The sequence below is a fragment of the Pleurodeles waltl genome, chromosome 10 (assembly GCF_031143425.1).
Source record: "Pleurodeles waltl isolate 20211129_DDA chromosome 10, aPleWal1.hap1.20221129, whole genome shotgun sequence".
NCBI lineage: Eukaryota > Metazoa > Chordata > Amphibia > Caudata > Salamandridae > Pleurodeles > Pleurodeles waltl.
Genome location: NC_090449.1, coordinates 160,417,316 through 161,440,722, shown reverse-complemented (window position 1 = coordinate 161,440,722; position 1,023,407 = coordinate 160,417,316). Strand labels below are relative to the sequence as shown.

Below are 1,023,407 nucleotides of genomic sequence, written 5' to 3'. Positions count from 1 at the left end.
GGGTGTCTGTGTGTGCATTTGTGAGTGCTTTGAAAGCCGACAGGGGTGTTTTGTGCGTGTGTGTGAGTGTATGTATGTTGTGTGAATGCAGAAGGGGGTGTCAGTTTGAATGCATGCGTGCGAGTATGTGTCTGTTTGAATGGTTGTGTGTGGTTGAATGGTTGTATCTGAGTGTGTTTTTGGGTGCGAGTGTGTGGGGGTGTGTGTAAGCGAATGCCAGGGTGAGTGGAGGTACGTGACTGTAGTGTGTAGTCGCGTGGGGGGGAGTCTGCCACAAAAATGCATTGAAGGTGCATGACGAAAATGCTGGCGGTCTGCCGTGTCATAATACCGACGGTGGTGGTCACCTCCGTCCCGGCGGTCCTACCGCCCTGGCAGTACAAGCGGCAGTTTGGGTTTGGCCAAACCGCCAAAGTCATAATATGGCAGCCTTTACCAGCGGCGGTAAGACCAAGGACCACCAGACTCGTAATGAGGGGCAGAATGAATTATATCTCAATACTTTGAAAAGTACGTTTTAGTCTAATCCATATATGTGAGAGCAGCCCCTATTATAGTCTGCAATAACTCACAGATGTGAATCCTCCTGGATCATCCACAGGGTGCTCAGCAAAAATTCCTTGTATGCCACCAGCATTCTTCTCAGCTTGATGAAGCCCAAAACCCAGGCCAAAAAAATCATGCCTCTCTTCACAAACCACACTCTTGACATAACCACCACTATATGATATACTGCTTGTATTCCAGGCTCTTTGGCATCCAACATACCTTCTGCCACAGCTGTCTCAGAACTACCACTGTTCCAAAGGCCATCCAGGTGCACACATATTCTGCTGGTCCTTCACCCTGGAATCCTTTGTATGCTTTTCATGCTCCCATTGGCACATCACAGCTGTCACACATCAAAAGGCCTACTATGTATACATGTAAATCTTGCATAACTATTTCCACAAAACCTACAATACCACTGCAAGTTTTTATTTCATTTTAAGTTCTCTGTATTAGTTAACAAAGAACAAAACAGCAGTACAGCTAGTGATATGCAGTGAATAACCCAGCGCGCAGGGTGGCTTTTTTGTGTGATGGTGCACAAATAGACAGACAGAATCATATAATCAGTATACTGACAAGAGTCCAATAATGCCCCTGTGGAGCCAGTCGCGAGCTATTCAGCCCACAGGAGCTGCGTATGGTAGTGGAAACTAAGGCATACCACAGTATTTTCTCCACTGGTCCCATATATTCTGAAATTTGTGAGGGCAACCTCTCTCCTCATATAGATAAGTGTTTATTTCTTATCTCAGCTACTACAGACCGAAAGGCCACCACACATGCATCTTGATTTCTTCAAGACCTCACACACATAACAAAACCATAGGCCTACCTTCCTTCCTGCTCATTTGCATCCTTTCCATACCCTCTCCATGTTTCCATCAGAGTGCAGAATCACTAACGGGCCAAGGGTAACCTCTGCTTGCATCTCCTTCATGTCCCCATCACTTAAATTGTTTGTATCATCATTTCCACATTGTAACTGCCACAGTTCCAAAATCCAAAACACTGGCAATATGGCAATATCCTACCTGTAGCAACATTTCAAAAGATAATGACACCCTAGACTGTCCTTCCACGCTCCTCTCTAGGCCATGCTTCCATTGCTGCATCACCTCCTCCATAGCACCATAGTCCAAGTTGAGTGGGTGCACCTTCTGCTTCTTTGCATTCCCTTTAAAGTACATAACCTTTGGAGGCTCACGTGCTGCACCCCAATCGGCAAAGCGCCAAGATAAAAATTACTTGACACGGACAGCTGTCATTGCCCCATGCCCAATGTAACCCTATACCCACCTCCTTCCAGTCGGTTGTCGTCATGCATGCTAGTCCAAATAAAAGGGAGCAGTACATCCGTTTCTGATCCGGTCAAAGTTGTACCAAACCAGTGACACAGCGATACCACACTGACCACGTATTGCACTTGGCCCATCTATTCAAGAACTGCCACATTGAATGAGCAAGACCTTTTGTACACTTCATACACACACTGCACAGGCAAACAGGCTTACAAGCAATCCACAATATAGTTTACAGTGCAACCACACACTAAAAGCAATACAATTGACAAAGTAAACACTGAATTACTGTCAACGACAATGCACTTTTGTGCAACCAACAAGGTTAGATACCGCATTATACACCAAGCCCTTTCAACACCAGCCCACATAGCTGTGACCCAGCTCTGCACGACCCACAATATCACGCAGCAACGTGCAAGTCAGGCAGCTGAGGACATGTGGGCCCGTATTTATACTTTTTTTGGTATAATGGTATTTTGCAAGTTTGCGCCGTTTTTGCGTCAAAAAACGACGCAAATTCGGCGCAAAAAAAGTATAAATACGGGCCGTGATGTGTGCCAATGCCCATTTCAAACGCAACGGTGCCCAGGGTTCATGCCAATAAACAAGTGCTATACAAATACACAGACAATAAAAACACTTAATAGATGCTCACAATTGAAATACATGCAATAGAACTATATACACACTATATATACAACTATATATACTGTACAAACCTAACGCATACAAATATGTGTAAGATCGGTGGCAACCTATCCTTTGTGTGCTCCAGATGCGCAGAATCAGAATGTTTCGTACACACGGGTTTGCCTTGTCCTGTGATGGGTGGGTTCTGGAGGAGAATAACTGAGAAGCTGCCGGAAACAACAGGCAGAGAAGAGAGGCTCTGAGCTCAGCAATGGTTCGTGTGTTGGGCAGGGTTTCTCACCCAAACAAAAAAAGTAGAAAGTGTGTTGTTGGCTAGGAGAGAAACTGCAATGTCTTGGGGATCACACAAGGCCCACTGAACTGTTGGTTATGAGCCTTGAAAGTATGAATCTACATAGAGAAGAAAAGCGGGGCACCAGCAAACGACCAATGTCAGTGGTGGGCAATGACGTCTTCCTTTCCTTCCTCACGGAACAGGAAGAGAATTCCTAGGAAATCTACACCATATGTACATAGCCACCTGTGCAGCTGTATGGCTTGTTTTTCAAATACTCTTCATGTATGTTAGAAGGAAAAATATTTTTGGTCTCAAAAAGCACACGTTGCCATAGTAGCCCCTGGCACTAAAGGGGACTCCTTTGTGTGTGGATGCGCTCCTGGTGGAATGGCGGTGCCATCACTCACAGTAAAGTTAGGTAATGGCTGAAGTGGGCTGACCTGTTGCCACACGCTGTGGAGGAAATCTACACCATATGTAGATAGCTACCTGTATGGTTTGTTTTTCAAATACTTTTCATGTATGTTAAAAGGAAAAATATTTTTGGTCTCAAAAAGCACACGTTGCCATAGTAGCCCCTGGCACTAAAGGGGACTCCTTTGTGTGTGGATGCGCTCCTGGTGGAATGGCGGTGCCATCACTCACAGTAAAGTTAGGTAATGGCTGAAGTGAGCTGACCTGTTGCCCCACGATGTATGCTGCAGTGGGTGGTGGGAAAATGTGAATGTCAACATAACAGACCAGTGCTGGCTCAAAGTCCCTACAATTAGGTAGACTATACATTTAAATGTAATAAAATAAAATGGTTTTGGTCAACGCCAGACCTAAAAAAAAAAATTACAAAAAATTACTGGAGGAAAAGCAACACATCTTAGTGTCAAAACTGTACACTAGATTCAATCTTTTATCTCTTTATAAAATGGTGTGGTTTATTTTCACAATACTTTTGAATAGCATATAACAAGAACAAAGATGGTTAATGGATTATGCCAGCGCCTAATAAAATAAAATGTTTTTGGTCAACGCCAGACCATAAAAATAAAATAAAAAAAATACTGGAGGAAAAGCAACACATCTTAGTGTTAGTCAAAACTGAACACTAGATGAGACCTTTTCTCTCTTTATAAAATGGTTTGGATTATTTTCACAATACTTTTGAATAGCATATAACAAGGATAAATATGTTTAAAGGATTATGCCAGTGCCTCATTTACTTTCCACAGTACTCTGAACTATCACATGCTCCAGCCTCTGCAGTAGCCCAGGGAGTGGATTTATGGACCCCCTGGAGACAGGCATCTTTTAAGTGATGGTAATTATAATACACCATCTGCCTCAAACGCCAACTTAATGAGTACAGTGGTTGGTCCCTTCTCCAGCACCATAAAAGCTACTATGGGTATGAATGCCTGAGCTTATGTGCAACATGTGGAATTCAGGAGATAGACATAAACTATCTTTACAGGCTGCTTTTGAATCGTACCCTATAAAAGTATAACGTACTGTGACAATTATCGATGCCCCTAGCAGACTATCGAAAATCCAAACATAAGATCCGTTCAAATACTAATTACTTGTCCATGAGCGATGTGATCACCCCCACACATGTCGGAGGACATTAGTGCTCATGGCATGCATCTCCACACAGGCCAGTACGTCTGCGGGATTTTTCTTAATTCCTTCTGTTGGTAGTGGTGTCACGTTTTTGTACTTTAGTTTTAATCTTAATACTTTCATGATTAATTTCAGAAACATGTGACCTGAACACTGGCACGCCCTGTCTACACAGAAATAGGTACACCTAGAAGTTAGCGATTGTTATTTAAGGGACTGAATTGCTTTATGTGAGAATAGCTGTTTTCTTGGTGTAAGTGGCATCGTGTGGCAGTGATGGAATGAAATGGATCATGTTATGTACACTGCATTTGGTCATTGAGATTCGCCTGGGATGTATATGGACTGCAACTAAAGGACAGCAAAAGGTGCCACAACTGCATTGATCTCTGAAATGTTGATTAAATCTGCATGTTAAAGGCAATAAACGTATTCAAACATACAAAAGACAAGCACGCCAGCAGACATTCCGATGCAGATGGTGTCCTCTTATAGATAGAAACTCACCTTCCCCACCCGTCCCTTCTAAGGCTGTTTAAAGTGCTCTCCTCGTTTAAATCAGGGGCGGCTAGATCGTGAGATGATGCCTTACAGGCCTCAAAAGGACAGCACTATTTCTGCTCAGCAGACAAGGCTCTTCAACTTGTTTGAACGCACATTTGTCAACAATAGCTTTTTCTTTGTAATTTTTCCACAAGAAATAAATGGCCCCAACACTTACCATTCAGGAGATTATTTCCTAACGTTTCCAGATTCTAAGAACGTATGTTATTCACATATATGTGTATCTGTTTTCTGCACCAGAGAGACTACCACTCTTGAAACTGTGGCAATACACCACGTGGGGCCTTGAAATTAAGGCATAGGGCTAAAAAGGAATTATAAGGTCACACAGTAGGCCTTAGGAGTCTTACCCAAATTTTAAGGATACTATTAATAAAATAGGCGCCAAAAGAAGGCATTATGAAGTTGTAAAGTGGCCCTTGCACTGAAACAAGCATGCACCATGCCAATTATTCTATTGGCGAAGCAAGTGAAGCACAAGGTACTCAATCATTTGAGCTGTAGCCCTCTGCAGAGGAGTTAGGGAAAAGGGCAAAGAGTCGTGGCAAATGTAAATTCATGTCCACACATAATTCAAAACTCTCAGCCAGCAAGCTGAAATTACACCAGGGCAGCAGCTGGAGACGGTGTGCCTAGAGGCAGAGAGAGCTAAGCTTGGCACAAGCACGTTTGTAGGGGTTTTGATATTTTTCATACTTCAAGACCTCATACGAAAACATCATAAAAATGGTACACAACACAGACCGGTCATATGCAGTTTCATAAAGTGATACACTTCAGTACAGTTTATTGTCATTGCCGCAACTATATGGCAATTGAAAAAAGGATGAGGTCAGAACGTTGGCACAGGTATATGAAAACATTCTTCTGTGTATTTAAAGGTTGCTTAATGGGCACAGCAGTGTTGATGACAATAGCCTTGGCTGCAGCACGCTCTGTTGACACAGCAGCTTTCAAGTTAGGTAAATAGTTCGGGAATGTGTGCATATAACGATAGCTGGTGCCTTCAAGAGCCCTTAAAATCCATTACAGCAAGGGGTGAAGCCCAACAGTTTCCCTTCCTTTTATATATATATACCTGATGTGTTCAGGGCCGACCTGGGAAACAAAGCCAGCCCTGGTAAAAATGTTTAAGCCACCTTCACACTGCAGGAGGCTGCGACTAGATGCGAAATGGGTCATGGCTGGGCCGCAGGAGCCCTTCCTACTCTAAAAGCCACCCTCTAGCTTTCAACACACGGAGCAATTGCGAGAATCACAGGATGGTCAGTACAGCTGAGTGTGTGGTACACATGCACAGTAAACATTCTTCGCTAGAGTGTGTGCTGCAATTAACTATTGACATTCAGCCCCAAATATATATAACAAACATTGGCAACACCAATGGCTCTTTCCTTTATTATTGAATTTGCCAATGCTTGTTGGTAAAGCATTGCTTAAAACGTATTGACAGAGCCAATAGATCTGGCATTGGCTGCCAGGCTTTCTAATGTTATTGTGCTTGTATTGTCATGTTTTTTCCCAAAACTTTATTGTTTATTATACCAGGCCCTCGACAACCTAACAAAGAAACATGCTAAAAGCAAAAATATTTTTGGTCTCAAAAAGCACATTGCGCCAAAGTAGCCCCTGGTCTCCTTTGTGTATGGATGTGCTCCTGGTGAAAGGGCAAAATGCCATCACTCACAATCAAACTAGTTCATGGCTGAAGTGGGCTGACCCATTTGCTCCATGCTTTATGCCCTGGTGAGCAGAATTAAAATGTGATTTAAACTATAATAGACAAATGGAGGAATAGCTGGAAGCCCCTACAGTTGAGAAAATGATACATATAATTTTAGCAAAATCAAAAGGTATTGGTTATTGCCAGAACTAAAAAAGTAAAACAAAAAAAAAAAAATACTGGGGGAAAAGCAATAACAATGGGGGTCATTCTGACCCCGGAACCGCCAGAATACCGCTGCGCGGTCAAAAGACCGCTGCGGGTGTTCTGGGTTTCCCACTGGGCTGGCGGGCGACCGCCAAAAGGCCGCCCGCCAGCCCAGTGGGAAACACCCCTCCATGAGGATGCCGGCTCCGAATGGAGCCGGCGGAGTGGAGGATGTGCGACGGGTGCAGTGGCACCCGTCGCGTATTTCAGTGTCTGCAAAGAAGACACTGAAATACAAAGTTGGGCCCTCTTACGGGGGCCCCTGCAGTGCCCATGCCACTGGCATGGGCACTGCAGGGCCCCCCAGGGGCCCCACGACACCCCTCACCGCCATCCTGTTCCTGGCGGGCGGAACCGCCAGGAACAGGATGGCGGTGAGGGGGTCGGAATCCCCATGGGCAGCGGAAAGTCGGCGGTACACCGCCGACTTTCCGTTTCTGGCCGCGGCTGTACCGCCGCGGTCAGAATGCCCGGCGGAGCACCGCCAGCCTGTTGGCGGTGCTACCGCCGACCCCGGCCCCGGCGGTCCATGACCGCCGGGGTCAGAATGACCCCCAATGTCTTTAGGTATCTATACTGAATTCAAGATTTTCAATCATTTTAAATGGTATAGTTTGTTTTTCAAATATCTTTCACTAGGGAAACTCTGAATAGAATATAAAAAGAATAAGTCTGTTTAATTTTAAAATGCATGTCAAGGCCTAATTTACTTTAGTCACACCTAGAACAAATATACAGCTTATGTGCTTTTACATAGAAGTGGTGTGGTGGGGACACAGAGATTGGGTTGGTGTAGTTGAGATATCCCCATAACACAAGAGAGACAGCAAGAAAACACATTTCTTTACTCCTATGGAGTGCTGAAGGAAAAAGGAAAAAGTTGTTTCCCTAAATGCGATCAGTGGAAGGATACAAATCAGCCAATAAGAATTAAGGTAAAGATTCTATACTCCAGGGGAGGGACAAACTCAAGAAATGGAAGGCAAGCCATCAAAAAAGAAGCAAGCAAACCAGAAAGAAAATACATCAAACCAATGCTAAGTAATGGGTGAGCTCTAAATTCACTGTCCATTTTTGGCATCGTCCACTTGAGATTTTCACCTACACACAGCTTAAAGCTGTCTGGGGGGAGACCTAAAAAGGTTTGACTGGTGCTTCCATCAAGCAGAACTATTTTGAGCTTCTCCCGTGGGCCTTTAAAACGGATTTGAGAGGGTGGTTGTAGGTGGTGGGCACCTGCACTCACTGTTATGAACCAAGGCTTATTTTTCATCATCAGACTTTGGCCCAGGTCAAGAAAGATATGCAGAAAAGCAAGAAGAAGGGACAGTAGTTACACAGAGAGAACAAAGGGATGAAAAGGACCTGCAAGACTGAGGTAGACAGAAGTGTAGGGTGGTGTAAGAAAACGAGTTGGGTTGATTCAAGACCAAGCAGCCCTGATATTTAGCGTTCTCTGCATTCTGCACCGCTGGGGGCGGACTTTTAAGACAAACTTTGGGCCCCTGCGCTTTTTTGCCAATCAAGCCCGTATGACCACCAGTAATAATCAACTAACATTACCTTTAATGTGTTGCTAATTCCGAGCATCCTGCAGTGCGGAGACTGCATGTTTTGATTGTCTGACGCTCTACTGTGATGTGTATGAGTCTGTCTTGGTAAGAGTACTTCATTTTGTGAACATTGCTAATTTTTCGTATTTGTCAGAGAACAGAACTGAAACCAGGCCTCTAACTCAATAAAACAAAACTCCTTAAATCTTTTGCTATTACATTGTAATGTTTTAGTGCTGAAAGTGTAGCTGAGCAATATTTTCCAAGCAGACCCTATAATCACAGCTCGGTGAGTTACAATTAACGTTACCACTGAAAACCAAGACCGAGATGAATGGGAGTTGTGTGGCTACAGAGCCCAGAAAGCTTCAGTTCGTGAACACATCATTGGTCATCTGTGCTAATAAATTGACTTTAATGTCCGCATTTATCAACTCATCACAAGTGTACTTCGTTCTTAATTGGACTTGTATGGAACATGTTCACAAGACTCTGCCTTAATATATTTGCAAATACAGGCACAAATTCAGTAAACTTTCATGCAACGCAATACTCCAAGGGAACTTGCTGCACTGTGCTGTGCGAAAGGGGAGAGAAGAAACACCCCATATTTACTAAGAAGTGACGCACTTCTGCTCTTTGCTTGAGTTGGCGCACTTTTGGCAGCTTATCGCCATTGCAGGCACCCATGACACAGGGGTGTCTGTGTTGTGGTATGAATAGTTTTTGTGCAGGAAGGCAGTACACCTGTAAAGAAGAAGTTACAAGGAGGTAAAAAGATATTTCTCCTTGTTACGCTAGCCCGGGGGGCTGGAGCACCATTTTGGCACACACCCATGTTTACAGACCTTAGTAAATCTGGGGTTGCATCTAAATACATGGTCGGATGTATGGGAAAGCCCATGCTCCACCCATGTAACACCTCCCCCATGCAGGGTAAAATCCCACAATTTTTGTGTAAAATCCCATGCTAAGCCATGCAAATTTTGATTTGAGTGGCCTAGAAAATCCTGAACTATATTTTTCACCATGGCTGTGCCAAAAACGTGGCACAATCGTGGCGCAAAATATTAGAAAATCTGGCTCACAATTTTCCACCTATCTCCATATTGTCAAGAAACCATGAGAGCGGTAATCAACTTCCGACAAGTTGCCCTTAAAAATACATTTCCAAGGGGGAAGACACTAGCTTGGCGAAAAATACGAGGAGCTCTGCCAGCCTCCTGCAGTAATCCTGCAGTATGAACCGTTCGATGTGAAGCTGAAGCGACTGTTCTGTCCCTTTTAACCAGTGGCGGCCTGTCCTTTAGGGCGGAGGGGCAACACCCCCCCACCTTTTGCCCCCCATGAAGAGTGTCTGTCAGTCAGAACAAAGGTCAGCCTTACAGACACTCTTCATGTTCAGGTCAGGCAGCCAGGAGCAGACATGCACGATTTGCGCAGACTCCTGGCTGCCTGAGCTGAACTTTGCTGGGCTGAGGAGATCTCAGCTCCTATGGGCGTGACCTCCTCAGCCCAGCAAAGGTGCCTCGAGGCCCTCCCCCGGGTGACGAGGAAAGCGTCACCAATTGACACTCTCCCTGGGCGCTTCAGTTTAAGCCCTGAAGTGCCCAGGGCGAGTGTCAATCAGTGACACTTCGTCACAGAGTGGGGTGGGGTCAGCAGTCTCACTGACCCATCCCACTGTGACGAGGCTGGGACTGCTGCCTTCCCTTATTGGCTGGCCGAGGTCAGCCAATGAGGGAAGGCAGCAGTCCCAACCCTTCTGGGACCTGGAGGCCTAAGGTAAGTGTGTGTGTGTATGTGTGTGATATTTCACATTGAATGTTTGGTACGTGCATGCATGTTTGAATGATATGAATGTTGTTAATGGATGTGCGTGCGTGTGTGAAAGAATGAGTGTGTGTGATGTTTTAAAATGAATGGTGCGTGCGTGCATGTTTGAATGGAATGAGTGTTGTTAATGGATGTACTTGCGTGTGTGTCTATGTGTGAAAGAATGAGTGTGTGTGTGTGTGTGCCCCGCCCAAACCCCTCCCTCCTAAAGCTGCCGGCCGCCACTGCTTTTAACTATGGCGGTAGCATCAGTCAGTGTAAACAGATAATGTGTGACAGATCAGGAGGGAATAGCAATAGTCCTTCGTATCCATTGTGACTTCTCCCTACCAGTGCTGCGTGCTGGGGTGACCTGGGTGTGAGAGAGGCAATTGATGCCCTATTAGCCAGGACTGGGGAGAATGTCCCTGAAAGTGAAGAGGTATTAGCCCCATGAATAAAGAGGCTATTTGGACACTGAGCTAAAATGGCACTGCTGCAGTGCTGGCGGTGGTGAACAGTGAACAGCTCCTCCAGTCACTGGTCCAAATCCCCAATTCAGAAATGGTATCACCATTTCCAGTCTTGCTAGGAAAGCCAAGAGTCTGATGTTGATTTGGGTGTTTAGAATGGCACTGCCCTACACAAAGTGTTCATTTTGGACACCGTTACATACAAACATGTCTTGAAAAAGTTCAACGGCTCATACAAGAAAGCCTGACAAGATAAATACGGTATTCATTTAAACTGAAAGTCCATATTCTAGAACTGAATTAAAGTGTACAAATTAAGCCACAAACTGGCTTGGTAATTCCTATTGCAGTATTTTGTCAGAGTGCTACTTGCCCTAATCCAAGTTATGGTATCCATGATTACGGGATAAAAGGATTAGCCCCAGCAGGATACCAGGAACCTCATCCATGATTATGGGGTCAAAGGATTGGTCCCAGCAGAATACCAGGTACCTCAAATAAGAATATAAACTACCCACAGCCTAAGCAGTCCCGGTTCAATTTCAAGCTCCAAACCCTCTGGAGGTATGTGTGAAATTGAGGGTGAGAAAGTGAGAACTGGGCCTGAAGGTCAGCAAATGAATATATAATAGACCCATGCCACACATCAGCCAGCATAGTGATCCCTATTAGATCCTATTGACAGAAGTCCTCCAAGCATGAGAGATGCTCCACTAGCTATCCCTCCAAAGCGAAATTTGGCAGTTAGGCATCCATCCCAACCCATAAAGCCGGGTGGCACTCCTCCCTGGTGACTTCTAATTTGAGGGGGATTGGTCAGCCATCATCATGTCTAGACTCAGTCCTTAGAGGTTCCAGCTGATATGCTGGATCATCCTAGCCACCGTCAACCATTCACTTATGATCAGTAGGGGTGATGCTCAATAATAGAGGCGAATGTCCGTTGCAGCATTTCCACAGTCAGACCGAGTATCAGCAATTGCTGTGTGCGATCCAGGGAGGGCGACCACGCCAGAGGAAGGAACACAACAGCACAGTTACATTGCAGATTCAGATGTCAGGGATGAAAAGTGGCAAATTCTGCATAAAGGTAACCGAGTAGTTTCATCATTTTTATTAAGGCAACCCTACCGAGGAGGTTAAGAGAAATGTTTTGCTTCGCCGTTAAGCTATTTCTGGTGGCCTTCACAAGGGATGTTAAGTTAAGAACATGGGAATTTTCGGGCAGTGTTGCAATATGGATTCCTAGATATTTAAAGCTAAGATGGCGGATGGGATGCTGCCTCGTCAGGTGCTCAATGCACTGCCTCCTTGGTCTCCTTGCAATGGAGCAAGCAAAGATTGCTCTTTACTTAGACAGAGTCAGGACAGCCACTGAGTTGAAGTCTCCACCTAAGAGTAGTGTACTGTGTGGCAGTGACCTATCAATTGAGTTAGATCTTGGAATGTTAGTTTATGCAGATGCAGGGGAACATGGATACTAAAGAAGGCATAAGGCTTCCCTTCCAATGTGCCCATCACCTCAACATACCTACCTGGGTGACCGCTAAGGGATAGGATTTGTGGAGGAGAATTGCTGTACCCTGGAACTCTGGTAAAGCCAAAGTTAAAGGCTTGGTTGCAACCGAATCTGTATAAAAAGGGGCAGCAAGTGCAGAGAAGGTGGGTCTCTTGCAGTAGAGCTATGCCGGGCGGTGACGCAGGAGTTTAACAACAGTAGTGCTTTTGATATGGTCCAGTAGACCGATTACATTCCAGGAGATAAGAGTAAATTCCACGTGCGAAATGGTGACAGCCAGGTAAATATAGATGAGGGGACCAATAGAGGCAGGGTCACCAATTGGACACGTTTGGAAGATGATGCTTTCATGATGACATAAACTAAGAACAAAGAAAAACAAAACATAACACTCAATGTAACAATCTCCACCAGCCCTGACCCCACACTTCCAACAACCCTCAACAACAATTGAACACATATACTAGGGCATTCGAGGAAGACAGCCCCATTTTCAAGTATCACCGTGAGAGGATATAGAAAATCTTAAGAACCCTGGGTCAAGGGTTTCTTCCTTTAGCTGCTCTTGGAGGCAAGTATGATGGTGGCAATTTTGTTATGAAGTCTATAACAGCTGCGGTTCTGTGTCCCCCAGTTACAGACTGGGTCTGGGACAGCGGAGGCAGCGCCACCTCCAGATCTAGGCTGGGGGTCATTGTGGTCAGTCTCTGATGCGGCTGGAGTACTTTCTCTTCTCCCCTATCTGCGTTTAGATTTGGGACAGTGACGGGACCTAGGCCAGGCACTGGTTGTTTTTAGAGCAGAAGGGGCTGGCTGCAGCTGTCCCTTTAGGGGTTTGTATTTGTGAAGTGAGAACGTGAGTTGTTAACAACATGTACTTTTGCAGGAAAAAGAAGTGCAAATGGAATGGACATTGTTCTGGCTTTCTGTTTGACAGCGTCAAAAGATTTGCATGGAGCTTGCGCCGACTGTGTGTAAACTGGAAATATCATAATATGAGAGGACTGAAAGAGAAGCTGATCATGGGTTCTGGCTTTTCAAAGGATTACATTGCGGTCTCGAATGTTTAGGATTTTAATGGTCAGTAGTCATGCAGGGGCCACGTAGCGGGCGCTGCAACAATAAGCAATGGTCCTGTTCGATCAAAAAGCAAGGTGACAAAGAGCCTTGTGGCATCCAGGAGCAAAGCCATGTCTCCACAAAAAGTGTTGGGTGGGGGATACAACCACTTCTGGAGAGCCCACTAGACAAGGGTTGCTCATCCAGGAGAGGTTTTCTCCGTGCTCAGCCCTAGTTTCCAGAGTACGAACATTCGCCATAAGTGGTGTAACCTTGGATTTGAGATCGGAGAATTCATCCTCCAGTGAAGAGACACAGCCCTCAACTTTCGCCACCATTTTAAGGATGCCAGAATAGCCTGGAGGATGTGGTTTACGTCCGAAGGTGTAGAGGGCGCCAAGCAGGGATTACCATCAGTGAGCCTTTCGTTAGTTTCAGAAGCACTCAGAGTAAATTTGTAGATTTTAGGTTGAGAGCTAGATGCTAGAGTTCTGTCCTTGCCCAGTTGATAGAGAAGGGGACAAAACACGGTAGGATCTTCAGGAGGTCTTCATTACCATGGTCACAAGGACCCCACTAGAACAAGTTCAGGAAGGAGCGAAGGCATGAGAGAGAGGAGGACCTCACTTCAGTTCAGGTTGCTTAAGTATCAGGTCCTGGAGAAGTATGGAGACTTCACCCATGACCAGCTTCCCCGGGTAGGGGCAGCATGAGCAGTCGTAACAGTAACAGAACGGCTGGTGGAGTAGCCGCAGTCGAGCAACGCAAGACTTGGGCCCCTAAATCTGCAGTGTTCAAGCCCCCCTGCCTAGGGGTATCAGCAACTCGCATAATCTCAAGGAGGCTGAGAAGGCTCCGAGTTGCGTATGGGCATCAGCGATACTCTCCGTTCACTTGTGATGACTCCACACTTTTTCACTGGGCGGAAGTAGAGAAGTCAAGGTCAGATGGAGCCTCATAGGGGCCCACCTGGCCAACAGATTAGGGGTATGGGTGGGGCAGCACAAGTTCACATATCAGACATTGTAGGTCCGTGGGAAATTGCAGGAGCTCACAGCCTTAGCCACATCATCTTGAGTGAAATAGACAGTGTCTCCCACATTAGGCAAGGTAGGCGGTTGCTCTGAGGTCCCCACCACACCCATGAAGAGGCCAGTTCAGCAAGGTTAGTGGAAGGTACTGGAGAACAGGGGAGGAGGGTACACCAGGCTAGCAACACAAACAGATGGATGGACGGAATGCTGAAAATTGTCAAACATTCACCCCTAGTCACAGATCTGGGTTAAATCCAGTTTTTTGCTCACCATGACATTCCAGTTTAAACCCATCCATATGCAAATCAGTCCTGACCCTGCTCCCCATGGGAACAGTCCACCCGGAACTGCTAGACCAGGTCCTCCCTGGGTGGGAACAGGCATCCTGGGACCACTTTCGGGGTGTCACCTCTCATCAGCCAGGCATGCTGAAATCCAATTGAAGGGTACAGAGAGCACGGGACCTATGTCTAGGCATATTCTTCCCATTTAGGGTGACTATAGCAACACAAAAAGATGATGGACGCAATGCAGAACATCAACAAACATTCGGCCCTAGTCACAGATCTGGATTAAATTCATTGTTTTTTTGCTCACCATACCATCCCAGTTTGGACCCAGCCATGTGCAAATCAGTCTTGACCCTGCTTCTCCTGAGAACAGTCCAGCCCGAACTGTCAGGCCAGGTCCTCCCTGGACCGGAAACAAGCATCTGGGACTGGTTTCGGGGTATCACCCCTCATCAGCTCCAATCCTCCTCACCACAGTGCATGCTCCTGGCCCCGCCGGCCCGCTCACCATGCACTCTGTGTTGGATGATAATGTGGAAAGTCTAAGTAGCATCAAATGGGACCTCCAGCCAGCTGGGATGCTATGGTGCCTTTTTTATTTCTCCCCCAGTGGCTAAAGTGCAAGCCATCCAATGGAGCCAGAGCTGACGTAGACGAGGAAATGCAGCTTACAGATTTCAATATTTGTGCAGCTTGCAGGTGGGCGAGAGCCACGGGGGGTCACAGGCGGGGCGTCTACTCAGGCATGTCACAGGCTCCAGCAGCCAGAGAAGCCTCAGTCCCGAGCCAGAGGACAAGTCTGTACTCAGACGCCATCACCCTCTTCAGCTGCGCCGCAAGCCTCAGTCATGGAAAAGGGCATCGTCCCCGAGCCGGGAGCTTTGAGGGCTGATTGCAGGGGGCCCACAGTTGTAGGTGAGGTTGGCTGGTACAGATCTGGATCAATCCATTGTGTTTTTTTGCTCACCATACAACCCCCAGTTCGGACCCAGCCATGTGGAAATCTGTCTTGCACCTGCTCCCCATGGGAACAGTCCGGCACGAACTGCCAGTCCAGGTCCTCCCTGGACTGGAAATAAGCATCTGAAACCGGTTTCGGGGTATCGGCACTCATCAGCCAGGCAAGCTTGAATACAATCCAATGGCACAGTGAGCATGGGACCCACATCTATGCATACCCTTCCCATTTACGGTGACTATAGCAACACAAAAAATTATGGACGCAATTGGGAACATCGTCAAACATTCACCCCTAGTCACAGATCTGGATTAAATCCATTGTGTTTTTGGCTCACAAAACCACCTCAGCTTGGACCCAGCCATGTGCACATCAATCTTGACCTTGCTCCCCAAGGGAACAGTCCAGCCCGAATTGCCAGGGCATGTCCTCCCTGGACCGGAAACAAGCATTCTGGGACTGGTTTCGGCGTATCACCCCTCATATGCTCCAATCCTCCTCACCACAGTGATTGCTCCTGTCCCCGATGGCCCCACTCACGATGCAGTCTGTTTTAGATGGAAATCTGGAAAGTCTAAGTAGCAGCAAATAGGACCTCCAGGCCGCTGGGATGCATATGGTTCCTTCATAATGCCTCCCCCAGTGGCTACAGTGTGGGCCATCCAATGCAGCCAGAGCTGACAGAGATAAGGACATGTGACTTACAGATTTCACTGTATGTGCGGCTTGCGGGTGGGCCAGGGCCAACACAGGGTCCAGGCGAGGGAGTCTCTTCAGTTGTGTCACAAGCTCCAGCAGACAAAGAAGCCTCAGTCCGAGCCAGAGGGCAAGTCGGTTCTCAGACGCCATCACCCTGGTCAGTCGCGCCGCAAGCCTCAGTCAGGGAAAAAGGCATCGACCCAAGCCGGGAGCTTCGAGGAATGATTGCAGTGGGCCCACAGTTGTAGGTGAAGTCGGCTGGTACTCCGGGGGAGAAGAGGTCCATGTCTGCACTGGGCCCTGGGGGGCCTCAGAGTACCTCCACCCGCTTGCAGCTACAGTGTAAGCAATCACAGGTGGTCCCCATTTTAGTCTCTGAGGAGGCGGTGCAGTATCAAGGTCTTGGTGTCTTCTACGGGGCCCAGGGTGCCGCTTTGGGGGTTCTGCTCCTTAAAATACTATCAGGAAGTTCATACGCCGACCACCAGGGAATGAAGGGGACCCAGGGTGCCGGATTAAGCAGGATGAGCGGGGAGGACTCATGAGCATTAGTATAATGCACCTGCCATCTTGGCCGCTCTGGCTACACCCAGGTTCTTAATTTAATCTTGGTAAGTACCTGGTTTTTCCAGGTATGTTTGTGACTACCTGGAAACTTAATTAATCTGCAGTGCACAAGAAGTGATTCTTGCTAATTGTGACCGACTTTAAATTTACACTAGATGGGTGTTTGAAATTATGTCTATAGTTACCTAGCTGAGGAATTATCTCAATGACAAGAATATTGTGCTATTGAGGCATGCTTGCAATAAGAGGATTGTTTTTCTAAACAGAACTGATTTGTGCTACAGTAACAAGCGACTAAAGCTGATATTCAATTTACTTTAATGGAGACAGGGGGCTTAGCCAGTTTTATTATTTACTTTTGTTACTTCTAATGAGTTTGCCCGGTGTGCAGGATGCAGTCCCTCAAAAAAACTGACATCCAGGTTTAGTTGAGGGAACAGTCTTCTAGTATGAAATTACAGTTGTCAAAGGGTCAAAGTCATAGGCCGCAGCAGCTGACAAACCGCAATCACCACTTCAATATATGAGGAGTTCACTTTATGAGAGCAGTGCCCGGTTACCTGAGTTCCTAGATCAGGAGCATCCAACCACATTCTCAAGGAAGTTGAGGTCCACAACAGATTTCAAGGATATCCAACGATTATGTAAATGAGGTAGAGTAATTGTATATGAATTTATCATATGTTGATATCCTGAGATTTGGGATGTATTTTGCCCTCCTCTACCTTTGTTGGCCATCCACACCCTGAAGTATGCAGCAACATGTGTTTGTTTATCAAACTAGGGCATACTCCCAGGCTCAACCTCTAACTCCGCACGCATACACTCTGCATGTTATTAGTAAGGACAACTCTAGATACAATTCTCACTGGATCAGGGTGTGTATAAGATCAGACCATGTCCTTCGTCTAGAAATGTGTTGCCATGTTCTAAAGTTCTCAAACGTCTTGAGGCTCTGCAAGGTATACTTTAGGAGAAACTCTTTTGTGATGGTGGTGAGAACTTTGTTCATCTGTCGCACGCTCCTTACTTTATTTTGTTGCTTTGGTATCTGAACATGTACTCAAAACATAAATGTTTGGAGGTACTAACATTTGGGATCAAACTATATCTTGATTAAATGTTGTGGCCTGTTAGCGGGTACCTGCTGGACAATCCAGAAGCTGGTGAAATCATTGAGATTTAGGGAGGATGACATGTTGCTTCATTTCCCTGCAAATATATCATCAGGCAGACCAAGTCCAAGGTTTCTGGTGAAAGTCTCCCTGAATAGGATGATCTGCTGAGAACATCTCTGGCAGTGGGTCAGGGTCGGTTGAAAACATCTGTGTTGGGATCTGACGTACTAAGGATCAGTTTTCCTTTTTAAGCCACGAAATGGTCACAAAACATTCCTTTTCGGTATTATCAATGCAGGTCCATCACTAGTAATAGGCCATACCCACTTCCTGCTTGTAATGTATTTTTCAATAGTGCTGTTGAGTGAGATGCCAAGAAGAGTCAGTGACCTAGGAGGATAGTGACTCTAAAGGAGGATAAGGAAGAGAGGAGGATGAGATTATTGGCGGGGACAAGAACATTTTGACTGTGGCAGGGTTCTTGGAGTGTGGTGATTACACAGACAGCACAGCACAGCAGTTACTCTGGGGTGGAATATTGTGGTGCAGAAAGCGCCCATTCATTTTTGTACAGGTTGCAAGACACAGGGTATGCAATCACTCAGTTAAGTGTAGGTCACAAGTTGTAGAGGGCATTGATCAGTCAAATGAGGTGCACTGCACAGACTGAGGTGAGCACCAAGGTTGCAAGACAGGGTATGCAATCAATCAGTTTAGTGTAGGTCACAAGTTGCAGAGGGCATTTATCAGTCAAATGAGGCGCACTGCACAGACTGAGGTGAGCACCAACCATTCTGTTTTGTGCAGGCCATGTGGTGTGGTGTGCATTCATTATAAGTGTTTCCTTAGAGCTCTGAGGCTGAGGTGGCACAGGAGAAAAAATAGAGTGAGTGGTGTGGTTCATGAAGGAATTTTTTAATTTATAGATATTCATATGTATTCAGTGACCACATTCGCTATAAAGTTATAGAAGTCCAGGCGTGGCCAAGAGCCAAAACTGATGAAAGGCCACACACCGATGTGATGTAAGCATGTTGCTCCTCTTTGAGCCACTCAGTGACATGGACGTTTCAGTTTTTAAATAGGACAGTGCTTAATTTGTAAATGGGTACGTTCCGAGGTCCAAAGATTTACTCAGACCCCCACTGGCCTGTTTATTGAAGGTTGGGATGGCAAATATCAAAGCTGCTTATTCTTGATTCCACCTCATGTCTCTTTAATCCACCACCAGACACTCCCTGCCTCTTTATACCTCTCTTGTAGGTTCTGCAGCAGCCGTGGAGAGTGCCAGGGTGGGACGCAAGATTTTACCTCGGCGTAAGGAGCCGGCCTGGGCCACAGAACAATACACTACCAACAATTGCCAGCAGCTCTCCATTTGTGGTGTGTGGCCCTTTGCTGCATCTTGAGCGAGGAGAGCCATTCATACTGTCCCTCAAGAAGGTTGGAAAAAAATCCGAGTTTCAGTGTCCTGGACTAAAAGCACCCCTAGTTTTCAATTGGAAACAAGGCTCCCATAATATTCAAAAATGAAATAGTGGTGTAACAGAGAGTTGTTTATATTTCTCATTAGTTTTGATTGAGCAACTTCTTAAAGAAGGACCTTCCCAGCTGAGTAGCCAGATTTGGCTTAATATTGTGCAGCACAAAACCCAGAAAGTAAAGTGACAGTAATGTCTGCACATCCCTAGCGCCTGTGACATTGAGCTCTGGGGCTTGGTAACCAGCACTAGTAATGTCTGTACACAAAGGTAAGCAGGCGCCCTGTAGGTACCTCTCACCCTGTCACCATGGGTGAGAATATCCGTACTGGAAATCAGTGCGGAGGCACAAATGGGAGAGGACCAGAGCTCACTGAAGCAGTGTCAAGTCCAATGGTCAGGAGGTTTTCAGTCTTCAAACTGAAGCCTTTAGTCTCTAGTACTTGGAACATTTTCTAAGACTTTTGAGATAAAAAGCTTCAGTTTGAAGATTGAACACTTCTCGTCAATTGGTCTTAATACTGCTTCAGTGTTCTCTGGTGATCTCTCATTTGCAGTGCTTAATTTGTAAATAAAAACGAGCCGGTGCCCAAACCCTCCTCCAAAACATGCGGCTGCTGCGATTAAATGTGCGGGCAGGGAAAACTGAGGCGGCGTAACCCTGAAGCCACCTCAGGCCTCTTCAATTCATTTACAGACACTCCCTGCCCCTCCAGCTCATTCTAGCAGCTTTCTACTTTCTCCCTTTCTGACTCTTTTTCGTTTTTCCTTCATCCGTCTTTCCCATATGTGTCTTTGCTCGCAGCAAATACTTGAGGCAGAAGAATAAGCCCCGGTCCTCAAAAATAAGTGCCGGTGCTCAGCACCGTAAACAACAAGCACAAATTAACCACTTCTCATTTGGGGTGTAATCTTGTATTTGATAAATCACCGCGTGTATGCGAAGCCGCTGGAGGTCTTTATTTCCGAGATACACACGTCAGCAGATTCGAGTGACAAACTATGGAAATATTTGCACCCACTGCTTGCTTCCTTGCTGTGGGCAGTGCTACCGTGGCTTTCACAAGTAATAAAGCGGCTCCAGCAGGGGCGTGGCCTCATCTGCAGATCCTGGGAAGCCCCCCGGCTGCAGGAGAGATGTCAGCATGTTTTGTGCTCAGCCCGTCTCAGAGCTGTTGTGAGTTCATGCACTTGGTTCTGCCCACAGCTTCCTGGAAACACTCATAGCGTAGCCCAGACTAGAGCTGTCTGCCGGTTGCATAGAAGTATCTGGAGCTCTGAGATAAAGGGGTGATAGGTGGTGGGCATCCCCATCTAATACTATGTCATCATGGAGACCGTTTCCAGTCCTGGACTTTTCCCATGTACTTAGTCGCTGTCAAGTGCGTTTGTTTAATTACGTCAGTGAAACCAGAGCAAGGCTACAATACCCAGAATGCCTTTTGTCAGATGAAAGCCCATGACAAGAAAACGTTTCCAGGATGAGTTGGCTGCCGGGGCCGTCCTCTGCGTTTTTTACTATGAAGTCTACCACAGTACTGTAGACTTTATACAGGGGTTAACTTGTGCCGATGGTTGCAGGCGGTGGCACCAGACCTCATATTTGTTAAATGGAACTGTTTTAAGCCTGATCAAAAGACGGAAAGTCAGAAAATGGAAAAAAAAAAAAGGAGGCAGAAAAGATAGGAAAACAGTGAAAAAATGGTGAAAGCAGGGATGAAAAGGAACCTACAAGTCTGAGATACAGAAACAAGAAGTGTATGGTGGTGGAAGACAGGCGGGTGAGGTGGAATCTAGAATAAACTGTTTTGGTTTTCCAACCCGGCGTTCAGCAGCGCTGGCGGTGGGGGCCAAAGCAAAAACTTGAGCCCCTGCACTTATGTATACATTTTTGGAAACTAAGCCCTGGAGGTATCATCTACAGGAGCATTCCCAGAAAATTTTTCACCAGCCAACAGGGAAAACTGCCGCCTTCACTGTGTTCTAATATACAAAAGGGTCACAGGAATTGTGCAGCACAGGAGGAACAAATTATGTGGGAGTGTTGACTAATCTCTCTCTTTGGGCTTTTAAGCACGCCCATGTCACGCCTGTCACTTTTATTGGTTTGTGGGCTTGCCTTTCAAAATCCACTTGTTGTCATTAGTGAAAGGCATGCACACGATATGCCTTTTCCAGTGTTTAGCCCTCCTCGAGCGCACCAGCCAACTACTGAAAACATACGCGGCTCCATGTTTTCAGCCTGGTTTCTGCACTACTTTATCTTTTTATTTTCCACGCAGTGCGATCGCGCTGGCTTTTGCATAGCGCGGTCGCATTCATTGTTTTTCTTTCAATTTATTTGGCAAGAAAAGTCCGGTTTGGAGTTTGCAACGCTAATAGCTCTAACTCGACCAAATGCAATACCCGTTGCATTGCAAATGCTTGTTACCCTGCTAAACTCTGTACGGGCAAAGGCTCCACAGCATTAATATAAGTCTGACACCCAAATAACGTAATAAGCAACAAAAAGGTGACCAGTCAACTTTAGCGAATGGCGTTCTGCTGTACGACAACAAATACTGCTGCCTTTTTAATAACTTTTGATCCATTTGAGATAGAAATTTTTTTTTTAAATCTGCAGATATTGCAGCAGATTATTGATTATGCGGAAAATGGAGCAAACCTATAATTATGCAGAAACCGCTGTGGTCACATAATTCCGGTGACCCTGTAAATAGATGTGGAGTGTGTCAGTTATGGTAATTTAAAGGTAATGGACCCACATGGGAGTCATTTAGACGTGTTTTCTTGTTCCAAATAAAGTTGTTTCTCCCTCAAAACAAGATGACAAGTAGAGTTAGAAGAAATTTCATAAACAATTACATAAAAGTACTCTTGTACACTATAAAGGTGCTCGTGACACGGTAACCGTGATAATCACGTGTCACACACAAAAGGTAAATTGAGATTTTGTTCCAAAGTGACACCTAAAAATAAATCTGATGAACGATAACCTCTAACAGTTGAACTTCAAAAAATAGTTCCTGTTTGGGAAATAATTCGGGGATAATTATTTAATGTGAAGTGAACAAAGCAATGCTCACATTTGGAGTGTAAATTATGTATAAACCTGGTTATGGTATTCATACATCGATGAGCTGGGATTATGAATATACGAGATCAATTTAATATTAGGAAGAACAAAAGAAAGGCTCAAGCATTCTACCATCTAAGCTTAATAAATTAACAGCGAATTAGACAGGAAATGTGGCTTGTGACTAGACACATTATAAGAAAGTTCACTAATTAAGGCGGCTGTAATAAACAACAAAGACAAGTGTGTAAGTAAAACATCCAGAAATCAGGTAACAAGGATGGCGGGGCATGAAAGCACACGGATCTCCAGGGAATCAATCAGCAAGGAGCAATCGGGCCAGCAGCATGACTTTAAGTAATATCTATACTATGCAGAGCCTTGCGCTTCTGTTTATAAACCATGAGAAATGGTGCTGCTAGCATCATATGACAACTGGACTGTCATACCTGGCTGTCATGTTGGGTGTGTACAGGGATGTCAACATTATTCAACCTAACCAAAGAGGTTATCTGTAGGTGTGTTAGCCCACAGTGGTCTGCAGCTTTCACAAGAATCATTGGACGGTTGACAAGGGGGGCCATATTATTGGTGATAGACCCACATTTTCTTCCCAATTTCATCAGTTTAGAGAATAAATCTGCATACATAACATCAGAATATAATCAAATCAACATTATAACAAATATGTTGACAGTCCAGAGTACAATTGTCGACAAATAGCAATACTTTTCCAGAAAATACTGGTGTCCTAATATACAAGATGGTTCTCAAGGTAATCATGGACAACATTAGTCACACAGTAATAAGAATCAACATTATTATTCCAGATAGATGATTTGATCACATCAGTTACCCACTGCTTCATGTCCCTGGCAGAATAGTTCAACTGAAGATAGTGGTCCACCAAGGGAGCATGCTCAATCTTGCATCTGATGCGCGATTGATGTTGAAGAATACGTTTGCATTTTTGTTGTGTGGTTTTACCAATTTAAAGTAAGCGACATGGGCATTGAATGCAATAGATCACATTTGTGGTGTTGGAATTTGAAAAATGTTTGTGAAATTAAGATCTCTAATGGTAAAGGTTTTAAGTACAATGCAACTGTTGGTGGCGATATATCAGCGCAACAAAAATGATCGACAATCTGTGGCAATTGAGTTTGTTGCAGAGAAGATCTGATGGGCTCTGTGTATGCTTAGACTAATCTATCTTTTATTTTGGTGGAACATTTAAAAGCAAACAAAGGGTTTTCACGAAAAATTGAGTCACCATTTAATAGGTTTGAGTGTTTATGAATAATCTTCTTGATCTTTTTTAGATGCTCCCAAACATAGAAATTCACACCATTCTGGACTCTTTGGGTCTGTTATTTATCTGTAGGGCTATCATTATACCAGGCTCTTTCCAAAGATTGTTTCAGTCATTTTTGTGGGTAGGCACGCGCTTTGAGTCTGACAGTTTTCTGGCCTCAGCAGTCGCATAATTCCAGTGGCCCTATGGATAGATGTGGAGTATGTCACGTATGGTTTTCTGGCACTAGAAGGGCTTCTAGAATGTGGGGGTGCGAATTTGATTGGTCTCCAGAACATTGTGGAGCAAGTCCTTCAATATTTTGTGTTACCCCACTTTCTTCTTGCGTGCACCTAAAATGTAATGCAAAACGTCCTTGTGGCCGGCCTCTGAAGCTGTCAGTTTTGCATGTATCATTTCCTACTCGTTCTGATTGCAAAACTCGCATCATAAGTCACAGCATCTTAAAAACATGTGACGGGCCCTGGGCTTTGTGAAATAAGCTGCAGCAGAAGCTTATATTAAGAAGACATCACTCAAAGTGACTTAAGCAAGTCTTGATATGTCTGTGTGAGAGGTTTAATGCCTGGGCTGGGCTGGTACAGGAAGGGAAGGGAACTGAGGTCTGGAAGAAACCACACAGACGTTTATGTGCTTTAATATACATTTACATTTTATATACATTTCTTACACTTCAGCTGTAGAAATCACAGTTCGCACATCCTCTCAGCAAAGGTTATTCCAGCTCATACAAGTCCAAGGCGACCATATGGTTTCTTATCAACAGGACACCACATTGCTCGCCTAGGATTTCCTTTTACAAATCATCGTTCTCAGGGATGGGTCATTAGTAACACTGCAGTAAACCAATAATACAACCTGAAAAATAAACTAATTCAAATGTCAACACATTACTAAGAATGTCTTGTCCTCGTTGTCCAGAGCTCTCAAGTTTCCTAGGTTCATGCATGAGTAGCTCTCCCAGTCCAGGGTATATTTGCCTTCTTGTACTTGTCCTCAAATTATATTAGAATCAAATGACCACAATTCGAAGACTACAATGACAAAACCTGAACTGGATAGGCTTCCTCACAACCCCCTGTAAATAAACAATTTGTAATGCAACCTAGATTGCATTGCAAATTTAATTCCCATTCAAAAACTAGTCAGTTTGCAAATTGCAACAAACGGCCTTTTACCAGTCAGAAATTTATTCTGACTAATAAATGGGTTCTGTGATCTACACCGAATTGCAACTTGAAAGGGACTTAAAAGGGGCAGCCCTTCCAAATGGGGATTTGGTATGCTATGTATCAGTGGTTTGCCACCACAGTTCCGGCTACAGACCATTGATCAGTTACCCAACCCTCAAAGAGGTGGTAACTGATTCACAAAGGGGGAGGGATTGTTGTGACCCCTTCCTCTTTGGGTATCATGCTGGAAGTCTTAGGAGGAGTAGGCTGTGATCAAGGGGACCATTGCCTGCTACCACTGAAGTTTTTTCCAAATGGAAAACCTTTATTTTTTTAAAGCAATCTGAGTTCCTTTAAGGAAAGTGAACTGCAAACACAGGGATGGTGGCCTGCTGTTCCTTACAGGCCACCAACCCTGTGTTTTAGCCAATCACAGGGGTTGCACATTGTAACCCTATTTAATATTCATTAGGCAGGTCATTTTGTGATCTCTGTGAATGGTGATTCTACAACCTATTAGAAATTAGGTTGCTTTGCAAAACCAAAATCCGTTCACAAAACATTGGTGTGCAATTTACTACCATTATTTGTGAATTGACTTTTATTACACCTGGCCCAGGATTACAAATCAAGCCTGCCGCGCTTGGTAGCTAAGAAAACAGGACAAGTCATGGCAAATATTGATGTGTTTGTTGGTGTGGCGCATTTTTTCGGAACTTTTCAGCTCTAGGTATGCTAATGGTGGCAAAAAGGCATTCACATCTGGTATCTCCAATCTACTTTTAATAAATATGACACGCTTGGTGGATCGCTTTCTAGCCTGGTGCGACCCACCTACGCAAACAGTGGCCATATCTATTGGGCACAATTAGGTCCAACTACATTTTCAATCTATCCTTTGCGGCCCTCATCTTATGAGAATGACATTTGAGGTTTTTTTTCCACTCTGTTCATCTATCGAAATCAGAAACAGAACAGTCAGTGGTGGAGACATGAGGACAGGAACAGTACAAGGTTATTTGACACACCAGGCAAAATAGCATTTTGCCCTTTGAGTGCTCACTATCCCTGACTCAAAAGATAATTTCTTGTGCTTTTTCTTGCACTTTGCCACCCTCCAGTAGTGATGACCTATGGCTACCTCACAAAGAGTTTTTTGTTGTTGTTGCTGTTATTGGCTTGCTGTACCTGGTCGGTAGATTTGCACAGGCTTCTGCACATTCACCTCCTAAGGGGACTTGCTGTTTGACCTACATCAGATTAAATACTCCTAAAGAAGAGGTTAATAGACTCGAAATCTGGATGGACAGCAAATTGACAATGGGAGTATAAGCAAAGAAACGTGTTGCCACCTGCTTTGAACTCTTAGAGATGTTAAGAAAAGTACTGAGATGGCTGCCAGAGTCATCACGGAGAGTGGTAATCCAAGGCCTAATTAATTCTCGCCTAGATTAAGGAAATTCTGTACATTTAGGAAGTCCAAAGACAGTCATAAACAGACTACAGGTCATACAGAAAGTCGCTGTTCGAACAGTCATGGGGATTCCCAAATCTCAATCAGTGACTGCTGCAAGAAGATACCTACATTGGCTTCCACTCCGTAAAAAGGATTCAATTCAAAGCACTTTGGCCCTCATTCCAACCCTGGCGGTCTCTGACCGCCAGGGCGGAGGGCAGCGGAAGCACCGCCAACAGGCTGGCGGTGCTTCCTGGGCTATTCTGACCGGGGCGGTAAAGCCGCGGTCAGAAAAGGGGAACCGGCGGTTTCCCGCCGGTTTTCCCCTGGCCCAGGGAATCCTCCATGGCGGTGCTGCTTGCAGCGCCGCCATGGGGATTCCGACCCCCTTCCCACCAGCCTGTTTCTGGCGGTTTTCACCGCCAGAACCAGGATGGCGGGAACGGGTGTCGTGGGGCCCCTGCACTGCCCATGTCACTGGCATGGGCAGTGCAGGGGCCCCCTAACAGGGCCCCATACAGATTTTCACTGTCTGCTTTGCAGACAGTGAAAATCGCGACGGGTGCCACTGCACCCGTCGCACCCCTGCAACTCCGCCGGCTCCTTTCGGAGCCGGCTTCCTCGTTGCAGGGGCTTTCCCGCTGGGCCGGCGGGCGGCCTTTTGGCAGTCGCCCGCCGGCCCAGTGGGAAAGTTGGAATGGCCGCTGCGGTCTTTTGACCGCGGGCGGTCATTCGGCAGTAACCGCATGGCGGGCGGCGACCGCCGCCCGCTGCGGTCAGAATGACCGCCTTTGTCTGGTGCATAAAGCGATCCATGACAAAGGGTCTAAACTGATTCAGAGATTAGTGACACAATATCACCGAGCAAGACCACTGCGCTCTTCAAGCTTAAATTGGTCGATGGTGCCAAAGTTTTCAAGAGCTAGAGCCGGTGGTCGTTTTTTTTCATACACTGTTGCCAAGTTATGGAATGCACTTCCTCCTCAAATTAGAGGAATTGAATTGGAATTCAATTTTAGGAAAAAGTTTAAAATATTTCTCTTTGAATAATTGACTATTAATGGCTTCTATACCTTGAGGTTCAGCACTGGGCAGCCCGCCGGTAGCTATGCGCTTTATAAATCTCAAAGACTAGACTACTTTCAGCATGCTTTGTGCTAAAGTCACTTTGCATTCCAGTTCTTGGAGTCTCTTCATTTTTGAGTGAAAAGAAAAATAAATTACCATAGTGCATAGGGATGCATGCTGAAAAACACAGAACTAGAGCTAAATATCCAGGACTAACTGAAGTTCTTACATGTGACATGGAAGAAGCTGAAAACACGAAGGGCCTGATTCTCAAAGGTAGTTTTAACTTTTGAGTATTTACAATTTTGAGTAACTTTACCACTTTTTGTTCTACATTTACAAATGAATAATAATTATATACTAGTTGACATATTTATAGCATTCAATTATATATAATTGTAACAATTTTAAATCATTTAATTTAACATTATTTCCTCTAGTGTTTTATTTTAGTGCCCTATCTGAAGTATTTTCTACTGGACATTGTTGAAATACAGGTGATTGACCATGTGCGGTGTGGTTCTTACTTCTGTTCTACTGTTTTTAGGTCGAGCTTAGACAGCTCTTGCACTGTCACTTAGCGACCTGTTGTGTATGCTTTGTGAGGTTCAGCTCTGCCCAGTGATTTGTCTGTGTTAATGTCCTTTACAAATCCTTGCTTGCTAATGGGCAATCCTCTTTATCCCACCTTTTACTTTTTGTGTCCTCCCATGGAGATCGGACCAAGCACTGTATAAGTACGCTGCCTCCCCATTTTTAGATCTGTTCAGGTACTACTTTAACCTTTCATCTGGAGCACTGAGAGGAGTGCTAGTCTTTTCAAAGCTCTGCTGTAAACAGGGCTGAAAATCTTTTTATCTGGTCACATTTGCTGTGCATTCATTTATTGAAGCAACAAGATGCCAATACAATTTTTTTAGATCCCCGTCCTGCAAAAACATGCATGCAGGCGATCAGTAGCTCAGACACAAAACATTTCACCTACAAATTTAGCATGCTGCTCGTTTGTAAAGCTGATTCCTGTAGTAGCAGGGTGCGCAGTGCAGGCACGTTCTATGAGTTGCAAGCATGCCCTAGTTCTTTTTTTCCCAGTTTTTTTATGGCACAAACTCGACCCAAAGCTAGTGGAGTGCTTTGCATGAGCCCCAGTTATGTTACACAAGTACACATTCATTTTTTGGTGGGCGCAGGGAGATTACGTGATTTTCCCAGAATCACAGGATTTTGAGCCAACGCCAACACTCAAACCTGGTTCCCAAGTTCCAAAGTCAGCAGCCACATATGTCGGTACTGCATCGGTGTCTATACCGCTGATCATCTCTTTTCATTTGAAACCAATGTCTTTCTACAGTGTTTACCCTCTGTGGTCATACACTGTAGGCAGAAGTCCTTTCTCCTTGTCAATTCCTGACCTCTCTAGCACAGGCATGTCGGAGCCAGTGAAGGAGATGGTGGGACAGGTAGTGCTCCCCTCTTTTGGCTGAGAGCCAGATGGTTCATTTGGGCTGTAGCTGAATTCTGCAGTGGTGAGTGCAAGGGTGGTCTGCGGTCCTGGACTGAGATGCCATGGGGAGACTTGCCTGGCTTGTCAGCAAGTGTGGCCTTCTATGACACAAGAAGCCTGCTGTGTACAGGATGCAGTCCAAGCAGAAACGGGTAACTGAGCCAGCAGCTCAAGGGAGAGGAGTGAATGTGTGGCTATTATTTGCAATGGTGCAGATTTACGTAGCCCTGCAATTCCTGAACTGGAGGAAATTGTCTGACTTTGTCATTTGGGTTTTCTCTGAAGCTAGGTTTAGTTATCCATTTGATGGGGCTTTATGCAACTGTAACACATTTCTGTAATTCTGTACACAGTACTCTTTTTTGCTCCTTTATCATGATGTATCTTGCTGGGTGGGGAGGCTTGACAGTCATGCTATGTTAACTACTGCAGAGAAGTGATCTCCCTTGCAGTTTTTGCTTTTCTCGTCTGATGAGTCACTAATAAAGTTATATATACAAAGCATTGTGAAAAGGGAAATGATTTCGTAAACTTTCCATGAAAAGAGTTTCTTACTTAAAAGACAAAGCTACTAAGCAAAGTTAGAATATACCACATGGCATAATCAAGGCTTTCGGTTTTCAAATGCCTTTACAGATTACAACTGCTTAAATTGTTTCACTCCCAGATTTTTTTTTAAATGAAGATTAGCGGATCGTAGTGTTGTGACTGACTTTCCTTTTTATCTATCTGTTATCTATCTGCTTATCTATCAATCTGTTATCTATATGTTTGTCTATCTGTTATCTATTGCTTTAGCTATCTATCTATACAACTATGTTATCTAGCTATCTGTTCACCTATCTGTTATCTATCCATCTGTTATCTATCTATCTATCTGTTATCTATTGCTTTAGCTATCTGTTATCTATCTATATAACTATCTGTTATCTATCTATCTGTTCACCTATCTGTTATCTATCTATCTGTTATCTATCACTTTAGCTATCTATTATCTATCTATCTGTTATCTATCTATCTAGCTATCTCTTATTTAGCTATGTCTATCTGTTATCTATCTATCTAGCTATCTGCTATTTAGCTATGTCTATCTGTTATCTATCTATCTAGCTATCTGTTATTTAGCTATGTCTGTTATCTATCTGTCTGTCTGTAATCTATCTATCTGTTATCTATCCATCTATTATCTGTCTCTGTTATCTATCTATCTATCTATCTATCTATCTATCTATCTATCTATCTATCTATGTATTTATGTGTCTATGTGTTTATTTATCTATCCATGCTCCTTCTCACATTTTTCTTTCCCTTACTTGTGCTTCTTGCCCTCTGTTCTATTTTCATTTCATTGCACCTAACTAGCATTTACAGAGCGTGAGGTTTCCTGGAATCACATATGGCAAGTTGGTATACATCCTCCAACCAATCACAAGATACTCTGATTTTATTGCTGCAGTCTTTTGAGACTAGTGCTCTCCTACAGTTCTTTATCTGATGTCTCTTGTGTGATTATTATCCAGCACTTGGCTTCTGGTGCCTTCCCTTGCTAACTACATGGAAGTATAACCCCACTGACACCACTCATTATCCCTATTTCGTGTCTCATGTCTCGTTGTGTTTAAAAGCGTTCATCACGGTGTAGGTGTTTTCTATTTCAATATGTTATTTTATAACTTAATCTGCAGTTTCAGTGGTGGTGTAAGTTAGGTGGCCATTCGATTCCTAAAGTAAGAGACACCACCAACACACCAAAACAGAATAGCTGCTGTGCTCTGGATAATATGCAGCATGCCTAAAGACTTATAAGGGCCAAAAGGTGAGGACTGTTGGCTATGCCAATGCTTGATTTTAGTAGTAATTACATTCAGATTTTGTGAATAAGCAAAGGGTAGTAAACATATTCAAAAGTGTAATTTACTAAAGAGTGTACATTACCTTTGTGATCATGCCAGATATCATAAATTGAAAAGGGTTTTGGATGCCAACCCTCCCCTTCTGCACATAAAAAGAAGCAGGTACAGATATTACAAAAGTATTAATTAAAAATAAACTTCAAAGCTGGTTAACGTGTTTTCCTGTTTTTGGCTTTATTTTCCTCGCTTTTGATCTTCATGTCTATGCTACATCATCATTAAATAAAATGTTTCTAGTTCGCACTTCTTTATCTGGTTCCTTCCATAAACAGCATTTGTACATTCCAGAGTGGCATACCTCATGAACACGTATTAAAGTTTATCTGAAAATATCGGGACAAGATGAAGGGCTTGATTTAGATCTTGGTGGTGTCACCACCAACTCGCATTGGCAGGGGGCCCGAGAAGACTGTCAAGTCGGCGGTGTTCCACCGGTTGTATCTAGATCTTAAAGTCCTGCAGGCAGAGTACTGGCAGGGGTTTGCTGATGGTGGGAGACGGTGGCAGGACTCAATGGACTTCATACAATGGCAGTGACTATGGAAGGGAAGTAAGTGAGACACACACACACACTGTCCCTTAGCCATAGGTGCACCCTGCACTACACAACACATACAGACAATTACTCATTGCCAGTCTGACACAACATAACCCGTACATGCCGAAAACACACATTGGCACTCATCCATGACACAACATGCACACACCATTGACACTGCACCCTTACACCACACAACCAGAACAAACAACACAAATACACACTCAGCTACACAAACACAGTCACACACACCCGCACCTCACCCAGCCAATCGCATTGCATACACACATACACATACTGACTCATACACACAAGTCGCAGCACAACATGAGAGGTAGAATTGCCCTGGCAATGTGCACACATGGACAGAGTTGACAGGTGTGAATATACCATCATTATGGTGTCAGCATTCATTTGTCAATGAATATTTGCACCATAATGACAGTTGTGTGCGATATGTGTTGTGTACCAGTGTCCCCACCCATGTCTGACCCACTCGTATACCCGACACATGCATGTCAAAGTTATTTAAAAAAAATCTGTGACATGTATATGTCTCCAGGGGTCTCCACCTACCGCTCAGGTCCCACCCAAAGCACGCTGGCAATGCAGCATCCCTACCTCGTAGTCCGTCAACGGGGGTGTCTTTTCTCCGTAGGTCGGTGGCAGCAACGATTGCAGGTGATGTCTGGCCGGGCCAGTCAAATACAGGAGAGTGTAGTAGTAAGGTGAGTTTTCATCCATTACCCCCACCGCCAATCCACCAACTAAAGAGTGATGCTCGGGCCCCCACATTTTCCTTGGCTGTAAGGCACATCTAAATCTGCATGGCGGGGACGCTGGCTGCAGACACGCCATCATCCTCTTTTCTTTTTCCTGTTGTTGCTGCGGACAATGTTTCTTGCCAGAGACGGTTGATCAAATGTGTTTTTTCATCTATGGGGCCACCAAAATTTAAATACGGAGGGCAGACTGTTCCGGCGGCGAGCAGGTTTACAGTCAAAAAGTCGATGGCTGGACCGTTACCCCAACATCTAAATTAGGCACTAAGTTACATTTGCAATATAGCTAAATCAAATGATCAATAGGTTTGTATAGGAAGGAAAGGAAAATCCAGGACTCGTTCCAATGCAAATGAATATGTTGTAGTAGGAAAAAAATTAAGTTGACTGAATTTGTTCTATTTTTGATTTATTTTAATAATATGAAAATAAGCAAATACATTTTTAATACTTTTAAAGCATGAGAGATGTAAAGTATGAGAAAATAATCTGTTTTATCTGTTAAAAAGCATGAATGGGATAAAATAAATTAATTCTCTTTTTTGTAACCAAAGTTATTCATAGATTGTTTTTTTATATATTAAAAACTGTTGTACTATGGGTAAATTATTTATGAGCAACACATGCTTGATACATTTTTCCAATGGTGTTAAAATATTTTCCTATATGTTCCTCTGGTGCAAAAACTCAATTTGCCCCATTCCTTGTTACATGAGGGTATCGGGCGTTGCTCTTCCAAAAAAAACACTTGGAATCAGGGGCAATTGACATGTTTAGAGATTCCCTGTGGTAGAGGCAGGTAAAAAAGTTTTTGAAAGTTCATCAAAGTCAATGAATAAATTAAAGAGGACAACAATTTATGTTGCAAGTATGTGACTTGTACTGCTTTTTCACTTGTCCTTTTGTCTTGTTCATGAACCATTATCCAAACAGTGTCGAAATGCTGACAACGCATGTGGCTAGTGGAATTTTTTATAAATTCCCTCAAGTCACTGACCTGCGACTACTAACACTTTAGAGTCCTTAGACTACTGCTGGATCTGTTCCATTGTCATATTGTTTTTATTCACAATTTTTTCTTTTTTGTTCGATTGGTTGAGCACAAATAAGCACCGAGCGCTTTCCTTTTAAGCAGTAAAAATCTCATATTTGCAAAGTATATGGTCGTCCTTTTTAATTTATTCACTGATTGTGACAAACTTTTAGCATATTTTTGTCTGTTTCTCTACCACATGCAATCTGTTATAGATGTGCCATTCCTTACTGCTTGGTGTAAGCTTTGTGTGATGTGGCCTGGAATGCACACTGACAGTCTGCAGGCTGAAACAAGCAAAACGTAATACCCGCCCTGCTGCCCATCAAACGGAGAGGCAAGTTTATGGTTTGTTGCATTATATTTAAAGCCTTAAACAACCTGGCCCTACACTTTGTACCTGCTAAATTAAAACAATATACGCCATCTCAATAGTGTACAGTCGAGTGGTGTAGAGTGGAATGGCCTAGATTGGAGTATGCTGCAGTGCAGTGGTGTGCAGTGGATTCGTGTAGACTGGAGTAGTGTGGAGTGGAATGAATAGAGTAAAGTAGAGTGGCATGTTTTGGTGTAAAGTGGAGTGGCATGGAGCAGAGTGAGGTATAGTGGTTTACAGTGGAATAGCGTAGAGTGTAGAGGGGTACACTGCAGTGCCGTACAGTCGAGTAATGTACCGTGAAATAGGATACAATAGAGTGGCGTACAATGGAGTGGTGTAGCGTGAAATAGCTTTGAGTGAAGTGTTGTAAAATGGAGCGTAGTGTACAATGGCATGGTGTAGAGGGGGATAGCATTGAGGGGAGTGCTGTACAGTGAAGCGGAGTAGAGTGGCAAATAGTGGAGTGGCATACAGTGGAATAGGGAATAGTGCAGTGTGACAGGATAAGTAATAATGGAGGCTGGAAGGCTTATGATATAGGTTTGATAAGGTCTCTTTATTTCCTTTTTCTTTTGTGTTTTGTTTACCACAATTCGTTTTCTCTCTTTCTTTATCTTTCTCTAATGCGGTCTGTTATCTGGATATCTTCCTTGGTTCTTTCCAGGGTTCTTGACTTTATTCATCTGTCTCTCTTTTCCAGGTGGGTGCCTCAGAGATCAGCAGATGAGGATTTGTGGGAGAAGAAGAAAAGAAGAAGCCGTTTTAGAAGGTAAGTCTATTTGATACTCCTTTTCCCTGTCCTCTCTAATGCTTTTCTTTTTCTCTGTCTCTCTTCTTTATTCTGTGTCTCCTGTGTCCCTGCTCACTTTCTCCTGGTAGGATTTTGGATTCCTTCTCTTTTTCTCCTTTCTAGACTGAAGTCTCTCTGCTCTTTCTCTGGTATTCTATGCTATCCTACGTTCCTGTTCTTCTCTGGTGTCAGAAACAGTTTCGGTTTTCATTTCCGTGACTCTGGTCATAAAAAAAATAAAAGTTTTCCCCTTCTTTCACTCCCCTTGCCCGTGCCTTCCTTACTTCTTTAAGGGTCTGTCTTTATTATTAAGTTTCTCCCGGTGTATCACAGTGTATGATAGTCATTGGTGCCCCTTCCCTCCCGCCTTTTGTTATCCCTATCCCTTCTCCCCTGCCCCAGTAAAAACTCCGCACCTGAAATGGCCATGTTCTTCCCAGAACGTGGCTGGCTTCTGCATGTCTTCTCGCTCCTCAGTCTTCTGAATCCTCCGTGACTCTGTCTTCTTTCTTCTTTCCGTCTCCTCGAGTCCCCTAGGTTTTGTCTCCGTCCCGCCAGTCTGTTCCACACAACACCGTTGCCTCGTCACCGCTGGGCCCGTTCTGCAGGTTCTTTGTCTGCTCCGACTCTCCGTCTTCCTCCTCCGATGCCGGCCCGCCATTGCCATTCCGTATGGGGCTTATGACCCCCATTCCTTCTGCATTCGACGTTTCCGGTCCATAGTGGTCCTGTCTCCTCCTTCCCAGTGCTAGTGCGCTGAAAAGTGCCCCGGGGGTACTTCTCCAGCGCTGCACTCAACGCCCTATCACATGTAGTGCACTCTAGTTGAGTGGCATAGACTGGAATAGCGAAGCTTGGAGGGGCGTAGAGTTGATTGGCATAGATGGTGTATTTTTGAGTGGAATGGGGTAAAGTGGAGTGAGTTTTAGTGTAGTTGCGTACAGTCTAATAGTGTAGAGTAGAGTGGCATAGAGCGGAGTGACGTAGAGAAAAGTGGCATAGAGTGGAACAGCGTAGAGTTTGGTGGCGTGAAGTAGATGGTCATAGAGCGGAGTAGCATACCATGGAGTAGTGTGGAGTGGTGTATAATGGAATAGCATTAAGTGTAGTGGCATACATTGGAGTGGCATAGAGTGGAGTGGCATATAGAAGGATAGCATACAGTGGAGTAGCATAGAGTAAAGTGCCGCCCAGTGGAGTGGTGTAGGCTGGAGTGGTGTAGACTGCAATAGCGTAGAATAGAATAGCATATAGTGGAGTGGGGTAGACTTCAGTGGTGTACAGTGTAATAGTGCAGAGTGTAGTGGTGTACAGTGGAGTGGCTCACAGTGGAGAAGTATAGAGTTTAGTGGTATAGAGCTGAGCAGCATAAAGTTGGAGTGGCATACAGTAGAGTATCATAGAGTAGAGAGGTTTAGAATGGAATATCGTTGACTGTAGTAGTGCACAGTGGAATAGGGTACAGTACAGTGGTTTATAGTGGAGTTGCATAGAGTGGAATAGCATATATTGGAGTGGCATACACTGGAGTGATATAGAGTGGCATACAGTGAAATAGCGTAGAGTCTAGTTGCACAAAATGGAGTAGCATACAATTGAATAGCTGGAGTGGAGTGTTGTAAACTGAAGTGGGGTACACTGTAGTAGTGTACAGTAGAGTGCCATACAGTGAAATAGTTTATAGTGGATTTGCATAGTGTGGAGTGTCATACAATGGAGTAGTTTAGAGCAAAATGGTATACAATGTAGTGACGTGGAGTAACATACAATGGAATGGCATAGAGTGACGTGGCATAAAGTGTAGTGTAATAGAGTGGAATAGTGTGAAGTGGAGTAAACTGGAGTGGCATAAAGTGTATTAGTGTATAGTGGAGTACAATACAATGAACTAGCATAGACTGGATTGGTGTAGAATGGAGTAGAAAACACTGGAGTACTGTACAGTGGAGTGGGAGAGTTGAGTAGCATAAAGTGGAATAGTGTAGAGTGGAGTGGTGTAGGGTGGAGTGTAATAGAGTAAATAGAATAGAGTGAAGAGGCATACAGTGTAGTGGCTTACAGTGCAGTAGTGTACAGTGGAATACCATAAGTGTAGTGGCATAGAGTGTAGTTGAATAAAGTGGAATAGCATATAGTGGATTGGAGTAGACTGGAGTGGGGTACAGTGCTGTGGCATAGAGTGGAGTGGTGTACAGTGCTGTGGCATAGAGTGGAGTGGTGTAGAGTCAAGTGGTGAAGAGTATAGCAGCGTATAGTGGAACAGCGTTCAGTGGAGGGGTAGAGTGAAGTAGTGTGGAGTGGAGTTGCGTATTGTGGAATTGCATACTGTACAGTTGGGTAGAATCTAATGACGTATCACAGAATAGAGTCATAGAGTGAAATCGCATAGAGTGCAGTGTTGTAGAGTGGAGATGCGTACAGTGTAATAGCATAGAGTGGAGTAACGTACATTGAAGTGGTGCACATTGGAGTGTTGTAGAATGGAGTGGCATAGTGCAGAATAGCATAGACTGTAGTGGAGTGCCATAGACTGGAGTGGTGTAGAGTGTAATACCGTAGACTGGAGTGTCGTAGAGTGGAGTGGCCTATGCTGAAGTGACATTGAGTGGAGTAGTGTAGAGTGGAATAGCATACACTGGAGTGCATAGAGTGGATGGCATAGAGTGGAATAGCATTGAGTGTAGTGTCGTAGAGTGGAGTTGCGTAGAGTGGAATAGTATGAAGTGGAGTAGCGTATAGTGGCGGCATACAGTGTAGTGGCATGCACGGCAGTGTCGTAGAATGGCATGGCATAGAGTATAAGGGCAGACAGTGGAGAGTTTTAGAGTATAGTGGAGTGTGGTACAGTGGAGTAGCATACAGTGGATTAGCATTAACTGGAGCAGCGTTCAGTAGATGGGCGTAGAGTGGAGTGTCCTACAGTGTAGTGGAGTGGTGTAGACTGTAGTAGTGTAGGGTGGTGTGGTGTAGAGTGGAGTGGCATAGGGTGGAGTATGGTAATATATTGAGCCACGGTATACCTCTGTAACTTTGCAGCATAGAGTGGTACATGCTGATAAGAAGACGGTATGTCATTGTCTAATGGCAGTCTTTACAAAATGTAAAAGGCAGCCACGTAGTTTTCAGCGCATTTTCGCCATGTTGTGGGTTAGGGCTTATACACAGATATTAGGTTTTATTGTTGTTCCCTGCCCATTATCAATTTATGAAAGTGATAATACTTAGGGAAATTTCTTTATAATTTTCTTTATATTTGTACAGCAGTTTTGGGAGAATAGCACATTTAAAAAAAAATGTTTAAGTAGTGCAGTAATTTGTAGGTATTACCGTACTCCTTCGACATTTTTGTGAAGATTTAAATGTATTAAAAATCGAAAATACACTGTAGTACACTATGGGGGTAATTTTGACCCTGGTGGTACGGGACAGTCAGGGCTAAAACGACAGAAGTACCGCCAACAGGCTGGCGGTGCTTCCAGGCGTGTTAAGACCGCAGTATTCCGCCACTTTTGCCCCGGCGGTGTTAATCCGCCAGGGCAGCGCTGCTTGCAGCGCTGCCCAGGGGATTAGGAGTCCCCGACCGCCAGCCTTTTTCTGGCGGTTTGCACCGCCAGGAAAAGGCTGGCGGAACGGGGAGTCGTGGGGCCCCTGGGGGCCCCTGCACTGCCCATGCCACTGGCATGGGCAGTGCAGGGGCCCCCTGACAGGGCCCCATGCAGCTTTTCACTGTCTGCTAAGCAGACAGTGAAAAGCGCGACAGGTGCAACTGCACCCGTCGCACGGCCGCAACACCGCCGGCTCCATTTGGAGCCGGCTCCTATGTTGTGGCCGTGATCCCCGCTGGGCCGGTTTCCGCCCGCCGGCCCAGCGGGGATCTCCAAATGGCCGCGGCGGGGGTGCGGCCGCATTGGCGGCCGCATGGCAGTCAGATCTTGACGGGCGGGGTCGTAATGACCCCCAATATATGTAAAATATAGTGTAGTACAGTGTATTTTAAATTTTTTACGTTTTTTAATTTATTGCAAGTACTGTGGTACTTCCTAAGAAGTACTGCAGTACTCCATACATTTTTTTAAAAACTATATAGCAACATAAATAATGTTCTTTACTTATAACCACTTTAACAAAGTGGTAATAGGCAGGGGAAAATATCATACCTAATAGTTACCTGTAGCTAAGGGGATAATGCAGAACACAGACAAAGGCCCTAATTACGAGTTTGGTGGGCGGAAAGGGCTGCCCCCCAAACTCCCGCAGTCTCCTTCTCGCCTGCCCTATTATGAGTTTCCCACTTGGTAAGTGGGAAACGCAAGACAACATTGTCGCTGGCTCATAATAGAGCCAATGGCAATGCTGTTGTGTATCGGCTGCTTTGCAGACAGTGATTTGCGCGATGGAGCTGGCCAGGGGGTCCCCCACACTACCCATGCCATGTGCAAAGGCAGTATCTTCGCCAGCCTTTCACCGCCATGTAAATGCTGGTGGAGATAGGGGTCGTAATCCCCAGTTTAGCGTTGCTTGCAGCGCTGCCCTAGCGGATTGGGACCGCCGGCATCGCCAGGCCGTGGGGCGGTCAAAAAGTGGCGGTACCGGCGGTCCGATGCCATGGTCGTAATGTCGGTCAGACTGCCGCTCTGGTCTAGAGACCACCAGGGTCATAATGAGGGCCAAAGTGTACCTATAAACAACATGGTTGCCTTTAACTTTTGTAAAGGCAGTCATTAGCCACTCACATAATGTCTTGTCAATGCTACGAACTATGGAACTTCCACGAAATGCGGTGGAATTTCACAAAACAACAGCAAAACAGTAGGTCAGTAAGTCTCCTTGGTAACTGAATACATGACCCCATGAGAGCTTACCATATTTTCTAAAGCACTTCTAGCTGGAATGCAGAGCCCCCTTGTGGTCAGTTCCATGGCTGCACTTTGTAGCTTGAAACATGTTTAAAATGATTCAAAGAGGTTGGTATTTTTAAATGTATTTATTTGTTCTCATGTCACTGCAGCTGTGACAATTACAGGTGACGTAACGTGTGCTGACCCCACACCTGATGCAATAGCAGTGGCGCCAGCCACCACAAGCTGGGTTAACCAACCCATACATCTTGGATGGTTTGGTAAAATCACAGGACTGCTAGCGATCCCACTCCTATACACCACTCCATCTTATGTAGTCAGTCCAGATTCCCTCTGCCCCACTGGGGGAGCTCCCATTGTCAATCTTGCTTATCTACTGCAGGGCCTTAAATCAGTCCTCCGGAGAGGATGCCAGCGTATGTAGATCTCCCTTCTGCCCAGCAGCACCAGAAAAAACAGCAGGGACCTTTGTGGCCTCCCTAGTAGGTGATGTGTCTCTGTGTCCACACCCAGTAACACCAATATTGGGCTCAGCTTAATTTGATGTCCCAAAATTTCGGTCTTTGATTTTGCCCACTGTATTCCAATACCCACTACTGGAAGATCAAGAAGCAAAAATATGTTCATCATTAGCGTTTAACAGACCATATTGTTTGTATCTTGGAGTTGGAGGTTGTGCAAACTTTGCTATTCTCTGGAGAGTACAGTATAGTATATTGATTGTGAAAAAACGGTTTCTCTTTAAGTTATCTGGTTTACCCGTGGAAGACAGCAGCCACAAAGATGCTCACCATAAGGTTGAAAGTTCTGGTTCCTGCAACATCCCTTCCCATACTGTGCCTGGTGCTGCCAAAGCTTTATCCTCTGCGTCCTGACATTTCCAGTACCATATTGATACCTCCTAGACTAAAGTCTGTGTGTCCTTCATAAGTGATTCCACTTCCTAATCTCTGCCAAACTCCTGCTTGACACTTGCAAACCAAGAGGAAAGCTGCAGATATTTTAATCTGGATAGAGACCCACCGGCTTTCCCCTTTAGTTCTTCCCAGGGTTCCAACCCTTGCACTGTAGTTAGATCCCCTAGCGTGTTATCCCATCCCTCCTCAAAGGAAGACTTGGCCCATCTAGTAAGCACTCCGGGTGCCCGGGAAATCCGACACATGGGAGAAGTCTGAATAATAACTGATTCCCAAGGTCTTCCTTACTCTATACCAAAGGCTAAGAGCTGCTCTCAGGACTTTCAGGTGTATCTTTTAAAAAAACTTTGGGGACCCGATTTTAGACAGGAAGCCCATAGCTCCCACCCCCAGGTAATTTCGGAGAAAATCCTTCTCAGGTTTTTCCAGGAGAGCCTAACACCTCAACTACCTCCACTACCCCCGATAAAACATTTGCCAGTGGGTTTGAAGCTTATTTTTCACAGAAAATAGGTCTGACTGAATTGTGTGACTTAGTTCAAAGTACTGGATTAATTTGCAGGCTATTTAGCTTCCATAAACAAATATAAACACAGGTTTTCATCTTTCGGCCTGTGCTGTTGAAAAAAGCTTTTACAATGACGGTGCTGTTCTAAGACCATTAATCAGCATACCTGACAATGTCACCCTTGCAGGCCCATGCTTGATGCCGGACATTTAGGGCCAGATGTAGCAAAGGGTTTTACCCATTCTGTGTCTATGGGAAAATGTGTTCGTACATATGGCCCTTAGTAACGAATCTTCCCAGTGTGCAAAAATAAGCACTGGCAAAAACATTACACTGTCCCACATTGCTCTTTATTTTCTTTCTTTAGATCTGTCTTCTACAGCGTGCTCCATATGTCGATGAACTACAAAACAAACGCACATTTTAGAATCCATGTTTTTAAATCTTTACAATGTGCATTTCAACTTTGATTTATAATAGTACACGTTGCGCAAATCACATTTAAAATATTTGCACATTATCCCCAGTAAAAACAAGCATTTCTCAAACCATCTGTAGTCTCTAGGAAAGAATGAACATTAAAGGGATTGTCCTCTAATGGTTTAGATATTTGTAATGAGTAATAAAATCAGTTAACAAAATCATGTAATACAAAAACCTCATGGTTTGTAAGTGTCACCAGAACCCCTTGATGGCAATGTAGGTCCATATTACACGGTTACCTGTTATGTATTCTCTCAATGTTTTCATTAATTATACAAGCCTATAACACAATACGTGATTGAAATTTTGCAGCACTTTGTATTTACATATTCTCTCGGTACATACCACTCCGGGGTGCACAGTCAATGGATGAATTAAAATGTTTCATTACTATTTACCCAACAAATCACACCTCAGCCCTGCTTCCTCTTATTCACTCCTGAACTATGAGATCCCCCCCCCCCCCCGGTGCCCCCATCTCAAGTTACATTTCTTTAACTGATCATTTCTTGCATAATATAGTTCTTCCATTTACATTACCCGTTCAAATTTCGAGATGAATTCTGAACATGTTGGAAATTCCTTAGAGCTCTATCTTTTCACAAATAAAGTTCTTGCCTAGAGCAAGCCAAAGTATAGCAACCTAGCAGCCTTATTCCCATGCGGAGACTCCCATCACCTGCCCACATTGCCACACAAAGGTCCATGTCTATCACCCAACAGGTTGTCTCTATTCTCCATGGAAAGACTGGCATCCGGAATGGTGTAATTTGTGGGCATTCCCGCAGCATAACCTTCAAATACAAAGAGCTTTGCTACATAAATACAATATTGCAAGGCTAGGCTGTCCCAGAATCCCAGAAAAGCAGTTGGGCCACATACCCGGCTCTTCCCGTCATGCAACTGACTGACACATTCTGGCCTGTGATCCAGGCCATCGCTTCAGGATTATGGTTAGTTCATCTTTTCGGGGGCTGAGATATCACCTTATTTCCCATTTTTCTTGCCATTTCGAAAGCATTAATTCCCAATAATAAGAAAGCAAACGGTGATTTACGATGGTTTGCTTTTTACTGAAAGTAGATATCAATGAGTCTCTTCCAGTTCTATCAGAACTAAACTAAATGCCACACACAGAGATCGCATTGCATTAGATAAGGCTCCTTCTATGTATACAATATTTAACTATTTTTCATGCTGCTCCTTCTGGTAGGTACCATGTAGCGTTTCAGAGAAAATTCCCCGAAATAAATACATTTATTGTTTTTTTTTTGCATTTATAGAAATAGTAAGGGTACTTGTGAAAGTGCAACGCTCACCTGTGAAGGTTTTCTTGGTGATGAACCAGGGGATTTATGGAAGTACGGAGTTCTAGTTTGAGGACAAAGATTTTTCAGGCCTTTCTAAATCTAAAGCTAGAGAGTGGTTTGTGAGCGGTTATTGGAGGTGATTTCCAAGCTTTGGCAGCGGCGACAATGAGAGCTTTGTCACTACAGCTTGAAGTGTGGGACTTAGGTACCTGGAGAAAGAATAGGTGGCTGGCTCCCAGGTTTCTAAGTGAGCCTTGCCAATGAATTTTTCTAGCCAAAAAGACAGTTCTTCGAGAGTAGACAGCATTCTGAACAATGCCCATCGCCTTGGCCACTCTAGAGTGTTTATTTCTCGAGACGGTCAGCTAAAAAACAAAGGAGTTCCGAGAGTGCTTGCTGCAAATGCCTGTTACCAGGGATTTTGTTTTAGCAGCATTGGCTCAAAAACAGTCGCAGTCGTGAGCATTGCCCCTTGGGATAAATGTCCCTCTGCCCATTGCTAAACCGGTGCTGCTCATTGCCTTGTCACCACCGCCCTCTGCTACCACTGCTCATTGCCACTAACACCGCTGGCTTCTGTGCCGATGGCAGCACCCTTGCAAGGCATCTGGTAGTAAGAGGACATAGAGGGCAGGTAGCAGCAAGAAGGTATTGGATAGTGTGTGAACTTGATGAGCAATACAGGCTATAAAGGCTTCAGAACCTGTGTTATGCATCATTTTCACACAGCAGATTAAGCTTTTTCTCCTCATGCAAAAAAAAGGCTGTTTTAGACTTGATGAGAGTTATTTTTTTAGCCCATTATTGCATCTTGCAGTTGCATTGTTAAAATGAATAATTTCTCCCATAAGCTGCACTTGCCATCCTGCATCATCTTTAAATCCAGCGGCATCATTTACAAAGCCACCCGGTCCAGCACCCCTTCTTATCTTGCAGACAAGCTCACTATCTCTGGTGGCTCTCGGCACATGTGCAGTCTAACTGCAGATTAAGAATTTAAAAAAATAAGGGCAGCAGGCCACACTCACGTAAGCAGCACATTTAATTTTTGCTGTTTATGCCATGTTCCAAGAAATCTGATTCCACTTCAACAGCACCATCAACCATCACCCTTAAAATGTTTTTGCCTGTGCGTCCTCAGAAAGAGATGAGCAGACTTCCTAGCTGCAAGCCATAAATGGACAGTCATGGGACCTATAAATAGTAAAATGCTCCAGTGTGGCATCTATTCTACAATAGCAATGCATGCTGGTCACTGTAGTATTCATATTATGAGTTTAAACAAAACAGTGCATGAAATATAGTGTGCCCTTAGTGGAAGTCCAAGAAGTAGGAAAAGGAATAAAAATACCGAAAAATATATCTAGGTATATGGAAACAAAGCAAATGAGAAGCACAACTGCAAGAAACAGCCTGATTACGCCCAACACACTATCAGTTATGCAATAATAAACACTTTTCAAACAAATGTCTAACAAAAGTATCTGTAAAGGAGTGATGTGAAGTATTTGACTTGTGCTGGAGCAGCAGGAAAAGAGGCTTTTCATTCCCAGTAACTGCTATTTATAGTCTAAGCTCAAGACTTATTAGTGATTTCACCACCCCTCACACTGTAGTGTGTGACCCAGGGCTTGCTGGGAAGTGTAGTTTTTCAGTGACGTATGGTTAAAGTAACAAATTAAGAATGCAAAATATGAATTTCCGGTCCAGTAATAGATAGAATTCCGTGCAAAATCAGCAAATGCACAATTAAGTCCCGAGGTTTCAAAATGTCTTCCGAACCGAGCTCCAGAAAACACAGGAACAAGTTAAGCACTGAAGATCAGATTCCTTGGACTTCCTGCCCATCTCTCCAACAGGAGAAACCCGCAAGTGGGATACGTCTACATTCAACGTTTGTGCTTAGACACGCGCAAGTATATATAGGCAAGTGTGTGGTCACTTACAGGAACTGCCAACAACAGACTCATGTCATTGCTTATGCAACCACTGGTCACATAATGATTTAGCAAGATGTTTCCCTAAATAGATTTCTGACGACAGAATCTAAAATGGACATGTCGTTCTTTATATGGATGCAAACAAACTGGTCACGGTAGTTTAGTTAATTGGTTATCTGAATGAAGCATTCATGGGAAAGGCAAATTGTCTCTGATAATTGAGAAATGACGGTCAGACATTATGTATGAGTAATGTCACAGAGCTAGGGAGGGAGTGCCTTGTTGGCAAAAGCCTCCAATCCTCTTGGAGTAGGAACACATTGAATGAGCACTAGGCAAATGGAATAATTACCACCAAGGCCCTTACAGCTCCGCCTGAATTCACAAAGTGCTTTGACGAAGACTTACACCAGCTTAGGTGACAGAGAAAATGCTAACATTATAATTTATTTGAATACTCATTTCCCAAGCCAGTAAACCTTGCTGTGCAATTTTGTGCACTCCCTACCTCTGCTTAAGATTATGATTGCTCAAGGTAGGTGTTTTCAAACCACAGTATTCTTAAAGATGATTGGGGTGGGGGGAGGGTGCGCACGTATGGGTATATTTAACATTCACTATAGTGGACGGACAAAGGGGTTGTGTGCGTAACTGTAGTTTTTATATTTGCTTTCAATGATAGTTCAGCATAAACACCGGTCAGTGAGAGAGTGGACCAGTACTAAGTTATATTTCTAAAACATATGTGCAGTCTACAGTAAGCCAATGGCTTCAGAGATCTTTACACTAAGCATTGACTCAATAATGATGAAAACAGTTTTCATACAATATACGCATCTGAAACATACAAAATTATCAAAACAATGGTATGGTAACTCAAATAACAAGAAAAAAATGACATGCAAACTTGGTAAGACGGCAGAGAGCGAGAAATCAGAGAAGAGACTATCAGGAGGTGGTGACCCAGAAAAGGACTGAGACTGTTATTTGCCCTCAGAACCTTTAAACGCGAAATAGAGTATTTCCAAAAAAACATACCCAGCAGTAGTCATAAGTCTAGAAGTCAAATCTGGTGAAAGAAATTGTCTTGTAGTCCACCTTAAAGGGAGCATGTGCCCCCCACAGAAGTCAGTGGAGCAATCACATGCATGAGCACTGTTAACAGTCTGGCCTCCCAGACCTCCTCCTGCCTTCCTGCCTTGACTGCCTGATGATTTAGACTTTGTTCCAGCACCTACATCACTATCCTTCCTCTCTAAAGAGGGGGTTCTCTTGGCTTTGTGGCCCGCTCTTGCTTTCTAGTATTTTAACTTATTTCACTCCTGATCAGTGAAGCTATCCTTGGATATTCCTTCTGCCTCATTGTACACATGTGTACTTTTGTCAGTATTTTACCATTCTTAACAGGGATTGCTCAACCTTTCTCTGAAGTAGCTGCTTGGGATACAGATTATCACGAGCAGTGCATTCTGGAACAGGTAGTTCCATTGTAAGTTATGGCATGGGGAATACGTGGATTACCGAGAACATAGGTTTAAATTGTACCACATGGATATTTTACTGATTACTTCACTTATCTGTATACTAAGTTAAAGTAAGTACGGAGGCACCTCCTCATATTCTCTCCTGAGGCTGCATCTGCCTCCAGCCACAAAAATAGACAACAATACACAATAAACATAAACAGGACCTTTGGATCAGCCCCCTTGAGCTACTGCTTAATGGAAGTGTCATTCACATTTTGGATCAACCCACAGAACGGCCATTCTGTAATTGGACTGTCAGTCATCTTGAATGATGTCATGTTGCCTCTTTACATCAGAGTCCACATTGAAAAGTGGTGGGCACTGAGAGCCAAAGAAGTCTTTCTCTAGCTACCACCACCTGTGCCACACACCAGCCCTCCGGGGAGCGGGAAGTTCTGTGTGCAGCAGCAGCACCCCTGGCACAAGCGAGGTGTTTTCAGCGGCGGGTTTGGTTGGCAGCACTAGTGCAGTATCTGAGCCATTCCAGTACTAAGGGCCAGATGTAGGAAAGGGTTTGCGCCTCACAAACGGGGAAAAACGCCGTTTGCCAGGCGCAAAAGCCTCTCCGCTATGCAGAAATGCATTTTGCGAGTCGGATCCGACTCGCAAAATGCATTTCCTACTCGCAAATACGAAGGGGTGTTCCCTTCCTATTTGCGACTCGCAATGCTATGCAATTTCGCGGTCGCAAATGAAATCGCAGTTACCATCCACTTGAAGTGGATGGTAACCCAGTCGCAAACTGTAAGGGGTCCCCATGGGACCCCTTCCTCTTTGTGAATGGAAACAAAATTATTTTTTCAGAGCAGGCAGTGGTCCAATGGACCCCTGCCTTCCCTGAAAAAAAAAAAACTAAAGGTTTCGTTTTTTTTTTCCAAGTGCAGCTCGTTTTCCTTTAAGGACAACGGGCTGCAGATGTAAAAAAAAAAAACTGCTTTATTAAAAAGCAGTCACGGACATGGTGGTCTGCTGTCTCCAGCAGGCCACCATCCCCGTGAGTGCCCATACTCGCAATGGGGTCGCAAACTGCGACCCACCTCATTAATATTAATGAGGTGGGTCTTTGCGACTCCATTGCGAGTTGAAGAAGATGTCTGAAACACCTTTCTGCATAGCAAATTGCGCCTACCTACATCTGGCCCTTAGTACCATCCATGCAGTATTCCCGTCACTCACCGCGGCACCAAAGCCTCATGCAGAAACGAACAATTGGTTGGTGTTTAGCTCAGTGCCTACCTCCTCGGAGTCCATTCTGCTGCATGGCACGGCTTCAAATGCTCAAAGTTTGCAATTCTTTGTAGAGTGGAAATGTGTGAACTCTGCAGGCTCATGAGATTTTGTGACGGGGAAGGTTTGGTCATGCACAGGGATGCCAGACTCTAGCACTGCTGGGAGGTATCACCTGGCATAAGTGTAAAGAAAGTCTGATTGGCTGAGGTTTGCTTTCCTTCATGTGTTAAATTTGCTGTCTAGTGGTCTACAGCTGCCAGAGACGAAGGACCGGACAATCTGCAGTAGGGAATCGGGCAAACAGGTGTCTGCTTGTCAGAGCAGGTCACCTAGCTGCTGTAAATGTTTACCTGCCAAAGACCGAAGCAGGTGATGACATTCTTTTCCTTTATCTTGGCTTTATTTGCTTTGAAAATTGTCAGAATCCAAACATAAACGTGATCTGCATTAGTGCACAAATGTTTCTTGAACAAAGGGTGGCGATGCAGTGACAACCTTTAATCTCCCTCCGCCTCCCACCAAGTGTGCTACGTCCATTCACATGTCAGAGGTGATTTTATTTTACGTTATTTTGGTGCAACATATTCATTGAAGCAGAATGTTTTTTGTATCGAAAACAGAAGGTTTTTCACTGATGTATTTGTTTCATAGCAGGCTGTCCGTTAGTAAAATATGCCAAATTCTAAACATAGCTCTACATATTAGATCCCTCACCGTGTATTTTTGTGAATGTTATGGTCTACGATCCAAAACAATAGATTAATGTATAGAACTCCCTGTCATTACTTGCTCATCATGTCACTGTGTGGTATAAGCGATTTTTTTTCTGGTGCGTAAAATAATTATTGGCCTATAGCAATATTTACTCTGGGGCTTCCAGTTTAGATTTTCTACGATTATTACATTTATATCTCTACACGTCCCAGTGTGTAAAGTTATGCTGCAGAAAAATATTCGGCGGTAAAAAGATTGCAAATGTATGCCGCAGTGATATTCAGAAACTTCAGGGGCTGCTTTAAGTTACTTGATGTATGCACGATAGGCGGTGGCAGGATTCGCCTTGCTTAGTGGATAGAGTAGGAACTAGGCAGCTGTTCACTGTTGCATCATGGGCCAAGGTTGTACGTGAATTAGTGTTACTATTGTAGGCTGTGACTGAGACTTGCTAACTTAGGGAGTTATTTTGAAGTTGGCGACAGAGTAAATTACTCTCTTGGCCTGACGGAATAACTGCTTGCCAGATTTTGAAATGTCGGTCAGCCGATAGACATTGGAAACTTTGACAGGAACTGCTATCAAGGCGGTCCCTGCAAATGTATTGGAACTTTGGCATATGGTTCCACAAACATGATGGACCCAAAAGGCAAAGTTTAAAATTTTTACTTTATTTTCAAAAACAAACCCCCCCAAATGGGTTTTTGTTTTTAAAAAGAAAAATCAATGCCTCCCCGGCCATGGGAGTCATCTCCCATGGCGAGTGGAGCATGTTTAGTTCTTTACTGCTCCTTACAGGCAGGGTTTGCCTGGTGGTGACGGGTAGTACAAAACGGCTGCATGTCCCCCATCTCAATTGGGTAAGTGGATAAATAGGCAATTGTCTGATGGCCCTTACTCTGTAGGGCCATCTAAGAAGTTTGGCCACTGCGGAGAGAGTAGTTTCCACTGTGGCCCAACTATGGTCAGCCCTCATCTAAATTTGGTGGGCAGACCATTATTTTGGCAGTAAGCATACTTCGTTGCCATTGTCAAAAAAGTAAAACAAAAGAACCCCCTCCACTACTGCTTGACTGAAATCTGTCTGATGGTCAATGGCATGAGTGATATATTCCAGGAGTCCTGCAGGTTATATTAATGATCGCCAGGTGCCATGGTGTCAATCTGTTATAGCTGTGGATGCTCTTATGAGACACACACCATACAGGTACCTACCTCCTAAGTGGCCCATGCCTGACTTGTCACCTCCAGCCAGTCTCAGCTTTATAGCCAACAGCACTTTGCATGCAGGCAGTTTTGAGCAATATGTACAATGATTAAAGGTGAAACTACAAGTTGGGGAATTCAACTTAGTGTTGGGTAAAAAGTGACCTGAAGCTACTTGCCAACTATGCAGGTTGACTGACCCACTGGATAGCTGCACTCCCCTGAGCATCTACGACAGCCGTACTCTTATGCACAAACTGGTTTGAGAAAACTCAAATTGTAAGAAAACAATATTAAAGCAATGAGGTTTGACTTGTGCTAGTCCTCATATGTGTTACGTTGCTCTTGACTATTTTTTTTCCATTCTGGCGCTAAGCAAGGATACATATCTCTGAATGCATGCATGTTACCAGATGTGTACTGTGGGGCCACTTAGGAGATGTCAAGTGGATGAAGCGTAGCTGGCAATTTCCCAGTCCCAAGCTTGACCATTCAGTCCAGTCCTGGGTTTTTAGTGTAATAACAAAGACTACAAGTACCAAAATTCTAAGACAAAACCTGGACGGGACTAACTAATCATGCACGGACCTGGGAAATTAGGCATCTATGGTGAAGATGGGCAGTTTGGAAAAGTAAATGTGATTTGCCATGTTCATAGGCTTACAGACACTGTATCTCTCTCATTCTCTCTCTTTCTCTCTCTTTCTTGCTCTCTCTTTCTTTCTCCCTCTCTATCTCTGTCGAGAAGTCATGGGAGAAATGGCCTTCTAAGATTGCTTCACGGCTGTGAAAGATATTGGCAGACCATGATTTAGTTGCTGCTGGTTTGAAAGATTATTTGAAAGTAAAGAAAGGGCTCTTGTTTCTTGTAGAACTGAAAGCAACTTATATGAATTATGATATCTTGACCAGTGGCCTAGTCCGTTTGTCTAGGTTGCATGAAATATTATTGATGGTTCACGGAATATTGACAAGAAAGTTGAAATCACGTTTCCACTAAAACATAATAACCATAATATTCCCCATCGGTGAGAAACACAACATTGACAATTGTGCAGGGCTACTAAAATGACTGCCACTCATTGAGTGTTCTGCTGTGATATAGCTGGTAATATTGTAAAGCACTCTACACTCCCTATTCAACTTTTCCTTCAAATGCTGCGTTTTAGAGAAATAGAAGGGGAAAACCGGGCTAACAATAACATACATTTTGCACATGTACGCTATTTGCATTTGTTTTTTTCTGTTTTAACGTTAATAACATGCTAGAGGAATAGTGCTCAGTTTTTGCTGTTGCTTTTGCTAGTGCAAGGAGATTTAGTAGAAACCTAAGGATCTTACAACTGCTGCAAGCATCAACACATTGCTTATACTCATAAAATCAAAAGAAAAAGAATGCATAACTCAAGACCTGCAGTCAATCCACTGGCTACCTATAGCTAGAAGAGCATTGTTCAAGGCACTGCATTGCCCACAGAGCCTTCCAGGGAAAAGGAAGACTATGCATACAGGTACAATGCAAGCATTGCACACAACAGGGTGTTGTGCTACAGGCTTGCACCACAGATCATCATACCACCTTACTATAATGGAGCTCACCACCAGACAAGATTTGAAGCATTCAGAAGTATACACACTTCAGAAGAGGGTTGAAAACATGGATATTCCCAGCATAATGTCATCACTAAACCAATCCTACATTAGAACGCAGAGTGCTAATCTCACTTTTAAATACAAATTACATCTGAAAATCCACAGATATGATACAGCCCAACCAACACACTGCTTTTCTATATTCAGAGGCTTTGAAAGGCTGACCTGCAGCTACACTGGCTATTATATAGTAATGTCAATTTTCATATAAACCTTCTTCCCCACACTGTTATGTTATGTTGTCTGGCATAGCTAATCACCCAGTAGGGCATCCATGCGCTGGAGCAGGGGTGTAAGCATAGGACTGAGAGTGTTGGGAGTCGGCCCAGAGGATTTAATCGAAGATCCAGGTCTTCAGCTTCTTGCAAAATTCAAGAAGTGAGGAGGAGGCCCTGATATATAGGGGGGAGGTCATTCCTGGTCTTGGGTGCAATGTAGGAGAGAGCTAGAAGTACTGTTTTGTTTGTGTGGATGCAGATGGTGTGTGCGATGAGAATGAGGCTCAGCACAGGTGTCTGGTGGGTTCCTGGAAATGAAGGCGGTTTTTGAGGGATGTTGGTCCAATGTAGTACCGTGCCTTGTACTAATACCATACTAACACTCAGCAGTCTTCAGCCAATTGTAGCTCATTTGAGGCTGCATAGTAATTCCTTTATACTGCTTAATCCTTTTCCATTCATACAAAACACATCTTCTGCCTGCATTGTCCATCACCCAAAGCTATACCAGTCCATAAACCAATCATCACCTACTGAAAAGGCGTGAAGTAATTGAAGAGATCTGCTACGCACAGCTTGCCAATCAGAGGCCTGTAATCTAGAGCATCACTGCAGGACCCAACTATCTACACCATTACTGGTTCTTTACATCTCACAATGAAATCAGTTATGAGATGATAGCGAAATAGTGGGAAGATGTACTTTGTTACTATTGAAAGATGATTATTCAGGACCATCTTTTTTTTTAAACAAAATATCTTCGATTTGACAATCCAATGTAGTAACCAGCCAAATGGACTATGATCATAAGAAATACCATAACGGGACCTGCAGAGCTGCTCAAAGCTGCCAGTTTACTGAAAACCATAAACTGCAACCCTGTCTCTCACACCTCTTCATCCACCACACTGCTAAGGACTGTGTACCATAATATAATAATACAGGATTAAAAAAGAAAAAGTGTTCCCTACCCCAATTATGCTGCAAACAAAACATCTCTCAGGAAACATCTTGGGTTGCTGACTAAATGCTCAAAACCTTTTTTCACACACTCATCTGCATTTGCTTAATCAAACTGAAATGTATTTTATATTTTACATACTGATCCTGTGAGAAGTGACAACAAATATAACATTTTGGGACAAAGTCCTTTCTTCAAACCAACAAATAAACATTGAAATAATGTTTTCATTTTTTAATCTTTTTATTTTACCAGTTCGATGATCGAGTCCTAATACAAAGGGCACAACTTGTCTGTGTATTTACTATTTACAAGTAACTTCCCAATCTTCTGATATTTGTTTTTTCTTGTGCTGCCTCGTCCTTCTGTTTCCTTTAGAAATACATCTCAATGAATATACTCTACTCACCAGTGGAAGAGGCCATTCAGGAGCTACCACCTCACCCCAGTGGCGCCACAGAGAAGACCAGAAGTACTGATCCGGCCCTGATGTACCGAAGGATTACAAGAAAGAAAATCCACGGACAAAGGTCAGGAGTGGGGATACTGCAGCCCTACTTGTGGTATCTGATTTTTAATGAGAAGAAGAGAGGGCCCGCAGCAGGGGGATGGGCATAGTGTGACCTTTAGCTCCAGGAAGCCCTTCTTGAACGTTCTGCGGAGAGAGACACAGGCTATTGCTGGGAAGTAAAAATGGTTGAGAAGTGACCATGGGTAATAGGAAGTGCAGCAGTGAATTACTGGACGTAGAGGTGGATACATAGAAAAGACAAATGAGAACAGAGGGTAGAAGGACACGGGGTACCTGGTGTGGAACTGAATGAAAATGGGTTGGTGGTGAAGAGCTGAGCTCCAACTAGCCAGGCTCGAGGCACTATGCAGTAACAACCACATGGTGAGTTAACCAGAGAGATGAAAAACAGGCAGGAGAAGCTACTATGCAGATAGGCTGTGAAAGTAATTAAGTAGATGTGTGTGACCGGTACTTAATTCAAGTTCATCCCTTGACGTTGGTAATCTGGGGAATAATGAGACTGGTAAAGATACCTTTGAGGTAGGTGGAGCAGACAATCTCTTCCTAACGAAGATCGGGCAGTGATGCTTTATGTAGTAAAGCCCGATAAGCTATTTCCCCCATGGGGGACTGTGCAGGTTCGGGGTTGGAGGCAGAGGCTGTCACAATGGCCCAGCTCCCTCAGTCAATCAGTTCACCCCTCGTCCCCTTAAAAAAATTGATTGCCAGCCTACAGAGAAGTTGTCAGGAGGTGGATGAACAAATATGAGATTGATTAGGGTGCTAAGCTGTGGATGTTTTGCGTGTAAGCGTGCATGGTAAGGTGCATATCCTGCTAGTCAACACTATTTTCACTAGCTGTGAATTAATTCAGATTATGTAAACTTTTATTTAGGGGGTTTTGTGGCCCTGACAAAGGCCTACTGACACATAGGAGCTAATTTCTTGTCCGTAACATGAAGACCATTGACTCTAGGGGCTTGAATAGCTCAGAACACCCACCAAGGAACAAATTTGTACAACGGTTTTTACATTATCGTGGTAATCTACAATACATTCAGATTTATGGATTATATCCTATATATTTATATATATATGAATCCCCACAATATCAAAGAGCTGCCTAAAGCCTATATATTTGGGCTACAATGGCCAAACTCTTCATCATGAAGTCAAAGAGGGCAATACATTAAAAACGAGTGTAATTTAAGATGTTTTGCAAACAGTAGGAATCTGCTCCAAAAACCCCTTTTTATGACAGAGATGAGGAAGAAGAGGGCAGAGTAGCCTCATAGGCTGCCATTACATGGCTAAAGTAGAGGCTGTTCCTTTAAAAACCCAGAGACCACCAGTATCCCATCTTGCCCAGCTGGTGGCAGTTCTTTTTGAAGGCAATGTGTGACTGCTCCGGGGGCCCGCACATGGGAAGGACTATTCAATGCTTATGACTATAAATGGAAATCCCCTATGAGAGAAGTGCCTCTTTCATTGTAGCACTGCCAAGAGCAACAGAAGTGCTAGACTTGCAATTACCTACTCTGGAAACCATAGACAATTAATGGACTGAAATTATTCAACTGCATCTGAACCACTGATACCATTTAATGAGGCCCTTAAGAACATTTTCATAGACCTCTTGAACTAATCCATGATCAGCCCTTCTTGTCTCTCAATCTGTGACCAGACAGAACACACCAGCCCCAGGAACCTTGACTGTTTGATGAGACATCAATGCCTGAAAACCTTGTGGTGCAGGTATCCACACATAAAGTCAGCTTCAATACTCTCCATCTAAACACCCTAGACCGGTGGTATCAATGCCTTAGTCATGAAAATGTTTTCTTCTGCTAGCTTGGGTTTAACTTGTTTGAATCTGGTGCACATTCCCGGTATGTACACCCATGCCTTATGGGACTTAGCCAACTGCATCTCGACAGCTCTTAGAAGCGCCTCAGGAACTAAAAGGCTTAAACAATCCATAACAGACAGGTTGCAACATAGATATGTGTCAGGCAGGCATGGATACCACCCACTGCATTGGATGTTATATTGACACCAGTGTCGTGCTTAGAGACATGCCTGGATGGGATCAACTGGGTTACGTCCAAGCATTGCTTATAGACATGCCCTTTGATGAGTATAGGCTGTTTGTAGAGAAGACTGACTTGGAGCTCGAACGATTCAAAGGCAGTCATGTCTCAGCTCGATCCTTGTTGATATTGTCCCCTGCCAGACAATTCCTCCAGCAGTATAAGGAGTTTAGGTGCTATTCAATAGGCCTGGCTTATAGGTGGCATCTACCCTCTCAGCCAGGGCATCAGAAAATGCAGCCATTTCGATGCAGGGGGTATAGTGGCAGCCAGAGCCATTCACTTCAGAAATGGACAGCAATCCTCCAACTTTCCATCCCCTGCTGCAGAGGTTTCCCAACCACTTTGGTTTGCACTCTTGGGCCCACAATCTGCCATGGGGAGAAGGATCTGGTATTTCCTCCAGGGATGGAAATCCATTACATAGCACTGATGGATGTTAAAGGTTGCTCAAAGGGGCTACGTCCTGTCTTTCATTTCCCACCCTTTTTCTACCCACACCAGCTTGATTTTCATCACATCATGCCACTATCCCGATAAAAATACGTCAATCTCCTGCTGGCTAAAAAAGCCACTGAGCAGGTGCCGGACCTGGAGAGGGCCCATGGGGTGCTATTCATGTTACTTCCTTGTGCAAAAGAAGGACAGTAGACTCAGTCCTAAACTGGACCTCCTACCTTGAATGCCTTTCTGAAGAGGGACAAATCCAAAATGCTCACTCTGTTACAGATCCTTTCTGCTCTGGATCCAGGGGATGGGTGTTATCCCAGGATTTGCAAAACTCAAGTTTTATACACCCATCTTGCAGTCTGAGAGATGCTACCCGCAGTTCACAGTGGGGATGGGACACTTCCAATTTTTGGTGGTGCTCGGCTGAATCCAGCTACTTCATGTGACATATCGCAGAATACTGATGCCTTAACCAGAAAATAAATCAGTTATCATGGCTGACATCATGTTTGCAGGGGCTATGTTTGTACAACCAGGGAAAATTTAAGAAGGAAAATGTGTAGACGAGTGACGTGTTCATTTCGAGGTGGATTTAAAAATCGCGAATAGGACCTGAAAAACACAAGGAGCGTTGCTTATCTGTCTTGGTGGTTGCAGTGGCGGACATCAGAGCTCATTGGTGAGGACTGGGACTCATTTCACATCACCAGAAGTTTATCCAGGACAAGAGAGAGGAAGGCAGAAAGGGAGAAAAATTTAGAGAAAAATGGAAAATGATGGCAAGGGGAGAAAAGAGAGACGAGAAAGAACCAGAAAAAGTGAGATAAACAAACAGGAAGCTTAGGGTGGCAGATAATAGAGGCATGAGGTTATAATCAACATAAAGCAAACTTGCTACTTTGCAACTTTTTCATTCAGTAGCTCCTGTCAATGGTCTCTGTGAGCCCCCCGTTTCATTTTAACAAATTAAACACTGATTGGGAGAGGTAGAAATTCAGATGGGTGGTGCAAGGTAGGGGAGAATGGGATAACAAGACGGGTAATACTCATCATGAAGTACCTACAGCTCAAGACACCCCAGTGTCACCTCTTTGTTTTCTCAACACCGATCCCTCAATGTGCTGCTGCCTTAAGCTTTGTTACGGTGAATTTCATCGGATATATTGTGCCCAGTCCGGAATACTGAACTGTATTTTTCCTTTTATAGACGCTTCATGATAAGTTAAGAGGGAGTGCAAGTTATCTCCTCACAACAGAGTTATCATCGCGGGCTGGTTGAGGTAGACAGAAACATCTCATCTTTTTTTTTTTTTGGCATGACATGTAACCCAACCAGCGCAAAATGACACCTCTCAGTCTACAGAGGTAAACAAGGCATCCAAATGGCTGATATCTTTGCCTTTCGTGGGAGCTCTCGTTTTCTGTGATCATTCTCAGGCAAAGTAGGCGTAAAAGAAGATGTTGATGCACATGAGGATGATGGCGTTGACGCAGCACACTCTGGCCCAAAAGGGATCTTCTGCGGTGCTGCGGGTGTTCTTGATATGCAGTGGTTTGGGTACCTCTTCTGCCGCTTCTGACCTGGTGCCGCACAACCTGCTGGTCCATGAACCGTTGACTGGGGCAGCTTTGTCAGCTTCTACCCAAGAGAAGGAAGACATCTGTTAGACTCCATTGTGTTCCTATGTGTTTAACATAAGTGGGAAAATGGCCAAAACAACCTCACATGGTTCCGTACTCAAATGAACCCAACATGTCTACCATTTGAACTCAACAAGTAAACTGCCCTTTAGTTAAACCGAGTGTTTACCTCCTTTTTATCCACACTTCCCTCATTCACACCCAATATGTTGATGCATACGAACTCACCAGGACTTCATGAGAACTTGATAGTATTCCTGTTTGGGCACAAAATGTCCATCAATTGAAACTATCATCAATATTATATGGCAGTGCATGGCAATGGTGCGAGTTTTAGTCACTTGCTCTTGCCCTCACTACTAATTATGGTACATAGTATATATAGTTATACTTTTGCAACATGAAGTGTAGAGCATCTTATTACTGAATTGTCCTGCACTGCTGTGAAGTGTCCAGCATCTAATTCTCTGTAATGAGTCTGCGTTGTGGGGTGTATTGCACATAAATCAACTTCCTTTAGTGTTGGAGAAACAGACCTCTAGGGGATCTCCTCCTTGCTGTCTGACAGGTAATTGTGATCACAAATGTATCCTACTCAAAGAACATCACCTGCTGGGTCCCACAAGCGGCGTCACTGTCCCTGACCCTGTTCAACACCAATACGGTCCCCTGAATTATGTTTTCAATAGCTCCAGCATGTACTACTGTATGTACACTCAAGAAACCCAGAAACACAAAGGAACCCGGTAATTGTTAGCACATCACAAATTGCCTAATATATTCTAAGTTAGATGTTAATGACTAATATCCTCATCAAAACATCCAAATACGCCTGGTCCCGAGCACTTCACACATGTTACGCCCCTATGCCCTGGAACTCCCACTGTTGGCCTCAACTGCCCTCAACCTTGGAAGTGACCGGGGGGGATTGCAGGACTGGAAGGGGGACGAGCTTGACACTTTTGGTGGCCTGTTTGAGGACAATTTGCTCAGGATGTTTCAAGATCTAGTGAAAACTACTGAGATCCCTACTCACCATTTCCTAACTTACAGGACAATCCAGACCACGGTCCAGGGTCTTTGGCATGAGGGGTGAACAAGCCTCTGGTCCACAAAGCCTTTCAGAATATATGTTTGAAGAGTGGTAAAGTCAACCCTACTATATGGAGCCCTCCAGCCACAAGCCAAGGGAAATTTGGGGGACTTATGAGATCACTGAGTGACAAACATGGAAACGCAGATTTCAAACAAAGACTGGAACTCACTATTGGAGTATTGGAGCACACCACATGCTCCTCCAAGAATGCTACATTTAAACGAATACAATATTATTCTTTGCATAAACAGATAAACTTTATGTTCCCCACTGCACAGGAGGCATGTCCCAGGTTCAATGTGGTGGATACTAGATTCTAAACATGGTTTGGGCATGCGCAGCCCTTTCTCAGTATTCGGAAACTGTTGTCCGGTGCATCACAAGAGCCACAGACTGACGCATATTGAAAGCACCACCCTATTGCCTGTTGGGCCTCTTACACAAACCCAAAACGAGAGTACCACATCTAGATTCCTTCACCTCGCCTTGCTATTGGCTCATCAATAAAAAGCAATCTCGTGGCAAGACCTAGCCTACTGCCCTGGCATAATGAAGTAACAAAATGGCCAGACTCTGAGGAGGCAGCTCTCCAAAGAGTAGTGCAATTCGGCATGAGAGCAGCAGAGAAGAGCAAGCTCAAGAATGATGCCAGTGCCCAAAGTCCTCCTCTTAAACACACAGCTGCTGCAATTAAATGTGCTAGCACGGAATACTGAGGCAGTGTAATCCTGAAGCCATCTCGAGCATCTTCAATCCATTTAAAGCCACTCCCTGTTCCTTCAGCTCACTCTTGCAGCTTTCTGCTTTCTCCCATTGTGACGCTTTTTCGTTTGTCTCTTCCTCCGTCTTTCCCATATATGTCTTTTGCTCGCAGTAAATGCTTGAGGCATAAAAATAAGTGCTGGTGCTCCGCACCGGAAACAACATGCACAAATTGAGCACTGGTGAGATTAGCTTATGTTCATGTACCCCAGAGACTGTGACTACCTGTGCGTCATCCTATATTGTCAAAACTATTACAACTACACTTTCGCAGTGAATGATAGGGTATATTTACCCTCCCCATATTGCATGTACTCCTAGAAGTTATAATGAAGAATGCAATAGGGTGGATGACTGGGAAGTGATGTCATTGTTACGCTTACTGTTCAGAAAGTGAAAAACAATAAAATTGTGTTATAAAAAATACTCAAAGTCAGATGCATTGAAATTGCTTGAACATAAAGACCTGCAAGACTGAGATTTTGCAATTAGACACCTGGAAGCCAGCCTCACTTCTGTCTGACAGGCCATCTTATACACCACTACACCGCCTTTCAAAAAGTGTATAGACCATCTCTAAACTCAGACTCAACTTTATCACCACTTAGCCATCAAGTGAAAATTATCATCAAAATGCCTTCTACCATGTGCCATCCGTGTGTCGTCTGCGCTTTCTTTTGCTACTCCTACCTCAAAAGATCACTCTTTTCCGAACTGTTGTCATCTCTAGAATCAGCTTTTGGTGATCCTTCCAAATAGGGAATCTGAATAGTATGTGCCAATGTTTGATGACTGAAATGTGGCTGCAAAACATTTACATTTTACCATCACCTAAAAGTTGGTGGTAACCAATTCACAAATGGCAAGGGGTCCTCTTGGCACGCTTTCACCTTTGAGAATGTTTGATTTTTTTTTTTTAAGAAGGGGCAATGGTCCCATGGACCACTGCCAACTCTTCAAAATAAAAATGAAACGTTTCATTTTTCATTTGAAACCCATCTTCTAGAGAAAACGGACTGTGTTTGAAAAAAAGACTGCTTTATTTAAAAGCAACACAGACATGTTGGTCTACTGACCCCAGCATGCCACTATTCATGTGATTGCAACGAATCCTAGTGGGTCGCAAACTGCGATCCACCTCATTAATATTCATGAGGTAGGTCTATTCGTGACCCACTATGAATTGCTAATTTGGAAATTAGGGCCAGATTTCACTTATATAGTATATTAGTAATGGTGATGACCATAAAACAATTTGCAGGTCATAGCTATATGGTAATTGCTATTACTAATGTTCGTAAACCTAGCCCTATGGTCTTGAGTACATGTATTTACCTTGTTATGCATCCTCCTATGTTACCAACCTGATGTCTCCATAATGGACGACTAGATGCCGAAAGTTGGCAACCCAAAACAGACTCTCAGACTGGCTCAGTGAGATGCAAAGGTTTTGGTAATACAACTCTCCACATTTCCAAATTATCCCTCTTCTGGAAATCACTCTCTTTCATCTCTTCCTAGAAACAGAATTTCCGGAGATAAAGGGAGGGCTGAAAAAGTATCTTTTTTCAGACAGACCTCTAGACTAGCTCAGAGCTGAATGCTCGAGATTCAATAATCTTGTGGATAAATATGAGGCCTCTGCCAATGTGATGCTACTATTTGAAATTCCGGGAACCAGCCCATGGGATCTAAAGCTCTGTTTTTATATATATAGCGCGAACTCGGTTTAAAAAGAACCACAGGATGTTGATCAGACGCCGAGACTCGACCTGGTTTTCCAGCTCCACGGTTTGCAGCTCTGGCAGTTACGTCACATTCCTGTACACACGACACATTTTCTATGTAATTAAATAAATACACTAAAAAATATTCTCTGGGGTGAACTGTACAGCTTTGCTATGATGTATAGAGTGTGTGTGTGTGTGCAAGCATGAGTGTGTGTGTATGTGTGCGAGAGTGTGTGTGTGTGTGTCAGTGTGCATGAGTGTGTGTAGGTTTGTGAGAGTGTGTGTGCAAGTGTGTGTGTGTGTGCATGTGTGATTTTGTGAGTGTATGTGTGAGTGTGTATGTGAGTATGATTGACTATGTGATTGTGTGTCCATCAGTGTGAGCGAGTGTGTGGGTGTGTGAGTGTGCCTGGGTGTGTGTGAGTATCTATATCAGTGTGTGCTAGCGTGAGTGCATGAATGAGTGTGTATGTGCAAGTGTGTGTTTGAGTGTGTGAGTTAGTGTGTGAGTGTGTCTCAGTGTGAGAGTGTGAGTGCGCATGATTGTGTTAGTATATGTGCCCGAGTGACTTAGTGTTAGTGTGCATGAATGTGAGCGTGTTATTGTGAGAGTGTGTGTTTGAGTGTGAGTGTGTGTGTGTCTGTCTGTGTGTGTGTGTTTACGATGCACCCGATTGTTTGATAGTCCAGAACAGCGTGCCCTGCTTCATCTTTATAGATAATGGTGTGAAGTGCCCCTCCTTGATGGATTAAACGCACTAGCAGTAGTGTGCACTAGCAGTAGTGTGATCCTCTAGGAAGACATAATGATCTGGTGATTTAGATAAATGAGGAATTGTTCTCAAGCTCAAGTGAGCTACTGGATAGAAGTGGTGACAGAGGATGATATAAAGAGCATCATGTCCTACCACGAGCCCTGAATGGAGAAGAGTAATGGTTATTTAAGTTGCCTGGTGTGGTTTGGATTTGAAGTCTTTGTGCTTCTTGCTTTACATGAATTAGCTCACAGGGGAAAGGGGGTGGGGGTGATTTGCCTGTGACTGGCTCTACTCTTGCCGAGGCATCCTTTCAGAGGTAGGAGGTGTGTTGAAATATATCACATATTCATACATCAAATGACCTGTGCAAATACACCATATATCCCGCAGGCTAGACTGGCAGAGGGTAAAAAGATGCTCATGGCGTCAGAGTCAAACTCCAGGCTTCGGGTTCTGGGATGAGAGCCCAGGTTGGACAGACAAGTCAGTTCTGGTTGACTCTGGAAGTGGTTTGTTGAGACGGGATGCAAGCCTAGAGGTACAAATAGTCTAGCTCACCTTCTTTTTCTCTTCTGGAAGCTCTATTTGTTGTATTAAGTTTCTGCATGGAGATCTCGGGGCTGCCTCTGTCTCTGGAAATGGTCCACCAGGTCAGGTTTTTCAGCTGTTTTAGAGAGAAGAAGTATGACTGAATGAACTCTCAATGTAACCAATGCAAACAGGCCACCTGTAGGAGAAATGGCCGATACAGCCTAATACCAAGACATCAAGAACACATCTTTGGTTAAGAATTTCTATGTGTAATTAAAGCCAGTCAAGTTTGTTGGGTGTCATCTGGTTTTACTTCCACTTCCAGCGCATTTTAAAGAGTTTTTGTCAAACAGTTGAAAAAATCATTTGTTTTTTGGTAATTTGTACTTATTTTTTTACATTGTAAATATAGTCAGAACGGAAATATGTGATCTCATCACACCTACACCCACATGTGATCACACCTACATGACCCCATGGCCAACACCGTCACCATCATCCCCTATGCCGACAACAAACAGCTCATCCTCTCATTGTCCAAAGATCCCTCCACTACAAAAGCTAACTTCCACAGATGCATGATGAACGTCATGGACTGGATAAAGGACAACTGTTGCAAACTCAACTTGGAAAAAAACGAAAGTCCTTATCTTTGGGAACAACATCTTGCCATGGAACGACTCATGGAGGCCATCGAAGTTTGGTACACCCCGACTCAAAGGCCATGCCTGCAACCTCTGCATCATCCTGGATAGCAAACTATCCAGAAAGAAACAAGGCAACACAGTCTCATCCACCTGCTTCCATACCCTTCGCATGCTCTGCAAGATCTTTGGGTAGCTACCAGTAAACCCAAGAAGGACCGTCACACAGGCAGTTATCACCAGCAGATTAGATTACGGAAACATAGTCTATGTAGAAATCACTGCACATCTCCTGTAGAGACTCCAGACAATACAGAACTCGTGGCAAGACTCATACTCAACCTCCCCAGAAGGACCCACATCACACCCCATCTCAAGAAACTACACTCGTTCCCGATTCAGAAGAGATGACAGTTCAAGATGCTGACCCCGGCCTACAAGGCCCCGCACAATCAAGAGCCAGTGTACATCTACCAACGCCTGACTTTCCACCACCCAACCAGGCACCTCCAATCAGCCTCCCTCTCCCTCGCAGATACCCCATGGATCCCTAGAGCCAACAGCAGAGAACGCTCCTTCTCGCACCTGGCAGTCAAGGCTTGGAACGACCTCCCCTTGCACCTAAGGACGGCAAAATTGCTCCAACAATTCAGAAGGGAACTACAGACCTGGTTGTTTGAATAATCCACCTCCACGCAGCAGTGATCAGCTCCAGTGCCTCCAGACCCTCGCAGGTTATTTGCAGTGCTTTATAAATGTTTGACTGATTGATTGATTGATTGATTGATCAGATGACAATACTTAATACAACAATATGAAATGCATATAAATGATACAGGTCTGCTATCTCCTCTAGTGTCTCACATTTTTTATTTCAAGGGAAGAGGTTTACCTGTTATGTTTGTGAGTATCCACTGTTAATCACTATCCAGATTCACTGAATGTAATTCTTCAAGAAGGTATGGTGCACATGTTTTGATAATATGAGGCCATCTTATGTGTGCTATGTTTGTGTGACTAAGCATGGGGGAAAAGTGTGCTGTGTGTTTAATATTCACTTTGGACTGTATTTTCCAATTTGTAAGTGAGCGTTATTAGGTCATTGAGATTTTTCATTGTATTTCTAGGTGTGATCAATATGTTGCCCCAAATTGTAATTCTTATGTTTTCTGTCACACATATTAGTCCTGCTACAGGCCATTTTAACAACTCTCCTCTCCTTGTACCAGTTTGGTGTGCAATCGCTTGATTCCAGATCATAGCTATTTGTCTCTTTATGAGAAACAATTCTATGGGGGTGATTTAGAGTTTGATTTACAGGGCAATCCGCCACAAACAGTACAGATTACCCTGTTTGCCAAAATGATGGTACACCAGTTCTATTTAGGATCAAGAGGGCCGTCAGTTTTCCTTCGACAGAGCCCCTGTTGGCTCCCTTCAACAGAAAGCTTCCTCCAGTGGCCCAAAAGAGTAGGGGCCATCAAAGCAAAGGAATTACACCCCCTTTCCGATCTTTTGGTGGATGGTGTGATGTCCATTTTTTTCTATCTCTCGCCACCAGATTGCATAAAGTAAAAACAAATAATAACCACTACACCCAGGGAAAAAACTCCCTGGGTATGGGGGACATTAGTTTTTCTTTGTTTTTCAACAACAAACTCAAATTGCAGGAGTTTGTTGTTGAAGAACTTTGTAAAAGGTTAGTGGATGGCCATTAAACCCTTTTTGTATCTTGACAGGATCTACCATGAAGACAATTCCTGTCATGGTACAGAGATCACCAATGGTCTAGCAGTGATCTCTAAATTTGGCCAATGGTAGTTTATCAGGGTGGCAGACATAATTTATTCTGCGCCCTGATGGACAGAATACCATCCACCAAACTTTAAATCTGACCCTAAGTCATGAATCAGTATTCAAGTGTTCTTTCTTTTTCGGTCTTATTTTCAGCCCTAGCAAGAAAATTCCAGGGTTGTGTATGTTGGATCTACCCGTGAGTTGTGTGATTGGTGCCCAGTATTTGGATATGTCTGAGCACGATTGGAGCATGTTCAATAGAACTGCATTCCCCATCCAACACAGTGGACAGGCATTTGCAATACCTGGATTCATTTTGTGCATTCACTGTGGTATTAGATAAGTCTTGTGTAAGATGTTATACTGCATTCATTTAAGTCTTGAATTTCCCGAACTTAGGGCCATATGTACGAACACATTTTCCCATAGACACAGAATGGGTGAAACCCTTTGATACATCTGGCCCATGGTGCATGGAGTGAATTTTGCGAAGGCCCAGGTGGCTTAAACTGAGAGCAGGGGTTTGAGTTGCCAGACAGGAGCCTCTGCGGGGCTGCAGGATCACTGCAAACCTACTTGCAGTGCTTGGCCTACCTCATAACCTTCAGGATTGTATTTGCTGACTGATTTGCTTTATTTTTACCTTCTTGTGCTTGCATGTTCTTGAGTTCTCAAAGTTTTACCTCCTGCATGGTATAAATATGTAAACATAGTGAATGGTCTGATTTGCGTGCCTGCTGTTTTGAAATGGTCCAGCTATTCGCTGTCTCGTAGGTGAGACCTAAAACAATGAAAAAAGCATTACAATCAACCCGTGTTTTATTGATGACCTTGAAGTTGATCTTAGAGTGGGGTTTACGCCCAGAGCTTCTCAATTGCACCCCTTGATCCCACCTACATAAATGTACACCACAAAAGGTTCTACATGGCCAGAACTGTTGTAATGTTTTTTTTTCCTGGCTATACTGCATAAGCATGTATCATTTACCATTTTGCTTGGTCCTTTGTCCTCTTGCCTTTTGCAAACATTGCGTTGATCTTGGAATGTAGGGTCCGGTGTGGCTGGAAGGTTGAGAATTGGGTGGTAGAGACAGTTTGATGGGAGGCGGTGTTGTTGGTTGTATGAAAATAAAGGCTGGCCCTTATTACAATTGAAAGGAAATCAGGGTATTTACTATGTAATTAGAACAATGGGGGGACTTCAGACCTCAAAGTCCTAAATAGAGACCAGAAGCCAGCCACAACAACATCACAACGTCACAACACAACAGCACCTAGGCCCTCTAGTCAGAAGTGCAATGAGACTGGCATGACCATAAACAAGGCCACACCAAACTCATCAATCCAGGGCAAATGAGAGCAAAAAAGTGAGTGCAGTGTAGTATTTTCTCCTCAAGGTTCGAGACTCACTGATTGAGCGCTCCCAAGCAGCAGCAAATTGCTACAGCAATGCGCCTACATTGCCCAGCCAATCATATTGTCAAGTTCATCAGTCTCTCAGTAGTGAACAGGCCATGTTCATCTTTAAATTGTTCAAAGTGGAAGGGATGCTGCTCCACACGTCACTCAAGCAACACAATCTGTGATGATGCCCAGGTGTTGTGCGGGACTTCTGCAGGCATCCAGCGCATAGAGGTATGAGTTATACGTCCAAACAATCATCAGCATTAAGTCAGTGCAGTATCTTGAACAATACACAGTTTCACACATCAAGAGAAACACAGGTGATAGCAAGTCTGGGGTTGTGTAACCCAATAACTGGTAGGTAAGAGCTACGGCACTTTCCTACACTATTCCCGGGTCAATGTACAGGTTCAGGGTTTCACAAGCGGGAAGTGTGGATTAGGGAGCTTTTTTTAATTGCAAATGTTTGCATTCACTTCTGTGGGAATTTATTATTTAATGTTAACTGCATTTTTAGTATATTTTCACTGTTTTTACATTGTCACTATAAGTGCCACGAGATCCTTTGGGGTAAAGGTACTCTATTTTAAGTATTAACATTGTATTATTATTCACTAATCACAGATTTCAAGCAGCAAATGGCATATGTTTTTTGGGAAAAATCTTGCAATATTAAATTAAAATCTGCATAACTTTTTTTTTCCCAAAGTCATCACAAGACTTCTTAAAGTTTATACCTTTTAATTGAGTTTTACTAAAAAGAGGAACAACCTGGTCAAGTTCAATAAGCCCTCATGAAAGCAGACAGATGATAATCGCCCATTTATCCATTTTGTCTTTTGAACCACACACTAGTGTCCCACAGGCCTCACACCAATAGGAAAACTCGTGTAAGGGAGAACTGTGAAGGAAACTCTGGGTAGGGTGGGTGTGATGAGAAGGGAATGACAAGAGATAGATGTGGAGAACACAGGAGAGGCAGCAGGAAGCTCAACTACAGCCACAACAACAATAAAGTCACCACCAAGCAAAGCAGAAATAAAATACAAGTGGGAGAAAGTCTCTACGAATTCAAGGAGCACTAGAGCAAATCAGGCAGCACGCAGAGGTGATTAAGCATTTAAGTTCCAGGGCGATGATCCTGCTTTGAAGCCATCTAAGTAAGTGTACGCCACCTTCAGTTGTCAAATATTAAAGACATGCCGTTGTACATTTCTTTAAGCTTATCTTGCAGGCATGCCTAGACACTCTACAGATCTGTCTAAACTACTTAAAGCTGTAATCACTAATCTTGTCTTTGTGCCCCATAATTCAGGAAAAGTAGTATTCAAAGAGCTCCTTTCAGTGAGGTTGGTTCCTCAGTATCAAGGGACGGATGAATGAAACACTGGTCGCATTACACTGATAACAAAATGCAAGCAGTATTTTGAAACCAGGGTAGGATGTTGTGAACCAACATATGTATTAATAGGATAGTTCACAGGATTCCAAATGAAAGGGGGTCACAATCCAACCTCCTCAGTAATATCTATTGGGTAGTTTGCGAATTGCAACTCACTATGATTGGTGGCGTTTACAGAGACGGAGACCTGCTGAGGTCAGTAGATCACCATATTTGTTGTCCACCAGGCGCACCCAGGGACAGCTGCCTCATAGGATCATTGGGGGTTGACCCCCCAATGTGCACTACTACATCCTAGGCACACTCATCATAAATGTTTTCCCTTAAAATACTTTGCCGTCCACAGTGTTATTTATTTGCTTCATTTAAAGGCAGAGCCACGGAGCTCTCTCTCCCGGCAAAGCGGTAGGTGGGTGTCTGCTAATGCTGGGACATAATTGATTGGGACACTGTTAACTGAAATGTGCATGGCAGATAGGACGGTGTTTTTGCTGTGGCCAGGCTGCCATGCATCATTCAGGCTTCCACAATCAATGCTATCTGGGAGCTGTGAGGTCAGAGGCATAGCCTCATCTCTCAGCGCTGTGTTTGACTTCTCCAGTCAATTCTGCCACTGCTCTTATGCTGTTTAATACTATAAGCAACATGAGAGCAGTGCTTGGATTTGATGGGATGGCATTGCCCAGCATGCACATGTTCAAAGCCAGGCAGTGCACGAAGAGGGAGGATTCAACGTTGGTCGGGAGTGAATTTGGAACAATTTGCAGTTGAAGGTGTGCTCTCTGAATCAGGAATCCTACGAGATGTCAAGTTATGTTTATGTCTTTAAGCAGTGCGCACCAGAAGCTGCAGAAGTCATGCTGCAGAGGGGATCAGGGCACCTACTATTTATATTTCTATAAATAGAAATAATTTACTGTCATGCGCGCCACCATTTTCAGGAGTTACGATCTGCTCCTGGGTGCACTCCACCACTCTGTGAGGAGACCAAGTAGTCAGCAAAGAAGGAGCACATCACCTCTGTGATAGACATCTCAGGGGTAACATCAAAGAACCCCAGAACCCGGGCATTTGATGCTCTCCGGCCATTCCCAAGTGCCTGCATTTTGTTGTCCAAAGTATCATCTGTCTGTAGATTCTGCATAGATTACCACTTGCTCCTCTACTCCATCCACCCTCCTTCCAAAATCTGACACTTCACCCCCCCAGCTACCTCACCGCTGCTTTAGGGAATTTAGACTCCATTCTTTGAAACTTGGCATCCAATGCCAATGTTGTTTTCTTTAACATGTATAGCTGCTTCACAATTCAGTCCAAATGACTCAACATTTCTTTATGACCCCTGGCCAGCTCACCAAATCCTCTTCTCTGTCAACCACTAGGGTTTCTTGTGAGTGCCAAAAAAAGTCCTGCTTCATTGTTTTATGCTTGCTTGCCATTGTTTACTCATACTTATTGCATACAGCCTTTGTCTTACAGGGGGCCCATCATGGGCCTCTCGTCAAGGGTTGTCTCTCCTCTAGACCTCTACCCACCAATATAAACTCCACCTCCCATGCTTTTTCCACCTCTGATCAATTTTGCACTTGGGGGTTAGTTCCTGGGAGATTCATGGTGTCCCCCTTTCACCAGTAGCACACACCCTGCAGTTCTCAGCTGCGCCGTCCACCATTCTCCTTCGCAATGACGAAGGGCAGCCCTCGTAGGGGCGCGCTCCTCTTCAGTGACACTAGCAGATTTATGGTCAGTTCGCCTCTACTCTGGGAGCACGCCACGGTCGTCCCCAGATTTCGGTTCTACGCAGACTGCCAGCTCATGAGAGCAACGTGTGGAGCTTAGACAAGGAACCAGTCACATCTTGCGGGAGGGAGAAGGGGAGGGGACAGGGAAGCAACCCAAAAAATAATTTTTTGTTTTTTAAAAACTTACCTTTTTTGCTGCGCCACCACCGCGCCACTCCTCAGCTGCAAGCACAGGCTCACAGCCTGACCTGCGTTGAAACCTACCACTGCTTTCATGCTGCCAGCAGCATAAAAACTGCAGGATTGGACGGAGCGCCCAGTCAGAGTGCTGGAGAGAGCCTAGTGCGCATGTATGTTTGGCCGGCCCAAGACGGCCAGCCAAACATATATGTGCACTGAGGAGAATTGCTGTACACTCCCCCTCTGTCCCTCTCAAGCATGTGGCCCCGTCCCTTTTGCAGTAAAAACATAATAAATGTACTTTATTATTTACTGTGAAAGTTTTGGGGATGCTTCTGCTGGCGGGGGGTGGGGGGGGTTACGCTCCTCCGCGTTAGTAGGGGAGCCGCTCCTGCAAGGAACCACCATCTTACACACTGTTCCACACATTTTTTTACGTGCATTTCAAGAAAGTAACACCGTCCTACGATGTATTATTGAGAAAGCAGGGTATTAGACATAGCTAACCGCACACATGATAACAGTAACACTAATTTAGAAATGGGAATAATCCTCCAAGCTGTGAAAAGGACTCAGTTGGCAGATTCACGTGGCAGATAGGCAAAACTATTAAAACAGCTGCGACAAGTAGGTTTTCGTCCTATGCTACACTCAAGAACCCTGCAAATTGTCCATGCCTTTATGGTCATGTCTGAGAAGCACTGAGGTTTGGAGTTAGAGTTCTGTAATTTAGGAATTTTCAGGAACTGTATCCTTCATTCGGGATAGTGCTCTTCAAAAAGCGCTTTTATAAGTACTATAAATAAAGGTCTGGTTTATAGGGACAGTAAGCGTCATGAGATCCAGTACCTTATACTTGATATTAACTGCACTGTAGAACATAACACTGCACTACGTAGAGTAAAAAGACTTGCGCAGGCTGCCAAAAAGGCATTTGCTGAGTGCACCCTAAAAATCACGAGCACCTGTAGTATTGCAGTAACCCCAACTTAAGGAAGGAAAGCTTTGATTTTCTTTTGCAAACAAAGCTCGTTTTTGGGCCTGGGGTTGGGCATATGAAACTATATCAGAGTACATAACAGTTGTGTCTGAGAGTTTGAAACTTTGTCTTGGCAACAAATGTGATTCAGCTTTTTAAGGCTGTGCTCAGACATTTGACTCCTTGCCTGGGTATTTCGGCATGCTAGTGCGTTTGAGGCTGTGCCTCAGCTAATGATGGCTGAGTTTAGGTATTTTTGCTTGCGGCTGACCATTAGGCTCCAGACTTCAGCAGATAATATTGTGCGTGAGTATCTGAGGGTCCGGTTTGGAATTTTAAACTTTGTTCAGGCATTTAAAACTATTCCTGGGCATTAGACCGTTGTCCTTGTGCATTTGAGGCTATACCTGGATAACGAACTTATTTATTTTTGTATGTCTTTTATTAAACTCTTATAAAGAAGCAGCTCAACTCAGAGGACTTTGACAGTGCATCCCACAGAAAGCAAAACAAACAAGAGAGTTACTACACAAAGTCATGTTCCAAATAGAGACAAGACATATAGCAGAGTCGCAGATGAATGTATGCTACAGGACAAGCCAACGAGAAGAATATACCAGGTTATGGTCAGAGACGAGTAGCTGGGGATGGTGAAGGTCAAAAAGAAAATAAGTTACTTACCTGTAACTTAGATTCTCCAGTATTGGGATCTTTCATGGATTCAAATGCTTGAATAATTCCCTGTCGCCGAAGACGGAGTCCCACAGTAACATTGTAAAGCAGTACTATACAGCACACATAACCTATGATGGCTAGAAGACATTAATTTGATTAACTTATCCATATCATATATAAAGAACCAAACTCTAGCCAATCAGGCAATAGCACCCTCTACAACACCCATCACAGAGGCATCTCCCTTCAGATTTTCAAGCACTAGTGTGAACGAAATACCAGTACAATTATGGGGCCTCTACAAGGAGGAAGGTGGGTTGCATGTGAATCTATGACGATACCAATACTGGAGAACCATAGTAACAGGTAAGTAACATTTCTTCTCCAGTATTGGATCTTTTATAGATTCACATGCTTGAATCAGAATAGCCAGCAGTTAGAGAATCTATATAATCATCATTAACATGGCGCAAAAGCATAAGGTGGCATAATAGAATAGAAAAGGGCTCATCTTATTGAAACAAATGGTGCAACACCGCAATAACGGTGCATGAACATATGCCTGTTCTTCTATGCTGCTGCTTGACATATATCTACGAAAGGCACCCTGGCGAACAAAACGGTCGTAGTAGAAACTGATCTGGGGGAGTGCTCTTTCCCCTTGTTCACCAGAGGCTTTCAAGACATGGAGTGAGAAAACTGAATAGCTGCTGAAATCCATCGATCTATTCTCACGTTGGAAACTCGAAGGCCTTTAAGATGATTGCCTTATGCTACTAGCAGTTGGCCTGTTTTCTGGTATTGTTTAGTGCGATGTAGATAAATTTCAGGCATCTTTTAAAGTCCAATATATGCAACAATCTTTCAGATGCTGTTTTGGAAACAATATCCTCAGGACTATGGGCTCCTTTAAATGAAAGTCCGTAGGGACTATAGGAATGAATCTTGGGTTGGTTCTGGAACCACAGTATTATCCTCAAACTGTAGAAAAGGCTCTCTAATTGTTTTTCTCGCCAAGTCTTCTTGCTGACATAACAGCAAATAATATTTTTTCACGTTAAAAATGTTATATCTGCTTTGTGGATAGGTTCAGAGAGAGCCTTCATGAGTTGAGCAAGCACTATATTAAACTGCCAAGATGAGGGAGGTGTCTTAATTGGAGGAAACACCCTGATAAGGCGTTTAGGAAACTGCTTAATCACCCTAACAGAAGGAGGGTGAACCAATCGATCTTCTGTATCTTGCAATTGCTGCTAAATGCACCTTAATGGAAACATGGACCAAAACTGATTTTGCTGAAAGTAAGAGATAAGGCAGAATTTGCTCTGGTGGTTCTAAGACATGGTGAACGTTTGATTTCTGACACCAGAAACAGAGAAGTTTACATTTTAGTTTATAAATCATATTAGTGGTATCAGCTCTGGCTTTTGCAAGAATGTCTCTGTAGTCTTGAAGGACTTTCATATTTGCAAGCTCATTTTATTTGAGTTTGGATGAAGTACCTGGCCGGTGATTCATAGTTAATAACCTAGGTAGGGGTTTCATCTGGATATGAGCCCTGTCCAGGAGGAGTAACATTTCTGTGAACTAGTGCTGTCTGGGCCATCTTGGAGAAATCAGAATTATCTGACACAGTTCCTTCTTCATAATGCTGAAAAGTTTGGGATTCAAGGAGATTGGGTAAATGCATAGGAAAAGATCCCTGACCATCTCATCAAAAACACATTCCACCACGAAGCCTGTTGTGGGCGCCAACTTGCATAAAATAGGCATTTTCGAATCTCCGGTGTGGTAAAAAGATCCTGTGCCAGTTTGCCTTATCGATGGAAGATTTCATCCTAAGTTGTCTGATTGAGCTCCCATTTGTGGCAACGGTTTTTGGTCTTCTCAATGTCTGTGCCAAGCTATTGTTTGTCCCAGGAACATGTTCTGCTCTTATTGTTATTTGGTTCTTCAGTGCCCATTTCCAAAATTATTACGCTTCTTGCAATAGGGCCAGATACCTGGTGCCCCCCTGTTTGTTTACATAATGCATGCTGGTGGTGTTGTCTGTGTAAATCAGCACTGATAAGCCTTTTATTATTGGCAGGAATGCCTGGAGACTTCATGAAATGGCTTTGAGCTCTAACTAATTTATATGCATTTTCATTTGCTGCGGAGACAACTTCCCACTTAATTTTAGATCCTGTAGATGGGTGCCCCATCCCTCTAGGGAAGCATCTGTGCTAATAACAAATTTAGGTATCTAGGTAGGACTGTTAGCCCTGTTGACAGATTGCCATCTTTTGACCACAGGCGTGGAGCTGCTGTCTTGTTTGGAGTGATTTGAATTAGGTAGTCAAATGATCCCTGCTTTTGAATTCATTGCTTGTCTAAGCTTTCCTGTAAGAACTGCATTTCTAGATGGCAAAACAGAACTAGGGAAATTGCAGAGGACATTATCTCTAGATGTGATTTGAACAAGTGTATCGAAATGGACTTTCTTTTCAGTAGCCTTTGCACTAACAGATTGAGTCTTGTCTGCCTTGCCTGTGATAAGAATGCCTTGCCTCTGATTGCTACCAGAACTGCTCCCAGGAACATTATTTTCATTGAACGAATTATTAATGATTTCTGGTGACTGATGGTAAGACCTAAGTCCTTGAACAATACTAGACAAGTTCTTGTTGCTTCTGTCGCTTCACCAGCAGTTGGTACCTTTATCATTCCATTGTTGAGGTATGGAAATACCTGGAAACTCTTCTGTCTTAGTTAAGCTGCTGCAAAAAAATGTGTGAAAATACAGGGGACTGATTGGAGCCCAAAAGGGGCCTGAATTCACAAGTCCTGAATCTTAAGAATTTGTAATGTTTTGGATGAATCGGGAAATGAAAGTAGGCACTCTGTAGATCCAAAGTTGATATGTAAACTCCGTGACTGAGAATTTGCAGGATGTCCTGAAGAGTTAAAATGAAAAAATATTGTTTTCTCAGGGTACTTGTTTAATTTCTGCAGGTCCAAAATGGGTCGCCATTCTACTGTTTTCTTTCTTATGAAGAAGAATCGGGAATAGAAACCCATTTCTTTTTGAGAGTAAGGCACTTTCTCTATTGCTTCCCTTAGTGCCATGCTCTGTACTTCTAGGTAAGGTGGGGTTGCTCCCCTTGTTAAAGTGTTTTGGTGGCCTCTGGGAAAATATGGGAGTATGACCTAGGTGATTAAATCTAACACCCACATGTCCGATGTTAAAACCTCTTGCGATTGGTGTAAAAGATGTGAACTTTAGGTCCCAAGTTGTTGGTGGGATGGAGAGGGTATAACTGGGACTCAAACATTGTCACTGCTTTCTGCCAGTGTCTCTTTCCTGTGAAACTTGTTTCCTTTCCTGAGCTTGCTTTGCATAAGCTGCTGTTTGCAGTGATCTAAATTGCTGCTGTCGATAGAAAGGCTTATATTGCTCCTGAAAGGGCTGGTATTGTCGGTATTTGTATGGCTGATATCCCCCTATATATGTGAACAAACCACTTCCTCTTGCTCCTTGAAAAGGCATCTTTCTTCGCTGCAGGGTTCCTAAGCATCATGCGGTATCTGTGTCCTCTGTAATCACCTGTAATGTGTCATCCACACGCTTTCCACACAATGCCTCTCTATTATATGGCATGTCTGGTATCCATGTATTCGGAACTTCTGGCCTGAAAAAGGTGGCCTTCAAGCATCCTTGTCATCTCAAGACAGCAGCACGCGCCAACTGTTGAAACCATGATTATGCTATATCCATAGTCCAGTCTTACATGTCTGAAGAGGGACTTTCACCCTCTTGAAGGATTTTCCTTGCTTCTTCTCTCACATCGTCAGGCAAGAGAGCTATGTATGCAGCGATGTCTGAACACATTTGCCTGTCATAGTGGAATTAAATAATCGGCCAAATTATTGGGAGTAAATTGGTTACCAGGGATTACCCCTTCCTCTCTGTCCTTGTCTCAGGAGACGGCTTCATCTGCAGGAGGAACTCCTATATTTGAAACTGGAGTGCTCCTAGGCATTAGATGTGCAGCTATGAGACGCGGAGTTCTCAGAATGGGGGAGTGAGGTGGATGCATAGACTGTAATGGCTATGTAGCCCTTGTAGGTTCCAGAAATCTTTTACAGTAGCCTTGCAACATGCTGGAGGACTTGTACCAAGGTTAGTGGAACTTGAACGATGTCTTCTTGTGGTGGAGGTTGACTATAATGCTAAAACTGTTCCATTTATTGTGTTCTTTCTATATATTGTTGCTGTCCTGAGAAATCATAATAATCATTATAGTATTCATCTTTTTCGTATTTGACATTCAGTTCTGTAGAACTGTCGGCCATTCCAAATGATCATTCATCATTGGAATCCTCTTCATCAAGCAAGTGTCTTGACAGGAGAGGAGAAACTTTGCTCAGAGATGCATGTTCTGGTCTAAAAAATTCTGATTGCATTAGTTCTCTCATTGATGGTACTGCCAAAAATTCCATCGATGATTCCATTGTAATTTTTGTCGACGGCTGAGACCCTTTTCTGCCACACAGTGTCATCGATCAGTAGTGATCACCACTGTCAACTGTGTCTTCATCAATAGCCCTTTGGTCGATGCTGTTTGGGTTGACAGTGTCTTCATCGATAATGTTCTCATTATCAATATCATCATTGATGGTATCATCATCACTACTGTTGTCATCGATGACGTCATCATCATTGACGTAGTTGTCAGTGTTGATGTAATCATCGACATCATTATCGGTATGGTCTACAGCGATGTTGCCGTTGTTGATATTTCAAAGGGTGATTCACACATTAACATTGATGGATCTGAGTTTTTTTTTTTTCAAACATGACACCAGACTAGAGGATATAGTAGTTGACTGATATTTCACTTTTTCTGTGGTGACCTTTTCTCTGTGAGAGTGCTCCTCTGATACCCGCTTTCTTGAAGAAGCATGATGAGTCTTTTTTAAGATCTTTCTTGACAACTCTGATTATCTATGCTCACGCAATCTTTCCCTTTTTCGTGACCTCACTTTAGAATGTGAGAAATCATCACTATCCTCCTCAGAAACCACAGGCTTCTAAGTTTTTAATTTCTGAAGCCATATAAGAAGTCTTCCCTCTCTATCTTTAAGAGTCCTAGATGAAAAAGTGTGGCAGTTTATACAATCCTGTACCTTGTGGCAAGAGTGCAACCAGTAAATACACTCCTTATGTGGATCTTCTGAATTAAATCTCTTTTTTTTCACAAGTTCCACAAGGTCTGAAAAGTCCTTTCAAATATTGGCAGCTGTAGGGAGAGTTGTCCTACCGTGTGACAAATAGCTTTGATTGAGAGAAAACTGTTGATAGAACTGAGCAGAGCTCAGGGAAACTCCCTTCACATGACGTGTGGTAGAAAATCTGAGGAAAGATGCCTCTGTGTGAGTGTTTTAGAGGGTGCTGTCGCCTGACTGGCTGGAGTTTAGTTCTTTATAAATAATGTGAAGTTAATCAAAAGAATGACTTCTAGCCACTATAGGCTATGTGTGATATACGGTACTGCTGGGAGTCTCACTTCGACGAAGGGGGAATGATTCAAGCATGTGAATCTATGAACGATCCAATACTGTAGAATAGACTTGTTCCACACTCAGAGGGATTTTAGTTTAGTTGGTATCCATTAGAAGAAAGGGCATTCCAGATTTTAGGTGCATTACTAGAGAAAGCTCATGTCATGGTGGATGACTTTGTGCTTTTCTGAAGATGAGGTAAAGGGTTGTTATTCCTCTAAAAAGAGACAGTTTGGAGGCTATGTATGAATGGGCTTGTGAGTGCAAAGCCTTGTTCGTGATGCACACAATCTTGAAGGGGCTGCATGCCTCCTTGGGTAGCCAGTTTATAAACTTCAAAGCAGGATTGGTGTGATCACATTTCCTTTTCCCAGCAACGAGGTGGGCTGAACAATGAAAGATTGCTTTTGAAGCAGAAAGTCTGTGTTTAGAGTGGCCAAGAAGGGTTGCATAAAAAAAGAATTGTATCTAGGTATGACTAATGCTTGAATCAAGCTGTTTAGGTTGATTTGAGAAGGAAATGCCTGATGCCTCTTTATTGCGCTGATAGAGGGTTTCACATTTAATGTCTGTGTGTCTCAAGGCTAAGTTTGGAGCCTGGCACCTCAAGGCTTCACTGTTAAGATAGCTTTTGGGGTCGTAACTAGTTTTGCATGTTAATCCGTTCTTCGTTTCAGAGGGGAGAACAAGGAATTCTGCCATCTAAGCATTGAGCTCCAGTATCATCTGACACAACCAGCTTTGTTTATCCTATGATGAGTGTTCTAATGTGTGGAGGTTTTGGGGAAATTATATTTTGAGCTAGAACCTAGTGTCATTCACATATTTGTGGTGGGAAACTCGATGTTTCTGCAGCAATTCCCCAGTGGTACTGGCATATGTGATTAAGCTAGTAAGGGCCCTTGGGGACCCCAATAAGAGATGGGATAAGGTGAATGCACAATGTGCACTGAACACTTCTTGGAAGTGAATTAATTAAGAGATATGAGTGAAACCAGTTTAGTACAGTGTCTTTGTATCCCATGTGGTTTTCACAGAGTGATAGGAGGATGTCAAATGGTGACAAAAGTGGAGGTCTGGAGAGAGTCATCTAAAATTCTACAAAGGCTGTTTTTGGGGCAGTGGTTGTATTTGAACCAATACTTGACGGTCCCCAACAGGCTGTTCCTATTTATGTGATCAATCAATTACAATACAGTGCATTTTTCGAGGACTTTGGGGAGAAATGTAAGTTTAATTATAGGTCTAAAAAAATCAATTTTCAATAGGTCTGCATCAATTGTAAGGAGAGCTGTTAGTTCTCCTACTAAAAGCAGGCCAGTCATGAATTTCATCCAGTTAGATGTTTTAGCATTCTCTATATTGGTTCAGTGAAAGAAATTCCAGAGTCAATTAGCAGGCGACACAGGACACTTTTATTCCTGTTATTTTACTGTTTCGCCTTACTAGGTAGGCGTGTCAAACTCAGTGGGGTGTCCACACCTTCTAACGAGAATCTGAGTTAGAAACAATTATTGGCAATTCAGTAATCATAATTGGCAATCAATCTCCCAGATGTTATATGGATCAAAGGTCAAGCAATGTCATTTCCTTTGATATTATTCAGACCAAAGTCACCTTACGTCGCGCTACTACCCTTGGCATTTTGATGTTCATTGAAATATTTATATCACCAGGCTGATGCCAGATGTGCTTCAGGTACAACTACCAGAAATGTATCGTGTCACAATCTTAATGAGGGCCTAGAGATGTCCCATTGCTCCTTGTGTGTTTTATTTTTCTAATCAGTGTAACCACAAAGGGGATTAGAAATTGATCCAGTCAGCCCTCTTGCAGATACTTCTCACATTTCACAGTGACATACTCAGAGATTTCCTGAACTAATGTACTTGCCACATTATATGAAGAAACATTTACTTGCGGAGCGAGTTTTATCGGATGAAGTTACACTGAAACTGAAAGGTGCTACAGGCACCCAACTGCCAATGGACTACCGCTGATAAGAAGGTAGGTTTGACTTTTGAATAGTGTGTGCACATAAAGGCATATATTGACATGCAGAGCATGTACAGAAAGCCATACCCCAGTAAATGCATATTTAGACAAACGGCCTTATTTACAGTTTGGCAGACGGGATACTCCAACATAAACATGGGGGATAACTAAATGCGTTTTAGCATGTGACACTTATAATTCGGTGGGTGAGATATCTGCCACCCTTTGATGGACTATACTGTCTGCCAAACTCTAAGTAAGGTCCTCAGTTGATCACAGATGCAGACACCCATTCACACACAGACCAACAGATAGACAGCCATCAATACAAACAGATCAACACGGCCTACAGTGATGCTCATCAGCGGAGAACAGAATGATGTGTAGCATGGGAAGCACCCAGATGGTTGTCATTGTAGGTAGGCACAGGGTGACAAGACAGATGTCAAGTCACATCAGCCATGGGCAGGTCATTCAGTCCTTTGTTTCCAATTTGCATTCTAGTTCTTGTATTTTTTAAATAATAGCTGAAACTCTACAGGTAACAAAACCCCAAAAAAAACAAATTGGGGTGGGATAACCTACACATGCATGCTATTTAGAAAGGCAAAGAAAGACGTTTTGAGCCTTTGTTTCGAATGCAATTCCGTGATCTGCTGTAAGAGCAATAGGCTATTTGATTGTAGATGATATATTTAAATGACTTGATTTGTACAGGCACCCAAGTACGCAAATAAAACAAAAAGGTACACATATAGCCACTTGTGCACAACTACATACTGTCAGGAAGCCACAAGTCAGTCAGTCCTGGTTTAGTGGACATCAGCATTTTTAAACTGGAGTTTTAAGTTTACAATGGTGGAAGCAAGGCTACACATCAGAGAATTCTATGTCTAACAATGCTGGTGTCACATATGCGATAGAAGCTACTCATGGGATAGGACGGATGTAAAATAAAGAAACAACACAGAAACCCTCTTACATATTAAATTAACTTCTTTGTGTTTACCTTTCTCCAGAGCACAAGTCCGGATGGATGTGGTGGGGAAAGTCGGCCTACATATTTTTTTTATTTTTTTTAGAAACGGGACTGGTTTCCCTTAGCCTGACCTGAGGTTGGAAGTCCAGCACTACAGCTGCTTGCATTTGCGAACACTGGCCTCAATCAATCAATCAGTCTATTTGTAAAGCGCGCTACCACCCGCAAGGGTCTCAAGGCACTTAGGGGTTGGGCGCTACTACTGCTCAAATAGCCAGGTCTTGAGCCGCTTTCTGAAAGTCAGCAGGTCTTCGGTCTGTCGTAGGGGCAGGGGAAGGTTGTTCCAGGTCTTGGCGGCGATGTGGGAGAAGGATCTGCCTCCGGTAGTCGGTCTTCAGAAGCGGGGGATGGTGGCGAGGACGAGGTCGGCTGAGCGGAGTTGGCGGACGGGGTGTAGAAGTTGAGTCGTCTTTTGAGGTAGGCTGGGCCGGTGTTGTGGAGCGCCTTGTGTGCATGGGTGAGGAGCTTGAAGGTTATCCTTTTGTTGACGGGGAGCCAGTGTAGGTTTCTCAGAAGGGGAGTGATGTGGCTGTGGCGGTGGGCATCGAGGATCAGGTGTGCGGAGGCGTTTTGTATGCGTTGCAGTCGTTTGAGGAGCTTGGCCGGGGCTCCTGCATAGAGGGCGTTTCCATAGTCAAGTTTGCTGCTGACGAGGGCTTGGGTGACTGTTCTTCTTGTATCTGTGGGGATCCATCTGTAAATCTTGCGGAGCATGTGGAGGGTGTTGAAGCAGGATGAGGAGACGGTACTGACTTGCTTGGTCATGGAGTGTGTTGAGTCAAGGATGACGCCCAGGTTGGGTGCTTGGTTGGTGGGTGTTGGGGATGCTCCTAGAGCGGTCGGCCACCAAGAGTCGTCCCAGGCTGAGGGGTTGGTGCCGAGGATGAGGACCTCTGTCTTATCTGAGTTCAACTTCAGTTTGCTGTTCCTCATCCATTCGGTGGTAGCCTTCATTCCATTGTGGAGGTTGGATTTGGTGGTGAGGGGGTCCTTGGTGAGGGAGAGGATCAGTTGGGTGTTGTTGGCGTGGGAGATGATGTTGAGGTTGTGTAGTCGGGCGATGTGGGCAAGCGGGGCCATGTAGACGATGAACAGTGTAGGGCTGAGGGACGATCCTTGGGAACGCCGCAGATGATCTTGGAAGCTTCGGAGCGGAAAGGGTGGAGGTGGACGCTCTGGGTTCTGCCAGAGAGGAAGGAGGTGATCGACTCTAGGGCTTTGTCTCGGATCCCTGCGTTGTGGAGGCGTGTGCGTAGGATGCGGTGGCAGACGGTGTCGAAGGCGGCTGAGAGGTCCAGGAGGATGAGAGCTGCAGTTTCGCCGTGGTCGAGTAGGGCCCTGATGTCGTCGGTGGCGGCGACGAGGGTGGTTTCGGTACTGTGGTTGCTGCGGAACCTTTACTGGGATGGGTCCAGGATGTTGTTTTCTCTGAGGTAGTGGGTCAGTTGTCTGTTGACGATCTTCTTGATGACCTTGGCCGGGAATTGGAGCTGGGAGATGGGGCGGAAGTTCTTGAGGTCTCTCGGGTCCGCCATGGGCTTCTTGAGTAGGGGTTTGATTTCAGCATGCTTCCAGCTTTCAGGGTAGGTCGCGGTCTCGAAGAAGATGTTGATGACTTTGCAGAGGTGGGGTGCGATGGTGGTGCTTGCTTTGTTAAAGATGTGGTTCGGGCATGGGTCTGATGGACATCCAGAGTGGATAGTGCTCATGGTTTTGATTGTGTCATCTTCGTTCACGTTGGCCCAGGTGAGCAGAGGGTCGTAGTTGAGGGTAGGTGGAGAGTCTGGGGTGTTGGTGATTGGCAGGGTGGTCTGGCTGTTGAAGCTGTCATGTATGTCTATGATCTTGTGGTGGAAGATGGCGGCGAGGGAGTTGCACAGGTCTTGTGAAGGTGGGATGTCGTTTGTGTTGGAGCTGGGGTTGGAGAGTTTCTTCATGAGGTTGAAGAGCTCCTTGCTGTTGTGTGCGTTGTTGTCCAGGCGGTCTTTGAAGGAGGTGTTTTTGGCAGATCTGATGAGGTGATGGTGATTGTGGATGGCGTTCTTGAAGGAGGCATGGTTGTCCGGTGTCTGTTTGAGGAGCCACTTTCTTTCCAGGTTCCGGCAGGTTTGCTTGGAGGCTTGAAGGTCCGGGGTGAACCAGCTGCCTCTCTTGTTGGCAGCTCTGTTGGAAGGTTTATTGAGTGGGGCGAGTGTGTTGGCGCAGTCGTCGATCCAGCGCCAGAGGCTGCAGGCAGCGAGGTTGGAATTGGTTGGTTCGTTGGGTGGTTTTTGGGCGAGGCTGGTGTTCAGCTGGTCCTGGTTGATTTTGCTCCAGTTGCGGCGGGGGATCTGTTGGGTGCATGGTGGTTTTCCGGAAGGTGAAGTGGATACAGCGGTGGTCGGTCCATGGGAGTTTGGTGGTGTGGCTGAAGGCGATGTGGGGGCTAGCTGAGAAGACGGGGTCCAGCGTGTGGCCGGCTGAGTGTGTTGGAGTAGTGACGAGTTGTCTGAGCCCGAGGGTGGCAAGGTTGTCGATCAGGGTGGAGGAGTTGGGGTCGTTGTTATTCTCTAGGTGGAAGTTCCGATCGCCGAGGAGGACGTATTCAGTGGAGGCTAGGGTGTGCCTGCTGACGAGGTCGGTGATGAAGACACAGAACTGATGCCGTGGTCCGGGGGGCCTGTAGCTGAGGGTTCCTCTGAGGGTGGTGTTGGGGTTGGTGTGGATCTGGAAGTGCAGGTGTTCGGCTGTGCTGAGGGTGTCTTCGGTGCAGGTTGTAACCCTGATGGTGTTCTTGTGGATGATGGTGATTCCGCCTCCAGTTCCGTTGGTGCGATCTCTGCGGGTGATCTTGTAGCCATCCGGAATGGCTATGGCGATGTCTGAGGCCGAGGAGGCGTTCATCCGGGTCTCCGTCAGGAAGGCGACGTCCGGGGTGGAGGAGTCGAGCAGGTCCCAGAGTTCGATGGCGTGTTTGCGTGCAGAGCGGGTGTTTAGTAGGATGCATCGGAGGTAGTTGCTGTCCGGTTCAGCCTGTGGTGTGGCGATTTCGAGGCTGGTGAGGCTGCAGTTCCGGCAGGTGAAGGGTCCCTGGGTGTGGCCAGGGGAGGCCAGGAAGCAGGCGTGTGATCGTCCGGTGTTGAGTGCGTGGAGGGTGCTGGCGGTGTAATGGCGTTGCTGGCCGTGGTGGTCATGGGGACCACGGGTCCTAGCACTAGGCGCTGTCCAGGTGTGGACGGGCGCAGACGGGCTTGCCTCTGGCGCGGCCGCCATTAAGAAGGGGAGGTGGGAGGGAGGAGCAGCTGGGAGGAGGTAGGGGGTGGAACCAATGGGAGCACGAGGGGGGCGGGGCCGCAGGGGACGCAGCGGCAGGGCCGGGAACCAGCAAGAGCCGGAGTGAAAAACAAGGCAGCAGGAGCAGCGGTAAAAATGAAGTGGGGCACACAAATGGCACAGATTTAAAAGAAATCACAGGTAAAAACGAAATTTTATATATATGGAACTAAATATAGAGCGAGTGCAGAAAATGCTGGAAGCTCTTACTGTAAATGGCAGCGAGGCAGCAGGGACGGGGCCAGGGACACGGGGGCAGAATGGAGGATCTGCCCGACGCGAGAGTCGAGCCTGGCCTTAAAGCAGGTCAGGGGTCACTCTTCGCGTCGCACAGATGCCGCCATTAAGAAGGGGAGGTGGGAGGGAGGAGCAGCTGGGAGGAGGGAGGGGGTGAAACCAATGGGAGCACGAGGGGAGCGGGGCCGCAGGGAACGCAGCGGCAGGGCCGGGGAACCGGCAAGAGCCGGAATGAAAAACAGGGCAGCAGGAGCAGCGGGAAAAACGAAGTGGGGCACACAAATGGCACAGATTTAAAAGAAATCACAGGTAAAAACGAAATTTGATATATATGGAACGAAATATAGAGCGAGTGCAGAAAATGCTGGGAGCTCTTACTGTAAACGGCATCGAGGCAGCAGGGACGGGGCCAGGCACACGGGGCAGAATGGAGGATCCGCCCGACGCGAGGAGTCGAGTCTGGCCCTAAAGCAGGTCAGGGGTCACTCTTTGCTTCGCGCAGCGGCCACCATTAAGAAGGGGAGGTGGGAGGGAGGAGCAGCTGGGAGGAGGGTTGGGGTGGAACCAATGGGAGCATGAGGGGGGCGGGACTGTAGGGGACGCAGAGGCAGGGCCAGGGAACCGGCAAGAGCTGGAGTAAAAAACAGGGCAGCAGGAGCAGCGGGAAAAACGAAGTGGGGCACACCAATGGCACAGATTTAAAAGAAATCACAGGTAAAAACGAAATTTGATATATATGGAACTAAATATAGAGCGAGTGCAGAAAATGCTGGAAGCTCTTACTGTAAACGGCATTGAGGCAGCAGGGACGGGGCCAGGGACACGGGGGGCCGAATGGAGGATTCGCCCGACGCGAGGCGTCGAGTCTGGCCTTAAAGAAGGTCAGGGGTCACTCAGGATGTTTGTAAACCTTCAACCCACCATCAGCGTCCTCTGTATTTTGTGGAATGGCCCAGTAGAGCTCACCATTTTAATCTCTTATCTGATGTACAGAAAACTTGACAAAGTTAACCCTTCCATGGCTGAATGAACTGCAAATGTGAAGCACTTTGGTGTTTTGGGGCTGGATAAAGAACACCAGTTCATTGTTCTTTTTATTTTTTAAATATCCCGCTTTGAGGCTTTCTTTTTTAAAATAAATATTACAGTTGTAAGTTTGACGTAGGGTTCCATCACGTTGACGGAGCCGTTCGTCAAAAGTACAATGCATTTTCAGGAACCACCGTAATGGCCGTTCCTGGAAATGCTATAGATGTCCACTGGGGCAACTGACGTCTCTGAACACGACGAGTGGAGTTCTCTAGCCAATGCAGGAGTAAAGAACTTTGCCTTTGCAACGTTAATTATTCTTTGCACCATGCATTAAGTCAGTCCCTTAGATAATTGATATGTGGAAAAAATACATGTGAGGTATAAAAAGTAAAACCAAAAAGGTCCTCTTACATTCTTTTCTAGCTATGTTTATTTGTTGTTTTTGTAAAATAGGAGCTTGACTTTTGTGAGACTTATTAAAAGATCATGACATCACTTCTTGTGACGTCACTACATGCGACGTCATTGTGATCTGTATATGATAACAAGTCCCCACCTATTTTCCTTAAGAATTGTGTCCTACCCTTCTCTTTCGAAGGCAATTGTAGCCGGTGTTTAGATTCGAATGCAAACTGAATGGGTCCCATGCTATAGCTCAAGGGGTCTCCTTGTCTCCTTTACTATCTATATATTCAGTTCTGCTCTTGCCAAAAGCAATGCAGTATATCACATCCAAAGAACTTGAAAGGATGGTGGATGCACTATATCACATCCGAAGAACTTGAAAGGATGGTGCATATTGAAGACAGGCTTGTGCCCATTATTTACAACTCTGAAACTTATAAATGCACTGAGTGAGCTAAAGTTCAAGTTACATCTCTTGCCTCTAGAATTATCCATACAGTGGGCATTGGTAAACCCAAGTAGATAAAAATGGTCCAGATGATCTGTTTTGGTGCTTTGCTGTTTCCATCCCCATTTCTGCTGTTTTCGACTTTCTGCTGTTTTTCACAGAGACACTAGGAATGCTTTTAACAGGTGGAGAGTATGGGTGAAAAACACAAGATCGAAAATGCTCACCCGGCTCTCGTAATCCCAATGGGCCTCAGCAGGATTACGAAAGTACTCAAAATTAGGTCCAAAGAGATGTTGATCCACTTTCATTTGGAACAAATGCTAAATGGGAGTGTTGTGGGCCTATTTCCCACTGGAACCTTATAACAGTCTCCTGTCTGATTATTTCTTGGAAAGATCCACCCCATAAGGAAATCTGTGTCATCAGTATTTTGGACAAAAAGAAGTGAGCCTGGCAAAAAAAAACACTCTTGCCTTTCTAATTGGGGATGTCATGCTCCTCCCTGGGGTCATCTTGTGAACGGTCTCAGTTTTTATCAAGTTGCTTGATAACACATAATCCCCCAAGGTAGAAGATCATCACCTGTTCCCTCAGAGCAACCCTCAAGGTGAAAGATCGTCGCCTGGTCCCTCAGAGCACCCCACCATGATGGAAAAAGCTAAGCCACCCAGGGCAGTAATCAGTTTCTTTGCTGGGAAATCTTTCAAATTTTGTTCACTCCTTACTCATGCTGCATAGTCAAGGCAGGCAGACTATCTAGGACAGAGGTCTTCAAACTGGGGGGCGCGCCCCCCTTGGGGGGCCTCAAGTGATCCCGGGGGGGCGCCAAACTCTGGCCAAAAGAAATATTATACACATAACATGCCTTTGTTATAAGCAGAAGCATGTTATTGCAGTTTTAAAAAGGTAGCAGTACTTAACTGCAATGTTTAAATAGGTTTAAACCTATTAAAACATTGCCATCTTTCTAAAATAATTGTCAAAAAATTCTGAGGGGGGCCCAATGATTTTTGTTTTTCAACTGGGGGGGCGCGGCATTCAAAAGTTTGAAGACCACTGATCTAGGACCACTTCTTGACCTAGTTGTTTCCAATAATAGCACCATTTATGAGCTCAGTGGATGAGTGGCACCTGCCAAAGGTTGGAGGATGTCCTGTCTATCCTACGTAAAGTGCACACATTGGTACAAGTTGAGTTCCTGTCTGCTCTATTTTGAAAGTATATTTTGGAATTGGTTGATGTCCTGTCTGCCTTATTTAGAAAGCACACATGGGTATTGGCTAATGTCCTGTCTGCCCTATTTAGAAAAAATATATTTATGTATATGGGTATTAGTGTATGTCCCATCTTCCTATTTAAAGCGTATACATGGGTATTGGAGAATGTCCTGCACCCTATATGAGTGTATAGTTGGGTATTGGTGGATGTCCCGTCTGTCCTATGTAGAGTGCATACATGGGTATTGGAGGATGTTCTATTGCCCTATTTAAACTGCATACATTGGGATTGACGGATGTCCCTTCCACCAAATTTAGAGTATCCCAAATCAAACAAACTCTAAAGAAGCCCCTGGATGTCCCCAAATAAATTCAACTAATATCAATACTTAATTAAGCAGGGGCTAGGAAGTAGGCGCACAGCGAATGGTGCGGTATGCACTTCATCATTACCCTGGGTAGGTAACTGCACCACTATTATTCCTATATTCTAACTGCTTTAATAGTTGTCATCTTGAAGGCAAACTATGAAACCTTTCAGTATTTTACTTCCAGGTTCTGCCCCTCAAGTTAGGAACAGATGTCCAATCCTTCGTGGTACTATATTATTATGTGTTTAAATAAAACAGAGCCCCCCACCCCAACCGCCAAGGTGGCCGGAAGTAAAAATGTTCAATCTTCTACTTTATCGGAAACATCCATACAGCTGAGGCACAGATTCTGTCCATACTGAGTCTTTGGCCTTGAGTATGATAGAGTTGGAGTTTTCTGATCCTAACACACTCTTATTTGCCAAGGGGCTGAAATTCCTAGTTGTGTGGTATTTACAACATCTGGTAATTATCAAGTGTGTTAAAGAGTTCACCCTTCATCACATTTTGGCATGTCAAACCTGCTGCAATTTAAAAGGAAAAAAGTGTATGGCTTATATATTAATATTTGGATTTTGCCGCCGCAAGCACCAAAATCTGCATGCTATTATACAAAACTCAGAAAATCCAATAATTTTCGCACCCGATAATTTCCGAACATCCCCATGTTAAATTGTTATTGTGTGTGATAATTATTGTATCTGACCTGGACCACTTATATTCAGGCCCTTCATGTATCAGATCGAAATTCCAGTGGCGTTTGCTTAATTTTTCCTTGTGTTGATACAAATTTAAGCCTCGATTTCTAGAACAGGCAATCAGGATCCTCAGACCTGCAGAGATCTTGCAAAAGGCTTCTTCAGCAACAGAGATAATCAATACTATGGATCTCACCATACAACCACTACTAAATATCCCTTCAACGGTATACTATGAAGGGTCTACTTTGCTCCTCTGTGAACAAGACTGATTTAAATTTAGCTCACTCTACCCCCTAGCAAGAGAACTGCCTGCCAACGTTACCTTGTACACTCACCTACTATAATAACACCAAAGTGTGGTAATGTTTAAACTCGCACACCCTGTTTTTAATTTCTGTAAGGAATACGTTTAATAGCTTTTTTGCATTCCGCCTCTCAATCATATGCTTGTTTTATGCAAGTGACACATAACTCTTGCTGCGGCTTTAAGTATGCTGATGCGATCTTGACAGGCTAGACGGTGCCAACAAACACGCAAAGAACTGGTTTCTTTGAAGGAGAAATGGAGTAGAGGTCATAAAAGTAGTGAAGAGCCGTAGCCTTACCAAGGAGTCGAAATGTAGTAAGGTTTCACATGTATTTTCATAGTTTGCGAACCACTACTGAAATCATTACAGAAAAAATATATAGGAAGTAAAGAGTAAGCATGGGAAGACCAACTGTCTTCTACCAAAGCGGCTTACATACAGCAGTATGAGAGTTCAAAGACTCAGTGACTCAGTGGTAGTACACTGACCCTATGAGAGCCAGTTTTAATTCAACTGCTCCAGATTAGTGGTGGCTGGTGACATTTGAAAGTGATGGTCCGTAAAAATTGCCTATGTCTTTCATGTAGCGAGTGAAGCAAGCAAGCTTAATGGACAAGCGTGGGGTCAAGTTGGGTCCTCCTCCCAAGAAGAGACAATAGTTGACAAATGATGCATTTGAAAGCAAATAAATTTAGCGAGAAAGTAAGGTTTATAAAGCAGTAGGAACATATAGGCCCTCATTATGACACTGGCGGTAAATCCCGCTTACCGCTACGCTGACGGCTGCCAACATACTGCTGCGGTGGCGGATAACCGTTCACCATATTATGACACACACACACCAATCCAACAGAATTCAGCCACATACACAAATCCGCCAGACCAGGTCAGTGATAAGCTGGCGGTCTCAAAACCCACACCGTTACGCCAACAGAACAACAAATGCATCACATTATGACCCACGAATCACCACGGCGGACACTCAATGGCGGTAAACCATTGAGCAGTACGTACCGCCACGCTCACAATGGACACCCACATACAAAACAACACCACATTGGACAATTCAAATAACACACACCTGACAACCATACAAACACACCACACCCACACACCACTATAAAACACACACCCACAGTACCCACAACCCTTTACGAATACAAATCATTGGCACAAGACTGACACCAAGACCACTGCCACAACTAGACCCACACACCACTCACACCCATACACCCCACACGCACTCCACATCACACACCCCAACATCTTACCCAATACACCCTCACCAACACACATCACATAACACCCATGGCACCACAAAGGCACCCCCGTTTCACTGAGGAGGAGTTTGAGGAGTTGAGGGTCATGGTGGAGAAAACTGTCAGGGTAGAGCCACAGCTATTTGGAGCACAGGTGCAGCAGATATCAATAGCAAGGAAGATGGAACTATGGCGGAGAATCATGGACAGGGTCAACGCCGTGGGACAGCACCCCAGAACAAGGGGCGACATCAGGAAGTGGTGGAATGACCACAGGAGAAGTACGTTCCATAGCAGCAAGACACCAGCTCACTATACAGAGGACTGGTGGTGGACCCCCACCTCCTCCCCCACAACTCACAGCATGGGAGGAGCAAGTCTTGGCAATATTGCATCCTGAGGGCCTGGCCGGAGTTGGAGGAGGACTGGATTCTGGCAAGTCAACTTTCAACAATGATCACTCCCCCATACCTGCATGCCATCACACACCCTCACCCTCACTCCCATCACTCCACTCTATCCCACACACTCCACCATCACACTAATACCAATATAAAGCTCTGCATTCTGTACCAATGCATGGACACCCCTCACAGCCCTGCATGAACACTCATCACTAAAGTATGCACAGCATAGGGAAACTAACAATCCCACCATACATCAACATACACAAGTAAAAGCTGGCAGGGCAACACCAACCATAGAGGGGAAGCCAGGGATGTACAAATGTCATACACATGAAGCATAATACATCATTTACATCCCCACAGGTACCCCACCCAATGTCACTGGAGAGGAAGTGCCATCACTATCCAGTCCCCCAACAGAAGAGGCCCACAGTGATGACAGTAACTCTGGTCTTCAGGATCTGGACGATCTACCTGGCCCATCAGGGACCCTGGACAGTCGGTCACCCAAGCCCAGTCACAGACCACCACAGAGCCTCCCCCATCAGGAACCAACACCACAGCACCCACCCAGCGTCCCCAAACCTCTGTCCCCAGAACACGTCAATCAGCAGTGTGCCCACCTGTACAGGGACCCCAGGCCACACCTCGCACATAAGACAATCAGGGACCTGGGCTTAGTGGCAGTGGGCACACCGTTCAGGGGACAGAGGCACAGGCCAAAAGGGACACTGGGAGGACTGCTGTGCACCAGGGGGAGGACAGGAGCAGGGAACTGACTCTCCAGGAGGCACTCTCTGAGATCCTGGGAGCCTACCAATATTACTAGGACACAATGGGCCAGATCCTAGACACTGCGCAGGAGAACAGGTAGCTGCAGGAGGGACGGTATCAGGGGATCAGGGAGGATCTACAGGCCATCAACAACACCCTGATCTCCATAGCAGGGGTGCTGGCAGACATGGCCAACATTATGAGGGAGGCAGTGTCACACCAGCTGGCCCCTGCTACTAGCCAGTCATCTGAACAGCTTTCCACTTCCATTACCCCGTCACAACACCAACAGGCCGCCAGCACCCCTCCCCCTGCAGAAGGTGAACCACCCAGCAAACGTTCCCTGCGAACCTGACAGAAGCCAGAGACACTTGCCAAGACCACCGCCATGAAATGAGACTCTCCTGATTGTCCCCCTTGTGTCCGACTCAGTCACCTTGTCCACCTTGAACTGCCACTGCTCCCCTTTCTATGTCCCCATTGACAATGCACCTGTGCTACAAACAGACTGGAACAATACCCTGGACTTTCTTCCTTCATCACCCCATTCCATTGCACTTTCCACTCTATATATTAGCACTACAATAAACACCCTTAGATAAAAATCGATTTGAGTATTTCATGCATTTCAAATATGTATTCACTGAAACAGCTACAACCATTGCAAATGAACTGTACATAGAATGAACATAGAATTAATGACCTGTAGCTGGCTGTTCTGATAAACACCAGGAGAATGTGTCAAATCATCAACATTTGCAAAATTAATATCCAGAGGTAACAGTAAGTGGGCAAAGAAGTGGGAAATGCCAGCATTCCAATGCCACACAGAACACTACCAAAGTCATAGAAATGTAAAGTTGCTCTGTATCACCTGTGTGTTATTGGAAGTACTGATGCATCACCAATGTTCTGTTGTCCACATCCTCATCCTGTGCCTCCTCATACTCACTGTCCTCAGGGTCCACTGCTGCCACGGTGGGCATCTCCAGTCTCCTCCTCCTGCAGAACAGGCGCATGTCGTCTGAGGGCCAGGTTGTGCAACATGCAGCATACCACTACTATCTGGCAGTCCTCCTTGGGTGAGTAGCACAGAGATGCACCTGTTAGATGGAGGCACCGGAACCTGTCCTTCAGGAGGCCAAAGGTCCTTTCATTGATCCTTCTGGTTCGCCCATGTGCCTCATTATAGCGTTCTTCTGCCCTTGTCCTGGCATTCCTCATAGGGGACAGCAGCCATGATAGGTTTGGGTAACCAGAGTCACCTGCAAATATTGAGGGACAACATTCAGCCACACCCTATCCTAAATGGCCAACAGCATAGGCATACACCAATATATACTGGGTGGGAACCAGGGCTCACCTATTAGCCACACCCTGTGCCTCTGTAGCTGGGACATCACATTTGGGATGCTGCTATTCCTCAGGACAAGGGCATCATGCGCCGACCAAGGATACTTAGCATTGATGTGGGAGATGTACTGGTCCGCCAAGCACACCCTCTGCACATTCATGGAGTGGAAACTCTTACGATTCCTGAACACCTGTTCATTCTGGCGGGGGGGGGAAATGCTATATGTGTTCTGTCAATATTACCAATTATATTGGGGATATGTCCCATTGCATAGAAACCGGCCTTTACAGTGGCCAAATCCTCAACCTGGGGGAATGCAATGAAGCTGCACATGTGTTTTATCAGGGCAGACAACACTCTTGTTAGCACATTTGAGAACATTGGTTGTGGCATTCCTGCTGCCAAGCTCACTGTCACTTGGAAAGAACCAGTTGCCAGGAAATGGAGAACTGATAGCACCTGCACAAGAGGGGGGATCCCAGTGGGGTGACGGATAGCAGATATCAGGTCAGGCTCCAATTGGGCACACAGCTCTGTGATTGTGGCTCTGTCCAGCCTATAGGTGAGTATTATCTGCCTGTCCTCCTGTGTAGCCAAATCCACCAGGGCCTATACACAGGGGTATGTCCCCATCTCCTATTCATCCGCAGCGGTAGGTAAGGGACAAAAGAGTGAGGAGGCTGTCACAAACTGAACAATGGAGCCACAACAGCAGTCCGCAATGTGCAAAACATGTTATGGAACTGTAATTTGTGAAGTATGTGCCTATTTATCCTGTGATGCAGCATTAATCCATAGGCCTGTTCATCCCCCCTGAAATGGGATCCGCCTGTCCTTTGTGGAGGGACAGGTGGAAGTGAGGTAATGCCGCTGACATTGTGCGCCGTGGCGGTAGGCGCCATGCAATTCCTCATTGGTTATAATTGGGCCCTATGGGGTACAGTGCCCTATGGTGCATTACGCCAGTGGTGACGGTATGCACCACCACGGACGTGATCACAATTTTCTATCAGATTCCTCACTTGTTTCCTAACCCTCCATAGGAAAGGACTTAATCAATCAATCAATCAATCAAGAAATCTGAATAGCGCGCTACTCACCCATAGGGTCTCAAGGCGCTGGGGGAGGGGGGACCGCTACTGCTCGAAGAGCCAGGTCTTGAGTTGCTTCCTGAAGGAGAGGTGGTCTTGGGTCAGGCGGAGGTGGATAGGGAGGGAGTTCCAAGTCTTGGCTGCCAGGTAGGAAAAGGATCTTCCTCCCATGGTGGCTTTTCTAATGCGTGGCACGGCGGCGAGGGCGTGGCTGGTCGATCGTAGCTGGTGGGTGGGAGTGTAGAAGGTCAGGCGGTTGTTGAGGTACCTGGGGCCCAGGTCGTGGAGGGCCTTGTGTGCGTGGGTGAGGAGATGTTGAGGTTGTGTTGGCGTGCGATGGCTACGAGGGGGCTCATGTAGACGTTGAAGAGGGTAGGGCTGAGTGATGATCCTTGTGGTACGCCGCAGCTGACTTCGGTGGCCTCGGATCTGAACGGGGGGAGGCGGACTCTCTGGGTTCTTCCGGCGAGGAACGAGATGATCCACTCTAGTGCCTTCTCTTGGATTCCGATGTTGCTGAGGCGCTGCACTAGGGTGCAGTGGCAGACAGTGTCGAACGCTGCAGAGAGGTCCAGGAGGATGAGGGCCGCTGTCTCCCCGTTGTCGAGCAGGGCTCGGATGTCGTCGGTGGCTGCGATGAGGGCGGTCTCAGTGCTGTGGTTGGCTCGGAAGCCGGACTGCGAGTGGTCGAGGGATCCATTAGTCTTGAGGAAGGCGGCTAGCTGTCTGTTGACGGTCTTCTCGATGACTTTGGCAGGAAACGGGAGGAGCGAGATGGGGCGGTAGTTCTTGAGGTCGGTGGGGTCTGCTGATGGTTTCTTCAGGAGGGCGCTGAGTTCGGCATGTTTCCAGCTCTCCGGGAAGGTGGCGGTGTTGAAGGAGCAGTTGATGATGTCCCGGAGATGGGGTGCGATGACTGAGTCGGCTTTGTTGAAGACGTGGTGGGGGCATGGGTCGGTTGGAGAACCGGAATGGATGGTGTTCATCATCTGGATGGTGTCTTCGGTGCTGACTGGGGTCCAGGCGCGGAGGGTGATGTTGGGGGGCGTCGGTTTGGTGGTTGGGTGCGTGGTCTGTGCGCCGAAGCTGTTGTGTATGTCGGCGATCTTGCGGTGAAAGAACGAGGCGAGTGAGTCGCAGAGGTCTTGTGAGGGAGTGATGTCGTTGTTTCCGGCGCTGGGGTTGGAGAGCTCTTTGACGATGCTGAAGAGTTCCTTGCTGTTGTGTGCGTTGTTGTCTAGTCGTTCTTTGAAAGCTGTCTTCTTGGTGGTGTGGATCAGCTGGTGGTGTTTGCGAGAGGCGTGCTTGAGGGCGGTCATGTTGTCTGGGATCGGGTTTTTTTCGCCAGGCTTTCTCGAGGGTGCGGCAGTTCTTCTTGGAGTTCTTGAGGTCGTTGTTGAACCAGGAGGCTTTCTTGCTGTTGGGCCTGGTGGGATGGGTTTTCAGAGGTGCGAGGTTGTCAGCGCAGTTGGTGATCCACTGTGTGAGGTTGTTGGCTGCTTGGTTGGGGTCCGCTGAGCTGGCGGGAGGGTTCTGGCTCAGTGATGTGGAGAGCTGGTCGGTGGTGATCTTGTTCCAGCTCCTGCGGGGAGCCTGTTGTGGGTGGTGGTGAGTGGTGGTTCTTCTGAAGCTGAAGTGGACGCAACTGTGGTCTGTCCAGTGGAGTCCGGTGGAGTGGCTGAAGGAGATGTACTTGCTGGAGGAGAAGACTGGGTCAAGCGTGTGTCCGGCATAGTGGGTGGGGGTGTTCACCAGTTGCTTGAGTCCGAGGTTGGCGAGGTTGTCCAGCAGGGTGGTGGTGTTGTTGTCGTTGTTGTTCTCCAGGTGGAAGTTGAGGTCCCCTAGGAGGATGTAGTCAGCGGAGGGGAGGGCGTGGGGGCTGATGAAGTCTGCGATGTCTTCGCTGAATTGTGTGCGGGGTCCTGGGGGTCTGTAGATGAGGGTGCCTCTGAGTGTGGTCTTGGGGTCGGTGTGTATCTGGAAGTGAAGATGTTCGGCGGCTGTGAGGGTGTCGTCGGAGTTGGTCGTGATGCGGATGGTGTTCTTGTGGACGATGGCGATGCCTCCTCCTGTCTGGTTGACGCGGTCCCTCTGGGTGATCTTGTATCCGTCCGGGATGGCGATGGCGATGTCGGGCGCTGAGGAGGCGTTCATCCAGGTTTCTGTGAGGAAGGCGACGTCTGGAGATGTGGTGTCGAGCAGGTTCCAGAGTTCCACGGCGTGTCTGTGGATAGAGCGGGTGTTGAGCAGGATGCACTTCAGGTGGTTGCTGCTGGTGCTTGGCTTGGCGGGTGCGGTCCGTGTCTGAATGCAGGAGAACTTGCAGGATTGGCAGGTGAAGGGCCCGTGGGTGCGTCTAGGGGTGGCTCTGCAGCAGCCGGGGATCCGGCCGGTGTTGATTGCGATGAGAGTGGCGGCGTTGTAGGTCTTGCGGGTGGGCTGGCCTCTGCGGGGGCCAGGGGGTCTGGCGCTGGGCGCGGGCCAGGCGCGGTCGGGCGCAGATATGAGTGGGAGATGGAGGGAGGAGCAGCTGGGAGGTGGGAGCGGGGCGGGCAATGGGGTGCGAGGGGGGCGGAGCTACGGGACGCTGCGGCTGGAAACGTGCGGCGAGGGGGAGACGCGGTGCGCCGGGAAACAGAGATTTAGGACCACAAACTGGGCAGAAAAAGGTGAGGGGAGCAGTACAAGGCAGCAAAAGGACACAGGAATAAAGCAGCGGTCAGCGGTCTCACAGGGGCTGCGTGGCGGTGAGGGGAGCGACCTGCCTGGTAAACAGGGTCAGAGGTCGCTCTCTCTACCGCTGCGCGGCCTCCATATGAATGGGAGAGGGAGTGAGGAGCAGCTGGGAGGTGGGAGCGGGGCGGCCAATGGGGTGCGAGGGGGGCAGAGCTACGGGACGCAGCGGCGGGAAACGGGCGGCGAGGGGGAGACGCGGTGCGCCGGGAAACAGAGATTTAGGACCACAAACTGGGCAGAAAAAGGTGAGGGGAGCAGTACAAGGCAGCAAAAGGACACAGGAATAAAGCAGCGGTCAGCGGTCTCACAGGGACATGCATGGCGGTGAGGGGAGCGACCTGCCTGGTAAACAGGGTCAGAGGTCGCTCTCTCTACCGCTGCGCGGCCTCCATATGAGTGGGAGAGGGAGGGAGGAGCAGCTGGGAGGTGGGAGCGGGGCGGCCAATGGGGTGTGAGGGGGGCGGAGCTACGGGACGCGGCGGCGGGAAACGGGCGGCGAGGGGGCGAAGCGATGCGCCGGGAAACAGAGATTTAGGACCACAAACTGGGCAGAAAAAGGTGAGGGGAGCAGTACAAGGCAGCAAAAGGACACAGGAATAAAGCAGCGGTCAGCGGTCTCACAGGGGCTGCGTGGCGGTGAGGGGAGCGACCTGCCTGGTAAACAGGGTCAGAGGTCGCTCTCTCTACCGCTGCGCGGCCTCCATATGAGTGGGAGAGGGAGGGAGGAGCAGCTGGGAGGTGGGAGCGTGGCGGCCAATGGGGTGCGAGGGGGGCGGAGCTACGGGACGCGGCGGCGGGAAACGGGCGGCGAGGGGGAGACGCGGTGCGCCGGGAAACGGAGATTTAGGACCACAAACTGGGCAGAAAAAGGTGAGGGGAGCAGTACAAGGCAGCAAAAGGACACAGGAATAAAGCAGCGGTCAGCGGTCTCACAGGGGCTGCGTGGTGGTGAGGGGAGCGACCTGCCTGGTAAACAGGGTCAGAGGTTGCTCTCTCTACCGCTGCGCGGCCTCCATATCAGTGGGAGAGGGAGGGAGGAGCTGCTGGGAGGTGGGAGCGGGGCGGCCAATGGAGTGCGAGGGGGGCAGAGCTATGGGACGCGGCGGTGGGAAACGGGTGGCGAGGGGGAGACGTGGTGCGCCGGGAAACAGAGATTTAGGACAACAAACTGGGCAGAAAAAGGTGAGGGGAGCAGTACAAGGCAGCAAAAGGACACAGGAATAAAGCAGCGGTCAGCGGTCTCACAGGGGCTGCGTGGCGGTGAGGGGAGCGACCTGCCTGGTAAACAGGGTCAGAGGTCGCTCTCTCTACCGCTGCGCGGCCTCCATATGAGTGGGAGAGGGAGGGAGGAGCAGCTGGGAGGTGGGAGCGGGGCGGCCAATGGGGTGCGAGGGGGGCGGAGCTACGGGACGCGGCGGCGGGAAACGGGCGGCGAGGGGGAGACGCGGTGCGCCGGGAAACAGAGATTTAGGACCACAAACTGGGCAGAAAAAGGTGAGGGGAGCAGTACAAGGCAGCAAAAGGACACAGGAATAAAGCAGCGGTCAGCGGTCTCACAGGGGCTGCGTGGCGGTGAGGGGAGCGACCTGCCTGGTAAACAGGGTCAGAGGTCGCTCTCTCTACCGCTGCGCGGCCTCCATATGAGTGGGAGAGGGAGTGAGGAGCAGCTGGGAGGTGGGAGTGGGGCGGCCAATGGGGTACGAGGGAGCAGAGCTACGGGACGCAGCGGCGGGAAACGGGCGGCGAGGGGGAGATGCGGTGCCGGGAAACAGAGATTTAGGACCACAAACTGGGCAGAAAAAGGTGAGGGGAGCAGTACAAGGCAGCAAAAGGACACAGGAATAAAGCAGCGGTCAGCGGTCTCACAGGGGCTGCGTGGCGGTGAGGGGAGCGACCTGCCTGGTAAACAGGGTCAGAGGTCGCTCTCTCTACCGCTGCGCGGCCTCCATATGAGTGGGAGAGGGAGGGAGGAGCAGCTGGGAGGTGGGAGCGGGGCGGCCAATGGGGTGCGAGGGGGGCGGAGCTACGGGACGCGGCGGCGGGAAACGGGCGGCGAGGGGGCGAACCGGTGCGCCGGGAAACAGAGATTTAGGACCACAAACTGGGCAGAAAAAGGTGAGGGGAGCAGTACAAGGCAGCAAAAGGACACAGGAATAAAGCAGCGGTCAGCGGTCTCACAGGGGCTGCGTGGCGGTGAGGGGAGCGACCTGCCTCGTAAACAGGGTCAGAGGTCGCTCTCTCTACCGCTGCGCGGCCTCCATATGAGTGGGAGAGGGAGGGAGGAGCAGCTGGGAGGTGGGAGCGGGGCGGCCAATGGGGTGCGAGGGGGGCGGAGCTACGGGACGCGGTGGCGGGAAACGGGCGGCGAGGGGGAGACGCGGTGCGCCGGGAAACGGAGATTTAGGACCACAAACTGGGCAGAAAAAGGTGAGGGGAGCAGTACAAGGCAGCAAAAGGACACAGGAATAAAGCAGCGGTCAGCGGTCTCACAGGGGCTGCGTGGCGGTGAGGGGAGCGACCTGCCTGGTAAACAGGGTCAGAGGTTGCTCTCTCTACCGCTGCGCGGCCTCCATATGAGTGGGAGAGGGAGGGAGGAGCAGCTGGGAGGTGGGAGCGGGGCGGCCAATGGGGTGTGAGGGGGGCAGAGCTACGGGACGCGGCGGCGGGAAACGGGCGGCGAGGGGGAGACGCAGTGCGCCGGGAAACAGAGATTTAGGACCACAAACTGGGCAGAAAAAGGTGAGGGGAGCAGTACAAGGCAGCAAAAGGACACAGGAATAAAGCAGCGGTCAGCAGTCTCACAGGGGCTGCGTGGCGGTGAGGGGAGCGACCTGCCTGGTAAACAGGGTCAGAGGTCGCTCTCTCTACCGCTGCGCGGCCTCCATATGAGTGGGAGAGGGAGGGAGGAGCAGCTGGGAGGTGGGAGCGGGGCGGCCAATGGGGTGCGAGGGGGCGGAGCTACGGGACGCGGCGGCGGGAAACGGGCGGCGAGGGGGAGACGCGGTGCGCCGGGAAACATAGATTTAGGACCACAAACTGGGCAGAAAAAGGTGAGGGGAGCAGTACAAGGCAGCAAAAGGACACAGGAATAAAGCAGCGGTCAGCGGTCTCACAGGGGCTGCGTGGCGGTGAGGGGAGCGACCTGCCTGGTAAACAGGGTCAGAGGTCGCTCTCTCTACCGCTGCGCGGCCTCCATATGAGTGGGAGAGGGAGTGAGGAGCAGCTGGGAGGTGGGAGCGGGGCGGCCAATGGGGTACGAGGGATCAGAGCTACGGGACGCGGCGGCGGGAAACGGGCGGCGAGGGGGAGATGCGGTGCGCCGGGAAACAGAGATTTAGGACCACAAACTGGGCAGAAAAAGGTGAGGGGAGCAGTACAAGGCAGCAAAAGGACACAGGAATAAAGCAGCGGTCAGCGGTCTCACAGGGGCTGCGTGGCGGTGAGGGGAGCGACCTGCCTGGTAAACAGGGTCAGAGGTCGCTCTCTCTACCGCTGCGCGGCCTCCATATGAGTGGGAGAGGGAGGGAGGAGCAGCTGGGAGGTGGGAGCGGGGCGGCCAATGGGGTGCGAGGGGGGCGGAGCTACGGGACGCAGCGGCGGGAAACGGGCGGCGAGGGGGTGAAGCGGTGCGCCGGGAAACAGAGATTTAGGACCACAAACTGGGCAGAAACAGGTGAGGGGAGCAGTACAAGGCAGCAAAAGGACACAGGAATAAAGCAGCGGTCAGCGGTCTCACAGGGGATGCGTGGCGGTGAGTGGAGCGACCTGCCTGGTAAACAGGGTCAGAGGTCGCTCTCTCTACCGCTGCGCGGCCTCCAAATGAGTGGGAGAGGGAGGGAGGAGCAGCTGGGAGGTGGGAGCGGGGCGGCCAATGGGGTGCGAGGGGGGCGGAGCTACGGGACGCGGCGGCAGGAAACGGGCGGCGAGGGGGCGAAGCGGTGCGCCGGGAAACAGAGATTTAGGACCACAAACTGGGCAGAAAAAGGTGAGGGGAGCAGTACAAGGCAGCAAAAGGACACAGGAATAAAGCAGCGGTCAGCGGTCTCACAGGGGCTGCGTGGCGGTGAGGGGAGCGACCTGCCTCGTAAACAGGGTCAGAGGTTGCTCTCTCTACCGCTGCGCGGCCTCCATATGAGTGGGAGAGGGAGGGAGGAGCAGCTGGGAGGTGGGAGCGTGGCGGCCAATGGGGTGCGAGGGGGGCGGAGCTACGGGACGCGGCGGCGGGAAACGGGCGGCGAGGGGGAGACGCGGTGCGCCGGGAAACTGAGATTTAGGACCACAAACTGGGCAGAAAAAGGTGAGGGGAGCAGTACAAGGCAGCAAAAGGACACAGGAATAAAGCAGCGGTCAGCGGTCTCACAGGGGCTGCGTGGCGGTGAGGGGAGCGACCTGCCTGGTAAACAGGGTCAGAGGTTGCTCTCTCTACCGCTGCGCGGCCTCCATATGAGTGGGAGAGGAAGGGAGGAGCAGCTGGGAGGTGGGAGCGGGGCGGCCAATGGGGTGCGAGGGGGGCAGAGCTACGGGACGCGGCGGCGGGAAACGGGCGGCGAGGGGGAGACGCGGTGCGCCGGGAAACAGAGATTTAGGACCACAAACTGGGCAGAAAAAGGTGAGGGGAGCAGTACAAGGCAGCAAAAGGACACAGGAATAAAGCAGCGGTCAGCAGTCTCACAGGGGCTGCGTGGCGGTGAGGGGAGCGACCTGCCTGGTAAACAGGGTCAGAGGTCGCTCTCTCTACCGCTGCGCGGCCTCCATATGAGTGGGAGAGGGAGGGAGGAGCAGCTGGGAGGTGGGAGCGGGGCGGCCAATGGGGTGCGAGGGGGCGGAGCTACGGGACGCGGCGGCGGGAAACGGGCGGCGAGGGGGAGACGCGGTGCGCCGGGAAACATAGATTTAGGACCACAAACTGGGCAGAAAAAGGTGAGGGGAGCAGTACAAGGCAGCAAAAGGACACAGGAATAAAGCAGCGGTCAGCGGTCTCACAGGGGCTGCGTGGCGGTGAGGGGAGCGACCTGCCTGGTAAACAGGGTCAGAGGTCGCTCTCTCTACTGCTGCGCGGCCTCCCTATGAGTGGGAGAGGGAGGGAGGAGCAGCTGGGAGGTGGGAGCGGGGCGGCCAATAATGGGGTGCGAGGGGGGCGGAGCTACGGGACGCGGCGACAGGAAACGGGCGGCGAGGGGGAGACGCAGTGCGCCGGGAAACAGAGATATAGGACCACAAACTGGGCAGAAAAAGGTGAGGGGAGCAGTACAAGGCAGCAAAAGGACACAGGAATAAAGCAGCGGTCTCACAGGGGCTGCGTGGCGGTGAGGGGAGCGACCTGCCTGGTAAACAGGGTCAGAGGACTTACACTGCAGGTGCTGTTGTGACCTGTGTCTGTAACCTACCATGGCCCGTGTGACTGGGGAAAGAGCCCCAGCCTTCACTTCTGAGGAGTTGGAGTGACTGGTGGATGGGGTCCTACCCCAGTACGGACTGCTGAATGGGCCTCAAGACCACTGTGGGCTCGGTGCATGTGGCATGAATGCAAGGAGTTGTGTGTGAAGGCCTCAAGTAAGGGGGGTGGGTGGATGTCCTCTTTGCGATGTACACATTATGTGCTGGGCTATGTGTGTGCCAATGGTGATGGAAACGGGTTTGGTAGGCCATTTGTGTTACTGGCTGGAATGGTTGTCTAATGGTGTTCTCCTGTCTGTATTGCCTCTGCAGGTCAGCGCCTATCAAAAGAAGGGGATATGGCGTGCCATCGCCAAGGACGTGCAGACCCTGGGGGTCTATGGCAGGCGTGGCACTTACTGCCAGAAACGGTGGGTGGACCTGAGACGCTGGCCACGGAAGACCACAGAGGCCCAGCTGGGGAATGGCCTCCCAACGAGGAAGGGGTGCCCGTCGGACCCTGACCCCCTGATGGTCTGCATACTGGCGGTGGCCTACCCTGAGCTGAATGGGCGCTTAAGGGCGTCACAGCAGCCACAAGGGGGTGAGTCCAGTGGCTATCATTGAAACTCATGGCTGGAGGGGTGGTATCCAGGTGGTGGTTGTGTGTCAGTGGGTGCCCCTAGGCCAGGCCAGACATAGGAGCGTAGGTCCTCTAGTGGCTAAGGGTTTGATTATTAAATACTGCTTACCTAGCTTGTTAGTATTCACTACTGGTCAGGGCTGCATGGGTCCTTGGTGTGCTGCAGTTGGTGGTGTGTACACCTCCTCATTCCTTATTGAGTAGCCATTTCACCAGTAGGGCCATGCATAGTGCGTAGGCCTGTTCCCTGTGTGTGAGGGTGCTGTGTACGCCAACGGTGGTGTTGGTGCAGTCATTGACCCAGTGTATTGTTTGTTTCTCTCCCCCTTTCTTGTTTTGTCATCCTGTCCTTGTGTGCATTAGCATCATCTGGCAAAGGAGCAGAGGCACTGGCGACAGAGGGAGGTGCATCCCACAGGACCCTGGAGGCAGAGTCCACCAATGCTGAGGGCACTAGTGGGACGGAGGGTGAGGGGAGCACCACGGCGGAGACTGGAGGGGACAATGCAGACTCTGATACCTCCTCCGCTGGGAGCACCCTGGTGGAGGCGGACACCTCTGTGAACACCCCAGCTGCAGGTACATCTGCCACCCCCGTACCAGCACCGCCCTCCCAGTAGCCCCTCAGTGAGTTGCCCGTACCCACTCATCCAGTAGGGTGGGCATCTCCTTCGCCCTAGGCACCTCGGGTCCTGCCTCAGTGAGCCCTGCTGCCCTGAGTGAGGAGGCTATTGACCTCATCAGATCCATCTCTGTAGGGCAAACAACCATTGTGAATGCCATCCAGGGGGTGGCAGCCTAGATGCAGCAATCTAATGCATTCCTGGAGGGAATTCAAGGTGGATTGGTGGCCCAACAGAGATGGATTCAGGCTCTGGCCTCCTCTCTGATGGCAACCACTGTCCCTGTTTCAACCGTCCCCCCTCCAACTTCCACTTCCCAGTCCCATTCTCCTCAACCAATCCCAAGCACACAGGCAGACCAGCATGCACACAAGACAACACACAAGAGTGTCACAGGCAAACACAAGCACCACACTTCATCCCACAGACACAACAACATCCACTATTTCCACTGTCTCCTCCTCCTCCTCCTCCTCCCCCACCTCCCACCCAGTTACGTCCACACTCACCCCTGCATGCACTACATCAATATCCACTACCAGTATCATCACCACACCAAGCAGAACACACACCTCACTGGCAGACACCTCCACAATATCCAAGCACACGTCCCCTGTGTCCTCTCCCACCATGTCTGTCCCCCCAAAGTACACAGACTCAAGCACTCAGACACCCAACAGCCATCCACCTCACAACAGCATTCAGCCAATGCACCTGCACCAATATACAGCAGACAAACACCTCCAACAACCACTTCCTCATCCTCTACTCCCATTACTCAACCCTCTTCCCATGCCAATGTCCCTAAAAAGCTTTCCTTTTCACAGATTGACCTCTTCCCTACCCCTTCACCCCCCATCGTGCACACATGGGCGGGGTACCAAAGACCCAGCCGAGCACCTCAGCCAAACATTTCACGGGCCCCGTGGTAGCAGCACCCACTTGTCGTAGAAAGGATTCCAGGCCAACAATACTGAAGGGGAAGGAACCTGCACCAGCTAAAAAGAAGGGGAAGGAGCCAGCACCAGCTGCAAAAAAGGGGAAGGAGCCTGCACCAGCTGCAAAAAAGGGAAGGAGCCTGCACCAGCTGCAAAAAAGGGGAAGGAGCCTGCAACAGCTGCAGAGAAAGGGAAGGATCCTGCACCAGAAGGCAGAGGGGCGGAAGAGCCCATCCACCAGTGCCAGGAAGGCAAAGGGACCCCCAACCCATGAGCAGGTAGAGAGGAGGCAATCTACGCCAGTGGAAGCTGACAGCCATACACCGCCACCACCACCACCTGTCACAGAGCTCCCACCGCCGGCCGTGGTTGTGCAGCCATCAGAGAGTGCAGGGACTGAGCAGGAGCGTCCCACAACCACCAACACAGTGCAACCATCGGAGGGTGCAGGGGCTGAGCAGGAGCCTCTCACAACCACCACCACAGTGTAGCCATCGGAGGGTGCAGGGGCTGAGCAGGAGCCTTTTCACAACCACCACCACAGTGCAGCCATCGGAGGGTGCAGAGGCTGAGCAGGAACCTCCCACAACCACCACCACAGTGATTCTGTCACCGCCGGCGGACGCCATATAGTCCAGCCTCCAAGGGCTGCTGTGCGGCCTGCCCGCTCCAGATCCAGTGGACAAGTCACCCACTTGAGAGACTGTGGCCTTGCACTCCCCAGGACACAGCAATGGGCATGTTGCCCCCTCCAGAACCAGTGGGCGAGTCAACAACTCCAGAGACTGTGGTCTTGCATGCTCAAGGATCCAGCACAGGGCATGTTGCCCCCTCCAGAACCAGTGGGCAAGTCACTCATTCAAGAGACTGTGGCCTTGCATTCCCCAGGACCAAGCACAGGGCATGTTGCCCCCTCCAGAATCAGTGGGCAAGTCACCCACTCCAGAGACTGTGGCCTTGCACTCCCCAGGACCAAGCACAGGGCATGTTGCCCCCTCCAGAACCAGTGCGTGTGTTTCCGTATCCGGCTGAGGTGCCCCCCACACCCCTTGAGGTGCCTGCCTAGTTGCCAACTGATGACCCTGCAGTGTTCTCTCCAGATTGGGGCAGGATTCGAGTTGGGCCTTGGACTTTGCCCTGTGGCCATATGGGCCCTGTGAACTATGGACTGGGCAGTGTCCCTTTTTCATACACACGTACAGATCTGTTTAATGTGTAAATTGGATTGTTGAATTTATTGTTGGACTGATTACAATCATTTTCGTAAATTCCTGTTGCCTTAGCATTATTCTGCGGATTTTCGTGGTCAAATTGTTTTTGTTATGCATATGGTTGTGTGTATGGTGTGTGTGTGTCGGGTGTGTGTTATGCATGTGTGTGTCACTCTCTTTTTCCTCCCACCCTCCCTTGTGTGCTAGGCGGTTGTACTCACCGTCGTCGTCTTCGCCGGCATTGGTGTTCCACGTGGAACATAACGTAGAAGATGATCTGGAAAACTTGCAGTTGAGGTTTCATGGAAGGGTGGTTCTTCCCTGTGCCTCCAATGGTGAGCCCTTTGACCTTTGCGCGATGTTTCCACCAGGCTTTTGATGGCGTTGGTACCACCCCGGAAAAGGTGGCGGTTTCCTGTGTCAAAATATGGTGGGCGGTACTTTGCCTTCCGCCTGGCTGTAGGTAGCTACTACCATGGTGACTGTGGTTTCCGCCCTGCGTCGGTGTGGTACGTTGGCTGTCTTTCAGAGATATCACCGCCATGGTCAAAATTTGGCGGTATTACTGCTACTTTATCACCCACCGCCAGGATCGTAATGAGGGCCATAGTCTTGAAATATTAAACACATTTAAAATTGCCCCATATCCTACTGCATTGATACGTTTAACAGTTACTTTAATGTGCAAATTGTACAGCATGACAACTTCAGGCCCTTTAAATTGTGAGCTTGCCCAGTGTCTTGCACTGCATGCCGTATCAGCTTTGGAAGAATACTCTATCCAGGCATCAGAAAGCACCCACAGCTGCTGACTGCAATCAAACATAAACAAAATAATGCAGACAGGTCTTTAAGTGGGCTGAAAAAAGTGGGAGATCTCCAAAACGGAACATGGAAAATAAATTACTGTGATTCACATATTCCGCCACCCAGCCTGTATTTTGATTTCTCTCTGAGATGTTATTGCACCCAGAAATATAACACAACTAACATACACCTAAAACCTGTCAGTACTATTGGTTTTGTGAATGGTTGTTAAGCTGTTTATGATACATGAGTAACACCAATGATTAGTTATAAATAATAAACATTGGAAATTTTCAATTCGGAAATTGTGAGACTGTGAATTAAATATTACTGAGGCCTATGAAAGCAGCACGCTTCAGTTATGTGTGCTTTCTGTTAGATTTGTATGCACGTTTTCTCTTAACATTTCATCCATCTGCACATTTTCAACCTCCTCTCTTTCCTCTTCAGCACCCTCTTTTCACTCTCCCTTGATTGCACTTCTTCCCATTTCCCTCATGTTACCACCCCAAACATACACTGTACTCATTCACATTCAAGCAGTTTATTTAATATGCTTTTCCCTTCTAAATATTTGACCCTTGCGCACCTCTTCGCACACGTTTACACTGAATTTAATTTGCACCTGGAGTACATGACCATTGTTCTATCTGCTCTGCAGAGAGATAAACCCTCTGACAGGCACTCTGCTTTGCCTTCAGCCTCAGCAGCAGCGCTCTCAATCAAAGCCCCTCATAAACACCTGCCATGAGTCAAAGAATGCACTAGGCAAGAGTAATACAATGCACAGAAGCACAGCATGATGAAACAGCTAACTCTCTTGGGGAATGCAACATTAAGTAAAACGTGAAATAAGAGGAACTAAATTGCTGACACACATTACACACATTTTAACATTCATTGTTCGCATATCAATTCATGCTTTGGGCATTAATGTTAAGGGCATGAAGATAGGGCCAGTGTTAACGCCATTCAGCAGATAACTGCCTTTTCTATAAGCAAGTATTTCTCCCCTTATGCTTGACTGGATATTTGGATCAATTTCACAAGGGAACAAGAACCTTGCTCATCTTTTGGAACAATTTTGCCAGGAAAAAATACAGCAGCTCCACTTCTAAAGGAGCCAGCGATCTGCAGCCAGGGCCTGGGGTGTCACATGGGGGAGGTTAGTGTAACATGGGGTCTCAGTGCAATAGAAATAACGCAAGATTAGCATTCTAACACTTACCAAAGACAAGGCACTGAATCACACGTTCTGGCATCCACTCCTACTGCATGACAAATGTAGAAAGGTTGGGATCTATGCCTTTGAATGACAGATGGCTGCCCTCACACAGGGATGGAGTCTCCAACACCCAAACTCATGACACTAAAAACATCCCTGGACTATAGTGGATACTGCCATAGACCACAATGGAAATGAAGGGTTTTAGAGCAGTTAGTCCTGCCTTGTGCATCACAGTGTAGAACGTTGATTTATTGCCTGGCTTCCGTTTTGTGCTTCAAAGCGAGGCAGGGCAACTTGTTTCACATGAACAAGGAAAGTGAGTTTTCCAAAATGCTTTGGGTGTGGAAGTTGCCATAAGAATAAATATATTTGGATTCAAGACGATTGTGGCTGCAGCAGTTTTCTTCGTTGAGGATTGGTGATATTGTATGTCCCCGAGTAGGAAATATGGATATATATATATATATATATAAGTATATATATATATATATATATATATATTTAGATATATATATATTTAAGTCAAAATGGATGGAAGAAGGTCATTTGACTGGTTAAATCTCTTACACGAACCCTTTTTCAAAACATAAAAATGAAGGAATAGAGGACAGTGTAGCCCCATAGGTTGCCCTTATCTAACTGTGAAAACAGTGTCTGCGTCTTTAAGGGCCTAGAGACCACAGTATTCCATCATGCCCAGCAGGTGGCAATTGCATCAGTTCTTTTTGCAGAGATGTGGCAGTGTCAGATAGGTCTAATAATCATCTCTGTCAATTCCACCAGGGAAGATGGCGGGTGCTTATGACTTCAAAGGAGATTTCCCTGAAAGACAACTGGTATTACAGGTAAGAAACCATTCCTTCTCTCTCAGGGGATCTCTATTGAATTAATAAGCTGTGAACAGAGTAGCAAGCCCTTCCCCACCAAACAGCAGTGGAAAGGATAGCGAACCAAATCAACTGAACAGATTAAGCAAATAAATTTCTCCCAGAGGTCTCTCCTACTTGAGCGCATGTTCTAGCATCAGAATCCAAACAACAGTGTTTGGAGAAATTGTGAACATATCACCATGTAGCAGCTTTATAGATCTCAGCGATGACAATATTTCTCATTAAAGCAGCTGGAACCGCTTTCCCTCTAGTGGAATGACCTTTAGGTCTACCAGACAGAACCTTATTTGCTTTCTGATAGCATAACAATGCAAAATACTATCCATCGGGATATGTACTGTTTGTACGTGGCTAAACCTGTACGGACCAGCTCATAGTTTATAAACAATTGGTCTAAATTGCCGATATCTTTTGTTTTATCCAGCTACAGTTTTAAGACTCACCTGATGTCCTTTCAGCTGGTGTAGAAAGGTGCTGAAAGACGGTAGGTAAAGAAAAGGTCTGATTAACGTGAACATCCGAAATAACATTCAACAGGAATTATGGATGAGTCCTCAAGACCACCTTACTATAATGAAAAAACAAGTATGGTTCGTAAGAACATAATTCCTGAATATTGCACACCCTACGTGCTGATGTGATTGCTACGAGGAAAACAGCTTACCAAGAGAGATGCTGGAAAGAGGATTTATGAATATTTTCAAGAGGGTCCTGCATGAGTCATGAAAGGATTATCTTGATCTCCCAGGGAGGGAAAACCTTTTTCAAACCCTCTAAAAAATCCTTTAAAACAGGAATTTTTTAAAAAAAGAGCTTAGTGAAGGACATTTTCTGAAGGCAGTAACTGCCACCAAATTAACTTTTATAGAAAAGAATTGTAAGCCTGATTTTGCCGGGTAAAACAAGTATTGAAGAATTGCTTCTTCTTGGCACTTAGTTGGATCAAAGATCTTGTCAGAACACCAGATACACAATCTCTTCTATTACAATGAATAAGGAGAACATGTTGATGGATGTTTTGCCTTTTTGAGAATGTTCCTACAGTCTTGTGGCAGATTCAGATGCCATATTGTACTAGCTCAGGAGCCATACTGCCAAAGACGAGAGATTGGGGTGAACCATCTGGCCTTCAGACTTCATGAGAATGTCCAGTCCGTATGGTAGCTTCTTGTGTGGACACTCCGACATGTCAAGAAGATCTGTGAACCACTTTTGCCAGGCCACTCCAGAGCTATCAAGATCATTCTGGCCCTCGAGTGGGACAGTTGGAGGAGAACTGCTGGAATCAGAGGGATCTGAGGAAAGGCGTAGACAAATTTGCCAGACCTGTCAATCCACAGGCCATTCCCCAGTGTCCCTAGGTGGAAGCACCTCAAGGTGAAGCCTGGGCATTTTTTGTTTTCTGCAATGACAACTAAGTCTATGTAGGGAGTGCTCCATGTGCTGAAAATGCTTCACACAACGTCGTTTTGTAGGACTCATTTGTGGTTTTCTTGAAGGGCTCTGCTTAGAGAGTCTGCTTGAACATTTTGCAGACCTGGCAGATGGGTTTCAGTGATCCGCGGGTCTCTGGCCTTCCAGTCAATTCCAAATTGTCTGGGCTTCATTAGACAATGGCCTGGACCTTGTTCCTCCTTGCTTGTTGAGGTAGTACATTGTTGTCGTGTTGTCTGTCTGAACAAACAGATATAGGGGGTCATTCTGACTTTGACGGGCGGCGGAGGCCGCCCGCCAAAGTCCCGCCGGCAGAATACCCCTGCGCGGTCAAAAGACCGCTGCGGTAATTCTGAGTTTCACGCTGGGCTGGCGGGCGACCGCCAGAAGGCCGCCCGCCAGCCCAGCGGGAAACCCCCTTCCATGAGGATGCCGGCTCCGAATGGAGCCGGCGGAGTGGAAGGGGTGCGACGGGTGCAGTTACACCCGTCGCGATTTTCAGTGTCTGCTTGGCAGACACTGAAAATCTTGGTGGGGCCCTGTTAGGGGGCCCTTGCAGTGCCCATGCCATTGGCATGGGCACTGCAGGGGCCCCCAGGGGCCCCACGACAACCGTTACCGCCAGCCAGGTTCTGGCGGTCAAAACCGCCAGAACCAGGCTGGCGGTAAGGGGGTCGGAATCCCCATGGCGGCGCTGCTTGCAGCGCCGCCATGGAGGATTCCCTTGGGCAGCGGGAAACCGGCGGGACACCGCCGGTTTCCCGTTTCTGACCGCGGCTGTACCGCCGCGGTCAGAATGCCCATGGGAGCACCGCCAGCCTGTTGGCGGTGCTCCCGCGGTCGTTGGCCCTGGCGGTCCATGACCGCCAGGGTCAGAATGACCCCCATAGTGTCTTAAAGGACAGGAGAAAAGCCTTCAAATCTAAGTGAATAACTCGTTGCCCAAGGAGATTGAGGTGATAAGTCATCTCCCTCACAGACCATGTTTTCTTGATTTGAAGGATACACTCTTGCTTGTACGGTGTTGATGGTAGCACTTAGGTAATGCAGAGACTGGACTGGAGTACAGGTTGATTTGTTGGGAATGACATGCAGCCCTAATTAGTGGAGAAGGTTGCTTGTCAACTGGTAATGAAGGTGGGCTTTTTGTGGTGTTGACGCTTTGATCAGCCAATCGTCTAGATATGGATAGACAAATATTCTGAGCTTTAGGAGATGTACAGCAACCACTGCCATGCACTTCGAGAAAATTCTGGGGGCTGATTTGAAGCCGAAAGGAAGCACTTTGCTATGGTTGTAACTGTGATCTATGACAAACCTCAAGAGTTTGCAGTATTTTTTTGTCTATTGTAATATGAAAGTATGCATCTTGATGGTCTTTTGAACAGGGTCAGTCTCCTTGATGTATATGGAGATAAATTTGATGCAGTGCAAGCATTCTGAATTTTATTCCCTGAACCCATTTGTTGGCTATCTTCATATCAAAATGGGTTAGACTTTGGTTTTGGGGGCCTTTCTTTTTCACCAAAAAATAACAGACGTAAATCCCCATGCCTTGTTGATTGGGAGGAATTATCTTCACTGCTTGCTAGTGTAGAAGGATGTTTACTTCCGAGCGCAGCATCTGCAGATGTGGATTGGATGGCTTTGGTGGGATATTTGGTGAAGGACTGGTAAATCGGAGACAATACTTATTATGTACAATAATCCAACCCAGGAGTCTTTCAAGCTGGATTGCCACTCCTTCAGGAGATGTAATATACTTCCCCCTACCAGAGAGGGTAACAGAAGAGAAAGAAGTAGTGGTTTATTGTTTAGAGCCTGTTGTTGGTTTTTCCCCTTGAGCAGGCTGGTGGCTGGCCCTTGTTCTGGGTTGGCAACATTGTTGGTGCTGACAAGGTCTTAGTTTCTGTTGTTGATGTTCTTGGTCCCATTAAAGAGTTTGAACCCTCTGTGGGTGATAACATCATTGGTAAGGCTTGTAGGTATGTTTTTGCTGTTCTTTTCGATTTGCAGGACCTACCACCTTCATGGTCTCCATCTCACAGTTCATACGAGCGATTTCATCATCTGTATGACAGCTGAATAAGGTGGATCCTGGAAAGGGAAGATTAGGAAAACAATGTTGAGATTCTTGTTTAGGATCTGTTAGTCTAAGCCAAAGGTGCCTTCTGAGGGCCAAACCATGACAGTACTCGTGGGCTGCCAGTAATGACGAATTGACAGCAGCACTAATGATCTGGTTGGAGACCATCATGTTCCATTTACCAACTCAATGAAGTCCTCTTATCGATCTTCAGGGAGGTTGTCTGCAAACGTTTGTATAGAGTCCCACACGCCTCTATCATATCTGCCCAGCTGAGCCCATGCACTTGCTGCTTTCATGGTGATGGCAGCTTTAGCACAAACCTTGAGCCCCACTGAATCTAACTTCTTACTCTCTTTGTCTGGTGGCATTGTGGAGGAAGGAATAGTGGAGTGCAGTTTCTTTGTCACATGAATAACCACAAAACCAGGGGGAGGGTCTAATCAAAGAAACAGTGGATCCAGTCTGGAGGTTTCTAAGTCTTTTGTAGCCTCAATGGAACAGCTCCATGGCTGGCTCCAATAGACCCATAACAAGCAGTAAGAGTGGTCTGGATGCTACACTGTGGTGAAGCGTCTAAAAAAACACCGATGTAAATGAAGCTGGAGCAGACATTGTATTGTTCAATTCTCATGCACCTCTCACAAGTGCCTCCTGAAAGGTATTTATATCATCCACTGGAGAGACCACTGGTTTAGAGAATCAGACAGTGTTGGTGAATATCTGGAAGCACTGGAAGAGGAAGACGAAGAATAATAGGTTGAACAATGTCTGGACAATGTCCTAGACCTGGACCTGGACACATGATGGTGATGTGTGTGTCGAGAGGATGGTTGTGATAAAGAACGCCGGGGCCTATGGCGATGCCTGGAATGTGTTGAGCAAGGATGAGATCTGGACTGTGATTGTTGAGGAGAAGGTACAGGCCTCGAGGGAGGAGCCTCCACAGATTGCAGTGGAAGTGGTGCGCCAAAGGAGGCTGAAGAGGCACTGGAGAAGGTGTAGGAGGCAGAGACGGAGGAGAGTCTAGCAGCAGGAAAGGAGATGATGGAGTATATGCCCTGGGGTATTCAGAGTCAGATGTTGATGGTGGACGTCTTGATCTTTATTTTCTGACTTTCTCCTATGGTCTGGATTGACTGGACGCTGACAGACTTCCCAACATTGATTTTCTCCTATGTCTTGATGTAGAAAGAGTCCTCAACGTCGAACTTCTCCTGTGCCTTGACTTTATGGTATCCCTCAACATCAATCTCCTATACCTCGACTTTGCATGTCATCTCCTCTTCGACTTTAACACAGCCCTTGACAGCGAACATGTAGGGGCTGTACCTTATCTCGGCGTTGATGCTTGCAACACTGATGTGGAACAGCATTGGTTTTGATGTGGGCTTCTCTTTTTGAATCTCCCATGCATGGAGTTCTCAGAGGAAGGTGGCAGAGCCTTGGTAGAGGACTGACCCTCTCCTCGCTCTTTGGATGCCCCACCTTCTGATTGTACCTGTTGCCTGTGTCACTCCTCTGTGCAATGGAGGCAAATCTTTTTCCTTTCCCTCAGGGTGTACCTTGAAAACTTTCTGCAGTGTGGATATCTGCAGGGAACATGGTTCTAAGGAAGGCAGATGATGCAGACATTGTGAGGGTTTGACTTGGCCTACTTTCTTCCACAGGTAGGACACTTGTCAAATAAAGATGGCATTTTATTTGCCTAAGGAACAAATGTTTCTGTTAGAAAATGACAGAATAAGATTGGAGGAGATAAAAACCGTAGAATGAAACAGTAGTCAAAACGTTCTAGTGAGATTTTTGAAGGAAAAAGGCAAACAAAAAAGCCAAGCTCAGTTCCTCAAGATCCTGTAACCAGGAGCAGGAAAATGGCACTGAAGCAACTACCACCTGCAAGGCATGATGGGATACTGGTGGTCTCTGGGCTCTTAACGGCACAGACGCTGTTTTCACAGTTACATCAGGGCAGTGTCCTCTATTCCTTCATCTTTCTGTTTTAGAAAAGTGTTTGTGAGAGAGATGTACTAGTCAAATGACCTTTTTGCAGCCAATTAGAGTTAAATTTATAAATATATTTATAGGAATATGGATTCCCTTTTTAAATACACTCTGAAGAAATTTCCCATTGTAGCATTTTATTATAGGCTGCAAACTATTCATGTTCTAAATGTTTCTCCAGGCCTTACTGAAGAAAGGCAAAAATCTACACTTAAAAACACATACTTTAAAGAAGTGCTCCGGGATCTTTGCACTTGGGTGGGATTATTCAAAGCTTATGACTATCAATGGAGATCCCTGAGAGAGAAGTGACCATTTCATAAGGCAACATGGCTGGTGCCATACATAAATATAGTTAAAATCACATTCTAGTCCCATTTTATGGTTGCATGTGCCTGTTTTCCTCACATATTAAGCAAAACTATTTTAAAAGCCCATGCGTCTTGCAGGTTGTCTTTTCCCCAAACACAAGAGAAGCCTATACATACTCCTACAACATACACACCTCTCCATCATCATTGAAGCCACTGACTTCACTATTAAAAAGACCCATGGATGCCTCTTTGCATACTGCATCCATAAAGACTACCATAACCAGGGCTCAGCATCTAGTTGGTATGTGATCCCTGGCTTATGGTCTGGCACTGCAATCTTGGATGTTAAAAGCGTCTTCAGATGTCAAAAGTGTATTCAGATGAAAATATAGGGGCAGCATCCCAGTAGGTAATTTTAATGCTCAGGAAAACTGAACAACAGACACAAAAAGCAAGTGGACTCTCGTTATTTATCCAGCAAGCTGTCGTATGTTGTTTTTCAGTGATTACTAATTCCATTACTGATGAATAGCTGCATTTGGATTTCAGCAGAAACCATTCCACTGTGACTTGTTTACATTAACTGTATGAAGGATACACACAATGTATTAAGTATTCCACCATTTGTCTTGAGTCTTTAGCTACCAAGCATATTCTCATGAACCATTGTCTTTGATACATAAGACATGGAAGCTGGGCACTACGGGTACATCACTCTATTCACTGACCCGTACCAGTAGTTCATGGCCGAACATAGGACTTCTCGTATCACCAGTAAATGTCTGTCTGGGAGCTGGTAGGATGAGGTAGGTTGTGTTGATGAGCTGAACATCCTCCACAGAGGAGTGGAAGTGAAATACATGGGTAACTTGCTACAAAATAAGCAAAAACATCACAAGTGGCGGTTGTCTGAACAGGAACATGAGAAATTCTGTGGGGCAAGGCAGAGTCTTGAACAGACTGGTGTGTCCTTGTGCTGTCTCAGCTGTTATGCATGGCATGCCTGGAGACTAAGAATCCTGTCTATAGTAACATGCACCACTTGTGGTATTCCACCAACATGCTGCTGATGCACAGTATCCTGCACCTTCTCCAACTCTGCTAAACTTTACCCTTAACCTCACAACACCATGACCATTACATGTGCATTAGCCATTTGGGAATTGTTCGGCCAGTGGTGCTGTGAGTTTTCTATAGGTAAGCACACTCCTGCCACATTCTTCTCCTGACAACTTATCATGGTCACATAGAACAGGTTGCCGATGACTAATTATGCAGTCACCTCTCTAACTTCGATAATGTAATCAACCTATCACTTGCCGTGGTTATTAATCTCACCTGATTCACCTATTCCCTATCAGTGCCTGTTTCCTTATGCAGATCCTGCTTTCTTCTCACATGCACATAAGCACCCCATCCACTAGTGGCACCACTAGACCGGCAGATCTGTAAAGTCTTCCAAATGTGTGCACTGACACTGTGGCACTCATGCATGGATTGTTTTGTTTTCAATGTTCAACTTTTGTGACCTTGTACCCTGGGTATACCCTATTCTATGCACATAGCTGTGAGCATTCCAGTGCTTCCGTGCCATCAGAAATGCTGTGAGGTTTGTTGCATGACAAACCACTATGTGGTTGTAATGCAACAAACCTCTACAAGTCGTTCAATATTTCACGTTGGCCTTTTCATGGCCATTCTTCTTGTAAATTTTGAAGTGCTATTGTACCATGAATGCTGTGAATGTGACTCTGCAACCCCTTAAACCGAGCCTCATGTGCCACTTTCCTCTTAGGCCCTCATTAAAAGGTTCCCATTAACAATTCTGTTCGGTATATCTCATATTTAAGTGGGATTATGATTTAAAGCCTCAAGAATGGGGAATAACTTTTCACATCTGGATTTACTGGTCCTTTATCACGTTTTCTCAATTCTGGGGACTATAACATAGATATTTACCAATTGGTCTGAGCAGGTTCTAAATATCTTAATGGGCTGCTGCGGGTCAGGGGTGTTGGGTGGGTGGTGGGGAGGTCATTTGTTGTGGGTGGGTGGGGAAGCTTTGAGTTTCTATGGAGAGAACTGCCTGCTACCCTGATGGTGGTGGAGGAGTTAGGAGGGGGCTGGCGCCTCCCTTGGCCTGTAGCTCCTGTTCTTCTGCACTTGGGTTGTACTGGTATTAAAATTGGGTCCAGAAACACCAGACAACTTCTAGGTGTGCTGAGTGATAGCTCCCCTGTTAAGCATCCATGGAGCCCTGGGCTGACACTCACGTTGTTCATTTTGAGTAGTCATGGCGACTCCTCGGGATTCTTCACTGAGGACAGATGCCACAACAAAATTCCTTGCTTTTACACCACTGCAGTTCTAGCTCCTCGTCAATTATCGTGATTTAGGTGACACAGTACTAGTAGCAACTCACCTTGTAGTCTCATTTATCACTCATTAATTTTAAGCTGTGCCATTGAAAGCCAGTGGTTTGCTTGGATACAGAATTGCTGAAGATTCCAAACCACATTTACTTGTGTGTACTGCTAGAATTTGCAGTAAGGTTTACTAGCTTCCGATGTGGCCTTACATATTTTTCCATGATGAGAACCGCTTCTTTTAGCCTGCAAAATGCTATTATTTATGGCTGCAGTATGCAATATGGTGTTAATTGTCTGCGGCAACGTGTGCTGATGTAAGGCTGTGGGCTCACTATGATGGAGCACAACCACCCATATTTGAGACATGGCATGCTCTTTTATGATGTCTTGATAGAGGGGCATGTTTGTGGGTAGGTTTTTCTGCTATAATTTCTGGCACCCTGACTGCAGAAACCAGACTTCGTAGAAGATATCTCCACAGAAGCATCAAGCCCCTCAGTTCAATGGATGCAGCCTCAAAAGAAGCAAAGGTTTGGCAAACCCTTATGCTGGTCACAAAGTTCTAGTAAGCTTTAAAGAGGTTTTTTACTCTGCCTGGTAAAATTATTTGAAAGTTTATAATATGCGTATTTACACCATGTTGCATGACTAGGTTAAGCCAAAACACTACAAAATCCAAATGAGCAGCTGTGGCTTGTGACCTCTCATCCAGCGTTTCCCAAGAAATACCTTTAACGATGGCTCAGGCTGAAAGCCAGAGGAAAGTATGCTTTCTATACACAAGCAGAGGTGAAAGGGTGGGGAAAGTATTAGGTCCAGCTTTTTACCAAGAGAATGAAGTTTAACACACTCCTTGCCATGCTGTCTGGTGTTGCCTGGAGGATGGTGAAATGGCCACCTGAGCAAGTACAAGGTTACTTGATTCCAGGAAACCTAAAGGTGTGCTCTACGCACAACCGTAAAATGATAAAGCCACTGCCTTAATACAAAAGCCAAGAACTTCAGAAAAATCATTAAAGTGACCTCTCTACATAAATAAAATACTAGTCAGCTTAATCAGAATAGATACGGAAAGTAATGTAGAGACAAATGGGTTTCTTTCTGAGACAACCAAACAAATGACCAACACTTCATATTATCTACTGTACACATATATGTAGTTAATATTGTTGTCAGTTCCTAAAGTCTCTGGAACGTATCGCTTTGTTGATTCACATAGCGGTCTATAAATCGTCTATGAATTCTGTATAATGTACCAGAGTCCAGCTAGTGTCTGGATACATTTGAGCAGAACAATCAGCTTACATTAAGAAAGAGTAAAAGCCAAAACACAATTGAAGGTCCTGTGACTAACTCACATCAGGGTTAAAATTCAGGCCTAACACTTCATTGACCTCTTTCAAGAGCCTGCCTCTAACTTTCTGGACACAGAATTATGTGTTAGATAAAATCCCAGGTTCATCTCTAGTGATGATATGTCTGCCGTTGGACTAAAGTGAAGACACTCATTCCCAGGGAAGCATGTGCTGGCTGGAAGAGTAACGTTGATACTGTTAGCATTACATGTATTATTACAGCAGACAATTCACTCACGTGTGATTGCAGAGGCGGTTTTGTCAGCAGGCTGATGACCACAACGATTCCAATGGTCAGGATGCAGAGGATGATGGCGAAATGCAGGTAATGAACATCTTTGATCACTGAAGGCCTTTCATCATAGACGCCACAACGAGGAACTGGGTAGATAAACTCCATGATCATCCTCACAAGGCCAACAACCAGACCCACCATCAAACCCCAGAAAGCGCCCTGAAAAAAATAAACTTTTCCTTAATAATGTCTGAATCTGATCAATCACTTCACTTTCATTTATCTTGGTCTCTCCCCTAGATCACTGTCAACATTCTAAAACATTTTCCATGCCTTAGCTAATTCCTGTTGATTTAAATCACTTTTTATCTAAAAAATTATTCCTCAATGCTCTTCTGTAGCTTACCAGTCCTCCCTCCAATCACAACTTGCTTAAACCACATCATCGTTCTTGATTTACTTATCCTACCTTGGCCATTTCTCCTACTTTATGACACTAACTCCATTACTTCCCCAAAGAAAACACCATTTTCTCCAGCAGACCATTTTTCCTTAAAGCATGTATCATCTCAGAAATATCCTCTTTCGCTTGTGTGTTTTGTATTGTTTATCGGGTTAATTATGTTTTCTTGCATTTCTTCTTCTCCCACATATCCTCCTGAAATGACCTTCCTTCCTCAGATTACCTCTCTTCAGCAGGTCTGTACACCACCCTTAAGGTACACTTATTCTAACTTCTTTTGATCATATATCGTCCTTTAAATCATTTATCTTCCTTTTGGCCATGTCTTCTCAATCCGGCTATATGACCACTCCATTTAGTCAATTTCTTCCACACCAGACGACTTGTATTCTTGTCCATTATTTCTTTCACATATACTGCTTTGGCCCATTATCCACACTTGCTTAAGCTATCCCATACATAATGCTTACTTGACTGGATCATACATCTTCCCCTTTATCGTTCATCATCCTTTAGACTTCATTCCCATCATGGATCACTGCTGAGAAATATCACTTCATACCTCTGAGATTGATTCTATATTTTGAGGTCACTTTTCCTAGCTTAGATGTAGTCACCCTGTTAGATTATTTTCCCCTTAATCATCTCTCACCACTTGGATTCATTCTCCTAATTTGGATCATGTTGCCTCCTTGAATCGTGCCCTTATTTAATCACATCTCTTCCCTTTTATTGATGTTTTCTTCTTTCTAAAACAGTCCCTCCCTTTTGACATATCTTCTCAATAAAATCACTATAAAATTATTGGGTGAACTAGAGAAAGGAGAAAGAATGATCAGATACACAAGATGTCATTTTAGTGATCAGGAAGACTCAAAGAAGAAGTAATCAAGAGGAAAATAGGTGATAAGAGAGAAGTGAAGTGATCGTAGAGATTAATGAAATGAAGGTACAGGGAAAACTAATTATCACTGACAGGACAAACTGGCTAAAGGAAAATAACAAATCTAACCAAGAAGATATGAGATTTGACAGGATAAGTCAACACAAGGAGGTTTTCTTCTAATGGGAAGTTTCTCTAAATCAGTAGAAGTGATCAGAGTCATAATTATAATTTCTCTGTACGAGAAGATGTGTTCTAAAGATGGAAATGTTATCTTTTCTTTCTCAGATCACCACTTGTAGAACATTCTCCCTATTAGATCACTTCGCCACCTAGATTCCTTCTCTTTCCTTTTATCACTTGTCCCTTTAGATATTTTCTGGTCATGTGCATCCCTTCTGTTTCCTTGGATTATTTCTCCTTGACTATTCCTTTCCAGATTAGATTGCATATATATGGTATCGTAATCTGAGTCATATAGTCTATACAATCTATTTAAAGACCCTTACCTGTTCATTGGTCCTTTTCCAGAATACAGCCAGGGCAAAGACTGCTGTGACAGGAGGCGCCAGGTAGCTGGTTACAGACTGAATATACACATAGAGTTGGCCACTGTTTGCACTCTGCAATATGGGGATCCACACAACACTCACTGCCACCAGGACCACTGTGACTATTCTGAAATTAACAATTAAACAAAACGTTTAAAGGATGTCCCCATGCTTCGCTGTTTACTAAAATGTGCATACCTGATATTTTGTGGGAGGACACATTATACATGTTCAATATATCTTAAAAACCAATTCAAAAGGATGATTTCTTTACTATATAAATGAATGCACTTGCCTGGGTGATTCCAGGCTAAATGAGCCATTTTAATTGGTTAATTCTATGTTTACAATCTAAATCTCAATCCCACGAGTAAGGACCTTAGCATCTAAAGATCAAGATCAATCAATTACTAAGTGTATGTTTAGAGTTTGGAGGATGGAGTAATGTCTGTCAGTGTGGCAGAATAAATTGCTCTGTCACCTTGAAAGACATCCTGTTCGCCTGAATCTAAAGATGTCCACCAGCCCGCCACACATCTCTTCACATTGGTGGAAACAGCCATTACAGTGGTTCTTGTCAACGTTGTAAAAGTTTGACAGAAAACTCAGTCAAACAGTATGGAAGTCCATCAATCTCCTGAAAGTGGGAGTTTGTTTTTGCAAAAAGGTGAAAGAAATGACCACCTCTACACCATAGGAGCTTTCTCCCATGGTGTGGGCGGTCAATTATTTTACTATACGTTCCTCATTCCAAGGATTTACCTGGCGGCGATGGACAGCAACAAAAAAGCTGTGCGAGTGCCCACTGTAAAATGGGTGGACAGTAGGATGGCTAGGCTTCAACTGCCTGGAGCCTGTCGCCTTTAACTCGGGATGATGGACAGTGAGTTTGGGGCAGAGGGTATTCAGTCGCAGTTGCAATGTCCACCAGTCTCTTGTTCAGCCCCTTAGATGTGATGAGTAGCATGCTCACTTGTTGAAGTGTAAGAAAGCTTCAGAATGCTTGAATGAAAAGCAATCAACGTGGCTGAAGAGGAACAGATTCGATTAGCAGGTTACTAAGAAAGGTAATCATTTTAATGTCTGCTCAATGTACAACCCGTATTGATGTGTGAAAATGTGTGTGTACATTATATTCGGAGTTGCTGCATTTGATATAAATCATGAGTTACACATGCAATCATGTACATCCCCACATTTTCCCCACCCTAATCGAGAGCACAGATATTCGTCCAGAACTCTACCTCCAAGACTTAAGCTTGAATGTAATTATTTAATGCAAAGCTCCACAACTTCACACTGATACTCCAGAAAGATTGTCACCTGAGTTCCAAGGACTGACCATCTGTAATTTTAGTGGTAACCTGCAAACTATACCCACAACCCTCTCTCCATTCCCTGGTGAGCCATAAATACCTGTGCAAGGTGGAGGTGGGTGTTGCAGGAAGCATAACTACATTACAGAGGTGTCATGTGGAAACAGTATCCGACGGCCCGTCCTGGTGACACACTGGCTGCTCCTTTGATTGGTATTTGAACACATGCTAGTCTTAAATGTTCTGTGTGGGCCATTGTTCATCCATTTTAAATATACTTCAACCTAAGTCAACAATTTGGGTTTGAGATTTTGTGGTAAAGTAAAGAGTGAATACAAAGTGCGTTAGATTTCGGACCGTTTGGATTTCAAATTACAAAATTTCAACAGCTGATTCATTTTGAGTTTTTAAAACTACTTGAATCATTATGTTTTTTTGTATGTGTCCTCTACTTCCAATAGCTGGGCTTCTTCTCACTCCAAGCTACCGAAATCCAGCATTTGAGATCCACCGACCAGTGTAATCCCCTCTACCAAACTCAGCACAACCCCTTCTCTGTGCGACGATTCGTAGAAATGCACGCCTCTGCAGTCGCCATCTTGGCTTGTTTCTTTGCTTAGGATATGCACTACACATTTCACTGTGAATCTAGAGAGAATGCCCATTTTAATGGAAAGAAATGGGCTGTTGCCCAGGTGTGCATGCATTTGATTCGCTTTTTATTTTAATTAACTTTAAATGGTCCATTTATAGAGCACTAAGTGATGCAGAAGATCGTCTTCAATCACTGTTATAAGCAGAAAGAAACAAAATTTGAAGCAGAGAATACAAATCTGGAGTGAGTTAGTATCTAAGCCCTAAGAAGATGGGGTGTGTTTTTATTGTGTTATGTACAAATAAATGAAGAACTCCACCAATAAAGATGGGATCGTTAATAAGATTATGTTGCGGAATAAACACAAAGTCTGCAGTGCTTATTTTGTTCAAATAAATGAATAAATTAGTGACGGACCAAAGTTTTTCATAGAAGTCTGCTAGCCCAACTGAATCCTACTGGTTTGCCCATTATCAGAGATGCCTAGTCATGATTCCACCTCATTCCTCGTTCTTCCTCCACCTAACGCCTCCTGTCTCTAGCTCACTATTGCATATTCTTTTTCATTCCTGATTCCTCCTCTTGCCAAACACTTCTGATGTTCCTCTTCCTTCTTCTTTCACCCTTCCCTGACTCTCTTTCTCTGGGTCAAAGGCAGATGATGGCATTTCCCATTGGTTATGCTTTCATAGAAACAGACAACAAGATGATCAAGTCATATATCAAGTATCTGAGTGTAACTAGTTATAAGGGATTTATCGATCACCAAGGTCAGACATTAGGCAGATCGTCATGTCATGTCTCTCTTGGAAGAGTCCTGTTCAACTACCAAACAGATGCCATCTACAGTCACTTTCCCTTGTCTCTGGACTTTTCTTTGTCCCATTAGGTGTTTGCTGGTTATGCATGAGGTTTAGCCTTCTTGCTCTGAACTTATTTGCCTCCCAGCACAATACCAAGCTTCCCATATAGTGCTATCAGTTTGCAGATCACAGGCTTGAGCGGTCTATGCGCTCTCTTGTGCATGACCAGTAGGTATTCTGCATGCCTTTCCTCAAATTCCCTTTCTTCAGAAATTCCTGTTATGGATCCATTAGGATCAGGCTTGGGTAGTAATAATTCTCCTCTCCCACATTCAACTTTCCAAAGACTCAGGTAAATGGTTTTGCTTTTGAAGGGTTACGACTCCTCAGTTGTTTTTTTTTTTTTTTTGCAACATGTCCTTGGGAGTCGAGAAATTTCACAGGGATTCTATCTTAAGGGTATATAAGACCCTTGGGCTTGCTTTCAGTCTTGGTGTAGGGCTCAGGGAGTACAGCCTTCAGTTGTGAAGTGGATCTATTTCTTTAATTTGATTTGGATAGGTTTTAAACAGGTCTGGCAGTATCTATCTTAAGAGTTAAGTGGGAGCCAACAGGGCTTTGTTAGAAGACTTGAAGCCTAATGTCTTATGTTTGCTTAAAGGCTGGTCTATGATGAGACCTATAGCCAGATCTCTAGTACCTCCTTTCCATTTGGTGCTGGGTGCCTTGATTGTTCCTTTTAAATCCATGGGAGACGTTTGTTTGACATTTTTATCTCTCAGGGTTCTATTTCTCAGAGCCATTAATTCAGCTAAAAGTTTGGAAAAGCTGGGTTCTTTACTGTGTTTTCCTCATTACCTGCGAATTTTCCCTGACAGCATGGTACTCAGTTTAGATTCCAACTTCATCCCTGAGGTATTTTCCAACAGAATCTACAAAAGGAGACTGACCCTCCATCTTTCTTCCCTGATTTTTCTTGATCTGGTTTCAGAAAAGGACCATGCTTTTTATTCTTCAAATCAAATCTCCACTGGGCTACCTCCATCTTCCTGCATGGGACTGCAGAGTTTCATGGTTCTGATTCCCCAGTCAGCCAATTTTGGCGCTGTTTGAAAAAGTCTTACATCTTCTGTGTCTTCTCTTAGAAGCTAGGTCAGAATATGTAATTTCCACTGGCTATACCTCGGTCATTGCTGAGGATTCAACATATACACGTTGGAGGTCCGTGGAGGAATGTCTGACTCTGGAACAAAGCTCAGAGTGTTTTATCTCTGACATCTGGAAAGCTGCCTCTTGGGCTGTGCTCTCTGCTTTTATTTGTCAATATCATCTATAGGAGGGTGGCGATAAAGAGATGGATCTTGGTTTTATGGTGCTGTCTTCTGTTTCTTTGATCTAACTGTATTTCCTTTGTTACACTATAAGTTCTGACATATGCTGTCACACGGGGTTTTCTGGTCAATTATCAGGACTTAGTAACCTACTGCAAAACCACTGGATTCTGAATATTCAAAAGCATGCCACCAAGGGGGAACCCTAGTGGGCGAGGGTAAGACAATGTAAAGCAGTGTGCTTTTCCCACCTGTAGGAGGTTCAGTACAAAATACGGAGTAGGACTCTCTTTTTATAGGCCGTAAATGAGAACTCGGTAGACGGATTACTTTGTCACAACGGTGAGAGATACCCCGTCCACCAAAATCTAAATCCCATTTCATCCTACAGGATTTAGATTTCGGAGGATGGGATATCCGTCACCGTTGTGACTGAGTAACCCGTCCACCGGGTTCTAAATCAGGCCCATAGTTAAGTAGGAGGATGGGCCCTTTTGAGTATCCCCCTTGTCTCCCTCCTTTTTTGATACAATTATCAGGGTGTCCAGTCAAACGACTATAGCTTGGTACATCCTCACAAAAGAAAGGGACAAGTAAATGGTCAGATTACTTAGCAGTAATTATCATTGCTGCTGGGACCATCTTTCTCATCCCATCCCTTGTATCTGCCTGCCTTCCATCCCAGTAGAATTTGTCGTTGGACAGAAAGGTTGGCTTTCTACGTACAGGAGTGGTTTGGGGAATGTATTTATGTCTTTTTGGCCCCCTCCCCGAAGAGGTGTCATAAAGGCATTTCAGAGAAAAAAAAACGTTCACAGATCTGTCATGGTGGTAACATACCTCATGAAGTAGGATGGTGCCAAACGACTTAAGAACACAGAGGCACTACTACCCTTCACATACGTGTGCTACACCTGGAATAGTGAACACAGAGGCACTACTACCCTTTACATACGTGTGCTACACCTGGAATAGTGAACACAGAGGCACTACTACCCTTTACATACGTGTGCTAAACCTGGAATAGTGAACACAGAGGCACTACTACCCTTTACATACGTGTGCTACACCTGGAATAGTGAACACAGAGGCACTACTACCCTTTACATACGTGTGCTAAACCTGGAATAGTATTCAAACGTATTAATGACTGCATTGTATCTGGATTTTACTTTTTGTGGCATAAATGTGGGACAAAGCATACCACATATTTCCCCGAATGTATTTATATTTACAGTTTACTAGCTTTTTTGCTGCTAGCAAGAAACACTCACAATTATTCCCCATAAAAGACAGTATTTTTCTGAATCTGCGTTGTCATGCCATAGGGACCCGTTTTCGCTTCTCGTAAAAATGTTCGGCAACCCTACTAAACACCAATAAAGTGTCTTTCAATAAAGGAAACACCAATAAAGTTCGATTAAATAAAAGAAAGACAGAGGCAGGAAACGCAGGAGGGTATTCCGTGATTTGAAAATTTCCTCCCACGTGACATAAAAGTGCCAAAACACGTGATGACGCCTAACGAAAAGGTGGATCATGGTATCTCGTTTCAGAGGTCTGTGATGGTGTGCGCTGACAAGTTTTCGGTGTCTTTTCACTTCTCGTAATGTGATAGCTGATTAATTAAGAATAATACATCAAAAATGTCGCTCAATTAGGTTAAGTGCAAAGCACTCATATTGGGTTGCAGGGCCAACCACCAGCTCTGGTTTGTTGGCATTCTGCCGCCCGCACGGCGGAGGGGTCCGGTTTCATGGTTCATGGAAGGAGAGAAACAAACTGCAGGAAAAGTCAAACCTGCCGAGCCAACCGGGTCGGACTTTAGTCTCAGCAGCCGAAGAGTAAGTTTGTTCCAGGTAGCTGTTGGCTCTGTATTCCATTGTGGGGAGAAACCTAAAAACGCCTCCATTTTGACTTCAAAAGAGTGCACGGTGCTTGAAGGGGCTTGGCCTGGAAGAAGCAGCCTTCTCCCATGTAGTCTTTGGAGTCTACTTAATTATTCACCAGGCTTGGCCTCCTGCTCTGGTTGGCAAGGGTGGTCACCTGGGAGCATTGATGGGGGTGTTTTCCTGTTCTAACTGTGGCCTGTAAGGAAGCACATCCAGAAAGCCAGCAGTATTATCCACTGGTGTGTCCAGCGTAGGCCACGGGCAGTGAAGACTTGCTTGCAGCACAGGGGCCCTATTGATGAGCCTGTGTAAGTGCAGCCGTAGCCTGCAAGGCAGGCAGTCTTTCCATGGGTGCTGCCTACAGCGGTGGTGGGAGAGTTGGAGAAGGCCTTAATAAGCCTTTTAGGATTAACAAGGGGCAGACAAGAGGGGAGAAAAGAGGAAGGGGAATAAAAGGAACTCTAGAACAGAAGCAGAGGAAACGAGAAAGAAGGGTGAATGAAAAATAGCACACTAGGGCAACTGAGGCAGCTTCAAACGATACTGGAAGATGTGGGAGAAGTGGGCTGGATAAAGGACAGAAGGCTAAGAGAGCGAGAAAAGTAACAGAATGAAGAGTGAGGCCAGCAAGAAAGGTCTGGCTAGATGAGGGGCCACATCAATCTCATAACTGTCTTGGCACAGTTGGCAAACACCCAGGGGGGCACACCTCAAAAGGGACAGGTGCATTCCACTAAGGCGTGAATATAGTGCAAGTGGCTTATTGACGCAAGTGAATCACAGGCCTGCTCACCCTTATCAAAGAGATACCCAGTCGATAAGACCATAGGCCCGGTACCAGCCAGAGCAGGCAGAAAAATAGGAAATGGAGGAGTGAAGGGCAGTAGGTGAGCAGTAGGCAGAAAGAAAGGGAAAATGCGAAAGAGATGGAGATTATGTTAGTTAATGGTGGAAAAAGGTCTTTGGGCTGTTGCGTTTCAGGAACAGCTTTGGCCAGATCTTAAGACTGCGGTCCTGCCTGATCAGGGTGACAACCATGTAGAAAGAGACAGGTTCTAAGGCTGGTGAGAGACTAGAAGAAGATTTTTCAGCAGAAGTCCCATTACTGCCTTCCTCTAAATGGGGCCCTAAAGAAAAGCTTTTAGAATCAGGTGATAAATATCTACTGATGTAACAAATGGGATCCGCTATGTAGAGTCATAAAATGAAACCCAAATAAGCAAAGATCACAATGTTTTATACCTACTACTACATGTCTGCTATAGAGAGCTTCCTGACAGCCTCAGTCAGGTTAGCGAAAGCATGCGTATGGACAAGTTGTCTCGCGTACCCTGCGTAAATGTCTGAAAATTGCTGTCCTCGGAAACAATGGCCTAAGTTGCATCAATGGCAGTTTAGACGCAATTACACCCCCTAGTTTTAGTACAAGAGAATACTTTATTCACAAAAACAATACTGGACATCCAGCTGCAGCAAGGCCTCAGGAATAAGTGACAAATCACCAATAACCTCCTCAACTCAATTCTCTATCCCATTCCTTACTACTTGAAAAGAGGCCACGCAAACCTGATCCAGGGCTCTCTCTTCAAGCATATCCCAATTAATTGTATTACCTCATAAGCCCACCCTCACCACCTTCAGGACGGGGAATCTTAAAACAAAAGGGTGGGTCACATGTTTGATTTCAGATTAGAGAAAAAAGGATTTTAGAAGAGCCAAAATTTGATCAGAGAAGGGCAGGAAAAATTCTGCAATGTTACGCTGCATCTGGCTTTTGAATATCATTTCAAAGGTGCCACAATACAACCGTCAATGTCCAGGTTCATCCATGATGGTTTCCCCGATGACGACCCATTAAACCAATATGAGTTTAAACACCCTCCACGCAATAGACAATTAGACCAACCTATTCATTATCTGTTTAGATCAGGCTATTTGATTACGTAGTATTAACTCTGTATCAATGATCATTTTTTCTTCATTGGTCTACTGTTGTGATTTGTACGTCCAGTTTTGTTGACTGAATACTCAATAACACTGTGTAAGCACCTGATCATTGTTTTTAGTAGAGTATTCTTCAAAAATATAATGAAATCAATACATTTTTGAAACTCATTGAAAAAGGCTTCTGTATAGATTGAGAGATTAGTACATTTTCCAAAGGTGTTTATGTTAAGTGACATTAATTGCTGCATGATGATGTAATGTACCAATAGTAACCCTTGTTGCTTAGTTATTATGATCATAGCAGACAAAAGAAATATGACCCATCTTCAAATAAAACATTTTTTCAACGTAGAAGTTTTCAAGGGAACTCATTCACCAGACATCCTCCTGATTCAAAGGGAAATCGATGTCCACGTTCAGAGCCGGCTTTAGGGCTGGTGGTGCCCTCTACCCCATGACCACTTCCTCGTATTCCCTCACTACCACCCAGCAAATGTGCCCCTCATCTCTCCATAGCCCTCCTTTCACTTACATTAATTCATTTTAAAAACACTTATAAAGGTTGGCTTTATTAATCCACACACAATATAGTTCTGTTCTTTGCAGCAGGCATATTAACCCTCTGCATATTAACCCTTTACACTACTTTATGGCAAGTCAAAGCTGCCCCTAAACAAAACTCCCATCTCTCTCCCAAGCAGGAACATTAATCACAAGCAGTATCTTGATATTTTAATTGCTCCCTGAAGGCTGGACGCACAAGAAACGTTTCAGTAGGTGATTTTAAACTGCAAGCTTCTAAGTTATTGCTAAAGACAGCGCCCCCCTGAGCTCAGCACCCAGTGCGTTTGCACCGCTCGCACTGCCCTAAAGACGGCCTGACTATGCCAATATCTTGAGCAACTCAATCCCTGTGGAAGGTTGATTGCATCTATTTCAGGAAGTGTTGAAAAAATAGAACTGAGTACTACTGTTGGTTTCTCAAGGGTATTGAACAGATTTTCAACCAATCCCACTATATTCAGACTCTCTTCAACTCCCTTGCTGCATGGAAAAGGGCACAGTGTTACAGACAAACACTATGCGCCTCATTATGATTTCGCGGACGGCTTAAACTGTCCGCCGAACCTCTGACGGCTACTTACCTGCCAAGCCCATTACGAGTTTCCCGCTAGGTAGGTGGGCGGAAACCTGAGTTTCCGCCCATCAGCCTAGCGGGAAACACCCTACAGCATTGACTCTGGCTTGTAATTGAACCGGCGGCAGTGCTACGGAGTGCAAGGTGCAAAGCAGACAGTGAACATTGTGAGGGTGCTGGTCAGGGGGGGCCCTGCACTCCCCATGCCAAGTGCATGGGCAGTGCAGGAGTACCCCTGGGGCCCCATGCACTGGTACTTCACCAGCCTTTTCATAGCGCTTCTACCTCCATGAAATCGCCTGCGGAGAACAAAGTCGTAATCCCCAGGGAAGCAGTCTTGCAGCGCTGCCCTGGCGGATTAGGACTGTCACGACCTCCAGACCACCGGGATGACTAATCCTGGCGGTGCTGGCAGTCCGACTTTGGCATGACCGCTGCGGTCATAATATGGCGCTCAGACCGTGGCATTGGGGGTGGTCCGACCGCCATCTGCGAATCTGGCGGCCATGAGACCGCCAGATTCGAAATGAGGGCTAGTGTCCCTCCTTCAGAAAAATGTGATTGTATCATTTCCCATTCAGGAAAATGGGATACAGTGGTACTCAATTGGTTTTCTAGTGGTGCAACTGAAATTTGTCTGGTACCTTTGGCGTCACAATGTTGATCTGCGTGTGACCATATTGACATTATAACTTGTGAAGTTTATAACAAGCTAACTGTAAAGTGGTGCACTAAAAGTCTATATTGAGGTGCATTCACTGTAGTGTAGTGGTAAAATGAATACGGTATAACCATTCAAACTAAAATATAATCATTGATTTTGAGTTCATATGTTTCCTTATGATATTGGAAAGCATTTCATCTTAAAACAATAATGAATTTCATAACGGATGTGCACTAAATGTCTCCGCCATATTCACTGGCATGTATTAACAAGTTATTTTGTTTTATATTTTACTGCAACTTGAAGTTTAAACAAGAATTATAACTAACAGTTTATAATTGAATGGGGTTTGTGTGTTCTAATGTATTTGAATAAAGTGTGCCATTTTAACTCTGCTTAGCCTTGTCATGTTAGGCCCGCTAAGCCTCAGTCTCATAAAATGTGGGAAACTGTTTTACTTCTTTGCTAACGTGTCAAAGTCGGTACACACAGAGAGTGAGAAAGTGAAGACTAGCCCTGTTCATACTGTTTAAATGTCGTTCAGTACACCAGGGATGGATACTTTCCCAGGATGGTCGTGGGAACCTATAAGCATGTTGCAGATGTCTGTTGTATGATGCAAGGGGACTGGACAATTAAATCTTCCGGTCCATAGGCGTTACCAATGGACAAATCACCATTTACTTTGGACTCTGATTAATCGATTTCAGTTGGTTGGAGAGGGAAGATCCCCTTGGACTTTGAGAAATACAGACCTCTTTGCCCTTGCCCCTCACTTTCCCAGATGCTTGATTAGAGAACTAAGATTTTCTTTGACCCATGAGAAGACTCTTGACCGAGCTATGACGTATATGCTGACACCTTACTTTACCTTAGTTAGCTTTATCTTGCCCCAGATGTCATTTTTCCAATATCTTTTTGTCCTTCTTTCGCTTTTTGTCCCTATGTATTGTAGCCCAGCCAATGCAAATTAGTAACATGCTGGCTTTGAAAGATTCCCTTTGTCTTAGCTAGCTATTTAGATGATTCTCATTTGCACTAATGCTTAGACGGGTTGGTCAATACTTATTTTCTGAGCACCAAGGGGCACTTTTATGGAAAGTGGCACTGCACCGAGTGCAGCGCCCCTTCCCTGCGCCCTTTGTACCCCACTACCACCACCATGTGTGCGTCATATTTAAAAAATGGTGCACCATGGCGCAGGGTAGGGGGCAATAGCGTCATTTGTCATGATGCTATTGATGTACTCTGCAGGAGTAGTGCCAAAATATTGGCGCTACTCCTGCAGAGTACATAGGGCCCCATTCTGAAGAATGGAAGCCCTCTTTTAACACCTGCTCTTAAGCAGGCGTTAAAAGTGCTGTAAAAAATGGCGCAACTCCATTTTTTTGGCTCGCCTAACGGGGCAACGCCTCCTTTGCATACATTATGCCTGGTGCAGGAATAATGTAGCGAAAAGGGTTACAGAGTGGCACAATGCATGCATTGCGCCACTCTGTAAATACGGCGTGGGATTTCGGCCTCATTGGGCCACATTAATGTAAAAAATAATGACGTTAATGTGGCCCAAGGTGGCACTACGGCATTATAAATATGCCCCCACGTGTTTTTATTGTTATTCTGTATAGCAGTGATTGAGTGTTTAGTTTGTTTACTGTTAATTAGACTTTGCTTCTTCCATAGGTTCGGACACCCAATGGTGTTACTGTACCTCTACAGTTTGTTTTTGAGAATTGTTTACATTTTACCCTAGTATTAAATTATAATAAGACCCTTTAACTTTATTTCCGACTTGGGTTTTCATTGTGGGCCAACCTGGTCATAGTGTAAATTAGATGTTGTTTGATGTCATGTTAATTGCCCTTACCCCCTTCTTAGGGTGAAAGGATGTGTCGACTACGTTTAGAGTATACTGAAATTCTTCATCACTAGTGAAAAAGCCATCAGACATTTCAGACTTCTAAAGACTTGAAGAATCTCAGTTTCTTTTTGCAGTGTCAAAATGGGATTTTCTAGCTTCAATACATCTTCAAGATGCATATCTTAATATACCCATTAATGAATCTCATCAGATGTTTCTCGGTTTCATTGTGGGGGGCATGCATTGCTGAATCCAATTCCTTCCTCTAGATCTCAAGGCTTCTCTCAGGGGTTTTACAAAGACACTGGCTGCAATAATGGTAATCTTCCATGGGCAATGTATTCAAGCTCACCATTACCTAGACAGTCAAGAATAATTTATCATTCTCAGGAGTTAGTGAGTTGGTATACTATGACAGCTGTTGAGACGTTGGAGAAAATTGGGTTTCACACAGTTTTAAGTATATTGGCACAAGAGATTGTATTGATTCCCTGGAGCAGAAGCACCAAATTATGCTACAGGCTACAACATCTAATCCAGAAGAACCAAACTCCAGCCAGGGGGCATATTCAAGAACAAGAGAAGATGGTATGTATTGTTTTAATTTGAATGGTTATGAGATTGCAATTTGTTTGATTGATCACAACCTCAAATCGTCTTTTTCTTTCTTTGTGTTGTAGGCATGCAAAAATTCTCACGGCACCTGTAGTTCCTCATATTCTTCATAGCTGGGAATTGGCATCTCGATCTCAGGTCTCTTCGTGGTGACAAGGTCGAGGCTTCTTATTCTGAGGCAAAAGTTAGGAATTCTGCTATGTCCTCCAACACCAAGGATAGTGACTACAGACGAAAGTAAGCTAGATTGGAGGCCGTATTGGTTTCGAGTTCAGATCCGGTACGTTGGTCAAGTCAAAAAATTGTCCATTCATCCATACCTGATTTGTCATTTCTGAACATATTTACACTTCCTGATGAGAGTAACAGAGAGCAAATCCTATCATAAGGGTTTAGCTGTGGCTGTATTAAAATTACAATGAGCAGCAAGTCGAACATTCCATAGAACAACATTATAGGTAGAAAATAATACCACCCACAGTTACCGATGATGGTGGTATTGGTAACTCTGGAGGGCAAAATTATTCTCCACTACATATTTTGGACATCAGCGTGCAGGAATCAGTACATGCAGATTCCCGCTTGGCTTCTTGTGACTTTCACTGGGAGATTTCTGATGCTTTCAGCAGCTAGAGTTGCAGTGTGAAACCTGGGAATTTTTCATCCCTGTGGTGCTGGTAATTCCCATTACTTTCCACATTGGGATTATTGGGGCAATCGCAATTAGGCCATTCTCATTCTGCTTTTTCCTGATTTCATGAGGAAAGGGAGTCTCTCTTCAACTTCCTACGGGGTCTGAATTATGAAGTTTAAAAGCATGTCTTAGAAAACTGAAAATAAAAGATTTACAAACATACTTTTCAAGCTGCACATGGAAGTCATGCCCCTGCAGCAGACTGCTACCTGTAAATGCCCTGAAGAAGTTGGTGTCATACTAGTTCTGCTCAAGACATCAGAACATGTAGCGGAAATGGGCCTAGCCGAGGGAAAGCTCCATGCTGAGTTTCCAACCAGGAAGTTAGTCAGTTTTTAATGTAAATACAGTCTGAAAATAATTTCAGAGTGATTTTTAAGGATAGACTGAGATCTCAAGTCTATACTAACCACCAACATAACTCGCTGACAAAGTGATAGACTTAAATGCCTTAAACAATCCACTTATCTACATATTTTGGATATAAATTACATAAACCTTTCAACTCTGTACAGGTCTACTTGAACATATTTGCATCAGTTCACTTTTTTACTTAAATAATTTTTACGGCTGTGCACAGCTATAATCATTGAATAACTGCGTATCTTTCTATTTAACATCAATTGTTAGCACTATTTAACATGTTAGATATATAGAATATTGAAGTCATTTTTGTAATTTTCTTTTTGATTGCTGTGATACCATGGCATGCGTAAGAGTCGCTGTATCAGGCTGCTCAATAATTGTTATATCAATTTTCAAGTAAATTTAATGATTGGGTTTTGAAATGGCCTGATGCTCCATGGGTGTGAACTGGCTGAACCATAGTAAAGAGATAGCACTGATGACAGTGGCTCTAGCTTTCTGGTAGGACTTTAATGCGATAATTGTACCTTTTGTAGTTGTAAGTGATATCCATGAATAGAAAGAGACCTTGCCTTCCAGTATCCAGACTGAAGGCGACTGCCTCCACAAAGGGGAGTCTCCTTGTTAGAATAGAGAAACCAGAGAGACTTGTGTGCCTCCAAACCTAGGGTCATTCCCTCCAATAGGAGCTTCTTCTTCTACTAAATGTTTACTAAACTTAGAAGGAAGAAGGTGAAGCTTTCTGTTGGTCAGACGTCTTTTCAGTCTACAGATGAGAAATGGAAGGTTTTTATTTTGCTGTGTGGTGGGACTCTAGAAGCAGTGGACCCCTCTTCAAATGTGAGGGAATTAATCAGGTTGTGGAAAATAAAGAATATTATAAACTTGCGTGATAATGATTTGGTCTGCTGTTGAACAGGCAAAACCATGAACTAGTATTCACATTGGGTAGTATTTTTGATCATATTTAGGTAAATCAAAGTTTGGTTGTGTGCATACTTTGGCAGCGTACTTGAAAGCTGGTGTGTTCTACAAAAGAAATAAAAACAAATTATAGAAATAAAAACAATTGAGTTTCAGTGAAAATTGATGTCATGCAGCAGGATCTGATTTGCTGCTTTAGTGCCCCTATATTGTTTTGTTCAGCAGTCCCATGCTGCCTAAGACTCAAAAAAAAATATTGTTTTGTACCACTGTTTGTTGTCTCAGGATATAAAGATGAATCCATCTTTTGATGTACTCTTGTTGTACTTTGTTTTTTTTCTAAGATATTCTTCTCCCAACACAATATTTTAAAATTGAAACTGAGGGGGTCATTTTGACCTTGGCGGACGGCGGAGGCCGTCCGCCAAGGTACCGCCGCTGAATGACCGCACCGCGGTCAAAAGACCGCGGCGGCCATTCAGACATTTCCTCTGGGCCGGCGGGCGCTCTCCAAAAGAGCGCCCGCCGGCCCAGAGGAAATGCCCCTGCAACGAGGACGCCGGCTCAGAATTGAGCCGGCGTAGTTGCAGGGGTGCGACGGGTGCAGTTGCACCCGTCGCGTATTTCAGTGTCTGCTTAGCAGACACTGAAATACTTTGCGGGGCCCTCTTACGGGGGCCCCTGCAGTGCCCATGCCCTGGGCATGGGCACTGCAGGGGCCCCCAGGGGCCCCGCAGCACCCCCTACCGCCATCCTGTTCCTGGCGGGAGACCCGCCAGGAACAGGATGGCGGTAGGGGGTGTCAGAATCCCCATGGCTGCGGAGCGCGCTCCGCAGCCATGGAGGATTCACAAGGGCAGTGGTAAACCGGCGGGAGACCGCCGGTTTACCCTTTCTGGCCGCGGCTGAACCGCCGCGGTCAGAATGCCCTCGGGAGCACCGCCAGCCTGTTGGCGGTGCTCCCGTGGTCGGTGACCCTGGCGGTCACCGGCCGCCAGGGTCAGAATGACCCCCTGAGTGTCTTTTATTGACTGTGATGTCCACTACCACTGGTGTGTTGATAAGCCTATTGTTAAATTGAACACAAAGAGACGGCCTCCTTAAGTGCTAAAGGTACTTGTCAGGTAATGAACACCTAATCGTGAAAACCCTTAAGGGGCATTTTAAGGCAGGTAATTTGCAGATCTAGGACATTTGTGCATTGAGTCTAACTTCACTGAGCACAAGGTTTTACTGCAAAAACGTTTATCCAAAATATGTTTTCTTCTAAGGGTCTCATTATGATTCCCATGGAAATTACTTCATGTAACTTTGCAGTGATACCACACCTCCCAGTTTTATGTCATTGGGAAATTAGTGTTCAGGTCCAGGTTTCACACTATATAAAGATGGCTGAGGTGATGTTGCACTCAGGTAAGACCAGGTGCTCACAGTCAAAATGTTATCCATCCGTGGAGTACCTGATCCTCATTGAGTTTTGAGACTCAACAGGGGAAAATATGTTTTATCCGTCCTACGGCAGTCTGCAGCTCCAGCATCAGTAGTTGGAAACAAAGAAATTATCCTAAGCAATGGAATGTGCAAATAAAATACTTTTACTTTATATGTACTGTATGTGTTAATTTGCAAAGAGTTCTGCAGCCATCCTAGATTTAGGTAACACTTTATAAAACAATGTACAATTAATAAATATAAAGAATTCAACTCAAGGCCAATTAACAAAGGCATTTATGCCTGTGTATTACATCTTCACTTACAAATGCCTTTGTGAATCTACTCTCAAAACATCTAAAATAGGAATATTCATATTGAATTAGCACAAATATAAAGGCTTGGTCCCTCTTTGCACTTAAACTAGTAGGGAGGGAGTTACAGACTTTGCAGCCAAATCATGACTTGAGTTCACGAAGCAGTATTCCCATATCTTACTTCTTATGCATATATGAAGTATTACTCCTACAGAACAACTTAACATACTCATAAATGTTTTTGAGATATGGCCCCGTGTGCTAAGTATTTTTTATGTATTCATTTACATTATTTTTTATAGTGTGAACTAGACCCAGGCTGGCTGCAGAGCTGTGAGCAAGTTGAACATATATGGTAGCTATAAAATAAAAGTACTTTATTTGCACGTTTCCTTGCTTAGGAGTGTCTCTCCTTTTTTATCTGCTGATACTTGGATATGACTGATTTCTTTACTCAGGGTTTGGACTTTTAACAGGGGATCTGTTTTTAATATATGTTGCTTCTTGCAGTCCCAGTGAAATGCTTTGTAAAAGCTGTGATGTATTCAATCTGATGACTGATATTTTAACAGTTAGTATATCTTGGGTGGTTTTCCAATTTTTATTGTTGGTTGATTGTGCCTGATGATTCTGGGACCATGGGCTTCCCACCCAATCAGAGCTCTGTTGGATGCTGATGTTAGCATCAGTGCTACTCCCAGACTATGTGGAGATTTGTCTTCCTCGTGTCCAGAATACAGCAGCATTCCTGTTCAAGCCAGACTGTTCTGTTCAGCTGGTATCGCTGATGCCACGCAGGGAAGGGTTGTATTTCTTTTATCTCTGGTGCCACTTGGGCTGTCTTGCCTGTCTTGTACATGGTCCTCACGTTCCATGTCCCATATCCCATGGTGATGGTCTTGGTCAAAAACAGTATGCAGGAGTATGCAGTCCCTAATATTACCTCTGTGTTAAACACCGTGAGAATATCCTCAGGAAGATGCAGTCAGTGGAGTATTTACATTCAGGAGCAAGGGCCCCTACCCACCAAACTTGGTGGCATGCTTCATCATTGGATAGCTGTTTGTTTGACTGGCGAGGCAATGCCGAATGGGCCCCTCAAGGGAGTTCTTTGCCTGAGTTTTTTTGATTGGTTCACTGTAGCAAGCCTGTGTTGAGGGGAGCTGGAGTGGTGTAGACTGGAGAGGAAGTGAGTGAATTTCTAAAATGAAAATTAACTAAGTACCTCCACGTCATTAATTTATTATAGCAGTGGTTCTTGTTAAGGGATAAAAATAACATGAATACCATACTATAAAAGTACAAAAAATATCAGGCCCTCCAGGATTGTAGTGACGGGATAGATCTACTAGCACTGACCATGCACAAGGTCGAACTACACACTGAGCGGTGTCTTGAATCCTGCAATACCTAAGGCACCTGATATTTTCCCAGCAAGGTTTAGGAGGTTTTTTAATACTTTTTTTTTCTTCATGATGAGTCCGCCATAATGAGTAAGAGATACTAGTTTTCCCACACTTTGTAGGTGAATTATAGGGTTGGGCACCTCACCCCTTTATACTCCTGCCCCAATCCAGTGTAGCTTAGGATACCAGTAGGTCCTGAGGAATTGCCACAGATCAACTGGACTCCCTTTACGGCAAGAAACGTTTTGACCAGATATTGAACCCAACTACATTATGAGAACAAGAAGGAACATTATTTCCATTCTAGTGTCACATTTTTCATCCCTTAACAAACTAGTGAAGTGGAGGACCTTTGTTTATTTTAATAGTAGTCCCTGGCACTATTTTTTGTTAGAATTTGTCCCTTGTGAAAGAGCCAAATGCTGTCACTCACAGTGAAATCAGCCAATGGCTAAAGTGGGCTGATGTCTGTCCCAAGCTGTAAACTTTGGTGGGTGAAAGAAAATGTGAATGACACATCAGGAGACTAGTAGATGAAGAGGACTGGCTGAGAGCCCCTATAAATCTACTAAAATTAGAAAAAAGGTCTGGGCTTACACCAGACCTGGGGAAAGCAGAAGAATACAACTGGATAGCATTGCTCTGCAAATGAGTACTTTACTTCATGGGGAAGTTTGAAGAATGGATGCTTCTGAAAGAGATCCATGGGTGGGTCCAACAGAAAGAGATTCCACAGCCCTTTGTGTGGCCTCTGTATACAGCTTGTTAGACAGGACTGTAATGTATACCTTATCTTTCATTCAGCTCAGCATTCACTAGTATGTTGAAGAGCCACAAAATGTTTAACAATCTGAACCTTATTAGAAATGTTTTTTCTGTGACAGAGACAGATTACTAGGAAACAGGGATACTTTTGAAGAAGTTCAAGGCTTTGAGAGTACGGCAGTGCAGTGGCAATTGCAGTGGCCAGCCCAAGCCCATTGCATGACTGAATCTAGCCCTGCAAAACTGGCCTTTTTTTTTAGAGGCACCAGTGCCCCATGGAAGATCATTGTTTCTCTGCCGACCAGACACTCCTAGCACGTGCATTCAAACAACCCTTTCGGCAGGCTGCAATCTTAGGGCAACAATGCATTACTTTGCCATCCCGGTCAGAGTGGTAACCTCTGTCCTCGCAAAATGTGCAGATTTATGCAGTGTATAAAATCTCACTTGCCTCTTCATGGTATACTTCTGTATGACACGTATGCCATCTTATGTGATTCAAGCTATGTTACATTAACAGGCGGCTCCTCCATTAGGGAGGAGGAGCGTCATGCCCCCCCCCCCACCCCTGCCAGCAGCAGCAGCTGCAAAACCTTTAAAAGAAAACAATAATAAACTTTGGTTATTGTCATTTTATTTTAAAGTGGCAAGGCCACGGGAGTGACGAGCAGTGAGGGGGAGTGCAGAGCACTCACCCTCAGAGCGCATGTATGTTTGGCCACCCATCTCTGTCCAGCCAAACATACATGCGCAGTGTGCTCTCTCCAGCTGGGCTGGAGAGAGCCTGCACGGACTCCCAGCCAAATCTGACGCTGCTCTGAGCAGTGTCAGGATTGGCCGCAGGGTGGGCTGGGAGCCTGTGCCTGCAGCCAATCTGCCCGGAAAAGGAGCAGAGGAGCAGCGCAGGAGCAGAGAAAGTAAGTGTTTTTTTTTTAATGTAATAAATGGAATGTTTAATCCCCCCCTCTCGTCCCGCGTGCGCCGCCACATTCCACGCCCGCGAACCACTCCTGGTTACATTGCTTTATATAAGGAGCATTTCATTGCTTATGAGCCAGCTATCTCGATCATAACGTAATGCTGTACAGATTGGCCAAGATGGGTGCAGAGTTACAAAAGGGGTCCATTACAAAGTGTTTTTTTACCACTTAACATGGAAATGCCAATAGAAAATAATCAGCATTAAAATAAGAAAAATGGCTGAATGGAAATTAATCAAATGTCATAACTTCAGGCATCAGGGAGGGGTAAACATATTTGGTGCCTTTCTGTATAGTTGGTGTAATTCCTTTCAGACAGTTAGGAATTATAAATTAGAACTATAAGTGGTCACTGCAAACATTACCGAAAACATAATGCAATTGGCTGAAGTTGCTCTGAAGTTATTTCAGAGGGCAGATATCTTGCTTTCCTCTTATTTGGTAGTGAACATTAAGATGTTCTTATTAAAAAAGGAGGTGAAACAACAGAAATGGACTAATTATCCATCAAGAAAACACACTACACCTCTCAACAATCGTAAACAGAGTAGCATGTTGTGTTTATGCAGGTAAAACACCAATTTGTAAAACAAGCCTCCTGATGCTCATGAACCCCAGGAGGAAAACAAAAAACTGCACAGCGGGAGAGTTGATACTGTATTACACATAAGTTGACAGTCCTTTTAGAAAGGCCCAAAGTGTACGAGTAATCCTACCCGGCCCTGATGATCTCTGGAGAGAATTGCGGCACTCCAGGAGATGGGGAACAGTTATTGGACCCCCAACACTTGCCCAAGGAGGAATTATTCACCTCTTTCAGTCCTCACCACTACATGCCTGTTTAACGAACTCCACTCTGCTCCGCCTTTCGAAGACGATAGGGAAGGTTGTAATTTAGTATTTTGGAATATATGAAATATTTGTCCACTTTCCACCTGTCATTATCTGTCTGTTTCACCTTCTATTGCCCACCTTACTTCTTTGTTTTCATACTCCATCCTCTCTGCTTCGGTCACTTTCTCCTTGTACCTCTCTTCATCTGTGCAACGTCTTTCTCTCATATTATGATCTCTTTCTCACACACATTGCCACTCACATTCTCTCTTTTTCTATGATCCTCTATCTCTTTCTCCTTCTGCCTGTCTTAGCAGTTGAGTGCAGAGACAGTCCGCTTTCTTAGACTTGCACGGGGAGACGTTGGAGACTGTGGTGCCTGGCAAGGGTTACAAGAGTGCGACCATTACGTTCTCTGAGAGAGTGCAGTCACTGGTCTCAAATGGTGGCTGTTGTGGACCCTTTCATGCTTGGAGTTGGAGAAGAGTGCATAGGGCCTCCAATGGCCGGGCTCCGTGGTGGCCTTAGAGACAATTTGCAGACACTTGGAAAGAGCAGCTATGGGTCTATGGCTTCCACATATGCATTTGTGAGCACCGAGAGAGGGTGGTAGACCCACCAAGATGCTCGGGCAGTAGGGATCCCTGTGTGTATGATGCTGGGCATAGCAGGATCCAGTACTATGCAGATGTCTGTTCTGGTGCATAGAATATGAACATCAGTATCTACTGTGATAACTGGTGGTTCAGAAGAGAAATACCTTTGTGTCAATGTACAGACTAAAATAATTATAGCCTTCATTTTGCAATTGAGCACCAGCGGAAGAGGTGCAGTACTTGGAAGAGCGTGTTCAGTCAGATTCCAAGAGTTGAGAAACATATTTTTTCCTGAAATATTTCCAGGTTATGAACTACGAAATGGGGTGGCTGGGCGTCCTGCCTTTGCCTTGCACTGGGGATATCAGTTCTTGCATCAACCAGACATGCAGTACTTGTCTTGGCATGTCCTACTGTGTGCTCCACTGCTGTGGAGTTCAAAGAGAAGATTACTACAGACTGAGAAGAGCAGAAATTCACAGTTGGTTTCTGTGATTTTCCAAAAGTAGGGAAGGCCAATGAGTGCCAAGAAGGTGCCTGGCAGTGGCAAGAAGGAAGACTGAAGCTTTCTTAGACACTTCAAACAGTCTCAGAAAACCAGTAGCGTGTTGCCAGCATACTTTAATTTATTGCAAGACAAAAGCAACACCGAATTTAGTCAGTTATTTACAGTTTGGCAGATGTGGGACATCCGTTGAAAAACAAGTAATTCCTAATTCATGAGAGATTTGCCAAATGATGGTGCCCACCAAAGAATGTAATGAGGAGCCCTTGGGTCCGCCATATCTTACAGCTAACCATTGACCTTGGACTGACTAAGGGCCCCTAAAGGGTTGCAGAGCTCCTGAAGGGTTCCCATCCCATTTGGCGCAGAGGCTGCAGAAGCTTGTTTGATAACTGCAAAACCTAAGTGGCTCCTATAGATGATAAAAAATAGCAGGACACTGTAGTGTCACTCTTTGTGCAAGCATCCTCTGACGTGCACCAGTTTCAGACTTCCAGTGAGTGCATCTTGCAGACATGAAGGCCAACGGTCGGGGAAAATTCTGTTTGGATGCATGAGGGTTAGGGCAGACATGTACAGTAAGCCATAGAGGAAGGATGCTGAGCTCGGAGGTGAAGAAGACCTTTGGTCCCCTAGATGATGCGGAGAGGAGGACCCAAGAGAAAAGCAAGTCCTCAAAGAAAAACAGTGAAATGGAAAGATATCACGATCAGTTACTGAGATGTTTTGTTAACATTGAAAAAGTGACAAACAGAACCACGTCTTTAACTAAATCAAGGGTGGAAACAATTCCTGATAAATCTCTGGTTTGCTAACACGAAATTGAGAAGTTGGAGATGGCTGCATTTTCTTTAGTGCAGGTTTTGATATGGTCACAAATTCCCCTGAAGTCTACTTTTCAGAGGGGGAAGAGCAGCAGACATCAATCTCGGTAGCCCAGGGAGGGAGGAATATGCAAGTTTTCATTTAGTAGTTGAAGTGTTGATGATCGTGGTGATGATTTCTTAGCCCAGCCGATATGTCACACCCCAGAGCTACAGAGTGGGTTCCTGTATCTCTTGCCGCCACCAGATTCAGGAAACCCCAGGAAAGATAAAAAACATTGTGGTAAGAGCTGAGTACCCTTGGTCTAACACTTTTTCCAAGGCTTTGGGCACATCAGCTTTCGGTCCACAGAACGGCCTAATGGGTAGCTTAGAGTTTACCAGGGCAAACTGTTTGACATGGTCGGCCCTCTGGTGAAGATATTTCATTTTTCTGAGCCTTATTCTGAGAGTGGGCTCAAATAACATCGAAAATGACCGGTGAGATGGGAGTCCAGCAGTTTTTTTGCACAATATAGACAAAGAAGATGACACTGGATCCCACAGAACTTCAGATACAACAAAACAAGCGTTACCAGAAACATAAAGTTTCCGCTGTATCATCATTTTAGGCGATAGAAAATAAACAGCCAAATTGCCCTTGTTCGTTTTTTTTTATTAATCATATCTTGTGATTCAAATGGCACCATATTCTGTTACACAGCAAGACAATTTAACTTTTTCTTAAACGACCCATGTTATCTTCTCCACGAAAAGCAAACTTAGCATGATCGGAAGTTATTGTGTTACAAGACAAAATAACAATTAATGAAATTAGACACTTCAGTTTTTTCTCAACAATTTGTTTTCAAAGCATAAAAATGAAAGACCGTACATCGAGTAATCATCATGTTATGCAATTATTTTATGAGGACGAGCATCCATAGTGGTTCAGAAACAGTCTTTTCAGAGGAGCCTCGAAGAGCTGATTGGGTACCTGACAGTCCCCATCCATCCAAATCATTGGAGATATAAATTCACATGTCTACCATTGCTTCTTTGTTTCCTGTGTGTGCCTCCACTAATGATGCCAGTGATTGTCAACTTAAGAGATAGGTGCATAGGCTTGATTATTTATCACTTGCCTTTTGATTGATGTACTTCAAAGATTTTGTTTGATATAATTTGGAAGAAATCACATCTCACTCTGACACCGAATATGACTGTGGGGGTTTTAGGTAGAAATACCCTCAGCAACACTTCCCACATCCAAGATTTGGATCATGAAACGGGGTAAAAAGGTTCTGCTGGCAGATTTCTTTGAGAAAATTGACGTGAATTTGCTAGTCACCTTCGTTGAAGTCTATGCTTAAATATGTGTGTGGGTTACTATATCTGTTCTATTTAGGCCTAGGCAAGAGGCAAATTTACATGTCTAGTCAGCCCCATGTTTTCCCAAGAAAAACATAATAAAAATACACACATACATAAGTACCTAGATGCGTACATACACATAGGGGCTTTTGGTCAGTTGGCTTCATTCATTCGTCTGATTTTATTTTTGTCCACCACAGCATACAGCATGGGGCACTGGGTCAGCTCATTTCACTGTTTCAATTGAGTAGCTGCATTTTTCTTGATCACAGGTGCACAGCCACCAAAAAGTAGTACACTGTAGACCCTGGCCTAGTATGACTGGGCTCCTCTGCCGCTCATGTGTTTTTATGTACTTTATATTTATGTCAATACTTTGTGTACAAGAGAGGCTTGCACTGCGGGTCCCCGTGTTGTAACTCTCTGTGTGTGCAAGAGAAGCCTGCACTGCTGGTGCCCACATTGTACCTCTCTGTATGTGCAAGAGAAGCTTGCACTGCTGGTGCCCGCGCTGTACATCTGAGTGTGTACAAGAGATGCTTGCACTGCTGGTGCCCGTGTTGTAACTCTCTGTGTGTGCAACAGAAGCTTCCGTTGCTGGTGCCCCTGCTGTAACTCTCTGTGTGTGCAACAGATGCTTGCGCTGCTGGTGCCCATGCTGTAACTCTCTGTGTGTGCAAGAGAAGCTTGCACTGCTGGTACCCGCACTGTACCTCTGTGTGTAAAAGAGACGCTTGCACTGCTGGTGCCCGCGCTGTACCTCTCTGTCTGTGCAAGAGAAGCTTGCACTGCTGGTGCCCGTGCTGTAACTCTGTGTGTGCAAAAGAAGCTTGCACTGCGGGTGCCCGTGCTGTAACTCTCTGTGTGTGCAACAGAAGCTTGCACTGCCAGTGCCCATGCTGTAACTCTCTGTGTGTGCAAGTGAAGCTTGCACTGCTGGTGCCCGTGCTGTACCTCTGTGTGTACAAGAGAAGCTTGCACTGCAGGTGCCCGTGCTGTACCACTGTGTGTACAATAGAAGCTTGCACTGCGGGTGCCCGTTTTGTAACTCTCTGTGTGTGCAAGAGAAGCTTGCACTGCTGGTGCCTGTGCTGTAACTCTCTGTGTGTACAAGAGAAGCTTGCACTACGGATGCCCGTTTTGTAACTCTGTGTGTGTGCAGGAGAAGCTTGCACTGCTGGTGCCCGCGCTGTACCTCTGTGTGTACAAGAGATGCTTGCACTGCTGGTGCTCCCACTGTAACTCTCTGTGTGTGCAAAAGAAGCTTGCACTGCCGGTGCCTGTGCTGTAACTCTGTGTGCAACAGAAGCTTGCACTGCCAGTGCCCGTGCTGTACCTCTGTGTGTACAAGAGAAGCTTGCACTGCTGGTGTCCGTGCTGTACCTCTGTGTGTGCAAAGGAAGCTTGCACTCCGGGTGCCCGTACTGTAACTCTCTGTGTGTGCAACAGAAGCTTGCACTGCCAGTGCCCGTGCTGTACCTCTGTGTGTATGAGAAGCTTGCACTGCTGGTGCCCGCGCTGTACATCTGTGTGTACAAGAGAAGCTTGCACTGCTGGTGCCCTTGCTGTAACTCTCTGTGTGTGCAAAAGAAGCTTGCACTGCGGGTGCCCTTTGCAGTAACTCTCTGTGTGTGCAAAAGAAGCTTGCACTGCCGGTGCCCGTGCTGTAACTCTCTGTGTGCAACAGAAGCTTGCACTGCCGGTGCCTTTGCTGTAACTCTCTGTGTGTGCAAAAGAAGCTTGCACTGCGGGTGCCCGTGCTGTTACTCTCTGTGTGTGCAACAGAAGCTTGCACTGCCGGTGCCCGTGCTGTACATCTGTGTGTACAAGAGAAGCTTGCACTGCTGGTGCCCGTGCTGTTACTCTCTGTGTGTGCAACAGAAGCTTGCACTGCCGGTGCCCGTTCTGTACCTCTGTGTGTACAAGAGAAGCTTGCACTGCTGGTGCCCGTGCTGTTACTCTCTGTGTGTGCAACAGAAGCTTGCACTGCCAGTGCCCGTGCTGTACCTCTGTGTGTACAAGAGAAGCTTGCACTGCTGGTGCCCGTGCTGTTACTCTCTGTGTGTGCAACAGAAGCTTGCACTGCCAGTGCCCGTGCTGTACCTCTGTGTGTACAAGAGAAGCTTGCACTGCTGGTGCCCGTGCTGTTACTCTCTGTGTGTGCAACAGAAGCTTGCACTGCCAGTGCCCATGCTGTACATCTGTGTGTACAAGAGAAGCTTGCACTGCTGGTGCCCGTGCTGTAAATCTGTGTGTGCAACAGAAGCTTGCACTGCAGGTGCCCGTGCTGTACCACTGTGTGTACAATAGAAGCTTGCACTGCGGGTGTCCGTTTTGTAACTTTCTGTGTGTGCAAGAGAAGCTTGCACTGCTGGTGCCCGTGCTGTAACTCTCTCTGTGTGCAAAAGAAGCTTGCACTGCCGGTACCCGTGCTGTAACTCTCTGTGTGTGCAACAGAAGCTTGCACTGCCTCTGTCTATACAACAGAAGCTTGCACTGCTGGTGCCCGTGCTGTAACTCTGTGTGTAAAAGAGAAGCTTGCACCTCTGGTGCCCGTGCTCTAACTCTCTGTGTGTGCAAGAGAAGCTTGCACTGCTAGTGCCCACGCTGTACCTCTGCGCATACAAGAGAAGCTGCTGATATCCAGGTGGTCCTGTTGGTTGTATCTTGAATGAAGCTTTAGAAATCCTTTCCTCAGCCAGAATCAGTGGCTTCGCCCCTACTTGTTCATATAACAGGGCTCTGGGAATCGGCACTGTAGCTTCTCGCTCCACCTCCGTGTTGTCAGGCTGCAAGACCAGCGTTTTTTAACTCAGTTTGAGTCGCAAAGATTGTTTTCATTAACAGGTTTGATATTCATATCCAGCAGGAGATCCTACCTACTCACACAGCAATCGTTGTACGTCGAGCAGCAGAACGCTGTGTAAGTCCTGTCGTGTGGATTTGTCCTCGCCATGTCTCCATCGCCTCATTCCGAGTGCTTCCTTCATAGAGCCCTCTCATTAGGAGTGCCTCGTTGTATTTCGAACTCTCCGCAAACGTGTATGTGCAGGGGGGTCACAGTTATAAATGATGAGATGATGATTATTGCACCTCCCCGGTGAGATGCGCGCCCCTCGTTAAGTTGTTAAATTTCGGCAAAGCAGACCTGATGGAGTATCAAGAGGGGGGATATTCGGCTGGACAGGCGGATGTTGCTGTGGGAAGCCCCACAATTCACTTGCAATGCCCCAGTTTCAAAGCAAAACATGGAAAGTGCCAGAATTATGCCACTCCATACATTCTGAACACATGGTGCGTGTTTTTGTCGGGGCTGATAGTGACACATCAAGCGCTGGTAAACAGGGCGTTAGGCTGGATGAATGAATGAAGAAGCTTTAAAAGTAATTTCAAGAATATTTGAGCTGCTGAGTTAAAACAAGAGTTGGAGGGGACTCGGAGTCAGTGAATATAAGACATACAGTATCTTCCATGTTTTTCAGAACTAGGAGGTGGGGTTTACCAGGAGAATCATTCTAAGAATCAGGAAAGTACCCTTACCGAAAGACAGGCCTGATTGTTTTTTTTTTTAGATTGTTAGGCATGAACATTTATCAGATTGTGCTCTCTAGCTTCCCAGCACGATGATCAAGAGAGAGAAAGGAAGGAAAGGGGACGAGAAAACAAAATAGCCATAAAAGAAGAAAGGGATGAAAAAGAACCTGCAAGAGTGAGATAAAGGCACAGGACGCATAGGTTATAATGTATGCAAAGGGAGTGTTCCCACGTTAGGGGGGCCAAACAAATTGCGTAATTTTTTACTGCACTTTTAACGACTGCTCAGAGCAGGCTTTAAAAGGGGGCAACTTATGTACTCTGCAGGAGTAGTGCCAACATTTTGGAGCTACTCCTGAAGAGTACATCAATTGCATCACATAAAATGACGCTATTGCCCCCTACCCTGTGCCATGGTGCGCCATATTTTAAATACGGCGCACACATGGTGATGGTAGGGGGGTGCTAAGGGGCACAGGGAAAGTGGCCCTGAACTCTGTGCAGCGCCACTTTCCATAAATCTACCCCTTAATCTTTCATGTCCCCTGCCGCCCCAATCCATTGCTCTTAACTTCCACTATGATTTTGGAACATCAATGGTGGATTGACTCAGTAGCAGTAGTGATTACTCTCCTGCAGGATGAGAGGATCCCATTGCTTTTGGTGGAACAAAATCATTGAAAATATCACATATCAAATCGAAAATATTGTGCTTTACCAGTAAAAACATTATTAGTGTCAGTTGGAACCAAACCAATGAATTTGAACAATGCAAACATTCTGTATTGAAATGGGGTGGGTGTTAGGTCTGAGCTTGGCGATCTTGAGTGGAGTTTTGTACAGTGGAGCATTGTACAGCGGAGTGTCGCAGAGTGGAGTGATGTATAGTGGGATTGCATACAGTGGAGTCGAGTGGCATAGCAAAGTGCGAAGCAAAGAGTCACAGAATGGAGTAAAGTGTCAGAGTAGAGTGGCAAGGAGTACAGAGTGGCATTAAGTGAAGTGGCATAGAGTGTTGTAGAGTGGATTGGCGTAGAGTGCAGGGTGGTAGAGTGGAGGGGCATAGAATGTAGTAGAGTGTCAGAGAGTGGAGTATCAGAGTGGCATAAAATGCAGTAAGTAGAGTGGAGTAGAATGGAGCTGAGTGGAGTAGGGTGGCGAACAGTGGAGTCGAGTAGAGTGGTGAAGAGATTTGTAGAGTGTTGTAGAGGGGTGGAGTGGCATAGAGTGTCATAAAATGGCATAAGTGTCACAAAGTGTAGTAGAGTGGGGTGAGTGGAGTGACGTAGGGTGTCTTGGAGTGTTGTACAGAAGAGTGGAGGGGTGTAGAGTGGAGCAGCATAGACTGAAGGGGCACAGAGTGCTGCAGAGTGGAATAGAGTGGGTAGAGTGGAGGGTCACAGAGCATGGGGATGTAGAGTGGAGGTGTGTAGAGTAGAGGGCATAGAGTGGAGGCACGAAGAGTAGGGGGCAAAGAGTGGAGTAAAGTGTTTCAGAGTGGAGTGGCACAAAGTGGAGTAAGGTGTCAGAGTGGTGTGGAGTGGGGTAGAGTGGCATACAGTGTGTAGAGTGTGGCACAGTGGAGTGTCAGAGTGTAGTGTCGAAGTGCAGTGGCACGGAGTGGTTAGAGATAATTGGCATAGAGTAGCATAGAATGGAGAAGAGTGGAGTGGGGAAAAGTGTCATAGAATGGAATGACAGAGTGTAGGGGCATAAAGTGGCATGGAGTGTCTTAGAGTGGGGTAAAAAGTCGTAGAATGGAGTGTTTAATCAATCAATCAATCAATAAATAAATTTGTATAGCGCGCTACTCACCCGGCGGGTCTCAAGGCGCTGGGGGTGGTGGGGGGGGGGGGATACCGCTACTGCTCAAACAGCCAGGTCTTGAGTTGCTTCCTGAAGGAGAGGTGGTCCTGGGTCAGACGGAGGTGGAGGGGGAGGGAGTTCCAAGTCTTGGCTGCCAGGTATGAAAAGGATCTTCCTCCCATGGTGGCTTTTCTAATGCGTGGCACGGCGGCGAGGGCGTGGCTGGTCGATCGTAGCTGGCGGGTGGAAGTGTAGAAGGTCAGGCGGTTGTTGAGGTACCTGGGGCCCAGGTCGTGGAGGGCCTTGTGTGCGTGGGTGAGGAGACGGAACGTGATTCTCTTGCTGACGGGGAGCCAGTGCAAGTCTCTCAGGTGTCTGGAGATGTGGCTGTGTCGGGGGATGTCAAGGATGAGGCGTGCGGAGGCGTTCTGGATGCGTTGGAGTCTTTTCTGTAGTTTGGCCGTGGTTCCGGTGTAGAGGGTGTTACCGTAGTCCAGTCGGCTGGTGACGAGTGCCTGGGTGACCGTCTTCCTGGTTTCGGTGGGGATCCATCGGAAGATCTTTCGGAGCATGCGTAGGATGTTGAAGCATGATGATGAGCCGGTGTTGACTTGTCTGGTCATCGAGAGGGAGGAGTCCAGGATGAAGCCCAGGTTGCGTGCGTGGTCCGTTGGTTTGGGTGCGCTGCCCAGGGCAGGGTGCCACCAGGAGTCGTCCCAGGCAGAGGGTGATGATCCAAGGATGAGGACTTCCGTCTTGTCTGAGTTCAGTTTCAGGCGGCTGTTCAACATCCACTCGGCTACGTCTTTCATCCCTTCGTGCAGGTTGGTTCTGGCGGTGGCTGGGTCGTTGGTGAGGGAGAGGATCAGCTGGGTGTCGTCGGCGTAGGAGATGATGTTGAGGTTGTGTTGGCGTGCGATGGCTGCGAGGGGGCTCATGTAGACGTTGAAGAGGGTGGGGCTGAGTGATGATCCTTGTGGTACGCCGCAGATGACTTCGGTGGCCTCGGATCTGAACGGGGGGTGGCGGACTCTCTGGGTTCTTCCGGCGAGGAACGAGATGATCCACTCTAGTGCCTTCTCTTGGATTCCGATGTTGCTGAGGCGCTGCACTAGGGTGCGGTGGCAGACAGTGTCGAACGCTGCGGAGAGGTCCAGGAGGATGAGGGCCGCTTTAGAGTGCATTGCCGTAGAGTGGAGTAAAGTATCACATAGTGGAGTGGCATAGCATGAAGTGTCTTGAAGTGAAGTAAAGGGGCATACTTTGGTAGAGAGACAGAGGGCCTGATTCTAACTTTGGAGGACGGTGTTAAACCGTCCCAAAAGTGGCAGATATACCACCTACCGTATTACGAGTTCCATAGGATATAATGGACTCGTAATAAGGTAGGTGGTATATCCGCCACTTTTGGGACGGTTTAACACCGTCCTCCAAAGTTAGAATCAGGCCCTTAGTGTCATAGAGTGGAGTGTCCTAGAGTGGTGTAGAGTGGAGTGTCATAGAGAGGAAAAGAATGGCCTAGAGTGGATTGGTGTATAGTGTCATAAAGTGGAGTGGTGTAGAGTGGCATGTAGCAGATTGTCATAGAGTGGACTGGGATAGAATGGAATGGGGGTATAGTGGATTATAGTGGCCGAGAGAGGCATAGAGTGGAGTGGCATAAAATGGAGTAGGGTGTCATAGAGTGAAGTGGTGTAGAATGGAGTAGAGTGTTGTAGAGTGACATAGGGTGGAGTAGTGTGGCGTGGGGTGGAGTGCAGTAGAGTGGCATAAAGTGGAGTAGAGTAGCATTGAGTGGAGTGGATAAGAGTGATGTAGAGTAGCATGGGATAGAGTGGAGGGGCATAGAGTGGCATAAAGTACAGTAGAGTGTCAGAGTGGAGTGACGTAGAGTAGAGTAAGCCTGGTGTGATAGTGCACTGTCATTACAGAGAACAGATTTTCAATTGAAATTACCATTACATTTGCAAAAACATACAGTTTTACTGATAAAACTATACAGATCACACATGATAATGTGTGGGAATGGCATCACCTTCAATATGGAGTTGATAGTATTCAAATATTTGTTTCCAGCACACTTCAGAAATATAAAAAATGTGCTTCGTGTGTGTTTTCCTAATTCTGATATATTCTGAAATATTAACACAGTTCATAAACAGGCATATAAAATATGTAGTGTGCTAGGAAAAAAGCCTTATTAAGGAAGTAAAATAAATTTGAAGAGCACACAGTACCCAAAGGTGTCAGAGCGCTAGCAAAACCCAGAAGCTCTGGCAGAGAAAGGGAGAGCAAATGAAAAAGATGAGAAATCTCTACACGGAATCAAAGAAAAAAAAAACACCCCTTTCACACCCCTAGATTGTCAGATAAAGACTCTTACTTTGAAGTAAGAGAAAGAAAAGTAAACCCCAAGCTCCCTCTGAAGACTGAGCCTGACATTTGACTTGTGTCTTTGAATGTACTGCAAATATGACAAGATAAGAGAAAACTGTTTAGAGAAAGCACATACTGTAGAAAAATATAGTATGCTAATGGGATGGGGTAACTCAAGCTGGACAACCCAAAAAAATAAAGCCAGGAACTAGAAAGCAAGCAAATGTGAGTTACAAACCATGAAGTCAATGGTAATCAATGGGAGGAATGCATCCCTAGGTCAGCTTTCTGAATGTCTCCAACATGTCTTTAGCGAACCAGACAGCTGTGCTTATCTGGTAGGCATTAACCTAAAAACAGTGTCAAAGGGTGAAAGCACAAATGAAAAGGAACCTACAAGAGTGAGATGAGAAGTGATTAATGTAGTGTGGTGTAAGAGAGAAGCATGAGGTGGAATCAGGATTAGGCAGTCTTGGTATTCAGAAACCCGGCATCTGGCTATGCCTTTGGACCCTTGCACTTTTTTAAGTTAAGGACAGAGTTTTGCCTCTCATTCCGGATGATAAAGCTTTGCTCAATGTGTAGAAATGTACCCTGGGAAAAATATGAAGCGGCTTTTGTAGAGGCGGTGGAGCTGCCTTAACTTAGTAGTGCTGCATATTTGCCTGGCAGAGTAAACCAGCATTCCTAGGCTGAGATGTCAGTGTTTTGTAAATATAGTCAACATTTAACATCTGTTATCAAGTACAAGCAAGGCCAGAGCTTAGATAACCACTTGAAAGGAATTGCTCACCAAGTAGCACTTAAAGGGGAAAGCAAGCAATTTTCTAAAATAGTACTAATTATCAGAGTGAACATCCTGGGAACAATTTGTTTGCAGTCCTAGGTAGTGGTTTAACAGTTTGAGATTGTGTTCAGTGACTGCTGGCGACTGTCGTCAAGTTTCAGGTACATATGCTGTGCTTCTGTATGGTCCAGGAGCCCCTCCTCCAACTCCATCAGCCTCCCACCCTCCTTCCTCTACAGATGTCGACTAGGCCCAATGGAATTCAGAGCGCTTACGTTTCCTAGGTCCATGCGGCAGGAAATCGAGTTCTACCTTATATTCTGGGATTTTCTAGTGCTCATTTTATAAAGACATATGCAGGACGAAATAATAAGGACTGGATGAGCTCTTTTACTTGAGAACATGAAAACGCTACCCCAGAGAGTGACCTTAAGCCAGTCCTAGATTTTCAGACAACAGCAGTGAGCATGTTGGCATGATTGACGCTTCCAAGCATTGGCAAAGCCAGTAGGTCTGGCCTATGCCAGGGCTATTGTATTTACTAATATGTTTAGCTATGTTGCACACCAGCGTGATTGCTGTTCAGCATGGCTAAACGTTAGTGCCGTAAAGGAGAGTGTTGTGGAGTGGAGTACAGCGCCATAAAGTAGTGTGCAGTGGCGTAGAGAGTGGAGTGGCATGGAATGGTGTAGAGTACAGCTGAGTAGCGTGGAGTGAAGTGGAGTGTCATGGAGTGGCAGAGTGGAGTGGCACAGAGTGGTGTGGAGTGTCGTGGAGGGAGCAGAGTGTCAGAGTAGAAGGGCATAGAGTGGAGTACATTGTTGTAGAGTTGAGTGGCATAGAGTGTCAGAGTGGAGTAGGGTGTTGTAAACTGAAGTGGCATGGAGTGTCATGGAGTGGTGTAGAGCAGAGTGGAGTTGTGTAGAACGTGTTGAGTACAGTGGCATAGAGTGTTGAAGAGTAGAGTGGCATAGAGAGGAGTAGATTGTCAGAGTGGAGTGGTATAGAGTGGAGTAGTGTACTAGAGTGCTGTAGAGTGTAGAAGCGTAGAGTGGAATAGAGTGTTGAAGAGTGGCCTAGAGTGAAGTAGCGTAAAGTACAGTGTTGCAAAGTAGATTGGCAGAGAGTGCAGTGGCATATAGTGCACTGGTTTTGACAAGACTTGTGTCAAGTGCATTGTCATACAGTGCAGTGGCGTAGAGTGGTGCAGAGTGGAGTGTTGCAATGCAGTTTGCAGTGGCATACAGTGGAGTGGCAGAGGGTGGAGTGGCACAGAGTGGAGTAGAGTGATGTATAATACAGTGGGGTATGAGTAGATTGTTTCAGAGTACAGTGAAGTGGTGCAGAGTAGAGTGGAGTGGTGCAGGATAGAGTGCAGAGGTGTAGAGGTCAGTGGCATGGAGTGCAATGCTGCAGAGTAGAGTGCAGTGGTGTAGCGTAAAGTGATGCAGAGTAGAGTGGCATAGAGTGGCGTGGCATGGAGTGCATTGGCATACAGCACAGCACAGTTAAGTGGTGCAGAGGCGAGTGCAGTGGCATACTGCAGTGGCGCAGATTAGAGAAGCATAGAGTGCAGTCTTGTAGAGTGTATATAGAGTGCAGTGGCATAGAGTGCAGAGGTGTAAAGTGCACAGGCATAGAGTGCAGTGCCTTATAGTGGAGTGTTGCAGAGTATAGTGACATAGAGTACAATGGTGCAGAGTAATTGGTGCAGAGTGCAGTCGCATAGAGTGTGTTGTTTTTGAGTAAAGTGGTGTAAAGTACTCTGGTGTAGAATGCAGTGGTTTAGAATCGAGTAGCATAGAGCACAGTGGTGTAGAGTAGTGCAGCGTAGAGCTGAGCAACATAGAGAAGCGCAGAGTGCAGAGACGTAGAGTACATCGGTGTAGAGTAGATTGTTTCACAGCAGAGTGAAGTGGTGTAGAGTGAAGTGGTGAAAAGTAGAGTGGAGAGACCCAGACTGGAGTGGTGTATAGTGCAATGGTGAAGAGTGCAGTGGTGCATAGTATAGTACAGTGCACTGAGATGGAGTACAGTGGTGTAGAGTAGAGAGGTGTAGAGTGAAGTGGCATAAAGTGCAGTACCATAGTTCAGTGGTGCACAGTAGATTAGAGTGGCGTAGAGTAGATTGGAGTAGAATGCAGTGACATAGTGTGTAGTGGCCTAGAGTGCAGTGGTGTAGAGTGCATTGGTGTTGAATGGCAGAGAGTAGAGAGTAGAGGGGTGCAGTGGCATAGAATGCAGTGGCACAAAGTGGAGTGGTGCAGAGTAGAGTGGCACAGAATCCAGTGGTGGAGAGTGCAGTGCTGCACAGTAGATTGTTATACAGTGCAGTGGTGTGGAGTAGAGTAACATGGAGTGCATTGGCATATAATACAATGGTGTAGGGTGCAGTGGCATAGAGTGCAGTGGCATACCCTGGAGTATAGAGTATAGCGGCATACAGTGCAGTGATATAGTGCATTGGGTTTGAGTAAAGTGGTGTGGACTGCATGAGAGAATGCAGTGGGTAGAATGCAGTTTCTAGACTACAGTAGTGAAGAGTGGAGTGGTGCTTGGTAGAGTGGAGTGGCATAGAGTTGAATAGCGCAGAGTGTAATAGAGTGGCACAGAGTGCAGTAGAGTACAGCAGTTTTTTCAGACTAAAGTGAAGTGGCATGGAGTGCAGTGGCATAGAGTAAAGTGCTGTAGAGTGCAGTGTCACAGAGTGTAGTGGTGCAGAGTCTTATGTGGCCTTTAATTTTTCTGTCAGAGCTAACCCTTATTCTATGTGTGCTGATCAGTCCCTGCTGCGGGATTTCCAGGTGTTATCAGAAAAGATGACTGCTGGGGCTGATTGCTCTTCCCTCCTACAGGGCATGGAACAACAGGTCCATTATCTTTCTGACATTTTCTTTGATAACTTATGTGCTTCTATGGTTGCTTGAGGGGCAGCTATTTCGTCATGCAGAAATATCTGGGTGCTTTCCTGGAAGACTGATGCCTCTAAGAAGGCAGTGCTTTTGAACTTACCTTTCTCACGTTCCAGGGTATTTGGGCAAGACATTGAGGATTTGGATACGAAGATCGCGGTAAATAACAAATTGATAAACCCACCCAAACCTTTCAGTAGGGGACGTGGATTTGGCTATCAAATGGCTTTTGGTCTAAGGTTCATTCAGGGGTAACACTCAGCCCTTTCAAGGCAGGGGTCATATCTGGGGCAGTCCTGGATTCAACAAATCCCAGTTCCAGCACCAAGCCAGTTTAAGCAATTCAACCCCACCTCCTCCTCCTCCACAAGCATGACTATGCCACAGATCTGCCAGTCGTGGGGCGACTCCATGCTTTCAGTCATGTTTGTCAGATGACAGTCTCAGATGAATGGGCTCTGGGGATTGTTTCCTGTGGTAACAGGATTCCGTTTGTTTCCTCTCCTCATTGTTTTAAAGTGACTCCGGTTCCACAAAACTACCAGAAGAAACTCAGTTTGCTGGAGGGTGTTCAGTTGCTTCTGGACAAGGCAGCCATTTCTGTAGATCCCCCAGATAAGGAAGGTCGGGGCTACTACTCAATCCTATTTCCACCTCAGACTCCCCAGGGGCATTCTGACCAGTGCTGGATTTGAAGGGCATAAACAATCATTCAAAATGGTTTCCCTTCAGTCCATCATGTTATTGTTCAAACCAGGGGACCTCCTGGGTTCAATAGACATGATGGATGCCTACCTACACATTCCCAGCCACGCACGTTCCCAACTATACCTCTTGTTTGCAGTCAATGACGTCCACTACCAGTTCAAGATTCTGCCGTTTGGTCTGTCATATGGCCCCAGGGTATAAACCAAGGTTGTCGCTCCTCTGGTAGGTCAAATTTCATCTGACTCCAGCCCAGCGGCTCCAGTTCATTTGGAGCTCTTTTATAAACAGATATGGGGCAAGTGCTATGTCAGAAGAGCAGATGTGCAGGTTAATGACTCACTTGGCACCTCACTTGTAGTCTCACTTGGCCAACGAGATGGTCCTGGTGAGAACTTGGATGCGAAGGCAAGCGGAGATGGCATTGCATCTGGCCAAATTCCCTTTGAGTTATTTGGCTTTATTTTCTCTACTCCACCACCTTCTTCAACATTGGGATCTAATTTCACAGGAGTGTGATTTCCTACTGCCAGTGACATTGGAAATCAAGCAGGATCTCCAATTGTGGTTGATGGAGGATCATCCGTCAAAAGGGTTCCTTCTGAATCCTTATCCCATTTATACAGTGACCACAGATGCCAGCAGGGTAGGCTGGGGAGCCATTTGCCAACAACAGTTGGCGCAAGGGAGGTGGGTGCCAGCTTAAGCCTCCCGTTCCTCCAATTGGAGGGAATTGGCAGCCATTTCAATGGTCCTTCTCAGGTTTGCCCCATTGATCAGATCCTGGGCAATTTGCACCCAGACTGACAACCAGCTAGTTCAGTCACACATCAACAGACGTGGGGTAATGGGGTCCTGGAATCTTGCTCTCCTTGTCCAGAGGATTTGCATTTGGGCCGCGATATCTCCTAGCTCTGTTGGCAGCTTATCTTCTGGGGAAGGAGAATGGGCCTGCGGATCACTTGAGCCTTCATTTCCCATCTTCTATACAGTAGCGGCTGGTGTCAGGGCTGAGAGGCGGGCAGGGCACGAAGGGGTGGACGACACGAAAACAAACGGAAACAAAACAAACATAAAATAACTTACTTGCCATGTTGACAGTCTTCTGCTCCACTCCACTGCAGGCACAGGCTCCCAGCTGGCCCTGCGGCCAATCCTGATGCTACTACCATGCTGCTGGCAGCATAGGAGCAGCATCAGGAATGGCCTGAGTGCCCTGGCTTTGCACTCCCAGGCAGAATGTGAGTCTGTGCCTTCTGTCTCCAACCCAGCAACACAGCTGGGTTTGGAGACAGCACTGTGCGCATGTGTGTTTGGCCGTCCTGAGACTGCCAGCCCAACGCACATGCGCACTAATGGCAGTGCCACCACTCCCCCTCCATCCCCTCACCACGATGGCCCTGCCCCCAAGAATCAGCCGAGCCCACGTTGAAAAATAAAACAATAATAAACCTTTTTTATTATTGTTTTATTTTTCAACTTTTGAGGCTGCTGGCAGGGGTGTGACACTCCACCATAGCAGAGGAACAGCCACTGCTTCTGTATCCCTCTGTCTGAGTCCTCACCTTTCTCATCTGATCACAGTACAGAAAACCTTGGTTGGATCTGTTTGGCATGTAGAGCAACACACTCCTCACCTCTTTTTGTTCCCTGATTCCATCTCAGAGGGCGTGGGCGATGAAAGCTGCCTGCCCAGCAGCCGTTGGTTCTCCTATATTATTTCCCTCCCTTCCCATTGATCTCCAGAATAGTGAAGATGATTCAGTCAAATCATACAGAGGTTCTCGTTGTGGCACCCGGTTGGACCAGGAAGTTTCCTCTTCCCATTCAATTGTCAGTGTCTCTCAGTGGCAGTTTCCCTGTATCCCATCTCCACTGAGGTCTCCTTGCCTGCTGCTGAAGTCAGCAAGGAGGCTGAGATTGGGGATCTGGCATTTGAGAGGATGAGACTAATTTCGCAGGGTTGTTGTACGGTGGTGTCAAAGAGTATTCAGCAGTCTTGGCATCTCTCTACATTTGAGATGTGGTGCATTCTAAGTCTTTGTCTCCTTATGTGTGCGATCCCAATAATATCTTAGTTTTCATGAGAGATATTTTTTGATGGGTCTGTCAGTTTCAACCATTCGTCGCCACTGGACAGCAATCCAGGCTATTTATTAGGGGACCAGAGGTTTTGGCTATTTCTGTTCTGGATTCCTCTACAGACTACATAGTCTACAAGATCCTCCATTTGAACTACTTGAGTCTTCTGATTCAAGGTTCTTGTCTGCCAAGGTTGTACTTTCTGTCGCCATCTGATCAGGTCGACGGATTGGGGAAATCAGAGTGTTGTTATCATCTCCTCCTTATACTCAATTTTTTTCTGACTCCGTTATTCTGAGGCCCAATCCTTCTTTCCTGCCTAATTTGTCTACATCCTTTCATAGTTCAGAGGATATCATTCTTCCAGTTTCTTTTCTGAATCCTTCTACAGAGGAGAAAATCAGGTTGCATAACTTGGAAGTCTATCGTGTGTTATCCATTTACTTGTTTAGGACTGAATCGTTCGGTAAAGTTAATTAGTTGTTCAACCCTTTTTGGCCCATCTACTAAGAGTCTTCACCCCTGTTCTGCTACCTTATCAAGTTGGGTCAAATTGGCAGTCACAGGTGCTTATGGTGCTGTGTGTGGGACAGCTACTACCTACTTCTGTCCAGGGCAGAACAACCAGGGGAATGTCTCCGTCTTGAGCAGCTTTCAAGGGAGCGTTACTCCATGATATTTGTTGCACCTTTACTCGGGCACCTCCCATACTCTTATGTCTCACTATTGTTGACAGTTTGTGGGTTCATCATCTACCTCTTTTGTTGATCATGTTTTATCTGTGGTGAATGATGTTTGATTCTCTTACTACATTTTTTCTTTATTAAACACCTGGTGTGGCAATCTGGCTCATGGTCGGAGTTTATTATGTACTTCGTTGAACCAAAATATGTCTGCTTGGGTATTGGCTCATACAGTAAGGACTGTACAAGGAAGACGACACACAAGAAGGCAACGCCTGATTACTCACCGGTAAACTTCATTTATCAGAGTACAGGTCTTCTTCGTCTCTGTCCTGAATTCCCACACTCCCATCCTGTATTTTGGTTTATGTTGACTAATATATGTTCAGGATGTGGTCAGGTGGGGCTTCCTGTTATATGGCATGCTAGGATAGGGGTGGCCATATTAGATGTTTGTTTTTGGCTGGTGCAGGCAATCAATATCTGTGGGATCAGAGAACTGCTCATGCAGTAAGGACTGAGATGAGGAAGACCTGTACTAGGAGTAATGAAGTTTGGCAGTAAGTAACCAGGCATTAGGCGGCCTTGATGGTGGTGCCAGCCAGCACTGACAGGAGTTGTATTGTGGTGGCTACTAACACTGAGACCACAGTGGTAGGTGATACCAGTTTTCCCAAAGTATTCTGTCTGATTATTGACCGACTAACAGAAAACTCTCAACTTCTGTTCTATACATTCAGGTATTATGCTCATAGTCCCCCCTAGCCCTGGAAGATATCTAAACAGTAACCCCATAGGAGACGTAATGCCCTACACAGTCGAATCACTGTTGCTTACAGCACGGGACATGAAAGCAGATTTGGGTGCCACTGCAATGTTCCCAAAGGAAATAGGCATTGTTGTAAACAGCCCCACAGAACAATTCACCACCACCCACCACTAGAGACCCAACTTGTAGAGAGGGATAGAAAAGAACAACATTCATCTAAAGTGCAGGCCGCGAGCAAGGTCAAACATAACTCGACAAAGAGAAAGGACTTCCATCCATTATCTCTTCAAATTATGGCCCTCATTCTGACCTTGGCGGGCGGCGGAGGCCGCCCGCCAAAGTCCCGCCGTCAGGTTACCGTTCCGCAGTCGAAAGACCGCGGCGGTAATTCTGACTTTCCCGCTGGGCTGGCGGGCGGTCGCCTTCAGGCCGCCCGCCAGCCCAGCGGGAAAGAGGCTTCCACGATGAAGCCGGCTCGGAATCGAGCCGGCGGAGTGGAAGCTGTGCGACGGGTGCAGTTGCACCCGTCGCGTATTTCACTGTCTGCGCAGCAGACAGTGAAATACATTTAGGGGCCCTCTTACGGGGGCCCCTGCAATGCCCATGCCATGCAATGCCCCGCGACCCCCCCTACCGCCATCCGGATCCCGGCGGTCGGACCGCCGGGATCTGGATGGCGGTAGGGGGGGTCGGAATCCCCTCGGCCTTGGAGGATTCAATGGGGCGGCGGTACACTGGCGGGAGCCCGCCAGTGTTGCCGGTCCGACCGCGGCTTTACCGCCGCGGTCGGAATCCCCATTGGAGCACCGCCGGCCTGTCGGCGGTGCTCCCGCGGTCCTCCGCCCTGGCGGTCTTTGACCGCCAGGGTCAGAATGACCGCCTATATTTCTTGTGCTTATGAAGCATGAACTATGTGTCACTTTCTTCATAGTCTATACTGGTCACTCAGTTAATTAATTTGGAGGAGCAAGTAGGGAAGAAACTAGGACTTGTTCAGTTTCGGTATTTTAATAGTGCACTTATAGTCAGTCATGTTGGTTTCCATATTGTTTAGGCACCCATCATTGGTGATATTTTTCCGGTGCAATCTGATAAAGATCTCTCTGATATAATATAAACGATGTTATAAAGAAACAACGCGAGAAAGGATGAACATTGCGAATCTGGATAGCACCATAATGATGTGTGGAATGTAATTTGTATCTTTATTGTTCACAATCAATGTGGAACGTCATGCATCACGCATGTACAGATGATGCATACAAGTGTCAATATGAACAGAATACTTTTTAAGCCAGTAATGCAGACTTTTGCTGTAATACTTGAAAAGGGTTACCGCTGTTTTACTTCTGATTCGAAGTATTTACGGTGATGTAAACACAATTTTGGAATCCTGCTCATGTGGGTCATGTAGGAAGTGAGATGCATTCTGGCACTTACGAGAAGCGAGCTGCAGTGCCGTCACCATGGCCTGGTCGACTGTTGGGGTCGGTGGGCAGCCCTGTCCCATTCTCACAAAGCAAGTGTCACTTCCAGAAGGAGTCTTGGGTATTGTGTGCTCTGTGTCTATGCATTTGCTGTGCTTGGGGCAGTTGTGGTAACTAGAACCAATCATCTCCCTGTGTCAGTGGAAACACACATCATGCCCCACTTGAGACCCACGGTGTGTTGGGAGAGCAGGTGATGGTGTCACAAGACATGCTAGTGAACGGGGCACTGAGTAACATGTTTGATTGCTACTTGTGGTCTTCAGTACTCTATGACACTAGCAACAGATTAAATTAATCATCCATGCTGACCTCAAAAGTAGTGAAGGATGCTTGTATTTTCCTGGCTGAGGCTCTGCTCTTTGTTTTCTTTCCAGTAAGTTGCATTGTATGGGCCTGCCACGTCTGTACACACGTCATGGTGTATTCCAGCTGCCTACAATGACCCACGGGGAATGCTTAGGTTTCTTCCTCTTTGAGTTGCCTGTCTTCTCATCTTCTCGTCCTTTAGCAAGTGGAGAGGATATTTATGGCAAAGAATCTATGCAACTCAAGTTGCATGCCGGTGCAGTGAGTGTGATGCTCTGGAGGGTAAAAGCCACAGTTTTCTCATACTTTGCTTCTCGTAGATGCCACTTTGGCATGATACCTGTATTGGCAACAATGCAATTTGTGTCATCACAAATTGTTCGAGTATATTGATGTATGTAAACTGAATTGCCTGCATTCCTGCAGCTGGATGATGGAGACCCAGATGCTAAAGTCAGGGAAGCTGGAGACAGGGTAAGCCTTAGAAATTCTTAGAGGACTTTACAGTAAGACATTGATTATTAGTCCTTCCTGGGCACAGCCCTTTGGTGGATGATAAGAGAGGGGCTGAGTCAGCTGATTCTGTTGTTAATGGTGAGATACTTTCTAGGAATGGTCTGTCCTTTTGCCTTTCCCTGATTGCTACTTCAGAAATTCTGCTTACAGCCAAGTGCAAAGAATTTAGACCGCAATGTGGCATTTTTTGGATGATCCTGCTTGCAGCCAACAGCATCACTACCACAGTACCACATGCTTCTGCACTGAAGAAAGTTTGATCACTGTGTTGCTCCAAAACTGGGTGTCGGAAGAGGTGACGATGCATTTATGGACCCAACCTAAGTGATAGCGAGATATATTTTCAAGATGTATGGATAAGCATTCAAGACATCAAAGGATTTTTAGTCAGCTCTATATCTGCATCTGACAAAGGACCCACTGAGGTCCGAAAATGTTGCACCCATATATCAGTAGCTTTAATGGATTTCATGTGCATGAGTATGAAAGTTTTCATCATCACCACAGTTTCGGTACTATGAAATAATGTTTATTTTTCACATTTCGCATCACAATGGAACTGTAACATTTCCCTGCCATTACATTCAGTTGATAAGATTTGGATTAGATGCTAAAGAGAAACGGAGATAGTGTTGAGTTGCCTGTCACCCTCAACTACATCTTTTTAAGGCCTAGATATAGGCAGTGGCAGGACGAGACATCAGCATCCTCACACTACTGGAGCAACCTAGATTTAGACAGTGGTTGGACAAACAGCTTCCTCGCAACCAAACATCTAAGAACTACAAGTCAGGAGGGATTACACTTTAACCTGATGGCAGCCTACCAGACGTTGTTTCTGACAGGCCAGTCTCTGCTTCTAGTTCTTTTAGGATCGCTGTGTTAACTATGGCTCGGAAGGCTGCACTGTAAGTCAATCAGTGTCAGTGCAAGTGGTTGTTCTGAAGAATGGAGTTCAAGAAGCCCTCCGTTTTTTTTTAAATGTCTGCAAATCGTCACTTTTTTATCAAGTCAATGGAAAAACCGTGAATTCAGTTGACATTAACTATGACCTGACTTGATAGAGGTGGTACCATCATGTTTAGGGGGACATCTGTCAGGAGTTGGGGTTGAGTTGCAGGAGGTGATGGAAAGACGTCGCCAGGATGTTTTCAGAGGTGAAGAGTTCACAAGCAGGAAGGCTCTTTTTTTTTAAGACAGATTTTTTTCAAACAATATAATAAAGCTAGTTGTCTAAAGGTGTAGTTGAACAATGTTTTGCTGACTCCTTCAAACTCCTCTTAATGATTGGCAGCTCGGGCCATTTCTTAATTGCATTCATTAATTCACTTAACCAGGTCAATTGCAAAACATTTTCAACTTAAGATGTTTTTTTAAGGAGTGCTGATCCCAGGCATTTTCACAGGAGCTTTTCAGAATTTCCCAGTTAGGATCTAATCTCGCAGGCCAATGAGTGGCATTTAGAAATGCCCTCTCACGTTTTAAAATTAAAAAAACTAGGAAAAGTATTTTCAGGGACTTCCTGATGTGTCTGGCCTAAGGATACAGGGCAGTTGCCAAAGTCCCAGAAGACCAACGCAGCCATCAGCTACTTCAGTGAGATGAGCCAGGCTGCATACGTAACTTCCATAGAGCCCCCTTTTTATGCCCTATTTGGCCGGGAAGCAGTGTTTGAATGATGTCCCATTAGCAACAAACATAATAGAAAGACTACTATTCTAGGTGTTTTTCAGTATGGGCATTGGAGATATTTTGCTGTAGATAACATCTTCGACAGATGAGTCCCCAAAAATTGACTTGCTAGCCTTCAGAGTGTAATAGCTATTAATAATATATTTAACAAAAAGGGCACATAGACACTATTATATTTGGATTTGTCAGATAATATCAAAACCTTTGTTTTCTCCAAAGCTTTCAAAGCCTGGAGGATGAAATATTTCAGAACCCTGAGTACAATGGACCTCCTGGGACCGGCCTTTGTGAAAGAGGAAAAAAAAGCCACAATTACAGATGGTACTATCTTCATGCGTAGGGTATAGAAAGCACACTATAAATGCTAGTTCTATACAGTTCTAAACTTCTGTAGGAAATCCCAAATTCTCCCTCATGTTTCAACACTGTGGCATATGCAGATTCCACAGACAGTGTGGCCAAGGTCCCCGGAGCATCAAGTCAGGAACTACCATAAAGTGAGTTCAAACATCACTTTGGTGCAACTGGGGGTGGCAGCAGGGACAGCCAGACATCCCCATAGAGCTATAAACAAGACCATTATTCAGAGGTTTTTTTGGGGCGTGGAGGGCCTTAAATTGTGCACAATTTGAATTTGCTTGAGGTGTTAAAATCCTTTAACTATTATCTGCAGATCTGAGATTAAAAACCTCTAATCCATGTAGACTTGTGCTGACTCTCTCTCCTGGAAACCTGTGACGACAAATTTCATACTGCAGCCAAGAGGATGGAGCGGGTGCAAACCAGCCCCGTAACCGAGGGCGGCAGGATTTCGGGTACAGTCTCCAAGGAACGGAGATATCTTCTGATACCTATTCCTGTCATCAGAGTCTTCCAAGAGGGACAAAGGAATGTTGGGCTGGAGACCAGCAGTGTCCCAGCAAGTAAGGTTTGCCAGTAAGTAAAGCAGTAAATGCTACAAAGAATTTCTGCTTGGAGGGAGACTGTAACAAAGTATTGCCAAAGTCAATAGGTCTTGTTTTTTAATGGTATTGAGTGAACTTTTGCCATTGCCTGAACTTTTTGCGGATGCTGTTCTGAATCTGCATAAAGAAACAAGCATTGGCGAAGTCAGTAGGTCTGGCACTGGTTGGCATCCTTTTGGCATTGTCAGTGATTTTGTAGAAACATTATTTAGGTCTCAAAAAACACTAATTTCCAGAGCAGTCACTGGTCCTGAGGGGAACTGCTTTGTGTGTGTGGGGGTGTGAAAGGGGAGAATGCTGATACTAACAGTGAAATTGGAAAAGGGCAGAAATGGGATGCCCCATTGCTCCTTGCTGAATGCTGTGTTGGACAGAAGAAAAATGCGAATGACATTAACAGACCAATTGATACCGAGCTGACTGAAAGACCCTATAAGTACTTTCTACGTATAATTTTAGTATAAACAAAGGGTATTGATTAACACCAGTCCACAGAAGTTCTTGTTTGCGGATACAGAACAGAATCAGCAAAAAAGCCTGCTACGATGACAAACATGCACATGTGTAACCATGCAAGCACACGTATGTATGGAGATGCATCACGCATTTAAAATGTTTGTAATTTGCAATTCCACAATGAGAGACCTTCATCTTGGAGACATACACTTAAAATACGCCTGAAAGAGTATCAAAGAGAAAGGAGATGCCAGGTGGCACATTACAGCTACCGGGCCCTCTAAAAAAGAAAGAAAAAACATTTTTTGTTAAAAACATACCGTGATGGAGAAGGGTGCGGGAGCCAGGAACGAGTGGGTTGTAAGACTGAGGCACAGCAATGCAACCCTGCCGAGCGGCGGGAGCAACAGGGCCAGGAGTGTTATGAAGGAAACGGAGGATTGGAACTAAATACAAGAAAAGCTGTAGGTGGAGGAATGTTGAAAGCACGAGATGAGTTAGAGAGGAGACGGGTCGCAACGCAGAGTACTGGGCGAGGTTTTGAGGGGTGAACTGCAGGGAGAGAGCAAGAAAACACATGTAGTCCCGTGGAATGCTTAAAGAGGACAAAGTAACTTCCGAGAATGACAGCCGTGGAAGGCCAAAATTCAGCCAACAAAAAGAAGGACAAAGAAGCAGTGCTCTAGGGGATGGACAAACACAAGAAGAAGAAGGAAAGTCATAAAAATGAAACTGACAAGAAAGACTACTACTAGTAAGCAGTGCTTAATTTGAGCCGGTGGTTGACGGTGGGGGGCACCAGCACTTATTTTTGGAGGCCGGCACTTATATTTCTGCAGCAGGCATTTACTCGAGCAAAAGATACATATGGGGAAAAAACAGAGGAAGTGAAAAACAAAAAAGGGTCACCAAGGGAGAAAGCAGAAAGCTGTATGAGTGAGCTGAAGGGGCAGGGAGTGGCTGTAAATGGGTTGAAGAGGCCCGAGATGGCTTCAAGATTACACTGCTTCAGTATTTTGTGCTCTCACATTCAATTGCAGCAGTCAGGTGTTTCAGAGGAGTGCTTTAGGCAGCAGCACGTTTTTATTTACAAATTAAGCACTGTTGGTAAGCAATGAGCTGACACAGAGCTTACTGTAAGTAGTAGTATATAGTATTATAGGCCTTTGACAACCTGACAAGCAATGGTGAGGCCTAAAAAGCAGGTGAAGTTTTGGATAATGCAACCCTCTAAGGGTCATACTGTACCGGAACTGACGTAAAAAAAAGAAAACAAAAAAGTTTGGTTGTAGAAGGAGGGTGTGGCCCCCTCCTAAATAGGGCTTGGGAAGATAAAGGGAAATTGGGAATTAAGGTGGCTTGTATGTAACTAGTTTAACAACATTGCATCTTCAGAAACATCGGCGCCACAAGGAGAGGAACTGTCCGGGTGGGCAGACTGAAACACTGGACCACAGCTGCAGAATAACTGTATTGTTTGATTCTAAGACTTGAGAAGGCATGTAGGAGTGGTATGAATTGCTTAATGCGAATCCAGTCAAAACAGGAAGCTTAACTGTCAGCAGTTTCAGAAGCGATGCGAAACTCTGGGGATGTGGAAAGAATATTAACATAAAGCAGATGCTCGACTGATTTAACAGAAAGGTTTAGTTTGGAGAGTGGATTTTCTGAAAAATGATTGCACATGGATATCTGCAGCTTCGGTTTCCAGGACACTGCAATGGCCTGGGACGCGAGCAGAAAGCAAACTTCCCTGTACGGTATTTATTTGTCTCATTAACATTTTGTTCAAAACTGTAAACAGCGACCCCCTCAAATCAGACCCAGCTCCAAGATTGGGGATCTGTGAGGGCCCTGAAGAAGAATGGGGTCGCCTAGCGTCTCCCAGTGGTCTCTGGACATGCAGGACGGTCTTCTAGGGAGGTGAGCAGCATACCCGACCTGCTCTTAGGGTCATGCCTACGGGGTTTAGGCTGTAGTTGGGGGGGTTTGCACCTAGGTGGGTTATCTCTTCTCTCCGTCTCGCCCTCCTTTATCTCCCTGGCGCACACACTATGCACGCGCCACCTCACCCTGCTCTCCTCCCACACCATCCTCTTCCCTCTCCCTCTCACCCTGTTCTTTTGTGGTACCTCCCCTTTTCTCTCCACCTTGTTGCTGTGGCCTCCCCCTCTCTCTCCTTTCCTTCCCCCACGCCTCTCTCTGCTCTCCTTCTCCTCCCCCTTCTTTCTCTCCACTTCACCCTCTTCTCTCAGACTGATTGAGAGGTAGAACCCTAACCCACGGAGACCGCAAAATGTTAGTAGCTATTGAGCAACTTCCAGCTGTAAAAGTGGTCATATTCTTTCTTTAAAAGCCCTGAAATTCGCAGAAGCAGTTTTGCCAGCGGTGGTGCTGCGGTAGAGGGGGGGGGGGGGGGGGGGGGGGGCGGCGGGGAGAGGGGGGGGTGAAAATGATCAAACATTCTAGAATCTGGACCCGTGGAAAAAGTGGAGGCGCCCAATGATAAGAGTTGGACAGTGATTAGAGGAGAGAGCGAGGATAGAAAACTCGAGGGTAAGGAAAAACAAAAGTTAAAATAAGACAAAAGAATGATTAAGAAAGAGGAGCACAGAATAAAAGGAAAGGTGTGAGTAGAAGGAAAAAGAAGAAATATCATGAAGTGGAGGGTGAATAGGAGAGCAGTAGGTGGGTCATGGTTCATCAGTGTCAAAGTAGAGAAGCGAAATGTTGTGAGTGAGGGGTGTATGGAGGATGAAGGAGCAGTCTGAGGAAGTCGGTTGATGGAGCAGAATGGGGCAGGAGATTTATTAATAAAGAGTGAGATGGGGCCAGACATTCGGTAGTCATGTACAGAGGGGACAATGAGAGGTTAGTAGTGGAAAGGCAGTAGGCAAGGATGGAGGCAAGGGGCGAGGCTGTTGAAGGACGAGAGTGTTGAGAAAGGGTGGTGGGCACAGAAATAGTGATGAGCAAATGATCAATGGTGGGGGAGAGATAAGGGCAGGAGGATGGAAAGACTGGAGAAGATTAGTAAAAAGAAAGGGAAAGGCAAGGAAATGAGGGAGAAAGAAACAGAAGGTGATGGGACTAGGAGGGACTAGTGGGAAAGAGGAAGAGAACGTGAAAGAGGCAGGAACATGGCATTCGCAATTTAGGACAAACAGTTGCGATTTGAAGCACTCACACTGCTGTACATTTCCTCTTTGTTCCCTTTAAAATACATTCAGGTCAAGAAACCCACAGCCAAATGAACTTTGAGAAAATAGCAACCAAATGAGAAGTCCGGTCATTAACCTCAGGAGGTGTACTCTTGGCACAGTGGGCAACAATGTGTAGATAGAACAAGTTACTTACCTTTGGTAACGCTTTTTCTGGTGTATACAATATCTACCTGTGGATTCCTCACCTTTTGAATACCCTAATGCACCACCATTCCACTGTATAAACATCTGCTACACCATGGCGAACAAAGAGCCTCCTGAAGGTATTAGAGCTCATTCCACTTCTACTTCCACTGTAGCTAGAGGTGTGCCAGAGGTGGACATTTGTAAAGCGGCAACTTGGGCCTCCCGCCACACTTTTGTGAAGCACTACTTCTTAAATTCAGAGGTAAGGAGGGACGGTCTTGCCCATTTTGCCTTGCAGGATTTCTTGTATAGGCACACAAGCACCCACCTCCGGGTGCAGGACTGCTTTGGTACTCTAGTCAAAAGGTGAGGAATCCACAGGTAGATGTGTCCAACAGGAGAACAACTTACTTAACTTCTGTAACTCTTTTTCGGGTGAATACAGTATCTACCTGGGGATTCCTCACAGATCCACCGCCTCCCCGTTACTTGTTTGCATATGCCAAAAAGAAATCTGTGTGTATATTATTTATGTAGTTCTTATTTCGTATAAATATTTGTATATGTAAATACGTGTGAATTGTGTCAAGTGGTTGCATTCATGGTGTTGGTTTCACCCGTTCACTTCAAAGGCACGAAAAAGTGGGTGGAAAATGACATCAGTTCACCGACGAAGACTTCATATGCCTCCGATGACGTTACATGGAGTCGCGTGCGTAGCAATGGCATTGTGATGTCCTCATCGACGTGGAGTGATATGAAGAAATTATTTCGTGGAATGGTGGCACATTGGGATTTTCAAAAGCTGAGGAATCCCCATGGAGATGTATTCAACAGAACAGGCACATATCCGATGTTTGGTTGGTCCTCCTCAAGCTGCCAACTTTGATTGCTCTTCCACCTAGCTCGAGTAAATGCAGCACAGAAAGCACTATCCACAACTTTAAAAAGTTGCGCAGCTCCTTACTATCACTTTAAAACACACATAGCCGCCACCAGGCCTTTGTACATTTTTTGCGCGCCTACCAGCAAACTCATAATTATCCAGACCTTAGTGCTGTTACTGTTCAAATGTTAAGAGCTAACAGTGAAGAACACATCCAGGGCAGCTGGAGTGCCCGTTCCAATTATGCACACCTGAACACCAAACAATTACATGTATAAACACTTATAGGGCAACCGTTCAAGCTTCCTTCTGTCAGCATCACCTTCACTGCTGATGCATATGGGGTAATGAGTTTCTGTATATAAAGGAAGTAGAACCCATAGTGGCATGTTATGCAAAACTACCAGTAGCAAAACCTGCAGTGGAAATGGGAGAATTACAGTTCACTATGAGGTTTGCATCTGCCCATAGATAACTTTGTGAACACATTCCGTTACTGCAAACGTTGTAATGGTCTTCGCATTAACTCAAATAATTTAATCAATAGTGACTAGTGAGAAAGTTAAGTATTCATATTAGCATGGCTAGTAGCATTAAGCCCGACGAAACGTGGGCCTGCAAGGCTCATATCCCATAAAAACATTGTGGCATGAATCAGTCATATTGATTTATGATATTATAGTTGGTGAACAAATAAGACTAATTAATATAATGACACTAAATTTTGTTTATTTAACATGGCAACAAAGTGATTGCCATTCAGTTTATTTGGATGAACGTGTGGTAATGCGAAAGCGCAAAGTGATTATCAATAAGTGCAGTTTATATTTTTTGTTATTCTAAACATTAGTTATCCGGTCCTACGCCCTTTACATCAATAGGGATTTTAGGTGTTGTTATACTTAACAAGACAAAGTGTGAATCAACATGTACTTGGTTACTTTAGTTTGTTAACTCTAAGTGTGAATCCATTTAAACATTGCTAACTCAATAAGGCACTAAGGTGAATATCAATCTGGTTTTGGGTAAATAGGTAATAGGTGTGCAATGGCACAGAGAATATCAAAGAGTACGATATAATACAATGAATAGGGTTCTCGTCCCAGCTATGGCTCTCTGCTGTTATTTTCTAAAGAATAACTTTCTATGGCATGAGTCATTTCTTTCTCATTTAAATAGGTTGTTGTATCTTTAGATCAGTTTTATTTATCTGAAATATGTCTAAGTTGAATTTTCCTTTGTTTTCAATTGGAGAAGTCCAATGAATAAATAGGTCCTGAAGAAGCGTCAAGGGATCCTGTTGGACCATGAGAGACGCGAAACATGTCGACCGTATATTGACCTTATACTGAGGGACTTCGGATAATTACCGTCTTCCTTTGTCTTGATTTTTGTACGAGTGTCTGAGCATTACCTCTTGTTTCACTCCCTTGCTACTTTTTTAATCTTGACCATTTCCCAACAGCGAACAATAAATTATTTAGTGAGGGTTTTGAGCCAATTTTATCCTCTTCTTGTCTTTTTTCTTTCCTCTTTTTCGGACCCACATGTGGTTCCGCGGCTTCATCATTAACTAAAAGATCTCCGGCAAAGAGCCCCCCTTCGGGGGGTGCCCGTCAGGCATTGCAGTGCCGGCCTGACGAGGAGCTGTCCTATGATGAAGCATGACACCAAATGTGGTGTGTGAGGACTTGTGCTCCTGATTATCAGGACTTCTCCCCTTTCCCGTTCACCAGTTTTGGAACAGTGTATTATATTATATTATCAGTTTGACTGGAGGGTGTACACTGGACCACAAAATCCTCCGATCCCTTCTCTTTATTTGAAGTATTTAGAACAGCAGGCCTGCTGTGGGATTACTGATTAGATAATTTCTCTGAGATCCTCGATATGGATAATTTCCAAGGTCTCAGCTTCGACGATGATATTGTGTCTGCTATTTTGCAGACCCCTTCCATTCTTACCAGCGATGGTGCAGGACCATCTGGTCCCACCAAGGAAGAATGGGACAAACTGTCCTCACTTAAACGTGACTTAATAAAAACAGTTCTACATGGGACCATTATGACCGAATACCTCAGAGCCAATATAGCTCCCAATGGACTACTTGTGTCCAACATGCCCAGGATCTTCCTACATGACCTTGTCTTTAGGAAGGACTGGGCCCAGATTGCATGGAAGTGCACTCGGGACTGGCTAGTCCTGATCATTAATACATCTAGACGACTAGCAGAGTCCATGGCTATACAGATCACTTTTATGGAGAATACACTTAAAACTACAATCTCTATAGCAGCATTTAAGAGCCGATTAGCAGAAATCAATACTGATTTAAATGAAACAAAAGAGTTTCTAACACAACAGAAGATTACTAAGTTACAGAAAGATATCAACAAGTTCAATAGAGAGAAGGTCTACCCTTATATCAAGGAAGACTACACGACAGACACGCCTTCCGTCTCATCAGATGAATCTTCATCTGGTAGAAGACCTCGCAAATTCAGTCAGAGCTCATCCTCTGATGGATGGAGCACTGAAGACGAGAGACCACAACCTTATTACAACTTCCCACAATACCATCCAGGTCACCCGATGGCTTGGCAACATCCCTTTCCTTTTTATCAACCACGCCCCATGCCACCATATATGCCTTTTTTAGGCCAGGGCAGGGGCAGAGGAAGAGGCAGAAGACGAGGAAGAGGCAGGAGAGTTCATTGGTCACAGGAAGAACCACAGATGGTCACAAGGAGCCAGGGCAAGACCCCCCCAACCAAGATCTAGTGGTGAATTTATCCTCAAGGCCTCTCTCCCTTTATGAAACAAGGGCACTGAATAAAGGATTGGGGTATGTCCCCACCCCTAAGACCGACATTTTCCGTTTGCAATGTGAACTTTCTCGGTTCTTCAGAAAAATTCGTCTTCAATTCTTTTTCAAAGACAGATCCAGTGATGACTCTCTCCAGGACTCTGGTCTCAGACGACCTTCCAAGTTCATGCCTCCCACTTCCTCTATGCCCTGTGAGGTCCTGGCTTTCGAAAAAGCAGTTACCTCTGACGTTACGAAGATAAGACCAGAGCACAGATTTATCAACATACCTAAAGCTGAGAATGACGCACTCCGAGACCTATCCGCTGATACCAATATCACCATCAAACCAGCGGACAAGGGAGGTGCGATTGTTGTGTTGAACACAGCGGATTACAGACAGGAATGTCTTCGCCTTTTAGGTGATTCCACTTACTACGCGCGGATTGATCAGGATCCTACAGCTAGTTTGCAAATAGAGATCCGTGGTATGATAGAGGAGGCCTATAGTAATACTTGGATATCTCAGAAAGAAGCAGAATTTCTGGACACTGAGGATCCGCGTATTCCATATTTTTATTGTCTCCCGAAAATCCATAAGGGCAGATCTCCCCCCCCTGGACGCCCGATAGTCTCAGGGATCGGTTCCGTCCTTGAACCACTATCCATATTTTGTGACCACTTTTTACGACCTCTTGTACAACAATCTACTACTTATCTTAGAGACACCAAAGATGTCCTTAATCTTATTGAGTCCATCAACTCAACAGTCCACGTTAATGCCCTCATTACCCTTGACGTTGAGGCTTTATACACTAATATCCCGCAGGCAGCTACACTGAAGGTAGTTGAGACATCCCTTTTGACTGCTAGTCTAAATTCTATGACTCCAGTTCACTTCATCATGCATTGTGCTAGCCTAGCCATGACTAAGAATTTTTTCCAGTTTGAGGACAAACTCTTCCACCAGATTCGAGGTACTTCAATGGGAAGTACTTTTGCCCCGAGCCTGGCCTGCATGTATATGTATGATTTTGAGAAACGTTTCATCCTGCCTGAGTCCAACCCCTTTTTTGACAACATTAAACTATGGCGTCGATACATAGACGACATTCTTGTCATATGGCACGGCCCCACATCTGAAGTAGACTCGTTCACCACATGGATAAATGGTCTGGACCCCTTTCTGAACTTTACATCTTCCATCTCCACTACAGAGATCTCGTTCTTAGACCTACTGATTAGTATTGAGGAAGGCCAACTGAGAACTCGAACCTTCCATAAAGTGACGGATCGGAACAGCTTGTTATTATATGACAGCCACCATCCAAAGGCGTTAAGAGACAATTTACCGTATGGGCAGTTTTTACGCCTCCGACGGAACTGTAGTAACCTGCAGCAATTTACTATTCAAGCAACTGATTTACAGACCAGACTACATGACCGTAATTACCCGATGAGGGTTATTAACACAGCCTACAAGCGAGCCAAATACAGTGACAGAGAATCCCTACTACAGTTGACTCCTAAATCCACGGAAACCAAACTTACCTGTGTATCTACATTTACACCACTCTCCAATGCAGTCAAAAAAATAATTAACAAAAGATGGTCGGTCCTCTGCAGTGGAGGCGATAACATTCCCAAGCCTGTTTTTGCTTTTAAACGAACTTCCAATATTAAAGATATGCTGGTACATACTCGACCAAGACCCACCATAACTCCGACCAGTCAAAGGTCACTTTGGGACCTCCCTCCAGTTAAGGGCCATTTCCCCTGTGGAAATTGCAATGTTTGTTCTCTAACCAAACGGGTAGATACCCTTGAACTAGAACCCTCACTAACATGGCGATTGATGAAACATACCAATTGCAATACTCGCAACTGTATCTACCTGATCACGTGTCCATGTAATCTGCGATACGTAGGGATGACCACACGATCTGTGAAAGTAAGGATAAACGAACACCGCAGCAACATTCGCTGTGGACGCGCCACGACGAAACTTAGCATCCACTTTATTGAATCTAATCATACACCAGATGACATGTGGTGGGTAGTACTACAGACCTGTGCCCTGACAGGTACTCGCCCTCTCTTTGAGCTTGAACAACGTTGGGTATACAGACTTAATACCCACCGTCGAGGATTGAATGATGACATACCTTGGTTCAATCTCTCTATGTAGTTGGTTGTTGACAAATCCAGGCTGAACCCCTCCCTGGTCTTGACTGATGCATTATGACTATTGACAGAGTCCCTGATCACAACACACAGTTGTGATTTTTATTTTTCCACGCTTTCTAAAAGAAGCCTTCTTGTAGTTATACAAGGAGTTGATGACCGTCGTCCTCATAAGTCACGTGGGTGGAGAGTCATCAATTTATTCTCAGAATTTGTGACTGGTATATTTATCTGCTTTTCTGGTGATTATTCACCAGTCTAAGATGGCCGCCGCAGTGGTTAAGACTACAGCGACCTCATAGGTGAAGTCCTTTCTCCCTTTTGAGATCTCTCTTACCAAGCTTGACATAGTTGCTTGGTAACAAATTGATTTATTGCTCAACGCGCGCTCCGCGCGCGGGTTATTTATACTTCGAGTTCTTAGGCTCGTCTCATATTCGGGAACGCAGCCGCGGGGGTAGGTGTCTCATTGCACGCCGGTAACCTCACAAGTAAGTGCTCCAGGTCCGTTTAGAGCGTTATGGACGCGATACTTAGAGATATTGTTCCCGTTCATGTCCCTTAGCAGCCTGGCTGGGGAGTGTTGTTTGTCTAGCTACTCGGAACAGTAATCGGCTTGTTATCCATTATGTAACATTTATCCCACTACCACCTGGGCTTTGTGTTATTTACATGTTAAGGTGATTGTGCATATAATAGGAAGGTAGCCAGTACAGATAGTATATCCTGGCCCCCCTATCACTGCCATCCACACTTATTACTGAGTGTCCTTTACACACTTGCTCTCTGACCTTTAGTAATTCTAGGACTTGTTTCTCTTGTTGTAGTTCTTTCCCTGAAGGTTGTCTATTTACAGACCTCTTGGACATATACCCAATACTAGGGTTATTATCACTATCACCTTGTAACTAATGATGAGTTATTTGTAGTTATACTGCTATATTTCGGCTTTATTATATGCGTATGGATGTATGCTACACTTTACCTGTACCCAGTGTTGCACCACTTACTATATAATGAATTTCTGCTTACTTCCAGTGACCATGTTATAGATCTTATTGATGATTTAGTAACGGAGACATTTTGTCCTTTTGTCATTACTTATGCTTATCTTGCAATTAGATTCATTGTGAACCGGGCAACAGGCCTGCGTGATCCCATGAAACACTTCCTCTAAATAGAGATGGTAAGCCCTCCTATATATCACGAGCATGGGTTGCTACCATCCACTTTATCACTATGAGTTGCACAGTTTGTCACTATTTTTCACTTTTCATTTATATGTACTACTCCCAGAGCGTAGATGAAGTAGTTATGCAATTTATTAATCTCATTTTTCTCCCTGTATCTAGGGTGACTAATAGGAAAGGGAAGCCAGTCCGGTTTACCTCTAGTAAGTGACCAATGACGTCTTGACTGTGAGCGTTAGGTTGCAGGAGCTGATGAATTTTCCTTTGTTTTCAATTGGAGAAGTCCAATGAATAAATAGGTCCTGAAGAAGCGTCAAGGGATCCTGTTGGACCATGAGAGACGCGAAACATGTCGACCGTATATTGACCTTATACTGAGGGACTTCGGATAATTACCGTCTTCCTTTGTCTTGATTTTTGTACGAGTGTCTGAGCATTACCTCTTGTTTCACTCCCTTGCTACTTTTTTAATCTTGACCAATTCCCAACAGCGAACAATAAATTATTTAGTGAGGGTTTTGAGCCAATTTTATCCTCTTCTTGTCTTTTTTCTTTCCTCTTTTTCGGACCCACATGTGGTTCCGCGGCTTCATCATTAACTAAAAGATCTCCGGCAAAGAGCCCCCCTTCGGGGGGTGCCCGTCAGGCATTGCAGTGCCGGCCTGACGAGGAGCTGTCCTATGATGAAGCATGACACCAAATGTGGTGTGTGAGGACTTGTGCTCCTGATTATCAGGACTTCTCCCCTTTCCCGTTCACCAGTTTTGGAACAGTGTATTATATTATATTATCAGTTTGACTGGAGGGTGTACACTGGACCACAAAATCCTCCGATCCCTTCTCTTTATTTGAAATGTTGTATCTTTAGATCAGTTTTATTTATCTGAAATATGTCTAAGTTGTTGAAGAAGGGTCACAAAACAGATGTGCGTCTTTTGCAAAATGGAAGAATTACAGTTCACTTCCGGGTTTCATGTCGTGGTTCTTGGTGGGATAATCATTGTGACTATAAATAGGAGTTCAAAATGGCGCCACAAGGCTACACGGAAATAATAACAGTGGCTGGATGCCACATGAATATTTTTGATCGGGTGAATCAAAGAAAGCCCTTGACAAATTGAAACCATGATATACTATTCAATAGGTATCTATAATTTTGTGGTAGTTCTAGCGTTTACATTTGGCTTTTGAACTTTTAGAAAATCTTTTAGAAAAGGGGAATCCATAAAATGTGAAAAGGCTAAAAAAAAAAAAATAACGCTATGAATGCAAGTTAAAGATCCTGCTGAGATGACCCAGAGGCAGAGGTTATTACTTGGTAGCTGTTAGTCATTAGGATTTCTAGGATGTTGCAAAACACACAATATAACTTTTCTTGTTTGCATTTTTAAATCTTAATGATGGTACGGCATGGAGAGAAAGTTATAACCATTAAGACTTATCATATTAGAGCTGAGCTTTAAATCATCGGATGTTGATGCAAAAGGGTAATATTTTAGCCTAGATGGCATTAAAGAAAGAGAAGATTTATGGAAGCGTGTCAATGAAGATTGCATTACTTTGTTAGAGGGAAAATCCATTTTTCTTGAAATCAATATCACTATAGTACTGTATTTTGTGCAAATGAACTCAAACAGGGTCCTAATAAAACAGGAAATCTGTCCTTTATAAGGTTTATACATGATAGCATATTACGAAGAATATATAAAGTATATTCTATACAGCTAGTTAAAGGGTAATCTCTGAATAGTGTGAGAAGGTATTGTGATGGAAAGTGATTTTTAAAAGCATCAGACTGCTTATGTAAGCAATAATTTAACCCTTCCTTATACAGGGATATTTTAATATCATTTTGGTATAATCCAGTAATAGATTGTATTAAGATACAGTAAGATTTCACATGAATTCGTATTTTGGTATATCATCCTTAGGGTTCACTGTTTTATGGCATTTATGTTTTTTTTAAAACATTTGTCTCTGTATCGTTCCATTTATTTTTTGGCCATCTTATTGGTATTCATCCATGTTTATTTTGTGTTTTGACAAAAGATGAAGTTGTAATATGATATCTTTCAACATTTAACTGATAAAAATGCAATCATATTTAGTGCATACCACATGATATCTCTCACATTAGACAGGCAAATATAATAAAAAAAACACACACAGGTAAATATTGGTATTGTAGTATTTATTTATACATATACGTTGAGATATGCCTGTATTAAAGAAAATCTTATCATATTTTTTCATTTTACATGCTGTCTATCTGCTCAGCTGTTGGTCTGGAATTCAAGAAAAAACAGCATAGATGGTCACTCACAAGAAGCCCAATTATATGTATTTTTCAGATTTTTAAAATAATTGCACACAAGAAACAGTAAAAGTGGAAAACTGGGAGCTGCAATCACCCTGTATGTTTTTAAGTAATATGTATAAATAGGAAACTATATTTGTAGCTAATTTTAGACAGCATAGGTAGTGTGGCTTCTTGGCAGTACTCTCTGTACATTGCAACACATCTGAATAAGCATAATGAATCACACAACTTTTGATGAATCATGTGGCAGAGCTGATGATTCATGTTTTAAGGTTTTTTAAATTGGATTTAAAATGTATATAAATTATATTTGGGCAATCTTGAAAATATATTTTAAAGTTGTGTTTGGAGCCCTGATGCAGCTGGTGTCAGCAAAACATGCGTTGATTGCATATTGGTACGTCTGTTAAAGAAATTATATTGAACATTGATTAATTAACTCATTGAAGTTATGTGGATTAAAAGAAGCCAGAAGATTGAAATTATGGACTTGGGTTGATGAGATATTTTTTTGATTTTCTGAGTTTCCCCAAATGCTTCGGTTGACTGGTGGCGGACAATGGAGAGGCAGACACAAAATCATGCCTGAAGGTCTATGGGCATTGAATCAATCAACAGAGTACACTGTTCCAAACACTGAAGGTATCTAAGGATCAGAAGCAAAGGCCCTCATGTATCATCATTGGGCTTGCTCCACGTCAAACTGGCACTGCAGTGTCTGACGGGACCCTTGTGGGTATTATCATGTACATTGATTTGACTGTCGTCGCTACTAAAAAAGTGTCCATGGTGGTCAGGACTTTTCACATCAGACGTTTAGACTTCACAAATGATAGACAGAGATTTCTTTGCCTTGAAGAAGCAGTGTTGTAGCCGCAAAACATTTGTTGGCTGTGGCCGTCCATACGATGTTTGTATGAGGAATAGGCTGTCCATATTCTGATTGTATGAGGAATGATGGTCTTTCATAACAGTATTGCTTGAAGAGTCATATGAAATTTGTTCATGCACTGAGTCTACTGTTCACTGATACTCTTTGCAAGAAGTTGATTTCTGATTGGACTGCTTAATAAGCGTTCTCCAGCTTATTTTACGTACTTTATGCAAATTAAAATTTGAACTCAATTGAGTAGAGCTTACAACCAATTGGCAAATACATGCTTTTTCATGTTTTATGAATATTGTTGACAGTTGTGTGAATAGGTGACTTTACGCCCCAAGTTTTATTACTTTAGGTTGCCTTCAAACCTGTCCCATGCACTTCATGTAGCCCAGGACATTATTAAATCATGAAAGCTAAACAATTAAGCTGAGAAAGCGAGGTTGCAGGCCCAAGTTAAACATCATGAAAAAGAAACAAACCTGTTTTTCTAATTGTAAATGGGTCTTGGAAGGGCTGGCCCATCTGGTCCTCTCTCTGGAACTGGGCCTGCAATAAGTCTCTAAAGCAATACAAAACAGGATATCTTGTACACGCAGAATCCCTAGTAGAGAGGCATTAGCAAAGCACAACGGCTCATATTGAGATTTATAAATCAGAGACGCTGGCTTTGCCAATGTGTGTAGTTGCAGGAGCCACCAGGAACCAGCACCGAGCAGCCACCAAGCAACAACACACTTTGGCAGGATCACACCAGGACTACCATATGCGCAGGTAAAATGCATCAGCTCTGTGGCAGATGGGAGAGGAGCTTTAGGCATGCTCACTGTGTAAGCAACATTAAGGCAACAGAGGAAAGGCCATCTTAGCACTGACAAAGTTTAAAAGCCCTTATACATTAACTATATTATATCATACGATGATGCTGTTCACAAATTATACATTTTGAAACTGTATAAGTGTTTTTTAATATTCTTTTTGTCAGTGCTCAAATGAAATTCTGAAACCAAGAAGGCCAACTGGTAGCAGTGAAGAGGAGATGCCAGATGGCCATCTTAGGATCGGGCCTCCTTTTGCACTCTGACAAAATGAATTAAATAGCCCTGCTACAGTAAAAAAAATATAAATCACTGTTGTTTTAACAGCATAAAGGTAAGACATAAAGTACTGGATGAGTGATGGTTGACTGTAATTTACAGATGTAATATAGTACCTCATGCATACTAATGCACAAGGGAGGATATACTCAAACACCCAATAGAAGGGGATGGGACAAAGGTACTCCTGTGGGCTGATCCGAGATGTGACTGACACTGACAAATAAGCCAATTGTTGAAGGAGGTGGACTCAAATGCATAAATATGTTTTTTAATATAAAATACCTTGCCTTACGCAAAACCTAAAAATGGCCATTCATTTATTGAAAAGAAAAATCCACATGACAATTTATTAAATACCTACCATAGGTTGAGTGGTGAACCACATATAGGGAACCCTATGAGAAGCTCCACCTAATTCTTACACCTTGGGGCTGATAATCGGAGCAGTTCAAGGTAGAGGGAGAGTCACTAGGCCCCATACATCCATTTACACTTGACAGAATCAAACACTCACTAAAATCACGACAGAAAACTGACTCAAGAATGCAAAGCAAATAAAGGATGTGGGCAAAAGCACTTTCACTCATACCCCTAGTGCCCAGTAAGGGTTTATTTAGGGTCATACATTTTAATTTTGTGCATAGGACATACATCACCTCAACGATAATGCACAAAACAGACCTTACAAAATATAAAAGCCCTGTAAAAAATATTTAGAGATCTCCAATGGCCCCTGCGGTGAATTCAGTGCATTCAAAGGATCCGCCACCAAGGTGCACTCCTCTGATGGCCCTGAAAGTTTGTTGTGCAGCCATGTTTCAGGTGGCAGCACATCAACCATTTTTTGTAATCCAAAGTCTCACAAAGTGGACATTTGGTTTTGAAAAAGAAAAAAGTAAATGACCCTGACACTTTAGGAGTTTTCTTCCAGGGTGTGGGGGTCATTTTTCTTTTTTGTTTTCTTTGGGACCACTGGGAATTCCTGGTTTTACAACTGTGGAGCCAGTACAGGAGAGTGTCGGAAACATGATGGTCCATCTGACTCCCATTGGGCAGATGGACTCTCAATTTGTACTCGATACTCTAACTCAATACGGTAAACTCGAAATCAAGCTCTTAGGCACTTAGCATGAACGAGCCCAAAATCTTGCATAGAATCTAGATACTCAACCACCCCAAACACAAAAAGACATCTAACTCTCAGTCTGATATTAATCGAAACAGTTAGGGCCTTATTAAGAGTTTGGCGGGCGGAGGCCTGGTCAGAAAACCACTCCGGTTTTCCACCCGCTGGCCCTATTACGAGTTTCCCACTGGGCCAGTGGGTGGAAACAGCATTTTCACCCACTGACCCAGTGGGAAACAGGCCACAACATTGACGCCAGCTTGTAATCGAGCCGGCAGCAATGTTGCCGTGCGTCAGGTGCGACAGCACCCATCGTGCTTTTGACTGCCTGTAATTCAGGCAGTGAAAAGCTCGACGGGGCTGTCCATGGGGGGTTATGCACTGCCCATGCCAAGTGCATTGGCAGTGCAGGGGTCACCATGGGGCCCCTGGCACCCCGTTTCCGCCAGCCTTTGCATGGGTAATTCCCAGGGCAGTGTTGCTTGCCCTGGCGGATTAAGACTGTTGGCACCGCCAGGCTGTCAACCGGGCAGTGCCGGCGGCTCTGCCACAGTTGTAATAGAGCAGTCGGACCACCACTTTGCGGCAGTTCAACCGCCACCACGAGTGTGGCAGTCTCAAGACCACCACACTCGTAATAGGAGCCTTAGTGTTATGCCTCCATTAGTGTTTTTTGAGCGTGACATGTATTTTGAATTGCTGTGTATTATTCCTAACACAGAACGATACACAGTGGTCCAAAACCATATGTTCCTTAAGTATTGGCTATGAAATTTGAAAAATAAATACATTGAAAAAAAAATCCATTTACAAAGTCAGAAGAAGATACATTGCATTATTTGACATCATTCAAGAATTCACAATTTTAGCGAGTAATAACTGACTCAGCGCCCACAGCCGTTCTGCCTTCGTTTTATTATTAGCTAAGACTGGTGGGTCATCCAGAATAAATGTCACATGGCTGCTTGGCTGCTGAGTAACACAGAGAAGGGGAGACAGCCAGAGAAGTGGAATAGGATCACACAAAGTAGCACCAAGGGGCACATATAAATAATCCCTAACTGAATCCCATTACTGGTTTTTACCCCAGTCCTTTTCATCCATCAGTGTATAGCTAGCACAATTACTACACACCAGGACCCCCACAATATTTCCAGCCCCCACACAATGGTTCCCTTTTTTATGCAGAGGACATGGAAGGAGGAACAGAAAGAACAAACAAGAACCCAAAGTGCAGTGGGATGACCCAGCGTTGAGAGTGAGCACAAGAAGCATGACAAGGGGCAGCACAAAACTCTATTCAACAATCTTCAAGTTTATCATTCATGAATGATCAATAAGATCTACTCGATAAAGATTTAGGATTTGTGCCAGCTTCCAAGGTTGGCAAGTTCAAGCTGCACTGCAAATTGGCAGTATTTTTTCTGAAAAATTAAACTAAAGGGATTTTTCAACGGAAAGGAGATAACTGAAGAAGATTCACATACAGGTCTTAAGAAGAGATCAATATTTCCTCCTCCAGAAAACATGGTCCCGATTGAAGGATTGGCCCTTAAACAGGTAGTAACCAAAGAAGTAGAAGCACTTGACATTTCTACGAAAAGGATGTTCCATAATTTAAGTAAAGCTGAACAGGTGGCTACAAAGAGCCTTCAGGAGAATAAAGGGGACATAAAAAAAAACAAAAGACGCAGGTGGGCTGATTGTCTTACAAGATATTGAGGACTATAGAAAAGAGTGTTTACGTCTGCTAAGTAACGGGAGGAATTATGTCAAATTGGAAGAGGACTTTACTATTACTCTGGTGTCTACAATTTCAAAATTGATGGAGGAAGCTGAAAATCGCCAGTGGATTTCAAAGAAAGGAAGCTGAATTTTTAATAGCAGATAACCTGGTGATTTCAGCTTTTTATACACTGCCTAAGGTACACAGGCATAGATACCCTGTACCAGGGAGACCAACAGTATCGGGCATTAACTTTGTATTGGAACCCTTGTCACAATTTAGCAACTATTTTATGAGGCCCTTAGTTGAACAGATCCCCTCATATACAAAAGTCTCATATGATCTTTTGCAATTATTAAAAAGACATTCAGTTTAATCCAGACAAAAACCTCTTTATAGGTTTAGATGTACAAAGTCTATATACAAGCACACCTCAGAAGGAAACGTTATGGGTGATAAAAAAACCTTCTATATTCCATTCCCTTGATCCATACTACTCTAAGACACTTTGACCATATGTAGCTGGCATTGACAAAAAACATTTTTGAGTTTGAAGACACTTTGTACCAGCAGATACATGAAAATTCAATAAACAGTACTGTTGCCCCAAGCTTTGCCAGCCTCTATGTACACCTTTTTGAATCATCTAAAGTAATGATGGACAACGGCCCTTAAGGCAGAACACTAAGGAATTAAAAAGATACACCTATGACATTCTAATCATATGGCATGGTGATAAAGAAACATCAGAAGTCTTTTTAACAATGGCTACCTATGCACAGACACAGATTTATGTTTTGACAGCTTTCACCCACAGTCATCACGTAAAAACTCTCCCATATGGTCAATTCTTGACTCTTAATAGTCTCAGTAGTATACATGATTTCAAGACACAAGCTGACATTTTTAGTGAAAAACTAAGACACTGAAGTCATCCGGATGACACTGCAAAGAAAATAAGAAAAAGGGCTTGAAAAAACAACAGGGAGGCCCTCAATGATACTATCTACAGAAAGGATGAAAATCCCCAGTTGGTATGCGTAACCACATATTCAGGCATATTGAATCAAGTAAAGAAAATTAACAAGAGTTGGGGATCCTTAACAAGGGCACCGTAGTCTTTGAAAAAGCACTCCTCGCAAACAAAGGAGGCCACAATTTGAGGGATGCTTTGGGTCATACTTGGACAAAGAACATAAGTGCCAGAGAACAACAAACAGCCCTCAGGGGCCTTAAGTGATTGGGTCATCATCCATGTGGGAACTGTAGAGTATGTTACCTCACAAAACCCACAGAAATATTCAATCTGGGATTAGGAAAAGAAAGGATGCCACAGGAGCACACAAATTGAAATTCAGCAAATGTAGCATATTTGATCACGTGTCCATGCAACACAAGTTATGTAGGGATGTCAGGCGGGAAAGTTAAACTGCGAATTGGTAAGCACAGGAGCAACCTGCGATGCAGAAAGGCCACTACAAAGATGGCTACTAACACATCAACAGTGGTCATTCTGAAAATTATTTTACTTGGACAATACTAGAACTAATATTTATTACCTCTGCCACAAAACAGGAGCCCAACATCCCACAGAACGTGAACAACGTTGGGTGTATCACCTGAATATAGTGGAGCCTTAATGATGTCATCACTTGGCTGAGTATTGGTTGATGATCCAGGAACATCTATCAATATTTTCCCTTTTTGGGTCATGGGGCCCACCACCTATGCTACCTTTTGACAAAGGCAGTGCCTTCCCGCAGATTTTTGCATGGGAATAGCCTTCCCCTTTTTAAAAGTGCACTACACACTGTGTTTGACAAAAAGGTCACAGTAATCTAATTTGGTGATTGGCGCATTTGGGAGTGTGTGAAAGCACCAGAATGGCCTTATTTTACTACCACTGGAAAATGTGTGCAATCACTGCTTAATGTTAAATTTAATTTGAAGCACAGTATTCCTCTCATTGGACGCAACACTGGTGATTAATTGTGTGTTTTCAACACTACTTCTCTCTTTTTTAATATATAGAGTGTGCATTGTACCACACACAAATTAATGGATTATGTATGGCAAAATATTTAATTAATGATTCATATTACCAATTTCCACAGCCCCTGGGAGGTAATTAGAACCCCCATAGTACTTGATAGCAGAAGTTGACGGTGAAGTAATGCATGTTCATGTATGACTGGAGTGAATGAGTGAATGAGTGGTACACCCTACACACTAACTACTAGAAAGACCTAAAGTTCCTAAAATTTACGAGGTCACAAGGGGATCTATGAAGTCCTGAAAAAAGCTGGATTATACTTCAGGCATAAATCAACCGGCTGAAACATGTTGATACTGGGATGCCGGAGACAATAAAAAAGCTCCTTGTGACATTTCTAATTTAGCCAACTGTACCCTATTAATAAAACTAGTCATTGGGTACATCTCCAGGCTGCTCTATCTTTGCATCATTTCCAGACTCCTGTAACATTCTTCAGGATTACCAGCAAAATGTTCCCTCCAAAAGTGGGGTTGAGCTCTTCTGGCAACAATAGCAGTGCCGGACATAGGACTCAGTGTGGACGCATGCCACACATTGTGTGGTGGGAGTCCCTTTTAAAAAGCATAAGAACCATTTTTGTCTGATGTATATAGGTAATGTTGGAGTATTCCCTTAATGGTAGGACCTCTGTCTAGAATTATTGAGACAGAGAAGGTCCTTACATATTGTATCTGCTTTTTGAAGCATTTACTTACATCACATAGAGACGCCTGCAACAACTATTATACCTGTGCCTAATTTTCTTACCACAATCTTCTTGTGACCTTGATATTCACCTGTGATAAGAAAGTGACATCACTACTCTCCTGCAACAATGTATCACAATTCAGTTGTGACATAAAACGCCTTTTAGCCAGAGACAGCAAGCTTTGTGAAAGGTGGGACACTAAGAGCAGGTAGCCCATTTATCTACATATGTGAAACTTTAGAAAGATAAGAAGTACATTAAATACATTGAAACGAAAAACATGATTTTCACACAAATATCCCAAAGCAGCCGGCACAGCACCACAAAGTTATAAAATATTTTAGACTTTCGTGGAGTTTGCAAAACAAGTTTAAAATTTCAAACACGGCTACGAACAGCTTCAATCACTGATATTACAGCAAAAAGTGATATCAACGAAAGAGGCCAATTTGTGGTATGAAGACAGACATTATTTACACATGTTTCTTACCGATTCTAAATATTTAAAGCTTACAACCGAATGAGGTACGGAAATAAATTTGAGAGACCTGATTCACCAGTTGCCACTGGAGTTTATATGCCTGAGATTTGTACTGATAAGTACTTGGTACAAATCGTTCAAAGTTAAGAGATTTTGTTTGAATGATTTATCAACTATGTACGTTACATCATGTTCTTTTTTAAATGTCCTTTGTGTAACTACGATAGAGCTGTTTTTCTGGCAGACACATCCACAGCTTTAACAATTACTCGGAATGGATACAGAGCCCTCCAAAAAGGAAAGGAGGTCCCAGGGTCTTGCTTTTTGTGGAAAAACAGACTGAGTGAGTGCTCAAGCCCTGAGAACTTGTCAGCTTTCTTCTTGGTGGAAACAGGTCATAGGGTCCTGGTTCCATCTCTGCTTCCAGGGACCCAACCAAGGGCTATCCTCACATGCTTCCCTAACATATAGACTGTGATGTTATTCTCCAGCAGAAAAGAAGACAGGGCCCAACTTTCTCAGAACATGGAGAGGTACTCTTTTTTCCAGATAAGATTGAATGCAGGCGGTCCAAAAACAAAAGAGAACTTTTGATGGAGTGAAACTATGTATCCGAGAAATGTACATTAACTAAATGATGATCTATTCTGCTAAATTCTGAGTAATTTCCAAGGGAATATCCCCGCGCTTTATGAAACCAGAAGATGCTTGGCATAGGCTTTAAGGCAGGTGACAAAAACTCCAAAGAGGAATCTTGCCGAAACTGATTGATGCCTGAACTGGAATGGACGGGAGGGTAGAGACCTTGAGGCTGCTGGGAGAGCCAGTTGACAAACAACTGCAGGGAAAGAAAGGGATGGGAATGTGGAAAGTGCTGTATGGAACAGATAAATCATGGGAGGATGGAGGGCCTGAAGAGATTCTGTATCGATGGCAGAAGAAAAGACCACGGCTGAGACACAACCATGTACATGAAGTCCCACATTTTATCCATTGTCTCCCCACTGCAGCTGGAGAAGAGTGGCCACACCACCAACTGTTTCCATCCTGGTGTAGGGCTGAGAAAAAATACATTGAGGCTAGAAACCCTCTTTCCTTCTCTAGTTTTAACACATTACTGTCCCCCTAACCAGTGGAGACAACATCATTCTCTTTTTTTATATATTTTCTACGTTTATCGAAGATAGTGTTCTTAATAATACTATGTTTAAGTATGGGGGCAACAGGCACAATGCTCATTGGGGGCACGTAGTTTTGAAACTGTGGTATGCTGAAGTGGGATGGGGACAAAGGAGAGATTAGGAATCTGATGATCCACAGTAAGGAAAGACAATGTGTGAAGGAGTTGGCTGTTGGGCGGAGACAGCGTCATTGGTGAGTACCATAGTAAACAGACAATAAAAATGGCCCTTGTCAATGCTAAATATTAATAACCAATATCGTCTGCAGGTTGCAAGGAGATAACAATTGGTAATTACACTCCCTGCAATTATGGTCCCAAGCCACAGTAAAGGGTCCACAATGATGGGAGGGTAATTAAAAGACAGACGTGTTTACCCTACAGAAAAGGTCAATATGGCTATAGGCAACTCCTCTCAACCCCTATGGGAGGTGGTGGGAAAATAGTTTGCCTTGCAACTGAAGAATAGGGAGAAACTGCGCCATTCTCCTCCTCGGATTCTCCAGGTTCTTCTAACTCTGCTGCCCAAGTTTGCTGAAACGTATTTAAAGGCAATAGAAACTGAAGCACTGACTACCTTAATGCCTGCAAGCATCTTGCGCAAACCATCGAAATAAACATCAGCAATTGACTCAATGTGATTTGATCTTCAGTGCTCTTCCTCGCATCTTTGACCTTGAATCAACCTTTACTACCTAGGGGACCCAAAGACTTAATGGGATTCACACTGCCTGACGCCAAAAAATGAAGCTACTCAACAGCTTCAGGTGAAGATCTGATTCACCTACCTTGAATCGATTTCCAGCAAACCACTTTGCGACTAATTCAATCCACCTTCATCAGTTTCACACATTCTTCACCAAAGATCTGATTATTTCACTGGACTTGAGCGTTTCTTAAAAGTACATCTAACAGTTCAAAAACACTTAATTAGTATTTCCAGTTGAATCTATTTCGTGGATCATTTAGCTGTTTAAAGTAAACTTGCCAAGCTGCACCCTTTATTTTCAAAAGGACAAGATTTGATGATTAATAAATCTTAATCCACTGATCCAGTTTAGATTTTTTTTGCTTTTTCCTTGTATCTTTCCATTTGTATCTAAGCTTGATTTGTACCTTAAAGTTCTTTATTTATTTTTACCAGATGAACAAGTGTAGCCATGCTGCTCGTGCCATGTTTTAAAAAAGTTTTATTGATTATAATCAACAGTTCAGTACAAATACATATGAGGTAATAGTCTTTTCTGTAGACAAAATTGACATAAAAAGTTGCTATGATATAACAGCAAAACGTGGCGTAACTCAGCAAAGTTATCATGATAGAAACAACATAGCTGGCGGAGTTAACAAATACGTCTTGGGAAATAAACATATAAAGCCTTAATATTTGGACTTCTTGTATGGCAGGGTCCAAAGTGGTGTTCAATGCGTGGTGGTCAAAGGAGTATTCTAATTCCCTGCTGTGGAATAAGCAGAACGAATTGGGGGGGGTCACTGATGCCGGCAGGCTATTATTATGTCTTTGGATCCTATTGACCGCAATGATGAACGTTCTGTTGATTAAATTCATTAAGGCTGCTCGGGCCAAGATCATCAGGGGCACTGCCATAAGTGATTAATGGTATCCGAAAACCATCTTCCGCTCTTGCTCCGTTGGGTTCCGAATTAACTTTGTACAGTTTTAACCTTACTCTATGGTTTTTGATATTTTTTGGCTGTTAACCCATGGTCGAACAACCAATGCATGTAAGCACTTTTAGGACCTTGACAATTATTGGTTTTATGTTCAATATTTATTAGGCAGGTGTCTGGCCTGAAGGGAGGCTCGGAAGTAATCTTAATTACATATATGTGCAATGTCATACTTTCTCAGTTGGATCCCCTGCTATTATGGGAATGTCCTTACATTGATGTTAATATATACAAATTAATTAAGCATTTTATCATATATTTAATGTCTGATTTTAACATCGCATTTTACCGGCAGGTAGGGTTTTCAATTTTAATGTATCATTCGATTGCTCTTGGTTTTTAATTGTAATGGATTTTAATATCTGTACAATAAACTATGCTACACTATAATTGGAGTGCTCTTTCTTCTTTCAATTACCACTGTAGGTGCCAGCTAAATCTAGCATATTGTGACTTTTCTGTTATCCTTGGTCTCACACAATTGGTCATATGACTCGGATCTATATTGAAAACTGGAATTGAGATTGGGATTAAAACCTGATTATTTCATTGCTGAAAGGTGAACTCAGGTTTACCGCAACCATGTATACCAACGAGGTATCTACAAGTCTTGTATCTGTTCGGTGCCCAATACTGACAAGAAAATCGGAAAGTGTGTGCTTTTATCGTAATTTAGAAATAGATCAAATAGTAGGGATAATGACCTTGTTGGGTTTTCTTGGTAAGCTTTGGGGAAACTAAACTGGAAGGGATCTGTTCCTAAGGTCCTAACTCATTCCATGTTTACAGAGGATAGCCTATTGCCAGAGATACCTTCCTGTGGATACGTCCAAGGATCCCATTTCACATTCAAACCACAGAAGTGGACAAGGAGGGGAGGTACATCTTTGTTGAAGGCCGACTGGACGATGATCCCATTCTCCTAGGGAGCATTTATGCCCTGAATTCAGACGAGATGACACTCTGGACCCATCTTCAGGCATCTTAGGCCAATAGGTAGAAATCCCTTGGCTACTAGGTGGAGACTATAACAACGTACTAGATGTCTCCTTTGAACAATCCCATCCACCACTTCCCTGCTTCCAGACACACAAGCATCCTCAACAATTCTCCCACTGGACGCAACACTGGTCCCTTCACAACGCATGGAGGTCTCACAACCCTACCCTACGTCTCTATTCCAACAACAAGACTCCACACAATATATTTTTCAGTTGGATCACTTTCTGTGCTCATCCCCCTTCTATCCCATCATGCCGCACACATTATTGATAAAGTATGGGATACCCCTCAACCACTGGTTCCCACCCGGAAGCTCTAGAAGGACGCACTTGATGACCCTATTTTTTGAGATGTGCATCAGACCCACATTTCTCAATACTTTGATGAAAACCAATACACAGCTATCACTCATGCTATTGAGTGGGAAACCTTTAAGGTGGTCTCTCAGGGCCTTTGTATAGAACGTATTGCTAGAGCCCACAGAGGCTCAGAGAAGGCTCTCCGAGAAGCAGATGCAGCTGAGGTTGCTTTAGATAACCAGCCTCTGTCGGATGGTGGGGAACACCGGGCCCTTTCGGCCACCAAGGAAACAGGCTGCAGCAGTAGAGCATCTCAGGTGCTTTAATTTTAGGGAACACACTACTAGGCTATGTGCTAGGGACGATAAACCAAGCTGTCTGTTAGCGTGGTTGGCCCACCAGGAACTCCAATCCCCTCCCATCCCCAAAATATTTAGGCCCTCATCAAGACTTCGGCTGGAGCCACGAGCGCCGAAATACCGCCAGTGCTGGTGGTCTTAGGAATGCCATAATTTGACTGATCTCTGACTTCCAAGACCAGTCGTGCTGGCAGTCGGCGGTGCAGAGGCAGAGGGGGTGTGAATGTATGTATGCGTTGGGGAGAGTGAATGCAAGCATGTATGCGTTGTTTGTTTGTCAGTGTGAATGGCTGTGTATATCGTGTTTGCGTGGGTGAGTGGGGGTGTGTTTGTGTGTAGAAGTGTGTGAGTGCATGTGTGCGGGTATGTAGACGTGTGTGCGAGTGTATCCTGGTTACAGAAATGCTTGTTCCAGTCACCAGGATGCCAGACCGCCAGCTTATACTGGCAGTGCAACCGCCAGAAAAATACTGGCGGTCTCCCGCCTCGTAATACCATTAGCGGTAGCACACCATCCGTCCTTGCTGGAGGTGCTCACCTGCAGCTTGGCTAAACGTGGTAATGTTACAGGACGGGCAGAGGCTTGGCGGTTTGGCTTCGGCCAAAATGCCAAACTCCTAATTTGGTGGTATTCACTGCCGGCCTGTTGGCGGTGACACCACCACAGCAGCCTTGGCGGTCTTCGGACCACCAGGGTCGTGATGAGGGTCATACTACCACAGGACTCACAACCTACCATTCTACAAGCCTTCAGTTCTTATTACGCTACATTATAAAGAACATCTCAAGCCTCATCCCCTGATGCAATCTGCAAATTCCTAACCTCCCTTCCCCTGCCCTCCATCAACATGCTTGCTCGAGAAGAACGAGACAAAGTAATTACCGTCACCAAGGTGAAAAAGGCCATACACGATCTGGACAGTTTCCTCTTTGAATACTACAACCAATTTTCATCCAGCCTCACCCTGCGTTTAATTGCAATATATAATGAGGCGCTCACAATGGGGCTTCCTGCCTCCCTCCATGAGCCCCTGCTTATACCCCTACTTAAACAAGACAAGGACCCCGCTAGTCTTTCCTCCTAACGCCCGATAGCTATACAGGGCACCAATTACAAAATACAAGGAAAGGTCCTGGCAGATCGTTATGTGCGGGAACTCCCAACATTGGTTCACTCAGACGAAAATGATTTTGTGCCTAGCCACAGCAACTCTAACATCATTAGTTGTTTTTTTCATGTCATGGACTAGGCCTCCCTGCAGCACCCTTTGGCAGCTTGTCTCATTCTAGATCTCAAAAAAGCCTTTGATTCCCTATCTTGGGACCTCCTTATCAAGGTCCTATGCATGATGAGCCTGGGCCAGTGCCTCCTGGCTTAAACAAATTTACTATACGCAAACCCTTCCTCTAAGGTACGCATTGGTCGGTTGATTTCCTCTCAATTTCCCATAAGTCGTGAAATGTGGCAGGGCTGCCATCTCCCTCCTATCCTTTTTTCATTAGCCATCGGACTGCTTGCTGTCCGCCTCTGTCAAGAGGGCCAACGATGGGGAATCCCCTCAAACAGACTTACACATGCTGTGTCACTTTATGTTGATGATCTTCCCCTCTATATACGGGATACATCTCAGGACCTAAAGTCGATACTGATGATTTTCCGTGACTGTGCGGTGGGGGCAGGCCTACGAGTAAACTGGGAGAAGTCCTGCGCTTTTCCAAAACTGATGGAAGCCACCCCCCACAAATGGGCCAAATCCCACTGCCCTGGGAAACAACAGCTGTCTGATACCTGGGCATCAGACTGTATCACTCTCAAATGGACCTCTCTGAGGGGAACCTGAAGAGGGCCCTCTCTGCTATCAAATCCCAAATGCAGTTTTGTCAGTGGCTTTCCCTGTTCCTAATTGGTAGAATAGCTCTCACTAAAATAATTATCCTCCCCTGGTTTTTATACTATTTTGAAACTATCCTGGTGTTTCCCCAGACGCTTCTACTGAAATCTGGACCATATTCTTGCAAAAGTATGCAAGGGAAGAAATTTGGAGAAAGGAATACCAGGGGGGTGGTCAACTCTCTTGAATGTGACAAAATCAAAGATGTTGATCAGGAATATAGTTTGCAAGTTGTGGATGTTGGAAGTGCCGAGATGAATGGCCCTCATAGCGTCATTGGTATTGATGGTGTGGATGTAAGAGTGATGGCTGATTCCGGTGCACAATATACCTTGATTGGGAAAGAGTACATATCAGGTTTCCCTGAACGCGAAATCAAACCTCCTGATGTGCATTTGGTAGCTTATGCTAATAAGCCTATTGATTTGGTGGGATTCATGGAGGTTAAGCTGGAGTTTCAGGGTGTGAGCGTGACATCCAAGGTTTATTTTGTTTAGGATGGTGCCAGTCTGTTAGGTTGGCCGCAACAAAAAGATCTTGGAATACGAATGGATCCTAATCATCCTGAACAAGTTCTAGGGACGTATATGGAAGTAAACATTGTGCAGAAACCCACTTTTGGGGAAGAATACCCACAGGTATTTAGGAAGGGGTTGGGGAGACTGAAAGGTATCATGCATAAGAAGATACTGAAACAAAATGCCATCCCCAAGGCTCACAAGCCTCGACCCATTCGTATTATTGTGAGAGAGCCGTTGCGTCAAGAATTGGCTAGGTTGTGTGATCAAGATGTTATTGAACAAATCGAAGCATCCAAATGGCTAGCTCCGGTGGTCATTGCGAAGAAGAGTAATGGGGAGTTACGTTTGTGTGTGGATCTAAGAGATCTTAATACAGCCATCTGGGTTAATAGGCATCCTTTGCCAAATATTGGCAAAATGCTGACTACATTCAAGGGGCCTAAGATGTTTTCCACAATGGATTTATCATCTGCCTACCATCAGATAGTACTACATCCTGATCCTCAAGCACTAACATCTTTTATTACTCCAGAGGGTACTTTTAGATTTAAGCGCATACCTTTTGGTTTAGCCTCCGCAGCAGCTGTTTTCCAGAGGGCTATGCATCACTTGTTTAAAGAAGTTCCATCTGTGCTGTACTTTCAGGGCAATATTTTAGTGTTTGGGAAAGACCAGAATGAGCATGATCATACTATGAGGACAGTTCTTGACATCTTGAGGGATGGCGGACTTACTATCAAACTAGAGAAGTGCAAAATTGGTGTGCCAAGGTGGAATAATTAGGTCATCGGATAGACCAAAAGGGCATTTCTCCAAAAGTAAAATTGGTGTCAGCCATTGAAAATGTACCTTCCTTAAGTAACAAGTATCAGCTTGGATCTTTTTTAGGTTTGGCTGAGTATTACTCGAGATGTATCTGTATGTTTGCCCACAAAACAAGGTGCATGAGGAAGCTGATGTGCAAAAAAGAGCGATTTGTGTGGAGTGAGGAGTGTGAGTCAGAATTTGTGGAACTGAAAAAATTGATTGTTGCTGCACCTTCACTCAACCCGTTTGACACCAAGGATTAAATCATCATTAACATAGATGCTAGTTCTGTTGGTTTAGATGCTGTATTGTTACAAGTGAGGGAGAACAAGGAAGTAACCATTGCATATGCATCCAGACCTCTTAAGGAGGCAGAAAGAAATGACTCCACCCCAGAAAGAGAAGCTCTTGCTTGTAGGTGGGGTGTTAATTATTTTCGGGAAATATGTATGGGGTACAAGTTTTGTGATAAGAACTGACCATCAACCCCTAATTGATGTTTTTTCTACTAAAGGTACGGGTAGAGACACTCCTAGAATAGCCCATTGGGTGATGAGAATGTTTGAGTATAGTTATATACTACAGTATATGCCTGGTAAGAAGGATTTATTAGCTGATTGTTTATCTAGGTTGCCTTCAAAAGATAAAGTAGAAGAGGATGAGGATGAGGAACCAGAGGAAATGGTAGCTGCTGTTGATGTTGATATACGTGGGGTTACTGATGGTAGAGTGCCTATGATGAGTGGTTAATGGTCAGGCAGGAAGATATGGTTTTACAGGAAGTTATGAAATACATGCAAGAAGAATGGCCAGCAGGTGGAGTTGCTTCCATGGAAGCAGAGCACTTTCGCCAAGTGAGTGTTGAATTATCTACGGTAAATGGCAGTGATGAGAGGGGAATCATTTGTGGTTCCTGTTATGCTGCGTGGACGTGTGTTGCAACTTGCCCATGAAGGTCATTTGGGCATGAATGCAACTAAGAGCTGCATCAGGTCGGAATACTGGTGGCCTGGTGTGGGCAGGGATCTGGAACACCAGATCAGAGAATGTGTTTTGTGTGCCTGGAGGGACAAGTCTCAGAAGGTTGTGAAAAAGCCTCCTATTGATTCGAACAAATCAGACAGACCTTGGAAAAAAAGAGCCATTGATATTATGGGACCATTGTATGCTTTAGGTAAAATACCTAAGTATGCACTTGTGGTAGTTGATTATTTTTCAAGATGGCCAGTGGTAAAGTTTGTGGAATGTGTCACAACCAATGTAGTAGTGGAATTTTTGATTGATTTATTTGAATCTGAAGGGGTACCGGAAGCTATTATGTCTGATAACAGGGTACAGTTTGTGTCAAATGTCATGACTGACTTTTAGGAAAAATATGATAATGAACACATTAGAACATCTATTTACTATCCTTAAAGCAATGGTCTTGTTGAGAGGTGGAACAGAACTTTGAAGGATAGTCTACAGTTAGCTATGAGCAGTGGGGTAGGTTGGCATAAGGTGGTAAAGAATCTGATTTGGTCTTACTGCACAACACCACATTCTGTAACAGGGTTATCTCCATTTGAAATAATGAAGGGAAGGAAGCAAAGGGGGTTGAAAGGAAGAAAGGAAGGTGGGAAAGTGTAGATTATGTTTATGTAATTGGTTATTAGGTTCCTGTTTTGAAGAGAGGCAGGGTCAACAAGTGTGATTCCAGATTTTCTGAGCCTTTGAGAATTGTCAAAGTGTATGAATATTTGTTGTTGTTAAGTGATCGGAACATGTGGAATCATAACAAAGTGGTGAAAGTCCTGAAGTGTATTGATCCAAAGCGTTTTGATAAAAAACAATTGTAGACGTTCCTTCCGAATCCTCTTGTCTGGAAAACACAGGGCGTGTTCCACTTCTGCGAGATAAGACGATAATAAGATTGCCCAGGAGATTTGATGAATTTGCAATGTAGATATGATTTTATATATTATTATTAGGACGTTCAAAATAATGAAGGAGATGGATGTGTAATGTTTATATTAATTGTGTGTGCAGCCTCGTGCTACACACACGTATCCTGATTCGATCGTGGAACGGTGCTGACGGCAGTTGCTGTTAGCCTCCCTCCCAGTTGCATGCAACAATAAACTCTCATCTCTCTTTACTCACCTGAAGCGTGCAAGCCAAGTTTCTTCACTAAAAGTGTGAGTCGAGTTTCTTCAAAGGCACCCCAACCTCCGGGACACTCAGGTGGCATGCAGCGCTTCTCCGTTGGAGTGAGGTCGAAAGCTCTATTTTGCATTGAGAGCAGGGCCATTGTAAATAGTGTTGTCCAATAGCGGCAGCTGGCATACCAGGCAGATGGAATTTAGGGCAATGACCAAGGAGACCCCCCTTCCATGCCACACTAGGTTCGTAGAAATCAAAAGACCCCAACCCCTGGACAGATCCTCGAAACCTTCCATTACAAATTACGAGTGCCCCCCTCAACACCACCGGAGCCCTCATATTTCCCATTTTCCTCTCCTCACCTGTGCGAAACCGTATAACCACAATGAGAATGACACCCACCAAAGGCCCCCCTCCAAACCTAGCCATCCCCCTTCCCACCTCTGACCCCCCCAACTGGCGCCCTGTCACCCTAAAAAGGATAACCCCATGCATCCTAATTCTTTCACAGAAAAAAGAGTCTTGCACCCGCATACAAGTTTATCTCCCCTCATTCGCTATCTCTCTATAAACCCCAACCTCCTCTATTGGTTACAAGAGACTTCACCTACTAAGCATCCTTAGTTTCTGTATACGTCTGATTGCTGGCTCTCCTGTATTCTCCTTTCTTTACTCTGCAGTTTAAACTGTTGCATAACGATATCCAAAACTTAATAAAAAATGGCTTTAAAAAAAACAGAAACAGAGGATGGACAAGAATCTATTACTTGAAAACTGTCTCTAACCTATAAGCCCTATGGACCAGTTCCTTATGGGGATAGTGAAGCCAGTTGTTGACTATACAAGACTGTTAAAGCCTCATATTTAGAGGAGTCTAAATGTTCCATCAAAGGACCCACCTGAGCCCTGGCTGACACTCGCCCCCGCAAGGAAACTGTTGATACCACATTAGTATTGTGCCACAACTAAATTTCCACATCACTCATGACACATGCACACCTCACTAGTTCCTCAAATGACTGCAGCTCAAAGTTTTAGTTTTTTCTTAGGAGCCAGCCACTGGCACTTCTAAATGCCAGGGCTGACTAGTCTTGATTCCACCTCACTCATCGTTCTTCCAACACCCCATTCTTCATGCTGCTTTATTTTACTCTTGCTATTTATTGTTTGTTCCTTTTTTCCCTTTTCCTTATATTTCTATTTTTTCTTCCTCCTTCCTTCTCCCTTCCCTATGTTTTTCTCTATTACTATGCATCAAAGCCTGATGAAAACGAAGGGCTTGATTTAGATTTTGGCAGAGGGGAATACTCCGTCACAAATATGACGGATATCCGTTCGGCCATATTACGATCTCATTATATCGTAATACGGCAGACAGGATATTCGTCGAGATCTAAATCAGGCCTTAGTCCGTTTTCACAAAAGTAAGTCCTATCTGTAATACCATGTGGATATAGCAGGCAGATTATGTGACTGTTTGTAATGTGCTCCCCAGCATTTAGTTTCAAATATTTTTATCATTGGGAAGTTTAATAGTTTAAATAAATAATAGTTGAAATAAATACACAATCCACATTTCACAGCTGCCTCTTCAGACTAATCCAATAAGATAAGACTAGTAATTAAGTGATTAACAATTATTAAAAAGGGAAATTTGAATTATAGCAACTTTCTGTATACGAAAAAGATACCACAATTGTTGCTCTGGATAATATGACCTATAAAACTTTATTGAATGAGTGATAAAAATAGTTAATTACATAAAAAGTTAAAACAATGTACACAAGTGTGCTGTACAAAATGGAAAAGAAACTTCAAGTATTTGCTGCATGCATATAACTTCTGAAATGACGTTGCAGGAGCATGGGTCCAGATGCAGGAAAAGGCAGCTCACAAATAGTGGGTGCAAATTGTGCTTAGAGATTTTTGTGACCTGCATGTGATTGTGGCATGGAACTGATGTACTAAGAGGCAGAGGCCGCATCACAAAATGTTCATTCACTGGTCACAAATTGACCTGCCCATTGAATATTACTTAGGCAGGTCTCTATTTGCCTCTGAAATTGACTATAAACACAGGGATGTTGGCCTGCTAGGAGCAAACAGACCAAACTCACTGGGTGCGCATTCATAAACAGCAAACATTTTTTAAAGCAGACCGTGTACCTTAAAGAGATGGGAACTCATCATGGAGAACAGGCAGTGTAGGTAACCTGACACAACTCCCAAAGAGGAAGCTCTTCTTTGATATGTAGGAAAGTTTTCAAAGGTTTGTGATCACAATTGCAGCCACAAACCATTTAAACATTTCAATATGAATAGTAAATACGAAGTTGCTCCTCTTTCACACCCCCTTCTATTTGTGATTCAGAACGAGATGCAAACCATTTAAACATTTCAATATGAATAGTAAATACGAAGTTGCTCCTCTTTCACATCCCCTTCTATTTGTGATTCAGAACGAGATTCAGAACGAGATGCGATTCAGAAGGACTTTTCCAAAAATGAGGTTTAGTAGATAGTAAAAAACATTTTACAGTAGAAACCCCTGTGATTTTACAAAATACAAAGTCTGAAACCACAAAATGCTTCAGCAAACTGTCCCAAAGCTCTTCTCTCATCCTTCAAGGCCAGACAAAAACAAAACATATGTTGAAGGAATTCTAATGTGTAATTACACAATCTAGAGTAAATTGTAAAATAGGAATAAGTAAAAATCTCAGTCTCATGATCTGGTAACGAAGCACATTGCTCAAAGCAGACATAAATGCATTTGTTCTCAAATCCTGTATAAAATGAAATAATATATTTTGAGCACTTCTTACGAGACAATCAGAATAATCTGAGGCTCTAGATCAAGTAATTGTTTGTTCACTGCTTTGCCGAATCTGCTGTGTGGACCGCCCTTTCCTCATAAAGAGTGTATGTCAAAGGTACACGTTTTTTAAAACTTTGTGAGCCCAGATTCCTCACAATTGGAGCCATCTAGACCACAAAGCCCTGCATTGCCTTCCAAATCACTCATAGATCATAAAAAGGCATCGATTTGTAAAAAGAATTTTGATTTTTGTGTGATGTAATAATTTGTTCCTAAATAATTTTGGGTCATGGTCCAGAAGATGAGCATGCAATTCCTCGAAATGTGCTATTCAGTAAAGCTCGAAAATGCATTTCAGATAGCCCAAGTTTAGATTTAATAATCCCAGCCCCTTAGCTGTACAACAGATAGAATGCACTAGGACGACTATAGACAGATTCACAGGGCATATTGCTAGGTTATATATGCAAAAGACAAATTGAGGAGACTTTTAGCCTGAGTTTCTAAAAAAAGAGTCTCCAATAACCCACAAAACACAGCTAAAGGGAGATGAGGAAGGCACATAATCACCCTGGCAATTGTAAACAAAGCATGCGCCATTTATTTGACAAATATCTATAAGCGACTGGGGAAGGTGTGTACTGTTCGGATAGAAGGATACTAGGGAGATTTGGTATGCTACAAATTACTGACGATTGAGAGAACATCTGGATGAATTGCTCACCTGAGAAGAATTACTAGCACCAATTAATTTCATGCAGAGAGGCAAAGCACCAGGCAGCAACTATTTTGCTCTAGAACTGAATAACGTGTGTGGACCTACTGTGCACATACTGCTTTAAGTATTCAGGGAAGCACTAGAACGGGATATTACCATCAACTATGGGAGATACACTGATTACACTCATAATAAAACTTGACCAGGAACTGCCTGACATGGTTGGTTACAGGCTATTGTTCATTCTCAACTAATATGTGACACCGACACATGTGGTCCATGGGTTGAGTATGTCACATGGTAATAGAATGCTAATGATTTTAGATATTGAAAATGCGTTCAACATTCTGGAATGGAGCTATTTATGATAGGTTCTGAAAAATATGGGCTTACGTAATGGGTCAAACATCTTCACTCAGCGCCAATGGCTACAGTAAAAACACTGCAGATGTTCTTGGAGACATGGTGGGTGAAGAGGGGTAGGTGGCAGTGATGCCTCTTGTTGATACTATTCTTTGTGATGGGGTGGAACTTCTTCATAACATTTCTCTTTAAAGTCTAAGGGCATTAGGCTAGGGGACACCATTCATGTGACATCCATGTATGGGGATGACATGCTTGTTTATTTGAAAGATCCAATGGATTCAGTCATGGTGATTATGGGGGAAATTATTAGGTTTGGAGAGGTGTCAGGGTTGCATATGCTGTTCCCAGAGAAGGGGAGGATTGGGGCTGAGAGCTCTGAATCCTGATGAACTCCCGGAAGTGGGTCTGCACTTGAAAGAGAATAAGTTACTTACTTGTAACTGCAGTTATCGAGTATTGGTATCTTTAACAGACTCACATGCAACAAGAATCATTAAACAATTCATGAAGGGGCTGTTCAGAGCTTTCCCACCTGTGCAAGCTCCTCCTCCAGAATGGCATCTTAACGTGGTCCTCTCGCAATTAATGAAACATCCTTTCAAACTCATTCATATCGCTGACCTAAAGTTTCTCACATAGAAAGTTGCTCTATTACTCGCTCTCACATCTACAAGGTGGGTTAGTGAGATACAGGGCTTCACAACACAAGAGCCTTTCCTATGTTTGACAGACAAGTTTGTACTTCTCAGATCAAACATAAATTATTTCCAAAGGTTCCTCTCAATTCCATCTCAATGAGCCTGTCATACTTCGAACATTTTTCCCAGTCCAGCTGAAAAGATTCCACATACATTGGACATTAAACGGTGTATCAAATTTTACCTGCACCGAACTGAGCATGTTCACAAAACGGATCAATTACTAGACTCCTATGTACAAGGTCGTCAAGGAACTGCAGTTATGAAAGCAAGGATAGCACGATGGATATCGGCAACAATTCAGTTTTGCCATTCCAAACAACAGCAAGATAATGCACATTCTACATGAGCAGTATCCACTTCAGCTTCCCTGTTTGCAGGCATTACACTGGAGAAGAAATGCTGTGCTGCGACATGGAAGAGTACCCACACGTTCATGCAGCACTACTGCCTGGAATCGACAGTGCAGTGACACAGCAGTAGGCCAGGCTGTGTTTTGCCATCCATTCCAATAAGGTGAGCATCTTTTAATAGAGGTGTTTATTCATGTTAAATTCAAATGTTTTCAAACTGCTGTATATTGCTGTTTGCTTGTTCTATTAACTTTCATTACCTAAAGGTTTTCTATATGAATACTTATAAGTCCAATGTTTGTCAGTATATATATATATATATATATATATATATATATATATATATCATCAGAAGAAACCCCGACTTATCGAGGCAGTTAGACATTATTTGAGAGCAAGATCTTTATCGTACCTCATGCACACTGAAATGATTTGTGACATGATATGGTACTGTCTTACCAATAATTTCTTTCTATTTGATAACCAAATATATAAGCAGATCCAGGGAACTGCGATGGGTACATGCTTTGCCCCGAGCTACGCAAACTTATTCATGGGTTGGTGGGAGGACCAGGTATCCTCCAATATAGCCAACTATGATGACAATGTGGTGTTATGGTGCCGATATATAGACGATATTTTCATCATCTGGAGAGGTGATGTTGATTCGGCACTCAGCTTTGTGACAACTTTAAATGATAACCAATATAATGTTAAACTGAGTGAGCAACATAGCAGTACATCTATCCAGTTCCTTGATGTTGAAGTAAGTGTTGAAAACAATCTGGTACAGACCAGACTATATAGGAAAAAAACAGCAGGTAACAGCCTGTTAAATGCTAAGAGTGCTCATCCTTCTAACTTGATCAGAAGTATACCATATGGTGAACTCCTAAGAGCAAGACGAATATGCAGCACTGATGAAAAGTATCAGCAAGAACGTAGGATTATGTGTGCAAGATTCAGTGAAAGAGGATATAATGATAATACAATTCGGCAAGCTGTAAAGAAAGTTGAGGGAGTAGTAAGATCAGAAATACTATATCACACACAACAAAATAAAACATCTGATGAGAAGATTAGGTTTATTACGACCTACTCCAATCAAACATTCAATCTAAGGCGAGCACTTACCAGAAGCTGGCATATCCTTCAAACAGACCCGGATCTACAAGAATATGTGTGGAATAGTCCTGCACTAACTTTTCGTAAGGGCAGGTCACTTAGAGACAACCTCAGCCCCAATATGGTGCTTAGTAGCACTAACTCTGAGAGTGTGAGATCTGTAATCTCAGGATTTTACTGTTGTCATCAATGTAAAGCCTGTAGATATAGTAAGGATTCCAAAAATGTAATATGGGGTGCTGGTCAAGGTGAATATGCCATCAAGGGTTTCTTTACATGTAACACAGATTTCTGTGTATACTGTCTACGATGTCCATGTGATAAAATATATGTAGGCAGTACGATCCATAAAGCAAAAAAGAGAATGTTGGAGCATGTAAGAGCCATACGGAATTTTGACCGTAATTACCCTGTAGCACGACACTTTCATGAAGTACATCAAGGTGATGAAAAACAACTCACATACCTGGTCTGTGACCAGATTAAACTTAACTCACGAGGTGGTGATAAACAGAAGATGTTACGGGTTCTTGAATCAAAATACATCATTAAATTTATGACTCTGTCTCCCAATGGGTTAAATTTAAGTGAAGAGATGAATACTCATCTTGGTAGTTAAATGATTATTTACTGGATCTTCTGTTTTCTTTTCGAGCTTTCTTTGATATTTAAGTATTAGTTTTGCAAAGACTATTGGTTCTATTTTGATATGAAGCTTTATTTGGGGGTGTTTGTGGTTTCACTATATCTAATTTTGATAGAGACATGAAATATAGTAGGATTGTCAAGTACAATATCTAAGGTTACACAGTTAATAATTGAGGAATTGAACATATAACGTATGGATATACTTTTGATACTATGGTCTATGTAACTGTTACAAGATGGCGCTCACTTTTGTACTTGGACATATATTTGTATGTTGATTTAAGTCCTTCTTTTGTGTCTATGTATTTGTATTTATGTCTGCTGTATGTAGTATTCCCCCATCCGTGAACAAGGCTACGGCTGAAACGCGTTGGGAGGAGGACCATTTTTCTTTCTTTTAATATATTTTGGAACTGTCCGTTTTGCGTCTTGATTTCTTGTCCTAATTGGGTGAGATATACTGATTAAATATATATATATATATATATATATATATATATATATATATATATATTGTTTTTACCACCATCCTCTAAGGGTACTTATTTACCTTTAATAGTGCTTGCTTTTCTGATTCAAGCATGGGAATCTATGAAAGATCCAATACTAGATAAGAAAATAAGTTATTTATGTGTAACTACAGTTATCCAGAATTGGTATCTTTCACAGATTCAGATGCGAGCCACCCTCCTCCCCTGAGAGCCTCCTCTTATTACTAGGGATTCTATTCCCACATGTGCTCGAAAATCTGAAGGACTCATCCTCTCCTGGGATTGTTCCAGAGGGTGCTGGCACTTGATTGGTCATAGTTCAAGTTTGGTCTTTTTTTTAAAAGGACATAGATAGGCTATTAAACTGATGGACTAAGGTCATTATAGCCTATGATATTTACATAATGCTTTACCAAGGCATCGTGGGTCTCCCACTTTGACGACAGGGAATGATTCAAGCATATGAATCTATGAAAGATCCAATACTGGATAAAAGGAGAGTTTTAGATATCTTGACATCCACATGGCACATGAAACACACATGCAACCCAGGCTTAAACTGCGCAGGATGAAAGAGGCACTGGAGGAACCAATTATGTTCTGGATCATATTCGCACTCTTTGTGATGAGAATGGTTTCGTTGGCAAAGATAGTGCTTTTCCCTTAGTGCCTTAATGTATTACAAGGAGAGATGTGTCCACTTCTACCACGATTTTTAGAGATTCGGATTGCTTACTGGTAATTCTGATTTGGGTACGGAAGCATGGTCACTGACGCTAAAGGTACTGAGATTACCAGTAGAGGTTGGAGGATTGGGTCTTATAGATGTTGACTTGTTATACACAGCTCCTCGGTTGCAGCATGCAGTATCTTGGTTTGATGAAAGAGCATACTGGGAGAAAGCACAATTAAGAACGCTATCTGAGTTGTTGATAATAGAAAAGAGTGTCAGTGACCATTGTCCACACATCATTAGGCAAGTAGAAAAAATGTGAGTGAGGATGATACTTAAGAGTCCCCGATATGACAGAAAAAGGGCACTCTGGAGTATAAAACTTTTTCAGAAAATGTCACAAGACGTACATGCCATTGTGTGGAAGAGTGGGATTGTACTGTAGTGGTGAATCTATATCTTAATGAAAAGTTAATCGCCTTTGAGGATGCTCATGAATCCTTTGTTGCGAGGATAGATTATTTTGTCAATTTTCCATGTATGTACATTTAGTCAGAGGGATATCTAACATGTTCTTGGAAGACCCAAAGGCCTGCTGACCATGGTATTACTATTGAATCCGGCACAGGGTAAAAGATTGATAATTAATTTCTGATAGGTGTTACCAGAGGATAGAGAGAAATCCCTTTGCTGCCAAACACAGATGGGATACAGAACTGCCGGTCATTTCTATGGACATAGAGTGAAACTGGGCTGGCGAACAGATTCAAAGAGCACTGAGTAATAAACAGCCCAAACTAGTTCAATTCAGTTTTCCTTGTTATAATTTCTTTACCCCAGTAAATCTCCATAAAAAGCTGCCTAACAAAGTCATCAAATTACCTAAGATATACAAATGTAGTTGTGGGTTTCTTGCATATGATGCATGCATGAATTTAGTCAAAAGTGGTAGCTAAACTACAGCTGATCACAGGGGGAATCTGTAACGGCACTACTGCTAGTTCACAAAAACTGGTGGACCCTTCAGATCTTGAAACAATAGATGAGCACTACAGAGAGAACAGGACTGACTTGGCTTCGCATAAAGTAAGTTGCATGAGGTGGTGAGGCCTGTGTTAGGGTAATGGAGACAGGGGTAGGAGATTGGATTTCATTCATATGCTTAAATATGAGACTGTTATGCGGCAATTGATAGTTGCCTTTGAACATAGGCACACAGAATGCAAGGGCGTAACACAAGCCCGAGCAGCCCCAACCTTTTAGGGGGCTCCATTTGGCCCAAGGCAAATGAATATCTATGAGATATGGGAAACTAAGGAGCCCATCTTCAAATTATGCAGTGGGGCCCCATCACGTTGCGGTACACCACTGATGGAATCCTGTGCCAGTGGAGGAGCACATTATGCGGAACAGTTGTGTTAATTATGCACTAAGAATTTTCAAATTATGCCACGTAATGCAGCACATTTAGAATAAGTATTACTTCATAACTTTGTCATTTTCTTTTTACGTTAACATATTTTAATATATATAAGGTATGGTATGACATGGCATGGTATGGTTTTGTATAGCATGGCAAGTCATTGTGTAGTATGGTATGACCTGTCATATAGTATAGTATGGTGTGGTATGGTACAGTAAGGTGTGGCTTGTCATTGTATAGTGTGTTATTGTATGGCCTGTCATTGCATAGTATGGCATGGCATATCATTGTATGGTATGGCCTGTCATTGTACGGTACGGTATACTATGGTATGTTATGGTATAATTGAGTATGACCCGTCATTGTATAGTATGTTATGACCTGAAATTGTATAATATGGTACGGTATGGTATGGCAGTCATTGCATACTAAGGTATGATATGCCCGGTCATTGTGTAGCAAGGTATGGTATGGCTTGTCATTGTATGGTATGGTATGACCTGTCATTGTATTGTATGGTATGGTACGACCTGTCATTGTGTAACAAGGTATAGTATGGCTTGTCATTGTATGGTATGGCCTGTCATTGTATGGTATAGTGTGTCATGGTATGGCATGGTATAGTATCATATGATACGGCATGTTATGGTACGGTATGGTAGTGTACAATACAGCCTCTCATTGTATGCTATGGTATGGTATGGCCTGTCACTGTATAGTATGGCATGGTGTTGCCTTTAGCTTGGTATGGTATGACATAATATGGCAGTATAGGATATGGCCTGTTGTTGTATTGTATGATATGGTATAGCATGATATGGCCTGTAATTGTATAGTATGTTATGACCTGTCATGGTATGGTATGGTATAGCTTGTCATTGTAAGGTATGGTATGGTATGGCCTGCCATTGTATAATATGGTAAGGTATGATAACTTATGAAATGGCTTGTCATTGTTTAGTATGGCATGACCATCCTTATATGGGATAGGATGGGATGTTATGATCTGTTACTCTAGGATATGTCAGGGAATTGTATGGGATAGCCTGTCAATGTATAGTTTAATATGTCTTGTCATTGTGTAGTACAGTATAATAAAGTACGTTGTGGCCTGTCACTGTAGCATATAGCCCGGTACTGTATGGTATATAATGGTATGGTATGGTATGTATGGTGTGGTATGGTATGTTCGAGTATGGGATGGTATGGGATGGCATGGTAAAGCCTGTCACTGTAGAGTAAAATATAGTAAAATATGATAATTTATGGTATGATCTGGTGTGGCCTCTTATGGTATGTTATGGTATGGTCTGCTATGGTCTGTCATTGTTTAGTATGGTATGGCCCGCGCTGTATAGTAAAATATGTCCTATCATTGTACGGTACGGTATGGTATGGTAAAGTAAGACCTGTCTGCTTCGGTGATCACGCATAATCTGCTTTGTGCTATGGTTTGCTTTAAACCTCAGTAGTGAAGCTGCCACCAACAAGGGATAGGCTTGAGGTGCAACCAGTCCTCGCAAGCCAAAAGCTCAGGAGGCCCCTTTGACATCTGGGTTTGCAAAGATCCCACACAAACGCCCACCTCACTAAAATCACAGGCATATAAAGTTATTTCAATTGAATATTACTCAGCAACAAACAAAGGCCTCTGGTTGATTCATACTTCTCCAAAGTAGACGACTGAACAAATGTAAAGCATCAGAGAAAAACAAATACATTATAAACTTGGTCAGCACAATTCAGGAGCATTTACAATGCATTAAAGAGTAGTTGTTCCCCACTTTCAGTGCTTCTAAAAATGTGATGAAGCAATTAACAAGAAAACAAGCACAGGTAAAGCTAATACTTTGGGCTTTAATGTGCCAACACATGCAACCACAGACATGCAAAAATAATTTTGCATGAATAGTTTGCACAAGGGTTTTTTGTATGTGTTGCATGCAGAAGTGCTATTAGCACATTAAAGGCACACCTAGGCAGACTGGCAGTCATGCCTTCTTCCACCTCACTCCTAAAACCTCGAACAACCGGCCTCTGCACATCAAAGCCTCCTCTTCAGTTCTTGAAACCCTCAGGAAACTAAAGACATGGCTCTTCACCTAGCCCTGGTTCGTCCGACAGCGCTCCTGCTTCAGCACCGGGATACTCTTCCAGGTGAGTTGTGTGCTATACACATAACATGACATGATATGATATGATATGACCTAACCTACTGCCTTTCCCAAGGCAGTGGGAAAAAGAAGCAAAAATTACTTCTTTGTAGAATGCATGTAGAAGATAAATTGAATGTGTCCAACAATGTGATGATTTAGGATACTTTTCAGATGTAAAATAGTCACTCATGCATTCGATAGCATGCACTTCTTAGAAAATGGAATGATACATTGTCTCAGGGTCTCCTGGGTTTGACAACAGGATTTTGCATAGCACTTTAATGAGAAGGAGAAGAAGGCAGGTAGTTCCAAAACAGAGAGAGGCGTTTGTCTGAAGTCTTCTGTTTACCTCCATTAGGACCACGACAGATACAAGGACCTTCAATTAATTTTGGCTGCAGAGAGCACTGAAATGTGATTAGTAGACTTCCAAAAGAAGATGAAGTGGAATTACACAGGTATGTGGTTGTCGGACATGTTGCTTTTTTTCTCAGTGTACAGGCAAGGAACACTTTTAGGGGGGGGTCCTGTGAAGTGTTTACCCTCTACTGGGGATCCATGGGAAAAAACGTCATACACTAAGAGAAATCATGAGCGAGATCCAGCCCTAGTGGACCTGAAGGTGGGGATAATCCTGCCTGGAGGAGAATGTGTGTGAAATGCTAAACAGGGAGAGACTTCGACAGTGTATGTTACGGCAAGAATCCTGCACTAGACATAGCTGTGGATAGTGGACCCTGCCCTGGAGGGAAGTCAGGTAGAGGTTTTAGACTTTTGGCAAGTGAAACATGGTGGTAATTCGAATAAACTAAAAAGTGCTACACTGGTGACTCACAATAGATGACTCAATAGGGGATGAACCAGATAGGGTTATTGACCACTAAGGGCAAAGTTGATCCTGCAATGAGACTGGTTTGGAAGGTAGGTTCTGCAGTGGGGGCGGATATCACTTACAGAAGAAACAGAGATGCTGCACTAAGAAGATACTTCAGGAAGAAGACTGCGTGGAAGGTGGAAGTCTGCAAACAGGCAATGCGGCCCAAAAAGTTAAACTCTCTCACCTTAAAACCAGTGTAATCAGCAGCTCATGAGGATGAATCCATAGAGAACCAATTCAGTCTACTACCCTTTCAAGGTGGATAGTTTAAATATGAAGCAATTAAATTAAGATATATTCACTCCAGTTTCATACAAAGCTTACATCATAAACAATTGTGATAAGAATGCAATGTGAAAACAGTTTCTTGCTATTACAAATAGGAGTTAAAGATTCTGCTTCACACATGGCAGATGCAGTGGGAGACTGCCCTCTTTCTAATGAGATAGAGAGACAGGCGCTAGTATAAAGAAGGACGAGGTTGTCTGTGGTAATGAGTTTAAGGTGTTGTTATCATTAGTGAGCCAGGTTCTGTAGCTTATGGGGCCGAGTAATGTGAAGAGCCCCGTGTAATATAATTATTGCTATTGTTATATTAAACAAAGAGTGGTCACGGGTGCTACTTTTTGGTCACACCTGACAGCACAGATGTCTGCAAGACCTATTGATACCAAATCTTCAAAATATAGAGTACAGACACTGCAATGTATGAGGGACTATTTTGCATACCAAACGTAGTCTCAATTATCATGTAATATAGTATTTATTTATAGATCCATTGCATGGTTAGCCCCCATTTTTTGCCTGGTTTCTGATGTTGCTTTGACTGTTAGTGCACTAGGTCCCTGCTAACCTGGTCCCCATTGCCAGAGATCTCATTCCCCAAAACTCCACAGTTGTTTTGCACAATTGGCAAACTCTTGGGCTACCACTGTAAGCCCCTAGTAAATGGTACCTCAGGTACCTAGGGCCTGAGGTACCTGAGGGATGCGGCATCAATTTTGCCACCCACAGGGATCCCTCATCTAACCTACACAGTGCTGCTGTTGCAGATTGCGTGTGTTGGTGTGGGCTAAACTGAAAACACGACCTGTCACACACCACTGTGTGCCAGGTACCCTATCACTGCATGTACCAAGTGTAAATCACCCCTAACGTAGGGTGAATCAAGGTACATGTGAGGGCATATATGCATGAGCAGATATGCCCCTGCTATGGCTCTGTTGATTCTGAGACATAGTAAGTGCACAGGGAAGCAATTTTAAATGTATGTTCTGGACACTAGTCATTACGAGTTCCCCAACTACAAGATGGCTTCTCTGAAACCAGGGATATGTGGTATCAAATATCTCAAAATAATAAACCCTCACTGACCCCAGGGATGGAGTTATTAAACACTGCACACAGAGGTCACCTTAGAGGTGCCCCCTGAAAACCTACCAGCTACTAGAGTGCTGACTGACTGGTCCTGACCAGTTCAGTCACCACAGACATGGCTCTGGCCCCCCAAGGTGAAAGCCAGCGCTCTCAAGGGCCTGAGACATAAGCATGCTCTGGGCAGAGGTGTGACCTCCTCTCCCAGTCGGGAAGGACATTCCAGGGCAGGGAGCTTCAAAGGCCTGGCCATCTTTGTAATGTGACCCAGGTCTATTTAGATGGTGGAAATGACCAACCCCGTCCCCCCCGTCCCCACTTTTGGCAGTACCACAGGCAGGAAAATTAGTTAAATTAGGAGGAGTTCCCACTTTATGCCAGTCCCACCCCTAAGGTGGACGAGGTGAAGTGGATACTACTTTTTAAATTCCTCCATCTTGTTTGGAAGGAATTAGGCCACAAGGGGTTAGGGCTATGCCCACTTCTCAGCAGAAGTGGTCATAAGAAGGGTGTAGACACCCTAAAGGTGGTCGGCCCATTGCCTACCACCTGGCCCTCCCTGTAACACCCCTAAATTGGGTATTCAGGTGGCACTCCTAAACCCTAGAACTCAGATTACGACAACATAAGAAGACCAGGACAAAGAAGAGTCGCACCCACAGAAGAGGAAAAGAAGAAGCAGCTGACCTGGAACCAGCCCCTCCAACCTGCCTATTGACCTTGAAGGATCCTGCACAGGAAGCCAACTCGTCCATCCTTCAATAAAGACTCAAGTCTCCCAAGGACAGTGGGCGTTTCCTGCAAAAGGAAGCTCCAAAGCAAAGGGTCTGCAGCTGCTGGAACCCCAGAAACCGGACACGAGAAGTGACCACTGAACCCGATGTCCAAGCCCCGAGGTGAAGCCAACCGATTGCGAAAAGCGGGTCCACAGCTGCCCAGAGACCGAGTACAGTGTGGTCTCACCCATCTTGGACTCCCCTGAGAGGCCTGCAGCTTCTGCACGCAGGCCCCCTCTCTCCCAGCCTTGTGAAGAGAGAAAATCAGACAGCTACAGCAGCCACTGCACACATGACCCCTGGCCCAAGATTAGGTGGGTCACGGGTGTCAAAGATGTTCCCTAGCTCCTAAGAGCTTGAGTCAACCCTGGATGCACCCCTGCCGGACTCCCTGACGACCCGTGCAGTCACAACACACAGGTCTATGAGTGCTCCTAGACGTGAAAACCTGATGTCTAAAGACACCCCTGCATTTGTCGCCCCTGGGCACAGGAGAACGGGACCAAAGGTGCACCTAGGTCCCGAGCACCCCAAGTCTTACCTACCTGTTTGTTGCCCCCTACTGGCTTCCCAGCTAGAGCCTGCTGCCTGTTTGTGATGGGACCAAACTCCCATAGAAACCATGGGGCACCCAAAGCCTTACTGCATCTCTGCACCCAGGCGCCCCAGTGCCGCCTCGTGTAACCTGTTAGTGTGGTTCTTATCAGTGCCCAGTACTTACCTTAACTCCCTGCGATTGGCTTCGAAGGTCTTTGTTAACCCTGTGTTTGCTGAACATTGTTTTATCTCCGTAGGATAACATTGAAAGAACTCTGAAAATTGCACTGTGTCTGTTATTGAAACTGCAAAGTATGTATGCTTAAAAGTCTACTTACCTGATTACGAAGTTCTTGGGTTTGAACCATACATACAAAAAGAATTGTTATTTTTCTAAATTGGTCTTGCATTTATTTTTTGAGTGTGTGTCTTATTTATTGCTTAGCACTGCCCTTTGATAAGCCTAACTGCTCGCCCAGACTACCACAAATAGAGCATTAGTCCTATCTAATTTTGCCTCTGCAATAACAATTGGGGATCCACTGGACTCTCTGAACAGTGTACTTCATTTTGGGGCACTATATAGAGAGTCAGCTTCCTGCAGAAAGCATTATTTTCACTGCAGCAGGCTTTTTAGTTATATACAGGACTCGAAATGCAAGCCAAGCATAGGGCTTTCCCAGTGTTTGTTGTCGTTGCCTGGAATCGGGCACGTGGCATTCCTACACCACTGAATGTGCTCTGCCCAAAGGCCTGCTTAAAGTCCATGTTCCCAAGTTGTGGTTGTCTGCTGTCTGGTGCTGTTCAGCAAAGAAAGCACTTTGCAGCACCCCGCTGTCGCACAGCAGCTAAATGTGTATCTTGTGGTTGTAGTCAACAGTGTATAACAAATTGAGCTTAATCTTGCATCAGAGCAGCAGTGATTTTAGGCTCTCAGGTGCAGTTTGAAGGGCCTTGTTGGGAGACAGAAGCATGTTACAACAGCTGCTCAGCATGGTAACTACCTCAAGATCTGTCGGCGCAGGAAGCCTGAAGACGGCCCAGGCTTATCCGGAGTGATGCGACCAGACAGTGGTTGATGCCAGAGTATCGGAAGTGGAATGCCATTCAGAACACATTCCTCTTTTGTTGAAGAGACATCTCTATTGTGTTGAACAAGCAGCTATGTGTCTTGTTCCCCGACATCCCTTCTTTCATTGCTCTGATGTATTTGAAGTAACCCTGTCTAGAGCCATAAATATCCTACCAGCAATCTTCACCATATATATTAATAAAAAATAATGTAATGCTGACATTAGAAGAACAAAGCCAGAGGGTTGTGGCAGCCATTATAGGTGGCTGCAGTCATTTTATGTAGTGTATTTAAAGTCACTATGGGAGCAAGCTTGACCAAATTAGTGGTAGGGCCCAACCCTGTCATAGGAGGAAGTCCATCGAGGCAAGAAGTGTAGTTAGACCCTGACTTATGTCCGTGGGCTGAAACAGGAAATGTGTGCATGCCCCAGACTCCATGGTCATGAATAAGCAAACTTAAAAACCTAAAAAAGTTTAAAAAACATAACAGTAAGCTGTACAGTAGTCAGGGTGAAAGCAGAGATCTGCAAAATAGCCCAGGTAAAGAGATGCAATGAAGATGGTGAGCCTCTAAAGAGGTTAGCGAGGTTGCGTAAGGATGGGAATTTGCTTGAACAGTTGCGTACTCCATCCCTTTTAGTAGTTAAAGTTGAAGGGGCCTTGTTGGGTCTCTTCATTGATGACAAAGTTTCCTAAAATTCACAAGCGTCATATGCAGACCACAATTGCTTAAATGCAAATGCACCAAAACCACTATACCAACGACACACCTTCAATTATCCTTTGTCCACTAACTTTCCTATCAAAGTTTAAAACCGAGAAATCACCCTAAACACAAATATGAATTCGGAACCATGCCCATACTGGATCAGTGTTCAACAGACATCCCACCACCATCTCCAGACACCGTTCTGTAACTTTCCATTCATCTGTGCACCTATGAGAACAAGAATTCAGATGACTGTATGGAAGTCCCTACTGAGTAGAAGTGATGCTGGTGCATTTTGCCCTGTCAGTACATTTCACAGAGACATTTCCTTTGTTTACTAACTGGGAGTTGCATTTTGTCATGAACTTGCTCTGTTTGTTTATCTGTATGATAATCTTGTGTGTGCGTTTGATTAGAATGTTCCAGTGCCAGCCAGTTTTGAAGCCTCCTGTGATGTCATGACTGATATGCAGATGCTGGTGCTGAGGTGAAGACATTATTAGGAGACGCAGATAGTAGACTAGATATCGGAAAAGAAAAGTGTTGGACGCCGGTAGTTGGAGACTTGGATATTATGGACATTGATTCACCAGAATACAGTATGTGACAACAACACTCTATGACGTTCATTATATCACAGGAAGTAATATCATATGACCTCCCAGAAGTTATGGGACATGACTATGATCTAGATGACATCACAATAATGAATGTCACTGAAGCCTAGCGAATAACTCAAAGGGAAAATGTACTGCTAAGCAACAGGAAGAGTCACAAAAACAGATGTAAAATAGCGGCCATGCCAACCAATATTAATCCACAAGGACCATATATTTAATATAAACTATGTTACCCTTTATCATTGTTCGGTGTTGATTATGATAATTTGTGGGGGCTATCGTACATATGAAACATAGAGGTGACTTCTTGTCACATACATGAGTTAGAGACCGATTTAGCTGTTTCCCCACCATCATGCTATGCAACAATATTGAACAAAAAGCCATAAATATATGCATAGCAAGTGGGCCTCTGTGTCAGCTCTCTTGGGCCATTAGTCTGTGCAACAGTTGTTCACATTTTTCTCCACCCCCTGCAGTATACAGACTGGAACAATACGTCAGCCCATTTCATCCACTGGCCGGCTTGTGCTGTGAATGGTAGTATTGTGCCGGGTGACCTCACATAAAAAGAAGTGCAAGTCAGTGCCCAGGAAGGTGGGCCAATGCTTGTTTTTTCCAATGTTTTCTCCTTTCCATTTTTTATCAGTATTTGGTCATACTTGTGTGTTTAGACTTTGTCCTCAGGTTACAGCACTCCGGAGCCTATATTACATTTTTTTTATTGGTCTATTAGATCTATTGCAAAAACGAACAAAACATTGAGTGTGCAGAATGTGTGAAATGTCGATATATCTACTGTAAAGCCAGGTTTCTTCATTTATACCGCTGTTGATGTTATGTTCTTCTTTCATAAAACGATAAAGATTAAAAAATACGTTTTCTTTGTACCTACAAGATAAACATTTTCCTCTTGCGTGCATTAAAAACAAAATGGATTTCTTTTTAATGGTCTAATTACACCTGCCAGGAAGGACACATACTGCTCTATTAAAATTATTTATTGCAAACATGTTGCCCTATATACATAGGTGACACGATGTTTCTAAAATGTTTGTGGTATATTTCCTTTTATTTTTGTATCGTATCCTTGCAGGATTGAAATCAAATCTTACCTGCATTCCAAGGACAGACCTAATAGAGTGACAATGCTTGTTTTTTTTAATGTATTCACAAATATTATTATGAAGTATCCTTAAGAGTGATTCGCAGCGGAATGTATTTATTTTATCAAATAGAATGTACTATGTCCCATTGGGAGCTGTAGAAAGTAGACAGTGCTCAATAGGCAACTGTTTATCTTCTAGTCTTCATACTGCATTTGGCATCCCTGAGGCAACAAGCTTCAAAAGTAGCATTAGGGGGTCTCAAAGGTAAGCCAGGGGTTGCAGCTTCGACCCATAAACCACTTCTAGATTGTGGTGGCAATGCTGAGGAAGGTTTGTGCCGCTGCCACCTGACACCACATAATTTAGAGAGTTATCCGGGGAAACTATCAGGCTTTTCTTGAGAGTAGTCCTAGGTTCCTGAAGACCAGAGATGGTGGACCAAGCTCCTTTCCTCAGTCAGAGCAATGCTGGACAGGAGGTGGACCCTGTGGTAAATGTACCATGGTGACCTACCATGGACCCATTGTTTAGCAGCACATTTTAATAACAGCCTGCTTCTGGTTTTCCTGTTGAGAGAACTGTCGAAAGGGACTGTCGGAGAGGGTGTGAAGAGTGCGTTGCGTTAGAAGGTGTAGAATACACATACATGGGTAGGTGGCATAATGAAACTTTAGCCCCCCCCTCCTGCAAAATACATGGAGGGGGCCCCCCTGCTCCGGACCAAGTCAGATACTTTTATTTAATCCAGGGGCTCGCTGCCCGTGCACAGTGTCGGTGGGGGCCCCCTGGAGTCTGCTCCTCCCACCACCCTGAGCTCGGGTCCACCAACCCCGACACTGAGCGGGCTGCGGGGGCCATAGTTACACAACTGATATAGGTGCAAATCCCCTTATTGAAAAAAGGTAGGAGAGTTAATGAACAGGCTGGAGACAAATCTGCCTCCTTTGACAGCAAGAATAAAACAACTTTCACAAATTCTTTGATCTTGTTTTGAGAACACCTTGTGGGACACTGAGTCCAGATTAGTAAATGCGGGCCTAAAAACATCCTGGTACTGATAATTTTTATACCAGCTGCAGACAGCGCTTTTGTATTCAATTTACCAATAAAGGCTGAAACTGTGACTGATCCATGGTAATGTTTTTTGCAAGCGTTTTGTGTGCGTTGTGACCTCATCTTAATGGTTGTGCACCATTGAAAACCTGGTGGTAACACCAAGCACAGAACATAAGAGCAGATGGTTGTAACCTACAATGAGGAGCAGGGCTTATTGCCTTATCCCTACAGAATAGCAAAAAATACGGAGGACCAAAATATCAAGGCAGTACACATAGGTAAATCCAACTGTACTATTCCTAACTCGGCATCTCCGTACCATGAAGATATATGTATATTGTTATGGTATATATATATATATATATATATATATAATAAAATTATAAACCTAAACTTACCTATATAGATTTACATGTTTATATTTTGGTCCTCAATATTTTAGCCATGATATTGTGGTAATTCAATAAATATTCCATGCTCCATATATCATAACTTTATTGCAAGCAAAATTTGTGCAAGCTCTCATTAGTGAACAACACAGTTTTAATCTAGATCTAAATTCTAAATGATCCATGCGCACTCCTGAAAGCAAATTAAAGCGGAACCCCCTACCTTCCCACCAGCAGCAGCTCCTGCTCATTTGCATTCTTCCTGATCTTCCTCCAGATGTCCAGGGTGAAGAGGGTGCTGCTACTGTTGAATATTGAGGTAAGAGAAGACATGAGGGCAGCCATCATCACTGCAATCATTAAGCCACGAAGTCCTGAAGGGTGTAAAGTACAAGGTTGGAGGATATTTAATTAAATCAGTGCAGTTCCGACATCACAGTGATGTCTAGACACATAGCTGGTAACATCACAATGTTCTACTTCTTTACATTAGCATCCTAGCTTCTTTGTAGTGGACTTCTGTTGGACTGAACCAGGGTTCTGCAAAGTCGGTCCTGGAGAGCCGGGTCCATGCCAGGTTTTTAGCATATCCACATTTAGAAAAAATATGTTTCAGAAATCTACATTTTTCTAAATGTGGATATGCTAAAAACCTGGCATGGTCCCGGCTCTCCAGGACCAACTTTGCAGAACCCTGGACTAAACCACAGGCTGATGCGCACCATGGATGAAACTTGTTCTGATCATAAGTCCATCATTTCCAGGGAAGGAGCCAGTGTATGAATCCTCCAGAGCAATTAGCCACAATCTTGGTGACCCTTGATGATCTTCATGACTCATCCACCGAAACTCCTGCCTCATATTCCACCAGTGGCAACTGGTGATCCCAGAAAGTAGTGAGGCATAATGCCACAGGTTCACCTCATTGTTTTCAAAGTTTGCCTTGGGTGCCCCCTATATTTGAAGCATTACCTCCAATGTATGAATGCCATGATTTTGTCCTGAGTAGCCCTTATGCCAAGACTTACATATGTCAGTACCAGAATTTTGCAATTGATACCACCCATGTACCATTCACGACCCATTAGTCAGAAATTAGCCCCAGTATGTCAGAGCCAGCATTTTGTCATTATTTGCTTCCCCCAACCTGACCTCCCACCCCCAATGTGCCACGATTGCCAAGCAATACCTCTGTATGTCAGTACACTGTTTGGCATACCACTTTTCTTGGGTGTCCCCATAAGCCAAGAATGGTCTTGAATATGCCATGAGCAGTAGCAGACTAACAAGCATAAAACATGCTAACCAACACATTCTTACTCACTTACACTCACTCTCACTCATACTCTCTAGCTCATTTAATCTCCCCTCCTTCACTCACTGTAACTCACACTCTCTCACTTACTCATTTAGAGTCATACTCACTGTCACTCACACACAAATGTGTTTGTGCACTCACACTCACTAATTCGCACTCTCAATCACAAGCACACATACACATACTCTTTCAAAATCACTGATCCTCACTCACATTTGCTGGTGCACAGGAACCCTGATTTTAACTCCTGGGATACAGGTGCTCCGCTTTAATAAGTAGGTTTCAGTATGCTCCTCAGGCCTCTAGGCACTGGTGCAACTGCATGTGCTGCACTACCAATAGCAGCACCCTTGATCCCCTCCTACCCCCGCTCACAATCTCCCCTCACTCACTCATTCTTACTCATACACACAGTTTTACTCACTCGCCTCGCTTTCACCTATTCATACTTTCACCCACTCATTGATATCACACTCTTTAACTCTTGTTGTCGGTTTCAACACATTAAATTAACACACATACTCTCACTCAATCTCATTGTCTCTCAAACACTTATAAACACACTTTTACTCACACATGCACAGAGAAACAACACTGTGTTTTTTACTTACCTTTCTTCCTTTGCAGACAACTCAAAGACTCAAATGCTGCAGCAGAGCTGGAAGCTAGTGCTGAACACTGGAACCAGCAAGTCATGATTTCGAAGTAGGAGCCAGACAGAGCAGCAGGCTAGTATTAGGAGGAAGACCCACCTCAAGCCCTCTCCCAGCTTCTTGGTAGAGCTGGAAGCACAGCCGCTATAAGAAGATCGGACAGTGCTGAGGATCCTGCCACTGATGCTCTGTTGGGCTCCACTTTGGCTTCAGGCATGCACAGATGTGCGCCATGACGGCCGATTTTAGCAGACATCCTATGCTGTCTGTGGCATGCTCAGTATATCTGCTAAATAAAATGGATTGTGCTTGGTTGAGGGAATTATAGTTGGACTATGCCCTTCAATGTGCAGTCCAGATATTCAGCTAGAGTGCTTTGTTTTTAAACAACAACCTGTAGATACGTCATTGCTCAGCCCCATCCTCCTCCTGTCAGCAGGAGCTTGGCCAGAGGTTGAGACATCTGACCTGCGCATTGGCAATGTTCATAAAACACAAACATTGTGTTTTGTTGAACACTGCCAAGTTAAATATTTAGCACTGCGGGCAAAGTCTCACAGCATTATGAGGCATCTCACAGGTGGCTGGCTGAACCCCAAAACCCCTGAAGAGGCACCCCTATTGTGGTCAACATAAAACACAAAAGCGTGTTTGCCAGTACCTAGCTACACAACCCTACTATCACCAACATCGGGGCAAATTCTACAAAGGCTATGCTATTCTTTCAGGCTTTCCAGTTCTCAGGACACTTCTCAGCAAAACACATCACTTTACAATAGAATGCAAAGCAGGGCATTGCATTTCCGATTAAGAACCATGTCCACACAGCACACCCAGCAGATACATTCTTCAGGTCCACTGGGATAAAGCAAAAAGTACACTTTATTTCACATTTCTCCATCTCCACTCCTAATAGAAAGGTTTCAACCAACAAAATTGCCTTAACTGTGTATGAATGCCTAAACTCTTGCACAGAACCACCGTCAGGGAAAGATAACTAACATATCAGTCTAAATTCTCTTTTACTCTTTGTGGGCCTCTGTTCAACAGGGAAATAAACATCTCCTTAGAAGGAATGCCAGAGCCTCAACTACGTTTCTGGTCAGTTTTGCTCGTACTGTGTTGTATTTAACTCTGATAGTTGCTAAAAGTTTGATCCATCTACCTCGTCTAGGTCCCAAGTAAGGAATCCTAAAGCTATCTTTAAAACATGGTTGGTGTCTCTTCTAAACACTACTCAGAAGCTTTTGACTCATGTATGTTTGGTTCCACTTATTGCTGCCCTGCCCTGGCAACAATAGCTCTTCTTGTTGCCGCTTAATCCTACCCCAACTTCACTCTCCTGGAATCCTCCTACTCCAAATTCCAGAACATTTAGGTAGGATGGCCCAAATAGAACTAGAACACCACAAGTTAAAATAGTAAAATACAACACGACACATGGTTCCTGATAACAGTGTATGACTCTTACAACTCTGGAAGGTTTTATACATAACAAACTAGTTGATATAAAGGTTATAAACTTTACTAAATGGGAAAACACCTATTAAAGATATACAAAGAGTTAAGACTAAAAAAATCGTCATATGTAAATAAAGATTACTCATATGTGGTCTTACAATAAATTCTATAGGTACTAATTATTCCCATATGAACTAATCCAATTTTTAGGTTGGGCTTGGCAGCGCGCAGCGCTGTCTGCAAGACGTTGTACTGAATATGGGCTTTTAACCACGTCCACTCTTGTCATTCGTTCATCTTAAATGCTTCATTTTTATTGCTGCATTTTGCTATTAACTGACTGAAAAAACACCTTCACACAAAATATATTAAAAATGCACATCTTCTGGGGAAAAAATGCCACTATTTTTAGTGCACATAGTGCACAGACTCGAGACATTGTGTAATCTGCAACATACACATTTGAGGCTCAGCTGTGCTGCCACTCTGTTATCCCTTGGATGGCGACAAAATAAGCATATATGTGTTGTGCAATAGAGAAACTTATTTACTAACCTTGTAATGGCAAACGCTGCATAAGCAAGAGTTGCAAAAATACAACTATAATGAAAATGGCCATTTTGCTGTAGTTCTTTTTTGCTTCATACTTCATAACCAAAACAAAATGTTTGAAAGCTGCATAAAAAAGACCATTTAAAAAATGTAATCTTCCTATTTCACATAAATAATTTATCACCTTAGTAGTATTTGCACTGTAAATGGGTACAGTACCCCAAAATTTCATAAACTCTGGTTTCACAACAAACAATGAAAACGTGATATTTGCACACTGTGCTCCGGCCTGCCCTCGATATTTACACACTGCACTGCCACCTTCCCTGTGCCTGGTGTGGGACAGCTTCCCACACCAGGCTTCCTTAAATCTCACACCCCTTTTTCTCATCTATTGATGCAGCCTTAATAGTTGGAATCATTGTAGCCATCAAAGGCCGACACCATGTATCTATGAGTGGGGCAATATAAAATATGAGACTTCACCCCAGTACATCAGCCTTTTTGTCTTCGATCTTCATAGAAACCAATTTAGGTTCAAAAGCAGACCCACTCATGCATGTATCATTGAGCTTCTCTTTTGTGGCCTGGCCTCCAGTAGATACCGCACGCGCCACTGAGCAACATCACTTCACACGCAGTATCAAAACTTCATTTATAGTGTCATATTTAGGTATTGCCTTCCAGAATGTTACGTTTTCAACAACAGCCTGTCCTGCGAAATCATTCCTTTGATAACTGACTTACTTCCGTAGATTACCATATAAATAGTGCCCAATTCAAAAAAGTGCCAGGTACACACACACAAGATGTTCCATGTGCAAGGTCTTTCTGTGACTGGTGCAATGTGAAACAGGTGAAAAGGGCTTAAGCCTTTGATACAATAGCTACTTGCTCATGTCACATCTGGCACATGCTTAGGATGTTGTAGGTTGAAGATTTTTTTTTCCATTTTTAAATGGAGCTTGTCAGTGCACAGCGCTGTCTGCAAGACATGTATTGAATAAAGGCTCTAACCACGCCCACTCTTGCCATTTGTTCTTTGTTGTGCTTGTCTTAAATGCTTAATTTTTATTGGTGCATTTTGCTAAATGTCCCTCCTTTGCATGCTAAGTTCCCGCCCAGGGGACTTCACTAAGAGAATATTTTTGTTGGCCATCACACTACGTCACGTTTCCTCTTGTTACAGCGTGTGATGGCCCCTCCTCCCATCTAGTTTCGGTTTTGATTTTAATCCCAGCCGCAGTTCTTTCTCCTCGCGGCTTGGCGCCATGCTTCATGTTCAAATGTGGGCAGTTGAACCTTGTTTCAATTTATGTGGCAAGAAAAGTCCAGTCATGAAATTACAATACCAATAGCTCTAACTGAAGCAAATGCAAGACCTATTGCATTGCCAGTACTTGTTTCAGTATTACATTTCTCCCAAACCTGCCTCTTGGCTCATTTATTCTGTCAGGAATGATTAACTCACTTACTTCTTCTGCTCTTTTTTCCTCAGTCAACTCTCTCACTCCTGCTCCCACAAGTAACAGATCCATTTCCTCCTCCTCTATTCAATCTAGATCGCCACTGTTATCACTCTCAGTTGTTACTTCTTCACCCTCCACGCATCTGGCTATTCTAACTAAATACAAAACCTTTCCATTGCTCAATAAAGCAGCATTTCACAACCATTTCTGAACATCCTTTGGTGCGGAAACCTGCCTTTCCTCTTTACACTTCAATCCACTTTCTTTAACTCTGACTCAGCCACCAACTTCCAAAGTCACCAACTTGAACCATGTTTACAATCATACCAGGACTTACATGCTTGTTGTACATACACAATTTTCCTTCTTACTTACTCGGGTGATCATTCTTCCTTTCTTGATCTCCTCATCCATCCCAAAGTATATTTTGTAGTTCGAAGAGACTGTGCCCAGTACTCACACAACATGCTATCCTATACGACCACCCAATACATATCACTTCCCTCTCCCTGTCCATGTTATTCCTTTCAACCAAATCAATGATACCCTTAATGACTCTATTAAAGTGTTCCACAATACCATTCCCTTCAGGGAGAAGAACTGATTTGCTTTTGTGCACCACACCATTTCTTTTCAAAAACCTCTGAAAATGTCCAGACATGAACTAAGTACCATTAACAATCACAATGTAATTCTGTATACCTTTCTTTATCAACTCCTTGTCCAAAGATATGACTTGGCATGTGCATCAGCCTTGTGAACAAAATCAATTTCAGACCATTGCAAAAGTGGTTTAACAATACAATGATGTACCTCATCTCATTATTTCCTTCCTAAATGGGTCCTTTAATGTCAATTCCAAACGTTTCCTAAGGCAAGTTGGAGCTGATAAAAGGACACAGTCTAGAAATAACAAAAGTTTTGTTCGACTTTTCACATTCAAAACAATTCCTTACTACAATCTCTATGTATGTGTTCAATCCTGGATATCAATATGAGGTTTTAATTCTGTCTTTGGTTTTTGTTATCCCCAGATGTCCCTCGAGACAAATGTTCGGTATCCGTTCTCTAATTCCATCAAGTTGAACCACTCTGCCTCCTCCCAACAACCTTCCTTCTTCTACAGACAAACAATTTCTTACTTCCCAAAAAGCATTCATACCCTTACAAATGTCCTTCATCGGCCAACTTTCTTTCACATATCCACACATTTCACTTATTGTACTATCCTTGTTCATGTTCTTTTTCTATTCCTCACTTCTACCCTGAATTTAATATTCCTGACGATTAGCAACACAACTGGTATCCCATTCATTATCTTGCACCTCCTTCTCTTGCAATTCCAGTCGGCTCAAGCGATCGGCCACTTTGTTCCTTACTCCACACATGTTCTCCATTTTTTAATAGTAACCAAGCAGTGTTATTGGCATGCAATCTATGCCAGGAGATGCTCCCATCAATCCCTTTATTGGGAGTACTTTGATGAGTGACAAATGATCACACCTTACTGAGAGAGGAAAACCCCGCACTTGTTGATGGTAGCAATCCAAACACCATGCACATGCTAGTGTTTCGCATTTAATTACAGAACACTCTTCCTCAGTAGGAACTGATGAACGAGTGGCATTGGCTATTACCACATCTATTCCATCTTTCCCAGTTTCTGTAAGCAGAAGCTCCCATATCCTTTCCACTTGGATATGTGGAGCTTCATAAGTATCCTTTCATACACTATCAAAAGCTTCCTGACATTTGGATGACCAAAATTATTTTCCTTCTTTAATGGTTGCCAAATAAGGAAGGGGTTATCTGAAAAATTGTCCACAACTTTAGAATAAACTTCAGCATGACCCGGAACTTTCTTCCTTGCTCCAAGCTGTCGGTACATCTTTAAGTCTCCACAAATTCTTTCTTGAGTTTGATACTTGCACTTGTCACTTCAAGTACTAAGAACGTCACACTTTTGGTAAATTTACATTAAGAATATTTGTCTGTCAACCCTTTTACTTTTCTTCCTTTAGTAATTCTAATACTTCCTTCATTTTAATATCTTGTTCGTCCAATGTTTTTCCCTGAGCAGAATGTTGTTGTGAATAATTACATTATATTTTTTTAACATGTTTTTGTTGTTTTCCATTAAAAACAAATCAGCACAGTTTGGAAGCATGGTGCAATAGGCGTTACAATAAAAATCAGACATGTGTGTGGCAGATGTGGTATTCAGTATTGAAGTTAAGGTCTTGCCATACCACCCACCACCCCTACCACCTCTATACGAGGTACAATCAGTGAATGGAGATGTATTAATCAGCTCCCTACAGTCATGCAATTCTGGTGGTGAGGCCCTATTATTGGTCCCAAATACCTCAAATTGGTTTATGTTTTCTTGCACAGACTCGCATTTTGTACACTGGTTTATCTGCAGACAAGCATCTATACATATTGAAGCACAAAGTGCCACTGTTAGTAAGTGGATACAGTAGACCAGGACTTAGGTGCAATTTAAGGCTGACGTCAATGGAGTGTGGATCGGATACACCAACCAGATATGTTCTGGTCAAAGAGTTAACCTTCTCACTCACTTGTTTAAGTCCCAATCTACCACAGGAGTACCCTTCTTAGGTGAGCCAGGACCTCTGGGAGGCACTTAGCAACTCACCAAGGGTAAGGCAGAGACCACAGCAGGTTCCAGTCCAGATCCAGCTGCCATTGATCAGTTGATCATTGATCAGTTGGTTTCTCCCAGGAAAAGGCTTCTTGCACTTTGTTGTCACTGTGTGGCCACACAGGAGGTCTAGTCATCCGTGGCTCCTCTCAGGTCACAGACGGTAGTTGCAGTCCTCTACTAAAATTCCGCAGGTTGGGAAAGTGTTCTGAAGTGGGTCCCTGGAGATGCTACTGGGGTGCTGTGGGATTCTGTGAGTTCTGGAATGCTCTACCCAATGGGGTAACAGTTCCAGGGGCAAACTCCACCAACTATTTCAGAAGTTCCTGTTTGCCCTACTGCAAACAAGCCCAAAATGCAATGTGTCAGGGCAACTCCAAGATGGCACAATCTTCAGCCACACTACACGTGAGGCCTGAGGGATGTGAGTGTATGTGGGGATTGAACTATGGTAATCCTAGTGTCCTCCCAAATCTAACATTAAATTCCAGTTTGAGCCAAGCATGGTACACTAAACAAATCCAGATACAGAACTCTGGTAGGACAAAAGCAGGGTCCTTCAGCAACCAGTCAGGAGATTCCCCAAAACTTTCTTGGCATTCTGGTCTCTCCTTTCCCGGAATGCCCTGAGTACTACATGTGGCACAACAGAGCTTTCAAACAGGATTTGACACTGCGCTTCCAAAAGATGTGTAATGGTGTGCAAAATATCAATGCACTGAGATTTGGCCCAAGTAAGTATTAGTGGCTGAGATTAATTCACGCCTTTCATCCATCACTTTTTTTTGTATACCGGAACTGGAGCTACAATAATAGAGCACCACAGCATCCCTTTGGACGTGATTTTTCTGAAAAAAATTTACCAGCTGGCTAGCTCTTGCTGTTTAGCTGGAGTACAAGCCATAGCCCAGCATTCCCTTATGCCTAGCAAAAGCACATCCCATTACACCTATCAGCAGCAAAGACCCACTTCATCTTCATGACTGTTGAAATAGGGTTTCTGGTTGTCAGAGTATGCACTCTGTACAAGCAGGAGCCACCAATCTAGTCAGGGTAAGCTTGATACACACATAGAGATAACTTGTGCTTTCCCTCTGATAGCTTGGCACAGACCAGTCAGGTTTATCTAAAGAAATATTGTGTAAAGTATTTGTGCAACATGCACACACACACACACACAGTAACACAATAGAAACACCACAACAGAGTCAACAGTTTAGAAAATGGAAAATATGTAACTCAGTAAAAGAAGACAACAACAAAAATCCATTCAGTAGAAGTCAAGATATTATGTTTTTTAAAAGAAACCAAAAATAGTGATTAGAACTCAAAGATCACTCTAGACCAGGGTAAATCCAAAAGTTCAGACTGACTACGATGAAGGGCAGGCTGACTACAGGACGCACACAGAGCCTGCTGAACCAGTATCTTGGATGGGGAAAGCACCAGTGTTGAAAACTCAATGTGTCAGTTCCGATCCATGGAGTCTGGTAGATGCGTCAGTTTTGAGCCTCGCAGCAATGTCCTCAGACCGGTGCTGCATCATCATCAAACCTCACATTCGGGTAATGCATCAAATTGGCACTGTGTCGGCATCAATGGCCACTGCGTCTGTTCTGAGTGGGACAACGTCCAGGATGCATTGATTCTTGCATAAAAACTGCTGCAAAGCCCACATCTGAGGCCCAGGACTGGTTTGGCACCTCAAGCAAAGGAGGACTCACAGATGGAAGAGTCCAGTAGCAGAAGCTAAGTTGTAGGAAGTCTTTGATGGCCCTGAGACTTCAGCAAGAGTAGGCAAGTTAAAAAGCCCTTGGAGTCACTCACAGTCAAGTGAGATGGGTCCAGTCCTTGTCCTCAGCAGGGCAGAGATGAGCAGGGAGCAGGGGCAGCTCAGCAAAGCAGCGAAGCAGTCCCTTCAGAACAGTCAGTCAAGCGGAGTGGCAATCCTTGTAGCACAGCAGTCCTTACTCCTGGCAGCATTCTTCACAGGTTCAGTAGTGTACTGTCTTGGTGGAATCAGAACTCCAGTACTTGTACCCAAATGTGCCTTTGAAGAAGAGGTGATTTCAAAGCTGCTCCTTGAAGTGCACAGGTCCCCCTTTCATCCCAGCCCAAGCACCAGATTATCAGTAGGGAGTAATCAGCCCTTTGTGTAGGACAAAGGACACTGCCTAGTGAAGTGTAAATTTCAGCTCCCCTTCCCTCTTCCTGCCCAGGAAGAGCTATCAGAATGCAGATGAATACAAATGAGTTATCTGACACACACACCCTTCCTGTGTTTGTGGTCATCTAGAGGGAATGCACAAAGTGTAGCTGACACCTACCCCAGACATGTATTGGCGAGAGGCTGCAAGGTACACAGAGCAATAAGAGCAGAGAAATAGTAGTGTCAAATCCAACTTTACCAGTAAAGATGATTTATCATCACCATTCCTAAGAAATGAAAAATGATGCAGCAACACCTTTCTGATCAGGAATTACATTTTAACGGTGTATTAAGGAATTCCAAATGCTGGCCTGTGAGAGGGGAAGGCCTCACAGTAGTGAAAAACGACTTTGGGAGTTTTTCACTACTGTAACATGTAAAATGTAAAAGTACATATCCTACCTTTTACTTATATAGCACCCTGCCCTATGGGCTGCTAAGGCCTACCTTAGGGGTGATGTATATGTAATAAAAGGGGAGTTTAAGGCTTGGCAAGAAGTCAAAGCGGCTGTAAATCTGCACACACAGGCTTTGCAATGGCAGGCCTGAGAACTGTTTGAGGGCTACTAAAGTGGGCGGCACAGTCAGTGCTGTGGGCCAGCAGTTAATTTATAGGCCCTGGCTATATGGTATCTTTACAAGGGACTTATAAATAAATTAAATATGCTAATTGTGTAGACACTAAAGTTACCATGTTTAGGGGAGAAGCACATGCACTTCAGCAACTGGCAGCAGTAGTAAAGTGCTTAAAGTCATGAGGCAAACAAAAAGATACAGCACAATTGTGTCCAAACAGGCAAAGAGATTGGGGGAAGACCACCCTAAGGCTGACAGGTCTAGCAATGACTGAGAGACAATCACTGCACTTTGATCATTTACGCTTACATTTGCATTGATGTCAGATAAAGGAATACCAGTTTAACACCCAGCATGCACTATCACCGGGGACCTTGCTTAATATTGGGCGCTCTCCCAGCCTATGGGGTAATATACCAGAGAAGTAGAAGGGAATCTAGTTATGGAGAAGCCACTAGCCAGCTCAGGCCATTGTAATGCCCTTTCTCCAGTCATCTGGGACACAGACACCTTAGCATAAGTTAACCAAACTAGGATCCTAAAATGTGTGTGCTTGTTTTATCACTTCCATGTAGGAAAATCTCACACAAATAGCTTCATTGACAGGCCTGCAGCACTGCTGATAAGGCAAAACCAGCCAGTGAAATCGTGATATCATCCTGCAGTTTTTACCTCGGTTTTACCACAGGTCACAATGAGGGGGACTTGCTTGAGCTATTCCGTTTTTCTAGGCTAGGCTTCAAAAATGGAAATCAGGGTCTTTTTTGCCAGGTAAAATCTTTCATGTAGCCCTGGAGATTTTTGTGGAAAACAAAATTCAATGCACCACTCAAAATCAGAAATCAGGTCCAAACATTATTTGTGCCTAACTTCAGATTCACTGCGGCCAACAGAATGAACCCTAAGCATTTGTTTTGTAGTAAAATGTATTTGCATTTGAACTTTTGCGAATGCGGCAAGCTATAAAATCTAACAGTGGTGCAAACTTTACCACCTTTGTATAACTTTGCGCACAAAACAATTATTTCTCACACCAATCATTATGTAGTTTACTTATCCTTTGCTTGCACATGAGGATATTCACCGCTTTGATTAAAAATAATGAACACAATGTTTGTTTGCCTTTTAAATAAAATCTGTAAAATAGCTACTAGCATGAATTTGAGCCCGATTTAAATATAGGCGGTATGCATGCTCCGTTGCAACGCCAATAGAGTTCACATACTGCCAACATGTCGGTCCACCCGCCCTATATAAATTCAGGTGTATCTTCGTCTTGACTAGAGCAGTGGCTACTCCATCACCACCATAGCCAAACCCGACAGACTAAGGGCTGTTGCAGAAATAGCTGTATGCCTGCCCGCCCACTCAGGATGGGCGGACATATAGCCGTTTTATACTGTCCGTCAACACCAGACAAGCCCTGGCGGTGAGGACAGTAAAAACCAAACAATGCACCCTCATGAAATAAGATGACCCCTATTGCGAGGGGAGCATTGTTTTTTTTTTTTCAAAACAAACATTCTGTTTAAGTATTTCATTTTTTAAAATAATCAAAGAATACTGTATAGTGTACGGTTGCGTCATGCTGACGCAGGCCTGCACCAAACAGCGAGATGCACTGACAGGAGCTGCCGTCATGGCAGTTTCGGCTAATAGCCAGTGCATTATATACGACCGCCTTCTTGGCAGTCATATATACATTTGGTGAGCGGACCCTCCATCACGAGGACAGAGTATTTTACACCATCTCCATGGCAGACCGCCGGTCAGCCTGCCAAGATATAAATCAGGCCCTTTGTTTGTTATCGTAGGGCCTTATTTTTTGTGCCATACTAACGTTTGATCTTCCATTCATGCCCCATTAGGCAGTATGCTCGCTCTGCTGCATGCCTGTCCCCTAAGCATGCCACTTCCGCAGGAGGACCTGAGACCAGAAAAGAAGAAGGGGTTTGCATACTATAGGCCCTTTTGAGACCAAGTGATTTGGGCCTTTATTATATGAAAAACTGGTCAGCTCATGAATACATCAATTTCTCAATGTACAAATGTATGAGTCACACGTACAATACAAGTAACAGAAAACATTCGGCCATTTCATAGAACACTGTGACCCAGTTACAAAACAACAGAGAGCAAAATCTTCTGTTAATCAGTTTCTCAGTATGCTCAAGTAATTGCAAATACTGATTAAATGCTCAAATTAAAGGTAAAAATGTTTCTAAAGTGGCCATCACCGTAGGAAAACATACTTTCTCAAAACGCAGATATGTGTGGAGGCGCTTTACGAACTGATATACTACAATATCGTGTCACCAAGTGTCCAGGGAAAGATCTTTCACAAACAATTATTGTATGAGAAACAAGGCTGAACAATAGCTGAGAAAAACCAATCTAGTGTTTTCACATAGGTTAGGATGGAGGGAAAAGAATGGGTGAATGTGTACAGACCCATTGCTTTCTCTGCTGCGGTAGATGGATAAACAGTACTTTTGGAAATGGGTATCTGATCCTTTTTTTCTTGCCCCCAGAGATTATGCTTTTCTCCCTGTGTTCTTCTTCCCTGCATGCTCCCTCCAGCGGCAGGAGGCCTCAGCACTGCCTCCTACCCTGCATCCTACCTCCCCTGCATGCAGCATTCTGCAGCAGGAGCCAAAGGCCTGTTTACCTTCAACTGGGATATGTTAGTTGCCAACTCTACATATTTTTATAGCATTTTCTCATTTTTGTCTATTGCTGTATTACTGAATGGGGCATCATTCTGCATTCTTCGTTATAATGAAGGGTCAAATTAACTCTAGTGAGGGGTCATCGGAGAAACGGTGGTGAATTGACTGTCGCGGGTAAGGTGGACTGAAGGATCTCTGGTGAGGGCTGAGAGATCTGAAAAGGGGCCTTTGGGGGAGGTGTCAGTGTCAGTGAGTAAGCAACATGTCTGTCACCATTATTGTAGCATATGTACATATGTTTGTGTGTGTGTGAGATAGAAAAAGGGATAGAGAAAGGAAAAAACAATTGGATTGCTGTAGTCTACTCACACAACTTTGCTTCCCATGCTGTAATCATTCTGTGTCAAGGAAGCTTCTGCTGCCGCTTGCCCCGATCTATGAAGAAAGTTGCTGCTAGTTTGTCCGTGTGGTGTGGTGATGCGAATGTGCTTGGTCTTCACTCCAGGCAATCATAATGTACCTATGCTGCATGTGTGTACATTTGATTGCACTAAAGCCTTCCCTGGGGTACCCCTGACGTATTTGGAGGGCTAGGTTGCCTTCACTCCTGTCTCTGGAGTAGTTTCTACTGTCATGAACTGGGGCTCACCTGTACATTGCGAAGGGGCAGAGAGATGCGCTCTTGTGAACTTCAGAGGTGCTCCAGCCTTTGAATGCACAGCAGGTCAGCAGTACATGCACTGTGGGCGCCATATGGTGAGACTTTGCCTTTGAAACAACTGCACTAAGAAAAACTCATAAGTGGCGTCAAGACAAATGACACGCTACAGAGAGCAACTGAGGTCTCATCAGACTTGGAATGGCGCTGGCCATCTTACACCCAAGGAGTATAAGGTCCTTGTGTTTCAGAGCGTTCCTGCTAGACAATCCAGAGCCTTAGTTCTGCTGTTCGGACCTTCTTGCCAGGAGAACTGAACTAATTGCACTTATACAGAGTTAACAAAGACTTACTGAATTCACAATAACACTTGGATTCAAGGATTTACATTTTCGGTTTGCACAGTTGTACTGCAGCCATCCTTGCAAGGGTTACAGACTCTATTCCAAATGTTTCACAGTGGGAGCTAGTGGAATACTCAGTTTATATTATTTTGAATAACATGCGACTTTACGGTACTGTCAGTGATGGCAAAGTGAATGTATATTTTCAGGAGAGAAAGCACAACACTAATCTATATTTATAGCACACCTGATAAACTATATACATTGAGATTCATTCATACCACAGGTCTGATTTATAATTCACTGAATGTAATTCTCTATATTGGAATGTGAAGTATAGTTCAGGTTATTTTATGTATATACCATAAAGGTTTTATTTATCTTTCGTCTCTACGAAATCATAGAGGTTTCACCAGCCATAAGTAGGTATTTATACAGACATTGTCACAATGTGTATCACTTGTCAAATTCAAAATAGGGAACTGTAGTGCAAAAGACAAAATACCAACAAAGTTATTTATTGTTGTAGATATTGACACTTCTGCAGTGAAGGTTGAGCCCAGCAGTAGGAAAAGGCAGATTGAGAGTAATCAGTTTATTTGTTTCTTTCTCTTGTTTCGTTTCCCCATTCTCACATTTACTCTTAAGTGGCAAAAACACATTTTGCACGGTCAACAAAGAGTTTAAGGCAATGTGGATACTAGCATAGCTCGTGGTGGATTCAGGTTACCATGTTAGTGCAACCCTGACAGTCACATCTATGAGGGAGGCCTTCATTGTTACTGCTGGACCAAAAGCACCTATTCTCGGTGAGTGAAGCATGTAATGCATTCTCCACCTTATAATTACTCTTTGTCTTCAAGGGTCTGCTACTGATATATAAATTGTACCTTTTCTGTTGGAGAGAGGACTGTACTACTGCTGCCCCTATCATCCATGCTGTATCTGATCCCATCACACAAACATGCACACACACACACACACACCCACAAACTTGCATGCACATGTGCACACACACACACGTAGACACACAACCACGACTTACCAGATTTGGGCATCTCTTAGACAAGGGTCTCAAATAGATTTCCTCCTCACCCTTGGTACTGACCTCTGAGGATGACGACTGAAGCTGCACTGGAGCACAAGCTCCTCTTCTCCAGTTGTGTGGACTGACCTCCAGACCTCTCCTGGCCATTGTCCGTGCTGTATTCTAGCCAAGATCTTCCTCGAGGTGTAGGCTGGTGGAGCACCAAAGTGAGGTAAAGTTTACAGTCTAATGGGTGTAACCCAGGCCCCTGCATTCTTAAGAATACATTGGACCCATGCACTGGCCAGTGGCACATGGAAGACCAATTACTAACAAATATAAAACCTGAGGAGAGCAGTCACTTCTTTTGCAGGTAGGCAGTCATGATGTCTTCTGCCCACTCTCTGTGGTTATTGTGCCACCAGTACCGGATGTTTTGGAATGCTAAGGTTAGTTAAGGTTCTAAGATCAGTATGTTAGGTAGGACCTCCAAAACATATATGTTCTTTGACAGCGGAGAGAGGGGGAGAGACAGAGTGCCTTTGTGTGCTTGTGTGTGGGTTTACATCTTCACTCTCTTCAACATGAAGTGGGCTAAAACTATATCACAGTGCCCCAAAAACTGTGAAAGGATCTCAGTTGTTCTGCATGTCTGACAACCTAGGTTGGTCTCAAGCTGATGACCTAGACTCTCCAATGTCATGCCACCTCATCAACTAATGGTAGGCTGAGAAAGCAACTTGCTACCATTGATTTAGCTTGCCGCTCCGGCACAGCTTTTCTACCACTCGTTTCACATCATAAAAGCAGTGCTAAGAACAGAAAGTAAATAGTTACTCGTTTAGTTTTTGTAGTTGCTGCTCCTCTTGCCTCTCAGCAGCAAATATGAGGCTTTTGAAGGTTGAAAGGTAGAATAAAGTTTCAACTTTGCTGTGTCATTCGCAATCAAACGTTGGTGAATTGACGCGCAGGTACCACGCTTCCAATGCACAATGAAGTTGTGTAAATGTAGTGTAATGATATGGTGTGCACCGATTTAAATAAGAAGATATTACCATGGATTTTTAGTTTATAGTTTCGAAGTTAAAATGCAACGGGATCTATATCTCTATGTTAATTTGCAAGCAGACCTGGTAACCATCGCAATTCATGGGACATAATAAAAAAAATAAAAGTAAAGATTATCCAGATGTCCATCCGGATGAAGTGAAGATGTCTAAATTGAAACAATGGAAAAAAGTTAATGGTTTCTGTGCTGTTTGAACAGGAGCTGGGTGTGTCTGACAGGAAAAAACAGACCTCTCCCTAGTCGTGCTTCTTTTATTGGAATGCCAAGCTCATTCCATCCTATTTCCAGCTTCTCATTTGCAAATTTTCAAAGGAGAAATAATAACAGAGTAATCGTACTAATAACAACTTAACCACACTGGGAGGGTGCAACACGCCCAAACATCAGCACACAAAATCATTAACGCTTCTGATTTGAGAAGATCAGCACAATCATAGACACTATCACCAAGCAGGCTTCACCTACCACTTGGCATCAGCTCAATAACCAGCTTGGGGTATGCTATGTTGGAGCAGCCCACCTCAGCGCCGCACACCTTGACACACTCCTCCGGATCCACACAGCCAACGGCATCTGGAAAACAAAAAAGAGTTTGAGACAAATGTAGGAAACAGTTTAGATATAGGGATCTATCAAAACCATCACAAGTCAGTGACCATAGACAACCCGCTACTACAGCACCTTTTATTGAGCTGTGAAAAACTTATAACACAAGTTAGAGCTGGAGGAAATGCTAAATCCAAGCGGAAAATCTGACTGTGTAATTTCCTTATCTATACAATTTCAAAAGAGATGGATATTCCTATGTGGGATTCTTCTCCAGATGTACCACTATAACCAGAATTTAGAGAATTTTCACTCATCACCCAGCTCTATGTCAGCCCCTTGGGCCACATTTACAACTGCCTGTGAGGGAGTAGGATCTATTTATGATATTATGGTGTTAAGGATTCATTGGGTGAAAGACATAGCACCCATTCTGAGTTTTCTCGAAAAATGAATTTAGCATACAAATTTTGGTGCTTTTCGCATCAAAATCCATGTAAAATTGCAGCATGTTTAACCTACCAAAACGTAATCTGGTGGTTGCTGATTTTATCACACCTGGTAATTGCTGAATGTGGTAAAGTTTGAAAACTTGTAATGGCAATCCTTGCACAAAAGGAGTTGTGGGGGCCCTCATGACCAAGGCCCCAGACATCAAAGCAAAATAAAAAAAGGCGAAAACACAGTGGCATTTGTGCAAAGGTTTGCAGGGTAGAGTGAACGACATTCCACGCAATCATGGCAACTTCCAGATGAACCTAGTCGCAAAATGTTTGTCAGAGAAATGTAATATATGAGCAAAGCCTTATTACCCTGTCATAAAATACATAAATAGGTCAGACCAAATAAAAATATGTAAAAATGAGTGTATTGCCATAAATTTAAAGATTTCAAACATTGATTTCGTTTGTAAGTGTAACTGCTGACATTATTAATTGTGAGTACACAAGTTCTTCTCTAGCCAAAGAGCAGGATGCTTTATAAGATAAGACCGGCCTTGCATCTAGGGTTGGTTTTCATGCAATTAGGATCTCAGCAAGTGCTGCATTGATTAAGCTCGACTTTTGTCCTGCTGGGCTCAGGTTGGTGGCCTCTCGGTGACGGAAAATGATAGTTATTAAATCAGGCACCAATCATTGAGTCTCGTTAATCTGGAAATGGTGCACAATTATATGGCTGACAAATTGGCTCATTAAAAAAGAATCAATGGACGTAGACAAATGGCAATCCTGAAGTAAGACAGTAATAACACAACAATGCTGAGCCGGTGACCAACACTAGAGTAAGACTGTTTTTAACTGTTCCGGGTAATCTTCCGAATTAATCACTGGGCTTTATTGAAGTCAATACCACTGCAGAAACTGGTATGGACACTGGTGTTGGAATGTAACAACAACACAAGCACACCGGGCAGTGCTGGAAGGAGACTGTAATGACACAACTGGCAACCAGGTTAACAATGGTGCTGATTTGTAACACTAGTGCAAACATACTGAGAGAACTGCAATTACATAATTACAAATGCAGGGGTCAAACACTAATAACACTGTAAACATGCTGAGCATGCGTAATTAACCTCTGAGGAGTACCGAGGTATTCACTTATTTGTACCCAGCATGGACCGTACTAACACTGCAACTACACTGCATATCACTGAAAGTGAAATCGGACAGTAGGTACCACAAGTATTAGGCTGCAACAACCCTGCAGATGGAGTGGGCAATGATGGAGTTAGACACTAGGGTAAATACTGATCAGTACTGGGGATTGATTGTGAAACACTGCAGACACAATGAATAAAGTGAATCTAAACACTGAGCAAAGCTGGATTGATAAAACTGCAGACCAAATGATATGGACACTATGCAATAGAGATGGTAGACTAAAATAACACTGTGGACACAGTAGACGTTGATCACTAGAGGACTTATTGTGTAATATTGCAGAACCATTTAATCATATCGATGTTTTTTCCAAATTTGCCCTTTCTGCTGGTCACTCGGATTGTTTTGTCTTTTTGCTGAACCCTATTTTTGTTGGCCATAGAACTCTGCACACTTTACTGTTGTATCCACTAGTAAAGTGCTTGTGCGCCTTCTTTTAGCATGATGAAATAGGTGTACATCTGATTGACATATTTAACTTGCCTATGAGTCTCTCTCTGTAGTGGCCCAGCAAACCTGCCTCCAGACCTCCAATTGTAGTGTGGCTGTTCAGTTTTAAACTGCCAATTAGAACTATCAAAAGAATCCCTTTTTGAATATTAATAAATCACCCCAAGTAAGCCTTATTGCCAAAAAACAGGGCACGTAGTAGTAAAAAGTGTAGCATGTGAAGCTTTACTGTTCCACATGTACCTACAGTGGGAAAGACCCAAACACTATTTTCACTGTAGCAAGGCTAGCTGCTCCATAACAAAACACTATATTATATTACTATATCTAATATTGCTAATTGTGGTTTGGAGGCAAAAAGAAAAATAATTTAGGGACTCTTTTTTATGGTTTTCAAAATCCAATTTAATAGTAAATTCAAATTTTGAATAACTATTAAGGAAATGTTACTTTTAGAAAGTTACCTTTTTCCTATCTGAAGTCACTGGAAACTAATATGCATTTTGCTCTCCCACCTCTGCTTGCCGATAATTAACATTTTAATAGGTGTGAATGATGTGTCAACTTGATCATAGAACTGAAACAAAAGGCCTTGGTTGTGGGGAGATGTCAGTGTGCCCTTGACAGTATGGCCTGTGGGCTTGGCCCAGGAACTAGATCAACTTCAAAGAGGAATACCCTGTCACAAACAGGTCTAGCTAACACCAAGGCTTTCACTCTTCTTTCCCCCAACCCCCCAGCCAGACCAAGACCGATCACAGCGGAACTCTTGTTGACATCGCAGTGTCAAATCCAGCTGGAATCAAGACCTGCTTGATAGGTATGTTCGGGTTTTACATAAATCTGGGGCAAACTTAAAGGGCAAAAGCCGGATGCCAAAGAAATTCTTTGGTACCCACTACCTGGCTCCTGATGAATGGTGCATTGTTTTCCTAGACTTCTGTCTCGGTTTCTAGGTGGTAACAGGAAATGCCTCAAACTGCATTTTGGTGTTAGAAGTGGGGAGCTCAGGGGGTTGCTACCAAGGGGTTGAGCTCAAGTTTATTTAGTGACTTTAGTGGTTTACTCTGCCAAAGATTGTGGTTATTACTTGAGGAGGATACTAACACCCCACAATTGATAACCCAATTTCTTACACTGTTCAACTGTAACAATACCACAGGCAGACTGAGCAACCGGTCATTAGACTGTGGTAACGATGTAGACACAATCAGCAAATTAGAATTAGATACTGAACAGTACTGAGTTGCAAAAAATCTGAACAGACTGAAGCTAAATATTGAGCAGTATTGACTGTAATTGCAATGCAGACATACTGAATAATACTAAAGATAGACTTAGGGTGAAAAATGCTTAGACTTATTACATTCCAAACACAGTGTGAGGTACTTGTGTAGCAAGACACATTCAATAATACCAAGCAGTACTGTAACTAGAATTCTACAAGGCTGCAGATCTACTTACACTGGATTTAGATACTGATAGGTATGTAAATACTGCAGACACAGATAAGATACTGAAAGTAGACTGCAACAAAGACACTAACTGACGTAAAAACTGACCACTTATCATACCACCATGCACCTAATGAAAGAGAAGGGAAATGGTTCCAAGGTCACCTTCTTGTGGACACATCCGCAGGGAAAACACACAATCAGATGCTAGCCATGAGGTGTTCAGAGACAGAGTACAAGAAGGAAAATACATCAACACCAATAAAATCTCAGATGATCAGAGGTTCAGAGAAAGACATGTACATTAGAGCAATAGTTACAATTGCTCACTGAATAGAGTCAACTATCTCAGGTAGATTATGGAATTTAACACACAGATAGGGGTTCACGGTCACAAGACCTAATCTCACATAGGGTCAGTTTAGTCCATACCATCTCCAGGGTAAAAATCCAGCAGAGTCAAGAGGCAATTAAACACATTGAGTGTTTTGCCTTATAAACTCATTGTAACATAACATACAATTACACGAGTCACACTGAGCAGGATAGTGTTAGATAATGAACAATAGATCACTTGGACTGTAATAATTCTACAACTGCACTGAGCATTACTGAAGTGGCACCAACTAATACTGGAGTTACTTCAAGTGCCCAAAGGTTAGTGGGAGTATCCTTAAAGTAAGCCTAACCACTGGCAAACACTCTGTGTAGTATTCCAACCCGTCATTCTTTTGCCCACCACGTCATTTCAGATTAGACCATGCTATTTGAAAATCAGTCTCGACCATGCTCCAATAGGAACAGTCCAGCCCACACTGCCCAGCCAGGTCCTCGCTGAGCCAGAATACAGGCAATGCAAGACCAGTTTCACACTGATTGGGGTCCTCAGTCAGGTGCAGCTTGGTTCCAGTGCCACCATAAGCAAGGGACCCACATCTGGGCATGCTCTTGACCACTTAGGGCTTTATATCACCCATCACCTTTTGTGTGTTTGATGGACCACCCTAAGTAGCAAGGGTATGTCCAGACATAGGCCCGTGCTCACTGTGCCACTGGAATTAAGCTATTTCTGGCTGATGAACCCTTATTTGGGAGAAACTGGTCCTAGATTGCTTGTGTTCTGGTTCGGTGAGGACCTGGCTTGGCAGCTCAGGCTGGACTGTTCCAAAGAGGACCAGGATCAAAGCTGATTTGCATATGGCTGGGTCCAAACTGAGGTGTCACAGTGAGCAACAGAACAATGGTATGGTATGGTACAAAGTGACAGCCACTGGTTAAACAAATTGCAAGCATTCCTCCCATCACCTTTTGCATGTATGGTGTACTGCCTTAAGTGACAAGGGTGTGCCAAAGCGTGGGTCCGGTGCTCACTGTGCCACTGAAAGCAAGCTACCTCTAGCTGATGAGCCTTTATCTGGGCGAATCTGGTGCTGGTTGCTTGTGTTTCGGTTCCGTTCAGACCTGGCCTGGCAGTTTGCGCTGGACTTCTTCCATGAGGAGCAGGGTCAAGGCTGATTTGCATATGACTGGGTGCAAACTGAGGTGGCATGGTGAACAAAAGAACCATTAGTTGGAATGCTACTCTGAGTGATTGCAAGTGGTTAGACAAATAGCAAGCATTCCTCCCACCAGGTTTTGTGGGTTTGATGTACCGCCCTTAGTGGCAAGGGAATGCACAGACATGAGCCCTGTGCTCCCTTTACTACTGGAACCAGGCTATACTGGGCTGATGAATCCATATCAGGGCAAATATAGGTCTAGGTTGCATGTGTTCCAGTTTTGGTGTGGACCTGGCCCAGCATCTCAGGCTGGACTAAGAGGAGCTGGGTCAAGGCTAATTTGCATACGGCTGGGTCCAAACTGAGGTAGCATGGTGAGCAAAAGAACCATGAGTTGGGATGCTACTCCAAGCGATTGCTAGTGGTTAGCCGAATTGCAAGCATTCCACGCATCACCTTTTGTGTGTTTGATGTACCGCCCTTCATCTGCGTACCTTGAAGATTTAAGTAGATCATCAAGGTACATATAAGTGGAGTTTGGTATAGAAAATCTATACATACTCACATGTTGATATTTTTGTCCTCGATATTAAGGTTACAATATTATGGTATAACAATATTGCCTACTCAATAGTCAGGACCCACATTGATTCTTGTATGTTCAAACTTGTCTATAAACAATACAAGCCTAACATGCTGAAATCAGAATTTGTTTCACCTCAAATGGCTCTATTAGCTGTCCTCCCCATTAAACTGTGAAGTGTCCTCTTTTGGGTTTGCTGCAGTGTATGACATGTCCAGAAGTGCCCGTTTGAAGGATAGCACCTTTTTCTGGCACCAGCTAGGATTCTTTGACTTTAATTTGCCATATCTGCTCCTCGTGTTTGTACAGAGCCTGGGTTTCCCAGTGGGCAAATCGTCCTCAGGACAATAAAAGCATTCACCCATAATGCCTATATTCAGCTTCTCACGTCAGAAAGAACCAGTTTCCTTCTGAGGCCTGAGAAGGTTTGAAGTAAATAATGAGCAAGATCCACAGTGACTTCAACCGCGAGAACAGAAGAGTATTCTCCTAAACGTTTTTGTCGATCGGCCAAGAGTTCCTGCTCCAGTGGCTTCAAGTGATTTATGGTTTCTTCTGAAAGAAAACTCTTGCTTGGCCAGTCACAGGGATGTCTGCATCACCTCAATAGATAAAATAAATGAAGGCACAGTTTGTCCTTGCTTCACTCTAAAGAGCCAAAGGGGGATGGGGGAGGGCCCCGGCTAAAAACACAATCACTCAAAAAGCTCCTGTGTTTTGTCCACATAATAATAAGACTAATAAATCAGAATAACATTTTCAGCTACTTTGTCAATTTTGCGATGCACAAATTACACAAATTCGGGTGGGATTCTAACTTGTGAACCTCGAGGCTCCTTGGGACTATAGTTGAGAGCGAGATGCATTGCTGCAAGCAGTCCCGAAGACCAGCTTCAAATAAAAAAAAATGTCCGTGTCTGTTTGTCATCTAATTTATTTGGAAGATTTCTCATGCAATTGTGAACTATAATTCACCTTCTCCACTTCTTATCAACCACCCTTTCTTGCCTCAGCTTCCTCTTTCGTTATTTTATCAAAGATTCTCTTTTTGGAATTAGAAGGCAATCCGAGTGTAAGAAATGGGGTCTTTGGTTGGCAGTCAGGTTACCCCCTGTTCAAGCAAGGACCCTCACTCTAGTCAGAGTAAGTCACACACAATCCAAATTATCCTGTGCCCACCCTCTGGTAGCTTGGCACTGAGCAGTCAGGCTTAACTTAGTAGGCAATGTGTAAAGTATTTGTACAATAAATAATGCAATAACTCAGTAGAACACCACAAAAATACACCACACAGTGTTTAGAAAAATATATAATATTTATCTGGATAAATGCAGGTCAAAACGATTAAGATGCAATAAGTATATTTTGAGATATCACTGTAAAAATGATATAAAGTGTCTTTAGTCTCTTAAAAGCAATAATGTCTCTTGCAAGCACAAAGTACCTGGTTGGTGTTCAAAATCTCTGCAAAGAAGCGCAGAGGAGGAGACGCGTGGAAAACACGGAGGCGTGCGCCGATATCTCAGGCCGCACACGGCGATGCATTGTTTATTTTTCACGCAGGGAAAGCTTTGCATTGATTTCCGGGGCTCGGTCTTGGATTCTCTTCGGGTTGCGGGGTTTTCCGACGCCCTGGGGACGATGCGTTGAAATCCGGTGCTGACAGGACGAAGTCACAGGGGCTGCGTCGATCCAGTGGGCGCTGCATGGAAAATTCTACTGCACAGCAGGCGCTGCGTCGATTCCTCTCAGGAAGTCTGGCTGCATTGTTCCAGCTCGGCTGTGTGTCAATCCAGTGGACCATGTGTCGACTTTCCGGTCGCTATGCTGGTGCTGCGTCGATCTTCTCCTTGCAAAGTCAGGCTGCATCGTTTCGGTTGGGCGTGCAGTGAATTTTTCACCGCAATGCAAGCTGTATGTCATTTTCCTGCCGGCTGTGTGTCGATTTCCTCCACACAGGGAGTTCTTCTTGCAGAGATAAAGTCTTTTTGGTCCTGAGACTTCAGGGAACACGAGGCAAGCTCTATCCAAGCCCTTGGAGAGCACTTCTCAGCACAGCCAGAGAGCAGCAAGGCAGCAGGGCAACAATAGGGCAGCAGTCCTTCACAGAAAGCAGTCAGGTGAGTCCTTTGGGCAGCCAGGCAGTTCTTCTTGGCAGGTTGCAGGTTCTGGTTCAGGTTCTCTTCACCAGGAAGTGTCTGAGTTGGTAGGGGCAGAGGCCCTAGTTAAATACACAAATGTGCCTTTGAAGTGGGAGAGACTTCGAAGAGTGGCTTAGAAGTGCACAAAGTCCCCTTTCAGTTCAATCCTGTCTGCCAGGGTCCCAGTAGGGGGTGTGGCAGTCCTTTGTGTGAGGGCAAGCTACTGTCCTTTGAAATCTAAGTGTCAGGCCCTCCACCCTCCCAGCCCAGGAAGACCCATTCAAAATGCAGATGTATGCAAGTGAGGCTGAGCATCCTGTGTTTGGGGTTTGTTTGAGTGAATGCACAAGGGAGCCGTCAACTGAACCTAGCCAGACGTGGATTGCAAGGCACAGAAAGATTTAAGTGCAGAGAAATGCTCACTTTCTAAAAGTGGCATTTCTGAAATAGTAATATTAAGTCCAACTTCACCAGTCAGCAGGATTTTATATTACCATTCTAGCCATACTAAATATGACCTTCCTACTCCTTTCAGATCAGCAGCTTCCACTCAAACAGTATATGAGCGTAGCCCTAATGTTAGCCTATGAAAGGAGCAGGCCTCACTACAGTGCAAAAACGAATTTAGGAGTTTTACACTACCAGGACATGTAAACTACACAGGTACATGTCCTGCCTTTTGTCTACACAGCACCCTGCCCTATAGGTTACCTAGGGCCCACCCTAGGGGTGACTTATATGTAGAAAAAGGGAAGTTTTAGTCTTGGCAAGTACTTTTAAATGCCAAGTCGAATTGGCAGTGAAACTGCACACACAGGCCTTGCAATGGCAGGCCTGAGACATGGTTAAGGGGCTACTTAAATGGGTGGCACAATCAGTGCTGCAGGCCCACTACTAGCATTTAATTTACAGGCCCGGGGCACAAATAGTTTACTTTACTAGGGACGTATAAGTAAATTAAATAATCCAATTGGGTATGATCCAATGTCATCATGTTTAAAGGGAGAGAACATATGCACTTTAGCACTGGTTAGCAGTGGTAAAGTGCGCAGAGTACTAAAACCATCAAAAACAGCATCCAATAAGTGTAGGGAGGCAGGCAAAAAGTTAGGGGTGACTACCCTGAGGCTGTCAGGTGTAACACCGAGTATATGAAAATGTACATTTTTACTGTGCTGCTTTTGTTTCTTTCAATCAGTAATTACAAGCAAACAGGCAAAATTATTCCTCTCTCTAATGAAAGGATCATTTCTGCATGACCCTAGAGTTAAAGTCAGACATATGCCAGAGATGTTGACCCTACAAACTTCCTTGTGACCTGCCTGTCTCATTGTACCTTCCCCACCTCATATATGTTCCAATTTTGGGAATGATAAACCAAATGACAAACCCCTCCAACTCCTTGTCATCATTGGAAAGCTTAGCTGTTTGGTGAGTCTTCAATACGCTTCACTATTGCTTCCAGTTTTATTAAGGACACGCTTTGTTCTCTGGTGTTGTAGGTGAGCTGAGGCTGTGAGGCAGGACCCCAGTAAGTGGCCTAATTCAACACCTGAACAATTTACCATTTAAACTGTCCTGCTTGCCCTTACTTTGTAGGCTGCTTCACTTCTTAACAGTTTCCTTACTGGTCCCTCTTTACGACCTTCTTGGGCTTCCTTTCCCCCCATACTGTTTTGAGCTTCCATATAAACTATGGGCCATGTTTCCAAAAAAGGGGTGCATCGGTCCCAATGCACCACTTTTCTTGCATCACCCCTGCCCCACCTAACGACTGCATGGTGCACCGTATTGTAAATACGGAGCACCAGGCTGTGGTTAGGACAATAGCGTCAACATTTTTTACGCTACTTTTGCACTTTGCTGCACTAGCGCCCAAAATGTTTATGCTGGTGCAGCAAAGTTCAGGAAGGCCCCATTTTTTCGGGCCTCCCTGCGTCGGAACCCCCCTTGCATACATTATGACTGAACCAAGAGAGAGTGTTGTATATAGCAAGGATCAGTAACATGTATAAGGCAACAAGGAGTGGGCAGAGTGAGAGGGGAGTTGGCTAGTAGTTAGCCAGGGGGGTGTTAAGATTAAGTTTAAGATGCTGCAAGTGGCTCATAAATCAGAAGGGTTGCGTCAAAGGATCTACCTGTGATGTTGCTGGAGATCAGTATCACTTCTACACCCAAAATTTTGGTGAATAAAACTAATTTGATTCCATAAAAGTCTCAAAAAGGAGTTCTGCTTCATGACTTCAACAAGTGTTGTCAAAAAATCAAATTCAACTGTGGTATAAAATTGCCTGGGCTGTTTTTTAATGCCCAGAGCTTAATTTGTGCTGGTGATACCGGGTGGTGGCCACAAGCACTTATTTTTAGGTCTCAGCTACTGAGAGGTTTTAGCTGTCGGTTGCCAAAGAACTATTGTGTACAATACTTACACTGGCTTTGGATCAGCCCATTGCCTATCATTGGTTGGCTTTATCATCCATATCATTCGCTTGCAATGTCTTTGGTAGATTTCCTTTGTCTTCTTGTATTTTTAGCTCCACTGAATCATATCTTCTTCACCACCCTTTCCAGTACTTCATTGGAAAGCATTTGTTTCTCTTCTCTGTGTGAAGCTTTCATCTGACAACTCTGCTCCCACGTGCTCTGTGTTGCTCCCTCCCAGCTCCTCCATTGCTTCATCTGAACATTTATTTATTTTTATTTTTAAACCTATTCCACCCCCACAGGTTCCACTGTTACTCCCGCCCTGGAATTGATTTGCAACTCTAGCTCCTCTCCCTATCCTTTTTTTGGATGGCCCAGCACTTGCAACCAATCTGCTGCTTCATCTTTCAAACATTTTTGAAAATTCAATTTAATTTGCCGCCCCAAGATTCATGTCTGCCATCATGAAACTGTAAATTAAAAGTTTAAAAAAACAGCTGCCGCTTCATGACGCATTAAGTGTGCATTTGCGGTGAAGGCAGGTGCGTATACTGTTATGATGCAGAGATCGTGTTTTTTTTGTTTTGCCAGTGCTGTTCCACATTGCCAATGAGGAAAAGCATCAGCAAAAAACACAGGCAAAGCCAAAAGGTCTAGTAACGCTATTGAAAGTCGAGACCCACTGGCTTTGCCAATGCTTGTTTGAGACTTGGGCTGATTTCTCATCATTACACTTGATACAGAGTAAGAGAAAGAAAGACAGAAAGGGAAGAAAGAAAGAGAAAGAAAAGGAAAGGAAACATAACAAGGGGAGAAAGCAGGGCCAAAAAAACATTGCCATAGTAAATAGGTCTCCATTTTTTCAAACATGCAATGCAAAAACTAATAGACTTGGCTTTTGCAAAAAGAAGTGTTTAGTAACAAAGGCAGCGTTGTGTTTGTTGCCCCAACTGTTATTGAAAGAAAGTACCCTAATGATATAACCCCTTGGGCTCCTACAGTATGTTAACTGGGAGTAGGGCACCTTTGTTGAAAAGAGAGGATTAGCAGAGTTAATTAAGCTGGATCGTCACCAAAAGTGTTATATAATCAAAGTCTAAAAGTGAAGTGTACATTTTCAGAGAGTTAAATTAAAATACGTAAACACCAAAGAACTGCAAAGTGGATATTGTTAAAAGTGGACCAGTTTTTTCAGTGCATTTGTAGAAAGCATATTTGCTTCTGTTTACTTAGTAATAAAAAAAACAGCTGCATATCCAATAAAGTTATCATGACAGTAAAGTGAAACAAATGAGCGTGCACGGGTGATTAGTTAATAGCCTTAGCTTGTTGTAAAAACAAACAAGAAGCACATTACAAAGTAAATAAATTATAGAGCACACATGGGACTCTAAACTACAATCTACAGATCTTATTGCTTCTGCAGCCTAACGAAATGACATGAACCCATCACCTAAACCCAATGGGAACAAAAGTGGAACAATGTAACCAACAAGGAAATTCCCCTGCCTTGAGGAACAGTGCATCCAAATGATTGCAAGATATAAAGTATCCATGAATGCCAACAATGAATGTGGGCTGACCCAAAGCCCGCTCTCTCCGTACAACTTATAAAGTGCACTTTTTAAAGTATAGGAAACATCAGGGCAGCACTGACCCTGTTTGCACCACGGCACAACTTCAAAGAGGGGAGCCTGGCACAAGCATGGACAATGCACTCTATTACAATCAATGTGCTGTGGCCAGCCAAGAATTCACTCTCCCCCTTGGAAGCAGTGCATTAGTGACAGACCAAGAGGTTGCTTGAAGCAGATTCATTGTCTTTCACTCTTCAAAGTGGGGACAGAGATCTCCCTTCTAGAGGGGGTAGTAGTGTCCCACTGGCTGTGAGGAGATGTGTGTGTGGGGGTCGTGGACCCCCTTTTGCCCCTCTAAAAGGGCACATTAGGGTGGGTGTCACCTCTTTGTGCCGTACACTCAATGTGCCTTCTGACGGGCGCTTTGCGGCTGTGCCTGTGTGCATGGTATGCTATAGGAGCAGAGGAAAAGTGCCCCATACAAACGAGGGAATACCCCCTTAAGATAGTGGCATATGTAGATGAGATATTGCTACACGTGCACTGGCGCCATATGTATTACAGGCGTGGTGCACAAGCATCTGTTGACCCTTCTATAATCCAACAGTATCCTGGGGGTGCATAGATTGGGAACAAATGACCATTATGACCCCAGGGCACTATTTATAATAGGGCGCCATAGTCTCCCTACAAGCTAGACTTCTCTGTAACAAGATGTAAAAAACAACCTCTAAGGGTGAGAAAGGATGTTTCTCATGGTGGAAGAAATCGGCATAAGGTGGCATGTGGATGAGGCAACTTCAAAAAACTTTCATCCACAGTCTAAGAAAAGGGAGAAAAGGGGTCCACGCCCTCAATCTAGGACGCCCCTCCACCTGCTTCCAGTCCTCCCCAAAGAACACCAAGGTACCTTTCTCCTGCCAAGCTTGCTGCTTCACCTGTACCCTAAAGCACCGCGACAGACCTGCCGACAACCACCTCAGCTGCATCCCACTCAACACCTGCTCCATCCACAAACACGCAATTGAACTCTGGGACCTACTAACCTCAACCTCACCGAACATCGCCTTCCTCACCAAAACCTGGACAAACTCGGCCTCGGAACCCGACATAGCCATAGCCATCCCTGAAGACTACAAAATCACCAGAACAGACCGCACCAACAAACCAGGATGAGGAATCGCCATAGTCTACAAAAGCACCATCAAAATCTCGAGCAGCACCCATGACACCCTCAACCTCGCCGAGCACCTCCACTTCAAAATCCACATCAGCGCCAACACCACCCTCAAAGGAACTCTGATCTACAGACCCTCAGGCCTCCGTTCTCAATCCTGTGACGCTATCGCCGACATCGTCAGTGCCAATGCCCTAGACTCCAAAGAATACATCCTCCTCGGCGACCTAAACTTCCACTTAGAAAACAACAACGACACCAACACCACCAACCTGCTGGACAACCTCACCAACCTCGGCCTCAAACAACTCATCATTTCACCCACCCACTCCGCAGGCCACACACTCGATCCCGTCTTCTCAGCCAGCAACCACGTCTCCTTCAGCCAGACCACCAAACTCAGCTGGACAGACCACCGCTGCATCCACTTCTCCTACCAGAAACCAGTCATTCACCACCACCGCACACAACCCCCCCCGACGCAAGTGGAGCAAAATATCAACGGATCAACTGACCTCCACTCTCGCCCGGGCCCCACCCCCCGGGACCCCGGACCCCAACACAGCCACCACCAACCTGCATCGCTGGATAGAAGACTGCGCCAACACCCTTGCACCGCTCCCAAAAAAAAAAAACACCCTCCACAGAACCAAGGCCAGCTGGTTCACCCCAGACCTACAGGAATCCAAACGGCTATGTTGCAGAATGGAAAAAACCTGGCACCTTGAACCTACCAACTCCAACCACATCGCTTTCAAGGATGCCATACGCAAACATCACCAACTGATCCGCACCACCAAAAGGACCCACTTAAAAAAACGCATTGACACCAACGCTCACAACAGTAAAGAGCTCTTCAGCATCATCAAAGAGCTCGCCACTCCCAAGATCTGCTCAAACTAACCCCCGCCATCACAAGAGTTCTGCAACTCACTCGCAATCCACTTCTGTCAAAAGATAGAAGAAATCCACAACAGCTTCAACCCCGAGACCCACCAGCTGACTACAAACACCCACGAACCCAACGCCACAAGCAACACCCACCTCCTCCACACCTGGACCCCTGTCAACAAAGAAGACACCGCCAACACCATGGCCTCCATCCACTCCGGATCACCATCGGACCCCTGCCCACACCATATCTTCAATAAAGCAAGCATCATCATCGCTCCCCACCTCTGCAACACCATCAACAGCTCCTTCGAGTCAGCCACCTTCTCAGACAGATGGAAGCACGCAGAAGTCAACGCCCTGCTGAAGAAGCCCAAGGCAGACCCAGACGACCCCAAGAACTACCGGCCGATCTCCCTCCTACGCTTCCCAGCCAAGGTCATAGAAAAAATCATGAACAGCCAATTATCCCGGTTCCTGGAAGACAGCAAGGCGCTCGACACCTCCCAATCCGGGTTCTGCAAAAACCACACCACCGAGACCGCACTCATTGCTGCCACAGACGACATCAGAACCATGCTCAACGAAGAAGAAACAGCAGCTCTCATCCTCCTGGACCTCTCCGCAGCCTTCGACATGGTATGTCATCAAGCTCTCCGCACACGCCTCCACAACGCTGGAATCCGCGACAAGGCACTCAACTGGATCCCGTCATTTCTCACAGGCAGAACCCAGAAATATCCGCCTTCCACCGTTCCTGTCAGAAGCCTCCAGAATTATCTGTGGCGTCCCCCAAGGATCATCGCTCAGCCCCACGCTCTTCAACGTTTACATGGCCCCACTCGCCACATCGCACGAACCCACCACATCAACATAGTCTCCTACGCAGACGACACTCGCTGATCCTCTCCCTCACGAAAGACCCTACAACTGCAAAGAACAACCACCACAACGGACTTCACGCCATCGCCAGCTGCATGGAATCAAGCCGCCTCAAGTTAAACACAGACAAGACAGAGATCCTCATCTTTGGCGCCAACCCCGCAGCATGGAACCACTCCTGGTGGCCCACCTCCCTAGGATCCATACCCTCGCCCACCAACCACGCACACAACCTGGGATTCATCTTGGACTCCACACTCAGCATGACTCAGCAGGTCAACGCCATCTCCTCTTCCTGCTACAACACTCTCTGCATGCTCTGCAAAATCTTCAAGTGGATTCCCGTTGAAACCAGGAAACTGTCATCAACGCCCTGGTCAGCAGCCGATTGGACTATGGAAACGCCCTATATGCAGGAACAACAACCAAACTCCAAACAAAGCTACAAAGAATCCAGAACGCATCTGCCAGCCTCATTCTTGATGTCCCACGCCGCAATCACATCTCCCCCCACCTCAGAGACCTACACTGGCTACCAGTATCAAAGAGGATCACCTTCAAACTCCTCATCCACGCACACAAAGCCCTCCACATCACAGGTCCAGCCCAACTCAACGACAGACTCACCTTCCACACCCCCACCCGCAATCTTCACTCTGCCAGCCTCGCCCTCGCCTCCGTCCCCCGCATCTGCCGCACCACCACTGGAGGAAGATCTTTCTCTCACCTGGCCGCCAAGATCTGGAACTCCCTACCGCTCCACCTTCACCAGACCCAAGACCTCTTGACATTCAGGAAACGCCTCAAGACATGGCTTTACGACCAGTATCTCACCCCCCTTCCCCCAGCGCCTTGACACCCTAACGGTGAGTAGTGCGCTTTATAAATCCTTTGATTGATTTATTGATTGAGTGAGAAGGAAAAGATATAAAAACAGGGAGGAAGCATGAAAGCAGGAATGAAACAGAGTGAGATAAAAGATGGTAATTTTAGGCTGGTGGTAGAAAGAGACAGGAAGTGGAATCAAGATAAGCCTGCCTTTGTACTAAGCAACACCTACATTCAGCTCCACCAACAACCTGAGAAAATCTTTGGGCCCCTGCACTTATATTTTATAACAGATTATGCCCTGTGCATGTCTATGGAAATGATTTTCTACTGATTTCTATATACCAAAATTTGCAGACAGCTGCATACAATTTGGGAAGTTATAAGTAGTAATGCTTAACTCGCAGCACGACGTGTTGGCAAGTTGTTAATGAAACCCCTAGTGCAGGATGACATCGGCAAAGATATTTTAAAGAAGTGCTTGTTTTGAACATCAAAAATTGAGACTCCAGAACATCTAAACACAAGACCCACATGGGAGCAATACTGTGGAACAGCATATACAGAGTAGGACTCCAAAGAAGGAGCGATCATGTCAATTGTGCCAAGATTCTACTGCCCTTTATTAAAGGAATTGTGGGCAGTGTAAACTGAACCATTGTTAAAGCAGGCACAAGTTGCGAAACAACATATACATAAAAACCGTCAAAAGCAAAATTAAAAGCAAATAAAAATATGTGGTTGGTTTAGTAACAATTTCTAAGAATTACTAAGAATACTAACAATTTGTTGACATGCTCGTAGTGAACTTAATGATCCCTTTTATTGTTTAAATTGAATGTATATGAAGCATTTTTATGGTTTCTGATTAAAACAAACTTAAATATATTTAATTAAAAAAATGTTTTAAACAGAGATCCAGAATCTTTAGCAGTAACTGGCGCTGCTAATTATTTTTATTTTTTGATCACGTTAGATTAAACCTTCAACTCCATCCTTTGCAAAACATGGTATCATATATAGCAATTCTATCTAAAAAAGAGAGGCCAGGCAACAGAAAACAATAAAAAGCAATATTATTCAGCACACCCATTCATACACATGACATGACATGAAGACCTTAGCAGGATAAAACTAATTTTATTTCCACACTAACTCAAATTGTTTACTAGTTATTGTATTTCAGGATATACTATGCAGAAATACTGTCTAACATAAATATTCTACCCTAAATCTCCTTTCCAAAATTATCACTCTATCATAATTATCTGGGCGCTTTCTATTACTAACACCAGTGGGGTGACATTTTTTGTAAACTATATTTGGGAAACAATATCTGCGTAGCACAACAATGTGACTATATTATTCTGGTACAATACTTATGGAAATGTAACAAGTCCAAGCATACGCAACCAAATAACCATATACAGCCAATGGACGGTTTGGCAGAACCGTTGAGTAAGGGTGCCCATATTAAGATGTTGACTCTTCGCAGCCACGCTAATAGCAAATTATGCTACACAAATGTTGCTATCATAACATACTCTTAGCAATCTATTAGCATTTGGGGTTTGAAAGAAAGACCTAGAATAAATACAGAAATGCCCTTATCAATGAAATATCATACTAAGTCATGCTAATTACAGAACGTGAGCTATATAAAGAACTCAACCATAACATGGCACGTTGGGTAGTCAAAAGGTGACACTTGAAACCATTTTTCAACCAATCGATGGAGGGGGCTTACAAGTGGCTAACCTTGAGGCCTATTTAGCAGCACAGTTCCAATGGCTAAAGGCATGACTGATCCCGACACAGAGGATGGATATGTACAAGCAGCGTTAAGCAGTAAACTGATATTTATTTACCACATGCCTCAATAATAAGCCAAATTCAGTATTGCTGAAATCATCTAAGTACAGCTAAAAGAGATAAAGGCAAAATAACAGCTAAGCGCAATGTATACCGCCTCAGCATCCCTTGTGTCCTAGTGGTTCCTCCTCCAGGTTAAGTGAGTGGCACCCACAGCAAACCGCACGATATGGAGTTGGGCCTCGGTCATTGAGGTGCAACAGTTTTACGACCCCGGGTTTCTCATGACATTTGCTGAGCTCAGCGAGGATTACGGCACTTGGGACAATATGTAGCCCTACGCATGGCAGCGAGACTGACATTGGGCAGTTCCAACGGCAAAGCCGAAAGAGATGGGTTACTGCACAAACTTTTAGTGTGGTGGAGGAAGCACCACATTGTGACGACTTTACAGAAAAAGCTACGAATAGAGAGAATATTCAAATGGCCTCCAGTGTATGTCCAGGGTCTTCAGAAATGCCAGATTTAAACTGATTCAATGTAATTTAACACAAGACACATATTTAGCCTCAGCACAATTGCAGGCCAAATTCCTCTGCAACCCACAGGAACGCCCTACGTGCAAAGCAAAGTACGGCAAATTCTTGCTGAGATCAAAGAAAAAAATACCGAACAGGCTACTAGCCCGAATGGGAGGGAAAACCTCCAGACGCCCGGGCTGTGTTCACTGGGACGATGCCAAAGTCAGAAAAAACACAACTGAAAATTCACAGATTTGGCCATGATCCTGGCAGAACGCGCAGCCGCACGCCGAACACCCCAGCAGGGAACTCAGATCTTTACAAGTGAACATGCTTCGAAGGCAGAGGCTAGGTAATGTGCTAAAAAGGTAGACCAGGACTCTCTGCTAATAGCAACTGCAACGAAATCGGAAGACACATCCCCATAGAGGCCAACACCAATGACTGACAAAAACATGGAACGGAAAATAGCAAGGCTGCAGGCTCCCAGAAGAACAACAAAAGTTAAGATGGGTATAGCTCACCCTCACTGTAAAAGACAAAAACACGCAGTTTAAATTCAATATGCCAGAAGTTTATTTCTATATGTTTCTATGTTTCGAACTTTATATATTTTACTGTGAGTGCAAACGAGCATCAACATGTACACTTTCTTAAGATGAGTAAACACGGTGCAAGAGCATTTAAGAATAAACAAAATTAATATACGTTTATATATAACATGGTAGGCGGTGGCATACGAAAATATTACGAGAGTTACACGTGGTGCCATCTGCCAGGAACAAAATGGCCTCACGCGTTAAGCATTGGGAGCTAAGAAGGATAGCAAGGTGTCAGAGACGCTGTCACTGCAGTGAGTGGAGGTAGAGTGCACGTGGTTGCCCAAGATGGGCCCCAGAATGACCAACAAAGACCAACCAACAAAGGCTTGTGTATCACCGAATGGCGCGTTCCGCTCGAGAAACTGGTTTCGAAGCTCGAGCCCAGCCCTCGCGCTTCGCTTGTTTGGATTCCACCTCCAGGCTCCACCTTCTTAATAATTACAACAATAATTGTTTTTAGTTTCGCGGTCATTGGCACCTGACTCAGCAATGCGCAGGGTTTTTAGAGGACAGCAGCTTAAAAAAAATGTTGACTATCTTCTGTGGGAAAATCAAGGCCAACAGAACATAGGCCTCTGCTGCGGTGACGTACCGCAAAATGACGCAGCCCTCCTGCAGACTGTGTTCTGGGGCTAATAAGCCTCCCACATTTCAGAGCTATGCATGCGTCTTGGGCTGAATGGGAATCCATAGAAAAGCTGACGGCCCACCGGAAGAGTTGTGCCCCCCTACGTTGCATGGACATGGATTGTCTGTAACGTTGCCCTTCTGGACATACTATACCAAATAGCTTATATATATATGGCTGTGTATAACACCATGTCATTTGAGGCAGATTTGGTGCTCCCAAGCCCCAGAACCAGAAACACTCAAATCGTATGGATAGATATTTTAGACAGTGACTACCAGGAAAAAACAAGCATTGGCAAACCCAATAGGTCTCACCTATACAAAAGCTTTTGGCTTTGGCAATGTGTTTTGCCATGTTATACACCAGTGTGGCTGCTGTTCAGCATGGCTAAAAGTTGGTGGCGTGGAGTTTCAGAGTGAAGTGGGGAGTAGAGTGTCGTAGAGTTGAGTATAGGGGTATATATTTCAGTGGTTCAGTGGCAGAGTGTCGTGGAGTGGGATGGAATAGGGTGGAGTGGACTGAGGCAGTGGGGTGGATTTGGTTGGAGTAGAGTGGAGTAGAGTGGGGTCGATTGGATTGGGGATTGGACTAGGGTTGAGTGGGGTGGATTGAAATCAGGTGAGGTGGACTAGATTGGGTGGATTCGAGTAGGGTGGATTAGATTGGGTTGGGGTGGGTGATTTGGATTGGAGTGATAGGGCTGGGTGGTTGGATTGGGTGTGGTTTATTGGATTGGAATGGGGTGAATTAGATTGAATGGGAGTGGGGTGGATTGGATTCATTAGGTAGGAGTAGGGTGAATTGGACTGTGGACGGTCGATAGGGCTGGAGCAGGGTGGAATGGATTGGTGTGGGGTGGACTGGATTGGAGTAGAATGAGGTGGATTGGATTGAAGTTGATGGGGTGAATTGGACTGGGGGTGGTTTGGATCGGAGTGCAGTGGGCTGGGTGCATTGGACTGGGATGGGGTGGTCTGAACTGGGATTGGATTGGGTGGACTGGATTAGATTGGGATAGAGTGGTGGGGATTGGAGTAGAGGTTGGTGGATTGGAGTGAGTGGAGTGGTTTGGAGTGAGGTGGACAGGAGTAGGGTAGATTGGATTGAAGTGGATTGGAGTGGAGTGGATTCGATTGCTATGGGGTCGATTGACTGGAGCGGAGTAGACTGGATTGGAGTGGAGTAGATTAAGGTGATTTGGTGTGGGGTGGATTGGATTGGAGTAGGGTGGATTAATGTTGCCTGGATTGGGCTGGATTCAGGTGGTCTAAAGAGGATTATATTGGAGTGGAATGAATTGGGGTGGTGTAGGTGGATTGGATTGGGGTGAGGGGGATGGATAGCAGTGGATTTGTTTGGAGTGGGGTGGATTGGATTGGAGAGGTGTGGATTGGGTTGGATTGGATTGGAGTTGGGCGGGATGGGTTGGATTGTAGTAGGGTGGGTTGAATTGGCGTTGGGTGGGATGGGATGGATTGGAGTGGGGTGGGTTAGAAAGGGGTGGATTGGATTGGTGTGGATTGGGGTGGGGTGGATTGGATTGAGGTGATGTGTATTCGATTTGAGTGAGGTAGATTGGACTGGGGTGGGTTGGATTGGTGTGGGGTAGGGTGGTTTCGATTGGATTGGTATGTGGTGGATTGGAATGGGGTGGATTGTGGTGGATTGGAGTGGATTGTTTTGGACTGCAGTGGGTTGTTTGGGATTGGAGTGGGGCAGGTTGTTTTGAATTAAAGTGGGACAGATTGGAGATGGACAGATTGTTTTGGATTGAAGGGGGCAGATTGGAGAGGGGCTGATTAGAATGGGACAGATTGTTTTGGATTACAGTGAGGCAGATCGGAGTGAGGGGGATCAGAGTGGGGCAGATTGTTTTGGATTTCAGTGGGGCAGATTGGAGTGGGACATATTGTTCTGAATTGTAGTGGGTCAGATTTAAGAAACAATGTTGCTTTGCAATATTTAGAACAAAATAATCATCATCTTTTGAGAACAGCGCACATGAGCATAAAGAAAAGAAAACATGAGTGCAAAGTGAGAAGACAACTTGACAAAATAAAAGAAAGTTAGCTATAGAAATTAAAACTTTGCAATATTTTTTGTCCTGCTGGACACTTTTTTGCCAGTATCAAACCTTCTGTTTGGTGGGCACTAAAAGTAAAAAGAACAAAATAGTACCTCAATCTCGTCAGGAGCAGCAGAAGGGCACTGATTACATTGAATATTGGTCCCTGCTCCACAGAGAGGAACGGGAATGATGCTTGGCCTGCAGTGACGAATTATGAGGCTGTTAAGAACAATGCCACGCAAGCCAAGAAATGCCAAGACAGGTGGACTCCAATCCCTTTACTGAACACAAGAGTCTTGTGAGACACCTGTGCTAGTGCATGCACTTGCAGGATCAACCCTAAAACATGCTTGGATGCACATCTACTCAATGGTGTAGCCTAAACCCCCTGCAGCTTTCACCCAACTTCTTGTCCCCCACTTGTCCTAAGGCCTGTCTGTCACATGGCCTGAATTGGATCTCATTGTTCGCAGTCGTGTATTCGTAGAAAACTAAGTTTGTGTTACACACTGGTCTCAAGACATGGAAGGCAAATGTGCAAAGGTTTTAGGCACATGTTTGTTTAGGGCATGAGGAGTTTATTTTTTATTTATTATTTGTCTACTTTTATCACCGACAAGTTGTGTCTTCGCACTATATGATCTGAAAGTGTCCAGATCTCACAGTGGGAGGCAATGCTTTTCAGTGCTAAATGCTCATTGTCTCAATGCTAGGGCTTCAATTATTGTCAAATGAGACATATTAGGGTGTGGAAGCTGTTACCACCCCGTGATAGTGACATTTTCCTTACATAGTCTATCCAGGTGCTTCCTATGACTGAGGTGAGTGTAAAGGTACAGTGCTGGCACTGAGTTAAGGAAAGGGTTGTTCCTCCTTTTTCCCTGAATGTCCACAAATAATGCAATCCCTGGTCAGCTATTGTATAGACAGATACATAGATAGATTTTGCAGGTCCAAGGTTTATCTTGTCACTGGTACTGTCAAATACCAGGGATGCTGGAAACAAAAGCAGATTAATCTTGATTTTATCTTTCCATCTCATGCCTCTTTTTTCCACCACCCTACACTTCTGGTCTATTTATCTCACTATGACTTTTGTTTTTAATTTCCTGTTTCCCCCCCCTACTACTGTTTTCCTTTCTCTTTTACCTTGTGTCTCACATTTCTGCCTGTCTCTCTCTCTCTCGCGTTGGAACACAATCTGATGACAAAAAAATTAGTCCTGCTATAATAGCTCACAGCCTACAACCACCAGCACCAGTTAAGGGCTAGCTACAGCATATTCCTAGTGCTCCCTGATAATATCCTCTACTGGAGTTTTTAAATATTGGCATGTTAGATATGTCCTCCCGATACTCCCTCATCTCTTCCCAAGCCTCAGCCGCTCATGCTCTCAATCTGAAAATTACAAGATATCTATCAAAGCACCAGGCGCGCTCCTCACCTATGGCGTTGTCCAACCCCATCCCCGGCTGCAGCAGCAGCTGCAAACCTTTTACTAGAAAACAATAATAAATTCAGTTTATTATTGTTTTGTAGTAAATGGGGGCCAAGGGCTATGACAGGGACAGAAGGGGAGTGCTCAGCACTTCCCCTCAATGCTCATGTATGTTTGGCCGGCTGTCTCAGGCCGGCCAAACACACATGCGCACTGGGCTCTCGCCAACCCTGCACTGTGTTGCTGGGCTGGAGAGAGCAGGCACAGGTACCCAGTCTGCCTGGGAGCACCCTGGCTGGGGGCTCTGGCCAATCCGAATGCTGCTGTCATGCTGCCAGCAGCATGACAGCAGCCTTCTGAGTGGCCACAGGACATGCTGGGAGCCTGTGCCTGCAGCTGCAGCAGAGGAGCGGTGCAGTGGTGGTGGCAATAAAGGTAAGTGTTTTTTTTTAATTTTGTTTTTTAATTAATTCCCGCCACTCGCATGTGCCGCCCTGCCCCTACAAAGCGCCGCAAGCCGCTCCTGCAAAACACGGATGGGACATGAGCTCCTGACTCTAAATATATTGAAGGATGGCCTCCTCTGAACAGATTTTGGAGTGAGAAAATGTACTGGTATTTAACAAGCACAAATCAAGCAGAAGAGCAAAAGAGCATTGATATTTGCACCCTCTTGGGTATTATCTATCTGCTGCATACATTCTTTACTTTACACATATTTACAATGGTAGACATAGGGAGATTAAGGCATCGTTGACAGTACGTTGGAATAGAGAGCCACCATAATCAGCGGTACTCCCAGAGTATCAGCTAGCTCCATCATCCAAAACCTTTGACCAGGGCTGCATATGCCACAGTGCAGTCTGGCCTCAGTGAACAGGGAGAAATATCCCTGAATGTTAGAGCCATGTACTTTTCCATAGATCAGAAACAAACTCCTGCTTTGTAGGTTTGTATCTGAAATACAAAAAAAAATCTGTGACAATAATGTAATGGTAGATGGCCGTTTGGCATTACTATTTTAGGTTCATACAGTGACCATTAAGGGTGTGCTGGCAGTTATGTAGTGCACTTTCAAATTTGATGGAGGATGGTCTATTATGGTGGTGGGGATAGGATGAAGCCTACCCCACAGCATTTGTGGTTCCTCCATCGTCTGTGAGGGAATGTACGAATGACAACTGATCAGCGCTTAATTTGAGCAGGTGGTTGCCAGTCGGGCACAATCAGGAACGTCAATTCACCGAAATGCTTGGGGTAACGGAAGTGTCATCACATGACCTTTGACCTCCACTTTCACACACATGCACACAAATTCACACTTACATACACACTCTCTCTCACATAAACACACACGATCCCCGCAAGCACACACACAACGTTCTTTTAAAAGCATTTTTTACTTACTACTTCAGCTGCCATGGAAGGGCATAATCCAGCTAACTGTACTCCATTTTTATTTTGCTAATAGTGAGCAATTATATATTATTCACTATTAGAGTCGTTCAAAATTTACAGAAAGCAAAGAGAGCGGAGCCTCAACTAGCGTCAATAAGTATGAGCTGCCACTGTGCTCCTAGCACAGAATTTACCACCTCTGAGGCCAGGGGTCGCAAAGTGCAAGCCAGGGGTCGCAGTTGCGACCCCTGTCAACCCCTAAATGACATCCATGGGCACACCTCGCTCATTTTTCAGGAGCACTAATTTTTCAGGACTGGCATTTATTTTTCCTCATCAGACATTGAGCAAGAGAGGGACAGCATAAGGGCAAGATGGAGGAAGAGAAAGACTGAAAACCCATCCCAAAGGAAGAAGGGAGAAACCTGCAATGGATAGATAACTGGGCAGGGTGTGTCTGCTACTGGATTAAAGAGGCATAAGGTAGATGCAAGACTAGGAATTAAGTGTGACGAAATGTAATAGCACCAGCCACAGGCTTCTGAGCAGAGCTTTGATCAATGGCGCTCATTCTTTCGCAAATTTAGCCTTGCAACTGTGCAGCTGTACTTTAAGGATCAATCTATGTCTCGGTAACAGCTGTGAAGTACAGAATGTGCTACCAGAATACTGATGTCAGCTCGTGTCCAACATAAATGTCATGTGCTTAATACTATCCTCAAAAATATCGCCCCACTGGAGTTAATAATGCAAAATCGAAAACGATGTTTATGTCAGACAATGGAAGGGGTTTTACTGTCAAAGTGTTCAGTGATATAAGTTGTTGCAAATAGAAGGGATATTCAATAGACAAAAATACATGTTGAGAAGTTGTGAAGGTAGTTCAATGGGGCATGAGTACTAGAGAGGCATTAGGTAACGGATGATATCTAAACTGAGGGGAGGGCGGTTTGTAAAGTTTTCAGTGAGGAACGAGTGGGAGGGCAGGAATGGAGGCATCCAATGCTGAATATCCCTGGAGGCCTGTGATTCTGGATAGTAAAAATGAGACATGCTGCAGAGCATGTAAAACCTTACAGAGCATTGTGGAGAGGCTTTCAAATATACCTTGTGTGGATTAGATTACTGAGGTTTGCTAGAGCACATTCTGAAGCTTCTTGCGTATAATTTATATTAAATCTTCATACATGCAGTTTTTAAGTTTGCTGGAGGGCTAGTTGGAGCCATTACAAGCAATTGTTTACATATAGGAAATTAATGACCTAGGTGGTCATTATGATCTCTGCGGGTTTCCCTACTGAGATCTGCGCTGACGATTGACAGAAGACCGCCAACGCGAAGAACCCCCGCCTGCCACATAAAGAACATCCAGCTGGGCCCGCCGGGCTGAACATTGATGCCGGCTCCAAATGGAGCCGGCGGCAATGTGGCAGTGCGGCGAGTGCAGCAGCCCCTGCCACGCATTTCACTGCCCGTAATTCGGGCAGTGACATGCTTGACGGGGCTGTGCATGGGGAGCCCTGCACTGCCCTTGCCAAGTGCATGGGCAGTGCAGGGGCCCCCAGGGGGGCCTGAGTCACTCATTCCACCAGCCTTTCCCTGGAGGTGTAAACCGCCAGGGAAAGGCTGGTGGAATTTGACTCATTATCCAGAGGGCAGCGCTGCTTGCAGCTCTGCCCTGTTGGATCTGAAATGCCACCAGGCTACCTGGTGGCGGGAGCCTGGCGGTGGCGGCATTTCAATCATGGCGGTTCAGCCACGATCGTAATATGGCGGTCTGGACTGCCATGCCATTGGCGGCAATTATCGCCACCACCGGCATGGCGGTCCAGACCACCATGTTTATTATGAGGACCCTAGTATATGCAAGGAGCAACAATCTATTTTGCGTCAGTACAACAAATTATTGTAGATTAGCATACATTAATATAAGGAAGTGAAGGTACTAAAGGCATTACGATTTTTTTGGATAAACAAGGGTGGTGTTGGTATATAGGTATTGCTAGCTGAAGAATAACCTTCCCATGGTGCAAAACATGCTTAGGCTAGTTGCTGTATTTTTACAAGATGGTTCTTGGAAATATGAACCCGCCTGAGACAAAACCTCTCATAGTATTTTAAAACGCAATTAACTAGTAATGCATGTCAGGGCCTCAAAATCTTATAATACACCTGTTGGTCTAGGTCCATGTTCTGTAACATAATCTTGGAGTAAGGAAATCATGTTTAAGATGTACTGCAAGCATTGTTTTCTTGTGCAAAAATCAGCCTGGGTGCCCAATTTTCATTTGCTTCCGTGTCCTGAACATGACCGTCAAGCATTATTAAGGGTGCGGTGACCATTGCTCGATTTCATGGGGCCCACTCAACAAAGCTTCGAAGCCTTCAGAGGAGCCACCACAGCAGAGGCCCACTCATCTGGTGAAGGCAGCAAGACCCCAGCTGCCTGGTCAGATCGAAGCATTTCCACTCCTCTTTCCACTTCCTCTCACCGGCAGCCAGAAGGGCAAAGCAACCGGACTATGACGTCTACTGCTTGGCTCTATTCTTGAGGAGACAAACTGCACTGGGCCAGGATACGTATCTCCCACAGCCGGTCCTCCTGCACTTTCTCCGATGTCCACATGAATAAGACTTTCTGGCTCTGGAGAGTTGTTATCCAGGTCTGGGGGAACTGGTGGATAGTCACAGCCAATGGCAGGTGCCTTTCAACTGAAACAAGCAGCGCAGAACAAACCCAACAGTATAGCAACTACATCTTGGCTTTTCTACAATGCTTCAATCCACACCTGACATTTATTTTTAGGTGGCGTAAATAGCAAAAGTTGCTATTACCATTTGATGGTACTCATGTTACCGACTTCAGAAGGATGGAAGACTGACTCTGCTTGTCCGGGTTCTAACTAGTGACCTTCAGATCGCAACATTTGTCAGCTGTGAAATGGAACCCACTGAGCTATCCTGACAGCTCCAGGGGCATTACCCAGGCTTTACTAGCATTTTCACACTGAAGGGTTTAGGACGGCACCAATTGGTTGAAGGGGTGTCATTTTTATAGTCACAGAGGCATGTGATGCTTGCAGGTAGCTGCCAGCACAACAAAAGGAAGAAGCATAGATATGGCAAGAAATAGGTGTACTGGGACGGGCACCGACCAGGCATCCTAAGCAAGAGTAAACAATTGCTAACTAATCCGGGGACAAGGTAACCTAGCAGCCACATCAAAGCCTTGTGTTCTGTCGAAGATATCCAGGTCTTTCAGGGTGCAACTGTGGTTTTCCACAATGATTCGAGATCCCTGTAACAAATTGTGCTGCTAATCTCTTGTAACGGTTCATTACTGTTTTTATAGTTGGTTTTTATTACCTGTGTTTCTGACTCCTCTCAAATTACTGTTTTCACAGCAGTTTTGACTTGGTCTTAGCACTTAGGGGCTTAGTAAGCTAAGGTTAGGGTAAAGGGTTTCTATCTACTGGCGCTTTTTGCAATATCAGTCCTCTAGTTGGCTTCCTGAGTAGTGGGTACATTTTTTGTCGCACCAGTTGTTTCCTGGGACCCCTTCTTACATGTGTAGGGACGAATATATAATTCAATGTGCCCAGCGTCCGTGCCATGGTAATACACAGCAGGCATACCGCCAGCATGCAGAGGTGTGCCAAAGGAAAGCCCGTCTCCGCCCGTCCGCACCCAAACCATTGCCATCCATGTTGTCAGTTCGATGGCTTACTTGGAAAGTGTTCACCCAGACAGCTACAGCCTCGTGACCAATTACTTCAGCTGTTTTCTCCTTTGTTGTGTGTAAACAAGCAAACAGTCAGCATTTGCATTTGTGCACTGAACCCACTCATTCCTCTCTTCCTATATAGGGGCTTATCTGGGGCATGACCCTAAACAGGTCTCCTTAATAATGTTACTGTTAGGCCTGCAATCAAGGGCCACCTCACCATCGGAGACTTTACAGCATTGCTTGAATGAGGCCTGTACTCACAGGTACTGAGTACCTGCACTACTTTAATTTGAGAGGGGAGTACCTGCCTTTCTCAGCGGGGGTTCAATACTTTTGATGGGAGAGTAGCAGCGCTTCTCAATGGCAAAGAGGTACTCTTATCAGTGGGTACCTGCACTTCTATAATTCCATTTAAGCACTGTTTTGCAGAAGATCATAATGTCAACATCCTCTGTTTGACCAACACCTGGCTTGCAGAGGTTATACAGGAGATTTCAAATGAGCTCACACTGCGTAACTTTACCCTATACAATTTACATCACTTTGGCTAAAAAGGCAGGGTTTGGCTTTTCTTATCAAAACAAATGTGAAAGAAATTAGTTTGTTGGTTAACTGTGGTGTGAGCCCTGTTCAAACATCAGCCCTTGTCAGGGTGAAGCACAAGCCAACCTTAAATTATCCTATGCTCAACCCTCTGGTAGCTTGGCGCAGAGAAGACAGGCTTAACTTAGAGTCAATGTGTAAAAAATTGGTACAACCCTTCAAAGCGTAATAAAGTAAAAAACACTACAAAAAAAGACTAAGATGAAAAAAATCCAATTAATAGAACGAGAGATTTGCAATTTTAAACATTTGAGTGAAAATAACACCAAAAAGCACAAAGCGCTAGTTGTGGATATCTGATCGTGCCAGACCGGGACAAATTCTCAAATTCAGGTTGATCACGATGGAGCGTGGGCCAGCTACAGGGACCCACTTCAGTCCACTGAACAGAGTACCTTAAATCCTGGTATGCAGAGCATTGCGCGTACTCGCGTCGAAGATGTGTTGCACACATGAAGCGATGCATCACTTCCGTGTTGCAGTGAGGTTGCGATGTGATGGCCTGCATCATCGTCAAGGATCCAGTTGATGGGGCTTGCCAGGCGATGTGTGGCATTGTGCAATCAGGTGCTGCTTCATTTCCAAGAAGGTTTTAGACTGAGACGCAGAGTGTGGCATCATCGTCAAGGCGGCCGTCGACATGGGATGTGAGGACCTGCGCTGAAGATGCGTCAAGTAGTGGCGATGCCGATGGGGCTGAGAAGGGCGATGTGGGTCTTTGCGATGGGTCCAATCCACGCAACAGCAGTGATGCATCGTATTAGACTTGCCATTATTGGCATGGTCTTCCCTAACTTTTTGACTCTGTTTTTGCTGTTTTGTTTGGTCTGGAAACTTTACTAGTGCGGACCAGTGCTAAAGTGTAAGTGTTCCCTGTCCTGACAGTGAAATACTGCCAAATTCGGTTTTCACTGTTGCAAAGTCTATCCCTCTCATAGGTTGACAAGGGGGCTGCCTTTAAATATTATTGAAGCACAGATAGACATGTGGAGTTTGGGGTCTCTGAACTCCCAATTTAAAAATACCTGTTTTAGTGAGTTGGTTTTGCTTGCTTAAACCACTCTGTGACTCTGCTTGTTTGTGGATTCCCTGTCTGGGTTAGTTTGACAGTTGGGCTGTTTGCACCTCTCCTCTACACAGTGACACAAAGGGAGCTGGGTGTAGTCTGCATATCATGATGAGCCATCTGTGCTAGAGTGTAGAGAGCAGTGGTCACTTACACCTGAAAGGGCTGTGCCTGCCCTCACACAATGCAGTGTCCAACCCTCTAGTGTGTGTCTGGGGCCTGGCCTGGGCAAGGCAGGATCTTGAAAACAACAGAGACTTCTCTTTCAAGTAGAAATACTTCAAAGGCAGAAAGGGGTATAATAAGAGCACCCAAACCCCCTGAAAATCAGATTACTTCTGGAACCAAGAGGAACCTCTGCCAAGGAGAAGAGCTGGAAGCTGGAGGAGGAGTACTGCCCCTTTGCCTGTGACTGTGCTTTGCTTGGTTGGCCTGCAGTAGCTGCTTATGCCTGACAGAGGACAAAGACTGGCTTTTGTGTGACTTCCCACTGGTGAAGAATGTCCAAGGGCTTGAACTGAGCTTTCCTCCTGTTGTTGAAGTCTCAGGGACATCAAAGACATCTCTCTGCCAACACTTGGGCTTTCTGCTGAGAGTCCTGCCTGCCAAGTGGTGCCCTAACCTGTCTCTGGACCCTTGAAAGGAGCAGCTGGTGGAAAAGGACAGAAATCCACAGACTTGTGCGAGGAAACTTTTGACGCACCACCCGCCTCACGGCTGAAACACAACTCGCCACCGGCCTCCTGACTAACATCGACGCTCCACCTGCATCACGGCTGGAAGATCGACTCAACGCGGCTGGGGAAATGACGCGCAACACCCTCAGCGGCTGCTGTTAACGACGCAAGCCCCCATGCAATGCGGTTTCTTGACACCGTGTGACCGGATTTCGAAGCAACATCACTGGCATCGGAAAATCAACGCAAAGCCTTCCCAGACCCGAGGTGCCTGTCTGGATTGACGCATCGCTCTCTTGTGGGAAAGAAGAAATGACACGCGCCGACCCGACCGGAGAAGGAATGATGCCCGTTCTCACCTGCGAGTGAGAATTCTATGTATCGCTGGCCTTTTCCAATGCACACTCGTCCCTTGCGGCTTTAAATTGATGCTACCCTGGTAGCTTTGTACGCTAACAACGTTCTCACTATTTTCTAAAGGATTAAGGGGGTCATTCTGAAAGTAACCCCGTCGAAAGACCGCTCCGTGGTCAAAAGACCGCTGGGGTCATTTCGACTTTCCCGCTGGGCCGGCGGGCGACCGCCAAAAGGGCGCCCGCCGGCCCAGCGGGAAAGACCCTGCAACAATGAAGCCGGCTCCGAATGGAGCTGGCGGAGTTGCAGGGGTGCGACGGGTGCAGTTGCACCCGTCGTAATTTTCACTGTCTGCAAAGCAGACAGTGAAAATCTTTATGGGGCCCTGTTAGGGGGCCCCCGCAACGCCCATGCCACTGGCATGGGCAGTGCAGGGGCCCCCAGGGGCCCCACGACACCCGTTCCCCCCATCCTGTTTCTGGCGGTGTAAACCGCCAGAAACAGGCTGGCGGGAAGGGGATCGGAATCCCCATGGCGGCGCTGCAAGCAGCGCCGCCATGGAGGATTCTCCGGGCCAGGGGAAATCCCTTTTCTGACCGCGGCTTTACCGCCGCGGTCAGAATGGCCCTGGAAGCACCGCCAGCCTGTTGGCGGTGCTTCCGTGTCCCTCCACCCTGGCGGTCCATGACCGCCAGGGTTGGAATGAGGGCCTAATTCTTTTTAAAATTAATATCTTGACTTGTGTATGTTGGATTTTTGTTGTTTTGGTCTTGTTTTGTTTAAATAAATATTACCTATTTTCCTAAACCTTTGTTGTGTCATTTTGTAGTGTTTTCACTGAGTTACTGTGTGTGTTGATACAAATACTTTACACATTGCTTCTAAAGTTAAGCCTGCCTGCTTGTGCCAAGCTACCAAGGGGGTCAGCGGTGGTTAATTGAGGGTGATTCTCCTTTACCCTGACTAGAGTGAGGGTCCTTGCTTGGATGGGGGGTAACCTGACTGCCAACCAAAGACCCCACTTCTAACACATGGAGCATGCAGCAGAGGAGATGTGCTGGTACCGCTGGATCCACAGAAGCTGGCAGAGCACCTTAAGCCCACTTTCAACGGTCCAGGACTTGGGTGGCACCCCCTTGGCAGGGTAGAGTCCAGGTGCAGGTGCAAGGTTGTCAGAAGCCAGTTGTGTCCCTGAGTCTTCGGATCAGGAGGCCAGCCCACTAGCCCCTGGAGTCACTCTGGGTTCAAGAGATGCAGGTCCAATCCTTTTCACCCAGGCAAGAGGTCAGCACAGCAGAGCAGCAGTACTTCAAACAGGAGTCCAGCAGAGTGGCAGTCCCATCAGCAGCACAGCATCCCTTCTTCCTGGCAGAGTATCCACAAGTCCAGAGGTGTGCTGATTTGTTGGTGTCTGAGATCCAGTATGTATACTCAGTTGTGCCTTTGAAGTGGGAAGAAGATTTTAAAGCCGTGCCTTTGAAACGCACAGGTGCTCTGCCTTCCTCAACCTGGCTCCAGACTTAAAACAAGGGGGTATTGGTGGAGACATACAATTCAAGATTTCCAGTTTCCAAATTGAGAACAGCTTGATGGATTTCAGCAGCTAACCACTTTTGCCACTCCAAGGATGGAAGACCGCTGGTGAACAAGGTGAAAGTGCACTCTCCCAGAGCGGTTTTTACTACGACAGCTTTGTTCACAAGGGTGTCTTTCGAAGATATATTTCATGTGGCAGCATGGAAGAACATGCATATGTTCATGCAGCATTACTGCCTGCAATCGTCAGAAAGTAGTGATGTGGCTGTGGGATAAGCGGTGTTACACCATTTGTTTCAATAAGATGAGGCCTTTTCTATTCTATTATCCCACCTTACGCTTTTGTGTCACAATAATGATGATTATATAGATCCTCTTACTGCTGGCTAATTTGATTCAAGTATGTGATTCTATGAAAGATCCAATACTGGAGAAGAAAAGTTACTTACCTGTTAATGTGGTTCTCCAGTATTGGTATCTTTCATAGATTCACATGCGACCCATTTTCCTCCATGTAGAGGCTCCCCTTATTGTACACTGTTAGAAATGGGGTCTGTTTGCTCGCTGTCCAAGCAGGGGCCCTCACTCTAGTCAGGGTGAGGGAGTTACACTCCTCAGATAACCCCCTTGGTAGCATGGCACAAGCAGTCAGGCTCATCTCAAAGGTAATACAATGTGGACACAACACCAGTTTAGAACAATAGTGTTACCACTCATCTAGTGCTCTTGGGTGATACCAATTGTCATTTTGAGGTTTCATTTTGCTGATTATCTTCTAAGTCAGTGGTTTCCAACCTTTTGACTCCTGTGGACCCTAACTTTTTCATTACTGGATCCCCGGGACCCCCAACTGAATCATGACTGAAAGATAGGGACCATATATGTTAATATTAAATACTTTTTTAAGCTGTCCCAGGACCACAGGCTGGGAACCACTGTTCCAAGTCACACATTTTGAGAGATTATCCCCTACTTTTGTTCTGTTCCCAATCTTCCTCTCGTCATTCATTGCCTGGGTCACACTTTTGATATCATTTGTACAAGTACCACTCTTTGGATTGATTAGTTTGGGGTTAATTTTTTCCTGTAGCCTTCTTTATACAATTAGGATTATTATTTAGTCTAAACCCAGCCTTGATAGTAGGAACTGGAGGAAGGTACCTGTGGAAACCCTGGTTTAGCACTTACCAAAGATATCTGATCGCGTTGGCTCTGACCCAGAGTCTTGTTAAACAATTATTATGCTTGCATTCATTCTATGCTTGACACCTTAGTGCCAAAGAAAAAGTGTAGAAGTATCCTCACTGTTCTTCCAGGTGAATTTCTAATGCATTAGCTACTCTTCTATGGTCTTTATGCTTAGCTAAGTGCTGCTGGTGTCCTACTTATAATCCTGCTTGAAAGGCAGAATGAGCCAAGCTTAATCATGCCTATACAGCCTCTATTAATAAAGCAAAGACTGTTTCTTTTGTTCAAAATTGTTAAGGCCTCCAACATCACTAAAGTCGTCTTTGATGTTATTCACAAGCTAAGTTATCCGCAGAAAGAGACAGACATAACCCCACCTAATGATAAATGACAAGCCCTTGCTGACTATTTTTGTAAACACAAATGCTGCTATTTCTTCAACCTTGAAGGATCTGCTGTAAAAAAAAGATCAGCTCCTTAGTGACTTCTTGGTTGTCTCATCTTGGATCCTTGTCAGCCTGGTCTCCTCTGAATATTTAAACTTTACAGTTTATTGTACATTATAGCACGCCTACCGGTTCTCCATCTGATCACTTCCAGCAAAACTTCACAAGGACATTCTATTGAAGGAAGCTGCTTTTCCGAGAATCATCGTAAACAATTCCATACCATCAGGGACTATTCCAACTACTTGCAAACATGCTTTAGTTACACCATTTTTTTAAAATGCGTACCTGAGACCCGGAGACTTTATTTAATTATTGGCTAATACCCCAAGTGCCCCATTTGGCTAAACTACTGGAATGTGCTATCTTTCTTCAATTGGAGAATTTTGTCACTAAACTTTCCATTTTCCATCCCTCTTAATTTGATTTCCATCCTGGCCTCCCTACTAAAGTAGATGTGGTGTCAGCACTAGACAATCTCAGCTGTAGTGCTGACCATCATCTAGCTGCTCCTGTGATTCTTTGGGACCTTACAGTGGCTTGTGGCATGCTCAACCAACACAGCCATCTGAGCAGGCTTTCCAGAACTATTATTGCTGCTGGCAGAGCTCCTCTCGAGTTTTTGACTGAGAGAACATTACAGGTCTCGAGCTCTTCATTCATTTCCATATAGACAATTTTACTGCAGAGTCCACAAACTCAAGCCTAATGCCCCTGATCCTATCTGCACATGTCATCTATGCCAGTAGCTTTGATTTGTTTCTGTACATGCATGCAGGCGCGGCTCCTTCTTATGGGCGGAGAAGAGTTGGCCCCCCACCAGCAGCAACCGATGCAAATCCTTTTACATGGAAAGGATAATAAACTCTGTTTATTATCCTTTCCATGTAAAAGGGGCGGGCATTGGGGGGTGATGAGCTGAGGGGAGTGCACTGTGCACCCCCCTCAGAGCGCATGTGTGTGTTTGGCCGGCCATCTCAGGCCGGCCAAACACACATGCGCACATGTCTCTCTCCAGCCGAGCAACACGGTTGCTAGGCTGTCGAGAGCCTGCACAGGCTCCCAGTCTGCCTGGGGCGCTCCGAGACAATCCTGACGCTGCACTGAGCAGCGTCAAGATTGGCACAGGGCAGGCTGGGAGCCTGTGCCTGCAGCAGCAAACGACGGGAGAGGAACGCGGCACGGGAGCAATGCAGGTAAGTTTTGTTTTTTAAATTATTTTTTCATTATTTCTTTCCAGTGCCCTCCGCTCCCCCCACCCCACAAGGCCACAGCCACGAGAGCTGCTCCTGCAGGGGCGGCTCTTCCATTAGGGCGGAGGAGCGTCCCTCCCACCCCCGCCAGCAGCGGCAGCTGCAAAACCTTTAAAAGAAAAGGATAATAAACTAAGTATCCTTTTCTTTTAAAGGGCGGGGCCACGGGGGTAAAATGCTCAGCACTTCCCCTCACTGCCTTTGTATGTTTGACCGGCTGTCTAGGGCCGGCCAAACACACACGTTTAGTATGGTCTCTGAAGCCCGGCAACACAGTTGGTGGGCTTGAGAGAGCCTGCACAGGCTCCCAGTCTGCCTGGGAGCACACTCCCAGCCAATCATGAGACTCTTTTGAGCAGCGTCATGATTGACTGCAGGGCAGGCTGGGAGCCCGTGCCTACAGCAGCGACGAGGGACAGAGGAGGGGTGCACAGCGCGCAGCGGAGGAAGTGTTTTTATTTTTATTTTTTCTTTAATTCTTATTTACAATTGTAGTGTAGGGAGCACAGTAGGCTCCAGCACATAATACTGAGTGGCCTCTAAAAATTCAACTTTATTTGCCCTCGACCATATCAACACAGCTTAAAATCTATATATCCATGTAGAGGAAGCTTGCTAATACATTCCTGTATGAGTGTGAAAGAAGACTGATATCTGCAGGTGAGGTAACTCTGAAACAATAAATCATTGGGAACCACAGGGGCATTGATGAAAAAAAGATACAATGGGTACCGGGGAGTCCAAACGGTAGAGTTCCCAACTGGGTGGTCCCTGTGAAAGGCTGGTGGTACTGGGACAAAGTCAGCACGTCAGGTGCAGTGTTCCGGAAGCACTTACCAACAGGAAGATCCCTGGATTATGGTTTTCTTGCATTGAGGTGGATGTGTCGGTCTGTAGCTGTATGTCAACGGTGTGGTGAATATGTGTGTGTGTGTGTAGCTGCATAGTGTGTGTGTGTGTGCGTGTACAATTATAATGCGTTTGGGCGGTCATCCAGCAACTTGTTTCTTTAGGTGGGATGAGAGTTTTAGTTTGAAGTTTCCTGCTGCGATGTGGCCGTGTGTGATTCTTTGAACAGATTGCCTGTGAATGGCTGTTAGGAGGCCATATCCTGTGTAAGTGTATGACTGAGCGTAATGTGTGAATGGGTCGGAGACGGAATGTGGCGGCGCTTCCGGCTTGTGAGGGAGGAAGTAGCAGTGTATAAGTGTTCAGACTAACTGAGTGCCAGCTGTTTTTTTTTCACCCCGCCGGGACAGTTGTTCGTTGCCTGAAAGTCATCAAGGGGCCAGGCCATTGTTCCTCGGGGTATGAGGGCATGCAGGAGGCGTTTGTGTAGGCTGGCAAGTTCAGGGTGAGGAATCGGTGCAACTGAAAAAACCCTGGCTTCATACAGTAATTACAGTACTACATATTCCATTGAGCTGGAGATAACCACAAGGGAACAGGAAGAGTCTACAACTCCGGAACTTACAGACAGGACGTAGCGTAAGAATTAAAATGTAACTCTAATTTCTGCGATTGTCACGTGATAGAGAGGCGCCTCCTTCCTTCCTCGGCCCAGAGGTTTATCTTTATGGGAAATTAAAAACAAACCACAAAAAATAGTAGAATCTCTGTGTCGCTCTTGGACATCATCATTTTCCTTATCACTTCCAAGAGCTTTATTATTATTAATACATTATTATTATAACATTATTAATCCACATGTTCAATGCCGGACCGGAAGCTTGGTCAAATTTTAAACATTCTGTTTCTTTTGTGCGGTGTATTTACTTATTTAAAAACACACACACACTTTGACAGCCCTTGCAATGACGGACCGTCTTTCCCCTTGGCACCCTAGAAAAACAACATCCTGTGTTCAGACCTCCCTGCCATGTGTCTCTCCAACCGACCTCACCACCAAGGTCAATACCGCATCGCAATATTCCCACTACAGTGACTCTGTTTTGTTGGTTTCCTAAGTGATGACAGAATTGTGCATAAATAATGGATAATAAATGGCTGGAAGCAAACGAGAGAAACACTATAACATTATACCAAAGGCAGAAGTGAGCTACCCAAATGCAAAATGTTGAAAGAATAGAGGTGACAGGGATGTGTGTCCGCTGGGTACGATGTGCACCATCAACGTGCGGGAAGTCTTCAGGGCGGGGGGGCTCGTATCTGAAGAAGTCCTGGAGATATTAGTCTTTAGTTCGCTCCTCCCGTCTGAGGGGAAGATCTCCTTTCATTTTACTTGAACTTGGAATCCGCCCTCGTGCCTGATGTGTGCATGCGGATGTGTCTGGCGTGAGATGCCTTTCACGTCACAGGCAAGCCCCAGCATGTGGTGACAGATAAGGGGAGAGCTCTCCCTCACAGAATTGTCCTAGCATACTGCTTTCCCTGGTGGTCTTCACCTACTAGAGGGGAGGTTTGTGGGGAGATCGCCCCCCACAAGAGAGATCGAGGACACGTGTCTTGGGGAAAGGATCCTTCATAAAAGAGGTGCAGGAGACTTTGGCCATGGAGGTGCTTATCTGGTTCGTACTCCCTGGCGTTTTATGGCCATATTTATTATAAAAACAAACCAATTATTTTGACTCCATCTCAGTGTTGTACTTACATTGAGATTCATAATAATCAAACATGTTCACTCCTTCCCGACGGCGGATGATATGCTGGGGATGATCACTCCTATCCAAGAGCGGGCGATAGACTGGAGAAACTCACTCCTTCCCAAAGATGGATGATATGCTGAAGATGGTCAATTATTCCCGAGTTCGGGTGATGTGCTAAAGAGGGTCACTGTTTCCCAAGGGTGTGTTATATGCTGGAGGTGGCCACTCTCCTTCCCAAGGGGAGGAGATATGCTGGAGATGATCACTCCTTCCCAGGTGTGTGATATGCTGGGGATGGTCACTGCTTCCCAAGGATGGGCGATATGCTGAAGATGGTCACTCTCCTTCCCAAGGGGAGGAGATGTGCTGGGGATGATCACTCATTCCCAAAGGTGTGTGATATGCTGGAGATGGGACGAATTCCTAAGTGTGGGTGATAGGCTGGAGATGGCCACTCCTTCCGAAGGGTGAGCTATACATTGGAAATGATCCCTCCTTCCCAAGGGTGTGTGTTATGATGTACACGGTCACTCCTCCCAAAGGTGTGTGATATGCTCTGAGATGGTCTCTTCCCTTGGGCGGGTGATATACTAGGAACAGTCACTCCTTCCCGTGGGTGGGTCAAATGATGGAGATGGTCATTCTTTTCAGAGGGTGGGTGATATGATGGAGATGGTCATTCCTTCCTGAGGGTGGGTGATATGATGGCGGTGGTCATTCCTTCCAGGGGGTGGGTGATATGATGGACTTGTTGGATCTTGAGAACAACTAATCAAGATTGGTAGGTCGCCCTGGCTAAGAGATGATCACTCAACGCAGGGCGTGTCTCAAGTTAAAGTGACCAAGCTGTGTTAACAGAAGCTGATGAATGAGATGCTGCAGGGGACAGAGGGCCCAGTGTTAGCTTATCTCAATTATATCAATGTATGAACTTCAATACCAAGTTCAAACTCACTCAAGCCTAGTTTAGGAAATTGTAGTAACAAGAATAGATTATTTTCCCTCCTAAGCACCCTACATAGTGGTCTTGGTTCTTCTTTGTAGGCTGGAAATGACATGCCAAGACAAGGGCCCCACTAACTAACAAGAGACAATACCTATTTACTAATTGGAAGCTCTACAAAATAATTATTGACACAAAATGGTGCCCAAAAAACCTTTAAACAAGAGAGAACTTAGAGTGTCTAGCTTTTTTACAGCACTCGAAGCAAGGGTCATGAGTGTGATGGGTGTGTGCATTAGAATGTCCACGTTTGTAAGAGAAAGAGATAATTTCAAGAGCGCTGCTCTTATTTACTGCAGCATATGTAGGATCCATTTTGATACTGCCTTTGTGTAGAGACCGCAGGGACAAACAACATACAAACATACATGCACACATCCATACAGACATACCCACAGACATACACACACTCATTCCATAAACACGCAACATCCCCGCAAGCATACACGCACTCACACACTCCCTCTACATACACAGACGCATACCCCCATGCACCCATGCACCCACACAACACACAACGCCCCCCACCCCCTCCCCTAACGGACGATCGACTTACCTGTTCCGTCGATCCTGGAGGAGACGGGAGCCATGGGGGCAGCTCCGCCGACACCACACCGCCAACAGAACACCGCCACGGCGAATCACAGGACGTGATTCGCTGGGCGGTGTTCTGTTGGCGTGGCGGTGGAGGTGGAGCAACCTCCACTTCCCCGCCTCCCGCCAGTATGGCTGTTGGCGGCTCTCCGTCCGTAAAAGGACGGAGAGCTGCCAACGGTCATAATAGGCCGAGCGGCAAACCGCCACCACTGGCGGTCTTCCGCACGGCGGTCCTTCGGCGGCCTTGTAAAAAGACTGCGGAGGTTGTAATGACCACCTATATGTCTGAGTGACACTTGGCAGACCAGAAATGCAACATAAAAATTAGGCCTGAACATTTGCCTCTTTTTGCTGGCAAACAAGGGTTAAATAACCCAGTGAGTGAGACAAGACATAGTATTTCTCTTCTCCAGCTGCTCCTCGGCCTAGTGGAGCTTCTGTGACATTAATGGAATAGCCCCTGACTGAGCAGGTGCAGCACATGATGCAGAGCTGCCAGTGACTGGTGGATTCCCTCAGGGCACAAACTTAAACTACTAGAAAATGTCATAAATGTCCCTTCAGAGCAGCCTGTGCAGCTGTTTGCTTTTCGAGCAGTACATTCAGAAAATTAGACTGTGAAATCTACCATTGGTAGAATGTCTGACAATCCCAACCAAAATGCCAGAGAGTGGCTTGCTTTTGACACTCACTAGGTTGGGGCAAGTATTTAAAAACATTGGCAATGCCAATAGGTCCAGTCTATGGGAGACCGATTGGCTTGTAAGTTTATTTTAGCCATACAGCAGCACGGTTGCTGGGCTGCATTTCTAAAAGTTAGGGGGGAAAAGCGCTATGACACAGCCAGCCAAAACCCTGAAGGACAGTGATCCGTCTTCATAGTATGGAATTATTTTATGCCTTCACAAAAAAAAGTTTAATTATCTTCCATCTGAGCTGAAGTTCGCTGTATTGGCCCCATATCAAGGCAGCACCAAAAATGTCATGCAGAGCAGGTAATGCAGCGCTGTTGTATATTTGTAGCATCTTAAAACCAGTTGGCATGACTTTCGGGTGTATTTGTATTCTGGCGGTACAGAAGGGGGTAAGCAACAAAGAGGAAGGGCATGGTGGGAGTATAGGGCAAGCAACAATGGGAGAGGGGTATACCAGACAAGCAATAACACAGGAGGTTCAAGCAACAATGTTGGAGGTGAAGGGAGGAGGGGGAGCAAGTATAAGGAAAAGAAAATACCTCTGAAAGCAGCAAGCAGTTAAAGGACACGGGGCAAGGGATGCAGTACTTGGACCATGCTCCAGGATAGGGACAAACACATGAAGAGGAAGTGAGCCCAGCACTCGCTGACTGAAGAGAAGCAGGGAAACGAGAGTGAGGTAAAGGGAGGTGATGGTGACTTGAGGGTTCAGAGGTGGGTAGAGATAAGGGGAGGTGATGTTGGCTTGAGGGTTCAAGATGGGCCGAGGTAAAGGGAGGTGAGGGTGACTTGAGAGTTCAGGGTGGGCAAAGGTAAAAGGAGGTGTGAGTGACTCAAGGGTTCAAGGTAGGGTAGAGGTAAGGGGGCTGAGGATGATTTGAGGGCTCGGGGTAGAGGTAAAGGGAGGTGATGGTGGCTTGAGGGTTCTAGGGTAGGTAGAGATAATGGGAGATAAGGATACTTGAGGATTCAGGGTTGGATAGAGGTAAAGGGAGATGAAGAGACGAGGTTTCAAATGAGGGTAGACTTAAAAGGAGGCAAGGGTGATTGGAGGCAAGGGTGATCTGAGGGTTTAGGTGTGGGTAAAGGTAAAGAGGGGTGAAGTGTTCAGGGATGGGTAGAGGTAAAGGGGGTGAGGGTGACTTGAAGGTTCATGGGTGGGCAGACGTAAAGGGAGGTGACAGTGACTAGTGGGTGAATTGAGGGTTCAGGTGTGGGCAGAGGCAAAGAGAGGTGATGGTGCTAAGGGTTAGGTGGGCAGAGATAAAGGGACATAGGGGTGATTTTAGGGTTCACGGGTGGGTGGAGATAAATGGAGGTAAGGGTGAATTTAGGGTTCAGGGGTGTGTAGGGGTATGAAAAGATAAGGGTGGTTTTGGTTTATCGGTGTATAGAAGTAAAGGGAGGTGGGGTGATTTAAGGATCAAGGGTGGGTAGAGGTAAAGGCATAAACGTTTTGAAAGCACCATGTGTTTCAGGATGAAAACAAAACATCCTCCAAATTATAAAAGAGGTCACCAACATATAAGTAAATATGACAGAGCGGCAAATGTTAATTCAAAAAAACACATACTGTATGGCAACAGTCTTAAACGAAGAGAGTATGTTTAAAGTTTTAACATCAATAATAGCAACATGTAGCCAAAATGTGTTTCAGAAATTTGTAATATGCCACAAAGTGTTGTTATTACTAGTTGTTTGCGTCCAGCTCTTGGAAATACTGGTAAACACAAGGTCAGCTCTGATGGCTCAACGTGGCTTGCAAGCAAGAGCAAACAAAAATACCACAATTTGATATCTAGCAGAACAGAAAACACTAATCAAGATATGTATTAGTACTTGGTGAATGCGCCAAGGAAAATAACAAACACACAGAGACAATGAACCCCAAGTGAATCTGACAAGTGCTGCCAGACACCCACCAATCAGAAGAAAGAAAATAAGAGTGACAATGAAGTATAGTTATAGAGTTTTTATTATTTTTAGAAACAATAGTTGTCAACGCTACAACGCATGTGTTGTCTCATGGGAGACCTAAAAAAGGACAACAAGAGTTGTTTTCAGTTCCTGGTTCAGCTGCGCTGTGATGTCAAACATATATCTAATGCACCCTAAGTAAGTATTGAAGCAGAAAGGTATAGCAACGTAGCTGTTGGTAAAAACATAGTTATCAATTTTGCAGGAGGAAAGGTTCCAAATCCATGTGAACTTAAACAGAAACACAAATACTATATATTATTTGAAGGGAAGACTAGTTCATAAGTAAGGTTTCTGTTAAGCCTCATTACAACCTTAATAAAAGAAATATTTGATGTATGATTAAACGTTTATGAGTTATTGGTAATTCCTTAGTTTATCAAAATACGCATGCATATGTATATATAAATATATAAATATTTTTATATATATACATATCCTTTTCACTGTGATTGAATCAGACAGCATGCTCAAAACTGGTGCCGGAGTAGGAGCTTGACCATGCGCCGTATATTTGAATTTCAAAGATGCGCTGCACTCAGGGAGGTTAAATGCAAGCCAATCTTTTTATTCTTCACCATGCCATACCTCCAAACCAACGGGGTTCAACTTAAACGAGTCTTGATCACGGCATGCAAGTCCTACCTCGCTTTTCCTTTTTATACATCATCACCCACTCATCCCATAATGGGGAATAGTGTGATGTGTCGTTTTTAACAACAATTGGACGGTCATCATCACAATATTGCACCCTTCTATTAGTACCAGCTGATTACACATGATGCCACTGTATTACCACCTTGTGCTGTTTAAAAAAAAAATGTTCACACTACATAACATGTGCACATCTAACTTATATTTTTGTACTTGGAACATCTCATATCAGAGTCCTAAGCTGCAGGAATTCCAGCCTCCCATCATAAAAGGCTCTGTAGCTCTTTGCCATTGTTCAATCCATGTGGGATTTTGGTACAGAACCTGATAATTAACCGAGATTCAAGTTTCCCAAGTTTTTGTTTTTTTGTTCCCGGTCCCCTCCACTCTCAACTTTTTTAATGCTAGAAATTCCATAATACCGCATTCTCTGCCAGTCATATCCTGGAGTGTGGCGCTTCTTTGAAATATATATATATATTTATTACATATTGGCAGTCACCTCTAGGTAGTTATAGTTAGGACTTAGTTTCTGTAGAAAAAGCGTGTTTTGTTTTGCTAATAACTTTGGTGCATTTGATGAATCGTCATGAACTTTTCCAAGAAAATATGATGCTCACTTCAGCGTCTGTCTGGAAAGTTTTGAGGTGATTTTTCAAGCGAGGGCTGAGAAAAAGGGGGAGTCCCAAATCATTTTTTCCCCATTAATTTTTATTTTTCCATAGGGGTTTTGAACAGCGATAGAGCCAGAAGCACTGGACAGAATTACACCAAATTTGGCAGAAATGTAGCTCTTAGCCCAGAAAGAGCCCTTTTTAGGAGCGAGCTCAAAGAGCTCCGTCCCTCTTCTAATCTCTCTTTAGGGGTTTTTTAACCTCGCCCATGCAACGTCAGTCACTTTCATTGGTTCTTGGGCTTGCCGTTTAAAATCGGCTTGTTTTCATTCGTGAAAGGCATGCATATGTCACACCTTTTCCGGTGTTTAGCCCCCCTCGAGAGCACCGGTAAACTACTGGAAACATACGAGGCTCCATGTTTTCCGTATGGTTTCTGGACTACTTTTTCTATTTATTTTGCAGCGCAATTGCGCATTTTTTTTCATTTAATGTTGCAAGAAAAGTCCAGTTAGGAGTTACAACGCTAATAGCTCTAACTCAAAGGCATGGAAGACCCATTGCATGGCAACTGCTTGTTGTGATATGGTGTAAATTCTTTCAGTAGTTTTTGAGAAATTAAAGAAAATCCAAATTGTATATATATATATATATATATATATATATATATAGGGACGCAAAGACTTCGCAAACCCTCCTGATCTTGTGCTGCGATCTTATTGGCTGCCAACACTTCAACAAGGAAGTGTTGGCACCCATCTTTGGACTTGGCTTCAGCCGAGCCCCAGAAAAGAACACTTAAAAAAAGGGTCCCGGGTAGGGACACTCTGGCCACTTAGGTCTGGTGCTGGGTTCCCATAGGGACACGCTTTCCCTGGGGCAAAAAGCTTTTTTTTTTTTTGTGTTCACCGTGAGTCATGGCGGATCTGTGGATCCGGTGAAAAAAAAAATGAAAACCCAAGCAGGTGCTTCCGCACTTGTTTTATAAACCGCCCAGGGTGGGCTACATCCCGGAGGCATTGAAATTTTAACATGGGGAGGCTGCCTGATATCCCGGAGCCCTGGGGACTACCCCCTCCCTGAGGCTTTAAACCAATGTGATGCAGGGGACCACCCCCCCCCCCCCCGGGATACAACAAAAGAATGAAGGGGGGCAGTTTCAGACAATAGTCATTGGAGGGGGCCACATGGCGGGTTCTAGTCCAGGTGTGTCTGTGGCCATTTCCCTACTTTAATTTGTTTTCAACTTCAAAAGTTTAAAGTTCATAATGAAAGATGATCTCACTCTTTTTAATTGACAAATACATTTTCTTTTCAATTAGCCCAGAAATAGCTCATTCTAAGTATATCATTCACCAAACCTAACACTTTCTATCTCTATCTTCCTCTCACTCTTTCTTTTTCTCTCTAAATTCCTCTTTTTCAATCTCTTTCACCCACTCAGACTCTGATGCACCCACTCATAGACTCATTCAGACACTCACACACCTACTCACAGACTCACTCATACCATCACGCACTCACTCACAGAACCACTCACACCCACTCACAGACCCACTCAGACTCTCACACACCCACTCACAGACCCACTGAAACCCTCATGCACCTATTCACAGACCCACACAGAAACTGATGCACCCACACTAATACCCAGATACACCATCTCACACCTATTCTCACACCCAGAGAGACAGGCCGCAGGCAACTCCTGCCGCCAATGGCCAAAGGGCCTTGTACATCATCGGATTGGGTGGTTAGGGGGTTGGCTGTAGAGGCTGGCCCCGGGCCTAACTCCGCGGCAAACGACCGCTGTGCACAGTATACTAATAAAAATTACTTTACAATTTTAAAAAACACAGAAATTCACTGAAACAAAACAAAGGTTACAGGGACATTATGGTTAAGAAATAAAATGTTTAAAAAACATAGAAATTCACTTAAAAACCAAAAGCTACAGGGATGATATAGTTAGGCTCATATTTTAAATGTACCTTGTTATAGTTAGAGTTATTTCAAGTAGCTAGAAGTCGTTCCCTAAGGTAACTATAATTTGCGTCCTTGCTATGCACTGCTAATTACCCCACAAATTACAGCCCTCATGACATCTTTGATAACATCAATGATAAAGTCACTGTAACATCTGCAGTAAAATTACTGATCAGGTAATTGCATGTGGCAGGGGTGTGAGTTATAGTTACCTTAGGGCACGGGTTTAAGTTTCTTTAGATAACCCTAACCATAACAGTTGAATTTCTATGGTTTGGTACTTGTAAGATGTGAGCCTAACTATAACACCCCGTAACCTTTTTTTTTTTAAAGTGAATTTCTATGTTTTTTAGGTTGAGCATAGCAGCGCACAAGTGCTGCTTTTCCGACATGTTGGTAGTATCTGGTATTTCAACCACGCCCATCATTATCACTCGTTCATGGGCTTGCCTTTCAAAAATCCTTTGTTTTCATTGGTAACTGCTTTACGTTTGTCCTTCTTTAGGGCGGTTTTGTTACCAGCTTGGCCATCGACCGTGTTACATGGATAATTGCACTATTGCTGATAACTCTGACTGCTCGCGAACTTCTTTTTCCTTTTGTCTCTCTCTCTGTGCTCGCGGTGACGCTTTAAATCGCCTCACTTATGTCAACTGTTTACTTTTTATTTTCAATTTATGTGGCAAGAAAAGTCAAGTTAGGAATTTACCACGCTAATAGCTGTATGTTAAGCAAACACGAGACCCATTCCAATGCAAATGCTTTTTAAAATCTATTTCCTAACTATAACGTCCCTGTATCCTTTGTTTTGTTTCAGTGAATATTATTATTATATATATACATATATATATATATATACACACCTTTTCATATATATAATATATATTAATGATCAATATATGTAGGATTATAGTGACAGATTTAGCATAATATCTAATGCCCTAACATTAGGCATCGGATTGTATATGTCAGTTTGTATTTTGGCAAAAGAAAGCACCAGATTACGCTATGCACTAAACACACTTTACCAGTTTAGTAGGTACCCCGGTGACACTTACCACCTGCAGAAATAACTGAAGAAGAAAGAATACAGCCACATTTGTGGGCCCTGTGAAGCCCACGAGTAGATCCTGAAAGTAGATTTCTAAGGTAAGACCTCAACTGAGATCAATTGCCCAATTATTAAATAACAAATTGTAACATTCACTTAAGAAATCTAAAACGAAAAGGGTAGAGAGAATTACGCGAGTGCGTTCTAGCTTGTTTCACCACTGCAGAGTTTAAGCATTGACTGCTGTATGCACAGCCAAACTTGTCAGCATCTCATAAGTGATTATAAGTTGAGCTATTGCTGAGTAAGCCGGTCTTATTCCTGAGTGATCTGGCCAGTTTTCAGACTATTTCAAAATCAGTACTTGGCCAAATTCCTCAAGCGTACACTGCTCAGACAGCTCCTGGTATTCATAATTTTGATCCAAGAAAAACTGGCCTGAAGCTATCGGCTGCAGGAAAGAATACCCTGGTAATAAACTTGGTAAGGACCTTTCTCGCAATCCACAAATTACAGAGGTCTACAACTCTGCTGGTAGGTCTTTTCAAGTACTTAGACATTCCTGAATGTATCACAAGACCAGTCCCTATGGTCTGTTCCAGATTTATATTATGCCAGTTGTATGTAGTTATACCTCCCCTCTATGTGTTGCATGCCATACTCAGTGTTATGTTTGGGACCGGGGCATACCACAAACAGAGGGATGCGGTAATGACCGCTATGAATAGAATAGCAGGAATCCTCTGCTATGTGGCACAGGTGGTCTCGTCCTGACGTCAGGACGGGGAGGAAACAAAGTTGTCGGTTGGCTTGGCGCCAATAGGCAGTAACTGCACCAATGCAGTGTGTGTGTATGTTCTTACTCATCGCCGTTTGTACTAGCCGCAGGCCCGAGTGTATTTCCCCAGTGTTTACACACACTACCTCAACACAACACTCAGAAGGTGGTTTAATGCCAAGAAAGGTTTGATTGAATACACCTGCATTGAACAAATCTCCGGGACAGGTCAAAAGTTCCTGGAAAGAGTGGATAATGAATCATTATAACTGCAATGCACCTATGCTTGAAACATCTGACAAAGGTTTTAAGTTGGTGGCCTGGACCTACTCAGGTAGATTTTGTTGCAAGTAGGGGTGTATGCTTCCTAGCCTAAATTGACAGTCAGACTGCTTTTGTACTCAACATTTCCACCTTGATCAAAGTTGTGTGAAATCAAAGAATGAATTCCCCTAAAGAGTCTCTCTCAAGACCATGAAAGCCGATTTTGAGGAGAGAACTTTGTTTCCCTGTTTTGTACCCTTTCCTTGCGACATGTGTGTAGAGGACCATGCACGGGGGGCTTATGTCTTCCAAAACACAATCAGTGGGCGCAAGAGCAGATAGGATAGAAAAACATCAAAGTGGTCAGCTGAATCTATGTTTAGGGAAGTCTAATGTAGGCCATTAGATCACAATTGAGCGATTGCTTGATAAGAATATTTGTAGATCATGGCATTACCCAGAAACTGGGAGTCCTGGGGCTAACTTACTGGAGGTAATAACAGCCACTAAGGCTGAGAAAATAGATTGCATATGAGACGTTTCTGAAGGGTGAACAAGGAAGCAGTAGACAATAAAATAAAAGGGCGTGTGTTACAAATTTAGAAGTAAAATGAGAAATGGTTGATAGTTGTAATCGCTAATTTTGTGGTGGATTTTAATGAGTTCTACTACTTCTTATGTTATATAGATATGTAAAGTATGTGTTCTTCGTTTCGAATGGCATCCCACTGCTGATGGAGCTCTGGTATCTTTGTGTTGTTGTCTCGAGGATTCTGTCATAGACCAGAGTCTGATATCACGTTTCTTGATTGGGATCATCAGTAGCCTGGGCGTTGTTCATAAACAGGTTTTAGGCATATATTTGCTTGTATTTGTGCTTCACACAATATGGCCATCCATCTCTTCATACATGTGAAACCAGTGAAAGAAGAAACCTTTTGTTCTTGACACAGAAAGCAGTTTCCAAACTGAAGGTATGGAAGGGCTGTTGCTTAATTTTGAAATATCCCCTGACCACTTTGCAGTTTGATAATCATGTTCTATGTCTGTTCATGCTTCCAAGGACAAATGATGTTGAGGCACATAAACTTTGGAAAAGTGAGTTTCCTTTTCAACAGTGGCAGGTCCGAAAGAGACAGCTTTCATTGTTCAGGACGAGTATGAGAATAATCTTCCCTAGTTAAAAGACTCCTCAGAGAAAGAGGAAGTGAGATCCTCAAGGAGCAGGATGTGCGGGAAAACTGGAAGCAGAAAGGAAGGGACTTCCTGCTTAAACTGATTGTTTCATTTCTAACGAAAACTGTAATCTCATTTTTTTTAAAATATATTTGTTGCTAGATTTAAACACAAAGGAAATTGATGCATAGTACTCTCCTGTGACGTCAATATTCTCAAGGCTTTCCTCCACAATAATTAGCAAAATCTGGGCTTCGTTGTCAATTTTGTTTCTTTTGTGTCTTTTTTATATGTTTGTGATATTATGTTACTTGTTCTTGATCTATTCACATTGCAGTTTCATTGGATAACAGCTCCCTGTAATTGTGGAATTACCTGATGGAGAATCTCAATTAGAAGCAAGGGATGGTCAAACACTCTTCATCTGCCCTGGTTAAGTGGGAAACATGGTTTCCTGAATTGTATATTGAGAGTTTACCAGGCTCTGGTGTTCTGAAAGGAGTGGGTCTTTCAACGTTCTAACTTATCCCACAACAGTATTTACTGTGAAATATCTTAGACTTGTGACTGCTCTGTACATAGATTTTAGGTCTCATCAACCTCCACCTTAATCTTGTTGGCTATAGCAGTGATGTTTGTTGTTTTTAGAGTCTCAATTCCAGGAGAGGACATCACGTTACGGCCAAAGCTTACCAACTAGGTTCAAGTCTCGACTCAACATCCTGTGATCCTGGGCAAATCACTTAATCTTCACATGCCAAAAAATTAATATGAGCCAGTGTAATGTAAAGCACTCCAATACCTATAGGTCGAGTTTGTGCTACATTACAAGAGAAAATATATAACTTTGCAGGCAGCATTTCCAAAAGGTACTGGCAAAGCCAATATAGGTCCCAAAGGTGTGACCTATGGACTTTACTAATGCTTGTTTCTTTTTTTCTTCCAGCATTTCAAGAGACTGCACATTTTCTAGCTCACTTGAGTGCTGTTTTCCCACCAAACCCCTGAAGCATCTGCACTCCATGTTCTCCCTAATTTCTTCCACCAATCTCATCCACTGCTTTCCTCACCCATCCCTAGATTTTCTTTTTAACTATTTTTTAAACCCCTAGCTCGGCCTCAAACACCTCAGAGGCCCGCTCTACCCACCAATCTCCTTTCTTTCTCCTGAGGCGCACCTGCCATGTACTCCTTTGATGCTCTCTGGACCACTTATGGTTCTTTAGTTGTGTGGGTTTTTTTCTTGGAGGGCCCAGTAGCTGCATTTGCTATGGGCTGGGCTGCTCTGCAGAGGAAAAAGAGCCGTTGCATACTCTCATAAAAATAAATCATTTCTATTCACCAATCAAAGTGATGGCCACCATCTTGGATCGGTAAATAAACAACCAAAAAACTAGCACATGATCATTCCCGAGGCAACCGCTTGCGTTGTGACGCACCTCCACTCGTATATCATGCATGCAAGCACCTAAGGAATGAGTGGCTCCAACAACAGCTGTGTCATTGTGTCTTTTTCCCTCTTTTATGCCGATGCTGCACAGCATCAGCAAAAACCATTGAGAAAGGCAATAGGTCACAACTTGCGGGCTTTTACAAAGCTTCTTTAATTTGCTAGATTGTATAACTCTTAAACCCAACGATGTTCCTTGGATGGTGGCGTTGTAATAGGTTGCCAGTCAATTTATCACTTAGGTGAGAGCATCTCAGATGACGCTGCTAAACTATAGTGGGGGGCTTCCGGGCAACTCCTGCCATCTCTCTCGTGACCCGGAAGGGGTGTGGAGAGGCAGAGAAGCATGTCCACAAGATGAATCAGCTTCCTGCAGCTGAAGGCCGGTGTGGCGGGGAGAACAAGGGTGGGTCTATATTTCCGGACTTAGATAACTGAGGGGGTTAAGCTCATACATACTTTCGGATAGTTGTGATGTTCTTCGGAGGAGGGGCCTCTGTATCTCTATATTGAATTGAATGTGGCGAGGGAGGGTCTGTAAGGTCAGTGTATCTGTGTTTATCTGTCTTTGTTCCTCGTTCTCTATGTTGACTGCTCGGGACACTGGGCTGCTTTATATCTGTATGGGTGTTGACATAGGTGGGGAAAGTGTTTGTGTGGTTATCTCGTGGTATCTTTTCAGTGTGGGTATATTTTTGTGAATCTTCCCTGTTGGTTTGGATGAAGGCAAAACTTTGAGCAGAATAGTGAACCCACAGTGCTCTATATGTTATGTTTTCTGAGACGCAGTGTTGTGTATATCCTGCAGCAGGGGGGGTCTGACTGAGCTGTGCACCTTGCAGCAGGACACTGGGGTGAGGCTGAGATTTGAATCTTGCAGCAGGAGGCTGGGATGAGGTTGAGTTGTGTGTCTTGCAGCTGAGGGCTGAGCTGAAGTTGAGTTGTGTGTCTTGCTGCGGGAGCACAAGCTCACAGAGTGGGGATTGATGTGTGCATCTTGTAGCAGCAGATTGGGGTGAGGTTCAGTTGTGTGTCTTGCAGCTGAGGGCTGAGCTGAAGTTGAGCTGTGTGTCTTGCTGCAGGAGCACGGGCTCACAGAACGGGGGTTGGTGTGTGATTCCTGAAGCAGCAGATTGAGCTGAGATTGAGTTGTGTGTCTTGAGGCAGGCGCACCGACTCACAGGCCTGGGAGTGATGTGTCTATCTTGCAACAAGCGGTTGGTCTCAGTCTGAGTTATGCATCTTGCAGCAGGAAGTTCGAATTTTGTTGAGTTGCGCATCCTATATGAGGGGGCGGGCCGAAGCTGAGTTGTGTGTCTTGCAGCAGGTGGTTGGGCTGACGTGTGTCTTACGGCAGGATGCACAGGTTTACGGAGCTGGGATCGATGTGGGTGTCTTTCAGCAGGAGCTTGGGCTGATGTTGAGTTGGGTATCTTGCAGCCGGAATTGGGCAGAGTTTGAGTGGTGTGTTTTTCCATTGGAAGCAGGGGTGAACTTGAGTTTTGTGTCTTGTTGCAGGGGCAGAGTTTACAGAGCTGGGATTAATGTATGCATCTTGAAGCATGTGGCTCGGCTGAGGTTGAGCTGTGTGTCTTGCAGCAGGTGGTTATGCTGAAGTTTGTCTTGCTGCAAGATGCACAGGAATTGTACAGAGCTGGGATTTTGAGCGCATCTTTCAGCAGGAGGTTGGATTGAAGTTGGCTTGTGTGTTTTGCTGTAGGGGCACTGGCTCACATAGGATTAACGTGTGCATGTGCAGCAGCAGGTTGAACTTAGCCGGAGATTTGACGGAGGTTAAGTTGTGAGTCTTGCAGAAAACTTGGCTGGGGTTGAACTGTGTGTCTTGCAACAGAGACACCGACTCACAGAGCTGGAATTGATGTGTCTCTCTTGCAGCTGGAGCTTCGGCTGAGATTGAGTTGTGTGTCTTGCAGCATTAGGCTGGGTGACGTTTAGTTGGGTGTGTTGCACTGAGGGTGAGATGTGTGTCTTGCAACAGGGAAACAAACTCACAAAGTTGGAATTGATGTGTCTACCTTGGAACCGTAGTTTGGCTGATGTTGAGTTGTGTGTCTTGCAGCAAGTAGAAGGCTGGGTGACAAATTGTGTCTTGCAGCTGGGCTGGGGTTGACTTGTGTCCTGCAACAAAGGCACCAACTCACTGAGCTGGGAATGAGGTGTCTGGTCTGTCTTGCAGCCAGGGGCGTGGCTTCGTTGGGGGGAGGGGTGTTACATACTCCTAGTAAATGTATATTGTGATAAATAGTTGGGTGCAGGTGCTTTCAGTCAGTTATAGTGAGGTGCCTGCTGGATTTCACCAGGAATTTCACACACAAACAAAAACGCGCGCACACACTCTCCCTCGCTCTGTTTGGGAAGACTTCAACAATGTTAGATATTTCACACAATGATGTGCTTTCTCTAACTTACTGTCCCTACCATTCCTGAATCTTCTCCATTTCATCTGCCCCTTAAGCCCCTTTTGTGGCCCAGCTTGTCGCACAAGTATTTCAACATTATGTTCCAGCGGGATAGTTGGGACTTCTGAAGGTCCGCCCCCCACCCCCTACCCCCATCTCCCCAAGTCTTACTGACAAAGCTACGCTCCTGCTTGGGCCCGGTGTTGGGTTGAGGTAGGTTGAGCTGTGTGTCGTCCAACAAGGCACCAACTCACTGACGAGTCTGCCTTGCAGTCGGAGTTTGGGCTGAGGCTGAGTTGTGTGTCTTGCAGCAAGAGGCTGTGACATTAAATTGTGTGTCTTGCAGCCCGGCGTTAGGCTGAGGTTGAGCTGTGAGTTTTGCAGCAGCAGGCTGGGTGACGTTAAGTTGTGTGTCTTACAGCCCGGTGTTGGGCCGAGGTTGAGTTGTGTGTCTTGCAACAGAGGCACCAACTCACAGAGCTGGGACTTATGTGTCTATCTTGCAGTCTGAGGTTGAGTTGTGTGTCTTACTGCAGGAGCCTGGGTGACGTTAAGTTGTGTGTTGCAGTCCGGTGTTCGGCTGCCGTTGAGTTGTGTGTCTTACAGCAGGCGCCTGGGTGACGTTGAGTTGTGTGTCTTGCAACTGAGGCACAAACTCACATAATGTGTCCATCTCGCATCCGGGGGTTGCGCTGAGGTTAAGCTGTGCGTCTTACAGCAGGGGCTGGCCTCAAGCTGAGTTGTGTGTCTCGCTGCAGCGGGCTGGCTCACACAACAAAGATCAACGCCTGCTTCTCGGAGCAGACGGCTGTGTTTGCACGGGTCACAGCCCTGTGCCTTGCTGGCTGCTTCTGGGGGCTGGGCTTGGCGTGGCTCCGGGGGCGTGTCTGTGCCGCGCGTGTAATGACTGAGATCAGGGAATTTCGTGTCCTGTCTGCCGAGAAACGGAATGGTCTTCGCCTCGTGACGAGGAGGCTGCAGGTGTGGCTAGGAGGAGCCGCTCGCCTCTCTCTCTTGATCCCTTCTGCCCGCCCTCTCCACTTCTTGCTGTTACCTGCCTGCTCCGGCCACAGCCGTCTGGAAGCAGCTGGCGGGCGCGGGGCACAGCGCCGCTGCGGGGCACAGAGGAGGGGGCTCCCGCTGTAGGTGCCCGACCCAGCGCTCCACGGGGACCACCACCCACAGTAGTGAGCCAGCACGTGTTCAGCACCAGTGGAAACTGGAGAACTGGTCTGTATAGGAAGCCGGCGAGATCGTATCACCTACAGCACGTAACGGATGGGCAACTGGGAATAGATCTGCTCCAAAAATAAGAATCACTTCGATTTCCGGTAGGAATCGATCAACTGAAGAGGGGAACCTGTGGTCGCAGGAGTGCTGCTCAATTTATAGGGGCAGGAGGTAGGTTGGCTATTGGAATTACCTCCGACAGGAAGTGATCAGCCACCCCGCCAGAAATATCGACCCGCACAGCTGCAGGCAGCTATCTCACCCACCGACGAGCGGAAGTGAATTGCCCTTGGCCGCATGGAGGTGCCCTGACCTGAGGAATCAGAAACGAGTCACACACAGCTTCAGGGAACTAACTAAAACTTCCGTGGGCACAACCAGGGTCTTCCTAACTCAGCAACACACTGAAAAGTCACATCTTTGTAGAGCAGAGGCAGAAAAAGGCAGAGAGCGTCTCTTGGTTTTATCTTTTCCATTTAGTAATTGGCACGTCTCTTACCTGATCTGACCTTCTCAGAAGGACTTCTTTGGAGGTTTGTCCACATGGAATGTTAGTTCTCCGGGATTAGAAGTGATCTGATTGTTGTTGAGTAACCCTGGTACTATATGGAAACAGTTCTGGAATTATTAGTATAATCTGAGCTCAGAAATTTGCCACAATAAATGCGCAGGAGTTGCAAACAAAAACAGACTTTGAAAAACAATGCCCTAGAAGTCCACTGGAAGAGGAAGCTGGAGGTTCTAGACTACCAGAACAACACCTTGCCTCTTGGAATTCCTTAGTATTTTGGCCGTAACAAGTGAGACGCAATGGCTCTCTCTCAGGTCCAGTGTCTGGATAACAACAATGTGAACTGGAGGTCCAGCGAGTCAAAGCCAGAGTTCTACTACAGTGAGGAGCAAAGGCTGGCGCTGGAGGCCTTGGTGTCCAAGGGAGAGGACGCTTTCCATGAAGTCCTCAAGAAGGAAAACATCAGGGACTTCCTTTCGGAGGTGGAGCTGAAGAAGATCCTGGACCGGGTCGAGCCCTTTGATCCCGGGTCGAGTGGGCCCAAGGTGGAGGAGGGCAGTAGGGGAACTGACAGTAGTTGGGATGGGGAGGATGGTGAAGGACAGATGTCTCTGCAGTACTGGCCGCAGAGGTCAGATCACTCTATCCCGGAACTGGATATGGGGTGGCCAGAGACGGTGGCATACCGAGGTGTGACCAGGGCCACTGTGTACATGCAGCCGCCAATGGATGGACAAGCGCATATCAAGGAGGTAGTCAGGAAGATGGTCACCAGTGCTCAGAAGGTGAGATGGTTTATCTTAACTAATATTAATGCAAGGTTTTTTCTAGCCACAGTGATGAGTGTGCTGTTTGAGCAACACATATATAATGACCTAGTTATATGACTCCACACAACAGATTAGTTATGGTTCATCAACCCTTTTTCCTACTCCTAATTCAGTATTATCCTTGTTCAGAGTTGTTCTTACACCAAAGAGGCATCTGGACGTAGCCTGCCACCCGCCATGGTGACACTCTTTTGCAACAAATAGTTGCATTAATGTACAAATAACTTTATACGTGCATCTAAAGGCCTGTTTCTTCCATTAGAACTACCCTTTTACCCAGTTGCTGTCATACAAATTGGAAGTCTCAGATTGCAAACACCTCGTTACCCAGAGACATTTTGTCATGATTTGGGGGTATTCATTCTGCGTTAGACCGGAGGAACGCCGGCTGAGCCTTATCAGGCTCCCTTCCCAGTGTGGAGGCCTGAGCATCAATGGTAAAATGCTTGGCAGGAGCAAGGGTACAAAAAACTCCTAAAACCCTTCAGTTGAAAGGAGCTGGATTACCGTCGGAGAGTCCTGGATCCAAAGATTCAGGGCCGAGCCAAGGGGACATAATTACTGATTAAAAAGATCACATTTAGAGAAGTTGGCAGAAAGTGAGAAGATAAGCAATGTTGCATGGATACTTCGCAGCATTCTCCCAATCTTTCAGTCACTGCCACCTCATCCTCTCCATCATAGGCCTGTCTCGTGACGTAGGAGGTACTGAGTCACATACTTTAGGACAGTATGTCCCGGAATGCGCTGCCCGAGTTTATCTGCAATTCTGGGTACCATGCTGATCACAGAGGGATTACGCACACCCCACAAGGGCAGAAAGAGTAAACTTCGACCCCATGACACTTAGATTTTGGATCTCTTTGCCTCAAATTTTTGGGTTGGATTGATCTAATGTTAATGAATGCCCTGTTGGACCACCCACTACTGTTGGAAAGCTCTGAAAGATGCCCTGAAATACACCCCTGCCTTCGGTAGTGGAGCTCCAAACTCCATTCTGGGCAAAGTATTTTGCAGCTAATCTGTTTTATTGTTAGTCGAGTCAGTGTGTCTGCCTCACAGCTTGGCTGCTCGGATTTCGCCGATAGCTCTCTTCCCATACTATTACCATAGCCATGTTCAGTTTTTTTTATTTTGCTTCCTCTACCACTCGTGCAAGGCTTCAAAGCCCTACTTCTATATACCCTAGAACTAGTTACATGAATAATCCATATAATTTATCTCTGCGCATCATGAAGCAATTGAAAGTGAATATTTCTGGGTGATCCACAAAGCCAACTGGGTTTCGGAACTTATTCAGATATGAAAACATGGAGGTCAAGTCGGTTGAACCAGTTTACTTTGGGAGGGTGTCATGAATCACCGTTTAGACATCAACCAATTGGCACTCCAGGTGTTCCCAAAATAATTTGTTTCAACATACTCTACCCAAATGATTACTTAGGACACATTTGAAATACCCTTTGGGGCCAAACGGATGCTAGAGAGTTCTACACTGAGATACCTTAATGTGGCTGTAAGAGACACCAATTCAGCTAACATGAGTGATCCTCATCAGACCCTGTAAGATGTACACTCGGAGGTAGTCAAATAAACTATTTCAATGGAGAGACAACACATTTAACATCCAAGTTATTTAGTAACGCTCCTCTACCACTCTAGTTTGTTAACCTGTCATTAGATATGGCCCTCATTTTCACAGGCACATTTCCAGTACTAACTCAAACAATTGACTTGTGCCAGAAAGGGCACCAAGTTTGAACTGTTTTGAAAACAGCTGCCAGCTTAACCATGTAAGCTCCTCCCCAGTGCTGCAAGGATGCACCTGCTGGGGGCTGGGGGTGAACTGATGAAGCAAGACCCTGATTTGGTTGACATCCCTGAGAAAGCCTTCATAGGATCTATCCTGACCACTTGGGCACCCCACATACCATACTTGTTACAGTTCTCTTAAATAATTGCCTGATGAGAGGATGAATCGTTGCTATTCGTGTAAAAAATAAAATGGCCAGAAAAAAATTAAAAACCCAACCTCACGCCTGCCAACACTATGGAACGATTAAAATAAACAACTGTTTTTATGTTCCGGAACAAACCATAGCTCTCCATGGCTTATACACATCAGCTATGGGTGACCATGTTTTCATCACACTGTTGATGAGATTCTGATAGCCACAACGTTCATATTCCATTAGTTGCACAGTACATTCTGTCTACCTGGTACATGTTTTGGTCTGCCTAGAAGAGAAGGGGGGGGGGGTGAGTTGGTGGTGAGGCCTCAAAGGTTCTTCAAAGGATTGTGGGCGTGGGAAGAGATTGAGAAGGGCCAGGGGTTCGTCTACAGCATACCGGGTCAACCAAGTTCTAGTGGCATGGTGCCTGTCACCAGTCAATAGCTTCAGCAACCCCAGTGTGTAGGGTGACACGAACTGGCGCATGGCCGAAACCTGAATGGGGCTTTTGAACAGGCGCTTGTCAATGTCTGGGAGCACTTAGGACCCATAAAGAGATTTTATGGTGATGATCTAGGCACAGATATCTAGAAAGACCCAGAGAGTAATTTGAAGCTATAATGTTGCTGCATGTTTTTCCGCGCATATTTACTTTTGATTCCCACCAGCCTTTTGGTGGCAGAAATATTCACAATGTTTCTGGGAACTAATGCGGTATCACTGCACTAATGTGAATATGCACAAGTACTGACACCACACATTTTTGCCGCTACTTCAATAGTCTAAATGCGCATGTATCAGGGCTCACGAGGCGCTACACCAGGTGGATCAATGGGCGGGCTAGATCGGTCTCAGGCATTATTTGTTTTGAATTAGTTCTGTTATTATAACCTATATTTGTTCTTATAACCTATATTTATACCACTTTTGCACTCATTGCGTGGACCCAGTAAAAGGCATTACTGCTTACAACATGTATGATTCTTTCTGTGCCAGACCACCTTTTGGGAGACTTGAAATAAATGTGAAATGTGAAAAATGTTCTCTGCCGAGGGGTGAATAAATGTCTTATATGAGCCACCACACGACTTCCAAACCGTTAAGGCGCCCACAATGTTCGGAATTTGAATGATCTCCTTGTGCAACAGCATTTTTGCGAGGTCTTTGGCGAGTTCAGGCGGCACACCGGTAAACTCTTCATCGGCTGACGTGCAGGCTGCGGAGGCGGGACCGGAAGTGCTGGCAGAGACCACCACGCATCAATCAGCAAGGCCCAAACTGCAGTGAACTTAACTGCCAGCCCGGCTGAGCTGGACGGGCATGTGGGAAGCGAGGAAACCCTGGCAGGCTGGGAGCCATGTTAGGTAACCGGGTGACTGCATTCACCAGGGACACGGAGCCCTAGCCTAGAAGCATCACAGAAACCTCAATACATTCTGGAAATTGTAGTCCTGGCTTATCTCCAGTGGATCGATTGCACTATATTTCCAGATTACATTGGTGTAAGATGTCCTCCGTGGCATGGGGCCACCTGTGAGCTTCGGGCGTTTTTTTAGAGCCGAAGGGCCGGATAACTGCTTTGAGCTGCAGTCAATACTCTTATTTGCATTACTGCTGAGAAATATGTTTCTGATTAGGAAGCCAGACACTTAAATAATTGGACATCATTTGTTTCTCTACAAACATGTACTTAATACTTCTTGTATTTAGCCAATATTTTTGGGGAAATGTGTTAAAAATAGATCTTAACCGGGCCATTGCTTCTTCTACAGGAATGCTTTGATAACTTGCAGGAGACGTGGGTTCAAATCCCGCAGCTGCCATTCAGTCTTGGGAAAAATGGGATGACCGTTGGCGGGTAATGTAAAAAGACATTAGGCGCTGCACTGCTGAGCCGCAAGACTGACCGCAGGAAGCGCTATATAAAAACAAACTGTGGGTGTGTTGCAAGATTCCAATGAAGGCTTCACATAAGTGTAGGTTGCCTCTGCGGTTCACTGGAGAGAGGCAGCCTGGAGCAGCCAAGGATGGCGAAATCATAAATACTGACACGGCTGTTGTCCTGGGATGGCCTCTAGTTTCCGATGCCCTCTTTTGCAGATCAGGGAAACTATGTAGGGCATCTACGAAAAATCAATCGAGCCCTAAGTACTGGGGGCTAATTAGCAGTAACCAGGGGCAACAGCTGTCAATGCTGGCTAGATAACTCTTAGATTTTTGTTTCTGCAAATGGAGACAGAACTGCTGGGTTAAAAAATATAGAGTATTTTTATTAAAACTGCTATGCAAGTTTCAGCTGCTTGTGCTCCCAGATCTCCAAAAGTGCAAAAAGGCCAGTATTTTTCTTTGAGAAAGATGGCAGGCAACCCTGCCTACCATGTCTTTGTAGTTTCTACCCCTGGCCTTTCAGCATCATACAAGAAGCATCGGGGGATACAAATGGGCCAACCCTGTGATGCTATAATTCGTCTAAGTGTGTGAATGTATCTTGTGGTGAATGACACCTGATCGAAGCCCAGGATGAGGCAAACAGTCCTGCCAACCTTGACTAGAGTTCACCTTGTGCGAGGGAGTGTGGTCTGGAGGGGTTGGGACTTTGAGCCCAGTTATGGTCTTCCAGACACAACGGGCATTGAGGAGGAGGAGGCCTAGAAGACAGTGCTAGGCTTTGAGTACCGCGAGGCCTCAACAGGCCCTCACACCCTTCTCCAAAACTACATATGAAAGTTTCCGGCGATGTCCCGGGGAGTTTGCAAACATCTTAATAGACATCAGCATTGGAGAGATCTAGAATTGTGTGACACATGGTGGCACCGTGAGACTCGAAGGGTCTGCATACAATAGATATTCCACGGACACCTTAGTGCGATGCACTGATATACAGGTAGGGCGACCAGATGTCTCCATGGGACATTACTTTATTCATTCCTGGACTTTCCTTTTACGTTACATTGTTATCACCTGTATTTGTCCAAATCGCTCAATTAAAATGAACCAAGACTATACAACTCCCAGAATGCAATGTAAAAGCTGAGTCTACGAACTGGAAAGTTGTGTCCCAGTGACACGGAGCCATCTAGTCACCCTTGATGCAGAACTGCATTTTACTTATCCTATGAGGAAACATGTGATTGGTCTTTTTATAGGTGGAAACCAAGAGTTCGCCATCAGAACGCTCCTCTGCCATGTAAAGTATCCGATTGTTCCTAAACTGTTCAGGTGATTAGAATGGGTTGCGATGCAAACAAGATAGAGGCGCTCACACGGAAACTTCAAAAGGCAGCCGCGGTCTTGCTGGATAAAAATCTCCCTCTCACCACAAGAATATTTGCCTGGTGTGCACCTCCGCGTCGGCTCCGGGCAGGTGCGCCTTCCTGTCGAGTTCACACCATTCTCGGGACATCAGGGCGGGGCGCGCGCGGGGAGGAGCTGTGACCCGGTGGTTAAGGCTGTCATGGCTAATCCCACAGTTTACAGGGCGGAATAAACATTAAACAAGCGATCATGCCACATGACATCATTATCCGCCTTTCCTTTATGCTCCATATCTTCCGCACCCTAACGGCACCTCCTCCTCTCTCGTTTCCGCAACAGCGCCTTGAAGCAGCCAAGGGACACATAAACGCACAAGAGCCTAATGGGATACGACAGTGGCTAAACATTGGGATAATGTACGCTTGAAATGTAAAGTAAAAACAGCAAATACAAGACAACATCACTTTATAGCTATCTAGATCATGGCTAAATGATTACTAACTCAGAGATAGAAATGCGAAGCTGAAAAAAATATACTGTCAATTTTAAGCAGTTTCATTGTCAAGTGTTTATTCTTGGCCCTTCCAGAATCTCAGAACACCAATAATGGCTGGTCGTTTCTCAGAGAAAAGGTTGGTACCCCATATAAAGGGCAATAATGTTCTTACTTAAAGGTGAATTTACACCCAAAAGGTCTCCAGTCCCTCATCGACATGACAGCCCCAAGTACTATTTTTTTTAAATAAAGGTATAAATCCCTGGTCTTCTGTCATATGCTCAGTAAAAAACTCAGATAGCCATGGTGTGCCAGTGAATACTGAAGCCGAGACAAAGGAGTTCTTGCCTCTAGCTATAGCGCTTAAAGTGGCCGTTCTGGAGCCACCCGTGCCCTATATCTGTCACCGTATCCAGATGCTCTGAAGGAGAGAGGCTTGCTCATGCCAAATCCTCCATTTGAAACACATGAACTGGAATTTCCACAGCGGAGTGCTATTGCATTCTGCAGGGTGATGCAAGGATATGTGGTACCCTAAATAAAATGACTCCCCCCTCCAAAATCCTTGGCAATGTCAATAGGACCATAATGTGTGCTCCTAGAGACAGTCTTTCCCTGCTTCCTGGTGCTTCCTTCCACATTTGCCTAGTGTAGCCAGGCCATTGCGCTGACCCTTGCAATGCATTACGCAAGCGACAGGGCAGCCAAATCTATCCTTAGAGCGCCCGAGAGAGCAGAATGTAGGCACATGATCATGAGTGGAGCAAGGGCCTAGATTGCTGGTTGCTGTGATCTATTGTGCTTGTTGCTGTAATCTGTTGTGCTTTGTTTGAGCCGTCGCTAGGAATCTCGTTTACTGACTGCACAGCTTGGGTACAACAATACGCATGTGTGTTTGTGTACTCTTGGCATAAAGACATTTTGGAAAGACCTTTGAGCTTCTGTCTGACGGCCTCTAAAGGATAGATACCCACCCACAACAGACACCTCCAAAGGCCCTAACCACACCTGCCCTCGCTTCTACCAGTTGCAGGTTTGCTTTGCAAAGCATCTGGTGGTCTCTGCGGTTGAGATTTGTAAAGAACTCCTGGCAAGTAAATTCAGACAGGGGAACCTTTGCTCCGTAGACAAAGTGGGCACAGTGAAAAGTATGTGAAAACTGGAGCTTAATTCTCATTCATTTTAAATTATTTTGCACCATTTGTGTTATGTAAATTCAGATGTGGAAGCAAAAATGTTGAATGTGACTCTCAATGTCTCAGCCTATCCAGTTACAGTAGTCCCAGCGGAGGAGAAGCGCACCATTTCATTGAGCGCTGCAATGTTAATGCTGCCAGAGTTTCTTTTTAGAACTCAACTTGCTACTTAGTCAATATATTTTGGGAAAAATGAGCTGTGATAGTTATCACTTTACCCAATTTTTAAACCAAAATTATTAGGGGTAGAGGAGGAAGTTTCTAACGCCTTACATCCCTTTGGGCCGGACTCGTTCAGGCGGAAGGGACAACACACAGCCGGTATTAAATGGGTTGTCCAGTGAATGATGTCACAGAACATCTCAATATCCAAGCAGATATAGGCACCCAGATGGATATTCTGGATTCTGTATTGCTGGTGATTGTTAGAGAAGTAGTACAGTGTAAAGAGAAGTGTATTTTTCCCTCTTCACTGGATGCCGCCTTAAAAGAATGTAGACTTACCGTGCAGCCCTTTTGGTGCTTGTGCCAGGGCAGTGCTGGTGGATCCTAAAACAGAAATGACAGCGAGGCCTGAACATATGTATGACCCCTGAGCTTGGCTCCTTTACTCTCCCTCGAAGTTACCTCATCACAACCCTGAAAGTGTTTATCTCCAAAAGATAGAGAAGGAATTTGCGGCCGACCTGCTTCGTATGTACACTCAGGGTGGATTCCCAGGTGAACTTTGCTCAGAAGCCACCTGGCAGAGTGAGGTTGGCAGAAAGGCAGATACTGCTGAAAAAACAACATTTATTATCTAAACAGAAGCGAGTTTCCTCCCAAAAAAACATTGCGGATGCTTCATAAAATTTGACTCTTCCAGAGGCAGAGAGATGCTATAATTAGTGCTGCAGGTGCAGTCCCACCGATACCCGGGCACCTGTCCCCAAAGTCTGGCTGTTTTCTAACACACGAATGGAGGCCAGGATGCATTCTCTTTGCATTGCATCAGGGCACGTGGCAACCATGATAAACCACTGGAGAGAAATGTAGTTGTTGGCATCTGATTTAGAGGGACTTGGAATTTGCTCTACCACTTGGGTAAGTGCGTAACTGACGTTGTGTTAAGCATAGTTGCCAACTGGAGACATCAAGTGTGGAAACAGAAGCCAGTCCTGGCTTTTTAGCGAACTACACTTAGGTTTCTGGGACTTTTGAGCTTATCCTTACAATGTTAGAATTGAAACTACAAGTCCCAGAATGCAATATTTCCTTCACTGAAAAACCAGTCCCAACTAAAAGATTTAGATATGACTTATGGCCACTTGACAACTGTGGTTGTTTATTTATAGAGAAGATTGCTTCCAGTAGTTTGCTGTGCTGTCTATGGTTAAAATACAAAACGCACAGGCAGGGGCGTAGCTTGGTTAGTAGAATTGGAGGGGCGAGCTTCAGATTTTTCAATAAATACGACAATCTGGGTATATGAGACAGTGGAAAGTGAGGTGAATGTGCTTTGGCAGGAGTAGTAAGGGAGAGAAAACCCAATAGTTTGTTAAATAACCGACATTTCCTAAGATATTCAAAGCAGAGCGGGAGGGAATGTGTGCGTCGGGCCTTGCACCCCTATATGACGGTTCATGTGGTGAAGCCGACAATGGATTGTGGAGTTGGAAGTTAAGATACGTTGGGCTGATGGGAGAGTTGCCTAGGGTGGTTGGGCAGGAGGTAGCACGCCACTGGTGCCCCGTGTTTGTTCGCGCATGCTTGTGATTAGTCCACATGCTTCACAACTGCCATTTTTAATGTTACCAGGTGACTCCATGTCATCAGAATTCCAGCGCTCCAGTCCTGGCCTTTTCCTTTGCAGATCATTGTTTCCATGTCTGGTAGCTGAACTGGATCAGCGGAAGGCACCTGAACTACAAATCCCTACTATTACCGTATTTATAGCACCCAATTTAACAACCTACCAGTGGGACGGACTAAGATTCAGCCTTGCCAGGATTGGAAACCATGAACTAGCGCCTGTAGTGAACTTCCGCTCAATGAGCTAGCCTCTAGTTCTCAGGGTCCTGAACATAGAGTCCTTCGGCCCAGATGTGCTGCAGTTACTTAAACAGTTTGCAACAACCTGAAACTGTTCTAGTCAAACCCAGACCTGTGGTATATCTGGACTTTTTCCATATATGTGATCTCCGACATTACCCAGGCGGCCTACGCTGCCGTTACCCTTTTTCATTTTTCGGCTTTTAAAACGGTTTCTTTGTGGCCTACCAGTGATACCTTTTAACACTTGGCGTATGGATTTCACATACTAATTAAAAAAACGCGCTTGAATGATTTATAAATGACATTTGAATTCTCTATACATTTAAATGCTCATCTGATTTATCTGCGACTTATAAAATGTGCTGTTTTTCTTCTAAAGTTAGAGGCTTTAAAATACGGCTATCATTGGAGAACGTTCAGCCTGCCTACCCAGCGTGCGTGGGTTTACTTCCTGTTTAGCCTTTGTTCTGCCACATAAACTCGCACTAACCGCACAGGCACAAAGCGGACGCAGACAAAACGAGAGCAGAACAACAAATTCCTGCATCCACCAAAAATGTGATGAGCGCTAGTAGAATTGGAGTTAAGGGACTTCGACGGCCGGTGTGTGATGTCTATAATTTTGTTAATTTCTTTAATTTTCTTCATGATAATGTAATGCTGTTATTAATTTGCTATGCCGCTATAAGTCAAGAAAACGAAAACGTACCTCATTCATATTCCAAGTAAGTTAATAACCCTAATATTAAATGACATGATAAATGAAACAGACTCTCATTTGAAAAACATGCGTACAAGTTAAAAAAAAATCAAAAATAAAGAATTATTGCACTCTGACTGGATGGCTCTTGCTGTATAGAAAAAGTGGACTGCACTAAAACGACGGGTATCTTGCCAGGGGCGTAGCTGGGTTAGTAAAATTGGGGGGTTGTGTCCTTCAGACTTTCCAGCAATCGTGCTAGCATATAATGTCAAAATACATTATACGCCATTATCCGTACATGAGAGGGATACCAGCGGCAGTGGGGAGGGAGACGAGTGCAGATTGGTAGGGGTACTAAGGCTGAGAAAGCACAATGTTTTGGGAAATACCTTACATTTTTGAAGACTTTCGAACAGGGAGGGAGAAAGTGTGTGTGCGTTTTTGCCTGTGGGTAAGTAAAATTCCTGTACGCAACTGAAAGCACCCGCATGCAAACATTTTCCGGGAAATATGCAACTATTTTCCAGAAAATATATTTATTGAGGGGAGAGGGGAGGGTGTAACACCCTAAACAGCCCCTAAAACTACAGCCCTGCTTTTTGCTATACACAGAGCCACCTCCTTCCTAAAGATGCCACCCGGTGAATGATGTCACAATAGATTTCAAAACTCCAGCTGACATCATCGAACAAGGAACATTCTAGAACGCCTATTGCTGGTGATAGTGATGCAGGACTGGGAAAAAGAGAATGACTTTTTCTCTACACTGGATAGCCTCTTAGGGATACATGGGGCTGGTAGAACAAGGCAGAGGTGCACGGTGGCACATGAACTAGACTCACTAGAAATTACATTTGCACCAGCCCTGATGTCCATGTTGTAACCTACTTTTCATCTCTCGACACACTCCTGTACAGTAAGGAGTATTTTGATTTGCCGATGTTTCCAAAGTTACTAAAATGCTTGTTGCTTTCAGTGCGGAGACAGTCCCCGGTCATTAAAAGGATTTAGGATAAGCAAGACGTGGTACAGTCCATAGAGGGTTAGAGAACCTTCCCAAAACCCTGACTGCACTCCCAGGCGCCCCCACCCTATCTATTCTGATTACAAGAACTCTGTCTGAGACAGTGTTTGGGAGAACTGAATTTTATAAGGAAACTAACTCCGAAAAGCAAACACCAACATGAAAATACTGACTTTGACAGAGAAATCTACTATGAGACATAGACCTTGAAGAAACTCAACTAATGCTGTGTGTGCTCTTGGCAAAATATCCCCAAAGGAGAAACCTCATAAGGCAGATTTTATTTGTAGATATATTCCGCTACTCCATCTAGAACTATTATAGTATAATCCTTTGAGGTGAGAGAGAGTGTGATTATTCCAAAAACAGCCCCCATGTTTGGCATTGGTAACATGGTCGGTGCACTACTTCTTCTGTGTATACAAAATGTGTGCACTTTGGCTACACCCTACTCCAGCTTCCCTGGAACCAGTTCAGCTGTTGCTCGGCGATGACACGTGAGGTATTTACAGGGCCTGGGGTCAGAGTGTGAAGGTTAAAGGCACAATAGGAAGAGCCGTCCAACCGGAACCTCTGGCCCTGGGCAATGAATCCAATGAGAAGTGACTCAGGTGAAGTTCACGCTCAGCACCTGAAGGGCTAATCTGATGCCTCTGAAGTTAAACAGGTTTTCGAGTTGACTTTGGTCCTGTTAGTGCTTGAATCTTTGTTATCGATACAAACTGACCCACCCCCTCCCAATTCAAAAGCTACAGAATATTGGTAAACAGCGAGAACCTCATTGTTTTAATGCTGCAGAGAGAGCAGTTTCTTTTAGGACAGTATTATCCACAGCCAAATTAACCCCAAGTATCAAATGTTAATCAACAAAGAACAAGTTAAACTGAACTGAATGTCTTTAGCTGTCAGTATGTGGTCCTCCTTGGGGAAACTGCAGCTCCACTTTAAATCGGTGTTCGTGTTTTAAAGATGAAAAGCCCACGATATGTTTCGAGGAAGAAACACGAGATGCCTGCTTTCGGAATGCACGTTCAGAATTGGTCTTTCAGGGGGAATTCATAGAATTCCATACATTTGAGTTGAGTACTTTTTGTCTCGCGGGGGAAATAACTTTCCGTGTGGAAAAAACTGCTTCGGCAGCATCTTCAGTAAATATAGTTTCTCTTTTCCACTTTGGCAACATTAATTTCGACGTTTTGCAGAAGAAGCTTTATTTTTGCTTCCAGGGTAGGAGGTCCCTTGGAACATTCTAGTGAATTACCCGCAAAATAACAAGATGATGGGGGTAAACAAGAATATGCATGGACGGCACCTAGAAGCATTTTATTTCTGCAATGTGTATACAAGCAAAATAAACACAGACACCACTTTCATGCTTGTAACATCCATTTCCCTGTCTTTCCAGCAGGAAATGTTAAATTTCCATTTCTAAAATTTTTCAAATCTCGATTCTGTCAATTTACGAACGAGATTTTCACTTTTCTGACACCCAGGTGCATAAAATGGCTTTGTAAATGAGGTTTAATGTGACAGGATTCCAATAAGCCGATGAGGTGTTTAACATCAAATTGATGGCAGACTAAAACAATATAACACCCCACAGTTAACACAGTGTAAAGCATGATTTAGTGGTGTCATTCAACTTCATGAGCTACGTTCCTCTGTCATAGCACACTATATATCTTTTAAAAATATGCATTGATTCTTGGAAATGCATGTCCCAATGAAGCGCTTTACGAGGAGCATTGTTGTAGCACGAGCCCCTCAAATGTGAGGTACTCCATGCAGAATATTATAGTGAGCAGGTTTTTGAGCACCAGGATAAAAGACGCCAGGTGAGGGAAGGAATAGGACAGTATTTCACTGTCTTAACTCTCACTTTACTGCTTGTCTTAAGCACATTACAGGTATTTGAAATTGGACACAGCGAGATCACGTGAGTTGTTGAGAATAGCTACCTTTTTCAGTCTGGCCTAGAGATAGCTTTGGTTCTTTATCTCCTCCATGTGTTTCAAACAAATCATACTACAAATATATGCAGGCATGTATACATAGGGAGGCTTTTGGCAAGCCCTCTTCATCCATTGGTCTGTTCAAGTGCCATTCACATTTTGCTTCTTCCCTTCGTACCTTACAACATGGGGCAGTGGGTCAGCCTAATTCAGCCGTTGGCTCTGATCACTGTGAATGACTGCTTTGCTCTTGTACATGTGGGCATTTACTTAGAAAGTAGTTGACTTCAGTGCTAGGGCTGGTAGGCCAATCTCAGCTTTTATGCAGAATCATTTGTGTGCCCTGGCATTTTGTATTTACCTTTTATGGTTTTTTTTTTAAAACTCATGAAAACCACATTTACACATTTGCCAGTGCATGGTAGGTTGATGTCCCAAATTGGAATTAGATCCCAGCCCTCCAAATTTCCAAGGTCATCATCATAGCCTCTATTTGAGGAGCAGGTCTTGGCCTTGCACTGTGCAATGAGGACCTGCATTCAAAGAGCCTCGCGCTTTCAGAGTGCGTCAGTTTGTGACTAGGCTGATGTTTGACGGTAACACTAGGTAGGTTGAGGTGTTTTAGATGATGCTTGCTCATTCCAGTGATCTTCTTCATGGTCTGAAATCTACAAAGTAGTGTTCTACTCATCCACTAAAAATGCTCCAGCACCTCATCAGGGGTATGAAGCTCTATATAAATGTAACTGCAAAATAATTCATCAGTTCGGCCCTGCTTATGAAACTGACCTAGTATAATGGACAAAATAGGAATTAAGGGGGTATGAATTCTAGCTGTTGTCATTTTGAGAACTCTTTTTGCTTCTCAAAACCGGGAATGCCAGCCAGGTTGCCGGTGTCATCTTTTGGAATTTCGGGCACATATATACAGATACACAGAATGTAATATGCTTTTTATGGCTATTGGTGAGTATGCGTAAGGGCCAAACTCAGGGAGGGCAAAGCCTCGCATGGCCGTGATGCTCCTTCCTTACCCCGACAATGGTAATTAATAGCACTTTCTTTAATGCAGATCTTCATATCTTTTATCTGATGCTTTTCCTCCTGTGCAGTCACTAGAGAGGAAGGTATTCAGATTGAACTCAGGGGGTTGGTTAACACGCACTGCAATAGAATCCTATTGAACATGGGTTGTTACTTTTAGCTGTTTTCCACTGTAAAGTCATTGTAAGGTGTAATCTGTGTGGAAGTGAGCAATGCTATGGCATGTTAGTTACACTGTGGTAATAAGATAGCATTTTAAAAATGCACTTTTATTGCATCTCATTTCTGTTTAATAGCATGGCAAAATGTATTATATATATATATATATATATATATATATATATATATATATATATATATATTGCACTTAAATATTAAGTAGCAAGGAAGTGGTTGAACCCACTTCTCTGCCTCAGACCATCCACAGAACCTACGTAGGCCATGGCCAGGGCATGTGTTTGATCTAGGGGCTGTTTAAATGCCTGTTCTGACGGCTTTGTAATGACATTTGGAAGGCCACCCCCCTTACCCCTTGGTTCCCACTGGCTGTATGTCGCACACACCCACAGCATACCTGTATCTCCCACATCATCTCTTCACGGTGTCGGATTCCTCCCCACCCCATTCCTCTCAAAGGATAAATGACACTGCGAATTTGATACCAGCAACATGAGCTGTGTGTTGGTTTACTTGGCTGCCTCGTGTGAAAAATCGCACCCGCCTTTTGCCCTGCAGTCATTTCCTTGAAGGGGATGGGGATTTAAGTGGCAACCGGCCACATGTTCACAGGTGTGACCTCATCTCCTTAATATGCCAGCACAAAGATTGCTGAGTCTGCTTGAGCCACGTTGTAAGTCAATACGTCTCTGCCCCACGAGACAAACTGTGCTGACCAAAGGTACAGAGTGCAGGGAGCTGTTCCTTTCACCCATCATTGCAGGCAGGAGGTTTGCAAAGCTGAATGCAACAAAGTCGGCCTAGTGTGCTGCTGCATAGGAATATTAATTTGTGACACTTGCTAACCCTGAAGTATAAATATAATGTTTGCACCATTTATAGGTCTTGCCTAAAACCATGTGTGCTCTGGCTGTCTTGAGACATATTTTTAGCTTACCGCGGGCTTAGCTGTTTACCATTGGTTGGGTTGATTGTCATTGTCATTTACTTGCTTCTTATTCAATAGCTGTGTGCTTTCCTTACTCTTCTTGTGTTTGTATTGTCGCTGAAGCATGAATGCATTACTACGTCCTTCCACTGCTCACTTTTTCAAACGCTACATTTTCCATTTTGTGTAAGCACTCTATGGGAGTGCATGCCCTTTTTCATCGGTCACTTTTGTGTGCTTCTCTCTGTCACCCAGGTGCTTTGTCCCTGCCAGCTCCAGGTTGCTGTTTTCCCATTTGTCCTTTCATCTGTGCCCCTAGGTTACTTCCGCTCCTTGTCAACTGTTTAGCTTCTGTCATCCACATGCACCTTCCACTTGTTGCTTTCCCTTATGTTGCTTCCCCCGTGATGCTTCTCCCATCCACTTGCATGCTTTCACTTTTTAAGGTCAAGCACACAAGCGCTCTGTCCCTGTTGTAATCTCTCTTTGGGCTTGTAACCACGCCCATGTCACACCTGTCACTTTCATTGGTTCATAGGCTTGCCTGTTAAAATACGCTTGCTTTCATTAGTGAAAGGCATGCATACGTCATGTCTTTTCCATTGTTTAGCCCTCCTCGAGTGCACCGGCCAACTACTGAAAACATACGAAGCTCCATGTTTTCAGCCTTGTTTCTGCACTACTTTATCTTTTTATTTTCCACACAGCGCGATCACGCTGGGTTTTACATAGCACGATCGCGCTCATTTTTTTCTTTCAGTTTATTTGGCAAGAAAAGTCCGGTTAGGAGTTTACAACGCTAATGGCTCTAACTCGAGCAAATGCGAGAACCATTGCATTGCAAATGCTTGTTTTTTTCTAGGTATTTATTGATCCATCTTAGATCGTTAACTAAAACAAAAAGTAGCATTAGCACCGTTTTGTAGGTCAACAAGTGCCTAGTGTGTGATTGTACAAAATGACCTGGTCAGTGAATCAGCAGCTTTTTTTTTTTTTTTAATTCTTTGGCTGTGTGGCCAGACCCTGGCCTTCCTGCAATACTGCCCTGGGCAGAAAGGAATGTGCCGCCGTTTCTACTGCTGGTGAATAAAATAAGGCATCAGCCTCTGAACACACAACTCAGCACCTCCCCTGAATCACTCACAACTTATCTCCATCAGACTGGTTCCAAGTTGTTTGCCGGGAGGGGATGAGAGAGAGTAAATGTGTGGTGGCCAGGTGTGATAGGTAGATGAGAAGGTAAGTTAGGGGTTGATTGGATTCTAAAAACATAGACTGCAGCACCTTAAAAACGATTAGAAGCACTTTAAACGAAATCACTGGAGCCAAGGTAGAGGGCGTTGCTGTTTGCAGGACATTTATGCAGACCATCTTTTTGCCCCTCGTATGATTGGCACCCTGGGTCTGTGCCAGCTCACCTTTGCCAAAAGCCGTCCCTGCATGCCACACATTGTCTGGGGTGCTCTGTTCCATGGTTAAAACCATTAGTAAATCCAAAAGGTCCCAAAGGTGAGACTTACTGGCTTTAGCAATGCTTGTTTTCAAAGTTGGCTTGTGGAATGAATCATGATTCCTAAAAACACAGAGGGTCAAATTCTTTCATGGTATGTGTTTTAGGCTTTTTCCCATACTGCTTCTTGTTCCCAGTACCTCTCGCCAGAATACAAAAAACAAGTTAGGGACCGATGAGGGACAGAGTGCATCTGTCCAGGGACCCTTTTACCCATTAGCGGGTGCAGATTAGTCATGTGATGGTTAATTGAGCCTGGAAAAAGTCACAGTTTCATAGATTTGCTGCGTTAGTAAATACAATCCTATTAACGTGCAACAAACCCAGGATTAAGCTGAAGGAGAAGCCTACGAACTTCTAGTTTGTGGCTGGAAAACTAAGGTTGCTCTTTGAAGGTTTGTCAGTGCTGCCACGTCAACCTTCCTTCCGTTAGTGTGTATTCCGGAGGGTTCAAAGGGGGAAGAACATATTTAACCAAAGACATGATTGAGGGATTGTGAGACTCCCAGTTGTCCCTCCCTCTCTCTTCGATGTCCACAGCTGAATGCAGTGGGTGCTCTTTATGTCATTGTTGGGACACTGGTCTTTCATTTCACTTTGTGATATGTTGTGTGGCCACCACAATTGTCCCTCTTTGCTTAGACGGCTGTTGCTGGAAGGAAAAAGGCTGAAGGGGATTTTAGGACAGAGTCCACATTTGAAAACAATTCAGGAAACAATATTATTGGAGACAGTTTCTCCAGAACAGGTTTCTGTATGTAAGTTTGTTTCCTCCATAATCACGAACAACCACATAATAGTCGAAAGTACAGGATGAGTCCTGAAAGACCTGCTACTTGACACTTATGAATTAATAATGATCACAGTGTAATCTGGAAAAAACAAATTACTGTGTCACGTGTGTTGTTACCTGACCATCCGTCTATAGGACCAATGTCTTGTATTCGGTTTCGATACAATACTGAATTCCAGAGCTAAACTTTCAAAAAACTCGGAGGGCAACAACATAAGCTTGGCACTCCAGCACCATTATCTCTTCCTGGCCATAGAGCAGTGGTATTCAAACTGGGGGGCGGGCCCCCCTAGGTGGGCCTGAAGTGATCCCCGGGGGGCGCCAGGCTCTGTCCAAAAGAAGCATTACACAGATAACAGTGTTTTGTTTTAAGAAGAAACATGTTATTGCACTTTTAAAAAGGTAACAGTACTTAACTGCAACGTTTAAATACGTCTAGACGTAATTAAACATTGCCATCTTCATAAAATAATTGTGAAAAATTCTGAAGGGGGGGCAATGATTTTTATTTTTCAACTAGAGGGGGGCGCGGCATAAAAAAGTTTGGAGACCTCTGCCATAGAGGATCCGAGTGGGAAGAGATCCTAACCAATGAGCGTTGGCATCCACAGTGATGGAAGTTTTATGGAAAGCTGTAGAGTTATGAAGAGTCACCCATCATACAGCATCTCTCTTGATCCACTTGTATGTCTCTGGAGGCTTTCAATTTTGAAATATTTGTATATATATATATATATATATATATATATATATATATATATATATATACTAAGTTGATTTAAGTAGCTAAAAATCTTCTGAACACACAAATAAACAATTATTTCAAAAGCAGCAATGTTCTCTGCAAGACAGGAAACTAATGTTGAATAGTCTTTAAGACTCAGGACTTACATCATGTGACCCATGTCCCTCTGATTAGGTGTATTTACCATAGACTCCTAGTTCATTATTCAAGAATGCTCTATTACAGTCAATAATATGTCCCCTTCGCCTGGCATTTTTTTCTTTTCAATGTCACAAAGCACAAGCTCTGGTTATGAATGTCCTCACTACATCACAAGCTAGAATATCATCCTAAAAAGGGATATGTTTCTCTTAGGTGGGGCCAAACAGTTGGTAGTTTGCATGCTTAAAACAGTGGATAGAGAGGCTTCACCAAAATAGCAGACTTCTAACCCTATGTACAACATGTGGTGTCACACAGGATGTGAAAAGGTTGAATATTGTGGCAGTCAGAGGAGAGCTCAAAGGTAGGCCACACCTCCATACTCAGTGTGGCAACATTTCTGCTATAATGGAAGAAGGTAATAGTGTTTGCAGACTCTTTGAAAGCTGATGTGTTCTATGTCAGAATCTTCTGGGGCTGTGTCACACAGCAACGCCCACTGGGGTTGGGGGCATCCAGAAGCAGCTGGGGACTAGCCCAGCCTACTGCGTGCAGTGCATCCAAATACTACGTGTCTTCAGGCCCACAAAGAGGCGGATGCTCCCTTCCTGTTAAACATTATGAGTCCCTATCACTATAGTGCTTCTTTCTGTTCTGTGACCACACCGTTGCACATATTTTCTGCCTCCCGCTTACCAATTGATCCTTAACCATCAGTACCAAGAGAAACCGTACACACACATTTCAATCAATATGCGCTCCCTTTCGTGTTCTCCTGCATCCCCAACTGATCAACGAACGCCCGGGGACGGGAAACATCCTTTTTTACGGCTTTTTTTTCCGAAAGTCGTGGTTAACGAAAGCGCAACAACGCTTTTTTTAACCACGACTCCGTTTTTTTGTGCCTTAACTACGTATGTTCTGAACAACGAACATGCGTGGTTAAGGTACAAAGAAGGGAGTTGGCAGAGGTAAGTGGTGGGTTTAGGTTTTGGGGAGGGGATGGGGGGGTCAGGGGGTTTTAGGTTTTGGGGTGGGGTGGGGCGTTTTTGGTTTTGGAGAGTGGGTGGGGGTTAGGGGGTTTTATGTTTTGGGGTGTGGTTGGGGGGGTGGGGCGTTTTTGGTTTTGGGGAGTGGGTGGGGGGGTCAGGGGGTTTTAGGTTTTGGGGTGGGGTTGGGGGGGTGGGGCGTTTTTGGTTTTGGGGAGTGGGTGGGGGGTCAGGGGGTTTTAGGTTTTGGGGTGGGGTTGAGGGGTGGGGCGTTTTTGGTTTTTGGGAGTGGGTGGGGGGTCAGGGGGTTTTAGGTTTTGGGGTGGGGTTGGGGGGGTGGGGTTTTTTGGTTTTGGGGAGGGGGTGGGGGGTCAGGGGGTTTTAGGTTTTGGGGTGGGGTTGGGGGGTGGGGGATGTAGGGTGAATGGTGCCTATTGCTAATGCTTTTATCAGGAATGCCTTTACAACGAAATATCATTGTTAAGGCATTCGTGGTAAAATCATTAGTAGTAGCAACGAGGTCGGTGGTCCGACCTCGTTGTTAAGGCAGTAGTTGTTTTTGAAGTTGTTGTTTTGTCGTACAATCCCCGGGGACATTTGCCCCGCACATGCACAGTCCATAGCACAGCCACAGTTTCAGCTCTTCTGCTTGGCTTTAGAATCACAGAGCCCAACAGGGATTTAGACCAACCCGGATCTCTTCAGGACAGAGAGGAATCCACCCCATGGCAAACAGTCACACTGTATAGTACTCGATTCCTCCTTCATCATACAGGACGCTGGTAAATACCGCAGCAACGTCCCTCCAGTTACCGCATAGACCCGCGCCTTCTTGACAATGAAGAAACTAACACTGAAGAACTGCAGGCAACATGTTTACACCACACATCGCCCCAAACAGTCACATTTTATTTCATTCCTGCTGTAATTGCCCACTCTCTTGGTTTTATTGTAAAAAATAAATTAAGGTTGCAAAACAGAGCTCATTGTTTTTCATCCAAAGAATTCTTAGGTTACCCATTTGTTTACGGGCAGTGGTTCCACTCTGAAGACTGTACTGAGGGGTTCCTATTAGTAAGACACATCTGTATTTTATTGCAGTTGCGAGTCAGATATTTCTGGAGTATTAACACCTTCAAATCCTGCCAGCAGTTCTTATGATGCACGTGATTTTGATAAGCCCCTGTTATCTCAAGATTTTACCTTGAACATAGGAAGCCACGTTTCAAAATCTATTTTTAATCCAGTGTTTTTCGAAAACAAGTTAAAACACTAAACGGGAGGGATGTAACGCCTTGCAGAGAAGGAGTTGATGGTACAGATTATTGCCAAATATGTGGGGCCAATCTTCCAAAGTTTAAAGTTTCCAAAGAGTCTGATGAGGCATGGTGACAAGGCAAGGGAATGTCGAGGTGAATGTATGTGTAGCAAAAAATAAATGTTTTAAAACACTGTGATTTACTGGCGAAACCAAACCTAAAGTACCGTGTCCAGTTCTGAAAGCCAAATCTACTTAATGAGCATTACAGATGAGAGCGCAGCAAAGAACCAAGGACTACCAAGATGGCATCAGATATGCGTCAGAAATCTTACAGAGGACCCTCTCTTCCCCCATTTATGTAGAGGAGAGGTTAAAAAAAACATTCAAACAACTCATTGCTGTACAAAACCACTGATCCTACCTTATTCAGATGGCCTAGGATCCCTAATACATATACGAATAAAGCCTGACACTGCTGGCTGAGTGCCATGTTTCCATTTTTAACCGAATCAACACATCACAAGACATCTCGCTGGCTGACAAGGATTAAATCGAAATATGTCTGTAAAATAAAAACACAAAAGCCATCAAAGTAGGTGGGTCATGCAGAACAGATTATATCCACTCTGGGTAAAATGATCTGTTCTTCTGTCTCCTTTTGCGGAACAGGGACACCAGGTGTTCCTCAATGAGTTTCTAGGGGTCTCGTCACGTCCCTCAGTCTACTACAAAGTGATGAAGAATGGACAAAGTCGCATGAACCAGCACAAGGGAAAGCCCCTCCTGTGTACTTCGAGGTTCCACTGATGTGACGGGTGTAGTGGCGCTTCCCAGCAAGGAAATGTTGCATGGTACTCTATTCAGTGCAATGGTTCAGGGAGTGTTCACCACTGGCCTGGGTATTGAGTGGGATCCCGTATATGTTCTGTCTCAGATACCTAGTGTGCTAACAAGAACAACAGTGACCTGCCATGCTTTCCCACCTACTGGCTCACCGGAGTACTGTAGGTCTACGTGCCCTTTGATTCTTTTTCACCACCAGCATTTGTCCTCTGGTGTAGGGAAGGCACAGGACTCTGGAGCCCAGGGAGAATCTCCTGGCCACTGTCTGAGATTAGCATAGGCCTGACTTGTCCTGCTCATTGGGTTCCCGTGAGGCTTGTCCCTTCCACAGGAAAGAGCCTTTTTGGAGGAAATCACCCTTTGCTCTCCTGGGCAAGTGTAGCAGGTTCAAAGCTAAGCACCTCAGGTCTGCCCACCAGCCATTTCTTCTCAGGCCCCTTCTCTGGCTGCCCAGAACACTCTCTCGAACATTCTTTCTAGCTTTCAGAAAAGTAAGTACCCCAGGCACACACCAGCTAGTTACTATGAAGAGCTGTCACTGAAACTCCACCCATGTATGCTGTAGGCAAACACCTCTTCCATGTCAGGCGATTATGATGCCCCTCCCTTCTTCTAGTCAAGATAGCTGTAGCTCCCCTTGAAGGGCCTTCCGGAGCATTTCACCCCACAATTCATGCACCTCCTGAGACCTGGTCATCAGACATACTAATGCGCTGTTGTTGGGAAAGAGCCCCTTTGGGCAGAAGGACTTGCATGTGTCTAAACTGCATTGAGGGGAATGGAAGATAGTGTAGTTATTTAAATACACCAAAGTTAATAATACCATCAAAGATCGTTTTTTTCAGCGGATGAGTTCTGAGCCTCGTCTAGACTAGAGCTGCAAGAGGAAGATTTTTATTGAAAATGTGGTAAATGCATGGTACTTCCTTTTAGGGGGTGTCGTTGGATGACCATAAAGACATGGGAATAGCCACAATAAGGTGATCACATTGTAAGAGGATTTGCAGAGCTCAAGATAAAGGAGATATTGGGCCTGACTCTTGCCAGTAAGGTTACGCATCTGCAGTATGTATGTCTGCATTGCCGGTATAGGATTGCCCCACTTTAAACGTAGGACCTGTATTTGGGTGAAGCTAGACTGGCAATGCAAGAGCTTCAGTTGCTGGATACTGTCTGCTCAATAATCTATTGAAGTAAGCAAGCCCATGGACTTTTGCCTACTTTGATGCAAGAGCTGAATTTCATATGGACCAGATTCTGTGTGTATCCTTGGTAAATGGGAGGAAATTAAATCCAGCACCCGAATGCCGATGCTACATATGAGCATTAACACAGAAGCAGAATAACACTAAACAGTTGAACTGAGTATGCCCCTTGTGCATTGTCCCGTCTCCATTGCAGGTCTGAGGTAAACACCAGTACGATCTTTCAAGAGGATAAAGCATAGTCATTGGAACCATAGAACTCCATGGGCTCCTCTTGGTGGCCTACACCATCTTCAGACTATCTGTAGCATTTACAGCGCTATGACAACCAGCACCTCTTGTTATCTTGTAGACAAGCTGGCAATCTCCAGTGTATCTCCGCACACCCAGCACACCATCAGACTGCACAATTAAAAGTGTAAAAAAGAAAAAGAAGGCAGTGAAACTTTTCCATCTGTGCACCCAGGACTTCCAAAAATATCCCCATGTGCGACAGAATTGCCATAAGGCTGCTTGAGTTTAGGAAAGAGTTGAAGACTAGCCTCTTTCAATAGGGAGACCAGGCATCCTGGATTTGCCGGGACAGTCCCGGTTTTTCACCAGCTGTCCTGGCAGATTTGGGGAAATTTACCTCATGTTCCGGTTTTTAGAGAGGGTCGCCTGAAAACGATGAGGTGATTTTTTTGTTTTACAAAGTAGAGATAGTTAGCAGGTGTCATCAGAAAGCAATTTAATTAACAGGCATGATACTGGCTTTAAAAATAGTAATCAAAAGGCAACACGTAGCGCTTTGCGACACTACTCAATAAATAAATACAAAGCACTGTACATTTAACCCTGAGCATTTACATTGCACACACTATCCCATATTGAATAGTTTTCCTAGTGTGTTTTGGGTGCTTCTCTAATTCCTATACAAGGGGTCTTGTCTACTCAAGGTTTTCCATTGCTTGCAACATGTGATAAGCCTTGAGTGTGTAAATCCTAGAACTCTTGTCTGAGCATGCCAGGAGTGCAGAATCAGCACTGGGTTCTGTCCTTTGAACCTTGCTTAGTGCAGACGACCACAACTTGTTCAGCACATCCAAGGGAGGGTCAGAGTCCGGTGCGGGCAGAGAGCTCTTCTCGTGCTCAGGACCGCATCGAGTGACCACGCGCCTCTTAATGGCTCTTAGTGAGCTAGCTTGTTTGCGAATTTCTGACAATGTTGCCGGTGGAGTTTCACTTTTACACTGCCCTAGATTGGATCATGTTCTGGTGGATCCTAAGTGAACCAGTGGCTAAAGAGTAAATTCTATAAGCTGGAGAGACGAACTAGGAGAAGCCTCTTAAAATAAATGTAATTGATGGTTTTCTGTACATTTGGGTGTTTGTACTATAAATGAGAACCAATATGAATCAGACCCCACTAGATAAGTTAACAGCTTTTTATAGATCTTATGTTAAACACTTTAGAGTTTTTCAATGCAGAAAACATGATGAGGAGGCAGTGTGCCTTTGTAGCTATGCACCAGGATCTGATGCAATCTCTCTGTACCCATAAGGACTGCGTCAGCACTTCTTCAACTCAGGAAAGATTTGAAGGGGCACCTCTTTAAAGACACTGTGTTAACATGCAGTAACAGTTCAACAAACCAGTTACCTCTGAAATCACTTATTGTCTGCATCAGTGCCTTTGGTCTTGTGCAGTGCTCCGCTGCCTTCTGCGAAGGTTCAAGCTACTAAAAAAAAAACACATACAAACCTACAGAGACTGTTAAAGTATGAGTCAGACAGTCACAGACTTCCGTAGATTGCATATGACTTCCAGATGTGGAGCCTCTGAAGTATTCTTAATCCAGCACAAATACTGTTTGACATCTTTCTGACTTTTGCACCCAAGTCCTTTCACCAAGATCGAATCCCCAACAAATGCCATTGGCTGCAGTGCCTACCATTTAACTTTCAGAATTAAAAACGTAAGACAGTACTACTCTCTGTCTTCCCGCCAGCTTCTATATAGGGATATATTTTTGGGCAAGAATTAATTTTCTCTACAGCCAAGTGGAATTTTAGGATTTCCTCTCCAACTAAGTTAACCGAAGCTCTGCAAGAACATTAAGTATTGTGGCTATCGAATAAACAATGAAATGTCCCTTTCTAGGCATAAGCTCTATTTTCACAGTACTATAAGAAATGGTAGAGAACACATTTCTTTAGTTAAAAAAATGACAATTGATCCAACTCGGATTGTGAATTAAAAAAAGCACAGATGTCATTTTGGATGTGCACATATGGTGTGGGCACATACAAAATCGTGCAGCGGCTAATTCCGTAGTACCTTTTTTTGTATTCTCTTTACCCATCCTACACAACATTAGGATTGAAGTACAGCGCCGTTTAAACCATTTGCAAATCCAGTCAGTTATTGTCTTTGCCAATGTTTGTTACCTCCGCGAGACAGTCTTGGTGCAATTCCAGTGGCCTTTAACTGAATTTTGCAGATGAGCGCCATCATGCCGTGTTACGTCCCTGCATGAAAGTATTGTCACTGACTGGAGCCCACAATCCGGCGGTGGAACTCTGACCTTGTGCAAACGTGAGATTGTGCATGCAATTCAGAGTTTACTTGGTGACATATATGGAGGGACAAGACCCAGTAAAAAGTCACAACGTGGAATTTCGCCCTTTTAACACAGATTCAGCATGTTGTGCTTTATTTTCAAGTGAAAAACTTCAAATAGGACGTGTTTACCTCACCGGGTGAATACCTCACCCAGTGGTAATGGTGTTTAGATGTGTGTGTGTGTGTGTTAAGCACCTCACCTGCATCTTGCCCACTTGTAGTTGCGGTGCACGAATAGCAGTTATGAGCTTGTCCCCTTCCAGTGACTCGAAGCTTATATGGTCTGGACAGTGATGTCACAACCTTTAATGGAGAGGTGGTGAATAAAACTGCCATCACCTTTCACTAAGGTAAACAGATCCCCATTGACAGCCACCTATCGCAATATTTTACATGAAACGCTGTATCATTGAATACTTTCAAAGTCACGTTCCTTATGTGGGCAGTGCAAAGCCAAAAGAAAACTTAGAATAAATGAACGAGGGTAAACAGGCTGTGTGATTGACTGGGCAATGTTATCTCAGGATGTGTGCTCAGTCTGACCGGTAGACTCTGCGGTTTTTACAAAGGTCCTTTTCACTGCAGACTTGGTAAACAAGTGTCTAGTCACTCCAGGGTGACATTACAAATTCTTCTGAGTATCCACCGCTGAAACACAGCCAAGTCACTTCCCTTTCCGCACCAATCCAGAAGCACTGAAAATCGTCCAATAAGTCCTATTAAATAGTTCATATAAATGATCATTGAGCTGATCAACACATTAATTCTCGAGTGGTACTGTGCCTTCTTGAGTTCAGCAGCTTCACACTAGGCCAGACTCTCCAAATCACTGAATGTGACGGCGACTTTACTGGACTTTACTGTGGTGAAGCCCCCAACAGAAAGTTAATTTCACGGCCCGAATTTTGTGTACCTTTTTAGGTCTTGCAAACTAGGCATCACGTTTGTTGTCTGGTAAGTCACGTATTGATAGCTTACAGTGAGCTTAGAGCCCTCCTGCTGCTTACCATTGGTTGGCTATACTGTCAATCTAATTTGCTTACTTTTTGACAGCTTGTGTAGGCTTTTCTTCCTCTTCTTGTGTTTATCCCTTTCCTGACCATGCACACCCTACTTTTGTCCTTCCACTGCTCGCATACGAAGCACCACTTTTTACCTTTTCATACAAACACTTCCACAGTTGTGCACGTGTGTTCCAGCGGTCTCTTTTATGTACTTCTCTCCGCCCTCTGCCATGCTCAGTGTTCCTTTTTAGTTCCCCATGTGCGTTTCCCTGCCTGCTCCACATTGCTCTCCTTCACCTGCCCTCTGCGTTTCTTCCACCCTCGTGCCCTCAGCTCTATAGAAGGACGACCAGAAAATGAATTGCCAGGCCGGACCTTCTCCCTCTGCAGATCTGAATGGAAGATGAGCACGTCTACATATAAAAACTCCTGAGATAGACAGCGTAGACCTTCAATTGTGGCTACAGCAGGATGTCCACTGGGACAGCTGACATGTGTACCTGTGCTTCTTCTGCAATAGAGGAGGACAGGGAAAACTGACAATTGTTCGGGCTTCTTCTGTAGTTAGAGGACAAAAACGGGTGTCAGCTGTCCAGTTCCTCTCACCATAATAGACATAAACGAAAAAATATTCAATCTGTAGAGGAGAGAATCTAGCCCAGCTTTAGACCAAAGTCCTTCTTTTATATCTAAAGCCAATGAGGCAGTCCGCTAGAATACAGTTTGTTATTCCTCTGCTATTTCAAACTGCCCGTTGCTGCCAAAGTACTCATTTCAGCATCGTTCTGCAGAATAATGCAATTTACCTTACTTTTATATGGAATTAGAAACTTTTATTCTACTGGGCATCCTTCTTCCTACCTCACTGGCAGACATAGTAGAAGGACTGCCATGCCTACATTAGGTATAAGGAGTTGAATTCGTTTTTTGTTTAAAAAAAAAGGGGACAGTGCTCCTATTGCTTAGAAGCAAACCAGTTGAAGCACATGTCTTTTGCAGATGCCAAGGTGACAGCACTCTGGGCTGTGATCTACTCTCCCTAGAGGGCTTTAAAGAAAAAAAATTGTCTTGACTGGTCTGTCTTCCACAGAAAAGCTTAAAAAATATTCCCCATGTCAAGACTCCCAACAATCAAATGTCAGTTTAAAAGTTAGGTGACTCTCAATCGGAGCAAACTAGTTTGCCTGGTTTAGGCTTCAGTGTTTATGCAAATAAGTTGGAAAGCTTAGCTGACTCTGCCCCGCACCCATGATCACTCCATAAGCCACAGCATTGTTCGTGTGTTGTCCGTATCCATGAAAAAAATCAATTTCTGCCTCTGGTGCGTACACATCTGATGCGTTTTATTTTCCCAAACCAGCGTCTTTTAGAGGCTCTTTACTGAGCCACATAAAAAGAACCTAATGAGTCTGCCGGTTTCTGAGCACAATAGCACACACCAGAGACGACTTCTTCACACATAGGTTGTGAAATACTAGATTATTGAATTAGCCTATGATTGCGAAGCTTCTTGGCTCTGTACAGACAAGCATTACCAACAAGAACTAAATAGATGCAAAATAACTAAGGAAATACCAATCCGTGAAGGTTAAAAAAAAAAAGCTTTTTAAATATCTGTACATTTTTTTCACTGCATGCCGAAAGGGGCACAAGCTCACTTGTTTTGCCGGTGAGACTGAGAACGCTCCCTCACCACTAGTGGCGGTCAGTGTTCTCACCTCTCCGGATCGGTTAGCTGCCCAGAGACACCGGTTTGGGATATGCCAGCTACAGTTATTTGCAAAAACTGAGATTTATGAGTGTATATCGCTTTATTCACTGTTGAATCTATCAAAATAAATATGACGGTGTACATTTGTGTAGTAGCACAGTATTAGGCTGGAGACCCTTGGTGGAGAGTGTCCTTTTCAACCTACCATCAAGCTAGGATCTGTAAACACACCACTCGTTGCATATCCACATCCTATGTGATAAAAGAAAGCTTTGCAACCACCTTTTCTGGAAATCTCCAACCAGCTTTCCCTGTAAATATCCAAAAAGCCTTTGCCTGATCTACATACAAACTCCCGAGGCATTATACAGATACAGGCATATATATGTTCCACATAGTACTGTTGGCTACGAGCATTAATTCCACCAGGGCATTCGAGGCTCCCAAGCTGATACCAACAATATGCCGAGAACTATTAAGACGGTCCCACACCTTTGCCACCTTTTATGAAATGGCCTAGTACAAGTTAAACAGTTACCTTCCAACAGTAAGAGGACTGTAATAAAGTAGGCACTGCTTGCTTGTCTGTAATTACTTGGGCTGTGTGAGATGCGATTTTTTTTTGTACAAAATACGTGTAGTATGAAGCGCGAAATATGCACATTTACCTGGTATCTCGAGTAGCTTTTCTCAAGTTGTTCTACCTAGTACAAAACGTAATTCAAGATACTGGCAGCAGCCTGGCCTGAGGAGAAAAATGTATTTTGTGTCTCTCCGCAAGATATTTTCTATTTAAATAGAGACTCGTTTGGATAAAAGTGACATAGTATTTTGTGTTTTTTTAAGTGGCAAAATCTCACACGTTTCGTGTAATGCAAAATTTGGTAATTATGCTAGATTATGGCGGCCTAACGTCAATTTCACAGAGGACTAGAAATGATCCAGGCTGAATTATAACACAAATAAACAAAGTGGCGACTTTGGCTAAATAAATCTCTTGGTTGTAGCTGAAGTTGATAATTATTTATTTCTGAGGTCACCACGGTGTTAACCATAGATTGTAATGAAAATACGGTTGATGAAAGTACTGCTGTGGTTGTAACCTGCAACACTCGACACTGGGGGCGCCACTGTCACTGCCCCAGTGTAACACCCTGTCAGAAACAAATTGAAGCCATGGTTTGCGTGGTTGACTATAAACCATGGTTAACCGTGGTTTGTCCATGAATAATAAGCCATGTTAGCAGCTGTTGTCAATCTGCCAGAGGTCACCAGACTTTGGCAGGAGTCAAGAATTGGAAGTTATCTGGGTCTCATTGAAAGTAAGAGACCCAAAGGCCGTCAATATGCCAGAGCTACAGTACCTCTAAATAAGAAGTTTTTAGAAAGCCTTCTCATAGTGGACTACTTATGCCATGGAAGGTAGAAATATCAGGCCCCTCAACGTACGTTGTTTTGGGTGTCCGTCATTTTTTATGCAAGTCGTTGCAAGTCATCGATATCTGACAAAATAGCTATGTTATTTTTAATTATCTCCCATTCTACTTCACTATCAGCCTCGATTGTAGTTCCCAAAAACTTCACAATTGGGTCACATTCAAAAAGTTCCTTGCAATATATAAGCGATGTTTAGATTGCTATATTATTTCGGGCGTATGCTTGAGGCGGTTGACAGTAAAAGTGGGTCTTTTCTAGAGAATATTTGCATCCCCAGCCTGTGCCTTGATTTAACCTAAAAAGGCCTCAACGAGACCCTGTAGGAGCTGTAAAGTGTGGTGAAGACGATGGGGAATGTTCCCCTTGCAAGCTTCACCTGTCATAACAGTCATGTTGATATAGAGTCATCAAGATCTTTTGTCTGACTGGTCATCATACTCTACTGTAGTTTTCCTGAGCTAACTTAGCAACCAAGGAGTCTTGTGCTTTTCAAGGATGTGCTCTCTGCGAAGCCAAACCAGATCCAGTGATTCCATTAGGCAAGGTAAGGCAGTATTAGAATGCCTTGTAGTGGAGGCTGCAAATGATTGAAAAGTGCCTTTTTCTAGGTTTCGGGTGAGCTAAAATTATTTTTTCATTAAAATTATATGTATAACATAATTATTTACAGGGGATTTCAGCCAGCCCTTTTTAACCATTAGTCTTTTATTGTGTCATTCTCAGTTTTATTTTGCCCGCTACAGCATGCAGTAAGGGTAGTTGGTCAGCCTCCTTCTTCCATTGGCTAAATTCACTGTGACTGACATAATTCTTCCATTTCCCAAGGAACACGTCCGCACACAAGATAGTTCCCTCAAATGCAAAGGAGTATAGCAATGAGTTCTTTTTTTTAGACCCAAAAATATTTTTGACTTTAGCATTTTTTTTATTCCTAACCCTGACTGGTGTAGATGGTCTCCATCTGCGGAGGGACAATGAAGGGCAATAGAAGCGTATGGAGGTTTTCGGAATGATCAATCAGAGGAGATATTTTCCAGTTCAGGTCATGGGGCGGGAGTGGCTTGAGAAGTCGATCTTCGGCGTCCTCTTGGTCAACGTATCTTGGCCCCTCTCAGCACTAAAAATACAACTTAACCCTTACATAAGGGATATTTAACCGAGAAGCATTCTCACTATCTGTAGCAATGAAACTGATAGCACTGTCGTACGATCAGCATCAACAAGGGACTCAAAGTGCATTCAGCTCGTTGCTATTTACATAGCAACACCCAGCAATACAGGGCTAATACACACGCAAACTCTTGGAAGTGTCTGTCCGGGGCAGGTACATACGATATGGCACCACCTGAGCCCAGGGGACAGCGGTAGGCGCAGTCAGGACAGATTCTCTCTCACAATAGTGGCTGGATCCTTCCTGCCTTCTCACGGTTAGGGACCTTTCACTGCTCTCACGCTTTCAAGGACAAGTGTTCAGCTATCAGTAGTGCAGTAGGTTCAGTGACACAGGGTCGGGGGAGAGTGGCCTATTGGTTCCCAAGTGATGGCTGTCTTTTTACTACCTAGGCATAGAGCAAGCGGATCTGTTTTCCTTGCTTGCACACGTGGCATCCTTTGATAACAATATAGCAAAGGCATCCTCAGATGTGGTTGCTAAAAATGACAGCCCTGCTTCAGAGGTGGGTTGGGGCTTGGTGATTTCATTATATGTCAGTGTCTCTGAACACAAGCATTGGCAAAGCCAATAGGTGTATCTTTCTATTAGCACATGCATGCATGCATCATTATGCATGTGTCCCTACAGAATGACGCCAGTGCCATTTTTTTATTTTATTTTATTGACCGATATAAGATGGTGGGTGCCACTTAAATTGTTCAATTTAAAAAAAAAAAAAAAATTGTAAGAGCGTTTGTAGAGGGTTGTTGGCGAGAGAGAGAATGAGGATATGTTAAACATTAAAAAAAATTATGCTGAAGGTCCGGGGCTACAGAGGAGTGGATAGGGGAATGGGTTATGAGAAAGCAAGTGTGAGGGGGAATGAGGGAGAAATCATCACAAGGGTAAGGAAGAAGCAGACGAGAGGTAGGAGTACACAGGAGAGAGTGAGAAGATGCATAATAAGAGAGAGAGCAAACAGCAGGGGTGGAGGGGGCACAAAAAGAGAGGGAGATCTGGAAAACACTTGCATAATGGAGGGTTTACCCAATAAGAAAAATGTAGTTCCCTAAAAGAATGCAGTGGAAGGACACAAATCAGCCAGTCAAGTGAATGGTAAATACACTATGCTTGAGGGAAACAACAATTATCTGTTGGACAAGGAAAGCCATCAAATCACAAGAAAGTAAACGAATGTGACAATAAAGCCAACTAATGGTAAGCAATGTGCGGTCTCTTAAACGCTGTAACTCTTTAGTAAGCCCACTAAAAGCACTTTCACAAGCAGACAGCCCAAGCAAATAGAGTTCCATCTGGTTGAAAGGCTGTATATTGGCTTTGCGCAATTGCTGAATTTATTGTTAAAGGCCTTTCGTTTTTTTAATTAAAGAGGGCGAAAAAGTAGTTAAACATGTCACGTAAAGCTACATCTTCCACGTTTTTTTACATTTTTTCATAAAAATGCCACAAACTAAGTGTGTCTTTTCTATGCCTTTTGTGCTTTTTATTAATACAAAATGTTGTTTAGGGTGGACTTTTTTAAAGCAACGTTCCGAATAGTACATTGAAGAAGATTCTGTGTGTTTTTTAAAGTTAGTCTCTCCTTCGTCCTACAGAAAAACAACCCTACTAACGATAAGCGAAACATATTTGAAAAACACGTGTGTAAAACAAAATGCGTTGTCTTAAGGGGATTTGACACGTTTCACATTTTTCATCCGTGCCTCATTCTTGTAGTTTGCTCTTACCTCGCCTAAAGAAGGGATGTATTTCCTGGGTCACACGCTGTCGTTTAAATCATCAGAAAGTATGACAAAGATCCAAACGTGTCACTCGTAATTTAGTGTCATTTTCTTTTCCTTTATGTTTTTTAAATTTCTGAAGTCAAGAGACAGTGCGTCCTCAGGGAAGCACTAGCAGGACGGGGCCCCGCACTCTGTGGCCCAGATCAGTGGTTCCCAACCTGTGGTCCGGGGAACCCTGGGGGTCCGCAAAGCCTCCTCATGGGGTCCGCGACTGCTTAGAAAAACAAATAATATAAAGAGATTAGGTTCCCAGCTTTCAGTAATGACTCAGTGGGGGGTACCCAGATTCCAGTAATGATTCAGCGGGGGTCCCTGGGTTCCAGTAATGATAAAGTGGGGGTCCACAGAAATCAAAAGGTTGGGAACCACTGGCCCAGATGATGATTTCACAGCGTTCTACCCACCCTACGTCACAGGGGCTGCACTACAGAAGGGAGACCAGTGACGGTCAGAGACTCTGACACAATGTCTTGCACCTTTAATTAAGTGCAGGTTTTTGTAAAAAAAAAAAAAAGATGAGTGCTACGTAGGCACGTTTCAAAGCACTATGGTAAGAGATACAAAGGGGAAGATAAAAACACTGATTCTTCAGATGATCGTGTCAGCTCATAGACCGAAGGAGACCAATGAGAGAAGTAATCCTTCTCATTGGTGGGAAAACAGCGTCAAAGCCTTAAAAGCATAGACAGCAATCAATGCAGTTACTTTTAGATGAGACAACTAGATTTGGCATGTAACTTATAGTTACCTTGGAAATTACATCACCTACTGAAAAACACGATTATAAAATTCTTGAGACTCTTTGGCCTGGCCAAATTGTTTTCCCCGCCAGTTACACTGCCATAGAGCGCATTCCCACCATTATTATGGCCCAGAAGCTCTTTCGGCATCTGGACAACTTTTCCCTATAACGGAAGTTCTGATTAATAATGTGTTCTTTCTTTCTGCAATTTATTAATTGCAGAAATCTCTCCACTTTTAAGCAGGGACCTTGGAAACATTTGTCACAGTCCCAGCACAGAGAAGCGTGATTTAAATCACATGGTATTGCATTAGTGCCTGCCTAATATGGTAATACCCTATTATACAAAGACATCCACACCCATCAGTTCCCATATATTTCCAGTACAAAGTGGATTTGGTGAATGTGTGCAATATGAGGGGAGTTGAAAAGGTAATAAAGAATCTGCAGAAAGTATATCATGCCGTTCAGAACTACATTTTCAAGGTACATAAACCTTTCTTATAATCAACACAAAATTATCAGCATGATTACCCAAGAATAGCTACCAATTCAGAGAAAAAGATCATGTTTAGGGCTAGCTGAGGATTTCTTGTGCCAAAGATATTGCAGATTTCTGTTTCGAGAATATATCTAGCCGATTTGTGCAATGAAGATCAAATGGCTGCCTTACAGACCTTTCGCAAATGCACCTGTCTCAGAGAAGTAGTTGTTGAAGCTTTATTCTTCAGAGAATGCGCAACGATGCCTTAATTTTGAGTTCTGCGAGCCATTACGTAGGACTCCTTGATATGAGTGCAAAGAGAATGAGATACTGTCTGTCTAGTTTCGGATGCACTTAATGCCTTGTGGGCACTGAAGAGCTGCTGTCTGACTATTTCTGGACGTCCTACCATTTTAATGAACAACCTGCGCCTCCTGTCTAAAATCATTCATGGATGAGAGCTGTAAAGAAAGCAAGCAACTCCACACACAAATTTAGGTGAAAACCTGAAAAATTAATGGGTAAAGATGGTTTCACTCTCAGTGTTTACCCTGTATTTATAAAACACAATGTAGGTCAGTACGCTCACCCTTTTGGCCACAATTATCAGTCCCATTAACCCTATTTTAAGAGTCAAGTTTTAAGATCATATTTATGAAGGGCTCAAACATTGGAGTCATCAAGTAGGCCCTTACCAGATTGTAATCTCTCTGCCAAGAAGGACCAGACACTTCAACAATTGAGAGACCATGAGGAACTGAGAGAATGAAGGCCTTAGATTGGCTCTTGACTTCCTACATACAATCTACACACTTTCAACTTGATTTAACTACAGTTTTAACCATACAGGAGCTTCAAAGCTTAACCACTATGTACCCAAGCTGAAAATAAATAAAGGCAAAATGTAGGCAAATGACATCATCCTGAATTTTTATTTTTTATATATGTTGAGATCCAGCAGACCAAAATGTTATATAATATATATAAATATATATATATATATATTTATATATATATATATTGGGGGATCTCAATATATCGTAGTTTGAACACCATGTGCCATTCTGCCCATTGTACTTACTCTATTACCTATGTTTTTTTGAGTTGGTTAGTAGTGAGGTTTTGGTAGAGTTAATTGTGTTGGTAATTTCTTGCGTGACAAGCTATACCACCTTTTACAATCTTCTGGATCCTCTTATTCTCTCCCATTTCAAGACCTTCAATAGATGTCCTGATCACAACATTAGTTTGTTACTTGTGGTTTAAAGGGCTATCAAAGTGGCTAACCCTTCCTCACGCAGGCCTTACATTACAGAAGACTGAGGAGTGATTTCTGTGTTTCCTTGACTCCTTACTATTGCAGTGAAATTGTCTATCAGAATGTTACACTCTACCAAACCATTTGTACTGTCGAAGAGCTACAGCCATAGATTTGTACTTTTATGGTGTATAGAAAGATCTAGTTATCACCAACTGAATGCTGTTTTACATTTTCCTTCACCTATTGCACCTGATTGTTTATCTTATCCTATCCACTTTCCCTGACTCATCGTCATAGATGAGGATGTCACCAGTGATCTAAGTTGCACCCAAAGGTGAACTGCTATGTTGCAACTGCAGGAAGTGTGAGAAATTAGGAATGCAGAAAAAGCTTTGCGTGGGATCGGACTATGTCAGACTATGCTAATATCTCTAATGCTGTGCCATCACAGTGGGTCCAAACTCTGTAAATTGAAATGAAGTCGATGTACTGATGATCAACTGTAAAATAAAAATAAAATAAAAAAAGTAATGATGGTCATTTGGGTCTACACTGTAATGTTCAGAAAGCAGCAGTGCTGTTGGGATTTGAAGAATCCCGTACAGTTTGCATCTGTTTACGCCTAATATCTTGAATCTGCACCTCATAAGGAGAAACTTTCATGATTAATATATAATGCACGTATGTGTCTGAAAGGGTTGCTTCCTGTTGGTTCATGGTATTTACAAAAGTCACATACTTTGTGAACACAGAGTAAAGTATACCCAGTACTCTAAAAGATAGCTTTTAAAAGGTAGTAGTATAAAAGGTTAATTTATAAAGTGAATAAATGTGTATATGGTGTGTGTTGAACTGGCTGCAACTCCGTACACTTGTTGTATAAGCTGTATTCTTACACGTGATAGTATTGATAAAATGGAGTTCCATCAGTCCAAGCAAAACACACTCAGTAATTGATGGTGAATAACATTTGAAATGCAACAGGGTGAATGTCTATAGGTTTCTTTCTTAAGAAGCCTTTGTATTCTCCCAAGCATTCTAAATTGACACTTATGTGTAGTTAAAAGTCAAAAAGCAACCTCAACATCGTCTCTTACACTGATGACACCCAGCTGATCCTCTCCCTCACCAAGGACCGCGCCATAGCCAAAACCAACCTCCACAAAGGAATGCAGGCCATCGCCGAATGGATGAAGAACAGCTGCCTGAAACTAAATTCCGACAAAACTGAGGTCCTCATCTTCGGCTCCACCCCCTCCGCATGGGACGACTCCTGGTGGCCTGCCGCACTGGGAACCACACCGACACCTACCGACCACGCACGCAACCTGGGATTAATTCTGAACCCATCACTGTCAGTGACCCACCAAGTCAACGCCATCTCTTCCTCCTGCTTCAACACCCTCTGCATGCTTCAAAAGATCTACAGATTTATCCCCACTGAAACCAGAAGGACGGTCACCCAGGCCGTCGTAAGCAGCAAACTGGACTACGGCAATGCCCTCTACGCAGGAACCACGGGCAAGCTCCAGAACGCCTCTGCACTCCTCATCCTGGACATCCCCGCTACTGCCACATTACAGCCCACCTGAGAGACCTACACTGGCTCCCCGTCAATAAGAGAATCACGTTCAAACTCCTCACCCACACTCACAAGGCACTGCACAACACCTGATCAGAATACCTCACAGACGGCTCTCCTTCTACACCCCGACCCGACAGCTTCGCTCTGCCGACCTTGCCCTCGCCATCATCCCACGCATCAACAGAACGACCGGCGGCGGCAGATCGTTCTCCCACCTCGCCGCCAAGACGTGGATCACTCTTCACACCCACCTGTGACAGACACAGGACCTACTTACCTTCGGGAGACACCTCAAGACATGGCTGTTCGAGCAGTAGCAGGACCCCCCCCCCACCCCCCCTCAGTGCCTTGAGACCCTCACGGGCGAGTGGTGCGCTTGAAAAAGTACCCTGACTGATTGAAATCTAGAAAACGCTGCAAAACGTGTCACATAGTTCAATATGCCAGCACATAATCCAACACAGTGGCAACATGTTTAAATAGTTGCTGGGGTCTGACCTTGACAAAGGAGGCAACCGTTTTCTTTCGGGACGCCGAAAATCTTAAATATAGACTTTTATAAACGTTTTAAATTTCGATTTTAAGTGAAACAATAGGTCGACCCGAGAGTACCGTCTGTTTCTCAGACTGACTCGTAGGTCTTGGGGGTTGAAAAACCTTACCATTCTTGCTGGGCGAAGATTAGTACAAGAATTTCATTAAAAAAGCATCAGTGTTCTTGGCGAACGAAAAGGCCCCTGTCACTCATCCTGCGCACTGCCCGCCCTTGTTTGTCCGGTTCTGGGCCCTCGCGCTGTGTATAAAACACTCGGGCCAATCAGATGGTTGCGCTGACGCTGCATTCCGCGCATTCTTGGTCCTGCGTACGGTCCCTTCTCACGCACAGGGGAAGCCAGCACATACCTCCACGCCTGCCGGGAGAAGCGTGCTCGCCCCAATAAACTCTTTTTATTTGTAGCGAAGACGTTTGTTATTGGTTTGGTATATTTTAAGGGCTTTTATAAGATGACTATTGTATGAGGAGTGACCCAGAAGTGCATTTAATGACAGGGTAAACTTATATAATGAATACTCTGAAAGGTTTGACAAGGGTTTTGTTATATACCAATACTCACCCAGCTTCAATATCGTTCGTCTGGATGAATATTTTGAACGGTAATGACAGGAAACTGGTACAGAGGATCACAACTGTCAGATTATAGTCCTCTGTTGAAAGCATGCGAAATTCAGGACTTCAAAGTGAAACTCACAATTCCTTGATAATAAGTCCTTACGAAAAGAGTAAGGTTTGCCCTGTTGAACTAGGGTGATCAGATTCTGAAAAGGAAAAACCGGTACAGGTCAGACATAAAAGTAGGACTAAAGCCCTTAGTCTCACTTTTGTATCTGACCTGTCCTGTAAATGTGTGTGTGTATGTGTACACACACACACAGAGGAGCAGGCAACAGCATACAGACAGAAACCAATAAATTACTTAGTCAATTGTTTAAGACTCAAGAGATGCATGTGAAAGCATAGCACGCCTTTCACTTCTGCCTCGTAGCTTGACCTGACCTTTGCCCCAAAAACCGGGACATGTCCGGGGAAATCCGGGACGTCTGGTCACCTTTTGTGTTGAACGGAACAAGGTATTCGTCAGTTCTTTAAGTGGAAACATGAAATTGCATGTATTCACTATTTAGAGTACCTGTTTGCTCATGAGAAAGCAGGTACTTTCCTCTTCAAATTAAGGAAGTGCAGGTTCCTAACATCGGAAGGTACCTGCCCATTTAAAGTAGGGGTTGGCATAACTCAGTTACGCCCTGTACTGTAGTTACGCAAAATTACACGAGATCACGCAGAATTATGTGACGTAATTATGTGAGGACAGTAATGCAGCATTTAGCACTATTTCTTTAGGGCAAAAAACACCTTTGCATCCAAAATGGACCCAAGAATACATTTTGCGCAAAACTAGGGCTAAATACAACAGAACTTGAACAGCAGCCGCTTGTGATCACTAAAGTTGTTGTTTCTGTGTTTCAGGGTTATCTTTGCGCCACATTACTCATAATTGCACAAGCATATGAGTAATGTAAATTTGCATTAAAAGAGTTATACAAAATTATTAAAATTACTCCAGCTTAAGTAACATTTCGCCCAGGCCTAATTTAAAGCACTGTCTATACCGCTCTGTTCAACAGTTCAGTTGCATTTTGAAACCAGTTGCTAATGTTGTTTCTGCTTTTTCGCTTAGAGATATCTATAGCTGTCTTGCCACCTTCATAGAATCAAATTGGTATATGAATATATATGTGTGTGTGTGAGTTTATCTATATATATATATATATATATATATATATTTTGTTTTAAAAATACGTGTGTGTGTATATATGAATATATATATATATATATATATATATATATATATATATATATATATAACAGTAGCATATCCTTACTCAGTAGAAGGAAGGGTACGGACACTTTAGGAAAGTTGCAAAAAAGTTAATTTACTATCATCAGATATCGCCTCCGTGATCAAAATGAAAGAGGCTTTGCGGGGAACTTTCATCACACATTCAGTGGAGGAGAGACGCACGATCAGGCTGCCCAAAGAGTGGAACATAGCTGCCATCTAATAATGCCCAAACAAAATGTAGTAGGAAGCAACCTATCCCAGAAGTGTGGTATGAAAACCAAATAAGGCTCTAGCCCTTGGGGAACCAAAATGTATTTCTTATTCTGAGTTTCCAGTAACTCTTTTCACTCTCGCTGCCGTAAGGCCATAAAATATTTTTTTTACCCATAATCTTTCGTTTTTAGGCTGGCCTGAAGAAAGTAAATGGTTTTTCAAAGGTAATGCATGTCTTCCTGATATATTCTAGCCAAGGGATGAGCTACCCCTGGCACAGGATAAGTAATCCTCAATCATTTCTCCATTAAGCACAGCAAGAGGATTTCTCCAGACAGAGCACCATTTTGTTAAAGGGACGAGATTTATATGATCTTCAACATACTCAAGCCCCAATTCCTCATGCAATATATAAGAATGGCAACTGGGCGGGAGACCAAGAAGTCTTCTGCACACTCTATTCTCTTCAGCCTGGAGCCGCAGAACTTTTTTTAAAACCCCATAAGCCTGACACATACATTAAGACCAGGATTCAGTTCATCCTATGAACCTCTAAAAAGGGGCATCAGCTTATTACTAATAATAGAGGCTAGTTTTGCCAAAAAGCCCAACAATGTGCAGAAAACATTTCTTAGCCGTAATAATACATGAGGGCAAAGATCCTAACGAGTCAGTTGGCAGATTCATTTCTAAGTGCCATGTTGGGTGCAAGACCTGTTTCTTGAGTCAAGTCCTGCTCTGAACGCCCCTAAACCGAGAAGGGAATGTCTATGCAATTCGACCAAACCCAGTCTGCTGTGGGTGTAGGAGAGACCCTTCAGTTTGACAGAGCACATCCGCCCTGAGTGGCCCAGCTTCTGTAGCAGATTTATTGATGCCATTTCTGATGTTGTCTAAGACATCACAGGTGAGGCCATGAACCATGCACTGGGGGAAGTTATATTTTCCTTGCTCATCATAATTGAATGATTGATGTTTTTAGGTTTTGTATTAAACCATAAGGACGAACTAACTGACTATTTTTGGACAATATCACAATATAAGCCCTGCTGCAAAATGTTTACAGTATTTTTTAGGTTGTGTGATGCTGTATTTCCATGTCCAGTCCATACATCTCTGGGTCCCCATGCTCACACATTATAGCTCTGCTCTGCAGCTCTACTCACAGGACATGACCTGTGATATGCCCTGACCCAGACTCCCTATGGCCACAGAGCCCGACTTACCTGTCATGCACAGTGACCTTAGGTGAAGGTCATGGCTGTTGGCCATGTTTTCTGCCCACTCCACATACACCCAGAGTCTAATGCTCATGGCCTTTAGCCAGCAGACATTGATACCTGGCCATGCCCTGTACCCATTCCTCATGGCCACAAAGACTGTTCCATGTGACTTTGGGTTGTGTGCACCAGCTTTGCATCCTTCACCTACTCCAGATGCCCTCAGAACCTTGTTCACAGTAGGTTCTGGTCTCTGTATACAGTAGGTTGTCGGTGCAGGATGTTGCCGAACGCACTTCACTTGGGAGCACTGCCTCAACGTGTCAGGACACACAAATACTAAGCAAAGCCCCTGTCATCTTTTGGGCTTTGTAGACCCCTCTTGTTAGTGGTATTGAATCTTTACCCTTACAGAAAGCAATAAAGTTGGTTATGTCTGGAAGGGTCTTCATAGGATCTCTAAAATCATTTTCACCAAAATGACAGTGTGCTTTCCAGATCTCCTAATTACTATGCTTTCATTATCCCTAGGTGGTGGCCGTGGTCATGGACATGTTTACTGATGTGGACATCTTCAAGGACATGCTGGATGCCGGCTTCAAGAGAAAGATCGCCATCTACATCATCCTGGATGAGTCCAACGTAAAGTACTTCCTACAGATGTGCCAGCGGGCCCAGATGCATGAGGGCCACCTGAAAGTAAGTACCACCATCTGTGGTCTATGTGGAAGGGCCATGCATGGTTCAAAAACCTACTCTAGCACAAGTTCAAAAGGGTTGGAGAAGCTTCCTGTAACTACTTTCTCTTCTTTTAGCTCTGGAGTGGACCATACTGAAAATGCCATGAGTAGTCTGACCAATTAGTTATTTTAGTTGTGGGCATCTTCTCACCACAGTCTAAAGTAAGAAATTCTATGTAGTAGGACACTCCAGCCACCCCCCCCCCCCTTGAAAAACCGTTGATCATCCTCCATCTTCTACTCCAGCAGTCCCAGGTTTTAAATTCAAGCATAAGTGTTTTTTTTTAGGTGAATAGCTAATGGCGAATATGAGAGCGAGAGAGAGAGAGAGATGTTCTGCTGTGCGTGCCACCCTGTGAGATGTGTGTGTTGGGGGAGGGCGGGCGTACCACTGCTTCCTGTACTAAATCTGTGTCTGTGTGAGCGGTGTCTGCATTGCTGCTGTATATCATGCATGCATCGGGTGTGCGTTTGTGAGGGTGTTTGCAAGGGGTTGATAAGAAAGGTAAGATACTACTTCATGTACTACAGTTTTTGTAACCGCACATGCGGTTCTGTCTGGTTAAGGAAGTGTGTATTCTGCCTGACCTCATTTCTGTGTGAGGTAGGAGTGTGCTGTTGCTCTCTGTACTGTGTTTGTGAGGAAACTTGCACTGCTGCTGCCTATGTAATATGTGTGGTGGGTGAAGACCGCTTTCACTGCTATTGACGTGCTGTATCCGTCCTGTATGTGATGTAATAGAATCAATGCTGCTGGCTATGATATACCTTTCTGTGGGTAAAGGCACTTATCATTTTACAAATACAGCACTGCTGCACGCCACTGACAACACGTGGTGCTGGGCAATGGCAGAACAGGTCTCATTCAATTTCAGATTGATACATTTTGGTGTTACACTAGTACTAATTGGGTGAAACCTTTGCTCGAACAGCGTTATTTGTTGAAATAACAAAATAGCGAATTAATACTGTTACAGAACATGTTGCGCTTTGCCGTATAACCTGCCATTTCTTTCCGCATAATTTTGTAATAGTCCTGCCATTTAACTTGGTCCTCCACTGCGGCATAATTCTAGAGGCGTTAGGTCACACGCCAAACAAATATGTAGGTATTAGAGGTCTGGTGGATAAACTCATTTAAAGGAGGGAGCCTTGTAGTGGTATGAAGCGCAAGCGCTATATAAATTCTACAGAACTATATAGTACAATAAACGTGGCTCCTCTACTGGTGATGTGGATGCACGCCTGGGGTGAATGTATCTACAGGCAACCTACAGCATATTGTTCTTCTCCGTTTGTTTGTAGCCTATTTCTGAGCTGTTGAGGGCAGTAATTATGTCCTGGCCTCACAATAACAGTTGGCAGCGCCTGAGGCCCCCTTGTGAACTGGCACACGAGGGATATTGCACACGAGGCAGAGGCATTCACCTGACTGCGACTCCGCGACGTGTGTGGCCGCGGATTATTTGTGTCTGTCCCCACCCATCGATGCTCTCTGCTTCATAACCCTGCGCAGTTATACGTGGGCTCTGCATTGAAGGTGTGCCCGACCCTAGAATTAGAAGACAGACTACACGTTCCCACAGTAGTATGACTTTACACCTCTTTCTAAAGAGGCCTATTTCCTTAAGGGAAAATGAGATAGCTCAAGGGTTAATGCGTCTACTCTATTAATGTTAGGGGCAAAGTGATGATAATTTGGGGGTGCCTGCTCGGCATTTCAATCCTTTGGAGAACGATAGAATTTGTGAGATGCACTTCAGTTAAAAAAACATGTTTTCTGTCCTACGAAGCCTCACCACTGTGGCATGAACCACTACCTTAAAAACATTATATTAAATTAGACTTCATCTGGCCTTTCTCCGTTTAGACTAAGAACAAGTTAATTGAGACAAACGTCCTCAAAGCTTTCAACTTTCCCTGGTCAATCCATGAGTAGGTCATCCTGTCCCAGTTTTTGCTTTGCACGCCGGGACTTGTAGTCCTGCTTACCCCGTTATAAAATCAGGACCGCGAAGTCCTGAATTCAGTACAACAAAAACTTAGTTGGATAAGCTCCTCGGTTTGGGGCCTGGGCCTTTTGAGTGCTCCGGTTTATCAACGGTCACCTTCCATGTTTATTCTCACAAGGACTTTGAGTCCCCGGCGCTGCCGACCCAATGGTTCTCTTTCTTAAACTCTGTAGAAATGTCAATAGTTCTCCGGTGATTTGAACGCCCTCACCTGTTTCTTAGCCTTCTTTGGCCCGTTGCCACCTGAAACAAGCCCCAGGGCCTACACACCCATTACATTCTAACAGAGCAATTTCTGGGAAAACAAACCACAATAAAGTTGATTCTTGTCCAGAAAAAATGTAATGTAATGTTTTTATTATAGAATCGTAGAGGACTGCAACACTAAAATGATTATTGATATTTCTGTGCAGGCTAATAAATTGTTTAATCTGTTGACAGGTCCTTTCACAAACACCTTACAACTGATTTCCCCTTGTAATGTAATTCACAAAACATGTTTTTGCCTTTCACTTCCTGTTACTGTCTCCCTTTCCTGCAATTGGAAATAATCGCTTTCCAAACTCTGTACAGAGGTGAGAACATGCAAGTGAATGTTCAGTGCGCTGGCCAATCAGCTTCCTCAGATAAGGGGCACTTACTGGCAGTGAAGGTTTGCTTTGTGTTAGTCTGACCCATCTGATGTAAAAGATGACCCGTCGTCCAATCAGAATGAGACTTCCCTGTTTTTTAGATTCTCGATAACCCATCTCAGCATCACCTTCTATTCAAACCACACTGTCCAACTACGTTCCTTCACAGTTGTTTCTAGTTTGTTAGCTTCTATAAAACTTCAGGGTTTGAAGGAGGTTTCTAAGGTGCTGAGGCTTCCATCGAGCAAGTGTTAATAACGTTGATTCATATTTTTGAAGATGCTATTCACAGAATTGGCATTTCCCCTCACCCTTGCCTTTGACTAGGGACACACAACGCGGTGACGAGATATTATCTGCGGATAATACCACTAGCACGCTCATGAATGCTACATCAAGTAGTGCAAACCTGAAACGTGCCCTAGGGAAAGTCCCAGAAATATGCCAGAGTCATAACATACTAAAGTTGAGGGACAGGTTTATAGAGAATGGTATTCCTTGAACCAGCGTTCAGTAGTAGGTCGTGCAAAGTCACTGAAATGCCAAACTTGAAATCATTGCTTAGTTTTGTGTTCTATAAGGTAGGTACCCCTGGCCTTTTTTTGTGGTACCCGTGCCTGGTAGTTTCTGAGTTCTAATTCATAGAACCATTAAAACAGACAATCCAACTAACCTCCTACAAGGAGGTTAGTTAAACTGTGTCATCATTTTTTTTTAAAGGAGAGAGAGAGAGTGAGAGAGAGACAGAGAGAGAGAGAGAGAGAGAGAGAGAGAGAGAGAGAGAGAGAAAGAGACAGAGAGAGAGAGACAGAGAGAGAGAGAAGGCTTTGTGCAGCCACCGCCAAAAGTTTCTTTTGATGTGTTTTTGAGTGTTCACCATTGCCTCGATGGGTTGTACATTAAGGTCGTGTTTTTCTGTGGATGGTTTCATTGCCCCTATCGTGCTCCCGTTACGTTTTGATCCAAAACGGGATTGGTCACTCTGCCCCTCTGGCATTTTCTCAGTAAACTGTAACCTCAAGGGCCGCTCTCACAGCTGGAAGGGCTGGTGTGGCTGAACCATGAACGCCCACCTTTGCTTGTAGTGGTCTCTGGACCTGTGAGCTGGTTTGAAAAATTATTGCAGAGGGCTCCTTTGGTTTCCAGTTTTGGTGATGGGCCATCAAGTTGTCCTTTAGCTAAATTAGAACCAGTATGTGCTCTTTGATGTATTTACTTTGCTGACGTGACATTTTACTTGCTCATTTTGGCTTTGTTTAGTGCATGCTATTTTGATGCATTAGCCTTTCATAAAGACGCAGTGTTATTCATTGCCTTTACACACTCATTTGTATTACTTTGCAGTCATGATAGCGTATTGTTGGTTTACAGTTTCTTTGCTCACAAAGTAAAGAAATGTGTACACAAGTGTTCTTAAAGATTCAATGAACACACTGGACTTTTGTGCGGGAATCTATTGTGTCGTGTTTTGCAATGACTGCCTTTCAAGTTCACCGCTTGCAACATAAACTTCTATTTTTGACTCCTTTTCATAACATTGTTCTCTGAGGGTGCACCTTAACTTTGCTAATGCAGTCCATTGAGCAAAAGAACATTACGTTCAGCTTCCATGCTGGGGCTGCCTACATTTATTGAAGATGTTGCTTTATTTTCAGATTTTCTTTCTAATACTGCTTAGGGAACACGCACACAGTCACCCAAAAATTACCAATACCCCCCCTAACAAAATACCAGTCCTGGCTTTGCCAGTGTTTTTTGGAGAAGGAGTCCTTTCATTTGCACCTACAAATGGGCACAGTCTTTATCTAAATTCTCTTTTATGAAATAATTGCCATTAATACAAGTTGGAGGGCATTTTATTGGCACTGTTGGCAGCCATGAGAAACGTAGCTCATTCTTGTCGTCAGACCTTCTAACACCTGTCCTGACTATAAAGTGTGTTCACTCTATTTTGGTCTGGACTCATGATTTCTGTGCATTTTTGTCACACATGTTCTATTGCCATTTTATATGAGTCTCTTAAAATTCATAACAATGTTCTAAAATTCCCATTAAAATGGGTGACCTGTGTTCTCTCCCTGCATGTTCCTTAAGCAGCATCCACACTGAGCTCACTCTTTGTATGCAGAACAAATATGAGTGATATAACGTACAAGCTGCAACAAGATGGCTTTTTCTGCCTCCCAGGGCCTCTCTTCTCAGTGTTTCTCCTTTGCATCCTTCTTTAGCCACACAGTTCTCCTGACAATCTTGCACTATCCATCTTTTTCAAACTATTTACTGACTGATGTCTGTAGTCCTAGTTATCATCCGTCACATTACTTACAGACCGACGATACATGTGAGAACATGTGAGAAGCATAAGGGCACTAACTAGTAATGGTGACCAGGCAAAAAGGAAAGATTCAGTGTTCCAAGAAAGAGAACTTTACAATCGGTGGTGGTGCTCCCATGACAAGAGCTTAAAGTTACCTTCTGTGGTGGTGTTCCCATGAGAAGAGCTTGAAGTTGCTTTCTGTGGTGGTGCTCCCACGACAAGATCTTGAAGTTGCTTTCTGTGGTGGTGTTTCCATGAGAAGACCTTGAGGTTGCTTTCTGTGGTGGTGTTCCCATGAGAAGGGCTTGAAGTTGCTTTCTGTGGTGGTGTCTTTCTGTGGTGGTGCTCCCATGACAAGAGCTTGAAGTTGCTTTCTGTTGTGGTGTTTCCATAAGAAGACCTTGAGGTTGCTTTCTGTGGTGGTGTTCCCATGAGAAGGGCTTGACGTTGCTTTCTGTGGTGGTGTCTTTCTGTGGTGGTGCTCCCATGACAAGAGCTTGAAGTTGCTTTCTGTGGCGGTGTTTCCATGAGAAGACCTTGAGCTTGATTCTGTGGTGGTGTTCCCATAAGAAGGGCTTGAAGTTGCTTTCTGTGGTGGTGTTCCCATGAGAAAAGCTTACAGTTGCCCCTGTATGTTCTGTGAATGGCTTGGCAGTGTTCCCGCACGGAAATGTGGATTTGCATGATGTGATAGCAGCCATCTTGTAGGATCTTTCCTTAATCAATTTATTAAGTGCTGTTTGGTATATCCTTTGTCTTCTAATGCGGCTACTGGACATTTTTCTCTTTACACTCTGAAATAATACATATATAATAAATCCAGAGGGTAAAACATCAACATAAGGGCTTTCCCTATGTCTTTTTGAGGTTTCCTAAAGTTACACAATTTCTAAACACCTCTCCTGTCTGCGGTATCATACCCTTGCTTAGCTTGTCATCAAATAAGGAAGTGTTCATTTGAAAGAGAGAAATATATAATTTAAGGCTTAGAGATCAGACCTCGGACATTAAGTCCAGTCACAGAGAAGAGTCAAAACGGTGGGGATTTTTGGCTCAGCCGAAGGGCTATGTGGTCGGCCAGTAATGAACCCTGTGAAAGTTTGCCGCATGCACTGTAACCACAAAGCTCCATGGCCTCTGGTCAAGCTGGGTGGGAACGGTTATTTCTCATTGTTTGTCTTGAAGAATGTTTGTGTGAGTGTTGCGTGTGAACCTTTTACATAAAGGATAATTAGCGAGCACCTGAGACTAGTGCACTAGAGAGTGCCTTCCTCAAATACGAGCCTGATTCAGATCTCTGGTTTCCATGGAGCACAAATGTTGGAAGCATCCTTAAACAGGGATAACTCCTATTGCATTCTAATTTCAGATCCCTTGGATCTTCAATTTAAATTCAAACTGACCGTGCGCAAATGTATATGTTCTATCACATTTCTGAATCTGAATTTATGAAACACCTTGAATAAGTGAGCAAGGGCAAGATTCTGGGTCATGAGAGAAAAGAAGGGCACTGAACAGTGCGATGATCAAACGGAGAGGGGGAAGGTATCTACTCTGGTTTGGTGTATCTGACTTCAACATTAAGAATTTCCTAGAGGACCAATGTAGAGTTTTCCGTTATCGCGGATAAACCGCGCCGATCACTGTATTTATTTTCATCCTGTTTCTCGAAGAACTACAGCAATAAAGGGACAAACAAGATTTCCAATGCAAAGGAATTACTTGGATGGGCACAGCAACATTCGCCTGACTTGGGTCAATGCAAGATCTCTGCCGATTGAGCATGGATGGCTGTGGTATTCGATAATGTGAGTGCCATGTATTGGGGTATGGCAGGGAGTAGGATTTCTCAGTTACAAAAGATCCAAAACACTAGAGTATGCCTCACTTTCGCAGCTCAATGAAGGGATCACAGAATTGTCCCACAATCCCTACCATGAAAGTGTAAATGGCGTCCACCAGAGGCTCTTAACTTTAGTGACAACAACATGCTATGGCAATGGCCTTAAACATTTTAGACGTCAGCTCTGGAATGGGAAATCAAATGAACTGCGTCAAAAAAACATTTTAGCAACCATAACGAAAGCTCAAATTCTTATTTATTTTAATTTTGGAACCAAACTTCCTTTCTTCATCGGTGTTTGGGCAAAGATTTACATAGCACCGCACTTTGGGACGACTCATGCTTAATAGGGGTTCAATCTATCTATCCTGTAGTGTAATTATTTATATCCTAAATTTTATCTTCTACTTTTAACACCAAGGCTTGGTCGCCAAACTGCACAACATCTTCATTAATTCAGAAGAATATACTTCCAGGGGGTCATTGGCATATGCTAGTTTTTCAACAGGACAAACTAAAGTTTGCAAAAATTGTGTATTTACACCGACACATGAGTGTGTACATCTTAAGATGCAGACATACGAGAGTCTCATCGTCAGAATTTGGGCCCGGTACAGCGGCTGCACATCTGTAATAAGTCCCCCTCGCCCCCCCCACGCCACTCCAGACCTCAACTGGTCACCCCACAACATAAAGATGGCAGGCAGAGGAGGCTCACGACAGTATGGGTGAGAATATACAAACCTTAAGAATCACTATATTGGCATATGGAAATGGAACGGTTCCTCCCCGGAACAGGAAATGTTTCTGCAATTGGACATGGGATGATCCTTCACAGGGAATGACTCCTCACAAGGATTGAGTCCTCAAGGGCACGAATGAATGCCTCCTCAAATGGACAGGAAATTTCACCTCACATGAAATGACTACTCACAGAGAGAATGACTCGTCTTTGGGACCCAGAATGACTTCTTGCAGGGATAGAGAACAACTCCTCACAGCAACAGAGGACAACTCTCCAGAGGTAGGGAATGACTCTTTACAGGGACCGAGAATTAACCCACTTGGGGTCAACGAATGACTCTTTACAGTTAAAAGGGAGTTACTGCTCACAGGAATTCAGAATGACTCATCTCAGGGTGGAGGATAACTCCACTCAATCTGGGACAGGGAATGATTCCGTACACGGTTAGGGAATGATTTCTCGCAAGGACAGGGAACGATACCTGGAAGGAACATAGAAAGTCTTCTCACTGCTGGAGGAAGTACGACTGGTCCCAGGGATCGGGAATGACTCCTCGCTGGGACAGTAAATGGCTCCTCCTAGGAGGAAAGGAGTGCCCCTCGCAGAGACCTGGAATGCCTCCGTGGAAGGGCAGAGACTTCTCTGAAACTGACAAGCACACGTTGGCATGGGTGAACCCCTCACAAGGCTGCTATTCCCTCCCACAGCAAAAAACTATTCCCTGTGAATAACCAAAAATCACACTCAATTTAGGTTTAAGTTTTTTAAGCTATTGTTCCTATTTAACTACTTTTAAATTACATTTTTATATGTTGATGCTGCTCTCCATTCGAGGAACATGGAAAAATGATTTATCCCCGTGATATTGGAATCAGGTTTTAATGCAAAGCACATGTCACTTTATCTAGACCTGCCTGCCAATTAAACTACAGACCGATGCTTTTAGTATTTTACTGGGCCGGGCTGCTTTTGTTGTATGCAAGCATGTAATAATGTCTATAAAGCCTACTGTGAATAGGATATGTTAGGTAATACCGAATCTTATCAAGAGGGCATTACTATCAAGAATTGTTATGAATTAAGAACCACTATGGGGTTGTAAGCTAAGTGCCAGACCACGTTTATGAATTATTATATCATGTATTTATGTTTTATGGCTGTTACGCTGAATAAAGAATTTACTGGCTGACTGGCAACTGTTTAAGAAAAGAATTGGGTAATGGTTTAAAGTGCACATTCCTGCGCCTGCAGCTTTTCCCTTGCTTTGGTGAGTGAAACCTCCATAATAAAAAGTTTATGCGTTATAAGCAACTGTTGTAACACCAGCTGCCTTTGACTTGGAAGTGGGGTGGTCATAGTTCACGTTGATGGCACTGAGTGTCTTTAGGTAACTCATGTTGTTGCTAGGAGAGCTTTAAATAAAAACATTATCTGATGAGGGAGCCAGAATACATAAACTTGCACTGGTGCAAAGCGGAAACAAATGATTTGCACCTCGTTTCTGCTTGCAGGGTAGGGAATGAGGTGGCTTCAGTCCACATTCCATATTGTTTTTCCCCAGAACAAAAGATGCAGAAGACGGATTTTGCTCTGTTTTCCTTTGAACACATAATAACATGGTTCTGTACCTTTAAAATGAGGATCATAAAACTATGTGTGAAAATAAATCATTTTGCTCCCAATACAAATGAAGGATAAATGTGACAAATACGTTTATTTCACTTTTTATCTTTAGAATGGCACTTCACAGAAGTAATAATTTGCTAGTAAAAGATGTGCAACATACTTTTCCCAATGTTTTTCAGTTTTGTTCTCCACATTAGCTTGGTGTAAAAATGTTCAGATGAGCAGTTAGCTCCATGAAGATGCAGATTACAGGGGGAGCCCACAACAAACCCTCACTCACTGTGGAATGAAAGAACTACCCCTAACTCCAGAGCAAATAATCTTTCTATTAGTTTTGCTCAGTGCCAAGCAGCCAGTGTGGGAAGCCCAAACTTGCTATCTCTTGAAACCCGAAAGCAGCGGCCAAGCCCTAATAAAAACAGGAGAGGGGCAATTACCATAAGCAAAGTGAACCCAAGTTAAGTTCAAGACCAAGGTTGGAATTGGTGGAGAACATTTTAGCTAGGCACAACTCTTTACCATGATATGTTTTAGTTTCAAATAAGCTTTATATGTTTTTATGATGGATTCTATTAATATAATGAGTAGGCAAATTATTTATATTATTATGTATGTCGGAATTGCGATGGTTGTAATTAACCGTGTCAATAAACTTGAACTTGAAACTTGAACCCCATGTTATTAGAACAAAATAAATATAAACATGTTTTCTTGTATGGAAACGTGAAAAGAACATTTAGTATTATAATAATGTAAATCTCATGCATATTTTCCACGTATTGAGGAGCTGACCTCATGAATGAGTCAAAGGGAAATTTCAAAACTAACAAAAATCACTTGTGTGGTGCACTTAACAGTATTCTGCTTTGACTGTGCTAAGGGATTGAGAGACCATAGATGGCTTTGAACTGCAGCCTTATGTCATTGACACCCCACCCCAAACCCCTTTAGAAATGATCACTCTTTCACAACTTGTCTTTCTGAAAGAAAGCGCCTGGCAAGACATGAGCCTCGGGAAGGCTCAGTCAGCAAACAGTGTCATAGGCCTGGCCCAACCCTTGGGTGCCTGCCTTAAATTATTAGCCCGAATAACCTGGCCCCTATGGTGGCCGTGGGTAGGGAACGCATTACGAATCTTATTACAGTGTAATACAACCTGTAAGTGTGTAAGTTCTTATGTGTGTCTCAGTGCACTTGTCCACTTCCGAGGCTACATGTGTGTGTGTGTGCTCGTTAGTGTGTGTATATTTCACTCACCCCTCTGCTGTGAGTAGTATTGGTGAGTGAAGTTTTAGACGTGCCTGTGAAGCTGGGTGTAGTTATCACAATTGGCTCAGTTTGTGGAGTTTCCTCACTTTCTTTAAGAGAGACGTATCTGCCGCAGTAAACAAAATATACATTGTTTTTATGAGAGAATGTTCTTGTTTTGGCAAGAGAATTATTTTACTGAAAATGACGATTTTTTTCTGAAGATTGCGAAGTTCTGAAAATAAATAATTGAACTGGAAGAAAAGAACCCCCAGAACTTTGCATACCACGAGTAAAGCTGGGCAGCATGTTCTTGGAAGATCAGGACGCCTTTAGCAGATTGCAAAGGAGGGATGTTGCGCAGTCATGCTTTTTGCTAGACAAACAGGTTTGCTGTTGCACTTGACCGAGACGGACTGGAAGTGCCGGGCTCGTGCTTCCACGTGTGGCCTCTCAGGCCTGCCGGCACTCTGCACTATCCAGGTCTCTATGGCCAGCAGGCGAGGTCACGCGCATTGTCTTATATAACATAGGCCATGCCTGCACAAAACCGCGTCCTGTCATTACACTTTTTGAGGGGGTTATGATGAGTTGTAGCTTGTCCTTAAATTCACGACCAGAACATTTATCACTTCACCCAATCTCATCACTGTAATGCAAGTCCCTATATAGCCCGTGTGGCTGGCGTGAAAGAGGGATGCGACCTTTCAAGGCTCCCCAAACCTTTAGTGGGCCCCCATTCGGCCCAAGTTGAATAGAAATCTGTGAGAAATGGGCGGCTATCAGTGCCAGGTGCCACAATGCTTAGTTTTTTTCTGAACATGGACCACCGAAGCTATATGGGGTTACGAGTACACGCACCGTCTCTCTCTTGTACTCAGGTTTGCAGTCACAATGCAGCACCTCTCATGACGTCAAGCTTCACTTGTGTGAGACCACACTCCCCAAGTCTTGCAGCAGGCAGTGACAGCTGCTCGATCCTGCAATACACGTGATGGGTATGAACTGGTATTGAAACAACTTGTTGTACAACTTCTTTTGCTGTGAAGATAAGCGTTGCTTTTAAGCACCTGCCATGCACACTAGTGGGGACAGGCTTTGCACGTTGTGAATGCAGGGTATGCAAGATGATGGAGGGGGCTAACCATGTTTGTGGACACAGAGTATGAACACTAGTCTATATAGGGCAGTGCTTAATTTGAGCTGTTGTTTGCTGGTGTTCGGCACCAGCTCTTAAGTCCCAGCTCCGGCACATATGAAAGCCCACCATATGGTGGCGTTGTTTCTCCAGTTTTGATGTGAGCACACCACAGAGTGTTCAATGCAATAGTCCAATACAAGGACGTTCTTGTAGCTTTAGGTGCCTTGGCATAATCCGGATTGTGACACTTGTAGGCGTGTGATAGTGCTTGTGTTGGTACTGGCATTAGTGGCGCTGGGGGGGCAATGGGTGGTGCAGGCTGCAGTGGCTTCATAGGGAGGCTTCTGGCACTTATGTTTTTTTTTTTTTCCTAACAATGTAAGCACCGACATAGGCCGTGACCAATTGTGGACACAGGGCATATAAACGCGTGGACACAGGTTATGCATGCTTTAGGTGTGCTTGTCAGCCCACAGCAGGCAAGTGTGTGCATACAGGCCATGCACGTTTGTGGACACAGGTCATCCATGTTTGTGGACACAGGCAATACACGCACGCTGTGGAGAAGGTGATGCTCACAAGGGGACAGTGTATGGCGGCTTATGAGCACAGCCCAGTCATGCATGTACAATAAGGCCTCGCTCACAATCGGACGCTGGCCCTGCAGACTTGTGGCCTCTGGCCGTAGATGCTTGCTGTACGAGTCTGCTACAGCCTAGACCAGCACACTTCTTCCAGAACCCACAACCAGTGCTTATTTTGTGCTTGTTGTTTCCAGTGCAGAGCACCGCCACTTATTTTTCTGCCTCAAGCAGTTACTGCGAGCAAAAGACCCTTTTGGGAAAGACGGAGGAAGAGAAAAACGAAAAAGCGTCACAAAGGGAGAAAGCAGAAAGTTGCAGGAGTGAGGTGAAGGGGCAGGGAGGGCCTGTAAATGGATTAAAGCGGTTTGAGATGGCGTCAGGATTACGCTGCCTCGGTATTCCGTGTTCGCACATTTAATTGCAGCAGCAGAATTTAGGAGGAGGGCTTTGGGCCCCGGGACGTTTTTATTTACAAATTAAACACTGCCCACAGGTCCCTCAACCCACTTTCACTCACCTAAAATCGTTTTCTATTCTTATCCTACTGTGCACGAAAATGTATAATCTGTTGGGAGCGGTAAGCAACGCCCTATAACCTGCGCAAGTAATAAAGGTGTATCTAGGCCAGTGTATTTCTGACTCGGCGGCACAGTGTCCTCACCCGGGGTGTGAGGTGGAAGCGGCAGCTCTCAGGTATCCATGTTAATCAGCGGCGTCCGCCTCGGTACTTATGGAAACAGGACCTGGGCGTGTCACCCTGGCTCGCGGAGGCCCCGCGGTGGTTAACCTCAGTCAGGTGCCCTGGGAAAGAGCCCGGCGGAACGCATCTGTCCACCAATGCTGCTGCGTCAGAGCTGGCTGCCACAGCCCCGCATCTTTGTTAGGGGAGGTCAGTGTTTCTTCTCAGCAAACAACGACGCCAGCTTTGAAATCACGTCATCGTTTTTACAGTTAAAAGAGGCCTTGTCTATTGTTTTTCCTGGGATCTCTCCTTCTGAGGCTATTTGTGTTTCTAATGCTTTGATGATGGGAGTTGTCAGGCAAAATTGTTAATAATAACCGCGTTATAGTCTTACAGAGCTTTCTGCCACAGTGGCAATACCCCCGAGGTGCTGGGAACTACTGGCGTTTTATTACCAACCGTTAGCTGCCTTAAAATAATAAAAGGCTGAGTAGGTCCCTCCAGGATCCTTGCAGCAAATGCATCAGCACAGAGCAATCTAATGCATTATTCATTTAGATCCTTTGGTCTAGCCCTGATCTAGCTCAAAGAAGGATCAGAGCTTCATAGCAGTGCTTAACTGTGACACCAGCAGCTCAAACATGAGCTCCTCTACAAAGAGGAGTATGCCGAGTGGGTCGGGCATAGACTGGAAGGAGGGAAGAACCGGAGCACGTTATTAATTGGGAGTGCACCACAGAGCAAACTAAACTTTTTTTTTGTACATTACTCATTTTGCATTACATGGCTACGCATATTTATTTCATGTCATTACAGGTATGCAAAGTTTCAAGCACCGGGAATTGACGTGGTTTGCGCTTAGTCACAAAATGTTGACGTTGTGTTGAAGCTGGGATAAGAACAACCCATGCCTCGGGGTTCACAGCTCATCAAATTAATCATTCCTTCTGTTAAAAAGATACTTCTTTGCCGCAAGCAAATGTGCAGCGGAAGGATGACACATCAGTGTGAACCAATTAATGCCCTTGTGTAACTCATAACAGTCAGAAGGGCACTGACACAAAGGGAAATAATGTGTTTTGCATAAAATCACACAATTTGTCCAAGGGCGGAAGCTGGGATTCTAACCCAGGTCTTCTCGACTCTACGTCTGCAACTTGGACACCAGAGCCCATCTCCTTGTCCTACACCTTATGGGCCCTTTCACAAACACATTACATGCTATGTCAGCGACAGCCGGCTAGAAACAGGGTATCCGAGTGAGAATATTGTATTGTCACCACACCAGAACGCTCACACTAGTCATTTCATGAGCCTGTACGCTGTTTCATTAAACACATTTTGATCCTCTGACAAGCCTAAATTTGAAACGGTGAAATAAATGGTCCCTTCTTTCTTACAAAGAAGCTGAAAGTAGACGCGTGGACAAAACATTCAAATTGGCCCAGTAAAATATCCATGATCCTGTTGGAAACCATGGCTTGTGGACGGGAAATATATGCAGCTTCTGAGACACTAGCTATTTTCACCAGAACCGAGGGCCCATTCAAAAAGGTATTTCTGAGTACACGAAATAGCACTTCATAGTATGGAATACATACAGTTATTAATAACAAGCACTGGCATAGCCAATAGGGCTCACATTTTTGATGTGAATGCAGTATTTTTGAGTATTTATTGTTTTATTGTTTAATATCTCGCATTGCCGCTAAAAGAGAAAAAATCACCCTTAGATATGTGTGTGACCCCGTAGTTACACGCATCGAAAATATTAAAGGACTGTTGGGGGCTGTGTTCAGAGCATTAGCTGGATCCCTGTATTAGACTACCGATATGTTTTGTAAATGAGATACAATCAAATCCAACTGCCTCCAAGCACCTGGTAAAAACAAAAGATAGTGAGAAAGGGAGAGAGTGAGAGATCGATCCAATAACAAAGCACCATCAGCGCGTTCGAAGTGCAGAGAGAGAGAGAGATCGAAGAACAAAGCGCCATCAGCATGCTCGAAGTGTAGGGAGAGAGATCCAAGAAAAAAAGAGCTATCAATGCGCTCGAAGTGCAGAGAGAGCGATCCAAGAACAAAGAGCCATCAGTGTGCTCGAAGAGCAAAACAAGAGGCAAAACCTGGTCTAATAACACAGGCTGCAGAATGAGACCGTAGACTGAGTCAAAGCAGCCCGCTCCGATACATTGTGACCAATCACAGTAATTGTAGTCCTGTTGCACACAAACGATAGGGGAGAGGATGTGGCCTAACGGCCTGAGCTGCCGACTTTGGAGATGGGGAACCAGGTACAAGTCTTGGCATCAGATCAACATCATGGGATTCTGGGCAAATCACTTAATCTCCTGTGCCTATCAAAAATTAATTTAACCTGTGCTCATGTAACGTGCTCCAATACCTCCAGTCGGTGCAGATCCCACTAAGAAATAGAGTCAAGAAACAGCGACATGCCTAAACAACGTACCGCCACAGAGCTCGAAGCAAAAGAAATAAGTAGTGCGTGACAGTAAGATATAAGGCTGATCGTGCAGTAATCCATGTAACAGGGTCAGTCTCGAAGGCAGTAACAAAACAGCTTCAAGGCAGGACAAATGCAAATCTTTTACCTAACAAACCAATGGAATTTCGAAAAGCAAGCCAAGGAACCAGTGAACGTGATGGGCATGCTAATAGCCCCCAGAAATAGATTACAGCATGTTGAGAGACAACGCTCGTGTGCTGCCTAGGCTCAACTAAAAAATGAGTCTTGCAAGAAAAAGAAAGAGTCCTTTTTATTCAAAACAAAGCCACTAAAAGTGAAACATTCATTTAGGGCTAGCTTAAAGACTATAGGTACAATTCACAAAGGAACTTATGAGCAGGGCCACTGAAATTATGCAGCAGGGTTGAGTAAATTATGCTGCAAGAAAATACAAATTATGCAGCAGATTTCGTGCAAGTATTACTTCATTATTTTGTCATCTTTAAACTTGTTAACACTGTCTGGGCAATAGTTGCACCTCATTAATACCAGTTTAATGCCCAGACACAGACATAAGCTACAGAAAGGTGACCAGTCAACCTTTGCAAAGGTCCTTCCACTGTGGGGCAACAAGTGTTGATGTGTTTTTTCTATCTTGTATTTGTGTTATTTATAAAGCGCACTCAGACCAGTGTTATCGAAGCACTAGGCACATAAGAGGGGCTGACATGAACCAAAAGACTCTACTGTGAAAACAGAAAAGTCTTTAGGTGCTTTTGAAACAGTAAAAGAGACGTGATACCTCTAATTTTGGATGGAAGCGAGTTCCATAACTTAGCAGCTGCCACTGAGAAGGCCCTATCCCCCCCATTTTACTTTTTGCTCCTCTGATTCTGTGCCAACCTGAGGTCCGCTGATCCTAATGGGTGACTTGGGGTGTACCAATTGATGGCTCCTTGCAGATACCCTGAACCCGGAGAGGAAAGGGCTTTGTGGGTCAGACGCAATGCCTTAAAAAGAATAAGCGTCCCAATAGGCTGCCAATGCAGCTTCCTCAGGCTCTCCTTGATGGATGCAAACTTGGGTAGCCCGAGCGCCAGCCGGGCAGCAGCATTTTAAATAAGCTGCTGCATATTCAGGGAAGATTGATTTATAGTTGGATATAGGGCGTTACAGTAGTCCAGTCGAGATGTGATGAGTGCCAGAACCACTTACTCTTAGTTCTTGAGGTATGAATGGCAAATTTTTTTTAGGATTTTGACCATCCAAAGACATGCACTGGTAACTCTGTTTGCCTGCACATCAGTTGTCAAGGCAGAGTCACAAATATCCCCAAGGTTCTTGCTGCAGAAATGGGAGTAGGTAAGATCCCACAGGTCTCGGGCCACCAATGATGATTCCAAATAGTTATTCGCCCGATGATGATTACCTTTGTTTTGCCCCCATTCATTTTCAGCCTGTTCTGTCTCATCCAGTTGCTGACTTCTCTCATGCAGGTTTGGAACCAATCTGCCGTAATTTGCACAAAAGGAGATGATAATCTGGGTATCATCAGCATACGAAAACACCCAGAAACTGAAGGATCGAAACTGTTTAGCAGGAGTGCCACATACAGATTAAAAAGGGTCGACCCCTGAGAAACTCCACAGGGGAGCTGAAATGGAGCTGAGCTGAAATCCCTGCACCTGACCGTCATGGTTCTATCCTTGAGAAATGTCTCAAAGTTGAGTGCCTGATATAAACGTTGTGCCATTATCTGGGGGCGAAATGGTATCAAAAGCTGCTGATAAGTCCAGTAAGATTAGGATAGCACCACCTCCCTGATCTACCTGCTTTGTATTAGTATCTGTGGTGGCAATCAGGGCAAACTCTGTGCTATGGTTTTTCCGGAATCCATGTTGGGAGGAATCTAGACAATCATGCGCAAGCAGGAAACTGGCGAGCTCTTGATTGATGTGTTTCACCAAAATCTTGGCGAGCATAGGCAGGAGGGTGATGGGACGGAAGTGTTAGAGGTCGCCTGTGTCCCACTCCTGTTTTTTTATAAAGTGCATGACTATGGTCTCTTTCTGGGTGGAATGTACCACACGATTCCATCACCTCTGTGTACATCATTTCCAATGGCTCCGCAATAAGTTTACATGCCATTTGCAGCACTCTTGTAGCAAGGGTCATTTTCAGAGCCCGAATGAATCACAGTTAAAAGGGACTTAATTTTATTAGCCATCAGAAGTGCAAACTTTGCCAAAATTGGGCCCATAACAGTTTGTACCAGTATCTTGCTCCGTCGATTCTATGTAAGGGGTTGAAAACTCTGAGTGAATCTTACAGATTTTGGGCCATATGTACGAACACATTTTCCCATAGACACAGAATGGGCAAAACTGCTTGCTACATCTGGCCCCTTATCTCTAAAGAACTCTGCTACTTTATTGCAGAAAGTCTGTGAATTCTCTAGCTCCTGTGATGGGGTAGTGGCAGCTAAGGCTTTTGAACTGTTTGAGTTACATTTTTTTGTTAAAATCTGTTGATTATGCAGCAGATAATTGATTATGTGGCAAATGAGACAAATCTACAATTATGCGAAAACCGCCTGTAGGAGGCTGGACTGGCTTGTAGTGAGTACCAAGGGGTACTTGCACCTTGCACCAGGCCCAGTTATCCCTTATTAGTGTATAGGGTGTCTAGCAGCTTAGGCTGATAGATAATGGTAGCTTAGCAAAGCAGCTCAGGCTGAACTAGGAGACGTGTGAAGCTACTACAGTACCACTTAGTGTCATATGCACAATATCATAAGAAAACACAATACACAGTTATACTAAAAATAAAGGTACTTTATTTTTATGACAATATGCCAAAGTATCTTAGAGTGTACCCTCAGTAAGAGGATAGGAAATATACACAAGATATATATACACAATAGCAAAAATATGCAGTATAGTCTTAGAAAACAGTGCAAACAATGTATAATTACAATAGGATGCAATGGGGAAACATAGGGATAGGGGCAACACAAACCATATACTCCAAAAGTGGAATGTGAACCACGAATGGACCCCAAACCTATGTGACCTTGTAGAGGGTCGCTGGGACTATTAGAAAATAGTGAGAGTTAGAAACATAACCCTCCCCCAGACCCTGAAAAGTGAGTGCAAAGTGCACCAAAGTTCCCCTAAGGACAAAATAGTCGTGTTAGAGGGAAAATGCAAGGAAAACACAAATCAGCAATGCAACAACGATGGATTCCTGTCTGAAGGTACCTGTGGAACAAGGGGACCAAGTCCAAAAGTCACAAGCAGCTCGGAGATGGGCAGATGCCCAAGAAATGCCAGCGGTTGGTGCAAGGAAGCTCTTACTAGGCTGAAGAACTGTGAATACTGCAGGAACGACAAGGGCTAGAGACTTCCCCTTTGGAGGATGGATCCCCCACGCCTTGGAGAGTCGTGCAGAAGTGTTTTCCCGCCGGATGGACGCCAACAAGCCTTGCTACACGCAAATCGTGCGTTTGGCGTTTTTGGACGCTGCTGGGGCCCAGGAGGGACCAGGAGGTCGCAAATTGGACCTGCAGAGAGAGGAGACGTCGAGCAAGACAAGGAGCCCTCACTGAAGCAGGTAGCACCCGGAGAAGTGCCAGAAACAGGCACTACGAGGATGCGTGAAACGGTGCTCGCCGAAGTTGCACAAAGGAGTCCCACGTCGCCGGAGACCAACTTAGAAAGTCGTGCAATGCAGGTTAGAGTGCCGTGGACCCAGGCTTGGCTGTGCACGAAGGATTTCCGCCGGAAGTGCACAGGGGCCGGAGAAGCTTGCAAAGTCGCGGTTCCCAGCAATGCAGCCCAGCGAGGTGAGGCAAGGACTTACCTCCACCAAACTTGGGCTGAAGAGTCACTGGACTGTGGGGTTCACTTGGACAGTGTCGCTGGATTCGAGGGACCTCGCTCGTCGTGCTGAGAGGAGACCCAAGGGACCGGAGATGCAGCTTTTTGGTGCCTGCGGTTGCAGGGGGAAGATTCCGTCAACCCACGGGAGATTTCTTCGGAGCTTCTGGTGCAGAGAGGAGGCAGACTACCCCCACAGCATGCACAAGCAGGAAAACAGTCGAGAAGGCGGCAGGATCAGCGTTACAGAGTTGCAGTAGTCGTCTTTGCTACTATGTTGCAGGTTTGCAGGCTTCCAGCGCGGTCAGCGGTCGATTCCTTATCAGAAGGTGAAGAGGGAGATGCAGAGGAACTCGGCTGAGCTCATGCATTCGTTATCTAAAGTTTCCCCAGAGACAGAGACCCTAAATAGCCAGAAAAGAGGGTTTGGCTACCTAGGAGAGAGGAAAGGCTACTAACACCTGAAGGAGCCTATCACAAGGAGTCTCTGACGTCACCTGGTGGCACTGGCCACTCAGAGCAGTCCAGTGTGCCAGCAGCACCTCTGTTTCCAAGATGGCAGAGGTCTGGAGCACACTGGAGGAGCTCTGGACACCTCCCAGGGGAGGTGCAGGTCAGGGGAGTGGTCACTCCCCTTTCCTTTGTCCAGTTTCGCGCCAGAGCAGGGGCTAAGGGGTCCCTGAACCGGTGTAGACTGGCTTATGCAGAATTGGGCACATCTGTGCCCAACAAAGCATTTCCAGAGGCTGGGGGAGGCTACTCCTCCCCTGCCTTCACACCATTTTCCAAAGGGAGAGGGTGTCACACCCTCTCTCAGAGGAAGTTCTTTGTTCTGCCATCCTGGGCCAGGCCTGGCTGGACCCCAGGAGGGTAGCTGCCTGTCTGAGGGGTTGGCAGCAGCAGCAGCTGTAGTGAAACCCCAGGAAGGGCAGTCTGGCAGTACCAGGGTCTGTGCTACAGACCACTGGGATCATGGAATTGTACCAACAATGCCAGGATGGCATAGAGGGGGCAATTCCATGATCATAGACATGTTACATGGCCATATTCGGAGTTACCATGGTGAAGCTACATATAGGTAGTGACCTATATGTAGTGCACGCGTGTAATGGTGTCCCCGCACTCACAAAGTTCAGTGAATTGGCTCTGAACAATGTGGGGGCACCTTGGCTAGTGCCAGGGTGCCCTCACACTAAGTAACTTTGCACCTAACCTTTACCAGGTAAAGGTTAGACATATAGGTGACTTATAAGTTACTTAAGTGCAGTGTAAAATGGCTGTGAAATAACGTGGACGTTATTTCACTCAGGCTGCAGTGGCAGACCTGTGTAAGAATTGTCAGAGCTCCCTATGGGTGGCAAAAGAAATGCTGCAGCCCATAGGGATCTCCTGGAACCCCAATACCCTGGGACCTCAGTACCATATACTAGGGAATTATAAGGGTGTTCCAGTAAGCCAATGTAAATTGGTAAAATTGGTCACTAGCCTGTTAGTGACAATTTGAAAGTAATGAGAGAGCATAACCACTGAGGTTCTGGTTAGCAGAGCCTCAGTGAGACAGTTAGGCACCACACAGGGAACATATACATGCACACCTATGAGCACTGGGGCCCTGTGTGACAGGGTCCCAGTGACACATACATATAGGCCACAAACCTATGAGCACTGGGGTCCTGACCAGCAGGATCCCAGTGACACATAACAAACATACTGAAACCATAGTGTTTTCACTATGAGCACTGAGGCCTGGCTATCAGGATCCCAGTGAGACAGTGAAAACAGTGACAAACACCCTGACATACACTCACAAACAGGCCAAAAGTGGGGGTAACAAGGCTAGAAAGAGGCTACCTTCTCACACAACCCCCCCCCAAACGAAGGACAATAAGGCTAACCTTGGCCAGTTGAGACTTTATTGTCTAAGTGGTGATAAGTAGAGAGTAGCTCTGCAATAGACTGGTTACTCCCTTTATCATCCACTATATGGTTACTTCCCTGTGGGGATGTAAACCACCCTGTTTGAAGTTTTTTAGCTAAGCAACAATGTGAAGATGTATTTTCAGAGTTTCTATCAGTAAGTTTTAGTTTAGAGCAGTGGGAATTGTCCACTGAACCTATTTGTAGTGATGGAAATGCCAGACAGGGATGCTGTCTCAGAAAAGCCATAGCTGGGCAAAAACTTTGTCCATATGGCTGGAAGAGAGAACAGGGATGCTGTTTCTCTTGGGTTGGAGCAGGGCAGGGATGCTGTCCTATCAGCTCCACACTAGGGCAGGGATGCTGTCCTAAGTGTTGTGAGGCAGTGCAGAGTTTCTGCACTAAAGTTTCTCTGGGAGGGTTGGAGGGATGCTCCATGTTAACTAAACTGGTGCTCTTTTTCTCACCAATGTTAGTTATCCCACAGAGAGGTACTTCCACCTCAGGGAGTCCAGCTTTGCCAGCTGATGATTCCCTTGGAACAGGTGCCACCCCAGGAGAGGTTTCTCCCACCACAGGAATAGTATCCTGAATGGTAGGGTGGTTAGGGGATACTGTGATACCCTTTTTACCTGTTGCTGGAGAGGGATCCTGAGTTTTCAGGCCTTCTCTCCTTTGCTTTTTCATTTCACTTGAAATGAGAGGGAACAATTCCTCAGGGATGCCCAGCATGGCTGCATGGGCATAAAACTCTACATCAGCCCAACCTGAGGCCTCTAGGTCATTACCTAAGAGACAGTCTACAGGTAAGCTAGGTGATACCACCACCTGCTTAGGGCCAGTAACTCCACCCCAACTAAACTGAATTATAGCTAAGGGAAGAAACTTAGTGGAGTTATGGACATCAATAATCTTATACTGTTGTCCAATGATGTGTTGTTCAGGAGGCACTAGGTTTTCAGTCACCAAAGTGAAACTGGCACCTGTGTCCCTGTAGGCCAAGGCCTCAACACCATTTATTGAAACTGTCTGCCTGTACTTATCCATTGTAAGGGGACAAGCAGCCAGTGTGGCAAGGCCAATGCCACTAGGTGTGACAGAAACTGTCTTGGGACTGATTACCTCAGTTTCCACTATGGACCCATAAGTGAACCCAACTACACCCTTTGCTTGACTGTTGCCAGCAGTCCCACCATTAGTATCACTACTGCTAGGGGCACTAGAGCTTGATGTATTAGTGGTGGTAGGCTCAGGGGGTTTACCTGGACAGGACTTATCCCCTGGCCTATGGCCTCTGTTTTTACACACAAAGCACCAAGGCTTTTTAATGTGTGCAGGTTGGGAAGAAGAGGAAGAATTTGTTTTATCCCCACCCTCTGAAGAGTGTTTAAGATTTGAAGTGGGATCTTTGGTTTTACCCTTATCCCCATGCTTATCTTGAGATTTTTCACCATCTTTCTTCTTATTGCCATCTTTGTCACCCCCTGTATGAACTTTTCTGTTCACCCTTGTTCTGACCCATTTGTCTGCCTTCTTTCCCAATTCTTGGGGAGAGGTCAGATCAGAGTCTACCAGGTACTGGTGCAACAAATCAGACACACAATTATTAAGTATATGCTCTCTCAGGATTGTGTTATACAGGCTTTCATAATCAGTAACTTTACTGCCATGTAACCACCCCTCCAAGGCCTTCACTGAATGGTCAATGAAATCAACCCAGTCTTGTGAAGACTCCTTTTTGGTCTCTCTGAACTTTATCCTGTACTGTTCAGTGGTTAAGCCATAACCATCCAGGAGTGCATTCTTAAGAACTGTAAAATTATTGGCATCACTTTCTTTCACAGTAAGGAGTCTATCCCTACCCTTTCCACTAAATGATAGCCATAGGATAGCAGCCCACTGCCTTTGAGGGACATCCTGTACAGCACAGGCCCTCTCAAGTGCAGCAAACCACTTGTTAATGTCATCCCCCTCCTTATAAGGGGGAACTATCTTATGCAGATTCCTGGAATCATGCTCTTTTGCAGGATGACTATGGGGAATACTGCTGCTGCCACCATGGGTATCTAAACCCATTTTCTGTCTTTCCCTCTCTATTTCTAAAGACTGTCTATCCAAATCCAGCTGTTGCTTCTTGAGCTTCAGTCTGGTTTGCTCCACTCTCAATCTATTGAGCTCCCTTTCCAACAATCTGTCATCAGGGTGGGTGGGAGGGACATTTCTAGATACAGAGGTATGATGGGAATGAACAGAAGGAGACCTGTCCCTTACAGAGGGCACCCTAACAGCTTGGCTACCAGTATAATGTGAGAGCACATCATCAGTATGATGTGATTCAACCTCTGTACCAACTATGCTAGACTGTCTAGTAATGGGCAGGCTGAGAAGTTTCTTTCCTGAACCTTTTCCTGGGGGAGTCCCTGGATCAGATTGAGAACCATTAGCTACTTTTTCTACAGATTGGGCACTTATGGCCTTATCCTGTACTCTATTAAGCATATTAATTAACAGTTCTAAAGAAGGATTCTTCCCTACACTCAAACCTCTCTCTATGCAGAGACTCCTTGCTCCTTTCCAGCTAAGGTGATCATATGCAAGTTTGGACAGTTCAACTTTTTGGCCTGTGCCAGACATTTTTAGAGAGAGTTAAAGTGATAGACAAAGAGAAAAAAGTTTTCAGAACTTTTTGGAAAGACAGATAAAACTTTTTAAACTTTTAAGAACTTTTTGAAAGTTTAGAAGTACTTTTCAGCACTTAGAAAAGAGTGAAAAGAGGAAATGCAAAACTTTTTGGCTATGTGTATATACACTGACCTTGTTTTGTATATTTTTCTCTTATGAAAAGTACAATGACAAGAGTGGTAAGTAGTCTCAAGCACTTATCCCACCACTGCACAACCAATGTAGGAGGCTGGACTGGCTTGTAGTGAGTACCAAGGGGTACTTGCACCTTGCACCAGGCCCAGTTATCCCTTATTAGTGTATAGGGTGTCTAGCAGCTTAGGCTGATAGATAATGGTAGCTTAGCAAAGCAGCTCAGGCTGAACTAGGAGACGTGTGAAGCTACTACAGTACCACTTAGTGTCATATGCACAATATCATAAGAAAACACAATACACAGTTATACTAAAAATAAAGGTACTTTATTTTTATGACAATATGCCAAAGTATCTTAGAGTGTACCCTCAGTAAGAGGATAGGAAATATACACAAGATATATATACACAATAGCAAAAATATGCAGTATAGTCTTAGAAAACAGTGCAAACAATGTATAATTACAATAGGATGCAATGGGGAAACATAGGGATAGGGGCAACACAAACCATATACTCCAAAAGTGGAATGTGAACCACGAATGGACCCCAAACCTATGTGACCTTGTAGAGGGTCGCTGGGACTATTAGAAAATAGTGAGAGTTAGAAACATAACCCTCCCCCAGACCCTGAAAAGTGAGTGCAAAGTGCACCAAAGTTCCCCTAAGGACAAAATAGTCGTGTTAGAGGGAAAATGCAAGGAAAACACAAATCAGCAATGCAACAACGATGGATTCCTGTCTGAGGGTACCTGTGGAACAAGGGGACCAAGTCCAAAAGTCACAAGCAGCTCGGAGATGGGCAGATGCCCAAGAAATGCCAGCGGTTGGTGCAAGGAAGCTCTTACTAGGCTGAAGAACTGTGAATACTGCAGGAACGACAAGGGCTAGAGACTTCCCCTTTGGAGGATGGATCCCCCACGCCTTGGAGAGTCGTGCAGAAGTGTTTTCCCGCCAGATGGACGCCAACAAGCCTTGCTACACGCAAATCGTGCGTTTGGCGTTTTTGGACGCTGCTGGGGCCCAGGAGGGACCAGGAGGTCGCAAATTGGACCTGCAGAGAGAGGAGACGTCGAGCAAGACAAGGAGCCCTCACTGAAGCAGGTAGCACCCGGAGAAGTGCCAGAAACAGGCACTACGAGGATGCGTGAAACGGTGCTCGCCGAAGTTGCACAAAGGAGTCCCACGTCGCCGGAGACCAACTTAGAAAGTCGTGCAATGCAGGTTAGAGTGCCGTGGACCCAGGCTTGGCTGTGAACGAAGGATTTCCGCCGGAAGTGCACAGGGGCCGGAGAAGCTTGCAAAGTCGCGGTTCCCAGCAATGCAGCCCAGCGAGGTGAGGCAAGGACTTACCTCCACCAAACTTGGGCTGAAGAGTCACTGGACTGTGGGGTTCACTTGGACAGTGTCGCTGGATTCGAGGGACCTCGCTCGTCGTGCTGAGAGGAGACCCAAGGGACCGGAGATGCAGCTTTTTGGTGCCTGCGGTTGCAGGGGGAAGATTCCGTCGACCCACGGGAGATTTCTTCGGAGCTTCTGGTGCAGAGAGGAGGCAGACTACCCCCACAGCATGCACAAGCAGGAAAACAGTCGAGAAGGCGGCAGGATCAGCGTTACAGAGTTGCAGTAGTCGTCTTTGCTACTATGTTGCAGGTTTGCAGGCTTCCAGCGCGGTCAGCGGTCGATTCCTTATCAGAAGGTGAAGAGGGAGATGCAGAGGAACTCGGCTGAGCTCATGCATTCGTTATCTAAAGTTTCCCCAGAGACAGAGACCCTAAATAGCCTGAAAAGAGGGTTTGGCTACCTAGGAGAGAGGAAAGGCTACTAACACCTGAAGGAGCCTATCACAAGGAGTCTCTGACGTCACCTGGTGGCACTGGCCACTCAGAGCAGTCCAGTGTGCCAGCAGCACCTCTGTTTCCAAGATGGCAGAGGTCTGGAGCACACTGGAGGAGCTCTGGACACCTCCCAGGGGAGGTGCAGGTCAGGGGAGTGGTCACTCCCCTTTCCTTTGTCCAGTTTCGCGCCAGAGCAGGGGCTAAGGGGTCCCTGAACCGGTGTAGACTGGCTTATGCAGAATTGGGCACATCTGTGCCCAACAAAGCATTTCCAGAGGCTGGGGGAGGCTACTCCTCCCCTGCCTTCACACCATTTTCCAAAGGGAGAGGGTGTCACACCCTCTCTCAGAGGAAGTTCTTTGTTCTGCCATCCTGGGCCAGGCCTGGCTGGACCCCAGGAGGGCAGCTGCCTGTCTGAGGGGTTGGCAGCAGCAGCAGCTGTAGTGAAACCCCAGGAAGGGCAGTCTGGCAGTACCAGGGTCTGTGCTACAGACCACTGGGATCATGGAATTGTACCAACAATGCCAGGATGGCATAGAGGGGGCAATTCCATGATCATAGACATGTTACATGGCCATATTCGGAGTTACCATGGTGAAGCTACATATAGGTAGTGACCTATATGTAGTGCACGCGTGTAATGGTGTCCCCGCACTCACAAAGTTCAGTGAATTGGCTCTGAACAATGTGGGGGCACCTTGGCTAGTGCCAGGGTGCCCTCACACTAAGTAACTTTGCACCTAACCTTTACCAGGTAAAGGTTAGACATATAGGTGACTTATAAGTTACTTAAGTGCAGTGTAAAATGGCTGTGAAATAACGTGGACGTTATTTCACTCAGGCTGCAGTGGCAGACCTGTGTAAGAATTGTCAGAGCTCCCTATGGGTGGCAAAAGAAATGCTGCAGCCCATAGGGATCTCCTGGAACCCCAATACCCTGGGACCTCAGTACCATATACTAGGGAATTATAAGGGTGTTCCAGTAAGCCAATGTAAATTGGTAAAATTGGTCACTAGCCTGTTAGTGACAATTTGAAAGTAATGAGAGAGCATAACCACTGAGGTTCTGGTTAGCAGAGCCTCAGTGAGACAGTTAGGCACCACACAGGGAACATATACATGCACACCTATGAGCACTGGGGCCCTGTGTGACAGGGTCCCAGTGACACATACATATAGGCCACAAACCTATGAGCACTGGGGTCCTGACCAGCAGGATCCCAGTGACACATAACAAACATACTGAAACCATAGTGTTTTCACTATGAGCACTGAGGCCTGGCTATCAGGATCCCAGTGAGACAGTGAAAACAGTGACAAACACCCTGACATACACTCACAAACAGGCCAAAAGTGGGGGTAACAAGGCTAGAAAGAGGCTACCTTCTCACACCGCCACAGCTGCACAATCGTATAATTCCAGTAGCCCCGATTATGAGCAGGGCCAGTGGCATTATGTTATTGTGAGGCCTCCGCATTTTTCACATAATTATAGATTTGCAACATTTTCCACCTATTCCGTCATCTGCTGCATATTCTATAGAATTTAACAAGAAAAAATGTGTTTCTAGTTCAACTGTTCAAAAGTTACTAAAAACACAGCAACACGTGTTGCAGCGTAGTGGCAGGCCCTTTGAAAATCTTGACTGGTCATTTTTCTGTTAGTTCTATATTTGTGTGTTGAACTGGTACAAATGGGGTACAACAATGCCCAGGCAGTGGTAACCACTGTAAAAATGACAAAATAATAAAGTAATTCGATCTTAAAATGGTCTGATCTTAAAATGGTCTGCATTACGCTGCATTAATGGCCTTTTCTTGCCATTTAATTTACTCAACCCTGTTGCATAATTTGGCCACCCTCTGCTGCATAATTCCAATGGCCCTGCTTCTGAGTATGTAAAGTAGTACTGCATGAGTACTCCATCACGTACTCAAACTCCATTGTGCATTGCCCCTTGAATGTTTGACACCAGGCAAAGGAGGCACCATAGTCAGTACTGGTACACATAGTGGTGGAAAGATACAGTGAGGCCACCTTCTCAAGCCAAAAGTATTGATGCTTTCAAAACTGGCCAAAGAAAAACATATCAGGAATCTGATGGAAAATTCCGGAATGTACTCAAATGTTTTTCTGACATTTTAAGTGTGATGGATCAAGGTATTCGAAGGTAATTGAAGCAAAAGTGCAGTTTTTCTAATCTCCATAATATTGGCATGAAGGACAGGTCATTTTAGGAAAATCAATGGGAAATCAACCACATTACCCTGTCATTATCGTGGGTCAGTTGACAGGTAGGGGCATGTCTCCCCTCGAGACCCGAACAGTGAAGTGACCCCAAGATACCTTGACCATTGTTGTTCATACGAGGGACCGTTTTGGCTCCCCTACGGAGTTTAAAGACAAGTCTGGCAGCCCACATACTGAATTTAAAACAAATTATAGCTGTTTTAGGCCTCCTCGGGCTATTTTGAAATAAATACCAGACATAACTCTCCCTTTAAACGCGTTTCTACATACTTAACGTCTAGAGTAAATCACCCTTGACTATGTATTGTGCACGCAACCATAGTTTCTTTCACTGCCAAAATGTGGGGCTGCTTTTTTTTCATAATATTGGCAAAAAACGTTTTTAGGCAGACGCCAGTTCCTGTAGCAAATAATATAGTCTCCCGTTGAGACTGGTTAACGGGTTGCACAGATGTACCTGTGGTGTTAACGTGGTAAGTTGGAAGTGGCAATTGTCCACTTTGTCTCCAATGGTGATGTGGTAAAATAGCTTGGTAGTTGGAGCCACTGTGGATGAAAGGAGAACCAGGATTGCTAGACTGCTGCAGAGGTTTGGTTATACTCTGCATATCAGACTCGCCCGTTGGTTCGTCTTTGATTGATAAAATGATTACCATTGATTAGAGTTGTAGGACACTTTCTATCCAAGTGGCATGAGGGAATTCAGTGCACTGGTCCCTCTGTATAACTGCCCAGTGGTAACTGGACAAAGAACACTTTGTTGTTTTCCACCAATGGGGAGAACACTTTAAATGGTAAGTAGTGATGGCTAGAAGGCATGCTGTTATTCTGGAAGAATCAAGCTCTCTGTGTGGTACGTGGTGCCTTGAGGGCTGTTTTGCAGTGGTGGCCATTGATCTTTCCAGTGGTGCTTGCGTAGGCAGCCATATTGTCAATTACTTCTGGGTTATGGTACGTAAGCACCAGAGATGGGCTTCAGAATCCTGTGGGCTCAGCTGCGTCGAACTTCTGGGCTTTTAAGTCTATCCCCTTTGCCTTTGGCCCAAGCTTTTGAACTACACATCATGGGCCATATGTATGAACACATTTTCCATAGACACAAAATGGGTAAAACCCTTTGATACACCTGGGCCCATATTTTTCAAACCTAGCCTGCCCTTTACTAAATGTCCTTTGCTGGTTGTTGGGTAAATTAATTTGTTTGCAATGTTTAGGATTTTGGTTTGCAAGATGTTTTGTCATTGTGGTGTTGTTATATTTATATTTACTTCAAATTATTGTAATCACTTAAGAAGCAGTACTTTCCTTACAATATTTTTCAAGGTTGAAGGCTGGGGTTCAAGATTGCTTTACTAACACTATATCCTTGGTGTAGCCCACTAAGGTTTTTTAGTTATCCCAGACCCCTCATCAAGGTGTGCGAAAGGGCAGTATTCTCTTTGTTTGAGAGATCTTCACGGTGTCTTTGTGAATATTTTGGTACAACACTCCCATAAGACGATTGTGGTGAAGAGGGTGATAATAACCTGCGGGTCTACAGAGAGGTATGCAACAGAGGCCTGCAACATTGTGGTTTTTGGGTGATGCAGACTGGTAACATCTTTATTACAAGCAGGTTTTGTGACTAATAATGAGGATTATTTGGTTATAAATATTGCAAAGCAACATTGTTTCTTTCTTATGTGTGATTTCCGAATTTATGCTTTAACACAAATCCATGCAGTACAAAGCAATCCACCTCACTCCAATCCATTTCAGCCTACTCCAATCTACATTAATCCACCCACCTCACCCCACTCCAGTCTATCCAAACCCCCACATCCAATTCACCCCATCCAATCCAAATGACTCACCCAAGCCAATCCAATCCACCACGCTCCAATCCTTCAAGCCCACCCCACCCCACTCTGCCCCACTCCAATCCAGAACAATCTGCCCCACTCCAATCCAAAAGCAACCTGCCTCATGCCAGTATAAAACAAGTTGCCCTACTAGAGTCTGCCCTACTCCAGTCCAAAACAATTGTCCCCACCCTGATCTGCCCACTCAAGTCTGCCCTAATCCAACCTGCCCCAGTCCAAAACAATTTGCCCCACTCCCATCAATCCACATGCCAATCCAAAACAATCTGCCCCACTCCAGGCTGCACCACTCTAGTCCAAAATGATCTGCCCCACCTAACCCCAAAACAATCTGCCCCACTCCCATCCAAAGGAATCTTCCCCACTCCAATCCAAAACAATCTGCCCCACTCCAGTCCACCGCAACTCCAATCTGCGCCACTCAAATGCAAAACAATTAATCCCACTCCAATCTGCCCCAATCCAGTTCATAACAATCTGACCCACTCAGTCTACTCCACTCCAGTCCAAAACAATCTGCCCCACTCCAATTCAAAACAGTCGGTCACACTCCAGTCTGCCTTACTCGGATCCAAAACAATCTGACTCACTACAATCTGCCCCACTCCAGTTCAAAACAATCAACCCACTCCAATCTGCACCACTTCATCCAAAATAGTCTGCCCCACTCCAGTCCAAAACAATTGGCCCCACTCAGATATGCCCACTCCAGTCTGACCCACTCGAATCTGCGGAACACTAGTCTAAATCAATCTGCCCCACTCAATCTTCCCCACTCCAATCCAAAACAATCTGCCCCACTCCAATCCAGAACAGTCTGCCCCATTCCAGTCCAATCCACGCACTCATCCCAATTCACCCCACTCCAATCCAATCCATTGGAATCCAAGCCACCCACCAGTTCAATCCACCTGAATCTAGCCCATTCCAATTGACCTCACACCACCCTATTCCATCCCATTCCACCCCACTGCATTCCAATCCACCACAATCCACCCCACTCCAGTCCTAAACCCAATCCAATCCACCTTAATCCACTGCACTCCAGTCCACATTAATCCACCCCTCTCCAGTACAATCCACCCCACTCCAGACCACCTTAATCCTCTCCACTGCAATCCATCCACACCAAACCAATTTGCCCCACATCAATCCAATTCACCCCACTCCTCTGCAGGCCAGTCCACCATAATCTAACCCACTCAAATCAAATCCACTGAACTCCAGTCTACTCCACTCCAATCCAACCCACCCCACCCCAATCCAGTCCACCCCAGGCCAATCCACCTCACTCCAGTCCACTTCACCCCATTTCAATCCACCCCAATGCACCACACTCCACTCAATCCACCAGACTCCACCCCCAGACAATCCACACCACTCTACTCCAATCCGTCCCACTGCCTTAATCCACTTCAACCCAATCCAACCTGTTCCACCCCACTCTATGGCACTCCACTCTACGACACTCTCTGCCACTCAACTCTACTCCCCTCTACTCTGCTCCCCATACTCCACTCTACTCCAACAAATCCACTCTACAACACTTTACTCCCCCAGTCCACTCTACGACACTCATGGCAATTTCATTTTTAGCTATGCTGAACAGCAGCCACACTAGTGTACTGCGTGGCAAAACACATTGCCAAAGCCAATAGCTCATGTAAAAGTGAGACCTATTGGCTTTGCCAATGCTTGTATTATTATGAGAGTGCAGATGAGATTCCCCAGCTCTTGAAAGTCTGGGAACCTGTGGAGAGGGAGGTGGCCTCCTGTGTAGCCTATGACCCTACCAGACATCTGCGCATGCCAATCAAGCAGCCCTTGCCCTTTCAGTGTCCCTGGAGCGTGAAAATAATTGCACAGGTGCAGTTTCCTCAGAATGCCATCTGCCACGCCTCTTAGAGGAGTTCACTTTCTCCTCCGCTTGCGTCTCCCTGCCCCACCCAATGTACTGGCGGATGGGGTGCCTGCTGATGTCACCTGAGCACCCTCCCTGCCTTCCGGCCACGCAGGCTGGGGCTTGTTGACTGCCTCTTTCCCTCTCTACCAGCTATTTTACAGCAGGACTTGACACCTTAATGCAGGGTGCACAGGAGGAGGAGGTGGGGAGGCTGGAAAGTAACTGAACACTGGGAAGGGAGGCCTCGAGAAAGGCGTCAGACGCAGGATAAATACCACACTTCTTAAAAACAGGCCATTTAAAGAAATGGAAAATGCAAAAAAAAGGGTGCTGTTGCTTGGCTAACTTTTAAACTCTAAGAAGCAACACCAGCTCTATATTAATCCATAATAAAAAAACGCTGAGAAATTTGAGATCTAATTGTGCAGATGTGTGTGTAGCCAGCAGGTCCCAGGTTCGAATCTATGCAAGGTCACCCCAGCTTCTCTTCCTTCCGAGGTCAATAAAATGACTGCCAATTCCAATTGTTTGATAATGGTTGTTTATAAAAATATTTTTTTGTAAAGCGCCTTGGTGAAAGGATTTTGTAAATGTATTATCAGTATCAACTGAGAGGTGCCTCCTGTATCCAGAATGCAAAACTAGCATTCATTACCAGTTTGCAACTGGTGAATGCAAGACCACCTCTCCTTTTGGAAAGTACCAAAAATGCTTCTGTGCTGCTCCTCAAGCACCAGATGTAATAGGCCCCCATCAGCATCTGGAAATTCCTGGACCTGTCTTTCTCTGGAATGTTCTTGACACCATGGTGCGCCTCTTCTCCAGCACTTGAGTCACTCAGTCATCAACACTATATCCACCACACAGAGGACCCTTGGGGAGACCTCACATACGTATTTATGAAATGCCCACACCCTACAACGATCTAACACACCTCTGTCTAGCTTTAGCAACAAGTCCACCAGGCAGTATGATGCATGATCGCACACTTGTCACAATTTCTGCTCCCTTCACGCTCTCACCCAGTGAGGAGTCAAAATCACACAGTGGCCAGGTAGACAAGTTGGAGACCACTACCCAAAGTAACTTTCGGGCTGGCCTTTTGCGTCTTTAAGCAGCAGATGGCCATTAAGGGGTGTAAAACCACCCCAGGAAATAGGTAACCTCCTTAGCGACCCTTTGTGTTTTTTAATTTTTTTTTGGGGGGGGGAGTATGCGGAAGGGGGGATTGTTGGAGGGCAGAGTGCCTCTTTGACAGTTTTCAAGAAGAGGCCCCGCCCCCTCACCATACGGTGAACTGTAATTATAAGTTGTCAGGTCTGCATACCTTAACTTTGCCAGAAGCACTATTGAGTGTAATCATGGATAACTGAAGGGCAACATTTTATGCTTTCAAGTTCAGAGAGGAAGAAGCATAGCAGAGACAGGCGGGCAATACCAAAGCATAGCGCAAAGCCGCCCTCTCCCATTCTGCCTCCTACTAAGGCCACATTTTCATAAGAACCCTAGAGTGTCATCAATGTAATTGAAACACTTTAAATGGAACTAACAGTCTAAATGCTGATGGCCACCGTTATACACATGGGTCTGGAGGCTGCCAGCTGGAATTTAGCCATCAGAAGGGCCAATATAGAATAAATTATTGTAGAACATGTTGGATCCTATCCCATCCAGTTCTATCACATACCATGGCAATCATACCAACACAAACTCACACCTAACTAAATTGACCAAATATTGTAAAAGAAAACTTACAGTTGAGAGCAGCATTAATTGAATTAAAACCGAAAACAAAGGAAACCCTAAAATGAAGAGGAATTAAAAATGTAAAGTAAAGTTGGAACCTGAACTGGCTTTCAGGTGGAGGTGTTTTTCTGCTCCTGGCTCTGTCTGCTGCTGGATGTGGCAGTCATCTTCATTCCTGGGTCTGCCGGACAGTTTACACCAAGGGCCGAACCATCAGCTCCCTTCACCATTGGTACGTGCAAGTTGAGCGTCCCAAGGATACTTGATCACCGCAGAACCACACAGAGGGCCTCCTAGGAGAGGTTGGAATGTCGTCTTAGGCTCCTCACTTGACATAGTTGTCATCCTTTTCTGAAGAACACTTACCTGTTTTGACGTACAGGGGAAACGCGGCGTGCCTTGAGCGAGTGCATGCCTTTCTAACAGAAAATATGTCAGACTTAAGTGGACAGTTTAGTTAAATGATTTTTTCTTCTCTGTCTGTCTCCGTGCTGTCAATACTACCACATAATTAGGTTCTCCGTTGTTGCATAATGCCAGTGGTCCTGGCTATAGGGCTTTTGTAAGTTAAAGAGGTGTTCCACTATTCCATAGAATCACCAGGCCAAAAAAGCAGTATTTTAGAATGACGCTTATATGGTAATTTAAAATACCCTCTGGTAAAGTGTTTTTCATTCTTTTCATACATAGTTACACCAGTTTCAATACTTAGCCCCTTATTCTCTCAGAAGTGAAGAGTAAAATGCCTTAGTGACTTAAATCCTCACCACTGACATCAGTTGGTGTATAAGTTATGCGTTTAAAACCGTGAGGCATTCTAATTGTATCATTTGATATTTTATAGTGATTATAAACAGCAAATGTGCTGTATGATTTTTTTATTATAATTATTATGCAGATTTATAGAAAAAAGTGGAGCTTTCACTGTGACAAGAAAAAGGAAAACGTCACTTTGAAATTCTTGACATATCTATAGCCATTTATTGGGAGTAACTTTTAAAACTAGCCATGTGGTTTAAAATGTGTGAAAACATGCAGCTAGGTTTCTGTTATCGTGTCTTCACCGACTCCAGCCTAAATACATAAACATACTACCATATATTTTACTTTTTAGTTAAGCCTGTTGGGTTTTCTGGAGCACGCTGTTGAAGAGAAAGCGCCCTGAAGCTGGCCTTCCTAGTTTTTGAGCTTCTTTTCACGATGTCTGCTACCTCTCGTAGCAGACCTTAAGATAACATAGCAATAATAACTGTACCAAAGTGTAGTGTATTTTTTACAGGTGACTAGTGATGCCAATTCCAAACTCTAGTAGGGAAATGAGGTACAGGTTTTATACGTTGGTTTGAGGATTACGTGTAACATAAACAATAGTGTCTAGGAGAGATACACAACTTGGAGTAGCTCAGAAACAGGATATTGGATTGCAAGTGGTTTCAGGCAATATCCGCTAGAAGGTAAGATTACTAAAGGAGTGTGGGAGACTAGGTAGGTGCCTTAATGGGGAAAACAACCTCTACACTGTCAGCTGAAGAGCCACACTGTTGAAACTGTGTTTGTCTTTGGGTTACAACACCATTGCACAGCACCCTTCAGGTGAGACTAGGGCTGGTGAAACCAAGAGAAATTCCTTGCTAACTTTGACTTCGCCGCATTGTTTGATCTTGAGTACTTTTCTTTGTCTCACTGTGCTTCAGATGCATTTTCTATTAAAATAATTGGATGCGGAGGTTTCGCTGCACGACGATTGAAATTCGGTCCGAGACGAGGGGTTCCACTGTACAGCAATTGAAATATCGGTCTGGGGGTGGGGTAACGAAACTTGGTTGGGGGGGGGGGCTGCAAAGTAAATGGAGGGGCTGGGGTCACCAAGACCCACTCGGGAGCTCTGAGGCCAGGGGACCTCTGCCCGTACACAGTATGCTGAGTGGCCCGCTGGAGCTCACACCCCTTAGACTCCAAGACCGCATGCGCCCCCGGGGGGAGAAAGGGTAATTTTACGCCGCTGTCCCCAGCCCTGTGAGCGTAAGCGATAGAACGTAGGTGGGAAACGTCGCAGACGAAAGAAGTGGACGCACTGGATGTGGTGCAGGGGTAAAAACAAAGAACGGACACAGTGATTGTTATGGATGGTGTCATGGAGCACGTCCACAGGCCAGGGGCAGGACTGACTTAAGATACGTATCTGGTAATACTAGAAGTCCACTCCATAAAATGCCTCTGCTCTAGTGGAGGTAAACACTTGCACTGTCACTTTCAATGGTTTTATGAGAAGGTGCGCTGATGTCCTGTCGCCGCAGAAAAGCTGCAATACACAGTCATTCACCCACATTAGATAAGACAAGCTGAAGTTACTGGCCATGCAGCTTTACCACACACTGGAAGCCGGGCGGGGCCCCCTCACCACCCTAGGCAGGGATCTCTCCAGGGCAGCCATTCTTCTGTAGGTCCGGCCTTTTCTAGTGCAGTAATTCACTCACATGGGCCTAGCGGCTTCCAATGGTGTGCACGCGGCTAGGTCAGATAGATTCCGGTGCACTGTGTACCCATATAACCGAGGCTATTCCTGTGCACCAAATAATTCGATAAACCCAGCTGTTCAGTGCAGTATGTGTCCCTTTAAGCCAAGCTGTTTAAGCCAAGAATGTACCCCTAAATGTCAGTTTGTTCCCAATATTTAGCAGGGTCACTGGCCCTGCTGTTTACAGTGGAGCGTGTTCCCCAGTAGGTCAGTGCTCGAGATGCAGTGTTTACCTGCTCATTATATGTTAATTTATTTAAAGAAATGTGCTCTGGACTATCTCAAAGAAGTTTTCACACATCAAGGTTAATTCAAGCAATAACTTCACAAATCAAGAATATATTTACAAATACATACAAAGGATAACAGAGATTAACAGACCTACGTTGATATCAAATGGACAGTGCTTCAGAAAGCGTGTACTCAGTATAGATCGGTTGTGAAAAAAAACTTGACTAAACTTGGACAAAAGAAAGACACGATTTAGATCTTTAAGTTCACAGTTGCAATAAGGACACCCTGGATATGGTCTATTGGTTTGAGAAAGCCAATTGTTTTCCCCTATTGGTAGAAACCTTAATTTAAAATCACGAAATGCCGTCTTTCTTCAGGATTTAAATTCTCTTTTCAGTAAAACTGGAGTTTACCGAGTTTCACTGAAGAACAATCAAAATGCATTTTTTAATGCAATGGGCAAGATCCTTATCAAAGCTTTCACTCCTGGACGAGAGTTTTTTTTAACGAAAGTTTCATATGAGCTCTTGAGGGCTGCCCTGAAATATCCTATTTAGTTGTTCCCAGTAGAGATTAACATGGAGAGTGAGCCAAGCCAAGTGTCTGTTTTGGCTCGAAGAGCCCGTTCATAAGCCGAAGTAATTACGGGTGGTCATCCTTCATCAAAGGATACCCACTGACCGATCAGCTGAAAGCATGACTTGAATAACATTTTCTCACTTCTACCTCATCAGACACCCACAAACGCCCTAATTATGTCAGCTAGCTAGCTCGGTGGGGTTAGGCACACTCTCAATTGACGATGTGATCAGTCTGTGAGTTACTGGCAGGGCCACTGGAATTATGCAGTTATGTGGGTGTATAGCATTTTCTGCATAAATATAGATTTGCCGCATAGTCCACCATCTGCTGCCCAATCTGTGTTTTTTGACCCCAAAACATTTTTCTATCTTAAACGGATTGAAAGTTACTAAAAATAAGGCAATGCATGTTGCAGTGCAGAGGAAGGCCATTCGCAGAGGGTGACTGGGATCCTTTTTAGGGGCGAGCGCAAAGCACTCCCTCCCTCTTCTAATCTCTCTTTAGGGGGATTTTAACCACGCCCATGTTACGTCAGTCACTTTCATTGGTTCTTGGACTTGCCTTTTAAAATCCGCTTGTTTTCGTTCATGAAAGACATGCATACGTCATGCCTTTTCCGGTGTTTAGCCCTTTTCGAGAGCACCGGTAAACTACTGGAAACATACGAGGCTCCATGTTTTCCGAATGCTTTCTGGAGTACTTCTTCTCTTTATTTCGCATCGCGATCACGCTCTTTTTTTTTTTTTCATTTAATGTGGCAAGAAAAGTCTGGTTAGGAGTTTACAACGCTAATAGCTCTAACTTGACATAATGCGAGACCCGTTGCAGTGCAAATGCTTGTTTTGTTGCTTATTGCTGTATGAGGGTGTTAATGAGGTTAAACATTTGCTCAGACTGTGTTAACGTGTGTAAAAATGACAATTTAATGAAGCAATACTATCATCAAATATGCCACATTTCGACCGAATAATTAGCTTTTTCTTACTGCATACGTTAGTCAGCTCGGCCGCATACTTTGATCCTCCTCTCCAGCATAATTCAAGGGCCCCAGGTTAGTTAGTGACTGTCTAACCCTTCTCCTAATTTTAGGAACGAGGCTGGCATTTTATTGACTGGAGCCCTCTTAGTCTATTGCGGAATGAGACCACCTTTGTCACGCCCCCTCTCTGTGCTGCTTTGCATGCTTCAGCTAGTGCAAGGCCGCAGGGTGCCTGGGCTGGTGTCGTGTAAAAGGGGTGTAGAGAATGCACATTATATAGAACTATTGAAAAGAAACAACTTGACCTGGGCATTTGCATAGTGCAGAATCTGCCATAGTGCGTTGTAAATTCCTAACCAGACTTTTCATGCCACATAAATTGAAAATGAAAAGTAAAACAGTTGACAAAATCAAGGCGATTCAAAGAGCCACTGCCGCCATGAGCGTGAGCGTTATTGGCTCCCTGCGTGAATGTCTAGAAAGATCGCAGCTGGGATGAAAGACAAATCTGAAACCATAGGAGGGACCATCACACGCTGTAATAGAAGGAAGCAGGAGCTAGTGTGATGGCCAACAGAAATGTTCACTTAGTGAAATCGCCAGGGAAGGGATCTCAGGACACAAAGGAGGGACATTTCACAAAATGCACCAATAAAATGAAGCATTTATGACAAGCACAACAAATAATGAATAGCAAGAGTGGGCGTGGTTAAAAGCCCACAGAGAGATTACAACAGGCTAGAGCGCTTGCGCGCTCGACCCTAAAAGCTGTATCCACTTGAGTCCACTGCTTTCAGACCGGCTGGTGGTTCAGTGTTAACTGTCCTACTAATCCTGTAGTGAATATCCCTCCAAAGGCCAACAAGTCCACTGGTCAACCAGAGCGTACCAGCTTCCTCTCTTATAGCCCCACCCCTGGTATGGTATGTCCATCCTTAAAGCAGAGCCAAGCCCTCTTGTGCTGCCTTACACTAAGCAACCCTCCATAATCCTGCATCTCGAGACCTCCACCTAGACGACATTTCCTGTGAACCATGAGATCTCTGGGAAAACATGATAAATAGAAACATGAAAAATTAAGACATTCTCCTCGTCCAAATCTGAGAAAAACACAAGCACACAAAACGGCCCATGCACTGCCTTAATATTAACAAGCACTGGCAAAGACTATCTGCTTGTCGATTGAATTCAAGTGTTGAAACAGTTACGAAAGCATATAAGTAATGCCTTCTGCAATGCAAAACATTTTTTATAAGATTTCCTTTGTGTCTGCAGTACATGAATGAGACAAAGACTGAAATGGTTGATGAAAGAGGGTACTTGTCAGTGAAGATGGAAAGGTACACCCAAAAAGCCAATAGAAGAAAGGCAAAACTAAAATACTAGTGGGGCTTAACTATGATGTGATTGACAAAATCTCAAGACAAATAGCTGAACGTTCCTGAGCCAAAGAAGCCAGTGAATGACTGAGGTTAAACCAAAGACCCTTAAATTATTCTTAGAATACAACATGTTCACCATGTTTAGCCTAAGCAAAATTGCACATCAAATCTAAAAAGGTGTACAGTAGTTATGAGCACAGGAAGGCAAATTGCCGGGAGTGCAGAGAGAAAACCTTTTGCTATGCCGGTGGTAACAAAACACTAGCATCCGCCCACCTTCACCTATAGCAGTCCTTATACTGCGCCATCCTCCAAAACTTTCTGGGGGATACCAAGGATGTGCGACCACTAGCTCAAGAATGGTATTGAGCCTCTTGGGGTTATATTCAAGCCGTCATCTTGGATTCCATATTTGTTTCCAATTAGAGCAGGCTTCTCCAACCAGTAGCTTGTGAGCTTCCAGTAGCTCTCTAGCTACCTGTGAGTAGCTCTCCTGCATGCAGCCCAACCTATTAAATTATAAACTTTTGTTAGGGTGAATTAATATGCATGTATACCACAACAGAAAAATGCATATTTGAGATGAAAATGTGTGTATTTTGAGATCTCATAATTTTCAAAATATATTAAAATCTAATATTAGACTGTTGAACATACAACATTGGCGTCTAATTATTAATAATATTACCGTGGTGTCACTTGCATTGCAGCTATTGCTGTTATGTGTTACCCATGTAGATGCACCTCAAATTTACAAAGCCTTTTTTTTGCATCACTGCTAGCAACCCTGCACTGAGGTGGTCACTGCTGGTAATCTTGCGTATGTTGGCCACTAGATTATTCTTGCCTGATGTAGTCCATACTAATAATATTAGTAGCCCGGGGTGATTTCCATTGAACTCAAGTAGCTCTTGCTACTTAACAGGTTGGAGACCCCTGAATTAGATGTCGAGCCTCCAGCGGCTCTTCAGTGGGAGAGGTGAGTGCTGCACCTGTGAACATGTTTCCCACATGCAAGTGGCTGGGTGTGGTGCAACCTGAGTCACACTGTCTGGCAGCCTTTAGTGCAGCCCAGACCCAGTTGCAGGATTAAGATAAGGCAGGAAGTGCAGTCACATGGCCAACAGGGGGGCAGGCGGAGAGGCCCTTGATTACCTTTAGGTCAAACATACTTTTGATATTGGGAGACATAGCGCTCTTTAATCTTCGCAAGCTGATAAAAGGTTGATATGGGCAGGACATAGTATGTGACTTAATCATTTGCCTCTAATATTAATAGTGATAACAATAGTGTTTATTACTTTACTTAAAATGACCTACGAGTGAACTGCTGTGAGAGGCAGATCAAGTACAAAGAAATGTGCAGGTCAGAATAGGTCAGTGGGTTACAGGGGACATGATTATGCGTTTAAAAACAAATCCATTCTTACGTACTATTGTTTTGTTAAGGCTTAATGGATTTATTCATTGAAAACTCTTGCCATCTAACCTATGTTTAGGTACTTTTCATGCTCCATTTTGTGATCTGTCTTCAGTGCCTGAAACACAAAATGGCGTCAGAGCACAGAACATGTCGCTGGTCAATCTGATAAAGCGGCTAAAGGGCAAAAGTAAAATGTTGAATTTTTATGGTTGTGGAAAGTAGAAGAAAAATCAGTTTATTTTCCAGATTTGCAGCTGTAATTGATAAAATACTGCACTCCATCCTCTTCTGCTGCAGGTTACTGTTTCAAAAGGTTAATTACAAATTGGACGCCATAGATGGAAGCAGGCCTTGCTTGATACCTCTGGCATTACATTAATATCAACCAGCAACACAATTTTGAAAAGATGCCTTTGTAAGCCCATCTGGAGGGCATCAAAAGGTCTACTGCTTCTTGCCTGACTACCATCGCTGAAAACAAGTCACCGACCCTGGTGAAGGCAGGGACTATTTCCCATGCGGGGCACCTCTGAAGCCCTTTTTAATTCATAAGTGTTGATTGGCTCGTGCAAAGCTTTTCAATTGAATTATTTTTTTAAAGTAAAATGTTGTTTGAAGGCAGCTTTGAGTCAGCTCATTGGCTGGCTTTCATGTCAGTCTCATTTGCTTACTTCCTATTCAGCACGTTCCTTCCTAATCTTATGTTTGTCCCTACCAGGGAGCATAACTCTTTTACCAACCTTTTCATGGGATGATTTGTATCGTTCCACTGCTCAAATTCGGGAACTCATTTTTAGGCTGCAGCCTACCAGATAGCACAGCTGTCTGGTTGCACAAGGCATATTGGGGGGGTCCCGAAAGCCAACTGAGGAATGCATTCCACCCATTCCTTACTATTGACTTTGCCTTTTGTCATTCACATTTTTTTACGTTCTATTTGCTGCCTTTGTTTTAGCCCCTGCAGCTTGTGTTGGTCCCTCCCATGGAGCCTAGCCTCTTTACAACCTCTCTCCTTGTCAGAACCTATTCTTCCATGGGTGCTCGCTGTCCAGGAATTTATTTTTATTTTTATTTACGCACTTCATGAGAGTGCATGTCATTTCCAGCTGTCTCCCATGCTTGCTACAGCCCCTCTCACTTTCTGTCGTTCTCGTCCATGTGGTTCCCTGTGCCGCGTCTTTATTCCTCTGCCTCAACGATGTGCGTATCTCTACCTTCCTGTTGCGTCACACCTTCCCCATACACGGTCCAACCCTCTCTGAAAAAAGCACGCATTTGTGCATTCATTTTCTTTTTATTTGCTATCTGAGTTGGGTCAGCAAATTATTTTTTTCTAATTTATTGACTCCTATCCGACTTATACAAATTATTATTCGTTCAATCCAGTTATCTCCTTCTGCAGAACATCTTCCCACTCTGGCTCGCGCTACCAGTGTCAGCCTCCACTCAATAATGAGAGAATTGATAATATCTTTGTAAACAAAACTCTCTCTGGAACAGTGGCAGCTGGCGGATGGTAAAAGTGGTGGAACGGAAAGGACCAGCCCAAGCATGGCATGCAAACGAGCACACTCAGCGAGCGGGAACTGAAAGAAGAGGTCGAGGTGGGGTGTGCACAGTGGGCAATGGTGCATCCCAAGGCAGGCATTTCTAGAAAAACTAATGGAAAATTCAACAGAGGGGGTTCAAGTGGTGCGTTTTACAGCCAAAACATTCCTTAGCCATAATCCCCACTTTATAATTTTCTAAAATGCCCGACAAACGCCAAGTCAAGCCCAGGCCCACCCAAACAAGGTGTGTTTCCTACCTGTAACGCCTGCCCTACACGTTCAGAATAAGTTGATCTACATTCAGAGGGAAGATGGCACAGTTGAGCTGCTGTGTCCGTGGATTTGACTTAGGAAGCAGAATTGCTCTGTCCCTTTTTTTTCTACCATAGCGCCAACCACTTGGTTTGTGTCACAAAGCAGCATGTTGTGTGGTCCGCCCTCATCACACCTCTTTACACTTAAAACCATTGCTTAGTTTATAAAATGACATACGTTAGATGGCAAGAGTTTTCAGTGAGTACATCCATAGTTCCAGGAGTCTGATGCCGGGGTTATTGAACACTGAGGTTGCCTAGTTTTGATTCCCCCCAGTCTACTGTCCGTCTCATGCACGGATGCAGTGAGGTGATTTTCTATCGCAACATTTTCCTCTGTAGCTTATTACAAACTTCGCAGCGCATGGTAGCTAAATAGTTTTATATAATGCAGTTATCTGTTGATTTGAAGAAACACTGCACATATTTATATATATATATTTAATTATTTATTACTTTAAACAGATTGACTCATTTTAAATAGTGTTAAACGAGTGATTGAAAGTGGAGGGTGGTTGGAATAAATAAAAAAGTTCGGAATTCCACCTTTGCAGGTTGAAGAGAGGGGAGTAAGTCAGGGTGCTAGGCACGGAAACAGTGCTGTGTCTAAGAGCGGGAGAAGCAGGGAACCTCTTGAGGAAACAGCAGAGTTGTCGGAATCTAAAACAAGAGAAAGATTACATTGGAGTTCCCATTTCCCTACTTGGTTGCGCCTGGAGCGGGGGATTTAACATGGCTACCACTGTTGCCCTATCTGATTCTGAGGCAGTGTTTGGTGCAGACCGTGTACCCAAAATACAGACAGCCCAGATCACCGTGATTAGATGAACAACCACTCATAGCTCTACAGTTTGTGTACTTTCAGACGGGATGTTCTTACCTGCTGCAGACGCTGCCCTCCCTCTGCTCCGCCGCCCACTTCCTAGAGCCTGCCCCCTGCTGCTACTTCCGGTAGGAAATATAGGGGAAAGAGCTGAGGGCTGAGGCCCTAAATAGATGCCACACTTTAATACAGGTCAGGACGAACCAGTGAACTTGTACACAGCACTACGTGCAAGAGTCCCTCGGCGCGTGCAAAGGACAGAAATATCACCAGTCATTGTTTGACTTCAAATAGAGCCACACAATGATTGGCCATGGTCTTTAAAATGCTCCTCCCGGCACTGCCTTTGAATGTGGGGCTGCGAGTACAGTCAAAGCTGAAGCTCTGTGATCACAGCCAATCCTTGAAATGCTACCATGCTGTTTAAAGTAGTAAACAGCATGAGAGCGGTGGGAGGATTGGTTGGAAAAGGCGAATCTAGCGCTATGAGGGAGACTGACTAGGTGGCAGCACTGTGTTCCCCCTGGCTATCTTAACACAGCACAGGTTCAAGGGGCTGAAGTGCGCGTGCTGGGCGTGATGCAGTAAGAGACCTCTCCAACCTGACATGCGCACTTGACTTTCTCCTAAGCCTGCAGCCCGGCTGTCAAAAGGATAGGCTGCGCCCTGTCCAAACAGTGCTGTGGATGAGGTATTTTTTTTTTTTTAAATAAGGGACATAAGTAGTACAATGTTTAAGGTATGTGGCAGCTCGTAGGGGGCAAAGCTCTTACACCCCTTAGGAGCAGCTGCCCCTGCTGTCGAACTCTTATCAGTCAGGTAGCAGTCGTTCCCCTTCCCGAATTCCTCCTCAGTCACCTCGGAGGCATCATACTGTGATCACACTGGGCAATAGAGTTTGTTTTGTGTATACAGCTGTTTCCTGGCCGCCTTGAGGAGTATTATTTTGGTTGCAGCATTCAGATGTTTCTTTCTCCTTTGAGCTCTTTTCGACTGAACCACACCAACTGAACAACACAGACATAGCCCATCGCCTGTTGCAGGGTAGCCACTGAGTTCACGGGAAATCAAAGCACAAAGGCACCCACAGCCACATGAGTGCAAGAAAAACAAGTTTACTTTGCTGTGTTTTCAATCCTATTATGGTGGGTATCCACCTACAAATGGAACATTGCTTTCTGTAATAATTGACACAGGCGCTGTCTGAAGTGTCTCATAAAACAAATAGAAATGGTTTCTAGTAGGCACCCAAATAGTATTTCCTGTGAGATTCTTATTACCACACTAGGGAAGTAACAAATGCAAAGCGCATGATACCAGTTATATCTGAAGTTTTATTTGCCATTATTATTCTAATAGTTGTTATTTTTATGATTACTATTATTAGTAGTATTTACTTTAGTGAAATTTTTTTTCTTTTTATTTAACGATTCAGCTTTGATCTATAAATAAAAAATAGCACCAGCGTCATTTTGAATGTGCAAACATGCATGTGTGGCTACAAAAGAAGGCAGCTGGCTGCATCATACATAGGCTTCTTTTCTTATCAGTCATGCTACACAGCATTGGGGATGCTTCCAGCATGGCAAAAAAACAATGGATTCTGAAGGCAAGAACTACTTGCTTTGCCAATGCTTGTTTCTTTTGCTTTGAACACACCATGGAGCGTGTGTATGTCATTTCTTGCTCTCTCCCCTGAGTTTTGCTTCCCCCTTCACATCCCATGTACTCTTTGTGTTGCTCTTCTACGTCCAAAGTTCATCTGTTGCGCTCCTCACTCATTCCCACCCAGATTGGCTATTTTTTTATTTTTATTAAATCCTATACACCCACCTCCACTATTGTTCTTTAGTTTCTCTCTGCTCACCAATGCTCTTTGGTGACATGCACTTGTACCTCAACCCACCACTGTGCTTCTATTGTTCCCTCTGCCCCTCTCCCCATCCCATTTTTTAATAAAAAAAAAAACTTAGGAGGGGCAGTAGGTTTAATTTGCCATTGAGCTGTTCCTTCTTCTTAATGCTCTTTAGCACAACATGTGTGTATATATATATATATCAACAAGAGTCTGCACTGTAAGACCGAATTTGCCATGAATGTCTCAGATGCTCTTGTCCCAAGTTATATGTAGGGAGCACAATGCTGAAAGTCCACCTCCACATCCTACAACAGGGAATAGGGATGCCTTGGATGAGAATGCATGATAGTATTGCACTATTTAAGTTTGATGATTGTTTGTAATTTCTAATTTAATTTTGCATTGAAAGGTGATGTGAAAATAATGTCATTAGTATTCCAGTGATTTAGAGTATTTATTAATTAACAAATGTTTTAGGGCAAAGTAGTAGTACCGGGTGTAGCCTGGATATCTTCATCTTCCATGTCTATTGGTCAGGCGTGTGTCGGCAAGTCGTCATCTCGGTGAGACACCGCTGCCCAAAAAAATGAACTGAATTTGTGATTATGGCGGTTTTTGAGAGAGGCTGGTTAGTCGTCCGAAACGCTTCAAGCCTGTAATTATATTTACACCATGAACTGGGATGCTTGCATGATCTGGAGCGTGCCGGTGCTCGTCTGTTTTCTACAAGAGCCAACTCTTTGATGAATATGTATATACTGTCATCACACGCTTTCCCTCTTTGATTATTATTATTTTTTATTTTTTACTTACTTCATTTTAACTGCAGATGCTGAACAGCATCAGCCACTGGCATTGTTCTTCTGTTTTTTTATGCTGCTTAGTTTCAGAAAAAGCATTGGCAAAGCTAAGAGATCGGCTAATGTGTTTCAACGTTTAGGCCTACTGGCCTTATTGATGCTTGTTTAGCATGGGGGGTACACCCCCAGAAGCATTGTTAGTATGCCTACTTACACTGCCCCCATGACTAGTCTGGTAATCTGCTTAGATTAGGCTGCCTCTGCAGGACAGTGCTACAAGGGGATGCTGTGCTGCTTGACCTGAAGGTCTCCAGAGTCCAACAAACCATTTGTTTTAAAGGGCTTTGCCACCCAGCATGCCCATTACAGTCTACCAATAATATGCATGTTTACACTTGCAATGTACGTTTACTCACCTAAAAATACATTGCATTCTCCTAGTGATATGTAAAGGCCTCGCAGAACGTTTTATCTGGAGCCTTCAGCCCGCACGGTCTGTCTATAGAGGCACACAGACATTCTCTCCTTTGCACGCACTGTTTCCTAGTTGAAACAAGCCAGTGCTTGAACTCCTGATAAGAAACAGGAACGAAGGAAACCCTGCCACCTGTTTTAGAGGTCCTCACTAAATGTTGTGCAATATATAAAAGCGCCTAAAATAGTTAAGTTGCCATTGTAGTACAATGCTGATATGCAGCACATTTGACTGACACAAAATAGAATAAGTGATTGCTGCTAGTAGAACCACAACTCATACCATAGAGCAGTGGTTCCCAACCTGTGGTCATGGAACCACTGGGGTCTGCGAAGCCTCCTCAGGGGGTCCGCGACTGCTTAGAAAATTAAATAATATTAACAGATTAGGTCCCCACGTTTCAGTAATGACTCAGTGGAGGGGTCCCCAGATTCCAATAGTGATTCAGTGGGGGTCCCCTGGTTCCAGTAATGATAAAGTGGGGGTCCACAGAAGTCTAAAGGTTGGGAACCTCTGCCATATAGCATTGTTACTTCAAAACATTTTCTCATGGGCCAAATTGTACATCCTAGGTTGTGACCAAGGACCTCATCGATGCTGGCAGGGGAGGTATGGCAGAAAAAAAAATACATTGTGAAGGAGGGACGAGGTATATGTGTCCGGGAGCGCATTTTTGGAGATTTATTCCCAGCAGCCCTCGAAATTAGGGCACTGGTCTTTTTAACCTCGATCTTAACTAACCTTGCGTCTGTTGAGTGTGATTACTGTTATATACTTTATCCGCATTGCTTTCACTGTTCCACCTCCAGGGATTAGATTAACCACTCGCTGTTGTTATTTATGGAGAGTCGTGTGTACTGGAACGGTATTGTTAAGCAACACTATCTGACATGGATACTGCTTCGTAACCACCATCTGCCCCAGGGTCTCTAGTAAATGCAGCACAATCTCCTTGTACCTTTAATTGCTCACCTCCAAAGACATTGCTTAGAAACAGATTCTGTTAAGGTGATGAGTGCTTTAACAACATTGATTGGATTGTACCCCTCAATAAGCTGTCAGTTCACCACCACCCTAAGCCCACCATTAGATGTGGCCCCATGGGTAGATTTAGCTATAGCACTAGGGGACTAAATATCTGATCCTGGCGCTACCAAAATATATTGGCAACAAACACCCTTAGATAAAATCCGGGCATGAGCCCCAACGAAGTGGTATGATCCTTTGGAGGACTGTTCAATCCAATAAAAAGGAAAAAAGAGGTTAGATATAAATGTTGGTCTGGAGTTACAACCTCTCAGTAAAAAATAGGGAATGCTTCTTCTCGACTGGAAGAATGTTTGAAATTTTAGGGTAAATGCTATCCCAGAAAGGTCTCTTATAGCTCCCTTCTTTTTTGTTTTTTTGTTTTTTGCAGAACCTCCGAGTTCAGTGCATTGGAGGAACAGAATTCCACACCCGCTTTTCCACCATGTTCAAAGGCGCGCTGGCACAGAAATTCATATTTGTGGATGGAGATAAAGCTGCCTGTGGTTCCTACAGGTAGGCATAAAGAGCCACACTTGCTCTCTCTAACTGGCTGTCTCTCGCTGTCTCTCTTTTGCCCTCTCGCTAGATCATTCTCCTTCACTCTCATTTTCTTTTGTTTCCCGCTCCTTTTTTTCTGTGCTATAGGCATTCTCTCTCTGTCATTCTCGTTTTTCTTCTGCTTCTTCTTCTTTAGTTCCCTCATTGTCTCTGTTCCTGTCTCAGCCTGTCCTCAGCCTTTTCTTTCTAAGACCCTCTGCCTTTCTATATCTTTTTCCTGCCCTGTGTCTCTCTTTATGTTCTTCAAACTCTTTTTCTTTCTCTCTTCCCCTCATTGCATTGTTGTATCTGTTTTGTTTTCTTGCCTCTGCCTCTTTCTCTCACTGTCCTCGCCTCTGCTTGCCTTGAGCTATCTTGCTGTTTTTCACTTTCTAACTTTCTAATTCTCTGTCACCATCCCTCCCTTGTCTTTCTGAATGTCTTTTTCTCCCTTTCCCGTTCTTTCTTCTTCTTTCCCTCTCCTTCTTTCTTAACTTGACTCTCCCTGCTGTCTCCCCTTTTTTCTTTCTTTTTTCTTTATAATTTTCACGTCCACCTTTCTGTTTTAGTTTCTTACTGACTTCGTCTTAATGTTATGTGTGTAAATGTTTGTGCATGCAACAGAGAAAATGATAGTAACGGGGGCTGTTCAACTCAATAACCCCCTGAAGAAGGAATATTTTGCTTATAAGTTTAGCCATGTAAAGTGTCCGCAAATTTAATTTGAAATATTTAATGAAGATTAGTTAAAGGGGAAGAATTTACTGGGGTTTAAGTGGAATGTGTGGCAAAACTTATCTTCTGCACCAAGTCCTAAGCCCTAATGATACTTAACAAACAAGAGGTTGATGGACGGAATGCTTAAATTCCAGCAGGCAAAGGCCAGCAAAGAAGATATGTCGGCTCACTTAGCACACAGTGTGGGTTCTGAAGTTTGCCAACTTTACTCACCTTTGAAGACAAAGTATTCCTCATGTATAAATACAATGCAGGCACTAGTGATGTTCATTTTGAATAGCCTAGTATGGGTTTATAATATAAACAATAGCTGTATACGAATCACACCACTGCCAGGGAAATGAGAAAACAGCAGACAGGATCCAAAGAGAAAACTACCAGATGGAATAGAGAATGCAAAAATAAATTTACTTTTGGGTCGATATCTGTTGCAAGGCATATTGTGGCCTACCAGTGACATAGCGGGGCTTGGAGCCCGCCTATTCTTACCATTATAGTTGGCTTTTATAGTTACTCTCATTTGCCTGCTTTTTATTCGTGCCCAGCTTGTCAATCATGTATTTGTACCTCCCATGGATCGATGCCTCTTTACTAACTTTGTGACTGAAAGGCATCTCACCTTGCTATGCTTGCTTTTCAAGCACTACCTTTTTCTTTTGTGTGAAACACTCCATGAAAATGCGTGTTTTCCAGCTGTCTCCTTTGAGTAATTGTCTCCCTCTGCAGTCCATGTTGCTCTCTGCCTACTGACTGCTTTTTCCCGCCTTCCTCCAATTTTTCTGTGCAGATCCCTTCCACCCATCCACCATGTTGCTTTTTGCCGCGCCATCCACCGTGTTACGATCACATACACTTCAGCCCCCCGTTTCTTTCATGTACAAAGAAATTATATTTATTTGTTATCATTTAATCTGTCAGGATTATGTATGAGCAGACTTCCAGTTGAAATCATTTGTAAATGGAGACCCTTCTCTTTTGTCGCTGTTTTATATGTTATAAGCGGCAGAGGTGCAAGTGGCTGATATCATCGGCCATACCTGCAGTTGGGTAAAAAAGTTTGGCTAGAGAGAGGGAATTTAGACTGGCTGCACCACGTAATAGCCAAACAGCCCCTAACATGGCCGCCCCTCAACTCAACGTTTGAGGAAAGCATTGCATGCTCTAGTGTCTGGGAGTTCTCGGACAGTGGTCTGTTAGTCTGCCTATCGCTCATCCGATATTTGTTTTCGAGGTGCACTTCCTCTGAGTGTTACTATTTGTACAAGGGCAGGTGTGAGGAAAAGTGGGCATGGGGAGTGCAAGGGCTGTCGGTGCGTCAAGGCTGTATCCTGGCCCAGGACCCATCCAGAGACGTTCCAGATGAATAGCAGCCTGAGGACTGCCATAAGTCCCCTTCACGTTGGGTAGGCTAAATATTTCTATCAGTGGTGCATTTACTGGAATACTCTGGTGCGTGGGCAATACGAAAAGGAAATAGTCCACTTCAGCGGAGGTTTATGTGCCCAGTGGTGCTCTACTATCCAGTAGCATTTATTGATTTACAAGTTGCTAGTAGTGCATTATTTTTGGGCACAGGCAATAACGTCACAAGGATAAGTCTACAATGTAATGTATACATTTTAACCTACAAAGTTAAAGTTAGCAAAGAAACTTTTGAACACTTCATTTCCTTTTAAGTTACCAATGCAACTCAGGTAGGAACTGGAATCAAGTGCCCATGCCATTTTGGATATTCATGCATGTGTAGCTTTTGTGCCTACAAAATGGAATAGGACCGCAAAGGCTTTTCTTTCCAAGTTATGCATGGTGCGCAGTGTTTGAATTGGGTTTCTGGTTGGCAGAGCTATGCACCCTGTCCAAGCAGGAACAACAGGCCTAGTCAGTGTAAGCGAGATACGCAATCCAGTTCATACCTTTCAAATTATGCATGTTTTAAAAAGGGTAACACAGTGCTTAACACGATTGTCTTTTGTAGGTTAAAAGTCACAGATCCAAGCAGCGGATCAATACATCGGTTTCCACAGAGCTCCTACATGGGTCAGGGCTCAAAATGCACAAGCAATTAACAATGGGTATAGGGTCACTCAGTCTGATGTCATTTTGGAATTAAAAGACATCCGCGAGGGAGTGCAGGTCGACCACAAGCACCCACACAGGCCACTCTGCACACACAGTACCTTTCCTTGGGAGCTGTGATGTTGAGGGAATGAGGTGTCAGCCATACTCCACGCTGGCAAGAAAGTAGGCCATTAGCAATCCCCGTCGTCACCGAACCCCAGAGGGGTGGAGACATTACGGCTCCGTGTCCTCAGTGAACCATTTAGGGGAAGGGGCTTAGATGCAGCATTGCAGGCAAGTCCAAGGATTGCCAAGGCAATGTGTCCTCAAACCCCGTAGGGGGAGGAGTTGAAGTGCAGCCTCATAGGCGAGGCCTTGTGTTGTCAAGGCAACTCATTGCAGACGGGCCACGAGATGTGCTGGAGTGTCTGCCCCAGGTACTGCGGCGTCTTGTGCTGAAGCAGGGCGCACAGGCTTTACCTGAGTAAAGCGCTCGATCTTTGTCCATGCAGATAGATTGGGCCGTACTGAATGGTCTTCCCATGGCTCTGTGGCATCTTTGGCAGAAGCAGGTGCTCAGCATTTACCAAGTAAAGTGCTCTTTCTTTTTACAAGGCACGCTGGCGATCAGTCATCTTTGATTGTCGTCAAAGGTACAGCTGCAGGACTTGCGAGTGGCAGAGTTCCAAGGCAGCGGCAAACAGGTGAAATATTTGATGGCCCTGAGAACAGGTCGCAAGTCTTTGGAATTACTTAGAATCTCAAGTACGTTCAGCCCTCCTCACTACAAGAGGCAGCAGTCTAGCACATCAGAACAAGTTTCAAAGTGGCAGTCCCTCCTAGCAGCACAGCAATCATCAGGCAGCAGGCCAACACAGCAAAGCAGTTAGCAAAGTGGCAGTCCCTCCTGAAAGCACAGCTCCTCTTCTTGGCAGAGTCTCCTCAGGACCCAAAAGTGAACAGAGTACACAGTGTCAGAGGCCAAGTACTTATACCCATTTTAGTCCTTGAAATAGGTTAACTTCAAAGAGACCTTTCAACTTCACAAGGTCCCTCTTCTTCCTTCCCTATCTTCATATGCAATACAGGGGAGTATGCAGCTCTTTTTGTGGGGATAGGCACAGCCCTGTTCAGGTGCAAGTGTCAGCGCCTCTCTCTGACTCTAGCTCAGGGAGACCCATCAGCCTGTTGTTGGGCCATCAAGATATGCGTGGCACATCTCAGCTGCCTTTGTGTGTGACTGTTTAGAGTGAATACACAAAGCCCACTGTCGCCCCACCCAAATGTGTATTCAGGGTCAGGCAGAGGCACAAAATGGTTAATGTAAGAAAATGCCAACTTTCTAAAAGGGGCTTTATCAGACTTGAAGTTTAAAATCTGACTTCTCCATAAGTTTAAATTGTGAGTCCATAGACACGAAACTCCAAATTTCTGTGTGCTCCCAATTGGAAATTGCACTAAAAGATGTTTAAGGCAATCCCAACTTTAACCTATGGGAGAGATGGGCAAGGCGTAGTGAAAAAAGAATTTAAGAGTCTTCCACTACCAGAACTTGTAAAACCTAAAAGTATATGTCCTACTTTTTAAATACACTGCACTCTGACCACGGGGCTACCTAGTGCCTACCTTAGGGGGCCTTACATGTAATAAAAAGGGAGGTTTGGGCCTGGCAAGTAGGTAACTTGCCAGGTCGAAATGGCAGGTTAAAGCTTTGCCCACAGGCTCTGCAATGGCAGGCCTGAGCCATGTTTAAAGGACTACTGAGTGGGTGGCACAATCAGTGCTGCAAGCACACTAGTAGCATTTAATTTACAGCCCCTGGGCAAATATAGTGCACTTTACTGGGGGCTTATGAGTGAATTAAATATGCCAATTGTGGAGAAGCCAATGTTACCATGGTTTAGAGTACAGAACAGATGCAATTTAGCCCTAGTCATCAGTGGTAAAATGCCCAAAGTCCTTAAGCCAACAAAAAAGAGGTCAGAAAAAGAGGAGGAAATCAAAACGTTTGGGGATGACCGTGCAGAAATGGCCAGGTCCAACACACATCATCAAGGATGTTGTACAGTGTAGCTAAATACCATTCTTATAGCAAATAGGTCACAAAAGTAAGACCTGTTGGCTTTGCTAGTGCTCGCTATACCTTGTCTTTTGTCTTGCTGTACTCAGATCAGTGTTGATGCCCACCTTTGGCACCTTGAAGTTGCATTTGGTAGAGGTTAGTACTGAACAAGTTAGGTAAACAATTAAAACAAGTATAGTGCCTAAAAACCAACATACCCAGACGTAATATGTGTCCAAACATTATACTTTCATCTCCTTTTTAAATATGTAGTGGGATATTTTGGATCCATTCACTGTTGTTATGGCATTGGGCCAACCATACAGGAACAGAGACTCACAAATGTTTGGAATGCACATACTGGCACAACTGAAGACAGTTTGATCTTAAACCTAGGATGCCCTTGGGCGTGGGATCCTGAGTCCTGAAAAAATAGACATGTAAGTTTAATTACGAGGCGGGGGAGATTCCGACTCCTGTTGCAAACAGGAGTTTATGTAGGCATTGGAATTCAGATTAATATTGTAATTAACTCACCCCATGAAATTGTCCCTGTCAGATTTCCAGGCCATGCAGAATTTATCGCAGGAATTACTGAATCCTCCTTGCTTTGGTCAATGCGTGCTTAAAATATTGTGGGAGCGGTGCTCGCTCCCTTGTTGTACTGTCTCGAGCATACACTTTTATTACACACTGCACCAGGTGAAGTTGGGTTTTAAAATAGTCCATGTTACAATATTTTAACCTAAAACAATTATTCGGAAATGCCCTCATAGTGCCCCCCTCTATCATGAGATGTGTGAGGGTAATCTAAAAATAGTCTCCGTGAAATGTAAAAGAAATGTGAACGCTTGTGTTAAGCCCCACCAGGACTTGTGAGGCTGGCTTCACTGCTGTTAATCTGCTACCCAGCTATTGGCCTTCTGTTGTATTCTGGCAGAAAACATGGAGTAAGAGGATCGGCATCCAGAAGTATATATCTCTGGAAACACTAGCAGCAACCAGTCTTCAGTGTGAGTGGAGTGCATTGCTCCTGAGCTTGTAGTTTTAACCAGTCTTCAGTGTGAGCGGAGTGCATTGCACCCGATCTTGTATTTTTAAGCTGTCTTCAGTGTGAGCGCAGTGCATTGCTCCTGAGCTTGTAGTTTTAACCTGTCTTCAGTGTGAGCGCAGTGCATTGCACCCGATCTTGTAGTTTTAACCTGTCTTCATTGTGAGCGCAGTGCATTGCACCCGATCTTGTAGTTTTAATCTGTCTGCTGTGTGAGCGCAGTGCATTGTACCCGATCTTGTAGTTTTAACCTGTCTTCAGTTGTGAGCGCAGTGCATTGCTCCCAAGCTTGTAGTTTTAATCTGTCTGCAGTGTGAGTGCAGTGCATTGCACCCGATCTTGTAGTTTTAATCTGTCTGCAGTGTGAGCGCAGTGCATTGCTCCCAAGCTTGTAGTTTTAACCAGTCTTCATTGTGAGCGCAGTGCATTGCTCCCAAGCTTGTAGTTTTAACCTGTCTTCAGTGTGAGCGCAGTGCATTGCACCCGATCTTGTAGTTTTAACCTGTCTTCAGTATGAGCGCAGTGCATTGCACCCGAGCTTGTAGTTTTAACCTGTCTTCAGTGTGAACGCAGTGCATTGCACCCGAGCTTGTAGTTTTAACCTGTCTTCAGTGTGAGCGCAGTGCATTGCACCCGAGCTTGTAGTTTTAACCTGTCTGCAGTGTGAGCGCAGTGCATTGCACCCGAGTTTGTAGTTTTAACCTGTCTGCAGTGTGAGCGCAGTGCATTGCTCCCGAGTTTGTAGTTTTAAACTGTCTGCAGTGTAAGCGCAGTGCATTGCTCCCGATCTTGTAGTTTTAAGCTGTCTGCAGTGTGAGCGCAGTGCATTGCTCCCGAGCTTGTAGTATTAACCTGTCTTCAGTGTGAGCGCAGTGCATTGCACCCGAGCTTGTAGTTTTAACCTGTCTTCAGTGTGAGCGCAGTGCATTGCACCCGAGCTTGTAGTTTTAACCTGTCTGCAGTGCATTGCACCTGAGTTTGTAGTTTTAACCTATCTTCAGTGTGAGCGCAGTGCATTGCTCCCGAGCATGTAGTATTAATCTGTCTGCAGTGTGAGCGCAGTGCATTGCACCCGATCTTGTAGTTTTAATCTGTCTTCAGTGTGAGTGCAGTGCATTGCACCCGATCTTGTAGTTTTAATCTGTCTGCTGTGTGAGGGCAGTGCATTGCACCCGATCTTGTATTTTTAACCTGTCTTCAGTGTGAGCGCAGTGCATTGCTCCCAAGCTTGTAGTTTTAACGTGTCTTCAGTGTGAGCGCAGTGCATTGCTCCTGATCTTGTAGTTTTAACCAATCTTCAGTGTGAGCGCAGTGCATTGCTCCCAAGCTTGTAGTTTTAACCAGTCTTCATTGTGAGCGCAGTGCATTGCTCCCAAGCTTGTAGTTTTAACCTGTCTTCAGTGTGAGCGCAGTGCATTGCACCCGATCTTGTAGTTTTAATCTGTCTGCTGTGTGAGCGCAGTGCATTGTACCCGATCTTGTAGTTTTAACCTGTCTTCAGTTGTGAGCGCAGTGCATTGCTCCCAAGCTTGTAGTTTTAATCTGTCTGCAGTGTGAGTGCAGTGCATTGCACCCGATCTTGTAGTTTTAATCTGTCTGCAGTGTGAGCGCAGTGCATTGCACCCAAGCTTGTAGTTTTAACCTTATTGCAGTGTGAGCGCAGTGCATTGCTCCCAAACTTGTAGTTTTAACCTGTCTTCAGTGTGAGCACAGTGCATTGCTCCCGAGCTTGTAGTATTAATCTGTCTGCTGTGTGAGCTCAGTGCATTGCACAAGATCTTGTAGTTTTAATCTGTCTGCAGTGTGAGCGCAGTGCATTGCTCCCGAGCTTGTAGTTTTAAACTGTCTGCAGTGTGAGCGCAGTGCATTGCTCCCGAGCTTGTAGTTTTAATCTGTCTGCGGTGTGAGCGCAGTGCATTGCTCCCGAGCTTGTAGTTTTAACCAGTCTTCAGTGTGAGCGCAGTGCATTTCTCCCGAGCTTGTTGTGTTAATCTGTCTGCAGAGGAGCACAGTGCATTGCTCCCGAGCTTGTAGTTCTAACCTGTCTTCAGTGCGAGCGCAGTGCATTGCACCCGAGCTTGTAGTTTTAAACTGTCTGCAGTGTAAGCTCAGTGCACTGCACCCGAGGTTGTAGTTTACATGCCTTAGGCACCGGTTTTGGATATTTTAGCCTTTAGGTCAAGGGTAGCCAGCAGTGATGCACAACGAGAGTGGTAGCAGATTTTCCTGTTATCTACATGGGATACTTTTACTTGAAAATACTATAAATCGAAATAATTTGAATAGTCGTTAGTTATCCTGAATAGCTGCCATGGATATGGACTGAAACTGGGCAACCTTGCTTTTGGTGGATGTGTTAAATAAGTATGTTGAGTGTTAGTGTTTTGATGCATCAATTTGTCCAAGATCAAAGGGTATGTCAGGTGTCCGGAACTTCAGTTAGTAAATCCCTGACTGTAAGGCCAGCTATTTAACAGATCACACATCATGCCAACGGATCGTTTTAGTCCGAAATCAAATGTGTTTCTCTGACCCAGACATGAATTAAGCCTTCCAAAACCAGGTTAAAGTTTTGACAGGAGATTGGTAGTTCTCCAAAACTCGGGTGTTTCTTAGCTAAAACTGAGCATGCAATAGCTCAGACAGCTTATTTGGGATGTTAACTCAAAAGGGCATCAGAGCAAAGCTTCAAAAATGGCTCCCCCAGAGGCTGTTTATGAAAGTAGACACCACAGCGGGTGCGTGCTTTGAGGGCCTGCTGCCTGGGAACATCCGTGCTTCTGGAAACAAGCTGCTTACAAATGAGGCCATCTTCAGACGCATGTGGGACGCAGATGGGCACCTGCAAACGCACCCATACATGCATACACGTGCACTTCCAGAAACAAATATTCAAATGTACACATACAAATTCATCATCATTGAAATCTAAAGGTTTGTTGAAATGAATTGAAAAAGCCACCATGTGCTGATTTTATGCAATTGTCTCCTTATAACAGTTCCTTGTTTGTTTTTCAGTTTCACATGGTCTGCATCAAGAACTGACCGAAACGTCCTTACTGTCCTTACCGGGCAAGTGGTGGAGACCTTTGATAAGCAATTCCAGGAGCTGTACCTCATGTCCAAATCTGTCAGCTTGAAGAGTGTCAGCGTAGAACCGGAACCAGAACCAGAGCCGATCGCTCAGCCTCCACCTGTGCCCACTAACGTCGCAAAGAAAATAGTGAATCCAAAATATGCTCTTGTGAAAGCAAAAGGGTCAGATGATCTTGGCACAGGCTCATCGGGTAATCAGAGTGGGTCAAAAGAAGGGCTGAAACTGAAAGGCAAAGCCAAGGAACCACGACCAGAAGTCAAGGAGCCCTACATGTACCAGGCTCTGCAGAATATGGAAAAAGCCAACATGTTTAACTATTTGCCCACTTGGGTTGAGCCTGAACCAGAGCCTGGAAGTGAGGTCTTGGGCTACATCAACATCATTGACCCCAACATAAAGAACCCTCAGCTCTCACAAATGAATAGGATCAAAATCTGTGACACATCACATGCAACTGCTCAACACATGCAGATGAGGGAACCGGAAGCTAGGCAGAAAGAACAGCAACAGGCTTCTCGAGACCAGAGGGCTGAGGTAGGACCAAAACTTGTGGCAGAGGTAGACTCACTCCAGCGTCCTGTGCTGCAGGACCCCGTCTCAGTCCCTGTACCCAAGGAGAAAGCTGTTCAGGAGCCTGTTGCAGGAAAAGAAGAGGTTCCACAGTCTGTAGACAATACGGAGAGTACAGAAATCCTAGAAGTAAAAACTCCAGAAACACCTGTGGGGGCCTTTGCACTTCTGGCTGGTAGTCAACATCTTGTGTTCTCAGAAAATGAAGACAAAAGTAGACAAGATTCCACACAGGAAGCGCCTCGACCAGTCCCAAAACCTAGGACAGTTCCTGTAAAGGACTTCATCATCAAAAACAATGAACTCAATCATGGATTAATGAAAAGAACACATGAGCAGACTAATCTCACTTCTTCCCGAGAAGATCCACCCAGAAGCTACAAGGAAGTTGGCACGCCTAATGGAACACACCAGTTGTCCCATCATAGTCGAGCTACCCAAAACGGTGTAGTGAATGATGACGATGATGAAGAATATGTCTCTCTCAGTGATCCAGAGAGCTCTTCTGATGGATCCACCCATGCCAACCACTGTCCCTCAAACACTTCATCCAACTCAGATGTTTTTAGTGAGCTACAAGGCTGTTACAATAGCAGGCGTGTCCAAAGAAGCAACTCGGAATTCATACCAAATGGGGAGCATGTCCATCTCCATCGACAGTTAAGCGATGGACACATCAGCAGGTCTTTTGTAAGCCCCCTGAAGAACTCCCAGTCCGTGTTGGACTTACGAAAAGACGAGAACGGTCGACAAAGGAATAAGGCTTTAGAGGAGGAGATCAGGCGAGCTCTGAATAGTAGCCATATACGAAATGCTGCTACACAAGGAAACGTTCAGGTAAGCTATCATTATGGTGATTACAGGAGGAGCCTCTTAAGACAGGTAGGATGGTGGCGGCCGCACCACCCGGCTAAGTGAACATCCCTAATAAACATCAGCCCTTAAGTGCAGTGCATCCTTAGATGCTGAGATCAGCGCCTTTTATCATGAGTGCCAAGGCGATCCCCACTAACTGCTTTAAAGTGCTTTCACTCGAGGTTCCACCCTGGGCTTGCCTCCATGTCATTATCTGATCCAGGTCTCCATGCTGACAACTTAATCCTTTCAAAACTGAAGGCATCAGCGCTATTAGTCGGCAGGCTTTGCATTCACATCCAGCAACTCATTCCGAGCAATGCAGTAAGAGTACATTTTGATGTCAGCATTTTGTGCGACAATTTTAAACTTAGTGCTAATTGTGTTTTGTGCACATTGTGCTCTCTCACATTGTCACAAGCGTGTTTTCCTCCAGGTAGTACCTGGAGGAAATTGTATGGGGGAAATAGGCAGTAAAGGGAGATTGCTGTGCACAAATATGTTGCAAACACTGGGTTTGCAATTTATTCCCCATTACACCGCATTAAAGTTAGACTCAAGCGCAAACAGCAATCTGAAATTGAACACAATGGTATTTTACAAACCAGCTTTAGCTCCCGGCTCAACCTCACACTTACAATGTGGCTGTAGCTTTCGGAGCTGCTCAAACCATGTATAACAGTAAAGGTTTCCCAAAAATCATCATATTCTAAAATGATCGTCAGAATGTTTTTCAGGGTTCATTACTTCTCTTCTTACATTGTCCTAAACAGCCCCCACTGAATTACGTCACATTCATTTCTTCATAATATTTATATTTACCATAAATCCATCAATCCCGAACTAAAAAACACATTTTAAAGACATTCTTTGCACAAGCCGGATGCACAATCTGCGGGGGGGGGGCTGTAAAATATATATGCAGATACTGGCAAACCAGGAATAACAGTTCCCACAATTGTAGACCTGAGAAAGCAAACTAGATCTCCATAAGCTGTGCATTGTGACATAACCCTGTGCCGGTGAAGAGGACTTTTACTCAAAAGAGCATTCGGATCACATTTGGCTGTGAATTGCACCTTCTCCAAATCCTCGTGCAGTGCAAAAAGAATAAAATCTGTGATATTTATATATGGAAATTATATAAAAGGGAACTCAGCTGGTAAGCAATAGAGAGATGTACATTATGGAGGATGTTAGGGGATGATATTGCATTAATTGGTTATTTAAACTAAGGTGCACATGAAGTTGGGATTCACAACTTTTCCTTTAGAATTACTTTATATTTAACATATTTGTTTTCACACATTTACATTTTAGGTACAGGGAAATTCAGTCAGTTGGGAGGCGCAGATCCAAATCCCAGTTCCAAAGGCATCAGTCTCCTCACTACAACATGTGATCTGTTATATAAACCTCTACAGGATTCCATGGCATATAGGATTTTCACCATTTTGTTTGTCTTGATTTCCGTGGTCTGTGACAATTTAAAACAAAAGCTCAACAAATTCCTTTTGCAGAGAAAACACAGATCGCGCCTTCTCTTACTGGACGCCTCCCCTTATGGTAGGGTCATTTCTTTGCCGAATATTCAACCCTATTTCTAGAACTGTACATGTACCTGCAGCTGTGAAGTCAGTGGCAAAACCAAATAAACACAATGTATCCTTTTTACGGATAAAGAAGCGTAAGCATTGAGGGAGCTTCTGCCAGTAGTCTGCAGCGGAGCAGTTCTACCCACCGACTGATTTGACTCGATGACCCATCAGTAAAACTCTTCCACCTTTGGTGCTGCTCTAGGCAAGCCTTACCTGGGTACAGTGCTCGGCTAATCATCCCGGGCATGATGATGAAAATCATGGGCAGCATCTTCAAGTAGCTGGCCAGGATGGAACCGGCCTTGGCATGGCTGAGGTTCTTGGCCGACAGTGATCTTTGAACAATGACCTGAAAGACAGAGAAAGAGAGAGACCCATAAGTCATTTATGCCGTGATCGGCCACGATGAAATCTCAGTCGAGGAAGCGACTGCCAAATCTATGACCTGCATTAACTATAGATTCCCTGCATTAGTTCATCCACCCAGACAATTTCTGCAGGAAGGCAAAAAGAGAGCGATCAGTAAACCTAAAGTCATTCCATCTATTCATTTATTGAGGAGTTTGTTTTGGGGCAATAATGTCTCCATCCAATCGCTTCAGAGCACTGGGTCTACTACAGAATTCCAGGAGCTGGTGCCAGCACTGTGGCTTCAGGCTGCAAATACATTTGTGAGTTATTAGAGGAGTGGTTTGTTATCACCCCTTTGGGAGGGCATGTGTTTGAGACTCATTTGAACTGGATAGCCCTCTATGCCCCTGGTTCATTGTAACCGTGAGCAAATCACACAATGCTTGCTTCGTCTACCCTTAATGAAATGTGGTAGATCTATTGGCAGCTTAAACTCTCAGACGATTCAAGTAGCAGAATGTATGTAGTTATTATTTTCTTGCCCAGTTTTATTAAAAAGTGCATCAGTCTAGAGACAAGGTGCCTCCTTCCAACAGGACTATTTGGGCTCCAATGGAGCAGCCACAAACAGAATGGGCTATCGAAGCAGAACTGCACCCACGTCCTCTCGGTGCTCCATTTGCAAGTAGACTTTTGTTTTCCCCTCTAAGAACCGTGAGGAAAGCTTGTGCAATGCCTGGTCTATGGAAGCTTGTCAGGTTGAGTTTACCCATGTGGCTTGTGTCTGTTACTGGTTTATATTGACTAGTCGTGTAGCCTTGACCACAAACTAGCGGCTTTTAAAGAGTGGGCCCTGGGATTTAAATATATATATATTTCTTTTAAATTATTTATACTTAACTCAAATGCATGCTCTAAAGCATGGATGGCTCAAGTGGTGTGGCTGGGCGAGGATCTCTAGACCTGCAGATTATATATTGCCCAACCTGCTCAGGTATCTTAACTATAACCCTGTGCCAACAATGTTTCCCAATAGATGTTCTGCCTTATTCTGTCATGTCTAACACACACGAGGTAGAAACAGACAGCAGGTAAGAGGCCCTGGGCCATGTGTGGCACATTCAACCAATTCTGATGGCATACCTAACAACACTTTGCATGTTAGGATTTTTGAGCTTCAACTTACTGTGTTAAAGGTGTAACTACAAGTCCTAGTGCCCTTGACTGAAGATTGAAAAATACGTGTTGGACATTCATCCAGCGAGATGTGTTGAATCTAATGAATGAGACGTGTTAAAAACACATTGAGTCGGTGTCATAACCAGGTGTGCGTGCTTCTTTCTGGAGGTTTGGTACGTGCCTATTGCTGTTTTTTCTCTCTGCAAGTCCTGTTTGCTGATGAGGTGTGGTGAAAATGCACAAGTCTTTCCCTCCTTGATCAAAGAAAATCATGTTTCAGTTACAAAGGCTTGCAGGCTCAGGCCGGTGTACATTCTTGTGCAAATTATTCAAGGAAGAAGGTGGAGCACCATCTTCAAATAATAAAACTGAAATAAATCAGGAGCGCCAAGACCTGGAATGCATTAGTCGATTGCACAGGTAGTGCCATTCGGATATAGGGGGCCAAATTACCCAGGTGACCAAAGCCCCAACAGTTGCATCATTTTACTAAAGCAACAGGGATAGCAGAAATTCCATTATATTTCAGTTGACCCTCCCAAAAGGCAATGCATGTAGTGAAGTCACGAGTTGTGACCCAAATAGCAAATCAAAATTCTGTGTTGCAAACTTGAGTCTGCATTATGTTTATAAAGAGTGTTTTTTTCCAGCGGTACTTTATTGAAAGTTACTGCAATCAAAACAAGGTCCAGTGCGCATGACTTCAATAAAGAGTGTTTTTTTACAAAAGCTTCAGACTACACATCGAGGACACAGAAGCACCAACAATCGCTCTCTAACACACACGGAAGGCAAAAGAAACCAGATGGACATATTTCAATATATTTTCCCGTGACGACCAGCCAAGATTGCAGAACTTGCTGACAGCCACATGCTAAGAGGATAACTTAATATCAACATACTTGGCGAAGTATCATCGGTCAGACTGCAAAACCACTTGCAAGTTCATCAATGTCTTCCTCACTCAAGACATCTTCCCAGGCTTTGTCACAACACCACAGATTCTACTTATGCTGATGAGCCAAAGCATGAATACTGAAGACAGGCGCATCACCCATCTACGATTTGTGGAGACCATCAAAAAAACACTGTTGCTCTCGATGCTCATGTAAAGCTCAAGAGAAAGCTTATTAAGTAACTCTGCTATTCTGCTGCTCCTGCAACCAAAAGAAACAGGCGGCTGCATACGGTGAGGTGGCGTGTGTGGGACCCAACTGATTTGGGGCTCTCAATGCACGACATGGTTGGACCACACTTCAGAATGTAGAACAACAATGACAAGTATATGAAGGGTCCTTCTTCAATTTGTGTTTAAGTCCAACAGCCTCTGATTCCTCCTCAAAGGGTGGAAGGAGGGTACAGGCAGCAAAACTCCCCTGGCACTCTCAGCATCCTCAGGTCATTTGCAAAGTATTTTGGCGCAACTACATACCATTAATTTGAGATCTGCTCAATAAGTAGGCTCCAGGGGAGCAGGATCGAGATCTCCTCTACGACCGGAATAAAAATAGTGTAAGAAGAAGGGAAGATGCAATTCCTTAGCCTGCTACATTACACGTTTTAAATTAATTTAGTGCATATTGTAGTAAACATTGCTTAGCATCTGTCTTTGTGCTCCTGTAACAAAGTTTTAATAACGCAATCTCTTTGAGTGATATTAGTTTACATACTAGCGTCATTAATGCCAGCTAAAGTGTCAAATTAAAAAACAATGAAACATTAGAGGACTCAAGATGAAAGGGTTATCGAAAAATATTGTGCCATTAATTGTAAGCAAACAAGATATCTGACTTCATTGATAAGAGGCTCTGCTCAAGACATTCATCCAGGACAACTGCAGGCAGAATGATAGGAAGCTTTTGATATTTGAGGAACAAATGAACGGGATGGGTTTATCTTCGACAAAGGTAAAAAGGAGAGAAGTGAGTTTCCATTTCTAATGCTTCTTTGCATCGAAACTTACAGGTTTCTCTCCCCCAGTGGGTAATGTGGCCAGAAATGTCAACGTAACACACACATTAATCAGAAATTATCTGATTTGCACGTGTGACTGCCAAGCGAGTCGCCACTAAGTGTTGAAGGAGGGATATTATCATTGTCTCAGTTGTCTCGTGACTGTGACAGTTCCCGCCATGCCTGATCAGTTTCTGTTTCTATTTTCTTTCTTACTTTCCACATTTAATACCATACTGTGAAGGTACACCCACTATATGACTTCCCTGTTCCATGCACCAATCTCTAGAGCAGGTGTAGCCTTCTAGCATAGCCTTGTTCCTTTTAGCAAGAACCAGCTTCAGATCCAAGTCCTTAGTACTGACTTTTCTGCTTTTTAGGGACTGTTGCGTTGACTCAATAAGCAGTTTTTAGATATAAGTGCATTCGGCCTTGCTACACTCCAAGGTTGAGGGTCTCTCTTCAGACGCTGCTCTGAAACAGTGTATCACATCTAGCGAAATAAAATCTCTTGAGACGATACCTTGGCTGCGTGTGATGTCAACACCCTGGTGTTAGTATGCTATGGAAATTACCCTATCTATCCCTATCTCTTGTACTGTGTGCTCTGTATTTAGGCTTGCAGTTTACTCCTACATACATAGACCCCTAGATTGATGGCGACTGATGCTAGCTGCCCAAAAATGACTCTCATGTCAATGTCCCAAAATGACTTCTCCAGGGTGCCCGGTTTCTCTTCGCATGTCTATAGTGCTTTCTCATTTCGTGGCTATAAGAGAACAGCCCAAATTATTAGATTAGCAAATGATCGGTCTTTGAGGCTAGTAAAAGAAGCGAGTGACCTAGCTATGACCCCTAAACTCTATTAGACATTTCAATGTGTGCTCAGTGAAGTACATTATTAATATTATTAACTCAATATCCGAACTATGAATGATTTTTCCCCACTCCATCCCTTAGTATAAAGTCATGTTAAGTATGCCAGTGCTAATTCCAATGCATTCTTTTTGTCATAGGAACGAGACACAATCATAGGTCTGCGTTGATGTTCTTGAGTCCCAGTAATCGCGCACAAACCCCAGCACCATGAGAATCTGGTGCAAAGTGGAATGTGTGCGCCTTTGGATGGAGGAGAGGCCAGAGGTGTGATGGGCAACTGGTTACAATCCGTGGTTGCACACTGAGCACACTCACTGGTTGTTTGGGAACCTCCTGTAAATAGTCTTCACTCCAGGAGTGCAAAGTTGTGAAGTCTAACCTGAGGCACTGTTTACTCAGACTACAGAGACAGTATCTCCTATGTAAACCAATTTATTTCTTTGCTTGTTTTCGCTCTGTATTTAAACCATGAGCATATCATTATAATGAAAGTGTCATATATATTGTGGTTGTCAATATTTAGACAAGGCACATGGAGAATGCTTTTTGGAGCAGTACAAGTATGTCAATAGCAAGCACTGGCAAAGCTAATTGCTACAGCTTTGCACGCCAGAAATACTTTTGGGAAAATATGCAGTAGGCATCAAAGTGATAAACAAATACATACCAATGTCTTTAAGTGGTATGTGTGGGTTTGCATAAAAAAGGTTAAAAAAGGACCCAACACAAAAATAATCAAAAAATAAAATGAAGGCAGATATTTGCTGACCAGCTTTGGTACTGAAGTTGAGTACTTTTTAGATGAATGTGCACAGGCAAAATGCCGTCACAGTGAAGAGATGTAGAAGGTATATTACTCTCCAGGGGTCAAATGTCTTGCCAGATGAGGAGTATATGGGTAAGGTGTAAACTGATAACTGGTTCTCAAATTGTTCAACTATAATTCCTCTGTAAAATAATTACAATTATAGTGCATTAAGAAACTCTATAGCCTCTCCAAGTATTATGTAGTTTGGGCTTTTTACTCTCGAACATCAATTCACTCGCCAATTACTGTTTTTGTGATTAAACTACATACCACCCATTTTTACAGTGAACATTTAAACTTGCTTTCTTATTCACATTGTTCTTTAGTCTTGATAATTCACAGCAAGACTAACGCATCTGGCTGAAACCAGAAGTTCAAGTCTAGAAGTCTTACACCCATGACTCTTCCAACAACTCTTATGAGGGTATTATGTAGTTGTAGTTGTAGCTTAAAATTCCAATGTAGTAGTTCTGTGTAAAAAAAAAAAACTTGTAGAAAGTTGACGTCTTTCGGCCTCTTAAAGTGTTTCTCGGGACTGTCTCAAGGACCTCAACTAATCTAATCTGCGCCAAATAGAAGGGCGACAGACGAGAGGGGACAATTCCCGTTACTGTCTCCGACGCTTCCAAGTCGGGTTCCCATGCTTAACAGGCATGCATCTTCCTCTGTTTTTCTTGCGTGTGTGCTATTACACCCCAAGTCGCAGCGACACAGGGGTTGGCCAAAAATCGATAAATTATAGAATGCTGATGCCTAAGGGTGGCATACAAGTGTTTGCAAAAAAAAGAAGTAAACTCTGTCCCACCAGAAAAATAACCAAAAAATGAAATGAAGGCATGGACTGGCTCATCAGCCGCACCACTGAAGTTCACTACTTTTAGGAGGATGTGCACAAGCAAATGCAGACAGATTGCCGCGAGCCAAAGGCAGAAGTGCGCATGCTGAATACTGTTGCGAGCGGATGCAAAATGTGACTAACATGAGTGACATGATGACGAGGGCCCTGTATGTATATGCAAGTATATGTATTTGTATGTATTTTTATTATACTTGGGCGAAGATTATGTGAGACAGCTGTCTCTATGCCAAATCTACCAAAGGTGCTTGGAAAGGTCATTGAAAAGCAATAGTATTATATTGCAGATACTATCTCTGATGCCCCCTTTTCTGATTCTGCTCTCCTGATGTATTGGGTATCTCTTTTGTGATGGTAAGCACTGTTTACTCAGCTCATCATAGCCATAAACAAGAGCTCTGTTGAAAGGGGTGGAGTCATTATGTTAAAACATTATTCCACACTGACTGATGTAGAAAACGTGTGTATGCTAAAGTTTATGCCAGGATTGTTGCCCGTTCTTACTCGTGTATTGGTCGCTTTGTTGACAATTGGTTGTAAATGCCCACCAGATGGGTAAGAGGGTCGCGTAGAACAGAGGTAAAGGGCACCTTAGAGGCAAGCAAAGTCTGAATAGCATCTGCTGCTGCATTTTGTTTGGGCTTTTCAGATTGTTTGGTATTGGTTTGAAATATTTCGAAAGATTTATTCCAGATTTTCATTTACTTCAGATATGCATTTTACTCCAAAGTATTTGTTTCTAGTTTTGTAAAATTGGCTTTTTGCTCCGTCGCCTACAATGGCTTTTCAGACTCTAGATGTTACATACAATATGACTGCCATTCTGACTTAGCAGCTGCTGTCTCATGCTGGCATTTCCAACGATTTGAATGCAGACTCGGGCCTGTTTTACAAAGCTCTGCATTGTAAAGTAAATAATGTGTTCCCACAGAACTATTTTTACCTTTGAAGCAAACTGCTGACTTTTAGGGGCATCATAAAGCACTCAATGAGTATTACTAGAATTATACACCAGTCGGCAATTACTCAGAGATCTCACATGCATAAAATATTCATGCAAGCTTTCCAAGAGGTGGGAAATTCTGACATCTTGAATTTGATAAAATGTAACTTTTTTGGTTCTCCACAGGGAAAACATTTTCCTCATGAATAAACCATTGCCACTACTGCCTCATTAAATATGGGGCGCTTACTCCCCTATTTTAGGTCGAGCTTAGCAATGTGCAAGCGCTGCTCTTCGACCTGTTGTAATCTACTCTGTGGGCTTTAACCACGCCCATCTCACTTCCGTCACTTTCATTCACTCCTGGGCCTGCCTTTCAAAATTCCCTTGCTTTCCTAGGTAAATGCTTTACCTTTTTTACGCCTTGAGGCTGCTTTGTTACACCCTGCAGACTAACCCATTAAACATGGATTATTGCAGGATCGGCCAGATACCTTAGTGTGGCGCACAATTTTTTTCTTTTGCCTCACTGCTTTGCGCTGCGTGGCCATATGTTGTTTCTTCCTCTTCCTTGTTTTCGGCATGCCGCTGTTTCTTTGTGGTGTGTGCGCACAAAGGCTGCGAGCTGGAGGGGGGTTCTTTTTAACTTATGTGATTTAGAAAAAAATGTTTTATATAGCGCAAACCCGCTTGGAAGAGCGCTGAAGTTTCATATAGCGCTTTACATGACTATGTGAAGTTTCATAGAGCGCAACCTCGATCAGAGGAATGCTTTACATGAGGACCACTTTACAAACGTAGCAGTTGAAAAATATACAAACTGTAACATTTACAAAAGTAATAACACAGAAATCCTCAAAGCGGCTCTCCCAGCACAGCGGGAGAGCCAATACTACAATATTCACTGCACCCAGGAAACTCGCCCCATAAAAATTTGCAGGGCATTTCTTTTTCAAAACATTTCTGCCTATAACTCAGTTTGTGGTGATCCTACGACATTGGGACCACCACCAAACCTTTCAGCACAACACACTCTTTCTATCCAGGTCATCTCTGGGTCCCTGCCCTAGGTTGGGGGGGCCCAGAATAGTAAGCTCCTCCACCATTTAATGTTTTATTAAGCTCTCTCCTGGCTGGACGTTTTGTTTTACTGCTGGGAGTAGTTTGTGTTTTAAGGGCCTTGTTTGTAATAGTATTGCAGTAGGCCTGAAAATGTGTAAGGCACTACGTCATCTAGGGGCTACATATATGTAACACTACATTATTTTCTGCCATTCAGTTTTCATGTTGTTATGCTCTCTAGAAGCTGACTGTATGGTTACATGACCATGTTTCTTACACAAATCTTATTTTTATAGTGGTGCCCTCTAGGGGCTGCTCTGAGCATTACAGGGAAGATACTACAATATTCGCTGCACTCAGTTTGTGGGGCATTCCTTTTACAAAACATTTTTGCCCATACTCCCCGCACAACCTGCTCTCTCTGTCTGTGTCATCTCTGAGTCCCCATAATAGGTTGGGGGGGACCGCAAAATAATAATATAAAAAAATATAATAAATAATGGCAATATTTTAATTGTTTGCTTCAGATAGAGGAAGAAGGTAAATGGAAGTGCTTTAGTTATATGCAGGGCCACCGGAATTATGTGGCAGAGAGGACCAAGCTATGCAGCAGGGTCGACCAATATATGTGGCAAGAAAAGTCCAGTTATGCATTTACAAGGCCGATAGCTCTAACCCAAGCACATGCAAGACCTATTGCATGGCAAATGCTTGTCACCTTATTCCTGCCATCACTAGAAATACATTTGAGTGCATGTTCATGTTGAGAAAATACCTTCAAGGGTGTGTGAATACACACAAGCATCACAACTTATGGGGGATCATCGACATTTGTGGGTGAACACTAACTGGACGCACACAAACCCATCCATAACACTGAGGCCGCGATTGGTTAAATTCCACCATGCTGATGGAGCAAAAAGTACACTATTTGAAGGTTGTTTTCATGAATCAGACTTTGCCTGTTACTCTCACAAATTACTTTTTGTGCTCAGAAATTGAATGTATGGGCACAAAATATTTAGAGAATCAGGCTCTGGGGGGAGGGAGCAAAATACCTAGGATTCCTAGACTTGATTCCATCTCATGACTTTCTTCCACCACCCTACGCTTCCTGCTTCTTTCTCTTACGAGTTCCTTTTCATCCATGCTTTCTCTGGTAGTGATTGTTCTCCTTTGTTTCTCTTTGGCCTCCTTCCCCCAGTTTCTGCATGCCCCTCTTTACTCTGGATCAAAGTTTGATGATGAAAAATACCTATTAGGCAAAACTTATGTGTTGAGTAAGATCCTTATCAGGGTCCATGGAAATATTTTTGAATTAACAAAGAGTTGTAATTGACCAATTAGGCTTACTCTATGTACTGAATAATGTCCATGTTTTAACTTTGAAAATGGGGCCCTCTACAATTTGTAATATTGCTATTATGCATTTCTGTGCAATATGCTGAATATTTAACTGTTCGTCTGCAATCTTAAATTACATTCCCGATGGGAATTATTAAAGTTAAGTCGCAATGTAATTATTTGGAAATACACTAAACGTATTTATTGTTGATGAGGTGTCTAATAAAATAGGACACACAGTTCCTCTTCTACTCACCGGACATGCAGGTCACTATGAAAAGAGACAGTAACACACCCAGCACCCTGGACCTGTTTCTTGTGTTTCCATGGTGGTGATACAGCTGGAGATGTTGCCCCCACCCCAACCCCACGTCTGTTTCATAAGTGTGAATCTGCCAGTTTGCTCTTAATTGTGATTTCCATCTCAGGCTTTGTATGTGCAAAGCCTTCCTGTAATTCTGGAAGAGAATATTTGGATGAAGTATTTCCCAGAATCTAAGCCTCCAGAAAGCTTTGTATCTCAAAATCACAAACTGTAGCAATTTAAGAAAGAAATCCCACTGACCATCAGCCTTCGATAACATCACCACATTCCAGGAAATGGTCCAAACCAAACACGTGGAATACACAATATCAAACCTACACCTCAAGGCCTCAGCTTCACTGGTCACCTGAGTACCCTTCCTAGGGTGTTTGACCCTAAACTGGAAAACTGCTGCCCCAAAAGAGATTTTACCCCTAAAGAATGCCCTGTCCGTATTCAAAGTATTGCGATTTACCTGTGTGTAATAAATGGATGTCCTTCAGTCAACAGTAAAGAAGCACTAAACATCTAAATACGTTGTTGGGATTTATGACTCAGTGTGTAGGGCTCGAAGTATGTGTCTTACTATAACTGCCCATTTACTGACTTCTTTTTCTGTCTTTCTCTCTTTAGGGAAATCCATTTTTCCAGTACAGATCTCGGGTGCCTGGGTCCTCAGTACATACAAACATGGACAGGGAGGGTTACCCCAGCAACCAACAAGAAATGCATCAGCATCACGGACAGTTTAGAATTGATTCACCTGGTGAAATGCAGAGTTACCGCCATCCTGTCAAACAGACCGGCCTTCTTGATCACAAATTATGGACTGGGAAAGACTTAGGTGGGGTCAGGTCCCAACCTCGGCGCAGCACAGGCAACACACCAACCCACAGTGCATCATTTCCAGAGTCTCAAGTTGGAATGGACAGTGTAACTACACCCTTTGGCATCCCTTACTCCAAACTGTCGGAATCAAAGCATCTAAAGTCCAGAATGGCAGGCCAAGGGGACAGAAGGAGAGGCCACAAAGACCACTAGTGTCCACAGATGCATCACCAGTCCAGGGTAAAATTCAAGCCAGCATCAAAAGTAGAAGTCCCCAACACCTGCTGTGATCCTGGTTGGCCAGCAGCCAGGATCAACTTTTAGACTATATGGGTGCTTGGCTTAATGGGATTTCTGTGGAACGGTCCACACTCTTGTGACCTCTTTGTAGCTAAAAATGTAAAGGACTTTTTGAAGCCTTAAGGACAAGCGCCTTATATATGATCTAAGTATTCTGGACATTGCTGCTGTTTAATAATGTAACATAAGGAAACTGCATAAGGTTATTATTTTTAAGGTTTATTTTTGTGTAGGCAAAGGTTGAAGGGAGATGTTTACATTACCTGATCGGTGCACCAGTACCAGGTGGCCAAGATGGTGAGGCCAAATGTCATGCCTGTCCAGGGAAGGTCTCCTGAGACGGGGTCACGGAAGAGGTGCATAGCATCATTCCTGGGCAAGTGGCATGTGGTGTTGGCTACAATCTTTTTCGGGATGGCCGCAGCATATGCTGCTTCCAGTTCGTGATAACCTCCGATCTTGTTGAAAGCTGAAAGGGTAGTGGTAAAATGCTATTAGAAAAATAATAAATAAGCAAAAAACATTTTTTCTCATCAGGAAGGGTGGTGGACCAATCCATAAAGAAGCAATTATGCTTAGGATTTCCCCCCATCCACACCTGACTTTAACAATAACATAATGTGTAATAATAGTATTTTCTTTTAAGACGTTTTTTTACATGTCGTCTACTAACTTGAAAAGTGGTTGTAGTAAGTTTTGCACATTTGGATATTTGATTCCTCTTTACAACATGGGCAATGCAATTGAACACAACAGGTTCTCTTACTAAGTGCACTGTTACTTCTGAAAGCCAGACATTCCTGTTTAAAGTGTTATTATTTGCTCCTCTTTCAACACCCTCAAACTTTTCCAAGAATCTTACGTGCACATTAAGTTCAGAATATCTGGGGGAAGTATACAAAGGTGTACTACCACAGTACTCAGTAGTTAATATCATCTTGTGTCAATACGAAGTGCTATAATTAAATCAAGGTGAATTTACTTAGGTAAGTGTAGACTCCTATTGTAACTCCATATATACATACCTTGAAGATACACGTTTGTATATGTGTGCATACATACATACATGTAGAACTTGGAAATCATAAAGATCCCATATCTTCAGGGTATGTAGATGGTAGGTTAAGAACAGTAAGCCTACACTTTGCTTACCTTAAAGATTTAGTAATAATCAATATCCTGCACTTATGTTGTTGCAGGATGATTTTTTGGCACTTGATATTGTGACAAAACAGCTGATGCACATTTCATATCCATTGTGTGGTTGGTGTGCATACTTAAATCCCAATAGACTTCACTTCAGTCGGATAAATACAAATGTAAGCTAGATTTAGAGGGAGAGGCAGGGAAGCAGGAAAGGAGGAATAGAAAGTTAGGAAATCAGTGACAAAGAGAGAAAAATATTGATGAAAAATAACCAAGAAGAAAGAGATGGAGAGACAGGGAGTCTATCACGGGGAAGGAAAGATGAGTTTGGTAGAATGAAGACTAGGCAGACCGGGCATTCGGCAACACTCGAGTTGGTCCTACAAGTAAGTTAGACTCCTGCACTTAGTTTTTAGATAGAGCTGTCCCTGTGACACACCTTCAAGATTTTCAAACATACATTCTGTTTCTTTTTACAGATGCCTCTTCCCCATCAATATCTCTTCACCATCTTTATTCTGATACATTGACTGTTCTTTTGAATGTATGATTCGGTCCAGCTCTAGCAATAAGTCATATCATTGGTGGCCATCCGCTGTCATATGACGTTGTAAACTTTCCCACAGGGAATACCACATACATGGTTTGTTCTTGTAAATTTCGGGAGTTCAGTTCTGCCCTCTTCTTATACCACATCTAGCATAGAGTTAATGCTCACTTACATAGCAATTGATGCCTTCTAAGCGATCTCAAGGCACTACATGTCCACCAAATTTGGTTCACAATGCATCATCCTCATAAGGGTAAAGTGCTAAGCAAGTCTCACCGGATGTTACATACATCCCAGAAATAGTGCCTTAAAACTTTGTCAATTCCACACATTGCTACCTCATCATATGTGACATAGGTGGACAGACTGGACTGTGAGGGGTTGACTTAATCAGCACTTCCAGTTTACTATCTCTTGAATTGCTACTCCGAAATCAATGTATGGTTTCCACACAAAATCACTCAGAAAAAAAGAAAAACAGGAAGCATCTTCCTGCAGTAAAAACAAATCCAAATTTAAGTCGAGCATGTCCGAACCAAAGAGTGAACAAACCACGGAGCCACTGGTGAAGGGACACCAAACATGTTTTTGAGCAAGGATTCACACATCATTGTTTCCAATGAAACGTATGTCTTTTATGCCAGTTTCTCCAACTTTAATAGATGAAAATGAACTTTTGGGAGCTGTCATCTTCCTCCGTCCTTACTATTCTCTGACACTTGCCAAGTGGAAGAGAGAGACATGTTACTTTGTTTCTTCATGAGGGCTCAACACAACCTGTATAAAGAAACAAAGTAACTTTTGTCTCTCTTCCAGCTTAGAATGCGTATGAGCATAGCAAGGCGGAAGAAAGATTGTGGCTAACAAAGGTTCAGCTGTAAAAGTTGGAATATAGTCATATTGCCAAAACACAAAATGGCCGGATGATTCTGGGATTTTGTATTGTTGGCAATTTAGTGCCCAAACAAAACGTTTTGGGTAGACCTTCATCTCTAATGCATAAAGGAGCAGATTGGATCATCTAAAAATCATTGATTTTAAAGGGCCTTCAAGCTGTTTTAACTTACCGTGGCAAGGCCTCACCGTTGTTCCTTTATCAAGATAATTTAATACAAAAATAGCACATGGTCTTTAAAGCAGTGCCTTCGGAAACCTAAAAACTTTGTTGACCATTTGCATAAGTAATTTTTTGTCACGCCAAGAAAAATTAGGTTTATTTGGCACGATACATGGCAACTTTGTTGTGCTCCACTATACCCTTGAATTTTACTGTATGGGATACCAGCAGTGAGGGACACATGATCAGCTTCACCCACCCATTCCAGACTCTACATGGGAGGTTTCGTACTGCACTTTGGGATGCCTTGAGCAGGCTGACCCTGATGTCTCTTGCACACCATGAAGATGAGCTGTCCTGAAGAACCAACGAGATAGCATTTGTCGCCTGGGAAGGAAGATACAGTACAAAAGGTGTCCCTGTTCTGCACATAATAGCTTTAGAAACTGATTCTTACCTAATAATGGCAAATGTGAATATCAGCAGTGAGTGGGCCTGAAACCAGCTGTGTTCTTCAGCAAACCTTTTATTGCAGACAGCACATCCAGCATTAGCCAGATAAGGTTACTGAACAGTCCATCACATGTGAAGCCAAAGATACCCAGCACGATGCACTAAACGTGATGACACAAAGACTGCCCCCTTGCTTCCAAGTGATGGGGTGTCATCCACAAATGAGTTGGTTAGTGCTGCTCCATGTCACAAGATACTTCTCCTCCACAGGTTACATTTTAAATTTCACTGTTTTTAATAGGGTAAGGTTACTAAGGTATGACCTCTTTCTATTTAATAACAACATAACTAAACGTTAATATTCACAGAACACTACATATTGAATCCTGGATTCTGTGCACTTGAGGATGGGTCTACATTTAGTATTGACAGCCTAGGGTGAGCAGAGGTTGGGATTTCAGTTCCTACGTTGCTTGCTAAACTAGGGACAAGTCCTAGGGGTCTGTTTCACCCATACAGTTTTAGCTGCAAAGGGCTTGATTTTTCATTGTACGTTTAGGGTATTAAAAACCTGTATCTATGCCAACTTTTAAAAGTACATGTCTCTCATCAGGTATTAATTGTTCGATAGCTAACGCCTGTGAGATTTGGTATATGTTGTAAGGAGTATTCCAGTTCTTTTTGCATTGCAATAACTTTCAGAAATATGAATGTTTTTAAGTAGAAGTTATTGCACATTGTGAACTTTTGAGATATTAGAGGGGAAGCCTGTTGGTTTAGGTTTGAGGGGGGGTGGAGAGAAATGAAAATGACTGGAAAAGCCACCAAGTCACACTGACTTGCAGCATCAGTGTGAATATTAATGTTGTTTCTGGGGAGCAGGGGTTTGTGGCGGGACAAGGTTTCACGACCAAATAGATTCTTTTGTGAACTGTGCAGATTTATTTTGTTTACTGTAAATATCTTGTGAATTTTTCTTTTGTTAAAATGGTGCCTTTTGTATCAAGTGTGTTAGGATGTTTTTTCCTGCTCCTATAAAAGGAGCACCCGGGAGCACAACCTGCAACATGGTTTGGTTGACAGTGCCAGGTTCCTTTTCCCTTACTGGTGTATCTGGAAGCCGGTAATAAAAACTCTCCTAAAATAAAATGCTGAAGAAATTAAATTGATTAGAGGTCTTGATGAAGTTATAATTTTATTTCACCTTTTCTATGTCCACTGCCAGCAGCAGTGGGTCATGAAGCAGTAATTTTCATGAAAGGCTGACAGTCTTCTCATGTGGATTGGCTATCCTTATGGAGTACCTGGATAGTCCTACAAAGATTTTAAAATTGCAGTAGACACACATGCCATGTTCTCCTAACTTAGAAGTTAATCATCCCCAGCCTTACACACTTTTTAGTACCTGAGGACTTTCTGAGAATGTCATGACTTTCTACTAGGTCAGCCAATATCGGATTTGGGGCTCTTGCCATGTCCCACTGCACCCCGGTTTGATTTTTGAAAAGGAACATCTGAGAAACACTTCACCACCACAGCCCATTCTGCTTTATCATGAGCTGTTTTCTTAGTTTGTGACAACAATTCTTTGCATTTCAGAACAAACGTGTGACGTTCTCTGAAGGAGCATAGACATAGAAGGTGGACAGTGTCCAGAGTGGAATGTGAGATGGGAGGAGCAAGGCTAGCCTTCAGTAGTTAGGGTACTCTGTCTCCTAGGTTCTACCTGGACAGCTGCTAAAGAAATGGTGTAGCCTTTTGCTGGTGATTTATCTCAGACTGCCTTAGAAGGAAGCGGGTGTCGTTGTCTTATCAAGAGCACGGTGTCACTGTTCAGCCACCCATAAGCAGATGCTCCAGGTGCCATCTATAAATTATATGTGAGATGTTGTTTTTGATTTGTAGAGTCAGTTTCTTCACAACTGGCTTTTTTAGCATCTTGACTTGCCACTAGTTCGAAAGGCGTGTACACATTTTGAAGAACTAATGGCCTGTTTTCTATATGGCACTTAATAAGAGTGTTTAGAATATTTCTAAGCATGCTATGCATTTGTCAAATGGAATTTGAGACACAGAGAGTGAAAGTGATTGACTGTGCCTCTCACAATTATGTAAAGTACCAAAGCTGGGATGGAAACCCTGGTCTTCAGATTTACAAAGCTGAAAACATCTAAGACCACATCACGTTAACAGCTGAAGATCAAATCATTCATGCATTGCCTGTCACTTAAATGCTGATGGTTCCTCACCTCTTCAACCACCATCTACTTGGAAATTAGCTTGGTGTTGCTCCCTAATTGATTATTGCATTTCCAGTCAACTCTGTTTCAAGCTGCCAGCCAATGATTGTTGCTTTCTCATTGGATGAGAGGTCTTCTGCTGGACTGCACAGGTGGAGAACAACAGAGGGAGGGGGGAGGGGCTTGTGATATCAGGTCAGCCATCTTGAAAGAGATTCTGCAGAAACCTTGATTTTCTATTTAGACTTTAAAAAACAATGTTCTGTAATAAGAATCCTCACCTAAGTCTGTGATTCCACAAGGAAGGGTGAAGAGCGTTCTAGACGGCCACATGAGACATCATCACTGCAAGATAATGCCTTGTCATTGCCAGGTAACACTCATTTGCTATTGCATTGGCCTTGATTGCCACACCAGGAGCAGCAAACTGCAGGAGATGTTCTCCAATGTGCACCATCTTCAGCGTACCAAGCGTCTCCATTGATGAAAGGTATGTTGCTGCTGGTTGGCCTCATTGAGAAGGGTTTCTGAGGCCAATTAGTCAGAGTTCAAAGCCCAAACTGCTAAACGTACTTTAAATCAAGCTTGCCCCTTTACTGGTCTATTTCTTTTTAAAATAATATATATTTGAGTGCTGAATCTGGGTGGGCAGTAGGCCACCGTTACTTGTGTATTGGGCCCTGGTTGTGTGAAAGGCATTTGCAGTGCATCCGATATAAAGCTTTTGTTCATGGGTCTCAATCAGGGAAGGAACTGTCAGTCCAACAATCTAATCCTATTTATTATGTTTTTTGGAACCTGGTATTTTAATACCCAAGAGTACAAGACAAAAGGAACAAATAAAATACTTCATATTTGTACAACTTAAAATTTTATTATTTCATTTTTTTCCAACTGAGTCAGCTTGACGGACTGCCTAGCTTCCGAGTCAGAGCCTCCAGCAGACAGTCTAAGCACTACTAACAAGTTTGTTTAGTTTAGCCAATAGTGAAGCAAGGTTCTTAAGTTATCAAGTAAGTAGATGCTCCAAAGGTAGTGGGTTCATGGCATATTCCAGGTGGAACTTCATACTTAAAAGGAGTGTTCACGGTCCTATGACAAGAGAATAATAGGATAGCGCCAACAACACCACGAGTTGGGGGAACAAAATTGACTCTACAAGCAACAAGTTAGCTAAAATGCAACTTGGACCACATAAGTCTTCATAACTACACCCCAAACAAGCAATTACATCAACCATCACAATTTGATTCAACCTTTCCCAGCTTCCATCCCATACCACAGACCTGGCACTGAATCACTGCTTCTCACCTTGAACTGTTAATATAATTGCCCCCACCATCATAATGACCGTCTGCAAGGCATCCGTATAAATGACAGCCGCCAGGCCACCTGCACGAGAAGATAACAAAGATTATTGGCACATCCTCTGACCATAGGGGCCTGAACAATGTGCACTTCACAATGATCTCTGTGGATCATTTATTTCTGTTCAGGTTTTTCATTGAGAAATGATCCAGCTTATGTATATCAACGTCATACATTAAGTAATGCACGGAAGTGTGTAAACCAAGTCTAAAAACCTGAATAATTTTATTATCAGTTGACTTGCAACGTCTTCAGTCACCTGTAGTAAGAAAATAATGAAGCTCTCCCGCTGTAATAGTTATTACAGTTGAGTTAGGAACTTTATAATGCCTGCTGCCAGAGCCAGCAGCCAAGGAGAAAGGCAGGTCACGGAGTACCATTACACCTGCAGTTTAAACTCTTTATTTCCATGGTCTGTTTTTTTTAACATGTAAAGTGATCAGCACAAAAGTGAGGTTTATGGCAACATGTATTTTTTGCACATAGTTCATTCATTTCGGGAACAAAGGATCGCTGCACGTTACTACCATGAGCGTTAATTCACCAAAATGTCAGGGGTAGCGGAAGTTACATCACACCCTTGTTGACCTTCAATTTCATTCACACACACATGCTTACATATACACACATTCACACTTACACACAACATCTCTCATGTAAACACACACCCAACCTCAAGCACATATCCACCATGCATTTAAAAGCATTTTTACTTACCTCAGCTGCCAGGAAGAGCCGTAGTCCAGCTAATTGTATTTTTATTACGCTAATAGAGAATAATTAAACATTATTTACTATGAGTGTAATAAAAAAATTAAAGAAAACAATGAGAAAGGAGCCTCAACCGGCATCCGTAAGGAAGCACTGCCAATGTGCTCCTGGCACTGATTTTGCGACTCCTGAAGCCAGGAGCCACAAAGACAGTGCCAGGGGTCGCAAGGGGCAAGCCAGGGTTTGAAGCTGCAACCCCTGGCGGCCCTTAAATGCCCACGGTTCCTCCTCATTCTGAGCTACCACCCTATTTTACTCAGATTTACATTTTACTGATTTTAATACTTTTTTTGACATTTCTATCTGCTTTTGGGTTTATTTATATTTGCATTACAGATCACGCTTTTATTTTTTTGCATGTCTTAAACCATATTCTGTCTTTCATATGAAGTGGCAAGGTACTGAAATTGTGAGATTTACTGAGAAATCACACAACACAGCAGCTTAAATTGCTTTGCTGTTTTGCGTTAAAGAGACAGCAGAACGGCACCATACCTATCTATGGCGCTGTTCTCCATCCCTGCTCTGGCACTTTCAGCAGCCATGCACCAATGCAGTCACCCTTGCACGATAGTAGCAGTGTGTCCCCATTCTTTACTCCATAGATTTTGTCCTGGAAGGGATCAGGGTTTCTTTCCTGTACAAAACCTATGCCTCAAGGCATTTTCCACTTTGTGTATGTGCTGTATAATATACACAATCGGAAATGTAGGAAAAACTAGAAGAATTTTTTTCATTTCTGGTCTTTGTGACTGCCTCGAGGAAGTATAAGATTTTAGTGCAAATCCCTAACCACAATTCTTTGTGCATAGGGTTTGAGTCAAGACCCAAGGGTGGTGGCATGGGAATGCCCATGCACCACCCATGGAATGCTCCCTTGATGTAAAGTAACGCCAAGCAGTGCATTGCGCAACTGCGTTACTTTGGTATACTATCCAATGCAAACCGAGATTTGACTTCCTTAATACGTTGTGTGACAAAAGTAATGCAAACCTACACAAAGTGTTAGTAAATCTGGGCCCAAGGGCATCCTCTGTTTGTGGAATGGGTGGTGGTGTGACCATGTATTATAAGGAACAAAATACCTTTTGTCTTATGTTAAAAGGATACTGAAAGACACTACAGAGTTCCATGACCTATAAAGGATTGACCTATAAAGGATTCATCCTTTTTCCTCTATACAGTCCTGGAACTCCTCAGTCACGTGTACCATTGGCACTCTTGAGGTATACTTAGTAATGGAAAATATGTAAGTTCGATGGCATCTGTCGCTGTAGATACGCATGTTCTGCAATAGCTCGCCATCTGGTGTTGGGCCGGAGTGTTACAAGTTGTTTTTCTTCGAAGAAGTCTTTCGAGTCACGGGACCGAGTGACTCCTCCTTTTGTCTCCATTGCGCATGGGCGTCGACTCCATCCTCGATTGTTTTTTTTCCGCCATCGGGTTCGGACGTGTTCCTGTCGCTCCGAGTTTCGGAACAGAAAAAATAGTTAATTTCGGAAGATTTTCGTCGGTATTGTTGCGTTCGGGATCGGCATACTTACATTCAACACCGCATCGAAGATCGAAGAGCTCCGGTGCCCTTCGGGGTAATTTTTCGATCCTCCGTCGGGGCCTGGTCGGCCCGACCGCGTGCTGAAGAACGCCGATGGAACGGACCCCGTTCCGTTTCTGCCCCAAATGCCACAATAAATACCCCTACACAGACCAACACTTGGTCTGCAACCTGTGCCTGTCACCTGAGCACAGCGAAGACACCTGCGAGGCCTGTCGTGCGTTCCGGTCCCGAAAAACACTCCGAGACCGTCGAGCCAGAAGACTTCAAATGGCGTCCGCACCGACAGCCCGACGGGAGTTCGAGGAACAGGAAGAGGAAGGTACCTTCTCGATCCAAGACTCAGACTCCGAAGGATTCGACGATACACAAACCGTGAGTAAGACGTCGAAAACCACACAAAGAAACATTTACAAGGCCCAGGGGACGCCACTGCCACCAGGCCATGGCTCAACCCATAAAATCGGTGACCGACCGTCGGCACCGAAAAAGGCCCAAACAGTGCCGAGATCGTCCGACTCCGGTCGAGACACCGGCACGCAGCCTTCTCGGGACCGAGAAAGTGCTGGAGACAAGCCTCGACACCGAGATGCCGGTGTGGACACGGCTCGACGCCGAGACAGCGGCACCGAAACAGATCGACGCCGAGAGGTTTCGGCCCCGAAAAGGAAAAAAGTCACCTCGGAGCCGAAAAAACACGCAGACAAAGTTTCGACGCCGAAACAAACTGCAAGCGACCCAGCTTCAGGCTCTTATACAGAAGAGCACTCGCTAACCTCCCAAATGCAGAAGCATAGGTTTGAGGAAGAGCTACAAGCAACTGATGCGGACCATACGCAAAAGCGTATCTTCATTCAGCAGGGGACAGGAAAAATAAGCACCCTTCCCCCCATTAGGAGAAAGAGAAGGTTGGAGTTCCAGACGGAACAAGCACCACAACCAAAAGTGGTGAAAAGAGTTACACCACCACCCTCTCCTCCGCCCGTGATTAACGTTTCACCAGCACAAACGCCATCACACTCCCCAGCTCACACCACCATGAGCCAGGGTGACCAAGACCAGGACGCATGGGACCTATACGACGCCCCAGTGTCAGATAACAGCCCAGAGGCATACCCTACAAAACCATCTCCACCAGAAGACAGCACCGCGTACTCTCAGGTGGTGGCTAGAGCAGCACAATTTCACAACGTAAGCCTCCACTCAGAACAGGTCGAGGATGATTTCTTGTTCAACACACTCTCCTCCACCCACAGCTCCTACCAAAGCCTGCCTATGCTCCCTGGTATGCTCCGGCACGCAAAAGACATATTTAAGGACCCGGTCAAAAGTAGGGCAATCACACCAAGGGTGGAAAAAAAGTATAAGCCGCCTCCTACAGACCCGGCTTTCATCACAACACAGCTGCCACCAGACTCTGTTGTTGTAGGAGCAGCTAGGAAAAGGGCCAACTCTCACACATCTGGAGATGCACCACCCCCAGATAAAGAAAGCCGCAAGTTTGATGCAGCTGGTAAAAGAGTCGCAGCACAAGCTGCAAACCAGTGGCGCATCGCGAACTCCCAGGCACTACTTGCGCGCTATGACAGAGCCCACTGGGACGAGATGCAACATCTCATTGAACATCTGCCCAAAGACTTCCAAAATAGGGCAAAACAAGTGGTTGAGGAGGGACAGGCCATCTCCAACAACCAGATCCGCTCCTCCATGGACGCTGCAGATACAGCTGCACGGACAATTAATACATCTGTAACTATCAGAAGGCATGCATGGCTCCGAACGTCTGGATTTAAACCAGAGATTCAACAAGCAGTTCTCAATATGCCTTTTAATGAAAAAGAACTGTTCGGTCCAGAAGTGGACACAGCGATTGAGAAACTCAAAAAAGATACGGACACTGCTAAAGCCATGGGCGCACTCTACTCCCCGCAGAGCAGAGGGAATTACAGCTCATTCCGTAAAACGCCCTTTCGAGGGGGGTTTCGGGGTCAAAGCACACAAGCCAGCACCTCACAAGCCACACCGTCCAGTTACCAAGGACAGTATAGAGGAAGTTTTCGGGGACAATATAGAGGAGGGCAATTCCCTAGAAATAGAGGAAGATTCCAAAGCCCCAAAACCCCTACTACTAAACAGTGACTCACATGTCACTCACCCCCTCCACACAACACCAGTGGGGGGACGAATAGGTCATTATTACAGAGCATGGGAGAAAATCACTACAGACACTTGGGTTCTAGCAATTATCCAACATGGTTACTGCATAGAATTTCTACAGTTCCCTCCAAACATACCACCAAAAGCACAAAATTTAACAACACACCATTCCAATCTCCTAGAGATAGAAGTGCAGGCACTATTGCAAAAGAATGCAATCGAATTAGTGCCAAACACACAAATAAACACAGGAGTTTACTCACTGTACTTTCTGATACCAAAGAAGGACAAAACACTGAGACCAATCCTAGACCTCAGAGTAGTCAACACTTTCATCAAATCAGACCACTTCCACATGGTCACACTACAAGAAGTATTGCCATTGCTAAAGCTGCACGACTACATGGCAACTTTAGACCTCAAGGATGCTTATTTCCATATACCAATTCACCCATCGCACAGGAAATACCTAAGGTTTGTATTCAAAGGAATACATTACCAATTCAAGGTACTGCCTTTCGGATTAACAACCGCACCAAGAGTCTTTACCAAATGTCTAGCGGTAGTCGCTGCACACATCAGAAGGCAGCAAATACATGTGTTCCCATATCTAGACGACTGGCTAATCAAGGCCCATTCGTTAATAGAGTGCTCAAATCACACAAATCATATCATACAAACCCTCTTCAAACTAGGGTTCACCGTCAATTTCACAAAATCCAAAATTCGGCCACGCAAGGTACAACAATACCTGGGAGCCATAATAGACACATCAAAAGGAGTAGCCACTCCAAGTCCACAAAGAATTCAAAATTTCAACACCATCATACAACGCATGTATCCAACACAAAACATACAAGCAAAGATGGTATTACAACTCCTAGGCATGATGTCATCATGCATAGCCATTGTCCCAAACGCAAGACTGCACATGAGGCCCTTACAACAATGCCTAGCATCACAGTGGTCTCAAGCACAGGGTCACCTTCTAGATCTGGTGTTAATAGACCGCCAAACTTACCTCTCGCTTCTGTGGTGGAAAAACATAAATTTAAACAAGGGGCGGCCTTTCCAAGACCCAGTGCCACAATACGTAATAACAACAGATGCTTCCATGACAGGGTGGGGAGCACACCTCGATCAACACAGCATACAAGGACAATGGAACGTACATCAAACAAAACTGCATATCAATCACCTAGAACTTCTTGCAGTTTTTCAAGCACTAAAAGCTTTCCAACCAATAATAGTTCACAAATACATTCTCGTCAAAACAGACAACATGACAACAATGTATTATCTAAACAAGCAGGGAGGGACGCACTCCACGCAGTTAAGCATGTTAGCACAAAAAATTTGGCATTGGGCAATTCACAACCAAATTCGCCTAATTGCACAGTTTATACCAGGGATACAAAATCAACTCGCAGACAATCTCTCTCGAGATCACCAACAGGTCCACGAATGGGAAATTCACCCCCAAATACTGAACACTTATTTCAAACTCTGGGGAACACCTCAGATAGACTTGTTTGCGACAAGGGAGAACGCAAAATGCCAAAACTTCGCATCCAGATACCCACACAAACAATCCCAAGGCAATGCCCTATGGATGAACTGGTCAGGGATATTTGCTTACGCTTTTCCTCCTCTCCCTCTCCTTCCTTACCTGGTAAACAAACTCAGTCAAAGCAAACTCAAACTCATATTGATAGCACCAACTTGGGCAAGGCAACCCTGGTACACAACACTGCTAGACCTATCAGTGGTACCCTGCATCAAATTGCCCAACAGGCCAGATCTGTTGACACAGCACAACCAAAAGATCAGACACCCAGATCCAGCATCGCTGAATCTAGCAATCTGGCTCCTGAAATCCTAGAATTCGGGCACTTACAACTTACCCAAGAATGTATGGAAGTCATAAAACAAGCAAGAAGGCCATCCACCAGGCACTGCTATGCAAGTAAATGGAAGAGGTTTGTTTGCTACTGCCATATTAATCAAATACAACCATTACACACAACTCCAGAACATGTAGTGGGTTACTTGCTTCACTTACAAAAATCTAACCTAGCTTTCTCTTCCATTAAGATTCACCTTGCAGCAATATCTGCATACCTGCAGACTACCTATTCAACTTCCCTATATAAAATACCAGTCATTAAAGCATTCATGGAGGGCCTTAGGAGAATTATACCACCAAGAACACTACCTGTTCCTTCATGGAACCTAAATGCTGTCCTAACTAGACTTATGGGTCCACCTTTTGAACCCATGCACTCCTGCGACATACAGTTCCTAACCTGGAAGGTGGCATTTCTCATCGCCATTACTTCCCTGAGAAGAGTAAGCGAAATTCAGGCGTTTACTATACAGGAACCTTTTATACAACTACACAAAAATAAAGTCGTCCTAAGGACCAATCCTAAATTTTTGCCAAAGGTTATTTCACCGTTCCATCTAAATCAAACAGTGGAACTTCCGGTGTTCTTTCCACAGCCAGATACCGTAGCTGAAAGGGCACTACATACATTAGATGTCAAAAGAGCATTAATGTATTACATTGACAGAACAAAGAACATCAGAAAGACTAAACAACTCTTTATTGCATTTCAAAAACCTCATGCAGGAAACCCAATTTCAAAACAAGGTATAGCCAGATGGATAGTTAAATGCATCCAAATCTGCTACCTTAAAGCTAAACGACAGCTGCCCATTACACCAAGGGCACACTCAACCAGAAAGAAAGGTGCTACCATGGCCTTTCTAGGAAACATCCCAATGCAAGAAATATGTAAGGCAGCCACATGGTCTACGCCTCACACATTCACCAAGCACTACTGTGTAGACGTGCTATCCGCACAACAAGCCACAGTAGGTCAAGCTGTATTAAGGACATTATTTCAGACTACTTCCACTCCTACAGGCTGATCCACCGCTTTTGGGGAAATAACTGCTTACTAGTCTATTGCAGAACATGCGTATCTACAGCGACAGATGCCATCGAACTGAAAATGTCACTTACCCAGTGTACATCTGTTCGTGGCATCAGTCGCAGTAGATTCGCATGTGCCCACCCGCCTCCCCGGGAGCCTGTAGCAGTTTGGAAGTTACCTTCAATTATTTATATATGTATCATCTCAACCTTAAATAAGTGCATACTTAGTCACTCCATTGCATGGGCACTATTACTACAATTCAACTCCTACCTCACCCTCTGCGGGGAAAAACAATCGAGGATGGAGTCGACGCCCATGCGCAATGGAGACAAAAGGAGGAGTCACTCGGTCCCGTGACTCGAAAGACTTCTTCGAAGAAAAACAACTTGTAACACTCCGGCCCAACACCAGATGGCGAGCTATTGCAGAACATGCGAATCTACTGCGACTGATGCCACGAACAGATGTACACTGGGTAAGTGACATTTTCATTTTGCTGCAATTACCCAAAATACACTTAGACAACATGTGTCCCAGGGAAAGGATGTGGGTCTAATTCACATAAAGGTAAATATAATGATGTAAGTTTGTAATGATCTTTTGAGTCAATTTACAGTTTTTAGGGAAGATGACAAAGAATGTTGTGTTACTCTTGGGAAGCTGCAACTGTCAGAATTTTCCTCAGAGTACTCCTGAAATCATTTTGTGAATTCTGTTCTTCACATGAGCAGATAAATATCATATATTTTCACTTATGAAAATCTCCCAGCATTTGCAATTTCTAACTGTATTTCTTTAGATGTGGAGAAAGCACACCCAATTTTAGAGAGTTCAATTCCTATTCCTATCCTGAAAATGGACTAGATCTTGAACAGTGGCTAGGGTTTGAATGAGCGGAGCAAATATTTTTGAATTCTCACAGTCGCATGTCGGTAGGTGTGCACACATTTTACAGGTCATATTAAGTGTGAGTAAATAATTTAAGTTTTTAAAACAAACTTTTATGCAGATTCCTTACCTTAGACTATATACCCAAGCAATATGACTTCACTCAATAGCCATTTTCAGGTCTACATTGACCTGACAGGCTTGAATGGCTTTGTTAACTGGGTCCTATATTTTGTCTTATAAAAATAAACAACGCCGGCGGACTCCTATTTTATGGGGCGATGGGTGGACCATCCTCATGAGAACATGCCTACTATGGAAAAGGAGAATATTTGGGACTGGAGAGTATAGGAAGGTTTACCTGAAGGCACACCAGACTTCACAGTACATTCGCCGTTTCGGCATCTTGCTAATCCATATCCCAAAGAGGTCTAAATATTTAAAAACATGGGTCCATATTTTGATGTTCAATGGGTCCTCATAAGCCTCTTAGGGGCATATTTATAAGCCCCATAGCACCACCGGAGTTTCACTTTGTGTGAGGGTCGGGTGGCGCTGTGCATTACGCATATTTACAAGGCGGTGTTAAGCCACTTTCATGGCTTAACACCACCTTGAAAATATGAAGCCGTTTCCTGCGGCAGAGGGGCGTGCAATGGGTGTTGCTATGGGGGTTCCACTGCAACACCCATTGCTTTTGACGCTGCACCAGATTTACAATAATCTGTAAATCTGTGGGAGCGCCAAAAACAAACGCTGCCCTAGGGGTGGCGTTGGCATGGCGCAATGAGGAGAAATGCTTTTATTTCTCCTCGTTTTTGCTTTTTCTATGTGAGCTGCATTTTTCAGCACACATAGAAAGAGCAAACTCACCAATAATTATTGTTTATGTGCAGGAAGGTCTCCCTTCCTGCACTTAAACAATCATTCAAAAATGACATTTGGTACTTCTATGTGTGCCGCATTACACAGCACACATAGAAGTGCCAAACTGAATTGTAGCTTGTTTATGTGCAGGAAGGAATACCATCCTGCACATAAACAATTACACCCCTCAATGCAGGATGCCTGCGCTGGTGCAGGCTGCTTAAATTAGCACGGGGGAAAAGCATGGGTGCACCGTATTCTTGTAAACACGACGCATCCCTGCATTTCAAAACTGGCACAGCGCAGCGCTGCTGATTTTGGTGCAGCACAGAGCTGCCCCAGTTTGTTGTAAATCCGGCCCATAGTTTTTAATCTTGCTGTTGGTCCCCATCACCAAATAAAATTCTGTTCTTGTGGGGATTTATCGACAATTTTAAACGTTTCTTTAATTACACACGAAATCCACTATCATCACTGATACACCATCACTTACTACGCCACAGTGAGTAATAGTGCGCCAGTGAGAAGATCTCAACTAAAGAGCCCGCTTTTTAAGGGACCGACTGGGCATTGCACCACCCTAGGGTGAACAGAACCCTATGATGAAGCATGCCACCTAGGTGGGTGAGGGTTTGTGCTCCTGAATAAAGGCATCCTACGTTTGTCTGTTGGATGAGCAATAACATAAAAAGAACTTCCACCACTGATCCAGGGTATTGTTTCTTTCAGAAACCTCACATGATTTGATTTACTGATAACCCATTAATCACCAACTACAGTTGGACAATGGTGGGTACTAATAACGCAAGACAAGAAGAAACGCACAAACTGAAATCAAGCAATAGGAGTGGTGAGAACCTGGGGAAAAGGTTGCAGTTCGTGTTTTGCATCAAGTAATAAATGCATGAAAAAGATGATGTATTATGTTTTGCTGCTTATACTCGAGGCTACTGGAATTTGGTGGCAACGGAGGGCCAAATTATGTGGCAGGGCTGATAGAAATACACCACAAGACAAAACAATTTATGCAGCATCATGCAGCATCTTTTATGTCCGTATTATTTCTCATTTTAAAAACTATTAAAACTGTAATAATACTACATAAATAATAGGAGAATAGCTCTTTCGTGAATACCTTTGTAGAAATAGCACTCTCCAATTTATTCAAACAATGATCTAAACACTCGAAGAGACATCTATCAAAGTGCTTTCGACCTTCTGGAGGTAAGGTAAAACGTGGACGAGGAGAAAGCCCACAGAGAATCATTTGTAGCCACTTCCTGGAGAGAGGCCTTGTAGTCTATTTGCGGTATTCCTGATGAAAGCCCAAAGTAAGGTCTTGCGAGATACCTCCTGCTTTTAATGGTGGAGAGAGCTGGCAATCAGCATGATGGCAGTGAAGATAGTGGATGAGCTGCAAGGGAGAGACCGTGAACCAGTATGCGTTGGGCCAAACAAGGCCTTGTGGGATGCATCCTCACCTGGTGGTGTCAATAGTGTTTCCACCATTGAAGGTGCTGTGAAGACTAGAGCTGGTATACAGCTGTGAAGGACAAAGCAGTGCCTTGTAGGAGTCATCCTTACCTGCAATGGTGTAGAGAGCTGTGACCACCAGCATTAGCACCGTGGACAAATAGAGGTTCCATCCCAGGCATACTTGAACAAACAGGGCTCCAGAGTAGAGATCAGTCTAGATGACAAAGCAAAGAGTTCCATGAAGACATTTGTACCACGCAAAGGTTCTCCAGCGAAATACACTGTAGACATGTTTAACGCCGTTTCATGTTGCACAGATAATCGCAGGCTCTTCACTAACTATTGTGGGGAAGTCGGTGCGGTGCGCTAGAGAAAGGAACCACCAGTGTGAGGTACAGTAGGTAAGAGAATATTTCAGTCCTACTCTCTACATGTAGGAAGACTGTATTCAAAGAAGGGTAGTAATGTGGATGGTTAGGTAGGCCTAACCCTTTGATATGTGAATTGCTGTTTGTAGAGCAGAACATTCTCACATAAATAGAAAGTATCTTAACATTTTTTTAAAAGCGTGTCTTTTAAAAAAAATAATCAGCAACTTCAACCAACTTTGCAGACATCGGTTGCGTTGAAATTAAACATGGTGTTCTTCAGCTTCAAATTCAAATCATTTTGCAAACGTGTTGATGCATAAAAAGTTGAATTTGCGCTTGTTACTTAGTTCTTATTCATCGACTATATCATACGTTTCCAGTTGTAATCATCTGAAATTCAGTGAATATTCAAAAAACAAATGCTACTATTACAATCGTATATGCAAGTCTACTTTTATTGTAGAAATGAGCTAAAATCCTAACATTATTGGGAAAACTAAAATGAAAAAGAAAGTGCTTAAATGGCATTTTCAGGAACTTTCAGAGTACAATTCACAGTAACCTTAAAAAAGCTGAACCAGCAGGTTTCCTACATTACAGGGGTACACATTTATGCACAATTTTGAATTTTAAGAATTGACAAAGAAGTTAAATACGTGTGTTAACATCTTATCCGGTAGAGACTGGTAGCGATTATATCAAATCCCAGATTCCTTAATTTAGAATTATCCCTAGGAGTTTGACTGGATCTGGAAATCTTTTCATGAGCAGTACCCTTGAGGACTGGTAGGTGGCATCATTGGCATTGTCCGTTCCAGATGTGATATGGACCTTACTTATATAGGTGCCGCCACAGCACCTTGACAACAGTTTCTTTTCACAACTTTCCATCTCAGGAGCATGGAGCCATGAAGAATACTGACCACTGGTGTGTGGAACTAGGGCCCTGAAAAGGGAGCACCCAGGTACCTACTAGTCCATTGCAGAATGGGGAGGATGGGTGAGTCGGTGAGGAATCTGCGGCTAGATAGATTCTCTACCAGATAAGGCATTACCAACGTAACTTGTTCATCTGATAGAGATTTCTAGCAGCAGATTTTTTACCTTAGACATTATACCCAAGCAATACCTCTCCAGAGGTGGGTCTTCAAATTGGATTTACACTAGGAAGTCTGGCTGGACCAAAGGGACAAAGTTCCCGTCCCAATGGACCTGGTTGTCCAGGCAGTAGTGCTTGGTTAACATATGCAGTGAGGCCTACATTGCTGCCTGGCAAATGTCCAGGATCAGTACTCTTCTTTTGTTCTGGTGGAATGAGCACACAAACACCTGGGGGTTGCTTCTTGGCCACTGAGTAGCAGATCTTAGTGCAGAGTACATTCCATCAGGAGATGGTTTGTTTTCTGCATAGCCTTCCCTTTTTTAGCTCCAACATATTCCACGAAGAGTTGATCATCCACCCTGAATTGTTTTGTGTGGTTAAGGTAGAACAATCACAGTACCATGGCAGTGGTGTTGTCCGTGAACACCCGCACTAGTCTTCCCTTGCTGAAGGGTTAAAAGGCTTTCAATGCCAGCCAGATCGCTCGGAGCTCCAACAGGTTGATGTGGAGCCCGAATTATGCCAGAGGCCTCTGATCTCCAACTGTTCCAGATTGCCGCCTCAGCCCAGGAATGACATTGTTCACTAATGTCAGATCTGGTTGCGCAAGGGAGAGGGAGACGTCTGCCACTGACCCAATCGCAGTCCGTTAACCACCACTGCAGATCTTTTGCAGTGCCCTCTGAGATCTGGAACGTCAAAGACATTTCTCTGATGCTGCACCCACTGGAACTTCAGGTCCCATTGCAGGGCCCACATTTGTCAGTGTAGTAGAGGGGTATGGTCTGAGATGAGAGTGGATGTAAGAAAAGTGTGATTTTATAGTGCACAACCAAGGGGAACTTTGGTTTATTGGTTAAACATCAGTATCATAGCCTGAATATCCTGGACTCGCATTCAGGAGGATAAGCCCAGAACTGTAGTGTGTGCCGAACAGCTCCAATGAAAGGGGCATATGAGAAGGGGTCAGGTGTAACTTTAGCACATTGATAGAGAACCTCAGCAAGTGCAGGAGGTCCACTAGTGTCTGGAGGTGGGAGATGACCACCTGGGGGCGAGCCCACCTTCTAGGACAGGATGAACACCTCCCTCCTTCTTGGACACCAGAATTTAGAGTGAATAGCAACAACAACCTACTTCTGATGCCGGCACCCTCTCTCTGGCTCTCTTGGCCAAAAGAACCACCACTTCCTGGTGAAATAAAGAGATATGGGCCTCGTTCAGCCTGTCGCAAGTGGATGGCATGGGTGGAAGGGTAGTCATGAAGGGGAGGGAGCAGCTCCTTCGGAGAATCTGGAGAACCCAGAGGTTGGATGTTATCGATCTCCGGTGATTCAGGTGATAGCATATCCTTCATTCAACTGGATGCCCATGATGGTTGAAGGGCAAACTAAAGAGGCTTGGAGCCTGCTGGTGTGGGGGTGGACTGGCCCGACCTCAAAATATATGGCCAAAGAGATCTGCGGGTGCCACATCCTCGGCCATGCAGAGGCTGGGAAGCTTGCATGCAGTGGCCGCTGGGCAGGTAGAGACGCAGCTGGAAGCCCCTTCTGTGGCCACAAAAGGAGCGGAAGGTGGACTGGGGTTGGCGATGGACCGTGGCAAGGACCTGGTCATAGTTCTTCTGTCCTTGAAGCACTCTAGCACTGAGTTCACCTTGTCTCTGAAGAGACAGGAGAGGATGTACATGAGCAAGGTCTGGACATCCCATGAGAAGCCAGTGGTTGTCAACCAAGCATGGAGTCTAAGGGCCATCGTTGATGAGTGAGTTGGTTGTATCCAGCCCACAGTGTGTGGTGAACTTAGCTGTGTCCTCCCATTAGCAATACCTTGGGAATGTATGGCTCGGGTTTTCTCCAAGACCGTAGGCTGTACCTGCGCAATTGAGTCCCAGAACAAATAGGATTATAGACCCAAAAGTCATGCGGTGTTCTTCGAATGCAATGCCAGGCTGGCAGAAGAAAACATCTTCTTTCCCAAGCTATTCAGCCTCTTGGAGTCTCTATCTGGTGTGGTGGAAGGGAATATGCTAGGATCTACTATGGGAGTGGAAGCTTGAACCAGAAAGCTCTCTGGAGTAGGGTTTTGGGTGAGGAAGCTGGAGTCCCCTAGGGCCGGGCAATGGCAGCAGGCAATTGTACTATTTATAGGAGCCCATGTGCAGGGCTTGGACCAAACCTAGAGTAGAACATCCATGAAGGCCTAATTAAACATGAGAAGTGGTTTAAAAGGAATGACTATCAGCTGAAGCCCCACTGTCTAGACATTCATCTTGACAGCCACGAAGGGCAGCTAAAGGTCCAGGACCTTGGCCGCCCTGCTCACCACCATAGCAAATGAGATTCCTACCTCCATAGCCACAACAGAAGTAGAGGCCAAGCCAGTATCTGGAGAGGTGTCCTGTCCACTGGCATGTGCCAAATGCTCACACCAGGTGTCCTCGGAGACACCTAGGGACTGGCATTTGTTTAGGGTCCAATGGGTCCTCTCAGTCATCCCCAAGTCCTAATTCATAGGAATAGGGCATACGCTCCGGCCTGGATCGAATGCCTCCAGCCAGCGTTGGAGTCAGCATTGGACAATGCCCATCCAGCTATGTGTCAGAGTCTGGGATAAGTATGGGTGCAGTGGCGAGGACGTTGGCAGTAAAGCTGGGGAAGGTTGAGATGCCTTGACTGGTGCCAGTCTGGATCCGTCCATGCATCCAAGGGGCCAGAGTGGTGTTGAGGGCAAACTCACCCAATGGAAAACCAGAAGGGAGGGGCCCCTCCTGAGCCCACAGAGCCTGAAGGCACTACAGTGGGGAGGAACCACCAAAATATGCAATGTATTGCCTCGTAAAATTGTCAGAGATTTTGCAGGGGATGCTCCAACTCCTGGAAACTCAAGGAGATGCGGAGACGGCCCAGGTGCAAGCTCAACAGCAGAGCCAGGCTTCGAATGTCAATGATCCCTCATCTCATCGGATTACTTTGACAGATAGGGCGAAGTCATAGACCTCTTCAGTTTCTTGTTCTTTTTGCACTTGTGGAACTTACCCGAACACCCAGACTGCTTTGAGTACAGTGACAAGCATTTGGAGTGGGTCTGCGACCAGGATTGAGACTATTTTGGTGTAGCTCATCAAGCAGCAAGAAGCTTGCTTGAGAACTCCCTAAAGGCCTTAGAGTGCACTGTGTGACAATCAACACCGGTCTTGGCATTGTGGCCACGCTCAAAGCATCAAAGACAAACGAAGTGTGAGTCTGTCAACGACATTTGTCAGTGACAGGCACCACAGGGCTTAAAACCAGCCTTCTTTATGAAAATCTCTGCCATAGCAGGGTACAATGTTTCAAAAATCCTTGACAAAATGATTTAAAAAAAGATCAGTTGAAAAGTGATTGGGGAGTAGCTCTTCGCCTGATAGTGTTCACAAAACAAATTTCTGGATCCAGTCTGAAGCCTGGGTATAATTCTAAAGTAAGAAATCTGCAGCTAGAAGCCTCTATCAGAGAAAACATTTGTAGATTCTTATTTTTGTTCAAGCAAAGGTCTATAGGCATGTACATAGGGCTCAACTGTGCATATAAAAATATCTGTACATATATTTAAATGCTGTGGTCTTGTTAAACTGTTGCTCTGTCTAGAGGATTATATGCTAGAGCTTGCATCGTTGATGACTGGAAGTTCCATGCATGGATTGCTTCCTACAAGGGAGGAATGAGGTATCATTCATGGAGCAAGACGTGTGCCTTAGCTAGTAGACCACTCCCAATTTTCTATTATTTTGAGAAAGTGCAGAGATGAGATGTGTTCTGTCTGAGAGTCATCGTCATGTGCCTTGTGTGAGGGTATTAATTTACCTCCTACCATTATGCAGTGAACTTGGAGCCGCAACCACATAGGCTGATGTCACAGAAAGGTAAATCAAAAACTACAGAAGCTGTTCTTTCAGGCATACCTCAATGGACTATTTGAAATCAAGTATTAGGACAAGTGGGTAGGAATCTGCTGAAAACGAAGACCAAGGTTTTGAAGGGCATATCCAGGCAAAGGATTCATGTCAGGGCTATCAAGAGGAGAATTAGGAGGGTGTCAAAAAGTTACTTATTCCATGGACCCATGGTGGGAAAAAAGTCTGTGATCAGATCTATCTTAGAAGAGAACTTATAAGCAGGCAAAGGGTACTTAGTATTGAAGACACACCTCATGTAAATTATTCAGACCTCCGAGTTGCAGATGGGCCAGAGTAATTCTCACCAGGATCACTTTCTCATGGTACAGGTAGGGCAGAGAGTCACTCAGATTACAAGTCCCATACTTGGTCACTGCTCCAGCACCAGGTCTGTCCAAACAAATAATTTTCCACAAAAAAACATATGAGGAGATGTGAGAGGAACTGAGAGAAACTCTGACCCAAGGACAACTGACAGGCCCACCAAGACAGAAATGCCTAGTAGCTGAGAATTTTTCAGACCACAAATCCCATGTTGGATCATCCAGATGAGAGTTACCAAATTGCAAACTCCAATGATTACCACATCCTAGTTAGAACACAGGTGCAACTGAGAGTCCACGATCCCATGTTAGGTCCACATAGAAGAGATGTCTCTTCATAAGGTACCACCCAAGTGCAAGAGACACAGAAAACGAAACTAATAATTAGTCCATAGATTCTTTGGTAGATCTACAGAGATGAACTACTCACAAGCGGAATACCTTCTTAAGGTAGCCCCGGATGCAATATACACAGCTGAAAATGAGTCCACAGATACCTTGTTAGGGCCACCTATATGAGTTAAGTAAAAGAGACAACTTTTCCTAAAACTCATACAGATGGCAGATATAGAGGCAGCTGTGAAGTACAGCTAGTAACATTCTGACCATCAACCTCTTGCCAGATACTCAGGCTGGAATACTCACTTCAGAGGAGAAATCAGGGTAACTGAAAAGCTTCAGGTCCCAAACGTAAGTAAGATCATAGGGTTGAGCAGGTAGGTAAAGTCACAGAGCACTGACACAGTCTGGATATAGAGCTGTCTGACATAGCCGGTCTTCAGTCACTAAGAGCATGCTAGGTTCTCGCTAGAACATACAACTTGTAGAGGAGAAGAACCCCAAAAGCATTAGGACCTGAGTAAATTAAGCTTAGTATCCTGCAGCAAAGGGTGTGCTATGTTACACTAAAGACACAAGATATGAATAGCCTATAACAAATAGCGTATACATGCAAAGGCGTATTCAGATAATCGGAAACATAACATGAATGATACAGTTAGTTTTTGGGAGACCGACTGCAAAGAGCACCTTTGAAACATTTTAAACAGGCGAAGGGAGGTTAATAAAAAAGTGTTTTCCCATTTAAGTCTCATAGGAAATTTTGCTTATAGCCAGAGCAAAAAATGCTGAATAGATTTAAGTCAAACTTGGCATGCAAGCAGAAGCTGGCATTTCAAAAAGTTGCAAGATGGTCTTGAAAAGATAAACATTTTTGTATATCTTGGCCTTTTAAAATCTTGATTTCAAAAACTGATTTTCATCAATCACATTTGAAATGTTTGACAAATGTGATTTGGCGGTGAAGGGGATTATTACATACACCATCTTGAAAATCGTCATTTTGTTCAAAATGGTGATTCTTTTTCTGTGTTGCTGCAAAATAATTGACAGTAAAGAGGGGGCACTATCCCGAGGGCCCCAACCCCACGAGAGTGCTTAGTGGCAGTGGGAGGCATTGTGAAATGAGGCCATAAAACTGGGAAAAACGTAATCATGGTAAAATTGTATTTTCTGCAAACATTGCATCTCACAGACATCCTTTTGTTTTTGGAAAAAAAGAAGATATTGCCATTTTCATGAAAATGGTTGTTTTTTATAAAATAGGACAATACTATGGAAAGTACTGTATTGGAATGCACAGGCAGGTGTTATAGGTGGGGCAGAAGATCAGGCTTTATGTTCAACCCCCACCCCACATGGCACATGGTGAACAGTCTTGCACAGCAGGTGCTGTATTTGTATTTTGTATTTCTAATCAAGTTAAAGCAAATGGGCACCAAGTGCTAGGAACCAGGTCAGAAGAGAAAATGGCAAAAATTGAAAGACGTAAAGAGACCAAGAAGGCCAACCGACCAATTATTCAGCCACAAACAGCCAGGTTTTTACCAGCCTCTGGAAAGTCATGTAGGAGTCAGTTCCTCTGATTAAATCAGGCAACTTATTCCATAACCTGGTAGCGGCCACTCTGAAAACCTTTCCCCACATCTCCGTTTCCGAAATCTGGGAACATTGACTCTTCTCTTGCCTATAGATCTCAATTCTCTGCTGGGAACATACCAGGTAAGGGCAGACCTCAAATAGTGTGAGCCCTGCTTGTGGCGGGCCTTGAACACCGAGCATAAGGCCGTAAAGCTAACTCGCTTCCTCACCCGAAGACTTCTCAACCCCTCCCTCACCGAACAGCTTTTAGGCAATCCTAGGACTACATGTGCTGCCACATTTTGGATAACTTGAAGCATTTAAATAGAGAACATTAAAATAGTCCTGGCAAGAAGTGATCATAGCCAGGACCACTGGCACCCTAAGCTTCATCGGTATACAAGGAAGCATTTTTCTCAATGCCTTAATTAACCAAAGAATGGAGCTCACGGTTTTGTTAACCTGGCTTTAACCAGGTCTACGTATTATCAAAAATGATACCCAGATTCCTCGCCGCATTACCTGGAACAGAGGGCAGTCCACAGATGTCAGTCCACCAGCTACTGTTCCAAATTGAATTATTGACTTTCAAGATCACAATTTCCTTCTTATCTCCATTCTTTTTCATCAATTCTGCTCCATCCAAGTGCTAACCTCTACCATGAATGTCCTAAATTTGTCAGCCACTTCTTCCCAATCATCCCCCACGGGCACAATGATTTGGGTATCATCTGCATAGGAAGGTACTTGAAAACCCCATGGATGTACTAGCCGCGCCTAGGGAGCAACATAAAGGTTAAATAAACGTGGTGCTGAGGGAGGAGCCCTGATGTACTCCGCTGGGCAGTTGGAATGGACTAGCTCTAAAGTCCCCACAGCAGACAGTACTTTTCTATCTACTAGAACCAACTCTAATAGATTAAGAGATTCATTCCTCAGCCCAGCCTGTCACAGCCTTAACACCAATTATTATGGAGAGATGGTGTCAAAGGCTGCAAACAGGTCCAGCATCACAAGAATGGCTGTTTCCCCTTGATCCACCTGCTGATGATTGAAATCTAGAGTGTGGGGAAAAAAAACGTCTAGCAAGGGCAAAACATGTTGAAAGGTTTGAATTATGGTGCAGGGTGGGCATTGCTTACCATAACTGAGTTATAGGGCTTTTTCAGGTTTGAGATTGCAAATATATATATATATATATATGTGTGTGTGTGCGTGTGTGTGTATATATATATATATATTTTTTTTTTTTCTTTCTTTTTTTTCTTTTTTTTTCATTTAAAAAACCAAAGGTTACAGGGACGTTATAGTTGGGCTCACATTTTAAACGTATCAAACCATAGAAAATAACCTGTCATAGTTAGAGTTATCTCAAGAAACTATAACTCCTGCCCTAAGGTAACTATAACTCGCGCCCCTCCCATGCACAGTTTTTTCATCAAAAAGTTTCTTGCAGATAGTATATTGATATTATCAAAGATATTATCAAAGATGTCATCAGTGCTGTAATTCATGGGGTAATTAGCAGTGCATGGCGAGGGTGCAAGTTATAGTTACCTTAGGTCATAAGTAATAGTTACTTGATTTAACTCTAAATATCACAGGGTATAGTCCCTGTGGCCAACCCCCAACCACCCAACTCTGAGAGAAAGAGAGAGGGAGGGAGAGAGAGAGAGAGAGACTGATAGAGAGCAATTTAGGCTTTGCTGAATGATAATCTTAGAATGAGATATTTCCGGAAAAATTGAAAAGAAACATTTTTTTGTCAATTATAAAGAGTAAGATCACCTTTCAGTATGTCACTTCATTATTTGTAGTTGAAAATAAACTAAAGCAGGAAATGACCACAGACTCACCTATACCAGAACCCCTTAACATTTAGTGTTCATGTCTGAGACCTTAACCACTAGTCCTGAGGTGACTCCTTATTGTGCAGTGTCTAGACATAGCTATGACATTCAACCCACAGATTTGGAGGGCAAAAGACTTCAATGTTCCATCACTAGGAATGTTTAACATAATTTTCCATTATAGAATGGAAGAGAGAGAGACACACACAGAAAGTGAGAGATTGAGAGAGAGGGAGAGAAATTATGAGAAAGAGATTGACAGAGAGAACTTGAGAGAGAGGGAGAGCAGATTTTTAGGCTTTGATGAATGATATACATAGAATGTGATATTTTAGGACAAATTAAAAAGAAAAATGTACTTGTCATTTAAAACGAGTGCGATCATGTTTCAGTATGAAACTTAAACTTTTGAAGTTTAAATGAAATTAAAGAAGGATAATGACCACGGACACCCCTGTAAACTCCTAACCAGACTTTTCTTGCTACATAAACTGAAAACGAAAGTAAAACAGTTTCTCATAAGCGAGCTGACGGCCGCCATGAGTGTGAAGCAGACACACAAAAGGAAACAGAAGTTCGCTCGCAGTGAAACATATCGGCAAAAGTTCAACTATTCATGTTACCGGCAAAAGTGCAATTATCCATGTAACCAGCAAAAGTGCAATTATCCATGTAACAGGGTCGATGTCATGGAAAATGCTCTACTACATCCTAGCGAGATCACGCTGCCTATGAAATAAAGAGAAAAAGTAGTCCAGAAACCATACAGAAAACATGGAGCCTCGTATGTTTTCAGTAGTTGGCGGGTGCGCTAAAGGAGGGCTAAACACTGGAAAAGGCATCATGTATGCATGCCTTTCACTAATGAAATCAAGCGAATTTTAAAAGGCAAGCCCACAAATCAACTAAAATGATGGGCGTGGTTACAAGCCCATGGAGAGATTACAACAGGGACTGAGTTCTTTGCATGCTTGATCCTAAAAACTGCACTTTCTGGACCAAGAGCTACCTTTCTGCCAAATTTGTTGTAATTCCGTCTAGTGGTTCTGGCTGTAGTCGTGTTGAAAATCCCCATGAGGATTACCATGGGAAACATAACTTTTTTGGCCGTCCCTGTTTCTTGGCCCCCACTTGATGGATCACCCCCAAAACTTTCCAGACACCAGCTGACATGAACGTTGAATTTTTTAGACATTTCGTGAAGATTCGTCAAGTGGCGCGAAAGATATAGACAAGCAAATAAACACTTTTTCTACAGAAACTAGTTCCTAACTATAACTACCTACTGGCAATCTGCAGTATATATATATATATATATATATATATATATATATTCAGAACAAATGGTGCATTTTAAATCGCACACCAAGGGCTGCACATCATCCAATACCAGCTGGTAAAATACTAAAAAAAACACTTTTATCGATAAATTCATCGGCTGCTATTTTATTATAAAAGATTTAGATTGCAGGTAAATCGGAACCAGCAAAAATTGGTACAGAAAGCACAAAAAGAAAATCAACAATGTGCTCACCATTCAAAAAGACACACACGCTGTCCCAACCAAATGTCTACGCGTTTCGGCCAAAGCCTTCAACAGGACATTGGCAGACATTTTACACTCAACTATTTAAACCATATAGTCCTTCTTTGTTGTTCATTGAATAGATCAAGAGAAGTGCAAATGGAGCGGCCATGTTATAACGTCACAATTTTAACTTGAAAATGAGAAACTCCTAATCCTGTGCATACTTTAAAATAAAATATGAACTAAAGATGTAACATTATATGTTTCTCTCTTATTATAATACATTATCACAAATATAGTCTGATCACCTGTAAACACTGAAAATTAATTGTAATCACAATCTACAATTCTTGAATACAAAACACATCCCATGTATGCTATTTTTTTCTCTCTTTCTCTTTTTCAATTTTCATTTTTCCTTTTTCCTTTTACTCTTGATGTCCACATATTACCCACTTATACCTAATAATTTTAATTTTATTTTTAATTTTAATTTTTAATTTTTGTTTTATGTTTTAAAAGCCTGATATAAATATAATTAATTAATTATATAAATATATAAATATGTGTACTGCCAATTCATTGCAATACATCCACTCCATATACATGCTATAAATCGATGACAATTGATGACAAATAAATAGAGTAAATTCAGTCAATTCTAAAAATAAAATACAGGTAAAAGGGATTTCAACATAGAATAAATATATACATAGATATTCATCATCATAATTCATTAGATTTATCATAATCCTATAAATTAATATATTCTAAAAGGAATCTGAAGAGATTAATTGATAGATCCATATCATAGGGAAATTGTAAATAAATCTCACAAATTCAGCAACAGGAGAATGTACATGTGCGCCGCTATCCTCCCCAAAGATCTATGCAACAGTATAAGAATAGAATAGAAGAGTGTAACACCCTAAAAGTGAGATAAAATGTTAATAAAAAATTATTACCAAAATACACTAAGTTTCAATCCGGCAACATACTAATAATAGTGATAATAATAACAATAATAATAATAAAGTCAATCAGTAAGGATCCTAACAAAACAGAATATTCTAAAAGTAATCATCAGTTTCATTTCATGTTTTCTAAATGTATATATCTGTGTGGGAAAATCTATAAATTTACAGATGAACATGAAGCTCTGCGTCCAAGTTGTGACCCCAAGGGTGTTCTGTGCCCAAAAGTAAAATAATTTTGGACTCCATTTGTCTCAAATGTGCAATTCTATTGCCTCCTCGGGGATGGGCCGCAATGGTTTTAACACCATAAAATACTAAGGAACTACAGTTACCGTCATGTACATTCCAAAAGTGTTTAGCTAAAGGATAAGATGGATCATGATTCTTGATGGCTCTAAAATGTTGCAGAAACCTGACTTTCAGTTTATGAATGGTACTGCCCACATATTTCTTGCGACACCCACATTCAATGACATATACAACATATTCAGTTTCGCATGTGATACGATCAGTTATGTCACAAATTTTTCCTTCAAACGTGGTATATGTCTGAGTATTCTGTGCATACAAACAAGATTTACAATGTCCACATTTCCAAAAGCCCAAGCTTTTTTTAGCCAACCACGACATATTAGTTTTGGGACTCTGAAATAGGCTTCTGGTAAGATGGTTACCCAAAGATTGAGTTTTGCGATATGTGATACATGGATGTGGGCCTATGCTGTCCTTAATGGCAGAATCATGTCTCAAAACATGCCAATTTTTCTGTATGATATTGTTTAAATACGAATGTTGAGAATTAAACTCTAAGAACAGTCTAGGTGATGATACCTTATTTTGATTTTGATTATAAGTGCTATCAGGCTTGAAAAGCAATTTTTCTCGAGACATATTCAAGACCCTCAAGTGTGCATCTTTGAGAATCTTCAAAGGATATCCTCTCTCTAAAAATCTCTGTGTCATCGTCATGATTTCAGTCTTGAAGCAATCATCATTAGAACAAATTCTACGAGCCCGTAAAAATTGACCATATGGAATACTCCACTTCAAAGCTTTTGGATGACCACTATTGCCATGCAAGATTGAATTACAGGCTGTTGGTTTACGAAAAATGGTTGTCTGTAAAACATCTTTATCAATAGAGATCTGGACATCAAGAAATTCTATAGCTTGTGCACTATATTTCAAGTCTAAGTGAATGTTCAGCTCATTGTTATTCAAGATATCAACATATTGTTTGAGAGAAATCTCATCACCATCCCAGATAAGAAAAAGATCATCAATATATCTGACCCATAGTATCACTTGTTCCATATATTTACTATTAGAGTCAGACCAGGCTATCTCCTTTTCCCACCAGCCCATATAAAGGTTAGCGTACGTGGGAGCAAATGAAGCTCCCATTGCAGTCCCTTGTTTCTGCAAATAATATTGATTGTCAAATACAAAGGCATTGTGGGTAAGACAAAATCTTAACATGCTAGTTAGCATGTTAGTATGTTGAAGAAATTCAATTTTCCGAGTACCCAAGAAGTGACAACATGCTTGAATACCATATTCGTGCTTGATAGAAGTATATAATGCAGTCACATCCATGGTTACCAATAGATAGTTGGGTTGCCATGGAACATTGTGAATCTTAGCAAGAAAATCATTGGTGTCTCGAAGATAGGACGGCAATTCAGTAACAAAAGGACATAAGAAAAGGTCCAAGAAACGGGAGGTATTCTCTAATAGGGATGAGTTCATACTCACTATAGGTCGACCAGGAGGATGTTTTGTATTTTTATGAATCTTTGGTAAAAAGTAAATACAGGGGATTCTAGGAAACAAAACTTTAAGATAAAGATATTCATTTTGGTCAATTAGCCCTTTAGTGTGCCAGCTATCAAGCATCTCCCAGTAGATGATTTGATATTCATTAGTAGGATTAGTGGTTAGTTTTTGATAATGTTGTTTATTGGAAAGTTGATGATTAGCCTCCTTCGTATAGCTATTAATATCCATAATAACAATATTCCCTCCTTTATCGGAGGGTTTGATGATAATTGTGTTATTGGATTTGAGCTCATTTAGATCTTTCCAATCTGAGGCTGAGAAATTCACTCTTTGAGCTTTTTTCATTTTAACCCTTTTCCAATCATTCCGAAACCGATCAATGTCATCAACCACCAATTCATAGAACAAATCAATCATATTACCAGTCGGTAATTGAGGATTAAATCTGCTGGAGGGCTTAAGCCTACTGGTAACGGTCTTATTGGTAACAAATCCCATATCAGTCAAAGTGTTATTGTCTTCACCTATATCATTGCTAACATCATCTAAACAACCCAACCTACCAATTTCTACTAAATCAGGCGCTTCATTAATATGAAAACCAGATAAAGTGTCTACATTAATGTTGGAACAAGATGTGGTGGCCTGTGTTGTCTTGGAAAAATATTTCAACAGCCGCAACTTGCGTGTATATTTATACAATTCTATTCTGGTGTCGACATAATCCCAATGATTGTCAAGACAAAAACTTAATCCTAAATTTAGAATTCGTTCCTGATTAGAGGTGAGCTGTACTTTAGAGATATTTACAATGATATTGGAGTTGTCAGATCGAAAGGTCCTCTCTAGTCTTGATATTTGTGATTTCTGCCTCTTCCCCCTCCGCGTCTTGAACCTCCTCGACTTCGTCCTCGACCTCTGTTTGATTGTGGCGTAATTGATCGTAGTAGTCTCATTTCCCCGTGAAAATCCAGTTTATTAGCAGAAGCTTCATCAGCTGATGAACTCAAATCCGAGCTATCTTCTGCTATATTAGTTGTTGTAGTGGGGCTGTCCATCATCATAACTTTGTCTTGTGCTCTAAGTGTATTATATTTGCGAGCAAATGTATAAATTCTGCCTATTTCATAATCTTTCTTGTCTCTATTAAATTTTGAGGCCTTACGGAGTTTGATTTCATCTTCTTTTTTAGTAATACGTTCTTCCATCTTCATTAACAATTGTTGTATTTCTGAGGAAGTACCCATTTTTTCTAGTTCTTTAGTAAGAAGTTCAATTTTATGGGTTTGTTCTTCCATACGACGTTTTGATTGAATAATCAAAGTATCCATCAATTTAACTGAGCATTCAGATGTATGTGCTCTCCATTGTTCTAGAAGATCAGGATCTATATCACCCAGAGTAGGCAATATTAGAATTCTGAGACCTCGTGGCACACGACCATTTTGTATATATTTGGTCAATGAGGTCATTTCCCACCATTTTTTTAATTCTAAGATTCTTGCCTTTTCTAGTTCAGAAATAATGGCGGTTGCTGTGCGTGTAGATAAATCCGAAGGCATTGAGGTTCCAGAAACATTATCAAATAGAGTAGTGGCAGCTTGTTCCCACAGGGCTTTCCGATTCGCCATGATGCATTAAACAATTAAAAAAATGAGTCCAAAAAATTATACCAAGAGGCCCAGGTTACCAATCTAGAAATATGTAAAAATATGTAAAAAACCGTTGTCTGTTCAGAATCAGTCCCAATACAGAGTTCCAGATAGAAAAAAAAGAAAAAAAGAAAAAATCAGAAGGCTTCATTCAAAAATTAGAATCCAAAACAAAAATAAAGAGTTCAACCAAACTCAAATGCCGGACCGTTACTATATGGACAGCGTGTGTGAAAAATTCAAAAAAACACACAAAGCACGCCGATGTACGTTAGTGGTTCGTATTTCGCAACGCTGGTTACACAGACAGAATCTGTGCAATATGACACAGTTCAAATGAATGATTCGGATGTGCGACTATATATATATAAAATGATTATTTCAGTATTTGAATATCCATACAAAACTAATAGTGAATTTCATATATATTAATATTGTATTGTGAAAACATCCATGTATCCCATTTGCATTTTTCAGTTCCAGTATATTGCATCCATAGATTGTCATAAAAAGTTAAAAAGTTGCATGCCAGTACATGTTTTATAAAGGTCATGGACGCTGGACAGTAAAATTGTGTTTACAAAGGTCAGTTACCAAAAAGTGTAGTCTTTCTCACTGTGTTATTTATGTATTTCGGAGTTTTGGAATGTGCTTTGTTGCTTAGTGGTCATTTCAGTGTGTTTGATCATGAGACAAAACATATCTAAAAAAGTTCTGAATACCTGGTAATCCACGTACAGCTAGATGTATTTGTTGGACCTAGATTTGCATTCTTCTGTCACGCCCAAGATGATTGTAGCCATAATTGCATTTTCAATAATGAATTGATTTATACCCCGTTATCCTTGTTCTATCTCAAGGGACTCTCCATTGAAATCATAAGCACTGAATAGTTCCACCCATGTGTTGGGATCCCAGGGCACTTTTTTACAATATATTTCTTAAGTGTAGATATTCGCTTTACTGCAGGAAGACCAGGATTAGCACTTAATTTATTAAAACATTTTGCAGCCTATAGATGAGGCTATATTGGCCAATAGCTTTAATTGACATTTAAAAATGGATCAATACATATTTTTTTTTAAAACAGGAAAACTACCAGGAGCTGTATAATTTGTCCTTATAAACCTCATTCAAAAACCTTCCTATCAAATAGTAGAATATCAGTAAGTTCGGCTCATGCCTCTGGATCCTATCATAAGTAGAAATCTATCACCTGTACTTTACAGGTTCCATTCCAGTTAGACAATTCACAGGGTTCCATGCCATCTGCAGTGATCTGTGTGTAAAAAACATTCAGGTCATAGGTTCCAATGCCAGTAAGACAACCTGGTGGCAAGTGCACCTTGTTGCACAAAACAAATGTCTGTGATGTGATATGCGTGTGCACATGTAAGTGTGTGTAAGATTGAGTGGTTTATTCTAGGTATTTGATATTGAACATGACCCCAAAGGGCAATACACTGCTTTTCAGAGAACATTTTTATTTAAGCTGCAGCTACTCATTCTGCGAGTGGAAGCCAAAAACAAAATATGATGAGAAGGTGGGGTATAACAACAGCACCAAAACCAGTGGGCAGTTTGCATTCTACATGTTCCACCACACAGCTCTCAAACAATGTAAAAAAGTGCCCTCAAGTGTTTGATAAATAGATTTTATGAAAAAAGTGAATGTAGATATGCACATTTGCAGCTCGAGGCCTGGAAGTCAAGATTGCCATGCTAGAAAGAGAGCAGGGAAGTAGGAAGATATGTCCTGCTATAACCACAAAGATACAATGAGGATTTTTGTGTACTTTGGCCTATTCGCTCACTCCACAGTCTTCTTTTCCACAAAGCAGAGCTGTGTGACCAGAGGACCATTGATATCTACCCAGCTTTCTGCTTTCCTATCAGGGCAAATATATTTTGACTTTGTACCTGATCAAATAATAGTGAACAGTACTTCTCTTAGGGCCAAGGCACAATTTTATACCTTGATATCTTGGCTTATATGAAGTCAGTAGGTCTCAGCATAGCTGCATAGTTGCCTTTATAGTGTGTGGGACAGAACCATACAGGCTACTTTAAATGGGTTCTTGATAAGTTCGAATGGACTTGGACCTCTCGTATAATGCTTCTATGGAAATCCATCACCAATGTTGCCGAAACCAACTCAAAGTCCCTGGACTCAAGTTCCAACTGGAATAATGAAATAATTGACAGCTGTGGCCTTTCCTTTAGGATGGAGGGGCCACACCCCACACCTTTTGCCCCTCAAGAAGAGTGGCTGTCAGGCTGATCAAAGGTCAGTCTGACAGACACTCTTAATGTTCAGCTCAGGCAGCCAGGAGCGAGACATGCAGCCGGAGCTTAACCTTGCTGGGCTGAAGAGGTCACAGCTCCTATGGGTGTGACCTCCTCGGCTCAGCAAAGGTGCCTCGAGGCCCTCCCCCTCGGTGATGAGGGGAACCGTCACCCATTGACTCCGACCTGAGCGCTTGGTTTAAGCCCTGAAGCGCCCAGGGCAAGTGTCAAGCAGTGACATCTCGTCACAGAGTGGGATGGGGTCAGCAGTCCCACTGACCCCATCCCACTCTGTGATAAAGTTGGGACTGCTGCCTTCCCTCATTGGCTGACCTAAGGTCAGCCAGTGAGGGAAGGCAGCAGTCCCAACCCTTCTGGGACCTCCAAGCTGAAGGTAAGTGTGTGTGCGTTTTTTAAATGAATGTTTGGTGCGTTTGTGTATGTTTGAATGTTAATGAGTGTTGTGAATGGATGTGCGTGTGTGTGTGAATGAATGAGTGTGAGTGTGTTTCCCGCCCGACCCCTCCCTCCTAAAATGACGGCCGCCACTGATAATTGAACAAAAAAACATTTATCTTTGGTGTTGAACAGAAGAACGAAAGATGCAACCATATACTGGCTGAATTGTACAGCCTGCAACCAAGAAATAACGGCTCAAATCTCACCGTCCCCAAAACTGAGTGATCCCAGGTCATTCGCTTTACTTTGCTATGTACCATTTTCGTTAACTAAACAGACCTCATTGAAATAATTGGGTTCAGGGTCTACGCAATTCATAAACCTCACTTCCATAGCATTAATGCAAAATACTCTTGCTTCACGATTAATAACAATAGAGGCCGTCTATACAGAGAACATGATAAACTGACATGTCATGAGTAAGTCGTGGCAATGTCACCAGGACATGGACGTATTCTTGAATGTTTAATGTTTAAAAAAATATTAAGTTTCATAAATGTCACTCAATTCAGTGATATGATCGTATTTACTTAATTGACACTATGAAATGTAGATTATTTTTATTTTAAAGAGTCCCTATAATATTTGTTTCATGGCATCTTCTGCCTGACATCCGAATCTTTTCATGGTTTAGCTCTGGCTTGGCTCTCCAATGAGTGAAACTTCGTTTAGGCCCTTTTGACTTTTGGTCCGTTTGAGCAAGAAACAATTTTTGGGGGGTTAAATCTGCAAGTTATCCGAAAGATGGTGGCTTATGTGGCACTTCCACAATTATGAGGAGATCGCAGAGGCTGCAGAATCTCATAATTTCAGCAGTCCTGCTTATAGTTGTGAACCAGAACAAAGTGCCTGGGTGATGCAAAACGCATGTGAACGGCACATATACCACTGAGGAACACGGTGTCGACATGATCCAAAAAATACCCGAAAATGGAGTGTGAGTTCTCCGGAAAAAGGCAATTCAATTTGTGCCAGGCACACAAAATATGACCTACTTTGTGTCACGAGTTACACAGTGTGTTGTGAATAATTTGAAGAAATGCAGTTAAAAGAACATAACTAAACATAGACCATGAGCACGTTATGAATTCTTACGTGGAGTTAGTCCATTTTCATTCCCCAAGTGGGACTTAAAATTATTTGGTTACAAATATAAGAAGTCAAGCTAGTTTAGGGCCAAGTGGTGTGGTTGCTTAATTGAACCTTTTCTTTCAGGTCAACTCTGGAACTTTTTTTTCTGCAACGTTCACAACTTAGAGTTCAACATTAACCCAACCGTTCCAGATCCCAAGGGCTGCATGAATATCGAAACAGAGGACACAACAGGTATTTGCATGCTTTTAATTGGCTTTGCTCAGTTCTCCTGGCAGCAGCATGGCGTGGATCATGACTGCCAAGTGCCCTCTTGCCAGCTAATGCCTGATACAAGTATATGACTGTGCTGATGGCAAGCACATCACAAGAGGCAGGGACTCATTTCAGGAAATTACAGGGTTTTTCAGGGCACGGCAGGGCAGGGTAGCTTCAAATCAGGATTGGGTTGCATGCAATGCAGTTTATGTTTTTCAGCCCTTTCGATGGAGAAGAAGTAAGTCTAATGTTTACGCAGGGGTAAAACCCTGTGGTCAAATCTTACATTCCCCTCTCAGACAGATGCCTTATTTTCCCCTCATATAGAAAGGCCACCTGGTATTGAGTTTGATATTTGTTATTTATTCCCTTAACTACATTACAGGAGGGGCTTACTTTTGAGAGGATCTACTCTTTCCATATATTCCTTTTGTTTTCCATGTTTATTCTCTCCATACTACTTTTCTTTTCTGCTCACCCTTCCATTTGAGAAGTGTGTGTGGCTGTCTGTTTTGTTGAGGGCGGTAGAACAGGAGGGCCCCTTTAAATGACTTGGTCCAACCTCGTGTTCAGAAATGACACTAGAGCATCTGATAAATCCTTGGCCACTGAAATTATGCAGCAGGGGAGAACCAAATTATGTAGTAGTTTTGACTGAATTATGTGGCAAGAAAGGCCAAATTATGAGGCATAACGTGCCACATTTTGTGACCGTATTACTTCACTGTCTTGTCATTTTACAATGTTAACACTGTATGAGCAAAGTTTTATCCCATTAATATCTGTTTAACACCTGAAAACAAGCAGTCAGCAGCTGGAAGGAGACACAATAGTACATGGCTGAAGGTCTGCCCGTTCTACAGCAACATGGTGTGGCGGCGCTTTAGTAACCTTTGATCCTTTCCAGCTAGAAACATTTTTTTTGTTCTAAACTGGAAATAATTGCAGACAATGATGGCTTATGCTACAAGTGCGACAAATCCAAAATTATTTTGAGAATGCCACAGCTGCAGAATTGATTAATTCCGGTTATGTATGCTTATAAAATGCAAGATTTGGAGAAAGATTATTTGCTTTAACATGCAAAGCTTTTACGTTTGACTGCCAGCTGCAATGTTACAAGTTAAATAGGCAGATTTTATTTTTCAAAAACTTTTTAATGTATTTTATAATTTCCCCCCGAACTAGGCACAAAGTTTAGAGTTCAACCTTAACCTAATCTCACATATCTGTTGTTACAAGAAAAAGTACCCTCAAAAAAACTAAAATACGACCCTTAACCTGAGGATAACACAATACCTCCAAAGGCTCAACATATCAGAACTTTAACCTGTTATTTGTCTCTTATACACATTTTCCCAACACCCGATTCCCGCACTTAGCGGTAAAATCACTACTAGCCCATTTAGTCATTCATGAAAACAGGCACACGGTTCTCCATCTCGGTGGCATTGGCTTTCCGTTCTCCATCTTGGTGGCATTGCCTTTCCATTCTCCATCTATGTCGCATTGGCTTTCCGTTCTCCATCTATGTGGCATTGGTGAGTTGAGCTGCCCAACAAGAGATGAGGTGGCTTTTGGCGAGTTGAGGTGCCCAGCAAGAGATGACCTAAAAGGGATTCCCATTTACCTTCAAAGTGTGTATATTCTAGATTTAAGATTAATTCCGCCATAGCCATTATTGGCCACAAATACTGATACCACTCCTCCAGCAAGGGTGGGCTTGCTTTCTTCAGATTGTGTGCTATTGACAGTTTGGCAACCCTCAGACAATGTAACATCACATATCATTCTTTTTTAACCATGTGTTCGGGTTGAAGGCCCAGGATAAGCGTTCTTGCGTCAAATGGTAGTAGAAAACCCAGACTAGATTTCAGGATTTCAGATATCTGTTTCCAGAAGGAGTCAATCCTCCGGCATTCCCGCCCTGTATGAAGAGCGGTCTTAAAACCCTCTCCAGCATAAATGTGCAGCCAGGTTTGTGCTTTGCGAAATGAAGCAAACAGGAGTGGCGACCTAGTTTCAAGGGAAGTAAGTTCTCTTCTCAGGAAGTAGCAATAGAAAAAGGCGTGTCTCGGAAAGTGACAGTCCATGACTTGGATGAAGAAAGTGTTGCACTGAGTGAAGAGATCTGGAGGAATTACGCCAGGTAAATTTGCCAACCATAAAGTCTGGGGTACCCAGATCTTTTGACCGATGAACAATAACCACAGCTTTGAAGGTCATCCTGCTGTGGATGAAAGCCTCTTGGACATGAAGATGTTTCTCAATGACCGGAAAAATAGCTTGCACAGCTTTTAGTTGGAAAAACGTAGGTGCCAGTGACCTTTGCCACCTGGATGTTCAGTTGAGGTTTGAGAACAGGGAAATGCACATAATACAGAGAAGAGGGAGTGTATGCAGGTGGACATATAAGAAAGAAGATAAATGGGGTGAAAACTGGTTAGATCTCTAAAATTCTGATTCAGACTTGTAGGTTTATTCTAGGTCTGTGCGAGTTCACAGAATCCAACTAGTGGAGTTCCGCAGAGCTGAAAAAACTCTGTAGAATTCAGCGGAGTCAGAGTTCTATGACCCACGGAGTCCTGAGCGCGTCCAATCTCAGAAGCGCTAATTAGGGTCGGGCCTGGTCCGCCAGGCCCAACCCTACTTAGCACTGCCAAGATCGGGAGAATTCAGGAGAGGGACTTGGCAGTGAAAGCTGCCGTTTCAGGCCTCTTGTGCACCGGCCTGTCCCATGTGCAGTGCAGGCCGGTGCACAAGAGACCTGAAATCGCAGCTTTCATTGCCAAGGCCCTGGCCTGGATTCAGGCCAGGGCCGAAGGCAGCAAAACCTGCCAGGCCTGTTGTGCACCAGTGAGCACAAGCAACGATAAAAAGAGACGAGGACTTACCGGGGTCTTCCCGGGGGTCCTCCTCTCCATGTCATTCGACGGCGATGAGTCTCTCTCTGCAGTTGCCGCCTCCCTCTATGCTCCTGTGCATGCTGCAGCCCAATTATGGGCTGTACAGGGCAAGCGCAGACTGTCTGGTCTGCAGTGCACACGGGTGACCTCTGCATTGTTGGCGGGGCTAGCACAGTTTTTGGACTTTGAAGCGCATAGACCCAAAAACTCCATTAGCTCCACCAGCAGAGCAGAGCTCCCCACACACCCCTAGTTTATTCATGATATTCTTTGATGTTTTAGATATGTTGCCAGATTCAAGGAAACTGTGGAAGATCAGTAAAAATTAATAAGATATGAGGGATCCCACCAAAGGCTTCTATTTAGCTGGACATTAGTCCAAATGAGATCCAGTGCAGCAACTTTTGTGGGCTGGATCAAGAAGTGTTTCTGAAACAGGTGGAAACTGTTGACAAGTAGCCATCAACATCACCTAAGGGCTATCCATGTCACATAATGGGCTAGGAATAGTCTAAGAGTGAGTAACATCTCTAGTATTAAGAAAAAATTGGCAAGATCCTCACACAGTTTAACTGAAAGGACATTAGTTGTCTGATTGGTGGATGGGCTGTTCTATTCCTCAATTATCCTAAATAAAGAGTTCTTTGCAATGTTACGGGTGTTGTTTGATCCTGCTCATTGTGATGCAGAAAATTCAGTTATTAGGGTTTTAAGCTTGGGTTTTATACTATCATTGGCAATGTCGGTAGGTTGGGCTTCTGTCTGAAAGTGCCTTGATGCTTCCATGTAAGCCATCCACCATCTATCCACCTATGCACTCAGTCACTCGTCCTTGCAATTCATACATATATTCATCCACCTATTGACCCATTTCCACATTCACCTATTCATTCATCCACTACACACAAATCATCCACTCAGACCAAAGGCACAGTGAGAGTACTTCTGGTAATGTGTGTGTGCTAGTTCTTAAAAGATGAGAGATTGCTGTCAGCAGTCTGTTGCTACTAGTCTGTAAGAGGTATGAGAGTGGTGTCTTTGATGGACTGCTGACCTGCAAGAACTATGGGGCATATTTATACTCTGTTTGTGCCGGATTTGCATAATTTTTTCTTACGCAAATCCGGCGCAAACTTAACTCCATATATATATTTTGGCGCTAGATATGTCTAGCACCAAAATATTGGAGTTAAAGTCATTTTTTGCCTGAGGAAAACTACCTTGTGTCAATGAGATGCAAAGTACGCGCTCCTGGGCAAAAAATTACTGTAAGCCCCTAGCGCCTTATTTAACCTCCCGTGCAAAAATCACGCAGGGGAGGAGGAGGGTCTTAATAGTGCTAAGCATGCTTAGCACCATTATTTAACGCCTGGATATAGGCAGGCGTTAGGGGACCTGTGGGCCTTTTCCCATGGTCAGAGGCCTTCAAAACAGCCCACAGGTGCCCTTCCCTGCCCCCAGGGACACCAACCCGCACCTACACCTGGAGGACACCTAAGGATAGGGGAACCGATCCCAGATAATGCAAGGTAAGTATTTTTTTTTTTTCAAAGTGCCATAGGGGGACCTAACTTGGACCCCCCTACAAGGCACGGTGCCCAATGGCCATGGCCCAGGGAACATAAATCTTTTCTCTTTTTCTCTTGATTGTGGGTATATTCGGATTCTGATATAATATTCTCATTTCTTTGGGCTTTTTTGCTTGTACTGTGTGTTTTAATATGTGCTATGTACTGCTAGCCTTGAAAAAAAAAACAGGCTTCCATGCCAGGAAGGGGCGAAACATGTGTTGGCTGTTCTTCACTGAGAGTTTCTCTGCGAGGTTTGTGAATCTATCTGCATTGAAATAAATACAATTCAATCTATTGCATTTTATTGAGAACATGCTATACTTCTGACTAAGATTGGATTTATCAATTACATAAATCAGTTGCATCCTTAATAATCCCAAGGATTCATTGGAATACAGGCCAGGCACTCCAATGCTTACCCTGTTCCTTACCCTTTCAGTCAAGATTTAAAATGCTCAGAATCTGATTGGACTGTACGCAGAAAACGGGGAAGGGAGGTAGAGAGAAAACAACATTCATTAAGCATCCGGACATGCTGACCTCAAGAGCATGGGTTGGTGGACGGCGTGCAGCGGTGACCCTCAGTCTGCATTCCTTGTGAGTAACAGTAGAATGGCTTACTAGGGGATGGAACTGGAGAGTCCATGTTTAACGACCAGGGTACTATCTGGTAACTTAATACGAAGTTCCACATCCAATGGTATAGATGCCAGGAGCCAAAGTGACTTGTGGGGTTTGAAGCTAGAGCAGGTATTCTTGAAATGCAGCAGCACAGCTCAGGATCTGTGTTGCCCTAACAACATCAGAGAACTGAAGGGGAGCAAAACACAAAAAGGTGCAGGGAACGCAAATGGTGTCAACTATGTGACCGGAGCAGAGAACCGATCAATTGCTGTTGCTGGGCAAGGTGTAACACTGTGACAGTGTTTATATTTTCACAGTTCCGACTGACCCGGAAGTTAAACCTTCAGGCTCCTTCGGAATGTTCTCGCTTTCCTGAAGTGTTCTTCCCCTGGGTTGTTCAGGCTGTTTCCGCGCTGCCCCAGAATTGGGGTACTGTGTTACTGAGTGGCCCTGCCCTCCTTCTCTCCTGCTGCTACTGGGTATTCTGGTCACAGTGCGCGTGTATCGTAGCATCTGAGACATGTGAGTGCGCCCTTCAACACTGGACACGATCCCGACACAGCATCAACTTCAGGGTTCCTGACAATAATGAAACTGGTGTTTTTGGTGGGTGGCGGCATAGTTGCTAATTTAGGTGGTAAACAGAATCTTGCAGCACTCACATCCAGGGTGGTTGCTGTATGAGAGCAGTGTGGGTGGAGCCCCACTAGTTTTGGAGGAAGGAGATTGAAAGACTGGTGTGAGACACACATACTATCCATCCTGGAATTAGTGCAGCACAGCAGCGTACAAATACATGCTGCACGTGTGGGGTGGGTGACCTCAATGTCACCCAAATCCCACCTGCGCAGTGTACGCATGTGAGGCAGAGGTGAGGGCAGTCAGGCGCAGCCTAAGGCAACAGTTTTTCCAGGGCTTTGGTCGACAAATCGGCGCGCCTAGATCCATTACAAGCATATCCTTCCAGGATTCCTCCTCCTCTGACTGGCTGACCCTTGATACTAACAGCCTATGAGAACAGGAGATGCGATGTTGATGGGACAAGGTATTTCACATGTCCCCTCCTAACGCTGCTGAAGCCTCTTGCCTCCTGTGCACATTTCAGCTCTCTATCCTCTGCAGCTCTCAGTCTTTTCTCTCAGGCCTGCCCATCGGCTCCTTATTCCTCCCTCTGACCCATGACATTTACCTTCGGGACCTTTATCAGCTCCTACCTCACAACCCCCTGTCCACACCCTGTCATAGCCGTTCCTATCTGCGCTGGTGGATAGGTGAGGCCTAGTGTTGTGTGGCTTCTTGCCCAGCGCTAGGCCGGCAGCTGGAAGCTGCACGGGACAACCTTGAGACATAAACTTCGATTAAAAAATCACTGCTGCACATCGGAAGAGGTGCATGGACTGTGTGCTAAATGTGTGGAGTGAACATTGTTATAAACAGTGGTTAATCTGAGCCAGTGGTTTCTGGTTTGGGGTACCGGCACTTATTTTTTTGCATCAGGCATTTACTGTGAGCAAAAGACACGTACGGGAAAGGTGGAGGAAGAGAAAAATGAAAAAGTGTCACAAGGGAGAAAGCAGAAAGATGCAAGAGTGAGCTGAAGTGGCAGGGAGTAGCTGTAAATGGATTAAAGAGGCCCGAGATGGCTCGCACATCGAATTACAACAGCTGTGTGTTTCAAAAGAGAGCTTTGGTCACCAGCACGTTTTTATTTACATATTAAGCACTGGTTATAAATACATGTGTGTCAGAGTACAATACAAGCATGCAAATGCGAATGTTCGCAGTCCTGGCCAGGCATTTTGCATTACTTATCTACTGTGAGCTTGTTGGTAGAGGAGAGTGCAAAACGCTTTTCTTTTGACATTTTCAAAAAAGTTTGTTGAAGGAAAACCAAAACATGTTTTTATGAAACAATGGAGCTGCAAAAAGCACATTTTCACACCCATTTCCCCACCAAAAAAGTTAGAAGCCAAGCTAGGATGGTTAATTACGCCCCTCTACTTTCAAAGTTCACCAGCCGCCTTTGCTCACACCACTCCTCAGGAACAGCAAGAGACAGCAAATGCAGAGGTGTGGGTATTAATGATGCATCACAAACCATGGCTCCAGGCCACCTACACCCTGGTTATGGCTGAATTCCACTACTCAACCAAGAGTCATGAACCCATTTCCTTGTTTGCATAAGGACCCCTGGCAGCCTTGCTACCGCACTGGTCATATGGACAGTATATGTCCTTTATTCCACTCACTGGTTAGAAATGGAATTCAAGGTAGTGTTAGGAAAAGCTAATTCCTTGAGGTGTGCTAAATGCTAATGGAGTCACATTATTTGCATCACAAAATCAAAGATGGGTGTGCCCTCCAGCACGGGCAATGGCACAATATCTTCAGAAACCAAGAAAGCCTTGTCGAACATGTTGGGTGCGACCAAGATTGCAAATTATTCTTTGTCATTTCTGGTTATTTACAAAGTGCTGCAGTGTATAAAGTGCTAATTTAAAAGTGTTTCAGGTGACAAGTCTGATCCTATCTTTTTAGAAAATACTGCAGATTCTCGCTCGATGTGCATTTACCCTCTGAAGGGAAGCCTTCGAAATTCCAGGACTCGTTAGTCCTATTTCCACGATGAAAATGGCTTTGGAATTGTAGAAACATTGGAGCTCTAATCAATGAAGCCAAGAAAGCGGAATGTGGTCATTGATAATCTATTTTCTGTTTTGTGGTCCAACTAACAAATGTTAGGTGCAAGTTATGAAAAATATCACGCAACTGTGTACAAAATCTCTCCCAATCCGGCCTTGAAAAATCACCAAAATTGGTGATTTTGCCAAAAGCAGTACGTAGAACTGCTCAAAAGGATCGGACGTCATGTTTCGGCTACTTGTTCAGAAAGACCTGAAGACTTTTGAGATTATGAAACTGATCAGGCGCTTTTTTGTTCTATTTGATTTTTGGCTCTATAGCTGAGTCAGGAACTCATCCAGGGATGTTATTTCAGTGCCAGGAGGCTGAGAACAGGCTAAATATCCTGGCACACACATAAAATTGAGATTGACGATCTGATAGGGTAGCCCATTTCTTTAGCTTTTAAACCTGATAAAGACATCTCTGTGATCAATCCCTAATGCACTTATCAAACCATGAACTCCTTATATGACAAAAGGCAAGACGAAACTAAAGGAAATCCCTTCTTTGGATCCTCATTCGAAGGAACACTGGAATTGAGAACAAGGGTTGTTAGACCAGCAAAAATCAAATCAGAAAGGACTGTGCTCAGGCAAATGTCATTACTCAAAGTGTCAGAAAAGCACTTTGCCTGATCACATGTGCACAACCACCTGAAAAAGAAGTGACTTTCAGTTCCCGGGTAAGTGCGAATGAGTTGCTGGAGCACACCTTTATTTTTGGGATTTTTTATATTATTCCCATTTAGTTTTTTTGCATTTTACTTGTGATAAAAATACATTAATAAATAAAAGAGGCAGACTATATAAAGGCAGATCTTTGCCAATGCTTGCTTTACTTAGGCATCATGCATACTATCATGCATTGTATATCGCTGTACAAGGCATGGGAAACTCATGGGAAGTGTGCATGGTGTCTCAGTAAAAAACATAGGTTATCATATTTTATACATGGCTTTTCTGCCTGATTTCTATCTTTTCGTGGCCTGGCCCATGCATTGGCACTTGAAGCCAAGTTAGACTTTAGGACAGGCCCTGGAACGGCTCAGCCCAAGGCTGACTATTTAGTGCCTCCTACGCCCTTCCAAGCTAGCTCCTCTCACAAGAATGGAGTCGATACTTCAAAAAGTTTCAGTCATAGGCACTGTGTCCCCCTCCACATCTAAGCATCGAAGCAGCAGCATCAAAGTTACAAAGAATCCAAGCTTGCAAACAGGGAAGTGCTTAAATTGTAAAAAAAAAAAAACATACGTGACAGGGCACAGGGCATTTCATGTGTGTCCACTGCATCATGCACATCCAACTAGCGCTGCTACATGCCTGTGCCACTGTTACCTAGTAACCACCATCGCAACAGATTTGGCAATGTGGATTATTCCGTGTCACCAAATTTGTAAAAATGACCTGAATGATGTATTGTTATTTTCATTTCAGTGAAAATTGAAGTTGTAAACCCTCTGCTGATGTGCTTTCCTCAGAAATATACTGACAATGCCACCATTTCGAAATATGTGCGGATGCTGAGCAGGGGCAAATACTGTCACAAGTTAAGCAACTGGGCAAGGGCGAAGGTGGTAATATTGCTATGTATTACTTGGCCTGCTCATTTCAAGAATAAGGATTACAAGTAATGTCCAAGGTATTTAAACTTTTGTTTAGTTGGATACCTGTGCTGTATTAATACATTATTTATAACGGGCCTACTTATCAGTATATCTGACAAGGACAAATCTAAGTAAAAAAGTGGGCCATCTAATTTACAAATGTGTTCTCCCTGCCTGACCCATGACCTCTAACATTAATTTGTTTGGGAGTTCAATTGAAACTTCCACAGCCTGTGCAGAGGCAAAACTGTTTTACAAACACCAATCAAACACTCCAAGACGTATTTTTTTTCTTTATGGTAAAATGTCAGTGTCTTCTTCACACTTCAAACAAGGTTGGTAAAGTAAAGCTCTTTTGTTCATAGCTGAACACAAATTCATTTACAATACTTTTGAAAACTTTGAACCTTTAGGATAATGCAATTGTAATCACTGTTTTCTGCCAAATGCAAAGCATGACAAATTCAGAGTGTATTTTAAGCCACAAGCTTAAAATTAGATTTATTGCTCTCTAGTTAGGGCTGCGAAATTAAAAATTGGGCTATTTAGATGGTGTAAGTACAGAAGCCAGGGTCTGCAAAACTGTCCTAGACAGGTACGACTACGATTATGCAGCTATATATAGAAGGGGTTAAAAACTGAAAAATCGGATAACTCACTGCTTGTTTTTTTTAAGGTTGAGCGCAATCGCTTCAACCTGTTGTTCGTGTGGTGGGCTTTTAACCACACCCACCGCATGCCCATCACTTTCACTCGTTCGTGGCTTGCCTTTCAAAACACATTTATCATCATTGGTAAATGCTTCACGTTTTTCCCTCCTTGGGGAGAATGTGTTAAAACCAAACAAAGAGTGCCCCTGTTACATGGATAATTGCACAATTGGCAATATGTTTGGCAGCAAGCAAACTTCTTTTTTTATTGTGTCTCTCCTTTGCACTTATGGCTGCCATGGCGCTTTGAATTGGCTCACTTATGTAAACTGTTTTACTTTTCATTTTTAATTTATGTGGCAAGAAAAGTCCAGTTAGGAATTTACAATGCTGATAGCTCTAACTCAAGCAAATGCAAGACCCATTATATTGCAAATGTGAGTCTCATTGCATGGGAAATGCTTGTTAATTTTACTAGCTCTTCCAAATGCAAAGTTTGCAAAATATAGAAACAAAAGATAGGGCCGCCTTAGCAGTTCTCTGCAGAAGAAGTAAACCATTCTTCCTGCCACGATGGACCAGAAAGCACAGTTAATAGACTGGTGCCTCCCGCCGTCTGTTGGGACAGAAGTGTCCCGAACATTGTTCTGGAGAGTGTCCACCCCTACCACAAGTGTAGGGACCACCCGGCTGCCACTTGCACACAGGCTAATGGACTGGCACGGCTGAAAAGATAAATAAAAGGGAATGTGGCTGCTCAGTGGTCACTCCCAGATACTAATCAAGGTGTCCGGTATCTATATTGCAGACCTGCCAACTCACATCGTGCCACTGTGTGTCATACAGTTTCAGTTCCCTGGTCACCGGGAGAGGTGCCAAAATCACACGGTGGCAGGAAAGACAGCTGGAAGCACAGCACCGATGGCTTTCCAGGTGTTTTTTGGAGGCTGTAACCTTCCAATGCCCATTAAGTTGTGTGAAAACACCACAGGGCCTAACAGCCTCAGCTACCCTTTGTTTTTCGGGTGGGGAAGGAGGGGTGGGGGGATTTGTGGTGGGCACAGTGCTTCTCAGGTACCTCTAGGCACAAGGCCCCGCCCCTCCAAAGCCCCACCCCCTCCTTACAGAGCAACATTTTGTTGTACTTTGGCAGATCTATTATTGTGCCATCAGAGCCAGAAGTCTCATAGACACCACAATGGTGACTAAGAACGGAATATAGGGGAGAATCCCACCAGAAAGGCATCCCAAGAAGATGGTGGAAATATCAACACCCCCATGCCCAGCGATCCTGTTTGTCAATAGGAGCCCAAAAAGCCATCAAACTCACCCAGAACATCCAAGCCTTACCTGCATGAAGAAGCAGAATGTTGCTCTCACCACAACAGGCATAACCACAGGGAAGAGAAAGAGGTGTAAAAAGAAAAGAAGTGCACCCCATGTGGCCGAAGGCCAGCCCCATGTATGGTCTTAGTACTGAAGCTATATACTATGTACTGAACTAAATATAGGGCTAATGGGCTGGGTGAGACAAGGATTGAAGCACATTAAGGCACCAGCTGGAGGTGCATGTCTGCAACCGGCTGTAGCACAACAAAACTTGAGGGGGCCGCCCTGCAAAGTACATGGAGGGGCATGGAGTCAGATCCTGACATAGGCATATTATCAAATACCTTTGTTGTTAATCACATGCCAATGCTTTCCACGTAAGTGGTGTCTGTGATGGTAGCAATGATGTCACAAATGCCACAATATACCAAAGACGGACACCATTCTGCCGTAGCCGCCATCAAACATGCCAGTTACTCCCACAGTGTGTAGAAAATGGCCACCATTAAGCCCACCGTGATATGGTCTGCATTATCCTAGTGCTAGCCCCTAAACTGCACGAAATGCCAAGAATGTGGTGTTAAGAATGTCTGCTAGTATGCCAGGGCTCATAATTTCCTAATGCTTTCCCCTTTTCTTCCAAGAATAACCACAAGAACCACCAGAATTGCCACCTTCATGCCAGTGGTGGGCCCCATCATGCCAGAATGCAGACAATCTGGCAAGATTTGCCAGCATTGTACTAGCCATTGGCAATGCCATGTCAGAAACATTCCACATATGCGTGTCACCTTTGTGTAAGGGGTGACACTGTCATGCTACATATGTGGAAAATAGTACCACTGTCCAATGGGTGGGTTCCTTCATCACAGCAATGCTCATAGTTGCCAGGAATTGTCATAATTGTGGAAGAGGTGGGCCCCATGACACTAGAAATGCCCCATGGAAGTGTTATATGGCTATAGTGAGGTGAATGATCATCACTGAAACATTAAATGATGTGCGGGTTACAGGTTTGCAAACAAGCAAATTTAATTCACCCTTTTAAGGTCGGTAATTAGAATACGATCAGATTAGTTAATAGGAACACCTCTAATTTACAGCGCTTAGAAATGGCAGTTGTGCACTAAAAAGCGCTAAGTAAAAAACAGATTGTCAATATTATAATATGAGGCAATTTGCCAAAACAACAGAGGTAATAGCTATTGTGCAAGAAATGCTCACAAAATGAACTACCATAATTGCTGGAAGGCCTGGTCCTAATATTCCAGAGATGACTGTATTACAATATTCCTAGGGATAGGAGGTGCCAGAAACTAAGAGTACCATGCAGAATCAAGCACATGTTTTAGAAATGGAGTCCCTAGTTGCCAGTGGTGTGCTCCCTGTCCAAGAAGGGACCCTTACTTTAGTCAGGGTAAGGGAGTCACACAGCTCATAACCCCTGCTCACCCCCCTGGTAGCTTGTCTCAAGCAGTCAGGCTTATGTCAGAGGCAATGTGTAAATTATTTGTATACACACACACACATACAGTAATACAATGATAAAACCACAAAAGTACTCCACACCGGTTCACAAAAACAGTCAATATTTATCTAAATAAGACAAGACCAAAACGACAACAATCCAACATACACAAGTAAAGATATTATATTTTAAAGATTTAAAAGAGTCTTAATCCATAGGAATCAATGGCTATATCCTTTTAACACACAGTACCTGGGATGTGTAAAAAACAAAGACAATGCGGACCGTGAAAGGAGGTGGCGCTTTGGAAAAGCAAAGCAGTGTCGGTTCCTTACTGCACAGAGGAAGTGATGTGTCAGTCCATTACTGGCAGGGAGGTGATGCGTCGATTCTCTTCTCATGGGAGAGGCGATGCGTTGGTTCCTTACAGGCAGGGGAGGTGATGCATCGGTTCTCTCCACGCAGGTGAGGCGATCCGTTGGTTTCCAGTCATGCAGCCTTGGTTCCATACTGCGATGGGTGGTCAATGAAAAAGTGACACCCAGGGATGACACATGGAAAATCCAGACAGGCTGCGATGATGAAGCTGCGCTGGAACAGGTGCTGCGTCGATTCTTCCATGCGCAAGACAGGCACTGAATCAATTTATTCAGCTGCAAGACAGGCTTTGTCGATTATCACCCGCGGCGCTCCGATGCATGAATTTTCTTCCTCAGGAAACCTCTTTCCAATTCTAAGGGCCCAGGGACTGTATTTGACACCACTTGGCAAGTCAGGACTCTCAGCAGGCACTGTTAAATGGAGTTTTTGATGTCCCTAAGACTGCTTTGTGTGAGGACAGATAACGCCATATTTAGGTATGTGTCAGCTCCTCCCACCACTCTAGCCCGGAAGAGCCATCGGGATATGCAGGGCACACATTAGCTCTCTTTGTGTGACTATCCAGAGTGAATTCACAAACAGCCCAACTGTTACCCTAACCCAGACGTGTATTCCAGCAGAGAGGTAGAGACACAGAATGGTTAAGAAAGAAAATGCCCACTTTCTAAAATTTTCAATTTCCAACTTATCAAAGAAAAAACACTTTCACCAAAAGATGTATTTCTAATCTAAATTCTGAGTTCAGAGACGTCAAACTCCATAGCTCTATCTGCTTCCAATGGGACATTACACTTAAACAGATATTTCAAGGCAGTCCCTATGTTATCCTATGGGAGAGATAGTCCTTGCAATAGTGAAAAACAAATTTAGGAGTATTTCACTATCAGGACATGTAAAATATACCAGTACATGTCCTACCTTTTAAATACACTGCATCCTGTCCATGGGGCTGCCCTGGGCCTACTTTAGGGGTGACTTACATGTAGAAAAGGGGAAGGTTTGGGCCTGGCAAGTGGGGTCACTTGCCAGGTCGAACTGGCAGTTTTAAAACTGCACGCACAGACACTGCAGTGGCAGGTCTTAGATGTTTACAGAGCCACTCACGTGGGTGGCACAATCAGTTCTGCAGGGCCACTAGTAGAATTTGATTTTCAGTCCCTGGGCACACATAGTGCACCTTACTAGGGACTTACTAGTAAATCAAGTATGCCAATCATGGGTAAACCAATTACCAATACAATTTAGGCAGAGAGCATTTGCAGTTTAGCACTGGTAAGCAGTGGTAAAGTGCCCAGAGTCGTAATGCCAACAAAAACAGGTCAGAAAAAATAGGAGGAAGAAGGATAACCCTGCAAAAAGGGGAATTTCCAAAACCATGCATACAAAACACATAAATACTTATGCATATATACGCACACATACACATCACCCTCCATCCTTGCAACTGTACCCACCTGGATGTGGCACCTGGACCCAGTTGCCCCTCATTTGCACATACACACTACACAACAAGATCACAAGCTGGCCTGGCCCAAAAAGCAACAGTACACAGACATTGTGGTATGCATCTCCACCTTCAAAGACTCCATACTCATACACAAATATGAAGGCTGCGTGACTGTCCTCTCTTCTACCCTTATTCTCTTCATTGGGGGTGGGGGCGCAGCAGCACTCCCCTTCACTTGGTGTCACCCCCAACGGGGGATGAAGGCCCCAGGGGCAAAAGTTAAAACGGAGAAGGGACATCATGCAGTCCTCCTCCCTGCAATTAATGACTTTACCTTTCTCCAAGCCCCAGGGTTAATCATTGAACTGACGGAAAAGCCCCAAGTGCTCGGTGCCCTTAAAAGGTCAAAGGTCACATATATTAACATAAATTCAAATGTGGATATCTTAGGCCCCGTTGGGCCATTTTGCACGATCTTAGGCTCATTTTACTCCTGGTGGCGAGCTCTAGCCACCAAGAGAATAGTTCGAGCAGACCACCAAGGTGGAGTGGTTTGCAGGGAGCTGGTTTCACTGGCGCCCTGTGCCAGCTTTTCTTCTGGTCTTTGTCTCTGGTCCTTATTTCATCCTGCTGGGTCACAGAAGCCCAGATATTCTTCCAACTGTTTTCAGGGGGTATAATAGACCAGTCACTGCGTGACTTTCCTCTCTTCTACAACAGAGCTCTAAGTGCTTAGCCTGCTGTCAGATCTAAAATGTATACCTGTGACAGAATGCATGTCCCATGTACAAATGCATTGTTCACTGTGGCTTATGCCTGTCACTCACAGGGACCAGATCTGTGAGACAACATATCCTGCAACCTGCAAGTGATAGTACCTCATTGTGACTGTTTCTGACATATGGGGCTTTGGGTGTAACTTTGCCTTTGGCTCCTTCCAATTTGTGGATGATATGTCGTGGTATTGAAGCAAACATACAACTAACTGACTGCTGCATGTTGACTTTGATGTCCTTTTTGCATTGTGCCTTTTTGTGACACAACAATCCCTGTCGCCAATTATGATGGTGTTGTAGTTTACATGCATTGTGAGAACTCATGCAGAGATTGTGCTGTAGTGTGCTCTTTTGCATCAACCTATTCCCAAGAAGTAGTAGAGTAATAACCAAAGCACTGCACTGTGACTGCCCTGTTCATCCAAGTGGCCCCCAGTCCATCAATGCCCATCAACAGTGCATGTGCCAAAAGAAAGAATCAAATGAAGAGGCTTGTTCAAAATATTCAGCGCAGATTCATCCACAGCAACTACCCTGGTCTAGAGGTCAGAATATATTATGAGAATCCAGTTACTTGAACATATGGGTGGAGGACCCAGTGAACACTGTGGCAATTGAGGTTTGAATATTTTTGGTCTTTCAGAATTCAGTCACTCTATACTGTACATTACTATAGGAAATTGGTTTATTAGTTGTGCAGGATCTATGGCCTGCACAAGTAATAGGGCCACAAATTCCCCTTCCTAGAACCAAGCACCCTTTGTAGTGCTTGACTCTCTCAAGGTCACGAAGCAGAGAAGTCCAAGGCCTGCTCAGGGAAGGTGATGTGGGCTAGTAATCACCATTCGCTAGCACACTGTAAGAACTCTCAATAAATGGTTGTCCAGTCAATGCATTTTCTTTAGAACAGGAATATAACATTTATTACACAAACGCTACTAAATACTATGCATCAAATTACAAATATATACATAAAGAAGGTAGAAAATACCTTGGATGGCCCTCAAAATTACAGTGGCCCACTCATACTAAATAGACATCACACTATGGCCCTCATTACAACCCTGGCAGTCGGTGATAAAGCGACGGTAATACCGCCAACAAGCTGGTGGTGAAAAAAAATGGAATATGACCTTGGCGGAAACCTCAACACAGACAGCCAGCCTAACACACTGACCACCACGGTGGTAGCAACAAGCACCGCGGCGGTAACCGCCAACAGCCAGGCGGAAGACAATGTACCGCCCACTGTATTACAATAGACCTATCCGCCACCTTTTCCCGGGAAACAGATCTCAGAAGTCAAAGGACTCACCTCTGGAGACTCAGGGAAGAACCACAACGCCATGGAGCCCGAACTGCAGGTGTTCCCCATGCTGGTCTACCTCCTCCTACACCAGGAATACCAACCCCGGCGATGACGACCACCGTGAGTACTGCCGCCTAGCACACATGGGAGGGGGAGGAAAAAGAGAGTGACACGCACACACAACACGCAACACCCCCACCCCCAACAAAAACAGATGCAACAACATTACATATCCACCCCGTACCCCTCAGGACTAATGCAAGGACAAGAGGAAGTGATTGAAGTGAGTGGAATAAGATAAAATTCTAGAAATACGTCCTCAAAATTCAAAACATTGTTTACATGTGTACAAATGGAGGGACACTGCCCAGTCCATAATGTCCGTGGGCCACAGGGCCACATCACATAGGCCAAGGCTCCACCTTACTCCTGCATCAACACGGAGAGAACACTGCTGGGGCAACAGGTCGAAAATACACAAGCACCTCAGGGGGACGGGGAATGGGGGGGCACCTTAGCCAGAAGATGGTACAATACCACTTGTCCTGGAGGGGGCAACATACCCTGTGCTCGGTCCTGGGGAGTGCAAAGGCACAGTCTCTCAAGTGGGTGGTCTGGCCACTGCTTGGTCCTCGGGAGTGCAAAGCCACAGTCTCTATAGTGGGTGGTCTGCCCACTGCTTGGTCCTCGGGAGTGCAAAGCCACAGTCTCTCTAGTGGATGGTCTGCCCACTGCTTGGTCCTGGGGAGTGCAAAGCCGCAGTCTCTCAAGTGGGTGGGTTGCCCACTGCTTGGTCCTGGGGAGTGCAAGGCCACAGTCTCTCTAGTGGGTGGTCTGCCCACAGCTTGGTCCTGGGGAGTGCAAAGCCACAGTCTCTCAAGTGGGTGGGTTTCCCACTGCTTGGTCCTGGGGAGTGCAAGGACACAGTCTCTCTAGTGGGTGGGTTGCCCACTGCTTGGTCCTGGGGAGTGCAAGACCACAAACTCTCAAGTGGATGGCTTCTCCACTGGTTCTGGAGGGGGCCTGGTGCCCAGTGTGCTTCATCCTGGTTTTGGAGGGGGTGAGTGGATGTCTTCCACTGGTTCTGGAGGGGGCTTTGTGCCCAGTGTGCTTTATCCTGGCAAGGACGGGATGAGTGGATGCCTCCTTCCACTGGTTCTGGAGGGGGCTTTGTGATGCAGATCTTGGGTAGCGCAAGGTCACAGTCACTCACCTGGGTGTTAGACCCACACGATTTGCAGTGGGCAGGATGTATTACACTCCATGGAGGCAGGACTACACACTGCCCGCTGGCGGCGACGGCGGATCAGTGGTGGCAGTGCCGGTGCTGGTGGCGGTGCTGGCAGTGGTGGGGGGAGGCTCCAGCCCATCCCCAGCAGCCTCGGACGGCTGCCCACTGGGGCTGCTGCTGCTGGCAGTGGTGCTGGTGGCGGTGCAGGTGACGGTGCATATGGCGGTGCTGGTGGCGGTGCTGGCAGTGGTGGGGGGAGGCTCCAGCCCTTCCCCTGCAGCCTCAGATGGCTGCCCACTGGGGCTGCTGCTGCTGGCAGTGGTGCTGGTGGCGGTGCTGGCAGTGGTGGGGAGAGGCTCCAGCCCATCCCCTGCAGCCTTGGACGGCTGAAGCACCATGGTTGGTGTTGGGGGCTCAGATTCAGTCACAGCACCAGTCCTCCTGTCCCTCCTGCCTGCAGGGGCAGGCCCTTTGCCCTTGCCGTCTGGTGGTGCCTCTTTGCCGTCTAGTGGTGCCTCCTTGCCCTTCCTCTTACCGTCTGGTGGTGCCTCCTTGCCCTTCCCCTTCTAAGCTGGTGGTGCCACCTTGCCCTTGTAAGCTGGTGGTGCCTCCTTGCCCTTCCCCTTGTAAGCTGGTGGAGCCTCCTTGCCCTTCCCCTTTTAAGCTGGTGGTGCCTCCTTGCCCTTGGCAGCTGGTGGTACCTCTTTGACCTTGGCAGCTGGTGGTACATCCCTGCCCTTCTCCTTGGCAGCTGGTGCAGGCACACTGCCAGTGCTGATTTTGGTTTCCTTGGAGCCTCTCACACATGCAGTAGCTGCCGAAACTACAGTGGCCATGGACTGGGTGGCTGAGGTGATAGCCTGGGTTGTGCCCACCCTAGCCTGACGTGAAGGATAAGGGGGGTGGGGAAGGGGTAGGGAAGAGGTCAACGGCGGAGAGGAAAGGTTTCTTAGGGACACTGGGACGGGAAGAGGGTGAAGGTTTGTGAGTGGAGGAAGAGGGAGTTGTTGTAGGGGGTGTCTGTCTGCTATGTTTGGGTGCAGGTGCATGGGCTGGATGCTGTTGTGAGGTGGATGGCTGTTGGGTGTCTGAGTGCTTGCGTTTGTGTACTTTGGGAGGAGAGGACACAGGGGATGTGTGCATGGATGTGGGGGTGGCGACTGCCAGTGAGGGGCGTGTAGTGATAGGCGTGATGGTAATGGAGGCAGTGGGAGTGGATGTAGTGCATGCAGGTGTGAGTGGAGACACTACTGGGAGGGAGGTGGACGACGAGGTGGAGGGAGACACAGTGGAGGCAGTGGATTTTGCTATGTCAGCATCTGGATGGTGTTTGTGTGAGTGCCTTTGGGATGATGTGTGGTGCTTGTATTTGCCTGAGCCAATCCTGTGTGTTTTTCTTGGGTGCATGCTGGTCTGAATGTGTGCTTGGGATAGGTTGGGGCTCAGGGGAATGGGATTGGGTAGAGGACGTTGGAGGGGGGAGGCTAGAGACAGGAACAATGGCTGCCATCAGGGAGGAGGCCAGAGCCTGGAATGATCTGTGCTGGGCCGCCACGCAAGAGTAAATTCCCTCCAAGAATGCATTTGTATGTTGCAAATGCCCTGCCAGGCCCTGGATGGCATTCACTATGGTTGACTGCCCAACAGAGATGGATCGCAGGAGGTCAATAGCCTCCTCACTCAGGGCAGCAGGGCTAACTGGGGCAGGGCCTGAGGTGCCTGGGGCGGCGGAGATGCCCACCCTCCTTGGTGAGCGGGCACGAGAAACTCGCTGAGGGGCTGCAGGGAGGGCAGTGCTGCTACAGAGAGTGGCGGCTGTACCTGTAGTTGGGGTGGCCACAGAGGTGCCCACCACCAGCAGGGAGCTTGTATCGAAGGAGGTAGCACTGTCAGAACTGTCCCCTGCTGTCTCCACCATGGTGCTCTCCTCGCCCTCTGTCCCACTGGTGCCCTCACTGTCGGTGGATTCGGCCTCCTGAACCATTTGGGATGCAGCTCACTCCGTCGCTGGTGCCTCTGCTCCTCCGCCAGATGATGCTAATACACATAAGGACAGGATGACAGAACAAAAAGGGGGCAAACAGACAGAGGATACACTTGGTCAATGGCAGCAACACCACCACTGTCAGAGTACACAACACACAGGGAACAGCCCTACGCACTAGGCAACGCACTACCACTCACAATGCTAGTCCCCATGCTATGGACAGTAATACCTAATGCCAGTTGTAGCATACCTGAGACCCACAGAGCCCTGCCCAGTAGTGGATGCCCACTAGCTTGGTTGGAGGTGGAGTTCATCAGCCCCTGCCCAACATGGAACCTACCCTGCAATGTCTGTCCTGGCCTTGGGGCACCAAAAGGCGCACATCCCCCACCCAAAGACCACCCCACCACGTGCAAGTAGTATATTGGGAACTGTACTCACCCCCTTGTGGCTGCTCTGATGCCCTCAAGCGCCTATCCAGCTTGGGAGAGGCCACCGCCAGTATGCGGAACATCAGGGTGGTCAGGGTTCGATGGGCACCTCTTCCTCGTTGGAAGGCCATCCCCAGCCAGGCCTCTGCCGTCTTCCGAGCCCAGCGTCTCAGGTCCTCCCACCATTTGCGACAGTCGGTGCTCCGCCTGACATAGACCCCCAGGATCCACACATCCTTCACGATGGCACGCCATATACCCTTTTTCTGCTGGGCACTGACCAGCAGAGGAAATACACATAGAAAAAGGGTATCAGTCATATTGTCTGGCCTGTTACACTAATGGCCCACCATATCCCTCCCATCCCCTTACGCACATACATTGCCCACCATACATGCAGCACGCAGCCCAGCACCCCTAAACCACCCCCCTTACACGAGGCCCTCACAAACAGCACTCCATGCATTCATGCCCCATGCATCGTGCTCACAGTGTACTCAGCTGTTGTTCTGGAGGCCCATACAACATTCGGTACTGGGGTGGGACCCCATCCACCAGTCTCTCCAACTACGCAGCGGTGAAGGCAGGGGCCCTTTCCCCAGTGACACGAGCCATGGTCGGTTCCAGACACAGGTCACAGCAGCACTTGCAGTGTAGGTCCTCTCCTGTTGAAGGTCAGGTAGCAAGTGAGTGAACAGATAGAAAATGGCGGTCACGTCCGCGGTGGTGCGTACCGTCACCGCCGGCGTACATCACCTTTGGCTACTATACCCATAGGGCCCAATGTTAACCAATGAGGAGTTGCATGGCGGTACTCGACCGCCTCCCGCAGCGACACACAACGTCAGCGGCATTACCTCATTTCAACCTGTCCATCCACACAGGACAAGCGGCCGCCATTTCAGGAGGGGGCAGGCCATGGCACCTAACTGTGTCACAGCACACACAGACACCATTTGAGCCTACACATCAATATACTGTTTCTGTCACAACATGCAATACACTGTACATTTAGGAAATGTTGAATACTGACCAGATGCTCATCGTTTTGCCCCCTAGATTACAACCACTTAGGATGAATAGGAGATGGAGACATCCCCTGTGTACAGGCCCCTGGTGGACTTGGCAGCAATGGAGGACAGGCGCATTATCCTCACCTACAGAATTGACAGGGCCACAATCCAAGAGCTGTGTGCCCAATTGGAGCCAGGCCTGATCTCTGCTATCCGTCACCCCACTGGGATTCCCTCTCTTGTGCAAGTCCTATCTATGCTCCATTTCTTGGCAACTGGCTCCTTCCAAGTGACAGTGAGCTTGGCAGCAGGAATTTCTCAGCCAATGTTCTCAATAGTGCTGACCAGAGTGTTGTCTGCCCTGTTGAAACACATGCGCAGCTACATTGTTTTCCCCCAGGTGGAGGATTTGGGCACAGTGAAAGCTGACTTCTATGCAATGGGACATATCCCCAACATTATTGGGACAATAGATGGTACACATATTGCCTTTGTCCCCCCTCTGGAGAAACGAACAGGTGTTCAGAAATCAAAAGAGCTTTCACTCTATCACCGTGCAGATAGTGTGCCTGGCAGACCAGTGTATCTCCCATGTGAATGCAAAGTATCCTGGGTCTGCGCATGATTCCTTTATGCTGAGGCATAGCAGCATCCCTTATGTGATGGCTCAACTCCAGAGGTACAGGGTGTGGATAATAGGTGAGACCATGGTCCCCACACAGTATATGTTGATGTATGGGTATGGGGTTGGCCCTAACGGTTAGTGTCTGGCAGGTATCCCTCGGTATTTGCAGATGACTCTGGTTACCCTAATCTCTGATGGCTACTGACCCCAGTGAGGAATCCCAGGACAAGGGCAGAAGAAAGTTACAATGAGGCACATGGGTGACCAAGAAGAATTATAGAGCGAACCTTTGGCATCCTGAAGGCCAGGTTTCAGTGCCTCCATCTAATAGGTGGCTCCCTGTGCTACTCACCCAAGAAGGTGTGCCAGAACAACATGGCATGTTGCACAACCTTGCCTTATGTCTCCAGGTGCCTTTTCTGCAGGAGGATTAGGCTGGAGATGGGCGTGTGGCAGCGGTGGACCCTGTGGACAGTGACGAAGATGAGGATGAGGATGTGGACACCAGAACAGCAATCATTCAACAGTACTTCCAGTGACACACAGGTAAGACACTGTAACTTCACCTTCCATTGCACTTTTGTATTGTAAATTTTCACTGGCAGGCTGATATTCCCACTACTATGGCCAATTACCGTACCCTTTGACATGTCTATTTACAGATATCTGTGCCCCACTCTGGCTCCTGGTGTATTAACTGCAGCAAACTACAGGTCATACCTAAGTATATATTACTGTACAGTTGAATTGCAATGTCTAGAGATTCTGAAATGAATACATAGTTCAATCACTTGACAGACTCAATACTTGTATTTTTTACAAGGATGTTTATCCATGTGCTAATAAGTGGATGGGGTATTGCTATAGGCTGGGGGGGGGGGGGGTGGTGGAGTAGAGTCCAGGATAGAATCCAGTCTATTTGTATCACAGGTGCATTGTCCAAGTATGCATAGGAAGTGGAGCAATGGCAGGTCAAAGTGGACAGGGTGACAGAGTGGGACACAAGGGTGACAAGGGTGACAATCAGGAGAGTGTTATTTCCTGGCGGGGGTCTCGGCAATGTTCTCTGGCTTCTGTCTGGATCGCAGGGACCGTTTGCGGGATGGTTCTCCTTCTGCAGGGTGTGGGTTGCTGGTGGCCTGTTGTTCCTGTGGCGGGGCCTCCTGTCCACTAGCGTCAGCAGAGGTGGAGGGCTGTTCATCGGTTTGGCTAGGGTCAGGGGCCCGTTGGTGTGCCACTGCCTCCCTCATGGTGTTGGCCATGTCTGCCAGCACCCCTGCAATGGTGACCAGGGTGGTGTGGATGTCCCTCAGGTCCTCCCTGATCCCCAGGTATTGTCCCTCCTGCAGCCGCTGGGTCTTCTGCAACTTGACCAGTATCTGGCCCATCGTCTCTTGGGAATGGTGGTATGCTCCCAGGATGTTGGTGAGTGCCTCGTGGAGAGTCGGTTCCCTGGGCCTGTCCTCCCCCTGTCACACAGCAGTCCTCCCAGCTTCCCTGTTGTCCTGTGCCTCTGTCCCCTGAACCGTGTGCCCACTACCAATGACCCCAGGTCCCTGATCGTCCTGTTTTTGTGGGGTGTCCTGGGGTCCCTGTAGTGGTGGACACACTGCTGATTGACGTGTCCTAGGGCCAAAGGTATGGGTTCGCTGGGTGGGTGCTGTGGTGTTGTTTCCAGAGGGGAGAGGCTCTGTGGTGGTATGGGACTGTGCCTGGGTAACTGACTGTCCGGAGGTCCCTGATGGGCCAGGTTGGTCATCCTGATCATCACTGTGGGCCTCTTAGAGGGGGGTGGGGGGGGGGGGACTGGATGTTACTGGCACCTCCTCTTCGGTGACGTTGTGTGGGGGACCTGTGGGGATGTAAATGCAGTGTTATTGTTTCTGTGTGTGACATCTTGTGCCTGGGTGTGTTGGCCTCTATGGTTGTTAGTGCCCTGTCAGCTTTGCCTTGTGTGAGTAGTTATTTTGTGGGCTAGGTGATTCTCTCTAGTGTGCATGCTGTGGTGATGGGTGTCCATGCAGGGCTGTGAGTGGTGTCCATGGATTGGTGGTGCATGCAGTGCTGGGTACTGGGATGGGTGGGTTGTGATGGTGGGGTGTATGTGAGGTGGGGGGGTGATCAGTGTGAGGGTAGGGTTGGGGGTATGTGATGGCAGATGGCATGCAGTTAGTGGGGTGATAGTAATAGAGATGTACTTACCAGAGTCCAGTCCTCCTGCTACTCCTGCCAGACCCTAAGGATGCAGTATTGCCAAGACTTGCTCCTCCCATGTTGTTAGTTGTTGGGGAGGAGGTGGGGGCCCAACGCTAGTCCTCTGTACTGCTATCTGGTGTCTTGCTACCACGGAACACACCTTTCCCCGTAGGTCGTTCCACCTCTTCCTGATGTCATCCCTTGTTCTTGGGTGCTGTCCCACGGCAGTGACCCTGTCCACGATTCTCCGCCATAGCTCCATCTTCCTAGAGATGGATGTCTGCTGCACCTGTGATCAAATAGCTGTGGCTCTACCCGGATGGTTTCCTCCACCATGACCCTAAGCTCCTCCTCTGAGAACCTGGGGTGTCGCTGTGGTGCCATGGGTGTCGTGTGAGTGGTGTGTGTGACAGTGTGTGGGGTGATGTGTTGGGGTGTGTGCTGTGAGGTGTGTGGATGGTGTATGGGTGATGGTGTTCTGTGGCTCTGGTTCTGTGGGTGCTCTTGCTGTATCTCTCTCTAGTGGCAATTTTTGTTAGTCGTAAAGGGATGTGGGTAATGTGGGTGGGTGTTTTATAGTGTTGTGGGTGTGTGGGTGCGGTGTGTGTCAGGAGTGTGTAGTTTGAATTGTCCAATGTGGTATTGTTTTGTATGTGTGTGTGTGTGTATTTTGAGCACGGCGGTATGTACCACCAATGGTTTCCCGCGGTTGAATGTCCGCCGCGGTGATTCGTGGGTCATAATATTGTGGGTGTAGTTCTGGTGACGTAACAGTGTGGGTTTTGCTACTGCCAGTTTATCACTGACCTTTGGGCTGGCGGGCTTGTGTTTGGGTCTGTACAGTGACGGATTGCTATGTGTGGGCCATAATATGGGTAGTGGTATACCGCCATGGTTGCGGTATGTCGGCGGCAGTCAGCATGGCGGTAAGCGGGACTTACCGCCAATGTCATAATGAGGGCCGATATGTGTGTACCACTTTGAAGCATGCCTACTGGCTTTGTCAAGGGTCATCACAATAACATATATGACAAGCCTCTTGGCTTTTTCAAAGGTGCTCCGTGTTAAAAGATCAACAAACCACTTGGTAAAGATCATCAACATTTCGCTATAGTAATTAATCATGTGTAAATGCAATCCTTACTTTAAAAAAAGCATTGTCAACAATGCATACTAACATTGATAAAAATCACTGTGAGCACAAAGGGATAATAAAGCATCAACAATAATATGACATGTGTCTATGTCTTTTTTTAAACGCTTTCAGACCACATAAAATGCAGCAATAGAACCAACTCCTAGAGAACGCTACACTCCCAGCCGTAAAGCAAAAGCTTCAGCCATGGAAGTGCTTAAACAAAATGCAAATCCTTGTATTTTTCCCTTTGGGGGGAGGGGTTAGGGTGGCATACATTGTAGGACCCCAGAAACATGGGTACAGTGTATTAAAATGTCTTGGGGGGAAACTGCTGCACTCCTGCAGCCCCTCACTTTGTTTTAAACAGCGGTGATGCCCCTTCTGCCCTGGGGCCACCACAGCTAGGGAAAATATATTCAAATACGCCTCTGCTAAGGCATCATGGGGCAGCCCCATCAGGAAAGCAGTGACTATCTTAACAGTCGGTCTTCTGCTGTGTTTAGTAGCAACCAGGCATTGTGTGTGTGTGTGTTTTTTTTTTAAGGGACACCCCCAAGCCTTCTCCCTTGTTTGCGCATCCCTGGGAGCCCACTCCAGGTTGCCCCGACAGGCTCCCTGCCCAGCCAGAATCCTCCTCTGCTGGTGCAGGAGCCAACAGCATGCTTCTCCACTGCCAGCTCTATGCGGGCAAATTACTCTTGTGTGATGGCCACCCCACTCCCCCCAGACATGGGCACAGGGGGTTGGGGGCAAGCCAGCTACCGTTGAGGGGTGCACAATGGCACTCTCCATTGCTAGATCGCATCACTGAAAGTGGGAAGCAATGGTGAAACCCCCCAAGTTCTTCATTGCAACTGGGGGTCCAGAGATGGGGTCCCAGACCCTTATTCTCTTCGTTGGGGGTGGAGGCGCAGCAGCACTCCCCTTCACTTTGTGTTACCCCCAACGGGGGATGAAGGTCCCAGAGGCAAAAGTTAAAATGGAGAAGGGACATCATGCACTCCTCCTCCCTGCAATTAATGAAAGGGGTAATCATTGAACTGATGGCAAAGCTCCAATTGCTGGGTCCCTTAAAAGGTCAAAGATCACATATATTCACATAAATTTAAATGTGGATTTCTCAGGCCCTGCTGGGACATTTTGCACGATATTGGGCTCATTTTACTCCTGGTGGCGAGCTCTAGCAGCCAAGAATAGTTTGAGCAGACCACAAAGGTGGAGTGGTATGTAGGGAGCTGGTTCCACTGGTGCCCTGTGCCAGCTTTTCTTCTGGTCTTTGTCTCTGGTACTCCTTTCATCCTGCTGGGTCACAGAAGCCCAGATATTCTTCCAACTGGTTTTCAGGGGGTATAATAGGCCAGCTTCACTGGCCCTGGGAGAGACCCACTAGTCCTTGGAGTAACTGAGGGCAGAGTACCTAGGCCCATATTTATGGGAAAATTACAGAGTGCGACACTGTGTCAAAATTGGCAGTGCTGTGCTCTGTCCTTTTCACAACGGATGGATGCACTGTATTTAATTGAATACGATGCATTCCTGTATTGTCTCCTGTGCTGGTGCTATATTTAGCTGCCAGCGTCAACGCAGGCATCCTACACTATTGTGCAAGGATGTCTGCGTTGAGGGATGTGATTGTTTATGTGCAGGACGGCATCCCTTCCTGCACATAAACAATCAATAATGGCGCTTTGGCACTTCTGTGTGTGCTGCAGAATGGAACACACAGAAGTGCCAAAACGTCATTTTCAAATGATTGTTTATGTACAGGCACGCCCACAGCAACACCCATTGCACACCCCTCTGATGCAATAAACTGCGTCTGCCCATATTCACAAGGAGACTTAACACCAAAAAAGTGGAAATATGGATGCTCCAGTGGCACTAGGGGCTCTTACATATCCCCGTTAGTCCTTTAGAGCATTGGGAGGTCTGTCCTTCCAGTTGTCTATGGTTGTGCCACCAACCAGTTCCAGTAAAACAAAAAATGGTAAAAAGCACTCTCCCTCCCTTGTTCGAGAGTTCTTAAATGGGAGTGGAAGGTTTTAGAAGGTAGGCATCCCTGGCCAGACTTAGGGTACCGCATCCCTGGCCAGACTTAGGGTACCACATCCCCTTTCCAGCCCTGTCCTAACCCTCCTGCGCAGCATGCTGGAACAATCAAAGGTGGCACTTTCCAGAAGTCACTGGTCACATCTTCTCTGGGATCCTCAGCTCCGCCACAAGTTGACAACACTTCCAGGACCTTTCCCACCAAAACTTGGTGAGAAGCCTCCTTGTGTGCTGTCTGTGCTTCCTCCTTTGTTCAGTGGGCCTGAGTTGTCAACAGCCCTGGTACAGCCCTGGTACATTGTGACAGCAATGTAACAGATTCAGATTTCCATCCCTGCATTGTCCTCCCCGGGAGCTGAGGGACGCACCACTTTTTCCTGCTGTGGAGCATCGTAATTAACTTGGCTCATAGGGGTGACAAAAGACCTGGGCTCTGACCCGGAGCAGATCCAGAGAAATATGAAAATTCTGGGAGACTCATAATCTGTATATGTACGATTGTTGAATCTGCATAATAAATCTTGGTGCACGTTTCACCACATTTTGATTTCTTGCTGGACATTGTAGGCCAAAGGGAAGTGAAACTGTAGTCTAAGGCAGATTTCATCCATGTGTATAATGAAGTGTTGCTGTAGGCAAAATAGTAAACCATACTGACTTCACCTATGAGTGCTCACTATTATTATTATAAGGGGTCCCCAGGTCAATCCTGCAGATTTCTACCATGCCAGGCTACCTGTGTGCAGTTACTGGGCTGCGCATGACAATAGTCTTACACACACAACCCACACGTGTGCACACACATGTGCATACATGTTCACATGTAACTATCCAAGTGCCCCTTATTCTTACTGTGTTGCAGTAACCTTACCTTAAAAGGTGGACACTGAGGGTAAACCTGCACAGTCTGTTTACCTGGTGATTACTGTGGGGAAGGCAAATGTAGTCAGACTTATTCACAGTAAAAAGTTCAAAACGAGGTGATCAAAAAAATTCAAAATATGGACATGCTAAATGGATGAAACCCATTTTGCAATAATTACCCAAGCCAAGACTGGGGTCCAACACTTTATCTGTTCTTTGTGTATGGGGGAATCAGTTGTATGAGTGTTTCTTATCTCTACAAAGTATTCATATCTGGGCGACCCTCAGGCCAGAATCTGAACACCCCTTCACACTGGTAGTCAGAAGTGCAGATGAAAGATAATTTGTGTTTCAGTCTAAGTGGTCGCTAAAACCCATAACATTTGATTAAACCGAAATATACCCTTTAATACCATCAACAGTTTGAATAATCATCATAAAAATTGCAATTCTACAATCTACACAGCCACAGAGCAACCACATTAAAGGAGTCATCTTGTGTCACAACATTCCTGCTGGTGTAGTTTTAGCACAGGTTTGTATTGCTGCGAGCTTAGGATAAACAGACCCTGTAAAAAATAGGCCGCACTGGTGGAATCACAAGCAGATGGCAATCTGGTAGTTCCCAGGATCTGCCTCTTGTGGCACAAAAATGCACTCTTCATGATAGGGAATTAGATTTTCATTGCCTTGAGAATCATGTGTCCAGGTTGACAAATCAGGGAGGCCGGCAGGTTGGAAGAAGCATTCTATACATCCACTGTGCACTGTCCAAGGAAAGATGAATGCAATGATTTGTAATGGTAGTTGGTGAATAAGATGGGTTGTATCTGTTCTGGTATCTCTCCATAGTTTAGCCCATGGTAAAAACCTTGAGCCTCATGTAAATGTTCACTGGAGTAAACCAACATAATTTCCATCTCAAGACTCATTTCATTCATTGTTGGGATACAATAGTCCTCTAGTGAATATGAAACATGCCACTTATTGGTCCTCCTGGAGATTTTGGCAATATTACCACATAAAAGGTGGAAATCATAACAGATTCCTCTCAAGAGTGGAGGTCACTGTGTTACTGAACAAGTCGCTGATGCATCTCCAGACGAAAGCAGGTCTTGATGCTGACGTAACAGATTCTAAAACAGAATGAACTTCCAGCTAGGTTTCTGGGTGCAGAATGCTACAATGTGCTTTCTGATCCCCATCAAATCTACTTTATAATATATATAGCAAAGGAATTTGAGAGTGTGGTCTTTTACGAGGTAGAGAGTTGTCTGGGTAGGGTAAACTTTTTCATGCCACAAAGCTTGGCTTTAGAAACAGTTACGAGAAAGAGTCAAACCAAAGAGGCTTATTCTTCTGCCCTCCCCATCAATTACTAAACACATAACCAAAGAAGAATGGTACTTTGTAAATGTGTCAAGGTTCAATGAAAAAGTATTGTGGTAAAAATGATCATTGGCAAAAATATTGTGTCAAAAATATTGTTTACTACAATAGCAGGTTCGTATACTTATAATGGAAATTACAAAAATATTGAAAAAACACTGTGGACAGTAATATCATCCAAAAACAGGCAAAATATTGGTGTTTGGTTGTATGTATATATATATATACACATATATATATATATATTGCAATTCCGTGAAACTCTTGCAAGAGTAACTTACAAACTTCAGGGAGTGAAGCTTGCTGCATGGATTTGTGCAATGTCGCAAGAAGCTTGGGAGACCTGAGGGGAAGTTTTTGAGCCTGCCAAGAGGTGTTTTACGATCTCACAAGCTTCTCCTGAGACTCGCATGGAAAATACTGGACCTGCCATGAGGTGTTTTACAATACCACAAGAGTCTCACAAGATCATATGGGGGAAGTTTAAAAAAAGGCCAAGGCTCAGCCAGTGTTTACCATTCATATTGCATGGTTGAAGAAATGCTGTGATTGGGTGCAGAACTAGTCATAGCTCAGACTGTTCCTGGTGATTTGGAGGAGAAGGAAGCCTGTTGGAGTTGTGTTCAACTGAAGTGACTGAATTTGGAACTGAGACAGACTGGTGTAGTCAGCTGTAGTTGAGAAGTGTCAGTAAGTGCACTACTGTTGGGAAATTAATTCTACACAAGGTTTAGTGAGGCAAAAGAGGTTTTTAAAGGTGTATGTTAATTAATATAGGTTTTGAGAGGAAGACGCTAGAATGTTGAGCGATATCACCAAGTATTGGATGTTATATTAAAAAATTAAATGTTCAATCTGTATGCAGTTGTAAGTAAAAGAGCCAGTGTTTCTGAAATTATAAAATAAAGAATCTGCATTCTGTTAATACAAGGACTAGTGTTTTTATGACCCTTACTGTGTCCTATATTGTATCCCTATGAGATGTTTGAGTGGAGATATTGCCATTTCGAGAGTAAACCACTGTGCTCACTGCTATGAAAGGTGTGTCTTCAGTAATGTGATACTTTATACACTGTTATGGAACTAGGCTTGATGGCATGTTATAATTTAATTGTGAAAAAATGCACTGGTTGGGGATGTTCAATTCTTCAAGAGAAAGGAATATGAAGATAGTGGTACAGTACATATAACTATGTGATTGTGGGTGACAAATGTAAAATGAAAACTTTAGAGTGTATAATGATGTATCACTATTCCCGATTATTAATCAGTATGTAACTTTAAATTTTTTGGGTTTCTGTCTTTTTTAGGCAGAAAATGGAAAACAAATGTTTTGAAATACAGAATTATCATGTCACAAAATATATGGAGGTGTTTACTTTGGAAGAAATAGAGAAAAGTAACTGTGGGGAAAGCCACTAAAAATTAATTGCACAGTTGATGTTGATGTTACTGCCAATGGCAACATTTGTACCCTTGAGGAAGCTTGTTCTGTGTAGCTGTACTTGTTTTTGATTACAATACTAGATGCTTACTTAAACAGCAAAAATTGCTTCATTTAGAAAAGGAGGGTTGTTATCTGCTTGAGCAGGTGTAGATTCCTGTAATTGTCTAACACACTGTTTAGTTCTAAAAAAAGAAAAGGGGTCAGAGTACAAACAACATCCATGCTGAAAGTATAGGGTGGCTCTGAAAAGAACTATTTCAAGTAACATTTCGAACAACTGTATTTTTTTGTGCTTGTCCCCATAAGGAGGTGTCTGAAAGAGAGAACAGTGTGTCCTTACATTCAAATATGCACACTGGTTGTTCAACACACAGTTATCAATAGATATTGCACTCCATTTTATACTTTACACTCTACTGATGATATTTATTATCAGAAAAAGAGGAGAAAGAGCAATCTCTACACACAGCCTATGTTGTACATCTGTTACTCTGGGGAGATGTCTGAGCTGACCCAGCTGTCTATCTATAACTTTGTCTGTATGCTTGTCACTCAAAAGAAACTTCTCTTTATAGAACATAATTTCTCTCCGCACCACAGTTGTACATCGGTCATTCAACAGAGATGTCTCAGCTGAGAGGTCAGTGCATACCAACACACTACTATGTATACTCATCATCCAAGAGAGAGATCTATGGGTAGGGGCCAGTCCCTCCCCACACCCTACTACACGCACCCGTCATCTTAGAGAGATGATTGAGCGGAGAGGCCAGTACCTCCATACACCCTACTACACCCACCTGTGATCTGAAAGAGGTTTCATTGTAGAGGCCAGTTTCTTCTTACACCCTTTTTCCAAGAGATAGTTCTCAATGTTAAGGTCATTCCTTCCCCACACTGTATTGCATCCTTATCGTCCTGGGGAGAGGAGCTAGTGGAATGGCCAGTTCCTGTTATAGCCTACTTTGCAGAATGGTTATCCTGTGGTCAGGTGTTTTTGAAGAGTCCTATCTCTTCTCACTCCCTACTACATACTGCTGTCATACTGTGCAAAAATGGGACAGGAGTAGTCACTTTTTCCTAAATTCCTTGGAGAAGGAAGTAAAAGTTGAAAGTACTGTAATGAAGGAGAATGTACATTATCTGACTTAAAAATGTTTACGATCTCATGAGAGTTTCGCAAGATTGTTAAAAAAAAGGGTAGCGAAAATCTGGTGCGCATAAATTAGACCTATTACAACAGGATACGTTCAGTGAAAATGCAAATTCCATTATAAAAGTATGGTCTCATGAGACGCTCACAAACCCAAACCAGCAAAGTCTTCCTCCTAACAGTGAACACAGAGGACTGTGCGCCTGACTCTCAAGAATCACCTATGCTATGTATGGGAGCATCATGGCTCTTGCGAGTGTCTTGCGATAGTCATCAAAAGGGAAAAAAAGGGGTACATAGTAGAAACAACATACATAATGAAAATATAGGGTAGCTTTGAAGACAGATTTTTTTCAAGTAACATTTTGAACCACTGTATTTTTTTTCTACTTTTTAACATTTTTTACTTTTTTGTATTTTTTTTTCCGAAGGAATATAACAAAAACTAGAAACTGGGAGTACAAAAACATCTCCTTCCAAACAAAGAGGAGAAGCATGTAGAAATAAATGTTGAAAAAAACACAACTGCCTAGGTAGATATTTATGATGCTGGACTAGTCTGTCCTGTGCAGCCCTGCTTGTCTCAAAAGAATAATCTAATTGCATAAGCAGCAAAAAAGGGCTTTGTTCAGATATATTGGTTTACTTTCTGCTTGAGCGGTGAGTACCTAAGCAGGCACACTTTCACCAGGTTAAAAAGTTGTGTACTCCCGTGAGGAGTTATCAAACTCTGCAGCACGGGCTAACTCAGCCCACGTATGGCGGTCAGGGTGCATAGCTCTCAAACGTTGCCACATCCCAGTGGTACTCCTGGAATATTGCTTGTTCCGGGGTGCCCCTGCTCAACTCCTTTCTTCATATGTTACTAATTACACATTTGGCAAACACGTTCCTACCACTATGCCTCATCTAGAGAAATCTGGGCGGCTGAGGTGGCTGGCTTGCATTAACAGGAGTAGGGTTATCATCTAACCACAGAAAATGAGCAAATGCAGAGAGGTAGACAAAAATGTGTCGTGAGAAATAAAACAATAGGCAAATGATGCAACAAGAAAGGAATCTTTCTTTGCTTAATAAAGACATAGATATGTATCAATCACAATCCTTCCTTGGGATGTCTTTCTTCACCTGGGCACCTTGCAAGTGTTTCGCGAGAGGCCTGTGAGATCGTAAAAAACAGAGAACTTTCTTGATAGGTCAAATGCAACAATACAGCTGCTGTTTTCGTACTTTAAACAACACTTCTCATGTCTTACTTTCTTAATTTCAAATGTGCAATCTTGCAAGCATATTGCAAAACTGGATAGGAACTACAGCCTCCTTGTCGTCCATGCAGAGGATTGTGTGCTCAGCTCCTGCGACCGTCTCACAAGAGCCATAAGTTTCCAAACAAAATAATTAATACAATACACATACTGTAATGACTTTATTATTAAAGATTATTACTCACTAATAACTGACAAGAAAAAAAGAACTCTGTACAACAGATTAGAACGAAATTTCCAACTCTACGATCTCACAAGTCTCCAGTGAGCCACCCATGAGCCTCCCGAAAGAGCGACCACACACCGTAAAAAAGGATGTACGCCTTGAAAACACGTAGTTTACAGTAAGGGAAAAACTGATCAGTGTCTTTTTGAAATATAAATATGATTTTCATATTAAGATCGATACAAAGACAATGAAACATTTGCTGGGAATATTACTGAATATGTTAGTTATAACAACTAAGAAGTTGAATATTCTCAGCACAAATATTGTTGGAGTTTTTTTTTATTAAACTAGAAATTCACAAAAAATGGGTTAAAGTAATATAGGTGCAATAAAAATAAGTTTTATTTTTTTTTAAAAACCTTAAAAATTCAATGAAAAAAACACTTGTGTTTTGAACTAAAAAAAAAACCACAGAGATTCACTAATTATAGTTAGCAGCACTAACTATAATTTGCACACCTGCTATGCACTGCTTATGACCTTACATATGACATCACTCATGACATATTCTATGACACTTATGACATTACTGATGACATCTCAAACTACATCATTGATGACATAACTGATGACATCATCCAAGCTTCATTTTCCCTCATATTGCTGTATAAATTGCTATGGCTTTATACATACAATAGTTCACATTCACAATCAACCACAGATATATGGGAAACCCTCATTGAGTATGGTGTTCAATCTGTATACAACTATTCAGGGAAAACCAAAATAGTGAATGCCAATTCCAAAACAAATGCCATTTTACAGACAGCTTTTATCTGTATCAAACTCCTGACACACACTGAACCTACATTATGACATAACGTAGCTATCAGTAAAGAACTGTGTATTGTAAACAATGTTTACTCTATGGAAAGAGTTGTATTTATACGAACCTGTTTGCAAACAGTAAAGCTCTCATGAAAAAATAGACCACATTGTATTGAAAATAATCTACTAAGAACAGTGTACATTCTAGCCAAACACCTGTAAACAAAAAACACTATTGACTAAAAAATAACTAAGATCCGAAAGGCTAAAGATCATACTACCTGCAGGCTTCACATTGTGGTGAAACGTTTAGAGATAGCCCTTCTTCTGAAGCAAAACAAGCATGAATATATATAGGTTAGTATCAGGTGCATACCACTCTTACATTTTAACTATAGATTATCATGGTGACACAAGTATCTCTAACAACTCAAGGCGGCTTAAAAATGTTAGTATCTACTACACAGAATCTTTCTCCTGTTGGAAAAATGTTTGGCAGAACAAAAACGTAATGTGGAGGATAATCATTACAAGTCAACTGCCACTTGCACAAAGAGTTACTCATGAATGTAAACATTTATAACATGTTCAATACATCTGCGCTGCTTTGGTACATTAGGAGCGCATGTGTTTTGTAAACAGTTACACCTATAAGCTGGAGCCAGACTGTACAAAATTAGGTAGACAAGTGATCTGGGGCCAGGTCTACTAAGATGCAATTTTGCATTTCTTAATAGCAACTTCATAGAAATCGCCATTTAAGAAATGCAAAATGCAATGTACTAAGATACCAATTTCCTGATAGCGATTCCCACAAAGTAGGAATCGCAATTAAGAAATCATTATTAAGAAATCCCAATGCATTTGGATAATTGGAACGTTTTAAATTTTCCAAAATAGCGATTCCTTATTCGGAAATCACTATTTAGGAAATGCAAAACCAAGGATAGCAATGGGCAAAAGGCACCCCGTTGCTGCACCCCAAAAATAAGGGTGAATCTGTGGAGCACAATTATGCCTAAGGGCATGTGTGTGCTCTACTGCAATTAAAAAAACACTTTGGGATGCTTTTTTTGAAATTGCATCTGGTTACCATTGACTTTAAGTCACTGGTAATTGCACCTCCTAAATGCCCAAGTCACATTTATGAAATGCATGGTACATCAGAATAGGAATCAAAAATAAGAAATCCCTAATTGCGATTTCTTATTCTGAGAATCACAAATTGCGAATTCTACTGGGTAGAAATCGCAATTTGTGATTCCTTAAAGGGCTTTGTCCATAAGAAAAGCCCAGTCTGCATTTCTTAATGGCCCCAAGTAACGATTTGGACCATTAAGAAATGCAAACTGACTTCGTACATGTGGGTATTGGTATTTACCCACCACTATGTAAACTATAACAAACTAGCACAGTCATTGGACGATGTCATCAGTGATGTCATCAGTTATGCCATCAATGATGTAATTTGAGATGTCATCAGTGCTGTCATAGAACATGTCATGGGTGATATCATTGGTGAGGTAATAAACAGTGCATGGCGGGGGCACAAGTAACAGCTAGCGCTGCTAAATATAACTGGTGAATTTCTGTGTTTTTCAGTTCAAAATGTTAACATTGTCACTGAGAAATTCACCTAACTATAATACCAACAGAAGAAACAAAAGTGACAGAATCCCATTTGTGGTTAACTATCATCCATCAGCTCCCAACTACAGAAATATAATACAAACAACTTCTCCCTTACTATCCACTTGTGAAAAATTGATAAAGCTTTTTCCAAAACCGCAGTCATTGCTTACATAGAGCTCCCAATTTACGATTACTTATTGTGAGAGCTGAACTTTAGCAAGCTGTCACAAATGCAGGAGTTCATTGCTGTGATTCCAAAAGGTGCATCACATGTGAATACCTTTTACAAACATCATCAGTAACTAGCTCTGTTACAAGAAGGACCTATGGAATAAGACAGCATCTTACATGTCGTTCAACATGCATTATTTATGTGATTCAGTGCCAACGCCAAAGCTGTAAAAGACAATGGCGGTCATTCCGACCCTGGCGGTAAAATCCGTCAGGGCCGGGGACCGCAGATGCACCGCCAACAGGCTGGCGGTGCATCCCTGGGTACCGCCGCGGGTCAGAAACGGGAAACCGGCGGTGTACCGCCGGTTTCCCGCTGCCCTGGGGAATCCTCCACGGCGGCGCAGCTTGCTGCGCCGCCATGGGGATTCCGACCCCCTTACCGCCATCCTGTTCCTGGCGGTTTTGGCCGCCAGGAACAGGATGGCGGTAAGGGGTGACGTGGGGCCCCTGGGGGCCCCTGCAGTGCCCATGCCAATGGCATGGGCACTGCAGGGGCCCCCTAACAGGGCCCCACAAAGATTTTCAGTGTCTGCTTTGCAGACACTGAAAATCGCGACGGGTGCCACTGCACCCGTCGCACCCTTTCCACTCCGCCGGCTCCATTCGGAGCCGGCATCCTGGTGGAAGGGGGATTCCCGCTGGGCGGGCGGCCTTCTGGCGGTCGCCCGCCCGCCCAGCGGGAAACTCAGAATAACCGGGCGGTCTTCTGACCGCGCAGCGGTATTCTGGCGGCTCCCGCCGGCACTGCGGTTACCGCGGCCGGCGGGAGTCAGAATGACCCCCAATATGTAGGCCAGTGAATGACCTCCGTACACGATTCAGGAACCACAAATCAGCAATAATTAACAAGAAACTTGACCAGCCTGTAGCCAATCATTTTAACCTTGTTGATCATTTACTATCAGATTTGAAGATTTTCCCTTGTGGAACATGTTTTAAAGGAAGAACTACTGGACATCAGAGAACATTTCTGGATGTACCGTTTAAAATCACTGCATCCAGATGGACTGAACATCACTGACAATACCACTTAAATTCTGCATATCTGAAGAGTTCTCAGGACTGCATTGATTCCACATTCCAATTGGAATCTTCACTCATGATGCTTTTTGAAAATCCAGCAGTGTCAGCTGTGCAGCCACTGAGCAAACCATCTTGTACTACCTGAGGAAGGCGGAAGCTGAAGCGTTGTAGTAGAAATATATTTTTGTTCTTTGGTGAGATCATCTGTTTGAGTCACTTCTTTCTTGGATATATATATATATATATACATATATATATATATATATTACTGAAAAAAACAAACGTTACAGTTAAGATGACATTTTACCTGTACAAAAGCATAGAAATTCCGCAATTATAGTTATATTTAGAGCTATACTTATGTTAAGAAACTATCATTCACTGCCTAAAGTTACTTTCTGACACAGGTTATAGTTTCTTCCGGTATGTATAGCTATAAGTATAACTATAACTGCTGAATTTCTATGGTTTTGTATGGGTAAAACTAAAAATGTCCCTGTAACCTTAGTTTTTTCAGTGAAGTTCTATGTTTTTTTAACATGTACGTTAATATATCCAGTGTCCAAACCTCCCTTATGCACCTATACACAAGCTGCCTTTGGCCATGCGCACAATGGGGTTGGCTGCAGTGTTTTGTAGCCAACTTTTTTTTCAGGATCCGCAGATCTCCCGCTTATTTACAAAAGGGGCCACACTCAGCCCTGCGGAGGATCCGGGCTCACACAAAAAAATAATATTTGCCCATGAGGGGTTCCTAAGGACCCATCTATGTGTTCTATGGGGTCAGGATACCTGTATACTGACCCCTTATGTATTTTTGCACTGTTTTTTTCCCCACACCCCCCCCCCCAAGCTGATGTGACAAACAAAATGGCTGCCACAAATTTTCTGTCAGGTTGTGGCCAGCCAATCTGGATCTTGCTTTCCCCCTGAATCCGTGGATCCACTGCGGATGGATCCATGTCACTATATTGCTACATTTTTTAACCCTAAATAACTCCAAATCCACTGAACGGATTTACACCAAATCACACAAAGCACAATCTGCGGACCAAGATCTAGCTTCCTGACAACTTTGGTGTAAATCAGTTCAGTAGTTCGGTCTGTAGCTGTGTCTAAAGATGACAAAATCCCCAGAGACAGAACGGGGAAAGGTTTTCTGGAATGCCCCCTTTTTCTTGGCCCTGCTTCATGAATTACTCCAAACCTTTCCATACAGAACTAGGCAGAGCAGGGCACTTTTTTGGAAAATTGCGTGAAGAAACGCCAAACAGCAATAAAGTTATTGGCAAAACAAAAATGTTCTGTCTATGGAAAAAAATATCTTAACTATAACAACCTTCTTACTATTATTATGTAAATACATTCCTCTAATCATTTATAACTACATACAATAATAACATATATATACACATATATATATATATATATATATATATATATATATATATATATATATATATATACATGCATAGTATGACATAAGTAATGATAAAATATGAACAGTTCCATAACAAACTATATCATTTAATTTCTCCAAAATATATCTAAAGTAGTATAATATTAAAACATCAAAAACATATAAAATAGTATAATATTAAAACAGCAAAAACACATTTGCTAAAAATAATATAAACATTATTAAAATGAAAAATAAAAACAAACAACATTAAATATAAACAAATAAACAAATAATAATATGAATCCTATTTCACCAATAGTAGGTAATGTTTTGGACTCTGGAAAGATTAGATTTATTATTTCCACTCCAGTTTAACCAAATGTAAAAAAAAAGTCAGTAGTGAAAGTGTTGGAGTTCGAAGTGGTTAGATTTACTATTCCCACTCCAGTGTAAGCAACAATAGGGTAAGTGCTTGTCTTCAAAAGGATAACATATCTGAATACAAGTCCTATTAATTTATTTAAAATGGAACCCTTAATATACTTAATATAAAACATTACTAAATTACAGTGTACAGGAAAGGTATATTGTTAGCAAGAATAAAAAAGAAAATAGAAAGAAAATAAAAAATAAAATTACATGTAATATTATCAACTTCCCTAACTACCAAACAAAATTATGAAATCATTGCTTACACAATTGTTATTAATACATAAAAACAAATAAAATCTAAAACCAAAAAACATTCCACATTTAATACATTATCTATGCACATTAAGGCCAATATTTATACTTTTTAGCCCCGGATGTGCGTAATTTTTTTACACAAAAGCGGCGCAAACATACAAAATACAATTATATCTTGTATGTTTGCATGCTTTTGCGTCAAAAAATGATTCAAATGCGGCTCTAAAAAAGTATAAATATGGGCCTAAAATAATCAAAAACAATATTTTACAACGATATTACTGAAAACGATATTAAAAGCAACAATATTCTTGAAAGCAAAATTATTTACCAAAAATGCAATACACTTGACAACGATATTCAATTCCAAGTTATTTTTGTATCACAATACTTTTGTGTCACGATATCTTAGACTCAATATTGTGTCCAAACGCCATATGTCAATACTGATTTGGGACACTTGTCACTGTGAATTGCAAGGCCCACTTGAGCCCATCAGAGTTCAAGTGAAGGAATGCCAGATGATGAAGCATGCTACCATTGTGTGGGTGAGGGCCATGCTATTTCCAGTGAGGAGTCTACCATTGGCTGTTGTGTTGATTATTGCTAACTGCGCTGGTAAGAGCAGTACCTCCGTCCCTACCATGTTGGGGCATTTATGGGTGTTAAAGGGCTATTGACCACAGGTGTTGTTTCCATGCATGAAAAGAGACATTGAAAGGCGTTTTTGCAATTTACTTTATTTTTTAAGAGCAGAATTCAACAGGGAGTTGCAGCAGATTTTGACCCTACTCTTTCTTGGACTGGGAGTTGGGAATGTTGGCTGTCTATTCAAAGTATGTTTTAAGGCACAAAGAGTAAACGTCCAACCAAATGGCTTCCGGTATCATCAGTAAGCTTAGGGTAGTCAGATCCATGGTTCACCCCACAACATCCCATACAGAATATTTGAGTTTCTCAAGAATTGTGTGCCAAAGATACCACATGAGTGGACAGAAATTGACTGAAGCTTAAGCAAGATAATATCAGTTTCCACTTTGATGGCAGCGACAATATGACTGGCTTTCTGTCTGGATGGCTGGCTGAACGTTATGCAGAATCAAAGGCATTTTGTCATAGTGGTCAGACCGAACTTTTTAATGCAGGCTTGTGTCCACTGATGCCAGGTTCAAATTTGTAATCAATGATCCAAATATATGGGTCTGTATACCTGCATACCAAGAATGTACTGCATGCAAAGCCCCTTATATATCAGACTTAGGAGTGGTATCTAAAGTAGATTTTTAAGGTTCCATTTCTGATCCGCATCTCTTCCACAATAATTATGGTTATCTGTGATCTTCCATTTATTTTTCATATTTTCTGTCTGTCAAGTTAAATTGGCTATGATGGTGTTTAAATCATTGAAAGGCATAGGCCTTTTTTATTTGTATTCTCACTTTGAGTGCCAGGAGTCAGTAGGTATATTGCTATACCCAGTACTTAATTTGTTCCAATGGCTGCCGGTGGTGGGCACTGACACTCGTTTTTAGGGACTGGGATTTATTCGTCATCATTAACTAACTTTGACACACAGGATGAGAGGGAGAGAAAAGCGGAAAAACTGCTATTTGGGGAAAACACGGGGCAAAGACGAGCCTTCAAGAACCAGATAAAGAGACAGGAAGCGTAGGGTGGTAGAAGATAGGGGGGCATGATGTAAAGTCAAGAGTAGGTATCTTGGAATACAGCAAGCCCAGCATTTGACCCCTCCAGCAGTGGCTCCTAAAGTATCTTTGGGCATATTCACTTTTTTTTACTTTGAGAACTGCTTAAACCCCCTTAGGGTGAGCAATTGACTACCACAATGATATTGTACTGCACCATGGTAAAGCACACTCTATCGAGTTCAATTAATACAGAAATTAATGAATACTAGAACTACTAAACTCGCTCCCTCTTAACCTCTTACACATATTACACTTCCACGCGATTCTACTCCTGCAAAAGGTCCACTTTTCCAGTTTGTCTTTTCCTGTTTTTAAACCAGGATTTTTTAACTTTACAGTAACGGGTTTCTCATTTCGCCTCAACAAGTTCAAATGAATCGAAGTATTTTTTTTTTCTGGTTGATTTTACAACATAACATAAAACGACAAGAAAAGGGTTGGTCAATCAACGTTTCTCTGATGTCAGTTGCCAAGCCTTGGGCTGTCCGATCTCCAAACGCCGCTTAAAACAAGCTCTGATTCTTCCCTATAATTTGCAAAGAAGTTCCAAGTCTAAAATTCTGAGGTCATGGCTCTAAACATCAAAACAACCCCATTAAAATGTCTTTGCTCCATTAAAACGCTCCTACAGCCTAATTGCAAATAACAATATGGCGATTAAAAATGATAGCACATTATATATACAAATGTTGTTGCAACACATTTTCATTGCACCACCACCCAAGAGGTAAACCTAGGTAAATGTCTTCACCTCTGGCACACCCAGACACTGCAAGCCTGTGATGCTGCTATGACGCCCTCTGTCAGCCTACGTTAGCACACACATGCTGGATTCAGAGGTGGGCTCAGATGTTTTAAGGCATTGCCCAACTCCCCCCGGCTTTTCACGGGCCCCCTCGGGAAGTGATTTTTCTCTTGCTCTCTATCTCACCTCAGTCAGTTTCTCTCTCTCAACCCCTTTCCTTTGTCTCCTCACCTCTCTCCTTCTCTATAATCTCTTTGCCAACCTGGCCTTACCCCTCCTAACTTCTCTTTCTACTTCCCTGTCCACCTCTCTCGAACTGACTTCTCCTTACCTTTCTTTTGTTGTACCTCATCTCCCTCTAAGTCACAATCACTAACTCCCCAACCTTCGCTCTGCCTATTTTGTCTGTCTACTCCTCTCTCCAACTCTACCTACGTCTTCATCTCCTTGTATGTACACCCTCTCCATCTCAATACTTTAGTTCACTTCTGTCTAAGTGCACATCTTTCTGCCTACTTCTCTTCACCTCTCTCTCACCACTCCCTGTGCCTACATGTTCATCTCTACCTTACTACCCCCTCTCTCCGGCTCCTCTCTCTCTCTACCTCACACCACCGTCTACACCTCCCTGGTCTCTTTTTGTCTTACCTCCTTTCTCTCCCTCTCTCACCCTCCCTCTCTCAATCAATCAAATTAATGTTCAGTTAATAAAAACTATTACCATAGAAATCATAGAACGCATCATAAAAACATATTTCAATAAAACAAATACCTTTAATATTAAAGTGCAACCTACTGAAATATCTCTCAACTTCATCTCTATTCACCTCTACATTATATATGTCTTTCCATCCCTATATGCCTCGTGTCCAGTGCTTAATTTGTGCTTGTTGTTTCCGGTGCTGAGCACCAGCACTTATTTTTGAGGGCCGGGGCTTATTCTTCTGCCTCAAGCATTTGCTGCGAGCAAAAGACACACTTGGGAAAGACAGAGGAAGGGAAAAACGAAAAAGCGTCACAGAGGGAGAAAGTAGAAAGCTACTAGAGTGAGCTGAAGGGGCAGGGAGTGGCTGTAAGTAGATTGAAGAGGCCCGAGACGGCTTCAGAATTACGCTGCCTCAGTATTCCATGCTCGCACATTTAATTGCAGAAGCCTCGTGTTTAAGAAGAGGGCTCTGGGCACCGGTACGTTTTTATTTACAAATTAAGCACTGCTCGTGTCCCTATCTTTCCCTCACCCTCTCTATAACTCACCACTCTTCCTCATGCCCGCTCTTCCTCATTTATCTAACTGCTTCATCTATTTCTAGCCCACTCTCTCTCACTCTCTAAACTCTCAATTTACCTCATCGTTTGTTAGCAACCGAACTATTCCCCTCTCTTTCAACATGTTTCCTTTAACTGAACTCTACCACTCCCTCACTCTTTTCTTGCTACCTCTTTCTGTTTTTTCTATGTTTTCATGCTCACTCATATCTTTCTCTGTGCCTCCTATCCTCTCTATATATGTATGTGTGTGGCAGTCACCACTTGGTAATTATAGTTAGGACCTAGTTTCTATAGAAAAGGCTGTATTTTGCTTGCCTATATATTTGGTGCTGTTTGACGACTGTTTATGAATATTTCCCAGTCACGTGAGCTGCTGTCTGTAAAGTTTTAGGGTGATCCATGAAAAAGGGGCTAACATAAAGGGGGGGGGGGGGGGGGGGTAAAAGTTAGAGCGTTTTCAGTGTTAATTCCCATAGGAAATATTGAACAGCGATCGTGCCAAAACCACCTGATGGAATTACACCAAATTCGGCAGAAAGGTAGCTCTTGGTCCAGAAAGAGCCCATTTTGTTATTTGGTGTAAATCCATTCAGTAGTTTTTGAGAAACTGAAGAAAATCCAAAGTTGTATATCTAGGGGCATGAAGGATTCGCGACCCTTTCCGATCTCATGCTGAGATCTGCCTGGCTGCCAACACTTCAACAAGGAAGTGTTGCCAGCCATGTTGGGACTCAGCTTCAGCGAGTCCCAGGCAAAGCTGAAAAAAAAGAAAAGGGGCCAGGGCCAACACATCTTTTCGTAATTTTTGCTGTGATTCACAGTGGATCTGGCAAATTTTTTAAAAAGAATGAAGCGCGGGCTCCTATACTCTGTCTTTTTCAAGCCCCCAGGTGAGCCAAATCCTGGGGGCAATGCTTATTGAAGTGCGGGGAGGGAGAACCAACATCCCCCCACCCCTGCAGCCCTGGAGACCACCACCTCATTGGGACTTATTTTAATTTAATTAAAATATAATTAAAATTGTAATTAAAATTAATGCGGGGACACACAGGGGACCAGCACCTTCCCGGGGCATTGATTTGATTGTGTGCAGGGAGGCCACATAGCGCCCCCCGCAGTCCCAAGGACCACCACCTCCCCGGGGCATTGATTTGATTGTCTGCGGGGGTGCATGTCCCCCACCGCAGCCCCTGGAACCACCACCTTCCCAGGCCAAATTGAAACAAAATATCCCCCTGCAACCCCGAGGACCACCACCTCTCTGGCGCTCTTTTTTGTTGGAGAGGGGCTGCGTGCGACCCTGAGTAGTCACTGATGTCCCTGGGGTCTTCTACCCCCCAGGGCTGGCTCCTGCTATGTCCCAGGGTGCCTACCCCCAGGACATAGCTATTTGTTGTGGCTTAGCTGCAACTTTGACACCACTCTGTGTTTTTTGCACACTGTTAGACCTGGCAGCCTTAAAGTGGTCTTCCCCCAAACTTTTTGCCTGCTTTGCCTCATTTTATGCTGATCTCTTTTTGTTGGAGTTAGGACTCTGGGCCAGTGCTTAATTTGTGCTTGTTGTTTCCCGTGCTGAGCACTGGAACCTATTTTTGAAGGCCGGCGCTTAGTCTTTTGCATCAAGCATTTGCTGCGAGCAAAAGTCACATATGAGGAAGATGGAGGAAGAGAAAAACGAAAAGGCGTCACAATGGGAGTAAGCAGAAAGCCGCAAAAGTGAGCTGAAAAGGCAGGGAGTGCTTTAAATGGACTGAACAGGCCCGAGATGGCTTCACGATTACGCTGCCTCAATATTCCTTGTTGCCACATTGAATTGCAGCAGCCGTGTGCTTAAGAGGAGGGCTTTGAGCACCGGCACGTTTGTATTTACAAATCAAGCACTGCTCTGGGCACTTTACCACTGCTAGCAGGTGCTAAAGTGCATGAGCTCACTCACCAAAAATATAGTAACATTAGTGTAGCCACAATTGGCATATTTAGTTCATTCATAAGTCCCAAGTAAGGTGCACTATATGTGCCTGTAAATTAAATGCTGCCAGTGGGCCTGCAGCCCTGAGTGTGCCACCTAATAAGAAGCCCTTTAAACATATCTCAGGCCTGCCAGTGCATAGCCTGTATGTTCAGTTTCACTGCCATGCCAACTTGGCATTCAAACCCCCTTGCTAAACTTTAAACTCCCCTCTTATTACACATAAGACCCCCTCGAAGGTAGGCCCTGGGTAGCCCATTTGTAAGTAAAAGGCGAGACATATACTTTTTAGTTTTACATGTCCTGATCATGGATAATTCGTTTTTCACTACTGTGAGGCCGGCAGCTCTAACGGGATAACATAGGGGATTGCTTAATACATTTATTAAGTATAATTCCTGATTGAGAAGGGGTAGAACTGTTGTGTTTGATACCTATGGACTTCTAATAGTAAATCCTCTTTAATGGTAAAGTTGGATTTATGATTGCAACTTTAAAAATGCCACATTTTATAAAATTGGCATTTCTCTGCCCTTAAGCCCTGTGTACCTGCTGCCTGCCTCCAATACACATCTGGGTTGGGTGACAGCTGGACTTTGTGCATTCCCTCTAGACAGTCAAACACAAAGGGAGCTGATGTATTCCATTTACATCCTGATGGCCCATCACCAGGCTGATGGGAGGGAGAAGCTCGCACTTGCACCTGAATATGGCTGTGCCTCTCCCTACACAACGTGCTGTATATCTCCCTGTAGTGTGGCTGGAGCTTGGACAGGAAAAGGAGGACCTGTGTGCAATTAAAAGCCCCTTTTTGAAGTCATCCCTACTTTAAAGGCACCACTGGGTATAAGAACTGGACTTCGGACCCTACCAATTCAGTACACTTCTAGACCTGAGGATATTCTGCCATGAAGCAGGACTGCTGTGCTGCTGAAAGCACTGCCACTCTGCTGGAACTCTTCTGAACTTTGCTGGACTTCTGCTTTGCTGTACCAGCTGCCCTCCTTTCATGGGAGTGAGAAGACCAGGGCCTGAATCATTTCATTCCCAGAACCAAGTGATTCCAAGGGCTTGCTGGCTTGCCTCCTGTTCTGAAGTCTCAGGAACATCAAAGACTTCACTCACCTCTACTAAAGCATCTGGACTCTGCCAACTATGAGTCCTTCCCTGCCGAGTGGTGCCAATCCAGTCCTGGGCCTGTGGTAGTGGGCTTTGTAGCTATTTCCTATGGAAATCCATGCATCGCCATCACTGTACCAACCAGACCTGCTGCATCTCTCCTCGGCGCTTCACCTCTGTCGCTGAGGACAAAGGCATCATAGCACCCACTGCGCGGCCTGGGATCGACACATTGCCCTCAGCCCCAATGCATCGCCATTGCATTGCAGGCTGCGCAGCTCTATGATGACGCATCGTCTTCCTCGCAAAGGGTTCGATGCGCATCCCTACTTGAAAATTAATAACTACGTTGCTTGATGACAATGCATCCTCTGACTGTGTGGGTTGGAACCAACATGTCATCTTCACATCGTCTCCTCAACTCCTTGCATCGGATCGACTTTGACGTAACCCTCCACACAATGTACTGTTTCCGCTGGACAAAGTTGGTGCCTGTAGGCGGCCTGCAATCCATTGCGGTCGATCGGCCTGAACTTTGGATTTACCTTGGTCTAGTGCGAACAGATAGCCCTGGTTGGCGCTTTGAGCTTTAAAGCACTACAATTGCAGATATTCTATTCTTTAAAAATTCACATATTGACTTCTACGTATTGGATTTTTGTTGTTTTGGTCTTGTTCTGATCTATTTTTGTAACTTGGCATGGGTTATTTTGTATGGTGTTTTCCCTGTTTTACTGTTTTTGCACAAATACTTTACACGTTGCCTCCTAAGTTAAGCAGGCCTGCTCTGTGCCAAGCTACCAAAGAGTAAGCACAGGTTTATTTAACGTGTGTATCTGACTTACCCCGACTAGGATTGTGGTCCCTACTTGTACAGGGTGCATATCTCTGCCAACTAGAGACCCGATTTCTAGCACACATCATGCCACCTCAGACTAGAACCAGCCATATGCACTATGATTATGCCCACAAATAGGTGTCTTGCTCACTGTACCATAGGACTCTAGCTATATCTCACTGGGATTTAAATAGGTCAAAACCACTGTTGGGTTGCTTGTGTTCCTATACGGAGGGGACCTGCTTGGCAGTTTAGGATGGGCTGTTCCTATTCAAGCAGGATCAAGACTGATTTGCTTAAAACAGGTCTCTGTCTAAAATGGCAAAGTGGGGGAAAAATAGTCTGGAATAAGGCAATGAGTGATCACCAATGGCTGAGATTCATTTAAGCATTACTTCCATTCACCTTTTTTTTTTTGCAGTAGATGTTTTTAATGCGACAGGTATGTCCAAACATGGGTCTCGTGCCCACTGTACCACAGGACTCAAGCTATTCCTTAAAAAAGACTTACAGAGGTAGAAACCAGTCCGGGATTGTTTGTGCTCCCACCTGGAGGGGACTGACCTGGCAGTTCAGGTTAAACGGAACAGGACCATAACTTATTTGCTTAAGGTGGGTCTCAAGTGGCTGAGATGAATTCATAAAGTCCTTTATTCACAATATTGTTTTTTGCTGTAGCAGCAGCCTGTTCTGAATGATGAGACTGTAGTAAAGTTCTTGGCATCATTTAATCATTGACCTGTCTGCAGAAGCTACTTGCGAGGATGCAATTCTCTGGTATTCTCAATAGTCACTTTTTCATATAAAACCATAAGTTTTTGCAGTCCGTATGTAGAGGAGTGGTACTACTGTCTTTCAAACTAATTGGCCCTCCATTGGGAATTTTTGTGAGCAGGCAGTGCTCTGATATCAGTGCATTGTGTGTGCCGGTAGGTGGAGAAGGCGTTGTGAAAGTGACCTCATCCGAGCACCCAGAAGCTAAGGGCTGCATCAACTGAACTAATATTCAGAGGGAGGCCCAAGTATGCTTGATCACGGAGTAAGCATGAGAGGAGCACAATGTCAGTGGAGCATCATGCATAGCTTGTTTGCCACCAAGCCTGGAGGCATCAAAAATCCAGGGAACTATATTAGGAAGCCTGTCTCCAAACCTGTGTCTAGTCCCTATTTCTAAGTACAGAAAGGCCACTGAAATTATGCAAGTCTGCGGATGATGAATTTTCCACATCACTATGGATTTGCCATATTTGCCACACAATTCAACATCAGCTACATGATTTGCAGCTTTTGCCCAAAAAAATGTTGCTTCTAGCTTCCGGCTCAAACCGATCAACAGTTACTAAAATCCCGGCAAACCATGTTGCCATACATTAAAGGACCTTTGCAAACATTGCCTGGTGCCATTTCAATTGCCTGTTGCTGGTTTTGAGTGTCAAACTGTTACTAAAAAAAGGTGAGGCTTTGCCCACACCATGTTAAGATGTGCAACAAGCATTGCCAATAGGTCAGGCTTTGAAGTACTATGGTGCGGTAATGTGAAGCATTACAAATAGATATTATGGAAATGGAAATGTGTTTGTGTGGAAGCAAAGAACTGCTGAATAATATTGGTGTAGGTTAAAAGGTCAGATGACAGTTTCAAGCCAGAACTAAAAAGACAAGTAGGTTAATGGCTGCCCTCCTCCCAACTGTGCTGCTGCCAAAGAAAAATACTATAAATTACCTTATGTAAGACATTTTTATAGCTTTACAATGTCATGTCTGTGTCCCTGAAAGTTCAAGCTGGGCGGCTGGATAAATAAACAAATTATCACTGATGTGTGGAGGGCAAACAGTTTTTTGTGTGGCAGCACACAACTTCTGCCCAATCAAAACATACTCCTAAACTCCCAACATCTGAGCAGAGCCAAAGCCGCTCTCTCCTGGTGATTCTCACATATTGGTCAGGGGACAGCTATTCTGTCAACCCAGATCACAAAAAGGACAAATGATGCAGCAATACTCATTAAAAAATGTCACATTACACAGAATTATTTTCCAGTTCATGCTGCATAATTTGCAGCATAAGAAATTCATTGACACCAGTTCTCCAACATTTGTTATCTCCAGTTCTCCAACATTGGTATCTTTTTTATATTCACAGGCTTGGATCATTCCCTGTCATCAGGCTGGGACTACCCGTATATTAAAATAGCTATAAACAGAGTGAAGCATACAGCATATAGTATTCAGTGTAAAATGGCCATAGGCCTGAAACAACATTGTACATTTAGTAGCACATCCACCTCTTTTGAAAGATCCAAACTTCAATAAATGAGGTGGAAGCTTAAGCTCTCCTACTCCCCCTAGAGGCCACCATAGCAAACATTTTGAAGCACAGGTGTGAAAATAAGATTGGATGAGCCTCTGGTCAGAAAGGAGGGAGGGTCGCATATGAATATATAAAATATACCAATGTTGGGGAACTAGAGTTACAGGTAAGTAACTAATTTCTTCTCTAACATTGGATCTTTTCTATATCCACTGCTTGAATCAGAATAGCAGGCAGCATACACCGTAAATCATAAAAGCGGGAAGCAGGCTCACCTTTACTATAAACTGGTTTCTCAGGACTGCCCGTCCAACTGCTGCACCAGCTTTCATGTCCACATCTAGGCAATAGTGCTTCATGAAAGTGTGCCAACTCTTCCAGGTGGCTGTACTGCAGATATCTTTCAAGGACACCTTAGCATAGAGTGCTGCAATTGATGCCATGCTATTGCTAGAATGTGCCATCACTCTTCCCTGCAGTAGGTGCTTGGCCTAGGCATGATAGAAGGAAATACAGGCTGAGAGCAAATTAGCTATCCCTTGCTTGGACAGAGGAAGACCTGCTGTGATTGTTCAAAAGACACAAATAACTGGTCCGATTTCTGTATATCTTATGTTTTTTCCTTTGTAGAACCTGAGGCAACTACTCAGATCTAATGACTTTAATTATCTTTCTGCTGCCATAGATGGATTTGGGAAGAAAGATCAATGAATTACAGGTTAATTTAAGTGAAAGTCAATAGGAACCTTGGATATAAACTTAGGATGGGTTCGCATGATTACGTTGTCCTTTGCGGACCTAAGAAACGGTTCCTTGATGGTGAATGCTTGAATTTCTCCCACTCTTCTTGCAGATGTCGAAGCCAGAGAAAGCGCCATTTTCCATGAGACAAATTTTAAATGTGCCGTATGTATAGGTTTGAAAAGGGGAAGCACAAATTGACTGAAGACAGTATTAAGTTCCCATGGAACTGGTGGACGTTGAAGCTGTGGAAATGCTCTTAAGAGTCCTTTCATGAATTGTTTTATGATTCTTTGGGAGAGCAAAGAACAGGCTGACCACTCAGTTCTCCTAAATCTCAGGATTTCAGCTAGATGGACCCTGACTGAAGAGTATTTAAGCCCACTGTTCGCTAGACTCAGAATGATTTGATGAGGTTTTATTCTCAGTGAATGATGACCATTATTGCTGCACCATGTACAGAAATGATTTCACTTGACATTGTAGGTCTTTGCAGTTGCTGGAGCTCGAGCCTGCACCAAAATATTTTTACATTCTCGCAGGAGATTCACATGACCAACTTCTAGGTGGTCAGGTACCATGCTGTCAAGTTCAGTAACTTGGATTTGTGATGGAAAATCTCTATGTAATGTCTGGAAAGAATCTTGGGATGTACTTTCAGAGTAATGGCTGGACCTGTTGACAATTGTAGCTGGTCTATTTACCAACATTGACATGGAGCAATAAGGATCAGAGTGAAATGGTCTATGTACTTACTGTCTTTGCCTGGAGGACATGGATATAGTGTGATCAGACATTTGGGCCTTCTTTGGGTCGCAGAAGAGATAACTGAGTCTGGCTTAGCATGCCTGGTGAGGCATGCTGGAGAGGTATCAGGAGATTTAGACTTCTTCTCCAGATCAGGTATCACAGTAAAGCCATGACCAAAGTTTTCATTAGTTTAAGGCCATCTTTGGTATTGCCCTTACAGACGTCTGTGGCTGTTTCTTAAAGTTCTACAGAAAGTATTGTTGGTCAGTGGGTTTCATTGGTAAATCAAACTTCTTTGCAGCTCTTTCCAATAGAGAATTAATTTTTTAAACATCGTCTGTTGAGTCTTGTGAGAGAGCGTAGCTTTATAATATATATATATTAACATGAAATGTTTATGAATCAATGTGTGATGATGCTGCAAAGAAACTATAATGATAGTAATTTTGCTTAGACGTGCACTTGAATTGTGACCACGGGGAGTGGCCACCAATGTATACGTAGACTAATAATAATGACCAAAATGTTTATATTATGTTTAAATTGTTCATACTAATGATTGCGTTATTGAATCTGTACTGAAATCCTCATAGGCCTTAAGTTAGCATGAGCCGAAGCTTAGCTGCCTGGGTTCTCATATTAATTGCATTTTTCTATTTTTCAGTATGCTGACTCACAAAGGGACATGACCCTGCAGTGTTCTTTTTCTTCAAATTAGAAGACGAATGTAACCATGTTACATCCGTTCTCACAGTTTCTCTCGTTTGCAGAATAAATGTTAAAAGTAAATTGAAACAGTGTAGATTAATGTTATGTACAAGGTCATTCAAACCAGTGAAGACAATGGAACTGCTGACCAAAAGATGTGCAAAGAATTACAGAAAGATAAAATCATACAGGACGTGCCACCTCTGAAGACGTCAATTACGAAGAACAATCAAAGACTTGTAAAATAATATGGGGTGAAGAGTTGGGTTACCTAATGTACTTTCTGATAGGTTAAAGTTAGTGTGGTATAACTAGTGTCCAATAGAATTTGGGGGAATGTACAATGGAAAAGGGATAAAAACCCATGTCACGGGGAGTCATTTGGGTGGGTTAGGGAATGCTATTGATTTTATCCAGAAACTCTGTCACTCTGTTTGGTGACTTGATACTTTACTAAAACCATCCTTGCCCTCAGATTGTCCAATTTTTACACTTTACCTCCTAATGAGGAAAGTGCCCTTTTGCCCCGGAGCTGAATCCTGACTGATGGCCAATTGACTGATGTCCTGAGGATGAAGACTGAACCTGTGCGCTGACCTAAACTTTGGAGGGTAATTATGACAATGAAATTGTGATTTGTCTGTTTGCTTTTCCTTTCTAGGTACCAACTGCTTACTTTTGACAGAGACCTTAGATAGATGTTTTCCAAATTAGTGTTCCAAATTGTTTTGCATGAAGCCGAACATGCTAATGCTAATCAGTGGTTAGGACAGGTGTTCACCGAAACTGACGCAAATAGACAAACGACCGAAAACTATGCTTTGTTGAACTGATGCGATATTAACACTCTGCTAAACTTGATCTATGTTCACGCCATGTTATGTTCTGATGTTTGTGATTCTCGCTTTAATGAAATCTTATCAAAGTTGCCATATCGTGACTATGCTATTATGTTTCTTGGTGTTGAGATTATCGTATCTGCTTATAGACTGTGATTAATAGGGAATACAACTCATAAAATTCTACTAATCAAGGTGTGAATATTCATGGCTGAAAGGTAATGGTAGCGTCTTGAACTGATTAATGACTGACTAAAGTAAAATGCATTGTTGTGATAAATATTGATGACATTATTGATGTATTGATTGACATATTGATTAGCTATCTCATCCTAAGGTGTCTCTCAACTGGGTCAAAAGATTCATTGGCCTAAAACGAGTCCTGATTTGTAATAAATTATCATAAAGGGACGCGTTAACACTTGCAAAACAAGAATGTAATTCAATACAATAAATACTTCTATTACAACATTGTTTTGTCCTGCATCATCTTGTGGAAATTCACCTTCCTCCCCTTCTACATGAAAACATGGAGTTATCAGTGTCATTATCATTCATGTCCTCAGATATTGGGGGAACTTGTGGTCTTTTAACCTCTCTCAGGGATGGCCCATTTGATGGTAGAGAAGGCAATGGTGATTGTTTCTAGGTGGAGTAGTAGGCAAAGGATTATGTGGTGGTAGAAGATTATTAACTGGTTGCTGCTGTAATATTTTTTGGGAACGTTTCCATCATCTGGTAGTGTTGTTGCGCTACCAAAAATCCAAGGAATTTCTATGTTTTTGATGAATAAGTATTCAAACTATATAGTCTGAAGATCCAAGGTCATAAACCCTCTTTCTTACATCATCAGGAGGACCTCCTGTAGAGTAGTCTTACAGCAAGACTGCTTCTTCAAGAATTTGTTTAGCTATCTGAGATCCAGGATTGGTCTCCAATGACCTCTATTCTTCTTGCTAATTTAATGCAACGAGATTTCCAGCCTGACTAAGGAAATGATTCAAGCATATGAATATATAAAAGATCCAATGTTGGAGAATTTGGTAGTCCCAAATTGCGTAATTCCAGTGGAGTAGAACTAGTTGCAGCACATTCCAAAGTTAAGCCAAGTTTTGGAATCTTTATTTCCCCTGCTTTCAGTTGCTTAGGATCGGTTGCTTTTCCAACCTGTGAAACAGTGCCAATCCTTCAAGCATCCAGGAGCGTCTGGGGAGCACGTTATTCCTGAATGTTCCTACTGGCTTTATCTGGTAATCGAGATGAGAACTGTTAGTATCACTTTTTCTTTTTTTATTTGGAACAAAAGAGTGACTTTTAATTGAGAGTCCATTCTGTGTGAGTCAGTAGGACCCAATCTGGGAGAACATGTAATATCAGTTGGATTTAGAAAAGCACTATTGTCAGGTGTTGATGAATCAGAGGTGTGGGCAGTGCCCCCCAAACACAGCTAAAGAAATAGGTGGTCCAGCTGTATGAAGTATATTACAGGTGAAAACCCAGCACTGTGTAATGTGATAGAATGTGAAAATGCGGATTAACAAACAAAAACATATTAGTAAATTAGCACCATATCATAAGTCATTGAGGTTTTAAGTGTCCATTGCCATTCACTCTGTCAGCATTACGACCCCTCAAAATTCACAATCATTGTGAGGCATGACCTGTGCTTGTGGCTCACAGCGAAGTGTTGGCATGTGTGAACCAGCCCTAGTATTAAATCAGTGTCTTCCACACCTCAACCATATTACACTCTATGACCTCTTAACACACAGGAGTGTCAATGTAAGCTGGCTTGTGCAGTACAACCAATACTTAATTTGAGCCAGTGGTTGCAAGTGGTGGTCCACAAGCACTCATTTTCGAGGACAGGCACTAATTTGATCTCAATAGACTTTGACCCAGAACAAGAGAGAGAAAAACAGAAAAGTTGGAAAAAAAGAGGAACAGAAAGACAGAGAAGAAGAGATAAAGGGAGAAAAGAGGAACCTGCAAGAGTGAGATAAAAAGACAGGGAGTTTCTGGGGGTAAATTAATGAGCAATGAAACTGACTTAAGACCTGGCATTAAGCACCCTCATGTTTGATAGTGCTGGATGTGGTCTTCTGAGCAAAACATTGGGCCCAGAACTTATTATTTTACAAATTAAGCACTCAGTACAACCCAGACATAGTGGCATGATTTCTCACCATTCACATGTGGCTGCACAAAGATACCGTTTTTTGCGTCAGAGCACAAGGCACACATCACTGACCCAGCTCATTAATATGCATGAATAAAACATGCTCACAAGACTGGAGAAACAGAACTGGAAGAAGATGATACTGCTTTGTGCCTTGACATTTACAAGATATGTTGGACACAATCAGTTAAAATGTGCTGAAAATCACTCCTGCAAAAATAACATTTGTACAGATTGCTCCCTATGTATTCCATCCAATTTACACATCTGGGCTAATAATTGGGGATGCCATTCACAAGTGGTATTTGTCTTTGTCCATTTGTATGATTTATTATCCCTAGTGCACAACACTGCATAGTCAGTTACCGCAGAGTTAAGAGATGATCACATCTGCCCACAAAAAGACTGAGGAACACTCTGCACTCATCTTAGATTGGCCTAGCACTGAACAGCATTTGCATGCATTTCACCACAAGCGCACCACTCAGATGTAAATGAGCCGACAGAGTAAGGAGAGAGTATATGTTATGGTAGTTAAGTTTAGAGGACATACTGATTCCTATTTCAGAACAAAGGGATTGCTTGCCTTAGGACTCACTTTAAACCATGGGGGTTGGCTGGACCTTCAATGATGAGATCATGGGTGTTTGCTCCTCTGCAAATTCATTGTGGGTGAATAAAGCATTTCAGTGGTAGAAGCCCAGTATTATATTGTATTTAATATTCATGATTATATAGCGCTTATTGCTCTATGTAGGGCTCTTGAAGTGTTCCGGTTCAGGGAGCACCTGGCCTGGCAGTGCAGGCTGGACAGATTCCACGAGGAGCCAGGTCAAGGCTGATTTGAATAAGTCTGGGTCCAAACTGAGGTGGCAAGGTGGGCAAAAAAACAATGGATTGGGATGCGGCCCAGTGATTGCCAGTGGCTGAGCCCAATTTAAGCATTCCACCCATCACCTTGTTGGTTTCGCATTTGCCACCCTAAGAGTGCCAGGTATGCCCAGATGTGGGTCCCAGGCTCACTGTGCCACTGGAACCAAGCTATAACATCTAGGCTGCTGGTGTTCTGGTTCAGGGAGGACCTGGCCTGGCACTTCGGCTGGACTCTTCCCATGAGGAGAAAGGTCGAGACCAATTTGAATATGGCTAGGTCCAAACTGAGGTGCCATGGTGGACAAAAAAATATGGATTGGGATGTGGTCAGATCAATTGCCAATCGCTGAGATTACTTCAAGCATCACCTTCTCATTTTTGCATTTGAAGAATCATAACTGGCAGCAGTTTGTGTGTGGACTCACTGTGCATGTCCATAGAAGTATTGGAGGGAACTGCTCCTGGGAGCAGTAGAAACACTGATTCAGATAATGCCCTTTACAATACAATTGAAGGCACCTTTATAGGGGTAGGTGTAATTCGAGTAATACAGTGTAGCGTAATCCTGCTGAAGTACGCCAAAATTCCATTAGATTAAGCAAAATTGTGCAAGAAGAGTAATTCTGCATTTAGCACTTTTTTCCTAGCACAAAAATGCCCCTCACACACAAAATAGACAAGGCAACGCGTTTTGTGATTAAGAAATGGCACTAAATGCATCAGAACATGAATAACGAGGGTGAACAGCCTCTTGCATTCACTAAATGTGCCTTTGGGTAGGACTTCCCTAACTTATTCCTGGCAGTTAGCACTAGCTTCTTAGCGTAAAATGCACCCTTGCATCCAAAATGGATGCAAGGATGCATTTTGCGCTAGGAAACTAGCGCTAAATGCAACAGAACACAAACAGCACCTCATGCAGTCACTTGAGCTGCTAAATGTGCTCTTTTGGTAGGAGTTTCTCTACTAATTACACATGCGGACATAATCACATTATATTGGTAATTCTGCATTAAAGAAATTGAAAGAAATTTTGCCCAGGCGGATATCTTTTTTAAGTTAGGGCCAAACTGACTATAATCTTCCAGCCAAGCAGCTACCACTGCCACCAGTGAAGTTCCACATACTTCCTGAAAAATACAAATTAATTGTCTTCCTTGGTCATAGGCAGGGCCACTGGAATTGTCCTGGAATGGCGAACCAGCCTGGTAAGCTGAATTATGCTTAAAGGAAAAGCAAATTAGTGGCTGAAGGTGGAACATTCTGTGGAAATATTATATTGCTATTTTGTCGTTTTAACATGTTTTTACTGTCTTAGCAAGGATTCCACCTCGTTAGTACTAGAGCTTAATAAAAGATGGTCAGCCACTGTGCTGCGCCACACGTGGCACTTGTTTTAATACCTTTTTGAAGTGAGCAGTAGAAATCATTTAGGTCCATATTTATGGCAAAGCGGTGCAGTGCAGCACAGCAAGTCACCTTACGGCACTGGAATGCATCACTGGAAAAGGGCAGGAATGCGTCGTATTTAAGACATACGGTCAGTGCTTAATTTGTAAATCAAACCATGCTGGTGCCCTCCTCCTAAACACACGGCTGCTGCAATTAAATGTGCGAACACGGAATACTGAGGCAGCGTAATCCTGAAGCCATCTCAGGCCTCTTCCGTCATAAAGCCATAGAAAGCCACTCCCTGGCCCTTCAGCTCATTCTAGCAGCTTTCTACTTTCTCCCTTTGTGAAGCTTTTCCGTTTTTCTGTTCCTCCGTCTTTCCCATATGTGTCTTTTGCTCGCAGAAAATGCTTGAGGCAGAAGAATAAGCCCCGGCCCGCAAAAATAAGTGCCGGTGCTCAGCACCGGAAACAACAAGCACAAATTAAGCACTTCATACCGTGAATTCCTGTCCTTTCTCCCTGTGCTGGCGCACAATGGGCTGTCTAGCACCAGCGCAGGCACCCTTGCACCGTGGTACAATGGTGCCTGTGTAGCATGCAGGATTGTTTTGTGCAGGAAGGGGCACCTTACTGCACACAAACAATCCTTAGAGAAATATTCCTCTATCTATGTGTGCTGCAGAATGCATAGAAAGATACATAGAAAGAGGAAGTAACAAGGATAAATAAAGATATTTCTCCTAGTTTTACCTCTGGTGGGGAGGCCTATCTTTTTGGCATACTCCAAGGTTTACCAGGTTTGGGAAATCTATGAATGTATCAAAAACCATGGGAGCTTGTGTGGGAACACCCACACAATGGCCAAGGAACGCTTCCCTTGCACAGAGCAATGCAACGCAACAGTTTGCATTACTCTTGATTTTTGGAGCTATTCAGAGTAACGCAACTTGGCTTTGCATGGCTTAAAAAGATCTGATTTAGGAGTTTGCATCACACATGTACCATGCTGTGTGGTACAAGGATGAAGCAAAGCTCTCATAAATATGCCCCTTAGTTTTTCGAATCCTGCAAATTAAGCACTAGATGGTGGGTTGCGTGCAAGTGCAGTAAATCCATAATCATGTGCAAAATACAGAAGAATCACATAGTTACAGGTGCCCTTGTAATAAAATATGATTTTGGTGTGTTGTAAACCGAGTAGTAATTGTATGTTTTTCTGTTTCTCTCCCAGCAGGAGCCCTTACAAGACGGTCTGGACTCAAGCACTGTCGGGCAGTTCTGACTGAAGAGCCAAGCACCTGATATGCGATGGCCAGTTGGTGCTTGCCTTAGTGATGAGTCCACAGATACATGTTTGAGGGAGAACTTGAGAAGAGCATTATAATATGCATGTGGATGCTGTGAAACTGAGTGGGACAGGGTCATGACACAAGATCTGAGTTCAAGCGTTGTGACCCTTAGTAGCCATTGAGAGCAGGATCACCATGAACCCTCACTTTAGTAGCTTGAGCAGTGTTTGGGTTTCAAAGCAATTCTGTGAAAAGTAATATAATAATAATTGTTGTCTAGGATAAATTTGGCTTCCGTTGGAGGTGCTGGATTTTCTGTTGCCTGGCAACGCAAAACAAAAAAAGGTAAGCAAGGCTTTAGGGCGGGTTTTTAAGCAAGGTGCTTCCCCGCTTCTGATGTTATGAGCCAACACAATCGCTGGATTTACCGCTGCCTACTTCGCCACCCACTCTTTTCCTTTCCCCACCCCTGCACCGCCAGGAATGCCACCCCACCCTTGGTCGAGGGAGGTCAAGACACCTCCCTTGAAAAATGCATTTGTGATATGTTCGGATTGGGGAGGGGCCACTGGAAGAGCGGGTGGGTTGACTGATAGTGTGGCATTTCACACAGAAGCAGGGCTCCACATTTCCAACCCTATCGCAGGGCCCTGGGCAGCGGTCCACATTGCCCATGCTTAGCCCCGGCCCTGCCCAGACTCTTCCTTTCTCTCACTGATTCGGCCCATCACATACTCTGCTCCTCTCCCCCTTCCTGTTTACTCACGCCTCTTGCCCTTTGCTGCCGTTGTGCCCCCATTACGTTTCTCTGCCTCCTCTGTGCTGTACTCATACTCTGTCATTACTCCTCCACCTATCTTAGTTCTTTCCTTTGTTGTGCACCCTTTACATGCCCTGCACCTTCATTATCCGTGCTTCGCCGCTTCCCTTCATCTTGGGTGATTAGGGTTGCCGCCTGCCATTTTCCTACCAGCAACACTGGTATTTTAATGTCCTGGCAGGAAAAAAGAAGCAACGTTTCCTAAAGCCGGTATTTTTAACCCTCACCTGTACATACTTCAAACAGTAGGTATAAATGGAAAGTACTTTTAAATGTGTTCTAGAGATGCATTAACGATACCTGGCTAATAGTTAAAGTGAAGATAGACAGAAAAGAAAGTTTATGAATTAATGCATACTATTTTTAAAGTTCTATTTAGTATAACATCTGGGCCTTTGCAGACCCTTAAAAAACAAATGGCTGGTATTTTTGTTTTGGAAGAATCCCTGAGGTGAGCAATGTTCATTGTGATGCAATGTGTTTCTGTCTTTCATTGTGAGCCCTGCAGGGTTCACTTCACACCTAAGGGTGAAGTATACCCATCCAATTGCTGTTCTCACGCAGATGCAGCGATTAAGTTACTGAAGCTCTTTAGTCCCATGGCTGCGAGGCCCAGGAGAAGGGGAGTACTAACAAGGAGGGGAGAAAATAAAAAAATTAATTAAACACTGCAGCCTTGTATGTCGCTCCTCTTCCGTCGATGTGGTGTTCCCGCGTTCACTGGGACACCAGCACAGGATCCCCAGCAATCCTGGTGCTTCTTTCATCCTAAACTTAGCATGAAAGCAGCGCAAGGATTGGTCTGTGCAGTTTCTCCAGCCTGGCTGTTAAACACAGCCGGGCTGGAGAAACCTAAGTGCGCATGTGTGTTTGGCCGGCCAGAGATGGCCCGCCAAACACACAGGCTCACTTAGGTGTACTGAGTCCTCATACCCCCTCCCACCTCTCATGGTACAGCCTCGCTCCTCCCTGCGAGCCAGCACCAGAAAAATAAAACAATAGTCAAGCATCGTTTGATTTTTCTGCTGCTGGCTCAGACAGGGGTGCGACGCTCCTTCATAACTGTAAGCTCAGGGTTGCAAATGTATGCTGCATTTTACCTTGTTTAGGTTTGGGAACTGTGTATGGTCGCCGTTAGTCTAATGCAAGTCACCATTTTGAGTTGCAGAACCACCTCTAAAGTATTGCTGTAGTTTACTAACCTCCAGTAATGTGGCCCTTTGCTCTTTGCAGCAAAGACATTCTGAGGTCTTAACCAGTTAAATGCTTAATAACCTAGCAGGTGTCAATATGTGCTGTGAAGATAGCTGAAATGTGCGTTACTCCCCATCTCAAGCACTTGTATGCAAGCCGTTTCCCAGTCTGCGTATGTCGGTGGTGACGGTACATCGCCATCTCGAGCTACGGGTCTAAGGATCTATCACTTTTCAGTGGTGTAGAGAGCTGCGACACTAGACTCCTCCCTCTGCCACCCAGCCAGGAGAATCCCCAGGGTGGCAGAGCGGCCAGGGTCTCTGGGAGCCGATCCTTGACTCCTGGACTATGCGCACCAATTTGCTGAACTGCAGGAACTGCACCACTCCTATCTCGAATGTCTCACGGGCCTGTTTGAATGTTATAAACTTGGGGGCATATTTATTAGCCCCTAGCGCCACTGGAGCTTTACTGTACGTGACGCCCCAGTGGCGCTAACCTCTGCTCATAATTACAAGGAGGTGTAATGCCACCTTTTGTGGCGTTACACCTCCTTGTATATATGGGCCCCTACGACGCAGTTATCTGCGTCAGAAGGGCATGCAATGGGTGTTGCTGTGGGTGTGCCACAGCAATACCCATTGTATATTGACACAGCCTCAGATTTATAATATTTGGTAAACCTGAGGCAGCGCCAAAATCTAACACCACCCCCAGGGGTGGCGTTAGCATGGCACAACAAGGAGGAATACTTTTATTCCTCGTTTTTTGCTTTTTCTATAAAAGCAAAATGCCAGAAATAATTGTTTATGTGCGGGAAGGTGTCCCTTCCCGCACATAAACAATAATTTGAAAAGGATGCTTGGTCCCTGGATACAGATCTCCCATCCCAAGGCATCCTTCATCTTTCCATGCTGCCAGTGACATAACTTCTCTAACAGATGGGTGGATACGGGTGGGAAGGAGAGGAAAAATACACACAGAAGTATGGATGGATGAAGTGAGATACAAAACATGCAATTTTTCTGTCAGCATTTATTCGGCAGGGAAGGGGCAACCCTGAATGAAAGCCAGGCTTGCTCACTTCACTTGCTCACTCAGTGTTATTTGTGACATGGTTCAAAGTAGGGGGTATTTCTTCGGACTACTCTCCTGAGTGAGATACCTAATTGATGATTGATTGTAGGCCTCACTGTTACACTTTGCAGCCTCAATCACTCATCCAGTACAGTAGGAGTTTTAGAACCATTTACATGTTTGAATTCAAGCTTCAAAAGCATGGGGACAATTCGATCAAGGTGTAAGCCAATTGCTTGTTGATTTCCCTTGAATATGTATTTAGAGAGTGTGTCTACCTCCTGGAAGAGATTAAAGCAATCTTTCCCAAGAAGGCCTCCCTCACCTGAGCTGACCCCACCAGAATGCTCCTCCAGTAAGACAGTGATGGCCTGGACCTCGATTGAAGCTCCATGGGAGCCATCCCACCCTTCGAAAAGAATAGACTCCACACTACCAAGGTATTCTACTAATCACGGCGGACACTGGTTCCCACAACCTCTTGACAGGAGGGATTCACAGTGCCCCTGGAAACCCCTTCTTCAACAATGTACAACCTACGGTCAACCTACAACCTTCATGTCCTCCAAGGCAGATCGAAACTCTGACAGAATAAGTGTGCGTCAGAATACCGTAACAAGGACCACCAAAATAACTACCCCATATAAAGAATTCATAACCACAAACATTTTAATTTGTGTCCACATAAACCATAATCACCGCCACTGAGTTAAGCAGTAGTTGAGGTCTAAATTATGCGACAGCGTTGGCTAAATTATTCACAAGGAAAGGAAAATGATGTGGCATAATGCTGCATTATCTATACCAGTATTATTTATTTGAGATATCAACACCTATTAATACTGGCAGGGCCAAGTTACACCTCCTTAGTACCGGTTTCACACTTGAACGCAGCAGTCAGTGGCTGAAAGGGGATCTTGTTTAATCTTTGTAAAGGACCTGCTTCTCCTAAGACCTGCATGTGGTGATTTGTGTAGTAACTTTTGATCCGTGTGAGCTAGAAAAAAAATCATTTTGTGGTAAAATCTGCAAACTATGCAGTAGGCGCTTGATTGTGTGGCAAATGTTACAAATCTATGAATTTGTGGAAAGGGACACAGAGGGGCTCATTCTGAGCCCGGCGGGCGGCGGGAACCGCGGGGGTCATTTTGACTTTCCCGCTGGGCCGGCGGGCGATCGCCAGAAGATCGCCCGCCGGCCCAGCGGGAAAGCCCCTGCAACGAGGAAGCCGGCTCCGAATGGAGCCGGCGGAGTTGCAGGGGTGCGACGGGTGCAGTAGCACCCGTCGCGATTTTCACTGTCTGCATAGCAGACAGTGAAAATCTTTGTGGGGCCCTGTTAGGGGGCCCCACGACACCCGTTTCCGCCATCCTGTTCCCGGCGGGTTTTACCGCCAGGAACAGGATGGCGGGAAGGGGGTCGGAATCCTCATGGCGGCGCTGCAAGCAGCGCCGCCATGGAGGATTCTCTGGCCCAGGGGAAATCCCGCCGGATCCCCTTTTCTGACCGCGGCTTTACCGCCGCGGTCAGAATGGCCACTGAAGCACCGCCAGCCTATTGGCGGTGCTTCCGTTGCCCGCGGCCCTGGCGGTTTAGGACCGCCAGGGTCAGAATGAGGGCCAGAATCTTGTAATTCCGCTGGCCCTGGCCGTAAATAAGAACCCATAATCTAGGGTGACATCCCTGGCCTTAACAGGAACTGCAACCCTGCGCAGCAGAAAATAAAAGTGATACTGAAGAACCTTATTATGCATATATGTGTATATGTATTATTTATATGACACAAACCTGGCCGAAAGCAGGGGACCATGAACAGGGTCAGAGGAAGGGTTTGTAACTAAATTACGCAGCAGGAAAATGCAGCTTTATGCAAGTTAGTATGGTACAGTTGGTGTAAGTATTATTTGACAATTATGTCAGATTAACACACATTAACAAACGCCGCCTTGGCAAAGGTCTCAGATCCTTAGTACTAAATTAACACTTTACGGCAGGAATCAGCAACAAAAAGGTAACAAGTAAACCTCTGAAAAGTGTCTACCACTGCGCGACAACACACATGGGACCATTTTAGTGGCTTTTTAACCAGGCACATTATTTTTGTTGTACACCACAAATTATGCAAAGAGCATGGTGGATTTTAATAAAAATTTTAAATAACCCTTTCTAGTTTGATAATATGTATTGCCCGAATTTATTTTATGTTTTTGTCTTTGTTATTTCCTTTCTTTATTATGTCACTGCCTCATTTTGGAGTCATGTTTATTGCATTTCTTCATCATAGTTTCGCAAATTTCACGACTTGCACAATACAGTGTTTAAAGAGACCTGGTTTACGTAAAATGTGACGTTCTTCTGTCTTTCTCTCATACTCGCTAGAGGTCCGGTCACGAGTCTCAAGTCTTAATCAACAGCGCCACCTGGTGCTTACTTACTGATATCTTGGTGAAAACAGACAGGAGCAGCGAGAGAGCAGAGAGGTACATCTGGATTCTTTCGCCTCCAAATCTCCTCTGCAGATATTCCGGCATGGTGACAATCTAATAACCAGAAAGGAAGGTTTAATTAGGGTTCAAACAGCAATGACGATTATGCTGTCATCGGCGAATCCTTTTGAACTTTGCGCCATATTTTTTAACCTAGAAACATCAAATAGAGTTTAAGGGGCATATTTATACTCTGTTTGCGCCGGAATTGCGTCGTTTTTTTTAACGCAAATCCGACGCAAAGCTAACTCCATATTTATACTTTGGCGTTAGACCCGTCTAGCGCCAAAGATCTTGGAGTTTGCATAATTTTTTAGCGTGGACACCTTCCTTGCGTTAATGATATGCAAGGTAGGCGTTCCCTTCTAAAAAATGACTCCGAGGCATGTGCGCCGTATTTACACTCCCGGGCAAAAATGACGCCCGGGAGTGGGCGGGTCAAAAAAAATTATGTCCAGCCGCTTTAGCGTCATTTTTTAACGCCTGGTCAGGGCAGGCGTTAAGGGACCTGTGGGCTCGGAAGAGCCCAGAGGTGCCCTCACATGCCCCCAGGGACACCCCCTGCCACCCTTGCCCACCCCAGGAGGACGCCCAAGGATGGAGGGACTAATCCCAGGGAACTTAAGGTAAGTTCAGGTAAGTATTTTTTTTTTTTTTTTTTTGTGGCATAGGGGGGCCTGATTTGTGCCCCCCTACATGCCACTATGCCCAATGTCCATGCCCAGGGGACATAAGTCCCCTGGGCATGGACATTGGGCAAGGGGGCATGACTCCTGTCTTTGCTAAGACAGGAGTCATTTCAATGGGGGTTGGGAGTAAAAAAAAATGGCGCTAATCGGGTTGAGGCGAAAATTTTGCCTCAGCCTGACTTGCCCCATTTTTTGGCGCCCAAGCTCCATTTTCCCCTACGCCGGCGCTGCCTGGTGTAAGTCATTTTTTTTTACGCACACCAGGCAGCTCCGCCGGCTAACGTCATTCCATAAATAAGGCGCCCGCATGGCGCTTTGGAATGGCGTTAGCCGGCGTTACATTTTTTGACGTACAACTGCGTTGGCGCAGTTGTGCGCCAAAAAGTATAAATATGGCCCTAACTTTTATAAACTGTAAAGAATTGCACAGGTGCCCGTTTATTTTGTGGTGTCGTTTTGTCTTCTGTATGCGGTATTGTTTCTTGTTGCATAAAGTGTTCAAACTGTACATTAATAATTAATGAATACGCGCGAAACACCTGTGGAATTCCACGAGCATCGCAAGGTGAACAAAATGATAATATAATATTTATGGGTTTTCACTATTATGAGCAATCGCATTAAAGAACCTCATTTCAAAACGGTACCTCTTCTCATTCCCACCCACCCCATCTGTCTGCATTCGTGATCAAGTCCGCATGCCCCAACAAAAATGCTTTATTGGATTATTTAACGGAAGGTTATCCGATTAGGTCAATAAGGATCCTCACAGATGATACATTTGCCTACAATGGGGAGGATTCAAAAGGTAATTCACACTTTTGAGTAAGTTTACACTTGTAAGTTTGCTTCTTTTTAGTATTTACAAACCCCTGATGTAAGAAACTACTAAAAAAAAAGTAATACGCATACTTGGCCAACCACTGGTACTGTAACATCCTTCCATAGAAAATAACAGAGGTAGGGACTTAAAATAAAACCCCATAGGAAATATTGGTAAATTAAATTACATTATTATTAAAAATTGTAAAGAATATAAATAAATAAAAGAAATAAAGTTAAAATATGTAAAAATAGCACACATGCATTATTTAATTATAACACATTTTAATAACATATTTTGAGTATAAATGATTATGTAACAAAACAGTTTATAAACATTTTTCCCCATATAATATTTAACTAATTATTAATGCACATTAAAAGTTATTGTTTTAAGATGGAAATGTATAATTTTAATTTAAACTTCAGAAATATACATTTCAATTAATCCATTATATTCACGTTAATTAAAGTTCTAATTCAACACAAATTTAATAGTGTTGTAGCATTTTTCAATGTTGTTCTACCTTTAACATAAATATATAAAATTAATTTATATGAATATTTAACATAAAAAAAAATTAATATTTATTTTCAACTTAAATACATTTTTGTAAATGTTCACTGTTCTTTTGCAAAGGTAGACTCCATAGTCTGTTGGAGATATCCGCCTGGTGAATTATAGGGAAAAATAGAAAAAGCTTTACTCTGCACTAGGTGCACTGCCTGAATGTGCAACACAGTGCAGACTGACACTGTGTGCCCCATTACATAAAAAGTATCCAAAAAGTGATGGCTGATATGCTTGAATTAATCTCAGCAACTGGTAATTACTCAAAGCCACACCCCAGTCTATTCTTTTTTGCACACCATGCCACCTCAGTTTGGACCCAGCCAATGGGAACAGTCAAGCCCGAACTGCCAGGCCATGGGGTCCCTGAACCAGAGTGCATGCAATCCCATTGAAGCAGGGCAAAGACTTAGGTGGCATAGTGTGCAAAGCACTGATGGACTGGGATTAAGTCCCAAGTAATTGCCAGTGGCCGAGATTAAGTCAAGCATTCCATCCATCATTTTTGTATATGTCAGTGTGAAACCCTAAGAGGGACAGATATGCAATAGGACAAAGCTATATCTGGCTGATGAGCCTTCATAAGGGCGAAACCTGTCCTGGGTCCCGTGTGTTACACTTCAGGAAGGATCTGACCTGGGACTTCAGGCTGGGTTGTTCCCACTAGATCAGGGCCACGACTGATTTGCATATGGCTGGATCCAACTGAGGTGGCGTGGTGTGCAAAATGACGCTGGACTGGGACACGACCCTCAGTAATTGCCATTGGCTCAGATTAATGCAAGCATTCCATCCATCTCTTTCTTGCAGATCGCACCTTTACATATTAAGGCGCTGGGTCTGAGGAGCGCTTGCACCAATCTTCAAAATTATGACTGTAAACAAATTTTCTCTGAGTGCTTGAAAGTAAAAAGTAAGGTGAGCTTTGGTATTTTGAACGTGGAGTGAAAGTCCTTTGCAAGGGGACTTTGAGGGATTGTTGCTGCCAAACGGCCATATATCATTTAGGGCAGTGTTGTCCAACCTTTTTACCGCCGCGGACCGGTAAATGTTTGATAATTTTTCCGTGGCCCGCTTGTCCCATTGTGTGACAAGCGGGCCACGGAAAAATTATCAAACATTTACCGCCCGCTACAGTGGGGCGGCCCGGTGCCGATTGATCCACGGACCGGCACCGGTCCGCGGCCCGGGGGTTGGGGAACACTGATTTAGGGGACTTGTAGTTTCGCATGATACGTACAAACATCCTTGAATTAAAACGTCCAGGACCGGCTGAAGATGGCACACATAAAGTGTGGCTACTTGGCGGACACCAAGTGGCAATTTCTGTGCATTAGCATCATTAGCATGAAGAATGTGTGTTGTTTCTTTTTTCCCAGAGTTACATTGAATATTTTGTTTCATATCATTCACTTGTCGCATCGTCATGCTTCATTCATCTCCTAGAATGTAAACTGTTTCACACAGACAAACCCAAAACCAAACAGGGCAAAACCCATTTCCTGAACACCGTTTTGAGATGTCGGTTTTTGGCTACAAAGTCCATTTGGGAGTATAGACCATACTAAACAGTTTGAAGTTTGGTTTAGGAATCGATGAAGGGGTTACAACCTGGAGTCCAGTAATTTCCTGTAGTTTCTTCAAAGTACAAGTTAAAAACTTCACTCAAAAATATGAGAGGCCACTTTTTATTTAGAAATTATTTAAATTAAGAAGCATCATGGCCTGGTATTTTAGTTGTAGTAATACTGGCCCATTCTTCTAACATACAACGTTATCTTAAATTACTGTATGGAAATAAATTACTGTATGGAAATGAAATGAGCCATTCTTGTACATCATTAATCTGGAATTTAATTGTGATGTAATATAAATTTAAGATGGACAGCATATATCTCTCGACAGTGCTTAATTTGAGCAGGTGCTTCGGCGCTCATTTCTGGGGATAGGGTCTTATTTTTCATCATCACAATTTATCCCGGAACAAGAGAGAGGCAGAAAAGGCAACATGAAGAATTGCGAAAACTTATAGGAAAATAGTGACAAAGGGAGAAATCTGTCCTGCGAGAGTAAGCTAGAGAGGAAGTGTAGAGTGGTGGCAGAAAGAGGCAGGAGGTGCAACCAAGGTAATCAGTTAAGTAGTCCCTGCCAGCACAGGCGACGGGTGCTTGAGAAAAACTATTAACTTTTTTTTTTTTTTCTTTTTTTTTTTTACAAATTAAGCCCTGTTCGAGAGGATCAAGAGGAGTGATACTGCCTAATATACACAGAAGCAGGGCAGGATCTTTCACCTTCTAAGGTGACCTGCAAAGGACTTGCGAATCTCTATCTGCCATTAATACTCCGTCCTTTTGATTTTACAATTGCAAATCTACTCATTGATACCACAAATCCCAGCAGTACATCAAGCAATGACATGGGTAACTTTTTTTGTATCCTGCTTTTTGCTTGTTACATTTTCTCGTGCATGTGTGTGGCTCTTTCGCCAAACATTTACCTACTTACCCCAGAAGAGATATAAACAGGAACAAACACCCAGGCCAGAGCCAGGAGGATGTAGGTGGCCTAAAAATAGAAGGACAACAAACACAAAACTGAATTAGTACCAAGGTCATAAATTCACACACTGCATTTTAAACGTTTAGCAACCCCCTGCTGCTGAAATAGAAAAATCCCTAACTCCATTTTCATCCTCCGCTCAGCTTCAAAGGCAGTCATTACTGATACCTTTGTCCTCAGAGAAAATTAAGGTAACACGTGCTTCTGCTGGACTGTGTGTTTTTAGATCGAGCGCACAAGCGCTTTGACTTATTGTGGGATTTTAACCATGCCCATATCACACCCATCACTTTCATTCACTTTTAGGCTTGCCTTCCAAAATCACTTGCTATCATTGGTATGTGCTTTACGTTTGTCCCACCTTGAGGCTATTTTTGTCACACCTTGCAGACCGCCCGTTACATGGATTATTGCATGATTGCCCATATACTTCAGCTTGGGCAAACTACTTTTTTGTCTCTCCCCTTCGTGCTGCATGGCTTTCATGGCGCTCATAGCGCTAACAGGCACCACAGCGTGAACTCAATCAACGGCATTGGAGCGCTGGTCACATTGTTCACAGTTACCTAATCAGAGTCATTTCTTGTGGCTCTTCCCATAACACCTTCTGTGCCCAGGACGTAAGGGTTACGTCCTGAGGCACAGTGCTTCCGCCCTCCCCCCCAAGGCAGGGATGGAAGGGGAAGCCCTTCCCCTTCCACTCTGACCCCCACACCTCCCCGTGATGTCAGCGCGTGTAGGAGGCTGGCCTGGCTTGTAGTGGGTACCAAGGGGTACTTACACTCTGTACCAGGTCCAGTTATCCCTTATTAGTGTAGAAGAGGTGTTTCTAGCAGCTTAGGCTGGTAGAAGATAGCTATAGCAGAGCAGCTTAGGCTGAACTAGGAGACATGCAAAGCTCCTACTATACCACTGGTGTCATATGCACAATATCATAAGAAAACACAATACACAGATATACTAAATATAAAGGTACTTTATTTTTATGACAATGTGCCAAAAGTATCTCAGTGAGTACCCTCAGTATGAGGATGCCAAATATACACAAGATATATGTACACAATACCAAAAATATGCAGTAATAGCAAAAGGAAGTAATGCAAGCAGTGTATAGTTACAATATATTGCAATAGGAGCACATAGGTATAGGGGCACCACAAACCATATACTCCAAAAGTGGAATGCGAATAACGTATGGACCCCAAATCTATGTGAACTCGTAGAGGGTCGCTGGGACTGTAAGAAAACAGTGAGGGTTAGAAAAATAGCCCACCCCAAGACCCTGAAAAGTAGGTGTAAAGTGCACCTATATTCCCCAGAGAGCACAGAAGTCGTGATAGGGGAATTCTGCAAGGAAGACCAACACCAGCAATGCAACCAAAGTTGATTTCCGGACGAGAGTACCTGTGGAACAAGGGGACCAAGTCCAAGAGTCGAGACAAAGTCGAGATTGGACAAATGCCCAGGAAATGCCAGCTGAGGGTGCAAAGAAGCTGCCACCGGATGGTCGAAGCTGTAGATTCTGCAAGAATGAAGAGGACTAGGAACTTCCCCTTTGGAGGATGGATGTCCCACGTCATGAAGAAGCTTGCAGAGGTGTTCCCACGCAGAAAGACCGCAAACAAGCCTTGCTAGCTGCAAAGGTCACGGTTAGGGTTTTTGGATGCTGCTGTGGCCCAGGAGGGACCAGGATGTCGCCACTTACGTGAGGAGACAGAGGGGGCGCCCAGCAAGGCAGGGAGCCCTCACAGAAGCAGGCAGCACCCGCAGAAGTGCCAAAACAGGCACTACAAAGAGGAGTGAACCGGAGCTCACCCGAAGTCACAAAAGGAGATCCCACGACGCCGGAGGACAACTCAGGAGGTTGTGCACTGCAGGTTAGAGTGTCGGGGACCCAGGCTTCGCTGTGCACAAAAACCCTGGAAGAGTGCACAGGAGCCAGAGCAGCTGCAATTCACGCTGTACCCAGCAATGCAGTCTAGCGTGGGGAGGGAAGGACTTACCTCCACCAAACTTGGACTGAAGAGTCACTGGACTGTGGGAGTCACTTGGACAGAGTTGCTGAGTTCCAGGGACCACGCTCATCGTGCTGAGAGGGGACCCAGAGGACCGGTGATGCAGTCTTTTGTTGCCTGCGGTTGCAGGGGGAGGATTCCGTCGTCCCACTGGAGATTTCTTCATAGCTCCTAGTGCAGAGAGGAGGCAGACCACCCCCACAGCATGCACCACCAGGAAAACAGTCGAGAAGGCGGCAGGATCAGCGATACAAGGTTGCAGTAGTCGTCTTTGCTACTTTGTTGCGGTTTTGCAGGCGTCCTGAGCAGTCAGCGGTCGATCCTTTGGCAGAAGGTGAAGAGAGAGATGCAGAGGAACTCTGATGAGCTCTTGCATTCGTTATCTAAAGAATTCCCCAAAGCAGACACCCTAAATAGCCAGAAAAGGAGGTTTGGCTACCTAGGAAGGAGGATAGGCTAGCATCACAGGTAAGAGCCTATCAGAAGGAGTCTGTGATGTCACCTGCTGGCACTGGCCACTCAGAGCAGTCCAGTGTGCCAGCAGCACCTCTGTTTCCAAGATGGCAGAGGTCTGGAGCACACTGGAGGAGCTCTGGGCACCTCCCCTGGGAGGTGCAGGTCAGGGGAGTAGTCACTCCCCTTTCCTTTGTCCAGTTTCGCGCCAGAGCAGAGCTGGGGGATCCCTGAACCGTTGTAGACTGGCTTATGCAGAGATGGGCACCATCTGTGCCCATCAAAGCATTTCCAGAGGCTGGGGGAGGCTACTCCTCCCCAGCCTGACACCTTTTTCCAAAGGGAGAGGGTGTAACACCCTCTCTCTGAGGAAGTCCTTTGTTCTGCCTTCCTGGGCCAAGCCTGGCTGGACCCCAGGAGGGCAGAAACCTGTCTGAGGGGTTGGCAGCAGCAGCAGCGAAACACCGGGAAAGGTAGTTTGGCAGTACCCGGGTCTGTGCTAGAGACTCGGGGATCATGGAATTGTCTCCCCAATGCCAGAATGGCATTGGGGTGACAATTCCATGATCTTAGACATGTTACATGGCCATGTTCGGAGTTACCATTGTGATGCTATACATAGGTAGTGACCTATGTATAGTGCACACGTGAAATGGTGTCCCCGTACTCACAAAGTCCGGGGAATATGCCCTGAACGATGTGGGGGCACCTTGGCTAGTGCCATGGTGCCCACACACTAAGTAACTTAGCACCCAACCTTTACCAGGTAAAGGTTAGACATATAGGTGACTTATAAGTTACTTAAGTGCAGTGGTAAATGGCTGTGAAATAACGTGGACGTTATTTCACTCAGGCTGCAGTGGCAGGCCTGTGTAAGAATTGTCAGAGCTCCCTATGGGTGGCAAAAGAAATGCTGCAGCCCATAGGGATCTCCTGGAACCCCAATACCCTGGGTACCTTAGTACCATATACTAGGGAATTATACGGGTGTTCCAGTATGCCAATGTGAATTGGTGAAATTGGTCACTAGCCTGTTAGTGACAATTTGGAAAGCAGAGAGAGCATAACCACTGAAGTTCTGGTTAGCAGAGCCTCAGTGAGACAGTTAGTCATCACACAGGGAACACATACAGGGCACACTTATGAGCACTGTGGCCCTGGCTGGCAGGGTCCCAGTGACACATACACTAAAACAACATATATACAGTGAAATATGGGGGTAACATGCCAGGCAAGATGGTACTTTCCTACAGCGCGCGATCGCGCGCTGACAATCACAGAGGCCTCCTCCCATCGCGCTGGACGCTCAGCTTCCAGCACGATCGGAAGAGAAATGCAAAGCAATTTCCTTCCCTTTAAAGTCTCTCTGAGCATTTTAGCAGCCGGATTGCAAGCAATCCGGCTGCTAAAACGCCCACTAGACACAAGGGATTTACTTTTTTTTAGGAAATTGGCATGAGGGAGCGACCCCTTGAGCAAGGGTCGCTCCCAGGGGGGCATTTTTTTAAAGGCCTTTTCTGCCCCCCCGGGGGCAGAAACCTTAAGGCACCAGGGATCTTTCTTTTGTTTTGTTTGTTTGTTTTTTAGGTCAGGAGTGACCCCTTAGGCAAGGGTCGCTCCCCTAGGGGGCAAATTATATTTAGGCCATTTCTACCCCCCTTGGGGGCAGATTGGCCTATTTTTATAAGGCCAATCTGCCCCCAAGGGGGACAGAAACCACTAGACACCAGGGAGTTTTTTTTTCTTCGTGAATTTCACGCAAGGGGAGCGACCCCTTAGGCAAGGGTCGTTCCCCTGGGGGGCAAATTTATTTTAGGCCATTTCTGCCCCCCTGGGGGGCAGATCAGCCTATTTTACTTAGGCTGATCTGTCCCCAAGGGGGGCAGAAACCACTAGGCACCGGGGATTTTTTGTTGTTGTTGTTTTACAGATGTTGGGTGACCCCTTAGGCAAGGGTCGCTCCCCTGGAGGGGCAAATTGTATTTAGGCCATTTCTGGCAGATCGGCCGATTTTAGGTCAATCTGCCCCCAAGGGGGGCAGAAACCACTAGGCACCGGGGATCTTTTTTTTTGCGCCAATGTCACGCAAGGGGAGCGACCCCGTAGGCAAGGGTCGCTCCCCAGGGGGGATTGGGGGGGCAAATTTATTTTAGGCCATTGTGGCCCCCCCTGGGGGCAGATCGGCCTATTGTTATTAGGCAGATCTGCCCCCGGGGGGGCAGTAACCTCTAGGTGCCAGGGCTTATTTTTGTGTGTGTTTTTTTTTTGTGTTTGTTTGTTTTTTTTAGAGATGGGGAGCGACCCATTAGGCAATTGTCGCTCCCCTGGGGGGCAGATTGGCCGATTTGAGGTCAATCTGCCCCCAAGGGGGGCAGAAACCACTAGACACTGGGGATTTTTTTTTTGCGCCAATGTCACACAAGGGGAGCGACCCCGTAGGCAAGGGTCGCTCCCCAACGGGGATTGGGGGGGGCAAATTTCTTTTAGGCCATTTCTGCCCCCCCCCCCCGGGGGCAGATCGGCCTATTGTTATTAGGCAGATCTGCCCCCAGGGGGGGCGGTAACCTCTAGGTGCCAGGACATATTTGTTTGAGTATTTTTTTTTGTGTTTTTTTTTTTTTAGAGACCCATTAGGCAAGGGTCGCTCCCCTGGGGGGCAAATTGTATTTAGACCATTTCTGCCCCCCTTGGGGGCAGAGCGGGCAATTTTTGTTAGGCCAATCTGCCCCCATGGGGGCAGAAACCACTTAGGCACCAGTGTGTGTGTGTATGCATGTGTTTTCTTTAGGTAGGCAGCCTCTTGGGTAAGGGTAGCTCCCCATGGGGGCACATTACTGTTGGCCATATCTGCCCCCCATTGGGGGCAGATGGGCCTATTTTTGGAAGGCCCATCTGCCCCAAGGGGGGGCAGAAAGCCCACCAGAGGCCAGGGAAGTTTTTTTTCCAAAAATAAGAGGGTGGGGGTATGGCCATACCCCCACCCCAAATAAATGGGGCCAAAGTTGTTCTGCCCACTAGTGGGCAGATGGGGCAATTACTCCTGATCCACACCCCGGGGGTGCAGAATGTCTACTAGATGCCAGGGAATTAAAAAAATATATATATTGGAGTGGTGGCTACCAACCAGTATGGGCCTGGTTACGCCCCCACCTCAACTGAAGGGGGTAACAGTCTTTCAGCTCTCCCCTGCCCTCTAAAACATCTTATCCCACAGCAAGCAAGAAGACATTTGATTATTTGGGGTTTTAGTTTTACATTTGGGCGATGAGAACTTGGCTTACATTCAAAATCGTCCCACTTGGAATGGTGAGGGCTGCACTTTATGGACTTTGGGACGCTGCCATGTAGAAAAATCCACAAGACCTAGACACATCTGAAAACTAAACATCTGGGTGATTCCAGGGTGGTGTGTTTCACATGCACCCGCACCATTTTTGTACCCACAATCCCCTGCAAACCTCCAACTTTGCTGGAAGTCACACATTTTTCCCACGTTTTTGTGATGGAACCTTCTGGAATCTGCAGGAATCCACAAAATTCCTACCACCCAGCATTGTCTCATCTACTGTATATCGATAAAAATTCTACTGCACTTGTCAGCCTAAAAATGTTTTTTTGCAAACTGCCCTTTTGGACCCCGTTTGTTCCCCCTCAATATTGACATGTTTTTGGCTCTTCCCTTTTACAAGCACTTGGCCCACCTACACAAATGAGGTATCTTTTTTACCAGGAGACTGAGGGTAGAACATTGGGTGGTATGAAATGTGTCCCACTGCGGTGATCCCACACAGAAATGTGGGATAAATGTGATTTCTTAGCTAAATTTGAGGTTTGGTGAAGATTCTGGGTAAGAAAACATTGGGGGATCCATGCAAGTCACACCTCACTGGCCTCCCTCAGGAGTCTAGTTTTCAGAAATGTCTGGGTTTGGTAGGTTTCCCTAGAGGGCTGCTGAGCCCAGGACCAAAAAGGCAGGTTCCCCCCTGCAAAAACAGGTAGTTTTGTATTTGATCATTTTGATGTGTCCAGATACTGTTTTGGGGCATTTCCTTTCGTGGGCGCTAGGACTACCCACACAAGTGAGGTACCATTTTTATCGGGAGACTTGGGGGAACGCTGGGTGGAAGGAAATTGGTGGCTCCTCTCAGATTCCAGAACTTTCTGTCACCGAAATGAGAGGAACTGGTGTTTGTTTTTTTGCCCAAATTTTAAGGTTTGAAAATGATTCTGGGTAACAGAACCTGGTCAGAGCCCCACAAGTCACCCCATCTTGGATTCCCCTAGGTATCTAGTCTTCAAAAATGTACTGGTTTGCTAGGTTTCCCCAGGTGCCGGCTGAGCCAGAGGCCAAAATCCACAGGTAGGCACTTTGTAAAAAACACCTCTGTTTTCTGTGAAAAAATGTGATGTGTCCACGTTGTGTTTTGGGCCATTTCCTTTCTTGGGCGCTAGGCCTACCCACACAAGTGAGGTACCATTTTTATCAGGAGACTTGGGGAAATGCTGGGTGGAAGGAAATTTGTGGCTCCTCTCAGATTCCAGAACTTTCTGTCACCGAAATGAGAGGAAAAAGTGTTTTTTTGGTAAAATGTTGAGGTTTGCAAAGGATTATGGGTACAGAACCTGGTCAGATCCTCACAAGTCACCCCATCCATCTTGGATTCCCCTAGGTGTCCATTTTTCAAAAATGCACTGGTTTGCTAGGTTTCCCCAGGTGCCGACTGAGCTAGAGGCCAAAATTCACAGGTAGGCACTTTGCAAAAAACACCTCTGTTTTCTGTGAAAAAATGTGATGTGTCCACGTTGTGTTTTGAGCCAATTCCTTTCGTGGGCGCTAGGCCTACCCACACAAGTGAGGTACCATTTTTATCGGTAGACTTGGGGAAACACAGAATAGCAAAACAAGTGTTATTGCCCCTTGTCTTTCTCTACATTTTTTCCTTCCAAATGTAAGGCAATGTGTAAAAAAAGACGTCTATTTGAGAAATGCCCTGTAATTCTCATGCTAGTATGGGCACCCTCGAATTCAGAGATGTGCAAATAACCACTGCTTCTCAACACCTTATCTTGTGGCCATTTTGGAAATATAAAGATTTTCTTGATTGCTGTATACCCGGTATAGAATAAAAACCCATTGCAAGGTGCAGCTCATTTATTGGCTCTGGGTACCTAGAGGTCTTGATGAACCTACAAGCCCTATATATCCCCGCAACCAGAAGAGTCCAGCTGACGTAACAGTATATTGCTTTCAAAAATCTGAAATCGCAGGAAAAAGTTACAGAGTAAAACGGTTGGAGAAAAATGGTTGTTTTTTCAGCTCAATTTCAATATTTTTTTATTTCAGCTGTCATGTTCTGTAGGAAACACTTGTAGGATCTACACAAATGACCCCTTGCTGAATTCAGAAGTTTGTCTACTTTTCAGAAACGTTTAGCTTTCTGGGATCCAGCATTGGTTTCTCACCCATTTTGGTCACTAACTGGAAGGAGACTGAAAGCACAAAACATAGTAAAAATGGGGTATGTCCCAGTAAAATGTCAAAATAGTATTGAAAAATTGGGTTTTCCAATTCAAGTCTGCCTGTTCCTGAAAGCTACAAAACATTCAACACAACATGCTCTTTCTGTCTAGGTCATCTCTGGGTCCCCATACATGGTTAGTGGAAACCCTAAAATAAAAACCCTTCCCACCATTCAGTGTCTTTTTTTTTAAGTGCTGTTATGGTTGGACCTTTTGTTTTATAGCTGGGAATATCTTGTGTTTTCTGTGCCTTGTTTATAATATCATTGTGTAGGCATGCTATTCCTGAAACTATGTAATGCACTATGGCCCATATTTATACTTTTTTTGCGCCACATTTGCGTCATTTTTTGATGCAAAAGCGGCGCAAACTTGCAAAATACGATTGTAATTTGTAAGTTTGTGCCGTTTTTGCATCAAAAAGCGGCATAAATGCGGCGATAAAAAGGTATAAATCTGGGCCTATATCTTCTACAGGCTAAATATATGATAACAGTGCATTATTTATTGCCATTTTCTTTTTGTGTGATTATGCCCTCTAGGGGCTAACTGTATAGTTACATGACCAAGTTTCTCACAAACGCTATTTTCATTTTGGTGTGCTCCTGGTCTGTTTTAAGGATTACAGTCATAGCGACATACTAAAATATTCATGGCACAGAAACGTGCCTCATAATGCTTTGCAGTGCATTACTTTTACAAAACTATTTTGCTCATGACTCAGCCTGTGGTGCCATAGGACAATGGGACCACCCTAAAAACCTTGACTACATTGTGCTCTTTCTGTCTACATCATCTCTGGGTCCCCACACTATGTTCGTGGGGACTCCAAAATAATAACTACTACCACCCTTTATTATTTTTTAAACTCTCTCATGGCTAAAACTTTTGTTTTACTGCTGTGAGAAGTTTTGTTTTAAAGGCCTTGTTTGTAATATCATTGTAGTAGACCTGCTAGCCCTAAAACTCTCTCTAGAGTCTAAGTATATGGTTTCAGTACATTACTCTTTCCTGTTTTTTCATGGGTTCTGCGCTCTATGGATTAACAATATGGTTACATGACCATGTTTCTTATGAATGATATTTTTATTATGGTGCTCTCTGGGGGCTGTTTTGAGCATTACAGTCTAATGCCAAATGTTTATTTCTGATAATGGTTTATATGATAATTGTATATGTTTTAATAATCGCTTCTTTTTTACAATTATGGTTTTTACAATAGTGGCCATAATTCAGGCCAATTTACCATCCTAATTACTCTACGACTGCACGCTTGATATGTTTGGGTGACCCTTCTAATTTATTTCTCCTCTATGGCTGTCTTGTGTCTTTTCTGGGGGAATTGCGTTAGCCAGCCAGCAAGTCTGATGGTGGGGTGGTGAAAGTGGCATTCTATTGGAATTAGCATGGCAGATTGAAATTAGGATGCTAATTGGCAACATTTTCATTTTTTTTTTGCTGCAGATAGAGGAAGAAGGTAAATAGAAGTGCTTTTAGTTATATGCAGGGCCACTGGAATTATATGGCATGAAAAGACAAAATTATGAGGCAGGGTTGACCTACGTATGTGGTAAGAAAAGTCCAGTTGTGAATTTACAATGCCAATAGCTCTAACTTAAGCAAATGCGAGATCTATTGTATTGCAAATGCTTATTTTTCTCTAGAGGCAAATACTCATTTTGTTGTAAATTTGACCCAAAACGACATAGCATTGTTTCTGAGCACACAAGTTGTGACTGCTCCCCTAACTATGTGCCCAGTTAAAAAGTATTCAGCATCTCTTTCGTGCAGTTAGACAATAAATTGCACACAATTTTAGGTTATAGGTGTGAATATGTGTTCTCTGACACAGTGGCGTAACAAAACGTTAATAGGGTCCCCCACAAAGTACATGGAGGGCCCCCCTTCTGACTTACTCAGAAGCTCTCAGAAGCACTGGGTCCTTAGGGAGGTCCCTGGAGCTTGGTGGACCCCCGAACCGCGAGGGTTGTGGGGCCTTTGTTACACCAATGCTCTGGCACATCTGCTGGCCACTAGCTACGCTTGGGAAGAGAGCACAAGACCACAATCCAACTAATGTTAAGGCCCCTTCCAGTGTGTCCATTCCTGGTGAGTAAGCATAGGGCCAAATGTGTCAAGTGTGAGGACATATGTGATCTCAGGTTGCCTCTGCTGGGACCCTAACAGGCTATGGTCCTGCTTCCCTTCTTCCCATACAAGTTGTAGCATATTCCCACTCACAAAGAAGCACACAGCATCTCCACACCCATAAACCACATCATCTCACTACTCACAATCTTCTGAGGCCTATTTCTCACATCTCTGCTCTCCACTAGTTCACCATGATTAAAATGAAAAAAATGTGCTTGCTAGTGTACAGCCTCAATCCTATGCTCTAGGGTACGAACAATAAAACAAAACGAGCACAATATTCTCAATAACCCCTTTCACCCCACTTTTTCACCGCAAAAACTGCCCACATCCCCAAGAATGGTACATCAAACTAGTAATGGCATAGACAAACATTGCAAAGTTAATTGGTCTGTCTTTAATATGCTAAAGCATGTAAACATGGGCATGCTCAAATACTGTTTATATGCATCACAGGAACAAATGTTGTTTATTGCAAGTAAACAAGATTGCCAGTGTTGGGGGAAAAGGTAGCAAAATAATTGTTTTCTGTCTGAATGTATGTAGGAGATAAAGGGGCAGATGTAAAAGCCCCTAGCGCCTTCTTGTACCACATTAGCCTCATTTCTTTATGTTAATGTGGCCCAACGAGGCCAAAATCACAGCACCAAATTTACAACGTGGCAATGCATGCATTGCGCAACTTGTTAACCCTTTCTGCTACATTATGCTTACATCAGGCAAAATGTATGCAAAGAGGGTATTCCCCCGTTAGGGGGAAGGGGGGGGGGGGGAGGGGCGAAAAAATGGTGCAAACAAATCTAAGAGATTTCTTTGCATCATTTTTTTCGGTACTTTTAAGGTCTGCTCAGAGCAGGTGTTAAAAGGAGGCATATAGTTGTTTACAATGGGCCTCAATGGGCTTTGCAGGATTAGCGACAACATGTTTTACACTAATTCAGCAAAGCTCCGAACTAGTGTAAAAAATGATGATAGGTGAGACTCTGTTACAGGGACAGAGGAGACCCTAACTATGCAAGGAGAGACCCTGACATTGGAGTAAAGGGTGTCTAGTCACTGTGACAGGTGAGATCCTGACAGTGGTGAAACCCTGATAACATGGCAGGAAGGCCTTGGTAGTGGGATGAGAAGACCCTGGCAGTGGGTCAGGTAAAACCCTAGCAACGGACAGGTGAAACCTTAACATTGGGGCACGTGAGTTCATAGCACTTGGATAGAGAAAACTCTGTCACTGGATCAAAGGATACCTAGTCACTGTGCCAGGGAGGACCGGACAACTGGACAGGACAGACCGTGACAATGGAATATGGAAAACACACAAAATGGAGAAAATGATACCTAGTCACAGTGACAGAGGAGACACTGGCACTGGGACAGGGGAGACCAAAACTCTGGGATAGGGAAGGCCTTATCATTGGAACAGGGGAGACCCTGATAGTGAGACAGGGGAGACTCTGGCACTTGAGCAAATGATACCTAGTGACTGCCACAATGGACACCCTTCCAATGAGACAGAGGAGACCCTGACAATAGAGCAGGGAAGACACTATCTACGAGAGGGGCATAGCTGACACTGGAATAAACAAAAAACTAGTCACCGTGACCGAAGTGACCCTGACACTGGAACAGGCTAGACCGTGACTCTGGGACGAGGAGACCCTGGCGTGTGGTGAGGGGAGTCTCTGGCACTGGAGCAAAGGATACCTAGTCTCTGTGACAGTGAAAAGTCTGATGCTTGTACACGGAAGATACTGACAATGGGACATTGGAGACCCTAGCAATGGGGGTTGGGGAGGTGACTTTCAGAAAAGGATACCCAAGTATTGGAACAAGGGAGACCTTGAAACTCTGATGGGGCCTACAGGGACAGTGGAGACTCTGGTGCTGGAGCAAAGGATAGCTGGTCACTGTGACAGTGGAGACCCTGGCAATGGTGCAAAGGATACCTAGTCACCGTGAAAGACTCTACCACTAGGACTGTTAGTGAGAGATTAAGGAGTCTCTGACACTGGGACACAGAACACTGCCCTGGGACACCGAGACATCGGCGGTCTGACAGGAAGACTGAGACTGGGAAAGTGTACGCACAATTGGAGCTAAGGAAGGTCATAGTCATGGCGCCTTACAGGCTCTCAACCACCGGGGACCACCAATCAAACACTCTGCGTGGAGGGTTCTAGCTACCAGTGGTGCAGCCAGTGCAGTGGCACCAGGGCCCAGAGGAGGGGGGGGGGGGGGGCGAGTCAGCCCTGCACTAGGTTGCAGTTATGTTAGAGGTTGCCCTTTCTGAATTTTTCAAACAGATTCTGCCTGGGGCCTGAAATTGTGTTTCCTCTTCGATGAACATTGAGAGGAGGGGTAGGTACGGAAAAAGTAAAAGATAAGGAAGAAATGGAGGCAATGAAATGAACGAAATAAAATGAGAGAGTGAAAGATAGAAAAGAGGAGAGGAGGAAAAACGTGACAGAATGAGTACAGGAGTTAAGGATCAGAGACAAATGAGGTAAAACGGGTAGAATGAGGTCCCCCCTATTCATAGTTTTATTTTAATAGTGACCTGAGGACCATTTCCTGTGCTTGCACATGACACCCAGACTATGCCCCTGCCTGCTAATCGAGACAAATGACACTGTGGAGAGTCTAGGTACTAAGGATATGTTGATATATATATATATATATATATATATATATATATATATATATATATATGGATTCATTTGTAACCTAACTTCCGTGCGATCACCATATGTGCTTTAAAACCTCACATTTAAACGGGCTGAAATGTTCAAAACTATACTTTTCGAAATAACGATGCATATCTAAATATCCAAAAATATAATACTATTTACAGTAATAAATAATTATATCCCATAACATCACATCACGAATACAGATGGTTACAAAATATTCCACATACGTAAACTGCATTGTATCTTCACATCGGTATAAATAACAAAAGAAGATGTGTAATAAACATTTCCAAAATATATAATGCAACATATATGCCATAAACCGCTAACAATTCTATAGCTAATGCGTGTTACAATTTTTAATGCTATTCATCATCTTTATATGTCGATGATTGTATTTCAATAAACCATATAATGCCGATTTAATTCATCTTGTACTAGTGCATTACATCCCCAACCTTTTAAACCTCAAATTATATCAGTCTGTGTAAATAATCCTTCATACACATTTTCACTGAAAAAAAACAAAGGTTACAGGGACGTTATAGTTAGGAAATAGAATTAAAAAAACAGAGAAATATAATTAAAAACGCAAAGGTTACAGGAACGTTATAGTTAGGCTCACATTTTAAATGCACAAAACAATAGAAATTCACTTGTTATAGTTAGAGTTATTTCAAGTAACTATAACTTGTGCGCTAAGGTAACTATAACTCGTGCCCCCACCATCCAGGTATGTGATCTATAATTTTACTGCAGATGTTACAGCGACATTATCAATTATGTTATCAAAGATTAAATGAGTGCTGTAATTTGAGGGGTAATAAGCAGTGTATGACGAGGGCACAAGTTGCGAGTTATAGTTACCTTAGGGCCGATCTCGGCCCCGGGGACTCCATCCCCCAGGGACAAGCCTAATTTTTTCGTGGGGGGAGGGCCACGTGGCCCCCCTCCCCAGGACCGATCTCGGTCCTGGAGCCCCATCCCTTGGGGCCCGGCCATGTGACCTGGGTGCCCCCCAGAGCACCCAGTCACAAAGTTGGGGACCTCGGTGGGAGCCTGAAGGCCCTCGAGGTCCCAGTCGGCTCCCCACCTCCTGTGGGAGCCAGCATTACTGTCAGAGAGTGAGTGCTTTAGCATCTCCCTCTCTGTGAGAGCATTGTTTCCTCTGTTTTCCTGCCTGCATCTCCGCAGGCAGGGAAACAGAGAAAACCTTCACTCGCAGTAAGGGAGAGCAGTTTGACAGCTCTCCTCACTGTGAGCGGAGTGTTTGTTCTGACTTGATGGGAGCTCTCAAAACTCCTGCCAAGTCAGAGCAAACAGCTATGTCCCAGGTTTGGGCATCCCGGGACATAGCAGGAGCCGGCCCTGGGAAGGTGGTGGTCCAAAACAGAACCCCTATCTGTTTTAAAAAATTTGCCCCTGGGAGGTGGTGGTCCGCGGGGCTACAGGGGCCACGTGCCCCCCCACATATCATATTCCATTTGCCTCGGGGAGGTGGCGGTCCCTGGGGCTGCGGGGAGCAGTCCACAACCTGCATACAATATTACATTTACCTCAGGAAGGTGGTGGTCCCCGGGGCTGCAAGGGGGCCCACGTAACACCCCCACACAAAACAGAATCTTCACCCTGGGGAGGTGGCAGTCCTGAGGCTGCAGGGGGGCTGTGCCAAACCCCCCACACAACACATCTAAATTTTCGCCCGGGGGAGGTGGCGGTCCCCGGGGCTTTGGCAAGCCCAGGAGAAGGGCCTTGTAAGTCCCCTCCTTATTTTTTGCTTACTCCCCAGGACATGGCCCACCCAGGGGCTTCATGAAAATGGCGGGAAACCACCTGTTTCTTTTAAACATTGGAAAAATCTGCAGATCCGGATCTTCAGATTTTTCCAGCGTTTTAAAAAGAAATGCTTTTAAACCCTGGTGGGGTTCCCCTGGGACACTAGCATCACAGCTAAGGGGACAGGGCGTTCCCACCCTGGCCCCTTTTCTTTTTCTTGTACTTCTTTTCTGGGACACAGCTGAAGCCGAGTCTCAAGATGGCTACCAACTCTTCCTGGTTAAAGTGTTGACAGTCAATCAGATAGCTGCACGGGGAGAGTCGGATCCACGGAGGATCCGTGTACCTGTATATTTATATTTTTTAAACTCTAATTTCTCCTAAACTACTGAACGGATTTACACCAAATCACAAAGGGAGTGTTTCAGGACCTCTAGTCATGTTCAAAATTTTGAAAAATCCCATTGACATAGAATGGGGAAAACGTGTTTTGGAGCCCCCCCCCCCCCCTTTTTCCCGGCCCCCGCATGACAGATCAGCTTGATACTTCCTAAAAAGCAGATGAACTGACCAAAGTATGAATTTTGAAAATTTCATGAAGATTCGTCAATCGGACCAAAGTGCTCCATCTATGCTAAAAAAAAAAAGGCCTAACTAAAACTACTAAGTGGCAACCGCCACTAGGTAATATATACATATATATGGAAGTTGGTATTTTCTAATTAGTCTAATTCCTTACTTTTTTTGTTGAATATCTGGTGAGAGTGTCTAAACTGTAAACTTCGCACTTGTATAGCACACTACTCGCCCGTTAGGGTCTCAAGGAACTGTACGCATACCGCTGTAGAATCTCTCCTGGCTTTTCCCTGTGAGGCATCCACTCCTGGACAGCCCCAGGGTGAAGCCAGGCATCCAAGCGCTGTGAGGGCCGTTGTGGAGATTAAACAAGCTATTGCCCAGATTTACAGAGTGGGCCCCATTAATTAGATTAGGCACTGAGGTGAGAATTATCTGGTCCAAGGGAATTGAGCCCAAGACCCACCAAGGTGAGAATTGAACCCTGGTCCCCTGCCATATCTCTGCATCAGGGTCTGCCACTCTAACCATTGTGCCACACTTCTCCACCTAAGAAAATGAGCATTCATATTTGCTGTAAACGTTGCTAACTCCAGTCTTAGAGTATGTTTGCGGGACTTTCATAAGTCTCCTATTTTGTGTACTTGCTTTGAAGAAGTTTGAACGGCGTGTGGGAATACTGAATAAGTGAATGTGAGGACTGATCTTTTAATAAAGGAAGTGGTTTATTCCTGAAAATGAACATTGTCAAATCCTCTCAGTGACGCCTCACACCAGTGCCAACAGACTCAAATAGAACTCCACCAATGTTCTAAGGGTTGTTCCATTGATAGGGTAGAGAGGGGGGGGTACCATTACAATATCTCTACACAGAAAGGAAAAAAGGCGCATTTTATCACGATTTTTAAAAATGTCCCGTTGTTGAAAAGAAGGAGATTACAACACAGAGCTATATAACGCTGCAACCCACTGTTGTGATGGCACTATGGCCATGCGTTAATGTGGAAAAACAGAAAACATAACAAAACAAAAAAAATCTGGTTGTGTTTTCCTAGTTGGTTTTCTACTTTCTAAAGGACAGCTGTTGAAGTTATGGCATGCTGAGTATTATTTGAACTGTAACACTTAGGGCCCTATTACAACCTTAGCGGATGGCATACTGGGGGTGACAGTGGTTGTCAGGATATAATGGAACTTGTAATACTGCGGACGGGATATCCGTCACATTTGTGACAGAGTATCCCATCTGCCAAGGTTGTAATCAGGCCCTTGATGCCTTAACACCCTTACAGTAGGCACTGTGGGTCCAACCATTCAATCACCAATTGCTTTTTCACAAACCCATTGACTCTTACATTCCACTCGAAGCCGGCCACAGCGATCCCTCCAGCGGCTCCCGTGCCAGCCAGGCCAATGAAGAGCCCTGACCCTTCACTACTGGCGAATAAGGAAGCTCCAATCTGGGAAGACAATTGTCAGGAAGTTCAGTTAGAAATTGTACGGTCAGAAAATATAACATACATCTCAGTTACATTTCAAGCCCACCCCAAAATATTTACACATCACCCAGACAACTTAAACTCCACCCTAGAGTACTTCCTCCCAAAGTGCACAAACACCGTTCCTGAACAATTGTTCCCCAGTTATTGCCCTAAAACAACATTCTCTAGTACTTAAATCCCATCCCAAAGTGTTTACCCCAAAACTACTCTAATTCTACCAAACCCCAGAGTGGTTAAACCCCATCGCAAAGAACTTAAATCCATAGTACATTATTTAAACCATATTCAAGAGTAATTAAACACCATCACAAATACCTTATCCTCAACCCACATTGATTAAAGCAAATCTCAGAGTGGGTATGCACCATTCAGGGCACTCAAACCCCTTTCCCAAATGACAGAAGACTTATCCATGGACATCCTATCCCTTGCTGCCCTTCAGCCTCCCTGACACGGCCTTCCTTAGCCCTGGTTTAGGGGTCTTGAAGGAGAGGGCAAAAAGGAATTATGTATATGAGCCAATTTACTTTCCGAATTTTCCACAGCACATAAAAACCTATTGAAGGGTTTGATCAAACAGTAAGGCTTGTGATGTCATTACGGTTCTAACAGTGCATGATGTCTGCTACCACCGCTGGCACTTTGGTGGGTCGACGTCCATGGACATAACCCTGTTCCAGAAACAAACAGATGACCTTACCCCCTTGTCAGAGTCTCTAATCCTTTAAATCCCATACACCATCCCCTACCTTCCACGTCTACAGACATAAACATCAGAAATATACAGCTTTTTTTATGTTCAAACATAACGCCCATGCACCCTTAGTAGTGTTGAGCAAGTGAGGCTGACGGGCCGCGTTTCCCTTATCATTTTGAAGTGAAATGCATGTGAGCTCGCTTTTGAGGGGCCAGAGAGTGGCTCCACCAATAGGAGACAGTAGAGAACAAGCTAAAGTACAGCACCAATAAGATAACTTTGTGTTTAGACACACATAGAAAGGCACTCCCATTTACAAGAAACTCATCTTTAGTACCTAGCAATAAAATGATCTTTCATATATTACATTTAATGCATAATCATTGCAGAAGGCAGTACAAAAGGAAGACACGAGAAGGTGTCACAATATGATTGTCACTATGTATCAATGGTCCACACCCGTATTTGATCATAGACTATCATGCATCACCTATATATCCTACCTATGTTACTAGGTCCCAATGTGGTACTGTGCTCACGGCAACAGCTCAAATGAGGCGCATGGAAGGATAGAGTGTGGCATCTGCCTTACAGAGTTGAGGAATATAAAAACTGCCCAAGTTGTTTAGCGGTTGCAGTAAAGAGGTGGGCACAACTAATCTATACGAAACTCTATATGTATACATATAGCCACCAATCAATCAATCTATCTATCTATCTATCTATCTATCTATCTATCTATCTATCTATCTATCTATCTATCTATCCATCTATCCATCTATCCATCTATCTATCTGTCAAAGAGGATACTCACGACTCCATTGATATGGTCACGATTACAGGCCATGTGGGTTGAGGCCCTGAAGATGCAGGCCAGCCTCCGAACCTCTTAGCAATGCCTCTATTCCAGCCTCAGCTCTGAAAGACCCATCAGCCTCTGTCTTTTGGGCCTACCTAAGGTCACTGTGGCTCCACCTGCTGCACAAAGCCACCATCACAAGTACTGAAGTCAACTCCAAAACCTATCCGACTTCAACAGCTGCTGGGAGTATCCCAACTGAGCATCTCTCAATACAAGTAAGCATCCCGGTTGCCCCGGAGTCCTCTGACAGAACAATGCAGCCTTTGTCCCGACACCTAGATACCGCAGAATCCTCCCTTATTGGCTGGTCCTGTGTTTCCCAACAGGCTTTCACTATTTCCATTGTAATATATTGCACGTGATATGTATTCATTTATTGCTTTGCAGTGTGATTATAACACACACCAAACATTGTCATATACCCGGAATAAAATTAAAATATGTGAACTATGAACTGTCTTTCACTTCCAGCCCCTGTGAATGTTTATTATAAGTCAGCTGAATCCAACTAATATCAAGCAACTACCCCTGCAAGAAAATGAGATTTAGAAGTGCTTTTTAGGAATAACATGACTTTTTTTTTTGTTTACAATACAGGGTATATTCTTCATATTTGGCAATTATTCTTTCAATTGATAATTCCCAGAAATCTAGGACATGAACCATGTAGTACCCGTAGAAGAGCTACAGACTTTACGAATGAACTGGTACACAATCACATGACAGTAAATTCGTTTGTCATTGAAGCAGGGGGCTTCTATACATTTGGACGTTTGTTATGTCTTGCATCACGGCCTTAACATCATCTTATTCTTGTAGTTGTAATGGATAAGAGTATTTCAGGTTTTGGGTCTTAGTCAACCTTGAAGCTAGATAGGTGTCCGTATAAAATATTTTGTTTGGCAGCACAAAGTATAAATTAAAAGTAACAATTACGTAATCCACAAAAAAAGCTTTTCCGTTGTCCTTGCAATAACAGTATATTATTTGTTTTGGAAAAAATAACACTCTGTTTACATCAAGGGAAGGTCCTCCTAGGTATATTCAGGAATTTAAATGGTATACACACTACACTAGTCACAAATTCTGTGTATCTCAAGGCCTCCAAACAGATAAAGCAATCCTTTAGATGCAGAGGTGTAGCCTAAATTCTACAATCAAAGCGTAGTGTCCTATCTGGGCACAGTAAGTCGCCTTATAGTGTTGTGTGATAGAAATTTGCATAGCCCATGCTATGCTATTAGCATTGCTTTGCAGTTGCTGTTATTTTCACAACCTGGCTGTGATGATTCTATTGCAGTCTGGAATCTGATTTCCTGTAGTTTGAGTTGGATAATTAGTAGTGTGGCTGTGAATAAAGTGCTGCTTTTCTGCATATATGCATTATAGTAGTTAACAGAATTTGTGTGTGCGTGTGTAATGCCCCTCTAACCTTCATCGGGCAGGGAAACAGATGAAAACTCCACTCCCAGCGAGCAGAAGCAGTTTTACAGCTCCAGCAGTTAGTGTTTGCTCTCACTTGGCAGGAACTGTCACACCTCCCGCCAAGCAAAAGCAAACAGCTATCTCCCAAGGGTGTGCACCTTGGGAGATAGCAGGAGCCAGCCCTGGGGGTTGGCTGACCCTAAGGCCATTGGTGGCTCCAGCAGGGGGGCAGCACATCCCCTCTCCTTTAATATAACAGGGTGTGCCCCGGGGAGGTGGTGGTACCCGGGGCCATATATGGCCAGGGAGGTGGGGGGCACACAGATCTCCCAGTTTTAAGTATTTTATAGGCCCCCAGGAAGTGGTGGTCCCCAGAGCCCAGGGGGGTGTCTGCTCAGCCCCCCTTCAAAGTTTTAACTTTAGCCCCGGGGAGGTGGCGGTCCTGTGGGCTGCCATCAGCAAGAGGAGGAGGGTTCAGTCGGCCTTCTCCTCCACCTTAAAAAATAATCAAGCCCCGGGGAATTGGTGGTCCCCAGGGCTCCTAAGAGTTCAATGGAGGGTGGACGCACAGCCTCCCTCTAATATTTGTAAAACACACTGGGGAGGTGGTGGTTTCCAGGGCTCAAAAGAGCCGCCCTAAAAGGGGGCCCTATGTGCCCACCTCCTTTTTTTATTAATTCCGCATGCCCCCGGAGCCTGGACCATGACGGAGCTAAATTGTTAACAATTGCAGGAAAATTTTACGAGCATTCACAAATGTACTGTGATTTTCACCACAAACATGAAAAAAATGCTTTTTGGTCCAGCCAGCACTAGGCCTGAGGGTCAGGGTATTCCTGACCCCTTTTCTGGTTTTTTTAAATCTGTTTGTTTGGGACTCAGCTGAGAACGAGTCTCAAAATGGCTGCCAACACTTCCTGGTTGAAGTGTTGGCAGTCAATCAGCGCTATTCACAAGATCGGATGGAGTCTCAAATGGTTCGAGCCTCTATTTATACAAATTTGTTTTTCTTTTAATATCTTGACAACTACTGAACAGATTCACACCAAATTACAAAAAGGGATCTTTCTGGACCAAGAAATACCTTTCTGACGAATTTGGTGTAGGTCCGTCCAGCAGTTCGGACTGTAGTCATGTTCAAAATCCCTATGTGAAATTGCATGGGGAAAAGGCATTTTGGCACCCCCCCATTTTCCTTGGCCCCTGCTTGACAAATCACCCCAAAACTGTCAACACAGCAGCTGAACTGACAGTTGCGCTAGTTTTGAAAGTTTTGTGAAGATTCATTAAACGGCGCCATATTTATAGGCAAACCAAAAAAATGGTTTACCTATGGAAACTAGATCCTAACTATACCTACCTACTGTTGATATATATATATATATCTATATATATATATATATAGATAGATAGTCACTGAAAAAATCAAAGGTCAAAGTAACGACAGGGACAACATTAAAGTTTTGAACTAAACATAAATACAGAAATTCACCAGTTATAGTTATCAGAACTAAATATAACAAGCACTCCCACAATGCACTGCTTATGAACTCACATATTACATCACTCATGATGTTCTATGTTATCATTTATGACATCACTGATGACATTTCATATAACATAATTGATGACATAATCTAAGCTTCTTTTTGTACACATTACTCTATAAAAGAGTATGGGGTCCCCAAGACATAATGGGTCTCGGGGAGAGGGGCCGCGCACTCCCTCCCCTAAAATACTACATTTGACCCAGGGATGGGGTCCCTGTCACCTCAAATTGGCTGGAGGTGCTCAACTGATGCCCCCGTCACCATATATATTTGTAGCAAAATGGTGGCTGCCATTTTTTTTTTTTTGCAATCCTTCGGGAGTCCCACAGGATTCTGCTGGGTCCCCCACAATGGGCCTAGTGGGGCAGGTTATCTCTACCTTGCCCCCTTATATATATTTTTTCTTTACTTTAGAACAGAGGACTAAGATTATAACTCGCTCTCCCGCCGTGCACGGTTTTCTCATCAATAATGTTACGGCAAATGTTACAGTGACATTATCAATGATGCTATAAAAGGTGTCATGAGTGCTCTAATATCTGGGGTAATTAGCAGTGCATGGTAAAGGCACAAGTTATAGTTACCTTAGGGCGCGAGTTATAGTTACTTGAGATAACCATAACTAAAACTGCTGAATTTCTATGGTCTTCTGTGAGTAAATTCTGAACCTAATTATAACGTCCCTGTAACCTTTGGTTATTTAAGTGAATTTCAATGTTTAAAAAAAAATCTATTTCCTAGCTATAATGTCCCTGTAACCTAAGTTTTTTTCAGTGAATTTCTATGTTTTTTTAACGTAAAGTTTTTTTATTACTTTACGTTAGTCCAACCACTGCCGCGCACAACCTTTGGCCATGTGCGGCAGGGATGACCACAGGGCCTGGCCACAGCATTAGCTGCAGGGGCTGGCCTAAGGCCAGGCCCTGCGGCCAACCCTCTATAACCACCCAACCCGCAGTGGGGGTTGGCTATAGGTCCAGCGGCCATCCCCTATAATTACCCAACCCCATGCCACGTACAGCCTTCAGGCATGTGCGGCTTGCCCGCAGAGCCTGGCATACAGCCAGGCCCTGCAGCCTACCCCACAGCACTCATGAAGGGCCTCTTTGTTTGGTGGAGATGTGATCATATTCTTGTGCATCAAGAACACATCTGCAAAATCAGCGGATAATGCTTTTGGTGGGGTCCTTGTAGTAAGCTGTCCATCTTCCTTGGAAAATGGGAGAAGCCTTTGCATATCACTAATGTATATGGGACAAGGCCAAAAGGGTGGGGCTTCTAGGCCATTTTATACTTGTATGTTTTTAAAAGGGATAACATGATATCTGGTCTCAGCAACAGATAGCAAGAAAGAACCCAGTTGTCACAGTTGTTACATGAGATATTGCTCTTAAAAAAAAGCAAGTATACAAGCACCTCCTTAAGGTGTACAGATATCATTTCATGGTGGAAATGCAGAGAAAACACACTTGTTTTGCTTTGGTCATGCACACAAAGTTAGGATGAATCATACTTTATAGAAGAGGAGCTTTAATTTGAGGTCCTGCTTTGTTTTTATCTGAAAGTTGTTCCCGTTGAGATTTAATTGCTGTAAAATGAGCTTTGTGCTGGAATTAATCCTGCCCTACATTTTCATTATTTTCTATTTTAATTGTGGGGGCCCGCGGAGTGGAGCCTAAAGGCCCTGTGGTCTCAGCCAGCTCTCCACCTCCTGCAGGAACTGGCATTGCTCTCGCAAGCAGCTGGAAATGAAGATCCCTGCGTGCAGGAGCAATACTTTCTTCTCTTTCCCTGCCTGCATGTCTGCGGGTAGGGAAAGAGATGAAATCTCCGCTTCCAGCAAGCAGGAGCATTTTTACAGCGCCAGCTTGCTGGAAGCGGAGTGATTGCTTTTGCCAAGCAAAAGCAAACAACCATCTCCCAAGGGTGGGCACCTCGGGAAGTAGAAGGAGCCGGCCCTTCACAAAACCATAGAAATTCAACAGTTACAGTTATACTTGTCTCAAGTAAATATAACTCATGCCCTCCCTATGCAATGCTAATTAACCCACATATTACATCACTCATGACATTTTCTATGACATCATTGATAATATCACCGTAACATTTGCAATAAAATTATTGATGAGAAAACTGTGCATGGTGAGGACGCGCGTTATAGTTACCTTAGGGCACAAATTATAGTTTCTTGAGATAAGTATAACTATATAACTGTTAAATTTCTATGGTTTTGTATGTGCGTGCAACTGCCAGTAGGTAATATGTATGTCTATATACCATACATACTTTACATGTAGGTGGCCCCACCAGTCTTTTCAATGCATCTTATTGAAATCTAGCAAGTTAGTGGCATTGTACACGCACATCGATGCAGCAGGCACCTATCCCCCCAGACTGTAGATCAGTCCTGAACAAGAACTGCACTCAATGGCTGCCTGTGTCTAGGGTGTAACAAGTTGATGGTCTCAGTGTAGTTGCTAGAGCTCTTTTACAAGTTCACTAAAATTGAACCCCAGACAGAGAAACGCTCAAGAACAAAAGGTAAACCCTGTCTCGTTTTAATGAAGAAAATCAGATACTGCTAAGAAAAACCATTGCTGCTGAGAAAATAAATTCCTTCAAGCTTACAAAATAATATGGTAAGAGGAAGGGGTAGACTAGAAGTAGAGACAGATTAGGGACATTGCCAGGGACACAAAATGACAGGTTTTCAAAAACTAAGTGATGAACACAAGGTAAGAGATTCAAGCTGAAGTTGCTGGAAGGGAACGTAAGGCAGCCCTTAGCCCAGGTAGATTATAAATGAGCTCTAAACACAATAAAAAGAGATCTTTTAAACAAAGAAGATTGTTGCTTATTTATATTTTACGCTTTAACGCATTAATTTCGGTAGCTTAGCAAGGAGGCCATGGGCCCTTAGGCAAGTAAAGAAAATAGTCCCTTTCACTGCCGTTGGGTAAAATACAGTATTGTCAGGGTTCAATGCCCCTCTCCTTTCAGGGCTCTAGGCTTCGGCACTACTGTACCTGCTGCATCAATGGTAGTCATGCCCTGATTATGTTTTTACAAGGTACAGGGAGGGGTTAAAGATAGAGAAGTTAAGATTAGAGTTAGGGTTATGGCTAGTTTGGGTAGGGGTTAGTCTTGTGGTTAGTAGGAGTGAGGGTTAAAGTTAGCGTTAGTTAGTGTTAGGGCCCACATAAGGCCGAAGCCGATAGGATGGAGTTTAGGTGCACATTTGTGGAGGGTGGGGGCTGGCACTGCCCTGTGGGCATGTGAAGCTGGTGCTGCTCCTGCTCCCCATTTAATGGCAGTTATTTTTGTTAGTGAGGATTCAAAAACCTTTTCACTCTAGGAAACAAAACTACTGACTTTGTGACAAAAGGCAAGCTTTTTAACTTATAACATTCCTGTGCTATTGTGTACAAATCAGACTGCAAACTTTTCCCAATTGCTGTTGTACGTTTAGTCTATCATGTGTTAATATATTAGGTCTAAGCAGATTGTCATGCTCGTAAACAAAGCCCTTTCAGGAGATAAAAAAGTTGGCGGTTTCCACATCCTGCCTCACCCCACTTTTATCCTTAGTATGATGGCACTGGAGTAATTTACTGAAATTATTTTTAGACTTGCACAAAGGCCTGTACCACTTTTAGGGGCGTATTTACAAGGTGGTTGCGCCACCGTTGCATCATTGTTTTTGACACTCAGGTGGCATATTCAGTACTCCATATTTACAAAGTGATGAATCTAGGCTGATGCCTAACTTTCCGTAGGCCTGCTACACTGTAATCAGTAAATAAATCACATCCTCTCAACTAGTAGTAGGTCTACACATGTCACAGTTATGTTGTAGTACCCCTTGACCAGGAGTGCCAAACAAGGGAGCTAGGGAGGAATGTACTGGTCCTGTGTACACCCTCTCTAAAGCTTCAACAGATAGGGTCCTTGGATGACGGGTAGGTCTAATCGCAGCTACCCCAACAAGTGCAAACTTTGGCTGCAGGGGAGTAGTAGCATCCATGTATTCCCAAGGGGCCCGTTCCAGAAACTAGTAGAGTCATTACCATCACTGGGTAATTCCTTCTCAATTTACTAATTAGGTATACCCTATTTACTTGAGTATTTCCACCTTCTTAGTGAGGACTAGGTTTCTTAAGTCCTGAAGAATTGCCACCAGATCCGTAGGGACTAATAGGGTGAGAAGCATGTTCACTGTGATCTCTGTAATGTAGATTATGGGTCTCGCACAGGTTTGCGTTTCCCTGCTTTAAGAGTCATTAGTCAGGGAGCCCTCAGGTTTTTCCTTTCTTTTCCAGACCACAGAGGAAAATTTGGATATTATATCATATATTTTCTCTCTTGGTTTTAATTTTGACATAGGTTCCCAGCTATTTGTTCTTATTAAAATAGTCCACTCGGGAGCCTATAGTCAATTTTAATTGCACTTCTTCTGGTCCTCTTTGGCTATCTTGATCAAAAGATCTCCAGCAAAGAGCCCCCTCCCCGGGGCCCGTCAGGCATTGCAGCACTGGCTTGATGAGGAGCATTACCCTATGATGAAGCATGTGAGGACTCTTGCTTCTGATGTTCGATGACCTGTGGACACCCCTCCTAATTGGGTGTGCGGTGACTCTCTTCTCGGAAATGTGTACCTTGAGTAGCTATATGTACCCCTTGAACAACCTGGGACCATGGCACCTATAATTTCATCATGCCCTGCAGCAAGTCAATGTGACGGTGTGTACTCCATGTAAGGGACAGGCCAGGAATGCCACATATACATAAAGGAATGGGTTCCCAAGTCTAGCCAATCATACTCCAAACTACAAAAGGTAAGTACACACATAAGGTAGGTAATACAGGAAATGTCACTTTACGTTACATCAATTACTTGAATCCACTCACATCAATGTTTCACTCAATATGTCACACTACTTAAGTTTCCTTGTACACATAAGTAGACTATGCCCACTGTAATGTGACACATAGCCATACTACATACTTGTATGCTTTACATCCAGGACCAATGTAATAGAGTCCAGGATGAGTTTTTCACCATATCACACTCTATTACATTGGTCCCCACACATTAGGCTACTTGCGTCAGTCAGAACAGACGCATTGTCTCTGTTTTCTGACACATTGCGGTAGTTGCATCTGTTGTAAGGCCAACTTCAGCAATGCTCCACCTTTGGGGCAGATGCGTTGCGGCATCCTTTCCACCTATGCATCAGAATTTCTGATGAACCTTGGGAGCTTGCGAGATGATGCCCCATACCATAGATACGGCGCATCCATCTCGCTGGATTTTGTCGTAGCGCAGACCAAGTTTTATTGATGTATCATTGTCGTAATGCAGTGATGCGTCACTCCTTGTAAATATGTCTCTTAGTTCACTGCAGACAACACAGCCTGATTCCGAATGCACAGGTGAGAAAAAGCATTGTGGTGGGTACGTGAAGCTAGAACCGCATTAATGGCAGGGCTGGAGAGGAAACCGCTCCAATACTGCTTCTCGGACCCCATCTAAAATCAAAGCACCTGACACTTGCACACGACACACCACTAAATGTAGAGAGGCTTCCAGGCAGAGGGTAGTGGAGGAGCAGGTCCAGAAGGAGGCAAGGGTGGGGAAGGAGTAAGGGACAGTGAAAGAGAAAGGGATAAGGAAGAAGTAGGGGCATCTGTAGAAGTGAAGCTCCAGTTCTCACAATGATACCTTAGTGTGTTAATGGTGCAAAAACAATTATGTGTGGAGCTGTTAGGTCAAATGTTCAAATCCAGGTGTGATCAGTGTGTTAATGCACCTGCTGCAGAGCTCTGTGAACCATGCAGGTCACAGATTTCTATTCTAGTTCGTTAACTCAGCGCACACCTACAGTAGCGATATGTAAAAACAGTAGGTTAGGCGCTAAAATTAAAGTATGATAGCTCAGTTGACTAATAAAAACAGTGAAATAGTTAAAAGGGGTTAATGCATCTGCAGCAGGCATTTATTTGTAACAAGCATATGCAATCTTTTTAGTGTCTGTAAATTAGCTTGGTAAGTCTATGTACCTGAATCCAACCTTATTTTACCAGCCTGCACAATTATGTTTCATGAGGTTGTTGTAATCTACAGCACCATTTATAGTAGAGACAGCTCGGAAGGGTGGTGACATCTGTTTCTCTTTTGTGCCGTCTGTCCCCACCTCCCTGTACAAAGAGGACATGATATATTGTGACAAGTAGGAGTGGCATCCCTGCTTTCACTGTTTTCTCAGCTACCCTTGCTCCTCGTCTGCAGAAGGCAGATGGACGGACGGAAAGACATGGAATCTGCATGGAGCCACAGATTTCCTATCACCCTCAGTTCCCAAATGTCTCCTGATAAGAACGGTACCCCACTTGTGTGGGTAGCCTAAAAGAAAACAACACAAAAGGCCCTAAATCTCTATGTTGAGAGGTATTCAGGGCCATGCTGTGGCACCACCTATGCAAACCTAAGAACCACAAACATTTTTGAAAACTAGACAACCAAGGGAGTTTCGGGTGGTGTGTCTTGTGTGGAACCCACTAGGTTTTCTTACCCAAGAGGCTCTACAAACCTCAAACTCTGATTCAAATCACACATATTCCTTCCATTTCTGTGATGGAAACTTCCGGAATACGCATGAATCCACAAAATTCCTACCACCCTACATTACCCCACTTGTGCCAATAAAATGCTGCCCCACGTGTGTGGCTGGGCCTAGTTCCTACTGAGAGAGCATATCTTATATAATCTATATTAACATGAAATGTTTATGAATTAAGGTGTGATGATGCTGCATAGAAACCGTAGTGATAGCAATTTGCTTAAACGTGCACTTGAATTGTGACCACAAAGATGGGCCACCAATGTATACGCAAACTAATAATGATGACCAAAATGTTTATGTTACGTTTAAATGAGCTTATATTAACATTTGCGTTATTAAATCTGTATTGAAAACCTCATAGGCCTTAAGTTAGCATGAGCCGGAGTTCAGCTGCCTGGCTCTCATATTAAATACATTTTCCTATTTTTCAGTGTGCTGACTCACTAGGGGCCATGACCCCCCCGTTCGTTCTTTTCCTTCGAACTTGGAAGATGAATGTAGCCATGTAGATCTGTTTCTCCCTGTTTCACATCGTCTCGAAAACTAGAATGTTATAAATGAATTGAAACAGTGTAGATTAATGTAATGTATAAGGTCATTCAAACCGGGGAAGACAATGGAACTGCTGACCAAAAGATGTGCAAAGAATTACAAGGGAATGAAGTCACCGGATGTGCCACCTCTGAAGACGTCAATTATGAAGACCAATCAAAAACTTGTAAACCAATATGGGGTGAAGATTAGGATTACCTAATGTCTAATTTGATAGGTTAAAGACAGTGGGGTATAGTAAATGTCCAATAGAATTTTGGGGGAATGTACTACGAAAAAGGGATAAAAACCCATGTCACAGGGAGGTCATTTAGGTGGGTTAGGGAATGCTATTGATTTTATCCAGAAACTCTGTCACTCTGTTTGGTGACTTGAGATTTTATTAAAACCATCCTTGCTCTTAGTTTCTCCATTTACACTTTTCCTCCTTATGAGGAAAGTGCCTTTTGTCCCTTAGCTGAATCCTGACTGATGGCGATTTGACTGATGTCCTGAGGACGAAGACTGATTCCTATGTGCTGACTTAATCTTTGGAGGGTAATTATGACAATGCATTTGTAATTTGTCTGTTTACTTTTCCTTTCTAGGTACCAACTGCTTACTTTTGACAGAGACCTTAGCTAAATGTTTTCCAAATTGGTGTTCTAAATTGTTTTCCATGAAGCCCAACATGCGAATGCTAATCAGTGGTTAGGACAGGTGTTCACCTAAACTGACGCAAATAGACAAATGACCGAGACTATGCTTTGTTGAACTGACGCGATGTTGACATTCTGCTAAACTTGATCTATCTTCACGTCGTGTTATGTTCTGATGTTTGTGATTCTCGCGTTTACGAAATCTTACCAAAGTTACCATATTGTGAATATGCTATTATGTTTCTTGGTGTTGAGATTAACGCATATGCTTCTAGATTGTAATTAACAGGGAATAAAATTCATAAAATTCTACTAAACTGGTGTGGTTATTCATGGCTGAAAGGTCATGGTAGCGTTTTGAATTGATTAATGAGTTTGACTAAAGTGAAATGCATTGTCGTGATAAATACTGATGACATTATTGATGTATTGATTGATATATTGATTAGCTATCTCGTCCTACGGTGTCTCTCAACTGGGTCAAAAGATTCATTGGCCTAAAACGAGTCCTGATGTGAAATAAAGTATCATAAAGGGACGCGTTAGCAGTTCTGGTAGCAGAGGATGGTTTGGCCCTTTGGGGCCCTAGGACGGAGAATCATTGTTTAAATTGTTTTTCTGAGATAATGCAAATTGGAGGTATGATGTGTTTCTAAATTCACCATGACTTTCCCGAGATCTTGGAGCCTGCCTAAGTGAGTTGGGAATGTTCTCGGCGTCATAGCGTGTGTGGTATAGGGTTTTTTGCACTTGCTCAGCTTATGCCTTTTTGCAGGTGATTGTGAAATTTGTGTGTATTTAGGCCAGGTAAATGTAGTTTTAGTAGGAGTGGGCATACTCCGCAGTATGAGAGTAGGGAAGTCGGTGTACTTCATATGAGTGTGGCGCTTTGTGCTCAAAATTATCCACGTGATTGGTTGTTTTGTACGGACCCGTCGTGGTCTAAGACTCCGGAGTATATTGACAAGTGTACGGGACACTTGGGTTTATGTTGTAATCTGTGCGGTTTAATAGGTCAATCGGGCGTGGTTGACAAGTCGAGTTTGAGTCAAAATGTAAGTGTGAAACCTTCGATGGAGATTTGGCAAGTTCTAAAGTGCACTAGGACGAACCATTGACAAGTCAAGAGTAGGATTTGTGGGTCGAATTCTGCTTGCGTATGCAGGAACTGAGAAGGAGGGAGTAGCGGCCGAGGCTTCAAGTGAATTCTGTGAAGTTCTGAAACAAATGTGTTACCCTTCCTGTAGTAAACCGGCAGATTGTGTTGTTGTTTAAAGGTGCTCGCAGTAATTGTGCATTAGTTTTGTGTGAATCCAGTGAGGGGTGGACGACCCGCAAGACTTTGTCAGCTGTCAGCTGCAGTGCGTGAGTGTGACGTCAGTAGGCACCTCGCTGAGATAGGTCAGTTGACGAGAGGGGTCGCGCACGGATTGGCTGCCGTCCATGAGAGGCAATAGGTTGAGAAAGGTGGGTGAAGAGTGTCCTGGGAACTAAGTCACTTCCTGATTAAATACAAATAAGAGGAAACTTAAAAATGAATTTTGTTAAGGCTTTTAAGAGTGCTCTGAAAGGGGACACATACATTATGGCGAGTGAAGGGGAGCCTACACCGCCTGAGGGTACTCCAGCTTACATAGTTATGGAAGAAAAAGGTGTTGCGCCTTGTTTGTGGATGAAACAGTGGCGCAAATTAACAAAGAAAGAGGGATGTTTAGCGTTCCCAGAACATGGGACGTTCAATACGAAGGTGCTAGAGAATCTAAGGTGGATGTTAAGTACACAAAAACTACCTCGAGGCCAGCTCAGTATGATTCTTTAGTGATTTGGGATTTAATGGCCCTTAAACATAGACAAGAGAAATTCCAAAGAAGAATAAAAAGAGCAGAAAAGACTTATGCAGAAGCTAGGTGGGATAATGAGAACAAAATGTGGAGACGGGGAATAGTTGATGGATTGAAATTGTTCCCAGCAATGACACAGGGAGAAGAGACGGAGGGAAGGAATGCCACCTGTAAAACAGACAAAGACTCTAGTAAGCCTATGGAAACTAAGAGACCTTGGGAGGAAGAAGATGTTTCAGATGATGAAGAATTCATGGATCGTATATTACATGATTGCCCGCCACCTTATGCGGTGAGGGACAATGTCCTGAGCACTAGTACGGATCCTGGGAACCAGACGCAGGAGAAGGGAGTTACTGTTACAGCACAGACTAGTGATACAGGTTTGATACAGAATAGTGTCGGTGTACCCACTGTGCCAGACATACAGACATAGTTGCAACCTCCACCGCAGATACAGAGAATCTATCCAGACGTCCCAGTGCTAGAGACTACTACAAATCTGATAGTGCCGCCAGACCCGATATATACAAAATCACGGTTAGTGCAGATTGAGTCAACTCCGCAATCGCTGCCCCAGCCACGGCCACAACTGGTACCGCGATATAACCCAGTAGCGGGTCCTCCGTTAATACCTGCCCCGGCTTCGCTAGATCAGACCTTTGGAGTCGCTGCTCCATGAAGTTTGGGACCGGGTCAGACACCTTCCGCAATATCGTTGCCAATTACTGTTGGTCCACCGGTACCGCTGTATGCACAAGGTAAGCCTGGTGTATGTGATCAGGGAGTAATGGCCCAAGATGTGCTAAGAGGATGGTCCATAGGAGCCCCTCAGTTAATGGCCCCAGGAGAGCAAGCGATTGAAAAACCAGGGTCTTTGATAGACCTTAGCCCAGTTAAAGCACCCTTGGAGGCAATGAGACAGGCAGGGCTAGGGGTGTTAACCCCACAGACAATAAGTACAAACGGTTCACAATCGCCAATGATGCATGCAGGGAACATTTCACTGCAAGGATTTACAGTACAACAGTTGAATGAGTGGTTAGAGAAGACCTATGCTTCACAGAAGCATACAGTGACTGCAATAGAACCGAAAAGGATAGGGAGAGATGAGTACCTGAATTTTGTGAGACTGGGGGTGGAAGCTTCTGAACTAGTAGACGGAACAATGAGAGTAAACAGATTAGAATCATACACAGAAGCAAAATTGAGGTATCTGTGTCCTAAAATTACTAAAGAGGTAGGCAAGGTACATCAGAGATCAGTGAACCTGGCAGACAAGTACAACATTGATATTGAGAACGCTAAAAATTTGAAAAGAAGTTACAGGTTAGACTTTGAGTCAAAAGACTTCGAGCATATGAGATCTGCCGGAATGAAAGCTCATTTAAAAGAAATACTGCAAAGTGCGCAGATCTGGGGGGCGTTAGAAAAGTGGGAAGGCAGATGGGCAAAGAAAAGAGATAAGAGAAAGGTGACAGTCCGGGGTCGGGTCAAACTAAAGCTTCACCCGATACGGAATCAGTAAAAATACTACCAATGAGAGAAACAGCTGGTGGAGTTTTAATTCATGTGCCGTGGTCCAGAGGAGACATCCTATCTTTTACAAATGATTATCCCAGGTTGAGGGAGAAACCGATCGAGTGGTATCAGCAAACAGATAGGTTTGTAAAACTTGCAAAGTGTCTCTGGGAAGACTTGAATAATCTGTTTGAGATCATTGTTCTGCCTAATTTGTGGCTCGAGTGCAAGAGAGGGGTAGACTGGCCGACAAAGGAGCCAGCAAGGGATAAGGTAACCGGAGCTCCCTCTGAGGAGGTGATGAAGTACTATCATAAGGTGATTGAATTTTTGAAGCAGAAAGTGTTGCCGAAGGTGACTGATTGGCAGAAAATCGACCGGACCTCACAGGAGGTTAAGGGATCAATACATGCATACTATGAGAGGTTGTTAAAGGCATTCAAACATTATAGTGGTACTGAGACCATTGAGCCGAAAGACATGAACCATCTCGTGTTCAGATTTGTTGAAGGGCTGAGACCAGAGGTTAGCCAGATGATTAAGAATCATTTGATTTGTTGGCAAGCGAAGCCGATTGATGAGATGTTGTAGTATGCGAAATACTGTAGTGATGAAATTGAGCTGAAGCAGAAAAAGTTGAAGGAGAAAGTGATGGTGATGCAGATAAGGGCTGCACAGGGAAATGGAGTTCAACAGATGATACAGCAGCAACCGCAAGTGAATGGTGTGTTACAGGCACAACCGAGAGGTCGAGGTTTTGTAAATCGCGGTCCAGACTTGAATACTGTTGTGGTTCAAAATGATGCACAAGGGATGAAAGGATGTCACCATGTCACGCGTGCAGGGCATGGGGTATTGGAAGCAGGAATGCCCGAATGTGGTGCAGGATGGTATCGTTCAACAAAGCACTAATGTCGGTACATTGCAAAATGTGAGAGGTCCAAAATTGAGAAATAAAAATTCGAACTTCCAAAACAACATGATTCTGATGCAAGGGTTACAGCCCATGCAGCAAATGCAAATGCCGCGTGTTCAACCAGCGCAAATGCAGCAAGTAAAACAGCAGATTCCCATGGTACCTAGACAGCAAATGCAATTACCAATGGGTCCAATGGGACAGCAGCAGGTGATGCTTCCTCAGCAGGTCACGGGTCAGGTGTTGAGTCAAAATAATACAGTACAGCAATTCCCATTGTGTGGTGAAGATGAAATGAATGAGGAATGGTCGGGTGACAGCTCAGGTAGCGAAGAGTGCAGGCTTGCAGCATCCCTAGAAGTAGATCAGAGGGGACCCTATGTAGAAGGAAAGGTAATGGGTCACAAGGTTTCATTCTTGGTTGATACCAGAGCTACACGCTCTACAGTCAGAAGTGCAGAGGTTCCGAAATTACCACTTTCGGGGCGTACCATAAGGGTGGTTGGAGTAGTAAACCAGTACCTGACAAATCCGATTACAGATCCAGTGCAAGTTGAGATCGGCAACTTCCAGGGACTGCATAAATTTGTAGTCTGCGATTCGAGTTAGGTATCCCTACTGGGAAGAGACTTACTGTGCAAGACAAAATGTTTGATTACCTGTTCCAGTGATGGAATCGAAGTACAGACAAACAGTGATGATGAAGGGGATGATGGTCAGTTCTCAGAGTTAGAGACAGGAACTACGAATGAAGATTACCCCCTGATTACATTGTTCCCGATGCTTACAGTGATTCACTTACCTGCCGAGTTTCAAGGGACAGGGACCGAGAAAGTGTGGGATTTGACAGGAAAAGAAGTGGGATTGATAAAAGGAGGAGAACCAGTTAAAGTACAAGTGAAACCAAATGCAGTGTTTCCCCAGGTGCCGCAATATCATATGGCACAAGATGTTCTTATTCAAGTGTCACAAATAATTGCAGATTTTGTGAAACAGGGAGTCTTGAAAGAAGTGTTGAGCAGCCCATGTAATTCACCAATAATGGGTCTGAAAAAGCCTTGTGGGAAGGTTCTCATTGTGCAGGACTTAAGAAAAATAAACGAGATTGTAGTAAAATGTTGCCCCATAGTACCCAATCCAGCAGTGATTATGTTTCAGGTCCCTTGTGATGCTGAATGGTTCACCGTTGTTGACCTGTCACAAGCTTTCTTTTCGATACCTCTTCACGAGGACAGCCAGTTTTTATTCAGTTTCAAATTCCTGGATAAGGTGTACAGTTGGTGCAGAGTTCCTCAAGGGTTTTCTGAGTCACCGTCCATCTTCAATCAGATATTGAAAAAGGACTTAGAAGCCTTAGTACTGCCTTTTAACTCAACTCTAGTGCAGTACATTGACGATTTGCTGATTGCATCCAAGACAAGGGATGACTGTAAGTATGACACAATTGCCTTACTGAATCATTTAGGAAAGAATGGACATAAAGTGTCACCCAAGAAGCTGCAGTACTGCCAGAAAGAAGTGAAGTATTTAGGACACTTAATTGAAAGAGGGTCCAGGAGAATATCGAAAGAAAAAATAACAGCCATTTTGCAAATGAACCCCCCCAACAACGAAGAGAGATGTCAGAATGTTTTTGGGAATGGTGGGCTACTGCCGCCAGTGGATACCCAACTTCTCGATTATCTCAAAACCTTTGATAAAGCTGACAGGCAAAGAGATTAAGGATGAACCATATACCATAGCTTTATAGAAGGAAGAGCTTGAATCATTCATGGAATTGAGAGAGTGTATGTGCAGGGCACCAGCGTGGGGTATGTCTGATTACACAAAGCCTTTTCTACTGTTTTGTCATGAACGTGATGCTTGTTCTTTGTCTGTCTTGACACAGGTCCATGGAGGTGCAAATCGCCCTGTAGCATATTTTTCAGCTACCTTGGACCCCGTCGCAGCAGCCTTACCGGGTTGTTTGCGCACAGTTGCAGCAGTTGGTCAGAGCCTCACGCAGTGTGAAGGCATAGTGATGGGATATCCCCTAACAGTAATGGTTCCGCATTCAGTTGAAATTTTGTTGACTAGAACCAAAACTCAGCACATGACAAATGCTCGTCTTACCAAATATGAGATAATTATACTGGGGTCACCTAATGTTTCACTGAAACGATGTACTGTCTTGAATCCGGCAACTATACTTCCTGCTGAGAATACTGAAGTTAATAATGAAGAGGAAGTTGAGCATGACTGTCTTGAGGTAACAGAACTATGTACCAAGCCAAGACCTGATATTCAAGATACCCAGTTAAAAGAAAATGACTGCATTATGTTTGTTGATGGATCCTGTTTGAGAGGCTCAGTCGGAATGCTGAGAGCCGGTTACGCTGTATGTACCATAGCTGGTATCATTGAAGCTTCCTGGCTCGAGAAAGTGTATTCCGCGCAAGTGGCAGAACTAATTGCCCTTACTAAGGCATGCCACACAGCTGAAAATCTAAGAGTCACTATCTATACTGACAGCAGATACGGATTTGGAATTGTACATGATTTTGGCCAATTGTGGTCGCAGAGAGGTTTCATGACCTCTTCTGGTTCTCTGTGAAAAATGGTGAACAAATTAAGGATTTGTTACATGCGATTCAGTTATCTCTTGAAATTGCCGTGGTGAAATGCAATGCTCACGGTTAGTCGCAAGACTTTGTGTCCATGGGAAACGGCTATGCAGATCAAGTTGCAAGGTTTTACGCATTGAACTGTATATCGTTTAAGGATCAATGGGAATTGATGCCACAAACTGAAAATGACACATGCTTAAACCTTGCATTAAGGGTGGTTGATACCTGAGATGAGTGAAAGACACTGCAGGGTCGTGCTAGCAAAGAGGAAAAACGTTCCTGGCAAAGAATGCAATGTGTACAGAGGGCTGAGGACTTGTGGGTCTCAGAGGAGGGGAAATTAGTTTTGCCAAACAGTCTTCTGTCACAATTCGCTAGGCTCTACCATGGACAGGCACACCTCGGGAGAGATGCATTGATTAGGTCATTCAAAATCGATTGGTTCAACCCAAAGTTCAGACATGCCGCAGAGGTTACCTGTCACAGGTGCATCATCTGTCAACAGATGAATGAAGGAAAAGAGACTGTGGTAACTTTGAGCCACATAGGGAGAGATGGTGGTCCATTTAGCAAGCTGCAAATGGATTTAATTGAAATGCCTGTTTGCGGAGGATTGAAGTACGTGTTGGTGATTGTGTGTGTTTCCAGTCACTGGATTGAAGCTTACCCGACACGTAGAAATGACAGCCTCACAGTTGCAAAGCTGCTGCTTAGGGAACTAATACCCAGGTTCGGGTTTCCCGTCTCTATAGAATCAGATAGGGGCAGACACTTTGACAATGAGGTGATCAAACTCTTGGGTGCAGCATTAGACATTGAACAGAAGCTGCATTGTAGCTACCGCCCTGAAGCATCAGGATTAGTAGAGCAAATGAATGGTACCTTGAAATCAAGAATGGCAAAAATGTGCGCAGCTACCAATATGAAATGGCCAGATGCATTGCTCTTAGTGCTGATGTCAATGAGGAACGCCCCTGATAAGAAGACAGGACTATCACCACATGAGATCCTCATGGGCAGAGCTATGAGGTTACCAGCAGTACCTGCAAATGCTCTAGTGAATATGACGGATGATATGGTGTTGGATTACTGCAAAGGCTTGGCTGATGTGATTCGCTCTTTCTCTCACCAGGTAGAAGCTAACACATTGCCACCGATCGGTGATCACACCCTACAAGCTGGTTGTCAAGAAGCACGTGAGAAAGTCGTGTTTGGAGCCGCGCTGGAAGGGGCAATATCAAGTAATTTTGACAACAACTACTGCTGTGAAATGTGCAGGCGTTCCAAATTGGATACATGCCAGTCACACAAAGAAGGTAACGTGTCCAAATGATGAGGAACTTGAAGTTTCCAGCACAACAGTTCCAGAGAGGGAAGTCTCAGGGCTAGAAAACAGCCAAGAGGGAACTGAGACTGCAGGAGAGCCCACTGAGAACAGCCTAGTCCCTCAAACAGTGAATGAGTTCGAGAGAGGTGACAGTGTGCCTATCTCAGTAGAGGCAGCAGGAGAACTAAATCAAGGAGAAGTTCTCCCAGAAATAGACGGTTACGGGTTAGAACTTGAACCCGTTACAGATCCAGACGAAGAAGAAGAAGAAGGGGAAATAATAGAAAGAGACCAAAGTAATCCGGCATTCCCTTAGCCAGTTACAGGTCCATCAAGAGAAAACACCATATTACAAGAGGAGGGTTATGTTCAGCGTCCTGAAAAGACAAATCGGAAGAAGACACATAAGGGAGATAACTGGCCAGAGAAACTGGCTGCAAAAGCAAGAAGCGTACCAGATGAAACAATAACAGAAGAGACTGATACATCCCGAATAGAAGATCTGAGTGAAGGAGAATTGCAAGGTGAACGCAGACTGAAAAGAAAGAGAACCACAAATAGAAGGTACGCAGGTCCTGAGTGGGCATATGCAACAACATCTGAATGGCAACAAGAATTCTTAGCGTTCTGTTTTGATCGAGAAGTACCAGGCCAATACCACGGTACCTGAAGTAACTCAGAGAAAAAGATTTTGTTAAAATCGAAAGCTGAAAAACTTATGAAAAGAGACTTATAAACTACCGGATGAGACACTGATAACCTGATTTGACTTTAAGAAACTTGATTATGGCAAGCTGCTAACCTGATTTGAAAAGGGGTCCTGGAGTGAGTGAAACGCTGTAAATATACGCAGAGAAAAAGAGACTTTTTGCATCAAAGAGAAAGAAAAAAAAAAGAGAAGAGAAAAGAAAAAAACGTTATATCGTCCTCAAGTTGATTGTTGGGTTTCTATCTGATGCTTTACAGACATGGCTTATAATAGAGGTAGTAACAAGAAGGGTAAGGTGTGTGGTTGGTTGAGTCTTATAATAGGTATTGTGTGTGCAATAATAATAGTGGGAGTGATTGTGGGAATGCCGTGGTTGGATAAGAAAGTGACTAACAATGCTTCAAAACCTGAGACTACAACATTAACACCGTGGGAAAAGTTTGAGCAGGATACAAAACACTTGCATGAGGGAACTAATTCAAGGGGGGAACTTTCCACTAATGTCTTCTATCTCTTGCTGAATGAGTATGTTGAGACAATGAATGCGAGAAACTGTTATGTGTGTACAAAAATCCCTTTGTCAGTGCAAGAAGGGGTCACCTATCATAGCCTTCCGTTAACTTACGGGATAAGCTGTAGCTTGCTATTAACAAGATTCTATATTCAAGAGCATGTGCAATACATTTATTCAAATTTGGATGTTGTGTTTTCTTTTGTGCCTGTGATTGAGTTTCTGAACAAACTAGCTAAAGATCATAGTATAAAAATAGTTAGAGGTTTCTTTGAACCGACGCTTACATTTGGGACAGCTTATGCACATCGCAATAATCTGACCTGCTTATTGACACCTGTAGAGAAAAGCTTCTTAGATCACACTGATGATAGACACAAAGCATTGAAGGAAAGATTAGAAAAGGTGCTAGAAAAACGCACACATGCAAATGATTATGCTTATACTGCAATAAAGATGCAAGGCAAACTAGCTATAGATGCACTGCATGTAGGGAGGCTTTGTATATATAGGCCAAAATCTGAGCAAGACACTTTATTTGTGGGAACGAGTGAATGCAGTCATGTGTTTTTCTTTCAGAGTAAATGGACATTCATGTTAAATGAACAGGATCCAGCGATCCCTGGGATCTATTACATCTGTGGACTTAATGCTTATTACAGTCTCCCTAAGGGATGGTATGGGACATGTTATTTGGGAATAGTTTTCCCAAAAATTTACCAGATTGATGACTTAAAGCAAATACCTAAAACGTCTGAATTACAATATGCTAGACAAAAACGAGAGACAGCGGCTGCTGTCATTGGAGACATATTTGGAGCCATAATTCCTTCAGTAGGGGTTATCCTGAACTCCATAAAGATTCAAAGGTTGTCTACTATTGTGGATAACATGCTGACAAATTTCACAGGGGCTATACTCCTGATGGATACTGAACTTTCTGCAGAAAGAGCTATGACTCTTCAAAATCGGCTTGCTTTAGACATTCTTTTAGCAAAGAGTGGCGGAGTCTGCAAAATGCTCAACGAGCGTCACTGAAGCTCATGGCGCAGATTTGAAAGACTTAAAGGAACCTGGAGTGTGGGAGAAATTTGGAAAAGGAATTGCCAGAGTAGGGAGCTGGTTTAGTAATATTTGGAATGGTGTACTTGCAAAATTTTTTAGAGGGTCTATTAATTGTTTTGGCCTGTCTATTAGGATTATGGGGAGCATGCAAAATGAATGATACATTTTAAAGAAATTGGACAAAGAGAACCAGGAAGAATGAAGAAAATGAAAGGGAGAAAATGTTTAATGAAATTTGGGAAAGTTCACATAAGGGACAAAATGTCGAACTGTGCATTATGCGTAAGGTGAAAAATTAAAGTGAAAGGTCAAAGGGAAAGGTTTATGTGATGACGAACGTCATCAAAGGAGGGACTGAGAGAGCGTAGCTTATATAATCTATATTAACATGAAATGTTTATGAATTAAGGTGTGATGATGCCGCATAGAAACCGTAGTAATAGCAATTTTGCTTAAACGTGCACTTGAATTGTGACCACGGAGAGTGGCCACCAATGTATATGTAAACTAATAATGATGACCAAAATGTTTATGTTACGTTTAAATGAGCTTATATTAACATTTGCATTATTAAATCTGTATTGAAAACCTCATAGGCCTTAAGTTAGCATGAGCCGGAGTTTAGCTGCCTGGCTCTCATATTAAATGCATTTTCCTATTTTTCAGTGTGCTGACTCACTAGGGGCCATGACCCCATTCGTTCTTTTCCTTCGAACTTGGAAGATGAATGTAGCCATGTAGATCTGTTTCTCCCTGTTTCCCATCGTCTCGAAAACTAGAATGTTATAAATTAATTGAAACAGTGTAGATTAATGTAATGTACAAGGTCATTCAAACCGGGGAAGTCAATGGAACTGCTGACCAAAAGATGTGCAAAGAATTACAAGGGAATGAAGTCACCGGATGTGCCACCTCTGAAGACGTCAATTATGAAGACCAATCAAAAACTTGTAAACCAATATTGGGTGAAGATTAGGATTACCTAATGTCTAACTTGATAGGTTAAAGATAGTGGGGTACAGTAAATGTCCAATAGAATTTTGGGGGAATGTACTACGAAAAAGGGATAAAAAACCATGTCACAGGGAGGTCATTTAGGTGGGTTAGGGAATGCTATTGATTTTATCCAGAAACTCTGTCACTCTGGTGACTTGAGATTTTATTAAAATCATCCTTGCTCTTAGTTTGTCCATTTACACTTTTCCTCCTTATGAGGGAAGTGCCTTTTGTCCCTTAGCTGAATCCTGACTGATGGCGATTTGACTGATGTCCTGAGGACGAAGACTGATCCTATGTGCTGACCTAATCTTTGGAGGGTAATTATGACAATGCATTTGTAATTTGTCTGTTTGCTTTTCCTTTCTAGGTACCAACTGCTTACTTTTGACAGAGACCTTAGCTAAATGTTTTCCAAATTGGTGTTCTAAATTGTTTTGCATAAAGCCCAACATGCGAATGCTAATCAGTGGTTAGGACAGGTGTTCACCTAAACTGATGCAAATAGACAAATGACTGAGACTATGCTTTGTTGAACTGACAGGATATTGACATTCTGCTAAACTTGATCTATGTTCATGCCGTGTTATGTTCTGATGTTTGTGATTCTCGCGTTTATGAAATCTTACCAAAGTTACCATATCGTGACTATGCTATTATGTTTCTTGGTGTTGAGATTAATGCATATGCTTCTAGATGGTAATTAATAGGGAATAAAATTCATAAAATTCTACTAAACTGGTGTGGTTATTCATGGCTGAAAGGTCATGGTAGCGTTTTGAATTGATTAATGACTTTGACTAAAGTGAAATGCATTGTTGTGATAAATATTGATGACATTATTGATGTATTGATTGATATATTGATTAGCTATCTCGTCCTACGGTGTCATAAAGGGACGCGTTAGCACTACTACAGGAATGGCTCCAACCAAAGTCAATGGGAGCGCACACCAGGAGACTCCCATTGACCTTGGTTTGATCGGTTTCTGTCATGGGCACTAGGCCTACCAACACAAGTGAGGTACCATTTTTATTGTGGGATTCATGAACGTTCCATCATAGAAATTTGAGGAAAATGTGTTTTTTTAAAGTTTGAGGTTTGCAAGGTATTCTGGATCAAATAAAACACCTGGTGAATATAAATATACAGGTGGCTAGATTTCCCTATGTGCTATCTGAGCTAGGGTCCCAAATCTACAGCTACCCACATTGGGAAAAAGGGCCAGTTTTCGCTGGAAAAATGTGATACGTCCATGTTGTGTCTTGGCCCTTTTCCTGTAGCAGACATTAGGCCTATCCACACAAGCAAGGTACTATTTTTATCGGAAGATTTGTGGGAGCAAAGAATAGAAGAACATTTGTTATTAGCAATGGATTCTGCTGCATTTGTTGCTTTCAAATGTAAACCAGTGTATAAGAAAGAAGACATTTTGAAAAATAACTTCTAAACCATAAGCTAGTACGGGTACCCACAAATTAGGAGATGTACGAATAACTGCTACTCCTAAACTCCATATCAAGTGCCCATTTCAGAAATACACAGGTTTTCTTGATTCCCAACTTTTCACTCTATCTATTTCACTATATGAATTGGTCTATACTTGGTACTCAACGAAAAACCATTGTACCATGCAGCTCAGTTGTTGGCTCTGGGTACCTTGGGTTCTTAGAGAACCTATAAACACTATATATCCCCACAACCAGAAGGGCATAGCAGACATAATGGTGTATTGTTTTGATAAATCAGCCATAAGGACAAATAGTTACATATGAAAATGTCACAAATGGCTGTTTCTTCCTACTCGTTTTCAATATTTCTATATTTCAACAGTTATGTTCCTTGGGAAAACCTTGAGGGATCTACACATGTTACCTTTGCTGAATTCAGAATGTTGCTAAATCTAAAGCTTTCCTGGATGGATCACCCATGAGTTTGACAGTGCTTTCCACCCACAAACTGGAAGTAGGTTGAACAGAAAAAAATGGGCTACCTCATTGAAAAATGCCCAAACTGTGGAACAAAATTAGTTTTTTTGATTCAGCTCTGCATGTTCCTGAAAGCTTGGAAGATGGTGACTTTAGTACAGCAAACCGTTCATGGATGCCATTTTTAGTAAAAATACAGACACTTTTATCTGGAGCACTTTTTCCCTATTTTCTCAAAAACTCAAACTTTTGCCTTATTTTGTCAATTTTCTCCATCTCACCTAAGAGAATCCACAAGCCCTGGATACCTTTAGAATTCCCAGGATGTTGGAAAAAAGGATGCAAATTTGGCATGGATAACTTATGTGGAAAAAAGTTATTGAGTCCTAATCGGGAACTATCCCAAATAGCCAAAAAAGTTATCAGCACTATGGAGGAGAAGCCCAGCAGCTAAGGGGTTAAAGAAGTCTATGAATAATGCATGGGGAAATTTGCTTTTTACCCCTTTTTTTCTCAGACCCTACTCAATGGATCACCCTGAAACTTTTCAGGAAGGGGATAAAGAGAATTTCGAGTTTTCTTTGGAAAGTTTCATGAGGATTTGTCAAACAGTGCCAAAGTTATTAGCAAACCAAGAAATGCCTTGTTTATGGAAAATAACCCTAACTATAACTTCTCAGTGGTGACCGCCACTAGGTAGTATATAGCCAGAGTTTGTTACCAATTTGGATATAGGCCATGTGGAGACATTGATATGCACATTGACTCGTGTGAAGTATTTTGATGGAATTGAGGAGCTAGGATGGCTTGTTAGTGTCACAGTATGACTTTGCTCACGGTATTTGGTGGGATTTAGTTCAGTGGGCTATGTGTGGATGTGAAGTGATAGATATTTTGTAAAGAGTGGGTTACTGCCATGTCTCAGAAGTGTTTTGGGTGTACGTGATGCTCTGCTTGATTTTCTGTATTGGAGGAGCTGATGATTGTATATTATGGTTAGTACTGTTGTGCGCTTGATGCCACTCAGCTATTTGGAACAGCGGAACTGTGCTGGAGGAGTGACCAGTGTACTGTTAAATGAGCTCTGGTGGATATTTGTATTGTGGGCTAGAGGAGTTTTGAGTGCGCAGCCACATCTCGTTACTGGTTGGTCTGGCTAGCACCACATTCATGTGTACAGGCCTGCCCAGTGTGGTCTGTCCTTTGCGTTGCTGATAGTCATAGACGCCATTGTTTGTTTTTGTGGTGTTGGTTGGAGGGGGGTGTTTTTGTGAGCATGAGATATCCCAACATTTTGCCACGATTCAGGTTTACATGATAACGGGAACACAGGAATACCAGGGTTGCCATATCTGGCCAGTATTCCCACTCATGTACCTTGCAATTCCGAGTGGAATGTGGAATATGAAATAGGCCCTAGGATTGCTGGGCCCTTCCCACATGTTTACTCACAATTCTGGACATGTTTCTACTCACAATTCCTCCTGCTTATAGTAGGATGATTCTATGCATAGAAACTCAGGGTAGGCGACACCTGGTGCATATCTCCACCTGGTGAATTCAGAATTGGGTGCGTGGTACCTCCTAAGGTGATGATTCTCCACATTACTTGGAATCAGGCAGTATATGGTGCAGCTGTACTATAAGGGATGCTTGACAGGTTACCCTGTTTAACATTTCCTTTTGCGTACAGGAACTACATGTCTTTATGTTCTTGCTTGAATTTCTAGGTGTAGGATATGCCCGTGGCTTTGGGCGAGGGGAGATTGAGGGGGGGGCTTAGAGTTGAACACTATAGACATTGACATAGCACCATCCAAGCTGATGGAACAAAAGAGCAATGTGTGCTTTTTATGCCAACATAGAGTAGTCACAGAAGACACAATGATCCTGTTGAAAACCTGCAAAGCAGAGATACTGCAAAATGAGTGAGGCTGAAATAACAGATGGTGCAGCAGTTAATGTTGGCGACATGAGAGGAAGCAATTAGGCCTTCTGGCTGCAGGGATCATGCCTACAGCTGTCCACTCACTCCGCCTGCGCACGTTAAAATTAGACGAGCAAAGTTAACATCCTCAGCACAGATGTCTCTAGTATTAAAGACTCGATGATGCCGCTTCCATGCTGTGGGCTCGAAGTTTGAAGCCAGGCTACTGAAACGTGCCAATCTCAGTGCTTAATTTGTGCTTGTTGTTTCCGGTGCGGAGCACCAGCACTTATTTTTGAGGGCCGGGGCTTATTCTTCTGCCTCAAACATTTGCTGCGAGCAAAAGACACATATGGGAATGACGGAGAAAGGGAAAAACTAAAAAGCGTCACAAAGGGAGAAATTAGAAAGCTACATGAGTGAGCTGAAGGGGCAGGAAGTGGCTTTATATGGATTGAAGAGGCCCGAGATGGCTTCAGGATTACACTGCTCCAGTATTCTGTGCTCTCACATTTAACTGCAGCAGCCGCGTGTTTAAGAAGAGGGCTTTGAGCGCCAGCACATTTTTATTTACAAATTAAGCACTGGCCGATCTTCCACACAGGGAATATCATTTGCATCAGATTTCAGTATCTGGGAAAGACAAAAATGTATGAAGGGGAAACAAACCTGCTAAGTAACAGATTAATGACAATCTCACAATATTTTATGGAGGGCCACGAGGTGGCAATACTAGACCATGTTACACAAGGTGCCACTTAAATATTTTATGTTGCGTGTGGGAACAGGTCATGACTCATAAGAGCCGAATTCACTATTGAGTCATGATGCGGTCCCCTCCCTCAACAATGGTAATAAATAGCATCTAATACATTGTTAATTTGCATATTGGTTTTATGCCATAGTATTTTTCACGTGTGCCTGTTTTAATAATACATATTTAACTAAAACCTGAATGAAGTGGTTGCATTTGGGCAGCATTGTAAATTCCTATTTAAGAGATCACATAAATATAGGAGGGTTGTTTCCCTAGTAAAGTAATTGTTAGATGCTATCTGTGAGGCATTAAAACGTGGTTTTATGCCAACATTTCCACTGTAGTAATAAATGCATGAACGTGCGTTGATTTCTACAGGTGTTGTAAATAATGTACTATTGGGCCACATTTATTATCACTGCCAAGGCACACCATAACTCATGACCCACCCGCAACGTCCTGCTCTTTGTAAACAGTCTTTTTTTAACTGCCTCAGCTAAGTTGTGTACACATGACACAGGGCATGAGTTATGGTGTGCATTGTGATTTGCACACCATAACTGTCAGGTTTCGTGTCTTTTTTAGTTTTGTGTTTGCTGATCTACAAATTAACTTTACCTGTGGTTTTAGTGAATTTAATGGGATTTTTTTTAATAATCTACCACATTCACTTGCCATGTTCCCATTGTCTAGGCCATGCACTCAACCCTCTTTGGCTGTGCACGGTGGAGATTGGTTTTCAGGTCTGCCTGGCCTTCCAATTGGCTTAACTTGCCAGTTGCCAATTTTCATCAATGAGCGTCAAAGGTATTAGTGGCCTTTAATACTTCATTTATCTTTGCCCTTCCAGAATGGATATGCTTAAAAATTTGACCGAACTATCAAACAGCTAAACCTTGTAAATGTCTGTCAAATTATTTGTGGATTTATCAAATGGTGCCAAATTTATTAGCAAATATACACTTCTTTGACCCCTGACTTGAAATCGTCCTCTCTCCACGTGGACCTACATGAAATTGAGAAAGCAGGAGTAAGCTAGGCATGCTTATTCTCTGTCTAATTTCGTACACATTCATCAAATGGTACCAAAGTTATTAGTAAATCAAAAATGTTTTGACCCATCATTTTAATCAAAGTCCGTTGAATATGCAAAAAACCTTATATGCATCCACCGAGTGTGGTAACTGCCTACCACATTTGATGCAGTTTCATCAAACAGCACTAAAGTTACAAGCAAATGAAAAATTGATTACACCCCCTTTTAACTTTTCTCTCCAATATGATGGATTTGCACAAAAATTGTCATAGAACACCAACTCTTCCAAGAATTTCCAAATTTTGTGCAGATTCTTCACACTGGGCTGATGCTATTAGCAAACGGACATTCTTTCGGCGACCCTTTTTTAACTGCCCCACCCAAATGACGAGACAGCATAAATACCAACAGGATACCGAACAGACTACATCTTTGCCAGATTGTGTGCAAATCTATCAAACTGTGCCACAAATATTACTAAATCAAAACAGTTTTTAACCCCGCTCCATTTAGCTTGGCACAGTTGTATCTTTAGAAAATGTAAAATACCTCGACTGAGTGTAACTTGCTAACAGCCTATCACATTTAATGCAGATTCATCAAACAATGTCAAAGTTATGAGCAAATTAAAATGTTATTTAACCTTCCTCTTACCCTTACCTTTGCCCCTCCTTGATGGACTGAACAAGACTTAACATACCAAGACAAATATAATTCTTTCAAGCTTCTGCCAAATTTTGTACAGGTTGATCACAAAAAGGTAAAATGATTATCAAATCAACATTTGTTTGCCTCCTCCTTTTTAACTGCTCCCACTTGATGGATCCGCACAAATTTGAAAATACCAAGAGTAATCTCAACACAAACATACTATCTGCCAAATGTTCTGCATATCCCTGAAATGGTGCAGAAGTTCTAAGCAAATCAGTAAATGGCTTTACAACTGACAAGAGATACAAAGAAGTAACACTTCAAGCTCACCCAACACCTTTGTCAAATGCTAAGATTTAAACCTCCTACTGAATAGATTTACTCCAAACCAATTAAAACAACATGTCTGAGTAAAGTTTTACATTCATGCCAAGTCTGCTGTAAATCCGTTCAATAGTTTTGGCTGTGGATGCATACAAAAATAGGAAACAAATATTATTTGACCCTTCTCAACATGTTTTCTCATACACAGAACTGCATGAAATTTTGTGTGCAGGACTGTAGTTGACTACACTGTCTGAGTGTCAGATTCGGTGTGGATCTGTGGTCAGGGAGCTAAATTTACAGGCAAATCAAAAAATGACTTTCAATAGCAAGTGTGGCGGAACGATAACTACATAGCACACCTACCACTGTGTAATACAGATAGATAGATAGATAGATAGATAGATAGATAGATAGATAGATAGATAGATAGATAGATAGATAGATAGATAGATAGATAGATAGGGGTTTCTTTATTTTTTTTAATGAATTGTTAAAACAATTTCAATTCAGTTCAATACCTTTATTTATCAATAATATTTATTTTGGCAAATCGCCACAAAAGAACAGACACAATCAGTAACAATACACCAAAACAGTAAAAAGACATTTCTAAAATACATTCATTAGGAATAATCAATTATTGCTAAGAAAAAATCAAGTAAGGTGGGAGAAGAGAGAAAGAAAAAAAATATATATATTTTTTTATAAACATACATTTGATCCCATATCCAAGACATAATAGGCTGGAGACTTTTAAATCCCCCCACCATAAAGTACAATACAAGCTATAAAAAATAGGGGTGATTTATGCACAGTGCAATGTTATGCTCAGTTTCGCAGTGTGCAATACAAGCTAAAAGAGGGCAGATCAGGAGCAGCACAACACCTTAATTATGATTAGATAGAAATATCTAACTCCCCATCATCATATAGTGCATAATGGGCTAATTAAAATATACAGTTAGCAGTATAATGGCTCGACCTCAGTGACACATAATTTTTGCTAAATTTTGCTGATTACCTCCAAGAAGTTGGTTCTAATTCAAGTAGGAGACAATAATTCTTCCATAGAATGTACCATATAATAAATACATTTCAGGAGTAATTAAAAAACTTTGTTGGATTATTTAGTCCTACCTGCAGCATAATCCTAGTGGTCATGGCAATGTTAAAACTCTATCGTTATGATGAAGAGATTCATATTTCAGAAGCAACCTTACTAAGTCATGTTGCTTCCTAGTTTTTTTTTTACCATTGCATTTTGTGAAATAAAAGCACCAGGTCCTGCAGCACTCCACAGAGGCTGTCAGAGCCCATTCAGGCTTGCCAACCCATTTATGGCATGCCCGTGGTCCTCAACACCAAGGAAGGAATGTGCTCACAAGCATCTGAGGGCATATTTGATTTTCTCAAATTATTAAACCAATGAACAACAAGGTAAGGTTATGTTTTTCACAAGCAAAGTGTTTCTCCCAGTCAAGCATTGGACATTTGTTTATCTCTCCTATATAGAACACCGACTCCATTCTGCATCATTTAGCACTACTGCGATTCATTCAGGGACTGTATTTCATTGCGATTTCATTACTTACCTTTGGCAAAATTATGTTTTTTACAATGTCTATGGCATTCACGTTTATATTTGTTTTTCGGTTTCCTTCACAATAACCAACAAGGTTCGTTCCATGACTGTTAAGATTACAATGTTACCATCTGGTGGGCTTTTAACTCCACTTCTAATCTGCGGTCTTTGTGAGCTGGATGAAATACGGTAACTAACTAAAATGCTGGTCAATACGTTCTAAAATATAGCTTAGAATAGTTAACTTTAATAATACGTCTTCGAAGATCCAGTGTTTTAATCGATCTCCTCCCCTTTTATCTTGTGTTTCCTTGTCAACTGCATAAAATTCCAAAAGGTCTTCACTCTATAATGCACTTTGCCAAGTGTTTGGCTAAGGAATAGGAGAAACTGTGAATCTTGATTGCATCGAATGTGTTCAAAGATCCTCTTTTTAGAATGTAAATGATGTATTGCCAATGTATTAATGTTTGCAGGGACATTCAGTAAAGCATGGAGTATTCTCTATCACAGGTCATGTGATGGTTAATTTCCTGTTACCTTCAATTCTTCCATTCGAAAGCCTTTGTTGGTTTGGCGTCACTGCAAGCCTTGTAGTTATTGCATCATTAGACTCCTTCTAGATCAAAATGTAGTTTGTTGCTCACTTCTGAAGTGGTTGTCCACCAGTCTGTCTCTGAGTGATTTTAACTTTGTACATGAGACGTTAGGATGTGGTCCCAATAAACCTTTTAAACCAGGATTACCCCCAATGCAGTTCCAGTGTCTATGGAGTATGTGTTATTTGCTTGGACTCCTTTGCGAATGTCATTACAATTTTTATGTTCTTTTCATTTTCCACTTTCTTGTTAGACTGAAGGACTTCCAGTCACAATTTCCTATTTTCTTTTAATAATCTTTATTGCAAGACAACTTCGGGATGACCACTTGCTCTGAATCTGTTCATCATTTCCTTACATTGTTTACGTAATTCGAACTCTGTTGAGCAGTTTCTATTTAGTCTTGTGAAATCACTGTAAGGGGGTTTCTATTTTAATGGTTGATGATGATGACTGGCAGCATGTACAACCAGAGACTTTTTATTCTCCTTATTCCATGCAATCTCTTTCTCCCAACATCCCATTGTGAGATTAGCATTATTTGGAGAGAAGGAAACTGCACTGAAAGTCCCTTCTTCATCGATATATTTTATGATAAAAAAATTAAATGTTGTTGAAATATATTCCTATCATGTCCTGTAGCATCTTGGAGTGTTGGCAGTATGCAATGTTCCTTTTCACCAAGAAGTATATGCACGTTTGCATTCGTGTTTGAACTTATATGTATGTATATAGTGATACCGCATTCAAAGTGAAGAGATGATGGTTCTTTGACCATGGGATGTCCAGTAATGAGTCAGTGGAAGAGCTCAATGTGAACACAATAGGAACGAAAAAGTGGTTAATATAGACGTATTTTCAAATAGGGATTACATTGCTAGCAGCACTAAAAATGAGTAGAAGAGAAGATTCACTTCTTCATTCAACAAATTCAATTCGTTCTGGATGCAGAGCTTCTCATGATACCATTTTACCAATGCCGCATGTGGATGGAATCTAATACATCATAGCATTTAGCGTATTGTAATTACCTCAGTGCCTCCTGGATAGTTTTTGCATTTTTTGCATTTTTGGATTATCATTGATGACAAAGTTACCCCCTTTGTCTACAGGGTTGACTTCAATAGTGTTTGGATATTTAAACTGTCTCTGCACCAGAGTTTGTAATACGGCACTGGCAGAGAGGGCAAATATTTCCTAATTTATATGGGGCCAACCCCATTCAATTGAGGGAACATCCCTTAGAGGAATGCCCCCTCAAAATCTCACTGGTGCTACGTGTGGGGGCGTGATCTATATTACAGAAGATGTAATGGAAGCACCTTAGCCCCCTTTTGTAATACCAAGTGCCCCGGGTGTCCACATGACCACTGTGTCCTAGAATTCAATAATTCAGTAATTGTACTGTTTCGGCTCACTAGCGAACTATTTTTGTAACTTCTTCATGACCTAACTGGGGTAGAAGGGTACAGAAAAACATTCAGTCTAGAGAGGGCAGTAAGAGTTATTGGATACTCACCGGCCACCAAGCCATGTTCCTTCCAGCCAGGAAGTAGCCACTCAGTGTGTTCCTGTTCACCCTGCAAGAGGACTGGAGAGAAAATGAAACTTGGTTTAAAGCATGCATTCACTAGTGGTGGTATAAACAAGCATTGCAAAAGCCAATTGGGCCAGCATTTGTATAGTGCACGAACACTGAGGGACAAAACTTACAGTTACACAGGCACATGCTTACATGCATGCAGACAGAAAACACATGCTCATCATGTACAAAGGGAACCACCTTATATGCCCATGTACATGCAGGCAGTACCCAGATAGGCATACACATAGGCAAGACACAATGAAATATACAGACACACACAACTTACATAAACACAGACCCAATCCACACACACATGCGGCAAGTAAGTTGTCAAGGAGTGGCAATTACACCATTTTCCCCAAAGTCAATAGAAGACAAAGTTCCACATTTACCATCACATTTTCATTACCTCGCCCAGCCACTCTGCACTCAAGAAATCATAACATTATCCCATGATGCACTTACACATGAACCTTATAATGACAAAGAGACAAAGATACCTGCAAAATCTAAAATATGTGATGACCATGCTTTACATCCCCACATGTCAGATTATAAACAGTCACAGTGCACAACACACTTCACACAAATTGTCACAACAAACAAATGAACATTGAAAAAATGTTGCTTAATTCTGAGCAAAGCTAACACACAAAGCTAACATGTAGCATCTACATAGATAATAAAGAAGGCACAGCATAAATTACAGGAAAACCTGCAATTGAAGATACAATTAGAGCCACCTGCCACAACACCTACAATGCAAAACGGATCACAGAATGGTGTGCACCTGTGGACCCCACTCTTCTGTAAGAATATGAAAGTTCAGTCCATTCCATCAAATCCCACTGGAGGGACGGAAAAGTCCTCTGCGTGGTAAGAGACATGTACCCCCGCCCAGAGTGCCCAACTGTATGGTTGTTTGGATCTTTAGTGCTAATTGTATTGTCATTGGTAAACATGGATCATCTGTGTGCCATGTCATAGACCTGTCTCACGGATTGCTGTCTTGTTGAACTGGGAGGGGTACCATAAAGCACTACTCTCATAGTAGTGGAAGGCTACTGCCTTCACCAGGAGTTAAGCAGCACGAGGCGGTGGTGGCAGCATACAGTGTAGTGATCACTAGTAGTGAGCTGGACCTTTTTACCCCCTGTCACTGAAGTGAGGCCCACAGGCTCACTCACCTTGTTAAAAGTTCTGCAGTGACTTTGTGTTTGTTGTGTGTGTGCCTGTGAAGAGTACAGTACAAGGATGGTGCAGGACTGCGTGGTACAAGTGCTGTTAGTACATGTGCAGGGTGTATGTATGCCTGAGAGGAATCCATTACATGAGAGAAGTAGTGATCTGCAATGCATGTGCAGGAGCCACATGTGCTGGGTATGCATGTGCTGGTGTGCAATACAATACATGAAGTTGAAAGAGCTGTGCAGCGCACATAGTAAGTGTGTGCTGGCAGTGCGTGAGTTTTGAAATAGCACACCCTGGTTAAAGAGAGAAAAGCATCAGTGCTGAATGGTGCACACAAACTGTGTGTGTGTGCTGGATGCATGGTTACATGTGAAGGTAGAATGCATAGCGGTATTAATACTGAAGAGAAAGTGTGCTATGAAAGTACACGGACTGAGTGTGCCTGCAATGGTACATTGTATGGAGGACACTGGGTTCCATTTTGGGAAGCCAGAGGCTCTCTGGTGAAGACATGAAGAGGAGAGGAATCCCCCAGACAGATTTGTGGATGGCTGCATTCCTGTAAGCTGGGTGGTGGGGACACACTGGAGGAAGGGAAGGGAGTCCCTTCAAACTTCAACCGACTGCTCTTTGATCAGTGACAGATCTCAAGGAGGTAACCTGGACACATCTCAGGATGGGAGATGGGGCTGAGACCAGAATAATAAATAGTTGCACTGGAGTCTGGGATTAACCCTTTGATGCCCATATCACTTTGGGTGACATCCAGGTGTAAACTCTGGTCACTCTCATAAATTATGTTGTGGACAATCAGCTTCGGAGTCATGCCTGCTGTGATAGTCCCCTTTCATGAGAGACAATGAAAAGGAGAAGTGCCCACTTAAAAAGAAGAAGAACCCCAACATAAAACTTCAAAGAGCCAGACCCTAAATCACATTTGGTGTCTGGAAAAGAACTACAAGATGGGGAGGTTGAGTCCCCAAGAATGGGTCATCTGCCAAGCAGCCAGAAGGGCTTCTCTGCCTTTGGCCAGAATTGAGGGCCAAGGCCTTCTAGTCTCTCTGATGGGACATCACCCAGAAAAAAACCAAGACCACCTGCCTGGAGCCTGGAACACTAGAACCTGCCTCCTTGTCAAGACCAGTGGGCCTTATGAGGGACAGGAAAGCATTGTAGGGAGCAAGGTCCAGTGAGTAACCCTACTGTGAGAACTCACGTGCGAGGTTTGAGGTTTCTGCTGTGCACCTATCAGGCCGAAGCCTGTGTGCAAGACTGTTTTCGGCAACCCTCGTAGGTTAGGAAAGAGTCACTGTAGCCTGTGCCACGTATCGAGTGCTGTGTGGAGGGTGCCAAGCCTACACAGCCTAGTTGCAATGACCACATAGGGAGCCACTGGTGAAGAAGTTGTGTGACCAGTGTGCCAAGATTCGTGAATGCCTGAGCAGCGACCCCATTTGCCTGGAGGGGCCACAGTGGTGCAGGTGATTGCACATTAGGAGTCTATGTGGCATCCAGAAGGTACAGGGGCGAACCCCTGTGTCAGAAGGGGTTGCCATCCAAACCTTTGGGATGTTACCCAGGATTGAAGTGAGACTTTAACCAGCAGGACTAACTGCCATGGAAGGATCTGCCCTGACTAACCCTTTTGGACACAGAAGAGAATGACGTGCCCTTGCAGGAGTCCAGTCGCAAGGCAAAAGACTGAATTCTTCCCACCAGGGAGAACTTGATGTACCCCAATGCAGTGAGCTAGAAGGTGCTCTGATCTTTTGGAAGAGTAACCGCACCATTCCAGAGAGTAGGCATGCCCCCAACTGGTCTGCTGTCTACACTGTAAGCGGCTGGACTACTCCAAACTGAATCTTGCAATTTCCCACACTTGTGCAACCGCTGTAACGCTGAATACTTCCGTGAGGGAGGAGCGGGTAAGACTTGAACTAAGGCCTTTGTGGTCCCGGGTCATTCCCTGCTGAAGCTGCTGCTGCACCATACACACTTTTGAATAAAATCCTGATGAATCAAAGGGGAACTCTTGAGCTTGGATTCTCTGATGCAGCCAAGAATAACCCTGAACTCATTACACGAAGAAGGGTGGAACCTGACAACTACTAGAGCCCTGACCTCAACGGGGATTGCGTTATTGCATTTTAATGTCACACCTCTTTGAATTTGTAGAGTTAGAAATAAAATACTACTTATATATAAAAGCAAGTATCTGGCTTGAGATTTATTTATTGTTCGTACTGTTTGCACTTTGCATTATGAGTTGTGTTCACTGACCTGTATCTATATCTCCCTGAGGAAGCGTTGACTGCACGACCACAGCTACCACTGAGAGTCAAGGGCAGGAGGGGTACTTGGCCCAGTTGTTCAGGAACCATAGTAGGCCAGGCTCTGGGACATCAGAAGTAAAAGGCATTACGACTGAGTTGGGGCCAGTAGCCCCTGCGTATCTCTTGGACCTCTGAAAGGGGTTCTGACACCCACTACTTGACTGCCCAGACAAAGCATTACGTCAGAAATAATTCAGATGCTGAGAACCAGTGCGAAAGCCTCCTGCTACAAAAAATCAGCTCTGCTTGTTATAAATTTGAATGTGAATCTTCAAAAGAGGGAGAAAAATGCACAGTAATGAAAGGATCCACAAATGATCACTAAAAGAGCACAGTCCAGGAAGCCATAGGGACCATCATTTATTTACAAGGTGTCATCAATGGTACACCGTTAGCCTCCATAAAGCCCCATGTTCACCCATTCATCTATTTCAGCATCACAGAATCCACCAGCCTCAACATCCCTTTGTAGGAGTTTAAGGCATGATACTGCCTTCTTGGATGCCAGAGTAGTTAGCAGTAGAGCCTGTGCAAGAATGGAAAGTCACAGACACCACAAACATCAAAACTATCCCCATCACTCATGACTCCCACTTCGACTAACAAGTAACAGTGGAAGCACCTGAAGACAGAGTAGATGACCCTTACAGCACCACAACCCTACGGCAACAAGAGAACAGAGGGGAAAAGCAGGACAAATTCAGGGCAAGATGCACCATCTATTGGGCCACCAGGATGTTCAAATGGAAATGTAAGTACCTCCAACAGGGCATAAGCCAGATCCAGTTCTATTCACTGGAAGCAAATATCCTGCTGAAGGTCTACTACATGTTACATACAATGGCCAACAGGACTCCCAATCCAGCATAAAGACAAAAAACTACTGCTAGGGCCACAAGTGTAACACCTAATGGATAGGAGTCTGACAGCATTTTGTAAAATTCTGGAAGAGCTTCCAGGCACAAGAGGGAGAGGGAGCCAATAGCACATGATGAAGAGGAGTAATACCTCAAAACCGGTCCCAGGATGCTTGTTTCTGGTCCATGGAGGACCTGGCTTGGCAGTTCGGGCTGGACTGTTCCCATGGGGAACAGGGTCAAGACTGATCTGCATATGGCTGGGTCAAAACTGGAATGGCATGGTGAGCAAAAAAACTGATGGATTAAACCCAGATCTGTGATTGGGGTGAATGTTTGATTTGGTCTGCATTCCGTCCATCAACTGTTCTTTTTGCATTTGTTGCCCCAAGTGGGAAGGGTATGCCAGTGGGGGCAATGCTCTTTCGCCATAGCGAAGGAGCCGCCCCTGCACAAAATCCAATGTGCAAATTGCACAGACAGATCATTTAAGGAACGCTGCTGATTTCTTTACTGCCACAGCTGCTGTTTTATATAACAGAACAATCGGTTTTATCTGGAATCCAGAAACACAAGGCATAAAAATCTGCATTTTGTGTTAATTGAAAGAAAATGCTGTCGCCACTGAAAAGAGTATTATTGCACAGAATGTTCTTAGATTATACCAATATACATATATATTGCATTGCTCGGTGCTCTGTGAAATCGTATGATAGAATGCTGTTAGAATATACCAATATACGTATATATTGGAGTCCTTAGTGTTCTGTTATTGTAAGCCAGCATCACACTGCCCTGCTTTTTGTCTCAAAGTACCAACAAGAGACTAGGTTATACATTTATTATTTCTGGATGAGCTAGCCCTATACCTGGTCTACCTGGTCATCAGGGAGAAGTCTGCTACGAAATGTACATGCATACTGTTAGCTATCTGTCATTTGATGACTACAGATTGTAACCAATAAAACCCTGCCAAAGGAAGGGTCTTCTTTATTTGGTGTAAAAAAAAAACAGACATCTGTTTTTTACACTGAATAAAGACCACTGAGGTGACCCCTTCCTTCCTGAGCGAGCCACAATTCAGTTAGCAGATATTTATAAAAGTAGATCTGCATTGTCTGGAATATGGTAAAGCAATGTAAGACAATGCATCACTGTTCGGTGGGATTGCCAACATGGCTCCTGCGTTTGACAGCCGCTATTGAGCCTGGGGGGTGGGGCTTTTCACCTTTGCCATGCAGAGATGCCAAGAAGGAAGTACTTGGCATGGCGGTTCCATGGCAGCCCGTTTATCACTCGCGCTGCAGTTGAAATGCTAGTTGCTGGTGAGGTAGTACTGCCAGCCATGGTGTTGCCTCAGTAAAATGCTGTGAGAAGAAGGGAAAACACTGACATCTGTGGTCTGGTAGGAGGGGTATTTTATCCACGTTGCTTTCTCTCTCTGGTAGAATGATTGAAACACGGGGAGAGAGATAAAGTTGATGAGACTGTCCAAAACAATTTACATAGTCTGTGGCTATTAAACATGCACACTGTTAGTTATGGAGGAGACGTGAAGCATAACTTGATTCTCTACATTCTCACCTCTTTTCCACCCAAATATGAAGCCAAACACGCAGCACAATTCCCCTTGTGAGAACAAGCTCGATACGAACTCTAAAAAGGTTAACATGCATGTTTGGCTGTTGGAAGCAAATGCTAAGTTGGTGACCACGAAAAAAAGAATATCATCAGGACTTCTCATGCATTATGCAGAGATGTCAAGTCAGGAAAGCTTGTCAAATGCTAGCCATGATGCTGCTTTGCTAGACCTTCCAACCTTATCGCCTACAGCACTGAAGGACTTACTGCGAATGTCACAGAATAAGGGGCAGATGATGGGCTTCACGTTCAGGATGAGAAGCAGCTGAGAAAAAGTAAGATAAATCAGGCATATCCCCTTCTCATTAAACACTCGGATACGACAACTATTAACAAAGTCAGAGTGAAGGACAGTGTTAGAGATATCGATGTGGCTCAAGCCCCCGCAACCATTACAACTTCATTCATAAGTTTCAGCAAGACAGATGATCTGGCACTACTGCTGAAGGCAGGACAAAATCCTATCCAGCCTGGTTGGACAAGTTCTGCTAGCTCAATATCCTGTTTGGAAAAGGAAATTAATGCTCCTACGGAAAAGCCAGAAGAAATGGAGAAGCACCCATGGAGCTCCAACTTGTGCTTTATGGGAGTGCTGAAAAATAATGAAGGCGCAGAAGAAGCGGGCCCACTGATTGAGAAATTGATTCGAAAATATATTCTGCCTAACTCAACGATGGACCAATCATGAGAAACCATTGAGTACCTGGCCAAATTCAAAATACCCAGTCAAAATATCGTCGAACAGTCTTGGTGAACCTTTTCAGATTTCCGGATAAAAGAACAGATCTTATTTGAAGCCAGGCAGTTGAAATCATTTGGGGTATCAGAGGAGTTATCTTTATGTGTTTTTCCAGATATGACAGCCGCAGCCAAGAGGGGAAGAGAGTTTAAAAATGTGTTGGACCCATTTAAGGCCCTTAATGAAAGTCTTGTGTAAGAGCAGATTTCAGATCTTGAGCATGCACATGCATTCTTGAAATCAATTCAGTGTGGAGGGATTGAAGTAGGCTTTAGTGACCCTTTAATTAACCACCCATAAACTGACAGTTATAGGAACTAAATGGCTCAATGGTGGTTGAAAATAGAAAGTGACAGATAAAAGGCCCTGCTAATAATGCCACAGAGTCAAAGCGGACAGATATTACCTTTAGTTCACAAGGATGGCGGGGTAGCACCTCTCCCTTTTGAGAGGCCCAGAATGAAGTGTCTTGGCACCCCCTAAAAAAAGGGATCTGCCCTTACCCCGGGGGCAAGATGGGCACTGCTCCTTGGGTGCTTTTTGAGGGCAGTGGTGTGGGGTGTGTCGGGTATGGCAGTTGGGAGAGGGGCATGTTAAGGGGATGGCAGGAGAAAAAAATAAAAATTACTTTTTGAGGAGAAATTCTTTAGAATATGGCAGTATACAGAGTTGTAGAAATGGAAGGGCTCTTAAGGGTAGCTAAGAACCGGGATAGACAACAAATAATCGAATCCCTGGTGCATTCAAGCACCCGAGCACGTAAGCACTTTGTAAGCTCTTTGGGACTTTTTCTTGCTTTTGCACTTTTACACTTATTGCATTTTTACTGCATGTTTTGCACTTTATTATCAGGGAGTACTGTTTAGAGGTAGGGGCACATTCAGGTTTAGAATTCACATTAAGTATTATGCACTTTACACTTATAATACCATATTGTTTATTAGGTTTTGTATTTCCAGCCGATCCAGAATTTCTTCTACTGGGTTATTCTCAGCATTGGGAAACAAACTTAAGTAATCACAAAATAATGCAAAGTTAAAATGTTATTGATTAAATAATGTGAAAAATTATGTGCATTAAGTTCGGGATCTTCACAGAGGTTTTCTGAATTGTGGGACTTTTTGGGGGAGGATTCTAGTGCTCAGTATAAAATAGGAGGATGAGATAATGTTTTCAATTTGTTATGCCTCTTTAGCCCTTGCATTTCTTTTTTATGCATGATTAAAGTTTTATCCGTGATTTCTCCAATAAAAAATAAATTCATTAAAACATGCATCACTATTAACATTTGACTATGGATTTTAAAGCATCTTAAATACATTTAAATGTGCCTCGGCATCACGAAAGTAAACAAATGTAAACTATGTTTTTACCTATGAATAACATATTTGTGTCTTGCGGTTGACTTTGGAATGGAGGAGAATTTCAACATAGAAGTCTTACATTAACAAATGCAGATGTTTTTACGTTTTACATGTAGTGGTTGTTGGTATGGGGTTTCTTAGTTTGATGAGGAGTGTAAGCCTTTGTTTATTTTTAGCGATGCAGACAAAGAAGCTCTAGTTGGCATTAAGTCTGCAGTGATGTATTGTTGGATTGACGTGCACTCTGCTAGTAGAATGCTTTGGTTGTCATTTTGATTGACTATAAAGCATAAATCATGTTAATATCTTAAGTGACGGGTTTCCAGAACATGTACCGTGTTTAAAGTTTAATTTCAACCAATCAAATTAGCATTGAATTAGTTTACATAATGGGCTTCAAAGGTCTAAGGTGAAAGGCACAGTCATGAACTACCTTGTGTTTTTTATTAAAACTTCAAATTGAATTGTGGTTCCTTTGGAAAATGTGGGTGTATGAAGATGGTAATGAGTTAAGGAGGCATTTGGCCTATACCCCGTTGGATTTTCATAGTTGTTTGCCCTACTTGAACCTTTGTAGCTTATTTGTGCTTATCTGGCATTAAGGTATTTTAAAAATGTAAGTAAGTAATCATTCAGAACTTAAAAATGTCAAGCAGTTTCCAACTTTTAAGTGTAATTTCCCAAATTAGATTAGTTTAAGGATGATTGTAATTATAAGTGTAAACTGTATTTATCTAATGCTTACTATCCTGAACAAGGCGATGAAGCAAGACACCGAAGGTTAGAGTTAAATAGGAAGAAGTTAGTAACATGTACTTTCTTTTCCTGGTAGGTTTCGTTTTGTTAAGTTTATTGCTTTTAAGATCTCATACATTTACTCTAGTATTTTGAATAAGTAAAGAGTAAATGAAGATGAGTGACAAAGGGAAGATGTGGGATGTTATTGGAAATAGTGGACATGTGTGCCTGCTAGTGGGATGAATTGGACAGATAAGATGGAAAAGTTTGGAAACCAAGTTTGAGGGTCCATAGTAGGCAGAAAGGTTTGAGATGATCAGGGGAAGGAAGAATGCATCAGATTGTGGCCTATCAGTGGTGCTTCCATTCATGTGGTGTGTCCTTGAAGACACAGAGTGGGCAGCCATGTGGCATGGTGGGTTGTGTGCCAGCACTGGCCTGCCACAGGAACTGCAATGGGTTAGCTCAAAGGGTTAATGAATCTGCTGCTGAGATGTGTATTCACCGTGAAGTTTACAGTTTTTAGACCCATTTAACTTGGCATTGTGCTCAGCCAGGTGTGTGTAACCTACAAGTTACAGGTCCCAACCCCAGTGTCATAACAGAGTGGATTTATGGACCTTCTGTAGAGCTGTCCGATCACATAATCTAATCTTGCTGCTATAAATAATCTAATGCTCCTAGTGCACCTAGACCCTAAAGGTCACTAGTGACAATCACAGTAGTTCAGGAGGAGCACAACCTTGTAAAATAGCTCAATGGATTATTTCATCTAAATTAGAGATCTGTGTGTTCATTGTAGAACATAGGTTTTAATCCTAGAGGGAACACTGATTGCAGTAGATAAGATCATTAATAAAATGGGAACGGAATTTATTGGCAGAGGACATTGCTTTTTCATCTGAATTTTAGTACAACCTTCCCCCATGAACATTAATGTGCACAAAAATGACTGCTCTGTTCATCACAAGATCTGGGCCTGAAGACGCCTCCTGCTGCAGGGTCAAGGTGCCCGATGTTTCCCTCCAGTTTAGAACTGTGGATAAATTCCTTGTCCAAAAAATGCATACATGGGTGCAACATCTTGGGTTACCCAGAGAGGAGAAGGAGTAAACCTCTCCGATAGCCCAACTGGGAGAGCTCGCGAGTTTCCTAGATCCATGCATCAGTAACTGATCCAGCCTTGGTGTTTGCTTTGCATTCTGGGACTTGCGGTCCTTTTTTAGAATGGAGGACGCAGCACTGATGTTGAAAATAGCTCACATTTTAAAGTTTACAAACAATAACAAAACATTTGGATTATTTAGGCCTTTCATATAGAGGGCAAGTTTCGAAGTTGGGTGAGAAAAAAAAAGCAAATTTGATGGGTAAACACATTCTGATTTATTAAAGAATAGCCTATTTTCTTTTTTTTGTTGTCCTCATACACCTCACCGAAACTCCTATATCAGCCCCATAGTTGAGCCTGGCACCATTTCCCAAAAAGAGCTGATTCTGCCGAGGAGCCCCCAATTTCTCTTATATAGGCTTCCAGCAGTAGATGCTGTACCCGCAACAGCCAGACCTCTAGAGATGGGGAGAAGGAGAAATAATCATTGGACAACCAACCAGGTATTTTTTATATAATCGCTAAGGCTACAACCAAATTCAGCTTCCCTGCCCCTCAAGAAGTGGGGCCCACATACCCTCTTTCCTCTTGGATGAGCCTCCCACCAGCAAGTTTGAGTTTGAGTTTATGGATTTGTAAAGCGCGTAGCTACCCTAGGGCGTCTCAGCGCTGAGATACGTGAAAGCTCCCAAGAAGGAAAAAAAAGAAAAGAAGAGGAGAATTAAGGCAAAGTATTAGCAGCAAAAAAAAATGTTTTTAGCTTCTTCCTAAATAGGCGTTCGGAAGATTTGTGTCGTAGCTCTGAAGGTAGGGAGTTCCATAGCCGAGCAGCTTTCACCGTGAAGGAGTTACCTCCCCAAGATCTCTTAAATCGTGCTATGTGGACTTGCCGGGAGGTAGATGAACGCAGAAGTCTAGCGGGGGCATAAATGGAGAGACAATGTCTAAGAAAAAAGGGGCCCCTATCATGTAGGGCTTTATGGACCAGACAAAGATTTAAATTGAATACGTTGTTTTATAGGCAACCAATGGAGTGCTGCAAGTGCTGGCTTCGCAGACAAATGCCTAGGTAGATTAGTAAGCAGTCTGGCTGCGGCATTCTGCACAACTTGGAGTTTCTTTATCATGTAATCTGGAGAACTAAGGAACAAAGAGTTGCCGTAGTCAAGGTGGGAAAGAATCAGCGCCTGAACGAGGATTCTTTTAGCCATGGGTGGTAGAAGATTCAGAATCTTCCTAAGAGATCTCAAAAGGCCAAAACACATAGACAAGACCTTTTTAGACTAGATCTCCATAGTTAGACGAGGCTCAAGCCAAAAACCAAGGCTCTTGATATGTGTCTTAGGAGGGTGGAGGCTACTGGAGCCCTCTGAATAAGAAGTTAGAGGAAAAGCAGGAGGGCCATTACCCACAATCATTACCTCTGATTTTCTGTCATTAAATTTCAGTTTAGATAAGGTCTTTCAATTGGCAATGTCTGCCAGACAGAAAGAGAGGCTGGCGGAGGAGGAATGCCCATGCTGGAAAGGGATACAACTAACTGAGTATCGTCAGCATAGGTGACCATGGAAAGGTTATGGGGGAAACCACCTTAGCTAAAGAGGATAAATAAATATTAAAACGAGTCGGGCTCAGAGAGGAGCCCTGAGGGACTCCACAGGTCAGAGGATAGACGTCAGAAAAAAAAAAGAGCGGTCTAAGACTTGAAAAGATCTTCCTGTGAGGAAAGAGGAAAGCCATGAGAAAGCAATGCCTCCTATCCCCATCTTAGAAAGTCTGGGACAGAGGAGATTATGGTCAACAGTATCAAATGCTGCACTAAGATCAAGTAATATAATAGCGGCATGGCTTCCTTGATCTAAAAGTTGTCTGGCAGATTCAGTAGCTGCTAAGAGAGCAGACTCAGTGCTATGCTGGGCTCTGAAGCCCATCTGAGAGGGATCCAAGAGATTCTGGTTCTCTAGATAGCTTGTCAGTTGATGATTAACATGTTTTTCCAAGACTTTTGCTAAGATGGGAAGAAGAGCTATAGGCCTATAGTTGTCTAGAGAGGCGGGATCCAGTTTTTTTTTTTTGAGAAGGGGTTTGATGACAGCGTGTTTAAAAGACGTAGGCAAAGTGCCTAGAGACAAAGAGCGGTTTAAAGTTTTTGTCAATGGGGGAACGATAATGTCTGAAGCCTACAGCAGAATGGAAGTAGGGGCCAGATCGAGAGGGGAACCAGATTTAGTATTAAGAAGTAAATTAGCTACCAGAGTATCTATAAGGGGTTGAAAGACATTGAATACAGTACTCGGGACAAAAAGGTCAGTTGACTGATGGTCCAGGGATTCTTGAGGAGAGGCAGAAGGAAATGAGGAATATATTTTGATGACTTTGTCCTGGAAATGAGTGGCAATAGATTACTCTGTTTAATGGATGCCTCTATAGGGGAGTCAGTTTGAAGAACCAAAGTCAGTTCCTTAAATATCTGAAAAATTGCTTTGTGGGAGTTAGAGGATTCTTCCATTTTCGTACTATAGTAAGTCACTGGGCTGCTTTAATATTCTGATGGTAACATCTGATGGCTTGCCTATAGGCTTCTTTAGAGGGAAGACTATAGTTCTTTCTCCAAATTCTTTCAAGTTTTTTACAGTTCTTTTTGAGTTTTAACAAAAGAGGTGAAAACCAAGGGTTAGTCTTATGAGTGGATTCCTTCAATCTAGTTTTAATGGGTAGGACAGAGTCTAAGGAGGTAGAAATCCAATTATTAAATGACTCTGCAGTGATCAAAGATGAATGATTATAGATCATAGGAGGAGTGCAGAGCGCCTTATGCCATTCTGTGGGATTAACTTGGACCAGATACTTCCTGCTGTTTTAGTCTTAGTGTGAGCACCTGAGGGATGGTTGTATGAAAGAGAAAAAGACAGGAGATAATGATCTGTCCAAGGCAGGGGCAGAGGAGTAGAAGTCATAAAATCAGGGACATTGCTAAAAATAAGATCAATAGTGTGGCCTTTAAGGTGAGTGGGATCAGTTGAATATTGAACCAAGTCCAGAGCAGTCAGAGAGGCTAATAGGGATTTGGCAGCAGGACAATCTACATTCTCGGAATTAATGTTAAAATCTCAGAGAATGGTTAATTTGGAAGTGTTATAAATGAGACTGGCTACGGCATCGGGTAAAGATTCTAAGAAGTTAACACAAGAGCCTGGAGGTCGATAAAGAAGAATGTCAGAGAAAATGAAGGTAGGTGATAAGTATAGTGTAAAGGTCATGCTCTCGCACCCTGCAATATCAAATGACGAAGCAACACATTAAATTGCCGTCTTATGAATGATAGCAATACCGCCCCCCCTTGCGAGGGGTCTATCCACATGAATTATTGAGTAAGTGGATGGTAAGGTTCTACAAATATCAACAGATGAATTATCCGTCAACCATGTTTCTGTGAGAAATAGTGCATCAGGTTGGAGATCTTCTAACAGGGTGTAAATGTGTAAATAGTGTGCTGGTAGAGAGCGATCTGTAAATAGTGTGCTGGTAGAGAGCGATCAAAAGTCAATTTTTGCAAAATAAAAAAGGGCTTGCAGCCAGTCTTTGAGCAAGGGAGAGGTATTTGCTGTCCATTTTTGACAAATTTCCCTCCTGGCCACCAAGATGGAATAGAAAATTAGGTCCTTGTCTGTTCTACTAATGTTATGACTTCATCCAGCCACTCCTTGCGTCTGGCCAAAAATAATCAAAGGGAGAGTTACCAAAATCTCCCATCCCAATACCTGAGAGAGATATTTACAAAGGCACTCATTAAACATATGGAGGTCATATGCAGGTAAATTGCATTTAGGACATTTAGTTACCTTGTTACTGCCTATTCTAGAGAGTCTCCCTGGGGAAATATATGCTCTATGTATCGTGAACAGATGATTCCTCCGAAGAGATGCTGGCTTGACAATCCTAAACAAAGTTGGCATTCGAGGTTACCCACCACTGCACGGCTTTCCCCTGTGGTATACTCTTCCCCCATAGGGAGGTGGGCATTATACATTCCCCATCCAAACCTTCTAGTATCTCCCAATACCAACTTGAAGCCCGCTTAAAATTGGTGGACTCAGATAACACCAGTTCTTCCAAAAAGCCGGCAGACCCACATACCACTTGCGATTCTCGTAACCAGCCTTTTACTTGAGCATACTTCAATATGGAAAAGGTACACCCCAACTTCAGCTCCAGAGGAATTAACATTCCATCACTAAACAGATCCCCCCAGGACATTATCCCTGCCTCCTTCAGTGGTAGTGCCAGAACGCCCCTAAAACCTTCAGGGGTACCAGGAGAGGCCCGAATTGGAGCATGTGGTCTGTAGTAACTAACTCCTGCTGCCAGCCTCAAATAGTACCAACTTGTTGCGAGATCACAGAGGATTTTCAGTTTTCTTTTTTTTAAAGAATTGTGGGTCACCAAACTTGAAAAGAAATCCCTTAACGGCTCCCCTAACCAGGCTCAGCATAGATTTAAACATTACACCGATCGCTGAGGCATCGGGAACAGAAAACAGCATTTTTACTGAATTTAATTGAAAGGCCCAGGCATAATAGTTAAAATCCGGGAGTGCTAGCCCCCCTTTTTCCCTCTTTCTCCTCAGTTTTGTCCATGATATCCTAGAACCCTTTGATGCCCAAACAAAGGAGGTAATAGCCTGTTGAAGCTTTACCAAATACTGCTTATGCATTAACAAAGGTAAAGAGCTGAACAAAAAGTTAAGTTTAGGCAGAATCATCATCTTCACCAAGTTAACCCTCCCTATCAGTATCAGGGTCAGATACATCCATCTCTGAAGGGATCTGCACCCTTTCTCTATCACTGATTTTAAATTTGTTAGTACAAGTTGTTGAATGTCCTGAGTATATAGAATCCCTAAATATCTAATTTCTCTCTTCAATTGTATCTGTCCCACCGACAAATTATTCCAAGCCATGACCTCTCTCTTCTCTGCGTTTACCCAAAATCCCGAAACTCTACCAAAATCTTCAGCTAAAGACAGAAGCCTAGGCAAGGCAGAAACCAGGTCAGCCGTGTAAATTAAAAGGTCATCTGCATATAGAGCCCCCTTTTTCACCCAACCATTACACTCAAAAGGAGCAATAGCCGAGTTTCCTCTTATTTTTCTGGCTAGAGGCTCTATATACAAATCAAACAATAACGGAGAAAGAGGACAACCCTGCCTAGTACCTCTCGTGATTTTCAAAGGCTCAGTAAGATTACTGTTTACTAAAACTCTGGCAATGGAGTCTCTGTATATTAGATCTATAACTCCACAAAAGTTTCCTCCTAAACCAGCCGATCTCAGGATGAATGTTAAGTATCTCCAGTTGACCCTATCAAAGGCCTTCATTGCATCCAAAGTAACCACAGCCAGGGGAGTATCAAATGATGTATCCATATCTATTACCCCCACTAAATTGTAAGTTAATTCATAGAGAAACCTACCCTTGATAAAACCTTTTTGGTCAGGGTGAATTAGTCGACCCATAACTCTGCTGAGTCTATCGGCAAGAATCTTAGCGAATATCTTATAGTCACAATTTAGCAGAGAGATGGGTTTATAAGATTCACACTTAACCGGATTCTTACCCGGTTTCTGAATTAAAGCAATCATAGCCTCATTCCACGAACCAGGAATAGGGGCCCTGTCTTCAAAGATCCCAGCAAACAAGTCTACCAGAACTGGAATTATTGTCTCTGTCATCTGTTTATAAAATTCCATAGGAATGCCATTGGGCCCAGGTGCCTTACCATCTTTACTACCCAACAGCACCTTCCTGATTCCCGCCGCCGAGATCGGACTGTTCAAAGCAATTTGTTCTTCTTGTGATATGGTTGGGAGTGTGTCATCTGCCAACCAAGTACCGATATCCTCCTCTCTTACCTCAGCTGCTTCTTTATACAGTTCAGAAAAGAAAGAAAGGAAAGCTACCTTCATTTCCTCCGTATTCGAAGATCTCTTGCCTGCTTGATTTAACTCAACTTCCTTAATATAGTTCCTTACTAAATCTCACTTACAATTCCAAGCTAGTAGCTTACCTGCACTCTCCCCATACTCAAAGAGCGCTGGTTTATTAGCCTCTACTCTTTTGTTGACTCTGACTTTTAACACCTCCTCCAACTGAAGCCTTAACTCCTTCAACTTAAACTCCAAAACCTCAGCCTCCTCCTGCTTAATTTCCCCCTAAAGTTGCCTCCTCACTTTAAGCATTTCCTGTTCCAACTGTAAAATAGTGGCCCTATACTGCCTATTCTTATAACTAACTATATTCATAGCCTTACCTCTCATGACTGCTTCAAAAGTGTCCCATACCACTGCCAGCGAGGCTGAATCTAAATTGATAAAAAAAAAGACCTCCGCCTCTATCCGCAACTGATCAAGAGCCTCCAAGTCTTGCAGCAACGTACGGTCAAACGTCCATCTTGACCAACAGACCGTCCAGCCACCTTTAAATCTAATACCACTGCTGCATGATCTGAGAGATGGGCAGATAAATAAGTAATATTATCTACCAAATCTTCAAGCCTGCAGTCAATAAGAAAGTAATCTACACGAGAGGCGTGCTTATATTTCTTGTTATAAAAAGAAAACTCCCTTAATTCTCTCTTCCACTGCCGCCATACAGCCCTTAACCCCTACTCTTTCATTACTCCTCTCAAAAAACGTTGGGATTTTGGAGTCCCTAATGACCTACACTTCTCAGATCTATCTAAATTCTTATCTAGCACTACATTAAAACCCCCAGCCATTAGAACCGGATCCCGGAAGTCGACTAACTGTGAAAAACATTTTTCAAGTGGGCCAATATCGTCACAATTTGGGCCATAAAACCCTACCACAGTAATTGTTCTGTCACAAATTTGTAACTTAACTATAATCCATCTTCCCACTGGGTCAGATCGTACCTCTAACACTCCTGCCTTAATCCCATGCTTAACTAAAATGGCAACCCCCCTGGTATTGAAGTTATGCTCCGTGAAGGAGAATAAATGTACCCATGCCAGCTTTTAAAAGAAATCAACCCTCTCATCTCTAGTTAAATTGTAGAATTAAAATTTTAGCCGGGGTGTCTTTTAAATATTGTAAAATTTTGTCTCTCCTACCCTTTGTTCTTAATCCATTCACATTCCAAGAGAGCAACTGAACAGAAAAGGGGTGCCGGCAATTACTCTCGCCCACCATTATCCCCTGGGTGCCGCTTTGATTAAGGTGAATGAGGAAACCTTTTTATACATTTTTTCCCACATGCTCCCAACCCTGTGACCCCCACCTCCCGCCCTTCCCATGGAGGACCCCCTTAGATAAGTGGACTGAGGTATGTCCATGATTAGAGCACACGTAATTCCCGGGTTAGGGCCAGGGAGGTTATTTCCCCATCGTGCTGCCCCCGACTTAAGTACAGCCAACAACTCATCCGCAGTTTTCCCATCTCTCACATTATACATTTTGTTGTTAAACATAACATTTAGATTAGTGGGAAATTTAAGTTGTGCAGAGGCTCCCAATAATCTAAACTCCTCAAGCCGTTGTCCCAACTCCCACTGCCTATTGATGGTAGTCCTGGAAAGATCTGATTAGATTTCAAATGAAAAATCCTGCGTCTTTAAAGATCTCAACTTAAGTGCTCTTAACAGAATTTTCTCCTTCAAACTATATGTTAAGAAGTTAATAAAACTTTTCAGAGGCTTGCTAACGCTTGGATTTTTCCTGAATGGGTCTTTATGAATCCTTTGAATGCCACGCGCAATTTCCTCTTCGCTCCCCTCTAATGAGAGTGCAGACTTCAAAAGTGATACCAAAAAAGTCTTCAAATCAGCTCCTTCTGCCCCTTCAGGAACATCCAGTACCCTCAAGTTATTTCTCCTTGAATTATTTTCTAATTGTTCTAATTTATTCTGGAGGGCCTGCTCAGAAACTTTCAAGGCCTGAATGTCAACTTTGTTCACTTCAATGTCCTCTTTCAAAGTCACCACCGCGGCTTCCAGGGCGTGTATTCTTAATGACAGAAGATCCAGTTTTTTTTCCAAGGCCTCACAGACCTCTCTAATCTCTCCCTGGTTTTTTCTGAGGTGGCAAACCCATTCCCGATATCCTTCGAGAGAGAAAGTATAATCGCTTCTACTGAAGATTCTTTGCCAGAAGCCTGTCAGGGGGGCCTGACTGATCAACCGGAACCTGACATTGGAGAAAACCCTCCAAAGAGCTCTGTGTTACTTCAGCGGGAGGGTCCTTGCTGCCATTAGCCTGAGGAGAGGGGAGCCCTGCCCCCCCGGACAGACTGCACACCAAAGCATTGTGGGGTCTCAACTTCTTAAAAGGGGCCATCTGATTCACAACACCTCATATCCAATTGTTCCTGCATCTCCTTAGTGCCTTGGAAATCCCTTTCCGGGATAGATTCTAAATAAGAAGCATCCACCCCAGGTTTAAGTTTAAAGAAGGATCTCACGGAGGGATGATTTTAGGGACAACACTGATATTTTTTTTGCCACTTGGCCATCCAGACTGTTTTTTAAAAGACAGGCCCCCACCCCCGGTGGATTAACAACCTCCCCCAGGCTCCAAAGCTCTCCGTTTTCAACTAGACATGCAGAGTCAGGGGGAGGATCAGCAGCCTCCAACCAAACCGAGTTCAAAACCTTCCTACCTTGTGGTTGAGCCCCAGTCCACGTATTCCACAGCAAAGGCCGTCCTAGATGGGCCCCTGAAGACTTTCCAGGCCCTTCCAAAACTCCATTCCCCCTCCTCACCTTCCTGCAGCCTCCTAGAGGAACCTTGGGGCGACTGGGACTGAGCCAGCGTCTGCTTGTGCTGGCTCTGCCCCTGCCTGCTTCTCCCCGGAGGGGGGCCTGTGCAATAGCCCTCCGCGAGCGCCTCAGCTCCAGGGCTGCTCGCCTCCACAGTGCCCCTGGGAAGGCAGTCTGACATGCCCGAGCACCCGTTCCCCATTTCAAGGTTTTTGTTTATTTGACACACTAGCTCGTTCAGTAACACCAGTTTTTTTATTTTTTGAATCCCTATACTTTTAGTGAGCAATGCCCTTGCTCAGCACCCCAAAGCAAAATAAATCAAGAACCACTGAGCCTGGGTTTCAGAACCTTGACAGCACCAGTGTAATCTTAAGATTTTTGGGACTCTGAGCAAGAAATATTTAAGGGCCCATGTTTGGAACAATTGTGAATTTTATTATCCATTTTTTTCTACTTCAAACTCTATGTTGCCCAAACACATTAAGTTTTACAATAAAGATAAGAAATAAAAATACACTGATGTGAACTAAAGAGAATGTTCGATTTCCCAGGGGGCCTTGGAAGGTGGGGGTCATGGGCAATTACTCATATTACCCATGTCTTAAAACATATCCGGACATCTCCCCATAACCAAAGTTTAATTCAGACCGTTCCCCCACCAGCAAAAAAAAAAAAGAAAATCTAACAGCTAAGCTCGGCTCATTTTGTGGCTCAGGGGTCAGAAAGGACCTAAGGCCACCTCAACACAAATCATTTTCATCAAATGGATGAAATTATCCACTGTGACATAAACCAGAAAATAAACAGAATAAATTAATGAGTTAAGAGCAGAGGTCTTCAATCAGTGGGCCGCGACCCCCAGGGTGGCGCAGAGTCATGGGCATGGAGTCCCGCATTCCACAGCCATACTGTCAGCACAAAAAGGATTTCTGTAAATCTGTTCTACATTTCGTACAACAAGCATCATGGGGATGGTTAATTCCAATATTGTAAATGCTTCTGTTGAAGTGTCATTCACGGAGTGTTCTGTGCTGTGAAACCAGAGATAAACCACTTTCTGCCAGGGTGCCTGCTGCCTGAAAGAAATGCAAATGTGTGCTAAAGCTATGAGTTAATCTGCAAATGTAAAGGATGCCTGGGAGCTGGTACTGGCTTTAATTGATGAATCTTTGTGATTACCAAGATTTATTATTTTTGAGTGTTTGTGCAGTTAACAGCTGAGCTGCGATGTGAGTGGTTTTAATTGCAATTGTATTTACTACCCCAAGGAGGTGTTGAAGGGGCAGTTATGTAAAAAAAAATTGCATTACACAGTCTGGGTTTTGCTAAAATCTATATTTTGGAAGCACCATTTTATCATAAACCTTTTAATGTGTTTCGCAGCAGTGTATTTTATGCTGTGTGCAATGCAAGTTTAAAATAATGACTTACATATTCACAGTACTTTCTGTCACAGGTTGTGACCCTGTAGCATTAAAAATTCACGTCACTATTTTCCACTGCACCACCCAAGATGTAGTTGTGTGGTTCTCTGGTTCCACACAGACCACTACAGTGCATTGACAAATAGGGGTTTCACAACCTACTATTGTGCATTTCCCAATGAGTAACAACCTTTTGTATTTCATTTTCTTTTAAGCTATGTGTTATTCTATATGTAGCTACCTGACGGTGAGAGACCTAAAAAACATACAGAATACTTTGTTTTAGGGCACACCTTCGACCCTGCCCCCACACTTACTGACACCACCCCTACTGCATGCAGGATCTTAGTTCCCATTTTTAGGGTCGAGCCTGCGTCGCATGCGTTTCGCTTGCGAGGCGCTTTAGTAGATAGAAAAGGACTCGGAGCACCGTCCATCTTACGTCAGTGTCTTTCATTGGTTCGTGGGCTTGCCTTTCAATATCTGCTTGTTTTCATTAGTGGAAGGCACGCATACGTCATGCCTTTTCTGGTGGTTAGCCCTCCTTGAGCGCAACGACCAAGTACTGAAAACATGTGAGGTTAGCTGTTTCCCGTCAGGTTTGTAGACTATTTCCAGCGCTTTGCATGGCATTGACCCTGTGACAAAGTTAACTGCGATGGAGGTGTTTTTTTGAATTTTTTTTTCTACCTGCAAGCCGTTTTCAACTGTCCGTTCAAGTGAACTGTAGCAGCACCATCACGCTGTTTTTTTCCATTTAATGTGGCAAGAAAAGTACGGTTGGGAGTTTACAACTGCTAATGGCTGTAACTCGGAGAAATGCGAGACCCTATTGCATTACAAATGCTTGTTTTTAATGAACTTCGACAGCTGGTTTCCCTAGCTGCCCATTGCCTTGCGGATGGTGGGAGGTTGACAAGAATTGGAGCACTGTACTGCTTACAGCACTGATGCATCAGTGAGTACAGTTCACTCACCACAATATAACTGCCACTGGTAACACATGCCTGGGGACTCATCTGCGCTGGCTGCAGTAGTCTTCCACAGCTAAGACTCACACAGGCTATGCGTCAAGTGGCAGCTATGTTTCTTTTTCGTGCTGCTGCCTGTGCCTCCAGCTTGGTGCATGACTCATTAAATCAATCAATCTGGTTTCTTATATAGCGCAACTACTCACCTTTGAGGGTCCCAAGGCGCAACCACTGACTTAATTTCAGGCTAAATTGAACCCTTTATATGTGGTTTTGTAATATGAGGGGCACCTCACCTTTAAGTCATGCAGACAAGCACTAACCTACAGTACTGTGCTGGCTGCTCCCACAGCTGTTCTCCTGCCTCAGCATATAGATACACCTTCGCACCTAAGCCAGCTCTCACTCCCAGGCAGCATCAGAAAAAGAAAGCAGTGTGTCACAGATGCACACATTAAGCCCTATTGTGCATGGGGGCACAGCACAGGATCTTATATCACTGGGCCAGGAAGCACTATGACATGGTTCTACATGCTCAGGTCCTCAAGGCCCTCCAGCCTCCACGCCAAACGTGACTGAAGCCAACCACAGCAGCAAACTAACATATCTAGGAGTCACCCACAAACCTTTGGGTTGCTAAACACTGGTTAATATTATTTCTCTACCGTAAAATGATTTGCTGAGGGAAATGGGGGCATATATGGTTTTCAATGATGAGGAGTACTAGGTTCTAGAAATATATATCAGGAAGGGGTCCTTATGCCTAAACATTTTTGATAGTGGGTGCTCGGCTTTAAAAAGTTTGAAGACCTCTGGTTTATAGGAATGTGTGCAATTTTAGACAAGGAAGAGTTTAGAGTGGTTCCCAAACTTTTGATTTCTGAGGAGCCCCACTTTATCAATACTGGAAAACTTGGTCCCCCACTGAATCATTATTCAAATCCACGGACCTCCATTTAGTCATTACTGAAAGCTGGGGACCTAATCTGTTAAAATGAATATATTTTCTAAGGAGTCGCGGACCACCTGAGGTGGCTTTGCAGACCCCCGCAGGGGTCCCCGGACCACAGATTCGGAACCACTGGTTCAGACCAAGGACTTTATTTATCACAGTGTTGTATTGCCCTCGTGTTGCATATGGTAACGCAAGGGCAACACAAAAATAAAGTCAGATTTACCAAGCAACACAAGGCCCTGCGTTGCTGGGTAAATCTTGAGTAACACAAGGCAGCACAGCTCGTTGCCTTGCATTACTCTACGCTAGGGAGAAGTTCTATGGGTGGAGCAAGGGTGTTACCACACATCCACCCATGGATTCTGGTGCATTCATAAATATACCATGAGTGGTAGTCCTGGGAATGCGCCATATGCTAAGCCACCCAGGAAAGACGCAAAAAGGAGACACATGCATATTTCTTCTTGTTTTCTCCTCTCTTTCTATGTGCTGTATTCTGCAGCAAACATAGAAAGAGGAAAAACCTAAAGGGATTGTTTTTTTGCAGAAAAGTGTCCCTTTCTGGACAAAAACAATCCTGCCTACAACGAAGGCACACTTGCACTATGGTGCAAGGGCTCCTGTGCTGGTGCAAGGCAGCACATTGGGCGCCAGCACAGGGACAGGACAGGGATGCGCTATATATTATATTAAATATGGCACATTCCCACCCTCTCCCTTTCACCCAGTGCAGCAAGGTGTCTTGCTGCTTTGCGATGTGTAAACGTTTAATAAATCTGGGCCCAAGTGCAGGAGGAGCGTGCAAAATCGATGTAGATGGTCTCTGTTAACACGATTTTCACCCCTAGCTTACATCATTCCATAACCAAGGATCGCAGTACATTTTATACTAGTGCACAAGGAGTGGGATGTGCAATGTTTAAGGAGCTGGGGTGAAATGAAGAGGAAGGGAGAGAGAAGGAGAGAGGGAAACAGAGAGAGTGAGGGAAAAAGAGAGAGGCTTGTAGTGTTCCGTGACAGTCTAGTTGTTGGGAGACTGGTCACGGAGCACTAACCCGGGGGCACAGAAGAGGTAACGGGGGAAGTGTGAAGTGATAAAATAAAGCTGAGCGCGGGAGTTTTATGGTTGTTTTACCCGCGGCTCCAGTGTGGTAGCACTTCAGTGTTGGGTGTAATTATTGGAATGCGCCCTGCGCAAGAGGTGTGAAATACAACACTGGCGACGAGGGTGGTCTATACCACACGCACATCACTCCGCTGGTGTTTGGGCCCCCCATGGTGTAGCTGTGAGGCAGCTGAACAGCCAGGTAGAGACAAACAGCAGGCTAAGCTCCTCCACAGTGTGACAGGACATCACCGTATCCAGAAGGAAGAATCAAAGTATATCTCGGACTCCTACAAACCGAACAAGGATACTGCGCCCACAGGAAACACGAAAAAGTTGTGACAGAGCACCGCATGAACGCAGAAGGGGTGCACCGTGACACAGCAGACTAGGAGAGGTGAGCCAGAGCCAACGAGCACAGATAACACTATCATTATGGCGGATGAACCAGCGCTGGCCACCCATCAACTGCCACAGCACACAATGACAGGCGCGCACCGCCGTTTAGCGAGCTTGCGGATCCCGCCACAGCGTCACCCAGATGGAAGGTATGGGTCGGGCGACTGGAGAACTACTTTGTGGCCACCCGCGAGAAGGACAGCGAAGTCAAGCGGTCGTTGCTCCTCCATTTCGTGGGCGATGAAATATACAAATTGTTCAAACACCTACCAAACACAGGTCACCATGATGACTATGACGCGGCGGTGAGAGCTTTGAATGCACACTTCGATCCACAGCGGAACCCGGACTTTGAACGGTTCAAGCTACGACAGGCAAGACAGAGAGAAGGAGAGTCCATTGACCAATTTTATGCTCGCCTCCGGGAACTAGCAAGTACGTGCACCGACGACGACCAACAGAAAGAGGTACGGGCGCAAATTATACAAGGTTGTCGAAACAAGACACTGAGAGGACTAATACTGAGACAACCAAACATCACGCTAGATGAAATATTAATCATGGCGCGATCCCTTGATCTATCGGCAGCTAGAGCAGCTGAAATGGAAGTGGCAATGTCCCACACGCCAGAGAAGACCCCGGTGATCAAAACAGAACCTGCCGACGCGATCCAGTCGTCACAAATGAGGAGAAAGTCTAGAGTATATGCTCCCGCCAAGTCAGGGGGGAGATGTGAATACTGTGGGAGAGATGAACACAACCCAAGAGACTGTCCGGCACAAGGGAGAACATGTTCCAACTGTGGAAAACTGAATCACTTCGCAGCAGTTTGTAAAGGAGGAGTGAGAGGAAGAGGAGCAAGAGGGAGGCTTCCACCTACCAGAGCGGTAAAACAGTTATCACTAGATGACCATACGACACGGGTAGCAAGTGACACATCGTCGGGTCATACCTTAGAGGACTCCTCCCCAGGAGAAGATGAAGAGGAAGAAGTGTTTCTCATATCATTTACCAATGACCTAAAGAGGCACCGGCGACCTCAGCCCACCTGTGTGATTGACATAGCAGGGTCCCATGTCAAGGCCCTCATAGACACTGGAGCCTCAGTTAATGTGATGGGAATACAACAGTATCGCCGCCTCCAGCCTCGTCCACCATTGACCCCCTCACACACCAAAATATTTACCTACGGAAGTCGCACGCCCCTACCGCTGAAGGGACGCATGGCAGTGACAGTGCAGGCGGAGGGAAAAATGATACAAACGATGTTCCACGTGGTCAACAGGGAGGCAGACACTCTGCTTGGCAGTCAAGCGGCTGAGGAGCTAGGTCTGGTGATGTTTGCAAAAAGCACACGATCTTGTCAAATTGATGAGCTGCTGTAGGAAGTTGGCTCTGTATGTGCTATTTCAAAGTAAGGAATAGCATGCACAGAGTCCAAGGGTTCCCCTTAGAGGTAAAATAGTGGTAAAAATAGATAATACTAATGCTCTATTTTGTGGTAGTGTGGTCGAGCAGTAGGCTTATCCAAGGAGTAGTGTTAAGCATTTGTTGTACATACACATAGACAATAAATGAGGTACACACACTCAGAGACAAATCCAGCCAATAGGTTTTGTATAGAAAAATATATTTTCTTAGTTTATTTTAAGAACCACAGGTTCAAATTTTACATGTAATATCTCATTCGAAAGGTATTGCAGGTAAGTACTTTAGGAACTTCAAATCATCAAAATTGCATGTATACTTTTCAAGTTATTCACAAATAGCTGTTTTAAAAGTGGACACAGTGCAATTTTCACAGTTCCTAGGGGAGGTAAGTATTTGTTAGGTTAACCAGGTAAGTAAGACACTTACAGGGCTTAGTTCTTGGTCGAAGGTAGCCCACCGTTGGGGGTTCAGAGCAACCCCAAAGTCACCACACCAGCAGCTCAGGGCCGGTCAGGTGCAGAGTTCAAAGTGGTGCCCAAAACGCATAGGCTAGAATGGAGAGAAGGGGGTGCCCCGGTTCCGGTCTGCTTGCAGGTAAGTACCCGCGTCTTCGGAGGGCAGACCAGGGGGGTTTTGTAGGGCACCGGGGGGGACACAAGTCCACACAGAAATTTCACCCTCAGCGGCGCGGGGGCGGCCGGGTGCAGTGTAGAAACAAGCGTCGGGTTCGCAATGTTAGTCTATGAGAGATCTCGGGATCTCTTCAGCGCTGCAGGCAGGCAAGGGGGGGATTCCTCGGGGAAACCTCCACTTGGGCAAGGGAGAGGGACTCCTGGGGGTCACTTCTCCAGTGAAAGTCCGGTCCTTCAGGTCCTGGGGGCTGCGGGTGCAGGGTCTCTCCCAGGCGTCGGGACTTTAGGTTCAAAGAGTCGCGGTCAGGGGAAGCCTCGGGATTCCCTCTGCAGGCGGCGCTGTGGGGGCTCAGGGGGGACAGGTTTTGGTACTCACAGTATCAGAGTAGTCCTGGGGTCCCGCCTGAGGTGTCGGATCTCCACCAGCCGAGTCGGGGTCGCCGGGTGCAGTGTTGCAAGTCTCACGCTTCTTGCGGGGAGCTTGCAGGGTTCTTTAAAGCTGCTGGAAACAAAGTTGCAGCTTTTCTTTGAGCAGGTCCGCTGTCCTCGGGAGTTTCTTGTCTTTTCGAAGCAGGGGCAGTCCTCAGAGGATGTCGAGGTCGCTGGTCCCTTTGGAAGGCGTCGCTGGAGCAGGATCTTTGGAAGGCAGGAGACAGGCCGGTGAGTTTCTGGAGCCAAGGCAGTTGTCGTCTTCTGGTCTTCCGCTGCAGGGGTTTTCAGCTGGGCAGTCCTTCTTCTTGTAGTTGCAGGAATCTAATTTTCTAGGGTTCAGGGTAGCCCTTAAATACTAAATTTAAGGGCGTGTTTAGGTCTGGGGGGTTAGTAGCCAATGGCTACTAGCCCTGAGGGTGGGTACACCCTCTTTGTGCCTCCTCCCAAGGGGAGGGGGTCACAATCCTAACCCTATTGGGGGAATCCTCCATCTGCAAGATGGAGGATTTCTAAAAGTTAGAGTCACTTCAGCTCAGGACACCTTAGGGGCTGTCCTGACTGGCCAGTGACTCCTCCTTGTTTTTCTCATTATTTTCTCCGGCCTTGCCGCCAAAAGTGGGGCCTGGCCGGAGGGGGCGGGCAACTCCACTAGCTGGAGTGTCCTGCTGGGTTGGCACAAAGGAGGTGAGCCTTTGAGGCTCACCGCCAGGTGTGACAATTCCTGCCTGGGGGAGGTGTTAGCATCTCCACCCAGTGCAGGCTTTGTTACTGGCCTCAGAGTGACAAAGGCACTCTCCCCATGGGGCCAGCAACATGTCTCGGTTTGTGGCAGGCTGCTAAAACTAGTCAGCCTACACAGATAGTCGGTTAAGTTTCAGGGGGCACCTCTAAGGTGCCCTCTGGGGTGTATTTTACAATAAAATGTACACTGGCATCAGTGTGCATTTATTGTGCTGAGAAGTTTGATACCAAACTTCCCAGTTTTCAGTGTAGCCATTATGGTGCTGTGGAGTTCGTGTTTGACAGACTCCCAGACCATATACTCTTATGGCTACCCTGCACTTACAATGTCTAAGGTTTTGTTTAGACACTGTAGGGGTACCATGCTCATGCACTGGTACCCTCACCTATGGTATAGTGCACCCTGCCTTAGGGCTGTAAGGCCTGCTAGAGGGGTGTCTTACCTATACTGCATAGGCAGTGAGAGGCTGGCATGGCACCCTGAGGGGAGTGCCATGTCGACTTACTCGTTTTGTCCTCACTAGCACACACAAGCTGGCACGCAGTGTGTCTGTGCTGAGTGAGAGGTCTCCAGGGTGGCATAAGACATGCTGCAGCCCTTAGAGACCTTCCTTGGCATCAGGGCCCTTGGTACTAGAAGTACCAGTTACAAGGGACTTATCTGAATGCCAGGGTGTGCCAATTGTGGATACAATGGTACATTTTAGGTGAAGGAACACTGGTGCTGGGGCCTGGTTAGCAGGGTCCCAGCACACTTCTCAGTCAAGTCAGCATCAGTATCAGGCAAAAAGTGGGGGGTAACTGCAACAGGGAGCCATTTCTTTACACAAGCCCCCCCCAGCCCACAGGCCAGGAGACTCAGCCCAAGCTGGGAGAGTCTTCCTAGTCTGTCAGGCGAGGAAGAGTAGGAGAAATAGGCTGGTTAGTTGCAGGGCCTACTCTGCCTTACATCCTTCTGTTCAGGTCATTCCCTTTGGGGAACTGACCTACTTCCACAGTGATAGGACCTAGTCTGAATTGCCTCTTGTCTGCCTCTTCAATGTCTCCACCCATTCTTTCTATTTTGGTCTTAGAGGTATCCACCTCTGCTGACCTTATCTTGGCCAGGGTTACCCCTAGCTTACCCAGAGAGGTTACCCAGAGCTGGAGTAACCCCACCATGACCAATAGGGTCAGGGGGCCTAACTTGCTATTTGGCATGGGGTCAGACCACCATGCTAAGGATAGTGCAGCCATAAAGGCTAACACCCAGCAGAGGCCACTGACAGCTGTCAGTGCCCAGAACCACACCTTTAGCTCTTCACCTAAAAGGGAAGGGGCTAAGTTACAGGCCTCTTTGGGTTCAGGTTGCCTGTCTGCTGTATTAGAGTGGGGGGTTACCACATCTTGTAGTAAACACCCTTCTTCCACTCTTTCTTCTGTTAGCTGAGGAGCCACCCACTCAGGTTTAACAGTTGCCTGTCTAGCCAGGACTTCTTGTGGGTCAGGTTGGACTTTATCAGGGCCATTTTTGGAGTTCTCCCCTACTGGAGCAGAATCTCCTTGGCTTGCTGTAACCTTGGCTAAAGGTTGTCCACCCTTCCTACTCTGTTTTCTTTTCTTCTTCTTCTGGGGCCTGCTTGCATTTACTGCAGAAGCAGGACTTCCAGAATCCTTGGGAGAGGACTGGCACTGGACCAGTTCCTCTCTTGGGCTCTGACTAACCTCTGGGTAGTCATTTCCAAGGAGACAATCAAGGGGGAGGTCTGTACTGACTACTACCCTTCTCCAGCTAAGAGTGCCACCCACTTCTATGGGCACTAAAGCCACAGGCCTCTTAGTGACCCTGTCTAGGCTAACTCTTACCCTGGCAGTCTCACCTGGGATGTACTGGTTTGAGAGCACCAGCCTGTCATGCACAATAGTGTGACTGGCACAAGTGTCTCTCAGGGCAGTGGTTGGGATTCCATTCACCAGTAGGTGGTGGAAGTGTCTACTTCCCTCTGGAATCTCCAACTCACCTGTTGGGCCCTGTTTCCAGTTGAAGGCTAGGAAGACCTCCTCATCTGAGGAGTCATCTCCCATGGCTACACTGGTTACCCCAGGAATTTTGTTCTGGGGTTTGTTTTTGGGACAAGAAGTGTCCTTGGTGTTGTGCCCAGACTGTTTACAGTTGTGGCACCATGCCTTAGTGGCATCCCAGTTCTTACCCTGGTACCCACCTTTGTTTTGGGTTGTGTCCTGGGGCCCACCCACCTGTTCTGGTTTTTGGGGGCCTACAGAGGACTCTTTTTCTTTGTTTCTAGTGTTACCCACTTTCTCCTGGGGAGTTTTTGTAACCCCTTTCTTTTGGTCACCCCCAGTGGAAGTTTTGGTTACCCTAGTCTTGACCCAGTGGTCTGCCTTCTTTCCCAATTCTTGGGGAGAAATTGGACCTAGGTCTACCAGATACTGATGCAACTTTTCATTGAAGCAGTTACTTAAAATGTGTTCTTTCATAAACAAATTATAAAGCCCAACATAGTCACACACTTCATTTCCAGTTAACCAACCATCTAGTGTTTTTACTGAGTAGTCTACAAAATCAACCCAGGTCTGGCTCGAGGATTTTTGAGCCCCCCTGAATCTAATTCTATACTCCTCAGTGGAGAATCCAAAGCCCTCAATCAGGGTACCCTTCATGAGGTCATAAGATTCTGCATCTTTTCCAGAGAGTGTGAGGAGTCTATCCCTACACTTTCCAGTGAACATTTCCCAAAGGAGAGCACCCCAGTGAGATCTGTTCACTTTTCTGGTTACACAAGCCCTCTCAAAAGCTGTGAACCATTTGGTGATGTCATCACCATCTTCATATTTTGTTACAATCCCTTTGGGGATTTTTAGGATGTCAGGAGAATCTCTGACCCTATTTAAGTTGCTGCCACCATTGATGGGACCTAGGCCCATCTCTTTTCTTTCCCTTTCTATGGCTAGGAGCTGCTTTTCCAAAGCCAATCTTTTGACCATCCTGGCTAACAGGGGGTCATCCTCACTGAGAGCATCCTCAGTGATTTCAGAAATGCTGGACCCTCCTGTGAGGGAAGCAACATTTCTGACTATCATTTTTGGAGACAGGGCTTGAGAGGCCCTGGTCTCCCTATTTAGGACTGGAAGGGGGGAATTGCCCTCCAAGTCACTAATTTCTTCCTCTGTGAAGTCATCCTCAGAGGGGTTGGCTTTTTCAAACTCTGCCAACAGCTCCTGGAGCTGAATTTTGGTAGGTCTGGAGCCAATGGTTATTTTCTTTATATTACAGAGAGACCTTAGCTCCCTCATCTTAAGATGGAGGTAAGGTGTGGTGTCGAGTTCCACCACATTCATCTCTGTATCAGACATTATTTTGCTAAAAGTTGGAAGACTTTTTAAAGAATCTAAAACTGTTTCTAGAATCTAATTTCAAACCTTTAACAAACTTTTAAACTCTAAAAGAAAATGCTAAACAGGGACTTAACCCACAAGGCCCTAGCAGGACTTTTAAGAATTTAGAAAAATTTCAAATTGCAAAAATGAATTTCTAATGACAATTTTGGAATTTGTCGTGTGATCAGGTATTGGCTGAGTAGTCCAGCAAATGCAAAGTCTTGTACCCCACCGCTGATCCACCAATGTAGGAAGTTGGCTCTGTATGTGCTATTTCAAAGTAAGGAATAGCATGCACAGAGTCCAAGGGTTCCCCTTAGAGGTAAAATAGTGGTAAAAATAGATAATACTAAGGCTCTATTTTGTGGTAGTGTGGTCGAGCAGTAGGCTTATCCAAGGAGTAGTGTTAAGCATTTGTTGTACATACACATAGACAATAAATGAGGTACACACACTCAGAGACAAATCCAGCCAATAGGTTTTGTATAGAAAAATATCTTTTCTTAGTTTATTTTAAGAACCACAGGTTCAAATTTTACATGTAATATCTCATTCGAAAGGTATTGCAGGTAAGTACTTTAGGAACTTCAAATCATCAAAATTGCATGTATACTTTTCAAGTTATTCACAAATAGCTGTTTTAAAAGTGGACACTTAGGGCAATTTTCACAGTTCCTAGGGGAGGTAAGTATTTGTTAGGTTAACCAGGTAAGTAAGACACTTACAGGGCTTAGTTCTTGGTCCAAGGTAGCCCACCGTTGGGGGTTCAGAGCAACCCCAAAGTCACCACACCAGCAGCTCAGGGCCGGTCAGGTGCAGAGTTCAAAGTGGTGCCCAAAACGCATAGGCTAGAATGGAGAGAAGGGGGTGCCCCGGTTCCGGTCTGCTTGCAGGTAAGTACCCGCGTCTTCGGAGGGCAGACCAGGGGGGTTTTGTAGGGCACCGGGGGGGACACAAGTCCACACAGAAATTTCACCCTCAGCGGCGCGGGGGCGGCCGGGTGCAGTGTAGAAACAAGCGTCGGGTTCGCAATGTTAGTCTATGAGAGATCTCGGGATCTCTTCAGCGCTGCAGGCAGGCAAGGGGGGGATTCCTCGGGGAAACCTCCACTTGGGCAAGGGAGAGGGACTCCTGGGGGTCACTTCTCCAGTGAAAGTCCGGTCCTTCAGGTCCTGGGGGCTGCGGGTGCAGGGTCTCTCCCAGGCGTCGGGACTTTAGGTTCAAAGAGTCGCGGTCAGGGGAAGCCTCGGGATTCCCTCTGCAGGCGGCACTGTGGGGGCTCAGGGGGGACAGGTTTTGGTACTCACAGTATCAGAGTAGTCCTGGGGTCCCGCCTGAGGTGTCGGATCTCCACCAGCCGAGTCGGGGTCGCCGGGTGCAGTGTTGCAAGTCTCACGCTTCTTGCGGGGAGCTTGCAGGGTTCTTTAAAGCTGCTGGAAACAAAGTTGCAGCTTTTCTTGGAGCAGGTCCGCTGTCCTCGGGAGTTTCTTGTCTTTTCGAAGCAGGGGCAGTCCTCAGAGGATGTCGAGGTCGCTGGTCCCTTTGGAAGGCGTCGCTGGAGCAGGATCTTTGGAAGGCAGGAGACAGGCCGGTGAGTTTCTGGAGCCAAGGCAGTTGTCGTCTTCTGGTCTTCCGCTGCAGGGGTTTTCAGCTGGGCAGTCCTTCTTCTTGTAGTTGCAGGAATCTAATTTTCTAGGGTTCAGGGTAGCCCTTAAATACTAAATTTAAGGGCGTGTTTAGGTCTGGGGGGTTAGTAGCCAATGGCTACTAGCCCTGAGGGTGGGTACACCCTCTTTGTGCCTCCTCCCAAGGGGAGGGGGTCACAATCCTAACCCTATTGGGGGAATCCTCCATCTGCAAGATGGAGGATTTCTAAAAGTTAGAGTCACTTCAGCTCAGGACACCTTAGGGGCTGTCCTGACTGGCCAGTGACTCCTCCTTGTTTTTCTCATTATTTTCTCCGGCCTTGCCGCCAAAAGTGGGGCCTGGCCGGAGGGGGCGGGCAACTCCACTAGCTGGAGTGTCCTGCTGGGTTGGCACAAAGGAGGTGAGCCTTTGAGGCTCACCGCCAGGAGTGACAATTCCTGCCTGGGGGAGGTGTTAGCATCTCCACCCAGTGCAGGCTTTGTTACTGGCCTCAGAGTGACAAAGGCACTCTCCCCATGGGGCCAGCAACATGTCTCGGTTTGTGGCAGGCTGCTAAAACTAGTCAGCCTACACAGATAGTCGGTTAAGTTTCAGGGGGCACCTCTAAGGTGCCCTCTGGGGTGTATTTTACAATAAAATGTACACTGGCATCAGTGTGCATTTATTGTGCTGAGAAGTTTGATACCAAACTTCCCAGTTTTCAGTGTAGCCATTATGGTGCTGTGGAGTTCGTGTTTGACAGACTCCCAGACCATATACTCTTATGGCTACCCTGCACTTACAATGTCTAAGGTTTTGTTTAGACACTGTAGGGGTACCATGCTCATGCACTGGTACCCTCACCTATGGTATAGTGCACCCTGCCTTAGGGCTGTAAGGCCTGCTAGAGGGGTGTCTTACCTATACTGCATAGGCTGTGAGAGGCTGGCATGGCACCCTGAGGGGAGTGCCATGTCGACTTACTCGTTTTGTCCTCACTAGCACACACAAGCTGGCACGCAGTGTGTCTGTGCTGAGTGAGAGGTCTCCAGGGTGGCATAAGACATGCTGCAGCCCTTAGAGACCTTCCTTGGCATCAGGGCCCTTGGTACTAGAAGTACCAGTTACAAGGGACTTATCTGAATGCCAGGGTGTGCCAATTGTGGATACAATGGTACATTTTAGGTGAAGGAACACTGGTGCTGGGGCCTGGTTAGCAGGGTCCCAGCACACTTCTCAGTCAAGTCAGCATCAGTATCAGGCAAAAAGTGGGGGGTAACTGCAACAGGGAGCCATTTCTTTACAGCTGCTAAGAGAATTCCCAGAACTGTTCACAGGCCTTGGCTGCCTCAAAGCTCCCCCGATGAAGCTACACATTGACAAGGCCGTGAAGCCGGTTGCATTACGACACCGGCGAATACCGTTTCACTTAAGGCCGCTAGTAGAGCGAGAGCTGGCTAGCCTCGAAGAACAAGGAGTCATCGAAAGAGTATCTGGACCCACTCCCTGGGTATCGCCCATGGTGATCGCGGAAAAGCCGAAGCAACCAGGAAAAATCCGCCTCTGCATCGACATGAGGTTGCCCAACCAGGCCATCAAGCGAAAAAGGCATATTACCCCAACCGTAGCTGACATCATAGCTGATTTAAACGGATCCAAGTGGTTCTCCAAACTAGACTTAAACGCGGGATACCACCAACTCAGACTGGCGGAGGAAAGTAGGTATATCACCACGTTCTCAACACACCTTGGCTTGAGAAGATACAAGCGCCTGAGCTTCGGTGTGTCATCGGCGGCGGAGGTCTTCCAGGACACCATTTGACAGACACTGTCAGGCTTACAAGGCGTGATGAATGTAAGCGACGACATATTAATCTACTCCGCAATGGCTGAAGATCACCATCGGCAAGTGAGGGACACCATCAAAGATTGTCGGAACATGGATTCACCCTCCACAGAAACAAGTGTGTTTTCTTCCAGAAAGAAATCAAATTTTTCGGATATGTCTTCAACCAGGAAGGCATCCAAGTAGATCCCCGCAAATCCAGCGCCATCAGAAAAGCCCCCGCCCCGAAGACGGTGACTGAAGTGAGGAGTTTCTTGGGAATGGCAACATATTGCGGTAGATTCATCCCAAGGTTGGCCACGCTGTCAGAGCCGCTCCGAGCCCTCACGAAAGCGGATGCACCCTGGGAGTGGGGAAGCCGAGAAGAAGAAGCATTCCAAGAACTCAAGAAGGCTCTCCTGTGTGACACTACGATGGCATACTTTGACCCGATGAGAAAGACCGAGCTGACTGTTGACGCGAGCCCGGTAGGCCTCAGCGCTGTGCCGGCCCAAGAGAGTGAGCCAGGCCGGTGGGCCCCATTAGCATACGCCAGTAAGGCGTTGACCCCAACCGAGCGACGATAGGGAGGCCCTGGCGATCAAGTGGGCGTGCGGGCACTTCCACCTCTATCTCCAAGGAAGACCCTTCCGGGTGGTCACAGACCATCAACCACTTGTTCCCCTTTTCAAGGGGAGCGCACCACATCGATCGAAAGGTGGGCAATTCAGCTGCAACACTATGGCATGGAGGTAGTGTACCAACCAGGGGCCAAGAACCCAGCGGACTTCCTGTCTTGACACCCGCCGGACCAGACCCAAGCCCCTAGTCAAGATGAGGCAGACACCGAAGCGCATGTGCATGCACTTGCCCAAGGGAGCTGCCCCAAGACAATCAACACAAAGGAGATCTCCGAAGCGATCCTTGAAGACGTGGTACTGCTGCGTGTGAAGCTAGCGTTGGAAAGTGGATCATGGCGCCATTTCCTTTCAAACACGGAAAACTGGACCACGGCTGAACGAGAGCGTTTGACGAAACTATGGAGAGTCCGGAACGAGCTAAGCTCTACGGTAGATGGTCTTCTCCTCCAGGGGCACAGGCTAGTAATACCACGACAACTACAAGATCGCGTAATCCTGTTAGCACACGGAGGGAATCAAGGAATGATGAAAATGAAGGCGCGCATGAGGGCAAAGGTGTTGTCGCGTGGGCTCTCATTATCCTAAATGAGACTACTGGATTTCTAGGTAGCAGGATCGTTTCTGGTGTGGGGGACTGAGTCTGACCCACTTAGAAGGACCTCTGTCACCCTCAATCCGTTTTTTCTCCGGCTAGCTAGCAGTGCCTCATCTCTCCCAAGGAGAAGGGATGATTGGGCAGCCGAGCGCATGACATCTATAGAACTTCTCAGGGAAGTCGTGGTCACTCAGATCCAAACCAACTCTCTCATTTACAGTATGATCTCATATACAAATGACAAAGGCAGTTTGAGTTTTATATATTGTTTTAATAAAACGACTGCATTTTAGATATTAAGGCATGAGCCGCAATAACCAGAACCATACAACACAGTAGGATTGAAATAGTCACGAGGAGAGTGAAACATAAGAATAACGCTATCATGGTGTTAATTAATTCTACTCTCTCTCAGTTAGTTATATTTCTAGCACAGCATGTTAAGCTTCTAACTTGCCTTTTAGATTCCCTGGGAAACCATCAACCCTCATACCTGAGCAAAGACCTGTGATCTGGTTCAGCATCTGCAACGAAGTAGTCAGCGTCTAGTTGTGGTTCCCTGGTCGGAATCTCCCTCTTACGTGTACTAGAACTAGGAAGTGTTTTTATAACTAACACGCCGGTGTTCTAAGAAACGTCCCTACGTAAGAATACTTTCTACGAACCCTAAAGACTAAACTCCTACCACGTTTATCGGCAATGTACCAGACTGTATCCTTGACTGAAGCACAGAGCGAGCAAGAATGTATTGTTTGAGAACTCCGGTGCTGAAGTAAGCTAAACAGTGTGATAGAAGAAAATAAAACAAGACCGTAGAACTGGCTATTTGAAAAATAACAGTACGAAGCTGAATAAAAAGCATTTAGAGCAAAGTGCACAGAGGCTCTATGCTGCGAGCAAAGGAATTAAATACATCCAGGGCAAAGTGCACGAAGGCCTAAAGCCCAAAGCTAACGCGCAAAGGATACATGAAACGGACCACACTACAGTGTGGTTCCCTGGACTTGAAGAGGAAGTGGACCAATGCGTGCGACAATGCCCAGCGTGCCAGTTAACAGCTAGCCCGGAGGTGCCGGCCCCGATTCTGATGGAAGAAGCATGCACGAAACCCTGGGCACAAGTCAGCCTCGATTTTGGAAGCTTTCCAGATGGCAGGACCACCCTGGCGCTCATAGATGGGTACTCCAAGTATCCAGTCGTCGAGGTCATTGCGTCCACTGCATTCACGCAGGTGGGTCCAGCTCTTGAAAGGATTTTTGCCATGTTTGGTCTCCCGGAGGAGTTTAAGACGGATAACAGACCGTCTTTCCAAGGGAGTGAGTTTCATGACATGATGGGGCGTTTGGGCGTCAGACACAGAAGAATCATGCCGCTATGGCCTCAAGCCAATGGAGAGGTTGAGCGTTTCATGTGCACGCTCAATAAGGCCCTTAGAATCGCTGTGTTAGAAACCACGGACCCGGAGATCAGCCTTCACCGGTTCTTACGGGAATATAGAGGAACCCCGCATTGCACAACTGGCCAGACTCCATGGTTGCTGATGCTTGCCGGAACGAGACGAGACACCATCCCTGCTGCACCCGGGTGGGAACCCATCCCCTATCACCCGAAGCAGACACAAGCCAAGAGGAGAGAAGTCAATGACAAGGCGGGCCAGGGTAAGAGACATTCACATCGGTGACCAGGTGATTGTCAAGGATCGCAAACCTGGATGGAAATTCCGCACACCCTATGAACCTGGAGTATGGACAGTGACTGGGGTGTCCGGGACCATGGTGACAGCAGAGAAAGGGTGTGAACGGGTAACGCAGAACATTTCATGGTTCAAGAAAGCAACGTTTGTGGAGAATTCCGGAGATCAAGAAGCAGAGGATCAATTATCGGACTGTCCGACCACTGAGAGTCCTGCACAAGAGCGTGAGGGTGAACTGCCATCGGTGGCTGGACCAGGCGGTGGGAGACAACCGGTGGGTGCCGCCCCAGCGACCCAGTGCAGGGAGCCCAGATCCCAGATCGGGAGGTACAGTTTAAGACCCAATCCGCCACCCAGCCAAAAACTAAAAGACTTTGTATGCATGGTAACTTTTGATCCAGTTGGGGAGGGATGTAGTGTTCCGTGACGGTCTAGTTGTTGGGAGACTGGTCACGGAGCACTAACCCGGGGTCACAGAAGAGGTTCCGGGGGAAGTGTGAAGTGATAAAATAAAGCGGAGCGCAGGAGTTTTATGGTTGTTTTACCTGCGGCTCCAGTGTGGTAGCACTTCAGTGTTTGGTGTAATTATTGGAATGCGCCCTGCGCGAGAGGTGTGAAATACTACAAGGCTGAGAAAGAGTTACATATAGATTATTGCTGGAACCACAAGACCATTTACAGTGGAGACGTATGGAATGTCGAGATTGTGTGAGGCACTCAGAAAGCTGAGAATGCTGCTAACGTTAACGCCCTCTAGCAGAGAGTAATAACACTTGATTATTTACACACACTTGATTTGCATCTAAGGGACAATAACTAGTACTAGTGATGAGCAGCGTAGTTAATTTTCTATTTGTCCTACACATTTCATAGGAAGATCTTTTGCCTGCTTTCTTCTCTCCAAAACACTGAAAAGGATAAAATGTCGAACAGGACATGACTGAACCTGTGTTCTGTGAGAATTACAAAGGCTCCCAGACTTGTGCACGGCCTCCCGACCTACTAAAACAACGCTGAAGCTGTTGATCTGAGCCCTAAGATGTGTCCTTGTGTCCAACACTGCATGTGAACTGCTGCACGGTTCCCATTTGCCTTGAAATGAACTCAGTGAGAAAGTGTAATTGAGGCCTCCTCTGTCAAGGACAGGGCGTACCGAGCCTCATCTTCGAGATACAGCTGCATGCGGCCGGTTCCTGGGTAGGGCCCAGCTGTGAAAGCACACTGGACATGAACAACCTTCAGCTCGTCCGCCCTTTCTGCACTGCAGAAGCTGCATTCACAAATGACCACCTGGTACAATACATCCGCATGAGTTACTGGGTGCAGCTGCCCAAGGGGGAAATGAGGATAAGGAGGGCAGGAGTGCACTGGTGGGGAAGCGGGATGGCTGTGCAGGGCAGCCAAAGGGATCTTGTATAGAGTCACTGAAGTCACTGAGCTGCTTTGTGTGCTTTTAGGGCCTTTTCCACTCGAGTATGCGGTGAAATCCTTCTATCTCTTGCCATACTGTGTGATGTGTAAATGTCCTGTTCTACAGCATGTTACAAGGCATGTATTCTCCCTCACGGGAGATCAGGCCTGACAGCTCAGCTGTTTGCAATACATATTGTTACCAATGCTTTAAAATGTATGTAGAGTGGGCTTTGATTCTGTTCAGAGGAGTGTTTCTCTCTCATCTCATGCTACTGGCGGTCATTCCTATGAAATTACCTCTATCAACATGGAGGAGAGACTACCTATATCTCAAAACAATACAGAATTAACACACATTAGGGACCAGTTTTTCAAGGGCTAGTGTTTACCCTTGCATCACTCAAGGTGACGCAAGAGCAATGCAAGCCCTTTAGTGAGATTTACTATGCCACAAAAAAAACACCCTGCATGGCTCTGTGTGGCATTGTAAATTTGAGGTCTCTGCCTGGTGTTACTCCGCCCTGGTAAAACATCCTATGGTTGGAACATGGGTGTTCCACACATCTACCATAGTTTCTATTACTTTACCAGAGTTACTAATGGTAGTAAACATGTGAATGCGTAAAAATGGTACGCCTTCCCAGAAGAGGCGTAAAAAGGAGAAATATGTTTATTTCTCCTCATTTTTTCTTCTTTCTACTTGTGTGGTGTGCCTTCCCACAGGAGATGTAACAAGGAAAAATATGTTTATTTCTCCTAATTTTTACCTCTTTCCACATTTGCTGCATTCTGCAGCACACATAGAAATAGAAAAATGCCTCAGATGATTGTTTTGTGTAGGAAGGTGTCCTTTTCTGCACTAAACAGTCCTGGGTGTAATGTACGCACAATTGCACCATGGTGCGAGGGTGCCCGCTTTGATTCTTGGCAGTCACAAGTGTGCCAGTACCAAGGAAGACAGGAATACGCCCTGGCTTAGTAGATATGGCGCATTTCTGCTCTCTACATTAGACGCAGAGCAGAAAGATTTCTTGCTGCGTTGAACCAAATATTAGTAAATCTAGCCCCCAATCTTACTCTCATCAATGTGCTGGATACATAAAGCAACCATTCAAGGGGGATTTTATTCACAGCAATTTTAGCCCAGGCCTACAATGCAAGCCAGATATGAAGGGGTTTCCACTGTTGGTTTGGTATTAACAGTCTCGAGGGCTTCCTGAAACTCAAGACATGTCAACAGAATCACACTGACGAACCTCTAAAAGGGCAAAAAACATCAGTGATTGCCTAAGTTCTCTGAGAGATGTCTGACTCTGGCTGGCAAAGTCATGTTTAGAATATTCTTCCATCTGTGTTGAAAACAATGAAGCAAGAATAGCTAAATATGCATAGAAAGCTTGGATTCTGAGGTAGACCTCTTGGTAAAAAAGCTGAAGAGAAGGCAATGCAGATTAATAACAGGAACTCTCTGGCATCTAACAACCCTCATTCCAAAGGGCAGCAGTGGTGGGAAAGGGGAGAGGACTGGAGACTTGTGGTGGGGTGGAGGGGATAGATAAACGTCCTGGGTTTAGACGTGGAACAAGTGAGGGAGGTGGAGCGGGTTCCTGACACAAAAGTCCTGGAAGAGAAAGAGTCAAAGGGCAGCCGGGGGGAGGTGAGCAAAAGACTAAAGGCAGCAGAAAGGGGGCGTCCTAGGGAGATATGGAGGGTGTCAGGCTGCAGCTTGCTAGCTCAGGAGAATGGCCCTATGTATTTGTAAGCTGATACCAGGCAGGCAGGAGAAGAACGTAACACACCTACCTGCACTCTTCTTTTATTGACTGGGTACAATGGCAATAAAAGTAGGATCAGACTATTTTTTAATAAGATAATTTTTAATTTTTGCAGGCGCTTTGAAGAAAATCACGGGAATTACAAAAGTGCAGATTTTGCAATGTTTTGCATATTGCAAAATTACGACATCATGGGTGTTCTGTATAATGTTCTTCTTAGGTCTTATTCACCTTTTGAGTATGGGGGTTTGTCACTTCTGTCTCCAGCTGTCTCAGGTTTACAAAGGAGCGTCCAGTTCTGTGGTCCAGGGAGGCCCACATTTGAAACATAGGGTCTGTATTGGGTGAGTTCATAGTGTGCCCCAACCAGAAGGGACACAGTGGATGCAATCTACCACTGCACATCCACACTTCCTTCCTTCCGTGTCTCCATCTGCCTATCCTTTCCCCAGGAGGACCACAGAAACCGCAAAGGTGCCAGTCCAGCCATGCCCCTCAGGACCTCCATCTCACCCTCTGTTTAACCTGGCAACACAGAGTCCCTGTGTCACTAATAACAAACTCTCTCTGCATGGGGTCCCGCTGGATCAGCTTGCCACCATGGTCACCAAGACTGACTTTGTAGCAAGTACACAAAGTTTCTACTTCATCTTTCTCACGTGGAGAGCAGTGCCTCTGTTCCCACCCATCCCTCCAAGGTCGCAGCTGCTTCCCACACCGAGAGGGGCACTTCGATCTGCTCACGGTTATCTCTGGAAGGTACAGTGGGGAGGCCGGATGTGAAACAAGTGAGAAGCCATTGACTAAACTGCTATTTTGGATCTCGGACGGCTATCCTTCCGTCTATTTTTCATTCTAAAGGGCATTCTGAGCTTTTGACTGACTGACAACCTAAGTAACACTTCACCACATCAACAGAAAGCAAAGCTACAGTTTTGTGAGGTGCAGGGGACCTGAGCAGTTGGGATTTAGTGCGACTGTTCGCAACCAGTTCCAAACAATGCCAGATAACGCTCAGTAGGACCATTTTCTGCATCTTTTTCAGCATCTGAAGAGCTAGAAGTGATCTGTACAGGGGAGATAGTGGAACCGGAGAAGGGCAATAGGCATTCTATCATTGAGGATTTTTTCAGCCACCCCAGATGAGAAAATGTTGAATTTCAGTCACCCACAAATTTTGCATCCATAAGATGAGCAGAGGCCAAAGAGGGCTGTATTCTTTCAGGACACATGCAATGACACCTCAGGTCAAATAATAAGAGGGAGCACAAGAAGGGCCAAAGGCAGAAGTCGGGGTTAGATGGGTTTAGTGTTGTAAGGGTATTTTTTAAGGTTTAGGGGTCGGTACAGGTACAGGATGGTAAGGCTGTTTGTAGGGTTTAGAGGTGGGTGAGGGTACAGGGTGGTAAAAGTATTTTTAGAGTTTGTGGGTATGCAAGGCATTGGCTGGTAAAGGTACTTTTAGTGTTTAATGGTGGATAGAGGTGTAGGGTGGTAAGGGTATTTTTAGTGTTTAGGGGTGGATAGGGGTATTACATTTTGGCCCCTGGGATAATGTCTGTGAATACCTATGGTCTAGAACTATATTCTTTTCCATGTGTATGCAAGTGTGACTGTAGAGTGCTAGATGGCTGTGCCTGCACCAAAAACAATATTCTACAGTAACCAGGGAGAGCTAGTTTATTGGGGACTCAGAAAGAAACTGAGCAATGTCCCTCCTTCAGAATAAAGGATGAGATAAAAGGCTATGCCAAAGACTGAATCTATGATGATTGACAGGGACTGCTAGGGCCTGATTTATGTTGTAGTTTAGTGGGTGTTTGTTAAATGTGGACGTGAGCAGAAAGGGTAGAATCCTCTCAGATAACTGAGGAGCAAAGTGCTCTCGGGGTTGTGGCCATCGGGCAGCCATTCAAGGCCTCTGCCCTGCTAAGCCCATCACAGGCAGCACTGGACAGAGATAACTTCTTTGCAGAGCTTAAATGGAGAGTTGCCCTTTCCTTTGGCAAGAACCGGACCCCCCTGGGGCACAAGGCTAGCCAGTCTGGTGGCAGGCCTAATCAACCTACCAGCTGGTAGATTCCCTGAGGCTTTCTGTGTCAGAAGCTCTAATCGAGACCTGCAGGAAGGTATCGGGATAAAGGAGAAACGCCAGACCACCCTGGCTACCAACCCAGAGGGGTGAGTTCAGGGCAATGGGTGGGATCCCAATTCATGTCCTATGAGGTAGGACCAGCTCTTAGATTTTGGCCCACACCCACTAATACACGCCGTGTGCTTCCCAACTAGGAATTTAAGACATGGACCATAAATAGGCAGACCCATAGTAACCCAAGAAGCAATGACCTCCCACCAACTCACACATACCTTTGACATACCACCTTTCAATGTACTGCTGTCCCAGAATAAGGGAGATGTAGACAATCATCACCAAGTTGGAATGAGGTGCCATTGCCCATGGTGTAGGAGATAGAAGAAATACTTCCTCATCGGGAAGTGTATGACCAACAACGACTTGCAAGTGAGACGTACCAAATGATCACATTTATTTTCTGAATGAGAGACTGTGTTACTAAACATCCAGGCATTGATGGGATCGTCCATCCGTGCTTGTGTGATTACTCTGCCAGTGTCTCATGGAGGATAACACTCAGTCATCTGCGCATGTGTGATTGCTCCGCTAGGATCATACACACAGGACTACATTATTCAGCCACCTGTGCATGTGTGATCACTCTGCTAGTGTCACGCTCAGGACAATACTCAGCCATCCGTGCATGTGTAAATACTCTGCTAGTGTCACATGGAGGACTACACTCAGTCCCTGTGCATGTGTGATTACTCTGCTAGCGCCACGCAGAGGATGCTCACCTATCTGAGCATGTGAGATTACGCTGCTAGTGTTACACACACAGGTCTAAACTCAGCCATCTGTGCATGCGGTATTTCTCCGCTAGTGTGATGCGGAGAGCCACACCTAGCCATCTGTGCATGTGTGATTACCCTGCTAGTGGCACAATGAGAATTAACTGTTTCTTGTGACCACGGTGGAGGAACGATACATGTTTAGTATGTCTAAAAGTACTTCTTGCCTATCAGGCAATAATGTGGGCGAACTTGTGTATAGCTCAACATCAACAGAGACACAAACATGCAGGCCAAGAGGCCGAGAGTCTCGGATATGGGAAGCAGGGACCACAACTGCTTTCTAAGACTGTCACTGCTTGGTGATAGCCCTAAGGGCTGTGGCGCTAACAGGCTATATACTCCAAGAGCAGGCAAAAAAGGAATTTCATTAATAAACTCTGCATTCCTTTTGGGACTCTTTGTAACCGGAGCAAGAAAATTTGAAAATGTGTCAAATTGTACCAAGAACTACAATTGCAAATTGCTTGAACCCCTTAAATCAGTAGTGTACGTAAATAACTTAGATCTCACCCAACTGCATGGCCGTCAATTCACAGAAATGCCAGGGGTAGCGCAAGTGACATCACTTGCCCTTTGACCTCCACTTTCACTCCCACACACACGCTTACACATACACACAAATTCACACTTACATACCCTCTTTCACAAAAAACACGCTTTGCCGCAAGCACGCACACAACATACACTTAAAAGCATACTCCAGCTAACTGTATTACACTAATAGTAAATAAAATATTATTTACTATTAGTGAAATAACAATTGATAGAAAACAAAGCGTGAGGATCCCCAGCTGATGTCCATAAGGACGAGCTGTCACTGTGTTCCTGGCAGTGAAGTTTCCTCCGCTGAGACCAGGGGTCACAAAGGGCAGGTCTGGGGTCGCAGCTGCTACCTCTGGCGACCTGCTACATGACGTCCATGCCCAGGTACATCTAGAAGTGGGGCCTACCTGGAAGGACCAGTCACAACAGGATAAAATAGCTGCAGCTACAGCTTTCTTTGCAAATGGGAATGCCCTAGGCTCAGACATCTTTGAGGCACTATTCTTCAAAAAATTTATAAATTCCCCATTGGTCCCATCTTTAATATATTCTGCTTGATCAAACCACCAAAAACTGACAATCTATTCTGACAGTATTTCTCAGACTAGGACCGAAGTGTGAGATCTGCTCTTCAAATATAGCTAACATTCCTCCTTAACCAAGACGTTGAATTGCATGCTAAATCAATATAGGATCGGAAGGCATTCCCCACAAATTCTCCCCTAGTTTATTGAGGTCGGTGTCTCGCGAATTATTAAGGTTAGCCATTCATGCGACAGCATCAGAAAGGAGGTTCCGAATACTTCTCCAATCCCACACACAAGATGCCAGTGATGCTTCAATCGATCGTTGCAGACACGGCTTTTTATTGCACATATTAGGTGTTCCCAATACTTGTATTGAGTAAACTGTGATTTGGGAAGAAATGTGTTAGGCACACATTGCAAGACCATCAGAGATGCTAAGAAGCAACCACCTACTCTTAGAGATAGCAGGACAGTGATTGGCAATCCAAGATTCCTCCCTTTGAAGTCTGGGAAGTGTAATCTCACTTTTTTCCCCTTATAGGGAGAGGCCCACTAGATGCGAAGAGCTGTTGGCTAAAACATACTGCCTGGTTGCCTGGTTGACAATACTTCAGTTATGTGTATTACAAAAGCCTAAAATCGATCATTCAAAAAACAAAGTCTTAAAGGCTGCTACGAGAAATAAAGAGTACATGCTTCGGTAAAACAATGGGTTTATAATGTTGTTTGTTGCACGTTTTATAGATATTTTTTAAAGTGCACTGCGTCCACAAAAAGTTGCAACCGCAATGTAAGAGAACATAGGTAAGAAAAAAGAATCAAAATGCTACATTAGAAACTAAGATTCCGAAAGATCAGAATGTAAGTTAAATATAAAAGTTTAAATCACGTTAGAACTGAAGTATATAAACCCACAAAAATAAACTATGAATGACAAGCCCGACAATATAATACCAAGACGTTTGAATAAATATTCCTGGAACTTTAAGAGACTTTCTAGTCTAATTTGTTTCAGACACACCCTCCTCCAAAATGTGTCAGTACTGTTGGCTTTAAGGTGCCTGTTTCGTGCAAAATGAGTAGAACGGGGCTTAAGCAGTACAAACAGCCCTAGTATTTCACGAGGAACCCTATGAACTAACGGCGCGTACAACAGCGTGGCCCGGCCGTGCTTGGTGTACTAGTGCAAACAATGGGCAAAATGAAATCACGTGACTTTTTCCTACCGAAGGAAAAAATGAAGAAATATAAAAAGTAAGGAAAGGGCAGGCTTTATGATGACGGTCTGGCTGCTCTAGAAACATTTCATCATCGAAAATGGCCCCATCGCACCTAAGATTAGTTGATTCACTTCGCAGTCATGTTGCAGAATTTATTTAGATACTTCAAATGCTTGATTGCCTAGTATCTACCAGTCATCATAAAATGCATTGCTTCTGTGAATAAATGTTACGATGCGTTGTGACTGCATAAATAGTTTGCAGTTTTGTGTAAAAAGGCAAGAGTGGAACACAGCAGCTGCGTACCTTAGGCTGATGTCTCACAGATTAGAGCACAGTCCTCACTATTCCACCAATGAATATGTGCTGTTGTTCCACCACTAATTTTGTAAATGGAACGAAAGAGTATGTAACCCCCCCCCCCCCTCCTCCCACTACCATTGGGTGGACTTACCCATATTCCGACGGCAATGTTCAGCACAAAGTAGGCCACGATGACGATGATGTCGGAGATATTGAAGTGCTGGGGTGGGATGGAGTAGGAAGTCGTGGAATTGTCCTCCATGGTTCCGTCTGCTCGTGAGCCGGGCTGCCGAGAAGTGATCTCTGCACCGTGGGCCGCTTGATGTGTTACTGACTAGAGGAGTCCTCTGCCTGATGGATGAAATTGATGATTAATCCAAAGGCTTTCAACGTCCAGTGTCCAATGAACCATCCAGGTGGACAGAAGTGCTGTGTGTGTGCATGTGTGTGTCTCACAACACTGTGCTGGCAAATCTAGTCTTGAGTAAATGAGTAGTGCAAACACATAGCAGATGCTTCCAGGAAAACACATCTAATTGTCGCAAACAGCGCCATTTGAGAAACTCTGAGTACATAGGTTTCTGCTAGTTCGTGACAAACTCAAATCCTGTATGACATTGCAGAATTGACAAATAGACGTCTATGCTCCATTACAGGAAGTGTTATGAGGCACTGCAAACACTGAGGCAATTGTCTTGGCTTCCACTTACAATCATTTATGATAATGTCACCTTACTGCCTCAAGTTTTATGAAAGAGAAAGGTCAATTTCTAAGCAAGATAAGCTGACAATCATCATGACAGCACCCATCATCTTGGTCTGCACTACAGGAGTAGGGCTCAGGGTTCAGCCTGAAAGCATGGCTCCAGATGCTGCCAGATGCGGCGTCGGGAAATGCCCCTCCGGCTCTCTGTCGGAGTCGGGTAGCAGAATGAGGACGGCAGTGCCAGTGGCACCGGGAGCATTGGCGTTGGGAGCAGTATTTCGGGGAAGGTTGTGGTGGTGTGACCGGCGCTGGTCCAGGAATGAATCCTCAGGCCCTACTGGAGATGGGCCCAAGCTGCTGGTGAAGAACCAGAAGGGGCCCTTGCCGATCCCTCAGGCCCAAAGGCATGCCAAAGGGGTCAGGTCTCCCAAATACGAAGCTTATTGCCTCATAGAATGCTTTAAGTTACGGGGTAGCGCTCTGGCTCCCGGAAAATCAGGGCGGTGCAACGACAGCCCAGCTGCACGTTCTACCAAGAAGCCAGACCTCGAATGCAGATGCTCCCTCATCTCATCGGCCAATGAATGCAGAGAAATCGAAGACCTCTTCAAATTCTACTTCTTTTTGTGATGGGACTTACCCAAATGGCTCGACAACTTGGAGTGCGATGAAGATCTCACACTTTGTGACCACTCCTGGGACCTTTCTCTCGACCAGGACTTTGATTGTCACTGTGTCACACGTCGAGCTACCAGGAGCTTGAGGGATCGCTCCCTCAAGGCATTCAAGTTCATGGCGCAGGAGTCAGAGCAGGCCTTGGGGTCATGGTCTCTCTCAAGACACCAAAGATATACAAGATGCAGTCCCATTACCGACATCGGTCGATGACAGGCACTGCAGGACTTGAAGCTGGCCTTCTTAGAAGACATTCCTGCCACAGCAGGAGGAAAACTTCAAAAAGAATTTGACAAAAATTCAAAAAACGTTAGTCAAAAAATGACCAGATGTAGCTCTTCTCCGAATCTGAGATGCCTGGCGCAGAAAGAAAATAACTGATGTCAGTGCGCTTGGGTGGAGTCTACATGGGCACAGCAAATTACACTTCCATCGCGGACGATGTAGACTACGCTATGCGGAGCCTAAGGACGCCACCTACCGGCATGTAGGGGTACTGTTCAGAAAAATCATTCGGATCCAGCCTGGGGATAACTCTAAGGTAAGGAATCTGCAGCTAGAAGTCTCTATCAGGTAAGAGTGAGATATGCAGATTGAGGAGGTCAGAAAGATATCAGAAGAAAAAGGGTATGTGTCTAACCAGGATACTGCAGAAAAAAGTGGTGTGAAGACAAGAGCTGGAGTGACAGACACTTCAAAGACCACTACCCCTTCCACAGAACTTTTTAATTCATAGTCTGTGGTCGTCCCAGGATAGTTACAGTTAGGACCCGGTTTCCACAAGAAATTGGTTTTTGGGTTTGCCAAAAACTTTGGTGTGCATGGTGAGAGCACATGTTATAGTTACCTTAGGGCACGAGTAACAGTTAGATGAGATAATTATTACTGGTGAATTTAATTGGTTTTGCTAGTTTAAAACATAATGTTTGAATTGACATTTGCACCTATTACATGCCTTTACACTTATTGTTTTCAGTAAATATATATATATATATATATATATATATATATACAGACATTTATATATATATATTATATATATATATATATATATATACATATATATATATATATATATATATATTTACATATATATATATTTACTGAACAACAATAAGTGTTATAGTTACCTTAAGGCACGAGTAACAGTTAGATGAGATAATTATCATTGGTGAATTTCATTGGTTTTGTTGGTTTAAAACATTATGTTTGAATTTACATTTCCGCCTATTACATCTTTACAGTTACTGTTTTTCTCTAAAAATATATCTATCTATATTTATACATATATATTATTCAATGAAAAACAACAAGTGTACTGGCAAGTAATAGGCGGAAATGTCAATTCAAAATAGGGGTATATTTAAGAGCTTCTAGTGCCACCTGAGCATCCCTTTTAGTGACACTCTGGTGGCGCTATGCACTGCACCATATTTACAACGTGGCATTAAGCCACTTTTTTGGTTCAACACCACCTTGTCAATACGGCCCCTTCACACGGAGTACTTTGTGTGGAAGGGGCGTGCAGTGGGTGTTGCTGTGGGTGTGCCATGACATCACTCATTGCATTTTGGTGCTGCCCCAGATTTACGAGATTTTGAAAACCTGAGGAAGCGCCAAAATCTAACGCCACCCGAAAGGGGGGCGTTAGCATGATGCAACAAGGAGAAATATCTTAATTTCTCCACATTTTATGCTCTTTCTATGTGTGCTGCATTCTGCAGCATACATAGAAAGAGCAAATCACCGTTTAAGATTGTTTTTATGCAGGAAGGTGTTCCTTCCTGCACAAAAACAGTCTCCCCCTCAACGCAGCCATCCTTGCATTTGATGCAGGGGTTGCTGCGTTGGCGCACAGCAGCAAATTCATCACCGGCTCAGGGGGAAACACAGGGGTGTGCCGTATTTTATTAAATACCACGCATCCCTGCGTTGTGAAAATCATGGTGCGCGACACTGCCAAATTTGCTGCAGCGCTGTGCACCATCATTTTCTCTTTTAAATCTGGCCCATAATGTTATAAACCAGCAAAACCAATGAAATTCTCCAGGGATAATTATCTCATCTAACTGTTACCTGTGCACTAAGTTAACTATAACTTGTGGCTGAGCCGTAACTTTTTCCCCAGGAGATATATATATATATAAAATCAGAACGTCCCCTTCACGGCTTTAGATGGCAAATTTTGCAGCCAAAAAAGTGCCCCTACTTCAGTAGAACATATGGACAGAGCTCACTCTTGTCTGAATGAATCCTTTGCATAATCTGCAGACATTGAACACTGTGCACACATTTATTTTTACTTACGCATTCATTTCAGTTTTTATTTATTGCACAAGAACCTGGTGGTATTTAGGCGCTTTACGATCAACAGATAATCCTTACAAATAGCAAGATGATCAGCTGCAGGATGAGATGGCAACATAAACACAAGTATGGCTGACTAGCGAGAAGTAAGCCACATCAATGAGGCGTTAAGGGGGAGGGTTTGGGAGTGGAAGCAGGGGAGTGTTCAGCAAAGCCTGGGCTGGTGGAAGTTAGGATTATCCACAGAGAGGCGGAAGAGATGATACTTTAGCTTTTCCGCAATTTGCTGCATGAGGAGTGGGTTTTGAGACTAAGTAGAAGAAAGCGCCAGACTAATGGCACACCCCGGTGAAGGAATAATCAGGGGAAGAGCAAGTTCTGAACCTCAGTCCTCAGGAGAAAGTCAGCTGTTCAGCTGTGCTGCATTACAGGCAATGTAGCAGAGCGTGGAGATCATCCTGGCATTCACAAAGTGGATCAGTTTAAACCTGATATCCCTTGATACTAAAATACAAATACGACATAATCGTATTCTTCTTCCTTCTGCCTCCTAGGTCAATTTCGGAGGTCCTTTCGACATAGTTTAGACTTGTAGAGTTATCAGGTGTATATACATTATACCATTCAGAGTTTATGATGTCCATTTGCCCCAATACCAGTATTGTTTGATTTATTGTATGTATACCCAGTTTGTTGGGGAATTCAGGCCATGCCATTCCTATCCCTGCCACTGTTCTATAGAATTACCATGGCCGATACCCCACCGGGCTAAAAAAAATCAACAAAATGGCACAGTCTTCAATTCCTGTACATATGTTTTAATAAAACTGGTGTTTCTCACATAAAACTGGGGTTGGTCGATTGAAGGCAGTATGTTATAATTATAGTATACATATCTGCACCCTTCCTGCCTGGTACCTTTTATCTAAATCACATATATAGGGCCTACATGCCAGGCAACATTTTAATTTTCTTTTTAGCAATAGAGGGGTAGACATTAATGGTATTTGAGTTATTCATTCTTTTAATTTAGTCACTACATCTCATTCTGCAGCAGAACACCAGGTATTACACATGGGCCCACTGTTGCTCATTAGTATCATCTGTAATCTGGTACTTGCTAGAGCCCCTGATCCCAAGGTACCTTCAGCATCGCTAAAACACTACATGTCTTCTTGTTGCTCAGTAACATTTGTGGCATTAAGAAGTTTAAACATTTCAAACAGTTTCAGGTATTAACCTGGGCATGCTCTGTTCTATGTATACAGCTGTCTCGGAACTAGTATCATTTTTGCAATATGCACCATCAGAAACACTGAGAATTTTAGCCATTGTTTGAAAGACACATGGCATTTGCCCAATACGGATAATGCATTCCATTTAATTACTTCAGTGTTATTATGACTTTACGTATACCTAATTATTTTAAAGTATTTTGTCCAATCACTATTGGACGATGGTCAGTGTGGCAGGATCTTTGCACACAAACTGATAAAGGATGGTTTTGGTTGGTATCATCAAAAAGCTGAGACTTCATTTCATATTATTTTACAGATGCACGGATAACCACGTGTCATTCTTTTATGTATATTAGTACATGTCAGTGTGTAAAGAAATCACATGTGGTGTCCCGTTTATTCTCACTTCCACACATGCAGTTTTTTGCCTCTTAGCTGCCCCAAGTAAAGCCAAAGTTCTCAACAGGGATAGAGGATACCCTTGGCTCATCCCACATAATTTGGCCATGTTTCTCAAATCAATCCCTTAGGTCTATCTTCAGCTTCAATATACAGTAACAGCATCCATTGTGGAATGTGCTCGCCCAATCCAAATAGGTGCAGAACACCTTTCATAAAATACCAGTTGACCATGTCAAATGCATTGTGTGCACCTAGACTGGGTATTACATATGGTATCTGATTGCCTTGTAGCTATTTCATCCGTACGAGCACCTGCCTGATGTCCCAGGTAATGTTCTGTCATTATATAAATCCTGATTGGTCTTCTTTCAATAGGTTGTTTATGAGCTTGGAAATTCAATTTGCCAATATTTCCCTACTATCTTGTTGACATTTATAATTTTTAGTGGCCTATATGATTTGCATTTGAGAAGATCCTACATGATTTGGGAAACACCATGATCATCATCTCTCTCAGATGTTTGACAATTTCAGTTTAGTGAATGCCTCTCTGTACATTGTAATATATGTGCTCTGTAAATGGAATAGGTTATTCGTTTCCCCGAAGTCTTGTTATTTCCCAAACCATTTATTGCCCATTTTGTATCCTTGATATCTATCAGTCTGTTCAGGTTCTGTTGCACGTTATTTGTTTGTCGTGGTAACTTAACTTCATATAGTAATATGACACGTAACTCGGGAACTGCTGTATATATAGTTCCTGGTAATAGTCTATAAAACTGTGGTTGCCAGCTGATTGAACCACTAGTAAACATTCCTGTTTACGTTTAATAATGTGGTTACCTTTGACCCTCTTTTACTGTTCACCATCCACATCAAGAGCCACACCACTTTGTCCACATTCTTGTGTTTTGTCATTGTGTATTGCTGGTTATCATGTTTGCACAATCTATTCATTGCTTCCAACAACTCCGTTTTTTGGCCAGTAATACCTCTCAGTCGTCGGCTCTCAGTGAACCAGCTTTCCAGGCCCTTTAGTTCATTTTCCGAGTTGGTCACTGTATTTAATAACTCATGCCAAGCTTCATAGAAGGACCCCTTGCATAGACCATACCTTGAAAACATTCCAAAGTGCACTTGCCAAATCAACTAAATTCCTATTAGGTGTGAAGAGTTCTGTAATAGCTCAGTCATATTTGCTTTTATAAGATACACCTTACGAGGTCCTCACCTATAAGTTCCATGTTGACACAGGAGTAAACCTTCTGTACGGGTGCCAAATCAATTTCAATGGTGCTTGGCTTCATAAAGATCAATCAAAATTGGGGAGACCAGTAAAGTGGTGCAAGGTCCACCCAACGGTCTGATATAGTCTCTGGAGCGCTTGTCATCTCACCAATATGCATTTAAAATCTCCTATCCACGTAGTACAATCAATACAGGCTGTAGAATACATGTTCAAAGAAGTCCACACCAGCTATGTTAGGTGCACAGGTATTCAGCAGCGAATCTGCTTTCCATGTAACATGCCTGCCACCACAACGTATCTTCCATTTAGGGGTTTGATGATGTTTGCTACCTGTAATGGAATATCAAAGCTGACCCACAATAATACACCCCTAGTAGATGTATTTGGATATCAGAGCTGACCCTTGATAGTACACTCCTAGTAGATATAATGGGATATCAGAGTTGACCCTTGATAGTACACCCCTAGCAGATGTACTTGGATGTCAGAGCTGACCCTTTATAGTACACCCCTAGCTGAAAAACCGAAGGTGAAGTACTAGTGGGATCCACAACTTAATTTATCATGCTGTGGGAGTGTTAAATGTGCCTGTTCCAATATTGTTATTTTAATATCCCTTCAGCGAATATATGACCATATTCTGTGTCTTTTCAGCTCCCTTGTTCATACCTTTCACATTCCATAGTCTGCTGTTCTTACTTCATATTGCACAATCTTTGGTCTCGGTGCATGGTGTGTATTAGCTGTCACCTAGAATTCATACCTCTAATGATTAACCTAAATAAATTCTAATATTAAATCCCTCTTCCATGTGGCTAAAATCCCCAACCATGACCAAAGCAATTAACAAATTCACTGTCCCTGCAATCCCTCCACCAATTAAGTCCCCTAAAATTTCTACAAGTGTTGTTATGTAAAATTCATAACTACACTATACTATCCATACATGGCCTGGGCCCCCCCCACCTTCTCTACCAGAGGGAGACTGGGAGGATGGCCGTCAATGCCTAGTACATATAACTAGAGGGAAACATCAGCTCAGGTTGAGCTTTTACATCGAGAAGTCCACCACGCTGCCAATGATAAACTACGCATTTGTAGCTGTATAAATATGAACCCCACTTTTTCCACAATCACTCTTATCTGTGTCAGTCTGTACAAATGTCTAGTGGACTAACTGCTACATGTCATGACTGAGTGTTTCTACATATGGGAGAGCACTCGCAGGGGGATTGAAGAAGTATCTCCTCCTGTTTATTTTAACTTCCAAACCTGACTGTAGGAGTGCACACCCTGTGCCTATATTCCTTTAAAGAGTTTATGGTTGACTTCAATAAATGTCTTGCATTCCTTCTGCGTGCCGATGCCACTGTCAGAATAGAATGAGATTTTATTACGGTCTTATGCTGTTTCCTTTGTCCCTATACCTCTTTAGTTGAATCATCATTGTTGTCGGAGAAAGAGGCGGATGACGCTGAATCAGTATTCAATGGGCTGTCACCTCCCTCACTCTCATGGCCTTGTGGTCTTCACAGAGTGATGGTAGAACGTTTTACATGGATATTTCAATAGGATGGGTCTTGCTTCTGCCTTCGTAAGGCTTCTGGGAGCAGGAGTCGCAGGGGAAGGGACAGCAGTGGCGGTTGGTGACATTTGAAAGTGGCGGGGCTTAATAGTTGGGGATGAGTGTTGCGTGACACGAAAGTGGGGTTGGAATAGTGGTGTTCACCACTGAGAAAATTCTGAAACATTTTGAAACAAAAGTGTGTGCACATGGTGCATATTAAAGCAAAACTTGAGAAAGCAAGAAGGTTAATAAAGCAATTGTATATTTATTTTAAGATTGTAACAGTATGCAGATCACCTGGCTGTGCTCAGAAAACATAAATACTGTGTGATGATAGTAAGCTCACAATAAAACAAAGCAAGACAGAAACATCTTCTCTCCCTAAACCACATAAATCAAAGCTTTACAGAAGAGAATCACCTTCTCCTTGGTACATGGAAACAACATTTTTTGATAAGTCTCTGAGCTGAAAGTAAACCTCTTGGTGAGACAGCAGTGCCACATTTTGTAATAAATGTCTTAAACTCTATCCCACAGGCTACAACCATAACTAAGCACTATTCCACCACAGTCTTCAACTCATTATTTTAACCTCCTATACTTTTTAATGTTTTTTACACTCTCTCCAAAAAACTCTGCCTTTTGGCCAGGATATGCAAGTTGAAAACACCTGGCAGTGCCTGGCTATGTTAGCAAAAGATGGTAGTAGAAAGCTTAGCTCAGCAGAAATATGAATAAAAGCAGAAGAAACATCCACTCTCCTTGCCATTTTTTTAAATTAGAGCAATATATTTCAACAACGACAAATCGTTGAGTCTGAGCTGAAAGTAAACATGAACCTCTTCATGAGAGACAGCCGTGTGCTGTGGCATTTTGTTATTCATGTAACTCCCGCTGATGCAGTAAGTAATGCATGAACATTTGAGTTACAGTTCAGTTAAGCCGCAACACATTGCCACAATATCACAATTAACATTCTGAGCTTTAATTGAGGTACTTATGTCACAATATCATTCAACATTTTAGGAAAGATTTTGATCATAATTGTGTTAACGTGGGAGTCAGTCTATCAATCAGACATTAAAAGAAAACATTAAATTATCAATCAGACATTAATGAACTTGGTAAAGCCCGGATGCTGCAAGTGGTGAAGTTTAATGAGCAAATCCAGGTCACAGCATTCTGAAAGTAGGGGAGATGTCTGTGTAATTAATATTAGAAGAAGGCCACCTGTGTCTATGAATTTTAAAAACATTTAGGGGCATATTAATACTCTATTTGCAAACTTAACTCCATATTTATATTTTGACGCTAACACGTCTAGCGTAAAAATATTGGAGTTAGCACCATTTTTTGAATGCGTGAACCTACCTTGTGTCAATAAAATGCAAGGTAGGTGTTCCTAAAAAATGGAGCTATCCCCATATTTATCCCCGTGCTAAAATGACGCCTGGGTGGGAAGAGGGGCTAAATAATGGTGCAAAGCTTGCTTTGCACCATTATTTAACACCTGGGTCAGACCAGGCGTTAGGGGACCTGTGGGTCCAATTCCATGGTTAAACACCATGGAATGGGTACACAGGTGCCCTCCCTAAGCCCCCGGAACTTCCCCAACCACACCAGAGGGACCCCAAAGGACGGGGGACCCCATCCCAGGTAAATAGGGTAAGTATTGGTAAGTATTTTTTTTTTTGTGCCATCGGGGGCCCTAACTTAGGGCCCCCTGAATGGCACTCGGGGGTACAATGGCCATGCCCAGGGGACCCTTGTCCTCTGTGATGGCCATTGGGGTGGTGGGCATGACTCCTGTCTTTCCAGACAGGAGTCTGCTCATGCTGTTACAGAAATGCCTGGATTGGCTGGGACAGACAACCTCCCCACTCCTTACTGAGACCGGGGGCTGCAGCTTAGAGTCAGTATACACAGGTGGAGAGACCGTGAGTGGCCTCCAGTGCACATATCGGGTTGGCCAGAGAGAGGCAGCAGTCCAACCCGGCATACGTACTTGGGCCCCAGGCGGTCTGGCTACTAACTCTCTCCGACAGGGTTTTTCTACTGTCTAGCCCCAATCCCTCAGGCTCGCACTGGTTTCTCCAAAACCCGCCTCAGGCCTCATTCTGCAGCCGGCCGCAGCGAACTACAAAACTCTTAGGGGCATATTTATAAGCAATAGCCCCACCTTGCACCACATTAGTATCCTTTTTTTAATGCTTACGTGGCCCAACGAGGCCAAACACCTCACGCCACATTTACAAATTGGCGCAATGTATGCATTGCACCACTTTGTGCCCTTTGCGCTACATTATGCCTGCACCAGGCATAATGTATGCAAAGGGGGCATTCCCGTGTTAGGGGGGCTGAAAAAATGGTGCAAGGAAATCTTACAGATTTCCGTGATTCATTTTGTACAGCACTTTTAACGCTTGCTCAGAGCGGGCATTAAAAGGGCGCTTCCATTATTCATAACATTTTGGCGCTACTCCTGCAGAGTACATCAATAGCATCATGAAAAATGACACTATTGCCCCCCGCCCTTTGTCATGGTGCACCGTATTTTAAATACGGCGCACACATGGTAGATGTGGGGGGGGGAGTAAAGGGTGCAAGAAAAGTGGCACTGCACACGGTGCAGTGCCACTTTTTTTAAAATATGCCCCTTAGCACTCTTTACTCACATTTAATTTGGAAGTCGGTGGGGGGGTAAAATATTAGTGGAGAAACATCCCATCGCACTAATGGAGGCACCGCCTCTGAGAGATAGTGGCTTAGCACTGGATAAAGACCTAAGGAATCAAGCAAGTCTGAGAACCTTCAAAAGAAACTTTAAAGAAAACCTTCACTAAGGCTTTTCCCTCACACCTTGAAGACACCTTCATCCCCCTTCAAAATGGGGACAGCCAGCAGGAAGCCTGTTACTTGTCTGCTAATGCGCGTCAGTGCTTTAGCAGGGGTGTGAATCACTCTATATACGTGTGCAGCTATCACTCAGTACAATTATATTGGAATTAGCACTTGTAATGTCCCGTTATATAGGTTTCCCATCGTTTCAGTAGAGTTTGAGAGAGGCTGGGGCAGCAGGGGCTTGAGCTGGTGTTGAACTCCAGTGAATAAGAATTGTTTTTTCTGAGGGCTGTGACCGGTTGGTGAGCCATGAGTTGTTGAGCGCAGGGTGTGCCACCCACGAGGAACAGTGCAGAGACCGACCGTAAAGCCAGATAAGCAATCTGCATCCGTCTTCAGGGCTCACCGTCTCCCCCGACATTCGTGTCCAACTAAAATGACGTCATTATTTCTGGGAGCCTTTTTCAGTGCTTGTCGGCTGAACTTTAACATCAGCCTTTTCCATCCAGCACCTGCCCTCGCTCTAAATTGCTTGTCTACAGTTTAACATTCAATATTACTTAGATCTGAATAAGTAGAGTTAATGTTTCACCGAAGATTGTGACGTACCACTGTTACCACTGTCTAACTTGTCTCTTTTAAACAGTAACCCTAGAAGAGCAAAAGTAACTCTGAAAGAACGTATATGTTCGCCTGCTTTGTGTTTGTTTAAACAAAAGGAAACTTCAGGCTTACCACGCATCTTGTTGCTTAAATGTTGAAACCGCGAAAAAATGAGCAAATTCTGTTTTCACCGTTTTTGCTATTTGCATTTTTAGGGAATGCAACAAAACAATTTTGATTTTGCGCCAGTCCACGTTACATACATATTTTTTTATACCGAGGCAAAATAGAGAAAACAAGTTAGGAAATATGTGCAAAATGTATATGGCACTGCTCTTGCTTATAAATCATTTTTTTACAAAGCAGCTGTTAATATAGAAAAAGAGAGATCTATATAAAACTTTGTCAAAGGAAATTCACGAAATTGGTACACTTTTGGTATTGTTTTCATAATAAGAATTGAGAAATCTGATTTTGCCTCCACCGTGCTTACATCTTTTACATTTTCAAAGTGTTCATAGCAGTTCTTGTTTGCTCTTTTCTTGTAAACACAGCAAAACTAGTGCAAATTGAGCAAATCCAGTTTTGTCCATGGTTTGGTCTGCTGCAACAATCTTTATTTAAAATGGTCTAGAACAATTGCTATTAGCACTATGCTCTGTTTATGAAGCAGCAACACGGTGCAAAAACATAGCATGGTGCAAAAACCCTTTGCTATGTTTTTGCACCAGTACAAAATGTGTTTAATTTAGTCCCTGGGCACCTCGGTCGCTCTGTATGAACAAAAATAATTTGTTTGCATTCAAACAAAAACATCCTGGTGTGAAGCATGGTCAAATATTTTTCATTAACACGTTAAACCAAAAATAACTAACCCATGGTGCAGTTTTTTATAATCAGCCTCTAACTAATTACTTAAAAATAATTATAATGTATTTTATGTACTCCCTTTTTAAAATTTGTCAACCCAACATGTGATGAGGAGGTAGCACAACCTTTGTTTTTCTAGTTATTTTTCTGTTGTGGATATTGGTAAATACCACGGGCCTTATTTATTGTAAAGTGACGCAGCGCAGCATGTCACCTTGCTGTGCTGCGTCACGTCACAAGGAAAGGGCAGGAATGAACCATATTTAAAAGAATACAGCACATTCCTACCTTCATCACCTGTTCTGGCATTGTTTTGGCAGGTTAGTGCCAACGCAGGTACCCTTGCACCCTACGTTGTAAGGATGATTGTTTTTGTGGGGGAAGGGGCACCATCTTCCGCAAAAACAATCCCTTGAGGCATTCTCCTCCTTGTATGTGTGCTGCAGGCAGCAGCACACTAGACAGAGGAATAAAAGAGGTGAAATAAAGATATTTCTCCTCATTACACCTCAATTGGGAAGGCGTAGCATTTTGGCGCATGCCCAGGTCTACCACTTCTGGTAGATCTAGGAATGCGTCAAAATCTATGGATGCTGTGTGGGAACACCCATGGAATGGCTCCCTGGGGCAGAGTCACGCAGTCGCAGCAATTTGTGCTGCATTGCTTCACTGCACGCAAGCGTGCCGGAGGCCGATCTTTCTCCTACATTGCATCCAAAGCCTGGAACTACCTACCCCTCCACTTATGAACCTGCCCTTCTCTACTAGAGTCCAGGAAGCAGCTTAAGACCTGGCTGTTTGACCAACATCCCGCAGCAGCTGCTCACTCAGTCCGTACAGCGCCTGGAGCCCCCAGGATGACAAACACCGCGCTAAAAGGCCTGATTGATTGATTGACTCCAGATTTATGAAGCCACTGAGGGCTGAGGCTTCATAAATCTTATTTTTGAGTTGCGTCGCACATGCACCACGTTGCGTGGTGGAAGTGCGACGCAACTGGGCTGATAAATATGGTCCTCACATGTTGTGTATTTCGTTAACAATATTTTTTCATTTTTTTCTATCCAGTAGCACAGCTTAATAAGCCATTATTTTCTGTTGCAAGACATAATGAGTTGATCGTCTCCTTCAATCAGTCAATGGAAGTAGCCTGGTGCAATCAAGCTAGAAAAGTTGCCAGTCTGTCGATCGTGGGGGCCATTTGAAGTTATGGTTACTTCTTTCAGTAGCAAAACGGATATTTTAAGTTTAGAAATGTTCAGTGACCCACACTGTCACGTATTTAACACTATGACTTATTGATAAGAAAGATTTGCGTGCCAAATGTGTTTAATAGACAATTCTGATTTTAGAGTGGAAACTCAGCTGTGGTGCAAAATTTAGTTAAAGGTGAATGAGGGAAAACACAGTTTTAAGAATTTTAAAATGTTCTCTAAAATTACAAGTGGTGAGATCCTCGCTTCTACTGTATTATGCCTTTGTCCATATTCGGGTGTAGTGATGGAATTACGAAGCAAAATGGGAAGACTTTCTGGCACAGTAATGGGACATTCTGGCACGATTTTAAGAAATTCAGGCTCACTGGTGGGAACTGTGGCACCCAGAATACTTTGGCTGATAAGGCATTCTGTTTAGATATGGTACGGTGACAGAGTATGTGTTCACAGCTCTAAATTATTCAGGCGCTATAATGAGATAATCTGGAACAAAGATGAAACTTCCAGACACAGTGATGTAATATTCTGGCAAATATTATGATAATCAAGAACAATGATGGCATATTTAGGCACAGAGCAGGTACAGAGGTGGGATAGTCTCAGTGATGGGATTTGTTGGCACAGGGATGCATTGCTCTTGTTTTCTGGTATACTGATATACTTTTTGATGAAGCAGTAACACATTTGAGTAAACGAGGCAGATCTCTGTCTATCATATCTACTAGCAGAGCCTGTTTTGTTAAAGAAAGTATATGAATCGCCCAAACCATGCCAAAAAAGAAAATATCTCAAACATTCTCTGGAAATGGTTCAAAATGGATAGTCAACATTTACTGGAGCTTTGAGATGAAAGATATTGTATAATTTGTATTCCCAAAATCTTTCATCACCTCAATGGGAGTCATTGGCTCAGACATATGAAGTAAACCAGCAGTAGCTTTAAACTCTTCAGTCAGGGAAGAAGTATGTACTGCAAACCCTATTAGCACAGCCAGAAAAATGGAGGCGTTACCCATCAGCCTTACAACAAGTAATAAGGGAACCGAGGTGTGTCACAGGAGTTGAGTGGATTATATTCTCACATTGCATAAGGACGCACACATTGACCCCCTATGTGTTACAACTCTGCTTAAAATTTTAAAAAGAACTGGATCTTGCAATACAAACAGATATCAAAATTGAGGTTGGACAATCGGTAAAAGACACTTTACATCCATCTATTGATGCCCCAGTACATGTTTCTGTCTTCCTGCACTTGTCTTCTTTAGTTGGTAATGCATCAAAAACACAATTGGTCTGGAAGAAAGTGGCAAAGGGAGATATCGCTGAAACATGTTGATGCTACTTAAAGGTGAGAGACATTTATTAACGTATTTATCCTTGTCTATGGTGCACGTGATGAGAATTATAAAAAAAAAAAAGAGATAAGCAGTGACTATCGCACAACTTTAACACTCCCTATCACACAGTATATTCTATTTGACAAAAACAGAGAACTGATTTAATAAAAGGAATCGTGGTAGAACTACATTAAATCATAGGACAAATCAAGCTCTGTAGGCTATGAAAGATTGGGGATTCCTCCAAGGCCCACAGACAACAAGTGGGAAGACAACTACATTGTCGAAATCTAGCACAGTTTGTGTGTCTGTATTCAGACAGAAGCATCCTTAAGATTGGCTGGATGTTAGGGAAAAATATATAATAAAACATACAATAAACCCAATAGTAATGCCCAAAAGAATATTGGACCTAAGAACTGCACATAGTAGTAATTTTTCACTACAGTAATTGAAGTGTGGAAAAGAGGATGGACACCCCATATTCATGGGACTGTATGTGAAGGGTTTCTTCCAATTCCGAAAATATGTTCACTGTGGAGAAAAACATTGTGCAAATGCACATTTTAATTCATTCCCACACGTTGTAAATTCAGCGTGAGCGCATTGGGCACACCCATTGTGACGGCCACAGATTTATAGGAGTAACTCAAGGGGTTCCATGTGAATCCCATGAAAGTCTTAAATCTCCTCCTAGGCATGTAGCACTTCGGGAGTAGATCTAGGACACTAACATAGGCTTTGTGAACGCTCCCTAATATTGATCCAGAACCTCCAGATCTCAAACTTGGGGACTTCTACCATAGGGTTTCTGCTAATAATAAGAAAATGCTGAACGAACCCCGTAAACCATTATTGTTGTGTTTGTGGCATCTTTCTTGGTACGTGTTCAACAGCAGTGCTCGATGTCCTATATGTGAAGAGCAGCACGGCTGTTTTCCTTGTCATACAGAAAAGACAGAGTTTGCACAGCCACCGTGCACTACCTTCACACACACAGATGCAAACAATACGTCATGCAGTAAATCAGATTGGAGTCACTTTAAGAAATGAAATCATTGGCAGCTAAATTGATTCCACGGGCCCTGAGGACATAGCACTAATCCCAGCTTCGACATTTCTCTACGTTTCCGAATCCGGCCAAAACACTTTATTTCCCTGTGTCAAAAACTATAAACACATATTTTGAATCTAAATATGTGAAACAAATTACTGAGGGTGCTATCCCCAAGTATATGTCCTACTCACTTTCTTCTTGCCCATAACACCCTGGCAACTGCAATCCAGTACTAACTGAAACCCGCACGCAAAAGTGTACTTCGTACAGGACCTCATGTACGAGGAGCTTCTTTGGAAATCACTGTGCTGCTCTTTGAGCTTAGATCTTCTCTACAATAAAGTAAAAAAACACTTCAAAATCAAATTGATCACTAAGGTGATGATCTACTTTCCACATTGTTTCCCATTGTAAAGGTATTTTACAAAAACGTGTTAGTCAACACTGAAAAGTTACTTTAGGACTTACATGTATTGTTGATGCATTTGACTATGTTTAGGAAAGGGATTTACTGGGCACATACAAGTCATTTATATCAATGTATGTATCAATATATGAAATGCTATTTCTAGAGTGCAACATAGGCAGAAAAGCAAGGGAGCACTGAAGTGGGGGCACTACTCTTGAGGTAGGTTTCATGATCCCAAGTCAAATGCACAGTATTTAAATTGCATTCCTCAGCAGCTTGCTGACAAATGCAAGGGTTGCTGCATATCGAGGATGCCCCAAGAACTTCACTTCATGCTCCCTTCTACATACATTTCTTCCTTCTCATTTTCAGTCTTGCGGGTTCTTTTTCATCCCTGCTTTCTTCCTGTGTCACTGTTTTCCTGTCTTTCTCCTTTAATAGGTTGAGCATAGCAGCAAGCAAGCGCTGCTTTACGACGTGTTGTTATCTGTCTGCAGGCCTGCACCACGCCCACCTCACACCCCTCACTTTCATTCGTTCCTGGACCTGCCTTTCAAAAATCCCTTAATGTTGTAGGTAAATGCTTTTTGTTTGTCCCTCCTTGAGGCTGGTCTGTTAATGCCTTGGGGACCAACTCTGGTACATGGATAATTACACGATTGCCAGCATATTCTAATGTAGGTGAACTCCTTTTTCCTTTTATCTCTCTCCTTCGCACTCATGCTCATGGGGACCATGGCTCTTAGAAGTTTCAGAAAGCGCAAACTCGATCAGTATTGCAGCGCTTTGAAAGACTACCAGTACTCACATTGGTTTTGTCTCTCCTTTGCACTCTGTGGCAGTCATGCCGCTTTCAGGTTTCACAGAGCCCAAACTTGTTTCTTCAGGGCTTTCCATTAGCAGTTTGCTTGTTTTCTAAAATCTGTTACCACACAGAGGTTGAGATATTTTGCACCAGGAGAGAGTGAGAAATATAATTTCCAGAAGAGGTAGACATGACTTGACGTTGAGCAGACTTCAGTGTTCGCCATTCCGCACACTTTTGTTTAGCACAGAGAAGGTGGCCTGTGTGAGATCCTTCTCACGTCGGCAGTAAGTTTCGAAACACTTGGCTGATTTGCTTATCATTCTTGTAGCCATGCTGCGAGGTAAACTTGATAACACAGAGCTGGGTCAGTGCCACAGTCGTTCATGCTTTGCTGATAATGTAGTGTCTGTATCGAGAACATGCCAGATCTGCTAGCTCTGTTTTTGTTTGTGTCTTATTCTCCTTAAATTCCATCTTTCCAGCTGCTATTTCCTTTTCAACATGCCACGCCCGCTTTCACTCTTCGACCACATCTTTATTCCGTGTCCTCTCTCCTTCCCCCCTCATGTGCTTCTCTTTTCTTTCTTTCCCTTTATCTCGCCCTGATGGTCATTTCCCTAGCTTCCTTTCCCTCCACTTTCGTTGCAGTGATTAAAATAAATAAAAAAACTTAAAATAAAAATTGGAATTAAGGTTAAATAGACCAGCCAGTCTGGTTTTGGAAAATGGTAGCTCCTGTTATGAGGAGCATGCATAAGGTAGGTTTGGCGGCCATAACCCTATCGCATCTTCAACATCAGTTTCATCAATAATGGTACAGAGTATGAGATCACCCTGTGTCTTCAAAGTCACACGCCTCGTTCTTGTTTTGGTGTTTTAAGGCAGAATGGTCCAGTCTTGAATATCTGTTTTAAGCAATATCAAGACTCTGCAGCCGATTTGCCTATTTTCCCTGTTGCAAAACTAGTGTGAAACCTATCCACAAGTCCAATGCTGAACAAATATTGTGTTTGAAAAAGTATTCCAGTAGGCCTACTAGCCTTTTAGTTATATGCAGGGCCACTGGAATTATGTGGCAGAAAGGACCAAAATATGTGGCAGGGTTGACCAATTAATGTGGCAAAAAAAGTCACAATGCCAATAGCACCAACTCAAGTAAATGTGAGACTTATTGCATTGCAAATGCTTGTCTTCCTTACCCTCTCCTGCTCTGAGGCAAAGTCTGATTGGTCTGCAACCCACCACCTACAGCCACCTGTACACATTAAGCAGCTCACATGCTGTCCTGCAGGGCACTGCCAGGATGCTGACTCAGTAGGTCAAGGACACAACACTGAAGCAAGCCACGCTCTTGTTTTGAAGCCAGGATGGCTCATCGCTAATGAGGCGTGTGGACGTTTGACCATCCCTAGCAGCCCGCAGCTCCCACAAAAGCCACTCTGATGGTGAGTGATTGCTGCTCCAGATTGCTCTAATGAAGCAGCTAGGAAGCACGCAGTTAACACCGGATCTCGTTGTCTGGCATTAGGAAGAGCCTTCCTTTTGTCAGTGCAACCTGTCCATTCAGCAGAACACAGCCGAGGCTGGAGAAATCCATGTAGAAGATGCGACAACCAGCAACAAAAGGCATGTTCAAGAAAGTGGAGAGAAAAATCACAAACAAGGAAAAAACACTATTTTAGGATAACTTATGGTCGAAGGTGCTTTCCAAGCTTCATTAGCACTCAGAGGGCAGGTGCAGTATGGACAGCAGCAGTGCAAGCTTCCCTCACTCACTGAGTGCAACCCGGTAGAACCAGCAGTGCACTTCCTTCACATATACATCATAGGCAGTAGTAGTGAAGGACACACACACACAATTAGTGTGTAAAACAAATAGTGGCATGGGCCCAGCATCCTTCTTGATAGGCCTGAATGCTGGTGTTGTCAAATAGCAAGGCTGCCAGTGTTTTTTTTCCATCACTCTACCTTTCTTGCCTCCTAAAAGTCGCTCATGCATGCTCCTTTCCATCCTTTCATACTCTCTTTGTCACAACAGCCCCATATTTCTTTTCCTCCAGTCTCCGTTTTTGTCTTTTTTACTCTTGCTCTGGGTGAGTCTGATAATGAAAAATAAATCCTGTTATGCATAAATGTCTGCTGCTGACCACTACTAACTTTAGGTTCTACCTCACAGTTGTCTGCCTCGTTACTAGATTTTACTTTCTGCCCTCTGGTTAGTTCCATTGTCACTAACATACCATTCAGCACTGATGCCCGATCCCCACAGACCCTTAAGCTGTAAACAACCATTCAACACTGACAGCCAAAAGCATTATGGGGTTTATGTGGGGTGTAAAACATGGTGTGGAACACGGGACCAAGCACCCTTCATTACCAAATGTCCACCCTTTGGCTTTGGTTAAGCATTGTATTCAAAAAGCCAGACAACTAACAAGACGGGGTAAAGCACGGAAGGCCCAGTTACACTTTGCAGTTATTCACTATAGCTTTGCGGCCCACTGTTGACGGTGAAACTAGTTGCAAAAGGGCGTGAATCCGAGTTGTTAGGTCTGAGCCACAAGCAAGGGCCTAAGAGAGAGCGGCTTTACCAACCTATATAGTCTGAGGAAGAAAGGGTATAAGGCTATTATCAGTCCACCCACTGAGGACAGAATGTTCTGAATAAAAAAAAAAAAAAAAGGGAAAACACAAAGACAAACTTTTAAAAGTTGGAGCACAAACCTGTATAAGTCCTTATAGGCCACAAGCGACTCCTTAGGTTTCAATAAAGCGACCAACATTTCAGTTTTCTAATAAAAATGAATGCAGTGGCTCTTCTTTATTTATGCTATTCCTTATGGATGTAGCATTTTGTATGAAACAATTTAGTTACCCACATAGTTCAATATTAATTAGAAATATACAATGAAATCATTGCTGCGGCAGGCTGTGCTGAATGAGTTGAGTCGCCTAATGAGCCCTTGGTATGTAGTCTTCTCTTCTTTTTGTGAGGTTTCGAAACGAATAGACCAGCAAATGCAGATTCTATATATTATTGAGTAAGTTACTTAGATCCTGGCAGTAAGCCCCACAGAAAACCATGTCGGCAGCAGAGACCATGGTCTTCGAGTATCTTCCTAAAGACACCCCTGAAAAAGGTCTGTTTACCATATTTAGACATCCTTACCTTCTTGTCAGGGGCACTGGACATTCAGGTCTGGCTGAGGTATCCCACATGGCATGTGGCTGTTTGAGAGCAGTGATGGAGTACAGCTTGTGATTATGACGCTTGATGAGGATATTCCGCAAAACATTCGAAAATTTATTTGTGCCAAAAGTCTGGCGAATTAATGAAACAACCTTGCAGCAGACGAGATAAGGCAGAGAGGATTCAGGGAAATTAATTAAGAAAGGATGGAACAAGTTAGGAGTCAAAATTATTGAGTAAGTCAAATGAAAACTGCAGACCCTAAAGACTCAGAAAGAGGAATATTAATTATTTAGGGGGTGATTTTAACCTTGGCGGACGGCGGAGGCCGTCCGCCAAGGTACTGCCGTGAAATGACCGCACCGCGGTCAAAAGACCGCAGCGGCCATTTAAACATTTCCGCTGGGCCGGCGGGCGCTCTCCGAAAGAGCGCCCGCCGGCCCAGCAGAAATGCCCCTGCAACGAGGACGCCGGCTCAGAATTGAGCCGGCGTAGTTGCAGGGGTGCGACGGGTGCAGTTGCACCCGTCGCGTATTTCAGTGTCTGCAAAGCAGACACTGAAATACTTTGCGGGGCCCTCTAACGGGGGCCCCTGCAGTGCCCATGACATTGGCATGGGCACTGCAGGGGCCCCCAGGGTCCCCGCGGCACCCCCTACCGCCATCCTGTTCATGGCGGGTTTCCCGCCATGAACAGGATGGCGGTAGGGGGTGTCTGAATCCCCATGGCGGCGGAGCGCGCTCCGCCGCCATGGAGGATTCAATGGGGCAGCGGTAAACCGGCGGGAGACCGCCGGTTTACCCTTTCTGACCGCGGCTGAACCGCCGCGGTCAGAATGCCCTCGGGAGCACCGCCAGCCTGTTGGCGGTGCTCCCGTGGTCGGTGACCCTGGCGGTCACCGGCCGCCAGGGTCAGAATGACCCCCTTAGTGTGTTAATATTAGTTGCAAAAAGGCTGACAGATCAACTTGTAACACTGAGGGACAAGGGAAAATAAGTGCCCGTCCCCAAAAAATGAGGGCTGGTGGGCCCACCGGCAACCACCAGCTCAAATCAAGCAGTGCTCGACAGCGCACATATGCCCGGTTTAAATATTGTGAAATGACACGTATTCTCAATGTTTTGTTGCTGGTTGTCACCTGCATGAAAGGTCGCCTGTCGACTAGTTCTCTACCTTTGGCCTAGTCCAGGCTGCAGGAAACACTGAAACAAAATAGACAACTTTCCACTCGGTCAGAGGGGAAGCAGAACCACAGGAGGGGTGGGTGAAAGGTTAACTCTGCCAGGACTAGAGTCTACAGACCTAGATGAAATGATAAGTCACTAAAATAGCAGGTTTTCAGCCGCACCAATATCGTTTGCTCCACTGCTCAAAGGCTACATAGTCTCTTAACAGAGTTCTGCATCACTGCAGTATTCAAACAAGCATTTGCAATGCAATCGGTCTCGCATTTGCTCCAGTTAGAGCTATTGGAGTTGTAAATTCCTAACTGGACTTTTCTTGCCACATAAATTGAAAATGAAAAATAAAACATTAGTTGACAAAAGTGAGCCAGCTGATTCAAAGCACCATGGCCTCCATGAGCACGAAGGAGAGACACAAAAGGAAAAATAAGTTTGCTTGCAGTGAAACATATTAGCAATGCTGTGCAATTATCCATGGAACAGGGTCAGTCTGCAAGACGTGGCAAAAACAGCCACATAACGGGACAAATGTAAAGCATTTACCAATGATAACAAATGATTTTTGAAAGGCCAACCCAGGAACAAATGAAAGTGATGGGTGTGCAGTGGGCATGGTTAAAAGCCCACAATTCTTACAAAAGGCCAAAGCGCTTGATCTCTCGACCTAAAAAGGAGATATGTGTGGGTTACCACTGCACAATGCTTCCAAAAACAGAGCGGCGTATTGTACCACTGCTATGTTTCCAGGACAGAGCTGGGCATTGTTAAAAATCCTATTGGGCTGATTTTACAACAATCCAATTTTAGAGGAACGCCTGGGACACCCACCAGTGAGCATGGTATTACTATCAAAGGAGGTGGGGGGGGGGGAAATTTACAGTTTGCATAGTGTGACAACCTGTATTGTAGCAGCCCTGTATTAAGGTGTTCCCAAGACACACAGGATCCTATCTCTAGAGTGTTCCAAAACAGCACTGGTACTCATAACACCAAAGAAAAAAGAGGTATTTTGAAACTAGGAGTGAGGGAAACTACCTTCAACCCAAAACTGTCACTGCCAAGCCTCACTACCCGTGGATTTAGGGTGCACATCCCCAGCTGAAACAGAAAAGAAGGTAAAACCAAGAAAAGCATAAGAAATGGATTGAACATGTGCTCTTAATCCTTCCAATGTTTGAGACCATAGTGATACATTCACAGCCAGTTTGTTTGTTTTTTTGTTGTACACAGCCGGTATTGCACTGTTGCTTCTGACAGATTTGACTCAGTCTTGTTTTTGGCACCACTAAGCACTGTTTCATAAATGACCAGAGTTCGGTAGTGTACATTTCTTGTATCTTTTTCAAGGTTCTTTCTCATTCTTCTCATGCGAAAGCTGTGCACCTGCTAATCTGAGTTCTGGTTTCTGTCATGCCTATTCATATCTGAAGCAAAGTAGGTGAAAAACCAATCAAAGACATGCAAAATGTGGCAGGGTTAGCATTAGGTGCTCACTGCTAGCTGACAGGAAATTCAGAATATTTGCACAGAAACATTGCACTTTGCTTGTTTTGGTGAATAAACTTGGGCAGACTTGCAAAAGGCATATGAGTCAATTGCAGACCCGCCAACTTCACCTAAAACTTCAGTGTGAGGAGGGGGCGGGGCCTTGAAGGGGGACATAGCCTCCTGCTGAGAAGCACAGAAGAGGCACTTTTGCCCCCACCCCGTCCAAACCCCCCTCCTCTAACAAAAAAAACACAAAAGCTTTCTGAGGCTGCTACCGATGTCCTGGGGTGTTTACACACCCATTAATGGACATCGGCAGTTAAAGGACTCCGAAAACGAGCTAACAACCACTGTAAACAGTGGTTTCAGCTCGTTTTCTCTGTCATGGTGTGATATTGCCTCGTCACTGGGTGACCGTGTGAGGGAAGCCAATATCGTGTGTCACACGGTGCCCCCGTGTGCACTGCCATGTGTGCAATCCTTTAAAAATAAGCCATTATTCACCAACATAAGATGGGACTCCTCCACTATTATACTGGTAAAAGTTCACTGAAATTCGTAACTGAAAATTCTTAGGTCTGGCACAAGTGTAGCTTTAGCTGTCTTGCCAGTCTCATGTTAACCAAAAAATACATACATGAAAAATATCAATATAGAAGTACATAGATTGGATTTGAGTTAACCCTCATCCTCTATTTGTCTGTTATACTATCATTCACTTTTTGCTTTCACCCACCATAGCACCCACCGTTAGCCTAGGGCAACAGATTATGCATCTTCCAGCAGTGTTTCTCTTGCACTGTGATGGTCAGCATTTGCCTGATTACATAAATTCACTTCCGTGCCAAAACCGATTGACAATTTTTTTACGTTGCCAATGATTTTTTCTTTCTAATCTTTGTCCTTTTTCATTCATGGTTGTGTTTTTATACTATGTCGTCACGTTAATGAAAGCTAAAACCTACAGCATCTTTTCGCTGCTCCAGTGAGAATCATACTTTCGTATAATGTGCTGTTCCTATTCCTATTCCGAGTACACCTGCCTGCTAGGACACAACCAGACACTTTTATCAAAATGTTCTGTCATGGATATTTTTTTTAATGTATAATTTTTGTTGCACGCATATAGGCACTATTCTCATGAAGTGGCATGTTTCGCGTTTTGCATTTTTAAAATTTTGTGTGGCTTATGATTGCAATAAAAAAAGACTAAAAAAATGAACCTTGAAAAAAGATTGCCAAGGCAAGACCTAGTGGCTTTATCAGTGTTGTTTGTAGTGCTTTGTCAGCAGAGAACCATATGGTGAGGCAACCGCTGTGTACATAACCTTTTAATAAGCATATTAAGAGCAGGCATCTGGTGCTGCTACCTACACAATGAACAGTTGAGGGTTAAGTAGGGGGAAAGCACCCAACACTAGGATGCTCTCACATCATCATCAGGCATTTTTATTTCCACTTATGCTTCTCTTCTTCGACTACAGCCTTGAACCTGAGAAAAATGGGGCTCCTGGCATGGTTTCAGAATAAGTCGACCTCCTAGAAAGACTGTTAGGCTTTCCTGACTGGATAGAGAGGTAGTAGTCTCGGTGGTACCATCTGTATAGCACTTGGCAATTTTGAACCGGTGGAGGACCCTACTGTGGAGGGAACAAACAAGTTCTTTCTGTTAAAAGGGAGATTCAGGACTTCCTCCTGGGTCTCGGACGTCTTTTCATGTCCATGGTGGTAGTGGTCATGCGGTCCCAGGACATAGACAGTTTCTGTTCAATTGCCTCCTTGCCCAAGTAAGGCATACATCTATATGCCTCCTGGTCATAATTTGGGTGCAGAGGTATATAGGGCAAGCTCATGTCACATGTGCAACCTGCTGTTGGCCATGATGGGGCTGGCTTAGCCAAGGATGAAACGTTCATACCGACCCATCTTTTTCATAAACATTTCAAAACATGTTTGCCCCCAGTGACAAAGATTTGACTGTGACTTACTCTTCTCCGGCCTCAAGGCTTGGAGCTTCGCGAGCAAGCCACGAGTGCTACGAGAGTACATCACACCTAGCACACCAAAGCAGATAATTTGTGTTATTTGGCTGCTTTCCTCTTGCTTCACATGGAGCAATTGTGCACTTCCTTTGTTGTAGTGGCCAAGACCACCAAAGGCTGAGCTGGAGTGTTTCCATAAGCACGGACTAGTTATTGGGTGTGCAATACTTATTGTCTAAAGACTTTCAGATTGTGGACTCAGTTGTGTGGTCTTCACACATATCCATAATTTGCTTGCAGAGGCTTTCGTGGGAGTGCTGAGGTCCCAGCTCTCCGGGAGGAGTGCTGGGGTTTCAATGAACAGTGCCTCCAGCACCTTTGGCATTACCAAGTGTTAGCATCTGATCAAGAGTAGGTGGTTGGTGTTTCTGGTCCCAGAGTTCAGGGCCCGAAGCACAGAATGTTGCAAGGAGGTGGCTTGATGAATAGAATCACAGTGACTGCACACTTACTAGAAAGTCCTGCTGGAGCGGTTGGGAGTGGTTCTGGAACTAGCAGCTCAGGTAGAAATGGAGGTACTGCAAGAGACATGGGGCCTGAAGCTGATCCTTGGGCACTAGAAGCTGCACCAGAGTTACCTAGAGCTGCATTGTGGGCACCAGAACTGAAGAAGAAAGGGGGGAGAGCTTTCCATAACCCAGAGGCAAAATCAGGAAACTAGTATTGCTGGTCAGCCTGGGACTACTTCAGAGAGTTGGGATCTACTCTTTAAGTCTCCAGAGTCACTGAGCAAACTGATAATTCATCATCTGAACCTCACACAAGGAGTAAGGTTTGCATGACATCTCAACACCACACAGAAGTAGAGAGTGGCTCAATCCCATTGGGACCGCCGTACCCATGTAAGGAGCTGGGCTCCACCTGAAGGTACAACTATTTTCTAGATACTGAGAAGATTTAGGGCCTCATTACAAGTTTGGCAGTCTCAGAACCACCATGTTGTCGATGGTACCGCCAACAGGCTGGTGGAGAAGACCAATTCAAATCCATTTCAACAACACATGTACCAATAGTGTTTAGCAAAGGTTAATACATACTTTGTGGACCTCCTCATCTTAGTCAATCTCACATACTAAACAAAGTCATGTACAGCAACAGGGGCCTACTCACAACACAGGATTTACCTACAGACAACCCCAGGGACCATACCAACACCTTCAATACAATGGACACCTGCTATGTGCATGAAGTCCACATACAGTTCTACTAATCCTGATGATTATCAACCTCAAATCAACAAATTCAAAATGCCAACATCACTATCAACACTTCAGACATGAGTAACCTTACATCTTTGGAGTAAAGTTACACTGACATAAACAACTTCTTAAGTGACCATGATTGAGACATACACCTAGAGTCCAGCAAATTGACTGATGACATTTACCATTTCACCAACAAGTGAATATCAACCACACAACCAGCAACACAATGAAGACAGTGTAAATTGAGTTTAGCCATGCTAACATCCTTCTAAACCGATTCGGAATAGCCAAAGTAAGTATGCCAAACTGAGCACAAATCTTGAAAACAGCATTAATTACCAATGTACACATGATGTTGGCAAAAAACAGTGTATATTGTACCATGTAGGAGATGTCCTGCCCTATGTAGCATGTCCACAATATATTGGCTAAGGGAATAGCAGGCCAGTCACTTACCTTAATAATACCAAGTACATGGTACAAATAGACTGAACTCACATTTTAATGATATATCTTGCACTAGGAATGTAGAAATACCACCATGCTTTTCATCATGTAGGATGTCCACCCTGATTATACATCACATTTTCCAATGTACAGTCCATACTTAACAATGGGGACACGTCCTCACACCTCTGAGTAAGCGTAGCAAGTATGCCATGTGAAATTTCAGATTGAGATCACACCCTCACATGAACATTATATCTAGTTCACAACTCATGAATAATTGGCCTCTTTCTCACCTGTCAAACCCTATGTTGCACACAGAGCTGGATCCAGTGGACTTGGATGCTCAGAGACTAAAGACCTGGACAACGTACCAACAGGATATCTGGATCATGGATTAGCAGATGGTAAGGATGACCCAGCAGGTTACATATAGAGCAGTACAGAGGTACACATATGACAGTCACATATGCATCACCACATGCTTCAATACAATATGGTTAACATTGGTGAGCTTTATGTCCCTATACACAATAGAATCTCCACACCTATATATAAATGTTATAACCTGTACACCTAGGTGTACCTAGGGTACCCTTTGCCTTTAACACTTACCACATTGTCACGGCTTAAATACTTACACATTAAACACTAAACTGGCAGAGGATGTATTTGTGTGTAGTCAATACTTCCCCCCTTGTGGCTGCTGTGCTGCCCTCAAACCCCCATCCAACTCAGGTTAGGCCACCGCCAAAATGCAAGCCTCTGGGGGGGTTCAAGGTCCGACGGGCACCCCTCCCTCGTTGGGAGGACATCCCCAGCTGGGCTCTGCAGTCTTCCGGCCCAGAGTCTCAGGTCCTCCCACCCCTTCCTACAGTGGGTGTGCTGCCGGCTGTGGATCCCTGGGGTCCACACTTGCTTGGTGATGGCACACCAGATTCCCTTCTTTTAATGGGCGTTGATCTGCATGGATGACAAAGACAAAAGGAGAAAGTTATGTCCACATGCACCATCCCAACTCTAGTGGTCAGAACACTTTAGTCACAGCAAGTAGGCAAACATTCCCTGCCTCTCAGTCCAAACTCATTCACAATTTAACATCTGCAGCCAGCCCATATGTGAAGTGGAGTCTCCCATACAACATGCATGATGAGTACCTGGTTCTGACTAGACACATATGACCAGGCCACATGATTATCCATAACATGGTATGTCTCTCTAAAGATCTATCACACCATTATTGTTGTACATGCTGCAATCTATTTTGTATAAAGGAAGTTAGATTACACACTGTCTATCATGTATCACTACTGTATGTGCGCCTATGCACATGTACACATTTCCATACTCCAAGACATGATTGCCCAATCCCTCGCTCCCTCACAATTCATGTACATCATCATACACGTCACCTTTCACACATTGGTATACCATTGGACTCACCTGCTCCTCTGGTGCACCATATAGCTGTTCATACAGGGGTAGGGCCTCATCCACGAGCTTATCCAGCTGTGCTGGAGTGAAGGATGGGGCGCTATCACCTGCAGGACGTGGCATGATAGTTCCCAGAGGCAGTACACAGCAGCTCAGTTAGTGGAGGTCTTAATAGCAACTGTGTCAGGAGTGAAGTGAGCAATACTGCAGAAGATGGCGGTCACATCCGCCATGTACATGACTGTCACTGCCGGCGGACATCGCCATTGGCCTAGGTCCACTAAAGGCAGTAATGTGTTCCAATGGCAATGTGCATCGCCGTTGTGACCACCTACCACTATGATGACATCCGCCGGTGGCATTAGGTTACTTCCTCATGTCCAGTACAGTAGGTCAGGCAGCTGCCATTTTGAGGCAATTATATGTATGGAACAATAGTGGAAGTTGCATCATTTACAATTACCTATATAGTGGGAAAAATATTGTAAGTGTTGCCTTCATGTTTAGTAGTCTCATTGTGCATGTGAATAGTAAAATCTGTGTAACAGAAGTATGGGTGGTAATGGAAATGATACCCTATTCTCAACATCCTATGTGCAACGTCAATGGAGTATAGGTGCAACAAATATGTTTCTCATGGAAATCAGGCAGGACTATCAAACACTGGCAGTTACAGCTATATATATGCATGGAAAGTACATCAGAGCGTTTAGGGGATCTGATTCAAGGGGACTGCCATAGGATGCATAGCAATATGCTGCACATCAAATGTCATATGTAGCATCTGACATCATATGGAGATATGTGTGACTTGCATATGAACAGATTAATTATGTATACATTGTACATTCAATTACATTCTATTTTGGTCCCACATAGTTACCTTGGCATGAGGAAAGGAAGACAACCTCCAGTGTACCGCCCACTGGCAGACCTGCACACCATGGAGGAGAGACACATTATAGAGATATATCACCTGAATAGGCATACTATCATGGATATCTGTGATAAGTTGGAGCCAGATCTGATGCCTGCCATTCGCAATCCCAAAAGCATACCTTCTATCGTTCAAGTCATGTCAGTGCTACACTTCCTGGCCACTGGGTCCTTAAAGAATAGAATAAACCTGACTGCAGGAACGCCTCAGCCCATGTTGAGTGTGGTTTTGAAGGCTGTACTGTCCGCATTGTTGACACACCTGGATAGCTACATCAGCTTTCCCCAACGTGCGGATTTGGCCTATGTGAAGGCAGAGTATTGGGCTTTGAGACACATTCCACATTTGATTGGAGCTATAGATGGCACCTATGTAGCCTTGGTTCCCCCCCTACTGCCAATGAACAGGTATATAGGAACAGGAAAAATTACCACTCCATCAACGTCCAAGTGGTGTGTTTAGCAGAGAAGTACATTTCACAAGTATGTGCCAAGTATCCTGGATCAGTCCATAATTCCTTCATAATGCAGAACAGCAATATCCCACTTCTGATGACACGACTACACAGAAAGGGCTTGGCAGGTTGGTAAGTCACATACGACAGGTGTCTGCAAAGTTTTCTCCTGCTTTCACAAATGTGCATATCTAAGATATATGTTTGTGTTGTTATACCTATTCCCTAGAGGTGACTCTAGCTATCCAAACTGTCTATGGTTATTGACACCAGTGAGGTACCCAACCACGCCAGGGAAAGTCTGCTTTAATGAGGCTCATGGAAGAACAAAGCGTGTCGTGGACCAGACATTTGTCCTCCTGAAGGCACGATTTTGTGGTCTGGACAAATCTGGAGGAGCCCTCCTCTACTCACCTATCAAGGTATGTCAAATTATTGTTGCCTGCTGCATACTCCACAACCTTGCCCTGAGGCATCAGATACCATTCATACCAGATGTGGGGGAGTCAGCAGTATATGTAGGTGGAAATGCAGATTTGCCAAGTGAGGATGAGCCAGATGAAGATGAAGATGAAGCTGGAAACATCAGGGCAGATCTCATCAATCAGAACTTCAACTGACTATAGGTATGTGATGTGTTGTCAATAGTGAGATTCTATTTTGTAATCTACAAGTGATGGCTGGCATATATCCTCCTATTTATCATCACCCGTTAGGTCTTAGGTAGCTCCAATGCCAATGATTCGGATATGCATGCAGATTGTTAGTTGGTATTGTGTACTGAACAGTGTGGTATACAGTGTCATGATTTGTTACTGCACAAGCAAATTCACACTTGTAAAAGTGACTTGCCAGAAATGATGTATGTTGACAATTATGTCCTATCCCTTATCTTTACAATCACAGATTTGCCAATTTTCAGTTTGACTCATCATCATTGGCAAGTCACAGACAGTGTCAGAGGCAGATAGGATTTGCAGGCAGACATGAGGAGTTGACATGGATGAAACCAGGTACTGATTAGCATGAGTACGTGGAGTGTTACATATATGGCCAGACTGCCAGGACACTAGGATGGAAGTGTGTTTTCCTATCAAGAAGACCTTTTTTGGTACTAGAGGTAGTCAAATGGTGCCATGTGTGTGTTCATATGTGTCGGACATGTGAAAATTTAGAGCCAGAGCCTCTACCATCATAATGGTTTCTGTTGTATGTGACCTACTGTGCACATAGCTGTCAATGTGTTACCACTTTGCAGACCAATGTGCATGTCTCTGAGGACTGACATAGGTGAGTAGCAAACCTAAAGGTACCGGACCATAATAGGTGAAAGGTTCCAGGACGGGGACATCAGTACTGATCTCTGTATAATGGGGTATGATTATTAGGAAGCTAAGGTATGGGTATCTGATAGGGCTTCACATGGTGATACAAATGACCAATCTGTATGGCTCCATGGCATGAGGGAAGACTGATATGTTCCTAACTTCAGTATCCTGTGGGCTAGTAGTGTATGACACCTGAGCTGACATTCTGAAGTCAGCAGCAGTACTACTCTATCTGTTGGTTGCAAATCTACAAATAAATGTGTGGAGATGGACAATACAGCTGTTTTGGCTAATGCCTGTGTTACAATCCCAATGTAATGGCTCTCCTGGTGACACTGTACACATGTGATGTCCATAATAAAGGTTGTACAATACAGAGGGATATATTGGTACAAGAGCTGTCATACATGACGGTTGTACATGGCTGATACATGACACTTACACAGGACCTGTGTTTAAGTGGTATTTAATGGGGAGTGCAATACAATATGTGTGAATTGAAACAGAAATAACAGAAAATGGTTCAGTCGTGGTGGATGAAATCATCAGGGTAGCTACTACACCATTTGGTAACACAAGTCCAGTTTCTTTACACCATAGGAAAATTGAGTTAGGATTCAGAACAGCCAACAGGGTGTATCTGTGGCACACTAGTGGAAACAATCAGGAGAGGTTCACTTCCTGGCAGTGGGTTTGGTCTTGGCATCTGCTCCTCCTGGATGTCTGGGTGGACGTCCACATTTGCGGGAGGGTTCCTCTGCTACAGAGGGTGGGGCATCGGAGGCATGTCCCTCCCCTGGTATGCCCTGCATTCCACTAGCAGCCACAGATGTTGAAGGGCCTGAAGACCCATTACCAGTGGAAGAGGCCTGATGTTGTGTGGCAGACCTACTCAGGGTAGTGTTGATATCCCTCAGCACCCCAGCAATGGAAGCCAGGTGGCATTTTGTGCCTGCAGCTGCTTCATGGCTTCCTGGTGGTTGTCCTTCTGCAGCTTTTGGATTTCTCCCATCATAGTGAGTACAAGGTCCATCATACCTTGGGAATTTTGGTAGGTTCCCATGACTTGGGAGATGGTTTGCTGGTCAGAATTGTCCCTTTGAACCCCCATCCTCTGGCCCAGACCACCCTCCCACGCACCCTACCCCATGTGTCTGTGCCTCTGGCAAAGTGTGGCCACTCCCAGTTGTGGCAGGTCCATCATTGTCAGGGGTGACATGAGGAGACTCATGTACCTGTACTGGGGGGCACACAATGGATGATGAAGTCCTTGGGACACTGGTTTGAGGTGAATGGCTGCATGTGAAGCAGATGCAACAGGGCTAGGAGGAGTCAATGTGGGCAGGGTGAGGCTGATGGTTGTTGACTGACCAGGGGTCCCTGATGGGCCAGCTTTGTTGTCAGTGTCTAAACATCCAGAGGTGTTGTCCTCACTGGGGCCTTCATCCAGAGGGGTTGTGGCAGTCTCTGGTATCCTCACCATGGTGACAGTGGCAAGGTTACCTGTGGAAGAAGTGGAACACAGTTGCTGTAAGTGATAACAAGTTATGTTTACGTTTTACAATTAGTGATGTGTGAGATGCACACACTGCCAAGGTGAGTACATTTCCATTTTAGAAATCTTTTTTCTAAGGGCAGTTTGATTGGGCTATGTTTTACTTGTAATGGTAGTGGGGGTGGCCATTGCATTGCTGTCATTGCCATAACCTGTTTCACACTTGAACATTTGTGATGGGTTACATTGGCTCTTCTTTTCACATGCATGACATCTCACATTTGGTGCACTGTTCTGGTTTTCTTTATGGGGGAATATTGCCTTCTGGGAATTGTCGTGCTATCAGTTCCCAAGACCTAACATCCCATTCCCAAGGGATGTGGGCTCAGGTGAGTTTAGTGGACATGTAACACGCCAGGGAGGAATATTAGTACACTTGGCACAGAGGGGTGTTGGGTGGTTTGGTAACTGAGGTTGGGTAAGGTGGTGAGGGAGCATGTAAGACAAAACTTGTTGGTGACATGTGTTTTGTGGGGACGTACCAGACTCTAATCCTTCAGGTATTCCAGTCAATCCGTCAGGATGCAGTATGTCCAAGACTTTCTCCTCCCAGGATGTGAAAGTAGGGGGAGGAGGTGGGAGTCCACCACCAGTTTTGAGTACCGCCAGCTGGTGCCTGGATGCCATTGAACTTACCTTCCCCCTGAGGTCTTTCCACATGTTCCTGATGTCCTCCCTTGTGCGTGGATAGCTGCCTACAGAATTCACCCTGTCGACTATTCTTTGCCACAACTCCATATTCCTGGCTATTGATGTTTGCTTGACCCGTGCTCCGAACAGGTATAGTTCTACCCCGACAATTTTGTCCACCATGACCCTCAACTCATCATCTGTGAAACATGGGTGATTTTGTGGGGACCTGGTAGTGGTGGTACAGACGATCAGGTAGTGTTTAAAAAAAAAAGGTTGAGAAAAAGTTAGTCATGAGGTGTAGGTGCTGTGATGTGAGTGAGTGACGGTTGTTGTGTATTGTGTGTGATTGTAAATTGTTTGTTGTGTACTTTGTGCAGGTGTGAGATGTATGTGTGCTGGCATGGGTGCCAAAAATATTTATCGATAAATCTGTGATAGTTATTCCTCCTCTGTGGCTGTGAGTGTCGTTATGTTTGCAAAGGATTGTGGGTTGTGTAGAGGTGTGTTATATAGTGGAGAGTGTAGGTGTTTTGAGTGTGTGGTTGTGTGTCAGGTGTGGGGTATTAAACTCTCCAATGTGGTGTGGTGTTCAGTGTGATGTGAGTTCAGACCGCCGCGGTTCGCACCGCCAATGGTTTTCCGCCATGGAAGAACCACTGTGGTGATTTGAGGATCGTAATTTGATGGAGGATTTTTGTTGGGCTGGCAGTGCTGGTGGTCAAACTTCCTTTTTTTCCATCCACCAGAGTCCTGGTGGTTATGGGATATTGGCTGGTTTTTGGCGGTCTGAGCTGTGTACTTCTTAATACAGCGGTCGGATGACCACCATCATAGCGTTTTTTTGGCGGTCGCCACCGCACCCGTCTTACCGTCAGACTGCCAAAGTCGTAATGAAGCCCTTAGTCTCTGGAGGGCTTCTGGCTCTGATTCCCTAGATCCTGGCATCTGAATCTGGCTGAAACATGTTGGCTGAAATCAAGGTAAACCTGATCATGCAACTCAGTGCTTTCACCCTTCCTGACATAATGAGTACCACTTGCACAGGACCTTAGGTAGCATGCCTCTATACCGCAATGCAAGGAAGGGAGGACGTAACTACTCTGTGTGGCCAAAATTTTGTTCTCACCTTTGAACTCTTCTTCCTTATAAATGAATAGGGAGGATGTGGCGGCTAAGTGCACTAAGGCAGCCTCTACAGAACTGTGTGATTTGTTTTTATGGTCTCTGGTTGGAATTCTGGTGGGCACTGTCAGCTTTTCATCTTCCCAAGGTCATTAAAATGAGTACCATTGAATTAACATTGAACATTTGCTACACAGTGCCAAGACGACCATTCCACAGAGTTAACGTACTTTATAAATACACATGATGTTAAGTTATAATTAAATCCAACTTAGAGGGACCGTGTATCAATATTAGCAGAGATGTGCAATGGTTGACAGTTTCCCAGAGAAGAGATGCATAGTTAATCTGAGTCCAATAGACAAAAGCTTTTTATTCAACAATATTGGCTTAAAATTAGGGTGTTGGGACATAAACCAGCCAAAGAAGAGACTTAAAACCTAAAAAGTGGCAAATTCAAAAAGAATGAAAGATTAAACAAGCATTGGCAAAGCCAATAGGTCTTGCCCATGGGCAAGCTATTAGCTTTGGAAGTCAGGTGGGGTTGGATAATGGGGAGGAGGGTGGATAACATGATGATTTTAAAAAACACTCTAAAGTGACCAGTGCTGGCTGCTTCATAGCACTTTTTAGGTTGAGGTTTCAGACACTAGGGCTGGAGGGATACATGAGAAGAAATACCGGCCATTTGTTCATGTTTTAGGTTTTGCAAAGGCCTGGATAATCCCTGGCTGATAGTTACAGTAAAGAGAAAAGTCATGTTAAAAATAAGTACAGAAGGTTTTCTATAAAGTTCTGTTTACGTATCATGTTTGGGACTTTGCAGAAACATGCACAAATGGCCGGTATTTCTCTCTGGGAATGATGGCAATCCTATCTTGAACTGCCTTTCAAAGATGATGGTTAACAATTTGGTGTGTTTTAATATGCTCTAAACATAGTAAGATAGCCCGGTGGGTTAAAGAAACTGCTTGAGAAGACAACTTGTATACATCTGGTGGTCAATGACAAGAGCAGTATTTATTTGAGAAAAAGAATCATGACTTACTACTTTGTGGAGCGCAACTCTCACACCATGCGCCATGATTAGGCTATGCAGCCTCTGAGTCAGGGAAACTGGTAAGATAGCTTAGCGTGGCAGTGCACCTGCTGCGGATCTCTGCGTGTATCTGCTGCGGATCCCTGCGTGTAACTTAAAGTCACCGATCACATTTCACCTGTGACTTAGCTTTTCATCTTTCTGGGATCGATAACTGACATCATGGTCTATTATGATATGCAAGACGATGGGGAAAAGTTGTGCATTAATGCACGTTCTTAGTGTTTTGACACTATGTGATCTAAAAAGCAGGATGACTGCGAGTCGAGGCACATGGACCCCAGCAGCAAGATTTGCCTCTTCTGAGACGTGAAGCCCTATGAACTTCCGAAAGCTGACTATTCCAGTCATGGACAGATGATAAATGACAAGGGGAAGAAGAAGTAAAGTGTTAAGATTTTATCACTTAATCTCTAAGTGCTACATACGCAGGATAAGCAGCGGCGTGCACGTCTTCTGCCCAAGCTGGTTATTTTACCAGAGAGCTGTCTGTCCATGTACCGCACTGTTCTTTGCAATGTTCTTGATTTTCCTATGCGTTGTTTGAAATCGTGGTGCTGGAGCCCCAGGTAGTTCCTGAATTCCAGCACGAGCAGCAAATGCCCAGGAGAGGGACCCTTTATCAAAGCTATTTAAACTGTACTTGGCCTGTGCGTCACTGCAAGAAAAGAAAGTGACGCATGGCCAATAAGAAGGCGGCAAGGAAGCCTTACAATGATGCCAACTAATAGTAAACTACAGGCGGGTTTGAAGCACATTACTGAACACAAGCCTCGCAAAGGGAGAACGCATGCTCCAGCCCATGCTCTCGCATGGTCAGCCTAAAAAGAACGGGAACTGAGGCCCCTTTTAAGAAATAACCAAGGGCAAAGCAGACTTGATCCCAAGGCCGGACTGTCCGTCCCAGGCATTGGGTGTTTCCCCGAGAGTCTGGAAGGGTGGGGGGTTGTGGTTGTAGCTGTGCAGCAGTTTTAAAAGAACTGCAGAGTTCCTTGTATACCCAACAGTTATCAGGCAACAATACAAGTGCCAAGGTAACTCGGGTGATTAATGTAGCTGCTGGAGAGAGACTAGAATTTTGACTCATCTAGTAGTGATGAGGGTTAAAACGCCTGCTGTAAAGAATGGGTACTATGCAGGTTGCAGAACACTATTTTCGGTGCATAGCTCAGTGGGATACTGTTTTTGTCATAGAGATCCTTTTCTTACTGTACAGTTCATAATTCACGATCATAATATAGCACAGTGAGCTGTGAACTCCCATAAAAGAGCTGCATGCAAAGTGCATGGTACTGGTTAGAAAGTTATGTTTTTTTCCCAAGTCTTTGATTATCCTATCTTTGCTAAAAAGGGTTTGTTTGGATAGAAACAAATTATTAGTGAAGTCAACCCTAACAACTGTGTTACATTCTGAATCCTGAGTTTATGCTTCCCCAGATCAAGCACTCAAAGAAAAAAATGCCTCCCAGTATGGATGAGGTGAAGCCTCCACCTTGTAGTCACCTTTGTCTTATATAGCATTTTCTAAACATGAATTCACACATGTATGATTCACTGTCACTGTACGTGTGTGTTATATTAAGTACTTCAACACACTACGCTGGTAAGAAAGGCACTATAAAACAAATTAAATACATGTGAGAGGTGGGCTATGGACAGGTGAGAGGCACTGTTAGAGGGAATCCTTGAATAACATAAAAAAAGATGAACGAATCATGATGCACTGTAAGGTCATCATTTAGGGCCAGATGTAGGAAGCCGTTTGCATGGTGCAAACTGCGAAAATCGCAGTTTGACCATGCAAACAGCCTAACGCGGTGCTCATTCACAATTTGCGAGTCGGTTACCGACTCACAAATTGTGAATGCGACTCGCAAATAGGAAGGCGTGTTCCCTTCCTATTTGCAACTCGCATCGCAATGCAGAATTGCTTTGTGACCGCGAATTCGCAGTTACCACCAGTGTCACACTGGTGGTAACTCATTCGCAAAAGGGGAGGGGTCCCCATGGGACCCCTTCCCCTTTGTGAATGTGGGCAAAAAGGTTTTTTCAGAGCTGCCTACACTGAAAAAACGAAACCAAATGGTTTCGTAATTTTTTTCATTTTGCAACTCGTTTTCCTTTAAGGAAAACGGGCTGCAAAATGAAAAAAAAAACTGCTTTATTTAAAAAGCAGTCACAGACATGGAGGTCTGCTGACTTCAGCAGGCCACCATCCCTGTGAGTGCAGGGACTCGCTTTGGGGTCGCAAAATGCGACCCACCTCATTAATATTAATGAGGTGGGTCTTTGCGACCCCATAGCGAGTCGCAGACGGTGTCTGAGACACCGTTCTGCATCCGATATTGCGACTCGGAAATTGCGAGTCGCACAGACTCGCAATTTCCGAGTCGCAATATCGGACTTTGCTACATGTGGCCCTTAGTATGCTTTAAAAACTAATACAATTTAATATATAATGAAAAATATGTTGCGCAGTGACGTCAGTTTCTTTTAACGACATTCCATGCCAAAGCGCAGAGCCGCTAAGAACACTGAGATTGGTGCGCCAGAGCTAAGGACCTGAAAAGTGGAATCCCTGTCCCTAGAAATCAGTTCGCAAGCGGGGAGGATGGGTGGGCGGTAAGGAATCCGCAACTAGAATATGTCAGGGTGCACAGACAAGTGTGGAGGTTTTGAGGAAAGGCCTGAAGTTCACTCTCCCTGCGAGCAGAGGTGATACCAACAAGAAAGACAGTTTTGAAGGTGAGGAGCCGCAAGGGACAATGATGCATTGGCTCAAAGGGAGTACACATCAAATAAGTAAGTACAAGATCGAGGTCCCACTGAGGCATGATAAATGGAGTGGAAGGAAATAAATGGGTGAGTCCTTTTAGGAATATACTCACAATAGAAGATTTTAAGAGTTAGGGCTGATCAGGTAGCCTAAGAAAGACAGAAACAGCAAGATAAATACCCTTTAAGGTTGTCCAAAGCAGAGCCCTGCTGGGCCAAAAAAAGATGAACAGAAGAACCTTGGGTAGAGGGGCAGAAAGGGGATCAACAGATTTGTTGGTACACCTTGCCACAAATGTATTCCAACGACATGGGTACACAGTATTGGTTGATGGACGCCTGGCTACCAAGATAACATCGCAGACATCGGGTGGAAGTGCAAAATCCGTCAACTGTCACCGCTCAATCTCCACGCATGAAGGTGGAGGTTAGACGAGTTTGTGTGAAGAACCGTCCCTGTTGCTGCATCAGAAGATCCGCCCGAAGAAGCAGTCTGAGTGTAGGATCGATGGACATGCTCAATAGCTCTGGATACCATACTCTTTGTGCCCAGTCCAGAGCCACCAAGATAACTTGGGCCAGGTCATTCCTGATCTTCTTGAGAACTCTGGGCAGAAGAGGTATAGGCAGAATGGTGTAAAGGAGGCCGGAGTTCCACTCAAGACGAAAAGCGTCTTCGAGCGAGTACCGCCTTGGAAACTCCAACACCAAAACAGCTGACATTGCGCGTTCTCTGCGGAGGCGAACAGATCTAACCAAGGCTCTCCCCGCTGCTGAAAGAGACCTTGCACCACCGCCAGATGGAGACACCATTTGTGATCGGCTGTGCATCGACGGCTGAGGTCGTCCACTCTGGCATTGAGGGAACCCACCAGATGTGGAACCATCAGGGTAATGCCGTGATGTTCCAGCCATGTCCAGAGGTGTAGTGCCTCCTGACAAAGGGTCCAGGATCCTACTCCGCCCTGTTTGTTGCAGTACCACATTGCAGTAGTATTGTCCTTGAACACCTGCACCACTTTCCCTTTGAGAGAGGGACGGAATGCTTTCAACGCAAGCCTGATCACCTGGAGCTCCATAAGATTGATATGGAGCCCAGACTTCACCAGAGACCAGAGCCCTCTGATCTCCGCCTCTCCCATGTGGCCGCCCCAACCTAGAAGTGACACATCTGTCACTATAGAGAGATTTGGTTGGGGAAAGGAGAGGGATCTGCCGTGGACCCAATGCAGATTCGAAATCCACCACTGCATGTCTTTCGCAGTCCCCTCTGAGATCTGGACCATGTCGGAGCCCGCATATGCCATCTGGCATGTGTTACTAGCAGGATGCAGGAGGCCATAAGGCCCAGCAGCCTTAGAGTCAGTTTAACCGAAACCCAAGACCAAGGCCGAAATATCGGAATCATAGCCTGAATGTCTTGGACTCGCCTTTCGGGAGGATAAGCCCAAATTGCACTGTGTCCAGAACAGCTCCGATGAAAGGGAGCATCTGAGAGGGAGTCAGGTGTGACTTCGGCACGTTTATAGTGAACCCCAGCGTGTGCAGGAGGTTCGCCATAGTCTGAAGGTGGGAGACGACTTTCTGGAGCGACTCCGTCTTCAACATCCAATCGACGATGTAGGGGAAGACTGAGACCCCTAACCTGCGCAGATGAGCAACCACCGCCATCACTTTCGTGAACACCCGAGGGGCGCTGGTAAGGCCAAAGGGGAGCACGGTAAACTGAAAGTGCTCATGACCAACCACAAATCATAGGTAACGTCTGTGGGCAGGCAGGATGGGGATGTGGAAATAAGCGTCTTGCAAGTCCAACGCTACCATCCAGTCTCCTGGGTCCAAGGCAGACAGAACCTGAGCCAGGGTGAGCATTTTGAATTTCTCCTTCTTGAGTAAGTAGTTTAGGTCCCGAAGGTCTAGGATAGGATGTAAGCCCTTGTCCTTTTTTGGGATCAGGAAGTAGCGGGAATAACAACCACAACCTACTTTGGGCACAGGGACCATTTCTATAGCTCCCTTGGCTAAGAGAGCTGCGACCTCCTGGCGGAAAAGCGTCAAATGATCCTTTGGAAGGTGACTGAAGGATGGAGGCATGGTTGGTGGAGCAGATTCGAAAGGGAGGGAGTAGCCCTTTCGAAATATCTGCAAAATCCACCTCCCCCTGGTGATGTTTTCCCAGTGGGGCAGGTGATGGCGAATCCTGCCACCAACTGGACGGGACTGAGGTGATGGACTAGGAGGGTTTGGAGGCTGCAGCGGGGCAGAGGTGGACTGGGCAGACCTCTGGTTCCCTGTCCCACGGCCACGTGGGAGTCCACATCAATGGCCACACAGAGGCTGAACAGCATGGGTGGCACGGTGGCTGGGAGGAGGACGTGACAGGGAGCCCGTCCGTGGCCACGAAAGGGGGGAAAAGGGGACTGTGGGGGGGGGCGAGGGGCAGAGGAAAGACCAAGGGACCGAGCCGTAGCCCGGGAATCCTTGAATCTCTCCAAGGCCGAGTCCGCTTTGTCTCCGAAGAGACGTGAGCCATCAAAGGGCATGTCCATGAGTGACTGTTGGATATCCCCAGTAAACCCAGAAGTACGCAACCAGGTGTGGTGTCGTAAGGCCATCGTCGTAGCAACCAATCTGCCCAGAGAGTCGGTCGAGTCCAGCCCACAACGGATTGTGAGCTTTGCCGCATCTCTCCCATCGTTCACAGCTTGGGAGACGATAGCACAGGCCTCCTACGGTATCTGCGGCAGGACTTGCGCAACCGTATCCCACAAAGAGTGGGTATAGCGGCCCAAAAGGCATGCAGTGTTCACAGAAGGCAGCACGAGACTGGAGGAAGAAAATAACTTCTTGCCAAACTGTTCCAGCCTTTTGGATTCCCTGTCCGGGGGTGCCGAAGGGAATGTGCCTGAAGAAGAGGAAGCCTGGATAACAAGACTCTCGGGCGTGGGTTGTTGGGACAGGAATTTAGGGTCGTTCGGAGCGGGTAGATGGCGGCGTGCAATAGTCCTAGGTACCCAAAAGGACATCCGTGAGGGCTTCATTAAACGGCAAAAGGGGTTCTTTAGTAGAAGCCCCAGGCTGAAGCACCTCCGTCAGGAGATTAGACCTGACCTCAACAGTGGGAAGCTCAAGACCAAGGACCTCAGCTGCCCTACTGACCACCATACCATAAGTCGCTCCATCCGCCGTAGCCACGGTAGGCGGAGACAGCATGCCAGCGTCAGGAGAAGTATCCAGACCACTGGCATCGCCCAATTCCTGAGCCCAGTCCACAGAAGGAGTATCCTGGTATTCATAAGGGTTCAGGAACCCCTCCAAGCCGTCCCCATATTCGTCCCCATAAGAAAAAGGGTCCGAATCCAACCTGGGGCAAATAGGCCCCATCAAAGTCAAAGGCGGCGTCAGCAGACGCCGCTCCGACTCCCAAGTCGTTGGGGATAAGAATCGGGTCGACGTTGATAGTGGGCACTACCGACATCAGGAGCGCCAACAATCGACCTGGCGCCGGGGAAGCTCTCAAGGGTACGACCGGCGCTGGTGCGGATCCGCATGCGGATCCATAGGTGACCTCGGTGGCCGGAGCCAAAGCCGCCGATGTGGAACCCAAAAGCCCCTCATCCCAGCCCCCTGGGCCCGAAGGCGCCATATCAGGGTCGGACCGCCAAAAGAGGAGGCGCATGGCCTCATAAACTTCTTTACGCTGGGTGGGGGTCGCTCCGGGAAACTCATTGAAGCGTGGAACCGACCCAGACTCAGGCTCCAAGGACAGAGGCCTGGTGCGTGGACGCTCCTCCCGTGTCACGTCAGCCGAGCAACAGGCCGAAGTCGGAGAGCGATGGGGTCTCTCCGACTTCTTCTTACCTTGACCCGAGGATTTGGAAGAAGACGAGTGGTGATGGCTCCGCTACTGGTCTTGAGACCTTCCTCTCGATCGAGACCAGGACTTACGCGGAGTCCAGTGCCGGGCCGCCATGAGACTTAGGGACCGCTCCCTCAAAGCCTTAGGGTGCATGGAACAGCACTCGGAGCACGACTTTGGGTTGTGGTCGCGCTCGAGACACCGCAGACAGACCCGATGAGGATCCGTCACCGACATCGTACAAAGACAGTCCTCGCACGGCTTGAAACCGGTCTTCAGGGACATCCTCGAAGCACCAAATTTCTCACAAAAACTCAACAAAACAGTCGAAGTCGGTCAAAAAAGAGACCTGGGGAGCTCTTCTTCGGATCAGTGTGTGGCACGGAAAGAAAAGTATTGAGGTCACTACACGAGGGCGTCGTCTATATACTACTCCCGACGTCATCATGGCGACTACGACGCTAACAATGCCCGCGGAGTCGACCGACGCCACATACCGACGCGCAAGGGTATTGCTCGAAGAAAAATCTCTAGATCCAGTCTGACACCTGGGGGAAATTCTAAGGTGAGGAATCTGCAACTAGAAGTCTCTATCAGATATTTTCTGTACTGGATTTTAGCCTCATAGTTAGTTCAGAATAATGCAATTTCTTCTAGGTAGCTTGAAAAACATTTATTCAAGTACAAGCCAAACCACCAACTTTAAAGGATGGTGACAAACTACCAACTGTCGCTTACAGTTCAAACTGTGGTCCAGTGAATGCATGGAATGTCATGACACAATGGCATCACTAGCACCCCATGCTTAACAACAGTCCAGATACAAGTCTAAACCCAGCACATCACTATCCTCCTCAATTACCTGTATTTCCTAGCCTGCCACAAGCCCGTCCCTTCAGATTCGCATGATCGAAAGCATGCCAGCTGATCTGTCAAGTACGCGAAGATTTTGTTTAAAATACTAGCTTGGCATTATTTTTAATATTTATTAAGCGCTTGTTCACCCTTAAGGCATCTTAGCGCTGACCAGAGAAACTGCGTACACAAGGGAACAGGATGATAAAAAGACACACAGAGAGCAAGTTATTGCAACAAGAGCATTCTGACAGATTTTCTGATGGCTGCATAATTCTGGTTTTTAAACAGGTGAATGGGTGAGCCGTTCTACAGTTTTGCGGAGGGGCTGTATACCACCTACCCTCTTCCGAGTGATACTAGTTCAACGGATGTGCCGCAGCAGCAAACCCTCAGAGCAGGGGGCTCAGCCAAAGGCCAGTTAAGAAAGACCGTCACTAAAAGAGGATGTGTGATGACCATGGCATTCTTTGTATGCAACCGGTCACCTATTATTGGTGGGGAGGTGTAATGTACTTAAAATGACAATCTTGCTGAAACTACTTTATTAATCTGGGCTATTCCCCTGGAAATTACCAAATATTGGTTAAGGAAATTTGAAAGTTTCTATTTTAGCTTCCTCTGTGGGTTTAAGGAGGCCCTCGAAATATATGGTACACACCAGAGAGTGAGGGGCTGGGCTCCCTATCTTAATTTTTACAATTGGCCCTGCATGCTACAAAACATGGACATACTGGGTACGGGTAGGATAGCTCGATTAACTCCAGCAGAAACTCCTTCAATCTATGAGTTAGTACTGGGGCCCGAGGTTAAGGGATGGCTTCTGAGAAACACTGAGCCTAGTTACTATAAAAAGACAAAGAATGACCACAAGGGGAGCATATGGGGCAAATTAGGAGCATTGTCGGGGTAATAAAATTCAATTACTATAAACATTTATGGCGATCACCGATATTACTTGGTATTTTCCACAACACAGTTGGTAAAAGATGAGTAAAGCGTGGGCTCACAACGCTTGGGGATCTATTTGAAGATGGTCAGATGTATTCCTTTAGTGAGATTCAAGAAAGGTACGGGCTGAGTAGGGTTAATTTTGATAAATATCTCCAGATCCGTGACTTTGTCATTAAGTCACATAAGAATCAATTCTCGACGGGCCATGTCCCTGTTGTAGAGGCTATTGATAAAGGAGCTAGAATCAGGATAATATATGCTTTGTTACTGCAGGAACTGCCTGAATATCTGGATTCCGTTAGCTCCAAGTGGGAAGCTAGACTTGGCCTAAGAGGACCACCACTCCAGGAGCTGCTTGATATCGGAGTGAAGACTGTTGATGGTGGGGTTTAAGAGTTATTATTTTAAATTCATATTCAATCTTTATTACACCCCGGCTAAGCTTCATAAATGGGGTAGGAGACCTAGCAGTATTGGTCATTGCTGTGGGGTAAGTCAGACGGTAAGGGCGCACATGTTTTTTTAATGTCCTGCTTTGGCTCCATTTTCGGTGCACTGGCACTTTAATTAGCCTGATTATAGAGGAGCAGGTACAGATCACTGCTAGGATGATGCTGCTGGGGGTTGCTGAAGGTGAGCTCGGTGGGGAGTCTGTGAAGAAAGAGTCTTATTTTATATTCATCGCAGTGGCAGTTGCACGAACGTGCTTAGCATCAGGCTGGCTTAGTACGGACCCCCCTCGTTTGTAGAACTGAATCAAGGCTGCTTGCAGTATATAACCTGGAAACGAGCTTAGATGCATGTAAGGGGGTGAAGTCACAGAGAAGGGGTCGGAGAATCTGACTGCCTATTACCGGGTAGCTTAAAAAAATGGAATTGCGTCGGGCATGCTCTGGCAGCTTGGAGCTGATTCAGAGGGGCGCTTATAGGTCATTTTTCTGGCTCTATCCTAATGGTATATATACTTGGGATCACTACGTCTGTTAATTTAGGGGTTACTGGCCCTGGCTTACCATAGGGTTATGTCTCTGTGGGGGGCGCCCACGCCTAAATTTGACTGCTGTTTTTGTATGTATTGTCACTTTATTGAAGCCTGTGACTTTTGTAGGGATATGATTGTGTTTTCTAGCTTACTACTTGATCCGTGCAGGCGGGAGTAATTTCGAAATGCTGTGGATAAGCACTCATACCTTGCTCTCAATTTCGATTTGCACTGTATTTATTTGGTTTTGATGCTGCACATATGAAATTTGATATTGCCTCTTCCGTCTACTGGTAATTGTTGATGTATTTGTACACTGCCTCTCTGGAAAAGATTAAAAATAATTAAGAAATAAAGGAAACCAATGCACTTTTTCTCGTGCTGAAGACAGATGGTCACATTATTTTCAAATCCCCAGACTTCCTGACAGTGACGCTTTGAATGCGCATCTGTTTCAGACTGCATCAGCGAGGCCCAGGTACAGGACATTGCAATAGTAAACCAAAAATGCAGTCATGGTGACCATAGAATGCTTCTATTATGGGATGGGCTGGGTATTTTTTTCCAGTAGGTAGGGAGAATAGAGACATGATGATGAGAGCCTGTTGGCGAGTGCCTTGAACAAAAGATCTTCATAACACAAGATGTGGAGGGATATTACCTACGTCACATGGGGACGTAGAGACCCTACGAAGATAGGCCAGAGAGAAACCCGCCACCATTGCCTAATCTTTCCATTAAGTATCAGCTCAGGCCCAATGCCATTTATTTAAAGAAGGATCTTGCTCATCGAATGCTGAATGTCACCTACGCTACAGAACCTGGTCCAGCTCCACCCGTCATTACAATGCAAAGACCCTCCACGCACTGAACACAGGATGCTCCACTGCCTGCCATCTCGCATCACCCAGAGACACTCATGGACCCTTCTCCTGCTTCATCTGCCACCACACTCTCACCCTACACCAAATGCCAGACCCTCAAGTCACAGGACCATCGAACACCCACCCTGAGCACCTCAACTACATCCTCCTCAACATAGCTCTCTCCACAAACACACCATAAAACTCGGGGACCTGCTAGACAACACCCACCTGAGCATCGCCTTTCTCACCAAAACATTGACAAACTCAGCGTAAGAACAGGATATCGCAATTGCCATCCCCAGCGACTACAAACTGCTCCACAAAGATTGGCCGTTTCAACCAGGCAGCGGATTGGCCATCGCACACAATACAACCCTCCGCCGGAGAACCAATGCAGAGGAACACTCCCCCCTTATAGAGCACCTCCATTTCCAGATCCACGTCACTCCTAAGTCCACATTCTGCGGCACCCTCATCTACAGGTCACTCGGCCCCTGCCAGCCTTCAGCAACTCCGTCAACATTAGAGTACTCGCACTTGCACTCGCACTACACACACACTTTCACAAACTACCTTCTCCTCGACGACCTCAACTTTCACATCGACAACCAGAACTACCACAACACTGCTTCCCTGCTTAAGAACCTTGACACAGTCGGCCTCAAACAACTGGTCACCTCGCCAACACACACTGCTGGACACACACTCTATCCCATTTTTTCCTCCAGCAACAATATCACTATCAACAACACCTCCACGCTACACTGGACTAACCACCACTGCCTTCATTTCTCCATCACCGCACCTACAGTTCACCTCAACACTCTCCGCTTCCCACACAGGAAATGGAACCAGACCATCGAGTAACAGCTCACTAGCAACCTCAGCAAGTCACCACCTCCCCACGTCACAGATACAAACATCGCAGCACAGAACTTCCACCAATGGATCTCCGCACGAGCCAACACCCTAGCGCCACTTCGAATGACCTCAGGTACATGGAACATCAAGTAGGCCAGCTGGTTCTCCCCCATACTCCAGGACTCCAGGTGCACCTGCAGACAGCTAGAAAAAATATGGAGAAACAGCAAGTCCCCAGAGGACCTCGCAGCCTTCAAATCTGCTATCATATCCCACCACCTCCTCATCGATGATCCACTAGAAAAGCCACCCTGCAGGACCATATCAGCGCCACAGCACACAATACCAAAGAGCTCTTTGCCATGGTTAAAGAGTTTGCCAAACCCCAATGGGAAGCTGTGAACATCCCTCCATTTCAGGACCTCTGCGACAGACTAGCCACCTTCTTACATCGAAAAATCAAGGACATCTATGATAGCTTTGGACCCCAGGACCCTCCAGCCCAAATCCTCTGACCCTTCACATATCCTGCACTGTTGGACCCCCCCTTACCACAGACAAGACCCGCTCCATCATGAGCAGCATCCACTCCGGAGCCCCTACCGATCCCTGTCCCCACCACATTTTCAACAAACCCAACCCCTCTATAGCACCCAAGCTCCGCAACACTCAACTGCCCCATGGAAATGGCTACCTTCCGAGGACTGGAAGAACGCCGAGAAGAAACCCACGGCGGACCCACTGGATCTCAAGAACTACCACCCCATCTCTCTGCTGCCTTTCCCAGCCTAGGTCATCGAAAAGTCCATCAACGCACAGCTCCACAAACACATTGAGGATAACAACATCCTGGACATCTCCTTATCAGGTTTCAGGAGCAACCACAGCACGGAGACCGCACCCTCCTTGCCACCACAGATGACATCCACTCGCTCCTTGACCGTGGCCAAACAGCAGCCCTCATCCTATTGGACCCATTGGCCACCTTCGACACAGTCTCCCATCACACCCTCTGCTCCAGACTCCACATAGCCAGCATCCGCGGCAAGTCCCTACAGTGGTTAAGCTACTTCCTGACCGGCAGAACACAGAAAGTCAGATTCCCGACATACCTGTCAGGGCCTACGGAGATCAGCTGCAGAGTACCCCAGGACTCACACTGGGCCCCACACTTTAACATCTACATGGTCCCTCTCATGTCCATCCTCAGAAGCCACGGACTGAATATCATCTCCTATGTCCACGACACTCAGCTGACCATCTCACTGACCTGTAAACCCAACAACTGCCAGGAAGAACATCCACAATGCATTGGAAGCTGTCACCGCTTTGATGAAGGAGAGCTGCCTCAAGCTCAACTCAGACAAGACCAAGATCTTCATCCTGGGGCCCTCAACATCAGCCTGGGATGACTCCTGGTGGCCTCACAACCTTGGCTTCATCCTGGATTCATCTCTTGCCATGACCCGCCAAGTCAACTCTGTTGCATCCTCTTGTTTCCACACACTCCGACTTCTCCGGAAGATCTTCAAATAGATCCTAATCGACTACCTCAAGACTGTAACCCACGTCCTGGTCAACAGCAGACTCGACTATGGCAATGTCCTCTACACCAGCACCACCCAGAAGAATTTGAAGACATTACAGCACATCCAGAGCACCTCCACCACACTCATCCTGGAGGTCCCCCACTGCGAACACATCACCAGACACCTGAGAGATATCCACTGGCTACCCGTCGAGAAAAGGATGGACTACAAACTCCTCGTCCATGCAAAGAAGGCTCTCCACCACCTGGGACCCACCTACCTCAACCACTACATCACCTATTCCCCCGCCAGACCTCTCTGCTCCACTCAGCAGGCACTATCCACAGTACCCCACATACCAAAGACCTCGACTGGAGGAAGATCCTTCGCCCACCTCGCAGCAAAGAGCTGGAACACCTTGCCCCTCCACCTCAGGCAATCACAATTGCTACCTCAATCCAAGAAGAACCTTAAGACCTTGCTCTTTGACTGAAGCACAGATGACAGACCCCCCCACAGCGCCTCGAGACCCATACGGGTGAGTAACGCGCTGTACAACTGTCTGATTGATTGATGCAGATCTTTGACAGTGATTGTGGGGAATTTTGATCTAAAGGTCCAAATGGATAATCAATTGGTTATTGTCATGGCAGGAGATTGTGGAGCAGTGATATGACATACTCAAGTCAGCTAAGGGTTTAACGTTAACATTAAAAAATGGTGAGAGAAAGGATTCCTCAGGATCCCACACTGGACGGCTGACATGGAAGACCGGCATGATCAACAGTGAGCATCTCTTCAGTAAGTACTGAAACCAATCTGCCACCACACCCAACAGACGATCTCTCCATCAGAAGGACATGATCGATTGTTGTGCATGTAGGTGATAAATCCAAAAATATCATGCCTGCTACACCCCCTTCATTTAAGTTGATTCAACTGTCAAAAATAGTAAATGTCAAAATCTGTGCCACCTATTCTTGTACTGTGTTGTGGTAGAATGAATGCCGAAGGATATCCACATTGTCCTTACAACCTCAATGTCCACAGGCTTACTCCTCTGGAACATGAGTGGCAAGCATAGTTACAGACAGCACGAGTGGAAGAGAACATCCTGTTAAGAGAAGGGAGATTCCTCCAGAGCTGAAACAAAGAGAATGACCAAAATAGATCTGAATAATCCTTGGAACAGTATCGATACATTTGTAAGTGACCACACTCACAAGCATCTACAAGAATGTTTGAGCCCCAAACGGACTTTTCCACCCTCGGAGCCCTCCTGCCCATTTACCAACATCGAGAAGACCACCTAGACCACCTAGCCCACCATCACCACTCAAGAAAACGCAGCAATAACACAGTCCATACAGAGCACCCTTGAACCCCAGCCCTCACCACGTTTACATGAAAGGACTGGACCCCATCAGCACAGCACTCGCATGATCCTGAACGTCTCAATCCTCACACCTATGTAAGGATGCCTGGAAACACACCACAGTACTCCACCTTGTCAAGAAGCTCTTAGCAGACCTAAAGGCGCTAGCCAATTACTGACCTAGCTCACTGCTATCCCACCCAGTCAAGTCATGCAAAAGAAGATAAACACGCTTAGCCACCCACTTTACTAACAACCAGCTCCTAGACACCAATCAATCTGGATTCAGGCCAACCACAATAGAGAGACCATCTTCACTGCCGCCACAGACGACATCCACATAATGAAGGACAGAGGTGAAACTGAGGCCCTCACCCTACTTTATCTTTCTACAGTGTTCATCATTGTCACCCACCCCACCCTTATCCAAAGGCTGCACAAAACCAGCATCAAAGGTGTTCTGGATTTGCTCCTTCCTGACAGACTGCTCTCAGCCAGTCAGCCTGGCTCTCTTCACCTTGGACATATTCATTCTCATCTGCAGAGTTTCACAAGGACACCCACTAAGCCCCACTATGTTCAACGCCTACATGACCCCACTCACCAGCATTATGTACGCCCATGGAATTAACATCATATCCTATGGTGATGGCACCCAGCTCATACTCTCCGATCTGACAAGACGCCAATCACCCAGACCAATCTCTCCACCTGCATGACCGAAGTTGCAAGATGAATTTAAGCCAACTGCCTCAAGCTCAACACAGGAAAGACCTAATTAGTAATCATCAGCAAAGACATCTCACTCTCAGACTCCACCTGATGGCCTGCCAAACTAGAACCATGCAAAGAACATAGGAATAGTAATCGACAACCAACTCACCATGACTGACCAAGTGAATGCAGTCTCTGTCTCTTACTTCCACACACTGAAGATGCTCAAGAAGATCGTCAATTGGGTCCCCACCAACAATGACAGAACTGTCACCCAAGCCTACACTACCATCAAGCTGGACTACAGCAACACACTTGATGCTGGAATCAATGAGCAACTGACCAGAAGACTCAAAGCCATACAAAACTCAGTGGCTAGGCTCACCCTGAACCTCCCATCCTGCACTAACATCACCCCTCGTCTCAAAGAGTTTTGCCAGCTCTCTATCCACAAACGAGCACTCTTCAAACTCTTACACACAAATACAAAACCTTACACAACACTGGTCCCATTTACCTCAACAACCACAAAAACCTACATGAACCTACCAGACACCTCCATGCAGCAGGACTCCTACTCAGACCTACCCCCTGCATAAGTAAACCCAAATCCGGAGGTCGTGCCTTCTCCTACCTTGCTCCTAAAGCCTGGAATGACCTGTCCCTGCACATCAGACATGTCTCATGAGTTCTTGAATTCCACTAGAAATTGAAGACATGGCTCTTAACCTAGCCCTGAAACTGAGTCGGCCTATACAGCTCCTGCTTAAACCCAGAGATGCCCTCCTGGGTGAGTTGTACTTTATACAAATACAGATAAAAAAACATAAATTGTAGCTCGCCATACAGCTCTTTTATCTAGCTTTGATAACAGGGGATCGGGCAGGGATAAACACTGTTTCTAATCCAAGATATAGAAACACCAGAAACTTAGAATTCATGCCCATCAAAGAGACAAACTAATTGCATCTGAAGATTCAACTGGGAGGAAACAGGTTCATCTTTGATACTTGCCAATCCCCAAGAAATGCAGGAGACTACAGTGTTATTTATTTCCTCCTCATACCAGGCTTAATTGAGCATGATTAACCAATCCACTTTGAGGCCCTAGCGAAGCAGCCAATAGAAGCACGCTGTGATAAAACCCCGATGACAATTGGCATTGCGGAAAATGTGAATACATTCTCTTCAGCATGCTGACTTACAGCTCTGCTTTGGTGCAGTCAGGGGGAAATTAATACCCAAGACTCCTTTCTAACCACAACACTATGGTGTGATCCTGAGAGCAAAAATCAACGGGCGCCTGCTAAGGAGTAAAGTCTGTGCGGATTTGGCAGAAGCCTGTCTCAGGTTCATGTCTGTAAAATACCTGAAAAGGAGAGGTGTTAAAAACAATTGAAGATGGGTTGTGAACACTCACCAACAAACTTGAGGCGGGCCTAAGTTGAGCTACTCACTAGTCATTCATATATTGTTAGATGTGTCTATCTACTGGGACCAGACACTATCATAACTTCCATCAAATTAGGGAGGAAGACCTAAAATCTCCAGCTAGATTAAAGAACCAAGTGTTGGTTGTGTGTATCATTCATGCATGAAGTCTTGAGATCAATGCTGCACAGTCAGCTTCTTCTTCTGCAGTGCCAAGACGATATGAACTGGGATAAGTACCCTGTCGGATCTGCAGGGACGAGGTTAAACAATGTACTTGGTGCTTTGGTGTGGTTCTCACGCTGCAGGATGGTTTTTTTATGATGCACGTTACTGCATCATTTTCACATATGATATGCTCACCCATGTGATAGGTCACAGTGGTTGCCAATGCAACATTGCCCAGCAGCAGGTCACTAAGCGACCGGACCTAGTAACTGGTTAATTGTTCTCACTCTGCAACAGTTTGCTAGGCACCCCCGCACAGCAACAGTTTGCAATGCCATCCTTGCCAGTCACCCACTGTATCCAAGCTATATAAGACCATCTCAACCATCTGGGAGCCATGCCCACCCCATGGTCCTTCCTAGTGATAAGTAACCACCCCGGTTAACAAGGTAGGTGGAGCGATTGTGCATTCATAACTTGCCATTTGAAAACAAAAGTACACTAGGATTTTGTTATATCCTAGTTTAATGTCATTATGATAGAGAGTTACATTAGTTCATAGTTTCTCTTATTTATGTTACTTAATAATAAATCTCATTAGTTAATTAATGTTATAGGCAACTTAATGTAATAACGTTACAGATAGGTCTTAGTTCAAGATGGTTTATTCCACTCCCCTGTGGAAAGATAAAGATGGAATGCTCGGGAGGTGGCAAGGAACGAGAGGGCATGTTAGAACGTTGTGAGGTGAAGGTGAGGAGATGAAGGAAGGCGCAGAGTGAAGGAGAAGAAATAAAGTCGGTACTTCAATTGAAGCGTGACGAGTATTGGACTTTATAACACTGGCGACGAGGAGTGCGTAAGGGGGCACATTCTTCTTCACCCCTTTTCAGGTTGGTAGCATTACCACCTATCCTGTGACCTTCGGTCGATCTCATACAAGGAGTTGAAACAGCTTGAGCATACGTACTGACAGATTTTAACAGAGCATAAGGCAGCGCGCAAGTTGAATATATTTTCCTTTTCTTCAAGTGTTCGTGTATTTTTTCACAACTAATAAACTAACTTCGCGCACTGGCAAAATGTTCAAGCGCGTTACGAATTCCCACTTATGACAAATTAAAGGCGAGCATAAAGCGCGGTAGGGAACGCCCATGAAAATTGACACAGACGGAGACGCCTCTGACAGGAGTTCAGTGGCTGATGCGAGGCGCGCACAGACTGGAATCTCGGGAATTTCCCCAACGTAATTACATCAGCTGATCGGTGCTCGTTGAGTTTTATCACCGGAGTTTAGCGGCTACGACGAGCCGCGCACAGGCTGGAATCTAAAGAATTCAGTCAGGTTTTATCACCGGTGTTCGGCGGCTACGACGAGCCGCGCACAGGCTGGAATCTAAAGAATTCAGTCAACGTATTTACATTACACAGCTGATCAGCGGGTTGCTGTTGACACGGCAAGATGATCTTACCGAAGTTCGGCAGCTGCTACGAGCCGCGCACAGGCAGGAAGCACTAAAATTTCATTTGCGTGTTGGTACAGTTGATTCTGACTAGAATTGGCAAGCACTTAAGCTACGTACAAGCTAGAATTTCAAAATTCCACAGCTATTCAATCACGACCTGGATTGCCGTGTAATTTTTCCTTTACAAACATTTAATGCTGACTTGCGTAACGTCCTTCTACGCTGACAGGCACAGCACTTACAGTACCTGTCTAGAAACTTAAATTCACAAACATTTCTAGGTGAGGTGGTGTACTGTATATACATTTTACAGCATAGGACTGGACATTCTTATAAACTCGTATAGACTCTTTTGCAAGCACGTAATTGAATGTTTAATTATCATCAAGTATAATGTTTTAAGTTTTAAAATATTGCAATTTACTTAAATTTTTAATGGATGGCTGCACATCATTGATTTCCGTGCTTAACTTTAATTTATTTACTTAAAAAAGTAACGTTTAACGTAATTGTGATATTTTTGGGCTCTCATCGAAGTACTTATTTAGAATATAACTTATTGTAAATTGGCTTCATTAACCCAGTACAATGGCAGCAGCCGGGATGTCCCAACCTATCCCTTTCTTGAATGAGATGGGTGAGCCAAACATACCATGGAAAGATTGGTTTAAGATTTTTGAATCTTACCTAATTGCAATCGGAGGGGATAAGTTCAACCCCATTAGAAAGCAGCATATTTTACTTCACAATTTGGGAACTCATGGAAGGAAAATATATGAATCTCTTCCTGATCCAATATTCATTGAGGGTCAAGCCCAGGATGAATATGTTACCACATATTCTAAACTAGAAAAGCAATTTGGAGACAGAGTTAATGTAGTTTTAGAGTGACATACATTTTTTTCACGGTCCCAAGGCAAACAAGAAAGTGTGACGAACTATATTGCGGCGTTAAGAGGATTAAGCACTTTATGCGAGTTCGGAGATTTAAACGACTCTTTGATTAGAGATCAATTAGTTCGTTGCACTAATAACACTAAAATACAAGAAAAGCTTCTACAGAAACAACCGAATTTAATAGAAGCAATTGAATTAGCAAAATCTATCGAACACACTGCAATTTGTTTGCAGGAAATTAATACTCCTTCCCCAGAAGTACAGATAAATCAGGTAATGGAAGGTGTAAGAGAGGATAATATTTTTAAAATTAAAGGCAGTGAGAGGCAACCTCAAAGAAATAGTAGTAATAGAATGAATTTAACATGCTTCCGTTGTGGGAGTAACAATCACCTTGCTAATTCAATCTCTTGCCAGGCGAGATCTGCAATCTGCAGGAAGTGCAATAAAAAAGGCCATTTCGCGAGGGTATGTAAGGACAATTCAAAACATGGGGACAGCAGAAATTCTGAAGAACTTCCGCAGTTAATTAAAAAAATTATACTGCAAGTAAACACAGATGATAAAATCAACACTCAATACCCAGTGTGTACGATTGCGATTAATGAGGAAAAAATAAAAGCGTACGCCGACTCTTGTTCACCATTCACCATAATAAGTACTGCAGACTTTAACAAAATTCAAAATACCAACACAATAGAGCTCCAAAATCCAGATATTAGCCCGAAAGGTTACAATAAAGACCCGATCATCTTGAAGGGCATGTTTAAAAGTATTATTTCATTCAAAAATAGATCCACGGTGGGTAAAATTTATGTCGTAGAGGAAGGCTCCAACTTACCTGGTTGGCAACATCAAGAGGAACTGGGAATAAAACTGGATCCTAATAATCCTGAACAAGTTATGTGCATCGAGAATGTTAATTCTGGGGAAGCTTTCATTCAAGAGTTCCCCGAAATTTTTTGCAATAAATTAGGTCTATTAAAAATTTTTCAACACAAAATCAAACTCAAACCCAAAAATAAACCCCTGGTACATAAAACCAGACCAATTCCACACCTACTGAGACAATCTGTAAAAAAAGAATTAGAGAAGTTAGAATTGCAAGGAATTATTCAACCCATTGAGTGCTCGGAATGGTTGGCCCCCATTGTGGTGGCCAAGAAAAGTAATAGTAACGATATTAGAATATGTGTAGATTTAAGAGATTTAAACAAAAATATCTGGATAGAAAGACATCCACTCCCAAGAATACATGAAGTACTAAGCACTATAGGGGAGGCATCATACTTTTCAGTGTTAGACCTTTCTAGTGCTTACCATCAAGTCGAATTACACTCTGATTCAAAATGGCTCACAGCGTTCACTACTCCGTTTGGATCCTACATGTTTAATAGGATGCCTTTTGGCCTGGCATCTGCTGCAGCAGTTTTCCAAAAAATTATGCAGAACATTCTAGGTAAGGTACCCAATACTCTCTGTTTCCAAGACGATGTACTTATATATGGATCAACAGAGGATGAACATGACAAATACCTGAGAATCGTTCTCAGTAAACTCAAAACAGTGGGCCTTACTCTAAAGCAAGAAAAGTGCCGGTTGAAGGTGAACTCAGTCGAGTACTTAGGGCACGTCATATCAAAAGATGGCTTCAAGCCTAAAGTTTCCCTCGTTGACGCAGTAAGTAACGCCAAAGCACCAAAAAATAAGGATGAATTAAGGTCCTTTTTGGGTCTTGCTGAATTTATGGCAAAAAATGTAAAAAAATTCTCTTCTGTCTCGTCAGATCTTAGAGAACTATTGAAAAACCATGTTCCTTACAAATGGAACGAACGCCATCAGAATGCATTTAAGGAAATCAAAACTGCCATTGTGAATGCTCCATACTTATGTAATTTTGACCATAATAGAAAAACCTTTCTCACAACTGATGCCAGCAAGTTGGGTCTGGGGGCCACTTTATCGCAAATCATAGAGGGCAAGGAGAGAATTGTAGCGTTTGCGTCTAGGACCTTGAACAAAGCTGAGGCCAATTATTCGGTCATAGAGAGAGAGACTCTTGCATGTTTCTGGGCCGTAAAACATTTTAAATTCTTCCTATGGGGCACTCAGTTCACCCTACGCACAGACCATAAACCATTAGTATATGTATTCTCCACCAAGGGGTTCAATAATAGCACGCCCCGGATAGCTAGGTGGATTCTAGCTCTGGAAAACTTCTATTTTACGGTTGAATATTTACCAGGAGATAAAAATTATGCAGCAGATTTCCTTTCAAGAACTCCGTTGAACTGCATGGAAGAGTTTGATACTACGGAGTACCCCATTTTATCAATAGACTTACCCTCCATTAGTGATGAGGAATGGAAATTAGCCTGCCAACAAGATAATACTTTAACGCTATTGAGAGCGAAAGCAAAAGAAGGTTGGCCCTTAGGGAAAAAAGACCTAGAGGACACCATCAAAGACTTTTGGGAGGTTAGATTAGAGATTAACGAAAGAGACAATTGTATTCTTAGGAATGATAAAATTATACCCCCTCAGGAACTCAAACAAAAGATTATAAAACTTGCTCATGAAGGCCACCTAGGGAGAAGTCTTACTAAGGCCCGAGTGAGAGAAAGATTCTGGTTCCCGAATATGGATTCGTTGATTGAGAACGAAGTCAAAGAATGTTCCATTTGTGCTTTAAGCGACAAGTCCAAAATGATACGCAAAACTCCCATATCTCCAGTACAGATTCCCATCAAGCCATGGATTAAATTAGCTTTAGACATCATTGGTCCTCTCAATTTTACTGGGCTTCCAACAAGATTTGCTATAATTCTCATTGATTACCAATCACATTGGATCACTACTAAACTGGTTAACCAAATTACCACTGAGTCAGTCATTAATTTCCTTAAAAATGTATTTAGTGTAGAGGGAATTCCGGAAGTTCTTATAACTGATAATGGGGTACAATTGACGTCAAGCTCGATGAAACAATTCTTGAATTCTCTAGGGATAAAACATCACACTACAGCTCTATATTGCCCCAGAGCCAATGGATTAGCAGAACGAGCCAATCGAATGGTAAAAGAATGTATCCAATTAGCAAGTATTAACAGATTGAATGTGGAAAATGCCATTAGAGAAATGTTATGGGCCTATCATACCACCCCCAACTCAGTTACCAAAATATCACCCTTTTCAGCGTTACGAGGAAGAGAACCGTGTACCAAATTCTATCCATCGTGGTTGGGTGGGGGAAGGCGGAGTGATAAGGCTTCATCACATGATCTTGCGAACATATCAAAACACCAGGAAAAGTATAAAGAGAGATACAATACCAAATTTGGTGTAAAAAAACAATACTGGAAGGTAGGGGACCAGGTAATGATCAGGAAACCGATAGGCTATTCAAAAATAGGAGTAAAGGAATCTAAATTCATGGGCCCCTTTTGCATATCTAAGGTAAAAGACAATGTTGTGGTTCTGGGAAATGGACAGTGCTGGAGCATGGACAGAATTACAAAATATGTGAATCCAGTCACAGCTGTAAACCCAAGTGAAGATCCCACGCGAAATGGACAGGTACAGAGAAGACCCCAGAACAATGTGCAGAGGACTCCTAGTACTCGTGTGACCAAACCTCCTGTTTGGAGCAAGGACTATACTAAATAATGTGATCAATAATATGCATATATGTTCTTAGAATTTTCATAATCTTAGGTATAGTTGAATATAACACTATATAAAGTCTTGTTAGTTGTTTATTATAATGGGAAGATGTGTTATATCCTAGTTTAATGTCATTATGATAGAGAGTTACATTAGTTCATAGTTTCTCTTATTTATGTTACTTAATAATAAATCTCATTAGTTAATTAATGTTATAGGCAACTTAATGTAATAACGTTACAGTTAGGTCTTAGTTCAAGATGGTTTATTCCACTCCCCTGTGGAAAGATAAAGATGGAATGCTCGGGAGGTGGCAAGGAACGAGAGGGCATGTTAGAACGTTGTGAGGTGAAGGTGAGGAGATGAAGGAAGGCGCAGAGTGAAGGAGAAGAAATAAAGTCGGTACTTCAATTGAAGCGTGACGAGTATTGGACTTTATAACAGATTTCCACCTACGTATGATGTATTTTATTTTATTTTAACTTAGTCTGTCTTTCTCAGTATTTGACTTTTTAAACTTTTTTTTTTTATTGAGCTCATACAAAATACATTCATCGAGAAAAAGGGAAAGAAAAGAAAATAGAAAACATATACGTCAAGACTGACTAAGCTGAAACATGCTTAACTGTTTCTGGCAATCTCATGCACTACATATTTCATAATCAGCAGAGAAAAACCAACTGAATGCAGAAAGTAAGAAAAGTACATACTTGCAGTAATCTCAATAAAGTGCAAACAATCAGAATAATTCATTCAAGGCACTGCTATCATGTCGACTTCTCGCTAAAGTGCTTCTGATAAAGTGTCATGTGCCATGGGCAAGGAGAGCAACTTGTGGTGAAACACAAAATAGTGCTACATACATTCTTTAAAAGGAAAACTATACACCCAATCTGACAGAGCTGGGACATACTTAGCAGTGCTGACAGTCTCAGGCACTGCATATTTCATAATCAGATAAGACAAACTGAATGCAGGGAAAATAAAAGAACATATACTTGCAGTAGTCTCAATAAAGTGCACAATAATTGAAAATACTGCTGTCATTCCCAATTTTCATTAAATTGCGCCTGATAGTGTCATGTGCAGAAATGAACAGCCTATGATCCCACATGATAAAGTGCTATATTCCCCAGTGTTTCTATAAAACCGTTAAAGTAAGAGCGAGAACAAGCAACCGTTAATACAATTCAGGTGCACTAAGCTGTATACAGCAAAAGGCGGTAGGAATTACATATGAGGACACTTTGCAGGGGTGTGTAATAGGACAGTCCAGACCTAGTCTAAGAGAGATTACCCTTTATTCTATTATAGAAGAAAAATACTTCTCTGAGATTACTAAACAACCACTCCCAAACTCTAAATAAATTCTGGGGGCTCAAAATAAAACCAGATCGCTGTGAAATTGTGAAAACACCAAACACGTTTTGAAAAGCCTTCTTCAAATTTTCTTGTCCAGCCGTTCTTCCCACCATATCTGCAATGTAGGGACGTGGCTGGTTCTCCAATTTTGGAATATTAGGGACTGGGCGACTATTAGCACAACTGAGATGTAGTACTGTCCTGCCTTGTTGATTCTCTGACTTTCCTTAGACACCCCGAATAGCACCAGGGTGGCATCAGGGACGACAGTGATTTTAACTCCTCTACTTATGGCGGAGAACAGGCCCTCCCAAAAATAGCTCAATTTAGGGAACGTAAAATATATATGTAGCCAGTCCCCCATATCGTCCCATTGACAATGAAAACATTGATCGTGGACATCAGAATACTGTACGTCCTAATTAGGAGTGTAATACGCCATCCATTGTGAAAGGCCATTCTCTTAAAGTTAGCTGCTGTCAATGACTTAGACCCCATTTTGGAGATAGCCTGCCAATCATCCTCCGTGATTCTGCATCAAGGTTTCTCATGTATTTTTTAAGAAACTTGGGGAAGATATCCTGCTTCGAGGTATTAATCTATACCAGTTCCCAACCCTGTCAGCCTGGCCTTCATTAGTGACGCATAACCTGGTGTGGTTCCCAACTTAAATCGTAGGAATTAGAAAGGAAGTGGGTTAGCTGAAGAAAACTCCACCTAAAGCTATCCCCATGGGGCCCACACCTCAGAATTGCCTCATCCCTGGTCTTTAATTTGCCTCTCACAACAAAATCCCATAGCTCCTTCAAGCCGTGAGATACACAAAATAATACCACTGCATCGACAATGACAGGCCAACACAGTTGCATTCCTAAATATGGAGATAATTAAAGCTTGATAGTACCTGAAAAAGCTTATATATAGCAATCATCCTACTACCCCACTCCTGCAGTGTCTTATACCTGGTATTCTTAGGCAGTTTTGCTATTTTAATAAAGTCAGGAAGACTAATTGCAGATTCTTGGATCATTTATTTTAGGAACAAATCATCGAGTATTCCCCTGCCCTCAAGCAGCCTTCCCATTAGGTCCAAAAGTGGTACTTGATAATACGTCTGTGTATGGGGGGGAGCCAAGCCTCCCTGAGCCTTTTCAAGCTGTATTATGGCAAGTTTAACTCTTGGAGCCCTCTTATTCCATATGAAGTTTCTAAAGCAATAGTCGAAATTTTGAAAATAACTACTATTCATTTTAATAGGAATGTTGGAAAACAGAAATAGGGGTAATATCGACATCTTGATTAATGCCACCCGCCCGATAAGCGTAAAGGATAGCAGAGACCACCTGGCCAGCAAATCGTGTACCTTTCTCTGCATCCCGACTTAATTTAGTTGATATAACTGGGAAAAATCTATTGACATATTTACCTAAATACCTTACTGGAATTTGAGCCCTAGCCTGATGTTGTAAAAATGTTGGCAAGTCCTCGGCTGAAGCATACAAAGTAGAATTTCTTGCTCTGATTCACTTTATAACCTGCAATGCCCATGTACTCCTCCGACAGATGAAAGTCCCTTTTCACATTTGCTGTATCCGGTTTAAGGTACAAGACCACATCATTATCAAATAACTTTAATTTGGACATCCCCTCCAGCGGCGCATTTATCCCAGGTGCACTGCATATTTTGAGTGCTAGTGGCTCAATAAATAAAGCAAATAGCATGGGGGATAAGGGACATCCCTAATGGGTACCCATGTTAATGGACACCTCACCCATCACACTAGAATTCACTACAGCTCTGAAACGAGCTCCATGGTACAAGTTCTTAAGCATTGTTACAAACTGCGAGGAGAAATCGAATTTCAACAGAAATAGATCCAGGTCAACCATAAGTGTCACAGCAGGAATTCGGTCACATGAAAAAAAAACTATAGTATGAATAAAATAAATTAGTATTTGCAGCCATAAGGCGATTAGAAAACAAAGCTGCTCTCATCCTTATGGACTAACGCTTGAACATCTGGAGTAATACCTATAGCCCAAATTTTAGTCAGCAGCTGAAGGGTCTGCAAGAATTGGCATTTGAAGGGATTTATCCTTTTTGACAAAACTGACTATAATAGATTCCTTGAAAGAGAGGGGAACTGCCCCCTTTCCTTTATGTAATTAAATAGCTCAGTTAAAAAGGCACCAATTACTGTGCAAATATCTTATAGAAATCAGAGGGAAAACCATACTTTTCACAAGCGTTCGCTTTGGGCATTCTAGCTAAAGCCTTAAAGACTTCTGGCTCCGTTATTTTCCCCATCACTTCCATGGCCAAAAACTCAGGGAGTTGTGGCAATGCTAACAATCTAAAATACTGCTCTATGCAAAAGGAGGGCACACAATATGTTCTTTGATATAATTGTTTATAATGATACAAAAAGACTGAGGCAACTTCATCTTTCTCTGAAACCATGCTATGACTAGTTAGATCCAGAATTGTTCTGACAGCGCCTTGAGACCCTCACATTTGAGTAGTGCAATCAACAAATACTCTTATTGATTGATTGATGCTTGACAAATTGTTTTTCCTGCTTAACCCAGGTATTGTTGTTTTGAAGCTATTAATTTCCTCTAGTATACAAAACTCCCTTAAATGTAGTTTTGCTTCTCCAAATCCTTTACCAATGGCTCCCGGCCAGATGAATCTCAATATGTGACTTATTATCAAGACATATCTGATCCAAATATGCTTTTACCAAATTAACTCCCTGTTATTATAATTCCTACTGTGTACTGATCAGGGGTTTCCAAAAATGGTAGATCACTAATATAACTTGAGAGTTTTTCAGCAGGCGTGTTGAATTCAAAACACTCTTTCTTTCAATGGTATACACCATGGTAGGAGTATGAGGTACCTGTCCATTTTCCCTTTCTTCACAGAGACACATCTTTGCCTACATCTCTAGTGGCAATGAAAATATAACTAGATGTGGAACGAAAAGAGCAGGTATGCTACAAAGTACAGGATTCATAGACCCCCTTGGCTAGTTTTGGCCACAACACAGAATCAAGAGGATAAGCTTAGGTTGAGTAATGCTAAACCTGCCATGTCCCACAGCTCTAGGATTTTAATCAACAATTTTGGGAGCACCAGGTGGGTGATGGTGGAGCTCAGAAATAGGAGCGAGGAGGCCTAAACACCCGTTCACTATGAAAAGGCTTATTAGTCCAGTGTATGTTTCCTCCTTGCTGTCAGAAGACTGTAGATCCTACTTCATTAGGGTGGAAAGTTTCTTGAATGACAGAGAGGAAGTCATTTTTGCAACCCTTCACAAGTTCGTCTTTTACTTTCCACTATGGCCACCTAATAGTTACTTTGGTTAGTAAAATTCAAAAACCCATGTGGTCCTGCAATATTCATTTAGGGAAGAAGAAGCAGAAAAAATAATTATTTTTAATCATACTTCTCCATAGTGGGTATCTTCACTACATTCATAAAGGCTGAACTTCACTGGCTATGTTTGTCTTAAGGACAAAATATATCTTTCCAGAAATATAAGTAAACATATCCTATTCTAATACAACATACTCATCTGCCTGTTTGTGTGAAATTTCAGTTAAAATTAAGATCTAAGATTAAACACACAACTGGTCTGTAAAGCCCTTTTGTAAAAGTCTAAACAGATCACAGGAGCTGCATCTTGCTTCCACTTCTGGCAGATATAATAGTCACTAGGGAAATTGTGTTTCAGGGCAAGTATTTTGTTATTGATTACTTAGCATACAAAAACTTAATGTAAACTCAATGCCACCAATTTCCAAAGGCAGCAAGACATACCACAATCACTGTATAATACCAGTGATGTCAGTGCCTTTTTCCCAAGCTCCGTATGTACTGAACAGGCAGACCCAGAACTTCAACGTACTAGTCCATATCTGTTGTTGACCGTAGATAAGCTGTAAGTGGTCCCCATATATCCCTAGGGCAATGACCGTTCCTCAGCAAATAGTTCCAGCAGCTCTTTGCAATATACCGTATCAATAATCCACTGTTTGAGCTTGGGCGCTGATCTTTTGCCTCAGTTGATGGCCACCCTTTTTTTGCTAACAGTAATGCAACCGCCACAAACTTACAATGGGCCGGTTGCAAATATCTGACCAAGCCAAGGAGGCACACCTTGGGAGTGCAGTCCACCTTTACCATGGTCATCAAAGCATGCACCACCCATTCCTAGAATTGCCTGACAGTGGTGCACATTCAGGCCAGGTGAATGAAATCTACGTCTAATGCCTTACTTTGTATGCAGGTTGCATCAACTCTCAGCCCATATCTGAGCAGCCTCACAGGATTTTAATATACTTGTTGTAAATACTTAAGAAGACTGAATTGCAGGTTACAGTGTGGTGTGTGCATATCTGTTAGTGTGCAACAGAAACCCCAATCCTCAAGTTTCAGTGGTGTGTCTAGTTCGATATTCCATTTGTTGAGTGCCAGAGTCATGTCTGCTAGTCCATCTCCCTGGGCTGCATTGTATAATCTTGTAATGAGGCTCCAACATGTGGGATTGGTGAGTGAAGTCTAAAGTGCACCAAGGGTGGGAGGCTCTGCAGGAAAGGAGGGCTAAAGCTCCCTCTTAGCGTCCATGTTTCAGGGCAAGTATTGAAGGCTATGTTTATGCATAAGCTCAAAAGCAGACCTCATCAGATTTGCAGGCACTACATTTTTATTCCCAGGGTGAAGACCCTACCCACTGAACAATAAAGTTCTTAACATCCTCCATAAATTCCTTGATCATTGGTATGGGACAAAAGGGTGCCTGAGAGACCATTCTGGTTGGCTGTAACGGCTGAAGGTTTATGGAAGGAAATAATATATCAAATTTTGAACAAGAAACATAATTTCTTTTGTATATTCTATCTCCCTGCAGACTACTTACCTTTTGAATAGCCTAAGGTGCAAGACTGGATCCAAGAATGTTCATGAAGTGATACCCCCTGAGTGCTCATGGGTAGTGCCAGTTAGCATTAAATACAGCTTCACGCTTCCTCCAGGTATGATGACAGTGGCACCTTATAAGGTGCCAGTCAGCAATGTTGGTGTCTTTGCATTTTGTTACCACATTCAAGATGCCAAACATAAGTACAGGAGGTGACAATGGTAAATACAAATAAAAAAATAAGCACTGTAACCATATGTAAACCAATAAACCCAGAAGAGAAACCTTTTCAAGAAAACAGTCATAGCCCCCATTCCTCAAAATGGGGAGGAGGCCAGGCAGAGAAGAATCTGTAGTAAAATAAGAGTATCTGGCAGAAAGCGCACGTCTGTACTCAAGCAACTTTTTCTTATGATCATACATCTCCCAAGAGTCCTCACCTTTTGAATGAATCCCTTAGCAGTAGCATACAGGTAGTGCATCTAGGGAAAAGAACATACAACCTAAAAATTGTGCTGTGACCGCTATTTACTGCCAGGGTATCCAAACAGTAATGCCTCATCAAGGTTTCAACAGATGCCTAAGTAGCATCACAACAAATGTATACCAGTGGCACGTCCCTTTCCAATGCTTAGGAAGTTGCATTTGCTGTAGTCAAATGGGCCTTAGTGACCACCAGAGGGTCTTTCCTCATCAAAGCTTAGCATATCTTAATGCAAAACTATCAATCAAATCATGAACTTGTTAATCATTCTGCTCTTTCTTTGCCCAACAAATCAAAGGGATGCCCGATTATCCAGGAAATGAGACAAAATCCTATCTACATAACAGGTATGTGCACTGCTGTAATCACACAGGTGAGTGCTCTCCTCTTCCACAGAAGAGCGAGGAGGAGAAAAAAATTTGGTAAAGCAAAATACTTTTCCCTATGGAAGGGAGTGAAAGGACTGCGGGTCGAAAGAAAGACAAATCTGTAAAACGTTTTCACTGGAAAAAAACACCATATACATAGGACTGGCCAAAAAAGCCTGATGCTCGATGACCTTCATAGCTGAGGTGACAGCACTCAGAAACACTTGCCTTCAAATTAGCAACCTCAGAATATAACTATGTAATGGCCCAAAAAGCACCATCATGAGAAAAATTAGCACCAGAACTTGGGTCATTCTGTGGAAGCACAAAAAGATCAAGTGAGATCAGTATGTGACAGAAACATTTTAAGCAGCAAACAATCCAGCACGATTTGAAGAGAGGTGGTCAATCTGGCAAACATAAAAACTCCAATAGAGACACCACATAAACTTTTCAACTGTCTCACACAGCAAAACCTTGCAGGGCCAAGACAGAGAAAAACATAACCTATATGACAGTTTAGCCACAGCCGATTCCACAGCTACTAATGTGCAGCAGACTACAAAAGAAGCCAAATGACCTGCTTACACAGACTTGGTTGACGTCTGCCTCAATGCGAAGATAACATCCACAACCTTAGGAGAGAAATAAAAAATAATGGGATATACCTATTCATTTCCAACACATGCATGTGCAGACTGGGAGGATTTAGTTCAACACCTTTTGCATCTGTTCCAGAGTTGATATCCACAGAATAGAATTCCACAAGAAAAAATGGAAGACTTAGAGAATTGCTTCCATTGGAATAATATTCTAATCTGAGGTGTGCCAAATTGGTGGAAGGCTGGAACAATATACCAGTATTGGTATCTTTCATAGATTCACATGCTTGAATCATCCCTGTCGTCGAGGTGGGAGCCTCACGCTAACCTGAAATACACATAGCAGTACACTCTATACACTAGGCCCCAAGGGCCTCCTTAGGTTCTTTTATAGTCTATCCATGTCGTTTTGCAAAAAGACCCAAATTTGAACCCCAGCCAATCAGGCGTCGACACCCTCTAGAACACTCCCAACAGAGGCTCTTTCCCTTAGATTTTCTAGTACAAGTGTGAAGATAAGAGTTTATCTATAAGGGGAGCCTCTGCGGGGAGGAGGGTGGGTCGCATGTGAATCTATGAAAGATACCAATACTGGAGAACCACAGTTACAGGTAAGTAACTAATTTTCTTCTCCAGTATTGGATCTTTCATAGATTCACATGCTTGAATTAGAGTAGCGAGCAGTAATATTAAGTAAACATATAGCCGTATTTTTTACAATCCAAACCAACATCAGAATATCAATGGAAATGAGAGCAACAGTACCTCTAGTTAGTGCTCAATGGTAACGTAATCATGTTACTCTGTAAGAAACCATCAGTCATAATAAGCACAGATCACTACTTTACAACAAATATATGGCATGCTACGATAATCAGGCTCTAGCATAAACATAAGAAATAGAACAGATTAATCTTGATTATAATAAGAAAACCGTTGTTCACCTTACCCTGGTTGTGGAGGTGGGATGATCCAAGAGGCTCACCTTAGCTAAACAAATAACTCAAGACTGCTTGGCCCACTGCTGTGTCCATGGTATTCGCTTCCTCAAGACAGTAGTGTTTCGTGAACATATACTGGCTGGACCATGTGGCCGCTCTACAGATCTGCCGTAGGGGTACTCCTGCGAAGAGGGCAGCCGATGCGGCTACCGCCCTTGTTGTGTGGGCTCGTACCCTGCTGTGGAGAGGCTTACCAGAATTGACAGAATTTGATTGCCAGGCCAATCCACCTAGCTATAGTCTGTTTGGATACTGCAAATCCCTTCCTTGCGTTTCCAAAGGCTACGAACAACTGGTCTGACTTGCGTATGCTCTGAGTCTTTTGTAGGTAAAACTTCAGACATCTTTTAACGTCCAGGGAATGCAGTGCTTTTTCAGCCACTGTCTGCGGATTAGGAAAAAGGTTTTCAAAACAACTGGTTTATTTAGATGGAAAGTTGAGGGCACCTTCGGAATGTACTTAGGATTCGTTCTCAAAATCACGCTAGTAGTGGTGAACTGAAGAAAAGGCTCTTTAATGGTGAATGCCTGTATGTCACTCACTCTCTTAGCGGAGGTAAGAGCCAGCAACAACGCCGTCTTCCATGAAATAAAGTTTAACTCCGCTCTGTGAATGGGCTCAAAAGGAGGCTTCATGAGCTACCCCAGGACCACGTTTAGGGACCATAATGGTGGAGGCTTCCGCACTGGTGTCAAAGTACGAAACAGTCCTTTAAGGAACTGCTTTACAATTCTGGTGGAATACAATGAAACTGCATCTTGAGATCTGCGGTATCTTGAAATTGCCACCACGTGCATGCGGATCAAAGCGTATGAGAGTCCAGACTCTGCCAGGTGTAACAAGTACGGTAATACCTGTTCTGGAGGGGAGGAGATCGGGTGCATCCCTTCAGTTGCACACCACAGACAAAAACGCTTCAATTTCAGCCTGTAGGTCCTGTTGGTAGTATCCGCTCTAGCCCTGGCTAGAATCTCTCTGCATTCAGAAGAGATGTTTACGTTGGAGTACTCATGGAACTCAGGAGCCAGGCCGATAAGTGGCGAGATGACGGATCCGGATGTCTGACTTGGCCCCGGTGCATCGTTAATAGTGCTGGTTTCTGTTTGAGTAGCACATGTGGTTGTTCTGAGAGCATGAGGAGCTCCGTGAACCACACCTGTCTGGGACATCTCAGTGCTATTAATAGGCGGTGACAACCCTCCGCCTTCATCTTGCTGATGACTCTCGGTATGAGTGGGATCGGTGGAAAGGCGTAGGCATAAATGCCAGACCATCTCATCGAAAACGCATTTCCCCACGATCCTCTACGGGGAAGCCAGCTTGCGTAGTAGGGGCATTTTCTGTTCTCGAATGTGGCAAACAGATCGATGTTTGGCTTGCCTCATAACTGGAATAGCTTATCCAGAATCTCCTGATCCAGTTCCCACTCGTGGTAGGGGATTATTGTCCTGCTCAGGGTGTCCGCCAGTACGCTGTTGTGTCCTGGGACATGCTCTGCTTTCAGAGAAATGTTGTGTTTTATGACCCATTTCCATATGTTTTGAGCCTGCTGTGAGAGCTGTAGTGACTTTGTGCCACCCTGTTTGTTTAGGTAAAACATGCTCGTGGTATTGTCCGTTCTGATCAAGACATCTGAGCCCTGAAGCCTTGGTAAGAAAGCTTTTAGAGCGAAATCTATTGCTTTGAGCACCAGGTGATTGATGTGGAGCTGTCTGTCCTTTGGAGCCCAAGACCCACTGATGCGAAGATCCTGAAGGTGAGCACCCCACCCTTCGAGGGAAGCATCCGTCGTCACGCTATAGCGAGGCACCTGATGAAGAAATGTGAGACCTCTGGACACATTTGCCGGTGTTGCCCACCAATCCATGGCTGCTCTCATCTCCGGTGTGATGAGAATTTTGTCCTCGAAAGATCACTGAACCTCGTGCCATTGTAAATCCAATTGCTCTTGCGGGGGCCGCATCTGCAGTCTGGAACCAGCGGAATGCATGATGAGATCATTCCCAGCAATGACTTGTAAGCGCAAACTGAAACACACTTTTTTGCCGAGAGTTTGCGGGCTAACCTGTTGAGCTTTAATTTTCTTTCCTGCAACGGGTACGCTTTGCATTGGACAGTGTCCAGTACCGCTCCTAAAAAGCTCAATGTCTGCGTTGGATGAAGATGCGATTTCTGGTAGTTGACGGTAAGTCCCAGATCGTCGAACAACTGGAGGCAGAGAGATATGTGACGCACCACTTGGCGTTTTGGAGGTGCTTTTATGAGCCAGTCGTCGAGATAGGGAAACACCTGTATGCCCGACTGGCGAAGATGAGCCGCCACTGGAGCCAGCATCGTTGTAAAAATTCTGGGGGCTGATTTTAAACGGAAAGGTAGGACCCGAAACTGTAGATGCATACCAGCTATCTTGAACCTGAGGAATTTTCGGTGGTTGCAATGTTCGGAACATGAAAATATACGTCCTGGAGGTCTAGGGATGCCATATGATCTCCGGCAGTCAGGAGGCACAAGATGTCCTGCAGTGTTACCATCCTGAATGACTGTTTCTTCAGAAACTTGTTTAGCAACCCTAAGTCCAGAATGGGGCGCCAGTCTCCGGAGGGTTTCTTCACCAGAAAGAAGCGTGAGTAGAACCCCTTGTTCTTCTGAGGAGCAGGGACCAGCTCTTTTGCTCCCTTGCGTAGGATCACTTGTACTTCCTTGAGGAGCTGGGCTACTCATGGAGGTGGAGGGCACGACGGCGGGACGTCCGGTGGTTTCTGAATGAACTCCAGAGTATGTCCTCTGGCCACTACGTCCAACACCCATCTGTCTGATGTTATGACCTTCCAACGAAAGAAGTGAGAAGTGATGCGACCCCCGACCTTGGAGCCCCTGGTAGTGTAGGAAGCTGGTATGGCTAGCTGGTCATTTGTTCCTGCTGGTATCTCTTCCCTGTGTCGCTGGTCTTCCTTTCGCCGGGTGCCGATATGCTGCGGTAGGTGGTAGCCGGTAATGTTGATGTTGCCCGTATTGCTGTCTGGGTCCTGTTGTAGAGGACTGATACTGGGGTCTATGTTGTTGAAAACCCCCTCGAAAGGAGTAATTTCCTCTGCCTCTTGCCCCACGAAAGGGTTGCCTGCGGTACTGCAAGGTACCAAGCGATCTTGCCGTGTCAGTATCTGTCTTTATGGATTGTAGCATGTCGTCAACATGCTTCCCAACTAGACTCTCCCCATCATACGCCATATCAAGAATGCGGCTCTGGACTTCTGGGCGGAAAGACGTAGACTTGAGCCATCCCTGCCTAGCAAGACCGCTGCTCCTGCGAGTTGGCGGAATCCTTTTTTTTAAACATGTTTTTATTGATTTTTCAAGACGAAAGCCATACATTTTCTGGCACACATAGTCATTGATAACAAATTATCATTGGTTACAGTCTATCGTCTGGCTCTCCCATATTAATGGTCAATGTATATATCAAACAGCTAAGAACTTGTGTGCACTTCCCGGTCCGCTGATTCTGCCCATCACTACCGAGGTCGCCGCCACGTAGGGCAAAGCTTTCAGTTGCAATGTGATTCTATTACCACTAGTGACAGGGGCCCACGTGACCACGCGGGCGAGGTCGGGGAGCAGAGGAGACAGGGGGGGGGGGAGGACAAGGCGGAGGGTTATGGCACAGTAGGTTTTAGCGCAGGTGTCTATTAATTGATTATGCAGGCCTTTTGGTGCTGTGGCATGCTTGCATGGGGGGATGGGCTACTAAGCTGTCAGTGTTGGCGAGGCATTGATGATGGGTATGTGTGCGTCCCCAAGTGTAGTATTGCCTTTCTGCCGGGGGCAGGGCCCGCGGCCTTCCAGGTGGATACAGCTATCTGTAATTCAGGGGGGTCTTTCATCGTTTTTGGCTTCTAGCCTAGACACTAAGACGCCCCAGGTCTCGCAGCCCGCCTGCCGCAGTCCCCTACGGGTTAAGTTTGTTAATACCTGATGCTCAGCTCGAGCCCAACGTAACGTAAGAGCAAGCCAGACTTTTAAGTCAGGCGCGTTGCAAGCCTTCCAGTTCATTGCTATCAATCTTTTGTACATTACATACGCTAGATCTACAAACCTGTGCAAGTGTTTATTTCTTTTCGTCCTTGTCCTTAATCCGAGTAGACAGGATTTGGGATTCATGTCCAGATTGAGCCCCGTGATTTCCGCTAAGGCTGTGACCACCCCTCCCACTCCCCCCTTAACCGCGGGCACTCCCAGACCATGTGATAGAACTGTGCTGCTGGTGTTTTACATCTGGGACAGGCTGGATCCGATCCGGGGAACATGCGTTTAATCCTGGCTGGCGCCAGGTATGTCTGATGTAGATAATTGAACTGTGTATATCGGAATCTGGGGTTTCTTGAGACCTCACGTGTGTGACACAGAGCTTTTGGCCAATCTGTCCCTGAGAGCGGATTAGGCAGTACGATGTTCCACCTCTCCCTAGCTTTCTGCAAGTTGTCTTCCGGGGGTCGATTCAGAAGTTTATAAAGGTTTGAGACTGCTTTTCCTTGGGGGTCCCAGTTCAGCATGTGGTGCAGGGTAACTGAGATATCAGGCTCTACGTCGCCAGATGCCCACGTTTTCCTGATTGCATGGCATATCGCGTGATATGCCAAGAATTGCCCCGGATTGATCTCTGTAAGGGCCTGTATAGCTTCGAAAGTCATTAATTTCCCTTCCTCGAAACAGTCTCCTACTGCACCAATACCCGCGTCTAACCAGGTTGTAGGTGAATATGAGCCAGCTTCCACCCGCCCGGGGAGCCTATCCAGCGGGAGGAGTGGTGAGTAGGGTAGTTTTTTAACTCCTTTTTGGATATACTTCTTCCAGTATGTATGTGCCACTATCATCAGCGGGTTTGTGCATGTGCTTTTAGTCTGCTTATCCAACAGCCAAGCTAGTATGGGAGCGCCTTGGAGTTGGGATTGTAACCATATAGTTTCTGCCGAGCTAGGTCTGTGGAGCCAATTTAAGATCCACTGCAGCTGTGCGGCCGCAGAATAGAGCTCAAAGTTTGGGGCGCCCAGTCCACCCATTGCAACCGGATGATGTAGCGTGGTAAGTGCAACTCGCCTTCTGCCCTCTCCCCAAACCAGTTGTAGCAGGATGGAGTTCAAGCCGACGAAAAAGCTTTTGGGGATAATGATTGGTAGGGCCGCAAAATAGTACAGCAGTCTGGGTAATATCAGCATGTTTGCTATAGCTACTTTACCCAGTGGGGAGAGAGGTAATTTATTCCAGAAGCGTAGTGAACTCTTAACAGAGGACACCGCTTTCCCCAGATTTCCATCCCTTAAATCTTCCGCCCTGTGGTATACGTTGATTCCTAAGTATTTAAATGTGTTGAAGCACCATTTAAGGTGGCCTGGTGGGGCACTTTCTTGCCTCGCAGGAGCCCAACTGGTTAGTGGGAATATGCAGGATTTCCCCCAATTAACTATTAGACCAGATACCCTTCCGAACTCAGACAGCAGCGACATCACTGGGGGCAGCGACTCCTCCACTCTGCGTATGTATATCAGGGCATCATCTGCGTATAGTGATATGGAGTGGAGAGTGCCGTTCCTTGACACCCCCCATTCTTCTTTTTTGGCCCGGACGCGTGCAGCTAGTGGTTCCATCGCTAAGGCAAATAGGAGGGGGGAGAGGGGGCAGCCCTGTCTTGTTCCCCTGTTAATCGGAAAGCTTTCTGATATTTCTCCTCCCATCTTCACCCTAGCCTGTGGGGCAGTGTACAGAATGCGTACCCAGTTTGTGAATTTTGGGCCGATGCCCAGTAACTGCATAGTGGCAAACAGGAAGTCCCATTCTAATGTATCAAACGCTTTTTCTATGTCGAGCGATATTACCACCTCCTCGAGTGCGGTCAGGGGAGTGTCACCCATCAAACTGAGCAGCCTCCGAATATTTAGGAAGGTGTTACGTTTCGGGATGAATCCATTCTGGTCATCGTGTACCAAGATATGCATGTAGGGAGCTAGTCTGTTAGCCAGGATTTTGCCAAGTATCTTGCAGTCTAGGTTCAACAATGAGAGAGGTCTGTAAGACCTGACGTCAGTGGGGTCACGCCCCTGCTTTGGAAGGACCACTATCATTGCCTCTCTCATTGAGGGAGGCAGGATACCATTGGTGCCTGCTTCTTCAAACGTTTTTAGGAGATGTGTGTTAAGGTGCGCCGCGAAAGTGGAGTAGTATTCCGACGGCAGGCCATCCGTCCCTGGGGCTTTATTCCTGGGTAGTTGTTCAAGAGCCTTATTAAGTTCCCCTAATGTGATGGGGGCTTCCAGTGTCTCTCTGTCGACATGCATTAGTTGGGGTAGGGGAGAATCTGCTAAAAAGGACTCAAGTTGTTGGATGGTACATGATGTGCTTTTGGTGTATAATTGTGTATAATATTCCCTAAACGCATCATTTATTTTTACCTGTGTAGTAGCTATTGCACCTGCGCCTGTTCCTATCGCCCCGATCGGAGAGCACCGCCGGTCCTCCCGCAACAGCCATGCGAGCAGCCTACCAGATCTGTCGCCCTCCGATTGTAGCCTAGCCACGGTGTGTTTGTGATCGTGAAGGCGTAATGTAGCATCAGCCTTTGCATGTTCCGCGCGCATTTCCTTCAGGGCCGTGTATGGCGTTGCATTGCGGGCAACTGCGTTTTCTAGTGCTCTTAGTTTCTTCTCCAGCTTGCTAACCTCTGCATGGAGTGTGCGCCTCACCCCCCATGTAGTGGAAATACAATGTCCACGGATCACCACTTTGTGTGCGTCCCACTCCATTGCACTTGATTTTGTGGTGCCAGCGTTTAATGCCCAATACTGTTTCAGCGCTGTTCTCAGTGAGTCTGTGAACGCAGGGTCGTGTAAGGCTTCCGCTTGTAGCCTCCACGTTGGGATAGCCTGGCGCTTCCTGCCCCAGTCCAAAACTATTTTAAGCGGTGAATGATCTGACAATGTCTTGGCTAGGTATTCTATTCTACTGGTCCCTGTGCAGATCTCCTGGGTGCCCCACATCAAGTCTATCCTGGTGTGTACCTTATGTGGTGCTGAATAAAATGAATATTCCCTGTGTCGTGGGTGTTTCATGCGCCATATGTCATGAAGGCTCATGTTACTAGCCCATATCGATAATGGGCGGCTGGGGTGTCTGATGACTATTGAATCTGTGGGGGGATTTGACCTGTCCAATGCTGGATCTGGCGTGCAATTGAAGTCACCTCCCCATATGGCGGGTGTTTCAGGGTTCGTTAGTAACGCTGGAGTGAGTGTGCTCAGGAACTCAGGCAGTGCGCTATTGGGAGCGTATACCCCTATGATTGACAATTGTCTGCCGTCCAGCTTACCCTCCACTACCACATATCTGCCCTCGTGATCTATCTTGTGTGATGTTTGGATAAAAGGGACATTCCCTGCTATCCATATAAGTACCCCCCTCGCGAAGGTTGAGTAGGATGTGCCCACAATCTGACCTCCCCATTTACTGCGTAGATCCTGCAGGTCTGGGTCCCGCAGGTGAGTCTCTTGTAGTATTGCAATATGTGTGCCATGGCGTTTGAGTCGTGCATGCACCCTGGACCTTTTGCCGGGAGTCCCCAGTCCCCTGATGTTCCAAGTGACTATGTCATATTTGTATGCACTATGGGTTGTGGATTGGGCCATATTCAATTTGTGAGTGCATGTCTTGCACCCCGGATCCCGGGAAGGCCCATTGGGTCCCCTCCGCCCCCGCCACCCCCGCGTGCGGGCCCCTTGCCTCCGGGCGTTTAACCAGTGTTGCGAGCAGACCGGTAGTGCACAAACTAATAGTTACCCTCTTTCCCTCCCCAACTGGATCCCAACCCCAACTATGAACTTGCAACAGGCTACACACCCATTTTTGGTGCGTGCCAAGGTGTATCCGTATGGATATCTGCGGGGAGCAATAATACTATCCGGATGCGGCTCATTTTAGGGGCTCGCATCCTTCTGCAGACACGGTCCGCAATTGGCTTGGGGCACTCCCAGGGCACAGCCATCCGCCCCCCCACCCCACGCCGCGCACAATATGAATAAAGGAGTTATCTCCAGGAGCAAACGTGCAAGGATACATAAGTTCAGGTGATGTGACCAACCACATCAGGAGGAGGTTGCAAAGTTCAGTTCTGTATTCAGGCTGTGGCGGTTGGTCCCCCCCGGGGGGGATAGTTCAGTAGTGTTTGTTCAGAGTGTGTCTGCGGACCTAGGGGTGAGCTCCGGGCCCCTCAATGCCTCCGTTAATGTAGAGTCCGAGCTGACCGAGTCAGAATCCGAGCCCTCCACTGGCTGGGTCCTGAGCGTCTCAAAGGAATTCTGAGTTAGTAGGGGGTTTCTTTAAGGGCCCTGGCTCTCTCCTCTGCAGCCTGTTCTTCCGTGGGTTGACCCCTGGCTCGCCTTTTGGATCGTTTCCTAGGTTTCATCGTTGACCAGTTCTCGCCGGTACCAGCTGCCTCGCGGGGTTGGGCGAAGCCTTTGGCATGCATCCACGTCCAGGCATCTTCCGGTGAGGTGAACATATGAATGCGCTCGTCTGTTGTTACACGTAATTTAGCGGGGAACATTAATGCGTATTTTATGTCATACTCCCGGAGGCGTTGTTTAACTTGGGTGAAGGAGTTGCGTTGCCTTTGCACTTCCTGAGTGAAATCTGGATAAGCGTAAACAGTCGAGTCCTCATACCTGTATGGACCTTTGCTGCGGAACTGTTGAAGTATCGTATCCCGGTCCCTGAAGTTTAGGAACCTAGCTATCAGTGGTCTCGGAGGTTGGCCCGGTGCCGGGGGGCGTCCGGGGATTCTATATGCTCTTTCCACTGAGAAGAATTTGGATGGGTTCCCATTCAGGACCTCTTTAATTAGCCAGTGTTCCAGCAGGAGCTCTGAGCTTTGATCCAGTGATTTTTCAGGAAAACCAAGAAAACGTATGTTGTTGCGACGGGATCTGCCCTCCGCCTCCTCTGCTCTTCTCATCAGTGACTTTACTTCTGCATCTAGACGGAGAACTTGTTTTTGGTTGTCCGCTACCGAGGGGGCCAGGTCACTTAGCACCGCCTCCGCTGTCTTCACTTTATCAGATAGTTTGCCATGGTCTACTCTGAGGATGTTCAGGTCTTGCGATACCGTGTCTATCCTGGTCTCCAGTGAGGTTTTAGTGTCCATGATTGCTTGTAGTATTTTCTCGAATTGCGAGGAATGTGACATGAGCGTGGACTCCAACGACTGCAGAGAGGGCGTATGCTGCTGATCTCCGGGAGCCTGGCCTGGCGTGTTCCGGTCCTGTTTTTTAGCTGATTTGAGCCTTCCGGCCATTTTGACTTATCTGTTGCGGCCTGATTCTTCCCAGAATCTCGCGCTCACCTACTTTCTCTGGGCCCTGTGAGCGAGGAGGGCATATATGTCCCCGCGGGGCCACGCCGGTGCAGATTTCAGTTTTTGAGGTTTCGGCCCTACTGTTGGTTCTCTTAATGAGATCTTATTCAGGTGGTCTAGTGCCTCCCGACGCTGGGTCCACGTGCATGCCCCGAGCCCCCGGTCAGCAGCCAGCTCCAGGCTCTAGGTCCACTTTCAGTGTGGAGTAGAGGAGTGGTATTCCCAGGTGTGTTTACTTAGTGTGATGCGGGCTCGCACAGTTCTTTAAGCACTGTTCCTCTATGTGGTGCAGGTCGGCGCCATTTAACAGAGCATATGGCTTAGCTTGATCCTGGTCGACCCTGCGCAAGCCACGTCTATGGTAGCTTCGATATCCAGCTACAGGTCCAGAGACGATTCCTGGGACGGATGCTCCACGCCAACCGCTATAGGATAGGGAGGCACCCCCAGTGGCCCACAACAGAATTCGTCTCCCGTCCTTCTTCCCCCCTCGCGGGCAGGAAGGGGTAGGCGATGCAAGGCGAAGGCAGTGACCAGTTCCCCTCGCATCGGTCCCCGCAGACGCCGTACGTCCGTCTCGCCGTCAGGACCTCCAAATCTGGCGCAGAACCCCACCCCAAGGGGAGACGGCGCCAGCGGCCTCCAGGAGAGGGCGCGTCTGCTGTAGCCGAGCGCACAGCCGCCCGACAGGACCCGCGGCCACGCGTAGCAGCTGGGGAGTCCAAGGAGCGGATCCCGGCCCGCTCATGTAACAGATACGCCCCTGGCCTGTTGTTGTGGTCCCACAGGGCCTTTTGCGGAGTGGGAGGCGCGTCTCTGCGCTCGCTTCCAGTCACGGCGGGGACGTCCACCTGGGTTCCCTGCAGTCCCCGCCGCTGAATCGCCGCTGCTCCTTGAGGCTCCCCCGCGCCTGATTGGGGGGGAGGGGAAACTCCGGTGGCCGATTGGCGTCGAGGAGGGGGGGGGGGGCACCCAGGGCGGAATTATAGCTTAATATGGGTTTATCACCCTCGCGAGGTGGGCCGCTCCCCGCTTCCGCGCACCCACCTCTCCTTCAGTCCTTAAGGCCGCATCCAGCCCGACGCGGCCAGCAAAATGGCGGCCGCAGCTCCCGGCTCCGAGCCGCTCCGCGGCAGTCCCTCTGCCCGGCCGCTCGATCACGCCCGGAGCCGCCAACGAGAGGAGAGCGGTCCCAGCCGCGGATCCCGCCGCAGGGCTGCGACAGCGGCGCCCCAGAAGCGCCCCGCAATTATTTACGAGGCGAGCCCGAGAGGAGCGCTTAATCAAGCGTCCTTCCCGGTCGCCATCTTGGCTCCTCCGAGTTGGCGGAATCCTATTAAGGAAATGTCTACTGCGCAGTCAATGATTTCCGCTGCGATCCGCTCACCCTCTTGCAGCACTTTCCTTGCTTCCACCTTGACATCCCCAGGTAATAAATCCACGTAAGCAGACATGTGCGCCCACATCTGTTGATCGTACCTCCCTAGTATGGCCAAGGAGTTGGTTGCCTTTACTGTAATCGCCGCTACCGAGGAGAACTTTTTTCCAATGTTATCCAACCTCCTCCCATCCTTGTCTGGAGGTGCTGCAATAGGTGCGAAGGGTTCTTCGAACTGCTTTGTGCAGCCTGGGATATTACTGAGTCTGGCTTTGGTTGCAATATTAAACAGGCTGAAGTGTTATCAGGGGCCTTGTATTTCTTCTCCAGCTTTGGCATCTGTGAAGGCACTGTGGCTGGGTTCTTCATTGCTTTCAATCCCGCTTGCCATAGGAAATCCACTATTGGGATGGCTCTTACAGATTTCCTTGATGGCTCTTTGAAATTGTATAAGAAACAATCTGTTTCTTGGGAAACGATAGGCAAGTCGAATCTCTTGGCCGCCCTTTCCATTAAATTGTGGAAACCTCCGATGTCCTCCGGGGGCGAATCAACTGGTCCTGCTGGCGGCGGCGTGGGAATGAGGTAGTCATCCCACTCACTAGGGGCTGCCTCAGAAATTTCTCCTTCTTACCTCTCTTCATCTGTTGAGATGTGTTCAGCCTGTGGCGGTGGTAGCAATGGGACACTTTGTTGCGGTGTTCTATGGAAGGCTAGTAAAAGGGGCTTGTATAGGTGTCCGTTGACATTACGGCCTAGATGGGGTTGCCGGCGTTGATGGTGGGAATCGTCTATAGTAGTCCCTGAGCATACGCTGTAGATTTGTCACCAGAGACCTGGGCATGGGGAAAGAAGGTTCCTGCTCCCCCGTTGGGTATGAAGAGCCCTCCTGATATACCGTTGAGGAATAATAGAGCTGCTGCTGTTCTTCCTCCTCCTCATCTAAGTCTTGGCACTTTACATGCAGCTGAGATGGGCTACTGGCTGCACCGAACATTCCCTCATCCTGGGAATAATTGTCTTCATCGTCATCTAGGAGATGTTGCGGTGGATATGGCAAGACTTTGCTTGGAAGGATTGAAGATGTCCTTTCTCCCATGGAGATAAAAGAAAGAGGGAGGAATCTTGTGGACTCCTGCTGTGCTTCGAAATCTCCAGAAGGGGGCATGATGGTCGACGGTTGAGTGGACAGAACTTCCATCCCTGCTGCTGACATTGCAGTATCCGTCGTCGACAGTCCCCTCGCCGACTGTTCTCTCGTCGACGGTGTTGCCGTCGACGGGACTCTCGGCAACGGTTGTGCCATTGACGGATCTGTCGTCGACGATGGTGGTGTCGTTGATGGGTCTCTCGCCGACGGTTGTCTCGTCGATGGCGCAGGTGTGCTTGTCGATGTTGTTTTTATCTTTCTCGACGACAGGTGCTTCGTCGACGGTAATGCTGTCGTCGACGGGTAAACCACTTCTGCTTCCGCTGTCGACAATGCCTTTTTGAATATCTTGCCCGTTATGATCGTCGTCGATGACAGCGGTGACGATGTTATAATCATTGGAGATACTGCCGTCGTAACGTGGATGTCATCGCCGTTGCTGTGGCCGTCGACGGGGCTGTCGTCGACGAACGCTTCTTGGTGACATCAGAGGGAGGTCTTACGGGATCACTCGTCGGCGACAGTGACAGAGAGGCACTTTTTGTGGGTGCCTTTTTCCCCACAGACGTCGTAGGCTCTGAACGAACCTTTTTTTAAAGTTTTGCCTGTTTTTCTGATCTGGCAGTAGTAGGTTCTTGGTGCCCCTGTTTCTCCATAGATGTATGCTTTGTCTTTTTCATCATCTTCTTTGGGGGTTCCTCAGATAGTTTTCCTTTTTCTCCATGACATTTGAGGGAGCAAGATGATGCTTCACTCTCATCTGAGAATGGGTTTTCCATGGCTTCCTGTCTCTGGAGCCAAAACAGAAGCTTACTTTCACGGTCCTTGAGGGTTTTCTGACTAAAGGTGCGACAGATTTTACAGTCTCTCACCTTGTGGTCAGGATGGAGGCAGTAGATACACTTTCTGTGGGGGTCCTCAACGTGAAGTCTCTTCTTCCCACAGCTGCCACAATCTCTAAACAGACCTTTCTTAGCCTGCTGAGACATGCCAGAATTGTAAAAGCAACATTTTCTGAGATAAAAAATTCCTGTCAGAAAGGTATACTGAGCAGAGATCAGGGAGACTCCCTTCACACGACGAGCGGTAGAAAATCTGGGGGAAAGAGCCTCTGTTGGGAGTGTTCTAGAGGGTGTTGACGCCTGATTGGCTGAGGTTCAACTTTGGGTCTTTTTGCAAAACGACATGGATAGACTATAAAAGAACCTAAGGAGGCCCTTGGGGCCTAGTGTATAGAGTGTACTGCTATGTGTATTTCAGGTTACCCTGAGGCTCCCACCTCGACGACGGAGATGATTCAAGCATGTGAATCTATGAAAGATCCAATACTGGAGAAAGTAAGTTATATCCCTCCCACAATGCTAAACATACCACATATATGTACTGGGATTAAATAGCCAGCCCATCAAAAGACTCCGTATACAGAGTGAACTGACGCAGATCCCTACAGGAGACCAATCTTCTGCAAGAGGGTCAAATTAAAACTTAAAAAAGAAAGATCAGTACCCTTGCTAGATCATCGCACACAGAGAGGTCCATGGATCTTACTTAATTATACACTTCAAGAATCCCAATCTCCATATTATCTGTTCTGTCCCTTATGCTGGTCAAGAAGATCAAGTTAGTTACCATCCATAGTGCTCATTCTGTTGGCTATTGTATCTAAACGCAGATTGCTCCGCTTAGAATATCTCTCAAGCATCAGACTGGATCTGGAGAACCGCAGCTCTGTAGTGGCTCCATACCACCCCAGAAATGATGTAGCGGAGCAACATATAATTGGCACCCCTACGCAGACATAAGTTTCTTGCCTACTCCCTTTCCACACCTTCAGAAGCAGTGTGAACATTTGTTGGCAACAAAATGCAGAGTAATAACTTGGGGAATTTTAGATGTCAAAAAGAGGCCACTTCACAGAAAGAGAAGGTGGGAGGACAGTGAGGAATCTGCGGTTAGATACAGTACCCATAAGAAAGTACTCTACCAGTGGCAAATAACTTGTTCTTCTGATGAATAATTCTAACAACAGATTCCACACCTTAGAATAGATACAAAGCAGTATCTCCCAAAGATGAAGGGTCTTTGGAGTGGGCTGAGAACAAAATGTGTCCTTCCAGCTGGACATGGCTATCAAGGCAACAGTGCTTCATAAACATACAGACCAATGCCTATATCCCAAGCTGGCAGATATCAAAGGCAGGTACTCCTTGTACCAAAGCAGCGATAGCAGCCTTCTTCATGGTTGAATAGGCACTCAGACCTTTAGAAGGCTGCTTTTTGGCCTGACCTTCATGGAAACGACTATTCACCTTGACAAAGTTCTCTTCTGCATAACCATGCCTTTCTTTGCTATGAAAATTCTCACAGAAAGTTGATTAACTTGGTCCTTGGTACAATCTATGTGAAATCTTAATGCCCTTTTGGATTTGATGGAGCCTATTCTCATCTTTATAGCGGTAAGCGGGGAGCAAAGAACACTGGCAAAGTGATGGATTACTCAATGTGGAAGGGAGTCACAACTTATTTTTGTTTGGAAAGTTTTATAAAGTGCAAATAAGATCAAAGGATATTGGAGTGCAGTGCATAGAAACCCACAACCGATTACTTAACATACATCGACACATAAGATTATAGTCAAAGGAAACAAATGTGTACACTATCCAAGACCACCCTATGTGGGAGGTCAACAACAAATACAGCAGTATCATGGCAAGCAAGGGCTCCCTGTACCAGATCCTTCCTGAGTCTCCAGTGTCAGACAGATTAGGCAAAACCCTGATTAGGAGATCTTATGTAAGGAAGATGCTCAGCAGGAGCAGTCTGACCTCATTCTTGGAGGTAGAGACTCAAGGATTTGCATGTGTCTCTGGAGGGAAAGAGTTCCAAATTCTTGAGGCAGACAAAGAGAGAATGTGCCGTTATGGATCTTTTTTTCTAAACCTCAGAGGTTCTAGCAGAAAGGAGCTAGAAAAATGTAAGGAGTGGCTGCCTCCTGAGAGTGTGACCTTCTATGCCAGATACATGGGTGTATTGTGTGAAGGGCTTTGTGAGTCAAGCATGCTACCTTTAACTTGACCTTGGCTTCAATCGTGCTGCCACATCAATTTAGCACTCTTCCGGTATCCTTCCTGTTCTGTGTTCTAGTAATTCCAAGAGCCTGTTGTGACTTCCTGTATTGAAAGCTGAGGAGAAGTCGAGGATGATCTGTTGGCATGAGTCATTCTTGTCCCGTATTGTGAGTGCATAATTCATAGAATGGATATTTCTGTGTTGTGCCACATCTGAAACCCAAACAGAACTTGTCTTGTAGGCTGAATTTCTCATCATTTGGCATAGTTATTTATGAACACATTTTTCCAACAGCATTGCAAGGAACAGGATGTTAGACATCAGGGGAAAGTTACTTAGGGCCATATGTACGAACACATTTTTCCATAGACACAAAATGGGTAAAACCCTTTGCTACATTTGGCCCTTAGATCTGTAGGGCCAGTGCCAGGTTTTTTTAAGTAGAGGTGTTACTTGCCTGGTTTAGACACCATCCAAGATTTTGCCTTGAGTCAGGAAGGAGATCATAATCTTTACCAGAGAGGGAACAAATCAAGGCTTGGAACTTTCACAAATTTGAAGGCATGAGCTCGAAGAAATGCGAGGCAGGTTTCAATGACAGTATGATTTTATGAATTTCGACTTCACTGTGGCTTTCAAAAATGACCCAAGTGGCTTCGTTCATGGTTTTAGTAGGAATGATGCATTTTAGTGTCTGCCCATTATTAGTAATTTCCCATTGTGCTTGGTGAGTGGTTTAACTTCAATTTTCCTATGTTTCTCCTCAAAGAAGGAAGAGAAAGCTTCACAGTTCTCAGAGGAAGCACTGCAGGTTGACATGTCGTTGTTGGGCCCTACCTATTGTCTAATAATCTCAAACAGATTACCTAGGCTGTTTCTGGCGCTATCCATCAGGTTATCTGAAGAATTTTACTTTAGCATGTCATACAAGTTTTTTATACGTGTTTCTTACTTCTCTAAGCTGATTTTGACAATGAAAGGAGGGATCTTGTCTCCATAGCCTCTCCGTACGTCTGAAACCTCGCTTCTTTTAGGGTCTGGTGTACTACGGCTGTGCTAATTTGTTTGTGAGCCTTGTGAGGCATAGAGGGGCTACGACCTACATTATGTTGGTCACAGTGTGATTCTAGTGTTCCATTACTTCCTGTAGGGTCCATAGTACCCCTGGGGGTATACGATTTCTCTAGCAGAGAGAAGAGAATGCCCCCAATTTAAATTTCTGATATCTCTGGACCAGTGTCTTGGTACGACTACCCCCAAGCCTCTTGTTTTCTGTACGTGGGCTGTGATGTGGAAGATAATGGAGTGATGGTCTGACCTGACACATGGGTTTAGAGTTAATGCTTAGCTCTTCTGTCTTGGATATAATTAGTCTTAGAAACTGGGTCTCTAGTTGGCAGGGGTATGCATCATGTCCAGTAAGGACCATGATCCTAGTCAGTGTAAGTTATTTACACACCAGAGATAACCTGTGCTCACCCCTTGGAGATGGCACAGAGCAGTCAGGCTTATCCCCAAGGTCATGTGTAAAGTATCTGCGTAGCACCCTCGCACCAGTGGCCTAATAAATACCTCACAAAAGAGACTCCACACAGCGTTATAAAAATATATGGCATAAATTATGCATAAAACATAGACCATAACATTATTCATGAGCGTTGTGCATGCTATGTTGTCACCCATAAAGTATTGATTATCCCCAAACACTGTAAGCAAAATGACATATCAGTGAGCATGTTGGGCATAGGGTGAAACCGATCGTGAACAAGAAGATACATAAACCACTACATTAGTACAAGTAATGTCACCTGGTCTGGATGTAAAATGCAAGAGGCACCAGACTTCACAATCTAGGGCACCAGATATCTTCGTAAGACCCTAGGGTGTAGTGCTTCTGTATTATACGGTAATTTCTCATCCAGGGAAAGTATCACAGGAACCACTACTTATGGTAATAGTGTGTATGAGCCCCTGTGCGCCTTCCAGATGATATGTGGTAATCTTCATGAGCCTGGCTGAAAAGGATGGTGGCTGGGATAAAGTGTAGGCCGCTTAAGCACCTGCACGCCTACTACAAGTGATACAGTGATTGTTGGACAATATCCACAGAGGCTATCCCCCTCCACCTTCCTCTATGGCTGCTACAAGGCTATCACTCTGCTAAATAATTACCCCAAAGTACCTTAAAAGTGCATCCAAATAGGGGACATGCACATTGTCAGTTTCCATGGGAAAACCTCGCTGAGTCCCCTCCGCACATGGAGCCGCTGAAGGTGTCTGCCCCAGAGTGACCAACTACTCAGCACAACTGGTCTCCGTCCCTACCCCCTCAGCCAACCAGGAATGAGTGGAGGTGAGGTGTGCTGCATCAGCTGTGCAGGCGGGGCTGGCGTGTGCGAGTGACCTCACTCTCCAAGCTTGGAACACTCCCACTCTGAGCAGTATGCAGGGGAAGGTGCTGGAGTCCTCGCACTGCGGCAGGTTTGCACACCGCTGGAGAAGGCACCCGCCCGCTGGGGATCACTACTGTGATGTAAGCAGTGACTTGGTCGTGATGTTAGAACCTCTTTTGGGGCCGTGGCGTCCTTTCACACAAAACTCAGGACAGTAAGCCGTCAGTATCGAGAATGCAGCAGTTCACACGTATGCGATCCTAAGTCTGCAGAAAGTGGGAACCAGTGTCTGTGTGCGCTGGATTTTCATGATCACAGGTTGCTCCACAGATGGTGCAGGTGCTCAATATGCGCTGAAAGAGAATGGAGAATGAAGCACTCACCCCACGCTAGGAGGGCACACACAAAGTGAAATAATAAAGCATTCACCAGGCACTAGTGGCTCAAATAACAATATACAGCACTCACCAGCTGCTATATTTGCATAGCCAGGGGCAGCAACCACTGCTCACCACACGCTGGGCGTCTGGAAGAACAAATAGGAGGAACACTAGGTAGGCAGACCAGCACAACTAGAGTTGCGGTCTTCAGGGCGATCTCTCCTTGCAGTGCTACAGTATTCCTTACAGAACAGAGTCAGGGAGCAGCAGGGTAACAAGCAGAAAATAAATCCAGTGAGTCCTTTAGGCCACCCAACAAGCAGTAGGCAATAGCAGAAAAGCATTCCTTAGGAGTCCTTCAGGGCACACCAGCAGTACTTCTGACAGAGGTTCGGTCCCAGTTCCAAAAGTACTCTAAAAATCACTGGGTCAGGGCCCCTGTACTTATACTCCAAAATGCCTTTATTCACATCGCCACCCTCAATTCTCACCAAATATAAAAAAGAAATACTGGTAAACCTAGGCTTTTTAGTGGCCAAACGAGATACCTCCCAGAAATGGGAAAGTGAGGTGACCAATGGTAGGAAGGAATGGTTAGCTGCATAATTATGGAACAAGAGGTCTATAAGGGTAGGGTTTGTGGAAAGAAGTTTAAGAAGGTCTGGGGCAAATGGGACTCAGTGGAATAAGATAGCTGGCTGGCGGTAGGCATTGCAATTGGAGTTGTAGCATAGATAGGCAGGTGGAGCAAGGTTGGGGGTATGCCGATATCCTGGAATTGTCATATACTGAAGGATGGATAACCTGTGACTGTATCAGTGTAGTGTCCAATTGTCATTATTGTTCATAATAAATATAAATAAAAAGTCAAAATGCTTTTGTTCAGGAGGTGACTTCAAAGGGACCCTTTCAAGTGTAACACAACCCCTTTCACCCAGCCCTGGCTCCAGTAGTGGGTAAATCAGCCCATTGTGTGAGGCAGGAACACAGCCTATCAAAATATAAGTATTCCCTGCTTCCATCTCTCCTAGCCCAGGAAGAATATCAGTATGCAGATGCCTCTTTTGTCAAACCCAGCCCCTCCTGTGTTGTGGCTTTCTGGAAAGTACGCACAAAGTGTAGCTGCCCTAGATGTGGTTTGGAGTCAGGCTGCAAAACACGAGAGGTATAAGCATGCCTCGAAAAATCATAAAAATGTTACTAGACCTGCAGGTCAAGTAGCTTGAATAATCTTCTCGACCTAACTTCAATGTACTTGACCCAGAAACGGGTCTCAAATTGTGATCCTAGGCAAATATTGTATTTTACAGTCGTTTTTTTCTCCATTCTCACATAAGAGTGTACCTTCAAATATGTGAGTTCAGCATTTCTGTTGTAAAAAAAAAAAAACTCTTTTGTTTGATTAAATACACTAAATGCTTGCTCCATGTATAATAATTCTAGCACACTTATAGGGTACACATGATCCATGCATGACTTGCCTCTTAGTTAACTAATAGCTTTGCAATCAGGGCAAGAGTGTTTCTCAGTTTATGTTTAAACACTCACTTGTAATAAACATATTACTAAAGCATGATGAGGTAGCGCACTGTCATCAACAGACACTAAATGTCCAAGAAATGTCCAAAAACTTTACCACTAACTTGCAGCTTTACTGGTAAAAACTATTGGGTTTCTGAAAACATTTATCATTTGCACATCAAGTAAAGTGTTCTGACTTTTTTTCATCCTATTAAAATACTTTTTTCATCACACAGAAGTACACAAAATTGTCTTTCACAGCTAATGAAATATATTTTGAAATGTTTGTAAAGTTTACTTAGTTATATAAATGTTGTGTGTTAGGAAAAAGCTGATACCAAAAGCCTTTTACTTCACATAGGTCAGAGAGTTCACCTTACAAAAGCCAGGAACTCTGCAGTCACAAGGAAAATAATTTCCATTGCAAGAAGACAAACTGACATTTGACCGCCGTCTCTGAACACAAAGCCAATGTGACAAGAATAAGATGTAAAGGCATCTTAATTGCTAATTCAGTTTCTGACTGAACAGGACACCTGTTCTTTGTCCACTCCCCAGAAAGGTGGATTGAAATCTAAAAATAGCTCAACCTCATAAAATAAAACTGGCCAATGTGAGTGGTCAAGTATATTTTTGGAGCCCTGGGTATAAGCACAGAGAAATGCCCACTTTCTAAAAAAACAAATACAAATGATGGACAGAATGCGGAACCATTCAAACATTCACCCCCAGTCACAGATCTGGGTTTAATCCATCAATTCTTTTGCTCACCATGCCACCCCAGTTTGGACCCAGCCATATGCAAATCAGTCTTGACCCTGGTCCCCATGGGAACAATCCAGCCTGAACTGCCAGGCCAGGTCCTCCCTGGACCGGAAACAAGCATCCTGGGATCGGTTTCAGGGTATCACCCTTCATCAATCAGGCTAGCTTGAATCCAGTGGCACAGTGAGCCCGGGACCCACGTCTGGGCATACCCGGAGCACTTATGGCAAATCTGATTTGGATATGGCTGGGTGAAAACTGGAATGGCATGGTGAGCACAAAAAAACTGATGGATTAAACCCAGATCTGTGACTGAGGGGTGAACGTTTGATTTGTTCCGTACATCAACTGTTCTTTTTGCATTTTCTAAAAGTGACATTTCTAAAATAGTAGTTCAAAATCCAACTACACCAGTAAGCAAGATTTATCACTACAATTCCAAAAATACCAAACATGCCCACACTACTCCTTTCAGGTCAGAACTTTCACTTAAGATACATATGAGGGAATTCCGAATGCTAACCTATGAGAGGAGCAGCCCTCACAGTAGTGAAAAACAAAATAGGCTGTTTGTAACTACCAGGACATGTAAAACATAATAGAACATGTCCTACCTCTTACATACACAGAACCCTGCCCATAGGGCAACCTAGGGCCTACTTTTTGGGTGACTTAGGTGTAGTAAAAAGGGAGCTTAGGCATTGGCAAGTAGTTTGAGTTGCCAAGTTAATGTGGCAGTAAACTGCACACTCAGGCACTGCAGTGGCAGGCCCGAGAAGTTTGAAAGGCTACTTCTGTGAAAGACACAATCAGCCCTCCTGGCCCACTAGTAACATTTAATTTACAGGCCCTGGGTATACGATATACCAATTTTCAAGGAGCTTACTGGTAAATTAAATGCAAAATAGGCTTAAGCCACTTACACCAGGTTTTAGGGGACAGTGCACATGCACTTTAGCACTGATTAGCAGTGATAAAGTGTCCAGTCTCCTAAGGCCAACAAAAAGAGGGTCAGGAAAATAGGATAAAGGCAAAATGTTTGGGGATAATCCTGCAGAAAGGGACATTTCCAACAATTAGGTCACGTGTCGCTCCTTCGGTGTGTGTCGGTCCTGAACATGCCTCCACACGGTTTTGATCACTGCGGAAATTCCTTAGAGAAATACTATGGATGTCATCCACTTTGTTTCTAGTGAAGGAGGAAGTCCCTCGAAAGATAGTGTTCGGGTTTAGCAAAGAATGGATTGTGATACTTTCTCTTATTTGCTCAATAAGTTTACCAGTTCTCTCCTGGACTGTGATAGATGAGGGGCAATTTGCCAAGAATTAGCCAGCTGTGAAGATTCACGCACCCAAGTATTCACAAGAGGAAAAATTCTACTTTTGGATGGGATTTACCTTCAGAATATTTGGTAGGTGCATGCACTCCTAGCGCCTAGGTTATTATCAAATATTACAATGCCATGGTTAGGAGGGACTGAAACATCTATTGAGGGGTAAGGAAGAGTGGTTTAGCAATATTTTGGTCAGAATATCAAGTCAAGCTCATGAGATAGGAAAACATCCTCTAGGTCTATGCAGTGTTTAGCTGCTGATCTGCAGTTATATAACATGAATTTAGGGGCATTCTCAGGCCCTCTCTTCACAGTCTAGTGGTCTGAGATGAGCGTAATCAGAATCAAGTTGTCAGTTTATGACTGCCTTTCTGGGGTGAGGCTTACGTGTGCTGGTGTAAACAACGGTCTGTATTTCTAAGGTCATTAAGGCAGAAGTCTGACATGCCCCCTCTTAGGGCTGCAGCAGGTCTTCGATATTTACCATGGATCGGTGAGGTAATAGCCTGTTGGGACACTGTGTGGTGTTTGGTACAGATGTAGACACCTATCTTTGGGAGTGGGGGGTGAATCTTGATTGTGGGTGGAAGGGCCTCAAGGTGGTGGGAGAAGCTCTCTTATGAATAGTTTGTACTATCATGTCTAGTTTCTCCATTGTGTGTTGCAGTTCCTGACTAATCTTGTTGATCCTGAGCTATAAATTATTAAACACGAGGTGCCAGTGAGGTTGGATTGTGTTTGAAGTTAGTGATCCTGCTATGTGTCAGACGACTGAGGTGGTCTGAAAGGTTTTCACTCTGGTTCACTACTCTGGGTGTGTGTTTGTGTGTGTGTGTGTGTACATTCAATCTTCTAGTCCTTGAGATGGTTATGTTCTGAGATGGGGGCTTGTCTTAGGCTGTTTACATGGGCAGTGTTGAGATATATTTGGCCCTTCTCGGTGTGTGGAAGGGTGCATAGATGAGTCAATGGCACAAGGCTTCTGGGACATATGGAACCTGTATGTTTCCCCTGTAGCTGTCCTTAAGTGAGAGGCAAAGTATTTCTGTGTAAGCGCATCGTTTCCCTGCGTGTATAGTAGATTCTGGTGTTTGGGGTTGTTTTTGCTCATTATGATTTGGAAGTTACCTGTGATCGATAGTGGGTTAACTTCCTGCCCTATTGTTTCCATGGGGAGGAGTACACAGGAGGTTTCGGTGGACCAGGTGTCAAGCCTGAGGTTTGGTTTGACACATACTTCCTGTGGAAGTAGCACTGTTTGTGTGGGTGGGAGAAAAAAAGATTTGCTGAGAGGCAGTGAAAAGATTTTGGTTATGATGCACCTTGTCCAGATTCCAGTGGCACTGTGGTAGATTAGGTGACGCATGTCGAGTTTGTAAATTCTTTGGAAACTGTGTCCTTTAAGACTACGGGAAGAGTCTGTCAAAGATTTCCAAGTTCTCTGCCCTAAACAAAGGGGATGGGAGATGGCTAGTTTGAGTCCATGTAGGATCATTTTACGGAAAGTGACGTCTACAAACGTAGTCAGCTAGACTCTCCAGTAGGCTGCCCCTTGACTTTCTTTTAGAAAGAGTAGGTAATTTTTCAAGTTTCCTGTCTTCATGCAGAAGTATGTGTTAGAAATTAGATTTTCAGGTTGCTCTTTTAGAAACTTGTACTTGAAAATTTTCGCTGATTTTTTTGCTAGATGTGATGGGTAAGTGATCCTGAGGGAGTTTAGTCCAGTGCATGATGGACTTGTATCTGGGGTTGGATGGTATGAGACTGCCATGGTTCACGTCCACGTGTGCCAGTAGAGGTGGCACTAAGTTTATCTTTCCGAAACGGAGTGAGGGCCTGCAGGTAGCACATCAAGCTGTGGGTACATGTGTTAAAGAGGTAATTGGGCCTAAAACAGAATAATCAGACTGGTCTATTGGAGATACAGACCTAGATCTGAAGGGCTCATAAATTATCCTAAAATGTCTTAATCTGGGAAGTCTACTTCCATATATATCCTGGTCTGGCAAGTGAGGAACAGTGGGGCAGCTGTACAGGTTTCCATTAGTCTCCACAAGCATAAACTTCTCTTAGTCCCCTGAAGTGAGCAATTGGAAGCGCAGTTCTCTTTCCTTTTCTCTCCCACAAGCCTGCAGGATCCTGAGAGGGGCTACTCCAGTTTTTATTCATCTTTCTTTTTCTCACAAGTATTTATTACTCTCTAGGGTTAAAGTCCCCTTTCTCTTTACAAGTGCATAGTCCTTCTCTATCCTTGCACTCTCACAGGCATAATGGTAGGGCATCCTCTTGCTCGTTTATCGAGTACAGAGCTAGTTTTATTTAAGGCTCTCTTATTTCTCTTTCAAGCTTCTTGAAATCTTTATGTTCCAGATAACCTGAATTACCCAACACTGAGTCTAAGATGGCAGTTACCCCTCAACCTAAATTATTGAGTGGGGGGGGGGGGGGGGGGGGGAGAGAGAGAGTGCAGCTTGTGTGTGTATTGGATGTACCCCCCCAATCATCCAAGCACTGCTTACCCAGTCTTGTTTTCAAAGGCCATAGCAAGACTTTCAAGTCTTCTTACAAAGCACAGATCCAGGTACCTTCCCCAGAGTTGCACTGAATGACTCTCAAACCTGTTGTGGATACTCCAAGTGCGGAGAAGGATGACATCACCTGCACACAATGCCCCTGGGCAGGTCCCAATGTTCAAATTCTGCTACTCAATGTAGCAAGTGAGCAGGCGACTTTGGGTCTACGCTCAGGGGCCAGTTGCAAGGTCAGTGGGCTGGTGGTGAGGTCAAAATTTCTCTGTCCACAACATGGTTGAACATATCGCTGTTACTCAACAGTATCTGACTGCTTTCTGTTCACAACTCTGAAGCCTGCTGCAAATGTTTTGTTGACAGTAAGAGACCTCTTTACCGCTGAGATTCAGTTGGGGAAGCTTGGCAAATCGCCTGGTTATGATAAGCCCACCCAAGTCTTCAAAGCCAACTTGTACAGAAAAAATGAGGTATACGGTTTTTATACTGATAGTGCCGGCAGCTGACTTACACAAGTTGAAGTGACTGCAATGAGGAATAATCTGAAAGGCAGGAGACGGCCAGCAGGTATGCATAAGCTTGAAAGGAATAAGCATAAGATATGTAGAGCCTAAGTTAAGGTCCCATTGTGTCGTCACAAAAAGCTTGGGAGGGAACCCGTCAAACCTTTAACAAATTTCAGCACAATAGGTGATTTGAACAAGGATGGTTAGTCCAGCAAATGAAGAAAGGCCATAAGGGCATACAAATATCTTTTTATAATACCCACAGCAAAGCCTTGCTGCGCTACGGACAAATCAAACAAAAGGACATCTTACAGTTGATCTCTAAGGGCTTAATGGCGAGAACACTACACCAGCCTATAAATTTCCCCAGTGTCCAGCATAAATGGATTTTGGTAAGTGGCATCTGACAGCGAGGACATGTACTCCTTCACACAATTCAACACGACTAATTGTAAACCTCAATCTCCACGCATGGAGGTGTAAGATACATAGACCGTGGTGGAAGACCTTGCCCTGCTGCTGAGAAAGGAAGGCCTTAACGTAGTAGCCTAATTTGAGGACAGACGCTTATGCAATCCAGGGACCACACATCTCTGACCACATCTGGAGCCACCTGAATAACTTGGGCCTGGCCACTCCTGATTTTCTACAGAACTCGAGGTAGGAGAGTTGGTGGCAGGAACATGTACAGGAGACACTTGTTCCATTTCAGCTCAAACGCGCCTCCTATTTAATTTCCATCAGAAATTCAAACACACAAAACTGTTGACACAGCAATGGGCAGTGGTGAAAAGATCTAACTAAGGTAACTTCCTGCAACACTCATGTAGATACCACTTGTGATCTTTTCAGTTCTTCTGCTCTGGCATCCAAGGACCATAACTAGGAATTTGGAAACCAGAAAGCTGCCTCAGCACTCTACAAAACTCTACAGACATAGATCCTTCTGGCACAGGAACCAGGACTCACCTGCCTGTTGCGGTGCCAAATGGAAGTGGTGTTGACTTTGAGAACCTGCACCAGCCTCCCCTTTATGAACCTCAGGAAGGTCTTCAAGGCCAAAATAATGGCCAATTAAGCCAATGTAAGTATTTTCAATTTACTCTTACGCAGGGAGGTGTCCAGGGGTCAAGGATAAACCAGAGACACACACTCTTTTCGGAATAAGGAAACATCCACCTTTCGCGGAGTCCAGGACCCAGGCACCACTGGATATCAGCAGGCGTTCCCCCTATAGCAGGATGGAAAACACTCTTCTGAAGTGTGTTCTGGTGTGGTAAGACTACCGAGTTAGGAGGAGAAAAAAGAAGGGCATTGCCTGGCTGAACAATTTTCAGTACTCATCTGTCAGACATGCTATATCTCTAACCCTGGAAGAAGTGCTGGATCCTGCCCCCAATGGTTGGGAATGCAAATCTGAAGGCCAACTAAAGTGTTTTATTGTTTAGGCCGCTGTAGCTGGGACACAGGAGGTGGGGAACTGGTTCCCTTATGCTGCCTGCCAGATTGAGATCCATCCCTAAAAGGTCTGGGCTGTCTGCTGCATCTCCAGTGGGGAAGACTGTCTCTACTTACGCAAAGGACCTCTGGAGTAGCCCTAAATTCTCAGAACTGGTGCAGAAATTGTTTGACAGGTGTTAACAACCCCAAAGAGCATGCTGCAGCTCTGCTCTCTTTAAAGAGTTCCAAAGCGGAGTCTGCATTGTCTCCAAACAGAGAAGACCCATCAAAGGCAGGTCAATTAGTGAAGCCTGTACATTGCAGAGAATCTGGTGAACCTCATGCAGTCATATCTACGAAGGATAACAATGATGACCGCCCTGCCAATGCAGTCTATTGTATCTAAACTGGAGTGGATAACATACTTAGCTGTGTCCTGCCCATCAAGTATCATTTAAACCAGAGAGGCCCCAAGATACTCAGGAACTGCCAGTAATATTTCACTGGCCAAGCCCCAAACGGCATATAAATAATGGCCCAACAGATAAATTGCATTTACAGATTGGAATGCCCTGCTAGCAGCGGAAACATGTGCTTGCCAACGGTATCAATCCTTTCAGATTCTTAGTCCAGAAGATTGGTTGGAAATGAGGCTTCCCCTGACTGGGAGTGGCCTGTACTATAACGCTCTCCAGAGCAGGGTGCTTGGTGAGAAAGAGTGCATCGCAAGCTGATCTAAGATGCCTGGCCACCTTAAGGCTAAAAAGCAGGTAGACTTCTGAGTATCTGTGAGAGCACCATTAAACGGGAGAAAGGGCTCAGCTGTTGCCAGCCCAGGCTGCAAAATTTCCACCAAAACATTTGTTTTATTCTTAATGAAAGGCAGCTGTATTTCTAGTACCCCAGCTGCCCACCAAACCACCACTGCAAAAGAGCCACTTTCTTCTATTGGTGGTGTCTGTGCGAGTCAAGCTCACTCTCAGAGAAGGCATTAATCCCACTGGAATTTTGAAAAGCTAGGTATGAGGTAATCAGTAAAATGAGGAGTACACACCATTCTCCTTCCCATCATCATTATTCTGAGCTGCACCCGTCTTTAACAGAGGATCAGAGGCAAAACGTTAATAGAGCCTCTGCTGACAGCCATGATGAAGTAGATGCTGTGTTAGAAGCAACATGCATGACAGCAGGTTGCACTTTTGTACTCTCATAGTGAGACAATGGCACCATATCATCCAATGACCCAGTACTGGTGTAGAGTTGGAAGAACCAGAAAGATCTCAGGCAGGAGTAGAACTCTGTACTGGAGTCTGTATGCGTTTGGTTAGGGGTCCAGAGGAAGAGACAATGCAAGTAGGACTACATCAGAGGAAACTCAACTGGAGGGTTCCTGGGTTTCTGAGACCAAAAAGCACTGCAGACCGAGCCAGAAAAATTTGTAGCAGGGTAGTCTGCCTTGAAAACATGGGGCATGTTAGGACCAACTAAGGTAGATCACTTACAGTTATAGCAAGAACGATCACTGAGAAGAAAAGCGACAGATCAGTGCAATCAAGCTGGACATTTGTAGCTGGAATAATCATATTTCCCGAGTGAGGTGAGTAGCTGTAGACAGGATGACAATCTTACCTGGATCTACCTACCTCCTTCAAACACGCCACACACCACCCCGAAAACAGACACTCAGACTCCAAGACTTACACTGAGCCTACATCTGGCAGGGAAAAAGGCACGAAGGTTGGAAACAAGGGACATGGAAGCAGACCAACAGGGACCCCAGTAGCCCGCACACCTTCACTATTACCAGGATTCACAGTTGCAGTATCTGTTGGAATGGTCTCATCTAGGCACACAAAAGGACTAGTGCTATATCAGTCATACTCGGCCAGATCCTTATGAGAGGTTACATGGCTGTCTGAGGCTCAGAGAGATCTGCAACTTTCTCTCTCAAGTGACACAGACAACTCTAGGAGTATGGGGACAAGACAGCTATTAAGATACAGCTCACCCTCTAGCCATCTATTTTCATCTCACTACTAGAGAAATAGAGATTTTTCACCAGGGATGGCCATTCTAGCATTTCAAGTCTGGAGGAAGGGGGCACTCCACAGTCTTTGAAAAGGGAACTAATAAGCCTTTCACCCAGGTTAGGGAGGAATATTGTGCTAGTGAGGTGGATCAGTAATAATACCTAGAACTGCAGCAATCTGGAGTCAACGAGAGAGGAACTAGGGCATGAACACCTTTGAGAAAATAGTGAAGACACATCCAAATCTATGTAGTGTCATTTATCTATAAAAAATTCTCTCATAGCCAGCATCCTGGAAATAATTACCATGCAGGAAGCAGTAGGAGGGACTATTAGAAATTACAAAGGGGGATTATTAGTAGGAACATAGGGCCATATGTACTAACTCTTTTTCCCATAGACACAGAATGGGTAAAAACCTTTGCTACATCTGGCCCATATTGTCCTGAGACAAGATACCCAAGAGAAAATGTTACGCACATTCATTTATAAGTGCTACTATACTGCCACACCGTTGCACAACTTTGACAATGAGAGACCAAATACGTGTTGGAAGGACTTTTGGGAAACAGGTAAAACCAACATATCATGGTCTTGTCCAAAAAATGCATCTTACAGGAATGCGGTATTGGAGGAAATGTGTCTCATTACAAGGTCGTACCTGGTAAAACATCAGTGATTTGATGAACGCCTCCCTCTGAAACTGTACATGTGTAACTTGGTTTAAAAGGGAAACAAATGTCCTTCTTACTATTTCCAGCAAAACATACTATACTGGCCCTTTGGAGGATGGCTCAATCAATCAAAGAGATTTATAGAGCGCGCTACTCACCAGTTAGGGTCTCAAGGCGCTGGAAGGTGTCGGGGGGGGGGAAGAGAGGGGGGAGAAGAATAGGGTAGATCACTTTTCGAAAAGCCATATTTTAAGGTTTTTTCTGAACAGTAGGAGGTCCTGGGCTTTGCGGAGGTGGGTGGGGAGGGAGTTCCAGGCTTTGGGGGCCAGATAGGAGAAGGATCTGCCCCCTATGGTGGTGCGTTTGATGCGGGGGACTGAGACGAGGGAGAGGTCGGCAGAGCGGAGGTGGCGTGTGGAAGGTCACTCTCTCGTTGAGGTAGGTTGGGCCTGTGTTGTGGAGGGATTTGTGCGCGTGGATGAGGATCTTAAAGGTGATCCTTTTGTCTATGGGGAGCCAGTGGAGGGATTTGAGGTGTGGTGAGATGTGTTCAGGTCGAGGATGAGTCGTGCTGCTGAGTTCTGGATTCGTTGTAGTTTGCGTTTGAGTTTTTGTGTGGTGCCGGCGTAGAGGGCGTTGCCGTAGTCAAGCCTGCTGCTGATGAGAGCGTGGGTGACTGTCTTTCTGGTCTCTGTGGGGCTCCATTTGAATGTTTTCTTCATTGTGCGGAGTGTGTTGAAGCATGAGGAGGTGAGTGCGTTGATTTGTTGGGTCATAGAGAGGGAAGGGTCCATGATGATGCCGAGGTTGCGTGCATGGTTTGCGGGGGTGGGTGCAGGGCCTAGTGTGGTGGGCCACCAAGAGGGGTCCCAAGTGTTTTTGTGAAGACCAAATATGATAATTTCGGTTTTGTTGGAGTTGAGTTTCAGGTGGTTGGCTGTCATCCAGGCAGCGGTGTCAAGGAGTGCAGCATGTAGGTTGGTTTTGGCGGTGGAGGGGTTGCGGGTGAGGGAAAAGATGAGTTGTGTGTCATCAGCGTATGAGAGGATGGTGGTGCCGTGGGGTTTGAGGATGTTGGCTAGTGGGGCCATGTAGATGCTAAAGAGGGTGGGGCTGAGGGAGGAGCCTTGTGGGACTCCACATGTGATTTTGGTGGCGGAGGATTGGAAGGGTGGGAGGCGGACTTTTTGGGTTCTGTCGGTAAGGAAGGAGGTGAGCCAGTCCAGGGCTAGGTGGCGGATCCCGGCGTTGTGGAGTCGTGTGAGAAGTGTGTGGTGGCAGACAGTGTCAAAGGCTGCGATGAGAGCGGTTTCCGTGCTGTGGTTCTTGCGGAACCCAGATTGGGAGGGGTCAAGTGTGTGATTTGTCTCGAGGAAGTGGGATAGGAAGGAGTCCATAGCTGTAAGATGCAGCTGCTTAAAAAAAAAAAAAAAAAAAAAAAAAAAAAAATGGGTCTTAAGTGGAAAAACTGGCACATAAAATGGTTGCAAAGGTTAAGTAAAATGTGGACATTTTGGGGACCAGTGCTTCATTTTTTTGGCAGAAGCTCGCAGTGCTGTGACCCGCCCTAGGAAATTGAGAACACTGTGTCTGAGTTAGATGAGGAACTGATGAACACCCATTCTTGGTACAAATGTTCAGACTCATGAAACAGTACAGAAGATAGAACTCATGGATGCACTGCTTTCTGAAGTGCGTTTTCAAGTGAACCATAGAGGGATTGTGAAAAACTACTGTATAGCTTGTGCTATGCAAATGCCTCTCATCATAAAGTCCAGTGCATACCAAAAGCCACTGAAACGTAAAAGTAAAGTTAATGGTGATGAGACACAGAGCTTAAAGAGCCAAGAAGTGTTTCAAATTCAGAAAAAAAAAAACTAAATGACCACGATTGGAAGACAGACTGGTTTGCAGGATGGAGTGATTTAAAGGATATCACATCAGATGGAAAATGTTATTGCTAAGCATCATTACACTGAGGTATTGGTATTCGAGATTTATTAACCTCCCCCTAAGCAAGCAACGTATGTTACCATCTCACTCTTTAGGTCCAAAGAATGGCACCAAAATGTAACTTTGCTAAGGGAGCCAATAAACAGATTGTAGGCAAAGGCCTCTCTTAACTATTACACTGCCTGCAGATCACAGCCATTTTGCGTCTCTCCACTGTAAGACAGCTCGCCTCCTCTCCCATATTACACTGACTAACATTTGTTGTCTCTCGCAGAAGCTGTACGGATTGTCCTGTCTGTCGTCTTCCATCAAACATATTTCAGAGGCCGGTCTCTAAACGCTCCCGCTAGGCACATAGCAATTCCAATGCACATTTTGTTTGTAGTTTCTTATAGTGCTCACATATCTTTTCGTTTTATGAGCCCTCAGTATTTTATTATTGCCATTTGTGCAACAACTAAGCTCATGGAAATAAATAAGTCTGTATACAGTATGACAGCACTGAAAATAGACCCGAATACTGGGAGCTGGGCTGGTATTAAGCTTAATTATTTTTAAGAGCTGTAATTCCTACAATCACTTTGTAAATTCCAGGTACAAAACAGGGTTTTATAGGCTACTCAGATGTGCCCTTTTACAAGTTATGAATATTTCACTTGAAATGTATATTTTGAAGTGACAATCATCTTGAAGAAGCTGCTATGTATATTTGAACAGATGTGTGCTCTGTATGATGACAACCTGAACACTTACATGAAGATCATAATATTAGACTGAAATACAGGAAATCTGTGGCGTTTTGGATTAAAGAGGCATGTAGTCAATAACCACTAGAGTTTACAGAGCTCCAGATATGGACTACAGATTACATAATGGCTGAAAAGGCTCATATCAACCTCAACCAATTATCATGCATGATACATACATAATCCTGACCAGTGGGACACATCACCTGGATGCGCAAGTGGTAGTCTGACTTCTCATGTGTATAACATCATTATCTATGTAGGCCTGCCTCCCAGCCCACATCTTGACATATTTGCATTTACAGCCCCATGCCCCTGACCCAGGGATCTCCAAAGCCATACAAGGATCCTACACCCTTGCCCACCTCTACATTGGTGGAGAGAGCCTGCTTTACCAGTTACTTGCAGTTTTCCTCTTAGATACCAACAGGCTTCTATTCAAGAAAGCTATCCTTTTTCAATTTTCGTCCGTAATATGAAGAATAGCAATATTCAGGTTAAGGTCCAACAGCCAACCCAACACAACATGCTGCATTCTTTATTGGACCAGTGTAATGGGAGGTGCACTAGTCACATTTTGTAGTGTCACTCACAACTACAGTTCAGTGCCCTGCAATTATAAGTTACCCAGATTTCAGTTGTTTTTTTATCCAGCATGCCATTGGCGTGCTACATTGTTAGGTGGTTAAGAAGAGTAGTCCTTTTAGTATATAAATCAGACAAAAGTATCTCAACCACCGACGCTTGAATTGAGGAAAAATACTTGCAATGTTTGGTTCAGAATGTTTAAGAGTGATCAGGATAAGCGGATGAATAATTGTTGAATCCAACATCTAGTTATGCCTTTTGGTTAGCCGTTATTATCGGATGACTGTAAGTTCATGTTTATCCAGCAGCTTCCTCAAAATATTACTCCACTGCTTATCCTAGGGACTCGTTTTCTAGGGGATTTTCTAAATGCTGCGTAATGTATAGAGGAAACAAACAGTGAACTGCAGCGAGCACAATATTAACACTTATGGTACTCATTTCGGCCAACTGCAAAGAATTATTTTTTTTTAAAAAGATTTTTTTTCCCCACAAAGGGATTCAATATAATAAGCTATTTTAGTATCCCACTGCACCAAATGCTCTATTCTCTTTCGCTATTTGGTTGCTATAAGTGTTCAACATCAACAGTTGCAGGGTAATACACTTTAGAAAAAGATGACTGTATTTTCTTCTTAGCCACGAGCCTGACAACAAACAATAAAAAAGGAATAAAACACACAAAACAATTATTCTTTATTTCTTTTTGTTTCTTTGCAGAAAATAAATAAGAGTGCATATTCCATATGCTGGTCTACAAAAGCACCGAACAAATATTCACATACGGGGTACAACCCTATTTTTGGCTCTTAAAATGCAGATATACAGCGAACTTGTAATTCATTCAAGCTCCTTCATTTAAATTGAAAGATTTTTTTTTTTTTTTTAGCAGAGTGCGTTAGGAAAAGGAATGTTTTGCTTAAAGATGAACTCAACAGAAAGAAAAAAACATTTCAACTATATATGGCGACCTCCCCTGCTTTGGTCTATCTTAAAGCCTAGATACGTTTAAAATGCAGCTTAAAAATAACCAGATCAAAGACAGGAAGTGGCCATTCTAGGCATGCCATCCATACTGCAAAAAGAGTGACTCAGCAAATATTCAAAGTTAATATTTAAAAAAATGACCTCACCCAGGACGGACTGCAGAGGATGAATTGATGAATTATGCTTTCAACAGGACTGCACCCAGGACTGAATTTAAAGCATGGATCGGCTATACTGTTGATGTGACCGCACTCAGGACTGAATGTAGAGGATGGATCAAGCTAGGCTTTCACTACCGTATATGGCTCTGAAAATATGTTTTGGGGTACAACTGCCCTTTATGGGAGCAACTCTGATTTAGTGCATTCATCTCAATAGTGCATCTAAACTAAAAGCAAATAAGAATTACTCTTTTGTGTGACATTAGTTTTTGTCCAAAAAATTGCAATAATGAAAAAAATATGCTCTGTGGTATCTAATTCAATTGGAAAAAAGTTCTAGTCTGAAGGAAAAAAAAAAAAAAAAAAAAAAAGATGGTGTTTTGTGAAATATTAAGGTAAGCATGATACTTCAGATACCTCGTACTCTTCCAGTTTGGCCCTTGGTATATTCTTTAAAAAACGACATAATAAATAGTCAATCATCCATTCCTATATTCCTAAAAAGGTAAGACATGGACTCCCCGTTGTGAATCCGGCGGATTGCTTCTGACAGAATCATGCTGATATCCACCGTCTTAATTTTGGGGCACTGCAGCTTCTGTATTTCATGTGGGATTGTGTTGGTGACCACCACCTGTTCAGAGAAGCAGAAAAGTCTGTTACAAGCGACCATAAGCAATTCAACTGCACGATCCTCTCTTTATAGGTTGTATCCTTAATCATTTGTTAAATGATGTACTGTAAACCTTAAGGTTGGGGTAAAATAGGGGCTATGGTTAGGATACAACAAAGCAAGTGAAAAAGTTGGCCAAGGTCCTTCCCAGTCCAGTTTATCGTCTAAAGGAAAACCCGTAATAAGAGTTTTACACAAACAACATCTTAAAACAAAGGAACAGAAAGAAGTGAAAATTTAATGAGTTATTAGAAAAGAAAAGCATGCTTAATTTTTTTGACTTGGCCTGAGGGTTTTTAACCTGTGTGTGGAGAGGTTTCTTCTACTTTTATCCAATGCAGAAGTGCAGCAAGTTGGCTCCTACAAAGAGGAGCAAGTTCTCCACACTTTCTCCATGCCTAGCTTTGTATTCTTCATTAGCTGACTGAGTAAATGCAGGTCAGTGCTCGTTCCAACCATCCACCACAAATATGAACACACACACAAAAAAATGCAAGTTTAATTGGCAAAAGTTAGTCTCCACTACACAGCCATCGTTAGGCAGTGTATGAATGTTCTTTTCATCCACAGAAGATGTAGCAGTCTCAGCGCTGAGGAAAGGCAGCGGAAACAAATATAAGAATCCATTCAGTGGCGATCCACAAACTCACAAAAAAATATTATTTGGTGAGGATTATTACGAATGAAGAATTTTAAAAGTGTGTTGATGACCATGTATGTAATAGCTTTAATAGGATCTCCATGTTGTATTCCTAAAATACTTTAAACAAACTTGATTTTTATTGGTTTTGTAGATAAACAGTGGGAGGAGACCCCCGTACTAAGACTTAAGGCCACCATTATGGATAGGACCCAACTAATACAACTGAATTTTAAAACCATGACATATCACTTCTGCAATGTTTCACAAGACGGACCCCATAAAATCTCAGAACTGTCCTTAGTGTCAGGAGGCAGGTCCTACATACTTCCATATGAGATGGAAAAAGATCACTTGTATAAGCATACTGGGCAAAGGTGGTGGACTCGTACCAGGAGGGATACGACTAGAACTGCAAAATACCTCAAAAATGTGCATGATGGGTATGGGGGTAAGCAGGTTCAAGAATAAAACAAAGCTTAAGTTTGTTCACGTTCCACTACTGCTGGCACACAGGCGAATTGATATACACTGTATGGGTCCAAATGCCACCAAAGTAGACATCTGGAGAAAGGCTTTAGGAACGTGGTATGTAGCAGAACAGAGTTTAATGACAATATCACATCAAGCTGAGAAACGTGAAGTAGATCTGGTTTTGTGGCTAATGCTCACTAAAAGGGTTACAGTTTCCATCGGACGAGTGCCCTCCTTGAGAGGTACATGGATTTTAGTGTAAAGAATTCAATCGTGACATTTCAAGGCTCACAACTGGTGTTCAGACACAGATGTGTAATTTGCCCTGATAAAGTGATCTGTCCCACAATGGTACAGAATTGATAATGGCTGTACATGCAATCTCTGTGCAATTTGCCTTCCTCCCTAGGGCATGTAGAGGTTATTAGTTTGTTATGCTGGGAAAGGATAAGTTACTTACCTGTAAATCCTAGTTCTCTTCCAGAGGAATCCTCATTAAAGTCATAAGCAGTGAATTTTCCCACTCATGTGGGGGACCCCAGAGCATATATGAACACACATGTATATATATATATATATACTAAATGTATATGTAAGTATAAAATTGTGTTCAGAATTTTAGTACATATATATATTATATACATGTGTCTATGTAATCATGCAGTCTATATTGACAAACAGGCCAAAAATGACATTTTTTGTAAAGTGTTTCTTTAATATAACACTTCAACCAGAGTTAAACCATTTCTGTAAAGCAGAAAAGAGAGCATACAATGCATTAGCAATCTTCTATAGAAAGAAAAACTGCAATGAAAAGACAAAGCCATTATTAGCCAAAAGGCTGCATCCAAATTAACACAGCAGAACAAAAAACTGGCACCGGGCCTTTAAGGCCTTCAGAACATCCAGTATCCCACCATGCCTCAGAGGTGAGAGTGGGGTGACAGAAGATTAAACTGCTGTACATCTAGAATTTCATCTGGGGAGGCAGACAGGTTGCTTATGACTTTAATGAGGATTACCCTGGTTGACATATCTAAGATTTACAGGTAAGTAACTTATCCTTCTCTTCCAAGGGATCCTCATCAATAGTCATAAGCACTGAATAGTTTAGCAAGCCCGTCCCACACCCCTGTGGAAGAAGAAGAGGAAGCACAAGCAGTTGACTCGCTCTATTTAAATAGATTTCTTAAAGAGGCCTGATCCACCTGAGTGGGTATCTTAGCATCTGAAGCTAGACAATAATGCCTTGTAAAAGAATGTACCGATTTCCATGTTGCAGCTTTGCAGATTTCGGAGATGGGGACATTCTTCAGAAGGGCTGTCGTTGCCGCCTTGCCCCATTTCGAATGGGTTTTGGGTCTGGCAGTCAATTGTTTGTTAGCCAATGGGTAAGTAAATATGATACATGAGACTATCCATCTGAAAATGGTTTGCTTTGAGGCAGCTTTGCCCGTTCTCATGGGGCCACAGTTTATAAACAACTGATCAGACTGTCTGATATCTTTCGTCTTATCAAGATACAATTTTAGCACTATTTTTAGAGCCAAGGAATGCAAAGTTCTTTCTGCTGATGTAGATGGTTTAGGAAAGAATATAGAGAGATGGTCTGGCTATTATGGAAATCAGACACTACTTTAGGTAAGAAAAAAACAGGATGGGTCCTCATACCCACCCTGTTACCATGAAATACTGTGTAGGGCTCTTTAGACTAGATAGCTTGAATTTCAGACTCTTCAGGCTGAAGTAATGGCAACAAGAAAAGCTGTCTTCCATGTAAGATGCTGCAAAGAAGCTTTGTGTATAGGCTCAAAGGGGGGTGGGGGGGGACCCATGAGCTTAGACAAGCCACATTCACTTCCCATGGAAGGGAAGGTGTACAAAATGGTGGGAAAAGTTTCCTTAAGCCCTCTAGAAATTTTTTACCACAGGCATTGTAAAAAATGATGCTTGAGAGGGTGATTTTTTGATAAGCAGTAATGCTGAAAAATGTACCTTAGTCAATGAAAACTGCAAACCTGATTTTGTTAGGTGAAGGAGGTAGGGTAGTATGACATCCTCCTGCCCTAGAAATGGATTGGAGCCATTATGGATACACCACATGTAGAATCATTTCCACTTCAATGAATAAGAATGCTGTGTTGAAGGTCTTTTAGACTCCTTTAGGATGTTCATGCATTCCTGCGTGAGACCTAGATGACCATACTACAGGAATTCAGGAGCCATGCTTTCAAGCTCAGTGACAGAAGGTTGGGAGTAAATACCTTCCCCTCTAGCTTGTAGAGAGGGGTCCCGTCTGCATGGAAGCCTCCTGTGAGATTATTTCTGATAGGTTTAGGAGATCCCTGTACCACCACTGATTGGGCTATTCTGGGGCTATTAGTATCATTCTGGTTTTGGCCCTGTAGAATTTGTTCATAACTGGGAATTAGGGGAGTGGGTGGAAAAAGGTAGAGAAATGTCTCTGACCTGTCTATCAACAGGGCATTCCCCTCTGTCCCTGGTCGGTAAAACCTGGATGCAAAGCTTTGGCATTTTGTTGTTGTTTTCGTCATCAAACAGGTCTGCCTGTGGACACCCCCATCCTTGAAAAATGTTTCTTACGACGTCATCGTGAAGCATCCAGTCATGTGTGTCTGAAAGGCTACGGTCCAGAGAGTCGTATGTGTGTTCTGGACTCCTGGGAGGTGAATAGTTGTGATCGACAACCTCCTTGCTATTAGCCAATGCCAGATGATCTGCACCTCTCGAGATAGGAGGTGCGATTGTGTGCTCCCTTGCTTGTGCAGATAGTACATTGTGGTCGTGTTGTCTGTTTGGACTAAGAGAGAGCGGTCCTTGATGGATGAATAAAAGGACTTGAGGGCTAGATGAACTGGCCGCAACTCTAGCAGGTTGATGTAGTATTGCTGCTCTTTTTCTGATCACAGGCCCTGAGCTTGGAGGGAGCCCATGTGAGCCCCCCAGCCCTGAAGTGATGCATCAGTTACAAGAGTTTGAGTAGGGGCTCCTATTAACAGATGCTGTCAGTGAGTCCACCAGCATAGTGAGTTTTTTGCCGGGGACAGAATTAATATGTCATCCCATTTGTCTGCAAACTGACTCCACTGATCTTCCAGATTCTCTGGGAGAGGTCTCATGTGTAACATGGCATTCATAACAATGAAAATGCAGGAGGCCATGGAACCCAGGAGTGAGGCTGTCTGGCCGTTGGTTGCAGAGTGTGAAGGTGCTATTGATAATAGTGTCTTCTCCAAAGGATCCACTTTTGCGAGACTTGTATTCAATTTTGCTCCTAAGTAATGGAGCCTCTGGGTTGGAGTCTGTATCGAATTTTATTGATTTACTTGAAGACCAAGATTTCTGAAGGTATTCAAGCTGATGTTGAGATGTTGCATCATCTGAATTGAAGAGCTTCTTTCAGTAACCAATCGTTGAGGTACAGGTAAATGAAGATATTTTTCCTCCTCAGGTGTGCTGCTAAAACCGCTAAACACTTGGAAAAAGTGCCAGGGTCTGACTTTAGACTGAAGGGTAGTACCCTGTACTGGTAGAGGTGGGATGAAACTACAAAGCTTAGGAATTTGCAGTGTTTCTCTGCCACTAGGGTGTGAAAATAGCCACCCTTCAGATCTATGGTGCACAACCAGTCCCCGTGATGGGAGTTCGGGGAAGATTTGATGGAGGGCAAGCATTCAGAATTTTTCTTTGCAAATGTACTTGTTGAGATGTCTTAGATCTGAAATGGGCCTGAAATCTCTGTTTGGGACTTTTTTACGCACCACGAAATAGCAGAACACCACCCCCTTTCCTCTCTGCGAAGGTGGCACTTCTTTGATGGCTCTTTTTTGTAGCAGAGTGAGTACTTTGTTTTGCAGGAGAATTTATTGATGACAAGAGTGAGGAGGGGGAGATTTGAAGAGTAGAGAATACCCATTTTCGACAATATTTAGAACCCATTTGTCTTTGGTTATAGAGTTCCACTCGCATATATAATTTGTAATACTTCCCCCCACTGCAGTGGGTGACAGGATTAGGGGAAGCAAGTCCTCATTGTTTCCCTGAACTTTGAGCTGCAGACTGATTTTGTCTGTCTGTTCCTCGGTCGCTTGTTTGTTCCCAGGACTGATAGAAGGGTCTTCCTTGTCTTTGTTGCTGCCTTGGGGCCCAGTGAGGGGTTTGAACCCTCTGCTGATATGAGCGCCTGTCGTAAGGTCTATGTCTTCTGCTGTGTTCTTTGCGCTTTTCTAGACCTACAGCTTTGAGTGTGTCCACTTCAGACTTCATTTTGGCCACCTCTTCGTCCGTGTGGGACCCAGATAGAGAGTTGCAGGTGAATGGGAGATTCATAATGTGATGTTGTGGCTCTGGCTTGAGGCCTGTTAGGCGGAGCCAAGATGATTGTCTTGCACATATACCAAGAGCATACGCATGTGCAGCTGATCTGAGGAGTCTATAAGGAGTCTATAACCACGCTTATTACTTGATTGGCTACTAGGCCTCCTTCTTGTAGGATTTCTTGGAAATCCTGTCTGGGTTTTTTGTCGACAAATCTGGATTGTGAATCCCAGAGAGATCTGTCATATTTTCCTAAAAGTGCAGATGCACTTGATACTTTCATAAAGGAAGCAGAGATGCCACACATTTTTCTTCCCAATGAGTCTAGATGTTTGCTTTCCTTATATGGAGGTACTGTTGATGAGGAAGCACCTGAATGGGGTTTTCTGGCTGCAGCTAGAATGACTGAGTCCGGAGGAGGATCAGATCTGAGAAATAATGGGTCCTGACCTGGGGCCTTATCTTTCTTTAGAATTCTTGCCGGTGCAACACGTAAGATTGCTGGTGTGAGGAACGTATTCATTACTGGTCGTAAAAGTCCTGGAACCAGAGGAAGGAGCTGCCTTGAAGAAGAGCAATGGTGCAGCACTTCAAATATTACTGGTGACGACGCTGTAGGTTCAGGGATATCCATTTTAAGTTTGAGCTCCTCTGACCAACATTTCATTGAAGGTGTTAATATCATCCACTGGCGAGACCCTTGCCGGAGTAGTGTCTATGAAAGTGGGTGAATAGTTTTTAATAGATGACGAAGAAGCAGTAGACCAGGAAGGTGATCTGTGTCATTGGTGATGAGATTGAGAGCTTGGAGATCTCCTGGAAGAGAAATGTGATCTTGCTTTGAATGTCTGAGGCGTTATACTCCTTGTGTGTGACCGAAGAGTCCTGTGTCTTTTTTGTGGTGCAGAGTGACCTACGGATAACGGTGCTGTCACATGCCAGGTTTGAGGTGTTGGTGATAGTGCCCTTGGAAGGGATCTTGTGGGAGAATGCATCTGAGAGTATTGTGAGTCCAGAGATTGATGCACTTGTTAAGACTCTACAGCCATCTTGGTGACAGATTAATAGGTGAGACTTGACCTCCTGAATGGGAGGAAGCTCTCGAGGATGCCAGAGACGACCCACTACTTTGTATGGTTGTTGCAGGATCAGTCTTTGAGCCACTGACATTGTTAAAAAACCAGTAAGTGGAGTTGTCTTTGTTGCTGGAGGATGTGTTGATGTCGAACGACACCGTGGAGAACGTGAACGGTCTTGTTTCGACATCAACGTTTTTTTTTTTTACGTTGATCCAATAGGTGAGGTGTATCTCAACATCGAACGATGGTGCAATGTCGTCGGCGGAGAATGCAAACGCCCATATCTCAGCGGCGAATGATGTCTTGACGTCGAATGTGATGCAACAGGTGGTGTGTGTCTCAACGTCGAACGGTGCCTGGTTGCCGTTGACAGAGAAACAAATATGTGCCTTGATATCAAGTTGTGCTGGAACATCACTGAGGTCGTGGTCTTCGACGGTAATTGTCTCTATGTCGATGGGTCATGATGCATCATTGATGGAGTATCAACAAGGCGGTGCTGACTCGACATTGAGCAGTGGGTGACCGCTGACAGAGACTTATCCTTTGAAGACGAATGGCATGTGGCTTTCGACGATATGCCTCTTGACGTTGAGTGTGTCGCCGTTGACGGAGATGTGCTTCTTGACATCAGCTGATGATGTTGATGCGACCACGACGGAACTGATATCGATGCTGACGGTGAACAAATAGATATTTTCCTACCTGCTGAGGTAGGTTTTGCTCGCCGTTTGTCCATTGCACTTATTTTCCTGAGACCTCCTTATGAAGAAAAGTGGTTGGCGAATCCTTTCCCTGTCTTTCAAGGATCTATTTGAAAGATTCTAACAATGACTGCAGGTCTCAGGACAGTGACTTTCAGGCAGAAACCGTCTGCAGACTGAGTGTGGGTCAGTCTGAGCCTTCTTTTTGCCACAAGCAGGGCATTTGACAAAAAGGGATGGCATTTTGCAAGAAAATAATTAAAATTCCTGTCAGAAAAAATATATAATTTTACTCAGAAAGTGAAAAGACATTGAGTAAACTCTTGAAAGTTTAGTATAAGCAGAGATTTTCTAGTAAAAAAAAAAAAAAAAACTCAAAAAATGAAAGCTCAGTGCTCCTTGATCCTAACAGAAGGAGCCAGAAAAAAGGACTGACCTAAATGTGACCCAACTGTCACCTCACTCTCACCTCTGAGGCATGGTGAGATGCTGGAGGTTCTCAAGGCCTTAAAAGCACGGTCCCAGTTTTTTGTTCTGCTCTGTTAACTTGGATGCAGTCTACTGGCTAATAATGCCTTTGTCTTTTCACTGCAGTTTTTCTCTATAGAAGATTGCTAATGCATTTTATGGCTCTCTTTTCTGCCTTAAAGAAATGTTTTAACTCAGGTTGAAGTATTTTATTAAAGAGAAACTTTACAAAAATAGGGCATTTTTAGCTTAATTGTCAACATAGACTACATGATTACATAGATACATGTATATTATTATTACATATAGATGTACTAAAATTCTGAACTCAATTTTATGCTTACATATACATTTAATGTATATACGTGTGTTTATATATCCTCCAGGGTCCCTGCACGTGGGAGGGACTATTCAGTGCTTATGACTATTGATGAGGATCCTCTGAAAGAAAATGTGCAGAAAATAGGATAATGAATTGTTAAATTAAAATAGTTGTAAAACGATTTTGATTCTTTTTACGATTAATCACATTGAATCACTTTTTATTTATATTCAAATTTTTACCTTTAGTGCTTTATTTTCATTCCTTTTACATTAAACTATTTTGTTTAAACCAGAATACGCCTTTCATCGCTAGTGCCTGGCAAAGTAGTTTCAACATCCTTAAGGACATGGGGTGGTTGCTTTAAACCAATGGTACACTTTACATGGACTCCATCTGAACCATTACAGTCTTAGTGAACCTGAGCTCTATCAGTAGCTTATAGATACTGACCTGACACACAAGTAATACTGCAAGCTCCTCACCTCTCAGCTTTACAAATAACTGATGCCACCTCAGTCCAATCGACGTTTAATCATGATAGGTGGAGTAAGAGAATGACAATGCCTAACAGTGCCGTCTTTGAGCCATAAACCCGAAGCATTACTGATTATCACCCTACCTTACCATCTTTCTTAAAAGTTGGTGTTTGTGAATTAATTCATTAGAAATAGTTTGCACTTAAAGGGGAACAGGCATATAGCCATATACTCAACTGTGCCTCAGCTCCACACTGCACCACAGAAGCATTTGTCTAACATGCTTGACTCATCCCATCCCCACTGACTATCTAGAGTCACTGACTGAAATTGGCTAAAATATTTGTCCAAGGATACCGACCTCCAAGTGGCATGGATCTCATGTAACAACTGTGCCCACCTCTTAGAAGAACAACTTGGTATCGACATCTATCAGCTCTTTGGGGGTGACTAGCCAACATGAGACTAACTAGACATTTATTTCTGATGGATACAACTACCTGTGGATTCCTCACCTTATGAATTCGATCCCTGCGCCAACATCCGACGGAAAGTCTTCTTCCTAGCTGTCTACGTCGACGAGGACGTCATAATGGCACGGCTCCACGTGACTCCGTCTGCGTCAGCGTGCCAATAAGAGGTCCCCGTCGGCGTACTAACGTCAGTTTTTCCTTTTTCCGTGCATTCAACTTCAACGGTTTTCTTCCTGGCCTGTTGGTTACTGTAGCGATCTTGTGAAGTTACAGTGTCGCCGCCGAAGAAGTCCGGTTTTAAGCCGTGTAGGGAATGCGGGGGTCGGATGTCAGTGACCGACCCCCATTCGGATTGTATTTGGTGCTTGAGCTCTGAGCATGATGTGGAAGGCTGTTCTTCGTGCCAGAGCATGAATCCGAAAGCTCTGAAGGAACGAGAAGCGAAGCTCTTCTTGGCCAAGGCAAAGAAGAAGGAACACAAGAAGGTTTCTTCCCATGCTTCTCCCAAAAAACATAAGAAGCGGCGTCATCATGACTCTCGGCGCCGTCATGACTCTCGGCGCTGTTCGGAGCGGAGCCGATCGAGGAGTCGTTCGAGGTCTCATTCGTCACAGCACCAGAAGATGTGGGAGATGAGTCCTACGGGCACGCCTCAGCCGGAGAGTCCGAGGTGGTCACCGGCGCCTTCAGTCTATGAGGTCACTCAAGATAGTCCTCGTTTCTCACCGGCGCAGAGGGATCCCCAGACGTCTACACAGCAGTACCCAGCGTTCCCGACTCCAGGGACGGATCCGGCTGCATTTTTGAATGCGATGTATGCTGTTTCAAGCCATGGCCCCTGCTGGTGCACCGGCGGGTCCCACAGGGCCATTGGCATTCAATTTGGGCTCGCCGGCGTCGTACAGGGCTGCTCCATTCATGCCCTTCAGAGCCTGGTGGTCCGGCGCCGGGGGTTTCCCCTGGCAGGAGTCCTTCGCCTGGGATTGTGGATCCGTCGGTTTCTCGTCCGACTCCTTCTCCGCGCCATCTTTAGTGGCCTCATCCAGACCGGCTCCATCTCCTTCTGCACATTCGGCGTCGAGGAGGTCATCGGCCGACTTCGGGTCGGCGCCGGTTGAATCCGGGGGTCTTCCGGAACCAACTAGAGGTTTGAGGTAATCGGCGTCGATGGAGTCCTTGTCGACGCCGGCTTTGGAGACCCATTTAAGATCTCGGAGGAAGGCGTTGAGGCTTTTGGAGGAAGAGGAGTACAGAAGGCTTGAGGAAGGTGAGATAGAGCCTTCTGATGATTTTCCAGGACTTGCCACTGCAAGTGGCTTGGATACTTCCCCGGAGTGGGACATTGCTTCTCCGGGGGAGTTTACTGAGGAGGCCTCCTCTTTCCATGCTGTGGTGAGGAAGGCAGCTGACTATCTAGATTTGCCTTTGTCCTCGGCGGAAGTCAAGACTAACTTGCTCACGGAGGTTCTTCATCCTTCTTCCTCCAGTGCTGACCCCTTGTTGCCTTTTAATGAGGCGTTGACTGAGCCTATTATGGACTTGTGGAGAAAGCCGGTGACATCTCCTGCAGTGAACAGGGCAGTGGTGAGAAGGCATAGGAGTGCCGCAGGAGATCCTTCATTCCTATCTCGTCCCCCGACTCCGGAGAGTTTGGTGGTTCAGGCATCATGTTCTGCGAAATCTGCCCCTGGTACATTCCCTGGTGTTCCAACAGACAGAGAATCCAAGAGGATGGAGCAATCCTCGAAGAAAATCTTCTCTTCTTGTAGTATGGCCCTGAAAGCTACCAATTCCACTTGTGTGCTAGGCAGATACATTCATGCCCTGATGGACTCTGCGAAGGAGATGGCAAAAGATCTGCCACAGGAAGTGCGGAAATCTTTTGGGGCCCTTTTCTTGGACGCGCAAGCAGCTGCACAGCAGATTATTCAATCTGGCCTGGATACTACGGATTCTATAGCCAGGGCCATGGGAACATCGGTGGCTACGAGAAGGCATGCCTGGCTAAGGTCTTCGGGTTTCTCGTCGGATGTACAGTCCACATTAATGGACCTTCCTTTTGATGGGGAAAAGCTGTTTGGGGACAAGGCAGATTCTGTCCTTGAACGGTTTAAGAACTGTCGGGCTACAGCTAAGTACCTGGGTTTGCAGACCCCTTCTGCTACTATGTACAGGCCTTTTCGTAGGTTTCGAGGGTTTGCTAGAGGCTCTGCCTTTCGTAGGTCTCACTCGTATGCCCAACAACCTGCCAACCCGCCCTATCGTGCCTTAAGGGGGCGAGGTAGGGGCAGGGCTAGAGGTCCAGCCCAGCAGCTCTCTTCTTCTTCTTCATCCTCCTAGGGTGGACAGCAGCAGAAGCAGCCCTAGTTTTCCCCACTTTATCAGTCAAACTTCTCCTGTAGGAGGAAGGTTGAGTCTTTTTCTGCAGCAATGGAGGTCAATTACAACAGACTTGTGGGTGCTAGGAGTTGTGGAAAAGGGCTATGCTCTCCCCTTTCAGGAGTTTCCTCCTTCCTTCCCTCCCCGTCCCTCCTTTTGTTCAGAAGAACATCTTCTGTTGTTGCAACAGGAGGTTGTAGTCATGTTGGCAAAGGGCGCTATAGAGTTGGTACCTTTGCAGGAAAGGGGTCAGGGGTGTTATTCAAGGTATTTCCTGATTCCCAAGGTGGATGGTCGTCTAAGGCCGATCCTAGACTTGAGGATTTTGAATTTGTTCCTCAAGCAGGAAAAATTCAAAATGCTGACCCTAGCGCAGGTGCTATTGGCGTTGAACGAAGGAGACTGGATGGTGTCTGTCGATTTGCAGGACACGTACTTTCATGTTCCCATAGTCAAGTCGCACAGGAAGTATCTCTGTTTTGTGGTCGGATCGCAGCATTACCAGTTTGCGGTCCTCCCGTTTGGTCTTACTTCAGCACCCCGGGTCTTCACAAAGGTGATGGCAGTTGTTGCAGCACATCTCAGAAAGAGGGAGGTAGCGGTTTTTCCCTACCTGGACGATTGGTTGATCAAAGCCAAGTCTCCAGAGATTGTGTTGTCTCATCTGCGAATGACAACGCAGTTGTTGTTCGATCTGGGTTTTTCAGTGAACGTACCCAAATCTCACCTGGAGCCCTCTCAACGCCTCCTGTTCATAGGGGCAGTTTTGGACACGACAAGGTTTCGGGCCTACCCCCCGCCTCACCGGGTGCAGGACATTCAGGCACTGATTCCTTTGTTTCGAAGAAGAGCGGCAGAGTTCCAGTCCTCAAAGTCTTACGCCTGCTAGGTCTGTTTGCTTCTTGCATTCTGTTGGTCACTCACGCTCGCTGGCATATGAGGGCTCTTCAGTGGTGTCTCCGCAGACAGTGGTTCCAGCACAAAGGGGATCTCAGGGATTCAATAAAGATCTCCAGGGACGCTGTAGCGGATCTTCATTGGTGGTCAGTGGACGGCAACTTTTCCCAAGGGAAACCGTTTTCACTACCACCTCCGGTGGCCACAGTGATATCGGATGCTTCCACTCTAGGGTGGGGAGCTCATCTGGGGGACCTGGAGATCAAGGGTCGTTGGTCTCCAGTGGAACAGATGTTGCATTTCAATCTGTTGGAATTCCGGGCTGTACGTTTGGCGCTCAAGGCCTTCCTCCCTTCCCTTCGCGGTCAGTCAGTTCAGATCCTAACGGACAACACTACCGCGATGTGGTATATAAACAAGCAAGGAGGAGTGGGGTCGTATCTTCTTTGCCGAGAAGCCCTACGACTCTGGTCCTGGGCTCAGGACCATCAGATTTGCTTGATAGCAAATCATTTGGCCGGAGTGTTGAATGTACGTGCGGACGTTCTCAGTCGTCACTTCTCATTAGATCACGAGTGGCGTCTCCATCCGGATGTAGTCCTCCACATCTTCGAGATGTGGGGTACTCCTCAGGTGGATTTATTTGCCACTCGGGAGAACGTGCATTGCCCGTTATTCGGCAGTATCCGATGCAAGGGGCATTGGGGGATGCGTTTCAGATGTCCTGGAATGGCCAGTTACTTTACGCGTTTCCCCCCATACCCTTGATTCCTCGGGTTTTGAGGAAGGTTCGTCAAGACCGGGCCCAAATCATATTGGTGGCACCGGACTGGCCGAGAAGGGTATGGTATACAGACCTACTTCAACTCTCTCAGTGCCCTCCGCTCCGTCGCCCACTCAGGGCAGATCTCCTCTCTCAATCGCAGGGACAGGTTCTACACCCCCACCTCCAGAGCCTGCACCTTCATGCCTGGAGATTGAACGGGGCAACCTGAGTTCTTTTTCTCTCCCACCGGATGTAGTGGATGTTATACTATTGTCCAGGCGACACTCCACTAAGTCTATTTATGCCGGAAGGTGGGCAAAATTTGTGTTGTGGTGTGGAGAGAACCAAAAAGATCCTTTAAAGGCCCATCTTTCAGATGTACTTTTGTTTGTTCTCAGTTTGGCGAAGAAAGGCTGTGCTATAGCTACAGTTAAGGGTTATTTGGCAGCCCTGTCGGCGTTTCTTTGCCTTCCGGATAAGCCATCTTTATTCAAGTCTCCCATTGTACATAGGTTCCTTAAGGGTTTGGTGAATAGATTTCCTCCTACTCCTTTTCACATGCCTCAGTGGGACTTAAATCTTGTTTTAACATTTTTAATGGGTTCGCCTTTCGAGCCCATGCATTCATGTTCATTGAGATATTTAGCCTTCAAGACTGTTTTCTTGATCGCGATTACTTCTGCTAGAAGGATTGGTGAGCTTCAGGCGCTCTCCGCTAAGCCTCCTTTCCCTGTGTTTTTCACTGATAAAGTGGTTCTAAAAACCAGGGCTGCTTTTCTGCCGAAAGTGGTCACCCCTTTTCATTTAGGGCAGAATATCACTCTTCCTGCTTTTTACCCTCCTCCCCACCCGTCTAAAGAAGAAGAGAGACTCCATAGGTTGGATCCTAGGAGGGCCCTGAGTTTTTATCTCGAAAGAACTAAAAAGACTTTCGTTTGGATGAGCAACTATTTGTTGGGCATGCTGGTCAACAGAAAGGCAGAGCTGTACAGAAAAGGACACTCTCCAGGTGGGTCATCTTGTGTATCAAGATCTGTTACTCTCTGGCAAAAAAGGCCCCTCCTGAAGGTATCAGGGCCCACTCTACTAGAGCTAAGTCTGCATCCTCGGCTCTGGCGAGGGGAATTCCATTGGTAGACATATGTAAAGCGGCAACTTGGGCGTCCCTCCATACTTTCGTGAAACATTACTGTTTAGACTCCGAGATGAGGAGGGACGGTCACTTTGCTCGCTCGGTATTGCAAGATTTCTTAGTGTAATCAGGTGGGCACCCACCACCGAGTGCGGTACTGCTTGGGACTCTATTCATAAGGTGAGGAATCCACAGGTAGTTGTATCCATCAGAAGAACAAGTTACTTACCTTCGGTAACGCTTTTTCTGGTGGATACACTGACTACCTGTGGATTCCTCACGGTCCCTCCCGCCTCCCCGTTGCCTACCTGGTTACAGTTTTATCTTGCAGTATTTAGCTTTATATTTATATAAATGAAAGCGTATATATACATATGTATGTATATTTATATGTATATAGTGATATTTCTCTATTTATTTTGTATATTTATGTATCCCAGCTTTCAAGAAGAATGGATTATTTAAATGATCAAGGTTTGTGTGTGTGTATATCTTTCTATATTATTTATAAATTTTCATGGTCGGTTTACTCCTATTTGCCTTAAAGGCATGAAAAAAAGTGAGGTGAAACTGACGTTAGTACGCCGACGGGGACCTCTTATTGGCACGCTGACGTCAGACGGAGTCAAGTGGAGCCGTGCCATTATGACGTCCTCGTCGACGTAGACAGCTAGGAAGAAGACTTTCCGTCGGATGCTGGCACAGGGATCTAATTCATAAGGTGAGGAATCCACAGGTAGTCAGTGTATCCACCAGAAAAAGCATTACCGAAGGTAAGTAACTTGTTCATTAATTCTCTTTGCCTAAATGCCACTCAATGACGTTCCTGACATACGAGACACAGAGTTGAGCCTACGATATCACTGACTTCGGCTCAGACCTACTGGCTTTCAGAGGCAAACATCTAGTATGGCTCATTACACTAGTACTGACCTGCTATGAGCAATTCTGCCATAGCCATTCATGCTTCGAGAAGGAGCCTAAAAGGTGAATAGCATGTGCCGTTTTCCAATCCACAATTGTAAAACATAGACCAAAGTGTGATTTGCAGCAATATCAGGTGGATGTGTTGTGGGTAAGACATGGGATTCAACGCGATTGGGAAAAACACATTTTAACATCCAAATCATGCACAGAAACCGAACACAATGCTAAACTAATTAATTTTAACATCTAACTGAAAAGGTATAACTTTATTTTGCACCATCGTTGCACCCACAAGCTGATTTTGCCCCTCTTATCAGGCTGGGAAGAAGTAGTTCACTCCCTAGATCTCTGGCTTCTGACGTATGCAGGCCTTGAGCCTGTTGAAAAGTACAAGCAGCAGATGGCCCTGCAATGTTTTCTGAATGAAGAGAAGGGTGATGAAGGCTTTTTTGTGCTCTAGGGCAACAAAGTTGTTTCTATTCTTATTTTTTGTATCTATTCATATACATGAGAACCAAAGAGAAAAGCCCTAGAAAGGGGAAAATACTCAAAGGCCTGATAACACCTTGACTGTGAATGCCTCTGAAGCATCAGATTAAGAACCGCTTACCATGCTGTAAGTGCTGCAAAAGCTGCAGAGGAGCTCTTTAGCAAACTAAAAATATCCTGCATGTAAAAAAACAGGGGTTTTAACCTCAGGCAAGAATTGGAGGTGAAGCTTTTTGAGTGGTTAAAGATGCTTCTCCCCTACCTCAACAATGCAATAAATAGCATATTGTACTCTGCACATCTGTGTATATGGTTTACCCATGGTATTTGTTCAAGTCCATTTGTTTTAACGAAGTATTTAACCAAAATACAAGGAATTTAAGTTGAGCCGTATGGTAAAATCTCAATGGAACAACCCTGTGTAAAGTATTAGAGAGTCCTGTGAGACTATAAAAGTGCCCTTTCTCCTGACAATTTTGCTGTCCTGTGGTAGTAAACTCTATTGCATTGTAACAGCAAGCGTGTGAATTTAGTAGTACAGTTGTTCTAAATAAAATGTGTTGTTGGACTACAATTATTTTTCATGGTGCATGTGTGTATATTTTGTGTGTGCACAGCATGTGTATATGTGTTTCTGAAGTTTGTGTGTAGCTTGTGTGTTTGTTTTTAAATACATTTTTTGGATTACATGACTTGCGCAGACAACTTAGCCTGCCAGGCCTTCCACAATAACTCTGCCAAGGATTGGTGCAGTCAAAATCCACTTCCTATAAGGTTTATCAAAGGGGGTAAACAACGATTTTCCCATCACCCATCAGCACCCTGCACTCTCCTCAACCCGTCCATACCTACTTAATGGCAGCTGCAACATGGATGTGCAGCAGGTGCTCCTCTGGTGAACCAAATGCAAGCCTATTGGCACCCATCCGGCCTGGACTGGGCTCAGGACCAAGCTCCCTGGTCCGATCACTGAACAGCGATACTCTGCAGTACTCCTTAGCTCGCTAGACCCTGGATGCTGTTCCCCCAATTGCTGCTGCTGTGCCACACCTCACACCACGGTAGGAGCTTTCATCTGCATCTACTGATGGCTCTCCAACACCCACACAAATATTAACTCCCTCAACACCCCTCCCAACACACATGCCAAACAAACACCAACAAAGCCTTCACCCACATCCTACACCATACACCACAGCAAATCCACACATCAACACTTATTCGCATGCATGCTTCTCAACATAGGATCAATCAGCAAACATGCAACCAAAATATGGGACTTGCTGAGAAGCGACGCACCTGACATCCTCTTTATCACAGAGACCTGGCTGAACACCTCATTGGCTCCCGACATCGCCACGGCAGTCCCAGCGGGCTACAAGATTTCTCAACAGGACCTCCATCACAAGCCAGGAGGAAAGCTCACTATTATCTACACCGAAGCCATCAAATGCACAACATCCAAAGAGAACACCACACCATTCATTGTTCAACTGCACTTCAAGATGCAAATCTCAGAAAACTTCAGCCTGAACGGAACTCTCACCTACCAACCACCAGAACCACGAACCACCATTCCCAACCTCATTACCCACTTTGTTGCTCGGCTCACCATCTACTCCAGAGTCTACATTCTGCTTGGTGACCTCAGTTTTCATCTGGAAAACTGAAACAACCCTGCCCGCGGCACTCCTCGAAAGCTTGAGAACCATCAGACTCACCCAACTCATTCCAGAACCAACACACACACATACACACACACACACACTGAACCCCGACTTCACTACAAGTGACAGCACCAAATACAAAAAATCCACCACACCGCTCATATGGACCAACCACTCCACCATCCACATCCAAATCAATACCCCTACCAGGTTAAGCATTCCAAGCAACCAGCTGGGGCAAAATCACAGAAATAGACTGGCTCAGTATCCTCAGCACAGATAGACCCAGCTCCACTGACAACCTCAAGAAGGACATCAACAACTGGATCAAGAACTGTGCAGGATTCCTCGCACCCATCAAAACTCAACAATCATAATTGAGCATACAAGCAGGCCAGCTGGTACACAGAAGACGTCTGAGACACCAAATGGCACTAATGAGTTAGAAAAGAAAGAAGAACAGAACTACCTAAAAGGTTGCACTCGGATGCTATCTCCAGCAAACAAGTGACACCAAGAAAAAGCACTAATGCACACCATCGAAGGAAGCTATCAGCTGCCAACAACATCGCTGCCTACCAGCAAATCTGCCACATCCTATAACTTCTTCCACGGCAAAATCTCAAACATCTACTGCAACTTTGCACACCAACCCAACCCTAGAGAATTTAGTGCTAACTTACCTGTCCCCAACCAGGATGGCCACCTGATCGAGTGAAGAACCCTCACCAGAAACTACACAGTGCAATCATGTAGACCGTCCACTCAAGGACTCTAACAGACCCGTGCCTCACATTTACAACCCAGGAACATCACCAATCAGCACCACTCTGACCAACATTGTCAAAACCTCCATCACGTCCACCAATTTGCAGGATTAATGGAAACTATCAAAAATCAATTACTTGCTCAGGAAGCCCACAGCCAACCCGAATTAACTGAGCAACTTCCAAACCAACTACCTGTCAGGATTCAGAAAGAACCACAGCACCGAAAAAGCACAAATCACAGCCACTGATGACATCATAATCATCCTGAACTGAGGAGAAACAGCAGCCATCAATCTGCTCAACCTCACTGAAGCTTTTGACGCTGCTGTCCATAACACCCTCATCAGAACCCTCCATGAGATTGCCATACAAGGATCTAGTTTCAAATGAATCTGTTCCTTCCTCATGAGAAGAACCCAAATGGCCAACTGCTACCAAGAAACTGATATGCAGATGCCCACAGGGCTCGTTCTTCAGCCCCACCCTTTTTTACATATACATGACACCGCTGGCCAACATTGTCTAATCACAACACATCACCGTCATCGCCTAGGACACCCAACTCATCCTCTCCCACACTGACAAAATAACCACTAACACAGCCAACTTCACTAACTGCATGATCATGGTAGCAGACTAGATGTGAACCAACTGCCTGTAGCTCAACTCTGACAAGACAGAAGTACTGTCCCAGAAGTTATCCATCATGCACAAAATCATGCGTAGAAATTCAGTGGTTATAGTTAAGAGTTACTTCAAGTACCTATAACTCAGGCACACACTCACTCACACACACACACACCCATACAACCCAGACTACAAGGACATTATATTAAAACCCTGTAGAAATTCACTAGATTACAGGGACATTATTATAGTTAGGAGATAACATTTTTAAAAATACCTCACAAAGTTACTGAAAACACCAAAGTTACAGGGACAATATAGTTAGGTTTAGATTTTACACACACAAAACCATTACCTAAAGTAACTAACTTGCGCCCTCGCCATACCCCACATATTATATCACTGATGCCATCTTCTATGACATCATTGATAATATCACTGCAACATATGCAGTGAAATTACTGATGAGAAAATTATGCATGGGGGTGTGTGAATTTCAATGGTTTTCTGTGTGTAAAATCTGAACCCATAAAAGTAGTTTATGGGTTCAGATTTTACACTCACGGAAATCATGGGCTTTGTTTTTTCAGTTAATATTTATATAAAACACACATATTTATATAAATAACCACACATACATACACACACACACACACACACAAATACATACACATACCTATACATGTCTTATAGATATATATTCACATATGAAACTATAAACAAGTACAAAATAATAGCGGTGACGGGTGGGATAGCATTTATGAGAGCTCCCCTTTACTGGAATAAATGGCGCAACTGCTTGCTCCACAGCCACACGAATGAGCATTGTGGAACCCAGGCAGTAGTGCTGCATAAACGTGTGTCTATTCTTCCTTGTTGCTGTTCTTCAAATGTCTTGCATGGGCACCAAACAAAGCTGTGGAAGTTGATACACTTCTCTTAGAATGTGCTCTTACTTTACTCTGTAAGGGTCTGCCTGCTTACTGATGACAAATGTGTGACTGCCACTATCCAACATGCTATACCTTGTTTGGAAAGCAGGAGACCTTTTCTAGGACCCCTATATGCCACTAGTAGTTGGTGTGACTTATGAAATTGTTTTGTTCTGTGCAAGTAAAACTTTGAAACATCTTTTCACATCTAAAGAACGTAATGTCCTTTCTGCTACATCTTTTGGATTTTGAAAGAAAGTTTTCAAAACAATCAGTTCATGTAAATGAAATTCTGATAGAACCTTTAGAATGAATATTGTTCTTAGGATCACTCAGTCACTCCGAAATTGCATAAAAGGCTCATGATTGGTGAACACTTATATTCTGCTGACTTTTCTTGAAGACGTTAACACCAATAAAAGAGCCATTTTACAAGAAATTTCTGCCTTGTGAATGGGTTTCAATGGGCTTTTCATTAGTGGTAAGAGTACTGTGTTCAATTGTGAGAGCAGAGGAGGATGCTTTACTGGTGAATAAACCCTAAAAGGTCCTTTGTGAGTTTTGATGAGTCTGCTAGACCAAAGCAATTGTGAGGTTGAAGACCTTCAGAAGCAAGATATGGCTGCCAAGTGTACCTTAATTGAAGTGTGACCCGACTGTGCCAGATCTAACAGGTAAGATAGAATCTCTTCCAAGCAGATGTTATAGGATATACTTTTGACACCGCGTACAAAACACTTCGATTTTAACTATAAGCTCTGCTCGTACTATCTGCTCTGGCAAAAATTTCTTTACATTTGCTTCGGATGTTCAAGTGTGCAAATTCATTGTATTCAGGAGCCAAGCTGGTAAGTGTAAGGATGTCAGATCTAGATGAAATTCTTGGCCTTGGTTCATCGTTGGTATGTAAAGAAGTGGTTGTAATTGGATGTTCTGTTTCTCTGATAGGAGAAGAAGCTTTGTGAACCAATGCAGCCCTGGCCATTTTGGAACTATAAGGGATATCCTACAAGGTTCCTTCTTCATCTTACTGAGAAGCCTTGTGAGTAGAGGTACTGTAGGAAAAGCGTTGCCAAAGGTTTATGGCCATGCTATTGAAAACACATTTCCCACACACCCTGGTTGGTAGTGCCAGCTTGCGTAGAACTGGCATTTCCCATTTTGAGGAATTGCGGAAAGGTCTACATTTGGTTTGCCCCATTGTAGAAAAGTTTCTGCCAGAACCTCTTGGTAGGTCTCCCATTCATGGCAGTTTTTTTTTTTATTCCACTTAGTGTGTCTTCTAGAACATTGTTACACCCACGTACATGCTCTGCTTTCAGCATTATGTGATGCAGTATTGACCATTCCCATATTTTCTGTTCCTCTCAAGCAATTGCTGGGGGTTTTGTGCCAACCTGTTTGTTGATGTAATGAATAGTTATGGTCTTGTCTGTGCAGATGAGCACTACTAATCCTTTATACTTGGAATTAACGCATGTAAAGCTAGCACTCCCGCCTTGAGCTCCAGAAGAATGATATGTAGACCTAACTGAGACAGCTCCCATTTGCCACTGATTTCCAAATCTAGAAGTTGAGCTCTCCAACTCTGCCATTTGCCTTCTTGGAGAGTAAATTGTATAGTTGAAAGCTCCTCGAGTTTTAATCCATTGTTTCCTCTTGCTCTTCCTCTTGCAACTATTGGATTCAAAGACATCATTCCCGATATGGATTTGAATAGGCTAACTGAAAGTGACCTTTTTCTTTGTATTGCACTTGCAAGAGCATTAATGTTGCTCTTCTCTCTGCTGTTAGATATACATTGTCTTCTATTGTATTCAGAATAGCACTCAGGAACATTATTTTCATGGATGGTTGAAGGAGACATTTTTGTGGGCTTAGTGTAAAATGTAATTTGTTGAAAAAACAGACAGGTTGATTTCTTTGCAACTTTCTGAGAAGGCGCTTTGACTAACTAATCGTTGGGGGTATGGAAAGACTTGGTGTTCTTTCTGTCTGAGCAATGTAACCACTGGAGCTATTAATTCTGTGAGAATACGAGGTGCTGATTTTAGACCAAATGGGAGAACTTTGAACTGAATGGTAATCGTATGTACTGTAGAGTACCCAAGGATTTTGCGGTATCAGTTATCAGCCTCTATCGACTGCAAAACATTGTCAACATGCTTTCTGAAAAGAACTTCACCTTTTTATGTCAGATCCAAAATGTTACTTCGCACTTTAGATCTGAAAGAAGTGGCCTTCAACCACCCTTGCCTCCATAGAACTGTCACTCCAGCTAGTTGTCTGAAGCCTATGAATGTAATGTACGTAGCACAATCAATCCGATGAGGCTCGCTCTTCTTCTTGAACGATTGTCTTTGGTTCCAATTTGATGTCACCTGGCAGATGATCAATGTATGGTGCTATATCGGACACATCTGTTGGTCATAACGTCCAAGTATTGCTAATGAATTCACAGCTTTCACTGCGATTGCAGACCTAGAGGAAAAACATTTTCCAATATTCTCTTCCATTCCCATTAGGTGGTGCAGATATCGGCACTGATTGGTTCCTTTATTGGCGCCGACGTGCCTGTCACCACTGAGTCACGGCTTCAGGAGTCCAGTTAGACAAGTTGGGGAATTGTCTGGAGCTTTATATTTTTTTTCCAAATGTCGCTAGTCGACCTCTACTGTTGCTGGGTTCTTCACAGTTTTAATGGCATCCTCCCATGTATAATCCACAATTAGAGTAGCTCTTACTGTTTTCTGAGACGTCTCTTCAAAATCATATAAGAAACAGTGATTGCTTTTATGTATGGCAGTTCAAATCTTTTCACCACTCTTTCTAAGTGGAATGAAACACCCTATATCCCCTGGTGGAGAATCAACGGGCTGCAGCACTGGAGGATGGAACAGGAAATAATGATCTTCCTGTTCAGCCTTTACCTCTCTTCCTTCCCTTACTTTTCCTTCCTCTCTTTCTTCAGCAGATGACAAACTATCAGCCACCTGAATAGTTTTAGATTGGAGTGTAGGTCTTGGAGAAGTAGCTGGCGGTGAATTACGAGGCATGTGTGGAGTTGATGGCTGTACATGTAGATATTAAGGGGGTACTGTAACCTGCCTAGGTAAAGCTGGGATAGTTGACAATCTTCTGTATTAATGTGTAAGCATCAGACGTAGGTCTGTGACAAGTGCTTTTGGTACACACCAGGGCTCCTTGAAACTGATGTTGCAAATATGAGTGAGACTCATCTGTATATTGTAGTCCATGTGCCTCTTGTTGGGGGGAAGTAATATTCCAGGCCATAATAATCATCTCCTTCTTCCTCTTCACCTTGCTGGTACTTAACATGTAGCTCTGATGGAACATGTGCCACACCAAATGGGCCATCGTCACAACTCATCCTCATCTACACGATGACTGTGGGTAACGGGGGAACCTTACTTGGAGATGTAGGTTTTGGCATTAAAAAGAGAGACCTCTCCAGTCCCAAATCTCTTTTGTCCCTCGTCAACGTTTTTCTCATAGGTTTCGCCTACATTACTGCTTCATCGTGTATGGTGTTACAGTCACCCCCGCTGTTACCACTTTTATAATCGACTGCATCATTGCCCACAACTGTTTCGTCGCTGATGATGTGGGTGCAGTCGGTGAACTGACGATAATCAGTCGTTTCTGGCCTCGTAGTAGATGCAGCCACTGTCGTTGACAATCTATCGACAGTGCCAAAATGTTTTTTTTTATTTTAAGAGCACCTCAAGAGATGGTGAGGTAGGCTGAGATTCTGTTATCTTTTATTATTCTGAAGCGAACTCATGCTTCTTACGTTTGAGAGCTTTTTTCAGATGAACTTCGCCCTTTTGAATACCCATGGTGAGTCTTTTTTCATCCTTTTTAGGAGGTTGTCGGGGTAGTTGACCTTCCAACCTCTCCCTTATGAATTCTGTAAGCAGATGAATAAGAGTCCTCACTATCTTCTTCAGAAACTAAGCTGAAAAATAATATCCCATCTCTATCTTTTAAGGTTTTAGTAGAAAAAGTATAGCAAATTTTGCAATCCTTCAACTTGTGAGATGGATAGAGACAGTATATGCAGTCCCTGTGCTGTTCTTCCGAATGTAGTCTCTTCTTCCCACAGGTCGGGACCGGTGACAGCACTTGCGAAACTATCACACAGCGTGGGTGAATAACAACAAAAAAGACATGGTGTTTATGAACTGCAATGCCAAGGTGGCCAAAGAAAACATCTTCTTTCCAAGTGTGTTCTGCCTCTTGTATTCTCCTGAGAGGGTGGGGGGGGGGATGGGTAGGGGGGTCCAGCTCTGTAACTATGGTGGGATGGAGAGAGCATGCCAGTATCTGGGGAGGTATGCAGGTCACTGGCTTTGCCAGTCCAAGGGTCATGGAGCTGGCATTCTAAAGGGTCCAGAAAACCCTTCACTTCCTCAACGTAACCTAGCCTACAGTAAGGCTCAGGATCGGACACAGGAAGCAAGGCCCCTGCCGGAATAAGCTTCCTACGAAGCCCATTTGGCTCTGTGTAGGAGTCAGCAATGGGGATGGAGTGCCTCCCATGCCCCTGGGCAGAGCCGGGAGCTTTGACATCGGAACCAGCGTTGGGGAAGGTCGAAATCTGCAGGGTCCCCGGAGCACTTTTTCCAATAAGTCTCCCCAAGTGTTGATGGTAGCCTTTCTTCCGGAAGGCCTGCATAGTCGCTTAAGAATGGTATTATGCAGCCTAAAGGATTAGGCTACAGTGGGCAAAATTCTTTATCTTGTGATACAAAAGGGAAATAGACCAGAGAGACATGCACTTAAATGTATATATATTTTGTAAAATAACGGAAAAAATATCTTTTACAGACCCTTTTGTGATATGAGATAAGGATGAAGGAGTGCAGGGCAGCGTAGCCCATTGGCTGCCATTATAAAGGAAGAAAAAAGAAGACCGTCTTTAAGAACACTGGGACCTCCAATATCCCATCATGCCTAGTCAGAGGCAGCTACCTCAGTTCTTTTTGTAGGCAGCACTTGCTGATTTACAGAGGGGTCTGAATATTATTTTGTCTAGCCCACCGGGGAGGAGGGAGGGTTGCTTATGACTTTCATAGAAATACTCCTACAGGAGAACTGAAGTTACAGGTAAGAAAGTATACCTTCTCTCATAGGGGATTTCCTTGTAAGCGTTAAACCGAGTAGCAAGCCCATCCCCACTGAAAGCGGTGGAATAGACTGGACAGTTCGTCATGCAAAGAGATTGCGGAGGGAAGCCTGCCCTACTTGAGCATCTGTCCAAGCATCAGAATCAAGACAGTAATGCTTAATGAACGTGTGGACTGACCTTAATGTAGCAAGCTTTGTAAATATCTGCCAAGGGGATTTTTCTCATCAAGCCAGTCATGGCTGACTTGCCCCTGATGAAGTGAGCTTTTGGCCTGCCAGCAGGAGTCTTATTAGCAAGCTGATAACAGTACAGAATACACAAGACAACCCAACTGGAGAATGATTGTTTGGAGGTGCAAGACATGTATGAACCAGACCATAGTTAACAACTGATGTGATCCGCGAATAGATTTGGTTTTGTCTAGGTAAAACTTAAAAACCTTCTTTATATCCAGAAAGTGAAGTGCTCTCCCACAGGAGTAGATGGATTTTGAAAGAAAGTTGGTGAAGGAATAGTGTGGTTCGCATGAAAACCAGAGATAACTTTAGGTAGGAATTTAGGATTGGTCCTCATAACTACTTTGGAAGAGTGGAAGACTGTATGGTTCATGAGTACAGGGGTCTTGGATCTCGCTAACCCTGCCTGCTGATGTAATTGCCACAAGGAGAGCAGTTTTCCAACTGAGGTGTTGGCGAGATGCCTTGTGTATGGGCTCAAATGGTTGTTGTATGAGATGTGGAAGGACCACGTTAAGCACTCATGGTGGAGAAGGGTGCCTAACAGGAGGAAAGACCTTCTTTAACCCCTCTAGGAAATCTCTGATGACATGGAGTTTAAAGAAAGGTTTGTGAAGGATGTTTCCAGTATTCAGTGAGAGCTGCCAGGTGAACTTCAATAGAAGAGAGTTGCAGGCCAGATTTAGCAAGGTGCAGCAAATATGGGAGCATGACAACCACCTGGCAAGATGTAGGGTCGATCTTCTTAGAGGAACACAGATGCAGAATCTCTTCCATTTGAAGACATATGCAGATCGGGAAGATAGCCACTTTGCCTCTTTCAGGATCTTCATACAGTCTTGTGGTAGGTTTAGGTGCCCATACTGTACTAGCCCAGGTGCCATGCTGTCAAATTCAAGGAGGAGAGGTTGGGGGTATCTCATCTGGCCTCCGAACTTCGTCAGGAGGTCTGGCATGCATGGCAGCCTGACATGTGGACGGACTGACCGGTGAAGAAGGTCCAAGAACCGCCACTGCCTTGGCCACTCTAGTGTGATGAGGATCATCCTGGATGTCATTGTTGAGAGTTTGAGTAGGACTGATGGATCAGGGGAATTGGTGGAAAGACGTAAAGAAATTTGTTGAAACAGTCGATCCATAGGGCATTCCCCAACAATTCTAGATGGTAAAACCTGGCTGTGATGTTGCAGCATTTTTTTTTCCCGATGTGGCAAAGAGGTCGAAAGAAGATGTGCCCCACAAGTGGAAGATATTTTGAGTGACATCTTCGTTCAATACCCACTCCTGGTTTTCATTGAGAGCATTGCTGAGTGCATCTGCCTGGCCATGCCGAATGCCTGGAAGGTGAGTTGCTATTACCTTCAAATTCCTGGCAAAGAGCCAGTGCTAGATCATCTGGGCCTTTTGTGACAGGGCTCTGGATTTGGTCCCCCACGTTTGTTCAGGCAGTATATGGTGGTTTTATTGTCCCGCTGAGCAAGCAGGGTAGCGGTATTGAAAGAGTTTAGGAGATTGATGTGGTATGTCATCTCCCTCAGAGACCATGAGCCTTGTTTCTGCAGGTGACCCATGTGAGCTACCCATCCAGGCAGAGAGGCATACGTCACGATGGTCTATATTGGAACCTGTTGACAAAATAGCATCCCTTGTAGGACACTGCTTGGAGAACACCACTGTTAAGGGATCTGACTACATGAAGGGACAGAGTGATCCTGTCTTCCCAGTTTCCAGTCAGTTGGTCCCATGGGTCCTCTAGGCACTCCTGGAGAGGTCAAATGTGGAGGCGACCCTTGGGAGTAAGGAAGATGCTGGAGGCCACGGAGACGAGAAGTGAGGAGATTGTGCGCACAGTTGGACAACGCATTGTTTTGAGAGTGAGACACTTTTGGAGAATGGATAAGCTTTGTTCCTACAAAGGACAGACCTTTTCGTGAAGCATGTCGGTGACAGCCCCTAAGTAGTGCAACTTATGGACTGGTGTTGTTGTGGACTTGAGAAAGTTGACAAGAAGACCCAACTGATGAAGAAGATCACAAGTCCATTTGAAATGCAGCTGGGCTACTGGAAAGGTGGACACCATGATCAGCCAATCGTCCAAATATTCGGTGCTTCCGTAGATGTGCTGCCACGACAGCCATGCACTTGGAGAAAGGTCTGGGTGCTGGCTTGAGGCCAAACAGTACAGCGGTGTACTGATGGTGATCTTGCCCCACAACGAACCTTAGGGACTTCTGATGCTTTCTTGCAATGGGAATATGAAAGTAGGCATTGTGCAGGTCGATGGAGCAAAGCCAGTCTCCCTGGTGAACCTGGGGGCATATCTGGTGTAAGACCAGCAACCTGCAATCTTTCTTTCGAATCCATTTGTTGGAGAGCTTGAGATCGACAATGGGTCTGAACTCCTGTTTGTCCTTCTTTGGCACAAGTACCTGGAGTAAAAGCCTTCTCCCAGTTGGTTGAGGGGAACAAGTTGGTGACTTCCGCCTTTAGAATGTCGAAATGAGAAGCGGATGACCTCGGTGGAACAGAAGGTGGTGGGACATTAAACCAGAGAAAATACCCAATCTGCACAATCTCCAAGACCCAGGCATCTGTCGTAATGTGTTGCCACTCTGCTGGGTAATTTGTGATGTTTTCCCCTACCGGACTGGGTAACAGAAAAGGGGGGGGGGGGTGCGGGAGTATTCAGGGTTTTGAGGCCGTTGGTTGTCGACCACCCTGGTGGGCTACACGTCCTCTTTGATGTTTGCACTGAGGTTGGTAGGATCTTTGATACTGCTGCTGAGATCTTCCAGGCAGCCAATGAGAGGTTTGAACTCTCTGTGAAGAAAAACAATGGTGGAAAGGTCGGAAGGATCTCCACTAATCTTTGGATTTCTCAAGACCTACAGCTTTCAGAGTATCCATTTCAACCTTCATCCTTGCCATTTTGTCCAGGCATGTGAGCCGAACAATTTGGAGCCCGGGAATGACAAGTTCTAAATGCGTTGCTGAGCGTCCGGTTTTAGTGATGCCAGTTGAAGCCAGGCATGCATCCACAATGACACTCCATGGCAGTAACCATGAGCTCAGTGAAAAGATGACTCTGCTGCTGCACTAATGAGCTCATTAGAGACAATGGCACCTTCCTGAATGATCTCCATAAAATCCTCTCTTTTATGTCTTTGGGGCGATCTGCAAAATGGAGGATGGAATCCCACAGGGCTCTGTTATACCTGCCCAAGAGGACTATTGCACTGGCTGCATTCAGGGAAGTAGCTGCTGTATTGCAGACTTTATGTCCCGCAGAATCCAATCTTCTGCTTTCCTTATCTGGAGGAGAAGTAGCAGAAGGGGATGTGCCATGAGATTTCTGGGTAGCCAGAATTACCACAGAGCCAGGTGGAGGGTCTGTGCGCAGGAACAAAGGATCTTGTTCCGGAGCACAATATTTTTTCTGAAGCTGGGAGGGCGTCGAATTAGCCACAGCTGGGGCAAGAAACAAGTCTGTGGCAGGTTCAAGGAGACCCAGAACTAACGGGAGAAAAGGCCTTGAGGCTGTGCGCTGATGGAGCGTCTTGAAGATTACAGAGGTGGACGGTGTTAGAACAGCAATGGGTATATTCAGCTTACCCACACCTCAAACGAAAGGTCGTTACATAGTCAATCGGGGATGAACAAGGCTGAGGAAAATCCGATAATGTGGGTGAGTAGTCTCTGGTGAAAGGGGATATATTCCTATGATAGAGTCAGTGAGATTGTGATCTTCAAGTATGGCGCGATCTGTTACATGGAAGTGACTGCCTTGATCTAGTGGATGAATGCCCAGATGTTTGACGGCCATAATGGGAGTGATGGTGCAACTTTTACCGTGTTCATGGCTTGGGACCTCGATCGGTGCTAGGCACATGTGGCACTGGAGTTGGTGAAAACGCAGGTAGCGGCAGTATCAGAAATAGTGGAAGTCCTTGAAGAGCTGGGGCTGTGAAGGAAGTGTTGCAGCTGGGGAGGGGGGTGGGGGCGGGGGGTATGGCGGAGTGAGGCTGAGGAGAAGATGAGTGCACCAGTACCTGAAAAGGAGAAATATCTCTGGAATGCTGCAACTCCGATGAAGAGTAAATCCTCCTTTGTTTTGAAGATTTTTGTGGTCTTCTCGACATCAAGGAACTTCTTGATGTCAACCTCTCTCGTCTGCATCTATGCATCGACATTGATCGGCTCCTTGATGGCAAGCCCTTATGTCGACATTTGGCCCTTGATGGGTATCTCCTTCACAGCGACAGCAAGCCAGCATCCAACAATGGCACCTGACGTCAAGGAGTGCCTCGCCAATGTGCAGAACTCCTCGGCTTCGTGTGGTGTCTTTATGTCAAGTGACTGTGTTTGTATGACGTAGACCCCGTCTTCGATGGCGAACATGTCGGCGCTGTACCTCCTCTCGACGTTTATCTCCACAACGAACAGGACCAATAGCATTTGCTCCTTGAAAGCCTTCAACGTTCACTAGAGGCTGAGGGAAGAGCTCTGGTGAAAGAGTGACCGTTCTCTCGCTCAGAGGTCCCTCTGGCTTCTTGCTGGGACCATCTTTCTCTTCTGTCCCTTGAAGGAGAATCTTCATTTCATGAAGGGTGCACCTGGAAAAAGTCTTGCAGATGTTACAGGAGGCAGGATGGTGCAAGGAAGGCAGGCAGATGATACAGACCTCATGGGAGTCTGTTTTGGCCTTTTTCCTGCCACAACATGGACATCAAACAGAAAAGGAATCTTTTTTTTTTTTTTTAAGTAAAATGCTACAATTCCTGTCAGGAAAAAACAAAAACCAACAGGAGAAGGAAAAAAGACATTGAGTGAAGCTGTTGTCACTGATATCTATAGAAAATTTGGGAAGAAAAAAAAAACTAAAAAGGTCAAGCTCAATGCTCCAGGGGTCTGTCACTGTCAGCAGGAGTCGGAAAAAAGAACTGAGGTAGCGGTCTCTGACCAGGCATGATGGGATATTGGAGGTCCCAGTGTTCTTAAAGACCTAGGGCCTGAATCTAACTTTGGAGGACGGTGTTAAACCGTCCCAAAAGTGGCGGATATACCACCTACCGTATTACGAGTCCATTATATCCTATGGAACTCGTAATACGGTAGGTGGTATATCCGCCACTTTTGGGACGGTTTAACACCGTCCTCCAAAGTTAGAATCAGGCCCCTAGTCTTTTTATATCCGTCTTTATAACAGCAGCCTATGGGATACACTGCCCTGCACTCCTTCATCCTTATCTCATATTACAGAAGGGTTTGTGAATTTATTTTTGTTATTTTACAAAATATTCATGCATTTGAGCGCATGTCTCCTTGGTCTATTTCCCTTTTGTATCAACAAGATGAAGAATTTTGGCCACCGTAGCCTAGTTCTTTAGGTTGCAAAAGGATCCTGGCTGGTGGGCGGAACTATTCAACACTTATGACTATAAATCCCCTACAATTCAACATTTTGCCTTCTTCTTATGCCTCGACTTACCCGAATGATGAGGACTTGGAGTGTGATGAAGAGGTGAGGGGTGGGTGGGAGGGGGGGGGGGTTTGGGGCCTTCTGCGACTGATCCCTAGACCTTCCTCTTGACCAAGATAGAAGTTACACTGAGCTGAGTGACGGGCCACCATTTGCTTTCGGGATCGCTCCCTCAAAGCTTTCGGATTCATGGCCTGGCACTTGGAGTACAACTTTGGGTCGTGGGCACATTTCAGATACCAAAGGGACAAGAGGTGCAGATCCATCACGGACGTCGCCCGATGGCAGGATCCGCAGGGCTTGATCCAAGGGAAGACGTCTCTTGATGCTCCAGAAGTGGAAACATTAAAAAAAGCTTTGACAGAAGTTTAATAAAAACACAATCAAAAAGTCACTAAGGGGTAGCTCTTTCTTCAGATCAGCGCTGGCTGGTGGGGAAAGAAAAGAACCTTTGTAAACGCGCCGCAGTGGTGCCTATATATGACCTGCAACGTATTTTCTAGCATGGGCAACTGATTTGCAGCCGATCAAAGCCACTTAACGGCGCGCAGGGGTACTGCCCAAGAAAAATCTCCAGATCCAGACTGAAGCCTGAAATTCAAAGGTAAGCAATCTGCTACTAGATCTCTATCAAATTAGGTGTCATTCCAAGACTTTAGAATGGAATAAGGCCAATGCAAGGTGACATGAGACCTAAGTGGAATTTGTACATCCTGACATGCAAAATTTAGTTCAATCAAAACGCATGGCCTGAAATTTTATTACTCTTTACTGTGGGAAAAGCCCTCCCAGGTTGGTTGTCAAGGACTGCACTTAGGAACTAATCCATGTCACAGGGTAGATGCAAACATGTGTAGTCCTCAATGTCAGTCCTACTTTTTGGAGGATGATGATGCAGGTGGCAATGGAGGAACAAGCCTCCTGCTCTGCAGCAGCCTTAACAAGCCAGCTGTATACATATGGATATGGAAAGGCAGCTTGCTGGCAGTAAGCGCTTTACAAAGATCCGGAGCCCAGACTTCAGTCCAAATGCAAGCACCCTCAATTGATAAGGCTGTTAGCCACTGAAAATCAGAAGTACGATCTGTGAATTGGATATATCAGAATGTGAAAATATATTTCGTTAAATGGAAGGAGAGCAGTTCAGGCACTCCTCTTCCTGAAGCAAGAGAAGGAATGTTTGATATGCAGCATTCGCAGGGCCTCTAATTACCTTGAATGGCCCAATTTTTTCCTTAACCATTAAGACTCTGCAGTGAATCCTTGATTTGTCCTTTCTCTTGTGATAGCTTTGCAATTACAAATGATATTCCTTTCTAGGTGGAAGGGTGGGTGTTTTTGTATAAACTCCAGTGTGTAGCCAGGGTGCACTATTTGAAGCACCACATTTTTTTCTTTCCAAAGCAGGAGCAAAAGCAGAGATTCTTTTCCAAACCAGAAGTATGATGGGAGACAGCTTGTCAAAGTGAAGTTTTATTCTAGTTATCACAGGAGCATGGATAGGATGATCTCTTCTTTGCTGTTATGTTAGAACCTTGGCACTGACCCCTTCCTGAGGAGTAGCCTGGACTATCTTGGAGGATAGGAAGATCTTTCTTGGTCTCCACATTGACAGTGGATGTCGAACTGTAAGGCTTCTAGGGAGCAGGCCATATTTGTGTCCAACCTGATGTTCTGAAGAGCATCAGCATGATTTCTACACAAGGTCTGGCCATCAAAAGCAGAACATGTTCAAATTTCTGCTTGGACAGATGTAAAGAGGTTGACTGATTCCATCCCTGCATGTGCAGGACTGCTAACTGTGCTAGTTAGCAAAAACCTGCATTGGAAACCTGTATCAGGATTTATGATGACAGGTAATAAATATGAACCCTCCTTGGTAATGGTCCAAGGCTCTTGCTTTCTGTACTCTGGAATGAGATTGACAAGAGGGGACATTTTGCACGACATCTGGTAATAATACTGTCCCACTATGGCCAAGGCATTAAAAGCTTTTTTGGATGTTGCATCCATAGAGATGACTGTGTATCCCAAACTGGCTGTGCACTGGCCATCTTTGTCTAGAGGTGCCTAAGACCGAGAGAGAGAGGGGTTTTTGCATTACGCTGAGCCCCTGCTAAAACAAAGGAGCCCTTCTTCAGATGGCAAGTCAAGCATGCTTGCCAGTTTCTGGTGGCTTTGTAGTTATTTTCCAAACTGGGAATGACTGCCTGAAATGTAGATGGTGTATGCATTAGATTACTGCCCTCTCACCCTCTTCCCCCCCAATATGCCACCCTTGGAGGGGTTTGGGGCAGAAAGCCCACTAGGCACCAGGTATTTTGGGGGGGGGGGGGGGGGTGCGCGAGTCTAGGGGTTGGGACAGCAATGCCACCCCCACTTAATATTGAGACAGTCTTACAGACACAACAGATTTTTTTTTTTTATTAGAAGAAGGGAGGGGCTGCCCCCCCCCCCACTAGACACTATGGAATATATAAATAATATATATATATATATATGGAAAACTTACCCAGTGTACATTTGTTCGTGGCATGAGACGCTGCAGATTCACATGCTTTGCACATCCCGCCATCTAGTGTTGGGCTCGGAGTGTTACAAGTTGTTTTTCTTTGAAGAAGTCTTTTCGAGTCACGAGATCGAGGGACTCCTCTCCTTTCGGCTCCATTGCGCATGGGTGTCGACTCCATCTTAGATTGTTTTCCCCGCAGAGGGTGAGGTAGGAGTTGTGTATTATAGTAATAGTGCCCATGCAATCGAGTAAATATGTATGTACATAATGTGGTTTTAAGCGATATATTTACAAATTTACAAAAGTTCAAGATCAATTTCAAACGGCTACAGGCTCCCGGGGAGGCGGGTGGGCGCATTTGAATCTGCAGCGTCTCATGCCACGAACAGATGTACACTGGGTAAGTGACATTTTCCGTTCGATGGCATGTGTAGCTGCAGATACACATGCTTTGCGTAGACTAGTAAGCAGTTATCTCCCCAAAAGCGGTGGTTCAGCCTGTAGGAGTTGAAGTTGTTTGAAACAGAATTCGCAGTACTGCTTGTCCTACTGTGGCTTGTTGTGCTGTTAACACATCCACGCAGTAGTACTTGGTAAATGTATGAGGCGTAGACCATGTGGCTGCCTTACATATTTCAGTCATTGGAATGTTTCCTAGAAAGGCCATGGTAGCACCTTTCTTTCTAGTTGAGTGTGCCTTTGGTGTAATAGGCAGTTCTCTTTTTGCTTTGAGATAACAGGTTTGAATGCATTTAACTATCCATCTAGCAATGCCTTGTTTGGATATTGGATTTCCTGTATGAGGTTTTTGAAAAGCAACAAACAACTGTTTTGTTTTTCGAATTTGTTTTGTTCTGTCAATGTAGTACATTAATGCTCTTTTGATGCCTAATGTATGTAGTGCTCTTTCAGCTACAGAATCTGTCTCTGGGAAGAACACTGGTAGTTCTACTGTTTGATTCAAGTGGAACGGTGATATGACTTTAGGTAAGAACTTAGGATTTGTTCGTAAAACTACTTTATGCTTGTGTATCTGAATAAAGGGTTCTTGTATGGTAAATGCTTGTATCTCACTTACTCTTCTTAGAGATGTGATGGCAATTAGAAATGCTACTTTCCACGTTAAGTATTGCATCTCACATGAGTGCATGGGTTCAAAAGGTGGACCCATGAGTCGTGTTAAGACAATGTTAAGGTTCCACGAAGGAACTGGTGGCGTTCTTGGTGGGATAATTCTCTTTAGGCCCTCCATAAATGCTTTTATGACTGGGATCCTAAATAATGAAGTTGAGTGCGTAATTTGCAGATAAGCTGAAATTGCGGTAAGATGTATTTTAATGGATGAAAAAGCTAGCTTTGACTTTTGCAAATGTAGTAAGTAGCTTACGATGTCTTTAGCAGATGCGTGTAATGGCAGAATTTGATTATTATGGCAATAATAAACAAATCTTTTCCACTTATTTGCATAGCAATGTCTTGTGGTTGGTTTCCTTGCTTGTTTTAGGACCTCCATACATTCCTGTGTAAGGTCTAGATGTCCGAATTCTAAGACTTCAGGAGCCAAATTGCTAGATTCAGTGATGCTGGATTTGGATGCCTGATCTGTTGTTTGTGTTGAGTTAACAGATCTGGTCTGTTTGGAAGCTTGATATGAGGCACTACTGAGAGGTCTAGTAGTGTTGTGTACCAAGGTTGTCTTGCCCAGGTTGGTGCTATTAGTATGAGTTTGAGTTTGTTTTGACTCAATTTGTTTACTAGATACGGAAGAAGTGGGAGAGGGGAAAAGCGTATGCAAATATCCCTGACCAACTCATCCATAACGCATTGCCCTGAGATTGATCTTGTGGGTACGTGGATGCGAAGTTTTGGCATTTTGCGTTCTCTTTTGTTGCAAATAGGTCTATTTGTGGTGTTCCCCATCTTTGGAAGTGTTTAGTATTTGGGGGTGAATCTCCCATTCGTGGATCTGTTGGTGATCCCGAGAGAGATTGTCTGCTAACTGATTCTGAATCCCTGGAATAAACTGTGCTATTAGGCGAATGTGGTTGTGAATCGCCCAATGTCATATTCTCTGTGCCAGGAGACACAACTGTGTAGAGTGTGTTCCTCCCAGTTTGTTCAGATAATACATCGTTGTCATGTTGTCTGTTTTGACAAGATGTGTTTGTGGCTTATTATGGGTTGAAATGCCTTCAACGCTAGAAATACTGCCAGTAGTTTAAAGTGATTTATGTGAAACTGTCTCTGCTGAGTGTCCCATTGTCCTTGGATGCTGTGTTGATTGAGGTGTGCTCCCCACCCTATCATGGAGGCATCTGTCGTTATTACGTGTTGAGGCATTGGGTCTTGGAAAGGCCGCCCTTGGTTTAAATTTATATTGTTCCACCATTGAAGCAAGGTGTATGTTTGGCGGTCTATCAACACTAGATCTAGAAGTTGACCCTGTGCCTGTGACCATTGTGATGCTAGGCACTGTTGTAAGGGCAGTATGTGCAACCTTGCGTTTGGGACAATGGCTATGCATGAAGACATCATACCTAGTAGTTTCATCACCATCTTTGACTTGTATCTTTTGTTTTGGATACATAGCCTGTATTACATTGTGAAATGCCTGTACCCTTTGTGGACTTGGAGTGGCAATCCCTTTTGTTGTGTTGATTGTCGCCCCTAAGTATTGCTGTGTTTGACACGGCTGAAGGTGTGACTGTGTAGTTGAGTGAGAAACCTAGTTTGTGGATGGTTTCTATGACATACTTTGTGTGTTGTGAACACCGTTCTTGCGTGTTGGTTTTGATTAACCAATAGTCTAGGTATGGGAACAAATGTATTTGCTGCCTCCTGATATGAGCAGCCACTACTGCCAGGCATTTTGTAAAAACTCTTGGTGCAGTTGTTATCCCGAATGGCAACACTTTGAATTGGTAATGTGCCCCTTGGAATACAAACCTTAAGTACTTTCTGTGTGAAGGATGTATCGGTATATGGAAGTATGCATCCTTTAGGTCTAGTGTTGTCATGTAGTCTTGTTGTTTGAGCAATGGGATTACGTCCTGTAATGTCACCATGTGAAAGTGATCTGATTTGATGTAGATATTTAATGTTCTGAGATCTAATATAGGTCTTAGCGTTTTGTCCTGTTTGGGTATGAGAAAGTACAGCGAGTAAACTCCTGTTCCTCTCTGATGAATTGGTACCAGTTCTATTGCATCTTTTTGTAACAACGCTTGGACCTCTAGTTCTAGAAGATCCATGTGTTGTTTTGACATATTGTGTGTTTTCGGTGTGACATTTGGAGGGAATTTGAGAAATTCTATGCAATAACCATGCTGGATAATTGCTAGGACCCAAGTGTCTGTTGTTATTTCCTCCTAATGTTTATAGAACTTGGTTAGTCTCCCCCCCACAGGTGTTATGTGTTGGGGATTTGTGACGTCGAAGTCACTGCTTGTTTTGAGGAGTTTTGGGACTTTGGAACTTCCCTCTACTCTTTTGGAATTGACCCCCTCTATATTGTCCCCTAAAACTTCCCGCTGATATTGGCTCTGATAAGTGGGCCTTGTTTATGAGGTTGTGGGTTCCGTGCTTTGCCCTCGAAACCCCCCTCTAAACAGTGTTTTACGAAATGTGCCTCTGCTCTGTGGGGAGTAGAGTGCGCCCATGGCTTTGGCCGTATCAGTGTCCTTTAAGTTTTTCTATAGCAGTGTCCACCTCCGGCCCAAACAACTGCTCCTCCGTTAAATGGCATATTCAGCACGGCTTGTTGTATTTCCGGCTTGAATCCTGATGTACGCAGCCATGCGTGTCTCCTTATGGTCACTGCTGTATTTACTGTCCTAGCAGCTGTATCTGCTGCATCCATTGCCGAGGGTATCTGATTGTTCGAGATACTTTGTCCTTCCTCCACCACCTGTTGTGCCCTTTTTTGGAACTCTTTGGGCAAGTGTTCAATGAAATGTTGCATTTCGTCCCAATGAGCCCTATCATATCTCGCCAGCAATGCCTGTGAGTTGGCAATGCGCCATTGGTTGGCTGCTTGTGCTGCAACCCTTTTCCCCGCAGCGTCGAACTTGCGACTCTCCTTGTCTGGAGGTGGTGCGTCTCCTGAGGTGTGTGAGTTCGCTCTCTTGCGAGCTGCCCCTACTACCACAGAGTCTGGTGTTAATTGCTGTGTGATGTATACAGGGTCTGTTGGCGGCGGCTTATTTCTTCTCCACCCTTGGAGTTATGGCCCTGCCCTTCACACGCTACTGAAACACCTGTTTGGAGTGTTTTAGAATTCCAGGTAGCATAGGGAGACTTTGGTATTGGCTATGTGTGGAGGATAGTGTGTTAAATAAAAAGTCATCCTCAATAGGCTATGCATGCAAGGTGACATTATGAAACGCCACTGCTCTTGACACCACCTGTGTGTAGGCTGTACTGTCCTCAGGTGGCGACGGTCTCGCTGGATAACAGTCTGGGCTGTTATCTGATACTGGCGCATCATAAAGATCCCATGCGTCGGGATCATCCTGACTCATTCCAGTATGAGTTGGGGACTGCATCAGTGGTGGAGTGGCTACCGGTGATGTCTGCGTTGAGCGTGGTGGAGATGGTGGCGGGGTTACTTGTCTTGCCACCTTTGCCTGTGGCTGCTTGTCTTTTTCTTGAATGGCAAGTCTTCTTTTCATCCTAATTGGGGGAAGAGTACATATCTTCCCTGTGTCCTTTTGGATGTGGAGCCTTCTCTGAGTGTAATCTGGCTCCATTGACTCTTGTTCTTGTCCGAAACAATGTCCTTGCATTTGTGAGGACAGTCCCTGTTCCTCTGTGTAGGAACTTGTTTTCGGTTCCGAGGCCGGATGTTTCGGTATGGAAACTTTTTTGGCAGTCTTTTTCGGCTACGACAACACTTTTTTAATTTTTGGCGTTCCGGTCTCTCGGTGCAGACTTGTTTCGGTGCCGCCCTCTCGGTGCCGAACTTGCTCTGACCCACTGTCTCGGGGTCGAGTCTGCTCTGTGCCGGTATCTCGACCGGAGTCGGATGCCTTCGACACATGCGTGCCCTTTTTCGGTGCCGATGATCGGTCACCTATTTTTCGGGTTAAGCCATGGCCTGCCGGCGGTGGCGTCCCCTGGGCTTTAGTGGTCTTTCCGTGAGTTTTGTGTGTCGACGTCTTACTCACGGTTTTCGGCATCTGTTCGGGATCGACCTCGTCTGAGTCCGAATCCTCGATGGAGAAGGTTTCTTCTTCCTCCTCCAAGTGTTTTTGTCCTGTCGGCGCCGACGCCATCTGTAGTCTTCTCGCTCTTCAGTCTCTTAATGTCTTCCTCGACCGAAACGCTCGACAGGCTTCACAAGTATCTTCTTTGTGTTCTGGAGACAAACACAAGTTACAGACCAGATGCAGATCTGTATAAGGATACTTGTTGTGACATTTGGGGCAGAAGCGGAATGGGGTCCGTTCCATTAGCCTTGAAGAGACACGTGGTCGGGCCGACCAGGCCCCGACGGGGATCGAAAACCCCTAAGGGCCACCGGAGCTCTTCAAAATTCGGTGTCGATTTGTTGTAACTAACCCGATACCGAATGCAAACAATACCGTCGAATTTTCCGAGAGTCTAACTATCTTTCCGAACCGAAACGCGGAGCGAAAAAGAACACGTCCGAACCCGATGGCGGAAAGAAAACAATTTAAGATGGAGTCGACGCCCATGCGCAATGGAGCCGAAAGGGGAGGAGCCCCTCGATCTCGTTACTTGAAAAGACTTCTTCGAAGAAAAACAACTTGTAACACTCCGAGCCCAACACTAGAAGATGGCGGGATGTGCAAAGCATGTGTATCTGCAGCTACACATGCCATCGAACATATATATATATATATATATATATATTTATTTTTTTTCCTTTTTTTTTTTTTTAAACGAAAAAGGGGGTGGGGGCTGCCAACCTTGGGCATGGCCATTCTCTCACCACAAATAAATGGGGACAGTCTGTCTGCCCCCCTTGGGAGCAGACAGATGTAATTACTCCTAATTAGCCCCCCCAAGTTGGGGGTTATCGGACAGCCCACTAGCTGCCATTGAATTAAAAAATAAAATAAAAAAATAAATAAATAACTTTCACCCTACGCTCCCTCCCAAGACTAAAGCATCTCGTTCAAAAGGCAAGCAAGAGGACATTTTACGATTTCTGGTGTTGATTTTACATATCGTTCCTATTGCAATGGTAAGCAGCCGCACTTTTTGGACTTTGGTACGCTGACACCTGGAAAAACCTACCAGAGTCAAAACACTTCTGAAAACTAAACATATGGGGGAGTTCAGGATGGTGTGCTTTACATGAACTCCACACCATTTTCTTATCCACAATGCTCTGCAAACCGCCAACTTTGCCTGAAATCACATATCTTCCCTACATTTGTGTGATGGAAACTTCTGGAATCCACAAAATTCCTACCACCCAGCACCCCCCATCTGTCCTGATAAAAACTCTGCCTCACTTGTGTGTGTGCCCACATCAGTCTCAGGCTAAAAATATATGGGGGGAAAAAAAAAAAAAAAAAAAAAACGCCCTGCCCTGTTGGACCCGCTTTGGTTCCCCCTCAATTTCTACACATTTCCCCCCCCCTTCCCTGATGCAGGCACTTGGCCCACATACACAAATAAGATAGCATTTTTTGCGGGAGATCGATGAGGAACCCTGGTTGGTAAGAAATTTGTGGCTCCCATCAGATTCCAGAACTTTCCATCACAGAAATTAGAGGAAAATGTGTTTAAGACAAATTTTGAGGTTTCCAAAGGATTCTGGGTAACAGAACCTGGTGGGAGCTAGGCACATAGAGGAAAAAATAAAAATACAAAAAATAAAAGGGGGCGGGGGAATGAGATGGAAAATGTCACTTACCCATTGTACATCTGTTCGTGGCATTAGTCGCTGCAGATTCACATGCTTTGCACATCCCGCCATCTGGTGTTGGGCTTGGAGTGTTACAAGTTGTTTTTCTTCGAAGAAGTCTTTTCGAGTCACAAGACCGAGGGACTCCTCCCATTTCGACTCCATTGCGCATGGGCGTCGACTCCATCTTAGATTGTTTTCCCCGCAGAGGGTGAGGTAGGAGTTGTGTATGCTAGTAATAGTGCCCATGCAATGGAGTGAATGCGTATGTACATAATGAAGTTTTAAGTAATATATTTACAAATGTACAAATGTTTAAGATCTACTTCTAAACGGCTACAGGCTCCCGGGGAGGCGGGTGGGCGCATGTGAATCTGCAGCGACTAATGCCACGAACAGATGTACACTGGGTAAGTGACATTTTCCGTTCGATGGCATGTGTAGCTGCAGATACACATGCTGTGCATAGACTAATAAGCAGTTATCTCCCCAAAAAGCGGTGGTTCAGCCTGTAGGAGTTGAAGTAGTTTGAAATAATGTTCTTAGTACAGCTTGACCTACTGTTGCCTGTTGTGCAGTTAACACATCTACACAGTAGTGCTTGGTAAATGTATGAGGCGTAGACCATGTTGCTGCCTTACATATTTCGTTCATTGGAATATTTCCTAGAAAGGCCATGGTAGCACCTTTCTTTCTGGTTGAGTGTGCCTTTGGTGTAATAGGCAGTTCTCTTTTAGCTTTAAGATAGCAGGTTTGAATGCACTTAACTATCCATCTAGCAATGCCTTGTTTTGAAATAGGATTTCCTGTATGAGGTTTTTGAAAGGCGACAAATAGTTGTTTTGTCTTTCGAATTAGTTTTGTTCTGTCAATGTAGTACATTAGTGCTCTTTTGATGTCTAATATATGTAATGCTCTTTCAGCTACCGAATCTGGCTGTGGGAAGAACACTGGTAATTCTACCGTTTGATTCAAGTGGAACTGTGAGATTACTTTTGGTAAAAATTTAGGATTGGTCCGTAGAACAACTTTATTTTTGTGTATTTGAATAAATGGTTCTTGAATGGTAAATGCTTGAATCTCACTCACTCTTCTTAGAGATGTGATGGCAATTAAAAATGCAACTTTCCACGTTAAGTATTGCATTTCACAAGAGTGCATGGGCTCAAACGGTGGACCCATGAGTCGTGTTAAGACAATGTTGAGGTTCCATGAAGGAACTGGTGGTGTTCTTGGTGGTATAATTCTCTTTAGGCCTTCCATAAATGCTTTTATGACTGGTATCCTAAATAATGAAGTTGAGTGCGTAATTTGCAGGTAAGCTGAAATTGCCGTAAGATGTATTTTAATGGACGAGAAAGCTAGTTTAGATTTTTGCAAATGTAGTAAGTATCCTACTATCTCTTTTGCAGATGCGTGTAAAGGTTGAATTTGATTATTATGGCAGTAATAAACAAATCGTTTCCACTTATTCGCATAACAGTGTCTAGTGGTAGGTTTTCTAGCCTGTTTTATGACCTCCATACATTCCTGTGTGAGGTCTAAGTGCCCGAATTCTAGGATTTCAGGAGCCAAATTGCTAGATTCAGCGATGCTGGATTTGGATGTCTGATCTGTTGTTTGTGTTGTGTTAACAGATCTGGTCTGTTTGGCAGTTTGATATGAGGTACTACTGAAAGGTCTAGTAGTGTTGTGTACCACGGTTGCCTTGCCCATGTTGGTGCTATTAGTATGAGTTTGAGTTTGTTTTGACTCAACTTGTTTCCTAGATATGGAAGAAGTGGGAGAGGGGGAAAAGCGTAAGCAAATATCCCTGACCAGTTCATCCATAGTGCATTGCCCTGAGACTGATGTTGTGGGTACCTGGATGCGAAGTTTTGGCATTTTGAGTTTTCTTTTGTTGCAAATAGATCTATTTGTGGCGTTCCCCACATTTTGAAGTAAGTGTTCAGTATTTGGGGGTGAATTTCCCATTCGTGGATCTGTTGGTGATCCCGAGAGAGATTGTCTGCTAACTGATTCTGAATCCCTGGAATAAATTGTGCTATTAGGCGAATGTGGTTGTGAATCGCCCAATGCCATATTTTTTGTGTTAGGAGACACAACTGTGTCAAGTGTGTTCCTCCTTGTTTGTTTAGGTAATACATTGTTGTCATGTTGTCTGTTTTGACAAGAGTGTTTGTGGGTTAATATGGGTTGAAATGCTTTCAGAGCTAGAAACACCGCTAACAGTTCTAAGTGGTTTATATGAAACTGTTTTTGCTGAATGTTCCATTGTCCTTGGATGCTGTGCTGATTGAGGTGTGCTCCCCACCCTGTCATGGATGCATCTGTTGTTATTACGCATTGTGGCACTGGGTCTTGAAAAGGCCGCCCTTGGTTTAAATTTATACTGTTCCACCATTGAAGCGAGATGTATGTTTGGCGGTCTATCAACACCAGATCTAGAAGTTGACCCTGTGCTTGTGACCACTGTGATGCTAGGCACTGTTGTAAGGGCCGCATGTGCAACCTTGCGTTTGGGACAATGGCTATGCATGAGGACATCATGCCTAGGAGTTTCATTACTAATTTGACCTGTATCATCTGGTTTGGATACATGGCTTGTATTACATTTTGGAATGTTTGGACTCTTTGTGGACTTGGAGTGGCAATCCCTTTTACTGTGTTGATTGTTGCTCCTAGGTATTGCTGTGTTTGACACGGCAGAAGGTGTGACTTTGAGTAATTGATTGAGAAACCTAGTTTGTGTAGGGTTTCTATGATGTAATTTGTGTGTTGTGAACACTGTTTTTGCGTGTTGGTTTTGATTAACCAATCGTCTAGGTACGGGAACACATGTATTTGCTGCCTTCTGATATGTGCAGCTACTACTGCTAGACATTTTGTAAAAACTCTTTGTGCAGTTGTTATTCCGAATGGCAACACTTTAAATTGGTAATGTATCCCTTGGAATACAAACCTTAGGTACGTTCTGTGTGAAGGATGTATTGGTATATGGAAATATGCATCCTTTAGATCCAGTGTTGTCATGTAGTCTTGTTGTTTGAGCAGTGGGATTACTTCTTGTAATGTAACCATGTGAAAGTGGTCTGATTTGATGTATGTATTTAATATTCTGAGATCTAGTATAGGTCTTAGAGTTTGGTCTTTTTTGGGTATTAGAAAGTACAGTGAGTAAACTCCTGTGTTTAGTTCTTGTTATGGTACTAATTCTATTGCGCCTTTTTGGAGCAATGCTTGAACTTCTAATCCTAGAAGATTTATATGTTGTTTCGACATACTGTGTGTTTTCGGTGGGACTGTTGGAGGGAATTCTCGAAGTTCTATGCAATAACCATACTGGATAATTGCTAGTACCCAAGTATCTGTTGTTATCTCCTCCCAATGTTTGTAAAATTGGCTTAATCTTCCCCCCACAGGTGTTATGTGATGGGGATGGGTGACTTGTGAGTCACTGCTTATTTTGAGGACTTTTGGGGCTTTGGAATTTTCCTCTACCTCTTTGGAATTGTCCCCCTCTATATTGCCCCCGAAAACTTCCCCGCTGATATTGGCTTTGGTAAGTGGGCCTTGTTTGTGATGTTGTGGTTTCTGTAGGTTGTCCTCGAAACCCTCCCCTAAAAGGTGTTTTGCGAAAGGTGCCTCTGCTCTGCGGGGAGTAGACTGCGCCCATGGCTTTTGCCGTATCAGTGTCCTTCTTGAGTTTCTCAATAGCAGTGTCGACTTTCGGCCCAAACAACTGCTGTTCATTAAATGGCATATTTAGCACGGCTTGTTGAATTTCTGTCTTGAAACCTGATGTGCGGAGCCATGCGTGCCTTCTTATTGTTATTGCAGTATTTACTGTCCTTGCAGCCGTATCTGCTGCATCCATTGAAGACCGTATCTGATTATTAGAGATACTTTGTCCTTCTTCCACCACTTGTTGTGCTCTTTTTTGGAACTCCTTGGGTAAGTGTTCTATCAAATGTTGCATCTCATCCCAGTGCGCTCTGTCATATCTTGCCAAAAGCGCTTGCGAATTGGCAATGCGCCATTGGTTTGCTGCTTGTGCTGCAACCCTTTTGCCTGCAGCATCAAATTTGCGACTCTCTTTGTCTGGAGGGGGTGCGTCTCCCGAGGTATGAGAGTTTGCTCTCTTACAAACTGCCCCGACAACTACTGAGTCTGGAGTTAACTGCGTTGTAATATAAACAGGATCTGTTGGCGGTGGCTTGTATTTTTTCTCCACTCGGAGTTATGGCTCGGCCTTTAACAGGATCTTGAAAGATTTGTTTTGAATGTTTTAGCATTCCTGGGAGCATAGGTAGTCTTTGGTATTGGCTATGAGTGGAGGTTAGCGTGTTAAACAAGAAGTCATCCTCAATTGGTTCTGAATGCAAGGTGACGTTATGGAAAGCAGCTGCCCTTGCGATCACCTGTGTGTAAGATGTACTGTCCTCAGGAGGGGACGGCCTGGTAGGGTACGAGTCTGGGCTGTTGTCCGATACTGGAGCATCGTAAAGGTCCCATGCATCGGGATCATCTTGACTCATGGCAGTATGAGTCGGGGAGTGCATCAGTGGAGGAGTTGCTACTGGTGATGTGTGCACTGATGGTGGTGGAGAAAGTGGTGGAGTTGTTTTCTTTGCCACCTTTGCCTGTGGCTCCTTGTCCTTTTCGTGAAAGGCAAGTTTTCTTTTTATCTTAATTGGAGGAAGAGTGGTTATCTTCCCTGTGTCTTGAGGAATGTGGAGCCTCCTTTGAGTATAGTCTGGGTCTACAGCTTGAAGTTCCTCTCCAAATTTATGTTTTTTCATTTGGGAGGCCAATCCTTGTTCCTCTGTATAGGAACCTGTTTTCGGCTCAGAGGCTGGATGTTTCGGAACCGAAACTTTTTCGGAGGTCTTTTTAGGCTCCGAAGAAACCTTTGTAATTTTCGGCGTGGTGGTGTCTCGATGCCAAATTTGTTTGGTGCCGCTGTGACGGTGCTGAAATTTCTCGGAGCCGATGTCTCGGGTCTGAGATTGCTGTGTGGCGGTATCTCGACCGGAGTCGGATGACTTCGACACCAGCGTGCCCTTTTTCGGTGCCTTGGCTCGGTCACCGCTTGTTTGGGTTAAGCCATGGCCTGTTGGCGGTGGCGTCCCCTGGGCTTTTGTTGACTTCTTGTGAGTCTTATGTTTCGACATCTTACTCACGGTTTTTGGCGTTTCTTCGGCCTCGAGCTCTTTCGAGTCCGACTCTTGGATAGAGAAAGCTTCCTCTTCTTCCTCAAAACGCTCTTGTTCTGTCGGCGTCGACGGCATCTGCAGTCTTCTGGCTCTTCGGTCTCTTAACATCTTTCTGGACCGAAACGCTCGACAGGCCTCACAAGTATCTTCCTTGTGCTCTGGGGACAAGCACAAGTTACAGACCAGATGCTGATCCGTATACGGATACTTGTTATGGCATTTTGGACAGAAGCGGAATGGGGTCCGTTCCATCAGCCTTGAATTCACAAGTGGCCGGGCCGACCAGGCCCCGACGGGGGATCGAAAAAACCCCGAAGGGCCACCGGAACTCTTCTAAAATTCGGTGTCGATCTGTTGTAACTAACCCGATATCGAACGCAAACAATACCGACGTCTTTTCCGAGATTCTAACTAACTTTCCGACCCGAAACACGGAGCGAAAAGGAACATGTCCGAACCCTATGGCGGAAAAAAACCAATCTAAGATGGAGTCGACGCCCATGCGCAATGGAGTCGAAATGGGAGGAGTCCCTCGGTCTTGCGACTCGAAAAGACTTCTTCGAAGAAAAACAACTTGTAACACTCCGAGCCCAACACCAGATGGCTGGATGTGCACAGCATGTGTATCTGCAGCTACACATGCCATCGAACATATTAATATATTGGGCCTTTTTCCTATTGCAGGCACTAGGCCAACCCACACAAATGAGGTACCATTTTTATCTGGAGACTTGGGAGAATGCTGGGTGGAAGGATGTTTGCGGATCCACTTAGATTCTAGAACTTTCCATCACAGAAATGTGAGGTAAATGTGTTCTGTTAGACACATTTTGAGATTTGCAAGGCATTCTCAGTAATAGAACATGGTGAGAGCAACACAAGTCACTCCATCCTGAATTTCCCAGGGTGCCTAGTTTCCAAAAAATATACTGGATTGCTAGGATTCCTTAGGTGCGAACCAAAATCCACACCCAGGAACATTGAAAAAAAAAAAAAAAAAAAAAAAAAAAAGTCAGGTTTTCGTGGAAAAATGTGCAGTGTCCACGTTGTGTTTTAGGCCGTTTCGTGTTGCAGGCACTAGGCCTACCCACACAATTGAAGTATCAATATTATCTGGAGACTGAGGGGGAACACTGAATAGAAGAACAAGTGTTGTCACCAATTGTCTTTCTCTGCATTTGTGCCTCCCAAATGTAAGACAATGTGTAAGAAAGAAGTAATTTTAAGAAAGAATTCATTTAGAGAAAAGCCCTTTAATTCGCATGCTAGTATGGGTATCCTCAAATCCACAAATTTAGAAATTAGGAAATAACCACTGCTTATAAACGCCATATCTTGTGCCTGTTACAAATACTTATGATTCCCTGCTACCTATTTTTAACTCTTTTATATTTTACCAAAGGAATTACTGTATATCCAGTATACAATGGAATGCCATTGCAAGGTGCAACTTAGTTATTGGCTCTGGATACATAAGGTTCTTGGTGAAACTACAGCACTATGTATCCCACAACCAAAAGGGTCCAGCGGACATAAGGGTATATTGCTTTCGAAAATCAGCTGTTTTTTTCAAATTATTATTATTTATTTTTTTATTTCAACTGTTACTTTCTATAGAAAAACCTTGAAGGATCCACATAATGACCCCTTGCTGAATTCGGAATTGTGCCTACTTTTCAGAAATGTATTGCTTTCCGGGATCCACCTTTGGGTTCACACCCATTTCTACGACTAACTGGAAGGAGGTTGAAACCACCAAAAATAGGAAAAATGGGCTGTGTGCCAGTAAAATATAAACACTGGGTTGAAAATTGTGGTTTTCTAATTCAGGTCTGCCTGTTCCTGAAAGCTGAGAAGATGGTAATTTTAGCATCGCAAAATCTGTTATAGCCATTTGCAGGGGAAAAAAAGCAGGCACTTTCTTCTGCAGAACATTTTTCCCCATTTTCCCCCAAATCCCAAATTTAGCTGTATTTAGGCTAATTTCTCAGACCCCTCCAGGGGAATCCACAAACCATGGGTACCTTTAGAATTCCCACAATGTTGGAAAAAAAGGACAAAAATTTGGAGTGGATACTGTATGTGGACAAAATATTATGGGGGCCTAAGAGCGAACCACACCAAATAGCCAAAAAACATGGCTCAGCACTGGGGGGTGGGAGTCGAAAGGGTTAAGAACAATGTACTCCTCGTATCCTTCATAATCATTAGCCTTCCCAAAGAAGTTTTCCTTTTTTCGTATATGACATATTGTGAGGGTTAGTCAGTTCTGTTTTTTCATGTTGTTTGGTGTTGGTGGGAGCGGAGAAGGCCGGGAGGTATTGGAACTGAGAGAGGGTGGCAGCATTAGTGCTGTGAGCGGCTGAAGTTGCAGGTGCTGTAGAAATAACCTCTGGAATGTGGCCATCATTCATTGCAACATAGCCGTGAATGCGACAGGGACTGCATTATAGCCGGGTCTCTGTATGGACACCACTGGCAAGACAGACAGTAATTGCCCAGACAGGCTGCAAAGGTCAGACGCTCCTGGTCATACTCCTTGTTGACCTCATATAACTCCTCAAATTCAGGAACATAACATGGGAATGACTGCACAGGACAGTAGGCTGTTTCAAATCAAAGTCATCGGCTTTTAGTTGTGAATCAAGTTTATGCATCAGTGGGTGTGCACAAATCCTTAAAGGTGAGAATGTTCATGGTTGAAAAGGAGTTGGCACTGACATCAAGTTATTTGTCACGGACATAAATATATCCCCATCAAATGGATCAATTTTGGCTTCTTGATCAACTACTGGACGTTGCTCAGTTGTTGATTACAAGGCCTTCTAGTCATAAGCAGCACGTCTGACTGATAATCAAAAGCATTAGATTTTGGTAAAGCTTTAAAGGTGGTTGTTCCGCACCCTTTAACACCTTTTCTGAGGAAGGCTTTTTCACATGGTTGGAGGAGGTGGCTGGGGTCTTCGAAGTAAGTTTCAGCTGAGAAGTCTCCACATACTTACTTTTTTGTACCACCTTCATGGAAGTGCTTGGTGGAGCCCTTTTAATACTCTCCCCCTGAGCAGGGGGCATTCCCTTGAGAAGGGGTAATTCTGTTAGTTTGCAGCAAGGTTTCCCTGTCCTGATCAATTTTTAAAGGAAAGCTCTTACAGAGGCAGCAGCAATACGCTTTATGATTTGGATAAAGGCAATATATGAACTTATAAGGATCATCATTGTAAATAAATTTTTGTCTACAGTCTAAGAGATCTTTTCTCCTTGTAGGTAAAGGTGGAAACTGGTGGCACCTGCATATATATCTTTAGGCCAGTACTGAAGCGAAAATCCTAGAAATCTCCTAACAACAACAGTCTGATGTGAGGTCTGATGTGAGCTAAAAACAGGGCTAGCTGAAGCAGAGACAACATTGCCTTAAGGCTGAAAAAGTAATAAATCTAAGGTCAAACACAGGTTACAGTAGAGGTTTCTTGGGGACTCTATTACACAACGTGCAAGAGAAATTATGGCTTCTAGATGGAGTAGGAACACTCATCACTTTCACCTCTCTGACTCAAGTTCAGGTTCTTTCACGTGAGACGGATGTGCTGCAAAACAACATTGCTGTTGAGGCCTGTTGCCATTTCAACCATGTTTCTGCTAATCAAAGTTACGGACAATGCATTTTTCTTCTTTTAATACCAAATGCCCCACTAATCATTAATTCTGCTGTCATTAATTCTGCTGTCATTTCTACTTCTATCATTCCTTCTTCTCTAATATTTCTAACCTTTGCGTCCATTGAAACTCTGAAAAGTTTGATTACACCTCAAACAGCTCGACTGGACAGTGTCACATACAAGTTGTGCAACAACTCATCTTCTAAGTATATGAGACCTTGTGTCAAGTGTTGTCCTATAAAGCTCTCCAACACTTTGCTGCCCGATTCGCTGATTAAAAATATAAATTTAAAAATCTTTGTCTGCTGTCTAACTTGTAGACACATTGCAAGTGTTTCTCTCTTAGCGCCACCCCCATGGTTTCTCAACTGTGCTGTCATTTCAGTCAATTCCATAACTGCTGAAATCTTCACGAGAAAGAAAAATGCAGTACATTTCACTTTTCTCAAATGGAGACCCATCTTGTTTTTAATACCTTGCAGCACCACAAAATGGCATTTCTTTGATGAACACTTGGACTAACTTGAAAGCCTTCAAACCATGAACAGTTTGAGAACGTGTATGTTGCCTTAGTGGCATAAATACATACAATGTGTGGCCAGAGATTGCTTGATCTGTTGACTATCAATATAAATTCTAGGTAGATCTAATTTCCAAACCATTGGACTACAAATTTAGGAGAAAAAGTACTTTTGGAAGGTGATCACAATTTACTTTAGTGGAACACCATAAAATCCCCTCATTCAAAGTCACTTTTAAAGGTTTTTATGCTGCGTTACAAGTTCTAGTTGAAATACTGCACCACCAATTTTCAATATCAGCTTAATCTAGTTCCTGGACTAACCACCTAGCGTATTCATTCCTCATTTGGCTACCAAAGATATCCCCTGCAATAATTAGAGATTCTTCACTTGTTCCCGAATCCCACTTCTCAATGATTCCCTCACCTGTAAGTGTTTCCTTTTGCCAATGCCCTCATCCAACAGCATTCCGCTTCAACCTCCATTTCGCCCAATGTCTCGCCTAACCACAATTTGTGTTATACTTCACTACCTTTAGTTTTTGGGTTATGGACTGCCAGGGGGGCCGCAAGACATATCCGAAAACCAAACTGTGGAACAGCCAGTAAGCTATCTCCTGGAAAAAGGAAGCCAACTTGGTCATATCGGTTGTGAGAATGCTGCAAAAACAAGGGACTAGGATTGAAAGAAGATGCGGGCAGATGAAACATGCATTTGCAGCAAATATTTTTGGCCTTGAGGATGTGCTGAAATTAATAACATTTTTAATGTGGAAAACATATCATAAATCATATTATATATTAGTACGAGAAACAAAGGTTTCAGTGAACATTATTTTTGTAGAATTGCATAAAAAGAGAAGCCAGACAAACATGAAGAATATTTTCTCAAGCATAAGACTAAACTTGTGAATGCCTGCAGCGTTCCAAGATGGAACAAGTATTTGCAATACAATGGGTCTATCGTTTGCTCGAGTTAGAGCTATTAGCATTGTAAATTCCTATCTGGACTTTTCTTGCCACATAAATTGAAAATGTAAAGTAAAACAGTTGACGAAAGCAAGTCAGTTCTAAGTGCCATAGCTGACATAAGCATGAGGGAGACACAAAAGGAAAAAGAAGTTCGCTGCCAGTCCAACATAGCAGCAAATGTGCAATTATCCATGTAACAAAGTCAGTCCCCAAGGCGGTAACAAAACCGCCCCAAGGTGGGAAAACCTTAAGGAATTTAGCAATGTCATCAAAGGATTTTTGAAAGGCAAGCCCACGAAAGAGTGTGAAAGTGAAGGGCGTGAGGTGGGTGTGATTAAAAGCCCACATAGATACAAACATGTCAGAAAAGCAGCACTTGCGCGCTACTATACTCTACCTAAAAACGAACCTGTCAGACCTACAAAAGGATACTTAAGGATTTACTCTGAGTTTATAGACTAGCACAGTCTCTCAATTTTTCATTAGTCAGAGATCCTTAATGACCCAAGCAAAACATTTTTCTTGCCATTTCATTTGTTGTCTCAACATTCAATTAAGAGTTAAAGATTGTTACTTCTATGATACTGCTGCGCCTAAACAATTACTGAACTAGATCCACTCAACACCTTTCCTAATAAAGAAAATAAGACTCATTCTTGGGATCTGTATCTTTACCCAATAAATACTAAAATAAATTGTCTGTTGCTGCAATCTGCCACCCCATCGGATGTTTCAAAAGGGACAAAAAAGTATCCTGAATTAAGTGGTATGGAACATAAAACTTTCTGGCATTTCCATTCCCAGGTGACGTATACTTCACCACATCCTACCTCATCGATTGCAGATTCCTCTATCAACCTTGGCGCGTCAGAGGAGAGTATGCCGTGAGTTGCCATCACAAAGATCTTGTATGCTCCTCGTTCCTTCAGCGTGTCTGCTGCGGCAAGAAAGCTGGCAACATCATCAATGATGTCATCCTGTGAATGACAAGGAAAACCCAAGGAATAGATTTATAGCTGGGTTCAGGATACTCATTACCGCAAGAAACACATGTCCCTGGTTCTGCATCGCTGAAATCTTTATTGAGGTCAAACCTTAAGATCATCTCTGCTGCATGCAGAGATCCCGGAACACTTCAAATCAACACAGTGCCTCCAAAACCATTATGCAGACAGGATGTTCTGTACCGTGGACTGTTTGTAATATCAACCACCTCTTCACAAAAATACACAGCTGCACTTATGAAAGCAATAAGAAAGGTGAAGTCTGATAGTTTAAAGCCTTAGAATGTATATCCTATCTCCAGCCCCTAAAATAAGGCTACAGGAGCTTCCACAGCCAATGATGTCTTGTCTCCCAGAGTCTTTACTTTGTGAAGCAAATTTTGGAGACTAGGAAAGAACTTCAGACGTTTACCTAATGTACAAGAAAAAATGCCAAAGTAAGAGAGCTGCTTTCTCGCTAGTGAAAAGCGCTGTCTCTCTCCGTGGGATGCAGGGATATACAGACTACAGCCAATGGAAAATGGAAGGTTTTGAGCGGGACAAACTTTGGTGAAAGGGACTGTAATTCATAAAGAGCTGTGTGGATGTGCATAAAGAGCTGGTTTTACCTAGGTATGATACACTGAATAAGTCTTACAACACTGAGAGGACTTGAATTTCAGTAAACCCATGAGTCGAGGTGTTAATCGAAAGGCAGTCTTCCAAGACCGATGCGGAAATGAGGCCCTATGAATACGTTCAAAAGATTGACATAATATTAATAAGACCAAATGAAGCGTCAAAAAGTGAAAAGGTGCCCTCCAGGTATGAAGAGCTTTCTTCATATATTCTAAGAAGTCATCCAAGGTTGGCTATGGCACTGGCATTCTTCAGAGTTGTAGCTGCAGTTCCATGCATTTTCTTCCGAGCCGTTTCTATCCTTCTGCTCTCTGTCTGCATAGTTACCATAGGCAGACATAAGGTCTTTTGTCATACAATAAAGTCTGGCTGAGTGGGGGGGGGGAAGGGCGGAGGGAATTTGACTTGAGAAAACGTAAATAGTGTTGGGCAGGATTATATTTCTTGAGCGGCCTTAGTTTTCCTGATTGGATAGTGGCCCGTGTTAGAAATATCTCCTCAGCAAATTCTAAAAAGCTCAGCAACAATGGGAGAAAAGGCTTTGGGGATGTCCTTGATTAAAGGGTCAGCATAATTACAGACACCGTTGCCTGGGGTACATTAATGGGGATAATTAGTTTTACTGCTCTTATTGCAAGAGCACCATGAAAACCAGTTATTCTAGCCACACCTGTGCCAGAGATTCTGAAGGGCATGTGGGTGTGTATAAACACCCGGAAACTCCTAAATGTCAACCAGGCCACGAAAATTACACCACTGGTGATCTATCTCCCCTCGGGCGGGTGGGGTACCTGGGTCTCTCAAAAGCAAATGAGGAGGTTGAGAGAGTAGGACTGGGGCATTTTCGTAATCTGTGACACTGATCTGACACCATTCATGGAGGCCGATTAAGAGGTTGGCTTGAAGTCAGCACTGTATTCTCAGAGTAGATAAAGGGAGAAGGACCCTGGGGCTTCAGAGATGGTTCTCCAGCTGGCAACAGTCTCTGCCTATTCTCATGCAACTCAGGTGAAAATGTGCCAAATCTCAACATGGGTTTAGGCAACATTGAGAGATGTATCAATGGTAGTTGCCATCAAATGAATGTTGCAGTAATGTTGACCGTATCAAGTGGTTCAACGGAGAAGGAGACACAACTGAGTGCTCCAAGTGTTTTGACGTCAAAGACTTACTAGAACAGTGATGTCTAGCCGGTCTTCAACTGTGAACATAAGAGTTAAGCTTTGACTCCAGTATACCAAGAGATCAATTGTACATACTTGGAATCTTGAGAGCTGTCCCTTGGTCTTGTCCATTAACATATCCCAGGGTAGCAGACCCTGGACAGTAAGGAGTTACCTCCACACTGTCATACCAGCTTCCCTCCGAGGATGACTCAAGCTATCTTGTAGGCATTCCGAAGTACCCAGAGAGACACAAATAGGTATAAAATCTGATTATTATTTAATACACACAAACTTACTGATTTTATACCAGAGCCTAAGAGCAGCTTTTAGAATCTTCAATCTAACTTTGCAAAAATATTTTGGATCCCAAAACCTATAAAGCAAGAAGCCATGGATTCCAAGATTCTTAATCACTGCCATCAACAACCAGCCCCAGGTTGAACTATCTGGGGTCCCCAACAACATTCTTAAAATGGAAAGCATCAAAGTGCTTCCTCAGATCAGGTAATGCCAGACCTCATTTTGCCTATCTGCACCTCAGTTTCTTCTATTCCAGTATAACTGCCCCAGAGGCCCAGATAAAAGTTATTTCCCCTAGATGTTTGTGTTTAGTGTTTCACGGAAGGGGAGTAAAATACAATTAAAGGGGGTAAGTCAATTTAGGTAAAATACTCATTTTAATCAAGTTTACCTGCCAGTATAGAATTAGTGGGAGGATCTTCCCAGTAAATGTCTCTAGCGACCTTCCCCAAGTTAAGAGCTGGAATTGCCTCAAGATGACGGTCAATAGAAACATCCAAGTATTTAAATTCTGACTTTGTCGTCCTCTTCAAGACTGATATATTCCAACACCTGATAGCAGACTTATCTTTATTGATAGGGTATACAGAGAATGACCCAAACTCTCCTGCTAATTCCTCCACTCTGAGAATGGTCTTATCTGGGTCTGTCCTATAAATAATCAGATCATCAGCATATAAACTTAGTGCTGAAACCCTGTGATGCAAAAGGAATTACTTACTGATCTCCCCAAAGCAATTGGGCAAATGGCTCCATAAAGATATCGAAAAGGAAAGGGGAAAAGAAACAACCTTCCTGGTACCTCTGAAGTTGCTAAAGCTCCTAGTTAAAACCCCATTAAGTAGAATTCGGGCAGATGGAGCTTTGTATAGCTTTTGAAGGGCTTAAATCAAATTCAGACTAAAGTTCAACACCTTCAGGATCTCCCACAGTTATTCCGAGCACACTATCAAAGGCTTTGGCTGCATCTAATGTGAATACAGCCAACGACGTGGAGTAGGCAGCAGCAAGATCAACTGTACAAATGTACTGGTGTGTATGTAAGCTCATGGATCTGCCTTTTAGGGACAAAACCTTTCTGGTCTGGTTGGATTATTTGGAGAGCCAGTAAAGCCAGCCTACTTGCAAGACTACTAATAAACACCATATAACTGACATTTAATAATTAAATTGGCCGTTATGAACCAGCCTTCTTGGGCTCCTTAGCCGGTTTCTGTATTAACACCAAAGTCTGCTCCTCTACCCACTGAGGTAAATAGAATTAAATAACTTTTCCCATATAGGAATAGTCATTTCCTGTGGTATTTTATAACTCTGAGGGAATGGTGTCTGGAACCGCTGACTTCCCATTCTTTGCATATTTCAACTGTTTCTGGATTTCCGCCTCAGTAATCCAAGTTGTCAAGGAATTCTGCCCAAGATTCATAAGCCCCAGAGGTTCCCCATCTCTCAACCATCCCCTAAGTCTGGCTCAACCTCCTCTTCATGAAGAGATGAAAATAGGGATAGTAGGTGTTCCTCCATTTTATTTGCCTTGTTGGAGACTTCTCCCTCGGTGTTTACTACCAAGTATTTTATATTATTCCTGTCTCTCTGCATGCCAGTAGTGTCCCACTTTTCTCCCCATACTCACACAGCCTTACAATATTCGTCGGCCGCTTCTTTCTACACTCCCCTTTTGAGCTTTATTTTATAATGTATCCGTGCTTATTTCAGCCTCTTAAAGGCTTGCCCCCTATCGACCCTGAGCTTCTGCATTTGTATGAGTGTCTCAAGTTCTGCACTTGTAGGAGTTCCTCCAGCTCGCCCATCTCTCGCTCAAGGGAGCCTAGCTCTTCTCATGCCAGCTTGTTCTTATAAGTGGTCTGACTCTCTGCAGTGCCCCTCCACCATGTAAAAGCCTTGTAAGGATCTCAGTCAGTGGCTTAAGGGGAAGACCCTATATTATCCATAAAGAAAGCCTGACTAGTCTTCTCCAAAGTCTGCCCAATTACTATATCTTAAAGAAGAGCATGATTGGCCACCCATCTGGAATTGTCCCATTGGGCAGGAAGTTCCATCAACAAAGTCACAGCTGAATGGTCGGAGAGATGTCCTGGCAGATGTTCAATCTTCCAGACTCCTTCCACCATAGTACTATTTATAAAGAGATAGTCTAACCTAGAAGAGTGGATGTATATTTTGCTGTGGTATGTGTGCATCTACTGCTGCCCCATTTGAGATCGTCACACATCTACCAGGCCCATATCCTATGTCTGGTTCAGGTCGTGAGCAGCAGGAGAAATCTGCCTCATCATCGGATGGCACAGGGACTGGCAAGACCAAAGATACCAGGCAAACTATGGGATCATTAGCTATGACACTGCTGGGCCTTAGGACCAAGATGAAAAACAGGTTTGAAATTTCAGAGACCAACCACATGGGCATTCAAGCCTCTTGCCAGGCCCGAGTCAGAAACTAGATGAAGTGATCAAGCATACAAGAGTTTTTTGGAGGAGGCAGTTACCCAGACCAAGCACGATACTCAGAAGATTACAGCAGGCATTGCTATGTTGACAAAGCAAAATCAAATTTAGAGAGATGACCTGGAAAGGGTATAGAATCATTCTTGAAGAAATAATGTTTGAAACCTTCACATCCCAGAGGCAGAGGAAAAGGTGGTTATGAGAGCTTTATTATATCACTCCTTAAGGACACGACCCTTAAAAGACCGACCTGAAGTGAACCTTGAACAGGAGATTCAGAGAGTACATAGGGACCTGTTCAGATGGAACCCTAATCGTCAAAAGCCAAGTAAGATCTTGGTACATTTTTTGTCATATATGGTGAGAGAACTAATCCTAGGAAGCGCATTCAAAAATGGCCCTTTCACAAGTATGAGATACACATTCACCATCAGGTCTTATATATGTAAAGCCACAGAACAATGTCAGAGGGAGTTGGGCAAAAGAATGGAGGAACTTAATAAGCTGGGTTCTAAGTCCCAAATAAAAGTCCCAGCCATGTTCACAAATTGTGGAACAATCAAACGGATAACTATCAAGTTTGGAGGAAGTGGACTTGTTGATTGAGTCCATTAAGAAAAACCATAGCCATTATGTTGGGATATGACAATTTAGTCTGGCCATAGTGCAGCAGAGGGTTGGTGCTAATAGGGAAGCACACTAAAATGTTTTTCCTTCGCCTTCAATGCATTTAATAATGCCAGGAAGTAATGAGTGGGTTCCCAGGAAGGGAGGGGGATGGGCACAGGGTGGTGAGCAGTGGGAGAAAATCCCAAAAAGGTTTTTAGTCTGCATGATCTGTTACTTAGTTAAAAATAAAAACGATCCTCCACCTACAGATACTATCACTGTAAGAGGCATTCTGTGCACAATTTACAAATAATGGTAGGATCAGAAGGGGATGGGTAGAGAGTTAAGATTCTAACATGGAAGGTCAATGGGCTTAGGTCTAGGTGGAGGCAGAACCCAGTGCTACAATATCTGGAAGATAACTTAGCCTATATAATGATTTTGCAAGACCCCCATTTCACAGAAAGAGAGAGCAGGGCTTTGTTTTTACAGCAAAAGTGGGAGGGACAGGATGCCATCTCCGATTAAGACGAATACTCCAAGTTGGTTGCAATCATTGTAAGGAAAGGTGTCAGAGTAGAATTGGTGGGTTCTAGAACGGATTGTTCAAGAAGATGGGTTCTAAGACAGATGAAGTTCTTAAACTATAGTTTGTTGTGTGCCGGATTTAATGGCCAAATTCATTTGGCCCATCCTACCTTCCGACTCTGGACTGGAACTTACTAAAAGCTCTACTGCTAATAATCCTTGAGGGAGATTTTAATACATTTTTAGATACTAATCTGGATAGATTCACCAGGAGAGACTGCATTAATACAACAAAGACAAGGAAAGCCATGAAAAGCAATGTTAAGCTCCTGCACTGATAACAAGCTAAGACGCCTTCTGGTGTATCAGGGAAGTTCTTTTGATAAATGCCAAACATAATTTTGTAAATTACTTATGCAGAAAAGCTTCTTAAAAAATATGAAAGACTTTAAAGACTTAAGAAAGAAGCTGCCAAGCCTTGCCTGAACTTGCAAAAGTCAGACCATGCCAAATGTACCCTGAAAGCACAACACTTGCTGTCCATGGATGCCAGAATTTAATTCAGTGGTCTCAACATTATCCACAATACCGTCTGGAACAGAGGCCTGGATTATCTGCAAAAGCTGGCTCCATAATGTATATACTAGGAATCTTTGTTGATTTTCTCTACATTTAATACTAGGAAGCTCTTTCAGTTGACAAAATACAGTGGCCTTTACCTGGGAGTGTAGGGTCGTAAATTTGGGAACACACTAAATGTCCAACTCAGAGCTGAGCTAAATTCAAGACAAATCAGAAAAATATTTTTAACTGAAATATGTAAAGTCATTTGTCTGAAACCATACACCACAGCCTCATGATCTAAGAATAAGATGTCACTTATCACTTTAACCTCCTAGAATCCTATGGTTCCATTCATTCATTTTCTCTTTATGCTGTCTTTTCAGTTCAGCACTTCAAAACTATAGTAAAAAGACACCCTGCCCTTGAAAAGACATCAAAAGACACATTCTAGTTGCAGATTCCTTACCTTAGAATTTCCCCCAGGCCTCAGACTGGATCCGGAGATTTTTCTTCGAGCAATACCCTTGCGCGTCAGTAGGTTGCATCGGTCGACTCCGTGGGCGTCGCCGGCATCTTAGTCGCTGTGAGGACGTCAGGAGTAATATACAGACGCCGCCTTCACGCAGTGACGTCAGTTTCTTGTAACGACTTTCCACGCCAAAGCGCAGACCCGCCAAGAACACAGAGTGATGCGCCAGAGCTAAGGACCTGAAAGGGGAATCTCCCTGTCCGTAAAAATCACGTTTCAAGTGGGATGATGTGTTGGCGGTAAGGAATCTGCAACTAGAATAGGTCTCTACCAGATATTTCGTTACGGAAGGTAAGTAACCTGTACATCTAGTAGAGAGACTTCTAGTTGGTGATTCCTTACCTTAGAATAGACACCCAAGGAATGCCATCCTCAGTGTTGGGCTGCGAACCAAGATCATACTAGGAAGTACTGCAGGACCGAACGACCAAAGTAGCCGTCCCAACGGACCGGACTGTCCAGACAGTTTTTAGCAGATGTGTGCAGGGACGCCCACGCAGCTGTCTGCCAGATATCCAGGACAGGAACTCCGTATGCTAACGCAGTGGAAGCAGCAGTTGCTCTGGTGGAATGAGCACGCAAGTCCTCAGGAGGTTGCTTCTTGGCCAAAGCTTATCACATTTTGATGCAAAGAAGCACCCATCGAGAGATGGTACGCTTTTGCACAGCCTTCCCTTTTTTTGCACCCACATACCCAAAAAAGAGTTGACCGTCCACCTGAAAATCTTTAGTACGATTGAGGTAGAACACCAATGCTCTTTTTGGGTCCAGACGGTGGCGTCTCCTCCTCCTCATAGGAAGGGTGTGGGGGTGCGTAGAAAGTAGGCAGAGTGACAGACTGGCCTACATGAAAAGGTGTAGCCACCTTAGGGCGGAAGGAAGCCTTAGTGCGCAACACTATTTTGTCAGGGTGCACAGACAAGTATGGAGGTTTTGAGGAAAAGGCCTGAAGCTCACTCACCCTGTGAACAGAGGTGATAGCGACCAGAAAGACAGTTTTGAAGGTGAGGAGCCGCAAGGGACAATTATGCATTGGCTCAAAGGGAGTAAACATCAAATAAGTAAGGACAAGATTGAGGTCCCACTGAGGCATGATAAATGGTGTGGGAGGAAATAAATAGGTGAGGCCTTTTAGGAATCTACTCAATAGAAGATTTAAAAAGTGAGGGCTGATCAGGTAACCTAAGGAAGGCCAAAATGGCAGATAAATACCCTTTAACGGTGCCCAAAGGAGAGCCCTGCTGGGCCAATGAAAGAATGAACAGAAGAACCTTGGCTAGAGGAGCAGAAAGGGGATCAACAGATTTGGTGGTACAACATGCCACAAACGTATTCCAACGACATGCGTATACAGTTTTGGTTGAGTGACGCCTGGCTGCCAAGATAACATCGCAGGCTCCGGGTGGAAGATCAAAATTCGTCAACTGTTGCTGCTCAATCCCCACGCATGAAGGCGGAGGTTGGACAGGTTTGGGTGAAGAACAGTCTCCTGTTGCTGCGACAGAAGATCCGCCCAAAGAGGCAGTCTGAGTGGAGGATCGATGGACATGCTCAATAGATCTGTATACCATACTCTCCGTGCCCAGTCCAGAGCCACCAAGATGACTTGGGCCCGGTCATGCCTCATCTTCTTGAGAACTCTGGGCAGAAGAGGTATAGGCGGAAAGGAGGCCGGAGTTCCACTCGAGATGAAAAGCGTCTACGAGCGAGTACCGTCTTGGAAAATCCAACGTGCAAAACAGTTGACATTGTGTGTTCTCTGCAGAGGTGAACAGATCTAACCAAGGCTCTCCCCACTGCTGAAAGAGACCTTGCGCCACCTCCGGATGGAGACGCCATTCGTGATCGGCTGTGCATCGACGGCTGAGTTTGTCCGCACTGGCTTTGAGGGAACCCTTCAGATGTAGAACCATCAGGGTAATGCCCTGATGTTCCAGCCATGCCCAGAGGCATAGTGACAAAGGGTCTAGGACCATATACCGCCCTGTTTGTTGCAGTACCACATGGCGATAGTATTGTCCGTGAACACCTGCACCACTTTCCCTTTGAGAGAGGGAAGGAATGCTTTCAACGCAAGCCTGATCGCCCAGAGCTCCAGAAGATTGATATGAAGCCCAGACTCTGCCAGAGACCAGAGTCCTCTGATCTCCACTTCTCCCATGTAGCCGCCCCAACCCAGAAGTGACGCATCTATCACTATAGAGAGATCTGGTTGGGGAAGGGAGAGTGATCTGCTGTGGACCCAATGCAGATTCGAAAGCCACCACTGCAGGTCTTTCGCAGTCCCCTCCAAGATCTGGACCATGTCGGAGAGATACCCCTGATGCTGCGCCCACTGGAACTTCAGGTCCCACTGCAGAGCCCACATATGCCATCTGGCATGTGTTACTAGCAGGGATGCAGGCTGCCATGAGGCCCAGCAGCCTCACAGTCAGTCTCACCGAAACTGAAGACCAAGGCCGTAAGATCGGAATCATAGCCTGAATGTTTAGGACTCGCCTTTCGGGAGGATAAGCCCAAAACTGAACTGTGTCCAGAACAGCTCCGATGAAAGGGAGCTTCTGAGAGGGAGTCAGGTGTGACTTCGGCATGTTGATAGTGAACCCCAGCGTGTGCAGGAGGTTGCCCGTAGTCTGAAGGTGGGAAGACTACTTTCTGGGGTGAGTCCGCCTTCAACATCCAATCGTCGATGTAGGGGAAGACTGAGACCCCTAACCTGCGCAGATGAGCTGCAACCACCGCCATCACTTTCGTGAACACCTAAGGGGCGCTGGTAAGGCCGAAGGGGAGCATAGTAAACTGAAAGTGCTCGTGACCTACCACGAATCTTCGGTAACGTCTGTGGGCAGGCAGGATGCGGATGTGGAAATAAGCGTCCTGCACGTCCAACACTACCATCCAGTCTCCTGGTTCCAAGGCAGACAGAACCTGAGCCAGGGTGAGCATTTTGAATTTCTCCTTCTTGAGGAAGCAGTTTAGGTCCCGAAGGTCTAGGATAGGACATAAGCCCTTGTCCTTTTTTGGTATCAGAAAGTAGAGGGATTAACGACCACAACCTACTTCTGGCACAGGGACTTTTTCTATACCTCCCTTGGCCAAGAGACCTGCAACTTCCTGGCGGAGAAGCGCCAAATGATCATCTGGAAGGTGACTGAAGGATGGAGGCATGGTTGGTGGAGCAGATTTGAAAGGGAGGGAGTAGCCTTTTTGAACGATCTGCAAAACCCACCTGTCTGTTGTGATATATTCCCAGAGGAGCAGGTGATTGCGAATCCTGCCACCAACTGGACAGGAGTGAGGGGACGGACTAGACGGGTTCGGAGGCTGCAGCGGGGGCAGAGGTGGACTGGCCAGACCGCTGGTTCCCCATCCCGCGGCCATGTGGGATTCCACGTCCCCGGCCACGCAGAGGCTGATCAGCATGGGTGGCACGGTGGCTGGGTGGAGGACGCAACAGGGAGCCCCTTCTGTGGCCACGAAAGGGGCGAAAAGCAGACTGTGGGGGGCGAGTGGCAGAGGAAAGACCAAGGGACTGAGCCGTAGCCCGGGAATCCTTGAATCCCTCAAAGGCAGAGTCCGCTTTATCTCCGAAGAGATGTGAGCCATCAAAGGGCATGTCCATGAGTGACTGTTGGGCATCCCCAGGAAAACCAGAAGTACGCAGCCAGACATGGCATTGTAAGGCCACCGTCGTAGCAACCGATCTGCCCAGAGAGTCTGTTGTGTCGAGCCCACAACGGATTATTAACTTGGTCGCATCTTCCTCATCGTTCACAGCTTGGGAGACGATAGCACGGGCCTCCTCCAGTATTTGCGGCAGGACTTGCGCAACCATATCCCACGAAGAGCAGGAATAGCGGCCCAAAAGGCATGTGGTGTTCACAGACCGCAGCGCGAGACTGGAGGAAGAAAATACCTTCTTGCCAAACTGTTCCAGCCTTTTGGATTCCCTGTCTGGGGTGCCGAAGGGAATGCGCCTGAAGAAGAGGAAGACTGGATAACAAGACTCTCAGGCGTGGAGTGTTGGGACAGGAATTTAGGGTCGTTCGGAGTGGGGCGATGGCGGCGTGCGATAGTCATAGTCACAGGAGCCCCTGTGTTGGGTTTGGACCAGGTACCCAAAAGGACATCGGTGAGGGCTTCATTAAATGGCAAAAGGGGTTCTGAAGTAGAAGCCCCAGGCTGAAGCACCTCCGTCAGGAGATTAGACCTGACCTCAACAGTGGGAAGCTCAAGACCAAGGACCTCAGCGCCCTACTGACCACCATACCATAAGTCGCTCCCTCCGCCGTAGCCACAGTAGGAGGAGATAGCATGCCAGCGTCAGGAGAAGTATCCAGACCACTGGCGTCACCCAATTCCTGAGCCCAGTCCAAAGATGGGTCATCCTGGTATTCATAAGGGTCCAGGGACCCCTCCAATCATTCGTACCCATAAGAAAAAGGGTCAGAATCCGACCTGGGGCGGATAGGTCCCATTGATGTCAAAGGCGGTGCCGGCCGACGCAGCTCCGACTCCGAGCCGTCGGGGATAAGAATCGGGTCGACGTTGATAGTGGCCACTACCGACGTCGGGAGTGTCAACAATCGACCCGGTGCCGGGGAAGGTTTCAAGGATGCGACCGGCACCGGTGCTGATCCAGAGGTGACCTCGGTTGCCGGAGCTGAAGCCGCTGGCGCGGAACCCGAAGTCCCCTCATCTGACCCCCTTAGGCCCGAAGGCGCCGTATCAGTGTCGGACCGCCCAAAGAGGAGGAGTATGGCCTCCTAAAACTCTAAGCTGGGTGGGGATCGCTCCGGCAAACTCAAGGAAGCGTGGAGCCGACCCAGAAGCAGGCTACGAGGACAGAGGCCTTGTGTGTGGATGCTCCTCCCGCATCACGTCAATCCAGCGACGGGGTGAAGTCGGAGAGCGATGGGATCTATTCGACTTTTTCTTACCTTGACCCGAGGATTTGGAAGAATACTAGTGGTGATGTCTCCGCGACTGGTCGAGACCTTCCTCTCGATCGAGACCGGGACTTACGCAGAGTCGTATGCCGGGCTGCCATGAGCTTTAGGGACCACTCTCTCAAAGCCTCTGGGTGCATGGCCCGGCACTTTGAGCACGACTTCAGGTGGTGGTCATGCTCGAGAAACCACGGACAAACCCGATGAGGATCCGTCACCGACATCGTACGATAACAGTCCTGGCACGGCTTGAAACCGGTCTTCGGGGACATTCTCAATGCACCAAATTTCTCACACAAACTCGACAAAACGGTCGAAGTCGGTCAAACAGAGACCACGGTAGCTCTTCTCCGGATCAGCACGTGGCGCGGAAAGAAAAGAACTGACGTCACTGCACAAAGGCTGTGTCTATATACTACTCCTGACGTCATCTACAATGCCAACAACACCCGCGGAGTCGACCGACGCGCAAGGTTATTGCTCGAAAAATATCTCTGGATCCAGTCTGGCGCTTGGGGGAATTTGAAGGTAAGGAATCTGCAACTAGAAGTCTCTATCAGATAAATATTTCTACATCACATTAACTTTAAAAAATGTATTTGTACAAAAAAGGCACGTGTCATTCTATTCTTGTTTGTACTGCACATATTCTGCTACTTGTATCACCTTGTAATGTAAATTGAGTTGAGTACCTTTTCGCCTTCGTTTTGTAAATTAGGTCTCAGACTGAATAAAGGGTGCTGTAGGATTCAGAATAAGTGGGACTAATTCAGGAAGCTGTTGGTGCCTTGAAGGCCTCTTCGTTGCTGTGCAATGCTATTGATGTTACAAAGAAAGAGCAATCCAATAACCCTTTGCGAGCTTGGGTAACAGAACCATCTGAAGTCAATGGCCAACAAAGGGGTAATTAATAAAAAATAGATACTTAGTCCAGATATTTAGGCATCTACGATATATGATGCATTGGACTGAATCCTAACAAATCAACGCAATCAACTGTTTAACCATCTTAAAGCAAATATAAAAAACAATTGTATTGGAAAAAAATGGATTGAAAACAGGCGAACAAAAATGAAGCTATTGCTTTCACTACGTACATATCATAAGTCCACACATTAGCAGGAATAAAGAGAAAAGCAATCAGATACACATGTCCAGCGTGTAGTTTGTCCATGCTGTTATAATAATCACGAGACAAATGTATGTCAACTCAACTCAAAAACAATCAGAAGAACATATTCATGAGCTTTAGAATTATTTCTAATGGTAATTACTCTTCTTTAGCGTATCATTATGCTCCTACAATGCCAAGAACTGTAATTGGAGGCTTTTCCTTTGGAATCAGTACTTAATAAAAATAAAAAAGACAAACGTTTTGCTTCAAAGATTCAAAACAAAAAAATAAACGTATGTTTGTGTATTTAACTCTATGTATCATACAACTAAAAAGCACATAGACATTAAATCATAGCACAAAAAAAACGCACAAGACCTCTGCTAATTCAAATATTAAAGAAAATGTGCATGCAAAACCTACACTGTGCATATTCAACTTTCTCAATGATGCACCTCCATTTCATGACTGAAAACGTTTAATAGTTTTCAATGTCAGCAAACTGTAGTTAGGTCTATGAGACAGATATTGAAGACATGGTAGAATTAATGTTAAAACCAGTCATAGAAGTAGTGCTCACAGTACACTGATGCTTCTTAAATATCACCTATCTTAGAATCTAACAGTTTGTCAGGTAAACACCAGCTACCTGCTCACAAAACTGTTACAGGGGGATCCTTCTTTGAAATTTGGCATTTCAGCAGGGTCACCCTGGATGTTTTGCCTTTTTGTTGAAGCCCAATTTTACCAGCTACAGAACTCTGTGCACTTTACCCCTGCTAACCAGCAGTAAAGTGCTTCTTCTACATTTAACTGGTAAAAATGGCATGCATCTGATTGGCTTATTTTATTTGCATAGAATTCCTAATATATGATACCATGTGTGTCCACGGCCTTTAAGGTCAATGCTACTAGTGGACTGCAGCACTCATAATGCCATCCACTGCAGTGGCATTGCAAAGCATCTCTCCAGGTCTATCATAGTAGCTTAGCTGTGCAGTTGTAAATTGCAAATTCTACTTTTAAGTAGACCTTAGTGCCCATAAAGCAGGGTGCATGTTATTAAAAGTAGAAGTTTAATGTAAAATGTGTCCTTACGTTGAAAAGGTCCTAAACGCCAACGTTACTGTAGTAGGATTCGTTGTTATCTAATAAAGCACTGGGATACAACATTAAAGTTAAATAAATGTTATCTTAGGTGAGGAAATAAATACAAATTTCATTTTAGGTCTTTCAGAAATATTTATTAGACATCCAATTCATTGGTGAACTTGAATTAGTAATAAATATTTTGGAAAGATGGCTTTTGCACAGCCTGAAGTGTCTGGAAGCTAAATCTGACCTTTGCTCCATCACATATGCCAGTTAGTAATTAATATTTGAATAAACATGAATGAGGCGTGAACTTGTTCTCTTTTGCCCTGCCCTGAAAGGGCAGAGATGACCCAAGGAAACCTGACAGAAGATGCAGGATATAGCTGTGAGGGTCTTTTTTTACATTAAGGAGTCAAATCCTGCTTGACAGGTCAAACACTTCAAAGAAACTTTACCCGTCACAGGCAAATATTAGCAGATACTTGGGTAGGGCCAGTCTTCCTCCCCCCCCGGCCTAACCCAGCAGGCCCCAATCACTGGGGGCCTCTTATTTCTGATGTTACAGAATCAAAGCCCGTTCGACAGGTCTTCTGCTTTTACATATGACATTTGGGACTCACTTCAAAGAAGGAAGACAGGATTTCAAAACAATTCTTGTGTATCGCCAACTTAGGTTTCTGAAATGTTTGTGGGTATAGGCACTGCCTCAAACTACATTTTAGTGTTAGATGTGGATGGACACTAGGATTACAATAGTATACTTCTCAAAGGCCAAGCGTAGTGTAGCAGAAGACTTCAGCCATCGTGAAAATGCCCAAAGTAGCAGGATTTGCCCTGGGAACTGTTCCCCATTGGTTAAGGCATCCCAAGGCAGGCATACATGGCTCCCACTTCAGCACACTCCTGTACCAGAGGAAGATCACTGGAGGACTGGACCTGCTGTCTAAAACCTGAAAAAAGCCCTGGAGTATTGGATCTTCTCTTGGTCCTAGGACAAAGAAGTGGACTCCAACGGTCAGAAGGCTGAGCTCTTGTTCAAGCAACAGGAATATAACAAGCTACAATATGTCTTTCCTGCGTTGCACTGCAGCAACTGGAAAGGGTCTGGACTCTGCTTGACATCCAGTGAGTCTCCAAGTGCCTCCCCTATGCAGCTTTAAAAGTGTAATCTGAGGTGGACTTGGACTTAAAGAACTAAAGTCAGAAGATAAAATCTTTAACCGCAAACTGGGTTAGTGTGTCTGGCCCATGATCCATCGCGGTCCCTACCAAACCTTGTCTAAGTCCTGCTTTACCCCAACCAGAGTCTGTCACTGGCACTTGGTGCTTCTTAGCACTGTTCCTACTTAAAACTTAAAAGTACGCATACAGATTCTGTTGTTGGAAGTATTACATTAGAGGTCTCAAGGAACTGCAAAGGAGATTAAATTTCTCAACCGAAATAATATTTCTTGATTCCATTTAACTAATGGAAGAGGTCTTTGTAGTGAATAGTATACCTCTACTGTAAAAAAGGCACATTCTAAGAAATTGTTTCTTAAAGTAAGCCACTGGTCAAATAAGACCTACACAGCAGGAGATATCCTGGGAGTAGTAGAGATAATAAGCACAAAGCAACATATCAGCCTGAGGCCTCTAGACCACATACTGCATGCAAGGTCCAAGCAAAGAAGCACGTACTTAAAGAGCTGCTGAAAACAGGAGTTAAGAGAGGAGGCAAATGGGTGGACTACAGAGGAAACACATGGAATAGGACATTTCCCTGCAACCTCCATTATCAAAAGCCTTCTGAAGGAATCATTTGAGTCACGTTTTGTAAATCCTACTTTAAAATAAGCAATTATAACAACTCAGTATGCTTTGATGGGTAGCAGGTGGAGGGACGGATTTATTGAGAGAAGATGCTGATTTATTAGAAAGCAAGGTTAGATACAAGTTTAAATCCTTATTTTTGGCAAACCAGTATTTATGGATTTGAGTCAGTGAAGTAACAGTTTTTAACCATCATTAATAAATCTGTAAAAAGGAAGGAGATTTGCAATTTTAATCAATATGTGCAATATGAAGGAAAATAAATGTGTTCATTTAAATTGTAAACTTGCATACATACCACAATTATGGCTATTCTTCCTCCTACATCACCAACAACTGTAATTGGAGGCTTCTCCTTTGGAATCAGCACTTAATAAAATAAAAAAAGAGCAAAGACATAAACAATTTGCTTCAAAGTGCAAAACAAAAAATAAATGTATGTTTGTGTATTCAAATCTATGTATTGCACAACTGAACAGCACAGAGTTGCCATAACGTCATAGTTGCACAATAAAACATATGGGACCTCAACTAATTAAAACATTAAAGAAAATGTGTATGTGAAACCTACACTATTTATTTTCAACTATCTCAATGATGCACTGTTTCATTTTCAAGACTGAAAATGTTGAATTGTATTTCGGATAGAATAAATCAAAATTGAAAATCGGATACCGATAATTTCTAGTCCCCTCCTTACCTCAAGGCTATCCTCACCATCTCTGGTGGAGAGATATGACTTCAGAGGAAGAAGTCTTTTCTCTTGGAAGCTCCTCCTTTGAACACATCTTAAGCATCAAAAACAATGTTTTTTGGAGCCGAAACTAGGTTCTGGAACTCTGTCTTTCAGCAGCTAATCTGATTTTATCACATTCAGGAACCTTCCAAAAACTCCCCTACTGCACATTCACCTCAGCTAACCCAGGCAATCGACCAGCTGCCCCTGTTATATAGAGTAGGCTTTTGTTCTCTCCTCCCCGTCATTGTTATTAGTTATGCTGTACATTGTATTTAAAAAAGTACCTTCTTGGGGCCATATGAATCATGCCTTTTGTGGTCACAAAAGGGACATATCAGGCCATTTGTAGCCACAAAAATGCCTTCTGGTATGCATCTATTCCAATTTGCGATTTAGTGACGGGCTACCCAATCACAATCTGGAATTGGACATGCATACCAATTAGGTGTTAATAGTTGGAGGTGTCAAGGGCGTCCCTTCCTAATAGTAAATTGTGGCCGTATGTAGGAATGTTTTGTGATCGAAATACGGTCGCAAAACGTACACATTTTACCACCTACTTTGGGTAGGTGGTAACCCGTTCGCAAACGGGAAGGGGTTCGGAAGGGGCCCCTGCCACTTTGAGAAAGGTACAGAAAACTTTTAAGAGCAGGCATTGGTCCCACCACAAAGTGCGTAGCGGGAGGGGAGGCTATGTTAAAAATGGTGCACTATTGGTATTACACTCCCGCTAGAACCTACGCACAAACTCCCAAAAAGTCAGGAGTGTTGGAACAAATGAAGAGACACTGGCTTATTAACGCAACTGCTTAAGAGCTACTGGCAAGCAGTCCTAGGAGATATAAATACTATTTTCCATGCAGATGGCCTACAATTTCCTACATACATTCTTCTTGGCCTTCCAAACAGATAGACCTACCCACTCCGCATGAACAGGCGTAAAGACACATCCTTAGTTTGAAGTGCAGCCAGGCAAGTCATCACAGCATTCTGGGGTTCTGACTGAGTTCCAGACCGCAGAGCCTGGCGATAGATTACAGTTGATTTGGATCACAAGCCCTACCACTTTGAAAGAATATGGGGCCCTTGCATACTGTTTTTAGTCAGAGATTTCAGATTTTATGCCCACGGTATTTGAAGATTTTGAAGATGACCCTGTGGGGGGTCAACACACAGATTCCTATGGAAACCGGCTTATTCCTCACTGACTGATGTTACGGCAGGAGGCTACTGCACAGCTGGGGGAGAGACTACAGCGACTACTGAGGGCTGGAAGTTGCTATACACAAGGGGTCCGGATAGGTGGGGAAAGGGACTTCTCTTGGGTTAATCTGTAATGTTAAAGTTAGTTTTCGTTCCTTTACCCTTTATTTCTCTTAAATTTGGACTTTGGTTTTAGGTGGGTGTGATTGTAAAATGATAAAACAATAAACCTGGGAAGTTAGAAAAGGTACATTCAAGTGTGGAAACAAGCTGGCCCATTTGGTAACAAATAGGCATGTTTGTGCAGTAAGGAAAACGGTTATCTCCATGAAATTCACAGACCAACAATATCTTCACCCATGTGAAGGTTTGCAGAATAAGTTAAGAAAACAAAACAGATTTCCAAGGTCTACATACCTACAGACTAGAAAAAACATAAATTTACTGTAAACAACTTCTCAGTTTAAGCATAGTGAGCGTGACAAGACCCCTCTATGAGTTCAACCTATGGTGTACCATGTCCAAAGTCCCAGTGCCATCTTCTTATGCCCAGTATAACTATGATAGTATAGAACAATTTTTTTTTTTTTTCTCACGACGTTGCACCTCTTCTAATAAAGTGACTGCTTCAAACTGCCCATATAAAGTTGCTGGTATGGTAATAGTTACTTATCTGTAACAATTGCTCTCCGGCTTCAGTATCTTGTTCAACATAGTTAAAGAGCCTGTAAACATTATTGCTTCAGTATCCTACTCATCTCGCTGAAAAACAATTGAAGTTTAACTAGTGAGGTGATGACCACACACCCTCGAAGCCACTATCCCCTAAATTTCTAGCAATAATGTAAAGTATTGAATGGGTAGGCGAGCCTTTTGCATGGAAGTGGTGGGTTGCATGTGAATCTACCAAAGCTGGAGAACACTTCTGATGGCTATGTAACAAAATGGTTACTCCAGTAGGAGTAGTTTTGCAGTTTGAAGAGTTATCTGGATTCACATGCTGTGTATTATTCCGCCATCTAGGGGTTCGGTCCGGAAAGGTCTCGGTCTTCGTTTCCCTTTTTTCCCTGTGTGCATCATCAAGCACCATTTGGTTTTTTCCCTGCATGACATCAGACGGCACCACAGGTGTTCCTGTGCGTGCTTGCCATCTTAAGAATATTTTTTCTTCCTTACTTCTTTCTGTCAGTCTCGTATGTTATTCGCTTTCCCACCTGTTTGTCATGTTTCTGGGGAGGTGAGTAGGTTGCATGTGAATACAGAAAACTCTTCAACCCGCAAAACTACTCCTAATGGTAACCATTTTCTTTTGCAGCGTAAATCCTTCTCTGGATTCACATTAGATTATGTAGCAGAATCCCCTTCCTTGCCTTGGTTGGGATGAAATGGGGAGAATTTGCAAACAGGTGCTGTAGTACTCTTTGGCCCGCTTGTGCTACATTGTTTATTTGTATGTTCAGACAATAGTGTTTTGTAAAGGTGTGTGGGGAGGCCCAAGTTGCTGTTTTGCAGATTGTGTCTCTGGGCACGTTTGCAGGGAATGCTAGAGTTGCACCCTTGACCTTTACTGAAGGGGCTTTTGGGCATGAAGGGAGTGTCTTTCCCGATGTCGAGTAGCATACTTGTATTGTTTCAACAATCCATTTTGCCATTGTTCCTTAGTGATCCATGATCCCTTGTCTGAATGTGCACAGGATAAAAAACAGCTGACCCCCCCTACGAAACGGTTTGGTTTCTTGTAAGCAGTATAATAAGGTTATCCTTACATCCAATGTATGCAGAGCGGTCTCCATTTCTGGGTGAGGGTTTCAGAAGAACGCGGTTTCTTAAGAACACTGGCAACTGACTCTTTGGTTGATGTGACATTTGCTTACTACCTTGGGTAGGAACTGGAGGGTTTGTTTTGAGAACTACCTTGTCCTTATGTATCTGCGGGTATGGTTCCTGTGTTTGTTAGTGCCTGGAGTTTTCTCACTCTCTGTGGTCATGTAAATGCAATTTAAAAAGCTGTTTTTATTGTAATATATCGGAGCTCTGCTATATGTACGGGTTCAAATGGTTTGGCCATCAGCTGTGTTAGTAATGTGTTTAGGCTCCACATGGGTGCAGGTGCTTTCCTTGGGGGTGCAATTTTTTGGAGCCCTTTAGGAATATTTTTAACACCTGTGTGGTGAAGAAGCTTCTACACGAAGTCCCCCTGGTATATGCTACAACAGCTGCTAAATGTACGTTGAGTGATGAATAGTTTATCCCTCTGTCCAGTAGATATGTGAGGTATACCAGTACAGTTTATTGGCTTGTTATTGTTTCCATTGTATTCTTTCTTGTGCACCACTGTAGATACCTCCTCCATTTTGCAGCATAGCATTACTTTGTAGTAGACTTTGCCTCCTTTAATATTTCCATAGTTCTAGGTGGTAACTGTGAGGGTCCGAACTCTATGTATTCAGGCACAAGACTGCTAGTTTGAGTGTTGATGGTTCCAGATGAAGCACCTGTCCATTCTACATTGTAAGGACCTTCAGGGTTCCTTCCTGATCATTTGTCCCTTGGACAGTTCTAGTAGATCTGAGTACCAGGTCTGTCTGGCCCATTGAAGCGCTATAAGGATGAGGTCCGTCCCAGAGTGTCTGGCCTTGTCCAGTACCCTTAAGATTAGGGGAATCAGAAGAAAGGCGTAAGCAAATCTTTGTGACCAGTTTAGTGGCAGGGCATTCCCTTCTGATTGGTGGCGTTTGAAACGTGGCATTTTATGTTCTCTGCTGTTGCTAACAGATCTATTGTTGGCATGCCTCAGGCGCTGACGATCTTCTCCAGAGTTTTCTGTTTGAGTACCAATTCACGTGAGCTGCTTTCTTGTCTGCTCAGCTTGTCTGCTTCTGTGTTTCCTTTCCCTGTAAGGTGTATCGTTTGTAAGTTGATCCTTCTTAAGATGACCCATTTCCCTATTTCCTGGGCAAGCTTGGTGAATACTTTTGTGCCTCCCTGTTTCTTCAGGTAAAACATTGTTGTGGTTTTGTCTGTTTGTATCAGTATGGTTTTCCCAGCTCTGTGTGCTAGGAAGGCTTTTAGGGCTAGGAACACAGTTTTCATCTCCAGGAAGTTGATATGCTTTGTCGCATCTGTGTTGTTCCACTGGCTTAATGTCTCCAGGTTGCCTGTGTGCACTCCCCCAACCCTTGTGGGATGCATCCATTGTGATAGTCACAACTGGAGTTAGTGTCCTGAATAATCTCCATGCCTAGGGGCACGTGTTGTCTTGTATATGTTATGAGTGGAATGCAAGATGTCATCATGCCCATTAGTTTCATGACTGTCCTCTCGGTCAGAGACTGTCTCCTCTAGCAGAAACAAATTTGTTCCATAATCGCCCCTATCTTCTCCTCGAACAGGTATGCTTGTGCTGCTTTTAAATTGAGTCTTGTTCCTAGGAAGAACTTTTCTTGTTCTTGATGACTTCTTGCAGTTAATTGAAAAACCTAGGCCTTCTAGGGTTCTGATCACTGTTTGGACGTCCCTTTGGTATCCATGTCTCATCTTTGCCTTTACCAGCCACTCGTTTATGTGTGGATATGTGTATTCTCTTCCTTCTGAGGATGGCTGACACACCTGCAAGGCACATGTGAAGACCCTTGGTGCTGACTTTATGCCAAATGGTAAGACCTTGAACTGGTGGTGTACCCCTTCGAGTATGAGATACTTTTTGTGTGCTTGATTCATGGGTATGCAACTTTTAGGTCTATGGTTGCCATGTAGTCACCTCTTTGCAAGAGAGGGATTACTTGTTGTAGTGTCATCATCTTGAAATGCTAAGAACGGATGGATTTATTTATGAACCTGAGATCCAGAATTGGTCTTAAGGTGAGGTCTTGTTATGGGACCAAGAAATATGGTGAGTAGTTCCCTTTGTCTAAGATCTTTTACAGCCACTCTTTTTATTGCATACTTGACATCTTCTTGAAGTTGTTTTAGTTCCCCCTATTATAACTTTTTTCTCTTTGGTGAAATTGGTGGAGGTATCTTGTTCAGCTCTATACAGCAGCTGTGACAAATCACATTTAAAATCCAATTGTCTGTGGTGATATTTTCCCTTTGTCGTGGGTAATTTGCTATTCTGCCCACACTGGTATTTTTTGGGGGCCTGTGTTTGCTGACAACTCATTTGCAACCCATTCCTCCTCCTCTTGGGACATGTCCTCCCCCTTCCTTCTACCTGGAAAGAGCAGTCTTGCAGAGTGTTACCACTGGTGGAATGTTGCTTAATTAGGCTGCTATGAGCTGGTCAGGGTTTGTTGATATTGTTGGACAGCTGAGAAGGACCCCCTAGCTGTGGGTCTTCTAATTGTGTTTCCACTCCCCTTGAAGGTACCTCTAAAATGAAAGGCTCGCACTGCCTTAGCTGTCTCGTTGTCCTTTATCTGTTGCACGGATTCACCCACCGCCTGTCCACATAGTGCTTCCCCTGCAAAGGGTCTGTCGATGACTGAGGCTTGATCTCTTGCTCAAAGCCGGACATCCTCAGGCAAGCGTGTCTCCTTAATATTATGCCAGTGCACATCTGTCTGCTGGCAGTGTCCGCTGCATCTAAGGCTGACTTCAGGCAGGTGTTGGCAATGTTCTTTCCCTCTTTAATTATCATCTTGACTATCTTCCTGTTCTCCTCTGGGAGCTTCTTCATGAGTTCCTGAATGTCATCCAATAGCTGGTGTCCGTATCTGTGAGGTGGATGTTTGAATTTGCAATTCTCCATAACGTTGCTGCCTCTCATACCATCTTCCACCCCCCTCCACCATGTCCAGTTGTTTGCTCTCCCCCTTTTCAGGAGTGGGCCTGTAGAGGTGCAAGGATTGAATACCCTCCTAGGTGTACAACAATGATGGAGTCTGTCGGGGTGTTTTCCTGGATGTACTTGGGGTCTTTTGGTGATGGCTTTTATTTCTTTTCTACCCAGGGGGTAACTGCCTTTGCTGACGAAAGGCTTCTTAGCCCTGGTCCAAAATGATGGGTAACATTGGTAGATATAGGTTTCCCTTATTGGATGGCATCAATGTCTCAAGTATAAAGCAAGAGGCACATTTCTCTTTTTGCAGAGACACCCCATATGTCTCTGCAGCCCTTCTGATGAGGCTGTTATAGAGGGTGATATCATCAGGTGGTGACGGCCTGGAGGGTTAGGTGTCCCCCTCTTCCTCTGGGCTCTCTGTTTAGAGGTCCTTCCACTCGGCCTCGAAGACTCCTGTGCATTTTCCTCTTCGGGTTGTAGAATTCTTCGGCCTCATACTCATGAGGCTCTGGCATCGCTAGGGCTTCTAACACTTCCTCCTCCCCTTCGGCGTTGAAGGACGTGGGCGCCTTGCTTGAAATTCCTTTAGTGCATCATCAAACTGCTTACATTGAAGGAATGCTTCTCTTTCAGCCTGTATTTCTTCTTTTCGGCCTCCTGTGCCTTTTCAATGTCAAGCATCGAAGATGTCCTCTTTTTGGGTATCAGTGACTATTCCTCTGAAGGCCATGTTTTTTTCTTTCTGAGTTTGAATTCATCCAAACTTTGGGCATCTTCGGCACTTTGCCTTCAATGATGTCTTGAGACTGGGACCCGTAGGCCTCATTCATTTGCGGCTGACCTTCGACTGTCGTTTTCTTAGATGTCGAGATAGCCTTTTGGCATCTTCTTACATTTTCAGGTCTTTTTCTCAGCGTACTTCATTGCTTTCTTCCACGCCTGCTTCTTCTCAGCGTTTCCCTCAAGGATCTGGATGTCTGATCCTCCATGTGCTTATTCTGCTCCCTGGATGTTCTTATCATTGCCACTTGATAAACCCCAGTCCTTGAGCAATATATGTGGTCTCTGGGTGCTGGTTATGGCTGAGTGAAACTGCCACCTCCGTTTCCTGCGTACCTTGAGTGTTTGCGGCACAGGCCTTGCAGTCCTTGTATCAGGGGCCCTTGGGTAAGCAGAGGTTGCAGACTTTGCTGAGGTCTCGCTGCACCCATTTGTGGTGACAATTTGGGCAAAAATTAAAGAGGGTGTTTTCCATGACCCCCTACCTTACCTCATTCTCCGACCAAGTGTTTACTACAGTGTTGACTCTGGCAGGGTCTCCTGCCAGGTGGGAGAGTAAAGAATTCCCCTTCTCTCTCGTGTGTTTCTTTGTCCGGTTTGACGTTTTGATGTTCTCTGGAAAAGAACAAGACAGACATTTCCGGACCCAACTATTAGATGGCAGAATAATGCAGAGCATGTGAACCCAGAAAATGATTCATGCTGCAAAACTATTTCACTCTCCAGCATTAGATTCACATGTGGGAATCAGCATAACAAGCAGTATATTAAAACATAACAGAATCACAACACCGAGTGGGAGATGAAGCAATTTTGGACTTAACTTATTGAAATAGATAAAGTAGGACTACCAGTTCCTCTGCTGCATCTCTTTATACTGTCACTTCTCGACAACAGTATGGAGTGAAGGAGAGTTGATTCTTCCAGGTTGTTGCCCTGTGTATGCGAGACAATGGCACTCCAGTAAAATAGATCTGTAGAAGTCAAGATGAGTTGAAGAGGGCCTTGCAGCAGTCTGTCGGCTTTTGACAGTCAGTGTTATTCCCGCAGCAACCAAGAGGATTATTCCTTGTTTGGAAATTAGATGTCCTTGCTGAGGATTCCATTATGCTATTAATAAACGGTCAGATTTACAAAATTCCTTGGTTCTGGTGATGTATAATTTAAGGTTCCTCCCAACATCCAACATGTTGAAGCTCTCTTCTGGCTGCATGGAACAGATTATACACAAAAAAATTGTTTTCAATTTCACTGCAGCAGCAATGGGAATGAACAAAAGGTTCGATCTTAGTGTGACAATGTCTTTATGAAACTGAAGAAATGACTATTGTATTGTGAAAGATACTTTAATCCTGCCTTATGGATGGACTCAAAAGGGCTTCTTATCAATTGTGGAAGCAATATTTAGTTGACATGTACTTGAAGCACCCCTAACAGGTCTTCAATAAATACTTTGATCAGTCTGTCAGATCACAGCAATGATCAGTCCAACTGAAAAAAGGAAGTTATTGCAGTAAATACTTTGATTGAGGAATGCCTACGATTTGACTGTGATAACTCTAATAAATATGGAAGGATCTGGTGTGACAACTGTGCTAATGTATAGCACTTGCTGACTTTTCACCAGAAGCATTTCCATTTTGCTTTGTAAGCTCTATTTGTGAATGAGGCTCTGGCCTTTGCAAGTATCCTTCTGCATTAATCTGGGATATTTATGTGAAGCTCATTCTGTTTAGGAGTTATGCTGACAAGTTAATCAATGATGGGTGGGGATAGAGAACGTGGCTGCTGGATCAAGACAACATTTGCTGATGGTTTTAGCCAGGTTTGTGGTGCTTCTGACAACAGAAGGAGCACCGTCAATCCAAACTACCAGGCCAAGGCTGGGGGCCTATTAAGCTCATATCAGAGTGCTCACCTGATTTTGCTCAGTACTCTTGGGATGTTGGGAAGTTGTGGAAAAGTGTAGGAAAGGGACCTTTGTCCATTCTATCGGAAATGCACACCCCACAACCCTATCAGTGCATGCCTACTGGTGTTAGTACCAGTATTTGCGGTTGATGGTGGTGTTGAAGAGATCAAGGTTTGGGTTGCCCCAGTGATAAAAGATCTTATTCAACTGGGTATGATTCAGCTCCCATTAATGGCGTTTTTCCAGTAGATCATTTAAGTATGCCCACTCAGTTGTTGACTGCACCTGGCAAGAGCTCTATTAAAGACTTGGTGCTAAAATGGCCCATTTCCACAACATTCAGAGACCTCGCAACCTATTTCCTCACTTATTTGTTTATAAAAAATAGTGAAGTTGCGTTGCCGAAAAAACAGGACCAAGACTAATTCACTCAAACCAGTCTGGCAGCTCAGAGTTCTAACCTATTTATATTGAGGGTTTATTTTTCCTACCAATATTTGCTGCTGATGGCTAACTCCTGGAGATGAGCTACACAACCCACCATAGTCACATTAGTGATCATTACAAGTAGTGCAGACTCCTGGTGCAACCGAAGTCCTTTGATGGAGTTTGTCTTTGTGTTCACCAAGGCAAAATTATTTTCATGTACTAAGAGTATGGCAATCTCATTGCTGAATGAACTTTTAGCCTGTGCCCATTGGTTGTCTGATTACTCCTGCAATGATCTTGTACGCAGGAGGTAAAATGTTATGAGAGGAATGCAAAATGACGACGGACGATACCAATAAGCATGAGCTGGAGAATTGTTAGCATGTTTCTACTGCAGTTGACTGGCCAAATTGAAGACGGGTTAGTCTGTTCTTCGACAGGAATGTATTTGTTTCTGGGATTAAGTGGTAACAGCTTCATCTATGGAAAGGCACAGCTTTCAGAAGAGCCACAAACCGGCCAGGGTATGAGATGGTGGAGGAATCTCAATTTCCTTTTTTCAAACAGTCGGCCATGTTGTGGAAGACTTGGTCACTGTTGCACCCAAAATAAGGTGCCACTGGGGCTCTGCACTTTATCAAGTTTTTTTGGGTTGTCAATCTGAATGAAGTACCTTGAACTGACAGTGACCACCGCCAACTTTGAAATATATTTTTGATGTTTGGGATGATGGGGGGGGGACGGGAGGGGGGGGGGGGGGGGGGACATGAAAGTAAGCATCTTGCAGGTTTTATGTTCTCTTCCATTACAAGCTGAAGACCACCCTACAATGACAATGCAGAATGCTCCTGTTTTGTGGTATTTACCTGCTGAAGATCCAAGATGGGTCTCCATTGTCCTGACTTTTTGACAGGGACGAAACAAGAACTGAATCCTATATTTTACTGGAATTTGGGAAGCTGTTGCATAGCTCCCTTCAGTATCATGGAACAAATTTGGGATTTCAGCAGATGAAAATGTTGGTGTGTTCTGCATGGTGAAGGTGGAGGAGCTCTCCGAATGAACTCCAGTGTATAACAATACTTTACTAGACTAATGAACCAACAGTTTGTTATGATGAATTCCCACCCACCAGGCAAGACAAAATTCCCCAACTACTTCCTCACAGAACCCAGTATTGGCTTACTGAGGATAGTATGGTTGGCGTCTGCATAGACTCTTTTACCTGAATCTGATCATCTCGTTTGATTGCCAACAATACCCCTTTACTCTGATTGTGTATGTTGATCCTGGGGGCTTTCAAAATTTCTGTGGATGACATTTCCAACAGTACTGTTGGTCTCCTCCGCTTCATGTCTGACATCTTCCTCTGTACTCTGTAAAGGAACGTAACCTTTTTTGCCGGAGTGCAGACAACCACTTTGTCGCCTCAGTACCAGCCTTTTTGTTTTCCCTGAAAGGGTCTCATCATGATGTTTCCTGAAGATAGCTTCTCCACTGAGTGGCATTTTTAAGGTTCTACATTGGATTTCTTGCCAAAATCGATGTGCATCACAATTAGCCCTTCATTCACAGTACTACTATGCCAGAGACCTGTCTGAATCCAGTAGTCGCAGCATCCCTTGCTGAATCAACCACTGTAGCAGAGGCCTTGTCTCCTTTCTGTAGTATCCGTTTTGTTTTTACATGTGTCTTCCCGAATCAAGTCTAGGAAAGGAGTGAAATCTGGCCATGCTTTCCCAAAATTGAAAAAGAGCTTCCTGGTCAGATTAAGGCTGCAGCCATGATCAACCCTCTCTTGCCAATAAGGTCTATGGGTTTGCCTCCCTTGTGCAGTGTGTCATTCAGGAAAGAAATTAATTTATTTCAGGTGATGGCTCAGGTGTTTTGCTTTTATCTCCAGCCAAGCAGCAACTGTGTCTTTTTCCCCACAAAAAGGTCTGCAAAGATATTTCCTAGACTGTTCAGACAGGCATGGTCCAAACTCTCCAAAGACAAGTATCTTGGGGCAGGTCCATTTGAAAGCTTGAGAAAGATTTAGAAAGTAAATTCTGAATTAAAATTTAGACTATCTGTAGATACTAGAGAATAGCTCAATAGGATTATTGTCACACGTGTCTAACCACTTTCACTACTGCCATGCACTTCATATAGAGTAAGATATCAAAGCTAAGACACTAAGAGCCATACTACATAATTCATACACACAGGATTGATAAATACATTATTCCTAGTTTCACAGCAAGAAGGATGCAGCAGATTATGCCTTGCATTAGATATTTCCACTATCTGCAGGAAGCATGTCTGCCATTCCTCTGTCACCACAGACTCATTATCATAATATGTCTGCGTCATTTGAATGATTAGTAACAACAAATGGTAATAGCATTCTTCCTTTTGTGGGCACCTAGATGCTTGGTGTGTTCACATTACTCAATCATTTCTTCTATGGTAAACTGATTAATTTCCCACTCGTATATGTGTACTGTGGCTTAATATTCTGACATGATTTTATATTCATGTAACTTTTACAGTTGGAATTATCTCTCTCTCTCTCTATTAATGAGGATCCTCTGTTTGCTTAGTTGAAAGCATGCTTCACAGTTTAAAAATGTAATACATTATCCTCCTTTTGTTTTTAATTGATCAGTGCACCAGGTCATATATTAATATTTCATACTACAGCAGACCCATATTCAATGTCTTCAGTGCAGACCCATTTCTGTTCACCTCTGCTTGTCCCACAGTCTGCCATCTTACTTCTATAATTAGCCTCCATTTGTGAGTTACCCAACCTGTCAAGGAAACATTTGTCAGGTCAATCGCAATGATGAACGGCTTTGCTTCCATCAGATTTTTTATCTTCTTTTCTGTTATCTTAGAACCATGATCCTCTTCCATTATCTTATATCTAGGCTTCCACATGAGACTTGGTCAAATGAAAAAAAAAAACACTAAGATTTCCAGCTTGTTTGGGCCAACTGAATCATAATTGCTCTAACAATAATCAAGAATAATTTTCTCTGTGGGTGGCATAACATATGCAGGAAAGTATGTGCATTATCCCAAAGGCTTCAACCTGCACCCCATACCAGTATTGCAGAGTCACACTATCAGAACTGGCAAGCTTGTAGGAAAAGAGTCAGTAATACCAACTAGGCCTACCTACTTTCACACAAAAGAAAAAAAAAAAACAATCAGCCAAATCAATCACAGCAGGTTCTATAAATTATGGAGCCTCAATTGAGCTTGTCAAGCAGGATGCATTTTGACGCAGTGTATCTATGGTATGTAAAAATGCATTGAACCCTCTTCACTTTTCATAACACAAGCATGCTTACACGCAGCTCTGTGCACCACAGGATTGACAATGATAACTAGTTGGTTCTCAATCCACACATTTTTCAAATGACTTATGCAGGTTCTGGCTAGCAACTGATAGAACATGCCAGGCACTTTACAGCCTCAAATCAATTTGGACTAGAAAAGATCACTGCAAGATTACACTAGTGGCAGAAGACTTATACAAAAATGTTTCTCTTTTTTTCAGAGCCTGATGTGGCTGAAGTTAAAAAAAACACATTCTAAGCAATCTCCTGTGTCATCTGTCGAAAACCACCTTTAGTTAATAAGAAAAGTGTTGTCACTGAAATGATCACCTCATTGATAATGACTGTGGCCTGACAGGAGAGTTGAGTTGTGTAACTAGAAGTTGGAAGTTCTGACAATCACTTTAAATGGAGCATGTTGGATCCAATGAAGATACCCTGGGGACCTTAAAGTTTCAATTTTGTATCCTGTCTCATGGTTTGTACTGCATGTTTCATTTATTGACCTGTGCTACCAGTTGCAGATGGAGGGGCTTTCAAAAGCCTTATTTTGCAAAGAAAGGAGTTTGCCAAAGAGGGAGCTCCAAATATACAAGTTGTAACTCCCTATTGCAAAAGGCACATGGCCTTGAAGGAGACTTTTGTCCATAGTAGTAGCAGTGCCTGCCATAATGTAGAACTGATGATATCTCATTGTACTAAGGTCCCAACACCAGACTCCAGGAAGTGTCCAAAGTTTGGAGGTAAGTTTGATGAAACTGTCAAAAGTAAATAATGTGTAACAAATAGAAAAGTATGTGATATCCGTGCAGTAACACTGCCTGCAAGGTAGTTCTAAGGATCTTTTTTTTAATACAAGTGTGATGTTATAAAATGGCTGAAACCAGAGCAGAGGTCTTCACAGATTCAATCACATGATGATTGGAAATAACCTGCAGTAGGCTGCCCTATAAGAAAGGGTAGGAGTGAATCCAGAAGCAATTAATATGTACTTTACAGTATGTACAAAGATAACAACTGTTCACTCATGTATTCTAATTGATTCCAGACAAGTCTTTTTTTATGAATGCTAACCCAAAGATGGAGACTTAGGACAGAAAGTATCTTCTCCATCATGGTATCCATAAACATTGCGCAGACTAGCAAGTCAATCACCAGCATACAAAAGAAAGAAATAGACATGAAAGCCTAAAAAGGAGGCAATAAAATATATCTTCCAGATAACCAAACAGATCTTGTAGAGAAGCTTGCCTTTCTTGAGAGAGTGCCTAGGAACCAGTATCTTGCAAACACATGTACTTTCTGTCAGATAGCTACAGTAGAAAACTAAGCAACAGGGACACTCCTAAGAAGAGCTGAAATAGTCACTAGGCTAAATGATGCATAAGGTAGGGTTCCATAGTCAAAAGTGCTTGAACCTAACTAAGCTAATATACTAAAGTGTTTGCAATCAGGAGTACTAATGTCCAAGAAAGGTTCTATAAGCTTAAATAATGTGTGGCTTCTAAATGTACGTTCATAACCATGGAGAAACAAAATATTCAGTTTCCAAGATGAAGGCTTTCTGATTGTAGGAAAAAAAGTTAAGAAACCACCCAGTAGAAAAAGGAAATTTGACTACAACTTTTTGTTTTTACAGAAATAAATTATAATAGACATTTTATCAACTAAAAGTGAAAAACTGATTTTGATATATGAATAGGATTACACAATACTGCTTCTTCTTGACATCTTTGTATATCATTGTATTGAGAAGTCACCAAGCATCAAATGTAGGTCTCCAAGCATCAAATGTAGGTCTACCGCTCGAGTGCAAATACTGTTCTGGAGGGGAAGTCCTATCCACTTCTCTCAATATTCATGGTGTCTCATCAAGGATTTAGTTGCCAATATGGCTGTATTCGTGAGCCAGTAAACAAGCTCAGTACATGCAGATTGTGGCACAGGATTTTGACTTGTGCTGTGGAAAATCTGGCCTGCAAAACAAATTCCAGTGCAGCTAACCCATAATTAGCAGGCCTACTTTTGAAAAACAAAATCATAACCGTTTTGATGTTTACTTCTAACACTCACCGCTACACGCAACACTTCAAATGTTTGTACTTGAATTTTCTTTTCATAACTAGATTTCAACACAGTAGTTGTATTTTATTTGTGTGTGCTTATAGATTTCTTATGCTATATTAAAAAAAGATGTGTACACAGTTCAGTGATCTTTGATTCAAAAGTAGTAATTATCACCCCCCAACCAGCCATCAGTCCTAACATGGTATTCTCTGTTTGTAGGCTTCTATGACCAAAATTGATTCTAGATGGAGAGGACAGCAAATATGTTGCCAGCTTTAAATTCATTCAACACATAACTAAACAATATAATTTACCCAGAGCTTTGCAGAATGATTTGACTCTTGGCCCAATTGCCACAGATTTGCAGCCAGGTCTCTTGAAACACTGCTTTCACAAGCACATGTTGCTTTGTATAGATTAAAGATAAAGAAACTGAACGGATGCCTTCAGCCAGAAGACGACTGGGTAATCAGTTAGGGTGGGGTGGGGGGCAAGAATACAATATATATTCGGAGGGCAAATCCCCACAGGGATCGATCCGGAGAGGAGACTGTATAAAGCTATGTGCATGAAGACTTTAATGCCTATCTTTTATTGCCAGTGGCGAGCACTACACCATGGAATGAAAGGATAGTGACATAAATGCCCACAGCGAGAACTACTTCCACATTTTAGCTAAAGATCAGTCGTGTGATCTGCTGGAAAACAGCAATAAATGAGTTTGAGGAAATAGTAAGGAGAAGACAAGAGAACCTCCCATGAAAGACAGCATTTAGTTAACTAAGTTTAGGGATTGAGTGTAAAAGGGAAACATACTTAAGTCCCAATGACAGTTAATTAAAATCAGACTAATTTAAACTAAAAATAGAAGTCAATGGCAGGTAACAAATAAAGTGCAGGTGTCAAACTGCTGAGTAATAGGCACTTCCTGCTGCAAGAAGTCTGGGAATTTGAGAATGAGGTTTCAAATGAGCACGACATGTTTATGAACAAAAACATGTAGCACAGGGTTAGGCTAATTTCTTAATGGCGGATTAGCCAACATTCAATTTATAATGTCTTTGAAACTTCTTTATGTACGTCACTATGGTTCTAAAGACCCATAAGCTGTGTGTGATCATAATGGCTCGTTTAATGCCTTGAGTGAGGAAGGTGCAAAAGGAGGCCGTAGTGAGTGAATGAATCATTAATGGATGTCACAAGAAAAATTTGTTACATGTAACCGGAAGTTAGCAAATAAAATGCAATGTAAATGGATGCAGATAAAAGTCCTAATCCAGAAAAGTAAAGTCAGACACCTTTACCACAGATTAGATGCAACAAAAAGGTGATGTATTCAACAACGCTAAATGTGGTATGCAAGTTAAGAGGACAGAGAATGATAGTCTGCCTTGGTGGCATGGATCATAATGCTTCTCAATACATTGAAGCTGGCACTTTCTGTACTGTGAGTAGTAGAACTCAAACGGACACAGTCATAAAACAAAAGGAATCCATGATCTTGTGGTCTATGTCACTCAACTGCTAACATACTAAAAAGTTATTCCAGTGGTAATGGGACTTCGTTTTTTTTTCTCTCTCTCTAATGCAGTCCAGAAAAATCCGAACAAAAACACAGCCCACAGCATTACATTTAGTAGATCATTCCTACAAATATATACTTACTGGGCAGTTCAAGAGTAGGGTGGATGGAAGCCACTGATTTAATGGCTGGTGGGGAATGTCGGCCATCCACCAGGTCAGACTCAGCATCTTGAGCTTCCCCATGAATCACGGCAATCCCCAACCTCAACCGTTCTGCAAATGACTGGGCCCTATGAAGAAATATTGATCAAACACATCTAAATGACTCCAAATACTTTGCTTCATCTAGTTTATTATATGTTGCTTGCGTTCAGTCTTGCTGTGTCAAAGCACTGGAAATTAGACATTACTTTTTTTTTTTCTTTTTAACACAACCTAGAGGTGCTCTTTTAACAGACCTTGAAGTATGTTTCACTGCTTAACCCTCGGTACAAACCATTGCCATAAAAATTACACAGACATTTTATCTGTATTAACCACTCTTGCTTTCCACCCCCCTCCCCAAGAGATGTGTCTAGTGTTATTCAGTGTACCTTAATCTTCCTGATTATTATTCCTGTTAATAGTCGAGGACTACATAACACATCATTAACACCACTGCAAGTCTACCTTATGTTTCATATTTAATTTAATGACGTTACTGTGCACTATATTGTAGTTAGTTGCTGGCTGCCTTTCGCCGGGTGACATAGAGCTATAAATGTCTGAAATTAAAAGTTGGGATTGGGTTGCAGATTCTACATCTAAGATCAAGAGGAGAGCAAATTAATATAAACAGGTAGGATGAACGTGTGAACCGTACGAAGAAATTTAAAAATGGAAGAGGTTATTTTCCTAAATTTGGTCCTCAATTAGGACAGTCTTGTCTTAATGAAAGTTATTATTTTTTTTTTAATAAAGATGTCCAGCAGAAAATTGGTTAAACTTTTTGACTCATCTTAAATCATCTCAGCATGTAGCATCTCCACCATTTAGAGACAGGACTAAAACTTCAGAATGGACATCTGGCAGAAACCAGGTACCCTACATAACAAACATGCCAAACATGACAGGTCACGTTTTAGGAAGTACCGTTCCATCTTGCACAAAAAAAAAAGGAGTACGAACAGCAAACATATCTTGTTTTGGATAAATCAAATACAACACTTTGAACCACTGCCTCAAAGCTACTGGCTAATCGCCAGGCAAGTGACCCATAATTCTCTCCAACAACGGCATCGATAATTGCAGGTACCTAGGCACATTTCTAGAAGCACTGACCGATCTTGCCCCCAAAAAGGATCTTCATTGTGAGATGCTTTCAAAGTCAAATTCAGAAAAGCATTAGGTCCCCTTCTGTTATATGCTGCATGTCACTGGCCAACACAAGATACATAGCAAAATGAAATGCACCATGCCTCATAAGCCTAAACTACCATAACATAGTCCTATAACAAACAGGTACCAACTGTCGCTTCTCCCATCCATCTACAATGAGAACTTAAAACAAACAAGAAACCTGTGATCTCATCCCCTGAGCCCTGTGTAAAACATAGAACACTATTATATAACTGACACGCCTTTTCCACCAAGGGCTCTAACCAGCTTCTCCAACACACAAACACACCTGTTCTGGGCCCTCTGTTGATATCTTACAAACCATCTGTCCAAGCACCCTGTGGGTTAACGCAGCTATTTTCTGGATACACGTGAATTTAGTCTTTAGTTAGCCACACGAGATTCCAAAGAGCCCAATCTATATAGAAGAGATTCCCATTAATGGGTATTTTGGTCATAATTTAACCCCTTGTGTGCCATGGACGAGACCACCTCGGCCTGCTATGGGCCCCCGGGGGAGCGCTAGCGCTCCCCACGATGGCCAGGCACACCCCTCCCCCAGGCAGGGGTGGAAGGGGAATCGCTTCCCCTTCCACCCCCGCCCCCCGTAACCTCCCCTGTGGCGTCTGATAGCGCGCTTTCGTGCGCTGACCTCATCAGAGGCCTTCCACTGGCGCTGATCGGAGGAGAAATGCAAAGCCTCCGATCATGTGGAGGGGGGCAGAGAAGCCTGGAAGGAGAGGAAAGGCCTTTCCTCTCCTTCCAGGCTTCTCTGAACATTTCTGCTGCCTGATCGCGATGCGATCGGGCAGCAGAAATGCCACTAGACACCAGGGATTTTTTGTTTTTTTGTTTACATGAATGAGGAGAGCGGCCCCTTGGGCAAGGGCCGCTCTCCATGGGGGGCAAATTATTCATCTAGAAACCCCCCTAGACACCAGGGATTTTTTATTTTTTTTTATTTGTGGGGAGAGACCCCTTAGGCAAGGGTCGCTCCCCTAGGGGCAGAATTTTTTCTAGGCCATTTCTGCACCCCCTTGGGGGCAGATCGGCCTATTTTTATTAGGCCAATATACCCCCGGGGGCAGAAATCCACTAGACACCAGGTAAAATGTTTTTTTTTTGTATGTTTGGGGAGCGACCCCTTGGGCAAGGGTCGCTCGGGGGGCAATTATTATTAGGCTATTTCTGCCCCCCCGGGGCAGATTGGCCTAATGTTATTAGGTCGATCTGCCCCGGGGAGGGGGGGGGAGAAACCAGACACCAGGGAATATTTTTTTTGTGTGGGCTATTTCAAGTAAGGGGAGCGGAACCTTGGGCAAGGTACGCTCCACGGGGGCAAATTTCTAGGCTATTTCTGCCCCCCCCCCTCCCCCGGGGGGGGCAGAAATCCACTAGACACCAGGGATAATTTTTGTTATTTATTATTTATTTTTTTTATGTTTGGGGAGCAACCCCTTGGGCAAGGGTCGCTCGGGGGGGGGGCAAAATCATTATTACGCCATTTCTGCCCCGCCTGGGGGCAGATCGGCCTTGCGATCTGCCCTGCGATCTGCCCACGGGGGCAGAAACCACTAGACACAAGGGAATATTTTTTTTGTGTGGGCTATTTCAAGTAAAGGGAGAGGCCCCTTGGGCAAGGACCGCTCCTCAAGGGGGCAAATTATATCTAGGCTATTTCTGACCCCCCCCCCTTGTCTTTCTCTACATTTTTTCCTTCCAAATATAAGAGAGTGTGTAAAAAAGACATCTATTTGAGAAATGCTTTGTAATTCACATGCTAGTATGGGCACCCCGGAATTCAGAGATGCGCAAATAACCACTGCTCCTCAACACCTTATCTTGTGCCCATTTTGGAAATACAAAGGTTTTCTTGATAGCTATTTTTCACTCTTTATATTTCAGCAAATGAATTGCTGTATACCCGGTATAGAATGAAAACCCACTGCAGGGTGCAGCTCATTTATTGGCTCTGGGTACCTAGGGTTCTTGATGAACCTACAAGCCCTGTATATCCCCACAACCAGAAGAGTCCAGCGGACGTAATGGTATATTGCTTTCAAATATCGGACATTGCAGGAAAAAATTTACAGAGTAAAACGTAGAGAAAAATTGCTGTTTCAATATTTTATTTTTTCAGTTGTTATTTTCTGTAGGAAACCCTTGTAGGATCTACACAAATTACCCCTTGCTGAACTCAGAATTATGTCTACTTTTCAGAAATGTTTAGGTTTCTGGGATCCAGCATTGGTTTCACGCCCATTTCTGTCACTGACTGGAAGGAGGGTGAAAGCACAAAAAAATCGTAAAAATTGAGTATGTCCCAGTAAAATGCCAAAATTGTGTTGAAAAATTAGGTTTTCTGATTCAAGTCTGCCTGTTCCTGAAAGCTGGTGATTTTAGCACCGCAAACCCATTGTTGATGCCATTTTCAGGGGAAAATAACCACAAGCCTTCTTCTGCAGCCCGTTTTTCCAATTTCTTTTTTTTTTTTTAAACGAAATTTTCACTGTATTTTGGCTTATTTCTTGGCCTCCTTCAGGGGACCCCACAAAGTCTGGGTACCTCTAGAATCCCTAGGATGTTGGGGGGAAATATGGCGCAAATTTCCGTGGGTAGCTTAAGTGGACAAAAAGTTATGAGGGCCTAAGCAAGAACTATTCCAAATAGGCAAAAAAAAGGCCTGGCACAGGAGGGGGAAAAGGCCTGGCAGCAAAGGGGTTAAAAACTAGACTTCAAGCTGTGTCCAAAAAGATGAAACGCTGTATTTTGAATGAAAAGCTTTTTAGTAAAGGCCGTGAAGACAAATATGAAATCACTCTGCAACTGTCACATTAAAAAGGATAGCAATGATTCCAATACAGCAGATAAACTATTCCAATTTTACCTCATGCCGCAGGAGCCCAGCACACAAAACCCCAATAATGTTACTTCACTCCAGTGTCGGCCAATGCTTTACGGTAATTCACACGACACGAAGGACGAAATGTGCATAGACATTTAGGTATGTGGTAATATGCTTGGACTCACAAGTGCTGACAACACTTATTCACGCAGTTAGAACAGCACCTGTGGATCCTGAATGTCTATGACGCCCAAGGCCGACTGCTGGGATGAAAAACTGACTGATACTAGCTGTTTGTTGCCTGATCAGCTTAATCGTTTGGAGGCACCCGAAGGAGAAAAGTATTCCGTAGTTGAAAAATTAACCAGTGCTTTCGATATTAGAGTCTCCACAAAAACTACACCGTACGACGCTTTTGTGCCAGGAAGCAACCTTCGCACACGGCTTAATCATTTACTACAAATTAAAATGCTCTGATTTGAAACAGTCCCCACGTATTCGAGCTATGGAAGCGTGACACGATATCCAGCTCGGACCCGGAAGATTTCTGAAATGTAGCTCGTTCGTCGAAAAACTTGAGCCAACATTAATCTTTAAATTATCACCTGACACTTCATTAGATTGGAGGAGAGACCAACACCGGCAGGAAACAAAGGAGACGGTAACTAAATGCGCTGCTGAAGCCTGGGTGTGGAATCCATTTAAACAGTCAGAGGCGGTGCCCGACACACACAATGCATAAGACGTCCACACATCATTGCGTGTTGAAACAGACTAGTGAAAGTTCACACCGACTGCCTGTAATGATAATCACGTTTGGTAAGGGGCAGGAAAGCCCACGTATTAGGAGTCTTAATTTTAACTAATAAGTAACATCCCTGATCTACGGGCCCCAAACTGCGCATACACAAAGATCAAGCTCAAGGACAAGACTTCATATGGGCGAAGAGAAGTCATATTTACCCATAGAGGTCCAAAAGATCGTACTGGCAACTTAAGCCTGAGAGGTGGAAAGGCCCTGCGGCTGATGTATTCACGCCAGGATTGCACAAAACATTAAAAACAATTCTTGCACCCCGGCTTTTAGATCTGGATCAGGAATCGATCGAGACAAAGTATTAGCAAAGAGACTGATGAAAGCCCTGGTGCTGCTGAAGCAGTCGAGCCTCATCACTGGCAGCGCCACGGTCAATAACCTACGAACACTATTTCCTCCTTGAAACCTGAATTGGACATCAGTTACGCTCGTGCGAATCATTAGTCGTATCCCTACACACAGGGATAAACAAATAACACTACAAAATACCTACGGAAATTCAATGAGAAAACCTACTAACAGGTTGAAAGCTGCATCATACTGCCGCAATACACGGCTGGTCGTAACGCCTTAAAAAAAATGACGGTACTAAATAAACTTTTCGATATATTCAATAATTTACCAATCGATCAAAATAAAATAATTTTTTAAAACGCACCCTCTACTCGTTTGACTACTGTGGTGAGGACTCAACCCCAGAATGAAACGGGACTTGCTCACAATGCCATTTGACCAGAGGGGATTTGAAGTTCCTGATCTAGAGAGAAATTACCATGCAGCCCCAATCACATTTTTGAGGCATACTGGTGAAACCCCTATTGTAGAGAACCCCATTTAGCAACAGAAAGAGGCCAGAACATGGGGGGGACCTCTGCACCACTGTACAGCTGCTAAGGCCACCACAACTAGTTCAAAAGATCCGCTTTTTTGTTTGAATCTGTTAATTGATTTTTCATTTTACAGTAATAGTGCAGTTAACGAGCAGGATAATTCACACTTACAGGGGTAATATCGCATAACTGACAGTGGGTTCTGCCATGAACGAAAGACATAGGCTACAGAGTGGGACAAACAAAGTGTAGAGGAGTCACCAAGGGAGCATTAGAGACAATAAATACTTCTAAGCACCGGTCCTTCATTGCCCCACACAACAACATTACGCTGCAAGAAATGATATGAGGTCTGCAAGTTGACTCACTGAGGGACTGATAAGTCCGACAATATAAATAGAATAACAGTTTCATGTTTTCTAAAAAAAAAAAAAAAAAAAAAAAAAGTGCAACAATGAGGAATGAAATAAGCCCAAAACGCCCAACCAATAATCCATACGATTAAGGACCCGCCCCACCTCCACATCCAGCATATAAACACCTTAATATACATGATTACACCCTTGTCTGGACAGAACCAGGAACCCGGAGGAGCGTGTCAGCGAGAGGAGTCAGTCAGCGATCAGTTTCCAACAATGAATAGACCATTTCTGTGACTGTGTTAGCTATACCGAACAAAAGGTAAGTCTGCAATACTGTCAGCATGATGGTAAGTATTGGTCTGAGGGGATGAGGGTGGGGTGGGGGTTTTTTGTGGGGGGGGGGGGGGGGGGGGAGGGAGGGGGGGGCAGGAGTTTTCCACCTATGAGTGATAAGGCGTTTGGCTACTAAAAGCCTCAAATCTAAGAAACGGGAGGTGGCTCTATACTTCTTGTAGCTGCGATAAATTCCCAGAAGGCATTTTTCCCATTTATGTAAGTTCGATCGCCCTCTGCATGTAAGTGAGACATGACACCAAACCAGTAACTGTATAAATGTAGGCAAGCCCATGGCATACTAGCATCTACCGGATGACAGTCGCAGTCACCTCAGTAGTAATAGCGATTAATTTGATCAGGGGTAAGGTAAGCCCTATGTATGATAAGAGTTAAATGAAACCTAACCGGGCGTTAAATGGAACATGCATGGGCTTTCCAACAACGAGGCCCATTCCTTGTCTGTACAAGGGGGTGTCAAATCAGCCTCCCTGTGCGGATGTAAGGTGGTGAGCTGCGGGGTAGTGTGGGTGCGCAACGAGTCAGCGAACCAACATACGAGGTGCCTGTCTGTCCCCATCACTGGAGATATTGGATCATGAGGTGAGTTGGACGCTTATGGGACATCTCGCCCCATCTGCTTCCTAAGGATGTAATCAATTAATTATATGACAAGGGGGACAAACCATCCTCTCCATCAGCATCTTATATGTGATTAGATGCCCCTCCCGATGACGATCACGCAAAGTGTGTATGGCAGTTGCGTGCCACGTGGCCAACTCCACTGTCAATGTGCATCTGGCACTCCTGGGTGTTCCAAGTAGTGCCAATGGTGCTGCGTAAGGTGCCCCAAGTTGGGTGAGGTGGAGGCACCAGCGATAGAAGCGATATGCCACTCCCAGCAGTAAGGAGTCAGACAGTTTTGCACCGGTCTATCGAAGAAACAAAAGAACGGCGCTGGGATGTACAGAGGAAGATTTTTGAAATACAAAAGTCTGGGCAGGACCACCATTTTTAGGAGTGCCATCTATCCCACAGATAGAATGGCAGTGTGCACCGAAAAGACATTTGGGATGGCAGGGACCAAACAGTGCGAGTAATGCTGCTGTAAATAGATCTGCCAGGAGATGATTTACACGCACTCCCAGATATTAGAAAGTGCTAGGTTGCCAATCCATCTGTAAACCATTAAGTAAGTAATGCGGGCTTGAGATGTCAGGCATGAAGGGGAACGGGCGTGACTTGGCTCAGGTAACTCAATCCTGAAAGAGAGGCAAACCAGTTGAGTGTCAAGGCTATAGCAGTAGGGATATCGTACGTGTCTCTGAGGTAAAGTAATAAATCATCTGCGCAGAGGGATATAATGTGGGCTCCATCCTCTAAAGGTATGCCCCATTGTCAGCCACAATCCAGAAAGGCAATCACTAGGGGCTCAATTGCCAAGGAAAAGAGTAAAGGAGACAGCAGACAGCCTTGTTGGGCGTCTCTGTGTATGCTAACTGGATCTGAAATAAAGGAACCCGTCTTAACCCTAATTGACGGCTGGGTATATTTCAGTTTTATTAATTGGAGAAATTGCTGTCCGATTCCGTAGCAAGGCAGTGTATTAAAGAGAGAGCCCTATTCCAATGAATCAAAGGCCTTTTCCAGGTCTAAAACTATGCATCCGTCTCGACCCCAATATTGTCTAGAGTAGGTAATTACTCGGAAAAAGCAGCATAGGTTTAAGGAAGTGCTACTGGACAAAACAAACCTGTTTTGAGCCAAGTGGACTAAGGTCAGAACCAACAGTGCCAAACGGTCTGCGAGGATCTTGGCTAAGACTTTGTAATCAGTGTTGAACAGGGCCAGGGGTCTGTATGAGTCTAACACGGTTGGATCTTTATGTGACTTAGGAATGGAGACTAGGATCACCTCCTGCTGAGAGGCAGGAAGGCTATTGGTTGAGAGGGCTGCTTTTCATACATAGTTAGTGGGCGTGAGCAAGAAGAGGTGCATACACTTTATAAAATTCAGCAGGAAGCTCGCTGAATTTGATGATGCAGGGCATCGAGATCCTGGAGAAGGAGTCAAAGTCATCATGACACACATTAGAGATGGATTGATAAAAGAGAGTATAGTAGTTAGCACATTGTGTATGGAGTTTTGGGGGTCCTGCCGGTAAAGCCAGGCTAGCATTTGGCCAGCTCTATGGATTGTGGCATGTGTGAAGGCTGAGTGAGAAGCATAATTATGACAGCGTGGTTTTCCCATCAACCTGACTTGTTCCCGCCGTGCATCTGCTAGTTGGTGCGTAGTGGTGGGACTTTGTACTGCCTGCTTTTCGTAACCAAAAACCTTATGTTCAATACTTGCAATATCTCTATTGAACATATTGCATGTTCCATTGTGTCCCCCAGGCAGTGTCTGCGTATTGTCCCCTAAAATGCATCCAACTCTATTAGTTTGGTGGAAGCTGTGTAATTGTTCTTTTTGAAATAGTCTGCAGTGGCTGAGCTGAGAGAGGCCCGAAAGGGAGGGTCCTCGAATGCTGCAGTCTGTAGGCATCTTGTGGGAATGGGGCAATGGGGCTGGAAGCGGTGTCCCACGCAAGCTGCTTGTACTTAGGGTTGTGATCGGAATGTGTGTGGCCTAGTCTATGTGTAAAACAGTGGGAAGTAAAGAGGTAGTTCTGATTATGTATGCAAATGTGAGATTGATGGCGAGAGGAGAAAAAAAAAAAAAAAAAAAAAAAAAAGGGAGTATACCTTTGTTTCTGGATTGCAAAATCTCCAAACGCCAATGTAGCAGCCAGTCATACAATACCCGAGTGTTAAATGTTGCAGGTGTGCGAGGAAGTGGGGGAAAGGAATGGTTGAAGTAGAAAGCTGGCTTTGTATATACTATATAAAGTAAGGTACAGTGTGCACAGAGTCCAATGGATCCCCAGAAGCTTTACAGAAGCTAACGTAGATAATACTAATGCTTTCTTTTATGGTAGTGTGGTCGAGCAGTTAGGCTTATCAGAGGGTAGTGCTAAGCATTTGTTGTACACACACAGTCAAGAAATGAGGCACACATTAAATGAGTAACTCCTAGTAGCAAAGACCTGACCTCGCCAGCATCTTTGTAACCTAATGGCTTCTGTTTGAGTTAAGAGAATCACCTGCAAAAGCGCAATGTGCGTGGAGCGGAGTATCAGATATGAATAAACTGAATAACGGCGTGGGGGGGTGCGTCTATTCCTTGCACGTTCCAAGTAATTATGTTAAAATGAGTAATGTGTACAGTGAGGAAGAGCACGATCAGATAACTAACAGCTATTCGTAGGTCAGTGTGGGTGGGTGTGTGTGACATTAGTAGAGCAAGGATGTGAGATGCAGGGCCACATCATATATAATCATAACAAATAGCAACAAACCAAACCATAAACATGAAACAGTAAATACAAGTGGAGATGTTCCCACCAAAACCTCTGAGTAAAAACGATCGGCTAACTCTACAAATGCCAGGGGGCTGGTGGTGGTGTGGGGTGGTGGGGGGCTCAGGGGGGGACTGCAACAGCAAATGTAGAGGTATCTCACATAAATAAGGATCAACGTGTGTTAGCCCTTAAAATCGGTTCAATATAGAGGCATGCATGGCTGCCAGGCTTAAATATGCTATTTCATAACAATTCCTGACTTGCTTGCGGACAAGAGCCCTGTGGATTCCAGCCAGTCCCAAGCATTGTTAGGAGACATTGCCACATGGTATTCTAGAAAAAAACATGACGTGCATTGTCAATTGTAACTGAGATTCTGCATTTCGTGGAGGATGGGGTCTATGTTGCACTAGTAGTAGAACAGACATAACAGTAATGGTCTGGGGTTAAAGTCAGGAGGTGAGTGCCGCGTCAGCACACAGTGGGCATGTTCCATGGAGAAAAACTGTGAAAAGTCATCCAAGGGTAGCAAGTCTTTCGGTCAGTGTTCTACATAAAGAATAGCCTCCAATCCCTCCACTCCCTCCGGTAGGCCTACCACGTGAACGTTATTCCTCCTTGAGCGGCCCTCTGCATCTTCAGCGCAGCATTCTAGGGTGTGCACATGCTCTGCCAATGTGTGCAGGGAGGACTCCATTTCCTGGGCCTTCTGTTGGAGGTCAGAGAGGACATGTTCGGCAATTTGTACTGGTCCCCATGGAGCAACGCGAGAACCGCTGTTAGGTTGTCTATTTTACTTTCCAGAGACACACGTGTGCTATCCAGGGAAGTACCGATCCATTCAACAGCTTCTAGAACAGTGTCCAATTTATCCCTTTATGACACAGGAAGGGTGGGATGTTCCAATGAGTCAGAACCACTGGTCAGTTGCTCAACGACCGCTGACAGTCATAAGAATGTGCCTTGCGCCCCAGTATGTAGGCAACCCATTGCAATAGTGTCAGATGGTGGTGTCTGGCAAAACACCAGCTGTGGGGCCTGCTCACCAGCATCTTGTGATCTCCAGCAATGCAGTAGCATTGCAAGGAGCAATTAGGCAGGTCCACATTATGCAAGATGAGGCAGGCATAAGAGCAGCGAGCACAACAAGAGGATGTCCCAGTTGTTGAGTGAAGCCACAGACAGGGTCCACAACGTGGAGACAGAGTGTACCAGGAGCCTAGTACACCAAGTAGGTGGTAGCCCTACATAAGGCAATAGGCACAAGGTGATCCTCCTTGGGGGCTGAGACAGCAACAGGCTCAACCGGTGTCCATAGTTATAGCCCTCAGGGCATAGGCAATGGAATAGGTATGCGTATAGGGTGACTGCGCCCAGTGTCGTCAGTGTGTGTGAGCAGGTACCAGTGGAGGATCATCAGTCTTAGTGCGAGGGGTCTGCTTACCAGCTCCTTACAGCCTATAAAAGAGTGGTAGAATGAGCAGCCACTCTTAGACATAGGAGCGAGCCAGCGAACCCAGGTCTCACGGGAAAAGGCAGGCGTGGTATCAGTGAGAACTTCCAGGGAGGCTTCTCAGTGGTCCCAGCAAAGCCCCCGTGCTGTTTGAGGCCCTGGTCAGCGTCTGCAGTATGGAGGTGGGAGTTTGATGAGCCAAGTGAATGGCTGCGCAGTGCCGTCCAATCGGCACAATGCAGCACCGCTCAGGGGCCCAGAAGCATTAGGCCCAACTAGTGTTTGAAATGTCAAACATGAGGCCCAGGTGTTTTCAGGGCTCAAGCAATGCTGCGCACCTAACCCCAAGTGATCACGTCAAGTGCTGCCAACGGCTACGGACAGTATGCAGCTAATAAGGTCTTTAACTAGTAGTCCCAGATGGTGGAGCAAATGTCCAACCGGAGTCCTCAACAGTAATCCGCCTGCGGGGTAACGATGTTGTTACATTGTGCATTCTGTGCCGTTAATTATCAGCGCAGGCACCTCTGCGGCAGCACACCTCTATTAAATCATGCAGTGTCCCCAGAGGCAACAACCATGTTTTCAGTAAAGCGGGGGAGGGAGGGGTTTGCACCTTTTGCAATGAAACAAAACTCCATTCAGGAGGCCCGCCAAGAAGCAATCACCTAGGGCTGACCCACCCATCCGGAACAGTCCTTGGCGTATGCAGTTATCAGCGGAGTCCTGCGAAACCACCAGTCAGCTCGAGCAGTCACGTCTGCAGTCAGCTCCTGCGGTGGGGTGTAAATTGGAGGGGATGTTGGAAGCAATCCACGGTTCTCTCAGGGCACAAGCTGGCCCAGGTTAGTGCCTCATGTGTCCAGTAGGCTCCGTCGCTGGATATTTTGCATGCTGCAGGGTCGCCAGTAGGTCCCCTCAATCGCAGGCCTCGCTGGCCACAGTCACCATTTGGCAGGTCCCAGGAGCCGGTGCAGTCCCATTGGTTCCTCCAGAGTCAGCCCTACAGTGCCCTGTCTGGCAGGCCGCTTACACGAACAGTGGGCCTCAACTAAAAGCCACAACTGTTCGTCTCCCCCGCCACCAAAAGTAATCAACCCCCACCGTGACAGTTGGAGGTCCAGAGGAGGCGGAAGACCAGCCATCCAAACAAAGATGGCAGGGTTACGGCAGGATAAAGTGCAGATAGGTGGGGATGAAGCGGAGCCTGTTCAAAAAGCGTCCACCATCTTAGCAGCACAAGCCACCCCCTTCAAACAATCCGGATTAAGCAGTCCTTATGGAGTATGGCCAGGACCTTTGGATAGATGTAGATATATTCTTCCAATTTACCACTTATTAATAACCCAGCTCTACCACCCACTTTAGATACAGGGGGTTGGACTGGATTGAAGAGGGCTGGCCTGACCAAACTGGGACACCTTTATAGAGACAGTACGTTCCTGACTCTCAAGCAATTTAGGAAATGGAGCAAGATCACACCTATCAACATATTCGCCTTCTTTAGAATCCAACATGCAGCATCCACTAGATGGTCACAATTCCCTGAAGAACCTATGAACTTTCTGCCCATCACTCTTATGCTCTGCAACCCCAGAAGCATAGGTTGAATCTTCAGACTGTAAGTTATACACTAACTCTCACTTGAGTTTGAATAATATCGCACAGAACAAATGGGAGACAGAGGAGAGTTCTAGTACGAATACTTGGATGTATTGGTGCCCAAACTAAGAAGGTCTCCATTAATTACTCACATAAGCATATATATTTCAAGTTTTGAAATAGACTATATAGTTCACCCACGTTTCACCACTGAATAGATCAGGAACAGCCACCTTCCTGCCCTTGTTGTAGGGAAGACCCAGCCGTTTTGTTAAAACAACCTGGGAATGTGTCTCGATTATCAGATATTGGTAGGAGATTACACAGACCATAAGCCAAATAGTAGATACCAAACCCAATATTCACCTAATATAATGGTACTGGGATATGTTACAAATGTTCCAAAGTGCGCACATTGCAGCCTGATATTAATACTAGCCAACTAGGATTTAGCTGAAGCATGGATGAAGGGTCCCTCCCCAACAACACTAAACAGCATCTCATTTAGCAACATTGCAGATCCCACAGGCCAGATTGAAAGACATTTGGGGGGCCTTCAAACCACCTAGAGTTACAAAGTGTTGATGGAAATAGGCCCACATTTTCAAATGGATTGTCTAGTTAATGTCCTCTGAACGTGCATACTTTCAGTTAAGCTACAATTTATTTTGTGATTTTGTAAAGATCAGACTGGGCTTGAAGGGTGCCTGCATAATGAACATAAGTGAGTACGTAAGTGTGAACCAACTTTCTCTGGTGTACTCAAAGAGAACCCAAAAGGCCGTCAATAGTCATTGTGTGTGTATTAACAGTACTTTATAATACAGTCAAAAAATAAAGTAATTGGTCAAATAATTGTTTATAACTTTTGATGGAATGACCAAGACTTAAAGGAAGAAACAGCAGGAAAAACTCTGACGGTCAGAGTAGATCCTTGTGTTAAAATCAGAATAAATGCATGATTATCGCTGCATTGGCAAGTTCAATACAAATTTGGGAAAAAAGATTGAGATGTGTATATCTTCACGATAAGACTGGGGGGCATTTTTTTCCAACAACACCAACAATTAAAAAAATTAACATGCATGTCCTGATTATGGTCAGAGTGTAGTACAACAGCCTATATGTACTAGTGGTTTGAACATATAGCTCCATTTTCCTAGAAAAACAGGTTTACTAAGAATTGGAAGCAAGCACTCATGAAATCACTGTCAATATGCTCCTTGAAGAAGATCTGTGATCCCAAAAAGAAAGCACTGTCTAAGCCAATAGGTCTCACTTTTGAGATCCTTTTGTCTCTGCCATTGATTTTTATTTATGCTGTAGAGCATGTGTTGAACAGCTTGAACAAAAGGTGAAAAAAAGCATGATGACCAACCTCTGCAGCTGTGTTATTTTATATGTGTGGGCTTGAGTGATTGTATGTACATGTGTCATCATGCATGCACATATATACAAAATAACACCTTTTAAAAGAAAATCCTGATCACAAAAGAGACAACAAATGAAAAGTCATAAAAATAGAAATGGAGAGGTTTTTAATAACAGAATAGCAGATGAGGACAAGAAGTAACAGGCAGTGGACAGCGAGGGGGAAAAAGCACACGAGGGAAAGCAGCAATGTTGGAAAGAAAAATAAGTGAAAGAGCTACACAGTGCGCGGTCAGAGTAAAAGAAGCATACAAGAGAAGCTAAGGTTAGATACGAGACAAAGCAACTTGGAGGTTGGGAAGCACAACGATGAGAGAACACCAATGAGAGTCAGTGTGGGGAGTGAAGGACACAAAGGAGACAACTGGAAAACAAATACATTCTTATGGAGTGCTTAAAGAAAAAGAATAAATTAGTTCCCAAAACTTTCCCTAAATGTGAGTTGTGGAGGGACACAAGTGAAGAGGGTATGCTCCAAAGGGCAGTAAAACAATCATCATCAAATCCATTAGGTTTCACCTACCCGAGAGCTACTGGCTTTGCCAATGTCTGTTAGCCATGTTGTACAGCAGCGTGGTGTGGCATAAAGTGGTGGAGAGTGGAGTTGCGTGGAGTGGACTGGTGTAGAGTAGAGTGGTGTACAGCGTAGTGAAGAGGCATTGAGTAGAGTACAAAGGTGTGGAGTAGAATGGCATGGCGTAGAATGGAGTGGGTGAAGTAGTGTGGAGTGGTATACAGTAGAATGGGTAGAGTGGCTTGGAGAGGCATGATGTGGTGCAGAACAGTGGCAACTGTATGGAGTAGAGTGGAACAGTAGAACTGTGTGAAGTGGCCTGGTGTGGCATAGAGTAAAGTTGCGTACAGTGGACTCCAGTGGAGTGGCAGAGAGTGACGTGGCATGGAGAAGAGTGGACTGATGAAGAGTGCAGTGGTGTAGTAGTAGAGGTGTGCAGAGTGCAGTGGCTTAAAACAGAGTGGTGTAGAGTGCGGTGGCCTAGTGTGGTGCAGAGTAGAGTGGTGCAGAATAGAGTGCAGTGCTCTATATTGTGATAGTATGAAATAAGACTTTTTAAAATACTGTTCTCATGTGACACAAAAAAATAACTGAATAGTGGTAGAGGCTACTCTGCCAGTTTAACTCTTATCTCAAAGACTTTTGTAAGGTATCCATCTATTAAATACCCTTCAGAAACCTGTGAATAGAGAAGCAAGGCATTTTGCATGAAAGAACAGAACACCTGGTGTCCTGGGGTTTACAAGTAAAACAAATTCCCTTAGATTAGAAGAAGATGGATGTGAAAGGGTACATATGTGAATATATGAATATATGAATAACTCATAATGCTTTTCCAGTCAGCCATAACAGTGCATAGTTAGAAACATTTTTAAAGAAACTAAGGTATATTCCTTTTTAAAAAGAATACACATTGTTAACAAGCCTTGCAGTACCAATGTTCTTTTAAGAGAAACTGAACTTCTTGCTACTTACAACATAAACAGGTCAGATTATAAGGAGTTACCCCCAAGCTTACTACAGAAGTTCACATTTTGATGGTTTTCATAATCTTAAGCATCTTCAAAGGAAATATGATTTCTAAAGGTTTTGTCTCAGACTCCACAGGAAATGCAATACTTAAATGGCCCTTCCAGACATAATGAATCTTTATTAGAATAGGTTGATATTTCTTGGACATCATGAATCCCACAGAAGTTGCACCATTAGGGACTGTGGCACTTTTAGAGTGATTGGTTGCCTGACATCCTCTGGGAACAGGTGGCCCATCTAGTATAGGAGGAGGTTTCCCCAAAGGATTTGTTGTTAGACGGTCTTCAATCATAACTAACAACCAACTCACTTCTGAGGTGCACTTGATAAGACAGGTGAGACAGGGTGAGGATTTCTTATTGCCAGACGCTATGAAAATATGGTTTGGGATCTTCGGGTTAAATTTCTCTATTGGACAACTAAGCTCAACCCATGTAGTACAGGCTATTTGGCTGCCAGGTCATAGTGTGACAGTATGGTTATGGGAAAGAAAATGGTCTGTTACAGGGCAAGGTATGAATCACGTATGTATAAAGTATTCAAAACTGTACATGTGCTTCATTAATGCAAACACTTTATTGGTACAGCAAGCACTTTAAGAACAATAGTGTGTTGTAAGCTCGGCTTCCAATACTGGCAGAGGTTCCAATATGAAAATAGGTACAAATGTTTCCAAAATTAATTGTGTGGCTCTTTGTAAAGCTCCCACAATGTTCCCTAATTATATGCAAATATACGCAGCAGAACGGAAGTAAGGTTGGTGCCTGCTTTCAAAATAAAATATACTAAAAATGTTAGCCACTTGGAAAAAAAAGATTGAAGTCTGGAGACAGCTTTGTTAAACTGTTGAGCAAATTTGTTTGGTCTCAAAATAAAATGCGGCCAACATTTTTTTATAGTGTAGCTTTGCTAAACTAACGGGTAATTTTTAAGGACAACTTTAAACACCATTTATGTAAGGTATTATCTAATAAAACATATTTGATGTACACAAATATATATTTTAAAAATGTGACTACTGAACAATCAGTTTTAAATTTCTATAATATTAAAAACTAGACTCCCCTCACTTAAACGTTACAAAACTGCGCCAATCACCTAGAACGGGTGGTGCTTTACATGGAATTCAGAAGTTTACTGAACTAGGACTGGAAACATGTAACACTTGCAAGTTTGCAGGTGTACTCCTAAAAAAAAAAATTCAATTTTCTTTTTGCATTAGCAGATGTGTAAGCACATACCTGATCATGTGAAAATCTGCTGAGCAAAGGCAGATTCACTTATTTAAACGTGTATTTCTTTTTTGTCCAGGCGGAAAATATTCCTGTCTACTTTCAGGCCCCTGGAATAGATTTGATAACACAAAACTCTTCATGTGAGTAAATCATTTTATACGTGCCAATCCAACTTTAGTGAATGTAAGTACAACCTGCATGCTTATAAATAGCTTTGAGAATCAGGCCCATCACATTTTGATCCGGACAAGACTTTGGACATTTACACTTCACAACCAGATACAGTCTTCAGTAATTGATCTACTACTTGTATTATTCTCAGCTTTTTGGCAAACTTGGAACCTGAGGAACAGTGAAAAGCAGTGATCTGCTAAAGAATTAAGCAACGGCGTCTATGAGAGAAGGTCAGTCTAAGAAGATTCACTGAGCCTCTGTTGGCAATCTAGGCACTTTACCACACGTAGAACATGGGTTTTCTAAAACATAGACCAACTTTTCAACCTGAAACAACATTGTTTAACTGGACAATGTCCAATGTGAAGCTTCTAGCCCTTGTCAGAATGCCATGTTTGGGAATAATCACGTTATATTCATCAAGGTTTCACTGAAACATGTGAAAAAGTATATATTTACAATAACATTTTATGAATACAAATGAATGCTTAAAAGTAAGTCTGCCACAGCATTTCACAAAATGCTTCCTCAGAAAACAAAGTAAGAGAGAGCACGAGCAATGGTACAACCAGGACACTGTTAAATCCAGGGCTCCCCCATTATGGGAATTCTGGTATATTGAAAGTCTTGGCACATACAGAGCCCTACCATGACCAAAAAGCTAGACTAAACAGAGCCATTTAATAAACAGTGCCCTTGCATAGATAATGCGTGTGACTATTGATGATTTACCATAAACAGAACCATGGTCTATACAGAGTCGGTTATAATCAGGAATGTGGGAAAATCGGAGCCTTTCCAGGATTCCAAGAAGTGACATAATTTGGACCGGGACATAATCAGAGAGGTTAGTTTCAAAGCTGTGATATAATGAGAATACTGTCATAATTTGCATAGCACGTCAGAACAAATAGATATCTGAAGCATCTCCTCTCTTGTGACCCTAAAATACATATTTTTTTTTTAATTCCACACCTCTCAGACCTGAAAACACGACTGGAAACACGTCCTGGAGAATGATTCAGTCTACTGGAATGACATCCACAAACAGTCAGAGAGCATACGTCCTCTCTGGTCACATCCATGTTTTAAGCTGACCCCCGGCAGGATGCCCAGACAAACAAATGGGTACAGAGGCAGAATATCTTTTACTACCACATATTGTATTCTCATAATAAACACGGAAAACAAGCATTTGCAATGCACTGGTTCTCACGTTTACTTGATTCAAAGCTATTAATTAGCATTGTAAGCTCCTAACCAGACTTTTCTTGCCACGTAAACTGAAAAGTAAAACAGTTTCACATAAGTGAGCCAACGGCCGCCATGAGCGCAAAGCAAGCACACAAAAGGAAACAGAAGTTCACTTGCAGTGAAACATAACGGCAATAGTGCCATTAGCCATGTAACCAGCAAAACTGCAAATATCCATGAAACAGGGTCGATGTTATGCAAAACGCTGAACTACTGCCCAACGAGATCGCGCTGCCTACGAAATAAAGAGAAAAAGAAGTCCAGAAATCATAAGGAAAACATGGAGCCTCGTATGTTTTCAGTAGCTCGCCGGTGCGCTCGAGGTGGGCTAAACAACGGAAAAGGCATGACGTATGCATGCCTTTCAATAAAGAAATGAAGCGAATTGTAAAAGGCAAGCCCACGAACCAACCAAAGTGATGGGCCTGACATGGGCGGAGTTAGGAGCCCATAGAGATAACAACAGGGACAGAGCGCTTTCCGCTCAACCCTAAAAATGAAGTAACTTCCATTTACAATATTTCTGAATGTTGTCATATATTTTAGATTGCAAGTGCCTGTCATGTATTTATGCTTAGCTTTTATGTAAAGTTGCAGTTTAAAAAAATATTTGTAGTATCTACAAATGCCTTTTCTTTCTTTGAATTAGATATTCTATTTAGAGTGAAGTAGTTGCATACACGTTACATACAAATCCAGCCTTATTTTATACTAATATGAAAGCACTAATACGTGTATATATGTTTGTGTATTTGTGTCAGTCAGGGCCTGGACAAATAATATTTTTGAATGGAAATGTTGACAGTGAGTGCGAGATTTCCAAATTATTTTCAAACACTTATAGAGCTGTAAATTGACAATAGCTGCGCTAACAAAATAGAGAAGTGAAATTTTCCGTTCTCTGAGAAGCAGCAAACTATGTGCAACGATTAGAGTTACAAGCCTATCTGGCCAAACACACAGTATGCTTGGAAGGACATAATATGGCAACATGCATCTGCCTGCCACGTACTTCTGTTACAGATGCAATGCTAGTGTCCTGGAGCGATGATATGGGAAGCTACACAGGAGTTACTCCTCCTCCCTCCATAGAATATCAATGGAGGAGAAGATATAAAGAGTACTGAGGATATGGGTGGGAGAGACATGACGACTGATTGCTAGAGGGGCATTCAGAAATACCGACTGCAAACCAGATAGGTTTCTGAGGCATAGGGAAATACTTACAGGGTTTTTCATATAAACACTTTGGGAATGCTAATAATTATCCAGACAACACAATCATCATGAGGCTAATAACATATATAGACAGGGATTGGACTGATCTAATAAAAAGTGCAAAAACGTAGTTGTATTCTTGATATTCACCTTGTTCTAAGTAATGATTGCTGAGATTACCGTAATATGCCTCATTCGGACATAAGATTTATGTAATATTAGTACATAATAAATCACCTTTTTTTTGTTTAAATATAAAGAGTTGTGTGTGTCTACTGTTTCTAAGGGACAGGCTGGGAACCCGTATGGCAATGCAATACGTTCACTGATGACAATTACTCTGACTGAGCTGTCTGACTCATAAGGGCATATCTTGTTACGGTGAGAAGTGAGAGATAACTGCATATTCTCCTTTCCTCCAACAAATTACTTCTTTTGGGGCTAAGGAGAACAACCCAGGTGTTAAGCCCTGAGAAGTGGGGTTAAAGACAAAAAAGTATTAGTTTTGCAGCAACCTCTGGTGAATTTGATACTATGGTTGGACTTTCCCCTTACAAGAATCAATCCCAATGAATGTTGTAAAAGATGGTCATTCTGTTGTGCTGTCGGTATTAAAACTAATAGGCTGGAGCCCCCTGTGGTAGACTGTATATATTATACGACCTATCAATTTGCACCTGGTACTTCATTTGCATTGAAGGCTTCACATCCTGCATCCTGCACCCCCCCCCCCCCCCAAACTACAAAGGCACAATGCTTCTACACGTGTTCTTAGCCCAATCACACATGGGCTGCTGTATGCCAAGGAACTGGAATTATAAATAATTCAGAGGTTACCACACCAAGTAGCTATCAGGTTTGTGATTAACTTTCCACTCCTGAAATCCCCCCCTACACCTCCACATAATCTTTGGCAGATGAAATGTGGCAAAATTCAATGAACTTTGCTATAAGCTGATATGGGAATTTCTGAAATGTGTCTACCTGGTTGAATGCATTTATCTTGCTCTTGTTTGAGACTTGTAGTTTTGTGTGTTGAGAATTCTGGGACTATGCATTCATTTCTGGTATACCTCTGAGCTACTTTATGGTGTTGCTCTAGCACGGATTTGGTTTATTTTTTAAGAGGACCGGAATGGGGGATCAATTCTGTTTGATAAAATAATATTGTGATTCAATGTGGTTGAAGGATTAACCAACAGGCTATTTTATATGTTTTTAGGAAGGTTTTTTTCTGGAATGGTTTGATGGGAAATCTATTACTTCTCATTCTTTACTAATACACCAGCACTTTATCTCATTTGCACTTGGTTCCATTCTATTTTGCATTTGTTGTGATATGATGGGGGATGCTATAAATTGTGTGTATATGGGAAATATATATATTTGGTATTTGTAATAAATTAGGTCTTTGGAATAAGTGAAAGGTAATGGTGTGTCTGTATATATGAGGAGTGAGTGGTTTGGAGTTTTAATTTTTGCTCCCAGGGGTCTTTGTTGTTTTTGTAATTATGCTTCTAAGCTACTGCAAGATGTTCGCTACTACCTTTAAGGTTCCTAACCTGAGATTTGATAACATCAACACTCACGGTGGCTTAACCCGTAACTCTGTTTTGAGAGGTGGCCACCTCAAAACACCCTCTCCTGGTGCAACTTCATTCTTGTGAGCACTGTCCATTGAGTCTCATCATCTGAGGAGATTGCAAGAACTTTTAAGCTTGTTTGAGAGCTGAAAGAAGACTAACTTAGGTATCTATTTCACATACCATAAGAGGTTTACAAAAATCACATGCTGCCAAATCATTAGGGACAGAGAAGAACACATTTATGTGCCTTGTGGACCTTCAATTCATAGTCAGATCATTAATGCACTTTGAAAGAAAAAACTCCCATCCAAAAATCATGATTACTAGATAGAAATGTTTTCTTCCCCCTGTAAATGGTGATAAAATACTTAGAATTTGTTCAAATGGCTGAAACAGGACATCTGGTTTGTAGCTTCAGTCACAACATAACACTGCAAGTGTGAAATCTGTCAGCTATGAATATGGCAGATGTAAATATTGCAACCCGGTTTCCTAGTTAATGTACTGTGAAAGTACGAGAATCTTTAAAAATCAACCACTTCCCTTTTTTGAAGTTGTTCTTCTGCAATTCTACCGGAAAGGCTTTAACACTGCTATACATATTTGAAACAAATAAGGAACAATCTAAAGCTCAAAAAGAGCAAAAATAAAATTTTGTGAATAACAAACTGAATACAATCACAAGCTTTTGGCAAACCTACATGACTCTGTACTCAATCATGTACTGTTTCAGGGACATGGCCTAATTACAAAAGATGGCGGCCACAAGTTCAACCGGCTCTGTTGGCCACTGTATTAACATCCACTAAGAGTGCTTGGAATGAAGACACATCTGGGTTTTTGGGCCACCCTGCCTAGGTTTGGAGCTGACCAGTCATGATGCCTTTACTGATTGATTGCTTGCTCTTAAGGGCTAGGGAGTCTGAATAACTCATCTGCAAGTTGCCGGTACAAATTCTCCTCTCACCAGCCAACTGATGCAAAAATGGCTATCAATAAATCATCCCTACCTGGCAAACAAGGTTAGACAAGTTTGCACACGTCGGGGCCCCACCCAACACCCCAACTTAAAGGCAAAACTGCCTGACAGCCAGGAATGCAGGGGAAGCCAAGAAGGGTTACATCAGACAGAGCAGCCACTCTTGCTGCTAGGGTTCAATCGTGTCCACACAATACAGGGGCTGCCCAAAGTAACCCTCTTGACTTGAGCGTGACTACAGGCACTATAAAAACCCTAAAGGATAGATCAGACCATCTGTGTAAAATCAAAAATAATACAGCAATAATTATCGGATCTGTTTTTTTTTTTTTCTCCATATTTCATTTTTGGTGAACCAAACTTGGAAAAAAAGTCAACACTTAAAAATCCAGTATGAATGAAAACTTTTCAAAGACAAATCAAGTAACCCCCAAGCAAAAAAAAAAAAAAAAAAACGCTGCAAATCATAAGTACACATGTATTCATGTATTCTTATGAAAACAATGCTTAACACCAACAGCACATTAACTGCAGTCCTACTGGGTCTGTATGTTTCAGATAGTCCATTATATCAAGACGACCAGTGGCCTGTTAACCAAATAATCCCATACATTATATGAAAAAAGGCTCATAGTCTTCTTATTCAGATACTTTCTCCTTTGATGGGGACTCCTTGTAGGAATACAGTGACAACATGTTTCGGCCCAATGGTTCCTAACCTCCTCAAGACATTATATGGAGTGAGTGTTCTATTACTCACACCAGCAGCGTGGAAAACTTGTGGGTCAGCAATTTCTTGTAGCTCTGAAGGTGAGAACGGATGATTCTCACCAGGAACACGTTCCCAATTGAAACTGAACACCGTCCGTGCATGCCAGGGGGCTTGACCGCTGCAGCATCCTGGCAGACAGGCATGGCATTCCATTTGAGAAATTAAGCTAGGAGAGGGAATTCAACCATGGTCCACAAGCAAAACCCCCACCCTCCCTCGCCCCGTCACACGCAGAAGCATGGACAACAGTAATGTATTGATGCAAAGCATGGAAGAACAAATGTACACATTTAATTTACGTGGTCTGTCTTTTTCCTTAAACATACTCTTTGAAAGTAGCAACAAGGAGGAAACAGACCTTTCAAAATGTCCGAATACAAGAGAGGGTGCCATCATATTTATGTACTGGTACAATCCAAAAGCGAAGCACAGTCCACAGGGTGATAATGCTATTGCAGTTTAACACTGAACCGGGACATCAATGTTGCAACATTTAATCAGACAACCTGGTCCATTTACACATCACTCCCACAGGTTCCACTCCAGATCTGAAAAAAAATATTCCTTCTAACAGTGCATTCAAAAGACCCCTCTCCAAATTAGAAGATATAAAATGTATGAAGAGAGGAATACCTGCTTTAAAAAACACCCTACGTTATCGCTCACACCAACAAATACAACAGTCTATTACTAGATTGGAATTCAAGAACAATACACTTCTAATCCCAGCACCAAAAGGAAACATTAAAAAAAAAAAAAAAAAGTATTCTGACTGACCTTTTAGCAGACGAAGGTGATTTCGCAACAATGACAGCATTTCTGTAATCTGGAATCTAGATAAATGAACAGTTAAAATCTGAGGTAGTGTTCCGACACTGTGTATTATCAATATACACAAGGAATTTGCACTTATAGTAATAATGGTTAAATATTATCTTTCAGGGATATTTTCAGATTAAGAAGACATAACAGATAAGACATGGAGCTCATCTATCTCAGTTTTTTTTTTCTTCAAATCATTAGCAACTTGACCATCTGTGTGGACAATAGCAACAAAGGTGTTTAATGATGCCTAGTCCATACCGCCTCCACCGTTCAGTGCATAACAACAGTGCACTGAAGCACTGCATCACTGTACCAAGGGAAGAAACAATCGTCATTAAAAGCTGCAATTAAGGGGGAAATGCACCCCAGGTCATGTTTTTTTACTTATATGAACTCTGTGCAAACATTTTCTAAATCAAGAATGGTGACCAACACCTGTTTGTATAAAATGTTTTAGTGTTGTATGCATTATTTAATCTTTAATAAAGAGAACTTCACACTAAGTAACAGTGTAACCTTTGATAATCTTCAAAAACACAAATTAACCATAACAGTTAGACAACGTAATGACAATAAAATCTAACAGTTCACAAAATATGTTCGAAGAGGTGCTTGGTGTTTTAATATGTATAGTATTCACCAGCCTCAAAACCTACATGTTGAAGTACAATCAAAGAAACTAAATTCTAGTTTATGAGTATGCAATGCCAATCTGTCAGGTACTCATGTAGTCTTGTGTGCCGGTAACTCAACCCATAACGTGATTTGTCATATGTTCCTATTTTAAGATTGTGCATTATCCTGCCTTACCCACAAGCCCCTGTGACCCTCAGATCGAATGGGATAGTTTTGCTCACCGGCTTCCCACACCAGTGAATCGCTGGTTCGGCTGGCATATCGGCAGGCACGCAGCCTGGGAGGAGGACCTGTGTGTGCCTACAGTAAGGAGACTCCAAGATGGTGAACTTCTGGAGGCGGGACCAAAAGGCAGAGGAGCGACAAGGGACCATCTTTGGACATTTGGAGGCAGACGGGGGCCAACATCCATTGCCCAACATCTGCTAGAGACCCCCTAATGACGACGAGACAAGCAGGGTTGGGACTGCCAGTATGGGCCTACAGTAATCCACTGGAGATACCCGACCTTGTCCAGTGCTGAGGACGCTCCTCCCAGTGGGTGATAGTCTGACTGTGTGACCGCTCCACTGAAATAAATATATATATATATATATATATATATATATATATATATATATATATATATATATATATATAAAAAAAACATAGGTAGTTATAGTTAGAACCATGTTTCCATAGAAAAAGGATTTTTTTAATTGCCTGTATCTTTGGCACCGTACGATAAATCTTCACTAAATTTTACAACAAAAAGTGGCAGAGTGATTCTTGTTGCGCATAGAAAGTTTTTGGGTGATCCGTCAATCAGGGGGATGGGGGGAGAAAAGGAGGGTGTGTCAAAATACTTTGCATTTCCCATGTTAATTCCTATAGGACCTTTAGAGACGACTTTAGCTTGAACAACTGGACGGAATTACACAAAATTTTGCAGAAAGCTAGTTTTCTGTAAGCTGATCACGCTTTCGCTTATTTGGTGGAAATTAGTTCAGTAGTTTTGGAGATATTTAAAGGAAAATAAATGTGTATATCTAGGGCCACGGACCCTTCTCAAATATATTGCGAAAAAATTTGAATTTTCACAAATGCAAGTGCAAATAGAAGTGCTGTAATTGGCTGGCCACAACCTTACTAGAAAGTTGCGGCCGCTATTTTCTGTTATTGGAGAGGGTCCCTTAGGGTGGAAATAGAAATATGTGGTATAAAGGGGTCAGGGTGGACGTACCCTAACCCCAAGGGGGTATTTTAGGGTCAAATAATGGGTTTAAAATTATTTATTTTCACCATATTCAAGGATATTCTTGAATATTGGAGACTATGAAAAAAAAAAGGGTTTTTTAAAAACATTCACAGACTCTTTCATACACTAATTAATTCACTCATACATGCACTCAGAGACTCATGCACCCACTCAGACACACCCACCCACTATCAGACCCACTCAGACACTCGCACACCCAGTCTCTCACAGATCCACTGACAGAGACAGGCCCTGTGGCCAACCTCCACTGCGCACGGCAATGGCCAAAAGTGGTGCAGTGGTTGGGTGGTTATAAAAACTTGGCTGCAGGCCCAGCGACTAACACCACCCGTGCACGGTCAAAGGACGTGCACGATGGGTTTGGGATAACGTATAGTAATTAAATTTACTTCATGTTAAAAAACCATAGAAATTCACTGAAAATAAACAAAGGTTACAGGGATGTTATAGTTAGGATCTGAATTTACTCATACAAAACTATAGAAATTCAGCATTTATAGCTAGTTATTTCAAGTAACTATAAATTGCACCCTAAGATAACTATAAAACCCGCGCCTTCGCGATTCACAGCTAATAACTCCACATATTATATCAGTGATGACATCTTCTATGGCATCTTTGATATTACCACTGCAACATTTTCAATAAAATTATTGATAAGAAAACTGTGCATGGCGTGGGTGAGAGTTATGGTTTACTTAAAGTACAAGTAATATTACATTTATACACCATTAGGGATGCTACCGCATCCATGTATTTCCAAAAAACAGTCTGATGTAGGGAGTCTATTAATGAATTGCCACTCATGCGTACGGACTTCACTCATGTCACATTTTAATGTCACTGCACCCAACACTAGCATCCCAAATACACTACACAACACTTTTTTACACAACATGTGGTTTCAACACCTGACTGCAGTAGGCACTAAGATATAAGCCAGGTCATGTTAGGGCTGTCCGCTGATACCACATGCAGTATGCACAGATAGATTGTACTTATCCCAAGAGGTAGCCCCTGAAAAAGCAAAATGCCTCCTCCATCTGTACCTGTGTAGAAGAAAATTAGTTACTTACCTGTAACTGTAGTTCTCCAGTATTGGTATCTTTCACAGATTCACATGCTTGAATCATCCCCATTATCGAGGTGGGAGCCTCATAGTAACTTCAAATACATATAGCAGTAAGCATTACACACTAGGCCCTAAAGGCCCAAATAGGCTCTTTTATAGCCTATCCATGTCCTTTTACAAAAAGACCCAAACTTGAGGCACAGTCAATCATGCATCAACACCCTCTAGAATACTCCCAACAGAGGCTCTCTCCCTCAGATTTTCTAGTACAAGTGTGAAGTCAAAGGTTTGTCCATAAGGGGAGCCTCTGAGGGGAGGAGGGAGTGTCACATATGAATCTATGAAAGATACCAATACTGGAGAACTACAGTTACAGGTAAGTAACTAATTTTCTTCTCCAGTATTGGATCTTTCATAGATTCACATGCTTGAATCAGAGTCGCAAGCAGTAATATTGGTTAACAAGCCACTAGTTGTATTCTCATACACAAAACAACAATAGTAATGATAATGATAACAATAACAAGAGTAATCCTGCTCCTAGTTATTATGTAACAATACAATAGTAATGTTCAGTTGAAGATAACAACTAGGCATAGTAATCATAAACCTTAGCATTACGGCAACTACCAAGCTAGCTACGATACCAGAAAGTACCATAATCATTAAAAATAGGAAAGTTAAACTTGACCAGATTACGGAAAACGCAGCTCTCCTAACTTGGTTATGGAGGTGGGATGACGAGAGAGGCTCACCTTAACGAAATAAATGCCTCAGCACTGCTTGGCCCACTGCTGTGTCCATGTTATTTGTCTCTTCGAGACAGTAGTGCTTCGTGAAGATATGTTGGCTGGACCATGTGGCCGCTCTACAAATATGCTGCAGGGATACTCCTGCAAAGAGTGCTGCCGACGTAGCCACCGCCCTTGTAGAATGAGCTCTCACCCTGGTTCAGAGTGGTTTACCAGCCTGAGTATGACAGAATTGGATCGCCAGGCCGATCCACCTGGCCACAGTCTGTTTGGATACAGGAAGGCCCTTCCTTGCATCACCAAAGGCCACAAATAACTGGTCCGATTTTCGTATGTCGTGTTTTCTGAAGCTAAAACTTTAAACACCTTTTAATATCCAATGAATGTAATGCTTTCTCTGCCACTGTCTGCGGATTAGGGAAAAAAGTCTTTAAGATGACCGGTTCATTCCAAGGGAAACTTGAAGGCACTTTCGGGATATACTTAAGATTTGTCCTAAGAATTACGCCAGTAGTGGTGAACTGGAGGAAAGGCTCTGATGGTGAAGGCCTGTATGTTACTTACTCTCTTAGCTGAAGAGCCAGCAACAACACAGTTTTCCATGAGATGAACTTCAGGTCCGCTCTGTGGATCGGCTCGAGAGGGGGTTTCATGAGCTGTCCCAGGACTACATTTAGAGACCATAAGGGCGGAGGCTTCCACACCGGTGGAAAAGCTTGAAACAGACCTCTCAGAAATTGCTTTACAATCCTGGGGGAATACAAGGAGACAGTATCTTGAGATCTGCAGTACCTAGAAATTGCCGCCACGTGCACTCGAAAGGAGGAATATGAAAGTCCAGACTTTGCTAAGTGCAAGAAGTACGGCAGTACCTGTTCAGGCCGAGAAGAGAGAGGATGGATTCCTTCTGCTGCACACCACATGCAAAACCGCTTCCATTTCAACTTGTAGGTATTATTGGTGATGTCTGCCCTAGCCCTGGCTAAAATCTCCCTACATGCAGAAGGAATGACTATAGTGGCGTACTCATTGAATTCAGGAGCCAGTCCGATAAGTGGAGAGATGACGGATCTGGATGTCTGACCTGGCCCTGGTGCATTGTCAACAGAGGTGGCTTCCATATGAGTAGCACACTCTGGTACTGCATAATCATTCTGCTCAGGGTATCTGCCAGAACGTTGGTCTGTCCTGGTACGTGCTCCGCTCTTAGCGAAATGTGTGCTATGGCCCATTTCCAGATGTTTTGAGCCTGTTGCGATAGCTGCAGAGACCCTGTGCCACCCTGCTTGTTTAGATAAAACATGCTGGTAGTATTGTCCGTCCTGATTAAGACACTTGAGTTCTGAAGCCTTGGCAAAAAGGCTTTTAGAGCCAAACCTATCGCCTTGAGCTCCAGCTGATTTATGTGGAGTTGACTGTCTTTCCGAGGCCAGGTCCCACTGATCTGTAGATCGCTGGACAAATTGGCCGGTGCTGCCCACCAAGCCATGGCGGACTGAATCACTGATGGGATGAGAATTTTGTCTTCGAAAGATCCGTGAACCTGAAGCCACTGAGCATCTAATTGCTCCTGTAAGGGTCACATGTGTAGTCTGCAATCTGTGACCAGCGGGATGCATGATGAGATCATTCCCAGTAATGATTTGTAGGTGCAAACTGAATTGCACTTTTTAACTGAGAGCTTGCGTGCTAAGGTGTTCAGCTTTTGTTTCCTCTCTTGAGACGGGTACGCCTTGCTGTGGACAGTGTCTAGTACCGTTCCTAAGAAGTGTAATTTCTGTGTGGGTCGAAGCTGCGACTTCTGGTAATTAGTGGTAAGTCTGAGGTCTTCGAACAACTGGAGGCAAGCAGTATTGTGCCATACCATCTGCACTCTTGAAGGTGCCTTGATGAGCCAGTCGTCGAGATAGGGAAACACCTGTATGTCCGACTGGCGGAGGTGCGCTGCCACTGGAGCTAGCATCTTTGTAAAAATCCTGGGGGCTGACTTCTAACCGAAGGGAAGGACACAAAACTGTAGATGCATACCAGCCACCTTGAACCTGAGGAATTTGCAATGGTTGCGGTGTATTCGAATATGAAAATACGCATCCTGGAGGTCTAGGGATGCCATGTGGTCTCCTGTATTTAAGAGGCGCAAGATGTCCTGCAGCGTCCTGAACGACTGTTTCTTTAGGAACTTGTTCAGTGATCTTAAATCCAGAATGGGTCGCCAGTCTCCTGAAGGTTTTTTTTTTTTTTTTTTTTACCAGAAAGAGTTAATAGAACCCCTCATTCCTGTGAGGAGTAGGGACCAATTCTATTGCTTCTTTGCGCAGCATCAAATAAGGAGTAACTTCCTCTATCCCTTGCTCCACAAAAAGGCTGTTTCCAGTACTGCAACGTACCTAGCGATTTAGCAGTGTCCGTATCCGTTTTGATTGTTTGTAACAGGTCATCTACATGCTTCCCAAACAGACTTTCTCCATCAAATGCCATGTCCAGAATCCGGCTCTGAACCTCCGGACGGAAGGAAGTCGACTTCAACCACCCTGTCTATGCAAGAACGCTGCTCCTGCTAGCTGTCGGAATTCTGTCAAGGAAATGTCGATTGCGCAGTCTATGACTTCAGCCGCAATCCGCTCACCCTCCTGCAGCACCTTCCTTGCTTCCCCCTTCGCATCCTCTGGCAAGAGGTCAAAATAAGCAGACATGTCTGCCCACATCTGGCGATCGTACCTTCCTAGAATGGCCAAGGAATTAGCCGCTTTCACTATGATCGCTGCCACCGAGGAAAGTCTCTTACCAATATTGTCCAGCCTCCTTCCTTCTTTATCTGGAGGCGATGTAATAGGTGCCGAAGGGTTCTTAGATCTATGCTGCGCCGCTTGAGATATTACCAAATCCGGTTGGGACACCAAGCAGGCTGGAGTGTTATCCGGGGCTTGGTACTTCTTTTCCAGCCTTGGCATCTGGGAAGGCACTGTTGCTGGATTTTTCATTGCCTTCAACCCCTCCTGTCATAGGAAAACCACTATCGGGATAGTCCTCACAGATCTCTTTGCTGGCTCGTTGAAGACATGTAAGATACAAACCGTTTCCTGTATAGTAAAGGCAAATCGATCCACTTTGCAGCTCTGTCCATAAAGTTTTGAAAGCCTCCTATGTCCTCCGGAAGTGAATCACGGGCCCTGCTGGCGGCGGTGATGGTGTGGAGATGAGGTAGTCATCCCATTCACTAAGAGGGGCCTCCATTATTTCACCTTCTTCCCTCGTGTCATCTGTAGAGTGACGATCCTCCTGTGGTTGGTAAACAAATGGGACGCTTCTGTGTGGCATTCCTGGGTGACTGGTCATAGGAGTTTGCAGAGGTGTCCGCTGGCTGTAGTACCTGGATGGTGCTACAGGCGTCAACGGTAGAAACCTTCGATAATAGTCCTTCAACATACCCTGGAGATCTTCGACTAATGATCTAGGCATGGGAAAGGAAGGTTCTGCCTCCCCTACTGGGTATGATGAATTCTGTTGGAACGTAGTTGAGGAATAGTTGGGCTGTTCCTGTCCTTCATTCTCCTCATCCAAGTCTTGACATTTTACATGCAGCTGTGATGGACTACTTGCTGCGCCAAACATTCCGTCATCTTGAGAATAAATGTCATCATCTAGAAGGTGCTGTGGAGGATATGGCAACACCTTACCCGGAGAAGTATGTCTTGGGAGTATCGGCGATGTTTTATTCCCCATGGTGATAAAAGAAAGAGGAAGGAATCTCGCTGAATCCTGCTGCACTCCTAACTCTCTGGAAGATGGTATCATTGCCGACTATTGCGCAGACGACGTGTCCAATATTGCCGTCGACAGTTCAGTCTTAGTTGTCGAAGATCTCCTCGTCGACGGTCCTCTTGTCAATGGTTCTTCTCTTGTCGACTGTCTCTGTCGTCGACTGTGCCTTTCCCGTCGACGGCACCATCATCGTCATGCGCTCGTCGACAATGTTCTCTAACTTCATCGACAGGTGTTTTGTCGACGGTAGTGCCCCCGTCGTCGGATGGACCGACAACGCTTCTGTCGACGAAATTCTTGTTGACGCTGCCTTTCTATAGATTTTGGCGGTGATGATAGTCACAGATGAAAGCAGTGATGATGTAACTATCATTGGAGATGTTGTAAACGGCGACGTCACTGTGATCGTCAACGGGGTCGTCGTTGACAGGGCTTTTTTGGAAGCCTCTGAGGAGAGTCTTACCAGGTCCCTTGTTGGCAACAGGGAAAGGGAAGCACTTTTAGAGAGTGCCTTTTTTCCCCACATGCGTAGTAGGCTCTAAGCGAACCTTTTTCAAGAGTTTTTCAAGAGTTTGGATGTCGCAGCCTCTTGGCGCCTATGTATCTCCACAGCTGCATAATTTGACTTCTTAGCCACTTTCTTCGGTGGCTCTTCAGGCAGTCTTTCTTTCTCTCCATATCTTTTTAAGGAGTGCGAAGCATGAGATGATGTTTCACTCTCATCTGAGGATGGGTTCTCCATGGCTTTCTGTCTTTGTAGCCACAACAGAAGCCTACCCTCACGGTCCTTGAGGGTTTTCTGTCTGAAGGTGCGACAGATCTTGCAGTATCTCACACTGTGGTCTGGATGCAGGCAGTAGATGCACTTCTTGTGGGGATCATCCACATGTAGTCTCTTCTTCCCACAACTGCCACAGTCTCTGAAAAGACCTTTCTTAGTATGTTGAGACATATTGTCACTTGAAAACGGGGTTTCCTGAGAGAAAAAACCCTGTCAGAAAGATAAACTAAGCAGAGCTCAGGGAGACTCCCTTTCACACGATGTGCAGTAGAAAATCTGAGGGAGAGAGCCTCTGTTGGGAGTATTCTAAAGGGTGTTGATGCCTGATTGGCTGCGCCTTAAGTTTGGGTCTTTTTGTAAAAGGACATGGATAGGCTATAAAAAGCCTACTTGGGCCTTTAGGGTCTAGTATGTAATGTTTACTGCTATATGTATTTGAAGTTACTGTGAGGCTCCCACCTCGACGACGGGGATGATTCAAGCATGTGAATATATGAAAGATCCAATACTGGAGAATTACGACTACAATGCAACCTACTAGTGTACAGCCCCTCAGGGTAGTAGTAAATACGGACCCCTATGAGACCAATCCTACAGCACTGTACCTCGTCATCGAGCATAGCAATATCCAAACGGAGTTAGACAGGATGCACAGAAAGGGAGCTGGAGAGGACACCGTTTAAGCCTTGGGATTTTCAAAGGAGAGATTTTTGGAGGTACCTAAGCCACCTAAATGGTGCACAAACATGTCTGCTCCCGCTTCCGGCTGCTGTCCCAGGGTGACACTTAGTGTGTCTGGGGCTGTCAATGTTACCAACAATGGAACCCAAACATTGAGTTTCAGTGCAGGGCCATCCACCTTGATGACATGGAGGGGAGTGGGTCCCATAGTGGAGGGTTAAACAACAGCGTAGACAATTCATATCAGGAGATCTGGGACACAGAGGTAGACAGGCACACGTGGAAAGAAAGGGAGGGGCAACCCCTAATTGTACGGAAACTCACAGTGTATTACTGATGTTTCAGAGGAAAAGGAACCATTCCACTGGGCATGAACAAGAATTGTGACAATACTGCACATGCTGGATGAGCAATGGGGCAACTCTGCGCTGATGGACATTAGCCACCAAGTGGCTGAACCAACACAGCCAGACCCACAAAATGCCTCCTAGGCCTGCTGGAAGAGGAACACTATATAGAAAAACAAGACAACTGTGAACCTCATACAGTTATCACAAGTAACAACACTCCTGTTACAAGCTCAATATATACTGCTTGCCCTTCTCCAAAACAAAATGACACCACCACAAACACACATTTTCTAAACTGCCTACTCAAAGGCTCATCACTCTCAAAAAACAAGCACCACATCTACGATCTGCTCAATGACACACAACCTGACTTACTATTCGTAACAGCTATTCACGCCCACAAGATGACAGTAGCAAACATTTATGGTCCCAATGACCATCAGGAAAGCTTTCTGAAAGAAGAGATAGGGCGAGTTCTTCTTACACCAAACATAGATGTCATTATAGTGGGAGACTACAATATAATTCCGGACTCCCAACTAGACAGATCAGCCCAGCGCCCAGGTCAGTCGGCAGCCTTTTCAAAGGGCTTTAAGGAATGGCTACAGGAGGGAGGCTCAACAGACATATGGCGACTATGCCACCCTCTACACAGAACTTAAACCTTCTTTTCAGCGGCCCACCAAACGTACGCTCGTACAGACTGCTTTCTCACCATGCCATGCATTACTAACGCAACTGGGCAGATAACGGTCACACCCAAGGCTGGAAAAGACCCACAAATGTGTTCCTCCTATAGCCCCATTACGCTGCTAAATGTAGACGCTAACATCGTCACAGGCATACTGGCCCACATGCTGGGTCCGTACATGCAGCACTTAGTGGACCCAGACCAGACCAGGTTCATCCCTGAAAGATCATGTGCTGATAATACTAAGCATCGCTGACATTTGTTGGACAAAATTCATCGCTCACATATGCCGGCCATACTCTTTTCTATAGCCTTCGACAATGTGCACTGGCAGTATCTATATGCAGTCTTGAGGCGCTGTGGCCGGAGTCCTAGGTTCTTTAACTGGATACTCTAACTATGAAGCACCCAGAGCTATGGTAAGTGTTAACAGAACCCTTTTACTAGGGGCACGTGACAAAATTGCCCCATTACCCTTATTGTTTGCGTAATATATGGAACCCTTTGCTGATTGCATAAAAAGACATCCCAAAACAGGCATACCAATGGATGGTGTAACATACAAGTTGGCCCCATATGCGGGTGATGTGCTCCGTCACCAGTCACGGCCACAAACTTCCCTTGCGGAGGTCACGGAGGAGTTGGCAACCTTTGCTGAAGTCTCTGGCTTGAAAACTAAACCTACACAAATCATTCATTTTTAATCTTACTCTAATGGAGGCGGAAAGGGCCTCCTTCAAAGCATCTCTACACTTCTCCTGGGCCACAAACAGGTTTAGATATCTGCATCTGCAGAGCCTCCCCATCGTAGGAGCTATCGTAGAATACAACTATAACGCAATCTTGCAGACTGCCCACACAGCCAAATTACACTACATGGTAAAATGGTCACAGCCACACACTGAAAACATTGGTGCTTTATTGACAAAGCAGTGGCCGGAGTACATATTTGGAAGATCCCATGGCTGCCAAAAAAAAGCACCACCTGCCAGGTGTCTATATCTCCCCTATTTTGAGAGCCACACTAGGGTCCTGGAACAGAGTTCAGGTGAGGAAGGGATTATCTACCATGGTCTCTCCACAGACCCCATTCAGACAGATCCGCCCAGGTCAGTCGGCAGCCTTTACAAAGGGCTTTAAGGAATGGCTACAGGAGGCAGGCTTAACAGACATATGGCGACTATGCCACTCTCTACACTGAACTTACACCTTATTTCAGCGGCCCACCAAACGAACGCTCGTACAGACCGCTTTCTCACCATGCCATGCATTACTAACGCGGTGTTCCATTCAGAGATTGGGACAGTCTCTATTTCTGATCATTTTCCTATTAGTCTGCATCTCACTCTCCCCGCAGCCCCCATTAAATACGAGACACTGGTGTCTCAATACTAAAGCTCTCACATACGAGGACACTAGCCGAAATTCGAGATACAATACACCATTACTCACTTATAAATTACATCTTGGAGACCAAAATTGATACATTATGGGAGGCATTTAAGGCGGTTCTTAGAGGTCAATTTATAGCTATAGCGGCGAGATTTAACACAATCAGACTTAACAAACGACACCAGCTAGAGAACACTATATAGGACTTGGAGGTCTCATATAGGCTCACGGGGTTCAATAGTGTAACACAAGGCTTTTGACCACGAGCCCTAGATATGGAGAAGGTGGAATAAATCTTACTACGGACAAAACAGAAGTACTACATGGGGGGGAATAAGGCTGGTCACTTGCTAGCATACTGCCTTCGATCGCAGGTCGTGAAGAGGAGGGTGGCATAACTGAGTCTGCCCAATGACACCTTGACACACCAAGACAACCTCATCTTCAAACAATTCCAAGAGTTCTATGCGTCCCTCCACACCGCTGAGGATCTTGGTGTCGACAGTGTGGGGATTTATTTGGACTCTGTCCCTCTGCCCTGGATCTCCCAGGTGAGTAGGGACAATTTAGATAAGGATATTACCTCTACTGAAGTGCTCCTGGCCATCCAGCGCCTCCAAACGGGGAAGGCACCGGGTGCGGATGGCTTTGGGGCGAAATTTAATAAGGCTTTTGGAGCCCAATTGGCTCCCATACTGGCTAGGCTGTATAATGCCCTGGGAGCTGCTGACTCCCTCCCCCCTCCGATGCAACTGGGCAGATAACGGTCACACCCAAGGCTGGGAAAGACCCACGACTGTGTTCCTCCTATAGCCCCATTACGCTGCTAAATGTAGACGCTAACATCTTCACAGGCATACTGGCCCACATGCTGGGTCCGTACATGCAGCACTTAGTGGACCCAGACCAGGTTCATCCCTGAAAGATCATGTGCTGATAATACTAGGCATCTCTGCCATTTGTTGGACAAAATTCATCGCTCACATATGCCGGCCATACTCTTTTCTATAGCCTTCGACAGGGTGCACTGGCAGTATCCATATGCAGCCTTGAGGCGCTGTGGCCTGCATCCTAGGTTCTTTAACTGGATACTCTGTAACTATGAAGCACCAAGAGCTATGGTAAGTGTGAACAGAACCCTTTCTCTAGGGGCACGTGACAAGATTGCCCCGTTACCCTTATTGTTTGCCTTATATATGGAACCCTTTGCTGATTTCATAAAAAGACATCCCCACAGGCATACCCATGGATGGTATAACATACAAGTTGGCCCCATATGCAGGTGATGTGCTCCGTCACCAGTCACGGCCATAAACTTCCCTTGCGGCGGTCACGGAGGAGTTGGCAGCCTTTGCTGAAGTCTCTGGCTTGAAAACTAACCTACACAAATCATCCATTTTTAATCTTATTCTAATGGAGGCGAAAGGGCCTCCTTCAAAGCATCTCTACACTTCTCCTGGGCCACTAACGGGTTTAGATATCTGCGTCTGCAGAGCCTCCCCATCTTAGGAGCTATCGTAGAATACAACTATAACGCAATCTTGCACACTGCCCGCACAGCCAAATTACACTACATGGTAGAATGGTCACGGCCACACACTGAAAACATTGGTGCTTTATTGACAAAGCCGTGGCCGGAGTACATATTTGGAAGATCCCATGGCTGCCAAAAAAAGCACCACCCGCCAGGTGTCTATATCTCCCCTATTTTGAGAGCCACACTAGGGTCCTGGAACAGAGTTCAGGTGAGGAAGGGACTATCTACCATGGTCTCTCCACAGATCTCATCAATTGGAAATCCAGATTTCTCCCATGCACAGAGTGAACTTCATTTGCAGCTTGGCATGACGCCAACTGCAAAAGAACTGGTGACCTCTTTGATGCAGATGGGATTAGGGACTTTGCCCAGCTACAGTAGGGCTATGATCTTCCAGACACAGCACGCTGGCAATATTTAGCAGTCCACCACTGGGTGACATCCAAATTGATACGACCTCATGTGAGCAGACCCCCTCACACCATTTGAAAGATAGCTGCTCACACGCGCTTCGGACAAACGACTCTTGTTTGACTTGTACACCTTTCTAATTGTCCCGCTCCCCCCCACTACACTGCCTCACATGCCAGCCAGGTGAAGATGGGAGCTACAATGTGGCTGCTCATGTACAGATAGGGAGTGGTGAGATATTCTTCATTGAGCACTGGTCACCGCTGAAAGATGACTACTAAAGAGATGTTTCTGAAGATAGCCCATTATTGGTACTATACGTCAGTGAGGGTTGCTCGGTGGAGGACACATAGCAACAGTAGCTGTGGCCAAGACGGCATGCTTACCCACTTGCTGTGGCATTGCCCCAAAATTGACTCTTTTTGGGAAACTGTCTTGCAGGCGGTAGACGAAATATACAACACCACTATACCGAGATTTCCTAGCTAAGTGCTATTGGGACTCCCTAATCCACAGACATACCCTCCCTTAGAGGTTGCGCTATCACACTAGCCATATAGGTGGCTAAGCAACTGCTACTTTCACACTGGGGCTCAGAGGCCATACCACACACACTGACTGGTTACATAAAGTATGGAACATACTGGGGATGGAAAAATTGACAGCGGCTCGTGAACCAGATGTCTGTCAGAGGAGTTTAGAGAACTGACATGCCCACAATACCTACATATAATCCGACTGACCACATCTGATATGGACAGAACGTACGGGGGTTAGGTGGTTGGGAGTGGTTCCCGTAGTACAAGCCACTTACCCACTGGTCTTTACATAGGAATGGTCATCACCATAACTGTTCTTCCCACCAACTTCCTATACTCCCTTCTTTTTTCCCTGTTTGATATGATCGAAGCTCTCCACCGGCCATTGTAGATGGGAAATGTTGTATTGTTCCCTGGTTGTCTTACAATACAAAATAAAGGAGATCTTAAACAAATCCAACTTCGGCAGATCCAGCCATCTCCAGGATTGCAGTATGTCCCTCTTGGCCACCAAGACCGCCAAACCCACCAGAGCTCTGTCCCCAGGAATCATCCAAAACCATCTATAACACCTAACAGTGCCACTTTTGGAGTCAACAGGATAGAACTGTCCAGGATTCTTGAAAGAGCTGTCCCAATCCAGGTCCCATAACAGGCAGTGGGCGGACACTGCCAAACCACATGAAAGAAGTCTGCTGATGGGGGGGGGGTGTGGCTAAGCAGCCAATCATGGCGGACGCGAGCTAGGAGAGCTCCGCTTCCCGCGTGGCTAATCCGAAGCCACACGGGGATCGGCGGCGCCTGTTGTATAAGGTGCCGGGCAGATGTGAGGACCCGGGCAGCGGCAGAGCTCATCGTCGGCCCCCCGGCAGGGAGCAAAGGAAGAATCGTGCCGGGCCTGCGAGAGGCCGCAGCCCACCGGCTCGAGGGAGCGGTGGGCGCGGCCTTGGAGCGGCGAACGTGTGCGGCACGGTGAGGCCCGGCCGCTGGCCTGCGGCGGGCCCCCCTGGAGAGTTGTTGCCCCGTCGGGGGCAAAGAGGAGCAGGGGGATCCTGCGGGCCCATGGCAGAAGGCATTGGCTCCCTTTTGGGAGCGCCCGGACACGGCGGGGAGGGCTGGGCCTGCCGGCCAAGTGGCTAGGCTACCGGTCTCCCCCTGGCTGAACTGACTGCAGGAGATATCAACAGTGGCCCGATTTCGGGCTGTACTGGCCTGAAGGCGCTGAGCAGGAGGAAGGCGGTAGTGCAGCGGTGGGCCGGGCTGCACGTGCTGCTGCGCAGCGTATAATTCTATGTGCAGGCAAGCGGACCCGGCCCTATTAGCGACCTGGTGAGGTGTTCTCCTGACTGACATCGGAGGAGGAGTGAAATTATTGGCAGCTACGGCGACAGGGGTGATGGAGAGTGGGTCCCCTCTGGTGCCTGGCACGGAGGACTCGTGATAGTGTGGTGGAGCACGGCGAGAAGTTGGAGGTTGCCTCGGAGGGCCCAACCTGCTGCGGGAACGCCGCAATGGTTACAGTGATGTTCTGGCCTGGTCTACCTGAGCCAACAGAGCGAGCCGAAGGGTTTGGAGCTGCAGGAGTTGGTGGTGAGACACCCGGTGAGTGGAGTGGAACTGGTTGGAGCCTGCACTCGCACTGGTCATGGCAGGGACGGGCCGCCTTCGCTCAGGTACTGGAGCTGGGAGGTCCCAAGAAGCTGCAGCGCAAGATAGCCAGAAGTTGGATGCTATGCTGGCCGAGGTGGAGCTGGAGCGGGCTCACACATCTTTGGAGGCTAAGATCGACAAAGTGGCCAGCGACCTTGTACTCCTGCATGCTGACCACCGTAAGCTGGCAGACAAAACAGGTACGATTGGGGCGCGAGTGGATGAGCTGGCACCAGTGACATCTCACTTGGAGTCTATGATGGGGATGTTTTAGCGCGTGTGGCGGAGCTGGAACGTTGTTTGGAAGACGCGGAGGGCCGCACCAGAAGAAACAACATACGTGTGAACGGTTTGCCGGAGGGAGTGGAGGGTTGGGATGCAGTGGCCTACTCAGAGAGCTGGCTCTGAGGACTGGTGCCAGCTGGTACACCAACTCCTTTTTTTCTCAGTGGAACGGGCTCATCGAATCCCCACGCGGCCCAGGCGAGTGGTTCTCAGCCCTTTATAATACGCTTGCTCCATTATGCGGACCGGGACATTATACTCGAGACTATGAGATCCTCCTCGCTGCCTCGAGTGGATGATGCACAAATAATGCTGTTTCCGGACTATACGTTGGCGGTGCAAAGAGACCAGGTCTCCTATATGCCCCTGAAGCGCAGACTCCGAGCCCTGAGAATGGACTACTCTCTACTGTTTCCTGCCAAACTCCGCATTGTGGCTGAGAATAAAGCTAATTTCTTCACCACGCCAGAAGCGGCGTGGGAGTGGTTGGAGTCGACGGGACGCGTCTCGGGTCAAGAAATGGAGAGGAACCCGCCCACACTGAGGAGCAGGTGCAGCAGGGCGAGGCGGGGCCATAAGGGAAGCGGTGTGACCGGAGGCAGCGGCACATGCACCTGACTTGGAACAGCTCATACAGGAGCGACGTGAGGCAATTCAATCGCCCGCAGCTACAAGTTCCTCTCCGGCTGCGTCGGAATCAGAAACTGAAATTTCACAGCCTCCCAGCGACCGGCCTGTTACGCCAGACAGACTCTCGGAGTTGGGTTTTCAGGAATGCCCGTCGGTGACTCCTGCCACAGCAGACAAACTTTTCTAGGCCCTGCGGAGACCTGCTTGGTGGACTCAGTGGTGCTGCAGCCCCCTGGTTGAGGCTCATGGGCCGCCTGGGATATAGAGTGGATATGTTATTCATTGAGTGTTATCAGTTGGCTCGGCTGCAGGGCGTGAGGAATTCCCAAGGGCAGACAATGCAAGTAGCTGATGGCACTGTAACTGTCACTGACTGTTGCTTAAAAACTGCAGTTAGCTGCCGCCCCCCCCTCTGTTTTTTGCTATGGCCGGGTTGACCGGTTTAGTAAGTGCTTGTTTTACTGAGTGAATTGGCCTGCCCCAATCTCCTGCTAACGGAGGCTTAGAATGTGTGATTATGTTGTTGAATGTTTAAGTTTCTGCGTTTGGGCGGAGACCGGTTGTTTATCTGCTCTGATGGTATTGGTTTTGTTTTGATTCCGCTGGAGGCTATGTGCAGGGCGCTATACTGGGAGACTGTTACTGCGCGCGCAGCGTCACGCTTGCGGACGGGATGAGCGGTAGATGGGCGTACTAAACTGAAGCTGCCATGAATCCATATATTGTGGTTACTTGGAATGTGCGCAGTATACACACGCCTAGGCGCTGGTACTCCATATATTCATATCTAAAAGACACTCGGTCCACCTCGCTTTTTTGCAGGAGACCCATTTGGTGCTTTCAGAGCTCCCTCGCTTGCAGCAACGCTGGAGGGGGCAACTATATGCAACAGGGCACTCCACTTATGCTAGAGGTGCCCTGATTTGGATTAAAGCGGGTGTCCCTTTTGTAGCAGAGGAGCAGATCATAGACTCGCAAGGGAGATTTGCCCTGGTTTGTGGCCGAATGTGGATCAGACTTCTTTTCTGCGCACTCTGTCCTGCCACTTGGCGGGCTGGAGCGACTACCCCTGGTTATTGGGAGGGGACTTTAATAATGTGCTTGATATTGATTTAGATCGTTCCTTCCCCCCATTGCCTACGTCTCATGCAGTGGTCGCCACACGTGGGTTGCTTGATTGGATGCAAGAGTGGCATTTGATAGATATTTGGAGGCAGTGGAATGCTGTAGACACCGTATACTCTTACTACTCTGCTCCGCACTCCCTCCATGTAAGATTGGATAGAATACTCTGCGCGCGGAACCTGGCTTCAGCGGTTATGGGTGTAGATTTCTTAGGGCGCACGCACTCGGCCCACAACCCACAGATTGTAAGGTTGGGTTGGGATCTCCCCCCCTCGGCTGTTCCTACCTGGAAATTCCGTCCTGAGCTATTAGAGGACAAGGCCTTTAAGGCACCTTTGGAAGCAGCGATCCCTGAATTTGTGGAGCATAACATTGGTACGGCCTCTTCGGGCCTAATGGAGTGCGATGCGTTCAAGGTCTTTATCAGAGGCCACTGTATGGAGACTCAGTGGAATTTGCGTTGCTCGTTCGAACTTTACCTAGCTCGTATAGAGCGCGACTCGTTTCGCCCAAAGAGGGAGGCCGCCCGGAGCCCTACGGGTGGTGCCCAGTTAGCCAGGGCTCGAACTGAGCATCTGTTGCTGCTTGAACGGCTGCGTTGCCTGAATTATGCTGCGCACTCAGCGAGATCGCACGCCCTGGCGGACAAGTCAGGCAAACTTCCAGCCCGGCTGGTCAGAGGGGACCGTGACAATGGCCCGATTATGGAGGTTCGCTTGGAGTCCGGGCGTCTGTAGTATACGCCGAGGGAAATACATACTGCGTTTTCGCAGCATTACCAGGCCTTGTACGCCTCAATGGTGAGCTCCTCTGAACGATCTTGTACTGAGTTCCTTGCTAGTGTGGAACTCCCACAACTGACAGTGGACCAGGGGATTGCACTGGAGGAGCCTCTTGAGCTTGCTGAGATACAGGCCAGTATTCGTGATCTGGTGTCTGATAAGACGCCGGGTCCGGATGTTCTGCCGGCCGGCTGACTTTTACAAGGCATTTAACTTAATACTTGCGCCCAAGTTACTCCGTGTTTATGAGGAGGCAGAGCGGAGGGGCGGTTTGTCGCCATCTCAGGGGGAGGCGCTACTTGTGTCCCTTCCCAAGCCTGGCAAGGACCCAGTAGAGCTAGGGTCGTATCGGCTGCTAGCAATGCTCAATACGGATTACAAAATACTGGCCAAAACGTCAGCAATGCGGCTTGCGCCTATAACGCCGGGCCTGGTGCACCCGGAGCAAAACGGATTTGTGCCAGCGAGAGATACATCACATAATATCAGGCGACTATTCCACATCATGCAGTACGCGAGACGGGACTGGCCACGGGCGGGTTGCCTTGTTCTTGATCTGGAGAAAGCCTTCGATTCCCTAGAGTGGCCATATCTTTTCCGGGTTTTGCAGCGGTTTGGTATTGGGCCTCACTTTATTCGGATGGTTTAGTTGCTATATACTAATCCTGAGGTTCGGGTCAAGGTGGGGGGCATTATATCAGAACCCATCAGGGTGTGTAGAGGTACGAGGCAGGGTTGCCCCCTTTCCCCGCTGCTTTTTTCCCTTGCCACTGGCGGCAGTTTTGCGGGATATGGGCTCCGACTGGGGTATTACCTTGGGGGACGGCCTGCATGTGGCATCGCTGTACGCTGATGACCTCTTGCTGTATTTTAGGGATATAACGCGTATCCCCCCCCCCCCCCCCCCCCCCAAGAGGTTGGGACCCTGTTGCAGCAGTTTGCCTCGCTGTCTGGCCTAAAAGTCAATTGGTCCAAATCATGCCTCTTTTCCTTTGATTCCACGCTTCCGAACCCAGAGCTTTGTCTTGCAGGGAATGCGGTCCCATGGCAACCTCACACTTTCAGGTACCTAGGCATCCGTATTTATCATGGAGAGGGAGACCTAGTAGGTGTGAATCTTAAGAGGGCGGTATCCTCGATCAAATCCCAGATGGCTTATTGGCAGACGCTGCCGCTGTCAGTGGCAGGCAGGATACCGCTGCTCAAAATGATAGTTTTACCGCGCCTGCTATATTACTTTTCTATCCTCCCGCACTATATCCCTCCCAGCTTTTTTTTTTTTAGCAAACTGGAGTCTACAATGAGGGAATTCATTTGGAATGGGGGTCGATGCCGGGGGGGTGGTTCCATTTGCTCCAGCTCTGTTGTTACTGGGAACCCCTTGTGGCCCTAAGATTACGTCAGGTTAGGAGCTACGCGCGTGGCATGAGGTGGAGTTATGTACGTTGGACGACGATGATGATGATGATGATGATGATGATGATGATGATGGCAGACTGATTCCGTTTCCTACACTGGTTCAGGAGTCGGGGCTGCCTGCAGGGCAGTTCCTCCTGTACAATTCACTGTTGAGGTCTTTAGCATCTAGGTGGGGTGACATGTCAGTGTCCCCTCCCACGCATTTGCTGGTACAGTACATACAGGTGACGGGGCAGGGGAACACCTGATCAGATGGTTCACCGACACGTTGCGCATACATACAGCCCTGGAATGTGACACTGCGTGCGGCCTGGGATAGGGATGCTTCCGCTTCAGTTACAGACACGCAGTGGAGGTTAGCCCTTTCTGGGCACGTTAACGTCCCCCGTAATTCTAGGTTTCGCCTGATCCAGTTCTAGATCATCCACAGGGCCTATCTTACTCTGGCTCGTGTGAACAGGTATTTTGCTCGTCAGGATGGGACATGCCCCCGCTGCTCTTCCATAGATGCTGACATGCTGCACATGATATGGTCCTGTGCATAACTGCATCACTTCTGGAGGGCGGTGGTCGACTGCCTATCGGCCTGGTTCCGCTCACTTGGGAGGTTTGTGTGCTGGGCCTTTTTCCTAGGGGTAGGCGGAATAGAGCAGAGGCACGATTCCTAGATCTGGGCCTGATAGCGGCTAAGCGGATGATAACCCGCAGGTGGAAGTCAGCTGACCCACCTGCTCGGCAGGCCTGGAAACAATCTTTCAGGGTGTGGGCAGCAGCGGAGGTAGTGGCGTTGAAGTGAGAAGACACGCTGGGGCCGCGCCAGTATGCGTTAGACAGGTGGGAGGAGCTAGAGTCCTGCTTGCGGGATACAAGTCAGGGCTCTGATGCGGAGGAATCGGACTAGCTGCTGGGGCGAGTGTGCGTCTGCTTCTGCACTGGGAGTGTGAGTGAGGGAAGGTTAGTGCCTGAGAGGCCGGCCCGGTCTTGGTGCAGTAAAGGGAGCTGAATGTTATCAAGGTGGCAAATATCTATGGCTTGCATGCAATCCCGTCCTATACTGGTATGGAAAGATAACACAAAGTGATTCCCGCACCGCCGGTGGCATGCTTAAATCACAACTTCTAGACTGCACATATAGCACTCCAACGGCTGTTCTTGTTTATGTTTTTTAATTGTTGTCTGTGGGGAGCTACAACAATGTATCTGCCAGCGAACCACTGTACGGGCACACTGATCCTCCGGTGTGGTTTGAAGAGACAGGTAGATATTGGCTCTCCTTCAAGGTGTCTACAGGACTTAGAGTTCTATGCTATGAACCCTCTCGTTCGAATTGTAATGTTTGTTAATCCTACACTATGTGACAATTAGGTACATTGAGGCTGGATACGTTGATTGGAGGGCTGGTTATCAGCTGGCTGACACCTACTGTTCTTAATTGTGCGTGAGCAGCTCCGTGTAATTGCACAAATTCGTTCTCCTATTGCTGATGTAAATTCTAATGTTTATAATACATTGAAAATACCAATAAACAGATGTTTGAAAGTCATGTAGGTTTGGTGGAGATAGTGTGGCTGAAACACAGGAATGCTGATATTGCTAGCTCTCGATGAGCCATACAATCCTCTTGCCACTCAACCTCCTCCAGTTTCCCAATCCAACCATCCCATCTCTGTTGGAGTGGGTTCAGTGTCTCTGTAGCATTATATATGAGGGCCCAGCACAACAGTACAGCTGTGAGATACCACCATCAATGATCATGCCTCCAGGGGGGCTAAAGCCTGGGAGTTCTTGCAGATGAACGGCATAACAACCAAGGGTGTAACACACTTGCAAATATTAATGGAACTGGGTTTGAGTGCAAGCAAACTGAGTTTAAAGGTAGGCAAATGGATACATGGTGGAATCACATCACACATCTCCCAGTACGGAAATTCCTATGATATCCCAGCGGCAGAAATCCTTTCAAGCACGCTACCTGGGCCAACCAACGTCATATTCAAAGGGGAGTCTGACCAATTAAGCATCCATCCAGACTATAAAATGAAATGCCACCCTCTACATGGCAAAAAGATAACTCTAGTAGACTCCGGGAAAGTGAGGGTAGTGGTCAGCCATACAAATAGTGCAGCACCCCATCAACACCAAGATCACTCAATTCCAGCTGGTATGCCATGTCATCCCAGCTGCCCGTCAACCAGTCATTTATGACCAACAAGTGGGTTGCCCAATAAAACAGACGGACATCCATCGCTCCTATACCTTCATCATAGATCGATTGGTGACACTTAACCTGGTTGATGCAGGGAGGACGGCCCTTCCAGTAAAAGTACCGAAACAGCGATGCCACCTCATTAAACCATTTGTTGGAAATGTAAAGCAGGTTTTGCAGGCTATATAAAAACTGGGGCATGTTTATTAGGGCAACTCTGCCTGAGATGGAAGTGTTGCGACGCTGTGACTGGTTCTAGTCCCCTTCAAGAGGCATGCAAAGTTAAGGGCACGAGTAAGGTCCAGCAGGCTTGAGACATGAACACTTAAATATTTAAAGCTGATATGGTGAACTGAGATACCCATTTGCTGATCATTCGACACACTAACCCACCGAACAGGGACGAGAAAGTACTTCTCCTGGGGCCCAAAGCCCCCTCGAAAAGATAGAGAAGCTTGAGGGCACATAGACAGAGGATGCTGGATATGCAAGGAAGAGAAGAGAAGGATGTCGTCTTCACATTCCAGGAGATGAGACTAAACTCCATTGCAAAGCTGGTCTAGGGCAAGAGAACGCATAAGGTGACAGCAGCACAGGCAGAGCATCTGGGAAAACCAGGCTGCGACAGGAACATACAACCCAAAGGAAAAACAAACAAAAAATAAACTCAAAACCCATAAGAATATCCCCCAACTGGCCCCCACCCCACAGTTCTACCCCAAAGCACCTGTCACCCAAAAACATCCTGCAGCAACAACAAGGAGCATAAATGGGCATTCGAGATGGACCGCCTCCCATGTAGGACATGAAAGGACACATCATAAGATTTGCCCCCTGGGTCAAGGGCTAGTACTCAATGTCATAGGAAGTAATAGAGACATTCCAAAGAAGCAGGGGGATTGTCCGCGTCTTCCCCTGCCTCCTCTTGGACTTTGGGCAATTACGGGTTTGGGAGCAAGAAGTGGCCAATAGCAAAGGTCAACAGGTCACCTGTGCAACTGTACCGGGGTCTCGTACCATCAAAAAGTTCTCCATTCATTTGCCCACACTCAAGCCGCCTCTGAGGTGTCGAAGAATTGAGAATGACAATCATGAACAATTCGCAGCCTTGCGGGGAAGAGCAGCATGCACAGAATGGGCATCACCCAGAGTTTCTGTTTTAATACATCAAAAGATTTGTGCTGTAGTTGGGTAGACCAAATATAGTCCAGGAAGACCCTGATATGAGAAGACTGAAAGTTGAGTTTACCATGGGAACGGGCCTCCCGAAGGATGGCATCCCGGTCGAGGAAATTGAGGATCTTGATAAGTGGACATGGATCGGCTCCAGGAAGGTGGGTGTCACACCAAGGATCTATGTTCCCTCGTGCCCCCCCCCCCCAACATCACGAACCACAGTGACAAAAAAAATCCCTCTGGCATTCAGTAGCAAAACCAGTTCTCCACAAAATTCAGCAAGGGCAGGGCCTCAGCCCGTTCGGGAAATCTCACCAGACGGATGTTGCTCCTACAAGAAAGATTTTTGGTACCCTCAGCCCTAGGTGTGAACAGTCGTGAGCAATGTATTCACTTTGGTCTTCAAATCGGAAGCCTCTTCCTCAAGAGTGGAAACTTGAACCCTGACCTCCATCACCAGTCCCACCTCACTGCAAAGGTCATGCCATAACAGAGTCATGTAAATACCAACTTCTCCAATCTTCAAATAAAAAGGCCACTCTGGAAGCCTGAAAGATCTGATGTGCATCCAGGGACGCAGAAGGCACCTGGAGGAGATCTCCAGCTGTCGGTCTCTTGCCGGTCTCAGTGACATTTGTGGTGAACTTGTCAACCTTGGAATGGGACCCCAGCACTAGAAGTTTATCCTTCCCCGTTGTTGCATCACAAGCAAGCGGGCTAGCCAGGGTATCACACAATCAGTAGGCCCCGCAGCCCTAGGAGTTACATCAGTGAAAAGAGCAAAGAGACAAAAGAGGCTCTATCTCCTGTTCAACTCGGCCCAGACAATGAAGTGAGCTGGGCAAAAGCCCATTGCCCTCCCGACCGCTTGCCCCAGGGGGTCCACGGGCAGCATGAGCAGCCGGGGCAGGTTGTGTATGATAAGAACAGAGTGGGTGAGGGGATTCCAAGACCACTAGTCACACACCAGCCAAAGCACCTCCTGCATGAGGTGTCTGTGGTTTAATGGTCCCTGGGATTATTACATGCCAATCAGTGCGTGGGACTGTAGGGCTTAAAGGTCCCTCTATCCAACCTCAGCAGCAGTGTCAACGTATATGAGGTGCTACAAGAGAAGGGAGGGGAGGGTTCCCTGGTAGCATAACAGGGTACAGGCAGGATTACGGGGGCAGGGGCAAGTAGGGGGAAGGGGGAGAAGGACCAGCAAAGTCACCGCAACGATGGAGATTCCCAACCTCACTAACGGCCCCCAACAGCAGCAAGGACCACAAGGCCAGAGCAAGGGAAAGCCAACTTCACACAAGTAGAGAGCCCCAGTAAAGCAGAAGGCCAGGGAAACAAGCAGGGCCACACCGACTGCTATCAAGCGGCAGACAGCAAAGCCTCCTTCTCAATGAGCAGCAGTGCTCCGCATCCAGCACTGCTTCACTGCATCACCGCTTAAAAGCCCTTCGGTAATCCTCACAGCCGGACGGAAGAAAGGAGGTCAGAAGCATGTAACTGAGACTCTCAGGCACGGCTTGTGCAGCTCTGGGTCCTCAGCCCTCACAGCATACTCTGCTGAAGGCCAGATTGCAGGTAGGCGAAGGCACAGGCCTTCACTTCTCAGCAAGCCCCCTTTCAATATTGCATGCTGGGCAAGCAGGGAGACACCAGGGATCGTGAGCCGCAATCATAGGCAAACGTAGCCCTGCTACTCCCAGAAGAAGGCCTCCACCATATTAAGTCATGGAGGAGCGTCACTGTCCGCCATAAACCGATCCCCGGCAACAACTCTCTCAGCAGCGCTCACTCGGGATAAAGTTGCACCAAGGTATGAGGGGGGATGCCAGTGCATTAAATGGCAATAATTGAGACCCAGAATCCAGATGTAGCAGGATAGCAGAGGAGGTCACAGGAGAACCGTGAGGACGCGTCCTCCATCTTGGATGAGTCACCCACGCCCCTATGCTTTGTTGGTCAGATTTCTGACAAAGTGAATGCCAACAATGTTGAAGCAAGTCTTACAGGAGTTGACAATAAGAAAGACAATCAGATGAACCATGGTGAAAATAGGAACTCAGGCCGATACTGGGCACTTTTAAAGGTGGACTAGACTCCAGTCCTTGTCTTAAAGGGAGAGTTCTCCGGCACCATGTTAGCCATGTTTGATACAGCGGACCGGTTATGAAGAAGGTGAAGAGGCTGGCGAGAAAAAAACAAGGTTCTAGAAGAGTGACTTGAGTATTTGCTCCAGTGGTCTTTCACAACTAGTCAGAGATTGTAAAGGAAGACTTCTGAATGAAATGCAAGTTAAGGATGCCTGTATGCAACAAGACATATGCCACTTACCCAACATACAGTTAACAAATATTTTGAGGGTAGCTGACTGGTACAATAGTTAAAATGCTTATTCATTGTTCACCATGCTCCCCTGCCAAATTAGCAAAAAAGGTGTAAATGAATGATCAGAGCTTTATACAACACTGAGCAAAATAACTGCAGAGATCTACACATCTCTGCTCTATCTAGGTGGTAGGGGGTTGTACTGTGATGTAGTGAATCAGCTACATATTGTAGTGTTGTCACTATGAACCAATGTAGCACCACAAAAGAGCTTTTAAAGATATTCTAAAGCCTGAAAGAGCATTAAATGGTTACTTCTATCCGCAGACTCCTCACCTTAGAATAGATACCAAAGCAGTACCAACCCAAAGATGGAGGGTCCGTGGAATGGACTTAGACCAAAATGTCTTGCAGAACCATGGAGGCGAGGTTTTCTTTCCTTAGGACCAAGCTTTCAATGCACTAGCACTTCATGAACATATGTACCAACACTCATGTCACAGCCTAGGAGATGGCAAGGGCAGGATATATAATAAAATAAAAAAAATAAAAAAATAAAAAAATTCGTACTTGTATAGCGCATTTTCACCCTGTGAGTCTGGCATCTTGGCGCTGTACGCATACCGCTGTGGAACCCTTCCTGGCTTTCTTGTGAAGTGCCCACTCCTGGGCACCCCCAAGGTGAAGCCAGGCCTCCCAGGGCTGTTGGGGCTGTTGTGGAGATTAAGCAAGCTATTGCCCAGAGTTACAGAGTGGGACCCATGATTAGATTGGCACTGAGGTGAGAGTTATCAGGTCCAAGGAAATTGAGCCCAAGACCCACTGAGGCGGGAATTGGACCCTAGCCCGGGCTAGACCTCTGCAAGGATATCTTTGCACCACAGCCAAGGTAGCAGGCTTGGCCATGCTACTACAATAGACTCGAGGGAGGTGCATAGTAGATCTTAACGTGACAAAGTCCTCATTTGCACAGCCTTCCGTTGCATTGCTCCAGAGGACCCTATTAAAAGCTGATCATTCCCTTAATGATCTTGGGAATTATCTATGTAAACACTTAGAGGCATTCTGAGTACCAACTGATGCAGCCTCCCCAGCTTTTGATGGTGAGAGGGAGCAAAGAACACCCCTTAAGTGACAGATTGCTTACTGTTCGCAGGCAGGCAAGAAATTGGTTTGGGCCATGCACCTCTCACAGTATGTAGTGAGGGCATCTTTTGCTAGCCCCAACTAAAGAATTTCTGTGAAATCATTTATTTTAATCTCAATGGAGGGCAGCTGTAAGTCTAGCACCATGGTTGTTCTGCAAACCCCAACTGCAAACGAGGCACTTTCGTGAGTTGGTGTCTGATATGGAGAGTTAAGCTCTGTCTCAGGAGAGTTGTCAAGCCTACCAACATTCTGTAAAATAAAGGCATGAGGCATCCCTGGAAAGGAGGAGGTTAAAAGGCATCTCACTCTCCATCTTCATTGTCACCATTATCAACAGCACCATCAACATCCTGGGGTGCATCTTTCTCTGGCATAGGGTCAGAACCAGAACCAAAAAGATAATGGAGAGCTGAGTAGAGACTAGGGGATATAGTCAAGGCGCTCAACAGTCATTTTCACTTTTGCATTTTCACAGTGCGACATCTGTCGAGTTTGGCTGATGCCGATTCAGGGGTCAAACAGGATTGTCAGCAGCAGAGCATCATTCGGCCCTGGTGGAATCACACTAGTTTCAGGGTTCCAGGCTACATTTTAGATTGTAGGGCCAAAGAGGAAGTCTGTATCCAAATCAGGACAGGCCCGGTACATGTTTCCAAGGGAACAGCGATGAAGAGGGACCCCGCTGGCGTCAACCTGCATAGATGCCCTTGTGGTTCTGTAGGACGCAAAGGCGAGCCAGAGGACACAAGAAGCACACAGAATATTTGCAAAATGGCCTCTTTGATGACCTTGTTCTGCTACAAGATCTACAACAGCCCAGGGAATACTGGTTGCATCAGGAGCAACAGAGTAATTAGCTGAGTGACCTTGACAGAGTGAGGCCTACATCTTGATACCTCACGTTTTCTCCTTGTAGTCAGTGTGGCAGGACAGGGCTGTATCCCTCACCACTGTTTTCTGCTTGCATTTGGATGTGACTTAGTGAAAGACTTTGAGCAGGAAGTGGAATGGTCAGGGAGTGACTTTGTGACAAGGCCTGAGCCCGGGCCCATAATCTGTCATTTCCGGTGGAGACATCGTTCCCTAGCACACTATGAAAAGATTTAAAGTATTTCGAAAGCAAGCGAACGATCCCTTTTGGAAGGCACAGAAAGAAAGGTTATGCTGTCAGTATGGGGGGGGGGTGCTTATATGTGACTCCGCTCCATCATGTCTGGAGTGCTCTAAAGCCAATGTAGTGCCACACATTACCACCTAGTGCTGTATGGATCACTTCTGCAAAAACAAATCTTAGGAGATGTGAGGGGGGTGTATCCCAAGTTACTGAGGCGAGGAACCTGCTGTTAAAAGTGTCCTTCAGAAACAATATTTTGTAACTTGGGTGTCTGATTTGAGCTGCACAGATAAACCTGGAGTGGGAGTGCATTCTTCCATATAGGGCATGATGCTCTGTTTAGCGATATCCTGACTGCATGTTCCCCCCATCTTTCCCCTGGGTCTTAATGATGTATAATTTTCAGGATATGCACTAGGTCTTCGAATGATGACTGCAGCTATGTTAATAAGCACCATGCAACACGAGTCACTAAAGTGTAAAAGTAGTGATGCTTGCAGAAGGTCTGTGATGATCGCCAAGTGTATTCCTTAAAAATGCCCTCCTTCCCAATGCTTGGATAGTCATTCTACCAGGCAGATGCATGTCTCCCTTCTACCAAACGAGCTGCAATTCGCAATCCATCTTAGGACAACAACCCTGGCCACCATCTGCCCCAAATGGGTTAGCCAGAAAGCTAAAAATAGCTAAGATGACAACTTGAATGATTTAGTCCAAGCAGTGTGGTAGTTGAGTGCTCTCTAAATGTCTAATGGGTGCAGCACTTGCTTCTCCAAAGACACAACAACTTGAACACAAGCAAGGAAGTTGTCTGGCTAAGGTTCAACCCTGACACTATGTTCATTTTCGAGGTGGTTCATTCGCTCGAAGGACTTTAACACTAAACAGTGCAGCATCACGTTCAGCTCCCACCGTGGCACTGTTATGACTGATAGAAATATCTGATTAAGCCCATGAAAATATCTGATTAAACACAGGTTAGGATAACAGGATGCCATGAATGTTCATCCATCTGCCTATTACCGCCAAATGCACCTGTTATAGCTGTGCTGCAGGACTGACTTGGCTATACAACCTTTTCTGAGGCTAACTCCGCCCCAGATATACACCCTTCTCTGAGAACCTGTGAACAGACCTTAATCCAATTTAGATCACGAGTAGCACAGGCAAAGCCACTCCGCCAGAAAGCAGTTTGGGCCCAGCTAAAACTGTGTGATCTCCAGGCTCGCATGACTAAGACTGATGAGTTGACAGGCTGGGTTGTAACACTAATCTTGCTTACATGAATTGGCCCACCTCCTCTGCAACCTTCCTTTAAATGGTCTTTTCTTCCCCCAAATCAGATGTCCCTTTACTACTCCTGATCTTTGACCACTTCTCATTCCTAAAAGTAAAGAGTTTCTCTCTCTCTCTCTCTCTCCTTGTTCTCCCATATCTTTAGGTCCTATTACCATCATACAGAGTGACTAGAATAAGGATACATTAATTCCTCGTAACCCTAGTTCTGTACCGTAAGTATCTTCAATGAAGTCATAAACTAAAATATTCCTGCGTGAAACACTTCCACTTCAACATAACCTGTATTTCCATAGCAAGTGTAAAGCCGTTGTTTTCAAATGTAAACAAAAATCCCCCCAGGCCTTAAAAAGGATAGATTTTTCTGAATTCTTTGTTTACCCTTCAATAATACAACAAGCATTTGCAATGCAATGGGTCTTGCATTTACTCGAGTTAGAGCTAATAAATTGTGAATTCCTATCTGGACTTTCCTTGTCCCAAACTGAAAAGGAAAAGCAAACAGTTGTCATAAGCGAGGAGATTCAAAGCACCAGGGCCGCGATGAGCATGAGCGCGACGGAGAGACAAAAAAAAAAAAAAAAAAGAGAAGTTTGCTCGCAGTCAAAAGTATTGACAATCATGCAATTATCCATCTAACAGAGGCAGTCTGCAAGGTGGTAACAAAACCACCCCAAGGAAGAACAAGCGTAAAGCATTTATCAATGAGGATAAAGGATTTTTGAAAGGCAAGCCCACGACCAAGTGAAAAGTGATGGGTGTGCGTGGTTAAAAGCCCACAATACTTATAACAGGTCAAAGCGCTTGCGTGCTCAACCTAAAAAGGGAACTTTGCAGCATTGGCCCTCGTGTATGCTGCAACAAAGCATCAAAACTGTAAACTGAAACAGAAAATAAAGTAATAAAAAAAAAAAAAAAAAATCAGCCTTAAAATCTTAATATACAGAGAAGTGAAACCATCCATTACCCTGTTAAGGAGCCAACAGCTTTAGTATCCTAGAACACATTGTACTGACAGATGCCTCACAAGCCCAGCTGTTTAAGGAAAACCATGAAGAGAAGCAAGTGGGCTTGCCATTTGCAAAATGGAAGACCAGGTGGCAGGAGGGTTGTTCAGAACTTCAGTAAATATACAAACAATACAGAGCTAGAATTACAAATATTTTCTTCTGCATCATAGGATCTTTATAGATTGGCATAAATCTGGAATAAAATTGCACTTTTATCCTGTAAAATTTGTGGTCTCCCTTTCTTGAATAATAAGACAACCTAAAAAGATATGTAATGGAGAAACCATGCACACAATATTCCCTAGAGCACCCTTAAAACTACTGTATCTGCTCTAGAGTCTGCAACTAGACAGTAATGTTTAGTAAAACAATGAACAGGCTTCCAAGAAGCTGCTCTAGATTCGTTCAACACGAACGTTTCTCGACCAGTGAAGCAGAAGTAGCTGTTTTCCTTTGGAATGGTCTTTGGCTTTACCCAAGAGAAGTGTTAACACAAGGATAACCATCTACCAATGGTATGTTTGGGTGTGACAAAATTAGATTGAAGTGGCCCAAAATTAACAAACAGATGGTTAGGTGGCCTTAGATCTTTTGTTCTGTCTAGATACTATCCCGACACTCTCTTACATCCAAGGACTGGAGAAGTCTTTCTGAATGATACATGCGATCTCTGAATAAAACGGTCAAGATCCGGACTGATGTGGGAATCAGATTCTAGTTTTTAGTAGAAAACATGGGTGGATTCTTATAAGTACCTCTCTTTATGAAACCCTGCGTAGAGCTCAACAGGTCATACAGCCCAAAACTCTATGACTCTGCGAGTTGAAGTAATGGCCACTATAAAAACAACCTTCTAGTTGAGTTGCTGCCATGACGCCTCACGTCTCAAATGCAGAGCCATTAATTTAGATAAAACCGGTCTAAAATCACATGAAGGAAAGGGCTAGTGTTGAGGAATACTAGAGACTGCAGAATAAGATCTCTAGTTGGACGTTTCGTGCATGCTGCAATAGCTGCTAGATGATCTTTTATAGAAGCATAATGTCTGAGCCAGCTGAAAAAGGTATGGAATGATCACATCCTTTTGGCAGACACTGGGTAATGATTACCACACGTGTGACACAAAAACAATCTTTCCTACTTAAAGGCATAAGATACCCTGTTGGTAGCCTTATGACCTTTTCTGGATGTTAATAAAATCTTGAGATATATTCAAGTGTCCTTGTTGCACAACCTCAGGAGCCATGTTGCCAACTTCAAAAACAGTAGATTAGGCTGGTAAGGTTACCCTTGCACCCTGGCCAGTAAATCTGGTTTGAGTAGCAGCCTCAAGTGTAGTCAGGGAACCACCATGCCACTGCAACTAAGGGGCAAATAAATGTTTGCGCTGGTATACCTGATTTTCACTAGAACCAACGGGATCAAAGGGGTACGGACTAGCAAGACTGGTTCTCACAATGTGGTTGTGAATTCTAGCCAGTTTGCAACATTTTCAAAGTCTAATCGAGGGAGAGCCCAATCTGCAAAAATGCTGTCCAAAACACCTTCAACGAGAACATATTTGTTAGTTTTCCACATGGAAACTGCTATGCATGCCTACCCAATAGTTTTGAGGACCAGAATATGACATAAGTTACTTACCTGTAACTGTAGTTCTCCAGTATTGGAAGCTTTCATTGATTCACATGCTTGAATACTTCCCCGTCGCCGAGATGAGAGTCGCCGGTGGAATATAAAAACTAGGCCTGAAAATGTATGCACACAGTACATGGACTAAGCCTCAATAGAACAACCTATCATAGTTGTTTTGTAAAATAGACCCAAACTCAAACTTGAACCAGTCAGATTGCCTCACCCCTAGAAGCTCCTGTGAGGAGCTGCCTTTCCTCAGATTTTCCACCGCACGTTGTGCTGAGGAGTCTCCTATGAGCTCTGCTCAAGATTTTCTCTCAGAAGATCTGTTACTACAGCTTTTGGACATTTTGTTTCTTTTCTGGTGCTTTATACTGGCTGCCATGTCAGACACCAAAGAAAGGCCTTTTCAGGTCCTGTGAGGAGCTGCCTTCCCTCAGATTTTCCGAGCATAAGTGCTGTAATACCAAAGAACACTGAGAAGAGAGAAGGTGTGCTCCCCCGGGGAGGTGGGTGGGCCGCATGTGAATCTATGAAAGCTTCCAATACTGGAGAACTACAGTTACAGGCAAGTAACTTATTTCTTACTCCAGTATTGGAACTTTCATAGATTCACATGCTTGAATAAGAGTAGCAAGCAGTAACTAACACATTTCCTGTATTAACAAACACTGTTCATCTCATCATCAGACATCGTTCGCATTAAACAGTTAAATGCAAAGCAACAAAGATTAACTTTCTGAAACATAATGAATATGCCTGAGAGGTACATTAACACTGAACAGAAAATGTGATATTCCATATGTGATATGGGTGGACCAGCCTTCTGATGGCAAAAGGCAATGGCACTTGAGATCCATCTAGAAATGGTTTGTTTAGTAACAGAATGCCCTCTCTCTTCTGGGCACACTAAATGCTACAAACAGTTGATTGGACTTCCTGATCGAGGAAGTTCGATGCAAGTAAAATTTAAGGCATTGTTTAACGTCCAAGGAATGCAGCAATCTTTCTGCCCCAGTCTGAGGCCATGGAAAGAAAGTGTTTAGCACTACCGGCTCATTAATGTGGATGTCAGATGGTACTTTGGGAATGAATTTTGGGTTTGTCAACGCTAAGAGGAGCGCTACCTTCCAGGTAAGATACGTAATGTCTGACTTCCGCTTCCTCGTTGCAAAGAAGGGACTACCTGCATTGCCCCTTTGGATAACATGACCTCTATCTCCAGGAGGAGAATATGCAGATGTTGTTGATGCTCCCAGACAGGTGGAGTCTCGGGAGGCATGCAAGTGAACTCTAGCAGGTGACCATAAGTTATGATATCTAGAATCCACTTGTCGCTTGTGATCTGCCGCCAACGTTGCAGGTGATGAGTTAAGGAAGGAGTGGTAGCAAGCCCCTGGAGGTTGTCATTGCCTATGCGAGGCGTTCTTAGACTGTCTTCCCGACTTTCCTCTAGGAGGAGGCCTGTTGTATGCCGCCGCCGGAGGTTGCCTCTGGTGGTACTGAGGTCTGGATGATTGGTACTGGGAGGAGTAGGCTGGATATCGAAAAGATTGGTAGCCACCTCGAAAGGATGAGTGGCCTCTACCCCTGGCTCCTCGAAAGGGAGTGTGTTTATACTGTAGCGACCCCAAAGACCTGGCAGTATCGGTATCAACTTTAATTGACTGAAGAGCATAGTCGGCATGCCTGCCAAACAGGTCTTGCCATCGTTAGGGAGGTCCAGGATCTTGGTTTGGACATCTGGTCTGAAATTTGTGGCCTTAAGCCATCCCTGGCGTCTTAAGACGGCTGAACCAGCCAGCAGCCGAAATCCCATGGCTTCAATGTCAAGGGCGCAGTCAATCACCTCCGCAGACGTCCGCTGACCTTCCATGAGGATCTTTTTTGCTTCTGGCTTGCTAGAATCCAGAAGACCATCGACAGAGTGCGAGATGTCCAACCACATCTGTCTGTCGTATCTGCCCAGGAGTGCCAGGGAATTTGCGGCACGGACCACAATGGCAGACACAGAAGAAAACCTCTCTCCGATATTGTCCAGGCACCTTCCCTTCTTTGTTAGGAGGTGCCAATAGAGGTGCTGAAGGCTTCCCGGAGCGTTTCTGGGCAGCCTGAGAAACCACTGAGTCTGGTTTTGGGTGACCCACTAGACAAGCAGGAGCGTCCTCTGTGGCTTTATACTTTTTGTCCAGCTTTGGTAACACCACTGGCACTTCCCGTCACTGGGTTCTTCATTATTTTAAGTCCTTGATTCCAGACATGGTCATTAATCAGTATAGCTCGGACCGATTTCCTGTGCGGCTCTTTGAAGTCGTACAAAAAGCAGTCCTGCTGCGTAGATAGCATCTGCTGCTCAAACCTCGCCGCAGCTTTCTCCAAGAGGTTATGAAAAGAGCCAATGTCCTCAGAAGAAGACTCAACTGCCAATGGCTCTGGCGAAGGGGCTGCTGGGAGTACGTATTCATCCCATTCGTCCTGGTCGGAGAGAACTTCCCCTTCCTTCACCGCCTCATCCAAAGAGGCCTGGACCTGGGGACTCTGTTGAGCCTTAGGAGGAATTTGTGAATTTGTGGCATAGCAGTAAAAGCTGGCAGAGATGCTGGAGTAGCTAGGGCAATCACTGTTGGCGTGGGAACCTTTCCCTATTGAGGGTAGAAGCGCTACCTATAATCTGCCAGCATGGCCCGGAGATTGGACATGAGACCGGAAGGCAAGCATACCGTTCCCTGTTGTTGCTGTGGGACTGGGTCATAATACTGCTGACCATAATATGAGTCATCATCCGAGTACTCCTGGCATTTGACGTGCAACTGTAAAGGACTCCTAGCTACCCCAAACAGTGTATCCTGATCAGAGTCCCCGTCATCATCGCCATCCAAAAACCTAGATGGCAAGAGCCTTGTCACCTTGCTTGGTGACGTGACAGACGTATTCAAATGAGTCTTTGAGAGCCTTTTGAGAGGAGTATGCTGTGCAGACTGATTCAAAGGCAATGTAGATGGTCTTTGCTTCTTCGTTGGAAACATCTTAACAGCGGAGGACAAAAAAACAGTTGTCGACGGGGGCGTCGCGAGATCGTCGCCGCTAGAAACATTGTAGTCGACGACGGTTGAACCGCCGACGAGAGCGTAGTTGACGGAGGCGTGGTCGGATTCACCATCGACGGAGGGGTCAACGAGGGCATCGTCGACAGGGGTGCCATCGACAGAAGTGTCGTCAGGTCAGTCATCGCCGAGATGGGGCACCCAGTCTATGAGGATGAGAACGTCGACGAAGATCCTGCAGCCGCTGCCGTCGACATGGAGATAGTGACCACAACCGGCGTCACCCGTGAAACAGTCATCGATGAGGGTTCCGTCGACGGCGATGAACTAGGCTTCTTAAATTTGTGTAGCACTTTAGGAGGTGGAGTATTCGGTTCAGAAGCAGTCATTTTTGCTGTTTTATTTAGGGATTCAGCGCCTGCTTTCTTTTTCTGTGGAGAGCCATGACTCCTAGCAGAGGCTCCTGCTGTCTTTTGTGCCATTTTTCTAGGTGGCTCTTGAACCTCAGAGTTTTCCTGTCTTCTCTTCACAGGTATTTTAGGGGCAGAATAGAAGAGGCACCGTCCTCAGAGGCAGAGTTGTCCAGTCTTACCTGTTTGAAGCCACAACAGCAGGCGACCCTCCCTGGCCTCCCACTTTGTAGAACATTTTCTGCAGATTTTGCAGTCTTTAGTCTTGTGGCTGGGGGATGGGCAATAAATACATTCTTCATGTGGAACCTCCACATATAGGGTCTCATTACAACCCTGGCGGCTGGCGGTAAGCTGGCGGTAACACAGCCAACAGGCTGGTGGTGTTCCGCCAGCTATTATGACCGTGGCGCATTAGCCACGGCCATACCACCGGCCCCTCCCACATACCGGCAGGCAGAAGGGCAGCGGTGCAAGCACCCAGGGGATTATCAGTCCCCAATCGCCAGCCTGTCAACGGTGTTGAACACTGCCATGGAGAGACTGGCAGGAAGGAGGACTCTGGGTGCCCCTGCACTGCCCATGCACCTGACATGGCCAGTGCAGGGGCCCCCAGGCACAGCGCCATGGCGAAATTCTGGCAGTGACATGCGCGATGGGTGCAGTGGCACCCGCTACACATCAACATTGCTGCCGGCTCTATTACGAGCCAGCTGCAATGTTGATTTGACTTTTCGGCTGGTTCAGTGGACGGAAACGCTGTTACCGTCCGCTGGCCCAGCGGAAACGTCATAATAGGGAGCCAGATATACAAACAGCACTGGCGGTATTGGGGCACCTGCAGCTTCGGCGGTCTTTTGAAAAGACCGCTGAAGTTGTAATGAGGGGCATAGTCTTTTCTTTAAACATGAGGCACAGGATCTGAAAAGGCCTTTCTTTGATGTCTGACAAGGCAGCCGGTATGAAGCACCAGAAAAGAAACAAAATGTCCAAAAGCTGTATTAACAGATCTTCTGAGAGAAAATCTTGAGCAGAGCTCAAAGGAGACTCCTCAGCACAACGTGCGGTGGAAAATCTGAGGGAAGGCAGCTCCTCACAGGGGGTTCTAGCTCCTCACAGGAGGTTCTAAGGTGTGAGGCAATCTGATTGGTTCAAGTTTTAGTCTATTTTACAAAACGACTATGATGGGTTATTCTATTGAGGTTTAGTCCATGTATTGTGTGCATACATTTTCAGGCCTAGTTTTTATATTCCACCGGGGACTCCCATCTCGACGACGGGGAAGTATTCAAGCATGTGAATCTATGAAAGTTCCCATTCTGGAGTAAGTTATGTTACCTGAGGTTTCTCCTTAAGAATTATTTCCAGATATTCTGGGAATCTAGCGAAAGGCTTCTGGATTTTTGGCCTAAAAACTCGAAGAGGTAATGCCCTCTGCTCATACGGTCTGTCTGAAAGATAATTGTTTGTCAGAGACAGTAGAAAGGCCTAAAGGGCAAGATGGACTTCCCCGAACTCTAGTACAGTAATGTGGTGTAACTATCCCTTGTTTAACAATAAACCCTCTACTCTCAAAAACTGAAGATGTGCTCACTAGCCCAGCAAGGAGGCATCTGTCACAATGGACTGAGATAGAAGATCCTAGAAAAACATGAATCCTTTCTGTAAAGTCATCCTCTTGCACCAACAGCAAAGAAAGAGTTAGGCATAGGTAGTTTTCAAAGGAGAACATTGATCTTCCAAGCACTGTTGCAGAGATCTCAATACCAAGCCTTGCAATTAAGCACAATGAAAATGAAGGGCAGCCTCTCACCCTGGGAGTGAAGACATCTAGTGAGCAGTTAGAGAAGTATTGCTTTGAATCTGAAGATCTTTCTAGAACATGGTATATACCCTTTATCCTCAAAGAATACATTTCTTCTTATGTTTACAGGGTGGTCCTTTAGTAAGACATGATTTGAACTGGAGTAATTGTTTTTTGGAGGGCAACATAAATGCCTAAATGTTGAAGTAGGAATTATAGCTTCTTTGAAATATCGGTGAACTTTCTCTGCCTTATGCGCTTTTATTAGCCAATCGAGAGAAGGGTACTAGAAAACGTCCTGCTATCAAAATACAAATAAAAAAAGTCATACTGCCATACACACTTAGAAGAACGGAGGTGCTTATTTTGGACCAAAAGGTAGATCTCTATATTGAAAATGGGAGATGCCCACTAAAAACCTCAAGCATGCCCTGTGTTTGCTTTACCACAAGGATACAGAAGTACATGTCTTGCTGGTCCACTGTGCACACAGAGTATAGTTTCTTGAGCAGAGTCAACATTTAATGGAGAATCAGCGTCTGAAACATTTGCTTTTTGATCAAGTGGTTAACTAACTTGAGATTTGCAATCAGTCTGAATCTCAGCTTCGGGCCCTTTCTGTGAACCAAACAATATTGCAAATTGCTGCCTTTTCCTTTTTTGGAAGAAAAGTTACAGGCACTAATATGTACTTTTGTCGTCGCATCCATCCAAATTAACAGTAGCTTATGGTTTAGAACAGGCTTCAAAGGAATTGTTAGACGTCTTGAATTGAAGAGTATAACAGCTCTAAATAGTCTGTAGAAGCTCTGAATGGCCCATTTGTCAGAAATAATCAACGCTGAATGGAAGTCGCAGGAATAGTGGGATAGGAGTATTTTTAAGATAAGGGTCCAGTCTCAGTGGAGGGGGCATCTACCTTAGCCATCATTTGTACATTGCTAGGCAGGTCGAATGCTTCATACGGCTTTTATCTGAATCAGTAATTAGCTACACATGAAATGGTTACTTATTTGTAGTACTGGTTCAGTTATCTAGGTTTTCCCGTTGAAAACATAAATGTTAAAAAACAAAATCCCTGTTGTGTGCAGGAACCACAAACACATTATAAATTCTTATATATCAGTAGAAAGGGTTACAAGTCCAATAGGTTCATATTTTGCAAAGGAACCTCTAAAGTCCATCACATGCAGATAAAAAACTCAAAAATACATTTGAGCACCAATAAACAATATGCTGCCTGCCATGCAGTGATGAAAACTGCAACCTGGCATGCTTACAAGACTTTAAATATATATATATATTTTTTTAAATAATAAAATAAAAAAAATCATGCCCCTTTAATGCGTTAAAGTGCCTATTGCGGTTGTCTTGTACTGGCAGTTAGCTCGTAGAGTTGGTTGTTTTACAAGCTAATAATGAAGACTAGGAAAGAATTTAACAAGTTTTTATTCCTGATGCACGAAAAAAGAAACCGTAGAGGAGGGAAGTTTGCTTACGACATTAATGAACATTTGTTCGATGCAGAACCCAGAGTACAAATACGTAACCATTTCTTCAGCATTGTAGGATCTTCACTGGTAGTCTTCAAACTCAGAATATAGTAGCAGGCTAAACAAAACATACTGGTTTGGCAATAATTTTTAGTCACATGTATTTTAACACAGTGCAATGCGCTTTTTGATATACCACTTATATGCTATTTAATTTAAAAAAATACAAACTGAGTGAGTGTTCAGGGGAAGAAGCAACACAAGGGAAGAAGCAACACAAAGGAATGGCAGGAGAGAAGAATGTGAGTTGGGGGAACAGAAGGGCAGACATGAGACAGTGAGGAAGCAGACAGAAAACAGAGGATGGATTAGCACACGAACAACAAAGGTTGGGCAGAGAGCAATAGGGAAGCACACCGACAATAGAGGCCTGGCAGGGACAAGGAAGACTACAGAAAACAGAGGGTCAGCAGGCAAGGATGGCGGAAGCAAGAATGGCAACTAAAGGCGGGCAGGCAGGGAGGAAGTATAAACGGCAAAAGAGGGAGAAAAACACAGGCAAGAAAAACGTCCAAGAAGTACACAAGGGAGACAGCTGGAAAACACATGGACTCTTATAGAGTGCTTAACCTAAAAATAAAAATGTTGCACCTGAAAAGGGAGCAGTGGAAGGACAAGCAATGGATGCATGTTTCAGGGAGGACAAGCACCAGAAGAGGAAAGAACATTCAAGGAAGTGGAAAAATAAGAAGCAAGCAAATGACTGACAATAAATCCAACCTATGTTAAGCTATGGATGGGCACTAAGCTCACCGTAAGCTACCTATATACGCCGAAACAAAAAGTGCATTCACTTAGACAAAACCTAAAAAGGTCATAGCCCTGATGGCTCTTCGGCATACGAAATAACAACTGTAGCTAGTATAAGAGACTTTAGGAACATTGAGTTCAGCGTAAACCAAGGCGGATTTCAGAGTAGTTTGATAAACACTGGAGTCTGCTTTGTATCAAAATTAAGGCAATTGTCTTGTGTATGTGTGAACAAATGTTACAAATGTCTGAGACAAGAAGGCTGTGGTGGCTTCTCTCAAGTGGAATAGGTTCTGGTTTAGTAGCCAACTGATAACATAGGAACAAGTGGGAAATGACCCTGCAAGAGACTGACTCAGCTGAGGTGTCCACACCTTGGTAGATTTGACCTTAATTAGTGAGGAGTGTATTAGATTTGTGTAAAGATTTGGTTTTATCTAGGTAGGAACACATTTACTGCAGTGGAACACTGTATAGGGTTTCACCAATGAGATTGCTGGATTCTCACATACCATATGAGCGGAGGTCATTGCTATCAGAAAGTCAGTCTTCCAAGACATGTGCTGCTATACATTCCTATGAATAGGCTCAAACTTCAGACGTATTCATTTCAATAACATCAACAGGTTCAAATGCATGGCAAACTCGTGGGTGGCTTGACATTTTCAGCAGAAACGGATACCATCAACCTGGAGCAATAAAGATCATTATTACTGGATTATTCCGGTGTTTCAGTATAGGTGCTAGTATTAACGGATTCAGAAGAAAAGTGTAATGTAATTACTTTAACCAGTTCATAAAAAAGGCACTGTGCTATAAGCCTGGTTCCAGTGATCAAAACCCGAAGTCTTGGATTTTGTTTTGTGGAGAGGTCACAAAGAGTTCCATTCTTAGATAGCACCAGTCGAAGAAGAATTGATGATGAATGTCATTGCCCAATACTCATTAATAATTTTCCTTGTATAATTGGGTTAGGAATGTCTTGATGGTTTGGGATTCCTAGTATGCGCACTGCTTTTCTGAACAGATCCCCAACCAAGGCCCGCTACCAGATTTTTTGCAATTCCAACAATATAAGTTTTGATCTTGTGTACTCCAGATCGTTTAAAAACACCATAGTTGGTGTATTGCCCATGTGAATAACAATCCTGCACTTTGTCAGATATGGTAGGAAGGCCTTGAGAGCTAGGTAACATGATGGGACAAGGACGAGAGATCTCCTTTACTGACCAATGGCCTTGCATGGACAGAAATGCCTGGTGAGTTTCCTATCCTAAGAAGTGGAACTGTCACAATAGTAAGATTGAAAAAGCTATTGGTAATGGACTCTTGAATTGAAGAAGGTTTGCTTTTTTGCACTTGAGATATTGCAGATATTTATAAGTAGAGATAGTAGTCTGAGGCCAATGATCTTCCTGGAGAGGTCTCATGTGCAGTTCTGTTTGCACAACAATGGAATTGCAGGAAGTGTTGGACCCTAGCAGCGAGACTGACTATCTATACAAATGAAACATGCCTTCTTGCACTGTCTTTAGTGCTGCCCCAGATAAGACAGAACCTGAATACCGGAACTCCTGTTTATTTGTAGCCCTAGACTAACAATAGCTTGTTACTCGAACATACTGTTCTACTTTCAGTGAGCTGTCCATGTTATTCACCAATCTACAGCGTATGGTTAAGTTAATATTCCTTACCGTCACTTGTAGGTTGCTACTACTGCTATGAGTTTTAGGAAAGATTAAGGAGTGTATTTCAGACCCTAAGGAAGCACTAGTGGTGTAATGTCCCAACTACAAATCTCAGTTACTTTTTCTGCTTTCTTGATATTTGAATGTGGGAGTAGGTATCTTGCAGAAATACAACACAAATCCATTGCCCTTGGCTGATGGGAGGGGAAATTTGATAGAGCATTATGTCTGTCTGTTTTAATAGAGCACATGGTTACCCAAGACTGGTCTTCCCAGCACTGATAGAGCCCAGTGTGACATACACAATTTTAGTTAAACAGATATCATTTCAGCAGATTCCTAAAGCTTACCAGATTTGTATTTGCTCAGAGACTGACGGGGAAGGAGTTTCACAGTCCGTGACTTGATATGCAAAGAAACGACCTCCAACCCTTGATCTCCCAGTTCTGGGGACAGTCAGTAGGTAGAAGTCATTGGATTTCAGCTCTCCGACGGCTTTATGTGGGATGATTAGATGCCGAAGGATGTTAGCGTTGGCTCAAATTGTATACTTTTGGCAGTCAATGAAGTTTATGAAGTTTAGCAAAAGCAGGACGCACAGGCTCTCGTTTAGAGAGACCTAATAAAACAAATGTTGCAGCATTGTGGATAACTTCTAAATTTTTTATGAGATAGAAAGGGATTCTCATGAAGGGAGAATTACCATAATCCAAGCGTGAAAAAATATGCATTTGGACAACTGTCCTTCTGGTTTCCATGAGGGATCTACTTAATTGTTTTCCTGAGAAATCTTAGAAGGCCAATGCATGTCCCTGCACTTTCTTGGCCATAGAGGTCACAGATAAATCTTTATCCAGGACCATCCCTGGGCTTTTAACTTCAGGTTTTGGGAGAGGACGCTCTCCTTGGTGGGGGGTCCACAAAAGCTGGTCCCATAGGGAAGGATTGTTACCCAAAACCATGACCCCCGTCTTATCCCCATTTAGTTTGAGGCAACTGGCCGCCATTCAGCTGGATACCTGTTCCAAGCAGGCGGAGAGCTTTCCTGATCTTAATTCAATGTTAGGCGACAGGGAGACCACAATATGGATGTCTCCTGCTTAAGAAATCATGGTGAAACTTGAGGAGCAAATGAGGTCAACTAACGGGTGACATATACATTAAAAAGCGTGGGGCTCAGGGAAAAACACTGCAATACTCCACCCTAACTGATGTCTCAGATGAAAAAGGCACTTCATTGATCTCGAAACTCCTGTTCTGTAGAAACGATGTCAACCAGCTGAGCGCTTGCTTTTGATACAAACCTCTTGCAGCCTCTAGCATAATATCGGATGAGCCACCATGTTGAAAGCTTCACTTAAATCTTAAAGAATAAGCACAGTCAAACCTCCCTAGTACAATACCTTTTTACAGTCTCATGTAGCTAATAATAGGGCTGTCTCTGTACTGCAGTCAGGACAGAACTCAGTTTGTGCCTGGTGCTGTAGGTTGTGAGATACCCATTTATCACCTTTTACAATATTTCACTCACCCCTGGATGAAGTGATATTAGTCTATAGCTTTCTACCCTATCAGGGTATAGGGAGTATTTCTTAAAACATTGGACAAATAATAACATGCTTCCAGATATCTGGAATGTGGGACCCCTTCTACTGACTGATTAAAAATAGACATTAAAACTGAGATGATATTATGGTTTACAAAGCTTACAGTTGTCAGAATATTATCTGTACTTAATTAGGGAAAGGTGGAACGCTGCACTACATCGTGCTTGAGACCTGGGTGAGAGCCAGTCCCTGGTGACCTTAAGTTTTAAGAATTAATTTACAATGGAGTAGATTTCTCTAGTGGGCTGGAAGACTGACTGATTCGAGAAGCAAATTCTTGAAACCTAGCTCTGAGGGTCGCATGCTGATATTTCTTTCAAGCTTTCTTATAGATTATTTTGCTGTCATCATCGTATTGGCGTCTCCAGATCCTCTTGTATCTCTTTCACTCCCTTTTTACTTGCTTTAGCTCTAGGAAGAACCATTTAGCATGGCACTAGCTTGAGGATGCTTACCTACTTTCACAGGAACTAACTTTTCCAGTGTAGAATGTATCCACTACTTGAAGATGGTATCAAGGACACTCCAAGACTGCGTTAACATACAAATGGTTTTCTTTTGATCAACTTGTTGACCTTACTTAGCCCAAACATTGGTCTGAATTCCTCTAAGGCCTTATATCTGAATCAGAAAATACCTGAATGGATCCTTTTTCACTTATGGGTAGCAAGACCGGACTTCATTGCATACTTCTTTAACAGACTATTTCAAACCTCGAGGCTGGCTTTGGAGGAACTGATAGTTGAAAGAAAAGAGAGTAGTCATGCTTACAATAGTCAGTGCCCACTTGTTTTGTGTTTTTTTATTCCACTCATCCAGATATAATGATACTGCTGTCTCACTGGAGTGGTGAATGAAGAGGCATTACTGGTGATTGTTGAAAGGCTGTAATTGAGCCCTCTTATATTTATAGCCCTTTCCCTGATAAGGATATGCCTGGCCAGTCCGTCACTGGCGGTGCAGGCGGGGTTTATGTTGCCAATAGGGCAAACGAGGGGGTGGGGGGGCGACACTCTAAGGGTAGTAACCGTGGTCTCTAGATTTGCTTTGGGACTCTAAGAACTTTTTCTTCTTTTCAAGACCCGATGCCTTAAGTGTTTCTGCCTCATTCACGACTCTCGCCATCTTTCAGTCTGCATACTGTGTAAACAGACAAGACCCTGAAAGCAGGAGGTGCAACATTTTCATTTGTTCATCTAACTTCAGCATAGTGAGTGGCAAACCAGGAAAAATGACTCAAGGTGACTACAAGGTGGTATCCAGAAATGGCTATTCCTGATGAGATACTGCTGAGCAACATTTCCTTGATGCCCTGCCTACGGTGTCTTGGTAGGTCTTCATTAAAGGACTTAGGCCATACCAAATAGATCTGTCATAGCACATGCCACTGGCGGGCTTCATAGCTGCTGTTCCAAACATGTTTCTCCCAACTGTAGCCACCCACTTGCTCTCCACATAAGGTGGTGCAGATTTTTTCATGGGTGGGAGCATTTCTACAACTGACAGCACAATTAAAGGGTCCGGACTGGGGTCTCAATGGGAGGGGGGGGAGGGGGGGAGGGGGGGGGGGGGTGAGAAGAATCTTGATGAAGAGACTTCTATTTCTTTTGTAGCCATGGCCTTCCTTCTTTAATAGTGGCAGGTGTTAGAACAGTTCCTCTGCCAATTCTAAGAAACACAGCACAAATGGAAGGAGGGCCTTAGTGATGCCCCTGGTTGTGGAGATGAAAACAAGTTACTTACCTGTAACTACAGTTATCCAGTATTGGTATCTTTCATAAATTCACATGCTTGAATCATCCCAGTCGTCGAAGTGGGAGTCCCACGGTACATAAAATAGCAATAAATAAAAAAAAATTGCTATAGGCTATAATGGAGCCAGAGCTTGCTCATATAGCCCATCCATGTCCTTTTGTGAAAGGACCCAAACCTGCCTGCTGTCCAATCAGGCACCAGCACCCTCTAGAACCTTCTCCAGAGAAGCTCTCTTCCTCAGATTTTCCAGCACAAGAGTGAAAAATTAAAACCTGAGAGGAAATGCGAGCATCAAAGGGGAGGCGGGTGGGTCGCATGTGAATTTATGAAAGATACCAATACTGGATAACTGTAGTTACAGGTAAGTAACTTGTTTTCTTATCCAGTATTGGATCTTTCATAAATTCACACGCTTGAATCTGAATAGACAGCAGTATGGTTGATAAACATTGTATCCAGCGTGGGTGGAGGGTGCGAGCATGAAGACCCTCTATCTCAAACATAAATAATAATAATAATAACAGTCATAGAAAACTCATACATTTCTGACCGTGAGTTACGAAGGAATACAGATACTTTAAGTACGTGTATACACATTCATAAGTACATACATACACTTTACATATTCACATGGAAGCATAATAGAAACATGGTTATATGCATCTCAAACCATATGACTATAACTAAGGAAAGGTCTCACCTTAATGAAAGAGATGGCATAGCACAGCTTGTCCTACTAGAGAGTCTGCTCTTTGTGAGGACTCTAAACAATAGTGCTGCATAAAAGAATGCGTAGTTTTCCATGTCGCAGCCTGGCAAATTTTTTCAAGGGCAATACCTTGAAACAAAGCAGCCGATGTGGAGACTGCTCTTGTGGAGTGGGCTCTCGGGTGCCTAGTCAAGGGTTTTCCTGCCTTGGTGTGACAAAATTGGATTGTTGAAGAAATCCATCGGGCTATAGTGGCCTTGGTTACTCCTGTTCCCTGACGTCCCAGAGAATAAGATACTAGGAGTTGGTCTGATTTCCTGATGTGCTTGGTACTTTGCAGGTAAAATTTTAGGCATTGTTTAATGTCCAAAGAATGGAGAGTTCTCTCTGCCATCGTAGTAGGGTTTGGAAAAAAGGTTCGTAGAATAACGGGCTCATTGAGGTGGAACGAAGATGGAACCTTGGGAATATATTTGGGATTGGTTCGGAGCATAACGAAATCCTCAGAAAAAACTAAAAAAGGTTCTTTGGTAGTGAACGCCTGTATATCACTGACTCTTCTGGTAGAGGTGAGAGCGAGCAAGGTTGATACTTTCCAGGTGATGTACTTGAGTTCAGCTCTATGGATGGGTTCAAAAGGGGCTATCATGAGTTGGGAGAGAACAATATTAAGGTGCCACTCTGGCGGAGGTAAGCGTACCGGAGGAAAGGTGCGGAACAGCCCTTTCATAAACGGTTTGATTACCCTGGTTGAACCAATAGACGGCATGTTAGCCGATCGTCTGTAAGAGGCTATAGCTGCTAGGTGAATCTTGACTGATGCATAGGAAAGACCAGCTTTGGAAAGGGAGAGCAGGTAAGGAAGAATTTGCTCAGGATTGATTTGAAATGGGTGAAAATTGTTCTGAGAACACCAAACACAGAACCTCTTCCATTTTAATTTGTATGTCTTGTTCGTGCTCTCTGCTCGTGCTTTAGATAATATGAGCCTACATTCTTGGTCGATGTTCATATCTTGGAACTCTCTGAACTCAGGAGCCAAGCATGCAAGTGCAGTGAAGTTGGGTCGGGATGTAAGATGAGACCCTGATTCTTCGACAGAAGATTGTGGTTGCAAGGGAGATGGACTGGATTCGCTATTGACCGGAGGAGGAGCTCCGTGTACCAGTACTGCCTCGGCCACTTGGGGGCTATGAGAATGATCTTGCAGCATTCGGTCTTCATTTTCCTGAGGAGTCTGGGAATCAGTGGAATGGGGGGGAAAGCGTATGCAAAGATCCCAGACCATCTTATCAAAAGAGCATTTCCCCACGACCCCGGGAGCGGGTATCGACTGGCGTAAAACTGGCATTTGGCGTTCAGATTGGTGGCGAACAGGTCTAGGATCGGCCGACCCCATCGTTGAAAAATGCTGTTGAGTATGGTCTGGTTGAGTTCCCACTCGTGACAGTTGTCGTCTGTCCTGCTGAGAGAGTCCGCTAGAGCATTGTTGACACCCGCTAGGTGCTCTGCCCTGAGGCGGACGTTGTTCCGTGTGAGCCAGTTCCAGAGAGATTGAGCTTCCCTTGAGAGGGAGAGGGATCTTGTTCCTCCCTGTTTGTTGATGTAGAACATGCTTGTTGTGTTGTCTGTTCTGACTAACACTGATGATCCTGCGATGCGTGGCAGAAAAGCTTTGAGCGTAAGATGAATCGCCTTCAGTTCTAACAGATTTATGTGCATCTCTTTTTGGAGCTTGGAACATCTGCCTTGAATGCGCATGTCCTGTAAGTGGCCTCCCCATCCTTCCAAGGAGGCGTCCGTGGTGATAACAAAATCTGCTATTGGTGCCAGAAAGGTTAGACCGTGGGAGAGATGGTCGATGTGAGACCACCATTCTAACGTTTGCCGAATCCTTGGTGTGATGGTTATTAAGTCGTCGAAGGATCCTTGTGATTGGATCCATTGAAGTTGTAGTTCTTCTTGTAGAGGTCTCATTTTGAGTCTTGCCAGCGGTACTAGGACTATGGCTGAGGAAATCATGCCCAGAAGCGATTTGAATAGTCGTACTGAAACGAACTTTCTTGCAGAGATTGTGAGAGCCAATTGGGTCAGCTTCTGCTGCCTTGCTAGGGTAAGATATGCCTTGTTTTGGATAGTGTCCAATTCTGCTCCCAGGAAAACTCTCCTGCGCGCGGGAAATACGACTGACTTTTGTAGGTTCACGGTTAGACCCAAACTGTTGAATAGTCTTAGGCAGGCATCTGTGGCTTTTGAGGCTAGTAGAGATGACGGAGCTTTTATGAGCCAGTCGTCCAGGTAAGGGAACACCTGGAAACCCTTGCTTCTGAGGGATGCTGCGACTGGGGCAAGGCATTTCGTGAAGATTCTCGGAGCTGATCTGAGGCCAAATGGCAGGACTCTGAATTGATAATGGGCACCGGCTACTGTAAAACGGAGATATTTGCAATGTTTTTGGTGTATTGGAACGTGGAAGTAGGCGTCCTGGAGATCTAAGGTTGTCATAAAATCTCCAGGATTCAAGAGGTGCAAGATATCTGACAGTGTGATCATCCTGAAGGATTGTTTCCGAAGGAACTTGTTGAGTTTCCTGAGGTCTAATATAGGACGCCACTCTCCTGACTTCTTCCTTATGAGGAAAAAACGTGAGTAGAATCCGAGACCCCGTTGTTGCAGAGGAACTGTCTCTATAGCCCCTTTGGCCAGAAGGCTGAAGACTTCCGCTTGAAGCAGACGAAGGTGGAGAGAGCTGCCTGATGTTGGTGGGTGAAGCGGTGGCTTTTGTATGAACTCCAGGGTATGACCTCTTGTCACTATATCCAGCACCCACTTGTCTGATGTTATCTTCTTCCACTGTTGGATGAAGTTGGAAATGTTTGCTCCCATTTGCTGATGTTGCGGGCATTGAGGGTGCCTGTGGAAGATCATTGCTTTCTGGGTTGATCTCTGGACTGTGAACCCTGCCTTCGTTTCCCTCCTTGTCTGGTATAGGAGGCAGTCGATGATTGCCTGTACTGCTGGTGGTATTGTCTATGAAAGGAACCTCGAAATGAGGTGAAACCTCTCCCTCTAGCCCCTCGAAAGGGCTGCTTCCTGTACTGCAGGGTACCCAGGGACTTGGCCGTGTCTGTGTCCGTCTTGATGGTTTGAAGTGCGTCATCCACATGTTTGCCAAACAAAGATTCCCCATCGTAAGGCATGTCTAGAATTCGGGACTGCACTTCTGGTCTGAAGGATGTGGCCTTGAGCCAACCTTGTCGTCGTAAGACAGCGGCACCCGCTAGTTGGTGGAAACCAGTAGAGGCTATGTCCAGAGCGCAGTCAATAATCTCTTCCGACGCACGCTCACCTTCCTGTAGGATCTTTCGTGCCTCTTCTTGCTTATTTTCTGGGATGAGGTCCAGGAAAGGTTGCATGTCGGACCACATTTGACGATCATATCGGCCTAAAATTGCTAATGAATTTGCTGCCCTGACAGTGATTGCAGACATGGAGGAGAATCTCTTACCTATATTATCCAGTCTGCGACCTTCCCTGTCTGGAGGAGTAGAGATAGGCGTTGATGGATTTTTGGAGCGTCTTTGAGCAGCCTGTGAGATGACCGAATCAGGCTTTGGATGTCCAGTAAGGCATGCAGGAGAATCTTGGGTTGCCTTATATTTTTTATCCTGTTTTTGTGGAACAGGAGGAACCGTAGCCGGATTCCGCATAATTTTTGTGTCCTTGCTCCATATGTAATCAATAATCGGAATGGACCGTACCGACTTCCGTGATTGTTCTTTGAAATCATGCAGGAAACCTTCCGATTGGGAGTCAGATGTTGGTAGGTGGAAAGGCACTGCGGCTCTGTCCATAAGATTATGGAAACCACCTATGTCCTCGGGCGGAGAATCAGAGGGACGAGGAGGTGGTGGAGAAGGAGTGGGGGCCAAGTAATCATCCCATTCCTCGGTAGGATGTTGTGGGGTGGAAATTTCTCCTTCTTCTTGTTTTTCTTCCCCTGAAGTGGAACCTTCATCTCTGGGGGGTGCAGCTAACACCGAATGTGATGTTGATCTTGGAGTAGCTGGCGGAGGAGGAGCATTAACTGGCATCACCGTAGAGACCGGCGCCGATGGTTGACCTTCCGCTGGAAACCTTCTCCTATAATCCTCAAGCATGGATTGTAAATCCTGGATTAAGGAGGAAGGCATTTGCACGGTGTCTCTGAGTTGAGGCTCTCGTGTTTCATAGTATTGGTCCCGATGCGAGTAGTATGGTTGATACTGTTCATACTCATCCTCTTCATCGTCATCTTGGTATTTGACACGGAGCTGCGAAGGGCTATGTGCATCTCCGAAAGGACCTTCGTCCGATTCCTCCCAGTCAAGAAGATGACTGGGTAGTAAAGCCGACACCTTGTTTGGAGATGTGTCGGTTGGATAAATGTCCTGTGTAGGTAAATTTCTGATGCTGACCATGGCTCGGAACTCTGGAGACCTGGAAGAGGTAGGAGTGGCCTCAACCGGTCTACTAGGCATCACTGCTGTCGATGGCGTGAAAGTTGATGCAGCTGTGGATGGTAGAGATTTTTCCGTCGACGATGGTCTCGCCGACGGTTGCGTCGCCGACGATGGTGCCTGATTGGACAGCAGGCAGGTTTGGGTCCTTTCACAAAAGGACATGGATGGGCTATATGAGCAAGCTCTGGCTGCATTATAGCCTATGGCAAAAAAAAAATATTTATTATTTATTGCTATTTTATGTACCGTGGGACTCCCACTTCGACGACGGGGATGATTCAAGCATGTGAATTTATGAAAGATCCAATACTGGATAAATATAATTTTGTAGGAACTCCTGCCACAGCATCTAGAAGAGTGGTTATATAGTCCATCCAAGACATCCTAGCCAGAGATCCTCTAGACTCGAACCCATCATCGGTGGATGTACCCAAAGGAAGAGATCACTCTAAAGTTGGACCATTTATATTATGAGATCATGTCACATGACTTGCAGTATGGAGATACATTTCTAAGGGGTTACATTTTCTCAAGTGTTAACCATGGAATGGATTAACACTGGCCACTGACTATGTACGTTTCAACCATAAACGACAAAATACACTTTAAAATCTCCAATGTGATTTGATAGCGAGCTTTACTTTAAGCATCAAAGCACCTTTTCTGGGGACAAGAGTACTGCTAAAAAAAAGCACAGCATAAGAAAAATGCTACTTGGCACTGGACACGGATCAATAGGTTTATTAACAATTAGTAGACTTTTTTGAACCCACGGAAGGAATAACACTTGAAGTGAGAAGATAATGTTGAAACTATACTTTGACAGACAAGGACTGTAATACTATCATTTTCGATCTCCTTTGGAGAGAGGAATATTGTTACCAATTTGTATCGCAATGTTGCCATTCTATCATTTGTACAAAAACGATTGGGCGAACATTAAACTCGCCCTAATGAGCTTTTTGACAAGGACTGTAACACAATGTTTCTGATTTCCTTTAGAGCGAGGAAGGAAAATGTTACTTACCCACTAAGCATGTTTGAGGCACGCAGTGCAGTAGATTTACATGCTCTGCATACTTCTGCCATCTAGTGTTGGGTCCAGAAGGTTACAAGTTGTTTTTCTTCTAAAAGTCTTTCAAGTCACAATGTATAGTGACTCCCCCTTTTACTGTTAATGTGCTTGGGCAATGACTCCATTGTTAGACTGTCTTCCCGGAGGCAGGTGAGAATGGAGTATATTGTAAGTGTAAAGTCAGATGTCCATGTAAGTCAATATAGAAATAAATGTGAAGAGACTGAAACGGTCACAGGTGTCCAGGGAGGAGAGAAGGAGCATGAGAATCTACAGCACTACATACCACAAACAGATGGTTATTGGGTTAGTAAGGTTGTTTCCGTTTGATGTCATGTGTGGCTGTAGACACACATGCTCTGCATAGACTGCAAAGCAGTGCCTCCCAAAAGTGGTGGCTAATCTGTGGGTGTTGCAGTGGTATGAAACAGTGTATGTAGCACTGGCTGCCTTACATTAGCTTGCTGGCATGCTAGAACATCCACACAATAATGTTTAGTGAAAGTGTGTGGTGTGGACCATGTAGCAGTCTTACATATGTCAGCTTTGGGAATGTTTCCTTAAAAACAGGTAATGGTCTTTTTGCTTTAGCATGACAGGTCTGGATACATTTAACAACCCACATGGAGATGCTAGGTTTAGAAATGGGGTTGCCTTTGTGTGGTGGTGAGAAAACAACTAAAAGCTGTTTAGTGTTTCTAATTGTTTTAGCTTTATCAATGTAGAACATAAGTGCCCTCTTTGTGTCTTAAGTGTGGAGAACTCTTTGGGCAACAGAATATGGTTGTGGAAAGAACACCGGAAATTCAATTAAATGATCTAGGTGGATTTGAGATACTGACTTTGGTAAGAATTTTGGGTTGGTGTGAAAAACTACTATATCCTTGTGTATTTGGAAAAAGGGTTCTTGTGGGGTTAAAGCCTGGAGATCGCTTACACGCCTGAGTGAAGTGATAGCAACTAGAAATGTCACTTTCCAAGTCAAAAATTGCAAAGGGCATGAATATAAAGGCTAAAATGGTGGGCCCATGGGTCTTGCAAATACAATATTTAGGTTCTGGAGGTGTCCTCGGAGGAATCACTCTTAAGTCCTTCTATAAAGGCTTTAATAACTGGGATCTTGAAGAGAGAAGAACGTTGTCTGTTCTGAAGATAGGCAGCCATGGCTGCCAAATGTAATCTTTGTGTATGCTAAGTTTGCTTTTTGTAGATAGGAAAGAATGCCTTGCACTGAAACTGTGAAAGGGTCCCATTGTTTGGACAGACAGTAGCAAACAAAAACAGTTCCATTTTGCTGCACAACATACCCTAGTAGAGGCTCTAAGTGCTCTACTAAGAATGCCCATGCATTCTTGAGGCAGGTTAAGTTATCCAAAGTCTATGACTTCAGGAGAAACATTGCAAGATTTAATTCCTTAGGATTTGGGGGTCTGATTTGTCCATGATTCTGAGTGAGAAGGTCCGGGCTGAGGGAAAGCTTCTGGTTGAGAACTGGGGATAGTTCTAAAAGAGTGGTAAACCACGGTTGTCGGGCCTTGTGGGGGCCACTAGGATCAACGTGAGGGATGTTCGCCTGATCTTCCAAAACAGAAACGGAAAGAAAGGGAGAGGTGGAAAAGCGTAGGCAGATATCCCTGACCAGTTCATCTATAAAGCATTGTCCTTGGACTGGGGGTGTGGGAACCTAGAGGCAAAGTGTCGGAATACTGCTTTTTCTTTTGTCGCAAATAGGTCTATGTCTGGGATTCCCCACTTTTGGAAATAAGAAAACAGGACTCACAGATGGAGGTCAAACTCATGCACTTGTTGACGCATCCTGCTGAGGACGCTGGCTAAGTGGTTGTGTGCCCATGGGAGATGTTCTGCAAGTAGGTGGATGTTGTGGCTAACTGCCCAATGCCAGATTGCCAGGGGTAGGGGTAGGGCAGACAGCTGTTTCTCCACATAATACATGGTGTCCTGTTGTCTGTAAGGATCAAGACAACTTTATTGATCAGGTATGGTGTGAACACTTTCAATGCTAGTTGAACAGTGGAAGTTCTAGGTAACTGATATTCATAGTGCAATGACCCCTGCACTGTAAGGTCCTGAAGATGAACACCCCACCCTGTCTGTGAGGCGTCAAAATGATCGGAGGAACAGGGTAGAGGAAAGGCTGCACCTTTAACAGGTTGTTTTTGTTCCACCACTGCAGAGAGAAATGGGTGCGACGGTCTACCAATACTAGATCTTCCAAACGACCCTGTGATCGAGACTGTTGATGTACTAGACATTCTTGCAATAAACACATATGCAGGTATGAATTTGGGACGATGGCCATGCAAGAGGCTATCATGCCCAGAAGTCTCATGACACATCTGACTGAGGCTTAATGATTGGGGTGAAAACAAGAAAGTTGTGTTTGAAAATGTTGTATCCTTACTGCATCGGGATAAGCTAAACACAGCTGTGTGTTCAGAACAGCTCCTAGATAGGGTTGGATCTGAAGAGGGTGTAGATGAGATTTTTGGCAGCTGATAGTGATATCCAGTTTATGAGGCAAGTCTATGGTGACTTGAATGTGATGTAGGTAAAGTGTGAGAGAGCTTGCTTTAATAAGCCAGTCGTCTAGATATGGGAAAAACTTTAGTGAGCTGCTACTACTGCTAGACATTTTGTGAACACTTGTGGTGCAGTTGTTACTCCAAACGGAAGTACTTTGGATTGGTAGGGTTTTCCTGCAATTACATATCAGAGGTATTTGCGAAGCGCTGGGTGTATAGGGATGTGAACACCAGCATCCTTCAGGTCAAGTGCTGAGAGGAAATCGCCCTGCTGACGGAGTGGGATCACGTCCTGGAGCATTACCATCGAAAAATACGTTGACAGGATGTAATAATCTAAAGGTCTGAGATCTAGAACAGGCCTTAATAAACCATCCTTTTTGGGAACCAGAAAGTCCGAGAATATACTCCTGTCCCTTGAAGGTGTGGAGGAACGGGTTCTAGGGCTCTTTTGTTTAGAGGTGTGGAAATGAGCTCAGGATTGTAACCATGTTGGATAATATCCAACACCTATTGATCTACTGGAGACACAGGAGACACTGCTCTGTGAAAGTTGAGGAGCTAAGTGGTAAGTGTGTTTTGCCTCCTCCTATATTATTGTTTCCCTTGTAGGAACCCCAATAGAAGCCTCTAAGGAAGGATGTGTATGCCTGGCAATATGATAGGCAATGTGTCTGTGGATTTGGAGGACGGTTCACGTAATGGCCGGCAAAAGGAACCACATGTAGCAGGGGTCTGCAAGACACCCATGGATTTAGCCACTTCGTTGCCCTTTTTCATTTTTTTTCAAGAACCTGGTCAACCTGTGGGCCAAAGAGGTGCTCTTTGTCAAACGGAACATTAAGAATTGTCTGTTGTACCTCAGGCTTGAATCTGGAAATGTGCAGCCAGGAATGCCAGCGCAAAAGGACGCTGGTTTTTATTCCTCTGGCGGCCGGGTCAGCGGAATCTACAGCACAGTGCATGGAGTTATCTGAAATGAGCGGTCTCTCACTGACAATTTCTTGGCCCCTCTTCCTGTGCTCCTTTGGGAGGTATTGGAGGAGCTCCTATATCTCATCCCAGTGGGCACAATCATATCCTGCTAGCAGGCCTTTGGTATTCCAGAGGCCTTGATAAGCTTGCTCTCCTAGTCAGGAGACAGTGCATCGCTAGCAGCTTGAGAGTTTGCTCTCTTCGTGGCATTGGAAACCACCAGCAAATCAGGGGAATCTGACATCTAATAAAAATGGGGTCCGAGGGCGAAGCTTTGTATTTGTTTTCTACATGCGGTGTGATGATGCATGCCAAAGCAGGATCTTTAAAAATGTCCTCTGCGTGCCTCATCATTACTTTTAGCATGCAGAGGTATTGTGTGGCCTGGCGGGAGGTGCAGAGGGTTTCAAATAGGAAATCATCCTCAATGGGCTCTATAAGGGCATTTGGTGGTAAGAAGCCGCCTTATCAATGAGCTCCTGAAAGAAAGTGGTATCATCAGGGGGGTAGGGTGAGGGGTGGGGGGGGGGGTTGAGTCTTACGGGGTAGACATCTGGGTCAGTGTCAGTGTAGCGATCCGCATCATAATGTTAACAGGGGTTTGTCTCTTGTGAGAAAGGGAGTGAGTTATTCCCTGCTTCCTGGTCACTAGTGAAAGTGTGGGGGTGATCCCTGAGAAGTAATGTCAAGTGGGTCACCCTGCAAATGAGGAAGAGAAGGTGAAGGTGGTGGAGGTGATGTAGGTGGAGTAGGAGAGGTCAGTAGATGAGGGTGTATAGCAGCAGAGTCTTTATCTATCCTCTTGTTTGGCAAGGGATGCTGGAACATTAAATTAATAGCCTTAATAGCGGTCTTTTTGAAGGTGCTGAAACAACAGCTTTCACCAAGACAACGGCCAGTCTGCATCTGAATATAAAGTTGTGTCTGCCTAGTGTTGAGACGCTGCTTAATTTTATGGAGGATGTGCTCTATGAAAGTGCTCAGCTCCGAAGACTGGGAAACTTTCACTGTTTTCATCGCCAAAGCGCTCTTCTGTTTCAAGGTTGAAATGTTCAGTGCCAAGGCAGGAGCTGATCTTTATAGCGCTGGAGTGGTCGGTGCTGACTGCAATCCTGAAGCTGTTGGTGCTAAATATGGTCAGCTCAGCACCGAGATGGAGTGTTTAGGCTTTTATTTTGGTGCGGAGATTGATGGTGGGGAATCGGAATTAGTCTTTCAGTGCCAACAATGACCTGAAGGCAATGGTGGCCCAGTAGCCTTTGCTTCGGTGAGAGGTGCTTGTTTTTTGGGCAGGAAAGGGGAACCAGTACTCACTGTATGTTGCACCAGAGGGAAATCTTGCATCTTGAAGACAGTGTCCACATCTGACTCAGTCTTCAAATGAAAAGGACTCCTTCTCAGCCGCTCAGGCCTTTTGTAAGTAACACTGTTTCTGGCTCCAACTGGACATCTTGTTCTCCAAAGATGTTGTGTCTCTTTGATCTCCTGTTGCTGCATATCACAAAGGCAGGCCCTTTGATTCATAGGGTTTTCTTGGATCGAAAAGATTGACAAGCCTTGCAGTCCTCCACTTTATGGTCTGGGGACAAACAGAGGCTGTAGCCCTGCTGCTGGTCGGTCGGCTGGAACTTTGTCTGGCACTTAGGGCAGAAATAGAAGGGAGTCCGTTCCATCAGCAGTTCATTGTCTAGAAGATGGAGTTAAGAAATTGGCAGCCGGAAGGGTGCGGCCCAAAAGGCCTCAGTGAGCGCACGTTGATCAGACAGGTGAGTTCTTCTCATTCCGAAACACAAGGAATGGAAAACAATACAGACATGGGGGAGGTATCCCGAATGGAAGAGTCCAAAAAGACAGGCATGACCCGGAGCCAGTGAAAACACATCTAGACCTGACGGCTGAAGAAAACAATCTAACAATGGTGCTGATGCCCATGCCCATTACCAGCAAGAGGAGGACTCAAAAGACTTTTAGAAGAAAAACAACTTGTAACCTTCCAGACCCAACAATAGATGGCAGAAGTATGCAGAGCATATGCATCTACAGCCACATGTAATCAAACACATTGTTACCGCTCTGTTCGGAAAGATAAGAACTGAATTGCAATGTTGCTACTCTCTTATTAGTACCATAACATTGGCCGTGCATTTAAACTTGCTTCAACAGGTTTTCCTTTGTTTTTGCTTTCATAGATTTAATGCAACATTGTCAACATTTTCTATTTTCCCATATTTAATTAATACATCTTTTGAAAACTATTTCAGAGGTGTACCAAAATGCGTGAAAAAATATGCAGTCTTTCTTCCAAAATAGAGACTAAGGTAGCTATTTTGGAGCACTAGGTTTTTCTATTTTTTAATGTATATTAAATCACTTTTAAATGGTGGTGAACAACTGTTGTTCAGGCTGTGAAGAAAACATTTCTGGTTGAAATGAGTTGCCAATAAAAACTTTATCAACTGACTAGTGGAATGCAGGACCCTTTGTGCCTTTCTTGTTGATAACATTCAATTTAGATCAATACACACCCACACACACACACTTAGTTTATGGATATGAAGTGTTCTAAGGACTCCCGCAGCAGAGAATTGGTCTAAAACTTATGACTATCAATGAAGATTCTGCAACGTAGAATTATTTTATCAAAGGATTTCCATGTTGAAGTGGAGAGGAATATTCAAGTACCATGTCAATAAAATATTCAATGGAGGAGAACCTACTTTAGCTTTATCAAGAGTTCAGGATACAAGAACAAGGATGGGTGCAGCCTTGGAAGTAGCATTTGTACTACTCCCAAACCCAACAAAGACCAAGCTAATTAGGGACATTTCCCTATTGAAATCAAATTCTAAATACTTCCTAAAAATGTTGGCATCTTGCATGACCATTTTCTTATGGAAAAAAAATATATAATAATAATAATTTACAAGTTGTTTTTCTTCGAAGAAGTCTTTTCGAGTCAAGAGATCGAGGGACTCCTCCCCTTTCAGCTCCATTGCGCATGGGCGTCGACTCCATCTTAGATTGTTTTCCCCGCAGAGGGTGAGGTAGGAGTTGTGTATATAGTAATAGTGCCTATGCAATGGAGTAAGTATGTATGTACATAATGTGATTAAAAGTGTTAGATTTACAAGTTTACAAATGTTCAAGTTTATTTTTACAACTTATAACGGCTACAGGCTCCCGGGGAGGTGGGAGGGCGCATGTGAATCTGCAGCGTCTCATGCCACGAACAGATGTACGTGACATTTTCCGTTCAATGGCATGCGTAGCTGCAGATACACATGCTGTGCATAGACTAGTAAGCAGTTATCTCCCCAAAAGCGGTGGTTTAGCCTGTAGGAGTTGAACTTGTTTGAAATAATGTTCTTAATACTGCTTGGCCTACTGTGGCTTGTTGTGTTGTTGACACATCCACGCAGTAATGTTTAGTAAATGTATGAGGCGTAGACCATGTGGCTACCTTACAGATTTCTGTCATTGGTATGTTTCCTAGAAAGGCCAGGGTGGCACCTTTCTTTCTAGTGGAGTGTGCCTTTGGTGTAATAGGCAGTTCTCTTTTCGCTTTGATATAACAGGTTTGAATACATTTGACTATCCATCTGGCAATGCCTTGTTTGGATATTGGATTCCCTGTATGAGGTTTTTGGAAAGCTACAAACAATTGTTTTGTTTCGCGAATTTGTTTGGTTCTATCAATGTAGTACATTAGTGCTCTTTTTATGTCTAATGTATGTAATGCTCTCTCAGCTACGGAATCTGGTTCTGGGAAGAACACTGGGAGTTCCACTGTTTGATTTAAGTGGAACGGTGATATGACTTTTGGCAAGAATTTGGGACTTGTGCGAAGAAATACTTTATGTTTGTGTATCTGTATAAAGGGTTATTGTATGGTAAAGGCTTGTATTTCACTTACTCTCCTGAGAGATGTGATAGCTATTAGGAAGGCTACTTTCCATGTTAAGTACTGTATCTCACAGGAGTGCATGGGTTTCAACTGGTGGACCCATGAGCCGTGTTAATACAATATTGAGGTTCCAGGAAGGAACTGGTGGTGTTCTAAGTGGAATAATCCTTTTCAGACCCTCCATAAATGCTTTTATGACTGGGATTCTGAATAGTGAAGTAGAATGTGTAATTTGCAGATAAGCCGAAATTGCTGTGAGATGTATTTTAATGGATGAAAAAGCTAACTTGGACTTCTGTAAGTGTAGTAGATAGCTTACAATGTTTTTTGCAGATGCGTGTAATGGTTGTATTTGTTTATTATGACAGTAATAAACAAATCTTTTCCACTTATTTGCATAGCAATGTCTTGTAGTAGGTTTCCTAGCCTGTTTGATGACCTCCATGCATTCTTGGTAAAGGTCTAGATGTCCGAATTCTAAGATTTCAGGAGCCAAATTGCTACATTGAGCGATGCTGGATTCAGGTGTCTGATCTGTTGTTTGTGTTGAGTTAACAGATCTGGTCTGTTTGGCAGTTTGATATGAGGCACTACTGACAGGTCTAGTAGTGTTGTGTACCAAGGTTGTCGTGCCCAAGTTGGTGCTATTAGAATTAGTTTGAGTTTGTTTTGACTCTATTTGTTTACCAGATACGGAAGGAGTGGGAGAGGGGGAAAAGCGTATGCAAATATCCCTGACCAACTCATCCAGAACGCAATGCCTTGGGAGTGAGGCTGTGGGTACCTGGATGCGAAGTTTTGGCATTTTGTGTTTTCTTTTGTTGCGAATAGGTCTATTTGCGGTGTTCCCCATCTTTGGAAGTAAGTTAGTAGTATCTGGGGATTAATTTCCCATTCGTGGATCTGTTGGTGATCCCGACTGAGATTGTCGGCTAAATGGTTTTGTATTCCTGGTATGTATTGTGCTATTAGGCGAATGTGGTTGTGAATCGCCCAATGCCAAATCCTCTGTGCTAAGAGACACAACTGTGTTGAGTGCGTCCCTCCCTGTTTGTTCAGGTAATACTTTGTTGTCACGTTGTCTGTTTTGACAAGAATGTGTTTGTGAGCTATTAGTGGTTGAAATGCTTTCAGCGCTAGAAACACTGCTAGTAGTTCTAACTGATTTATATGAAGTTGTTTCTGTTGAGTGTCCCATTGTCCCTGGATGCTGTGTTGATTGAGGTGTGCCCCCCACCCTACCATGGAAGCATCTGTTGTGATCACATATTGAGGCACTGGGTCTTGGAAAGGCCGCCCTTGGTTTAAATTTATAGTATTCCACCATTGAAGCGAGGTGTATGTTTGGTGGTCTATCAACACTAGATCTTGAAGTTTACCCTGTGCTTGTGACCATTGTGTTGCTAGGCACCATTGTAAGGGCTGCATGTGTAATCTTGCGTTTGGGACAATGGCTATGCATGAGGACATCATGCCTAGTAGTTTCATCACTAATTTTACCTGGACCCTTTGGTTTGGGTGCATGCCCTGTATTACGTTTTGGAATGCCTGTACCCTTTGTGGACTTGGAGTGGCAATTCCTTTTTTTGTGTTGATTGTTGCTCCCAAGTACTGTTGTATTTGACACGGCTGTAAGTGTGATTTTTGGTAGTTCAGTGAGAACCCTAGTTTGTGAAGGGTTTCTATGACGTATTTTGTGTGTTGAGAACACTGTTCTTGCGTATTGGTTTTGATTAACCAATCGTCCAGATACGGGAATACATGTATGTGCTGTCTTCTGATATCGGCTGCCACTACAGCAAGGCATTTTGTAAAGACTCTTGGCGCTGTTGTTATCCCGAATGGCAACACTTTGAATTGGTAATGTACCCCTTGGATTACAAACCTTAAGTATTTTCTGTGCGAAGGATGTATGGGTATATGGAAATACGCATCCTTGAGATCTAATGTTGTCATGTAGTCTTGTTGTTTGAGCAAGGGGATAACATCTTGAAGTGTCACCATGTGAAAGTGATCTGATTTGATGCAAAGATTTAGTGTTCTGAGATCTAAGATTGGTCTTAGAGTTTTGTCCTTTTTGGGTATGAGAAAGTACAGGGAGTAAACACCCGTTCCTTTCTGCTGACTGGGTACTTGTTCTATTGCATCTTTTTGCAACAACGCTTGGACCTCTAGCTGTAATAGATCCATGTGTTTGGACAGGTTGCGTGTTCTTGGAGGCAGGTTTGGTGGTAAATGTAGGAATTCTATGCAATAACCATGTTGGATAATGGCTAGGACCCACGAGTCTGTTGTTATTTCCTCCCAGTTTTGGTAAAAATCTGTTAGTCTTCCCCCCCCCCACTGGTGTTGTGTTGGGGATTTGTGACACTGAAGTCACTGTTTATTTTGAGGGGTCTTTGGACTTTGGAACTTTCCTCTAATTTTAGGGAACTGTCCACCTCTGTATTGTCCCCGAAAGCCTCCTCTCTGATACTGGCTCTGGTATGTGGGTCTGGTTTGTGAGGTTGAGGGTTCTGTGGTTTGGCCCCGAAACCCCCCTCTAAATTGTGTCTTCCTAAATGTGCCTCTGCTCTGTGGGGAGTAGAGCGCGCCCATGGCCTTGGCCGTCTGTGTCCTTTTTTAGCTTCTCAATAGCTGTGTCCACTTCCGGCCCAAACAACTGCTGTCCATTAAAAGGCATATTAAGCACAGCCTGTTGGATTTCGGGCTTGAATCCTGAGGAGCGTAGCCATGTGTGTCTCCGGATAGTGACTGCTGTATTTACAGTCCTTGCAGCTGTGTCTGCTGCATCCATTGCCGATCGTATCTGGTTATTCGATATACTTTGGCCCTCTTCCACCACTTGTTGCGCACGCTTTTGGAACTCTTTGGGCAGATGTTCTATAAAGTGTTGCATTTCATCCCAATGAGCTCTGTCATATCTTGATAGCAAAGCCTGTGAATTGGCAATGCGCCACTGATTGGCTGCAACTCTTTTCCCCGCTGCATCGAACTTTCGACTTTCCTTGTCGGGTGGTGGTGCATCTCCAGAGGTGTGTGAATTCGCTCTTTTACGTGCTGCGCCTACTACTACTGAGTCAGGTGTCAGTTGCTGCGTGACGTACACAGGGTCTGTAGGGGGAGGCTTGTACTTTATCTCCACCCTAGGTGTGATGGCCCTGCCTTTTACAGCCTCTTGAAATACTTGCTTTGCGTGTTTCAACATTCCTGGTAACATCGGTAGACACTGGTACTGACTATGTGTTGACGACAGAGTATTAAATAAAAAAATCCTCTTCAATCGTTCAGCGTGCAGTGTCACATTGTGAAAAGCAGCTGCTCTGGACACCACCTGTGTGTAAGCAGTACTGTCTTCAGGTGGTGAAGGTCTTGCAGGGTAACAATCGGGACTATTATCTGATACAGGAGCATCATAAAGATCCCATGCATCTGGGTCATCTTGGCTCATCCCTGTGTGCGTTGGAGACTGCATCATAGGTTGGGTTGCAATTGGTGATGGTTGCGGTGAGTGTTGTGGTGATGGTGGCGGAGTTACTTGTTTTGCCACCTTTGCCTGTGGTTGTGTATCTTTATCTTGGAAAGCAAGTTTCCTTTTCATCCTTATAGGAGGTAGAGGTCTAATTTTCCCTGTATCCTTTTGAATATGGAGCCTTCTCTGTGTATAATCTGGCTCCCTCTGCTTCTAGCTCTTGCACAAATTTATGGCCTTGCATTTGTGCTGAAAGGCCTTTTTCCTCGATGTAGGAGCTTGTTTTCGGCTCCGAAGCCGGATGTTTCAGTATCGAAACCTTTTCAGCAGTCTTTTTCGGCTCCGAAGCCACTTTTTGGAGTTTCGGTGTTCTGATCTCTCGGTGCCGACTCATCTCGGTGCCGGTATCTCGATGTCCAGATTGCTCGGAACTAGGGTCCGGGTGCAGAGTTTGTTCTGTGCCGGTATCTCGACCGGAGTCGGATGACTTAGACACATGTGTGCCCTTTTTCGGTGCCGATGGACGGTCACCGATTTTCCGGGTTAAGCCATGGCCTGCCGGCGGGCCTTCAGGATTTTTACATGAGTTTTGGCCGGGGCTGTTTTACTCACGGTTTTCGGTGTCTGCTCTGTTTCGGCCTTGTCCGAGTCCGAGTCAGCAATGGAGAAAGTCTCTTCTTCCTCGATGTCATGGTGTCCTGACGGCGCCAATGCCATTTGAAGCCTTCGTGCTCTCCGGTCCCTTAGCGTTTTCTTCAACCGAAACGCTCGACAGGCCTCGCAGGTATCCTCTTTGTGTTCGGGAGACAAACAAAAATTACAGACCAAATGTTGATCTGTGTAAGGATACTTGTTGTGGCATTCTGGGCAGAAGCGGAATGGGGTCCGTTCCATTAGCCTTGAAGACGCACGTGGTCGGGCCGACCAGGCCCCGCCGGGGAATCGAAGCCCCGAAGGGCCACCGGTGCTTTTTCTTGATTCGGTGTCGATCTGCGTTAACTAACCCGATACCGAACGCAAACAATACCGTCAAATTTTCCGATATCTAACTAAGTTTCCGAACCGAAACACGGAGCGAAGAGGAACACGTCCAAACCCGATGGCGGAAAGAAAACAATCTAAGATGGAGTCGACGCCCATGCACAATGGAGCCGAAAGGGGAGGAGTCCCTCGATCTCGTGACTCGAAAAGACTTCTTTGAAGAAAAACAACTTGTAACACTCCGAGCCCAACACTAGACGGCGGGATATGCACAGCATGTGTATCTGCAGCTACACATGCCATCGAACATATACATATACATATACATATATATATATATATATATATATATATATAGACACACACAGAGTCATGCATATTCAGGATAACATAAGGTGGATTCATGATTTTACACCCCAACATAAAATACAAAATGTTTTAAGCAGGCTCCCTACAATTCACGTTTTACTGACGCTGTACAAAAGAAAGCAGTGATCTACTATTTTTATTGGAATAACAAAACAGACCTCTAATAGGTTGGGATTCAAATTTAAACTAAAGAAACCTTTCAAGAAGCTATACAAAACAAATATCTAGGTTTCTGAACTGTGTAGGTCAATCACAATCATATCAAGTGGGCACAAACCAAATAGAACCTGCTCTGTATTTTTTTCATGTGCGTGTGAATTACTTGTTTAAAAAAAAAAAAAAAAAAAAAAGGAGGCTGGTGATATTCTAAGATGTATGGTATTCTATCTGGTCAAGTAGTACCAAGTTCCTTCTATTAGTACTGAGCTCCTACATAATTTTACTGGCCAATAGCACACCAGTATTTCAGTCTTAGAAGCTCAATAAAAAAGAAATGTCATTTAGACAGAAAGGTGAAATTCTTCACTGAGGTCCTCCAGTCTCTGGGGAAAAGGAGATTAATATTCCTTTCTGTAGGGCGTTTCCCAATAAGTAAAATGGAAGTTGAAGTCCAAACATCTGTGGTTTATTCAGTATTTTTTGTACTTACCTCTTCCTGAATATAGTGCAGGAGGAAAGGAAATGCTCTAAGGTTGTCCCTGAGACGATACAAAGATGTAATGCAACTCTACAATACATGTCATTCTACCTGGTCAATTACTACAAAGCTCTCATATGATTCCTCCATTAGTACTGAGTTCTTATGCCATTCGACTAGCAGGTATCACACCAGAATTATAGTCCTAGAAGCGCTGTAAAAACAGTCAATTAGAAAGGGTAAATTCTCCACTGAGTCCCTCCAGCCTTGAGGAAAACAAGAGAACTCGATAACATTCTGCAAGGCTTTTCACAATGAGGAAAGGATCATTCGAAGTCCAAACAGTTGTGGTTTGTTACTTTTTTGTGCTTACCTCTTCCTGAATATATTGCAGAAGGAAAGGAGATGCTCTCAGGTTGTCCACAGGGATATTAAAGAACCCCTGAATCTCCTTCTGGTGCAAGTCCATGGTGATTAGGTGAGTCAAACCTTTGAGAAGAGAAAAGTCAAAATGAGAAACAAAAATTTTGAACTTGCTCAGCGCAGATGAACAAGATGTGAGCTGCGATTGAAGCTAAAATACACACAAAAAAAAAAACATATGCTAAATTGTTAAGATGCCATGGGATTAAGGGCCCGTAAACTACTTTGATCAGTCTTAGGTTCCCCGACACAAATTTCTGCAAAGAATAGGGAATTAGCAGAGGAAACAGATTATGAATTACCTATTCCCCCTGTAATTCCTCAATGAATTCTCGGTGTTGATCCCAGAATCCATGATGTTTTCATTTTCTTCAATTAACACTCTACATTGGGGACCTCGCTACGAGGTCCTCACAGGGGATTTAGTAGGATGTCCTTACACTAGGCCTTTCCTCCATCACATGCCAAACTACTGAATGAAACCAAAAGCAAGATAAAAACTAAACAAATTAACAAGACACCCGGCAAAATTAGCATTGGTGATTTGTAATGCATCACAGTTAGATTGTAACATAAGTTGAAAACATGTTGGAGCTTTGTGCGCGATCCCAATACAGATGCCTTCTTCAACTGACATTTTCTCATTCTACCATCCCCACTAAAACAACTGGTGAAACCTCAGCTAAACTGTTGTATACTCAGAGACAGAGTACTAATCCAAAATAGGCTAGTGATAAAATATATGAAATGGACAACCCAACACATCTGTCTGGACCCAGACAGGAAACACCAAAATATGTATTTTTGCTGGCAATTTGCATCAATCATAACTAACCACTAGCCCAGACAGTAAACAGCCATCTGCTTTTAATGTAATTCTCATTTAATTGGTCCTCTAGATTTAGTCTTTGTGAGGTGCGTACCTCGTCAATGCATGTCAGTGGTCTAAAACGATGCAAATCTCACCAAGGGCAGACCAAAATACTGCATATGCAGAAGCAGAGTGTACTAAACAACAGTTTCAAGCTTTATGTTTCACACGGGTAGGCATTTGTATTTAATTAGGATATAACAGGGTTTCAAATCACAGCTATTCCCACACTGTTTGTCTAGAAAATATCCCCAGCCACCACAGGTTAAATGGGACAGACATTTTGGTATTTAATCCAAACCATAAATACAGGCCCATGTTGCAACACAACTATTTACTAGTAACTTTATCTGCAAAGATCTTAACAGGCAGTAATAACTTACAGTACCCACCAGCAATGCTTTTTACTAAATACTGAACAAATCTTCATCTTCTACTTTATTCACATTTAATACACTGGCAGCATTTTCTTCACTTTATATCATCTGTACCCTGATTTGAGAAAGGTGGACGCCAGGAACATGCCAATGATCATTAACATCAGTTAATGATAAACACATTAAAACCGTCTTCTGTAGTAATCAACCATGATGCTGTGCAGGCGGTGCAGTAAGACATACACGGGAAGCTAAGCAAATGGTACACTTTGTAGGAAGTTAAAAGGTTGTGGATGGTGCAAATGTTAACATTTACGAACCGGACATACCTTCTTGCTACAAGAAGCTAATTACACTTTATTGTCTATCACTGGTGTAATTTTAAGGCATAAAAGGAAAAGATGAATTGAGTAAAATAATGTTACTTTACAGGCAGAGAAACTGACAAATTTGTCATAATGATGAAAGATATGCACTGCATACAAAATAAAGTTCAGGCAAGACCTTCTGTTTTGGGCGATTACTCTGTTGAAGGGCACTGTAAACCTTGGGGGAGAAGAGCAGTTTGTCATCAATGAAAAAATACCAGCAAAGCAACAAAAAAAGCCCCGGAAAGAGTCAGCGCTATTTTGAGTTTAAGTGGTTCCCATTAGCATTTATCATGTGAAAGAACTGGAAAATCATGTAGCAATGGGAATGCAGCAAAAATAGAAACTCCGGCTTGGGTAGCAATCAACTGCAAGAAAGATTGAGGCCAACAAGTCAGAGTGGCATTAAAGTAGAACCAGTAATGGAAAGGCAAAAAAGTGCTATACGTAAAAGTGATTCAAATGAAAATTCAAAAGAGTGGTGGCTTGTATCTGACAGGCCATAGCTTCAAAAACGTTTAGGACTCTAAGACCATCAGTCTGTACACACAAAACGTTACCTACTGGTGATATCTCTGCCGCTACAGACCCCAAAAAGGAACACAGGATAAGAGACACAGGAATTACTGTGATCTTCTGTAGGTGAAGTGTGAAGGCAGAGCTTTATACAACGTTTATTAAATGCAGTGTGTGACTGATCTGGTGTCCGCAGGGCACAGTGATGGTGTTACCCGAGTCGCTTTCTGCCCAGAGAAAAAAGCCTACTCTGTTTAACAAACAGCTAATACTGGGCACAGAAGCACCTTCGATGAAACCTTACATTTTGTTACCTCTCCTTGAAGATGCTTCTGTTATCAGTGAAGTAAAACTCTATGCGTAGGGATAGGTGCTGTTCAGCAAATAACACTACAACTGGGAAATTGCCAAACACAGAAAATGTTGTTCTATGATGTGGAGGCTGAACGAAGTTCACATAGTCCATTAGAACAGTTTCCCTGATGGATGCAAATTTGCGGCACTTTAGTGCTGCAGCAAAAGTCACTAATTCTTACAACAGGAGAATGCATTAACTAAATTGTACGTCTCCGTTACTTACAAGGAGAAATGCATGGGAAAAATTATGGAAAACCCATGCCAATATTTCAACTGCTAAGCTACAATCATTTGTCAGGAAAGGCAGACTTATTCCAAGCATTTTGCCTTTTACTCAAGAGTTTTTAAATGAGCAAATAAATCAAATGAGGTGAGATGTATGAAATCAATGTCTATGGGAAAACATGTTTTTAAATATGGCCCTTAGTTTGTCTGGCGTTCTGTTAGCCCGCCATCACAATGTGGTTAATGCTGGAATTATGGGCAACAAAAAAAACAACACTAAAGTCAATACTGTGCAATAAACAAGTCTTAAAATTGCCGCTCGCATTTTATCTCTGGTAACAAACCCACCACGGGTTACCACTTAAGGGAAACTGGAGTCTACAACATATCTGACAGTTTGGTAATACAAAACAGATTAATAATCTGCTTCTATTACTGGACCAAAGTAAATCATAAAATACGGACCCCAGGGGCCAAAGAGAAAATACATCCAGGCAAAACCAATTCACAGCACACCAAACATGAACACTCCGACAAATGGAGAATTCCCTCCATGTTAACTGTACTATTGGACAATGCGGCTTAAAGGACAACATGTAAAAGGTAGAGGATCAGCAGCAATTGCTTTTCAGATTCTTCATCACTACAGCTGGCATTAGATATACACGAGACATCAACACTGCTCACAATGCCTTTTAGACAGGCGTGCTATGTCTTGTTTAAATTAGATGTACACATAATTCAAGGGTTTCGCGCTCATCAATCAATCACTTTCACAAAAATGTTTTCCTAGGTAGTCTCATAGCCCAATTAAAATATAGTGCTGAATTCATGCTTCTACAGAATGCATAAGTAAGAGTTGCTGAAGGGTGATAATGCAGTGACTTCATGTTTGGAGTTAGTTCTTCTGGCACGGAGGATCAAGACTCTTCTAGAAGTGATAACAAAAAGTGAGTAGCTCCCCTCCCCACTCCCATCCATTCACCCCACGTAGCCCTCTTACCAGTTATACCACCCCTCTCACCCTTTTTCCAGTAATACCGAAATATCCTTTCCATCTTACCGGCTTTGCACATCATTGAAGCCAGTAACTTAGAAACAATGGAGCCCCTTTTCCGCATCTTGCACTGCTTGCTGTATGGGAAGTAGGGTATGACTCCGCTGATGGTCCTCGCGCAGGAGGTCTTGCATGCATACACCATGATCAGGAGTTCCATGATTGTCGTATTCACGTCCCTGGAAACGGGAGAAGTTTGGAGTACTGTAGACATGCATACTTGAAAATTTGATATTTATATAGGTTCTTGGTATTTTTTTTTTAAACTGGGATGAGCTCAAAGAAATTTAACTGAGCAAGCTCAAAGCAACAAGTAATAGCTGAACCACACTTCAAACCGCTGGAGCAGGCTGGTTCAGCCACTGAAAATATTTATCAAAATAGAAGGGCACTGCGACTAAACCACTAGCATGGCCTGCATTTTAAATACATCATAAGAGTTGATATAGTTTACCCGTAAGCATCGACACAACACATCCCCGCTGCTGCTTAATTTCCATATTTCTTGAAATACAAGTAACGGAGCAGTGTGTATGCAGTCACTCTAGAACATCTGCATTTGGAGAGGTCTTTTATTTGTTATACTTTCTTTCTTCAGCTCCAGAAGACAGAGGCTTGCAATCAGAATAACCAAAATCAGATCTGTGGTGCCCTGCTGTGATTTGTCAGTATGTGGTCACAGACGTTTTGGTGTGTATATGAAGCAATCAACGTTCATCCAACAAGTCAAGTAAAATTTTAAAGGTCCGCAGAATTCGAAGAAATGCATTTTGATACAAGCCTTAGTATTCAGTTAGGTCTCAAAGAATTCAAGAGTATACAAATACCAATCAAGAAAATGTATTTAACTTCAACAGTTTGCTTGAGTATGACCATACGTCAAGAGATTAAACTAAGAACACAATACCACTTCAGAACTGTGCAATAGCTTTTATGGTTGAATGGCCGCACAGTTTACGCACTTGTCAAATTCATGGTCTATAAATACCAAAGATATGATCAGTTTCCCTGTGCAATAACAACTTTGGTACTAATAAATCATGAAGAATACAACATTTATTACCTTCTTAATATATTATAAAACAAAAATCAAGGTAGGCCTTTGGGTGAATGTGTGAAAATTACATGGAAAGCTCAAAATGATTCAAGGCTTTTACAAATATCTGAAAAGAGAATTTTTCATGGTTGCTTTTGTCACACAACAAAACTTTCTGATGGTAAGAGGGTTGGTTAAGAGGTGGGCTGAGAACTCAATGGAAGGAAAATTAAGGAGCACGGAAGGGACAAGACATGGAGAGGTAAACAGTTCTTGTGAAATGGGAATGTGGTTGACGAAGTTTTAGTGGGCATTAAATTATATGTATGCCTGAAGAACAGGAGTCTGATTCATTACGGCAGTGAGGAGAAGGCATATAATTCGATATTCCCGAATGCTTCAAAGTAGTAGCAGAAGAGTGGCGAGTCTGTAAGGACGTGGAACTGGCGCAACCATTTCATTTTGGCAGATGGACAAACTAGTACATCACAATGCCTGGGGTTATGTGCAATACACTAAAGTTTCTGTGATGCTCTAGCTTCTCTTAACAGCTGATGTAATTGCACCAAAATGTTTCTGGTGGGAGATTACTTTCATAGCACCAGTCAATCCCTTTTTATAAATGCTTCTTTTCACATACTTGCACACCTTTCACATTCTTGCATTTATATACTACAATTAAACATGTTAACACAAATTTATGGGAGTTATAGCACAATTCGGAACAACCACCTTTGGATACTTTTTCCCTTTCTATGCCAAAAGGTAACCTATGTCATGTGACAGTACCCCGATAGGCAAGTAATCTCGGCAACAGGTTTCTCTAGTATGCTAAAGAGTGATTTTTCACATTTAGAAATACAATTTTTTTTTTAAATCATATTCTGGGTCACCAAAGTATCTGCCTGGCATAAACAATAACGTAGCTGGTGACACAACATTAGGTACTTTTGAGAGCTGAATCACAGAGCTGTGCAGGAATGTGTATGTTGCCAAGTGTTGAGGTAAGCTTAGTTGGGACGGATGGTGGACTGCTGCTATATTCTAAAAAGGTTAATTCTGAGGTTTGTTACATGTTTGAACAGGACTAGAAGAAAGTCTAAATACAGACCAGTGAGGTCTATTTTCACTTGGCCTATTCCACTGATGACGAGGATGGGTTAGGAACCCACAAGCTGTGATGTAGAAGCTTTCCTACTGAATGAGGCCCATATAAATAAGCCTGCTGGCTATCACTTTAAAAATACTAATTTCAGATTGTGGCTCCTAAAAACGGAACAAAAAGCACCATTTATTCATGAACTTTGCCCTAAGAAGAAACCAGTAGAACAGAAACAATAATGCAAGTAACAAATCTTTTAGTCCCAGATCTATTCACTTCAGAAATAAGAATGTTTAATGCGCATAAAAACACCTCAGTGATTTGTATATTATTTAACCATATACACAAACTGTTAATAGACCTGTATATTTCAAAATAAACAGGCACATTCACCCTGAAGCGCAATTTCATCTATACCAGTTCCCAAAAAAAGCACAAACCCGTCAGATTCAATAAACACAGACTTATTAGTTAAGCTCCTGAGAGAGGTTGCTACTTCCTAGCCACTGCCTGAAGCTCATTGTAAACAACATGTGTGCCAGAGTGAGGATAAGATTTCCTTACATACTGCCCAACATACAGATAAAACAGGAAGAAAATGTCTCGGACGGCCTCTTAAACAACTTACGCTGGGCATATTCTCAGAAAGACTTTTGAAACCATGTTCTTTTAGACCAGCTTTTCCAGGACAAGTTTCTAAAACCCTGGGAAAAATGAAAGTGTAGAACAATATAGAAAGGATCTGGTAAACATATACTTTATGCTTGTAAACCAATATAGAAGTTAGATTTCTTAGAGTCAAAATGTATGTCTTACTATGAGACAGTGGTATACTCGTTTTTAATTCATGTTGAGGAACATTCTGGAGATCACATACTAGTGGATCTAGGATATGCCAGGCATTGTGTAGTTTGAAAAATATTTAACTCTGGAATTCTCACCTACAGACATTTTCCACTGTGTAATCTAATAATGCCTTGTTTTATATTTTTGCTCACCCAAGATTCAGTGAAGCTAAACAAGGCTGAGGCAATCTTTTTGTGCCTCTGAGTAATTTTCTGCTACCAACCTTTACAATCAGTAGAACACGTAGGTTCTACATCACGACCTATCACAAGGCTACTACTGATCTCATCTATAAACCATAATGCCAAACTCAGAATCAGGCTAACTGAGAAAACGAATGTACCCTAAGAGGCAGGGAGTGCTGCAGGTTCTGCAAGGAATAGACTTAATTGAATGCTCTCCATTCCTCCATTATTCTTTAGAATTTCTGTCAGCATCAAAGTTGTAAATGCTTAAAAGAAGCCAGGTGGCAACTAGGCCCAACACAACAACTCACATTTCTAAAGCGGTATGTTCTAGAGATGCTTGCAGACATGTAGGAACATTCTGCGAATGCATAAGGAAATATTACTTACATTTAGATTCACAAACTTTAGCTATTTACCCATCTGTAAAGCATCATGGGCCATTTTGAATTAAAATGCGTAAATAATGCTATCATATACGTAAGCTCCGCCAAAACACAAACCGTCCCCCCCCAATCTCCCAAAAATCACACATTCTTAAGCTTCAAATCCATTTTAAAAACAAGAATGGACTGAACACATCTCTTCAAAATGTAATGGGCTATATTAGGAGGTTGGAGGTGGAGCTCCTGAATATACAGTACAGGATATCATGGGACACTTAAACTATGGACAAAATATCAAACCGTTAGTATATAGCGCACTCTACATGCATGTACCTTCGAGATCTAGATATATTCTAGATACATACATGTGGAGTAAGAAAGAGTAAACCTACTGCAATATTCTTGTGCTCAATATTTAAGAGAAAATTCAATGTTGGTCTATTAATCTAAAGCAGTTGTCCACACAGGAACATTAATGTTGCAGGTAAGTAACCTTCTTCTCCATTATGTGATCTTCATTAAATTAATCATTTTTAGAACTGAACTATCAGGTAGAATTGTCTAGCATGAGGTCTTGTAGAAACAGCCCCAGTAATTTTTTTTTTTTTATTCTGAGTAATCTCACGTGCCTGTGAACCCCCAGAAACACAATAGTCATTTGGACTAAAATTTACAGAACATGCAGACAGATTTCTACGATGTAATCCCACGGACATCTGCCAGAATAATATTTACCAAGACTAGAGTTGTGGAAGTGTCATGGAAAAAGCCAGAGACACCGAGAAGGGACCTGTATGCATTTGGTTACCATTCTAATAGGAAATTATAACTTTCGATGACTGATGCAGATATTCTCAACTATGAATGCACTGTTCCTCAATTTGAAAGCAAATCTCTAAGGCTATAATATGCTTCATGATAATCAAGAATCTTGATGCGGGGGGATTGCTAACTTATTCCAAAAAAAAAAAGGCCATTATAAAATAAAATGAATTGTCTCCAACTGATGCCCATAGATATTACCAAGAGACCTTACTCTGTACAACTTCATACCTATCCTGAACATACAACATTGTTTTCTTGCAGTAAGCAACACATTTAAAATGTCAAACTCCCAAAGGGATGAAGAGTGGATTGACAACTTCTGCTTGAAACTCATATTTATGGATCCAAGACCCTTAATGAGGATTCCTCCAATGTCAGTGAATTTAGGATTCTCCACCACAAGCAGGCTGTTCTACCAACTGAGACAGAAAATTAGAAGAGTTTGTAAACTTCTAAGTCTTCTTGTTGCACTTTTTGGATGCAATTATCCAATAGCTATAAAAACTATTGGCTCATGAACAGCATTTCATCCTGCATCAAACACATCCCTATTATACTCTCCATTATTAAAGCAAATCATTTGTTCTTTCGATTCCATTCAGACTCAGATTCTTAGAGGAACTCAACAGGTCACACTTTATGAGAACTAAGCACTGCAGGACTGATGCGCATTCCAAGAGGACGCCCCGTGACTGGTCAACGTGGCCCTTCACTTCCTGCCACGACTCTGTATTCTTACAAAATACAAAATTCCTTATGCCCCTAATATCTTACTCCTAGGCCTCTCATTCCAGCATACCTACCCAGACGCCAAACACTTAGGCCCCCGGACGGAGGCAGGGATGACCACCATCAAAGACTTATTTGACAATGGCCCCTTTCAATCCTTCCAGGACCTTGCCCAGCACCACTCACTTCTTTGGGGCCAATTCATACAGTCTCCTCCAAAATACGCTTTCAACCACATGGGCGTTGGGAGACAAGGAACCAATTAAAAATCAACCAACCCATACCTAATACATGGGCATTACCAGACACTGTGTGACCTGGCTTTACAGATCACAAAACCCCAATGCACAGCTCCCACTGCAGTGAATACTTGACAAGGGAGTCTGAATTTTAATGGGTTTTGAATGATACGGAATGGTCTCAGGAGCTCAAACACCCATGCACCATGGTGAGTAATGCATGCTTCCAATTAATCCCATGGCAGGTGCTCTACCGCGCTTACCTCTCCCCCTGCCAGACTCAACAGAATCGTCCCCCGGACATTCTCCAGCACCCTACACCATCATTTCCCATCAGATCTCTACCACATTCTCAGATGACGTTTTGGATGCAAGTTTTCCATTCTCTGGCATGCTGCACCGGCATACTCCTCTTGGGAACACTGCTCACTGGGAATCTTCTGCAACGCCTATAAATGCAAAGCATTCTCAAGGTTCCTTGACTTTGCACCTCTGCTGGCAAAATGGTGATCAGAACCCACATGAAGCCTGCAGAAGCTCCTTTAGTCCCACTTTGGCAGTTAACGTTGTTGAGATGGTCACATGCCGAACCCAAAGCTCTGCACAGGGAAGAAAGCAAAGTACTGCAGTAATATCTGCTAGCAGAAACTGGATGAGTTCTGAATCCCACTCTGAGAACCCTAGAGATGATGCGCTCACCCCATGAGAGTATTCCCAACCACAAACCTCCAAACCCAAGTGTTTGATTCACGCAGAACCCCGAAACAAGGCCCTCCACCCCACCATCTCCAGCCTGCTCCATTGCGCAATCCTGCCTATGACCGACCCCCTCTGCCTCCTTCACTCATCCTCTTGGTCCTCTTACTCAGCTTCGCCCTCCCTCTAGCAGTCCATTGGCATGTTCATTCAGTTTATTCATGACTGTTCTACATCTACCACTTATTCACATCTTTGACATAATGTGTACATATCCGTTGTTAGGCTTTTTAGCCCTTAAACTGAATTCAGGACAGACATCTATGACTTTTCATGATTGTTGTACAAGTATGTATCCCTACTAATGCCTATGCATGGGAATCCTCACTATTTATAATTTCTATTCTTTGAATATTCAATGTTTCACCAAAAACGTAATTAAAAAAAAATTAATAAGTATTGCAGGGCTAGCAACCTACAATTGAATTTTAGATGCATACCCCATTAGCTACGCCTCCCTACATCCCTGAATGCACAATTAAGTAACTAAATGCAGGAGGACATCAGACCCAGAAACTCAGCATTACCACTGAAATGGATTACACAAACAAAAATAAGTGGGTTGAAAATAATGGAATTTCTCCTGAAAGTAACATTTTCATTTTTATTTATTCAACCTTCAATCCTATTCTAAAAGAAATTGCCATTTAATGGGAACCAACGTTTTCTGAATTAATGGATGCGACTAGAAGTGAACAGAGAACCTCGAGGGCCACATTCAAATATATCCAACATTTTGTATTCTTTGTCACAGAAGTGCACAGCCACAAAAGCATGTACATTGCAAGTATCTACTACAGAACCTCGTACCTCTGAGCAGCGCTAAGTCATCACAAACAGGGGGTATTACAAATCGGTAACCTGAGTATTGAGCAACAAAACTGCAAAGTCAACAGGTCTGGTGTTGGCTTTCACCAGTATGGCTTTGGTCAATGGCTATTTTTTTTCATGGTTTTTACAAAGCTTTAGTTTAGGGGAAACTGCAGTGCCCACACCAATCTAAAACAAGCATTTGCAATGCAACGGGTCTCGCGTTTGCTCATGTTAGAGCGGATAGCGTTGTAAACTCCTAACCATACTTTTCACCGATCGGCAAAAGTGCATTCATGTACGTAACCTGAAAAAGTGCAATTAACTGTGTAAAGCGCTCGACTTCTGCCAAGCGAAATCACGCTGGGAAAATAGAGAAAAAATAGTCCAAGAGCCGGACAGAAAACAGCAAGCCTCGCATGTTTTCTGTACTTGGTCGATGCGCTCGAGGAGGGCTAGCCACCGGAAAAGGAATGACGTATGCATGCCTTCGACTAATCAAAGCAAGCAGATTTTAATAGGCAAGCCCACAAACCAATGAAAAACACTGACGTGACGTCGACAGGGCACCGAGCCCTTTTCTAATACCTAAAGCGTCTCACTGCGATAGGCATGCGCAAGCCCATGCGATGGAGGCTCAACCCTAAAAAATGGCTAACAGCAAAGATACGTTTTTGGTCTAAAAATAAAAGCTGTGTCGATGTTATCATTTCGAAATGGCAGAATGCAAAAACTCACAGTGACGTTAGCCAAAGGCTGAAGTGGGCTGACCCACATGCTGCTGTGTGTATAAATAAAATGTGAATGACCTAATAATAGACCAATGGATGTGGAGGGTTGGCAGAAAGCCACTGTAGGGAAGTATGCTACATATATAGCACATGCTTTAGGAAGATATGGCTATTAAATATTGTGTACCTTTTATCTGTTCTTGCCAACATCATCATTGCAAAGAATCAGGAAAGGCAGACAATTTACAAGACATATACTATTTCTGATCCATCACATAGACAAGCACTTCAATTCTGTACAAAGGATCCATACAGTTCTGGGTTTAAGGAGGGTGCAAGTCAAACACTTCAGGAGCTAAACACAGTTTTGGGACATCGGATTAGAATAACATTCTTTCTTTTCATGAAAGAATGAGTTGAGAGCTGCCTGTACGGCACCAATTACAGACAAAGATTAGAGGACCAGGACTGCTCAAACAAGTTTCCGGACTATTAATGATGTTGGAAACTCTAAGGATGTGACCTATTCACTGGAGCTGGGAAACCACCTAAAAGGTTGTGAAGAAATATTCTGATACAGCTCATCAAATGTACCCTTATGCCTGATCTGAATTTATAAAAAGCGGATTGCAAAATTAAGCAATTTTGGGATTTCTGTAGTGCGTGTAAGATTTTCAGGAGGATGGTCATATTCTGTAGAAACTACTCCAGTTCACATATATGGTTTTGATAGAAGATTGCAAAAATCAGATATTGGTATTACTGTTTTATGCAATGGCAGATGTTTTGTCATCTAACACACCTCGTGCTTCTACAGATGAAGTCAGCAACCTTGGCACTCCCACTTTTTTTTAATGAAAAATAGCACTGTGTCACTGGCCTTTATAGTCTTTACTTCCAGCTTGGACATCAATGGTCAGCTGTACTGCGATAGCTCCTGCAGGCAGATACTTGCTCCTTTTGCTTGATCTATATTGTGATCTTTACTGTCTCTAGAGAAAATGAAGCATTGCAAGACACATGAATGAAAATTATGGATTGTGGAACAGGATGCCTATAGATTGGTTTCCAAATTATCCAGCTTTTCAGACACATTGTCAAAAGTGTTCTTGCTCACATAGCTTTCAACTCTTTAGACAAATCCCACTCCCAACTCTATAGGGTTAATGAAGGACTCCATCAGCAGGATTCTAACCTTTTAACTTCAAGAGTCTCACTTAGTTTATTGCATTTGCAGTTCAGGAGGCTTATGTTCTGTTCAACGTTTTCCAGTCTGTATTATGAGTTACTTTCCAATACAGGGATCACATCTTAAACATCGCAAAGGCCACAGTTCAGATGCGGCTGCACATTACCACTCAGATAAAAGAATGTTTTTTTTTTGTTGTTTTTTTTAAACAGCTGCCTATCCTGGGTTACGACAGAGATGGCTAGCCGTTATGGAGGCTGCAAGGCAGTGCTGATAGATAGAGGCTACAAAGACTTGCTCCAGGGCCCCCCCAAGTACCATATAGGTGGTAGTAGGGATCTTCTTTGGTTAACATACCTCCTCTTTTCAGCCACTGAGCTCCACACACCCAATATCAAACCAGAATCAAACAAGATTCTGGATCCAAGCGGTTGAAATCAACAACAAAAACAAAGTGGAAGTGCCTACAAACAACTCATATACGAGCTTTTTGCTTGGTCTGCAGATTCAATCCACGGGTGGCAACATCAAAAACAACCCACACTGTGTCAGTTACTTTATCAGCAAAAATAATGCTTTAATTCAGAAACGCCATCACTTCTCCCAAAAAGTCTCATGGTGAATGTACAATGCACCAGCAGGTCCAGTGAGTTTGCATCCTTGCTTAAAGCACACAAATCTCAAAGGAGGTGGGTACCACTTGAGTGTTCTTTTAAGTCCAAATACCTGAACCTGGAGCAGCTATCAATATCATATGACAAGAGCAAAGAATTCCACAGTAGGGGCAAGCTGGAGAGGTGACATAACGAAAGAGTGATCAGAGGCTCATTATTCAGAGATAGAACCATAACCACCTGACAAGAAAAGGCTGGTCCCAGAACTGGAGGTAATGAAATAGCTATCATTTTTGATAGCCATCTTAGATTCTTCCTTTTATTTGACAGAAATTTTAGAATGATGTTTTACTAATTTGTATCTGAATGGGAACTCCCTTTTCTCGCCAACCTTTTAGGATATGGGATCCATAGACATATGAGATCCTATATCAGAAAGGACAGAAAAGCTTCTCCCAGTGGGAGACCAGAAGTGCTCCTTAAGCAAACAAACTTTAGTGCTCAGAGGAGTTGCCTGCTATAATCTTCTGACAAATGTTACATTTCTCAACTGTTTGACCGACAGGCAGGCCAACAGTAACCATGGTATGTTCAATCTTCCATTTTTGGTCAAAAGCAGCTAGGGAAAACTGTAGAGAGGTGAAAATAAGAAAATACATTTTCTTAACATCATACAAAATTATTCTAAACAAGAGACACATAGAAACACTGTGGGAAGCAATGCAAATATTTAAAATCAGATGTGGATCCTGTCAATGGGGTAGAGGTAATTGTTCAGACAGCTTTGCTACCAGGCAAAAACATTAAAAGCTGAAACATTAACAGAGGCAACATAAACTGTACTCAGAGACACATTTTGGGGCAGCCTGGTCTGCCCAGGCATTTCTAAAGTCAGTTTGATATTCTTTAATAAGGGGTTTGTCCATTTAAACAACATTAAACCTTTTTCATTTTCTATTGAAAGATGTAAAAAAATAAAAAATAAAAAAAATACTGCTGCAGCCACATTGCTCATCTAAGCTAGTGTTTTACATTCTACCTCTCGTAATTTAGATGCACTTTGTAAAAAGTTTTCTGTCTGCCTATATACAAGATTTGACAACACCTTTCAAAGAAATTCTCTGCTTTTGAATGAAGATACTGCAGTGGAAAACCACGTGTGTGCACAGGAGTCAACTGATGGTACCATCAGTATGATTGTTTACATTTCTGAATAAATATTACCTGGTTTACAGATAAATGTTGAAAACCATCCTCTCAAATGAGAGGTATATAGTCTGTTGTTGTACGTCCAGGAAACATAAACTGATCTTCCCCTTTGTGCATCTTTGAAAGGTCCTACAATACAGCTGCACAGTTTGGTAGACTAGGCATTGGCCTGCTTAAGCAGTCGTGTGCACTGGGATTTTAGTGCTAGGTCTCATCTTTCAATAGCCTATGAAAGGAAGAGTATGGACATCTAGTAACCTACCATCGCCAACTAACCCATTTGCTTAGTAGTGTGATGAGACTAAATCCATTGTACAGACCAAACCACTCAGTCTCAAAATGGGTACAAAGTCTAGATGCTTTGTAAAATTAAAGTATAGGAAGTAAATGAGATCCTCATCATATCTATGTCGAAATTGCTGGAAAACATCCTCCCGGATTACCACGGACATTCACTGAACTATCAAAAGTAATATCTATTACTTTTCCCAATCCCAAGTCAATAATTGGATGCCCTCCGTTATCAATGCTGCCGGAGCAATACTGCATTTAACATCTATCTGAAGGAAGCTTTTGCACAAGTCCAGTGCCACTTTGGACCAAATAACTATAAAGCATCATTTTCTCTTGAACCTAGTGGGACAAGGTTGTCCATCTCAGTGGGTAGTGTACGCTTAGTCCTCACTTATGCAAATGGTTTATATCAAACAATGCAGCCCGCACACATAGGTAACAATGCTGATGGCGGGAAGTGGCAAAAGCTAGATGAGCCAGATATGCTCTGAGCCAAAAATGATCCTTTGGCCAAAATCCATCCTGCCTGAATGCTGCTGAAGAACAAGTTACTTACCTTTGGTAACCCCTTATCTGGTAGAGGCAGGATCGAGCAGCAGGTTCCTTACCTTTGAATTCTCTCCAGGTGCCAGCCTGAATCCGGAATTTGTTTTTCAGCAGTACCCCTGGGCCTCAGAATTAGACGTCGTGGCACTCCGTAGTGACGTAGTCCACCGAATGGGACGTAGACAGAATCCATATAATTACCCATCTGACGCACTGATGTCAGTTCTTTCCGGAGTGGTTCCTCAGGCCATTCTTGTAGCCTATCTCTACATTTTTATGTTGAAGAAACAGTGTGCGCTTTTGTCTCATGTTCTCTGTGTTCAACCCTTGCGGGTCCTGTGGCAGGCAGATGTCAGGCACAGACTCTCATACTATTTGTATGTGGTGCCTCGGGAAACACCACGACTTCAAGGTTTGCGACTCCTGCCTTCACCCAAAGACGCCGCAGGAATGGTGCGCGAAGATCCTGGAGGAGGCCCAGCGTAGCTGTCGGTCTCGTTCAAAGTCCCAGGAGCAATTATCTGTGCAGTGGTCATTTTGAAACCAAGAGAGGTGGGAGTGACAGTGGAGACAGTGACAGTGGAGTCTATTCCTCCCACGAAGAAGGTTCCATAAGAAGATCGTATGAGATGCAGCTTGACTTCTAAAACTGCCATCCCCCCCACCCCGCCGGTCATGCAAGTGGGAAGCCAAGCAGAGCAGCTTTTAGGCTTCACAACATGCACGGATGAGCAAGTAGGGATTGAAGACCACCACTGCAGAAGATGCACTGACTGACCAACTGCTTTAAGCACAAGTGCACATTGCTCCCTGAGGTGCGCGGCATACTTGTACACAAAAGATCACCAGCACCACACAACTAAGATTTTTGCAAATGAATGAGCGGGGGGGGAGAGAAAGTAAAGATGCTCAACTGAAGCTAGGCCATTTAAAGCACTGCAGACTAAGAGTGGCCTCATGTAGAGACACAAACAATTGGAGTTGCACTGCACTACAGACCATGTGCAGGGGAAGGAGAGGAGCAGCTGCAATGCCATTTGAAGGAAGCATTTCATTTTTAAAGAAAGGACATGGTGCTAAAGAAGAAGCACTGTTGGGCACAGTGGCAGATATGCCCACGTGCATCCAGATGTTGCAGTATTGGCCTCCCCACTTGCACTTTCATATTTTTTACGCTTTGTGACTGGGGAGGATGAGCACAGGGAACCCGCTCCTCACATCCTATTCTGAGCCTTGGGCCATCCATTAATGTCAACCCCTGTAGAGAATTAGAGGAACTGATTTGGAGAACATCAGAAATTGGAATAATTGTGCACGGTTCCCAATCTCTCTCAAGAGGGTTCTCCTGGCTGTCTGAGTGGTGGATGGCCCCGAACAGTGTAACCCTGGTGGTGGTCCAAGACGGTTAGTTCTTAAACTGCTCCGAAGGGAAAGACAATGGGCAGACACAGAATAACAAAGCCTGAGGGGCACTCATTGAGAAGGACCGCTGGCTGACACCTCTACTGATGGACACTGCAGTGGGTCAAGATATGATGGACCAAATTCTAGCAACCGTCAACGAAAACAGAGAAGTGCAAGAGTACTAAATAGACTCAATGGCTACAGATCTCACCTTGCTGCAACTAGACCAGAAGAAAACAGCAGAAAGGGCCTCAACCCAAGGCAGACTCCTGGTTGATGCACAACCTGCAATAATAAACATCAGCAGTAGTCTTTCAAACATGCAGGAAAAAAGGGCAGTTTGCTCTGGAATTCAGCAACAAAATCTGAATCATAGGCCTCCAACAGCATGAGGAGGGATGCAACATGGTTACTTTTCTGAAAACTTGGGTAGTTGATGAGATCACTCCGGAGGTCCTATAGTCACATTTTATTAATGAAAGAGCTTACAGAGTACTTTCGATGCAGCCCATTCCTGATGCCTCTCCATGTTTGGTTGCACCCAGGCTGCTCAGTTACGGTGACAAGGATACAATCCTGCAGTCAATTAGGAAGAAGAATGGGATATCTGTGATCAATCAACACATTTTCATATTCCTGTATTACACTGCAGCATTTCAAGCCAAGAAGCGCTCCTTCATGGAGGTTAAAAGCTAGGTAGAACATTCTTCTCATTTCTGTGAATCTGAAGATCATGTTGCAGGAAAATGTTTCGTTGAACTTAGTGAGGTATAGGATTATGCCTCTGAATGAGCTTTGGAGCAGGGTGTGAAGCTTCCTCGACCACTACGACAGAGAACAATAAAATCAAGATCCTTCAAACCAACATAGGAACGGATTGCAGCTGTACAACAAGAAGCACTGAATAAAGTGGGCCAGTGGGTGTGCTCCTCTGCTCAGAACTCTGGATTTATAACTGACTTTAAGCCAAAAAGAACAGATGAGGAGGAATCTGTATTGAATGATGGAATGCCCAAGGGTGACGCCGATGACTGCAGGAGATAGGTGCCTAAGAACATGGATATATTATGTCAAGTTGTATTTTTGTCTGAAGTATGAATGGCTTTTCACTAAGTAGCAAGTAACAGGGATGGGAGTAATATTGCTGTAATTAACAGCAATACCTCAAGTCCAGTAAGAATTTGACCACTTGTGGATGGCTGTTTACGGGACAGCATTGTTAAACTTCAAACTTTAGAAAAGCACTTGGGAAGGAAAAGCGATTGCCATGAGGAGTCACAGTTATAGTCTATTAAAGCGAAAGGGATGGGATAATATTTGACTCTACACACAACCCCACAATACGTCTCCTATGTCCTAGACACAGGAGGCAGACACTGGATACTTTCCATTATGGTTTCAGTTAAAGTGGGAACCATCGCGTAACTACAGAAACCCCAAAGGATTGCGAGAGACAGTTGGGGGATGGTAATAGCTGGAGGGTAAGCACCGGTAATGGTCACAAAGGTTCAGGAGGGAGGGCAAATTAGTACATTAAAATGCAACAACAAAATGCAATGCAGAAAATGCTGGGGTGAGTTCCGTTCCAACCGACGCCTGGGTACACAGACTGCCGCCAACTGCAGTTATAAACTTTGTAACTTGGAATGTGCAGGATTGGCAGTACACCCAAAAGGGTCAAAATACAGACACCGAGAGATGTGGTATAAATATAGCATTCCTCCATGAAATGCACCTTACAAGAGACAAAATATAATTACTATGCAGTAGGCGGAGAGGGCAATTGTTCAGTACTGTACGTTCATCCTATGCTAGAGGTAAATTTCATATGATGTTCCCATTTTGCTAGTATTTTTACATGCATACAAATATTCTTTCCCCTCCTTTTCTAAGTTATTTCGCAAAAACTTTCTTCATTCTACATGGAGGTGGCAAGGTCACATATTAATCTAAAAGTTTTAAACTGCAAAGTTGGTTCAACACCTAAGTGACTAGGTTTATTCTGCAAAAATAAATTATTCTAGATTAACATGCTCTGCATAGATTATACAGCAATATTTTCACTACGTGAAGGGAATGGACAAGACTGGCAAGAGTCAGAGGCTTTGAAACAGTTTATTCTGCTTGCTTCTTTTTGTGATTGATTTCCAGAGTGAGAGTATATGTGTATATATATATATATATTCTCATTTAAAAAGACAAATGTTACAGGGACGACATAGTTAGGCTCACATTTTAAACGCATACAAAACCATAGAAATGTACTTGTTATAGTTTAGAGCTATCTCAAGTAACTATAACTTGTGCCCTAAGGTAACTAAAACACGCACCCCAGCTGTGCACAGTTTATCAAAAACTTTACTACAACTATTACATTGATATCGTCAATGATGTTATCAAAGATGTCATGAGTGAAGGTAATTTGTGGGGTAATTAGCAGCGCATGGCGAGGGTGTGAGTTAATCTGGGGACCGATTTATAATTACTTGAGATAACTATAACAATTGAATTTCTATGTTTTTAATATGTTTAAAATGGGAGCCTAGCTATAACGTCCCTGTAACTTTTGGTTTTCTTTTTCCAGTGAATTTCTAAGTGTTTTTTTTTTTTTTTTACGTAAAGTAGCTTTCATTACTATATGTTAAAGCAACCACCACCGCGCAGCAGCGGTTGGCGGCAGAGCCTGCGGCCAACCCCTATAAAAATCCAATCCAGTCAAAGCAGCTCCCTCTCTGTGAGAGCAGTTTCTCCTGTCTCCCTGCTTGCTTCTCTGTTCGTGGCAAGGGAGTGCTGTTTTACAGAGTGTTTGCTGTGAGTTGGTGGCAGCTGTCACCTCTGAGTTATATTGATTTAAAGCCCCTGGGAGGTGATGGTCCCTGTGGCTGTGGGTGCGTGCTAGGTACCCCCTCAGCATAATTAATTGAAATCCCTTGGGGATTTGGTGGTCCCAGGGGCGGTTTGATGGGGTTTGGCGGGAGGGGGGGGTGGGGGTGGTGGGGGGCGTGGGTTCCCTACCTTGGCCCCTTTTCCTTTTTTTCCATATTTGTTAGTGGGACTTGGCCAAAGCAGAGTCTCAAGATGGATACCAACCCTTTCTGGTTTGAAGCATTGGCAGACAATCCGAGGTGTGCATTTCCCTGCACAAGCTCGGTTTTATTTATTATTATTTTTTTTCACGAAGGATCCGCGGCTCTAGATATACAAATTTATTTTCCCTTTACTATCTCCACAACTACTGAACGGTTTACACCAAATAAGCGTAATCTGAGCACCAAAAGCTTGCTTTCTTCCAAATTTGGTGTAACTCCGCCCAGTGGCTCTATGGGAAACGCAACTTAATTAACATCCCATTTTTCTCGGCCCCGGCTTGACAGATCACCCCAAAACGTTCTGTGCACAGAAGTATAACTGGTACACTTCTTTTAGAACATTTTGTGAAGATTTGCCGAACTGAGCCAAAGATTTAGGCAAGTCAAAAAATTATTTTTCCATGGAAACATGGTCCTAACTATAACTACCTAGTGGTGACTGCCAGTTGGTAATATACATATATTTATTATTTTTTAACACAGAGATGGAAATAGACACTCCACTTTGGAAGATTTGTAATTTTTTTGGCAGATCTGGGGTTCCACTGCAGGGCTGAGCATGCTCCCCTGCCACCTTTGTAAATTTGCTAAAAATCCACAGATCCAAAAAACAATGAAAAAGGAGAAAACCTACTCACACCAACACCTGCGCATAACCAAATGCCATGTGTAGCATGGAATTGGGTGTTTGTGGGGGGAGGGGTCGGGGAGGGTTGTCACAAGCACCGAACCCCTGCCGTTCACGGGCAAATGACAAGCGCAGTGGTGAAGAAACTGTTACTGATGCCATTAAGTAACTTTAGGCCACGAGTTATAGTTTTTTCAGATAAGTGTAACTAGGAGTATAACTGCTGAATTTTTATGGTTTGTGGGTAAAACATCACCCTAACTATAATATCCCTGTAACATATGTTTTTTTCAGTGAAAATATACGCACACACACACATATATTTATACATACATACACACACACACACACACACTTATTTATCCTTCTCCAGAGTGTACTAGTCTTATTTCAGAAATAGGAACACCGTAATCTGTTCAAATCTCATCTTGAACATCATTTTGTTTGTGTGATTTTTTTCTTGTGAAAACACCACTACTCGCCGTCTAGAGCACTAGAGCAGAGGTCTTCAAACAAACTGGTGCTTGGGAGGGCCTATATATTTATTCGAAGTTGCAAGCTCTGGCCAAGATGAACATTTACTATGCTCCCGGAGACCCAAGACAAGTATTATCATGAACAGTGTTGTGTTTTAGCGAAAGAGAACTGATGAGTAATTAGCAACCTTTTTGTCATTCAAGTCCTGTGGGTATCAAAGTGGGAAGGGGAGGGATGCTTGTAACAATAAACGTTTGTTACACTACGAGTACTTTTATCACTACTAGGTGTTTTTACCCCAATTTGTTCACAATGTTATGCCAAAGAATAATTTAATAAAAATAAACTGTCACATTAATTAATAATTCAAGCTTAAAACAGGTTTAAAATGTCAAAGAGATTAATGAAGTAATTTATCCTGTGAAGCTATGCAAAATAGAATTGCAAGATTGAAACGTTTACAGTACAGTGCTGTGGTTACTGGCCAGGCAGAACAAGGAATACCTAGTGGAAGACTACAAAGGTAAACTTGACGAGGTGCTCTCAGTGGACCCGTGTGGTATCACCAGACTTGCAAGTCGCTGTTCACTGATGAGGGTAAAAAAAACAGATGGCAGTCCAGTACACAGTTCTCTTTTGTTTCCATACGCATAGTGGGAGGAAGTTGCTGTTCTAAACTTTGCTTAATGATGCCCAAGTAAATGTAGGCCGAAACTGACTGAAAACCCAGTTCCTTGTGAAATTCGAGAGATTTCTCATGCCCAATTTCCATAATGGTAAGTTATAAACATGCTTACATATACATACTTGCTTAGGGGTGAGTTGGAAAACACTTGTCCCATTGTGCCCTCGACACCACTTCCCCTCCCCAAAAAATTCTGCATGTCTCACTGCCCAGTAGAATTACAGGCAGGTTCCTGTTGTTAACCCATTATGTATGTCAGACACACAAGACAGGATTCTAATCGAAATATAGCCAGCAAGGAAAACAAATACACCAAAGAAAACAGCATTTGGATATAAAGGACGTTTTTGTATACTCAAGTTACAAAAGTATGTTGTAGGGTTCTTTTACCACTTTTATAAGATCCAAGAAAAGCTACACTATCCAAACACTACATTTGGTAGCCAGTACTACTGGGGATCTTGCTCATGACCAGACCATCTAGAGAAATACTGTGTTTTTTACCAGCTTAAAAATAATCTTACTTGGAAACCGTCTGGATGATGAAGACATCTTTTCCCCTCACAGACTCCTGAATCTGTACTCTTGTTTCTTTGGATAAATGAGAAATACCCAGATTATAAATATATTCTTACGGTATAGAAAATGGTTCTCATCACAATAAAGTGAAAGCAAATTTGAATTACCTGAAGAAAATACACTAAATGCATTATTTGAGCAGAAACAATGATTAAAACAGGACGTTTTTCCAAGTTTCCGAAAACAAGTGAACAGTTGATTTCTTATGGTAAAGAGGGGGAATTTAAAACAACATACATGTTAATATATACATAAAATAGTTAAAGTCAATACTCCGTGTGGAGCAACATAACACATAGCGAGAAATTCTTACAGCTTCAAGTGAAGCCAGGTAATTCCCCAAGTTTGCATAGAGGAAAAAGCTGGTATTTTACATCACAAGCTGTAATCATGGAGACAGGACTACCAAAAGGTACAGCTAGGCAGGTATAAATATAAAGGTAAGCAATATCTCACACATATTAATTCTCAAAGTTTTAAGTGGCTTCATGAACTAATGCATAGGGCCCCAGCCAATAAAGAAGAGTCTCAATATCAATAAATGAAGTAGGCTAGCATGGATTGCATTTTCCAAAAGTCACATACAGTTTTGAATAAAGGGCAAAAATCAAACATACCATAAACTAGGAGAGAATATAAATATTCCCTGAGCAGTAAATGGAAAAAGAGGCTGGAGTGCACATCCATAGTTGTTGCTAATTTATCTTCTCGCCCTACAAATGAGCATTCAATATGACCAATCTGAAACAGCCTGTTAAACTAGTTCATGGTAGCTAAAACCCTTTACAACAAAAACAAAGAAAAAATAAGGATTGGAGTACACATCTCAGCTGTATTAGTTCTATTAACACTGATCAGACCCCCTTGCAAGAAGCAATCTTGAAAGCAAACATCTCACCTCTGTTTGGTTCTTGAAAGACTTGCACTTTCCCAAGTTCTTCCCCTAACCTCCTGTTGATAGAGACAAAAGAAATAGCTATGTAGACTGGAAATGACACAAAGAAATGTCACCGCAAGCCCATGATCCTAACAGAAATAGCAAAGATAACCAAACCACGATAAAATTCACATAAAGCCCTTTGCCCTGTTTGCTTTATGAACAACTTGCCTCCCAGTCAAAAGATAATAGCTTTTCAGCCCAAACCATTAGCTGGCAAAACTTTTTTAAGATACGAATCAACTGCATTTTCAAGGCTTTTTCATATAAACAATGCTTCATCCTACTCCTAGTTTTCATGTAGTGAATGCCGGAATGTAGCCATGTACCATTTATGGTAGAATGCAAATATAGTTCACATTAATTAAAGAAAAAGGCTAAATTGTCCATTACCATACCATGTCCTGGACATATACGCTAATTAGTATTACTAGGTAAATGTATTACTGAACAATACATTACTGTATGCTCAACAAAAGTCTCTGAAATTAAAAAGCAATCTCTAAACAGAGGATTAGTTCACTAGACTATTCGTTTAAGAGCAAATTAATTGGTTATTTAACCTGTGCAGATAGTTCTCCAGCATTGTTATGTTTTATACATTTAAATGTAGTACAAAACGAATATGTCCTACAACTGTCCTCTTACTGATTTCTGGAAGTTCACTGCTTAACCCAGGTCTGAGATCGGCTGCAGACAAATTTACATACCCTTCATTTCTTTGTTATTTAAAGACGCCTTTGCGAGGCAGTCATCTAAATTGAGAGTGGTGTGTATTCCTGCCTATTCAGAGGCACAGCCAGTGCCACAAGGCACTTCGTATGGCCACAAGGACTAATTGGAGCTTTCAGAATTGGATCCTCAAATACATTCCTCTAACTTGAACATCAGGTATTTGCAATGTTTTCGTGGGCTGGGTCAAGGAATACAAAACCTCTTAATCGGGGAAGTGCTCATTGCCTATACAGAAAACCACTACTGCAACAGTCACCATGTTTAAGACCAGTTGTCGAATTATTTTGTTAATTCCATGAAGGTACCAAGGAATATGTACTTCTTCCACACCTAGAAGTACCTAAAGAAATTCCCTTTTGCCTGGAGGGCAATCCCACAGTTTCTCTCTGGAGCTAGAACTGGTCTTCATGGGGTCCTTTCAGAAGCACACTATAGTCCTCAAAACCCAAATGCATTGTGGATTTGTTTTAACAAATTAAGTGGCTCTTATGTGAACTTCAGAATGCGGTCTGACAACAGGATGTCTGGCACCTACTTGTGCAAAGAGTGTTCATCCCATTAAGAGTCACACTGAGACAAGTTCCTCACTTCAGAGCCTTCATCAAAACTGAACTATCGGTCCACCCTTTTTTTGGTGGGCTTCTCTTGTGGACTGATCTCATTCCATGCTGCTCTCCTTTAGATGTTAGCCAAAAATGGGAAATTGAATTCAGATTTTAATGCAAGGGCTATATATTTACCTTAGAAGCCAGAGTTTCTTACAACTATTCTTGAAGAATAAAAACTGTTGTTAAAGTCATACGTTTTTTGCATGAATGAATACCAATTTGGGGGACACATATTCTGTTGTTTTACTAATAAAGCAAACCCTTATTTTCTGAGAAAACTTAAGTTAGATAGCTTTAGCCATTGACCACAACACCTTGGTATCCTCATAACCTTCTATAAATAGCCTCCTGTTCTGGCACAGCCAAAATCGAGGTCTGTAACTTCCGCAGCTGTAGCATGCCCCCTCCTTAGTGCCAGAGCAAAGCTCTATGAGGAGTAATGCGGGAGTGGGGGCATCTTGCAATGCGATTTACTAACAGATTCTTCTCCCTGGAATAGGGGTAGCTAGGGAGTGGGGGTGAGAAATCACTCAAGAGACCTCAACATCATCAAGACAGGAGAGTTTACTGGGTACGGAGTTAATCTCATCATTAACTATGGAAAGGGGGTGGGGGGGTCCATCTCCATGAAGATAATCCAGAAGTTTATAGATCCAACAGTGCACCGGGTCTAAATGGTGTACCAGTATCAGTCTTTAAATCAGACACTGAAAATTCAGAGAAGCCACTTTGCCATATCTTCCCGAGTACAGCAAGCACAGCAATAATACCCAAATCTCAGAACGGTTCAATTCTATATCCGATACACAAAAATGGTAGTGTAAGTGACCCAAATAATTTCAGAACAATTGCTCTGCTAGATTATTCCCCAAGATCCTTCTTGCAGAATTAGAGGATTTGGTCACTCAGAAACAAATACTACCTTCTTGCAGAAGATTGGTCTTCCTAGTAGTAGCCCCTCCTCTCAACTTAAGTTAGAATTAAGTATGATGAACCTGAGTTCAATAGCCGATTTGCAATTTTTGAAATACTTCTGAAGGGGTCTATAGGGGGTGGGGGCAATCTCCCTAAAGAAAAATATTTCGAAGGAATAAATGGTCAATGGTAAAATACATCTTAAGAATGAATTCTTTACCTTCCAGAGAATATTCACCCAGTTCGAATTGAAGGAAGAATAACAAGGAACAACAAGCTGCAGGGAGTATAAGATCACTGCCACAAAAGCGACGGTAACGTCCCCTATATTACAGAGTTTATTAAACTCTCCCATGGGGATTTACTATTACCTTCCTATACAGCACGTGGTCCACAGAAGAATATGATCTTGAAGCTGAAACACTCAGTTAGAGCCAAGTATATGACTGTGAGGTTCTTATTGATCCTACTCACAAAATTGAAGTATGGCCAAAGTATGATAATGACTAGGAACTGTAAATGTTGTAGAGGCTGTGGTTACTACAATGAGACACTAAAACACATATGTAATGTCCATATTTGCTTGACCTACGCATGTTTTACATCTCTGCTTTCTTAGACTACATGTTTGAAACAATTAAATCTGCAGTTATTGATTGGGTTCAGTGCTCAGACTGTCGATCTATTTTGGGACAGCTCAAATATCTGTATCTGGTAGTCAGAATGTTGCCCAAAAGGTAAAGATGGTTGCATTTTAAGAACTGCCAGGAGGGCCGGTGGTTAAGGTTCAAAACAGTGGTCAATGTGATAATAGTTGCTATTGCATTTTATTGTATGTCTGAAACTTTTATGATCCGGATGCATATTTTAGGTCCACATTTGGCAAAGCATAGGTGCATAGTTTTTCAAAAAAGCTGAATCTTTTTATATGGGGTAATAACTACATCGATTCAGACTATCTTAGATTTTTGTACTTTTGTTAAATTGAAGGGATCATGTTAATAAGATTGCCTAAAATGCTTGTGAGACTGCTATGATTTTGTAATGATTTTAAGTAAATCGAACAAGATAAAGTATCTATCGATCTATCTATTATATCTATCTTTGAGGTTGGTACCAAGTTCTGCAATGTCACACTCAATGCTGGAGGGAAGAAGGCCAAGGAGACAAGCCTCGTGGTGGGACCTTGCATCAAGCAGAGTTCTGGTCTTGATGCAGAGTTTCAATGGAAGAAGGTTTGACAAACAAATTACTTACCTTTGGTAACATCTTATCTGGTACAGACATATTATAGTTGCAGATTCCTTACCTTTAAATTTCCCAGGTGTCAAAATGGATCCGGATGATTTGTGAGCAGTAGCCCCGCGCACTGTTAGGTGGCCTCCTTCGGCTCCATGTCCTTCGTTGCGGGTCCTACATAGGCACCACCCCAGCGCGCTGATGTCAGTTTTTTTTCTTTTTTAAGACTTTCCATGCCAATAGGATAGTCAGAAAAAAACTGATTACTTGTGCATCAAAACCAAGGCCCTGAAAGGGGAGTCGCTGTCCCTAGAAGTCAGTGTGCATAGCAGGAAGGATGGGTGGGTCAGTAAGGAATCTGCAACTAAAAGATGTCTCTACCAGATAAGACGTTAGCGAAGGTAAGTAACTTGTACATCTGACAGAGACTTCTAGTTGCAGATTCCTTACCTCTGAATACCCAAGCAATACCACCCCCAGAGATGGGTCTGCAAACCAAGATCATACTAGAAGGTTCTCCAGGACCAAACAGGCAAAGTGCCCGTCCCTCAGAACCTCACTGTCCAGGCAGTAGTGTTTTGTAAACATGTACAAGGGTTTCCACGTAGCCACCTGACACATAATAAGGATGGGAACTCTGTGTGTTAACGCAGTGGTCGCTGCTTTGGCTCTGGTAGAATGAGCACCCAAACCTTTAGTGGGTTGCTTCTTGGCCAATGCGTAGCGTATTTTTATACAGAGTATGACCCAACTGCAGATGGTCCACTTCTGCACTGCCTGACCTTTCTTCACTCCCACATAACCGACAGAGTTGATTTTCCACTGGAACTCTTTTGTACGATCAAGGCAGCACGCCAACACTCTTTTTGGGTTCAGGCAGTGGAGTCTCTCCCCTTCATTAGAAGAACGTGAGGGTGCAAGAAAAGTAGGCAAGGTGACGTATTAGCCTACATGAAAGGGCGTGATAACTTTTGGCAAAAAGAAGCCCTAACGCAAAGCACCACTTTGTCAGGACAGATGGAGAGGCAGAGAGGTTTAGATAACAATGCCTGCAGCTCACTCACCCAGCGGGCAGAGGTAATGGCCACAAAGAAGGATGTTTTCAAAGTTAGAAGCATAAGAGGACAATTGTAGAGAGGCTCAAAAGGAGAACACATCAGAAATGTGAAGAACAAAGTCAAATCCCTTTGCAGCATAATGAATAGGGATGGAGGAAACATGTGTAAGGCCTTTAAGGAGTCTATTTACAATAAGGGACTGAAAATTGGTTGATCAGGCAAACTCAGAAAAGTGGATTTGCACACAAATAACCTTTGATAGTGCCCATAACAGAGCCCTGATGGACCAGGGAAATAATAAATAACAAAACCGCACAGAGAGGGGCAGAAAGGGGGTCAACAGACTTGTCTGTGCACCATTCCACACATTTTTTCCAACAACAGGTGTATACTGTTTTGGTGGAGGGACGCCTGGTTGACAAGATAACATTGACGACTTTGGGCAGAAGGTCAAAAGTTGTCAACTGTAGCCCCTCAATCTCCATGCAAGAAGACGGAGTGTGGACAGGTTCAGGTGCAGAACTCTGCCCTGCTGCTACAACAGAATAACCTTCCGAAGGCAGTCTGATCAAAGGATCCATGAACAAGTTCAACAGCTCGGGATACCAGACTCTCCTTGCCCCGCCTGGAGCGGCAAGGATTATTTGGGCCCGGTCATTCTTGATCTTCTTCAGAACTCTCGGTGGAAGTGGTATGGGCAGAAAGGCATTTAGGAGGCCGGAATTCTACTTGAGACAAAAAGCGAAGGAGTGATTGCCACCATGAAAACCCCAACATGCAATACTGCAGACATTGCATGTTCTCTGCAGAGGCAAACAGATCTAGCGAAGGTTCTCCCCACTGCTGAAAAAACCTTGCACCACCTCCAGCTGGTGATGCCATTCATGATACGGTAGGCATTTTCAGCGGAGTTCATCTGCTCTGACATTCAGAGACCTCGCCAGATGTTGAACCACCAGGGATATGCCCTGTTCCAACCACATCCAGTACCCCATTGGTGGTGGTGTTATCTGTGAACACCTGCACTGTCTTTCGATTGACAGAGTGAAGAAATGCTTTCAATGCTGGCTGGCTGCACAAGCTCCAACAGGTTGAAATGGAGTGCAGATTCCACCGGAGACCAGATACCTCTGATCTCCACCTCTCCCAGATGGCTGCCCCATCCCAGAAGTGATGCTTTTGTCACTACTGTCAGACCTGGTTAGGGAAGGGATAGGGATCTGGCTCTGATCCCAATCACGGTTTGTGTTAGCTACTACTGTAGATGTTGCTCAGTCCTCTCCTAAATCGGAACCTTGTCAGAGAGATTCCCCCAATGCTGAGCCCACTGGAACTTCAGGTCCCACATATGTTATATGGCATGTGTCACCAGCAGGATGCAGGAGGGCATGAGGCTCTGCAGACTCAGAATCATTCTCACCAAAATCCAGGATAGAAGCTGAAACATCAGTATCATAGCCTGAATATCCTGGACTCGCCACTCAAGAGGATGAGCCTGAAGTTATAATGTGTCTAGAACACATCCAATGAAAGGGAGCATCTGAGACGAAGTCAAGTGTGACTTCAGCACATTTATAGTGAACCCCAACGAATGCACGAGGTCCACCATAGTCTGGAGGAGGAAGTCGACAGCCTGGGATGAACCCACTTTCGGCAGCCAGGTGTCAAAATAGGGGAAGACTGAAACCCGTGACTTGCGCAGGGGTGAGCTGCAACCATCACCATCACCTTCGTGAACACACGAGGGGCGCTGGTAAGGCCAAGGGGGAGCACACTGAACTTCAAGTGCTCATGGCCTACAGTGAACCACAACATCTGTAGGCGGACAGCGGGGAATAAGGAAATAATAATCCAGCAAGTTCAACGCTACCATCTAGTCTCCTGGGTCCAGGGTAAAAAGAACCTGAGCCAGAGTGGATGAGAGCGGACATGGAGGGATGCCCATTTCATAGCAACGAAAGGGACAAAAAGGAGACCATGTGTGGTGAAGGGGTGCCGCGAGGCCCAAGGACATGGCTGTGGCCCGAGAATCCTTGAAGCGCTTGAGCGCAGAGTCTGCTTTTTCTCCAAAGAGATGGGTGTCTTCAAAAGGGCATGTCCGTAAGATTGGCTTGGATATCCCCTGAAAAGACAGAGGTCCTCAACCAGGCGTGATGCCTCAGGGCCACTGTTGATACAACTGCTCTGCCTAATGAGTCGGTCATGTCCATTCCACATCAGATTGTCAACTTTGCTGCACCTCTCCAATCAGCAACTGCTTGGAAAAGTGCAGCCTGTGCCTTCTCGGGAACCTGTAGCAGCACTTGTGCAACCGCATCCCAAAGCATATGGGAATAACGTCAAAAAGGCATGCAGTGTTCAGACCGCAATTCCCGGCTGGGAAAGAAAACATCTTCTCAGTGTATCCAGCCTCTTGAATTCCCTATTTGGGGGTGTGGAAGGGGACCCGCCATGGGAGTTGGAGGCTTTGATAACCAAGTTCTCAGGGGTGGTGTGTTGGGTCTGAAAACTTAGATCGCCAACAGCAGGGCGATGGTGGTAGGCAAAAGTCCTGTTCACAGGAGCTCCTGTGCCAAATTTGGACCAGGTAACCAGCAGGACATCTGTAAGGGCTCCATTGAACGGGAGGAGGGATTTGGAGGATGAAGCTCCAGGTTGAAGCACCTATGTCAGGAGATTAGTCTTCACTGCCACTGAAGGCAACTCAAGATCCAGGACATCAGCTGCTCTTCGCACCACCACTGAATATGAAGCTCCCTCCTCCATGGCCATCGTAGGGGGAGGAAGCATGCCAGTATCTAGAGAGGTGGCCAGTCTGCTCACTTCAACCAAGTCTAAATGCTAGTCCATATATGTTTGAGGGTGCTGGAATTCTACAGGGTTCCTCGACCCCACTCATTCATCCCCGAGGCCCAGGCCATAAGCAAAAGGTTCAGGATCCAACCTGGGAGGCATGGCATTGGAGTTGGGAATTAAAATGGGGTAATCAGCGTTGGGACCGGCATCAGGAAAGGTGGAGGTCCTTCGGCTGGCATCGGTCCAGATCCATAACCGGATCCTTGGATGCCCCTCAGTGTTGTGGCTGGAGCTCCTGGCACAGAACTCAAAGGGGCCTCTTGCAACCCCACAGAGCGCGAAGTCTCTCCAGTGGGGCCGGGTTGCCCAAAAATGAGGCGCATGGCCTCATAAAATTCTCCAAGTTGGGCAGGGGTCGCTCCAGCTCCCAGAAACTCAGGGAGGCAACTAGTTGGCTTAGGAACAGGTTCCTCAGAATGATGCCTAGAGAGCCCATGCTTCCTCATCTTGTCAGCTGAGGAGAAGACAAAGCAGGCTTCGACAACTTCTTTTACTTTTGCTTACCCAAACATCTGGAGGACTTGGAGTGGGACGAAGATGAATTTGGGCCCTGAAACTGATCTCAGGACTTTCCATACAACCAAGATCTCGACCTGCGCAGAGCTGAGCCTCAAGCCGCCATTAGCTTTAGGGACCGCTCGCTCAAAGCCTTTGGATTCATGGCCTGACACTCCGAGCATCACTTTGGGTCATGATCGAAACACCAAAGGCACATAAGGTGCAGAGCCTTCACAACATCGCCCGATGACAGGAATTGCAGAGCTTGAATCTGGTCTTCCTAGAGGACATCCTTAATAGAGCAGAAGTATAGAAAACTCAAGAAAAGACCAAGAGGTAGCTCTTTTATAATCAGTGCTTGCTGGCGTGGAAAGAAAAGAACTAACATCAGGGCACCGGGGTGGTGCCTCTATAGGACCCTCAACATTAGATCCGCTGCAGACAACTAACATGGAGCCGATCAATGCCACCTAACAGTACAAAGGGGTACTGCTTATGAAAATCTTCCAGATCCAGTCTGAAGCCTGCGGAGAAGTCAACAATAAGAAATGTAGAAGTAGAAGTCTCCATCAAATCAGATTACTCTAGTAATAACTGGTGAGAAAGGATAAAGGACAGCCATTTCATCCTAGGTTGAGCGGGCATGAACATAAGTAGCATTCATCTCATGAAGCAGGGGGTCTGAATTTAAAACTGGGAGAGGAGATTTGCCAGACTCCTCTGGATTTTTCTTCTTATGTCCACATCATTCTCCGGCTTACAGTAATCGTCTCTTGCAGCTTTCTTTCTTCTGATCCTTGAAAGAAAGCAATATGTGTTTTTTCTGGCCAAAATGGGAACATGCTTTGAATAGTAATGTCTTTTTTTTTTTTTTAAGTTCTTAAAGTATGAAATCTCAGTGCTCCAGATGCAGGACAGCACTCAAGAAATCTCCCAAGAACACATAAGACGAATAAGAGACCTTAAACATGCTGTATTAAAGAGGAAAGCGCTGAAAAGTGCTATGGCTCTGAGCAGACTTCTCATATGTTACACAGGCTGTAAACAATCTGTGCACAGATGCTGTTTGTGGGTGGGGTCACTGCAAGAGAACAGGCACTTTTGGAGAAGGTACATGCAAATTAATGTACAAAAGAGACCTAATGGAGAGCACAGTTTAGAGACAGGCCATATTTTCCATTTACTTTATTGAGTATTCTCAGTCTGAAGTGGAAAGATAATCAACCAGCCTGTCCTTCTATAAAAGCTCTTGAAGAGTTAACCAATATGAAATACACACCTGTAGAAAGTGGAGCTTTGACATCATCTTATAAAGACGCAAGTGTACAAAACACTGCAAAAGCACACAGAGAAATAAAACAAGAAAATCAAGTTAGTGTAGGAGATGATTCAAGAGCTTTTATACGAGTAGATGGTGAAGTAAGACGGAATAACTTTGCGGACAAACTATGGAGATTCTCCATTCAACTGTCAGGTGCAGGGTTTGAAGAGATTTTAGATTTTGAGATTAAAGATAATGTGGTAAATAGTTCCTAAAATCATCACAGTTGTGGAGGAGCAGGCCTGGCACTTTTAGATGTGATTGCAATGGGTAAGCCAAGCAACGCGAAGCGCAGCAATTTTCTTAACTGCAGGAGCCACGAGGGAAGCATTACTCAGAGGGAGATGATCTTTCACTGTTTAGGATGAATGGCACCAGTTTTTGTTTTGTTTTTATAAGTTTGGAGTTCCGATACTGTAAGGTACTGACTAATGGTGCTGAAATAACCACTGTGGATGCAGTGTACTTGCCATTTAGACAGGTGGTTTGCCATTATAATGTTATGTCATGCAATAGGACTTGATAAAGAAGGCCCTAGAGAGAATGTAAGTCTAGTTTGATAATCAAATCTCCACTGCCTTCTGATGAGTTTGATTTTAGAAGGCCAGTACAAGAGATTTTTGAATAACTTGGTGAGGCAAGATGAGGATCTGGAAAGTTGCTTGGATTCTGAAGAAAATGCCTGCTTGTTGGTTCCAGCTGTTACTATTACGCAAAGACCTGTGCTTACAATATCTCAGGCTTTTTGGTTTCAAAAAAATAAATCAACCCCAAAGCTATATATTTGGGAAAAAGCGTTTGACTGTAGGTTTAAATTTGTGTGCATGGGGCTTTGGGCTATGATTTTAAGTCATCGTTGGGCACGTGCGGAGGTGCAAACTTGTGAGAAGCAGACAGAAGTCAGTCTTTGGCGGTCACTTTGGATTTCGCAATAACTAAAAACTGAGAGATCCAGTACAATTAATATTGAGATTGAACAAGGGTGTAGGACAGAGATGGAAAATTTACATTTTAATTTCAGGCACAGTTCATCAGAGTCATTTCCTCACTCGTGTTTAAAAAAGTAATGTTTTGTGCTGTATTTGTTAACTAAATGTTACCCTCCAGGCAAGAAAAGTATTTTAGAAGCACGCTTTTATCCAGAAAAGATACTGCACAATATAGGTACTGGCCAGTTTTTACAGTTTTGAGAAAACTCATGGACACATTAGGGCAATGTTACCTAGACAGATTTTCAAAATGAATGTACTCATAGTTGGATGATACCAAGTTCTTATTTTGTGTTTGATGGGGACTTTCTGACACCACAGTTTAACAAATATTCAGTTTCCTTCAGGCGTCTCTGCACATCTGCCATGGCAAGTCCACAAAATAAATATCTTGAGGACCTGTATTAACCGCTGTCCTCTATTCTTTTGTCCCGCCCCCACTTTGTAAAGAACTATTATTTTTCAATAAAACTTTGCAGAAACATAAGCTAGAGGCCTTTCTTAAGATTAAGGACCAGACCTGATGTTTATTAAAAGTTCTGTCTATAGTGCGCAGCTGGGATTGTACAGTATCCTCTGACGACTGCAGCCTCATAATTCCTTCATTAGAATGAGAAAACATGAGGTAAGCTCAAGCAGCATAAGAACCTCCTACGGCTCTGCCTTAACCAGGTGACCCACCAAAACTCAGACCGCTTCAGAGAATCTAGCAACTATCAAATATTCCAATTTGAATATTTACTTCAGGCATGATATTTTATGTAAATTAACCCAACTGCATGGAGGGGACTGTGGCATCCTGTTGGGTGATCGCACTCACTCAGTGTCTCTATACGGCAACAATAATTTGGAAAATCTCAGTGACGGAGCAGCCAAACCTGCTAATATAGCGATAATGCTCAACATTTATGCAGAATAGTTGGGTCTCAGATTAAACTGGTGCAAATCATGCCTATTTACAATTCTCCCTAGTGTCCCAGAAATGCATTTCATCACTGGCAAAGAGACAATACAATGGCAGGAAGACACAGTTTGTTTTCTAGGAATAAACATCAGGAGCAAAGCTTGCTGGGGGGCAACATCATCAAGTTGACAGCAGTGCTCCATCATCAGCTTTCTAGATGATATTGCCACTGCCAGTGACAGGTCGTGTTGCACTATGCAAAACAGCTGTGTTGGTCCTCTGGTTATTGTATGATTTTAGCAAACTTCTGTTATATCACCTGACTAATTTATTTCCTGCATTAGATACCATGGGGGGTGGGGGTGGGTTACTAATTTGGGTTGTAAAACTCAGAGTAGCACCTGCAAAATAGCCTTGCAACAGACAAGGGTTTATGTAGCTGCCTGACTGTAAGTGAACTAGAGGGCACGGCCATGAAATGGGGTATGTGGCAATTGACAGAGACAACACAACTTTTCTCCCCGAAGACAAAAGATTCTCCATCTAATGCTTAACTCACATGCATGGCACACTGATGTTTTAAGGAGCTTTGCATATCACAACTAAGGATGTCCCATATACACCGGCTGTCCAGCTGCTGGGACTTAGGGGGAGCCCACTCACTCAGATGCACCCGACAAAGATCTGGGAAACAGCTGGCATTCACACAGTGGACGACCTCTTTCACAAGGGCCAACTTTCATCCTTTGATGACCATATGGAAAAATGTAACACAAACTGGGGTTGATTCTTGGCTTATACAGCAGTAGCTCACTTCCTTCTAACTTGTTGGAACATAGTGTCTATAGAACCACAAATACATATTGTTATACAATAACTCTATACTATGGGAAACAAGCAGAGGCTCATTAGGTGTTTGGTCAGAGCCATAGGTCAACAAACACATGACTTTAATAACTCTTCACGACACATGGGAGGGGAGGCAAGTAGGGCGGGTCGTGATAAGGAATGGGAGAGAACATAAGCATATGAATAAGTAGTATCCAGAAACAACAGTACAATAGAAGTTAACGTTTTACACAGAACTTGTCGGCAGAAAAAATATAGAAGTATTTCAAAACTCAAACGCTTGCTGCCCACGCTGCAACGCTAACTGCGCTGAAATTATCCATAAGTTATGGTCTAGTCCTTGTCTATCCCACTACTGCCCCATCTTCATTTCACAGCCCATACACATTGTGGGGCACACTCCTCTAAATACATGAGACGTGCGGTTTTTTTTGCCGCATCAAGCAGCATAAAGTGTTGGTGACTGGCATTACCATTCATGAATGCTAGCGGGACTTGCAAGAAGTATCCAAATATAATGACGTGGACAGAACCACAAAATAAAGCACATAGCAGGGAATAAATCCATAGGATACACACAAGTATACTTTTGCAAGGATGGAATACACTTCTAGTTGCATTCCTAACCATAAATAAAGAGGACAACCACCCACCTTAGATGAGTCTATACATGACTGGCATACACTGTGTACTTTGGTAAAGTTTCCATGTTACCATAAGACTCGTACCACAATTGCAGCTTGAAGTCACAGCTGCGAGATGCAAGTGGCGGAACATGATTGCCTCTATTCCACATTGTAATTATTATTATGTTCCTGCTCAAGACGCTGGACTTTGACTTGCATGATTTCAACTCTTTTATGGATCTGCAATCATTGTACAAAAATGCTAGGTGCACTATTAGTAAAGGCCTTTCTACTAAAAACAGATGATTACTTTAATCCACCAAGTTAATTGGTGTTAGAGTGTCTCTTATATTTACAAGAGCAACATAGTCCTAATTGAACAATAAGCTTTGTATGTTTCCGAGTACTCTGATTTGATGCAAACGAGCCCCAGTTTATAATATGCAACGTTGATCGATCTGTACAGATGATTTTTTGAATTGCATTTTATATCTTGTAAAACACACAAAAAAAAACCTATAGCATAAACTAGAAAAACTATTTAAAAACAGCAATACATTTGAATTTCGAACCTACACATAAAGATTGGCAGTGTTTAAATTAAGTTGCAAAAAAAAATAGAAATCTGCACTTAATGCCTGCACTCCAAGCCTGCTGAGTCACTGGCCCAGTCCCAACATTCTAGGGTGTGTCAATGGGCTATACTCACTCAGATATCCGTTTTGCCAACTCCATGCACGATGGATTGGAATTAGCTGAGAAGAGCATCAGCCCACCCTTGGTAGTGTTCATGCTGGCAGATCTCCCAGTTTTAATTCACACACGTCAGGACCGAATGTCCGTCCACCTATAAACAGCTATGACAGAGAAAAAAATAACATAGCAATAAGAGATAGTGTATAGCAACCACACAAACTGTGTTCACTTTTATCCCATTATTAAAGCTGTGGATTGGTTTTCACATATAATGTAAATAAAGAACTGTTTCAGTAGGTGAAAGTTTTTATGACACCTTGACCATTAAAGGTATGCTAGCGGAGTAGACATGGTTTGAAATTAATATTGAAAATGCACTACCCGAATATTAATTATCCAAGAAAATAAAATATTCACAGAGCACTGGAGTAAAGTGGCTCTGGTGCAACTATGAAAAGCATACCATCTGTAATATAGTATTCTCTGGCTTTGGCTGATGGAGGCTGGGATGTAAATGATATTCAACTACAATGTCATGCACATAAGGGCAAGCAGATATAGTTCAGCAAGATAATTCGCCTGTTTTCTCAGTTCAGCTTCTCTTCCATAAGCTGCTCCTATTTTGCAGCATTAGTATAAGCACAGTGGCACACATAGAGCATGCACAAGTATTCCTGAAATATGCCCATGAATGCGGGTCAATTCCATATAGCCTAGCCACAAACCAAATGCGCAAATGACGATAGAGCCCCTCAGTATCGTTTCTGCTTCACATCTTGGGATGGCTCATAGCCAGCAAAGCACATTATCATGGTGAAAAAACAACATCTCTCTGTGACTGAAATGGTATATATCGCAACTGCAAATTCAACCATGTACCGTCATATCCAATTGCATCAATTGACCGGTCTTTCCATCACATTTCTAACTGGGTTTCCCACTTTTGCAACTAACCCCACACAACATACGCTTCAATGTTCAGCATATATATATATATATATATATATATATATATATATATATATATATAGCCATGTTCGGGTACAGATTCACATGCTGTGCATGCGTCTGCCATCTAGTGTTGGGCTCGGAGTGTTACAAGTTGTTTTTCTTCGAAGAAGTGTTCGAGTCACGGGATCGAGTGACTCCTCCTCTTCAGCTCCACTGCGCATGGGCATCGACTCCATGTTAGATTGTTTTCCCGCAGAGGGTAAGGTAGGAGTGATGGAGTATAAACAAAAAGAGATGTCCTTGCACTTAGAATATATATATTTATATATACATATATGTACAAGTGTTTGTTTAACTTAAACGGCTACAGGCTTCCGGGGAGGTGGGAGGGTGCATGTGAATCTGCAGTGGAACATGCCACGAACAGATGTACACTGGGTAAGTGACATTTTCCGTTCAATGGCGTGTGTAGCTGCAGATACACATGCTGTGCATAGACTACAAAACAGTAATCCTCCCAAAAGCGGTGGTCAGCCTGTAGGAGTTGAAGTTGTTTGAAATGTTCTTAGCACAGCTTGACCTACTGGGGCTTGCTGCGCTGCTAAAACATCTACACAATAATGTTTAGTAAATGTAAGTGGTGTTGACCAAGTAGCTGCTTTACATATTTCAGCCATTGGTATATTTCCTAAGAAGGCCTATGTAGCCCCTTTTTTCCTTGTGGAATGTGCTTTAGGTGCAACTAAGAGTTGTCTTTTAGCCTTAAGGTAACATGTTTGGATGCATTTTACTATCCATCTTGCTAAACCTTGTTTTGAAATGGGGTTACCAGTATGAGGTTTTTGAAAGGCCACAAATAACTGTTTAGTTTTCCTGAATGATTTTGTTCTATCTATGTAATACATTAGAGCTCTTTTAATATCTAATGTATGAAGGGCTCTCTCTGCCACAGAATCGGACTGTGGGAAGAAGACTGGTAGTTTCACTGTTGGATTGATATGAAAAGGTGATACTACTTTAAGAAGAAACTCAGGGTTCGTTTGTAGTACGACTTTATGTTTATGTACTTGTATGAACGGTTCTTTAATTGTAAAAGCTTGAATTTCACTAACCCTTCGCAATGATGTAATTGCGACTAGGAATGCGACTTTCCATGTCAAGAATTGTATTTGACATGAGTGCATAGGTTCAAATGGTGGGCCCATAAGTCGCGTAAGCACTATGTTTAGATTCCACAAAGGCACTGGAGGTGTTCTAGGTGGGATGATGCATTTTAACCCTTTTATGAAGGCTTTGATAACAGGAACTCTAAATAAAGAGCTGTGCTGTATATTTTGCAAATATGCGGAAATTGCAGTGAGATGTATTTTTATGGACGAAAAAGCTAAATTTGATTTTTTACAAATAGCATACGATATCTTGTATTGATGCTGAAAGAGGGGCAATTTGTTTAGATTGACAGTAATATACAAATCTTTTCCAATTGTTGGCAGAGCACTGTCTAGTAGTAGATTTTCTTGCTTGCTTATTTACTTCCATACAATAAGCTGATAGTTGTAGATACCCAAATTCTATGACCTCAGGAGCCAAATCGCTAGATTGAGTGTGTTGGGATTTGGATGCCTGATCTGCCCTTTGTTTTGTGTCAACAGATCTGGTATGTTTGGGAGTTTGGAGTGTGGTACTACTGACAGGTCTAATAGTGTTGTGTACCATGGTTGACGTGCCCACGTTGGTGCTATGAGTGTGTTTTGACACAGTTGGTTGACTAGAAATGGAATGAGTGGGAGAGGGGGGAAAAGCTTAAGCAAATATCCATGACCAATTGATCCACAGAGCATTGCCCTTGGATAGGGGATGTGGGTATCTGGATGCCAAGTTTTGGCATTTTGCGTTTTCGCTGGTGGCGAACAGATCTATGTCTGGTGTTCCCCATTGTTGAAAGTATTTTTGAAGTACTTGAGGGTGAATCTCCCACTCTTGTGTTTTTGATGATTTCTGCTGAGAACATCTGCCAATTGGTTGTGTCTCCCTGGAATGTATTGTGCTACTAGGTGAATATGGTTGTGGATTGCCCATTTCCAAATTGTTTGGGCCAGGAGGGAGAGTTTGGACAAATGGGTCCCTCCTTGTTTGTTTCGGTAATACATGGTTGTCATGTTGTCTATTTTGATAATGATATTCTTCTGGGTGAGAAGAGGCTGAAAAGCTTTGAGTGCTAGGAAGACAGCTAACAACTCTAGGTGATTTATGTGCAGCGGTTTGTGTTCAGCCTCCCATTGTCCTTGAATGTTGCGATTGTTGAGGTGAGCTCCCCAGCCAATCATTGATGCATCTGTTGTAAGTATGGTCAGAGGCACAGGGTCTTGAAATGGCCACCCTTTGTTTAGGTTTGTGGAATTCCACCACTGAAGGGACATGTATGTTTGGTGGGCTATCAACACTCAATCTTGAAGTTGACCCTGTGCCTGTGACCATTGTTGTACAAGGCACTGTTGCAAGGGCCGCATGTTTAGTCTTGCATGTGGAACAATCGTAATACAGGATTCCATCATGCCTAATACTTTCATCACAAATTTGACAGTGTACTGTTGGCCTGTCTGTATTTGTGCTAATATATTGTGAAATGCTTGTATTCTTTGTGGATTTGGGCTTGGAAGCGTTTTTGAGTATTTAGTATCGCCCCTAAATACTGTTGAATTTGCGCAGGTTGTAGTTGTGACTTTTGGTAGTTTATGGAGAACCCTAGGGAGTGCAAGGTTTGTATTACATAATGCCCATGTTTTGACACTGTGTATGACTGTTTGATTTTATTAGCCAATTGTCTGGATATGGAAAGACATGAATGTGTTGTCTTCTTAGGTAGGCTGCGACTACCGCCAGGCATTTTGTGAATACCCTGGGAGCTGTTGTTATTCCGAAGGGTAACACTATGAACTGATAATGCTTTCCTTGAATGACAAACCGGAGATATTTTCTGTGCACTGGATGGATGGGTATGTGGAAATACGCATCTTTGATGTCTAATATTGCCATGAAATCGTGTTGTTGAAGTAGTGGGATAACATCCATTAGTGTCACCATGTGAAAGTGTTCTGACAGGTGTAAAGATTGAGGGTTCTGAGACCTAATATTGGCCTTAAGGTCCCGTTCTTTTTGGGAATAAGTAAATACAGTCCCTGTCCCTATTTGATTTTGTGGCACAGCTTCTATTGCTTGTTTGAGTAGTAGAGATTTGACTTCTTCTTGCAACAGAGTGATATGGTCTGTGGACAGCTTGTGTGGTTTTGGTGGAATATTTGGTGGCGTTTGTGTAAATTCTATGCACTAGCCATTGCGGGATTGATAATACCCAGCTGTCCGTAGTAATTCCTAGCCAATCGCTGTGGAACTTTTGCAGTCTTCCCCCCCATAGGTGAGGTGTGGATTGGGAAGGGATGGCACAAGTCACTGCATAGTTTGTTGTGAGGCTTGTTTTGACGTTTGATATTTTCCCCTGCCTCTGGGGTACTGGCCTCTGTAAGTGCTTTTGAAACCACCTCATTGGTATTGAGGTTGGTAGGCCGACTTTGGCTGTGAGGTGAATGCCTCGGCAGTTTGGGCTCTAAATCCACCTCTAAATTGGGATTTACGAAAGGCTCCCCTGTATTGTGTGGTATACAGTGCAGCCATGGCTTTTGCGGTGTATGAATCCTTTTTCATCTTTTCAATTGCAGTGTCAACCTCTGGGCTGAAAAGTTGTTTTTGGTTGAACGGCATACTGAGCACTGCTCGTTGGATTTCCGGCTTGAATCCTGAAGACCTAAGCCATGCATGTCTCCTTATGGTTACAGCAGTGTTGATGATTGCTGTATCTGCAGAGTCTAGGGCTGACCAGATCTGATATTAGTGATGGCTTGCCCTTCTTCTATCTGTTGTGCCCTTTTTTGCAGTTCCTTGGGGAGATGTTGGATTATGCCTTTAATCTCATCCAAGTGGGCCTTGTCATATCTAGCCAACAATGCCTGAGAGTTGGCTATTCTCCACTTGTTGGCTGCCTGAGATGCCACCCTTTTCCCCGAAGCATCAAACTTCCTACTCTCATTGTCTGGTGGGGGTGCATCACCTGACGACTGCAAACTTGTTCTCTCCCTGGCAGCCCATACAACTACCGAGTTTGGAGGTAACTGTTGGGTAATATAGACCGGATCGGAAGGAGGTGGCTTATATTTTTTCTCCACTCTAGGAGTAATTATCCTTGCTTTTACTGGCTCCTTGAATATCTGGTCAGCATGTTTTAGAATGCCGGGGAGCATAGGAAGCGACTGATATGTTGCATGCATAGAGGAGAGTGTGATAAAAATAGAAAATCATCTTCTAATGGCTCAGTATGCATGGCGACATTGTGATACGATGCCACCCTAGCTATGACTAGAGTGTAGCCTGTACTATCGTCTGGTGGTAAGGACTTAGAGGGATAGAAATCTGAGTTAGTGTCTGGAATGGGGTCTGGATCATAAAGATCCCATGGATTCACATTGTCCTGCTGCGAATCAAATGAGTGTGATGGTGACTGCATAGTTGTAGGACTGGTTGGCGGAAAAATATGGAAGTGTGGAGAGTGAGGAGACTGAGGAGGAGAAAATTGAGGAGGTGGAGGTTTCTCCTTTGTTCTTGGAACTTTTGCTTGAGGCTGTGTAGTGTCCAATTCCTATTTAAAGGCTAATTTCCTCTTTGGTTTTGGAGGAGGTACGTTAAAATTCTGCCAGTCTCTTCATGGATGTGGATCCTTGCTTGCCTTTCAATCATTGCCTCTATTTGGGAGTCCTCCTCAGTAGCTTTGTGGTTAAGTACTTGTGAAAGTCCATGCTACTCAGTATAAATAGCCTTTTTCTGCTCCAAAGCTGTTTTTTTCGGTATCGAGAAAGTAGTGGTTGAGGATGACCTCGGCTCCGAAAACAATTTTTGAGATTTTGACTCAAAAGAGCGATGTTTGCCCGGCTCAGAGATGGAGCTTCGGCTCGAGTCAGATGGCTTCGGAGGAGTGGCCTTTTTCGGTGCCGAAGTTGTGGGTTGGTCACCGAAGGTCTTTTTTCAGGTAGAGCCATGGCCTTCAGGCAGTGGCATCCCCAAGGCCTTATGTTTTGGCTTGGCTGGGACAGGGGCAGGCGTACTCATGTGCTGTGCTGCCGTGACAGGTCTGTCCTCTTCGGATTCCTGCTCGGAGTCGGACCCAGCGGTCTGCATGATCTCCTCCTCTTCGACGTTGAGACATTCGGTGCTTTTAGGTGCCATTTCGAGTCTCCGTGCTCTTCTGTCTCGGAGCGTTTTCTTGAATCGGAAGGATCTGCAGGCCTCACAATTTTCTTCCCGATGGTCTGGAGAAAGGCAGAGATTACAGACGAGATGTTGGTCCGTGTAAGGGAATTTAGCGTGCACCGAGGGCAGAATCGGAATGGAGTCCGGTCCATGAGGCTTCCCGCGGTTGGTCCGACGAGGCCTGAGTTAGGCGCGGGTGCCCCGAAAGGCGAGTAAAGATGTTTGAGCCGACGGACGGTACCGAAGTGTCGATAGAAAGTGGAACGCGATCAAAACAATACCGCCGAAAAATTAAGAGTTTTCAAGCTTTTCTGACTAGAACTATCAGAGCGAAAGGAAACCTGTCTAAAACTCGATGGCGGAAAGAAAACAATCTAACATGGAGTCGATGCCCATGCACAATGGAGCTGAAGAGGATTCACTCGATCCCATGACTCGAAAACACTTCTTCGAAGAAAAACAACTTGTAACACTCCGAGCCCAACACTAGATAGCAGACGTTTATTTTTATTTTAGTGGTTTTGATTTAGAGCAGCTAGGCCCCTGTGACCAATAAAGTGCTTCTGAACAAAAGCTATTATAGTGAGAACTTGGCTAATATGTATAAGTTGAAGAGAAAAGATATAACAAATATATGAGTGAACAAGCAAGAGCTATATAAATTTGTGGTTGGCATTAGTATGACCCCTAAGAAATTAAACATCTAAACACTTCTATTTGTCAGTGGCTAAGAATATACATAGATCAGCAGAACATTAGCAAGAAATGTTAAAAAAAATAAAAAAACTCTCTCTCTCTCGTAGTAAGCAGATGTTGTGGTAAAGAGAACAGAGTGAAGGTTTAATTAGTGCATGAAAGAGACATGGACATAAGTTGAAACTGGTTGTGCTGCTAAGAATTTGATATACTCTGTCTGCTACTGGGCTTTACAAATTCGAGATTAGCAGCGGTTTTTAAATGCAAAGTCGAATTGGCAGTGAAACTGCACACAGGCCTTGCAATGGCAGGCTTGAGACAAGGTTAAGAAGCTACTTAAGTGAGTGGCACAATCAGTGCTGCAGGCCCACTAGTAGCATTTAATATACAGGCCCTGGTCACATGTAGTGCACTCTACTAAGGACTTCTAAGTAAATTAAATAGTCCAATTGGGTATGATCCAATGTTAAAAAGAGAGAAAGTATATGCACTTTAGCACTGGTAATCAGTGGTAAAGTGTGCAGTCTTAGAACCAGCAAAAACAGTATCTAAAAAGTAAAGAGGCAGGCAGAAAGTTAGGGGTGGCCATCCCAAGACTGTCAGGACTAACCAGCACTAATGCAGATGCAAGCAGAGAAGAGACAATTCACAATAAAGACAAAAAATAAATGACTTGCGTTAAAGCAATGGCAAAAAGGCCATAAAAGTTAGTATGTGTAGCTTCACTTCAGCTTGTACGTAACTGATTCAGCCTTACTCGTGAGCCTATAAAACGTGGATGCAAACATGCTTGCTCAACAGACAATGGAATACAAGTTGGAGGTTGCTCTGACTTCTGACTTGGCAGCTAGCAAACATGCTGTCATCTGCCAGCTACACAATCATTTTACCAGAGCTAGAACATAATCTATTTATAGTCACACAAATAGTCAATTTTGGATACATCAGCCTCGTTCAAATTACAGCACACTCCCAAGTGGCAGAGTAAGAGAATGGCCAAAGATCGCTTCAGATCCTTAATGTTAACTGAGAAAAATAAAGTTAAAGCGATTTTAGGGGTGATGGGAGTGTCAAATGACATAAAATTCACAAGTTAAGATACTACTTTGCTTAACTTAATTGCATACCCTCACAGAAGCCTCCAAATTACTTCCACTGGCAACATACACCTTTCTGCTCAAGTAAGATTTAACTGGAAAGTTAACATTACATGAACCCATATAACAGCAAGCACTGCAAAGACAATAGGTCTGGCCTTCGTTGTTTACTCTTGGCTCTGCATGGTTTGTGAATGCTTTGCACAAAATTGTACAAGGGGACTACTTCTTGTGTTTAAGTGCACGCTGTGCAAGAATCGAATGCCATCACTAAGAAAAAAAGTGAGCAAATGGCTACAGTGGGCTTGCATTTCCTGTGATGCCGGAACGAAGATATAAATGAAAACAGACTAATGACTATTAGACTCAAAAGGTTTTGGCTAACCATGGACATAAAAAAAAAAAACATTACTGAAAACAAAGCAATGTACTGTGAAAGGTCTGGGCGAAATTTTAATTATGCCAGTATAATTATTGTAATTTCTGGAATTCTGAGATACACTTATTACCGAAAGTTACATAATTTACACAGTCAACCAGTTTGTGTATTTACGACCCATTCAGGGTAATAGCACACTGGAACAACAGACAGCAAGTGGCTAATGCTCACGATGTTTTTTTCCACTTTATTTTAACGTGAAAAGCACCGTTGTTTAAAAAAAGAGAAGGATACATCTCTAGATACATTACAGTGCTAAATGACAGCATTGCATTTCAAATAAATATGAATAATTTTGTTGAAATTTTGCGTAATTACACAAAAGTAAATTACACCCATTTCGCACACGCATATTATTGAGGCAATTTGTTTTGTTTGCATTTTCTAGAACTCCTATTTTACTCCAAATTTTGACTGTTGGGACATCCGACTTCCTCAAAGGCTCAATATAGCTAAATGTTTTAGAGCCTTCAAAACACTACAAAATACACACAATCATTTATTATAAAACAAAATAAAAGATGGCACTGGATCTCAAAAGGCATCCTACATCCAAGGGGAAGGAGGGGAGTATTTAACTTCCACTGTACAAAATTCTGTTGCATTTTACAAACTTCAAACTACAATCGGGCAAGCAGAACCATTGTATTTCCGTATTTTCTAGTACATTTGGAAAGTGTCATACACCGCTACAACCTGTTATCACCCTGGCCATGGAATTGTTTGTTTATATATTCTACTGCCTAAATCATTTTGTAGCATGCTAAAACGCAAACAGTCGTACCTTTAGGGAAGTGGACACTAACCATCATACTTAGGAGTTCAATGTTTTCAAATGAAGTAATTTCGTCATTTCTACATAAGAAGAACTTTAACCTGACTCCGGACTCTCAAAAAGGTTTCAAAGTTTCCATGAGCATAGTACAACTAAATGATCCATCGGGTGCCTGGCCAGCTTACTTGGCAAATTGATAAATATACATTGTGCCATTAATGCCAAACAGATGCAGGCCTAATTATCAAATAAACAGTTATCAAAAGCCAGATACTGAAATGTTATCCATCTCGAAAAGTGCCTTATCCATACATAAAACGATCTGTTTCATAGATGTGACCCACAAACACCAATAATTATAATGAATTTCAGGTTCCAGATTCCACTCCAAAATCTACAACATTTTTCAGGCTACCACTGTTTGCTCTGCCTTTTTCACTTTCTTTTAAAAGTGTTGAGCTTTCTGCATACCATGGTGACTATGTTTCTGCTTTTGTAGTTTTTCTTTATAGAGGTTCTTTCTTTTACTTTGTTTGAGGTCTTGAAGTTCGGAAACTCACTGTACAACAATCCGCTATTGTTTTTTCACTAGCTGATAAATATGCCTTAACTGCAGGGCTGATGGTGACATTGAAATGAAGTAAATTGATTAAAAAGTGGACAATTTACTTAGCAATAGTAAGTCATGAAGAAGGACCCTTGAAAGAAAACTCTCACCCGAGAAATAAATTACAAGCCAAAGTGACTGTCACATACAGCTGTTTTTGGCAAGATCTTCCGAACAAGGCAGAGCTCCACCGAGAAATTACAGCTGTCCGCATATCATTTTGAGTGACTTCTAGAATTGTGTAAGAATATACTCTTGTTCTAGACTCTGTACTACTGATTCCTACCCCTTCAGGTCTCTCACTGCATTTTCTTCTTCATACCACACAGGAGTGTGGCAGAAGACAAATGGGGTATGAAAGGCAACCTCCATATAAAAACAAGATAAACTTTTGAAAATGGACAGAAGGAAAGTTGGTTGCACATGTCAAATACAGATTCCTGTCCTGCTAACAGGCCACCTCGCTGCACCCTGTCAGGGTCACTGGGTGCCCTTCAAAGGAAACAGAAGAGATCAAAGAAAAGACAGCATGATGACCAAGGAAAATTGTACTCTAGAGCAGTGAAGGCGTTTGCAAGCACGATACAAAAAAAACAGAAAAAAACAAGTGAAGAACACCAGTAGTATGTATGTCTCAGCGAGTTCCTGGCAGCAATAAATCCTAGAACCAAGGATTCTTTGGCAGTCCTGTAAGGCTCCCTTTCAGCTGTAAACTCCACAATGTCTGTACAACAGTTACTTCCAAGGTACCTAAAAGAAACACTTTGAGTCTACAAATGAAAAAAAAAACAGCAAAACAACTTCCAAATGGGTAACAAAATGAGACATACCATGATCCATACGGCTAATTTCTACATTTATCATATTCCAAACTTTAAGCCTTATGACTGGTCCATCATCTCACAGACTGTGAAAATTGAATTAATACTTTTCCTATTCAAAATTTCAGATAATAATTTCAATCTTGCCTTTAAGAGAATAAAATGAGAAATGGACAAAACATGTCAATAGTTTTTCTCAGCCCACCAGACAGTTGGAGTAATGGTTGGTTCTGCCCTAATGCAGATAAAGTAATCTAATGCAAAAATTAAAACGTAGTAACACATCCATAGAACTTAATCTAACATTCCTAACAGTGCTAGTGAAGTGTCCTACTCAGTGCTAGATCACTAAACAGCACTGAACACAATAGGATGCAGTTTAAGCTAAAGAACACATTTTGATAAAGGAATTCCCAGCTATACACACAGCATGTGTTTTGCAAATGAATACTCAAACTTAAAGTTATATTTTAATTCAACCAAAAAATACTTTAAATAGGAATGCAAATTATTTTATCCCCAGAGAAATTATTTTGTCCCAACGTTAAAAGAAAGTATAACACATGGTCAAATTAAACCTGGTCAGGGGCCGTACAGCCACAGCTTGCATCAGAAATGAAGTGTGGTCATAATGATCTGTCCACTACTCACTCCCTTTAACACCACATTTACAAATCAGTCAATACTTGCAATCTTAACATACTGTTTGTTTTAGATGGGCCATGTAAACTGAGAGAGCATCAAGTTTCTTCCCACAACCTTGAACCCTCTAAGAGAGAGGTCTTCAAACTTTTTTGATGACAAGACCACCCGTCAAACATTTTTAGGGGTAAGGACCCCCTCCTGACAACAATTTCTAAAACCTGGTACTTCTCATCATCGACGAGCATAAGCACCCCCAATTCTCATGGTAAATCATTTTTATGGTGGGGAAATAATATTAAACAGTGTTTAGAAAAATCAAAGATTGGCGCAGGACTGTGGTTCGGTGTCAGGCTTACCACATATCTCAAGCAAAACTTCTCTAAAAATAATTAACCAAAATGCACAATGGTACTTTATTTTTCACAAACAAAACATAATTTGACAAAACTTATATGGATGATAACACTTTTCTGAACTAATGTGATGGGTGTGCCATTTTTTTTACAGAGAGACAGTCAATCTGCAGTTGCACCTCATTAGTACCAGTTTAATACCCAAGTATAGCAATAAGCAAAAAAAAGGTGACTAGTTCAGATTGGCAAAGGGTCTTCGACTGCGGTGCAACATGTGTCACTGCTTTTTAGTAACTTTTAAACCCTTTGAGCTATAAACATGTTTTTTTGTTAAAATCAGCAGATGGATTATCAATCTTCTTTCACACTGTTTTTCTAAAAAGGTTTTCATTTTTAACATTATGAAAACAGACGCTTCTATTTCAGCAAAACCTGACTCATGGGTATTTTAGTTTGCTGCTGTTGTAAGACTTCAGTTTTTAGGTCTTTCACAGCCAGGTAGCCACATGTAGAAGAACGGGCAGTTTAAATGACAAAAAAAAAACACATTAAAATGTTTTGACTCGGTGGGAAATGCACTACTATAGTACATTATGAAACATCTAAAGTTAATGCACTGCAAAGGCCTGTGGGTAACATAGTTAAATCTTGGTTGGTGCAGTGGAGAATAATGACTTCTGTATTTTTAGTGCTACGAGGTCACAGCCTGTGATAGAAATCACTGCAACTATGTAAGTCATTAATTTATATTTGCATTACACACAATATAAGATAGACAGCTACAAAATGTGCACAAAGTTTTCCGATAAAATGGTGCTTCCAAAATCTGGATTTTAGTAATACCCACACCATATGTAATACAATATATTTTTTCCATAACTGTCCCTTCAACACCTCCTTAGGGGTAGTAAGCACTATGTAGATACAATTAAAGGGACACACTTCACAGCTATGTTGTTAACTCTTTTCACTACCACTCAAAAAGAATAAATCTTTACCATCACAAAGCTTCCAGTGATCAGATTATCCTTTACATTTGTGAATTACCTTTTACATTTGCAGATTAACTCGTAGTGCACATTTGCATTTCTTTCACCCTGGTAGGAATGCTTTTGTAGTTGTCTGTCCGTACCTCAGGTTCAATGAACAGGAGACTCACGGAATGACAATTCAGCTGAAGCATTTGAAACTACTGAAATTACCTAACCCAGGACGATTGCCTTCTTGCAAAACAAAACGTTTTTGATTCCAGGCAGAAGTGAGGATGAAGAAAGGACGAATTAATTACAGTTAGAGTCATCAAGGTAAATTCAAGGTTTTCATTCCTCAGAGGAGCACGTTTCTGAACATGAGGCGCCTGCTTAGTCTCATAAGCGAGGCTGCCACCATAAATTCGAACTTCTTGGCAGTGTAATTCGATACAGAAAAGCTGTTCAATACACTGGGGTGGGCTTTCCTCCTGACAGCGTTTGAGAAAATGGGCATAGGTCTCAGGTTCATGAAGTGTATCTGGACCCCTTATAACCGGCCGTCAGCTAGAGTTAAAACAGACAAGACAAAATCAGAAAGCTTCCCAATCGGCAGAGGCACATAGCAAGTTTGCTCGCTGTCCCCACTGTTTTTTGCATTGGCCTTAGAACCCTTGGCATGCCTACCCTGCACCAGGGTAGGAGAGTGGGGGACTCAGGGGGTGGGTCATTGGCATGTAGTCTTGCTATACACAGACTACACCCTGGTTTATTTTTGAGACGCAATGGTGACACTGCCCTTGCTTGAGGCAATGTTGGATACCTTTGGGAGGTTCAATGTTAACTGGGCCAAGTCCTGCCTTTTCCCCCTGAGGCTCGTGCCGCCCGACTGGCGTCCGAAGCCAATCCAACGACGCCCACCAGCTAGGCTTCTTTGGTGGTTTGATATGTTTAGGTAGCTGTGTGTATACATACATCATGCAGAGCCTGACCTACTGAAAGGGAGCTGGGCAAGCCTTTGAGCTCAATCTGTAGCTCTATGCATTCAGACCTCCCTCTCACACCAGTGGGGTGGGTGGCAATAGCCAAGATGTTCCTCTTGTCTAGGTTGCTATACTTTTTAACTAACTTATAAGTGGTCTCCCCAACAATCTTTTTTCAGATAATTCACGGTCTTCTTTTGCACCTTATATGGGGTAGTTGCTGGAAGAGAGTGGCATTCCGTGAGGTTCAACACCCCTTTGGAAGGGGGGAATGAGGGGGAAGAAGTCTTAGGGCTCCCAAATAGGAGTTGTACTGGGCAGTACCACAGCTCCAATGGCCAAAGGAATGGCTGAGGGTATGCCCTAACACTGAAAGGCACAAGGTGGAGGGAATGCCAGGGGACACACCTCTTATGACCTGGCTTCTCCAGCCCACAGGCAGGAGGTTGTCTGACACTGCATTGATAAAAACAGCTAAGTACTGTTGAAATAGGAATGTGCATGCTGGCAGAGGGCCAGGTCTGTACCCACTCAGCTAGATTTATAAACACTACTTGAGGTCCAAGAATTGGCGAGTCGGGTCAGAAAATAGATATGGAGGAAGGTGGGGGTGTCACAGGTGGGGGATCGGTTTGTGGATGGCAAACTTGGAGCATTCCAAGATATGGTCGATGTGTATGGAATTTCACGTGGCCAATTTCTCACGAACAATCAACTTATGCACAATATTCAGACGCGCTGGGGTGCCGCGCCAGTAGAATCATCCCCCTCTTGGCTACAGGAGGGGCTTCGGACTCACGGGTAGGAGAGCAGTAACACTGTACAGCTTACTATTGGTACAATCACAACTAGACACCTAGTCGCAAGGTGAAATGAGAAAATGATCTTGGTACAGAATATCCGCCCTGGTAATGGAGCAGGGTTGCTGCCTATGTTAAGCATGTGTTAACTCGCTCTTCTGCTTCACATAACTGAACTGTACAGCATCACACCTCATCGCAGATCACATACACCTTATGTTTGGGTGAAGCGGTCGGAGACTGCTCTCACTGAATGTGGGTAGATGTGGGGTTTTACCATATCGTGTGGTACTGCCTAACGCTACAGCCAGTGTCCGCGTTTGTGAAGCCCACCACCTCGGAAATTGTGGAATGCCAGATTCCGGCTACGCCTGGGCTCTGGTCCAAGTCATTAGCCCGAGCAGGCAAAGTTCATCGACTGGAATGTAGACTTGTTGACCTACTACAGGTATTATTTAAGTGAAACATGTCCATCACCTGGCTGAAGACTACACCCCCGGAAGTTGGTTTATGGATATGGGAGTTATTGAAGTGGGCAAACGCAGAGGCTGATAGGTTAACATTGCTTAGGTTCCAGGAAAGCTGTGCACCTGTGGGGCGTGTATGTTGAAAAATTGGTGGCTAAGAATGATGTCAGACCACCTTAACTGCATGATGGCCTTCTGTTGCGTCTGCAGCAGAGCATTAACAGTTGCAGTGGATAGGAAGAATGCTGGTGCAATTTTGTTTGATTTTGCATGGTTGTGCAGTTGTATCATTGCATAAATACAATAAAAAAAATTTAACGTTCAATTCATGGTTGTATGAAACTAATCGCACACTGACAAAACACAAATATTTCAAGTTGCTTACAAACAAACAATGGTGTGACACGTATACATGGAAGGGCGTGACCTTACGGCTGGTTTAAAGTCAAAGTACACTGATGTTGCTTGCATCAGAATCCTTTCTGAAACGTTTAATGCGTATGTTGAGTTAGAAGCAGGAAGTTGTCCAACTGTTCACCCAAGTAGAAATGGCACACCCTTTGGATTTCAAATTCTGTCCCTCCGCATGTAATTGGATTACAGTCCCAACTGGTTCTCAAGAAATGGTAAACTTTCTGGAGCAACCCTCAAAAGACGATAGTCTGAACTTGCTAAATGCACAATTTATATAATGAGTACAGGATGACCCCTCTGCCCTCCCCATCTGTCACAATTATGCCAGGCTATGTTGCAATCTAATGTGGTTGATTTTCACATGAAGTAAATAAAAGATTAGCTTTGTGATACTTCTGCTAACAGTTAGCCATTAGGGTATTCACCCCCACCCGCCATATATGGCCAAAGTTACATGCCAAAAAAGTATTTACTTTGTCTGTTTTGTATAAAACAACAGCCAGATATAGCATTTCTGAGACCAATTCCTCTCAACAAGTTTATTTGCTGATTATGTAATCAAGAAGTCACTTTTAGGTCTCGGCTAAGACAGTGCATTCACTGTCGCTTGCGATGATTTTATGTTTCTTAAAAAAACAAAAAACAAAAAAAAACTCAAAATAGGGACTTTTAGCCAACCCGTTACTTACCATTGATACGCTTAAATGTCGCTCTAATTTTCTTAATTTCATTGATGGGCACGGGTGTGCTTCACTTTGTCTCCATGTGTTTGTTTTTTTCCCTGGACCATGGACCAAGTACTGACAAATTTCTTGGCTAGTGATCTTCCATGTTGCTTGCGCTCGGATTGTGAAACTTAATTTATTTATTTTTTTTGCTTGCAAGACATCTTGAAACTATCAGAGCTCAAGCTCGCACTATACGTTTAGTTATTGGAAGAAACAACTACTAATGACAAAACTTTATTGCCTATGATCAATTTCTGAAACACACATTATGGTCACCTGTTGCTTTACGTGATGCTTGTCGCTTTTTTTTTTTAAACTCTTGCCATACAGTATGTGTGTGTGTTTTTTTTTTTAATTAACAGCTTGAAAGTAAGATAGTTAAACAAGTGAGTTTTTTTCCTTGAATGCCAAAATCCATTGACAATTTCAGATTGTTTTAAGTAGCTTTACACCTGTTGATGGTTTATTGATAGCGATTATCATTTATTTTTGTTAATATTGCTCCCCACTTCTGTCCTGCCCATCGCAAGGAGCAGACTGGACCTGCGGCTGGCTTGGGGCCCCCCCCTGGAATGTGTGCGGCTCCAGTCATGGTGAGCCCCTGCGGGGAAGGCCGACCATCGGAGAAGAGGAGGGGGCACTCGGCGGTGTTGCACTTTTTGGGGGCTGTCTGAGGGGCTGCCCCTCCCACCCCCACAGCTGGTTCAGCTCTACGTGACGGCGTGTTCGTGGCGTGGCAGCCGCTGTGTCACCGGCCATTACATTTGTGGCTGGAGAATTCGAGTGGTGCCACCCAGGGGGCTTGGTGAGAGGGGCACACTCGGGGTGGTGATTTGGCTTGAGCAGATTGGCGCCGGTGGGAAATGGATTCTCCCACCCCCCTGCTTTGTCTCTGCACCGGGGACGTACGGAGCGGATGTTGCGATGATTGGCCTTGTGCCCCCCTGAAACAATACAACGCCAGACATTGTGGATCTCCTGGGTTGCGGCTAATTACCAGTGGTGTGGTTTTGGCACACGGCCATGGTGTGTTGCCAAGGCCTACATGAGACGCCAGCTTGAGCCTGCTGGATAGTGCTGGGCCCTTCTCTATGTTGCTTCTACGGCTGGCGAGAACGTGAGTTGGCCCTGTTGCACACACTCAGACCCTCGGTGCCCTAGGCGAGTAGTGGAAGGGGGTGCTATTGTGCAGTGTACACCACGGGCAAGGACAAGGCGGGGAAAGGAACGCAGCAAACCCAGATGGACCAATATACAGCGCAGACTATGGGTGGGTCTCTGCCACAAGAACCCCCGTGTCCCTTGAACAAAGGAATTGAACCCACTGGCACGTAAATCCTGGCCGCCATTGAGGCCTCGGGACAGGCAGTAAAGTCGCAAATTGCCGCCATGGCGGTTGATGTAAACTTGCTGAGAGCGGATTTGAGTGCTAGCTGAAATGTTGTTCAGTCGCCACTGAACAACAAGTGACCTCCATGCGGGCTGACATCGACACCCTAAAGACCTCGGTGGCCGCTCTGGAGGTTAAAACGCGCAGACTGGAATTGAGAGTTGAGGATGCGTGTAGGTCTAACCTCCGTGTGGTGGGTTTCCCCAAAGGGGCAGAGGATACGAACCCAGAGGCCTTCTTGGAGGACTGGAATAAAAAAGCACTGCCTAACGCCTCCCTGTCAGCTGTGTTTGTGGTGGAACGTGAACACCGGGCGCTGACCCATCATCCGCCGCCGCGTGCCCCTCCCCGAGCGATCATTGCCAAGATTCTCAACTACAAGGACCGGGACATAATCCTTCAAGGAGGTACGCAAATATAGAGACCCTTCCTATGAGAACCACATAATACGCTTTTTTCCTGATTACACTCGGGAGGTGCAGCTTCAAAGACAGTCCTTCATGGGTGTTAAGCACAAATTGAAAGAACTTGGGTATGCCTATATGTTACTATTCCCAGCTAAATTGAAGGTTCTCCATGCAGGCCGCTCTCACTTTTTTCCAGACACCTGAGGCGGTATGGGATTGGCTAGAGCTGGTTGATGGCGGCGGAACACCGGGATCCCAGAGCGGAGGAGTCCGTGAGCAGCCCGCCAAAATGGGTAGCAAACAATCCGCCTTGCGCCGGACCAGTAGGCGCCGCCATGCCACCGGGGGTGCAAAGGTGATAGTGCACTTGGATGGCACCTTGAGTATGGACAGGAGACGTCGGGAGTGGGAGGAGGCGAGACTGCTGGTGCAATCTGTCATTGCAGAGGTGTCCCCTCGGTCCGGTTCCCCCCACGGAGATGGTGGATTGACACAGGACTCAGACAGCCCCAACGCCTGAAGAGCTGCTGTGAATGTATACCTGAACTGGATGAGCGATGCTGTGACCGTTGCTGGACTTGAGACTTAGCCACCATCGCTTGCTCTCCTTCCCCCCTCCTCCTATTGTACGGCTGTCCCCCCACCCTCCCCTTCCCTTCCCTTGCCCTTCCTGCTCAGCTCCTTCTATTGCGGGGTGGCAGAGAGTCAGGAGGCTACAGGGCGGGGTTAATTTGGTGTTCATACTCTACCTTCCCCCCCTCTTCCTTCCCCCCCTTCACTTGACCAAGGCTAACATTGTTTCCTTTCTTTCCCTCCCCCCTTTTTTGTAGAAGGGGGAGTAACCCGTTGTGGCTCATACTAAGTATTTGTAGTGAGTAACATTGGGATTTGGGTATTGTGTGTGCGAGGTCTGGGTAGTCAGGCGTGAGGGATTGGAGCACAGAACAGATTCTGTACAGGCCAGTTCCCCACAGTGGTACAGGTTGGTGCTGCCTCCACCTTCTGGTCTCTCAGGTAGATAGCGGAGCGCACACACGCAGTGGGCAGACACTAGTTGTGGGTGGTATTTACCCAGGGTGAGATGGGGTTGTTGTTTATGGATTCTAATTTTGATTGTTGTTGGAGTTTTGTATCATGTACTGATTACACTGTATTTCTTGAGACGGATGGGCGGACCGCGCCTATATTGCTGAAAATGCAAGTGCCTGCGATGCCGGACCAGTGGGGTGGCCGGTTGGTGGGGGGCGATCGTAGATTGGCATAGAGCATGGCAGGTATTTTGATCAGAATGGTCACATGGAATGTGAGGGGGCTGAACTCCTTTGTAAAACGTTACAGGGTGCATACGTATCTACAGAGACTTGGGGTCCATATTGCTCTCCTGCAGGAAACACACCTGTTAGATAATGAAGCGCAAAAATTACAGAGGAAGTGGCGGGCCAACTATACTCAGCGTCATATTCATCTTATGCAAGGGATGTGTCAGTTTGGGTAGCCCCTGGGACACCTTTTCAATTACAGAGTTGTACCGCAGATGTACAAGGCAGCTTTGTCTTTCTGCATGGGGGAGCTGGATGGCCATGAACTTTGCATTCTAAATAGATTTGTTCCCAACTCAGACGATGCAGAGTTCTTCCACAGGCTCAAGTGTGAATTAGTACCCTATGCAGGGATGTCCATTATTTGGGTGGGCGACTTTAATTGTGTTTTGGGTGGGGCCTTGGGTAGAAGTCCCCCCCCAAGATGGGCACTAAGCCTCATATGACCGCCATGCTCCACGGTATAATGGATAATCTACACTTAGTGGATATATAGAGGGAGATGCACCCCACCTCTACAACTTTTTCCCGTTACACTCCCACGCATGGGGCATATAGCCCTTTAGACAGATTTTTACTGGCGAACGACATGTCCCTCGATGTTCGTCGGGTTGACTACCAGGCCAGATTTCTGTCAGATCATCCCCCTCTTCTGTTAGAATGTGGTACCCACACACCTAAACCGGAGATCCCCCTCTGGCGCATGAGGCCGGAATTACTGGGTGACCTTGAGTATAGGCGTGATATTCAGGAGGCGCTGACTGGGTATTTTAGCAGGAACTGGACTACAGCCCTGAGTCGCGACACAGAATGGGAGGCCCTTAAAGTTGTTATAAGAGGCGAAAGCCTTGCTAAATCATGCGGTATTCGGAAGAAACTAGATCAGGAATTGGCGCAGCATGAAGACGCCTTAAATGCCTTGCAACGTCAAATTGACAAAGGGGACGCACTGGAGACCGAGAGTCGAGTGGTGCGTGGTCGTATAGTTGCCCTGTGGAGTAGACTAGATAGTTATGTCCATAAAGATTTCAGACAGCGATTGCATTGTGAGGTGGATCGGTCTGGGCGATTGCTCGCATGGCTGCTACGCCGTGAGCACCCCACTCCCATAATCGTATCTCTTCGGGGTCCAACAGGTGATAGGATTTTGGGTCAAACTCGCGTGGATGCCCATTCACGGGACCATCTTGAAGCCATATACTCTTCTTCGCGGTGTGAGGTGAGCTCTCAGACACAAGAATACCTGGACAGCCTCCGGTTACCCAGACTCACGGACGCTCAGCCGACGGAGTTGGAGGTTGAATTGTCACTGGAAGACCTTCAGGAGGCCCTAGGTGACATGGCCTCTGGGAGGGAGCCGGGTCCCGGAGGCCTCCCAGTCAAGTTTTATCGCGCATACTCCACAACACTGCTGCCCAGACTCCTGGAAATACTTCAGGAGTCACGCAAAGGGGGCCTGTTGCCACAGCAGATGAGGGAGGCATTGATTCTTATGCTACCTAAGGCTGGGAGGGATCCTGCGGACCTGAGCTCATATGGGCCACTTCCGATGTTAAATGTGGATGTGAAACTCCTCGCAATGTGATTGGGACAGGTGGTGACCTCATTGGTGGGGAAGGATCAGTGTGGGTTTATTCCTGGAAGCGGGACCCACATGAACCTGCGAAGATTATCGCATGTTATGCACGAGATGCGTAGACTCCCTGACCATGCTGCGCTGGTCGCCTTGGACATAGAAAAGGCTTTTGACACCCTGTCCTGGGAATATCTATGGGCCGTCCTGCACAGGATGGGCTTGGGACCTTACTTTTTGTCATGGGTACATCTGCTCTACTCGTCCCCGCGGGCTCGGGTCCGCACTGGGGCACTTGTGTCCGAGGCGTTCGCTATACAGCAGGGCACCCAACAGGCTGCCACTTATCTCCACTACTGTTCGCTCTGGCCATGGAACTCCTAGTTATACAGTTGCAAAAACGTCTGCGGAATTGATGCATACAGGTTGGGGCAACGACACACACTATCACTATATGCTGATGATGCCCTGGTGTATGTTACTGATCCAGAGAGCTCAGTCCCTCCCTTATTGAAGCTGATGGACGATTTCGGTAGGGTATCGGGACTCCGTACAAATCGACGGAAGACGGTATTGCTCCCCATAGTGGGTCTGTCGTCAGTGGCTGCATCTGAGCTGCCACGGATGGATCTGGAGTGGGAGACTGAGTCATTTCAGTATCTGGGCATGCGGATGACACACACTGCCCTCAACTACGATATGCCTTAAATATGGGTAGCGTGATAGCCTCTGTGTCTCGGTCCAATTTTGGACCTCCCTCCCACTGTCAGTTATGGGCAGAGTTGCGCTCTGCAAGATGATTCTCCTCCCGAGACGCCTGTACATGTTACAGAACTCGTTCTGTGAAATGTCAACCCTTCTTTTTCGGCAGCTCGATAAATTACTTTTGTCTCTGGTATGGGTGGGTAAGCGTGGCAGAGTACGCATGGATGTGCTGCAGCTGGACCTGGTTGACGGAGGACTGGGCCTGCCCGATTTGTAACTATACTATGCAGTGTGCTGGCTGCAATATGCAGCCATGTGGTGCTTGTTGATGGGTGACTCTAGGTCGCCACTAGAGACTTCCGTCCTAGTCGCGCAGGTGTCGCGGGTCTGGGAGCAGGGCGTTGTGAGGGTGTTGCATAAGGTGCCCCTCTGCCTGTGTTGCAGAAACGGTGGACTTTAGAAAGTGGCGAGGCGGCGGCTGTAATGTTGCTGGCGATCTCCACCAAAACAATACGTTTATTACTCGGGATGAACCGCAGGCCCTCTTTGGCAGTGACCAAGGTCAATGTTTGCAATACGCGGCCTCTCGCAGACGGCACGTGAGGTTTGGACCTCTTTTCCTACAGAGCTGATTGAATCCCACCTTGCAGCTACCCTTGTTGACTCTGGTGGTGTCCGCGGTCTCATCTCCTGGCTCTACAAGGCTCTAAAGCAAGACAGACAGATAAGCATAACAGGAGCTAGAGATAGTTGGGATGCTGATCTGAATGGTCCGCTTACGGCTGGTGAATGGTCCAGAACTTGTTCCCTGGTATGAGATGCGACCAGCAACGCGAGATTTAAATTGACACACTTTTAATACGTCCACCGGGCTTACCTGACAACGCACCGCCTACTTAGGATATTCACAGTACGCCCAGATAGGTGTGCTCACTGTGGTGGGGCTTTGGCTAATTTTGACCATATGACATGGGTATGTAGCATGATTCAACCCTTTTGGACCCAAATAGTGCGAACACTGAGGGAAGTGTCAGCGATTGACGTGGGGGTGACCAGTAAACCCTGTCTACTGGGTTTAATCCCTTGCCCCAAACAAGGTCATAAAATGACTTACAGATTTGCACAGTTGGGGCTCATTCTAGCCAAAAACACGCATTGCAATACACTGGGCAAGCCCGTCCCCCCTCTACATGATGCTTGGTTGGCTGATCTCGTTGAATGGGCGACTGCGGAGGAGTGTCGGCTTCGTAAAGTGCATATGGATGAGTACGCTGAGCGAGACCTGGCGAGATGGGAGGGGTATGATTGATACCCTATTAGGGGACTCTGGTGAGTTGGCGGGGGACTCCTCGAAAGGGGCTTCTGTTTGCTGAGCCTGGATGATGCCATTTATGGCTGACATACTTGCGCGTGGATTGTATGAATGCTCGGAGATAACTGGAGGAGGGGGTCTGCCCTTGGGGCCCCCCTTGCCCCCTGACCTCACGCACTCCCCCTCCACCGATGGGTTGCCTCTGGGGAGTGGATGTCCGTCCCTTCACCTGCCTGCATGGTAGACCCCGTATGGGATGTTCGAAGGTGTTGTGGGGCTGAATAGTTCCCCCATGGTATGTTTTGTCGGCGGGTGGGTCTGGCCCAAGTCTGTAAATTCCCTTCCGACTCGGATGTTCTACACTAACTCAGCAACAGTATTGCACACTGGTTTGTCCTGAAATGTCGTCCATGTTATAGCGCATATGATGCATGGTAGATATCCTTCCGTTGTCCATGTAGTGCTTGTCTGGCTGCAATTGCTTTTGCAGTCACGTTGATTAGTCTGATCTTTTGTCATCGTATGGGTAACACTTAATGTATCACTGCAGACCTTGCTGGAGAAGTGATGCGGACATCATGACTGCCAATTTGGACTGCAATGCTGTGGTGCTGTTGTGTATCCTATGAGCAGTGCAGTTTATGTGTTGTTATTATAAAAGTAATAAATAAAGTTTTTTTTTTTTTTTTTTAATATATATTGCTTAATTTGTCCCAGGACCTCAGCCTTTGGTTCACATTTCCTGCCCCCATTAAAAAAAATAAACAACTGATGCATAAATGTTTATTTTAAATTCTTGTTGGTTTACTTTGCTGACAAGGTGTTATTTACATCTGTTCCTGAAAACGTTTTTCTTTTTGAAGGCAGAGAATAATTCCATACTAAGCTAAATGCTCTCATGGTCAGCGCTGGCTGCGTAATACCATTTTCTCCTTTATCTTTCAGCCATGCTAAAACAGCAGCACTACTTCTGTGCATCATGGCTAAAAGACATTGAGTAAAGCAATAGCTCTTGCACAGGTGAGACCTATTGGCTTTGCTAATGCTTGTTCAAAGCAAGCTTCTTTTGGGGATATGAGAATTATACTGGAGAAAGAGGAGAAGGAAGATGAAATTAGATCTGCTTAGACGCTCGCGGTAACGCACACACACATATTGACCCAAGAACTAGTTTGCCATTTGTAAAATATCGATGAAGGAAAACGGCCAGGTATAGTTATAGAGACCTTAAGCGAGAAACAACAAAACCAGGGCAGGCCAAAAAAAAAAACAACGCGTGTAATCACCTGCCACTGCTTTTCTCCCCTCTTTCATCCATTCTCCGTTGCACTCCTTCTCTATCACATCTTAGCCTCTGAACGCTCAATCTTTCCCTCTCTCACGAAGCCCTCCACCACCTACCTCTCACCAGTTATAATTAGCCTTCGAACTGGACAATGTTTACACAGGCACCAGCAGCCACCCCAGGCCTTTAAAAACTGATCTCCAATGGCTCCAGCACTACGGGGAGAACTGCCCGAGGGAATATACCTAGTCCTGCCCTGTAGTGATGCACATCTTTCTGATTTCTCTCAACACTGGGTTGAGTCCACTAAGCAAAGCAAAACTAAAACAAACTTGCCCATTTTCTTAGTTATCCGTGCATGTAATTTTTGTGCCGTCCAATGTCGTGAAGAAATACTTCTTTCAAACTTTAGACACTGCTGAGAAAATAGCTCGTCATTAGTACAGCACAGCATACGCTCAGGTAGCTCTCCTGCACCGAGGTACATGGGACACTTATTTTTGGCCTGTGTTCTGAGTGGAGTGTCTCCCTGCTACTCAGAACACTATTCAGGCATGCCTTGGCCATATTCATTAGTCACTGTACGTGTAGTAAAACAAATCACTAGCGCCTTTGGTCAAATCAAACCCATTTAAACCGACCGCGTTTGGCTTTGTCCTGCAGCAAACTATTCCAGATTCCATCAGTGACACAACCAGCAGGTGACACACCAGGACGGCTATATACGGACCTGAGGCACGCACGCGTTGGTGAGCAGTTTACCCTGGTGTTTCAGCTTTACAGGATATGTGTTTATTATTCTGAATGTTTGCCCTGTGTTTACAAAACTGGCTTATTTTGGATGAGGATGTCGTATCTTTCTTTTCTCTTAGCAGAGTATTTTCGTGTTTCCAGACTATCCTCTGTGCATGACCTACCAGTTTGTTTTTACATTTATCTATGCCATTTCCCACCCAAACACCCAAGACAATGAATGCGAAAACAGGAATATATATATATATATATATATATATATATATATATATATATATATATATATATATATATATATATATATATATAGCCTTGAGCTGCATTCAAAAGGTGGCGCCCGTACACAAGTAGAAATACAAAATATATAAAAGAGACTCTGCAAAGTATAGAAAAGTAATTTTTAACGTATGATCTTGTTTATCAAATGCTTCATTTACAATCTACGAATAACACTGGATGTAGGAGACAGAGATAACAGACTGTGTCTGGAATATCTAGGATCGGATTAGCCACCAAAAATAGAGGGGGAAAACTTGATGGGCTGAAGTGGGCTCAAAGGCATGACTTCCACATCTCAAATGAAGTAGCGAAGCCGATATTAGGTGCTCTGGGTTGTGATTTGCCAAATGTCCTAGGGCCAGCCAAGTGCAATGTCGATATAGGAACCAAAATACCTACTAAGAAAGGAATGTTAGTTATAGCGTTCTGAATGTGATGTGAGACAATTAGTGCGTTCCGCTGGCCTGATATACCCACACTAAATGACTAACATTTTTATTTTGTAGGGTAAGAAAATGTGGCATTGGTGTGAAAGAGAAAGTGTCTGGAGTAGGAAGGGATAGGAGGGTGCAGAGAAGAACGGTACAGGAAACAACGTGTTTGCAAAGTAAGCAAGTATTTAGATGAAGATGTCTGGTTATTTATTCATGTCTGAATTGAATCTAAGATTTGCACAACAAAAGTGAAAAGTTTTTCAGTGCTGTCTACAGACATTGTGATGGAGGCGCTGGTTCTTAATTTACGATAGGCATGAGTCAAGAGCCCCAATAGATAAATCTAACTATTCACAGATGTCTTTATTTTTCAATTATAGTGTGCTTCTACCTGTTGTGCATACTGGCTCAAGGGCTGGTGACAGACAATAGGGCTACACCTCGTTTCTTAAGAGAGCAGATCCATATATTGTAATAAAATAATTGCGCAGCCTTTCCACATTACTTGCCCCTCAGCACTATAAAACTTTGTTCAGTTTACAGGTTTCTAAACCAATCGACTCAACATCTTCAACAATGGACATTTCTTGAACTTTTACCTTGCTTTCAGCAACAGCCAATACATTGCGAGTACAGTAGTAGATCGATGTCAGAGTGTAATATGGTAAACAGAGTACTTGGTATTGAATTGTTGTCTACGAGTAAGTTTCATGGGAGGAGCTAGGAAGAGAGCACTACAATGAGCTAATTATCTGGCAATAATAGTCAGTTTTTGGTAGCCCTTTTCTTCTTCATCGAACCGAAGACATCTTAGCCCAAGTCTGCTGTAATCTTGCAAATCAATTAAGATTTTAGCGAGGGTCTAAAGCAGGAATAAGCCGAAGGCTTTTAGAGGTGGCAAGGTATTCTATTATGGGCAAGTACATGATTGAGCCAGTTCAGCACTTGTTTAGCATTCCTCACAATCAGAAGGTTACATTTACCGCATCAGATCCAACCAAGAACCTGTTTCTTAAAGACATTGAGGAACACAAAATGCACATGCATGTTGTCTGTGTGGACTCGTGTTTTTCAGAGGCTGCGGGACTTCTTATGCTAAAAGACCAAAATCAGGTGCGAGAACAGTGATCCCTGCAGAACATCACATTTTGAGACGGCTTATGACTACATAAATACCTCATCACAAAAGTCCCTCAAGAAATGAAACATTTACTGTAAAATGTTATTCTGGGAAACTCTGTAATAAGCTTTAATAAGATTCTGGTTTGCCTTATAGAAGGCACAGTCAAGAGTCAGAACCACTGGACATCATAACTCTACCATAGAGACTTCAAGGAAAATATTGTTCAGAACTAATAATGGCCCGTTCAATGTGTCTTTTGGTCCGACACACAGCACAAGTACTTAAGCATTTTCCAGATGCTTTCCTCTGAGAAGTAGTGCCCCTCCACACCCATTTTCCCCAAACTACCAATTCTCAGAATGTAAACCCAATACAGGTTTGTTCCATAGCTGAGCTTGAATGGGATTTCATAAGCTCAACACATTACTCACAATCAGCACTGCTACTGATCCAGTCTTGCTCTCCACACCAAAGCCTGTCCAATTCTCTTTACAAGATCAGGAAATTTAGAGATACAATACGAAGGAACACTCCTATCAGCCTGCATCAGCTAAGACCATGGGGCAAGCATAGAAAAAGCCAGAACAGCAGCCCTCAAGGTCATGGGGTCCAAATAAGTGTGGGCCAAGGGTGGAGACCGGAGACATGCAAGAGTCTTGACCACATGCACAATGAAAGGCGACTATCTGCAGCAGGCAGAACATAGTGGTTAGGTTAGTTAGGCATATATCATGAGCTGAATTTCTCTACTATAAACGGGAAAATGTCAAAGGTTGCTTTTAAGTCAGGGAGTAATCCATGGCTGATTTGGTAGTCTGAATGTAATGAGAAATTAACCCAATTTCTTCAATTATTTTAGAAGCAGAGTCTCAAAGGAAAGTTCTTCTCTCTCTCTCCCCAACAATCCTATTTGAACCTTTTAAAACGAATTATTGCCACGATTTGATTAGATTTTAGTTTTATTTTATTGATTTATTTGTTTGGGATTTCTGTTTAGTATTTGTGCTGGCATTCTGTCACTCAAAGCAGTGTAATAATTAATAAACACTAATTGCGCAGGATATAACTACAAATATTTCTAACCTAGGTTATATGCTGTAGTTCTGAAAGGCTTTAGGTGTGCTGTGCTGGCACATCCGAGGTGATAACAGGAGATGGCCAACTTTTCAACAAGATCAGTGGTCGTTTTAATCACTACTTGCAGCAGAGGAGTGCATTCTTCAACATCAAAGATTTGGGATGGAGTGCATGTTTTGACCGACAGAGCAAAATCTTTTCTCTTCTCTAAGATAGACAATGGTGCACTTTACTGGAAAACAAATTGTCTCAAATAGCCAGTAATACAGTGATCAATATCACGGTTACTGGTGAAAGTCAGCCCAAAATTATATTGGCATTCATGTGCAAGCTTCTGTATCACTTTCCATATATCCCAGTGCTTTCACATGCACCACAAATGATAGGAGTCTGGTATAGCTTGATTAGTCTGTCCATCCTGGGGTGTGGAATTCCTATAGAGGGACACCCAGGATATAATATTTGGGGTACAGGACAACAAATGTTCATAGTTATTTGGTCCTTGGGACAAGTAGGCCCAATCCCCTGCAGCACAAACCCTTGAGTTGCCAGTTTACAGGGAAGGAAACTGTCTGCAGTTGAGGTAATATTTGTGTCCATATGTTAATGCTGTACGAACTTTTATTTATTGTTCCTTAATGCAAAGCCTTTATTATTAAGGTGAGCAATCTAAATAAACATTCTAAGGTCACACTGCACTACTGACCGTGTTTCCAGTAAAACGTGTACACACACACACACATTTGAAAAGTTTAACAATATGAGTCTACATATAATGCTTCCAGAATGCTCTCCAATTACATGCAAATATTTGCAGAAGCTTGTAAGCGAGATTGATGATTCTTTGCTTTCAAAATAAAGTGTTCAGAAAAAAACCCAAAAAGGAAAAACAGGTTTTGCTAAATTACTGTGAATTTTTAGGTACTATTTCTTTTAAGCATCATTTAGTAAACTGTGTTGATGCATCCTAGTATTTCCAAAAAACATTCATAATGGAAAAATCAGTATAACCATTTTCATCACGATTGTGAGAAACATGAAAATAAACTGGTCAAGCTAACTGATCAGACATTGGTGGTCAGTCTTTTGGTTGTTAACGCATGTCTTGTTTGATATGACTTTTGTAACTCTTTATTGTTGTGGGAGGTGTTAAACATTGGCAAAAAAACAAAAAAACATTTTGGTGTCAAAAAGCACATATTGCCACACAGTAGTTCCTGCCTCTGAACAAAACTACTTTGTGTGCCAATATGCTCCTTCTGGAAGAGCAGAATTCTATCACTCCCAGTAAAGCCAGCAGACAGATGGATATAGAGAGAGAGAGAAACAGATTTTTTTTTTTTTATGGCTTGGTTAGCGCCATAACTAATTGGGGGCCCAATTCTTAAAGAAAGTCACAAAAGTGCACCCATGGTATGTATGTGTCTTTGCATTAGTGGATTTCATGAACTCACAAGAATTTACAGAAGTAGACCAGGAAATCATACTCCTAGAACATTTGTGAACTGTATTTGTTTAACAAAAGCAAATATGGATGTGCAGATTTGCTCATGCAAAAATCTATAGAGCATTTTCAAGTTCACTTTCCCTCCGACCACTTTTTTCCTAACCCTGGAAGAAATTCTTCTTTTGCCCTTGTCAGGAATGAATTTCCAATCTTTCGAGGTATGGAAAACAATTAGAGGAGAATTGATGAAAATCCTTAAATCATGCATTTTAGTAGGTCTGCACAGACTCAAAGGCATTCCAGCCCTGGAACTATTGCTTACTGCTTCCTACAGCCCCAGTACGAAGGTCTGAGGAAAGTTGGCAAAATAATTAAATTGTTACAGTAGGGCTTGAAATTGCCCTATTCAAGCCCTGCAATAGCTTAGCCCTGGCATAATCCGAGAGCCTATTATCAGAGCACTTACATATTTGCTGCCATAATTTGTCATTGCACTACATGGCCCCCGATTTTTTTGCAAGACAAGTAGCCTTATGAAGCAAACTCTGCCATGGACAAGAAGATATTTTATTAAATTCCACACCCTTGCCATCATGTAGTCAGCCCTCGTTACAGAACGATGAATGAGTTGGCAGAGTGCAGCAAAAACTGCAGATAGCTCATCGTTGTCCTGTCTCCTGTTACTTCCAATCTTTGCCTGATCCGTTTCCACCGAACCGTTTTCTGTATTTGAACCCAGAAACCGCTTCAATTTTGTACTGCACGGTTCTCTATGTCTATAAAGCTTCTAGTTAAAAACCGACCCACTCTCGGAAGCTTAACCTTTGACGTAATATGCCAATAAAATTAAAAGGGCTCCAACAGCATTTTCAAACTATTCTTAAAATGCACGTATGGGGACGGACAGATTGAAAGCTAATGTTCACTTTATGCTGCAAAGAGAACGCTTTGTCACCAATTATGTTACGGTCAGACAGCAGACATTAAGCAGACCTAGCATGCAAGCAGAGGGATTTTGTTATCTTTTTTTTCTCTCAGATGAATAATTAAAACCACAAACAATTGTCTTTGCCTGATTTTTGGCTGCAGGACAAGAACCTAGTTAAGCATCTGCACAAGCTCATAGGCAATGTGTTGTTTCTTAATAATGTACACACTGTCATTCTTTAAGGCTGACCTTCTACAGAGGGCAATCCCCAAGACATGAGTGAGTGCAGCTTATAAATCAAGCAGCAATTTAAAAATGTTGTCACTGACCGAAGAATGGCATTAATGATTTTACTTTTTTGTTGTTAGGGTCCAGGGCACAAGCACTCTGGCCTGTTGTAATCCCTCTATGGGCTTTTAACCACAAGCACTACTTCTATTCATTCTTTGATGTCTTAAATGCTTCACTTCTATTGGTGAATTTTGTGAAATGCCCCTCTTGTGTGTGCTCAGTTCCCTACCAGGCAATTTCACTAAGTGAACATTTTTGTTGGCCATCACACTACGTCACGCTTTCTCCTGTTACAGCATGGGACGGCCCCTCCTCGAGTTTCGGTTTGCCATTCATCCCAGCTGCAATCCTTTGTACACATTCACGCAGGGAGACAATAACTCTCACCCTCACAGCGGCAGTGGTGCTTTGAATGGACTTGCTTATGTCAACTGTTTTACTTTTAATTTTCAACTTATGTGGCAAGAAAAGTCCAGCTAGGAATTTACAACGCTAATAGCTCTAACTCGAGCAAACGTGAGACCCAATGCATTGCAAATGCCTGTTTGTTTTTCTTTTTTCAAAGCGGTCGATTTAAGACTGTCCCCAGCATAACAGTAGCAGGCACAGAGATCTATTGTCTCGGAACAGCTTAAGGGTTGATGCTATGGAGCGTCTTGCATGCCACACAAGGCAATCTTCAAGATAGTTGGATCATGTCATCCCAACGTCAATAGCACATAGGGAACCACAACCCTTTGGGAACTGTATGCAGCACAAAATGGTGCAAAGAAAGTGTCAGTCACCCAATTAAACAAACACCAGCAATCTCATTATTTGTGTGCACCAACAAGAGCATGGCCATTTGAGTATTTCTAAGTAGTGGAAAATGAGAATGTATGTACCATTAAATCCAAGAAATACAGGTATCAAGCGTGTTAAATATGAAGTGTTTTTATGTGCGGATACTTACACTCCTAAGCCACGCAACACAAATAATACTAATAGGTGACATATGGGAGTTTAGTTAAACAATCACACCATTATTAAGCCATTTCTATTTCCAATGTGTAAATCAGAATTATTCTTTGGCTTCCACTGGGATTGGATGGACCGCTCAAAGACTTCCATAATCACACTCATGACTGCCTTGCCATGTAGACATAGTCTTTGACGAGATGGAAGGCTGCAGACTACGGAGAACAGCGAAACAATTAAACAAGTAAGACTTAATTGGTCAACTGCAAGACATTCTTTGTGTGAAGCTACACCTCACTTTTATTTCACTATGTAGCAGAAATGTGGGACAATGCCAGTTTATTTAGGATTACACTACCTCCAATTTAAGCAAGCAAGAACAGAAACATGAAAGTTGATTCAGTTTTCCTGGGGAAAGGCTCTGTAGGGAAGGAATGTACCCCGCACCAGATGAAGTTCTCACAGTAATCCAGCAGCTGGCCAAATCCGTTTCAAAGACAAACTTAAATTAAAGCAGTAAACGTGGAACCACCCAGGAAGGTTTTGGCTGCTGCCGACGTGATTTATTTTGATTAATATTTGCAGTTTTCTATAGCGTGAACCAGGCCAACGGACATTAAAGTGCTTTACTAGAGACTAGGAGTTGGAACCATATACTCAGCATACAGGTAAAATCATATTCAAACATAAGAAAAGGTAAACTGGAGAACTAAACAGTCCTGAAGAGGCAGTGGAAATTAGGGGATAGAGACTGTGATAGCCATTACGAAAGTGTCTTTTGAAAAGGACGTTTTTTAGTTTCTTTTTTAAAGGGAGAAAGAGAAGGGTTACTGTGATCGATGGAAGTGAGTTTCACATCACAGTTGTAGTGCCAGAGAATTATTTCTTCATCTACCATTCTTCTTGAATGTGAGAGTGTGTAGGAGGACGGATTCTGCATTCCTCGACACCGGCTGGGCACCTCTGGAGGTAGATATTTGGGAACATCACAAAACAAAATAAAATGATGGACTGAGTGCTGAAACGTTTCAAACCCTCAACCACAGTCACAGATCTGCGTTTAATCCAGTTATTTTGCTCACATCATCACCCCAGTTTGGACCCAGCCATATCCAAATCAGTCTTGACCCTGTTCCCATGGGAAACATCCAGCCTGAACTGGCAGGCCGGGTCCTCCTCGGACAAGAACCAAGCATCATGGGAACGGTTTCAGAGTATCACCCCTCATCAGCCAGGCTAGCTTGAATCCAGTGGCGCAGCGAGCAAGGGAGCCACGTCTGGGCATAACCTAGCCACTCAGGGTGCGCAAGGCAACATCACAAAACAAAATAAAATGATGGACGGAGTATTGAAACTTTTCAAGCACTCATCCAGAGTCGCATATCAGTGTTTAATCAATCGTTATTTTGCTCGCCAAGTCACCCTAGTTTGGATCCAGCCATATGCAAATCAGTATTAACCCTGTTCCCCTGCGAACAGCCCAGCCTGAACTGCCAGGCCAGGTCCTCCTATTTGGGAGTCTGCTGGGAAGACAGTTTCCGTATTCTAATCTGGAAAGACTGGGCTAGAGACTTTAGATCCTGTTTGTGGAAGGTACCCAATGCCCCAATTAGAGGAGGCTAATATTGTGCATTCTTGATATCTTGGAGGTGTGGCAATATAGATTTGTCCAGTTGTCAAGTAAGGATTCAAGAGATTTGGCTTTCTCCAAAATAGCCGGCTTAAAACTCCAAAGATAAGAAGCAATCCTCTAGGCTGCATTTTTTGGGAAATGTTAGTAGGAATTTAGTTTTTATTGGGTTTGGTGTCATTTTTTAGGTGATGGTCAGACATTCATTTCTGATCGGGGTGTTCAAGAGCAGGAAGATGTTGTTCAGGGAGAAGACCTTAATTTAGATCCGGATATCACTCACATGTATCTTCAAGTAGTAGTTAAACAAATTGATAGAACTGATCCTTTTGTGAATGCCTGGCTTTGTTGGATAGATAAATCCCTATTTTGAGTGCCTAGGAGTGGCTTGAGAGAAGGGGTAAAACAGGTTGTAACTGTTCCCGCAAAACCTAGTAGTTATTTCAGCATGTTAAGTAGCGAGCAGTGATTGACAGGAGTGCAAGCTGATGAAAGTTCTAGAACAACAAGCAGATAGGACTTGATGAACTCAGGCAGAGTGCAGTGACCTAAGAACAAAGCAGTCTCTCTGTTATGCCCTGAGGAGGACAAATGTACTAGCTGAAGCTTGATGCACAGCCACATCCCTCTCCACAAACCCCATCACCTGAGAATAAAATGGAATCAGAGTACAATAAATGAGAGGAGTATACTCAGTTTACTTTTCTATTGCGAACTAAAGAGTTTGCACAGGCCTTGAGCTTTAAATCTGTCTAAACTGGTGCCTGAAGCCTTTCAAGCCAAGCTTCTCACCTGTGTTCTTGGGTCACACAATTCTCCCTGATTATCTATCTGTCCTTAAAGGAGGACAGATTCATGTAGAGCAGCATTTCTTGACCTGTGATCAGGGGACCCCTGGGGGTCCGCAAAGTCTACTCAGGGGGGTTCATGACTGCTTAGTAAAACAGGTTTAACAGGTTAATAAAGAGTATATAAAGAAGTTAAATGAGCCACTGACATCTTTAAAACTTCCTGTAAACTGAAAGGAATTTGAAATTGGAGGCTAAAAATTAACTTAGTATCCTCAGATTGATTTGTGGAGGAATCAAATGGAATATAGAATGGACGATGAGTGGTGTCAACTGAATTTAGAAAAGCTCCAGCTTTCCTGTTAAAATGTTGATTTTTTTTTGTTCATTTGTTTGTGAAGTAAATACAATATTGCATTTTCTGTGTATTTATTTGATGAATGCCTGTTTCTGTAATTTTGTGTGTCATTTTGCAGTTCAAACCATTGAAAATTCTTAGGCTGGGGTTCCTAACTTCAGCAATGATAGTTAGGAGTCCTCGAGTTCAAATAATGATTCAGTGAGGGCCCCGGGTTCCAGTAATGATTAAGTGATGGTCCATATAGGTCAAAAGCTTTAGAACCACTGCAATAGAGTGTTCAAGAAGCTGCGCTCCAACAACCCTTTCACTGAGTGTGTGGACTTACCTTTACCCATAGAGCTCTAAAAGGCTTTCAGTGTGCATACACCTATGTATTAAACAGAGACATAGCCCTTCCTGTACGATGCCCAAGACCAGAGTTCCAAGAAATGTAATTTTCTGGGGGACGTTTTCAGAATGGTTCACAGCATGGTGCAATTTGCAACCAATATGAAGGTCACAGGAGTGCAACTATGAACCACAGTCCAGAAGAGCCTCTGGTTAGGTTATTTAAATGAATACATAGCTTGTACTGTACAACTCCAGAAAACAAGTAGCTCTGCTCAGCTGTAGAATCCAAGTACACAGTGAGATGTTATAAAGGGTGGTAGCTGCAAGTAAAGGAGAATTGAGAAAGGCGAACAATTAATACCAAAAACCGATCGTTGAGCTAATCTCGAGCTACATATTAGGCAGTTATGATAGGAGAACCAAGCTTTGCCCACAGTGAAAGACAAGCTCCTTTAGTTCTCACAAGGGATGCTCCTCAAATGAACACCATAACTTTCATCACCCTACACTGCAGATGACCATTTCCTACCTTATAAGGCACCAAAACATAGCTTCACGAGCAATCGACATGTTGGTTGCTGCAAATTTACAAATAAAAGATTTGCCCTTGTTGACTTTTCTTTTTAGTTATCAGAATGTTATAGGGACTTGATAAACATTTGCTTTCTCCTCCAGTACATGGCAGTACAAACAGAAACATTCAAGATGATCCAAACAAATCTTGTTAAACTAACGGACATAGTTCAATCCTAGGCATACTGTACACAAAAGGTAACCCAAAACTAATCAAGTGAAAGCTTGGAAAACTGGATTAGAAACCTGACTAACATGCAATAACAAAATCATTGTAGTCTAAAACGGGCAGTTCACATAAATACCCTGTAACACAATGGTACACATGAAGATCAGAGAACCCATGGAAATTGATAGGGATGAAGCTCCTCATTTCAACATATGGTACATTCAAAACACTATAAAGCAAGTAATCAATCGTAATTAACTATGCATTGACATGACAAAAACTACCACCGCTGACTCAAGGATTTCTGGGCAATTACTGATCAGTAGCCTTTCACCATGGGTGCCATTTTTGGACAGACAGAGAAAGGGAGAGTGTAATAAACTTCTCAAAGTAGCTACTTCAATATTGTAGTAGATCCGTTCACCTAAGCTGTGGGTGTCTGTGGCTAAAATGTTTTTCTTGCTTAATGGTGGAAGAAGGACAACACCACATAGGATAAAAGTTTGTTTTCAAAGTAGTCTGCTTCTATTTGAACTAGAAAGACAACATTTCCGGCAGCTCTAGGGGTGTGAGGATCTTGTGTCTGCGCGGAGACCTTCATCTTCTGAGGCCGGAGACCCCCTCAGGCCTGGGACTGAGATCTTCTCCCTCTCCGGGGTCTGTGGAGGTCCTGCAGGCTCCTTCTAGCTCCAGCAACTGGCTTGAGTGGAAGCCCAGCACCTCCCCAGCAGCCAGCGCAGGCCCGGCGGCACCCGACGAGCCACCTCATCGTCACCGGGAGGAAGAAGAAGAAGAAGCAGCAGCAGCAGCAGCAGCAGCAGCAGCGCGACCCTCCCGCGCACCTCTGCTGCGTCACACGCCCGGGCCTGCGGGAGAGCGCCGAGGGACGACACCAGGGGCCCGGAGACAGCTGAGGGGTGACCGCGGGGGGCCCTGAGACAGGCTGAGGGACAACCCCGGGGGACACAGAGATCGGCGGGGGGGGACCCCGGGGTCACTGAGGGCACTGAGAGCGGTCGAGGGGCGAGCCCGGGAGAGGCAGAGGCCCCTCAGGACCCAGAGACAGGCTAAGGGACGACGCAGAAACCTCGGGGGACCCCCGGACTCCTCGTGGTAGGCCCCTCCGACGCCCTGTCGTCTCCCGGGCGGACTGAGACCCTTGGAGGAGTGCCGAGAGCGCCTCCGGAGAGACCGCTGACCCGCAGACTTCCACGGACCCAAGGGTGCCATATTAGACCCCATCACACACTCCATCACCTAGAGGGACCCGAGGAGCCAGCGACCCGAGCACCGGAGACCGACTGTGGCACCAGAGAGAGGTCCCGGAGACTGACCCCTCACCACAGACTGACCCAGGGCGCCAGAGACTGACCCCGGCCACAGGGCACCAGAGAGAGGCCCTGGAGACTGACCCCGGCCACAGGGCATCAGAGACTGACCCCGGCCACCAGAGACTGACCTCCAGGCACCACAATCTGACCTCGGGTACCAGAGAGAGACCGCAGAGACTGACCCCGGGCACCAGAGAGAGAGATCGGGTACCAGAGACTGACCCCGAGCACCCGAGACAGGACCCACATCAGAGACTGACCCCGGACACCATACCCCGGGCGCAAGAGGCAGACCCCGGGCACCGGAGACAACCAGCCGCACACCCCTGCAGGACACAGGGCTGCCGGTTCGGACCGCCGCCGTTGTAGGCTGCCTGCTAAAACACGCTGGGAGGACTACAATACCCAGAATCCTCTGGGTTTCCTGTGCGCCAAGTGGCGCGAAAGTGCTGTTACGCCCCCCCGGGCCCGGGCCCTTAAATTGCAACAAGGTACCACGCACCGCGAGGCGCGCACGGGCGGCGCCGGTTAAAGGGCGGGCCCTCTGTGGCCCTCTGAGGCCTGAAGAGACTGGACTGGGCACGGGACTCTGCCTAAACTGTAAATTAGCTGTATTACATCTTGATTACGCGGTTTTGTGTGTTGTATTGCTGAATTATAGCTGGTGGTTCTTACTGCAACCAACCTATGATGGCTAACTGTAATAACTCCGCCCAAAATCTAGGGGCTACTATGCTTGATAACTACCTGGTTAAGGTGGTTAAAAAGATTAATAGCGATCGCAGTCTCCCTAGGGAAAGGAGGTTCCCCCGTTCAGACACACCCTAGTTCCTCCCCACATATAGTGTCTACTTTTGAGGATCTGGGCGTCAACACTGACAAGGATATGATATTAACTGAGGCACAGATACATTCTAATCCCTTAGACTCAACGGATATAATTGGCGAGAGCCCATTTAGCCCCGTGGTTATGGCAGTGACTCCCCCCCCAACCAGCAAGAGCAGTTAGGGCTTGCAGAAAGTCGTTGGGCAAAAGAGGAGTGGGGAAGGTCAGCAATTCTCAAAAGCCCCTCGAAGCAAAAACCCATACTATTAAAACAAAAGGTTTAGACGGGGGATCTGATAAGCCAGTGGGTTGCTGTCATAACAGGCAGTATATAGAAAATATACTGGCAACATTAGAGGATAAGTTAGCGACAAAAATGGCTGAAATTTTTAGCACATTATTGCTGAAAATTGAAGTACTTACCCAAGAGGTTCATAGTCTGAGGGTACAAGCAACATCGACACCAGCAGATGTACTAACGGTACCTCTAGATTTACCATCTGGAAATTGTGTTGAGCAGGCAATACTCGCGGGCAGCAGTTTAAGACATAAAGCCCCATGTAACGAAACAAGTTTGGAGGCGGAGCCCACTATACCTAGGGAACCCGAAGTGATTCGAGGGTCCCTAGAGGGTAGGCCTCAACCAACTCGAGTCCATAAGGAAGCAAGAGAGCACAATAATAATTATAATGTTAGGATTGATCTCCCACCGGAGGCCACTCCATTTGTATGTATATTGTCAGGAGTCCCAGAACTCAGTTCAGGTAAAAAAGAAGGTTACAATGATTTAAAAAACAAAGTAGCCTTCTGGCTTACTAAGAATAGACCCCTCCCCCCTACCATTGATGGTAAAATCTTAAATGTGAGAAGGGTGGGTTGGCTTGGCCACATGATTAAAGATATCCCAGGTGATCTGGTAATAGTTAATTTCAGGAGTATTAATGTGGTCCCATTTTTGAGAGGCTGGTGCCCGCAACTTGCAGATGGACCAATAGTCACGTGGGAACTACTAGATTTTTATCCTACGGTGTATCCCGAGGCGAAGGTGCCTACCCAGATTAACAAAAATGTCATTAATCCTCCCAGGGGTTGGTTCGCACCAGAAAGCATTGAACCCTTGATTACTGCCGGGAGATATGGGCCGTTATCCTGCCTAGATGAGAATGATTGACTCATCGGTAGAGAAGAATTAATTAATTTAACTTTATTGAAATCTCCCCACATAGAAGATATAAGTTGGAAGGCTATTGCCACAGATCAAAGTAATAATCCTGACACTACCCCCTGTTGGTACATTGTCTGTATTACCCAATTTTAGTACGGACTCACCCTCTGCTTTAGCTGAGCCTGTTGATATGTTATCAAGGTATATATCCTGGAATATAGCCGGTCTGGAGTCCAGCCAGTGTATTCCTGATTGGAGGGACTTCATAGATCAGGGCGATATAATTGCATTCCAGGAAACTTGGGCTATCACACCGATATTTCGGGTGGGGTATCTGAACTTTAGCAAGCCAGCAATTAGAGGCCAGAAAGGGCGTCCTGTTGGAGGTCTTACAATTTGGGTCCGCCAAAGTGCGGGTGTAAGAGTTGAAGTGACAATTGATAGTCCAGACATAATTGCCTTAAAGATAAAATCCAACCAAGGTACAAACATCCTGTTGGTTAATATTTATGTCAGGGGCCTCCAGGGAGGAAGGGTTTCTCCGACCCTCCTCCTGTTGGATGACATTCTATCAGGAACAACGACCGATGGCCACAAGATTGTGATGGGGGATTTTAATACTTGTTTTGAGCCTTTGGGTATTGAGGACGGCCCGCTCACCGAGGATGAGGATCTATCCTGGGGTATTCCCCAACTCGAGATACCTCCGATTGCTAAGTGGTCGAGCTCAGCCACCTATATCAAGGGGCTATGCCTGGATATGGGTCTAAGAGCTGTTAACGGAAGGGTCAAGTCAGATAGGAAGGGCAGGCATATGTTCAACAACGGCAGACACAGTAGTCGTATCGACTATATTTCGGTCGATGTGAGGCAGTGGTTTGCAGTTGTTGATATGTTAGTTACGGAACGCCCAGAGAGCGATCATGACCCGCTGGTTTTGACCTTAAGGGATTCCAGCTTTCAGAGGTCTGAGGGCAGTGGTCCTAATATAATAGAAAAAGAGGTCATTGTGAGCAATGATACGCGCAGGGTACGCTGGCCCAAAATAGCTGTGGACGCTGGGGCCCGCAGGGTGATAAGAACCTTAGTGTCTAGTTCTGTGGAGCTTTTAAACAATTGTGGCTCACAGGACGAGATTAACAGCGAACTTATACGTACCCATTCTGACTTGTTTCAGGAACTTAAAAAGTTGTTCATCAAATTTATTCCTAAACAACCTAGGACCAAGAAATACTCATCCACTACCTGGTTTGATTCAGAGTGTAGCAAGACAAAAAGAGTTCTCTTTGAGGCTATTAAAAACAAAAATCATAGCCAGATTAGATCTTGTAGAAAACTCTATAATGAGGCAAAACGCAAAGCAAAACAAAAGTGGGACGAGGAACGCTGGCTTATGCTGTCAGAAGCCTGTGGTAAACGCAATATGCAACAGTTTTGGTACCTCATAAAATGGGGTATCTCGCAGGACGCCCACTATAGTCCAGCATCTGTCTCTAATCATCAGTGGGTAAAAAAATTTGAGGATCAGTTTAAGTGTCATACAGTAGAAGTGACTATACCCTACTGTCTTGAGCCCGTCGAGTCGTTAATTTTCTCAGTTACTGAAGTCATTAATTGCCTGCAAAACATTCCCAAAGGGAGGGCCCCTGGCCCAGATGGTATTCCAGCTGACATTTTTTTGGAAGACCAGGACCTGTAGGTACCTTATATACTCCACCTGGTGAATGCAGTTGCAGCAGGCGCTAAAATTCCTGACTCATGGTATGGGGCAGAAATCCTTCCTATATACAAGAAAGGCGATCGCTCAGTACCCTCAAATTACCGGCCTATCAGCCTTATTGATGCGATCCAAAATATCATAGCGCGCCTCATTTTAGGGAGGATACAGGAATGGATAACAGACTCAGATATTTTGACTCCGTTGCAGGCGGGTTTTAGACCTCATGTAAGCACCCTTGATCAAGCCTTTCGTTTTGCCCTTTTATATTGGAAAACAGTTTTTTTGGGTAAGGGCAAGTTGTATGCAGCTTTTGTGGATCTAAGATCTGCATTCGACTTGGTTCCTAGGACTAAATTATGGGATTGCATACTGGAACAGGGAATGCCCAGGGCTCTAGTGCGACTCTTAATGAATCTTCATGCATACACTTATGCCCAAGTCCGCTGGGGTAAGCCTGGCGAGGTTACAGACAGGTTCCATGTTTTGAAAGGTGTTAGACAAGGATGTGTCCTGGCTCCCACTTTGTTTTCCCTGTTTATTAACGGGGTTACCAAATATTTTGCAACACATCCCACGGATGCTCCCCAGATAGCGGGAATGAAAGTACCATTGCTCATGTTCGCGGATGATACCTTGTTATTATCTAAGACAAGGCAAGGGCTTCAGCAGGCCCTACTCAGATTTGAGTTATTTTGTGACGAGCATGAGCTAGAAGTAAATGTTTCTAAAACAAAATTCATGGTACTAAGAGGTCGAACACAAACTGTGGCAAGGGTTAAAATGGATGGTGCTATTCTTGAGCAAACTAATGTATTTACATATCTGGGTGTGCATTTTAGTGATAATTTTAGTTGGAAACCCCAGATTGATATTCAAGCACTTAAACATGTTCAATTGGGCCGTGCCCTTCTTAAGGAATATAAAAGATCATTTACCCGCCCGATGTCCCCACTTATGGAAATCTATGGGTCAAAAATTCTTCCCTCAGTTTTGTATGGGGCAGAGCTTTGGGGTTATAGCAATCTGGACCGACTGATGCTGGCCCAAAACAGATTTACAAGAGGGGCGGTTGGTCTTCCGAGGTCATCCCCACGCATCCCGCTCCTTTATGACCTTGGGCTCCAACCGGTGGAAGATCAAGCCAGATTTCGGCCCTTGGCCTTCTGGCGGAGGTTGTGGTCTACCCCAGAGCTGTTATTATATGCGAAAGCATGTCTCGAGGTAAGGGACACCCTAGGATACGATAAGATTGGTTGGTTTAAGGGTGTTAGAACCACCCTTTGTGCCATGGGTCTAGGTGCCCTTTGGCACAACCCAGACTCAGCTACTTTTCCTTCAAAAAAAGAGCTGAAACAACTATATTGGGAATGGGTGGTAGGCATAAGACACTCATCCCTTATAGGTAGTTCCCTTACAACAACATTTGTACACGTGAAAGATGTCTCTGCAATTGAAATGTATTGGGATGTTATTACAAAACCTATGGACCGCAAATTATATCACCAAGTTAGAGTGGGCTCAATACCATTAAGGTGTTTAACCTCAACCTGGGGCATTGGAGGCCCAGATAAATGCCCATTGTGTACTGAAATGCGGGAAAATGTGAGCCATTTGTTCTTTGTCTGTCCATTATATGCTGCCCCAAGGAAGAAGTGGTTGGTACCCCTATGCAAAAGTCTGGGCACACAATCGGCCGAGACTGCTTGTAGGATCCTTAAAACTGATCTTTCACCTACTATAGCAATAGGGGTGGCCAAATTCCTGGGGTGGGCATGGATAATGCGTTCTGAACTACTAAAACAGTTACATGTTTTAGATAAGTAAAATATCTTGAACATTAGAACTGAGTTTTTAAAGTAATGTACTTCCTTTTTTAATTTGTTAAAAAATTTAACAAATGAAGCATTAGTAGCTTTTATGAAATATTGTATTTATTGTTTTAATTGTTAGCACTGTTAATTTTATAAGTATTATGACGTGTAGCATGTCTTTTATGATGAAATATCGAATAAAGACTTCATTGACTTGAGAAAGACAACATAGATTAATTTCAAACAGTCCTCTACTTCATATTGTCCTAATACCTACATCTTCTTTAGATTGGCAACTAAGCAGACCTGAGTGTTTCCTTCAACCCTCTGCCACACTGTTTAAAAGAAAGTAATTATCATCTCCAGTCACAAGAGAAAAGCAATCAAAGACGCCACTCTGCTCCACAACAATACATTCTTATTAAGAGAGATGCATCTATTGGCCTGTACCACAATTAAATTGAAGGCCCCAACCGCATTTCCACTTTGAATTATAATATAATGTTATGGGTCCACAAAGACTGAAGGTAGTAGCTACATGTAGACCTATCTAAACAAGTTTACAGCCAGAACCAGAGCAACCCTTTAGTTAATTTATACAATCTCACATTTTCCAGCATTTTGATAAAATGTAATTAAAAGAATAAATCTCACTAGACCAATGTAGCAGAGCAGAAAGAGATATAAGGTGTACTATGACTCTTTCAGCATGGTCTCCAATTGTTGAAAGGTGAGGACATAACCATAAACAAAACACATGTTTGCTCTAGAGAGAATATCTTTTTAGCAATAATATAATATGCATACGATTATCAGACAATCTACCCAGTCAAGATACTATGAACCAAAAGGTGTGAGCAGAATATCTAACCACTCTCCTGTCTGAAACTGTGTTTGGTAGCATTTAGGAAATATACCCACATCAAGTTTTTAAAAAAAATCAGCTTAGATGATTTAGTATCCCTGCTTTAGTACAGACCAATTATTGCTATCGATCAAAACCTTTTAACCTACAGCAGAAGAACTCGTAATGTTACCAGAACTTCTTCTGGAAGTCAAGGAACATGTTATTGCTTCCAGATGGTGTTGAAGCAAACACACAACGCCACTCTCCATTATCTTGCTTAAAACATGGAGGCTAGTTTACCGCTTTGAGATAAGTTTACCATTTTATATAAACAAACGGTTTTCATGGCATATACGAAGTCATTCAGACTTAATCCCTCCCCAAAGAACTGACTCATCAGCTCAGAAATGTGCAGAGCCAAGCTGCCAACATTGTCCTCATCTCTCACAGCTAAACACTGTTCTGTCAAAAGAATGGTTGCAATATCCTTTAAGCAAGCAGAAATTGGAGGAGGTTCATCATTGTGAAGGCCTCAGAAGCTGGAGAACCAAGATGAAGTCAGGACTGTTCAGGATTTGCCCATATGGTGTCCAATATTTAATTTATACTTGCCTTGAGTAAGGACAAGAATTCTTTGGCATTGGAAGAGGAAGGGGAGGGAGCAGATCAGAGTGTACAGAAGTTGTTTCATAGACATGTAACTTCACAGAAACTAACCAACATTTCTGAACTGCCCGTCAGTTTAATTTGATGCTCAAACATTTGTGCAGCAAGTGGACCTTCTACATTCTCTGTTATCTATTCAAGTTCAATCTGCACTAGGCCGTATCAGCTGAGGGGGATTTTACAAGTACATTCCAGGTGGCATGCCAGTGTGTTCCATCTCCTCTAGTTCTAGGCCAAGCCACTTCCTGTTCATCATGGCAAATGGTTTTGGTTAAGCCCACTGAAGCTATTGCATTTAGAGCCTTAGGAAAGGCTGGCATACAGGATAGCTATAAACAGTTCCAGAAGTGCCTCAGATGGAGGTGAGGCTAGATGTATCTCAGCTGGGTCTCTGCATGAAACCGGAACCAACTAACGTCGCTCTTTGAGGTATATACACATACTATCTGCAAATTCCCCTGAGACAATAGCAGGAGCCTAATGTCTGATAATTCAAGACAATGTATTATGACAGACTGTGAATTTGTTTTCTAGGTTAGCTCGGCAAATCCAAAGACTCACATGCAGTTGACCACTTCTCAAGCTTGAATAATACTGTCCAGGAATCTGAAATCATCATTCAACAGGATTTTGCAAAGGGGAGAGGGATACAGCTGGATTTGTGATTTCATCAAGGAAGAAGGAACTAAATTACATTTTCTGATTGATCATAGCTCTCATAAAAGGATAGTTTGGGTTGGTGAGAACCACAATGTTACCTCGTTGAAAGAGTTTTAGCAAGGAGCAATTACCTTTCAGGGTTTGAGCATTTATGTTGAAGACCACCATTTCCATCCCTCTAGTAGTTTCTTCAATTCCGTCACTTTTGTACGGAAGAAGTGCTAACTTTTCCAAGCCAGTGGGAACAGTTTCAATACACCTGTTATTATTAAGATGAGCCATCTCTTCTTCCTCAAGTAGATCAGATATCAAGGAACTTTTGGCGGATGATAGTGTGTGAGGATTGGAAAGGTAATTCTGGCAGGTTTTGCTGTGGACAATGGAGCAACTGCAGAAGACAAATTAATTCACTACAGATCCAGTTCATTCTGTTGCAAGTGGGGTGGATTAGAGTAATAGTGGCTGCGGGTGGGTACTCATCTGTCCATTGTTTGTTTGCTCCAATATGGATGTACTGCCAGTTGACTTCTGGATTATGGTCAGTTTTGACTCATCTTCAGCATTACACACCCTTTCTACGGTCATTGCTCTGTTATGTTGAAGATCTGATTTCCATAAGTTGGTGCTGCAAAGGGTGCCCATGTAAAATGCCACAGATAGCCAGATAATCAGTATCCAACAGCAGACAAGGGCCTGCTACAAACCTGTACCATCATGGCTGAATTTACACAGACATAGTGAAGTCTCCTTTGAACGGATGCTTGGCAGTCTTAAGCAGAATCAAGACCCTTGGTATTCCAACTCTTCAAGACACAATACATTTGCCGGATGAAGAACATATTGCCCATTTTGTTGCATCAATTGTGCGGAAAACAAGAGACAAGGTGAATAAGGTACTTCCTTGTTTGTGTGTTAAGCAGATCATCAATAGATAGGGGGCCTGTATTATCACACAAAGTATTTTGTATTTATACCAACACAAAATAATTTACTAAAACAGTCTTTGACATGTTTTTTTTTTATTAAAGAATGTAAATGATTAGCTTGCACTAAAGTATTTGTTTATTTTCAATACCTACGCACCTGAGCTTCTTTCAGTTCCATGGACTAATGTGAGTCTCTGGCATTTTGTGCAGTTGCTTCATCAACAACATGTCCCGGTTTTGAATGTGTTACTTGATTACAACACATGCTTTTAAAAGAAGAAAAAAAAAAAAAAAAAAGGGCTTGTGCAGTTTTAAATCGGTCTACAAATTCAACTTCAAAAAGCAGTGTGCACTATCACTGTGCTCTATTTGTTGATCAACCTTTTCTCTGTCATTCCCTTCTCTACTAGCATCGAGGACCAAAGCATTGCCTCCATGCACTATTATTTTCAGGTCTGGCCCGAATATCTCTCTTATCTACGGAGACTCCCTCTCCATGTCTTTCTGAAATCTAACAATTCTACCTCTTTAACCAAAGCTGCTAAAATTAACACAAAAAAATAAAAAAAAATTATATGCCCTATAGCTTACATGATCTCAATGTACACTGACTAGGTCACCTTTTTTCTCCGAAATGCGAGAAAGGTCAATACATGAACCTCAACAATACAACAGCTTATATCATATGAAATACGTGCAGATCAGCAATAGGTAAAAGTGCACCTTTTCAAATTTAACTTCACTCTGACAAATTTTCAAAATATAGAACACTAATCCTTTCAAAGAGCACACAGCTAAAGGGTCGCACCCCCCACTTCAGGTTATAACTTAGCTTCTGCAAGTCCCCTCTAATCAACTCTGCACGAAGCTTCACGCAAACATACACTCGTTAGAGTCTCCTTACTTTTACGAAAACTTTGAGCCCTCTTGTGTAGGGCTACAATCAATACATTTTCAAGTATAGGAAAACCAGAAAGGGAGCACCCTGCCTCACACTCCAGCATGCAGTCAGCTCCAATGCATCATGATAAATTAAGTTGAAGTTCGTTTTATATCCATAAAGTAAACTGTAGTTTTTTTTACTTTTGTTGGTGCAGCAAGTGCTGTAAATCTCTGGACACGTGTTTTTGGGTTCAGCCGTTCATCAGCAGAGAGCAGCTTTGTCTGTAGGGTGGCTGTAAATGCTGCCAAAAGTCCTCTCAGGTTTCTGTACCACTCACTGGCACGAAGGAGCTCAACCAGAGCTCGTCAGCTCGTTGGCTCATGGGAGCCTTCATAAACAGGAAAAACAGAAAGGGAGCACCCTTCCTCACGCTCCAGCATGCAGTCAGCCCCAATGCATCATGGTAAATGAAGCCAATTACCCAAGACACAAACTAGTCCATCGTTATTTTGGCAAATATGTGCCTACAAAATAACAGTCACATCATTTAATTTTATTTGTATTTATTTTTTAAACTTTTAGCCATGCTGCACAGCTTCTTTCCGATGCTGTCCTGCTGAAAATTATTATATAAATATATTTAATACACAGACACGTATACATACGAGAAAGGCTCTGCTTGACTGCAGTACATTAGGAACATAAAGTAGACTTTTTCCACTGATTATTTGGACCACTTGCTAACGAACAGCGTGGATTACAGTTCCTAGAGCGATTTATCATTATATATGACTTTAGCTTTGCAATCAGTGATCTAATGCATAACCAGCAGCAGGTTCCCAGATCTCCAGTGGGAAAGACTGCAGATGGGTGTCTTAAGAATCAATAAGTGAAACAGTAGGCAGTAGATACACTTTTGCATGCCATCTCATTTACTGTTAACATGGGGAACGGGGTCAAGACTTATTTGCATATGGCTGCGTCCAAACTGAGGTGACGTGATGGGCAAAACAAAATGGTCGATTAAACCCGAATCTCTAACTAGGGTGTATGTTTGCATTGTTCAGCATTACATCCATCATCTGTTCTTTTTGCTTTTGTTGCCCTAAGGGGGAAGGATATGCCCAGACGTGGGTTTCATGCTCACTACACCACATGATTCAAGCTAGCCTGGCTGATACCCCGAAACCGGTCCCAGGATGCTTGATTCCGGTTGAGGGAGGACCTGGCCTGGCAGTTCGGGCTTGACTGTTCCCATGGGGAACAGGATTAAGACTGATTTAAATATGGCTGGGTCCAAACTGGGGTGGCGTAGTGGGCAAAATAAAACAATGGATTAAACTCAGATCTTTGTGTCTGAGGATGAATGTTTGCATTGTTTAGCATTCAGTCTATCACCTTTTCTTTTTTCTTATCTCATGCACTGTGGCACTGCACGTGTAGTCTGTGAAGCACTTTCCGTTTATGTATTTGTTAAGTGTCTGAAGCAAGACTCGCTTCCCGTAATATGGGGGCTGCTACACAGGTGGGGCGAGGATCAGTTTATTAAGTGCAGAAGCGACATCCACTTTTGCAGGGTCATTTCACAGGATAGGGCACAAGCCTTGTGAAGGCTTGCCCAGGAATAGTTCACCTGGATTTGAGAATCCTGCAAACCATGGAGCAAGCTCTTAGTGAATTGAGATGCTTTTTATTGGCACTTTTTTGGCAGGGAGAACATAACAGAACAGCCAAACACTGAAAAGGGGCTACAAAGAAAGACCTTCTGAACGCCGGAGTTAAAGAAGTGGTGGAAAAAAGACTTGGTAAAACCCAGGACTGAGTGGATATGATAGGTACTGTGTGAGGTGGGAAATGGACAAAGAGGGTTAACTTGGCAGTTAGCACAAGATGCATCCAGTTGTAGAAAACGAAGTATTTTCTGGATCTAGCTAAGCTGAAAGAGTTCGGAGAGTTTAGAGTCACTAAGTGTGTAGGAACAGTTACCATGTTGGCGATTCGAAATACACAAATGTAACTATAGACAGGTTCATGTCTGCTTTACAAGAATGCTTACTTCAAGCCAGGTTAATCACTCAACCGCACTCCCTAACAGTGACATACTAGAGTTGCATTTAGAAGACGAGCACGGCTCCAGCCAGTCCAGGTTTATTTTTACACCACTGTACCACAAGTTTCCTTTTTTACCCAAGTAATATGGTGTGCTCCCTTAAAGGATGTGTCACGGGCATTTGACATCTAACATCAAAATATCCAGACAGTATTTAACCATCACTGCACCAGCCCATGCTGAAAGACAATCCTTCAACTCACAAGATTATTATAACAAATCCACAATATATATGTTTATTGCAATGGAGTGCTGAAAGTACTTTCTCCAGACAAAAACAAGTATTGTTGTCTCATTTCCTGGCACCAACGTCCACGTCCTTCCAGATAACCTTGAACCAATCTGTGCGAAAAATATGAGCAATGATGCAACAAAGCATGTGGCTGAACCCATCCTGCTACCATTTAACACGGTTTGTGTATTTTGGCACACTTGCTTTCTGGCTTCCTGCAAGTAATATGCTGAATGTTTTGCTATAACATGACAGCCTAGAAATCAATTTAAACAGCAAGCCATTGTGTATTCATTCGAATGTTATGTCGGCTTGTAATTACAGGAGGTTTTTGACCCCACTTCAAACACAAAATAACACAATACGAATATTAACACGAAGATAGGTCTTCCTTAATCATGGCGTTACTGACTGGTAACAGTTACACACAAGCCATCGTCCGATTGTGAATAGTCCCCGTGGGCACTAACATCCTTAAAGCCCAATGCAGCACTTTGTACCCAACATTAAAGATTATCTCTCCAGCGCTACGGGACTACAGTAAGTGATCGGGCCGAGGCAAGTCTTAGACAGAAGGTGAGCTCAACAGTTCAAATGCTTTTTTTTTTTTTTTGGGGGGGTGGGGGTTATTCTCTTGAAAGGTAAGCCTTGCATGGTAAGGATTAAGCTACCTACCCGGCAGTGATGGCAGGTAGGACGCTATGTTACATTGTGGCTACTTCGTAGATTGAAAACAACTGTATGCAGTGGGCAACGGCTTTCGGTGATACACGAGATTAAAGATATGTTAAATACTAGGGAAGTGTGGCCCCGGAACTGTCCATCACCCATGCCGTATTTGGGTGCATACGAGTAAAAAGGGGGCGAGATTACTTTAATATGGGGCCAGGGTTATATTACACTTGCAAGCCATTTCGAGTCTAGTCTGGGACCCAGAGAGTTCCTCTAGCCACCCCCCTCCAGTATTCTATGTTGGAAGACCACACTGCACAACTTTCACATTTGAAGCAAGACATTCACAGGTATCCCCTACGATATGATCAGTGGTCGTCAATCATTCACAGAGCTCAATGCAGTTACTAAGCAAGCTGCGACTGTTTGTAATGATTTGAGTCACACAGAATAGACAAAAAAAAAATATATATATATATATATATATATATATATATATATATTTATTGTTCTTTTGTGTAAGAAATAATAGCGAGTAGGACAATACAGCCACCACCAAACTGTCTTTCCAAGTTGAAATTAACTCTCCCGTATTCATCCAACTCAATACTTTCCTTTAATCAGTTTAATTTGGGTTGACACACAGTATTTAAAAACTTACGAACAACAGGTTATGCACAGATCTCCGACACTGATGTTCAGCTCGCTGAGCCAGCTAGTTTCGCAGCTTCATTTCATTTTCAAAGCAGAAACACTTTGAACAACATTCATCGGTTGCATCTGGTGGGAAACAAATAATCTTCTGCACCAGTGCAAGGTGTGAAAATAAATATGACATTACAAAGTATGCACTGCCTTTAAGGACCTTGGGAAAAAAAAGCTAAAAACTAAGTAGATTGCACCTTAATTTCAGTTTTTCATTATCACAAATTTCACAACTGAAAAACGTGCAGCAGCTACATGGCAACGCATTCTTTAAAGCTTGAAGAAGTAGGTCATTTATATCACCAGGCCTGGGTAGGTGGTGTCCAAATATATGCACCTACCTAGAATTGCAAAGACATTACCTGCCATCACTGACAAACCTATTCAGATGAACAATCTGAAAACCGTCAGAGTAATTTTAATAATTTAAACCTCCTGATTAGGGGCCTCCTTACGGAGAGTGGATGCCAAAGCGGGCTATTGCAAAGCCGCGTAAATGCCATTACTCTTGCATAAACCTGTAAATACACTAAAATTATATGGGATAACTTGTTCCAAAGAATGCCTATAAAACGACCAGAGAAGCAACTAAAAACCTTCTGCAGCTCTTCAAACTCTTAAATCCAGAGCTGCTGTCACAGTATCACAAGCATCCAAAACATTTTAAGGGCAAGAGAAGTAATTTACGACTTTGCACAAAACGTAATCACTAAAACATTGCCTTTAACCTGTACAAAAGGTCTGCCTACCTTGAACTCTGGTCAGATCACTATGTACTTTCACAGACGCTGTTATTTTAGCAATACAAAAATACACCTGCAACAAGAAGAGCTCCAGAATACTCTGTTTATACGCACACTAAAACCGTATTTTGCAAACAGCACTTGCACGCCCTCAAACCATCATGCAGACAAATATCAGCCCAACAGTGGGAGGGGAAAAGGCGCCTTCTTAGTTTCAGCCTGCTGAAAAAACTTGAGTGAGACAAAGAAGTAGTCACCACACACCAGCTAAGAAGAGGAGGGACTCCGCTTAACAGCCCAACCTGATCAACGTTGATCCTGGTCAAAAGGCATTGGTCCCTTAGGAAATAAAGGAAAATCAAAAAAACATACAGTCAAAATAGCTGACTTACTAGGAGGAACTGAAATAAAGAGGTGAGAATACACACTAATGAGCTCTGCAACATAATACAGAAGCAGGACTATGGTGAGGAAAATTATATTACTGTGACCAAGTCCATGTGCACACTGTGGCAGACAGAAATAAATTAAGATGAGGCTACGGGCAAATGCCAAAAACAACCATCCACTGCAAGGACAAAAAAAATAAAATCAGCATTCTGGTGAGCTGAAAAGTGTGGTAAGATCAAGAGTGCATAATTCAAGAAATTACAGTAAACAGTTGAACTGGCCAGTCAACAGTAACGAAGTAATCTCTACCGTACTGGAAGTGCAGAGATTCCAAATACGGGTCAAGGAGACCAAAGTTCTTGGCCTGGCTTTACCACCTGACTACAATGTGGCATCACTGGCAAATCATTCCATTTTCCAGTGAAAGGAAAAAGCAATGACCAGTTGAAACCAATGTGCTGAACCAGCCGATACAAAAACACATGGTATGGAAGGAACTGCTGGACCAGAATGAAGCAGACAAATAAAAAACAGTCGCAAAGAGGATTGCACCTTGGTTAACTTGGGGTGGCCTTATTTCCAGAACTTGGGGTCAAGAGAGTTCAACGCAGTTCCCGAATAAAACAATGCCGGTCACGAGTTTCATGCACGGCGATATTAACCCATTCTGTCGCTCCCTGGGCAGATAAACCCAGTACCATTGACAGGAGTACAACTTTGTCAACGCATGTAATTTACTGCATTTCGTCTGCAGATGACACACACACGAGGATACATAGTCCCTTAAACTGATCATCATATTCTTACACACAGAAACAAATAATTTAATGAATGTAAAGACGTATCCAATCATGAATCGAACGCAGTTTTGAATTCTAAAGAGCATATAACACGCTACCATTCCTATAGTTGTTTTAATTGTTGCGTTTTATTTTTCACTAAACATAGTCAAACTTCAAAATCTACCCTTTGCTAAATTCGTCTAATGTAACAATCAACCTTATATTTACTGCAGTAAAAGGAAGATATATGCCAGCATGGGATCCTCTCTACACTCCAAAAAAATCACTACCTAGGTCTCCCTTAACAACCAGCATTCAAGTGTTTCTGAAGCGTGTGGGCGGTTAGGTCGGTCACCTGCATACAAAATGTATACATGAAGGTCACCTTACAGGAGTTGAAAGTCGTGGATATTTTTGAAGCAGACTCTTCCGCCCCTTCAGTGGCAAACAACTGTCACACAAAATAATGCATTAAATGCAGCGATCGGTGCCACGTTAGGGTGGGGCTCTGGGCCGCTGTGACCAATCTATGGTTTGCCTTCAATAGATTTATAGCCAAGAACTATGTTCCGCTCCTGTTGCCTTTTATGACTTATATATTCTTTAAGTCTCATGTGTGCGCCCTTCCAGTCAGGCTGCGGGGACGGAGTCCTTTTACAAACAGGTGCAGCTGCTGCCCCCTGATGGAAATCATAACGCAAAATATTTATAGAAACCGAAGTGCTTAGGTTTGCGATAGCACCCATCAATGACAGAGCACAGCCGGCTAAGCCATCGTGGGAACTCAGGGCAGAAGCCGCTCTGAATTTTACCTTCACTATATTAACAAGAGATCGGTATTAAAAAGTGTATCAAAGTAAATTATACAAAAAAAACAATTTTACTATTAAAGTTCACAGTTAATTAATGTGATGAATACATAAGAGGCAGCATGTCTGCTTGAAGAGCACTGAAATCACATGAACAAATTAGGCGGAACTGGTACCTAGTTTAAAGACAGACTTCTGTTTATTTCTAAGGATCCACGTGCTGGGGCCATCTTCCGCTGTCAAGGGCGGAAGAATTGAAACACCAAAAAAACATGTACAGCTAGCGTACCAAGAAAAGACGAAAAAACCCGTAATACATCAGATGGACCACAGAATAAAAGAATTATCACTATTACAATCCCAGCCACCAATCCTTTTCTTGTCGTGGCACCAACCAACTCGGCCTATTTCCCTTTAACTGCTATTCTCCTTTCTAGGCTTACCTCGGGTGGCCAGCAATCCAGAATGCCTCTGAAGGGCCAGTTATTTAAGAAAATCAGTGATCCGCTATTTACTCCCGTAACGGACGTCTTCTTTCTTGTAATTACGGCAAGCAGGGCCGGCGTGCGAGTGTCTCAGGAGCTCATAACCAATCAGACGGCTGAAAACATATTAGATGGCGCGATAGTAAAGTGTAATGACCTTGCATTCGTCCGAAGAACTCTTATCATAGGATTGGCTAATAGGGTTCCTTTCTATTTTCCATAGGTTGTAGAACTGCGAAGACTGTGGTGCGGCCAGCTGATTGGCTGAAGCAACGTTTAGTGGTTGTTCATTGGCCTTAGTGGTTTTCTGGAAAGTGGGCGGCCTTGCGTTGTACCTGCTGCACGTACGAGCTTCTGTTCTGTGTCAGAGAGTGGGAGTCCGACTCTCGAGTGATAGGTTTTTGAGACGGCATCAAATTGAGTCGGATACTGCGCCTAAAGCGGCTGGGTGGTCACCACAACCAGTGTGAATGGGATCGATGGTGGTGACTTGAGTCTCCTGAGCTGGGCCTTTTGGTCACCCTGGACTCCGCCCCATACTAGCTTCTGTGGCGCCATCTGCCTTTGAATGCCGTCCGACTCACAGGGCGATAACGGCTTTCCTCCCGTGGCCCTTCCCTGTACCGCACCCTTGGTCTGTGACTGAATGCTGGCACCTGCGCCCCGAGGCCGCTGAGGTTTGGTCCTCGCTACGAAAGTCTCCTTGACAATCCTTCACAAGTTGGCGAACGAGTCTTCGAATGGCCGCTGCACCCCCGCAGGTCGAGCTCATTATCTGGGCGCCACGCACCTTTTTACACACCAGTTAAATCAATTGGAAATGCTGACACATTTCCGAATTTCTTTTGGCATTTTAAGTCTAGTTCTGTGTGATTTGGCACACGCAGATATCGACCCTAAATAAAAGTAATCACGCTCAGTTTATCAGTATTTTTATATTCGCGGACTAATATTGCACCCCCGGCGAGTTTGTACTGGAAAGTTATTTTTGCTTTTATTGTAATTAAGTCAACGCTATTAGAGATTGCTAGGTTCATTTGGAATTCTGCTATAAACCAGCTTGAACAAGAGTATGATGGTCGGTACTGCCACCGTAGTTCAGTTCCAGCAAACGCCAGGCGCGTTCACACCGACTTCATCCTTTTAAAAAGAAAATGCTGTGGATGGAAAGAAAGTGTCGCGTTACATTTTATGAAGCATACATGCCAAATGTATAGCTTCAATTTTAGGACATACTCATTCTTCACTCCTCATTTCTACTTATCATGCATCATTCATTATCCCGTCTTCTGCTTCATCCCTATTTCTAACCCATCATCTCTACTTCTTATTCATCATCTCTATTTCTTACTTCTCATCCCTGCTTCTAATCCCTACTTCCCATCATCCCCAGTTTTTACCCATAATCCCTATTTCTCATCCATAATCCTTAGTTTTTACCCATAATCCCTATTTCTCATCCATAATCCTTAGTTCTCATCCATAATCCATACTCCTCACCCATAATCCATACTTCTCATCCACCATTCCTACTTCTCTTACATCATCCCTATTTCTCTTACATCATCTCTATTTCTCATCCATTTTTCCTACTTCTAATGCATTATCTGTTTCCCATACTTTTAACCCATCATTCACCAATTCTACTTTTCCATCATCCGACATCTCTTCCATTATCCTCACTTCTCATTCATCATCCTTACTTCTTATCCACCATCCCTAAGGTCAACCATCATTAATGTCATCTAATCGATCGTTCATCATAACTATTTCTTATCTCTATATCTCAAGAATCATCTATTATTCCTACTTCTCATTCCTCAGTCATACCAACATGCTTTCATTGTTGTGAAACACACCTTCACGCGAATTAGTTGGCATCATTCCATCAGCGTTAAAAGAGAGGGCAGCATTCTGTTGGTCTAGCCACTGAAAAATTCCGCCTTCTCATTGCACACTACAGTTTGCTTCCAGTGAATCCACTACTGCACAGCATGTCATTTTATTCAAGTGCTTTTCTAGTTACACAGGCCTCTGCAAAAAGCTTTGATGGTTTGGGAAAGACGAGGGTTCTGGCTTGGTCCATAACTCTTAGAAACAGAGGTATTCAGGTCATCATACATTTTGTCTGGCTTCAATTTAATGTTTTAACAAACGCAACGTTTAAAACAGGCTAATACTGGGACAGGGTAATACTGATCATCAGAAACCTTTTCTGGTTTCAGTTGTATTTGTAACAGAAAATGTTTTCGTTTGAGGCTGCCTATAGCCCTGAGAGCTGCATTTTTTTTAAATTTTATTTTCTTCCAGTATTTGGCGAGGGGCTTTAGTTGTGAAGGAAACCAGTAAGAGAAATACCTGAAAGAGTTATAGCATACGAAACGGAAACCAGAAAAGGTTTCTGATGAACTCTATAGCCCTATCTTCACGTGTTGATGTATGGCACAGGCAAGAGACCACCTCCTCTTCCCCAAACCTCTGAGCCTCCCACAAAGGCCTATGTAAACAGAAAAGCACTCATGTAAATAAAATGAAATACATTTCAGCCTTGGATTCAATGGAAGCAAACACCACCTGTATTTCCTCTCCTCTGTCCTCAACCAGCATGTGCAGTGAGAAGGCCATTCTTTTCAGTGACTAGACCAATACAATTGTCATGATTTAGGGATGATGAATGAGAAGTAGCATTGATGGATTAGGAGTAGGGATGATGAAAGAGAAATAGGGGTGAGGGATGAGAAGTGGGGATGATTGATGAGAATTAAGGATGATGAATGAACAGTAGAGATGATAGATAATGAATGGGGATTAGAAGTAACAATGAGGATATCCTAAAATGGATGTTTTAATACCCGAATCAGGCAGGAGACTCCGATTTTATGCCAAGAAAATTTAGTCTCTCGGGAGATCTTTGGAATTGAAAGAACAATGGTTTCACCCTAAGGTGTGTGTCAAACACTGAAACATTCATAGGACAAGTGTGATATGCAAGCACCCCTTAAAAAAAAAAAAAGAGATTATCTAGAATTCCTTTTCCACTCCTACGGAACTGGAAGCATGCTGCTACTGTTAGGTGCAGTGGCCTTCCTTCGGAGAACTTCAACCTATCACAGACATGGATCTAGATGTTCTCGTGAAAAAATGTAACTCCAGGTCACCTACTTATCTTTACTCACCGTCTGATCTTCAGATTAGCAGCTCCAGTAATTGTTCCCATGCAAACATGTTTATGTAATTCTCTTCCATTAAATCAGCGTCCTTGCCAGAACTTGGAAAGTAGGAATGGTTTCTCCCATCTTGAAAAGCCTAATTCTGACCTAAACATTCCCTTAAACTGCAGGCTGAACTCTCTGCTTCCTGTGCCAACTAAGATGTTGGAAGCTCATATAAACCATCAACTCTCAGCTTTTCTGGAAAGTAATAACATCATAGATCCAGTACAGTTTGGTTTCTGTGCTGCTCATAGCACACAATACACACTGCTTATGCCCCAAAAGAACCCCAGGAAGTCCTGAATGCGGATGGCACGGATCACCCATATCCATCTGATTTTATGTGCAGAGTTCAACACCACAGCCCAAGCTATTCTTATCCAGCTCCTAAATGCGATAGGTTATAAGGCTCTCGACTTGATTGGATTGGCAACTTCTTAGGTAATAGACAGCAAGCAATTAAACTTCCAGCTTTTATGTCAAGTCCAGTTTCTGTAGACTGGAGTCTCTCAGTGATCTTATCTGATCCCCACATTCTGTAACATTTATAGTTCTCCTTTGGCAGAGGTAATCTGGAGTAACAGCTTTGAGGTGTTGTCCTATGCCGACGACACCCATTTGATAATGTCCCTGGCTCAGAGTAGCCCCCATAGCCTACAGAAATTCAGAAGTTGTCTGGTTACCATTGCCCCCTTGATAAATAAAAACTACTTAAAGATGAAAAATGAATGGTTGATTCTTGGCAAGAATTTCAAGCGTGGAACAATCAGTGATGGCCAATGAAACTGGAACCGCCTCCATGCCTAGTAGGAGTGAGCAGCAATTTGGGTGTCAACTTTGATTCTCATCTTTCTTTTAGACAACAGTTGCATGTGGTCACATCAACATGTTTCCACTACCTAAAACGCTGCCTAAATGTCTTTCTCTGTTACCCCTCTGGGCAAAACAATGGTAATACATGCTCTCAATACAGTTGAATTATTCCTTCTCACTGTATCTTGGTCTTCCAGGTAAAGTTACGAGGAAGCTCCAGCTGGTACATAACCTGTCTGCTAGGCTCCTACTGAATCTTCCTCCACAGAGCTCTCCATTGTAAAATGATCACATTTAAAACCTTAATGCATATACGCATAACTCTACATCTCTCTGGTTCCACCAGGCTCCAGAATTCCAGATTCCAGAAACAAGCAGAGTTGTACCAAAATATTGTTTTTACCACAGTGTTTGCATTTTTCTAAGAGGTGGTCAATTTTTCCTAATTTTTGTGGTCTCAGCTTGCTTGCAGTTGCTGGTGGAATCAGGTGTGAAACCCCTAAGGATCATGGAATGCTATTATATTTTTGAAAAGTAGACAGAATTCAACTATGGATAATTTGTGTAGATCACTTCTGTTTGTCCCAAACTAAGAGTTGAGTTGAAATAAAAAATAATGAAAATGATTGTGGACAACAGCCATTTGTGACAGTGTTTTAAAGTGTAACTTGTCACAATGGCTAAATTACAAAAACAATATACCGTTATGTCAGACAGAACCTTTTGGTCATGGCAATATATAAAGTTTGGAGGTTCTCCAAAAAACACAATACCAAGAGCCAACAAGTGAGCTGCACGTTATAATAATTTTTCACTGTGTACTGACTACTCATCAATTCAGATACTAAAATATAACGAATGAAAACATTGGTATGACAAAACAGAATGTATTTCTGAAATGTACACAAGATACTAAGTTTAGGATCAGTGGTTATTTTTACCCTTCTGAATTTGTGGTTACTATCTCATGATTCAGTGTACATTTTGCAAAAGGTTTTCTTTCTTGCACACTGGCTCACGTTTGGAAGCCGCAAATGTAAATAAATCCATATTGGGATGTATGAGAGTGTTGAAATTAGTATAGATTGGATCAACATGAAAAAATGAGAAATACTTCATTTGAACAAAACAGTTAAAACTTCTCCGCCTCTTGTCAAAACACCAAAACCCTTTGCCTCAACTAAGTGCCAGACCAGGTCGGCCAGTGGTAAGCATTTTTATGGGTTTCCCCATCTGCATTCTTTTTATGGATCAATGCTGTTTTTTGAAAATTTTGACACAAATAGACACAGCTGTTTGTCTACAACCTTATAGAGCAGCAGTATTGTTAAGGATGTGATTAACAGAGCTTTGATGCCACAACCCCGAGACCGGCAGCACAGCCATTCATAGTGCGGTCCCTGATGAAATGGAAAACAATAACACAACGCAACATTAAACTAATCTCCTCACGTTTCTTAGCCCTGTTGGCTCGCCCCCTCATACAGACACCCATGCTGCAGTTACCGGCTTTGCCATGCCCCATCACCGATCTAGCAGTGGGAAGTGGAGCTTCAAGTGTTGGGTGCTTGGCCTATGCTCTACCCCAGCAATCATAAGACTTTTAAGTATGTAGAACTCATGATTTTATGGAATTCGGAAGACAGAATGTGTACGACGAGTGCCCAAAGGGTGGTGAAGTCTGCAGCTCGTTGCTCCGCTGCCAGGGAGAGCTTTTCCGTCCCCAATAAGAACCAGAGCTTTATCTATTTCATCTAGGATGCTACTCCAATATCGCTTTAGCTTGGGGCAATGCATAATGTAAGGAAATGGCTCACTGTTGCAATTACCCCCCACTTTTTGCCTGATACTGATGCTGACTTGACCGAGAAGTGTGCTGGGACCCTGCTAACAAGGCCCCAGCACCAGTGTTCTTTCACCTAAAATGTACCATTGTCTCCACAATTGGCACAACCCTGGCATCCAGGTAAGTCCGTTGCAACTGGTACCCCTGGTACCAAGGGCCCTGATGCCAGGAAAGGTCTCTAAGGGCTGCAGCATGTCTTATGCCACCCTAGGGACCCCTCACTCAGCACAGACACACTGCTTGCCAGCTTGTGTGTGTTGGTGGGGAGAAAATGACTAAGTCGACATGGCACTCCCCTCAGGGTGCCATGCCAACCTCACAATGCCTGTGGCATAGGTAAGTCACCCCTCTAGCAGGCCTTACAGCCCTAAGGCAGGGTGCACTATATCACAGGTGAGGGCATATGTGCATGAGCACTATGCCCCTACAGTGTCTAAGTAAAACCTTAGACATTGTAAGTGCAGGGTAGCCATAAGAGTATATGGTCTGGGAGTCTGTCAAAAACGAACTCCACAGCTCCATAATGGCTACACTGAATACTGGGAAGTTTGGTATCAAACTTCTCAGAATAATAAACCCACACTGATGCCAGTGTTGGATTTATTAAAAAATGCACACAGAGGGCATCTTAGAGATACCCCCTGTATTTTACCAAATTGTTCAGTGCAGGACTGACTGGTCTGTGCCAGCCTGCTGCCGAGAGACGAGTTTCTGACCCCATGTGGGGAGGGCCTTTGTGCTCTCTGAGGACAGAAACAAAAGCCTGCTCTGGGTGGAGGTGCTTCACACCTCCCCCTGCAGGAACTGTAACATCTAGCAGTGAGCCTCAAAGGCTCAGGCTTCGTGTTACAATGCCCCTGGGCACTCCAGCTAGTGGAGATGCCTGCCCCATGGACACAGCCCCCACTTTTGGCGGCAAGTCCAGAAGAGATAATGAGAAAAACAAGGAGGAGTCACTGGCCACTCAGGACAGCCCCTAAAGTGTCCTTAGCTGAGGTGACTCTGACTTTTAGAAATCCTCCATCTTGCAGATGGAGGATTCCCCCAATAGGAATAGGGATGTGCCCCCCTCCCCTCAGGGAGGAGGCACAAAGAGGGTGTAGCCACCCTCAAGGACAGTAGCCATTGGCTACTGCCCTCCCAGACCTAAACACACCCCTAAATTCAGTATTTAGGGGCTCCCCAGAACCTAGGAAACTAGATTCCTGCAACCTAAGAAGAAGAGGACTGCTGAACTGAAAAACCTGCAGAGAAGACGGGGACACCAACTGCTTTGGCCCCAGCTCTACCGGCCTGTCTCCCCCACTTCTAAAGACACTGCTCCAGCGATGCGTTCCCAGGGTCCAGCAACCTCTGAAGCCTCAGAGGACTACCCTGCATCTAGAAGGACCAAGAACTCTCGAGGACAGCGGCTCTGTTCCCCAAAGACTGCAACTTTGCAACAAAGAAGCAACTTTGAAACAACACACGTTTCCCGCCGGAAGCGTGAGACTTTGCACGCTGCACCCGACGCCCCCGGCTCGACTTGTGGAGAACCAACACCACAGGGAGGACTCCCCGGCGACTACAAGACCGTGAGTAGCCAGAGCTGACCCCCCTGAGCCTCCACAGCAACGCCTGCAGAGGGAATCCCGAGTCTCCCCCTGACCGCGACTGCCTGCTTCAAAGACCCGACACCTGGTAAAGGCACTGCATCCGCAGCCCCAAGGACCTGAAGGATCCGACCTCCAGTGCAGGAGCGACCCCCAGGTGGCCCTCTCCCTTGCCCAGGTGGTGGCTACCCCGAGGAGCCCCCCCCTTGCCTGCCTGCATCGCTGAAGAGACCCCTTGGTCTCCCATTGAATCCTATTGTGAACCCGACGCTTGTTTGCACACTGCACCCGGCCGCCCCCGTGCGCTGAGGGTGTACTTTTTGTGTGGACTTGTGTCCCCCCCGGTGCCCTACAAAACCCCCCTGGTCTGCCCTCCGAAGACGCGGGTACTTACCTGCTGGCAGACTGGAACCGGGGCACCCCCTTCTCCATGGAAGCCTATGTGTTTTGGGCACCACTTTGACCTCTGCACCTGACCGGCCCTGAGCTGCTGGTGTGGTAACTTTGGGGTTGCTCTGAACCCCCAACGGTGGGCTACCTTGGACCCAAACTTGAACCCCGTAGGTGGTTTACTTACCTGCAAAAACTAACAAACACTTACCTCCCCAGGAACTGTTGAACATTGCACTAAGTGTCTAGTTTTAAAATAGCTATATGTCATTTATGTGAAAACTGTATATGCTATTTTGCTAATTCAAAGTTCCTAAAGTTCCTACATGAAATACCTTTCATTTGAAGTATTACTTGTAAATCTTGAACCTGTGGTTCTTAAAATAAACTAAGAAAAAATATTTTTCTATACAAAAACCTATTGGCCTGGAATTGTCTCTGAGTGTGTGTTCCTCATTTATTGCCTGTGTATGTACAACAAATGCTTAACACTACGCCTCTGAGAAGCCTACTGCTCGACCACACTACCACAAAATAGAGCATTAGAATTATTTATTTTTGCCACTGTCTTACCTCTAAGGGGAACCCTTGGACTCTGTGAATACTATTCCTTTCTTTGAAATAGTGCATACAGAGCCAACTTCCTACACATAATAAATGTAGCAGCGTGCCAGTGTTATAGCACCCTCTTCAGCAGGCATCGAGATTAGAGTGTTTCCAGGCATGTATGTGCGCTGGGGTATAATACCAGTAGGAGGTGATCTTGTAGGCTGCTTCTGTGCTCACCACACTGTGCGCAGTGTGATGGACCATATAATGAATGTTTCCCCATTCCTTGTCTGTTAGTTATCCCCCTATCCCGGCCTACCACCTTTGCTGTCCCTTGGTTTTAGGTATCTGTGTCATGGTAGTTAGGTGTGTGTAGATTTCAGAGATCATTCATTTGTCATCACGTTTAAGTGTTATCCATTTTTCAAATGCTGTGAGAGGCCTCGCTATGAGGTGTCTGTGCGACAGTTGAAGCACCCAATGCCTGATCTGTAGGTACTGAACACACTTAGGGGCAACCCAGTATTCCCTTAGGAACTGGGTACAGACAATGTCTCACTTAAAAATGCTCCTAGAGGAATTGTTTAGATATATTATGTGTACATATGATCCAGTCTTCAATTAATGAATAATGTTTATGAGATGGACATTCGTTGGATTTGTTGTACATTTTTTTGAACTTCCTGAATCCTATTGAGTAATATATTGGATTTTAACAGTACGGAGTTGTCTTATTCATTAATTGAAGACTGGATCATATGTACATATGCTATACTATGTGGTCGCCTCCAATTTTAATACTCGTTATGGCGGGATCTGTACGTATTCATTGTGCCAGGGGTTCCATGTAAAGGATGAATAAGTGTGGAGAGAGAGGGCACCCTTGTCTCATTCTTCGTCTGATCGGAAAGGGCTAGGATGACGTGCCATTCACCCAGACCGAAGCTCTGTGCTTCTCGTAGACACATTTCATCCAGCACAAGAATTTAGGGCCAAAGCCACAAGTACTCCAGTACTGTGAAGAGGTAGGGCCAGTGGACCCTATCAAACGCCTTTTCAGTGTCTATGGACAGCAGCAGTGCCTTTTTCTGTGATCTATGTGTCTTGTCTACAAGGTGTAGGAGACGCTTTTATTGTGTCCGCATTGCCAATGTGGGATAAAATCTGCTTGATCTGAATCCACCAGCCCGGGCACACAAGGGTTTAGCCGATGCGCCAGAATCCTGGTAAACAATTTAACGTCTATATTAAAAAGATAGATGGGCCGGTAGGATCCACAATCTTCAGGATCTTTGCCTTGCTTCGGGATCACAGTGATGGTCATGTCTAGCATGCTGTCAGGGAGGGAGGTGGTCTCTATGAACAAGTTGAATAGTCATACCAGTATCGGAGGCAGCTCTGGACAGAACATTTTATGGAATATCAGGGTGAAGCTGTCCAGGCCTGGAGATTTCGCAGTCTTCAGTTGAGAGATAGCCGAGACCACCTCCTCCACCTTTATTGGTTTTACCTAGGGCAAGTGCATCATCTGGGAGAAACTTGGTTAAGAGCACATTCATCTAGGTATGGTGAGGGGTCGGTATCAATAGTCATATTATCAGCGTTCAAAGCTTGATAGGATTCGCAGACCTTGGCCGTAATTTGAGGATCTGTGCGCGCTTCTCCCATAAGGGGAGCACAACATTTCAATAATGTGGGCTTGAGTACGTGCTCTTATTTTGTGAGCTAGAAGCCCCCACATAATATTTATGTTTTAATCTGACAATGGCATATTCTGCTCGGTCTAAGTCTAGGCTCCTCAGTTGAAGGCGGGTCCTCTCCACCTGCCTCCAAACCCTGGGGGCCCGGTGCATTTGTGAATGCGCTCCCATTCCGCTACCTTCTGCTCGAGTTGGCGTTGCAACTCTTTCCGAGCTTTATTCTCCGCCACAGATACGGAGATCACCTCTCCCCGCACCACAGCTTTAAGGGCATCCCAAATGGACGCTAGGGATGCAGAGTCCTTGTGGTTGCGGTCAAGGTAGTCTTTAATCGTTTGCTTCAAGGCGTCCACCGTGCTCTGGGTTAGGAGTATGGTACTGTGGAATGTCCAGTTAGGAGACCAGAAGTGGCTAGAATCAAGTCTAGCTGTTAGGGAGAGTGGGGTGTGGTCTGAAAAGGATATGGACTCTATAGTGATGTCGTTAGTGGAAGCTCAGAATGCTGGGGAGGCTGAGAAATAGTCACTAAGTGTATAGGTTTTCGTCGCTGCTGAGTAGAATGTATAATCCTGTGAATTTGGGTTTCCCTTCCGCCATAGGTCTGAAAGTCCACAGTCCTTAAGCCACTGAAGCCCTGTCGGGGAGATGGCTTGTGTCTGTCCTCGTCTGTGGCCTGACCAATCTAGATCAGTGTCCATGACTAAGTTAAAGTCGCCCCCCACAAGGATCGCTGTGTTGGATGTAGTTAATGTCGGGGTGAGGGCTTGCATGATGAATGCTTTTTGTGTGTTAAGGCCGTAAATTGTGGCTAATGTGAAGTGGAATGTGCCCACCCTTACTCTATATGCCAGATATCTGCCTTTTATCTTGTTTATTTTGGTGAGAAATTCTCCTTGGAATGATCTCGATAACAGGGTCGCTCCTCCTCCATGTTTTGTGTGTGGGATTGACCAACACTGTTTAGGGAATCGCTTAGAGGACATCCAAAAGATATCCTTAGCCAAGAGGTGTGTTTCCTGCAATCAACATATGTGGCTCTCAGAGCGCTCAAGCAGGGATAGGATTGCCAACCCGTTTGCTGGGTTGTTGAGGCCTCTGACATTGAGGCTCAGACATTTAATTGTCAGATGTGGTAGAGGACAGGAGAGGCAGATGTCGCTGGCTTGCTAAGAGTAGAGATGTGTTGAGTGATGTGCTCAGTATTGTACAGGTGTTGGGGTTTGCCAGACATTAGATTCTTCGCACGAGAAGAGGGAGTAAAACAAATAACAGACACAACAAGTGTAAATCCGAACATGACATAAAGTCCCCAATTCGAGGCAAACCATTTTGTACGTCCATTTGGACTCAAGGGCTTCTGGTAGCGTTTCTAGAGCTAGTCAATGGCCTGCCGCCCAAGGTCCAGTTGCTGCAGCACAGCGGACCAGAACCCGCACTTTCAAGTGCAGATAACGTTGTCTTGAGGACATTTTCTCTCATTGTTTAAGTGTTGGTGCAAGAGGTAATACTATCCAGGACCGCTTGTCACTCCTGGGCTCGCTCCCTGGATGACGGCCTGTTATGCTATCGTCTTCGGCCTGCTCGTTTCCATTTACACCGTCCCCTAGGGGGGGCCTCCCCGGAGTCCTGGCTCTCTGAGTTCGATGGATCCTCCATAATAGAACCTATAGGGCCTTCCCTGAGTGTCTTCACTTGGTGTAGTTTGCCTTTCCAGCGGAATATGAGTCTAAACTTTTGCCCCCAGCCATATGAGACATTGTGAGATTGTAGATGATCTGTAATAGGTTTAAACTCCCTGCGTTTTGTAGGGTGAGCAGAGATTGGTCTTAAAATAGGAGTAGATTGTGGCCTCTGAACTGGATACATTGCTGGCTACGTGCCATCCGGAGTATGTCCTCTGTTACCAGGAAGTTGTGAACACATGCTAGAATGTCTGGAAGCCTTGACCAGTGCCTCCCGGGCAACCAGCTCTGTGTACACGGTTAAGTAGACTCTCCTTGTTGTCCTCACAGCCTAGATTGAGCGAAACAAGGCTGTGTTGTACTCTCTATTGTCCTCACCGTCCGCCCTGTTAGGGTCACCTCTGACTCGGATGTTGTGTCGGCGGGAGCGGTTTTCAAGGTCTTCAGACACTATCTGCAATTGATTCTGCTGTTCCCGTAATCAGCGGATCTCTTGTCGTAGCTACCCAATATCCTCCTCTTTTGCTATCTCGTTGTCTTCCAGGCCTCAGACCCGTTCCCCAATCAAAGTCAGATTAGAGCGAAGAATGTGTAGTTCCTGTGAGAGGTCTTTAGGGAGTCGAAAAGGGAGGTGAGGAAGCCCCTCATCACCGGTGCATGTTCACTGTCCGCCGACCTCCCGCTGTCCGTCACCGAGGGCAGCGGTGTGTTGTCCATAGATTTCTTTTGCGCAGGTGTGGATCTGGTCAGCATTTCGCGAACGGACTGTTCCTTTTTGTGTTTCGAGGTGACCACGATCCAGGAAGCGGCCAACACTACCAGGACGAGTTGTAGTCCAGGACGCACAAACCTCTGGGTCACTCAAAATAGGGAGAGAGGCCCTCCTGTCAGTCTCCTTCACTCATGTTCTGGGCTTAGGTCTCCCTCCGAGGGTTTCTCACTAGGGCTCAGGCAGCACTCTCGCTCTCTCGAAGCTCAAAGCTAATTCTGGTGTTGTGGTCTGGGGGAGTTGCGCTCTTCTTGCTCTGGGTGCTCAAAGACAGTATTCGTAGCACAGGCCCCCCAGGTCTCTCCCACTATCGCGGCCCCGTGTGTACTCCTGTCCTTAGCTACACCACGGGGAACCCCGCTAGCGTTCAGAATTCCCTCGGGAGCGGGTCTGGGGGTTCTTATTGTCTGTTGCTGCAGGGTCCTCAAGGGCAGGGAGGCCCCCCGGGTACTGTGCTCACCACCGAACCCTTCTGTGACTCTTCTACGTTGCCCCAGGTCCTCCCACAGCTTCTCCTTTCGAATCTGCGGCCCCTTGCCACCAACCCAGTAGCGGGGATCCACTAGGGCCTCAGGGCCTCATCAGTTATGCCCCAGGCCAGGGCAGCCGTCATTTGTGTCTGGGTATGGATTCTGCCCGCCTCCTCGTTTCTGGGGCCCCCAGGGCTTGGTACGGTCCCCCCTTGTAACAGCTGCTATGCAGGTGGGGGTGCACTTGGCTCGCAGTGCAGCCCTCAATCCCACCTTCTTTCGGCCCTAGGGGTGCACCACAGGGCGCGCTGGGCCCCTGTTGCAGCTTCGACCTCCTGTCCCCCTCGTTGCGGCCTGGCTCACACAACTCCTCCCATCATGCACCCACGCCACAGGTCCCCCACGTCACTCATCTCCGGTGCCCTGTCCCACACTTTGCTGGTTCTTGGTCAGGCGGCCTCCGCGGCCGCTCTAGGCTTCGTTGCGACGCACGCGGGAGTCATCCATCGGTAGGCTGCAGGCCTATCTTCTCCGGCCCGCGTGGCCCCGCAGTTCCTGCTCCAGGCTTTGTCCGCCATTTGTGTCACTTCGTCAGCCCCTCTGTTCACCACCGGTCCTGCTGCGGGAGGAGGATCCACAGTGGTCCCTGGTGCCGATGCATCCTGCTATTTCAGCCCGGGCGGCGGAGAGCTCCGACAACACACCCGCTCACGTCGCCATCTGGCCACACCCCCTCTGCATTCTTTTTAGTCTGTAATGTGTGTGACTGAATGCAGACTTACCTAGCATTATTTCTTTTTGGCACATTATTCCTCCTAAACCTTTTGGAAGGACTGATGTATCCTCCATTGGGTCAGTTACTTTTGGGCCACAAGATTGTTTTAATCATAATTGAGTGTTCATTTTGAATCCTGCATTGGACACTCACTACAGCCTTTCTAACTATTGTCTTTATAGCCCATTCCTTTACATTCACTGTTTTGAAGGGCATATATCAAATTGACAAAATATTGATTTACTCATTCTGGTGAATGCCTATTTACTCACTTTACCATTAGGTCACCCCGAATGACATTTATTGATTTCTTCATGTAGTTTGATTTAGAATCAAATAAAGACAAGTAGGCTTGCTGCTTTTTCACCCTTCATAGGAACTCCGTGTGTCAGGCAGTGCGCAACCTCCACCTGTACAGTGTACAGGTCATAGGTGCACTGACACCCTTGTGAGCAGTTTGCGCTCTCAATTGAGAAGTAGCTCCATGCACCATCACCCCTAGCCTCCCACCGGTCCCCTCTCTGGCCATGAAGGCCCTTAACTCGCTACATCACCTCCATAACGTCCTCCAACAGTGAGAATCATGTAAGAGACGATGTACTTACTTGTCATTTGGCCACCATGATGGACACGTCCTACATTGAAGCCACGCTTGGCTTTCAAGTTTGTACGATGAAATTGTGCTCACATTTGAGTGACCTTTTTGGACATTTCTCTTCCCTCGTCCCTGGTTCCCAGTGTACTGCTGGATTTAGCCTACCTTGTCACTTCCCCTCTAATCTTCCAACATAATTTCTCCAGCCTCTAAGCTCCTTGTTTTTCACTCCATACTGTTACCAGCCTAAGGACTGCGTTTCTTGTATTTCCTTTACTTAACTGCACCTTGGCTACTCCGACCATCACCACCTGGATACCTCAGTATTACCACCCCAGCTGCAATAGAATGAAACAGATATTCTTCAGGTCAGTGCCTGCTACTCCTACCTTTGAGGCCTCACGAAAAGAATTACATTATTGCAGCATATTTGTGTTATGAAAACAAACACGCTTACCAAACAAGGATCTAGGATGGTGGTCAAACATATACTATCACGCCAGAAAGGGAATTATTGATTACTATCTTTAAATCTCTGGATTCCGGTAGTGCAAGTGCCTTTCACTCGGAGTAAATAACTTGCTGGGATTACCAGCTGTTTAAACCTTTGGTGAGTTAATCAGTCAGCAAAGGGGGCCAAAGGTTGGTTACAGTTCCCGTGCCTTTCTAATGGTGTTCTTATCTTTCCCTTTTTTAAGGTATCCATTGTGGGGGGAAAGGAGACTATCCGCTGAGGCGCGTGTCTGCTGTGGTTCAGGCTTGGGAGTGTATCTTCTCTTCCCTTTCATCCCTTCCATATCCTTACCCCCTGTTCCACCTGGGCATAGCCATTGGCACCTGTTGTGTTTTGTGCAGGGTTGTTCTTTGTTCACTCCTGCAGTCTGCGAGACTTCAGGTGAGTGGAGTCTTGACACCATGAAAGGGCCCTTTTCATGCGACTCAAGGTGAGTTTTTGTATGAAGCCCACACTGCTTAGAGGAAACTTACCAGCCATCATTTATGTGATCACACCCTGACCTTACAACTCAGGTTGCTCCTCCCCCACGTTCTGATGAGGACCCTCTAGGATGGTTTCAAACTGCCACTAATATCTGGGTCAAAACGACAATACCCTTTGTCTGCACTAAAGCAATAATTCCCCATGGACTTTTAAGAGACTTCTATAAAGCCCCTCTGGATGAGGATTTGTCCGTTTTGTTCTGGGCAGTCAGCTTGCAGGCTGTTGTAGCACTGCATTGCATGTTTTATTACATTTTACATTTACAGGTACAGTCACCTTATCTCTCACAAGTTCACTCGGCATGAGGACTTGTGTCACTTTTTTCCCACTTCTTGGTCAACCTTTAATCTAACTGACATAGATATATTCATGTACTTGCGTTAAAAAATACATGCATTCTTGCAAGTTATTTATTTTCCCTGGATTTTGTTTTCTTGTGTTGCTGCTGATCAGTTTTTTGTTTGACCATTAATTCATTTTGGTTATGTATGTAATTTATTCCAGACAGCATTTCTGTTATTTATACTAACTCTTACCCAGATCCTGAGGTTTACTGGGTCACCCCTTTAGAACATAATTGTCAACTAATTGTCAAAGCAGGGATACTGGGCATTTACTCCAAAACAAAATAAAAAATGGAAGGGTTCAATATTCACATAGCCTCTGTGTCTTTAACACGATAATGATTGCTCTCTCAGTTGTGGATAATTGGCTGTCGATTTTTGCAAAGAGGATAACCTTATGCAAATTCAGAGCCTTGCAAATACACATCACAGCCCACTTGAGAGACCTGCACTGGCTCCCCATCAAGAAGAGAATCACGTTCAAGCTCCTCATCTACGCTCACAAAGCACTGCACAACACCGGACCAGAATACCTCAACAGACCGCTCTCCTTCTACACCTGACCTGACAGCTTTGCTGACCTTGCCCTCGCCACCGTTCCACGCATCCACAGAATGACCGCCGGTGGCAGATCGTTCTCCTACCTCGCCACCAAGACGTGGAACACTCTTCCTATCCACCTGCGACAGACACAGAACATGCTAACCTTCCGGAGACACCTAAAGACATGGCTGTTTGAGCAGTAGCAGCTTCCCCCCCTCCCCCAGGGCATTGAGACCCTCAAGGGTGAGCAGTGCACTTTACAAATGCTATGATTAATTGATTGATTGAGCCTTGTAATCACAACATCCACCAATTTGGAATAGAACAATTTAAAAACAAAACCATAAGATGAATCAGCAGATACAATAATTTTGTGAATGCCGCCATTTACTATGACTGTATTGAAAGCCTCGTCCATCGCAAACTGATGGAAAGAACATTCATGGATATTCAAGAGTTGTCCACCATCCTTCACCCAGCCTTTCAGAGCACGTGGTAAAATCACATGTTCCAACATCTCCCTCATGATTACTGCCTGAGAAAACCGCCACTACTTATACTGCAATTCTGTTATTCATTTAATGGAAAATGACATAATCCAGCCAAATAAAATTATAATTGATTAAGAACTACTCGTGATGTACACTACCAAAAATATATTTTCTTTATGGCAGATACAATTGTTCTTTTTTCATCTTGTGCAAACCATATTGGGTAAAATATATAAAAAAGCACCATTATATTGATTTACATTTCCAATAATAAATTACAGAATGTGATTAAACATTAATGTCACCTGCATTCCCCTCATCCAGATTTTTCACTGAGCGATATAAATAGCCTCTTCAGAAAGAAGCTATTTGAAAGGAAACTAACACTCATAATAAACAACTTACTTTGAAGCTAGCTATATAGTTCGTAAAAATATATTTGTACTTATAAGCCTATCAAGTACCTCGCTAGAACTGCTCACATCAGCTTAGTGGGGGGAAGAAGCAAAAAGATACAACATTATAGAAGGGTAGCACACTTCTTTTCCTAGATGGGAAACACCCGGAACAACGACTCCTAAACCACGAAGTCGTGGAAAACGAAAGCGAAACAATGGTTTCATTTTCCACAACTTCCTGGTTTTCGTGCCTTAACCACGCATGTGTGAACCACATACATGCGTGGTTAAGGCACAGAAGAAGGGAGTCGACACGGTGAAGGAGGAGGTAAGTTGGGCTGGGACTGTTTTTTTGGGGGGGTGGGGGGCTCGGGCTGATTAGGGTTTAGAGGGGGTCAGGGTTTAGGTTTTAGCTGGGGGTTGGGGTGTTTATGCTTTAGGGGCGGGTGGGCACTCGGGGTAGTTTTAGTTTTTGGGGGTGGGGTGGGGGGCTTGGGGTGATTAGGGTTTAGGGGGGGCAGGGTTTAGGTTTAAGGGGTGGGTTGGGGGTTGGGGTGCTTTAGGTTTTATGGGAGGGGAGTCGGGGTTGTGGGGGTTGGGGTGGGGGGGCGCGGTAATTCTTAGGGGTGGGGGGCCAGGGGGAAAGCCTGCTGGAACCTTGCATGCTGATCACTAATGCCTTTCCCAGGAATGCCTTTACAATGAAAAATCGTTGTAAAGGCATTTGTGGTAAAGGCGTTAGTGATACCAATGAGTTTGTTGTTCCAAACTCGTTGTTGAGCCATGGGTGCTTGAAGCACTCGTGATTTCAACATATAACCTCCTAGATAGGTGTGTAAATGCCACCTTTGTGTGTACAATTTATAAGAAACTCTCAAAAAAGAGCAGCGTTTCCAAGAAATAAGACAGGTGTGGACTCTTTTTTTACACCAGAAAATCAAAAATTCAAACACAGTAAATGTTGCTGTAATCAAATATTTGTGCAATTTGGCACCATGTCTGATGTATACTATCTGGATACTGTAGCTTCTGTTGTACGGTATTAACTATACACTGCTATGGGGGCATGGCCAGTAGACTGCCAAGATGGCCGCTTTGACCCATAGCTCCGTCCCACAGTAAAGGATCCTGCAAGAAACCTGCAAAGCAGGAAGCCAACCACTAGCTGAAACCCCTATTAGTGATCCAATTAATGTAATGAGCATGCTGTGACAGGGATTGCAGTAACACACTGATTCGGGGAGTTGACAGTCTGAGGCATCCTGGTGTAGCAAGCCCTTCCCTAAAATGCCTTGTGGCATGGTCCTTTTTGGGCTTTACGTATTGGGTGGCCTGTGTGGCAGCAGCAGCAATTTTCTGACTGTAAGTGCAGACCTGTGTCACTCTCAGGCAGCGCTCTGGGGTGAAGGCCCAGCCAGCATACATGATTTTGAGTGGGGCACCGCATCCTACAGGGGGATGGATCATCGTAGGTGCAGGAGGGAGCTGGCTGCTGTTGGGTGCCTCTCCTGCATGCTGGCTGGTTGGCTGCTTGAATCCTGCATTATGAGAACATTCAACCACCATGTCTGTCACATTGTGGCTGTGAATAAATCAAAATGGCCACATACCCTGCTGCACACTAAGGGGCAGGACTGCTTCGAGCATGCCTGTGTCTGCAGTACTATACCGCTTCTTGCTGTTTACAGGCCTATATCATGATTTTGGAAGAGGGGCGTTGGTGATTCATTATTTATGGCTTCTGCTGCCGGTATTCACCCTGTATTGTCAGACTTATGTGTTCATTTTGAATATCCTGCTCCGCAGGGAGGGAGAAAACTCATTCCGGACAGTCTTAAACTGCTGTTTGATGCTGGGAAATCCTCAAGGATTGTGAATAGCAGGGATGCTACTAGTGTAGCTGAACCACAATCACAGCTTTCAGCCACATCCATGATTAGACTGAAAAATAATTCTCATTGACATGAAAACTAATCAAAAGGCTTTTGACCAAAAGTTCGTCACCTAGATCAAATGAAAAAGTCTAGAGATAGGATAACAGACTTGAGAATGCTGATCAGCATATTTTAGATTTAGAAGATGTTCAAAATCATTAAATAGTTTGCTGGCTCAACTAGAAAAGATGAGGGTTCCTCTAAAGCAAACTGAAAATTTGGAGGCACGCTGAAGGCATAATAGCATACATTCTCGGGGTCATCGAATCCACTGCCGTCGAGAAAACCCCAAAGCCTGTGAAAATACTAATAACAGAGAAGTTTAGTGGGAAAAAGTTTTCATAAATCTTCACAGTGGAATGAGCACATAGGTTCTTGGCCCTAGACCACCGACAGCCCCCCCCTGCTCAAATAATCATTACTCAACTTCTGAATTTTAGGCAGAAGAACATTGCTGTTGATTGGAGAATATGGTACAACAGAACACTAAGATCAAGGGTCTCGTTCTTCCCTGATTTCGTTGCAGTAGCTCAGCAGACAAGACAATAATTTATGATACCAGAAGGGCACTGCGCAAGGAAGGCCTGACTTATTCCATGCTCAATCCATCCAAAGGTCCTGGCAGTTACTGAGGACCACACAATTTTCTTCACAAACTGGAGGATGAGGATGGTCTTAAATTTTGCAAGAAGCTCTCCAAAAGTAAAAACTCAGAAAAACCCTAGGGCTGTCCATGGAAATCCCAGGCACCCTTAAGTCATGAGAAGTGATTTATTTGGTTTTGTGGGGCTGATGGCATGAGATCTGAAGATTTTGTACAGCGGGATAGGGTCTCACTCTTGAATGAATATTTCACACTTTGAATGTATGATGCATAATTACACTGTTCATAATATAACTGGTTTTACAACTGTGCTGAGGTGAAATGTATGCTTGGTCTGTTAATGTTGCAGTTGCCCATCCAGGTGGGTGGTGGGGGTGTCACACTTCACTAAGTGCATCACACATAATTACTGGTTGGGGTAGTTTTTGGTTAGAATGTTTGGGATATCTACTATGCAAGTTAGGGGTTACAATGTGAGTGGATGGGACGGTGGGAGGAAGGGTAGAGTAGTTATGGTATGTGGGAGATCTGCAATCAAGTGTACTGTCTCTAAATATAGAGAACTCACTGATGCATCTCTTGAAATGCTAGGGGGATAATTTATCCCCAAAAAGTGTGATTGGTCTTGGCTTATTTCGATAGACATAAAATTGACATTGCCCTCCTCCAGGAAACACATCTTGATGCTTAAAGGTCTACTTCTTTTTCCTGGAAATGGGGACTCTACTGCTAATTTTCTCCATTCAGTTCATACACCAGAAGAAGTGCGATTTTAATTGGAAAGATAGTACACTTTTTATTGGTGAATGTGTTTTCTGATTCTGAAGGTAGAACACTTGTAGTGTCTGTCCTACTCTATAAAAACATTGGATAATAGTACATGTATATGCCTCTAATATTAAATCAAAAGTTGTGGTTTATTGAGTCATGAAAATTACAGACAATGAAATATAAGTGCTAAAGGGCGAGTGTATCCCAAGTAAGAAAAAACATAACAAACATATAAATTAGATCCAGTAACAACATCAAATTGTGTGTTTTTGAAACAAACAACCCTGGATATCGTCAAGTCAATACTGTAGACCTAGTGTGCATATGCCTGTTAAATAAAAGAGGCCTTTTTTTAGTTTGTGATGTTTCAACCCATTCAATTAATTACAGGGTCTCATCAGGACTTGGTAATGGGACATCCTAAAAAATAGAGGGATATATCAGGATAAAAGGACTAATGGCATTGGAGGCCCGTAGTTATTGATTTTAATAAATGATGTCGATTTGTAGATTTGTATTAAAAACAAACACTTTGATCCTCCTCTGCCATCACTTTTAATATCCTAATAAAAGCCTCTGTTTTTTAAGATGTCGCAACATCATCCAGTCCCGATGAGACCTTGTAATTGTGAAAGCATTGAAACGTTGTTAACAGTACCAACAAACAAATCAAAAAAGGTAAACACAAGATACGCTTTAGTGTTCCCAGCAAAAAGTAAGGTTCTGGAGGGGGTAGCCTTTTGTTTTGCTTGATGGCAAGGGAAACCTGGACATGGCTGGAAACTAAGGGATTGACCCTGCCTGGCCTCTGAAGGAGACTGCGCTGTAGACCCTCCAAAAAGCAGGTGGTCATTAAAAGTGTGAAAGTGGTGGTGGATTTGGAAAGTGCAGGCTCTGGCAACTCAGATGCACACGGCTCGGACATCCAAGCTCAGGACCACCTTGTGGCTTCAGCCATTAATGAGATTGTCTATGATCTCCAGAGAAGCCCAACGCCCACCATAATGAGGGCAGACCTTGTTATATGATGTGTACACCTATCATTATCTTGTTTGCTCTGTTAGGTCATGCATGTGATTGTGAAATGTGATATAATGTCATAGATCAGCATGTTGCCCCCAAGAGGGTGGTAGGTGCCAGTAATGGGGCAGACCCATTCAGCATTTCTACAATGGTCACAAAACATGGTACTACTCACTCTACTCACTAGACCCAACTTCCCGAGTGGAACAGTTTGTCTGCAAGTTTAAGGTTTTGGTATGTTTGGCCAAGCAGGTTTGACCATCTTGGGCTTGGTGTGGGCATTGGGTTTTTGTTTGTTTTTGTTACAACAGACTAATCAGCAACACTACGTATACTTGTTCCTGGAGAGGGAAGGTGGTCGAGTAGTGGCTGTAGAGGCCGAGCCTTGCGGTGGAAATGGGTGACCATAATTAGTTGAAGCTATGGGTATAGATAAATATGTGATCACCCACATAAAGGGATATAATATATACACATATCTGAAACATCACCACGTTTACTTTGCATGCTTACAAGGAGACACATTTGCTGACTAGGAAATAATACTGGCTTGGTAAAAGGTAGCGGGACTGATCTGTGGTACAACATACTCTGGATTAGTGAGAGGTGTTCTGACATGGATTGCGCCAGTGGTGCAGCTTATGCTAACGCATTCTGTGATGGACATTGTGGGAAGATATGTAGTTATTGAAGGTCCCCGGTATGGGAAGGCTTTTGCAGTAATATTGGTATATGCAGCTAATGTCATCCAAGCTCAGTTTGTCACTATCACCACTTATTCTTCAGGACTGATATAGGCTGTAGTGTGTTGATTTTAATATGTCTCAGAATTTCCAGATCTACACCATCACTGCAGGGTGCTCAGATGTTTGCAAATATGCATCAATCACAAAAATGGACCATGAATGCACAGGTTACGGATGTGTGGTACATGGCGCACCTGGACATTAGTACTCTAGAGTGCACGCTTTACACACAAGAACTGATATTGCTCACTGTACAATAAACATTTGTTTGAGGTTGGTAGACACAGAGTATTTAGGGTGCACCCTATCGACCTACAACCCACTTATATTGACTATAGCTGTGGGCAAATCATGCCACAGGATTCCTTTATAGCTCTGACAGTGTGACATCTGATGAGATCTGACATTCCGAACCCAAGTAGGGGAGGCCATAGATCACTTATTTGCATATATTGCTGCACATACAGACAGAGCTTCATATAATTCAAGGTGGTGACCCGAGAAGTGTGCATGACTACTATTGCCGCGTAGGCTCTCATTATCCTAATGAGACTACTGGATTTTTGGGCGGCAAGATCGTTCACAATGTGGGGGACTAAGTCTGACCCACGGTGAAGGACCCTTGTCACCCCAAACCCGGTTTTTGCTCCGGCTAACTAGCAGTGCCTCATCTCTCCCGAAGGGAAGAGACAATTGGGCAGCCGAGCGCATGACATCTTAGAACTTCCCAGGGAAGTCGTGGTCACTCAGGTCACAACTGGTTCTCTCGTACACAGTGCGGTCTCATATATAAATGACAAAGGCAGTTTGAGTTTTAAAGATTGGTTTAATAAAATAACTGCATTTTAGATAACAAAGCGTGAGCTGCAATAACCAGAACTATACAACACAGTAGGATTAAAATAGTAATGAGGAGAGTGAAACACAAGAATAAGGCTATCATAGTGCAACTAAATTATGTTCTCTCTAAGTTATATTTTGAGCACAGCTTGTAAAGCTCTAAACCTGCCTTTCAGGTTCCCCCAGGAGGACATCAACCCTCATACCTGAGCAAAGGCCTGTAATCTGCATCAGCATCTGCAACAGGGCAGTCAGCATCTAGTTGTGGGTTCCTGGTCGGAATCTCCCTCTCCCTTGTACCAGGACTAGAAAGTGTTTTTATAACTAACACGTCGATGTTTTAAGAAACGTCCCTCCGTAAGGATGTGTACTTTCTACGAACCCTAAAGACTAAACGTCTACCGCGTCTATCGGCAATGTACCAGACTGTATCCTTGACTGAAGCACAGAGCGAGCAAGAATGTATTGTTTGAGAACACAGTGCTGAAGTAAGCTAAACAGTGTGATAGACTGAAATAAAAACAAGACCGTGAAACTGGTTATTGTAAAATAACAGTGCGATATTGAATAAAATGCATCTAGGGCAAAGTGCACAAAGGCCTAATACGTTAAGCAAACGCGCATGAAGCTACATTAAAAATGGCTACACTACACTATGTATGATGCAAAGAAAAAATTGAGGGACCTTCTAGCAACTCAGGAGCACATATGTGTACTCAAGGATGCCAGTGTCACCGATAGTCAGGCCGGGACGGCCCTTACTGCATTCAAGTCAGAATATGGTGTGACACTGGATAAATTATTACGATTGGATTGCAAGGAATATGTCGCCTATGAAAATTCATAGGGTAATTAAACAGGCAGCATGGTGGATTGGCTGCTACAAGCTGAGGCACCTAGGTTCCCCATAAGTGCAGTTTGTAGTCAGGGGGACATGCTGATCAACTCTCAGTTAAAGATTATTACAGTATTTGAAAACTAATACAAGAGATTGTACAGGCCCAGATTAATCCTCAATTGACAATTTTCTAGCTCAAATGGTTTCTCTCATTATGACTGAGGAAATACAGTTAGCACTAAAGCAAAGCGAGCCTTGTAAAACTCCCAGCACAGATGGCTTACCAGTGGAGGTCTGTCTCATAAAAACCATAAATGGGTCTCAAAAAGCTATTAACTGTGCACTACGAACACTATGAAGACACTATGAAAACCTCAGTCTTGCCTGCTAAGAGGCATAAATGTTACTGACAGCAGAAAACCAGTCCTGCAAGCACAAGATCATAATGTGTAATGATAGAGCGAAAAAAAGTCACTTCTCACAAATGAGACTGATTGCAGTCGTTGAAAAGAATCTATTTTTTATTCAACTGCAATGCTACAGAAGCCTGGTACATTTCAGACCAGCAACTCTGCTGACTGAAACATGCACACAATATATATATATATGCTTAACCACTCGGGTGCCTTGGACGAGGTGACCTCGTCCAACACCCGGGAATCGGGTGGAGCGCTAGCGCTCCCCACATGTGCACCCCACCCACCCCCCCAAGGCAGGGATGGAAGGGGAAGCCCTTCCCCTTCCACCACTGACACCCTCCACCTCCCCTGTGACGTCAGAGCGCATCGCGCGCTGACAAACACAGAGGGCCTCCTCCCATCGTGCTGGAAGATCGAAAGAGAAATGCTTTGCGTTTCTCTTTCGATCACGTGGGGGAGGCCCGGAGAGGCTTCAAAGGGAAGGAAAGTTATTTCCTTCCCTTTGAAGTCTCTCTGAGCGTTTCAAAAGCCGGATTGCTTGCAATCCGGCTTTTGAAATCCACTAGACACCAGGGATTTTTTAGTTTTTTCCTGAAATTGGCATAAGGGAGCGACCCCTTGGGCAAGGGTCGCTCCCAGGGGGGGGGCATTTTTTTGGAAGGCCTTTTCTGCCCCCCCGGGGGAAACCTCTAGGCACCAAGGATCATTATTTTTTATTTCTTTTGTTTTGTTTTGTTTTGTTTTTTTGCAGGTGGGGAGCGACCCCTTGGGCAAGGGTCGCACCCAGGGGGGGCAATTTTTTGGAAGGCCTTTTCTGTCCCCCATGGGGGCAGATTGGCCTATTATTAGGCCTATCTGCCCCCAGGGGGGGGGCAGAAACCTCTAGGCACCAGGGATAATTTTTTTGTTCTTGTTTTGTTTTGTTTTTTTGTAGGTGGGGAGCGACCCCTTAGGCAAGGGTCGCTCCCCTGGGGGGGGGGGATTTATTTTAGGCCATTTCTGCCCTCCTGGGGGGGCAGATCAGCCTATTTTGATTAGGCCGATATGCCCCCAAGGGGGATAGAAACCACTAGTCACAGAGGATTTTTTGTTTTTTTTTGTTTTACAGATGGGGAGCGACCCCTTGGGCAAGGGTCGCTCCCCTGAAGGGGAAAATTGTATTTAGGCCATTTTGGCCGATTTTTGCTACGCCAATCTGCCCCCAAGGGGGGCAGAAACCACTAGGCACCAGGGATTTTTTTTGCACCAATGTCACTCAGGGGGAGCGACCCCCTAGGCAAGAGTCGCTCCCGGGGGGGGGGGGGATTGGGGGGGCAAATTTATTTTAGGCCATTTCTGCCCCCCCTTTCTAGCAGATCAGCCTATTGTTATTATGCCGATCTGCCCCCAGGGGGGGCAGAAACCTCTAGGCGCCAGGGCAAAAAAATGTTTGTGTTTTCTTTTTTGTTTGTTTGTTTTTTAGAGATGGGGAGCGACCCATTAAGCAAGGGTCGCTCCCCTGGGGGGCAAATTGTATTTAGACCATTTCTGCCCCCCTTGGGGGCAGATCGGCTGATTTTAGGTCAATCTGCCCCCAAGGGGGTAGAAACCACTAGGCACCGGTTTTTTTTTTTTTTTGGTGCCAATGTCACGCAGGAGGAGCGACCCCGTAGGCAAGAGTCGCTCCCGGTGGGGGGTTGGGGGGCAAATTTATTTTAGGCCATTTTTGCCCCCCCTGGGGGCAGATCGGCCTATTGTTATTAGGCTGATCTAAACCTCTAGGCGCCAGGGCAAATTCTTTTTTGTGTTTTTTGTTTGTTTGTTTTTTTAGAGATGGGGAGCGACCCAGTAGGCAAGGGCCGCTCCCCTGGGGGGCAAATTGTATTTAGACCATTTCTGCCCCCCTTGGGGGCAGATCGGCCGATTTTAGGTCAATCTTCCCCCAAGGGGGCAGAAACCACTAGGCACCAGGGATTTTTTTTTTGCGCCATTGTCACGCAGGAGGAGCGACCCCGTAGGCAAGGGTCGCTCCCGGGCGGGTTGGGGGGGCAAATTTATTTTAGGCCATTTCTGCCCCCCCTGGAGGCAGATCGGCCTATTGTTATTAGGCCGATCTGCCCCCAGGGGGGGCAGGAACCTCTAGGCGCCAGGGCAAAAAAAAAATGGTGTTTTTTTTTTTTGTTTGTTTGTTTTTTAGAGATGGGGAGCGACCCATTAGGCAAGGATCGCTCCCTTGGGAGGCAAATTGTATTTAGACCATTTCTGCCCCCCCTGGGGCCGGCTGAGGTAGAGGCCAAAATCCACAGGTAGGCACTTTGCAAAAAACTCCTCTGTTATCTGTGAAAAAATGTGATGTGTCCACGTTGTGTTTTGGGGCATTTCCTTTTGTGGGCGCTAGGCCTACCCACACAAGTGAGGTGCCATTTTTATCGGGAGACTTGGGAGAACGCTGGGTGGAAGGAAATTTGTGGCTCCTCTCAGATTCCAGAACTTTCGGTCACCGAAATGAGAGGAAAAAGTGTTTTTTGGGCCAAATTTTGAGGTTTGCAAAGGATTCTGGGTAACAGAACCTGGTCAGAGCCCCACAACTCACTCCCTCTTGGATTCCCCTAGGTTTCTAGTTTTCAAAAATGCTCTGGTTTGCTAGGTTTCCCCAGGTGCCGGCTGAGCTGGAGGCCAAAATCCACAGGTAGGCACTGTTTTCTGTGAAAAAATGTGATGTGTCCACGTTGTGTTTTGGCCCATTTCCTTTTGTGGGCGCTATGCCTATCCACACAAGTGAGGTACTATTTTTATCGGCAGACTTGGGGGAACGGTGGGTGGAAGGAAATTTGTGGCTCCTCTCAGATTCCAGAACTTTCTGTCACCGAAATGTGAGGAAAATGTGTTTTTTTAGCCAAATTTTGAGGTTTGCAAAGGATTCTGGGTAACACAACCTGGTCAGAGCGCCACAAGTCACCTCATCCTGGATTCCGCTAGGTCTCTAGTTTTCAAAAATGCACAGGTTTGGTAGGTTTCCCTAGGTGCCGGCTGAGCTAGAGGCCAAAATCTGCAGGTAGGCACTTTGCAAAAAACACCTCTGTTTTCTGTCAAAAATTGTGATGTGTCCACGTTGTGTTTTGTGGCATTTCCTGTCGCGGGCGTTAGGCCTACCCACACAAGTGAGGTATCATTTTTATCGGGAGACTTGGGGGAATGCTGGGTGGAAGGAAATTTGTGGCTCCACTCAGATTCCAGAACTTTCTGTCACCGAAATATGAGGAAAATGTGTTTTTTTAGCCAAATTTTGAGGTTTGCAAAGGATTCTGGGTAACAGAACCTGGTCAGAGCCCCACAAGTCACCCCATCTTGGATTCCCCTAGGTCTCTAGTTTACAAAAATACATAGGTTTGGTAGGTTTCCCTAGGTGCCGGCTGAGCTAGAGGCCAAAATCTACAGGTAGGCACTTTGCAAAAAACACCTCTGTTTTCTGTCAAAAATTGTGATGTGTCCAAGTTGTGTTTTGTGGCATTTCCTGTCGCGGGCGTTAGGCCTACCCACACAAGTGAGGTATCATTTTTATCGGGAGACTTGGGGGAATGCTGGGTGGAAGGAAATTTGTGGCTCCACTCAGATTCCAGAACTTTCTGTCACCGAAATATGAGGAAAATGTGTTTTTTTAGCCAAATTTTGAGGTTTGCAAAGGATTCTGGGTAACAGAACCTGGTCAGAGCCCCACAAGTCACCCCATCTTGGATTCCCCTAGGTCTCTAGTTTACAAAAATGCACAGGTTTGGTAGGTTTCCCTAAGTGCCGGCTGAGCTAGAGGCCAAAATCTACAGGTAGGCACTTTGCAAAAAACACCTCTGTTTTCTTTAAAAAAATGTGATGTGTCCAAGTTGTGTTTTGGGGCATTTCCTGTCGCAGGCGCTAGGCCTCCCACACAAGTGAGGTATCATTTTTATCGGGAGACTTGGGGGAACGCTGGGTGGAAGGAAATTTGTGGCTCCTCTCAGATTCCAGAACTTTCTGCCACCGAAATGTGAGGAAAATGTTTTTTTTAGCCAAATTTTGAGGTTTGCAAAGGATTCTGGGTAACAGAACCTGGTCAGAGCCCCACAAGTCACCCCATCTTGGATTCCCCTAGGTCTCTAGTTTACAAAAATGCACAGGTTTGGTAGGTTTCCCTAAGTGCCGGCTGAGCTAGAGGCCAAAATCTACAGGTAGGCACTTTGCAAAAAACACCTCTGTTTTCTTTAAAAAAATGTGATGTGTCCACGTTGTGTTTTGGGGCATTTCCTGTCGCGGGCGCTAGGCCTACCCACACAAGTGAGGTATCATTTTTATCGGGAGACTTGGGGGAACATAGATTAGCAAAACAAGTGTTATTGCCCCTTGTCTTTCCCTACATTTTTCTCTTCCAAATATAAGAGAGTGTGTAAAAAAGACGTCTATTTAAGAAATGCCCTGTAATTCACATGCTAGTATGGTCACCCCGGAATTCAGATATGTGCAAATAACCACTGCTCCTCAACACCTTATCTTGTGCCCATTTTGGAAATACAAAGGTTTTCTTGATAGCTATTTTTCACTCTTTATATTTCAGCAAATGAATTGCTGTATACCCGGTATAGAATGAAAACGCACTGTAGGGTGCAGCTCATTTATTGGCTCTGGGTACCTAGGGTTCTTGATGAACCTACAAGCCCTTTATATCCCTGCAACCAGAAGAGTCCAGCAGACGTAACGGTATATTGCTTTCAACAATCTGACATTGCAGGAAAAAGTTACAGAGTAAAACGTAGAGAAAAATTGCTGTTTTTTTCACCTCAATTTCAATATTTTTCTTTTTCAGTTGTTATTTTCCATAGGAAACCCTTGTAGGATCTACACAAATGACCCCTTGCTGAATTCAGAATTCTGTCTACTTTTCAGAAATGTTTAGGTTTCTGGGATCCAGCATTGGTTTCACGCCGATTTCTGTCACTGACTGGAAGGAGGCTGAAAGCACAAAAAATCGTAAAAATGGGGGTATGTCCCAGTAAAATGCCAAATTTGTGTTGAAAAATTGGGTTTTCTGATTCAAGTCTGCCTGTTACTGAAAGCTGGGAAGCTGGTGATTTTAGCACTGCAAACCCTTTGTTGATGCCATTTTCAGGGAAAAAAACACAAGCCTTCTTCTGCAGCCACCTTTTCCCATTCTTTTGAAAAAAACTAAATTTTCACTGTATTTTGGCTAATTTCTTGGCCTCCTTCAGGGGAACCCACAAAGTCTGGGTACCTCTAGAATCCCTAGGATGTTGGAAAAAAAGTACGCAAATTTGGCTTGGCTAGCCTATATGGACAAAAAGTTATGAGAGCCTAAGCGCGAACTGCCCCAAATAGCCAAAAAAAGGCCTGGCACAGGAGGGGGAAAAGGCCTGGCAGCGAAGGGGTTAAAATACCATTGGTTATATTTGAAACAAAAATATCACAGTGTAGATAAACATCCTTGAAGGGATATGCCTGACAGATTTACCACTCTTGGACTTCTTAATTTTAGACTTCTCATCTTTCCCTCAATAGTTTCAAACATAAATCAGAAAAGGCCTAATCGGAGACTTTCCAGGGTAACAACACACAATTCAGCAGAATTTCCTGCAGACTTCATCTGACTTCAGCTCTCCCCTACTGTAATGGAGCAGGCCTTGAGCTATTATAAGACAGGAAAGAAGAGCACTATTCAGCTGTTCCTGAGTTTCAGGAACATTTGTTGGTTAGCAGTATGTGAACAGATCAGCATTTCTTCGAAACAGAACAACAAACAGACGGTTCAGCAGGTGAACAGGAATAAATTAAACTTGGTGGCACAGAATAAATAAGCACTGCATGAAACATAGAAATTAAACTTTCTCACTCCGTCCGTTTCAACTAATAGTCAATAATTTGTTCAACTTTATTCTATTTCTGTTTTCATCATATATCATATATTTCATCATAGTTACCAACTTGATGTTTGGTCCTTGGCCTTGCCGTAATCACCTTAGTAATTTGAGGGCAACGTGTGACCATACAGGCTGACAGACAGCTCAGAAACAAATTCACTAACAGACAGCCCCTAACTAGTAGGCCAAGTATTATTAGTGCCCATGTAAGCAGGCTTGTCCACCATGAGCCAAGCAACAGCCCTATTTTATCCCAGATTGTTATTTCTGTTAGGGTATGTACTTCTCTTTTTTTGCTCATTTACCTCCAAATTTCCCTCACATGACCGAGGGGAAGGGAGGGGAGGGAGCAGTGAAGGTTCTCACACAACTGCTCACCACCCATCTCTTACCTCGTCACCCCTGTCTGGGACAAACTTTCCACCCAAGATACAGTGTGGAAGGCAGAGGAAAGAGTATAATCATAGGATCACATCCTACCTATTCATACCTCACCACTTCCTAACCATTGCTTCAGCGGATTCCAAAATCTGATCCTCTTACAAACTTTATGACAGTCTAACTTAAGATGGTAAATTAGAGAGTATTTCCATTCAGCAAAAGTAGGGGGAACAGGGCTGATCCATTTCCTACAAACCTCCCTTCTTGCCACAAGCATCATATAAAACAACAGATTAGCTCCATCTCTACCCATCTTCTGCGCCTCATCGCCTCATATGAACAGCCAAACATCACTATCAGAGTTCTTACCTTCGGGCTTGTGGGAAGAATCTCCTTAATTGCATCGCCCACCTCTTGCCAAAACGTACGGAGTAAATGGCAATCAATAAACATATGTAGATCGTCAGTTGCTGCAGAACCACACTTCTTACACCTCACCACATTATCATGTCTCAGCCTGACAATTTTTTGGGAGTCCAAAAGCGTCTGTGAATAGAAAATAGATAATTTCTCCTTAACGCAGCAGGTTTAACAGTATTATACAGAAGTGTAGTGGATACTTGCCAAAGGTCTTTAAGCTGCGGCTCCGACAAGCACTCCCTCCAGATTTCTTCCGGGAGGTTAAATTCACCATCCACAATGTCCATCATCAGCCAATGCCATTTAGCCACTTCTTTCTTCATCGGAGTATCCAGCTGCATCTGGTGCACAAGTCTGTTAGTGCTTCCCCCTTCCTCTGTCACATTGCCAACCCAAGTCTTCATCTGAAGGTATTTAAACTTAGACAGCCTTCCTCCTACCTCCATATTAAGGTTATGAAACTCCCTAAGTTCACCATTATAACAGAGATGTCTCCATTGCATAAAACCTGCCTCCTTCAGAGGAATAGCCAGGGCATCTTTAGTCCACTCCGGGGAGCCAGGAGAATCCCAAACTGGTGCTTACTCATTCCAATATAACAACCTTGTGATCTTCCTCACCTCATACCACAACACTGCCCAATCATGTAATATCTTAAATCATTTTTTTTAAAGAACTTCGGATCCCCAAACTTATACAAAAAACTTCTCTGGACCTCCTGACCTTCCATCATAGCAATTAACACCTGCCCCAGCTTTGAATGATCTAATGCATTAAAACTCTGTCTTACATTTTTTAACAGAAAAGCCCATGCGTAGCACTGCATATCAGGAGCTGCCAGACCACCTTTTTCTTTCTTCCTCCTGAGCTTTTTCCATGATATATGAACACCTTTAGATGCCCAAATAAAACTGCTAATTTTCCCCAGCAATTTCTTTAAAGCAGCCTTGTTAAACATTAATGGCAATGCATTGAAAATAAAAGTTAATTTGGGAACAATCACCATTTTACAAAGGGTATGTACTTCTTGCCCCATGTGACACAAAAGTCTATAGCCTTATAGATATTAGGGGCATTGTCAGGAAAAAAGGTGCAGCATTCAGTACCCACAGCCTTGTGTACTGAATTCAGACACCTCCTTTTTCTGCTAACATCATGCCTAAAACCATCCTATTTTGTAAAGTTACTAAACCTACTGCAGCTACTTCTACTGTTAGATTAGCTATTACCACTCATGCTTCAAATAATCTTCCCATTCTCCTGATCTTCATAGAATTGAGAGATATCCCTGCCCAATGTATAAAGAAACCCTGTGCAAGGTCAGAAACTCTTTCTCCCACTGAAACGTCTTGTTGTGTATCCCTTTTCCCCTCACTTGTTTAAAATTCTCAATTTGATACTTCATACATTCTCTACTGTGATGTCTGACATAGGGAAATACAATTCCAAGGTAACAAGTATCTGCCTGACATAACCAAACGTTTCCATACACTGCATATAAAGGTACGCTAGGCCATGAATTATTGGTAAGTGAAAATGTAGTATTATATACACCATCTTCCACTATGATGTACTTTAGTAATGTTTGTGACCCATTGGCATGTATACATAATTTTCCTGGAGTGTTAGTGAATAACATAAGATATGGAATATCAGTGTCTTCTTTTTTAGAGTTATTCAGCCACTTAAGGAAGACCTTAGATCTCTAGACATGGTAGTCAAATTTAGCAAATCTCTGTATGCTGAATCCAACCCTATAATATCAGCTGGCCTCTGTAAGTAATTACTACAACCAGGTGCAATTACCTTTTCTCGATATAGGTTGTGTAAGTGAGTATGTTTTCGTCTTGGAACCCAAGTAATAACTATTTTATATGTAATAAAACTTGAATCATTGTATAACAAAGGAAGATAGAAGAAAGGCATTCTTTTTTCTACTAAGCTGTGAGTTTCAAACATATCCCACAGCCTGCAAAATTCCTTTCCCTTTGGTAAGCATAATATGTATAGCAACATTGTCTTTATATTCCTCATGGTGATGATCAGGGACTTTTTGTTATACGGGAGATAACATAGGCAATATTACGGGTATTAATATTTCATAGATGAATATGGCACAAACTATTAAGCAACACATAAAAAAATGCCATTGTTATCTTCTATCCAGCCTGAAAACATACAGAGCACCGGCAGTGCATGCCAATATCTGTTTGTTGAAGGCATCTCAAAATAGTCTATTTGCAAATGTTCAAAAGGTGCCTCAGATGGTATAAAATGTCCTCTTTCGATTGATATAGCTTTTCCAGCAATTTGCAGTCCACAAGTCATGCGTGGGTGACGAACAGCTTCAAAATGTTTGTGAAAGTTCTTGTTGCACTAAAAGTGTGAGAAATGGCTGCACATTGCGTCCCCCCCAAATAGATGAGTTTGTGTAAATTGGTGCCAGATTTCGACCCATTGCATCAGACAATCTTATTCTTCCCCAGGTCCTACCCAGTGATCATTCAATAATGTTCCTTCGGCTTGCCAGTTTTGTATCTCCTAGAAGGTTGTTGACTTCTGCAGTTCTTGTGGATATAAGTGTATATGGTCAATTGTCAGTATATTAACACAATAAGATATGCACATTTAATGCATTCTCAAACTTAGCAGTTAAATTTACTGTTCAGTTTGTAAAAGCATTACCTTTACCAACATTATCAATGATTTTCTTATGAGCACTAGACTTTATATGGTCAATTTTTTTGGCCCTATTCTTACTCTGTTGCAATAAAACTCATCCTTTCAAATCATTCCCGGATTTGTCCTCTTGAAGTTCATCATTGTCATGCTTGACAAAAATAATACTGTGCTAAGGCCACCATCTCTGTCAATGGTTTTACAGTCCCACAAGTTACTGATATTGATCATTAATAAATTTCCTTTTATGATCTTGTAAACCTTCAACAAAACAACCAACCAATGCACTTGCTGCTGCTTCCTCCATGAGGCCATGCTACTATGTGCCAAAAACAACTTATGTACTCTGACATAATAGGCGTGGACTGTTTCTTCCTTAGACTGCTTGGCTTGTGTTAATTTATTCCAACCTACTTGCATTCTTGGCTTAAGTGTTTTGTAAAAATGTTAAAATTAATGTTCGCAGTTCTTGTATTTCATCATGTATGTTTCTGTCATACTTGTTCTCCTTTTTTTAATTTTTGCATTATGCCACTTCACTACCTTTTGGTCCTCTCTACACTTTTCCATGTCTCTGTTGGCAAGATGATTGAAGACATCTGATCTAAGTCCTTAATGTCCTTTGTCATGTTTAGTATCCTTTCTGTGTGGGTGTACCATTAATCTGCATTTTCCCTAATGTTTGGATAGTCTTTAGCAAATGCTCATAGCTCTTAGTCCAAGGTGTGTGTACATGAAACACAGGCTTTATAGCATTAAACCCAGGAACTTCTTGTATTGGAAACTGGCCACAATAGGTACTTATTTTATCTTACCAATTGTGGATACTAAATACAACAATAGACGTGGTGCCTCTTCTTCCCTACCTTGAAGGTTGCGAGCCTGGTAATCAATATCCTGCAGCTCTGTATCCCATTCACATTTTAATTCTACTTTCTTGTCATGTGCCCTGGCCCCATGTTCTGTCAAGTCAGTCTTGAAATATATGCTTGCACACATGTTCTAAAACATGATTTTTCATGATAAGGGTAGGCTCTTGAGAGAACTCTACTTTTCAACATCACCCCTAAAATGATCAGTGCCATTGCATATCACATTGTCTGTAAAAATAACAGCAATGGACAACGCAGTACCTAATAATCTTTTAGACCTTTCAGTTTGTTGGGAGATGCACCCAATATATGTAATGTTGAAGTTTTAGTCTGAACAGGTGATTCACTTCCATCTTTCTGTCTACTGTCTATCTTAGGCTGTTCATATGAAGGAGGATGTATCGTTCCATTTAATTACCAATGCATAATAAGGTCTTCCTCCTCTGGCTCCGATGGTGCCGAAGGCCTGGTTAGGTAAAATTTTCTTCTATTAATTTATCATGCCTACCTTGCTCCTCTCTTTGTTTCCTTATTTACCTGGTCGCATCTCTATTATTCTTTTTTCTTATTTCTTTTTACTGTGGCTTGATTTACCAATCACTCCCTGGCAAAGTCCTCCCATATATTTAATATTTCAAAGTGTGTTGATCTTATCTTTTTCTTACCTAGTATATTCAATGTTTCAGGAAGGTAATCTAATTTATCAACTGCACACATGCCCATAGTCAGGAATTGTAGGTCTGAATGTTTTCTAGTCTAGTAGTTCCACTCTTTCAGAAAATGTCGAGGCTGAAGTCCCTTTTTCATTATTATTTCAAAAGTAGGCAAATCTTTTGGCTGCGCTTGGTCCACCTGATGATATGTGTTAAATAGGTCACAGATTGTCTTACTTCTTAGGAGCCCCATAAATATGCATAAATGTAGGAAATTTTACATAGGCTGGTAATTTAACTTCATTATCTGGGAGAGAAACAGGCTATCTAACTCCCTCTACTTTTATAGGTATCCTAACCGCTATTAGTTTGTTGGGGACTTTAACCTCTGCTATTTTGTTGTGGACTTTAACCCCTTCTTTTTTATTGGAGACTTTAATCCCTGTTTGAGGTACAGACTTTTGACTAATTAATACATCATGACATAACAAAGGAAAACCTCTGAGATTTCAATCTTACCTAAGCTTGAAGTCTGCATTCACAGTAGTTCAGAAAGAGCAAGAAATCCGTCATGTCTTGGGGTTACACAGTCAGGCCCTTGGTTGGTGCTCACTCTGGGAATTGCAATCCCCCTCTGGATATGTACACATCAGACATTGGAGGAACAAACCTGACCAGTAGACCACAATATAGAGAATCCGGCTGGACTGATTCCGTCTGTCTACTGCCTCCATTTGATAGAGCAAAATAATGTCACTGCTCACAAATGGGAAAGAATGCAGACATGGAAAATAATCTGTTGTTTATTCATCCGCAGTGTTGCAGAGAGGCTGGTACACTTCCGATCAACAACTCTGCCGAATGAAACATGCATGCTATATATATATATTTGTTTAAGACACCATTGTTTATAATTAAAACAGATGAGCCAGGAAACAAAAATATCACAGTGGGTGCAAACATCCTTGAAAGGGTGTGGCTATACATGTTCCTGGCAGATTTACCACTTTTGGACTTCTTAAATTTAGATGACTAGTCATTCCCTCATTAGTTTCAAACATAAATCAGAAAAGACCTAATCAGACACTTTTCCAGAGTAAAAACACATAACGTTGCAGAATTTCCTGTAGACTTCATATGACTTCAGCTGTCCCCCTCCTGTAAAGGAACAAGCCTTGAACCTTGAGCTATTACAAGACAGGAAAAAATAATTGCTATTCTGATGTTCCTGATTGGCAGGAACATTTGGTGGTTAGTGCTATGTGAACATATGGGCATTTCACAGAAATGGAGCAAGACTTACATGGGTCAGCTAGCGAACAGAAATAAATTAAACAGACTACCATAGGATAAAAGAGAACTGCATGAAACAGTGAAGTAGTAACATGCAAAGGGATAGTGCACACGTCACCGAGCCCATTGAAGTAGGAAAGGCAAATGAGGATGCGGGATACTCCTGTCTAGGGTCCTGTTTATCCCTTGATTAATGTCAACTTTAAGGACAAGAAGTAGTAGGAAAACAATAAGTGGGTTCAGAATCAGCGAGGCATCAAACCATTCATGTGTTTAACACAACATCCTTAGAGAGAGCCTGAAATACTTAGGTCTCTGTCTGGTTGATCATGCCATGTACAGTGTATATGAATAGTAGAGCTTTTTGTCAAAAGAACTGACAGTTTCCTAGAACATTTACTGAAGCCTTCAGGAAGGACTGCTTCAACCCCATACCTGTCTATGAAATTGCTCTGGGAGTTTATCGTCTTTGCCTAAATGTAAGCATTGGAAATAGTTGTATCAAACAACATCTGACCGGAGTCGGGATTAAGGGTTTGGGGCGATCTGGTAGATGTTGAAAAGCTGCAGTCCTTTGAGAATTTGACCAAACTGTAAACAGTAGGTCCATAGGAATTTCTTTTATACACAGCATAGAGCCATCTGATACCTCGGATGTGGGCCATGACACAGGAGATGCCTAATACTATATATTGTTGACAAACCAACAGTGTAGGAAGCCGATTACGTCCTTGTATCAAACAGCACTACAGCAACAAGATACTAAGTTGGGGTCACTCAAAGTTTGGTGGGTGGTACGGCTGGGATAAGAAATCACACCCGACACGTGGAAAAGAAGTCTCCTTTTAGTGAAACAGATCTAAAAAAATGCTAGACTATGAGTCACACAGTTTAATGTTTTGTGCCATACATATTGAACCCCATAACACATAAGTCCAGTGTACCCATTGGTATCTAGTAACTGTTCCAGACAAACAGAACCTGTGCCTGACTTATACCATATGGGGTGGCATTGTTGAATAATCGCTGCCTTCTGGGGGGGGAGTATTGGGCCCGGTGGTAACTATTACTAGCATGATTCTATTCGGGATCCTCTCCAGTGTCTACTGGTTTCTCAGCTTCCAGCGTGGATAATGAACCAATCACGTGGAAGGGGCGAGAGAGGCATGAAAGGAGAGCAAAAGCCTTTCCTCTCCTTTCATGTCTCTCTCTGCATTTCTGCTGCCCGATCGATGTGCGATCGGGAAGCAGAAATACCCACTAGACACCAGGTAATTTTTTTTATAGGTTATTGTCATGAGGGGAGCGACCCCTTGGGCAAGGGTCGTTCCCTAGGGGGGCAAATTAATTTAAGGCCATTTCTGCCCCCGGAGGGCGGGGGGGCGGAAACTCATAGACACCAGGAATATTTTTTTTGTGTTTACTTAATTTTTTTATATGTGGGGAGTGACGCCTTAGGCAAGGGTCGATCCCCGGGATGGCAAATTGTCTTTAGGCCATTTCTGCCCCCTTGAGGGCAAATCAGCCAATTTTTATTAGGCCAATCTGCCCCCAAGGGGGGGCAGAAACCACTAGACACAAGGGATATTTTTTTTATGGTAGTTTAACGTGAGGGGAGCAACCCCTTAGGTAAGGGTCGCTCCCCTGGGGGGTCAAATTTGTTTTAGGCCAATTTTGTCCCCCTTGGGGGCAGATTGGCCTATCGTAATTAGGCTGATCTGCCCCCGGGGGGCAGAAACCCCTAGACACAAAGAATCTTTTTTTTTGTTTATTTTATTTTTTTAAATGTGGGGAGCGACCGTTTTAGGCAAGGGTCGCTCCCCTGGGGAGCAAATTGTCTTTAAGCCATTTCTGCTCCCTTGGGGGCATATCAGCCTATTTTTATTGGACCAATCTGCCCCCAAGGGGGTAGAGACCACTAGAGACAAGTGATTTTTATTTTTTTGCATCAATTTCACAAAAGGGGAGCGACCCCTTAGGCAAGGGTTGTTCGCTTGGGGGGCAAATTTATTTTAGGCCATTTCTGCCTCCCTTGCGGGCAGATCGGCCTATTGTTATTAGGACGATCTCCCCCCGTGGGGGGCAGAAACCACTTATGCACCAGTGATTGGTGTGTGTGTATGTGTGTGTTTTCTTTGGGGGGCAGCCCCTTGGGCAAGGGTCGCTCTCCATGGGTGCACATTACTGTTGGCCATATATTCCCCCCTTGGGGGCATATCGGTCTATTTTTGGAAGGCCCATCTGCCCCCAACGGGGGCAGAAAGCCCACCAGAGACCAGGGAAGATTTTGTTTTTAAAAAAAGGGGTATGGCCATACCCCCACCCCAAATAAATGGGGCCAAAGTTGTTCTGCCGACCGGTGGGCAGATGGGGCAATTACCCCTGATTCACTCCCTGGGGGGTGGGGGGGCTGAAAACCTACTAGATGCCAGGGAATTAAAACAAAAAAAGAAAAATAGTGGGGTGGTGGCTACGAACCAGTATGGGCATGGTTATGCCCCCACCCCAACTGAAGGGGATAACAGTCTTTCAGCTCTCCCCCCGCACACTAAAAGATCTTATCCCATGGCAAGCAAGAGGACATTTGATTATTTTGGGTTTTGGTTTTACATTTGGGCCATGAGAGCTTGGCTGATTCTCAAAATCGTCCCACTTGGAATGGTGAGGGCTGCACTTTTTGGACTTTGCGACGCTGCCATGTAGAAAAATCCACAAGACCTAGACACATCTGAAAACTAAACAGGGTGATGTGCTTCACATGCACCCGCACCATTTTCTAACCCACAATGCCCTGCAAACCTCCAACTTTGCTGGAAATCATACATTTTTCCCACATTTTTGTGATGGAACCTTCCGGAATCTGCAGAAATCCACAAAATTCCTACCACCCAGCATTGTCGCATCTATACCGATAAAAATTCTGCCCGACTTGTCAGCCTAAAAATGTTTTTTTTCAAACTGCTCTTTTGAACCTGCTTTGTTTCCCCCTCAATTTTGACATGTTTTTGTCTCTTCCCTGTCATAGGCACTTGGCCCACCTACACAAGTCAGGTATCATTTTTACTGGGAGACCTAGGGGAACGTTGGGTGGTAGGAAATTCGTCCCAGTGCAGAAATGTGGGAAAAATGTGATATTTTATAGCTAAATTTGAGGTTTGCTCTGTTTTCTCTGTAAGAAAACACTGGGGGATCCACCCAAGTCACACCTCCCTGGACTCCCCAGGGTGTCTAGTTTTCAGAAATGTCTGGGTTTGGTAGGTTTCCCTGCATGACTGCTGAGGCCAGGACCAAAAACACAGGCGGCTTCCCCTGCGAAAACAGGTAGTTTTGTATTTTAATAATTTTTATGTGTCCAGATAGTGTTTTGGGGCATTTCCTTTTGCGGGCACTTGGCCTACAGACACAAGTGAGGTACCATTTTTATCGGGAGACTTGGGGGAACACTGGGTGGAAGGAAATTTGTGGCTCCTCTTAGATTCCAGAACTTTCTGTCACCGAAATGTGAGGAAAAAGTGTTTCTTTGACCAAATTTGGAGGTTTGCAAAGGATTCTGGGTAACAGAACCTGGTGAGAGCCCCACAAGTCACCCCATGTTGGATTCCCCTAGGTGTCTAGTTTAAAAAAATGCACAGGTTTGGTAGATTTTCCTAGGTGCCGGCTGAGCTAGAGATCAAAATCCACAGCTAGGAACTTAAAAAAAAAAACACGTCAGTTTTCAGTGTAAAAATGTGATGTGTCCATGTTGCGTTTCCTGTCACGGGCATTAGGCTTACCTATGCAAGTGAAGTACCATTTTCATCGGGAGACTTGGGGGAACGCAGAATAGCAGAACAAGTGTTATTGCCCCTTGTCTTTCTCTACATTTTTCCTTCCAAATGTAAGGCAGTGTGTAAAAAAGATGTCTATTTGAGAAATGCCCTGTAATTCACATGCTAGTATGGACACCCTGGAATTCAGAGATGTGCAAATAACTCTGCTTCTCAACACCTTGTTTTGTGCCCATTTTGGAAATACAAAGGTTTTCTTGATACCTATTTTTCACTCTTTATATTTCAGCACATGAATTGCCAATATACCTGGTATAGAATGAAAACCCTTTGCAAGGTGCAGCTCCTTTATTGGCTCTGAGTACATAGGGTTCTTGATGAACCTACAAGCCCTATATATCCCCACAACCAGAAGAGTCCACCAGACGTAATGGTATATTGCTTTCAAAAATCTGACATCGCAGGAAAAAGATACAGAGTAAAACCTGGAGAAAAATGGCTGTTTTTTTCTCCCCAATTTCAACATTATTTTTACTTCAGCTATTATTTTCTGTAGGAAAACCTTGTAGGATCTACACAAATGACCCCTTGCTGAATTCAGAATGTTGTCTTCTTTCTAGAAACGTTTAGCTGCCTAGGATCCAACATTGGTTTCATGCCCATTCCTGTCACTAACTGGAAGGAGGCTAAAAGCACACAAAATAGTAAAAATGGGGTATGTCCAAGTAAAATGCCAAAATTGTGTTGAAAAATATGGTTTTCTGATTCAAGTCTGCCTGTTCCTGAAAGCTGGGAAGATGGTGATTTTAGCACTGCAAACTCTTTGATGATGCCATTGTTGATGCCACTTGCAGGGTTAAAAATACAAGCCTTCTTCTGCAGCCCTTTTTTTCCAATTTGTTTGAAAAAAACAAAATGTTCGCTGTATTTGGTCTAATTCCTTGGACTCCTTCAGGGGAATCCACAAACTCTGGGTTATCTAGGATCCCTAGGATGTTGGAAAAAAAGGATGCAAATTTGACATGGGTAGCTTATGTAGACAAAAAATTATGAGGGCCTAAGTGCGAACTGCCCCAAAAAGCCAAACAAAGGCCTGGAACCTGAGAGGGCCTGACAGTGAAGGGGTTAAAGCAATTATCTCAATCCTCAATGGCTTTGTTTTTGCACCTCCTTCTAAGCCGTTCCACCATTCAATTATAAACAGATGTAAGAGGGGGTTAAGAAAAAAATAACAACAATAGTAACACTAGGTTTTAGGGACAGAATGCAAGGGATATGGGGTATCAGGTGTGAGAGTGTATTAATGCTCAGGTATTATTTGTGATACTTGGGTATATTTGTTGTTATTTGATTTATTTTAAAGTACTGTTTCTTGTAACAAAAAAATACGTTTTTAAAGTAAGAATAATCTTTTAGAAACAGAATGCATGGGATATTGAGGTTATGGGTAGGGAAGTGTATTAATGCTCAGATATTAATTAAGAATCCATAGTTATTAATTATTCTTTAAAATATATATTTTAAAAACCATGACAGTTATTTTTTATTAACAGGTTTACTTGAAAAAAATGTAAAATATTTTAAACATTTAACAAAATATGTAAGTTTAATATTATGAATAACCATAATGTTTAAGGAGGATATTTACACAGCAGTAATCATATACAGACACGTTATATAGTTTTATCAAAAGTAGTAGTGCAGATAAAAAAAACTTTAAAACATGACTTTATTCACAAAAAAATAGTTTTTTTAATGTTATAGTAGAAATTTAAAACATACAGTACAATGTTGCACACATTTTTAAAAACTTTTTCTGACACTTTTCCTGTCATTTCAAAGAGAGAAATTGTTCTTATTTAGTTTTTACTTTCCAGGTTGATGTTCATGGTTGTGCTTCTATTTCTAGTCAGTGGAGAGTTGCGATAAGATCAGAAGCACGGAGGAGCTGTTTTCAGCTGATACTGATTTTTTAACATATAAATTAGGTACTCTCTGTAAAGAGAGGAGAGCAACTAGATAGAAGTTAAATGATGTTAACTTGTATGTAATGATACTTTTAACTAGTTTTACAGCCCTATACAGGTCGTGTTTGTACATGAATATCGGGATGGTTGTTATTTTTAAAATCTCAAGTTTGGGGTGTGGCTTCACCAAGATGGCTGACGGGACACACTTCTAAAAGGCTCCAGCTTGAACCGGCTAAAACCTGTATAATCCTCAGCTCTGTCAGAGTTTTTTTTAACCCATATCAACCCTGTGTTTCCCCTACTGCTCGATCCATGCTGGATCCTGTGCCCATGGACCACTGGTGATGGCATAGTGGAGAAGCCATTCTGGGCCTGTTACCTGGTGGTGGGGACCGCATGGGCCCACGCTGCAGGGCCACGGAGACTGTCCTGGTTTGGAGATCTGCTGCGAATGGTTGGTGCGGAGGTCCCCAAGGCGACTGGATGGAGGAGATGACATAACTGCACTCTTCCCTGGGCTGTGATACTGGGAGGCAGCGTCTCAACCGGGTGCCAGCCTCGGCGGCTGTAGATTTGGAGAAGAGCACTGGGCGTGGCAGAGGATCGATTGTCACGGCCGCTCCAGATCTGCAGCCCAGGAAGAAACCTCTGGCCTGCAGGCAGCTACTGGACCACCACGAAGGATCGCGAGGTTGGCAACCCACACGGCCCTTGCTTCGAGTGCCCAGAGGGACGCTGAGAGTTAAGGAGGCTGTGGCTGGATGCCAGGCCCGACGGGCAGCAAGCAATTTGGTTGGGGCGGCGCTCCTGGCCTGGGAATACTATGGATTCAGTGCTCCCTGCACAAAACACATAGAAGGTGAACATGCAGTGTGGCCCCGGGCGAAGAGAGAGTGCGGCTGAGCCCTGAGAGAATGCCCGTGGACGGAGACACGCCTCAGAGAATTTTACTCACCAGCAGAGCAGGGGGGGACCCATGAGAGGGCACATGGAAGGATCCTGTACCGCTTCCGTTCAGTAGGAGTCCTTCCCCACATATCCTTAGACTTTGAGCAATAGGGATGTATTGCATTAAGCCAGAGGGGGTACAGTTTTTTTGGTAGATTGTGCTTCTGTGAGCCCCTGGGGTGTGGGCGCTGATCAACGCTTAACCCTCTTTAATTAAGAGCACCCATGATACAGCTCAACCGAGCATGAACATATCAGAGCAGAGATGCTTGCTTCCATACGTGGATCGAGAGAAGTTTTAGAAGGAAAAATGAAGCTGTAGTAAGTGAAGTCAACCTTTTGCATACAAACCTGTACAAAGTCTCTGACAAAGTACAAGTGGCAGAAGGTTCCAATGTGGAGTTGCAGACAGAGGTGGCTGCTCTCTGGTGGCAGCAGCTACTTCTAAGAATGGCTAATTGGAAGCATAGGTGGAGGATACAGAGGGAAGGTCCTGCCGCAACAATGTGAGACTCCTGGGTTTCCCAGAAAGATGGAAGGGGGCATCCACTGGGTATTTTATAGAGAACAGGATTTGTTCTACCTTAAAACCAATGGGATTGTCACCCATGTTTGCCATCAAGAAGGTTCACAGGGCACTAGTGGCGCCTTCTAGACCTGGGGCTCCTCCTTGTGCCATCATTGTCCATATATTGAATTATAAGGAAAGATATTCTATTTTATGGACAGCCAGGGAGACAGACTTGGCTCGCTTTGAGAACCAAAAGATATCCATTTATCCCGATTACACCAACAAGGTACAGAGTTGGCGGAAAGGCTTTCTCAAGGTCAAGGCCAAGCTGAGATCCATGGGTCTCAGATATATGCTGATGTAACCTGCCAGGCCTCAGGTCATCTCCGGGGGTAAATCTCACTTCTTTGATTCCCCCGGAAGATGTCTGGTGCTGGCTAGAGGTGTGGGATAAGGTGGCCAGGTATAGGGCCAGACCCCAGCACACGAGCCCCAGTGCATCAGCAGCAACACACGGGTCCCACTGGTGATGGCAAGACGAGACTTGGATGGGGGATGCTCCTCCTGCAACAGATGAGGAATTGAGAGTGGTGATCCAGGATGACAGCACAATGGCGATTGCTCCCTAATCCAAGCTTCACCAACAGTTGAGGGCCAGCAAGCTGAATGATTTGAGGATATCTCTGAGACATGCACTTTGGGGGACCACTAGATAGTCCGATCCACCTGGGGCTTCACGGAGTATGATGTGTAGGAGGGGGGGGCATTGCTCTTCTGTTGGGGGAGAGCAAGCCCCAATCACTAGAACAGTCATGTTGGTTTGCATGATGCACTCACCTGATCTTTATCTGAGACGCATGATTGTCAACACCTGGGTGAGCAATTCCGACATGGTAAGATACACTGTAGGGGTTCAGGGAAAGCCCTCCCACGTATGGTTGGGGTAGCTGGGTTTAGGCTGGGTGCGCTGCCAGCATACTTAGAAATGGATTCACAGCAGATTTATTTATTTTTCAACTGGTTATCCGGAGTGGGGGATTATGGGTTTGTTGCATTGGTTTTGTAATGGTTGTAATTATATTGATGTTCACCAATCCAGTGTACGTAGGGGTCTGAGATGATGGGGGTTCCCTATGGATTTTTTCCATTCGGGGACGTAGAATGGTTGCGAGGATAGACCCTCCTCAAGAGGAGAGTTATATGAGCTCATGATAGATCAACTAAAGGTAATAACTTGGAATGTCAGGGGGCTCAGACAGTACACTGCGTGCTATAGGATACACTCATTCCTGCGTCAACAGGAAACAAAAATTGCATGCCTACAGAAGACACATCTGAAGGGAGACAAGCCCAGAAACTTGCTAAAAAGTGGTGAGGACAGCTATTTACATCCACATACTCCTCCTATGTGTGAGGGGTGGCCATTTGGGTGGCCCCTGGGGTACAAATTAGACACATACACACAGTGAGGCAGATGTAGAGTGCTGCTATTTACTCTTACAAGGTACACTTGATGAGATACCTACAACAATTCTAAACACTTATGCACCCAATGCTGATGATTATACATTTTACGACAGAATCCTGGAATTACTGGAGATGGCAGTGGTTACCCCCATACTCTGGGCTGGAGATTTTAAGTGTGTATGGATGGGGACATGGACCTCTTTCCGCCTAAGCAGGGCACTGAGACTCTTATGGTGAGATCACTCAAGAGGGTAATGAACTGTTTGGGGCTTCTAGACGGCTGGAGGGAATTACATCCAGATAAGCAAAACTATACATGCCATTCAAAGACGCACACGGCGTACAGCCGCTTGGATTGTTTTCTGCTGGGCAGGCTGACACTCACAAATGTCTGCTGTCAAACGTCTCGGCAGATTCTATTTTGATCATGCTCCCATGCTGATAGAGCAATGGGGGCTCAGGAAAGAAGAGCGGCGCACTTGGCACATGCCTCCAGACTTTCTTTTGGATCTCACAGGCTGTGAGGCTCTAGCGTTATCCGTCTAGGAATATTTAGAACTGAACTGGGGCACCATGCAGTGTAGAGCAGTGGATTGGGAGGCCCTAAAGGCAGTAATAAGGGGGAGCTATATAGGGGCCATATGTGAAGGACAGCAACAAATGGAAACTGACCTCAAGGCTTTGGAGGGGAGGCTGGCAACACTACAGGGAAAAGAAACAAGTTCAGCCACCATACATGGGTAAATATTGTAGCCAAACCGGGACATGAACAAGTTCTGATATAGGTTTGACAAGATGACTTTGTGGTTGCACCGACAGACTACATAGGGAAGTGGATAAGTCTGGATGTCTATTGGCATGGATACTCCGGTGCAAGGTCAAATCTCAGCCTACCGTATTCCTCAGAAACAAAGCAGGGTGGGGGGTCACCAATAGAAGCGGGATTCTAGCTGTGTTTGTTGAGCACCTTCACGCTGTTTGTGCAGTGGGTTCCCCAGCCCGAAACTAGAGCTGAAGGAATATCTGGAAGATGTGGCTCTCCCCATCTGTCCTGCCTATTGGCTTAATTTTGTTTTGACCAAAGACTTTGTGTTTCACCACTGCGCATATTAGTTGCTCAATGTACACCAGTAGCACATTGTATGTTTTGTTCAGTCTAGCCGCCTATTGGCTTTGACATTGCATTAGCCATTATATTCTGTATTCTGCCTATTGGCTTTGACATGCTGTATCCAGTTTAGCTGCCTATTGGCTTTGACATGCTATTAGATATTGCATTTTGTATTCAGCTCAGTTGCCTATTGGCTTTGACATGATATTATACATTGCATTTTGTATTCAGCTTAACTGCCTATTGGCTTTGACATGATATTATACATTGCATTTTGTATTCAGCTCAGCTGCCTATTGGCTTTGATATGACACTAGACATTGCATTTGATATTTAGGTTAGCTGCCTATTGCCTTTAACGTGGAGTTAGACATTGCAGTTGAGAATCCAAGCTGTATTTTTCCAAGCTGTGTTTTTGCACAAGATGAACCAAGATGTTTTTCTCACAGTAGACTAGACCTGATAAGAGAGGGTACACTGGTTGTTTTTCTCCGCTTGAGCTTGGGAAGAGGAGTACTCTCGGAGACCTGGCCAGTCTCCAAAGGCTAGCTCAGTTTTCCCGAGTCTGAGAGGAGGGGGCACACCTTTGTAACGAATGTCACAGGCTGCAGAGATTCAGATTCGAATCTGCCTGAATTCGTGCTGGAACTAGGCGCCAGTTGCCAGCATCCCGTGTGGGTAGATAAATCTCTTTCTCGCAGCTGACAGGGAGTCATCAGCTTGCAGACCCTAGAAAGATGAAGCTGTAAATAGTTTCCCACACGGTGAAGTATTTGTTTTGCTTTGCATTCAATATCTTATAAATATAACCTGCTGTGTATATTGCAAACTGATATATTTTGTTTGATTAACGTGTGCTTGAAAGCTAATAATTCGTCATTCATAAAAATTGTGGTTGGGGAAGAATTAACAACAATAAAAGTCTTCTTTGAACTCAGAAGTGCATTTCTGGTGTGTTATGTTAGTGCTTAAAAACTAGATAAGAGGAAAGCACTACACCATCCTGAGTATAGCACAGAAGCAGGAGGAGGACATAGGGCTGGATGAGCTGAAAGAGGCAATGAAGGCACTTAACGGATCTAAAACACCAGGGAAGGACATATTCCCTGTGGAGTTTTAGCGGACATATGGTGGGTGCTACACTTTTCCACAAATTATTGGAGGCATTTCAGGAAGCACGCGAGAAAGGTATATTACCATCTATAATGCAAGAAGGAATTATGGCCCTCACTACAACTCTGGCGGTCGGTGTTAAAGCGGCAGTAAGACCACCAACAGGCTGGCGGTAAAAAAAAGGGAATCACGACCATGGCGGAAACCTCCAACATAGACAGCCACTTTAACACTCAGACCGCCATTGTGGTACAAACAAACAGCATGGCGGTCACCGCCAACAGACAGTCGGAAGACGATGTACCGCCCACACTATTATGAGAGGCCAATCCGCCACCTTTTCCGGGGCGGATTTAACGCGAACAAAAACACAGCGGAAACAGGACTTGGGAGGGGAAACACTCACCTCTACACAACCCACGAGGAACCAAGACGCCATGGAGCCAGAACTCCAAATCCTCCCTGCGATAGTTTTCCTGCTCCTCCACCAGGAGCACGAACGACGGCGGTGACGACCACGGTGACTACTGCACCTACAACACAGGGGAGGGGGTAGGGAAAAGAGAGTGACACACACATGCAACACGCAACACGCAACACCCCCACCCCACCCTCACCCACAACAACACACACACCAATACATGCTGCAACAATAGATTTACACCCCCCAAACCCACCCTGGAAGAACGCAATGACAAAAGGAAATGATTGTAATGATTGTAATCAATAAAAATCCATTAGTCAAAACTTTAAATACAGTATAAACAATTATGTACACCAACTATACAAGTCTGGATAGTGCACCATTCAAAGTCCGTGGACCACTGGGCCCAAAATGCATGGGCGAGGCCCACACTCGATACCAGACGGCAAACGGAGAGAACACTACTGGGGCATCAGATCGAAATGAAACAGGCACCTCAGGGGGAAGGGAAGGGGGAGCACCTCAGTCGGACGACGCCAGCTCCACGAGGGGGCTCCATGCCCATTGATGTATCCTGGGGAGTGCAAAGCCACAGTCTCTCAAGTCTTTTCAGTGGGTGGGTTGCCCACTGCTTCATCCTGGGGAGTGCAAAGCCACAGTCTCTCAAGTCTCTCCAGTGGGTGGTTTGCCCACTGTTGTATCCTGGGGAGTGCAAAGCCACAGTCTCTCAAATCTTTTCAGTGGGTGGGTTGCCCACTGCTTTATCCTGGGGAGTGCAAAGCCACAGTCTCTCAAGTCTCTCCAGTGGGTGGTTTGCCCACTGCTTTATCCTGGGGAGTGCTAAGCCACAATCTCTCAAGTCTTTTCAGTGGGTGGGTTGTCCACTGCTTTATCCTGGGGAGTGCAAAGCCACAGTCTCTCAATTCTTTTCAGTGGGTGGGTTGCCCACTGCTTTATCCTGGGGAGTGCAAAGCCACAGTCTCTCAAGTGGATGCCTTTCTCCAATGGTTCTGGAGGGGGCTTTGTGCCCAGAGTGCTTCATCCTGCCAAGGACTGAGGTAGTGGATGCCTTTCTCCACTGGTTCTGGAGGGGGCTTTGTGCCCAGAGTGCTTCATCCTGCCAAGGACCCAGATAGTGGATGCCTTTCTCCACTGGTTCTGGAGGGTGCTTTGTGCCCAGAGTGCTTCATCCTGCCAAGGACTCAGGTAGTGGATGTGACACTCCACTGACGGTGGTGCAACATGCAAGCTGGCCAGGCTCCTGGAACTGACCACCGACCTCGTACGACTGACCACTGGGGATGGCAGCCATGTCTGCGATGGTGCCACTGGCTCAGGATGTCGGGGGCCTCTGGCGGCGCTGGCAGCGGTGTCAGTAGCGGCGGTGCTGGCGGCGGTGTCAGTAGCGGCGGTGCTTGTGGCGGACTCTGTGGCATCGGTGCTGGCGGCGGGCTCTGTGGCATCGGTGCAGGTGGCGGGCTCTGTGGCATCGGTGCTGGCGGCGGGCTCTGTGGCATCAGTGCTGGCGGTGGGCTTTGTGGCATCGGTGCTGGCGGCAGGCTCTGTGGAAACAGTACTGGCGGCGGTCTTTGTGGCGGCGATGCTGGTGGCGGGCTCACTGACTGCGGTGCTTGTGGCGGCCTCACTGACTGCGGTGCTGGTGGCGGGCTCACTGACTGCGGTGCTGGTGAAGGGCTCAGTGCGGTGCTGGTGAAGGGCTCAGTGTCTGCAGTGCTGGCGGCGGTTCTGGCGGCGGTGCTGGTGGCGGTGCCGGTGGCGGTCTTGTCCGCCGTGCAGGTTGGCGTCGACGTGGACCTGCCTTTGATTTTTTGGGCCCTTCCCCACCTTGGATGGTGGCGCAGCTGTCTTCCCACTTTCCACTTTTGTTATGCCTGAGCTCTTGGTGGCAGGTGTTTTCGCCTTCTCCCTCTGGGATGTGGGCAACTTTTTCTGTTTTGGAGGTGGGGGAATGTCCTTGCCCTCGGTCCTTGGGACACTGGCAGCCCTGTTGCTTGGCGCACTCCAAAATCCCGCTATTGCTGGCACCACTGTGCCCGGTGATGTGGTGGCTGAGGTGCTGGGTTGGGACCTGGAAAGGTGGCCCCTAGGGGACGGACGGGGGGGAGGTGTAGGGAAGAGGTCAAAATTTGATAGGAAAAGCTTTTTAGACACACTGAGATGGGTAGATGGAGGGGGTTTGGGAGTGGAGGAAGAGGTAGTGGATGTAGGAGGTGTATGTTTGCTGACTTTGGGTAAAGGTGCATGGACCGGAGGCTGTTGTGAGGTGGATGGCTGTTGGGTGGGTGTGTAACTGCGTTTGTGTACTTTGGGAGGAGGGCTCACAGACACACTGGGAGAGGACACAGGGGATGTGTGAATGGTAGTGGGGGTGGTGAGTGCACGTGAGCGGTGTGTGGTGATGGGCGTACTGGAGATGGAGGTAGTGGCTGAAGATGTAGTGCATGCAAGTGTGAGTGGAGACGTGACAGGGAGGGAGGAGGGAGACGTGGAGGAGGGGGACACAGTGGAGGCAGTGGATGTTGGTATGTCAGCATGGGTATGGTGCTTGTGTGAGTGCCTATGGGATGTGTGGTGCTTATGTTTGCCTGTGCCACCCTTGTGTGTTGAGGTGTGTGCATGCTGGTCTGATGGTGTGCTTGGGATAGACTGAGGTACAGGGGATTGGGGCTGGGTGGAGGAAGTTGGAGGGGGAGGCTGGACACAGGGACAATGGCTGCCATCAGTGCTGAGGCCAGAGCCTGAAATGCTCGCTGTTGGGCTGCCTGGCCAGAATGAATGCCCTCCAGGTATGCATTTGTTTGTTGCAAATGCCTCTCTACACCCTGGATGGCATTCAGAATGGTAGACTGCCCAACAGTGAGGGATCTCAGGAGATCAATAGCCTCCTCACTGAGTGGTGCAGGGCCTGATGTGCCTGGGGCGAAGGAGATGCCCACCCTCCTGAGTGAGCGGCCAAGGGACACACGCTGAAGGGCTGCTGGGATGGTGGTGCTGGTAGGGGGGGGGTGGCGGCTGTACCTTCAGATGCGGTGGGCATAGAGGGGCCCGCCACCGCAAGGGAGCTCCCATCAGAGGAGGAGTCAGTGTCGCTGGTCTCTGCTCCTGTCCCCGCCGTGGAGCTCCCCTCGCCCTCCGTCCCACTGGTGGCTTCAGACTCCGTTGCTTCACCCTCCCGGGCCATGTGGGTTGCAGCTCCCTCCTGCTCCGGTGCCACTGCTCCTCTGCCAGATGATGCTAATGCACACAAGAACAGGGAGACCACAAAAAGGGGGGGGGGGAAAGAGGAGAGACATGTTCAGTGCACGCAATACCGCTACCATTGGCAGACACTACAGACACAGCAGCCCTCTGCACTACGCCATGCACTTAGAGTTCCCTAGGTAAGGCAGGGACATGGGGTACAAGGCCTATGCCAGATTGCTGCACACATGGAAGTCACAGGAGCCTGACTAGGTGTAGATGGCTCTTACCACTGGTGGGGTTGGGGTGCCACATAGCCTGCCTCACAAAGGGTCCTTGCCTACAAAGCTCGCCCTGGCCTAGGGTAACCCACTGCCCACCTCCCCCACCCAGACACCTCCTAATGCATGCAGAGTCAGATGGATGTGACTGTACTCACCCCCTTGTGGCTGCTGTGATGCCCTCAAGCGCCCATCCAACTCCGGATACGCCACCGCCAGGATCCGGAACATCAGGGGGGTCATGGTGCGACGGGTACCCCTCCCACGTTTGGAGGCCATCCCTAGCTGGGCCTTTGCCGTCTTCTTGCTCCAGCGGCGAATGTCCTCCCATCTTTTCCAGCAGTGGGTGCTCTATCTGTGGTGGACCCCCAGGGTCCGGACGTCCTTGGCGATGGCACGCCAAATATACTTCTTGTGGTGGGCGCTGAGCTAGAGGAATAGTACAGGGGAAAAGGATGATCTTTAACCGTCCGGACCGTCACAGTCATTGGCCCACGTTCCCACCCTTGCCCTGACGCACATACACTCACTGTCCGCTCATGCAGGCCTCAGTCCCCCCCGTATCTTACATCCACACAACTCCAAACAGGCATTGCCCATACAGCATGCTCACAGTGTACTCACCTGTTTGTCTGGAGGACCGTAAAGTAGCGTGTACTGGGGGAGGACCCCATCCACTAACTTCTCCAACTCCTCCGAAGTTAAGGCAGGGGCCCTTTCCCCAGACACATGAGCCATCTTCGCTTCCAGACACAGGTCACAGCAGCACTTGCAGTGTAGGTCCTCTCCTGTCGAAGGTCAGGTATCAAGTGAGTGAAGAGAGAGAAAATGGCGGTCACGTCCTTGGCGGTGCGTATCGTCACCGCCGGCGTACATCGTCATTGGCTCCTTGGACCCATAGGGCCCAATGTTAACCAATGCAGGATTGCACTGCGGTCTTTGACCGCCTACCGCGAGGATGTACAACACCAGCGCAGTTACCTCATATCCCCTTGTCCCACATTACAGGTCAGGCAACCGCCATTTCAGGGGGCCACATGGCATTATTTTTAAATGCGTCACACATATCTAGGCCTTGCATACACACAGTGACAGGCACATAGCGGATTGACAAATGTGTGCAATAAATTCTTTTTTCACTACCTCAGTGTTGGCTGACTCTGTGCTCGCTGTTCTCGTCCATAGGGCACGTCCGCAGGAGCAGGTGAGGAGATGGCGGCATCCTCCGGTGTACAGACCGCTGGTGGACCTGTCGACAATAGAAGACAGACACATCATTATCACTTACAGACTTGATTGTGCCACAATCCAGGAACTGTGTGCCCAGTTGGAGCTAGACCTGATTTCAGCTATCCGCCATCCCGCAGGAATCCCCCCTCTAGTGCAGGTCCTGTCAGTACTCCATTTCCTGGCAAGTGGGTCTTTTCAAACAACAGTGGCCATTGCATCAGGGATGTCCCAGCCTATGTTCTCAAACGTGTTGTCCAGAGTGTTATCTGCCCTGCTGAAACACATGCGCAGCTACATCGTTTTCCCTGAGGTGGAGGATTTGCCCACAGTGAAAGGTGACTTCTATGCCCTGGGACATATCCCCAACATCATAGGTGCCATTGATGGGACACATGTGGCCTTGGTACCCCCCGCAGGAGTGAACAGGTGTCCAGAAACAGGGAGAGCTAACATTCAATGAATGTGCAGATGGTGTGTATGGCCGACCAGTACATCTCCCATGTGAACGTCAAGGTTCCATCCTCAGTGCATGATGCTTACATTTTGAGGAATAGCAGCATCACTTATGTGATGGGGCAACTCCAGAGGCACCGTGTGTGGCTAATAGGTGAAGACAAGGACCCTAAACCCTGTGAATAGTTGTCTGGGTCTGGGGTTGTCCCTAAGGGTTAGTGTGTGTCTAACAGTTGTCCCTCAACATTTGCAGGTGACTCTGGGTACCCCAACCTGTCATGGCTACTGACCCCAGTGAGGAATCCCAGGACAAGGGCAGAGGAACGATACAATGAGGCACATGGTTGAACTAGGAGAGTGAACGAAAGGACCTTCGGCCTCCTGAAGGTCAGGTTCCGGTGCCTCCATATGACAGGTGATTCTCTCTACTACTCACCAAAGAAGGTGTACCAGATCATCGTGGCCTGCTGTATGCTGCACAACCTGGCTTTGCGACAAGAGGTGCCTTTTCTGCAGGAGGATGGTCCAGAAGGAGGTCTTGTGGCAGCTGTGGAGCCTGTAGACAATGAAGAAGAGGAGGCAGAAGAGGATATCGACAACAGAAACAACGTGATCCAGCAATACTTCCAGTAAGACACTGGTAAGAAGACATCACTGTCTCCTACATCTAATACAATTGTTAGACCCATCATATGTCTGTCACGTTCACCCAGTGTATGGACCCTGACCTGTCACTTTGCCTTTCCATTTCACAGATGTGGGTCCCACTGTGTGACCTCTGCTATGTTACCTCATGGACTAGAGCTGTGTGACATAGGTATGTTGACAATACAAGGGACATTGCTATTTTCCTTAGTTATAGCAAATACACATTTGTGAAAGCACAGACTGACTCCAGATTGTTTTGTGATTCAAGGGTGTTTATTTAAGTGCAAATTAGTGAAGGGGGTTGGAAAATGGTCAGGGGTGATGGTGGAGGAATGTCCATGGCAGAGTCCAATTATTTGTCTCACAGGTGCATTGTCCAAAGGGGCATAGGAAGTGGAGCTAGGTCAGTTTAAGGATGGACAGGGTGATGAAGTGGGACAGAAGGATGACATTCAGGGTGGTCTCATTTCTTGGCGGGGGTCTTGGCATTGTTCTCTGTCTGTGTCCTGGATCTCAGGGACCGTTTGCGGGGTGGTTCTCCATCTGCAGGGGGTGGGGTGCTGGTGTCATGGTCCTGTGGCGGTGCCTCCTGTCCACTAGCGCCAGCCGAGGTGGTGGGCAGTTCATCATCGAGGCTAGTGTCAGGGGCCCCTTGTTGTGCCACAGTGTCCCTCCTGGTGTTCACAAGGTCCTTCAGCACCCCTACAATGGTGACCAGGGTGGTGTTGATGGACTTTAGTTCCTCCCTGATCCCCAAATACTGTTCCTCCTGCAGCCGCTGGGTCTCCTGAAACTTGGCAAGTACCGTTGCCATCGTCTCCTGGGAATGATGGTACGCTCCCATGATGTTGGAGAGGGCCTCGTGGAGAGTGGGTTCCCTGGGCCTGTCCTCCCCCCATCGCAGAGCAGTCCTCCTGGTTCCCCTGTTTTCCTGTACCTCTGTCCCCTGAACTGTGTGCCCACTGCCACTGCCCCCAGGTCCCTGATGTTCTTGGGTTTGTGGGTTTGCCTGGGCTCCCTGTAGTGGTGGACATACTGCTGCTTGACGTGTCCTGGGGACAGAGGTATGGGCCCGCTGGGTGGGTTCTATGCTGGTGTTTCCTGAGGGGGGAGGCTCTGTGGTGGCATGTGCCAGTGTGTGGGGAACAGACTGTCCGAGGTCCCAGATGGGCCGGGCTGGTCATCTTGATCCAGTTGGACAGAGCTGCTGTCATCACTTCTGTGGGGGGGTGGACATGTCTGAAACCTCCTGTCCGGTACCGTCGGGTAGGGGTCCTGCGGGGGTGTAAAGGCATGATTATTGCATTTGTGTGTGCCATCGTGTGCAATGGGTGGGTGACCCTGTGCCCCAGTGCTTACATTATTATCTAGGACCTTGTGTGAAATTTGGTTTGGGGATCTGTGTGGGTATCTGTAGTGGACATGCTTTGGTGATGGGTGTCCATGCTTTGGTGTTGCATGCAGGGCTTGGTGTTGGGATGGGTGGTTTGTGATAGTAGGACATATGTGAGGTGTTGGAGTGATGGGGGTGAGGGTGAGTGTGCGGGTATGTGATAGCATGCAGGTAGGGTGGGGGATGTAATAGTTAATATTTGACTTAGCAGAGTCCATAACTCCTGCTACTCTTGCGAGGCCCTCAGGATGCAGTATAGCCAAGACCTGCTCCTCCCATGTTGTTAGTTGTGGGGGAGGACGGGGGGGTCCGCCGCCAGTCCTCTGAACTGCAATCTGGTGTTTTGAGACCACGGAACGCACCTTCCCCCGTAGGTCGTTCCACCTCTTCCTGATGTCATACCGCGTTCTTGGGTGCTGTCCCACTGCGTTGACCCTGTCTACGATTCTGCGCCATAGCTCCATCTTCCTAGCAATGGAGGTGTGCTGCACCTGTGATCCGAATAGCTGTGGCTCTACCCGGACGATTTCCTCCACCATGACCCTGAGCTCCTCCTCAGAGAACCTGGGGTGTCTTTGCGGTGCCATGGTGTGGTGTGGGTGAAGTGTGACGTGGTGTGTGTTGTGATGTGTGAGGGGATGTGTTTGTGTGTGTTGTGTGAGGTGTTTGGATGTTGTGTGAGTGATGGTGTTGTGTGCCTGCGGATGCTAGTTTGTTGATGGTGGTGTCTCTCTCTGTGCTTCGTTCTCAATTTTTGTCGTAGGGGTTTGTGGGTGATGTGGGTGTGTGTTTTATATTGTGTTGAGTGTGTGGGTGAGGTGTGTGTATGTGTATCAGGTGTGTGTATTTCGATTTGTCCAATGTGGTTGTGTATTATAAATGTGTGTGTGTATTTTGAGCGCGGCGGTGTGTACCATCAATGGAATACTGCGGTTGAAAGACCGCAGCATGGTTGCGTGGGTCGTGATAGTGTGGGCGTATTCCTGTTGGCGTGAAGGTGGAGGTTTTGTTATCGCCAGTTTATCACTGACCTTTGGTGTGGCGGACTTGTGTGGGTGTCTAGATTTTGGCGGATTCTGGCCTGTGGGTCGTAATAGCTGTAGCGGATTTCCGCGGCCGCAGTGGTGTGTTGGCAGTCTTCTGCACAGCGGTAAGCGGCATTTTCCGCCAATGTCCTATGTTGAAACCCGGAGGGGACAGGGTGGATCCTTCCTCCTATAGGCCTCTCATCATGTTAAATTCAAATGTTAAAATCCTCTGTAAGGTCCTAGAGTCCTGATTAAGAGCGATGATCCGTGACTTGGTTAATTAAGACCAGTACAGAGTCATACCAACGTGCAGCACTACATTCAATTTGAGGCAAATCGCTCAAATTCTACATGATACGACTGGCAGAGCGCAGGATCTGGCCCTGGTATCTTTAGACCTGGAGACGGCTTTTCATATGATTGACTGGAATTATTGTTGAAAGTACTTAAGGGTATTGGCTTCGGACCTAACTTTTGTGCTTGGGTACACCTTTATAATGAGCCTTTCATACATATAAGAGTGGGTGGACAGCTTTCCGAAGCGTAGGGAGTGGGCAGGGGAACTAGACAGGGATGTCCCCTGTCACTGCTCCTGTTCGCATGGGCATTTGAGCTTCTAGCTCTATTGTTGTAACAGGATATGTCTGGTTATAGGATTTGGGTTGGGACGCAAACTCATGTCAACTCCTTGTACACAGATGATGCCCTGGTTACCTTAGAGCCCCAGAAGAGTTGGTTCCCATACTGCTGCAAGTGCTGGTAACATTTTGTGGATTCTCTGAACTGAAGATCAATGCCCGGAAATTGTTACTGTGCCCCATAGGGGGTCTGACGGGGAAGCCCGTTGATCTATTGCCACACCCAATACCGCACCTAGTGAAAGTAACGGCTGAATTATGGGAACAGGTGGTCTGTAAGATTATTCAGAGTCCCCTTTGATAGGAAATTGCCATTATGGGGTCTGGTCCCTTTCCGTGCCATTGATGACTGCATGTCGATGGAACAGTGGAGAAGTGGGGGTTGCCTTTTAACAGGAGATATTTACCTGGGAGAACATTTTAGAACTTTCCAAGAGGCGTGGGAGAATTTTGAAGTAGGGCCAGGTAAGTACCTGCAATATGTCCAATTAGAGAGTGTAGCACTGGAAGTCTGGAGTGACTTTCTGCATGCCACACGATCATCAGATGTATTAGGAGGACTCGTAAGTTGGGAGTGGGGGAAACTTGATATCCCTGTTATACAAAGAGCTTAATAGTGACAGACAGACTGCTTTGTGCCCTTAAAGTGAAGTGTGGGAGAAAGAATTAGAGGAACAGATTTCTGATGTGGACTGGGGACAAGCTCAGGAACTGGTCTGCACAATATCATGCAATAATAGATTTAAACTCCTACATTTGATCTACCTACATTGTACCTATGTTACACCATGTATGTTAAATAAGATGGACTCTGCCAGGGGGGTCAGGTGCCAGCTATGTGGAGAAGAGGGGGCTATGTTCTTGCACTTGGCGAGGGCATGTGATGATGATCAGGCTTTCTGGAGAGAGAGTATCTTAAAAACCATAGCTGCCACAGAACTACAATTCACTCTGTCCCCCATGACCTGTCTGTTGGAATTGATACACAGACCCATGGGGTGGAAGATCCCTTACAAACTGACCCAGCTGGCCCTTCTGCTGGCTAAGAGAAGGGTGGCCATTTGTTGGATGGGAGCCAGGAGACCACAATTAGAACATTGGCTGAAAGACTTGATAGAGTGGGGGGTGGTGGCAGAGGAACATCATATGTGGTTAGTGTGCACAGATGACGGTGTAGCTGCCGAAATCTTGGCCTGTGGTCGGCTACTTTAACGATTCACAGAGTGAGACGACTCTAATTCAGAGTCCCTTGCGGATGAGGAGGGTTGAGAACTGCACACACTTATTTGTATCATATTAGCGACAACCAAATGAGTATGGGATTGCTATGATCCACCAAGATCAATGTGTTAACCTGGCTAGCTGGTTTATGGAATTATTGTGCAATAATATCTATATGTGATGTGCTGCAGAAGCCCAAATTGACATGACTGTTGTAAGATACTCCTGAGAGCTCAGAACTCTCAATCTCGCACCCCCAATATGTAACAGAAACCCATATTGTGGCACTGTATGCGTGTTTCACTTTTTGTTATTGTTTGACATTCTAATTCCAAGAGTAAAAATCTAAAACATTTTCCCCCAAAAAATTCAAGTTTAAGAAGAAGGTTCATTAAATTGTTAATACTTCTCTTTAAACCTAGATAAAAAATAACAACTACTATGAATTTTGAATTGTGTGTTTGTGTGGATGATTAACTTTCAACAATGACGACAACCAAGAAGAGAAGAGACCTAAACTTTCATGGGTTATGGAAGTCGAGTTTTGAAGAAAAAAAAAAGTTTCTGGATGTTGAAGGGAGATTTTTGGGTGCAACTAAGAAGGATCTGCAAGATTAGTGTTGTGTTTTTTACGATTTATAACTTCTTTTTTCTGGGCTTTGTCAGTATTTACACTGACTAAAGTATTGGATTACCAAAGTAACTTGGAGAGTGGATCATTAAAAAAAGTTACAGCATGTTGAAAAGAAAAAAAAAATATTCCAGTAGGACATTTAAATAATAATTTGTATTCACAGTTTAAAAAATGCTTCCAGGAGAGCAGCCCTACTCAAAATGATGTCCTTATCTTGTTTCTTGTACTTTTTACAGAATACGCTCTACCTCTACATAGATCATATTTAAATGCCATAGAGATTGAGATTGGAACGTTATTATGGAATGATGGCCCAGCGTGTATCGCACAAACCAAACTCATGAGGGGATGGTAGGATGGTGAAGTGGTCCTGCCCGATGTCCAGGGGTACTATTGGGCTGCGCACCTCTCCACTAAAAATGGCTGGATGAACCGGCTTATCAAATGGACAGACTGCGACTGCAGCTGGGAGGCTAAAAAAAGAGCACTTTATGGCCCATCCGCATGTCTAAAACTTCAAGGGCCAGCTGCAACAGTGGTCCAGATCTGGCACACAGTCGCTCGATCCCTGGGGTGAAAGGGAAAGGTCATGCAAGCCATGCCCATATGGGACAAGGTCGCACTAGGAAAGTCAAGGTATCTCCTGGGTTTTGACAAATGGGACCTAATCAGTATCTCTAAGGTTGGGGACCTGTGGCGCAAAGGGGATAACTTTCATAGACTTACAATAAAAATAACAACTGGCTCCCACGGAAGGATATCGGTATCTACAGATCCAACATGCCCTAAAGACAGCGATGCCTAGGGGCACACAACTCCCAGAATCAGCACCACTAGGAGATAGGGTATTTGATGCATACGTACGCAGGGCCACCTCACTAACGTATAAAAAAATGTTTCACAATATTCCTGAGACATTAACACACCTGCATGACCGGTGGACACATGGCTTAGGGGTCTTGAAGATGATGAGTGGATGGAAGCTGCGGTTTCCCGAGAAGTTGCTGTTAGATCAGGGTTCCATCAAGTGCAGTTAAAGAATATTACACCACGCTTACTCCCGGACCACATTGTCCAAAATGGGCAGAGCCAAAACTGTTAATTGTAGACAGGGATGCAATTAGGTGGCACCTTCTACAATGTGATATGGAACTGTCCAAAAACTTCAGCTCTTTTGGGAAGCAGTGATTATATGTTTGAACAAGAAATGTGGATCTTCCCTCACCCCAATGGTGAAATGGTGACTCCTAAATTTATGAGGGGAAACAAAACTGCAACGCATGAAACAAATGGGGTATGTTGAACTTGTCAATGATGAAATGTAATATCACCAAAATTATGGGGAGTAGAACAAGTGCCACAACTGGACAGTTGCAAAAACAATATGGACTTGTGCATGTTGGTTGAAAGGGTTATATATAAAGGCCAAGGTTGGCCAATGAAACGGGACAAAATATGGGGACCCTGAAATAAGTACATAGGCGCTATATATGACACCTTAGGCACGATTGCAGCTGGCAACTGAAAAACTGTGATGCCGCAATAGAACTCTGTTGGGACTCACAAAAAACGAGTAAAAGATCGAAAGTGGGAAAGGGGCTAACTTGCACAAACAGGGGATGCAATGTTTTTTTAAATGTTGTTCTATGTTGTAAATCTGTTTTTGCAAAAAATGCCAAGAAAAAGATTTGGGGAAAAAAACAATAAAAAATGACAATTTATTAAAAATGTTGAGTGAAAACAGGATATTAATGCATGTGAAAGATTAGTCTGATCAACAGTGTAGGATGTAAATTATATTTTCCACATAGTCTGAACCTCCCAACTTAGAAAACTGTTGGAGTTAGACCAAAAGTCTTTCAGACATTTCTCTACTTTTTTTGTGGGGGTGGCGACTTCAGGCTACCTGTTAAAGATTGTACCTGTTTCAGTTCCTGAAACTTTTGTTCCTTTTTTAAAATTTCCAGAAAAATTATACTGGTTGGGGTAATGTTTACCAATGGAACTGTTAACCCGTAGGGTGCCTGGGGCGAGTTGGTCTCGTCCTCAGCCATGGTTGCCAAAGCTAGCAAAGGGCAGGGATGGAAGGGGGATCGCTTCCTCTTCCACCCCGACCACCTCAGTGATGTCTGATGACGGCAGTGTGCAAATCATGCACTGACCTCATCAGAGGTCACCACCGATCACGCTGGAAGCTGTGCTTCCAACGCGATCCGGAAGAGAAATGCAAAGCATTTCTCTCCGCCCGGAAGGTGGGGCGGGAGAGGCATCAAAGGAAAGAAAAGGCCTTTCCGTTCCTTTGATGTCTCTCTAATGCCCACTAGACACCAGGCAGTTTATTTTCTCAATCTATGTGAATAAGGGGAGCGACCCTTTGGGCATGGGTAGCTCCCTAGGGGGGCAATTTTTTTTAAGGGCTTTTCTTAGAAGAGGGTCGCTCCCCTGGGGTGGGGGTGGGTTATAGGCCATTTCAGCCCCCCTTTGGGGCAGATCAACCAATTTTGATTAAGCCGATTTGCCCCCGGGGGGACAGAAACCACATAGGCACCAGGGAATGGTGTGTTTTCTTTGGGGGGGGCAGCCCCTTGGGCAAGGGTCGCTTCCCATGGGGGCACATTATTGTTGGCCATATCTGCCCCCCTTAGGAGCAGATCGGCCAATTTTTGAAAGCCCACCGGAGACCAGGGAAGATTTTTTTTGCAAAAGAAGAGGGTGGGGTTATGGCCATACCCCCACCCCAAATAAATGGGGCCAAAGTTGTTCAGCCCAATGGTGGGCTGATGGGGCAATTACCCCCGATTCACTCCCGGGGGCAGAAAACCTACTAGATGCCCGAATTTTTTTTTTTTTTAAATAGTGGGGTGGTGGCTACCAACCAGTATGGGCATGGTTATGCCCCCACCCCATCTGAAGGGGTAACAGTATTTAACCTCTCCCCGCACACAAAAAAAATCTTATCCCACAGCAAGCAAGATGGCATTTGATTATTTTGGGTTTTGGTTTTACATTTGGGCCATGAGAGCTTGTCTAACTCTCAAAATCGTCCCACTTGGAATGGTGAGGGCTGCACTTTTTGGACTTTGTGACACTGCCATGTAGAAAAATCTATAAGATTTAGACACATCTGAAAACTAAACATCTGGGTGAGTCCAAGGTGGTGTGCTTCACATGCACCCTGCACCATTTTCTAACCCACAATGCCCTGCAAACCTCCAAATTTGTTGGAAATCACACATTTTTCCCACATTTTTGTGATGGAATATTCCGGAATCTGCAGAAATCCACAAAATTCCTACCTCTGTCACAGTGTCCTTTTCTCGAGATCTGCACGTTGCTGAACAAAAGGTCCACCTCCCAGCGTCACCAACTCAGAAAGCTATTATAGCACAGAGTTATGATGAAGCCAGTCGGGTGAAAGGGAATTAGGGTAGGGAACAGCAGGGAGAGAGAACTGAAAAGAAAAGGTTAGAATAAATATGCACTTACTCATTCATAGCAATATAACTCATCAATAGACTCTTTGACTAAATGCGTCTCCGTGATATCAGATGGAGACCCCTTTTTAAGTGAGGGCAAAACCCTTTCTTTGAATCATGGAACAAGAACAAATTACAACCTCAGAAGCAAGAGATGGCAAGAGCTTTGGACTATGATCATGCTCTGAATATCAATCCTGTAACATCTATGCATTCATAACATAAACCTTTTCCATGACCTAGAAAATCTCAAAGAATTAAATATGCTTTTCACGTATTATGCTTTCCAAAAAACAATGAAAACTATAAGTTGCTTATCTCCAAAAATACACATTCACAATTATAAGGCCGGAAAGTTTTTACTCATTGAACTTGAAGCGCTTTGTTCCTTATGCCATATAGCGCTTTCATTTGTTTCCTCTGAAGCGCTACGCTCCGCTCGTTATGCTAAGGGGCGCCTTCTTTGATTGCTGTGCCAAGGGCGCTTTCCTTATGTGGACTGAAGCGCTTTGATTGCCGCGCCAAGAGCGCTTTACTCGTGTGGACTGGAGCTCTTTGATTGCTGTGCCAAGGGTGCTTTACTCATGTGAACTGAAGCGCTTTAATTACTGTGCCAAGGATGCTTTACTCATGTGGACTAAAGTGCTTTGATTGATTTGCCAAGGGCGCTTTACTCATGTGGACTGAAGCGCTTTGATTGTTTTGCCAAGGGCACTTTACTCATGTGGACTGAAGCGCTTTAATTGTTTTGCCAAGGGTGCTTTACTCATGTGGACTGAAGCGCTTTAATTACTGTGCCAAGGCCGCTTTCCTCATGTGGACTGAAGCGCTTTAATTACCGTGCCAAGGCCGCTTTCCTCATGTGGACTGAAGCGCTTTAATTACCGTGCCAAGGCCACTTTCCTCATGTGGACTGAAGCACTTTAATTACCGTGCTAAGGCCGCCTTCCTCATGTGGACTGAATTGCTTTAATTACCATGCCAAGGCCGCTTTCCTCATGTGGACTGAAACGCTTTAATTAGCGTGCCAAGGATGCTTTCCTCATGTGGACTGATGCACTTTAATTACTGTGCCAAGGATGCTTTCCTCATGTGGACTGAAGCGATTTGATTGCTGTGCTAAGGGTGCTTTACATATGTGTCCTGAAGCGCTTTGCTCGTTGTACTAAGGGGCGTTTTACTTCTGTGCTCTGAAGTACTTTAATCGTCGGGCCAAGACGGCTTTACTCTGAAAACTGAAAACGCTTTGCTCGTTGTGCTAAGGGGCGTGTTACCTTTTGGAAGTACAACTCCCTTCAAGATTTGGCTCATCTAAACCTTACCGCTACGAGTACAACCTACTCGTGTCTAAATTCACCAGGGAAACAAGGATACTCCGATTTGCCGTCCCTCTGCCATGCAGGAAATCTGCTCTTCTTCAGAGGAACCCCCACAAGGTCTGACTGCATCAAAGTCTTCAAAATAGTGAGCAACGTGTTTGGGTGTGGCTGGGCTTTATAGGCCTGCCACACCCCAAGAATGCTGCCTCTAAAAACATGGGAATTGTAGTCCCTTCATGGAATATCACTGATAAGTGCATCTTGTCCATGAGCTTTACCACAAGGCAGGCGATGCTGATGGCCACCTTTGGAACAAGAGGGGATTACAAGTGGTGTGCATAAAGCGCCGCAGAGCCGCGCAGCGGAGTGTCCGGCGGGACCTGGACCGCGCATGGCCTTATTCCTGACAACCACCCAGCATTGTCACATCTATACCAATAAAAATTTTGCCCTTCTGGACACGCTTTGGTTCCCCCTCATTTTTGACATGTGTTTCGCTCTTCCCTGTCACAGCCACTTGGCCCATCTACACAAGTGAGGTATCATTTTTACCGGGAGACTGAGGGGAACGTTGGGTGGTAGGAAATTTGTGCTGGTGCGGTGATCCCACACAGAAATGTGGGGAAAATATTATTTTTAGCTAAATTTGAGGTTTGCTGATGATTCTGGGTAAGAAAACACTGGGGGATCCACACAAACGACACCTCCTTGGACTCTCCCGGGTGTCTAGTCTTCAGAAATGTTTGGGTTTGGCAGGTTCCCTATATGGCTGCTGAGCCCAGGACCAAAAACGCAGCCTCCCTGTGGTAGGCTAATATACACGAGCGGATATAAAACTGCTTCTCAGAGATATTATGGGGTTTTATACTGTGAGTTTTATT

General features: G+C 44.4%; 3 protein-coding genes across 5 annotated transcripts; 1 reads left to right on the top strand and 2 right to left on the bottom strand.

Annotated features, from left to right (window-relative positions):
* Positions 1 to 52,257: 52,257 nt before the first annotated feature.
* On the bottom strand, positions 52,258 to 598,344 carry SLC5A10 (solute carrier family 5 member 10). Of its 3 annotated transcripts, XM_069210113.1 has the most exons (16): positions 598,201 to 598,344; positions 552,678 to 552,749; positions 518,366 to 518,470; positions 501,776 to 501,835; positions 497,138 to 497,242; positions 413,941 to 414,046; positions 403,120 to 403,200; positions 396,626 to 396,831; positions 385,769 to 385,904; positions 230,093 to 230,200; positions 213,181 to 213,331; positions 118,003 to 118,171; positions 116,151 to 116,366; positions 61,606 to 61,711; positions 57,586 to 57,597; positions 52,258 to 56,687 (listed from the first exon to the last, which is right to left on the bottom strand). In XM_069210113.1, the coding sequence occupies exons 1-16, from the start codon at positions 598,309 to 598,311 to the stop codon at positions 56,494 to 56,496; spliced, it is 1,938 nt and encodes a 645-aa protein (XP_069066214.1). In that variant the 5' UTR covers positions 598,312 to 598,344; the 3' UTR covers positions 52,258 to 56,493. The 3 variants fall into 3 exon arrangements, with proteins under 3 accessions (XP_069066214.1, XP_069066212.1, XP_069066213.1); XM_069210111.1 differs by lacking the exon at positions 57,586 to 57,597 and having other exon boundaries at positions 52,258 to 56,699; XM_069210112.1 differs by lacking the exon at positions 57,586 to 57,597.
* FAM83G (family with sequence similarity 83 member G) lies at positions 283,260 to 400,737 on the top strand. Its single transcript, XM_069210110.1, has 5 exons — positions 283,260 to 284,860; positions 325,307 to 325,474; positions 373,378 to 373,502; positions 382,454 to 383,939; positions 395,868 to 400,737. The coding sequence occupies exons 1-5, from the start codon at positions 284,375 to 284,377 to the stop codon at positions 396,273 to 396,275; spliced, it is 2,673 nt and encodes an 890-aa protein (XP_069066211.1). The 5' UTR covers positions 283,260 to 284,374; the 3' UTR covers positions 396,276 to 400,737.
* A 98,773-nt stretch (positions 598,345 to 697,117) lies between the features above and the next one.
* PRPSAP2 (phosphoribosyl pyrophosphate synthetase associated protein 2) lies at positions 697,118 to 959,259 on the bottom strand. The gene is made up of 11 exons (XM_069210108.1): positions 959,128 to 959,259; positions 906,247 to 906,394; positions 892,901 to 892,953; positions 891,948 to 892,014; positions 873,650 to 873,822; positions 869,823 to 869,938; positions 805,963 to 806,018; positions 782,110 to 782,258; positions 765,501 to 765,571; positions 749,280 to 749,426; positions 697,118 to 698,227 (listed from the first exon to the last, which is right to left on the bottom strand). Exons 2-11 carry the CDS (start codon positions 906,327 to 906,329, stop codon positions 698,069 to 698,071), a joined length of 1,074 nt encoding a protein of 357 aa, XP_069066209.1. The 5' UTR covers positions 906,330 to 906,394; positions 959,128 to 959,259; the 3' UTR covers positions 697,118 to 698,068.
* Positions 959,260 to 1,023,407: the final 64,148 nt, after the last annotated feature.

Excerpts from the sequence above, each read along its gene's own strand:
- PRPSAP2 (XM_069210108.1), bottom strand. The coding sequence starts at position 906,329 with ATGAACACTACCAAGGGTGGGCTGATGCTCTTCTCAGCTAATTCCAAT. Across the intron at positions 892,954-906,246 it reads TTGGCAAAACGGATATCTGA|GAGGTTAGGGGAAGAACTTG; the intron begins GTGAGTATAGCC and ends CTCTATCAACAG. Across the intron at positions 698,228-749,279 it reads AGGAATCTGCAATCGATGAG|GTGGTGGTCACCAACACAAT; the intron begins GTAGGATGTGGT and ends TTCTCTGAACAG.
- SLC5A10 (XM_069210113.1), bottom strand. The coding sequence starts at position 598,311 with ATGGAGGACAATTCCACGACTTCCTACTCCATCCCACCCCAGCACTTC. Across the intron at positions 497,243-501,775 it reads CTGTTTATATCTCTTCTGGG|ATTGTCACCATGCCGGAATA; the intron begins GTAAGTAGGTAA and ends TCTGGTTATTAG. Across the intron at positions 116,367-118,002 it reads GGAAAAGGACCAATGAACAG|GGCGCTTTCTGGGGTTTGAT; the intron begins GTAAGGGTCTTT and ends TATTTTTTTCAG.
- FAM83G (XM_069210110.1), top strand. The coding sequence starts at position 284,375 with ATGGCTCTCTCTCAGGTCCAGTGTCTGGATAACAACAATGTGAACTGG. Across the intron at positions 284,861-325,306 it reads TGGTCACCAGTGCTCAGAAG|GTGGTGGCCGTGGTCATGGA; the intron begins GTGAGATGGTTT and ends CATTATCCCTAG. Across the intron at positions 325,475-373,377 it reads TGCATGAGGGCCACCTGAAA|AACCTCCGAGTTCAGTGCAT; the intron begins GTAAGTACCACC and ends TGTTTTTTGCAG.